We start from the raw sequence: 1153433 nt of genomic DNA, 5'->3' as shown, positions 1-1153433 counted from the left end.
TCTCTTGTGGCTCTTAGTAAAATGAAAGACAAAGTTTTAAGTTTCACGTTCACGCAGCGGAATCATACAAACGTAGCATCCTTTGACCATCGAACAGACTACCGTATGGACGGCGTAGTAATAACAATCCCTAGCGTAGAGAAGCATCTGAAAGAGTTGAATACAAATATGTTACCAGGTTGAGACGGGATTCCAATTCGTTTTTCAAAGCTAGCTATCTAGCATTTATCGCGAATTGCCGCTCAGGATTAGCCGAACGGTCTAGGGCGCTGCAGTCATGGACTGTGGGTCTGGTCCCTGCGGAGGTTCGAGTTCTCCCTCGGGCATAGAGGTGTGTGTGTGTTTGTCCTTAGGATAATTTAGGTTAAGTAGAGCGTAAGCTTAGGGACTGATGACCTTAGCAGTTAAGTCCCATAAGATTTCACACACACATGTCGCGAATTCCTCCCGCAATGCAAAGTCCCAAGTGATTGGAAAAATGGGCAGGCGATTCCTACACACAACAATGGTAAGAGAACGGACCCTCAAAATTGCAGGCCAACATCCCCAACATCATTAAAGTTTTAAACATGGCTGCGTGGTCAGCGACCGTTTACAGAGTAAAATTAAAGCAATAACAGCCCTATGTCGCAAAAATTAAGCCATTTCTTATATTTAGAAGCAGCCTTGTATACTTGGACAGGCAGAAATCTTAAACATGGCATTTGGGACCGAGGGCTGTTATTGCTTCTGTTTTATCCATAACATCGGTTTGCTGCAGAATCCTTGAACTTATACTCAGTTGGCATATAATAAATTTTCTTGAGACCGAGAGTCAGGAATCAGAATGATTTTAGAAATTGTCGCTCGTGAGAAACTCAGCTTGCCCTTTTCTCAAACGATAAACTGCGAACTATTGTTGCAGAGCAAGAAGCAGATTCCATGTTTCCACATTTCCGGAACGCGTGTGACACGGCGCCCCATCGCAGGCTGTTATAGAAGGTACGGGCGTATGGAATAGGTTCACTGATATGTGAGTGGCCCGAAGACTTCTTAAATGACAGAACCTAGTATATTGTTTCCTACAGCGAATGTTCATCAGAGACAAGGATATCGTCAGGAGTGCCCCAGGAAAGTGTGACAGGACCGCTGTTGTTCTCTACGTTGTTGTTGGCGGGCAGGGAGGGTAGCAATCTGCGCTTGTTTGCTGATTATGTTGTAGTATACGGTAAGATGTCGAAGTTGAGAGACTGTTGGAGGATACAGGATGACTTAGACAAAATTTATAGTTGGTGTGCTGAATGACAGCTAATTCTGAATGTAGCAAAATGTAATGTTCGAATGTAGCGTTACGAGTGTCCTGCCCGACACAGTCACTTCGTTTAAATATCTGAGCGTAACGGTGAAAAGCGTATGAAATGGAATGAGCATGATGGGGCTGTGGTAGGGAAGGCGAACGGTCGATTTCCGTTTATTGCGAGAATTTTAGGAAAGAGCGGTACATCTGTAAAGTAGGCAGACTATAGGACGCTTGTGCGAACTGTTCTTGAGTATTGCTCGAGTGTTTTGGATCCGTATCAGGCCGGATTAAATGAAGACATCGAAGCAATTCAGAGGCGGCTTTATAGATTTGTTACTGGAAGGTTGGAACAACACGCAAGTGTTACGGAGATGCTTCCGGAAATCAAATGAGAATCCCTAGAGGGAAGGAGACGTTATTTTCCAGGAAAACTACCGATAAAATTGAGAAAACAGTTATTTGAAGCTCATTGCAGAACGATCCTGCTGCTGCCAACATACCTTGCTCGTAAAGACCAAGAAGATCGTATACGGGAAACTGGGGTTCATACGGAGGCGTATACGCAGTTGTTTTTCCCTCGCTCTATTTGCGAGTGGAAGAGGAAACGGAATGACAAGTAGTGGTAGCTTTCAGAGTTCCTATGTAGATGTAGATACATCCAGTTATTACTAAAACATTTGATATGCTTCTGGTTATCGTCATTGTCTTCTTTTTTATTGACTAACATAGCTATCTCTCAGTGTAACTGTAGTGATTCTGGCTGACTTCGTAGACTAATTCAAATACTATAGTACTAATTATTAGAAAATACGTAAATGAGCCAAATAATTGCTACCACCACCGACCGTGAAAAATACACTCCTGGAAATTGAAATAAGAACACCGTGAATTCATTGTCCCAGGAAGGGGAAACTTTATTGACACATTCCTGGGGTCAGATACATCACATGATCACACTGACAGAACCACAGGCACATAGACACAGGCAACAGAGCATGCACAATGTCGGCACTAGTACAGTGTATATCCACCTTTCGCAGCAATGCAGGCTGCTATTCTCCCATGGAGACGATCGTAGAGATGCTGGATGTAGTCCTGTGGAACGGCTTGCCATGCCATTTCCACCTGGCGCCTCAGTTGGACCAGCGTTCGTGCTGGACGTGCAGACCGCGTGAGACGACGCTTCATCCAGTCCCAAACATGCTCAATGGGGGACAGATCCGGACATCTTGCTGCCCAGGGTAGTTGACTTACACCTTCTAGAGCACGTTGGGTGGCACGGGATACATGCGGACGTGCATTGTCCTGTTGGAACAGCAAGTTCCCTTGCCGGTCTAGGAATGGTAGAACGATGGGTTCGATGACGGTTTGGATGTACCGTGCACTATTCAGTGTCCCCTCGACGATCACCAGTGGTGTACGGCCAGTGTAGGAGATCGCTCCCCACACCATGATGCCGGGTGTTGGCCCCGTGTGCCTCGGTCGTATGCAGTCCTGATTGTGGCGCTCACCTGCACGGCGCCAAACACGCATACGACCATCATTGGCACCAAGGCAGAAGCGACTCTCATCGCTGAAGACTACACGTCTCCATTCGTCCCTCCATTCACGCCGGTCACGACACCACTGGAGGCGGGCTGCACGATGTTGGGGCGTGAGCGGAAGACGGCCTAACGGTGTGCGGGACCGTAGCCCAGCTTCATGGAGACGGTTGCGAATGGTCCTCGCCGATACCCCAGGAGCAACAGTGTCCCTAATTTTCTGGGAAGTGGCGGTGCGGTCCCCTACGGCACTGCGTAGGATCCTACGGTCTTGGCGTGCATCCGTGCGTCGCTGCGGTCCGGTCCCAGGTCGACGGGCACGTGCACCTTCCGCCGACCACTGGCGACAACATCGATGTACTGTGGAGACCTCACGCCCCACGTGTTGAGCAATTCGGCGGTACGTCCACCCGGCCTCCCGCATGCCCACTATACGCCCTCGCTCAAAGTCCGTCAACTGCACATACGGTTCACGTCCACGCTGTCGCGGCATGCTACCAGTGTTAAAGACTGCGATGGAGCTCCGTATGCCACGGCAAACTGACTGACACTGACGGCGGCGGTGCACAAATGCTGCGCAGCTAGCGCCATTCGACGGCCAACACCGCGGTTCCTGGTGTGTCCGCTGTGCCGTGCGTGTGATCATTGCTTGTACAGCCCTCTCGCAGTGTCCGGAGCAAGAATGGTGGGTCTGACACACCGGTGTCAATGTGTTCTTTTTTCCATTTCCAGGAGTGTATATAGATGTAATGGGCCTAAATGGGGAATTATTGTAATGAGGATGCGAGCCGAAAATGGGGAAATACGCTCACTAGTGAAGTTCACAATGGGGATATTTTTGCACCTCGGCACCTGGGAATGAGTATCATGGAGAGGGCGAAGCTGGTCGGCTGTTCATGTGCTGCTGCCATGAGCATCAATGGAAAGTGGTTGGAAGGGAGTGTAACCGCGAGCTGGAGACAAAGAGTCGGACGTTCATGCCTCTTCAAGGAACGTGGCGACAGGAATCTTGCGCGCTCTGGAAACTAAGATAGGAGGCGGTGCGTGGCAGATCTGACGAGAGTGTACAATGCTGGTGCAGGCATGTTTTAGAGCACGCCTTTCGGTGCACACTGCTTGAAGAAGGAGCTCCGCAGTAGACGGCCCCAAAGTTCTCCCATGTTTACCCGATGATGTCGACAATTACTAGTGCAGTGAACAGTCTCCGAAATTCGACCGTGCATCAGTGAAAATGTGTGGCACTGTTGGATGAATCTCGTTTCTTTTAACAGTAGGTCGAGGGTCGTATCCGAATATGCTGTCGTCCACCGGGCGATCGGCTGCTTTAAACATGCAGCTCTCATATCTCAAAAAAATGGTTCAAATGGCTCTGAGCACTATGGGACTTAACTACTGAGGTCATCAGTCCCCTAGAACTTAGAACTAGTTAAACCTAACTAACCTAAGGACATCACACACATCCATGCCCGAGGCAGGAATCGAACCTGCGACCGTAGCGGTCACGCGGTTCCAAACTGACGCGCTTAGAACCGCACGGCCACACCGGCCGGCTCATATCTCAATAAAAGAAATTTTATATTGCCCAATCGTCAAAATTATTAGTAATTAATATTTATTCGTTTTTGGACACCACAAACGAGAGGTGAGGTTAAATTGTCTTGTGAGTTAACGAGCATTTCGCTCTCATTTAAGTATATAACCGAAAGAGTCAGCCTTCAGGAATTGTGAAACGAACCCTGTCGTCCAGGACCGGATGACACAAAGGATGCAGAATCACCACGAGATGGGGAAACTCACAGGCGTCTACTGTCTGTTGAGGCCTAAGCGCCGTAGTGTGCGAATGAGACAGACGAGAACCTACGTCATAGGAAAACCTAGTAGAAGGCTTTTGTGGCCAAGGAGATGTAGCAGTGCTAAATATGGCGGACCTAAGATCGCCTGTAAAGGGACACATTTATGGAAACAATTTAATTCTTTAGCAATGTAGGAAATAAACCAGAGTAATTCTAATCTGCCACCCTCCATAAATTTTCATGATGATCCCAACAAAACTTGAATAATGATCATATCTATAATAGTTGAGGATTTATCGTTGAAGTGAAATTCACAGGTTTTGTAACAAAGACCTGAATGCTAAAATCTGAAGGCTCTGGTAGATCTTAACGATCGATGGTTAATATAGAAGAGTATCATTAAAATGACAAAAGTTGTAAATATCTACTCTGTAACTTTAATTGTTTAAGAGATATAGTGAATTTAAGTTATCAGTATTTTCAGTTAGGCATCAGATATCAATTCCTCCACACAAAACACATTGAACAATGACAGCATGACACCTTATTAAATGATTAGGTAACAGAATATTTCTTGTAAAATTTAGTGCATAATAGTTACATTTCTTTATTTATTTATTAGAAAGCACATTCATGCAAGGCTACTAGCAATGGTATTCAAAGCTAAGAAGAAAATTGTATTGGTTTTATGTAAAAGAATTTAACGCTTATTATGTAATGGATATTATTGTTACTTTATTTAGAACGTGGAAATGGTCACGCTTTGATTATTTAAATACACTACTGGCCATTAAAATTGCTAGACCACGAAGATGACGTGCTACAGATGCGAAATTTAACTGACAGGAAGAATATGCTGTGATATGCAAATGATTTTCTTTTCAGAGGATTCACACAAGGTTGGCGCCAGTGGCGACTGTGGTGTCACCGCCAGACACCACACTTGCTAGGTGGTAGCTTTTAAATCGGCCACGGTCCATTAGTATACGCCGGACACGCGTGTCGCCACTGTCAGTGATAGCAGACCGAGCGCCACCACACGGTGGGTCTAGAGAGACGTACTAGCACTCGCCCCAGTTGTACAGACGACTTTGCCAGAAGGGCAATAGAGAATTGCGAATGTGGTTCGATGAACCCTCTGCCAGGCACCTGAATGTGATTTGCACAGTATCCATGTAGAAGTAGGAGTAGAAATGGTTTATATAAATAAGGAACATCAAAGGGCCTATAACACTACCTTTGGGAAAGGCAGAAATCACTTCTCTTTTACTCGATTACTTTCCGTCAATTACTACGAACTGTGACCTCTCTGACATGGAATCACACATCCAGTCACATGACTGAGGCGATACTCCACAAGCACGCAATTTCACTACGAGCCGCTTGTGTGGTACAATGTCAAAAGCCTTCCGGAAATCCAGAAATACGGAATCACTCAGAAATCCCTTGTCAATAGCACTCAACACTTCATGTGAATAAAGAGCTAGTCGTGTTTCACAGGAACGATGCTTTCTAAACCCATGTTGACTGTGTTTCAATAGACTGTTTTCTTTGAGGTAATTCATAATGTTCGAACACAATATATGTTCCAGAATCCTGCAGCATATCGAAGTTAACGATATGGGCCTGTAATTTAGTGAATTACTCCTACTACCTTTCTTGAATATTGGTGTGTCCTGTGCAACTTTGCAGTATTTGGGTACGGATCTTTCGGCGAGCGAAAGGTTGTATATGATTGTTAAGTATGGGGCTATCGCGTCAGCATACTCCGAAAGGAACGTATTTGGTATACAGTTTGGACCAGAAGACTTGCATTTATTAAGGGATTTAAGCTACTTCACTACACCGAGAATATTTACTTCTACGCTACTCATGTTGGCAGTTGTTCTCGATTCGAGTTCTGGAATATTTTCTTCGTCTTCTTTTGTGAAGGCATTTCGGAAGGCTGTGTTTAGTAACTCTGCTTTGGCAGCAGTGTCTTCGATAGAATGTCCATTGCTATCGCGCAGAGAGGACATTGATTGTATCTTGCCGCTAACATTCTTCACATACGACCATAATCTCTTTGGATTTTCTGCCAGGTTTCGAGACAAAGTTTCGTAGCGGAAACGGTTATAGGCATCTTGCATTGGAGTCCGTGCTAAATTTCGAGCTTCCGTAAAAGATCGACAATTTTGGGGATTTTGTGTGTGTTTAAACTTGGCATGTTTGTTTCGTTGTTTCTGCAACTGTGTTCTAACAAGTTTTGTGTACCAAGGAGGATCAGCTCCGTCGTTTGTTAACTTATTTGGTATAAACCTCTCAATTGCTGCCGATACTATTTGTTTGAATGCAAAATGCGAGAACTGTGGCTATTGGTTGTTAAATTTACACGCAGAAACTCAAGAAACTACACTATTAAAGCACACAGATGATACAATAAAATTCGCTCATTGTTAGGAACTCGCAAATGACACAAAAGCGTTTACTTCTCTGTTGCTGCGTCTGTCTCGGTCGGCTACTGTTGTCTGACTGACTGGCCGACAGTTGGGAGACATTATGAGCAGCCGTTTTCGGTTGTTCGCAGATGACGCTGTCGTTCATCGACTAATAAAGTCATCAGAAGACCAAAAGAAACTGAAAAACGATTTAGAAAACATATCTGTATGGTGCGAAAAGTATCAGTTGACCCTAAATAACGAAAAGTGTGAGGTCATCCACCGAGTGCTAAAAGGAACACGTTAAACTTCGTTTACACGATAAATGAGTCTAATCTAAAAGCCGTAAATTCAACTAACTACCTAGATATTACAATTACGAACAACTTAAATTGGAAGGAACACATAGAAAATGTTGTGTGGAAGACCGCCTAATATCTACAATTACTGAGGCTGCACTGTGTTTTATTGGCAGGACACTTAGAAAATGAACAGACCTACTAAGGAGACTTCCCACACTACCCTTGTCCATCCTCTTTAGAATATAGCTGTGCGGTGTGGGATACAGGATTTGGGCTGGAAATCATTAAAAGAAAGGCGTTTTTCGTTGCGATGGAATCTTCTCAATTGCAATCACCTACCTTCTCCTCAAAATGCGAAAATATTTTGTTGACACAGACCTACATAGGGAGGAGCGATTACAACAACAAAATAAGGGAAATCAGAACTCGTACGTAAAGATATAGGTGTTCATTGAACTCTGCCAGGCACTTAAATGTGATTTGCAGAGTATCCATGTAGATGTAGATGTAGGAAAGGATATGTCACATACGCACCACGGATAACCAAGGAGTACATATCGCAATTTTTTTTTATTGAGATACGATTATTTAATGGTAAGTAATTAACCACTATGAACCTTTAAAATTTTTAATTTGTAACCCCAAGATAATTTGCAGAACAGTAGAACATACATGTTTTATGTACATTAAAGGTACCCAATACGTAGCAGTAACCATTCATTCAAGCAGTTAGTTTTCTTTTTTTTTCTTTGTTGACTGTTTCTGTTATCAAATTAACTGAAGGAATTTCTGTTTGCAGTGAAACATTGATGAACCACGCATTCTTCATAAATATTTTTAGTATTATTTTCACAGTTTTTTGGGCTTTCGTCATACGACGTTCTGGACGTCTAGAAAGACATAACTCTAATCCTTTTCTTAGTTTTCATGATTGTTGTCATATTACATTGTCGGAGTGAATCGTTTCCAATTAGACTCGGAGGAAGAAATTGGCTAAAATCTAGTGAATCCATAGTCTGTCCTCGTTCATACCTCCATTAGTACACATTCCTGTGACACTGCTGTGACTATCTCTCAAAAGGCTGAATAACGACCATTGACAGCGCGGAACGCTGTGAGACGTACAGGAAGAGATCAATGAGGTTGTGGAAGGCACCGATTGGAATGTGGAGTCATATAAGTCCTACTGCCGCAGGTGACTGCTCTAGGTTTCTCGGTTGATGATCCAGGCAGCGTAAATCTCAATCCAGGGGGGGTTTGGTGTCCAGGGCAGTACGCTACACTCATCTTGCTGGTCTTCGAACCACACACATATACCGCGAGGTGTGTGAAACGTTGCGTTGTCTTGTTTGCAGATGTCGTCGTGGCGAGGAAAAACAAATCGCACATAGGGGTGGACATGATCGCAAAGAAGAGATGCATATTTGTATTGACCCATTTGTCTTCCACAATGGCGAGGTCACCCAGGGAAAGCCACGAAAAGATTCCCCAGGACCTAACACTCCCTCACCCGGTCTGGGCCCATCGGGCGATTGATGCATTGTGTTTTCTTTCTGACGTTGCACGCCCTACACGTCAACGGCCACTTGTCCGACTCAGCATTGTAAGTGGGCTGTTTAGGTTTTCTTATTGGTAACGCCACGTAGCGCTCTGTGTGAGAATCACTGGCTGTGCTGTGTGCAGTCTGTGTCTAGTTTGCATTGTTGTCTGCCATTGTAGTGTTTGGCAGCGGCAGCTGGATGTGAACAGCACGTAGCGTTGCGCAGTTGGAGGTGAGCCGCCAGCAGTGATGGATGTGGGGAGAGAGATGGCGGAGTTTCGAAATTTGTAAGACTGTCATGAACTGCTATATATAATATGACTATTAAGGTAAATACATTGTTCTCTATTAAAATCTTTCATTTGCTAACTATGCCTATCAGTAGTCAGTGCCTTCCGTAGTTTGAATCTTTTATTTAGCTGGCAGTAGTGGCGCTCGCTGTTTTGCAGTAGCTTGAGTAGCGAAGATTTTTGTGAGGTAAGTGATTTGTGAAAGGTATAGTTTAATGTTAGTCAGGGCCGTTCTTTTGTAGCGATTTTTGAAAGTCAGATTGCGTTGCGCTACAAAATATTGTGTATCAGTTTAAGCACAGTCATGTATAAATTGTTCAAAGGGGACGTTTCATAAGTACGTTTTGTGGCTGCCAGCGGTATGAGTCATTGCCTATTGTGTCTTTGTTGGCGCGCGTCATTATTGGGGTTTGGAGACCTAACTTCTACAAATTCACTTTGTCGAGAGGGCTCTGCTCTGTTTGAATCCCGCCAGTTCTGATGCAATTCAGGTCTGTCGTTACGATCATATCGTCTGTCGTCATGTCGGTAGATTCCATAGTTCCTTTCTTGTCGGTCACGTGGTGGAGAATTTCTCCCTGAATCGTAACTGCGCGCTGGACCGTTGCATCTGAAGTTATTCTGTCTCCCTTGATAATAATTATTTTGATTCCCATATTGCCTGTTTCTCTGATTGTCTCTGTGATAGTCATTACCGTGGAGAGGTGATCTTTCCCTGTAATTATTACTACTCTGCCAACGGTTGTCCTACGGGTGGTGTCTGTTTTGGTCACGATTTGCGTTGTAAGAATAGACTTGTCGTGTCCATTTATTGTTTCTGTCGTCACGGAATTGTGACGGATGTGACCTGTAGTGATTGTTTTCCTGTTTTCGCATCCCGCGACTGTCTGTGTCAATTTCTAATTCTTGTAAGAGTCCCTGAAAAGCTTCAATGTCGTCTTTGCAACGTCCTGCTAAAATAATATGTCGCAAATGTTCAGGCAGTTTGATTAGGCAAATGCGGATGAGTTCTGAGGGGCTGTATGGGTTTGACAGGTACTGATTCTTGTGTAACATGTCTTCAAAATATTTCACAAGACTGGAAAATTCAGATTGTTCGAAATGTTTCATCATTATGATGCTATGTTTTACTCGGTCTTGTGTAGCTTGAGACCAATATGCTGAGAGGAAGGCATGATAAAAATCTCCTTCACTGTGACAATCGTGAATGACCGATCGCATTCTTTCAGCTGGTTCATTCTCTATGTAGCCACACATAAATTCTAATCTGTGTTCTAACGACCAGTTGGAGGAAAACAATGAGAGAATTGATGGAGCCATGCTTGTGGATGAATGTCATTGCCAGAATTCTTAAATGTTTTGAATTTACGTGTAGTAAAGAACAGCTTATAGTCAAAATCATCGTGTCGGCGAGTCGCATATCGGTCATTGTTACGTTGTTTCGGTGGTTCCATCTCAAAATTCAGTGTGCCTTGCCAATTTCTTTCATAATTTCCGAAGTGCCCTGAGTTATTATTTTGTGGCTGTTCCGTACTTCTATGTCCCTCTTCCCGTGTTCGAGCGCGAGTATCCTCTGAAATATGAAATTTTTGTATTACTTGTGCCAACTGATCTTGTACTTCCCAGATTTCTCTTTTGTATTGCGTATTAATTTGATTCTGGTTTTGTGTGAATTTTCTAATTTGTTCATACTCTTCTGTGTCAGTGAAGGCTACAGGTCTTGTGTCATTCAGATCATCATCTACCTTTGTAGATAAGTTAGTGACCTGATCCGAAAGTTCGGCTACTTTCTCCGATAGTGAAATTATTTCCTCGGTGTGTTTTTCTGAACCAAGTTTCAGAGTGTCCATTTGTGTTGAAATCGAATCTACTGTGTCCTTCAAGTTTTCCTGAGTTTTTGCAAGTTGCGTAACCGAATCGGTAGATACAACTGAGTCAATTTTAGCCCACAAGGTCTCATGATTTTCATGAACAATGGTTTGCAGTTCTTTTATGGCTGCTTCGCGATTCTGTAATGCATTTTCATGCCGCGAAAAATTAGGTTGAAAATGCTCACAAATTTGTGTTTTTACGTCATTACAGACTTTTTGACACTTCGATTCAATGTTATGTAACTCAGTAGTTAAATCTTCACGTGTTTGTTCAAGTGTGGTGTCTAACTTTTGAAGATTTTGTTCCATTGTGTCTAAGTTTTGAAGATTTTGCTCCATTGTGTCTAACTTTTGAAGCTTTTGCTGTGTTTGTCTCTGGTGTTGTTCCATTTTTTGCATTAGCTGTAATAACAATGCATTAGTGTCTGGAATCTGTTCCTCTACGCTTTTCGGCAGTGCATTTGCACCGGCAACATTCACATTTTGACAAGCAGAAAATGTGTCTTGACTTATTTGAGAAAACGGTGAGGACGCAAAACCTGAATCTACAGTATTTGCAAAATTGTGTCCTGTCATTTCGGATTCCTGAGGCGAGCTGTTGCCGAGCGATCGATCGATAATGCTTCCCTGTTCACTAACTGTTTCACTGCCTAGGCCATTGTTTGCCGCCCGCTCCATTTCCCTATGCACAATTACCAAATTACTACTTTGAACATTAGTTAATTCATTACTCGGTGGAGGTAACACACCGCTTTCGTCTTCACTGTCATTTCTCAGTTTACTTTGGAGCCTAGTATTACGTTTTTCACACGCCATTATTGTCACAATATTTCACACAATAACACAGAAAAGCACAATTTGAAGAGCAAAAATAAGAGAACACATTAACATAGTACTGAAAATAATATCTCGTTAATTGCAAGCGCAGCAGCGAAATACTTGGTGCAAATTAACATGCATGCCACAACAACAATGAAAGACTGCAACTACAAAGGAGATTCTCTCTACAATTACGCGCTAGGAATAAACAAAAGCTACACTAATTACACAAACTACAAGAAAAAATCAGAAGATTCCAGTGAGGTATCCTCGGCTAAGGGTCGACATATGAAACGTCCCCTTTTGAACAATTATACATAAGACTGTGCTTAAACTGATACACAATATTTTTTAGCGCAACGCAGTCTGACTTTCAAAAATCCCTACAAAAGAATGGCCCTGACTAACATTAAACTATACCTTTCACAAATCACTTACCTCACAAAAATTTTCGCTACTCAAGCTACTGCAAAACAGCGAGCGCCACTACTGCCAGCTAAATAAAAGATTCAAACTACGGAAGGCACTGACTACTGATAGGCATAGTTAGCAAATGAAAGATTTTAATAGAGAACAAACAATGTATTTACCTTAATAGTCATATTATATATAGCAATTCATGTCAGTCTTACAAATTTCGAAACTCCGCCATCTCTCTCCCCACATCCATCACTGCTGGCGGCTCACCTCCAACCGCGCAACGCTACGCGCTGTTCACATCCAGCTGCCGCTGCCCAACACTACAATGGCAGACAACAATGCCAACTAGACACAGACTGCACACAGCACAGCCAGTGATTCTCACACAGAGCGCTACGTGGCGTTACCAATAAGAAAACCTAAACAGCCCACTTACAGCATAAGTCATGATTCATCTGAGGAGGCAAATTCCAGCCTTCGTCACCGATGAACTGCAGTCAGCGTGGGTGCATGAACTAGGCACCTGATGTGAAAGGCCCATAAAGAGCAATGCACACTGAACGGTCGTTGAAGAGACACTGTTGCTAGCCCTTTCATTCACTAGGCTGTCAGTCGCACAGCAGTGGCACATCTATACTTCTGTACACGTATCAATAGCCGTCGTTCACCCTTGTCAGTTGTTTCAGCACCGGTGTTGGACGGCGTCATTTTGCCATCCATGTCAACCGCGGCGGCAAGCGAACACACTTGGCCGTTTCTGAAATGATTTCACCCTACACCTGAAAGCCATTGAGCATGCCCTCTGGATGTCAAATAGATCGCTCCCTTTCCGCATCACGAAGACGACTGCACAGTTTTCAGAGTCCCTCAGACACACTTTATACACCCTCCACTGTGCGGTGGGGCAGGGTTTTGTTCTCTGTACAGGCTGCACATTAAAATTCACCTACCTCAGAAGAGCATCTGTTCGATGTCCTTTCACTCGGCAACGCAGATACCTACAAGATGATGTAAAAGCAGCATTGATAAAAAAACAACGTCTAATATCTACAATTACAGAGGCTGCACAAATCTAGCAGTGAAAGAAAGCTCTGTAGGAAAACTGTCATTCAATTTTATCGGGCAGTAAGAAAGGGACTAGCTTCTGTAAAGTAATGTCCGAAATTTCCACACAAAAATGTTTATTTTGTCCTTATAGCCAAAGAAACGGTGCTATTCAGTCCATATTTAAACTATTGGCTATTTTCTACAAGTTCACAATTCATACACACATTTCATACACACAGCAGCCAGAAATCTGTTCAGACCTGACCCGAATTAAACAACGTTTTCACAGTCATTTGAGTTACTACATTCGGTCCTTCTTGTGTATTTCTAAGGAAGACATTGCTCGCCAAAAATGCTCAGTGGTTGAATACTGAAACATGCCACGCAGATACTATGAAGGCCAAATTTTCACGCGCGAATATCTTTCCAACAAAACAATTCCCTAACTTCCAAACTTCACAAAACTGTCTGTAAATGCAACTACTATTACAGCCACGCAATATGGACGCGAGAAGCCAAATATTTCTTCATTTTACACATTATTTTGACTCACACGAATAACATGACCGTCCACATTCAAAGCTAGCGAGCGACCCCTCTTCTTGCAGCCTCACTCCCAGTATGACTCTTCGGTAACGAGCGGGAACCGTCTCAATTATGATTCGCTGATCATACTAGCTGCCAATCAGAATTCTCGGTCATGATCATACTCCCACCAAAACTGGCCTGCACCAATCCATACACAGACGGATTTACGTCATCCTGACCTACAAATATTAAAGTAATGTTTAATAAACGAAAAGGTAATAATTCTGGAAATATTCTTTAGATACTGATTTTACTACAGCTGACTTTCTGGCTGCTCTGTTACAGTAGCAATCACACCTAGACATACGTCATCAGCAAAGTGGGTAAATTCCCAAGGATCATTTCCCACAACAGGCTTGTATAACTTTTGCAGATTACTTAAAACGGTATATGATGCAACATCATGCAACAATCTGACGAATGTCCCACGTACACACTCTCATTTACTCACATTCATTCCCACAACAATATTACACACAAATAATAATTTTGTCTCATTTTGGTGTTACGAAAACGAAAAATAATTAAAGTTATAATATGAAAATCTCAATTAATTAATTCTGCACACAGAGTTCTGTTTATGTCTTCCCATTATACCAAAAAAACTGAATTCAGTTCCCTAAGTGTCGGTTATTCACTTTTTTAGCAATTTCTTTATCTCCGAAACTATGACAGTTACAATGTTGAATTTGTAGACAATCTTCTCCTGAATAACAGAAGGGAGTTTACCTATTTTCAAAATGATTGAATAATATTTAATATCATTTATTTAGGTTCATAGGTAGCATGAATATACAGTCGCTGGAAGTGACACAGGAACCGTTCTCACGCTGCAGTAGCAGCAGGTGTTTATGACTCATAGGGAGGACACCACTTGCGGTCTCCTTCAGAGCCTCCGGCTCCAATACCGCGGGCTGTACTGCAATGTAACTTACTGCAGTACTTGTTATCGCGCATTAACTCGCTACGTCACAACTGCTAGTTATGCTGTCTGCCGTCTGTGTCTGCGTGCATCAATAATACCAAGAAGAGCCTCTAACAAACAGTACTTTACTTTTGCTTGTCTCTTAAGCTATTTTCTTCTGATCCATGAGTTCAGTGTCTCATGTGTACTGACTGTATCTGCGATTTATCATTGAACAAGAAACACTAATTTGTTCAGAGGAGACGACTGGGGTCTTTTCACTGGTACCGTTGAAATAGGCTACATAAAATTATTTGTTACACATCCACTTGGAGGCTGTCAGACCTCAGTTTCTGGGAATATATGTCATACTCTCATGCATTTATCGCCAGAAAATAATTTTCGGGTAGATTTGCGATTGGTGCGTACTGTTCCACAACATTTAACGTTGTTCTGAGCGAAATAAAATTGCATCTGTCCTTTTCCGTACCAGATTAGATGTCGTTTCCGGATGTTTCGTCACAACATTTTTCTTCTCGCTTTCGGCATCATATTCTAAAAATATGGCATCTTCTTCATCTAAAAGAAGTTAATCTTCATTATCACTTTCATTTACTAAGTGTAATTGAAGAGTTTCCTATTCCCTGAGAAAGAACTCCAATCTTCTGTTAGACGTCTGAAAATAAATTATTATGATGTGTCGTTCCATACTCTAAAAATATTTTGTAACTCAAATATGTATTAAATTTAGTTGGGGATTTTTACTTATTAGTTTACTCTGTGTTGTAATTTAAAGGAAACAATAAAATGTGCAATGAACGCTTAAACCGTTGAAACAAAGGGGGGAAATTTTGTAAAATAATTGGCTACTTAGGAACATTCCAGCAGATCACTCTTGAAAAAGTGAGAAGAATGTTAAAAGCAAAACGAACGCATGCAGCAAGAAATGTTCACAATATTGTTCCACCTCAAAAGTACATTCTTGTTCATTATTGAAATACAAGGAAAATTACATCAGTAGAACCAACTCCTCATCAGTGTGCAACTGTCAAAAATAGAATCTACCATGATTCATTTATTGTTTTTTAAATAAAGGAAGAAATGTATCTTCTGTAGTTGAAAGGGTTGAGCTGACAAACTCGAACATTGCTGCTACACTTTTGTCATATGGAAAAACTTTTGCGTTAACCTTGTGCCTTGTGACGGCTCTCATGATCTTGATATTCCTTGACTAGTTGATGGTGTTTAGTCGTAGTTAATGCTGTATTCTCTCTGATCTGAGGGAGTAGTAATTGTTAATTTTCTTTTCGAACAGACGCTTCATATTAACATCCGTAAAATTTGTCGTAAAACAGGGTTCGTAATAGAAATGGATATTTCTTAGTATCTTTGTCTCTGTAACTTCGATGAATTAATCAATGAGTGAAGGCGATCATCTTTAAGCAAGTCATGTCCAAATTAATTTTACACTCTTGCAAGTAACTCAAATTCGCCCGCCCGGTTGGCCGCGCAGTCTAACGCACGGCGTTCTGGGCGGGAAGGAGCGCCTGGTCCCCGGCACGAATCCGCCCGGCGGATTTGTGTCGAGGTCCGGTGAACCGGCCAGTCTGTAGATGGTTTTTAGTCGGTTTTCCATCTGCCTCGGCCAATGCGGGCTGGTTCCCCTTATTCCGCCTCGGTTACACTGTGTCGACGATTGCTGCGCAAACAAGTTCTCCACGTACGCGTACACCACCATTACTCTACCACGCAAACATAGGGGTTACGCTCGTCTGGTGTGAGACGTTCCCTGGGGGGTCTACCGGGGTCCGAACCGCACAATAACCCTGGGTTCTGTGTGGGGCGGCGGAGGGGTGAGTGGACTGCCGTAGTCGTCGTGAGGTTGTGGACCACTGCGGCTGCGACGGGGACAGAGCTTCTCCGTCGTTTCTAGATCCGCAGTTACCATAAAATACAATGCAATGCAAGTTAAATTCACGTGAAAAGTTATTTTTGATAGTTATTATAAAGTCAACATTCATCCATGCTGGCAGTGAAAGATCCTACGCCTATGTAATTTTTTTTTCGATTTTATTTAAAAAAATTTAACGATCGCTGCGCAGCGCTGGATAATGTAGTGATCGAATCCCCAGTGGGATAATTTTCTCGAATGTCATTGAGTACACAGGTGTGCCAACCCACTAGGTGTGTGGCTGGCAGTTTAAATACCGAGCCCAGTGGGATCCCTTTCCCGAAGACTCCTGTTCGCTCGGGCCGCAACGGCAGCCTGAGATGGACAGCTTTCGGTAATCCAGCGTGTGAACATGCAACAGTCGAACGTAGCATAAGAAAGTTATCAACACTCACAACAGCTGGATGCACGTGAAGTCATGAATTTGTCTGTGTTATTCCAGATGTGCACTTTTTTTGCTCGTAACATTTGTGACGGCGAAATAACATCTAGGTGCAGTCTGTTCTTTGCTTTACTATTTTTGTTGTGAACTCTGTGATTACAGGTCCTTCACTTTATGTTACAGAGATTTGTTTTTGCATTTCTCGTGTGTTACGGTGAACCAGCGACTCTTATTGTTGTGATGTCCGTCCGTACAGTCCTTTTCACGAGTACTGCTGCGGAGCGTGAGTGTTTTTGTAGTTTTGTGTTTCCACATGTCGTCACAATTAATCACTTTACGCTTGACGGCGTAAGATTGTGACTATAAATCGTTAAGTAAACTTGAGTAATGACAGTTTAAATGGTTCACCGATACTTTAGCAAATGCTAGTGTTCGCGGTTAACTTTTATCAATACATACCGTGAGCAATACTACTAGCCTCGAGCTGAATAGGAAAGAAAAATCTAATCTCCAAACACGCTAGGTCCAAAATTCCTCCCTTGATTTTACATTCTGACTCCAATCGTGATGAGTAAATAGTCAGTTTTTAAATGACAATTCGATACTCAAAAATCTTTTCTTGGGCAAATTTGTAAAATTTTACCGTTACGTTTTTGCTTTACAAATATGCACGTCAGAAATATTCAGTCAGTAATTATTGTCAGTTTGATATTAAGCCGACGGCTCTTTAAGACAGCATATTAATTTTAATATATCGAAGATGATCATGAAATCACACTTTCCAGTAAAAGTAAAGATAAATATTCTAACTGAAAGAAAATTGTTCATTAACAGCAAAACATTGAACACGAGCTGAAGGCTCAAACTTGAGGTTACCTTCAGGTTAACACATGGGAAAAAATCTTTTTTTAAAAAAACAAAGGCCTACATCTATATAACAAATGACAAAATAACATTTTACTTAAAAGATTACTTCATTGCTAATCACCACATCTGTAACACAGAGAAAATAAATGTCCTACTCATTACATTTTTTGAAATCCTTATTAGGATATAAACTTTTTATCTTGTTAGTTTCTGGATGAGAAAGTAAGTAGCTCGCCACATTAAGGATATCTACAATAATGTATGGTCCTTAGACTAGCTGCATCGACATACTCTGCGAGCCTTTCAAATACTCCCTCTCTAATACTTTAATATGGCTATTAGCAAGTCGTCTACATATAAGTTGACTTTGTCAAGTCTGGCCCAAATACTGAATCCAGCGGTGCTATCAAGACGCTTCTGCTTACATTCAAACCAAATGGCATCACTGGAAACTGATAACTTCGGCTAGAGAAGATGACGGCTGTATACTTCCTGGATTCTTTGGTCCAATTTGATCTGCTAGTACAGTGATTTTAAAATAACCGAGGTTAAATACTTCACTCCGTAGAATTTCTGCGACAATTCTAAGTTTTCCCGTCGCGTAGGGACGGGTAAGATAACATTATAATTATACCCTAAGCGAGCACTTCCGTCTGGCTTGGCTACGGCGAGTAGCGGACTACTATAGGCAGAACGTGACGTTTCAGTTACCTGCCAGTCCAACATCTTACGAATTTCTTTAGTCACTGTTTTTTCTTTTACCAAGGGACTGAATTAGCGATCGCCAAAATGTTTTATGAGCTTGCACCTAAATAAGATACACGCAATCCTTAATAATGCCTGGTTTTTCATCAAATACCTTAACATAATTTCTTAACAGGTGACACAGTTCTCTTTGTTGTTCATCCGTCAATATATGGATTCGGCTACTTCAGTTTTCATGAGATCCATTATAGCTAATGCCTTGCTCTGGTTTGAATCATACAACCTATTTTCAGTTTCTACGTGCCGCATAATTGTACTAACATCTTTGATATTAATTAGCTGACAGTTATTTACCGTGAAGTTCCTGCGGCTTCGCTTGGTCCTGTATTATACTGTTAACGTTATTTTCTAATACTAATATTCCTGCCTCGAGGTCCATTATGGTTTTCCTGTCGCACAGAAAATCCCATCCACGAATGCGTCGGACAATTTATTTAATACCAAGAAGGTGCTTTTTAGTATTTCCTTTTGAATCACAATGTCTACCTGTATTAGAAAGTTTACGACCTGTGACTGCCTCCCCTAAAGCTCCATTAACAATACACTTCTGAACAGTGAAAACAGGAATCTTAGTCTTCACACTGATCTGTTTGCATAAATTGTAGCTCATAACGGAAGTAATAGCCCCATTAATCTACAATTACATCAAAAAGTATATCATTAATTGATGCCTGATTTCCATTCTAGATGTTCTTTACTTAATTCGTCCTGAATTACCTCGCCGTCATTGTCTCTTAGCATTAGAATTCGCCTTCCCAATTTGACTCCTTCTTCTTCCGTGATCAGCTTCGGAAGGCAAAGATTGGTCGTATTCAGTTTTCATGGTTATTCGGTGCGTTACGGGATTTTTCCGTAACGTCAGAACAGCAGAAAGTTGCCAAAAAGCTTGATTATTACTGTTATTATGCCACTGAGAATTCATGTTTCGGTTATCACCGTTGTAATGACCGACGTTGTAATTGTCACTATACTTTCTTTTTCTCGGTTTGTTGTTGTTCTGTGCACACTGATTGTGGTTTTGGTCGTAGTACAGAAGGAAGTAGGATCGAAATTTACTGGCGGATTGAATCATAGGTACAATTTCCATTCCCGTTTCCACTGCCATTCGCCCGACCGTATCTATTTCTCTTGTAATTTTGATTACACCTATCGGAATAGAAACGTTATTGCTCTTATTATGCTTATTATAATTATTATCGTTATCTTTAGAACTTCCATTATGATTTTTGTTATTTCCTTTTCCATTGAATTGTTTGAGATCCTGTTGAATCAGATCAAGGGAATCTACGACTGATAAGAAATCTTCGGGGGAAGTATCAGGAACATAGATTAATTTTTCCCTGATGGTGATCGGTAATTTAGTTTTCAAAATACTGAGTTCTTCTCGGGGTGAACATTTTTCATCCCAATATCGGGTCTTTTTTATGAAGCGCTCAAAATATTTTCGCAAGCTACATTTTTTCCGATTGTAATACTGGTAAAATTATGGCTAATTTCACCTTGCCATTTCGGGAGTTCATGTGTGACCTTGTCTTTTATTTGTCTGTATTCAGCCTTCATTTCTTCGGTCATTTCATGCGTACTTTAATCTTTATTTGCTGTTTGAATTGCTCCAGCTTTTTCATAAGAAAGCTTCGTAATAATTTAGGTATTTTTAGCTTCCATCCACTCGGACTTATACTTGATTGTTTAGCCAAGTATTAATCTACAGGGTGTTTCAAAAATGACCGGTATATTTGAAACGGCAATAAAAACTAAACGAGCAGCGATAGAAATACACCGTTTGTTGCAATGTGCTTGGGACAGCAGTACATTTTCAGGCGGCAAACTTTCGAAATTACAGTAGTTACAATTTTCAACAACAGATGGCGCTGCAAGTGATGTGAAAGATATAGAAGACAACGCAGTACGTGGGTGCGCCATTCTGTACGTCGTCTTTCTGCTGTAAGCGTGTGCTGTTCACAACGTGCAAGTGTGCTGTAGACAACATGATTTATTCCTTAGAACAGAGGATTTTTCTTGTGTTGGAATTCCACCGCCTCGAACACAGTGTTGTTGCAACAAGACGAAGTTTTCAATGGAGGTTTAATGTAACCAAAGGACCGAAAAGCGATACAATAAAGGATCTCTCTGAAAAATTTCAACGGACTGGGAACGTGACGGTTGAACGTGCTGGAAAAGTAGGGCGACCGCGTACGGCAACCACAGAGGGCAACGCGCAGCTAGTGCAGCAGGTGATCCAACAGCGGCCTCGGGTTTCCGTTCGCCGTGTTGCAGCTGCGGTCCAAATGACGCCAACGGCAACGTATCGTCTCATGCGCCAGAGTTTACACCTCTATCCATACAAAATTCAAACGCGGCAACCCCTCAGCGCCGCTACCATTGCTGCACGAGAGACATTCGCTAACGATATAGTGCACAGGACTGATGACGGCGATATGCATGTGGGCAGCATTTGGTTTACTGACGAAGCTTATTTTTACCTGGACGACTTCGTCAATAAACAGAACTGGCGCATATGGGGAACCGAAAAGCCCCATGTTGCAGTCCCATCGTCTCTGCATCCTCAAAAAGTATTGGTCTGGGCCGCCATTTCTTCCAAAGGAATCATTGGCCCATTTTTCAGATCCGAAACGATTACTGGATCACGCTATCTGGACATTCTTTGTGAATTTGTGGCGGTACAAACTGCCTTAGACGACACTGCGAACACCTCGTGGTTTATGCAAGATGGTGCCTGGCCACATCGCACGGCCGACGTCTTTAATTTCCTGAATGAATATTTCGATGATCGTGTGATTGCTTTGGGCTATCCGAAACATACAGAAGGCGGCGTGGATTGGCCTCCCTATTCGCCAGACATGAACCCCTGTGACTTCTTTCTGTGGGGACACTTGAAAGACCAGGTGTACCGCCAGAATCCAGAAACAATTGAACAGCTGAAGCAGTACATCTCATCTGCATGTGAAGCCATTCCGCCAGACACGTTGTCAAAGGTTTCGGGTAATTTCATTCAGAGACTACGCCATATTATTGCTACGCATGGTGGATATGTAGAAAATATCGTACTATAGAGTTTCCCAGACCGCAGCGCCATCTGTTGTTGAAAATTGTAACTACTGTAATTTCGAAAGTTTGTCTGCCTGAAAATGTACTGTTGTCCCAAGCATATTGCAACAAACGGTGTATTCCTATCGCTGCTCGTTTAGTTTTTATTGCCGTTTCAAATATACCGGTCATTTTGGAAACACCCCGTATGTGTCTAATTATCTACTTCCAAGTTTTCGATTTTTTGCGAAATTGAATCTACAATATTATCGATCTTGATCTGCTTTCCCTGGAAACTCTCTGACTTTAATTTAGCTACCAACCCAGACACACTCATAGTGAAAATGAACTTCGCCCAGTTTTGTATGGATTTGTTCCATGGCGTCAAAAATCTTTCTGTCCCGCTCTGATAATTTTCTGTCTCGTCCTTTTTCCCTTTACTCAAGCTCAGCAATTAATGGCTTTTCCCTTTCCGCCCGTATCTTCTACTTTTCCATACCTCATTCCAGATTTCATTAAAAAAACAGTAAATGGGCCGCAAGTCATTCTCCAACTGGGTTCCTCCTTCGGTTTTACTATAAATTCTACACTTTCATAAACACGCTGACGCAAAACCGATTGACGACATGCTTCGCTATGCTCAATAATTGATTCAGGGGCACCTGGGTTCGATGACTCACGACTATCAAATCTGCTCTTTGCTGCCATTGGAATATTTTCTACCTCCGTGTCAGCTAAATCGGTTAAATTTTCCCGTGATCCCAGATCGATCAATCTATCAGATGCTATCCCTTACCTATTCTTACCATTGACATAGCTTTAGTTAAGATAATGGGATTGTCTCAAACAGATCACGATACTTTCTAGACTCTCCCAGCAAATGAAGTTCCCTACGCAGTAAAATTCCTCCTAAGTGATGAAACCACACAAATCTATCTATTATTGCAAACTACAAAATATCTTGACTTTGTTAACCAAAGTAATCTAAATTACAGCACTATTACTCATCAACATTAAGGCACTATCAAAAGACAAGACAGCAAACGTCAACGTGTTTACCTTTTCGTAGATTTGAGTAGTTCTGCTATTGTACATCAATGCTCAGACAAGGCCTCAGTGACAAAAATTTCTCTCTCAGTGCGGCCCAATCAATAAACCAGGTATATGCAACAGAAAATCACATATTAAGCACTATCACCAGTATATCACTACACAGTTCTATTAATCACACTTTCACTATAATTGTTCAATAAACGAAAACAAAATGTAGTCTCAGTTGACAATAATTACCTAATTGTGCTCTTCTTTCTTTCAGTTCCATGTTAATCTGCTAAATGTAGTCTCCAACTCCTATCCTTTGTTCGGACCCTCGTTGGTTTGCGCCATTTGTGACGGCTCTCTGATCTTGACATTCCTTGACCAGTTGATAGTAGTTAGTCGTCATTAATGTTGTATTCTGTCTCATCACAGGGCATGGTAATTGTTAATATTCTTTGAGAGAAGAGACTACAAATTAATTTCTTTAAAATTTGTCATGAAACAGGGTTTGCAGTAGAACTGGATATTTCATAGTATCTTTCTCTCTTTAACTTCGATGGATTAATCAATTAATAAAGACGATAATATTTAAGCAAGTTCTGTCCAGATTAATTTACCGTACACTCTTGAATGTATGTTAAATTCACGTGAAAAGCTATTTTAGCGATTTATTATAAAGTCAATGTTCATTAATGCAGGCAGTAAAAAATCCTATAGCTGTATTAATTTTTTGTTCTATTTTATTTAAAAAATTGACGATCGCTGCCTTGGGCTGCGTAGTGTAGCGATCGAAAGTACTTAAAGTTATCACGGTTTAAGCTTTGAATTAATTTCAGTCCACTGAAACTCTCTCTCTCTCACTTCCCTGCATTCATTTAAGGTTTTACTTATCATTTCTTTATACCAATAAAACTTTTCCCTTTCTCAAAGATAATTACTTTTAGAACAGATGGAAGGTGGGTACTTCTGAATTTAAAGTTTTGAATACTTTCACAGGATATATTTTCGCAATTAAAAGTCATGAGATAACATAATACAGACAACGTGAGACAAGATAGGCTGAGACAAAATGATAAAATGAGATCGAGACACTAACGTCTCGACTATTAATAGACTTTTTCAAAACACAAATTTACGTAACTGTAACTTTTTACTACTTCAAGCTCAGACTGCTGTACTTACTTTTCTGAAATGGTTATTCTTAAATAATCCACAATTATACAAAAGGGACAGTACCGAAATTATTTAAAGTCATGGGTTATGGCCGTATAACAGTGGCTTCAACCCGACACTGGCTTGTCAGTCTCGAAAAATGTTCAAATATGTGTGAAATCTTATGGGACTTAACTGCTAAGGTCATCAGTCCCTAAGCTTACACTCTACTTAACCCAAATTATCCTAAGGACAAACACACACACCCATGCCCGTGGGAGGACTCGAACATCCGCCGGGACCAGACGCACAGTCCATGACTGCACCGCCTTAGACCGCTCGGCTAGTCCCGTGCGGCGTCAGTCTCGAGCCACGTAGCACGCAGAAGGCCAGATGGCTGAAAGTGCAGTAGAGAGCGAACGTTTTGAGTTTAGGCAAAGTGAGCGCAAATACTTCCGACGAACAAAGCAAGAATCGTCTTACGCAATATGTTCAACAGCTTTTCTGATCAGGCGTCAGGCCCAGAAAACTGAGGTAAGACTTTTGCCGAGAAACGTGATCGTCATCACCATCGTGGTACCAAGGATTTGAACAGCGAGATATCAGCTGTCCATCTGACCGTATTACCAATGTTTTCCTGGAGAGGTCTAACAGCCTTCCGCATGTGACGTGTTTGCTGTAATCCCCGAAGTCCCGCGTGCCCAATGCACCATACAAATAACATTGCCGTCATTCTGCAAGTCGGTGTCCACATGACTGAGACGGCTTGATACAAAAATTGTGCAGATTTTTTATAAAACTAGTTGAAACAGTGCCAGTAGAGACGTGAGCCTTTTCAGTCCTCCTGAATCTGCAGTAAGCATTTGTTTGTCGCTTGTTTGGTCAGGCTGTCAATCAGCGTTTAGCCTGCAAAGCGTGTGCGGGTATGTGATGATCTGTTCTGGGACACGAAGATCTTTGAACCCGAGCCAGTCGGAAGGAATGATAGGCCGCAGCTTCGCTTGTCCGACCGTGTGGCTCGCCACACGCACGTCGTTCTACTTCTTAGCTGCTCTTCGTTTAGTTCAAAAATGGTTCAAATGGCTCTGAGCACTATGGGACTTAACAGCTATGGTCATCAGTCCCCTAGAACTCAGAACTACTTAAACCTAACTAACCTAAGGACAGCACACAACACCTAGCCATCACGAGGCAGAGAAAATCCCTGACCCCGCCGGGAATCGAACCCGGGAACCCGGGCGTGGGAAGCGAGAACGCTACCGCACGACCACGAGATGCGGGCTCTTCGTTTAGTGGTACAGGCACGTTGACTCTTCTCTCGTCGCCGTTTGTGGAACGCTGTGTCGAACAGTGATTCAGTCCTTTGCCTTCTATACGAGATGTAATATCGTCATACGCAAATTGCTGCGCGCATTGTATTCAGATTCGTTTTAAAATGAGCTTAAAGGTGCACTTACTGATATGTGCCTTGTGGCTACTCTCAGTGAGGCTGTAGTTTTCTGCAAAACAGAGTTACCGAGTGAATACAGATGTAAATGATATCACCCACCCGCAAATGCTGAGGAAGAACCATGCATCTGCACGCGTGCCTCTACTAGCGTGTGTGGCAAACATAGTCGCGCGGCGACAAGCCGCCGGGCGCACAGGTGTAAACGAACTTTACAGGACTATCGGGTTTGTGATTTTGCGTGCAAAAATATTTATAGTTATCCTAAGCATCTAGTGTCATGTGGAATATTATCTTTGAAATGTGATTTTGAGACAGTGTACAAAAGTTAGTCCGTCTTGGGTATTAATAAAACCCTTCAGTTGCCGTTAGTCCTTTAGTTTTAGATGAATACCGGTTATGTGACACTAAAAAGTACATCTTCAGGTGAACGACAGTATAACAATCAATCAAAAAGATATAACAACCCTTAGACATCCACTGATATGATAAATTTTCTAAAATTATTTTAAGATTTAAAAAAATTAAAAATGTATTAAAAATGCAACAATCGTTGTCCAACAGGAAAAAACACCGCTAAAAGGATGTACGCCATGTAATAAAACAGCCGGACTCCAGTATGGTGGATTACACCATAGCGATCCATTGGTAAGATGAAAAAAAAAGGAAACCATTATGACCTAATTTTCGGCTAGTATGAAAAATCAAGAAATGCTTGCCACAAAACGGGAGGATGTTCTACCTAGACCAAACACGCCAAGTAAATAGCTACTGTCAGAAAAGCAGAACCTCAAGACGACACTTACCGATTCTTCAGTCTATATGCAACCGAAAGCAAGGGACGCGGCCGCGTACTGTGAGGTATTGACGGCAACAAAGTAAACAACATGCTTATAGACGGCTCTCCCATGCGCTGATGATGCGCGCGCTCGATCGAATGATCGGGGTGTTTTGGGTGGCACACGAATGGTGACTGAGGACCGGGAATATTGAGCTAAAATGCACAAAATCTTTTCCGATAATGAACCTGTGGAATATAATAGTGGCAGTTAACACATATTTTCGATAATAGCGCCCGAAAATTATGCTAACCTAAAGGAACTCTTTTGAATTTAATGACTTGAAACAGGAACATCAGATGCATATATTATGGAAACTTGTAAATCAGTTTTACGAAACAATAACTCTAAGAATATTAAAGTTCTTAAAGTCTTTTAAAGGTTAAAGGTTTATTCAGTGAACTCTGCCGGTAGATCCGCTTGGATCTACTGGCAGTGTCCACTGGATAAACCTTTAAACTTTGAAAGACTCTAATAACTTTAATATTCTAAGAGTTATTTTTACGTAAAACTGATTTACAAGTTCTCCACTTTTTTTTTTTTTTTTTTTTTTTTTTTTTTTTTGCAGGTAAAAGAATCCAAGACTGTAGTGAATTTTGATACTTTTTAGGTACAGATAAAACTTAGGAATATTTATAAAAGCTTTTAAAACATACTTTAAAACCTGCTTTAAAGGAAGGTGATAATAGTGGTGCATAGGAGGAGGGTAGGGGCCGGGCCGGGGGGGGGGGGGGGCGCAGAAAAATGGAAAGGTTCAGGAGACACAAAGGGGAACTAGGTAAAGGCTATTGCGTCAACTAACTTACAGTCAATGTTTGACAAAATTCAACGGTGCCTCAGCTCCGTTTGTCCATTCAGGGCTTGGCGTGGAAAACTACTAATGGATTTCATAATTTCGACCTCCTCCAACATGCCTTAAGTGTGGCTCTTGTTTTCGCGATGTACAATTCTTATGTTACTATGGACATTGATGGCAGAATGCCCCTGTTCACGAAAGTGGGCACTCAAGGCAGAGCCGGCCGAAGTGGCCGTGCAGTTAAAGGCGCTGCAGTCTGGAACCGCAAGACTGCTACGGTCGCAGGTTCGAATCCTGCCTCGGGCATGGATGTTTGTGATGTCCTTAGGTTAGTTAGGTTTAACTAGTTCTAAGTTCTAGGGGACTAATGACCTCAGCAGTTGAGTCCCATAGTGCTCAGAGCCATTTGAACCATTGAACTCAAGGCAGATTTTGAGCTCGAAGCAATAAGATGTACCTTTACGCTGGTGTTAAAGCTCCTGCCTGCTTATCCGATGTACTGCATGGGGAAATCCTTGCAAGCGATGCAGTACTCCCCGGTTGCATTCTATCTGAAACAAGTGGCACGTTCTCTGTGCCTGTACTTGGCGCCAACATTACCGGAAGTGAAGAAAGCCGCTTCGATATTTTTAGAGCGCAACTGTCTGCCGATGTTTGCGGAATTATTGCCGAACTCTGGAATTTTATGATACATGGGGCTAGCGGCCTTCCGATTTTCGGCATTGATAAGGATGCTATCCGTTGTGTTAGCTTTCTCTCTTACCTTTCTGAGGATACCCCAATTACTGCCATTGGCGAAATCACTGTCATAACCATTTTTGTAGGCTATGTAGTGTATAATTCGAAGGTCTCTATCGAACACTATCTTTGACAACGGGTCACTATGGAATCGATATAGACACGACCTAAAGGCTGACATCTTGATGCGGCGGGTGGTGGAACTATGAAGAGCTATATCAAACCCGACTTCAGTTTCACATAAAGTAATCTTTAGGTCCAGATTTGGTAATCTCCCCCTCCGCCTCATTGTCCTGAGCAGTAATCTGAACGTTCTTGCGTAAAAAATTCAACTCGTCCACGAACTGACAACATTCCCGCGTGTCCCAGTGGAAAGAAGGAGAGTGTCATCTACATACCTACACTAAGCTACGATGTTGCTAGCACGCATTGGAAACTGAGTCATGGCACCCGACTCAATAGCTGTCATGAATATGTGGGCAAGACAATATCACATGGGGGACCCCATTGCAAGACCTTGTTTTTGTAAAAAGATATCGTCCCCAAATCTGAAGTAATTAAACCCAACAGCTTGAGTACATAGTGCGCTCTTAAATTCTAAACCACAATATCCTCCACAAGATATACCTGAATACTGGTACACATGTTCCTGACGTACAGAGAGACGAGATGAGTCCCTGTGGGGATGCTTAACGTAGAAAGTTTATCAATTACCTGTTCCGTATTGCGAATGTTGAAGCAAATCGGTTGGTGGTAACATTGCCTGACGTACTTTGCAAGCATCTTCTCAGTATTGTAATCAATCCCACTATGGGCGTTAACAATTCGACGAACTGGCTAGTCGACTTTATGCAGCTTAATAAAGCCTATAGTCTGGGTGCTACTGGGTTCATAGGAACTACTTTTTTCTTCTTGAACGGATTTAGAAAGGTAGTGGTTGTTTTAAGAATCTTTTTTAAGCTGCAAGATATCTGTTCTTAGGTTCTAAATTATACTTAACAGTTCCGTTGCGTGCAAGGAAGGATTCCGCTTTATTCACATGCTGATCTTCACTTAAGAGAACGGATGTTTCTCCCTTGTACGACTGGACAATTGGCGGTTTATGTTCATCGAGATTTTTGTTGATACTATCCAAAACAGCCTTCTCACTGTAAACTCGTTCCTTGATTAAACCAGATCCATTGTAATCCGTACGACCTCCGTCGATAATGATATTGAAACCAGTAGCTCCATCACTGCGTTCAGCAGTGGCTAGGTTATCACTGCCAAGCTGACAGACGGTATAGGTTAACAACAAACAAATCGGTTGCTGATTGGTCAAATAATTGGTTTTGTATGACAATCTTTTCTACCTGTAAGATTTTCTGCAGAAGTTAGTCACTTTCAATGCGCATCCACAGCTACCAAGGCTGAACTGGGTACTTGATTTCTTTTTCAGTTTTAGCGTCAGTCACCTTAATTTGTTTATAAACATTCATTAATTTATTACGCCTTTCGCTGAGTCACATACTTGCCACATGCTCCGGGATCCAAATTAGAGTTTTGAATGAAATCACTGAACGAAATCATATAATCCAGAACAGAGCGTAATTGCGTAATTATTATAAAGCAATAGCTCTGATTTTTCTTGTGCGTAACTATTGGTCATCGGTTAGCTTCATATGATTGCGACATTTACACTCACTTTACGTATACAGAACTTCTGTTTTGAACACAGACGAACGTTTAACCATGTCACCAGTTACCTGCAGTAAGCTTGCTGGCAGACAGCGGGTTATCTCAGGTCGTCTCTCAAACGAACTACAGTTCTGGGGAATTTTGCATCCCTAAGCCCTAACTTCCTGCCAAACGTGAGAAGGATAAGCCACCCTTTTACTTTGAAAGTCACCATAGATTCCAAAAACAAATACCTTCTATAGCCTACCGGCAACCTGTTATAGTCTTATGACACAGAGCATAAAATTCTGTTCTGTGTTTTAGATAAGGTTGGACAGATTATTTAAAGATTAGTTTTACTTCTAATATTATGAAAATTGTGAGTTCATTTTAAATACTCTCTCTTATTAACCACAGATAACAATAGGAAATATATGTACTCGTAAGTTTAAGAACCCCTAGGTCCCAATAAAGCATTTGCAAAATTGTTCGGTTATCAACTTTTCACAGTATTCTTATACAAAATAAATACTGTTCTCATCTTAGCTGCTTAGTCCAAGAATAGCATAGGAGAGTACTGACTAAAATAAAGGCAAAGTATGTTACGAATGAATGCAAAGTATGCTACGAATAGGAATATGTGAGTAGATCAACTGATACAGAGAAAATTCAAAATTCAAAACAAACACCACTAATATTTTTTGTTAATTTATCCAAAATGCAGCATGGAGAGCTGCATCAAACCAGTCTCAGGACTGAAGACCACAACAACAACAACAATTTATCCAAGTATAAATGAGAACGCAGCTTATTGACCTCTAGTTCTGATACTCATAGTGTCGTTTTCATTTCCTTGGAATTCCATAACAGGAGTTATTGGAATGTTACGGATAAAGCTGACAGCCGTGAACAAACTGTAAGCCTTTAAGCTCTCACCAAGCACTTACCTTTTGAAGCAACCTTCAGTGTCTGAGGCAAATTGTTCATATAAGCCAGTAACAACAGCAGTCCGAGCACCAATTCCTGAGGAACACCATATTTAATATTTATCCACTCTCAGTTTTGTTCTATTTCTGTGGTATCTAATGCTTTGTATCCTACACGACCGTCTGTTTACTATCAGTAAAAGTAGATACATGCAAGTAAATGGTTCTAAGACAAAACCTTTTTAGATTGTATAGCAGAAATTCATGATATACACCAGATCATAGAAAATACCAACAAGCTAATTTTTCTTGCTTAGTTCTGTCAGAACTGAGTTTTGAAATTTCAGTACAAAGGGCTTAAAGGACTCTGAACTTAGCTATTGTTAGTAAATTATTCTCAGAAATACGGTTCATAAAACTTTTGTAAATCACCTTCTTAAACCTTGTGAGAACAAGGGACGAAGTCTATATCAGATGCCAGTTGCTTATCTCCACTTCTGTAAATGAGTATTGCCAGTCATATATCTTTCAGGAAATGCACCTTGACCCATCGAGTGCGTAGTAAGGTAGGTCAAGGGAAGCTCTAGAAGTCAGCACCATATTTTGTCATCATGGCCGGAAGAGTTTCACCTTATTACTCCCTTAGTGATTTTTTGTGATTACTTGGCAGACGAGATGGAGATGGTAGTGTTGGAGATGGTAGTGCCTGTCCAAGTAAATGTAACTGACATGCCTTTGAGAGAACTTTTTGTCCCGAGTTTTCAGCTAATGTTTGCAAGAGTTTATTGTATTTATTGTTGATTTCTTTGTCTCACTGCTTCCGTCCTAGTATAGTTGAATATACTTTGCCTTACCAGTTCACTTCAGAGCTAATAAAGTTTCAAAACGGTCTTTTCTTTAATCTTGGAATTTTGAATTTTTTATTCGCAGTACATGGTTCCCGCCTATTTGTTGACACGATGAAAAACTTCGGTATATTGCTTGTAGAGTGTCTGTAGGTCTTGGTTGGAGCTAGTCGCCGCTTTGAAGTCATATCAGTCCCCAAACGCAATATACAAGAGAGTGTTTGTGTATGCAGGGTGTTTCAAAAATGACCGGTATATTTGAAACGGCAATAAAAACTAAACGAGCAGCGATAGAAATACACCGTTTGTTGCAATATGCTTGGGACAACAGTACATTTTCAGGCGGACAAACTTTCGAAATTACAGTAGTTACAATTTTCAACAACAGATGGCGCTGCAAGTGATGTGAAAGATATAGAAGACAACGCAGTCTGTGGGTGCGCCATTCTGTACGTCGACTTTCTGCTGTAAGCGTGTGCTGTTCACAACGTGCAAGTGTGCTGTAGACAACATGGTTTATTCCTTAGAACAGAGGATTTTTCTGGTGTTGTAATTCCACCGCCTAGAACACAGTGTTGTTGCAACAAGACTAAGTTTACAATGGAGGTTTAATGTAACCAAAGGACCGAAAAGCGATACAATAAAGGATCTGTTTGAAAATTTCAACGGACTGGGAGCGTGACAGATGAACGTGCTGGAAAGGTAGGGCGACCGCGTATGGCAACAATAGAGGGCAACGCGCAGCTAGTGCAGCAGGTGATCCAACAGCGGCCTCGGGTTTCCGTTCGCCGTGTTGCAGCTGCGGTCCAAATGACGCCAACGTCCACGTATCGTCTCATGCGCCAGAGTTTACACCTCTATCCATACAAAATTCAAACGCAGCAACCCCTCAGCGCTGCTACCGCTGCTGCACGAGAGACATTCGCTAACGATATAGTGCACAGGATTGATGACGGCGATATGCATGTTGGCAGCATTTGGTTTACTGACGAAGCTTATTTTTACCTGGACGGCTTCGTCAATAAACAGAACTGGCGCATATGGGGAACCGAAAAGCCCCATGTTGCAGTCCCATCGTCCCTGCATCCTCAAAAAGTACTGGTCTGGGCCGCCATTTCTTCCAAAGGAATCATTGGCCCATTTTTCAGATCCGAAACGATTACTGCATCACGCTATCTGGACATTCTTCGTGAATTTGTGGCGGTACAAACTGCCTTAGACGACACTGCGAACACCTCGTGGTTTATGCAAGATGGTGCCCGGCCACATCGCACGGCCGACGTCTTTAATTTCCTGAATGAATATTTCGATGATCGTGTGATTGCTTTGGGCTATCCGAAACATACAGGAGGCGGCGTGGATTGGCCTCCCTATTCGCCAGACATGAACCCCTGTGACTTCTTTCTGTGGGGACACTTGAAAGACCAGGTGTACCGCCAGAATCCAGAAACAATTGAACAGCTGAAGCAGTACATCTCATCTGCATGTGAAGCCATTCCGCCAGACACGTTGTCAAAGGTTTCGGGTAATTTCATTCAGAGACTACGCTATATTATTGCTACGCATGGTGGATATGTGGAAAATATCGTACTATAGAGTTTCCCAGACCGCAGCGCCATCTGTTGTTGAAAATTGTAACTACTGTAATTTCGAAAGTTTGTCTGCCTGAAAATGTACTGTTGTCCCAAGCATATTGCAACAAACGGTGTATTTCTATCGCTGCTCGTTTAGTTTTTATTGCCGTTTCAAATATACCGGTCATTTTTGAAACACCCTGTATGTAACATGTGCAAAACGTATCATCTATTACCGAAGTTGATTCCTGGCGTCCAGTACCGTGCTAACGTGTAGTGTCTGCGTGACTTCCGCTGAGTTTCCAGTGCTGGTAGACTCCCCTTCTGCTGTATAAATGTCCAGGGAACGGCCATTTATTATACGACCATTCTTTTTTTCACTTTTTGCAGCCGCTTCCTAAATCCCATGGAAATCCTGGGCCGAGATTTTTCTCATTAGCATACTAAGTCCTGCTGCGAGTGCGGTTCCGAAAATCCTCTTTGTTGGAGCCTCTGGCTGCCGCCGGTATACATCAAGTGCGCCGCTAGATGGAAAACGAATTAAAATTCTCCAGCCCCGGCATTGACTATGTGCCCAGAAATTAGGCCTTGTAGCCACACAGGGTTTATAACCAAACGACGTGCAGTTGTGTTATAAATTACGACTCTTGTTTGCAGAAAGTAGGAGCAATGTAAGAGATCTTTACACGATCTACTTCCTGCAAAATAAATGCTCCATTCTGCATTCGTTACTGTCACAATCCTGTAGTGAATATATAATATATACTGTGCTTCATTCTAGTTCGTATGAGTTTGAAACGATTTTAAGCAACTAATGTTTTCTGCAGTAGTTACCCGTAGTCGCCTTATGTCACTCAAATGAATTACCACATTCTAAAAATTTATCTACAGCACGCAGCACATGAATCTGAGTAGTTATATTTCAGCCAGTGAACGACTTCAATATCCTTTCTACCTAACATCACCTACTGGCGTAATTCATTCTACTCCATACTCATTTTCTGTACCCTGTGGTCAACAAAACATAATATGTGAATAGTTTATAAAATCGCTAAAAATAGACATATTGCTGTTGTTAATGCTGTTGTAGTCGTAAATCCAAAGAATTATTTGTTGCAGCTCTCCACGCTACTCATCCTGAACAAGCCTCTTCCCCTCTATACAACTACGGCATCCTACGCCTGCTAACCAGTAGAACCTTCTTACTGTAGTTAAGCCTGGACCTAATTCACCAGTTGTTACCCCTCGCTCCCGCTCCCCCCCCTTCCCCCGCCCCCAAAGGCTTCAGTTCACAAATTGACGATTTGTTGACTCCTCAAGGTGTCTTATCAACCATCACCTACTTTCATTTAAGCTTTGTCATACATTCCTTTCCTCTGCAGCTAAGTTCAGTACCTCCTCATCATTTACCCGTTCTGACTAATCTCGAGCATTTTTCTATGTGTTTATCACCTTATTTCGAAAGCTAAAACTCTTTTCTTGTAAACTATTTATCATCCATGTTTCACTTCCGAACAAAGCCACGCTGCAGGCAACTATCTTTATAAAAGGCTTCGTAAGATATTTATATTCGAACCTCTTTTCTTCTACAGCTAGTTTCATTGTAAATCCTCTCTAGTTCGAGCATCCATCAATTATTTCACTGCCGATACAGCAAAACACATCTTCTTCCTTTAGTGCCTCATTTTCTAATGTAGCTCCCACACCATCCCCTGATCTGACCTTAGTACTACTATACTTGCTTTACTCGTGTTGATATTCGCCTTATAGCCCCTTTTGAAACTCATTACCCATTCCGTTCAAATTAGCTTCAAAGCCCTAGTCTTTCTCTGACAGAATTACAATGGCACTGTCATGATCTTTAACGTCTTTATAAATTAAGTCTTGATTTCGTTCACTGCTTGATCAGTGAAGAGATTAAATATTGTAAAGTATGTTCTTATTTTTAAAATGGTTTTTTGCTGAAGAGTGGCAAATGAACTGTTCTCTGCATCACATCGCGAACCAGGAATGAATTTATAATATAAGACAAATTACGGTTGTCATTCAGCTTCCATGAGTAACAATTATCCCTTCACTTTTTAACTACTTTGTATTCCCTGTGGTACCGTTTCACAACCCTATGAAAATATTTATGATAAGTTATCACCAGAGAATTTGGCCCTCGCGTCCTCTAGCTAACTGCCCGAAACTATCCGACACCCCTCACAAAAATAGTAAAATACTTACCATTAAACACTAACTTGGGATTCGTCCTGTTAAGCATAAGTCGCTATAAGTCCTCGATATGTTCATAGTACTATAAAGCCAAATCTTTTAAAATATTCCCACTCATACAACACTCTAACTGCTCCATTCCCAGCCATGTAAATGTTGCTCGGATTTCCGATTTTTTGACGTTAATCCGCTATCTTCAGATACTTTAACTACAAGCACACTGCCTTGCTTCCAGTATGCTGTTGTCTTCTCCAACTGCTCCATATTTACCTGTCCTAAAGCTCCCGTAAACTTGCGTTCAGAATCTTTCTTTTGAGAACTCTGCCTGCTACTGCTCCTACAGCAAGTCTCACCTTCGCCCCTTTGATAAAACGTCACTTCCTTCCTCAATGCAAGCGTCTTGTGTCAGACTGTGAAATCAGTCAAAAAATCTGCGGCTGTAAATCTATCAGGACGTGAGGTCGTGAATCGTGCCTGTGATACCTCACCAGAAAGAGCAATGCACACTGATGCTGCGGTTTTGAGTTCCAGTTTGTTATACAAACCACAACATATCCTACTCCTAACTACCCAAATAAGGACTCCGTTCCACCTTGTCTTGACTGATTATAACCATACACGCATTTCCAAACTTATGTCGCATTTATGAAATTCTATCCCATCCTCATCATTAGAATATTTTATTCCAGTAGACCCACATCCACATAACTCTCTTAAATTCCTAATCCACTGTTATCAGAAAGCCCCAGCCATTCTCATCGACTGTAAAGCCGCGAGTGTCATCATATCAAGCAATTTTCCCCAAATAAATATTTGCAAATATGTGAAAATTTTATTTTATATTTACTGCTCGCTCGCCTTCAGTGGAGGAATAATTTCTTTTTCCTTGAGCTTTTCTCCGCTTAGGTGCAAGGTCGGTATGGCTATGAACGGATGTAGCATGGTTAATTTAAGGGCTGACGGGATGCCCTTCCTGTAGCACCGGAACGAATATGTGTATTCCAAATGCGTGTAGAGTTATTCATGTAAAAAAAAATATATAATCGAAAGTTTTGTAAATGTTTGCGTAATGTAACTCAGAGGGGACGTGGGCAACAACCCGGTATTCACCCAGTGTAAAGTGCGTAACCTCCAAACACCACACCTAGGCTCGCCGGCATACTAACCCACTTCGGGCGGACCGATTTTGGGCCGGTACACCTCTCTGTCCCTGAAGAAGTTCTTTAACGTGCACGGCTATCGCGGTATATCAGTAGGGGAATATGGAAAACGTAAATAGACAAATATTGTCATATCTCGTAAAACGGAGTCCCAATACGAATACATAATTTAATTTCTGATTGAAACACATTAGTTACCTGAAGAATTGAAATACTTTTATTTTAAATTCATCATTTGTGCAATATGATCAAGTGTGGCTAATAAACTTGTGCCGAAACTTTGTTCATAAACTCGCTACTGTTCTTTATTACATTTATAATGACATTTTCTCATATTTCTCAATATATTTACACAATGACAAGCTGAATTATGTCCTTCATCTACGGATTCGTTCAGGGTTTGTACTCGAATAGACATGACTTCACGTGACCTCACATGAAGTAGTCACAAGGCGCACAATCCCATGATCTTGGTGTCCAATTCTGGTGTCCTTGACGTGGACGACACGACCCAGAAATTTCTCCTGCAGCAATGCACTGTATGACAGAGCCATGTTGTCCTTTTCGAGGTCAGTCACACCTCAACTGAGGCCAATGACATTGTACGCCATTTACGATCGTTTGGGAATTTCCGAAAAAGTAAGACCCTGCTCTAAATGCGCACCAAATATGGCACGTTGTACATACATCAGCTCTTGACATGTTAGTGATGATTCCCGTCGCCCTAAATTGGATGGCTATGCTTAGTAACGTAGCCCTCCGGAAGTAAATGCGCCTCATCTTAAAAGATAAAACTGCCACCAAAATTGTGGTTTTCCAATACCCAGTCGGGAGAGGAAATGAAATGGTCGTATGGCATTGATGGCCGGGAGTCCTCATCTGAGGCAACTGGATCGCCGAAGTGCAAGTCTTTTCAGTTAACACCACACTGGACGACATGGAAATCGAAGGTGATGAAATGATGATGACAGTACAATACAATTCTCCCACGGAGAAAATCTCCGATCTGGCCGGGAACCAAACCCAGGCCTGCTAAATGGCTGTCAGACATCTGACATCTCAAATAAGGGGCGGACACCTACTCAACAAATCCACTCTGTTGCAAACAGTTAGTTGTCAGTAGTTGTTGCATCAGATGAACATTTTAAGGTTGTGGATGAAGCTTCCGTTCTAGATTTCGCTGCTTGATACTCCTAGAAATATTCAGTGCTTCTTGGGTATTAATGAACCGCTTGAGCTGTATTTAGTCCTTTATTATAAGACAATTACCCGTTTCGTGGCACTAAAAGTCAGTGTGACACAGCACGCGGCCGATTTCCCTGTTCGCGATTCCGTATAGATCGGAGAAGCGTACCCAACCACTATATTGGAATCCGGCTATTTTATTCTATAACGTACCGCCTTTTAGTGGTGTTCTGTTCTCACGGCCAACGAATGTTGAGTACAAAGTTCCGAGTTTTACCGCTCTAATATTTTAGTTATATGTTCACCTGAAGATATGGCTTTTAGTGCCACGAAACCGATAGTGATCCAATAATAAAGGACTAAATACGACTGAAACGGTTTATTAATACCAAAGATGACTATTCATAGCTGTGGTTGCCCAACCTATATGGATGTCTGTTCAGTTCTTGTTTGTGATTCGGGCATTCTATGTTACATTATCTTTTCCTGAGGGAAACTTTCAGCAAACCTACCCGTAGGACGTTGTTTTGGTATCTCAATTTCAGTAAATTCATCAGTTTTCACAAACATTTCAACCAACTGAATCGGGTACGTTTTCAAAATCATACGCAGTTTCAGAGAGTCTCTAAAGTATTTTACTCGCATTTGTAATACGTTTTGACGATAACACGTTGATCAACGTTAAAGCCATTCATTTTCTGAAACTGCAATGTCTTTAGATATCAACTAAGTGATAGCAAACTTTTCCAACGAAAATGTCGTGCAAGTAAAAATATTCCTTCTTACTGGGGTTCTGATACTTAAAGCATTATGGTAGTTATTTAGAAGCCCCTGAGCTGCTTTGCTTTTTCATTAAGTGATTCAGTCAATTTCTGCATCAAAACGTTTTTAATTCGTAAGTGGACTTCTGTTCCTATATATCTATAGTTGTTCTAGAAATAGTCACAATATGAATGCATTATATTTGCTCTCCATAAATTCTGCTGCTCTTCTGTGTAGTGTCTAATATTTTAAGCCGCTGAATGACAAGACTATCAGTGAGGGCTCCTCTGTAACTGGGTTGATCTTCACTCATATTTTAATACCTTTTGCTGTTGACTTCAAATTTGTATTGCTTACCTCTTCAGATAGGGTATCAGTTCTCAGTTGCAGTTGATTCTACGATCTTAAATCTTGTGTTGCAGCACGCCGTTGGCTGGTCTTGTCACTCTCTAAACACATAGCGTGTGGAAACAAAAATCGACGTGGAATCAATAACCGAAAACACATTACAGAGCGAGTGTCAGCGTTTCAAGCTGCGTGGACTGCAGTGTGTAGAAACAAGTAAATCCAGAATTAGCGATGTACAGTCACATCAGTGGCAAGACAATGGGATAACAGTTATACCCATGAATAGGCGTAAGGAAATTTTAGAAAAGAGACACGACTTCCGATCCACTTACCGGGTCGGGAAATTTATTTTCTGCAGAAGGCCATGACTTAAGGAACGTCAAGAGCCCCCAGAGGTTCGCTTGATAACGGAAACAAGAGTGAGGAGAAATAAAGATGCAATCATTGGATTTGTCGACCTACATAAAGCGTTCGATAACGTGAAATAGGGGCTAAAATGTTCAAAATTCTGGGAAAAATAGGATTAAGCTGTGGGGAAAGACGGGTAGTATACAGTATGTACAAGCGCCAAGACGGAATGACATAAATGGATGACCAGGAACGAAGTGCTTGGATTAAAAATGGTGCAAGACAAGGATGCGGTATTTAGCCACTGCTGTTCAATCTTCGCACTGAAGAAGCAATAACGGAGATAAAAGGTTCGAGGGTAGGATTGAAATCCAGCGTTAAAGGATGTCTATGATAAGATGAATTACAGGATCTGTGGAATGGAATGGACATTTTAATTAGTATTTTATACGAATTGAGATAAAACCGGAGAAAGACCAAAACCAATGAGAAGCAGTATAAATGAAAGCAGCGAGAAACTTAACATCAAAATTGGTGATCATGAAGTAGATGATTTAGAGGATTTTGCTAGCTTTGAAACAAAACACCCCATGACGGACGAAACAACGAGGACTGTTCCAGGCGAAGATGGCAGTCGCGGCTAAGAAAAGTCTACTGGTATCAAACACAAGAATGAATTTCTGAAAATGTACGTCTGGAACACAGCGTTGTTTGGTAGTGAAATGGTAGTGAATCATGGACATTGGGAAAACAGTAACAGAAAAGAATCGAAGAATTTGAAAAGAGATGCTACAGAAGAATTTTGAAAATTGGGTGGACTGATGAGATATTGGATGAGGATGTTCTCCGTAGAATCCAAAAAGAAAGGAACATTTGGAAAAACTGACAAGAAGAAGAGAAAGGATGGTATAACACGTGTTAAGACGTCAGGGAATCACTTCCATGGTACTCGAGGGACCTGTAGAGGGTACAAGCCTTAGAGGAAGACAGATATTGGAATATATCCAACAAATTATTCAAGAAGTGGGGTGTAATTGCTACTCCGAGATGAAGAGATTGGTATAGTAGAGGAATTCGTACCGGGCCGCATCAATCCTGTCAGAAGACCCTTTGTGACGTGTTTGCCATGATCCCTGCGGTAATGGCAGACGAAATTCGAACTATCTGCTGGCCGTTTCAAATAAAATTTTAGAGCCTTATTTTTCATTACTGGTGATGGTGGTAGTGGGGGGTAACATCTAGCTGACAACTGCCGATTTCTACTGCCATTTTCCTAAAACGGGCATAGTGCTTCCCTGTTTGAGACCTCTCAGATGACACATATCTTTCCCAAACAATGTAAAATGGTGGGTCATGAGATTTCAGTTTGCAATCTGTGCAGATATCTCCGCTGTTGAAGTAATTGAATCTAAAGATCACTGATACATTCAGGGTTGTTCTCAGGTGGCTCATCTGAAATAGATGACTTCAACTAAAACAACTGAGTGTGCCTAATGTAGTACAGGAGTTACTTTGTGTTACATCATGCAGAAGACACTAGAGACTCGATTTTCTGTTAGTTTAGGTGCTGTAAGAATTCTAGTCTGTCATTTCGTCATGCTGCTGCTCTTATTTTGGTGAGATGGGTGTATTCTACTGGCTCAAAACCGAATTTTTGATGTTTGGATCAAATTTCTTACAGAGTAATTTTTCGCGTTGCGTGGATTTGTAAACTGTAATGAAACACAGTATTCCTTTACGTTACATAAACATGAAGAAACCCGGTTAACAACATAAAGTTGTGTGTATAAGTCTTTCTCTTTCTTAACTATTAGTAAGCCGGTTATATAGATAATTTTCTTCGTTTATGCAGTAAATTTATGAATTTGCTGGTTTTTATGTAACATTTGAGACTGCTTGTAGTCATTCATTTAGGGCTGCGCATCATGTACCAGATTATTTGAATATTAGGCTAACATAAAGAAGTATTAGTATTGTCTTTTCACTACAGTAAAATCTCCCTTTGTGTGAACACGAAGCAACGTGCCTATGTTTATTCAAGACCAGTACTGGGTTTCTCATGATTCGTCGTCGAATTTAACGGCTGTTTTGCTGCAAGTTGTACACATACTTCATATCGCCATACTCTATGCTGTGACTTACGTAATATTTTTAGGTCCACAATAAATATTGCTGTCTTCTTCATAATTTAGTAGAAAATTATTAGACTTTTAAAATTTCATTTACTTCGATATTTAGATTCAAATCTTAGAAATTGCCAAGCCATTTGTTCGGGATGTGTCTTGTTTACAAGACGGGATACATTACACGAAGCATTCCTTAGCCTTACAAAACTCGATGCTAAGATTAAAACAGTTTCTCTCAGGCACATATTTATGCATCCTATGTTGCGCTTGAAGAGGATTAACCGTTTACTACTAAACGATATTCGAGTCAGGTACCGTTATCACAGGGTTAGGCCCGATCAGAGGTCATGAATAAGTTTAGAGTGGTTTCAAATTTTTATTGGGCATTTAGATAAAGTTAAAAAGACATTGATTAGATTTTACTGTATCTACGATTCCGGACCCAAATGTTCTTATGGAAAAATTACCAACTACTTAATTATTTGGGAAAACACAACTAATTTTTCCTTTGTCTCACAACAGTACCTAGAAACTGGTAGCCCAGTTTAATTCATAGATTTGTCTTGTAACAGAGAAATTTCTTAAGGGATAAATAAGAAATATATAATAAGGTGGTGCTGAACTGAATTAGGGAAAAGGAAATCTGTGACACAAGTTGACTAAAAGAAGGTATTGGTTGATAGGGCATGATCTGGGTCATCAAAGATTCGTCAGTTTGACAACGGAAATAAGAGTGGAGGGTAAAACTGTAGAGGGAGACCTAGACTTGAACACAGTAAGAAACTTCAAATGGATTCATGCTGCAGTAGTTACAGAGAGGTGGAGAAGTTTACACTGGACTGAGTCGTGATTTGTCAGTGTTATAAACACTTTAGATCAAAGGATAAGAGTTGTAAGCCCACGTCTTTTAACGGAACTTTTGGGAACAATTTGATATATGAAACTTCCTGGCAGATTAAAACTGTGTGCCCGACCGAGACTCGAACTCGGGACCTTTGCCTTTCGCGGGCAAGTGCTCTACCATCTGAGCTACCGAAGCACGACTCACGCCCGGTACTCACAGCTTTACGTCTGCCAGTATCTCGTCTCCTACCTTCCAAACTTTACAGAAGCTCTCCTGCGAAACTTGCCGAACTAGCACTCCCGAAAGAAAGGACATAGCAGTGACATGGCTTAGCCACAGCCTGGGGTATGTTTCCAGAATGAGATTTTCACTCTGCAGCGGAGTGTGCGCTGGTATAAAACTTCCTGGAAGATTAAAACTGTGTGCCCGACCGAGACTCGAACTCGGGACCTTTGCCTTTCGCGAGCGAGTGCTCTACCATCTGAGCTACCGAAGCACGACTCAAGCCCGGTAATCACAGCTTTACGTCTGCCAGTATCTCGTCTCCTACCTTTCAAACTTTACAGAAGCTCTCCTGCGAAACTTGCAGAACTAGCACTCCCGATAGAAAGGATATAGCGGAGACATGGCTTAGTCACAGCCTGGGGGATGTTTCCAGAATGAGATTTTCACTCTGCTGCTGAGTGTGCGCTGATATGAAACTTCCTGGCAGATTAAAACTGTGTGCCCGACCGAGACTCGAACTCGGGACCTTTGCCATTCGTGGGCAAGTGCTCTACCATCTGAGCTACCGAAGTACGACTCACGCCCGGTACTCACAGCTTTACGTCTGCCAGTATCTCGTCTCCTACCTTCCAAACTTTACAGAAGCTCTCCTGCGAAACTTGCAGTACTAGCACTCCCGAAAGAAAGGAAATAGCGGTGACATGGCTTAGCCACAGCCTGGGGGATGTTTCCAGAATGAGATTTTCACTCTGCTGCGGAGTGTGCGCTGATATGAAACTTCCTGGCAGATTAAAACTGTGTTCCCGACTGACACTCGAACTCGGGACATTTTGCCTTTCGCGGGCGACTGCCCTACCATCTGAGCTACCGATGCACGACTCACGTCCGGTACTCACAGCTTTGCGTCTGCCAGTATCTCGTCTCCTACCTTCCAAACTTTACAAAAGCTCTACTGCGAAACTTGCAGAACTAGCACTCCCGAAAGAAAGGATATAGCGGGGAAATGGCTTAGCCACAGCCTGGGGGATATTTCCAGAATGAGTTTTTCCCTCTGATAGTCTTGTCATTCAGCGGCTTAAAATATTAGACACAACACAGGAGAGCAGCAAAATGTATGGAGAACAAATATAATGCATTCGTATTGGAACTATTTCTAGAACAACTATAGATATATAGGAACAGAAGTCCACTTACGAATTAAAGACGTTTTGATGCAGAAATTGACTGAATCAGTTAATGAAAAAGCAAAGCAGCTCACGGGCTTCTAAATAACTACCATAATACTTTAAGTATCAGAACCCCAGTAAGAAGGAATATTTTTACTTGCACGACATTTTCGTTCCAAACTGTTGGAAAAGTTTGCTATCACTTAGTTGATATCTAAAGACATTGCAATTTCAGAAAATGAATGGCTTTAACGTTGATCAACTTGTTATCGTCAAAACGGTCGGGCACGCAGTTTTAATCTGCCAGGAAGTTTCATATCAGTGCACACTCCGCTGCAGAGTGAAAATCTCATTCTGGAAACATCCCCCAGGTTGTGGCTAAGCCACGTCTCCGGTATATCCTTTCTTTCGGGAGTGCTAGTTCTGCAAGTTTCGCCAGAGAGCTTCCGTAAAGTTTGGAAGGTAGGAGACGAGATACTGGCAGACGTAAAGCTGTGATTACCGGGCGTGAGTCGTGCTTCGGTAGCTCAGATGGTAGAGCACTTGCCCGCGAAAGCAAAGGTCCCGAGTTCGAGTCTCGGTCGGGCATACAGTTTTAATCTGCCAGGAAGTTTCATATCAGCGCACACTCCGCTGCAGAGTGAAATTCTCATTTTGGAAACATCCCCTAGGCTGTGGCTATGCCATGTCGCCGCTATATCCTTTCTTTCGGGAGTGCTAGTTCTGAAAGTTTCGCAGGAGAGCTTCTGTAAAATTTGGAAGGTAGGAGACGAGATACTGGCAGTCGTAAAGCAGTGAGTACCTGGCGAGAGTCGTGCTTCGGTAGCTGACATGGTAGAGCACTTGCCCGCGAAAGGCAAAGGTCCCGAGTTCGTGTCTCGGTCGGGCACACAGTTTTAATCTGCCAGGAAGTTTCATATCAGCGCACACTCCGCTGCAGAGTGAAGATCTCATTCTGGAATTTGATATAAGAACCACAGAGTTTGGTCTCACACCTTTTTCTGAATTCTATTTAGCGTTGCAAGTGAAGTAAAACATACTAGTTATTTATGTACTGCATAGTTCCCTATTTCACGAAATGAAAACAAAGAAGAACTTACAGTATCTTTAGAAGTTCTGTACAATATTTCGTTTAAAGTGGAGTTTTAATAATAGGTTATTATAAATTACTGCTCAAAAACATTTTAATAATAATTTTAAAAAATTTTTAATTATAGCACAGTTTTCCTTTAAAAATATCTAATTTACAGATTTAAGTCCTCAGAATAGTTAACTTTAGTTAAGTATATTTTAATGCAGAATACCAAATGTGAGCCCTCTATCTTTAACGGCATTTTAACCAGGCCATACCAGAACGTAAAAAAAGTTAACTCCTGGGAAATTCAAGTTAAGGCTGCCTGAAGTTCCTAAGACAGGATGGTGTAGGACGAAGAAAGCGTGGATGGGCGAACCCAGAATACCAGCGTCAAAGTTATGAGTGACACGGAAAGGCTAAATAATTGCTTACAGCAATGATTGACCTTAATACATGACTTTACCACAACATATCACAAAAGACAGTGACAGAATAAATATAAAACAGTAAAATTTTTTTTTGAAAACCCTGTTTCCTTTTACAACAGCAGCTGCTCAAAAGGCAACAGTAAAGATATCTTTAAGACAATTTAAGGAATGGTCACTTATGGTCTTCAATGATTTTAGGGAAACTAGTTAGCTATTTAATCAAACAAGCCCTTAGCACACAAGAGGATAAACACAATGTTAAATCAGCATAAAACCTACCAAAAATTTTATCAAGTACCGCAGCAGAAAAATAGAATAAAGGTTGTCCACAAGTGAGGCAAGTGCAACTCCTGTTAAGCTGAGAACAGTAATTATGGTTAAATTATGTGGAGGTATTCACTTAACATAATAATCGAGACAGTACCTTGTACTTAAAAATATTTAGAAAAAACTTAGCTAAACGAAATTCATAACTTGAGCAGAACAAGCATATTCCGAAGGAGATGTAAAACGTTATGCAAAACTTTAAATACGATTCCATAGATCAGAACATTAAGTAATATAGCCACAACATAACTTAGCAGGCAGTACGAACCAACGCGTTAAGGCAATCGCGGTGGCGTCTGAAAGACAGCCTATAGACACGAAGGCGCTGTGAAACAGCTACAAGATCCCGCGACCACCAGCTGCTCAAAAACCTGCTGAGAAGCTCAGAAGATTAAGTACGGCTGTTAAGAATTACTACATAGATGAAATACAGGCCAAAATATAAGTTAAGCAAATATTAATGACCACATTCTCAAGAAAAGATCAGCGTAAGGTTTCTTAACATGCTACCATATTTTTAAAGTATAACAAATGCGTACTAGTATCTCTTAAACCGTTTATCTGAATAAAATTTGATGTAGGAAAATAAGATCTGAAGTAATTTAGCCAAACCACGTGGCAAGGAACCTTGGGTGAACTAAATAGTTACGTAAGTAAAATGAGAAACCTACATATGTGAGGCGGTACATAATAATTAGACCTTACAAGCAACGCCTTCTTTCTTAGTATTTAGATATGGAAATCTACAACACAGTTTTAACATGTATATTAAATACATGAAATTTCTGTTAAAACAAACAAAATATAAAATAAAAGATTGAATGCAAAATTCTTAAAAACGTGAAATATCACAATTTAACCAGGAAAATTTTTGCCACGGCTAATTGTCAAACACTTTCCCAGAGCACTGTGGCACAAGAAAGCCTTTCGGGCACATCAGTGGGAAAAACTAACATTAAGGTTAACCACTGAATTTAGTCTTTCACACCCGTATAGCCAAGACAAATACACTACAATGGAGCTGTCAGTGGTAAACAGGAATCCCCAACACATTCGAAATTAAATATAAAGCCAAATATTGGACTGATAAGGGAGCCTTAGTCCATATAATTACGCTCAAACAAATATTTCAGTTAACCACCAAGTGAAACCAATAGAGGTGGGTGTATCATAGTGTGAAATACTGATCATAAACGCATGTACGTGATAATCCCAGCACCCAGACCTGCGCAGCATGTTCACTCAGTTCATTGTTTTTCCATCCCACCTGTAAGGCGGCGCATGGGTCTGCCCCTGTAAACTGAAAGGTTGGCCGAATGTAGGAAGTGAGTAGGAGCAGGGAAAGGTAATACACGTCGGTACTGGATGAAAGTAAAAGTGGTTTACTGATGCATGAAATATACAGGGCGTACATAACCTTGTAATGATGATCAAACTTAAAGCCGTCGTAAGTAGCGCAGAGTATCAATAGCAAGCGAAGTGTCCCGGCCGTCTGCTCTTGATGAAATGGGGAGAATCTGGAGCGGAGCTCGTAGAAGTCTCCCGCTCCGGCTAGAGGGCGGTGTCGTCGATGTCTGTCGTAGTGCAAACCTAGCAGAGTGCACCTACGTTGTGGCATCGCAGCTATCGATACCACAATTTTAGTAACTATGACTTCACCAGTTACACCAAGCCTTAACATAAACGGAGCTAACGACCGACTGACCCTCTACGTCGGGAACTTGGCCCATGCTGCCCTCTAGTCCGCTGTCACTGGCTACCTGGCTCCTTCTGCCCCACCAACGCTGCTCGGAGCATACTCGCTCTGCCAGAGATAATCAGCTGTAGGCTCAGAGAATAAAGCACGAAACAAAGGCACGTGAAATCTATTGCACGCCCCTCACACCGTCAATACCCTCCACTACAGTAATGAATATGAAGTCCATATTCATCTTCTTTCTCGCGTTTTTCTTCCATATTTTTCTTTTTCAGAATTCTTCCCCTTATTCTTCCTTCTTTGGTGACTTCCAACACTAATTTCTCTGCTTCAGGGAGTCTCCTGCAGTCAGTGACAATTACACTTCCTTGCATATTCGATACGACAGGTACTACCATCAATAACTTAACCATAAATTCTGTAAATTCAGCATTGAAACATAGCAGAGCATCCAGCACACCTATTTTCAAAGTATTTAGTAATACAAGAACAGTTTATGGCATCAGTTTGCATATAGTTGCTAAAACGCTCATTTGGGTTTTCAGTCCTACCACGTAATTGCTTCTCTAATAATCCTGTGTCACTGAGACTGAAAAGTCACAAAAACAAACAAGTGAGAACAAAATTTTGTATTTAACTTAGCTATCTGAGTGAGAACAATATTCTGTCTTTAACGCAGCTGTCTGAGTTACATTGGGAAAGACGCTTTTAAAATCCTCTTATTACACTAGTTAACAAATTTAAACTCTTTTCTGCATCTGGTTTGTAAATGGGTGGATTTACCTAATTTTGGGGTGCTAAATACCTCGGTAAAATCAATTTTTCTCTACGACGTCACATTTCCTAGATACACAACAGAATAAAAAAAATGACAATAGCGAAATTTGACACAACTAAGTCAAACAAAAATACACATTCAGAACGGTTGAAATCAATACTTTTTCGTATATACATACGGGCGTGATGTCAATAAAAGGTCCAGATTAGTTCAGAAGATATTTTCACCTTTAATCGTCTTTGGTTTATGAAAATTGCGACGATGGAGCTCTTCTTTTGTTTGCTGTTTCATCACTCTCCCTAACAAGACCCCAGCAGTAGTCACCCATCATCAAGGGTCCCAATGGCCTTGGTAACGGTGTAACATGGTAAGAATGTCTTGGTGAGAGCGTTCACTACGCTCATCAATTACGGCTCCCAAATTTTCTGGGAAGAAATCGAGGTGATAATGTAAAAAGTGAATTTTAAGCGACATTCTACACCCCATGTTTTTATAGTTGTCCAACAAATCATTCACAATGTTATAGTTTTTGTCTTTTCTGGTACTCAAAAAACCCTTCGGAATTGCGTTAAAAGAAGACCAAGCAGCTAATTGGATATCTGTGAGCTTGGTATCAAAGGTTGAATCCTTCAGCAATTTTCTTATTTGTGGTCCAACAAATATACCCTATTTCAGCTTTGTCTCACTTAATTTCGGAAACTTTTAAGTGATTGCAGGCCTGCCTTTCTTTATCCAGAGCCTTTACAAAGGTCTTGATAAGGCCCAACTTGATATGAAGGGGGGCAAAATGATTTTATGGGGCTCAACCAATGGGGTTTTGTTCACATTTACGTTTCCAGGAACTTATGACTTCCTTATAGGCCATTCCTTGACTGTATAGTGGTTCTGAGTGTCACGGCTGTCCGAAAGACTCAAAAAGCAGCAGTATTTCATGAATCCAGCCTGTAAACCTGTAAGGAGTGCAACAGCTAATAAATGACAGTAAACCTGCCATTCATGATCCTTATATTTGATTGCCTTTAATAGCAAAGCTTTGGGCATTTGGAATGAATTTCCAAGATACATAACAAAGGTTGTCGGGGTGGTTTAGCCAATAACAGGTTTAATGGTTGCCATTTTTCTTAGTGTAAGTTTTAAACACAAAAAATTTGCAGTAACTTTGACAGGAAACACTCACCGAGGATCTCTCTCGCACCACTGGATTACCACACCAACAATTTACTGACGACTTGTAGATCTTCTGGCTCTCCTCTGCAAATCAAAAACAAACAATTAAACATCAAAACAGAAGAAGAGTAAAAAGCGAAATACTGAATATGAAAAATAAAAACATTTAAAAACTCAAAAATGATGCGTGGTAGGACATTTTGAAGGATATATTCGGATTCTACACACCAAAATATATACTAGTTGATGTATCACATCCCAGATGCAAAACAGCTGTTAGGGGATTATTTTCGGTAACATTTCCTCGAGACGCACTTTTTACCGTTCAGAAGACTACAGAGCATTTTTAAGCGAAAATCTTTAAAAAACGTTTTTCTCACGTACTAGTCCGTTCAATAAGCTTTCGCTTATCTGGTAGCATGGACAATTCTACTCCAACATTGACGATAACCTTCATTAAGGAAAACGATGTCCATAAGTATGTAATCAGAGATTAGTGAAGTGTGAGACATTCTTAAAACATCCAGTGCGCAATGTTCAGTGTATGTGTGCGTTCTAACACCCCTAATTTTCATGAGTACTCAAAACAACAGTAATGTCACGAAAGACGTAGAGATTCGCCAGACACAACGCATGTACTTACAGTATTTTATTTAAAGTCATAGTTTTATATGGACATTTTTCCTGGTAGTCATGACGCACAGGTCAAGCTGCTCTACGTATTTCAGTCGATAGTTTTAAATAACAGCCATGCCGATTGTAGCTGTCGAGTCATTGTCAGTGTAATTGGAGGGGCCAAGTGGCGGCGTCTGTTGGCAGAGAAAATGACTACGCGATTGGCGCTGGTGTGCAAAAACTAAGGACGAAAGTAACGTGCTAAGTCACTGTCATGTAACATTGTTCGATGAAACTTGGACCATACGTATAAGGATCAGCTACAGTACAGAAATTAATTGTAATACGTAATGAGATGAACCGAAATGGCACCTTTATTCAAAGATAATTAGACTGAAGTCACCAGGAGTCACGGTGGTCCCCTGTACATTACAAACGGCGGAACATAGTTGTTAATAGATTGTGTGATCACCTTTGACGGCAGTGAAAACTCTGCATCGTGCTCCCATGTTGGCAACAAGGTTGATAGGAAGCTCTTCTGGTAGTGCGTTCCATTTTTTCTTCAGCGCGGTTGACAACTGATGGATGGTCGATGAAGCATGTGGATGTGTTGCAGTACGACTCACCAATGCATCCCGCACGGTCTTAATGCATTCAAAGGCGGGCGACGGGCAGGCCAGTCAATTCCACGAATATTTTCTCGTACCGAAGCTCCTCCATCTGCGCTGTTCGAATTAGTCACGCGTTTTCAACCATTGAAATAAGGTCCAGCCGAATGCACCACTGACAACACGCGTATGGGAAAGGAATACAGTGTCGCAATGACTTTGACCCGCTAGCCTACCGTGTTCGAAGATATGGAGCTCAGAATGCCCATGCAACGTTATGCCTCCCCACACCACAACACCTGGACTACCAAACGTTGCTCTACATGATTTTATCTATCACCACTAGACGTCTGAAGCACAGGCTTTGAAATATTTTGTGTAATTTAATTACGAAGTGTTTAGTTTCTCGTTACTTGTGTGATACTGAAGAATTGAAAGTCATCGAAAATTTGTATCTGAATATTTAAGAGAAAAGTACGAAGGAAAAATATTTTGAACTTCTTTCGCTACAACATCAAGCGTCATTCGTCAGTGATAATTTTACTCGTAAAATAATGTTCATTACCGCCAGTACAACATGCCTTAGGTCCTTCGGAGTTCAGCATCCTAAGTGTAAAAGAATGCACGTATACACCTGAAGTTACATGATGTTGACTGGTGTATAACATATCACGCCATAAGGAAGCCAGATGTAGAGTACATATAACAGTGTGGCATATTTTTGAAAAGGCGGAAACTCTCTTGGTAATATGGGGCTCTTTAAATATGTTTACAAGAAGCATCTAAAGAGTTCCAGCCAACTTTTTCTTACCATGACATCAATGTCAGAAATATCAAAAGAAAGTTATGTTAATTACGGTACCGCATTTTCATTAGAGTAGAGTGCACATATGCTCTCCAGGTGTAGGAATGCGCCTCTACAAAGCGAAAGGGAGAGCTCGCAGCATGTAAGAGATATGTGTGTATGTACGTGTACGTGTGTGTGTGTGTGTGTGTGTGTGTGTGTGAGTGAAGGTGTGTGCGGGCTCCAGCTTCCGACGCGTGTTTGATGTGAGCCGTAAGCGTTTGTTCGGCGGGACTGCATGAACACAGGCGCAGCGCTGTTCGGTAAACAGCATAAACATGCATTGCTGGTACTTCCGTCGAAATTGCCGCGGCGTATCACGATTATGGACTATTTCCACAAACAAGCTGGTTTTTCCAGCCTTGTTCAAATACGAATTTTTCGAGAAGCGATTATTTGCAGGCGGAAGCAGCGCCCCTCCTCATATTGTACCTATTGGAATCGGAAAAATTTCGCTGAATTTCGTGATTGACCGATATAGAAATGTCAGAATGAGGTTATTAATGTTATTTTTTCGAAGAATATAAGCAGGGCTTCAAAAACATGTAAAGGTACACAGTATATAGTTCCAACTTCGTGCCTTAGCAACTGTAGGAAGAGTATGGTAATGGTGTCATTGTACAACTTGGGTATTCATGTTGCAGTCTCTTCACAGAAGCATGTGCATGGTATCAGGCGAATTCTGGCAGAGGCCGGAGCCAGAAAGTTGTCTGCATTTTAGAATCTCTGAAGATGGGACGCCTCACCGTTTACAAACGTCCGCCCCGATAGCTGAGTGGTCAGCGTGACGGATTGCCATCCTACGGGCCTGGGTTCGATTCCCGGCTGGGTCGGAGATTTTCTCCGCTCAGGCACTGGGTGTTGTGCTGTCTTCATCATCATTTCATCCCCATCCGGCGCGCAGGTCGCCCAATGTGGCGTCGAATGTAACAAGTCCTGAAACAGGGCGGCCAGGCCTGCCCCGCAAAGGGCCTCCCGGCCAATGACGACAAAAGCTCGTTTCCATTACCATCCCATTTACAAACGTAAGCCATAGTGTATGAAACGAAAGAAGTGAAGGCCAGCTGAGAAACAGGATGATGGCGTTGTTACACGTTTCTCTCATCCCTATTGGTACCTTTTGGCACAATGGAATAAACTTTTCTTATGCATGGACACTGCTTCTCTGCTTCAGATTGTGATTCTACGTGACGGACAAACGTGCGAAATTTTCCAAATTTCAGAATGTGAAGACCTGAAAAATGTCAAACTGCTTGGTCCAATGAGATTTTGGGTATGAAAGGGCAAAGTTCAAGAAATTATATAGGCTTTCGAGACTTCTTTTGGCGAGGCTTCACTGTTATGAATCACAGAAGACGATTCTGAAGTCTTTTGCTACAAGAAAAACTGGAGTAATCTCATTTGGCGAGACAAGCACTTTATTCCGAAACGCGGAATCGCTGCTCATCATGTGAGATGAGTAGAATTTTGATGCATCACTTCTGTGGTACCGCTGACTGAAAGAAAAAAAGCCACTCCTGCTATGCTCGAATGTTTGAATGGAGAAAGAAAGAAATTTTACCACAACGTTCTACGTGACTTAGAACTTATCTGAGTCTTCTATTTAAATCACAATGGACAATGCAGCATAACCATAAATCTTTTTCTACTTTGAAAACCAGTAAAAATAAGTTTGATCTGTTTTTCTATAAACTGTTGCCGGACCTGAACATGTTCATCATTCTCAACAGATAACAAAAAATAAATGAATAATTTATTTGAGTTACTGTCACCACACAGCTTTTTAACCCTGTAAGATCATGTTTCAGTCATGTAGATCATTTAAATTTTCTCCTGTAAATTACTATGAGACTACAAGATAGGCAGATGCATACAATATTGCATGATTTGGGGGAACGATTACACAGAACAGGATAAACAACAGGACTGAAGAAAAATAGTAAAGCCATCCAATTGAGCACTTACTCGAGCTAAAGGGACACTTTCATGTCGACACTCTAGCTGATGCTGTGGTTGGTCACTGTAGTACTGTTATGTCGGTACACTGTCGTCCAGTAATTGGTCATGGTCAGCATTCACAAAGTGTATAATGTCATTTGTTGTACATAATTTCTCCTCAACAAAAAACTACCGGTACGCCGGTGCTTCCTGCAGAAACGCATCCACAGGTGCAGCGACGCGTATCATTACATTGAAATTGGAAGATGATGGGACAATACAAGGAATGTCTGCGATCCCCGAGGCGTATTGTATTGTCGAGCATTCCTTCCCCAATAGCGATTATGAAGGCAGCTCTAAAGAGATGAATTGCTGCGCAGCGCTTGTTATTGGTTTCCGGAAAAGGTCTTTTGTTCCCGTACAGAATGGTCTGCTATCAGAAGCCGCTGAATGTACATAAATTGCTATCCAAACTTATTAACTTGTTGCGTTCTAACCATTCCATTTGGAAATTAGGAATGATTTCATTTTCACGTAATAAAGGAGCACGAACGTCTCAGTGGAGCACAAGATGCCGTAGGATGGAAAGTCCACCACGTAGCGTTCAGAAAGAGATACAAATAAAATCTCTGGTAAAACTTAAAGTAGCCATAAATTATACGTTTAATCAAATGAAGCTATGTGGCTTCGGAGCCCTTTCCAAGTCTTAAACATCTGTGACGTGGGCCGAGGCGTGAATAGGAATTTCGATTAACGAGCAGGCGTGATAGGGCAGTCCGCACAATTGTGCAAAGCCGCTGTGGCAGGCTGGCGCAGTGGTTAGCGCACCTGTCTAGTGAGCAGGAGGGTCGAATTCGAATCATGTTTCATTCGTCACTTCCGACTGCGTATATAAATCATATGTTTGTTTGGGTAGCCATCTACCACAACTGCAATTATAATAAATTATTATTGGTTTTTCTGTCTTAAGCTTACAGAAAATAAAAAGTATTTTCGCCAGATGTTTTCGCTTTTATTTCTAAAGCACCTTCCGCGTTTATTCTGGAAATGTGGACACTACATATGACACTACATTTTCTCACTGAGGGATTAAAGGCAAATTGGAACACAATTTACTCACGGTGTTTATCCCTTTTCTTTACTACCCCGCAAAACTTTGTTTTTTCCTTTGTTGCTAACGGTGACTGAGGTCGAAAGAAACTTGGTTTCACATAAGCTTTTGGCAGTTTCTTACCATTTTTAAATCCACGTTTTCTTTCGCTGAATTGATGTTCTTACCATTTCAAGTCACTTTCTTACAACTTTACAAAGAGAAGCTCACTTGGCAGGTAGTATGAACGTGGTAAGTCTAGAAAATACGAACATTTTACACATTTATTTTACCTCAGAGGCATTAAATAATGTATTTATTTATTTTTAATTATTTATTTAACACGACCTGATTAGGGTCTTAAGGTCCTCTCTTACATCGCACCAGGTTTCACACATACAGTACCTTTTTTGGATCTCAGTTACCTAACAAATAACACTAATTTCACTGAGACATATAATATTAAAATTATTTTAGTGCCTTTAGAGACAATTTGAATAAATAGTACTGACGAAGAAATAATAAAGGTAAAACTGGTAGTACACTATGTGATCCGGACACTCCAGAAACATACGTTTTTCAAATTAAATGGATTGTGCTGCCATCTAGTGCCAGTTACACCATATCAGCGAACTAAGTAGTCATTAGACATCGTGAAAGAGCACAATGGGACGCTCCGCGGAACTCACGGACTTCGAACGTGCTCAGATGTTTGGGTATCACTTGTATCGTACGTCAGTACGCGAGATTTCCACACATCTAAACATCCCTAGGTCCAATGTTTCCGATGTGGTAGTGAAGTGGAAACGTAAAGGCACACGTACAGCACAAAAGCGTACGGGTCGATCTCGTCTTTTGGCTGACAGAGACCGCCGACAGTTGAAGAGGGTCGTAACGTATAATAGGCAGAAATATATCCAGAAATTGGAAACTGCATCAGGATCCACTGCTAGTTACTATGACAGTAATGCGGGAGGTGAGAAAAATTGGATTTCATGGTCAAGCGGCTGCTCATAAGCCACACATCACGCCTAGCTTGGTGTAAAGAGCGTAAACATTGGACGATTGAACAGTGAAAAAACGTTGTGTTGAGCGATGAATCACGGTATACAATGTGGCGATCCGATGGCAGGGTGTGGGTATTCCGAATGACAGGTGAACGTCATCTGCCAGGGTGTGTAGTGCCAACAGTAAAATTCGGAGGCTATTGTTTTATGGTGTGGTCTTGTTTTTCATGGAAAGGGCTTGCATCCCTTGTTGTTTTGCGTGGCACTATCACATCTCAGTCCTACATTGATGATTTAAGCACCTTCTGGCTTCCCACTGTTGAAGAGCAATTAAGGGATTGCGATTGCATCCTTCAACACGATCGAGCACCTATTCATAATGCTCGGCCTGTGGCGGAGTGGTTACATGTCAATAACATCCGTGTATTGGACTTGCTTGCTCAGAGTCCTGACTTGAATCCTATAGAACACCTTTGGGATGTTTTGGAACGCCGACTTCGTGCCAGGCCTCGCCGAGCGACATCGATACCTCTCTTCAGTGCAGCACTTCTTGAAGAATGGGCTGCCATTCCCAAACCTTCCAGTACCTGATTGAACGCATACCTGCGAGAGTGGAAGCTGTCATCAAGCCTAAGGGTGGGCGAACACCATACTGAATTTCAGGATTACCGATGGAGGGCGCCACGAACCTGTAACTCATTTTCAGCGAGGTGTCCGTATAGTTTTGATCACATAGTGTGCTTTTGCTATGTTGCTTCCAAAAACAATAATAACGACAATAATAATAATAATAATAATGGTAGTGGTAGATATAAAAGAATTTATAGCTAAACATAATTGGTATTTTCTGACATAGCGAGTATTGCGGAAGAAAAATTTAAGAAGGCTGCATCAGCTAAGAACACTGGAAAATGAGAAAATGTGGCGAAGCGGGAAATAAAGAGTTTGTTCTGATTGGAATACCTGTTCCTGTCATCACGTTCAGACAAAAATATTAAAGGGGAAGAGAGATAAGAGGTACAGTGCATGTTGATAAAGCAGTAGAGGAGACAACCTTGTTTGCACGCAGCCAGGGTAGCTGTGCACATGATGGCGAAATGTGATTAAAGAGACTAACACCACAGACGTACCTAACACAGGCATTCATAACCATTTCCAGGCACCCTGAACTTTCCTGAGAAACCTTTTGCAGAATAACATCTGTGTAAGCAATAACTGGAAGTATAAGTGTTTTTACAGTTTTCTTTTTCAGGTCAAGAGGAAACAGCTTGTTATATTTTAGTAGGGCGAGGAGAGATGCTGATGCCGTCTTGCACATGCCGTTACGTGCTCAGTCCAATTTGCATTTACATCTGTTACTATTTCTATACGTTTTGCTCATGGAGAGATGTTGATATTTGTTACATTTACGATTAAAGATTATGCAAATTATTACATTTCGGGCTAATGAGCATAAAATGACCAAACCGTACGACTTATGTTTTAGAAGGTTTGAGCTTTAACTGTGTATTCTGTGCCCATTTTGATAGTGCATACAGGTCGGTACTGAAATGCTTGGTAGCTTTCAGATTCATTGTTTTGCCATTAGCTACATATGGAGATCGTCGTCATACATATGGTATTAGAAATAGGATAAATCCCATGACATGATTGACATACAATGGAAACAGTATAGGGCCTAACACCAATCCCTGGGGGACACATGATACTACCGGTCTCCATTGCGGCTCTGCGATGCCAGACACTACACATTGCTGGCGAGACGTCAGGTATGACCAAAACCATTGTGCTGCACTTGGAGAGATATTTAGGCTACTAAGTTTAGCAAGTAAAATGTTGAATTCGACAGTATCAAAGGCTATGCTGAAGTCTAAGGGGCACTCGACTGCCACCTTTTGTCCATCAACTTCAAGTTTCTTGTCATCTGTTATCTTTACTCAGGCTGATTTTACGCTGCAATATTTACGGGAACCTGATAGATACTCGTCTGTTAATAAATACGTGAAAAGTTGTGTAGCACCAAGCACCCAAGATTTTTACATCATTGTCTAACCAGGAAAAGGGTGCTATTCGTCATTATCAAAGGACGTACAGTTGTTTGTTCCCCTGTATGAGATTCCATTTTTGGTGGATTATAATGATGGTTTCGTCATCATTTCCTTGCGCCTTTGTCCCACTTCTAGGCGGGGTCTGTCTTGTTACTATAGAATTGTTGTGTTGGCATCGTTAGTGTCAGAGGGTGGCTGGATTCCCTTCCTGTCGCCCTCCCCCCCCCCCCCCCCCCCCCCTGGGATGGAATTAGTATACCCAAGCAGTCTAAATCTAGCGTAAGCCATGGAATAGTGCAAACGTGTTCAGATGTCTGCGAGTCGCGTAACTGAGGCGGGATGTGGAGACCGCCTTAAAACCACATCCAGGCTGGCTGGCACATCAGCCGTCGTCAGTAATCTGCCTGGCGGAATCGGACTGGGGTCGGAGCGCCTACCCGAATCCAGGAAGCAGAGCATTGGTGCTCTCGGCCAACCTGACGGGTCAATTATAAGGATGGATTACAGCTCGAAAACCGGTTTTTGTCAAATAAAACATTTCTAGCGCAGCTCATGGTGTATAGAAAAAGTTCTTTAACAAATATCTGAAAGCTGTAAAGCATCAAGCATTAAAGATTTTTACTTCTACTGGGTGTTTGTAGTTAAGTGGTTTGTTAGCTGGTTGTGGACTATATATTCTAAGGCCTGGGACAGTGCAGGAAGAATGCGAATAAGTAGGTAATCAGAGGGTACTGGGGTACTGTGGCAACGTCCTCCTTTGGTAGAACTTTACTGATCACTGTTTTTAGGCCTCACGGAAAACACGAGTGGTTAAGGAGTGGTTGACGATACCTGTTACGGTGGGCGGTAGTGGGTCAATAGTAAGCCTCATCATTTGGACTCCTGTGCCATAGTGTGGAGTTGATGGTGATCTGATAAGCATTGTGACTTTTTTGTAGGTAATGCAAGCAACATGCCTTTGATAAGATTTTTCATGGCACGTTCGTCTATCCCCATAAACTAATCAATGAGTCTCGGTTTCGTTTCTGGTTCAAATGTGGTTGTTGATATGTGAGGTAGCGGTTCAGTTCTCCACATGATTCAAATGGCTCTGAGCACTGTGGGACTTAACTGCTGAGGTCCTCAGTCTCCTAGAACTTAGAACTACTTGAACCTAACTAACCTAAGGACAGCACACACATCCATGCCCGAGGCAGGATTCGAACCTGCGACCATAGCGGTCGCGCGGTTCAGTTCTTCAGTTGAGACAGTAGGATCAGGTGCAGTTTTTACTTTGCCTATACGAAGACAGTGCACGCGGGTACGTTTTTCCATAGAAGAGCTGGTGTAAGTGTCTTTTCAGTTAATCTATTGGCATGCCTGAGCTTAACATTTCTCACAGTTAGAATGATTGGTCCGCTTCTGCTTGTAAGCATTGTGATTTTAAGCTGTAGGACGTAGTTTGCATGATAGATGTGCAGCGTCTCTGCGACTCATGAGCTGTTTTAGTCAGTCAGTTATCCAAGGTGCAGGTTTCCTTCTGACTTTTCCGGTCTTTAGGGGAGCATATTTGTCATATAGCTCAGTAATTTTCTTAGGAAATCGATTAAGTTTTTCTTCTGTGTCTGAGAAGGGAACACAATCGTCCCCCAGACTGTTTCTTGCGCATCAATAATAAACTATTAAGCTGCAAAAAATTGCAGTGATTGAACTGACACTGAGCTGATTAATTACAAAAATATTTCAAATATTGTCTTTGAAAATTACCAACCGTGCACAGGCAGGGTGATGACTCCAGTGAGCGACCAAATAGTGTAAATTGCCCTGAAGATGACCCCATCGCGGGTTGAAACCGGTTGGCGGCAAAATAAATAATGCGATTGTGACTGTCATTTTGAATAATTGAAATGAATGTTAGCAAAGTTCACAATCTTTAAAGTCCGTGAACTTTGCTAATAAGTTTTAAAGTTTATGACCTTTGCTAACATTCATTTTCCTACTAAATTTAAAAGATTGTCTGAGTCAGCTATTTTCGGAACCTTAATGTGCTCATTACATAACGTTATCGGTTTGAGATCATCCCACGTATCACACATTTGCTTGATTTAGCTCACACTTTGAAACAAGCGCAAGACACTTTTAAAATCATATAACGGAAGTAAATAGTAATTTGTACACGGATCTTTGACCTTAGCATAGTGCAGCAAGAGAAACTATGGTCATGTTGCCCACGAGTGCTTTAAAGATAACAGAGAACGACGTCGTGTAATAGGGCTACGAGCAGCTGGAAATTCCTTCCATGATGTTGCAGTAAGACTTGATAGGGATCTAGCCACTGTACATGACTGCTGGCAGCATTAGTCGAGGGAAGGTACGGTTGCAAGAACACCAGTGTTCGAACGGCCACTACCGAAAGGGAAAACCGTAGTACTCGGCGTATTGTTGTGGCGCTCAGGTCTGCGTCTGCAATAGCAATTCGAGCAGCAACTGGCACCACAGTGACACATCCTACTGTTAAAAATAGATTGCTTCAAGGACGGCTCAGAGTCAGACGCTCTGTAGCGTGTACTCCCCTACCCCAAACCACCGCCACTTACAGATTCAGTGGTTTCATGCGAGAGCTTGCTGGAGAGTGAAGTGGAGCTCTGTTGTGTTTAGTGTTGGAAGCTTGTTCTGTCTCGGTGTCAGTGATGGCCATGTATTGGTTACAAGCAGGCCATGTGAGCGCCGGCAAGCAACCCGTCTGCGGCCTAGACACACTGGACCTCTACTTGGAGTTAGGTGCGATTTCGTATGACAGCACGAGCAATCCTGTGGTTATCGCACGCACCCTGAATGAAAATTTGTACATCTGGTGATCAGCCATTTGTGTTGCCATTCATAAACATTAATCCAGGGGGTGTTTTCCAACAGGAAAACACTCGCCCACATATCTCTGTTGTACGACAACATGCTCTACAGATTCTGAATATACTGCCTTGCCTTGCTCGGTCACCACATCTGACTCGAATAGACCACGTTTGGGAAGTCATGGGACGACAGCTAGAGCATCATCCACAGCCAGCATTAACCATCCATGTACTGACCGATCAATTTCAACTTTCAACAGGCATAGAATACCACCTCACAATCCGGAATCGGCCATATGTACTGCTTTGCGCGCTTGCATGTTTATATCGAACATTCTGGAGGTACTGTGAAGCTGCATATCATATACGGAACGGCTTTTCTCTCAATACATTAACGTTAATTACTTAAATAAGTTACGCAGGCATGTATTTCCGAAATTACGTTACTCTACGTTATTTCTTGGGGTTGGGACTTTTTTCCGCCAGTATATGTACATGGTCCTGTGGCAACGTCACTCACGGGTTGCAAATTATCCACATCTCATTAAGTATTTGAGAATAACACTTACTGATCTCCAACAATCTTTACTCAAAATTTCAAACCTTCACTATATGCTATTAACAGCACATTCTGCAGACGATATCCGCATATACCGTTGAATGTAGCCGTCCAGTTCAGGGGATATGGCGTCATAAACTCAGAGATGCTTGAGAAATAAGCTTTTGGATAAAACGGATAAGAAATTACCCAGACAATACTCATCCTGTCATTGGTAATGAGAGCACTTAGCGTCTCCCAATAACCATTAAACATAATTTCAAACTTATTCTAAACCTTTCCTCGCTTACCCAATAATTTCAAATATTTGACATACTGACTCATTTTTAAAGAAATCAGACATGTAAAGCTGGGAGTTAGATTCTTTAAAGAATCAGGTTTCTGAGATCGACTGGTTTTGTCCAAGACGTTAAACCCGACATGTAGCTCCTTGTTTGTAATCCGCTGATTACCAAGGAGGAGTTGATGAAGACACTCTTGATAATGAGGGACGGTAGCGGAGCAGTATACAAGGTGTTACAAAAAGGTAAGGCCAAATTTTCAGGAAACATTCCTCACACACAAATAAAGAAAAGATGCTGTGTGGACAAGTGTCCGGAATCGCTTAATTTCCATGTTAGAGCTCATTTTAGTTTCGTCCACGTACGCTCAATGGAGCACGTTAATCATGATTTCATACGGGATACTCTACCTGTGCTGCTAGAACATGTGCCTTTACAAGTACGACACAATATGTGCTCCTGCACATTGTAGTCGAAGTGTTCGTACGCTTCTCAACAACAGATTCGGTGACCGATGGATTGGTAGAGGCGGATCAATTCCATGGCCTCCACGCTCTCCTGACCTCAACACTCTTGACTTTCATTTAAGGGGGCATTTGAAAGCTCTTGTCTACGCAACCCCGGTACCAAATGTAGAGACTCTTCGTGCTCGTATTGTGGACTGCTGTGATACAATACGCCATTGTCCAGGGCTGCATCAGCGCATCAGGGATTCCATGCGACGGAGGGTGGATGCATGTATCCTCGCTAACGGAGGACATTTTGAACATTTCCTGTAACAACGTGTTTGAAGTCACACTGGTACGTTCTGTTGCTGTGTGTTTCCATTCCACGATTAATGTGATTTGAAAAGAAGTGATAAAATGAGCTCTAACATGGAAAGTAAGCGTTTCCGGACACATGTCCACATAACATATTTTCTTTCTTTGTGTGCGAGGAATGTTTCCTGAAAGTTTGGCCGTACCTTTTTGTAACACCCTGTATACCGGGGCTTGGCTTGTCGAGCACCTGATTTTCACCACTAGTGAGACACAGTAGCCACCTCTTCCTTTACCCATGTCTAGAGTTTTGTCTCCGTGTACATGAATTTCCAGTGACACAATTTGCATCGTTGTGTGTTATTCAATGACACTTCTACATTTTTATACGCACTTTTATGTCAGACCTAGTTCAGCTACGCTTTTTTCTGCTGCTATGTGTCGCAGGTTGACAATGTCACCAGGACATTCCGTAGAAGACTAGAAAATCTGTACTACACTGACACAGTCTGGCTCGTACAAGGGGCCCAGAAAGGTAATAAGGTTCTCAATTACTGAAACATACGACCCGATAAAAGAATGTAACTGTTTATATATGTAGTGTTCCGCAGACGTACTATGTCATCACGCTATGCAAGTGCAAATCACGTACGAAGATTCAATAGTCAACGAGAAAAATGAATACACAGGACATTCCAGGGCCGTATTTTAGAAATACCAGCAGATTGTTTTCGTCGTGTATACGGTACAGTGGCCGAAAGCAGTCACACATCCATTAGAACGAGGGCAGGCTCAGAAAAACAAATTGCGGTTATCGCTGGCGGGAAGGTCGGCACAGATATAGCGGGGATTATAAAGCGCTGCCAAATTAATGTGTCACGTAATCTGCGGGATAAATCAGCACCGGAGCCCCCCAAAAAATGTGGATTTATGGCGGACATCCTGATGCGGCTTCCTATTAAAGGAGACGCGTCGTTTTTATGGCCAGATAACTGCACGAGGGGTACAGAAGACACACACACACACACACACACACACAGCTTCCCTCGCAGCTTTCATTATTTTTTAATAGTCGCCGTTTACGCGGGGAGGAGGTAATTTAGAGACGTAAGAACGCTAGAGTTCAGAGAAACGCGGCCAAAGCAAGGGTTCTTCACTTTGTACAGAGACGCACTCTTTGTGTTTTCCTCCTATCTCATCCGTGAAAGACTGCACAGAGTTTGCTTTGCTGTTCATCGTCTGCTGGAAACTGTAGCTTTTAGAGGCCGTATGTCAATGACATCCTCTAAGGGGAATTTTTGCATCTGTATTGCGGCGCTTCAGTTCTCGAAACACTCGGCATGCGTTCTTCAGAACGCGCACAGTGGAAAAATAAATACCAATGGAAAATGCATTTTCTGAATCACTTTGCTTGTCTGGTAACTTTGCCATCCAACACATTACTTTAATAATCACTGCCTGATCGATGTATGAGTAAACTAAAAACTAACTATATATTTAAATCGAACGAGATTTCAGATTCTCATTTTTTTTGCACTCAAGTACGTTTATGTGTGGTGATATAAAGTATATTAAAATAACTTTCACCAGTCACAATAATCAGCCACTTCACTTAGCAAATCTTTAATTAACGCTATAATTCCCCCCCCCCCCGCCCCCCCCCCAACTCACACACAAGAAGAGACAGTACAGGCGAAGTTAAATTACAAAGTTTAACACGAAGATAGATTCAAACAACACAGCGGGAAAGGGTAGGGTTGCGATCGACGTGCCGGCTTCATCGATGAATCGGTTCCATTACTCTGTGGACGCTAACAATAGGCAAATTATTGCAGTTATTATGTATACCCATTGTTGAAAAATGTTTGCCCTTATTGTGGTGAGCAGTTCCCGAAGCTACAAAGCAACAGTTGAAGAAGGTAAGGCTTCCACTATGTTCTTGTAGTTGACCAGCATTACTGATTAAAATGACCTAATGATATTACGACACTGATTAAATTTCTTCAACCAGCATCGGAAAGTACGAGCAATTCACACTATTTTGCCCCATTCACGAAGTGATTACCTCCTTCTTTGCACGGAGACTAGATACTGTTAAGCATTCGGTGCGAGTTGCCTTGGAAGATCCTTTTTGAAATTTTTCTAATCTTAGGCCTAAGAAGGCCATTAGGGACAAAATTTAAGTAATGGTTTTCATTGTAGTTTTTCTAGAACTCTGTAAGTGTTTTGAAGATCAGTATTTCTTTTTTTTCCTTTTGCCGGGGCCACATTGTTACTTTTAGCCTTTATTCGGCTTCAGATGCCAAGATACACGCCTAAAAATTACAATCGTTAAATGTATTGACATTTAGATGTGTACAGTGTTAAATAGTACTGCACTGTAAGCTATATAGGGAAACTGCCTGGCCCATTGAAAGATCTGACTGATGCCATGTTTTTATTTTTCAAATATTTCATTGAAAGTGATTGTATATTACTGCTGTGCCTACTAGGATGAAATGCAGAAGACATTTTTAAAGTTACAATGAAAAAAAAATTTATTTCAGTATCCAACGATTTTCTTGCAAATTTTCGTTAGATGGCCCATCGATAGCGGTCTTCCCCTGCCATCATGCCCCTTCTTTAAATGATGGGCCCTTGCTTTTCTCCAGCCCAAGAACTGACAACACCAACCAGTTGGGCAATCCTAAGGTTTACTATGGATTCCCAACAGCTGTGAAACCTGACCTACTGCACATCAAAAGTAATTCCCAGAGGTGAAGCAATCGTTCAGTGATAGAAATCAATCCAGGGACAGACATAAGATTAAGAAACGAACTTCTTGAGTTTTAGTCGACTCCTATCCACTTCTATCGAGCTCCACTAATCGATACTATTGCAGGTTCCATGCTTTCTGCGTCGTTAGTTTTACCAAGATTTTAGAGTCTACATAAAAATTCGACCACGCTGATCACGATGAATTGTGAATAGTTCAGTAAAAATTAATCAGTTCATTTTTAGATCTTTACTTCCGCCTTTAAATACTGTATTTCATTCTGCTTCATTTATGAACTTTCGCTGAGACAGTTACCATCATCGAAGCGACCGTCATAAAGAAAAAGTATTATCATTATTGTTACCTATTGAGGACTTGTGCCCTAACTAATGAATTAGTTTATGTTGTAAGGCGTGATTATAATTATTAAGTAAATAATGTCGGTATTAGAGACACTGAGCGACTTCTTTAATTAGATATTCATTTAGCATATTTACTTGAATACAACAACAACAAGCTGCGTCAGCAAACAGAAGCACCTGCCACATTTTTACATCGATACATTAATTACATCTATATGAGCAGAATGTGAGTGGTAATAGTTTTGCTTATGTTACCACCCTAACAGAAAATGAACAAACCGTTATGCAACATTTAAAAGAACATAATGTCTAAGAATTTAACTCATTTTCGTTTCTTCTGTGATTTGTAAATTAATTGAGTACGTTTAGCTATTAATAGTTGACCAAACTATCTTATTTATTCAATTTGTCTTTGTAATAGGCGGAAATTTTGCTAGTTTACGTTGAACTGTCGTTTGATTAAAGTGCCCACATAATTTTAAATTCTCAGTTTCGCTTCAACTAGAAACTTCAATTCCATCTGTCTCCAACATCAGAGCTATGTTGTTGTTCGCCGCAATTTAAGAACAGGAGAAGCCAATCACTGCATGTCATTAAAAGCTCTGCGGTACTAATAGCGCCCATATTCTCCGCCCCACCAGCACTCTAACGGAATGAGTCATCACAGTATTCCTTTGAACTTTTTCAATGTCACTCGTCAGTCCTGTTTTACGAGGATCCCGTACTATGCAACAATATGCTGGAAGAGACAGTCTCTTTAGTTGATTTCTTGCATCTTCTACTAAAAAGCAGTCTTAGGCTAACGTTCATGATAATATTTTTTTGTGATGGTTCCACTTAAAGTTGTTCGTATTCGTACACTGTAAGTGCTTACTTTTATTGGCAACCTTCAAACATATATGTCTTATCTACATCATTTCACAGTTGGTTTTGATAGTCTGAAGTCTTTACTAGAGGGTTAATGACAGATCCAAGGGCGTCTTACCATCGGGGGGCAAGGGGTTGGCATCAAAGTGACGATATAGGGACGGGTGCAGCATACTCGTGGAGTCTTATCTGGTCAGAGGAATTTTTGTATAGTTTGGTGACTGTGGTTACTGCGTGCGTGCCGACAGCCATGCGGGCTCAACATCGTGAGAAATCGTAAACTACCTCGTCGTGTGTGGTGTTGGGACCGAGATGCTAATTGGAATTAAAACTGTCAGTCACTGCACCAGTTGGAGAAAGCAAACTTGGCTTCGCAGTCCATCGCACTTAAGGACTGGGGATTGTGGCCCCAGGCATCCTGGTTATCTTTCTAGTTTACGAGGGATTCGCCGGATATACTGTGGGGCGTGTGTGTGCTCGTGGTTTCTGTTGTGGGTTCTCTGGCCGTATGAGCTCTTATTGCGACCTGTGGCGAAAGTGGACTGGGCATTAAATGTACTATTGACAGTTTGGTATTCTGTTTTCATACAGCAGAATGACACGTCATCTTAGTGACCGTACAAGTTCCGCGTTTCTTTATTGCCTAGGAAGCAGCATGCTCGAGTAATCACTCTAGAACTTTGTTGACCTTGGTATTACTTATACTCGCCAACCTTGTACCACTCATTAATGCTTGTTTTTCTTTTTTTACTAGGGTTAATGCTGTTTGTATCTTGCAGAGAGGTAATGGTAATTTTCTAATTATTGTTGCATTGAATTAAAGAGGGAACCTAGAGGTGGGCCTTTCTGTATCGTCCTGTGTGTCTCCTAGTGGACCTACAGTGATTCCAAAGAGTATTCATCCGACTTATCACGCAGAACATAACAAGCACGATCATGAAAATACAGATAAGAAACAAACAATAACTATTTCCTTACGTGGGTTCATGTTTATATTTAGAAATAAAACTCTGTTCGGTTTCATACGTTGCTTGATTTTTGAAGGCATCAAAGCCATTTAAAATCATGCCATAGCTGGTATAAAAAGTGCTCCTCTAGTAAACAGATCCCAGGTACACTACTACACCTACACACTCCCCTTTCTCTTACCTTATGCAGTTGTGCCTCATTCAATGTACTGGACAGTTCCCTCTCTGTTTTGAAAGCCGTTGTGCGATATTTAAGGAATATAGTCGAAAACATCGCGAAACTACGAAAAAAGATGGAGAGATATCTGCAACTGGTTGTTTCGAATGGAAAATCTTTTCAAGCAGTTATGGGAACCACTGGACGTAAAAACCAGTATATAAAGGATTAACGAGAATAAAACGTGCGAAAGCCGATTACGAAGCGATCCTCCAGCAGTTCTACCCGATACGGGAAAACCACAGCTACTTAACGCTCCAAACGTAAGCTCACCAAAACTTGCTACTGCAATTAAAATCAATGCAGGGAAGTCAGTTTAACAGAAACTATAAGAAATGTTCTTTGTCCAGCTGGATGCGGAGGCTGAGCAGCTCGTAGAAAACCATAAATGGATAAAAATCAACAGAAGGAAGAGTGCTGCATTCGTAGGAAAACATGAATCCGATGAGTTTGATTTCTGGAAGAAGGTCGTATTTACTGATTTGTCGACCTGAACCGTTTAAGTCAAATGAGCGAGTAACAGATGGAAAAAAAAGAACAGTGAACTTGAAAAGAGCAAACAACCTCAGGTAAGCATGGAGGAGTTCCAGTGCTTCGCTGGGGCTGTATGGGTGCAAATGGTGTGAGAAATATTTCTTTTATTGATGGAATTATCTCCCACAAGGTTTACATAAACGTACTAACATCGTTTGTGTCCAGAGGCATATAATATTGGTCGTTCTGAGGATTATATTTTTACACAATATGATGACCCAAAACACAAAGCACTAGCAGACATTCTGTTGTATAACATCTGTGCTCTAGGGCACCAGCACGGTAGCTCAGCGTGTTCGGTCAGAGGGTTAGCTACCCTCAGTAATAATAATAATAAGAAACGGAGTTAATGGATCAATGATTAACTTGAACAAGCGTCATGATAGGTCCTCTCCCAACCAATAGAACGAACAAAGAAAAAAAGGGGGGCGGGCTATAACGTCTTTGATTCGTAATCAAAAAGTCTTTGGTCCTGGATTCGAATTTTGATTAATAATCAGTATTGGCGGCCGAAAACTTCCGCCATAAGACGTCACACCTCATTCTGCCAACAGCCTTGTCAAAGAGAGCGGAAGAGCGGACAGAGGTTCAGGAGTGGGAAACTGCTCGTAAAGGGGGAAGAATCAGCAACGATAAACGGCATGAGGATGCTGAAGGCAACGGAGACCACTGCATTAAAGTCACGTAACGTGTATCCACAGGACACGCAGCTTGTAATTGAAGAAGTGTCTTGATGATATCTCCATGGACAAAAGATTCCGGAATAGTCCCCCATTCGAATCTCAGGGAGGGTACTGAGAAGGGGGAGGTTACCATGAGAAAAAGATTGAATAATCAACGAAAGGATAACGTTCTACGAGTCGGGGTACGGAATGTCGGAAGCTTGAACGTGGTAGGGAAATTAGAAACTCTAAAAAGGGAAATGCAAAGGCTCAGTCTAGATATAGTAAGGGTCAGTTAAATGGAAATACGAAATTCTGGTCAGATGAGTATAGGGTAATATCAACAGCAGCAGAAAATGGTATAACGCGAGTAGGATTCGTTATGAATAGGACGGTAGGGCAGCGAGTGTTTTGCTGTGAACAGTTTAGTGACAGGGTTGTTCCTATTAGAATCCACAGCAAACCATCACCGACAACGGCATTTCAGGTATACATGTCGACGTCGCAAGCTGAAGATGGAGAGATAGAGAAAGTGGATGAGGATGTTGAAAGGGTAATACAGTATGTAAAGAGATATGAAAAACTAATACTCATAGGAGACTGGAATACAGTTGTATAGGAAGGAGTAGAAGAAAAAGTTACTGGAGAATGTGGGCTTGGAACAAGGAATGAGAGAGGAGAAAGACTAATTGAGTTGTGTAATAAGTTTCAGCTAGTAATAGCAAATACTCTGTTGAAGAATCACAAGAGGAGGATGTTTATTTGGAAAAGGCCGGGTGATATGGAAATATTTCAGTTAGATTACATCATAGTCAGACAAAGATTCCGAACCAGGTACTGTATTGTAAGGCATACCCAGGACCAGATATGGACTCAGATCAGAATATAGTAGTGATGAAGAGTAGGCTGAAGTTTAAGAAGTTAATCAGGAAGAATCAATACGCAAAGAAGTGGGATACGGAAGTACTAAGGAATGACGAGATACGGTTGAAGTTCTCTAAGGATATAGACACAGCAATAAGGAATAGCTCAGTAGGCAGTAAAGTTGAAGAGGAATTGGCGTCTCTAAAAAGGACCACCACTAAATTTGGGAAGGAAAACATACATACAAAGAAGAAACCATGGGTAACAGAAGAAATACTTCAATTGATCGGTGAAAGGAGGAGGTACAAAAATGTTCCGGGAAACTCAGGAATAGGGAAATACAAGTCACTGATGAATGAAAGAAATAGGAAGTGCACGGAAGCTAAGACGAAATGGCTACAGGAAAAATGTGAAGACATCGAAAGAGAAATGATTGTCGGAAGGACCACACAGCATACACGAAAGTCAAAACAGCCCTTAGAGACATTAAAAGCAAGGGTGATAACATTAGGAGTGCAACGGTAATTCCACTGTTAAATGCAGAGGAGAGAGCGGATAGGTGGAAAGAATACATTGAAAGCCTCTATGAGGGGGAAGATTTGTGTGATGTGATAGATGAAGAAACGGGAGTCGATTTAGAAGAGATGGGAATCCAATATTAGAATCATAATCTAAGAGAGCTTCTGAGGACTTAAGGTGAAATAAAGCAGAATGGATTGATAACATTCCACCAGAATTTCTAAAGTTACTGGGGAAAAGGCAAAAAAACGACTATTCACATTGGTGTGAAGAATGTATGATAAACACGTCCATTTGCCAGTTGTATTTTCTTCAAACAATTTTACACTGTCTACACATCCTTAAACGCAGACTCATGTGTTGATTACTTTGTGGAATATATGTATGTTCACAACTAATACGAAAAAAGAAACAAGAGACACCTAGGGGTTTTGCTAAATCCTTTATACACCATATGACTATCTCATGACTTTCTAAACAGCTGTTCAGCTAAGTTCATGTATACAATTTACTATAAGTTGTTTACTGTTCTACTGCTTTTGAGTGTGATCTCCTCTTGTGCTATTATAGCGCTGTGTGTATGTTTGCCCCCTCCCCCCCTTCTCCACCCTCTGCTGCTCAAGTGTGCTTAAGCTGATATATTCAGTGTCTGCAATACCGGCTGTACACACCCACTAACTATTTTAATTTTTAGTGCCTCTGAGTATTTAACTGAGTTAATGAACGTTCAAATGAAACCTGGGTGACAAGCATCTTTGCGTAATCGTAAGTGTCGTCGAGGAATGTGTTCTGTGAAGACAGAGCAGTCGTCCTTCGACACGTCTCATTTGGGCATAGAGCAGGGACGGCGTCTGTCGGAGGTCGTACTCGATATCTGGAAGTGTTGACCGACAGGTTGGGGATGAGCGGTAAGATACAGGAAAATATTTTGATCCCTGCTCAGCTTCCAGTTCGTCAGTCTGCCTGTAGCTTGTCATCACCCAAGACGAGGGAAATGAGGAAAATTGTCGACGAACTTTTTATCTGACCAAGTAATCCAGAACTCATATACCACCTACGCTTCGCCTGTTTTATTCGTGCCCACACCCAGAGGGCGAGGATACCATCTGTTGGTTGACTATCCGGCACTCACTCAGAATGTTACTCTGGAACCAGTACCATCGCCCAATCTGCATAACTGTTTCACATGGTTGGCCAGTGGCCAGTACTTCACCATACTCGACCTGAAACTGGTGTACCACTAGGTGGCTCTTGTATAAGAGTCTAAGCCACTGGCAAGCATTTTGCTCAGATTCGAATCTCTTAGAGCATAATGGTGTTCTGTTCGGGTTGGCTACAGGGGCAGTTGTTCCCTCATGACTCATACATCGTGTATTGGGTGGCCTACAATTTAAAAATGCCTATAACTAATTTGACGATGCGATAGTTTATAGAAAATCCTTTAACTACCACCCAGATCATATAGGGAAAGTCTTTCACCATCTACGTGAGCTTGGGCCGACAGTACAAGAATCTTAAGTCAGCCTGTCTCGAAAAGTGATTTTGTTTTGGGTCATACAGCGTACGGCGAATGTAATAGTGGAATGGTTGTAGTGTAACGACGTAAGTTTTATGTAAACGATTTTCTTTGGACATATGATCATGTGCAGACTTCGTCACCTACGTCAGTTACAACACACTTCAAAATTATTTAAATTCTTTTTAAATTGTCTCTAAATGGTTCTTGAACGAAACTGTAAAACATCATCATTTGAGTCGTATGCGCAGAATTACGTCACTCAGGCCAATTGGTTTACGCAACCTTTTTCAATTTAGACGTCGTTTTTTTCTTCTCAGAAATTATATTAACGCAAGTTATCTGATTTAATAAATATTAGAACCACATTGAATAAACTTTCAAGACTCAAACCGTGATGAACGTTGTCAAAATTAATGATCTTGTCAAATATACTATTAATTCATTCACATAATTCTTCATAAATAAATTCTCGGAACACGTATTTAAACTTTAGTAGCATCCACTAGTTTATTATCTTCCCACATATAGACGTGAACCTGAGCCTTGACAAGACAGGACTGAACATTTACAACATGATTAAACTTTCTATGACGTCATTGTTGTACAAAACATTACAAATTCCTATTTTTCCGATTTTTAGAAGCACAACGCAACAACTCGGTTTCAGGATCTTCTGTTGCTCTTTGGCTGTCGACCCGCGACGTATAGTGGCCAGCAATTTTCTCTCTGGTCCCGGCAGTGAAGATGCTGTCTCCGTTCGTTGCGCCGCCCTCTCCGTACATGAAACATAAAAAATAAATACAAAACTTTAGATAATTCACAGCCATTACAAATATTACAAAAATACATAAACAAAAAAGTAAATTAACTTATATTAACCTGCAAACTGGGCTGACACTGGTGGATGGGTGACGCTTCAATTTCACGTCCCACTACATGGTCCACTATTACATCAAACAAAGGATATTTACCTGTTCCCCAAACATTGAGGATGGAAATTTTTTTCACAAATTCAGAGGCAGCATGCTGGGAATCGGTTTTAGAACGTAAAGGAAGAGCTTAGAGTAAAGAGGTGCCAGAGTACAAGTTCATCAAGGGCATGCTCTGCTATCACACCTACAATGAGAACAACAAAATCTGCCAGCGCAATGAGCTGATACCTTACGTATTTAGGTATTTTCATCAGATCTTGTGTGGAGGCCACCTTGGAAAATTCAAAACTACGATGAAGATTAAGGGTCATAACACCTGCCCTGGGCTAAACGATGATGTCCAAAAACTTGTTGGCCGGTGCGAAGAGTGCAAGAGCTAGCCCCACCCCCCAACAGCCGTGGAGACAAATGTAGAATTGGTAGTGTGGAGCACCAAATGGAAAAGACTCTGTATGTCCATCTCTTCAGAGACGGTTACGGGACTCGGCTGTTCACTACAGGATCTCAACTCAAACACCTTTCAGCTGTATTAATGCCAAAATTATTTTATTTGGCTACCAGTACGAGCAACTTACTGCTCCATCTTCAGGCCCCTCACAGACGTGTAGGAATATTCCACCTCGCTTCCGGTTTGAGTGTTTATCTAACGGTCGGCAGCGGTGTGTATCTTCCTGGCAGGTTATAACTGTGTGCCGGATCAGCGCAAACCCCATTGTAGATTTAAAATATCATTCTGGAGCCATTATTCTGATTACACACTTTTGTGCAATGAATATATTTTCTATTAGTGATGAATTACCCCAAAGTATGATACCATATGAAAGCAGTGAATAAAAATAGGTGTAGTAGGCTAATTTTCTGACATGTTTATCACCAAAATTTGCAACAAAATAGCATAAGTAGCTGAACCTAACCATTTCAGAAGATCTTTGAAGCGTTTCTTTCAATTCAATTTCTCATCAATGCACGCACCCAGATATTTTGAATATTCTGTCTTAGCAACAGACTTCTGTATATAGTCTACATTTATCAGTGGTTTTATGCCATTTACGTACCGAACTGTATACACTGTGTTTTCTCAAAATTTAGTGAGAACCCATTTGCGGAGAACCATTTAATACTTTTCTGAAAGACATTATTTACAATTTCCTCAGCTTATTCTTGTTTGTTGGGTGTGATTACTATACTTTTATCATTAGCAAAAAGAATTACCTTTGCTTCTTCGTGAACACAGAGCGGCAGATCATTAATACATATTAAGAACAATAAGGGACCTAAGACTGAACTGTGTGTGGGACCATTTTTGATACCTCCTCAGTTAGAGGACTCTTCTGATTTTTGCAGACTATCTGTACTGTTTATTTCAACCTTCTGCATTCTTCCAGTTAAACATGAATTAAACCATTTGTGCACTGTTCTACTCATACCACAATACATAAGCTTATCTAGAAAATTCACACTTCCAGAATTGCTACAGAGTTGCTCCAGGAACTCTCTTCTGAGTTTAAACACTTCTGCTGGCCATAAAACTACCCAGAGATGAACATTACTGAGCGTATCTGGAATGTCATGCAACGTGCTGATCAGAAGAGATCTACACCCCCTCGTACTCTTTAAGGATTTATGGGCAGCCCTGCATGATTCATGGTGTCAGTTCCCTCAAATACTACTTCAGACATTAGTCATGTCCATGCAACGTCGTGTTGTGGCACTTCTGTTTGCTCGCGGGGGCCCTGTACAATATTAGGCTGCTGTACCAGTTTCTTTGGCTCTTCAGTGAATTTTTAGGACCCCGAATGTTCTTGCTAGTCAGAATGCATGTTTATAGTGGCAGTGCACCATTTTATGTCTCATCAATTTTAGCAGCTTTGCTTTGCCGGTTCTACATCCGACTCCCGACTGTTCGCAACCTTCTTTTGCTGAACTTGTTGACTGTAATTTAAAGTCATCCCTGATTAGCTACCATGCAAAGTCTAAGACGACGGTTGTTTAAGTCTATTGAGTGGCCTAATTTCGCTTTTAACACTGCTGTACATGAATCTGATAGGACCACTTCGGCCAAATTAATGTTTGCCTTCCCTGGTAATTCTCCTCTGTCAACGTTTGGCCCATTAATGTCCTCCTGCGTGAGGATAACGATTACATCGAGTATAAATGGAAGGCCGCCAGGAATATGATACTTGCACACTGGAGGTAGGCTATCCAATACACTGGGAAACTTGGTCTCGTTAAAGAATTTCAGGGTGTAAAGCAAAGGGGTTCAAAATTGGTTCAAATGGCTCTGAGCACTATGGGACCCAACATCTATGGTCATCAGTCCCCTAGAACTTAGAACTACTTAAACCGAACTTAACCTAAGGACATCACACAACACTCAGTCATCACGAGGCAGAGAAACAAAGCAAAGGGGGATAGGTCACTTAAGAGATGTCACAGGTTATTGGACCATACAATATAGTAAAGATGGTTTCCACAGTGAGCTAACTCACCCAAGACCTATCCACTCATACTAGCTAACTAAAGATCGCCACTGGTAACCAGGGTGCTGGGGACCCCTGACACCTCGTCACCTCCATTCCCAGCTGTACCTCATTAATTAAGGGGAGGGATGATTGTGTTGTAAGCATTCCATATCGGGGCCGCTAGCTTATATCGATAGTAGCTGTTCACGGCAAATGTCTCTGCCCAGTTGCTGGGTAAACGAAGTATGTTATTATTATACTGAATTCAAGAGGGAGCCCGGAAGTGGGCCTTGCTGTTTTGTGCTCATTTTCCTAGGTGCTCCGAGTGGAACTATGTTCGCAGTAATTCAAAAGAGGGAAAAGAAGGACCAGTAGGCACTTGAGTTTCTGTTTAATCGTTTGATGGACAATCTTATGTCGTTGTAAAACAACTGGCCAGCTGATTTCAATTATACACTTTAAAATAAATTGTTTACTGTTCGGCTGCATTTGATTGTACTCGATTCTCGAGATATTATCATGTTGCGTAATAGTTAGTCTCTTCTGCTGTTCCACTGGACTTAAGCTGATATATGCAGTGTCTGTGTTACAAGCATAAACAGCAATTAACCGTTTTATCGGTTAGATCCCCTAATTGAATATTTAACGTAATTTATTGGTCTCAAGACGGTTCTACTTTAATATCACGACCGTGCTGGCCGGTGATCCTTAGCTATTATTTCCTAATAATCTGAATGACTGGTAATAAGCTTAATTATTAACACCAGTTGATGTGAAATCCTCCTCGTGAAGCTATTTGCTAAACTTTTTGAAAGCGCCTTCGAGATGTGGATGTTGGTATGGTACTGTATTTGCTAATACCCGAGTGTTTAAAATTTAAAATCATTTTCACATCAGAGTGAGCTTCACCTGTACCTGAGTCCAGTACTCTATGTATGTTTAAGTTTTTGAGAGGTCTCACTGCTTACAAACAATTAATTGGCCGTTGGCAGGGACTTTAGTTGTGTTAAAAAAACTGTAGCCTGTTCACCAGAATCGGCGTATTTGGATTTACATTATAGAGATATCTTCCTTGTGCATTTTTACATCCTCGTGAACTGTTCTGAAACAGTTCGATTGGGCCTAAAGTGCTAATTTAGCTGTTAAGCGTTAGTAATAATAATAATAATATTAAATTGGTAATGCTGTCTCGACTCGTTCTGTATTTTATTCTAGGCACTACCATACTTTCAGGATTGTTCTGTGATTTTAAAATTTTGGAAATTATATTTAAGTTTCTGCTATAACTGTAATCCTTTACTGTTAAGAGATTTTTTATTTAATAGATAATAAATTGTAATTAATGGAAATACAGTTTAATTTACTCAGCACGTCCCAGACAGCTACCTCCTGCTTCAACTTTGTTCCACTTGCTCACTTTCAGTGGATTGCTACGAACTGCGACTCACAAGTAACCACGACTACAGTCGTACAACTGAGAGGATGCCCCATAACCATGCAATGACGGTTATGAGGAATCGTGTTGAAACCTTCTGCAATTCTAGAAATATGGGATCCACTTGTGATCCCCTGACGATAGTACTTATTACTTTCTATGATGGAGGCGCTTGGGTTTCTCAAGAAAGATATTTTCTAAGCCCATACTGCCTATGTGTCCTTGGGGACTGAGCCGCGCGTGGCTCGTGTTCCCATCATCATGTATTTTACACCCTGTTTTTAACGTACTTCCACCTCACTACGTTAATTTAAATTACTATTGTCACTGAGTTACTGCTTTGTCTAACCATCCGCGGCGTTAGCAGCGCGTATCGATATATCCCCTCTCGTAGTATCTTTGCTCGACTGCTATTACTTCCCAGTCGTTGTCTGTCGTAAGGGAGTTCGGTGTGTGAGTTCGGGTCTGCCAGTAAGTTGGAACTCGTCTGGAGTCCAGTTCGGACCTGCCAGTCGGGGAGTTGCAGTGCGGCACTAGTGCCGTCGGGTTGGAGTAGCAGTGAGGTCTGCGTCGACATGGCTCGCCCGACTATTGCCGCCACGCATCACCTGAGCCGGGCCACGGTCTTGGTGGATCGTTGGTCGGTCGTCCTACAGGACGACGCGTTTGGGCAGCCGATCGTGAGTCGGCTGCGTGTGTGTGTGTGTGTGTGTGTGTGTGTATGTGTGTGTGTGGTGGGGACCAGGGAGGATATCTCCGTGTTGCGCGGTCGACTTGGTCGGCTGCCGGTCCCTGCGCAGTGTCGGGGCGTGTCTGGAGCTCTCCGAACGCTACGAGCTTCTGGCTCACCGACCCAGGACGTCAAGGTTGAGTAGTGCTTTCAAGTACCCAAGGTTTTGATAGCATACATGCTCCATTGTGGATTATAAAGTTTGCAACATTGCCGGTTTGAGTTCTCATGTACTGATTGACGGGAAGCAAGTGGTTGTATCGGTCGGTCCGCGTCTGTCCCCTGGTTGGGTTCCGACGTATCAAGTATAGTTGGGTTCACAACCTGTCTCACCCAAGTGAACGAGGGTACACCGACCTCCCTGAAGGCCTTCTGAGTGCCACCGGTATTTAAGTATCTGTTGTCAGCTATTTTAAATATTAGGCGTATGGTTGTTGTTTGTTTCTTAAAATTTTGCCAATTAATTTTTAAATTTATCTTTCAAGCTTAAACACTGTGGCCTTCTGCCTTTAAAAATTATGGTAATACATTTTGAAATTTTGAAGTTTGATTGTGGACGTCAGCGACTGGTATTGCACCTTGCGTACGTTGTTTCCTTAAATTATTTTATCGCTGTCTTAATTGGATTTTTATCTTGTTGATTTTTAAGATTTCTTGTTGTTAGACATGCTGGCCTTCTGCCTTTAAAGGACTATGGTAATATATTCTGAAGTTTTGAAATTTAGTTGTGCCACTCAGCCATTTGTGTTACACCTTGTGTATGTTACCTTTTGGGTTTTAAATTGCTATCTTAAATGAATTTTGATTTTTTTTAAGATTTCTTGTTGGCCTTCCGCCTTTAAAGGTCTATGGTAATATATTCTAAAATTTTGGAAATTAATTGTGGCCCTCAGCCATTTGTATTGCACATTGCGTATGTTGTTTCTTGAATTATTTTATTGTTATCTTAATTGGATTTTTGTCTTGTTAAGATTTGTTCTTGGAGGCCTTCTGCCGTGAACGAGTTGCTAAATTACAAGAAATGACGATTAGAAGCAGAAACTTACTTCAACCATTGGCCCTTTCTACAATCCTATTACCTGTTCTGCCCAGCGTTTTTAGCGGGAGTATCTAGGCTATTCAGAGTTTCCTATAGCAAATAGGCACAAAATTCCATCACAATTCTGCCCAACGTCATCGTGGACATGTCACATTTTACGCCTTCTTTTGATGCCTCTACGATGCGGGTTAGAACCGCGATAACCAGTGTTGGCATCACGTGATGTTCTTATGGGCAGCCGAGGAAAACGTTTCAGACACACCGCCGCTCAGAATCCACACGAAACGTCCTGAGGAGGTGGCATAGAGGGGGGATGTAGAACGATCAGCCCTACTCTAAATACACTGTGGGGCTCCAATCCCATTGAACGTGATCTGACCCTTTTGGAGTGTAGTGCACCACAATTTTTTGCTCTGATGTACAGGGTGGAACCACAAGGGACGATTCAAGACCATTCGAAGAAATCTGAACCTCGTCCAAAGCAGCAAAGGACGTTTATTCTTTTTCAGCCCTTGTTTTTGACACTCCGTTATGGTATGATAGCGTAGTGGTGCAACATAAGCATGTGTGTAAATAAAACTTTAGAGATTCCCTCTAAGACGTTCCAGGTTGCCAACTCCCTTCATGTCAACCACAAACTTTGTTGTGCACGTTAATAACGTACCTCTCAGGGACTTCGCTAACTGGTCAGCCGAGTGGTGCCTCATGGCTGCCTTAGTGTCTGAGGGCAGGCCACCCGTCGACCTTCAGCTTAGAGACATTACAAGAAGAGAGGAAACGTGGGTAAGATATAGTGTGATGACCTTCCAGTCATGTGAAACACCCAAAATGGCATTAGGAATTTCGTACCAATCTAATCTCATTAACCCAGCTTACATTTGACAACAGCTTCTGAATTGCGGCCTTCTTTTTCGAATGTCGCAACACCTTGCGGTTTGAAGGGTTGCCGAGCCTGAGGCTGACGTGCTGGGCTCTAAGCTTTTGAACCATTACAGAGGAGGGAACTGGGCACCTTCGAGCCAAATTTCAAATTCATTTTTTTGCAATGCTGTACGATGAAAGGGTTTCAAAAATGTGTCAACTATTTTTAGTAGCGTATACACAGAACGATAGTCGCTGCAGTGTGGTTGCGATTCGCATTAATTCGTGATATTCCGACGAATGTGACCAATTCGTTATACGGCGTAACGATATGCCGTCAGATAGACACTAGTTCTTGTTCTTATACGAGACAAAACACACCTTCTCACAAATAAACAAGAGTCACAAGCTGTTTCAGAATTAATAAATTCACTGTGAACGATTTCCTTGTATGTCGCTACTCCTACTTACTTTGAGCGATTGCGCTGAAATGTTAATCATTTTCATGCCTTTGCAAACGTGTAGTATACCTCATGCCAATTTTATGCATGATTCAAGTCACCTTCATGGAGTTTAATGTCCAGCACTGTAGTATATCTCAGCAGGGCCAACAAACAGCTCTGTTTTATTGCGCAGTCGACCTCCGCTGTATTCTGCAGTTTGATCATTTTATGCCAAATCTCTTATTCCTCCTCTACGTCCAGGCTATGCTGTTATCTGTAAGAAGGCAGGAACGGCAGAGGACTAGTGACATGCAGAAATACCAGCATAGGATCGATGATTGGCGCAAGGGTTGGTAATTGAATCTGTACGTGAATACAGGGATTCGACAAAGGTATGGAAACACCTCGAGAAAGAGTGCATGAACATAAATGCAGGTGTTGGATAAGCCTGCAGGTTTCTTTGTTGTATTTGACCACGAATGGTGCCTGTGCAATGTTCGTAGCACATTGCTACTGTCCGTCCTGGCCAGAACAGTTGTGAGTGCATTATGACGGAGTGACATCAAACATTGGCAAATTGTTGGTACTGGTTTGGTGGATGCTTCCATAACCAAGGTGGCTGAAGATGTGGCACCATACCGAAAGCGGCAAAACATTTTCCGCTAAGTCGGAACTCAGGCGAAAGTCCGTGCTTAGTTATCGTGACAGACGGTCATTGTAGAAGGTTATGAGGAAAAACAAGAGGACAATAGTTGCAAAAGTCACTGTAGAACTGAATGTCGCACTCGTAAAACCTGTCTGTATACCTGTCAGTGTACCAGGAGAGCATCGATGACTGGCGCAAGGGCTGGTAATTGAATCTGTGCGTGAATACAGGGATTGGACAAAGGTATAGAAACACCTAGAGAAAGAGTGCATGAACATAAATGCAGGTTTTACAGGTTTTACAGCATGATATGAAGGCGATCATAAGCTGGAATTACTAGAAGAGCTGGAGTACCAGAACCAGACATCGGCTTTGCAAATGCTAGTAACAGGAAGCCATAAATCCTGGAATATGGAGAAATGGAAGAAAGTCATATGATCTTGTTTCACACTATTTCCAACTTGTTGCAGAGTTTACATCCCAAGAATGAAACCTGCTGGATGTTCGGTGATATACGTTGGTTGCTCTCCAACGTCGCATCACTGCCAAGGATTATGTGGCAGATTGCCTGAACAGCTCCATCAAGTGGTTCTGTGTTTGTTCCCCAGTACCCCAGTGGTGATTCTATGTTCCAAGACGACAGGAACGCTAATCGCACAGATCGCGTCGTCCAGGACTTGTTTTGTGGACACGAGGATGAAATGTCACATTTCTTCTGGCCAACCCACCACAGGCACCAAATATCAATATTATTGAGCTGTTGTGGTCTACTTTAGAGATTGCTGCATGATCACTATCCACATCCATCATCGTTACTTCAACTCGCCATTACTTTGCAAGAAGAATAGAATAAACATTCACTGAAAAGTATTCAGGACCTGTATTTATCCATTTCTAGATGAGCAGAAGCCAATGGTTTCCATTAGGCATGGTAATGTGTTATGCTTTTACCGTTTTCATAGTTTTTTCTAACCCTTGTAGAAGCTACGAATTGCTGGTAAATTGATGAAGAGATACATTACTTCTTTAGATAAATAAGTATCCTGTATCGGCCGTTATGATCTCCATTTTTTTTATATTACGAATTTTCGGATGTGTAGTTATTCTCAAGTAAAATGTCCAATGTCTAAACTAAATACACTGGTAGGAAAAAAAATGCAACATGCTCAAGGACTGCCACCATCAGTGACACCAGGTATAATATGTACATTCTGAGGGTCTGTAGTCTTAATGATTGATTTGACGTCATCATCGGCGATCAGATTGTGCTCAGGATGCCTGTCTGTGGACCCTGTGTTTTCACCCTGCAGGCGCTAACTGTCCTGTGTTCAGAGATAGTTTTTGCAACATTCGTTATAGGGTACAGCCGTGCCACATCGACGGGCAACAGCATCTGCCATTTGGAGGGTGTCGCAATGTAGGCCTGCGAGAAGTTTGATGGACATACTGATGGACTGCTGCACATTTTGGGCACAAAGTGTCGGTTGTATGTCGTTGCTTTCAACAGTGGTGGACCATATTCTGCATGTCTGCGTAGTGCAGAAGAGCGTAATGATACACGCATTATGCGAGAAGCGGTGGCAGCCCGAACATCATCCAGGGACGAAATCTGATGTGCCATCTGGGACAATTTCAGGGGTACCATTCACACTGGTCTACACATATGATCACGTCTTCGTTCTGCAGGATTAGGATCAAGTTTGCCTCTGGCACGTGACGTCAGCTCTGGTGTCGTGAAAGTTTATTGGGGAGTGGAATGGCGCTCTGTTGTCCTTAGTGATGAGACTGGATTTTGTCTGCCTGCGAGTGATGGACGTACAAGTGTATGGCATAGACCTTGTGAGTTGCCTATTCCAGAGTGTCTTCACCCATGACACACAGGTATCATCCCAAGCTCCATGGTGTGTGACCATGAATTACAACTTGCCACCACACTTGCTGCTTCTGCAGGGGAAAGTAGTCAGCGACCGCTACATTTCACAGGCTGTTTTCTTCGTGCTACTGCCGTTTCTTCGACAGGAAGGCGACAGGCTTTTTCAACAAGAGAATGCACGACCACTTTCAGCTGATACGATGCAACGTGCTCTTCGTGATATACAACAAATAGGGTGATCATCAAAGGTGACCAGATCTCCCTCCAACTGAACACGTATGGGACATCATGAATCGAGAACTTTGTCGTTTACCAGTGCATGCAACAACCATTCAACAGATGTCGCAAAATGCTTGCGACAGTCTATCCCAGGAAGCCATTCGGACCTTCATGATCCTTGCATGGGACAATAACACCTGTGTTGTCGCCAAAGTGGGTTTATACTGTGTATTGGAAGACCTTTCCTGCGACATGAGTGTTTAATCTGGGGCAAACTCGTTATTATGTTATCCTACAATGATGAACTGTAGAATCGCTTCTTATTATTTCTTTTTTCTCTAATTTATCCTCATTTAATCGAGGATGTGATAATGCATAATAGGAGAAATCAGTTTAATCGGTAAGAAAACGAAATCATCTAGTGAAACACATGAGCCAAACAACCTAAGAGTATATGTGATACAATCGATACTTCCAGAAAATGTATAGGATCTGAATGTAAGGGCAATGGAAAAGGTAAGGATGTTGTAGTCCTTTGTCATCTACTTATTAACTTGTCTTTGTTCCTGGGAACTCAAACTGAGCAAATGTAAGTTGTGTGATCCATAAATATTCGCTGCATGAGTATTAGTTATATCTACATATTTTGTCGAGTCCATCACTAATCCAATCACCAACCTGTCTCCTTACTATTTACTCAAGTTAAATTGTGATTTATTAAGGCGAGGAGACGAACGATCGGACGCTAATCGTGTTTCTTCGTTAACTGGTTGTCAGTTAAGTGCGAGAACCCCCAAGATACTTCATCCAATCATTTTTCTACTGTGCGCAATATTTTATCGCGAGAATTACTCGGGCCTGATCGGGGGATGTTTCAAAACAATGGCGTGAGCGAGCCTATTGAGTAGCCTGATATAATGCAAATTACTGTCTAAAAATCCGAGAACTGGCTGCAATAAGGTAACTTCGATGTGCTGCTTTGCAACGTAGTATTATTGCACAAATAGTCCATCCTCTATGTGGGTTGCCTCCATGTCGCGACTGTCAAAATATACTGAATTTCATAATTTGCAAAATGCTACACAATCTGTTACCTCGTTTGTTATTATAATGACCCTGTACTTCAAGGAGCATTTTTTCCAGCAGTGTATGTTTTGGCTTGAAGTCTGTGGTTGGCTGTGTTTGACAAGATATTCAGTACAGCACAATCAGCAGCAAACAACGCCATTTACTGTTATTAGGTAGCATGCGTTGAACACTTTAGCTGAGAATGACTTAACAGACGAAACGCCTTTGTAAATAAAATACAAACAAAACGGGCATAAATAACTACAGCTGCAGAAAGCTTATTCCTGTCATTAAGCTTATCACAGCTGTGGCCGCTGTTACGACTAAATTGTTTGATGTACATTACTGCTCGATAATGTTATTGGTGTAAAATCACTGTAAACAGTGACAAACGTATATACCTAAATGTAACTGACTAGATCGACCTAAAGTGGAATGGCTACATGAAACAAAATGTAGGAAAAGCAGATTCCATGCTGATAATCAGTGGAAGAACCTTAAGGAAAAGTAATTCATAAAGGAAAGATGTGGCTTCAAGAGCACTTGTTCGACTGGTTCTTTAATATTGTCCTCCAGTCTGACAACCTTACAGCGTACGATTAAGAGAACATGTAGCGACAATACAATGATGAGCCGCAAGTCTTTCTGAGACTTGGAGCGTTGCGCTGATCCTCAACAAACTCCGCAAACAGTCGTTGCAAGAGAGCAGTTGTGTACCATCGGAGAAGGCTACGGTTGAAACTACGATAGCATATGTTGGAAGAAAAGTTGAGCAACACTTTACTTCTCCAACATATGTGTCGCGAAATTACAGCAATTAAAAAAATCGGTGAAATTAGAGCTCCAACCGACATTTGTCGACAGTTGTTCTTCCCACACACTATTCGCAAACGGGAGAGGGGGGAAATGATGGTGTTACGACAGTTACCTTCCGCCACACGCAGCAAGGTGTCTTTCCGAGTATAGATATGCAGTGAGGTTTTGCTAAATCGGAACAAACTGCAGGAAAGGATCCCTGAGAATATGAGAAGGTCAGGTGACCGGAAATGCGTTTTGGGGAGGTTCGTCCCCTTGATGGTGGAGCTAAACTATATTTTCCAGTGTAGCTTTCAGTGATTGAAAGCACAGTGTGGGATCCGTACCAGATAGGGATGATAGAAGATATAGAGAAGATCCAACGGAGAGCAGCGCGCTTCGTTACAGGATCATTTAGTAATCGCGAAAGCGTTACGGAGATGATAGATAAACTCCAGTGGAAGACTCTGCAGGAGAGACGCTCAGTAGCTCGGTACGGGATATCAGACCAATTGTGTGATTGGATTGAGGAGTTCCTAGATAACAGGACGCAGCATGTCATTCTCAATGGAGAGAAGCCTTCCGAAGTAAGAGTGATTTCAGGTGTGCCGCACGGGAGTGTCATAGGACCGTTGCCATTCACAATATACATAAATGACCTTGTGGATGACATCGGAAGTTCACTGAGGCTTTTTGCGGATGATGCTGTGGTGTATAGAGAGGTTGTAACAATGGAAAATTGTACTGAAATGCAGGAGGATCTGCAGCGAATTGACGCATGGTGCAGGGAATGGCAATTGAATCTGAATGTAGACAAGTGTAATGTGCTGCGAATACACATAAAGATAGATCCTTTATCATTTAGCTACAAAATAGCAGGTCAGCAACTGGAAGCAGTTAATACCATAAATTATCTGGGAGTACGCATTAGGAGTGATTTAAAATGGAATGATCATATAATGTTGATCGTCGGTAAAGCAGATGCCAGACTGAGATTCATTGGAAGAATCCTAAGGAAATTCAATCCGAAAACAAAGGAAGTAGGTTACAGTACGCTTGTTCGCCCACTGCTTGAATACTGCTCAGCAGTGTGGGATCCGTACCAGATAGGGATGATAGAAGATATAGAGAAGATCCAACGGAGAGCAGCGCGCTTCGTTACAGGATCATTTAGTAATCGCGGAAAGCGTTACGGAGATGATAGATAAACTCCAGTGGAAGACTCTGCAGGAGAGACGCTCAGTAGCTCGGTACGGGCTTTTGTCAAAGTTTCGAGAACATACCTTCACCGAAGAGTCAAGCAGTATATTGCTCCCTCCTACGTATATCTCGCGAAGAGACCATGAGGATAAAATCAGAGAGATTAGAGCCCACACAGAGGCATACCGACAATCCTTCTTTCCACGAACAATACGAGAATGGAATAGAAGGGAGAACCGATAGAGGTACTCAAGGTACCCTCCGCCACATACCGTCAGGTGGCTTGCGGAGTATGGATGTAGATGTAGATGTAGATGTAGATACAGCATGTAAGAGCGAATATTCTGCTTGTACTGGAATGACCGTCACGAAATTAGACATCTCAAGGTCACACCCGCTCCCCACAGCCCGCCGGCGCTAAGTATTGCGATTCGCCTGTGTCACAGAGTTATTGCCTCATGCACATTTTTAACAGTGCGGTGGCCAGCGCCAGCGTAACGTTCCGTGTTATTATCTTGTATCCTCGTGTGGTTTCAGTCTCCAGCGTTTGGTAGTGAGCGAAATGCAGGAGCAAGAGCCTACATGTAGCGCTGCTCCGTACGATAAGCGTAATGGTCAAAAAACATTCGAAAATTTAAAATTTTTTACTCATCTGCCCAACATTGAGTAAGCCAGGAGTAATATAAATTTTTAGGAAATTCATAAAATGACAGCAAAATTTGTCGTATTTCTGAATCGGCCCTCTCCAAGAAATGGATATAAGTGAAAATGACAATTACGGATATTGACGATTTCGACAGTGTGTAGAACTCTAAAAGGCGGGGCAAATAAAACTATCCCGTATTCCTTGGCATTTCTGGGCTCTGGTCAGTAAGCTGCTGAAGGCGGATCGAAGCTGGCTCGCTAGAATCGCTGTAGTCTCGTCCGAAATGTTCTGCTTGAGTTGTTGAAGACTATCGGCATTGCTGGTGTACACCTTAGACTTGAGGGTCCCCCACACAAAGCAATCGCACACTGACGAATCAGGTGACTTGGGTGACCAGCTGTGCGAAACTGACCTCTGCTAACAACCGTCAGGCGTAAAGACAGTGAAAATGTGCTCCAAGGTTCGGCTGGCTGTATGGACAGTTGCCCCATCCTGTTGGAAGTAGCTATAGGTCTTTTCCTGCTGTGTTAGTGCTACCACATTTTCTCGTTCAGTCGTATCCATTTTTCCGGCACACTTTCATTTGCCCCACCTTGTACTCCCACAGTACAACAGTGAGCAATATCCGATGGCTACAAAAGTACAGTGATCTCGTTCAAAAAGTTTATTATTCAGCTTCAGAGACCTCCCATCATTGTCTTCTCTGCTCACTTGTTTTTTGATTCAGAAATATAATGACGGAAAAAAGGTTAATGAAATGCAGAGACATTGCTGTATCAAGAACTAAGTTTCTGCATGATGAGGGCAATACTCTTGCAGTACGCTTCAAAAAAACTTGGGTTTCACAAAAATACATGAAATATTTTGCTTGATTTCAATATAAATGCTGGCCTAACTGTATCTACAGCTACTTTTGTATAGGGTATATGATTTGGGTGAAGTGGCGAAGGGACAGTAAGAGCTGCAAATAAAAGTTTTGGGCTGCAGTAAGTATTATCGGCTATATTAAGGCGAGCCGTCGCAACTAAAACCCTGGTGGCGCAAAGTAGTACTCGCACATTGTCGGGCACGGAATCTCTCGAAAATTAAACGCGTTCAAAGATGACGCTATACAGCAATGATCCTCACACGTTAGAAACGTTAATTTCATTGTTTTCTTAACTTTCTTGCTGGAAGTTCTACAAGGTCCAACAGAACGCAGATTCATCAGCTAGAACATTACATCGGCAGAACAACTTCACATCTTTTAAGGTATTTAATTTTTTATCTCGAAATACATTTACCTTGCCATGATAAAATGTGTATCAAGTTCAATTACAAAGTTTGAGAATGTTCATATACTATTTTCACACTCCTGGAAATTGAAATAAGAACACCGTGAATTCATTGTCCCAGGAAGGGGAAACTTTATTGACACACTCCTGGGGTCAGATACATCACATGATCACACTGACAGAACCACAGGCACATAGACACAGGCAACAAAGCATGCACAATGTCGGCACTAGTACAGTGTATGTCCACCTTTCGCAGCAATGCAGGCTGCTATTCTCCCATGGAGACGATCGTAGAGATGCTGGATGTAGTCCTGTGGAACGGCTTGCCATGCCATTTCTACCTGGCGCCTCAGTTGGACCAGCGTTCGTGCTGGACGTGCAGACAGCATGAGAAGACGCTTCATCCAGTCCCAAACATGCTCAATGGGGGACAGATCCGGAGATCTTGCTGGCCAGGGTAGTTGACTTACACCTTCTAGAGCACGTTGGGTGGCACGGGATACATGCGGACGTGCATTGTCCTGTTGGAACAGCAAGTTCCCATGCCGGTCTAGGAATGGTAGAACGATGGGTTCGATGACGGTTTGGATGTACCGTGCACTATTCAGCGTCCCCTCGACGATCACCAGTGGTGTACGGCCAGTGTAGGAGATCGCCCCCCACACCATGATGCCGGGTGTTGGCCCTGTGTGCCTCGGTCGTATGCAGTCCTGATTGTGGCGCTCACCTGCACGGCGCCAAACACGCATACGACCATCATTGGCAACAAGGCAGAAGCGACTCTCATCGCTGAAGACGACACGTCTCCATTCGTCCCTCCATTCACGCCTGTCGCGACACCACTGGAGGCGGGCTGCACGATGTTGGGGCGTGAGCGGAAGACGGCCTAACGGTGTGCGGGACCGTAGCCCAGCTTCATGGAGACGGTTGCGAATGGTCCTCACCGATACCCCAGGAGCAACAGTGTCCCTAATTTGCTGGGAAGTGGCGGTGCGGTCCCCTACGGCACTGCGTAGGAGCCTACGGTCTTGGCGTGCATCCGTGCGTCGCTGCGGTCCGGTCCCAGGTCGACGGGCACGTGTACCTTCCGCCGACCACTGGCGACAACATCGATGTACTGTGGAGACCTCACGCCCCACGTGTTGAGCAATTCGGCGGTACGTCCACCCGGCCTCCCGCATGCCCACTATACGCCCTCGCTCAAAGTCCGTCAACTGCACATACGGTTCACGTCCACGCTGTCGCGGCATGCTACCAGTGTTAAAGACTGCGATGGAGCTCCGTATGCCACGGCAAACTGGCTGACACTGACGGCGGCGGTGCACAAATGCTGCGCAGCTAGCGCCATTCGACGGCCAACACGGCGGTTCCTGGTGTGTCCGCTGTGCCGTGCGTGTGATCATTGCTTGTACAGCCCTCTCGCAGTGTCCGGAGCAAGTATGGTGGGTCTGACACACCGGTGTCAATGTGTTCTTTTTTCCATTTCCAGGAGTGTAGTTCTTCGACTGGTTGAATTTTTTGTAATGTTAGTATTTATTTTTTTCGTGCTATTGGCAAGAATTTTCTTTTGAAAAGTACTCCAACATATTCTATGCTACAAGTAGAGATGGATCATATTTTTGCGACATTTTCACTAACATCTGCAAGTATGACTAAGTGGCGATGCTGTAGGACGATGAGTGCCTATTTTCGTGACAGCCACTGTGGCATTTTCGCTCCAAACTTAAGAAGCAGTCGGTAATGATTACCGGACACTCACTGAGGCCGAACCAATGTTGACTCTTCGCTGCCACCATACGATAAGTTACTCCGCAGCCCGCAGGTGGTCGTCTTGAAAATACCGCCTCATACGTGAATAGGATGGATGACAGTAACCCCAGCGCCTTAGTGACTTGTGCGACGAAGCAGCGACACACCTGTTGCCAAGCCCGTAGATAGTAAGGATTGCAGGAGTTGTATGGGAGACTTTTAGTGGGACCTTTCCACACTTTGTCTGGATTAACCCATCCTGGCGGGCCAGCTACCCGGTGCTGATATTCTACTTCATTCACCACCATTTATCTCCACCTTCAACCTTTGTTGCTGTGATTAAGTAAACTTTGAAAGATTAATGACTGATGATACTCTTCTCAGGTAAAAAGCCTATAATGTAGCAATGTTGACGCAGTATTCCAATGTACCAACTAGCCGCCATCGTCAGGGGAGCATGCTGATCCACAATCTCGCTGGAATTTATGCACTGGGGCGGGCGCAGTGCGCGTGTACGAGCAGCAGCGCTTTGAATTAGTAGTGCACCGGTGGAAGAAATGTACAGAACGCTACATCGCTATCGCAACACTAAGAGAATCCACTGGCCGAAATTGAGAACATTGTTGTTTAATATCAGATAAAATCGGATTCTGATTCTTACATAAACGGAAACCCTTACCCTTCCTAATAATATGAGATAGTCGGATCGCAGTAGATTCCTTTAGAACACATTCTCAGTAGCGGGAAGTAGGATCAATTACACTACTGGCCATTAAAATTGCTACACCAAGAAGAAATACAGATGAGAAACGGGTATTCATTGGACAAATATATTATACTAGAACTGACATGTGATTACATTTTCACGCAATTTGGGTGCATAGATATGAGAAATCAGTACCCAGAACAACAACCTCTGGCCGTAATAATAACGGCATTGATTCGCCTGGGCATTGACTGAAACAGACCTTGGATGGCGTGTACAGGTACAGTTCCACATTCAGCTTCAAAACGATGCCACAGTTCATCAAGAGTAGTGACTAGCGTATTGTGACGAGCCAGTTGCTCTGCCACCATTAACCAGACGTTTTCAGTTGGTGAGAGATCTGGAGAATGTGCTGGCCAGGGCAGCAGTCGAACATTTTCTGTATCCAGAAAGGCCCGTACAGGACCTGCAACATGCGGTAGTGCATTATCGCGCTGAAATGTGTGGTTTTGCAGGGATCGAATGAAGGATGGAGCCTCGGATCGTAAAACATCTGAAATGTAACGTCCACTGTTCAAAGTGCCGTCAATGCGATCAAGAGGTGATCTAGGCGTGTAACCAATGGCACCCTATACCATCACGCCGGGTAATACGTCAGTATGGCGATGACGAATACACGGTTCCAATGTGCGTTCACCACGATGTCACCAAACACGGATGCGACCATCATGATGCTGTAAACAGAACCTGGATTCATCCGAAAAACTGACGTTTCGCCATTCGTGCACCCAGGTTCGTCGTTGACTACACCATCGCAAGCGCTCCTGTCTGTAATGCAGCGTCAATGGTAACCGCAGCCATGGTCTCCGAACTGATAGTCCATATTGTTGCAAACGTCGTCGAACTGTTCGTGCAGATGGTTGTTGTCTTGCAAACGTCCCCATCTGTTGACTCAGGGATCGAGACGTGGCTGCACGATCTGTTACAGCTATGCGGATAAGATGCCTGTCATCTCGTTTGCTAGTGATACGAGGCAGTTGGGATGGAGCACGGGGTTCTGTATTACCCTCCTGAACCCAGCGATTCCATATTCTGCTAACAGTCATAGGACCTCGACCAACGGGAGCAGCAATGTCGCGATACGATAAACCGCAATCGCGATAGGCCACAATCCGACCTTTATCAAAGTCGGAAACGTGATGGTGCGCATTTCTCCTCCTTACACGAGTCATCACAGCAACGTTTCACCAGGCAACGCCGGTCAACTGCTGTTTGTGTATGAGAAATCGGTTGGAAACTTTCCTCATGTCAGCACGTTGTAGGTGTCGCCACCGGCGCCAACCTTGTGTGAATGCTCTGAAAAGCTAATCATTTGCATATCACAGCATCTTCTTCCTGTTGGATAAATTTCGCGTCTGTAGCACGTCATCTTCGTGGTGTAGCAATTTTAATGGCCAGTAGTGTACTTGTGTGTCATTATAGATCATATTATGTCCCTCGTTAAGACAGTGTTCTGCCAATGCGGATTTCTCTGGCCGGAGCAAACGAGTGTGACGATGGTATTGAACACATCGGTACTGAATATTATGGGTAGGATGCCTAGCGTAAGCCGTCCCATATTCTAGTTCCTCAGTCCCAGGTCATCGTTTACTGTATCCATGGAATCGTCTAGTCTTAGCTGGTCGCAAGTATATACTTTTGATGTCATTTCGTCTTAAGATTCTTCAAGTTTTCGAGGATTTCTCCCAGTAACAGGTAAAAAATGTAACAGATCCACAAATATTCCCTAATGGTTTCACTGCCGGTTCAAACGGAGTAGCACGACATATTTGTTGGTAAGTACAACAGTTTTGATTAACGACAATTTTGATTGGCCTGTCGTAAGCCATCCCACATCCGGGATACCTCAGTTCCAGGTCATCCTTTACTGTATCCATGGAGACGTCTAATCTTAGCTGGTGCCAAGAATACACTTTTGATGTAATTTCGCCTTAAAATGCTTGAAATTTTCGAGGATTCACTCCCAGTAAAAGGTAAAAAAATTAACAGATCTACAAGTATCCTCTAATGGTTCCACTGCGGGTTCAGACGGAATGGAACGACATATTTGTGGGTATATACAAAAAGTTTCATTAAAAACAGCTTTAAAATGGTTCAGTTCTTGTATCAAGATGACTACATTACCCAGAAGCTTTCTAGGGAAGAGCATCATCGACCTTTCTTGCTTCTTATCTTCTCAGTGATCGTTCCATTTCATTTGCCGCCATGTAGAAAAATTAACCTGTAGATGTAAAATAAATGGAGTTCGTATTAATGTACAAGCTGCTCAAGGCACGATAGGGGATGAAATACTCGCAGGACTAGAAAATCTCAGCGTCTTAGCTCGCCCTAAATGCAGGGTAGCAAAGCCGGGAATATAGAAGCGCGAAAGGGTGCCTCGTTAGTCGTCGCGGACCGCTAGTAAACGTAACGCGGGCCTTACCCCGGCGGGGAATCCCCGCGGTTAAGCCGGGGACCAGCCTGCGGCTAGACGGCTGCGTCTGCGCCTGCGCCTAGAACGCCAGTCACGGCCCGCTACAGTCGTAACGTAAACTGGTCGCCTGTCTGGAATACTCGTAAAAGTGGCTGCGCGGCAAATTGGAGTCATTAAAAGTGGAGCCGCCGGTGCCTGGCACTGCAGTGGCGCGCTGCCGTGCGGTGCGGGCTGCCGGCCCGGCAGGCGGCGTGGGAGGGTGGGCTCGGTGTGACGTGGTGTGCTGTGCTGTGGCTGCGGCGGCGCGCCAGGCAGCCAGTTTGTCTCTGCGGCGGGGCGGGTGGGCCCACGCTGCGAGCGCCGAGTGGCAGTCGTAAAACAACGCAACGCCGCGTCTCACGGAAACGCATCGCCAGCCGAAAAGAACGTGCGTGCCGCTGCAACATCTCGCGCTAAATTAGGGGTTAATACTCGTCGGATGGAGAGCAGCATTTGGGGAGGTGCTGTCCTTACGACCAGATTACTCCGGCACGGTCTTATGATGAAATGGCCATTCTGGTAATTCGGAAACTTTGTGAGAAAAGAGTTACGAATAATTAACATCATACACGATCGAGATAATCCAAATCAAACGTTGCTTCAATTTTTCCAAACAAAAATTCTTTAACATAGTATTCTTTAGAACATAACCGTCAAAAAATATTTACATAAATAATCGAGATATACACTACTTGCCATTAAGATTGCTACACCACGAAGATGACGTGCTGCAGACGCGAAATGTAACCGACAGGAAGAAGATGCTGTGATATGCAAATGATTAGCTTTTCAGAGCATTCACACAAGGGTGGCGCCGGTGGCGACACCTACAACGTGCCGACATCAGGAAAGTTTCCAACCGATTTCTCATACGCAAACACCAGTTGACCGGTGTTGCTTGGTGAAACGTTGTTGTGATGCTACGTGTAAGGAGGAGAAATGCGTACCATTACCTTTCCGACTATGATAAAGCTCGGATTGCAGCCTATCTCGATTGCGGTTTATCGTATCGCGATATTGCTGCTCGCGTAGGTCGAGATCCTATGACTGTTAGCAGAATATGGAATCTCTGGGAACAGGAGGGTAATACGGAACACCGTGCTGGATCCCAACGGCCTCGTATCACTAGCAGTCGAGATGACAGACATCTTATCCGCATTGCTGTAACGCATTGTGCAGCCATGCCTCGATCCCTGAATCAACAGATGGGGACGTCTGCAAGACAACAACTATCTGCACGAACAGTTCGACGACGTTTGCAGTAGCATAGACTATTAGCTCTGAGATCAGGGCTGCGGTTACCCTTGATGCTGTATCTCAGACAGGAGCGCCAACGACAAACCTGGGTGCACGAATGGCAAAAAGGCATTTTTTCGGATGAATTCTGGTTGTGTTATAAGCATCATGATGGTCGCATCCGTGTTGGGCGACATCGCGGTGAATGCCCATTGGATGCGTGTATTTGTCACCGCCATACTGGCGTATCACACGGTGTGATGGTATGGGGTGCCATTGGTTACACATCTCGGTCACCTCTAGTTCGCATTGACGGCACTTTGAATAGCGGACGTTACATTTCAGATGTGTTACGACCCGTGGCTCTACCCATCATTCGATCCCTGCGAAACCCCGCATTTCAGCAGGATAATGCACGACCACATATAATACCGTGGACTTACAGATCTGTGTCGTGTATGTTCCCTATGTGCTTATGCTATTAGACCCAGTTTTGTATAGTGTCACGTTGTATGGCGCAACATTCTGCAAATAGCCTTAAATTATGAGCATGAGTGGATATAGTTACATTTGTGATCGAGATAGTCTGAAATCAAACTTCATTTCAAAAGCGGTTTACGAAGAAAACAGCCGTGAATAATTAACATTAAACATTAAGGGTTTACATTTTCCCAAACAAATAAGAACGCAGCATATTGTAAGTACAGAACTGTACTGATACATTACAACAGCGGATCGATGGGGCGACCACCAATGTTGTTACAGACATTGCATCTCCGAAGTATGTTCTCACTCACTCTCTCCATCCCACCTTGTGGCTCTTCAGTGTTTAGTGCAGCGGCCAGAACTCGTGCGAGGAGATTTTCCTCTGTCTGTGTGGTGTCACCGCCAGACACCACACTTGCTAGGTGGTAGCTTTTAAATCGGCCGCGGTCCATTAGTATACGTCGGACCCGCGTGTCGCCACTGTCAGTAATTGCAGACCGAGCGCCTCCACACGGCAGGTCTAGAGAGAGTTACTAGCACTCGCCCCAGTTGTACAGCCGACGTTCATAGCAATGGTTCACTGACAAATACGCTCTCATTTGCCGAGACGATAGTTAGCATAGCCTTCAGCTACATTTGCTACGACCTAGCAAGGCGCCGTATTCAATTGATAATTAATATTATGAAGCATGTATCGTCAAGAGCGATGTCTACAAATGTGGATTAAAGTTAAGTATTACAAGATTTTCGTGCTTTATTGCAATTCTCAAGACATTGTCCTGTTCCAGACCTCACGCCAATCTGCGTGAGCTTAACGCGTGCCTTTCGGCCACTTCCGAGTGGCGTGGCTGTCTTGCTACGCCACTACAGTCCGGACAGGTGTCTCCTATATTAAGCTTGGCATACGAACCCACAAGAAGTAGTCCGTATGAGTTAAATCTGACGATCGCGGTAGCCACGCGGTTGGACCACCTAGGCCTTTTCATCTTTCACCGTATCGTCTCCGAACCACAACTGAGAAGTAAGGTGGTGCATCATGATGCTGAAACCACATTTCCCGCTGGACATTCAGCGGCGAGAACGGATCCAATACGCTTTATAGGAATATCAAGTACGCATTAGCAGTAAGCATGAGTGGAAGAAGACGTTGACACTCCTCCAAGCGAAGTAACGGCATTTATCGTGACCCTCATGTGAAGTATGAATGTAGCTTGCACAATTGTTGCTCCTTGGAATACAAATTCCTAAAATTTATACAAGAGTGTTTCCCGAGAACAATTTCACCATTCGTAAAAGGATATTCATTGTTCTTGCATATGTGTTACACTTTGACATAGGCTATACTGATATGTTACTATCGTAGCAGCGCATCTCTGAACTTCTTCGATGTAAGATGTCATTCGCACTGAATAACAGCTAGATAAGTCCAGAATGAGATTTTCACTCTGCAGCGGAGTGTGCGCTGATATGAAACTTCCTGGCAGATTAAAACTGTGTGCTCGACCGAGACTCGAACTCGGGACCTTTGCCTTTCGCGGCCAAGTGCTCTTCCAACTGAGCTACCGAAGCACGACTCACACCCGGTACTCACAGCTTTACTTCTGCCAGTACCTCGTCTCCTACCTTCCAAACTTTACAGAAGCTCTCCTGCGAACCTTGCAGAACTAGCGCTCCTGAAAGAAAGGATATTGCGGAGACATAGCTTAGCCACAGCCTGGGGGATGTTTCCAGAATGAGATTTTCACTCTGCAGCGGAGTGTGCGCTGATATGAAACATCCTGGCAGATTAAAACTGTGTGCCCAATCGAGACTCGAACTCGGGACCTCGCAGGAGAGCTTCTGTAAAGTTTGGAAGGTAGGAGACGAGGTACTGGCAGAAGTAAAGCTGTGAGTACCGGGTGTGAGTCGTGCTTCGGTAGCTCAGTTGGTAGAGCACTTGCCCGCGGAAGGCAAAGGTCCCGAGTTCGAGTCTCGGTCGGGCACACAGTTTTAATCTGCCAGGAAGTTTCAGCTAGATAAGTGTGGCGTTACCGCCAGACACCACACTTGCAAGGTGGTAGCTTTTAAATCGGCCGCGGTCCGTTAGTATACGTCGGACCCGCGTGTCGCCACTGTCAGTGATAGCAGACCGAGCGCCACCACACGGCAGTTCTAGAGAGACTTAATAGCACTCGCCCCAGTTGTACAGCCGACGTTGCTAGGAAAGGTTCACTCAGAATTACGCTCTCATTTTCAGAGACGATAGTTAGCATAGCCTTCATCTAAGTCAATTGCTACGACCTAGCAAGGCGCCATTTATCCTTTGCTATGTATCTAATGAAGCATACCTCACGCCAGCCTGCGTGAGTTTAAGCGCGTGCCTTTCGGTTACCCGTCACTGTGGATTGGCTGTCTTGCCAGTCCACAACAATAAGTATTTGCAGATTAAATGCCGGACAGTTCAGGCTCCCAGGTTCTGACTAATGTCAGATATACTGACACTCAGAGACTTATCCATCATCAGTCATGCCAGCAAGCGATACAAACTTTCAGCCTCATTCCATATATTATTGCATTAACCGTGTCGACAGGAGCACCATCTCTCGAATAAAAAAGTGTCTTTATTTCAGTTTCAATAAATTTCCTTTGGTTGTGGCTCCCTTCTGGTATACAACACTTACTATTGTATGCGGTCCTTATCGCGGCACTCGGGTGTTCATAAGAGGTTCCGAGTTCGCATTTAGAAGAAGACCTGTGATTTTCTCTTCGACTATCCCCCCAACATTTTATTCAGTTATATTCTAGCAGTGTACCAATGTTTTACAAGAAATTGCTACTATCAGGTAAATTAATATCTTAGTAGCATATCTGACGGAAGAATTACGAAAAATGGACCAAGGACAGAAATTATGTAGTAAGTATTTCACTTTTCCAAGCATTTCTATCCCCAAGGCTGAAAATTTTGCCCAGCCACGCCATCTGTCACTCTGCGGTATTCTGTAATAGCTCCCTGTACCACATACATATACAAAGAAACTGATATAGGCTTGAGTATTCAAATACGGAGATATGTAAGCAGCCAGAATACGACGCTGCAGTGGGCAACACCTATATAAGACATCGGTGCAGTTGTGGTTCATTATAAAGATTTAAGTGAGTTTGAACGTGTTGCCACAGTCGACGCACGAGCGATGGGACACAGTATCTCAGAGGTAGCGATGAACTGACGATTTTCCCGTACGACTATTTCACGAGTGTTCCGTGAATACCAGGAATCCGGTAAAATATCAAATCTCCGACATCGCTGTGGCCGGAAAAAGATCCTGCAAGAACAGGACCAACGACGACTGAAGAGACTCGTGCAACGTGACAGAAATACAAACCTTCCGCAAATTGCTGCAGAAATCAATGCTGGGCCATCAACAAATGTCAGTGAGCGAACCACTCGGCGAAACATCATCGATATAGGCTTCCGGAACAGAAGGCCCACTCGTGTACCCTTGATGACTGCACTACACAAAGCTTGGCCCGTCAACACCGACATTGGACTGTTGATGACTAGAAACATGTTGCCTGGTCGGACAAGTCTCGTTTCAAATTGTATCGAGCGGACGGACGTGTGCGGATATGGAGACAACCTCACGAATGCATCATGCCAGCAGGCAAACTGGTGGAAGCGCTGTAATGGTATGGGACGTGTGCAGTAGGAGTGATGTGAGACAGAGATGAGCAGAGTCGATCATCCTTGGGAACTAGTTCAATGGTGATCGCTCTTTTTTGGGAACCGTTTTTTACTCGTTCACCGTTCATTGTACTTGGTATATGGTTCTTATGAAAAATTGAAATTTAGTAGGATAGGTGGCTGAAGATGGAAGACGCCAAGAGGGGGCTCTTCCCTACGCCATGGAGTTGTTTTTTTTTTTTTTTTTTTTTTTTTCATCAGTCTACTGACTGGTTTGATGCGGTCCGCCACGAATTCCTTTCCTGTGCTAACCTCTTCATCTCAGAGTAGCACTTGCAACCTACGTTCTCAATTATTTGCATGACATTCCAATCTCTGTCTTCCTCTACAGTTTTTGCCCTCTACAGCTCCCTCTAGCACCATGGAAGTCATTCCCTCATGTCTTATCAGATGTCCTATCATCCTGTCCCTTCTCCTTATCAGTGTTTTCCACATATTTCTTTCCTCTCCGATTGTGCGTAGAACCTCCTCATTCCTTACCTTATCAGTCCACCTAATTTTCAACATTCGCCTATAGCACCATATCTCAAATGCTTCGATTCTCTTTTGTTCCGGTTTTCCCACAGTCCATGTTTCACTACCATACAATGCCGTACTCCAGACGTACATCCTCAGAAATTTCTTCCTCAAATTAAGGCCGGTATTTGATATTAGTAGACTTCTCTTGGCCAGAAATGCCTTTTTGCCGGGCGAGTTTGCTTTTGATGTCCTCCTTGCTCCGTCCGTCATTGGTTAATTTACTGCCTATTTAGCAGAATTCTTTAACTTCAGTGACTTCGTGACCATCAATCCTGATGTTAAGTTTCTCTCTGTTCTCATTTCTACTACTTCTCATTACCTTCGTCTTTCTCCGATTTACTCCCAAACTTTACTGTGTACTCATTAGACTGTTCATTCCATTCAGCAGATCATTTAATTCTTCTTCGCTTTCACTCAGGATAGCAATGTCATCACCGAATCGTATCATTGATATCCTTTCACCTTGTATTTTAGTTCCACTCCTGAACCTTTCTTTTATTTCCATCATTGCTTCCTCGATGTACAGATTGAAGAGTAGGGGTGAAAGGCTACAGCCTTGTCTTACACCCTTCTTAATACGAGCACTTCGTTCTTGATCGTCCACTCTTATTATTCCCTCTTGGTTGTTGTACATATTGTATATGACCCGTCTCTCCCTATAGCTTACCCCTACTTTTTTCAGAATCTCGAACAGCTTGCACCATTTTATATTGTCGAACGCTTTTTCCAGGCCGACAAATTCTATGAAAGTGTCTTGATTTTTCTTTAGCCTTGCTTCCATTATTAGCCGTAAAGTCAGAATTGCCTCTCTCGTCCCTTTACCTTTCCTAAAGCCAAACTGATCGTCACCTAGCGCATTCTCAATTTTCTTTTCCATTCTTCTGTATATTAGTCTTGTAAGCAGCTGTTAAGCTGATTGTGCGATAATTCTCGCACTTGTCAGCTCTTGCCGTCTTCGGAATTGTGTGGATGATGCTTTTCCAAAAGTCAGATGGTATGTCGCCAGACTCATATATTCTACACACCAACGTCAATAGTCGTTTTGTTGCCACTTCCCCCAATGATTTTAGAAATTCTGACGGAATGCTATCTATCCCTTCTGGCTTATTTGACCGTAAATCCTCCAAAGCTCTTTTAAATTCCGATTCTAATACTGGATCCCCTATCTCTTCTAAATTGACTCCGGTTTCTTCTTCTATCACATCACACAAATCTTCACCCTCATAGAGGCTTTCAGTGTATTCTTTCCACCTATCTGCTCTCTCCTCTGCATTTAACAGTGGAATTCCCGTTGCACTCTTAATGTTACCACCGTTGCTTTTAATGTCACCAAAGGTTGTTTTGACTTTCCTGTATGCTGAGTCTGTCCTTCCGACAATCATATCTTTTCGATGTCTTCACATTTTTCCTGCAGCCATTTCGTCTTAGCTTCCCTGCACTTCCTATTTATTTCATTCCTCAGCGACTTGTATTTCTGTATTCCTAATTTTCCCGGAACATGTTTGTACTTCCTCCTTTCATCAATCAACTGAAGTATTTCTTCTGTTACCCACGGTTTCTTCGCAGCTACCTTCTTTGTACCTATGTTTTCCTTCCCAACTTCTGTGATGCCCTTTTTAGAGATGTCCATTTCTCTTCAACTGTACTGCCTACTGCGCTATTCCTTATTGCTGTATCTATAGCGTTATAGAACTTCAAACGTATCTCGTCATTCCTTAGTACTTCCGTATCCCACTTCTTTGCGTATTGATACTTCCTGACTAATGTCTTGAACTTCAGCCTACTCTTCATCACTACTATATTGTGATCTGAGTCTATATCTGCTCCTGGGTACGCCTTACAATCCAGTATCTGATTTCGGAGTCTCTGTCTGACCATGACGTAATCTAATTGAAATCTTCCCGTATCTCCCGGCCTTTTCCAAGTATACCTCCTCCTCTCGTGATTATTGAACAGGGTATTCGCTATTACTAGCTGAAACTTGTTACGGAACTCAATTACTCTTTCTCCTCTTTCATTCCTCGACCCAAGCCCATATTCTCCTGTAACCTTTTCTTCTACTCCTTCCCCTGCAACTGCATTCCAGTCGCCCATGACTATTAGAGTACAGAGATTTTATTCATAACAGAATTCTCACACACTTGTAATTTTCGTGATTCTGCAAAACATCTCGTCTAGCCAACTGTTGCTTTATGTGGCTGATCGCAGTGAGGTGGCGCACGAAATACCCGTTCCCGATACCAGACTGCTCGCCAATTACGCACGATTTGTTGACCGCTACGAGCAGAATAGGTATACATGTAATTATTAGGCAGTGTAGAAATAACAAATAAGCCAATGCAAACAACTTCGAAACAATAAACGACGAATGATAAGCGAGAATGAGCAGTCTAGTACTCGGGGCCGTTTTTTCGTGCGCCACCCTGTTCCACTGAAACAATATTGTAGGAGATATCATATTCTCTTTACAAAATGTGACGCCATGCACTCGATTACGAAGCGCGGTCTTCATTCGGTTGTGAGTCAGTCTGACTTCTATAACAATGAACATACTCTTGTACCTGGGATTAAAAAAAAGACGGAAAATGGCCACTCGTGTGTGCCGTGCCGACGCCCTTTGCATGTGTAATAACAAAAAATCTTGCCTTTTTACAAGTACTTTTTCTGCTGTTAATCGAAATAGTGAAGTAAGCTGATAGGCCCTTTCGTTACCTGAAAAGCTGTATGAATTGCATACCACGTAATTTGTACGTAATTTACGTAATCATAAAATACATTTTAATTACCGGTCGTGGACGCTGAATAGAATACGAAACGAACCAGAAGTTCAAAGTTCAGAAAAGATTTGAAACGGATCTAGAATGGGCGTGTGACGCGAACGAAACGAACAACAACTCGATACTGAATAAACTATGAGCAGTCGGCAGTGGAACTGCGATGAGTGGCCACGCGAAGAAGGACGAGTCCGGCCGAGCGAGACCGAGACGGGGACAGACGGGAACGGGACGGAGGCTGCAACGACACTGGCCGACGTGCCGTTCGGGAGCGGGACCGACTGTTTCCCGTTCCCGGGAACTATAAGTAGAAAGCCGCGACCGCAGTGAACTATGAAAGACCGTTCCTTAAAATTCGTTCCTCGCTCGTTCCGTTCATCTTGGTGAACCAGTCCTTTGAACCCGTTAGTTCACGAACGACCCATATCTACTATGGGATCAAAAAGTTGTTCAAATGTGTGTGTAATCTTATGGGATTTAACTGCTAAGGTCATCAGTCCCTAGGCTTACACACTACTTAACCTAAATTATCGTAAGGACAAACACACACACCCATGCCCGAGGGAGGAAACGGAAATGGCTCTGAGCACTATGGGACTCAACTGCTGAGGTCATTAGTCCCCTAGAACTCAGAACTAGTTAAACCTAACTAACCTAAGGACATCACAAACATCCATGCCCGAGGCAGGATTCGAACCTGCGACCGTAGCGGTCTTGCGGTTCCAGACTGCAGCGCCTTTAACCGCACGGCCACTTCGGCCGGCCTCCCGAGGGAGGACTCGAACCTCCACCGCACAGTCCATGACTGCAGCGCCTGAGACCGCTCTGCTAATCCCGCGCGGCTCTAATATGGGATCCCTGATGCGTCTAGATACGACTCTGTTAGGGGACGCTTGCGTTTGCGTCCTGTCTGATTACCTGCAACCCTTCATGTCCATTGTGCATTCCAACGGACTTGGGCAAATCCAGCAGGACAATGCGAAACCCCACACGTTCAGAATTGCTACAGTGTGGCTTCAGCATCTGGGATGCCTTGCAACGTGCTGTTCCACCCCTCGTTCTCTCACGGGTATATGAACAGCCCTCCAGGATTAATGATGGCAATTGCCTCCAGCACCAACAGACATTAGTCGAGTCCATGCCACGTCGTGTTGCGGCAATTATGCGTGCTCTTGGGAGCCCTGCGTGATATTAAGAAGGTGTACCAGCTTTTTGGCTCTTCAGTCTAGAAACCAAAAGATGCAACTTAAAAGTAGCGAAATGGGTTGTGTGAGTCTCTAATACCTGTGTCATACTCTATGAATAGACAACAGATGTGTCCTCCCGAAAGTATTTTTAAGGTTAATATATCATTTACTATTTATACGAAAAACAGCATCTCGACATTTCACTAATTTGTCATTGCACGTTTTTTTTCGGGAATAGTCCTTGTCTTTCTCTGTTTTAGGTCTTGAACCAGAGACTGTTAAACCGATTGTAAAAGACTGTTAACCTTTTTATCCAGTTAGTCATAAAAATTTAATCATTATTTCTGAAAAAAATTAGTAAACGACGAAGGAATCTGTCAATTCACTTCTAGTTCTTCCTAGCTCAGAGGAGTCTACCCAAATGTATGCGCGCGCTCTTCTGTCTGACGGACGATTTGAGTACAAGGGTGAGTGGACCCTTCCTCAACGTTATTCTCAATTGAGGAATTCACGACCGTACAGCCACAAACGAGAAACTTATTATTGTCTTTTTCATTTTTCTATTCGGCCGAATTGGAAACAACCACTTTGTCATTTCCAGAATTTCAGTGAAAAAAGCTCATGAAAAACTACAGTCTAAAGCTGGATGAGAAGTAAGCGGTGAATTTAGTTTTGAATCCTTTGAGGATATCACTGTGGGCTCCAGATAACGTTGGCTAGGTTACAGATTTGGTTATAGAAATGGAGTTAAAATGATATGAAAAGACATTTGAGACGAGTATTGAATATTTAGAAACGTAATGTAGATGGCAGGAAGACATTACTGATATTAGACAGCGATAGGGCGGGGGAGCTTCCATTTGTAAAACAGCAGGTACAGTGCATTATAGCTCACAGGACTGGCAGGTCGCAGGATTGAGGAACGATAACACGGTCCGGGGCTACAAGGCTATTGAAATTATTCTGGGAAGGACATGAAGTGCTCGGAAATGTAAGGAAGACGGGACCTGCTGTTACTGACACGGCTACATTCGGGCGAATGTGTTACTGGTTATGTCCGCAGCGGAGCTGATCTCAAAAGTTTGTGTATATATTGTCCCGGCTAGTTAAGAACCATTCCCTGCCGCGTGGGTCGGGCATAAAACATCTCTGAATCATTTTGTGAATCTAACTGTGTGAACTAGCAGCTAAAAATTGATCTAGTTTTCTATTTCCAAAGATATTTCATACACTTGCAACACGACGGATCCAAAGACAGAGATTTTATTTATTACACGGGAATAACAAGGCAGTCGGGTTCCAGTCTATTTTTTTCTAATTTTTGTTTCCAAAATAATTTTGTTTAGTTACCTTCGTAGTCAATATGCATTCGTTAAATCCTATTATCTGTTTGTGACAGGTTGATCTGCTTTTCTCAATAACCCTTGAGTATTCACAGATGTAATTGTCTACGTACTAGCTGATTTTTGGGATTTAGAAAACACGGAGAAAGACTCGTATATATTCTGTTTTATTGACACAATTCACTTCTTAAATTAATGAGAGATGGCAGTGCGGAGTCAATGAAGAAAGAGTGATCCTAGTGTGTATCGTTTCGGTATAATAACAGTCAGTCCGCACCACGTTCCTTCGCGTTCCTATCATCAAAGATATGATTTCCCATGAAACTGTCTTTTACCACCAATCTATGATACATCATAAATATGCTTCTGCCTTTACAATGTCTAAGCTTCTTAATTCTCAGGACACGATATTAATTATAAGTTCGAGTTCTTTCAGTGAGTATTCAGCACAAATTTAGTCTTTTCACGGGCACTATATCTCACGTCTCGTTTATTAGCAGAATCGCTTTGACAACGATCGGCAAAGATATTAGTATGATAAGGTCCAATTATTTTCTGTCCCAATTTCTCAAAATAATCTATTATCCATCATTCCAATGTCTAATCCAGTTACAGAATGATATTTAATTAGGCTTATAATCCCTAACTTCCGACTGCCACGGGGGACTGCGAACATGCACCATTGAAAACAAAGACTCAAGAGAGCTAACATTGCTGCGCATTGGTTTGTATATTACATTCAAAACAATATGAAACTCTGTTATGTCTTCCTTGGATACCCTTTGTTCTACATTGCGTTACTGTATTTCAAATAGTTACTCTTTGTTAAGTTTTAACTAACTATTACTTCGAAATACAACTACCGTTTTTTGGCTCTTGGGTCATTTCGTATTACAAAATTTAATCTAATATTCGTTTATGAATACCCACTCTCAAAAGATCGGTTACATGGTGTCTGCGGAGTCGTGCGGCGTCATGAGCTGGCAAAGGATTACTGCTGGAGGGTGGTAATCGGATACGGAAAGAGAGGCAAACGACATGACGTTCAAGCGTCGGAATAGAATTCCACTGCTGCAGAGAGGGGACAATATTATTAAAAATTAGTTATTATACAAACCGTTTGCAAACAACTATCAATGATACTCCATGGGAAAACAATGTGTTACTTTCCAGAAATTGATAAGGAACATCTATTAGGTCAAAATTATTGTTACTACTGAAGTGTAGAGTGAGCAGAGGTCGAGGTACTACAGGCAAGCGGTTTGTGAATCATCGAATTGTTTATTAATTGTGCTGCAAGTGTACGCTCCAAGGTAGAAAAAGGTGTAATGTTTAAACGCCATAAGCAGGTTGGAAAGAGCTAATGGTCGTTTGGCGAAGAAAGCAACACCCTGTACACAACGCTGACAGAAGAAGGGTCTCGGCGTAGCCGGATACCAGCTCTGCTCTGCACGCCAACGCGCCCGCAGCACTAATTCCGTGCGAATCTGCGTCAGCCATTGTCGAAGTTTGAACGAGCGCCACAGAGCTCGATTGTAAATTGGCCAGAACAGCTTTACTTTGTATGAGAGGGAGGGCACCCCTATAGCAACCTGAGGTTACCCACTTCGTGATGAATCGGCCAAGAAGACAGACACTTACGTCTAGTCAACTACGTAGATGTATTTTACAGTGTAAGCTTACAGTCGAATTTGTTGTATGCTTGAGTGATGCAAGTCGATCCATAAGGCCGACGGAACAAACCAACAAATAACGTATTTATCGTAATTCATATTGGTTAATAAAGGTGAAAAAAAAAACTGATCCCGGAAATTTTTCATACGCTGGATGACCGTAGGACGGTGCCGAAGTACTAGTAAAAAAAAAAAAATAATTGGTCAGTAGCGAGTAGGATTAGCGCTCTGACTGTTGTGTTCAAACGGTTCATCTATTCCACGTATCGAATATCTCGACTACTTTTGCATGTTATCGACAACGATATTGGGAAGATAACGGTGCCGGGAATTCACAGACTTCCGAGATTGTTTTAATTTTAATTTTGAAGTCAGATAAGAAATGAAAAATATTTTTTTCGAATGAAATCAGATCACCAATGTTCTGATTTTTGCTGTACTTGAAGTGTGGAACCTTGCTTCTTGCCATCTCTCATTACTCTGTGTCTATGGGATGTAGCCTGTAGGTTGTAATGAGTGAGTCTAACAGTATCAAAATGTGTGACGTAAATGGCCGTATCTTTTGACGGCATTGCCTTAGAAACTTATCTTTTTTACTTCACCAAGTGACCATAGACCTTACTATCTGGCCTAAATTTTAATGTGGTATGTGTACTAGTACCTGTGGAAAAAGGAGTCCTAAGGGACGGACGGACAGAGAGACAGCCGGGTAACAAAGAGAAGAAACATTTTCCTAGGATGTCATTACTAACAATTTTCGATTTTTCCCTTTACTTTTAGTGCGAAGCCTTTTTCCTTATCAAGTTCGATATAGGTTTTAACGAGTGAGTTTTCCAGTTTAAAAATAGGCACAAAAATTTTGATCGCTGTTCAAAAATGTTTATTAAAATTGTTAAAAACAGGTAATATATATGGCCATATTTCTTGATTGCACTGATTTAGAGGATTCAAATTTCTTCACTTCCAAGAGACTGTAGAGCTTACTATGTGAGATAAATTTCAACTTCGTCCACCCGTTCTTGAGAAAAAGGGCTTTTAACAGTTTGACAGACTGGTGAACTGACGGATGGTCGAACGGACACAAAGTAATCCTAAAAGGGGTTCACCAGCTGCGACATAGTCGCGAATATGAACAGTGATACAGTACTGTCAAATGTTCTTTTATTCCAGTCTTTGATCACAATAAAACATCCTTTGACGGTGACAGGTTTCAGTCACTAATGACCATCTTCAGATCCAGAATGAGATTTTCACTCTGCAGCGGAGCGTGGCAGATTAAAACTGTGTGCCGGACCGAGACTCGAACTCGTTTCCGTTTTAATCTGCCAGAAAGTTTCATATCAGCGAACACTCCGCTGCAGAGTGAAAATCTCATTCTGGAAACATCCCCTAGGCTGTGGCTAAGCCATGTCTCCGCTCTATCCTTTCTTTCACGAGTGCTAGTTCCGCAAGTTTCGCAGGAGAGCTTCTGTAAAGTTTGGAAGGTAGGGAACGAGGTACTCGCAGAAGTAAAGCTGTGAGGACGGAACGTGAGTCGTGCTTGGGTAGTTCAGATGGTAGAGCACTTGACCTCGAAAGGCAAAGGTCCCGGTTCGAGTCTCGGTCAGGGACACAGTTTTAATCTTCCAGGAAGTTTATCTTCAGATCTGTTCTAAACCATGTCCTAATGTGATAAGGCCGTAATGGCATCGTCACTACATACAAATATACTCAGCACAGCATCGTCACGTGAATCTAACATACGGTGTATTTTAGATTTAGGTGACGATGCTGTGCTGAGTATATTTATCACATTAGGACACGGTGTAGAACAGATCTGAAGATGGTCATTATTGACTGAAACCGATCATCGTCAAAGGAATTTATATTGTGAACAAAGACTGGAATTTAAAAAAATCTAAAAATGTTCCATTTCTCCAATTCAAGTACAGAACCCTAAAAATAATAAAATTCATGCACTTTAAGATACGCAACACAGCTTACATCATCGTTACTCGGTTCGGATGATGTAAGCTTGGTTGCATTTTTTAACGTTCATGATGAATTTTCTGAGACAGTTTCATTTTTGCCACCCTGTATTACTTGCAGACTGGGTCTGGTGGCGACCCTGTACCCGTTACCAGTTTGAGAAAAGTATTTCTGGCTCAGATCGTTGTGTTACATAAGCTAAAAGTAAGTGAAAGACGTACGAAGAAATATGTGAGGTGGAGCACATAGAGGCGCAGCTAACAACACATTTAAAATCTTCGAAACTGCAAGAACTATGAGCGCCATTCGGAAAGTAAGGTCCCACAGGTCGCGAAATGAAAACGATAGTGAAAATCCGATGAAAATTTGCACAGATGTGTGGATCGCATCGCGTCGCTCTTTTCTGTTATGAGCACACAGTGAGTACTTAAAATGCCTAGAACAGTAGAGTCTCCCGTGAAGCACGAATGACCACTGTGAGATTTCGACGGACGTCATGCAACACAGTATAATGTACTTGTCGTGCGTGTCCTTCTTCGTGACAATTCTCAGCCCCACACACTGCAGGGCAGTGTGGACGTCCCTCCAGAGTTTTCATGAGAGTGTTTTATCCACCATACAGCCAGGATTTTGCTCTCCCTGATGTTCATATCTGCTCTGGCTATGAAGACAATATTTTGGCACAGAGAACGAACCAGCTTAGAGAACTGGCGGAGGGCAAAGGCGGCTATCTTCTATGACGAGGGTATTGGAAAGTTGGTACAACGCTACGAAAAATGTCTAAGGCGGCGCGGCGACTATGTGGAGAAGTAGCTGAAAGGGTTAGCAAACTGTTGCAGATAAAATATGGTTAATGTCCTCTGTGGTTTCCGTTTCGGGACCGATCGGACCTTACTTTGCGAACAGCCCTCGTACTTGTCAAACGTGTACTGACAGAGTTTTGTTGCTGTAAGGAGACAGTGAATTTGACACCGCTATTTTTCTGTCAGGTTTCAAAAAACGAATGAAGACATGGGGTGAAAGGGAGAGATGGCGATGCCGACACGAGCGTCGGTTCACCAGGTCAGAACTGGGGGCGCCGAGTAGAGACAGCTGCGTCCCAGCAGAACGCCAATTACGGGAAGTACCCTGACGGACGGGCAGTGACGGCTTTCGGTAGAAATGGGCCTGGCAAAGGGGAACCTCTCCACGGAGAATAAAGAGCGGGTCAAAGAGCACTGTGGCAATAAAAAGCCACTCTCCGGCTCACTTCTCGTTGCCCTCCTGTTGCGGCAAATCAGGGTTGAGAGACCAAAGGAATCGACAGGTGTTCAAGGACAGGGGGCTGTTGGAAACGCAGTTCACTTTCCGATCACTTCTATTTCGTTACGTACTCAATATTGAACGTAGTTACCTCTGAGGCCGCTGTTAATAATAGGATATATAGCAAAACGATGAAAGAGTAAGTTTTAACTTCCCGACGACGACGACGTGGTTATCAGGTATGGATGTAGTGAACAAATAGTAGAAACAGTTATCAATGTCATTAAAAGTAATAATATAATCTCGATTATTTCCTTCATATTGGGTACCGCAGCGATAAGTTTATTGGCGACTGGGGACATGGTTTGACCGCGTCTGTTATTAGTTCATATACGAGACAATTTTACACTATTGGCGGGTTCCAACATCATAGGCCATTCTCAGGTAATGAAAGGAAATATCATAGCTCCCAATATTGTTCACGATAGGTGGAGGCGAGAACAGCAGTGTATACTATTGTAAATAATAGAGGAGAGCCTACTCGTGCAAGTGTTCAATCTAAGAAAGATAGTTACTGGAACACAACAACAGTCGTTCTAAACAAAATTAACCCGCTACTTAACACTTGATGTGGAACTGTATCAAGTATGCCTACATGCTTTCGATGTTTTTTTTCCTATAGAGCTTGAGAATGGCGTATGAGGCCGATAAAGTACTTGAAAATAAGGCAATAAAAGCAGAGTTAGGTACATAAAATTTTAAATTCCATTGATCTTCGGAATTTTTGAAATTATTATTTTATTGTGAACTTTGAAATAAATAGAGCCTTTGACATTACATTATCCCTTTCACTCTGTGAACATCCATATCTCAGGTCGTTGAATCCAGAAATATGACAACGACAGATGGTACACTGTTGGTTTGACTCCTGTGTTTCCAAGACAATCCAGAGCTTAAGTATTGCAGAACAGAGGTTTAGGATAGGAGAACAGAGTGTCTGTTCACCATACTACACGTACGTCTCTAACATGAGATATGAGACCTCTCCACAGGGCCCTATAAGACACGGCAGTCTTGGTTTTGTTGCAGTAGAAATAAAAATCCCTGCAATGGCTTTGTATAATGGCCTCAACTATTAACTTGAAAACACAGCGCTGTTATTGTGCTGCGGTTGTATATAAATCCGACCGGTCATATTTAGGGGTTAATCGTTCAAACATGGCGGAAAGGGTATTACAGGGACAACTGTGTCACAGTATTACTATGGGGGAGATGGCTTTAATCATCATTGAGAAATAGGGCTCTCACATTTCCAGTAATACACTAGGAATCCAAACAGCACTGAAAGTACCAGGCTGCAATTTAAACATGAAGATGAATTCATGTATCTCCATAGCAATCTCAATATCTCATTCAGCTGTAGTCTCACGTCTGAAATATTTGAGTGGCCGTCCGTCTTACTACCAGAGAACACTGTTAGACAGCTTCTCAGATACGAGGACTGTAATTATTGCCGTAGAGTGACATCAACGGAAAAATCGCCATAGCAGGAGTATGTAGTACAGTATCCTTTTCAACTAGTGCTGACGATCATTCTAAGTAGTTATTGTTCCAGCTTCATAGCTGTTCTAGGCATAGGCGTCAACCATTGCTTCCGTTATGCCCTAACAATTCCTTGCAGTTAAAAGACTTCATTGAAATTATTTTCAGGAAGCCGCTGTGTATGCTCACACAGATTTTGGCTCTATATTTTAGCGTGTGTACTTAGTCCTATGAGGATCTGCTAGATGAATCATTTTTAACATCGGAAGAATGAACTTGCTTCTATGCATGGTTGTTTCATTTGCTCCCGTTGTGATGACTGAAATTGGAAATGAGCGTTTGGCGTCATTGGTCGGGAGTCCCCTTACGGGGCAGGTTCGGCCGCGTTGGTTCAGGTCTTATTACATTCGACGCGACCTTGGGCGCCCTGCGCACCTGATGGGGATGAAATGATGTTGAAAAGAACACAACACGCAGTCCCTGGGCGGAGAAAATCCCCGAACCAGCCGGGAATCGAACCCCGGCCCCTTAGGACGGCAGTCCGTCACACTGACTATTCAGCTAGTTGTGATGACTGAAACCGTTTATCTCAAGGATAGTGGTGACGCTGAAGATTTCCAAAAAAGAAAAAAAAAATTCCAACCTGGTTCAAAGGGTTCAAAGGGCTCTAAGCACTATGGGACTTAACATCTGAAGGCATCAGTCCCCTAGACTTAGAACTACTTAAACCTAACTAACTTAAGGACATCACACACATCCATGCTCGAGGCAGGATTCGAACCTGCTGACGTAACAGCAGCGCGGTTCCGGACTGAAAATTCCATCCTGTAGGCTGATTTCGTGTTTAGAGGTAAGATATTGTACGGCTTATTTTAATGTCTGAAATGATTCTTACTGTTGTTGTTGTTCTTGTTGTCTTCAGTTCGAAGACTCGTTTGACGCAGCTCTCCATTCTGCTCTATCCTGTGCGAGTCTTTTCACCTCCGAATAACTACTGCAACCTACGTCTTTCTGAATCTGCCTACTGTGTTCAACTATTGGTCTCCTACGGTCTTTATCCCCCACGCTTCTCTCCAATACTAAATTGGTGATCCCTTAATGTCTCAGAATGTGTCCTATCAACTGATCACTTCTTTTGGCCAAAATCTGCCACAGATTTCTGGGAACCCCAATTCTATTCAGTACGTCCTAGTTAGTTACATAATCGACCCATCTAATCTTCAGCATTCTTCTGTAGCACCAAATTTCCGAAACTTCTTTTCTCTTTTCATCTAAACTGTTTACCGTCCATATTTCACTTCCATACATGGCTACATTCCAGACAAATTCCAATGTACATTTTATATGTTTCGTCCATCAACTGTGATGCCCAAGTAGCAAACCTCATCTACTACTTAAATGTCTCATTTCTTAGTCTGATTCTCTTAGGAGCACCTTATTTAAGTCGACTACATTCCATTATCCTTATTCTTTTTTTCGGCCTTGTCGCTGTCGTAACACTGGTTCTCGTCAGATCACCGACGTTAAGCGCTGTCGGGCTGGGCTGGCAGTTGGATTGGTAACCAACCTACCTGCCGAGTGGTGTTGGAACCCGGCTACGGTGGCCGAGAGGTTCTAGGCGCTTAGTCCAGAACCGCGCGACTGCTACGGTCGCAGGTTCGAATCCTGCCTCGGGCATGGATGTGTGTGATGTTCTTAGGTTCGTTAGGTTTAAGTAGTTCTAAGTTCTAGGGGACTGATGACCACAGATGTTAAGTCCCATAGTCCTCAGAGCCATTTGAACCATTTTTTTGCTGTTGACAAGCGGGGCATACTTATCCATTGTGAGGCAGACTGATGAGCTATTTGACTGAGAAGTAGCGGCTCCGGTAGGTTGGGCCTTCATGCCTGTTCAGGCGGAGTTCCGTTTTTTTTTGTTTTCCTTTTGCTAATGTTAAGTGAAGGCGAACCTATATATACAGCATTGTAGGCATTATTACTAAGGAAGTTGAAACTAAAGTAAGAAAACGAAATAGAAGTACGCTACTTGATCAAAAGTATCGAGACAAATTTTAGTGGACATTAATGTCGTGTGTGTCCGTCGTTCAACTTTACAGCGGCTTAAAATCTGCTGCGGACACTTTCATTAGGGTTTCTGAGTGTCTGTGGAGTAATTGCAGCACATTTTCCTGCAAGAGCCGAGACCAGAGAAGATGATGGATTCCTGGGTCTGGAGCGAAATCGACGCTCTAAAGCATCCCATGGATGTTCCATTGGGTTCAGGACGGGACTATAGGGAGGCCACTCCATTTCAGGACTCTTATTGACCACAAACCATTGCCTCACATATACTGCTTCATGACTGGGTGTACTGTCATGGTGATAGAAACAATGATCGTCCCTGCACTGTCCCGTTACGGTACGAATTACACAATAATACAAAATGTGTTGATATCCTTCTTGCAGTCCTTTTTAAGGAAATCATACCATAACCATGAAACATAGCCCGTACTGTAACACAGTCTCCTCCTTGCTTCTGTTGGACTACACATAATGCCAGGTAATTTTGTCAGACATTCCCCAGACCCAATCGGATTGCCACAGAGATAGCGTGATTCGTCACTCGAAATCATTCTTTTCCTTCTCAGTTCAATGACGACGCTCTTTACACAACGTCAAGCGTCGCTTAGCATTGACTGCAAGAATGGGTGGTTTACGAGGAGAAATGTGATATATTATAGAGAAACGTTTTCAACTACTGCGAGTGACTCGTGTACATAATAACTTGCTGGTAGTACAGATCATCTTGAATGCTCTGTTGTGGCTAAGAATGTTATTGTTCAGCACATACACAGTCGCCTCAAATCATGATAGCGTAGGAGATAACAGAATGAAAGAAGGCAAGGTAAAGAAACCTTTGAATTTCATTGTCAGGGTTAGTGTAGATCATCAATACAGTGAAGACATCAGCATGTAGTTTCTGCACAAGGTCTTGATGGTGATACTTCAAAGAAGTCATTCTTCTACACGCAGGCCTAATACTTTCATATGGTCGAGTTCGCTGCCATTTTGACCACACTGCAACAATAAATTTTTATTTTTACATGATTTTCGTGTCAAACTGTATATACTGCGTTTTGTTGCAGGTAAGGGTTTAATTTGTTTCCTAATATCCACGGGCTGATGTTACTGACTAGGCTACTAGCTACATCATTTACTACATTTCACGTCAAACGTGATCATATTAAACGAAAAAAATATGAGTTATCTGTCGTGTTTAGCGGCATATCATTGACGTATACAGTATGAAGGAAAACGACGTACCCCGAACAGAACGCTGTGGCATACCCAGTTTTCATGACCCTAGTCGGATTCAATATCTGATCCGCTTTTCATGAATGGAAGACAACCTTCCGCCTCCTACTTTTGAGACATGAAATGAACCATCGTTTAACTTTTGCCGTAATGTTCCAATTTACGTAAAAGTACTGTGTGGTCTAATTCTACATAATTATATACTCCTTTTAAATCGAAGTACTCGGACACAATCTACTGGCTTGATGGAATATAAATGAAGCCACAATGACAACTGGTCATCTAGTCACCATGGTGTTCCGAATTCTCTTCCCGCTGCCCCTATTTCCCGCCCCACTTCCACTAACGCCCCTTCCACAGCAGTGTTGATTACAATAGAACGGCTGACTCACTTTGTTTGACGCACAGTTTGCTAATATATCGTGCATGCAGGCGATCGTTCGACATATTTGCCGTCGAGCTAAACACTATGTGATGTATTCCATTCGGGTCAGCTGTTTGCGCGAGCGTAACCAAACACGAATGTTCTCGTCGGCCGTACGGCAACAGCTGCGTCGCCTCCGCCCCTTCCCTTGCACCTCGCACACGTCGCTGGCGATTTGCACGACACACCCCTTTGGAGACTAACATTTCCGAGTTCAGTATGCCACTGGAAGACTACCGTTACTGGTAGTCAACAAAAAAATGGTTCAAATGGCTCTGAGCACTATGGGACTTAACATCTGTGGTTATCAGTCCCCTAGAACTTAGAACAACTTAAACCTAACTAACCTAAGGGCATCACACAAATCCATGCCCGAGGCAGGATTCGAACCTGCGACCGTAGCGATCGCTCTGTTCCAGACTAAAGGGCCTAGAACCGCTCGGCCACAACGGCCGGCAGTCAAGAAAGTGATGAGTTTGGCAAATTAAATACCGATAAACGATTTTCTTAAAAGTCATTATTTTGACTCATTTCATACCACCATCTATTCTTTAAATTTGTTTTTGTTTATCTTCGTTCATCCAAGGATCATCTCGCAATGATACAGGATTTGTCAAGGTAATAAATGGTGTTTAAAAAAGGACTTCACATCTTTAAGACTTTATATAAATTTATTGAAAGAAAATATAGAGCTGGATTTTGTGTTATTTTGTAGGGAAACACATCAAGTTTTTCTTTACCGTAAACTAAAGATGTTGTATGTGGGTTCCTTTGGTTATCCTGCACACAGCCCATCGGAAGACAATTTCTTCTCAAACTCGCTGTAGCGTTGCAGGTGTAACTTGCTCAGTGGCGGCGTAAATTCTTGCTCTACGTTCAGGTAGAGAAGTCGGTACCCGGAGGTACAAACACGATATCCTTGATGAACTCCATAAAAAATAGGGCGGTGTCAGGTCCAGGGAACATGGGGGCCATGCAATTGGCGTATCACGGCTAATTCATTGGCCTGGAAAGCGGTCAGTGAGAAAATCTTAGACGTCAACCAGGCAGCGGGGTGAAGTAAACATGAAGTAAACATCTCGTTCTTGGCATCCTCATCGATCTGTGGTGTCAGAAATTGTTGTCACATGTACAGGTACACTATCCCGTTAATTGTTCTCTCACGAAAGAAAAGACGCCATACACTTTGTCCTTGCTCAATGCACCAAAGAACATTCAGTTTAGGGCTACCATGAACATGTTGCATTGCTTGATATGGATTTTCAGTACCCAAAGTCTACATCTGTGTGTGGTAACCTTGGCACTTAAGTGAAAAGTCGACTTGTCAGAAGAGATGATTTTGTCCAAAAAATGTTCCTCATGCAACTGATTTAACATATCGGAACAGAAGTTCTTACGAGCAATTTCATCAGTGTCATTTATTGCTTGTATGCTCGTCAATCTGTACTATTTCAGATGCAAACGGTTTCTCAACACACTCCAAACAGTCGTATGTGGGATTTGTAGTTCGCGAGTTGCACGCCGGGTCGAATTTGTAGGGATTTGACAAAACTTTGTCTCACTCGCTCAACGATGTCGTCAGATGGGCTTGGACGACCTGATGAATTCCCATGTCTTACCGAGCACCCTGTATCTACGTAACACTTATGCCACTCATAAATTGTAGGCTACTAAGAGGATCTTTAGCGTACTTGGTACAGAAATTAAGCTGAACTGTTGTCGCCTACTTCGATTCTTCAAACCAAAACACACAGCTAGCACGCTCGGGTCCAGTGAAGGCAGCCATTTATAATGCAACTGCCGATAGCTCTCCTTACCGTGCGATTCTGCACCAGCGAACTACGCAAGACAAAAATCGATGTATTTCCCTACAAATTGATACTACAATCACCTCTGTAGGTACCATGAATTAATTTATTTGAATTTTCAAATTTGTAAAGTCCATTTTGAAACATCTTCTATAATGCCAATCAATAGGCCAAAATATCACCCACAGCATACATAATTTAAGAGGTTAGAACAAGTAGCCTATGGGGATAAGACAGTTTGTCGGCAGCAGTCTCGATTAAGGCACCTTCCTGGCATTTGCTCCAGAGGTCTGGGAAGACCCAAATCAGGTTCAAAATGGTTCAAATGGCTCTGAGCACTATGGGACTTAACAGCTATGGTCATCAGTCCCCTAGAACTTAGAACTACTTAAACCTAACTAACCTAAGGACAGCACACAACACCCAGCCATCACGAGGCAGAGAAAATCCCTGACCCCGCCGGGAATCGAACCCGGGAACCCGGGCGTGGGAAGCGAGAACGCTACCGCACGACCACGAGATGCGGGCACCCAAATCAGGGTGGCAGGACACAGCAGCCCAGTCCTCTCCAATATGAGGTCAGTGTCTTAACAGCTGAAATGATTCACTCGATTATTCTCTGAAAAGAAGGGCAGGATGGTAGGACACGTGTTAAGGCATCACTGAATGTTTTTCATGTTAACACAGGGAACTGTAGAGGATAGTAAAAACTGTAGAGAAAGACAGAGAATGGAATACATTCAGCAAGAAATTGAGGAAGTAGGATGCAGTTTTTCCTCTGAGGTGAGAAAGATGGCGCAAGAGGGCAATTCTTGGCGGGACGCATCAAGCCAATCAGGAGACTGGTGACTGAAAAAAATATTTATGCTTTCGGTTCCCAGAAAATAAACCCACAGTTACGAAGTAGTGTAGGGAAGCAGCCTGCTCACGCTGTAGTAAAATCACATCAGTTTCCATTGTGTGCCAGCCAGTCTGCTGTAACTAGCTCTGACGTCATAAATGTTGCGCAATACCTTAAAAATCAAGCAAATGAACTAAAACTTTTCTAGCATGTCAGGAATAATACTAAATTAATGTGTGTTAAATATCAGTTCGATAACTTCAGCCATTTTCGAAATTTGGACGTTTTTCTAAAAAAATCATTGGCGCAACAGAAAAGAGCTAGAGACTTCAAAATTTATATTTAGATTCATCTTTCATAATGATTTAATAAAAACAGTACTTTGGATTTCACAAATTAAGATTTTAGTGGAAATTCATGATTTTGTGGTTTTCGTCTCAAAACTGAAGGAAGCAAGATAGATTAAGTAGGCTAATAAATAAGGCTAGGATGTTTAGATTTAAATAGGATGGAGGTCCGCTATGACTATGAAGATGTGTAAAGTTTCTTTTGAATACCTATAAAATTATAGCGATAGCGGATCTCAAAAGGGCCAGTTCAGAGCTCATCCACTGCGTACAGTGTAATTTAATTAATTCTCTCGCCCAGAATATTTAACTTAGCCACGTCAAAATTTTATTATCAATACTTACCTGCGTGCTGAATGCATGTTTAAATTAAGAGCTTCATCAGCCATCAGCAAAAGAAGCTATAAATTATTATGTAACTTGAAGTGGTGCGTTACTAGCCCAGCGGCTAGTCGGGAGAGCCGAAAAGATCAGGCGTTCCCTTAGCCGTCCGCACCGCGGCTTTATATATAAGAACGCTGCGCGAGGAAGCAAGGCCCCAGTTCTCTCCAGACGCTGAATGACACGCCATCTGTGTCGGGAGCCGCGTCGCATCAGTGTCACTGCTACAAACAGCCTCCTGGTGCCGTGTTAAGTTACTAGAGATACGCGGAACCATGAAAACATTTCATGTGAAGTGTTAATTCTGGAATGATTTTCATTATCTAGCTTCAGTTTGCGTATTGTCGCGTTTTCACGCGCCGTCGCGGGAAGACATTCTACCAAATGTTTAGCGTGGCGTTTGATGAAATATTTTCATCAAATTATGGCGAGCATTCTTTTTAACATTTAATTCGGACATTTATAGTTGCATCAGCGCATTAGACTCTGAACTGCTCTGTTAGTTAGGTTGTAGGGATGCTTGTGTTTTTTATCAGTGAATTTCAGAATATACTCAACTGTTTTGGAAAACCGTTTTTGATTAGAAATCCCGGACAATCTCCTAATTCCTCAGAGCTATAAGCTGCAGCTATAATAACATTCTCAGATAAAGTGGGCACTTGGATCTCTAATTACTGGTTCCATGTTTTATTAAATCACTTTCTGGGTGCCAAAAAGTAAATAGAGAGCCAGTGTTGAGAATGGCGAAAGACAGCATTAACAACATTCTAAAAGCCAGAAACTGAATCAACTTGTAAGTGTTTATACAGCAAACATAATTTTTTTTACAAATTATCCGCCGCCCCACATATGGTGCATCGGCCGGGAAATCAACTAAGTGAAAGTGGTTTTTAACTATTCGGATTCGCGAGTGAAATGCGACACGCAACTGAGTATAGAACAGTGAATGTGATACGTGTGCATGTGGACGACGCAATTGGATTAACAACGCATCTGGATTGACGGAGCTGGCACTGAGTCTAGCGGTGCTGCCGGCACCGCGAGAAGCCAGTCTCGCCGCACCGCAGTCGTCCGCTGGAGCAGCCGGCGCAGAGCCTGCAATTGCGGGCCACGCAAACACATAACAGCCGTCGGAGAGCCATATGCAGTTCAACGTGCCACGTCGCATCAGGAATCCTGGTACGCCGCGCCGGCAACGCCATACGTCGTGCAGAAGGAACTAAGTTAAGTGAAAAGCTGTTAAAAATTTTACTAACCTGCACTAAAAGACTGTCGGCGATGGAACCGTCAAAAGAAGCTGAGGTTAAACTTAAATCAGAACCTATGTCTGTTGAGGGAACTGTAAATCCAGACAACGGTTCAAGTGTAAATATGCATGAAAGTAGTAAGGTTAAAGTGAAATATGAAGTATTGTGTCCTGACAGTAGTGTGCGAAGGGGCAATGATTCAATAATAGAGACCCCTGTAGTAAAGCGGAAAGTAGAAATGGTAAATTTATTGGATGATAGTTTCTCTGATGAATTAAAAACGAAACAGTCATCAGAGATGGTAGAGTTTAAGAAGGAGAAGTTAGAGATGACTGATCAATCAGAAGTTTCATTTAATTTTGATGATTCGGGTATTGGAGCTAGTTTTTTGTCACCTGAGTGTGATAAAAAGCCAGCCAGTGAGCAACCCAAAGATGCTGGGGCTGTTGATCTAAATGTTATATTACAAGCAATAGCTGCCAGTCAAACAAATTTTAATATGCGGTTTGAGGCAATGGACAATAAATTAGAATCGAATAATGCTGAATTAAAGTCTGAAATAAGTGAACAGGTCAAAAGCAGTAATGCTGAATTAAAGTCTGAAATTGTGGCCAGCCAAACAAATTTTAATAAACGATTGGAGGTAATGGACGATACCTTCAAGGCTGGTTGCAATAAGTTGAAAGAGGATCTAGACAGTTTGAATTATAAAATTGATTACAATCATGAAGATATTAAGAAAAAGGTTGCTCAACAGTTTTCTGAAATGTATAAAACAGTTAAATCCGAAGTTGCTGAGGTTCGCAAAGACTTCCAAATGGAAGATGCGAAGCTGGAGCACAAGTTAACAGAAAAGATCGAGGCGGAATCTGAACTGTGCTCAGATAGATTTAAAGATGTTAATATAAAAGTAAACATATGTCAAGCAGAAGTAGAAGCAATCAAAACTGACACTACTCATATTGTGCAAAGAGTAGATAATGTTGAAATGAAAGTAGAAAATATAAGTACTAACATTGCTAACATTGAGAGTAAAGTAGCTTCAGTAACTTCTGGTAATGGTAGTATACAACAAGTTGTAGCTGCAAACGCCGCTTTTATCGGGTGTCGGCAGTTCTTGCGGTTCGATCCAGATAAAAATATCCATCCGCTAGATTTCTGGAACGATTTTGAAGATGTGATTCCACCAACTTGGTCTGAGCGAGAGAAAATCTCATTTATTAGAAGCCATTTAGCAGGTGACGCCATGCGTTGGTCAGCTGATGTTATGTTAAAGTGTAAAACATTAGCGGAGTTTAAAACAGCTTTCATTAATGAGTATTGGTCTAGCAATAAGCAAAATGAAGTGTTGAGAGAATTTTGGAGTGGAAAACGCTTCAATGCAGGAAAGGAGTCCATTAAAGAGTTTGCTAGGTCATGGATTTCACGTTTGTCACATTTGGCGGAAAAGCTAAAACCAGAAATGATTATACTAGGTCTTGAAGCCAAACTGCCATGGTATTGGCAAACTAGAATTATATCTGCCCCTAGAGACAATCTGGATCGTTTCATTGAGTATTTGGAACGTGTAGAACGTGTTGCTGCCAATGAGGAGCAAGCACGTAATAACCGAATTGCCAATAACAATAATAGTAATTTTAGGAACGAGCAAAATGGCAATGTAAACATCAGAACAGTAGGTGTTCGCCATCCTAAGAGAGGTAGGAATTGGGGAAATAGTTATCAGAACCTACAATGGCGTCCAAGGAATAATAATTTGGTTCCAAACAGAAATATGCATGTAAACAACAGTACAGAAAGTAATGCTGTGCCAGTCAAATATAATGAAAATAAAGGAAACAGTAGTAGGCCGAGGTAGGAAAACTAGTTCCCGTCTATGAGGACACTGGCGCTCACCAGGCGGTTACTTTTCCTATGCCAGTAGTTAAGAGAATTGGTAAGACAGATCAGAATACTCAAACTGAACATGTGGATGAAGAGTCGGTATCACCTAAGAATACAGCAGAAATATTAGATCACTCACAGTATTTGATAGATACCGTGTTAGAGACGCTTTCTAAGTGGGAAGAGAAAGAGAAGGCGCAGCAGTATAATGGTAGGGAAGAGCTACAAAATACTGAATTGTCAGGTGAAGAAGCAGAAGAAATTCATGCTTATATTTACGATGAAGATGGTGTGCTCTTATCTAAAGTGCCTGTGCAGGATGTTGATAATGTACTAATAGATTTAGGACAGGAGATAAGTGAGAATGTAGAGGCTAGGCTGTTGAGGGTCGATGAACCCAGTAGCTGTGACCAGTTGTCACTTGAGAAGGAAACCGACGATAATGGTAAAAGTGGTTTAGCTGTAACTAGTGTTATGCCCAGTCTGGAGACGCAGAATCGCTCAGACTACAGTAATTTGGGTTATGTTCAGCAAACTAAATGTAATGAAGTCGTGAGGTGTTTCGATTTAAAATTAATAGACCGACTGGAAAAGGCAGCTGAAAATGTAATTCAGGAAACCCCTACACACTGTGACCTAAATGTAATGAAGACAGATGTTGATCACTTTAGTTGGAGACAAATCCAAAAGGAACTATTAGATGAATTTGAGGAACCACCTGTACAACCTAGAATAAGCCACCCTATAATAATAGTGAATATGTTGGGTATCAATGTACGTTGTCTCTTAGACAGTGGAAGTGAGGTGAGTGCAATATCTCAGTCCTTCTTTGATGCATTACCTGGTAAAGACAAGCTTACAGTAATGAGGGTATCACGACTAAGAATAATTGGTGCTACTGGCAAGGTGTCAAAAACGGTAAAGCAAGAAGCTTTGCTGCCCTTTAACATTAATGGTAATTTAATTGATCATCCATGTTTAATTGTAAACAATCTCAGTATTGAGGTTTTAATTGGCATAGATTTCTTGTCAAAATATCAGAGTGTTGTTGACTTTGAAAGAAGCCAGTTAAAAATGGTCTTGCCAATAACTGGAGTAATTATAGTACCTTTTAGTGATAAACATGTAGTAACTGATCATGAAACTTGGGAGCTGCCTATACGAGTTCTGAAAAATAGGAGGTATTGGGACGAGGATGTTAATCTTAGTACAAGTAAGCTGAACACAGAAGAAGAAGAAGAAGCAATTATTTTGGACAAAATAAAAGCTAAATTGCAGGAAATCTATAAGATTTCAGACAAGCAAAAGGAAGAACTGAGACAGGTTCTAAAAAGGCATCATAAAGTGTTTTCAGATCGACGTGGCGTGGTCAAAGGTTATGAATGAATGCTGTAGGGAGGAGGTTGTTCTGTAACCTCTACACAGTGTGGCAGCTGTGCAGTCCCAGCTGTGTGAGATCTTCTTTCCTTTTCAGGTCTCACTCACTCTTCATCTTTCCTATCTACAAAAATTTCGACGTCTTCTTTCCAACACATTAAATTTTCCGGTATGGTTATCAATACAGCATTAAACCAATGAATGCTGTAGGGAGGAGGTTGTTCTGTAACCTCTACACAATGTGGCAGCTGTGCAGTCCCAGCTGTGTGAGATCTTCTTTCCTTTTCAGGTCTCACTCACTCTTCATCTTTTCTATCCACCTAAAATTTCTAACTCTTCTTTACAGCATTAAGCTAATGAATGCTGTAGGGAGGAGGTTGATCTGTAACCTCTACACAGTGTGGCAGCTGTGCAGTCCCAGCTGTGTGAGATCTTCTTTCCTTTTCAGGTCTCACTCACTCTTCATCTTTTCTATCCACCTAAAATTTCTAACTCTTCTTTACAGCATTAAACCAATGAATGCTGTAGGGAGGAGGTTGTTCTGTAACCTCTACACAGTGTGGCAGCTGCGCAGTCCAAGCTGTGTGAGATCTTCTTTCCATTTCAGGTCTCACTCATTCTTCATCTTTCCTATCCACAAAAATTTCGACCTCTTCTTTCCAGACATGAAAATTTTCTGTCATGACTATCAAGCCATGAGTTATGTAACCATTCTAGCTACCGATTAGTGAAGAAAAATACCTCATGTGACAAACCTAATAGTGACAAACAATAGAGAAGTATGACGTAATTAAGATACAAATGTATTTGAGTAACAATTATGTATAGTACCCTGGTAATATAGTAAGTACAAAGTGTTGTGTTATTGGAAATGGCCCCACAATAATAATTTAAAAAGATATATGAATTCATGTACAAGCAGTATCTGAAGTGGTAGTGAAACCTAGTGTATGCATTAGAGCTAACTAAGAAATAGTAAAAGAGATTGCTTAGTGTTAGGAAAAATATGCAGATAAGTTGTAAGATTAAACTCACCTGGTGTAGCAAGGAAAGGCAGTGTAATAGAATTGAGCAGTGTTTGTGGTTGAGACATAAAGGACACGTCCCTGAAGTATTTATAAGGTTGGAGCTGGCCATTATTTTAGTGTAGTGTGTGACAGGATACACCTACACGTATTGAGGTTATGAGTTGGAGGCGTGAATGCGACCATAGGTACCCTTATGTTTAATGAGACAGAGCAGCTCATGGTGTCCTATAGGTTTAAGGATTTTAGCATTACGCTCGTCCATAATTACTTGATGCACTTTAGTGGTAGGTCTGAGAGAGACTACCTGAGGTTTCAGCGTCCGCTCGAGTGGAAATGGATTGCCACGTGAGCAAACTAATCAGCTGCAATACACTATGGATATGAAATAAATGTGCTATCCTGTGCTTTAAATGTTAATACAGTGAGTGTTAAATAAGTTCATACACTAGCAAAGTAAATAAATAACATACTGACAGACGTGAAACATTATTTTAGCTCAGCATAAATACACTTCAAAGTAAGTAAGTACCTAATTGCAGATGTGGAACTGACAGCAGCAGAGGACCAATAAGTGGATTTGGTAGTCAACTAAACGTAGTGTGTTTTGAACACTCACAACTGGACTATTACCAAAAGCTACTCACATGTACAAAGAAGCTGAGAAAACAACCACTAATCATACTCATACTATCTCTTAGAATAAGGTAATCAAAGATGAGTCAGTTAAGTGCTTAAAATGCAAATGTATCAGGAATGTACCGAGCATTGGTTCAGTGTTCTGGCCCAGAAATAATAAATTCAGATTAAATATGATTTATGATTATATGCCTTAGGAGCATAAATTTTCTCTACAGTGACTAAAGGCGTTTTGAACCATTTGTTTACCGATTTTATGACAATTAAGTAACCACGAGAGTAAAATTGAAAAAGTTCTGTTAACTTTGTTCCAGAAAAATATTTAAGGATAAAATGTATATATCCCCATTTCATTGTGACCCACCCTTAGATATTAAGTGAACAGAGTCTGAGGCACTCTTTTTGTTTGTTCTACAGGACGAACCAGATAATGGCAGCCTGGTAGCTGCGTGAAAGCGTGGAGTGACTTGGACACAACTCACAGTGACCCCTCCCCTTTCCCCCATGTAATTTAGAGAGAATGTGAAGGACGCACACCATAGCAACTTCCCCTCCTCTACCCTTGTGAATGGAAGTGTAGGACGCCAGCCAAAGGGGCTACAACCACGTGTGTAAAAATTATTTGTGAACTTTTCTTTCAGGTTTAGAAAAGACTGCTAAGAGATATTCATCTGTTTATGTATCATGTTATTTTCTTTGAATTTGTGTATGTAAAAATGTATTTAATGTATTTAATGGATCTAAGATTTTCATAATTTTTCAATTTGTATGTGTTTGTTTGTCTAAGGCAATATGTATGCCAATATTTCATTGACTTTGCTTAAAATTTTGAGTAATGACATTGTTTAAAAGGCAGTGAACATGCTTACAATTTAAATAATTAATGTAGGTAATCAGTTTTCTTTAATGTTTCTACATGTTTATATTTCAATTTTGATTTTTCATAGGGAGTTAAACTGTACTCTTGCTTCCCTTTTTGTAATTAAATTTTTTTTCATTCATTAACATTCATAAACAAAAAAATTTAAGTAGAGGGTGATGTAGGGAAGCAGCCTGCTCACGCTGTAGTAAATTCACATCAGTTTCCATTGTGTGCCAGCCAGTCTGCTGTAACTAGCTCTGACGTCATAAATGTTGCGCAATACCTTAAAAATCAAGCAAATGAACTAAAACTTTTCTAGCATGTCAGGAATAATACTAAATTAATGTGTGTTAAATATCAGTTCGATAACTTCAGCCATTTTCGAAATTTGGACGTTTTTCTAAAAAAATCGTTGGCGCAACAGAAAAGAGCTAGAGACTTCAAAATTTATATTTAGATTCATCTTTCATAATGATTTAATAAAAACAGTACTTTGGATTTCACAAATTAAGATTTTAGTGGAAATTCATGATTTTGTGGTTTTCGTCTCAAAACTGAAGGAAGCAAGATAGATTAAGTAGGCTAATAAATAAGGCTAGGATGCTTAGATTTAAATAGGATGGAGGTCCGCTATGATTATGAAGATGTGTAAAGTTTCTTTTGAATACCTATAAAATTATAGCGATAGCGGATCTCAAAAGGGCCAGTTCAGAGCTCATCCACTGCGTACAGTGTAATTTAATTAATTCTCTCGCCCAGAATATTTAACTTAGCCACGTCAAAATTTTATTATCAATACTTACCTGCGTGCTGAATGCACGTTTAAATTAAGAGCTTCATCAGCCATCAGCAAAAGAAGCTATAAATTATTATGTAACTTGAAGTGGTGCGTTACTAGCCCAGCGGCTAGTCGGGAGAGCCGAAAAGATCAGGCGTTCCCTTAGCCGTCCGCACCGCGGCTTTATATATAAGAACGCTGCGCGAGGAAGCAAGGCCCCAGTTCTCTCCAGACGCTGAATGACACGCCATCTGTGTCGGGAGCCACGTCGCATCAGTGTCACTGCTACAAACAGCCTCGGGTGCTGTATTTAGTTACTAGAGATACGCGGAACCATGAAAACATTTCATGTGAAGTGTTAATTCTGGAATGATTTTCATTATCTAGCTTCAGTTTGCGTATTGTCGCGTTTTCACGCGCCGTCGCGGGACAGACATTCTACCAAATATTTAGCGTGGCGTTTGATGAAATATTTTCATCAAATTATGGCGTGCATTCTTTTTAACATTTAATTCGGACATTTATAGTTGCATCAGCGCATTAGACTCTGAACTGCTCTGTTAGTTAGGTTGTAGGGATACTTGTGTTTTTTATCAGTGAATTTCAGAATATACTCAACTATTTTGGAAAACCATTTTTGATTAGAAATCCCGGACAATCTCCTAATTCCTCAGAGCTATAAGCTGCAGCTATGATAACATTCTCAGATAAAGTGGGCACTTGGATCTCTAATTACTGGTTCCATGTTTTATTAAATCACTTTCTGGGTGCCAAAAAGTAAATAGAGAGCCAGTGTTGAGAACGGCGAAAGGCAGCATTAACAACATTCTAAAAGCCAGAAACTGAATCAACTTGTAAGTGTTTATACAGCAAACATAATTTTTTTTACAAATTATCCGCCGCCCCACAGTAGGTGTATGTAGGGACATGCTTGAAGTTCTCTAAGGCTATAGATACAGCTATAAGGAACAGCTCAGTAGGCAATACAGTTGAAGAGGAATGAACATCTCTAAAAAGGGCAGTCACAGAAGCTGGAACGAAATGTACAAATAAGGTAACCGCGAAGAAACCACGAGTAACAGAAGAATAACTTCAGTTGATCGGTGAAAGAAGGAAGTATAAAAATATTCAAAGAAATTAAGGAATATAGAAATACAGGTCATTGGGGAACGAAATAAATAGGAAATGCAGGGAAGCTAAGATGAAATGGCTGCCCGAAAAATCTGAAGAAATCATAAAAGAAATCATTGACGGAAGGACTGACTCAGCATACAGGAAACACAAAACAACCTTCTGTGAAATTAAAAGGAAGGGTGCTAACATTAGAAGTGCAACGGGAATGACACTGTTTAATTCAGAGGAGACTGCAGATAGGAGGAACGAGTGTATTGAAGGTATCTGTGAGGGGGAAGATCTGTCTGCTGTGATAGAGGAAGAAACCTGCAGTCGTTTTTGATCAAGGCGAAAGTGATGAGAAGTAACAGAAACGAGAACAGCGAGAAACTTAAGATCAGAACTGATTCAATATTAGAATCATTAATTTAAGAGAGCTTTGCAGGCCTTAAGGTGAAATAAACCAGAAAAGGTTGATAACATTCCATCAGAATTTCGAAGATCATTGGGGGAAGTGGCAAAGAACGACTACTCAAGTTAGTGTGAACAATGTATGAGTCTGACGGCATACCCTCTGACTTTCGGAAAAATGTGGTCCACACAATTCCGAAGACTGCAGCAGCTAAGAAGTGCAAGAACTATCGTACAATCAGCTTAACAGCCCAAACATCAAAGCTACTTACAAGAATAATATTCAGGAGAATGGAAAAGAAAATTGAAGATGTTAGATGACTATCAGTTTGGCTTTAGGAAAGTTAAAGGCACAAGTGAGGCAATTCTGAAGTTGCTGTTGACATTGGAAACAAGGCTAAAGAAAAATAAAGACACGTTCATAGGATTAGTCGATCTGGAAAAAGCGATCGACAATGTAAAACGGTGCAAAATGTTCGAAACTTTGAGAAGAACAGGGGTAAACGTACGGAGAGACGGGTTATATACAATATGTACTAGTGCCAAGAGGGAATAGTATGAGTGGACGACCAAGAGTGAAGTGTTCGGATTGAAAAGGTTGTAAGACAGTGATGCAGTCTGTCGCTCTTACTGTTCAATCTGTACATCGAAGAAGCAATGCTCGAAATAAAAGAAAGGTTCAGGAGTAGAATTAAAATTCAAGGTGAAATGGTATAAATGATACGATTCGCTAATGTGGTTGCTATCCTGAGTGAAAAATGAAGAAGAATTACATGGTCTGCTGAGTGGTACGAACAGTCTAATGAGCACAGAATATGGATTTGAGAGTAAAGCGAAGAAAGACGAAAGTGATGAGAAGTAACAGAAATGAGAACAGCGAGAAACTTAAGATCAGAACTGATCGTCAGGAAACGGAAGAAGTTACCGAATTCTGATACCTGGGCAACGAAATAACCAACAACGGACGGAGCAAGGAGAACATGAAAAGCAGACTAGCACAACCTAAAAGGATGTTGCTGGCCAAAAGAAGTCAACTAGTATCAAACATATGTGTTAATTTGAGGAGGAAATTTCTGAGAATGTACGTTTAGTAGTGAAACATGGATTGTGGGAAAACCGGAACATAAGCAAATTGAAGCTTTTGGGATGTGGTGGTTCTCGCGTCCGTCGGCCGTCGTAATTTAATATATTGTTATGGTTATTATTATTTTTTGATTGTTGCCGACTTACGTGGTGGGCCTTAATAAAAATGATATTTCATTTAATTTTGATTTTTGCGATTAAATGCTTTCCTGAAGTTCTCCATTTTAGCAATATTAATCTTAAATTATTTGTTACGTTAATGAATGTTAGACTCGCTGAATCTTAAAACATGAGCATATAAGTTGTACAATGTAATAAACTTTTCATATTAATTTCCTCGGCTAGTCAGTTCACTTTAAAGCAAGAAATCTTTAGTTATTAATTAAAATTGCGGCCCACACACGCGCGAGAGTATTTTTCTTACCTCCGTTAACCATTGTATTGTAGTCAGTCCTGGCTCTGGGTCTCGGCTATGGTACTGAAAATAAGAATCTTAAAGCTAAGTATTTTCTGCAACGCCTGGCGGCTGTGGAGAAAAATTAATATTATGCTAATAGCGGGCGAGTTTTCCGCTTCCGCTAATTTTTCATCAGTTAATATCGCCACGTAATGGCGTCGTTGGCTGTATCGGCCGCTGCGATTGTTGAACTGTAAATTACTTGAATGCAGGTTAATTCAAGGAAGGCGGACATGAAATCGGGATCACCTCTTACAAATTAAAAGTGCACAATAATATTAAATCAGTATATTATATGCTTAACTCATACAAATATGCTTACATTTGTCAGCACTCGCAATATGTCCCTCTATCCACATTCAAGACAAAAGAGGAAGTCCAGACGACTAAAAAAATTAACAAAAGAGCGTATCTTGTCGTCTCTTTAGATCATTTTGTCATAAATTATTTCTTTGCATTTGAAACTTGGACAGAGAGATTATTATTTTACGGCTACATGATAAAAATATATTATTCAATTTATAAATACCGTTTTTTAAGTATTTTCGTAATATAGCTCTGGGGACGCTATATTGCCTCCCCCCCAAATGTTTATGTCATAAAAAATGTTCGTGTTTTTTGACATAAATATTTCCTCTTTCATGTCCTGTCCACAGTGTCCACACGCAGATTTTTCTTTCACAGTTTACATATGTCACATCGTATGTTGTAATTACTGAGGTGTGTTACACACAAAGTGTAATACAGATGAAGTTCAAGGTATACAACCACGAGTTAGTCCGGAATATTTGAAGTCCCAGGGGTGTCAACTGTTCGCTCCCCATTTGGCGCGGCCGTAGGGAAACCTGGGGAAAACCTCGGCGGAGCGACAGACTAACTGCTTGGGTCACTTTCACTTAATTGTTTCTGGGATGTCATTGGAGTACAGGATGTGCATACATTACAAATAATGTTATGTTGCACTACGCAAAGAAATGAGGTCATTATAACAATTGATTGCGGTGTCGTTGATGATCTACGCCGCGACGTTTAGCTCGCGACGGCGTCGGTTGGTGTGTTCGGTGCTCGGCGGTCGCGGCGGCTGCGGAGAGGTCAACGCCCGCTCCACGCCAGCGTGTCTCTCGCCGTCGCGGAACGTCAGAATCAGCTGATCGGCTACACCGTTGGCGATGCGCTTCTGTCTCGCCCGGGCGTGGCGGAGTGGGATGATATTCGCCCCCCGCTCTTGTTGGCTGGAGTCAGCTCTGCTACGCATCTCCGACGTAGTACATGAAACATACAAACAACCAACGTAATATTTGTTTCCCGCTGCAGATGGTTACGCTAGTGGGAAAGAAGCAATTATTAGTGCGGCAGTTGTTAAGCTTTCGCCAGTTTCCGAGTGTCAAGCCAGCACTGTCTTGCAGAATACATGACATGGACCTTCTCCCGTGAGTGCAGTTTTGATGCAATACTGTTTCCATTACACGTCAGTTTTTTTTGTCTTGACAAAATTATTTGTTTTCGCCGCACTCGCAGGCACTGGTGAGTGTCCCAGTACGAGCTTAGCACAAACATTCGCCGTTTCTGCGGTCGCTGTTTTGCAACAGTCCACGCATCGCATTCCAATCTCGCATTGTTGTACTCACTGAAATTACAGTCTGTCCCAAAAATATTGACTGTGGGTTCACTTCACGTTAACAGTTCACATTTATAAGCAAATTCACAGTTTTTCGTGCGTAATGTTGGCGTTTGGCGTCTTCACCGCTGTTGAACGTTCAATACTAGCACTTCACTGTCCGTATTCACAGTTTCACCTTCACAGTTTTTCACACTGCTTAAAGTAACTGTTTCGATTAGTTCACAAACACTAATGTATTTCATTCGGTCTGAACTGGATTTTGGCTCGTGCTGGATTTTACCAGTCCCTCGCACTAATTATCTCTTTTCATTTTCCACTTAGGGTCGTACTTGCCTTCAGATTTTTTGACCATACAATTGTATTTCCGTCTCATCTGAGGTAAGTCCCCATGTCATGTCTGCCCACTCATTGCGTACTTGCCCACCAGAGCCAGGCTCGACTTTACAAAACTTTGCCTCTCGCATTATTGTACACATTTTATAATCTAGGCCTAGCGTGCAAGTTCCTAGATTAATGTTAGATTTGTGACTTTTGTTTACACTACAATCTCTGCCTTAGCAGATGGCAATATATTTTAACAGTGCTTAGCGGTAGTCGCGTTTACTGATTTGCTTTGTACCTTGTCCACAACACATGAGGTACCCTGGGTGATGTACACCCTGCACTGATATTGTTAACTAAATTATGATTGAGCATATTTCAAGATCGGAATGGACATAAATACACTCCTGGAAATTGAAATAAGAACACCGTGAATTCATTGTCCCAGGAAGGGGAAACTTTATTGACACATTCCTGGGGTCAGATACATCACATGATCACACTGACAGAACCACAGGCACATAGACACAGGCAACAGAGCATGCACAATGTCGGCACTAGTACAGTGTATATCCACCTTTCGCAGCAATGCAGGCTGCTATTCTCCCATGGAGACGATCGTAGAGATGCTGGATGTAGTCCTGTGGAACGGCTTGCCATGCCATTTACACCTGGCGCCTCAGTTGGACCAGCGTTCGTGCTGGACGTGCAGACCGCGTGAGACGACGCTTCATCCAGTCCCAAACATGCTCAATGGGGGACAGATCCGGAGATCTTGCTGGCCAGGGTAGTTGACTTACACCTTCTAGAGCACGTTGGGTGGCACGGGATACATGCGGACGTGCATTGTCCTGTTGGAACAGCAAGTTCCCTTGCCGGTCTAGGAATGGTAGAACGATGGGTTTGATGACGGTTTGGATGTACCGTCCACTATTCAGTGTCCCCTCGACGATCACCAGTGGTGTACGGCCAGTGTAGGAGATCGCTCCCCACACCATGATGCCGGGTGATGGCCCTGTGTGCCTCGGTCGTATGCAGTCCTGATTGTGGCGCTCACCTGCACGGCGCCAAACACGCATACGACCATCATTGGCACCAAGGCAGAAGCGACTCTCATCGCTGAAGACGACACGTCTCCTTTCGTCCCTCCATTCACGCCTGTCGCGACACCACTGGAGGCGGGCTGCACGATGTTGGGGCGTGAGCGAAGACGGCCTAACGGTGTGCGGGACCGTAGCCCAGCTTCATGGAGACGGTTGCGAATGGTCCTCGCCGATACCCCAGGAGCAACAGTGTCCCTAATTTGCTGGGAAGTGGCGGTGCGGTCCCCTACAGCACTGCGTAGGATCCTACGGTCTTGGCGTGCATCCGTGCGTCGCTGCGGTCCGGTCCCAGGTCGACGGGCACGTGCACCTTTCGCCGACCACTGGCGACAACATCGATGTACTGTGGAGACCTCACGCCCCACGTGTTGAGCAATTCGGCGGTACGTCCACCCGGCCTCCCGCATGCCCACTATACGCCCTCGCTCAAAGTCCGTCAACTGCACATACGGTTCACGTCCACGCTGTCGCGGCATGCTACCAGTGTTAAAGACTGCGATGGAGCTCCGTATGCCACGGCAAACTGGCTGACACTGACGGCGGCGGTGCACAAATGCTGCGCAGCTAGCGCCATTCGACGGCCAACACCGCGGTTCCTGGTGTGTCCGCTGTGCCGTGCGTGTGATCATTGCTTGTACAGCCCTCTCGCAGTGTCCGGAGCAAGTATGGTGGGTCTGACACACCTGTGTCAATGTGTTCTTTTTTCCATTTCCAGGAGTGTACATGAAACGACATATACACTATAATATTGAATTTCATAAGTTGCATTACTACTACAGTTCAAAAATATTCATGACACACTAATGAAAAATTCTTTCATCGTTACATGCTGTTGAATTTTTTTTTAAACATATTTTTTAAAGCATTTTTAAACATGACATTTGTAAAATATTCTTAAACCTACGTTAATTTTTTCTTTCAAAATGCAATTGCTTAAAATACTATTATTCCTTAACATCTACAAAATTGAATCGCACTAATCTTGTGTGCCTCATTGTCTTTAAATGTTACACTAAAATCTGAACATTTACACACACAGAGAAAAATACACTATAAACTTAACCTATTATTCACATATGTAAAAGTTACTCTACTGAGCGAACTTCTTTAAGTCTTTGTAAGTATTTTTCTCATTTCCTTCGTAGATGCCTCCTTCTTTGACCACGGGACGGTGTAGTTTGCGTGACAGAAAGTAACGTGAGGTACCACTTCGGTGTTATTGGCGTAGCCCTCGATAACACCGGGTTTTTCCGAAAACACATTCTCATAATCGTAAGTAGCTGAGTCAATTCGTTTTGTTGTGCTTCAGTCAAATGTTCTGACTCCCTAACTTTCATGGCTATCAGTTTCCTTTTTTCCTCTTTGTCTTCAGTAATAAAATCTTTAAAATATACTTGTCTTGTACTTAAGTCAGAATATAAATTCATTACCTGTATTCCTTCGAATCTCGACTGAAAGCTCCGGCAATATTTACCGTGCACTTCCCGTGTCCTCAACAACGGCAAAACTACACGTGTACCCTCATTCATAGGGCTTACTTCCTCGCACAAGAGGTCGATTTTTGCGTCCCTCTGGCGTAAAAATTCCATCCCCAGGATGCAAGCAACACCTAATCCCTTAACTACTAGGAACGAGCTTTTCATTGCTTCATTTCCTACCGTAACCTCGACTTGCACCTGGTGCTTTATGATATGAGATTGTGCACCTATTGCACCTGTAACACGACAATTCTTCACTGGCAATACTGGTACTCTATTATTTTGACTCAAGTACTCGTAAAAATTTGCGCTCATGACATTGGTTGACGCACCGGTATCGACTATTATGTGTATTGGTGCTCCATACATATCTGCTTGCAATATAGGCTGCACAACACTTTTTTCGGTTCGGTTACATTTCTGCGGTATGTCTACAAGTTCCTTTTCTATTTTTGTTCCTTCATTGTATCTCAGCATACAAAGTTTATGGCTGTCATCTGTGAATGTGCCCTCACTACACCATCCTGCAGCCAACAACAGAGAGCGTATTGTGGCTGTCTTTAGTTTAACGGATGAGCATTAGAGGGTTGACAGTTGTCTGTCACTTCCACTAACCTCACATTGTGGTTCTGGTTGTTGTTGTTGCTACTGTTGGGTTGGCCGCCCTGCCTCCCCGATGGTGTATTTTGATATTGTGTATGGCTCTGGTTTTGCGGTGGTCGGTTGTAACTCTCTGACGTGTTCTGTGACGGACCTGGGTTGGCGTTCCATTGTGGCGCTGTGTTTTGTTGCCACTGTGGTGTTGGTTCATTACAACCGCGCCACTGGTTTCGGTTGTTCCGCCATTGCGGATTGCTGTTACCATTATATCCATTACTCATGCGTCCATCATGATGTCTCTTTCGATTTTGACGATTATAACCGTTGCCGTTATAAACATTGCCATTGTTTGTGCCTCGATCCTGTTGCCAGTGCTCTTGCCTATTCCCGTTACCATTTGGAACTAAGTTACTACCGTTACTGTGGCTGCTATTGTAATCGGCTTTTTGTTGATTGCAGCCTGCATGGTTCCACTTGTTTTCGGTTTTCATATCTTCGATCAATAAGTCAACAGAATCCACTATTTCCATGAATTGTTCTATATCGTATTCCGGCACATTGATGAACTATATTTCAATTTCACTGGGCAACTTCATTTTTATTAATCTGATTATGTCACGATCGGACATTGGCTCGTCCCAGTACCTGGTTTTGTTTATATACTTTTCGAAATATTTGCGTAACGTTCCCATCTTAGGATTGTACATTTCGGGACTGTACAACTCCTTTCGTAGTCTTTCTTGGACGCTATCGGACCAGAATTTTTGCAAGAAAGCACCTTCAAACTGTTGCATCGTTAGACATTTTTCGGACACGTCGGTGGCCCACAGTGCCGCGTCACCTTGAATAAAGGAGACCACGAACTGTATTCTTTGTCTTTCCGTCCATGTCCTGGGAAACACATTCCTGAAGCTCTTAATAAATACAACAGGGTGGACATTTCGTTTTTCGCTATTGAAGGGTTGGAATGTCCTGTCTTTTATTACATTGTCCTCTTCTTTGCACATCTGATTGCTACATTCCGGGACATTCATCACTTCGTGATGTGCGCTGCACGGTATCGCATGTTGTTCGTGCTCATAATTCGCATTAGGTTGCGGTAGCGCACTCGCACCCTGCCTACCGTCAGCGTTATTACAGTAATCAGTACGCGGAGTCGGATTGATGATGTGTCCGCCACTGTTTACATTGCTTTCCAACGCAGACAGTCTCCGCGCGACCTCCTGTTGCCAATTTGGCAACTTGTAACCTCCCCACCGTAGTTTAAAAGAAAAAAATGACAATACTTAATACAAATGGGAGCCGAGTGTAACCTCCCCACAAAAATTTAAAAGAATGAACAATATTATTTAAGGATGCTAATGGACATTGCGCTAAGCGTAACCTGCCCACAATGAAATGTACTGACAATGGCAACAAAAATGTGAAATTCGCAATCTGACTCAAATATAAATTCCTCATGAAAAATTAAAGTCCATTCAGTGATAAGAAAATTTAATTAAACCGAAATATCGGTCTTTGGCCCTGTGTAAAACAATCAGAATTAAAGTCTTACCTCAGAATAAATGGATGTCACATTTCTGCTCTTGTTGTTGCGCACCGCTTGGAGGAACTGCATTGCAAATAATAATATTCTCTTTTTTTTGTGATTTTAGTGAAATTTCTTCAAAAAAAGCGGAATGAAATGGGAAGTGCAACGAAATCTTTAGTTCAATAAAAAATTAAATTTTTGAGAAAATGCTTTTGAAATAAAAATTATTATTGGGGGACTTGTTGGAGAATAATTACAATAAATAAAATTTTTCATTATCTAATGATTATATTAATTAACAGTATACCTTATTCACCATCTTGACCAGTGTTGCCGACCGCTCTCCATGACGACTATTGGCGTACTGCACGCGACGACTACTGACTGAGTACTGCTCTGCATAGCGACAACTAGACAGAGCTACAGACTCGCAACGACTACTAACAGACTCGCAACGACTGACTGACAGACTCGCAACGACTGACTGACAGACTGAGAACCGCTCGCAACACTCGCGCGGTCAAGCGCAAACTCTCTGGTCACAGATGCTACAATGCCTCGCCATCGCTGCTATGTTACATACGTGTTTCATAACCCTCCACTGGGGGGGCAAAAATTTGGCAGCGATGGTGAGTCATTTGGACTTGCCAAGCGCGGCAAAATTTTTCTTTAATTAACAAAATTCTACAACTTACAGAATATTTAAATGTTGTGCACACGCACTAAGTACAAAATATATCAGACAAAGACAAAATGTGAGTACAAAACATAGTAGCAAATCAGAAAAATGTATATACAAATTATTTGACAGAAAACAAAGTGCAGAGGCACTGAAAAAATTCTTTAGCGTTTTCAGAACAAATAAACTGACTGGCAAAAATATTATGTTGACAAGTGACATGAGTGCACATGCACTGTAGTTCAGAAAATAAAAAAAATGTATATACAATATAAAAGAGAAGAGTGTACATATACTGTACTTCAGAGCAAATCGAAAAATGTCTTTAGCATTTTCACAATAAATAAACATAATGGCAAAAAAAATCATGTCCAAAGTGCACACGCACTGAAAAAATGTCTTTAGCATTTTCAGAACAAATAAACATAATGGCAAACATCATGTCGACCAGTGACATAAGTGTACTCGCACTGGAGTTCAGCGAATCGAAAAAAATGTATAACCTACGAACAGAAATGATGTTACCAAAAAAAAAATGATTTTCTTATGTGACAAGAATTAGGATAGGAAAGGGAAGGATTGCATCATGGTTGTAGCACTTTAGATTGCACACAGCTGTTCTGAAAGTCCATATCTTTTCACAGAAGTACAACACCAAGTGACACAACTTGAAGTTCTTATCCCATCAGAATGTATCAGTGTAGCCAAGACACTGAACTGTCGTAGTAATGTTCCATGTTGTCATTTTGGCAGTACATTAGGTACACCAAACAGTGGGACCATAATAACGTCTTCATTGCTCACGGTGGTGGACAGCATGTCGTGTCAACACCACGCTCTTACAAGGCACACCCACGTAGAATTAGTGCAAAACCAAATATAGTGCTCCATGATCAATGGGATAAACAGGACAAATGGACATTGCAGTAATTCAGGGTAGTTAACTCATGAGGTGAAGGACATTATGTCACATAATATTGACAATTACAGTCTTCATTGATAGTTTGTGGCATTCATAGCCCAGTTATTGAACATTTCTGTACCAAGTATGTAGTATTACAGAAAAATGTTCATTAATTGTTTTACATAGAATCAGTAGCCTTCTTTTCCTGGTTACAAAGTATTATGAAATAATCGCATTCTTTTCAGTTACAGAATATAATTAAGAATCATTAACCTTCTCCTAATTACAGTTAATTAATCATTTGTCATTCCAATAATAATCATTAGCCTTTTCCTAATTACAGTTAATTAATCATTTGTCGTTAATTAATCATTTGTCTAATTACAGTTAATTAATCATTTGTCTAATTACAGTTAATTAATCATTTGTCGTTAATTAATCATTTGTCTAATTACAGTTAATTAATCATTTGTCGTTAATTAATCATTTGTCATTCTAATATAGTAAGAATCATTAGTCTTCTCCTAATTACAAAGCATTATTAAACAGTACCATAGTTAATTAATTATGTGTCATTCCAATCTATTAAGAATCACTAGCTGGCATCATGGGTAATCGTATTACAATAAACAGTGGCGGTCCTTGGCCAGTTACAAAGTATATTTAGTATGACAGAATAATGTTCATCAGAAGTCTTAGTTGAAAAGGAGAGTCAATTATTGGCCTAGCATTAACATAATACATTGAGTGATACAAATTATTGGCACTCATTGGCCATTAACCAAAACATGAAAACTCAACATGGGAAAAAAAGGGCTAATTAATGGCATAATTAATAACAATTCTTCAAGTGACATTAATTATTGGCACTCAGTGGCCAGCAAGTATTGAATAGAATCATCATTCAGTATTATTCAGATTATTACGAAGTCATTATTAAAAATCAGTTAATTACAGTCAAATCATTAATAATCACAGGCATTATAAGTAGTATCATTACAATAAACAGTGTTCCTCCTTCAGTAGTATTCAGATCATTACAAAGTCATTATTAAAATCAGTTAATTACAGTCAAATCATTAGTAATCACAGGCATTATAAGTAGTATTATTACAATAAACAGTGTTCCTCCTTCAGTAGTATTCAGATCATTACAAAGTCATTATTAAAATCAGTTAATTACAGTCAAATCATTAGTAATCACAGGCATTATAAGTAGTATCATTACAATAAACAGTGGCAGTTATTAGCTAGTGACAAAGCATTATTTTGAATATAGTCTCATTAAGAGGTCATTACTCAAGTGACATGCTATTCAGAGTTGATCAGTATTATTCAGAATTATCATAAACTAGTGACATTATGTGGGACTGGTAATACATTATTATTATTTTTTTATTTTTTATTTTTGCAATGCATTGCGTTGGGATCGATAATTAATTGCTGAGGCACAACACTATTTGCTTTTGACCTATTGCTGCAAGTGAGGATAGGTAACGTCATGCGTCATGAGTCAGCTGTACCAAGGTTATGTAACAAGGCAGTATATGTGATCACATTTATAAATGATAAACACAAATGGGTAAAAAAATAAAATGCAAGTACTAGAACAGGTATAATAAGTAACAGGTTTAGTAAGTATCATAAAAGGCTTCTCCTGGAAAAAATACAAAATGGATTATTGACGTGAAAGAAGAAACGCACACTATGCTGAAAAGTAGTGAACTTCGAATTAACAGGTAGTGAAATGTGTATAAAATGTGTTCCATAGCTGTCCTTTCCAAAACTTTCTGTCATCCTACTATGCAATATAACACCTGCTGTCAAAACAAACTGCAACAAATACTTAAATAATTACGTAGCATAAATACATAATTTCAACATTATCCTCATCTGTAAAGAAAAAACTTCATTATCAATCACTTCATTATCCACATTATCATAACTTCATTATTATCATCACCTGTAAAGAAAAACATTATTCATAATACCATATCCTTCATCATTATTCGTCAGTATTCATTATCATCTGCAAAAAATCACTTCATTACTCATTATACAACTATTCCTTATCTCTAGCATATTTCATCACTAAAACTAAGATGTGTAGTTCAGTCTGACAGCCTGCATCAATCACCTTGTATTCTGAAAGAAAAAATTAGTTAAGACTGCTATTCTGTGATGAGTATAGTATATTCTTGTTAATGTTTGTTAATCCTGATCCATTTACTTTTCCTCATAAAGTTATTGCATCTTCTATCGTTTATTCCGTAGGTGAAATTCCCATTTCTGTTGAATTTATCTCTTACACGCATCATTTCTTTCTGAAATTGATGAACAAAGATTAATGTCTTGCATTTAAATCCTATACCCACTAAATACTGACTGGTTTATGGTGACACAATTAGCCATACAGCATAACATGACAGAAAACGTAATATGTCCAAGACATTGACAGTGTTCGGATGCGAAAAAATGTACACAGAATAATACAATGCAGTAGCAAAAAAAAAAATGTAAAACAGTCACGATCTTGAGGTGTCATAGGGCAACAAAAAATGTCAAAGTCAACTGGTGTGTGTTATATCTTAACTATTTCACAGTACATACAAACAAAACTTGAAAACAATCATACACACAAAAAAGTGGAAAATGTGCACGGTCTGATGTGTAACGACAAGAAAAGCGACCTGCTAACCTTACCTTGCCGGGCACTTGCCAAGAAAAAAATACGATAATCATCAGTAATTAGTCAGATGAATATAATTGCATTAGTAAATGGCATCATAGTGTGTTGAATCATAAAGTGTCTTCATTCAATAAACGGTTTAATGTTTGATATATGGTGATTGCCTTTCGATTTTCTAGTTCTCAAAGTTTCGACATGTACAACATTGGGGTGAGGGATGCTGCGAATCCGATATGGACCTGCGTATAGAAGTTCAAATTTACTGCACTTACCTTTTAATTTACTGGATAAATAGTGTGTACGTATCAATATCTTCTGTCCAACGTGAAAGTCGCGGCGTGTACAAACCTGTTTTTGCTGTCTTCTCCGGCGCTCTGCGGCACGTTTGATGTAGTTCAGCGCAATGTTAATTATTTCGTGGTGTCGTAATCGACGAGATGTAGGAAATGTTATTAATTCTTTAATTTTGTTAGGTGGTTCAGCATTTTTCAGTATAACAGACGGAGATAGCATAGTGGATTCATTTGGAATGGAATTAATTACATCTTGGAATGAGAATATGTGTGTGTCCCAATCAATATGTCTTTTGTGGCAGTATATTCGGCACAGTTTACCAATTTCTTTCATTAATCTTTCACAGGGGTTCGAAGAAGCGTGATACTTGGATATATAGATAGGAGAAATGTTTCTGGCTCGTAACATGCGTGTCCATACGCTACTACGAAATTGAGATCCATTGTCAGAAATTACTTTCATTACATGCCCTACATGAAATAGAAAATGTTTTACAAATGCTTTCGAAACAGTTTTAGCAGTAGCTTTGCGTAACGGAGTGAAAGTAACAAATTTTGAAGTGAGCTCAACAGCGACAAAAATGTAGCAAAAACCTCTGTTAGTTCTCGGAATCGGACCAAAAATATCTACTGCGGCCATATGTCTTAATTTAACAGGTATAATGGGATATAATGGAGGAATATGTGAAGTGGTGTCTGATTTAGCTTTCTGGCAAATTTTACAAGACGCTAAAACTCGTCGTATACGTTTCTCCATGTTGGCAAAATAACAGTTCTGTCTCAGTATAAGAAAACATTTTCGTGCTCCGTAATGTGCGTAGCTTAAATGAGTGTACCAAATTAATTTGTTGACCAGTTCGTCAGGAATGCATAATAACCAATTGTTGCTGTCAGGATGAGAACGGCGAAACAGAACGTCATTGCGTACAGTGTAATGGTTTCTAATCGTAACATTTTTTCTATCTTGCCAAAGGTGTTTAATTTCTTTCCACACATTGTCTTTATTTTGCTCCTTTGCTATGTCCTGTAATGACGATGAAATAAAGTTTTCAAATGCAACTTGCTGAATGTACATGACACTGAAATTTGTTTTGCAGAAGTTGGTTGTTACGTCTTGCTGATTGTTGCCGAGAGAACGCGATAGTGCGTCTGCTATAACATTTTGTGTGCCGGGAATGTTAACAATTGTAAAATTAAATTCCTGTAAATAAAGTTTCCATCTACTTAACCTGTCGTGAGTAAATTTAGCCGAGAGTAAAAATTGTATCGCTCTGTGGTCTGTGTAAACGGTGGTATGTCTGCCATAAAGAAAGTGCCGAAATCTCGTAAAAGCCCATACAACACATAATGTTTCAAGTTCTGTAACGGAGTAATTTCGTTCAGCAGGTGACAAAATGCGACTTGCAAATGCGATGTTTTTAATTACTGTTGAGCCTTCTTCTTCAATTTCCTGGAAAATGTGTACGCCTAAAGCGGTGTTGGAACTGTCGGTGGTAATGAAAAAATTGCTAGTAAGATCTGGGTGCGATAAAAGTGGAGCATTCAACAAAGCATGTTTCAAATAACATTCTCGTGAGCAAAAATCTGCGTGTCAAAAGTAATGTTTGCGTTACTGTAATATGCAATCTGTGCTGTATCTGGTTAAAATCTATCGTATGTGTTATTATTTACGGGAGAATGTTGTGGCACATCCACTATATGAACTGTTCTGTTATTTCTTACTGACGTGTTACGCTATGGATGACACCTATTGTCTGTTTCATTCATGATTATTTGTTGTTGCTGATGTTGTTGCTGCTCATAAGATCGACTGTTATTAAATGTACGCTGAAAATTGTGCTCATCATTTTTTTACGTCTGTCATGATAGTAATTTCTATACGGCGCATTGCGATACGAGTTGAAATAGTGTGTTATCTGTACGTAGTTGTTTCTTTGCTGCCATGCGTTACTATTTGTTGGAGCTAGGACTATACGTGCACGCGGCGAAACATTAAAGTTTGGTTGACCTTGTAGACTGCATTGTTGGTTAGGTATGCTAAGCGGTTGACTTTCATGCTGTTGCGGTGAAAAACGTCTATTGTTACAAAAAAATGCGTTTGCTGTTAATTTTACACATACTGATGATTACGATTTAATCTGTAATTAAAATTACGCTGGTTTTGGAGTGCCTAAAGAATGTTGCCACACTCGGTAAAAGTTTGTCACATCGGGTTTTCATTACAATGTTTCTTAATACTAGGTAGAGCAATAGTTAAAGAGCTGTTTTGATAGATATAAAGGATAGTAGAAGAGAAAGCAGCAGTGCAGAAAACTAAAGATGAAACAGCACTACTACAGCTCGGGGCCCTATGCTCGCTAGGGCACATATTCATTAAAGCGTAATGAATCCCCTGAGGTCTATTACGCACTGCAAATAAATTTTAGCTTTTGCGTTGCAAGCAATGGCGGTAAAATTCCAAAGGTAAATCGCTGTATTCTTGCTAATTCTAGTTTCTGCATTATAGGCAATGCTGATGAAAATACAATAGCAATTTGTCGCTTCAGGTTCAAAGCTAGTTTCTCCATTACAGGTAATAGCGGTGAAAATACAAAAATAAATTGTCGTATACAGTGCAAATCGTGCATCTGTGCTCTGCCATTATTAAATTCCTTACATTTTCTCACAAATGCAAATTCCTTATAATCAACGTTCTCGTCACTGAACTTGATAACACGTTCAGGTTTGTGTGTGAATTTGTTTGTCTGTGTCATTTCGTACTTCAAGTTACGTAGCTTTTCAGATTTTACGTCGTGTGGCTTTTCGGATTTTAAGTCGCGTAGTTGCTGTAAATTGCTCACATTATACACGCTGCGTGAGTCAGACAAATGTTCGCAAAGTGGCGTCTGTTGTGGCATGTTATTAACTGAAATGTTTTTCATCTCTGTTACTTCTTGTTGTAAATTTGACAACTTCCTACGTAACGTGTTGTTAGACGAATCGATCTCATTAATTGCCTGCTGTAAATTTTGAAATTCAGGTGTTTGGTTAAATGAAACCGGTGCAGTATCGTCTGATTTATTGTCATTAGTATTTTCGATAACTTCAATACGACTGGCCAATTCATCACATTTTTCAGTCAGTATTTTAACCTGATCGTCGGTTTTAGAATCAGACGCATTAATCTGTTTTTGCAACTTGCGCGTAGTTTCGCTCAGTTTTTTAACATCAGCTTTGATAACATCACAATCCTGTGTTAGATCTAATTGTTCGAATCTATCTGTCACTGTTTGAATATTTACTGTGTGTGTATCTGTTTTTGATTTAAGGTCAGAAATTTCATCCCGTAATTCCGCGTTCAATTGTTCTATGGTATTAATTTTGTCGGACACTGTAGTAATATTATTGTCTACATACGTCTTCGCTTTCGCGAATATTTTACGTTTGTCCTCTTGTCTTTGTGCAGTGATTGTTTCCATGACTTGTCGTTTTACTTTGTTTTGATCCTGAATAAATCTGCGGAAACGCGTATCACTGTTCTGTATGTGCTGATTAAAGCGCTCGTTAATCTGAGTGTTCTGCTGTTCGAATTTCGCGTCTATCTTTGCGTCCATAGTGCGCGAAAGTTCTACCGTCATTGCTCTAAACTCGTCCCGTAATTGTGCAGCTTTTTCAGAGCATTGTTTAGCGACTCCGCTAATTTCGTCTCTGAGTGTATCTGTTGCGGCTGTTTGCATTTCTCTTAATTCCTGCGCAACAGACTTAATTTCTTCGCTATTTTTTTTTGAACAAGCCTCAATTTCCACGCGCAACTGTTCCTTAGTGTCATGGCATTGCGCGGCAACGGCTCTAATTTGTTCGCTAAGCTGTTTGAGACTTTCGTCATTATTGTCGAGTTTCTCATTTAAGTGTTTGTTATCTTCCCTAAGTTGTCTAAAATCTTCACTTTGTTTTTCATTCTGTTGTTTGAAATTGTTGTCTATTTTCTCACTTTGCTGCTGTAGCAAACTTCTCATAATTCGTACCAAGTCAAAACTAGCGTTTATATTCTCTGTGCTGTTTAGTGATGGATCTGGAATTGTCTCGTTTTCTGTAACCATTTGGTTATTCTGAGATTTACAAAAAGGTTTGCCAGTCGAATTTACACTGTCAGTCACTATTTCGAGATTAAATGAATCCGTCGTACTTTGAATATCCTGGTTATTTTCATTGCAAAAACCTGTTGTACGTCACTTGAATTTTCCAAATCGGTTATGTGAAGCTCGGCAGCGCTCATTACAATAGAGCGTCCCGCGTCATCAATTGTCGTCAAATTAACAGAGGAGACAATTGAGTTCGTTTGTTCATCATTAAGATAAAAGTCATCATCAGTGGTTGTAATGCAGTGATTGTTAGTGAACGCAGGATTGTCATCATTACACTGCGTGTCACATGTCCTATCGGTAAAGTTGTTTGGGTCGGTAATTTCATTCATAATACCTCGCGATACACTATTCACAGTCTTTCGCGGCATTTTAACAATAGTCAAAATTATTCACAAAATAAATAAGCACAATGCAAAAGCAACACACAAATACAACAAAGCAACAAATTGCCGTTGACCTGTAGAAAGAAAGTCACAATATTATTAAAAGCGTTGCGCTAAATCCTAATTATATCTAAGCAAACAAGAGCAGATATCTGACTGTTGTTCAAAAGACTCTCAACGAAATACGATCCTGGACTGGGTGTCGCCAAGTGTAACCTCCCCACCGTAGTTTAAAAGAAAAAAATGACAATACTTAATACAAATGGGAGCCGAGTGTAACCTCCCCACAAAAATTTAAAAGAATGAACAATATTATTTAAGGATGCTAATGGACATTGCGCTAAGCGTAACCTGCCCACAATGAAATGTACTGACAATGGCAACAAAAATGTGAAATTCGCAATCTGACTCAAATATAAATTCCTCATGAAAAATTAAAGTCCATTCAGTGATAAGAAAATTTAATTAAACCGAAATATCGGTCTTTGGCCCTGTGTAAAACAATCAGAATTAAAGTCTTACCTCAGAATAAATGGATGTCACATTTCTGCTCTTGTTGTTGCGCACCGCTTGGAGGAACTGCATTGCAAATAATAATATTCTCTTTTTTTTGTGATTTTAGTGAAATTTCTTCAAAAAAAGCGGAATGAAATGGGAAGTGCAACGAAATCTTTAGTTCAATAAAAAATTAAATTTTTGAGAAAATGCTTTTGAAATAAAAATTATTATTGGGGGACTTGTTGGAGAATAATTACAATAAATAAAATTTTTCATTATCTAATGATTATATTAATTAACAGTATACCTTATTCACCATCTTGACCAGTGTTGCCGACCGCTCTCCATGACGACTATTGGCGTACTGCACGCGACGACTACTGACTGAGTACTGCTCTGCATAGCGACAACTAGACAGAGCTACAGACTCGCAACGACTACTAACAGACTCGCAACGACTGACTGACAGACTGAGAACCGCTCGCAACACTCGCGCGGTCAAGCGCAAACTCTCTGGTCACAGATGCTACAATGCCTCGCCATCGCTGCTATGTTACATACGTGTTTCAAACTCCGCTGTCACACGGGATTTGATCTGTGTTAATTCGGCATGTAGTGCAGCAGCGTTAGCGTCAATATTTACACTCGCGGCCGCAGTCGCTTGTTCTACAGCTGTTTTTACGTCGCTTTCAATCTTTGCAGATATCTCGCGATCCTTTACTTCTAGCCATTCATTTAATTCTTTTTCTACTTTTTGAGCTTGCACTTCCAAATATGCGTCAATACTTTTCCGTGCATCTATCTCCACATTATTCACGCGGTTGGTTAAAGTCTGGACGTTGTCTTCAAGCCTAGCCTGCGATATCTGTAATTTTTGCATCTCGCCGGCTAAGCTTTGCACAAGATCGGCATTTTCTTTGCAAGCGTCCCGCATCTCGGCAAGTTCGCTTTGGATCCTATCTAGTTTCGCTTCATTGCGCTGCTCTTGCTCACGTAGCATCTGAGCCAGTTTTTCGTCTCTTTCCCTATCTCTTTCTTCGAGCCTACGCAGAAATTCAGCAAAAGGGTCTGCAATCGGTGAGCATACTGGTGCCCCGCTTAATCTAGCACTCGATTGGCCCCCCTGCCCAGGCAGTGGAGTTGTTACTCTATTCCCATTCTGCTGTGGAGCGTCATTCACCGTCCACAGATCCTCGCCCCCCGCTCCGGAAATTATGTTACCCGAGGCGGTGGCTTGGGATTCGTTTGCGTATTGCAAATGACCCTCACTTTCCATATTAACAAAAGTTTGTTCGTCTGGTACGGATGTTTTAGCTTGTCCAATCTTACCCATAATAAATTCACTTTAAGCCACTGACGAATCTTTAACACTGATACACACACGAATAATTATCCCCTCCAAAAATAAACATATAAATAAACAAAACGAATAATTATCCCCTCCAAAAATAAACATATAAATAAACAAAACACCGAAGGTATCTCATGTGCACATGGGTTCGATATTCCGCACAGAGCTACACAGGATGCTTGCACAATAGGCCTTACCTTTATTTTTCTTTCTCGTAATCCCTTTTCTTTCCTACACTTTTTCTTCTCCAGCTCTCCTCAGGGTGTGGTTTTGTTGTTGTACATGTAAAAGAATTCATATAGGCATTAATATTTTACAACAATTAGACACATACATAATTACATTCATTACAATAGAGTCAGATTTAGTAAATTTCATATTTTCTTTGATCGGGCCCCAAAGTTGCGGCGCCAATCTCGCGTCCGCCGGCCGTCGTAATTTAATAGATTGTTATGGTTATTATTATTTTTTGATTGTTGCCGACTTACGTGGTGGGCCTTAATAAAAATGATATTTCATTTAATTTTGATTTTTACGATTAAATGCTTTCCTGAAGTTCTCCATTTTAGCAATATTAATCTTAAATTATTTGTTACGTTAATGAATGTTAGACTCGCTGAATCTTAAAACATGAGCATATAAGTTGTACAATGTAATAAACTTTTCATATTAATTTCCTCGGCTAGTCAGTTCACTTTAAAGCAAGAAATCTTTAGTTATTAATTAAAATTGCGGCCCACACACGCGCGAGAGTATTTTTCTTACCTCCGTTAACCATTGTATTGTAGTCAGAGTCCTGGCTCTGGGTCTCGGCTATGGTACTGAAAATAAGAATCTTAAAGCTAAGTATTTTCTGCAACGTCTGGCGGCTGTGGAGAAAAATTAATATTATGCTAATAGCGGGCGAGTTTTCCGCTTCCGCTAATTTTTCATCAGTTAATATCGCCACGTAATGGCGCCGTTGGCTGCATCGGCCGCTGCGATTGTTGAACTGTAAATTACTTGAATGCAGGTTAATTCAAGGAAGGCGGACATGAAATCGGGATCACCTCTTACAAATTAAAAGTGCACAATAATATTAAATCAGTATATTATATGCTTAACTCATACAAATATGCTTACATTTGTCAGCACTCGCAAGATGTCCCTCTATCCACATTCAAGACAAAAGAGGAAGTCCAGACGACTAAAAAAATTAACAAAAGAGCGTATCTTGTCGTCTCTTTAGATCATTTTGTCATAAATTATTTCTTTGCATTTGAAACTTGGACAGAGAGATTATTATTTTACGGCTACATGATAAAAATATATTATTCAATTTATAAATACCGTTTTTTAAGTCTTTTCGTAATATAGCACTGGGGACGCTATATGGTATAGGCGAATGTTGAAAGTCAGGTGGACTGGGAATGTAAGGGATGAAGAAGTTCTGCGCAGAATCGGAGAGGAAAGGAATATGCGGAAAACACTGTCAAGGAGAAGGAACAGGACTACAGGATTTCTGTTAAGACATTAGGGAATGACTTCCACAGTACTAGAGGGATCTGTCTAAGAGAAAACTGTAGAGGAAGACAGAGTTGGAATACATCCAGCACATAATTGGGAATGTAGTTTGGAACTGCTGCTCAAAGGGTCATCTAGTGGCAGAAACTTGATCTGCGGGGCAGAGGCGCCATAGGTGTACTCTGTGGTGCATAGGTTATTTTAGTATAAAAATATGACCGATTATTATCAGTGTTGAACTACTAAGGAAAGTGACATCTACAATGATATTCCAGATATCCTTCGAAATATTGCAATTTATAACTTAACATCATCTTACCAAATAGAACAATATAAACATAAGAAGCAGAAATCAAAAGGAATGAGAAATATAAGTAAATGAGAGACGATAAAATAAAACGTTTTCGATATGGAAAACTGAAGCACCAACCGGCTAACAGAGCCCACAAGAAGATCAGTATCCATTAACGCAAACGTGAAGGTACGATTTTGCTGGACAGTAACTCTAATATAGAAGGCATCTTCGTAGAATACACCTGGCGCACAGTGTGACTCTGACAGCTATGTCAGAGACGGTACTTTCCGCCTGTGCGCTGCCCGGCAAACCGGCTCTTACATCCCTCGTGGTCTCCGATGGTGGGCGCCCCTCTAGCACGCCACTGGAGAACGCTGAATTTCCACGACTCTGATTCGTCGGAAAGTCTTTTTAAGCACCCACAGTTCGGAACTTCGCCCGAAATGTAGTGCATCTAGAGACTGTTGAAGATTAGTACGAAAGTCTGCAGTGGGGACAACACATCAACGTAGTAGGACTCTTGAAAACAAAACTAATATTCGGTGACTTGTATAAGTGTGTAGGCATGAAGACTATTAGTTACCATCAAGAACTTCGCACTCTTTGTATATAAATCAGCACCACTGAACGACTTATAGACATACAAAGTTACGTAGAGAGTTGTCAGAAACAGCTTGAATAGCTTATAACGGTGTTGCACTGGAGGTTGTGCTGAGAAATATTTGTTAAGAAAAAATTCGACACGTTGCGCCGTTTCCAAACTGCTTAGCATTAAAGTTAGCGCAAAATCGAGCACCTTGCCACATGCAATTACTGTCAGTTGATCTCATTAGGTAGAGACTGCTCAGGCTTTGACACGGCCTGAGGCTTACCACCGTCCCCTGTCCAGTTTTTCTATCACTCCCTTGGTCGATTTTAGGAAACAAATGGACAAAACGTGTGATGTCGCCGTCCATGGCGGGCCTCTTGAATTGGCGCGTGCAACTGCCCGATTAGCCAACTTAAATTGTAATTAACTCGGAAACGATACAACGCATAGAATTTGTTTCTTCACATTTATTTCTCAGCGCAATCTACCCTGAAACACTCTTACACGCTTTTCAGCCTGTTTCTAACGGCCCTGTTTACCTCAATTATTAAGTGTACAAATTTGAAATAAGGGAGGGAATCGTGAGAAAATCGTAGGTCAAGTCAGAGGAAAATGTGAATTCAGAAGACGTTACCATGAACGCTACACAGAAAAAGAAACATAGAAACTATTCGTAGCAGATTGTTTTCATTCAAGTTCGCCTCCGTAGCCTAGCGGTAGCGTTCCCAACTACCACAAGGGGACCCGGGTTGGATTCCCTGCAGGGGACTGGGTGTTGTGTGTTCTTCTTCATCATCATCATTGACTCGCCAGTCACCGAGGTGGCGTCAACTAGAAGGACTTGCAATACGGCGGCCTCCCGGCTAACAATGTCATACGATCACTTCCATTTCTTTGTTTTCAGTCAAAGAAAATGGTGATTCCGACGAGACAAAACCACGAATTCTATACACAAGTACAGATTGGCTGTAATTTAACTGTCGCTACTAGAGGCCATGTAGAGGAAAAGCTGTTTACCATATGGGTTCCCAATTTCATGGGAACGATGTCCAGACTGTGAGCTGCACAACTGGTGTTGCTGATTGTGTTACTGTCATGGCTTGCCGTTACGCACTGGTACTGGTGCGGCGACACATGGTTGAAACTCAAACATCAGTGTCCAACACACCAACGTTGGTTTGCACAAGGTGAGCACGGTTTTACTCGTAAAGCTACTTTACCAAGACATGTGCTGTAGTGCTGCTGCTCTGGCGAGTATCGACACAGAAGGAGAGGTCCTTTTTCCTCACAGGGGCTGAAGGACATGATTCTGAAGTTCGAATTAACTGGTGATTTGGCAGTTGGTCGTCTGAGATTTCGACGCCCAATTGCGCCACAACCTGTTGAAGAAGTTACTATTGCCGTGGTTGAGATTGCTGGACGCAATGTGCGATCTCCTAACACTGTACGAGCTGTGTCAGGACATCTGAACATTCCATCATCCACCATTCGAAAACTGCTGCGATCACTTGTGAATCCTGGATTCAGATGGTTGTCACACTGAGCAACATTTGTAACCTGGAACATAAGCGTGGTACGTAATTAATAAATATTACCTCTTCAAGTGGAAATAAAATTGTGTTTCTTTCAATGCGTTATTCCTTAGTTCTCTTTCGCGTGTCCTTACAAATGATTCCATAATGTTTCGTAGTCCTACGGTTACTCTTTTTCATCGGAGCCCTCTCAAGCAGAAAACGTTTAGTTGCAGCCACCTTGTAGATGTCACAGACTTAATAAAACGTGGATTCGTTTTTGTGGTTAAATTGACCGGGTCAGTTCTACTGGTTTGAGTAAACAGATTTCCCGCTTTTTCAACAAGTAAATCAAAGCGGAGTAATTCATCAGTGTAGAAAAAACCTTCAAGACGTGGAGATAACAAAAGAGAGTATCCAGAACTGCATTCCGTTGAAGAGGAAACTTCAGATTTCGAATTAACTCCACAAATTAAAACTAGTGAAATGCAGACTGAAGCATGGATGGAACCGCGTAATAAACAATGCCGGGAATACAGGACTGTAGTCTAGAGGAAGGAACAGGAACAGGAACAGTATAGCTGATATAGTGGGGTTTATAGATGTCAGATACGACGGTGAAGAATTGTTACTTAGTGAGAAAGACTGACTTTTGTTTGGTTATGGAAATTAAACGGAAAGCATACTAGTGGTGGAATTTAGAAAGTGCGGAACTACGTCTTTAAGAAACGTTAGTGAATATCTTGGTTTGGAAAACAAAACTATTTCGTCTCACACTTAGTGTTGCAAAGCAAAGGAAATTGCTACGGATACATCGAGGTCAGTAGAAAAATACATGTAGAGCTACAGATCAATTGTATATAGAACAGTTGCAATAACAAGAAGGGTCTGTGTAAGATGACTATCAGTGTATGGTGGCATCGTCCGGTGAATACATAGCATATCGTTGTGCAGTTTTAAATCTTGCAAGAAATTTACATAAATGTATTTCACACAAACAAACACTCAAACACACACACACGCACACACACACACACACACACACACACACACACACACACACACTCACTCACTCACTCACATTCCACCTCACACATACTCACGCAAAAATTCTACGTAAATATTTTGAAGTTGCATCGCGCTTTCCGTAACAGGACTAGCTTTCAGCCATAGGCCGATCAAAGACGGGACAGTAGTTTAAAGAATCTGACGATGGGCCGTTGCCACAGCTGTGTGTAGCTTCCGGTGCACTCTTTCTTCTACAGAGAAAGACTTTTTATATTCTTCGACGATCAGAATCTGTGCGTTTTCCGTGGTGCTTTTCATCTCCGCGGCGACTCGGAAATCCCAATAAATCTTGGGCGGCTTGCTGTATGCTCTTGGGGCTTTGTTTCCCAGTCTTCGCGGCAACTTTGCGGAAGAAAAGTTCTGCAATTACCTGACGTATCCCCGCAGTAGTCTCGTATGTCTTCTCTTCCAAACAAAGAGGACATAAATTACCCTCCGAATAAGAGCCAGTGTTTATTACTGTTCAGTTTTCCTGCTGCCGTGCGTGTAAGCCGCGGATTATACCTGGCATTACATATCGTCCCACGAGTTCCAAGTTGCTATTCGAGACGGCTGTTCTAAATGAGTTCAAGCCAAATTTTCTTCCATGAAGCTAACATTGTGCTACGTGAACACGGGAAGTAAACGGGAATACCGCTAAGTCTTAGAGTGGCCCCGGAAACAGTAAATGCGATAATATGATCAAGCCTAAGATACTTAGTGTGAAGTGAATAACACGAAGTATACAGGTAAACTTAATTTTCTGTGATTGAGAAAAACAAGGAAAGAACGGGAATCGTAACGAAGTGGCCCATTTTGTCGTAAACATTAAGTAATAAGTCAATAGTATATTGAAAATTTCTACACGTATGATGTTCTAAGTTACGAAATCTGGTTTTACTCTACTTCATTATTTATTTTTGGCTCATTAAGCTTTTATTTTTAATTTATTGTTATCAAAATTATTTTGGAAACTATCTCAAATTCGAGTTTTTGTGTTTTTTTATTTATATTCGGCACGATTTATGGTATATCTCCACGCGGAAATTAAAAGAAAGCGTACTTCCTTCACAATGTTTCATTTGCTCGTCACATGAAGCTACACGAGCAGGCGCACCCGTTTCTGACGGTACTTGGTCTTTTTGTACAGTCAGTTTGACTACCTCAGAGTTGGTGCTCGGATTTTCAGTAGTTCAGTACTCGAACGGGTGTTAAAGTACCTATACTACAAGAAAGCTCCGTTCAAATTAGTATGGAAGTTTAAACCTGCCTAGATTTTGATTTGTGATGTGCAATTACTCCTTTGCAATAGAGTATGAAATGCTTACAATACAACTCGTGGAATTAAAGAAAGAACTGGGCATTCCTTGGTTAATAAAGAACGTTCTGACATAACTTTCCGATTAGTTTAAATATAGTTTTTTGTGATTTTGAACTGGAGGACAGCAGTTGTAAGACCTCTGTACTATACTATCGTTTCTAGCTACTGGTAGATTCACAGGCATTTCTTCCCTACACGCGCTAAGTTTAGCTTCTGAGGTTTCCTACTCAAGTCACTTCAGTATTAACGCGGTGAGCAGTATAATGGAACATTGGCCTACAGGAAATTTGGTTCCAAATGCAGGATGATTAATATTTTCAAGGAGTTCTGTGGCCCACACTAATTCCTTAATACTGCATTGATTGTTATTGTAGGAAAGGACTTCAAAGAACAAAGAAGCCTTATTTCGGTACATGGTCAAATACACGCACTAAATTGAAATGAATCCTTATTCAAACAGTGAGTGATTGGGAGCATTTAAAATTATTTTCCTCTGTTTCATGTACAGTTTATTTTTCTTTTATGTCCCTTTTTTGCTTTAAATAAGCTACATGTCGTAGATCAAATAACCTGCGTGCCTTGCAAATGTAAATGCTTCCATGCATCTACTGCGAGTAGATACGTTAAGGATGTCGATACACGTAGCAAGAGATCAGTAATATAAGCTTCTCTTAAGCAGCAGGAAAGAAAAGGGTGTTTACTCGGGGCTAAGCAACACGTGAAGTACACCGAGCCTTGACGTGAATTGATTCGCGGAAAAATGGGCGTATGTCTGCTATTCGGGCAAGGGACTGATTTCTGGTTTGCATGCGTCTTGTCTTCTTTTACTACGAGAAGTCACTGAGTGATATCCTATAAGAACTGCCAGACCTTCAATTCTTAATCAGGAGCAGTTCAGCGGAAATAAATTGTAGCTTCCTCCCTGATTTAAGCCTTCTGAGAATTCCAGCCCAGCAGTCATATGAAGCCATATCTGTGTGTGAGTCAACTTACTACTCGTTTGGCTTGTTTTTCCTTCCTTCGAAAACTGCTCAGAGATACAAAGCACTCCGTCTTCAGGCCACAAGTGGCCCATCGGGACCATCCGACCGCCGTGTCATCCTCTGTTGATGATGCGGATAGGAGAGACGTGTGGTCAGCACACCCCACTCCCGGTAGTTATGATGGTTTTCTTTGACCGGAGCCGCTACTATCCGGTCGAGTAGCTCCTCAATTGGCATCACGAGGCTGAGTGCACTCCTAAAAAATGGCAACAGCGCATGGCGGCTGGATGGTCACCTACCAAGTGCCGGCCACACCCGACAGCGCTTAACTTCGGTGATCTCACGGGAACCGGTGTATCCACGGCGGCAAAGCCGTTGCCTCAGAGATACAAAGACAGCGTCATATTTTGTCATCAAGTTGGACGATTTCTCAGAAGAGAGATGCGTAACTCTGAGTTTCAGTCATAAAAATATTTACCTTTAGGGGGCCAACTATTCTTCCAACACTAGACGATCGTAATATCCGAAGAAGTCACCGAACGTAACTGATAGATGGTGTTTTTCCAGTCTGCAGTATTCGACAACAGTTCCACTTCGTTAAAGCCGTGGACTTGATAGAGATAATGATAGAGCTGTTTCCTTCAATTATCAATAAATTTCCGTATTTTCGTGGAGCTTCATTGGCATTCGGTTAATCATTTTTATTTCATATATTCACTATTTCAGTAACATCTTCGGACCATAGTTTTTTAGCGTCCTGTTTGGTTCCGGAATGCTTTTGAAACTTCTGAACAACTCTCAGATGAGGCTTTGGCGATTGCGAAATCTACGCATCATGGCGAGGAACGAAGAAATAATTGGTGATTTATTCTCGTCCTTGACCACTATGTCGCTGACCACAGCAGAAAGAGATTACACACTGTTTGGTGTAAGTAGCGCACATATCGCACAGAGAAAATGAAGTTAGGTTTCAGACTCCAGTTCACACAATCAGCGTCGTGTCCATGAAATATTCGCCCAACAATTCTCACTGAGACAGGGATAGGGTGGTGTACTGTCTTGTTGAATGCATATTGTGAACAAATGCATGCAAATTATCAGATAGTAGTTTTAGCGTACCATTCACCACTGCATATACACAGATATCGGCAGTAATATTTGAGAATAAAAGCCCACGACTATGCAGATGTCCATAAGAGTATCTGCAGATTTCCACGATGATAATCCCCTTGCGGCTAAAAGTTGCAGTCATCGTCAATATTAGGAATTCGTCTATTTTTCCAACTGAATCATTAAATAATTGTTATTATACAAGGGCTGTTCAGTAAATATTGGTCATAATTTTTTTGACAACATGCATTTACTCATCCTCATAATGTTGATGATCCTTCTCAAAGTAGACTCCCATGAATGCGATGCACTTGTCCCAGCGTTTCTGCCAGTCTGCAAATACATGTTGGAAACCATTTTTTGAGTGGTCCTTTAAAATCGCCTCCGCAGCGTTCACCACTGCTTTTGATGATTGATAACGCATCCCACGAAGGCCTTTCTTCATGTTAGGGAATAGAATAAAGTCACATAAGGATAAATCCGGACTATAGGGGGGGGGGGAGGGGGGTGAGAGATGATGCACTTCACTTTAATTTTTGCAAGATATTCAACAACAACATTGGTAATATGCGGCCGCGCATTACCATGGTTCACCGTCCAGCGTGCTTCACGGAAATGTGGTCTCTTGCGTCTGATATGGACTTGCAATGTTTTCAGGACGTCCCTGTAGTATTGCCCAGTTACTGACGTGTGTGCAGGTACAACATGCTGATAAACCATTCCATGAATATCAAAGAATGAGATGACCAAAGAATGAGAAGCAACCACTTTTATGGTTTGGGGTGTTGGTGATGAAGGAGATTTCCACACTGAGCTTTGAAGTTTGCTCTCAGGATCAAAATGGTGTAGCCAAGTTTCATCAGCAGTGTTTACATTTCAAAGAAACTCCGGATCTTCCTCTAACATCAACATTAACTGCATGCAGACCTTCACGTGAATGTCCCTTGGTTCGGCAATCGACAGTCTTGGAACACATTGCCCACAAACACGCATCTTGTGTAATTTTTCCGTCACCAACGTGTCGGTGGCACCCAATGAAATGTTCAGTATTTCAGAAAGTGATCTTAAGGCTCTTCGAAGATCCTCTCTCACACTGACTGCAGCAGTGCTGATGTTTTCTCCCGTAAGATCAGTAACTGGAGCACCCGATCCACCTTCCTTTGAAACTGATTTTCTTACCTCTTTAAACTTTGTAAACCACGTTCGCGCTGTGTTGTAGAGAAGAACAGACTCTCCATAGGTCTCCTGTAACATTGTATAGGCCTCAGCTGAAGATTTGTTGAAACGAAAGCAGAATTTGAAAGCTGCAAGTTGTTCCTCTCGTGTTACCTCTGCAGCGGTAGGCGATAGTGAAAATGTCTGACCTTACCTGCCTCTCACAGGCGGGAACCAGGAGTCCCAACAATGTAACCAATTCGACATGTTTGTTGTACATTAAGCTAACAGAATACCATAAGATTAAATTTGAGCGCGAGAATTTATGACCATAAAAATTATGATAATTCTTTATTGAACAGTCCTCGTAGTTTGAATCGCTGTTTGCGCCATTCGAGACAAAGTGTCGTTATATTGCTCTTAACGCGCAGTGTTGCGGACACGGAACCACATGAGGTATAGCGGTAGTGTCTTTGACTATTGACAAAACGTCGTCGGCCCCGTTCTAACTTCGCCACTCCTTGAACTTTGAGCAAAAATCATTATTTATGGCAGCCTATGACTGCGGGCATAAGAAGTTCTGTTAACGGCCGTGGCAAAGAGGGCGAACGAGAGGACAGAGAGAGGAGACTCTCTTGCCCGTTGGCTGGAGAAGTACCTCTAAAACGATGAAGAATCAGCAATGATCAACAGCAGCAGGACGCAAAAGGGAATGGAAACCACTGAATTAAAGACACATAAAATGTATCACCAATTCTGATTTCCGCGAGGGGACTGCCAAACGTAGTTTGAACGTGGTAGGGAAGGACTTCTGGTCAGTCAGTGTAGGGTAATATCAACAGCAGCAGAAAATGGAACAGCAGTAGGATTCATTATGAGTAGAACGATAGAGCAGAGAGTGAGTTACTGTGAACAGTTCATTGATACGGTTCTTCTCTTCAGATTAGACAGCAAACCAACTCTGACAACAATAATTCAAAAATAAATGCTGACGTCGCAAGCATAAGATGAAGCGATAGATAAAGTATATGAGAATATTGAACGGGTAAATAGTTAAGTAAAGGGATATCAAAATCTAATAACTGTGGGGAACTGGAATGCCATTGTAGCGGAGGAATTAGAAGAAAGGGTTATGGAAGAACATGAGCTTGGTACTAAGAAAGAGAGAGGAAAAAGACTAAGTGAGCTGTGCAATAAATATCAGTTATCAGTACCGAACACTTTTTTCAAGAATCACAAAAGGAGGCAGTATAATTGGAAAAGGCGGGGACGACAAAAAATTTTTTGTTGGATTACATCATAGTCCGAAATCAGATACTGGATTGTAAGGCATACCGAAGAGCAGATTGAGATCAGGATTTAGTAACGATGAAGAGTAGCCAGATGTTTAAGAGAATACTCAGGAAGAATCAATGTAGAAAGAAGTAGGGTATGGAAATACTAAGTACTGAAGAGATAAGTTTGAACTACTCTGAAGCTACAGTTGCTGCAATAATGAATATCTCAGTGGACACTTCAGTTAAAGAGGAATGACCACTCTGAATAGCGCAATTACAGAAGTTGAGAAGTTGGAAAGAAAAAAAAGTAGGTACAAGGAAGGCAACGGCGAAGGAACGATGGATAACCGGAGAATCACGTCATTCACTCGATTAAGGACGAAAGTATAAAAATGTTCAAGCGTATAAAACACAAATCACTTAAGAACAAAACAAACAGTAACTATAGAGAAGCTAAGACGAAACGGCTCCATGAAAAATGTTAAGAAATCAAAAAAGAGAAGATTATCGTAAGGACTGACTAAGAATATAGAAACGTGGAACAATCTTAGGTGAAATTGAAAGCAAGAGTCGTAAGATTACGAGTAGAATGGGAATTTCACTGTTATATAGATGGAAAGAGTACATTGAAGGTCTCTGAAGAGGAGGACTTGTCTGATTACGTGTTAGAACAACAAACAAAAGTTGTCAGGAAAGAGATAGGTGATCCAGTATAAGTACCAGATTTTAAAAGGGATTTGGAATACGTAAGATGAAATAAGGCAGAAGGGTGGATCGTTTTTAAAATCTTTGAGGGAAAAAAAAGTAAGGACAAAAAAACAATGTTCGCGTGTAGAATGTGTGATACTGACGATATGCAATCAGACTTTCGGAAAAATATCATCCACACGATTCCGAAGTTAGCAAGAGCCGACAAGTACGAGAATTATCGGACTATCAGATTGTCAGCTCATGCATCCAAGCAGCTGACGAGAAAAATACACACAGAAATGGAAAAGAAAATGTATGATCTGTTAGATGGCGATCAGTTTGGCTTTAGGCTAAGTATAGGCGCCAGAGTGGCAGCTGTGACGTGACGTGCCAGGTCATGAAATATAACTTGTAAACAACAATGTATACTTTTTCTGTTGAAACCGACTGCAGTGAATAAAATTGAAGAAAATGTTGTCCTCGTAATATGTTCGTTTTCTTTTTTTTTTTTTTTTTTTTTTTTGTAATTGATCCTTGCAACAGGGAATTTAAACAACAAACTGTTTCCCCCTCATTTATCCATTATATGCAGACAAAACAAGGACACAAACAACAACGTGCTGTTTGTTTCTTTCGATTTTCCCAAAGAGGAATTGAAGAAGTGATGGCTCTTCATTAAGGTCCGATATCAAAAATAAAAAAAAATTGTTGCGGACTCTGCAATGTTACTCAAACTTTTTTGGCATAAGGTAGCCTATAGAGCTTACGGGGATCGGCTTAAGGCCATTCAATTATCTAAAGACGGTCATTCCAGACTCCAAGCAATCTGTACCAGGACCATTTTAAATAACGAAGTTTCCGCCCGCTTGGGGTATTTAAAAAAATTTAAAATAATAGAGTAGTGCAAAATCTCTGACGCAAGCCAGCTACTGGTTCCAAGTAATAATACTTGCAAACGTACGGCACAGTCCCCCAATAAATTATAAGCAAGTGATAGATTGAGATGTACGCTTAAATTCGATTCTGTGATCGACTGATTAGGAAAATGCCAAAACCGTTTAAAAGGCAACAGCAATGTAGAAACTTTTTAAAAAAGGATATGGCACGATGGGCCTCTAAACCTTCACCCTTAGATTTAAAACTGAACTCGCCGTTACGGCTATAATTTCAAGGTCATAAATTGTTAATCAGTTTTTTTGAGGTAGAGTTAGAGAAATGCCAAACTCTTGAGAAAAGGTGGGCTACAAACTTTAAGTGCAATATTTCAAAGTGTATGGCAAAGTGGCCACTTAAATTTTAAAAGAGACGCTAAGCTGTAAAGTTGCAGTAGCCACACAAGCTGATCGGTTGAACAGTAAATTACAGCAAGATCAAATTGAGCCATGAAATGCTTTTAGACGCTAGGGACGTTAAGGCGTTTATAATTTAAACAGACTGGTTGCACAAGTTTTAAAGCAAATTCGAACCAGAGGTCACCTAACTGAATCAAACTAGATCAGAAACAACTAAAACCTCCCAAGACTCAGGGCACGCCACTCTTAAATTACAAATAGAGCAACAGTTCTAATTTTCTAGTTACTCTACACAGTTTTAAACATACAACCCTTAGAATTTACTCAAGGTGAATTTGAGTTTTTAAAATTGTACTGGCTCTCCAGTGTATGACAACCTGTAAGAAAACAGTAGATACAGATAATACTGTAAAAACACATAATTTTCAGCGCAGTACAATTGCTCTGCAGAGGGAGCCTGCATCGGGTGTCGTATTCAAAACGCAAATTGTCCGTTGTTGGCCAAAACAAGCAAGTTGGTAGCCATACTCGTGATAGCGAAACACACTAAATGTGCACCAACTATCTGACGGCATCCCAATCACGCACTCACTTAACCAACTGTAAGATACTCAAGCAGACCATAACAATAATCAAAGAATACGCCAGGGAATACAGAGGCTCATTAAAATTCCATGAACACTGCTGAACGAACACCGAAAGGTGAGGGGGGCAGTTAGCCAAAGTCTTCATTCGTGATCGACAAAACACGAATTTCGTAGGACAAGCAGAGTGGGAATGCAATAGCATACTGCTACAGAACGAAGAAGGCACTTTTATCTACTAGAAGAAATCAACCGAAGCTCCCACGAAACCAATCGTTCCCAATAAACAATCTGAATTGGTCGGACACTACGAAGTTCTCAAACTCGCATGCTTACATGTTTGTTTAGAAGCCAGGAACAACCGCAAGGAAAAATAAATAAGTCAATCGTCAAGAGAAAATCGTAAACTCAGGCGCACACACACTGACATGAGCGCCCAGTATGGATGAAAAATTCATTCCAAGACCCGTTGGGACCTCAGACGACATCCGTCCAAATGCTGGCATTCCTCGTATTGCCTTCTGGCTTCCACTCCGTTGAAAGGTGGTGTCCCGTTGGGCAAGCGATTTTTCACCCCTTGTTAAGTACGTAGGGCACTGTAGGCGTCTTAGCTACACAGCGAGCCATCAGGACGAGTAATTGTACGTACGTCAGGGAAAGACAGAGTGCGTTTGCCGCTATCTATAATGGTTGTGACACTAGATATCTTTTCCGTGTCAGCAAGAACGGCAGGGAGACGGCGCCAGGGTGGCAGAAGCCAAAGAAACTGTCACAAGCTCTTTTAGGAAAGCATCTGGACTTCTACAAAAGTGTGACCCCTTTGCTTCTGAGCGCAGGCAGTGGCCTCTCGCCATAAAGTTGGCCCACGAGGGTAGCCCGTTCTTCAGTAGGACAATGGCCAACGGGGTATCATCCATCTCGGGTGTGCGGCCGACAGAATGCTGCCGAGCTTTGTGATTGCTCTAGAAGGGAGGGTATTGTCCGCCCCAGGCGTGGAATGCACGAGAGTTTCTCTGGCGCCATGTTTTTAGCGTCGGAGAGAATAGATTTTTCAGGCAAACATCCTCATTCGAAGAATACCTCAGTTCGGCCGAGGTGCGCTGTACGCTTGGCAAATTGTCGGAGAGATGCCACAGAGGACAGTCTTGGTTTTTTTCGGCGCGCCAGCTCTGATTCTCTGCACATCTAGGCGCGAGATTACGCCGGTCCCTGCTTTTGCAATTGCACACCTACGACTAGCCAGCGCACCATTTCAGTGGTGAGCACGTCTGCAGCCCGAGCTTATCTTTGTCAGAGGACTTAGTCTCCACTGCAGCGAATTCATCTGATCCGCAGACCCGTATTTCAACCATCCTATGTCGTACTGACGTTCAGCTAGCGGTTCAAAATCTCTCCCAGTACGTCACATATAGTTAGAAAGTGTTGCTGCTATTATCTTGAGGGAGGCATCGTTTTATCTTGACCCGTCCCTTTCCCCTTTCATAACTTTGCTAGCCATCAACATCATCTACCACCGTGTATTTTGTTTCACGTGTTTTTTTTATTATTTTGAAACTTCCTGGCAGATTAAAACTAAGTACGAGTTTAGGTCCGGCACGCAGTTTCAGTCTGCCAGGAAGTTTCATATCAGCGCACACTCCGCTGCAGAGTGAAAATTTCATTCTGGTTTCTTTTATTTTCTTTATTATTTTTAGCTATATTCTAATTCTGGCAATTCGTCTGTCGGGATTGTAATAAGCTAAATGTGAAGAGAGCGATATTTTATTTCGGTACCTTAGTCATCCTGATGACCTGAATTACATTAAATTTTTCTGAGCTGAGTGCGCGTAATAGGGGCAGGTAGCCTTACAAATTGACGACGCCTGCTAAGATCTTATCGGTTGTATCTAATGATATGCAGTCAGATAGTTAGTGATTGCTCTTCAGTATTTCACGTCAGAAAGAGATTGTGAACCAATTAGACTCGCGATAATCTTAAGTTGCTGGCGCGAACTAGTAGTATGTTTAATTGACTGTATGTTTTGTATGTTTGTGTTTTGCAGTTTCTACACCACGTGTGTTCTTTGAGCATTGGATTTGACAACGACGTTGTGAATTTTGTGTTGTTTTCCTCATGTGTTCGTGAGTTTTAATAGCGAAGGTATTTAGAGGATTTGTGTTCACTGTATGTTCGTGTTTATAAATGCTTTGTTGAGCATCTGAATGACAACTGGGAGCAGGGTGAGAGTTGTTAGTGCAAAGAACGAAGTAGAGGGCTCTCTGAGCACGGAGAACAGAGTATAGATGGGGATGAATCACGAGACGAGGCATTTGTTTTTCCCACGGAAGAATCAAATTCAGAGGCCGCTAACAGGCACTGCAGTGAAGTAAGTGTGCGTGAAAATATGAAAGACACATGTTATATCGATGTAGTAGTTCGTGGTAGAAACCCGTCACTGGCTGGCTATAAAAGACCAGTTCCATCTCTGAGAGAAAGTATCGAAAGTAGCAATGCGACGGACCCCACCCTCGATTTTTTTTTTTTTTTTTTTTTTGAGAGTAGAAGTAGAAGAAAGGAGCAAAGAAGCAGAAGAAACAAATAGGCCGGTTGCAGGATTCGAAAGTAGGATGTGTCAATAGACGTAGCGACGTGCAAATGGTAAGCTGGTGAAGCAAAAGAAGTTTCAACGGAAGCAAAAAGGGACTCTCGTGTTGCTAGAAAGAGGCAAATGGTTCACGGAAAGACGGTAAGCTGGCCAAGAAGTATGCTAGCACAGCCAATAGTGTCGCCTGTCAAACACCAACAGTTCTTGCCACGATGAAGGGACGCGAGAGTTCTGAAAACTCAAGAACAGATTTCTCAATACCGTAATGAAATTAAGACACTGGAAGACCAGCAGACAAAATTGTCACAGCTGGATGAAGACTACGAGCTTGTTGCAGAGCGACAAGTTGAGATCATGAAGAATGTTACGGGCTCACGTGGCCATAGAAAACGGCTGGAAGTTTAGGGCGCTAATAGAAAGAAAGTGGACGAGTAACATCAGAGACAAACTGAACCGGAAACGAGTAGGACCGGCGCTTGCTCCGGTATCACTGAACCTGTAAATATCGTTGAATCCCCGCAGCAGGGATCTACTTACGTTCGCCTACGACGAGCGTGCGAGACGCAATCAGCGGGAGTCCCGACAGTAGCGGAGCCGTCGCATATTTGAGTTACGATTAGTAGGTTCGATGTGCAAATCTATGACGGGAGCAATGAGGTGCATGGCCATAATAGTCGACTGGACCATGTTTCACAGATCATCGAACGCATGAGAGTCACAGAGACGGGAATTAGCGCACACATAACTGAAGACCTAGGTTTCGACGACGAAATATTTTATATCCGTCCAAGAAGCGGGTTCGGCTCGAAATGTACCTGCACGAGGCATCGAAGTGAGGAAGATTAACTTGTTGGAGTATGAAGATACAGAACGATTCTTGTTAGAAGAAGAAGAGGAGATGATACCGGAAGATGTAGATCCCACAATCGAGGTTGCAGTAGGAGGCTTATTACCAAAAGGCATTGTGGACAGCGGAAGCCGCGTTACCGCCGTTTTGGAAACGGCATTTGTTCGTAATCGATCATGGCCGACTCTGTCTCTCAAGAAAACGAGTATTAAGGGAGCTGTAGTTGGTAAGCACACTGAAGTCACTCTGCAATTTTGACACGAATTTATATGTCAAGAACACACACCAGAAGCCAATTGCTTGGTGGTGTCACATCTGGCGATCGATCTAATAATCGGATTATATTTCCTTAATGAACAGAATAATATGCTAAACATTGGTAGAAGTGAAGTCATCCTACACAAGGAGCCTTAATTCTAATTTGGTTTGAGGAGCAAGCAGTCAAGGCACAAATTCCTGAGAATTGTTCGAAATTTAGTTTCTCCGACAGAATAGAAGAAGTGGAAGCAAGACGGACGCGACTTGATCGGGGCGTCCATTCAGCAGACAATGAATTGTTGAGTTGAAAAATTAACATTCCAATAGAGCAGAAAATTCAGTCTACGTAAATCGTGGGAGAGAACGAGAGGGAAGAATTGCGTGACATTTTACCAGAGAAAGCCGAGCTGTTCTCACCGAAATCTGGAACACTACAGAACTTTTAGTATCGACTTCGACTGAGGGAATACCGTCGATTTTTCATGCCTCCTACAATGAGCCACTTGCACACAGACTGGCTTTAGAAATTCGGAGAATGTGGGAAGATGAGGTTATAGAGCTTGCAAGGCCGACATACAAGAGCCTTCTAAGTCTAGTAGAAAAAAGGATGGTTCCATTCGACTGGTGTTGGACTCCCGTCAAATCAAAACAATTATTGATCCAGAAACAGGAGAGCCCAAGAACGAAAATTTTTCATTGAACAAGAAATTTTGCTCAACAAACAGAAACGGTTGTCACAAATTCTTTACCGTCTACAGTGAACCAGTGCACATCAAAAGAATTGACCATCACAGTGCTGTTGAACTTCAAACATTAAAATCTATGAAGTCATCGGTGTTCAGCGTGTCAGCCACATAAAACATTTCATAGAATAAGGAAGAAGATGAAAGATGGGATTTTTTGCTATTATGGTAGATTGAATAATTTTAAGGTATGTTGTAGAGCAGATTATTATTTACCAAGCTTGTAAGGGGTGAAGAAGATCGAGATTACTCTTTAGAGCATTGTACATGACAGTGTATAATTGTATAATTAATATAATTGCCTATTTGTCCAGCGCACTAATTTCAGTACGGTAGCTGTGAATTGTGGCTAACTGGGATTTCCATTGCCTGTAGAGAAAAGAAAGAGTTAGGTTACAGAAATCAGATCAGGCGTTATTGTTGTCACTTTTCCGAAGAGATGATTTAGGGAAATGAGCTATATCATTACATTCTACTCACATGTCGTATTAAATGAGGGCATTTTGTTGCTCTGATCCACATTCCGTGCTCCAAACAGTTTAGTATCCATGACTTGGTCGTTCTTCCGTTGTGTTCCTTTTGCATAGTTGCGTTTCGCCATGCCTATGAGGCGTTGTGCTTTAGATTTTCACGAGTGTCTTTGGTTGTGTCTGCGCCAGGGATGCGCGTATGATCAGAGAAAAGCTCAAAAGGCTAGACTTTTTCGTTGATAGTCAGTGGTTGGTATACCGTTCTGTGACTATGTGTCTGGCCACGCCACTGAGGCGCTGTCTCCGCTTTTTATTTTTTATTTATTTTTTTCTCGTGTGAGTCTTGATGTGTCCGCACTGTGGGAGAGCATGTTACTCGAGATGAACCTAAAGGGCTCGACAGCCACAACAGTAACGGTCCGACCCCGTTTTTGTTGATGTGCCAGAGATCTTGAACGCCCCACGACTCAGCATGTGTGCAAGGCGATCGCACTGTCGCTCTCTCTCGCTCTCTCTCTTTTTCACTCTCTATCGTTATGGAGGTCATTTATCGCACACTCCACGAAACGGTGGACGAAAAAATAGATTTGGTTCCCATGAAAGGAGAAGCAGTCACTGTGTTGTACGAATGAATACCGTTATGCATTTAATGTCTGATCACTGCGTTTTATCTTACTGAATTAGAAATGTGAAGCATTTGGTTAAAGTAGATTCGTTCAAATGGTTCAAATGGCTCTAAGCACTATGGGACTTAACATCTGAGGTCATCAGTCCCCTAGAACTTAGAACTACTTAAACCTAACCAACCTAAGGACATCACGCACATCCATGCCCGAGGCAGGATTCCAATCTGCGACCGTAGCGGTCACGCGGTTCCGGACTGAAGCGCCTTTAACCGCTTGGCCACACCGGCTGGCAGTAGATTTGTGAATTCCAGAAACAAAAAAACAAAGGAAGCCATGATGAGGAAATCGTCAACTTATATGCTAATGACCACATCGATCATGTAGTCACACGACAGTTAATCCAAGGCGCATGATACATCCACCTTAGTCGGTAACTATGCGCTGAAGGATAAAAGGTAGGAGTAGAATGTTGACCAAAATCTTCGAGGCCAATTATGACACATCGATTTAGATTTTTTTCAGTATTTTGTTCATAGAGAAAACAAGGAAATTATCTGGGTATCAAGGAAGACAACAATGAGTTGGTGAACAGAGGGGAATCGTGCCTGACTGGGATCCCAGCTGGTTGATTTAGTGAATGTTAGGCTAAGTTGCCACGCTTAATGGTCAAAGAAGCTACTTTTTTTCATGCTGAAGGCACTAATGCTTCAACGGTGATGAGTCAGCAACTGGTATGTGAGATTTGGGTCATTTTGACCCATATTGGGCTAGTGGATAGCGTAGTAAGGACTAACGGATTATGAGACTCTGACACCACACACAGTTACTGCCATATCACATTTTTGCTTCTAGTATTATTACTTGTATGACGTAAAAGCTTTCACTTGTGCACCAGTTTATTTAATACTATAATGCAAAACTAGCAATAAGTTACACCGTGAAGGTGTGTATTTGATTCTCCCTTAAGCAATTTATTTGTCAGTATTAGGCATGAAATCGTCTATGTCACGTACATGAGTTGTAAGAGACAGATCGCTTGTACGGCACGCAGAAGATTCGTCCAGGCGGCTCTCAGTAGACTGGCGACACGGCAAGTCAACACATACCAGTTTTCTGGAGAGCGGAGCGAGGCACGTATCCCACAGGGCGTGGGTGTGGTGACACGCAGAGGCCTCTGCACCAAGCGGCCCTCCTGGAGGGTGGACGGCCAAGGTGCTGGCTGGCAGGCCTGCTTAGGGACGTCCAAATCCATGTGCCGAACAGGCTTACACGCAGATTCTTATCTGCGAGATGGGCCGGTGCACGTGAGGGTGACGAGACGCGCGTCACTACGAGAGCGAGCGGAAGCAGCAAGGCGGGGATCTAATGTAGACCGGCTTCTCCATTAAAGGCCCACTGTAGGAACAGTGACTAGACTGAGGTGATGAGAGGCACCACATCATCCGTACGCCGAGAGTGTGTGCAAGTGATCGACAGTCTGTGACTGCTACACAGATCTGTGCTAGGAATAGAAGTCCCATAGTATCCAATTTTCTCCTTTGGAAAACAGTGACCACTCCCAACAAATCTGTGAAATTGGATGGCAGTATCCTGACACCTCAATAAGTATTCCAGCCACCCTCTGCCTATCTGCTCGTGTAAGATACATTCCTTCTCACTGTCATCTGCCTGGAGCGATTTAGGGAAATCACGGAAAACCTAAATCGGGATGGCCGGACGCGGGATTGAACCGTCGTCCTCCCGAATGCTAGTCCAGTGTCCAACCACTGCGCCACCTCGCTCGGTGCCAACCACCTCTTACGAATGTATCACACTCTGTGGTACAAACGCAGATAAGCCTGCTTCTGCTCGTGAGTTCGGCACTCTTCCCTTGACACCGCATTTGGGCGTTTTTTATTTTATTAAAAAAAAACTCTTATGGGACTTACCTGCTAAGGTCATCAGTCCCTAAGCTTACACACTACTTAACCTAAATTATCCTAAGGAAAAATACACACACCCTTGCCCGAGGGAGGACTCGAACCTCCGCCGGGAGCAGCCGCACAGTCCGTGACTGCAGTGCCCCAGACCGCTCGGCTAATTCCGGGCGGTGCATCCCGGCGTGACTTTCTTCGACAGTCGTAAGTAAGTGAGATACAAAAAGGGTTGTCTGAAATATGAATGAGTGACGAAGACCTCGTGTGTCAGCAACCTTTATCTCCATGGCTAGGGCTCTGATGTGACATCGATCGACGAGTATCAGTTTTTGGAATACATATTAATTACGATGTAATCATATCGTCTTTATGTAGCTCTTGAGGTGTGTGTCGCGCGTCGAGGTTTTCCTTCTTACATGTGATACACTGACAGATGATGTTCGCATGTAATATTCACCATTCGTAGCACTGTTTGGTAATCCATTCTTCGTTATTTTTGTGTGTGAGTGTGCGGTGAGTAGAGTTGCAGTATTACCTTTGCGTCAAGTATTTGGTACAAAAGGATCTTCAGCTTAGGAAAAATTTTGTACTGACTTGGATTTTTCGGGGATATCATTGTTAGTAATTTTGTAATTGTTGTATGTCCGATATTATTGGAATAATTATGACACTAATCTCAAGAAGTGAATTAGTGTTGCCTTGCTGGATACGTTTGTGTACCCATCTTAACATTTTGTTAGCAAAAAAAATTGTTTGTGAGAAGTACTTGCTGTGACCAGAAGGACCATGAATTAGTTCATTGAAGGTAACTACATCGTCTTTAGCTCGCGTGTTCAGAGAATAAGTGTGAAAGTGATGAGTGGATTGATCTCCTTGCATATATAACTGTGTTTAGTAGGTACTGGGAGATGAAGAAGCTTCCACAGGATAGAGTAGTATGGAGAGCTGCATCAAACCAGTCTCTGGACTGAAGACCACAACAACAACGAGTGATATTTAGATACTTAGTAGAATCAGATGATTGGCAAAGCAACCCTCACATTTTTCCCTTTTAGTTAACACGAACAAGAAAGCTTTTATCCAATTTAATTTTTTCCCTTTTCCGTGTCACACTACTTTAATATGACAACTCCTAAGCGAAAAAATGTCTGCCACTGGGTGGTAGTGAACGGTGGCGACCTCTGGTCATGCGATTTTTCACCTGTTGTTAATTACGTAGTCCCTGCAGAGACACTGAAGCCATCTCAGCTTTGTAGCGAGATACCAGGACGAGTAATTGTAGGTGTGGCAATGAATGACAGAGTCTGTTTCCCACTAGCAGTAATAGTTTTGGCACTACATTTGTTCTGTCAGTGAGGACCCAAGGGAGAAGTGGCCAAGGCAGGCGAACTCAAAGAAACAGCCTAGGCTCTTCCAGGAAAGCATCCGATCTCCTACAAACCGACAGAGGGGCACCGAGATTTATGACTGCTGTGGAAAGGGGAGCATTGTCGAAATGGAATGCACGTGCTTTCCTCTGGCACCACGTTTGGGGGAGGAGAGCGTAGGTTTCAGCAACAAACTTTCTCTTCCGAAATTACCGCTATGCCGTGTCTAGTTGGGAGTTCTAGCGCGGTGTTATCATTACACCATTGGCGCAATTTGCGCGAGCAGTTTATCCTATGGAGGGGACAATTTGTGGTGACTCCAGATGGGTTTGGTGTCGAGAAGGGAAGAGAGGAGAGAATTTCGAGGCATTCGATGGATGTCGACGGTAGAGGACGTTCTGGATAGTTCAGCCGAAATGCACTGTACGCTCGGAAAATTGGCGGAGAGACACCACAGACGTCAGTCTTGGTTTTTTGGAGGGCCTTGCTTGATTCTCTGCAATTCTCGGAGAAAAGTTACGCACCTATGGACAGTCTCTGTACCACTCGTTGAGTGGTTCGGTGGTGAACATATCGGCAGGCTGGATCTATTAGCAGTCTTTGTCTGAGGACTTAGTCTTTACTGCAGCGAGTCCCTCTAATCTACAGCCCTGTCTTTCAACCAAGCTATGTTGTACAGACATTCAGCTGGTGGTTCACAATCTCTGTCAGTACCTCACATATAGCCAGAAAGCGTTGTTGCTAGTACCTTGAGGGAGGAATCGGTTTCGCTTTACACCTCCTTCTAACAACTTTGCAAGCCACCAACATCATCCATCGTCGTATATTTTGTTTCGTGTTTAATTTTTTTAATTTGATCTATATGTTAATCGTGGGAATACATGCGTTAGCTTTGTAATAAACTAAGTCTGAAAAGAACAATATTTCATTTCAGTAAACTATTCATCCTTAGAATTTGAATCATAATATATTTTTCTGAACTGAGGGCATGTAATAAGGGCAGGAAATCTGACACCATCTCAGACCGCCACGCGGTCGTAGAACCCCTTTCCCGGCAGCATCTCTCTAAAAAACATCAAGGCAGGATGACCAGGCAGACAATTCTAACATGAACTAGCCGCCACAGCTCACTAATAACGCTGATAAATATCGTTTGTCAGAAAATTTACAGAGCAGAATAGTTCCTAGTGTACTAAAGGCTGTTACTGGCAGCGAGAGAATGGAGTCTTGGAAAGGGGCTCCGTTCAAATAAATAATGTCTTCGAACAACGCCCTACAGAAACTACTTCATTAATTTCCTTTCAGTTACTTCCTCCATTACGCAGCTTACTTTTACATCTGTTGCACACGGGAAGGTTAATTTTGCACTCACACTGCATCAATGCCATTGTCAAGCCAATGCGGTGATGTGGCATTTCTAGAGCTACAAACATCAATTTACTCAAAACCACATTTACCCCTACCGTTGGAGTACGATCGTGGGCGGTATCAGGTGAAATTTGTGCGTAGTTGAGGGTTTATTGGTTGGGAGGATGCAGAATAATATCTTGACTGGAGAGTCATTGGCAGATGAGGAAGTAATTTCAGGTGTGCCCCAAGGAAGTATGTTGGCGCGCTTCATGTTGTATATTATTGGTCTTGCAGACAATGTTAAAAGTATCCTGCGGTTTTTTTGTAGATAATGGTGTCGTCTGTAACGAAGTATTGTCGGAAAGTGCGGCACTAATATTCAGCTGGAACTTGATAGGATTTCATAATTTTGAAAAGATTGACAACTTACTTGAAGTGTCCAGAAAAGTAAAATTGTGCACATCACAAAACGAGAAAACAAATAGTGTCCTATGACTAAAATAGCAACGATTCGCTACTGGAACAGACTGAATCTTTCGAATAAGTGTGTATCACAATTTGTAGGGACAAGAGATGGAACGATCACCTATGGTCAGTCGTAGATAAAACAAGTGGTAGACTTCAGTTTATCGGTAGAACACCAGAGAAATGCAATCAGTCTACAAAGGAAATTGCTCACAAAACACTCAGGTGTATGGAACTTACAGAAGATATCTTAGAAAAAGAAAGCACGAATGATCAAAAGCTTCTTTGAGCCATAGGAGATTTCCGGCCTGAGTGGCTGTGGAGCCGCTGAAAATAGTTTCGATTGTGTGGATGGTGCTCAAATGACTCCAATACTAAATTGGTGATCCCTTGATGAACATAATTTGTCCTACCAACCGATCCCTTCTTCTAGTGATATTGTACTACAAATTCTCTTCTCTCCAATTCTATTCAGTACCCCCTCGTTAGCTACGTGATACTCATCTAATCTTCAGCATTCTTCTGTAACACCAAATTTCAAACGCTTCTATTCTCTTGTTGTCTAAACTGTTTGACGTCCATTTTTTACTTCCATACATTGCTACAGTCCACACAAATACTTTCAGAAATGGTTTCCTGACACTTAACTCTATTATCCTCAATGTTAACAAATTTCTCTTCTTTAGAAATTCTTCCCTTGCCATTGCCAGTCTATATTTTATGTCCTCTCTACTTCAACCATGATCAGTTATTTTTCTTCCCAAATAGCAAAGCTTATCTACTACTTTAAGTGGAGAGAAATACACATTGTTCAGATTAGAGGTCTCATTACACTACAGACGATACACAAAATAATATTCACAGGAGTGTTTAAACAGCATGTTATTTAACCTATGTTTAACGAACTTACCGGGAGTCCTTTTCACGGTAGTACTTCATGCTTTCCCACATTTTGTGACTTTCCCCCCATTTATGAAAACTTCCGAAATTCGTACTCCACCAGACGACAAAGGTATTAGCGGCATGCCGAGGAATGACCCTTTTTTTCATAACAGCTCTCCGTGCTTGTATTCAGCTCCCCGATGCCGTACTACAGAAAAGAAGCAGGAGTGTGCCTCGGTCCACAACTTTTCACCGAATTCTCCGCGCTTTCTGCTCAACAGCTGCTGGCTCGCAGGGCTGCAGCGCGGAGCTGCCTAGTCACCAGGCGGCGGCGACTGCGTTTTCCGGCGAGCGCCCGAGCACAAAAGGCAGAGGCGACGTAGAGGCGGAACGGTGACAGGCGGGGGGAGGGGGTGAGGAGGGAAGGCACCGCGACACGAGGTGGCGGAGGTGCCACACCTACAGCCGGCAGTCGCTGTAATTCGTCGTATTCTTCCTTCCGGAGCAGCTGCTCCTCCCCCACCCCCTCCTCGCCGTCGCTTGTTCTCTCGCTGGCGGACAGGGACAGAAGGAAGTCGGTCGCCGGCGAACGTCACAAGCACGCTGCCACTCATTCCACACCGAATACACGGGCTTCTAGGACGCTGCCTGGAGTAAGGTGTATCGCAGAAAGAGGAATGGCTGTTAAAATTTGCTGCTGGATGTTGGACGAATATGATATCATTTTATGCGAATTCTCCAGACTTTTCACTTGACGTGAAACAGAAGAAAAAACGTACTCTTTTCTTTTTAATACTTTTTCCTGTGTAACAGAGCTACCTTGCAATGCTTGCGTTTTCTTTATATTCCTCAGACTCATTTCAGGACAGACTACGAAATTATATTGCTTGCTACTTTTGCATTGGCAAAGTAGCGAATATTCTAGAAATTAACAGTGAACAAATAATGATATATATGGTGCAACAGACATAGGTGCGGATGTTTTATTGGTGACTGAGAACAGTGTACTGAACAACATTGCATCACATTTGCTTCATTTCCAGACTAGTTATTACAGCTATGTATGTAATATGTAATCTGTAATATGTTTTTAGGTTGGATAACATCTCCAAGTACATGTGTCAAGACGAAGCCATTAATGCTTATTTTCACCCTGACAGCAGGTCAGGTGATAAAGTGTGGAATCATGCATGCAAAATGGTCTCTACTGACAGGCACAGACTACTTAGTGGTGCAGTTACGACCATGGAGGAAACGTTGGGTAGTAGGTTACGTGACATGTTTGTAGGAAGTTAAGTGGTCACAACCGAGGGCTATTCGGAGAGCAAGTTCTGATCGGTCGCAGAAAGGAAACCACTGTAAAAATCTGATGAAGCTTTGCACAGATGGGTTGGGTGGTGTCTCTAGTATGTCTGTCGATAGCGTTGCGTCGCACTTTTCAGTTCTGAGTGCACACTGAGCACATAAAGATGCCTAGGAAATAGCGTCTCCCTCCAAGGATGAGGGCCTGGTGAGAGATTTCGCCTGATATCATGCCAATTTTCAGCCGCACTCTGCAGGGGCAATGAAGATGCCCCTGAAGCGTTTTCGATTTGAAATGTTTGACCACCCACAACACAGCCCATAACTGGCTGTCCCTGAGTTTCATCTCTGCTCACATGAAATGCTGGCTTTGAAGACTACATTTTGGCACAGTCAACAAGCTGCAGATCAGTGTATAGTATAGGCGGAAAGCACAGGCGGTTACCTTCTATGACAAGACTATTTAGAAGTTGACACAACGCTCAACAAATTTAATCGGAGTGGCGACTATGTAGAAAAGTAGCTGGAAGGTGTAGCTTAACTGTTGCAAATAAAATATTTTTTATTTTACTGTAGTTTCAATTTCACTGCCGATTTTAACTTACTTTCCGAATAGTCCCCGTATTAAGGTACCAATATCTGCACTTGTACACTTAACACCCTGTACAAAAGAACGCGTGAACCACTGAGAACACCAAATGAAAATGAAAATGATGAGCTCACAGAGCTGCTCCCAAAAGAAGTAAGAAAATATACAGAATGGTAAAGCAGGTGTTACCATTGTCTGACGATTGAAATACTTAGCTTACTAGTGAAGAAACACAAAACCATTAATGCTTGTATACAAAAATGTAGCATCCACGTCTCCTGGAGCAAACCAAGGATACTCTTTCTATACAGAGAAGAAAGTACTCATGATTTGAAAAATTACCGTCCCATCTATTAACTCCCCATTATTTACAATATTTTCAATAAGGCTATTACACATCATATCAGTGCTACAGTAGAAAACTTATAAACCACACAAAAAACTAAATACCATGGTGATTACGCCACTATTAACCATATGCACGCACCTTCCACGAATTAATTAGTTGAACCTGTGAGAAATGCCAGCACGCGTGGCTTTCATAGACTTTGAAAGGTTTTCCAATCTGTCAGCTCCACTGCAGTTATATAGGCACTTATCAAACAAGGTGTGGAAACAAAGTACATTAACAAATTATATAGCATCTATGTTAGCTCGATGGCTTCTGTCCCATTAGGAAACACAAGAGGGAATTTTCCCTTGGAAGAGGAGTGAAGTATATCCCCGAAAAGGGCCATAGCAATCCTTGAGATGGCTGCTTCCAAAATTATACCAAAAGAAACAGTAATTAGAATAAACGGGAAAAACTAACTTGAGATTTGCAGGTGATATGTTGGTCCTAGCCAGCAACATGACAAAACTGCTATTTCCTATAAAGTATTTGTCAGAGAAATGTGAAAAATGAGCATTAACATAAATCTGCCTAAAGGACATTGTATGCCCAATAAGTGGTAAGTGCAAGACAGGTAATATGGAGAAACAACAGTCTAAAAAAGTGCAATGACTATGTTTATCTGGGACAGTTGACTAATATCCAAGGAGACTTAAAAATTGAAAATTTTCCCCAAATCAAGCTTTTTGAATGTAATATGCCGAGAAACCCAAAAAGTTTGTTTTCGAATAATGTGTTCCTTCCATACGGATATATGGCTGTTAAGCTTGGATTTTAAACGAGTTTTTCAAAAGGAACCTGTTGACAGCTCAGATGGACAAACTTAGTATTAGATGCAGTTCCCCTGACAGAGAACGACCACTAAGCATGTTACTAAACAACTGGGACAAACAAATAAAGAAAGTTACAGGCTGCAGTTGGTAGAAGACACCAGGTGGTAGAAAAGCATATGAAAATGCAACTGAAATTGTATTTATTAGTTCAAGTTTGAACCATCTAAAAAGAAAGAATAAAAATATACAACGTGTTATTTCCGAAGTGAAGAGGAAGTTTAATAGCGAATAATACGCTTCAACCAACCAAATCCCTTTAAAGAAAACATGAACGAATGGAGCTGAGAACCGTAAAGCAAATAATTGTATAGTACATACATTCAACTCCACTATCAGAACTAGAAATAAGAAATACAAAACGAACATCATACACAGTAAATTTACAAGCTGAGAGCATCTATGAGGTGCAAACAAAAATTAAAATTATTTCTCCATAAGCCACACCCGAAACATATGTGGCTTAGTAAAAATCAAGTATGGCTTTGCCCTAAATGTTTGCAAAAGAAGGTAATTTGGCCAACAGTGGAACAGTGCTGTAATTTCTCCACTTCATAGGAAATGAGACAGGTAAGACATTAACAGTTAAAGATCTACCAGCCCCCTTTTTGTTACAAAGAAGATATTCACTAAAATAACTACAAGTTGAAGAGAAAACGTTTTGGACAAGTAGGTATCTTACAATTAACAAAGTTGTGAAATACATTAGCTGTAATTATAATTTGAACTGCAGCTCTTAATACAGCCTTCTCACTGAATGAGTCAACGTTATCCCTATCTTGTCGCTAACGACTCATCATAATTAACGGAAGACTTACGTAAGTTTATACAAAAATTTGTACTCATTTTGTAATTAAATTTTAGACCAATAAAGTTATTTTATAATTTGATGCAAACAAATATTGTCACCCATAAAACTACTGAAGTGGTATTAGGCTTTGGTGGCAATTCACAAACTCTCAGAACTGTCTAAGATACTATTACATACTTAACATTTTCAGCTGCACAGATCACAAAAATATTTCACATGTGTGTTTGCTTGATCACGTTTTTTACAAATTTCTGGGTTGACCAGTTACTAAATTTAAATAGCGACTGAGACGGATGTTAAACCTAATTACGTAAATTTTTGGGAAAAAACATTTTACATGTGTATTTATTTATTTATTTTACAAAAATCTTACGTTTTCATGAAAGTGTCCAATGGAAATACGGAAATATAAGTTTTTGAAACCATTTTCGAGAATATTAAATTGCCGATAAGCCAAACTGAGAAATATCTACATTTCAAAACAATAAAGAAATTCAAACCTGTAATCATAATCAGCAAAGATCTCTGCTTGTATATTGGAGTAAATATTTTCTATTTTAAGGTTTCTGAAGTTCAATAAGAATATGTGATCAAAAGATGGTTGCTAATGAAACGAGCTACTACGTAATTCACAGAATGTTGACAGAAATTTAAACTTAAGGGAAACTAAAAGAACTTCAGAGAACAAGAAAATCATTTACTAGTAACAGTATGTCCCAAAGAATAATTCAAAAATTACCGCACAGCACTAGCACGTTCCGCTTCCAAAAGTATGTGGTGCAAGTTTTAGGCGATTTACAGTAACGTGAATCGAAAATCTTATTACAAACGACGTATTGAAAAATATCGCAAACCGATGAGATTTGCGTGTTGCGCATGATGCACAAATTTTTATGTTTGTCTGTTTCTATGACAAGTTTCACCCAGGTGACTGCGAGAAGGCTCACGAATACACGATCAGTTTGGAGTACACAATAATATACAGGGTTATTACAAATGATTGAAGCGATTTCACAGCTCTACAATAACTTTATTATTTGAGATAGTTTCACAATGCTTTGCACACACATACAAAAACTCAAAGTTTTTTTAGGCATTCAAAAATTTCGATATGTGCCCCTTTAGTGATTCGGCAGACATCAAGCCGATAATCAAGTTCCTCCCACACTCGGCGCAGCATGTCCCCATCAATGAGTTCGAAAGCATCGTTGATGCGAGCTCGCAGTTCTGGCACGTTTCTTGGTAGAGGAGGTTTAAACACTGAATCTTTCACATAACCCCACAGAAAGAAATCGCATGGGGTTAAGTCGGGAGAGCGTGGAGGCCATGACATGAATTGCTGATCATGATCTCCAACACGACCGATCCATCGGTTTTCCAATCTCCTGTTTAAGAAATGCCGAACATCATGATGGAAGTGCGGTGGAGCACCATCCTGTTGAAAGATGAAGTCGGCGCTGTCGGTCTCCAGTTGTGGCATGAGCCAATTTTCCAGCATGTCCAGATACACGTGTCCTGTAACGTTTTTTTCGCATAAGAAAAAGGGGCCGTAAACTTTAAACCGTGAGATTGCACAAAACACGTAAACTTTTGGTGAATTGCGAATTTGCTGCACGAATGCGTGAGGATTATCTACCGCCCAGATTCGCACATTGTATCTGTTCACTTCACCATTAAGAAAAAAATGTTGCTTCATCACTGAAAACAAGTTTCGCACTGAACGCATCCTCTTCCATGAGCTGTTGCAACCGCGCCGAAAATTCAAAGCGTTTGATTTTGTCATCGGGTGTCAGGGCTTGTAGCAATTGTAAACGGTAAGGCTTCTGGTTTAGCCTTTTCCGTAAGATGTTCCAAACCGTCGGCAGTGGTACGTTTAGCTGCCTGCTTGCTTTATTCGTCGACTTCCGCGGGCTACGCGTGAAACTTGCCCGCACGCGTTCAACCGTTTCTTCGCTCACTGCAGGCCGACCCGTTGATTTCCCCTTACAGAGGCATCGAGAAGCTTTAAACTGCACATACCATCGCCGAATGGAGTTAGCAGTTGGTGGATCTTTGTTGAACTTCGTCCTGAAGTGTCGTTGCACTGTTATGACTGACCGATGTGAGTGCATTTCAAGCACGACATACGCTTTCTCGGCTCCTGTCGCCATTTTGTCTCACTGCGCTTTCGAGCGCTCTGGCGGCATAAACCTGAAGTGCGGCTTCAGCCGAACAAAACTTAATGAGTTTTTCTACGTATCTGTAGTGTGTCGTAACCATATGTCAATGAATGGAGCTACAGTGAATTTATGAAATCGCTTCAATCATTTGTAATAGCCCTGTATAAGCACTTTAGGTGTATATTTGTACTATGTCCCACAATGAAAATAACTGAATACACTACGTATACTTATTTGATATGCATCACATCTCCCGATGTTTTATTTCAAAGATAGGAAAGAAAAATATTTTCATTATCAGTATATTGTCATACATACCGAAAAAAAACAAATGCAAAGAAAGCCACGACTAAGAATCGAGCACGAACTACTAGCTGGGTAGTGTAATTCCTCGACAGCTCTATCGCCGATCTCAGTGTGCTAGACACCTTGATTGATTGGTTTCCAAGCTATATCATCAACAAACAAAAACATTAAGAACTCCAATATTACTACTTTAGACTCCACGTATAATAATAAATATGTTTTTTAAAAGGTTTTTCGATTGTCAGCACTGGAAAAACGATTTTCGGGCATTTACCTTGACCTCTTGACTGTCTAACAAAAATCAGAAACACAAGTCTCTTTTCTTGAATATAGCAATTTCTTGTAAAACTTGATAAACACAGTGACCGACATGTCAGACCCTCCTCTGGTCAGCCGAAAGCTCGTCAGTGCGTAACCGCATGATACGGCTGGATGCCAGAGAAGGTTTTAATTATGTGACAATAGTAATAGTGAATGCGAATCGGAGGTACGAACTATAACATTGCCTTGCATCTGCAAAGGACAATGCTTACATAACGCTAATGCTGGCAACTTTAGAACACCATATGCCACCATATGCCTTCCTTATCAGTAATAGATAACAGAAGAAATCGATTAATTTCGTCATGTATGGGTCTACAGTCACGATGTAACTTTGGCCATTAGAAAATAGATTTGGGGATGTGGTGTTATATTCAGAACCTCTTTTGCTTCGTGTGGGATCAGACACTTGTTCTCTCTCTCTCACGCACACACACACATCGTATATTTATACATGTAGTCTTCCATATCCTAGTCTGCTTCCAAGCACACATTATACAACACGTAATGTGACTAAACACAAAACTACCAGCTAGCTTCCTGATCCGTGAAAGTTCAGTTAACGGCACGACGTTTGCTTTTGATTCCTTATACTTAAACGTATCTCCTTTCTCTAAGAAGGGTATCGACGATGTATCAATAAATAGACGAGTACAGTTCACGAGGCAAAAATATCAAGAGAATTTTTCTAACTAATGCAGAAATAATTAGTACATATTATAGGCCTCGAACACTATTAGAGTTTTCTCCGCTAGCACCATCGTCCGCTGAAGTGAACATGTATACCATTGGAAGGACGACAATGTTGGATAAAAGCCCAGAATAATGTTACAATTAGGGTATATAACATGTGAAGCTGACATTTTCAGTAAGCAGATAAGGACATAGAAAAATGAAGAACTGGCCGGAGAAACAAACGACTGGCCGTTAAGATAACTTGCTACCTCACTTGATGAAGGGCTTTAAACATATCTATTGTGAAACAAAATGTTAGGAAAAGTTAGTCGATAAAAATAATGGAGCAAAAACATTATCTTAGAGAGATATACTGTGTCATTCTCGAGCTTTACGCCACAGATGAAAATAGCGGGCAACTGGTTCTTATAGTATGCACTTACAGAAAATAGTCTGGGCTGATTTGCAATTCATTAAGTACAAAGAAATTTCAACAGACAAATTTGCAAACATTTTATCGTCCGAAACTAGTATAACGAAAAACTACGAAGAACAACAAAAACGCCTACTGGTGGTGAATATCAGATTTTCACAAGTAAAATAAACAATTCAACGTTATTCTTTTTAATTTTCTTCATGGTTTCTATGCTTGGCAAGTAACAAACCATAATCAAAATCTAATCTAAATAGTCAGTGCTTTTAACCCTTTAGATGATATTAAATACCGGTACAGACCAGGATATTTCCTGTCATCAGAAACACGTCATAATACGTATATTCATGCAGCAATGATGGATGTTCCTATGTTGTCCTTCATAAAATATTTTTAGGTCTCTTCATTAGTGTTCATTTCCCTGGAAAAAAAACATTGCATTGCATGTTGGTCTGCAGGATTTCATGGGCAGTTGCCACTGACAATGAAAATCTGAGTCATTGGCCGTATCATATTCGTTTTCAAACTTATTCTGTCAGAGGCGTTTCAATCCCTACTCTAGGTTCTTCTTTTGTATTCCGGGAGAGTTCAGCCGTCCAATTATAGAAGTAGATTTATGAGGAGGGATCTAAACATCGACCATTGAAAAAGCTTTAAGAAAACTATGACATGGTCTAAAGACTCAGAAGACTTTATCATCAGTTCAGTATATGTTTCATGTATCCGTCAAAAGTTACGATTTGCCGGAAAAAGATCATTCCAACACTTTGCGTGGCACTAACTGAATACCAGATTTCTGTCTTCACTTCATGCAAGGACTCTAGATATAAATACTGCAGATTCTTATAACGCTGACATCGGTTAGAACGGAGAGTGTCATTCGTTGGAAAATTTCACAGATTTTCACTATTAGTCACTCCTTTATTAGAATTTTAAGATTATTCTTACACCATTTTTAAATGATGGCATGCACCTTTTATGTGCTTCAACCTTTCCTGAACCTGAAAATGTGAAAACATATTCCAAGGTACAATATGATCATTTACCTAGGAACATATATTCTGTTGAAATTTGAAAGCGATGCAATCGGTAAAATCATGTTAGTCATTTACTAAGTTGCCTATCTTTTACAATATTCCTTATTACACATCAGTAGGGATGATGAAAAGCCAATTACCAGTTAAGTACATTTTTAAACTGAAGATATTAGAAACTGACAAAAATATCCCTTTACGAGGCATGTAAAATTGTTAAGACACTAACTACCAAGACTCAGTTCATTTGTAAATATCACAAGTAACGTGGATAAATACCTTTTGTTTCAAGGTACATGATGGTGCACGACCGACGAAGTATGGCTAAAACGTTACGTAATAGTTTCAAAAATATTTAGAATTGTACGCACCATAAGAATCTGTGACTGAAGAATTAACAATGTATTCCAGATAGCTTTAACATATTGTGCAGCACTTAAATGCGTAGAACTGGTAATATACTATATGACAAGAAGTATCTGCAGACGCCCCGGACAACGATGGGATAGAAACCTTACTGGCACATGCCGGGACTGCGGTGCCATTTCATTTCAAAACAGGACCCATTTGTATGTCACCCGCGACACCCTTGGGCAGGGCGGTACGTCGACGATATTCTACAACCAGTTTTGCTGTCCTACATGGCAAACCATCCTTGGCTTACATTTCAGCGAGGCGAGATTTTCTGCTGCTTGTCTTCGTGTTTGCCAAACCCTACCTTGGCCAACAAGGTCACCAGATCTCTCTCCAGTTGCGGATGTCTGGAGCACTACGGGAAATGCCTTCCAATTAGTAATGGGACAACCGACTGTTTTTAACAATCGATTGGTTAAACGATTGTTTTTTCATTCAGCCGGTTTTTCCAGTCGAATGAAACAACCGAAGGAGACTACTCTCTGTGGTCATATCAGCTACATGAGTGTTTCCACTCAATCACTGGGCTTGAGTTGTTTCAGTCAGTGCGAGACAACCGACTGAAACAAATTTCCATCGGTTGCGACCGTTGTGTGAATAGATTTCTGTCAGTGTCCGGCTTTGAGTGGTTTTATTTCCACACTTTTTCACCCTTTTTGGCTATATATGAACAATGAATGGGAGTGATACCCTTTTAACAGACAAATAAAGTACGAGTATCGTATTTCAAGGCTATGTGAATAAAACGTATATTTCAAAAATAAAGTATTTTCAAAATGTATGTCTTTACTTACTTAAATACGAATTTTCTAACTTGAAGCATTAAAAACAATTTCTGTTTGTTTTTAAGGTTTAATATCTGGTCCTGCACTCCAAATTTATGTATATATAAATTATCAATTTCCTTCCAACACCATTTTATTAATAGATTTCTTGTCTGTTTGTGCGGTACAGATTTTACAATTGATTTTACTAACTTCCTGGTAAGCAGGGCACTTGCAACGTCCAACATAGCTGAGAACTGGATGACACTGCAATATTAACTCGCTTTCGAGGCTGGTGTGTGGTGGAGGGCCTTTTGATTTTCGGTCGTTCTGTTAGGTACAAATTTTGCAACTGATTTTAAAGTAACTTTACGATGAGCTGAAGACTTGAAACTTTCAACTTAGGTTATAAATGGAAGATGAGAGAGCATTTGGTGTGCGATTGCCGTTTACCTTCTTCCTGTTCCAGTCGCGAATATTTTACTGTTAAGAACGATTGCCGCTAACTTCTGTGTGAGCTCGATTCTCTCTAATTTTTACATTCGCGGTCTTTCTGCGAGATATACGTAGGAGGAGACAATGTATTACTTGACTCAGCTGGAGAGGAACTGAAATAAACGTGAAATTACCACACGCCTCTTCTGTAATATTATTAAGATGTCTAATCAGCTAAAAAATTTCACACACACAAGACTAAAAGGCAGAAAGTAACTATTTAAGCATGAAACTTTTTAATATAACACGTTTACAAAACGGAATAAAAAGTATTAAATAATCTCTCCTAGCCCCATATCGATTCCTGATACCATACAGGTAGTCTTAAAAATATGTGTTTGTGAATTTGTAATAGCTATGACGATACTTATAATTTTGTAAATAGAGAAGGTAGATTGGGTTTAACGTCCTTTCGACATCGAGGTCATTACAGACTATCTGTACGGCGGTAGGAATCTGTATGGAACTAGGAGAAGTTGTTTAACACATTTCCATTTCCATTTTTAAAGCGTGTTATATTAAAAAATTTTTTGATTAAATAATTATTTTTCGGCTGGTCACTACTCAATATTTAAAATTCTTTTTCGGTGAATCTACACCACGTATGATACAATTTTTTTATCGGCAACTTGATGATTTATATTTTAAGCATATACAGTCACTTGTGCGAAGTGTTCTTTCGCGAAACATATTTGTCACCTTTTGTTAATTTTCTTTGAATTTCTTTGCTTAATATAGTTTTATAATATGAATCATCATTGCAGATATGGTTTATTGTATTGAATTTATCTTGAGGATCACATCTTACTCAACCGTACGATTTTTCTCATTCATATATATTACACTCATTCATATGTACGTATGTTTATGTAATGGTAAATGCTTTTTTTGTTTTCAGCAGGGTTTTGATACATCAGAATCACTTGCAGTATTGTTTCCATTTAAGCGGTACAAACGAACAAAATACATTTATAAATTTCAAACTTTGCATCTTCTTGCGACACTCGACACACAATAATCTTACCGATGCATTCGAAGGTTATTTCTAATGGAAGAGTTATGTGTGTTGAAATGTGTCTGCATAATAGTGTTAATATGCGGATACGTTTTGTGTTGCAAACGTTTTCATATCGTGTAAATGAAGCCGAAAAGCTTAACCAGCTCTGCATTCACCTAGACGAATGTGGAGAAACCGCAAAGCTGGCTAGCAAAAGCGATTCTAAAGGACGGGGAATCAAACCGAGACGGTTCTCGATTTTCCAAGTGTGGCACACACCGAGCAGACCCGTTTTTAAAACAATATCTTAAAACTGAAATACATTATAGTATCTTCTACCCATGTTCAAATAGGCTGCGACCGTGCTCGCTCAGTTAACTATGAGCACAAGTATACTTCAGTTAATTAGGGGAATGCTATATTTTTGCAAAATTTGGTTTCCCCGGATTGGTCCTAGTTTTGAGGGCCTCCAGAGGCGTACTGGAGGGATTTTTTTTCTTTTTACAAATCGATTGAACAGAAATAAACATTGTGATAAACTTTAGTTAAAATTCATAAATGAGGACAGGCCCGTAGGTAGTTATTTCGTTTCAGTGTATTAAAAACCCAGAGACAAGAATGCCTAGATTCTCTACTACCCACATTCAGGAATTTTCAGAACGAAAACTTTGGTCACATATATTTCAGAAATAGAAATAGGTATAAATGTGCTGTTAGAGCCATAATGTTCACACACACGTAAAGCTGGCTTTTTTTCATTTTCCCATCTTATTTATGGTCTGGCTACACGCAGCCGTTGACACAGTGTATGGAATGGTTCGTATAGACCAAGTCTGACACCTAGGTCCTGCAGGAAGTGTCTGTTCGCATCAGAGAATCAACAGCACATGTTAACTAGGGAGACTGTGACGGACATGGTATTAGAATGTCGCTTAGATAACTTGTGTGCTACAAATGGGGCACATATTTAAGGTGACAGTTTTTTCGTGACAGTCACGAATTTTCTGTGTCCCGTCTTTTTTCAAAAGTAATTTGGGGCACCTGTTTGCTCCGGATTTAACAATTTTGAATACCTGTATCAGTATTCGGGTACTGAAAGCGTATTTTCCCAAACAGTAATTTATGGAGCTGTGACTAAACACAGTTTGTTGTAGAAACTGCTAAAGCAATGTTACAGATTAAAGTGAATTATGATGACATTTGAGTTGAATGCTGTTGAAGAATACAGACATGCTGAAGAAAATTTACAGCACTGAAAAAACTGTATGTCTGCTCGCATTCCTTCATCTTATTAGGTATTAACCACATATAAATTAATGTGCTTTTTGTAACGAACTGATGTGGTAGTTTACAATTATTACATTTAATTAAGCCTTTTTTGCAGTCTCAAAATTTTTTATATGTCCCGAATCTTGATCTAGAAACTATGGTCACCATAAGACACTGACCTCTGCTAGGTGGCTACCATATCCTTAGGTGTGTATGAAAATCATACCGCAAACCGCACGTTTCTACCTCTCCTCATTTCTGAAATATTTGTGAGCAAAGTTTTAAAGATAATTTTGGAAAACTCTGTACTTTTCATACTGTTTCATTGAGAAAATGAGAAGCCGCTGACAATTGGCGATCGGATGCATCGGACGCCGACCCCCCCCCCCCCCCCTCCCCCTCCAGACAATGGAACGTTTGAAATTCTATTGGCCTTCTACTCCTTGAGCTTATTAAAAGTGACTTAATTTACGGTCATGTTGCTTACTGCGAATCAGTACTACGTTTGAACATGGACGTATGCATAATGCACTTTCACAAATCCTTGTTACTCTCGTGTGTAATCTGTATCTGCAGATCTTTAAGAGGCGTGCGGAAGTTGGTGTTGTCAGCACTGATACTTAAGCGAGCAAACATTCACCGCCTCACGACTCCGCTCCCGGCGGTACATCGTGGCTACAGGCCAACTCATCACCTACAAAATATGTGTGTTCGGGAAAAATAATTCGGTATGATCCAAATGTGCGGGATTTTCGTTGCTTTAGTCTGGGGTCGGAAATTTAAGTGGTAACAGGCCTAAGCAAGCGTTACCTGAGCCTAATTAGTTGCATGTTAATGGCATCTGGAACAACGTAATCAGCAACAATATACGAATCAGTCCTAAAGGATGAAAACAAAAATTACTCCCTTCAGTACACAATCAAATGAGGATGTATAACGATTATTTAAATTCTGATGTATCCCCTGAGATACGTCTTCACTTACCCCAGGGGGTAGGGAAACCCTCTGGCTGTTCATCTAATGAAAGTAAAGTACTGCATGCGTGTTTCACTGGGAAAAATGAATGGATAGCTCAGTCAACTAAAACACTAAAGAGCGGTTTCAGTTAAAAGAATGACATATGGTTCAACCGACAGAAAAACTTGTATTTTCACTTGGAAAGAGAGAATGAATAATTCAGTCAATATGCAAACCAAACCACGGTGCTGAATGTTTTCATTAATTTGCTCCCACAGACTGGTTTCATTCAAAAGAATGAATTAGTACTCCAACCAGCTGAACGACTGTTTTCATTCGGTTGCTGCCTCAGAATGGTTTCAGTCAAAAGAATGAATGAGTAGTCCAAGCTGGCAGGCCGCGGTGGCAGAGCGGTTCTAGGCGCTTCAGTTCGGAACCGCGCGACTTCTACGGTCGCAGGTTCGAATCATTCCTCGGGCAAAGTGTGTATGATGTCCTTAGGAAACTTAGGCTTAAGTAGTTCTGTTATAGGGGACTGATGACCTCATATGTTAAGTCCCATAGTGCTCAGAGCCATTTGTACCATGTCCAACCGGTTGAATCGATTGTTTTCAGACTAGTTTCACTCAAAAGACTGAATGACTCATTCAACCAATACGAAAAACTACGACTGAATGGGTCAGCTGTTTTCCAACAACAAAATGAATCGATTGTTTTCATTCGGTTGTTGCCATCACTGCCTCCAACCATTTCGGGAGTTTGATGATCCACCGCGCCAATTGGACAGAATATCGCATCATATCCTTCAGCAGGATATTTAACAGTGTCTGCTTGCATAATGCCAGAGATGAACCAACGTGTTATTGTTAGCTCGATTTATGACACTCTTTCTCTTGAATAAATCATATAGCTTTTCTGAAATATAAAAATTTGTTTGTCTGTACATGTACGTCACACCTATCGATTTCCGTCCTATTTGGATACTTCCTTCGTGGTGAGTCGCATTTTACTGCCTTAGACTGTATTTACAAAGGTACACAAAGCACAGTCTAATTTCTAGCCTAAGAAATCGCGGAGACTTTTTATAGCAGTCTTTAGTGCGCATTCTTTCATGCAGCATGTAGAAAGGCCACCAAAGTACATTAGTGTAGTTCACATTTAGTATTATTACCAGGATTGGTATTGTATAATTGGTCGTGAACAGCAATAGACGTTGAGTGACCATGGTGAAGGACATGTAGGTGCCACATACTCGCGCAAGACATCGTCATCAGATCCTTACAGAGTTACAAAGGAGCCTCATTGGGGGTCGCCATTTGTCTGGCTGCTGGAATCGTACAGTATCCACATTTTTGTGATTTCCGAGTGTTATTGTGGCTCAAATTTCGGCTCCTGTCAACGTGAGTGCAGGCTTACTCGTCTCAAAGTTCCGGTCGACCACGTCTGACCACCTCAGGCGAGGGTTGACATATTGTGCGCAAAGCCGTTTTGCATTATCGCAGATGATTGTCGTCGGCAGGTATGGCAGGGACATGGTGAGTGGTATTATTCTGCCAATGTTTTGAGGAGGCATAGCGATGTTACTCCTGGCGTCGTGGTGTGGGGAACCATCGGCTATGACTTAATCTCACGACTGGCAGTGAAATACTGACTGAGAGATCGCTGATGGCTCAACAGTAGGTCACAGACAAACTGCTTCTCGTGCTTTACCTGTCAAGCGACGGTAACTTTGTGACATTTTTCAAGAGAACAATGCTTGTCCACACATACTGCGTGTCCCTACGAACTATATTCGTGATGTTCAAGTACTTCCTTAGCCAGCAAGACCCCAGGTCTGTCCCTGAATGAATATGTGTACAACCATCTCGGACGTCAACTACTTCCCAATGCCTGTATACCGGACATCAATGACCAGTTGACAGGTGTTGTGGGCCACCATGTCTCACAGAAGGAAAGGCTTCCCAACCGAATCAGGGCATGCATTCTGACCAGAGGGGCTGCAGCATCATACTGATTAATGGACTCATACTGCCAAAATGTTTATATAACACTTGTTTTGGGGGTAGCGTCCTTGAATACTAATCAAACCGTCCTGTGTCCCGAGTTAGAACCTCGCCATGCTTGAATGCTGAATAAAAAATTCAGCAAAAAAAATTTTCAAATGTGTGTGAAATCTTATGGGACTTAACTGCTAAGGTTATCAGTCCCTAAGCTTACACACTACTTAACCAAAATTAATCTAAGGACAAACACACACACCCATGCCCGAGGGAGGACTCGAACCTCCGCCGGAACCAGCCGCACAATGCATGACTGCAGCGCCTTAGACAACTCGGCTAATCCCGCACGGCAAAAATTCAGCAACAGCGGATGAAGACCTCTGACATAAAATGTCACATTCTTTCTGCCAACAGACTTATCGAAGAGGTTCAGGGCACACTCTTTCCCTCACGAAGAAAATTGTCCCTAAAGGGTGGAAGAAGCAATACTGACCAATGGTATGGGGATGCAGAAGGCAATGGAGCCCACTATTTTAAAGCTACGTGTCTCCACAGGCCACGAGGCCTGTTTCTGTGCAAGTGTCATGATGATCTCTCCTCTGGAAAAAGGTTCCTGATCTCTAGGAGCGGACTGCCAAGACTGAATTGCCAACGAAACGGTTACCTTCAATGAGTCGGGGCGAGGATTATCAGAAGTTTTACCTTGGCAGGGAAAATAGAAAATCTGCACAGAGAGATGCTAGGGATCAGTCTAGGTTTATTGGGGGTCTGTGAAGTCCAGTAGAAAGAAGACAAGGATTTCTGGTCGGTAAGTGTTGCGCAATATCAGCAGCAGGAGAAAATGTTATAAAGGTAGTACTATTCGTTATTAATAGGAAGCTAGGGCGCATAGTGAGTTAGTGTGAACAGTACAAAGATGTTCAAGGAGATCAGGGAATAGAGAAATACAAGTCACTTAGTAAAGAAGTAAATAAGAAGTTCAGAAAAGCTAAGGCTTAATGGCTACATGAAAAAAAATGTGAAGAAATCGAAAAAGAAATGATTGTCGGAAAGACTGACTCAGGATACCGAAAAGTCAGAAAAGAAAATTTGGGTGAAGTTAAAGGAAAGGTCGGTAACATTAAGAATGCAGTGCGAATTCCACTGTTAAAAGCAGGCGAGAGACAGGGGAGGTGGAAACAATACATTGAAGGCCTCCATGAGGATGGGCACGTGTCTGACAACGCGATAGAAGAACAAACAAGGGTCGACAGGGACGACACACGGGATCCAGTATTAAAGTCGAAATTTAAAACTCCTCAGAATGACTTCAGATAAGACCGGAGGAACTGATAACGTCCCACCAGAATTTCTAAAACCTTTTTGGGAAGTGGCTACAAAACGTCTATTCACTTTAGCGTGAAGCATTTGTTATGCTGGTGATATACCAACAGACTTTCGGAAAAACATCATCCACACAATTCCGAAGATAGCAAGGGCAGACAGATGCGAGAATTTTTGAACAATCAACTTAACAGCTCTTGCATGCAAGGTGCTGACGAGATTAATACACAGAAAAATGGAAAAGAAAATTGAAGATCTGCTACATGACGATCAGTTATGCTTTAGGAAATGTACAGGCACCAGAGACGCCGTACTGACGTTGCGGTTGATAACGAAAGCAAGACTAAAGAAAAATCAAGGCACGTTCACAGGATTTGTCGTTCTGGAAAGAGCGTTTGACTATGTAAATTGGTACAAGACCCTCGACATTCCGACATAAACAGGGTAAGCTGTAGGGAAAGGCGAGTACAATACGTGCAAGAACTAAGAGGAAGCAATTGGAGTGCAAAAGAAAGAACTTGGTCGGATAAAAAAGGGCGTCAGCCAGAGATGTGCGAGTATTAGTTGAGGACCAATTGGATGAAAATCGGTGTGGGTTTAGGCCTCTTAGAGATTGTCACGACCAGATCTTTAGCTTACGGCAAATAATGGAGAAGTGGTGGTGGTGGTTGTTGGGATGTTTAGGGGGGACTAAACAGCGAAGGTCATCAGTCCCCCAATGGAGAAGTGTTATGAGTGGAACAAGGAATTGTATCTATGCTTTATAGATCTAGAAAAGGCATATGACCGGGTTCCTAGGAGGAAGTTATTGTCTGTTCTACGAGATTATGGAATAGGAGGCAAACTTTTGCAAGCAATGAAAGGTCTTTACATGGATAGTCAGGCAGCAGTTAGAGTTGACGGTAAATTGAGTTCATGGTTCAGAGTAGTTTCAGGGGTAAGACAAGGCTGCAACCTATCTCCACTGTTGTTCATATTATTTATGGATCATATCTTGAAAACAATAGACTGGCTGGGTGAGATTAAGATATGTGAACACAAAATAAGCAGTCTTGCATATGCGGATGACTTAGTTGTGATGGGAGATTCGATTGAAAGTTTGCAAAGTAATATTTCAGAGCTAGATCAGAAATGTAAGGACTATGGTATGAAGATTAGCATCTCCAAAATGAAAGTAATGTCAGTGGGAAAGAGATATAAACGGATTGAGTGCCAAAAAGGACGAACAAAGTTAGAACAGCCGGACAGTTTCAAGTACTTAGGATGCATATTCTCACAGGATGGCAACATAGTGAAATAACTGGAAGCGAGGTGTAGCACAGCTAATGCAGTGAGCGCTCAGCTACGATCTACTCTCTTCTGCAGGAAGGAAGTCTGTACCAAGACTAAGTTTTCTGTGCACCGTTCAATCTTTCGACCAACTTTGTTATATGGGAGCGAAAGCTGGGTGGATTCAGGTTACCTTATCGACAAGGCTGAGGTTACGGATATGAAAGGATGATTGCAGGTACTAGTAGATGGGAACAATGGCAGGAGGGCGTCCACAATGAGGAAATCAAAGAAAAACTGGGAATGAACTCTATAGATATAGAGGCTTAGATGGTGGGGTCATGTTACACGCATGGGAGAAGCAAGGTTACCCAATAGACTCATGGGTTCAGCAGTAGAGGGTAGGAGGAGTCGGGGCAGACCAAGGAGAAGGTATCTGGATTCGGTTAATTAACATCAGAAGAGGCACCAATGTTAGCACTGAAAAGGGGATCATGGAGGAATTTTATAAGGGGGACTATGCTCCAGACTGAACGCTGAAAGTCATAATCAGTCTTAAATGATGATGATGATGATCATGATGAGCCAGAGATGTTGTCTTTCACCCCTGCTATTTAATCAATAAACGAAGAAGTAATGACGGAAATAAAAGAAGTATCAAAATTCAAGGTGGAAAAGTATCGATGATCATTTTCGCTCCTGATATTGCTATTATAAGCGGATACGAAGAAGAATTACAGGTTCTGTTGAATGGAATGAACAGTTTAATGAGTGTAGAATATGGATTGAGAGTAAATCTAATAAAGACGAAAGTAATGAGAAGCAGCAGAAATGAAAATGGTCAGAATATTAACATCAGAATTGGAAATGACCAAGTATATGAAGTTGAGGAATTGTGCTTCCTATGCAGAAAAGTAATCCATGATCGAATAAGAAATGTGGACATATAAAGCAAACTAGCACTGGAAAAGACAGAATTTGTGGCCAAGATAAGTCTACTAGTATCAAACATAGCCTTAATTTGAGTAAATAATTTCTGAGAAAGTACGCTTGAAGCACAGCACTATATGGTAGTGAAACATGGACAGATGGAAAACAGGTACAGAAGATAATCGAAGCATTTGACATGTGGTGCTAAAGAAGAATATTGAAAATTAGGTTGGCTGATCAGCTAAGAAACGAGGAATTCTGCACAGAATTGGGTAGCAAAGTAATATGTGGAAAACACTGACAAGAAGAAGGGACAAGCTGATTGGACATCTGTTAAGACACCAAGGTACAATTGCCAAAGTACTAGAGGGAATTGTAGAGGGTAAAAACTGTAGAGAAAAACAGAGATTGGAATACATCCAGCAAATCATTGAGGACGTATATTGTAATGCTACTCTGAGGTGAAGACATTGGCACAGGAGGGGAATTCGCGGCGGGCTGCATCAAAGCCGTCAGAAAACTGATCTCTCATCTTAAACTACCACGTATTAATAAATCTAACTAGGTATTGTAATCACTGTAATAGAACCATATAGGCTGTCAACTGTTTCATTTCGTTTCCCCGGCTGTGTATAGAAACTCTGTCCAGTTTTCATTAGTTATAGAGATACGTTTATTAGAATACAAACCAAAGAAATAGAAATGTGGTCAACAATGTTGAGTCTTGCCCACTCGTCGCTAATAGGGTGCCTACGGAATGCAGCGTTCTCGGAATGCTATACAACAGTTTCAAACAAATAACATTAGTAGTTTTTGTTCCAGAAAGCAAACTGAAAATACTTAACGTGAATATAACAAATATCGCTAGCAAGAGGCGACATGAAAACAGTACAGCTCATGATTGGTCCGAGACTGCAACGTGATTAGTGCTACGCTGTCAGTATCAAGTGTTTCCTTGGACTCTGTGTATATCAAACAATATTAAGTTCAAAGATCATTTTCAAAAATACTACCACTGATTTTCAAACTCTCTTGACAACAGCACGTGTAGCTCTTCTGATGCCGTGTTGTCGTTCTTTGATAATGGCCACACTATTCATAATCCAAAGATAATTTTGCCATATTCATAATCCAAACGATCAATTCGCCTTATTCATAATCCAAATAATAAATTCTCCTCTTGTGTTTACTTTCTCTTAGTAGCATCCGCCTTTCGTCCATTCAGACAGTCAAAAATCTGAAGGTATAAGGTCGACGGACCTCGTTATGCACGAAACGTGACCGTTTCTGCGGATCCATCTTCCACTAAACGTTAATTTTAGATGTTGTGTCACCTGATGACTGGTAAGTGAAGGATTCGCGTAATGCCAGAACAGCATACTTGTGCTTACAGCCAACAGAAACTCTTCAAATAATGCTCGCAGCTCTTTTTCAATAAAGTGTAGATATCGTGGCCCTGTTAGACACAACAGGTCCAACCAACTCTCTATACGACCCTATACATTCTCTAAATAGGCATGTGGATTTTCAGGAGAACATCGTTGTGAGTGACTAGTGTTTTGTGTACTGCCACGCGTGAAACTGGCATCATCAGTAAACAGTATTAATGAGATTACTCGTCGATTGGCCATTAGCCACAGACAAATTTCAGTCTTCTTCTCAAAGCTGTTCCCACTATAAATGATAAGTGTAGAGACGCCACGTACGTAATGACTGCCTATTCTTGTATGTGGGACACGGATATATATAGAAATTGAAAGACTACGTTCCATCACACGAATAATATCTTCTTCTTCGTTTATTCTCTGTTCATTTATACCTTCGGAAGAAATGTGGCCATTGGACACTATACCAGTCTCACGCAGTTTAGGGGAAAGACATGTGAATACTCTTGAATCGGGTAGTATACGGTTAGGAAATCGTCTACCGTTTTCTCCACAAGCAGCACCAGTGCTTCCATTTAGAAACCAGTAAAAAAAAAAAACAGAAAAAAAACAAAAAACATATCGGCACACGCAGCATTTCTAAATGTGCACGTCATTCTTAAGCCATGCAGAAGAATAGTCCTAAAAATCACAATCGCTATTTAAAAACTTAGTTACATTACCCGAAGCAAACTTCAGAACCTGATCTCTAAAACGAATATGACAGTCGACAAACAAAACCATTGCAACTGGAGTAGCAGCATGCAAAATGTTGTGACCAGCACTATCTCTTTAACCAATTAAAAACTGTTTATGCTTGGAATGTTTTTCTCGAATTGTTCTATACTACCACTCCTAAAGTATTTACTGTATGAGAAAACACCCCGTATATGTCTATTTTACTTCTCAAATTTGACGATGGTTTCGTAATCAGCTACTCCCTATAACTACATACACTAAAATTCGTGGATTTTCTTTTTCTTTTCTTTTCTTTCTTTTTTATATTTACCTTTAGAATTTCTATTTTTGAAGCGATTTTTAGTTAGTCAATTCAGAAACCTGCACCCTTTCTACTACCAGCGCATTACTTGATTATGTGTTTCTTAAATAAGAGTTTTAAAAGTAGCAATCCGTCTTTGTTTGTAATGCATGACTTTTGATCCCATATTGGTCACAATTCATAAACATGTAATTCATCGTTGTAGTATGTGTCAGTATTGTTCTTCCCTAAATGTGGGGCACGAACAAAACTAATACTTTCTACGTGGTGCTGAATTGGAACATTATACGCACTAACGGAAAAGAGTGCGTAACTGTAATCTTGACTCGCATACGGCACTCGGTTCTTGAGTTGGCTGTGTATTTACAAAGTAAAACAATGAAAATTACGTAACGTTCTTCTGTTTCAACGCGATTAGCGTGCTAACAGTTTACCGTACGTGTCATCATTACTGCACTGACGGGCACTCCACTCGTCGCAGTGATGAATACGTTCCGCTGCTGTCGCAGAATTCATCCGCTAATTAACGGCTCACCGTAAGCTGATACCGCTCCGGTGACGCCGCATTTACTCTAAACACCGAACATACTCATGCTGCAATTTCCTCGTGGCAACTCGCTTTCGTTTGCATAAAATTTACATCGTAAAAAGCTTTGTATTCCTTAATCGGACAAGGTAATCTGCGAATGGTCCATGCATATTTCATAAGGCATATGTGAAATATAAATACGCAGCACCGCGCTCACGGGACGTCTGCAGTCAGCTGTCAGCTCCCGTGAGGTGTCTCGTAATTTAAATAGAAGGCAGGGACACACAGACCGAGTTGCGCTCGTTGCTATGTACACTGGCTCTCAACTTGTCCCGACTTCACAGTTTATTGTTTTCCCTTTAACCCGTAGTCCCCGACCGACAATGCACGTTTCAGTAGAAAATGATCATAATGCTTAATCATAGAAAATAGTCTAAGTGAAGAAAACTCGTGCGTAGCTTACAAATTAATTTGCTTAGTGATTTTAAGATTGAAGATAAAGAACATTGCGCAGAAACAGATGAACGTCTACCGCTGACTCTGTTGGTAGATATCTTACTTTATTAGTATCGCTTGTTAATGATCTAACAGACATGTGAAATCCATCAAACGACACCAAAGAAAATTCGTTTTTCGGGTTGGCTCTGAGCACTATGGGACTTAACATCTGAGGTCATCAGTCCCCTAGAACTTAGAACTACTTAAACCTAACTAACCTCAGGACATCAAACACATCCATGCCCGAGGCAGGAGTCAAACCTGCGACGGTAGCGGTCGCGCGGTTCCAGACTGAAGCGCCTAGAACCCGTTTTTCGGGCTGGTATAAAACCAGTGCTACCGCATCATTCTTTGTGCCCGAGAAAAGGGCGAATACCGAACCGATAAACAGACAGAATATCTTCTTAGCATACTGTTGTTCCGCCGGCCGGTGTGGCCGAGCGGTTCTAGACGCTCCAGACTGGAACCGCGTGACCGCTACGGTCGCAGGTTCGCATCCTGCCTCGGGCATGGATGTGTATGATGTCCTTAGGTTAGTTAGGTTTAAGTAGTTCTAAGTTCTAGGGTACTGATGACCTCAGATGTTAAGTCCCATAGTACTCAGAGCGATTTGATTTTTGATACTGTTGTTCTCCTTCAGTACAAGACACGTGAAACTGGCCACAGCCTGGTTTCTAAATGTGCTACATAACTGGAAAGCAATTGATGACTAAGCACGATGCATACAATTCCCCCGCATCATCAGCAGATTTTGTGTGAAAACCACAGGAACTAATTGTCATGCTCGCAACATAATGAGATCACCATTCTAAACAAATAATGCAGAAACGATACGTTTGAACATATTGTGTCTAATGGAGACACAATTAGCTAAAAAAAACAGTTATTTAGTCCACAACTGACTTACCTAGCAATTACAAAATAAATAGATCCATTTCCAAATCTCCCATTTATACACTCGTACATACCTCTACTTATTTTGTTTTGTTTCCCTAGTTAAGAAGGTCTCAACAATTTTGCTAAGTAAAACTATATGTACGTTTCCTTTATGTGAGACTGTCTGTAAAAGACTGACAGGTTGTAATATTTTACTTCTGGTCTATTTCACATAGTTTTTCATTGATTGTGTCGAGGCTAGTGTGCGTGATGATATTGAGCCATGGCTCAACGTCTATGAAACTATTTCCAAAATTAAGGAACATGTAGCATGACGTTCCTTGTATAGGGACATTCGGCGTTTAATGGGGGAGTGTGAGTTGTGTGAGATAGCTAAACCGAATTCCAATTCACACAGGGGCTTTTCGCAATCGACGCGCGACAGACATCCTACGGATAAACTCTTCGTTGATTATGTGTGACCCCTCCCCCGCACCCGAAATGAGAATCCTTACATCCTGGTTTTGGTTGACGCCTTTTCTCGTTTTACCTGACTAGACGCGAGTAGGGGGGTGACGGTGGCCTTGACATTCAATGATAAGTCGAGAATATTTCGTAGCTTTGCTGCACCCAAGTCGCTGGTTAGTGATAACGCCCCCGCGTTTGCCTCTAGGGAACTTAAAAGGTTTTGTCTTGGAAACGCCAGTGGGCACCTCACTACTACCCCTTATTATGCTCAGCCTTCCTTTACGAAAAGAGTGAACTGGAACCTCAACTCCGCTTTAATCGTATTCTATGTGCGGGCTCAGAAGAAAGTGGGATGTACTGTGTTCTTGGTCGAACTTGGCTTTCAGTTCCGACCGTCATGAGGTTATCAAGGCAAATCTTGCCTCCAAAATGTTCCGCTACCCCCTCAGTGCCACTTCGGCCAAATTGTGGTCGATTAATGACCTCCTCCCGGATAAACTTGGAGACTATATCGAAGGATTGGAGAATGGCTAGGAGAAACATGGACTTCGTGCACTGCAGGTAGGCAAGCCGTCACAACAAGGGCCAAAGTTGGAAATCGTGATTTCATTCACATCTTCAATGATGCAACGAGGGTGCTTCTGTAATTTTTCTTAAGTAGTTTCCTCGTTTTGGGGACTTTGACCTCTGTTAATGACTTGCTTCGTAATGTGATCACTGGGCAGACATCTAGAGTGCGTAGCACCCAAGATGAGGAAGGTGTTTAGTCCCCTTATCCTCTCTTTCCCACCAAGGGGATGGGGTGCTTTGGGATACAGTGGGGTAGGATAAGCTGTGGCGGCTCGTATCGATTCTATTTTCGATAGGAGTCGTATTATTGATTTCCGGCTAAGTCGCGTCTGGCGACGGCAGCACTGTTGTGGTGGCAAGTAAGTAAGTGGAGGGAAAGTGAGTAGAGACCCGGAGTGCTTCTCCAAACGGCTGGGCAGTTGGATTTGGCATTTGCTTGGCCATAGTGTGATGTGCCAGGTCTCATGGTGTCTCGCCGTAGCGCCTTCCTGAGCGTTGCTATGTTATGGGAGACGGTTTCGTTTCGCTTTCACCTTGGTCAGTGATTTATTTCTTGGCTAGCTAGAACGTCAAATGTTTATTATAGTCAAGTTGACAGATTATGGGTGGGTTATCTCTTACTCCATGCTTTGCAAGTGCTTCAGCTTTTACTTGTAACGCTGTTCATTGTGTGATACACAAAGTGCCTTTAAAGCTGTTATATGAGGTTCGGCCTCGATATGTTATGTACCTCCTATTTTATAGGTCCTTGTCAGTGTTGTTTAGACTACCTATTGAGCTGGTGTAATCTTAATGTTGATAAGATACAGTGCTCTTTCTATGATGCTGAGAGTAAATGTTATGCTACCATTTTCCTTTTTTTCTAATATTAAAACTTTAGTTTGTTATGGTTGTTTTCCTTAGAACGCCGCTAAGAGTCGTTGCGTGCTGGGAAAGGGTACGATTACGGCGTCTAACGCTTTGGACACATGTTTGTTTATATCAGTCCGTGTATTAGGTGAAGGAAAGCAAGTTAAAAACTGTAACCAATTATGAAATTAAAAGCAGCACGCCTGCATGCGCCTTTGGCTATTTAAATGCCGCTTATTTCAGATTCGACGTTTGAGCACCTCTGAAGGCAAATGTTAGTTCGTAGAGCTAATATTATTAGAGATGTTTGTCTGCAGTACCTACGTTTTGACTAGCAAACCATCACAGCGTGCATTATTAACTATTATACGAAATCGGTCTCATTAGTTTATCGTGTCGCTAAGGCAACAAATTTTTAAAGTGGACTATTATTGTGCATATCATCAGCTGGTAAGTGTCATGAATAGCTGATTGAAGTTGCAGCTTGTATTTAGGTTTTTAATGAACCATTGTCTCAGTAATGATTCATGTTAGGGAGAAAATGTAAAAACTAATTTATATGCGTAATTTGTAGCTTGATTTAAATGACTTTCTTGAAATCTGTCCAGTCTACTCTCTATTTCGTATAGAAAGACTTTTTTTTTTTTAGCCTCCCAAGGATTCCTCTCCTATGTCAACCATTTCCTCTGACTAACACTTGCAACTTACGTTCTCAATTATTTGCTGGATGCATTCCAGTCTCTGTGTTCCTCTACAGTTCTTGCCTCATAGAGCCCACTCTAGTACCACGGAAGTTATTCCCTGATGTCTTGAAAGATGTCCTATCATTCTGTCCCTTCTCCTTGCCAGTGTTTGCCACATATTTCTTTCCTCTCCGATTCTGCTCGGAACTTCCTCATTCCTTACAGTACCAGTCCACATAATGTTCAACATTCGTCTGTAGCACAAAATCTCAAATGCTTCAATTCTGTTATGATCTGGTTTTCTCACAGTCCATGTTTCACTACCATACATAGCTGTGCTCCAAACGTACACTCTCTGAGATTTCTTCCCCAAATCAAGGCCCCTGTTTGATACTAGTAGACTTCTCTTGGCCTGGAATGAACTTTTCACGAGTGCTAATCTGTTTCTGATGTCCTTCTTACTCTGCCCGTCATTGGTTATTTTGCTACCTAGGTAGCAGAAATCTTTAACTTAATCTATTTTGTGACCATCAATCCTGATGTTAAGTTTCTCACTGTTCTCATTTCTACTGCTTGTCTTAATTTCGTCTTTCTTCGATTTACTCTCAATCCATATTCTGCACTCATTAGACAATCCATTCCATTTACCAGTTCATGTAACTCCTCTCCATTTTCACTCAGGATAGCAATGTCATCCTATCATTGATATTCTTTGAAATTGAATTTTAATCTCTTATTTCCATCATTGCTCCTTCGATGTACAGATTGAACAGTAGGGGCTGCATCCCTGTCTTACACCCTTTTTAAATCTAGCTAGCACTTGGTCTTCCACTCTTTTTATTCCGTCTTGGTTCTTGTGCATACTGTATACTACCCGTCTCTCCCTAAAGCTTACCGCTATTTTCCTCAGAATTTCGAACATTTTGCACAATTTTACATTGTCCTGCACTTTTCCCAGGTCAACATATCCTATAAACGTGTCTTGATTTTTCCTTAATCCTGCTTCCGTCACTAACCGCAAAGTTAGAATCGCCTCTCTCGTGTCTTTACCTTTCCTAAAGCCAAGCTGAACGTCAACTAACACACCCTCAATTTTCTTTTCCATTTTTCTGTATGTTATTCTTGTCAGCAACTTGAATGCATGAGCTGCTAAACTGATTGTGAGATACTTCTCGCACTTGACAGCTCTTGCAGTCTTCGAAATTGTGTGGCTGACATTTTTCCGAAAGTTAGATGGTATGTCTCCAGATACGTCGCTAGACTCATACCTTCTACAAACCAACCTGAATAAGCGTTTTGTTGCCACCTCCCCCCAATGACTATAGAAATTCTGACCTATTGTTATCGATCCCTTCTGCCTTATTTGATCTTAATTCCTCCAAAGCTCTCTTAAATTCTTATTCTAATACTGGATACGCTATCTCTTCTAAATCGGCTGTCGACTCCTGTTTCTTTTTCTATCACCTCAGACAAATATTCCCCCTCATACAGGCCTTCTGTGTAATCTTTTCACCTATCTCTCTCTTCTTCATTTAACAGTGAAATTCCCGTTGCACTCTTAATATTACCACCCTTGCTTTTAATTTCTCCCAAGACTATTTCGACTTTCCTATATGCCGAGTCAGTCCTTCCGAAAATCATTTTTATTCGATGTCTTCACACTTTTCATGCAGCATTTCGTCGTAGCTTCCCTGCACTTCCTATTTATTTCATTCCTCAGTGACTTGTATTTCTTAACTCCTGAATTTCCGTGAACATTTTTATACTTCCTTCTTTCATCGGTGAACTGAAGTATTTCTTCTGTTACGCTTGGTTCCTTCGCAGTTACCTTCTTTGTACGTATGTTTTCCTTTCCACCTTTTGTGTTAGCTCTTTTTAGGGATTTCCATTCCTCTTCAACTGCACTGCCTACTGAGCTATTCCTTATTGATGTATTTATAGCCCTAGAGAACTTCAAGTGTATCTTGTCATTCCTTAGCGCTTCCCTATCCTACTTCTTTGCACATCGATTCTTATGACCAATTTCTTAAACTTCAGTCTACTCTTCATCACTATTAGATTGTGATCTGAGACTATATCTAATCCTGGGTACGTCTTACAATCCAGTATATGTCTTCGAAATCTCTGACTGACCATGATGTAATGTAACTGAAAACTTTCCATATCACTCGGCCTTTTCCAAGTATACCTCCTCCTCTGGCGATTCTTGCAATTACTAGCTCAAATTTATTACAGAACTCAGTCTTTCTCCTCTTTCATTCCTTGTCTCAAGCCCATATTCTCGTGTAACCTTTTCTTCTACACCTTCCCCTACAACTGTATTACAGTCCCCCTTGACTATTAGATTTCCATCTCCCTTTACATACTGTATTACTCTTTCAGGATTCTCATATACTTTCTCTGTTTCTTCTTCAGCTTACGACGTCGTAATGCATGAACTATCGTTGTCGCTGTTGATTTGCTGCCCATTCTGAGAAGAACAACCCTACCACTGAACTGTTCACAGTAACACACTCTCTGCCCTACATTGCTACTCATAACGAACCCCACTCCCATCATAGCATTTTCTGCTGCTGTTGTTCTGCCGGCCGAAGTGGCCGTGCGGTTAAAGGCGCTGCAGTCTGGAACGGCAAGACCGCTACGGTCGCAGGTTCGAATCCTGCCTCGGGCATGGGTGTTTGTGATGTCCTTAGGTTAGTTAGGTTTAAGTAGTTCTAAGTTCTCGGGGACTAATGACCTCAGCAGTTGAGTCCCATAGTGCTCAGAGCCATTTGAACCCTGTCTTGTTCCTATTTCACTTCACTTACCCCCACTATATCTAGACTGAGCATTTGCACTTCCATTTTTAGATTTTCTAGTATCCTCACCACGTTCAAATTTCTGACGTTCCACGCTCCGACTCGTAGAACGTTATCCTCTCGTTGGTTATTCAATCTTTTTCTCATGATCACCTCCCCCTTGGAAGTCCTCTCCCAGACCTCTGAATGGGGGACTATTCCGGAATCTTTAGCCAATGGAGAGATAATAACACTTTTTCAGGTACAGGCCGCTTGTCCTGTGGATACGCTTTATGTGTCTTTAATGCAGTCGTTTTTATTACCTTCTGCATCCTCATGCCTTTGATCGTTACTGACTCTTCCGCCTTTAGGGGCAGTTTCCCACCCCTAGAACAAGAGAGTACCCTGCAATTCTGTCCGCTCTTCCGTCCTCTTTAACAATGCTGTCGGCAGAATGAGGGCGACTTCTTGTGGAGGAAGTCTTGGTCCGCCAGTGCTGATTGTTAATGAAAATTTAAGCAGCGGCGGCCTTCGAATCCGGGACCGAAGATGTTTTGATTACTAATCAATGACGCTACTCTTTTTTTATAATATTATTCTTAGATCACACGGCAGTACAGTCGTTCTACAGTATGCTTCAAATGCTGGTTCTCTAAATTTCCTCAGTAGTGTTCCTCGAAAAGTATGTCTCCTTCTTCCTAGCGATTCCTATTTGAATTCCCCAAGCATGTTCTTAACACATACGTGTTGCTCTAACCTACCAGTAACAACTCTATCAGCCCACCTCTAAATTGCTTCCATATCTTTCTTTAATCTTATCTGATACGGATCCCAAAACTCGAGCACTACTCAAGAATAGGGCGCACTAGCAACCTATATGAGGTCTCCTTTACAGATGAATCGCACTTTTGTGTAAGTCGGTCAATAAACTGAAGTCGACCATTCTTTCATACCACAATCCTCACATGCTCGTTCGTTTCATATCGCTTTGCAAAGTTATTTAAACGATTTGACTGTTTCAAGCAGGATACTACTAATCCTGTATCCTAACATTACGGGTTTGTTTGTCATACTTATCCACATTAATGTACACTTTTCTACACTTGGATCTAGATGAGATTCATTACACAAACTATACATTTTGTCTACGTCATCTCGTATTCACTTGTAGTCACTCAACTCTTACGATACAATACAGCATCAACATCAAACAACCGTAAATTGCTGCCCACTCTGTCCACCAAATCATTGATGCATACAGAGAACAACAGTGGTACTATCACTTCCCTGGTGCACTCCTGATAAGTCTTGTCTCTGATGAACACTCGCCCTCGAGGACAAAATATGCCCCCCCCCCCCCCCCGGGGGTCCACAACTCTTTTGTGGATACGTTCGTAGCGAGCACGGGACTCCGAGCTAATGTGGCCCTCCTTCCTTTCCGGGCTGCATACCTTCCTTTTCAGCATCCTTCCCTGTCCCCCACCTTCGCTCCCCCCCCCCCCCCGTCCCCTCACCTCCAGCTCTTTCCTTCCCTTTCTCCCCCTCTGGGAGTGTGTTTTGTGCCTACGTCCGGAGACGCTCGAAAATGTAACACTTTCATCGCTTTCTCTGCTTGCAAGTCTTCATCCTTCCTTTGTCCTTCTCTTTTCCTTACCTCTTCTCTTTACCCTTTTCTCCGCTGCAGCGTTTGAGACCTCTCTTCTTCCCTTTCCCTTTCCCTTTCTTTGTGTTTCCCTTTCTCTTTTTTCCTCCCTCTGCGTGTCTGAAGGCCGATCCACGCATTTCCATGCATAGCCGGTGACGGGGTAACGCGTAATTCCCCACCCCAGGTAGACGGGTAGGACACGTACGTACCCCCTGGTAACTGCCAGGCCCAGGGAGGAGTGATTACCCGAGCTGATACCTTCCGAAAGTGCTGATTGGTCCCTACGTCCGTATCTCGGGAGGTGTCACCTGAGGTGTGAACAATTACCTAAGGCGGGAGTGCCCTCAGAGAGGGCCCCCACAAGGGAGGAGCGCGCCATCGGAGACGCCGGTAACCATGGGGGATACTTCCGCAATGGTTTCCTCATATTCCACTATGTCTGCTCACAAGCGTAAGTTCACTGAGTCTCAGCCGCAGACAGTTCTTCCATCGTTGCCACAGTTCCTTGTTGTTTCTCGGTCTGTCGAAGGTCACGACTTCTCCACAGTCAACCCTTCCATTATTCAGAAAGTTGTCGACGCAATTGCTGGTCCTGTAAAGTCTTGTTCCAAATTACGGAATGGCACCTTGTTGTTAGAAACAGTCTGTGCCCTCCAGACACAAAAATTGCTGCGTACTTCACTGCTACACATCTTCCCTGTCCGGGTGAAAGCACACCACACTTTAAATTCCTCACGTGGAGTCGTTTATACACGCTCCCTCGACGGATTGTCCGACGAGGAAATTCACCACTACCTGTCTGACCAGGGCGTAACGGCTGTTCATAGAGTCATGAAAAGGGTTGACATGGACATCGTTCCAACCCATACTGTCTTCTTGACATTTGACAGAGTTCAATTCCCATCAAACATAAAAGTGGGCTATGAGATAATTTCCGTTCACCTTTACGTCCCAAACCCTACACGTTGCTATTGGTTCACTCATACCAGCCAGTCCTATTACGACCCGGCCAAATGTGTTATGTGTGGCAAGGATGCCCATGAGGGTGCTTGTCACCTCCATCCCCTCGTTGCATCAACTGTATGAGTGACCACGCTGCTTCCTCTAGAGATTGCCCCATTTTTAAAGACGAAAAGCGGAAGCCTGTGTCGATGCTCCAAGAGTGGAGGCGATCGAGACAGCCATGAAGACGTCGTTCAAGAAGGCTGGTCCGTTGAGAGCTGTAGTAGATCGCAAAATCGTCCACAAAGAGGGAGCCTGAGACATCAGGAAGGAGACAATCAAATGGCTCTGAGCACCTGCCTCTCCTCGGCCAACAAAGAAGGCAGGCACGCAGACTTGTGATCTCACCTTTAGTGCCACGGTCGTCAGATCGGCCAGTGCAAAGATCGCCCGTTCAACCTCCCCACTTTCACCTGCTCACTCTATGGCTCACCCTTCATCGGGTTCTGCTAAATCTCGAGCCCAAAAGTTAGACACCCAGACTTCCACAAAAGAGCCTACTCGTGAAGATTTTTTACATACCCCAACTTTACAGCCATTGGTTCCTCCTTCTGTTACCAAGAAGGCTAATAAGAAACCCAGTTCCTCTCTTCTCCGCCACGGCGTGTCTCATCTACAGCACCACCTGGCAGCAACCGCCCTCGGCCGTCTTCTGTGTCGCCGAGGCGCACTGCTGGAGGCCGATCAACCGGCCGATCGCTGGTGGCAGGAGCTGCTCCTGAACAACCTATGGATCAGGATCTTCTGCCTTCGGCTGAATGCCGTTCCACGCTGTCGGTTGCAAGCTCTGAGCAGTCGTTCAGTTGATGGCACCCTTGGTCACATTCTTCCATTTTCTGTCCACCCTATGTCCATTATCCATTGGAATATCCGCAGCATTCGAGCCAATCGCGGTGAATTGACGATCCTCTTACGATCCTACTCGCCAGTCATCTTCTGTCTCTAGGAAACAAAGCTGCGTCCCTACGACCGTTTTGTTTTCCCCCATTTTCAGTCAGTCCGATTTGATCTCCCCTCTGTTGAAGGCACTCCAGCACATGGAGGACTCATTATTCTTCTCCATGATACTCTCCATTATCACCCAATCCCCTCAAACACTTCCTTCCAAGCAGTCGCTGTCCGTCTTTCCCTTTCTGGATACACCTTCTCTCTTGGTACTGTATACATTCCATCGTCCACACCAATGGCACGAGCTGATCTCCTTCATCTTCTTGGTGATCTTCCACCCCCCTATTTGCTGTTTGGGGACTTCAATACCCACCACCCGCTTTGGGGATCTCCACATCCTTGCCCGCGTGGCTCACTATTGATAGACGTCTTCCACCAAGCGGATCTTGTTTGCCTAAACACTGGGGACTCTACATTTTTGTCTGCCTCCACTACAAATTTCTCTCATTTGGAGCTTTCGGTCGGTACTGTTCCGCTAGCTTGGCGCTTCGAATGGATCACCCTTGCTGATACGCACTCGAGTGACCACTTTCCATGTGTCCTTCGATTTCAGCCACAACTTCCATATATGCGCCCGAGACGCTGGAAGTTTGCCCAAGCCGATTGGACACTTTTTTGTGTCTAGCGACATTCGATGACCGTCACTTTCCTAGCGTCGACGATGAGGTCACTCATATTACAGACGTTATTCCTACAGCTGCGGAACGTTCAATACCTCGCACCTCCGAAATGCCCCGGCACCCCCCAGTTCCTTGGTGGAACGAGGCATGCCGTGACGCAATACGTGAGCGGCGACGTGCTCATCGCGTTTTCAGACGCCATCCTACTTTGGCCAACTGTATCCGTTATAAGCAGTTCCGTGCGCGATGCCGTCGCGTCATCCACGATAGCAAGAAGGCAAGCTGGGACTTCTTTACTAGTTCATTTAACACCTTCACTCCCTCCTCGGAAGTTTGGGGTCGGATTCGGCGGTTATCTGGCGCGCCTAGTTTCTCCCTGGTCTCTGGGCTCACTGTCGCGCATGATACATTAGTGGACCCCGTCGCAATTTCTAACTCATTGGGTCAACACTTTGCTGATATTTCGAGCTCTTCAAGTTGCCAGCCAGCGTTTCTCCCGAAGAAACGTGCTTCCTCCTCTCAAAATCACGAAAGCTACAATACTGTTTTCTCCTTGCGGGAACTCCAACATGCACTCTCTTCTTCTTGCTCCTCTGCCCCAGGACCGGATGGTATCCACGTCCAAATGTTGCTGCATTTATCAACCCATAGTCTGCGTTACCTCCTTCGCCTTTATAATCGAATTTGGACCGACAGTACTTTTCCCAGACGATGGCAGGAAGCTATCGTCGTTCCTGTTCCGAAACCTGGAAAGGACAAACATCTCCCCTCTAGCTATCGCCCCATTTCTCTCACGAGTAGTGTCTGTAAGGTTTTGGAGCGTATGGTGAATTACCGTTTAGCGTGGTGGCTGGAATCCCGCAGTCTTTTAACACCTGCCCAATGCGGATTCCGAAAGCATCGATCTGCAGTTGACCATCTTGTTGCTCTCTCCACTTATATCATGAACAATTTTCTCCGGAAACGCCAAACAGTAGCAATATTTTTTGATCTGGAGAGAGCATACGATACCTGTTGGAGGACAGGCATCCTCCGCACACTGTTCTCTTGGGGCTTTCGAGGTCGTCTGCCCCTTTTTCTTCGCAAATTTATGGCAGAGCGCACGTTTAGAGTGCGGATGAACACTACTCTCTCCCGTACTTTCTCCCAAGAAAACGGGGTACCCCAGGGCTCCGTGCTAAGTGTTGTACTGTTTGTCATTGCCATAAATCCAATTATGGATTGTCTCCTTGTCCGCAGCTCGTGGTCGTGCGGTAGCGTTCTCGCTTCCCGCGCCCAGGTTCCCGGGTTCGATTCCCGGCGCGGTCAGGGATTTTCTCTGCCTCGTGATGACTGGGTGTTGTGTGATGTCCTTAGGTTAGTTAGGTTTAAGTAGTTATAAGTTCTTGGGGACTTATGACCATAGATGTTAAGTCCCATAGTGAGACCGTTTGTGTTAATTTTTAGCGTCGTACGGAGTTTCTTCCACCTTCCTTACATCTAGGACCTCTCAACCTTCCATTTTCGGACGTCGCTAAATTTTCGGGTCTTATGTTTGACAGAAAACTGTGCTGGTCCTCCCACGTTTCCTATCCTTCGGCTCGCTGTCTACGATCTCTCAACACCCTCCGTGTCCTGAATGGTGCCTCCTGGGGAGCGGATCGAGTGGTCCTTCTCCGCCTCTATCACGCCTTAGTGCGCTCGAAATTGGACTGTGCAAGCACAGTTTACTCCTCTGCTCGGCCGTCTATTCTTCAGCGTCTCGACTCTATCCACCACTGTGGATTACGTTTAGTGTCTGGAGCTTTTTACACCTAGCCTTAATGCTGAGACTGCTGAACCTCCGCTGTCCAATCGGCGAGCTGTCCTTCTGAGTCGTTATGCTAGCCATCTGTCTTCCATGCCTGCTAATCCAGCCCATGACATTTTTTTCGACGCCTCCTTGGATTTAGGGTACGCAGGCCGCCCTTCCTCCCAACTACCACCGGGAGTCCGCTTCCATCAACTGCTCCATTCTCTTTCCTTCCGCTTTCCTAAAACTTTCTTGACAACTTGGGGTACAGCACCGCCTTGGCTCCGTCCCCGGACCTGCCTGCTCCGTGACCTTTGTCAGTTTCCCAAGGATGGTACCCCTTCACTTGTTTATCGTCGGGCATTTTCTGCTCTATGTGCACAAATGAAGGAAGCCACATTTATTTACTCTGATGGCTCAAAAACATCGTTTGGTGTAGGGAGTGCCTATATTGTTGGCGACACCCCAAATCGCTTTCGGCTTCGGTTTATACTGCGGAGCTTTACGCTGTTCTCCAGGCTGTCCAATACATCCGTCGCCATCAGCGGTTACGGTATGTTATCTGTTCAGATTCTCTCAGCTCTCTCCTCAGTCTCCAAGCTCTCTACCCTGTCCACCCTCTGGTCCACTGGATTCAGGACTGCCTACGCTTGCTCCACTTCGGGGGCGTCTCTGTGGCGTTCCTCTGGATCCCAGGACACGTTGGTATCTGTGGAAATGTGGCGACCGATATAGCGGCCAAGGCTGCAGTCTCTCTTATTCGGCCAGCTATTCGCACGATTCCCTTCGCCAATCTATGGAGTGTTTTATGCTGTCGTGTTGTTCTTTTATGGCACGCACATTGGTCGACACTTCCCAATAATAAATTGCGGTACGTGAAAGCTCTTCCCTGTGCTTGAACCTCTTCCTCCCGAACGCGTCGTCAGGATGAGGTAATTTTAACTAGACTCCGGATAGGGCATTGTCTTTTTAGCCATCTACATCTTTTAAGTGGCGATCCTTCCCCACTCTGTCCCCACTGCTCTCAGCTGTGGACGGTAAGACGCCTTTTAATTGAGTGCCCCTATTTTACTCCGTTACACGGCCGTCTACAGCTTTCGCCTGATATATCTTCCATTTTAGCAGATGACACGCGCTCAGCCGATCGCGTTCTCTAGTTTATTAGTGCCAGTGAGATGACGTCAGTCATTTGAAGCTCTTTTTGGGGACAACCAACCCCCTTCTATAGTGGTTTTTTAAGCTTTCCTTCTGTTTTTAGTTTCTCCAATTTTTTGAGTTTCGTTCCCATTGCTGCTGGTTTCCAGTTTCGTTTTTTACGTTTTCCTAAGTCACAGACCGGGCGCTAATGACCGTAGAAGTTTTGCGTCCTAGAACCATAACAAAAAAAATTATGGGCACTCCTGACGAAATCTTTGCCCCTGATAAATACTCGCTGTCAAGGAAAACATAACCTAAGAAGTCTTCCAGCCACTCACATATCTGTGAACCTATTCTATATGCTAAAACCTTCTTTAGCATCCTGCGACGGGGCACCGCGTCAAATGCTTTCCGGAAATCTATAAATAAGGAATTCACATGTAGCCCTACACTCACAGCTCGCAGTATATCATGTGAGAAAAGGGCAAGCAGAGTTTCGCACGAGGGATGCTTTCTAAACGCATGCTGATACGTGGACATAAGACTCTGGATCTCAAGAAAATTCATCATATTCGAACTGAGAATGCGTTCTGGGATTCTGCAGAAAATCGATGTTAGGGATATTGGTCTGTAATATTGAGGGTCTGTTCTTTTGCCCTTCATATATACAGGAGTCACCTGCGCATTTTCCTAGTCGCTTGGGACTTTGCGCCGAGAGATTCGCGATAAATGACTCTAGGTAAGGCGACAATGCTGTAATGTAGTCTTCGAAAAACCGAACTGGGGTCCCATCCGAACCTGGTAACGTATTTGTTTTCAACTCTTTCAATTCTTTCTCTAAGCCAGGGATGTTTATTACTTTGTCGTCCATACTGTTCAGTGAAATGTATTAGAAAGGTCAGTCATCATTTCAGGCAGCTTGGACTGCGTGTGTTCATCAAATTAATACTTTTTGGCTGCCTTGTTGCCATGACTGACGGAGGAATGAGGTGTTTTTCTAATTTTACGACTGTTTTGTGTTTCTTTTATTTGTTTGACTCTCAGTGGCAACTTTTCTCCATGGATGTTTAATGATTGTTTAATACTGTCAATTTATTTAACTGCGGCTTTATCTTGTGCGCAGTTATTGTTTTATGTAATTTCTATCTGGTATGGGTTTTAGGCCATCTGTTGTTTACCTGCACTGTTAAAAGATTGCTCATGTAATTTAAAGCAGCTAAAATCTGAGTCCACTCACTGTTTTCGTGAACAACAAAATAAAAACAAAGTTTTTTAGCTTTGCTAAAGACCGAAATGGTTATTGTCAATCCTCCTCAATTCTGAGTGTGAAATAAAGTTGGTGTTCCTTTTAATGGTGAAAGATGTTTAAAATTTTCCGAGGTCCAGTCCTTCCACTTCACAGCATTTACTGGCGCCGACCTGGGCGCAAAGCTCTGATACATTGTTGATTTTCGAAAATTTGCGAGTGCGTCGTAAAATACGTAGCATGTCGTGAACTGTTAACTTAATTTCTGATTTTTAGGATTTTCGGTAGCAGAACCCTCGTACAAACATAATGTTTCTCTAATTTTATTGTGTATTTACGCAAAAAGGTATGTTTTTTGGTGATTTCGTACGCTTTCTGGAATTTTGCGTTACACAGTCCGTAATAAATTGAGAAATACTTTTGCAGCTATATATTCATAGAAAATCATTTTCCCCAATCGTAAGGATATCAGTTGTAGTCGTTACCTAGTCTCAGTCGTAGGTAAGGCAGGTGGCACACCGGTTCTTCGTCAGCAACTGGGAACATACAGTCAGTCTACGAAGGAGACTGCTTACAAAACGCTAGTGCGTCCCATCAAAGAATCGTGCTGAAGCCTGTGGGACTCGTACTGAATAGGAGTAACTGGGGAGATTGAACGTACACACAAGAGGACAATACGAATGAAAACGTATTTCTTTGAGTCAGGGTAAAGTGTTACGGATATGATTAAAAAACTGAATTGGCATGCTACTCAAAATTTCAAGAACTTGTTTTAAGTGAAGAATCTAGAGATTTTCTTATCCGCCCTCCCCCCCACTCCTTCCGCCAGTTGTCACTCCCTTAGGAACTATGAAGATGAAATTAGCCTAATTACGGCACAGAGGGCTATTTAGGACTTCATTATTCTAGCGATCCATACGCCAAGTAATCCCAATATGCAGTACTCCGCTAAAGAGCATCTATCATGCACTTCGCAGTATTTTGCACACTATATATGCGGAGGTACATACAGCATATCTGTGAGAGAACGATAACTTTTGCGGTCAGTTTGTGATAAACTCAGTTCTTCTCACGTTATTTGTTGCCACTGACCTCGATACACAAGTATGTGTAATTATATAGTGAGTTATACAGCAAGTGTACTTATATAGTGAATCTGCAGAAGAAAAACTTAACCCTAGGATGCATGGTGCCGAAAATACACATGAATGCATATGCAGGGCCTCCAAGGCCCTGCCCTAATTTAAAATTTGCCTCTTCTCATATAATCATTCTTTGGAGTTAAATTTATTTCTGTCAAATTTATTGTCATATTGAAAGATTCCTAAGATACAGTAACAGGATCTGGTGGGCCTGATTAACATTTTATTAATTTTTTAAGAAGACTCTGAGTGAATTTTTATTAGTTACATCCATTTGCATACAACATATACAAATATTCTTACTAATTCACTTATAAGTTGCCGTTTACATTTTAAAACATTTATTACAACCAATTTCTTCAATTAAAACATACTCATTATTCGTAATATTATGTATATAGGCAATATTTTGACTGTTCACATAAAATTGCATTTTTCTTACTTTTCAACAAGTGACAAGCAAGAAGCAAAAAAGAACGCCACTATGTTCCTTACAAATGTTACTTGGTTTTACACTTAATGCATGTCATAGCACTTTTCCTGTGTTTATTATATGGACAATAATTGCATCTTCTTTTTCCTTAAACAGGTAGTTGGTTCGGCAATATGACATCTTTTTGAACACCACATCTTTGCATGGTATCAACGATTTTCTTTGGAAGATTGGGGATCTGAAGACGAAGTTCCATTAGTGGTCTTACCATTTCCTCTGCTAAATCTCTTACGAACAAACGCCTTTTATTACTTCTTCCACTATGGAGGAAAATAAAATTTCGCTGTTCATTGCTGCAAAGTCCATCATATTCATCCATAATGCAAGTGGCCATCTTCTTGTTTGTCTCTTGCAAGTATAATAACGAATTTTCTGGTCCATTTGATGTACTCCACCCTTCGTAGAATTATAGAACTTTATTATATCTGGTTTCTTTTTTGCATGAGTTTCATCAATGTTTCTGTCGTGATGCATTGTGCTAATGAGAACTACAGACTTTTTGTTTTTGGGAACATAACTCACCATTGTAATGTCACCTCTAAATGCAAACAAAGAGGAATGAATCGTTCTTGAGGCAGATGGTTTCATCTCATTAGGGATTTCTGGTTTATTTTGTTTGATTCTTCCCACCACTGTAATTTGCTTCTGAAGCATCTCTTCAGCCAGATGCACACTAGTAAAGAAGTTGTCAACAGTAATAATTTTTGATGAATCTTCAATGCTTTTAGCAAGATCTTCCCGTGTAAACAGTTCCGTCTAAAGCATATGCAGATTTAGCATCACATATCAAAATATTTTTATGCCGTACTTGGCTCGTTTAGACGCCGTATACTGGGTGAAGCTGCATCTTCCTCGCAATGGGACTAGCTGTTCGTCAGCTGTGAGCGAATCATTGGGAATGATTCTATTTCTACACTTGTCAAGAAATAGTTCCCATACATAGCGAACAGCTGCAAGTTTGTCATCTGCAGATCGAGCTTCACGGATACGCCGGTCATCAAATCTAATCATTCTCCTTATATCCTCGAATCTATTTACTGACATGGTGGCCTTATATGTAGGATTTGCCCTTACATCCAAGAATAATTCTCTATTAGGGACATCCCAACTCTTCTCAACACCAGATAGCAGTAAAAGACCAAGAAAACCCTCCGTTTCAACAAGCGAAACGTTTTTCCACGTTTTACCACGTAAAGCAGCCACTCTTCTGCCTTCAATATTTGTGCAGTTGATGATTTCCTCTAGTATTTCCTTGGAGATGAAATAGTCCCAGGCATCCTTAGGTTTACAGGTTTCCAAACCACGGGCTGAATCAGGTGCCTTCTTTACGATATTATGGACAGGCGTACGAAAAGTTGCAGGAGGATCTAATTTCTAAATCGTTCCATTCCGACTAATGTATGTGTGGTCTTCTATACCTTTTTGTGGTGGTTCTTCGTTTTCAGACTCTGATGAAGTAATATTATCGGAAGGACGGTCATCTGCCTCAATAATCACATCTGCAGGTTCATTGGCTGATTCTTCACTACTTGCATCTTCAAAAATTTTTCCTTCCTCGCAAGAATCATCTTCTTCAAAGCACTGAGCCACAACACTCAAAATTAGCTGCATTTGCACGTACTGACTCTCTTGCTTTGCGTGTCGAAGCCATAGCAAAAGGCGTGTCTCTCGAAAAGCAGCTTGTGCAGCACTAAACGAGTCATACTCTTAACAATATGGTCTTTGCTGCAACAAACAAACTACAGTAACAATGAGGCTGACAAGAGCAGCACAGGATGACAATACTATGCAATAATAAAACATTTCGTAGCAAAAATATCAATAATACACTGACATCGCCAATATGTGAAAGTAGTGTGTATTATTTTTTAGTTATACTATTACTACTACAGCTACAGCTGCTGTTGGCACTCCTGTTGCTGGAAATACCACTACAGTTATTGTTGAATTAATAACTGCTCCCAAACAAATGTTGAAGACAATATAGGCTAAAGAACATTTATAAATGTGTGAGGGCTTCTGAAGCTCTGCTTATGCATTCACGGTGTATGGGTAAACATATTGAATTATACAAAAAACTCAAAAAGGTGTCTTCTTCAGACTTGATAGGAGGAATGTCACAGTGTTAGTGAAAGAGTACTGGAAAGCAGTTTGAAATCAAACAAAAAATTACAGAGTTTTTTTAAAAAATGAAGACATACAAGGGCCTCGGAGGCCATGTATATGCATCCTAGGGACGCCAAGAAATCCCAATACGCAGTACCCCGCTAAACAGCATCTACCATGCACTTCACAGTATTTTGAACACTATTTATGCAGAGGTACATACAGCATATCTGTGAGAGAACGATAACTTTGGCGGTCAGTTTGTGATAAACTCGGCTCTTCTCACGTTATTTGTTGCCACTGAGCTCGATACACAAGTAAGTGTAATTATATAGTGAGTTATACAGCAAGTGTAGTTATATAGTGAATCTGCAGTAGGAAAACTTAAACAAGTTGTATATCCTACTAATCTATACAGAACGGAGCTTTTCGGCAAGATTTACATATGAGAAGATTAAGAATAACTTAGGTAGATCTCACGAGAGACGCTCTGCTACTTTTTGAAACAAAAGTGCAGACTTTTCCACATACCAAAAGCGTATTATTAATATAAATAAAAATACTCATACTTGCCTTTTTAACTTAATATTAAAACAACAATTTTAATACATCAGAAATCAAATGAATTTTGTGATCAGTACCTAAAGACAGCCAATGTACCTGACGAAGCAAGAAGGACATTTAATAAAGTTTTTGACAATAGCTGATGTCACTACATAAATGTGACTTCCATAAAGCTAAATATTTTTCGTGATGTATTAGTGCGCGATTGCTCTCGTGTTTAAACTTTTTCTTTACGGTGTGACAAGTTTCGACTAAACTGCTACCCACATTGGCAGTGGAATAGCAGTTAAATCAACACGTCATTGTCTTCCACAAGAACACTCTTGTAGTTCATGTTCGCCAGTGACCACTTAACTGATCCATTTTGATTAAACTAGTCACATCGCAAGGACACAGTTCACTGTAAAAGGAACAGACGTTCGCTAACACGTTGTGACAAACAGTTGCGTGACAAAGTAAGCAATCTCGTTCGTTCTTTGTAAGATCGAGTGCACTACTGCAACTGCCAGGCTGCGTGCGTTCAGAGGTTCATATAATAGAAACCTTCTCTCTGCTAAACTGTCTCACACAACGTATCCGAGGAATCATTACCAGTCGCAGTAATAGGAGCTAATCGTGTGAATAATGAAGGAAGAAACAATAGGTAAATATAGTGCACAGCTTCTCTGTGGAAAACTGATACATACAATTTACCTGGCGACTTATTACCAGTAACAGTTATGGGAACTAATCCCGTGAGCCATGATGGAAGAAACAGTGGTATTTATATACTGCAAGACTGACTGGCACAACAGAATTATTGATTAATATGAAACACTATTTATTGCATCTTGAAACAACACTCTCTTTAAATCATGACAATATAAACACTCGCTATGTACTACTCAATTACGCAGTGTAAAAAAACGCAATGGCAGAGATTGATTTTGCATTACAAGATTCTGCTTGCGTGTCTCTGTTTTTATCTTCTGAAACAAGGAAATCCTACTGTTGTGTTCTGTCACGATTAGATTTGAGTAACTTGATTCTCTTTTCGCACCTTGGTTGGTAAACTATTGTAAGTGTAGCTCATGTAATAAGTTTATCTGAATAATTACCGAGTTAAATTTCTTAAAAGTGTTTTATCTAGGACGAATACTCGGAACATTCGTTTCTTTCTATGACGTTAACTAAACCAAATTGTAAGTTATTATTTAATAGGATTCCGTTTACAAAAGGATTGTAAGTGCTCTTATTCAATGACAAAACAAGTCCAGCCTCATCATGGCCTTTTCTTTAACTAGTATCTCATTAGAGGAAGAAACCTATTTTTGTGTGAGCTGAAGTCCGATCAATTTTTTTCTCACTTCCATAGTGAAAGAATCTAATGAAAGTCTCGCGCTCAAAACCTTGTTGTACAATCTCGCGAGCCATCCACCACGCATTGGTCTAACATGGGATGGGGGAGCTGAAAACGTAATTACTTAACACAATTTTTTTCGCAGCAAGTACTCAGATAATGAGAAACAATTCGATTGCATTTGGAATGAGTTTTCATGACGCGGAACTTTTGAACTACTTGCATCCTTAAATGTCGCATGATTGGAGGATTTCTCCTTTGATGTAATTTTCTCTGATTTAAGTATATTTCAATTTTTCCAGTACCTTTGTAGTAAAATATTTATTGTATATGATTAAAATCATATTCTTTTTGTTACGTTTACATCAATGATGAAGGAGCTTATAACAAAAGTGAGACTAGAATAATTTAAAAACAACAGTAACTGAAAACTTAATATAGGAATAAGTCAAAATACACTCCTGGAAATGGAAAAAAGAACACATTGACACCGGGGTGTCAGACCCGCCATACTTGCTCCGGACACTGCGAGAGGGCTGTACAAGCAATGATCACACGCACGGCATAGCGGACACACCAGGAACCGCGGTGTTGGCCGTCGAATGGCGCTAGCTGCGCAGCATTTGTGCACCGCCGCCGTCAGTGTCAGCCAGTTTGCCGTGGCATACGGAGCTCCATCGCAGTCTTTAACACTGGTAGCATGCCGCGACAGCGTGGACGTGAACCGTATGTGCAGTTGACGGACTTTGAGCGAGGGCGTATAGTGGGCATGCGGGAGGCCGGGTGGACGTACCGCCGAATTGCTCAACACGTGGGGCGTGAGGTCTCCACAGTACATCGATGTTGTCGCCAGTGGTCGGCGGAAGGTGCACGTGCCCGTCGACCTGGGACCGGACCGCAGCGACGCACGGATGCACGCCAAGACCGTAGGATCCTACGCAGTGCCGTAGGGGACCGCACCGCCACTTCCCAGCAAATTAGGGACACTGTTGCCCCTGGGGTATCGGCGAGGACCATTCGCAACCGTCTCCATGAAGCTGGGCTACGGTCCCGCACACCGTTAGGCCGTCTTCCGCTGACGCCCCAACATCGTGCAGCCCGCCTCCAGTGGTGTCGCGACAGGCGTGAATGGAGGGACGAATGGAGACGTGTCGTCTTCAGCGATGAGAGTCGCTTCTGCCTTGATGGTCGTATGCGTGTTTGGCGCCGTGCAGGTGAGCGCCACAATCAGGACTGCATACGACCGAGGCACACAGGGCCAACACCCGGCATCATGGTGTGGGGAGCGATCTCCTACACTGGCCGTACACCACTGGTGATCGTCGAGGGGACACTGAATAGTGCACGGTACATCCAAACCGTCATCGAACCCATCGTTCTACCATTCCTAGACCGGCAAGGGAACTTGCTGTTCCAACAGGACAATGCACGTCCGCATGTATCCCGTGCCACCCAACGTGCTCTAGAAGGTGTAAGTCAACTACCCTGGCCAGCAAGATCTCCGGATCTGTCCCCCATTGAGCATGTTTGGGACTGGATGAACCGTCGTCTCACGCGGTCTGCACGTCCAGCACGAACGCTGGTCCAACTGAGGCGCCAGGTGGAAATGGCATGGCAAGCCGTTCCACAGGACTACATCCAGCATCTCTACGATCGTCTCCATGGGAGAATAGCAGCCTGCATTGCTGCGAAAGGTGGATATACACTGTACTAGTGCCGACGTTGTGCATGCTCTGTTGCCTGTGTCTATGTGCCTGTGGTTCTGTCAGTGTGATCATGTGATGTATCTGACCCCAGGAATGTGTCAATAAAGTTTCCCCTTCCTGGGACAATGAATTCACGGTGTTCTTATTTCAATTTCCAGGAGTGTATAATAACAATACAGGGTGTTACAAAAAGGTACGGCCAAACTTTCAGGAAACATTCCTCACACACAAATAAAGAAAAGATGTTATGTGGACATGTGTCCGGAAACGCTTAATTTCCATGTTAGAGCTCATTTTAGTTTCGTCAGTATGTACTGTACTTCATCGATTCACCGCCAGTTGGCCCAATTGAAGGAAGATAACGTTGACTTCGGTGCTTGTGTTGACATGTGACTCATTACTCTACGGTACTAGCATCAAGCACATCAGTACGTAGCATCAACAGGTTAGTGTTCGTCACGAACGTGGTTTTGCAGTCAGTGCGATGTTTACAAATGCGGAGTTGGCAGATGCCCATTTGATGTATCGATTAACACGGGGCAATAGCCGTGGCGCGGTACATTTGTATCGAGACAGATTTCCAGAACGAAGGTGTCCCGACAGGAATACGTTAGAAGCAATTGATCGGCGCCTTAGGGAGCACGGAACATTCCAGCCTATGACTCGCGACTGGGGAAGACGTAGAACGACGAGGACACCTGCAATGGACGAGGCAATTCTTCGTGCAGTTGACGATAACCCTAATGTCAGCGTCAGAGAAATTGCTGCTGTACAAGGTAACGTTGACCACGTCACTGTATGGAGAGTGCTACGGGAGAACCAGTTGTTTCCGTACCATGCACAGCGTGTGCAGGCACTATCAGCAGCTGATTGGCCTCCACGGGTACACTTCTGCGAATGGTTCATCCAACAATGTGTCAATCCTCATTTCAGTTCAAATATTCTCTTTATGGATGAGGCATCATTCCAACGTGATCAAATTGTAAATTTTCACAATGATAATCCGCACGCAATTGTGCAATCACGTCATCAACACAGATTTTCTGTGAACATTTGGGCAAGCATTGCTGGTGATGTCTTGATTGGGCCCATGTCCTTCCACCTACGCTCAATGGAGCACGTTATCATGATTTCATAAGGGATACTCTAGCTGTGCTGCTAGAACATGTGCCTTTACAAGTACGACACAACATGTGGTTCATGAACGATGGAGCTCCTGCACATTTCAGTCGAAGTGTTCGTACGCTTCTCAACAACAGATTCGGTGACCGATGGATTGATAGAGGCGGACCAATTCCATGGCCCCCACGCTCTCCTGACCTCAACCCTCTTGACTTTCATTTATGGGCGCATTTGAAAGCTCTTGTCTACGCAACCCCGGTACCAAATGTAGAGACTCTTCGTGCTCGTATTGTGGACGGCTCTTGTCTACGCAACCCCGGTACCAAATGTAGAGACTCTTCGTGCTCGTATTGTGGACGGCTGTGGTACAATACGCCATTCTCCAGGGCTGCATCAGCGCATCAGGGATTCCATGCGACGGAGGGTGAATGCATGTATCCTCGCTAACGGAGGACATTTTGAACATTTCCGGTAACAAAGTGTTCGAAGTGACGCTGGTACGTTCTGTTGCTGTGTGTTTCCATTGCATGATTAATGTGATTTGAAGAGAAGTAATAAAATGAGCTCTAACATGGAAAGTAAGCGTTTCCGGACACATGTCCACATAACATCTTATCTTTATTTGTGTGTGAGGAATGTTTCCTGAAAGTTTGGCCGTACCTTTTTGTAACACCCTGTATAAAATTTTATGCAGAAGAGAATTTACTGTCATTTTTAATGCATAATAAGATATGTAAATATTTTACATAATATGTAATTCTTGATCTGTTGTGATGAAACATCAAATGACAAAAAAAACTGAAACTCTGTAGATTTGATAGTTATATGCCCACTGATTTTTTTAGAAAAAAATTTGTGTGTCGTAGTTATAAAAACTAAAACAGTCGTTGCATGAAAAATATTGACATGCTTTTAGCTTTGAGAGGAGCTGTACACTCACATCTCCGAAATTTAAAACTGCAAATCCTTACGAATAAAAAACTAAAAGTAAAGTTATACAACAAAAATCTAAAATATATGCAGTGGATGACACGTCCTCGTCGATGTAAAAATACATCCTAGAGCGTGAACGGGCCAAAGATAAAACACAGGGAACTGTAGGGGGCGCTAGTGCGTCGTAGCAGCAACGTGAACTGCTTATAAGATTGCATTTACTGACAGCAGCAACGAACTGCTTACAAGATAGCATTTACTTATATCTAGAGACAGGTTAGAACTTGCAGAGTATCATCAAAGGAAGTTGTGAATAACAGAGCCACATACGTCCAAGTAACTGGCCATATCGGATTTTACATGTCATAACAGAGAAATCTAATCTATCTTCGTCTCGGTGGAGGTTCGAGTCCTCCCTTGGGCACGTGTGTGTGTTTCTCCTTAGGATAATTTAGGTTAAGTAGTGTGTAAGCTTAGGGACTGATGACCTTAGCAGTTAAGCCCCGTAAGATTTCACACACAACAAACAAATAATTTATCTTCATAAATACACTGACATTCGCAAGGAAAATATTCTAAACGAATTTTGGACGATGACGGTGCCGGAACCGATGTTAGTTTTGTCCACTGACAATTACTACTTTCCTATGCTGAACGACATCACAAGCATTGAAAGTTTCAGTTAGTCACAACAAATCCGCAGTCATAAATAACGATTCAAGCAATTTGGTTTGTTTCTAAGTAACATCACAGCAATAGTTCTATGAGGCTTGTTAGCAGACTTCAGTGAGTTCCACTCTAGAATTTAGATTGTACTTGGCAGTTTCAATAATGCAGACCATTGTCGAAATATTGTAAATGCATATGAATAAAGGTTTGCGTCAGATATACAATAATATTTATGTTGTGACGAGTTTCAAACATTTTCGTTCATTCTCAAACCATTACCTAGATTAGAAGGTACAATCGTATTAACTAAACACGAAATACATCATTTTCAAACATTTTTGTGCAGAAATTACAACGGTACAATAAATCTTTTATGATATACCTGGATTTGTAATATTTACTCTAGATTCTGCGGTTATTTTTACACCAGATATATAATAAATGTTACTTGACTTTATTACGACTGTCTTGATACATTCAGTGTTGTATTTCATATTTCATTTGAACACTGTACCTTCTAGTTTAGGTAATCGTTTGAGAACGAACGGAAATGTTTTCAACTGGTGGCTAGTAAAAATATTATTTGCAACTCTGAGGGAAACCTTAATTGATATGTTGCAGATATATTGTTATCTGATACTGTTTCCATACAATGTTGATATTACGAAAAAATATTTGTTATTCCTCATTGTTTGATGATGGCTCAGGCTTGTGATTTTTCAGGTACTGAACCTGTTTCTGACAGTTTTTCTTATCACATACAGCTCTATCCGATATGACATCGTTATACACTACAAAATTAGAGCAACACATGTATCTGAAATGAGTAGTAACTTAATTTATTTATGGTAACAAATGTTTCATTGAAGTATTAACTTAAAATACCACTTTATTACGTAGGAATTATGTGCCCATTGGCTTAAATTTCCTTTGTCTCTTTCTCTTAGAGCACCTACCACAGCTTTTTCTTGCCCTGTTCTATGTCGCGATGACACTGGAGGGCAGAATTGTTTTTGATTCTAGTTTTCTGTACTTCTAGCTAAGCCACTTTGCGCAAACGGTTATGGTTCAGTCAACCGATGCATCAAATCGACAATAGTGAAGTGATCTCTCTTGCGCTGCCTTACTTCCGTAGAAAAGGTTCTTCAGTAACTAGAACGTCAATGAAACGCTAATATGAATTTCTAGTTAATATATCAAAGAAGGTTTCTGAATATACCGGGTGGTCAAAAAGTCAGTATAACTTTGAAAACTTAATAAACCACGTAATAATGTAAATAGAGAGATAAAATTTGACACACATGCTCGGAATGACAGAGGGTTTTATTAGAACCACCCCGTATTGCTAGACGCGTGAAAGATCTCTCGCGCGCGTCGTTTGGTGATGATCGTGTGCTCAGCCGCCACTTTCGTCATGCATAGCCTCCCAGGTCCCCAGACCTCAGTCCGTGCGATTATTGGCTTTGGTGTTACCTGAAGTCGCAAGTGTATCGTGATCGACCGACATCTCTAGGGATGCTGGAGGACAACATCCGACGCCAATGCCCCACCACAACTCCGGAAACTTTTTACAGTGCTGTTCACAACATTATTCCTCGACTACAACTATTGTTGAGGAATGATGTTGGACGTATTGAGCATTTCCTGGAAAGAACATCATCTTTGCTTTGTCTTACTTTGTTATGCTAATTATTGCTATTCTGATCAGATGAATCGCCATCTGTCGGACGTTTATTGAACTTTCGTATTTTTTTGGTCCTAATAAAAGCCCATGTCATTCCAAGCATGTGTGTCAATTTGTACCTCTCTACCTACATTTTCGGTGATTTATTCAGTTTTCAAATTTATACAGTTATGTACACAGCTATATTACTGACCGATAGATCTGTTTATTTACCTGTGGTAATCCACTTGCAGCAACCTGCGTCACTGTTCCCTTCGTGCGACCTGTTCTGCATGCTTGGTCAGACACGTTTTCTATCACAACATAGTTCTAACTCTGCTGGCAGTTCTGTGGAAACTATTTGTCCTCCTCTCGCTCCGCCGACGGACAAACGTCATTCGTTTCTGATGGCAAATATAAGCGCCCCGAATGACGTCAAAGCCAGTGGCGGAACAGGTAAACGTGGGTGCTCTTTGTCCCTTAGGCCCGGGCAGAATAGAACTTCCGTTCATATCGCCGAACCGACGGGCGTTCCCCGTGTGTAACTGCGGTCGGCGCGGCGCGCCGGTAATTCCGGCTTCCTGTCAACAGGCTAATGCAGCTACTGGTCCAGAGCAAACAGCGCCGCACGCATCACGCGAGTTCACGCCACCCTGTCGGCGGCACATTGTCTGAGCGAGGATGTGGCCAGATTGGGGAGGGACCGCGCTTGTCAATCTGGGGCGCCGAAGCCGCCAAATTCCGATCCCTAGCCTATTGTTCTGCCAGTATAATGGGTGACCACCAAGGCCTACCCTCGGATCTACATTCCATTCACCGCTAAATTTCAGACAGTACAAAAACTCTTGCGTATTTGGATATTCCGGCGTTGTAACTCTTCATAAACGAATCACGGCACTAACAGACACATAGTCTGTTATTTCATACGTCGTGGTGTTTACCCCTCGAAGTGAACAAAACGATAACCCTAATCATTAATAGACTTGTTTAGAATGCAGCAGTAACTTCTGAGTTATCACGAAATCTGGAAATTTCTTTTATTACGAGGAAAACGTACTGAAATATTAACGGAATTAAGTTTCTTATTGTGCTGGTGTGGATAGATGTGGTATAAGGGCCCCCACTTTTTCACCCTCATCCTTACTGCTACAATTTTGTTTCTGTCTGCTTGGAACTTGCTGATACCATAACTTCTCTCTTAGTTATCTTAGTTATTTACCGTACACTTTTTGAGAATTATACTTGGAGTAAAAAATTTATTTGCTTAGCGGAACTCAACATGTTCACTTTTTACAGTTCTAATACACAAAAAGCCACTGATGATGTTGGTTGGTTGGTTGGTTGGTGTCGGGGAAGGAGACCAGACAGCGAGGCCATCGGTCTCATCGGATTAGGGAAGGATGAGGAAGGAATTCGGCCGTGCCCTTTCAGAGGAACCATCCCGGCATTTGCCTGGAGTGATTTAGGGAAATCACGGAAAACCTAAATCAGGATGGCCGGACGCGGGATTGAACTGTTGTCCTCCCGAATGCGAGTCCAGTGTCTAACCACTGCGCCACCTCGCTCGGTGATGAAACATGTTTGGGCAAAAATAAAAACAGTGTGTTTACAAAAATATGGAACCCATATCCTATAATTTAACTGGAAACGCAAAAAGAAAAGAGAGAGCAGCAGATTCAAAAGACGAATATTTCGTCGGCCAGCTGTACAATAAATACAGCAACATCATAAGGAAATTTTAGAAGACAACCCTCAACACACAGTTTAATAAAAATTGTATAACTCATAATGTAATTCCAACCTATATATAAAACTCTCTTAATAGCATGTCATCTGCGCCAAGTAAAGTGAAAAGGATGGTGGAGATTATGTGGCTAAAACATTAAATTATGGAACTATACGCTAAAAACCAGTTGCTCAGCAACGAACTTTACAAAACACATTTAGAAACGGCCAATAAATTCGCCATATCAGATCAGTTTGAGAAAATATGAGAGAGAGAAAAGGCACACGTACAGAAAATAATAAAAGAAAACAGAATAAATAAAACAAAAAAACAGCAAAAGCACACCCACTATAGTCAGTCACCACAACCAAAAACATCAGTTCTGTGACAGAATTAGCAATCTAACTGACATGAAACTCACCAAAGAAGAAAAAAGCCTACTGGAAAACGGACCAAACACAACATTAACACACACGTATTACATAAAACAATAGACGATCTCGTAACAGAATCTGAACACATTATAAAATAAAAAGAAATCTATGTTCACCAAATTTTAATGCAAACTTAACAAGAGAATTAGTTTCTGCAGAAATAACACAGATAATCAGAACACACAAATCCTCCATAATCTCTAATAACATAACTCCAGAAGAAACCACAGGCACTGATATCCTTTCCCCTGGGAATTTTACTCTACTGTCGAACCTTTCTTTTATTTCCGCCATTCCTTCTTCGATATATACATTGAACAGTAGGGGCGAAAGACTACATCCCTTCTTACACCGTCAGTAACTCGAACACTTCGTTCTTGGTATTAGACTCATTATTCCTTCCTGGCTGTTAAACATGCTGTAACCGTCTTTCCCTATAGCGTAACATAATTTCGAATGTCTTTCCCCATGTAACATTTTCCAACGCTTTTTCCAGTTCACAGGTTCTTGCTTCCATTCTCAGAATTTCTCTAGCGTGTTTACCCTTCTTAATGCCCAACCGTTCGTCATGTAACATCTCCTCAATTTTCTTTTCCATTCTTCTGTATATTATTCTGTTCAGTAACTAGGATGCATGAACTGTTCAGCTGATTGTGCGATAATTCTCGCCCTTGTCAACTCTTGCTATCTTCGGAATTGTGTGAGTGATGTATCTCCGAAAGTGAGATGGTATACCGCTAGACTCATATATTCTCCGCACCAAAGTGAACACTCGTTCTGTCCTCACCTCCCCCAGTGGTTTTAGAACTGCTGATGGGATGTTATCCATCCTTCTGGCCTTATTAAATCTTAAGTCTTTCTATGCTCCTCTAAATTCTGATTCTATTACTGGTTGCCCGATTTCTTCTATAACGACTTCTGTTCCTTTTTCTGTCATGTCATCAGACAAGACTTCCTTTTCCTTGAGCTCTTTAACCATACTCTTTCCACTTACCAGCTCTCTCCTCTGCATTTAACAGTGGAATTTCCTTTGCACTTTAATGCTACCGGTCTTGCTTTAGATTTCACCAAAGGTGGTTTAGCCGTTTGTATATCCTGAGTCAATCCTTCCGACAATTGTTTCTTTTCCGACTTCTTCCCATTTTTCGTGCAGCCGTTTAAGGGTTAAGGAGGGTGCTAGAGACTTCAGGCCTTTACCTGAAAGCTGTTGTTTGGACTCTGGAATGGACCAAACGTGTCTTTGTGTAAACCATATACATTTGATGTAGAAGGTCCGATAGAACTCCCTTCTTCTAAATTCTTAACATAGGGTAAAATATTGTGGTTTGAATTATTTCTACAGCTATTCCTACAATGACTTCCTGTAAACACAGCAAGGTGCATGGCAGAGGAAACTTCATGTGCTGAAAGTAGAGGTTGTCGATTTCACGTCGTGATAGCAGTTGCATCAGATGGGGAAAGCATTCCATTGTTTTGTTGGAGACTTTGTTCATCTAACTCGACGTGATGTCACCCAGGGAAGAGCGCACATCGGTTGTAGGGATAAATTTCCGTCACTCTGAAACCTCTGGTAGCAATTATTTCAGTTTAACGTAAATTCCAAGCGATCCCTCATTATAGTGCGTCCTTCCTCAAGTTTTGTCACTGTAGTAATGTTTTAATGGGTCCATAAATGTTATGTTCAAGAGTTGGATCCTAGTGTAGTCTGAGGCAGAAGATAATGTGATTGTTCCGGGCATTATCAATAACCTCAGTATTTTGTGAGTGTGAAGCTCATCAAGAATTTGAACCTGATGTATTCTTGCGAGTTCCATCTTCTTAACCATAGAGGAGTACACCAGTGTCAATGCGACCCTGGAGGTTTTTGTTTGTTGCTGTGCATGCGCCACTCTACCCTCTGCCACCAAATTCAGCATTGAGTGAGACCGATAAAGGACGGACGTTCGAAGCTGCGAACACTGCTGTTTAATTAGAAAGAAATACTTTCAGGAGGGTCGCTGTGGAATACAAATACTCTAACTGTTCTTTCGCCGAGCGTGAAGTTAATTTACGTAAAAATGACAAGTAAGAATAATATTTTGCTAACGGAAGGTGCTATGGTGCTATACGGGAAGAATTGTTAGCAGAACTCAATAGTAAAAGTAGCGTAAGTGCCTTTGCTGATGAAAGTGATTCTAAAGCTGATGATTCTGCAGCAGTTATGGACAAAAACGAAACTCATCGCTCTGTGGAATCTTCAGACAGCCATGAAGGAAATACAGTCGTCCACGGTAATGATTATTGTTGGAACACAGCTGCCTCTAGTTGACCAGGCCTATCGGCTGCCGATAACACTGAAGTCCATATTCCATGAGTGTGGAAATAATGGGTGAAAGAATTTACGATTAATTGGGAGCACCTCAAAATATTCGTTTAATATGTGCATTTCTTTAAACGAATAGCATCTTCATCTAATTAAATAGCAAGTAATGTCCTTCGATTTTGATCACTTTCAAGTTTCTTCATTGAAAAGCTTCCATGACAGTTTTTACGTGGTATCGAATTTTGGACCGTTTGATACTAACAGAGATTGAAAAAATTACGTGAGAGGTGTGAAATGAAATTTCAGTGCATGAGAGTCCAATTTCAGTATAAAATATTCTACTTCCAGGTAATTTCTCCAACAAATAATTGGGGTCCTGTGACACTGTTGAACACTTCGTATGACAATTTCAAAGGTATACACTACTAGGGTTAACAAGATGACTGAACCAATCTGTAAATCGCAACAAATAAAAACACCTACAGGCGTCCTTATGATTTTATTTTATTTTGTCGCTACCAGTTTCAACGCTTCAGTGCGTCATCTTCAGGCTGTTTTTGATGCGGTACAGGTTGATATGATCCCCATGCATAACACATCAGTTGCCAGCATTACTGGATACGCAGATAATGTGTCAGCATGGTTGGAGTCAATCTTGGCTAAAACTAACAACTGCGACTGCGTCATGGCGCTCTACCGTCGTGACGACGAACTAATAGTTGATATATTCACCACCAGAGTACGCAGCTTTGTTTATTAGACACTGAGGAGGCCCAGATTACCAGCACGGCGCCACGGTACCACAATTAGCCGTACAGTACAAAGAATGCAGACAGCGCCTTCTGTCATGCTCGCTTTAGTGTAGAGTCGTAGGTTGTATTTACGTACGGATAGAAATTCTTCTTCCAGATGTTATGTATAGTGATAGTCCTGGCGCCTTCAACAACGTTTACTGGATGACAGTACTCTAACAGTGAAATAAATTCTCATTTAAGGACTATGAAATGATTTTATGCGGTCATTTTCATTTGACAGCGAAGGTTTCCAAAAGCACTTCTATACACTCATAAGAGACTACTTACTTAGACGGCTATATACGCACAACATTAGTGTCATGATAATGCGTGTTCCCTGTCCTACACACGTAGCCCGATACTGCATACTAGTGACCTCCGTTGGCTGCGAGGAATAAGGGGTGAATCATGTAAGACTTGCACAAAAAATACTGCGGAATTGGAAAGTGCGATTAATGTGCGGATTTCACAGAATGGATTGGTAGTCAGGGCTCTTATTGTTAGCCACTAAACAGATTGTAATAATACTTATAAAGAGTATTTTTTGTGCAAGTATGCACTTTTTAAACGAAACAATGCTTATTGACATTAATAAACTAAAAGTAGGGTAAATAATAATGTCAGTATTGCTATTTGTTACAGGATTCTAGTGCAGGGCGTTTACCAGATATTGTATGTTGAAACGTTCCACGCCGACAGTTGTACAATACCTGTTGCAGCACACACTAAAGAACAACTTAAGTACGTGCTCTAATTACGTGGATCCTAACCAGTAAAAAGACAACTGACCATCACTTTCAAAATAACCACCGGCCGCGGCAATGCACCGTTTCTAGTTTGGTATGTCCTTGCAGACAGCGTTTTTCAACTTTTCGCGCAGAGAAAAGTCTACAGCCGTAAAATCCGAGGTGGCTCGTGTTCCCGTCTTCATGTATTATACACCCTGCTTTTAACGTACTTCCACCTCACTACGTTAATTTAAATTACTACTGTCACTGAGTTGCTGCTTTACCTGACCGTGACCGGCGCTACCAACGAGTATCGATATATCCCCTCTCGTAGTATCTTTGCTCAACTGCTATTACTTCCCGGTCGTCTGTCGTAAACGAGTTCGGGGTGCGAGCTCGGGCCCGCCAGTGAGTTGCAACGTGTCTGCAGCGCACTCCGGACCTGCCAGTCGGGAGTTGCAATGCGGCACTACTGTATGGTTGAATTCTTTTATCTTGGCGGCTCGCGCATGCCCGCCCAGACGCGGGAGAGTGCTGCGTTGCCAGTTGCACGCGACGCACGCGCCAATAGAAGCAGCGCCATAGTATAGCTAGTTTGCAAGCTTACGTTTAGGGGGGGGGGGGGGGGGGGGGAGAGCGCGCAGTTCATGAAGTAAAGCCACCACGGCCGCATTAACCCTTTCGCTGTTACAAAGACGTGCTCCCTGCATTCCGCGCTGTGCGCAATTTTGTCACTGCACTGCTCGCCCGTGCAGACACATGGTGTTCCCACTGCTTTGACACACTTATCATTCGATTCCACGAAAACTATTTGGCCCAAAAATTTGATTTTTACATGTCTCCTTGACTGATACCTTCCCCCCATAAATGACTTAATTTTGTTTCGATGTTCAACGCAGTTATTATGCAGCATTAAATGTACTAAACCATTGCACGAAATTTTGAAGAGTTTGCAGAGGTAGAAGTCCATAGCGTATATTTCCGTATGATCGATTTTAGTTGCCACAATGTTGAGAATGAAATGTGGACAAGATACCTAAATTTCATATAAAATTTACTGTATAACAATATCTCATTTAAGTACCACATAGGTGTCGTACGTAATATTGAGAAATATTCCGTCTTTCACGACTGTAACAAAAGTTTTATTTACACTGAGCACGTTTGGCTTTATTTTAAAGCACTTCAATGAATCAAAAGGAAGTAGACAAAATACATTAAACAAAACTGTGGACTTACAAAAACATTAGGACTTGAATATACCGTCTATCAGTGAAGTGCTCTGAGCTATGTCAAATATAATTTTTTTTTGCTAAAACACTGATCAGCCAACACAAACGTTGAATATTGTGTTACCGCAGCACAAAACTACGACAGGTGACTTGACAATGGAGGAGACAAAATACTGTCCACTGAAGATGCTTCAAAAGAGAGAAACACGTCTGGTCTAAATAAGTCGCTTATTACAGTTGCAGAAGAGGAATATATTTCAGTACCATAGGTGAAACTGCGACTGTGGAACAAAAACAAGAAAGAGAACATGAGTACCATTGTGTATGTGCCATAACTTTTATTGATTGAAGTGCTTTAAAATAAAGCCAAACGCGTCCGGTGTAAATAAAACTTTTATTACAGACGCGAAAGACGGAATATTTCTCAATATTACATACGACACCTATGTGGTACTTAAATTAAATGAGATATTGTTATACAGTAAATTTTATATGAAATTTAGGTATCTTGTCCACATTTCATTCTCAACATTGTGGCAACTAAAATCGATCATACGGAAAGTATACGCTATGGACTTCTACATCTGCAAACTCTCCAAAATTTCGTGCAATGGTTTACTACATTTAATGCTGCATAATAACTGCGTTGAACATCGAAACAAAATTAAGTCATTTATGGGGGGAAGGTATCAGTCAAGAAGACGTGTAAAAATCAAATTTTTGGGCCAAATAGTTTTTGTGAAATCGAATGATAAGTGTGTCAAAACAGAGGGAACACCATGTGTCTGCACAGGCGAGCAGTGCAGTGATGACAAAATTGCGCACGGCGCGGAATGCGGGGAGCACGTGTCTGCAGCAGCGAAAAGGTTAATGAAGATAGAAAGCACTAGAAATTTCAAAAAATTGCATACAAATGAATATAATTCATGAAGTAAGGCACTTCGATATTGTTTTTAAATAATTGAAATATTAAGTTCCCACAAGGTATGAACTCATTACCTTTCACGTAGAAGTCCAACACCTTAGCCATTACGCTAACGCAGATCGTCTGCTTACAGACCACAGTGAGGAGTCTAACACGGTAAGCAAAATCTGACAAACACTTTTGGTATGACTATGAATTCCTCACGCTTCGTCGAAGTACAATTGGAAATAAACAATTACCGCTCTTCTTTAGTGCGAAAAAGCGGTTCGTGAGATTGATACAAACACCTTTCCTTCCTATCGCCTGAATTAGGAGTCTTATTGCTTGATTGGTTTAATTAATTAATAGAATATGAAGCAATTGGTATAAAGAACGCTTTTTCCAAACTTTCTATAAAAGAAAGTCTGCTATCAAGACATTGCTTTTGTTCTTTTACTTTATTTATGACTGAACGTTTCTAATACTGAAGACACTCGTCCATGCTATGCACTGCAGTCGAGATCTGGCAACGTCGTTCTCTGTTCATTGGCTGACTGTGTTTTGTGACGTCAGATGCGCAGAACGAACCTAAACTCGGCCGCCAACATAAATGACGCGCACTTTAGTGCAGTCGGGTTGGAGCTGTGAGGTCTGCGTCGACATGACTCGCCCGACCACCGCCGCCACGCATCACTTCAGCCGGGCCACCGTCTTGGTGGATCGTCGGTCAGTCGTCCTGCCGGACGACGCGTTTAGGCTCGCCGATCGTTCATGAGTCGACTGCGTGTGCGTGAGCGTATGCGCATCGATTCCCGATTTGTCTTCGTGCTTGCTTAGTTACTGCTGTGCACCGTTCAGGGTCTCGTGCAAGTGTTTGTCAGGTTGTGTGTGTACTTGGCGTTATTTCCATTCACGACTATTTTAGATGTTGTCGGCATTCTGAGAGGGGTCAGTCGGAACGTGCGAAGAGGAGAGTTCACGGTGGCGGTTCGGGTCGTGAGTTGGGCCTGGCAGTCAGTTGCAACGCATCTGGAGCGCAGCCCGGGCCAGCCAGTCACCGGCTTGCAGCAGCAGTGAGCCCTGCGTGGACTTCGCCCTCCCGACCGTTGCCTCCACGCATCACTTAAGCCTGGCCTGACCTTTGCTGGATTGTTGGTCGGTCGATTGGTCCCAGGACATCTCCGTGCGGCGTAGTCGACTGCGCAGTGTCGGAGTCTGTCTGGAGCTGTCCGATCGGTACGAGCATCGTCGTTCGCCGACCCAGGACGTGAAGGTTAAGTGGTTTTGAGGATTACGTTGTTGGTTCCGGGGTTGCTTTTGTGGAGGTTTTCCTGTGAGCAACAAGGAGTGAAGTGTTCGAGATGGCCGCTGTCAGGTGGAATTGATTAAATTAATTTATCCACAGTTTAGTGCACCATCGGAATTTTCCGCCTTGTGGCCGTTAGTGTTCTGATTATCTGCGCTGGCCGCTAACGTAATTTTTAGGCAGTGTCTTCTCCTCATCGGTTGTTGTTGCCCAACATGTGTGTAGGCAGCTCTGTTCACATACGCGTTTGTTTGGGGATAGTGATACTTGTAACTTTTTGGGGCCTTAATTCTCCTGTACTCCGTCGTGGCAAGCTAGCGGTTGGTCGGTCGGTCCGTGACAGTCCCTTGGTTGGGTTCGGACGCATCGAGCGTAGTTGGGCTCACCGCCTGTCTCGCCTAAGTGAAGGAGGGCATGCCTATCCCCTGAAGGCTCGCCGGCCGAGGTGGCCGAGCGGTTCTAGGCGCTACAGTCTGGAACCGCGCGACCGCTACGGTCGCAGGTTCGAATCCTGCCTCGGGCATGGATGTGTGTGATGTCCTTAGGTTAGTTAGGTTTAAGTAGTTCTAAGTTCTAGGGGACTGATGACCTCAGAAGTTAAGTCCCATAGTGCTCAGAGCCATTTGAACCATTTTAACCCTGAAGGCTCCTGAGTGCTGTTCCCTTAATTATTCTTTGGTAGGTTAATGTTGTTGTAATTTATTTTAAAAGGTTTTTGGGGGCTTTACGGTGTTTTATATTTTCAATTGGGCAAGTTAATTAAGGGCTTTCAGCCCTGGAAACATGTTATCAGAGTTTCCTTGAAGTCCAAACATTATTCGCTTCTGCTCTTGAAAGGTTATTGTAATTTCCTCTGAAAGATTTTACAAGTTATTGTGGGTCTTCCGCCGTTGGTGTTGCAAAAGAAAATTTGTAAACTTAATGTATTGTTTTACCGATTGTTGCAATATATGTATTTCCTTAATTTTCAGAATTTAACTTTGCGGCCTTTAGCCATCTTACTGCGTTTGTTTATCTCTTTCTTTGTACCTTGCCGCCCATCAGCCCTTTTAGCATCTTAAATCATTGTGGCCTTCTGCCTTCAGTAATCATCGTAGTATATTTGAGATTTTGGAGATTTAATCCGGCGGCCTTCAGCCGCTCCGCATGCTGATATCATATACGTAGAAGATTTATATTATTCGTAAATTTAACTGTGTGTCATGTCTTTTCAAAATTGAACGTATTCTAATGCATATATTTGAGGCCTTCAACCGCGAAGCAAATTAAATTCTTTCAGAAGTGTATTTGTGAACAAAATGATAATAAATTACAATTGTGAAATGAATCCGACAGCAGCTCTTGGCCCTTTCCACAACCTTAATTACCTGTTACCCTGCGTGATTCAGCGGGTGTTTCAAAGAAATAATTCATAGAGCCTTCTAAGTAAAACATGATAGTGAATGAAACTAATAAGAATCGTAAATAACAAATACTATTAAATCAAGAAACCTATATCCATCGAAGGGCCTTTAGTGAATAAGTATCATACTACAAGCAAACGTTTTTGTAATGTGTCCTTTCAACTGGTCTAACATAACATCACTTAGTTACATTATTACGCTCTTTGATACTTTCTTCAGTAACAAAAAATCAATTATTTAGATAGAGTATATTAATATATATTAAGATTCTTTAAACAGGAAAAAAAAACAGTGGCAATAGTAGTCCACATAAACATCGAAAATTCAGTAGCTCAATTAATTATTAACATGTGAAAATAAGGGGATAAAAAGAATTAACTCGGTCGATATAGTCTACTTCTAGACTATTTTCATCCAAAATACACTGAAGCGCCAAAGAAACTAGTATACGCAAGCGTATTCAAATACAGAGATATGTAAATAGGCGGAATACGGCCTTGTGCTCGGCAACGTCTGTATAAGACAACAAGTATCCAGCGCAGCTGTTACTGCTGCTACAATGCCGGGTTATCAAGACTTAAGTGGTGTTAAAGCCGGCGCACGAGCGATGGGACATAGCATCTCCGAGGTAGCGACGGAGTGGGGATTTTGCCGTACGGCCGTTTCGCGAGTGTACCGTGAATATAAGGAATCCGGTAAAACATCAAATCTCCGACATCGCTGCGGCCGGAAAAACATCCAGCAAAAATGGGAGCAACGACGACTGAAGAGAATCGTTCAACGTGACAGAAGTGCACCCATTCCGCAAATTGCTGCAGGTTGCAATGCTGGGCCGTCAACAAGTGTCAGCGCGCAAACCATTCAACGAAACATCATCGATATGAGCTTTCGGAGTCGAAGGTCCTCTCGTGTACCCTTGATGACTGCCCGACACTAAGCGTCATCCCCCGCCTGGGTCCGTCAACACCGATACTGGATTATTGATGACTGGAAACATGTTGCCTGGTCGTACGAGTCCCCACACGTCCAGAATTGCTAGAGAGCGGCTCCAGGAACGTTTTCTAATTTTAAAGACTTCCGCTGGCGGCCAGACTCCCCAGACATGAACATTATTGAGCATATCTGGGATCCCTTGCAACGTGCTGTTCACGAGAGATCTCGACCCCCTCGTGCTCTTCCGGATTTATGGACAGGCCTGCAGGATTCACGGTGTCAGTTCCGTCCAGCACTACTTCAGACATTAGACGAGTCCACGCCACGTCGTGTAGCGGCACTTCTGCGTGCTCGTGAGAGCCCTATACGATATTACACAGGTGTACCAGATTCTTTTTCTCTTCAGTGTACAACGGCGTAACTACCTTCCACCACATTCGGTAGCGTGTTTGGTTAAAAGGAGGCGTAGTTTATGACGTTACACACTTTCCACACAATATTATTTCTACAGAAAGTAAAAAATGAAAAGCAAAAATATACGTATTGTCGGATTCGGCTGTAACTTAAGAAAAATACATCTAAATAAACCAACGTCTACCTTGTAAAAATATCACAGCACATCGTTATACTAGTATGCTAATATGACCAAATGTGTACATTTCCCTTGGAGGTGCCTGGCAGATAACGCCTCAAATTACTATCTTTTAAATTGATTTGAAACACAATGTGGTCTTGGAGTACGTAGGACGAACGTACCTGTTACTCGAGTAAGTGAGATTATGTTGGGTGATTCACAAGCAACAGACCCAAGTCAGAGGCAATTACACACTGAGGCAGCCCTTTAGTTAGTCGCTGATTGTGCCACTCTCACGCCATCTTAAAATTACACTTACTCTCTCTCTCTCTCTCATCTCCCTCTTTCCTCTCCCTCCCTCTCTCTCTCTCTCTCTCTCTCTCTCTCTCTCTCTCTCTCTCTCCTCTTCTTCTTCTTTGTCTCTGTTTCTCTCTCTTCCTCTCTGTTTCTCTCTCTTTTTCTCTCCTTCTCTCTTTCCCTCCGCCTCTCTCTCTTTCTCTCTCTCTTTCTCTCGTTCTCTTTCTCTCTCTCTCTTTCTCCCTTTCTCTCTCTCTCTCTCTCTCTCTCTCTCTCTCTTTCTCTCTCTCGCTTTCTATTTCTCTCTCTCGTTCTCTTTCTCTCTCTCTGTCGCTCTATCTCTCTCTCTCGCTCGCTCTCGCTCTCGTTCTCTTTTCTTCTTTCTCACACCCTCTCTCTCTCTTTCTCTCCCTCTCTCTCTCTCTCTCTGTCTCTCCCTGAAAAATGGCTGTGAGTACTATGGGACTTAACATCTGAGGTCATCAGTCCCCTAGAACTTAGAACTATTTAAACCTAACTAACCTAAGGACATCACACACACCCATGCCCGAGACAGGATTCGAACCTGCGACCGTAGAGGTCGCGCGGTCCCGGACTGAAGCGCCTAGAACCGCTTGGCCACACCGGCCGGCCTCTCCTCTCTCTCTCACTCTTTCTCTTTGCGCCAGCTAATGACAGCTTGGAACTTCCCAACAATTTCGGCTTCCGAGAGGATGCGTGCTGCTCCGGTAGATGTGTAGAGAATCTGGTTACGGCCTCCCTTCCCAATAACACCAGACGAAAAATATATAGTAGCTAACATTAAGAAATGATTTCTTATTAATATGAGAAACAGAAGATACGTCAATATTGTGAAGACATTACATTTTAACAGAAGGAGATATATATCATACATCTACATACTTCATAGCTAATACGCAAACAGCGTAACCCGGAACAAGTTCCATTGATGCTGAAATAGCGAAAAGATATCTGAAACACAATCTGAATAGCGTTGTACAGATTGTGGAACACCAGCTTTTGTACTTGATCGTGAAGAGTTGGTTGTTGTCATACAAAGAGGGATTTCTTGCACTGTAACCCGTCTAACCGTAGTTTGCAATGCTCAATTGCACTACCGTGTTACCCACAACAGTTGTGGTGAGGGCGGTTTCCCTCTCAGCGAAGTGCTCACTATACACAGTCGACACCGTGGAACGAGGAGACTGAATGTCGTCTGCCTCGGATACTAACACCAGTATCATGAGGCTTGCACGTCTTACGTTCCGCTATCACCGCAATGAGTGAAGAATTCCCTTGAAGAAAGTTGTGCATCACAAGTTCGTAATTTCTCAGGAAGTAAAAATTAATTTTTTTTCCTTTAGATCTATTTATTTATATGTTTTGTTGCGTATGATTAAGTGATAAAGTATGTACGTATTGCAGAACAGCAACATGTATTTAGCATATTCTACAGTATTTAGAAAGTTATCTCGATTTTTACGTAGCTTTCCACGTAAACGTTGTATAAAATGTCAAATTACGTTTTAAAATATTCTATATGCAAAATATTGATCTTCTGCCATAATGACAAAAATAATGACAATATGAACAGAACGTATTATATGACATTCCTAAATAACACAATGTGTTTGCCGTGCGGGATTAGCCGAGCGGTCTCAGGCGCTGCAGTGATGGTCCCGACGGAGGTTCGAGTCCTCCCTCGGGCATGGGTGTGTGTTTGTCCTTAGGATAATTTAGGTTAAGTAATGTGTAAGCTTAGGGCCTGATGACCTTAGCAGTTAAGTCCCATAAGACCACACACACACACACACACACACACACACACACACACACACACATTGTGTTTATTTAGTTAACGTCCAAGGTAAAAAAGACTGAAGCAAAGAAAAAATTAAACAGAGGAGAAATAAATTGGACTGTTCTTTCAGAAGGTACGTTCACATAAAATTCCCTGTATGTAGATCGAGGTATTTACACATATCCAACAAGTCCCTCATTTTGTCATCCGATAGGTGATGAAGCTCTTTGTATAACAACGGAAATCTCATAACACGTAGAGGGATGTTAACTTGAAGGCAATTTTCACATTTGTTTTTAGCCACGTTTGAATGACGTTATGTCTAAGACGCAGATACATTCAGTTTGCATCATCTGCACTGACATTTAGCCATGCAAATAGTCATTTTTAAGTTTGGGTCAGTCTTCACAATTCCCTGTAGAACACTGACAGCAACAAAGGCATTCTGGTTCATTTCCCTTGTAGTGATAGGTGGACTTATTCTCCTTCCAAGGGACTCTGTGACTGGTTCTCTTTACCCTCACGAGGAAACTGTTGCGCGTAAGACATTTCCAGAATGACGACGAGGGGATATTCGAGGTGGAAAGTTCCCCCAAAAGCCAAAACAGAGACTTATGCAACCAATCTCTCCCCTAAGTAATATATAGGTGGCGAAGGGAAAGAGTGTCGTACTGAAAGACGAATCTTTAGAGGAGAGCCTAACATCAACGCCAAGATACGCGATCACAAGCTTTTTTTTTTTTTTTTTTGACGTGTTGATAATTAATTTTTTTAAATTTAGCCTACCGTTAGTACAATTTGAACAGTTGGAGAGTAATACTTCATCCCACAATCTCGCTCTTTTTAATCCTATCACTTCCTTCTTCGTTTCTCACTGCAATTTTCCCTGTTCTTCATATTACTTGCCTTCACCTAAAGCTTATATATCATTTTCTGGGAAATTTGTTCTGTAGCATTATAGCTTTCCTAATCCCGCACTGATAGTCATTCAGGCTCAATCTAGATATAGTAGGGGCCAGGATTTCTGGTCAGATGAATATAATTTCAACAGCAGCAGAAAATGGCATAACGGAAGTAGTATTCGTTATAGATAAGATAGAGCAGAGAGTTTGTTACTGTGAACAGTTCAGTGATAGCGTTGTACTTATCAGAGCCTACAACAAACCAACACCGACAACGATAGTCCAGGTGCAGATGCCTACGTCGCAATCTGAAGACGAAGAGATATAGAAAGTATACGAGGATATTGAAAGGGTAATACAGTACGTAAAGGGAGATGGAGATCTAATGGTCTTGGTGGATTGGAATGCAGTTGTAGGAGAAGGAGCAGAAAAACTGGTTACCCGAGGTTGGGGCAGGGAATGAGAGAGGAGAGTTCTGTGGTAAATTTCAGCTAGTAACAGCGAATACTCTTTTCAAAAAACACAAGTGGAGAAGATTTGGAAAAGGCGGGGTGATGCGGGAAGATTTCAGTTAAATTACATCATAGTCACACAATCATATACTGAATTTTACGGGATTCCCTGGAGCGGATATCGACTCTTATCACAATGTAGTAGTGATGAGCAGTAGGATAAAGATTAAGAGGTCAGGAAGAATCAGTACTCAAAGAAGTCGGATCCGGAAGTACTAAGGAATGACGTAGTAGCATTGAGTTTCTCTAAGGCTATAGATACAGCAACAAGGAATAGCTCAGTAGGCAGTACAGTTGACGAGTAATGGACATCTCTAAGAAGGGAAACCACAGATGTTGGAAAGATAAACATAGGTACAAAGAAGGTAACTGTGAAGAAACACTGGGTAACAGAGGAAATACTTCAGTTGATCGAAAAGAGAAGGAAGTACCAAAATGTTCAGGTAAATTCAGGAATACCGAAATATCAGTTGTTGAGGAAGGATATAAATGCTAAATTCACGGAAGCTAAGACGAAATGGCTTCACGATAATTGTGAAGAAATCGAAAAGGAAATGATTGTCGGAAGAATTGACTCAGCAAATAGGAAAGTCAAAATAACCTGCGGTGAAATTAAAAGCAAGGGTGGTAACATTAAGAGTGCAACGGGAATTCCACTATTGAATGCAGAGGAGAGATCCGATAGGTGGAAAGAGTACCCATAAGGTCCTGTGAGGAGGAAGATTCATCTGGAGTCGATTAAGGAGAGGTAATGGAATCAGTATTGGAATCAGAATTTTAAAGATTTTTGGAGAAATTGAGATCAAATAAGGCAGAAGGAACATTTCATCAGAACTTCTAAAATCAGTGGGAGAAATGGCAGCAAAACAACTATTCGCTTTGGTGTATAGAATGTGTGAGACTGGCGACATATCACCTGACTTTCGGAAAAAATTTCTCCACACAATTCCGTAGACTGCAAGAGGCGACAAGTGCAGAATTATCGCACAATCAGCTTAACAGCTGAGATTGTATTGGATGACGATCAGTTTGGCTTTAGGAATGATAAAGTCACCGAAGAGGCAAGTCTTTATCGATTGAGAATGGAAGCAAGATTAAAGCAAGATCATAGGATTTGACGACCTGGAAAAAGCGTTCGACAATGTAAAATGGTGCAAGGATATTGAAGTTATGAGACAAAAAGGCGTAAGCGATAGGGAGAGACGGGTGATGTGCAGTAAGTGCAAGAGCTAAGAGGGAATAACAAGACTGGAACAGCAAGAACGAAGTGCTCGGATTGAAAAGGGTGTAAGACAGGGATGTAGTTTTCCCCTCTACTGTTCAATCTGTACATCGAAGAAACAATGATGGAAATATAGGAAAGGTTCAGGAGTGGAAGGAAAATTCAAAGTGAAAGGATTTCAATGACATGATTCGTAGATGACATTGCTGTCCTGATTGACAGTGACGGAGAATTACATGATGTGCTGGATGGAATGAATAGGCTAATGAGTACAGAATATAGACTGAGAGTAAATCGTAGAAAGACGAAAGAAATGAGAAGTAGCACAAAGGAGAACAGCGAGAAACTTATCATCAGGGTGACGATCATGAAGTAGATGAAGTTAAGGAATTCTGCTACCTAGGCAGTAAAATAACCAATGACGGACGGAGAAAGGACGACATCGAAAACAGGCTAGCAAGTGCATTCCTGGCCAAGAGAAGTCTACTAGTATCAAACAGAACCCTTAACTTGAGAAAGTAATTTCTGAGAATGCACGTCTTCAATACAGCATTTTATGCAAGTGAAACATGGACTTTGGGAGAAACAAAACAGAGGACAATCGAAGCATTCGAGATGTGGTGCTATAGACGAATGTTGAAAATTAGATAGACTGAAAAGGTAAGGAATGAGGAGGTTCTGCGCAGAATCGGAGAGGAAAGGAATATGTCGAAAACACTTATAAGGAGAAGTACAGTATGATAGGACATCTGTTAAGATATGAGAGATTGACTTCCATGGTACTAGAAGGAGCTGTCAAGCGCAAAAACTGTAAAGGAAGACAGAGATTGGAATACATCCATCAAATAATTGAGGACGTAGGTTGCAAGTGCTACTCTGAGATGAAGAGGTTGACACAAGAGAGGAATAGGTGCCGTGTGCCGGGTGCCCCATCAACCGCGTATAGAAGTTTGGCGCCTGCCTGTTTGGTCCGCGGCAGTTAGCCGGAACGAGTCTGCAGTGTGAGTCGGAGCCAAGCTTAATGCGTGAATAGACGAATCGGAGTGCAGAAAGTAGGCCGCGTGAATATTAATAATGGTTGATTCCGTAAGCGTCCGCAGGACGCCTGGAACCTGGAGTACAGAGTTTTATTCATTACAAGATTCTCATTCGCTTCAAGAAATTATATTCCGCGATTCTGCTAAACGTCTTGTTTAGCCAGTTGCAGCATTACGTATAAACTTTAGTTCTTGCGACGTGACGCGTCTCAGAAGCGACCTACTGATTTATATAAATATGGTAATTTTAAAGGATTACATTCATTGTACAGTTAACCATCTCTCGAAGTTACAGATAACCAGTCTTATTTTTGAAGACCGTCATAGACAAGACACATTTTTAACAGTTTTTAAACTTTCTCTTCAATGAAATATATTTCTCAATCTACTTTCGGTTTAAAGATTTGAAAAGTTTTATGTATAAATTATATCAAGATTGCATTTTTAAATCCTTCAATAATACAATACGAACTAGATTGTCTCAAGTGTGTGACAGTGAAAGTGACAGTTTGTTAATACTGATTAATCGACATCTACGGAATATATTATATTATGCAACATTTCCTTTGCATCAGAAAAAAATTTAGCTCCTTAATAATGTAGACATGTGGTTATAACCTAATTACCCAACTGTGATTCATTTTTGTATTGTGTAACACATCTAAACTTAGCGACACTGCGCGAATCCGCTGTGTTTGAAATAACAGAAACAGCGATCGACACATGGAAAATAAATATATTTGGTATAAACAAAGATCGCTGATAAATCCGTGTGACAAATATGTCCTTAACTCTTAATAAAGTGGGACAGTGGCCGACTGATCGGTAGCTCTAATACTACTGAGTATTGTGCGACAATATTGACTGTCTGAGAGTGGTATTGGCGGTTGCGCAATATAGTGAAGAAGACTCCGGAGCTTTAGAAATAGTGTTGATACTCGTTCCTCCCCCCCCCCCCCCCCGCCCCGCTCTATTGCTTAGTATATTGTACCGTGTAAGGGTGATACTCCGCATTATACAGCATTTTCTGTCGAAACTCCGTGATTTGCAGACATGCAAACAAACAATATAGTCACGGTATATGAATACGATTATATCAGGAAAGGTATACGAAACGAATCATTTCTTGAAGATAAGTGAGGGAAATAGTTACTTTCTTAATATTAATTAGGTGTAGATACATCCACTAAAGTGTTTAAGTGCTGGAAAATTACGCTGCAACTGCCTTATTGTTCCTTTCAAAAGCTTGAAATATTTATTTTAGGACTACGTAACAGTACAAGCTCCAGATCGTGTATATAATGTATCCTTAGGTTTCCAGTTTAAAGATGGTTTCCAGTTATGGAAAGTGAAATCATGGAGTATATGAACAGTATCTTTTCTATATATATACGATGCAAAGAAATTCACGAGTTCTATGATAGGTTCTTCTTTCATCTTTAAAAATTTGTGATATTCATCTGCGTCTGCTACAGTTTCTCTGAGCACGTTAGTATGGTCGTTTGTAGAACGACTTACATGCAACTTTATCGGCCATCATCGCTTCCTGTGACATTTCTTTTTGAAGCATGTACTGGTCACATGCGCAATACATACGAGTTTTGCATCACTGACCGCCGACATGATCGCTACGAAGACAGTGTTCTGACGCGTCCAAGGCATAAATGTTTCGTAATAATATTGTGCCGTTCTTGGCCTGGCCCTTTCGCTCTGCGTTATGGTATAATATTACTGCGCGATATATTTGAGCGTGTGAGGACCCATGACAATACATTTTATTTTAAGCAGCCACCCTGAATGAATTTTTCACCTCGATATTAGACACAAGTTTACGCCTCAGAAGGTCAACTTCATCTTCGTACATGAATTTTGTGTGAAAGACATTTTCGATCCTTTCTTGTTAGACTTATTCAAGTGATATTCCTTTTAAGTCTTTTTCGAGCATCAGTGATATATGGTTGTATCATTCCTATAACTTGCATGCTGTGTTAAATAAAATGCTGCTTGAATTACTGTATTTCCTCTCTAATTTGGCAACATAATACGAAACCCTTGCGTTTCGTACAAACGAAGATTGTTTTGCGTAATTTTTTTCCGGTAAATTGGAGTAGTCAGTCCAGTGAGGTGTTATCGTTTTCCCGTTTCAGCATTTGTAAGTCGAACGTGTAGCCTATGTTTAGACGAAGTCCGATTCTGAATACGGTTATTGTTATTAATATTATTTGAATCATCAGTCTCCTGACATATTTGACGATGCTCGCCACGAATTCATCTCCTTCGACAACCCTTTCACCTCAGTGTAGCACTTGCCACCTACGTTTTCAATAATTTGCTGAATGTATTTCAATCTCTGTTTTCCTGTACAGGTTTTGTCCTGTACAGTTCCATCTAGTACCATAAAGATTACTCTCTGATGTCTTAACAGATGTCCTACCATCCTGTACCTCCATATTGTCACTATTTTCCAAATACTCCTTCCGTGGCTCAAATCGCGCTGAGCACTACGGGACTTAACTTCTGAGGTCATCAGTCCCCTAGAACTTAGAACTACTTAAACCACACAAACCTAACGACATCACACACATCCATGGACGAGGCAGGATTCGAACCTGCAACAGTAGCGGTCGCGCCTAGAACCGCTCGGCCACTCCGACCAGCTCCTTTCCTGGCCGATTTCCAAAATCCGTGTTTCACTACCATATAATATCATGCTCCAAACGTACATTTTCAGAAATTTCTTCCTGAAATTAAGGCCTATGTTTCTTAGCCAGGAATTCCCTTTGTGCTATTGCTATTCTGCTTTCTACGTCCTCTTGCTACGTCTGTAATGGGTCATTTTGCTGCCTAGGTAGAAGAATTCCTTAACTTAAACCACTTTGTGATCACCAAACCTGATGCTTAGTTTCTCGCTGTTCTCCATTCTGCTATGTCTCATTACTTTCGTCTTTCTTCCATTTACTCTCATCCCATATTCAGTACTTATTAGACCATTCTATTCAACAGATTCTGCAATTCTCCCTCACATTCGATGAGGGTAGCAATGTCGTCAACGAATTTCATCACTGTTATCATTTCACCTCACTCTTGAACCTTTTATTTATCTCCATCATTGCTTCTTCGATGTGCAAATTGAACAGTATGGGCAAAATACTATATTAGTCCTTACAGGCTAGTTGGTACGAGCACCTGGTTCTTGGTATTCCAGTCTTATTGTTCCCTCTTGTCTCTTACACATATTGTATATTACTCGTCTTTCCCTATAGGTTACCTTTTTTGTCAAATTTCTAACATCATGTACCATTTTTCATTTACCAACGCTTTTTCCAGGTGGATAAATCCTATGAACGCGTCTTGATTTTTCTTTAGTCTTGCTTCCATTATCAACCGCAACGTCAGAATTTCCTCTCTGGTGCCTTTACCTTTCCTCAAGCCAAACTGATCGTTATCAAACCCATCATCAACATTGCTTTCCATTCTTCTGTATATTATCCTTGTCAGTAGCTTGGATGCATGAGCTGTGAAGCTAACTGTGCAACGATTCTGGCGCTTGTCTGTTCTAGCAACCTTCGGAACTGTTTGGATGTTGTTCCTCCAAACGTGAGACGGTATATCGCCGTACTTACGAATATGGACACCAACGTAAACAGTCGTTTTGTTTGGGTAAAGCTTTGTATTTTGATGCAATAGTAGAAATGAGTCAGTTGTGGGGTTTGCTTCTTCGGAACCAGTATTGCTCACTGGCTGTGACGTCGTCACGCTGAAAGTTTCAACATTAGTTTCGGGTATAGTGTCTAAAGTATTATCTTCCTCTCACATTCCCATGGTTGTTGTTTCAGACATAGTGCTACTCATAACAATGTGTATGAGTTTCCGAAATTAAGTAACCTTTTTCTTATTCGTCTTATGATCACTACGTAAGCAGTTCAAAGACGACGCTTTGCTGTAACGTCCCTCTACTACTGAAGCATAAAACTTTGCAAAACAATTGCGTGAAACTAAGCATGTTTGCGCGTTAGAACAAGAATGTTTCCGCCATGTGGTGAAACATTTATGTAATCAAAAGTTACTAGAAAAATAATAAATCTGGAAGTTACTAGAAAAGAAACCAAATTCTATGCGTAGCAAACAGTGTGACTCGTAACATGTAACTTTAACAAGCGCAACGAATGACTACTGATGTTCTTTCTTGACGTGCTGTTTGGCTGCCGCCGGAAAAAATATTTCAGAATCAGCGTTTTGTCCAAATTTTTCTGTTCTGGTTTTACTGTCTCAGAATTTTGGAAAATATTTCCTTATTACTGTAGTTGGCTCAACGTCATGCGCTGAGTTGCATATAGCAGGAAACAAACATTTATGTAACGACATTGCTGCTTTGTGCATATGTATGTAATACACATGATAAATATGTATGTTCTTACTCCTTCTGTGTGAATGGTGTTCACTAACGGGAATAGAAAAATTGTTTACTGCCTAGTGAGAGAAATTAATTTAATAAGTTTGAAAATCACATATGCCTGCAAATTGAGGATGATTCTTGATGGAACCGCGAGTCGCAGCACACAAAAGGGATTCACATTAGCGTGAGAGGTACGAACAGGTTAGTTCCTAGTGCCATAGTTCATGGTTATAGTTAGTTTTATGATCTAGAAAATAATTACCTGTCTCGCTTCTAATCGGTAAACAGGAAGCAGAGACAGCTTTTCTGCTGAGGTTGCCTGGAGAAAAGGATTATTCCTGTTATGTTTCGACTATCAAATCGGAAAGATAAAGACTGCAAGTCTTGAAAAGGATGAAAATTACTCTCACAATTACGTACCACGCAAGCAGCCTTTTTGACACAGTTCAAGCCAACCGGGAAGTAATCCGTTGTCACTTAACTTCTTTTACAGCCTCAAGGAACCGTTATACTCCTTCGCCTTCTGTATAGTAAAACGTGCCACAGGACAACAATATTAATTACGTACACGGATTTCTTCGCTTGAATGAATTTTATTTATTTATTTATTTATTATTATTATTCAGAGATCATAATATTCCGTATGGCAGCGAATTATTTACTGCAACGTACGAACAGACAGCTGCACTTAACTTTAAGATAAAAAACAGTGTAGCCAATTTCGGAACAGCTTTCCCACTTCACAATATAACAGCTCTTTTACGTTGCGATAATTTTATTTTATTTTTTGTTAGATGTTTTCGTTAAATAGCTGAATAAATTGTAATTAGGAATAATTTAATTAAGCAGAATAGAGAAGATAAAGTCAAAGAGATGTTCATGGGGCAGACATTGTCACAATGTAACGTCATTGCGTTGTTCGGTTGTTAAAACAAGTCGTTTTTGTTCTGTTCTGCTGTTCGGTCGTACACGTACCTGAAAGGAATTAATTCGGGGACTAGAATAATCTTTCACATAATAGTTACGATTCGATGTTCCGAGAAAAAAGGGTTACGTCAGTGTTAATTTGAATTGTGGGTGACAGGATTAGTTTTGGCAGATACGTGAAAACGGACGTAACAAAAGTTGTTCGCATATCATCCTTGAACGTGACTTTTTATTTAATTAACGACTCCGGGTACATTAAAAGCTATTATCTCATAATTAGGATCAATCCCTCTTTCCTCCTGGATATTGATCATTCATTAACATTTATGTCATAAGAAAAAGGATTATTAATAAAAGTTATGTTAAATGACAATTACGTGTTATTCCGTTAGTGTGGAACCGACGTATTATCTCCGAAATGACATTGATATATAATTTGTGTTACATACTGAACTGAGATGGGAAGTTAATTGATACTGAGACTATAGAAGCAGAAGCGCTTAAGTTTTCTCTTCTCTAAAATGGCAAAATAGGTACGAAGTTTACCTCAGTAGTCGACATTATGTATTGCAAAGACATTAGCATTTCATACTTATTTTGACAAAGCACTGTTAAACAAAGGAACGTTGAGTCTCTGTACGAGTAATAAAATTAAATCTAAAAACATAACTACGCTTTAACAAACTGTATTGCGTGTCGTCATCGGGCAATAAGTGCTCAACCCGGGAGACTTGGGTGGTGAAATTAGAAGTCGGGCATATAAAACAAACTTAAAAATCCATTCAAGCTACAGAGGAGTCGGCAGAACACGACGTGGGCAGTTATAACAAGCAATTCGACTAGAATGGGGCGTACCGGTTTTATGTGGGACACTCTGTATTGCAGCACCCTTGAGGGCGCTCACTTTGACTCTTCATATCAAATGAGCCCCTCGGCGCAACCTGAGTTTCCGTGCAGACTAAATGAGAAAACCGATGCTTCATGTCTTATTAACAATGCCAGTGTTGGCGCGGGCAGCCGCGGGTACGAAAGCGATTGGCAGTGCTTGCCGGCCGGCCGGCCGCCGCGGCGGCTGGGCCTCTAGATCGGCAGCCTGCGGCGCCCGGCTGCCGCCCGCGGCCCCTGCAGCGCAGAGCCACGCCTCACAACGGCACGGCACGGCACGGCACGGCTCTCCTTCCCCACGGCTGGCCAGTCCCGCCGCCGCGGCGCACCACAAATGATTTTTTCGCGTGCCGGGACCTAATTTGCCGGCGCTGTATTTTCGTCTGCTCCGGGCGCGGAATGTATAGTTTGATTTTCCAGAGGTGGCTGCAGACCCCCGGGAAAACTAATGGTAGTATGTCGGTTCACGGAGGGGTGAAGTTGTTCGGTGCTTGGCGCCCCGTGCTGTTGGCTGACGAAGGGAAGTTAGCACGCGCCTGTTACCTGCCTGAGGGCTCCTTTCCAGGACTGCCACGAGGCACCACTGGATATCTCTCCAGTCTCCGTAGCTCACCGTTTGCTGAGTGTAATTACATACTAGAAAAAACCATTAACCTTTCATTTTCTTCCATCATGTTTACTGAGATTATTCTGCTCATGTTTGTTTGCTGTGTTATCACCATGGGCGTACCCAGCGAATCGTTCGCACAGATCCGGGAGTAATTTTTTCGTCTTCGGCACGTTACTGTCGGCAAATCCTAGAAGAGGTAGCGTATTGAGGTAGCAAGTTCAGACGAATAGTTTGATAAGGGACACTTTTGGTCTATCAAGTCAGGAAATTACCTCAAATTGGCCTACAAAAACTACGTAAGCTACAGCGTACGCGCGTAGAGCGAGTTTTTCAACATTCTCGCGCTCTCTTCGCACAAACCATTAGTTCTAGGGAAAAAATGAATAGGACCTTTTTTGTAGGAAATATAATATAGTTTAATTTTATACTGCGACACGTTTTCACTGGAGGGAGCGGTTTTCGAGTTATTCAATAAAAACGTACAAAAGTAATACCAAACCATTCGGAATAGGGCATACGTCCATATGAAGTTTCTTATTCAGAATCACAAATACTGTCAGCCCTTAAAGCATGTACCTTTCCTCCTGACTCACCCTGTATGTAGGTTATATACGATCTTTGTAAGTCCACAATCATGTCAAAAAGTAGTAGTTATTACTCTCCAAAAAGTTTGAGACAACTTTCCACACGTAATTAGTTCGGCGCTCTACATCCATTTCAAACCGCTTACTGTAATCAAGCCTCAGTCTCTCTCTCACTCTCTTCCTCTTTATAATGTTATCCCCCCACCCTCCAAAAAAAGCTTACTTTTGTATTAGCTAGTTCTAGATTCTTTACGACGAGTATTATCAACCCATCCCTTCTTATAGCCAAAGTGTGCTATAAGATCCGATTCAGTCTCTATTAATTATTGATCAGTTATCCGATTAATTAGTGTAAACTTCAGCGTTCCTCTGTGGCACCATGTTCCAAAATCTTCTATTATTTTGTTCTCTGTTACGAATAACGTCTACCTTGCGCGTCCATATAACGCTACCTTCAGACAACTAGCCTGCTTATAGATAGGAATTCCTAACGCTAAACTTTGTATTCTATCCCAACATATTTCTCTTTTGCACCAAACATTTTATTACTATTTGCAGTCTACATAATATATCTTCATTTGCGTCTGCCGTTAAAGCTGTGCACATGTAAATCTCTAGTAATACCTTGAGCTTCTCATTTCCTTACCTCTTTATCTCAGAGTAGTTTTACTTTTACTGATGTTTGTCATATAATCTCTGTTGAAGACTATTCATTCCATTCAGTTAATCTTACTAGCCTTTTGCTATCTCTATCAAATTCTCTTTCATCGACGTACCTTTATGATTTTACTACAGTTCTTTGGACTATAATTTCATTCCGAAATCTCTCCTTAGTCTAAATTTAGAGGTAGGGAATCAATTTTCTATTACTGTGTCCCTGTCACCTCCTTCGTCACTTAGAATTGCGTCCTGCTTATTGTACAAGTAGTGGATAGCCTTTCCCTCCATGTATATCATTTCTTGAAGGATAAGAATTTGATTCTCAGTAGCATTTTTTTTAATCTTCAGGTTGGTGCAGTCATTTTGCAACACTCCCTGAATGAGCATTCATGAATCTGCAGTATGTGCGTCACTGTTTAGTTACATTACATTTATATCGAAGAAAACAAAATCAGTCTTTGCTTCTTGGCGTAAGAAAGCCAAGTATCAAGCCTGGAGGATGTGTTGTGCCGTATTTGCGTTTTGTCTCCTGCGTGTGTGTAATTTATTGTGCTGTGTGTTTAGTTCCGTCTGGCGGGACAGTAATGTATAAGTCATCACATCACAATTGTATTTTATATTAGTGCGAATACAGCGTCCTTGCCAACATATTCCAGTAATTGAACGTGGAAATCACTAATTAAAGTGCATTAAATGTCTCTACATAACCCTATAAACAATATATCGTCTTGGAAAGGAACGAGTTATGACCGTTTCCATTCACTCACAATCGCGGAGAAACCAAGGTGTTTCAGTTCTACGTTAAAGAGAAGCGGAAAAATTGTCGACCTCCTCGTATCTGAAGCGATATGAGGTGACAACATTTAAGGAAGTCAGGAAAGATTATATAAAATGTAGATATAATTGTGAATAAAATAAGTGTTGCAAAAATTAACAAATCCTGTGTTGTAGCATTAGATGAAAGCAGTGTCCACAAATGCTTTCGCTATTGACAAAACGAAGTAGTTTCTTTTCGAAAAAAGGTAAAATATCAAAGTATCTACGTAAGCTAGTACAACTTTCATTCTTTAGAATTGTGTGTTGGTTTCACATCATTTATTTGAATAAAAAGTCAACGAATACTGCAGAGAAGAAGTTAAACCTTAAAGATCGATAAGTAGCACACATTTAACGAGACGAAGACTGATTTAACACCAACAAGAGAATCTTCATGATGCATAAAATGCGTCCCGGGGATCGAAACGAGACGTATTCCCGTTGTGCTACATGTCTTACCTTTCAAGTCTGACGATGTCTCCATAAGAGCACGGAAAACTTTAATTTTCAAGACCCTGTGTCCAGCCATCCATTCCGGCTACAGACGGATTCTGTAGATTGCTCGGAAAATTTAACTCATAAAAGAATTTAACAGAGTATTCTCGGCTTTCTTTTGGAGTACGAATTCAGCACACTGTTAATCTGTCGTGAGGCTTCATTACATCACATATAGGTTGCTTACGGAAAACTCATTTTGCAGATTCAGAGCTAGTTTAATGCTAGTCATATTTATAGTCGTAATTTCAGATCATAATTTTTGTAGCTTTCACCTAATTGCAATATGAATAGTATTTTTAATTATTCTTTTTTTATAGTGTCACGTAGAGATTAACTTCATTAAACTGTACCACTAGTAATTGTTCCTGTGGTTTGAATTTATTATGTTCGACAAGGGCAGTCATTTCTGTAGTGGTCGATTTGCTGGGCCAATTCAATCCCACAGTGGTTAATGGCTTTTGTTGTTTGCTGAGTACACACTGGATATTGAAATTTATAATGAAATGCTACTTCATTAGATATACACACTTGAATGTGGTGGGAGTAATTAAATATATAAACACGATAAGGTTTGCCAGCAAGAGGAGTGGACAAAAAATGCGTAATAACTAATTTTGTAATGAACTAGTGACTTCAAGCCGCAGGTAAATTTTATTATGATTACAAGTTTCAGAGCGTAACAAGGCTACGCACACAACTTTTACAACATTTAAATAAATGGAAAAATCATCCGAAGACAGGAGCCAGCAGAGCTTCAGACAAGTCCGTTAGTAATGTTTGCTATCTCATCAATAACCATAAGACTTTAGCATACAGCCAGGTACTCTCCCTACCTTCTTCCGTCTCTCTCGCACGCTTGTAAGTGTGTGTGTGCGTGTGTGTGTGTGTGTGTGTGTGTGTGTGTGTGTGTCTGTGCGGTGTGAGTGAGTGTATGTGTGTGTGTGTGTGTGTGTGTGTGTGTGTCTGAGACCAGTGATAGCTTTAGCAAATCACACACTGAGTCTCTCTTGCATTCGACTGGACGGCTGGTGTTTTCTGCCTGGCTAGTCAAATTATTGGTTAAAATAGCCTTCACACCACTGTGTGTAAACCATCGTTCTCTTGTGAGCATCAATAGCATTGAAATCTGTTGCCATGTTCCACACACTTAGATACTGGGACAGAATCAAGGAATTTACAAATTTCCTTTTGTTCGAGATTGCGAGCGCACAGGATCTATTTCTGTGCAAAGCTTAAGGATGAGGCAGATACGATAACGGCACAAAAAAAAGTCCGTAGAATTTAATGAAAGTCCAGGTTGATGTTGATAGAGGTGACCCTGTTGTTCATGGGTAGCCCGATCTCACATAGCTTTAGGTCATTTCGATTATAGCACCAAATGGCTCTGACCCCGAAAGATGATGGAGTTGAAGGACTGGGAAAAGACAGCGTGTGTTAATCAGTGAACAGCTACGGTGCACTGTGGCGGAATTTTTCATTACAACATGGCCGGAAGACGCATTTCGAAGCAGTGGGGAATTATCGGGAAACTGAAAGCAGTATGGAGTGATAAATGTTGCACATGAATCAGGTATTACTTACAGCATTTTGTCACGTACATGTGGAGCGTTCACATCTCAGCCACTGCTGCCTAGAAGAGAGTAGGTGGTCGACCACAGCCAACTACTGCAGCAAATGGTTCAAAAGGCTCTAAGCACTATGGGACTTAGCATCTGAGGTCATCAGTCCCTTACACTTAGAACTACTTAAACCTAACTAACCTAAGGACATCACGCACATCCATGCCCGAGACAGGATTCGAACCTGCGACCGTAGCAGCTGCGTGGCTTCGGACTGAAGCGCCTAGAACCGCTCGGTCACAGTGGCCGGCCCTGTAGCAACAGACGACAGCTACATTATTCAACGGGCAAGACGGAACCTATGTCAAACATAGTATGAAACTACAGCCACATTTAACAGGACTTCGAGACTCGCAGTTTCACATCCCATAGTGGCACAGTGACTGTATGCGGATGGCCTCTTTGCCCGATAAACAAAGCGCTGTGTTCCGTTGATATCTGCACATCAGTGACACTACTTGCGATGGATCCAAGAGTATAAGGACTGTACCAACGAGGTAGTGTAGTCGTGTGCTCTTCTCGCCTGAGAGCAGATTGACACTGAGTACTGGTTCTCGACGTACCCTCAGATGCAGAGATATGGGAACACGTAATGCACACAGGAACGTTACTGAAAATCTTTTTGGTGGCTCAGGTGTTATTGTACTGAAAATCATAATGCAGCAAGGGCGTATTGACTTCCAAACATTTGAATATGCTGTACTCATCAGTCAAAGTTATTATGACACTGCACTCCTTCCCCATGTGCATCTTTTCAGTGTGCGTTCGACCCTGGATACATTGTTATAGATGACAGTAGTATTTTTAACCTATCGATACTGCCGGATCTGGTGCGTTGAAGACAACCGCGGGCGCTGCGTGCGGCACTTCCAACGTCGCCACCAATGAAGAACCCTCAGGCCACAGACCAATGAAAACAGCCAAGACGCTGTTACAAACGGCGGGGACCTGGGACCCAGTCTTCTGGTTCGAGATTACTCGTCGTCGAGAGTACTTCGTGTCGCTAGTTCGTGCCGAAGATTACACTGAGTTGCTGACACCTCTACTGGCAAACATACAGTATACGTAGACGCATGCCTGTGTCAGGGTTCTGCTTATAGCTAGCCGCGTCTGCCGCAATTTGCACGAGATGAGTAGGTTATATTTGCTTGAAGTTCACTTGTGTCAACCAAACTTATGGTTGCCTGTCCAGATTCGTACGGTAAAAGATGCTTTGACAACCTTCCATCCATTTATCGTCAGCAACGAAAACGTAGCATTTCGCTCCTCGGAACATAGTGGCTACTGACTAACATCATAACAATGACAGTGCCTCACTGTGTTGAAAATCGCAGGTGGAGGAGTTCACGGAATGAGAGGATTTTTGGCAAATTGTTTGGCCAGCCCATTACCTAGACTTTGAACCCGTTGGATATGAGTGGGAGTGCATTGCGGGGACGTGTATGTCCTCATGTACCAACGACCATCTAACAGTCGCTGATGGAGGAATGGGATGTCCCATCACAAGAACACATTAGCACACTGCTGACCATGCATTGCTGTCCATCACACACCATATTAAGAACCATGTCCCACCTTCTGTAATTCCCAGGGAACCACCATGTGTGATGACGGCTTCAGAAAATAAAAGTCATTTCTGTACGTCTCATTGCACATTTCCTTCAGTTATCTTCTGTACTATACACCAGCAGATCTTTCTGTTGAAGAAGGCCACAGTCAGACAGTACTGTGCTTTTCAAATTCCTTTATTACGGCTCTCTGCCGTGATTCGTCACTACCAGCGGCAATGTGTTTGAGGCATCGTGTTGGCTCCCGTGTGTGTGAGTGTGTGTGTGTGTGTGTGTGTGTGTGTGTGGGTGTGTGTGTGTGGGTGTGTGGGTGTGTGGGTGGGTGTGTGTGTGTGTGGGTGGGTGGGTGTGTGGGTGGGTGTGTGGGTGGGTGTGTGGGTGGGAGGGTGGGTGCGTGCGTGATGTTCTGATAGAGCGCGCCATGGCCGAGCGGTGGCTTAGCACTCACCATTGTGGTTTTACGTAACGTGGTAACATGCCGAAGCTGGGATTCCGTAATTGTCCACTTACACTATGAAAATATAACCATTGCGAGTACTTTTCATTGGTTCTTGTTGAATATAAGCATTATGGTTCTGTATTTCTACCATTAAAAAACTTTCACAGAGTGATTTGTAGTTTTGGCTGCCAAACCTGAAGATGTGTCTATACTGACGTGAAACCGGTAGTTCCGAATAAAGCACCTTCATACAATTACGCAGCTTTTTTAAACACCTCTTCATACCTGACTTTTTAATTCTTGTACCTTTTATGATAATTTGAACGATTACTGAGGGTTGAATGTTTTTATTGTTATTCAAGATGCTACTAGTGATCCACCTTTTTCGACTATATCATTAGTCGCAGCTAAAAGGAGTTTTTCACATGAATTAATACTAAAACATATATTTAATGACAATATGATACTCACTCTTTCTGTTAGACGCGCAAGCCGACGAAGTGGCGTCAAGTCGAAAGACTTGCACCCGGCGAACGGTCTACCCGACGGGAGGCCCTAGTCACAGGACATTTACATTTTACCTTTTCTGTTAATGTCTCTTTGTTAATTCTTTATGCTATTTCGCCTACAAAAAAGAAAAACCTTGCATTGGCTGCTGAGTACTTCGATTTACAGTGTGCTTTTTTTCCACATTCACAAATAATTCGCTGACAACAATATGAAAAAGAGGCGTCGTAGAAATGGTAAGGAGTAGTAACAATGCCTTTGGCTGGTGTAACGTGTGTCCTTATACTAAATGTTTGCTGTATTGTCACACACATGCAGAACTGGTGTAGAACTGAATGGAAACGCGGGACGAATGATAATTAAACGAAGGAAGAAGAAGAAAAACAAGACTGAGAATGAGCCCGAACTAGCAATGAATATTGGATTTCTCAGTTCGGAACGCGCAGTTATAAATTAACGGGCTCACTTTTCCCTTGGGCAGAGGGGAGACTGTGTCCCTATCGATCGCTCGACTTCCTGGCTGTAACAAGTCTTGTTCTGTGCCCTCAGCGGAAGGCCCTCCTACATTTCGTAATACCACCGCTGCGTGAACGTGCTTTCTAAATATACCACAGGGATAAGATTGATTTATGCTATTTGAATCCCAAAGAAAGTACTGCAAGCTCCTTCTTCTGACGTCGAACGTACGTCAATCATATACTTTTATCATGATTAGTTGCGTGATGAAGCAACGATTACTTATTGTTTTGAATTTCAAAATTTGTATTAGATTCCTTCTTAGATGCCTGTAAACAATGTTTGTTGTGTAAAGGGTTTTGTTAGGAACGTCTCTCTTCTGGTTAGATGCAGTTCCCCGTTCTCTATTTGTCTTTGTTTCGGTGTAAATTCTTTTCATGTGGGTTGGTATAGCTGTGGCTCGTTCTTAAATAAACCTCCACTTATGCAAAATTATATGATGTACAAATAATTGTTAATTGATCCGCATGTTATGCTAGATCGTGTTGGATATGTCCAATTATAAATAAATGTAACCTGTGCTGTTAAGTGAGAGGGAAGATGGTGAAATTTGACAGAAGGAATGAAAGCGCGGTAGTGTACACCGTTTATGGAATTTTATGAAGAAAAATTCTTGTGGAGTGGTAACTTGTTGAGAAGAGAGTGAAAATAACTAATTTAGCTGTTTAGGATTAAATGTGAGAAACGTGATGGTGTAATAAAGATTGATGAGGAGTTACTACTTGGAGCCGCTGCGTTAGAACTGTTCGGTGAACTTTATATTGAACTATAAGATGTATAGAGGGAAGTCAGTAAAAAGGACTGAAAAGTCGAAGAGTTGACACAGGTATTTACTGGTTAAATTCCACAAGTATGGAGAGAAGAGTCGAAGATATTTTGGAAGCGTTCAATGGCGGATATCTTCTGCGTGAAGTACGAAGAGTTTATTGGCTGACAGAAAATGAGTTGGGATGTATAGATAGAAAGGTCCAAAAATCTTTACTGTCAAGAATTAATAAACTTGTTAGTGATCTGTGTCGTTGAAATGATTAAAACTTAAGTGAACATTCGAATTCCAGAGGAAAACTGGACTTTCAAATAAGACGAAGGGCATAACAAGAACCTGACGTGAACACATAAATATAAGTTAACAGGACGTGTAACCCTTACTGCCGCAGTATAATACATGTGAGACAGTGATCCGCTGAACCAGGAGAGGATGAGAGATCAGGCAGCATTTAACTGGAACCCCTTGGCGTCAGAAAGGGAGGAAGACAAGCTAAACGAAATCACTGCTCATGGAAGAACCGCAACAAACCGCTGGCCGCGAGACACCAACTTCGTCAATTCTGTCACAACCACTGCAGTTAGTTACCATTGTGAACGTTACAGTTAAATTATACATATAAAATATACAGCAGAAAATATTTTAACTTAATCAACTAGTGTTTGAACAAGAGATGTTTTTGCAGTTGAATTCACATACTGTAGTAAATTTAGATGTTTATTACAATACAGCGAACACGTAGGACTCTCTCACATGTAAAACTTTACAAACCTTTCTACGAGGGTTGGGACTTTAATACTGGCAACTATTTACTTAGAGCTGGTAACTACTTTGAAGGTCAGTAAAACTTTGAAACAATTATCTGTTTTGTAATAGCTGTAAATAAATAGTTTCCACCTTTAAAGTTACAGCCCTCGTTCATCAAATGTTAGACTCGTTTTTTGAGGGTGTGATGGAGTTTAGATAGACTGTAATCTTCCTTCGATTTGATGTTTAACGACATGAGGGAAAAATCAACGTGTAATTATGATGATATGCATTGCACTATAGAGCTTGTTAACATTGCAATCTGTAATGTAAGCAGCTTCAAATATTCCTAGAATTCATTACTTCTGATTAATATTAAACAAATATTTTAATTTGTATTTCTGCTTACGTCCACAGCTTCGGACATGTTTACTCCAACAGTTAATTTATGATAACGTATTTGTCTGATGTATTTAGGGCATTTTTAAACCTAAATTTTTGTGTATGTGTGTATGTTTGCACTATATGTTTTAAAGAAAAAGAAACATTACTTAAGCGGTGGGCTAGTCAGCTAAGGCATGTTGGTTTTAGCTGTCTCTCTATGCATAGAGGAGTAGCTGAACTGCCAATATCAGGATTGACTTCTGAGCAGGCACTGAAGAAGCAGATTACTTGAATAACGATACAACAGTTTAATAAAACAATGGGAGGTGGTTAGCAGGAAAACTATATAAATGTTCATTGCTGTTGCATTTCTATTTGCAGATTGTTGACTGGTCAATGTCGCATATCACTGTAGAAGCCAGATAGGTAACACTGCAATGTTTTAGGGGACGGTATAGATAGATATAAACAAATTCACAAAGCTATACAGACAACTTTTTATTACAGTATAAATATTCATCACTATAGCATCCGTCAAATTTTCGAATTTGTTGGTTAATCATACAAATGCTTGACAGCTAAGTATTAATCATTTTTTTTTTCGTAGCATATAAAGATTCTATGTCAGTTTTGGGCAGCTACATAAAGAAATCGGATGATGGCAGTAATAAAACACCTAATTAGACTTACTCACGGCTGTATTACGGTATCATAATGTCGTGAAATGGAGCGAAATGGAATTTAGAATACGAAGTTCTTTTATTTGGTAGAATTTATATACAGGGTGTTACAATAAGGTACGGCCAAACTTTCAGGAAACATTCCTCACACACAAATAAAGAAAAGATGTTATGTGGACATGTGTCCGGAAACGCTTAATTTCCATGTTAGAGTTCATTTTAGTTTCGTCCACCTACGCTCAATGGAGGACGTTATCATGATTACATACGGGAAACTCTACCTGTGCTGCTAGGACATGTGCCTTTACAAGTACGACAAAACATGTGGTTCATGCACGATGGAGCTCCTGCACATTTCAGTCGAAGTGTTCGTACGCTTTTCAACAACAGATTCGGTGACCGATGGATTGGTAGAGGCGGACCAATTCCATGGCCTCCACGCTCTCCTGACCTCAACCCTCTTGACTTTCATTTATGGGGGCATTTGGAAGCTCTTGTCTACGCAACCCCGAACTAAATGTAGAGACTCTTCGTGCTCGTATTGTGGACGGCTGTGATACAATACGCCATTCTCCAGGGCTGCATCAGCGCATCAGGGATTCCATGCGACGGAGGGTGGATGCATGTATCCTCGCTAACGGAGGACATTTTGAACATTTCCTGTAACAAAGTGTTTGACGTCACGCTGGTACGTTCTGTTGCTGTGTGTTTCCATTCCTTTGTGTGTGAGGAACGTTTCCTGAAAGTTTGGCCGTACCTTTTTGTAACACGCTGTATATATTGATATCGGACTTTCAGGCATTGTTGCACCACAAAGCGAGAACAAAAAGGACTTGTATAGGACAGATCTAGTATGCTCTGTAGCACTGAAACTGCATATTTGCGCGATAAGCAAGTATAAATAAGAAATCCATCAAATACGGCACCATAGTTTCGGAAAATGTGAAATCGATATTTCACTGTACGTTGTGCTTTTGTTACGGAGTCTGAGCAGGACACGTGACCTAGTTGGCCAAATACAGCAAGCAAGGCTGACGTGATCTATTCGGACAAAGGAAACGTGACTAGTCGCACACACACACAGCCTGACCTACAACGCAGCCAGAGATTTAAGTTAGGGTGGAACACATGTCTGGTTCTGAGATGGCAAAGCTAACAAATGTGAAAGCAAAAGACCTGGTAGCGTTGGAAGACTGATCTGTAGCGTAACCAGAGATCTAGGTTAGGCTGGAATGCAACTGTTTGTTTGTGAGTTGGCGAACCGAAATTTGGGAAAATGAGACACAACCAAGGCCGTGAAACCGTAGGAAATTGGGCATTCGGTGGAATTCAGGGAGAGCCGAAAAAATTCTTGCATGATGCCGTTGAATTTTGGACCAAAACATGTTGTTCAGAATAATAAAAGAAGAGATCCTCCCTGGGACGACTTGCCTGTGAATGCTTCAGTTTAAAAAAGCTCTAGGGACTGAAAGGTTTCAGGATCGTAAAGTGAAACATAATCTGAAGTTCGTAGGTGCGAGAATTCGTCCCTCCACAAACAGAACGTGGATAGATTGCGGCGGAAGTCAGAGGTGCCATCCCAAGGTGCGGCAGAAAAACCACTCATTTCGCGCTTTGCCTAGCTGAGTTTATATTCCGTCGAGCACACTGCTAGAAAGAAATAATACATTTGTTGAAGCGGGTATGCTTTATCCTCCTGGCGGAATTGTTATGCAATAACTCTTTTCAAGTTTGTTCAAGCACGAATAGCGACTACGATTCCATACCCTTATGGGAAACCGGCACCTTCAGTTTCCTTAATACTTCAGGTGTTTTACAGCATCACTTTAGTTGGTATTCTACATTTTATACATTACATTCAGAATATCTACTTTATTCTTGACATTTTTTCATCCTTTGTGTGTTCTCGAATTGAAAATGTGATGATATGGTTGGCTAATTACATGACGTGTAATGTGATTTCATTCTGTGGTCTGACTAGTTGAGGAGATCAAGTGTCCTGTGCCCAGGTGTGTAACAAAAGCACATCGTACAGCGCAATCTCGATTTCGCAATTTCGTAATCTGTCGTATCGTATATGTTGGAATTCTTGTTTATACTTGCTTATTGCACAAATATGCAGTTTCAGTGTATGTATACCCTAACCACGTAATTTTTATTTGGTGGATTTCATATTTCTAACTGCTTATTGCGTAAATATGCAGTTTCAGTGCTACAGCGCAGTGAGGAGCCATCCAAGAGATGTCCTTTGCTCTCGGTTTATTGTGCTACAGTACCTTAATGTACGGTATCGATGTATAAATACTTAGCATTTTGTTTTATACAGTTCCGACAGACAAAAGTTGTCAGAAGGTGAAAATAATATTAAGAAAAATTACTGAAGGCATAGATCAGCAAAGGGACTGTCATTTTGGATCAGTAGTGTCCAACTCCATTTCCGGGCACCTCGAAATCAATTCACATGAGAATTTCGACAATAGCTTTACAAAGGTCGCAGCTTATTTCCTGCCCTATTATTAACTAGGCAAATATGTGCTCCGTCGACAATGACGTCGGGAATGTAAATAACAAAATTATTTTATCTGTTTCAAAATTTGTAATATGTATAAAAATTTTTATATGTCATTGTCTGAAACATTTATTGAATTATCGAGGATTTGATACGAATTATTAACATTTGGAATAGCGAACGTTGAGAGGAAGTGTTAACTGAACAGTTTACTGAAATCATAAACTCGGAATAACGTTGTGGCTAACAGAAGATTACGACGCAGCTGTTATACAAGGCTCTTCCGGTTGACTATTGATAATGAATGTCAAGTGAAACAGCTTTTTGGCTACTTGGTTCAAATGACTCTGAGCACTATTGGACTTAACATATGAAGTCATCAGTCCCCTAGAACTTAAAACTACTTAAACCTAACTAACATAAGGACATCACACACATCCATGCCCGAGGCAGGATTCTAACCGGCGACCGTAGCAGTCACGTGGTTCCGGACTGAAGCGCCTAGAACCACTCGGCCACCGCCTCCGGCTTCTTGGCTGCTTCCAAAGTGTCTTAACTGTGCTAATGATTCCTCTCACCTAACGTGACAAAATCGAAGAACCACTTCCTCTCATTGAATTTCTTTGGCCTCTAAGCAGCTGTTTACAAATCACTTAGTCATGTGATACGTTTACAGTATAGTTTCGATACGTCACTCTCTCTGTTTCTAAACTACATATTGCCAAACCTTATAACACATTTTATCCTTGTAACACATTTTATCAAGTGAGGATATCATTAAGATGGTCTAGCTAACACGGGCATTGTTATTGGTTCAACGTTACAATTGTGCCATAACTTGTCGTAGTATTTAAAATTCGTTACAGGTTTTAGGTTTTAAACGTACCTCTAAGTAATTAAATACGTAATTGTGGTTCTGTGGCACAGTATTTCCCCGATACTACTTTCACAGACCTTTGAACATTAACACTTGTCTAACCACAAACACAATAATTCCTTCATTTCTAATCCTGTCTCACGACATTATTCTTGAACATCTGATTTTTGCGTTCCCAAACAACTTCCAGCACTGTGTAGATTCATTCTCATTACCCATGGATATCTGCAGTCGACTAACTGCTGACTGTTTCCACAGGACTCTGGGGTGAGTACAACAATATAGTTATGTATATATACGCAAAACCGGGCATGAATTCAGTTCACCGGATTTCGGATGGATTTGTTGATCCCAAATGGCTACTTCAGATTATCATTTTTATAATTTGTTGCATGAGCTTGATGATACAAAACAGTTCGAGCATGACACTTTCGAGAGCATTTACTACGAACGTTCAGTTTAACAGCCTAAAGCGTGCATAGGGAGACAGGTACCATTAACGGTTAAGTGCTCTAGGTGTTTGTAACAGCAGTAGCAATGTACTGATTCACACTAACTCTAGCAACAAACAATTAACTAGAGCCTCACAGATATTTTTAAGCCTGATTCCATCATTAATACTACATGAATTCAGATTAAACAGATTGTACTTATCACTCTAGTTAGCAGCAACGTTTGCAATAATTACCAATTTCGGTATGGCATTACCATCTTTAGATTTCAAGAGATCTGTACTGTGGACAGCGCGTCCCATGTGAATAATTTGTTTGCGTTGTGACGTGCGATCTGACATGCATGTGTTGTGAAACGTCGCTCATAAACAGTATATCTGAAGGTGCATATCTGAAATGATAATTCCGTACTGAAACCGGAAATAATTGCACATTTTGCTGTGGTTAAGATGTATACAATTCGCCATAGCTATACCTCCGCTTGCTACAGCGAACTGTGCTGTCAACTTTAATACAAAAACACCTTTATCCGATAACTATTATTTACATTCCTCTACTAACTTACCAGGACCAGATCTGTATCTCCCAGCAGAACCCGTCAAAGCGAGTAGTTCGAAGATAAATAATAGTGACTGAATGGTTATTTGCATATTTTGATTGCTCTCCATTACAGTTCTGCATATACCTAAAATTAAATGTTTGTATTCAAATTGTGTTGTTTAATGCCTTCCATAATTAAACTGGACGTTTGAAAGACACGTGAATTTATACGAATTTCAGTGTATTGGATTTTTAATCTCCTGTTATTTTAGTGGGTTGTACATTTGCTCAATGAACGTTGAGATTTGAGTGAGAAATATTTAAATTTCGAGAACATACGAACTGGGACGAGTAACATCATGGTTTTTAAAACATTAAACACGGAGATGACCCACTCGCTATTCGTTAGATTCCTCAGTTTTTCTTGATGATCTGTGAACACTTAGTGCCTAACATCTGACAAAATATGAGATCAAAATGTCTCGTAATTAGAGAAAAAAGGAGCGAATAGTTATTGCTTTGAAGAAAATTTAATAGCCAATATCGCTTCCAGCACTATTTTTTTTTTCATGGTGTCTTGTTTCAAAAGTTAAGACTATTATCTCCTGATGGAGTCATAATGGAACCTGAGGTACAACAAGAAGTGTTTTCAAAGATCATAAGATGATCGTCTTAAATGGTGAAACTGGTCATTAGAAATAAGCAGTAATAAATGCGATCTTGGCTGTCAAATTTCCTTCAAAGGAATTATCAGAATTATTCCAGCATATACTCCGCCAGCGTAATTATTTAGCATGGTCACATTGAAGCTGAGCTACAAGAAGTCTAATATTTTTAAATCACTGACTTTTGTAATTGTGTTTCACTATTGGACCTATGTTTCAGCTTTATTACTGCACACGTCTATTTTTTCCTAAATTGCAGTAATTTAATGTTCAGTAGCTGCTTATCCTCCACTCCATAGATAAATACAGTGCTCTCTTGTGTTTCCTCTCGTGGTCTCTGAGACAGATAATTATGTTGTCGCAGAATCTGTTTGTTATCTGCAATCCATTTTAGGCACTAATGGTTGAAATCAGAAAGAGACGAGGTCAGCGATGTTTCACTCTCTTAGATAACACAGTTAATCTCTAAAAAGTTAAAAGATTTTCATGTTACCATTTCTTTGTTTCAGTGTGTTGTAAGTAGGCTGTTTATGTTTCCTTTTTGGCAACGTTACGTAGCGCCCTGTATGAAAATCACTGGCTGTGGCTAGTTTTGCATTGTTGTCTGCCACTGTAGTGTTGGGCAGCGGCAGTTGGCTGTGAACAGCGCGTAGCGTTGCGCAGTTGGAGGTGAGCCGCCCGCAGTGGTGGATGTGGGGAGAGAGATGGCGGAGTTTTGAAATTTGTAAGACTGGATGTCAATTATGACTATTAAGGTAAATACATTGTTTGTTCTCTATTAAAATCTTTCATTTGCTAACTATGCCTATTAGTAGTTAGTGCCTTCCGTAGTTTGAATCTTTTATTTAGCTGGCAGTAGTGGCGCTCGCTGTATTGCAGTAGTTCGAGTAACGAAGATTTTTGTGAGGTAAGTGGTTTGTGAAAGGTATAGTTTAATGTTAGTCAGGGCCATTCTTTTGTAGGGATTATTGAAAGTCAGATTGCGTTGCGCTAAAGGTATTGTGTGTCAGTTTAAGCCCAGATTTGTATATAATTTTTCAAAGGGGACGTTTCAGTGTGTTCATGTTTTTCCGGACTTTCTTTACGTTTTAACTAGCAGTTCTCACTTTAGTCATTTTGTGGTATTCCTCCACACTCGTCTCACAATTTTTTTTTATTTTTTTTTACAGGGTTTAAAGATATTTCTCTCTTGTGACCTCAAAACCTTTTCATCATCATCATCTTTGTTTACAGCATCAAAGTAACTGCTGCTTTATAGAGATTCTGTTTCCATGATGAAATATATAATGTATGTGGAAACGGAATGGTGTATTACCAAATAGTTCAAATGGCTCTGAGCACTATGGGACTTAACATCTGAGGTCATCAGTCCCCTAGAGCTTAGAACTACTTAAACCTAACTAACGTTACACACATCCAAGCCCGAGGCAGGTTTCGAACCTGCGACCGTAGCAGTCGCGCGGTTCCAGATTGAAACGCCTAGAACCGCTCGGCCACCACGGCCGCTTATTTGTTGTATTACCCGAATATATAACGGGCGATGAAAAAGTTCTTATTTGATGGCGTTGTTGTAGCGTATGTGCAACGTACGTGACTCTGGTGCGGGTATGCAGGATCCAATATGTAGGCACGGGATTAGAGCGGCTTTCGTGTGTTTGCGGTGTGGTGTGGTGAATGTGGAAACGTGAATTATTACCAAATGCCTTCAAACAGGACCAATGTGCTCTTATTCGTTTCTTATCCGCCGAAAGATAAACACCAGTAGACATCCATTACAGAATGAAATGAGCATATGGGGCAGCATGTCCGTCAACGACCACCGTTGTGGAATGGTGCGGCATGTTCCGTGCTGGTAGTGATTTCACACGAGATGCCGGTCGAGCTGGGAGGGAGGAGGGGGGGGGGGGGGTGAATCTCATCCATTACGGACAACTCAGTGCCTCGCTCATAGGGAAGCGGCACTGCGCAACGCTGGAGAAATTACAGCGTGCAATTACGGCGAAACATCGTTGAAACTGCGACAAGAGGTGCTACTGCATCACTGATTATCCATGTCCCCATATTGTTCAAAAAAATGGTTCAAATGGCTCTGAGCACTATGGGACTCAACTTCTTAGATTATAAGACCCCTAGAACTTAGAACTAGTGAAACCTAACTAACCTAAGGACATCACACACATCCATGCCCGAGGCAGGATTCGAACCTGCGACAGTAGCGGTCTCGCGGTTCCAGACTGCGGCTCCTAGAACCGCACGGCCACTTTGGCCGGCCCCCATATTGTAAACATCGTAAACAGAAATTACGCCAAATCAAATGGGAGGCACTTGAGCTTCTACCCAACAGTCCTTATCTCTCCCCATGCGATTATCACGCGTCTGGTCCCTTAAAAAAGGGATTGAAGGATCAGCGATTCTTGTCAGACGAGTATGTGCAGCAGACGTTCATGGGATTCTTCACGCAGCAAAAAAATGGCTCTGAGCACTATGGGACTTAACATCTATGGTCATAAGTCCCCTAGAATTTAGAACTACTTAAACCTAACTAACCTAAGGACGTCACACAACACCCAGTCATCACGAGGCAGAGAAAATCCCTGATCCCGCTGGGAATTGAGCCCGGGAACCCGGGCGTGGGAAGCGAGAACGCTACCGCACGACCACGAGCTGCGGACATCACGCAGCAGGTTACGGTATTTTACCAAATGGGCATCTTCAACCTGGTGCTTCGGTGGGATGATTACCTCGATGCTCAAGGCGATTTTGTCCGATTGGCATACCGATTCTCGATTGTACGACCTTCGAACGGTTCAAATGGTTCAAATGGGTCTGAGCACTATGGGACTTAACATCTGAGGTCATCAGTCCCCTAGACTTAGAACAACTTAAATCTAACTAACCTAAGGACATCATGCACATCTATGTCCGAGGCAGGATTCGAAACTGCGACCGTAGCAGCCGCATGGTTCCTGATTGAAGCGCCTAGAACCGCACGACCACGCCTTCGAACGAAAACTTTTGGATCCCCCTTATATAAAAGGGGCAGAGGAGATACACATCGGCGTAAGGCACATCCACACTGCTACACACGACGAGAAAGTCACATGCTTCATTCTGTTATATCCACTAGGTCTTCACATTTCCGTTGTTAGCACACGAACCCAAAAACAAAATTGTCACTTGACCTTCGGCTGCCACCAGATATCTGGAATCTCCCGGTGACTGTATGGCAAATGCTGCAACTGGTAATTCCCTCGCAATTATTTCCAATAGGTAATCCGTCTGCCCCGCTCCCTAATTACCGGAACTTGGCGGAAATAACTGAAGTCTGCAACTGACATGATCTCTAATGGCCGCGCTATCCTCGGAAAAAGTACACAGCAGCTGCGGAATACCCCATTTCATTCTTATTTCGTTATGTGAATATGAAATTTAGCGTAGATGCATACCGAAGTACTCATTCTTATGTTGAAAACAGAAAATATCTTAAACTATAAAAACATATCTCTCTTGCATCTGCAGCTACATTTACACTCCTCAAGCCACATTATGGTGTATGGCGGGGGATACTTGGATTATCAGTATCTCCTTCTCCCTTTCGCGAATGGTGAAGGTTAATGATTGTTGGTACATCTCCGTAAGTGCTCAAATCATTCTGATATTGACTTTATCAGCTTCACGTGAAATGTACGTAGGATGAAGCAATATACTCGTTGCCTCTTCTGAAAATGTATGCTCTCGGAATTTGTACAATAAATTTCATCTTCTAACATGGTGCCTCTCTTGTAACGTCTGCCCGTCAAGTTGTGGGAGCATCTACAGGATGCTTTCGTGATTTTTAAACAACCTGTGACGATATTCGCTGCGTTTCTGTAGATTTCCTGTATTGCCTTATGTAGGTTACTTGCTACAGCTGTAAAAAATTCGAATAAAAGCATATTTATAACCATCAGTTGTACACATCCTGTGAAATGGCAGCAGTTTCTTGACCAATGTTAGTTTTACATTAGTCTAAAGTGTGTGCATCTGATTTGCCCACGTCCTCTTTTAATGCCCTCCAGAGCTAATAATCGCACGGGGTTAACTCTGCCTCGGACCACTTCGTGATTTTTCTGTAATGAGAAGTGGGCTGCAGTGCCATCGCAGAGTCCAGCTGAAAGGTCGTGCGAGTACGCTGTCTCTGTTAATTGACCAAAAACGTTAATTGTGCCTTGGGAAACTATAGTTCTAATTATTTTCTCATCGTTCATACTGTACCACACTACTGTTTGCTGATCATGCCTGGATGCCTCGCGTGTTACGTAAGGCTTTCCAGAACTCCAATAACGGTTATTTTGTGAGTTAACGTATCTACTTTGGTGAAAGCATGATTCTTCCTAAAAGAAAATCAGGTGAGGGTCAATTTCTCCGTTATGCACCCTGTCCAAAATCCATTCACAAAACCGCAATCTTTTTGCAGGGTCATCTGGTTTAAGTTCTTTCACTTCAGTTATGTTGTAACCTTAGTAACTTCGTAGCCGCTTGAACAGTAATAGGAAAATACCATTTGCTAAGAAAGACTTTGAACTGAATTTCTAGGAGAAATTTCCAGATCATGTACAATGCCATGCAGAGCTTGCAGGGGAAATTTCCAAAGCATCTCCAATGTTAGGCAGAGTTTCTTCTGTGAGTACTGTACGTGGCTTTCGATGTTTCTTGTCAAGAACACTTGCTGTTCCATGAAATTTACTGTGCAATCTATGAATCGTACTCCTATTATGAAACTGAACATCGGGAAATTCCTCATGGAATAATTTCCTTACTGAATCTGGTGGTGCTGTAGGCACATATGAATCATACATGAATGGTGAACAGACTATCTGTATTTCTTCATTTCATCTGAAACACCTTCATTCAGTACCCTGTGTTGCGTCGCCAAACAAACATATGCTACCTGCGCAAGATTTCTACACAAAGGCTTTACAATGGTTGGGAAAGATACACCCGCTAGCTACCCCGCCGGCTGGCTAGTGGTGGTGGAAAAATGTATCCTTCAGGCGCTTACGTTAAGGACTGATCACCCTTTACGCTTCTCAGGGTTGAGGATGCTTCTTTCCAACGATTATTTGTGTGTGGCTGTTACGCCTTAAATCTCTCCGTGCGCATATTTTTCCGATATTTAATGGCTGCGATTATCCACCCGGATAGCTGTGCGTGTTAAAGCGCCACTTACAAGGGGAGGGGGGGGGGGGGGGGGGAACGTGCGCCAGCCCAGAATCCGCCCGGCGTATCAACGACGAGGGTCCGCTTCCGGCCATCCTGGATATGGTTTGTGTAGTATATCCTGCTCACTTGTCTAATGTAGGGTGCCTAAGAGGCTGTTCTCTCGGATCACTAGACAATAATTTTTTTTCGTTATTGTTATTTCACACCTGATACAGGTAGGCCAGCAGTGGCATACTACGCCGCTCTTTGGCCACAGATGTGACTAATGATACAAAAGGGGACAATCGGAAAACAGACATGGTGGATATAAAAACGTGGACATACAAAATTAAAACACACGGAGCCGTTCACGGGCGCAGTGTCCAAGATAAAAACGTTCAGAAACGTGGACACGCAAAGATGACAGAGGTGACACACGCGAACGATGGAGCACAAACGATGAAACGCTGTAACACCAACACGACGGCACACACAAACACTAGGTGATGATCTCCGACGCGTGAAAGTTCACTATACGTGTACGAGTCCGGGGACCTGCCAAAAAGGGGAAAATGAGGGGGAGGAGGGAGAGGGGAGGGTGCAGATGTCAGTGGCAGAGGAGATGGGAGGGGGAGGAACCAAAGTAGGAGAGGCTTGGTGGAGAGGAGGGAGGGAGGAAGGGAGGAGGGAGAGAAGGGAGAGAGGGTGCCCTTGGGAAAAAAACACAGGGGATGGATGGGGAGGATCAAAGTTGGTAGGAGGGGTAGATGGAGGGGAGGATGGAATCGTCAGGGAGGGGGAGTTGGTGGAAGCCACCTTAGGCGAGGGTATGGAGAGTGGAGAGATGGAGAGCAGGTGGGATGTGGGAGCGCAGGCGTGACAGCGGACGGGGATGGGAGAGGATGGGAGAGACAAGCGGGAGAGGGGGAGGTATAGAGGATCCGTATCCGTTCGAGGAAAAGACAAGGTGCGGGAAAGGGATGAGGTCATATAGGATCCATGTGGGGGATGGGGGGCGGATGCGATAGGCGAGGCGGAGAGCATGGCGTTCTAGGATTAGAAGGGATTTGTAAAAGGTAGGAGGGGTGGAGAGCCAGGCGGGATGAGCGCAGCAGAGGATAGGGCAGATGAGGGATTTATAGGTGTGGAGGATGGTGGGGGGGGGGGGGGGTCCAGACCCCATGTGCGGCGAGAAAGGAGCTTGAGGAGACGGAGTCCGGAGCGTGCCTTGGCTTGAATAGTCCAGAGATGGGGGGATCCAGGAGAGGCGACAGTCAAGGGTGACGCCAAGATACTTGAAGGTAGGAGAGAGGGTGATAGGACGGCCATAAATATGATATAGAAGTCGAGGAGACGGAAGGAAGGAGTGGTTTTGCCTACAATGATCGCCTGGGTCTTGGAAGAATTGACCTTGATCAACCACTGGTTACACCAAGCGGTGAACCGGTCAAGATGGGATTGGAGAAGGTGTTGGGACCGTTGCAGGGTGGGGGCGAGGGCAAGGAAGGCGGTGTCATCGGCGTATTGGAGAAGTCGGACGGGGGGTGAAGGTGGCGGCATGTCCGCCGTATACAGAAGGTATAGAAGAGCGGAGAGGACGGAAGCTTGGGGCACACCGGCGGAGAGGTAGAAGGTGTAGGAAACCGTGTTATGGATGGTGACATAGGAAGGACGTTGGGAAAGAAAGGACCCGATCAAACGGACGCAGTTGATAGGAAGGGCGAAGGTTTGGAGCTTGAAGAGGAGGCCGGCATGCCATACACGGTCGTAAGCACGCTGAAGGTCGAGGAAGAGGAAGATGGCGGACCGACGGGAGTTGAGCTGTTCGGAGAGGAGATGAGTGAGGTGAAGGAGAAGGTGATCCGTAGAGAAGGACGGCCGATAGCCACACTGGGTAACGGGAAGGAGGCGATGCTGGCGGAGATGCTGGTGGATGCGTCAGGTAAGGATGGATGGATTCCAGCTGGACAATTCAAGCAAATCATATTAATGGAGTTTGTTACACTAAGTTAAATTGACAATACTTAACTCTGCATATTCACAACGGTGTGTCGCAAGCAAATGGCGACATGCAAATAATCCACATCCTTTGGTATATGCAATTTCAATGCTAGCAAAGCTGGAAAACCAGTGCTGTGGCGTTAGTAGGACAGCTCACCTTCCACTCCGGCCGCGACAGGCGGCGCTGCACTTATATCCTCTCCGTGTAGATGCCGCTCCTGTCTTGGCGCCATCCTACTCGGCGTACTATTGGCTGACGTAGTCCCACAGCCGTCTCTGCTCTTCCGTTCTTCATCGTCGTGCCGGGCCTTGTCGTTACGCCGAAACAGTTTGAAGGCGGTTTCCTAGATCCCACTAGGTGAACACCTTGCTGGTACCCTCAGTTACACGATTTGCAAACATTTAGAAAACTTAAGTTAACTTTCATATAAATCATACTACGCGCAGACAGTTGGGGTACACGTATTCCGTCCGTGTTGAGGGGGGTAAAGGGATGTTAATCGGAAGGGTATCCGACCACCCATTAAACTTAGGTATAACCATGCGAAATCAGTTACTAACCGCGCCTACACTGCGACGATGGGAGACAAAGAAGATTTAAAGGATGTGATTGCAGTCAGTGACTGCTCGGCAACAGCGGTTCTTTCCGCTATTTATGCTTCATACGCTACATTTGTTTAGATTGAGGATCAGCTTCCTAACCACGCACCAAGTTTCCATTTCTGCAGGTCTTTCTGCATTTCTCTACAAGTCCTGACGTTGCTATTACTCTACATACAACAGCATATTCGCGAAGAACCTCATGGTGTTTCGAACATTGGCTAGTATTTATATTTATTGCGGACAGTAGTCGTCCTATAACACTGCCATCGGGGACGCCCGTAGTTATATTTGAAGTCCGTCGGGTATGACACGCTGCATTCTATTTTCAAGAAACCCAGTCACAAGATTGGTCTGAAATTACGTAATCACATATTTTGTTCATTGAAAAACAGGGCGAAGCTTTCTCGAAACCCTCCAGGAGTTAATGGACACGGAATCTACCTGGGCGCTGACACCTGCTACCTTATAGGTCTCGTGAACAGAACGATATGGGTGTTTTCGGAATCCATATGGATTTCTATAGTGTAGATTTTCGATCCCCATATACCTCGTATCTCCGAAGCATAATACGTGTTCCAGAATTGTACAACGAACTCACGTTGGCGATGCAGGCCTATAATTGTGTGCGTTTGTTCGACGACTCTCCTTGAAAACTGGAATGACCTGCAAGTTTTCCCATAAACTTGGAATGCTTGATTCTTTCAGCGACGTACGGATACAGCTGCTAGAAGAGATAAAATTTCTTTCCCATACTCTATGAAGAATCGTATAAGTATCTCATTAAGCGCAGTTGCCTCTTTCTGTTAAGTTATACCTTTTGATTTCATATCCCGTAATCACCTATTTTCATATCTCTCAATGTAGCGTTCTTGCGAAGATTTAAACATTAACGGAAGAATGTATGTACAATCTTCCTCAGCAAAACTATTTTGGAAAAAAACAGGAATTTAATATTTTGGTTGTTCAGAACGTCCGTAACCAGTTACAGAAAAGAAATTTTATTTCTTCCCGCTTTCAGTCACCTAGGGCCGCCTTGAGAAGATTCGAACTGTCACACTATTACCGAGCACCAAAAATGCAAGTAAAGAGGTTTAAGCAGCATTTTACTGTAATCGCTGCACGCACTTGTTTATTTTTGACGCTCGCTAATAATGCGACTGTTCTAAGATTCTGAAGAAAGACCCTAAGTGCCTGAAACGGGTTAAGAAATAAAATTTGTTTTGCGCAGCTGATTGCTCATCTTTTCAGCAATTAATAACTCGGTATTTTGGCCTTCGTTCGAGCATCTTCTGTTTCGATGCCATTAAGGTCACTCAGTATCTGGACAGATGGCTTTGACTCCTTTACTTTTTTAACGTAAGGCTAAAACATTCGCTGGTTTTCTGTCACATCGCCCAAATAACGTATCAAATTTCAGACAGAGGTACGAATTAGCTTGCTTCAGCTACACGCCTATGACAACAGGAATTAGTGTAGCTTGTTTTGGAAAAAAAGTGAAGATGAAGTCAATGTAACTGTAACTATTACCGATACAATAAGAAACTACCTGACGAATAGTGATGACGTTCTTATATTTCACCAGAATAAAGCAAGAATTGTAATGTCTTTAAGAGTACTGGAAATTTTCTAGGTTAACATCTTCAGTGTCCTATTCTCTGTATATCCACGTCACTGAACTGATGGCAGTATGCGAATTGGAACGTAATATATAGCTCATTTTATATTTTAATCGAACGGATTACGTGCAGTAGCTCATTTCGGCATAGCGATAAAATCGCAATATTTTGCACAGCTGTGGAGCAAGTATTACTTTTTATTGAGGGGAAACTCTCATAAATATCATCGCCTTTTAAATTTTGCTATTGACATATATAGTAAACAACGTACATAGTGATGCCACATGTTTGACAGAATACGTTTTAGGCTGTATTAATTGTTGAAAGTTACTATTTCTATAGATCGTTGGCAATTTCGACGCGGTGTAGTTCAAGTGTATTTTGTGATCTGAGGAATTACACATTTGTCTGTGAAGGTCTACATCTGTGCTCTTAGAGATATATGAAGTGAAATTATAATTTATGTTGAATACATCAATCCGTATTCAGTGCTTTCATCTAATATTTGACCTTATTGTACTGCTGTAGCTTTAGCTGGAGATGATGGTGTAATCATGCTTTGCCTGCTTCCAATCACCGCTCATCGGCTACAGCCATTAGGCGTAGCTTTTTTTAAAGCCACTTGCTGGTTATTACTACCAAGCTGCTGACTAATGACTTCGCACAAATCCTGAAAACTATATTAGTCAGGCAACGATTACTCAGCTGTTAGGAGAGACGCATGGCAGAGCTGAAACCGTGCAAAATGCTATACGTGGCTTCCCCGAAACTAGAAACTGGATCCACACAGTTTTAAGATTTGGACATCTTTGCGACTAAACCCAATCCACAATCAGAAGCTAGAAACTAGAAGAAGAGATGAGTAAATAAAATAACCTGTAGTAGGAGAGTGTCAGTAGGCTCACTAGATATCTCTACAATTCCAACTCCACAACAGAAAAGTACAGCAACATCGTATCTCTTACAAGAAGCTCCTCCTTGACAAAGAATCTGACAAATATTAAAGTAAGGCCTAACAAAGTCAAAACTGGCGAAACCAAAGTGGCAACACGTCTTCAAGCTGGTTCTGTAACATCGGCGAAGTTGATCAGCAGGAATAAATGATCAAGTTCCTCAAATGTTGTGAATGATTCCATACATGATGCGCGAAAGTAAAGACGTAGAAAAAAGCATTTTATTGTGATAACTGCAGAACTGAAAGCCTGGCTATTGTTGAAACAATTCAGTCGAAAAGTAGCCTAGTATTTTAGCTAATGAATATGTATTAAGGGTTCAGATTTGTTTGCTAATGCCTTAAAACTTAAAAATTATTGGTCATTGTCACAAATTTATTTGTTCCTTGCTACAGTTGAAAAAATTTTTGGTGGTACCATTTGTAATATCAGTGGTAAAATTTAGAAGACATGCTTATAAACTGCACCGCTTTGCACATCTTCACCTATTGTATTATATCTTTTAATTATAGAAAATTTATCTTCGAGACTTTCGGCATAAGTGTGTGAGAGAATGGACTACACATTATTAGTATAACAGTTAGATGATGTACATTAAATTTCACTAAAATTAGAAAAAAGCTGAAAGTGGTACAATTCTTGTGACTTCCCCCTATACGTGCGAACTTGTGATGTAGTAAAAATAACAAAACCACCGCATTGCTTGCTTCGATTACCAGAGCCGTATGTTTTCCCTAAGTTTAGGAACATTTTCCGTATTCATAAGGAGATAAGATTTTAGCTATTCTCCTCAAGTATTTTTTACTGCTTACTTCTCTGATTTATCGGTGTGGCCGTCATTCAATACTCGCTCATACCAGCATAAATTATGACGCTCATAAATTTTGCAATCTCTGTACGCTTTGTATGTCAGTGGGGCTGATAATAAAGAAAGTGATGAGTAAGCAAAGTATTCGAAATGTATAGATGAGTCTGTCGGTGCCTGACGATGTGCACAACAAACGTGAGCCACGCAGCATGTATTGTAGCGCGATGTTTGTTTGGCCGCTGCGCTGTTCTCGCCAGCCGCCGTATGGTAAACAGCCCTTGGATACATACAATCGCGTGCTGCATGTGTTGTTCCTCGCGCTCGTTTTGATAACTGGTACTCTGTTAATAGGTTCTTATGTTAACACGCAAGCTGAACACTGTTTTGTACCACACTGACACAGGGTGGAAAGCAAGCTGGTAACTCGTATATGACATATCGCACCACAGGAAGAACCAGTGATACAACTCAAAAATAAAATACTTGATGAAAATCGACGTAAAGAATTCTAATATTGAAAGAACGTAAGCCGCCTTTAAATTTAAAGTAAGTAATATTGGCAGTATATTCCATTACAGGCTATACAACAATAATGTGGACATGTGGTTCTTTAATCATCGGATACGAGATGTTGTCAGATAATTATTAATTAATTATTTGACTTGTGTCACCTTTCTGAAGCTTCTAATTTTTGTTGTTGTTGTTGTTGTTATGACACCTCATGTAATACTTCTGCCACTTCTCCACCCGAAATATTATTATTAGTATTATTATTACTTACTATAAAATATCAGTACCACAGTCGAACATCCAATAGGCAAAATCAGTAATAAAAATGAAAATCAAGGTGGCACTATTGCGTTAGAAAGATACAAGATGAAAAATTTTAATTTTTGAAAATTGATACTATTTCACAGCGAGAATCGATTAGGTACAATTTAAGGAACCCAATTAACGAAAACATAAAGTTATAAATGGACTTCTATAATACAGGAATACGAGAAAATAGAGTCAGTATGAGCTTTTTTTTATAATAGAAATTTCCTTTTCTTTATGCTGCAAATTACGGAATGTTGTAATATTTACAACAGCTGTAATCGTCAAAAATCTGTCTGTTCCTTCAGACACGCATGTATGTCTGAAAGACATTGTACTGAAAGATACAGACCCTGTATAAACACAGACGTCGTAATAATCAGTGATATTAAAAATGACATTCATCTTACCTTATATACATGAAAAGTTTCACGACTCATTAACATGCCGCCCTTCTTGAATGACCCTTGCACACTTGCCAGTAGCAACACTAAAGCGACTCTGTTCTTGCTGTGGCGAACCATGAAGTAGCCTATAACAAAACTGTCCTGAAGACGATAAATTGCGAGACAGAAATGTGACGTTTTTCGTGCACATTGGGGAACTTCAGTGACAAAAACTAAAAATTGCTGTTTTCTGACTTGCGTCACTTTCCTTGCCAGGTTGTGAGGTGATTATACATCATACGTAAACAACTTTCATAAATTACTTCTGTATGTATTTTTTGGACGATGTCACCCACGGATTACGCTGGTACAATTGTCGACATTAGTCTGTATTGTTGTATCCCATACAAATGACTGACATCCGCATAGTCAGGAACACTATATAATGATATCGTGCAATATGGATAATGGTTTCGTCCTTCGCGTAGAGAATGGCAGCTATTGATCCGTGAATTTGCGAAAGATAAACTACTCTTGCCTCTAGATAAACAGCATTTGGATTGCTGTATACTAAACTCAGAATGAGATTAATTACTTTATAATCAACTTTAACCGCAGCTCAAGTCAAACGAGTGTTTCATCAGTCACTAGTGTGATATTGCAGTCGGGTCTTCATTCAGTCTATGCTTATTCCCAGTCTTCTCTTTATATCCTCTCTACTTCGAAGTCTGTCAGTTAATTTAAAGCCAAAATATGAACACCTATCAATTATTTTGAGTGTCTCATTTCCTAATCTAGGTCTGTCAGCATTGACTACATACCATTACCATGGTTTTAATTTTTTGGCGCGCCATCTGTCTTCTGACTCGCCTGGTGCGGCCCACAATGACTTCTTCTCCTGTGCCAACCTTTTTAGCTCAGAGCAGGATTTTCAACTAACTTCAATTATTTGTTGGAAATGTTTCAATCTCTGTCTCCTCCTACAACTTTTATCAATTAAAGCATCCGCAAGCACAATGGAAGTTATTTGCTGATGACTTAGCACCTATCTTCCTGCCCCTTCTTGTTATCACTGCTTTCTGTTTGTGCATTTCCTTACCAATTCTGTGGAGAATCTCATCATTTGCGATCTTATCAGTCCATTTACTTTTGAACACCCTTCTACAGGACCAAACCTGAAACACTTCAATTTTCTTCTTCTGAGACTTTCCTACAGTCCAATATTCACTTTAATACAATGCTGGAGTCCATAAGTACATTCTCAAAAATTTCTTTCTCAAATTAAGGCCGCTTTTTGATGCTAGTAGGTTTACTCTGGGCAATAATGCCCTCCTAGACTGTCCTAGGTCTTATTTTATATCCCATTTTCTTCTTCCGTTATGTGTTACTCTGCTTCCAAGGTAGCAGAATTTCGCAACATCATCTACTTTTCGATCACCAATTTTGTTGTTAACTTTATCGCTAATACCATTTCTACTCCTCATTACTCTCGTCTCTCTTCACTATACCCTCAGTTCACAAACCGTATCAATCTGTTCATTCCATTCAGTAGGTCCTGACCAATATCGTCAGTGATTATTGATATCCCTTGGCTTTGAATTGTAATCCAACACCTGAATCTTTTTATCATTCCCGTCATTGTTTCTTCGAAGTAGATTGCATGCCTGTCTTACTTAGACCCTTCTTAATCCAATCACTTGATACTAGGTGTTCCATTACAGTTTTCCGTCTTGATTCTTGTTCACACTGTACATCACCAGTCTCTCTATGTAGCTTACATGTAGTTGTCTGAGAATTTCTAACATTTTGTACCATTTTACATTGTCCATCACTTTTTCTATGTCGGCAAATCCTATGAACGTGCCTCTATTTCGCTTAAAGCTTGCTTCCATTATGAAGTACAATGTCACCGCTACCTCTTTGGTGCCTTTACCATTCTTAAATCCTAACTGAAAATTTTTTTCCATTATATTACTCTCGTCAGCAAATTGTATGCGTGAGCATTTTAAGCTGATCGCGTGATAGTTTCTGCATTTATCTGCCTTTCTATTTTTGGGATTGTATGGCTTATATTATCGAACGCTGCAGAGTGAAAATCTCATTCTGGAAACATCCCCTAGGATGTGGCTAAGCCATGCCTCCGCAATATCCTTTCTTTCAGGAGTGTTAGTTCTGCAAGATTCGCAGGAGAGCTACTGTAAAGTTTGGAAGGTAGGAGACGAGGTACTGGCAGAAGTAAAGCTGCGAGGATGGGGCGTGAGTCGTGCTTGGGTACCTTAGTTGGTAGAGCACTTGCGCGCGAAAGGCAAAGGTCCCGAGTTCGAGTCTCGGTGCGGCACACAGTTTCAATCTGCAAGGACGTTTCACAGCTAAATTTGTTTGGCCAACATCAAGTGGTTTCCCTGGGTGATAGAATATCTTCATCTAGCTCATTACCACTCACTGAGAAGGTTGAAGCCATATTGCAATTACCCAAGCCATCTACAATAAAAGAGCTACGCAGATACTTAGGAATGCTTAGTTTTTACAGCCGTCATTTACCACGCACTGCCGAAGAACAGGCGCTACTGAACGCGGCACTGGCTGGTCCCAAGTTTAAGTATAGTTCTCCTGTGCAGTGGACCGAGGAGCTGAATGTGGCTTTCGAAGTAACCAAAAAGAGTCTAGCATAAGCAGCACTGCTTGCGCACCCCAAACTCAAAGCTCCACTGGCATTAGTGGTGGATGCCAGTCAGTTAGCCATTGGTGCAGCCCTCCAACAATGGGTGGACGATGCCTGGCAGTCGCTGGCTTATTTCTCGCACAAGCTGTCACCTGCACAACAAAGATGGAGCACATATGATCGGGAACTTTTAGCCATATATCAAGCAACCAAGTACTTTTGAACACAGGTTGAGACACGAGAGTTCGTGATAGACACCGACCACAAGCCTTTAACATATGCCTTCAAGAAAAACAGCAACACTTGCTCTCCACGTCTGTACAGCCAACTGGAATTTATCAGTCCGTTTAGTACGGACATCCGCCATATATCAGGCATCACGAATGTGGTTGCGGACTGCCTCTCTGGAGTGGTCAGTGTTTCACAGCCTGTGGACATGACGTCACTTGCCAGGACTCAACAAGAAGATTCCGAGCGACACATCATATTGCATGACGACACTGCAGCAGCCGGCCGCCAGGGCCGAGCGGCTCTAGGCGCTTCAGTCCGGAACCGCGCTGCTGCTACGGTCGCAGGTTCGAAGCCTGCCTCGGGCATGGATGTGTGTGATGTCATTAGGTTTGTTAGGTTTAAGTAGTTCTAAGTCTAGGGGACTGATGACCTCAGATGTTAAGTCCCATAGTGCTCAGATCCATTTGAACACAACAGCACTGTCTTCCTTTCAGTTATAGCAAGTAGACATTCCTTGCCAGAAGATGAAATTGTACTGTGAAGTGTCACATGGCAGATCATGCCCTTTTGTTCCTGTTGCATTTCGCAGGCCAGTGTTCGAATCCTTACATAATCTTTGCCAACCAGGAGTCCGGTCGACATTCAAGCTAGTGTCTCGAAGGTTCGTGTGGCTAGGGATAGAAAGAGACTGCTGCGAATGGACGAGAGCCTACCAGCGTTGCCAGCTTTTCAAAACCACTCGCCACATTCGTCCCCCAATAGGAGAGTTCCCGGACACTTCTTCACGCTTCGCCCATGTTAATATTGATGTGATAGGACCACTCCCCCCTATCGGATGGCCAGCGGTACATATTCACAATGATTGACAGATACACACAATGGCCTGAAGCAGTACCTATGGACAACATCTCCGCGGAAACACTAGCCACCGGTTTCACATCAACATGGCTGCCGAGATTCGGCTGGCGCCACCAAAAGAGGCCGACAGTTCGAGTCAGATTTATTCACACAGTTGGTGAAGTTCTGTGGCTCTGTCCATCACAAAACGACCAGTTATCATCTGGCCAGCAATGGCATGCTTGAACGTTGGCACCGAACGCTGAAGGCTGCGCTAATGTGCCATGGGACATTTTGGACGTTGCACTACCCACAGTCCTGCTGGGTCTACGCGCCACATAGAAACCAGAGATAGAGTCCTCGGCAGCTAAATTGGTTTATGGCGAGACTCTGCGCCTACCAGGGGAGTTTGTCGACACAGCCCTACTGTTCAAATGGTTCAAATGGCTCTGAGCACTATGGGACTTAACATCTGAGGTCATCAGTCCCCTAGAACTTAGAACTACTTAAACCTAACTAACCTAAGGACATCACACACATCCATGCCCGAGGCAGGATTCGAACCTGCGACCGTAACAGTCGCGCGGTTCCGGACTGAAGCGCTTAGAACCGCTCGGTCACCGCGGCCGGCAGCCCTACTGTCAGAAACGGATGACCAACCAGAGTTCCTTCGCAAGTTGCAGGAACATGTAAGCCAAATCAAACCCACAAAGACCTCCAGGCATGGTTGTCCAACAACTTTTGTGCATAACAACCTCGAAAGCTGTTCGCACGTTATGTTACCTACAGACTGCGTCAAGCTACCACTGCAGCCACCGTATACTGGACCCCATCGCGTCCTGCGCAGAGACATACACACACGATGGTCATCACAGTAAATTGCGAACAGGCCACCGTGTTTCTTAGCAGAGTGACACCGGCTTACATTTTCAAGGAGTCATCACCCACCTTATGGTCAAGAGCTCAACGCCTTACAGATGCAACACCTCGACTTCCAGCACCGCCGCCACAACAGGTCGATGCAGAACGTACACGCACCACCCGCTCCGGACGACATGTCCACTTTCCAGCCAGGTTCAGAGAAGACGCACCACGCTCCGCTTTCACGAAGGCGGCTCCTGTAGCGACCGCTGCTCACGTCGAATGCTGTGTCCGCACACGTTAGTTCCGTTCGTGCCATCCATAAATACAGTTGTGTCACGAAATCAGTGACTGCGCGGCAACAAATGAATGGCGTAAACCGCCAAGTTTGAATCCGCCGTCTGGAGCGCTGAATAATGTTGTTGCCTACTCGTTGGAGTTATATCTTTTGTTTTTATTCTATTCTTCGGTTACTGTTTTTCTTGTTTACAAGTTACCTATAGCAACTGTGCTTCTTTTCCTGTAATACCAAATAATAAACCGTTCAAATATATTCTCAGTGCGTGTTTGAATATTTATTGAGTACGGGTAGCCTTACAAGACGAAAATATACACGTCACAATAATAAATTTAAACGTCATGGATGATGCGGCAGTTTTTCACCCATCTTAATGGTTATGACATCATTTATCCTGATCTATACGTCGTACGTAGATTTAATTTCGCAGATATATTTAGTGGTATATGTGAACACTCTCAGCAAAATGGATCGCCATTACAGTTAGTCGTAAGGAAGTAATAAATTAATATCGGGTGCGAAAGTAAAAACAGAAAATGTAGTAAGCGATAAACTATCTTCCTTTCCGTACTCTGAGGGGGATTACGAAGAGCAAAATGTTTGTAAATGTGTAAAGTTTTTTGTAAGCCACTAAGTGCTCTCGTTCTCAAATACGGGATGAGTAAAATCTGGATATTCGTGCGTCGTGGCCTACATTCTTTTTTTACCCCCTGTCCATTGATAGGTAGGTGATTCTTACCAAGCAGTAAGTGATTTGTGCACCAAAATTGGTTGAAATCAGTCCCTACATATATCCATTTTTATAACTATTATGAATATCTTTTTTCTATTATCCGATTTTGATGAAATGTAGTTTTTAAGGATGCCCTAACAACGTTTTTGTGATTCGATTTTGATGAACTTAAGTTTGCACGGCGCCCCAAACCATGTTCAATTTATCTGCGAAAACCGTATGAAAATTGGTCACTAGAGATAGCGTGTTCAAGGACAAACAGACAGATACGACGGATTTACAGATTCATTACCAGTATAGATAGAAGAAGATAATAGATGTGAAGTATTTATTATTGAAGCTTTAGTGTTGTAAAGAGAGAGGTAAATAATTAGCAGAAGCTTCTCTACAGCCGAAAAAGACGGAAACAGTCAAGTATCCATAAATCAAAATAGACTTCATTTTCAGCATTTAACGTCCTGCAAAATAGGACTTTCTTCGCCTTAATGGCCTGGGACGCTATGACACAACATGTGGCATAGTGAGATGGGTAGTTTGAATAGGTAGTGCTGTCATAATTATATTCATTACCGAAACGTCGTTCATTAGCTGATAATTCGCGGTCATCTCTACGTTGGCCAATAGGTGGCACGGCCGATTTGACTGCAAATATAATCTGTAGACGTCAGCGCCGTTCCGTTACGTCAGGTTTCCATAAATTTGCTGAACGAGATGAAAGAATATATGTCAGATATCGTTAGCCACAAACGATATTTCACTAGTTCTCAGATTTCTGGTCAAATGTTTCAGCGTAACGAAAACAAAGTTCCCTATACTTGTAATTACACAATGGGACCTTGTCCTAATTTTCATAATCAAACATACTGTGGAAAATGGACAAACGGTATATTAAATCTACCAGCATGGGATCTATTTTTGGAAAAACGTATTTAATTGCATGAAAATAATTAGGGTATTTATAAAACTTAATTAGTAATTTGAGGGTAACCTGGAACATTTAACGAATAGCTGCTGCTAGCTAAACAATTAGTGTCAAAAAGTTGCATTGGTATAATATTTAACAGGCGAAAATGATTCCTTCGAATCAAGTACTAAAGTTCACATTTCGTGAACAAATGATATTAGGAGGTCAAATGGGGTCAAAAAGTTCATTTCTTAATGGCCTAACTGTTCTGACCATAAAAAAGTACACTAGTCTGATATTTAACTGCCAAAATTGCTTCCTTCAAATAAAGTACTAAATTCAGGATACTTCGAGATCAGAAAGGAAAGCAAATTGGGTGTCAAAATGATCATTCTATCGGAACAAAATTTGAAAATAAAAAACTGAAGTTATAATGGTCAAATGTTTTGTGAAATGATTTGTCTAAATTAGGAAATAAACAGATTAGAGAAACATTTGACGTCGGCCTGGAATGATGCTCGAAATCATCTACAGCAAATGAGATGCGGACTGAGAATTTGTTGAATGTTTAACGTAGGATCTTAGAATTTTAAACAGTACTAGAAGGTGTTCCTGGTCGAGAGAAGTCTACTGGCTACAACATCAGCCTTAATTTGATGAAGAAATTTCTGAGAATTTCCTTTTGGAGCATAGCATTGTATGGAAATGAAACATGGACTGTGGAAAACCCGTAACAGAAGAGAATCTAATGACTTGAAATGTGGTGCTACAGAAGAATTTTGTAAGTCAGGTGAGCTGGTAAGGTAAAGAATGAAGAGCTTCTTCAGAGAGTCGGTGAGGAAAGGAATATATGAAAATACTGAAAATATGAAGGGACAGGACGATAGGACATCTTTTAAGCCATCAGGGGATACTCTCCATAGTAATAGAGGCTATTGTAGAGGCTAAAAGGAAGACAGGGACTGGAATACATCCAGCAGAGAATTGAGGAGGTAGGTTGCAGGTGCTAAGCTAAGATGAAAAAGTTTATAGTGCCATTGTTATTCAACGCTAACGAAACTATTGACGCAGAGAGTGGCAGAAGTACACGTTAGATTGCCTCCAAGAATTATCATGGGAGAAATTATTACCAGCGGTCATTACTTACATCGCCGATATTCTTCTTAACGTAAGCATACAGAACAATAAAATTATTTCGAACATCAGAAGTGCATGAATGTTAACAAATTCCTTATTATTTACTTTTTCCGTCTTGTATTTCACCAATACAAAGCCCTTCTTTCCTAGTGTCACTCGATTGTGAGGTGCCGGCTCTAACTGAACTTGACTTAATCTGCTAATTATTGGTAGTGAAAATCAAACTTAGTTCACTCTTAAGTTCTCTAAGAGTAGCGTTTATGCAACAGAGATTTCCCTGTTTAGCTAGGCCCAAGTTCATTTCTAAGGTTCCGTGCCTCAATCGGTAAAAACGGAATCCTTATAGGACCACTGTGAAAAACGCGTTTTCGCAGCAAGTTGAAATTTGTGTCACACGCTAAGATCTACGGTCCCTTGAGGTTGAAAAAATCGAAACCTCTGAGTCAACGAAGTCAAAAGATACGGCCATTTATGTCACATATTTTGATGCAAACTCACTCATCAAAACCTATAACGTACTTCCCGTTGGTCTAGAAACATGAAATTTGCCAAAAAGAAAGTTTCATGATACAGCAATGGGAAAAATCCAGAAACTGTTAATTCATTATTGTATTTTACAAAAATTAATTTTTCTTTTGTTACCTGATTTTCTGTCTGTCCGTCCGTCGGTTAAGATCAATCTGAAACCTACGTCACATACGAAGGTACCTTGGCGGTGCATAAACGTAACCTTCTAAATCAATGCAGTCAAAAGAGTTACGGTCATTTATGTCAAATATTTTGGGACTCACAAACTCACTCATCAAAACCTATAAGGTACTTCCCGCTGATCTAGAATCATCAAGGTTCCACATTACACGTAAAGCAAAAAGTCATAAATTGTTAATTTGAAATTATATCACACTGAAAAATATTTCTTTTGTTACTTGTTATCCGACTTCAACCTTAACACATTCTCAAAATCTTGGAATTCCCGTATGCGATATCTTGCCAGTATCACTGTAGATAACAGACAAAAATAATAGAGGTTCTCGATTCCCTGTATGGATGAACTGCCTGTATACACAATTAAGCTCGTACGGAACCTTCAGCGCGCGAGTTCTGGTCAATTTTTCTCGCTAATCTAAGGTCAACGGCTTTATACGCTCGACCGAAAGGCTATCAAGTTGGCAGTACAAGAGATAACGCGGGCTCTCGAGAGTTTTGTCGGCCATTGATGTTGGAGGTGCGTGGGAAGTGGTCCAATTAAGCGATCACTTCAAAGAGTACTGAATTAAAATCTATATTTAATGGGAACAGTGTTTATTGGTTAACATGTTCTTAAATCACGAACCCTCAGAAGCCGACGTCTGACATTTCTCGAGTTGGACGTTGACATTAAAGCCAAAGCAAAGACGAGCAGTGAGGTGGCAAGACACGTTAAAAGTTGTGCTACGCTGAACGAAATGCTTAAGCCTGTAAAAACGATGACGGGAAACAAAAAGGGTAACAGGTCGTTCTAAACCGCAAAGTACTTTATTTGAATTTGAATGTAATAGATTTATTCGCAAATACATTACAAAACGAAGAAGTGATCTCTCCTCGTAAGTAATCCAGTTGTGGCATATTAAAGTTGTTAAATTCCTCTTCACCGTAGTGGAATCCATTAATAATTATAGTAATAGTAATAATAAGTAGGGTGCTGCAAGTTGTGCGCCTCCGTAGCGAAGTTGCCAGGGCGCTGACTGCCTTGTTGAGGACCCGGGTTCGATTCCCGGTACTGCTAGGGATTTTCCCCTTGGTGGGAGGATTGGAATTATCACATCCTTTGACGCGATTGGCAGACGATGACACGGCGGTCGGCCTTACCGATGGACCCCTCAGAGCCTATAGATGCTATATACACTCCTGGAAATGGAAAAAAGAACACATTGACACCGATGTGTCAGACCCACCATACTTGCTCCGGACACTGCGAGAGGGCTGTACAAGCAATGATCACACGCACGGCACAGCGGACACACCAGGAACCGCGGTGTTGGCCGTCGAATGGCGCTAGCTGCGCAGCATTTGTGCACCGCCGCCGTCAGTGTCAGCCAGTTTGCCGTGGCATACGGAGCTCCATCGCAGTCTTTAACACTGGTAGCATGCCGCGACAGCGTGGATGTGAACCGTATGTGCAGCTGACGGACTTTGAGCGAGGGCGTATAGTGGGCATGCGGGAGGCCGGGTGGACGTACCGCCGAATTGCTCAACACGTGGGGCGTGAGGTCTCCACAGTACATCGATGTTGTCGCCAGTGGTCGGCGGAAGGTGCACGTGCCCGTCGACCTGGGACCGGACCGCAGCGACGCACGGATGCACGCCAAGACCGTAGGATCCTACGCAGTGCCGTAGGGGACCGCACCGCCACTTCCCAGCAAATTAGGGACACTGTTGCTCCTGGGGTATCGGCGAGGACCATTCGCAACCGTCTCCATGAAGCTGGGCTACGGTCCCGCACACCGTTAGGCCGTCTTCCGCTCAGGCCCCAACATCGTGCAGCCCGCCTCCAGTGGTGTCGCGACAGGCGTGAATGGAGGGACGAATGGAGACGTGACACGTCTTCAGCGATGAGAGTCGCTTCTGCCTTGGTGCCAATGATGGTGGTATGCGTGTTTGGCGCCGTGCAGGTGAGCGCCACAATCAGGACTGCATACGACCGAGGCACACAGGGCCAACACCCGGCATCATGGTGTGGGGAGCGATCTCCTACACTGGCCGTACACCACTGGTGATCGTCGAGGGGACACTGAATAGTGCACGGTACATCCAAACCGTCATCGAACCCATCGTTCTACCATTCCTAGACCGGCAAGAGAACTTGCTGTTCCAACAGGACAATGCACGTCCGCATGTATCCCGTGCCACCTAACGTGCTCTAGAAGGTGTAAGTCAACTACCCTGGCCAGCAAGAACTCCGGATCTGTCCCCCATTGAGCATGTTTGGGACTGGATGAAGCGTCGTCTCACGCGGTCTGCACGTCCAGCACGAACGCTGGTCCAACTGAGGCGCTAGGTGGAAATGGCATGGCAAGCCGTTCCACAGGACTACATCCAGCATCTCTACGATCGTCTCCATGGGAGAATAGCAGCCTGCATTGCTGCGAAAGGTGGATATACACTGTACTAGTGCCGACATTGTGCATGCTCTGTTGCCTGTGTCTATGTGCCTGTGGTTCTGTCAGTGTGATCATGTGATGTATCTGACCCCAGGAATGTGTCAATAAAGTTTCCCCTTCCTGGGACATTGAATTCACGGTGTTCTTATTTCAATTTCCAGGAGTGTATATTATGTGTTGTAAGCTGCACGTTCCTCCTATGCTACCACATAAACATACAGGGAGAGCCAGAAAGGACTTCACAACTTTGGAATCATACAGAAATTTACTGAGATAGAGTACAGACTCGGTAGTTGTGACATTTTATTGCGTCCAAACTCATGTTTCACATAAAAAGTGTCAAGTATCATTTTGGTTTGAAGTAACAGCCATTTGTGATGCGGCAAAGATCCCACCGGTAATCAATTTCTTCCCACACTCGTTGCAGCAAATCGGGCGTAACTTGTGTAACATCAGCTAGATTCGATTTTTCAGGTTGGTTAAACTGTTAGGAGAGTATACACTTGGTCATTAATGCAACCCCAGAGAAATAAATCCAGTGGTGCCAAGTCTGAAGAGCGAGGTAGACTTGCGATTGGTCCTTCGCGGCCAAGCCATCGACCAGGGAAGTGATTATCGAGGCAACCTCTCACTTCTGTGAGGAAATGTGTGCCAAGAGTAAATTGTAGGCCTGCTTGGAGGTTTTTTAGTGTATCAGGTACGAAATTTACGTCGAGCAGTTGCTGCAGAGTTCGTTTCACATAACCGAAACACACAGCGAGCACGCTCTGCACCAGTGAAAATAGAACTCTGCCCTACGTTGGCGCTCCTGATGGCGGAATGGGATACCGATGCACTAAGTGAGTCAAATTTGAGGTTGTTTGCTTCAAAATGACATGGCTACCGATTTTGTAAGTTATGTCAATAAGTTTCTATATAATTCCAAAGTAGTGTAGTCCGGTTTGACTCACCCCGTATTTTAACATGAAGCATACAAAACGTTTGGTTAACTGAAACATTCCACATTACAAAATTTGTCGTTAATATAGTTATGTACTGAGGTACCACACAAGAAGTTTGGCATAGCTAGTACCAGAAATACCGCGGACAGGATCATCGCTGCGCTCAAACATCACGCTGCCCGCAATAATCACGCTCTGTGGTGCGGCAGCGCCATCGGGAAGAGAGACTCTCGCTCAAATAACAGTGCACGAGCAGAAACTGTTTTGTCAGTTGCAAGTTGTAAGGCAGTCAGAGTCTTCCTAGGCGGTACCTTCAGACGTTCGTCGGGTCTTCAAGTCGTCGAGTGAGACTGGAACAGTGGCCGATAGATAGGCACTGGTTAGTATTCGGCGGAATCAGAACAGTGAATAGTATTGTTGTCTATGGATAGACTGCCTGCGTAGAAATTTAGCTTAAAACTGTTAGTTTGTATCTGTTCTTCGGATAGTACGTCAAGATAGATTAGTTTTCTTTCAGCTTTAGTTCAGACAACCTTATTTAGTTTGTGTTCAACGAAGGACAGATAGGCTACATCTGCATTCTGCAGTTGCTGTAATCACCGTTATGAAAGATGAGTAATGTACTTTTCACTTTTCTGTGTTAGTTCTACTGTGTTTGTGCTGCCTTAGAACCGACGCATCTGTCCTGGCAGGACACCTGCATTAGTCTTTTTCAGGGGCAGTGAGATTTTCATCAAAGTGGGCGCCCCCAGTGCATAGCAAATAATATATACGGGTCATGTAACTCACTTTGAGTGTGGAAAGGATATGTAACAACTTTTTAATAACTCGCTTCCAATTCGACGAGTTGCAGCTTGTTCATGAAAAGTAACAAACTGAAATACCTCCATTGCACTCTAATACCACTGCAAACACGAATACTAGTTCTTCTAATTGGTACATAAAAAACACATACATGAAATATTTAAATTGTGTCTTGAAGCTGCAATTATTTAGAGAATAATTTACATTTGGCTCTTGATAACTGTATCAGTATTGTCCATAGAAACATTTCATTCTGGAAATAGCGAAAATTTAAGATTCCTAAAAGGCGTGTACACTTAAATTACGATCATGCTAATCATTCTTTTTTTAAAGATTGAGGTCTCTAATTTTGTAGCTCTCATTCTGTTCTAAGTAAAGAACATGTTTCTTACACGCTTTTCTGCGCGATTGTGTACAGTCGGCATGGAGCAGTCAATGAACAGTGTTCCGTGCAATCAGTCGCCTATACGCAGATGTTTTAGATGTATTATCATAAGTGTGTTATCGTAAGTATACTTTAAGTTGCTATAGGTTTCAGAACTCTTCTGTAGTGACAAAGGGAGTTCTTATCACAAGCTTATTATCATAATAATGTACTCTTATAAAGATTGTGTTGTAACTGACTTGTAACCTCGATAGTGTCGTTAAGATTACATGACACTGTTATAAGCACCTATCAAATCATCCACTGGAGGAGGAAAGAAAACGTCGATCCAGTCAAATAAGATTACAGTAATCTTATATGCTGTGTTTACAAATAAAACGAAATGAAAGTACAAATTTACTGAGGCATGCTTAGAGAACACAGAATGTAATAAAATGCTTTATGATCCTTTTATTAGAAACTGTACGTGGTTTGTACATCTATGGCTAAGTGTATCGGACAAAACATACATCTCACAAATAATATTCCGGTTGTGGCACTTCCACGACTGACAGTTTGACATAATGAAATAATTGCCTTACAGCATTTTGGCAAAATAATAATAATAATAATAATAATAATAATAATAATAATTTCCTGAATTTGAAGTTGCAACATAAATACTGATAAGAGTCTTAAGGTTTTACCTACAACTTCCTTTGATGCTGCATAATGTAATGAGGTGAAGTTACAGTGCTATATGCTTGTCGAGGAGGAGGTTTCTATTCTCTCTAAACATGAAAGGCTTTACAAATTGAGTCTTAAAAGAATAACCTACAGGCGCCTGAGGCTTTCGTTGCACATAACTGTAGATATGATTTTGCCAAAACTTCTGATGTACTTAGTGTACGGCTGTTTTTTTCTTAAAGTGTCTTTCGTACCGTTCTGTCAACGACTTGCTACAAGACATTCCGTAATCCATAAAACATAAAAATACAGTTTATTGCATGCCATGTAATACTGCACCGCCACCAATTCTTTTTTCTTCCTGCCAACCATTTACCGTAGACTTTTATGGATGTACGTAGAATTTCATTCAATCTTGGGCGAATACTGAAAAAATATGCAATTGATGCAAATGACAGTCCTGAGAAACACTCACAACTGTGATTGGGGATTTCAGCGAAGTGTCTGATAAATATAAAAATTTATTCCTGTTATCTAAAAAGCTTCAGGTAACACTTCACTTTCGTCACAATATCGACAAGTCAACACTCTGCCTATCCGTCGCACCTACGCTCCAGCATTTTCGTCCACCTAGGGAAACTGAAGATTTCCCACTGATCGTTATGGATACTACTTCTTCATAGTCGTATTTATCGTGTGAACGTGGTTTCTTCCTGTCGCTGCTCTTCTTCCTGCGGTAGTGTGAAACCGCTTTTGCAGTCAGCTGATGACGACCACCTCCAGATGCAGAGTACCTCCCAGTCCTAGCAGGAAACCATCAGCAGCAGAAGCAGAACGGCGTGGCCCGGAAGCAGGGACACCGCTGGTGCGGCGCCGTCGTTGCTTGAGTCTGTAAAACAACAGAGTGTTGTCATGATACCCCAGGCCTTAACTGTAATGTGTAAGGACATATGTATACTCGTATGTATGATTTAAGGGGCTTTCAACAAGTAGCATAGCCTTATGTTGAGACTGAGATAACAGAATTGCGGTGGGGCAACATAAAAAAAATGCAGATAGATGTACTTAGTAATTCAACCAATATATTCCTGGGCCAATATATTCTGACTGGGGATTCCCCAAAGCTCAATCTTACGTTCACCGTTCATCTCATGTACGGAGTTTGATTCACTTACTTTATCAGTACCTCATTCCGCCACCAGGAGCGCCAGCGGAGAGCACAGTTAAAAATGGCTACTTTCACTGGTGCGGATTAGATTAGATTAGTACTTGTTCCATAGATCATGAATACGACACTTCGTAATGATGTGGAACGTGTCAGCTTAATAAAAGTTGTCTATGCAAGATATTACATTATACAAAATATTACATGACACTTAATATTTTTTTTGTGGGGGTTGGAGAAACTACCCACTTACTATATCCAAAAATTCATCTAATGAGTAGAAGGAGTTGCCATTAAGAAATTCTTTTAATTTCCTTTTAAATGCTATATGGCTATCTGTCAGTCTTTTGTTGCTATTAGGTAAGTGACCAAAGACTTTTGTGGCAGCATAATTTACCCCCTTCTGAGCTAAAGTTAGATTTAACCTTGAGTAGTGAAGATCATCCTTTGTCCTAGTGTTGTAGCCATGTACACTGCTATTACTTTTGAATTCGTATTGTTAATAACAAATTTCATATGTGAATACATGTATTGTGAGGCTACAGTGAAGATCTCTAACTCTTTAAATAAGTGTCTGCAGGACGATCTGGAATGAGCTCCAGTAATTATTCTGATTACACACTTTTGTGCAATGAACACTCTTTTACCCCAGAATATGATGCCATACGAAAGCAGAGAATGAAAATAGGTGTGGTAAGCTAATTTACTGAAATGTTTTTGTTGTTGTTGTTGTGGTCTTCAGTCCTGAGACTCGTTTGATGCAGCTCTCCGTGCTAATCTATCCTGTGCAAGCTCCTTCATCTCCCAGTACCTACTGCAACCTACATCCTTCTGAATCTGCTTAGTGTATTCATCTCTTGGTCTCCCTCTACGATTTTTACCTTCCACGCTGCACCCCAGTGCTAAATTTGTGATCCCTTGATGCCTCAGGACATGTCCTACCAACCGATCCCTTCTAGTCAAGTTGTGTCACAAACTTCTCCCCAATCCTATTCAATACCTCCTCATTAGTTACGTGATCTACCCACCTAATCTTCAACATTCTTCTGTAGCACCACATTTCGAAAGCTTCTATTCTCTTCTTGTCCAAACTATTTATTGTCCATGTTTCACTTCCATACACGGCTACACTCCATACAAATACTTTCAGGAACGCAAGAACGACTTCCTGACATTTAAATCCATACTCGATGTTAACAAATTTCTCTTCTTCAGAAACGCTTTCCTTGCTATTGCCAGTCTACATTTTATATCCTCTCTACTTCGACCATCATCAGTTATTTTGCTCCCCGAATAGCAAAACTCCTTTACTACTTTAAGTGTCTCATTTCCTAATCTAATTCCCTCAGCATCACCCGACTTAATTCGACTACATTCCATTATCCTCGTTTTGCTTTTGTTGATGTTCATCTTATACCCTCCTTTCAAGACACTGTCCATACCGTTCAACTGCTCTTCCAAGTCCTTTGCTGCCTCTGACAGAATTACAATGTCATCGGCGAACCTCAAAGTTTTTATTTCTTCTCCCTGGATATTAATACCTACTCCAAATTTTTCTTTTGTTTCCTTTACTGCTTGCTCAATATACAGTAACATCGGGGAGTAGACATCATTCCATTAGAACTACTGATGGCTTTGGGAGAGCCAGTCCTGACAAAACTCGACCACCTGGTGAGCAATATGTACGAGACAGGCGAAATACCCTCAGACTTCAAGAAGAATATAATACTGGGATGTAATCGCCAAAATTTGCAATGACCCTAATGGCATAAGTAGCTGAACTCAAACGTTACAGCAGATCCTCAGTGTGTTTTTTCCAGTTCAACCCCTCATCAACGCATAAACCTAGAAATTTTGGATATTGTACCTTTGCTACCGATTTCTGATCGAAGTCTATATTTATTAATGGTGTCATTCCATTTCCTGTGAGGAACTGTATATACTGTGTTTTGTCAAAGTTTAATGAGAGCCCATTTGCAGAGAACCACTTAATGATTTTCTGAAAAACATCGTTTACAATTTCACCAGTTAATTCTTGTCTGTTGGGTGTGATAGCTATACTTGTATCATCGGCAAAAAGTACCAGATTTGCATCTTCGTGAATATAGAATGATAAGTCATTAATATATATTAAGAACAGCAGAGGACCCAAGACCTAACCTTGTGGCAGCCCATTCTTGATTGTTCCCCAGTTTGAGAAATCACCAATTTTTTGCATATTATTTGAACTGCTTATTTCAACTTTCTGCACTCTTCCAGTTAGGTATGATTTTAACCATTTGAGCACTGTCCCATTCACACCACAGCACTTGAGCTTACCTAGAAGTATTCCATCCTCGCTGTACGTTTTAGTTTCATGACAAGAACTCTGCAACAACTGTTCGGCGTAAATTTCGCACCGAATATACTGCGGAACCCCCAGGCAGGCCTACAATTTAATCTTGACCTAAGAACTTTGTTCAGACGACTTATTCACTACGACACGATAAATCACCAGGTCATACGCGTGCTTACGATTATGTCGAACAAGTTAGGGAGAGCTTAGTTTGCAGTCCACAAAAATCATCGCGACATACGTCTCGAAAGACTGGCATTCATTTCTTCAAAAGACTGTTTGGCGAGTACTACGTAGACGTTTACACTTGAAACCATACAATTCACATTGGCACAGGACGATAGTGATGCAGATACGGTTGCTCGTGGAGAAATCTGTGTGAAAAATGTTGGATCAGATGGAAAACGACGAGACATACCTGAACACAGTAATCTTCAGCGATGAGTCAACATTTCATATCAGTGGCATGGTGAACACCCACAACTGCAAAATATGGGCAGCGAATATTCACAAGCCATCCTGAAAAATGTTCATGACAGGCCCGAAGTTAATGTGTTTTGTGCCGCTAGCAAACTGAAAATGTACTGCCCTTTCTTCTACATAGAGAAAACTGTCACTGGGATTGTGTATCTGGATATTCTTGAAAACTTACTAATTTCACAGACCGATCAAGATCACCGAGATGCAATGCTGCACCACCTCATTTCCTTAAGGAAGTTCAAGGTGTCCTAGATAATCGATTCCCAGGTCGCTGGATTGGTCACCTCGTTCCCCAGACTTGACACCACTAGATTTTTTCCTCTGCGGGTTCATTAACGACAGTGCGTACGTCAGTCCGTACCAAACAATTTAGCCGACCTGAAAAATCGAATCTATGCTGACGTTGCACAAGTTATGGCAGATTTTCTGCGGCAAGTGTGGGAAGAAATTGCTTTACCGATTGGATGTCTGCCGCATCACAAATGGCAGTTACATCGAACCAAAATAACACTTGACAGTTCTATGTGAAACTTGAGGTTGTTTACTACAAAATAAAACATCTACCGATTCTGTAAGTTATCTCAATAAACTCCTATATCACTCCAATGCTGTAAGGTCCTTTTTAACTCTGTATGTTATCTTCCGTATAACATACGACAAGCAGAATTAGTTCTTTTTGCAGAAGACACTAGCGTTGTGATCAGTCCAAGATCACGTACAGGGATGTAAACAAAATTGTTAAAAGTATCATTAACTGCTTTCCTCTTTTTCTCTGAATAGTAGCAACCTCAGTTTTAAAAAGTCACAAGATATTCAGGAGTGCACATCTAGGGGTACTACATCAATGAGAAGTGTAACACATGGCGAGGAGATAACAAATGGGTAGGAAACTTCGGAATTCTTAACTGGCCATATGGACGAGAATTTAAAATGCAAAAAGCACAAAACGACTTATTTCAGCCACATTTTCAGTTAGAAATGTTGGGAAGAGGCTAATCAGTCAGTTTACACAGTTTGTGTACTTTCATTAAGTACAACATATGGAGCAACGTTGTGGGGAAACTCATGTTTAATAAAGAAAGTTCAAAATGGTTCAAATGGCTCTGAGCACTATGCGACTCAACTGCTGAGGTCATCAGTCGCCTAGAACTTAGAACTAATTAAACCTAGCTAACCTAAAGACAGCACACAACACCCAGCCATCACGAGGCAGAGAAAATCCCTGACCCCGCCGGGAATCGAACCCGGGAACCCGGGCGTGGGAAGCGAGAACGCTACCGCACGACCACGAAATGCGGGCAATAAAGAAAGTCTTCATTGCGCAAAAAGGTGTTGTAACAAAAATATGCCGTGCTCACCAACGATCATCTTGTAGAAATCTGTATATGGAGTTGGGCGTTCTGACTACTGGTTCACAGTATATTCAGTCCTAATGAAATTTTTTGTAAAAAAATGAACAATTATGAACATAGTTCCAATACCAGAAGGACAAATGACAGTCACTACTCCACATCAGAGTTGTCTGTAGCACAAAAATGTGGTGCACAATGCTGCAACAAACATTTTTGACCACTTACCCAGCGATATAAAATGTCTGACCGACAGCAAAGTAAATTTTGTAAATAACATGAGAAAGTTTCTTCTTGTCATAACCTATTCCGTAGTAGAATTTCATTATTGTAATGTGTAAATGGTGGTGGGTAGGAATCATGAACATACATCTGCATATCTTTCGTTCCATTTTTTTTTTTTAAAAAAAAAAAAAAAAAAAAGGAAAACGAGACTAACTTTCAGAATGTGACGATGTGTACAAATTGATTTGCGATCACATAATTACGATTTACCGTGCCAAATCATCCATGGAACATGAAACGAACTAACTAACTAGCTAACTAACTCGTGATATGCACGGTACGGCAGTGTGAGTTTGCTTAACGTGCCTGCAACAACGTGTGTATGTGCCAGACCAGAATCACTAACTTTTATCTCACATTAGAAACTGAAATACACGGTATTATTGCTGAACAATATTCATTTCATATTTAATTCTGAACCAGCTTTGTATATTCTAGGCTTTCATCAGACAAATTAAGACTGTACAGACTGTCCACACATCATCAGAAAAAATTACTATGTGTGCAAAAATTGTTATTTCCAAACTTGTGAGACCATTTTACGACCGTATATACGAAAGATGCAAATCTGTGTGGTAAGGTTTGTTTCACCATACCTTCTTTGTGTCTATTTCAATGTAATTAGCAGCATGCTTAATGACAAAGTTTGTGTATAGTTGACAAACCTTAATCAATAAAATTATAGCTTATCTAGTACAAATTATTTACATTAGTCTGTGAATTGGTTAGGGATTAATACTCATACATGTTAAGAGTTTAAAATGTTCATAATTACGCAATATTTCTTAGTTTGTACTCATCCAAAACTGAGGCTCTGCAATTTGTGTTCTTCGTATATATAGTCGTAAAATAGTCACAGATCTTTTTAAGAAATCTTTATACAGATAGAGGCTGTCTTTGACGCTAGGTAGACTGTATGACCAATTTTTAATTGTCCTATTATGGTCAAGAAAGCCGAAAGCGGTTCACGGCTAAATGTAAAATAAATATTATGGAAGAATTATATTTTGAATTTCAGTTTTTTATCACAAAGTATGTTAAGAAAAATTACCGCTGACAGCTGGAAAAATTATTCTTTTATTGATAAACAATACCTAAAGCCGCATCATCAGGTGCAACAATTGTAAAAGGTCATAGGGGTACCAATCACTCCTAGTCAAGATATACCACATCAAAAAACGTTTTGCATCACCCGGGTTTCCAGAACTCCAGAAGATAGACGTTGACTGTCGATATTGTCCCTTTGACTGTTCAAAGATGTCACTAAACCCGCCCAGAGATGTAAACAACCATGTATGAGCAGCGCCTATTAGACGGAGGGTATCTGACAGCCGATCAGTTCCAATCATTCCACCAAGAAGGAAGTACACAGCTCATGTTGTCTGTAGTTCAGCCATGCCTAGACAGTCAAGACCGCGGTTCGATCGAGTCCGCATTGTTACTTTGTGCCAGGAAGGGCTCTCAACAAGGGAGGTGTCCAGGCGTCTCGGAGTGAACCAAAGCGATGTTGTTCGGACATGGAGGATATACAGAGAGACAGGTTACTGTCGATAACATGCGTCGGACAAGCCACCCAAGGGCTACTATTGCAGTGGATGACCGCTACCTATGGATTGTGGCTCGGAGGAATCCTGACAGAAACGCCAGCATGTTGAATAATGATATTCTGCAGCCACAGGACGTCGTGGTACGACTCAAACTGTGCTGAATAGGCTGCATGATACGCAACTTCACTCTCGACGTCCATGGTGAGGTCAATCTTGCAAACACGACACCTTGCAGTGTGGTACATATGTTCCCAACAACATGCCGAATGGACCGCTCAGGATTGGCATCATGTTCTCTTCACCGATGAGTGTCGCATACGCCTGCAACCAGACAATTGTCAGAGACGTGTTTGGACGCAACCAGGTAAGGCTAAACGCCTTAGACACACTGTCTAGCGAGCGCAGTAAGGTGGAGGTTCCCTGCTGTTTTTTAGCATTTGTGGTGCCGACGTACGCCGCTGGTGGTCAAGGAAGGCGCCGTAACGGCTTCACGATATGTGTATGCCATCCTCCGACCGATATTGCAACCATATCGGCAGCATATTGGCGAGGCATTCGTCTTCATGGACGACAATTCGCGTCAGCATCGTGCATATCTTGTGAATGACTTCCTTCAGGGTAACGACATCGCTCGACTGGAGTGGCCAGCATGCTCTCCAGACATGAAATTAATTAAAAATGCGTGGAAGCTACAAAATAAGGATAACACTCTTTTTCTTATAACTACGGTCGCCTCAGTTTTCATGTCGGTAACTTTCGTACCACTAATCCATACCTCACAACCGACTGCTACGGTCTTTTCTTTACCAGAAAGACGCTTGACAGTCACCTGTCTTTTATGGAACACCAACTTAATCGTTTTAAATAAATGAATTTTCACAAAGTAACTGAACCAATGTAAGACTTTTCCCTAAGTTCTACTTTTATTAGTCTTAGGTACTAGGTGATTTAGACGTAGCGGTTGATAATGGAAGCAACACCAGAAAAATCAAGACTCGTTCATAGGCTCAGTTGACCTTAAAAAACCAGTCGACAGTGTCAACTGGCGCAAGATGTTTGAAATTCTGAGAAGAGTATGGGTAAGCTATAAGGAAAATCGGGTCATATACAGTATGTACAAGAACCAAGATGGAATAATAACACTGAAATATAAAGAACAAAGTGCTAGGATTAAAAAGGGCGTAAGACAAATGTGTTGTCTTTTGCCCCTTCCGTTCACTCTATACATCTACATTTACGTGATTACTCCGCTATACACAATTAAGTGCCTGGCAGAGGGTTCATGAACCACCTTCAAGCTGTCTCTTTACCGTTCCACTCTAGAACGGCGCATGAGAAACGCTAGCATTTAAATTTTTCTGTACGAGCACTGATTTATTTTATCCTGATGATCATTTCTCCCTACGTAGGTGGGTGCCAACAGAATGTGATTGAAATTTCTTGAGAATATCCTGTCGCAACGAAAAACGCAATTGTTTTAATGATCGTCACTCCAATTCACGTATCATGTCTGTGACACTATCTCTCCTATTTCGCGATAAAACAAAACGAGCTGCCCTTCTTTGAAATTTTTCAATATCATCCGTCAGTCCCAGCTGACGCGGATCCCACACAGCACAGCAACACTCCAGAATAGGGCGGACAAGTGTGGTGTAAGCTGTCTCTTTAGTTGTGTTCTGCCAATGAATCGTAGTCTTTGATTTTACTCTACCGACAACATTACTTATGTGGTCGTTCCAGTTTATGTTATTTGTAATTCTAATCGCTAAGTCTTTAGTTGAATTTACAGCCTTTAGATTTGTGTAACTTATCGCATAATCGAAATTTAGCGGATTTCTTCTAGTACCCATGTGAATAACTTCACACTTTTCTTTATTCAGGGTCAATTGCCACTTTTCGCACCACAGAGATATCGTATCTAAATCATTTTTCAATTCGCTTTGGTCATCTGATGACTTAACAAGTCGGTAAATGACAGCATCATCTGCAAATAATCTAAGAGGGCAACTCAGATTGTCTCCTATGGCGTTAATCTAGATCAGGAACAATAGAGGGCCTCTAACACTTCCTTGGGGAACGCCGGATAATACTTCTATTTTACTTGATGACTTTCCGTCTGTTACTACGAACTGTGACCTTTTTGACACGAAATCACGAATGCAGTCGCACAACAGAGGCGATATTCCATAGGCACACAGTTTTGTTAGAAGATGCTTGTGAGGAACGGTGTCGAAAGTCTTCTGGAAACCTAAAGATATGGAATCAATTTGACATCCGCTGTCGATAGCACTCATTACTTCATGAGTACAAAGAGTTAGTTGTGTTTCGCAGGAACGATGTTTCCTGAATCCGTCTTGACTATGTTTCATTACTTCATGAGTACAAAGAGTTAGTTGTGTTTCGCAGGAACGATGTTTCCTGAATCCGTCTTGACCATGTTTCAATAAATCGTTTTCTTCGAGGCACTTCATAATGCTCGAATACAGTATATGTTCCAAAACCCTACTGCAAATCGACGTTAGTGATATAGGCCTGTAATTCCTATTTCCCTTTTTGGGTATTGGTGTGACTTGAGCAATTTTCCCGGTCTTTAGGTACATATCTTTCTGTGAGTGAGTGGTTGTATATAATTGCTAAATATGGAGCTATTTTATCAGCATACTCTGAGAGGAACCTGACTGGTGTACAATCTGGACCAGAGGCCTTGCCTTGATTAAGTGATTTAAGCTGCTTTGCGACACCGAGGATATCTACTTCTACGTTTCTCATCTTGGCAGTTGTTCTTGATTTGAATTCAGGTGTATTTATTTCGTCTTCTTTGGTGAAGGAGTTTCGGAAAAACATGTTTAATAACTCTGCTTTAGTGACACTGTCATCAATGACTTCACCGTTGTCATCGCGCAGTGAAGGTATTGATTGCGTCTTGCTACTGGTGTGCTTTACATACGACCAGAATATCTTTGGGTTTACTGCCAGATTCCGAGACATAGTCTCGTTTTGGAAATTATTAAAAGCATCTCTGATTGAAGCACGTGCTATATTTCGAACTTCTGCAAAACTTTACCAATCTTGGGGATTTTGCGCTCTTTTAAATTTGGCATGCTTTTTTCGTTGCTTCTGCAACAGCGATCCGTCCATTTTGTGTACCATCAGGGATCAGTATCACCTACTTTTATAATCTTGGGGATTTTGCATTCTTTTAAATTTGGCATGCTTTTTCCGTTGCTTCTGCAACAGAGATCTGATTCGTTTTGTGTACCATTGGAGATATGTATCACTATTTATGTGGTATATATCTCTCAATTACCGTCGATACAGTCTCTTTCCACCTCTTTTCTACGCTTACGTGATCAGATCGGAAGGAGTGGAGACTATACATCGAAGAAGCAATGATGGAAATAAAAAACAGGCTTATGAGAGGAATTCAGATTCAATGTGGAAGGATATCAATGACAGGATTCGCTGATGACATTGATGTCTTCAGTAAAAGAGAAGAACGATTAGAGGATCTGTTGAACAGAGTGAACAATCTAATGGGTACAGAATATGGACTGGGAGTAAACCGAATGAAAATAATGCGAAGTAGTAGAAGTGAGAACAGCAAGAAACTTGACATCAGTATTGGTGATCATGAAATAGATTAATTTACAGAAGTGTGCTGCGTAGACAGCAAAATAACCCATGACGGAAGAAACAAAGAGAATATAAAACGGAGACTAGCACTGGCAGTACGGACATTCCTGCCTAAGACTAGTAGTATTAAACACAGTCCTTAATCTGAAGAAGGAATTTGTGAGAGTGTACGTTTAGGACACAGCGTTTAACAGTAGTAAGATATGGTTCAAATGGCTCTGAGCACTATGGGACTGAACTTTTGAGGTCATTAGTCCCCTAGAACTTTGAACTAGTTAAACCTAACTAACCTAAGGACATCACAAACATCCTTGCCCGAGGCAGGATTCGAACCTGCGACCGTAGCGGTCTTGCGGTTCCAGACTGCAGCGCCTTTAACCGCACGGCCACTTCGGCCGGCTAGTGAGATATGGACTATGGGAAAATCGGATCAGAAGAGAATGGAAGTATCTGAGATGTGATTGTTCTACAGAAGAATGCTGAAAATTAGTTCTACTGGTAAGGTATGGATTGAGGAGGGTTTTCGCAGAACTGGCGATTATATGGAAAACACAGACAATAAGAAGGTACGGGATGTAGGACATCTATTAAGATATCGGGGAATGACTTCCATGGTACAAGAGGCAGCTGTACAGGATAAAAACTGTGAAGGAAGAAAGAGATCGGAATACATCTAGCACATAATTGAGGGCGTAGGTGGAAGTGCTACTTGGAGATGAAGAGGTTGGCACAGGAGAGGATTTCGTGGCGGGCTGCATCAAACCTGTCAGAAGACAAAATATTGGGAGACGCGAGAGGCGTTTGTTATAATAGTCGTGAATTCGTCCGCGTGGGTAAACGTCGGAGAAAATCAAGATGACATAGCCACTGAATTTGATTGATACGTCACTAGACTGTCAGCAACATAAAAGACGATTTGAGATAGGAGTGGAATATCGCCAATAGCGCGATTTCACGTTTCCATAGATTATTTCAGAAAAGAAGAAACCTTCAGCGGCCATACTTACAAAAGTACGATAGAATAACGGGGAATCGAAAGCTCCGTCTTGCGGAAACGAGTCCAGAGTGTTACCACCAAGTGAATTTCTTCAGCGCACGCACTTATGGTATTTCCCAAATTTATTGTAACCACTAGTGTGCTAAATACAGCATATAACTATGAATATATTCTGTCCACTTTTTTTTTATTTTTTTCGGGTTACTCCACCCGGCCCTTCAGAAATTGTTTCTCGCCTATGTGATCGATGATCCAGCGTTCTTCACTCTGGCCTGCCGTCACTGAGTCTTTGCATGCGACCTTTAGGAGGCTTCTCCCGTCTTATGTAACACACTCGCTGCTGTCGCGTTGTGTGATTGATGGCCTCATTAAAGAGATTTATCGCAGATTCTCCTCTACATTGTTCACTTTAGTTGAAGCTATATTTTAGTCCAATCATATTGCTCTTGTTCCACTGGGCCCTTTTTCCTAGTACCTAGTACACAACGTCTGACAGAAATGAAACATGACTGTTCGTGGTACTAGATGAAAAATAAAGGTCACAGTCCAATGTCGAAATAGACTCTTGCATTAATACGCCGTATAATGTAGCCTCCTAGTCTATCAGTCTGAGTTCTTTTATGGTCATGTGTACTTATTTCCAGGAGAGAAAGGTGCTGCGCCTTCAAGGACAAGGTAATTTTATTGACAAGTGAGGTGACAGATAGCTCACATTGCAGGACTACATGATAACAAGTTCAGACCAAATGAAACATACGTGTCAAGTAAAGCACGTCCAACTGCTGAGGTCATCAGTCCCCTAGAACTTAGAACTACTTAAACCTAACTAACCTAAGGACATCACACACATCCATGCCCGAGGCAGGATTCGAACCTGCGACCGTAGCGGTCGCACGGTTCCAGACTGTAGCGCCTAGAACCGCTCGGCCATCCCGGCCGGCGCCGACGTGTATTCTCTCATACAAGCTATAATAGAGGTGGTGAGTGGCATTTTGACCAAAGCAATTTAAGCCTTTTGTTGCACTTCTGCAATTGTTCTAGAAGCCCCTGGGAAGTGAGTAAATTCACTTTTGATGGTGTCCCGTATGTATTCAGCTGGTGAGAGATCTGGTGACCTTACTGGCCAGGGCCGTTGTTGCACACTACGAAGAACACGTTGTGTCGAAGCAGAAATTTGTATGTTGCACACTACGAAGAACACGTTGGGTCTAAGCAGAAATATGTAGATGTTCATAGTCCTGCCGGAGAAGCACATCAACTGCCTGTCGAACGAATGGCAGTAGGATGGAGAAAACAGCCTTTGAAAAGGTAGTGTGCACTGGTTGCTTTACCTTGCACCGAATGTGACGGCGATTTATGACTGGAGACTCCCAGTACCATGAAGCCTGGGATGGGACCTGTGTGTTGTGGGCGAATTCACTTTGAAGTAGGCAGCCCACCAAACATACACCATAACCGATTACGTCCATCATTCGTATAAGACAGAACCTGCTCTCATTACCGAAGACAACAGAGCGCAATTCTACCCCTCAGTCAGCTCTTTCACGACACCGGAGTAGCCATACTTCTCGTTGTTGTGGTGTCAGTGGTAGCGTGCCCAGGGACAGATGTGATCTCAATTCTGCTGCAAGCAGGCGGCTAGCAATGGTCCCTGATGAAACAGCAGGTGCATCATGCGCACGGATTTCGTCGCTGGATGATGTTCGATTGGCCACCGCTGCTATCACACACAATGCGCCGATCTCGACATGAATCTGTACTATGCAGACGTCCAGAGCCACAGAGAGATTCTTCCCAACATGTGCAGCAATCCATCGATACCTCTGTATAGCTTCCTGCAGGCCTACAATGCGATCTCGTTCAAATGGCTTGAGCTGTTCAACAGGGAGTACGTACTCGTCTGTGGCGCATGGTTGCACTCCAGAATTAAAATTGCAATCACTGTTCTCCTTTTAACACAGCATAGTTAGTGCCTGCAGCGTCTAAACTGCACGTTAACAGACAAGCCTCCTGAATCCCTCTGATTGCCGAGGACCATGACAGTGAAATCACTAACATCACAACCGCTCGAATGCACATTTGATACGCAGGTGCCGCTGAACACAGTCACTGAGGGTGTTGAATTTCTGCGCGCAGCGTGCAGGGCGATTTTTTTCACCGTGTACGAACTCTAGGGATTGATCGATAGGAGGATACGGAAAAAAAGGTCGAATGAACTTATTTCCGGAAAGGAATTTTTCCACGCTAGATACCATTTTATTTTCTTCAGGATACTTGTTTCTCGCCTACGTGATCGATGATCCAGCTTTCTTAACTCTGTTAATTTCACTATGTGCATACATTGTTACAGAGACTGTGGTTTAATACGCTCTGTAGCCACAGTCATACACTCCTGGAAATGGAAAAAAGAACACATTGACACCGGTGTGTCAGACCCACCATACTTGCTCCGGACACTGCGAGAGGGCTGTACAAGCAATGATCACACGCACGGCACAGCGGACACACCACGAACCGCGGTGTTGGCCGTCGAATGGCGCTAGCTGCGCAGCATTTGTGCACCGCCCCCGTCAGTGTCAGCCAGTTTGCCGTGGCATACGGAGCTCCATCGCAGTCTTTAACACTGGTAGCATGCCGCGACAGCGTGGATGTGAACCGTATGTGCAGTTGACGGACTTTGAGCAAGGGCGTATAGTGGGCATGCGGGAGGCTGGGTGGACGTACCACCGAATTGCTCAACACGTGGGGCGTGACGTCTCCACAGTACATCGATGTTGTCGCCAGTGGTTGGCGGAAGGTGCACGTGCCCGTCGACCTGGGACCGGACCGCAGCGATGCACGGATGCATGCCAAGACCGTAGGATCCTACGCAGTGCCGTAGGGGACCGCACCGCCACTTCCCAGCAAATTAGGGACACTGTTGCTCCTGAGGTATCGGCGAGGACCATTCGCAACCGTCTCCATGAAGCTGGGCTACGGTCCCGCACACCGTTAGGCCGTCTTCCGCTCACGCCCCAACATCGTGCAGCCCGCCTCCAGTGGTGTCGCGACAGGCGTGAATGGAGGGACGAATGGAGACGTGTCGTCTTCAGCGATGAGAGTCGCTTCCGCCTTGGTGCCAATGATGGTCGTATGCGTGTTTGGCGCCGTGCAGGTGAGCGCCACAATCAGGACTGCATACGACCGAGGCACACAGGGCCAACACCCGGCATCATGGTGTGGGGAGCGGTCTCCTACACTGGCCGTACACCACTGGTGATCGTCGAGGGGACACTGAATAGTGCACGGTACATCCAAACCGTCATCGAACCCATCGTTCTACCATTCTTAGACCGGCAAGGGAACTTGCTGTTCCAACAGGACAATGCACGTCCGCATGTATCCCGTGCCACCCAACGTGCTCTAGAAGGTGTAAGTCAACTACCCTGGCCAGCAAGATCTCCGGATCTGTCCCCCATTGAGCATGTTTGGGACTGGATGAAGCGTCGTCTCACACGGTCTGCACGTCCAGCACGAACGCTGGTCCAACTGAGGCGCCAGGTGGAAATTGCATGGCAAGCCGTTCCACAGGACTACATCCAGCATCTCTACGATCGTCTCCATGGGAGAATAGCAGCCTGCATTGCTGCGAAAGGTGGATATACACTGTACTAGTGCCGACATTGTGCATGCTCTGTTGCCTGTGTGTATGTGCCTGTGGTTCTGTCAGTGTGATCATGTGATGTATCTGACCCCAGGAATGTGTCAATAAAGTTTCCCCTTCCTGGGACAATGAATTCACGGTGTTCTTATTTCAATTTCCAGGAGTGTAGTATGTGTTGAAAATGGTTTCCAAGTGCCTCAATGCCGGCGATTTGTAGCCGAGCGATTCTAGGCGGTTCGGTCTGGAACCGTGCGACAGCTACGGTCGCAGGATCGAATCCTGCCTAGTTCATATGTGTGTGATGTCTTTAGGTTAGTTAGGTTTAAGTAGTTCTAAGTTCTAGGGGACTGATGACCTCAGAAGTTAAGTCCCATAGTGCTCAAAGCCATTTGAGTTTTTTGTGCCTCAACCCGTGCGTGTAAGCGCCGTAGTATGTTCTGTCCCACACGTTCACATCGGCCATTTTGCAACCAAACAGTGTCAAAGGCAGTGCCTCCACACCTGGAATTGGCTCTGCGTACACTATGCTTTTGAGATGGCCCCGTAATCAGAAATCGCACAGGTTGCTACCCGGTAAACGACCAGGCCATGCAACTGAACCTCCTCGTCCGATCCATTAACCAGGGAAGACACCACTGAGATGTGTCCAGTCGTTAACGGCGAAGTGAGCTGGAGTATCATCATGTAGCAGCCACATAACCCTCCGAATCATCAATGGCACTTTTCCCAGCAGGGGAGGGAAAGTCACCCGCAAGAAAATCCGATAGTTCCGGCCTGTTAGGTGATGTGGGAGGAAGATTGATTCTAAGTGCGGTCGCCAATTTTCCCGGCCCACACATTCCAGCTGCACCGATGCTGATGATTGTCTGTCACCATACCATGGAGGTCCTGCATACTATACCACGGATGACGGTTATGAAAGCTGAAGATATCAATCTCCACGTAAAGGTGGCCTCATCTGTGATGGATGACACAAATCCAGCAATCGTGGTTGCCTGGTGAAGAAACCAATGACAAAACTGCTCCCATTGTGGAAAGTATGTCGCTAGTAAGCCCTGCATACGCTATAAGTGATAAGGATAGTAACAATTGTCATTGAGAATGTTCCACACGGTCGTCTGGCTTATCCTCTTTTGGTTGGCCAACTGCCTGGTACTGACAGGGCAGTCGCCTTCCACTGTGTTAGTCACTTTTTCTCCAAGTCTGGTTTGTGAACAATTCAGGTACGTCCTTCATGATTTCCTGCTTCCTGAAATAACACTGTCTCAGACAAACGGCGAAACACTTTTGCAAATATTGAATACTGTGGTTGTTGAAACCATGCGTACTGTAACTATGACTGCAAGGAACAGCGCGTATTAAACCACAGTCTCTGTAACGAAGTATGATCGAATAAATGGTCCTTAGCATAAAATCCGTACATTTCCAGACATTAGATCGTTTTGGTTCCGTATCCTCTCATCGTTCAATCCCTATCGTTTCTACATGGTGGAAAAAATCACCCTGTATATACACTGAGGTGACAAAAATATGGGATACCTCCTAGTATCGTGTCGGACCTCCTTTTAGCCCTAGCAGTGCAGCAGTTCGACGTGACATGGACTCAACAAGTCGTTGGAAGTCCCTTGTAGAACTACTGAGCCAGGCCGCGTCTATAGCCATCCATAACTGCGAAAATGTTGCCCGTGCAGGATTTTTGGTACGAACTGACCTCTAGGTTATGTTCTGTAAATCTTCGATGGGATTCATGTCGGGCGATGTGAGTCCCATAATCATTCGTTCGAATTGTCCAGAATAATCCAAAAACCAATCGCGTTAAGTTGTGGGCCAGTTAGATGACACATTGTCACTATAAAAATTACAGTGTTTTTGGGAATACGAAGTCCATGAATGGCTAGACATGATCTCCAGGTAACCGAACACAGGCATTTTCATAAGCAATGAAAGCTTCATTTGAGCCAGAGGACCCCATCCATTTCATGTAAATACAGCCTACACCTTTATGGAGCCACCAACAGCTAATACAGTGCCTTGTTGATAACTTGGCACCATGGTTCCTTGGGGTCGGTGTCAACGTAGAACACTGACATCAGCTCTTACCATGTGGAATCGGCACTCATGTGACCAGGCCACCGTTTTCAAGTCGTCTAGGCCCCAACCGGAATGGTAACGATCCCGAGACAAACATTAGACATATTGTGTTGTTAGCGAAAGGCGCCCGCATTGGTCGTCTGCTGCCGTAGCCCATTAACGCCGTATTTCACCACACTGTCCAATTAGATGAGTTCGTCGTACGCCGATATCTGCGTTTATTTCATGCAGTGTTAGCAGTGACAACTCTACGGAAACGTCGCTGCTCTCGGTCGTTAAGTGAAGGCCGTCGGCAACTACGTTGTCCGCTGTGAGATGTAATGCCTGAAATTTTGTGTTCACGGTACACTATTGACACTGTGGATTTCGGAATACTGAGTTCCCTATCGATTTCCTAAATGGAATGTCCCATGCGCATAGCTCCATCTACCATTCAACGTTCAAAGTCTGTGAATTCCCGTCGCGCGGCCATTATTACGTCGAAAAACATTTCACATGAATCACCCAAGTACAAATGACAGCTCCGCCATTGCACTGCCACTTTATACCTTGTGTGCGCGATACTATCGCCATCTGCATATGTACATGTCGCCATCACATGACTTTAGTCAGAAAGTAACAGCCTCAGGGACTGTGCTGAGCGCTATTTACAGGGTGCCTCCAAAAATACCGACAAGCTCTAGGGACGGGTTCGTTACACCAAAACAAGAAATAAAATCTCTAGTAAACAAGGGCCGGGAGATACGGAAGATTTCAATTAGTTTACATCATGGTCAGACAGAGATTCCGAAATCAGATACTGGATTGTAAGGCGTACCCAGGAGCAGATATAGACTCAGATCACAATATAGTAGTGATGAAGAGTAGGCTGAAGTTCAAGACATTAATCAGGAAGAATCAATACGCAAAGATGTGGGATATGGAAGTACTAAGGAATGACGAAATACGTTTGAAGTTCTCTAACTATATAGATACAGCAATAAGGAATAGCGCAGTAGGCAGTACAGTTGAAGAGGAATGGACATCTCTAAAAAGGGCCATCACAGAAGTTGGGAAGGAAAACATAGGTACGAAGAAGGTAGCTGCGAAGAAACCATGGGTAAAGGAAGAAATACTTCAGTTGATTGATGAAAGGAGTGAGTACAAACATGTTCCGGGAAAATCAGGAATACAGAAATACAAGTCGCTGAGGAATGAAATAAAGAGGAAGTGCAGGGAAGCTAAGACGAAATGGCGGCAGGAAAAATGTGAAGACATCGAAAAAGATATGATTGTCGGAAGGACAGACTCAGCATACAGGAAAGCCAAAACAACCTTTGGTGACATTAAAAGCAACGGTGGTAACATTAAGAGTGCAACGGGAATTCCACTGTTAAATGTAGAGCAGAGAGCGGATAGGTGGAAAGAATACATTGAAAGCCTCTATGAGGGTGAAGATTTGTCTGATGTGATAGAAGAAGAAACAGGAGTCCATTTAGAAGAGATAGGGGATCCAGTATTAGAATCGGAATTTAAAAGAGCTTTGGAGGACTTACGGTCAAATAAAGCAGAAGGGATAGATAACATTCCATCAGAATTTCTAAAATCATTGGAGGAAGTGGCAACAAAACGACTATTCACGTTGGTGTGTAGAATATATGAGTCTGGCGACATACCATCTGACTTTCGGAAAAGCATCATCCACACAATTCCGAAGACGGCAAGAGCTGACAAGTGCGAGAATTATCGCACAATCAGCTTAACAGCTCATGCATCGAAGCTGCTTTCAAGAATAATATACAGAAGAATGGAAAAAAAAATTGAGAATGCGCTAGATGACGATCAGTTTGGCTTTAGGAAAAGTAAAGGGACGAGAGAGGCAATTCTGACGTTACGGCTAATAATGGAAGCAAGGCTAAAGAAAAATCAGGACACGTTCATAGGATTTGTCGACCTGGAAAAAGCGTTCGATAATATAAAATGGTGCAAGCTGTTCGAGATTCTGAAAAAAGTAGGGGTAAGCTATAGGGAGAGACGGGTCTTATACAATATGTACAACAACCAAGAGGGAATAATAAGAGTGGACGATCACGAACGAAGTGCTCGTATTAAGAAGGGTGTAAGACAAGTCTGCAGCCTTTCATCCCTACTCTTCAATCTGTACATCGAGGAAGCAATGATGGAAATAACAGAAATGTTCAGGAGTGGAATTAAAATACAAGGTGAAAGGATATCAATGATACGATTCGCTGATGACATTTCTATCCTGAGTGAAAGTGAAGAAGAATTAAATGATCTGCTGAACGGAATGAACAGTCTAATAAGTACACAGTATGGTTTGAGAGTAAATCGGAGAAAGACGAAGATAATGAGAAGTAGTAGAAATGAGAACAGCGAGAAACTTAACATCAGGATTGATGGTCACGAAGTCAATGAAGTTAAGGAATTCTGCTACCTAGGCAGTAAAATAACCAATGACGGACGGAGCAAGGAGGACATCAAAAGCAGACTCGCTATGGCAAAAAAGGCATTTCTGGCCAAGAGAAGTCTACTAATATCAAATACCGGCCTTAATTTGAGGAAGAAATTTCTGAGGATGTACGTCTGGAGTACAGCATTGTATGGTAGTTAAACATGGACTGTGGGAAACCGGAACAGAAGAGAATCGAAGCATTTGAGATGTGGTGCTATAGACGAATGTTGAAGATTAGGTGGACTGATAAAGTAAGGATTGAGGAGGTTCTACGCAGAATCGGAGAGGAAAGGAATATGTGGAAAACACTGATAAGGAGAAGGGACAGGATGATAAGGCATCAGTTAAGACATGAGGGAATGACTTCCATGGTACTAGAGGGAGCTGTAGAGGGCAAAAACTGTAGAGGAAGACAGAGATTGGAATACGTCAAGCAAATAATTGAGGACGTAGGTTGCAAGTGCTACTCTGAGATGAAGAGGTTAGCACAGGAAAGGAATTCGTGGCGGGCCGCATCAAACCAGTCAGTAGACTGATGACCAAAAAAAAAAGAGTAAACAACCGCTGTTGAAGTCATGCCATGAGAGCTATGAGCACTTGTTCGTCTTCTATACTGTGAAACAGATCTCTTTTACTCTTGTTTTCCTTTTCTAGTGAGGAGGTAGTATTAACGAATACAAGAAAAAGATTTCTAGTAAACACGGGCTCTAAAATGCATACATTAACAGCTGCCGGCCGCGGTGGTCTAGCGGTTCTAGGCGCTCAGTCCGGAACCGCGCGACTGCTACGGTCGCAGGTTCGAATCCTGACTCGGGCATGGATGTGTGTGGTGTCCTTAGGTTAGTTAGGTTCAAGTAGTTCTAAGTTCTATGGGACTGATGACCACAGATGTTAAGTCCCATAGTGCTCAGAGCCATTTGAACCATTAAGAGCTGTGAGCAGTTGTTCAGTAGAAGAAATGTGTTTCGCACTAGCAAAGATGAACTGCTCATATCTCTTAAGGTATGTATTTGAGACTGCATGTTTACTGGACACTTTTATCTTGGTTTTGGTGTGTGCTAGCTGTTCCCAAAATATGGAAAGGAAAGTGCTACAATAGAAGAGGTCTTTTATACAGTATCGAAGATGAACAAGTGCTCACAGCTCTGAAAGTATGCATTTTAGAGCCCATACTTACTGAACTTTCTTTCTCGTTTTGATGTAAGGAACATATCTCTTAACCTTGTCTGGGGGTGGGGGTTGGGTGGGGACGCCCTATGCATTTGTCCTTGACCTTCTAACTGGTCTGATGTGGCATATCACGAATTATTTTCCCATATTACCCTCTGCATATCAAATAAGCATTTGCAGCTAACGTCCTCCATTATTTGTTGGTTGTAATCTAGTCTCTGTCTTCTACTACAGCTTTTACCTTCTACGACTTCTTTACGTGCCGCGCAAGTTATTAGTTCCTAAAACACGTCCTTTCATGCTGTACGTTTCTCTTGTCACTGTTTTATACATATTCGCTTCCTCCCAGATTTTCCCAAATTCCTATATTATCAGCCCACATCATTTTCAGTATGTAAGGGGCAGTAAAAACAAAACGAGAGAGATGAAGAGAAGTGAGTATACTGTTTATTATTTCAAAAGTAATGGTCGTAGCTGTTAATACATTTATCCCATCGTGAGACAAGACGGTCAGTGTCTTCATAGAAAAATGTCTGCGATTGCTTACAGATCTATGACTCTACCCAGGCGTGCACCGCTACGTCCGGCACAAATCGATGGCCACTAATGTCTGCAGGGCTCAAAAATATGGAAATTGCGTGGAGAGAATCCGGGACTGTATGGAGGACGTGTAAGGGCCTCCCAGCAAAACGTTTGCACCGTACTCGAAACTACCATGGCAACATGCGGGCCGGTGAACAGCAGAGAGGCACCAAGCTACACATTTGAATAACTGAACTATCTCCTACTGAAGAACACGATGAAAGCATAGAACGTCAAAAAGGAATAATAAAGGTGTGGAAGAATTACTATGACGGGCAAAAAATGACGATTTTCTGAAGCCTTCTGGAAATGTTTATTAACTTCTCTGCATTACTACTTTTGCTAGAGCGTAGCATTAAAACTATTTTCCTCAAACTGGAAACGGCAAATGGAGTTTCGAACACTTCGGTAGCGCAAGGAGAATGGTTCATAAAGTCTCGAATGGTTTTCTTTTTTTTTTAGAATCTTATACGTGTTTTTTTTTTTTTTTTTTTTTGTTATCTTTCTGTTACAGTGTACTGAACATTTCGAAATTTTTCTTCATGCGCTTCCTGTTATTAAGGAATCGAAGTAGTGAGTGTCCAGTATTGCTGCAACTAGTGAAACATCTCTTCCGGTTTTGAAGTATTGTTTCAGAATTGTATTTCAGCAATCAGTGCAAGTGTGATACCTTTATCTGTCGAACTACATGAAAAATGAGACTAATTTGCTGTACATTTTGTTAGAGAAAATCTGTCTTCAACATCCCTTGTAGAGAATTACTATTTGTATAGCTACTATCTTCTCCCGAGTATTTGCTCAGCGAACCACTATCCAAATTTGCTTCTTCTATTATTGATATCGTCACCACTCCATTCTACAGACCAACCCTCCTCACTTCATTGTTTTTCGTGCTTTTTCCTTGACTATGCGCTCTTCTGATTTCAAAAATTATTCGTAACAATCAAGTAACATTCCGCATCAGGATACTGTTGTGCGTATTAAAGTGGTCTGTATATTTACGAACACCACTTTTACAGTTTGTAGTTTGCATTCTCCTCCTCATTCTGTATTTCTTTTGTCTTCTGTTGCGACCCTTTAAAGTATTCTCAGACAAAGTCAGTGTAATTTCCTTCAGTACTCTTCGGAATTTCCATCATCAAGTATTCTTTTTCATGCGTTTAGAGACTTCGTAGTCTCTTTCTGCGTGGACGATTCATTTTCGGTTCCCCAGTTACACGCAAAACGAATAAATTGACGTACTTGGAGAAGTAATATTCTGCTTTACCATTCCAGACTCTTCGTCCAAATGTTTTAACGCCGCGTGCTGTGATGGTACATTTTCTTTTATTATTATTCCTTTTTATCTTGATCGACAGTTTTCAAAACCCAGAATTAAGATAATTAGCTCATTGTCTATCATTTGACGCACTAGGAGTGTTTGTAATGCCAGCACATCAGAATACAAAACAAGTCTTCAGAGTAACGATACGTGTGAAATGACTTCCATTTGCTACAGTTCCCTTCTGTTCCTTCGGCCAAGCGACTCCTGTCGTAGCTCGACCTCATAATTATGGTGACAACTTCACCCAATAATAACAGAAATGAGTTTCAGTTTCACCTTTACGTGTACTGCAAAGATTTATCATTTCCCGTTGCACAACGAGAAGTTTAGTTTGAATACTAACAGCTATCAAATAAAATTTAATTTTCGAATAAAAGCTTTTATGGAGATGGAAAGACCATATACCTAAACACTGAAAAGAATAACCAAGAAAAGAGTATTAAAACGTGGAAAACACTAAGCGCTAAAGACTTATATAATAGCCAGTGACGTTTGAACTGGACACTACTAGAACACATGTCTTTAAAATGAGAGGGTAAGCACCTCAGTTCATGGAAGCTATAACTCCTCTTCATGACAAAAAATTTTAGTTTATACACATTCGAAAATTTACAGAAACGGTTCGCAAAGTTCGTGTCACTCTCTAATAAACATGTGGACGACTTTTCTGTTAGGTCTGTAAACCAAAAGATCGTCTGCAGAAGTGCTTGGACAAAAATAAATATCAACACATGAAAACCTCCAGGTGTTATTGGGAGGACGAACTTCTATAAACTAAATAACTACATGTAATTTAAAGGAAACCTTTCTGGTAGTTAATTCTTCGTGTAAAATGTAGAGCTTGTATAGTGCATCCATGGCGTGAGCTGATGCTAATGCCGCAATTAATGCAATCTCTTCCAAGTATTCTCTGTTGGGGACCCTTACGTTTCACTTCCCGTCCCTATTGGCATATTTGCGTGAGAATAATGAAGTTGTAAAATACTCCGTTCGGCTGTCGTGAGTAAGGAATAACTGATGATTAATTGCCGATTACTGAATACCATATTTTACACAAGTGTCGATCCCATTTAATTTCAGTCACCGATTTCTTCGTCGCTGGAGATAAAATATATACATATGTGATGTGTTGGGATATAGGTACAATTATTGTGATTGTTTTACCTTAATACTTACCCATTTCAGCGTGTTAGCTTTTCTCTGAGTCTAACAGTCTTCCCGAAAAAACATTAAATGATTTACTACTTGATGTATTCTACGCCACGAAATGGATTACGCCTGTCAGCATAGTCTGCCCATTTTCATCCACTTTTCCACACTTTAATACCTGACCTGCCGACCAGGGGGAAATAGACATTAATGATCTGTTTGTGACACGCCCACTTCGAGGTACTACTCAATGTAAACACATACTACCCATAATAGGTATAATTATTAGACTGCAAATGAAGTAAATACTGATGCAATGTTGATCAGTACACTGTCCTCAAGTATAAGTAGAAATATCTGCACTTATACCCCTAACATCGTATAGCTAACGTGAAACCAAACTCTTCTGACAAACCTCCAAAGATGGTAGTATGGAACAAAATCTGAAAAACTGCCAGTGTACATGAGTTCTAAAGCGCATACCTTAAGAGCTATGAGCACTTCTTCACTTCGCTACTCTGAAACAAGTGGCGCTCGTAGTTGTTAAGGTATGAATTACAACGCCCATGTGCATTAGACTTATTTCTAGTTTTGGTTGGTACCTCCTCTGGAAGTTTTTCGCTACAGTTCGGATTCACCCTGTTTACAGGTTGATTCAGATGCCTGTACCTGTGGGCCTTATGCAACCCACAACGTCTTCAAACATCACGTGTGAGATTTCCATGTTCTCTCGCCCGCTACGCACAATCTATTAGTCCTACAGAAAAAATGATCAGAGCCTTTTTGTAGGAAATGTAATTTAGTTACATCTTGTACTTCGATACGTTTTCGAGGCCACTTTTGTACGTTTTTCTTGAATAACTCGAAAACGTAGAGAAAACGTATCTCAGTGCAAAATTTAGACGTATTAAGTTTTTCTGTAGGAAAAATATTTTGCAAGTAGCGAGAAAGGGAGTAAGAAACTTGTGCTTGTGGTGTTTGGTGTTGCGGGTTCGTAATACCCTAGCCAATATACACATGGTGACTATTCCGGATACAAGACAGTGACAACATGACAGTCGCACAGCTTCTCCCATAACACGTTTTCTAAATTTGCGCAATAGGGTTTCTTGATAGCTGCGTCTTCTTTCTTCTAAGGATTCCATATAATTTCTCCAAACATTTCCCAAACAGCTTTTACCCTGTCGTATGGCTTACACCGACCTGTTACAGTCTCTAAACGCGATGTCTGTTGTCATATCATGTCAATAGATCCTATTAGCTTATTGTATGCAAATTCCTTTACAGATCCACTGCATTTTCGTGAACGCCTCCAAAAATCTACATCTGTAGCTAAATCTACATCTGCATCTATCTACATCTACATGTCGATGAGCGTGTGGTAAAATCGAACACATATCTTTCTGTACTAGCTCCGATTTTATGTGACCATCCTATTATATATTACTTGTTGCTATTAAAAAAGAAAAAAAGTCTATGAAGCAGGACCATGCCCATGTTACTGGCCTAGCTGCAGGTCGAGTGCAGTTTTCCTTCGCCATCGCACTACGAGGAGTTGGTAGGTCAACCTATCGCCCTGTACATTTTTCACCAACAGGAAAGATCACCGGTACTGATTTAACAAAAGGCTGAATGGGACTGAGGCCCTCCTAGAGGGACTGAAACCAGAACAAATCCACACCCTTATCTGAGACTAAGCCTATCTCTATGGCTTTAATCTAGTGCTGTATCTTTTCTCATTACCATGGAGGGTTCAGCGATTCGGCCTGGGACAGAGAAGGAGTTGAAATCAATCCGCTACAGATCTACAGTATCTGATTACAAGATTACTGACGAACATCTTGAGCATGTCACTTGTGGAGTTATATAGCAGTAATTTCATGGTAACCAGAGCGGCTAATCGTGGCAAAACCGAGCCAATGAAATAAATATAAACTCAGTAATAGAACGCATCTACTCTCTTTCCAGTAGCGTTGTTACTGCGCCGATGTACATTTTGAAGTCACAGCTTCATCGTCAGGACTGCCGTTGTCAAGTAAAGACTTTCATTACGATGTCTACCCGACAGAAACTCGAATCTGCGACTCAGGTCGACATTTTTGCGTATGACGTCATGACGAAGTAATTCCCACACGTTCTTCCTTGTTACAACAGTTTCCTACATGATGACTCCTCAGGGAAGTCATAACATGAGAACTGCCCTCTAATGATGAAGCTATGACTTCAAAGTGTACATTGTCGTAGTAAAAATGCTGTCGAAAAGAGAGTAGATGGGTACAGTAGAGGGGTTCTAATGTAGAGTTAGCGTTTATTTCATTGTGCAAATAATGCAACACTTTTTTTAAAGCAGGTTATTTTTATTCAGAATTGCAATATACCATATTATTCCCCACTATTTGGCTACAAAATCCTGTTTTTCAACAACGCCACGTTACTGTGAGGGCCTGCATACCTGCATCCTACTACTCTGCTGGTCGGTGTTGGACCCACGTCATGCTACATCAATAACCTCCCCATCATCCGCGTCCTGCTTCTCGCGGAATGCTTCCTTCATTGCGCCAGACAGATGGAAGTTGGAAGGTGCGAGATCTGGGCTGTACGATGGATGAGGAAGAACACTCCAATAAAGTTTTGTGAGTTCCTCTCGGGTGCGCAGACTTGTGTGAGGACTTGCGTTGTCATACAGGAGAAGTTGGCTCGTATTTTTGTAGCGACGAACACTCTGAAATCGTATCATCAGATTTGTGATGATAGCACAATACGCTTCAGTTGATCGTTGCACTATGAGAGAGGACATTAAACAGAATAACCTCTTCAGAGTCTCAGAAGGCCGTCTCCATGACTTTACTGACTGAGGGTGCGGCTCTGAACATTTTCTTCGGAGACGAGGTGGTGTGGCACGACTCCACAGATTGCCGTTGTGTTTCTGCTCTGAACTGATAACCGCATGTTACATCTCCTGTGACGATGTTCGACAAAATGTTGTCACGACCAGCCACATAATACGCAAGCAACTCTGCGCATATGGTCCTTCGTTGCTCTTTATGGACTTCTGTTTGGTGGCAAGGAGTCCAGCGGGCATGCCACAACTGGTGGAGAGTGTGTCAGCACTATCACCAGAGACATTCAGTTGTGCAGCGAGGTGTTTGCCTGTGATCCGTCGATCACCTCGAATGAGAGTTCAAAATGGTTCAAATGGCTCTGAGCACTGTGGGACTTAACTGCTGAGGTCATCTGTCCCCTAGAACTTATAACAACTTAAACCTAACTAGCCTAAGGACATCACACACATCCATTCCCGAGGCAGGATTCGAACCTGCGACCGTAGTGGTCGCGCGGTTCCAGACTGTAGCGCCTAGAGCCGCTCGGCCACACTGGCCGGCTCGAATGAGAGTGTCCGCACGTTCCAACACTGCAGGTGTCAATGCTGTGTGCGGTCGGCCGGCCGGCAGCAGATAGGACAGGTTTGCGCTACTTTGTTGTGATGAAGTCAGAAGCCTCGCCCAATGACTCATTGTGCTTTTTTTCACTGCCAGGTCACTGTAGACCTTCTGCAATGCTGTGGTTTCCCGCCAAAAGAAACTCAGTGACAGCTCTCTATTTGGAACGCACCTCCTTTGCAGACGTCATTTTGAAGGCTACGTGTAGCATTGCCGCCTATTGCAACTTAATGAAACTATAGGGGCTGAGGCGGAAGTATTCCACTATGTCCCACAACAAATTCAGCGTGTTTTCAACTCAAACTGGTCGGGAAAAAGTGTTGTAGAACGTATTGAACACCTCTCGTAGGTATTGTCTTAAATTGATCCACATTTACCGAGTGCTACCATTCATTACAATTGGTTCCAAAGCCTTTTCTGCACCAGGTCGAAACTTTTAACCTTCCACGATAATAAGAAAATAATTCAGTGTATTACGCACAGCATAACTTGGACCTTCTCCGGGGGCGAAGGAATCGGTATTAAGTCATATGACTAACGGCCCGTGCGGATATTTTCCATCGGTTGCCAACATTGCTCACTAAACAATACAACAAGCCGTAGCATTATAGTAGGTACTATGAATGCAATCTTAATTTCAGTGAGTTGCCTGCCCTGTGAGAAGAGAGCAGGTCCTGTTTTCCCTACGGTGCGTTTCAGCTCGTAGCATACAGTAAACTAGGCGGCGATCGCGTACTTATGTTACCAGCATCCACTGACGTAGTTATATTGTGCGGACAGTAGACAACTAGGAGAGGAAAACAGCGTCGATGAATAATCCCGCCACATGAAGTAGACAGTGAGTCATTATTGTACCCGGTGTCTATGAAAGCGTCAGCTAAGTACACAACGCTCCGGGCTACAGTAGTGGCCGGGGCAAGAGGGGATTCGGTAAGCAACTCACCCCTTCGCTCGGCTGCCCGCTGCTCACCAGCCCTGCGACCGTTGCCTGCACCCTCACTGTCTGGTGGTGGCTCCTGTCCTGAAACAGAAGAAGACAGCTCTCTGTACTTGCGTCCCATCTTACACAGGTTACACACAATCTAAACTTAGCAAGGGACGTGGGCACCAATAAAACATACCGTGATGAGGAACAGAATTATGGATTGTGGGAGGCAAGAATTGTCGTGTCACGTTGTAAGAGGTCCATAAGTAAGGAATTTATTGTTAACGCACTCGAGCAGATGTAACTTCGATGGATTGCTCACGCGCTGCCTGCGATATGTAAGCTACAATGGAATCGCTGACCAGAGAGCAGTGCCGGCAGCAGTAGTGGTAATAGCTCGCAGTCGGACGGTTGGGTGGTGGTGGTGGTTAGTGTTTAACGTCCCGTCGACAACGAGGTCATTAGAGACGGAGCGCAAGCTCGGGTTAGGGAAGGATTGGGAAGGAAATCGGCCGTGCCCTTTCAGAGGAACCATCCCGGCATTTGCCTGAAACGATTTAGGGAAATCACGGAAAACCTAAATCAAGATGGCCGGAGACGGGATTGAACCGTCGTCCTCCCGAATGCGAGTCCAGTGTGCTAACTCGGACGGTTGGGTCAGGTCGCTCTTAGAGAGCAGTAGTCGAGGCCGGTCGTGCAGGACGATGGAAGCAAAAATTATTATTATTTATAGCCACGCGCATACGTAATTTGTAACACCTGATTTTGTACTATTGTTACATCATTTCCTATGTAAATGTTTTTAAAAATCTTTTAATAATAATCTTTCTTATTAAGATAACTTTTGACAATCATTCATCTGAATTTCAAGATTTTACTAATTTCTCCTATCCATGGTCATCCCGATTATCGTAAGGAAAAATCAGTTGTTTTCTTTATTTTATACAATAACAAAATCTAGTGGGCAGCATTGCACTGGGCTGTGCCAAAAAAATTTCTTATAGGAGCGGATATATACGCGTTATCCGGCGACATAATTAAGGTAAGAATTTTCAGTTTATTCAGAATGACTTTTCAGGGCCATGACGCAGCATTGCTGACGTCCAAATTTACCAGCTTAGATTCACAGTCAGTTGATTATTGAAAGGTTACATACGAGCCACAATTTCATTGAGAGGTTAGTCACCATTTATTGGGAGGTTACGGAATTCAACTGTTGGGAGGTTACACTGGTCGCGAAGTGTAACCTCCCAACAGTTAAATTCCGTAACACTGCTCTCTGGTCTGCGATTCTATTGTAGCATACATATCGCAGGCAGCGCGTGAGCAGTCCATCGAAGTTACATCTGCTCGAGTGCGCTAACGATAAATTCCTCAGTCATGGACCTCTTACAACGTGGCTGAGGTGTGAGCAGATCCTATTGACATTATACATGACAGAGGAAGTGTGTTGAGACATCAGTGTATTTCTTGCACATCTACATACACACCGGAAGAAGAAATATCGCTTACGGTATTTCTGCAATACATCCCCAGGGTGATGCGCCCCTTTGTAGTACAAACACGGCATAAAGACTATTTATAAACTGACGACGAAGACGAAAGATTGTCTCAAATTGGAAAAATATGAAAGACACCCACATGCAAAGTCAGGAATATACAGAATACCACGGACATGTGGGAAAGTCTATTTTGGAATGTCTGGACGATGAATCAACGCCGATATTACCGAAAATAAGAGGCATCGCACGTTGGGACAGGTGGAGATATAGACCATGGCGGAGCGCGTGTTGTGTGACATCGACCTGATAACAAAATTCCCACGACCGCTTGTTAAGAGAAGCCATAGAAATCTGCAAACATGTCAACAGCTACAACAAGCAAAAAGAAAGCCTCAAGGTAACGGATCCTGAATTCCCGTGCTATAGTAAAGGACCGTTGTAGGTAGCAAGGGGAGAGCCACAGCAGTAATAGCTGCGGAGTTCGCCTGCTCAGCAGATTCGTAACGTGCTCGCCTCCCATGCAAGCGGGCCTGGGTTCGATTCCCGGCCGGATTACAGATTTCTCTCTACTCGTGGATTGGATGTTGTATTGTCCTCATCAACATTTCATCCTCATCACCAGCACACAAATCACCCAATGTGGCGTCGGCTGAAATAAGACTTGTACTCGGCGGCCGAACTTACCCGAATGGGGCGTCCCGGTCAACAATGCAATACGCTCATTTGCATTTCCAATCACTGCGGAAAACCTCTCTGACATTGGCGTGACAACTACATATAATCTATGGCCGCGAGCTCGACTCCAGTCCACTACTCGCAATGAAGATTGAAGCTTTGACAATACCAATCATTCGTATTGGCGAAACACACACACAAAAAAACTAAAACGTCGGCCAAAGAACGCGAGACCAAGTCAATAGGCAGTTTGTCAACAAGTGGAAGCAAAAGCCTTAACAATTTTGTTCTACGTACGTAATCCACATGCCATCGTATAGTGCATGTTACCACTGCTAGTCACTCTCTTTCTTGTTCCACATATAAATGGAGCGAAGGAGAAACGACTGTCTATAGTTCCTTATTTTGCCTTCTCGGTCCTTACGCGAGATGTATGTTGGTGGCCATAGAATCTTTTGCAGCTTTGTCGCAAATGCTTGTTTACCAAATTTTCTGAATAGTGTTACTAGAAAAGAATGTCTTTTCCCCACTGGGATTCCCATTTGAGTTCACTGGGCATTTCTGTAATACTCGCGTGTTCCTCAAAGCCACGGGTAACAAATATAGCCGTCCGCCACTGAATAGCTTCGATGTCTTCCTTTAATCCGACCTGGCGGGTACCCCAGTCAATCTACCAGTAATCAAGAACATGTCACACAAGTGTTCTGTACGTGGTCTCCTTCGTAGACGAACCACACTTTAATAGAAGTCTCCAACCACTCGCCTTCCTTACGTTCGGCCTCACCTGCTTTTTCCATTTCGCGACGCTTTGCGACGTTATGTCTTGATATTTAATGACGTATTTGTGGCAAACAACACATCAGTAATATTCTGTCACTGACATATCTGAGAAATTGTTATGTATGCTGGGACCTTCGCTAAGTCTACAGTGTAGTATCGTGTCAAGCATTTTGCGAAAAAGGAATATGCTTGTTGCCCTTCGTCGCGCTGGAGTTCGTTTGAGTCTCTGTACGTCAGTATTGGTTTGTGGGTAGAAGCTTTTGATTCTCAATGACGTTTACTCTATTCCAGCATAGAACATGCTCAAGAATTCTGCAGTAAACAGCCATTAATGATCATGGTCTGTAATCTGAGTTGTCTCTTTGACCCTTCTTGTATACGGAAGTCACCTGGGTTTTTTCTTCCAGACCCTTGGGACTTCCCGCTAGACAAGGGGTTTGCGATAAATGAAGCTAATTAAAGGTCGAGCACTGAAGAGTACACTCTGTAGAAAAGGTGTGGAAGTCCATCTGAACACGGTGACTCATTTGTTTTTAACTCTTTCAGATGCTCTTTAGTGCCAGAGACACCTACTCCTCTGTTCTCCATAACGGTCTTCGTGCGGTGCTCAAATACCAGATATCGTTGACCGACGAAAGAGAGTCTCCTCCTATTATGTCATACAAGTACTCGGATCTTCAAACGACCCCACGTGAATGAATTAAGGCAAAGGGAAGTATCTGCATTCGAAGAAAAGCGCGATCACCAGTATCATTTTCCAAGAACTACAATGAGTTGATCGTAGAGGTCGCCGTTGATTACTGCCAACAATCAATTCTCGATTACAAAAGGTGAACTATCATATCATTGAGGATTATCTGCCCGCTGTGGCATACAGAAGCCACATCTGCCTGTTTCTGCTCTTCGGACGTCACAGAACACCGGAATTAGATTGGGTACACTACAATTCGACATACCATGCGTCGAATATGGTCAATGGGCTCTAGGATTCGCTGCACACGTCAGTAAATCCCGATGGCATAATCGAAACCCACACGAGGCGATACCTCCATTTTTATAAGAAGGCGTGTTTCTGGCAGATGCTGAAAGTATTCTGCGTTTCTGGATACATACACGAGATTAAATAGGACCCCGATGTCACTACTATCTCTCACACTGAAACGGGAGCAGGATGTGTATGCGTTTGTGCACTTAACAGCATGCCGCTAATGATGTGTACCTCCATCAAACCATCACATCGCTCAAACACTCCCGAGTTCATGGTGTTGATGAATTTGAGAAACACTCAAGTTCGTGGTGTTTTATGGTTCCCCATATCACGTGACCTCAATTAGTACTGCCAGTTACGAAATTTATCAAGAAATGTTTACAATAAATTTATGGGCTGATATTGTAGACAGTTACCTAAATCGGAATTACACGCCTCCATCTCGATTCTCAGGTGACTGCTACACATTTTTCAGCTCAGAAATACTGTCGGGATTATTAAAGGAGATACGTTGACTACGTGGTGTCGTCACAATGGAGCACAAGCTGACATTAATCTGCCTTCTAGAAACCAAATCGAATATATGCTCGAGATCGCGTGACTTGTCGAGGTAGCCCCCTATACCATTATAATGACTTGGCTGCCTGGTTTACATTCCCTCAACCCGTTGTACTTTCCCCTGTAGTGTCAGTCAAGTACAGAGAAGTCAAAAGATTGTGACCGTTGCCCACTGCAGGATCGCATGCCATCTGGTAGAGTTAAGGGGAAATAACATAAGCGTAATAGAGACGAATAAATTCATTTTACCAACGGCACAGCCTACAAAAAGGGAAAGTCGCTGACATAAGCGACTTTGTCAAAGGAAAGATTATTATGGACCAACGAAGCTGGTCGACTGTTCACATCTTACTGTCATGAGCATCTGTGGAACATGGTTGAAGGACAGTGCAACTACAAGTGGGAAACTAAGTATTGGACGGCGATGCTCCGCCTCAGATTGCCTTGGTCGGACGTTCGCTTGGTCTGTAAAGCTGCGTTCTGTGGCAGATGTCACGACAGAGTACAACGGTGGCCCTGCCACAGGTGTTCCAGCGCGTATCGTCCAGCGCACAGTTTTGAAAATGTGACTCTGCACCAGATGACTCCAGTGAGTTTCTATGTTGAATCAACACCGTCGTCAATTACGACTGTAGTGGGCACGGGATCATCGAGTCTGGACGGTGGATGAATGGAAACGTGTTGCATGGTCGGACGAACGAAGTTTTTTGTTACATCAGATCAGTGGTCGTGTCCCGACTCGCCGTTATACAGGATGCTCGAAACATGCTCCACATCAGACGCAGGCCTGCTTAGGGGGCGGTATTGCGGTACGGGAGATACTCTCCTGGGCATCCATGGGAACTGTGCTCCTAACCGAGGCACTCTGACAGATGAGGACTACGTGAATATTATTTCAGACATCTTGCATCTCGCAATCTTGATGTCTTCTCCGACAAGGAGGCAGCTACCTGGAGTATAACTGTCTGTATTGCAACGACAGAAAAGTTTAACTTCTTCTTGAGGAGCATGATAATAAAACACATATTGATGGGCACAAGATTCGTCTGATCCGAAACCAGTGATACACATCTGGGGCCCTACTGACTGTCAGCTGCGCCCCCACAAGCCACAAACCCCTAATTTACAAGATCTGCGTGACCTGTTGGAAAACATCGACTTACGTGTACTTCCGGAAACATACTTAGGACTTGTCGAATCCATCCCACCCAGAAACGCTGCTGTATTTCATTTTAAATGTGAACCAACAGGCTATAACGCATATGGTCATGATGTTATCAGTATACATACATGCATGTAAAAGAAGTTACTGAACAAAACTGAATGGTTCTTAAAAAAACGTAAACTTAGTGGGCCTATGGGCAAGTTAAAAGTCATCCCATGCTTTTTTTTTCATTCATGTAGGAGACATCGTCTTGAGACAACGGATTAATCTTTCTGAAACTGCCCAGACTATATTACGACTGTATTGACATATATGAGTTTAGAATATTGAGGCTCACAACTCATGCTGGAAAATATGCGTGAAATGGGGTATGAGGTTAAAAATAACTATCGAATGATAGTAGCCCCTGTTTTAGTCGTTATTAATATACTCTATACAAAATAATGTGTAATTTCTCACAAAATTCAGGCATCAGATTTTGTGGTCAGGAGAAGCAGACAATTACTTATTTCCAAATCCTTGCTCAACGACACAATTGAACTGCGGGCGTGAACAGTGACACACTGGCAGCAGTGTTTCAGTTATGTGGGACAATGAATATGGAATTCAATGACCTTGTGGATGAGACACCGATCATTTTCGCATTTTGAAATCCATTGATCCATTTACCTTCACGTCACATATTCTGACAACTGTACCGTTGTACAATTGCATTGTTGATATCACTTAATGGGATGTAATATCAAATGACATGTTTTACAATAATATTCGATCGCCAGTAGGAAATCTTGATAATAATACATCAGGATAAACAGAGGTATCATTTCAACAATGTTGTTGTCGTTGTTGTGGTCTTCAGTCCAGAGACTGGTTTGATGCAGCTCTCCATGCTAATCTATCCCGTGCAAGCTTCTTCATCGCCCAGTACCCACTGCAACCTACATCCTTCTGAAACTGTTTAGTGTATCCATCTTTTGGCCTCCCTCTATGATTTTTACCCTCCACGCTGCCCTCCAATAACAAATTGGTCTCATAATATGCCCTACTAACCGATCCCTTCTTCTAGTCAAGTTGTGCCACAAATTTCTCTACTCTCCAATTCTGTTCAGTACCTCCTCATTAGTTATGTGATCTACCCACCTAATCTTCAGCATTCTTCTGTAGCACCACATTTCGAAATTTTCTATTCTCTTCTTGTCTAAACTATTTATCGTCCACGTTTCACTTCCATACATGGCTACACTCCATACAAATACACTCCTGGAAATTGAAATAAGAACACCGTGAATTCATTGTCCCAGGAAGGGGAAACTTTATTGACACATTCCTGGGGTCAGATACATCACATGATCACACTGACAGAACCACAGGCACATAGACACAGGCAACAGAGCATGCACAATGTCGGCACTAGTACAGTGTATATCCACCTTTCGCAGCAATGCAGGCTGCTATTCTCCCATGGAGACGATCGTAGAGATGCTGGATGTAGTCCTGTGGAACGGCTTGCCGTGCCATTTCCACCTGGCGCCTCAGTTGGACCAGCGTTCGTGCTGGACGTGCAGACCGCGTGAGACGACGCTTCATCCAGTCCCAAACATGCTCAATGGGGGACAGATCCGGAGATCTTGCTGGCCAGGGTAGTTGACTTACACCTTCTAGAGCACGTTGGGTGGCACGGGATACATGCGGACGTGCATTGTCCTGTTGGAACAGCAAGTTCCCTTGCCGGTCTAGGAATGGTAGAACGATGGGTTCGATGACGGTTTGGATGTACCGTGCACTATTCAGTGTCCCCTCGACGATCACCAGTGGTGTACGGCCAGTGTAGGAGATCGCTCCCCACACCATGATGCCGGGTGTTGGCCCTGTGTGCCTCGGTCGTATGCAGTCCTGATTGTGGCGCTCACCTGCACGGCGCCAAACACGCATACGACCACCATTGGCACTAAGGCAGAAGCGACTCTCATCGCTGAACACGACACGTCTCCATTCGTCCCTCCATTCACGCCTGTCGCGACACCACTGGAAGCGGGCTGCACGATGTTGGGGCGTGAGCGGAAGACGGCCTAACGGTGTGCGGGACCGTAGCCCAGCTTCATGGAGACGGTTGCGAATGGTCCTCGCCGATACCCCAGGAGCAACAGTGTCCCAAATTTGCTGGGAAGTGGCGGTGCGGTCCCCTACGGCACTGCGTAGGATCCTACGGTCTTGGCGTGCATCCGTGCGTCGCTGCGGTCCGGTCCCAGGTCGACGGGCACGTGCACCTTCCGCCGACCACTGGCGACAACATCGATGTACTGTGGAGACCTCACGCCCCACGTGTTGAGCAATTCGGCGGTACGTCCACCCGGCCTCCCGCATGCCCACTATACGCCCTCGCTCAAAGTCCGTCAACTGCACATACGGTTCACGTCCACGCTGTCGCGGCATGCTACCAGTGTTAAAGACTGCGATGGAGCTCCGTATGCCACGGCAAACTGGCTGACACTGACGGCGGCGGTGCACAAATGCTGCGCAGCTAGCGCCATTCGACGGCCAACACCACGGTTCCTGGTGTGTCCGCTGTGCCGTGCGTGTGATCATTGCTTGTACAGCCCTCTCGCAGTGTCCGGAGCAAGTATGGTGGGTCTGACACACCGGTGTCAATGTGTTCTTTTTTCCATTTCCAGGAGTGTACTTTAAGAATCGACGTCCTGACACTTAAATCTATACTCGATGTTAACAAATTTTTCTTCTTCGGAAACGCTTTCCTTGCCGTTGCCAGTCTACATTTTATATCCTCTCTACTTCGACCATCATTTCAAAAATGTGTATACAAAATGGCAGTGCCTGTGTTATTAAGAAGTACGGTGTAGTGTTCCTTCGGACACGCATAAGTATGTGGAGGCTCATAGTTCTTAATTACATAGGTACTGCTACTTCGTACTTATTCGCCAATACCGGGCCCTCGACTCTCAAAAATATGTCCTTCCTGGACGGAAATATGCCGTATGTACGAGTGCAGGTTGTGACGCATTGAGAACGACATATGGTCGTTTGGGTCTGGGCGTGATTCGTTCTCGGAATGAAGCGGTCAGGGCGACCGCTCGTGTAAAACGGGAAATCTGTGTTCGAGTCCAGATCTGGCACAAATGTTCTTTGTCATCACTCCAATATACAGCCGATAGATGTTCATATTCGTAACTGCGAATACGTTTCCCGTGACAATATGTACGACAGAACAATTCAGCATGAGCAATTATTTATCATCCAGGATGATGAAATGATATAGGTTGACTGATAAAGTTATGACTGCAGAATTACGTATCTGTAGCTAATCGATGCTAAAATTGTGATTATAAGTCTGCCTTGGGTATTTATTTATACTACGCAGTGAACTTGCAAGAAATTATCAGTTATTTTGTCATACTACACTGATGAACCCTTCATCAGGCGTTCAGAAAGCATCCATTCAATGTAGTTTCAATATCACCGAAGAGTAGGCATCCTCAGACCATGTCAAAGGTATCTTTGCAGCATGCAGTGCAACGTCACAACCGTCGATCCCAACACGTTATAGGACAAATGAAGATGTAAATGAAGGGCTTTCCTATGAATCAAAGTATGAAGTGCAGTTCCCGACATAAAATAGGATGAGTTAGTGTTATTTTACTGGTACATAAAGGTAGGAAAAGCTACTGCGTTACAGGAAGTACTATCCGGGTGCTACAAATCAGTAAATTCAGTGAATATTGTAACATGATTATGAATCCGAGTCTTTTTTATTAAGGATACAAAGGAATACTGTAAAATATACACAAATATCCAAACCTCTTTTTTCTGCGTCCTAATGATTAGCATTCGCCGTTAGGGAATATTTTGCTGATAGTCGGCACTAGAGCATCAGCTCACTACGCTGTTAATGGATAAGAGAACATAGAGACCCCGCAGATTCGGCAACACTTTGCGCTAATAATTTTTTGTAGAAATTCAGATTTACTTACACGTTCTTTGACAGTTCGGTAAACATAAACATTTTGTAACTTTTTAAGACAATACGCAGACTGAAAATAAAAATGTGGAGGACTGGAAGTGCTAACACCTGTGCGTTGCAGATCATCGACAGTTCCTACAGCACAATTGGTGGCAGACATATCGTATGGTATACTGATGACAGTTCACGCATCTGCGTGTTCTTTTAATACTGAAATATAGCTTCGGTGCATTATCCAAGAAAAGTCTCGTCATGAACGTCTCTACGGTGGAGGCTGAAATTTCCTCGTGTGAGATACCTTTAGGAGGAGCTTGTTAGATTCTTCCGGTCGTTTGTCGCGACTACTTGCGGAAGATACGTCATGTTCTCTCCAAGGAGTGGGATCTTTATTTCTCCAGGCTATGGTGCGAAGAAGCTATTTTGCTCTGCTATGAAAAACCGACGTTCAGTTTCGCTCCAAAAGAGAAAGACGCATTCAGACTACTAGTTAGGCAAGCATTCCGTTACCATAAGCGTTTGTCACTTAATATGAGTTAGTATTACGAATATGCCTTATCTGCAACTAGGGCGGTATTTTGCGATGATGACGATCTTGACCGTTAGGTCCAGTAAGGATAAATTAGCCACTTAATTTCCGACAGCGTATTTAATACACATACAAGGCCGTTAGAAACAGCCTGAAAAACATGTAAGGGTGCTGCAGGTTAGATTGCACTGAGAAATCATTGTTAAGAAAAGAATTTCCGAGTTAATTAGCTTTGAAGGTATCCCATCAGGTCGTTGCGCTTGCCAATTCAAGCGGCCCGTCAGAGATGATGTTTCCAAACGTATTCTTCGTTTGGTTTCCAAAAACCAAACAAGAGATGGCCATGAACTTGGGACAGTATTAATGATAGAACACGAAGCAACACAGCACACTGTAATCTGCAACACAATTACAAACTTTTCAAACTGTTTATGAGTACGGAAACTCCCCATCGCACCCCTCACAGACTTAGTGGTAATTAGTGAAAAAATGGTGCAGTGGACAACCCGTAGGAAACTCAACAAAGATCAAGCATGGAAACAAGAAGACGGTGTACTGAACACTGAAAAAGAAGCAAAGTAGTGCCAGTCAACGTTCCAAGCTCAAGATATGCAACATCGAGCAAATTATTAGTGCCACCGCATCTTGGTTTTGTGGTACGGTGTCGGACTGCGACGCGGGAGATGCGTGTTCAAATCTCTCGGCATTTGCTGGAAGTTTTAATTTTTTGCTTTAACATGAAGAAATCTGCGACTGTGGCTCTTAAAATGCTGAGTAAGACCAATGGTGAGGGAATTATTACTAGATGAACGTGCAGAGAATGTTTTCAACGCTTTAAGAACGGTGATTTTGATGTCGAAGACCGACATGACGGCGAAAGACAGAACGTTTTCGTAGCTACTGAAACAGACGAGGACACCCACAGGACGTCGCTATCGAAAGCAATTGATGCTTTGGAGCCCAGCATTAAAACAGAAACGGTCACAATACAGCGATAGACAAGTGAAGCTAATTTTGCAGCAGGTCAGTGCTGGACTCCATGTCGCAAAGCCCGTCAAAATATACATGGAAACGTTGAAATGAGAAATCCGATCCCTACGGCCGTATTCCCCATACGTTGCTCTCTCTGTCTACCACCTTTTTCGATCAATTGCTTACAATATTGCTGACCAGCACTTCCGATCAAATTCAAAATTGAAACGATTCATGGATCCCCACAAAAGACGCCCAGTTCTTCCACCACGGGATTCGTATGCTATCCACAAGATGAGATAATGTAGTTGCCAGGGATTCGCAATACTACTAATCATCATTTTTTGTAAGTTTTTCACGATAAAGCCCCGAACTTCGAGAAAAAACGGTGAAAGCAAAGTTGTAGACCTAGTAGATGGAATTATAGCTGCATTAAATACTATAAATTTAGCAGATGTCTCACTTATGTTATGTAAGTATTTAAATAAATGTCATATAAATACAGAGAATGTTAGGCCATTAATTGTGATAGTGAAAAACATATCGTATGGTATAAATACAGGCTGTGAGTTTCAATTTCATGGCGATGGGAGCATGTAATCCAAATTCTCTGACGCACTACACTGGAGTAAGCTATTCAAAATCGTATAAAACTGTACTAATTCTATTTACATACATATTTCTTCGACATTCATTCGATTCAATTTTATTCTGCGGAAGAAGAGCCCAGAAGGAAACACAGAATACCAAGGAAGGGAAATTTATTATTATTTGTTAGACCAGGGGATCTTGAAAATGAGCTTTCTTTGTGCATGCATAGGCTTCCACAGCCGTTGTCATTTTCAAGAAATTACTTCCTGGTATGTCACCCTGTTGTTATGTTGTACACTGTCGAGTCACATTATCGTGGTCACCTGTCAGATGCCTAACTAACCATCTTTTGCAGCTTGGACCGGTCCTAGACGTGTAGGTAGAGAGACAGAGAGGTTCCGGAACGTACCGAAAGAGATTTGGAGCCATGTCAACTCCAGTGGTGTGGCCAGCTGCGCTAGGTTGTTCGGCTGAGAGCTCATGGCGCGAACAAGCCGATCGAGGTGGTCCCACAGCGTCTCTATTGGGTTTAAATTCGGATGACTGGGTGGCAGAGGGTTACGGTAAACTCACCCTAGTGCTATTCGAACCGCGTACACTGCGAACTGTTTGACATGTTACATTGTCCTGCTGGTAGAGGCCATCGTGGCGACTAAACACAAACTGGTCCCCAAGGGTAGACGTTTACTTGTACTGACCGATGGTACCTTCGAGAATTATGAGATTAACCCAAGGAAAGCCACAAAAAAATTCTCTAGACCATAACGCTCCTTCCTTCGGCTTTGGGTTTACTTTCACACGTTTCACAACATACACGCCAACGGCCTTCTGTCTAATGGAGCATACAATGTGATTCAGCTGAAAAGGCCGCCTGTCACCATTCAGTATAACTCCTGTTGTGATACTGGCTTGCAAATTCCAGCCTTCGTCGCAAATGAACATTAGTCAGCATGGGTGCACGAACGGGCGCCTGTCGCGGAACCCCACACGCAGCAACGTTCGCTAAATGGTTGTTGAGGTGACACTGTCGGCAGCCCCATGCATCTGAGCAGTCGGTTCCTTAACAGTTGCAGTCTACTCGCTCCTACACTCTCCCCAGCCGCCGTTCATCCCTGTTAGAGGGGGTTGGGTTGTTTGGGGTAAGAGACCAATCTGCGAGGCCATCGGTCTCATCAGATTAGGGAAGGACGGGGAAGGAAGTCGGCCGTGCCCTTTCAAAGGAACCATCCGGGCATTTTCCTGGAGTGATTTAGGGAAATCACGGAAAACCTAAATCAGGATGGCCAGACGCGGGATTGAACTGTCGTTCTCCCGAATGCGGGTCCAGTGTGCTAACCACTGCGCCACCTCGCTCGGTACCCTGTCAGATATGGCCCGGTGTGCACCACAGTTGCATCGGCGCCGGTTTTGGATGGCGCCACTTTGCCATGCACTGTATACGCCAACTACGGCTGCACGCAAACTGTTTACAAACTTACTTGTTTCGGAAATGCTTCCACCAATGGCGCTAAAGCCAATGATCATACCCTTTTGGACGTCTGAAAAATCACTCCATTTCAGCATCACGACAACGACTTCACTGTTTTCCGCCTATCCCGACACACTTTATATGCCCACCACTCCTAGTGCTGCCACCTGCCGTCTGTAAGTGGTTATTGCACGTTGACGTTGCAGATATGTGGGATCACATTAATGCCACTGCGCCATGTATGTTCTGTAATAATTCGTGAGTCCAATAATTTTGAGGATTGTATTAATAAAAAGTAGAGAAAAGTTAAGGTGGAGGATTTCCCGCTTCAAATGTTCTACATAGTCTCCCTCTCCTGCGTAGAACGCGCCAATCGTTCATAAGCCATGTGAAACTGTTAGAAAAGTCGTCCTCTCGGATGCTGTTCAACTCACGTGTCAGGTCTTGAATATCCACTATGACGTCAAAGCATTGACCCTTCATGTGAAACCGAGCGAGGTGGCGCAGTGGTTAGCACACTGGACTCGCATTCGGGAGGACGGCGGTTCAATCACGCGTCCGGCCATCCTGATTTAGGTTTTCCGTGATTTCCCTAAATCGCTCCAGGCAAATGCCGGGATGGTTCCTCTGAAAGAGCACTGCCGGCTTCCTTCCCCGTCCTTCCCGAGACCGATGACCCCAAACAACCCCAACCCTTCACGTGTATTTCCGCACTTTGTCCTTTTGTGGTAGATTCATGTCAGCAACACTAAGTATCGTCACCAGCGACAAACTTTACACACTTTTTCGTTTCTTCCAAACACTCTGGAGAATGTGTTGAACACTTGACTTAGAGACGTTTTCATTGGGATTTGTGACACAGCAGCAGTGACATTCTGCAGCTGCACGTTCAGTACTTAATACTGCCTGCTTAAAACCGACTCGTTGAGTGCACATCTATCCTTTACACATTTTAGTTCACCCTGCTATTGTAGTTACTGCGCTGATGTTGCTTATCCGCCAGGAGTAAAATCAGCCTCGGAACACTGAACGGGCAGTGTATAATCCAATGTTTCGGCTACTGTTACGAGTGCATTAATCTGGGAAGTGTATTTATTAGTTTATATTTACCAGTTAATTATTAGTAGTTAATAGCTAATGTACGATCGCTTGGAAAAATTCTTTTGAAAGTGTGTCACATGAAACATGTCTAACAAAGAAAGAGAAAGAAAACCTGCGTCTTAATCTTAAAAAACTTGGCGATTTCCAACGATGCATATAAATTTGAAACTGTAATGGACGGAAGGACGCTGAATTTAGTTAAATTGTCCATGAAAAAGTCGTATGTAGTTATGTGTTACCTACCTGTTGTGATACTACACAGTTTCCATATCTTAGATCGTCCTTGACATAATTCTGTTGGGTTGGGTTGTTTGAGGAAGAGGCCAAACAGCGAGGTCATCGGCCTCATTGTATTAGGGAAGGATGGGAAAGGAAGTCGCCCGTGCCCTTTCAAAGGTACCATTCCAGCATTTGCCTGAAGCGATTTAGGGAAATCACGGAAAACCTAAATCAGGATGGCTGGACCATAATTCTGTGTCTGTGATGTAAAGAAGAATGCGTTACAGTTATGTTCTGGAAGCGAACGGTTACAGATGTATTTTCTGTGCAGCTCAGGTATGTGAGTGTTACTTTATAGTATACGTATTAAAAGTAATTGTGTATTTGTTTTTTTCTTAGCCCTCCATGTCAATTAATAGCCTAACAGTATAAGACATTTCGTGAAGAGATTCTTTTGGCCATCTGTCTTTCGTTTGTCGTAATGGCGCACAGGCATCCATTACGTAAAGATTCGAAATATTAATCATTTACGGTGTTTACCCAACAATACCAATACAGTAAATAGTTCAAAAATGGTTCAAATGGCTCTGAGCACTATGGGACTTAACATCTACGGTCATCAGTCCCCAGTAAATAGTTTCAAACAGTTTTACCAAATAGCTGAAATTCATTACATTAAAGCCAGACAGATTGCAGCTTAAATTTAACGGGGAATAAATTTCAAAGCTCTTGCCTGCTTCAGTGCTACAATCTTTGCTCGTAATATTGAGATATCTCTTCCTTGAAAAACTAAAATGAAATTAAATTTTATCAAATACTTAAATGCAGTTCATCTTTCAAATCAGGTCAGAACAGAATATTTTTATTAACACTGGAACAATACACCTACATAGGTGTTTATATCGTCCCTCTCCGTAGCATAGTTTTATACTGGGCAACTTCAATATGATTGTTTAAAAAGCTGTTTGTATGGTTTATGCTGGGAGCGTATTGGTATTGACAAGCGGACTTCCGCAAGGAATTAATTCAGTTTGTTTTTTGCCTAGTGGCGCATTTCATTGCCACCAATATACAAAGTTAGTCGTTCACACGAGCGATTATCAACACAAAGGAGAGATGGACTATATAGTAACCTGATGGACAGTTGCAACAGTGCCACAACGGTCACTAGAACAACACAAACATGTGCTGACATAACTGTAAAAGTTTCATCGGAGGTGCATCAGTTTTATTGCCTATGAAACGGGTATACAGTTTACATTACTAAGATCGCCAGCTAAAAAGAGTACAGTCAACTGAAACGTTAAGTTTCAAGGAGCATCGTCACATATTTTACTTGTTTAACTTAATACTGTGGTCGCCCAGTTTCCTACGTATTAAATTTCCTGCCCTAGTTTTCTAAAGGCTGCCTTGCCCTCTACGAGTGAATCAGATGACGAAGCTAGAAAGATGGCTGTACCTCATTCGCCGACGTCCACGCTCTCGTGCCGGCTCTGCATAAATTAGGAAATTTACTTCAGCATACAAAAAAAGGTAGCTTGTTTCACATTCTCCAGTAGGAGTCTGTCTGCTGTTTGCTTATCGTTTCATTTAAGGATCTAAACATTTTATGAGAATTTAGTGTACACAGGCACTGAAATACTGTTGAATTTCACCAAGCCTTCGTACTGTTTCAGAGTAAAAACAGTCTTTTATAAAGAAGACTGTTTATTCTGACATAATTCAAAACGGTTGCTGTATCACCATACGACAATGGAATGGAAAATTTTTTACCCTAGTATTGTAACCTTGGCAAAAATAAATTATATTGGTTGCAATATATTTCCGTGAAAATCATCCCAGTGAACGAAAGATATTTTCGTAGTAGAAGATTGTTTGTAAAAGTGCGCTGTATCACAGTTTTAAGAGTCTAGTCGAGTTTACAAAATATACATAGCTTCTTTTCCATTGTCCTTCTTTTCTTAATCTGATCACTAAGAATTATGGGGACAGCTGTTCGTTATCACGGAATTCGTAATGACTCTTTCAATGAAAAATTTATTTTAGAATTTGGCAACTTGATTTAAGAAAATAACTGCAAATATGGCTTTGTATTTGTTCCCCCTGGCGATTTACGTTTTGTTTATCTCTCTTAGAGCACGGGAAGTATGTTCATCCTGAACACCGTTTCCTTGGTAGTAATACCCAAAATTTGTGCAGCAATTAAGTGACAAAGGAAAGGATTTGGTTTTAGTAGTTTCCATTGTAAGGTCGAGTTGTAACTACAAACTTTGCAAGTGGTGCAAATTCAGACCACCATAAGAACGTTACGAAAAGAAGTCGTAATTAATTTTCAGTATTTAATTTCTTGTTAGAATTACGAAATTGCTATTTTTGGATTACATATGTACAAACAGATTTATACGCTCCGTCCCTGTTAGACGTCTCATATGTTTCCGCACCCTTACCTTTACAAAATTGCATGCACACGGTTTACATGTCATACTTTACGATTTCCTTTTTTTGACCCCTCGTAATTGTTATAATCTTCGTAGTTTCGTTTTAAATGATTCTCCTCAAACTGCGTAGCAGGACCGCACAAAGAAGGTAAATAGAGCCACTTTTTGGTATTCCACTCTTCCATAATATCCCATCAACCCTATGTAATGCATTATTGGTCAGCAGACGTAATGCGAAGGAGCCCGGCAGTACAAATAAACTGCCACCAACAGTAGAATGGGTCGCTTACGAGTGGTGAGTGACTTCGAACGTTGACTCGTCACTGGGTGTCACATGAATAATAAATCTATCAGGGACATTTCAGTTCTTTTAAAGCTGCCAGAACCGACTGTTATGGATGTGACTGTGAACTGGAAAAGCGAAGCAACAACCACAGCAAAAGCAAGACCAAGCAGACCTCATTTACTTACGGGCGGGGGCCATCGAGTATGGTGGATGGTGGTTGAAATCATCGGAAGGAATCACTCATTGGTTCCAGAGTACCACCAGCTAGCACAGTGTCTGTGCGTAGGTATAAAAGACAATGGGTTACAATGTGCGAGCAACTTCGCGCAAGCCACACGTTTCTGGAGTCACTGCTAAGCGGCGTCTAGGGTGGTGGAACGAGCGGCCCCATCTGGAGGTAGTATTACTGCAAACCAAATATTTGAGGGAAGAATCTGGCTATACCCTGCGGCAAATGCCTGGAGTCCGTTACTTGCCATCACGTGTAGTACCAACAGTGACTTGCGGAGGAGCTGGGGGGATATTTCTCGTTGGTTATGATGGGTTTCCGTTATTACGCTTAAGAAAACGCTAATTGTGGAACGATACGAATATATTTTACAGCAAAAACAGACATAATGTCTTATGGGATAACAGCAATCAGTGATTTTATAATGTTACTTTAAATCCGTCTTGATTGCAAATTTTTTTTATTATTCATATGACCGGTTTCGGTTCATTCAGAACCATCTTCAGATCTGTAAAAATAATTATACTAATTTACTATTTTTAATCCTGACAAGTACAGATTTTAGCTTTGACATCTACATATTTTAATTAAATATTTTTAATATAAAAAAGATCTACTGAATACAGTGTGTGCAAATGGAATGTAACAAATGTACCAGACGCCACCTGTCGGTAATAGTGTTATAATTAATGTAAATGACGTGCAGTCTGCCAATCAATTTTATGTGTCGTAGCATGTGAAAGTTGCTAAATTGGACGGGTTACTCCTTTAACTTAAATATCAGGTACGTTCTGGTACATTTGATGTTGATTAGATAGGATGAAAAAGATTTGATTTCGTGAAATAGTAAATTAGTATAATTATTTTTACAGATCTGAAGATGGTTCTGAATGAACCGAAACCGGTCATATGAATAATAAAAAAAATTTGCAATCAAGACGGATTTAAAGTAACATATTTTACAGCATTGTGTGCTGCGTACAGCAGAGGAACAATGCGGAGACGATGATTGTATTTGGATGACAATACAACCTGTCATAAAGCTGCATCTGTCTCGCAATTCTTGTCGACAATAACGTTCTCGAAATGGACTGGCCTGCCCAGACTCCTGATCTGAACGCAGCGGAACACATCTGAGATGAGTCGAAGCGTGGACTTCGCTGTAGACCCCAGCGTCCAGCATTACTGCCTTCTCTGGATGAACTGGCTGTCATTCCGCGACGAACAGTAAGACGCTTCATGGAAAGTATCCCCAGCAGAGTTCAAACCATCATAAAGGTGGAGAATGGACTCAACACTTATTAATCTCCACTGACATGTGTCCGGATACTTTTGATTAGATTACTTTCCACCTACAAATGAAGACGTGACATGCAAAACCGAAAATGTCCACTAAATGCAATTATTCACGGTCAAGATGAAAACTTATTTCAGGCATACATATGAATAAAAATGTCATATTACAATGCAGACGCCTTTACTATCTGCCAAAAGACAGTTTATATCAGCAAATCAAATCTACAACGAAAATACTTCTTTTTAAAAGTACATATACAGTTAAGGCTAACCTGACATTGACCTTCTTTTTCTGTGCGGATGCGCATGTATTGCCCAAAATCTTACGGGACACGGTAAGATTGTCTGCCGCGAGTAATGAATGTAATGGTCAGGGGCACTTCGAATGTGGTGTGTGGACATTAAGTTGGGAATGTGGGTCTCACGAGGAGCGTGCAAGGGATAAGTCCCTGCAGTTGCACTATCCTCTGTGCCCTCGGTGGCTCAGCGGACAGCCGGCACGGTAGCTCAGCGCGTTCGGTCAGAGAGCTGGCTGGTGTCTGTTATAAAAATCTGAGTGAAAGGATCAACAACGAACTACACTGGATATCACGTGACGTCCGCTGACACCAAATACAACGAACAATACCAAACAAAGTGCCAAAAAAAAAAAAAAAAAGGATGGATAGATCGTCTGCCTTGTAAGCAGGAGATCCCGGGTTCGAGTCTCGATCGGGGCACACATTTTCAACTGTCCCCGTTGATGTATATCAACGCCTGTCGGCAGCGTAGGGTTTTGATTTCATTATCATTACATTTAAATACTGACACGTTCTCATTTGCACGAACTATTAGGACATGTTTGGGTTTGAATGATTTTCAAAAGCAGGAATCTTGTATCTTTTTTCAAAATACCTTACGTCTTATTGTATAACACTTGGTATAATATATCATATTATATATTTGTAACGATTCTGTATGCCATATCACGGAAGAAATTATAAATGGGCAACTGTAAGTTGACATTCCTTTTCAGTGCATTACCGAGAATTCTGATTTTATTGTTGCTTCACAATTATCTAAGATATTGTCCGATACTATGATGCAACAATGGCATTACCTATAATTAGAAAGATTCCTTGAGGTAAGTGTTACATGTAAATAATTAAACCAGAATCATCCCCTAATCAATCACAAACAATTTCCTTTACCTCTCTGTTGAACGACATGCGTATACCGTCAATAACTGATGTGTATCAAGTTAAGTCCTCTTGACTTCGCCAGTTTTCTCCTAAAATAGGCGACAGGAAACCATCAACTTCTTTCTGCTTGCCATATGACATTAGATGGCTGAGAATTACATCAGCCTGTAGAATGCAGTTGCCTCCATATCAATAGAATCAATATAACTGTTTTCCATAGCTTCGTACGTGTATGTGAAAATTCGATTCGTTTCACTTATGTGATCTAAATTTGGTAAACAGTTAAATAGGCGTGATTTCAGTCTTTCTCGGCTTATTCCGCCGATGAATTGTTCTCGGGTTATCAGTCGAGTGGTGGCGTCGTCTTGTCGCAATGTTTCAATGAGTTTCGTCTTCTGGCGAAGTCACCAGAATATGATGGGTACGAAACTCATTAAAACGTTGCGACAAGACGATGCTACCACTCGGCTCATAATCGGAGAAGAATTCAACAGTTAGATAGGGATTACACCTCTATCGCTCTCCAATCTTCGCCAAGGTTTCTTACTTCACCCACTCTCTAGCAGACCTCATTATATTCCTCTTTTACTACAATTGTTGTCCTTTTTCGTAATAAATCTCTCTATACCAAAAACGCGGTCAGCAGGGAATGGTGTCCACTTAATTATTTACATTAGCACTATACAGTATTATTAGGAATGAATATACAAGCACAAACTGATGCTAACAATCACTTTTCGCTGAAAAATTTGGCCGTGACTGGAATGTAAATCACGTGACAGGAATCAGCGTCTCCTAACGCCAGTAATGGACTAGTTCTTATTTGCATGAAGTGTATATGTTGACAGGTTTGTGTTTGCTTTGAGCCCTGTCTTTTCATAGGTCTTTATCAAGGACCACGTTCGAATTCTTTAAAATTACGTGATAGATTTGGATTCTCCTTATCCTATGTGCGCCATTCCATTTCTTAAATTGTCCTTTTTTTTCAACTGTGGATATGTTCGGAACTGCGTGTCAACTCCTCAAATGTAATAATATTCTCCGACAAAGCAGTTTCGCAAGAAGAAGCCACGGACCGATATGAACTTCAACATAATTGTTTTTCTTTTATCGGATGATGTCCCAGCAGTTCCCTCTTTCTCTGCTGTCACAGCACTGTAGATGAGCGGAGGTGAACGATAATGGAACCTCCGATTTACTCGCCTTTTAACTTCATCTACTAAACACCCATACTGCAGTGAAATGTTGCATGTCCTCTCCCGCCCCCTCTACTCCACCCAATATCCCCCTCCGCTTGCTCACGCCACACTCCTATTCCTCAGCGACACAATAACTCCTTTCGTAGTAAAGGAGGTGTAGGGGGAGAGCATATTGCTCCGAACTGGCCGGGTAACCGGGTTCGCTGACAAACACTTCATCAGATATAGCTTTTCATTTGCAAGGAAGAATACTTTCCACGAAGAACATCAAATTATTTTTTACAGAATTCTGTGCCATCTATATCGTAACTCGATTTTTTTCTTAATAGTGTGGGCTCACTATCATAACGTTTGTTTTCTGCCACTTTACTCACAGATGATTTGGGGGGGGGGGGAGAGGGGGGGAGGTTGACGTAATGTACCGGCTCTTCTCTGTCTCATTCACCTACTGGAGTACACATCCTCTCCATTATTAAATGTATACACATTTCCATAATCATAATCATTTTATTGTGACCTTACATTTCAGCCGAGAGTCCATAGTTTGTAATTACTATCATATATACATTTACGAAGAGGCATAAAACGCGTGGCTGTGTCCAATGGTTACTACCAGTATACAGGCATTCAGAACTATTAGTTTATTGTCATTTTGTGTGTCATGCTAGTAACGATATTTGTTGAATAAACCATTGTTCCCGTAATTTGTCTTCAGAAGGATAAATTGGGAAAGGAAAGGGAGAGAGCAGTCGAAACGTCCTGCCAACAACGTCTTCACTGTGAGAAAGCCGTAGATAGTGTGTCGATGTCAATTCAATGATCACCGCTTTCACCGTTTATACTGCAAGGAGGTTGGAACCTTAACTTAAGCATCTCATTACGTTGTAATGGTACTACGCTACTTCCGCTGCGCTGTACGTACTGTAAATCCTGACTGTGCCCTCGGCGTCGCCGAGGGAGTTCTTGGAGACGCACTTGTAGTGGCCAAAGTCCGCCATGCTCATGACGCGTATCGTCAGCCTCATGTGCACCCGGTATGCGTCTTCTTCCAGCATGGGTTCGTACTTGCTTCCTGTTGGCAGACAAAATAATCAGCGATAACACAAACAGTTTACGATAACTAGCACTATTCATTTACAGGATCACATGTCAGACATCATGGGAGCGACTTTCAATTAGTAATGCAACACTTATTTTCTCGGCCACTTTCCCTTGAAAAAATGCTGAATTGGTTTTGGGACATCGCAGAGTTTCCTTCCTTCTACCTCTATAGTTTCATGAAGTTCCGATAGTTCGGACGCTATACTTAGTCTTCAAAATGGCGTCTGTAGCGGAGATGTGTTCCAAGCAAAGAGCTGTCATGCAGTTTGTTTTGGTTGAAAACCAAAGCATGTCTGATGTACATGGGCGCTTGCGGTATGTCTTCTGAGGCTTGGCAATGATCAAAAGCACGACGAGTCGTTGGGCGAGAAGTGTGTCATCGACGCAACAATGTCACGCAAACCTGTTCGTTCTCCCTCATGTCGGCCGCCACACATAGCTGTGACTCTTGCAATGCTGGAGCGCGCGAACACTTTCATTAGAGGCGATCGTCGGATTACAGTCAAACACATTGCTGTACGACTTGACGTCTCTGTTGGAAGCGCTGACAAACTCTTCCATGAGTTAGGGTGTGTGACTGCTGGATTTCTCGCCGCCTAACAGAAGACCATAAAGAGCAACGAAGGACGTCTCTGTGGAATTCCTTGTGCGTTACGAGGTTGGCCGTGAAAATTTTCTTTCGAACATCGTCACAGGCGATTAAAAATAGGTTTATCACTTCTAACCGAAAACAAAACGGCAATCCTTGGAGTAGCGCAACGCAACCTCTCCTCCGAAGAAAAACTTCAAAGTCTTAGCGGCACTCTTGTGGGACTCTGAACGAGTTATTCTGTTTGATATCCTTCCTCCCGGTGCAACGATCAATTCTGCAGTGTACTATGCTGCCCTCAAGAAAGTGGAGAAACGACTTCAGCGTGTTCGTCGTCATAAAAACGCAAACTAATTTCTTCTGCATGACATAGCAAGTCCTCAAATGAGTCTGCGCACCCTGGAGGAGCTGACATAACTTTGGTGGACTGTTCTTCTTCACTCACCTCACATCCCGGGACTCACGCCTTCCGAAGCACTCCGCGGGAAGCAGCACGTGCGTGACGGAGAGATTATATGCAGCAAGACGTTGGTTCCGACGTTCCCCAGTAGAGTGGTACCATGCGGGTGAAAAGGCCCTCCCAGTATGGTGGCCTAAGGTCGTCGCATTGAAAGGAGATTATGTGGAACAATAGAGTTCTGTAGTCGTAAAAGTGTGGAATAGTATGGTGTCTTGGAATCCTGAATAAAACCCACCTGCTTTCAGAAAAAAATGAGATGCGTTACTCATTGAATGCCCCTCATAGACTCTTTCACACAATTTGGTAACAGATTGCTTATACCAAAACAGGAAAAATTGTGTTAGCGTACGTATGAAAATTATTCATGTAATTTATTAGTAAAAGAACATTTATCAACGTTCTCCAGTCAGAGATTCACAACCAGTTATAACTATCCGGCTCTTGTTTCTACATTTACATGCATGCTCTGAATTTTTTCAGTAGATTAAAAACGTCATGGCACGGTTCAGGCTAGAAAGTAGCAGAAGTTTAAAATTAATATGTATTCTAGTCCACACTGCATCCAGCACGTCTTACAGGAGCTGTCAACAAAGTCTTTAGGCAGATATTATGTTCCCTAAATGTCACAAAATGTGCTAGCAAAAATTAGTCACAATGTTCGTATTATAGTTCCCCCCATAACGTGAATTATACGGTATCAGCTGTTAGAACGACAACAGTAGTGTTGGTTATGCATGATTGCGCATGTAACACTTCCGTTCGCCTTGATATAACTTTGTTATGAACAAAAATAGCACCTAGCATCACTATTATCTCGAAATCTTGTACACATTGTAGTCAATTTCAATTTAACCGCCTCCGTAACCGAGATCGCTAATGCACGTTTACGCTGTGCCGATCGAATCGGAAGTGGGCGGTTTGTATCTTGAATTAAATTCCCACTGACAGTATCTGGCCGGAAAGTGGAGAAGAGGTGATGGCTTAAAGTTACAGCTCACCAATGTGCGTGACTATGTGCTGAATTAAATTCCAAACCTCTCCGCATTGCCTCAGGAAATGAGGACACTGCTGATGGAGTTCCTTCAGTCTGATGGGATCCTCCTGGTGCTATGCAACAACGGTAGGCTATGTGCCGGCACTGGGTTTCACCCTCTCTCTTTTCTCAGCTTCTCATCTCACAGAACACAACAACAACACTACACTACACAGCCATTCACCACACTCACCTACACTCTGCAAATACACATACGACGTAACTCTCACATATCTCCAAGGACTGCAGAGGATAATGTTTGCGGAAAAGACCACCCTTTCCGACAGACAGCTCAACCCATCTCATGGAATTTCCCCGCTAACAATGCCATACGAAGTCCAGGTATAAACTTCCCAGCTGTAATACAACAAAGAGGAGAGAGTGTAATTAGATTCCTAAAATTAGGGTTAGCCTAGCAGCACGAATCCTTCCTAGTGCTTAGAAGACAGTGAGAGGCGTATTCATTCCGGAGCCAGGAATTATTAATCAGTTGAAGGCTAAGGATATGAGAGCGATCAATGTGTTCTCCTTTCTTCTCAAGACATAAGGCGAACTGATTAATGGGGACGTTAGGCAAAAGAGAATAACTGAGGGTCCTCTACATGTAAACCAACAGGCATATCAACCAGGCAACTCATATGAACCAGCACATACTGAGAAGGTGGAGAAAAATACACACTTTCAGGATAGAGCTCTCTGCATCTTTCTGGATGTCGAGGAGGCTTTTGGCTATATGACCTTCGAGTCGATGGTTAGAGCTGCGGAACAGAAGAGCATATGAAGGTGGATTGATACCATACTAAGTAGAAGAAAGGTAGAATCCACCATGATGAATTAGAAAATAGTGATCAACACTACCGGAGGGAGGGGGGGGGGTGGGGGGCAGTCGGCGTGGAGGGATCCTGATCCCATTACTGTGAAAACCAGTTGTAAATGGACTCATTGAAGGGTTAAATAGTAGAGGATACTTTTGCCAAGAATACGCAGCCGAATTAGTCATATTAATACTTGACAAAACTGTCACAGACCATAAAGGGGCATAAAACCGATTTAAGAGTTGGCCGCCAGAAAACTGTATTATTTACGAGGAAGCATATCCACCGGACGTACTGGTATTTAAAGCTCCTCGAGTATTGGTCTACCTATACAGGGGGTAGTGAGGTATGTAGGGGTAACCCTGGCTGGCTCTGAGCACTATGGAACTTAACTTCTGTGGTCATCAGTCCCCTAGAACTTAGAACTACTTAAACCTAACTAACCTAAGGACATCACACACATCCATTCCCGAGGCAGGATTCGAACCTGCGACCGTAGCAGTCGCGCGGTTCCGGACTGAGCGCCTTAACCGCGAGACCACCGCGGCCGGCGGGTAACCCTGGATGTGAAATTATCACGAATCTCTCGCATAAAGAATTTATTTCCCAATGCGAAAGATACTCTTAAGAACTTATGGTAAAACTAGGATCAAGGCCCCAGGAGTATGCATTGGAAATACACCGCTGTAATAATACCTTCGATAATTTATGGGACTCAATTATGGCGAAACAAAGTAGAACTGAAAGTGGCTGCAATGGAGCTTAGCTACAACAAGTGGAATAAGGAGCATAACCACTACTGGGGTGGAGACCATGCCCGCATTACACCTTTGAATTACAATGGAGGCAGCGGCACGGGCATACAGGTCAGAAACTGTAAATAACTAAATACCTTTAGCATATCCAGAATCTTACATAAATCTAGTAAATCTGGTAAATATAGCTATGGTCGGCGACATGTAGGCTGACCGTCCAGTAACTTCCAACTGCTTTAATAAACCCTTGAATATCCAGGCGGATATATCCGCTATCAGAGGAGAATTTGTGCAGGTGCTAAAGGGATCGTAGCATCTACGTTTACTCAGACAGCAAGCCGCTTTGCCCTTTCAGACCATGCAGTGATGTCAAAGTTTGTTGCAGACTGCAGTGGAGCCCTTGTGAGGGGAAGTGGAAGGAGCAGGGTAGCTGCTGTAGGTCCCTGGTCACTCTGAAATTTGTGACACTGATTAAGCTGATAGGCTGGCTAGGATAGGCACGGCGACTCCATTGGACCGAAACCTGCCCTAACCATCACTAAGAAGATGGAAGACTCAAAACTTCGTAGCTGTAACAGAAGGCAGAGCGTAGAATATTGGACTAAGATCCAAAAATAAAAATTTGGCAAGCTAATGATGCCAAAGCCATGTTTCAAGAGAAGTTCGGTAAGACTGAACTGGGGACAGGTTAAACTCATGGGAAGATTTATGACTGGCCATGGGAATCTTGGGAAACACCTCCATGCAGAGGGTGAAGTGTAAGAAACTCGTAAGTACGGCGAGGAGGACAAACCCACACCACACCTAATCTTCCAATGCGAAGCGCTGGAGGGCTAAAGACAGAATATTCTGGTCATTAAGTCATGAAGAAATCATTTCTAATAAGGAGGCAGTAAAAGGTCTCCTACTGCTCTTTAAGGACACCTGTTTGCTTGACTATAATCACAGGGGCGGAACCGCACAATTCGGTTTCAGTGAGGGCAATAATGGGCAAGACTAATGTTGATTTGCCTCCCTGCACTAATCAAATGCATCAAATTAATGCCGTAGGACTTCTATATTATTAGGACAAAACTAAGGACCAGGATTATGACCATTCATATGTGAATGGCGGAAACTATTTAGACATGACTACTTAATAGGCGACAACATCAATAAAATCATATTTCGGCAAAACAAAATACCATACTGTGTGCCATACTAGGAGTATTTACCTGATCAAAACCTTATACGAACTTTAATTGATTTAACTGTCTGCCAGCTAGGCAGCAAGTGCATTATCAGTCTGTCGACTTTTGGCAGCCAGCACGGTTACAGTCCAAAAATAACTACTATTCTCACGTTCTTCACATCTCAATAATTTGGGCTATTACCGATTGGGTCATCAAAAGTTTATTCAGCAGACACTGGTAATTCAAGGAACTTGTCATCGAAACCTACGAAACCGTTTGACACCGTTTGTTTTCAAGGGGTAGGAATAGTCATGATACGGCTAGAGAATGCGTTTCTAGAAGCAAGATGAGCACAACAACTGTACGAATTTCAGACTTGAGAACCTTTCGGAATGTTCTTCCATTAGTAATAGAGAAACAAAAGGTTCGCAAATGAACTTCTTACTGCTTTGGTTTTAGGTATTGGTACTAATATTAGAAAACGTGTGTCTAGTACAACTAGCATATTGTATGTACCGGAGAAAGCAGACTAAAAGTTCAGGGACGTCAATTAGCCACATGAATATTCCTCTATGTGGAAGCAAGGGCAGCTAAGAGGATACAAAACTTTATTTTTGAATCAGGGTTGCCAGTTTTTATAGTGTTTGCTGCTCTAATTCGCACCACAAATTTTGTCGTTGAAATAATCACTACGAGACAGCATACTAATAATGAAGAAAGGGAGCTAATGGTTCCCAGTGACCAAATCCTTTACCACTCATCCAACTTTATCATCCCACGCCCGGGTTCCCGGGTTCGATTCCCGGCGGGGTCAGGGATTTTCTCTGCCTCGTGATGGCTGGGTGTTGTGTGATGTCCTTAGGTTAGTTAGGTTTAAGTAGTTCTAAGTTCTAGGGGACTGATGACGATAGATGTTAAGTCCCATAGTGCTCAGAGCCATGTGAACCAACTTTATCACTGTCAGTTAACTCATGTCGTGTATAACTCGATGTACTTGGGTTTCAGCAGATGAGTTGTTTTTCTTTTCCATGTTCATTTTGCGCAACCACTACTACGATTCCATTTCATATTTTGTTACTTGACAAAAGAGAGTCATCTCGTAATAAAATTGAAGTTAAAAAAAACTGCTATTTGTTGCTGTGATATCTACACGTTTTCTAGAGCGTTGCTACTAATTTAACAAGAAGTCAGTGATACTTGTGGGAGATCATATGCAGGAAAGTGTTGGTATTAGGTTTATGATTAACAGAATTAGGGGTAGCTGCAGTGTCGAAGAGAGAGGGATCCTTAACACTTTGACGTGTGGTGCATTAAATTACTTTACTGAGACATCAGACACCGCACTGGAGTCGACAGCAGAATGAGGAGACACGCGATTGCTGCGCGTCTGATGACGGCCAGATTATGTACGGGTGATTCGTAAAACACTACATCTCTGTGGTCGTGAAACATGTAATTTCCGCTTGAAGGGTGTAACGTGGGCACCTCCATTCGAGGAAATTCGCCGCTGTCAGTCCCTACAACCGCAGGTAGCAACGTGTTGATGAAAGTTGTCGTCGGTGATTGTGATTGTCTCTGACTGTAACTGCAGAAAATTATTCGCCAATCTAGTGTTGCACAATCATAGCCGGCGAAATCATATCCAGAACGACGTCCTCGATACACACTCTACACGTGCACATGCTCATTTCATGTCAATGGTCACAGGGATTAGACAGCCACAGAAATACCGTAACAGGTGGCTCGATGCAGTACATCTCGGTATAATAGCACTTCGAGTATAATGTAAGGCTATGGATACACTTGCCAGTAGGACATAAGTGGTATGAGTGTTTTCCAGTTATATGTCGTGAAATTTTATACTAGAAGAAATGATAGGTCTCTCATCGATTCTCACAGGCTAATGATATTGTGTCCCACTGTCCGATCAGATAAGGCAGTTTTCTTCCGCCTGTATCAGCAAACAGGCGACCCATGCCCTCAGGTCAGTAATACATTACACTATTTCCTGTGAGCTGTCAGAAAATATCGAGGGACATTCTAATAACATTGCTCGTGTGGCTCTCAACGTCTGTCCTACAGAACAAATCTGGACCGTCACAAAACGAGAGTATGCTCTTCTTGGATTGAATTAAGTCCTAATTTCCGAGCGTTTTTGGCTCGTGAATATGTGTAGCAGTGTGAATTTCACTTTAAAAGGTCGTCAAAATTTACACAATTTTTTGAATGGTATTGATATTTTATTTTTTGGTACAAAAGGTTAAAAATATATATATGGATCTTCTGAGTTTCTGGATTTATCTATTGCTCCTGCCTTACCCATACTGAGGTGAGGATGTAAGAGATGTCAGCTTATCTACTACGTGAAAGTCATATTTAGAAAAGGATGTCAGAGGCCAACAAATGACCGGCATAAAATGTGGTATAGATTCTCGGTAGCAATGATAGTTTTGCAGAGGAGGGAGTAATATAATTATATGAAATAAATATATATGATGTCACCGAATTTAAATAATACTCATTTTCGAAACAAAATAGTTTTATAATTATCACATATTGGGTGGAAAAAGACGAAATACGTAAATGAAATTCCGCTTCGTAGAATTATATAATACCCATTAGCTTGCAATTGTTTCATCGATAAGCAACACAATGAGTACTATGAATTGTGTGCACAGACTGTTGTACACACATTTAAAGATTAATATTCTATCATTTTTGAGACCATATATATATATGATGAAAAAAGTCATTAAATTCGTAAAATTCATTGTTGATTCCTGGTCAAGCGACGCGTTAGACACGTTACACTAAGCTCAGTTGGTTCTTTTTCACCTCCATCATTACGAACGAGACAAGGTGGAATAATGTTACTACCCAGCCTTCAACTCATTTTACCTTCATGATAGCCGGCCGAAGTGGCCGTGCGGTTAAAGGCGCTGCAGTCTGGAACCGCAAGACCGCTACGGTCGCAGGTTCGAATCCTGCCTCGGGCATGGATGTTTGTGATGTCCTTAGGTTAGTTAGGTTTAACTAGTTCTAAGTTCTAGGGGACTAATGACCTCAGCAGTTGAGTCCCATAGTGCTCAGAGCCATTTGAACCATTACCTTCATGATAACCTGTATTTGCGTCATTGCACTGTCCTTGCCTTTTATCTCACAGATCAATCATGCTCCTGCTTGTGCTGTCGGACAATCCAATATTTCCAATATCTCATTACTTTTTTTCTTTTATTTGTCATCCTGGTAGTATAGTTAAGTGACATATCTGTGACTTGTCTCGGGGTCCATTCGCTCGACTTGTCCACAATGTTCTTCAAACTAAACGCGAACGATTGAGACCCGGCAGCACGTTTAGGGCATCAAGTCCTTGAATGGCTGCAAATGGTCTCCAAGCAGTCGAACATAGCCATTTCCAGTCAACGACAAGTTCATCTGTACTACAGGACCCAGTCCATTCTATAATTACCTTCTCTGGATTTTGGTCGGAAAGCACAAGCGGTAGCATTCAGGTACTGCTTAGCATAGTGGGAAAGCTACCAGAAACATTTCACTGTCTGAGGCCCTTAGCAAATCAGGTACATCCCACTTCTAAAGATACAGACTGAGGGAATATATTGATAGAGCCATTAGACTCTTTCAAGCCGTCATCTACAAATCTAGATATAGTTTATCAATGCTATTTCAAGCGAATGAGACCATTATTTTCCGCTTAAATTAAACATCTAACGAAGGTCACCGTTGAAAATCCTGTTGTCAACAAGGACTTTAACACAGGAGCCCAAACCATGATTGTAAAAATATTGGAAAAGAAATGAACTGTGACTTCATTTCAAAGGAGCGGAACCAGAATTTGACTTAAGCGATTTAAGGAAACCAGGAAAACTAAATTTGGCCGGGGGTACAGCACGTTGGATGGAAGTGCTACTCTCAGATAAAGAGATCAGCACATGAGAAAAATTCGTGACTGGCCACATCAAACTAGTCAGAAGGCTGATATTGCAAAAAATTTTAAAATTTATTAGTACCCCACTCCTCTCGAATAAGAGTCCATAGCCTTGACCACAATGCAATCTTAGTCGGTAGACTGCTTGAAGATTTTGATGACTCTAATGATGACCTCATTGATAATACTTTAAAATATACTTTTCTTAGCTTTACACTGGTGTGACGAAACTCATGGGATACCTCCTAACATAGTGTCGGAACTCCGGCGCAGTGCAGCAGCTCGACGTGGCATGGACTCAACAAGTCGTTGGAAGAACCCAGCAGAAATACTGACCCGTGCTGCCTCTGTAGCCGTCCATAATTGCGGAAGTGTTGCCGGTGCTGGATTTTGTGCACGATCTGAGCTCTCGACTGTGTGCTATACATGTTCGATGGAGTCATGTGGGACAACGTGGGAAGCCAAATCATTCGCTCTACTTGTCCAGAACGTTCTTCAAACTAAACGCGTACGATTGCGACCCGGCAGCATGTTTAGGGACATGAAGTCCTCGAATGGCTGCAAATGGTCTCCAGGCAGTCGAATACAGCCATTTTCAATCAACGACAAGTTCATTTGTAGCGGAGGACCCAGTCCGTTCCATGTAAACATGGTACGCACCATTTTCCATAGTGCCTTACTGACAACCTGGGAACATGGCTTTGTGGGGCCTGCACTACACTGTGACCCTACCATTAGCTCTTACCAACCGAAATAGGGCTCATGCAACTAGGCCACGGTTTTCCAGTCGTTTAGGATCCAACCGATATGGTCACGAACCCAGGGGGGGGCGCTGCAGGTGATGTCGTGCTGCTGGCAAAGGAACTCGCGTCGGTCGCCTGCAGCCATAGCTCATTACAGCTAAATTTCGCCTCACAGTCGTAACGGATACAGTTTGAAATAAAATTTAGAAACGGTGGATGTGACGGAGAACAATAAAATGGCCCTAACTGAGAAGTCTGAGATTTACGTTCAGGCACTTAAACACCCAGTGTTCGTATTGAGAGCAATAAAACGTAGAATTTCCAGAATTTCAAATCATTATTTAAGACTGAATTTTGTGCTTCTGATCCCAAGTAATATTGTCGATGTTGTTACGTTACTTTAAGAATGTTTGTTTCTTATCCCTGCATATGTTAATAACTTTAGCACAAAGCCTGGCAATGAAACAGTTGTATAACTTCCAGTTTAATTTTACTGTAATATTACATACACACAAGCGCTCGTTTTTAAACGCGCATTGCGGTCAGTAGCGGTGATAACAGTCCATGTAGTTCCAGCACGACTCCAGGCTTTTGGAGCAACGGCAAGGCGCGCGAGACACTGACCACACGCTGGATTTCCCTCCCTCCAAAATTCGTCACGTCCGCACGGAAGAGGTGTTGTGGCAAGAGTGATCATTGAAGCAAAATATGTCTACGTAAAAATCATGGGCATTTAGGGTTGCACAACCCAGTAACGCTTCATTAATTCCAAAGCCACCAAGCTGAGCACTTCGATGAGACGAGTCCATACGCCAATAAACACGCAAGCTAGAGCAGAATTAATCAGTATCATCATCGATAATTTCCCTAACAGATTAACTGTAAGAGAAATTGAGGCGCAACGAAATCAAAAAAAATGGTTCAAATGGCTCTGAGCACTACGGGACTTAACTTCTGAGGTCATCAATCCTCTAGAACTTAGAACTACTTAAACCTAACTAACCTAAGGACATCACACACATCCATGCCCGAGGCAGGATTCGAACCGTAGTGGTCGCGCTGTTCCAGACTGTAGCGCCTAGAACCGCTCTGCCACTCCGGCCGGCGCTACGAAATCAAACCAGGTGGAAAATACAGAAAATATGTTCAGGTGACAATAGCCAAGGGATAGCGATATGCAGATACACAGATGGCGGTAGTATCGCGTACATAAGGTATAAGAGGACAGTGCAATGGCGGATCTGTCATTTGTACTCGTGTGATTCATGTGAAAAGGTTTCCGACGTGATTATGAGCGCACGACGGGTATCAATAGACTTTGGAAGCGGATTGGTATTTGGAGCTAGACGTGTGGGACATTCTATGTCGCAAATCTTTAGGGAATTCGGTGTTTCGAGCGTGCCGGAATACCAAATTTCAGGCTTTACGTCTCACCACGGAGAACGCACTCGCCGACGTCCTTCACTTAACGACCAAAAACAGTGGCGTTTGCGTTGAGTTGTCGTTGGTAACAGACAATCAACACTGCGTGTGGGACATACGACGAACATATCCGTTAGAACAGTGCGGTGAAATCTGGTGTTAATGGACTATGGCTGCAGACAACCGACGCGTGTGCCTTCGCCAGCGGCACGACATCACCTGCAGCGCCTCTCCGGGCTCGTCACCATATCGGTTGGAACCCACAAGACTGGAACACAGTGGCCTGGTCAAGTGAGTCCTGATTTCAGTTGGTAACAGCTGATGATGGAGTGCGAGTGTGGTGCGGACCTCACGAAGCCTTGGATCCAAGTTGCCAACAAGTCACTGTGGAAGCTGGTGGTGGTACCATAGTGCTGTGGACTGTGTTTACACGGAATGGAATGGGTGCTCTCGTCCAACTGAACCAGTCATCGACTGGAAATGGTTACGTTCAGCTACTTGGAGACCATTTGCAGCCATTCATCGTTTTCAGTTTCCCAAACGTGTCACCAGGCCACACCTGTTGGCGATTGGTCTGAAGAAATTTGTGGAGAAATCGAGCGAATAAAGCGGCCACCCACATCGCCCGACATGAATCCTACCGAAAAGTTATGGAATATAATCGAGGGGTCAGTTCGCGCACAAAATCCTGCACCGGCAACACTTCCGCAACTATGGACGGCTGCTGATTATTTCTGCAGGGGGCTTCCAACGACTTGTTGAGTTCAAGCCACATCGAATTGCAGCATTACGCCAGGAAAAATGTGATGTGGTTCGACACGATATTAGAAGGCATCCCGTGACTTTTGTGACCTCAGTGTTTACCTGTTTAGGCACTGTAATCTTTGAGAAGTATCCTTTGATTGATAAAATTGTTTTAACATTTCAGGAACTAAACATTTTTCAGTTCAACAAATATGCCAGAATACGCAATTCTCTACAGTAGCACGTACTATGAAGTCAGGACAGTCAAGGCACTGCAACTATATTTTTCATGTCTTAATCATTTTGCAGTATTCAGTGTTTCAATAGTTGTATTAGATTTAATTGAACCAGTCATTAACAAAGTCGTCTGTGACTTCAGCAGGCTGCATGTGTTGTAAATTATGAGGTACTAAGCGAAAGGTCTTCAAAACACGGTTCGGAATAGCTTGCCACTATATTTTTATGTTAATTGATAAACGTGTTTCCTGCAAATAAACAAATTTTGCGGAAAGGTTCCAGTACGTATTTTGTCAGTAATAAACCGTAGACGGAGGGCTGTAATGTGGGTTTTAGACGACGCAAGATCGCAAGATAGACAGCTGTCCTTATACGTATATGGTTGTAATGTTGTATTTGCAATAATTATGCCCATAAAAGTAATTTTCATTGTGGTGATCACGGCCGTGTGACCTCAGGGAAGCTTTATAGCGGAGATGCACCTGCGGCACAGTGTCTTTCGTACCCCAGTCGCGGTCTCTGGGCGGTGATTTTAGGATATGCAGCGTTTGGGAGATATTTTGTGCGGCATACTGGCCGCGCCGAATGGAAAGCAGTGAACTCTATTGTCTGTTTAAATTAATTCCCCGTGAACTAGTAGCGCTAATGAGGACCTAAACAGATATCATTTGACAGTTCTAATATCACTTATCACTGATTACAGAATTCATATGAGAACTTTAACTCCACATTTCAATGAAATTAAGCTGCATTCAAAATTGAGCGCCCACGTGCGTATTGGGGTTCGATTTGTTCATATCTGATGTACTGCTAGCCTTACTGCACAAACTTAGGAACTTTGCCTAATAACTGTTCTCGGCAAACTTGTCTTTATTTAGTTTCATTACTGAGAGGCTGCAATTTGCAAGTGAATACAGTTTTATGTAATAAAGTGAAATTTTTTAATTACAGTTGTAAATACTTGTTTCTTCAATTATGTAACTATCCTACTTTATTAATATTGTTACAAATATTGCCGTATTCTGCAGTTCCCATCAATTTCTAGCAAGCACAGTAAAAATTTAGCGATTCTCCAGCCAAGTTGACCAAAGGATGATAACGGAGCGATATATAATCCCCCCTTGGACGTGCGCTGGAGCTAAAATTTCTGCTCGGTTGCGCGTTTACCCCAACCATCCGCTATTGAGACCGCAACATCTAACACTAATATTATCAGTCGAAAGAAAGAGGGCAGCTAACAATACTACACATGAAAAGCATCTTTTATTTCCAAAGAAAAAGCTGATTCTATGACAAGTCTGATGTTTCCTAATGTGAATGTGTTGATGAACTATATAGTAAAGCGAGAACGTGAAAGTTGCCTGTCTGTGAGTGGTGTGTGTGTGTGTGTGTGTGTGTGTGTGTGTGTGTGTGTGTGTGTGTGTGTGTGCGTGTGCGTGTGTGTGTGTTTATGCAAGAGCAAGAGAGTTAGGTGAAGCCGTCGAGACATGTCCGATAAAACGGAACCACGCGGAATCAAAAATTGGTTCAAATGGCTCTGAGCACTATGCGACTTAACTTCTGAGGTCATCAGTCGGCTAGAACTTAGAACTAATTAAACCTAAATAACCTAAGGACATCACACACATCCATGCCCGAGGCAAGATTCGAACCTGCGACCGTAGCGGTCGCTCGGCTCCAGACTGTAGCGCCTAGAACCGCACGGCCACTCCGGCTGGCCCATGCGGAATCCATTGACCTGATATGCTATATGTAAACTGAAGAGGGAAGGGGAGAACGGAATTGGAAGGGAAGGGATAAGTGATATCAGCTGCATCTGAACATGACGCACAATCAGGGACGACAGATGAAAATCTTTGCTGGACCCGAAGTCGAACCCGGGATCTCATGCTCAGTAGGCAGTAGCGTTTATTTTTTTTAACTGCACGATCTTTGGTTTTTATCCCCGAATTCATAAAAGTACCTAAAACTACAAAAGAAAGGGAAGCTAATGCCACCGCCACTTTTGCCCTAAATATTTAAGAAGAAGCCCCAAAAGAAGAGCTCCACCACTTCAGGCGTTGGCCCTTATCACGAAAGACCCTAATAATTTCAACCAGGAAAAGGAAAAGCCAGGAATGGAGGACAAAAGTAAGGTACTTTTCTAATCTCTTATTTTTACTTTTTATTTATTTGTTTATTTTTTTATTTTATCATGAATTAATCCATCTCCGTGGAGAATCCCACGCGGTGGTGAAATTGCAGGAGATCATCAATGCACGTCTTCTCGGAAGTGTGTATGATAAACTGCTAAGGGGATCAAATCTGTAAAATGGAAGAAGAGACATACGTCAGCTGGTCCTTGCGTGGATGACCCATCTGCGAGGGGGTTGTGGAAAGCGCTCCGAAGAAAGTTCGAGGAATAATGTTGGTACTTTGGGTTCCTAACAACTGTACAATGTCCGTCGTTAACGTGTTGCCAGAAATCGGTGGCTGATTTGGCACTACCGCCAAACAAATAGTGGACTGCCAGCCCGCTAACAGAAATCACCGAGTAGTTCATGTCTGGAAAGAAAATCATTTTTGGGTTGATGCTGTCAGTAGTCGTGCGTGTGATGAACGACAACATCTGACGGACCAAAAGGCAGACATTACTCGACTCGCCGCACACAAGTCGGCGGCTGACGTCGTGTTACATAACGGTGATGGCGCCAGGTGGATCCGGTAGAGACGCGGTTGGCAGACCTACTTCTCACTAACCGTCACATACTAGGTGGATCGGACGTCCGACGCAAGAGCAGGGGTATGTACTTGGCTGTTGGTAAACGTGGAGAGAGGAGCAAGGCCCACATGAAGCTACACTACTGGCCATTAAAATTGCTACACCACGAAGATCACGTGCTACAGACGTGAAATTTAACCGACAGGAAGAAAATACTGTGATATGGAAATGATTAGCTTTTCAGAGCATTCACACAAGACTGGCGCCGGTGGCGACACCTACAAAGTGCTCACATGAGGAAAGTTACCAACCGATTTCTCATACACAACAGTATTTGACCGGCGTTGCCTGGTGAAACGTTGTTGTGATGCTTCGTGTAAGGAAGAGAAATGCGTACAATCGCGTTTCCGACTTTGATAAAGGTCGGATTGTAGCCTAATGTGATTTCGGTTTATCGTATCGCGACATTGCTGCTCGCGTTGGTCGAGATCCAATGGCTGTTAGCAAAATATGGACTCTGTGGGTTCAGGAGGGTAGTACGGAACGCCGTGCTGGATCCCAACGGCCTCGTATCACTAGCAGTCGAGCGGACAGGCATCTTACCCGCATGGCTGTAACGCATCGCCGGCCCCTGTGGCCGTGCGGTTCTAGGCACTTCAGTCTGGAACCGCGTGACCGCTACGGTCGTAGGTTCGAATCCTGCCTCGGGCATGGATGTGTGTGATGTCCTTAGGTTAGTTAGGTTTAAGTAGTTCTAATTTCTAGGGGATTGATGACCTCAGATGTTAAGTCCCATAGTGCTCAGAGCCATTTGAACCATTTTTTGTAACGCATCGTGCAGCCACGTCTCGATCCCTTAGTCAACAGATGGGGACGTTTGCAAGACAACAACCATCTGCAAGAACAGTTCGACGACATTTGCAGCAGTATGGACTATCAGCTCGGAGACCATGGCTGCGGTTACCCTTGACGCTGCATCATAGACAGGAGCGCCTGCGATGGTGTACTCAACGACGAACCTGGGTGCACAAATGGCAAAACATCATTTTTTTTTTGGATGAATCCAGGTTCTGTTTACAGCTTCATGATGGTCTCATCCGAGTTTGGCGACATTGCGGTGAACGCACATTGGAAGCGTGTATTCGTCATCGCCATACTAGTGTATCACCAGGCGTGATGGTATGGGGTGTCATTGCTTACACGTCTCGGTCAACTCTTGTTCGCATTGACGGCACTTTGAACAGTGGACGTTACATTTCAGATGTGTTACGACCCGTGGCTCTACCCTTCATTCGATCCCTGCGATACCCTACATTTCAGAAGGATAATGCACGACCGCATGTTGCAGGTCCTGTACGGGCCTTTCTGGATACAGAAAATGTTCGACTGCTGCCTGGCCAGGATATTCTCCAGATCTCTCACCAACTGAAAACGTCTGGTCAATGGTGGCCGAGCAATTGGCTCGTCACAATAAGCCATTCACTACTCTTGATGAACTGTGGTATCGTATTGAAGCTGCATGGGCAGCTGTACCTGTACACGCCATCCAAGCTCTGTTTGACTCAATGGCCAGGCGTATCAAGGCCGTTATTACGGCCAGAGGTGGTTGTTCTGGGTACTGATTTCTCGAGATATATGCACCCAAATTGCGTGAAAATGTAATCACATGTCACTTCTAGTATAATTTATTTGTCCAATGAATACCCGTTTATCATCTGCATTTCTTCTTGGTGTAGCAATTTTAATGGCCAGGAGTGTATACCAAGGAAGGAACGGATGAAGTAAAAAAAGGGCACAGGGACCTCTGTCAGCGGAACTTGGGCAATGAATGATGTCGGCTAAGGGCCCTCAGCAGTAAGCTGGTGAGGCATGTCGGAGTGCGTCGCCACATCTTGATATGCTTGCTTACAAAGAGAGTTGTAGCTCGATGGTGGACATGAGAGAGACTGAGGCTTCCTTCGGGAGGTTGTGGGGCTCATAGCTGACTTTTAATAACGATCCTTGACTAAAAAAGGAATCCAATGCAACCAATATTCGTATGGCCATTGACGGAGGGATAAGGAAAGTCTGGGCCGCGTTGAGGATTCGCAACGCGACATAAACATTAGCAAACCGGGTGCGTTGCAGTATATCCAAGATTCGGAGTCATTGGTCTCAGAGATCTGCTCGGATGCGGCGTAAAAAGCACCTACTACAAGGGGGCACTGATGGCCACAAGTCGGTTGTAGAATAAATACTCAGGGATCGTACCACGTCACTGATTCGCAGGGGAGTGACGCAATCACCACGCAGCCCACAACCTATAGGCATCGCGAGAGATTTGTGAACATTAAGGACGCTACCCGAAGCAGCATCATAGGAATCCACCAACTCCAGCGCTGCCTAAACATCGTTGCCGTTGCGCAGGAGGAGGACCAGGTCGCAGCATAGGCCGCGCAACGAAAAGTGTATACAGCAAGAATGATGCCGATGAGGAATTGATGGAAACAACACAGCAACAATCCCAAGTCGAAAGCGTACAGAATCGCGGAAAGAGGGCATTCTTGTGGCACCGTTCGCTGTACCGGGATGGTAAGACGACCATTATACAGGATCGCAGAAGTCGCGCCCCGGCGTCTGGAAATCACATATTCGGCGTCACCGCTCTCAGATGGAAGTGAACAACCCTACCGAAGGCTTGACTGAAATCAAGGGAGGCCAGGACCATGTGAGGCGCTGCGCCCGCCCAAGCGCTATCATGTCAGGGTATCCCTATGAGGCAGTCCGGACGTTTTGATCGCTCCTAAAGAGGCCTGATCGCAGGACACCACGTACCGGGTGACCCTCCTGAGATGTGCGGCCAAAAGCTGGATAAAGATCTTCATGTCACAGTTCAGGAACGTTGCTGAGCGATAGTCACTGAAGGAGGTTCCAACGTTTGGTTTATGGACAGGAACGTGCAATCCATCGAGGAAGACACCAAGAAGCTGTACTTTTGGGGCCATCAAGGCGCGACGGATGTTCGTCCAGGCAGGCGTCAGTAATTGGCGGTAGGTCCTGTAAAACTGTAAGGCCGTCGGGCCCTGACGACTTGAGAGTGATCTGCTCCTCCGTCACTTCCACAAGTAATGCCGTCTGCGCTTCTCGTGGTAGTGTGCCATACGTAAGGCGAGAGACTTCATCATTCGCGTCTGGTTGACTGTCTTCAGCGTGGGGAACATTTCCGATCACATGTTGTGTTGTTACACAGCGACCGTCGGCTAAAGTTACAGCTTGGATCAGCGCCCGTCGCCGACGCCGACGGGCCTTTGTAGTCCATTCTATCCAAGGTGCGCGCACGAATAATCGTTCTTTCGAGGTGCCATCCCGTGAAGGCCATGATCCACGCTTTTGATCGCTTGCTGACGGGCAGATGAGTGCAGCAGTGTAGAACAATCTCGCAGAATGCGGTAATAAAAATATAATGAGCGCGGCCTCCAGGAGGCGATCTCCCTGCCGTGACCAATCAACGCCTTCCTAAGAGCCGGCGCATAGCAGTCACCAAGGTAGGCCGTGGGGTACATGGCGTCCACGTTGCCGCCACGACCTGTCGGCATTCCGGCGAATGTAGGTATGTCGCGTCCAATTTTCAGGGGCCTCGCCCATGCCATACGATCTAATGGCGCAAGGTGACTGTGTGTATGGAGGCCGCATGGTCGGAAAACGTAATGAGCCATACTTCAATGGCCCTAACAATGGAACGTGAGAGATAGACGCGATATATAAGGCTGGAGGAGTGGCTGGTGTAGTGCTTGAAACCCGCCCTATCGCCATGTACATACTACTATGTGTTCTTCACGACTAAAATTTTGGTTATGATGGTGGAGAGCGCCGGACATGCTGCCTAGTGGGGCAGTTGGTTCTTCGGCGAATGGATGGAGTTAAAATCCTCAACGAAGATTAAGGCACTCTGGCGTCCCATGGAGAGTGGCGCGACCGCATCTGCGAAGAAAGGGCGTTGTCCCATTCCGGAGGGCGCATAGATACTAACGATCCTGACGTCATTTAGAGTGAGCGCCATGCCTCTCGCAGCAGGGCGGAAATCGACATCTAGGCCAATGAGGCCAACACGGAGCAGGATTCCCATTGCCCAGTGGCAGACACGTGGGAGCCGTGAGCAGTGTATCCGTAAGGGCCGGCGAAATCCTCGGCATAGACCTCCTGGAGGAGGGTAAATCCATATCTGCCACATTCAGCTTATCTTGTAACGTCTTCAGTTTATGGCGCACACGTATGGTATAGCTGTTGAGCCAGGAAGGTGGCGTCCGCTCCAGCGGCGGCCGCCACGGACGGATCAGCTGCAGCCTTCATCGCGTTTTCCGTCTCTGTGTCGGACCCGTCCGTCCACTTTTATCGGGACATACCCTTCCGCGGCACCAGGCAGTGGCACAGTGTCATCCTCCATCAGCAAATAAATTCGTCAATACTGTTGTGGTGTTCCTCTAAAGGTCGTCCACTGTGCACGCACGTGGAATGTGTACAACCGGAGAGACGACATCCAGAACGCTTGCGGGAGAGCTCGGCACCACTGCGTCACTACGACGCGAAGATGTCGTCGAGCGAGGTGGCGGAACGTTACCGTCCATCTGTGTGTCAGACACGTTGTCGTCATCTTTTGGCCCCATCTACGGTGCTTCCGCGGGGTTGTACATGCTGTACTGTGTCGGAAAGGGAGCGGTTATTCACCACCTTCTTGCCAGATGGAGGGAAGGCAGAAGTCTGTACAACACCGGGCGTTAGATCCACCTTCTTGTCGCGGTCAGCGGTACTAGGCAGGCGAGTGTCTCCATGCCCTATAGCTGCAGTGATGCGGAAAGTGTCGGATTAGTATCCAAGACGGCAGTGATCACCTGCAACGGGTCACGTGGGTCATGTGGAAGATCGGCAATTGGTGCGATGACAGCGGCGTAGGTGGCGGGATGAACAATGGACGATGCCGTGGGGGCGGCGTCGTTGAGGAGTGTCTGCACAAGACGGCGCTGGAGACAGTTTTGACGGACATACCATTCCTGGTCGCAGCCAGCGCAGGTACGGGGCTGTCCCTCATACATAATGATGGGCCTGCATCCTCCTATAACCAAGTAAGTTGGCACATGCTTACCAATTCAGTTTTCACTTGATGGAGACCATTGAGTACAGTGTAGGTCTCAAAGGTTTTCCGTTTTCGGCCAGGAGACTGAGTACATTCCCATGCGGTTTAAAAGCCGACGTGACCACATCAGGTGGGACCTCGAACGGGAGACTGAAATCCCTGATCGTACGCAGGCCGATATCCGTGAGGCCAATCACTACTTCACATATGTGTTCGTCTGGGTGTTTAAACTTGAGGTTTCAAGCTTGGTGGCTCACAATTTCGGTTCATTGTTCTTCGGTGCGCATCTTTACTTATACAACGTTCCCAGTGATGGAAAAGTGAATGCGAATGACATCTTGCGGATCCAGGAGGAGATCATCCGCACTGTCCCAAGTTCTTAGCAGTGCGTAAGGAATTCTGCCTTAACTACGGGGTCGTTGCCATACTCCGCTCCAAAGCTCTTTAAATGGACCGCGAAAGGGTCAGCTATGAAAAAAGACGTATATGTTTTTCCTTTGTGCTGGCAAACTTTTGTTTCACATTACTTGGTACGAACCATCGTCGTGGATAGTGCCCTCTAGCAAGGGAGTGACACAGGTGCAAATGATCAGAGAAATATAGTACGTGTGTGCGTGAGAGAGAGAGAGAGAGAGAGAGAGAGAGAGAGAGAGAGAGAGAGAGAGAGAGCGTTGCGATGGGGTGTATTTGAATGGAAGCATTTCTGCGAGCAAAGAGACGATAGAGGAGTAGGAATTTAAAGGATGATGGGAAGAAAGAGGAAATGATGTACAACTGTAGTTTACCAATGATGCCAAAACTGATGAGCGTTTTTCTATGGGTCAGGAATGTCAGTATATCCAAACACGCAATATCCAAATTTATCTCTTGCTTTTAGAGTTTAGAATGAAGGTTGTGACGACGCACAAGTGTAATGATAATTGAAGAGATGACGCTCTTTATCACTATCGCTCTTTATCACTATGGCTTCTATGTACCATATAAAGCAATCGTAACAGCAGGAATGTGGAAAACGTGTTGCATCGTCCTCCACTTATTTACCCATTCATTATGAACGGACTGGAGCCTGAGGTGACATTTCGTAGCTCATCTATAAACCAAACTCTTCCTTAGATTGTTCATGCGGGATTGTCTGACACGCACAAGTAACTCATTCCTCCGCTCTGGGATCTTATGATGATACTGTTACGTACCTCTCAAACAAAAGAAGTAATAAGACGGAGTGTCGTTACTACAGCTATTGACATTCTCCGTCTACGACTCAATGAGGCTGTGAGGATATTACTTCGCGGGTAACTGGTTCGAGGTCTCACGCAACGAACTCCATCGTTACATGAGACAAGAATACATTTCCACCGCATGCAAACTCGTAATCTGAGAAGTCAGAGTAGTTGTTTGCCAATATGATTATTTGTAAACTTACGTTTACATCTAAGTCGTCATGCAGAATTATTACATGTATATACTCAATGTACGGATATACCATGTAATTAGTGCCTCGTTGCAAAAAGTGGTTGAAGCAGTCTTAGAGTAATGTGTTTGTGCTAACAGGATAAAACTTCGCTATGTAGGTTTCTTTCCTTTTTTTTTTTTTAAGAAAGCTCTTTCAAGTTCCGCCATCGTTATTGGATGCCTAATGCCATTCCCAGGAGTCCCTCACCCTCTGATCCATAAAAACTTCCCTCAGCTACTCAGCTCATTTTCTTAATTGCCGCGACGTCTCTGTGTCTTCAGATAACGCGTAAAATTAAATTACCGTCTTAATGGATGCTCTAGATTCCGCTAGAGACATGCCGGACGGTGTGGACTCGAGAAAATTTGAAAAGGTAAAATACCAATACTGATATTTAAAAAGAAAAGGTACTGGATTCCTAAAAAATACCAGAATTCTTTAACCCTCATTGCAAGGCTTAAGTCTGAGCTGCGAGCTCTCTTACCTAAACAACCAAACATAATAAAAACATAGTCAATAGCAGTAGTGTTCATGTTTGGCTATCACTCAAAAATTTATTGCAAATGTATTAATCTTATTCAAGTATTCTGAAGCACAATCACTAGTAATTCACAATACTTCCATGTGGATACGGAATTCTGGACGTCAGAATCAGAAGTTACAGTTTCTCGCATCCTTAGGAGAATTAAGATAGTCCGTAAGAGACCGTGGTACCGATGATTTAGAAGGATTCAAAACACGTTCGCACCTGAAAATGCGATGGTCATCGAATTATTCAAACACCTGTTGCAAATGCCCGTCCCATGATCAATATTTAGGTTTTCGGTGACTTCCCTAAGTCACTGCAGGTGAATATTTCGATAAATTCAAGACTGATGTAAATTATGGAAAAAGAAAGAGTACGGTCAGGAAGTAGAAAGGTGAACGTCTCATTACAGACAAAACTTTTAGACATGGATCGGATAAACATGGAACAGGAATCCGCATGGATGGATGGATACTTTCTGGTCATACTCTTTTTTTCCGTAGTTTACATCAGGACGTGTGTATTAATTTCAACTCTTGCTCTGTCAGCTTGTTTTTTACCTTTTTTATTTCGAAAATTTAACAATAAAAGTAGGCAGTGTTATAAGTTGCGCTTAGTTGGACTCACATCAAGATAAGTTCCGCACTCGTTTGACGTACATGACATAACCACAGGAAGAAATACGTTTCCTTCCAACATCTTATAGAAGAATACCTTGTATCTCCTGGGCTCATAATGCTTCCATTTGTTCCATTACATGTCGATACTCCATATCTTCTAAATTGCCGAGTTAGTTTGTAACAAGCACATGTATGTTTCATTTTGTAAATTGTACGTTATCTCAACAGATAAACACCCTTTTCTTCCTCTTCTAATGAATACTTGATAACATCTGAATAGACTTGGCGATACTCAGTTACCAAATAAAACCTAATCGCAGTTCTTATGAAATAAAGAAAAAACGTAAGAGTTTGGCCATGAAGTAATTGGAACGAAGAAGATAGCCATGGTCCTCACAAGTGTGCCATCCTGAGATCCGCAAAAAGTGCTGACGAAATTCTGATCTTTGCACATAGCATAGGTCAATAGAACAGTGTACTCAGTGTACTAAGGCCCTTACATCGCGCCACAAAACACTACGGGACTATGTGCTGAATAAGCAGGAGTTTTGATTAAGGCACTGACTGTCACACGAAAGTAGCGCACGTAGAACCCAATCCGTAGTTTTGGTGCAGGAAAGACAAAATCAGGACTCAGCTGACTGAATCAATGACTTTGCACACCGTACAGCGTCCAAGCTGCAAAGAACTATCACCCGCAAGAACGCCTAGATAATCTACCTAAACCTGACACTTTCCGCCTAGCGCAAGCTGCATTAAACAGAACAAGAAACGCAGTCATGAGAGTCTCTACTGAAGAGACAGACAACGACGGTATCAGCACTGCCTTGCTGAAAAATGTTGCAGATAGCTTAGTAATAGTCTTATTTAATTTCTCGTGAGTGGTACACGTCCAGTTCAGTGACCTATTCGAAAGAACGAAGTCCGATAATCTTCTTGTGGTTACCGGTCACTCAGCATCATACCTGTTATATTCAAAGCACAGCAATATATATTCTTCACCATCACCAAAGGCGTAAACAATTATGCAAATCCATATTATATGATAAATACCAACACACGAACTCTACAGTATTTACGGTTAACTGATGATCTGAAATATGCGTCACATTCGAGCACACTATATCTTATAAAAGAAACATCTGAAAAATACTTTAGTCAAGATAATAATGTCGTGTGAGGAGGGCCTCCCGTCGGGTAGACCGCTCGCCTGGTGCAAGTCTTTCGATTTGACGCCACTTCGGCGACTTGCTCGTCGATGTGGATGAAATGATGATGGTTAGGACAACACAACACCCAGTCCCTGAGCGCAGAAAATCTCCGCCCCAGCCGTGAATCGAACCCGGGCCCTTAGGATTGACAGACTGTCGCGCTGACCACTCAGCAACTGGGGGCGGACTTTAGGCAAGATAAAAAAAAAACTCGCAACAACACCATTCGGAGGCGGGTGTGGCACAACCTGGGGAGGGGGCCTAACTACGCACTTTGCTGTTTCGGCTCTTGTACTGTTTCCTCGGCCGCAGAGTATTGTGCTTCAGTGTGGCTTAACAGCTGTCATACCAGCCTCATCGACGCGCAGCTCGACAACAAGGTGAACATGATTACTGGCAAAATGAGACCAACATCTGTCTACTGGTCTCCCGTGCTAAACACTATCTATCCACCACACATTCACCGAACTGAGACCCCGCTTACAGATTACGATGGCATAAAAGACAATAAGGAACTACCCATTCATCACGACATACCTGTCTTACGAAGAAATAGGCTTGTTCGAGATGCCCGCTGAACAGCTAGCTACAAGGAAAACCAAAGCAAGAGCTCTCTGGAAGAAGAACTGCCGGCACATCGGTATTTACCAAGAACGAGAATGGTTCGATAAATATAACTGTGATACTGTGGGAGAGAGAAGTGCGTCCTACGATGCAACAAGCGAACTAGGAATGATTTTTGTTTTATGTAACGACATTCATTACATATTACACATGTACTGAATGCGTGTGCTAAACGAATGATGATGCTGATGATGCTTGGGAAGCGTACTGAGCAAGTTCATTATTGACGGTACTACTACAAAGTTTCGGATAGAATGAAGAATGGTTTGGCTCAAAATGGCTCTGAGCACTATGGGACTTAATATCTGAGGTCATCAGTCCCCTAGAACTTAGAACTACTCAAGCCTAACTACCCTAAGGACATCACACACATCCATGCCCGAGGCAGGATTCCAACCTGCGATCGTAGCAGTCGCGCGGTTCCGGACTGAAGCGAAGAATGGTTTGAAAGCTACTTAAGACAAAGAGAGCAGAGTGTTATATGTGCGAATGAGACATCGTCATTGAAACATCTTCTCTCAATAGTGCCATAGGAACCGGTCTTAGGCCCACGATTGTTCTCCTTGTGTGTCCATGACATCCAGTCAGTTCTCTCCTCCACGAATATAGTTTATATGCCGACGATCTCCAACTTCGCGAAGTATCGGGCGTGAAGACATCACTGTTGCCACTGTCCAGGTGAAGTCAGTCGTCAGATGGACACACGGCTTTGGACTTAAAATAAATGCGAAGAAATTGTCTAAAATCTATCATCCAGATTATAAATTAACTACTTCCGGATACCGCTAAAAATTATCTCTAGTTCTTCTAGACGGTATTCCAATACAAATCAGAAAACGGTAAAAAAATTTAATATTATCCATTACGAACATGAGGAAACGGTCGATCAATTTTTACACTAATAATTGGTAGCATTCATCCGTATTCTGTCCTAGCCAAAGTTCAACAACTCGTTTCGAGAGGCAATGCTCTCATCATCAGATTGTAAAACGTACCTCATGTGTTTTAACTACCGAGCTACGTTTCACAGCCTGATTATTATGTGTCCTTACAAACGCGTTCTTGATCTGTGTCTAGGACGGAATACGGTTGATTGCAACCAAATGTTATTGTGTCGGTGAAGAGGTTGGACGAAGACCTAGAAAGGGTAAGGATACTGTCGGCACGTACGCGACGACTTCATTTCGTCTTTGTGGCATTACATAATATATTTCCTCAGAAATGGAAAAGAAAATCTGCGCAGTCACTCGTTCCGCCGAAATTGCACTTTCGCTACATAATACAACTCATCACAAGTAGTGATTGATCTAGAGGGTAAAATCTAGACTTCACTGACTATGTGCCCTACATCCCCAATGTACCGCCTGGCCTTGTCAGTGGTTCAAGCGGACCCTTACGATGACTGCGGCCAGAGGACTTAAGCTGTGTCTACTCCATTCCCTACTCTGTGAGCATGCACCCTAGTACCTCTCCTTAGAGATCAAGAACCTATCATTTCATTGTAACTGCAACACAAGGTTCTCTAGTGTTCTAGTTGTGCCCAACCATTCTTAGAAAATCGGTAGTTGAATATCAGTGCCTGCTGAATATCTCTGTAACAAGATACCCAGAACGCTGCGCACAAACACCGTGTGCCATTGAAGAAAAAGCTGACACACTGTCTATTCCAAACTAACGAATTTTTTTCCAAAAAATAACCTATACGGACGGTTACACTTTCTCAAACACTAAAGAAAAAACTTCCAACTTTGGCAAGTTGTGGTTTCTTCTCTTTTCATTTCTACATAACTAAACTTCCTTTTCCTCTCTCTCCATACTTGTTTTCTATTACGTTCCTCTTTCTCTTTCTCTCACGTCCACTGACGTTAGTGTCGTCAATGTAAATCTACATTATTGGCCACTAAAATTGTTGAATCAGGAAGGATAGCAACGAACAGAGTTCGAAATGTTGCCCGTATACAGTGTATACAATGATGGGAAATGTACGTGATTTGGAGGTGCACAGGGTGCAGTTGGACTTAGAGAAAGTTTTTGACAATGTTGGATGCAGCACTCTCTGAAATTCTGAAAACAGCAGGCGCAAAATACAGGGAGTGAAAGGCTATTTACAATTTAGAGGAACCAGACGACAGTGAAACATGTCGAGTTGAGAGGTATGAAAGGGAAGCGATGATTGAGAAAGGAGTGAGACAGGATTATAGCCTGTCGACGATGTTATTCAGTCTGCACATTGACCAAGCAATAAAAGAAACCAAAGGAAACTTTGGCGTAGGAATTAAAGTTTAGGGAGAAGAAACTTTGAAGTTTGCCGATGACATTATAATTCTGTCGGAGATACCAAGACACTTGGAAGAGCAGTTGAACGGAATGGACAGTGTCTGGAAAGGAGGATATAAGAAGAACATCAAGGAAAGAAAACCAACGAAAACTGAGTGTGTTCAGATTAACTCAGGTGGTGGTGAGGAAATTAGATTAGGAAACGAGACAATTAAAGTGGTTGATGAGTTTTGCTATTTGGGCAGTAAAATAACATATGACGGCTGAAGTAGAGAGGACATAAAACGTAGACTAGTAATGGCAAGAGAAGCGTTTCTGAAGAAGAGAACTGTGGGAGAGCAACTGATCATAATTTTTGTCGAGGTGGGTCAGGGTAATACGGGCAAGTGCGGTATTGCAATATCTTGCTGAGAGATAATGTCATAAACCAATGAAGATAGGCATAGCATCCAGTCTTAACACATCTGATAGGGAATGCCTATTGTCCAAGTTACTGACTCTGCGAATCGCAGATGATGGTGTCGTGTGACCACATAGGGGGGACAGTAGTGCCCACAACCATTCGCCTATGTGTAGTCGATGAGTTCGCGGTAGGGTCCATGGCGGGTGCGTCGGTTTGACCGGCAAACCTTCACCTGGTAGCCCTGTTGTACATCTAATAATAAAACCGTACACGTGGTACACATCCATAAAAAATAGTGTTAAATGACGTGACACTGCGGTGGCTGTTTCAGCGAGTTAAGTTCCTATGCATTCAGGGACAATGCACAACACACATGGCACTAAATTGATCTATGTTAACGATTTGAAGATGGCAATCAAAGTTTACCGAAACAAGTCGTCCACGTAAGAATTTACTGCGATATGAGCTAAATAAAACTTCTCCAACCATAAGAGTATATTTTTCATAATAAGAGATCGCTCTTCTGCTGACGATCTCAGATAACCGTAATATGGCTGTTCTACTGCTTATTCGAAAGAGAAAGCATGTATTTGTGTGTAGTTTTACTGTTTTTGTAGTCTGTAAATTTCCACCACCCATAACGATCGTGTGAGAGACATTTACGGCTTTTTTGTCGTTGTCATCTGTCGTATGAATGCGGTCCACCACGAATTCCTCTCTAGCGCCAACCTCTACATATCAGAATACCACGCCCAACGTTCTCAATTATTTGTTGGATATACTCTAATCTCTCTCTTCTACAGTTTTTATCCTGTGCAGATCCCTCTACAATCGTGCAATTTATTCCCTGATGTCTTAATACATGTCTTCTTGTCACTCTTCTCCATATACTTCTCTCCTCGGCGGTTCTTCGGAGAACCGAATCATTTGTTACTTAGCAGTCCACCTGATTTTCAACCTTCTTCTGTAGCACCACATCTAGAGCGCTTCGATTCGCTCCTTTTCCGGTTTTCAAACTGCTCATGATTGGATTTTATACAATTCTGTCCTCAAGACGTACATTCTCACAAATTTCTTCCTCAAATTAAAGCGTACGTTTCATACTAATAGATTTAATGCTGTATTTGCCTCTGCTAATCTCCATTTTTATGTTCTCCTTGCTTCGTCTGTCATCTGTTACCTTGCTTCCAAGTAGTATAATTCCTTCAGTTCGTCTACTTCTTAATCACCAATTTGAATGCTAAACGTTTTTGCCAATACCATTTTGCTATATCTCATTATCATAGTCCTCCTTCGGTTCATCGTCAGTCCAAACTCTGTGATCATCGGCCAGAGGATTCTGTGATGAAATATTATCTACTGCGAGCTTGTATAGGACTTCGAACATTTCGTGGTCGATGTTTGTTGTAGAACCTGCTTCAGTAACACGGCCAAAAGCACAGAGAAAGTTTTCTCTGCTAAAAAGAGCTAATGTCACTCGCAGACAATCATCGGATGACCAAATGCGAGTGGTAGTGTTCCAATTCGAGAAGATCCTGTAGAAGTTTTCTTTGTCTTTCATTTCAAGAATTTTACAGACAACCGTCGGTGTCGGTAGCTGCTTCTCCACCACGAGATTAACTTTTCTACCTGTACGAAATTACGTATGCTGTGGGAGTAGTCTACGCCGATCGAGATAGTTTCCTTCACAGACATACAAACAGAGACACTACATACACTAGTTCAATAACAACGAGTTTTATATTACCAGCTTGAAAAACATTAAATACTTCTTTTCAGCATTAAAATTATAGTATAGCACTTATCTCTCCATCTCGTCTTTGGGATGATATTTTTCCGGAAGTCTGATGATATAGCTGTACTCTCATAGAATCTAGAAACCAATGATAATAGCTTTTTGTTCACTAGCTCCGCCAAGAAGTTAGAAATCCCGAAGGGATGGTATTTGTGAGTTTCGGTTTATGTTCTCTCAAGTCGTTCAAAGTTTCGTTAAATTCCGACTCTAATACTGAGTCCCCTATATATCTTGTACACCGACTACCGTTTTATCCTCAGTCTTGTCATCAGGCAATTTCTCCACATCGTGGAGCCGTTCGCTGTACTCTTTCCACCTATCCGTTTTTGCCTCATGCACTCTTCATGTTGATGTCTTTGCGTTTGCTATTTTAAGTTGTTTTAACTTTCCCGTATACTGAATTTGTCCTTCCGGTGACCATGACTTACACTGCTGTGTTACAGTCTTATCCCAAATATTTTTGTACTACCATCTTTCATCGGTCAACCGAATTATTTCGTCTGGTACTTTTTAAGTTGTTTTAACTTTCCCGTATGCTGAATTTGTCCTTCCGGTGACCATGACTTACACTGCTGTGTTACAGTCTTATCCCAAATATTTTTGTACTACCATCTTTCATCGGTCAACCGAATTATTTCGTCTGGTACCCAAGGTTTCTTCGTAGTTACCTTCTCTGTACCTGCTCTCTGATTGCCCTTTCTAGAAATGTCCACACCTCTTCAATTGACTTACCTGCTGTCGTATTCACTATCGGATTTACCTCCTCAGACAACTTCAAATGCTCCTTATCATTTCTCAGTACTTTAGTATCTAATTTGTTTCCATACTGATCTTCCGGGCGATTCCTTAAAATCCATACTACTCTCTTAATTGTTATATGAATCTATATCTGCTCCTGGATTTCCATTGCAATCCACTATCTGATTTTGGAATCTCTATCTCACCATGACGTAATCCAGCTGGAATCTTGAGTTCCAGACGTAACCAAATACATTTTCTGCTCTTGTGATATTTGAACAGAGAATTCGTTATTACAAGTCGATATTTACTGCAGAACTCAATTAGTAGTATTTCTTTTCTCTCATTCCTACTGCAGACCTCAATTAGTATTACTCCTCTTGATTCTCATTGACGACGCCATATTGTCAGTAACTCTCTCTTCTATTACCTTCCTTATTTCGGAACCGTAATCCCAGATGATTATTAGATTTTTCATTCCGTGCTTTGATATGTAAACCTGAACTATTGTCGTAGGAGCCGGTTTGCTGTCGATTCTGATGCTTCCCCCCTTTTCTGATTCAGCAGCTTTCCTACCACATTCAGATATCTTACATTTCACACTTCGACTCATAGTACGTTACCATTGCGTTGGTGTTCTTCCGTTTGGACGATCAAGCTTGTAGTACAATTCGTGCAAAATTGACGTTTTTTGCATGGCGTCTTCTAGGTGTTGTAAGTTTAAAGGCGAACAAAATACCTCCTATAATATGTAGGTGAATTTTTTCTATTGTGGCTACTACGTTTTCCACTTTTAAACTAACATCTAATTGTTGTAATCCCATATTCATTACAAATACGAAATATTGTATGTTTGTTATTCGTTTACGCGGAAGCAGGTAGACGGATGTAGAAGAAATCTGGAATGTTTATGGCCTGAATTAACACCTATGCCACTTTTAGAAGTGTGTAGTACAATATATTTATTGATTTGAAGACTGTTGGGCGAAATGTGGGACGATAATTACTCTTAGAAAAAAGCTATTTACCCTTCGACTTTTAACTGTGTCGCATTTGTGAAAATGATTTAATATTTCCAACGTAACACGATTCAACGTGATGAATACAACGCTTATACATTTCTCGGAGTATTTTATCCTTACTTCCATACAAGCCCGAGGCATTTAAGCCGCTGGGCGTCAGGCATATCTCACAGCTTTTGAGACGGTTGAAGACTCACAACGACTGTATCATTTAAACGCTGTACGGCAGAGAGACGTCGTACCTTTACATGTAGAACGTGGTAGGCTTTTAGTGAGGCAGGATTTGATTATGATATGCGAGCGTATCCGCTGATAACAGGCGCACGCGTGAGGGCAGATGAAATGGTGGTACGTAAAAGTATTATAAATTTGTACTCCACCGAATTAGAAATTGCTTTTTTTTTTTTCTTCTTCGAGTAAGTATGTTTGTTACTCCTTCAAGTTAAAGCGGCTGGATAAGTTTGTATTGGAGATAGCTCGTATCTTTAATTAACACAACACGTAGGGTACCTCTTATTCCAAAATAAAAAATAAAATAAAAATAATAAAAAAACGCTGTTTCTGTGGGATGGTCAACGTGACTACTGTTCTATTGGGGTGGATAACTTGACTAAAAAGTCATCCATGGAAATTAACTATCGTTCCAACAAACTTGCTTTCTTAGTTCGAACTTTTGCAGTTCCCTTTGAAAGTGATTTTTACATCACTGTAAATAAAAGTCAAGGACAAACATTAAAAGTGGCAGATAATCATCTGGTACATCATGTTTATCGCACAAACAGCTCTACAGTCACTACTCGTGTGTATCGTGATCCATAAATCTCTGCATATACGCAAAGAACAATAATTTTCGGAACTCTGATTACGGGGACGTATACTATGTGATCAAAAGTATCCGGACAGCCCCAAAAACATACGTTTTTAATATTAGGTGCATTATGCTGCCAGCTACTGCCAGGTACTCCATATCAGAGATCTCAGTAGTCATTAGATATCGTGAGAGAGCAGAATGGGCCGCCCCGCGGAACTCACGGACTTTGAACGTGGACAGGGGATTAGGTGTCACTTTCGTCATACGTCTGTACGCCAATTTTCCCACACTGCTAAACATTCCTAGGTCCACAGTTTCCGATATGATAGTGGAATGGATGCGTGAAGGGACACGTACAGCAAAAAAGCGTACAGGCTGACCTCGTCTGTTGACTGACGCCGGCCGCTGGTGGCCGAGCGGTTCTAGGCGCTTCAGTCTGGAACCGCGTGACCGCTACGGTCGCAGGTTCGAATCCTGCCTCGGGCATGGATGTGTGTGATGTCCTTAGGTTAGTTAGGTTTAAGTAGTTCTAAGTTCTAGGGGACTGATGACCTGAGATGTTAAGTCCCATAGTGCTCAGACCCATTTGAACCATCTGTTGACTGACAGAGACCGCCGGTAGTTGAAGAGGGTCGTAATGTGTAATAGGCAGACATCTATCCAGACCATCACACAGGAATTCCAAACTGCATCAGTATCCACTGCAAGTACTATGGCAGTTAGGCGATAGGTGAGAAAACGTGGATTTCACGGTCGAACGGCTGCTTATAAGCCGCGCATCACGCCGGTAAATAGAAAACGACGCCTCGCTTGGTGTAAGGAGCGTAAACATTGGACGATTGAACAGTGGGAGAACGTCGTGTGGAGTGACGAATCACGGTGCACAATGTGGCGATCCGATGGCAGGGTGTGGGTATGGCGAATGCCCGGTGAACGTCATCTGCCAGCGTGTGTAGTGCCAACAGGAAAATTGGAGGCTGTGGTGTTATGGTGTGGTCGTTTTTTTTCATGGAGGGGACTTGCACCCCACGTTGATTTGCGTGGCACTAACACAGCACTGGCCTACAATGATGTTTTAAGCACTTTGCTTCTCACCGTTGAAAAGCAATTCGGGGATGGCGATTGCATCTTTCAACACGATCGAGCACCTGTAAATAATGCACTGCCTATGGCGGAGTGGTTACACGACAGTAATATGCCTCTAATAGACTGCCCTGCACAGAGTCCTGACCTGAATCCTATAGAATACCTTTGGGAAGTTTTGGAACGATACCTCTCCTCAGTGCAGCATTCCGTGAAGGATGGGCTACCGTGCCCCAAGAAACATTCCAGCACCTGACTGAACATATGCCTGCGAGAGTGAAAGCTGTAATCAAGGCTAAGGGTGGGGCCATACCATACTCAATTCCAGCATCACCGATCACGGGCGCCTTGTAAGCTATTTTCAGCGAGAGGTCCAGGTACTTTTGATCACATAGTGTATTACAGTAGATTTCTGGCTCTCCATACACACCAAGGCAGTTATGATCTCGACCGTGCTAGCAAAGTCGCAAACAGTCGTGAAATTCTTTACTGCTCTTCCTGGCACATTTTATAATTCGCTACTCGGTCGAGTCAAATTATTTACGTAAAAAAAGTGAGTGGTTTGTGAGCGGCATGTATTCTGTCAACTTTCCACAACGTCTCAAATTTTTTTTTTCGACGTCTTGGGTTTTGCTCAACTGGCTCGCGCCTCAATACCATGAAGATATTACTTTTTCGACGGCGCATACTCGTGGATAGTAAGTTTCAGCATTAAGATTTCTTTACAACTAACTGCTTAACCGCGGGTAACACAGTTGGGGCGCAACGAGGTCCATATTAAATGTGTGACTCCTTGTAACATAAACTGCTGTGGTTCCAAAGAAAAACGCCTTTCGCATGCTGCACGTTTTTATTATTATTATTATTTAACTTAACTGCGCGTTTTGCCTTGATTGCGAGGCATCTTCAGTGAGTGTCCTGAAATTTAAAAAAAATGAGATAATAAATAAATAACAAATGGTACACAAACACATACACAAGAGCGCGCTCACGCGTGTGCGCGCTGGCACACATTCAGACACGCACACAGATAGAATTTACACCATACATTTTTATGGTCAAGGAAAGAAACAATTGAAAGCAAAACCTGGGAATGTTGGCAACAGTTGCAGAAACAAACGACATTCTTGACACAGAAAGTGACAGTTAAAGTACTTTGGAAAAAAGTGGCTATAAGAAAAACTGCGAACTTTCAAACTATTTGCCAGAAGACAGAAAGCTGTTTGGCTTACAAATAATGAATTAGACGCTGATCTGTGAGTACTTTTACAGTTTATTACAAAAACTGCAATGTACTGTTTTAAATATGTACCCTATACGCGCAAACGATAACCTATATTTGCAAACGAATGTACATCTGGAAAGACGACGTCGATTTTGGTCCGAGGACGGGGTATGCCACGTGGGGGATAGCAGATGTACTGATTATGGTTTGAACGTCATCCAGCAAAAAGTAGCGTAATAACATCGCTACAAGAGCTTCATGTGTCCCTACCCTTTAGCAGGTAGTTCAAATGGCTCTGAGCACTATGGGACTTAACTTCTGAGGTCATCAGTCCCCTAGAACTTAGAACTACTTAAATCTAACTAACCTAAGGACATCACACACATCAATGCCCGAGGCAGGATCGTGCGAGCTGTTTCATGGGGTGCATTTGTCCAAGATACAATGGCCCCACTCCAGGCTGTGTGTTCTGCGATACGATGAGCTACAACCCTCGTTCACTTTTGGTGTTTCTGGAGTGGACACTAACCAGCGCTCGGTACGTGCACAATGTTGTAGTCCTGTTGTTTTGCCGTTCTTACAACAGGTTCAAATGGCTCTGAGCACTATGGGACTCAACTGCTGAGGTCATTAGTCCCCTAGAACTTAGAACTAGTTAAACCTAACTAACCTAAGGACATCACAAACATCCATGCCCGAGGCAGGATTCGAACCTGCGACCGTAGTGGTCTTGCGGTTCTCTTACAACAGGAAGGTGATGTGTTATCCCGACAGGAGACGCCGGGTATCGACCCATTCTGAAACACCGTATTAGTACGTGATGAATCTCCACAGGCCTGTGAAACTCAAAAGTGCTCTGCAAGACGTGGAGCAACTTCCTTGGCCTGTGCGATCTTCGAAATTGTCTCCTATCGAGCACTTGTGGGATATGATAGACCTGGAAGTGGCTAGTGCGACTGGTGAGCTAACAACTCTTACTGAACTACGTGAACTGGTTGAACAGATGCGCCATACCGTACCCAGGAGAGTATTCGCCGTCTTTAAAATCAACTGGATCCCAGAGTCAGCACTTGCAATGCCGCCTGTGGAGATTCATCACGTACTAATGCGGTGTTTCAGAATGGGTCGATACCCGGCGTCTCAAAACCGCGTGTGCTATTGACCTGTAACTGTTATCATTTCATGTACGCTATAAGCACTGTTGCAACAATAATAAATTTTGAGTGAATCGGAAATCCCTAGTAGAGTGTGCTATATTTCCGGCAGGGTATTTCAGGATAATCGCTGAAGGTACCCTGTAGCCGGCCCCGGTGCCCGAGCGGTTGTTGACGCTTCAGTCCGGAAACGCGCGACTGTTACGGTCGCAGGTTCGAATCCTGCCTCGGGCATGGATGTGTGTAATGTCCTTAGGTTAGTTAGGTTTAAGTAGTTCTAAGTTCTAGGCGATTGATGACCTCAGATGTTAAGTCCCACAGTGCTCAGAGCCATTAGAACCATTTAAAGATACCCTGTAACTAAGGTGAAACGCGTCTCGTAACTAAGGTGAAGCGCGTCTCGGTGCACAAGGTAAGTAAAAAAAAAAAAAAAAAAAAAAAAAATCGTAATGTACCGTATGCAAAAGGCGTTTTTTTAATACTGTAATTTATATTCAACTGCAGTGAATATGGCCACCACAAGAAACTTGTTCTTACAACATGTTTGTAGTAATGAACAAAATGTAAATTATGTAGAATGCCTGGTTATCTGTTAAGAGGTCGACTCCATGTTAGGAAGGCAGTCAGACAGACGTGTGTTCCCGATATACGTGAGTAGCAGTTTCACAGAACGGGAAACAAGGGTCTCTCTCAGTGCACCATCCCGCCGCTCATTCAGACATGCGCTTGTAGTCGATTAGTCGATTCCTTTTCTTATACTAGGTATAAGATGAGCTTTTCACAAGCAACCAACATTCAGTTGAGATTTCTGAATGATAAACTCGCAGTCTGATCTTTCCTTATACGCAGAATGTTGATGGAGTTACCCCTATCTATTTTGTGCAGTTGCTTTAGAACTATTTATTATTTGCATATCCAGGGATGTAGTAGACTACATGCCAGTTCGAGGTTCCATACATGCCGCCTTCGTGGTGTTTGAATTTTAATGCCCAATAGTATTTATAGATGAGTCAGTGGATTTGTAACCTCTCCTTTCCCTCAGTGCTTCGTTCATTATTTTTCTCCGTAAATATGTTCATTTTTCCGTTACGGAGCGATGGTCTCCGAGTGTGGACTTTCTAGTTCTTAGTTTTAAAACCGAGGCGCAGCATCTTTCAAGGTACGATTGGTGTGTGGGTTTCTAACAGGTCGTGTGAAGAAAATGGTTCCTTATACAAATCTAAAAGCTACTTAAATAATTATGGAGCCGAAATATTAGAACGAGAATCTGTGTTTTTTCCTATCGTTCGCTAACTATTCTAGATGTTGAAAACTGGTTCAGATTTCGATAAATTTTGTTCGTTTCTATGAAATAACCCATTTCCTGAAGGTTCTCGTAATTGGACCTCTGATCATAATCCATGTTGGCCAATTTCAATTTGGCCTTCTGTAATGGAATACTGAAATATCTGTTATTTCTACATTCTCCAGCATGGCATGAAATACTAACTGATGAGCAATTAGAACTTCTCTTTGATAACAGCAGTGCGGAATTATCTGATTGTGAAGATGATGAATTCTCATTTTTTACTGAAGGATATGCTGCTGAACTTGACAAGACTGACTTGTAGACTACGTTATGATGTCGTGCCAATAGCTAGAAAAAGAGGAAGTCGTGTCCTCTGACAGTGAAGATATACTGTAAATGATGTAGAAAATATGAATAAAAAGCCAATAAGAGCTGTGTTGCAAGCAATCCTGAAGTTAGGTTTTGTATTTTAAAAAAAGTTTCGAAATGAAACGCGATTTACAAGTCTGCTTCTCCGTCCACCTGTGCAAATTGTTTTCTTAAATCAAATAACGTATCTAGTACCATTAAATTAGCTGCAAGCTCCTCGCACTGTAAAAGTTACAGACGAGAGGTCTTTGTTAGACAGGAGGGCGAGGAGTACAGAGGTAGTTCAGAATGAGTGCTGTGGTGGAAGAGGAAATTGCGGCGATAGAACGGAGAGGGCAGCTGGGAACAGTGTCAATATTTATGAGCGAATGGCCCTCCGCAGACCACGGTGGAAAAACTGCCAGTTTCGAAATTGAACTACGAATGAGAGCGGGCCGCAAGCGCCGTTCCGTTACATGCACGACGGCGGCGGAATGACCTGAATGGTTTTAAATTCGTATGAGGCTAATGTGCATTTGCCGACACAATGACATGTACCTCACTGATTTGCACACTATATGGAATCAAAGGGAAGAGTATCAGTTTTAACGTCCATTCGATGGCCATGACAGTACAGCGGTACAACAGCCGTCATTTTCAGAGCAATAGGTAAACAAATGTTCCATCGGAAGACAGGCAGGCTAACCCATCTAGTCAGTGTTGCGTGGGATCTGTCGCGGTTTAAACCAATGGTCATCACATCGTGCAACCTCAATCGCAGAACATATAGGATGCACGCAGAACATATAGGATGCACCTGTACCTGCTCCAATGCGATGACTTCTTCGGATAGGTTCCTGCCGCCGGAGACGTCACGCCAAATAACTCCGTTTAAATCTCGTGTTAGTACACAGCGTGTACAGTTTGCACATTTGTTTCCAGCAATAGCTTTTGTATAAGCAGAGTTTCTGGTAGTAACTAACTGTTGCTACAACCATTTTCAATGGATAAATTTATTTCGGTTTTAAAAGTATGCTGATTTTGCGATCTTACGTTACGGTGAGCACTTTGCAGAGCAGATGAGTTCGTTTATTCTCCACGTTTATATTTTGAATACATTCCAACCTCAGCAGCAGCACAGCCAGGTAATTTTCTGTTCTGCGGGGGTTAGTTTGTACTTTCTCAGTTACTCCTGACTGCTTTGTTTGTATTTTTCGAGATCTTATTCTGTTGTTTTACAGAGTATGTTATGGAGAGGGACAGTGCTTGTTGTGAATGGACACAAGGATAATTTTCTGCTGTTTGTAAACAGCTGGGAGCTGCAGTGGCCACGTTGGACGGCCGTCTGGCTACTGCTCAAAACAGCGGCGACATCGGGGCGTCCGTGACGAGACCTGCGACACGTTTGGTGCCATTATCACTGTAGCTGCGTTTTCCTGTGCGCAACATACGACCTGTCCGTCTTCATCCAGAGGGCGAGTGGAACACAGCGGTCGGTTAACGTGTCTCTGGCTGCAAGGCGAAACAGGAAAGAGGCCACACTGCTGGATCGTTACTCGTTATCAGCAGCTTTGATGTGCTACCCACTGTTCGTAATACTTCGGAGCCTTATGGGATGCCTTTTCAGTTGGGCCGGCAGCCTATTTTCCTACCCAGTCCGAAAAAGCGCAGAGAGCAGGTATGCTACCCATTGTGAGCTCCATTGTTCGCAGGGTTATAAAGCCGCTCAGGGATAGAAGGCAGGGTGGGAAAGAATGCCACCGTACATTCGCAGCGTTTGCTACGATCTCTCGTCCGATGCCTGGAGAAGCGTCTGCCACCAGCTGTTGAGTGCACTGGGTCCAACATTGTGGAGCATATCGGCACGAATAACGCCTGCCACTTGAGTAGACCAGGGTCGTTTCCTTTCTGGCGAATGGCTGATTTGGTGAAAGAACTAGCATTGCACGTGGTGAGCAGACTAAGCTCACTATTTATGTCGTCTTTCCCAGGATCGTTCATTAGAGTGGAAGGTCTAAACCAGAGGGTCAGATAATTTTGCGACAGTATCGGATACGAATATCTCGAGCTCCGCTGCCGGGTGGAGAATTGTAGTGTTTCCTTTAAAAGGTCAGCCGTGCACTAGATACAGGAAGCGGTACTAGGGTAGAGGAGTACTTGTGCCGTTCACATAAGGCTTTTTAGGTTAGAGAAGCCCCCCTCCCCCCATTTGAGATCAGACACGTGTTGTCTTCCAATGTTGAAGATACGCCAGTAACAATGTTCTCAGAGAATGTTCCTCATCGCCGTCGTATAAGGTTAATATGATAATAAGGTTGATATGATAATAGTTAACTGCAGGACTATCCATGGAATGGTTCCGGAATTAGTGTCGCTTATTGAAGGTTATAATGCCCACATAGTTTAGGAATAGAAAGTTGGTTGAAACAGGAAGCGAGTAGCAACGAGATCATGAGTCGAACTTGGAATATTTATCGTAAGGATAGTTTAGTCGCCATTGATGACGACATATATATTGCAGTAAACAAATCGATAATATCTCGGAAGATTAACGTATATGCCGAATGTGAATTAATGTGGGTGAAGTTAAGCATCAAAGCTTGTTAAAAAATGGTAATCGGGCGCTTTTATACACCATCTGGGTCAGGAGCTGCAGTGTCTGAGCGCTTCAGAGAGAACCTGCAGTTGTCGCTAGTAACTGTACTAATCTTGCTGTTATAACATGGCTTGCCAACTACAGGCTTTGAAAAATAGTGCCAGGGGCAGGAATTCGTGTGACATTATTCTGAATGTCTTATTTGAAAATTACTTCGAGCAGAAAAGTAAAGAACCAGGTAGCGTCTTAGATCTCTCAGCAACAAAAAGACCTGAATTTATCGAATCAGAAAGGTGTCAGTGATCATAAAACTGTGATAGAAACTATGAATGCGAGGATAACAAGGAAAATTAAGAATAGTAGAAAGATATTTTTGCCGAGCAAGAGTGACAGGATACAAATCGCGGAGTATCTGAGCAGTCAACATCAAAAGTTCAGTGCTGAGGACGAAGATGTTGAGCGCAAATGGAAAAAAAAAAATTTAAAGCATAGTTCAATATGCCTTAGATAAGGATGTTCCAAGCAAAGTCTTAAGGGATGAGAGGACCACTGTGGTTTATTGGACGTACTAGAAAACTACTGTGTAAAGAAAGACAGCTTCATCACAGATTCAAGAGAAGTAAAAACCAAGCTGACAAGCAAAAGTTAAATGAATCGAAAATCAGCATAAGGAGAGCAATAAGACAAGCTTTCATTTACTCTGAAAGTAATTATTCGTTAAATGATCTGATCAAAAACCCTAAGAGGTTTTGATTTTACGTAAAATCGGTAAGTGGTTTTAAATCATCTATATAGTCACTCAGTGTCCAAAACGGCACCAAACCGGAAGCGAACAAAGAGAAGGCCGAATAACTGAATTGGATCTTCTGAAAGTCTCTCACCGTGGAAGATGGTAAAACGGTCCCTCCTTCCAATCACATACGAACTTCGAAATGGTGGATGTGAACGTAACAGATTGTGGAATAGGAAAGGAACTACAATCACTTAGTAATGGAAAGCCAGCAGGACCAGATGAGATACTTGTAAGATTCTACAAGGATTATACGAAGGAATATGCTCCCCCTTCTGGCACCAGTTTATCATAGTTCGTGGAGCAACGAAGAGTGTCAAGCGACGGGAGGAAAAAAAAAAAAAAAAAAAAAAATCGCAGGTCACTCCCACTTCCAAGAATGGTTGTAAGACAGGTTCACATAATTATAGGCTGATATCGTTGACGTCAGTCTTTTGAGTTACAAATCATGTTCTATGCACAATAATTACGACTTTTTGGAGAAATAAAAAATTCCCTAGAAAAAAATCATCATCGATTCCGCGAGCAGAAATCTTACGAAACACAGCTCGCTCTGTTTCTCCATGAGATCCATAGCGCTGTATACACCGGCTCATAAGCTGATGCCGTGTTCCTAGTCTTCAGGAGAGAATTTTACATTGTGCCGCACTGCCGTCTTGTTACAGAAAAAAAATAAAAAAAAATGTGAGCTTACCGAGTATGAGAGCATATTTTCGCTCTCAACGGAAAAAAAAATTGGCAGATGTAAACGTAATTTCTGTAGTATCCCAAAGTGGTGTAATAGGACCGTTTCTGTCTAATGATCTAATAGAAAGCATCGGAAGCTCATTAAGACAGTTCGCAGATGATGCGGTTGTGTAAAAGAAAGTATCAACGCCAGAAGACAATATCCGTTTCCTGGATGACCTACAGAGGACTGACAAATGGTGCAGGCTCCGGGAGTTGACCCTGAGCGTAAATAAATGTAACATACTACGTGTCCATTCGAAAAGTAATCCACTATTGTACAACTACACCATTGATGACAAATTCCTGGAAACAGTATCTACCGTAAAATATCTAGGAGTAACTGTCCACAGCGACCTTACGTACAATGACCACATAAAACAAATAGAAGGAAAGATATATGCCAGACTGAGATTCATAGGAAGAAACTTACGGGAATGTAGCTCATCTAAGAAAGAAGTGACTCACATGGCGCTTGTTCGATCGAATCTTGAATAGTATCCATCAAATTGGGATCCCTGCCAAGCAGGAGTGACAAAAGGCACAGAGAAGATCCAACTAAGAGCGGCGCTTTTCGCCAGCGGATTGTCTAGCCAGCGCGAGGGCGTTGCAGAGGTGCTCAACAAACTCCAAGAGGCGCTGTACGTCATGGAGAAGTTTACTATTGACAATTTGAGAGAGTATTTCCCGTGAAATGTCGGCAACATATTACTTCCTCGCGCATACATCTCGTGAAATAACCACGACGAGAAAATTTGAGAAATTAGAATTAATACAGAGGCTTACCGAGAATCATTCATTCCGTGTGCTATTCACGAATAGAACAGAAAAGGGGGAATCAGTTTGTGGTACCAGAAGTATCTTCCATCAAACACTGTCCGACGGCTTTCGGAGTAATGATGTAGGTCTAGATGTACACCAACATAGTCTTATACGGATTGCACAGAGACGGGACAGAGGACTGACTATGATATTTTCAAAATGAATCACTTACTTGTTGGCTGAATCGGCGGAGAAATTTATTTTGTCGATTTATTTATCTTGGCAAGATCAAGAGTGCCATATTCAACTCCATACAGGATCTCAATGGCTCCAAGTGACTGGAATCCTTGAGGAGAGACGTATTTTTCTCTTGGCTGTACAATATCGTACAACAACGCCACCATACGTTGAGTCAGGAAATAGACTTACTAACACAAAAAAATTTCTCGATGTGTTAACCACACGTCCTATCATCGTGCGTCTTCTGATACTTACTATTCTACTTACATTCCTTTCCTTATTTATCATCTTAGCAGCTCCCTTAACCTCCAGCATCCGTCTCTAACACGTTTAAATATGCTAAACCAGCTGAGTTATCCAGTATATGGGGTACAGAGAGGTCACATTTCGTAGTGATAGACGGTAAATCGTCGAGTAGAACAGAAGAGATACCTGGCGTACCGCAAGGTAGTGTCATAGGCCCTCTGCTGTTCCTGATTTACATAAATGATCTAGGTAATAATCTGAGCAGCCCCCTTACATTGTATGCAGATGATGCTACAATTTACCGTCTAGTAAAATCATCAAACGATCAATTCCAATTACAAAATGATCTAGAGAGAATTTCTGTATGGTGCGAAAAGTGGCAATTGGCACTAAACAAAGAAAAGTGCGAGGTCATCCACATGGATACTAAAAGAAATCCGATAAACTTTGGTTATACGATAAATCACGCAAATCTAAGGGCTGTCAATTCGACTAAATTCATGGGAATTACAATTAAGAGCAACTTAAATTGGAAAGGCCACATAGATAATATTGTGGGGAAGGCGAAACAAAGACTGCGCTTTGTTGGCAGAACACTTAGAAGATGCGACAAACCCACTAAAGAGACAGCCTACATTGCACTTGTCCGTCCTCTGCTGGTATATTGCTACGCGGTGTGGGATTCTCACCAAGTAGGATTGACGGAGAACATCGAAAAAGTGCAAAGAAGGGAAGCCCGTTTCGTGTTATCGCGCAATAGGCGTGAGAGTGTCACTAATGATACGCGAGTTGGGGTGGCAGTCACTGAAACAAAGGAGGTTTTCTTTGCGGCGAGATCTATTTACGAAATTTCAATCAGCAACTTTCTCTTCGGAACGCGAAAATATTTTTTGACAGCCACCTACGTAGGGAGGAAGTATTATCATAATAAAATAAGAGAAATCAGAGCTCGAACGGAAAGATTTAGGTGTTCCTTATTCCCACGCGCCATTCGAGAGTGGAATGGTAGAGAAGTAGAATGAAAATGGTTCGATGAACCCTCTACCAGGCACTTAAGTGTGAATTGCAGAGTAATCATGTAGATGTAGATATGCGTTCTTTCCATGATAAAATAATTATAATCTATCCGTCTATGCCAAATGCAGAGTCCCCATAATTTCTAATGCGTCGCATTAACATAGATCCTAGAACTAAATATACACCTATATCCGTACGCAGCAAATCACTGTGCAACACATAGGAAGCGGTTACTTTTCACGGCATCATCTAACAAGGTTTCTCCCCGTTTTATTAATGGATAACTTGTGGCGTTGCCTGATAGTTCTGACATTAGTGTAATTTCGTCCTAGAAGTATCTCCTAGACCATAATTTACTGAGATGATGAATTTTTTTCTATTTTACCTCTCGGAAGTGTCTGTATATCGTTTGAAGATATTTTTTGAGCATGGCAGCGCCTACTAGGCGTTTTTCAACGTTTCTATTAAAACATTTCGTGGGAAATAAAAACCTGAGACTATACGCGTTACCCTTTTCTGCATACATTTGCTACACACTGCAAGGGCGACCTGACATGGACCCTACACAAAAGCATAGGCCAGTCAAATGTTTTGTAGGCAATCTGTTCCTTATGCAAATCGCAATTTCACTATATCTTACCAATAAAAGTAAGCATGTCCATTGCCTGTAGATAACAATTTTACTTTAAGGCTCTAGGCGTTAATACTCCCAAGCATTTGTGTGACACGTGTGACTCCAGTCCTGATTCATTACCGGTAGACTTACGATATTCAACATTAAAAATATCCCACCACCTAAGGACACGTCCGACATAAAAGAATTACGAACATCACCGAAAAACAACGCGCCGGCCCAAACGCGAAGTTCTGCCGCTGGGGCAGATTTACAATTGTTACTATATGTCGAACGTTTAATCCTAGGCGACCATTAAATTCGTTTCCGCTTTATTTGTGTCAGGAAATGGGGAAGGGCCTGCACACAATTAAACCAGCGCGGCCTAAATGATGTGATCTCACGGCGTCCCGCATTATCGGGTGATATTTGAAGCGCCAGTTTTCATCCCATAACGCGGCCCACTGCATTCGTTCCTGTTGATTTAGCGCCGGATTTTGCTAATCCTGTAAGTGTCAATAATTCGCGGCCAGTTTGTTACACGAGATAACAGTAACATAAACCGCTGCACACGCAACAACTCGCAGGCGCTAGTGAATATGGAGGCCTCTAACAATACAAATGCAGCGTTACCTGTGCTACGCTGCAAGGAGCGTGTCTTTTGGGTAGTTAGCAACTTTTGTGTATCGTAGTTCACTTGCACAATAATCGTCCTTCCATTTAACACTGGTCCGGTAACTTTTGTGTATCGTAGTTCACTTGCACAATAATCGCCCTTGCATTTAACGCTGGTCCGGTTCTGCGATAAGAGTAGGAGAGAGGATTAGTGGTGACTTTCTTGAAGCACAAGGGCCTTGAGCCGTGCGCCAGCAATGCTTGTCGTCAGGTGTTCTTGTCGATCATGGCGTGCCTTGCTGTGCCTTTGGTTTCATCGAGTGTGGGCTTTAGCTTCCACTCCAGGTGATAGCGAGAAGGGTGCTGTTTTGGGGTTTGCGCTGAGACGACAGAAATCAGCGGGTTGCAGAGTGTCAGGTGACCGGAGGCGTCAAGACGTGTTCCAAGCGGCTAAAGCGTCAAGTTTCCTACAGTGTTCGATACAGTCGGCTCGCCATGTTTGTTTGTTTGTGTGTGTGTGTGTGTGTGTGTGTGTGTGTGTGTGTGTGTCAAGTGGAGGGTGGTGCCAGCGGATATCAATTGTTGTGAGAGCGACGGGGTTCTTCACTCGTGGGAGTGGCGGTCGTATTTTGCAGGTACCCTGTCAGCGCAGTGAGATTCATTTGTGTGGATCAGTTGTCATTCTGGAATACACATCAGAGCTGAATTCTCTCCAATACTGTGACAAGTTCTCAGCATTACTGAAAGCTAATTATGGGAGTTGTGGTAGTTCTTCCTGGCTCCGGTAGTCGGTCTCCACGATGTTGTTATAGTTACTCTCAGAGCAAACTGTAATGTTCAGTCCCTGTTCCGCATATTCAAATCCATCTACAAGCGGAGAGAAATTGTTCCATACTGATAAACTAGTTCTTAACGCTCTGGTTAAAGAGTGTTTATTTACATGAAACTTCATGAAGTTAATTAAGGAATTAAGTAATATGCAGAATTGTAAGTAGTGTTTAACGTACAGTAAACTGGCTCCCAGTTACGATATTTGTTGATCCAGTATCTATTGAATAGTTACGAATGCAGATGCGTGTTTTGTTTAGGATTAGCTACTTGTGGTAAACACTTTATGCTACAGGAATTTCTTGTATACTTGTTTCGCTGTGTTCAAAACTTTACAAATTCAGCCTGAGTTATTGGAAGTGGCAGACTTGCATGAAGGTGGCCATTTTGACAGAGGGTCACTCTCGCAATATTAATGGCTGTCTTTAACTTGATTTTCCCTCTCGCGCGTTACCTCACTTTTAACTACGTTATTCTGATCATTAACGATTTTCTGTATATTGCAAGGCTTGATATGATCTTTAAGCATCAAGATTAGGCTTGTAGAAACAGACATTTGTTACAGGCTGTACAAGTTATTGTGAGAATTGTCCTAATACATTACCGATTTTAAGCCAAATGTGGAAACTTCAGTTTGGTATTGCAGAGCAGCATGTTCTTTCCTGATAATTCACGCTTTTAGCAAAAATTTCAAAATCTAGAATTTTTATGTAACTACAGTTACAGTTAATTATGATCGGTTTTTATAGAAACATATTTAAGTTTTAAGTGAATTTCAGGTTGTATTCATAGTTCATAAGTTTCCATACTGTTATCTTAAGTTTCACTCTGTGGCTGACCACATTAATATTTCGTTTCGTAACTTGCTTCAGGATAGAGTGTCAAAATTTTACTTAGTGAAGAAATTAACTTGACTGTCAGGTGAATGGTTTTGGTTCAAAGTGCCCACGTCATCCCGCATTCTCAGAATTTGTCAACTGTGGTTTACTTTTTTGGGGTAACCTTTCGTCATAATGATTGTAGTGTAAGACAGCTTAGACTTGCGTTGCTCTGTAGGACGAGGTGCACCGGATGAGTGATGATAAATGCGGAGGCGGTACCAAAGTATAGGCCCATTTTTCCTTATGAAGGGAGCATTTCCTACAGGACTGGTCATATTTTTCGGAAATATGATGTGAAGTGGTTTTTCCGACCACCATGTAAGATTATGGTCTTTCTAGGTAACGTATAGGATGATCTTGATTTGCGCAAGTGGGGGGGGGGGGGGGGGGGGAGGGGGGGGGGGGGAGGATGTCTACCGTAATCCTCGCAGGTGCTGCATCTGTATGTTGGTCAGACTGTCAGGTCTATGGAGAGTAGCGTACTGACCACGAGCGTTACATACGCTTACAACAGCCGAGCAAATCTGCTGTTGCAGAACATTGTCCTCGCACTGATCATCTAATGCAATATGTACTGAAAGAAAAATAATTGCAACACCAAAAAATAATTAATGTAGACTAATGAAATTTCGGCTGTACATTTATCAGTGTGATATACTTAAGTAATGAACGTTGCAAGACCACAGGTTAACGTAAGCGCGAGATAACTCATGACAACTGTAATATGCTGGCACATTAATAACCGATGAAACCGCCAGAATCTTGAACGCAAGCGTGCAAACGTGCACGCATTGTGTTGTGCAGGTGCCGGACGTCAGTTTGTGTGATGGAGTTCCTTGTCTGTTACACTTGCTCAGCCAATGGAGGGATGCTTAATGCTGTTTGTGGATGACCCTGCCGTTGTCGTTCGATGAGGTCCCACAAGTGCTCGACTGGAGACCGATCTCGTAATCGAGCCGGCCAAGGCATTATGTCGACACTCTGTAGAGCATGTTGTGTTACAACAACTGTATCTGGGCGAGAGTTATCCTGTTGGAAAACACACCACGAAATGCTGTTCATGAATGGCTGCGAAACAGATCAAATCACCAGAGTCATGTAAAGATTTGTGATCAGGGTGCATGGAATAACCATTAGAGTGCTCTGGCTATCTATCGTACGAAATTGCACGGAAAGCATTATTCAACTTCACTCCCGACGTCCATGGCGAGGTCATCTTTAAAACCACGACACCATACAGCGTGGTACAGATGGTCCCAACAACGTACCGAATGGACCGCTCAGGTTGGCATCACGTAATTTTCACCGATGAGTGTCGCATTTGCCTTCAACCAGACAATCGTCGGAGACGTGTTTGGAGGCAACCCGGTCAGACTGAATGCCTTAGACACATTTTCGAGCGAGTGCAGCAAGGTGGAGGTTCCCTGCCCTTTTGGAGTGGCATTATGTGGGGCCGACGTACGCCTCTGGTAGTCATGGAAGGCGCCGCAACGGCTGTACGATACGTGAATGCCATCCTCCGACCGATAGTGCAATCACATCGGCAGCATATTGGTGAGGCATTCCTCTTAATATATGACAATTCGCGCCCCCATCATGCACATTTTGTAAATGACTTCCTTCAGGATAACGACATCGCTTGACTAGGTTGGCCAGCACGTTCTGCCGACATTAGCCCTATCGAACATGCCTGGGGTAGATTGAAAAGGGCTGTTTATGGACTACGTGACCCACCAACCACTCTGAGGGATCTACACCGAATCGCCGTTGAGGAGTGGGGCAATATAGACCAACAATGCCTTAATGAACCTGTGGATAATATGCCACGAGGAATACAGGCATGCATCAATGCAAGAGGACATGCTACTGGGCATTAGAGGTACCGGTGTGTACAGCAATCTGGATCACCATCTTCGAAGGTCTCGCTGTATAGTGGTACAACATGCAATGAGTGGTTTTCATGAACAATAAAAACGGCGGAAATTATGTTTATGTTGATCTCTGTTCTAATTTCCTGTACAGGTTCTGGAGCTCTCGGAACCGAGGTGATGTGTATATGTTAAAGTTATTTTGTTTCATGCGTCGTTATAACTATGTCGAGTCTACATGATTACCTATAGAGGTATGTAGTTGTGCAACTGGCATTCTGTATACCTGCGACATGCTTCTTGGACAGTGTGCTTTTCCAGTGTCTCATTGCTGTGTTATTTTGTATTTATAGCAATGATGAAAGCTGCACTATTAGCTGAAGTCTAGATCTGCAGTAAAGTACAGCTGATACTGCGACCAAAGCTGATTTTGTTTCTGTGCTCTAACGGGACACAATGATTCCCATGTAATCAATCCTGATGTAATACTGAGATATAAAGCCGTAGGTTGAGCTCAGTATCATTCAGTATTATCGGTCAGACTCATGAGATAGGAGCGTCATCAGATAATCACTGGCCCAGTGGTGACACGTTATGGATCTGAAAGTACTGCTCGTTATCACTGCCAAACAGGAAGTGATGTTGTTTCAACTTGCAAATGAGAATATTAAATACTTTTGAAAATATTTGGTAGCGGCATCTCTCATAGGAACACACCATCCGTTATCAGACGGGGTGTTAGATGGATCCAAGTCGCACCACATCTTGTTTGGCTGTGACATTGAACTGTGTTTTTAACGCCCTAAGGTGGCAACGGCCGTGATCAACTGATGCTGCTCGCATCTGATGAATGAAACAGATTAACAGTGCACTAAATTGCGCGCGACCTGCGACTGTTTTACCTGAACATTCCTGTACTTTTCTCCGCTGCATTGTAATTCATAAATACTATTCCATTCATCTTAACAGACCTTGATTTTCGAATACAAGAATGTAACAGGTGGTTATAACTTACGGCTATTCACGAAGGTCCAGTGATGGGGTGTAATTACTCTATGGTAGCGATACGTGATAGATATGCTACTATGCTAATGGGGAACTGATTTAAGCTGGAAAAAAGTCAATTCCAATTTTGGGCACCAACTGCAAATCTGGCGCTGCACAGCATCTCTTCGACGTATCCAGAGGTGATATTGAACAAACTTTGTAAGTGGCGGTTAATAACCTCTTTATTGCATCAATCTGTTCACAGCTTTAGCACCAATTACAGTTTTAACATGAATGTATACACCCTCTAGCACAGCTTTTATAAACTGACGACGTAATTTGCATTACGATATGATAATCGTGTATTATTCCTGGTTTTATTACCAGTCGCTAAGGATTTTACATTTCAGCTTAAATGATGCTGTGAATATTTTTATGAATGTGACGATGGTCAGACGACTTCAGCTGGTTGCGTAAGTAAAGTATATTAACAGCAGCTCAAGGCGGTAATATGACATTTCTCAAACAATAAAATACGTTTCTGACTTGTCTGACTTTTTCTGCCCACGTCCCGTTCCTAATCCAATATCTACGGAATTGTTTATATACGTCTTTTTTGCGTTCACAGTGCCAGATTTTCACCTAGTAGGAGAAAGTGGAACTAACCTTTTTTCAGCGTAAATCGGTTCTACAGTGACACTTTAGGATATCTACCAGTTTTCGCTGCCATACGATAATTGCAGCCCACACTAAACCTGTGTGTAGCTATAATTTGAACCACCCGGTATTTACCGAACAGTAACGAATTTCTGTCGCGTTTTCGAATGTTTAGGTACAGACTTGTCTTAATAAATATGGTGTGAAACAAGGAATTGGAAGAAGCAAAGAAGATAAAACGGAATAGCAGCGTGAGGTCATATGTACTTTGCTGTTACCATGAGCGAGTATCTCGCCCTGGTCCCGGGTCCAGTAGTTGATGGACTTGGGGAAGGCTTCGGAGTAGCAGTCGATGGTGACCTGGCGGCCCTCGTAGGCGCCCACCAGCTGGTTCTTGGTCCACACCATCGGCGGAACTGCGACAAAGAAGAGCGCATTATTCGCACCGCGGCGGCAGGCGTGAGGCGGCTGCAGCGCACTGGCAGATGGGCGGCGAGGGGCGGCGCTGCGGTACTCACAGTGGACGACGAGCGAGATGCGCTTGCTGACGCTGGGCGGCACGCCGTTGGACGCGATGCACAGGTAGGGACCCATGTGCAGCCGAGAGACGCGCGCGATGCGGAACACGGCGCCCTCCACGCTAGGCGCTGCAACACGATCAAGCACTACCTATCAGTGTATATAGAGGGCCATGGCAAAATTGCAACTATGGAGCCGTAATACTAAAATGTGTGTTGGACTCAGTTGCGAGGAAGTAGTTGTACGTAGCGAGTCGCGAGACCATGTAGTTCTGTTGCGAGTTAGCTGTTGCGAGTCGGAGTTGTGTGTGAGCAGTCGGCGGGCGTCGACATGGGTCTCTGGGCAAGGTTCGGGACGAGGTATATTGTTAAATAAGGTAATGAAGCAGCATTGCGCTCAGCCAATAACATCTGTTAATTGTAATTAATTTGTTCAAGAAATGCCCCAATAATAATTTTGTTTTCAAAGCAATCCTTCTTAAGAAAATAATCATTCCAATTGAAACAATATTTCCTATGCTTTTCCTCCCAGAATCAATTTGTCAGGTTAATTATTGGACAGGGCCGAAGGTCAGCGCAGCTCGCCTTATAAAATTTATCAGTTTCATGTTAACGTTAATTTTGTGAGGACTTAACATTTCTGCACATTTTTATTATCATTGAGTCTTATTACTGTGGGCAGCTAACATTTGGCACTATTTGCAATTCTATTCAATTCTTTTCATTTCCAAAATTCTGCGGGGAGGTTACACTTAGCACGATGTCTATTCTCATTTAAATATTTTCTTTTATTTTTGCGGGGAGGTTACACTTGACGACATCCGGACCAGGATCGTATTTCTTTGAGAATCTTTTGAGAAGTAGCCAGATATCTGCTCTTATTAACTAAAATATAATTAGCATTTGGCGCAACGCTTTTACTAATTTTATGACTTTCTTTCCACAGATCATCGGCAATTCGTTGCTCTCTGTTGTATTTGTGTTTGTTGCTTTTTGCATTGTGCTTGTCTCATTTGTGAATAATTGTGACCTAAAAATGCCGCGAAAGACTATTAATAGTGCATCGCGAGGTATAATGAGTGAAATAACCGAATTAAACAACTTGACTGATAGTACTTGTGACACGCAGTGTAATGATGACAATCCTGCGTTCACTGACAATCAGTGCGTTCCAACAACTAACGATGATTTTTATCTCAATGATGAACAGACGAATTCAATTGTGTCCTCTGTTAATTTGACGACAATTGATGACGCGGGGCGTTCTGTTGCAATGAGCGCTGCCCAGCTTAACACAACCGGTTTGCAAAATTTACGTGACGAACAGACAAATTTTTCTAATGAAAATGAACAGTGTACTCAAAGCACGACAGATTTATTTAATTCGGAGGAAGTGACTAACAGTGCGCATCCGATTAGCAAACCTTTTCGAGAATCACAGAATATCCAAATGGATACACAAAACGTGACAATTGCAGGTCCGCCGTCAAACAGCGTAGAGAATAGAGCCGGTAATATTGACTTAGATCAAATTATGGCAATATTGCTGCAACAACTTAATGAACATTTCAATCAACAGAACGAAATTTTCGACAACCATTTCAAACAACTTAGCGAAACAATTAATGAAAGTTTCAAACAGACGAATGAAACATACGAGAAACTTAATGAAAGTTTCGACAACCATTTCAAAAAACTTGATGAAAGTTTCGACAACCATTTCAAACAACTTAGCGAAACAATTGATGAAAGTTTCGAACTCACGAACGAAAAACAAGACAACCTTAACGAACAGTACAAACAAGTTAGTGAACAGACTACAGCCGTTACCGTGCAATGTCAGGACACTAAAGAACAATTGCGTGAGGATACTAAGGCTTGTGCTAATAACAGTAATGAAGAAGTTGGCACAGTTGCACAAGAATTAAGTATTACACGTGTAGGCACAACAGAATCAAATAAAGACGAAATTAATGCAGTCACTGAACAATGTTCAGCAAACGCAACACAGATACACGAAATTAATGCAGTCACTGAACAATGCCCTAAAAACGCAGTACAGATACGCGACGAGTTTAATTTAGAGTCACTGGAAGTTTCACACACTCTGAATACGAATGTCGATAATAAAAGTGAACGACACAACAACCAAATTGACGAAAGTATTAAAGTAACAGAATTGAAAACTATTTCAGTCACCAATACGTCACAGAATCCGCCACGTTGCGAGCATTTGTCACATTTACATAGCCAGTGTAACTTAAGCAATTTACAGAGACTACGCAACTTAGAATCCAAAAAACTACGCGACTTGAAATCTAAAAAGCTACGCAACTTGAAATCCGAAATGACACAGACAAACAGATTCTCACACAAACCTGAACGTGTTCTCAAGTTCAGAGACGAGAACGTAGATTACGAGCAATTTTTATCAATAAGAAAATCTAAGGAATTTAATAATGACAGAGCACAAATACACGATTTGCACCGTATACGACAATTTATTTTTGTACTTTCACCGCTATTACCTGTAATGCAGAAACTAGCTTTGAACTGGATACGACAATTTTCTTTTGGATTTTTACCGCCATTGCCTGTAACGCAAAAGCTAAAATTTATTTGCAGTACGTAATAGACCTCAGGGGATTCATTACGTTTTAATGAATATGTGCCGTAGCGTGCATAGGGCCCCGAGCTGTAGTAGTGCTGTTTCATCTTTAGTTTTCTGCACTGCCGCCTTCTCTTCTACTATCCTTTATATCTACCAAAATAGCTCTTTAACTATTGCTCTACCTAGAATTAAGAATGACTAATGAAAACCCGATAAGACAAGTATTTACCGAAAGTGACAGTTCTCTTTAGACACTCCCGAAATGACAACTACTGCCGTAACTTTAATAACAGATATAATCGCAATCATCAGTATGCACAAAATTTTCAGCAGTCGCAACCACATTTTTGGTAACAATAGACTTTTTTCACCACAACAGCATGAAAGCCGGTTAGCATACCTAACCAACAATGGAATGCACAAGGTCAGCCAAGCTTTAATGTTTCGCCGCGTGCACGTATAGTCTCAGCTCCAACAAATAGTAACGCACAGCAGCAAAGAAATAACTACGTATAGAAACACACTATTTCAATTCCTATCACAAATGCACCGTATAGGAATGACTATCACGACAGACGTAAAAATAATGAGCAAAATTTTCAGCGTACATATAATAACAGTCGGTCTTACCAACAGCAAAATCATCCACAAGAACATATTCTCATGAATGAACCCGACAGTAGGTATCACCCAGAACGTAATACGTCTGGAAGAAATAACAGAACAGTTCAAATAGTCGAAATGCCACAACATCCTCCAGAAAATAATAACACGTCAGATAGAATCTGACTAGATACTGTACAGGTCGCATCTTCCAGTAACACAAGCACTACTTTAGACACGCAGAATGTTGTTCACGAAAATGTTATTACTTTTGACGACATCACAGACTCTCTTTTACAGGAAAGACCAGTTGTTCAAAAAACTATTTCACACCCTGTCATCGAAATTAAAATTGGTTCATCGAAATTCTCAGCAGTAATCGATTCTGGATCACCTATATCAGTTATAAATGAAGAAACTTTTAACGAGTGTAACAAAGAGAATACGTGTCCTACATTTCCATTAGGCAAAACGAAATTGAAAGGAGCAGTGTCGAGTAAAGGAGTAGATGTTAAATTACAGACGCATTTATCATTTTGTATAGCAGGTCACACATTTCACTCAAATTTTTGGATTCTTCCGTTATTGACGATAGACGTTATTTTAGGTACTAATTTTCTGGTACAACACGATGCCATTATTGACTTTCAAAATTCCTATTTAATGTTGAAGGATGAAAATGTACAATTGGCTTTAGAATTTCAGCACAGAGGTCATTTCCGTATCACGTGGCATAGACTGTAATTCCACACTGTTCACAGATACGTACGTACACAACTATAATACTCCAGACGAAGCTGACTACGACGTAATGCAGATGATTTCTGACAAAGTTAAACAAAGCAGTGCAAATACAGACGACGAACGCACGCGACTACACAAAATTCTTTTACAGCAAGCTCCAGTTTTTGACAACATTCGTGGTACTATGTCCGGTTTTATGTATGAATTTCAAGTCAAACTGCACGACACATTTAAAGCAAAGCATTATCCCATTCCATATATCCACAGAGAACAAGTTAAAAAAGAGTTGCAAGATATGCTCGACCAAGGAATTATAGAACCGGCAGCTACATATTGTTAAGAAAAAAGATGGTTCACTTCGCCTCGTACTTGATTCACGTCACATCAATGACATCATTATTAATGAAACAGTTCGACCACAGACACTAGAGGAACTTCTACAGAAATTTCACGGTACTGCTAATTATTCTACATTAGATTTGAAATCGGGATTTTGGCAAATTCAGCTCCATACGAATTGCAGAAAGTATACAGCTTTTCTCTGTTTTGGTGACTGTTATCAATTTTGTAAATTACCGTTCGGCTTAACTATTTCTTCAGCAGCTTTTATTCGCGGTTTGAATACAATACTTCCGACAGAACTTAAAGACAGAATCACGACGTACGTAGACGACATTCTTATTGCAGAAGCTAACCGGTCTGAACACAATCTGAATCTTGAACAACTGTTGCAAACTTTTCGTGCACAAGGACTCACAGTTAACCTCAGTAAATCGCATTTTGGCAAAACTTCTATAAAATTTCTTGGACATGTAATTTCAGCAGAAGGCATTGCGCCTGATTCGGAAAAACTTCAAGCTATACTTGACATTACTGTTCCTACAACGAAGAAGCAACTACGCAGTTTTTTGGGCTTAATTAACTTTTTTCGTAAATTTATTCATCACTCTGCTTTAGACACACCTAGATTATGTCAGTTGACAGGTAAAAACACTATTTGGGCTTGGGATAAGCAAGCACATTCTGAATTTATGAACCTGAAACATGCTTTGTTGAATGCACCACTTTTATCGCACCCAGATCTTACCAGAAATTTTTCCATTGCCACCGACAGTTCCAACACCGCTTTAGGCGTACACATTTTTCAGGAAATTGAAGAAGATGGGTCAACAGTAATTAAAAACATCGCATTTGCAAGTCGCATTCTGTCACCTGCTGAACGAAATTATTCTGTTACAGAACTGGAAACGTTATGTGTTGTATGGGCTTTTACAAGATTTCGACATTTTCTTTATGGAAGACATACCACCGTCTACACAGACCACAGAGCGATACAATTCTTACTTTCGGCTAAATTTATACACGACAGACTCAGTAGATGGAAACTTTATTTACAAGAATTTAATTTTACGATAGTTCACATTCCCGGCACACAAAATATTGTAGCAGACGCACTATCTCGTTCTCTCAGCAACAATGAGCAAGACATCGCAACCAACTTCTGCAAAGCAAATTTCAGCGTTATGTACATTCAACGACTTGCATTTGAAAATTTTATTTCGTCGTCATTACAGGACACAGCACAAGAGCAGAATAAAGACAACGTGTGGAAAGAAATTAAACACCTTTGGCAAGATAAGAATAATGTTACGATTAGAAACCATTACACTGTACGCAATGACATTCTGTTTCGCCGCTCTCATCCTGACAGCAGCAATTGGTTATTATGCATTCCTGACGAGCTTGTTAACAAATTAATCTGGTATACTCATTTAAGTTACGCACATTACGGAGCCAGAAAATGTTTTCTTATACTGAGGCAGAACTGTTATTTTACCAACATGGAAAAACGTATACGACGAGTTTTAGCGTCATGTAAAATTTGCCAGAAAGCTAAGTCAGACACGACTTCACGTATTCCTCCATTATATCCCATTGCAGCTGTTAAATTGAGACATATGGCCGCTGTAGACATTTTTGATCCAATTCCGAGAACTAATAGAGGTTTTTGCTACATCTTTGTTGCTGTTGAACTCACTTCAAAATTTGTTACCTTCACTCCGTTACGCAAAGCTACTGTTAAAACTGTTTCGAGAGCATTTGTAAAGCATTTTCTATTTCATGTAGGGCATGTGTTGAAAGTAATTTCTGACAATGGACCACAATTTCGATCTGCTATATGGACACGTATGTTACAAGCTAGAAACATTTCTCCGATCTATATATCCAAGTACCATACTTCTTCGAACCCTTGTGAACGATTAATGAAAGAAATTGGTAAACTGTGTAGAATATACTGCCACAAAAGACATATTGTTTGGGACACACTCATATTCTCATTCCAAGATGTAATTAATTCCATACCAAATGAATCTACTATGCTATCTCCGTCTGTTATACTGAAAAATGTTGAACCACCTAACAAAATTCAGAATTAGTAAACTTTCCTACATCTCGTCGACACCATGAAATAATTAACATTGCGCTGAACAACATCAAACGTGCCGCAGAGCGCCGGAGACGACAGCAAAAACAGGTTTGTATGCGCCGTGACTTTCACATTGGACAGAAAATATTAGTACGTACACACTATTTATCCAGCAGAATAAACGGTAAGTGCAGTAAATTTTAACTTCTATACGCAGGTCCATATCGGATTCGCGGCATTCCTCACCCCAATGTTGTACACGTCGAAACTCTGAGAACCAGAAAAAGTATAGGCAACCAACATGTCTCCAATATTAAACCCTTTATTGAATGAAGACACTTTATGATTTAACATACTATGATGCCATTTACTAATTTTTATGATCACTTATGCAATTATATTCACATGACTACTTATTGATGATTATCGTATTTTTTCTTGGCAAGTGCCCGGCAAGGTAAGGTTAGCAGGTCGCTCTTCTTGTCGTTACTCATCAGACCGTGCATATTTTTCCAGATGAATTTACACATTTATGACTATTTCTGCAATTATTTTTATGTGACTACTTATTGATGATTATCGTATTTTTTCTTGGCCAGTGCCCAGCAAGGTAAGGTTAGCAGGTCGCTCTTCTTGTCGTTACATATCAGACTGTGCACATTTTTTTCAGAGAAACTTACGTATCTTATTAATAATTATGCAATTTTATCTAGTGACATATTAATTTTATTAAATTCTCTCTCCATTAAAGTCTTTAATTCTCGCCTCTACTAACTACACAACATACAAGGTGAACTCAAAGAAGGTCACATTTCTTGTCATCATTTTTTTTATGTATGTACGATTGTTTTCATATTTTGTTTATATGCACTGTGAAATAATTAAGATATAACACACACCAGTTGACTTTGACATTTTTGCCCTATGATATCTCAACATCGTGACTGTTTTACATTTTTTGCTGCTGCATTGTGATAGTCTGTGTACATTTTTGCATTTGAACACTGTCAATTTTTTTGCATATTACGTTTTCTGTCATGGTATGCTGTATGCTTAATTATGTTATCATAAACCAGTCATTATTTACTGAGTATATGATGTAAATGCAAGACATTAATCTTTGTTCATCAATTTCAGAAATAAATGATGCGTATAAGAAATAAATTAAACAGAAATGGGAATTTCACCTTCGGAATGAACGAAAGAAGATGCAAACCTCGTGATGAAGAGTAGATGGATCAGGATTAACAAGCATTAACAAGAATATACTATACACATCGTAGAATGGCAGTCTTAACTAATTTTTTCTTTCAGAATACAAGGCGATTGATGCAGGCTGTCAGACAGAACTACACATCTTAGTTTTAGTGATGGAATATGCTAGAGATAAGGAATAGTTATGTAATGAGTAATGAAATGATTTTTTTTGCAGATGATAATGAATGCTGATGAATAATGATGAAGATTATGCTACTATGGATAATGAAGTTTTTCTTTACAGGTGATGATAATAATGGAGTTATGATAATGAAGTGATGGATAATGAAGTTTTTTCTTTACAGATGAGGATATTGTTGAAGTTATGTATTTATGCTATGTAGTTATTTAAGTATTTGTTGCAGTTTGCTTTGACAGCAGGTGTTATATTGCATAGTATAATGACGGAAGGTTTTGGAAAGGACAGCTATGGAACACATTTTTATACACATTTCACTACCTGTTAATTCGAAGTTCACTCTACTTTTCAGCATAAAATGCATTTCTTCTTTCAGCTTAATAATCCATTTTTTGTATATTTTTGCAGGAGAAATTATTTATGAAATTGATGTGCTATAAGCAGTTGTTCATTAAATTTATGTCATTTATGAATGTGATTACATATACTCTACTTGTTTCATAATCTTGCAACAGCGGACTCATGACGAATGACGTTACACATTTTCATTTACAGCAACAACCCAGAAGCAAATTTTTTTCTTTCTTGCTTTCCCCTATAATTACCCAAAGCAATGCATTGCTAACAAAAAAATGTATTACCAGTCCCAAATAATGATACCAGTTTAAGAGAGTTCTGAGTAATGCTGATCAGCTATGAATAATATGTCATTTGAATAATGAATGCTACTAATTATGCTTTGTAACAAGGAAATGAATGCTACTGATTATGCTTTGTAACTGGGAAAAGAATGCTACTGATTACTCTATTGAGATGATTACTGTATTTAAATGAACAATTATTAATTAATAATGCTTTGTAACAAGGAAATAAATGCTGCTGATTGTGCTTTGTAACTGGGAAATGAACACTACTGATTACGGTATTGAGATGACCAATGACAATGTTGTCTGTAAATCAATTAATGAACATTTTTCTGTAATGCTACATACATGGTACAGAAATGTTCAATAACTGGGCTATGAATGCCGCAAACTACTAATGTAATTCCCAATGAAGACTAGTATGTGACTTAATATCCTTCACTTTCTGACCTAACTACCCTGAATTACTGTAAAATCCATTTGTCCTGTATATCCTCTTGATCATGGAGCACTATATTTGGTTTTTGCACTAATTCTACGTTGGTGTGCCTTGTAACAGCGTGGTGTTGACACGACATGCTGTCCACCACCGTGAGCGATGGAGACGTTATTATGATCCCACTGTTTGGTGTACCTGATGTACTGCCAAAATGATAACATGGAATATTACTTCGACATTTCAGTGTCTTGGGTACGCTGATAAATACTTCTGGGAAAAGAACTTCAGATTGTCTGACTTGGTGTTGTACTTCTGTGGAAAGATATAGACTTTCAGTGCAGCTGCATGCAACCTAAAGTGCTACAACCATGATGCAATCTTTCCCTTTCCTATCCCAATTCTTGTAACATAGTGAAAATCATTTTTTGCTAACATCATTTGTATTCATGGCCTATACATTTTTTTCGAACTACAGTGCGAGTGCACTTTCGTTATTTTCTAACATGATTACTACTCATTGTATGTACATTTCGATTTGCTGATATATTCTGAACTACAGTGCGTGTGCACTTTTGTCATTTTTCTAAAATGATTTCTACTTAATGTATATACATTTTGTGATTTGCTGATATATTCTGAATTTCAGTGAGTGTGCACGTTTGTCATTTTATAACATGATTACTACTCATTGTATGTACATTTTGATTTGCTGATATGTTCTGAACTGCAGTGCATGTGCACTTATGTCACTTGTCAACATGATTTTTTGCCGTTATGTTTATTTGTTGTGAAAATGCTAAAGAGTTTTTCAGTGCGTCTGCACTTATGTCATTTGTTAATATGTTTTGTACTCACATTTTGTCATTGCCTGATATGTTTTGTACTTGGTGCATGTGCACCATATTTACTTCATGTTCTATATCTGTATATATGCTGTAATTGTAAAGTTGATTAATTCTGAAAAAATTTGTTGCTCATGACAAGTCCAAATGACTCACCATCGCTGCCAAATTTTTGCCCCCCCAGTGGAGGGTTATGAAACGCGTACGTTTCAACCAGCAATGGCGAGGCATGACAGAATCTCTGACCAGAGAGTTGTTTATCGTTGCTAGTCTGCGCTTGACTGCGCGAGAGTTCAGTTTCGAGTTGGACGCTGTTGCGTGTTGGACTCAGTTGCGAGGAAGTAGTTGTACGTAGCGAGTCGCGAGAGCATGTAGTTCAGTTGCGAGTTAGCTGTTGCGAGTCGGAGTTGTGTGTAAGCAGTCGGCGGGCGTCGACATGGGTCTCTGGTCAAGGTTCGGGACGAGGTATATTGTTAAATAAGGTAATGAAGCAGCATTGCGCTCAGCCAATAACATCTGTTAATTGTAATTAATTTGTTCAAGAAATGCCCCAATAATAATTTTGTTTTCAAAGCAATCCTTTTTAAGAAAATAATCATTCCAATTGAAACAATATTTCCTATGCTTTTCCTCCCAGAATCAGTTTATCAGGTTAATTATTGCACAGGGCCGAAGGTCAGCGCATCTCGCCTTATAAAATTTATCATGTTCATGTTAACGTTAATTTTGTGAGGACTTAACATTTTTGCACATTTTTATTATCATTGAGTCTTATTACTGTGGGCAGCTAACATTTGGCACTATTTGCAATTCTATTCAATTCTTTTCATTTCCAAAATTCTGCGGGGAGGTTACACTTAGCACGATGTCTATTCTCATTTAAATATTTTCTTTTATTTTTGCGGGGAGGTTACAACGTGTCCTAGTACCCTAATCCTGTACGGCCTGTGCGTGGAAAGGTCGACTTGCTAGTTGGAATCCGCCACATGCAGGGCTACAGGGACTGGCGTACACTAACTTCACGATTAAGACAGCACCGGATTTGACGTAGTTTGGTTAGTAGTTCGTAGGAATAGAACTAGATACTAAACTAGGAACCTGCAGCGACCAGTAATTTTGGCCTGCCTAGTGTCAGGGGCACGCTCATCGGGATTAGCTCGATGAGCAAGGCCTTGAAGTAGGTTTATATCCATACTGACACATCTATAACGCTGCAGGCAGTCAGGATTACTAATAAGTTGGTAGCAGTGTATAGTTTAACAAAAATCGTAAGTTTGCCCATTAACCTGTACCGTTCAAACTGTCTGTAGTTTACAAATTAACTGTAATAGCTGCAATTAACATACAAGATTGTATCACTTAGGACCCACTAATCACTAAGTTGGTGAGTTATATTGTATAATTATTATGTATTGCAAAATAAAGATTTCTCTTAAAAAAAAAACACTGATACAGTTGAACATAGAGTAAAAATTACCCTACAGGCAACTAAAGTGATAAACATTACTCAGATGTAATGTCAACGACAACCCTTGTGCTGCACGGGCTATGATCGCACTAAATGATCGAACCACGTGTATAGGAGGGCGGTCTAAAAAGTTTTCGGACTCGTCACTTGATCGAAGCACTGGGTACATTATGCACACGGTGCTACGAAACTATTCTTTCAAATTAATACAGAAGGTAGAGGCCATCGGACCAAGTACACTTACCGAAAAAAATAGCGACACCAAAAAGAACATCAGAACAACTACGCTGACGGAAAAAAATAGCGACACCAAGAAGGAATTGTTCAACATAAACGAAAGTTGGCAGTCGTGTTTCGACTGAAAGATGATGCCTATTCCAATTTCGTGACACTTACATAAGAGTGATGCTAGTAGTGCCACTATGAGAATGCAAAGCAGCGCTAGTTACCTTTGAGTTTGGACGTCGTGACTTGATGTTAGTGAAGAATGCCATTGAGGCGACAAAGGCGCCATTATCAACACATCGTTGAGTTTGGACGAGATCGTATAACAGGGCTACGAGAAGTTGTATGTTCCTACCACTGGACGTATCACTGACGTCGTCATCGCCCCCCTCCGACAGGTGGACGCCACCATCGCCTGGTGCCGGACTAACAAAATCGCTCTTAATGCCGCCAAAACTACGGCAGTCTATTTCAAGAAACGGCGCCCAGTCCTCCACCGCAATATTTCGATTGCAGGCTTGCAAGTGCCCTGGTCCCCGACGACCACCTATCTCGGGGTCCGGCTGGACCACATGCTGCTGTTCCACTGTCATGCAGAGTATGTCGCCAACAAAAGCTGGCCAGGGCCTTGTGCCTCCTCTTCCGCAGCAGGGAACTTAACCTGCTTACCAAGCTCCGTATCTACTGGTCAGTTATCCTGCCTGCCCTCGCGTATGGCTTCACTGTATGGGCCACGATTAGTGCCACCAAGATGCGGACGTTGGAGCACCTGCAGAACAAGGTTCTCAGGTGGAGCCTTCACGCCCAGCCACTCACGAGGATTGTGAATCTCCATGAAGAAGCAGATATCGTCCCCCTCAAGGAGACCATACGCAACAACGTGCGGCGGCTCTATCAGAAAGTGGCTGCCCTACGGGACACTGTCCATGGGCTACGCCACGCTCGGACTACACATCCACGTCGCTGGCATCGCCATCCGGTTCCGCTGACCATCCTACAAGTATCGGCTTCTGAACAGGACTAGCGCTGGGCCTGGCACGCCCACCATGGCTGCCTCATTTGGCAGTACTAGCCCTCCGTTCCACGTCCACTAAATCCTCCCTGCCCATGTCGTAGTACGTTTTTATGCCAGACAGAAGAGTACAGTCACCGTTGCAGGGTGGTGCAGGACTCCAAGTCCCACCGCCACACCTCCAAAGTGTGCTGCAGTGACGCAGTGTCACTGCCCTATGGTTTATATTTACTCTCTCACCAACACAGTTAGACAGCGGAAGGCTAGTGATGATATAGTGTACCGTATCACAAAAAAACATGCATGTTCCTTCTGCAATAATGCAGCAAAACTTGGCAGGAATGTAGCCACTGTAAATGACTGCAGGCAGCGGTGGGCACTAGAATGTAAGGTCGAATGGAGACCGGGCTCCGGACGTCCACGTGATGCTACTAAAAGGGTCATCGTGTTCAGTGTATGGCTGTGGCGCATCATATTGCATCTGCGGCAGCAATTTGAGCACCAGTTGGCACCATAATGACACAAAGTACTATTACGAATCGGTTACTTCAAAGACAAATCCGAGCCAGACGTCCTGTAGCGTGCATCCCACTGACCACAAGCAACCGTCATCTGCGTCTTCAGTTGCGACAAGCGAGAGCTCATTGAAGGGCAGGGTGGGGAGCTGTTATGATTTCTGCTGAAAGCCAGTTCTGCTGTTGTGCCAGTGATTGCCGTTTGTTCATTACAAGGAGAACAATTGAGAGCCTGCAACCAGATTGTCTGCGCGTTAGACTCATTGGACCTATACCTGGCTTTATCATACGGGGCAAGATTTCCTTTGACAGCAGGGGAACTCTCGTCGTTACCATAAGACGAGAGAATACCCACCCACCATCCCCACGCCTATTACCACCCTATACAAAATAGTTATTATTTAAGAAAGAAATTATTTATTTAATTATGTAGATTAATAATAAAATAAAATTAAAGTTTTTAAGTTAATAAACTTTTGTCTGATCACTGGACTTAGAGTATTCAGCGCTGGCTGAGCGCCTCCGGCACCGCTATATATATTTACTTAGCCCGTGTTGCTGGAAAATCAAACTTATCAGCGGAAGTGACGTTACGATAAGGAGCGCGTGACGTCTTATCAGCTGTCCTTGGTGCTCTGGCTGCTGCTGGCTCATTTCACTCGCGGCAGCCGCACAGTACACATCCTTATCTATCCCGTGAATTTTTTTTTTTTTTAAATAAAAACACTAATCCAGCTACTAGGATCTTTGTCTTGTGTGGGTTGCAGGGGTTACGACTCCTGGGGAGGTGGGTGCGGTCTTCTTAACTTAATGATCGCTTAAAAAAGCCGAACGGGCAACAACACGGGCTCTAGATTTACTAAGCCCGTGTTTGTTGGATGCAAGATAAATTTTTCATGTACTACTACAGAACTTGTTCCTGGTAATTCATGGTTAACACTTGCCATAGTACGAGGTAGTGATAAAGCATTACAAGGATTGGAATCGTACTATGACAGAGACATTATATCCTATCGTACCTTTCAATTGGTGTACAAGGTGATAGGAACTACGGAACATGTGTTGTACATACTGATAAACCGTTTTCATTGTATACTAGGAACAGAAGACGTGTTAATGCTCATGAAAGAATCAATGTTTGATTTCACTCGCGGCAGCCGCACAGTACACATCCTTATCTATCCCGTGATTTTTTTTTTTAAATAAAAACACTAATCCAGCTACTAGGATCTTTGTCTTGTGTGGGTTGCAGGGGTTACGACTCCTGGGGAGGTGGGTGGGGTCTTCTTAACTTAATGATCGCTTAAAAAAGCCGAACGGGCAACAACACGGGCTCTAGATTTACTAAGCCCGTGTTGCCCGAAATTAATAATAATAAAATTAAAGTTTTATCCTTATCTGTTCTAGCCTTTAATATTTGTTATGATTCTTCTCCTCTTATGGTACTTTTCTTATCTTATTTAATTTCCTATCTAACTGCGTCAGTCTGGTGAATCGATTTATTGTGGCGCCATTCATAAACGACATTCTGGGAGGTATTTCTCAACACGAAAACGCTCGCCCACATGCAGATGTTGAAACGCAACTTGCTCTACAGAGTGTCGGCATGTTGTCTTGACGTGCTCGATCACCAGGTATGTCTCCAGTCGAGCACATACGGGCCATCATCGGACTACAACTCCAGCGCCATCAAGAACAAGAATTATCCGTTCCTGAATTGACCGATCAAGTGTAGCAGGCATGAAACTCCAACTCACAAACTGATCCCTGGCATTTGTTCAGTACAGAGCATGGACGTTTGCATGCTTGTATTCAACATTCTGGCCGCTACACCGGCTATTAATAAAGCAGCATTTCAAATTTGCAGTGGCTTAAGCCGCCCGTTGTGGCCGAGCGGTTCTAGGCGCTTGAGTCCATAACCGCGCTGCTGCTACGGTCGCAGGTTCGAATCCTGCCTCTTGCATGGATGTGTATGATGTCCTTAGGTTAGTTAGATATAAGTAGTTCTAAGTTCTACGGGACTGATAACCACAGATGTTAAGTCCCATAGTGCTCAGAACCATTTAAACCATTTTTTCGGAACCAGTGGCTTATCTTGTGCTTACATAAACCTGTGATTTTCGAATGTTAATCACTTGAATATGTTTACGTAGACAAATGTATTCCCTGAATATCGTTACTGGATATGAACTATTTTTTGGTGTTGCGATTTCTTTTCCGTCAAAGAAAAGGACCATATACTCTGTGAAGTCAACTTGTAATTTTGGGGAAAATGTTGTTAGTTGTTTCGACGTAAGCTCTTATAACAAGTGTCGCTGACTTGGAATGTGTACTGCCCTGTGTACGGATGATTGACTCTGAGGTCTATTGGGAAACACACCGATTCATTCGCAGACAAGTCTGCCTTGTGACAACAATGGTGACTTCTTTGTAAACACACCGATACAGTCGCGCAATCATTACTGTCTTAAGACAACAACAGTGAACATGGAGCGGATTACGTATGCTGAAATGGCTGACTTACGCGTCTGTGAATGGAAACGGAAGAGCTGCAATGGGAGAGTATTGACAGCCCAACAGACGTGCTCCACAACACCTGACATTTGGATGTCTGCATAGGCTGCTACGTAAAACAGACATTTTCCATGCACATATTCATGATATAGGTCGGAATCGAACAGTGCGAGATCCTGAAATGAAACACGAGATTCTGCGACATGTTGAAGACACTCCATCTACATGTACGTTACGTACTGCATACAACCTTGGCCTCCGACATAGACTTGTGTGGAATGTATTACATGATCAACAGCTTCGTCCTTTCCATCTTCAGCGTTTGGCACCATTAGCACCTGAAGTTTCTCCACGATGCGCGCCGTTTACACAGTGGTCTTCAAACGGATTGCCCTACGCCCGTACGCTGGTGAGGCTTTGTTCACTCGTTTTTCTGTATCCACAGTTCGTATGATCTGGTACATTTGAATACACGAGGTACTCGACATCGTAGTCATCAACAGCGATTCGGAGTCAATGTGCGGACCAGCATTCTCGGTGATAAGTTGATTAGACCATACGTTTTGCCATTCCGCCTCAGCGGACAGAGATGCCGCATCTTCCTGGAAAGTTGAGTTCTTTTCTTCTTCGTCACTCACAAAATGTTTCAAAGTTTGCAACTGATGTATTCGGCCATCAATACGGGTTTTTATCCACTTGGCACAAAATAAATGAAAGTGGTAGGTATCATAAATTTAGCTACTGACACAAAGTAGTGAATACAAGATAAACTGAGTTTACATCTGAGTTTACATTCGTCTCTGTATCGTAATGGTAAGTGTTTCAACAAATCTACAATAAAAGCTAACATTTTTTCTTCAAAATACCGTGTTTTTTACGGCTTAAACTTAGAAATTATGGAAGTTATGTCCACTGTGTGCTGTAACAAAGGATCTTTCTACGGCCTGTTGCAGAACATTCTCGAATCGAAACAATAATAGCCTATATTGCCTCTGATGTAATTACGTAATTATATGCGATGGGTAAACTGTTCGCCCGCGCAATTACCTGTGAATGGCGCAAAGAGTAGTAAATTAGCTGCAATTATCTTCATTAAACGTAGCCACAGCTAACTCTGTCAACAACAAAGGCATAATTTGGAAGGAATGCTACAGTAGCAATGCAGAAGTACGAATATGGCTACACGGGGGCAGAAAAAGGAATGAAAGAAACACAACTGGAAAGCCGTTATTTCAGATCCTTTACCAGAGTGTGCCTCCTCAAAATAAGTACTGCCTTGCTCCTCCTGTGTCGTTACTTACAAGATGTAGTTGGACCGCAGTCTAGTTCTAAATAGTAGCCCTGCTCGGAATGGAAGGGAAATGATTGAACGTGATTTTCAATAATAGGCCCTACTCCTTGGCAGATTTTATCCGCCAGTGAATATTTATGACAAATATAAACTGTTTGTCTTATGTACAGTGTTCCCTGTCTTTCACGGCCTATACTCTAACAGTTTTATTCGCTCAGCACGATTGTATAAAAAGGGCTCCACGTTGTTCCTGTTGGAAGATTAGAACAAAACTATTACAAGTAATTACTAATACTCATGCTTTCTTATTGAATTACGCTCCCCGGGTTCCAAAGGTGGACGGTAACCAGTAGTGTTGCTTTGTGACATTTTCAACGCTATCATTGGTGTGGTAAGTACCTGGTTTAATGTCAATGATTATTATTATTATTGCTGTTACTCTTATTACTGGTTCTTTATTGGTTTTCGTTCTTTTCGACATACAACCATCTTTCATGTACACAATTTCATTAAATACACACTGAGAGTTTTAAGGTTAACTAAGTCGCTAAAAAGGTCATAATAATAATAATAAATGCATATTTTCAAATTTTAAATTTGAGGCCTTTCTGCTAACTGATATTTTCTATACTCTGGACAGAAAAAGATGTAACCTATAGAGATGTCTTGGCCGAGCGGTTTTAGGCGCTACAGTCTAGAATCGCGCGACCGCTACGGTCGCAGGTTCGAATCCTGCCTCGGGCATGGATGTGTGTGATGTCCTTAGGTTAGTTAGGTTTAAGTAGTTCTAAGTTCTAGGGGACTGATGACCTCAGAAGTTCCATAGCGCTCAGAGCCAGTTGAACCAGTTATAGAGTTGTTTAAGGTATGCCAGGATAAGGGCCACAAGTGGACCAACACGCCATTCATTTGCTTAGTTCGTGAAGCTTTTTGTCTTGAATAAATGTTCCAATTTCTCTGAAAGTGTAATTAATAGTTTGTTTGTGGAAATGAGCGTTAGGAATTGTGGGCCAGAAGTCCCCCATTCGGGGAAGTTCGGCCACCGAGGTTAAGTACTTATTGTATTCAACGCCACATTGGGCGACTTGGAGATGGGGATGAGATGATGATGAGTCCAACAGTCAGTCCCTGAGCGGAGAAAATGTCCTGCCCCAGCCGGGAATCAAAGCTGGGCCCCTTGGCGAGGCATTCCGCCGCGCTTACCACTCATATAACGGGAGCGGACAGTTTTTCTATACGTGTACATTACATATGCGTTCCATTTGGATAATTCCTTCGTGGTGCGTCCATTTTTATGTGTATTTATTTGTTAGAAGATTTATTTGTGGATAAAGTGGAGTTTTGCATGCTTCTACTAAAAGAGCGTTCGAAAGAGTTGATGCCATTGCTCCAAAGCACACCCTGACGTACCTGCACAACATTTAACTCAACTTGTATAAATTGGTATTCGTTACAGTGTGATATTTACAAGAGCAGTAGCCGATTTTGGTTCTTATTAATTATCTATACATGCTGTGTAGTATTCTAGGGTGTGCTCCTCCCATCGCACGAGATAGTGCTGTAATTATATTCTCAGCTTTCTCGCAAGACTGCATTAAATTGTCCGTCTGAGGAGCCCATGTTAAGTGAGAGTCAAATACCACAACAAGAAATTTAGTGTGCGATTTCTATGGGAAGGTTTATGAATCTAAGATCATTCTGACTGATTCACAATTGATGAATTACATTGTGAAATTGCTACTGTTCATTTTTCAATTGATGTTTCTAATCAATTGTGAGAGAACCATCTGTTAGTGCATTTGGTTGCTTTATCGAAGTCCTCTGCCACGTGATGTATGTTCTTCGTCCAAGAATGTATACAAAAGTCATCTGCATATTGTACTTCTTGCGTGGGTGGAGATATAAAACACACATCAAAAAAGGTTTTCAATCACCCCAGTTTTGTGGCGGTGTTGCTGGTGCGTTCCTATGGGACCAAACTGCTGAGGTCATCGGTCCCTCACCCCAGTTCTCAGAACACCTGAATGTAGACGTTGACTGTGGATATTGTCCCTTTGACGGTTCAGAGATGTCACTAAACCCGCCTAAAAATGTAAACAACCATGCATGAGCTGCGCCTATTAGTCGAAGGGGGTCCGACAGCCGATCAGTGCCAGTCATTCCACCAGGAAGGAGGTACACGGCTCGTTCTTGGCTGTAGTTCAACCATGCCTAGACGTTCAATGCCAAGGTACGATTGCGTCCGCTTTGTTACTTTGCGCCATGAAGGACTCTGAACAAGGGAAGTGTCCAGGCGGCTCCGAGTGAACCATAGTCATGTTGTTCGGACATGGAGGAGATACAGAGAGACAGGGACTGTTGATGACATGCCTCGTTCAGGCCGCATAACGGCTAATTATTCAGTGGATGACCGCTACGTAAGGATTATGGCTCGAAGGAACCCTGAGAATAACGCCAACATGTTGAGTAATGCTTTTCGTGGAGCCACAGGACGTCCTGTCACGACTCAAACTGTGCACAATAGGCTGCATGATGAGAAACGTCACTCCCTACGTCCATGATGAGGTCCACTTTGCAACCACGACACCATGCAGCCTGGTAGAGATGGGCCCAACAACATGCCGAATAGACCGCTCAGGACTGGCATCACGTACTCTTCACCAATGAGTGTCGCATGGGCCTTCAACCAGACAATCCTTGGAGACGTGTTTGGAGGCAACCTGGTCAGGCTGAAAGCCTTAGACACACTGTCCAGCAAGTGCAGCAAGGTGGAGGTTCCCTGTTGTTTTGGGATGACATTATGTGGGGCCGACGTACACCGCTGATGGTGATGGAAGGCGCTGTAACGGCTGTAAGATACGTGAATGCCATCCTCCGAACGATAGTGCAACCATATCGGCAGCATCTAAGCGAGGCATTCGTCTTCATGGATAACAATTCGCGCCCCCATCGTGCACATGTTGTGAATGACTTCCTTCAGGATAACGACATCGCTCGACCAGAGTGGCCAGCATGTTCTCCAGACATGAATCCTATCGAACATGTCTAGGATAGTTTGAAAAGGGCTGTTTATGGACGACGTGACTCACGTATCACTTTGAGGGATCTACGCCGAATCGCCATTGAGGAGTGGGACAATCTGGTCCAACAGTACCTTGATGAATTTCTGGATAGGTTGCCACGACGAATATAGGCATGCTTCAATGCAAGAGGACGTGCTACTGGGTATTAGAGGTACCGCTGTGTACAGCAGTCTGGACCACCACCTCTGAAGGTCTCGCTGTATGGTGGTACAACTTACAATGTGTGGATTTCATGATCAATAAAAAAGGCCGAAATGATATTTACGTTGGTCTCTATTCCAATTTTCTGTACAGGTTCCGGAACTCTCGGAACCGAGGTGATGCAAAACTTTTTTTTGATGTGTGTAGTTTCGAGATGTAGTGATCTAGGCTAAGGTAGACCAACTCCTTGTGGCAGACCAGTATTTGCTAGTCTCCGACCAATGATTTTATGTTTGTTCATTTGCTTATGAAACTGAAAATTTCTTGTATGAACTTCGTTTTTATGCCACGCCTTTCCAGTTTTTGAGACATTTGTTTATTAGCGCTTTGTCACAAGCGTTATGAATGTCGAAAAATGCAGCAATTAATGTTTCTTTACAAAATTTTTATGTATTCAGTAGACAACAGAGTTATCTATTGTCGCTTTACCTCTCCTGAAACCAAACTGAGGGTGTTGCTAAACTCCTTCATTAATCTTTCCAGTGTTGTCCCCACACAAGGTGACCGTGCTATTGGTCTATAAGTTCCTGCAACTAAAGTAATATTTTTTTTACTTTGGGCTTCAGTGTAGAAGTAACAATGTAGGTCGTTCACTCTACAATCAGCTCATCATGGCAGCATATATGAATGAATATTTGCAGTAAGACATATAAAGATTCTTGAGATAGATGACTGATCGGTGAATAGTGAAAGTTCTTTACACCAGGACTTGTATTGGAATTTAAATTAATTGCTTTCTCTTTGCTGTGGATAGGGTGCGGAGGAACTGACTGCTATTTGTAAAAGTTTTTACGTCATGAAATGTTCTATCCACAGTGCCGAGCTCATTCTGTCTGTTTTCATTAACTCAAAGTTTTATGTTAAATTTGGGCGGTTATATCTGTTGCACACTGTATAGTCGATGCTACCTAAAGTCAAAATAATTAAATAAAATAAACTAATTTGGTTAAATTTAAGACACTAGCATTCTAGGTATAATCATCCATCGTATACCTCATGTTGGGATCACGAGAGTGGAGCAAGAGAGGTTAGGGCACATACAGCTTCTTTCTTCATTCTGGAATGACCTGCAGCGAGGTGAGGCTACTACTGGTGCAAAATACCCTCCGCAGTGTGTTGTACTGTGGCTTGCGGGCTACGGTGGATATATAGTATAAGATTTACTGCTACACTACCTGAACGAGTATTAGTGTACGTTAATATGGGGTTTGTCCACTCCTCGTCTTTAAGACTACGTGAAGTCTGCTAGCGGCACTTTCAATGATATGTCTGAATGTGGAGGAATGGCAGCCCATTCTACCTCAAAAGACAAAACCAGAAGAGAGGAATGATGATGGACGTTGGGGGTCTGGAGCATTCTAACTGCCACCTCCCCCTCCCACCCGCCGCTCCCACCAAGGTGTTCCGTTGGGTTCAGTTCGGGACCCTGCGCTGACCACTCCATTTCACGAATATTGTTTTCACAAATCGCTGCCTCTGATGCTGCCTTATGACAAAGTGTACTGACAAGCCGAAGCAAACATCCGAACCGTCCTCTGCTGAAAGCAGTACACATTGTTGTAAAATATGTTCATATCCTTCCACATTTAGCATTCTCTTAAGCGAAATAGGGGGACCACACCTTAACCACGTAAAACTGCCCCTCCTTACTTCACTTTTATCGCTGCGCGTGGGGTGGCAGGTAACGTTCTGCAGGAATTCGCCAAACACAAACCCTTCGATCGGATTGCCACAGGGTATAGCGTGATTCTTCATTTGTCGACATTGCTCATTACACCACCTCAAGCGTCACTTAGCGTTCACTACAGAAAGGTGTGGGTTACGAGGAGCTGCACGTCCATTGTACCCAGTTCTTTCCAAATCCCTATGGACAATCACTGTGCTAGTTGGACCGCTCGGAGCAATCTTGAACTCACGAATGGTTCCTTCCGCTGATTTCATGCGATTCCTTACTACCACCTTCCGCAATGCCGCAATACTCCACGATCCCTGACCATAAGGACATGAGGTCTGCCTGTTCTCGATGTATCTGTAGTTGCTCCAATGCATTTGCACTTCACAATCACAAGGACTGACTTGGGCTACTTTAGAAGGGTTGAAGTGTTCTTGATGGATTTTTTACTCAAGCGCCATCTACATCTAGGTCTACATCTACAGGGATACTCTGCAAATGACCCTTTTGTGCCTGGCAGAGGGTTCATCGAACCACCGTCACAATAATTCTCTATCGTTCCACTCTTGAACAACTCGCGTAAGGAACGAACTCCTGTATCTTTCCGTGCAAGTTCGGGTTTCCCTTATTTTATGATGATGATCGTTTCTAGCTATGTAGGTCGGCTTAAACAAAATATTTTCGCATTCGGAGGAGAAATTTGGTGGTTGAAATATCGTAAGAAGATTCCGCTGCAACGAATAACGCCTTTGTTTTAATGGTGTCCTTCCCAAATCCTCTATCATGTACGTAACACTCTCTCCCGTATTTCGGGATAATACAAAACGTTCTGCTCTTCTTTGAACTTCCTTGATGTACTCCGTTAATACTATCTGCTTAGGTCCCTCACCTTACCGCGCAGCAGTACTCCAAAATATGAACGGACAAGCGCAGTGTAGGCAGTCTCTTTAGTAGATCTGTTACCTTTTCTAGGCGTTCTGCCAGTAAAAGGAAGTTTTAGGTTTGTCTTCCCCACAACTTTCCCTATGTTGCCTTTCCAATTTAAATTGTTTGTAAATGTAATTCCTAGATATTTTGTTGAATTTACGGCCTTTAGATTAGGCTGACTTATCGTGTAACCGACGTTTAAGGAATTCCTTTTAGCACTCATGTGGATTACTTCACATTTTTCATTACTTAGCGTCAACTGCCAATTTTCGCACCAATGAGATATCATTCCCAAATACTCTCCTGGAAATTGAAATAAGAACACCGTGAATTCATTGTCCCAGGAAGGGGAAACTTTATTGACACATTCCTGGGGTCAGATACATCACATGATCACACTGACAGAACCACAGGCACATAGACACAGGCAACAGAGCATGCACAATGTCGGCACTAGTACAGTGTATATCCACCTTTCGCAGCAATGCAGGCTGCTATTCTCCCATGGAGACGATCGTAGAGATGCTGGATGTAGTCCTGTGGAACGGCTTGCCATGCCATTTCCACCTGGCGCCTCAGTTGGACCAGCGTTCGTGCTGGACGTGCAGACCGCGTGAGACGACGCTTCATCCAGTCCCAAACATGCTCAATGGGGGACAGATCCGGAGATCTTGCTGGCCAGGGTAGTTGACTTACACCTTCTAGAGCACGTTGGGTGGCACGGGATACATGCGGACGTGCATTGTCCTGTTGGAACAGCAAGTTCCCTTGCCGGTCTAGGAATGGTAGAACGATGGGTTCGATGACGGTTTGGATGTACCGTGTACTATTCAGTGTCCCCTCGACGATCACCAGTGGTGTACGGCCAGTGTAGGAGATCGCTCCCCACACCATGATGCCGGGTGTTGGCCCTGTGTGCCTCGGTCGTATGCAGTCCTGATTGTGGCGCTCACCTGCACGGCGCCAAACACGCATACGACCATCATTGGCACCAAGGCAGAAGCGACTCTCATCGCTGAAGACGACACGTCTCCATTCGTCCCTCCATTCACGCCTGTCGCGACACCACTGGAGGCGGGCTGCACGATGTTGGGGCGCGAGCGGAAGACGGCCTAACGGTGTGCGGGACCGTAGCCCAGCTTCATGGAGACGGTTGCGAATGGTCCTCGCCGATACCCCAGGAGCAACAGTGTCCCTAATTTGCTGGGAAGTGGCGGTGCGGTCCCCTACGGCACTGCGTAGGATCCTACGGTCTTGGCGTGCATCCGTGCGTCGCTGCGGTCCGGTCCCAGGTCGACGGGCACGTGCACCTTCCGCCGACCACTGGCGGCAACATCGATGTACTGTGGAGACCTCACGCCCCACGTGTTGAGCAATTCGGCGGTACGTCCACCCGGCCTCCCGCATGCCCACTATACGCCCTCGCTCAAAGTCCGTCAACTGCACATACGGTTCACGTCCACGCTGTCGTGGCATGCTACCAGTGTTAAAGACTGCGATGGAGCTCCGTATGCCACGGCAAACTGGCTGACACTGACGGCGGCGGTGCACAAATGCTGCGCAGCTAGCGCCATTCGACGGCCAACACCGCGGTTCCTGGTGTGTCCGCTGTGCCGTGCGTGTGATCATTGCTTGTACAGCCCTCTCGCAGTGTCCGGAGCAAGTATGGTGGGCCTGACACACCGGTGTCAATGTGTTCTTTTTTCCATTTCCAGGAGTGCAGTTTTGCACTTTGTTTTGATCTTATGATGAGTTTATTGAACGATAAACGACAGCATCATCTGCAAACAACCTAAGACGGCTGCTCAGATTGTCCCCTAAATCGTTTACATACATATCCAACAGCAGCGGCCTATAACGCTGCCTTGAGGAATGACAGAAATAACGTCTCTTTTACTCATTGACTTTCCGTCAATTACTACGAACTGTGGCCACTCTGACAGGAAATCACGAATCCAGTCACACAATTGAGACAATATTCAATAAGCACGCAATTTCACTAAATGCCGCTTGTGTCCTACAATGTCAAAAGTCTTTTGGAAATCTAAAAATACGGAATCAGTTTGAAAGCCCCTGTCAACAGCACTCAACACTTCGTGTGTGTAAAGAGTTATTTGTGTTTCACAAGAACGATGTTTTATAAATCCGTGTGTCCTTAGCCCGTTCTCTTCCAAGTAATTCATATTGTTCGAACAAAATATATGTTCCAAAGTCCTACTGAATATCGAAGTTAATCATATTGGCGTGCAATTTAGTGGATTACTTTTACTGCCGTCGTTGAATATTTGTGTGACCTGCGCGACTTCCAGTCTTTGAGTACAGATCTTTCGTGTGAGCGAGCGGTTGTATATGTTTAGTCCTGGCCGGCCCGTTCGCCCCTTACTGCTTGTCTACGGACAACATAACACTCCTCGTCTCCTTTTATACTGGCGGGTCCAACTCTAGTCAGTTCCGCAATGCACAGTGGTATATCGATAGTTTGATCAGGCACTGTACGTGTGAAATACACTATTGGCCGTTAAAATTGCTACACCAAGAAGAAATGCAGATGATAAACGGGTATTCATTGGACGAATATATTATACTAGAACTGACATGCGATTACATTTTCACGCAATTTGGGTCCATAGATCGTGAGAAATCAGTACCCAGAACAGCCACCTCTGGCCGTAATAACGGCCTTCATATGCCTGGGCATTGAGTCAAACAGAGCTTGGATGGCGTGTACAGGTATAGCTGCCCATGCAGCTTCAACACGATAGCACAGTTCATCAAGAGTAGTGTCTGGCGCTCGGCCACCATTGACCAGACGTTTTCAACTGGTGAAAGTTCTGGAGAATGCGCTAGCCACTGCAGCAGTCGAATATTTCCTGTATCCAGAAAGGCCCGTGCAGGACCTGCAACATGCGGTCGTGCATTATCCTCCTGAAATGTAGGGTTTCGCAGGGATCAAATGAAGGCTAGAGCCACGGGTCGTAACACATCTGAAATGTAACGTCCACTGTTCAAAGTGCCGTCAATGCGAACAAGAGGTAACCGAGACGTGTAACCATGGCACCCCATACCACCAAGCCGGGTGATACGCCAGTATGGCAATGACGAATACACGCTTCCAATGTGCATTCACGGATGCGACCATCATGATGCTGTAAACAGAACCTGGGTTCATCCGAAAAATGACGTTTTGCCATTCGTGCACCCAGGTTCGTCGTTGAATACACCATCACAGGCGCTTCTGTCTGTGATGCAACGTCAAGGGTAACCGCAGCCATGGTCTCTAAGCCGATAGTCCATGCTGCTGCATACGTCGTCGAAGTGATCTTGGAGACGGCTGGTGCTTGCAAACGTCCCCATCTGTTGACTCAGGGGTGGAGACGTGGCTGCACGATACGTTGCTGCCATGCGGATAAGATGCCTGTCATCTCGACTACGAGGCCTTTGTGATCCAGCACGGCATTCCGTATTACCCTCCTGAACCCACCGATTCCATATTCTGCTAACAGTCATTGTATCTCAACCAACGCGAACAGCAATGTCGCGATACGATAAACCGCAATCGCGATAGGCTACAATCCGACCTTTATCAAAGCCGGAAACGTGATGGTACGCATTTCTCCTCCTTACACGAGGCATCACAACAACGTTTCACCAGGTAACCTCGGTCAACTGCTCTTTGTGTATGAGAAATCGGTTGGAAACTTTCCTTATGTCAGCAGGTTGTGGGTGTCGCCACCGGCGCCAACCCCGTGTAAATGCTCTGAAAAGCTAATCATTTGCATATCGCAGCATCTTCTTCCTGTCCATTAAATTTCGCGTCTGTAGCACGTCGTCTTCGTGGTGTAGCAATTTTAATGGCCAGTAGTGCATAAGCCCAGATGATATGGTGAAGCCATGCATCCGTCTCAGTGTATCCTGACACTTTTGACCAGACAGAGTTTGTGTGAACTACCAGCCTAAGTCGTGAGGTGAAGCCATGCAGCCGCAGCTGTAGACACTGACCGTCGCGGCCGCCGGGCATGGGTATGGGCTGCCCGCCCTCGCGCCGCCACGTGATGGTAGGCGCCGGGACGCCGGAGGCGGCGCAGCGCAGCGTCACGTTGTCGCCCTCGCGCGCCACGAGGTCCGAGCTGGTCGGCTGGTCCAGGATGTCGGGCGGCACTGAAACAACCACCACTCACATCAGACCATCACTCATTATATAAGATGTTGGCAGTTTCCTGTGCCCGCACCAAAAGTATGTGGAATCTGACCTAAATATAAAGCGATCTTGGTTGAGACATTGCATACTGACGCGGGTAAGTGCTGTGACATTACAGACGGCAGACAGGCGCGAACAGACTCCCAGTTGTTTTGATGTGCGGCGTGTTGCGGTGTCCAAGATTTGGGACACAGGTAAGCATCGTTCGCGAAGAGGCAGCGGCTGGAATCGTCCGCTACACCAAGCAAGTACTCCGTCTGCAGGCCACGAGTGGCCTACCGGGATCACCCGACTGCCGTGTCATCGTCACATCCTCAGTGGAGGATGCGGATAGGAGGGGCATGGGATCAGCATACCGCTCTCTCGTTCGTTATGATGGTACCTGCTACACCAAGCAGATGAAAGTTTCAATATCTGCGATTGGTGGAACCCCGAGGACGCGAAGTAATCTGGCTGACAGAAGGGCAGCAGTAGCCTGGGGTGTTATCACCAAGGGATAAAACCTGCGCGGTTCATGATAGCAGGAGGCTGGGACGATCGTGCGTCATCGCGCGGATTCTGAGGCCGAAAATTCATTTCACAGTTACAAAATACAGTGAAGGAAAGAAATATCAGCCCACGAAGGAGTTGTGCAACATAAACGAAAGTTGGTAGCGTGTTTCTCCATCTGAAAGATGATGCCTATTTGCATTTCATGCCAGTCGCTTAAGAGGGGCGCTAGCAGCGCCACTGTGAGACAGCAATCAGGTTTGCTTTAAATACACGTATAAATGTCGAGTGCGTTAGTTACCTTCGATATTTGACTTGTTGAGTTGCTAGTCAAGAATGCCTGTAAGGCGACAAAGACGCCATTATTAGCACCTCCTGTAATAGGTCTAAGACAAGCTGCTCGTCCCTTGTGCGATACTAAAGCAAGACTTTGCAAGTCTTTGAAGGAATGTAGCCACTCTACACGATTTCTGTCAACGGTGGTCGCTAGAATGTACCGCTACAAGAAGACTGGGCACCGGACGGCCACGTGGGATTACCGAGAGCGAAGGGCGTCGAGATCGGCGTTTGGTTCTGGCGCATCAAACTGCACCTGCAGCACTAATTAGGGCAGTAATTGACACCACGGTGACGCTACGAACTGTTACAAGTCGGCTACTTCAAGTCTAGCTCCGAGTCAGATGGAAAACTCTTCTGAGTAACATAGTAATAAATTTTTAGGACGTAGCTTCAACAACTTTTGATGCGCTAAAAGTAACTGTCTCACAGGGAAATAAAAGCAATTAGAATGTATTTGGAAGTCACTGCCATATCTGGCGCCCTATTGCTTCAATATTATTCGTGACAATTACAGTGATCAAGTACATTACATTAATTAGTCTAACGGTTTGCAATTTACCGCACGTACTAGTATCTGCATCATTTGTAAATAAAATCTGTAATGGGTAGCAAGATGAACTGAAGGGTTCAAAATGTTTCAAGCCTAAACCTCACTGTTGTGTTGCCACCTTTAAAAATTAAATAAATTTTTTAAATAATTTTTAACTTTGCTTTAGGGTATTGGTATGTTGAAAGATCAATATTAGCAAATGAATGTGTAAAAGTGTTACGTTCGTATGAAAAGTTATTTGACATAAATCAATTACTTCATACACAATTGTTAATTAACGATAAGGAAAATGTTATTGCCAGTCAATGAAAAAATTGTAATGACTGTAACCACCTCAGGGCAAATTCTCATGGTTAATATATTAAACAAATGCACAGAATAAGATCATGGAAAGGACAAAGAGTTTTACGTGACCAGTTGTGTGGGTGACCTTGGCGAGAGAAGCGCCAAGGGAAAAGGCGGTGGAAAGAAAGGCAGTTGCGTGGGAGCCTTCACAGCGTGTGTATCGGGATGTGATAGGTCCGCTAAAGTGAGGCTTATATGGTACTAAAAAGTGCAACCAAATATTCGGACGGCAGCGGCTTTTGTGCCCCAAAGTCGTCTCCAGTATGTATCAATTCGGAAAGGAAGATCATCCGAATAATTTTATGATGGAATCTGGCCGACGCTCCAACGAGTAAAGATGGCTGTTCCTTGTGACGTGGCTATCAATAAGGAATTCCATCTCTGTGGAAGAGACGACAGGAATCGGTGCACCAACAGTACTAGCACCCCTCCAGCACGCAACGCAAGGCAAGCACTAATTTTATAGACTTGTTTGTTTGATCTCAGAACGTGTAAGGGGTTACAGTCAAATTACTTTGAAATGAAAAAATAGATGTGCAAACATTCTCCAAGAATTTCTGCCCCAAGCCACACCAGTCCTGTTTCCTTGTCATGTCTGTTGCGAAATTACAGTTTGAAAGTTAAATGGCTTGTTTGTTTAATAATTGGATAAAAGGTACGACAAGTAAACTCATTATTATTACGAACTGCTTCATAGTAGAGAGAGGGAGACATTCAATCTAAGAAATTGCTTTGGTTTATAACACCATCTTTAAATGTGATCGCTTTGTTCAAAGAAATAAACTACAGTCCATTGAATAACATTAATGTTGCTACAAATTTAAATTTGCTTTACTTACTAATTCATGATTTACGTAACAAGTTTTTCAAAAGTAAAGATGGCTGCCATTTGGCCAATCCCAGTTTGCTTCCATCTTGGTTCGAAGTAAGCTCATATAAGATTACAGCCACTGAAAGACACTGTCACTACTAAAAGTAAATAAAAAAGAAAAACGTTTAAAGATTTCAAAATTGTTCCTACAGAGCTGGCGACCTAAAATAAAATTTTAGGAATTGTTTATCTTAGAGTGGACCTAACTAAGGTAAGGTTTCCAGTCTTCTGTGGTGTACTACTGCGCTGTGGATGGATCTGATAGCAGGTAGGTCAGACGTTGTACAATCCTGTGTGCCCCACCGAATTTGCATATCGAGTCCCTTCATAGAAATTGTGTTTTGGGTAGAAGCCCATGTAAAATGACCGCCTTGCAGTGTAAAGTCCATTAGGCTACACCGGTCATAGGTTTTGTTGAACATAGAATGTTTATTAACAATATTGGCAGTAACATTTTTCAGTGTAAAATTTACGTTAGCGGGGGTGAGCGAACAGCTGTATTGTGGCTTGAGAAAATTAGCGGCATGCGGCGGAGACACTGTTCCAAAGGGCGTTCGCTTTCGTCCGGAAGGGTGGCGCGGGACTTTCACTCAGGAGCAAACAACTAGCGTTATTATGTGCACTAAAAATGTATCTATTTAAACAAAATTAATAGTAAGGAAAGACATACGTAGATAACAGTTTGCTTTTTTCAACTACGTTTCGTAAAGGCAGTACGATTCCGCGCGATTTCGTACAAAAAGTATTTAATACTACGAATCGGTCACACGTGGAATCGTCGGGTTCGGTTGAGATTGCACTATGTATCCAATCAGTATAGCTAGGTGCATCTACTGATGAAGTTGTTCGTTGATTTTTCAACAAATGGCGCAGTAATGTACACATATTTTAAATCATTACTTTTATTAACTTGATTTATAGATTTATCAAGATCTTTATTTTGCTCTCATGCAAAACTTAAATCTTGTGACAAAGGTCCTCCTAGATTCACCACCGCATTAATGTCTTTGTCACATAACAAAGAACGTTGTGAGATCCAAATAAAATCAGCGACTGATGAAAATTGCCAGAGTGATGAATAATTGTCTGCTCTTTGTTGTAGATGTGAAAATTCCTCTTTATTGATGTTTCAGAGACAGTCATCTATAATGGAAAAAGACAAGCACTGCTCACTGGACAAATGACGTCCAGCAATGTTTTCCTGTGCAACAGGCGGGACGGTTCGCAGGATGACCCTGATGAGGTCTGAGAGTCAGACGGGTGTCGAAAGTTTAGGTGCGAAACTGGAATTGGTGCTTCTTGAAAGGAGGAGCTGAAATCCTGGTGAATGGCCTCGGTGTACTTTTTAATTTGTTAGCAGCGGAAGGATGTGTCAGCACCTGTGGCGCTAATCCGCTTGACTGGCAGTAGACAGTCAGCACTGCCCGGCTGGGTTGACCTCGGAGAAATTTGGCTTTTGGGTTTTAGATAGGCCTTTTGGCATATATTTCTGGTCAATAGTTATTCTCATCCCAGGAAAATCTTGACGAAACAGTTTTTTAGGCGCTCTGAAAATAATCATTTCGTAAAACGAGAATCAGGAACATTTACTGATTCGTATCTCCACCTGGTTCATAACGTTCTGAGAATATAAACGTTATAAAATCTCGTCAGCTACAGGAGAGATGAACCATGTAATACTTTCGATAGATCAATTAATGATATTCGCTTAATACAACATCTATGCTTATAATATAACACATTTTATGGTAACCGATAACGGCGTTCGATGACGTAAAGTGGTGGAAAGTGTTATAAATTCTGCAACAAATATGAGTACGAGGCAACAATAAAACCAAGAACGAAGCGCTCAGATAAAAAAGTGTGCCAGGCAGGCTTGCAGTCGTTCATCCCTACAGATCTATCTGTGCATTAAAGGAGCAATGACAGAAATAAAAGTTTCGAGACTGAGAGTAAAATTCTTGGTGAAATCATATCAGTTACAAGCTCTGATGAGACGTTATGAACCTTAGTGAAAGCGGGGAAGAATTCAGGAGCTGTTGGCTGGGATGAAGGATACACACTATTTATTAAGTAAGCCGCAAAAAACCGGAAGTATTAAAGAGTAACAGATAAAACTTAGCGATAAACTTAACATCAAAATTAGGGACCAAGTACTAGATAAAATAAAGGAATTGGAAACAAAATAACAGACGGCTGGAGAAGCAGTGAGGACACAAAAGAAAGATTAGTACAGCAAACGAGGGCAGTACCGGCCAAAGGAAGTCTACTAGTATCAAATGTAGGCCTCAATTTGAAGAAAAATTTCTGAGAAAGTACTTTTGGATCACAGCATTGTGTGGAGGTTGTATGTAGGCTGTTTAGGTTTTTATGTTGGTGACGCCACGTAGCGCTCTGTCTGAAAATCACTGGCTGTGCTGCGTGCAGTCTGTGGCTTGTTGGCAGTGTTGGAATATTCTCTATTGTAGTGTTTGGCAGTTGGATGTGAACAGCGCGTAGCGTTGTGCAATTGGAGGTGAGCCGCTAGCAGTGGCGGATGTGGGGAGAGAGATGGCGGAGTTTTGAGAGCGGATGAATTGGACGTGTGTCCATCAGAGACAGTAAATTTGTAAGACTGGATGTCATGAACTGATATATATATATATATATATATATATATATATATATATATATATATATATATATATATATATATTTGAACACTATTAAGGTAAATACATTGTTTGTTCTCTATCAAAATCTTTCATTTGCTAAGTATGCCTATCAGTAGTTAGTGCCTTCTGTAGTTAGGATCTTTTATTTAGTTGGCAGTATTGGCGCTCGCTGTATTGCAGTAGTTCGAGTAACGAAGATTTTTGGGAGGTAAGTGATTCATGAAAGGTTTAGGTTATTGATAGTCAGGGCCATTCTTTTGTAGGGATTATTGAAAGTCAGATTGCGTTGCGCTAAAAATATTGTGTGTCAGTTTAGTGTCGATCAGGATAAGTAAAGAGCGAAATGCCTGAGTACGTTCAGTTCTGCTCAACTGTTTCAAAATCAAATAACGTAAGGGTTCAAAAATGGTTCAAATGGCTCTGAGCATTATGGGACTTAACAGCTATGGTCATCAGTCCCCTAGAACTTAGAACTACTTAAACCTAACTAACCTAAGGACATCACACCACTCCCAGTCATCACGAGGCAGAGAAAATCCCTGACCCCGCCGGGAATCGAACCGGGGAACCCAGGCGCGGGAAGCGAGAACGCTACCGCACGACCACGAGCTGCGGACTAAAGTAAAGGGTATCCAAGCACAGTAATTAATAAATTTTTCCAAGAGGTTGTTTCAAGGTGAATCGGTTACTGAAGGAATACGGGAAAGACGGAACTCTAAGTGTATGAAATGTGGTGATATAGGAGTACGTTGAAAGTTGGGTGGAATGGTCAGGTAAGGAATGAGGAAGTTCTCCGCAGATTCGACGAAGATAGGAAAATATGGAAAACATTCACAATGAGAAGCGAGAGGATGGCAGGAGTGTGTTGATACATCGGGGAATAACATCAGTGGTAGTAGAGTCATTCGTATAGGGTGAAAACTGTAGGGAAGATAGAGATTGGGATTCAGTCAAGAAATAACTGAGGTCGTAGGGTGCAAGTGGAGCTTTGAAAGGAAGTTGGAACAGGATAGGCAGTCATGGCGGTCCACATCAAACCATTCATAAGATAGCTGACCCGAACGAAAAGAAGAAAAAAGCCCACAACAATTTCCATAGGGTAGGACTTAGGAAGAAACAGTTTTAATACAGGGACAGAGTAAAAATCACAATACGCGCTTGTCGCACTCACCGACGACTTGCATGTAGCCGAGCTGGCTCTTCATGGGGTCGGTGTTGATCTGGCACATGTACCAGCCGCGGTCGGACTCCCGCACGTCGCGGATGTGCAGGAACCAGGTGCGCCGGTCGCTGTGCGTCACGCCGATGCGGTGGTTCTTGGTGATCACGTGCGCCGCGATCGTGAGGATCGTCTGCGTGTCTACGCGCAGCCACGCCACCTGCCGAAAAGGAAAATACACCACTGTGGAAGCGGACCTGTGTGAGCGTGGGGCAGTAGCAACTCACGAATTTGGTGGGAAATAAGATACTTCTGTCGGCAGATCTAGTATCAGTACTTCGAAAATTTCTCAATTATTGGAGATATCCTCAGTTCTAATTTACATTATCCCGTTATATCTACAGCAGGTTCCGATGTAACTTAAGGCCCTGAACCATCGGTAGAACTAGAGTAACTGGGGCCTAGAACCCGACCCCACCCTTTCTCCTCTCGCTGCATTCCCCCTTCCGACTGTAGTCCAGTGTCCAATTAATCATTATTGCTGCCTAGCTCTTATTTTCGATTTTTTAGATCAACAGCAGGCAAATAATAGTACATATTGCAATAATTCTTTTTTGTGACAGAAATTCAAAATACGGAAGTCACGCAGTCCTCTTTCTCATATATTGCACCAATGACATGATTCGTCTGTCACTGATTTGCTATCGACAAATACAAATCTGCAAAAAGCAAGAGAACCAATGCCAAATATAGCTCTTATATTTACGTGACTTTGGCTCAATTGGCATAACTAAAGTGGTTCTATCTGTCAGCCGAAAAGAAGACACACGCCCGTCTGTGGCAGAGAGATTTATACGTCTCATGGAACTATTGCTCAACGTGGTCGTCAAGATCTCCTTTCATACGTGCCCACAGCCTTCCCAATTTTTGCGCCTTCCAATACATTTTCTTGTTCTGCATCCTCCTCCTTCACCTCCCCCCCCCCTCCCTCTAGCCGCGTACATCTGCACTCTTGAAGAACTGAACTACAGACACGTAAAGATTCACCACGATTCAGTAATGACTTTTGTAGCAAAGAATTCGGAGAGACTAAGTGCTTAGGGAGTCGTTCTGATCTACGACCACTCAATCGCAACTCGTAGCTTACGAACATTGACCAGTAGGTCAGCCTGGAGAGCAGATAAGCACACTCAGCTCCATGTTCTCTAACCATTCTGAGAAATTTGGGGTAGCGCATTGTACTGATGAAGCTACAGGTCATCAGCAGTGTGATATGTACAGTCACACAAGTGGACATGGCCATGTAGTCCGTTCTTGAGTGGTTCGTCTATATCAGACGGCCACATTTTATCCCGCATTAACTTCTAGTAGAAGCACTATCTCATCTCCTGCCCGAAAGGTGCTCTGTTAATAAGTAGTATGCATCTCCTCGAGCGGTTTCCAAAGTAGCCATAGCCTGCCACACCCGTACCATACACGCGTGTCGAGTCATGCAGTCTATCTCTTTGCACTGAGCGTCCCGTGCCGGCGTTTCAGCGCCCAAGCAGACTTTCTCCACGGTAATGAGCAGTGAGCAGACGTACAAGTATTGTGCAGTGGCTACTTTTTTAACTCATAACAATGATACAGATCTGGGTGGTGTCGCTGTTCACACATTGTTATTGCCCAGAGTTATTGGGGAGTGCTCTGTAACGCTGTAAGCCGTCGCTCCGCTGTGAAAGTCCATGTTAGTCATTAAAACGCCGTTGCTGAGAGTAGTTGGCTCTATCGATCGATATTTTTTCGGAATCGAGTAGCTCATGGTACATTCATGAAAAAGCATCTTTTGGAAAGCCGAGTGCTGATTTTGATGTTTTAATCACCTGTCAACTCTGTATCGTTCGCTACCGCTGCCACAAATTTTTCATTGTAGTTCACGTCCTTGTAGAAAATAAACTAACGCCAAATCACAGTAAGACTCAGTTTTTACAGTTTCTAACTTATAACTCAACAAAACCCGACGTTTTAATTTCACAGAATGAGCATATGATTAGTGGAATTTAACAGTTCAAATTTCTAGATGTTCGGATAGATAGTAAAGTGTCGTGCAGAGCCCACGTTTAGGATCTTGTTCAAATACTTAATGCTCTCATTTTTACTATTCGAACGGTACCTGAAATAAGTGATCGTTCGACACGAAAATTAGTCTACGTTGCTTATTTTCAATCGCTTAGGTCGTATGGTATTATTTTTGGGGTAACTCTTCCTATTCTAAAAGGATATTTTTGGCTCAGAAACGGCTGTTAGGGCAATAAGTGGTGTAAATTCGCAAATCTCAGGTCGACTCCTATTCACTAGTCTGGGTATTTTAACATTGGCCTCTCAATATATATATTCTTTACTGTCGTTTCTTGTTAACATCAGCAGCTTATTCCCAAGAACAAGCAACTTTCACTCAGTTAATAGTCGGCAGAAATCCAACCTGCATTAGGATCGGACTTCTGTAACTCTCGTGCAGAAAGATGTGCAGTATACTGCTGCATCGAATTTCAATAAGCCACCACAACAATTAAAAAATTTTATCAGTAATCCACGCGCTTTCAAATAGAAAGTGGAAAGTTTCCTCATGGGTCACTCCTATTCTGTTGAGGAGTTCCTTCAAAAATTAAGCTAATTCTTAAGTTAGGTAGTTGACCGCGTTTACTGAAAATAATAGCTTGACTTTTTTGGGTTCATAGTCTAAAAATTTTATTTTTATCTGTTATTACTTTTATGTTGTAATGTCGTGTGCTGATACGTTCAGTGACCTTGGAAATTTGCTCCTCAATTTGGTCTTACGGAACTTGACGTGTAAATGAAAAAATAGATCGTTAAAGCAACTTTACCATACGCTTCACATTGGTCTGCAATTAACAAACCAATGTGAAGCCTATGGCAAAGGGTGTGTATTGTATTGTGCATTAAACCGGAGACCTAGAAACGACAGAGTTCCTTCGTCCCGCCATAGCCCTTAGTGTTTTACAATCCCACATCAGGGCGCAGCAGTCTACCCACCCCACCACCGCCCCACGCCGAACGTAGAGTTATTGTGCGGTTTGGCCCACAGTGGACCCACCTCTCCAGTTCACTCCTCTACCCCCCATCCCGGGACTGTGTCATACCAGACGAGTGTACCCCAAATGTTTTCGTGGTAGAGTAATTATGGTTTAGGCATACGTGATACAGTGTTTGTTCAGGAATCGCCGACATAGTGTAACTGAGGTGGAATATGGACAACGACCCCACATTCGCCGAGGCAGATGGAAAACCGCCTAAAACCCATCCACAAGCTGACCGGCACACCACACCTGGACGCTAATCCGCCGCGTGGATTCGTGCCGGGGGCCGTCACGCCTTCCCGCTCGGGAAGCAGCGCGTTAGACCATGCGGCTAGAATGGCAAAGGTTACCAGCATGGTGCCGAAAGTTAATGTCCCCTCCGTTCCAAACACGTATCGAGCGAGGGAAGAATGACTTCTTAAATACCCCTGTGAGTGCCGTAATTAGTATAGCCATGTCTTCACGATGCCTACTGGAGCGACACGAGGAGGGATGGAGAATTACCCTAGATTATTTTTAAAAAAATAGGTTCTAGTAACTTTTTGGCTTTTGTAGGCTGAACCGTGTCATGATAGATAGACGCGTCACTTGCCGAAACTTGATCTTTGCCCAAGCAGGCGGAAGTGTAGTCGGGCTGCCGGGACATGTGGGATCTCTCAGTGTGCCTCAAGCTGGCCTTCGAGGCAGAGGGGCCGGGGCAGAGCCTGGGACGGTAAGACTGCTGGATCCAGTCGTGAGGCGTCGATACTGGCGTGCGCAGGGTCCGTTACTGATGCGAGGGGTGCGTGGCATGATCTTGTGAATGCGAGGACAAGTTCCTAGACGGCGTTCGTGTTAATCGTGTCTTCCAATTGGAGTTTTCAGCCATTTTCTACCGCCGATTTTAAGCTACTGTTTTGGGTCTATTGTTTGCTGTATTCCGCTTGGGCAGTGTTTGATTAAGTTGGGTTTGGTATCCTGTCCGCTACGTCGGTGTTGCGCTGCTACTCCATATGCTTTACCGTTTGTATTGTGAAGTCGTTGTGGGACAGCAGGAAGTTAGTTTCTGTTATTTGGTATTATCTCCCAAGGGAGAACCTTAGCAATTTATTTTTAAGTTTTGGCGAGATTTATTAAAGTCTCTTTCTATTGACTAATTTTATTAGCTTTCATTAAATATTTAAACCATGAAAGATTTTTCTTAATGAACACTCTGTATTTAATTGTAGACTTTGAGTCCGGTTTAAAATTGTTTTGAAAATCTCAAAATTCGACGTTTGTCTTTTTTTAACTGAAGCAATCTTCTTTAACTGTAATGTTTGTAAGTTTAGTAAATTATGTTGACATATATGGACGTCAGTTATGATGTTCTCTCCATTATGGCCCAGTCCTTCCTTTCAGAGCAACCGAAGTGCAAGAAGCGAGTTACGCAGGATACTTGATGTCTATCTTCAAGCATCTGCTAATTCAAGCTCTTCAACATTTCTCTGACGTTTTACCAAGAGTCAGAGAAATTGGGACCATTCGCGCCGCTTTCCTTTGGATGCGCTCAGTGTCCCCTGTCAGTCCTATCTCATATGAATGCCACACACTTGAGCAATCCTCTAAGAAGGGACTCGCAAGTTATTTGCAAGTAGTAGCCTTTGCAGATGGCGTTTTACCAATATCTTTCCAACAAACCAAAGAATACCTCCCGCCTTATGTATGCCTGATCCTAGGTAATCATTACATGTTGTGCCCCTACAAGCTGTTACGCACTTGTATTTGTACGAGTCTACTGATTTCAGATATGATTCATCGACGTTGTAGTCCTACGATACAACTTTTCTATGTTTTCGAAGTACACAATTTTACATTTCAGATCATCGGAAACACGTCGAAAACCTTTGAACTATTTTCGGACCGTGTTAAGACCCGACTGGATATTTGTGCAGCATTTTAGTAAATAGCAAGGGAGAGTGCTGAACCTGGAGGATTGTGTACCTGACGTTTCCTGGTCGGAATGACATTGTTGGGCTCACGCACTAGAATCCGCCGTTAGTAGTTCCCGGCATTTCCTGTTGTTTGTATTTTTATGAGGGATGAGGTTGTGTTTTGTAAGTATTACGATACGAGCTCTACATTTGTAAGTGCTGTATAATATATTACAGCTATTTCGGAGATATTGTTAATTCTTCATTTACAGAATTTTATGATGAATAAAATTCCGTACATTTTTAAAACTAGTTACATAAAGTGCGGAAGGTTGATCATGGAACTCACGATATTTTCAGATGAAATGAGTTTGTTAAGTGTGTTAAAAATTTTCCCTGTCTTTAAAATGAAAATTTGTTTTAATTGACAGTACCTTCTATTTCAAAATGTTTTAATGTGTAACTAGTTTTTCCATAACACTGCCTGTTAACATGACCTCATTTGCTGAATGTTGATGTGTAGTAGAGTAATAACGCAACACATAGCTCACTAAATTCAGTACTGACAATATTTTCTCTATTGCAATAACGTGTAGTAGAGTAATAATGCAACACATAGGCCATTAAATGCAGTACTGACAAGATTTTCTCTATTGCAGTAACCTTAAATATGAATAGAATATTTGTTCCTGGGTACACGACAGTGTTGCACATTTGAACAGTTTTTCACATTTGGAAACACCTTACTTCTCTGGAGGAATTTTGGCAATTTCAGAATAAGATTGCAATCCACATAAATTGAATGCTGTCATTTAACAATGGAATAAGAAAATATATTAAACTTTTGAAAGTCTGATAAGCGTTCCACAGTACAACATTCTCACGTACGTCATTATAAATAACTGCATACTGCATCATCTACGAGACGTCGAACTTACTCTAGTCCATGTCAATAATGTACCACCTGAACGTGACTGGTCCGAACATACTTCCATGGGGCACGTCTGAAGTTTAGTTGTACTTCTGTCCATAAATCTTCATCAGAGATGGTATACTGCATCTTCCCTACCAGTAATTCCTCAATCTAGTCACAAATTTTGCTTTTATACCCTGTATAATCGTGCTATCATTTTTATACAGTTACATGTCAGACGTAGTTGATGTGGCATTATATTCTGCGTTATTTTCATTTCAGTGTTCACAGTTCTTGCAGATTTTAATATTCTTAATAACTTTGTTTGGTATTCTAAGCTTATACACGCCATTTAATCTTCGTTCAGAATAAAACATTTTAAAACCGGTAAACCGTTGGCATGTATCAATGAATCCAGGAAGTTAAAATTTGACACATTCTGGTGTCTAACTTGTTACTTCATCAAGCGTGACTGACCTTCACAAATTCTATTTTATCTTCAGTTTCTCCCCGGAAATAAGGAACAAATTTTAAAAACACTATGACATTTCCCCCTTCCCCCATGAAGCATGGACCTTACTTGCGTGCTTCAGCGATACTGATACCATGCCGTAGGCACAACGATAACGGTGGGGTATCTGTTGAGTGGTCAGATAAAATGTGTTTCCTGAAGAGGCGCATCAGCCTTTTCAGTAGTTGCATTGGCAACAATCTGGATGATTGACTGTTCTGGCCCTGTAACGCCAATCAGAATGCCCTTGTAGTGGTGCTATTGCGAACGGCTGAAAGCACTGGGAAACTACAGGCGTAATTTTACCCGAGGATTCGCAGCTGTACTGCACAGTTAACGCAAGAAAGGAATAGAGACTTTTGAAATGTGGGTTGCAGAAGAATGCTCAATATCTGATGATTATATCGAATTATTACTGAAAAGGTACTGAACAGAATTGAGGATACAAGAAATGTGAGGCACAACTTGACTAAAAGAAACGATCAGTTGATAGGACACATTCTGAGACATCAAGAGATCACCACTGAGGTACTGCAGGGAAGTGTGGGGAGTAAAAATCGTAGGGGGAGACCAAGAGATGAATACACTAAGCAGTCGGATGTAAATTGCAGTAATTATTCACAAATGAAGAGGCTTGTACAGGGCAGAGTAGCAAGGAGAGCTGCATCAAACCAGTCTTCAGTCTGAAGACCAGAACATAACATGACATTTTCTCAAATTATCTAACTTTACTTAACTAACTTATCTTCTAAGTCAATGGAATCAAAAGGTACGACCACTTATGACACACGTTTTGTTACTCACAAACTGACTAATGAAAACCTATAGGATAATTCCAGTTGACCTCCGATCACGAAATTTGACTAGGAGCAAGGTTTCACAGTACAAGTAAAGGTTAAAATCCGAAAATTGTTATTTTGTAGCCACATCACACGAAAAAAATATTTGTTTTGTCATTTACTACCCAGCGTCACACACAAAATTTAAAAAAAATCAGCAGTTCTGCATTCAGGCTGGCTGGGTCGCAAGCATCAGACAAGGACTAGTCCGCGAAAGTCCGTTTCACATACAACTTGAAACGCCACATCTACGTGCATTAATCACTCCTGGATATCTGATGATAGATAAATTCTGAAATGCATCATATCAACAGTAAAGTTACTACTTGCCTGGTGTTTTGATTTTTACCAAACCAACCCGGTCAGCCTGAATGGAGAACTACTGACTAATGTAATAACGGTCACATGCCTCCTGCATGACTTTGTCATATTTATATTGTTGACATAAAACAGTCTGATAAAATCTTGGAATACCTGGGACCGATATCTTGGCAGCATCAATGTCGATAACACCCAAAATTGTTCGAGATTATTGATTCCCGGAATAGATAAACTGTCTATAAACATAATTAAGTTTGTAGGAACTCTCTATGCGTAGTTCAGCTCGGACCTGGCCAATTTTTTCATAGTAGGGACAAAAAATGTCAGTTTTCAAGGATACGTGAAAAAAAACCTTGAAATTCTGCGGTCCTTATGCGAGAGAAGCGCTGTTGGCTTCATTTTCAGTATTCCATACAACCAGGAAAACATCTCCACAGTGATATCAAAATCCTTAACGTATTTTTCTATACATATTTTCATGATTGTATGGCAATTAATACTGGTTAGGTAACTTAATGAGCATCGTTGTAATTTTCACTTTTGAAAAATTTGAAAAAGATGTACCGGTATTACAGTCTGTACCCCAATCTCAAGGCAAATGCAGCTCACTTTGGTGCTTCACGAATTACAGCCGTTGGTGAGAAGACATAGATGGGAGCAGGGAGCTTTAAAAAGTGAATTGGTTTTCACTGCCTATAGAATACATGCTTCCCTACAGTTATGCATTACGTTTCACTCAATTTTCTAATTGTTATGTTCGTTATTTTGTAAGGAAAGTTACTCCTGAGAACTTTTCCCTCTAGCGAATAACAGAAGTTTAATGTGTTTTCTTATTCCACTTTTAAATGATGGCATTAACCTTTTGTATGCTGCAGTCTTTGTTTCGAATTTAACAAATTTACTTTCCAAAAGTCAGAAAGTGTTCGAAGGTACAACACAGCCATGTACCCAAGAACAAACATACTATCGAAATTTAAAAATGTTACAACCGAAAAAATCTTGTCGATACTGTATTTAGTAGTCTGTCTGTTACATTCTTACTGTTCTGCTCACCAGTAGTCAGTAAATGAGATCAAATTGCGAAGAAGTACTTATTTTCGAAAACCAGTCATAAGTTAAATACTTTTTAAAATAGAAGCTACTGGAAACTGACACGAATTTTCGTTTGCAATATAGGTAAAAATAAGACATTAATGAAACTCAGATGCAAATATTACAAATTCCTTGGTAAGAAACATTCTTCCGTTTCAAGATACAAGATGGTGAACGACGGACGAAGTGTGAGTTGACCGTTCACACGTTACGTAATTAGTTTTAAACATATATAGAATTTTACTTGCCATACAATTCCGTAACTGAAGAATTACAGTGTCTTCCAAATAGCTTTAATATACTCTGCAGTACTTAAATATGTAGAACTCAAAAAGTTTACAAATGCTGCACAAAACACAACCTCACGTCTAACAACACAAAAGAATATGCGGGATATTTACTGTGGTGCTCTTTAGTGCGTGTTCCTTGATGCCATTCTAAAATCAGCCACTAGATTGAAACACCGACCAGGAAGCATCGTGTGCTCCTGGGTACAGTATTCTCAAGGTACAACACTCCCACACTCTTATGAGATTTAACCACGAGAGTGTCACATTTTCTCCATAGTGTAATCTACTGTGTTACGGACAGGACTATTTCAACCGGGAGACGTCTGACGTTAATCGTTTTATATTTAATTGTGGTTACCATGGAATAAGGGAAGGGATTTGTACGAAAACGCACAACTTTTAAATAATCCTCCCGATAAATATTTAGCGGTATGTGGCAACAGTTACTGAAAACATATAAAATATTTTTCAAGATTTATTTGACATAGTGGTTCAAAAATCTGGTTATAAAAAAAATTCTTTTTTCATTGGTATATAACAATAGAAGGTCGCCAAATGAAAGGAATCCTTTCTGAAGCTGCAAAATGTACATGGTCTCTAGAGTCACGATGTTAACTTTATACCGCGAGCTGTGTTGCAAGATAATATGATCTACTGCGGAAATTGCGCATAGGTTAACACGGATGCGGATATATCCTGGGTATCCGGAATAATAATTACTTTAAGGGTAACAGCCTGCGCACCAGCGGATATTAGCGCGTGTATCTGCGGATATAAGCAATGAATACTTTAAGATTGAAAGTTAAGAGACAGTGTCAATATTATAACGCCATATTTGTTTAGTACGTCAAAGGCGATCGATGTACGCGACTGCATGGAGCGATGCCGCGCGGTGGCAGACAATGTTCCCTTAAAATTTGTAATTTCCAACTTCCATGTAATTCGGAATTCAAATTACGGAATCTGTCAATTGACCCTGAAGGTCGAGTACAAAAATGCTCTCATCCGAATGTCTTAGAAACAAACAAGCAACAAAGTTCTTGTTTGTATCTCTTAGACAGAGAAAGACTTTCATATAAACTTGATGCAGGTGGCCATGAAAATGCGTCCAGCGAAACTTCGAAGCCAAATTTGTGACTTTAGGAGTCGAAAATAATTTAATGAATGCTCAGAAAATTTGGTGAACTAGGTATACCTGGATATGTCCTTGTCATACAGCAATTTTCATATTACATTTAGCAAAGAAAAGAAGTGAAAATGTAGTATGTAGGACCGTAACTTCAAGGGCACATTTTATTGATCGATACACCAGTATATTTCACTTACCCCTGCTTTTTTATCTTTCATCTTGAGAAAATAAACGGTGACTGCAAACAGATTAAGAGCAGATAGCATGAGTACTAGCAATATTTGTTAAAATTAACAACGTCTTCAAATTATGATTCCTACCTAGTTTAACAGGGCTTTGCAGATCAATTAGTATAATGTAATATAACGATCATAGCAGATCAGTGACACAGTACAATATCTTAAAAAATACAGCTTTTTTTCTCAAACTAGCTGTTTCTTTCATCTCTGTAAAAGGAAATTTACATTATACTTTTCTTGTGCATCAGTTATGTATAGACGAATACACTACATAATATAGAAAATTTTATGTCATACTATAATGGTGCATTCAAACAAATTTCCGTTATTAAATAAAATAATGGGAGTTTCCTGAAACTGGTGAAATAAAAAATAATTTAATAATAAAGTCCCCTGTCAACTCTTCACGTAACCACGGCGTACCGAATAGGATGAAGGTCTTTACAAAATTTCAAATCCCGATAAAAATCTTGCGCATGAGAATAGCGGTTCACTTATCCTCGCAGACCTAACAGTGTGGCTGTCCAGCCGCTTTGTTCGTGACAGGCAGTCATTAACAACAGTTGCCTGCAACAGCCAAGACGAACTACTTTGACATCAGGAATTAATGACAGCACATAATTTGCCCTCTGGGGCCCCAGAATTGTTTACACCTCCGCTATTACATGCGCGGGAGTTCCTATAATGCGAAAACAAGTGCAGCTCAAAACCACGTGATAAAATAGTATAATTTATGTTTGATCAGTCAACTACACGTCAGTTCTGCGTTGTTTATTTTTCCATGATCTGAGTACGAATGTCACAACATATTTAATGTTTCACTTACAAATTTGATATTCAGCTTACTCTGTTTGTATAGTTTCCTCGAGATAAGACTTCCTTTATCATGATGTGATCGTTGTCCATTCTTAGAAACGTGCTTCAAGTTCTATTTCACCTCAGCAGCTTTAAGCTTTCAGTTTTTTATTTCAGTTACACTTATAAAATAACAGCTTTTCCTAAAGGAACGAACAACACCGAATTTTGTTTGTTCATTAAGGGCAACTACTCAAGGGACGCTCATTGCTGTGATGAAGGCAAGCGCTGGTATCATCTGGGAATCTGAACAGGTGCCTATGTAAAGAAAAGGTCCTCCGTACTTCTAGTAACTATAATATTTAGATGCGGAACAACCATACTGAGACGAAAACAATTGTTTCGCTTCAATTGGGTCGTCTGTACAGAATCAGCTAAATAACAACCTTTCTTGGTACTGCCCGAATATTTCAAAGCATAAAGCTTCCACCGTTCAATGGTTCTCACTATTTTTAACCTATGAAAGTTATTGTAAAGCACAAAAACAAGGCAAACATTAGAGAGATTTTCCCATTATTTCCCTGTTGAAAAGTGAAGGGGGCAAAGTTTAATACTAATGAACTAAGAGTGTAATGGACTGAGATTTGCAAGGAACAGTAGTATGATACTAAATTATTTCTGGATCAATCTGTATTAATGTTTTTCGAAACTTATCCTGTGAAATCTTGGCACTATCACATCCCGGCTCAGGCCTGAGAGATTCAAAACAAGTCAAGTTCCAATCAGATAATGAAATCAGACTTCATACATTTCTCGTTAAATATAGATACTACCACGTGTTACAAAGTTATTCTTACATATTCACTCCAATTAATTAGCTATTTATTTTCCTTGTACTTGAAGCTCGTCTAATCAGCTGCAGGAGATAACTTAAAGCCATATAGAGACTCACATTAGAGCACGTGAGAATAATTTGGGTGGTCTTAGTCCGGGCGCTAATAACTAGTGGCCTAGTTTGGTTACTCTTGGTCAACGAGGCATCTACTTCGTAATCCATTAAGAACTGTCATCTAAACATCATGAAGCACCTGTCTGATATTTATCAAAGTTTGTGGAGATATTTCTGTTGTGGCCTTCGGTCCAAAAACCGGTGTCAGACAACTCTCTATGCAAGTCTGTCCCATAGAAGTCTCTTTATATCTGAATAACTGCTGCAACCCACATTCATTTGATCTTTCGTACTATATTCATCACTGATTCAGCAGTAGTGTGGTATTTTACTACCCAAAAAGCAAAATTCATCTACTACTTTTAGTATCTAACTTTACAAACTAATTCCCTCACCTCATGAATAACTTAATTCGACTAAATTCAGTTACATTGTTTTACTGTCGTTGGTATCTTGTTGAAGCTGCATGGGCAGCTGTACCTGTACACGCCATCCAAGCTCTGTTTGACTCAATGGCCAGGCGTATCAAGGCCGTTATTACGGCCAGAGGTGGTTGTTCTGGGTACTGATTTCTCAAGATCTACGCACCCAAATTGCGTGGCTTCAAATGGCTCTGAGCACTATGGGACTCAACATCTTAGGTCATAAGTCCCCTAGAACTTAGAACTACTTAAACCTAACTAACCTAAGGAGATCACACACACCCATGCCCGAGGCAGGATTCGAACCTGCGACCGTAGCAGTCCCGCAGTTCCGGACTGCAGCGCCAGAACCGCTAGACCACCGCGGCCGGCCAAATTGCGTGAAAATGTAATCACATGTCAGTTCTAGTATAATAATTTGTCCAAATAATACCCGTTTATCATCTGCATTTCTTCTTGGTGTAGCAATTTTAATGGCCAGTAGTGAGCATTCAGACCCTCTTCAACAATTACCATACGAGTCCTTTTGTCATACCGAAGAGTTTTCCACGCCATGAATCCAGATCTCAGAGACGTCTGCATCCTGTCAGCAGATCGTCTAAAGACGAGTTGGCTTTGATCTGGTAGCCACAGACAGATGCGAGACTGATCACGGAAAACCATAAAGTGCCTATCAGTATCCCGGATGAATCTGGCGAGCGTCTCTTGTCTGTAGTATTGTGTCAGCGAAAAGTAATGGTAAATGGTAATTAGTGATTTCATTCCAGTTTTCAGTGGTCCGTTCCAGGTGTGTCTACATCTACATCTACATTGATACTCCGCAAGCCACCCAACGGTGTGTGGCGGAGGGCACTTTACGTGCCACTGTCATTACCTCCCTTTCCTGTTGCAGTCGCGTATGGTTCGCGGGAAGAACGACTGTCTGAAAGCCTCCGTGCGCGCTCTAATCTCTCTAATTTTACATTCGTGATCTCCTCGGGAGGAATAAGTAGGGGGAAGGAATATATTCGAAACCTCATCCAGACACGCACCCTCTCGAAACCTGGCGAGCAAGCTACACCGCGATGCAGAGCGCCTCTCTTGCAGAGTCTGCCACTTGAGTTTATTAAACATCTCCGTAACGCTATCACGGTTACCAAATAACCCTGTGACGAAACGCGCCGCTCTTCTTTGGATCTTCTCTATCTCCTCCGTCAGACCGATCTGGTAAGGATCCCACACTGATGAGCAATACTCAAGTATAGGTCGAACGAGTGTTTTGTAAGCCACCTCCTTTGTTGATGGACTACACTTTCTAAGCACTCTCCCAATGAATCTCAACCTGGTACCCGCCTTACCAACAATTAATTTTATATGATCATTCCACTTCAAATCGTTCCGAACGCATACTCCCAGATATTTTACAGAAATAACTGCTACCAGTGTTTGTTCCGCTATCGTATAATCATACAATAAAGGATCCTTCTTTCTATGTATTCGCAATACATTACATTTGTCTATGTTAAGGGTCAGTTCCCACTCCCTGCACCAAGTGCCTATCCGCTGCAGATCTTCCTGCATTTCGCTACAATTTTCTAATGCTGCAACTTCTCTGTATACTACAGCATCATCCGCGAAAAGCCGCATGGAACTTCCGACACTATCTACTAAGTCATTTATATATATTGTGAAAAGCAATGGTCCCATAACACTCCCCTGTGGCACGCCAGAGGTTACTTTAACGTCTGTAGACGTCTCTCCATTGATAACAACATGCTGTGTTCTGTTTGCTAAAAACTCTTCAATCCAGCCACACAGCTGGTCTGATATTCCGTAGGCTCTTACTTTGTTTATCAGGCGACAGTGCGGAACTGTATCGAACGCCTTCCGGAAGTCAAGAAATATAGCATCTACCTGGGAGCCTGTATCTAATATTTTCTGGGTCTCATGAACAAATAAGGTGACTTGGGTCTCACACGATCGCTGTTTCCGGAATCCATGTTGATTCCTACATAGTAGATTCTGGGTTTCCAGAAATGACATGATACGCGAGCAAAAAACATGTTCTAAAATTCTACAAGAGATCGACGTAAGAGATATAGGTCTATAGTTTTGCGCATCTGCTCGACGACCCTTCTTGAAGACTGGGACTATCTGTGCTCTTTTCCAATCATTTGGAACCCTCCGTTCCTCTAGAGACTTGCGGTACACGGCTGTTAGAAGGGGGGCAAGTTCTTTCGCGTACTCTGTGTAGAATCGAATTGATATCCCGTCAGGTCCAGTGGACTTTCCTCTATTGAGTGATTCCAGTTGCTTTTCTATTCCTTGGACACTTATTTCGATGTCAGCCATTTTTTCGTTTGTGCGAGGATTTAGAGAAGGAACTGCAGTGCGGTCTTCCTCTATGAAACAGTTTTGGAAAAAGGTGTTTAGTATTTCAGCTTTACGCGTGTCATCCTCTGTTTCAATGCCATCATCATCCCGTAGTGTCTGGATATGCTGTTTCGAGCCACTTACTGATTTAACGTAAGACCAGAACTTCCTAGGATTTTCTGTCAAGTCGGTACATAGAATTTTACTTTCGAATTCAATGAACGCTTCACGCATAGCCCTCCTTGCGCTAACTTTGACATCGTTTAGCTTCTGTTTGTCTGAGAGGTTTTGGCTGCGTTTAAACTTGGAGTGGAGCTCTCTTTGCTTTCGCAGTAGTTTCCTAACTTTGTTGTTGTACCACGGTGGGTTTTTCCCGTCCCTCACAGTTTTACTCGGCACGTACCTGTCTAAAACGCATTTTACGATTGCCTTGAACTTTTTCCATAAACACTCAACATTGTCAGTGTCGGAACAGAAATTTTCGTTTTTATCTGTTAGGTAGTCTGAAATCTGCCTTCTATTACTCTTGCTAAACAGATAAACCTTCCTCCCTTTTTTTATATTCCTATTAACTTCCATATTCAGGGATGCTGCAACGGCCTTATGATCACTGATTCCCTGTTCTGTACATACAGATTCGAAAAGTTCGGGTCTGTTTGTTATCAGTAGGTCCAATATGTTATCTCCACGAGTCGGTTCTCTGTTTAATTGCTCGAGGTAATTTTCGGATAGTGCACTCAGTATAATGTCACTCGATGCTCTGTCCCTACCACCCGTCCTAAACATCTGAGTGTCCCAGTCTATATCTGGTAAATTGAAATCTCCACCTAAGACTATAACATGCTGAGAAAATTTATGTGAAATGTATTCCAAATTTTCTCTCAGTTGTTCCGCCACTAATGCTGCTGAGTCGGGAGGTCGGTAAAAGGAGCCAATTATTAACCTAGTTCGGTTGTTTAGTGTAACCTCCACCCATAATAATTCACAGGAACTATCCACTTCTACGGTGTCACTCAGCCTGCAGCTCCTGTCAGTATTTCAGCTACTGTCATCCCTCTATTCGTGAGAGGCATCCAAACAATCCAACGATCCTCTCGTGGTGTAGTGCTTTTGGATGGAACTGTCCATACTCGTCTTGTGACACAGTTGTCCTGAGTCGATCTCGTCGTTAATTATTCTGCAGGTGTTGCACAACGGCCACTAACCTGCATGATCTGCCGGTACGCTGCTTCCACGTACGTTATGCCACTTATATGTTCCTCAGTCCAATAGGTGACGATTATCTGCACACGTTTTCAGGACCTGATGTGTTGCAATCTCCATCTGGAGGAGTCCCAATAGTTGTACGAGGGTGACCCAGAAAGTATTCTTTATCTTCAACAATTCTTTATTGAACATCATGGAAATTACACACACGATAGAATGGTATTTTATCCATACACCCTAGTTTCCCACGTAATCTCCATCCCATTCTATGGGCTTCCATCAGCCCGAAACAAAGTCGTGTATGCCCTTCCGGTACCAATTATTGTCCTGGTGGTGAAGCCAGTGCTTCACTCTGTGAATCACCTCCTCATCGTCCTCAAAATGTCTTCCACGAATGGTATCCTTTCATGGCACAAGCAAGTGGAAGTCCGAGGGGACTAGGTCAGGTGTGTCGGGTGTGACAGCTGTGGATGGTCTCCCCGACCGCTGCAAATCGGGGAGCTCCGTCAACTGCCTTCTGATGACCTCACCGTCCATGCCCAGCGCCTAGCTGTACTTCTGTCGATGCTCCACAGACTTTGCACAAGCGTATATGAATATTCCCCACAGTTTCTTCCTCGACAATGTGAAGTTCAATGACGGAACATTGCTTGTAACGTACATCACCTACAGACGCCATTTTCAAACTGTCCTGCGGCTATGCTATCTGTCGAATATGATGGAAACTTGGCGCGCTCACTCAGGAGAGTTCAAATAATACGTTGGTTGGAACTTAAATAGTGGTAACGCTGCTGTGGAGACACTATGCAATGCCATCTACTATTGTTGCTGATAGCACACGTTGTTGACATACCTACCTTACCTCAGAGCAAATGGACTCGCCCGTCCTATGTCATCGGTGTGCGCTCAGTCGAGGGAAACACAGTCACTTGTGAGCGAGCGGTCTAACCTAACGGTATCGCTATGTTTTCGAAACAGGAACGAGGGAATTGGTTGAAGATTGAATGTGGCAGAGGTTGTAGAGCACGACAGTCTCATCAAGGTCTTTAAGAGGCGTGCGGGGAATCGGCATTGCCGCACAGAACAGTGGCACGTTGGGTAGAAGCCTTCAATGAAGATCGGCAAACTATGGCAGACATACATCGGCCAGGACGTCCTAGCGTCTCTGAAGAAGAAGTGGATGCTGTTTCCGCGTTAGTGGACAGTGATCGGCGCCATACGATTCTTGAGCTCGCCCACGAAACCAGATTAGCGCATATGACTGGGCTTCGCATCCTGTGTGTAGGGACTGTGGTTGTTGTGAGCGGACGCAAGGAGAATTGGCCACTCTTCGGGGGCAGGTGGAGGCTTTGTCTGTTAGGCTCATCGAGCTCGAGGCGCAGGCGTCGGCTCGTAGTGGCGTTGGGGCAACTGTGGTGAGACCTATGCCTACTTCGGTGGCCTTGGAATCACATGGAACCCCTGATGTCGCTGCGTCTTCCGGCAGTGAGCATCTTACCGGTCAGCCATCACTCCAGGGTGAATGGCGGACAGTGGTGGGCTCGCGCGTGCCTGGCCGAAAGGCGAAGGTGGGATCTGGCCGTGTGGCAGCTGCCTTACCCCTTTCCAACAGGTACGGGGTGCTTCCTAGTGGTGATGACATCGTTTCCGAGCCACCACAGGATGCCTCGCCTATTGGGCCAGTGGCCGATTCTCCGGCAAGGTCCCGACAGTCACAGAGGGCGGGCCTATTAGTTATAGGGAGCTCCAACGTTAGGCGGGTTATGGAGCCCCTTAGGAAAATAGCGGGTAGGTCGGGGAAGAATGCCAGTGTGCACTCGGTGTGCTTGCCGGGGGGTCTCGTCCGTAATGTGGAGGAGGCCCTTCCGGCAGCTATTGAACGCACTGGGTGTGACCGGCTGCAGATAGTAGCACATGTCGGAACGAATGACGCCTGCCGCTTGGGTTCTGAGGCCATCCTTGGTTCCTTCCGGCGGCTGGCTGATTTGGTGAAGACAACCAGCATCGCACGCGGAGTGCAAGCTGAGCTTAATATCTGCAGCATAGTGCCCAGAGTCGATCGCGGTCCTCTGGTTTGGAGCCGTGTGGAGGGTCTAAACCAGAGGCTCAGACGACTCTGCGACTATAATGGTTGCAAATTCATCGACCTCCGTTATTGGGTGGAGAACTGTAGGGCCCCCCTAGACAGGTCAGGCGTGCACTACACACCGGAAGCAGCTACTAGGGTAGCAGAGTACGTGTGGCGTGCACACGGGGGTTTTTTAGGTTAGAGGGACCCCCCCTTGGGCGAAACGATAAAATACCTGACGGCTTACCAGAGAGGACATTATCATCGTTGATAAAGAACGTCCGTCCTCAGAGACCAAAAACAGGAAGAGTCAACGTAATATTGGTAAACTGCAGGAGTATCCAGGGCAAGGTTCCTGAATTAGTATCTCTTATTGAAGGAAATAGTGCGCATATAGTATTAGGAACGGAAAGTTGGTTAAAACCGGAAGTGAACAGTAACGAAATCCTAGACACAGAATGGAATATATACCGCAAGGATAGGATAAACGCCAATGGTGGAGGAGTATTTATAGCAGTAAAGAATTCAATAATATCCAGTGAAGTTATTAGCGAATGCGAATGTGAAATAATCTGGGTTAAGTTAAGTATCAAAGGTGGGTCAGATATGATAGTCGGATGCTTCTATAGACCACCTGCATCAGCAACCGTAGTAGTTGAGCGCCTCAGAGAGAACCTGCAGAACGTCGTGAAGAAGTTTCGTGATCATACTATTGTAATAGGGGGAGACTTCAATCTACCAGGTATAGAATGGGATAGTCACACAATCAGAACTGGAGCCAGGGACAGAGACTCTTGTGACATTATCCTGACTGCCTTGTCCGAGAATTACTTCGAGCAGATAGTTAGAGAACCAACTCGTGAAGCTAACGTTGTACACCTCATAGCAACAAATAGACCGGAACTTTTCGACTCCGTGAATGTAGAAGAGGGTATCAGTGATCATAAGTCAGTGGTTGCATCAATGACTACAAGTGTAATAAGAAATGCCAAGAAAGGAAGGAAAATATATTTGCTTAACAAGAGTGATAGGGCACAAATCGCAGAATATCTGAGTGACCACCATCAAACGTTCATTTCTGAGGAAGAGGATGTGGAACAAAAATGGAAAAAATTCAGGAACATCGTCCAGTACGCCTTAGATAAGTTCGTACCGACTAAGGTCCAAAGCGAGGGGAAAGATCCACCGTGGTATAACAATCATGTACGAAAGGTACTACGGAAACAAAGAAAGCTTCATCATAGGTTTAAGAGTAGTCGAATCATAGCTGATAAGGAAAAGCTGAACGAAGCGAAAAAGAGCGTAAAGAGAGCAATGAGAGAAGCATTCAACGAATTCGAACATAAAACATTGGCAAACAATCTAAACAAGAACCCTAAAAAGTTTTGGTCATATGTAAAATCGGTAAGCGGATCTAAATCCCCTATTCAGTCACTCGTTGACCACGATGGCACCGAAACAGAGGACGACCGAAGAAAGGCAGAAATACTGAATTCAGTGTTCCGAAACTGTTTCACTGCGGAAAATCGTAACACGGTCCCTGACTTCAGCCGTCGCACGGACGCCAAAATGGAAAATATTGAAATAAACGATATCGGAATTGAAAAACAACTGCTATCACTTAGTAGCGGAAAAGCATCCGGACCAGACGAGATACCCTTAAGATTCTACAGTGATTATGCTAAAGAACTTGCCCCCTTTCTATCAGCAATTTATCGTAGATCGCTGGAAGAACGTAAAGTACCTAGCGACTGGAAGAAAGCGCAGGTCGTTCCCATTTTTAAGAAGGGTCATAAATCAGATGCGAATAATTATAGGCCTATTTCGCTTACGTCAATCTGTTGTAGAATAATGGAACATGTTTTGTGTTCTCGTATTATGACGTTCTTAGATAATACAAATCTCCTTCATCATAACCAACATGGATTCCGCAAACAGAGATCATGTGAAACTCAGCTCGCCCTATTTGCCCAAGAAATTCACAGTGCCGTAGACACTGGCGAGCAGATTGCTGCCGTATTCCTGGACTTCAGGAAGGCATTTGATACGGTTCCGCACTTACGTTTAGTGAAAAAAATACGAGCTTACGGAATATCGGACCAGGTTTGTGATTGGATTCAGGATTTCCTAGAAGAAAGAACACAACATGTCATTCTTAACGGTTCAAAATCTGCAGATGTAGAGGTAATTTCGGGAGTACCGCAGGGAAGCGTGATAGGACCTTTATTGTTTACAATATACATAAATGACTTAGTTGACAACATCGGTAGCTCCGTGAGGCTATTTGCAGATGACACGGTTGTCTACAAGAAAGTAGCAACATCAGAAGACTCGTACGTACTCCAGGAGGACCTGCAGAGGATTAATGCATGGTGCGACAGCTGGCAGCTTTCCCTAAACGTAGATAAATGTAATATAATGCGCATACATAGGGGCAGAAATCCATTCCAGTACGATTATGCCATAGGTGGTAAATCATTGGAAGCGGTAACGACCGTAAAATACTTAGGAGTAACTATCCGGAGCGATCTGAAGTGGAATGATCACATAAAACAAATAGTGGGAAAAGCAGGCGCCAGGTTGAGATTCATAGGAAGAATTCTAAGAAAATGTGACTCATCGACGAAAGAAGTAGCTTACAAAACGCTTGTTCGTCCGATTCTTGAGTATTGCTCATCAGTATGGGACCCTTACCAGGTTGGATTAATAGAAGAGATAGACATGATCCAGCGAAAAGCAGCGCGATTCGTCATGGGGACGTTTAGTCAGCGCGAGAGCGTTACGGAGATGCTGAACAAGCTCCAGTGGCGGACACTTCAAGAAAGGCGTTACGCAATACGGAGAGGTTTATTATCGAAATTACGAGAGAGCACATTCCGGGAAGAGATGGGCAACATATTACTACCGCCCACATATATCTCGCGTAATGATCACAACGAAAAGATCCGAGAAATTAGAGCAAATACGGAGACTTACAAGCAGTCGTTCTTCCCACGCACAATTCGTGAATGGAACAGGGAAGGGGGGATCAGATAGTGGTACAATAAGTACCCTCCGCCACACACCGTAAGGTGGCTCGCGGAGTATAGATGTAGATGTAGATGTAGAAGGGAAGTCTGGGCATACGAAAAATAGCATCACTATGGGTTTCGCATGACTTGACGGAAATGCAGGGTTCGAAGCGTTACGACGCTGCTCTGACGAACTTGGAGCGCTATGAGCTCGAAGGAGAGGCTTTCCTACGCCGTGTTGTAACACTGGATGAGACATGTACCACATCGTACGAGCAAATATTGAAACGCCAATCCAACGAATGGCGTCATTATGGGTCGCCGCGCAAGTCTAAAGTGTGTCAGAGCCGCAGTATGGTGAAAGTTGTGGTGATTCTTGTGTACGACTGTGACGGAAGTATTCTAACGCATTACCTTTCTCCACGGCAGACCGTCAATGCGCAGTATTACTGTTCGTTTTTGGAGCATCACCTGCGACCAGCTTTTCGAAATAAGCGTCTACACCTTCTGCGCAATCCACCCTTTATTTTGCGCGTCAATGCGAGGGCGCATACAGCGCAAGCTGTGGCTGTTCTGTTCGGTCGATGGGGCTGGGAAGTACTGTACCATCTACTATACTCCCCGGACCTAAATCCTTCTGACTTTTATTTGATTCTAAAGATGAAAGAACCACTTTGTTGCATTCGCTTCAGAGCTGTTCCAGAGGTTCGACGGGCAGTAGACCGCTCCATTCGCACCATCAGCAGAACAGGTTTTGCTAACGCTATACTACGCCTTCCACATCGCTGGCAACGGGTACTACGCAACGCTGCTGACTACTTTGAAGGACAGCAACAGCTGCAAACATGTAACTCTTTTGCATCGGTTGTGAATAAATAGTTGCCACTGTTTAAGTTCCAACCCTCGTACATACGTAACATTTGGCATTCGTAGCATCGTTTTCGGCTGAAAAAAATGCTGTGCATTACTTTCTGGGCAATCCTCGTAGAAAAATACAGTAGTCATGCTGTACTCGCACCACTGTTTATCAACAATAACTTATCACACCTGGATGCAAATACTGACGCGTCTGTTTGGTAGTGTTGATTAAGGTTTTCACGTTCTAACTCTTTCCATTTCAGTTAGTATATTTGTACGAGTAACAGCGAAACCAGTCATAAGATTTACGCCTCTCGCAAGACGATTTGCGGGTGATGCCAAATGCGGACTAGTTATCGGAAAACGATGGAGGTAGTACGGAGGCCGTAATAAAAGAACAGTGAACCTAAAATTAGCTATACATACGATATTCGGGGTTGGTGAAAACCGTGGAAAAATGGCGAGAAACACTTGCTTGAACATACGCCATTGTTAGCCAAGCCTACAGTTTTCGCTGTTGTTATCTGACCACGAATGACATCTCAACATGTTGCAAGCGTCAATCGTGGACAGAACAGCTTTCTGTGGACTTGTGTGTGCATTTTGACAAAGTTGAGAGAAGTCGAATGTGAACAGGCTGTTGGTGCTCGTGCCTCAGTAACTAGCCAAAACTTTTGGTGTTTCAAGAGGCACCGTATCGAATATTTATGCCCCATGCGCGGAAAGTGGAAAAAATCATCAGCTAAACCACATCACAGACGAAAGTGTGTGTTGAGTCGCCGTGACGTACGGTCATTCAATAGGATTGTGACGAAAAATAAGAGGACGACAGCTGCAAAAGTCACTGTAGAACTGAATGCGCACTCGCGAACCCTGTTAGAAACAAATCAACCTGAAGGTAGGTTCGTGAGCTGGGAACTGCAGGGCAAAGTGGAATTGTAGAACCACACATCAGTGGTGCATGTGCCCGTAACAGGAAAACGTGGCATCGAACCTATAAAACGTGAACTATGGAGCAGTGGAAGAATGTCATACGGTCAGATGAATATTGTTTTACACTTTTTATAACTTCTGGCCGAGTTTGCGTCCAAAGAGCCAGAACATGAAGTGGGTTCGGTGACGATTTGGGCAGTTATATTGCAGTATTCAATGAGTCCCGCGGTTGGTCAGCGTAAACTCATTACTGCCAAAGATTATGTGAAAATTTGGCTGACCAGATCTATCGCATGGTGCAATGTTTGTTCCCCAATGGTGATCCTGTGTTCCAAGAAGACAGAGCCCCTGTCTACAAAGCTCGTTTTATCCAGGGAATGTTTTGGGAGGACGAGGATGAAGTGCCGTATTTTTACTGGCGACCAAAAAAGCCAGATCTGAGTATTATTGAACCTTTCATGTCTGCTTTGGGGAAAAGAGTGCTTGATCAGTACCCACCTCCATCATCGTTGCCTGAACTCGTCACTATTTTCGTGAAAGAATGGTATAAGATTCCCTAAAACTCATACACGACCTGTATTTATACATACCGAAACGACTGGAAGCTGTTTTGAATGTTAAGTGATTTCCCAGACGATATCAGCCATGTTAGTGTGTTATGCTTTTGGTCTTGTCAAATTCCCCCCCCCCCCCACCCCTGTAGGAGTTTTTGATACGTCTAGCAAGATTTGCAACGTCAGGTTTAGAGATACTATGAAAACCAGGGAATAGATAGCCATGACTGACGAGTGGGCCCTGTGAAAGAGGAAGCTGGAGTTGGTGATACGATGTTAACGATAAACATGACAATATACTTTTGCCTCTTTGCGTTGAAAAAAGAAGTATAATTTACAATGTAGAATAGGGCAATACAAATAAAACATATGTGATTCGTAGCTTTTAAAGATAAACGTAACGTAACGTACCGTAATTATTGCAGTTACCCATCATTTCGTATATCACTGAAGCTTAAGAATATTTCAGATACCATGAATTATGACATTTATGCCGAAGAAGAAATTTTTTTCCTGTGAAACAACAGGTGTGCACGGTGGTTTTCTGCTAGAAGCGCAGTCCGCCCGGTGCTCACCTATTCGAGCCACCGCGTAACTGCCCAGCTGAAGTTTGCCTGGATTGTAAACGCACTGAATATCAACCTGTTTCATAGAATTTGACACAAAATGAAAATCTGGAGAGAGGTCATGATGTACATACTTTTTGTTTGTTTTGATCGCGAAGTTTTTTGAAAAACATTACCTTTCGCGGCTATGCAATAGCCATCTTCAGAACCTCCAATAGAAGTAAAACAAAATACATTAAGAGATTAAAAACAAAAGATAGAATATATAAGAAACACGCACCATACCTCTCATTCAGCTGCACAGCATAAAATCATGATCATTTACGAATAACATGAACCATAACTGCCATGCATGCTTCAACCAGTTACATATATGACGCAAAGGTATCGTAGATATCGACGATGCCTGCACAACTTACAATTACACAAAGTAATTTAAAAGGAGATCCATTTAAATGTACAGTTTTTCAAAATATTCTCAGTTGTATGTGAGCAAGCAGGGCATTCAGAGTGTATGATTCTGTTTCAGTGATGCCAGCCTAAAGGAAAGTGCATATATGTATGATTTCCAAGTCCTGCAAAGAAGTCATTGCTCATGTACAGAATAACTGAGCCTGAAGAATGGACTAAAGTTACGTTCCTGCTATTTTATATCTACTTTCCCAAAGCGATTGAACAAGAAACTACAAGGGCGACCACCTAAAGATATGGTCCAATGGTAAGAGCTGTCATTCGCAGCGGTGAAACATCGGAGTCGAGAGGACGACGGTTCAAATCCCCTTCCGGCAATTGTGAATTACATCTCCCGTGATTTCCGTAACTGATTTGAGGCAAATGCCGAGGTGATGCCTTTGAAAAGCACACAGCACATACCTTTCCCTAATCCGAGCTTATCTTCCATTCTTCACTTCCTTATTACGGGAACCAAGCCATATAGATACACGAAAGGTATTCGCAATTGCAAATATGGACAACCATCATCTACATCTACATCTACATGGTTACTCTACAGATCACACTTCAGTGCCTTGAAGAGATTTCATCGAACCATTGTCATACTACTTCTCTACCATTCCACTCTCGAATGGCGAGTGGGAAAAAGGAACGCCTAAATATTTCCCTTCGAGCTCTGATTTCTCTTATTTTATTATGATAATCATTTCTCCCTAGTCAACAAAATATTTTCGTATTCGGAAGAGAAACTTGATGATTGAAATTTCGTAAATAGATCTCGCTGCAAAGAAAACCGCCTTTGCTTCAGTGACTGCCACCCCAACTCGTGTATCATATCAGTGACACTCTCACCCCTATTGCGCGATAACACGAAGCGAGCTGCCTTTCTTTGCACTTTTTCGATGTCCTCCCTCAGTCCTATCTGGTAAAGATCCCACACCACGCATTATTCCAGCAGAGGGCGGACAAGTGTAATGTAGGCTGTCTCTTTAGTGGATTTGTCGCATCTTCTAAGTGTTCTACCAACAAAGCGCAGTCTTTGTTTCGCCTTCCCCACAATATTATCTATGTGATCATTCCAATTTAAGTTGCTCGTAATTGTAATTCCTAGGTATTTTTTCGAATTGACAGTACTTAGATTTGTGCGATTTATCGTATACCCAAAATTTATCGAATTTCTTTTAGTACACATGTGGATGACCACGCACTTTTCTTTGTTCAGTGCCAATTGCCACTTTTCGCACCATACAGAAATTCTCTCTAGACCATTTTTTTTTATTGGAATTGATCGTCTGATGATTTTATTAGACGGTAAATAACAGCGTCATCCGCAATCAATCTAAGGGGGCTGCTCATTATCACCTAGATCATTTATGTAAATCAGGAACAGCAGAGGGCCTATGACACTATTTTGCGGAACGCCAGATGTCACTTTTGTTCTACTCGATGATTTACCGTCTATCACTACGAACTGTGATCTCTCTGAGAGGCAATCACGAATCCAGTCACACAATTGAGACGATACTCCGTATGTATGCAATTTGATTAATAGTCACTTGTAATGAACGGTATCAAAAGCGTTCTGGAAATCTAGGAATATGGAATCAATCTGAGATCCCTTGTCGACAGCACTCATTACTTCATTGGTTGCAGAAGAACGTTATTTTCTGAATCCGTATTGATTATGTATCAATAAGTCATTTTCTTCAAGGTGATTCATAATGTTCGAGTACGGTACATGGTCCTAAATCCTACTGCAAAATGAGGTCAGTGATATGGGTCTGTAATTCAGTGGGTTAATCCTATTTCCTTTCTTGAATATTGTTGTGACCTGTGCTACTTTCCAGTCTTTAGGAACAGATCTTTCAACAAGTGAGCGGTTGTATATGATTGCTAAGAAAGGCGCTATTGTGTCTGCGTACTCTGAAAGTCACCTGACTGGTATACCATCTGGACCGGAAGACTTGCCTTTCTTAAGTGATTTGAGTTGTTTCGCAACACCTAAGATAGTTCAAATGGCTCTAAGCACTATGGGACTTAACATCTGAGGTCATCAGTCCCCTAGAACTTAGAACTACTTAAACCTAACTAACGTAAGGACATCACACACATCCATGCCCGAGGCAGGATTCGAAACTGCGACCGTCGTGGTCGCGCCGTTCCAGACTGTAGCGCCTATAACCGCTCGGCTACCCCGGCCGGCGCAACACCTAAGATATCCACTTTTATGTCACTCATGCTAAGAGCTGTTCTGGCTTGAATTCTGGAACATTTAGTTTGTCTTCTTTCGTGAATGAATTACGGAAAGTAGTATTTAGTAATTCAGCTTTAGTGGCACCATCATCGGTAACATTTCCATCGCTATCGCGCAGTGACGGTATTGACTGTTTTTTGCCACTGGTGTACTTTATATACGACCAGAATCGCTTTGGGTTTTCTACCATATTTCGAAACAATGTTTCATTGTGGAAACTATTTAAAGCATCTCGCATTGACGTACGCACTACAATTCGAGCTTCCGTGAAACTTATCCAGTCTTGGAGATTTTGCGTTCTTCTGAATTTCACATGCTTTTTTCGTTGCTTCTGCAACAGTGTTCTGACGTGTTTTGTATGCCATGATGGATCAGTCCAGTCTCAAATTAACTTATGCGGTATGACTATCTATTGCTGTCGATACTGTATCTTTGAATTTGAGCCATATCTGGTCTACACTTACATAATTAGCTTGGAAGAAATGGAGACTCTCACTTAGGAAGGCATGAAGCGAATTTTTATCTGCTGTTTTAAATAGATATATTTTGCGTTTATTTTTAGTGGTTTTAGTTGATATGGTTTTGAGCCACGCTACAATGACCTTGTGTTCACTAATCCCTGTATCCGTCATGACGCTCTCTATTAGATCAGGATTACTTGTGGCTAAGGGGTCAAGTGTATTTTCGCAACCACTTACAATTCGTGTGGGCTCAAGAACTAATTGTCTTCAGCGGTATAACAGAACGACGACACTAAAAGTTTGTGTCAGACGGGGACTCGAACCCGGATTTCCCGCTTATTGCGAGTCCCGTTGTGGTACAAATTTTCATTGTTGTCATTCTATTATACCGCTGGTGGTTGTGTATATTTGCAACTGCGAATAAATTTCATGTATTTCTTAACGGCTGTAGTCGACGCAGTGCTTGTTCCTTCGGACATGCGTCCTTGTCCGAAAGAATACTGCATCGTACTTCTGAACAACACAGGCGCTCCAATATCGTATGGATCCAAAACGATGCTGAAAGCAACTCGAGTCAACTTCCTTTACGCTTAGTGCTGTAGGAATTATATCGTGTCTCAAACATTATGCAATTTTTAAACTGAGTGGTAAAATTTTGTTTTCCACTTTACGGCACTGTATTAATTTCCTTTCCTATCGATTGTCATTCCGATTACTCGATCAACCGTTGTTTTTGTATCTGAGGACCTCAGTTGCCATGGAGCGGTTCACAAAGTATGACCTGTTATCATTGTGAAAACCCATTACAGAACCGGCGAGAGCTAAGTACAGACTGTTCGTAGACTTCGCGGGATCTTCGGACGTAATAGTGCTCCAACAGCATAAACTTCTTCGGGTGACAAAGAAATTGCAATCATAAAATCGTCCGTACTCAACCGTACGGTTCGTACCGAACAATATATTGCATTGTTGCAGGAAAATGTGACTGTAAGCCATCGTAAGTCGCTTAACGTTGTCCGCAACAACTGACGATTTCGACAGTCTCTTTGCAAGGAAAGAGGATCTTCATATGCTCTCATGAAATATTCATTTCATACACGAGTGTGGGTGGCAGTCTGAAAATATTTTATTGGTGCCCACCTAAGTTGAGTTGGAAATTTGCAGTAACGTCTTATTGGACCAAACTGCTGAGGTCATCGGTCCGTAAGGTTACGCACTTCTTAATCTATCTTAAACTAACTTACGCTAAAGACAACAGACAGACCCATGGAGGAGGGATGACTCGAACCTCCGACGGGGGTAGCCGCGCCGACCGTGGCAAGACATCCAAGACCGCGCGGCTACCACCTACTTAGAGAGATATCATCGTAATAAAGTAAGAGAAATCAGAACTCGCACGGAAGGATTTAAGTGTTCGGTTTCCCGCTCGCTGTTCGCGAGTGGAAGAGTAGAGAAGCAGCTTAAATGTGTAATTCTTCATGCTTTCCCGGCGATCTGTTGACATCTTGGATATTCGGGAATCCAGCCGGAAGTTCGCGTCGTTCTCACACGATACTTCAACAGCGCGCCTTGCTGTCTTCTTCAGGAGCTACCTGAGACTGGTTGCACCTAAAGAAGACAGCGAGGCACGCTGTTGAAGTATCGTGCGAGAACGACGCGAACATCCGGCGGATTCCCGAATATCCAAGATGTCAGCTTAAAGGTGGTTCGATGAATCCTCTGTCAGTCACTTCACTGTGAATTGCAGAGTAATCACATAGGTGTAGATGTGGATGTGGATGTATCTTAAACCCACAGATCACCTGAAACGGAGAAATTTCTCCGAGTGGATTGTCACAAAACAATAAGACTACAACAGTTTTGCAAAAAGAATAATTTTCAATGACGTGCAAATTTCCATCTGTGTGGGTTCGTTAACCGACAATACTGTTGTATTTGTGGCTAATAAAACCCTATGGTGATTCAAGAGAGCCACACGCATCCACGGCGAACCACACTCTGGGATGGTGTGAGCGGTTACTTTTTTTTGAAGATGTTGACGGTAATGCAGTAACAGTTAACGGTGAGCGTTATCGTGAAATGGTCAGATCCAACTCCTGTCCACTCTGGATGAAGTGGATGCAGTCAATATGTGATTTCAGAAGGACGGACTACGTATCACACATCCAACTAGGTAAAAAAAATGGTTCAAATGGCTCTGAGCACTATGGGACTTAACATCTATGGTCATCAATCCCCTAGAACTTAGAACTACTTAAACCTAACTAACCTAAGGACATCACACAACACCCAGCCATCACGAGGCAGAGAAAATCCCTGACCCCGCCGGGAATCGATCCCGGGAACCCGTGCGTGGGAAGCGAGAACGCTACCGCACGACCACGAGCTGCGGGCTCAACTAGGTAAAAACTCTACTCCATGAAAAATTCCCGCTTTATGGGATCTGACTTAGAGGCGACTTGGAATGGACTACCAGATCATGTGCTCTTACTCCATGTGACTCCACGTGACTTGCAAGGTCTGCGAGAACACACGATGAACAGTTACCTAACTTAAGAGGAGGATATTAGATGAATATCGTCAAAAGCAAAAAGAGGATAATTAAGTCGTGTGATGCTGAGGGAATTAGATTAGGAAATGAGACACTTAAAGTAGTAAAGAAGTTTTGCTATTTGGGGAGCAAAATAACTGATGATGGTCGAAGTAGAGAGGATATAAAATGTAGACTGGCAATGGCAAGGAAAGCGTTTCTGAAGAAGAGAAATTTGTTAACATCGAGTATAGATTTAAGTGTCAGGAAGTCGTTTCTGAAAGTATTTGTATGGAGTGTAGCCATGTTTGGAGGTGAAACATGGACGATAAATAGTTTGGACAGAAAGAGAATAGAAGCTTTCGAAATGTGGTGCTACAAAAGAATGCTGAAGATTACATGGGTAGATCACATAACTAATGAGGAAGTATTGAATAGAATTGGGGAGAAGAGGAGTTTGTGGCACAACTTGACAAGAAGAAGGGACCGGTTGGTAGGATATGTTCTGAGGCATCAGGGGATCACAAATTTAGCATTGGAGGGCAGTGTGGAAGGTAAAAGTCGTAGAGGGAGACCAGATGAATACACTAAGCATATTCAGAAGGATGTAGGTTGCAGTAAGTACTGGGAGATGAAGAATCCTGCACAGGATAGAGTAGCATGGAGAGCTGCATCAAACCAGTCTCAGGACTGAAGACCACAACAACAACAAGACAGGAATTCAACGTCTGATGAACGACATCAACAAAGATATCTGTCAAAACGACATCAAGAACTTCACAGACCGAGTAACTGCCTGCCGAAACGGTGGTGGTGGACATATGCGTCATATAATTTCCCGCACTTAAATGAGAGTGTACCTAGATAAAAATAAAAATAATAATTTCTTATTTTTTATTCGGTAATTGCATTTTTTAAAACTGCCTAATATATGGGAGAGACTGTATTACCCAAATTAAATAATGTCGGCTGGTTTACTCATTTTTCGCTACTCGATCAGTCAGCTGCGTTACTAGCAATTTAAACATTAAGAAATGACATGATTTTATCACGCGAATTATGCTATAAACGTATTTCAGAAAATACTTTTCAGCTGTAGTTCTTATGCGTATTGTATATTTGTCTTGGAGTTCTCGTAGTGTTTTTGTTCGACATTACGATGAAAATCTGGCGCGGTCCAATAAATTGTGAGTTTTTATGTTTAGCTATTTATGGCACTACGGCAATTATTTAAATCGTTGTCAAGTATAGAACTTTGGTCTATATTGCGCCTGGAGTTACATATTTGAATGATTGGCGTACTTGGTGTGCACTGATACAGGAATACTGCCTAAAATTACGATGCTCTAAGTAAGTTCTTGAAAATGACAAATTACCGAAATCAGTTGATCGTGTGAGATACATCCGGTGATGATAAAAAAGGCAAGGTGAAATGTGGGACTTTCTTTCCATAAATTTGAGGATATGGTACTAGATCTAAAAACAGTTATTGTAACGTTTTTGTGTTTGAAAACATAAATTGTATCTTAGTCACGTAATGTAAGCTGGAACAAATTTTTTTTTCAAGTATCAGGGAGCAAGCAGTTACCGACCTAGACTCTGCTGCAGCTGTTTACCACCGTGAGACAGTTAAGCGGTTACAGTTTCTGTTCCATTATATACTGATTCAGAACAGCGAAGAACCATCCCAGAGATAAAAAACGTCGGAGCTGACGTGTCGGTGCTGACTAGACGCTGATCCAGCATCTGCAAGTCACTGTGTGATACATCGCTCTCAGGAGATTTTCCTCGCTTATGAACAGAAACATGTCTCTCTAGAGGCCGTGCGGTTCTAGGCGCTAGAGTCTGGAACCGAGCGACCACTACGGTCGCAGGTTCGAATCCTGCCTCGGGCATGGATGTGTGTGAAGTCCTTAGGTTAGTTAGGTTTAATTAGTTCTAAGTTCTAGGCGACTGATGACCTCAGAAGTTAAGTCGCATAGTGCTCAGAGCCATTTGAACCATTTTGTCTCTCTAGATAAAATAAGTTGCCATGTTATTAAGCCAAATAAAGCCGAAGAACTTTCACGGCTTATCCTTGTATCAGCTGCAAATGAAAGCCATGGCCGCTCTCTTGTAGCCCGTTAATATGCAATTTTACAATGCATGTCTTTCTCCTGCTCTAATTTTCTTCACGTTATCTGGAGTATGTACATACCAAGAAAAAAGTGGAGCATCCAGAAGGAGGAGGGCAAAACGAAGTTATACTTCACGGTTTGGGACTATGGGATGTTATCTCAGTGATCAAAAATCAAGAGAAGGTCACCAACAATTGGGCAATATGAGCCTGCTTATCATTATCACCTTGCACTCCCCACCCCCGACCCTCTGGTTCAATACATGCACGGTTTCGATTGACTAGGGCGTCATAAATCCGTTGAATCCTCTCCTCAGGTAAATCAGCCATAAATGTTGCAACAGGTTGTTGATACCCCTGGTACTGGCTTTAGCACGGAGTTGATGTCTGAGCTGGTCCCAGACGTGTCCATGGATACATCTGGTGATCTAGCCACCCACAGGAGTATCTCAACATTATGTAGCCATATGTGGACGAGCGTTGTCCTGTCGAAAAATGGCTCCAGGATAATTCCTCATGATCGGTAACACGTAAGGAGGCAGGATGTCTGTGGCATGCCATTGTGCCCTTCGAGTGACCTAAGTGACTACCAACCATGACCTGAAATTAAATGTGAGGGTTCCTCCCACCATGATGCATGTTCCTTTCCAAAACATGTGGATTCTCTACCCAGGTCGCCAATGCATTAGCCAGTCATGAACCGGGTAATGTAGAAACGTGAACACAATGTGATGCCCTTCATCACTTACCCATGCTTCCTGGTCAAGACCTCACTCCAAACGTAGCCATGTGTGTTTTGATGTTAACGGCAGCCTACGCATGGGACAGTAACTTCAAAGTCCAACTGCTGTTATTTCCCTAGCATTGTTGCTGGATGACACAGAAAACTGCTTGTCCTCTGATGGCAGACGCATATGTGAAGGTTCTACGATGTGCTTGGTGCACAATACGCCGATCCTCCCTTCTCGTGGTCAGACATGATTGACTGGAACCTTGATGACGAATAGAGTCCAACACTGGGCCACATCCAAACGCCCTATAAATAAGGATACTGCACAGTTCGGCAAACCGAACAATGAGGCCACTTTCTAACCATCAGGAGCTGATAAATCTGTCTCACACAGGTACGTGGCGTCTCCTTGTTCATCAGTGATCGTTCAGTAACTAAGGCTCTTTGTGTCTGTTACCCGTACAACCAGGCCTGGTATAAAGATGAAATACTATGAACGCTAATGCACTGTGGCGGACGATCTACCAGTACAAAATAACTGCAACTTTAATGATTAACATACCTGCGAATGGTGTATACATGTACAAAATAACATTAACATCAGAGCATGTCTTCTTGGTGCCTCACTGTTTTCGTTAGACAGTGTACATTAGTAAATCGTGTACCTGTATATGGTATGTAATTTAATTAATTACCACGTCCACACAAATTAGTATTGATCGAGAAATCAGAGTAACTGAGGGGCAGTGGAGTTGAGAGACGCGTAATGGTTCTTGAGACTCTCGTTGGTGACATGTTGCCCGAGAGGTACGTAATGTTGCAATAGAAGAGTTCAAAATTAATCGTATTTTGTAAGGTGTTAAACTGAGCCTAGACAGAATTCAAAGTGTAACATTTAAAAGGAGCTACTATAGACAGAATGCGTCTGATGTACTAAAACAAGGTAGGACGTTAATCGGAAGTTCATTTATACAAATAGTGCTGTGGAAACAAGAACAAATGTAGTGAAATTATGAGTACATAATACGTCTAGTTCTGTGCGATTCATTTTATTCCAGTAATAACTGAGTGTGTGATCCACAGAAGTAAAACTAGTATTTCTCTAGATTTAATGTCTAATCTCAGTAAACGTTGTGCCATACATTGTATCACATACCACTGATTTTCATATATTCTGTGTGAATCTAAATCAATAAAGGATCGCCCATTTTATTCCAGTAAAAACTGACATTGTGGTCCAAGTAAAACCAGAACCTTTGCTATTTTAATATCTAGCCTGACAAACATCCAGCCACACCATGTAGTATGTACGCTCGAAGGGGAAAAAATACGGTACACCACGAAGGAATTATCCAAATGGGACGTATATCGGTAGATGTGGTGTACAACAGACGAATGACTGTAGTTTGAGAAAAATTGGACGACTTATTCAAGAGAAAGAACTTCACAAACTGAGCAAATCAGTACCGCATTGGCCCACCTCTGGCCCTTAAGCAAGCTGTTATTCGGCTTGACATTGATTGACAGAGGTGTTGGATGTCCTGTTGAGGGATGTCGTGCCACATTCTGTCCACCTTGAGAGTTAGATCGTCAAAATCCCGAGCTGGTAAGAGGGAGCTTTCCACAATGCTCAGGAAGTTCTCAATTGCGGACAGGTGTGGCTACTTTGCTGGTCGAGGTAGGGTTTGGCCATACAAAGACAAGCAGTTTAAAATCTCACCATGTGCTGGCGCGTATTATCTTGCTGAAATGTAAGACCAGGAGGGTTTGCAATGAAGGGCAACAAATCTGGGCTATAATGTGGACGATGTACCGCTGTGCTGCAAGGGTGCCGCAGACCATCGGTCCTGGTTCTCGGTCCGTATGGAGGGTGACAGTCAGGTTGGTATCCCACCGATCTCCGTGGCGTCTCCAGACACGTCTTCGTCCTGGAATCTCATTGGCTGGAGTAGAATTGTCTTCAGTGATGAGTTCCGCTTCGAACTGAATCCCGATGACCAGCGAATACCTGTCTGAAGACACCTCAGACAACGATGGGATACCAACTTGACTGTCGCCCGCAATACTGCCCAACAACCTGGAGTGATGGCCTTGGGTGCCATTTGATTTTACAGGAAGACCCCTTCGGGTTTTATGTGCAGGACCCTTGCAGTACAGTGATACGTCGACGATATTCTACGTCCGATCTCGTTGCCCTTCGTGCAAGTCATCTTGGGCTTACATGTTACATTTGGAGCATTATGGGCACGGCCCCCCAGCCAGCTCAGGATGTTTACGACATAACGCGCCAATTGGACCAAACCTGGCACGATATGGCACAGGAGGACGTCCAAGAACTCTATCAAACAGCGCCAAGCCAAATAATTGCTTGCACAATGGTCAGAGTTGGACCAACGCGTTATTAACTAGCTTAATTTGTGAAACTCTTTCTCTTCAATAAGGCATCCAATTTTTTGAAAATTGTAATCATTTGTTTATCTGTACATAAACATCGCATCTGCCGATTACCGCCACACTCGTGTAATTTGTTCGTTGTTTCATTTTCAAAAACAGTATAATTACAGTTATTTACCAGACATCAAGAATTTTTATTGTGAATTTTGTTAAATCAAATTCAAAAAGTCATCATACTGCACACAGCGGTGTAAAAACGGAGACAGCAGGGAGCAGCGATCATAGCACCCCTCGCCACTGACACATACCAACAAGAGAAACTTCCCTCGATACATCTTTGGCCAACGAAAACGTTGACTGAAAAGTCAGGCAAACAAAATAAACTTGTTTTGCTTGCATACAGAATGTTGGAAGCATTTATATTTCGACCTAACGTGAAAGTTAAGATTTGTGTCTTTCATCTGGCGAAACTACATATTCATGAAAAAAAGAGTCGCTCATTTGAAGTTTTACAGACGTTTGTTACATTTATTGCTTCGTAATGGATTATGGAGGAGGCTTTAGAACAGTTTCCTTCAGCTATCAAATGGCTCAAATGGCTCTGAGCACTATGTGACTCAACTGCTGAGGTCATTAGTCCCCTAGAACTTAGAACTAGTTAAACCTAAGGACATCACAAACATCCATGCCCGAGGCAGGATTCGAACCTGCGACCGTAGCGGTCTTGCGGTTCCAGACTGCAGCGCCTTTAACCGCACGGCCACTTCGGCCGGCCTTCAGCTATCCTCTTCGGAACAAAAAACTGTACGTAGCAAATTCAAAATTCCTCGTACTTCCCGTATAGAAACAAGTGGATTCCAAACAGCACAACCAAAACTACGGCTGAAAAAACTATAAGCTCTCTCATCAGCCACCTCTCCCCTTCAGGCAGAGAATTAAAAATTGAAAACTAACTGTAAAATGTGAACTACAGTTTTCACACATCTCCCCCTTATGTAATGCGATCCTCGCTAAATAAGTAGCTGGTTGTAAATAGCGACGAAGTTTGTGTAAACCGCAATAAATTCCTTAACGATCTGTAGGATTAAAATTTGACTGGCAGAAACTTCATCCTATTACGTAAATTTTTCACCTTTTAAGGAGGACGTTGATGAAAAACACACAATATTTCAAAAGTTCACCAGATCCACAGTTTTGGAGATGTGGCAATGAAATTTTGTACCACGCTTTACATGGAAGTAACACATTTACATATAAAATCCTGTGATTGTATAAATTCAACTTTTGAAAAAATGAAATTTGAAGTTTTATTTTCAAAAAAAAATAATCTATGTTCCTCTTTCTCAGAAACTATTCAAGAGCTTTCTATAAAAATTTCTCTGTTTCATCTCTTTATATGTTGTAAGCTTCTCTCATGAGGTTTTTGCAATAGGTCAAATAGGAGAATTTTCATATTTTTAAAATTATAATTCCGAAAGTACAATTTTAAATTCATGTTGATACAACATTTATTAGGTTTACACAAATATATGTACAAAATATCATAATTCTAGCATTCACAGAATCTAAGGGAAAGGTACATAATCTTTAAAAAACAAACTTTTCAGGAAACACAATTTAAACTTCAACCTAGCTTTTTTCCTTATGTCACTTCTTCAGATGGCTCCACATTTGTACTCCGGGTCGTCTTTACCTTCAAGGCTTCTCTTCTGGTTTCTTGTTCTCTGTCTTCTTTCGTTTGCCAGGTCTTCAACTGACTTTTCAGCTGCAGAGACGCGCTGTAAATCTGTTTTTCTCAGGATGTCTTGAGTAAAATTTCCTACCGTGAAGCCCAGTCTTTCCAATACCTTCATCCTCCCGACGTTCCCATCGTTAAATACAATAACTGCATCATCAGTTGCAATTCTGTCAACTGTAGCAGATGCAAATGTGTTTTTAGGGTATCGTTTCCATATGAGTGAATTTAGAGATTCATTTGGATTTTGGGTATTGCCATGAACACACTTTTTGAGAAGTACAGGATCGACCAAAGATGATCTATAAAACCAAAGAGTACGTATCACAGCCTTATAGGTGTATCCAGCACACGTTTGGTTGAAAGTAATACACTGAATCGTTGTTCACTGAGCTGGTATTGAAGTGCTGCTCCAAAACGTGGGCGTGGCAGGGAGGCCGCGTCACACTTTTAAGTAATTTTCAAGCACTTCGGATGCGATTTAAACATTGAAACTTTGTAAACTTATTGTTTATGAGTTGTACTAACAAATAAAAAATAAATCGAAAATCGACACTTTTGGTCAATTTCATCAACTTCCCTCCTTAGTGTTGTGTACTTGGATGAATTTTATATGTGTGTTGTGAATTCACTTTTGTTAACGAAATAAAGATTCTTGCGCCGTGGACGAAAATAAAGAACAAAAGTACGTTTACACTGCCTCAAGATGATCTCCAGATCTATACGTTGGTATCTTCAAGAGACTATGTAGCTACTTTAGAAAGGCAGAGAAACTTTTAACGGCCTGTGCGGACCGTCAAAGTTCGTGTTTCAAATTATACTTGTTGCCGATGTCAGTTATCGTTTTCTATATCAAGGCGACAGAAAACACTGTAAGATCGTTCCTAGCCTCGACTAATTTCAAAGTTTGTTAGTAATTACAGATAATACACTGGTTTGTGGCCCAAATAGGAGTCATTTAAATTCAGATAAAACGAGACTGTCTTTCCCGGATGGGTGGGACCGTAGAGGAAATTCGGCGCTCTGGTTCAAACAGGGACGCAATAAGGGCTTCCCGGCCCGGCGCCCTCTGCTCGGCGCCGTCCTTTGATCTGCGCGCCCCGGGCAGCGCGGCTTCTCGCCCCCGTGGCCGTCTGCGGCTGTGTACACCCACTAAAACGTATTGTCTGCCGGCCCTTTGTTCTCGCTCTCACGACACTGCAGCACACGTGCTTAGAGGTATAAATGGTCGTGGAAAGAGGCTTAACAGGCGGGTGCGGCAGTAACATGGCAACCGCTGATATTGGCAGTCCTACAGAACCTACGAGGACGTTATTCAAAGTATAATAACGAAAACACGATATTTAGAAAAGTACCAATCCGCTAGTGTACATTCTACTGCTAGTTCGCTTGGTGTTACTCTCGTTACGCCGTAGAGTGGTAAGGGCAACTCTACATCTGTTCGTCCTTGTAGTTTATTGTGCCTTCGAGGCTTCTTTCGTTTGTATGCCTCTTTATCGTCAGTTTCTTCAACTTTCGAGATTTCTTCTGTATGTGTGGCTGTTCATCGTCACTTTTTTGTGCATCATCATCACTGTTACCGTCTCCATCTCGTCACCGTCTCGTCGCTGTTCCACAGTCGCGTCACTGCTGCTGCTGCTGCCGCTGCTGCCGACTTTGTCATCCATCCATCATCTGGTAACTTCACCTCTAGCATGTCTTCTCCAACCATTATCATCGTTTGCACCTGCCCCTCCCAGTCCCCCTACAACCATCACTTGGAACCCTTTCACCTCCCATCAGGTCTATCCTCTCTTAGTCCTCACCTCTCCAGCACCCTTACTAGCACTCTCTTCAGATACAGAACAAGCATCAGAAAGTACAGCACCAACACTCAAATTGCCACCATCATAAGCCGATCCATCTGCACTATCACCATCAACTCATCTGGATGTTTCCGCAACAGGTTTCTGCACTGCAGTATCCTCTTCACCCAACCTGTCACCTGTTACCTCCAGCTGTGCCCACCACTTCCTCTCTACCTACATCCATCAGGAAGAGCGCCAAACTCCTCAGCACTGACCCTGCTCCAAACCTCACACAAAAAAGTGAAAATAAAACCACACAAACTGAAAGCACATACTTCGTTGACTGACAGACTACCCCATCTCTAATAATGACTGCAGAATTTCTTACCTTCGTTTGCTTCCCTACATTTGTCAAATCCAAAACCCTCCTCCTCGAAATCAGAAAATATATCCCTTCTTTGCCCATCACTCAGATCATCCCTGGAAAAGAATCTCTCCTCATCAAATCCCCTGATCCAGAATTCCATACCAAACTCCTGAAAAAAAAAAAAAACCTTGTGTCGCTTTTGGTCCCTTTGGAAACCTCACACCCTTTCCCACAGACACCTGGACCAAGAAATTACAACCTCATCACCATCTCCCCTCCCACCTTATCGCCTTCATCAGACGCGATCGACCCTAGGACCATAATGTTGGACCATAATGTCTGAGCTCAACTTCCATCCTGACCTTGAAGTTTGGGAAGCACTTTGACGATTATGGCCCAACCTCCATAGTCTGCATCTTCACTGTCATCATCCACAATCGATCACCTTTACCACCATGTGGCCCTGATCTAGAAATGGTGGCTATTGAGCCTCCAAACCTGTCCTGAGTCTTGCTATTGCCAAGGATGCCTAATGTATAATGATCACCACTGACTGCAAAAACCCTCCCACCTGGCTCCTTTGTAAGGCTTACCATTTCATAATGTCACTCCCCTTCCCTCATGTAACGCATGTAACCTGCTCTACCTGACCTATTCTTCCAAGTGCAATGCTCAACCTCCACCTTCAAAACCTGAGCTGACAATTCCGATCAAACCCACTGACAACCAGCTCCACCCCAAAAGCTCCCTCCATCCACCTCCCACAGCTGAAGACATCATGTGTTTTATGATCATAGTTCTGCAAACACTCACTGTTTGGACAGGCCACACACCCAACGCCAAATTTCTCTTGATGCCTGCATTGCCTGTCACCTCAGAAGACAAACCACCTATTCCTGCAACAAGGTCCACTTTCTATTCACCCATTCAACATCGAAGTTTAATCTCGTCCCTATCACCCCTTCTCTCCCTAAACCAGGTATGATTGCAGTATTATATCCTATTTCACAATATTCCCTCCTTTTCAGCCAACAAACCCCTCTTCATGCACACCCGATGCTTTCATCCTGAATGAAACCTTTCTCCAACTTTATCATATTACACACACATTGCCATACGTCCTCCACCGAAGGGATAACCCCCTCCTCATGGCCATGGCGGAGTTGCTATTGGCCACCACAAGAACATCCCTGTCTAACCAAAACCTCTATATAACAATCATAATGAACACCTTATTCTCACTCTCTTCCTCAAAAGCATAATTGTTACCTATGCCACTATCTATGTCCAACTACATCAACCCATTCCATACGACTTCGTCATCCACAAAGGCCATACCATTTCAACCTAAGTTACTGCCACTGACCTAAAAATCATAACTGGACCCATACTGAACCTCAGCTGTGGCACTGGTTTACTGGCTACCTCCATGGTGTATAATCCATCTCCTACTGCATATCCATCCCAGGAGCGATTGCACTCCTGATTTTACTTCACCTCTCCTCACCTCCTTAGGCGCATTACTTCAGCAGTCGTTGACCCCATCAGAAGTGATCATCTCCCTGTCCTACTCATCATTCCCTACACCACACACCCTACCTGTGTGCCCACTCCACCTGCCTCTCCAAAACACATCCAGAAGTAATTCTGTAACATCTAGGATGCCTACAGGGAATTCATTGCTACCCAACTCGAAAGCCGTCCCTTATCCTTCCAACACCGTAATGACACTCACCATGCTGCCACATTCCTACGACAAACCTTTTCAAGAGCCATAACTCACCTCATTCCTACGAAACCCAACCTCACACACCGTTCCACACACTCTCCATGTGCTCTCCTACTCCACTGGAAAACTCGTCACCTTTACCAATCTTTCCTGCTGAAATGTGACAAAGACAAGCGTACATGCCACCGAGAACTACAAAGACTCATCTGAAATCTGATGAATACAAAGAAATGGAACGGTTAGTGCCAAACATGTACAGACCTCAACGCCATACTGCCAGGTGCTGGAAGGCTTTTCACCGCGTTTCTGACAACTACCCTGTTCCCTCCAACACCCTCCTGAGAGATAATCACCCTCTCTCCAACAACCTAAGCAAACCCAACCACTTTGCGTCTTACCTGACACCTTCACTACCATAGACGATCCCCTTTTCGATTTCTCCTTATTCTCGACATCCATGATCTTATCAATACCTTCCTCCCACCCATCGCTCATAGCTTCCAGTACCTCAGCAACATCCCACAGACAGAACTCAATACTCCAAGGACAACACAAGACATTCAACAGATACTTAGTCGCAAATGCCACACGATTCCCAATCACAACTGCATAATCTACAGACGGTAGAAGGAATGTCTCTTTCCTCTCTGCAAATCCTTGCCATTCTGTACAATATAATCTTAAACAGGGTTTTCTGTCCTCAGCTGCAGAAAACCTGTCAAATCCTTTTCTATCTCAAACCTTGTAAAACTGTCACTGACACCTCCTCCTACATTTCCATCAGCCTTATCTCCGTATTTAGCGAGGTCTTTGAATCCATCCTATCCTGACTTATCCATAACCACCTACCACAACACATATCCATTTCTGTCCATCAGTGTGGCTTTCGTCCCAATTTTTCCTCTGATGAGCAATCTATCCCACCAAATCAGCAATTGCATATCCGCCATTTTTGTCTCCCTCGATTTTGAGAAAGCTTATCATGATATATGGCCTTCCAGACACGTCTTTAAGCTCCAGATCTAAGCACTTCCCACAAAGTTCATCTGCTTCATCACATATTTCTCTCTAACTGCCTGTCTTATGTCACCATCAACAACACCAACACCGACAGTTCCATCCCACTGCAGGTGTACACCAAGGTTCTGTCCTCTCGTCTTTCCTGTATGTCCTCTACACTGCTGTATTCCCACAGCCCCCTCCTCCTGTTCATCTTCTCTAGTACGCTGATGACACCACCTTTCTCTCTCTCTATCCTACTCTACAGAAATCCCAACAGTCCCTCCAGATCAATCTCAATCAGGTCACCTCTTAGTGCAATCAGTGGCTTCTCAAAATCAACCCTATCAAAACACAGGCAATAATTACACACCAAATTACCCACAGCTTCCGCCCCCACAACTTTACCTTACCATTTACGACCGTCCTATCCAGCTAAATAACACACTAAAATATCTCAGACTATCACTCGATCGATTGATCATTCAACATAAAGCCCACAACGGACTAAAATTATTAAAACTACTAACCAACTGGATATGAGGATTGCACCCTTCCACAATCCTCCACACTTGTAAAGCACTAATCTGATCCATCCTCTGCTACACCAACGTGGCGTGAACTTCCGCTCTTTCTTCCTTTCAACATGAGGATTGCACCCTTCCACAATCCTCCACACCTGTAAAGCATTTTCTGACCCACCCTCTGCTACACCAATGTGGCGTGGACTTCCACTCCTTCTTCCTTTCATCATGGCCTAAGATCCTAGAACGTTATGTACTCCATGTAGCCTTTCAGATCCACCTATCCTCTCCCACTACTTCTCTACCAATTCATAAAATTCCCCATCCTACTCTTCCATCTTGAACACCTCATAATATCCTACATTACCCATAAATTCTGCACTATCCACCCTCTAGTTCCACCCTGCTCACTGATCTTGGTACTGGGCCGCACCTCTACCAATACAATCACCCAACGTTACTCCTCCACGTCCTCTCCCAACAAAATTTTAATCGTCTTCTCTTACCCGACAATGAAATCAGCTCCAATGTATCCATCCTACCAGGAGATTCCTGTCACTCTCCCCTTGTCAGGGTTCCCTTCCTCTCCAATCTTCTCCTCTTATTTCCTAAGTCTTGGTTCAGAACCACATCAATCTCCACTTTCCCTCCTCCAAACATCCGCCCATACAAACCCCTCCTATGCACAACCTTTAAATATTATATTCCTCTGATACCCTAATTCCTGGCAGTCTACATCGACTAATATCATCACTCATCTGCGTATCTATTTTAGACAGTCAACACATCAGCCTTTCCGTTTTGCTTTATGCAACTGTCTATATGTTTCTATATATTTGCGTGTGACACTCGCTTTCCATTCATTTGTGTTTATACTTTAGTTAATCATCAAATCAACATTTTATACTTTAACTTACGCGACTGAAGATCTGTCCTTTTATTGTACAAAACTTTTATTTTTGTTAGTCACCATGTCCAGTTTTTGTATTCTGTTATTAAAATTTCACTCTCATACGGCTGAAGAACGGCAAATTATATCCTCTCACAGCCCACCCCCAGCCCATATGGGGCAGGGGGGTGAGGGGGGGGGACGGGAAGACGAAATAACAACAAAGAAAATAAAACTTAGGACAAGTCGAAAAGGATTACATACTGTCTTCTAGCATTAACGTCACCACCTGTCAAAACATTGAGTAACCAACTTTTGCACCTCAGACCGTTGCGAGACATGGAGGAAGAGAGTCAGTGAGATTCTGGAGGTACCGACAAGGATCTGGAGCCATCTCAATTCCAGAGCTGTGGCCAACCACGCTAGATTTTTCAGCTGATCCATGGCACGAGCAGCTCGATCGAGATGGGTCCACAAATTCTCGACTTGGATTTAATTCTGGGAGTTTGGTGGGCAAGTGAGTAACTGATCCTGGTGTTCCTCGAGCCACACACGCACACTGCGAGCTGTGTGACACGTTGCATTGTCCTGTTCGTAGATGCCATCGTGCCGAGGAAAAACAAAGTGCATGTATAGGTGGACATGATCCCCAATGATAGATGCATACTTGTTCTAATCCGCTGTGGCTTCCAGAATTAGGAGAGCATCCAGGGAATGTCACGAAAGCATTCCCCATACCGTGACACAAACAGAGTGTTCACTTGGAGGTGTTTCACTCTGTAAGTGCCAACGGCCATCTGTATGATGTAGCAAAATACGTAATTCAACTGAAAAGACCACGTGTTGCCACTCAGTGGATGTCCAGTTGCGGTTTTGGGCTGAAAATTCCGACTTTCGTCGCCAACGAACAGCAGTCATCATGGATGCATGAACAAGGGCCTGCTTCGGAGGCCCATACGCAACCATCTTCGCTGAACGGTCACTGTGGAGACACTGCTGGTAGCCCCTTGATTCATTTGGGTGGCCAGTTGATCAAGAATTGCAAGCCTTTTCGTCTGTACACATCTCCGCAACCGTCGTTCATCATTGTTACCTATGGCCCGTGTTGCACCGTAGTTGTCTCGACACTGGTGTTGGATAGACCTTTGGCCATGCACGGTCGACGATGGCACGCGAACTGTTTACGAATTTAGCCGTTTTGGAAATGCTGCCACCCTAGGCCGGAAAGCCATTGATCTCGGCGTTTTGGACGTCAGCTAAATCGCTCCGTTTCGACATCACGACTGCACTGTTTTCAGCATCTCCCGACGTGCACTATATACTCTCCACTGCTAGTGCTGCCATCTGCCGTCTGTGAGTGGTTATTGCACGTTGATGTCGAACATTGGCGATGGTCACATTAACGTGACTGGACAGTGTATTTAGCAACAGCGATGGTAACTATGTATCATTGAAAATAGGAAATGTTGTTAAGCAAAGCGGACTAAAGATAGTCACACCGAGGAGGCATCACTTAAATGTCTTGAAGTATCGACTCTAGTCTCAGTTCGGCAAGGAAGATAGTGAATATGTTCATTCACGTATGCTACGTTCTGTCGAAGCCACTCGTTGATGATGAGACCCCATAGAGCTACAATATTGGAAGAAATATTGACCGTTAGCCTCACCTGCTATTCTATTAATCACAGTCATTTACTGTAGGATGTAGACCGCTTACCGGTATAGGTGAGGTACGATAAGGTGCCATAGTGTTTGTATCGGGCCTGCTCCCAGCTGCTGATCTGTGCCCACAGCATGCTCACCGTTAATTAAGAAAAGGCAACATTTGTTCGTCGAGACCGTTGAATTACAAATACTGCTCAATGAGTAGTGTAATGAGGCATTCAAGGCTCAGTGTTCAATGGTCTGTCTTCGAAACAGAAGACAATAATTTATTTTATGTAAGCTCCATCGAGTCCCTCAACCACACTAGAGCTATAAAATATTGCTCTCCTATCCTATATCAGATACGAAGAAAAGTTAACTAGTGAAAAGACTTAGGTGGCTTCTGATAGTTATTCAATGAAACTACTGTATTCACTAAGTTCTGCCCACGCTGAACTCTTAACGAAAGATTCTTCTACCATCAGCAGTATTACAAAAACACATTACATCCAGTTACAATACTCTTCAGCGAAGACTGTTCATTTCACATCACATTCCCGCGAAGACTGTATAAACGAAGAAGAACAGAGACATAGAATCAAATTGTTTACAACTTTGTTGATAATATCGCTGATGCATCTTTGAAACAATTAATAAAAATTAATTTAGAGAAATTTACAAGAAATGCTTCAAAATTAACTCAGATATATGTAATACGAACATTTAAATATGAATCAACTGATTTTATATGAATACGTGTATGTAGAAAGTTATTTATACACAGCTATAGATATCGATATTCGCTGGTATCTTGCGTTTCTTATTGTTTACTGATTTGATAGCTCTTCAGTGGCCCCAACATATGGTATGACAAACATCGACAAAACATCACATAACTACCCCCGACCTGAACTACACTCACCTCATAATGAACATTCAACGCCTTATTGGACCGTTCGTGCTGTTAATGTGTTCTATCGTTTGAAAAGACGCGAATCATTACTCGTCAAACAACAACACGCGCCTCCAGTCAGCTACAGACCCGTCGCTGGTTTGCTTGGTCAACTCAAGACGTGCAGCCTTATGTGCCACTGAATGCAACGGCCTGTTGCGAGACTGTAAATGTTTCTTCACAATGTTGACTTTGAAACTGGTTGACAGGGGCCAATATTCATTGCCACTTGCAATGCCTGTCGAATTTGAAGCCGATTGCCATTTTAAGGTGTGACATTTGTCTCCTGTTCCTGTCAGTTCAGAATCTTTTTATGACTAACGTTCTTACGTCCTCTTGCGTGACTGCGATTGATACATCATTCTCGGTACACAAAACGGAGGAACCTTGTTAATACATTAACAATTCTGGCAACTTTATGTACAATCTGGTCATGGAGCACGAAAGGCAATAGTCCCTTTCTGCCACTCTTTCAGGTATTGAATTTGAAATGTACTTGGTGTGGACAGGTATATTTATGTCTCCCTTATATATGAAATAGCGCAGCCGCGTCGATGAGACAATGCTGGATAATGAAAGTACCAAATTTAAATAAATGTATCTTGTGCTCATACAACGACATACTACAGTAAGGTGTAACTAAATCTGTAACATATTTTAAAGCAGATCTGAACTATGTCTAAAGTACTGAGTAGTTCCCGAATAGAAAATACGTAAGTGCTTACTATTTGGACCCTATTTCTACTGATATTTTTATGTTCCACATTCGACGCATCCACCCATAAACAACGTATTTCTTTGTAATAGGTGGCTTTTTAAAATAGGATTTGCCCGAAACTGGTCAGTCAATAGATAATCAGCAGGTTTGATTCAATTAAAAATGTCTCTTCTTCAGTATTTGACTGCTTCAAGACGCGACGTACTAAAAACGTTCATGCACAGATCCAAAACGACCAGTTTGCTCATTCAAGGCGGTGACGGTATTTGATGATTGCAGCAAATGAACTGTAGCACACACAATTCGATATTGTAAATTTCATAACAGGAATACTTGCCATAAGGGAACCAGATACGAAAGCTGAAGGATGCAAATTTATTAAGCGTCGTACTAGTGAATTTTAAGTTTGACTAGTATGAAATGTTGACATTGAACTGAGGTACACATTGCTAGTGACTGTTTGTAATTTAACTTCCATAGGCTCATGTACTTCAATCAAAATTGTGAGCAATGGATTAAATTAATTAGAAAAGGGTGGCCCTGAAGAAACATATCATGGATCAACCACATAGCAAAACATAACTAAAAAAGAGATCATCTGGCTACGAAATAAAGTAGGTTTCTGAATCAAAACTAAAATCATGAACATGGTGATCACAAGATCTAACTGATTATCAGAAATGCCGAGATCACAGAACGAGTAACCGCGTTACAGGAGAGATTCGAAAGTTTTGGCAAACGTCAGAAGCTATCGAGAATCTGTGAGGTTGTCGTCTAATGGATGAACTGTGAAGTATAAACTCACGGTGCCTGCTCAGTAATTACGTGACTAAGCCGAGAGAATGGTTAAGTAAAACATGCATGCCACCTCAATGGATGAAACATGAATGAGTCCATAAACTACCACGAAATTACTGACGTCGAAACACTTACTCGCTGCTAATAACGCATCTACAAATAGTCTACGTCTCGCCACTCATTTGCGTAGACTTGTATAATCACACCAAATTCGGCAAGTTGTTGAGCTGAAGACTGCGTGTGCCATGTGCTGTGGCTGATTGTTTCTGTGAAGAATGCCTTCTGCATTCCCCGCCAGCGAAGTAGTTTTCACTCATTTGTCATTGACAGAGATGTCTCTACCCGCCGCTCATCACTAAATCAGTTAGTAGGGATTCTGGCTCGGTTTCCAGATTAAATCTCACTTCTGAGCCTGCGAAACTTTCTGTGAGCCAGTGAAACGGTTCGGTGATAATGTGACCAACTTTACGGTAGTAAATAAACTAACAATTTGCCGAGTTAGCAACAGTTTTACTCGAAATTTTAAACATTTTTATTGGCTGAGGTCCAGCATCCGTGCGTTAACTTAATTACAGGACGTTTAGCCACATGGGTTGCACAAAATTATTGTCAAATTGGCCATGGTTCCGGCAGCTCTAAGGGGGTCTTCATCACCCATGGCGTGATTACATCCTATGTAAACTTTTATTCTGATGGAGACCATCTTAGACCTTTCGAAAGCATGGTCCATTTGACAGTAAATATGTGCAACCGGGGTGGCTAAACACCCTGTCATTAAACAGTTTCAGTGTGTTACCTACAGAAGGACATTGTTCTTAACAGTTCTGTCTGACGTCCCCTCCATGCAGTTGAGTCTTCTCACCAGGCCATGTGCTGGGCACCACGTCGGGACTTTGTAGAAATTTGCGTTCGGCTCTTCCCCTCTGCTAAATGATTGCTGTTAACCAATAAGGCGTTACACCCCAAAGTTTCAACAAGTGGCCGGGATGCCCTCGGCAAAAAGCAGGGCTTCCTCGTTTCCCTTAGTACCTCATGGTGACTGTCGTCCTACTCCACCCTCTTCTGGGAAACAATTACAGTTACTAGAAAAAAGTTCTTTTGCCAACAGCGAAGGTCGGCTGTCTCGATTTGCTAAACCTGCGAGTCAGCTCAAACACATGTGTTTGTCCCCTGTGTTATCTGAATTTATTAGAAGACGGCTGTACGACACATGCGTGAACTGTACTTAGTGTACCACTACATGGCCAGCAGCAGGACAGACGCATGGCTCAGACAATGCCAGGAGTCGGCCAGTTTAGAGGTCGGTGAAAGTGTCGCTTCACCACATGGTTCCTAAGAAGCAAAGGTGTACATCCAAGTGCATATTAAGGGATTTCATCAGCTGTGCTATTCTCAGACAGAGTTTATATTTGGGGTTTAGTGGCTATACGAAAATTACCGAAATAATTACATGCAACTTCTACCAGTATATATATATATATATATATATATATATATATATATATATATATACATATATATAGAGAGAGAGAGAGAGAGAGAGAGAGAGAGAGAGAGAGAGGTAAAATGTGAATTGACATCATAATCTCCCCTATCATAGAGGTTTCTTGCCATGAACAAGAGCATTCATCAGCTGAGATCTGTCTAGCTAAAAGCCAAATGAATTTACGAACTTCCAGCACGTTGAAGTAACTTGTGTCAGCAACTTTTGTTAATCAGTAGAACGGAAAAGCAGTCCAAGTTACAAATAATTTATTTTTCATTCTATGACTAGTTTCGGGTCGAGACCCATTTTCAAATCAACATAACAAACTCGAAAATGGCATTTCCGAAGATGTCAAAAATGTGTAATGTACATTCACAGTGCATTCTTCAATTGCAAACATGGAAGCTTAATGGGCTACTTTGAACAAAAACATTTGAATAAAACCAGATACTGGACGAACCCGGTATCTGAACTAGAGATGCTGGAAATTTAGAGATCCGTCTACCTGCCCACATTAGGAAAAATCTCATTACCATCCCGGAACACGACACCGAAAATTTTCTATCTATACTGTGCTTAACAGATTTGATATACGAAGAGAGACCAGTACAACCCAAGCCTGTTAGTACGCAAATAGTGCTACAGGACTTTAGGGCCGACAAGTAAACAACGGATTCGTAGTACAACACGGACGGCAACCTCACTCCACACAGACGTTTGATAACGGTAACGGTAATCACAACGGCAATTGCAAAAGCCGTGAATTCAAGGGCGGATTTAAAAGAAATGGGCAAAAATTTAACAAAAACAACTACAACGGGTAAACAGCATATGGCCAGCCTGTACAATATGTTCAGACACAAGCTACCGGCAATAATCAGCCGATCGATTGGCAAACACGAAACAAAACCAAACAGCCGAATAATCCACAGACAGCGGTATTCGGCCAGCAAAATAACGCACATATGCTGAATAACACGCAAAGGCAAAGAGAATTTGAATCGAGAGCCTCACAGGATCCTAACTGGCGTAATCGAACACCAACAGTCCGTATAGTAGAATTTACACCTAACCCAGAGACCAATGCTATCGCAACGCCGGAAAACTTGAACCGGTCACGGTAGGCCCCCCTTCTGTGATCTGGGAGGGGTGGTGGGGGTACGAGCCTCATCAACACTTGCTTCATCAGATATGATCAAGGTAGTGATGTGAAATATGATCTGTATCAAAGTAATGGGGATACACAGGAAAACTTGATGGGCAAGGTACAAGTTACTATTAAAATCAAAATATTTGACCGTGATATACCCATTGCGCTTGACACAGGTGCTACCACCAATTTGATATCACAGAGATTCTTTCAAGAACTGAAGTAACGTGGGCACTGTCAGTGCAAAATTGCAAGGAACAAACTGCGACTGGTCAGAGATCGAAAGGAGTCAAAATATAAACTTCAATTCCCGTCCAATTATGACAGTTTTCTTTATGATGCAAATTTTTTATAGTAGAGAAATTAATAGTAGACTCTTTAATCGGTGTGGATACATTTGGGACATACCAAGTACAAACTGATATAGGCAAGGGCCAATGTCATTTCACAGTAAATAACCAATTACTTGCAATAGACCTAATCAGGGAAGTACTGATAGACGCAAAACCGAAGTTACTCACGATTTTGAAGTTCAGTTGGTAAATCCTACAGTCATGTTTATCAACACATACAACAACGAACAGTCCACAGCAGAAGAGGTAAACGTCAAAACTATAAACACGAAGGTAAGCGAATCAAACTGCTTGTCTCAAGAACAGCAAGCGTAACTTAAGGAACTGATACTTCCTTATATACATAGATTTGAAAAAAAATTCAGTTATCATTAAGTGTTTTGTATTCAAAATGGAAGAATATCCTCCCGAAACTTTTTTTCTACTTCATACCCTATACCATAGACAAAGAGGGAAGCAGTAAGAAATGAGATTAACAGGGTGCTTGAATGGGGCATAATACAGCCAATGTTTTCCCCTTATTGTGGTCCTATTTTGGCCGTGAGTAAGCCAGATGGCAAGGTGCGCTTGGTGCTCCTCGCACGTAGCATTAATAAGATCATTGTACCAGTACGAACACGTCCAGACAATTTAAACAAACAGCTTATGAAATTCCATGATGCTAAATTTCTTAATATAATCGATCTCCGGTCCTTCTAGTGACAAATAAAACTACGTGAAGAAAGTTGGAAGGACACCGCCTTCTTATGTTGGGGCTAGTATTACCATTTGGATTTAATGTAAGTGCAGGTGTGTTTATGTCAGCTGTGAACAAAATGCTATGTCTTGAACTGTTGAGTATATATGGACGATCTTCTTGTCGCCACACACACTTAAGTTAATTAAACAAGTATTGAACCTCTTTTCCAAACATGGTGTGACAGAAAATCTCGAGAAATCTAATTTTGGACAAGAAAAGGTAAAATTTTTAGGACACATAATCTCTTTGGAAGGCATACTGCCAGATCCTAAATAGTGAATAGTGATGCTTCACTCAATCTTCTCTGAGAAAACAGACCTTGGTTATGGGACAAACAATTTCAAACCGATTTCGAGAAAATCAAGCAAGCCTTATTAAATGCTAATCTCAACCAACCAACCATGAAGAAGGGTTTTTGCTTATTCACCAACGGTGCTTCTCAAGGTTTGGGTGAATGCTTTTTTCAAATGGTAGAAGAAGAGTAGTAATTAGCTTCGCCAACCACACCTTATCCGAAGCTGGACTTCATATTCAGTTACGGATTTGGACGGTTTGGCTGCAATGTGGTCCTTTAAAAAGTTTGAATATTTCCTCTGGGATAAATACACAAAAGTATACGATGACCATTAATCCCTATCGTTTTTGTTAACTTGTAAATTGCTACACCGACGGATAGACAGGTGGTGTATCTATCTTCAAGAATTTGATTCTGAAATAGCGTACATAAAAAGAAACCGTAACATAATAGCTAATACTCTTTCTCGATTACCACAGGTCTTAGAGGAATTTAACGATCTTTTAGAGCAGGAAGGTGAAATAAGAGCTGTGTTGATGGAAGACAAAACACTCCAACTACACTATGTCCACATGTGTAAACATATGGAGCAATTATAGCAGGAAGACCCACGCTGGAGTAAGGTAAGAGCGAAACTTATGCAAAACGGCGATGAAAAGTTGAAAAGGTATTTCACTATTCACAAAGGTGTTCTTTTCCATAGGAATCATCTCGAACAAGAACAATGGCGTGTGTGTTTGCCAGAGGAATATGTGGATAATTTCATCTTGTACACAGACAATACTTGGGGCCATTATGGCACTGCAAAGTGCACTGACAAAATAGGTAAATATTGTTACTTCCCCATCCTTAGCTGAAGAGTACTACAGGTGGTAAGAACGTGTATTGTCTGCCAGAAAACAAAACATTCTAACATCTCCAAACAGATTGAACTACATCCCATTTGTGGCTAAAAAAAGCCTCTAGAACAGGTATCTTTGGATGTGGCAGGACCCTATCCCAGAGGTGAGGCTGGTGTAAAGTATATAGTAGGTCTGTATGATATTTTCACAAAGTACGTAAAATTGTATACTCTACAGAACATTACAGCCAGATCAATTGTAAGACGAATCAAAGAGGATTATTTTGCAAAATTATGAAAACAAGAATTCGTGTTGACAGATAAATGCCTCATACTTTGTTGGATGTAAATGGACAGAGTTTGTAGATTCTAAACAAATCAAACACACTTTAGTATCAAAATTTCATCACAAAGCACAACCCATAGAAAGGGTGTTTAAGAAATTCAACAGGTTTGCATGACTTACGTACATCGTAAACATACAAAGTGGATTGAATATGTCACTCCCTTCTTAAAATTTGTTAACAACCTTCCCCGCACATCAACTGCATTTATACCAAATGAGCTGATGTTCAATTGCAAACAAGTCGACGAGTGGGAAAAACCTTTGCCCAAGATACCGATACAAAAATTATCACTGGATGATAAAATACGACAAGCAGTAATCAACCTTGAAACCTGGGCTAAACACAGGAAGGGAATTTGTGACAGAAAGCTGAAACGAACAAACCAATTTTATATAGGACAAAATGCGTTACTTAGAACACATCCGAAATACACAAAAATTGGAAAACTGAACCTTAAGTGGTAACTACTACACACCGGAGCATATGTAATTACTAAAATCCCCCACCCAGAAGCATTCGGATTGGCACACACGAACGCAGGTAAAGACATGGGCCTTTACCCACACAAGACTTCAAAAGACTTACACATTGAAAGAAGGGTTGTATACCCTCTAAATTGTATATATGTACAATAATATCAGATTTAGGCTGCTGGAAAGTCACATTCTGGAATTTATGTTGTTAGCTGTTAAGGAAAATTTTTGTTTGTATTTTTTCTTATATGTCAAATGTGTGAACGATAAGATCAGTGGTTGTAACAAGGAACAATTTTACTTTTATGTGTCGAGAGGCAACGATACTGTAAATACAACGCTTCGCCATGTGCATAGTCCAGTTGCAAACAAATAAATGATCTTATGAAACGCACGGTACCAAGCAATGCAATATGCAACTCGCCGCGACACAAGTGGTATCAGAGCGACGCAAGACATGCGCATTGGAGAGCAAGCCAGTGAATAAACCACAAGCGCGTGAGCGCCAGACAGGCGCCGCTGGAAGTGTTGGAGCACCCAAACAAACAAACCTGATGAACTACAGCCCGCACTAGCAATTGTGAAGCCTATCGAATGAACAGAGCCATAGAAAATTAAGAGGGACTCTGTACTACAACTACGACTATCTACACAACACACATACTCAAAGATATGCTAGGGGATTATGTACACAGGAAAGAGACGCCAAACTACGAGATACTTATTTAAGCTGTGCTTTACAAATTTAATTATTGAAAGTGCACGCAAATACGATACTTGATAGACGAGAAAAGTCTTGCTGAAGCTAAACAAGCGAGTACAGTATAAGCGGTAAACTGAATAAGAGGTCGCACCACTCCTCTAATACGCTTTATCTTTCAAATTTATAAGTAGATACGACCACATGACATGAAGTTTTGTGATAACACGACTGCGCTTAGGTGAATGAATACATGGTTGAATATATGAAGAAAGTATTACGAGCCATCGGGCCATTATACACTTATTTATGAAGATTTAGTTTTACGTTAGTGTTAAGTTTTTGTTTTCCTTCCCGGGAACAATACATCGACAAGTCCTAAACTGAAGAAAGATAGATGCTTGTATATTGTCAGATACCATATAAACGTAATAAATGTCCGCACCGCAAGTAAATATAGATGTATGTTTATGGTACGTATGGATGTGATAGTGCGAAAGTATGTGAAGAAGGAAACAGTTGCAGTACGTCACATATCACGATGCTGAACTAAGGTTGAGTATTACAAAATAATCAAGGGGTCGAAACCTAACTACTGTGAGTGTTGACTAACTATGAAAGTGTCAAACACCTGCACTACATTGAAATTTTTATGCACGTTTGTTATTTACGCTCATTATACGTAACACTGATTATACGTAACATGTCGTATTGATGAAACAATTCTGAAAACCTCAGCAAATGAAATGGTTATCCTATATACAATGAAAATAACAAGCAAATATGGAGCTGCACTTCTAAACACTGAATAAGTATTTGATAGGATTGAGTTGTGCCTAGAAACAACAAATTATTTTATTCTGGGGACCACAGTTGTCTATTAATGAGATGTAACTGAGCGCATAACTGCCTTTCCGTGGCATTGCCACAACCCTGTAGTGTGCAGATCCTTCCTGTAGAATGCTAGAGAGGCGAGGCCATGCGTAGTTACCTGAGGGGCGCGTAGTATCTATTGTAGCGACTATTGTTCACTTCTTTGATTCTTTTTCAATTGCTGCAACAAGAAGTCACTGTAAATTGAAATGATATGTATGTCAATATATGCCATAAATGAAAACTGCATCTGTTATCGTCTGAATGTTATACGAAGCATGTATAACCACACGAGAATAAAATGTGTATTTATATAATTGGAAACGAATAATGTAACGAAAATGAAATCTGACAAAATGCACTAAAACCAAATGACAAGTAATGATCCTATGTATGAAAAGGGGGAGAGAATATGTTACAGACTATGATGTACATGAATGACGATAATGGCATGTCAGCAAACGAATAGGATAACTGTATAACTGGGTCGGGGAATTCCCTCCACCCAAGGACTGGGTGCTGTGCTGTCCTCATCGTCATCCTATCATCCTCATCGACTGCAGGTCGCCGAAGTGGCGTCAAATTGAAAGACCGGCACCCGGCGAACGGCCTGCCCGACGTTGAGCCTTAGCCATACGATTAAATTAAAAATTTGTATTTTATTGCGTTATGTGTGCAGTATGTGGAAAGGACACTACAGGAACTTTACGTAATGCAGCTGTATGAAAGAAGCTCAGAAACAAAGCGCAAAAACATGTGAAACCTGGCTGCAAAGTGCTAAGCGTACACGTGTTAAAACAATATGTGCGTGTGCGAGTGGTAAACTGAAAACGGCGATACTTTATGTAACAGGAATTTTCTGTGCTTGACAACGTCGCAAAAGCAGCAAGGATGTACGGCGTATCTCCCCACTGAATTAGTGAAAGCGATGAGGTGAAATAAATTCCTCGGGGCGCTGATATGGGAATCAGTTTTCACAGCATCGAAGATTTCACAAAGAATCACGCCGCTGAACACGAATTTGTGCAGGGCAATCCACTGTAAACGCACGACACTGACACTCTGGCCTCGTACTGGAAATGTGAGCGCGAACTGGGGCGATAACGTACAGTGGGCTGCACGCGCATACTTCGCATGCTGTATGTGTGTGTGTGTGTGGGGGGGGGGGGGGGGAGGGGGGGGGAGGGGGGGGAGGGGGGGTGTTAAAAGATGCTGACATCACCACATAAATTGATAACCATTCAGGATGGCCGACAATGAAATCTATGCCCGTACCGGCCAGTATTATCAAATCTCAAAAATGGAAATAGGCTCAGCCACTACGCACTCCCGTATAACGTCGTTGCACAGTATTGAATCACATTTTTTTTCTTTTTCTTTTCTTATATTTAAGATATATGTAAACTGAATGACCTATATACCAAAGACACCGCCAAAAGTAAATAAACGAGTCGTTTTGTAGCAAGGATAATGTTTTTATACATCGTGAAATAACTGTATGAAACAAAGTTAGAAATACGCTCATCAATTTATTAACTAATGTATTTTCACCCTTTTGTTTCCGGAACTGGTAGCGTACAGACGTATGCTTGGAACCGTCGTACCAGCATTGTTAAAAATGTGTGTTTTAACCGTTCATTAAAAGCATTATAATAAGTTATTAGAAAAGGAATATTTATTCCCACGGTTATAAGTTCAACTTCTATCTGTTCATCGTTTCACTCGCCGCCGAGATCCTGCATCAAGAGGTTTGGCGCACGCAAGAATAATTAACGCCGTATCTGGAGCAGCGTTCCTGCAGCGACATTGTCATACTCAAGACTAAACACAATGGAAGTAATGTGAAGGTAATGACTCAGACTTGAGCGCCTACTGAACTTGGTTCACTTATACAAAAAATATTGTGCGTCATGTTTTTAATAACTTATAAAGAGATCTACGGTTTCAATGGTTGCGGTGATTATTTGGTACCGCACATTACCGGAAGCAGCAGTATGTAATGCAAATTATGTTTACTGACTGACTGTAATGATATACAAGGTCTGTTGATATTGGTATCAGTTAAAGTTCACCCAAAATTGTGCACAGATTCATAAATTACCTTCAATATTTTCTCAACTATTCTTTACAATCAGTTTTTCCAATTATTGAAGCATTTCCATTTCCACATCCCTGTTAAGCAGGCACTACCATACGTCACGTGATGCCGACAGTGTGACTATTTCTGTATGGGGTCAAGATTCTCCATTAAAAGTAGTCGTCTGTCATTTTGTTGGCTCAAAATCGATATTCATGTTTTATCTAACTTCAAACTTTCTTCTTTTTCTATTAAAATGACCGTGGTGCTCATGAATCTCTATTGCTTCTCCAAACATGCGTGCATGATAATGCGATGTCCTTTCTAAGATATTCGTCTCACTGAATTTTATTTCGTTATTCCCATCTCGAAAATGTTATTCTACAGCCGATTATTCGATATATCCTTTTGTGTCCGGCGTCATCTAGAGACTGTCACACAATTGGCATCACGTGACGTATGCGCCCCATAAATGCGAGAGCTCCTCAAGATGTAGTTGCAATTGACGGTTTACCTCGGAAGATCACTCCCGCTGGTAAAGACGAAACATCAGCGGAGAGTTTTATACATCAACCATGGCCTCTCCGCTCGGAAGTTGCATATGAACAAATGAATTTAAATGACATATGAAAATGAAGCGTGAGACATGTCAATCTAGCAAAGGATGTCACGTATCAACGTTCCTGAAACTGTCTATACGGAAGACACTGCTGTATGAAGATCGACCGTGTTCAAAATGGAAGGATGCAAAGTAGAAATTCATAATCAAACGACTGCTTCACTCACAACAAATATATGATAAAACGACCACTGTAAACGCAGTAGCAATTTGTAAATTGTTAGACACTGCAAAAGGTAAGAATTTCACAAAATAATTTGAGACGTACCGTGTATACTGGATCACACACAGATTGTCTGCAATAAAATTTTAGTATCTGGTAAGACGTTGATACAACTGGTGTATTGCAAACGAGAGCCCCACACATTGGTGCCCGATTTCAAGTCCACGAATATGATGATGTGTTAGTGAGTGCTGAGTACGGTGATGTTGTAGTAACATTCAGAGTTGATACATGGTCAGATATGATGGCGAGTTACTTCCTGCTGGAAGACGCGACTCAGACAATTCGTACACAAAAGCCAATATCGTAGTGATGAAAGATTAGCGCTATGGCCGGTGATAGTCGGAGTATGCGGAATGGTTTTCGTCAACAGCACTTGTGGCTGTATGGGCAGTTACCCATAATAAAGCGCTTCATTCGCTGTTCTGTCTGACAGTATCTACATCTACATCTACATACATACTCCGCAATCCACCATACGGTGCGTGGCGGAGGGTACCTCGTACCACAACTACCATCTTCTCTCCCTGTTCCACTCCAAAACAGAACAAGGGAAAAATGACTGCCTATATGCCTCTGTACGAGCCCTAATCTCTGTTATGTTATCTTTGTGGTCTTTCCGGGAAATATAAGTTGGCGGCAGTATTGTTTCAAATGGCTCTGAGCACTATGAGACATAACATCTGAGGTCATCAGTCCCCTAGAACTTAGAACTGCTTAAACCTAACTAACCTAAGGACATCACACACATGCATGCCCGAGGCAGGATTCGAACCTGCGACCGTAGCAGTCGCGCGGTTCCGGACTGAAGCGCCTAGAACAGCTCGGCCACCGCGGCCGGCCCACCAATCGCAAATCCTGTCCAAGTCATCTTGTACCCTCCTACAGTCACTCAACGACGACACCTTCCCGTACACCACAGCATCATGAGCAAACAGCCGCACATTGCTATCCACCCTATCCAAATGATCATTTATGTAGATAGAAAACAACAGCGGACCTACCTCACTTCCCTGGGGCACTCCAGATGATACCCTCACCTCCGATGAACACTCACCATCGAGGACAACATACTGGGTTCTATTACTTAAGAAGTCTTCGAGCCACACATTTGGGAACCAATCCCATATGCTCGTACCTTAGTTAGGAGTCTGCAGTGGGGCACCGAGTCAAACGCTTTCCGGAAGTCAAGGAATATGGCATCCGTCTGATACCCTTCATCCATGGTTCGCAAAATGTCGTGTGAAAAAAGGGCGAGTTGCGTTTCGCAGGAGCGATGCTCTCTAAAGCCGTGCTGATGCATGGACAGCAACTTCTCTGTCTCAAGGAAATTCATTATATTCGAACTGAGAATATGTTCGAGAATCCTGCAACAAACCGATGTTAAGGATATCGGTCTGTAATTTTGAGGATCCGTCCTTCTACCATTCTTATATACAGGCGTCACTTGCACTATTTTCCAGTCGCTCGGGACTTCACGTTGGGCAAGAGATTCGCGATAAATGCAAGCTAAGTAAGGAGCCAATGCAGTAGAGTACTCTTTGTAAAACTGAATTTGAATCCCATCAGGACCTGGCGATTTATTTATTTGCAACCCATTCAGCTGTTTCACAACCCCAGGGATGTCTATCACTATGTCCTCCATACGGGAATCTGTACGAGACTCAAACGGCGATATGTTTGTACCAATTGTTAAATCTATCGGTACTGTGATCAGTTAACGAGCACCGAGGTCTGCTATTACAGCCTATGGCCTCAATTTCCATATCACTACTCGGTAGGTTTCAAACGATTCTATCTTGCTGGTCGCCGAGGATACAAAAGAAATTTATTTTGTGAAAACTGTACAAATCATGTTTCATATTCATTATGGTCTGTAGCTTATTCGACACATCTTCAAGAGGTTTGGCGTTCATCGATGCAATACTCATATCGAGCAACGACCTACGTGTTCTCTTTGTAGGAAAGTTATGTGGCTCAGGCTTACCTGGAAATACTTACACGCAGTGAAACACTACTACTGTGAAATTACCTGAATATAGTGAGCAATAAAAGCGGGTGCAATGGCCTTAACAAAGCCAGTAACGAATTACATAGCCAATTAATTTTCTCAGATTTGGTTTCACAGTTTGAAAATGCAAATTACTGAGACCACTACGCTTTGTATCAAGTAACTATCGGGCGAGAAAAAGTCAAATCAATAATATGCGACCTACTGTTACCTGTAAATTTCCGTCTTTATTTATCAAAATTCTGAGTGTAACTACCGTACGCTCGCGTTGCCGTGTCCATCGCTCTAAACGCCTCTTGTCTAGGTTCGCGGTGTTTCCATGGGAGGTGCGGAGATGACATTGTGCTCCGGGAGCTTTTATACGATACGTGAATTCTTAGACGTGACAAAGTGCACTAGTGTAATTCGACTGAACTGCGAACGACAAGCGGTGACGTGTCCTACGAGGGAATTTAAAAAAGTAAATTGCGCGTTCTTGTGGCAGGCTAAGAGACTTCTACTGAAAGCTGCACTACGCTCCAAAGTGACGCAGATAAACGACACCATTTTGAACACAATCACGAAGTCTTCGCAAGGTCGGAAATTTCTACCAATGGTTCAGTTCCGCTTCCGGGTTACGGAGCCATTCGAGAACTGCTGTGTGAACGTCTTCATCTTTGGAACATTTCTTTCTCCCAAGATGTTCTTTCGGCTTGCCGAAAACATGGAAATCGCATGGTGCTATATCTGTACTTCCAGATCAACGTCACCCACGTCTCTGCAACCTCGGTTAAATTATTGGCAGCATTCGACTAAGGATGAACATGATATTGTGTTTAGTACATACACCGACAGAATTTCAGGTTGAATCTGTTTGCAGGTTATACTTTTTGCCGACGGGGATCGTATTGCCCTGCGTGTTTAAACTCTGGAGTAAGTTCACAGTGTCGGCGCCATTTCATACACATGTTATCCGTAATGCAGCAGAACTGTCTCTGCAGGACACCTGGAACGTATGCCACCTTCTGGCAGTGCGTCACCCTTGTCGCGCAATGGTTTTAGCGTTGGACGGCACGTGTAACTTACTTTCTGAAGTCACTATTTATATAAAGGGTAAGGCAGATAACACAAGTCAACCCAGATATACCTTGTCGCGCAATGGTTTTAGCGTTGGACGGCACGTGTAACTTACTTTCTGAAGTCACTATTTATATAAAGGGTAAGGCAGATAACACAAGCCAACCCAGATATACCCAGAATGAATAGACACTTCGAAGTGCGATTCTCACCAACTTATAGCGGACAATGTGGTAAATTCATGACGTGCGCAAGTAATTTTTATCGTTTATAGTTGCCGAACTGCGACATCGACTTTGTTTTTTCTAATGGAAATACACTAAGAACCAAAGAAACAGGTACACATGCCTAATATCATGTAGGGCTCCCGCAAGCACGCAGATGTTCCGCAACACGACATGGCATGGAATCGACGATTGTCTGAAGTAGTGCTGGAGGCAACTGACACCATGAATCCTGCTGCGCTGTCCATAAATCCGTAAGAATACGAGGGATACAGGTCTCTTCTGAGCAGCACGTTGCAAGGAATGCCAGATATGCTCAATAATGTTCATGTCTGGGGAGTTTGGTGGCCAGCTGAAGTGTTTAAACTCAGAAGAGTGTTCCTGGAGCCACTCTGTTGCAATTCTGGACGTTTGATGTGTCGCGTTGTCCTGCTGAAATTGCACAAGTCCGTAGGAATGCGCTATGGACATGAATGGACGCAGGTGATCAGACAGGATGCTTACGTACGTGTCCCCTGTCGGAGTGGTATCTAGACGTATCCGGGGTCCATACCACTCCAACTGCACACGCACCACACCGTTATAGAGCCTCCACCTGCTTTAACAGTCCCCTGGTGACATGGAGGGTCCGTAGATTCATGAAGTAGTTTCCATACTCGCACACGTCCATTCGCTCGATGGAATCGAGTCTCTTCCGACCAGGCAACATGTTTCCAGTCATCAACAGTCCAATGTTGGTGTTGACGGGCCCCGGGCGAGGCGTGAAGCTTTTTGTCATGTAGTGATCAAGGGTAAACGACCGGGCCTTCAGCTCCGAAAGCCCATACCGAAGAGGTTTCGTTGAACGGTTCGCACGTTGACACTTGATGGCCCACTATTGAAGTCTGCAGCAATTTGCGGAATGGTTGCACTTCTGTCACGTTGAACGATTCTCTTCAGTCACCGTTGATCAGGTTCTTGCAGGACCATTTTCTGGCTGCAGCGGTGTCGGTGATTTGATGTTTTACCGAATTCCTGATATTTACGGTACACTCGTGAATTGGTCGTAATGGAAAATCCGCACTTTATCGCTACGTCTGAGATGCTGTGTCCCATCGCTCGTGCCCCGATTACAACACCATGCTCACTTAAATATTGACAACCTGCCTTTGTAGCAGGAGTAACCAATCTAACAATTAGGCCAGACACTTACTGTCTTATAGAGGCGTTGCGGACCGCAGCGCCTATTCTGCCTGTTTACGTATCTCTCTATTTGAATACGCAAGCCTATACTAGTTTCTTTGGCTGATCAGTGTATAACTTTTTTCAGTGTCAGTTTGAAAGAAGCTTCTAAGGGAGCTTCGACTGATCGCCATATGGAGAGGAGGTTGCAGAAACGTCCCTCTATTAAACCAAATGTAAGCAAACACATAACTCAGGTTTGGTTCGTTAGTTTATTAGCGCGGTTATCATTCCAGCTGCTCAAAATGTTGAAACCGAGTGTTGCTACACTCTATAAGGTTCATCGGGAGAAACAATACTGCATGTTGAATTTCATGCTGAGTTAACCGCAGCAGATGCGCGAGTTCTAAGGAATTTCATGCCTTTGAAAGTCTATGGTGTTTCCGAACATACCACTTCTTTTAATTTTCATCGAAGATAAAAGTATAGAAGTGCTTACCTCGGTGAGAGAGCAGACCATTTTGCGTTGCCTGAACGACTGTCCCAGTGCTCTTCAGACGTTCTCGTAAGAGGATCTGTCATTACGTGAACGAATTGGAAGGGACGTTGGTACCACACTAATTGCCTTATATCCAGTTTGATGTCTCCCAATAATTGTGGTAGCCGCGTATCTTAGCAGCTCTAGGCGCTTAGTGTATTTAGCTTCCCATCAATAAACCAGGGATGAATTGTGCGGGTCTTGAACAACAATGACAGATCAAGAGCGTTGTTTCTATCCACTTCTTTGAGTTAGCATGGAATTTCACCTGACGATTAGTGTATATTCCGAAAATTGGCTTGCGCATGGTTTGTAAATGAAGCCTCTTCCTTAAACAAAACATGGTTCAAATGGTTCTGAGCACTATGCGACTTAACATCTGAGGCCATCAGTCACCTAGAACTTAGAACTAATTAAACCTAACTAACCTAAGGACATCACACACATCCATGCCCGAGGCAGGATTCGAACCTGTGAGCGTAGCGGTCGCTCGGCTCCAGACTGTAGCGCCTAGAACCGCACGAGCACTCCGCCGGCCTTCCTTAAACAAAATTTGCGCAGATAAGCCGCATCACTTTGCGCTTTTCGTAGAGATCGTTCGGAGAACTGTAGCCAATTTTGGAAGTCATTGCCATAGAGTCGTGGACACACTGAAACGTGAAGACGATAAAGTGCGAATAAATGCAATATTCGCAGAATACTGGTTCGATTGAACCCTCTCGTTCTCTCTGCATTATATGTTACTGCTGCTAAAATGTTAGTTTCATTTCTATCATTAGTTGCTGTTCTTTTTCCTTAACGTACTTCATTCTCCACACTTCCAGTTTCTAGAACTTTTTTTCTAATATTTGCAAACACATATCGTAATTTCTTGTCACGATCTGGATACTCTCCACTATTCAACAACATCACTGCTCTAATACATTGGCGACGTTCATCATTAACGATATTCAGTTTTTTCGGCTCCCGTATACGTTGTAACTGTCTCCATAGCTTTATGAGCAGGTTACCTGATTTCTGCAACAACAGAACACGAACTGACGGGCTTTGACCGCGCAGGTAAACACAAGAACCACACCTGAGTTACACGTTTGCTTGCATTTGATATGACACGGCATACGTTTTTGGAACATCTTCTCCTGACAGTGGGCGGTGCTTCGCGGCACAGTTACCTTATCAAGTGCCCATACATGTTACGTTGTTGAAGTTCTCTTTAAAGCTTCTTTTAAACGCCACAGTAAAAATATACACTTCCATTAGAGGAAAAACAATAAAAACAACAAAGAAATCAAGTCGGTGTCGTAATTCGGCGACTATAAACGATAAGAATTACGTACGAACTTCCCCATATTGTCCGCTATAATGCGAAAACCACATCTCGATATATTTATTCATTCTGTCTACATTGCGGGTGGCTTCTCTCAGCTGTCTCACCCTGCATAGACAAGTGGACAAGCAAACAAGCTAACAAGAGTTTCAACAACCATTATTAAGAGAGTCAAGGCTTAAGAATAAACTACAGCCACCTACACTATGTGATCAAAAGTATCCAGACACCCCCAAAAACCTACTTTGTCATATTAGGTGCATTGTGCTGCCACCTACTACCAGGTACTCCGTATCAGCGACCTCAATAGTCATTAAACGTGGTGAGAGAGCAGAATGGGGCGCTCCACGGAACTCATGGACTTCCAACGTGGTCAGGTGATTGGGTGTCACTTGTGTCATGTGTCTGTACGCGAGATTTACAAACTCCTAAACATCATAGGTCCACTGCTTCCGATACGACAGTGAAGTGGAAACGTGAAGGGACACGAACAGCACAAAAGCGTACAGGCCGACCTCGTCTGTTGACTGGCATACACTGCCGACAGTTGACGATGGTTGTAACGTGTAATAGGCTGACATCTATCCAGATCATCACACAGGAATTCCAAACTGCATCAGTATCCACTGCAAGTACTGTAATAGGAGGAAAGTGAGAAAACTTGGATTTCATGGTCGAGAGGCTGATCATAAGCCACACATCACGCCGGTAAATGACATTCGACGCCTCGCTTGGTGTAAGGAGAGTAAACAATCGACAATTGAACTGTGGGAAAACGTTGTGTGGAGTGACGAATGACGGTACACAATGTGGCAATCCGATGGCAGGGTGTGGGTATGGCGTGTGCCCGGTGAACCTCTTCTGCCAGCGTGTGTACTGCTAACAGTAAAATTCGGAAACGGTGGTGTTATGGTGTGGTCGTGTTTTCCATGGAGGGGGCTTGCACCCCCTGTTGTTTTGCGTGGCACTATCAGAAAACAGGCCTACTTAGATGTAATAAGCAGCTTCTTGCTTCCCAGTGTTGAAGAGCAACTCGGGGTTGGCGATTGCATCTTACAACACTATCGAGCACCTGTTCATAACGCACGCCCACTGGCGGAGTGATTACACGACAGTAACACACCTGTAATGAACTGGCCTGCACAAAGTCCTGACATGAATTCTGCAGAACACCTTTGGGATATTTTGGAACGCCGAATTCGTGCCAGGCCTCACCAACCGACATCGATACCCGACCTCAGTGCAGCACACCGTGAAGAAAGGGCTGTCATTTCCCAAGAAACCTTCTAGCAGCTGACTGAACATATGCCTGCGAGAGTGGGAGCTGTCATCAAAGCTAAGGGGTAGGCCAACACCGTATTGAAATCCAGCATTACCGATAGAGGGCAGCACGAACTTATAAGTCATTTTCAGCCATGTGTCCGGATGCATTCGCTCTCATAGTGTACCTATTGCTGACATAGGATCTCGAGTATCAGAATAAGTACAGCGCGTAATTTCTCGCGCTCCATACATGAATATAATGGGGAGAAAAACACAGTATGTGGTACAACGCAGTTACAGGTGAATGTAGATGTAGACCGTCTTGGGTCCAAGGGCGTGCGAACGGATCTGACTTTCATAGGCATTGCTTCCAAATGTCTGTTGTAGATTTGAATAGGCGTTTTTGCATCCAGAGAAGTGATACGTAAACGATCGTACGAGCATTATGCATCAGCCGTTCCTTATGTATCCTAAGTACACACTTCGCACTTCGTTAATACGTTAGCAATATTCACAGTTATTCATCGAACGATTCCCAAAAGAGTTCAGTAGTCGTAAGGGGTAGGAGGAAGCTAGTGGGATCGAGAGTTGGGAATGAGAGGCAGACAGAAAGGGTAAGGTAATGGGGAAGGAACAGAAGTAAACATAGGCTTGAAGATAGTGAAATAGAGAAAGAGGAGGGAGGAAGAAGTGTGAAGCAGGAGTAGAAAGGGAGGTAAAGAGTATGATGGTCGGAAGTGGAAAATGGTTCAAATGGCTCTGAGCACTATGGAACTTAACTTCTGAGGTCATCAGTCCCCTAGTACTTAGAACTACTTAAACCTAACTAACCTTAGAACATCACACATATCAATGTCCGAGGCAGGATTCGAACCTGCGACCGTAGCGGTCGCGCGGTTCCAGACTGTAGCGCCTAGAATCGGAAGTGGAGCCTGACGGAAGGAGAATGTTACTGGAATGTAAGAGGGAGGGAGGAATGAGAGCAAGTGAATGTATGACGATTTGAGTCGGAGAGGAACAGAAGGAGGGGGAAAGTGAAAAACGAGGGAGAGAAAGATGGTGAGGAACGGTGACTTAAAACGAGGTGTATGGGAAGAATCGAAGGAAAGGGAGAGAATGGTGGTACAGGAACGAGAGATTCAGTGGAAGAAACGTGGATAATATGAATAATCGACGATTTCATGGAAATACCTCCTTCGTTTGGAAAGGTGTATGAAGCTTCCACGTTACAGTAAATGTGGTGAAGATAAGTGCTATTACTCTTACTCTAACAATATCATGCTTCCAAGTGATCACAAATGTTATGCTAGCTTCAGAAGACAATTTCATGAATACGGAATGTTCTCTAGCGCGTCCAGCTACACACTGCCCACATGAAATAAAATCTTCATTTCGTTCGTGTTTCGGGAAAAGACGCGAATCATACAAGATGCTGGAAATTATTTATTTTGTCCCTCACTATCGACTTCTTTATCTTTCCTCTAAAATGTGGGTTCCTGTTCTGTTTTTGTTTTTTTCAGCGCTATTTGCGAACTATAATGTGGTAACGGATAATGGTCATCTGTTACTAACGAGGTGTGCATCATGTAATATAGCATCACTATTTAAGAAGGCAGTTCAGTTTGGGTACATATTCGCAGTATTAAGCAATTCACATAATCAACTAACTGTGTGGCGTCTGTGAACAATGTTAGAGGAGAGATAACTGTTAAATAAGAAGAATAAGTGACTCCGCCTCTGCTGTACTCTACTTTTTAGACGTGTCCACAAATCCTGGGTTAACCTGCAATAGAGCATTTAATTAAATATTTCCTCATTTTCGCTGCCGACTCGTAAATCATCAGGCATATTTGCCTGCTGAAAAAAACTTGAGATTGTTCAGTATTAGCGTTTACATTTTCCTGCGGTCTGGAGGAAAGTAATCACAAAGCGTGACTCGTGTTCGATGCGCCCAATCTCCGCGATCTATCTGACCCTCTGCGGGACCTACAAATTGAAAAAGTTTTAAAGAGGAATCCCCTGGGAACGTTCTGTAAGCCATTCTGCTACGAGGAAGTGCCCTTTACCAAATACCCCTATTAAGCTTAGCAAAGTGAGCAGAAATGATGTAATCATTAGATTCCACATGGCTTCGTCCAGTTTATCGCCTACAGTAATCGATTCAATGTGCTTCTTCTTATAAAATGTATTGTTATTTTCATATTTCAGAAGATAAGAGAACGTGGATTTAATAACATCACGCTATTTGTGAAGAAATATTGATTATATTTCCGACGTCATGATCTTTAAATCACAGCATTCGGCGCGAAATTGGAAAAACTTCATTAACATCCCTGTGCAATTGACTACCTATTACTATGCTAGTCTAATTCTTTCCACATAAATTCTATTTTTTCTTTCAAATCGTCAATCTGTTCTTGACTTGTACTAATCGTTTCACCCTTTCGTAGCTACTACACAAAGCATCCTATATAAGCTACTTTGTCTGTCTGCATTACTTTTACCCTTCATTATTATTGTGTGTGGTAGTGGCTTTTCTTCTGGAAATAAACTGTAACAGACTCCTTTGTTCAGCAGTTATTTGCTGTAATTATTCATTTCGTACTCTATTTGTCCATATAAATTTTAACTTTCTTCGATAGACCACGTAACAACATTTCAAGTGTCTTCCTCTCCGAATTTCGGGCGATCTATTTTTCATTTCCAAACAATGCTCTGCTTTCATCCCGACCCTGTATCAATATTTGATGCCAGTGGAGTTCTCTTTCTGAAGAAAGCTTCCTTCGAGTGTGACTCTCTTCATTCCTAGACACTCTTTCTCTTATTGTGTCATTCTCAGCAATTTATTGACTCCTTTCTAGGCTCCTTGTCAAATTCGCCTTTCTATTTATTTATCCTTAAGCTATAGTCTGCCAATATGTCGTTGCGAAACTTTTCACTGGAATCTGTTCACCGCATAGAAATGAAGCATTTGCATTTACTGTTTATACCTTACCACAAAATGGTGATGCAGGTGAGGAAGCTAATAACGTATGTCTTGGAGCCATCTTCTTAATTTTCGAAGTTACGTTAAAATTTCCATACTCTAGATCTTCTTCTTCATTTGTAGATTTAGGCAAGGTCACTTTTTCCTGAGGACGTATACTTTTTCACAATAACTGGAATTCTATATTCCTCCGTAGGAATAAGATGTGGCCTCCATCTATCGTTCGGGAAACGTCCCTTTGTAAATCGGTTTAGTTCTCCTCCCAGGAATACGTCTCATATTTTTAAATAAATTTTAAGGGTCACATATTTTTCTTAATCATTTCTTGAATATATAAATTACCTCTCTCGTCTTCCAGTTATAAATTCGCCAACATTCATTGAATATATGTAATACCGTTAACTCACACAGCGTCCCTCTATGCCGGCCGCTGTGGCCGAGATGTGCTGCTGCTATGGTCGCAGGTTCGAATCTTGCCTCGGGCATGGATGTGTGTGACGTCCTTAGGTTAGTTAGGTTTAAGTAGTTCGAAGTCTAGGGGACTGATGACCTCAGATATTAAGTCCCATAGTGGTTGGAGTCATCTGAACCATTTGAACGTCCCTCTATAGTTAGTAAGTTCGACACATACTCCAGCTAGGCCTCACGCCTTACGATTTTTTGGTAGTATGAAATCCTTTTGAATATGGTCTAACGTTATTATTGTCACCTGTATTACCTGTTTGGTGAGTCAAATATTCCGTATTTATTGCAGGAGTTTCGTTCAATCATAGATTTTTTTATAATGTTTCAGCTATTTTTCTTTATTGATTACATTAATCCTAGCGTTGTCTCTTTCTGACTGATTTAATATTTTCTACATTTTATAGAAATTATTCTGCATTCCATGTATTTCATGTTCATGCCTGTAATGAACTTATTCCAAGAAACCTGTTGTGCTTCTGTGTTACTTGTTTGTCGTGATTTCACTTATTTTTGTGCTGTTGCTCTGTTCATTTTGTTCATATGCTTTTTCGTTTGTTTAACTCTCTGTTTCATATTGTCAACCACCTTTTCCATCTTAATTTTTTTCTTTCTAATGACTGCTTCAAGCTGTGCTTTATGTATGTATATATTCTTACTATTAATCCACACACTCTCTACATCATCAGCTGTTGATGTACTGAAATACTGCTGTAATCTACGTCGATTAAATTTTATGATACTCTCCTCCTGCGATAAATATACCTTGAATACTTGCTCTGAAGAATGGACTTACTTTTACAGAATATTTTCTATTTGGCAATTAATTTTATAGTCCGCACTAGCAGGAAACTATCTGAATATATCTCTTTTCACATGTAAACGTTGACATGTTATACTTGATTTCTCATTTTGAGTTTTCAGTTAAGTGATCTATTACAGATTTTAATTCTCCAACCGACTACGTATAGTTACGTATATCCTTTTTGATGAAGAATGAGTTGCATACTTTATTATTGTCACTAGCAGAGGTCAACAACACTTTGGAAGACTTGCAATAAAATAATGCAGTAGGGATCGATGTTATTCTTTTGGAATTATTAAAGTAATTCACGGAGGCGGCAACCAAACGACTGTAGAATCTATGAGACTGGATACATACCATTAGGACTTCCGGAAAAATATCATCTACTCAATTCCGAGGGCAGCAGGCTCAGACAAATTTGAGAACAATGGCGAAATCAGCTCAGCAGCTGACCACATTTAAGCAGCTGACAACAATAAAACACATAAAAATGTTGAACTGAGGATCTGTTAGATGACGATAAGTTTGGCTTTAGAAAATGGAAGTGCACCAGAGAAGCGAGACTTACGAAAAATTGAGGCACGTGCATAGCATCTGTCGACTTATAAAAAGCGTTCGACAATGTAAGATAGCGCAAGATGTTCTAAAGTCGAAGAAAAATGGGCGTAAGCTACAGTCAATATGTGCAAGAACCAAGAGAGGAAGATAAGACAGGAAGACAATGGAAGAAGTACTCAAATTAATAACGGTGTAAGACAACGATGAACACTTTCCAGTCTACTGTTAACCTACACATCATATAGGCAATGAGAACATAGAAAGAGACCTTCAAGAGTGTGATTAAAATTCAGGGTGAAGGGATATCAGTGCGAAGATTTGCTGATTGCACTGCTATTGACTCTTAAGGTTGGGCGCCAGATGGCGTGTTGCACATCATTTTTTTAGCTTCAGTTTTAATTTTATTTTTATAACCTTCCTATGGATTAACGCATCATTTTAAGATGGGAGTCACCTACTTATTGAACATAGGGCCTGCGTCTGGTATAGGTGAAGACCGAGAGCATTCTTGTTCGGAGACGAATGACATCATTTGTAGCTTCTCTAGTACGGAACTATTGCGAGATATATTAAAACGATCGGCCACTGATCTCAGGGTCACTGATTGCTATGAAGAAGTAAAAATTAATGACGCATTGGGTCATTGGGTCTCCTCACAACGATCGGCTGAAAATCATGTAAATTATCCAGCTTGGAGAAAGTAAATGAAAAATGATTACAAAAGTTCTTAACAGATAGAGCATTTGCTTATTCTAAAATCGACAGCAAAAATTTAGCTTCCAATAGAGAACTTAGACAGCAGATCTGCTTGCTAATGCAGACTACGAGACAAAGATAAAGTAAGAGAGAAAGGGAGCTCGTGCTTTTAAGGAAAAGCAAGAAAACATTTTTCCCTAATCCATTCCTTTTTAGCAAGAGGTCCTTTCAATATCGCTGATCGTCCATAAATCCCCACGACCGTGTCGCAAAAAAACAATTATTGTACAAAAAGACTGTTACAGAGGAAGACAAACGTACATGGTACTGACTCTTTCCAGATAGCACCTAAAGTATATTGTTCCTCTAATAAGTAAAACTTCACTATTCTCAGTGGAAGTGGAGAAAAATTTCAAGATATGTTGATTCGAATGAATTCTCTAATGAGCACACATATAGATTTAGAGTAAACTGATGAAAGACGAAAGAAATGATGAGCAGTAAAAATGAGAATAGCGATAAAATTAACGTAAGAGTTGGTAACCGAGAAATAGACGAAATTAAGTAATTCTGTTGCCTTGGAAGTAAAATAACATATATCGGACGAAGGAAGGGGGACGTGAAAATCAAACCAGCACAGACAAAGCGGGAATTCCTGGTCAAAAGAAGTCTACTATTAGCAAATACGGGCCTTAATTTGAGAAGACACTTTTGGGAATGCGCATTTGGGGAACACCATCATATGGTAGTGAATCATTGACTGTGGGAGAACCGGAACAGAAGAGAATCGAAGATTTTGAAACATATTGCTACAGACAGATGTTGAAAATTATGTGAACCGATCAGATAAGACATGAGGAGGTTCTACACAGAATCTGCAAATGCATGGAAACGTTGGCAAGAAGAAGAGCCAGTATGACTAGTATGTGTCAAGACATCAGGGAATAACTTTCATGGTAACCGAGTGACCTGTATAGGGCGAAAACTATGGGGGAAGAGGGAGAATGGAGTATATCCAACAAATAATTGAGGATATAGGTTGGAAGTGCAACTTAGAAATGAAGAGGCTGGGTCAATAGAGGTTTTGTCAGAAGATAGATGACTCGAAAATAGGTGAGCAGCAGTCTGCCACTGTTTGATAATGACGCTGTAGTTAACGAGAAAGTGTCATCGTCGACTGACAGTAGAGGAGATACAGGATGATTGAGTAGAATTCCTTTTTAGTGTGATGAATGTAAGCCACTGCACATGTATCGAGAAAAAAATCCTGTAACATACGAATACAACACTAGTGGTGTGCTAGTAGACACAGTCATGTAGATTAAATACCTAGGCGTAGCTTTCCGAAGCGACGTGGAACGACCATGTGAGGTGAATTGAATGGATAGCGAAAGGGCGACTTCGACCCGTTCTCGAGTACTGTTCGAATGTTTGGGTGCGTCACTGGTACAGTGTATAGAAATACAGCGGAGCAATCCTGGGACGTGCTGCTAGATTTGTTACCCATAGGTTCGACCAACATGAAAGTAGTACGGAAATGTTCCGCGATCTCAAGTGGGAATCCGTGCAGAGAAACACTACTGAGAACGCTTAGAGAACGGGCATTTGTAACAAACTGTAGAACAGTTCTAATGCCACCAACTCACATCTCGCGTAAGGACCGCGTAGAGAAGAGAAATCAGTTTATGAACAGAGGAACATAGATAGCCGTTTTTCTCTTGGTCTATTTGCGAGTAGAATTGAAAACGGAATGCCTAGCAGTGGAACAAGATACCCTCTGCCACGCACCATACGATCACTCACAGAGTAAGTACGCAGATGTAAATGTAGATTTGAATGTGGCCCCAGAGACAGATTCTTAGACAGTGGCGCACTCAGTGATAAGAATGAACACAAGAGTGGTACCAAGTCTTCCTTCCAGACTAGTTTCGGCTCTTGCATACAGCATTACGATGGAGGTGTAGAAGGATCAGAAAAGAACTAACATTACAAGACAGCATTCATCTTCGTCATACTAGCCTAGAATCAGGAGCGTTCTTATGAGCTGCCGTTGGATACACAACATGATCACCTCTGTTTCGCATATATGGGAACCTGAAGAGCAGGGATTGTGTTTCTGACGTGTTAGTGCCTGATGGCAGTACCTCATCTTCGAGGTTCAAAATGGTTCAAATGGCTCTGAGCACTATGGGACTTAACTGGTGAGGTCATCAGTCCCATAGAACTAGAACTACTTAAACCTAACCTAAGAACATCACACATGTCCATGCCCGAGACAGGATTCGAACCTGCGACCGGAGCGGTCGTGCGGTTCCAGACTGTAGCGCCTAGAGCCGCTGGCAACCCCGGCCGGGCCGGGATGTCCACTGTCGTCCTGGCCAGCACGTCCTCCAGGTCTTACACCCACTGAAAATATTTGGTCGGGGGTTGCTGAAGGGCTGGCGCGCCAACGCTCACTAACCAGTACGATCGAAGTAGTCTGGCATGGAGGTAAGGTAGTGTGGAATGACCTACGCCACACTGTCATCCAAGCTCGGTTCTACTTAAAAGCCATGTTAAACTAAGTGTTGCTAAAAGAGATTACAGCTCCTTGTGCTACATTTGCATCCTAATTACACATAAATAACTTAGGGATTTAAACATGTTTTCTTTTTACAATAAAGTAATCGCACAATACATAAAATTTTTTTATTTGCTATCCTGCCTGGAATTGCAATCGTAGTGCCCAGCAGTGTACATACCAATGACATGGTACGATGACCTTGAAAACCACACGGAGTGTTGCCACCTACTTGTCGATGGGAATTTGGGTCTACCTAAATGGCAATCGGTAAAAGCAACCTCTCATGAGAAGCGGTAAGTCCGGTTTCAACTCCTCGTCTGGCCCAAATTTTCGCCCTTGCATTTCCACAATGCCCCGAACGGCTGGAGGTCACTAGTTTCCCTCCACCGTTTCTCTTTCTTACTTGTTCCCCTATTTCACACACTATGGGTATAACTAAAGTATGTTTTTAAAGTAATCACCAGAGACCTGGGCACAGCTATCTCGGTTTTCCACGAGCCGAGTATTTCTCTGTTCCCAGCCTTCTTGCGGATACTCAAGCTGCTCCTACTCTAACTTGGCCACTAATCTTTGTGTAACTTCGCAGACGTGTGGACGCGCTTTATCGTGGAGCAGAATCTCTGTCTCTCTGAGCAGCCCTAGCAGTTCGCTCGTGATGAACGTACGCAGGCTACGGAGTGTCTCACAGTGTTAATGGTTTTTCCATGCTGGAGGAAATCGATAAGTGTCAGACACTGGACGTTAGAAGGAGAGAGTAAGCATCACCAAGCCTGCCAAGGGAACAACTCTGAATTTTTTGGGGAAGGCGACACAGGCGCACAACCACATCGGACACTACATTCGCTTCCCTAGATGTCTCACTAGATTATCCTAAAGCGCAGTATGCGAATTTCAACCTGTCTGGCTGTTTCAAAGTTTCGTATCTTTTCATTTGAACACTTCTTATAGCAGACTTATACATATAATAATAAATTTTATTGAAGAAAATTCTCGCATAGTCTAAATTATTTACATAACCAAGCCGGTTCCAACATCCGTTATCTTTAATCTACCATGAGTTGTTCTTCGACTGCAGTAGTGGGGCTGTTACCTAACTGTGGTCCATCTCTGAGCATTGTAGGCGGCAGTTATTATTAACAAGGACAACTCCTCAGCGCTTCTTGTGCTTCGTAGAATCCATACCAAGATACGTCGCTGCCGTCATCTGGGTGGGGAAGGGCTGCTAAATGATACCTGGTAGGCGTGCCTGGTCCTCTGTATGTCGCGTGCATCCAGTGATCTCCTACCAACTCTTGTGGAAAACTCTTGAGACATCCAGGTTTACCAATAATGGTCCATTTAAACTTTTAAGTTTATTACCAACAGCAGATCACTGTAACTACTAGTTAATTATAGATACATAAGCAGAAATCACATCAATATTAGATACGAGAAACATTACACACAGAACGTAAACGCCAGAAACACTGTTCGATTTGTTGTGACATCTGATTGTTGTAAGTCATACCTTTATATTTAGTTTTTGTTGTTCAGTTGCCATTATCATTAGGCACAGCCTCGTCTCCTCTTGTCACGTCTCGTCGCGTCTCGTGCGAGTATGACATGTTCTAAGATCGGTTTAAAACTGGAACCTTAGTGTTCATTTTCAGATGACAGCTATATACGATACTTCTTCTGCATGTGATATTTTTACCATGAACGATAGAGTTTAGCTTTATAATGGTGCCTCCTTCAGTAATTTTTTAAAAGAAGTTAAGATTACTTGGTATGGCAAATTTTTCTAGGATGTTTGCTTTTAATTGTAAATTCCTACAGGTATATAGCATGGCTCAGTTTTTTTGTTGCTGTTAGCACAAAATTTCTGATTCATATAGCCTTTTACACAAATTCCTGCGACTGGATCGTGATTACTATTGTTACATCCAGTTTGTGTCCAATCCGCATTTAATACGTGCGTGGTAGGTTACATTAATGCATAATATTTCTGTCGGTGTAACACCTTAAAGTAGACTGTAACGCACGTTCATTTCTTATGTATGATGTGTTTTTTTACCTGCCATTTTTCACAAAAATAGTGCTTTTCACCATTGTATTTTGTGCTTTCTTCAAACATTTTTATCTTGCATATTATGTTGTGAAGAGGTTTTTCAAAGACGATTTTCTGTATCTTACTTGTTTAAGGAATTGAAAACTATTGTAAGAGTAATTTGCAACCGAAACTAGCTAGACATCATTTTTTTATTATTTTATGTAAATATGATCTAGCCATTAAAATATTTTCGTAAAAAATTGTATTTTAGTAAAGTACATAAAGATCGCTTCCTACATTCCTTATAACGTCATTACTGCTGACGTCTTGTTCCAAAGTACAGGACCGTAAAACTGTGCACTTGATAAACCGCAAATAAAAGTAGTATTCTATGGACATAGCATTACTGTGCCACAATTGGCAGAAGCCAGCTTATACAAATATCAGGATGTAACCATGTGTAGGGATATGCAACGGAATTTTCACATAGAGTGACCCGTAGGTAATGTAGGTGACACGAAAGTTTATTGTCAAAATATAGGAAAAATGCAGTGACTCTACAGATTACTTATACATCTACATCTACATTATTACACTGAAGGTCGCAGTTATGTGTTTGGCAGAGGGTTGATAGAACTACATTCGGAATGGTTCTCTGCCATTCCACTCTCTCATAGTACGTGCGAGAAAGGCACGCCGAAATGTTACCGTGAGAAATTTGATTTCTTGTGTTTAGTCAGACAGTCTTTTCTTCCTACGTAGACGGGAGAAAATAAAATATTTTGTCATTCGGAGAATAAAACTCGAAATTTCCTGAGAAAATCATGCCGCAACGAAACACGCCCCATCCGAACTCCGTTAACATATCCGTTACACAATCTCCCTTACTTCGTGTTAATTCCAAACGAACTGCCCTTTTTGACTTTTTCGATTACCTCAGTCAATGATATTTTCAAAGGATCCCATACAATGGTGCAGCACCCAGAGGACAGACAACCTTACTGTTGGCTGATTTTAACGGCTAAAGTGTTCGCTTTCCCATAAATTTTTTTTCGTGGTGGTTCCAAATTCAGTTCTTCGTAATCGTGATTCGTACGTATTTAGTTAAATTTATATGCTATCTTGCATAACCGAAATATAATGGAATTTTTTTAGTACTCATGTGGAGGACCTCTATTTTTTAGTGTAAACTGCCACTTTTAGCAGCATCCAAATATCATCTTTTAATCATTTGGTAAATGCTTTTGATCTTCGGACGACTTTACTAGACGATAGAAAGCATCAACTGCAAACGGTGTAAGAGGGGTTGGGTTGGGTTGTTTGGGGAAGGAGACCAGACACCGAGGTCATCGGTCTCATCGGATTAGGGAAGGACGGGGAAGGATGTCGGCCGTGCCTTTTCAAAGGAACCATCCCGGCATTTGCCTGGAGTGATTTAGGGAAATCACGGAAAACCTAAATCAGGATGGCCGGACGCGGGATTGAACCGTCGTCCTCTCGAATGCGAGTCCAGTGTACTAGCCACTGCGCCACCTCGCTCGGTAAACAGTGTAAGAGGGCTGCTGAGATTGTCCTTTAAAAAGTTATTATAGTTTTCAGAAGGTGCTGCCGCATAGATTTCTCTCCTAACTGGCCTGAGTAAAATCCTGGAATTAATAATCATTTCACCTCTCCGTCAGTTCCTGATAGAAAACAATATCCTTATGCCCGAACAGTTTGATTTCCGCGCTGAGCATTCCACTATCCAACAATCCCTTCACTTGGTAGAACACGTTTGTCTGACCAGGGCAAGGAGAGAAGCAACAGGGCTGTGTTCCTAGACATAGAAAAAGCATTTGACCGTGTCTGGCACTATGGCCTAATCTACAAACTAGACCAGATAAGGTGCCCAGTTCATACAACCTGGATAATTAACTCCTTTCTTACAGGACGTCAGTTCTTCGTAGGGAACGGAGACAGGTCCAGCCAGACACGACGGATTGCGGCAGGAGTCCCGCAAGGTTCGGTTTTAGGCCCTGTGCTCTATACCATATATACGAATGACATCCTTAGGCAGATTGGCGGAGAGATTGCTCCCTATGCGGATGACAGAGCCATATACAGAAGCAGTCCCAGCCGCCCTTCACACACCGCCACTTCCAGCAACATCTCGATAAAATAACGCAGCGGTGCAACCGCTGGAAAATAAAGGCCAACACTACAAAGTGCCAAGCGATCTATTTCATCCCTAAAATCAAACTCCTCGATCGTCAACTCACAACTGACGGCCGAGAGTTAACTTGGAAAAATTCAGTCATTTACCTGGGGGTCGAAATAGTTAGGCGCCTAATATGCAACAGGTACCTCACTACAGCAACAAACAAGGGCTGCGCCCTCTTCTGTAGGTTATATTCACTCTTGAAAGACGATGGTATAACCATCCAGTTTAAACGCCTTATCTGGCGCCAGCTCATACTTCCAGTCATACTGTATGGCTCGGAGGTATGGTGCATGGCGTCAGACGCAGCACTATCCCAACTGCACCGTCTCCAGAACAGAGTTCTCCGTGTCATCTCAGGCGCTGGCAAATACGACCACAACACACACGTAAGTGACTTCCCAGAACAAATCACCATTTACACACTTTTCAAGAAAAAACCACAAAATTTTACGAAACATCACGAACTTCGCCCCACTTTCTCATACAAAATTTAGGAAACGAACCACCAGGAGCTTCCCAGAAACGCCCTGAACTAACTCTTACACGCCTATTTAGAGACCAATAACACATAAAAAGGAAACATTCCGGCATTTGCCTGGAGTGATTTAGGGAAATCACGGAAAACCTAAATCAGGATGGCCGGACGCGGGATTGAATCGTCGTAGGGGTCAGTGAAGTGAAGTGGAAGGAAGACAAGGATTTCTGGCCAGATGAGTATCGGGTAATATCAACAGCAGCAGAAAATGGTATAACAGGTGTAGGATTCGTTACGAATAGGAAGGTAGGGCAGAGGGTGTGTTACTGTGAACAGTTCAGTGACCGGGTTGTTCTAATCAGAATCGACAGCAGACCAACACCGACAACGATAATTCAGGTATAGATGCCGACGTCGCAAGCTGAAGATGAACAGATAGAGAAAGTGTATGAGGATATTGATAGGGTAATGCAGTATGTAAAGGGGGACGAAAATCTAATAGTCATGGGCGACTGGAATGCAGTTGTAGGGGAAGGAGTAGAAGAAAGGGTTACAGGAGAATATGGGCTTGGGACAAGGAATGAAAGAGGAGAAAGACTAATTGAGTTCTGTAACAAGTTTCAGCTAGTAATAGCGAATACCCTGTTCACAAATCACAAGAGGAGGAGGTATACTTGGAAAAGGCTGGGAGATACGGGAAGATTTCAATTAGATTACATCATGTTCAGACAGAGATTCCGAAATCAGATACTGGATTGTAAGGCGTACCCAGGAGCAGATATAGACTCAGATAACAATATAGTAGTGATGAAGAGTAGGCTGAAGTTCAAGACATTAGTCAGGAAGAATCAATACGCAAAGAAGTGGGATACGGAAATACTAAGGAATGACGAGATACGTCTGAAGTTCTCTAACGCTATAGATACAGCAATAACGAATAGCGCAGTAGGCAGTACAGTTGAAGAGGAATGTACATCTCTAAAAAGGACCATCACAGAAGTTGGGAAGGAAAACATAGGTACAAAGAAGGTAGCTGTGAAGAAACCATGGGTAACAGAAGAAATACTTCAGTTGATTGATGAAAGGAGGAAGTACAAACATGCTCCGGGAAAATCAGGAATACAGAAATACAAGTCTCTGAGGAATGAAATAAATAGGAAGTGCAGGAAAGCTAAGACGAAATGGCTGCAGGAAAAATATGAAGACATCGAAAAAGATATGATTGTCGGAAGGACAGACTCAGCATACAGGAAAGTCAAAACAACCTTTGGTGACATTAAAAGCAACGGTGGTAACATTAAGAGTGCAACGGGAATTCCACTGTTAAATGCAGAGGAGAGAGCAGATAGGTGGAAAGAATACATTGAAAGCCTCTATGAGGGTAAAGATTTGTCTGATGTGATAGAAGAAGAAACAGGAGTCGATTTAGAAGAGATAGGGGATCCAGTATTGGAATCGGAATTTGAAAGAGCTTTGGAGGACTTACGGTCAAATAAGACAGAAGGGATAGATAACATTCCATCAGAATTTCTAAAATCATTGGGGGAAGTGGCAACAAAACGACTATTCACGTTGGTGTGTAGAATATATGAGTCTGGCGACATACCATCTGACTTTCGGAAAAGCATCATCCACACAATTCCGAAGACGGCAAGAGCTGACAAGTGCTAGAATTATCACACAATCAGCTTAACAGCTCATGCATCGAAGCTGCTTACAAGAATAATATACAGAAGAATGGAAAAGAAAATTGAGAATGCGCTAGGTGACGATCAGTTTGGCTTTAGGAAAACTAAAGGGACGAGAGAGGCAATTCTGACGTTACGGCTAATAATGGAAGCAAGGCCAAATAAAAATCAGGACACTTTCATACGATTTGTCGACCTGGAAAAAGCGTTCGACAGTATAAAATGGTGCAAGCTGCTCGAGATTCTGAAAAAAGTAGGGGTAAGCTATAGGGAGGGACGGGTCATATACAATATGTACAACAACCAAGAGGGAATAATAAGAGTAGACGATCAGGAACGAAGTGTTCGTATTAAGAAAGGTGTAAGACAAGGCTGTAGCCTTTCGCCCCTACTCTTCAATCTGTACATCGAGGAAGCAACGATGGAAATAAAAGAAAGGTTCAGGAGTGGAATTAAAATACAAGGTGAAAGGATATCAATGATACGATTCGCTGATGACATTGCTATCCTGAGTGAAAGTGAAGAAGAATTAAATGATCTGCTGAACGGAATGAACAGTCTAATGAGTACACAGTATGGTTTGAGAGTAAATCGGAGAAAGACGAAGGTAATGAGAAGTAGTAGAAATGAGAACAACGAGAAACTTAACATCAGGATTGATGGTCACGAAGTCAATGAAGTTAAGGAATTCTTCTACCTAGGCAGTAAAATAACCAATGACGGACGGAACAAGTAGGACATCAAAAGCAGATTCGCTATGGCAAAAAAGGCATTTCTGGCCAAGAGAAGTCTACTAATATCAAATACCGGCCTTAATTTGAGGAAGAAATTTCTGAGGACGTACGTCTGGAGTACAGCATTGTATGGTAGTGAAACATGGACTGTGGGAAAACCGGAACAGAAGAGAATCGAAGCATTTGAGATGTGGTGCTATAGACGAATGTTGAAAATTAGGTGGACTGATAAGGTAAGGAATGAGGAGGTTCTACGCAGAATCGGAGAGGAAAAGAATATGTGGAAAACACTGATAAGGAGAAGGGACAGGATAATAGGATATCTGCTAAGACATGAGGGAATGACTTCCATGGTACTAGAGGGAGCTGTAGAGGGCAAAAACTGTAGAGGAAGACAGAGATTGGAATACGTCAAGCAAATAATTGAGGACGTAGGTTGCAAGTGCTACTCTGAGATGAAGAGGTTAGCACAGGAAAGGAATTCGTGGCGGGCCGCAGTCAGTAGACTGATGACAAAAAAAAAATCACACATAAAACACCAAACACAAGATTACACACAGAAAACACGCACACAACCTTAATCCCTCAGCTTCACGTAAAGCCCTAGCGCATTCCGAAGTCAGACGGGCACTGTCCAGTGGTACTTCGTACACAACCAAAACACCTATAGACTCGTCGCCTCGTAGCTCTTAAATATTTGTAGGAGATAATGATTATCATCAAGAGCTGCTGATAAAGTTTCTTTATTCAGCAGGCAGTTTTGGTCCACAGATCACCATCAGTTTCATAAAAGCACTTAAGCAACATAATGGGTGTTATAAAATTGTTGGCGTTAGATAATAAAAGACATGAATTCGTCACTGTTACCCCTTAGTAATATGTATTTTACATCGTGAATCATAAACTATACCACACAGTGCACTTATTCATGCAACACCAAGAGTCAGTATCAGCGCTACGAAAGAAGGCATCCTGCAAACCAGATAAGGTACAGCAGAAGGTCTATAAAACTTCTTTACGGAACAAGAGATATAACTTTGGTTTCTCTGACTTGCGTCTGTCAGGAAATCAGGAAACCAGTCGTACAGCTGTGACAAAACTGCATAGGTACACATTGATCAGAAGCCACTTTTAAGGAAAAGAATCAAAAAACTTTTGGAAATCTAAAAATATAGAAAGAACTGTCTTGTAAGCAGTCCATATCGCGAGGCAATACTCTAGAAAAAGAGTGATGACTGTAGTGTAGGTAGTCTTTTATTTGTTGCAGTTTCTAAATGCTCATCTTCCCTACAACAGTTTCAGTGTGATAAATAAAGAGCCATTTGTGCCTCACAAGAGAGGTATTTTCTGAATCCTTATTGGTTAATTGTCAATACATTGTTTTCTTCGAAGTATCGCATAATTTTGGAACACAGCACATGGACGAGTAATTATAAAACTCTGGTCGGTTTTGGAGCATCACCTGCGGCCATCTTTGCGAAAGAAGCGGGGACACTTTCTGTGCAACCCACCCATCATTTTGCATGACAATGCGCAGGCGCATACGGCGCAAGCTGTGGCTGCCCTGTTCGGTCGATGGGACTGGGAAGTACTGTACCATCCACCATATTCCCCGGACTTAAGTCCTTGTAACTTTGATTTGATTCCGAAGATGAAGGAACTACTTCGTGGCATTCGCTTCAGAACTGTTCCAGAGATTCGACAGGCAGCAGACCGTTCCATTCGCACCATCAACAGAACAGGCTCTGCTAACTGTATACCACGCCTTCCGCATCGCTGGCAACGGGTTCTACACAACACTGATGACTACATTGAGGGACAGTATCAGGTGAAAGCATGTAACTCTTTTGTATCGGTTGTGAATAAATAGTTGCCACATATTTAAGTTGCAACCCTCGTATACTGTCTAGCATTTTCAGATGACGTTGCACTTGTTACAGACACTTGAAAATGCACAAGAACAGTTCACAGAACAACAACAGTTCATTACAAAAATCAGTAACGACACAAATATCAAATACCGACTGTTTTAAACATCTAGGAAAATGGATTCATACAAGATGAAGGAAAAGACAGCAATGGAGACTAGAATACATGAAATGGAGAGGGCCTTTCAGACAACAAGAAACGTCTGTACTAAAAAAATCATAACCTAGAACACAAATCTGAAACATTATGAAACAATAGTAATGCCAGAAATACTCCAAGAAAGAGAAACATGAAAACTAACTACGAAGAGAAGAATTGAAATATTACAAAAACTGAAAGCAAAATCCTAAAGAAAATGCTATGATCCAAAATTAGCAATGAATAACAAGACAGTTTACGGTCTAGTTTCAGAACTATCTCTGAAAGTTGAAAAGGTAACAAAAGTAATGTGAAAAAGGAATTGTATGGATATATACGCAGGACGAATAATGACTGAATAACTAAACAAGTTTTGACTTACTAAACAATCACAAGTCCAAAAACATGTAGCTGAGAACAGCAGGAAGAGATAACGAAAATGTAAGAGTCGTCTTGGGCGCAGTAAGAAACAGAACACTTTTTGAGGAAGCGATAGAAAAGGCAGGCTTTCAGAGCATAAAAAAATCAAGAACTGGAAGGAAGTGGACACTAGAAGGGAGGGAACAACATTGTGGCAGAATGAAAGAAGTGTGAGCCCAAGGAAAATGTCGCAACCTCCAAAAAAGTTATTCGAAACAAAAAGTCTAAAAAACGTTTTAAATATTTTATTGTTATTATTATTAGAATCTAGGCATTTATGGTACGTTAAGTGGGGGCCGACGAGAGATTGTATTTTGATGCTGTACACTGTGGTGAAAGACAATGAAAAACTGCTATACCTGCCCCCCACCCCACCCCCACCCCCCCACCACCAAAACGAAACACTGGATAAGCACCTGCAGGCGTCAAAACGCGATTGGAATGGGAATAATCCCTAAGACCTGGTGTAATTTTAAGCACTCTCTGCCAAGCATTTCACAACAGTCTGCAGAGCATAAACGCTATCCGATCAAAAGTATCGAGACACCTGTTAGAGGACATTAATATGGGGTGTGTCCAGCATTCGCCTTCACGACAGCTTAAACTCTGCCAAGGAAACGTTCAACGAGATGTCTAAACGTCTGTGGAGGAATGGCACTATTCGCGAAATCTCAACCCTTCCGAAGCCAGATAAGGTTGTTACACGTTGTGGTGTGGAGTGAAGTCGACGTTCTAACTAATCCCAAAGATGTTCCATTGGGTTCAGGTCAGGACTAACGCAGTCTATTTCATCAATGTTAATGTCCACCTACAGCTGTCTCACAGATGATGCATTATGACTACGAGCATTGTCATGCTGGTACGAGCAAGTATCGTCTCCGAAAAGTTTCTCTCATGTATGAAGTACGTAGTGGTGTAAAATATTATCATATCCTTCCGCATTTTCATTTCAGTAATCTCAGTAAAGGGAGCATAGCATTACTACCACTCCAAAATAAAAAAAAGAAAAGAAAAAATAAAAAAACAACTATACTGTACCACCACACCTTCCGCACTTCACTGCTGGCACTGCACATGATGCCGTGTAACGTTCTAATGAATTCGTCAAATCCAAACTCTTCCTTCGTGTCGTCACACGGTATAGCGTGAGTCATGAATTCAAATCATCCGCGTTCAGTCATCCGCTGTCCAGCGGCGCCGCAACTTTACACCACCTCAAACGTCGCTAAGCGTTTATGACAGTCATGTGTGGCTCGTGAGGAGCTGCTCGACCATTGTTCCCTGGTCTCTTTCATTCCCTACGTTCAGTCAATGTGCTTGCTGGAGTGTTGGTAGCGCTTTCCAACTCACAAGCGGTTTTTTCCGCTGGTTTCGTGCGACTTTTTACAAACATCCACCACAATGCACAGCGGTCAGTTGACGAGGTCTCCATGGACTTTGTTTAGGTGTGATTGTTCTGTTGTTGTTCCTTTGCGTTACCACTCCACAATTACATCGCCAACAGTTGACTTGGGCAGTATTAGAGTTGTCGAAATGCCCCTGATGGACATCCAATGACTGGTCCGTAGTAGAAGTGGACCGACCCATTCTGTTGTTACTGCTTCTCTGCTGACAACGCAGTATTCACTGCCTCATTTTATACTGGTGATTTCGCTTCTCGTGACATCTAGTCGTCAATTCCGCTCTTTTAATACTTTTAATCGGCATAAAATTTGGTTAGGAGGCCATCCGCAATTGAGCATGGCAGGGATCAGATGATAGTTGCATACAGAAAATGCAGAAACTACATTCACGCTCATAAATTAAGCATAATGCTGATGTATGGTGAAACAACGCTCTGGTGAGCGGTTTGCTGGTTTAAATCACCTCGGGGTATGACCATGTGGTGCATTTGCCCTGCGGTAGTCGCACGGTGGCTCTGGCAGCAGTCTACATACACAGAGGTGTGTTGGTGCATGTCAGAGTACGGTGCAGCGAGTAAGTGTGCAGACGTTTTCAGACGTTCTAATGATGACTGTGTGTTGCAAATGGCTCAAAGAACACTTATTGATGACGTTATGAGGGGTAGAATACTAGGGCCACTGGAGGCTGGTCAAACACAAAAGGTCGTACCACGGCCCCTCTGTGTGCCACAAAGTGTGAGCTCAAGATTATGGCAACGATTCCAGCAGACAGGAAACGTGTCCAGGCGCTACAGTACGGGACGTACACAGAGTACAACACCACAAGAAGACCGATATCTCACCATCAGTACCCGCAGACGTTCACGGAGTACTGCAGGTAACCTTGCTCGGAACCTTACTGCAGCCACTGGAACAGTTGTCTCCAGACACACAGCCAACAGATGACTGAACAGACATGGTTTATTCGCCCGGAAACCTGCAAGGTGCAGACATCTGGTCACAGGAGAGCCCGTAAAGCCTGGTGTCAAGAACACAGTACATGGTCACTGGAACAGTGGTCCCAGGTTATGTTCACGGGCGAGACCAGGTATAGTCTGAACAGTGATTCTCGCCGGGTTTTCATCTGGCGTGAACCAGGAACCAGATACCAGCCCCTTAATGTCCTTGGAAGGGACCTGCGTGCAGGTCGTGGTTTGATGGCGTGGGGTGGGATTATGATTGGTGCACGTACACCCCTGCATGTCTTTGACAGGGGAACTGGAACAGGTTCAAAAATGGCTCTGAGCACTATGGGACTTCTGAGGTCATCAGTCCCCTAGAACTTAGAACTAATTAAATCTAAGTAACCTAAGGACATAACACACATCCATGCCCGAGGCAGGATTCGAACCTGCGACCGTAGCGGTCGCGCGGTTCCAGACTGTAGCGCCTAGAACCGCTCGGCCACACCGGCTGGCAACTGGAACAGGTCAGGTGTATCGGGAGGTCATTTTGCACCAGTATGTCCTCCTTTTCAAGGGTGCAATGGGTCCCACCTTCCTCCTTATGGACGATAACGCACGGCCCCACCGAGCTGCCGTCGTGGAGGAGTACCTTGAAACAGAAGACATCGGCGAATGGCGTGGCCTGCCTGTTCTCCAAACCTAAACCCCATCGAGCACGTCTGGGATGCTCTCGGTCGACGTGTTGCTGCACGTCTTCACACCCCTAGGACGCTTCAGGAGCTCCGGCAGGCACTGGTGCAAGAATGGGAGGCTATACCCCAGCAGCTGCTCGACCACCTGATCCAGAGTATGCCAACCCGTTGCGCGGCCTGTGTACTTGTGCATGGTGATCATATCCCATATTGATGTCGGGGTACATGCGCAAGAAACAGTGGCGTTTTGTAGCACATGTGTTTCAGGACGGTTTTCTCAACTTATCACCAATACCGTGGACTTACAGATCTGTGTCGTGTGTGTTCCCTATGTGCCTATGCTATCAGCCCTAATTTTGTGTAGTGCCACGTTGTGTGGCACCACATTCTGCAATTATCCTTAATTTATGAGCATGAGTGTATAGTAAGAGATCATAATACCACTTGACACTTGCCTAGTTATAATAACAGTTTGAATTCGCTGCGCAGCTGTAAATACGAAGTTGATAAGGTCGGGTTTGTCGCGGCAGGTAATCAAAAAAATTACCTAAAAGATGAGCGGTCAAAGAAAAAAAAAAGACAGTAAAAAAACGAAGAGAATATCAGCGAACAACGTATGAGAAGTTACACGAATGGGGCACACTGGACACGAGGCTGCGGGCAAGTGACAGCCGCACGTGCAGCCGAGATACGGTATGACGCGGCGTTAGAAGGCAGCCGTGCTCGGAAAACATCCACCTTCGTATTGCGGGGGAAAGGGAAGCTATTTAGTGGCAGAAATCGTCAAGCTGACTAGACCGATCGTTATCAATGGTAGACACATGATACAAAACTGGTTGAAATATTGTTAGACGTACAATCAGCTCCAAAATTGTACGCCGTTATCAGTATGAAGTAAAACAACTATTATAAATATATGTTTACACGTTAATACATGTTACTACTAATTGCACAGTTACCTAATAGTTAATCCAATACCCGCCATTATCGATTATAACCTGGCACCTTAGCACTCTCTCCGGTAAATCATCAACGCTTCCAACCTCTAAATATCGTTTCACCCACTTCGCAACAAACGTTTTTGACTTTCCAAGAATTTCAGCAAGAGTTCCGTATGAAAGCTTTCGTCCCTTTGGATGATTTACAAGGAACACTGCCTCGTGAAGCTTCAGATATATCATTTTAAACTGCAACCGACAAAACAAAACACTGAATTCTCACACTGTTTGTCTGTACACTGTGCAAAGTCGCATTGTTTGCAGATTCGAGAGCACTACCAGAGATGTTTCTGTGGACGTTATATATTTAAAATTATGGCGTACACTTTCTCGTGGAACAGACAGTGCATCGTCAAAATTTTAAAAAATGTAAACAATTATGTGCTTGGACATAACTAATGAGAGGGCCCAACCATCTGTAAAAAGATTCAAAGGTAAAATTTAAATTTAAAAAGGCCACGAACTGATCAGTAGTGGCAAGTTGGATTAAAATGAACTAAATATAGCGACAATTGAATATCCACAAGGAGAAATAATATCTGATGGCTACCAAAATTAAAGGGGTTTACAGAAAATTACAGTATCTTTAGAGAAATGTTGGTGAGGTGTGAGCGCTGTTGCAAAAAAGAATAATTATTTAGAAGACTCATGTGCTTCAGTGTGGCTGTTGAAAGGTGTAAGTCTCTTACGTCGTTCGTTGATGTTCTCTTAGTTTTTTATTCTTTTCTCTTCCTATGACTGCTCATTTCTTTAGGTAATTTCGATGATTATGGGGGGCGACACCCGTGCTTGATTTGGATTAACCCGACCGTATCAACTTCATAATTACAACTGGGCAGTAAATTTTCGCTGTTATTACAACCAAACAAGAGTTAAGTGCTATACGAGCTCTAATTACACACTAATGTGCCAAAGAAACTGGTATAGGCATGCATATTCAAATGCAGGGATATGTAAACAGGTAGAATACGGCGCTGCGGTCGTCGACGTCTATATAAGACTACGAGGGTCTGGCGCAGTTGGTAGATCGCTTACTACCGCTACAATGGTACGTTAACAAGATTTAAGTGAGATTCGACGTGGTGTTACAGTCTGTGCATGAGCGTTGGGACACACCATCTCCGAGATAGCGATGAAGTGGGGATTTACCCGTACGACCATTTCACGAGTGTACCATGAATATCAGGAATCCGGTAAAACATCAAATCTCCGACATCGCTACGGCCGGGAAAAGATCCTGCAAGAAGGGGACAACGGCGACTGAAGAGAATCGTACAACGCCACAGAAGTACAACCCTTACGCAAACTGCTGCAGATTTCAGTGCGATGCCATCAACAAGTGACAGCGTGCATAGCATTCAACGAAACATCATCGATACGGGCTTTCCGAGCCGAAGGCCCACTCGTGTATCCTTGCTGACTGCACGACATAAAGCTTTACGCCTCGCCTGTGCCCGTCAACATCGACATTGAGCTGTTCATGACTGGGAACTTGTTGCCTGGTCAGACGAGTCTCGTTTCAAATTGTATGGAGAGGATGGACGTGTACGGGTATGAAGAAAACCTCATTAATCCTTGTATCCTGCACGTCAGCATGTCAGCAGGGCTCTGTAATGGTGTGGGGCGTGTAAAGTTAGAGTGATATGAGACCCCTGATACGTCTAGATACGAATCTGACATGTGACACGTACGTAAGCATCCTGTCTGATCACCTGCATCCTCTCATGTCCATTGTGCATTCCGACGGACTTGGGCAATTCCAGCAGTACAACGCGACATTCCACACTTCCAGAAATGCTACAGAGTGGCTCCAGGAACACTCTTCTGAATTTAAACACTTCCGCTCGCTACCAAACTCCCCAGATATGAACATTATTCAGCATATCCGGGATGCTACGCAAAGTGCTGTTCAGAAGAGATCTCCACCCTCGCGTACTGTTTAGGATTTATGGACAGCCCTGCAAGATTCATGGTGTCAGTTCCCTCTAGTACTACTTCAGACATTGGTCGAGTCCTTGGCACGTTGATTTGCGGCACTTCTGCGTGCTCGGGGGGGGGGGGGGGGGGGGGGCCTACAAGTGTACCAGTGTCTTTGGCTATTCAGTGTAGTTTCTCCTTTTTCCTATTGCAATCTTGTTCACCTGAAGATGGGCTTACAATCGCCCGAAACCAGTAGTGAGTGAATCAATAAACCATGCAACTGAAGTGGTCCGTTATCTGATTTCCACTTTTAATCAGATAATGGACGTAGATGTAGATGTTCGTGACGATTAGAAGCGTGCGACGAGTGCGTCAACAGTATTTTTTTATTTATCTTTATAACACCATACGAACTGTACAACTGTTACAAGCAGTCCTTCTCTTACGTCCTTGGCAGTAATGAGACGTCGGGTTATTTTCAAGGTAGCTTCGAGGTGTGTTGTGAAGATTCCGGCAACTGCTTGTATGTCATCGCTTATGTCGCAAGATTTGTGTGTGGGCGAGACAGTGACGCCTGGCGGCGGCAGAAGGTATCGGAGTGCCCTGGCCTGCTTCCCACGGGGTCGCGTGTCCCCGAGCCTGGGCGGCCCTCTCAATTAATCATTCACCTCCGTCTGTACGTAACGGCAGGGTTCGATCACCTGACGACAGACCTGTTTCGTCATTCCTATTTAGGGACTCATCAGCCTGTGTGAAAGATGAATGGCGCCACGTGGCAACGAAACTGGGCCTTTGTGTACATTCTAAAACAAAAAAGTCATAGGTCAAAGAAGACTCTCCTTTAGTGCAATGTGCACTTATGTCCTGGTTCGGTCGATGCATGTATTCGACCACTTATTTATATTGTTTCAGAGAGTTTTTTGATTGGGCCTCCAGTGAAAAGCAGAAATGACAGTTCACCCTGGTTGGCTCTGTTTCTTAACATCACTTTTGTAGGCCGAAATTTTCACCTTCTCTGGCAATCGATAACATTAAAGGCAGCTACAGCCGCAGGTTCGAATCCTGCCTCGGGCATGGATGTGTATGATGTCCTTAGGTTAGTTGGGTTTAAGTAGTCCTAAGTTCTAGGGGACTGATGACCTCAGAAGTTAAGTCCCATAGTGCTCAGAGCCATTTGAACCATTAAAGGAAATTTCGCGGCTAAGCTTATCACTGTCTGACGCATTCCGAATTTCTAAATGAGGATTATCACTGTCAGTATATGCATCACAACTAAGCAGGATTTATTGTTTAATGTACACAATGTACAAGGAAGTTCTGAAAAGTAGTGCCTCCGAATTTTTTATGTGGAAACTCGTACAACTTTTCAAATAAAGCGATCGTCATTGACATGCTACATCTCTATTCTTCTCGTCTACATATTTCCAGTCTTCTGCCGCTAGAGGGCTCTGTATTGCAGCGTGTAACATGGCGTTGTTTAAAGTACCTGCAAATGAGCGTACAGCATTGTGGGCCGGGAGTCCCCCATTCGGGGACGTTCGGCCGCCGAGGGCAAGTACTTATTGCATTCGACGCCACAGTGGGCGAATTGCGCGTCGGAGATGGGGATGAAATGATGATGAGGACAACACAACACCCAGTCTCTGAGCGGAGGAAATCTCCTGCCCCAGCTGGGAATCTAACCCGGGCCTTGGCGTGGCATTCCGTCGCGCTAACCACTCAGCTAATGCGGGTGGACTAAAGTACCTTTGTGCGCGAGAAACAGCGTGCTGTACTCGAGTTTGGAACTCTAAGAGTTCATCTACACGTGAAGTACCTTCTTCTTCAATATGACAATGCTAGCCCACGTAAGTGTGCTGCGATATCCGCAACAATTCGACGTCTTGGGTTCGCAGTGATCGACCATCCTCCATTCAGAACCGTCATGGCCTAATCCGATTTTCATCTACTTTCAAACCTTAAAGAATACCTTTGAGGAGTCACTTTGATAGTAATGAGGCGGTGCAAACAGGGTTGATGTTGTGGTCTCCTATAACAAAGTCAAACATTCTACAGGGGCAGTATAAACAAACTGGCTTGTCGCTGCAAGAAATATATTCGTCGCTATATGGAGAAATAAATATGTAGACGTTGAGAACAAGCAGGGTGACAGTTATTGAACAATGTGAAGCAAAAACGTTAATTAGTTACGAACTACGGCGTTCACGCACTTTATTCAACATGTAAACGTCACCTCAGACATTCGGTTTTATGTGGTGACATGTTCGATATGCCTGCCATCATTCGCGATGATGTGGCGCAGACGAATAGCGATATTTTGCCTGACCCGCTGAAGTGTTTGAAAATCATAGCTGTCGGTGACCTCCTGCATGGCTGTTTTCAGCTCAGCAGTGGTGTTGGGGTTGTTGCTGTACACCTTGTCATTAATATAGCGCCAGAAAAAAGGAGTCGCATGTGTTCAGTTCCGGAGAACATTGGCGGCCTATGCCAGTGGTCTCTGGATACCCCAGAGCCAGAATACAGCCCCAAAAGTGCTCCTTCAGCACATTAAACACTCTCCTACTTCGATGGAGTCGAGCTCCGTCTTGCATGAACCCCATCTTGTCGAGATCAAGGTCCCTTTGGATAATGGGGATGAAATCATCTTTCAAAACTTTCACATACCGTTCAGTAGTCTCCGTGCCATCAAGGAATATTGCACCGATTGTTCTGTGACTGGAAATTGCGCACCACATAGTCACCCGTTGAGGATAAAGAGACTTCCCGATAGTGAAATGCGGATTCTCATTGCTTGAAATGCGCAATTTCTGCTTATTGACGAACCCATCGAAATGAAAGTGGGCTTCGTCGCTAAACCAAACCATACAGCCCATACAAATTAGCATCATGCCCCGCGGCCAACCGTGCAATTTGAACGTTCTAACGCAAGCCGTTCAGAAGCTATGACGATTTTATTTCATGTAGTCCAATAATAGTCACCCTGCAGCTGTAAAATGCTAATAAATTTTGTTTTATTTAAAATTCTTTAAGATTTTTCACATACAAAAATTTGAAGCAGGCCCACGTAGCTACACAACAAGCTGAGGAGCCACGTATAACTGTAGCAGATTGTTCTTGTTCTGACAACCATTGTGAACAAGACATTGATTAAACTTATGTTAGTATGCTGGAGAAATAAACAGTCCTATAGTTCCGGACAATAGTGAGATATTCCGAATTAAGTCAGGTGGGGAATTAATCATAAAGTGTACATTTCAGATACATTTACGCTCCCTAGGACGATGTAAGATACTGAAATCAGTGGCTACTCGTAACCACACATCCGCAGTATCGCGAAGTCATCTCATTTGCTGACCCGTATTTAATGAAAAATTGTTTCTTCTGTTATTGCACATTTCCACTACTGTCAAGTTTCGCTAATAATTATGTCACATCTGAGCAAATGGTTTAATAATTCTCGTTGCCATCTCGCAAATGCTAAAATAATCTACGCAAAAGAATGCTACGATAATCTAAGCAAGTGGAAAAAAAACTGTCAGAAGAACAATAGAAGTCGATGAGATGGAGGTGTTGTTCATTATAAGGCTCATAATAAGGAAAGCCCTCAAGAGGTTTTTTTTGTTGGAAACATCGAAACCCGTCAGCAACAATTGTACACTACTGACCATTAAAATTGCTACACCACGAGGATGACGTGCTACAGGCGCGAAATTTAACTGACAGGAAGAAGATGCTGTGATATGCAAATGATTAGATTTTCAGAGCATTCACACAAGGTTGGCGCCGGTGGCGACACCTACAACGTTCTGACATGAGGAAAGATTCTGACTGATTTCTCGTACACAAACAGCAGTTGACCGGCGTTGCCTGGTGAAACGTTGTTGTGATGCCTCACGTAAGGAGGAGAAATGCGTACCATCACGTTTCCGACTTTCATAAAGGTCGGATTTTAGCCTATCGGGATTGCGATTTATCGTATCGCGACATTGCTGCTCGCGTTGGTCGAGATCCAATGACTGTTAGCAGAATATGGAATCGGTGGGTTCAGAAGGGTAATACGGAACGCTGTGCTGGATCCCAACGGCCTCGTATCACTAGCAGTCGAGATGACAAGCATCTTATCCGCAAGGCTGTAACGGATCGTGCAGCCACGGCTCGATCCCTGAGTCAACAGATGGGGACGTTTGCAAGACACCCATCTGCACCAACAGTTCGACGACGTTTGCAGCGGCATGGACTATCAGCTCGGAGACCACGGCTGCGGTTACCCTTGACGCTGCATCACAGCCAGGATCGCCTGCGATGGTGTACTCAACGACGAACCTAGGTGCACGAATGGCAAAACGACATTTTTTCGGATGAATCCAGGTTCTGTTTACAGCATCATGATGGTCGCATCCATGTTTGGCGACATCGCGGTGAACGCACATTGGAAACGTGTATTCGTCATCGCCATACTGGCGTTATCACCCGGCGTGATGGTATGGGGTGCCATTGGTTACACGTCTCGGTCACCTCTTGTTCGTACTGATGGCACTTTGAACAGTGAACGTTACATTTCTGATGTGTAACGACCCGTAGCTCTACCCTTTATTCGATCCCAGTGAAACCCTACATTTCAGCAGGATAATGCAAGACCACATATTGTAGGTCCTATACGGGCCTTTCTGGATACAGGAAATGTTCGACTGCTGCCCTCGCCAGCACATTCTCCTGATCTCTCACCAACTTAAAACGTCTGGTGAATGGTGGCCGAGCAACTGGCTCGTCACACTACGCCAGTCACTTCTCTCGATGAATTATGGTATCGCGTTGAAGCTGCATGGGCAGCAGTACCTGTACACGCCATCCAAGATCTGTTTGATTCAATGCTGAGGCGTATCAAGGCCGTTATTACGGCCAGAGTTGGTTGTTTTGGGTCCTGCGTTCTCAGGATCTATGCACCAAGATTGTGTGGAAATGTAATCACATGTCAGTTATAGTATAATATATTTGTCCAATGAATACTAGTTTATCATCTGCATTTCTTCTTGGTGTAACAATTTTAATGGTCGGTAGTGTAATTCGCCTTGCCATCTAGCAAAGACCAAAACAATCTACGTGAAAGAATGCTACGATGATCTAAGAAAGTGGAAAAAAGACTGTCGGAAGAACAATAGTAGTCTATGAGATAGAGGGTTTGTTCATTACGAGGCTCATAATTAGGCACGCCTTCAGGAGGTTTTGTTTGTTGGGAACAGTGAAACCCGTCAGTAATAACTGCAGTACTTATGTAACTGGAACGTTTATAGTTTACATTCCGCTTCGTGGGAACTTCCTTATCTTATTTTTGTGCTCTTCGCGGAACAGAGATTCGGTAATGATGAAACTTTACTCGTTGCCGGCAGATGGGGAAACGTCTCCGAGACACGCAGCCGCCTGTACGGACTGGGCGCGCATCTTCTCGCTGGGCTGCCCCCTCCCCGCGTTCTCCCCTTCCAGACGGTTTCTGATTTCGGCGCCCCTAATCGGCCCTTCGCTACCGCACTCGGCGGCAGGGGAAAGGGGAGGCGGGCGTCGCGTGACGGCCCAGCAGCCACTTGGCACGGCGCCCTGACCAGACCGGAGCGCGGACTAATTGCGTGTAATGGCGCGCGGCTGCGACACGCCGGATAATTGGAGATCACGCGGCTGCTCGGCGTGGGTACGTCGCTACCCCCCACCCCACACCGGCCCGATGGAGCAGCCTGTGGCTTCGACGACACACTTCTTCGCAGACACCTGCTGCTCCTGCCACTGTTGATTCCAGCGCCACGTAGCCGGTTGAAAAGACTAGAGCACATGAGCGATCTACAGCTACATTACAGACCGCAAAATATCATTCCCCACAGTAATGGGAACAGCTATCAGGTGGCGTCTGATTGGAGCTCGGTTAATTAAGGGATGTCTCAGGGGTTAGTACTGGGACCACTACTATTTCCACTGTACTCGCATTCGGGAGGACGACGGTTCAATCCCGCGTCCGGCCATCCTGATTTACGTTTTCCGTGATTTCCCTAAATCACTTCAGGCAAATGCCGGGATGGTTCCTTTGAAAGGGCACGGCCGACTTCCTTCCCCGTCCTTTCCTAATTCGATGAGACCGATGACCTCGCTGTCTGGTCTCCTTCCCAAACAATCCAATCCACTATTTCCTTAAGGGGGGTAGGACGTCAAACGGGCCGACTTGGAGCAGGAGAGGCATCACAGGACATTTTAATTTCCAGCGTCTATACTTTTACAAATAAATTCATAAACCTTTGGCAGCATCACCAGGAAGGATTCACACTCACTGCATTGGAAGTTCCAAAAAATAATGAAATAATTTTTTTTACGTGTGAAATTTCATCATTTCTTCACTTACTAATGGCTGCATTAGTTGCTGTAGGTACACTTTTCTTCATAAGTTACAGAGATTCTTCGATGAATTTTGCACAGCATACTTACCATACTTACAGGTTTATGAAACTCTAGAATTTATTTAATTTATTAAGAAACGAATGATCTGTTGCATTTTAAACTTCATGTTTAGAAAAAACACAAACTTTGTAGTTAATTACCTCAATTTTTACCACAGTTTTTAATAAATCTGCAAAATTCTAGAGTTTCATACGCTTTAAGTATGGTTTGCATGCTGTGCAAAATTCATCGAACCATCTCTCTTACTTATGAAGAAAAGTGTACCCATAGCAACAAATGCTGCCATTAGTAAGTGAAAAAAATGATGAAATTTCACATATAAAAAAAATTACTTGGTTATGTTTTCGAACTTCCACTGCTATGAGTGTGAATTCTGAATCCTTCCTGGTCGTGCTGACAAAGTTTATGAATTTCTTTGTTATGTATAGACAGTGCAAATTGAAACGTCCTGTGATGCCTCTCCTGCTCCAAGTCGGCCCGTTTGACGTCCTACCCCCCTTAAACGATGCCTTTCCTAACAGTTATCAAGCGCTTTTTCTCTGCCTCTACTCCAGTCCGCGCTGACTGCTACGACCACTCAGTAGCTGCGCTCCTCAGTCGCTGTCGAAATACTGCTTGTTCCTCGTATTTTACTGTCTCTGTTAATGCGTTTCGATAACACGAATATGCACTAGACTAATATGGAACCACGCTGTCGAATGGGCACATAAAAACCGCTTTGAACATCACTTTATTTGGCAAGGAAACAAACTGACATTTGCCGTCCACACTGCACGCCACACGAAGATTGGTTTCAAGGGTGACACAAAAGATAGGGCGTTAAGGGAACAGGTACAGATATTGCAGTCATCGATATCTTAATATGTGTCAACTTCATTGATGTTTTTTCTCTGTGACTGTTAGTCTTCCCACAAACACCTCTCATAGTTTATTGCCCGATGTTTACTGCATAGTCATAATTGTGATACAAAGTGAGTCACTCCAGCAGGTACACATTCTCCGTTTTTTGTCTATGCGTCAACACAATACCTGACCTGTTGCCTAGGGAAATGTAAAGATTAATGACTTGCTTAGGCCATACATACTTGGAGTTACTAAACAGTCTAAAAACATGTTATTAGGCTACAACTTTACGGCAGTAGTGTAAAGTAGTGCTGCAAGTCGTTCGTCGTAAGTGTCATACTGTAAGCTTAGGCATTTGAGAACATAACGCCATCAAAATATCAGTCGATTTTTGATTGCATCATAAAGTTATTCTCGGCTGAATACGTCAACTTATGAGCCCAGTTCTCGTCATCTGCGGTAGGTTTCAATTTTCTGCTTTGATATAAAGAATCTGCGGCCGAGGTCCATAAAAATCTGGGTAAGATGTATGATGAGACTCCTGTTAGTGACAGAACTTCGCAGAAAATGGTTTCCATGCTTCAAGAATGGTGATTTTAACGTTGAAGACCGGCATGGTTGTGAAAGAGAGAAAGCTTTCGATGCTGCTGCAACCGACGGGAACACTCACAGGAGATCGTTATCGAAAGCAATTGATGTGTCTGAGCCGAGCACTGAAAGAAAAACGGCCACACTACAGCGACAGACATGAAAAATGATTTTGCAGCACAACGTGCACGACCCCATGTCGAAAAACCCGTCAAAACATACGTGGGAACGTTGGAATCGTACGTTCTACCCCACCCGCTGTATTCTCCATATATTACACCCTCTGACTGCCACCTTTCTCGATCTATGACACACGACCTAATTGACTAGCACTTGCGGTCATATGAACAAGTGCAGAATTGGATCATTCATGGTTCCATTCAAAAGATGCCCAGTTTATACACTGCGGGATTCATATGCTGCCCTAACGCTAGGAGAAACCAGTGGCCAACGATGGTCAATACTTTGAATCGTAAATTTTTTGTAAGTTTTTCACAATAAAGTCTCGAACTTCGAGAAAAAGTAGCGGAAGAAAAGTTGTAGACCTAGTACTTGTAATCGTAATAATTATTAATCTGCAGATAAAGTAAGTACTGATATAATGTTGTTGAGTGTACTTTGTTCTCAGTCGTCTACAGATATATATATTATATATATATATATATATATATATATATATATATATATATATATATAGTGGGGAAAATTTGTGTCACGAAATCATAACCCTTGATAGCTGATGCCAGTAGGAACCAAATTACTAACGTTGTGTAGATCGACCACGCACCATTTTTAAACTACGGAAACTTGGCGCCACGCGCTCCAATTGGCCGCGGGATTGCCCTGTTGCCGGATGCTCTGAACAGCGCATGGCCGCGAATTCTTTGCGAGCCGGAGATCGCGATGTATGTGTGAACCGACAACCATAACCCTGTCTATCAACCGACGAACGGCAACAGGGCAATTCCACGGACAATCGGACCACGTTGCGCTAAGTTTACGTAATTAAAAATGGTGCGTAGTCGACCTACCTAACATTAGTAAATTTTGGTTTCTACTGGCATTCGCTACCCAGGGCTAAAATTTCGTGACAAAATTTTTCTCCACCCTGTATACACATATGTCTGAAAGTGGATCGTTGCCACGGTAGATGGCACTGACGAATGAAACTTCCTTTGATCGTGTGCTCTGTGTGCCTTGCGTATAGCACACTGTGTGATTGACACAGCGTACTGTGAGAAACAGAATGATCCAATATTCATGTCAGGAACAAGCCGGGATGATGTTTTTGTACTGCCAACCATATTTAAAAGGCCGAGAGGCAGCACGGCTTTATCAAAACGAGTGCCCTCACAGACTCGGACTACACGGACTACACTACACAACATTTCAAGTTCTATTTGGACGTTTGTATGATCATGGGCCCTTTCAGACAGACGAACGTTCAAGGAAGCTGCGGACTGTGCGTACACCAGCTTTGGAGGACCGGGTTCTACAGGATACTGGGATGTACCCTAGTAGGAGCTCCAGGCAAGTGGCCCGTCAACATGGTGTAAGCCAAAGTACGATTATGTGTATCCTGCATGACAACCGCTAATATCCTTGCCACCTGCAACAAGAGCAAGGTTTATCAACAACGGATTTCCCTTTACGTGAATAATTTTGTCGATGGTTTTTACACCAGACTATCATAACTATGGGATTTCTGTAAGCAGTTCTCTTTACTGGCGAAGCAACTTTTGCCCGAACTGGCATCATCGGTCTGCATAATCGTCATCTGTAGGCTATACAAACACGGCACGTGGTAGGGGAACTTTCAGTCGTCAGTGCCATCCACGCTGCATTTCCGGACACGTGTCCATAGGATCTTTTTTGCTTCATTTCCAGTCGGAAATCCGACCCTGCAGTTTGTCGGTTTTATTAGTGTTCGTCGTATGTATATACGGTACATAAGCATCTGAGAGCTAATATAATAATTCGTGATTCATCTGATGAAATGTGGACAACAAATATTACAAATACGTTTCCTACAGATATATTAGTTATTTGCAACTTAAATTTCTTTTTATAATCCATAAAAGTTGGAATACTACTTTTACTCTCATAAATTTACTCATAGTGAAGGTAATGTGGTATAAACCAAGAGACGCGCCATTCTTCTTATAAACGTTTCATTGACGTTGAAAACCTGATAAGGAACACGGTGTCCTTCAATCTCCATAAATGCAATTTATTCATAGAACGTAATGTGTTACAGTAAATGTGAGTCTCCTCTTATTATGCACTTTTCTCTCACAAATGGAGTTAAAATAATTGCATTATTGTTGTTAATTACTAGAATGCTGCCAACTGAGTCTGTGTAATACTTCAGCAGTGCGTCCATCAAGGGATTATAAATACATTGTTGTTTCTAAACGTCGAGATTCCTTAAAATGTAATTCCTGTCGTGCTTATGTTTCAAGAGGCTTTATAATGAAGTATGTCTGTACACTTGATTTTACCGTTCTCATCATCTTCCTCCGCCAAAGCGCAACATGCCCAGTTCCAGATTCCTGAGCCGAATTTGCTGTTGGTTGGTTGGTTGGCTTGGGGAAGGAGACCAGACAGCGAGGTCATCGGTCTCATCGGATTAGGGAAGGACGGGGAAGGAAGTCGGCCATGCCCTTTGAAAGGAACCACCCCGGAATTTGCCTGGAGCGATTTAGGGAAATCACGGAAAACCTAAATCAGGATGGCCGGACGCGGGATTGAACCGTCGTCCTCCCGATTGCGAGTCCAGTGTCTAACCACTGCGCCACCTCGCTCGGTTTTGCTGTTGTATCTTACTACTCTGAATAAAGAAGCCAATACTTACCAACGCTTTTACAGTGCTCTTCTGTTTCTAGAGTGCAAATAAACATGCAAAACCACATAGAACAAGCCTTGCCGCTTGACATATACCACTATTCCCGCGAACGCATTGCACCCTGTCGAGAGAGGAAGAATGCATTTGGTGCTCTTAAGTGACCCGAGTGGGAGTTATCGTTATATCATTTCTCCACAATAAATTTTCGTGATTTGTGAGCAAACTGAGTGGTTTAACTCAAAAACTATTTTTTTAATTTAGACCATTTTGGTTCTCAGCGTCTTATATATCGAGTAGAGAAAAATTGTGTAACGAAATTTTAACGTTGGACAGCTGACGCCAGTAGGAACCAAAATTACTACGGAAACTTGGCGCCACGAGCTCCGATTGGCCGTGGGAGTGCCCTGTTGCCTACTTCGGTTGACGGGCAGCGTTATGGTTGTCGGTTCACACATACACACGTCACTGGCGCCGTCACTGCCCCAAAGTGATACGCACACGTGTGGAATAGATCTTGCTGTTTGTCTCCACCTCACATCAGCGGCATTCACACGTAAGCTTCGCTCCGGAGCACGCACGCATCACCTGCGATTTCGTCATACAGTAAGCATGGCGGCACAGTATTCCTTTGAAGAACAACGAAATATGACTTTTGTTTACGGACTAGCCGACGGTAATGCACCAGAAGCTTCTGTAAAGTTTGGAAGGTAGGAGACGAGATACTGGCAGAAGTAAAGCTGTGAGTACCGGGCGTGAGTCGTGCTTCGGTAGCTCAGATGGTAGAGCACTTGCCCGCGAAAGGCAAGGGTCCCGAGTTCGAGTCTCGGTCGGGCACACAGTTTTAATCTGCCAGGAAGTTTTATAATGGATGTGTCGGGACCCCGGCGGATTTGCCCCGAGGCGCTACAACCGGGCGTGCGGGCCGCCGTGGTTAATCGCGATTCTGGAAGGCAAAGCATTCGCGTTCATGCGTTGTCCAGAGCATCCGGCAACAGAGTAATCCCGCGGCCAATCGAAGCGACTGGCTCGAAGTTTCCGTAGTTTAAAAACTGTGTGTTGTCATCCTACACAACATTAGTAAATTTGGTACCTACTGGCATTATCTATCGAGGGTTAAAATTTTGTGACACAATTTATATATATAAGTGTGTGTGTGTGTGTGTGTGTGTGTGTGTGTGTGTGTGTACTCTGTTCCCAAATACAGAGCTCCAGTCTGCTTAAAGAGCAACCACGTGCAGAAGATTGACACCAAACTGAATGAGAGATGACAATAATTAGTGGCTGTCTAAAGAGCACTCACCTGCCTCGACAACCTGTTTTGAGCCGTATTGCTCCTCCTCATGCTTGCCAGGAGGTAAGATTAGTTAAGGAAGACAGCTAAATTTTTTCCAGTTTCCACCTTCGACTGGACGGTAACCTGGCTGATGCTGCCCTGCAGAGTCTATAGGCTAGATTTCCCTCACTATCATCAGTTGAACTACTTTTGAGCCACTCTTTGAAAATTAATGATATTTGGAGAGGACACTGGTAATTCCCGAAATAGACTCAAGCTCCACCCATTTTCGACACTACTTCATCACTACCAGAAGTGGAACTGACTAGACACGTATTTCCGAACGCTGAGTAGAATGAGAACGTTATACGGCATGTGTCGTGACTCATTCTACAAATGGGAAATTACTGAATCACCGACCTGCGACTGCGGAGAACCTCGTCATACTGTCTGTTCACCACATTGCCTCTAAATGCCCCCTTACAGGATATACGGGAGAAAAATTTGATTTCTTGGAAGATTCAAACTCTTCCCGTACTGTGTTAATGGTCTCAACGTTAAAATTTAAGTTCATTTATACACTGTTCACATTATCTGTTTTATCCTTCTGAATTCATCGTAAAAATTTATCACTCTTTTTGTACATATTATTTTTATATATTGCAACAAATACATGAAATCCATACGTTGAACAAGTGAAATGTATGTATAAAACATGGCTGTAGATTAAATGAATAAATCAATACTCGTTTCGAAGCTATAAAATTCATTTTGATATTGAAGCTTCTAACATAATAGGTGATTCTAAAATGTTTCTGTGTGCTGATGACACTACCTTGGTACTGAAGGATGTTGAATACCACATGTATCAGATAATAAGGTTCTATACATAATTCCATGCCTTGTATAAAATCGATTGATTCTAAGTCAAAGTAAGAATCAGTTTTCTTTTTCTATTTTTTCATTCACCTTCTGACACACAGTTTTACTAAAACTGACATTATGCTTACACAAAATGGGCAAGTGATTAATAAATATGAATAATTCAAATTCCTGGGCTCGTATAGATCAATGCTCATCAAAGCTTCTTGCTCAAGAGACAATACTGACATTGAGGGGTGGCATCTTGGTATGCATATGTACCGACCTCATTATTAACTGTTAAACTACAAAAGATTTTATTTTGTGAGGCCACATGTATGGAAGCAAAACTTCGACGATAAATAATTTAGGTAAGAAGAGAAAAGGAGCTACTGAAATGTGGTGCTGCAAGAGACTACTGAAGGTTAGGTGGGTAAATTACGTAACTAATGAGGAGAAACTGAATAGAACTGAAGAGAAAAGAAATTTATGTCTCAACCTGACTAGAGAAAGGGATCGGTTGATAGACACATTCCGGAACATCAAGGGATCACCCACCTATTTAGTATTGGAGGGCAGTGCGGTGGTTAAAAATGTAAAGGGAGAAGAACAGAAGAATACAGTAAGCAGATTCAGAAGAATATAGGCTACAGTAATTATTTGGAGATGATGAGGTTTCCACATGATGGAGCAGCATGAAGAGCAGCATCAAACCACTTTTCGCACTGAAGACCACAGCAGCAACAAGAACACATGAGGCCGCAGTAAACTAGCGGTAGGAAAGGTGCAATCAGTTTGCGACTGGTTCTCAACTAATGGTAGTTAAAAGTCCACACCATTCGGAAAACTCCATGCCGAATGTCTTTTGATTCAGATTACTGCAACCTTCAGCGACCCCAAAGTTGTGACACTGTAGTAGCCTGAAAAATTGTTGTTTTGATATCTGTGCGAGCGGATGATTAACTGATTAACAAGAGTAATTGTACTTCCATTTAAATGCATTATGTAATATGATTGAGGATCACAAAATTTTGCTTTATGTTTTGATGTCACTTTACTTCTACTCATTCTTCTACTGTAATACAACAGCCTTAGTTTAATTTCATGTTCCTTCTTACAAACACGTATCGCACTGGCAGTTTCTGTAGTGCGCATTCATAAGTCCATGCTACTGCGCTTGAAATTTATACCAAAGCACCTGGTTGGTAGTTGGCACACACGCCCGTGCGTTGCCAGCACTAGAAGACAAACAATAAAACATTCCCCCCCTCACATCCCGTAACCCTACAACGGCCGCGCTACTTACCCAACCCTCTGACCACGAGGTAAGCGACCAACCTTACTTAGCTCAAGGCCGAAGTCACCAACAACAATTAAAACTAAGAAAAAACCCATATCAAAAAAGTTTTGCATCACCTCGGCTCCGAGAGTTCCGGAACCTGTACAGAAAATTGAAAATAAATCAACATAAACATCATTTACGTCTTTTTTATTGCTCATGAAAACCACACATTGCATGTTGACCAACATACAGCAAGACCTTAACAGATGGTGTTTCATATTGCTGTGCACACCGTACCTCCAATACCCAGTAGAACGTCCTCTTGTATTGACGCATGACTGTATTCGTCGTAGCATACTATCTACGAGTTCATTAAGGCACTGTTGGTCCAGATTGTTCCATTCCTCAACGGCGATTCGGTGTAGATCCCTCCAAGTGGTTGGTGGGTCACGTCGTCCATAAACAGCCTTTTTGAATCTATTCCAGGCGTATTCGGAAGGGTTCATGTTTGGAGAACATGCTGGCCACTCTAGTCAAGCAATGACGTTATCCTGAAGGAAGTCATTTACAAGATGTGCACTATGGGGGCGCGAATTATCGTCCATGAAGATGAATGCCTCGCTAATATGCTGCCCATATGGTTGCACTATCGGTCGGAGGATAGCATTCACGTATCGTACAGCCGTTACGGTGCCTTCCATGACCACCAGCGGCGTACGTCGGTCCAACATAATGCCTCCTCAAAAGAGCAGGTAAACCTCTACCTTGCTGCACTCGCTGGAAAGTGTGTGTAAGGCGTCCAGCATGACAGGGTTTCCTCCAAACACGCCTCTGACGATTGTCTGGTAAAAGACATACCAGACACTCATCGGTGAAGAGAACGTGATGCCAATCCTGTGCGGTCCATTCGGCATATGTTGGGGCCATCTGCAACGCGCTGCGTGGGGTCGTGGTTTCAAAGATATACCTCGCCATGGACGTCGGGAATGAAGTTGCGCATCATGCAGCCTATTGCGCACAGTTTGAATCATAACACGACGTCCTGTGGCTGCACGAAAAGCATTATTCAACATGGTGGCGTTGCTGTCAGGGTTCCTTCGAGCCATAATCAGTAGGTAGCGGTCATCCACTGAAGTAGTAGCTTTTGGGCTCTCTGTATCTCCTCCAAATCCGAACAATACCGCTTTGATTCACTCCGAGACGCCCGGACATTTCCCTTGTTGAGTGCCCTTCCTGGCACTAAGTAAAAATGCGGACGCGATTGATCGCGGTATTGACTTTCTAGACTTGCTTGAACTACAGACAACAAAGGGACTGTGTCAGTGATACGGTATCCACAGTCAACGTCTATCTTCAGGAGTTCTGGGAACGGGGGTTATGCAAAACTTTTTTTGATGTGTGTATTAAAACATTATTGGCTAACTCCTCGCGGTCGGGTTCAGACTCATGTAGAATTTTTTCATTCGCCATTTTTCATTCCCCATTGACAGTGGAAATTATTTATTTCATAATTTAAATCCTCGACCTTTGAGCCATTTTCAAGTGCTGCTGCAAATTATTTTGCTTCAGTGCATGTCAAAAATTTTGACGAAGATATGTATACGGATCGGAGTGGTTTAAAGTATGACATGTACTGAAGAAAACTCTTTTGCAATACACTTGAAAATGGCCAAAAGATCGAAATAGCAACTATGTAATAAATAATTTCTACAGACAGCGGCGAATATGATGTCCATTACAAAATATTATTGTTTTTCTAAGTATTTTTGTTTGTTACTGAGCAGTGATTCTACACTTTTAAGAATCTGCTAATGTTACATAATGTTTATAGATTCTGCTGTTAGTTGTCGAGCGGTAGGGAGCCGTTTGAGGAGTTGTAAGGTACTTGGATACTTGAACAGCAGTTATCGTTAAAAACAACTAAAGCCTATACAATGAGAAAATACACAATAATTTAATAGTGGTTGCTTTGACAACTAGTTAATAAGGCAATTAAAGTCAAGACTCACCACATCACTAGATACCATACTTGAAATGCATGGGAACAAGACGTTAAAAAAAATCCCATCAAAGACCGCCCCGCTCGGCCCGCTCTCGCCCCCCCCCCCCCCCCCCAACCCCCATCCTCGGTTCCCGGGCAAAACTGAAATGATCAAGATAAGTAAAGTGACGAGCAGCTGCAGTAAAATTGCTAATCCCCACACGACATAGTTCGTTAACAGACAACTACAGGTCAAGAACATCAATTGATCAAGCAAATATTTATTCTTATAAGGGAAAGTTCCCATCACAGCCCACTCATGTTTAGTGATAAGATGGCCCAGTGGATAGTCCGCCAAAAACTGAAAGCAGATCAAGGATGAAAAGAGGCAGATGGTGTACTGGACTGTGAAAAAAGAAAGAAAATCAACACTATGAGCGGTTCAAACTCAAGACGTGCGTCATCGAGAGTATTAGAAATGCCACGGCATCGTAGTTATGCGATCGCAGTGTTGGACTTGGAAGGGGGGATCCTTGTTTAAATCTCCTTCGTCCACTTTTCTTTTTTTTTTCCTTTTCTTTTTTTAATTTCACGAAGTTATGAACTGTCCGTCCGATCACTGATATGCCTGTTCGCTGTATTCAAAACTGTGTCCCTGTCGTTTCCAACATGGAGGACAGTGGGGTGTAAGGAAGGGACCCCCAGACGTACGTGCCTCCTATTTGTTCTACACAAGTATCACATCTTATGACTCTTGAGTCTTGTTTTGGAGGGTTTCACTCTTGAATTTCTTTGTTTTAACATAGTTTACACCCATTTATTTGTAGATTTCATTTCTGAAATGTGCCTATGTGGTGTGGCGTGTGCTCTCACTATTCATCACATTTGCTTGTGACGGTAATATATTCTAATCGCGTAACTCGTATTCTATAACCAGTGTATAGTATGACAATTGTCAGACTACGGAAGGAGAAGAGACACGTCCATGACCGGACGGAAAGTTCATAATTTTGAGGAAAAGAAAAGAAAATGGTGGACGAGGGAGATCTGAATACGGATTTTCGCGTTGCAGTCCAACAAAGTGACCACAAAACCACGACGCCGTGATTCATGCATTTCACTCGATGTTGCACATCTTAAGCTTGGATCTTTCGCTATTTCTATTTTGCTTCTTTTTTCCAGTTAAGTACACCTTTTTCCTGTTTTCATGCTTGATCCGTGTTGACGGCCCATTTTACCACTACATCTGAGGGGGGGGTGCGACGGGGAGTTTCCCTAGTTAACAACTGCACAAACTGGCTGAGAACCAGTGGTAAATGCCTACCATGACGAAGCCAAATTAATTTAAAATACTTAAGTTTTGCATACAAATTTCATTAAGAGACACGATGCCTCGGCCATAAAGACCAAATTACGGCAACACTGGCCAACATCAAGTGAATAGAATTCCACTACACGGAACTTAAACGGCATCTAACACAAATGCAGACTAACTGATTTACGGCGCAAAGAGAGACCAAAACACTATGTTGATCTTATGCATAGACCGTTTCTAGATGGTTTTTCTTAGATCTACTTCAGCGGGATTTAGAGGAAATCAGTTGCATTAATTCATAAGAGAAATTAGTTGAAACGAGGCTCTTATCGGTATCATACGTAACTGAGTATATGTAAGTGGCGTCTGTTCTCTTGGACATGTCCGGAAAAACAGACACCACTCGTGATGATCTTGGCTGTGTATACATTTGTATGAAATAGAGGATGGGGAAAGAAAGAGAGAGGATGGTGCGAAGCTCCTGACTTGCACTCTCACATACCATTATGGTAATGCAAAAGTTGAAAACTTGTGCCGGACCAAGACTCGATACCGATTTACTGCTTTCATGATCGATTGCCTTAACCGCCTCGGTTCTCCGGACACGGTCCCTGACCGATTCAAATTTCCACCTTATCGCACGGCGCAGTGCAGAGTCTCTCACCCCTTAGCACCCTACTCGTAAATTGTTGATTCCCGTAGGAGCTCTGACGATATTTGTGCATCCGTACTGAAACAAACGTCATAGATCCGTCTCGCTCTTACAGAAATCTTTATATCTGTTTGTTACCTGTTTCGTCGGACATGACCGATTCGCGAGGCCGAAAACCGACGGAGGTTTGTGTGGCCAACCTCGTAAGCAAGAAAGTCTCGTGTGAATAGCTACTTTGATTGCGATAACGTTATTGTTGCTGTCGATTTAAAAGAGAAAGACTATTCAAAGCGTTATAATTTCGCGAAATAAGCCTTCATTCTACGGTTTGGACTTCTACGTCAGTGGTAACTGAATGTATTTTTCAGCTGATGACCCTTAATGATGTGGTCACAACATCGACCCCCGTTTCAGGACGACAAAAGACCGTTTCATTCTAAAAAGTGTATCGTATTCTACGGATAACGCAAGAGTAGGTGGACGCTGACTGCAGGAAACATTCGTAAAACCTTATTAAATTTATGACGTATATATTATTTTCCAAAACTTATTAAATATTTATGAGTAATTGTATGGGAATAACGTTCATTTTCATCGGGAAAAGGAACAAGTTGGCTGTAGAACATCGTTTAGTATAATGAGCAGAACGAATTTATAAAACGGAGAAATAAGTGTGAAATAAACTACTTCCAGTAATCATAGAAATTAAGTAAGCTTTTGTCTGAGATTTAAGAATGTCCTTACGTTGCTGAAAAAGAAAAAAAAGGCACTGATTCTGAAGATACATACGTCAGTGTTACAGCCTCAACTAGACTTCATCAGGAGAGGAGCAAATTCAGAATTCAGTCTGCTTATAGTGCAGATAAATTTCAGCTAGTGACAGAATTCTGTAGAAAATGTGTGAAAGAAGGCCTGAAGATCGTTTATAATAAATTTAATATCCACAATATTGAGAAAGGAGTATTAATTAACTGTGAACTTATAAAATTTGTTGTTGAATATTGGTATCTGCGTCAGGCAAAGACAATAACTGGATCTACAGAATAAGACACAAGGAGGGGGAGAAAAGTGGCGTGGAGTACCTTCGGCAACCTAGTGTTTGATCACGTATGCTGACGAAGTTTGAAAATAGTGTTGTAAGCGACACACTTTTCGAAGGCGTCTGGAGCGCGTGACGAAATCTCGGCAGCTGTCTCTTCAAATCCCATTACAAATAGAGAGAGAGAGAGAGAGAGAGAGAGAGAGTAAAATAAAATAATGACAGTGTTTCCAATCACAGACTGCTTATGCATTTACCAGTTAAATGATAGGAGACACGGAGCTGAAGCACCAATTACTTAGAAAGTCGATGAATTTAATCTGCTTGATTTTAAATTAAAAGTAATTTTCCCAAGCCAAATAAAAAACCGATAGCCAGCCTAAGTAGAATACTCTCGAATGGCGAGGACAGAGCAGTTTTCATTATCACTAAACATTTAATTCATAAGATGGCGTAAATATGCATTAGTGCCAGTGGCCGTTAGTTTCAGCCAAAGGAAATGGTGCCGCGGAAGGACACAGGTATTTCCCACTGTCAGAGGACTGTCGCCACCCCAGGGCCACCAACCTACATGCGGTCGAGTCGAACTGCCCCTCGGCAGAAAGACAAACCGAATGGCTAAGCTACCATTGGTATGTCCGCCCGAATCAAGTTGGCTGCAGCAACCTGTTGTTCTCTGAGGAGCACATAGTTGTGCGGCGTCCCAGGTAACGAAACTACTGAGAAACTCTCTCATTTCGTTGCTGTTCTTGGTAGGCATCATTTCGTGACTAGCACTAGTGTGGTAGCTGCCTCCTTTCTCGCAATGCTTTGGTCGGTTTCCACCACCTTGCAAGCAACCATGCACAGTTACATTCAGCTTTAGTCAATACATTTGCGGTAGAATGGCCATAGGTCCTTCATCCACAAATGCGCGATTAGCACGATTAGCTTCACCGTACCTACAATACTACAGCGGTAAACTTTATCGAACCTTCCCTTTCTGCGTACTCGCAATTAGTGATTACACATGGCTCATTAGTTTCATCCCTAATAAAAATTCTCAGGGTTCTTTCCTGATTTCTGGTCAATATTCTCTGCACGGCTTGGACGATTGACATTATTTTAATCTATTTCTGTGTCTTTACACGTACATTTGGATTGTCTCATAACAAGCCTGAGGATCATCGTGTGTCCTGAAATTGTGGGCTTGCAGATTCTCACTCTGTATGAAGAGACGACCTCGCATTTCTGTGTTCCACTAATAACATATCAGATTTAATTGTCATTGTCCACTTGTCATTAGTTTGGGAGTCTTATCCTGCACTCTTCCTTAACCAACTTACTTATTTACCTCGGTAATTGAATCCCCTGCAGTAAGAGAAGGAATCCGACATCTTCACTGCGCAAGGAGCAGAATATTATTAGGCGATGTAGGGCAAACAGTGACAAGTGTAGCTCATTTATTTCTAGCTATTGAATCCCACCATGTTCAGTCATGTGTAGAGTTGTTATCCGTTTTGTTTCATAGCAGTGAGTGATAGACATTTGATGTTAAAAATATTCAAAAATAGACGTTCAAAAAATGGCTCTGAGCACTATGGGACTTAACATCTAAGGTCATCAGTCACCTAGAACTTAGAACTACTTAAACCTAACTAACCTAAGGACATCACACACATCCATGCCCGAGGCAGGATTCGAACCTGCGACCTTATCGGTTGCGCGGTTCCAGGCTGAAGCGCCTAGAACCGCTCGGCCACACCGGCCGGCAAAAAAATAGACGTCTCTCGGCGAGCAGTCAGGAGAAAATTACTTGGAATCATGTAAGAGACTGGAGTGGAACACTTAATTATGATTATAATGAAAATGTAGTGAGGCGAATGGGTATTATGTTGATCACTGAAGTTCTTAGTCGGTATCCAGGAGACAAGAAAAGACCGAAACTATGACATAATGGAAGGTGAGTCGATGACAGTAAAGGAAAGCAACCATCAGCACGAAACGTACCCAGGCGGTTAACCATCCAAGTACCAGGTGCCTTTTTCTCTCCGTTGCAGCGTACCTTCGGAGTTGTGTACCTTCGGAGTTCCTGAGGTCTGCGAGATGTGTGAGAACAAGGATGAAAGGAGTATCGGTCAAAACCTACGATAACACTGACTTACTGACATGATGAATAATAAAGGGTTTTCTTGAACTCCGCCTATCATGCTGTGGCCACTTTCGCCTTCGATGGATTCTTGTAGGCCCCGCCACCCTATCTAACCCACAAACACCCAGCTGGGAGAGCAGCTATGCCTTCCTGACAAGTTAAAGAACGGATCACCCAACCGTAGAGTTCGTATCACATGACGACCGCTACGACTAGCCCAGACTATGTCTTGAGGATACACATAACAAGGACAACAGACACTAATGAAACGTAGAACGACTACTTGCTTAACATCAAAAGCAGGGGCGATACAGTAGTGGAAAAAGTCGAAGACTGCTCCTATGTAAAAAGTAATATTACACTATGTGGGAGAAGCAAGGAAAATTATCAGAACCAGATTGGTACAGACGAAGACGACTTTCTTCCAAAAATGATATTGGATTAAATATACACGGCCCAGTCATTTAAATGTGACCACCACCTAAGTTCGACGTCAAAGTGTAATAACCATTCACAGATGGCATGTAACACCACTAACAACGGAGCATATATAAAGCAAGTCAGGGTTGCGGAAAACAGTGCAGTCATCGTATTTCTGAAACGAAGGGATTTATATGACGTCCAAAAGTGCATGTGCATTGGCTTTCGGGCCAACGGTAAAAGCGTTTCCGAAAGGGATAAGCTTGTAAACTGTTCGCGTGCAGCCGCGGTTAAACTATACGGTGCATGGAAGAATAACAGCGTACGAAACCTGTGGTGCAAAAAGTGTTCAAATTTGTGTGAATTCCCAGCGGACCAAACTGCAGAGGTCATCGGCCCCTAGACTTACGCACTACTTAAACTAATTTAATCTAACTTATGCTAGGAGCAACACACACGCTCATGCCCGAGGGAGGACTCGAACCTCCGGCGGGAGAGGCCTTGCAATCCGTGACATGCCGCCTCAAATAGAGCGGCCATTTCGCGCGGCGCTGTGGTGCACTACTGGCCTAGGTGACAAGAATAACCGCTGTGGAGATATGGGCGAATAGATGTGCAACTCTTGAGCTACCAACCGCCCAGATGAACCGAGGGTCAACCAACAGTCTACACTCAACGACCGTTCAGCGAACATTGTTGCGTATGGGCCTTCACAGCAGGCACCCGGTTCCTACACTAATTCATCGGCGACAAACGTTAGAACTTGCAAGCCAGTACTGCAACTGGACGTCCATTGAGTGGCGGCAGGTGGCCGTTTCAGATGAATCTCGTTTTATGCTCCACTGGGCAGATAGCTATTGGCCTGCATGATGGTTCAAATGGCTCTGAGCACTATGGTACTTAACTTCTGAGGTCATCAGTCCCCTAGAACTTAGAACTACTTAAACCTAACTAACCTAAGGACAACACACACATCCATGTCCGAGGCAGACTGAAGCATTTCAGACTGAAGCGCCTAGATCCGCTCGGCCACTCCGGCCGGCATTGGCCTGTACGACGTGGAAAGTCTGGAAGCAAACAAGAAGGTAATGTTAAGGTCTGGGCAATGTTTTCATGCCACTCCCTGCTAATTCTCGTTATTCTGTAACGCACAGCGGTTCAACACAAATATGTATCAATCCTTTGCGACCATGTCCACCTTTACACGCAGTTTGTGTTTCCTCGTTACGATGGCTTCTACGAATAGGACAATGCAACATGTCACACCAGTCGCAGTCAACGGGGGTGGTTCCAACAGTACCAGGATGAATTCCCGGTGCTCCGCTCGCCACCAAACTCCCCGCAGTTGGAACAAATCGAGAATCAGTGAGACCACCTCAATCGGGCTGCTCGCACACTGGATTCTAAGCCGTGAATCGTAGTGCAGCTGGCCATGGCTTCCCAGAACCTCACTGACACTCTTCCACCACGTCTCGCAGCGGTCCGCACCGCAAAATGTGGTTACTAAGGCTTTTAACAGGTGGGCACATTAATCCGACTGGACAGTGTAACTGAAAATTAATAACTAGAGCACAGACCTGTGTGGAAGTGAAAGATGAACCATTGGAAATCCTAATGCCACTGTGAGGTAACAGGCGAGTTGTTGCGCCCTGAAAATATTCTAGGTTCGGAGGAAGCAGTGGTTGCTCGGGCCGCTCGGCCAGCCGGGGCCCGGCAGTAAACACGTGGTGCCGAACGTTGGCCGGACGAGAGGGGTAGCCCCAGCACGTGGTCCATCGAGCACGTAGTTGGGAATTCCTTGGTGACGTTGTGTGCCGTGAGGGCCAAAGATGGCGGACTTTGTGAAACCTTAATGGCAGACAATTCACAGTTCGTATAGAAATTAATAGCAGCCAGATGAATCATGATACCTCAAAAAGAAACATGTATATTATCATTATTTGCGCGACGATTCTGATGGTGTAATCAGATTTTCAATATCTTTATTAGTTTCAAGTTCAGTACCAGACTCTAAATTATACAAGTAACACGCAGCAACGAATTTCCAAAATCTAAACGGTTCATCCGATTTCTTCGATCTATTTGTCTTTAGAAAGCTATTAGTGTAAACCTAAATTGGTATAAATTACAGAAATGTAACTTGAATAGTACACGAATTATTGGAGATCAAATTGGCCGATTACTACCGATCGCGTCAGGCCATAAGTACTCCACAGTTACACGAGAAACGGTAGCAGCATGCTTATAAATATATTTATTCATCTATGTCTTTGTTTATATCCAATATATACTACTCATGCAGAAATTGGTTAAACAGATACTGTGTTTTAGAAAGCACAGAGCCATTAGGCTACTGGCCTACCTGTTGTTGCTATTCCTTTGATATATGTTCATTTCATTTTTTATGTATTTGTTAATGTGTGTTAGAGGGTGTTTATGGTCCAGCAGTAATAGTGTTTATTTAATGTCAAGTTATTTAAATGTAACTCCAGATTTCGTATGTGTTTAAATATGAAATTTCCTGGCGGATTAAAACTGTATGCCAGACCGAAAAAAAAAGAAAAAAATGGTTCAAATGTTTCTGAGCACTGAGGTCATCAGTCCCTAGAACTTAGAACTACTTAAACTTAACTAACCTAAGGACATCACAAACATCCATGCCCGAGGCAGGATTCGAACCTGCGACCGTAGCGGTTGCGCGGTTCCAGACTGAAGCGCCTAGAACCGCTCGGCCACCCCGGCCTGCTGCCACACCGATACTCGAACTCTGGACCTTTGCCTTTCGCGGGCAAGTGCTCTACCATTTGAGCTACCCAAGCACGATTCACGCCCCGTCCTCACAACTTTATTTCTGCCAGTACCTCGTCTCCTACTTTCCAAACTTTACAGAAGCTCTCCTGCGAACCTTGCAGGACAGCTTCTGGAAAGTTTGGATAGTAGAAGACGAGGTACTGGCAGAAGTAAAGCTGTGAGGTCGGGGCGTGAGTCGTGCTTGGGTAGCTAAAATGGAAGAGCACTTGCCCACGAAAGGCAAAGGTCCTGAGTTCGAGTCTCGGTCCAGCAATCAGCCGAAAGACGGAGGTTTTAATTAGGGGAAAATAATTAACAGCAATGAGAGTAGCGAGTAGAGGTGGTGCAAGCAAGTGATATTGCACGGATCAGAGGTCAACTACCAGATTCACTATATATCATGCGTGAGATGCTTTTGCGAATAGCAGTGGACCTCCTGCATGTACGTGTAAAGGAGCTACACAAAAAATTATACAATTTTATTTTAAGTAGTGCACAGACCAGCCATTTCTTCTTCTTCTTCTTCTTCCTCACAAGCGTCTCCTAACCAAACTGCGTGTCTACTGAGTATAGATTCAGTTGTGCGACTGGATTCGTGATTTCCTGTCAGAAAGGTCACAGTTCGTATTAATAGACGGAAAGTCATCGAGCAAAAGAGAAGTAATATCCGGCGTTCCCAAGGAAGTGTTATAGGCCCTCTATTGTTCCTGATCTATGTTAACGACGTAGGAGACAATCCAAGTAGCCGTATTATATTGTTTTGCAAATGATGCTGTCATTTACCTCCTTATAAAGTCTTCAGATGATCAAAACGACTTGCAAAGTGATTTAGATAAGACATCTGTATGATGCGAAAAGTGGCAATTGACACTGAATAAGGAAAAGTGTAAATTTATTCACATGAGTACTAAAAGAAATTAGCAAAATTTCGATTACGCGATAAGTCATACAAATCTGAAGGCTGTAAATTCAACTAAATACTTAGGGATTACAATTACAAATAACCTAAACTGGAACGATCACACAGATAATATTGTGGGTAGGGCAAACCAAAGACTGCGATTCATTGGCTGAACACTTAGAAGGTGCAACAGGTCTACTGAAGAGACTGCTTATACCGAGTATTGCTGTGCGGTATGGGATCCGCATCAGGTGGGACTGACGGATGACATCAAAGAAGTACAAAGAAGAGCAGCTCGTTTTGTATTATCGCGAAAGAGGGGAGATAGTGTAACAGACATTATACGTGAATTGGAGTGGCAATCATTAAAACAAAGGCGTTTTTCGTTGCGATGGGATCTTCTCATGAAATTTCAATCACCGGTTTTCTCTTCTGGTTGCGAAAACATTCTGTTGGCACCCACCTACATAGGGAGAAATGATCATCACGATTAAATATGAGAAATCGGCACTCGCACAGAAAAATTTAAGTGCTAGTTTTTCCCACGTGCCGTTCGAGAGTGGAACGGCAGAGAGACAGCTTGAAGGTGGTTCACTGAACCCTCTGCCAAGCACTTTATTGTGAATAGCAGAGTAATCACGTAGATGTAGATGTAGGATTATTTACGGCTATCTCTGCTACTCCGCCCTCAGTCACCATCTTATTCTGTCTTGAATTTCCTTAACTTTCATATTCCTTATTCCTACTGCCTCCTCGGCATCATTTTGTCAGTGCCGTCGTGGGCGACCACTTTTCTTTCGGTGGGTTGGTATCCTTCGCAGTATTCTATTTGATATAGTCCCTTGATACATCCTATTCACATGGCCAAACTACTGAGCTGTTTCTATAGGATCCTTTGTCGGATTACGTCATTTCTTGTCTTATCCATCCTAGCACAGCTTGAGCTTTGACTTAAGTATTCAATTTCAGTGGCGAGCAGTTTATTCTCATGTCACGTATTTTTATTTATGGCCGTACGCATTTCGAGATTTCATTCATGTTCAGTTTGGCATTAAACATATTTAATCTTCAATTACAACGTCGCCCATGCCACCTATTCCAGTTTGGATGCTGCAGCTGCTCTTTGGCTAATGCACTTTGTGAGGTATGTTTAAGATATATTACTTGTTAGATGTTTTCATTTTCTATTCTGGTAGTTGTTGCCTCAGCTTTTGGCATTTATAATCGTGGCGCCAGCACTTTTTCTTTGCATGTTGCACGAGAACAGAGCAGTATCCGCCATGTTGCCACCTAATATGTTTGTTTATAGGCTTACAGGTTCGAAATCTATTGGTGAAGTCAATTTAGTGAATACATTAAATATATTTGTGTTTTTGCATGACTAAACATTTGAAATTACTTGTTATTCCTGTAGTGAGTGCTATGGGTGGTTATTTTTAAGTTCAGTACCGACAGATTATACCTATCGAATATTACAGGAAAGATAGCAAATTTCTACGATAATGTTGGAAGCTGAAGAACTTACGTACGTCAAATTTCATACAGAAGAATTAACATTACATGTTTTACTTATATAGTTCACAAATTTGACATACTGGAGTGACATTTATAATTAATAAAAGTAGAACAGTTGACTTACATAATCCAGAGCTACTATATATATTGGACAGGCTCGAATCTGATGTGACAATGAAAATATATGGCCTTTCATTTATTAGTAATATTACTTTAGATGACTGTTGGTTGGTTGGTTGGTTGTTTTGGGGAAGGAGACCAGACAGCGTGGTCATCGGTCTCATCGGATTAGGGAAGCATGGGGAAGGAAGTCGGCCGTGCCCTTTCAGAGGAACCATCCCGGCATTTGCCTGGAGTGATTTAGGGAAATCACGGAAAACCTAAATCAGGATGGCTGGACGCGGGATTGAACCGTCGTCCTCCCGAATGCGAGTCCAGTGTCTAACCACTGCGCCACCTCGCTCGGTAGATGACTGTACTTGGTGTGTGGTTATATGACATTTTTGGATATTTCCGTTCGCTCATATAGCATGTCATTAGCGAATGCAGATTTCTGGAATAAATTTCAATTTCTTCAAGTATCTTGAGTATTCTTACTCTCATTGGCCAGGTAAAGCATTTGTGGATCGTGTTGTGTGTCTATGTTCATTTTCAAGTACATGTAAGACAAATGTGTGTTTTTTTAACTTTTTCAAACGAAGAGCATCCGTGTGTTCACAGAAACGTATTTTGAAATTTCTTCCAGCTTGGGCAATGTATATCTTTGAACATTAATTTTTATTAAGTTTGTATAATTTGATCGGTTGTAGGGTTTGCCATTATTTTTAATGTTGCGGATAGCTTTGTCCTTTTTTTGTATAAAAGCTGATATTTCTACTCTAGTACCTTCCGTCGCGGAAGTCGAATACGCGGCAGAACAAATGGACGTGGTCAGCCCATAGAGGGCTCCGCCTCCACAGCGGCCATTCCGCGCAGCGGCTCTCGCGAAGCGAGGGCGCCACCGCTACGCCACGTGCAGACAGCGACCAATAGCCGCTCCCTCCGGTTTCGTATATATGGATCCGCTCTGCCCTAGTCCACGCCATCTGTGTCTCGTGTGTGTGACGTCGTTTAGTGTTTTTAGTGTCCGCCGTCACGCTTCTCCGTTCACTTGTGCCATCGGATTCATCAGTGTTATGTGCGCCGTGTCAACGTGTTTTCAGTGTCTTTGTCGTCGAGTGTGAACGGCTCCGTGTTTTTTGTGTGACTGTGACCACTATTTTTTGCCCGTCACTATGTTCATTTTCATTCTCCATTCTTGTACTGTGATTGTCAACTCTATGGCTGAAGAGCGGCGTAACACGCCGCTGCCAGCCTGCCTGATTGTTCAGGTGTTAAAATAACAATAAAGTAAAAAAAAAAAAAAAAGCTCTAGTCCAGTCAGTCTGGTACTCGCTCTCGATTTCGTTTCTATCTCGGCGGTACTGCGTTCTGGTCGTTGCTCGTTGTTGACTTTTGCCTGGCTCTGGTTCCGAGTGGATTTACTGTACATTTGGTGTATGGTGTTGTGGTTTCCACAAGCCTCCGTTGTTTATCTCTTCCTTGTTGTGTCGCTCGTAGTCGGTCGTGGTCGGTAGTTGTCGTTGGTCTGTCGTCCGACTCGTCCTGTGTTTACCCGGTGATGCGTGCTCCATCGCCGGCGGCTTTCCCGCCTGGCGGCTCCGATCCGCAGCCCAAGGCGTTCCCGCTGTTGGTTGTGGTTACCACATCTTCCTTGGAAAATATTTACTGCTTCATATGACAATTTTCCTAAAAATGATATATTTACGTATTTGCTGCTAGCTGTGATGAGATGATGTTTAGCGTTGGTTTCTCGTTATTGTTCGTCATCCGGGAATTTATTTTAATATTTACCTAATCCATTACATTTAGACTGTAGTCATAAATGCAAGCATTTCCTTTAATGATAACTGATTCTAAGGGGATTTTGTGCATTCTGCTGAGAATTTCCAAGTCTGAAATTAATAAAAACTTATACAACTGCCCATGATGTAACGAAAGAACTGTAACACTGAAATAAAGTACAAGATTGGACTGACCCGTGTCAATTGTACTCATATTATCCATTTCACGGATGGGAGGTAGTGGTTGTTATACTTTATCAGTGATATTTGGTAGGATTTAACCACTTTAATTTTGTTGTTATAGTCGCAGGATTTCACTAACGATTTCTAATGGATAAAATAACAACAGAGCAAACCACTTTATTTGTTGAAAACTCAACAAGGCATTTCGAACGCATTTCATGAGATCATGTCAGCAGCTCTTGGTCTAGGGGCTAGCCTGGGTTCGATTCCCGGTCGGGTTGAGGATTTTCTCTGAATAGGGACTACGTGTTTGTGTTGTCTTCATCATTCATTATCATTTGTGAGGGTGACTAGATTGAATTGTGAAAAGAAAATGGGCTGTGTAGAAGTGAGACTTTGTACGAGTGCTGATGTCCGCACAGTTGAACGCCCCACAAACCAAACATCATCCCCATGAGATCGTCGACACTCAGTTCTTATAATTCATACACTAAACTAATAGCGTATTTGCTGCGAACGCAATATAAAATGAAACAAAACACGTTTGACTATTGGTCATTAAACCTGTATCTGCTTGCGTCATACACACTCAACGCGAAAATGCCTTCGCCTGGTGCTACCTATGTACATATCCAGGAGGAGTCAATAACGGCTGTAGCGCAAATGTCAGAGATATGGGATTCGATGTTTTATCGCAACATGAATAAACAACGTGACCTACAGCACTCCAGGCGCTTGACGGTCGTCCACGTAGCTTTATTAATATCGCTCATCGATGGAAAAGACGCTTCCTTACTTATTTACTATTCGCTCCTCTTGGTGTTATGCGCATGAGCGTGTTACGAAGCTTTTATAGGGCTCGATGTAAACGAGCAAGTAACAGGCGCGCATGATCGCTGCGTTACATATCGTTTCAGTGCATACACGGCGACGTCACGGTGATAATGGCGTAGTTGTGCTGGATTGGAAGGCAACTAAACTACTGGCCATTAAAACTGGTACACCAGGAAGAAACGCAGATGATAAACGGGTATTCATTGGACAAATATGTAATACTAGAATTGACATGTGATTACATTTTCACGCAATTCGGGTGCATAGATCCTGAGAAATCAATACCCAGGACAATCACCTCTGGCCGTAATAACGCCCTTGATACGCCTGGGCATTAAGTCAAACAGAGCATGGATCGCGTGTACAGGTACCACTGCCCATGCAGCTTCGACACGATACCACAGTTCATCAATAGTAGTGACTGGCGTATTGTGACGAGCCAGTTGCTCGTCCGCCATTGACCAGACGTTACCAGTTGGTGAGAGATTTGAAGAATGTGCTGGCGAGGGCAGCAGTCGAACATTTTCTGTATCCAGAAAGGCCCGTACAGGAACTCCAACATGCGGTCGTGCATTATCCCGCTGAAATGTAGGGTTTCGCAGGGATCGAATGAAGGGTAGAGCCACGGGTCGTAACACATCCTAAATGTGACGTCCACTGTTCAAAGTGCCGTCAATGCGAACAAGAAGTGGCCGACACGTGTAACCAACGGCACCCCATACCATCACGCCGGGTGATACACCAGTATGGCGATAACGAATACACGCTTCCAATGTGCGTTCACCGCGATGACGCCACATACGGATGCGACCATCATGATGCTTTAAACACGACATGCATTCATCCGAAATAATTACCTTTTGCCATTCGTGAACTCAGGTTCGTCGTTGACTCTACCATCGCAGGCGCTCCTGCATGTGATGCAGCGTCAAGGGTAACCGCAGCCATTGTCTCCGAGCTGCAAACGTCGTCGAACTGTTCGTGCAGATGGTTGTTGTCTTGCAAACGTCCCCATCTGTTGACTCAGGGATCGAGACGTGGCTGCACGATCCGTTACAGCCATGCGGATAAGATGGCTGTCATCTCGACTGATAGTGATACGAGGCCGTTGGGATCTAGCACGGCGTTCCGTATTACCCTCCTGAACCCACCGATTTCATATTCTGCGAACAGTCATTGGATCTGACCAACGGGAGCAGCAGTGTCGCGATACGATAAACCGCAATCGCGATAGGGCAATCCGATCTTTACCAAAATCGGAAACGTGGTGGTACGCATTTCTCCTCCTTACACGAGGCATCACAACAACGTTTCACTAGGCACCGCCGGTCAACTGCTGTTTGTGTACGAGAAATCGGTTGGAAACTTTCCTCATGTCGGCACGTTGTAGGTGTCGCCGCTGGCGCCAACCTTGTGTGAATGCTCTGAAAAGCTAATCATTTGCATATGACAGCATCTTCTTCCTGTCGGTTGAATTTCGCTTCTGTAGCACGTCATCTTCGTGGTGTCGCAATTTTAATGGCTAGTAGTGTAGTATGACGGAGGCAGGAGGCAGTGTTTGCTTATTTCGTTTCCGAATACGTAAAGAAAAGCAACACCAGGGTTTCAGAAGTTCACAGACTGAAGGGGACTGTTGCTCGCGTTGCAAACACGTGTGCACCGCCTAATTCTATATCTACATCTACATGAACATAGGTACTCCGCAAGCCATCGTAAGGTGCGTGGTGGAGAGTACACTGTACTACTACTTGTCATTTCCCCTCCTGTTCCACTTGCAAATAGAACGATGGACAGACGACTATCTGTACGCCTCCGTATGAGCCCTAATTTCTCATATCTTATCTTCGTGGGCTTTACACGCGTCGCACCAGCGTCCTATATGCGGTCTCCTTTACAGGTGAACTACTCTTTCCTAAAATTCTCCCAATAAACCAAAGCAGACCATTTTCCTTCCCTTCCAGAGTTCTCACGTGCTCCTTCCACCTCATATCACTTTTTAGAGTTACGTCCTGGTATTTAATCGACTTGACTGTGTTAAGCTGGACGCTAGTAATACTGTATCTGAACATTGCAGGTTTGTTCTTCTATTCATCCGCATTAACATACATTTTTCCACATTTAGGGCTAGCTGCCATTCATCACACCAACTAGACATTTTGTTTCAGTCGTCTTGTTCCTACTATAGTCACTCAACTTCGACACCTTACCGTACACCACGGCATCATCAGCAAAACAACCGCAGACTGCTGACCACCCTGTCCACCAAGTCATTTATGTACACAGAGAACGACAGCTCTCCTACCACACTTGCTGGGGCACTCCCGACGATACCCTAGCCTCCGATGAATACTCGCTTTCGAGGGCGACATACGGGGTTCTAGTATTCAAGAAGTCTTCGAGCCTCGCAGATATCTGTGAACTTATTCCATATGCTCGTATCTGCGTTAATAGCCTGCAATGGTGCACCCTGTCAAATGCTTTCTGGAAATCTAGAAACATGGAATCTGTCTGTTGCCCTTCATCCATACTTTTCAGTACATCTTGTGAGGCCCACCCGGTTAGCTGAGCGGTGTAACGCACGTTTTTCCGGATGGGAAGGAGAGCCCGGTTACCGGCACAAATCCACTCGGCGGACTTGTATTGCCCGCATCTCGTGGTCGTGCGGTCGCGTTCTCGCTTCCCACGCCCGGGTTCCCGGGTGCGATTCCCGGCGGGGTCAGGGATTTTCTCTGCCTCGTGATGGCTGTGTGTTGTGTGATGTCCTTAGGTTAGTTAGGTTTAAGTAGTTCTAAGTTCTAGGGGACTGATGACCATAGATGTTAAGTCCCATAGTGCTCAGAGCCATTTGAACCATTTTTGACTTGTATCGAGGTACGGTAAGCCGGCCAGTTTGTGGATGGCTTTTAGGCGGTTTTCCATCTGCCTCGGCGAATGCGGGCTGGTTCCCCTTATTCCGCCTCAGCTACACTATGTCAGCGATTGCAGCCCAAACAAATTCTCCACGTGTGCGTACGCCACCATTACTCTACCACGCGAACATAGGGGTTACACTCGTCCGTTGTGACACGTTCCGTGGGTGGGGAGTGTCCACCGGGTTCCGAACCGCACAGTAACTCTGGGTTCGATGTGGGGCGGCGGAGGGCTCCAGTGGACTGCGGTAGTCGTCGTGGGGTTGTGGACCACTGCGCCAGCGGCGGGGACGGAGCCTCTCCGTCGTTCCTAGGTCCCCGGTTAACATCCAATACAACAGCATGTGAGAAAAGGAGAAGCTGAGTTTCGCACGAGCGATGCTTTCTGAAACCATGCTGATTCGGCAGCAGAATCGTTCGGCAGTCAGCTTCAAATGCCGATTCTCTAAATTTTCTCAATAGTTTCCCGCAAAAAACGCCACCTTCCCTCCAGGGATTCCCTTTTGAGTTCCCGTAGGACCTCTGTAACACTTATGTTTTTTTCGAACTTTCCGGTAACAAAGCCAGCATTGCTGTATAGCGGTGAGTTGACAGCTTCTCTCTCATAGTGTGAGTGGCTGCATTACTTCACATGTATTGATACAACACGCGAAGAAATGATACTGAGAGCGCGTGATGATAAATCGCTCGTAGGTATCAAATGGTTCAAGTGGCTCTCAGCACTACGGGACTTAACATCTGAGGTCATCAGTCCCCTAGAACTTAGAACTACTTAAACCTAACCAACCTAAGGACATCACACACATCCATGCCCGAGGCAGGATTCGAACCCGCGACCGAAGCAGTCTCGCGGTTCCGCCTAGAACTGCACTGCCACCGCTACCGGCCGTAGGTATCGAATCCGAGATGAGCGCGCGAATATTTCCAAAGGCAGAAGTAGAAAATTTTTCTATGAATCGTCATTAGAGGACAAATGTTATTTTCGTTCATATTCGAATAATGACGCGATGGCTGTAGTCGGTCCTGACATCTCAGTATTTCAGGGTTAGAAAATGATTCATGTTCCTTGCGTTCGCATTCCACGACAGAGAATAGTCATATTACGTCTGTTGGTGAGTATGTAACTTATAAGTTCGGATTTGCGCTTTTGTTTTAAGACATTTGTATTGGTGAAAATCTTCTCCTGTTCAGTGGCTGTCTGACTTTCAAGTAATATTTTTCGTCGAAAAGTAGAAGTTTCGTTTCGTGTGACAGTGAAAGTGGATTGGTATTACAAGGGGAAACCACCATATGTCACTCTTTAACACAGTCTAAACTTAGTTTGCTAACAGAAAGATGAAAATAAAGGAATACCTATTTTGTCTTATGTGCCAACACTCATCAGTTTCCGAGAAAATGGCAGTCAGAGTTTTGATTACGAGCGACTTTGGATGAGAATTCCATTGGCTAGAGTAGAACTGCCTTCAGCAATGAGTCCCTCGTCGAACTGAGCCTCTGTGATCAGCGAGGATGTGTCTGGAGGCGCCCCGGACAGTGGTGAGATACTACTCTCCATGTCACCCGCCAGAGGGACCGAAGAGCCAGAAGTTATGGTCTGGGGGGACATTTCATTTCATAGCATAACCCCTATGGTTGTCGTCTGCAATACTCTTACAGCACAGAGGTATGTCTACGATATTCTACCAGCCCTTTCGTTGCTCTTCAAGGCAAGCCGTCGCGGGCTTACATTTCAGGAAGATAATACGGGCGCGCACACGGCAAGGATTTCTGCTGATTCGTGCTTGCCAAACGCTGTTTTGGCCAGCAAGGTTGCCAGATTTTTCCCCAGTTAAGAACGTATAGTGCATTATGGGCAGAGCTGTGGATTTTGACAATCTAACGTCGTCGGTCGGACAGAAATTGCCTCGGTATCCGTCAGGACGCCGAACAACTCTACCAATGCTAAGCCGGATAGCTGCTTGCATAAGGGTCAGAAGTGAACCAAGGCGTTACTGACTGGCTCAATTTGTGCAGCTCTTTCTCTTGAATAAATCATTCAATTTTTCTGGAAATGAAATCATTTGTTTGTCTGTACATGTACGTCTCATGTACGGATATCTGTCCCATTGGAATGGTTCCTTCGTGGCGCGTCCTTTTTTTGTCTTAGGGTGTATAATAGTATGTTCCTTGAGTGTATAACAGTATGTTCCCTGTAAAAATTATTTAACTGCCATTTTCCTAATAAAGTTTAGTTCTGTACATGTACGTCTCATGTACGGATATCTGTCCCATTGGAATGGTTCCTTCGTGGCGCGTCCTTTTTTTGTCTTAGGGTGTATAATAGTATGTTCCTTGAGTGTATAACAGTATGTTCCCTGTAAAAATTATTTAACTGCCATTTTCCTAATAAAGTTTAGTTCTGTCTGATTATCCTGCTTCATCAGTCCCACATTGATTCCCTGAGTTTTAAGCAATGAATAGCAGTCTCTTTGTAAGATTGTTACGGATGGTATGACTGTACAGAAATTACATCAGTCGTTGTTGGTTTCCTATGAACTCTAAGCGCTTATTGCCTCGCCTTGAAACTGAAGTCTTACTGTTTTATGGAAGATACGACCTTATTTCCAGAGTGACGAAATTTACTAAATTTACCTGTTGCCACACACACGCAGTTCCTTACAGCTTTCTTTTTTCTTGCGATGTGTATTTCGTAAAATTTTAAAATGCATCAGAACGAACCAATTAATTAATGAGGCGATACTCAAAAGGAACGAATAATAAAAGGACGAATCCACAATTAATTTAAAAATTAAATGAATATAAATATAGGAGTGATTCTGTATGCCATATATGATATGCCAGTGCTCACCCAGGATTGTGAAAATGACCTGATCAGATAGTCAATTTACAACCCAAAATGTGCCACTGTTTGAAGAACCATGTTACCGTTGTAGAGTGGGGAGAAGCATTTCCTACCTTGTAGGCTCCCAGATCCTGCACCACGCACGCCATTATGCCCTCTCGCCCCACTGGCACCGTCGCATTCGTGATGGCCTCCGCGAACTTCGGCCCATCTGCGAAGGAAGAATAGATTACTTAATACAGTCACAATAAAATTTTGTACTAATGAAAACTGTATTCTGAACAATATTCGCTGACGTCTCTGTCTATATAAAGACGGATGTTCATATGGGTGCGCTCATGTATGTATGTATGTATGTGTGTGTGTGTGTGTGTGTGTGTGTGTGTGTGTGTGTGTGTGTGTGTGTGTGTGTGTTGAAACGTAAATGGTCATGTATGGAACTCGTGGATCAGTTTTAGCCCAAACTGACTATCCAATTAAGAATACTATGTGGGCAAGATACCCGAGCACCTCTCACTATTACTTTACAGCACCTTGTTGTTATTCGTGTGTCATGTTTGATCTGAAAAAGACTTATATGTGCTACAGAAACTAAGCGAGTCAATGCAACTGGCGTGGTCATACTGTGTCGCTTGTTGTGTTGCAAGCGGTTTGCAGTGACAAAAGCCTTCTGTTGTTCAAGCGTATTACATCCAAATTAAGTCGTTTTGGCATAAACACTTTCGCCCTATGCGATTGCAAGACTAGGTTTGATATTAGACATTTTAATTTCTACTGGTTGCGAAGTGTGACATAAGTGTCACTGAAAACTAACTGGAGAAGACAAGCAATATTGTGACAACAATTACGGAGTCTTATTTCGGAAGATAGTGTACGTCATATGTTGACACTTGGTATAAAAAGTCCATATCTCTCCGCCTACTTGCTAAGATAATACCAAATGCACTAACAAGTCTATGCATGCAGTGGTACGTGTTTGTAAACTTGGCTAGACGCACGTCGTATAAAAGGTTCCTAGCGGCAAGAATATTTCAGTGGCTGAATTTCATCTCAGTCTCATTCCTGAGTTTTCAGACAAATACCAAAGAAATTCAGACAAGAGAAATTCATTGCGGAATAAAAACAAAAATATTTTATAAGTCCTTTTCGATCTTATATAAAATATAACCGACCTGTAAGAAGTATGCAGGAACACTGAGATGTTGGACTGTGTGTTTTACTTGTTTCGAAAAAAAAATTATGACATCAAACAATATTACAGAAAAGTAAAAATTAAGGAATATTTGGTGGGTACTACATCTTAATAACTGGTTGGTGAGACTGCAGAGTGGATCACCTGAAAACTGCAACGTTCTTATTATGTGAATGGTCCACGACATCGAAACGAGATGTTCAGCAAACGATAGCAGACAGAGGCGCACGTAGTCTGTGTGTGTATTAAACATATCATTTCTGTCAATCGAGATGGCGCTTCAGTCTGTAACCGCGCGACCGCTACGGTCGCAGGCTCGAATCCTGCCTCGGGCATGGGTGTGTGTGATGTCCTTAGGTTAGTTAGGTTTAAGTAGCTCTAAGTTCAAGGGGACTGATGACCTCAGATGTTAAGTCCCATAGTGCTCAGATCCATTTGAACCATTTGATGATTACAATTAAACTTTCAAACAGCTGTAGAAATAACACCACTGGTCAGGATGACGTCTAATTGCAAAGGAATGTTATCAGAGAACTGGCACAACGTATTCCAGAAGAAAAATAAATAGTTACAAATTGTAGCCGTAGATGACGTTGTAGGCATTATAATTTAATAGTGAATTTACAGTGAAATCCAGATATTTAGCTGCTTACAGGCGTTGATAAATATTAATGGCGACAGTTTAAAATGTGTGCGCCGACAGGGACTCGAACCCGGGATCTCCTGCTTAAAAGACAGACGCTCTACCAGTCTGAACCACCGAGGACACAGAGGATAGAGCGACTGCAGGGACTTACCTCTGGCTTACTCCCCGTGAGACCCCCATTTCCAGCTTTCTGTCCACACACTACATTTGTACTGCCCCTGCCCACTATACTCATTACTCGCGGCAGTCAATCTACCGATTCCTGTAAGAGTTCGGGCAATGTGAGTGCATCCGCACTGAAGAAGGTCATTGGCCGGTAAGCCGTATCTGTATTAAGATGGTATCTGTTCTTTCGGACAAGTCGGAAAGAACAGATAACATCTTCATGTATCATAATTTAATACTGGTCGACTGCAAATGACAAATGAATCATACGACAATGCTTAAGGTGTACGTTTGACGTTAAACAAACAATACTACTCAGTGTGAATGGGTGTATAGGTGTGATACTGTTAGTTACGTAAGACCATCCACCACAGCGAGGTCATACACCGTACACCATATTGAACATGTTCTGCGTCAGTCACACGGAAATTAATAATCCGATTTGATTTTGATACAACAATGCCTAAAGTGTACGTTTGACGTTAAACAAACTCTACTACTCAGCGTGTTCAGAACTGATACTGTTAGTTACGTAAGCCCATCCACCACGGCAAGGTCATATCACATCGGACGGGAAAAATCGGTTTTTAATTGTCCTGAGGCAAAAAACCGAATAAAAAGCATCAAACACATCAGTTGCTATTTGTCCTGAGAACAAAAACCGCATAAAAAGCATCATTCAAAATCGAATCGGATTATTAATTTCCATATGACTGGCGCAAAACATGTTCAATATGCTGTCCACCGTTTTCTGCAACAAGTTGAAATCGAGAAACAGCATGTTTCACAACTGATCGAAGTGTTTCCGAGGTCACATTCAGAATGTGTTGCACAATGCGTGCCTTCAATGCAGCTAAGGTTGCAATCGGAACGCTGAACGCCTTTCAGATAGCCCCACAGCCAGAAGTAACACGGATGAAGGTCAGGTGATCGGGACGCCCAGGCTGTATGGAAATGGCGGCTGATAAATCTAGCATTTCCGAAATGGCGCTTCAGCAGCTGCTTAACTGGATTTTCAATGTACTGAGGTAGGCCATCTTGCATAAAAATGATCTTATCAACATATACACGCTGTTGGAGAGCTGGAATGACGTGGTTGCGTAAAAGACACTCATAACGCTTACCATTGACGGTATAGGTAACAGAACCGGAAGTACCTGTCTCTCCTAAATAAGCTTCCACTCGAAGATATTTTTCTGAACAAATAGCCTTGACAGTATTTTATTGCCAAGGCAGATTTACTATCTAAATTATTGCTTTGATATATTTATTGTGATGTAGAACCTACTTTTTTCTTACAATTGCCCTTGTACTTAGTTACTGCAGTATAACGCAATATGTGATCTCAGAAATTCTAGTTATTTGTAAACTTGTTCATGAAAGGCATTCAGCCTTAATCCGTTAATGATTCTGCGAAAACGTCCTATTACTAGTTCCTGTTACGCCTTCAACCATTTGTTGTCGGTCAGAGATGGACAATTGTTTTCCATTTTTTGTTACTTGGCATAGTGTTTATTTCATTTTCAGCTTCTTCCCTATGTATGGAAAACAAACCTGACGTCTACATTTGTAGTCTATCTTTACTCTCGTAAAGAACCTTCAAAGCAGAAATAGAGACGTGCCGACACAGTTTTTATATTAACAATTTTGCCGTGTGTTGCAGGATTTCGACTTATCCTTCGAGGCTGGTACCACTTCCTCGATTTTGCCGCTGGCGAATGTGAGATCTGGCGAGTGTCTCTCTAGTTAAGAGGAGGAGGAGATTAGTGTTTAACGTCCCGTCGACAACGAGGTCATTTCTAGTTAAGAGCAGGCCATGTTTATCGGGCCGCGCGCTGTCAACTGTGTTTGAGTGAGGCGCTGCAACCTATAGCTTATGGATCTCCTGAGGGTGTGCCTGTGTTCCACGTATGTCAGACACACGATGGAGTTACATTGTGGCCACGATGTGTGCATAATTGATCGTGGCAAGCAACACAGATTTCGGAACGGGTGATCTGATGGGCACAACAACCGCCATTATCTAGCAACTAACTACATGCAGTGCGTCGATAGATTATTTTAATAATTGATAGTATTGAAGTGCTGGCCCACAGTGGTTTATGATTGCTGTATGTAGATGTAAGGATATCGAATGCGTATAGGTTTGCAATGGACAGTTGGGTTGCTAGGTTTTGGATGTTAGGGTTAGCGCTACTGTTGTACTGGTCGGCTGACCATCAGTACTTCCTCTTACTAATAGAAGCGACGGTCGCTTTCCATTTCTATTACTGAGCTGTTTTAAGTTAGTTTCTGTGGAATGTCTTGTACATTGTATATGCCACTAGACTGAGGCTCTACTGCCAAGGTGTATGCATGAAAGTATTCAGAAGGTAAACATCCAGGTAAGATTTTCTTTTAATTGTTTTAAATTGTGTTTGTCTTCTTACTATTATTACTTAGTTTTAATTTCATACATAGCAAATTTTTTAACTTGTTTGGGTACAGTACTGAAATTTCTTGCACTGGCTTATTGCCCTATGCTATATCATGAAGTAACTTAGGAGACAAGGTACGGACGGATTTAAAGCTCTGAGGATGGGTCGTGTGTCGTGCTTGGATAGCTCAGTCGGTGGAGCATTTGTTCATGAAACACAAAGGTCCCGAGTTCGGGTTTCGCTCCGGCACACAGTTTTAATGGTTCAAATGGCTCTGAGCACTATGGGACTTAACATTTGAGGTCATCAGTCCCATAGAACTTAGAGCTACTTAAACCTAAATAACCTAAGGACATCACAAACATCCATGCCCGAGGCAGGATTTGAAATTGCAACCGTAGTAGTCGCGCGGTTCCGGACTGAAGCGCCTAGAACCGCTCGGCCACAGTGGCCGGCACAGTTTTAATCTGCCAGAAAGTTTCAAGTAATATTTAGTCCAGGAAGTATGCTGTTTATCAATTTAATGAGTGAAGCTTATTGTTCAGAGAAAATCAAATTTGTAGCGGTGTGATACTATTTACTTATAAAGGCATAATCAATAAACGGATAAATGACGTACTGTAAACGAGAACTCCATCAATGATTCCACCATTTTATCGTAAGAGCCCTACCTCACATAATTCTGTGGATACCATGTGCTGTAAGCATAAATAGGGCTATGGAGTTGCGTTACTAGTTGAACAATCATCAAATAGTTCATAAAACGTTTACTAAAGAATTTTCCGCAATTTCATCTGATGATCTTGTCTCAGTGCCAAAGGTACGACAGCGAACTTCGGACTCCGCCATCATCCGTCCCTATGTTCAACAGCAAAATGGGCAAAACATGGCAACCACATCGGCGTTGCCTACTCTCTCTCTCTCTCTCTCTCTCTCTCTCTCTCTCTCTCTCTCTGTGTGTGTGTGTGTGTGTGTGTGTGTGTGTGTGTGTGTGTGTGTGTGTGTGTTTGTTTACAATAAGTGACTACAATGGCTTTCGGCCGTCACGACCCTCACTTAAGCAATATAGTTCGATTTATTACCACGACCTTCATTTGGCATTTATGTTAGTTGGCATCACTAACTCACAACCGAATTATCACATTACAACCCAAGGCACGGTTCTCACTGAGGACATGTGGTATGAGATACGACCAATTTGAATAAAGGTTACCCAACATGTCGCCAGTCAGTGCAGTCCTCTAGCCTCCACTGCGGCGATACAATATGTGACAAAATACGCGATGCTATTCGATACGAGATTTGCTATGCGACAAGCAGCAAGCAGCACGCGTCACGTTTCTGTTCCAGTGTCACTTGCAATCACGATCTCGTCTGAAGACAACATTACTGTGGGTTACCATTATTTAATGCTCAACAATCTGAAAATGAAAAGAAAGTGCTGGCTGCAACTGTACAGTACTATAAACATCAAACAATGTTCGGCTGTGGTTTCTCGTGTGGCCTCTCAACACGAAGACAAGTTCCACAAATGATACAGAGTAAGTCCAGGTAGTTTTCACTTTTTGGAGCAACTGGTATCAGCTACTCAGAGAAGTAGGACACAGATTTTCTACTTGCTATTTCTCCTGTTAAGAAGCTACTCATTACAACAAGGTTAAGTTGGCAAAAGCTTGTGAATGTTACAAAAGGCCACCATGAAAAGTTTATTTTTTGTAAGGTCATCTAACATGGTGTTTTATTTAATACAGTACGTGTATGAATAATAATTAAAAGTTAATAAAGGTAGGTTAGTATTTATACTACAGCTAAACTTCGCAAAGAAGTGTGTGATTCAGATTGAGGAGTCTTCTGAAGAAACCTTGCTAGATTTGAAGTGCGATCAGTCGCCATCGATGGTGTAGCAGTGCATGGCGAATTCTAGGTAGACGTAGACAATATGTTAAAAAAAATACAGAAGATTTCTGTGATGATAAGTAAAATGCTGATGTGTCCTTCTCAGCTTCATCCAGCTGCTCATTCAAAAGTAACAGGTATTTAGCTTTCAGATCTCTTTCACACGTGTCACAGTTTACTGAAATCATTCTATCAGATCAACATCTGGGCGAGGGTAAACTTTTTATCAATTGACTAACCACCATGCGGACATAATGGTTTTAACTATGTTGGCCCTTCTACATTCCTCGCCCTCTTGTGTCCATGTTTTATGATCATATGCATCTGATGATGTAGCTGCAAGACACGAAACTTGTATTGCCTTAATAAAATTGGTTTAAATACAGCTGCTTGCGGAGTTCTTGCTACAAAACATTATACGAGACTGTATACTGCGTACAGTGGACAAACACCTCGGCGGCGATGGCTGTTTCTATCAGATAACATTGCACTCTGTCACAAAGCAGCGTAATGGGAGGCAATTGTTTGTGGACAACAGCATTCCTGAAACGGACTGACCTGCCCAAATTCCAGACCTGAACGCAACGGAACACATTTGGGGTGAGTTAGAACGTCGACTGCGCTCCAGATCTCAGCGTTCGACATTATTATGATCTCTTGTTCCAGTTCTTGAGAAAGAATGGGCTGCCATTTCTCCACAGTCAGTAAGAAACTTTATTAAAAATGTCTCCTGTAGAGTTCGAGCTGTCATTAAAGCGAAATGAGAACTCACCCCATTTTACTTTTGATGAGATAGTGTAGTTGGTTCAGTGTCTCTGTTCCTACAAGAATTTATTAAGATAATCTACGTTCCCCTCCCCATAATCTAGTTCTCCGAGAATGTCGTTACTATATCTTCAACGATTCACTAGGTGAAAGTGGTGCATCTTTTACGTGATTCCCCCTACATAGAAGAGGAGTTTCTGATGGTAACAATTAAGCGCAGCAGTGTCGAGCGCTAGAGAAATCCCATCTCGGCGGACACTTTCGCGTAAAACGCTTCACCGAGCATGCGCTGTTACATGCGCTCAGCACTTAAAGGGTTAATAATATGAGGGGTGTTCAATAAGTAATGCAAAACATTTTTGTCTCGGTCAGTTTCAGTAGAAAAAATGCGAATTTGTCGTGGAACGTCGTGGAATATTCATGCTTCACCCCCTGTCGTTTCACGAAGTTCCGATGGTGGCGGCTCTGTGTGTAGCATTCAAAATGGCGTCTTTTACAAACATGCTTTCCAGGTTGATAGCTGTCATTGAGTTTCTTTTAGCGGAAAACCAAATCATCGCAGTTATTACTAGGCGCTTGCAGAATGTCTACGGAGATCTGGCCGTGAACAAAAGCACGGGGAATCGTTGAGCGAGGCATCATCATCGCAGCGAGATCGCTCAAACATCTTCGATCTCCGGCGTGCCGACCGGCCGCAGACAGCTGTGGCTCCTGCAGTGTTGGAACGTGCGGACACTCTCTTTCGAAGTGATCGACGGATACAAATGAAAGATCTCGCTCCACAACTGGACATCTCGTTAGTAGTGCTGACACACTCGTCCAACCGGCCGGAGTGGACGCAGGTTCGAATCCTGCCTCGGGCATGGATGTGTGTGATGTTCTTAGGTTAGTTAGGTTTAAGTAGTTCTAAGTTCTAGGGGACTGATGACCTCAGATGTTGAGTCCCATAGTGCTCAGAGCCAGGTGAACCATTTTTTTTAACACTCGTCCACCAGTTGGGGTGCTCAAAGACGCGAGTCAAATGGCTCTGAGCACTATGGGACTCAACTGCTGAGGTCATAAGTCCGCTAGAACTTAGAACTACTTAAACCGAACTAACCTAAGGACAACACACACATCCATGCCAGAGGCAGAATTCGAACCGACGCGAGTCAGCTGCGTTCCTCGCCACGTAAGAGAAAACCATAAAGAACAACGAAGGACCATCTGTGCGGAATTTCTTGTTCATTACGAGGCCGATAGTGACTATTTTTTGCCCAGTACCGGCGCAAATGATGAGACATGGGTTCGTCACTCCGAACCGGAAACGAAACGGCAATCCTTGGAATGGCGCCACACCATCTCTCCTCGCAAGTAAAAGTTGAAAGCTGCCCCCTCAGCCGGTAAACTCATGGCGACGGTCTTCTGGCACTCTGAAGGGGTTATTCAGTTTGATTTCCTCTCTCGGTTCAACGATTAACTTTGAAGTGTATTGTGCTACCCTCAGCATGTTGAAGTAAAGGATTTAGCGCAGTTCTAGCCACAGAAAGGCAAACGAATTTCTCCATGACGACGCAAGGCCCCACACAAGTCTGCGTACTCGCGTGGATACCACTGCACTTCATCTACCCTACAGACTGGATCTCACACCTTCTGACATCCATTTATTTGGCCCAGTGAAGGATAAACCGGCCGCTGTGGCCGAGCGGTTCTAGTAGCTTCAGTCAGGAACCGCGCTGCTGCTACGGTCGCAGGTTCGACTCCTGCCTCGGGCCTGGAGGTATGTGACGTCCTTAGGTTAGTCAGGTTTAAGTAGTTCTAAGTCTAGGGGACTGATGACCTCAGATGTTAAGTCCCATAGTGTTTGGAGCCATTTTTTTGAAGTGAAGGATGTACTTAGGAGGAAGCAGTACGTGGATAATGGGGAGGTTATTGATTCAGCAAAATGTTGTTCAAATGGCTCTGAGCACTATGGGACTTAACATCGGAGGCCATCAGTCCCCTAGAACTTAGAACTACTTAAACCTAACTGACCTAAGGACATCACACACATACATGCCCGAGACAGGATTCGAACCTACGACCGTAGCAGTCGCGCGGTTCCAGACTGTAGCGCCTAGAACCGCTCGACCACCGCGGCTGTCTATTGATGCAGCAAGACTTTGGCTCTGACGTCAACCAGTAGAATGGTACCATGCGGACAGGTAGGCCTTCCCAGTATGATGGCGAAAGGCCGTGGCATTGAACGGAATTTATATTGAAAAATAGAGTTTTATAGCCAGAAGAGTAGGAAGTTATGCGGTTTACTGGAATCGCAAATAAAACCAACCTGCTTAGAGAAAAAAATGTGTTGCGTTACTTATTAAACACCCCTCCTAGTACTGAAGCCACAACAGCGGCGTAAAACTGTGTCAGGTAGCTACAGACTAAGAACGACACAACGAATACTTCCTCTGTGAAATCTCCTCGGTCTAAGTTTGGAGATCTGCATACATGCGTGGGTGACGAGGACAGGCCAGCTATGCCGCATGCTGCAACTACTCTGCACGCTGAATAATCACTATGGTCACCGGGATGACATCGCGGAAGCCTCCCCGACTGCGCCGCGTCCGCTCTGCGCACTTTGCCGCTACTCTATTCGCGATGCAGACGTCAGCGGGCCGCGCTGTCAGCGGCAGCGGCCGCCAGTAAATCTGCGTGCGCCCGCGTCACTGGCGGCCCTCCTCTGTCCTGACGCACGCGTCCCGATTTTTAATGAAATGTCCGCCGCTGCCGACGCGTCGACCACTTCATTACGGCTGCGCACGCCCTCCCGAGCCAGTACTGACGTGTCGATGTACTTTTTGTCGATTTTAATTATGTGTCGCCACACGCAGTTCACGCGCGCTTCACACTGCGCTGTTTTGGCTAAATCGGCTGCAATATTAATGCCACACGGGACCGAGAGTTAGAGTGAAACACTTTCCGTTGCAGTTGTTTATTCGTTCTATACGCTCAGATTTGTTCCATTGAACCCAGAACCCAAAGTTGTTTCTCATAAGATCATACATGTGTAGACAATCAATAATTACCTTGTGCATACCTTTCCCAAATTTTGTATTTCGATCTACCTCACCTTATGGAGCATGTCTCTTATGTGTTGGTTACTTATCATATTCGGACTTTTCAGATAAGGTTTAGAAACATAATCTTGTATTCCGCAATGCTGAAAGCCATGGCTCAAGGTAGATGCTGTACTTCTCGGTTTCTGAAAACTATTTGGCTCAGTACCACACCTACGCTTATTGCCTGCGTCCGTGGCCGAGGTGGCACATGAAAAGCGCATGGCCTCCACCTTTTCTGAGATGGACTATCCCAAGCGTCACAATATTGCTGCGATTGCCTGTTCTGCGCTGGACATTAATGTCTCGCTATAAGTCAGTCACGTAATACACAGAACTATTCTATGCGTCGTGATGACAACTTGTTCGCTCTTCGATAGCTTTATCTAATTCAATTACTCACCACTGCAAGGCAATGGTAGAAATAATGGCGTCACATCCAGAAACACCCGCGTTAGCTGTCAGTTCTACTCTCGCTGGAGGCAAGATTTTTATCTCTTTCGTAACAGACCCCAAGCAGGCAGATCGACAGTCCATAAGGAAATATTAAGAACACTTCATCACCAATTTGTTTCCCCACTACGTTGATTCATTGCCATGTACTCCTAAGATGAAAACCTTGCAGAATTGCGCACTTCTTAATGCTGGCCATTTTTGCTTCTGCCGAGATAATTTTTACTTTCAGGTGAATACACAGTTATATTCCTTTACTGAGACACTGAATAATTTGTTGATTTCTTTATGTGTCTAGCCCCACAGCACCATTTTCACTCTTCAGTGGTAGTCCTGTACCGCTGATTCAGCAGAGCTGTTGACTGCACACACACAGACCGTTTGAAGACCAAAAGTGCGTAATCTCTCGCTAATTCGTGACGATGTGTGCACGCTCTTTTTACGGTTACTTTCTACCGTTCAAAAAGACTTGTGGTAAGGTTATGACAAGTTGTAATTCATTTGTATTAGTTGCGTGTAAAGTTTGTAATACTTTTTCGTTGGTTTGTTGAACACAACAGGTAAACAAAAGAGAGAAATCAATCATCATAAACATAATCTCCCGCACTACCTAAATCAGTCCTACAGTGCTCGGATATTATTTTGACCTCGGTCCTGTAGAACCCTACTAATTTCGAGTTGAAGATACCGTCAAGCCAAATTTGATACCCATTTTCTTGATTTTTGTCCGTCAGGAATGTAATAGGTAAACATTTAAGTGTGCGAGGTCAGGAAAATAGCAGATTCGAGGCGGGTGTTATCGTGCTGTAGCAACAGCTGATGCCGTCTTCCTCGTCGTCTTTCTTACACTGCGACCGCAAGCCGTCTCACTCGCCCACAACAAATGTCGATGCTCCATACCTCTCGAAGGGGTTCGTAGTACACAAAATTTATTTCGCGCCAGGTGATGCGTAACATTGTAATAGAACGTACATGAATAACTTAAATGTAATCAAATATCGTGTACTGTGCGCGCCAGCGACTGTGCTATGCTGTGAGCTGCTAGGTCAAGGAAGCTATATTGAGCAAATGTGCAAGATTCCGTGCGAAAACTTCTGCCCGCTGGCAGATTGCACGAAACATTGAAACGAAGTAACTTATGTTGTCTTCTTCTCTTTTCGGCATTTCGACATCGTGCAATCTACTCTGATGTCTAATGTAAGTTACGATTTGTGGCTGGAAGTATGTTGTGGTGCTTCCATGAAATAAACGTGTTTTATTTAAAAAAAAATCGCTAACGCACGCTGGTTTGGTGCCGCTAGGCCTGGGGGTAAGCGGGTTCGAATCCTGGTAGTGGGGAAAAAATTTTCACTGACAGTATTTGCCCAAAAAGGGAAGGAGAGGTGGTGACATAAAGTTCCTTTTCACCAGACTTCACGCCAATATCCTGGCTTATATATCCAACTTCTCCGCAATGCCTCATGAAGTGAGGGCATATGATACAGTTCATGACGATCCGTCCGTCCCATGGACGTTAAGCTTGCCCCCCTTGGTGCGAAGAGTGATGTACCGGCACCGCGTTTCGCACTCTCCCTTCTCCCATCATCGACATACAACACAAAGAATCACACTACACTCCACAGACACAATACATACACGCAGACTTACAAAAATTGCAATGGAGCAAGCTGTGTAACTGGACTGCTTCTGTGTTGTCAGCGCTGTGTAGCGCTTTGCATTGGATCTCTGACTGCGCTTTCCTTGTAAAATATTCTGTGACTGGTCGGACTCGTTGTTGGAAGTTAATGGTTCAAATGGCTCTGAGCACTATGGGACTCAACATCTGAGGTAATCAGTCCCCTAGAACTTAGAACTACTTAAACCTAACTAACCTAAGGACATCACACACATCCATGCCCGAAGCAGGATTCGAACCTGCAACCGTAGCAGTCGCACGGTTCCGGACTGAAGCACCTAGAACCGCTCGGCCACCACGGCCGGCGGAAGTTAATGGCCAGTGCTGTTAGGCAGTTGGAAGTTAGTCACCAGCATTGGTGGAAGTACTGTTGGGCAGTTCGAGGAGGACAGCCAGCAGTGATGGATGGATGTTAGATGTGGGAAGTTAGCATTGATGGCGGGTAGAAATCTGAAGTGTTAGCGTAGGCTAACGATCTGTACATGTTCGACTTCGAGATAGAATATTATTCATGATTATATACCTTTGTACTAGATGTCAATGACGATTTATGTTAGTGGACCTGGATGTCACATTACTAACCACATGCCTATTAGTAGTTAGTGGATTTAGTAGTTAGAATCTTTCATTTAACTGGCAGTATTGACGCTTGCTGTATTGCAGTAGTTCGCGTAATGAAGACTTTTGTGAGGTAAGTGCTTAATGAAATGGATAGGTTATTGTTACGAGTTCTTTTCAGTCAGGGCCATTCTTTTGAATTAATAGTTTAAGTCAGGTTATTTTTTTTAGCAGTCAGACTGCGTTGCGCTAGGATATTGTGGGTTTCAGTCATTCAGCAGTTTAAGTACAGTCACACTCATTTAAATAAAGAAGTTTCAGTTGTAAAAAAAAAAAAAACAATAAAGAAATCTGCGCTTATTATCAAAAATATGATTAGCAGAAATATGTGACTGGATTGAAGATTTCTTGGTAGGGAGGACACAGCGCAGATGATGCAGTTGTGTACAACGAAGTACAGTCTGAACGAAGCTGTGCAAATATTCAGTCAGACATTGATAAGATTTCAAAGTTGTGCAATGACTGGCAACTTGCTTTATATGTTCGTAAATGCAAAATTATGCACCTCACAAAACGAAAAAAACATAGCATCCTATGAATATAATATCAGTGAGTTTGTAGCTCATACAAATGCTTGGGTGTACCACTTAGTAGAAACATGATGTGGAACGATCACGTACGCTCTGTCGTGGGTAAAGCAGTTAGCGGTATTGGTAGAATACCAGGGAAATGCAATAAGTCTACAAAGGAGGTGGCTTACAAATCACCACTCGCGCGGCTCATGCTGCAATACTGCTCGAGCGTTTGGGACCCGTTTTGTGTGTGTGTGTGTGTGTGTGTGGGAGGGGGGGGGGGGGAGGGACGTGTTGGTCTGATGTGGCCCGCCAAGAATTCCTCTCTTCCGACAACCTCTTCATATCAGAGTAGCACTCGAAACATACTTCCTCAATTATTTGCTGCATGTATTACAGACTCTGTCTTCCTCTGCAGCTTTGCCCTCTACAGATCTCTCTAGTATCATGGAAGTGATTCCCTGATGTCTTAACAGATTGTCATATCATCCTGACCCTTCTCCTTGTCAGTGTTTGCCACACATTCATTTCCTCTCCGATTCTGCGCAGAAGGTCCTCATTCCTTACCTTATCAGTCCACCTATTTTTAAACATTTGTCTGTAGCACCACATCTCATATTCTTCGATTCTCTTCTGTTCCGGTTTTCCAACAGTCCATGTTTCACTACCATACAATGCTGCGCTGCAAACGTACATTCTCAGAAATTTCTTCCTCAAATTGAGCCCTATGTTTGATGCTTGTAGACTTTTCTTGGCCTGGAATGTCCTTTTCGCCAGTGCTAGTCTACTTTCGATGTCCTCCTTATTCTGTCCATTATTGGTTATTTTTCAGCCAAGGTAGCTGAATTCCTTAACTTCATCTACTTCATGACCATCAATGCTGATGTTAAGTTTCTCACTCTTCCCGTTTCTGCTACTTCTCATTACTTTCGTCTTTCTTCGATTTACTCTTAATTCATATTCTGTAGTCATTAGACTGTTCATTCCATTCTGCAGATCATGTAAGTCTTCACTTTCACCGAGTATAGCATTGTCTTCAGTGAACCATATCATTGATATCCTGTCACAATGCATTTTAATTCCACTCCCGAACTTTTATTTTATTTTCATCATTGCTTCTTCGACATACAGACTGAACAGTAGGTGCAAAAGCCTAAATCCCTGTCCTATACCATTTTTAATCCGAGGGCTTCGTTCTTGGTCGTCCGTTCTTATAATAGCTCAAATGGTTCAAATGGCTCTAAGCACTATGGGACTTAACATCTGAGGTCATCAGTTCCCTAGACTTAGAACTACTTAAACCTAACTAACCTAAGGACATCACACACATCCATGCCCGAGGCAGGATTCGAACCTGCGACCGTATCAGCAGCGTGGTTCCGAACTGAAGCGCCTACAACCGTTCGGCCACAACGATCGGCTCTTATTATAACCGGGGATATTGAACGTATACAGAAAAGGGCAGCACGAATGGCCACAGATTTGTTTGACCGACGGGATAGGGTCACTGTGGTGTTGGAAAAGTCTTGAAGAGCGATAGAAACTATCCCGAAGTTTACTCACGAAGTTTGCTGTAAGTAATGGCTCTAAGAATATACTAAAATCCTCTACATAGCGTTCCCATAGGGGTTATGGGGATAAGATCAGATTAATTACAGTATGCATAGAGGCATTTATACAATAATTTTTCCCACGTTACATGCGTGAATGCAACGGGGAAAAGCTCTAATAAATGGTACAGTGTAAAGTACCCTCTGGCATACACTGTACGGTGATTCGCAGACTACAGATGTAGATGTACATGTAGATGCGGATACACATACACTGTCTGTTACATGCACCGAACGAGAGACGCGCAAAGCCGTGCCTAGGTTCCAGGCACTAAATAGCCATGGATTAACAGGAGAACGAAAAAGTTACGTTCAGAGTCAGTACCTACCCAGGAACGGGGGCAAGTGACTTTAGAGAAATAAGTTTCACTCTAACCGCTTCATAAGTACAGCAAAGTTTGTCAACAACAATGTATGAGGTGTCGAAATAGACATCCAATACGAAGTCGAAATACACGGCGACGTCTTCAACAGTGGACTAGAAGGGTGCATCGGAGTAGCTAAAAATACCAGAGTTGCTTTTCTTTATCTTAGTATCCAAATAGAGCAAGCTATTCAATAACGATCTAAGAGTTGCAGGTATTTTTCAGCCTAATACTGGGTTAATTTGTCGTGAGGCAGATGTAGATCTATTTGGGAATGTTTGAGTGTGATATCCAGTTCCGGTATTTGCCCTACTACCAACGGAAATCCGCCAAAAACATTAGGCTGAGCTGGAGAATGGGAACTATTTTTAATTTAATTCTGAGACGATATACACTGGCAAAGCTGATACCCTAGGGCACGTTGCTCTGGCGTACACTGAGGTGAAATTCATAAGCCGTTTCATGCAAGAGGATTCCCCCTTCTCAGCGATTTTGCACTGTGTTGGTCACATCAACGCTTCACGTAGATCAAACATCTCTGTTGTCAGAAGAGGATACAACATGTAAGATGTGGCGAGTCCTCAGAAAGAGGCAACGACTCAGCCCTTCAGACTGCTGCTGGATGTGTCTAATGGCCAGTAAGAACTCTCATAATTCTTTAACTGTTTTGGTTTCTAGATACGCAACTCCTCCTGAAAGCAATCACTTACAGAAAATGGAGTCTTGCATCCAAAATCGGTTGGCTCTGGGTAATGTCCAAAGCCTCACATAGTACAAGCGTTTCTCAACGTCATCTCTTCTTTTATGATCTTCCAATGTGTTACGATATACATAAGAGCACGTAGTACTAGAGAGTGAGACACCAAGAACAAAGTGCTGGGATTAAAAAGGGTGTAAGAGAAGGATGTAGTGTTTCGTAGCTATTGTTGAGTCTATACATCGAAGAACCAAATACTAAAAAAAAAAGCAATGGTTAAAGAGTGAGATAGAAATTCGGGGTCCGCAGCTCGTGGTCGTGCGGTAGCGTTCTCGCTTCCCACGCCCGGGTTCCCGGGTTCGATTCCCGGCGGGGTCAGGGATTTTCTCTGCCTCGTGATGACTGGGTGTTGTGTGATGTCCTTAAGTTAGTTAGGTTTAAGTAGTTCTAAGTTCTAGGGGACTGATGACCATAGATGTTAAGTCCCATAGTACTCAGAGCCATTTGAACCATTTAGAAATTCGGGTAAAATGATGTCAATGATAATATGCGCAGATGACATTGATAATCTCAGCGAAAGTGAAGAAAAATTAAAGAATCTATTTAATATAATGAACGTTATAATGAGTTCAGAATGTGGACTAGTAAATCGAAGATAAACGAAAGTAATGAGTAGTAACAGAAATGAGATTAACAATAAATTTAACATCAAAATTGATGATCATGAAGAGAAGGAAATCTTCTGTACTGGAAACGATGTAACAAATTAGGGATGAAATAAAGTGAAATAATAAGCAGATATCATTGGCAAAGAGAGCATTTCTGGCCAAGAGAGGTCTGTTGGCACCAAAAATTGGCCTTAATCAGACGAAGATATTCCTGAGAGTTTAGGTTTGTAGTGTGATAGTGAATCACGGGCTGTTTGAAAACTGATTAAGAAGAGAATCGAATTGTTTCAGGTCTTTTGCAGTAGAAGAATGTTTAAAATTAGATGAACTGATAAGATGAGGAATCAGGAGGCTTACCACAGAATAGGCAAAGAAAGTAGTGTATGGAAAACACAAGAAGAAGGGGTGCAATGATAGGATATGTGTTAAGATATCAGGGAATAACTTGAGGGATTGCAGGGCACTCTCACTTCTGATATGGTGTCATGCTGCTTAATGTTCTTAGGGAAGACGATATTTATTATTTCGTTGCTATACTGGATACGATCTGACTTCATTCATATGATGAAGTGGTTGGTAGTAGTTAACGCTCTTGCTTGTGTGATCTACTGAAGGAAAAGTGGTATGCCTCACCTGCATTCAAAGGAAGAGAGTGCCGAGTTAAATGACTGCAGTAAAAGCGTACAGCGGCTGAGGACTGAGGAGAGCATTTTTTCTGCAGAACCTGGGTGAAAACGTTTGTGGACTGCCCAGTCCCTCGGTCTCATTGTGCAGACACATTGGATGGCGCCGGTCGGTCGGTGGCCGCGTCCAGGTAGGCTGACTAGCGCCGAGGAGTCGCTACAGCTATGAGCAGAGCACTGAAGACCGGCAATAAAGCAGAGGATGGGCGCTTTTTTGCTGCTTCCACTCGCAAATGACTGCACCTTTATATGCATCGGAAGTACAACAGCGCATGCGCTAGATACAGTGCACACGCGCTCAATCATTCCTGCTGCCCCTTGGCGCAAAAAGAGTTGCAGCACCTCCGTTGGTGAATATCGTTTTCAACAGTATTCACCACCGGAATGTAAGCGGAGCAGGCATGGACGGGGGATCATCTTGCCAAAAATACGGGCTGCATATGGGAAAGTCCGTTGAGAAAAGCGAGTCTGACAAACGGCAGATTATTATTACGCAGAGCCTGTGAGCTAGTACCTCGAAAACGACCAAGCTGGCCGAATGTTCACGTGCTAGTGCCGTGAATTTCTAAGGAAAAAGGTAGAAGGACAGTGAAACTACACCGAGGCACTAAATGACAGGACGTTCACGACTCTTCACAGAACGGTGGTTCGGAGGCTTGTCTGCTCTGTAAAGTAGTATAGGTGTTGATCTGTGGCATCTCTGCCGAACGAGCACAATGCTAGTGCACGCACAAGTGTTTCGGAGCACATCGTTCATCGTGCGTTGTTGAACATGGAGAACTGCAACAGAGTACTCCTACGTGTTCACATGTTGACCCAACAACATCGCCAACTACGACTACAGAGGGCAACGGACCATCGGGATTCAACCGTCAATCAATGGAAACGTTTCGGCTCTGTGGGCGAATCAAATTTTTGCTGCACTAGGTCGGTTGTTGTCTCCACAAACGCAGTCATCGAGGTGAACGGCGTCTCGAAACGGCGGGGTGCCACAGACGCAGGCTGGTGGGATTAGTATTATGTTATGGGAAACATTCTACCACAGTTTCATGGGACCTGTGGTAGTAATCGAAAACATAATCGAAGACACACTTATGGCCATGAACCATCTACATCCCTTCGTGCTGAATATTTCCCCGGCGGCGACGTCAACTTTCAGCAGTATAATTTTCCGTGTTTCGGAGCCAGTTGCGTACTACTGTGGTTTGAGGAGCATCACAGTGACAAAATTCGCCTGCAGTAAATCCCATGAAACCCATTTGGCTCGCTAGCGGGCGCCGTCACCGCGTACGCAAATCAGCGGCCCGCTATTTATGCGAATTACATGACCTACGCATAGACATCCAACGCCACATACCAAATAAACCTGACAACAAACTGTTGGGTCCCTGATACGTATATTCCGCGTTTCATTTCGTTCCGAAGACGGACAAAGGAGCTTTAAGATACATGACACTTGTGAATAACCCTGTACAATGACTAATGCTTAGAAACAAAGTACAGGGTGTTTCTAAAATGACCGGTATATTTGAAACGGCAATAAAAACTAAACGAGCAGCGATAGAAATACACCGTTTGTTGCAATGTGCTTGGGACAACAGTACATTTTCAGGCGGACACACTTTCGAAATTACAGTAGTTACAATTTTCAACAACAGATGGCGCTGAAAGTGATGTGAAAGATATAGAAGACAACGCAGTCTGTGAGTGCGCCATTCTGTACGTCGTCTTTCTGCTGTAAGCGTGTGCTGTTCACAACGTGCACGTGTGCTGTAGACAACATGGTTTATTCCTTAGAACAGAGGATTTTTCTGGTGTTGGAATTCCACCGCCTAGAACACAGTGTTGTTGCAACAAGACGAAGTTTTCAACGGAGGTTTAATGTAACCAAAGGACCGAAAAGCGATACAATAAAGGATCTGTTTGAAAAATTTCAACGTACTGGGAACGTGACGGATGAACGTGCTGGAAAGGTAGGGCGACCGCGTACGGCAACCACAGAGGGCAACGCCCAGCTAGTGCAGCAGGTGATCCAACAGCGGCCTCGGGTTTCCGTTCGCCGTGTTGCAGCTGCGGTCCAAATGACGCCAACGTCCACGTATCGTCTCATGCGCCAGAGTTTACACCTCTATCCATACAGAATTCAAACGCGGCAACCCCTCAGCGCCGCTACCATTGCTGCACGAGAGACATTCGCTAACGATATAGTGCACAGGATTGATGACGGCGATATGCATGTGGGCAGCATTTGGTTTACTGACGAAGCTTATTTTTACCTGGACGGCTTCGTCAATAAACAGAACTGGCGCATATGGGGAACCGAAAAGCCCCATGTTGCAGTCCCATCGTCCCTGCATCCTCAAAAAGTACTGGTCTGGGCGGCCATTTCTTCCAAAGGAATCATTGGCCCATTTTTCAGATCCGAAACGATTACTGCATCACGCTATCTGGACATTCTTCGTGAATTTGTGGCGGTACAAACTGTCTTAGACGACACTGCGAATACCTCGTGGTTTATGCAAGATGGTGCCCGGCCACATCGCACGGCCGACGTCTTTAATTTCCTGAATGAATATTTCGATGATCGTGTGATTGCTTTGGGCTATCCGAAACATACAGGAAGCGGCGTGGATTGGCCTCCCTATTCGCCAGACATGAACCCCTGTGACTTCCTTCTGTGGGGACACTTGAAAGACCAGGTGTACCGCCAGAATCCAGAAATAATTGAACAGCTGAAGCAGTACATCTCATCTGCATGTGAAGCCATTCCGCCAGACACGTTGTCAAAGGTTTCGGGTAATTTCATTCAGAGACTACGCCATATTATTGCTACGCATGGTGGATATGTGGAAAATATCGTACTATAGAGTTTCCCAGACCGCAGCGCTATCTGTTGTTGAAAATTGTAACTACTGTAATTTCGAAAGTTTATCTGCCTGAAAATGTACTGTTGTCCCAAGCATATTGCAACAAACGGTGTATTTCTATCGCTGCTCGTTTAGTTTTTATTGCCGTTTCAAGTATACCGGTCATTTTTGAAACACCCTGTAAGATATCTTATCGGACTAAATGAAAGGTGTGCTAGATCGTCAAAGATTTTTGTCAGGTTATTATGCCACCAGTTGGCCCCCAGGAACTCTGATCGACGATGAATACTGATTTTTATGATAATCGTAACGATCTATTTTGAGCGAGAGAGCTAATGCACAGATTTTGTGATACGTAAGGCTTCTGTTGTTCATCAATCAGTTCTTGACTTTTTTCGTGTTTGGACAGTATGTGCTGTGTGTCATCGAATTAGCACTCTCCAAAGTGTTCCCACCAGGATTAAGTACTTTGCAGAAAATATATTGCAGTTCACCCACAAAAGTAATCCTGCTTCTGAGTAGAGCTTATTACGACGGACAGATATCATCTCGCTGCAGATTCCCGCGACTAGCGGGCATTCCTGCGTGCGCCACAATTTCATCCGCGTGGAAAACGAAGCGACGCTGCGGCAGGCAGTGTACATTACCCTTACGTAACGCAAACTGTTGCTGGGCTTAATTTGTTCGATCGTGTTAGGGGGACCGCAGCCTTTCCTGCTCAACGGTGCGGGCGTTAATTTCCGTTTTGTCACGTTGTACTCAAATGGGCGCCTGGAATCATTTCCACAGAGTACGCCAGCGGGGGCGAAATCCCCGTGACACGACGAAGCGATACACGACAGACAGAATCTGGCCGCATACATAGCAAATGAAGCACGCGCCTGAGAGGCAGGCAAAAAGAGGCTGCGCTGCTGCGTAATTGCGTGTGGAGAGGGATGGGGAAGTAGGGTACTGCACAAAAAAAAGGAACAACGGATTGAACGGGTTGGGAGAACGAGGTGAGTTGAAGAGCGAACCAGGTTGTTTCAACGAAACCAATTACAGAACTGTTGTAAGATTTAGCTTTCGGCCGAATTTGATTACGTTGAGCGCTCCGCCAGTTATTTCCGGGTTGCGATCTGCCGATGCCGATTGGTTCGTGGTGAGGGGGGAGGGGGAGGAAAGGGAAGGGGGGAGGGGATTTTAAGTTCGATGGCAGAGAGGGCGTCTGCACTCGGGAAAGTTTTCCACCCCCCTCGCCCCACCCCTCTCCTCTATATCTGCCGCCCCCGCACCATGTGGTTCGGCAAGTGCCAGCCAGATTAATATCTCGCCCGCCACCTCTATTACACGCTTAATTAAGCTGCTGGGCTTTTCCGGTTTCTGGGGACTCACCGTATCAGACTCCGCCGTTAGATGCTCTTTTTCCCCCCTCTCGGCTCCCCGTGTTTGCGGCCGTGTAATTACTTTCATTCCTTCTGCAGCCAGCCAGCTAGCTGGATGCAGTGCACAGATTCGAAGATGCACAGGCGTGAGCCTCCTCATTTGTGAAACTTATTCTTTGATATCACGTTATTCATACAGTTTCTGTCGTTACGTAAACGTTTCTACACACAATAAAGAAAAGTGGTGTCTTCATATGGCACACATTTCTTTCTTTTTTATTGCTGCAAACAAAAATGAGGAGGACCTAGAGTTCCTATAGTATCCACTTTTTTTTCTCTAAACCCGGGAATTTCTGCGTAAAAATCTGAGTCTGTGATGGCAGCCACATTGGAGCGTTTCTGGTATCGTGCGGGAACTATGTCGTATCAATTTTACATCTGGGATGTTTTGCAATGTTATTGCGTGAGACACCGGTAGCCGGCCACTGTCGCCGAGCGGTTCTAGGTGTTTCAGTCCGGAACCGCCCTGCTACTGCGGTCGCAGGTTCGAATCCTGCCTCGGGCATGGATGTGTGTGGTATCCTTAGGCTGGTTAGGTTTAAGTAGTTCTAAGTCTAGGGGACTGATGACCTCAGTTGTTAAGTCCCGCAGTGCTCAGAGCCATTTGAACCAAACACCGGTAGAGGTCGGACCTGACCTGCCACATTTACGACACTGACAACGTCACCAAATAATTCCGCTGTAGCGGTTACTATGGGAAGTCGGCTTTTCCTTGTGGTGTGCGTTGCTTTATGCTCTTTTTTCTTTTAACTGTTTAAGAGACTAATCCAGGCTGATGACTGCGTTAGAGTACGACCATCGCAACCCCAGATGGAATCGATAAGCCCTATGCCATTCTGTCAGTTCTGCTCTCGCAAAAACACAGAACACGGGCGTAAGGCGTCAGACCTGCGAGTAGGAGACAAGCCTAGTTCCTCCTCTTCGCTCAAAATGGTTCAAATGGCTCTGGGCATTATGGGACTTAACATCTGTGGTCATCAGTCCCCTAGAACTTAGAACCACTTAAACCTAACTAACCTAAGGACATCACAAACATCCACGCCCCAGGCAGGATTCGAACCTGCGACCGTAGGAGTCGCGCGGTTCCGGACTGAGCGCCTAGAACCACTAGACCAGCGCGGCCGGCTTCTCTTCGTTCCTCACCCACAAGTGTCGACAGGGGGGTGGAGGGGTGGGGGGTGGGGGGAGGGCGGAGGAGCGGGAATCTACTTATCGTTCGTATACAACTGTAACCAACTGTCACTTTGTAGTGCTCTAGGCGTTTTTGTTTATGCTGCAAATGAAAAACAAACATACATTCTGTGAAATCTTTACTTGTTATTCAAACCTCAGTAACACGTCACATATGAAATGAAGTTGTGGACCTGTAAATCTGGCAGGAAGTACATAAATTAAAATGTATCCACAGGATTCCCTAGTTTGCGTATCTACTAATAGGAATCGATTAAGTGCCACACAATAAACATAGCTGGATATCAGTATGCAACAATCTTCATATCGGAGATCTTTCTCATTCTAATTATTTTCATGCTTTGTTATATAACCATTCACACATATTTCAAAAACTGCCACTTTGTTAGTTATTGCTGTTGGCTACGTTTTCCTTACAGTAGCTCTTAGGCACCTGAAAGTCTTCTAAGAGTTTTCTTTAAATTTTAGTTATTGAAAGATAACGTTGAGCCGTCCCGGGAATGTGCCTACTGTCTATACCGACGGAGAAAAATAGTACACCCTTTTAGAGGTTTCCATTTCACTCAAGATTTATTGCTGCAACAGAGCCTAAGTAGTACACTAAACGATTAACTTACACATCAGTAGCACAAGCGGTTCTGAGGTTTTAGATATCGACCCTTGCTGCAATATCTATTTTAGTACATGATGCAGCCGCCACGGGCAGTAATGCAGGTGCTGACTCTAGCACCGTTGACCACACAGATAGCGAATACTGTCATGGGGTACGTTATGCCGCGCCTACTCGACCTGTGCATCTAATTCTGTAAGTAACCATCTTGGGATTGAAGCTTTTTTTTCCGTGATTACTTTAACAATACGTATGTTTTTGGATAGGGTCCGCCTTTAGCAAAACATAAATTGGTTTTTTAACCCGAACATGTTTCACTGCAGTTGCAGCATCTTCAGTGGGCTTTTATTTTTCATCTGTTAAAGATAAAGAGTATCCTTTGCTGTTTACCACATGGTGTGGTTTTTCTGATGTGTTGTGTTTCTACAGTGACCGTTTTGTTGCAGATGACAAACTGTGGAGATTGGAGACCAGTGTGTAGATGACGCTGGCCAGGGGAGTTTACCGAGCGAGGTGGCGCAGTGGTTAGCACACTGGACTCGCATTCGGGAGGACGACGGTTCAATCCCGTCTCCAACCATCCTGATTTAGGTTTTCCGTGATTTCCCTAAAATCGTTTCAGCCAAATGCCGGGATGGTTCCTTTGAAAGGGCACGGCCGATTTCCTTCCCAATCCTTCCCTAACCCGAGCTTGGGGTCCGTCTCTAATGACCTCGTTGTCGACGGGACGTTAAACACTAACCACCTACCCCTACCCCAGGGAAGTTTCAGCACGTCTTACAGAGCACGTTGAGTTACATGGGTAGTGTGTCGGTGAGCATTATCCTGCTGGAATAACGCATGATCTTCCTGTTGCAACAAAGGTAAAAGACCGCGTCTGACAACATTCTCCATGTACGGAGCCCTCCAGAAACACGGAAGGTGAACGAGAGTTGTAGCTTATCGCGGCCCAGGCCATAATGTCTAGGACGGAGCCAGTGTTCCTTGGAAGAAAGCACTTACATGAGGCTTTTGCTCTGTGTTCTCTACGTGGTGCTGCAGAAATGTGGCGTGTACCTAGAGTGGGAGTTAACAGTGTATAAGCAACCTTGTGAACAGTCATCGTGGTGCAGCACTGACTCACGTTACTTGCAAGGAACTTTGGTTCGTTGTCGTGTGAGTGACATGGCTTGAAGTTGCCTTTTTGTCTGCTGCTGCGTTGTCCTCGTCAGTGGTGTTTTCTGATCATATTCGTGTTAAAGTTTTGCTCTACGATAGATTCACCTCTTGTTTAATTATGCAGGGTGAGTCACTAACTATTGCCACCAAGAATAACTCCGAAAGTATGATAGTAGCTGAGAAGTTTGTGGGACAAATGTTGCATGGGACAACGGGGCTCATAATATGACGTTTGTTTGTCGTTGCTAGGTAGGGTAGCTTCAGAGATATGAACGTCAACTTTATTTTTTTTAAATGGGATGCTATAATTTGGTATTTATTTTCTGATAGCGGCTATCGAGACGAATCCAATGATGTGTAACAGTAAGGTCTTTGAAGGTCAACAAGGGTCACGAAGGTGGCGTGAACGCCCATTTACAGAAGGTGCTCGAAGTGATGAACCATTGGTATCAGTGCAGTACTGCAATCTTACCATGGATTGAGTGGTATTCCTTATCACATCGGCACTTATCGAAGCACTTGCCCTGGCAGTTCCTTCTCGTATATCTTCAGGTGTAGTTGGAATGTCTTTGTAAACAATGGCGGCGCGGGATTAGCCTAGCGGTCTAGGGCGCTGCAGTCATAGACTGTGCGGCTGGTCCCGGCGGAGGTTCGAGTCCTCCCTTGGGCATGGGTGTGTGTGTTTGTCCTTAGAATAACTTAGGTTACGTAGTGTGTAAGCTTAGGGACTGATGACCTTAGCAGTCAAGTCCCAAAAGATTTCACACACATTTGAACATTTTTTTGTAAACAATGTCTTTCACGAATCCCCACAAGAAAAGAGCCAGAGGCGTCAAGTCTGGCGAACGAGCCGGACACGACACATCTCCTTCGCGTCCAATCCAACGATTTGCGAATTGTCTCTGCAACTCATTTCTAGGCATCAGAGAAAAATGTGCCGGACACCCATCGTGTTGATACCACTTTCTGTTTCTTGTTCCTAAAGGTATTTCTTCCAATAATAGACCTAATGTTTCTTGCAGGAATGCCATGTACTGCCTACCTTTAAGATGTCCTCCAGAATCTCACACCATACATTCACCGACAACGGATTTTGGTGTGCAACTTGCCGCAGCCAACATGGACCTTCAGTTGCCCAGTAATGCTTGTTATGCAAATTAGCATTTCCATTGCTCGTGAACGTAGCCTCGTCAGTAAATAAAATCAAATTAATAATTGTGTCATCCCTCTGAATCTGAAGTTGATCCCATCGGCAGAATCCAATGAGACGCATACAATCCGTACCAGTTATTTCTTGGTGGAGACACGGTAAGGATGATATATATGGCGATGTAGAACACGAACAACACTATTCGTGCTCATGCCAGATTCCCTTGCGATCTGAAGTGAACAAACACAAGGATCTCGAACCACAGTGGCAAGAGTAGCAATTTGCGTTTCCTCGTTAGTAACTTTCCTTTGCCGGATATGTTTCCGATGCGTTAAAGATCAAGTTGTTCTCAATTCATCATACATATATTTAAATGTACGACGTGTAGGACGAGTACGTTGAGGATATCTTTCAGCGTATGAGTCTCTAGCTCTCACTGAATTTCGTTGGCATTCTCCGTAATTGAGAAACATATCGACTTGTTCTTCGAAGGAATACATCATTCGCATTCGCCTGATTTGGCGATACTAATCTTACCGTTCCTATTCGTTTTGTATTGCGAAACCTTTGGTGTTTACATGTCAAAGGCATGTTAGATGGATATGCTGTATTCGGTGAATGTTTACTATTTGCACTACATACGAGAGAGAATGGTCAGAGAATGTGTTTCGATAAGTGCCAATGTGATAAGGAATACCACTCAATCCATGGTAACAAGATTGCAGCCCTGCATTGAGACCAGTGGTCATCACTTCTGTAAATGAACGTTCATGCCTCCTTTATGGCCTTCGTTGACCTTCAAAAACCTTACTGTTACATATCACTGGATTCGTCCCGATAGCTGCTATCAGAAAATAAGTACCAAATTATAGCATCCCAATTATAAAAACAAAGTTCAGCTTCATGTCTCTAACGCGAACCCACCTAGCAACAGAAAACCAACGTCACGTTATGGCACCCGTTGTCCCTTGCAACATTTGTCCCACAAACTCCTCAGCTACTGTCATACTCTCGGAGTTATTCTTGGTGGCAATAGTTAGTGACCCACCCTGTATACTAGGTGATTGAGCTCCTCCAAACTATGGATCACCGCTTTTATGCAACCTGCAACGCCTAAACAGATACCGCGCGCAAGATTTTCATATTCTTTTATTTGCTATGTGCGAACTATTAGTCTTAAAGAAAAATGAACAGAACATTTCTGTAGGACATTTGATGCCGTACTAAGACACGTTTTCGCTAGAGGCCTTAGCTTTCGAATTTTTTAATGAAAATGTACAAAAGTGACTTTCAAATGCGTTTCTTTTAATAAGTCGAAAACCATGGCCCCCAGCGGAAACCAACCCCGGTACAAACTTTAACTACAATAAATTTCCTACGAAAAGGTCAAGTTCCTGTGTTCATTTTTTTCTTTGGGCATTATAGTTTTCATGTAGCGAACGACAGAATATGAAAACTTCACATGTCATTTTTGAGGTCATTTCTGGTTGAATAATAACCTATCTGTAGGGGAGCTGAATCACTGTGTATGTTATGGCAACTGTGTCCACATAAAAGTGCCGTTTCTTTGGAACGAAGAAGTGTTCTGACTCCAGTCTCCAATTTTAACTAATATCAATTTTGGATTCCCTTTCGTCATTAGACATGTTTGAAGTGATATAAGCAAATCTGATGCTTTTGCGTTTTAGGAGATGCCCCCATTCCGTTGCTTCAAAGTGTTCCATACCCTGGCAATGCAGAGATTGGATACAGACGGTGTAAGAGGTCCGAGCAGATGTAATTTCGATGTATTGCTCATGCGCTGCCTGCGATATGCAAGGTCTCTGACCAGAGAGCAGTGTTGACTGCAGTAGGAACTGTGTAGCTGTAGCAGTAAGTTGTTGCTAGTCTGGAGTCTGCTCTGGTCTGGTATGGTGTATCGTGTTGGCTGGCCTGGTCGCGGTGCAGCGATGCCGGAGCCTGAGTATTACTGTATAAGGTAAAAAGCAGCCTCGCGCATACGTAGTAATGTTATCTCAAGTCGCATGTAAATGTTTTAAAACTCTCGTAATAATAATCTTCCTCATAAAAAGTAACTTTTAACAACCATTCATTTCAATTTAAAGAATTTACTAATTTCTCCCATTCATGATCATCCCGATTATTCCTTTTTTTTTATTCAGAATGATCTTTCAGGGCCATGACGCAGCACTGCTGTCGTCCAAAATTTACCAGGTTAAATTCACAGTCAATTATTGAAAAGTCATAAGTGAGCGACAATTTAATTGAGAGGTTAGTTACATTGTTTTATTACCAGGTTACTGAATTTATTTTTTTATTGGGACGTTACACTGAATGTGAACGACATAATTATAATGTTTACTGTTGAGAGGTTTAGGAATTTTGTTTTGAGGTTACATTAAATCAGAATCATATTCGTATTATTATTTATTAAATTTAGTGGGGAGGTTACAACGGCAACTTGTATACCAGAGTGCTATCATGATTCAATGTTTAATTAGGTGGCCACTAGGTGACTGCTTTGCAGCTATCCGACTGTGTTAAGTATTAGGCTGTATCTTGCGCTACACTATTTGAAGCGTTTCTGGGAAATAATTTGAGGTAGGTTCTTGTGTGTGTTTTGATATGTGTGCCAAAGACTTTTTGTTAAAAGCAAGAAGTACTGGGGTTAAGTATTTTTGGTGATTGCCAGGATCAGAAATTAGTATAAATTATTGGCTGAAGTGATTAAATCAAATGACGATTACATGTGGCCATGGTTCATGGCTGTAAAATCGCTCTTACCTCCAAATGTAATACGATTATCATGATTACTAACAAACGACTGCTTGTAACTATGCACAATAGAACCCATAGCACATACCACTCTCCACTACCACGCTCGCCGGCCGAAGTGGCCGTGCGGTTAAAGGCGCTGCTGTCTGGAGCCGCAAGACCGCTACGGTGGCAGGTTCGAATCCTGCATCGGGCATGGATGTTTGTGATGTCCTTAGGTTAGTTAGGTTCAACTAATTCTAAGTTCTAGGGGACTAATGACCTCTGCAGTTGAGTCCCATAGTGCTCAGAGCCATTTGAGCCATTTTTGAACTACCACGCTCCCACTTATAACGATATGTTTACGTAATGTGTATACATAAACATACAGTTATAAATGTCCCCGTTCGTAGTCGCTAATTATAACAACATGTTTACTTTTGTGCTGTAACATATAGCTATAATCAGCAGTGAAAATATATTGGCGAACCCCGACCGTGTGCGGCTGTTTCTTGTTGAATCGTCTGATCAGTTGGAAGTTTGATAGCTCAACATGAATTTCTAAAGGGACCGTAGTTTATCATGCATTTACCAGTAGAATATGGCGCGGAGAAAATATTTCGCCGCATGCAACTTCCGTCCGATTTCGGCGAAAGAATTCGTGACTGTGAACTCTCTATTTGGCAGAAAAATAAAGAAAATAAAATAACTTCATGAAGGAGTGAGACTTAGATTCTATACTAAATAAATAGTCCATACACCAGTTCCATTTAACTCTGAATTTATGGCAATTAATAGATGAACTTAACCTGCAATGAAGGATTTAACATGGATGCCGTTTTGATTGGCACTTCTCTTATCGTAATGAAAGTTATTCCTTTGATGTTTTCACATACACGTCGCACAATAAATCTACTGCTATACGGTATTGCACTTTTAGTATTGCTCTTTTACCTTACACTAAAATAATATTATTTTTAACAATAATAATACGGCGGCAAGACATGCGCGTCCAACACAAGTTACAAGAGACAAGAGAAAAAATGAGTAACTGAGTAACTGTTCATCGAGAATACCTCGTACATCAAAAGAATGTGTAAAAGTGTTCTTCTTCTGTCCGTTTTTCGCGCCGCGGTTTTCAAAGTCAGTAACTCACTGCATCTCTGACGGCGCTTCGACAATAAACAAATTACGTCACAGGTCGTTCACCTTTTACATTCTCGCAACATTATTTGCTAACTGTAGCTGTTGCCGAGCAACTGCTCGATTAGTGAATGATTTAAAATGATAAGGCAATCACATAATGTAACACACTGTATCAAATCTCATCAGGAGTAAACGTTATCGCATGGACAGGTCTTTGCATCTACGTTCCAGGCAATTATTCGTTCTTTCACACGAAGAGCCTCAGTCAGTCGCACTTAAAATTTTGATCTACATTATGTGGAGAAATATTTTTGTTTCGTAAGTAGGCTGTACAGGATGATTCAAAATTTGGGCACAAATTAATGGAGACGATAGAGGACTCGATAGAGTAGTCAAAATGTAACTTTAGAACAAAGCCTTAAGTCCTGGAAGTAGTACTGTGACAATGAAAGCTTCAAAATGTCTCGAACGGCAAGGAAAACCAATGCAGAGGCACCGTAATTTCAGCGACGATAACGTACTATTTACTCAACGAAGCTGTACGGGAAGAGACGTACGATAAAGTCTAAGCGCAGCTATTAGATGTGAAATACTAAATTGCAGTGCCTGGGTTGTTCTAATGTACTTCACAATGTCCTTCAGACATGCATGTACGCGTATGTTTGAAGGAATGGGCACTGCAGTGATCGCCAGCCAAATGAACTGATTTAGCCACCCGAGCATCATCCCTGTACCGATCCACACTTCCATATGTCTCTGCTTCCGTCTACATCCTACACTCGCGCAGGAAGAGACGTGTGGTTACAGTCGAAGCCCAGTTGGTAGGTTCGAAATAATAAATTGCAGTAACTTTGTTGTTCTGATGAACTTTGCAGCATTTTTCAGGCGTGCATGCATGTGATGCATGTGCTGTCCACCTAGATGACCACGACCTACGATGTCACCCCGAGCCCAGCCTGAGGGGCTCAGCAGCTGTGAGCTGCTCCGTCTCACTTCGGCATTTGTTGATGAGTTCCTCCTACAACCAGGCCCCCATCAGTGCCTAGCTGATGAGTTGCTGAACTACCATCAACCCGAGGGCGCACGATAGCAGCCGATCTCCTAACCGCTTCTACGAGCAGACAGTTGCGTCACTGGCCCATCTTTCGCCTAGGGACTATAATGTAACACTTCGCGTCTACGGCCACCTTGTGCAGAGCTGTTAGCTAACTTTCCGAGATAAAAAACGACGACGTCAACACGAGGGATCTGTTAATCTGCTGGCCGTCAGAGATAGAGCAGGCATTGCTGACCGAGCGGCAGCTAGCTGATGTGACGTCGCGGGGTACTGAGTATTCGCCTCCCTTGTCACGGCTGAGACTGCGAAACCGTAAGACGCGCTGGTGTCAGCAGCACATACTGGCGTGGCCAGCGCCCTTCCGTTTGCCTAGCTACTAGCAGTCTTGAAGGAAGTCATCTGTGTACCTATGAATAAGAAGTGTATATTCTGATAACAACGTCTCATTAGCGCCTTCGGGCGATCGAAAGATCGTCAACACCGCTCTCCATTCCACGCCATCCTGGAAAGATAGAGCCCACAGCTCTGGCGCTGCATATTAGCTAACACCAATGATAAGAATGTGTTTTTCGAATTGTTCTTGCGTGACTGGATGGGAAGTTGATTTAAACGCCACATCTTTTCGTATAAGTGATGTAACTATTACCAAGTAACTTTGCAAAGAGTGTAAGGAAATTGAAACTCCATTTTTTTACTAATTTTACTACTAACTTCTCATCATAAAACGCAACAATTATAAAATAATCGTTGACTATTCTCATGGAGAGCAATTGTGCGGTAGTACAGATTGTCATGTCTGCGTATGGTTTAGCCTTTACCTCTTGAACAGGGCGATGTGGCACATTGGTTAGACAAAGGACTCGTTTCGATTAGGGTGGTTCAAATTACCACACTGCTATCCAGCTTTTGCCTTTATGTCATTTCCCTAAACCGTTTAAGGTAGATGCTAGGATGGTTCCTCTCAAAGGGCACTGCCGATTTCTTTCTCATCCTTCCGGAGTCCAAGTTTTTGTTTCAGAAAATTCATGACACTTGGCTACGTTGGAACAGTTTATTAATTTACTGCCGGTTTCGGTCAATGACCGTCATCTGGCGGGAAAAATTTCCCACTGCAGATCATAAGTCAGCCATATAGAGTTATACAATCGCAGAAACTGACAATTTCATTAGTAATAATAAAACTAAACTCCGCCCGAATAGCCCATGAAGGCCCAACGGTACAGATCGGCCGCCGTGTCATCCTCAGCCGGATGGCTTTCCTGAATGCGGATATGGAGGGGCATGTGGTTAGCACACCGCTCTCCCGGCCGTATGTCAGTTTGCGAGACCAAAGCCCCTATTTCTCAGTCAAGTATCTCTTCAGTTTGCCTCACAAGGGCTGAGTGCACCCCGATTGTCAGCAGCGCTCGGCAAACCGGATGGTCCCGCCCGACAGCGCTTCACTTTGTTGATCTGACGGGAACCGGTGTTACCACAGCGGCAATACAGAAGAACAATAGTTTTCACACATCAGCATCCTTCCTTGTACACACGCAACAGAAAACTGGCCAGCAGCTTTAGACTGTGGTTTTGGTAGATGGCACGAATGAGCCGTGGCGGTTCCAGTTCATATTACCTTTGTCTTTTGTCGTCTTGGTACCTTCTTTCACCGACACCCCGAAAGACGGCGCGAATGTAGCTTGCACTTTTCGTAGATGATCGCTGGCTCAGAGAGTTTGAAATAGGCTGGCAGTGGGCTGTGGTGTGAAAATGGGCACGAGGAGTGCTGCGGAGTGGTATCCCGCGTGGAGTTTCGCTCGCAACGGTTCTTTCGACAGTTGGTTTTGTTCTGTTTCTGTATCGACGATGTCATCCTACGGCCTTTAGTGGATTTGCACTTCCTTGTCCATCTATGCTGTGCGGATCTGGACGCTAGCAGTTTTCTCTCATAGTTTCTGTAAATACAAGGACCACTACTGGAAAAGTTTGCTGTAAGAGTCGCTCGCGCTCTGATATCTGTGCCTCTGCTTTTGGTGCCTTACGGATCACTGGAACATTTTAATTTTTCGTATTAATCTTGGCCGCAACCGTCTTGTACCTTTGGATTTATTTCATTCGTGGAAATTTTGGGTATAAATTAATCACTGTCCATGCGCTGGCCATAAATTGTACCTCTTAGACAGTTACTTGCTGTGGATTACCAAGCCATAAGCTTTGCAACACTTTCAAGTTCATTGGTTTATTAGTGAAACTTAACGTATGCAACATAGTCTGCAGATAGAGAGAAGATGACTGAGGTTGATGACCACCGAGTGAAATACCGTTCCAAGAAACCATATTCCGTGGGTGCAAGTGATCATGGAAGCGTGGACTCTAAGAAGTAACCGTGGTGAGTGGAATTACTTGTTATAATGGAATCGTTGCTGACGTGCTGCCCGACGCCCAAGGAATCCAGCAGAGTACGGCTGTCGACCGGGATACCATGAGGGCGGATTCAGTAGCGGAAACAACCATGTACAAGTTAAATGCACCAAAATAAGTGAACAGAGAGCAGCTATAATGTTCAAGTAGATTAGTAGCTGGGTAACTGATTAAGGGTTTTAATTTAGTTTCCTACTACTAGAGATAGTTCCAGTTTCTTCCTTTTTTAATCTGTCATTTCTTTTAAGAAAATAAGCATCAGATATAAATAATCAATACACAACTTGTATGGCCAATTTTAGCTTGTTATAGAATCGGCTGTAATTATGAAGAATAAATAAATACATAAATAAACTTAACTTTTGCCTCGTGTGCATGGCAGTATGGTGTTTAAGCTTACTCAGTTTCTTTAACTTGGTCATGAGCCGTGTGGCATGATTCCTGTTCACTGAGTTGGAGATTTTTTTACGTTTGTAAGGTTTGTAGTTTGACCTTTCAGTTATTTTAAGGGGAATTGCCTGTAACAACTAATGTGGTTTGAAAGTAGGTTCTAGATGGCTGTCATGCCTGATTTAAGAAAACACTGTTTGTAATGCCTAGTCACTAAGGGTTCACGTGGAGGGATAAGTTTAATCATTTATTTGTTCCATCTGTTTGATTCAAGTAAGCACCTGGCCGTGAAATTTTGGTGTACAGTTTACCTAACTTGTTTGGCGAGACGTAAACAAGTGTGTTTCTATACTCCCTTACCAGTGATTTAAGGTCTATTTCCTTTAGGCAGCTTTTTTGGAGTAATATTTGCTACTTTATTTTGTGATGGATTTTCCGGGCTTATAGCTGTGATCTCTTAAGAAGGTGGCGATTGTTGTTCGTGTAATTTGCTTTTCTGTAGCCTGTGTCTCACCTGTATGGTGTTTGTTAGCAGCACCCCTTAACCTTGTGAAGCAAGAGCCCGACATTTCGGAGGCTGCCGGCCGCGAGGGCCTGTTGCTGTTGTGTCCATGCACGTGCCTCCCGATGTGTTTGAGGCGTGTCCGCTATTGCTATAGTGGAACTGTTCACCTAGGCGGCTTGCTTTCTTTAAGTTTCGTCTTTCCCATCTTAAGGCTCTGATGTACTTGCTTTAATATTCTGCCTAAAGGCCTATATGTGTGTGATATTGTAATTAAATTTTGAGATACTCCTTTGCCTGTTCAATTATTTGCGCATATACTCGGTACACCGAGGAAAATATTAATGCAATTTCCCTTTTGATTTTCAGTTGCAACTCACTATTCTTTATTGGAGCTTAATTTGTCATTGTATCCGTTCTCTGGATATAAGAAAAATTGTCAGGTCCGCCATGCTTGGGTGTTTATTATAAATTATCAGTTCTTAACTTAATAACTGTGACTGTTTAAGGAGATTGTGTAAAAGTTATCTTTTACTTTTTGGATCTAATTTTTAATTGTTAATGGCACAAATTCCTTACCGTAGTAAGAATTAAAAGTTTAGACGTGTCAATCTGTGGTTAAAATTTAAACAGGCTTATTTTTATGCAAAAAATGCAAATGGCTCTGAGCACTATGGGACTCAACTGCTGTGGTCATAAGTCCCATAGAACTTAGAACTACTTAAACCTAACTAACCTAAGGACATCACACACATCCATGCCCGAGGCAGGATTCGAACCTGCGACCGTAGCGGTCGTGCGGTTCCATACTGTAGCGCCTTTAACCGCTCGGCCGCTGCGGCTGGCTTATTTTTATGTAACAACCTCTTGTGTTCAGAGATATTTGGTGGTTATTGTAGTTTATTCGGTGCCATCACATGCACTGTAAATATATGTGATAATTCAAAGGACAAATGCTGTAAGTACTGTTGACCCTCCCTTACATGTGATTCTTTTCCTATTCCAACCTGTATCTCGAAGTATCAAAGGACTGTTTTCGATGTACATCGCGGACTGTTAAGTTAAAATGTAAATACATTAAAGTGCTTCCTGTCGTGGATTGTCACCCCATGAAGTAACTTGAAAATTACGGTTCACGGAAAGCGGAGTAACCTGTCTGGTGAGTCGACTGTTTTCAGTACGTAGCACCGACTTTAATGGACGTACAGATCAATGTGAAAGCTACGAAATCGAAACGGTGAAGCGACAGGTTGACTGCTTTCAACGCACAGCGGGGACTGCCAAGTTAAAGTACAAATACGCTTCTTGTTATGAACTAACATTTCACAAAACACTAATCTAAAACTAAGATATTTGAACAGTGAAGTTACTTGTTTACCAAGCGAATTGTTTTCGACGCACACTGTGGACCGGGAAACATAAACGTATTACCGAACCGCGACATTACTGCACTTGGCCTCCCGTGGCCGTTATCGGAAACACGCAGTAACGTTACCGTAAACAAGTACAGTTATGAGTAAGGGAAACGCGTCGCACAGACAATTCTTTCGGGTAAACTGTGGATGTATCAAGTGGTTGAGAGCCTCTTCGTGAAATATCGTCAGTTGTGCAGTGCGGCGTTACCCGTACTCACGAATAACCCTGAGGGTTGAAAACGGGGGGAGATGTCGCGAAAGCTGACACTTTCGCACGAAAAAGACATTATGTTCAAAGTCGTATATTTTGCCAGGAAGAACACAAGCAGAATCGGATATGGTACCTATATAGAAAGCAATCTTGCAGGGCAGCAAAAATGGTAGAAAAATCAGAAAGAACAGTAAATTACATTTTGAAACACTTTCAGAAAGCGAAGAAAAGGGGAAAATGTTAAAACTCTGAAGGAAAGGCTTTCTAAAAAACTACCTTCTATAAGTGACTTCTATAAAGCCCTTATTCAAAGAAAATCTGTGCAGTATTATGAGCAGAAGAAGGAAAGCAGCTCTTATTTTCAGAAACTGATATATTTCCAGGGGAGAAGGAAAACATTTCGAAAAATATTGAAAGACATAGAATTTTCTTTAAAAAATGTAAAACTAAGAGAAACATCCTGACAGAACGTTCCAACATTGATGAAAAATCAAATGGCTCTGAGCACTTTGGGACTTAACTTCTGAGGTCATCAATCCCCTAGAACTCAGAACTACTTAAACCTAACTAACCTAAGGACATCATACACATCCATGCCCGAGGCAGGATTCGAACCTGCGACCATAGCGATCGCACGGTTCCAGACTGTAGAGCCTAGAACCGCTCGGCCACCCCGGCCGGCAACATTGTTGCAACGCGTGCGTAATATCTGAGCGTTACCAGAAACATTATTAAGGGGCGAAATAAACCAATGGTACTGACAGAGGTGAGGTGGGTATAAGTACGTTATACCATGAAAAAGTGCTGGCAGCGTGAAGTAATTCCGTGGGTAATGGCAAATGCCAGTACAGGCCAAAGAGCTTTTGTTGGCTATGCTGGAGGAGCAATAGATTTTACACAGGGAGCAGAGTTAATTTATCATTCGAAATATAAATCCCAAGACTATCACAGTAATGCGAACGGTGGCAGTTATCAGAAATGATCAGAAGAGATACTGAAAACTGATTCCTAACATCCCAGCTGGAAGTACTGTTGCTGGTGTTAATGCATCGTATCATATGAAGCCCTCACTACTGCAACTCGAAAAAATGACGTACTTGAATGGCTCATTCAGAACAACATCGTTCTTAAACAGAACTTATCAAGAATGACTTTTTAAAGTTGTGTGTTATAATAAACCAAGCCTGGGTTAAAACAGTTGCAGTTTTAAAATGTGAAACATACGCTGTTCGGGGGCTTCCACCCTACTACTGTGCTCTGAACCCAACAGAACCAATGTGAAATACAGTGAAACAAAAAAACTGCAGAAAAAACCTTTGTTCGGTTGGTTTAATTACCCTAAAACAAATAATCAAAGAGTCTTTATCTAAGATTACGTAACATGACTAGTTAAAAACCTGCGAACATGTAAACTGAATTGGAGATGAATACCGGTGCCGGGATGGGTTAATGGAAGAAGCAATAGAGAATATAATAATCGATGTCGGTCTGGAGAATGAAGATGAATATGCAGCGCATGACGACGACAGTGATAAGGAACCTGACAAGGTGCATGGAATTGGAACGGATTCCAGTGAAGCGGCTATGTCGGATGAAGACGTTGACTTCTACCCTTTGTGTGATAGACCATTGACTTCATAGCTCTAATCACCAAGGTTAGTGCAGTTTTAATTGCCTAACTGTAGCTGTATCGACCTTCCTTCCCTCCGCCACCCCCACTACTCGCTGACACACGATCAGCCGACCGAAGTGCATTCACTCCCAAGTCCAGTAATATTGTAGTCGTTTAATAGTGAAGTGCTTCTCGTTGTAAACAAGAATCTATGAGAGATTATTAACAGGCGGTAAAAGTCACATTTTTTTTCGGTAAAGCACGTTTGGTCTACATTGCGGGCTACAGATATTGCAATCAATGAGCAAACTGCAAATGCAATTTCTATTGTATTTATGTACAAGTGACAATTTTCAAGAGAAAATCCTTCGTAAGGATTACATTCTCGTTCATGTGTCGCCTGTGTGGAATAATGGTGCGCCATTACCCACAACTAATGTCTGTTCATCGAACATTATGACTATTAGGAAGCTGTCCTGTCTTAAATTTATTTCGAAAGAACTTCTGTAATAAACACATAATTTTTTGCTGAAGGCACATTTACCTCATTCTTGCTACCTGCCTCAGAAACGAAAATCTCAGGCATTTTAAATCATACTTTTCAGAAATTAAAATAGGTTATAATGAATTTAATTTATTTTATTAAATGTTTTTGAACAGAAAAACGTTATGTATTTGCGAATATTTTTCCTTTAGACTTTGCTTTCATTCTAGTAGCCTGTGCTTCATGTTTATCTGCAGTGATGCACGATTTCTCATTTTACGTTTTCTTTGTATTTTACTAAATATAAATGAATATTTGCATTGTTTGTGAGTGTTACTCATTTCTTTGGATGTTTATCCATGTTGCATGTAGAAAAATGTGGAGTTTGACGCAGTGTTAAAATTCACGCTTCGTATAGTGTCCGCCATTACGCCAGTTGACTAAACCAACCAGGAAAGAGCAAGTCGAATTTCGTTATTGAAGCATTCATACAGCGTGAAAACTTTAAATTTGACAGTAGAATGTTGTCCGTCATTCGTTTACGTATCATAACTACTCATAGTCGGCTATAGTACTCCATAGCAGTTGCAGGATCTTGATTGCCTGTTTTGCTGAATATCAGTAATTCTTTCAGTCTGATAAAGTGTACTAATCAGTTAATTCTGGGATCAGTAAAAATTTCATGTTTGTAGATATTCCAAGATTACACTACTGGCCATTAAAATTGCTACACCAAGCAGAAATGCAGATGATAAACTGGTATCCACTGGACAAATATATTGTACTAGAACTGACATGTGATTACATTTTCACGCAATTTGGGTGCATAGATCCTGAGAAATCAGTACCGAGAACAACCACCTCTCGCCGTAATAACGGCCTCTATACGCCTGGGCATTGAGTTAAACAGAGCTTGGATGGGATGTACAGGTACAGCTGCCAACGCAGCTTCATCACGATACCACAGATCATCAAGAGTAGTGACTGGTGTATTGTGGCGAGTCAGTTCCTCGGCCACCATTGACCAGACGTTTTCAATTGGTGAGAGATCTGGAGAATGTGCTGGCGAGGGCAGCAGTCGAACATTTTCTGTATCCAGAAAGGCCCGTACAGAACCTGCAACATGCGGTCGTGCTTTATCCGGCTGAAATGTAGTGTTTCGCAGGGATGGAATGAAGGGTAGAGCCACGGGTCGTAACACATCTGAAATGTAACGTCCACTGTTCAAAGTGCCGTCAAAGCGAACAAGAGGTGACCGAGACGTGTATCCAATGGCACCCCTTCCCATCATGCCGGGTGATACGCCAGTATGGCGATGACGAATACACGCTTCCAATGTGCGTTCACAGCGAAGTCGCCAAACGCGGGTGCCACCATCATGATGCAGTAAACAGAACCTGGTTTCATCCGAAAAAATAACGTTTTTTCTTTCGTGCACCCAGGTTCGTCGTTCAGTACACCATCGCAGGCGCTCCTGTCTGTGATGCAGCGTCAAGGGTAACCGCAGCCATGGTCTCCGAGCTGATAGTCCATGCTGCTGCAAACGTCGTCGAACTGTTCGTGCAGATGGTTGTTGTCTTGCAAACGTCCCCATCTATTGACTCAGGAATCGAGACGTGGCCGCACGATCCGTTACAGCCATTCGGATAGGATGCCTGTCATACGAGGTCGCTGGGATCCAGCATGGCGTTCCGTATTACACTCCTGAACCCACCGATTCCTTATTCTGCTAACAGTCATTCGATCTCGAGCAACGCGATCAGCAATGTCGCGATACGATGAACCGCAATCGCGATAGGCTACAATCCGACCTTTATCAAAGTCGGAAACGTGATGGTACGCATTTCTCCCCCTTACACGAGGCATCACAACAACGTTTCACCAGGCAACGCCGGTCAACTGCTGTTTGTGTATGAGAAATCGGTTGGAAACTTTCCTCATGTCAGCACGTTGTAGGAGTCGCCACCGGCGCCGACCTTGTGTGAATGCTCTGAAAAGCTAATCATTTGCATATCACAGCACCTTCTTCCTGTCGGTTAAATTTCGAGTGTGTAGCACGTCATCTTCGTGGAGTAGCAATTTTAATGTTTAATGGCCAGTAGTGTACATGCTAGAGATGTTATGCTCATTTCAATGTAAATGTATCAATTTTCTTCCACTTTCAATATGTTTTCTTTAACATGTTTTCTATGTATGCTGGCCATAAGGTTGGCAAGGAATCCTTCCTCATCGCAGTTGACAACTGTTGGACTGCCGTTTTTGCTTGTGAATGTGCTGCAGTACGTCTTCCCCCCCCCCCTCCCCCTCCATCCCGTCCCCCCTTCCTCCTACGCATCCCACATGTACTCGATAGGATTACGTCTTTGGAACGGACGGTCCAGTCCATTCACCGAAAATTCGTCCTAAGATCTCCTTCATCTTCGCTGTTCGACGTTGTCACTCGTTGTCGTTCACAAAAATGAAGTCAGCTCTGAATGCACCTTTCAAAACACGCGCTTGGGGAAGCAGTAAAGTGCCACTTTAACTGTGACTGGTGAGTGTACCGTGTTAAAAGATTTACAGGTCAGTAGGCCAGTGGAACTTTATGCCTCTTCAGTGACGCATAGAGCTCCAAAACGATAATATTCGACAATGTTCCAGGTAACATTACGTGTTCTCACCTCATGCTGTATTAGGGTACTCCCAGTACTGTCTGTAACGTCTCTTAGCAAAAGACATATTATGTAATAAAGAGAAAGCACTATGTGTCATGTTTTGTTCTTGTATAGAATTATGTACAGTTTTTTTTATTTAGATAATATCTGTGTCGGCGAGTACTGAAACCGCCACAGACGATACTTATTAAATATCAAACAAAGATGAGAATATGTGACTACTATAAATAGTACAGAACGAACATTAATTTCTCTGTCGTCTTCTTGGAGTTACGTGAGCAGGAATATCCTGTGACGTTATATTGTACGCTTGCGTAGCATTCTTTTGTCAAGATTGTGAGAGGGACGCCATTAGACATAGCTTGGGAAAGGTTTGTAGTAACTTGATTTGTTTGAATGTTTTGAATAGAGTTACTTAGTGAAACCTTGCATTATGATTTGTAATAAGCTTGCCTGGTATTTTATCCCATCCCTTTAGGAAATTTTCAGTTATTTAAATATTATTCGTGGTGCAGAGCTGCGCAATTCAAACTGCATTAAATGAAATCAATCATACCGCAAAGAAGCGGGCAGGTAATAGTGAAGTAAAATTATTTCTTTCAGCTTTCGGAATTGCAGAGCAGAGCAGCAGATTTTATGATGTGTTTTACAGGTTGACGCGGGATGCTGATAATATATTATTAACAGTGCAAAAAGATAATTTACCTTCATAACATAAAAGAAATCTTGCTGTGCGTAGTTCTGGTCTGGCCAACCTTATAGTAAAAACAACATTTTCTATGACGATAGTCTCATGTTCTCGTGTTAGTCGCGGTACTTATTGGTGTTTTACTGTTAACAAAAATCCACTGCAAAATTTCGGTGTTGAACGATCATTGCGTACTGTAACATCAGTATTGATAACGAAGTAATTTTCATTAACCTTTTCAATAGCTATAAAGTAAGGAAGATATGTTGAACTTTATAGCGAGTTACAGTAACGAAAAAATGTTCCTTTCATAGAAAGCCAGATCCAGAATAGTAAGAACATAATATACACTCATGGAAATTGAAATAAGAACACCGTGAATTCATTGTCCCAGGAAGGCGAAACTTTATTGACACATTCCTGGGGTCAGATACATCACATGATCACACTGACAGAACCACAGGCACATAGACACAGGCAACAGAGCATGCACAATGTCGGCACTAGTACAGTGTATATCCACCTTTCGCAGCAATGCAGGCTGCTATTCTCCCATGGAGACGATCGTAGAGATGCTGGATGCAGTCCTGTGGATCGGCTTGCCATGCCATTTCCACCTGGCGCCTCAGTTGGACCAGCGTTCGTGCTGGACGTGCAGACCGCGTGAGACGACGCTTCATCCAGTCCCAAACATGCTCAATGGGGGACAGATCCGGAGATCTTGCTGGCCAGGGTAGTTGACTTACACTTTCTAGAGCACGTTGGGTGGCACGGGATACATGCGGACGTGCATTGTCCTGTTGGAACAGCAAGTTCCCTTGCCGGTCTAGGAATGGTAGAACGATGGGTTCGACGACGGTTTGGATGTACCGTGCACTATTCAGTGTCCCCTCGACGATCACCAGTGGTGTACGGCCAGTGTAGGAGATCGCTCCCCACACCATGATGCCGGGTGTTGGCCCTGTGTGCCTCGGTCGTATGCAGTCCTGATTGTGGCGCTCACCTGCACGGCGCCAAACACGCATACGACCATCATTGGCACCAAGGCAGAAGCGACTCTCATCGCTGAAGACGACACGTCTCCATTCGTCCCTCCATTCACGCCTGTCGCGACACCACTGGAGGCGGGCTGCACGATGTTGGGTCGTGAGCGGAAGACGGCCTAACGGTGTGCGGGACCGTAGCCCAGCTTCATGGAGACGGTTGCGAATGGTCCTCGCCGATACCCCAGGAGCTACAGTGTCCCTAATTTGCTGGGAAGTGGCGGTGCGGTCCCCTACGGCACTGCGTAGGATCCTAATGTCTTGGCGTGCATCCGTGCGTCGCTGCGGTCCGGTCCCAGGTCGACGGGCACGTGCACCTTCCGCCGACCACTGGCGACAACATCGATGTACTGTGGAGACCTCACGCCCCACGTGTTGAGCAATTCGGCGGTACGTCCACCCGGCCTCCCGCATGCCCACTATACGCCCTCGCTCAAAGTCCGTCAACTGCACATACGGTTCACGTCCACGCTGTCGCGGCATGCTACCAGTGTTAAAGACTGCGATGGAGCTCCGTATGCCACGGCAAACTGGCTGACACTGACGGCGGCGGTGTACAAATGCTGCGCAGCTAGCGCCATTTGACGGGCAACACCGCGGTTCCTGGTGCGTCCGCTGTGCCGTGCGTGTGATCATTGCTTGTACAGCCCTCTCGCAGTGTCCGGAGCAAGTATGGTGGGTCTGACACACCGGTGTCAATGTGTTCTTTTTTCCATTTCCAGGAGTGTATTTTGTTTTGTTGAAAATTAATCATCCAAAGAAAGTCATAGCACAGCACCACTAAAAAGTATTTCGGGGCTCTTTTCGTAGCAACATATTTTATCTCAAATATTAGTTGTTACGCGAGTAATAGTAAAACAAAGCAAGTAGTAAAGAGCCAGCGAATTGTCCAACATGACCGTTTTGGTGAACCAGGTGTTAAGTTGCGGGGAAGCATAATGTTGCGTGGCATGTCGAACTTCAAATCTTTGAAGACAGTACACCCACCAATCAACGTTATTGTGACACTTTACTCCTTGCACAAGTGCGTATCTCCATGGGCATATGACTTCATCTTTAAGATGTCAATGCGCTACCGCATCGAAAAGTACGGTTGCAGGAACTGAACGCCCAGTCACAAGAACTCCTTGCCAGTCTTGTGGCCAGGATGGAAATACGGTGCAGGTCATGCACTGCCCTCCCTGGTGATCGCCGTATTAAGAACTACGTCCCGCCTTTGTAATGTCCAGGGGACCATCATAAATAGCACAGACTTCAGTGTAACTGTTGTCTTTGAGTAAGAGTGTCATTTCTGTTCACCTCGTTGCGTATTTTTTTTAGGTAGTTTCTGCATTGCACTGTAGCAGCTCTTTCTATGTAAGGTCCAATTCTCATCGGGCTATATTACTTGGCAGCAACACGTCCTGAGATAGTTAATTTCGTCCTAATGTTTTCGACACTGGTGTACGATTTTTTTTTCCTTTACAGTACCTAAATGTTGGTTCAGAATGTTTTACGTCCCTGCCTCATGATGCAGTCGCGTTACTACGAGTATATTCAGACGTTATATACGTATTCGGGAGGTAAACGATTTAATCACCATCCAGATAACAAGACTTTTTTCCCACAATTTAAACAAATCACTTGAGGTGAGTGCCGATGTGGTCCCTTCAGAATACCAACTCTAATTACTTTTCACTTCTCGTCGAACCTGAACTTTAGCTCAGTCTAATTTAAACTCCATGTCCTCCGCTTTTAACTGTGACATTTTTCAGAACTCTTAATACTGATCATTTTTAATTGTGCGAGAAGCAATCTTGACTTTTCTGTATGCTAAATATGTTCTTCCGACAACCACTTCTTTTCCAATTTTTTTCCTTATTGGTTCAGATTTTTCACTTTATCTTGCCGACATTATGATAACTGTCTAAGTGAACAAAAAAATTGGGAGCTCTCCGTGACAAAGGGCGTTCAGGTAGGCAGTCTACTTCGGAAAGGAGCAGTAACATCGAGACAACTGTGCGAATTATTCGTTATGTTCATTGTGTCACAGTTAATGATATTCTGCATAAACTGAACACTAAGCAGAGTGCAGCATTCGTAACCACCGGTGAACCTCTAAAGTATCGCAAATTTTATGGACATTGAGTATCACGTCAACTGACAGACGAACACAAACCGTGTACTGTGTCAAATGCGACGTACATTAGAAGACGTTGTTCGCCTCCACATATGTGCTATTTCACGTGAGTTATACAGAAGAAATACAAACGGTGTTAATGTGATGATGTTGTAATTATTGTCTAAGTATTTTTGTGTGTGTTGTAGAAATGCAGATCGGCAAACACCTGCAAAACCCATCAGATGTGCAGCAAAGCAGAGATTGGGCAGCGGCGACGGCAGAGTCCAGAGATGGTCTACCAGCGCAGATATCTTGCCGCTGTACGACGCCGCGAGAACTATTTTCTACAACATGAATATTATCGTGAAGTCAAAAAAGCGTTGCACTTTGTATGTGATATTGTTCCTTAAGACCTTGATATTGTCTGTTAGTTGAGTTCCCGCTTTCCCATCGGACGCAGCAGGTCGTTCGACGGGAGATAATCTTAGTAACACTTTGCCTGGATCGGTAAGTCCAACTGCTGAGAGTTCGCAGTTAGCTCGTTTCGAAATGTGTGCGGTTTAGGAAATTTAGTATTGCTCCCAACCGTGAGGTTCCGCATCTTAGAATTTGATTTGTTAAGCTGCGAATGTCGTTACGTGGATTACACAGACTGCCTATTTGAGTCAGGAGGTGGTGCAATAAGCTGTGTACTTATGGGACTGGGTATTTCCAGTGGAAGACTTTAGGGGTCCTAAAGTTCCATGAAAGGGTGTTAGCGAATCTGTTAGCCGACTACTCTGAGGTGATAAAGTTCGTATTTATTTGGTGGTTGTTGGTTTGAAGGATATGGTGGTTTCCAAGCCGAGGTCTCGATGTAATTTATATTTTGTTTGGCAGTCGCTAACGATTCATAGGTCGGGAACTGTGTCTTACTTCGCTACTGCAGGCAGCGGGTTATGTGAAGTTTGCGATCTACCCTAACGTGTAAAGAAAGAGAGCTGGTCAGAACAGTTGGAACCATATTACGAGGCACTGTGTAATCATTTTAAGACTACTGAAGAGATCCGTGAAGAGTGACTTTCGCATTTTCTTTTAAGAAATGGGATGGCGTATTGTCAGCGCATGAAGTGGCTGAGCTATGAATTACCACTCAACTGCAGTATTTACAGTGGCAGTGACACGTAATTTCTTTTTAATTTGATTCCGTTCGAGGGGACATAGTTTTCTTGTCACTCGATCACACATATACAGGGTGTTACGAAAAGGTACGGCCAAACTTTCAGGAAACATCCCTCACACACAAAGAAGAAAATATGTTATATGGACATGTGTCCGGAAACGCTTACTTTCCATGTTAGAGCTCATTTTATTACTTCTCTTCAAATCACATTAATCATGGAATGAAAACACACAGCAACAGAACGTACCAGCGTGACTTCAAACACTTTGTTAGAGGAAATGTTCAAAATGTCCTCCGCTAGCGAGGATACATGCATCCACCCTCCGTCGCATGGTATCCCTGATGCGCTGTTGCAGCCCTGGAGAATGGCGTATTGTATCACAGCCGTCCACAATACGAGCACTAAGAGTCTCTACATTTGGTACCGGAGTTGTGTAGACAAGAGCTTTCAAATGCCCCCATAAATGAAAGCCTAGAGGGTTGAGGTCAGGAGAGCATGGAGGCCATGGAATTGGTCCGCCACTATCAATCCATCGGTCACCGAATCTGTTGTTGAGAAGCGTACGAACACTTCGACTGAAATGTGCAGGAGCTCCATCGTGCAAGAACCACATGTGCCGTACTTATAAAGGCACTTGTTCTAGCAGCACAGGTAGAGTATCCCGTATGAAATCATGATAACGTGCTCCATTGAGCGTAGGTGGAAGAACATGGGGTCCAATCAAGACATCACCAACAATGCCTGCCCAAACGTTCACAGAAAATCTGTGTTGATGAGGTGATTGCACAATTGCGTGCGGATTCTCGTCAGCCCACACATGTTGATTGTGAAAATTTACAATTTGATCACGTTGGAATGAAGCCTCATCCGTAAAGAGAACATTTGCACTGAAATGAGGATTGACACATTGTTGGATGAACCATTCGCAGAAGTGTACCCGTGGAGGCCAATCAGTTGCTGATAGTGCCTGCACACGCTGTACATGGTACGGAAACAACTGGTTCTCCCGTAGCACTCTCCATACAGTGACTTGGTCAGCGTTACCTTGTACAGCAGCAACTTCTCTGACGCTGACATTAGGTTATCGTGAACTGCATGAAGAATTGCCTCGTCCATTGCAGGTGTCCTCGTCGTTCTAGGTCTTCCCCAGTCGCGAGTCATAGGCTGGAATGTTCCGTGCTCCCTAAGACGCCGATCAATTGCTTCGAACGTCTTCCTGTCGAGACACCTTCGTTCTGGAAATCTGTCTCGATACAAACGTACCGTGCCACGGCTATTGCCCCGTGCTAATCCATACATCAAATGGGCATCTGCCAACTCTGCATTTGTAAACATTGCACTGACTGCAAAACCACGTTCGTGATGAACACTAACCTGTTGATGCTACGTGCTGATGTGCTTGATGCTAGTACTGTAGAGTAACGAGTCGCATGTCAACACAAGCACCGAAGTCAACATTACCTTCCTTCAATTGGGCCAACTGGCGGTGAATCGAGGAAGTACAGTACATACTGTTGAACGTAAAATGAGCTCTAACATGGAAATTAAGCGTTTCCGGACATATGTCCACATAACATCTTTTCTTTATTTGTGTGTGAGGAATGTTTCCTGAAAGTTTGGCCATGCCTTTTTGTAACACCCTGTATACGAAGTGTGTAAATGATAATCGAGCTTTTATCAACAAATAGAAAAAATTGTAGCCGAAACTGGCAAAGGAAGTAAAACTTAAAAATTCGTCTTCTAATTTCGTACTATGAGTGTGTTGCTGTGAGAAGCAACAAATTTTAAATAGTGTGGATATTTGTCGTGTTATCTGGAAAGTATTGATTGAATGTATGGCAATACGACCAACTTCCACGTACATTTTCTAGTAATTTGAAAGAAATTTATACGTGGCAAACTGTTTGCGAGTACGCGTGATGTGTAACAGTGTTTTGAACAAAGGTATTGATTACTGATTGTGTTACGTCACGCGGACTTGCGTTAATTAGAATGATAAAACTTGAAAGCTATTAAAAGAAGTAACTCCAAAGTGGAGATAATAAAATAAAGTTAAATGAAACTAATTTTAATATTTTAGTTATAAGAATTCTAGATTAGAGAAGCATCTGAGTGAGAATGATTATCATATCTTTGAGTCACCAGAAGAAAAGTCACATTTTTACGCTAAATAACATGACTCGAGAAATAATTACACACAAAAGGTATTAAAGAAATGTAATCAGTTTTTAATAAGGATATCAATATACTCTGCAGGCAGTAATAGTATATGACAATAAACCGACGATCCCTTAATATTTTGCCCGCATCTCGTGGTCCTGCGGTAGCGTTCTCGCTTCCCACGCCCGGGTTCCCGGGTTCGATTCCCGGCGGGGTCAGGGATTTTCTCTGCCTCGTGATGGCTGGGTGTTGTGTGCTGTCCTTAGGTTAGTTAGGTTTAAGTAGTTCTAAGTTCTAGGGGACTTATGACCACAGCAGTTGAGTCCCATAGTGCTCAGAGCCATTTTGAACCTTAATATTTTGCTGGATTAATTAAACTCAATTACGTTGTATTATCTTAGTGTGAATGTACGACTTTACATTAATTACAGTGGTTTTCTACTGAGAGTAGCTTTGCTACAGTAATTAAAAGGGTTTTTGAGAGTCTTTGCAAATAACAGAAGCTGTTACGTACACTTTGTGTGTATATTTGAATGTGATAATACTGGTACCTTGCGTTTACACGTAAACCATGGTTGTTATGTGGTGTTATTGACTCTTTTAGTCATTGTCAATCGCTAGAATCTAACCAAGTTTAGCAATAGTAGTTAATGTCATCTCAGAGCGGTTGACATTTTGTTGCGTGCGAAAAGGGTTGGATGTGAATGCGCATCGCGTATAAAAACTATTTTCATTTTGCTGGGTATAAGTATGTCAGATGAAAGCGCGACGAGACTCATTCTTGTAATCTACTGAATAATAACACTACTTACGTATAGTTACAGGGTAACCTATTCTAGTTAGTGGGATAACATTCGACACGGGTTAGACCACATCACTTGCGTACCAGTTGAACTCTGACATAGTTCAACAGGAACGTTTGACATTGTCGAAATGATATTTGAGGCGTTTTATAGAGGAAGGAGAAGAATTTCTCACTGGCGTGGTAAGCGTTGATGACATGTGAGTCCATCACTACGAACCATAGAGTAAGTGTTAGGTGCCTACAGCAGAAAGATTCAAACGCAAGCTACTGCAGAGAAGTTAATGGCCGGGCTTTGGGACATGAAAAAGCCACAGCTGTTTCATTACACTCTTAAAAGTTAAACAATGAATGGTGACAGCTACTATGATGAACTGTGAGGCCTGAAACCCAGCCCAGAACAAAGAGAGAGAAAATTTCAAAAGACTTGAGAATAATCCCCATCCTCATTCAGCTCAAAATCTTTATTTCGAGCTGCTGGAGTACTCACCGTACAGTCTTGGTATAGCTGCAAATGACTTTCACATTTTTGCACCTACGGAGCACCAGCACTATTCCAAGTTTTTATAAGATGATGAGGAGTAAAATGCCACAAAGCTTCTTCTACGACGGAATTTCGAAGCTCTGAAGAGACAGGCCAACGTCGAGCTTATGTAGAGCGATTGTGTTGCTTGTACAGCTGTTTCTCCAAGGAAAAATTTATTTAAAAAATAGGAGCTGTGATTTTTGACTCATCCTCATATAGCGAATAGTGATAATTAAACATACCCTATTTAACACTTTATAACACGGAAACTAATTAAAGTACGAGTACTAATCTTGGTAACATTAATGTCCGGAGAATGTGGGGGGGGAGCATGTTTTCCTTGCGTCACAACGCAGTTGAAACTATTGCCACCAGGTGTTGTGATCAGTCACACAGCTGACCAGTAGCAGTGTACTTGTTGACGTGTCAACATGAACTTGGATAAAAGAAGCAGGGCATTATTGCTGAATCTCTATTATCAAAACAACAGTAATGCTGCAGTTGCACTTCGAGAATATCGCCCTCTTTCTCCACCTGCTGTGCGCAGAGTGATGAAGAAGTTCGAATCAACTGGAGAACTGGGCATCGTCCGGAAAGAAGCCGATAACCGGTTGATGAAAATCCCTGTTGCTGTGACAGACAACGCTGCGCGCAATTCCCGACCCTCAGGCAGTGTGCGTGCTGTGTCACGACAGTTGAACATCCCGTGGTCAACTCCACGGAAAGCGCTTCGAATCATTCTCAAATGGTATCCGCCCAAGATCCATATCGTACGGCACCTTGCACCACAGGACACACAACGACGTGTTGATGTCGCTCTCCATTTTGTCGCAAGGATTGACGTTGACGAGGACTGGCCCTGGAGCATACTATGGACAGACGAAGCTTATTTTTCTCTGCCGGGTGAGGTGAACACACAGAACTGCCGAGTGTGGCGATCTTCACCTCCAGTCACCGAGCGTGAAGTTCCTCTGTGTGGTGGACGCGTCACCGTATGGTGTGGTGGCTTCACGGCTACGTTCATCGTTAGCCCGTTCTTTTTGTAACAGACAGGCGGCCGAGGACCAAAGACGAGCAGTGTGTCCGGGGAGCGTTACTGCGATGTACTTCGCCAGCATGTCATACCCGCCCTACAGGCGAGACTCATTGCAAGATGGGGTCGCATCGCACATCGTTGGTGAAGTTCACCTGCTTCTCCGTAAAACATATGGCTGGCATGATCACCTGATCTCACTACCTGTGATTTGTGGTTGTGGGGCTGGGAACATTCACACATGTGCTAATCTGAAGCGCAGAACATCGAGATAGGTAGCCAGCACCAACGGACATGCTTCTTTCTGCAGTGCAGAATACGATCCCGCGCTTTCAGACTTTTCTGGCCACTGATAGGCGTCATATTGATCTCCTTTTGTACAGTAATGGTACCGGTATGCAATGGTATGACGTACCATAGAAGCACATTAAAAATGTTTCAATTGAATTGGTTCTGCATTATTACTCTTCCCCATGCCCTTGACATTAATACTACCAAGTTTGGTACTCGTGCGATGATTAGTTTCCGTATTATAATGTGTTAAATAGGGAAAGTTCAATTACAACCACCCGATATTACGTCCTTTGAATGGATTCCAGTATTTTCTGTTACGTTAAATAAGTGGACCTCGTGTTCTTAAGAAGCCATTGTCAGCTAAAGAGGGGATGGGAGGACACTTCTATTCTGCAGGGGCTTACATTACTGCCCTGAGAGAGAGCAGTGTGTGGCCTGTTTACGATTCTGGAGATGGCAGAATCCCCGTAGCGTGGACAGAACATGAGGGAGGTTGCTCTCTGGTGGGATGAAAAACATGTCAGACACCGTACCTAGAGAAAGAGTGCCCATGTTAGAAGAAGGCGAAAGAACATCGTTTTAGTGCGGAGGAATGCACGGGGTCACAAACGACTGTCGCAAGCTGACCTCCGAGGAATCTTATCACGGGAAGCGCCGAAGGGATGGAGGAGAGAGGCATGCTTCCTACAGAAAAACAGAGACGCGTTTTTGAATGGTGGAGTACTAACGATGTAGCGTGGGCAATGGAACCTTTCAGAAAATCTTCTGAAAGAAGTATGGCGTTCAGGTGACCGGGTGGCAGATTAATGAGGAATGTAGTGGGAGGTAGTGTTTATGTAATAGCAGCTGGGATTCATAGCCTGAATGCAGATGTAGACTCTGCGTGTCCAGGAGGGAGCTGGATGCGGCGTGAGCAAGGACTTTCCTCCAGGAATTGCTCGTGAGCGATCAAAGAAACGTCTCTCCAAGGATCGAGCTAGAAGCTTTTTCAGGCAACAGCCATAGTGGAGAACCTGGTAGTTATATTTTGAGAAGTGTTATCTTCTGCACTGTGAGTGCAAGTCGTGACTATTCTCTGTATGAAGTGCCTCTTTACGGGAGAATACTTGAGTCGAATTCCGGTTCCTGGCTACCGAACAAACAGAAATATTGACTCGTGTTCTGTCTTGTATTGATGTTTGCGGACGGCACATTGCGGCCACTGTGTAGGCAGAGAACTGCAGGTACGTCACGTACGTCATCTGTACAGCGGCAAACGCCCCAGCGAGAAGAGCATCGGTGCTCTAGAACTGCTTCCCGTACATCAGTAGGTGATATGCGTACTCTGCTTATGTAAATAGAGAAAAACTAGAATGAGATTTTCATTCTGCAATGGTGTGTGCGCTGATATCAAACTTCCTGGCAGATTAAAACTGTGTGCCTACCGAGACTCGAAGTCGGGACCTGTGCCTTTCGCGGGCAAGTGCTCAACCATCTGAGCTACCCAAGCACAACTCACGCCCCGTCCTCACAACTTTACTTTCGCCAGTACCTCATCTCCTACTTTCCAAACTTCACAAAAGCTCTCCTGCGAACCTTCCAGTTTGAGTTTCGGTCCGGCACACAGGTTTAATCTGCCAGGAAGTTTTATATCAGCGCACACTCCGCTGTAGAGTGAAAATCTCAGTCTGGAAACATCCCCCAGGCTGTGGCTAAGCCATGCCTCCGCAATATCCTTTCTTCCAGGAGTGCTAGTTTTGCAAGTTTGCAGGAGAGCTTCTGTGAAGTTTCAGAAGAAGGAGACGAGGTACTGGCGGAAGTAAGGCTGTGAGGACGGGGCGTCAGTCATGCTTGGGTAGCTCAGATGCTGAGCACTTTCCCGCGAAAGGAAAAAGTTTCGAGTTCGAGTCTACGTCCGGCACACAGTTTTAATCTGCCAGGAAGTTTCAGGGAAAAACTAACTGTAAATTTGTTGAATTCCTTTTGATTGTCTACTGATTGTTTTATGAAAGCACAGTTGTTGTTGTTGTTGTTGTTGTTGTGGTCTTCAGTCCTGAGACTGGTTTGATGCAGCTCTCAATGCTAATCTATCCTGTGCAAGCTTCTTCATCTCCCAGTACCTATTGCAACCTACATCCTTCTGAATCTGCTTAGTGTATTCATATCTTGGTCTCCCCCTACGATTTTACCCTCCACGCTGCCCTCCAATACTAAACTGGTGATCCCTTGATGCCTCAGAACATGTCCTACCAACCGATCCCTTCTTCTAGTCAAGTTGTGCCACAAACTTCTCTTCTCCCCAATCCTATTCAATACTTCCTCATTAGTTATGTGATCTACCCATCTAATCTTCAGCATTCTTCTGTAGCACCACATTTCGAAAGCTTCTGTTCTCTTCTTGTCCAAACTATTTATCGTCCATGTTTCACTTCCATACACGGCTACACTCCATACAAATACTTTTACAAACGACTTCCTGACACTTAAATCTATACTCGATGTTAACAAATTTCTCTTCTTCAGAAATGCTTTCCTTGCCATTGCCAGTCTACATTTTATATCCTCTCTACTTCGACCATCAGTTATTTTGCTCCCCAAATAGCAAAACTCCTTTACTACTTTAAGTGTCTCATTTCCTAATCAAATTCCCTCAGCATCACCCGATTTAATTCGACTACATTCCATTATCCTTGTTTTGCTTTTGTTGATATTCATCTTATATCCTCCTTTCAAGACACTTTCCATTCCATTCAACTGCTCTTCCAAGTCCTTTGCTGTCTCTGACAGAATTACAATGTCATCGGCGAACCTCAAAGTTTTTATTACTTCTCCATGGATTTTAATACCTACTCCGAATTTTTCTTTTGTTTCCTTCACTGCTTGCTCAATATAGAGATTGAACGACATCGGGGAGAGGCTACAACCCTGTCTCACTCCCTTCCCAACCACTGCTTCCCTTTCATGAACCCTCGACTCTTAAAACTGCCATCTGGTTTCTGTACAAATTGTAAATAGCTTTTCGCTCCCTGTATTTTACCCCTGCCACCTTCATAATTTGAAAGAGAGTATTCCATTCAACATTGTCAAAAGCTTTCTCTAAGTCTACAAATGCTAGGAACGTAGGTTTGCCTTTCCTTAATCTAGCTTCTAAGATAAGCCGTAGGGTCAGCATTGCCTCACGTGTTCCGATATTTCTACGGAATCCAAACTGATCCTCCCCGAGATCGGCTTCTACCAGTTTTTCCATTCGTCTGTATAGAATTCAAGTTAGTATTTTGGAGCCGTGACTTATTAAACTGATAGTTCGGTAATTTTCACATCTGTCAACACCTGCTTTCTTTGGGATAGGGATTATTATATTCTTTTTGAAGTCTGAGGGTATTTCGCCTGTCTCATACATCTTGCTCCCAAAATAGTAGAGTTTTGTCAGGACTGGCTCTCCCAAGGCTGTCAGTAGTTCTAATGGAATGTTGTCTGCTCCCGGGTCCTTGTTTCGACTCAGGTCTTTCAGTGGTGTGTCAAACTCTTTACACAGTATCATATCTCCCATTTCATCTTCATCCAGCTCCTCTTCCATTTCCATAATATTGTCCTCAAGAACCTCGCCTCTGTATAGACCCTCTATATAATCCTTCCACCTTTCTTCTTTCCCTTGTTTGCTTAGATCTAGGTTTCCATCTCAGCTCTTGATATTCATGCAAGTAGTTCTCCTTTCTCCAAAGGTCTCTTTAATTTTCCTGTAGGCAGTATCTATCTTACCCCTCGTGAGATAAGCCTCTACATCCTTACATTTGTCCTCTAGCCATATCTGCTTAGCCATTTTGCACTTCCTGTCGATCTCATTTTTGAGACGTTTGTATTCCTTTTTGCCTGCTTTATTTACTGCATTTTTGTATATTCACCTTTCATCAATTAAATTCAATATTTCTTCTGTTACCCAAGGATGACTACTAGCCCTCGTCTTTTTACCTACTTTATTCTCTGCTGCCTTCACCACTTCATCCCTCCAAGCTACCCATTCTTCTTCTATTCTTCTTCTACTGTATTTCTTTCTCCCATTCTTGCCAATTGTTCCCTTATGCTCTCCCTGAAACTCTGTACAACCTCTGGTTCTTTCAGTTTATCCAGGTCCCATCTCCTTAAATTCCCACCTTTTTGCAGTTTCTTCAGTTTTAATCTACAGTTCATAACCAACAGATTGTGGTCAGAGTCCACATATGCCCCTGGAAATGTCTTACAATTTAAAACGTGGTTCCCAAATCTCTGTCTTACCATTATATAATTTATCTGAAACCTGTCAGTATCTCCAGGCTTCTTCCATGTATACAAACTTCTTTTATGATTCTTGAACCAAGTGTTAGCTATGATTAAGTTGTGCTCTGTGCAAAATTCTATCAGGCGGCTTCCTCTTTCATTTCTTAGCCCCAATCCATGTTCACCCACTACGCTTCCTTCTCTCCCTTTTCCTACTACCGAATTCCAGTCACCCATGACTATTAAATTTTCATCTCCCTTCACTATCTGAAAATTTCTTTTATTTCATCATACATTTCTTCAATTTCTTCGTCATCTGCTGAGCTAGTAGGCATATAAACTTGTACTACTGTGGTAGGCGTGGGCTTCGCATCTATCTTGGCCACAATAATGCGTTCACTATTCTGTTTGTACTAGCTTACCCGCAGTCTTATTTTCCTATTCATTATTAAACCTACTCCTGCGTTACCCCTATTTGATTTTGTGTTTATAACCCTGTAGTCACCTGACCAGAAGTCTTGTTCCTCCTGCCACCGAACTTCACTAATTCCCACTACATCTAACTTTAACCTATCCATTTCCCTTTATAAATTTTCTAACCTACCTGCCCGATTAAGAGATCTGACATTCCACGCTCCGATCCGTAGAACGCCAGTTTTCTTTCTCCTGATAACGGCATCCTCTTGAGCAGTCCCCGTCCGGAGATCCGAATGGGGGACTATTTTACCTTCGGAATGTTTTACCCAAGGGGACGCCATCATCATTTAACCATACAGTAAAGCTGCATGCCCTCGGTAAAAATTACGGCCGTAGTTTCCCTTTGCTTTCAGCCGTTCGCAGTACCAGCACAGTAAGGCTGTTTTGGTTAGTGTTACAAGGCCAGATCAGTCAATCATCCAGACTGTTGCCCCTGCAACTATTGAAGAGGCTGCTGCCCCTCTTCAGGAACCACACGTTTGTCTGGCCTCTCAACAGATACCCCTCCGTTGTGGTTGCACCTACGGTACGGCTATCTGTATCGCTGAGACACGCAAGCCTCCCCACCAACGGCAAGGTCCATGGTTCATGGGGGAGGGGGGGGGGGATGAAAGCACCAGTCATGGTGAATCTCTTCTGTTACTCGCCGCTAATCAGTATCAGCCACCTTTGTGTGCGCCTAATAAAGGGGGTCACAGTCTGAAGAAAGTCAAACATACGTTCGTCCTGTCTCGAAATGACATGTAGGGTAGAATCCGATAGTAAGTACTCCATATTTATACATTTTTTCACTCTGCATGTTTCTCGAGAATAATTAATTTACGGTATCCACGTTGTGATTCATTCTAGTGGCATTCCAGTAGGAATCATTGGTTTTACGTGCTAAACTGAAGTAAAACCACAACACGATGGAAATCCTTCGGTGTAGATTGTCAAAGGCAGGGTCATCTTAATCATTTGTAGGAGTGAGAATACTATTGCGGAGACAGCTCTTTTGGCAACCACACATACACACTTCATATGTTACTCACATCGTGGGGATCTACAACATTTAACAATTCAAATGTTTTTCACTACAAGTCCTAAACAACAAACATACGTTCAAAAACATTAACAGAAACCTCCAAATTATGCCTTATGCTAGGAAGTAAACGAATATCTTAGAAGAAAGTGAAATTTTCAGTAATTTAAGCAGTCAACGAGACACACTTCTCAATGAACAAACAGTTCTACAGAGCTACATTTTGCTAATGACCATTCAAAAATCTGTAGAATAAATGAAATTTAAAATTTAGTTTATCTCTCCATATATTTTAATATTTTTCATTTTCTTTTTTATTTCCCATATTATTTTTAAATACTTGTTATTTATTAACTTTCCACAAATACGCAGATAAATATACGCAGCCACAGTTATTTGAAATTAATTGTTCATGTTTAGTTTTATCCTGTGTTAGACGTAGCTTTTTTGTAAATTTTGCACAATATTAAAATGTCAAGCTGCCAAAGAAACAAGACAATATACATGAGAACCGACGTGAACAGCACATGTAAATTTAAATACGCTGCCACTTTAATACATAACTCATAATGTCCTACTGCAGTTAACTGTCTTTCTCATAATTTCCAAATAAGCTACTGTCATATCATTAAGTTCTAAATCGTGGAGGTAATGTAGTGTATTCCCTCTGTTAAATAGAAGTCACTTGAAAGCGGGCTAAAAGGCAAAACTATTCGTGTACGAATAAAATAAAAAGAGCAAAAGTGGGAAAATGCTACCTTCTTTTAATAATTTCCTTGCTGTTGTACACACCGTGAAGAAAATTAGTGTGCCGTTGTGTTATTAAAATGTATTTAGCGGACGTAATGATCGCAGTGTTTAACATGTAGTCTACTTTTACGTCTGTTTAACCCTGTATTTACTGTATGGATTTACGTACCTCAACAGCGCGACAGATCTGTAGGTAGCGAGATGTTCCATTCCATACTGTTTGTGCTACCTGTGTTGCATGTCAGTACAACTTGCATACAATTCTGAAACTTATTCGTAGGCCTGAAATGTGAATAGCAGTATTTTAAATGGCTGCTTGTTGTGTGAAACAACGATGTAACGTTATGTAAATGAAAGTAAGGTTTATATGTGAACTGAGATGATTGACTGCTCGTACATAGTAACATTAATTTCGATAATACATCAATACAGTACCTTTCTAACATTCAATCATAGCGTAAAATGTGATTGGGAACTACCAGTCCCGTCACGCAACTTCAAAATTTCAGGTTACATTGACATTTGGTTGCTTTGCTCTCTTGTTTATAGCTTTTCCTGCTTTCAGAAGCTATTTTAAATAAAAACTTATCGTTTCTGAGGACAATAATGCGTGACTTGCAAAACGCAAGTGAACTTAGTAAGATTGTGTTTTGTTTGAGGCAAAGGCCATCTGTTACAGAAGAGGTCTTACGTTTCAGGCAATGGTCATCTGTTACAGAAGAGGTCTTACAGACGAAGAGAATCGTACTCGACAAGAAATTTTTCCAGATTATATTGACACACCATCTGAATGTAGTGATGACAGTGAAGATGAAATGATGCGTAGTACTCCGCGGAATAATAATGCAAAAATTGATTAACTTCTCATGATATGGATTCACAGTAATATAACATTTCTTAAAAGACATCATAGTCGCCGTTGACTGTATGAAATATTTATTATTACGACTGTAATTTCGGCCTTAGGGTCATTTTCAAGTAACACTGCGAAAGTTACCTAAACACAAAAATTAAGCACAGAGAGTATATATATAATCAAACGCTTCGTTAAGATAGTAGCGTAACTTAAAAATCGGTGAGAAAAAGATATAATTTACATTCTGTCAGAATATGACACTATCTGACACGAATACATGTCGTTGTCAAAATTTAGTCCTTTGACTGCAAAAGTCCCACAAGATTCGATGAGTACAACACTTATTATATCGAAAAATGTTGTTAAATATATGCTGTATTGTCAGTGTTACCATCGTTCTAATAATATACCACAAATAAAAGCTCAGGTGCACTGACAACATGTGGAGCTAAGTCTGTTGGATCGAAAATGCATTTACTAAAGATACTGCCTGTGCACGTAGCAAAGATAGTGCACACCAAGGATACAACTTATAAGCTTTGTATCGTAAAGTCTTTCCGTCTGTCGACATCATACAGCTTTCTAAATAGTGTTATGATTGTTAGGCGCGGTAGGACATGATGGGAATATTTATTTATAACATAATAGACGATAATACATGTGTTATCTGTTAAAAGGCTCTCACATTGACTTAAGTTCTCGTAAATGAGATGAAGACAGAGCTCTGATAGGCTATATAATACTTCGTGTGCGTATACATTTTACGAATGCAAAATGGAATAGTATACATATTTACCTAGTCTTGTTTGCTGTAATAGAGTCTGGTTAAAGGATGCATTGTGATGTTTTGTGCGGATTTGTGGTGGTGCTCAGTGAACTGGATTGCTGGCGTGCGTTTTGCGCCGTTCATATGACCCTAATGCCGAAATTGCTATCGCAATAATAAATACTTCGTGCACTCAACGGCAACTATGATGTCTTTTAAGAAATGCAAAAATTCTTCAGACGTATGCTAGTACTTCACAAAATGTTACAGGACCTGAACTAACTGCTAATGAAGAAGAGGCAGACGATGAAGAAACTGTTCAAACTTTATCTTTTCAGATATGTGCTAACACTTCACATGCTATGGACTGACCATCGAACAAAGGTTGAAATAGGGTCACTGACGGTTGTACACTGTTATAATGAACGCACTGGTGGCGTGGATAACGTTCACTTGGTGAAGTCTCTCTATGAAAGAGCCAGAAAGTCAAAAATTATACAAATTGTTTTATGCAATGGTGGAAAAGAACCTTGTGAATTTCTATATTTAATACTGTGACGCAAAAAGTACACTTCTAGTGACTACTTGTTTTTCTCACACTTGGAAAAATTTATTCATACAAACTGTTTTATGCAATGGTGGAAAAGAACCTTGTGAATTTCCATATTTCATACTGTGACGTAAAAGGTACACTTCTACTGACTACTTGGTCTACTCACACTTGAAAAGAGAATGTCCAAGAAAACGGAGAAGGCCCTAAAGAATCAAATTTATTCTCTGTCAAATCTGAGGAGAAGAAAGACAGTCTTTTCGGTGCCAAACGACGTACGATTTCAGAACACAGGATCTTACTAGCCAACATTTGTCAGTTCAAGAGGTAGATGTGAACTTCGCTCATCTGCAGAGGTGGAATCTAGACCCCATCCAAAATGTTCATAGCGTAACAGTTTTTGTGTGTTAATCAAAAACGAACTGTATCTTTAGGTATCACCAGAAGCAATAAACCTAGTGTATGATTCTTTTGGGACTTCTCAGTCTCTTAATGTACTTACCCTACAAAATCCGACGAGACTTACAAACCCTCTGAATATTTTATCCTTTTTTAATGACTTTGTATCATTTCTTAAACAAAATAACTTTCTGTTAATTCAGTAACATGTCGTCAAGCATTAAAGTAAAAATTTCGAACACTGATTTGCATTCTTTTCTACATTTCTAGTAAATAAGGGGTTAAGAGGATGCTCAGAAATTCCTAAGCAGCACACCACTTCCTCACCTCCCAGTGGTGGGTCGGAAGCGCCTAGAGCCCCACGTGACAGCCTCTATTGGCAACTGGCAGCTGGAAACAAATCCGCCTCCCTGGGCACCGGCTAGACAGCGGACGGCCTAAGTAATGCATCGCGCGCGGCCCCGCGAGGGCGCCGCGATGGCACAGACATTGGTGAGGGGGAGGGGGAGCGAGTGGATTCCGGCACTAGTCGGCGGTCTGTCGGTCTGTCTGTCGGACTGCCGCAGAGGATGAGCCCGCAGGCTCCGCGCGGCCCACTACGTCCTCAGGGACGGCGCCATGTCTCACGCCCGCACCGGCTGCCAACCTCCAAATGAGGCGTGACGTCACTGCGGTCCAATCGACAAACGCGCAATGTACTGTCCTGTGTATGTTAGACAGAGAATTCTCATTGGAACTCCCACGCATTAGTTACACAGTTACACAAAGTAATACTTTGCTAACTTTTTGAATCATTTTAGGTTACCCTAGGGTTTTTCCATATGCCAAGTTCAGAAAGACCAAGGGCTTCTCTCTATCACGTAAGGGTTATTCACAAAGTTATCATGAAGACCAGGAAAATTCTGACACACAAAATAAGCCCCTCCTAACGTTATAGCTAAGTGTTATTTCTTCATTACTTATGTGAAGCAGAAAACCAAAGCTCCGCATTGTTGACCTGATTGACCAATCGTGAGGGACCGATCACAGTGTCATCCTCTACCAGCGATGTTATTGGATGTGGTATCAAACGGTATGCGGATGTTGTCGGCTTTCTTCGCGTTGGAGTCGCCACTTCTCACTCAAATAGTTCATCATTTGGCATCACGAGGCTGAGTGTACCACGTTTCGATCTATAACGGGCCTACTCTTGTGTAAATCTGAAGCGTAGTGTATCGCAACAGAACTGTAACATACGTACAACACGATACACCTTTTGTTCCTACACTACACTGAAGTGACAAAAGTATAAGATAGCGATATGCACGTATACAAAAGAAGGTAGTATCGCGTACACAAAGTATAAATGGGCACCGCATTAGCGGAGCTGCCATTTGAACTCAGGTAAAATGGAAATGTCGTGTGGCTAGGGCCTCCCGTCGGGTACACCGTTCGCCTGGTGCAGGTCTTTCGATTTGACGCCACTTCGGCGACCTGCGCGTCGATGGGGATGAAATGATGATGATTAGGGCAACACAACACCCAGTCCCTGAGCGGAGAAAATTTCCTACCCAGCCGGTAATCGAACCCGGGCCCTTAGGATTGACAGTCTGTCACGCAGACCACTTTTTTTTTTTTTAATCTCATTTTGTTCGTGTTCGTTCGTTGTATCTGCTCGCGGCGGACGTCGTAAGACATCCGTTTAAGTTCGTTGTTGATCGATTAGCTCAGTTTTTTTTATTTTTTATTTATTTATTACAGAGGGCTGCTAACCCTCTGACCGAACACGCTGAGCTACCGTGCTGGCACCACTCAGCTACCGGCGCGTACTGAACTCAGGTGATGTACGTGATAAAGTTTCCGACGTGATTATGACCGCACAGCGGGAATAAGCAGACGTTGAATATGGAATGGTAGTTGGAGCTAGAAGCATGCGACACTCCAATTCGGGTATCGTTAGGAAATTCAATACTCCGAGATCGAAAGTGTCAACAGTGTGCCGAGAATACCAAATATCAGGCATTACCTCTCACCATGGATGATGCAATGGCCGACGTTCACTTAACGACCGAGAACAACGGCGTTTGCGTAGACTTGTCAGTACTAACAGACAACCAACATACCGTGAAATAACCGCAGAAATCGATGCGAGACGTACGAAGGACGAATACTTTAGGACATTCTGGTGAAATATGGTGTTAATGGGCTATTGCAGTTGACGACCGACGTGAGTGCCTTTGCTATTAGCACGACATAGCCTGTACCGTCTCTCCTGGGCTCATGATCGCGTCGGTTGGACCCTAGACAAATGGAAAACTGTGGCTGGTCATATGAATCTCGATTTCACTTGTTAAAAGCTGACGGTATGGTTCGAATGTGGTGCAGACTCCACGATGCCTTGGACCCAAGTTGTCAACAAGGCACCGTGTAAGCTGGTGGTGGTTTTATAATGGTACGGGCTGTGAATGTGGAACGGACTGGGTCCTCTGGTCCAATAAACCGATCACTCATGAGAAATGGATATGTTCGGCTACTTGGAGGCTATTTACAGCCATTCATGGACTTCCCAAACAAAGATGTCATGTCATCGTGCCACAATCGTTCGCGATTGGTTTGAAGAACGTTCTGGACAATTTAAGCGAATGATTTGACCACCTTCATCTCGCGCCCGACCGGAATCCTATCGAACATTTACGGGACATAATCGAGAAATTAGTTCGTGCACAACATCCTGCACCTCCAACAGTATCGCAATTATGTACGGCTATAGACGTAGCAGTATTTCTCTAGGGGACTTCCAATGACTAGTGCAGTCCACGTCACGTCGAACTGCTGCACTGGGCCGGACAAAGTGAGATCTGACACGAGATTACTGCGTGTCCCAACATTGTCGTAGCCTCAGTGTATTTTATGACACTGGCAATACACAGTGTGAGTTTATTGATATCTTTCGATGTTTGAGGTCCCTGGTTTCTTATGTCATGTTTATTTATCTTCGTTTATTTCTGAAAGCCTATGTCTCTGTATTTTTGGGTTAGCAGGGTGAAACACTGGCAATCATGGATACTCTTGAAATCACACTTAAGTGCGTGGCTGAGGGTTCATGGAACCACCTTTACACGAATTCTCTGTTATTCCAATCTCGATCAGCGTGCGGAAGAAATGAACACATATATATTTGCGTGTGATCTCTAATTTCTCTTATTTTATTATGATGTCCATCCCAAATCAGGAAAAATGTCAGTGACACTCTCTGCCCTACTTCACGATTATATAAAACTTGCTGTCCTTCTTTGAACTTTCTCGATGCGCTCCGTTAATCCTATCTGGTAAGGATCCCACACCGCGCAGCACTGCTGTAAAAGAGAACGGACAAGTGTAGCGCAGGTAGTCTCTTTAGTAGATCTGTTACATTTTCTAAGAGTCCTGCCAATAAAACCCAGTCGTCGGTTTGCCTTTCCCGCAACATTTTCTGTGTGTAAACGAAGTTTAACGGATTCCTTTTAGCACTCGTGTGAATGATCGTACAATTGTCGATATTTAGGGTGAACTGCCAATTTTTGCACCACACAGATATCTTTTCCAGATCGTTTTACAATTTGTTTTGATCTTTTTATGACTTACGTAGACGATAAACTACAGCATCATCTGCAGAAAACCTAAGACGGCTTATCAGATTGTCTCCTAAATCGTTTGTGTAGATAAAGAGTAGCAGAGGGACTATAACAATATCTTGGGGAACACCAAAAATCACTTCTGTTTCACTCGATGGCTTTCCCTCAGTTACTACAAACTGTGACCTCTCTGACTGGAAACAGCGAATTCAGTCACATAACTGGTACGATATTCCATAATCGCGCAATTTGAATACTAGCAGTTTGTGTGGTACAGTGTCAAAAGCCTTATGGAAAACTAGAATACGGAATCAATTTGAAATCCCTTGTCAACAGCACTCAACACTTCGTATGTGTAAAGAGTTAGTTGCGTATCACAAGTACGATGTTCTCTAAATCCGTGTTGGTTGTGTGTCAATAGATCGTTCTCTCCGACATAATTCATGTTGTTCGAGAACAATATATGTTCCAAAATCCTGCTGCACATCGACGTTAACGACATGGGCTAGTAATTTAGTGGATTACTACATAGAAAGCTGTCATAAACCCCTTATATTTTATTGTTTTTAAAACTGATTATTCAAATTAAACACAAGTTCGTTTATTATTCAATGTAAAGTATTCTATGTATATTTATCATCTGTGAACTAATATCGATATGAATGATACTCTTTGTTCTGTCGATACAAGACTTTTGTATTATGGTTTATGTTATTCTTACGGAGAGAGCTGTTAGTTCAAATGGTTCAAATGGCTCTGAGCACTATGGGACTCAACTGCTGTGGTCATAAGTCCCCTAGAACTTAGAACTACTTAAACCTAACTAACCTAAGGACAGCACACAGCACCCAGCCATCACGAGGCAGAGAAAATCCCTGACCCCGCCGGGAATCGAACCCGGGAACCCGGGCGTGGGAAGCGAGAACGCTACCGCACGACCACGAGATGCGGGCAGAGCTGTTAGTGAAGATGTGGATGCGAGAAGGCGTTTTGTACCAGTGTGGATGACGGGACGTCATTAGGCAAGACTAATTTGTCTCCATTTAACCATTATGAAATATACGGCTCTAGCACAAGTTTCCGGCAATTTCTGTAAATAAATTCTGCGTTTTATGTGCACAGACAGAATTCTGATTGTTCTTTTAATAGGGCAGTTATTCAATAATATTTCAATTACATGGCAGGACAGTGTGGTTTTCTAAGTACCAGCAAGGAAAATTTCCTGTCAGTACCGGAAACAGAAGCCCGGTTATCCGAATAGCAACCAGACACTCTGGCCATGTTTTTTTTGCTTGCCGTTCTTGTCTGTCTGTTTCTTCTTCATTTTTCGTTAGCAATTCCTTTCGGACGTTGCATGACCCCACTTTTATTCTACAGATGAGAACTTTACTTAGTCTTTTTGTAACAAAGAGTGGCCGGTTGCATGAAGGAACACGCTGAGCTACCATGCCGGCACCTCTGAGCTTCGGACACGTACACTTCTACAAAGGCATAAATCCTAAAATGTCTCTTCTCTTGCGCATAAAATTCCTTTTCGAACTTTCGTTCACCGCCTGCGTAACCTTTCTGTGCAGTATCCAACAACAGTCAGTCATCAATCTGACATCCCATCGGCCGCGATACCTCCGTTCCATTTTTATAATCCTTTGATCCAAACTTTCTCCTTGATCTTCATTCACAGCGCCCAGATAGCTGACGTGGAAATCCAAGAAGTGCAGCTTCAAGCTCGTTAGGGCACCGAACACTGTGGACATATCCAGCATGATTCTTACTATATATTGTTGTGATCTGGGGCTTTGTAGTTGCCGAGTTTCTTTTTGACAACTTCTTTAATGCATAATAAGCTGATCATTCAATATCTTTCATTTTGGCTTCTAATTTTTCGTCTTTCGTTAGTTTCCGAATGTCAGTGCCGACTAAAATACATTATTTCAAATTGGTTTCTGATAACCAAGGGAACGCGTTTGCTAGACACTTGAAATTGTTACTATTTTTTTTTATTTTGGCAGGGCTTTGTTTTATAATTTCAAGATTAATGTCAGGCGGATCTAGGAGTATTTTTCGAGGTTTACCAAAAAATCGTATAGTACGTTTCTCTAGAACGTCTGGCGTTCTGCTTGGCCAGGTTTTCTGACTACAGTGCTTTTCTTTTGCATGACTGTCCCATGGAAAGGTAACTATATTGTAACTATGAAATTAAATAACTTATTGTGGTAGGTTAAATTGCAAAACATCACAAAGCAATACTGGCCTTACTTCAGTGCTACATTTTGCATACCTCATAGACATATTCAGTTTGTGTCAAAGACTGCGTGTGAATGAACGTTTTAAGCCAGGGCTTCACAACATACGTGCTCGCGGGGCAAGCTGTGAGCAGCAAAGCGCGAGCACGGAGCAGCCCGAGCACGCTACCCCCACTACTGGACCAGAGTGGAGAGTGGGGAAAGTCACGTGGGGCACACAACAGCTGCCGCCAGTCAATGTAAATCCGCGGCCACCTGCAGGGATATCACTCACGAATTATTACTGTGACAAATGAAACAAATAAAGGAGAATGTACACGTGCCACATAATTTTATTAGCTTAGTGTATGCCTCTACATTCGCATTAATTTTTGAACTGTTACACAATAAAAGGTGTCAGTGAAGTGTGGGATTCTCGGTTATCTTGTACTTTTTGCCCTTTACAATTGCGTCTATGCTCGGAGTAATTGTTCTTGTGCATTTTAGGTGCAGCGTGCAGTTTAAATTTCGATCAGACAATGCGTTTCTCAGGCGCATCTTGTTACATTTCATTGCAGAGAACAGTTGTTCACAAACATATGTGGAACCGAACATTGATATTATTGTAGCCGCCAGTTTGTACAAACGAGGAAATCTATCCTGAGGGAAGTGTCTGTAGAATTCCAAAATGTTTTTCTTGTTCTGAAATTTGTCTCTGTATTCTCTGTCACACTGCAGGTCAATAATTTCTTGCTGCAGCTCAAGACGAATCTCTTAAATATTCGCTGAATATGGAGAGAACAGATCAAAATCACTGTCTAGTGCTGTCAGATCTTGAAAGCGCTGATCAACTATACTATGTGAATAACGTTCAGAGTCTTTGTGAACGTCTTGCATGGATGATAATTTAGGAAAATGACCTAGGTTTCCTGTTTCCAGCTGACTCACCCAAAGTGTCAATTTCATTTTAAAAGCTCGTATTCGATCTATGAAATGAGTAATTAGCAGATCTTTACCTTGTAGTAAAATGTTCAAAGCATTCAGATGGCTAGTTAAATCTGCTAAGAACACGAGATCACATTCAAACGTGCGCGCGCTTTTCCCCTCCCTCCCCTCCCTCCCTACTCCTCGACCTTGCACCTGCTCGCGAGCACGTGCCTGAGCAGACGCGAGTACTCGCGCTCAAAACCGGCCAGTCGTTAAGCCCTGTTTTAAGCAGTTCACCTGAAATTTTTACCTAGAAGTGCGCAGGAGAAACCCTTTACCTTAAAGAAACAAATTTCATGGTCAGCCAGTATTATGTATTGTGTCATTTGTAGTGGCTGTTTTGTTGTTACTGCAGCCCAGAATGCTTTCTCACTCTGCTGCGCTATGTGCACCGTTCTGAAACTTCCTGACAGATTAAAACTGAGTGCCGCACAGCGACTCACACTTGGAACCTTTGCCTTTCGCGAACACATGCTCTAACCGCCAGACTGTGGATAAGCTATTTTTCCGCAGTACACTTACGGAGTACTAACACCGCAAGATATGCAGCAGAACTTGAGTGAAGCATAGAATGTAGATGAAAGGTATTGGGCAAAGTGAAGGTATGAGGCCGAGTCATGAGCCTGTCTGGCTATCTCATGCAGTCACTGTACAAATAGATCATGAAAGGAACTGTAGTCGTTGTATAAACAGAGTTATATGTCTGACTGTGTGTGGTATTCGCTGTAAAAGTAGGGAAACTACAGGAAAATACGTAGCAACAAAGACGCACATAGCCGGCCGGAGTGGCCGAGCGGTTCTAGGCGCTTCAGTCGGGAGCCGCGCGACCGCTGCGGTCGCAGGTTCCAATCCTGCCACGGTCATGGATGTGTGTGATGTTCTTAGGTTAGTTAGGTTTAAGTAGTTCTAAGTTCTAGGGGACTGATGATCTCAGATGTTAAGTCCCATAGTGCTCAGAGCCAAAGACGCACATATGATCGGCGTTAATTGGCCAATGTGCGTTTCTGGGACTGAGAGTGTTCATCTCTTTATCCTGGGCGAAACTGGACACCATATACAAAATTTCGAAGATTGTGCAGAATTAGTATCTGAATATTTTGGTATGCGGGACTCGTGGTGTCCGGCAGATGGTTACAGAGTGGTAATAATGTATTAAGAGTTATTCGTTTTATTACCACGATTATTTTCGTTCCTGTGAATGTATCTTCATAATAGTGAAAAATACTGCAACATGCAATAACCAAATCGTATAGCACAAAATACTGAGCAATACAGTAACACAGTAGACGCAACATTGTTGTCACTTGGAACAGCCTAGATTACCGTTGCATTCAAGATTCCACACGCGATGTACATACCGCTAACTCTTCATGAGAATTTTCTCCACATTACCGTGTGTCACTCTTATTGTAAAACCAATAATGCGGGAAAATCAAACCCGAGGCTGAAAGGAGCAGTACTGAATGCGCGCTTAACGGCGCTGTCCATGTCAAAATCAAGTATCGTGTGTGAATGGAACAAGTTCGTATTCAAACAAGACACACAATGTGTACCGCCCTATTTTCACTATTGTGCGGATACTTTCGGTGAAGGTGGTAAAAATCTAACAAAATACACTCTGTAACCAGACATCTCACATCACGGCCCGCTTACATCAACATGCTCAGAAAATGTCGCTTACTAATCTTCTAACTTTTGTCAGCACAATTCGAATTCACCGTGTAGTAACCAGACCTCGCCTTATCGGTAGATTACAACAATAAAAAGTATACAAGGTACACAAGGAGGACTACCATTAGTGCACCGAGCGAGGTGGTGCAGTGGTTAGACACTGGACTCGCATTCGGAAGGACGACGGTTCAATCCCGCGTCCGGCCATCCTGATTTAGGTTTTCCGTGATTTCCCCAAATCACTCCAGGCAAATGTCGGGATGGTTCCTCTGAAAGGGCACGGCCGACTTCCTTCCCCATCCTTCCCTATTCCGATGAGACCGATGACCCCGCTGGTCTCCTTCCCCAAACCAACCAACCAACCAACCATTAGTGCTTGGCAAGGCGTACGGAACATTGTTCAGAAGGAAGCAAATATATAGAAATCCATATATCGTGAGGTATGGGGCGTCGAAGTTTAGCGTTGGTTACTTGTGAAAATGACGTGTTTTGTCTCGTGTGGGAAGTATTAAGTTCTACGAGTAAAAGCTGCCTGTTCATCAAGCAGTTTTATTTCTCCCCTTATATTTTGCTTTTAGAAGACCTCGACATTCATATTTGCAGCACTTTACGTGTGTGTTCTACAATGAATTACGAGTGATCAATACAAGCTATTTGGGCCTTCTCTTTCCTGGTGACTGAGGCGAATTCCTATCTTTCGAGAGGCAGTTTTTTGTTCGGCTAATGTAAAACCTCCAGGGTTTAGAGGCCAAAAGGTGGTATCTGTTTGAAGCATTCGGCATTCTAGTTCCTGCCGCCGTATTTGTAAGAGTCCTGTTCGGACATGGGAGGAAGAGAGGTCGTCTGAATACGAATTGTGATGGTGTGGTGATTCTACCCGATTAAAGTCTTTTGTGGACTCGACTTACTGTTCATGGATATTCTAACGTATCGGGGATCACATACTGAGCTGCTGTCGTATTAGTAATAAGCAGCTTGTCTTTGCATGCTATCAAGTAGAGAAGATAGGTCGACAAACTGTTGAACCGACGGTTATTGTCAGAAGTTGAAATAAAAATTTTAAAAGCGAATTGCCATAAACTGACTTTATTTAGCTATAATGTACTTTTCTCAGTAACTATGAAAGTTAACGTCCTGAAATTAGGCATCGGTCTTAATAATCATTTACCGAATAACCCTGTGCAGCACTTTCCCGTTATCATTCCACTGAGAAAAGTTCTCCTTTGAAAGTCGAGAAAAATAGAGCACTCCCGTGTAACACAAAAATGAAAAATTAATTTCATACGAGACCTTAAACAAAAATCTGTTCCACACGTTTCATTAGACTCTTATGCAGATATAAACTGTGAAAGTCCAGTTTTATTGCATGATTAGTTTACGAGAAAAGGTACACTGTAGAAACAATGATAATTAAAAATTCAAATACTTATAAAACGAATGTCGATGCGCATTTGCAATCAAAAATAGTACAGTATATCAAGAATCATGTTGTGCATAATAGCCTCAAGTTTTGCTATTTTAGCTGTAAAATTTCTGGAGATATATGTCTTTAAGTACATGAATGCATTTTGTCCTCCTTAAAACACTGACTGAAAAGTTGGGTACCAGCAGTTTCATTCTACTTTCCTCAGTACATTCAAAGACTTTCTCGAAAATGTTGTCATGCGAACATATTCGCTCTTTTATGCTGAGAGAGCTGAAGACAGTGGCAGTGGAAAAGTAAAAAATATAGTAGACGGTGGTTGTACTATAGAAAGAGCGAAGGAGACAAGTTGTAGTGTGTGTGTGTGTGTGTGTGTGTGTGTGTGTGTGTGTGTGTGTGAGTGAGAGAGAGAGAGAGAGAGAGAGAGAGAGGGCACAGTTGCAGTGGAACATAGTTAACAGTGACAGGACAGCGCTAGGGAAAGAGTGAAGGAGACGGTGCCAGAAAGAGAGGGAGGAGGAATAAAGGGAAAGAGAAAGTATAAGTGAGTGAGAGCCAATGATAATGATGAGAGACAGAGTATATGACATTGACAACAAAGAAGGCAGAAATATTGACAGTGAGAAGAGTTAATAGCAGTAGGAAGGAAGGAAGAAACGAAATATTAGCAGTAAAAGAGAGCAAGAGAGGGGCAATGACAGTGAGACGAAACTTTAATAGTAGGTAAGAATGAAGAGGGAGTGGCTGCGACTCAGGAGAGAATGACACAGAGGAACAAAGATATGATGACAATGAGTTGGGCTGACTGAGGAGTGAGAAAGGGCAACTGAGAGTGGGTGGGTATGAGCGACTTACAGTGATGACCTAGTGGATGTCGGTGAGCGACAGCTGGGGCAGCTTGTTGACAATTTGAGGTAAACTGAATGTTAAAAAAAAAAAAAAAAAAAGAGGCACGAATATGTTCGCATGTGAAAACTGTTGGAATAACTTTCAACGATTTTGAGGAAGTTAGAATGAGACAGCTAGTTCTTTACTTTTCACGCAAAGCCTTTTAAATCAAGGGAACATATTCACACAGTTTATGCCACGATAGGAACATTTTTTCGTTGGTGATGTATTTTTCCTATTGTACTACACAGGGTGAGTGACCTAAAAGTTGCACTGCAAATATTGTGGAAATAAAAAGTACTACTGGTGTGCGGTTTCCACAGAACTGATAGTTAGTCAGGGGTTCGCAATGTTAGCCAATCAACAGATTGTAAAAATACTTAGAAAGTGTACTTTTTGTGCAAGCATATCCTTTTTAAGTGGGACAATACCTACTGGTATTTGCCTGACACATCACACTTCCTAGTGCGATTGTGCGGGAGCTAACGTGTGGAGCAACTGTAGTACCAGCATGAACATGATTTTCCCTCTTCTGCCGTCACTTGTTTCCTTCTGTTGAGGTGTTTCGATGTTACACTACCACTTTCGCATAACTACTTGGAACGGTTGACAAATTATTCCGAGAACGTTGACATCCATTGTGGTATATTGCCACATATACCGTGCGAATACAACGTTCTTCCTACACTCTCCATACACTTTAAACATGTCTATTTTTTCTGCTTTGGTAAATCCGGCTGCCCAATCAGGACCTACTGCTTGGACTCCGACACACGCCGGCCGGAGTGGCCGTGCGGTTCTAGGCGCTACAGTCTGGAGCCGAACGACCGCTACGGTCGCAGGTTCGAATCCTGCCTCGGGCATGGATGTGTGTGATGTCCTTAGGTTAGTTAGGTTTAATTAGTTCTACGTTCTAGGCGACTGATGACCTCAGGAGTTAAGTCCCATAGTGCTCAGAGCCATTTGAACCATTATTTGAACTCCGACACACTATCTGGCTAGTAAGTCGCATTGCACACAGGATACACACAAGCACGCTGCAAGCAAACATAACATCTTGCCTAGTAACTGCGTAGTTTGAAAGGCACAAACAAGCGTCTATGTAGAAACTTCGCACAATTCGATATTTCCTAAACGATTCGCACTAGACTCCGGCAACGAACACCACTGACATTGTAATTTACCCTAGTTTTAATTTGTTAGTGACAATAGGCATTCTTCCATTTAAAAAAGTTATTTTTTGCACAAAAAACAGCTTACTAAGTATTAATACAATCTGTGAACTGGCTAACAATACGAAGGCTAAAGTATAGTTCAGAGCCAGCGACCGTCACGGCGGTGCTTACCTACTGCTCATAGGTCAGCAACCCGTCAGATCATGTAGGCAGTGGGATGATTCATTGACGCAACCAGTGAGAGGCGAGAGGAGAAGCAGTATATTTCTAACGCCGAATTTGAAATCATTGACTTGTTTGCTTTCTTTCGGTGTATTAGTAAGTTTCGAGAGAAATATTTTGGGATTATGGCAGCGAGCACTAGAAAGTGAGTTAGTTTGAGTGATTATTTAGTCCTGCACGGTATCGTCGTCTGTTGGTGTTTGTCTTACGGATTAATTGCAGAAAGCCGGCCGAGGTGGCCGAGCGGTTCTAGGCGCTTCAGTCTAGAAACCGCGCGATCGCTACGGTCGCAGGTTCGAATCCAGCTTCGGGCATGGATATGTGTGATGTACTTAGTTAGTTAGGTTCAAGTAGTTATAAGTTCTAGGGGACTGATGACCTCAGATGTTAAGTCATATAGTACCGAGAGCCATTTTTTGAATCGCAGAGACACGAAAATGTTGAAATGAAGTGGTTCTGGGCACTATGGGACTTACGATCTGAGGTCATCAGTCCCCTAGACTTAGAACTACGAAAACCTAATTAACCTAAGGACATCACACACAGCCACGCCCGAGGCAGGATTCGAACCTACGACCGTAGCGGCCTCGCGGTTCCAGACTGAGGCGCCTAGAACAGCTAGGCCACAGCGACAGGCCACGATAATGTATCAGGTATGGTGGTTAATAACGATGCAATCGATCTGCGCTAACACACTGAGTTAATGGATCAATATCTTTTAATTAAGTAGGAAGAAGGTAGATGGATCAATGTTTATTAATAATGGAGTCGCAAGTTCTATTTATTAACAAACATTGATCCACCTACCTTCTCCCATGATTTAATTAAAAAACATTGATCCACTTACTTGGTGTGCTAGGACAGACCAACTGCGTAGCAACACAAAACAGAGAAATATGTCACTGCTTTTTCGAACATCGATGCTGTCCTCAGTTTCAAGATAGTAGCACAGCTTAAATAGGTGCGATTCAAACAAGGACCAAACCTCGTTTACAGCAATGATCTACACTTTTTTGAGAATTTATTAGTTCAAAAGATATTGTAAGAGGTCAATGACTAAGGAATTTATTGCTAGCGCACTCGAGCAGATGTAACTTCGACGGATTGCTCACGCGCTGCCTACGATATTTATGCTACAATAGAATCGCAGACCAGAGAGCCGTGTCGGCAGCAGCAGCAGTAGTAGTAGCTCGCAGTCGGGCGGTTGGGTCAGGTCGCTCGTAGAGAGCAGTTGCTTAGTTGTATAGCTCACTGAGAGCACTTGTGTCCTGTATGGAATTACCAAAGCCGGTCGTGGAGAACGATGGCGGTGCCTGAGCGATGTAGTTTAAGGTAAAAGCAAAAATTATTATTATCAATTGCCACACGAATATGTAATTTGCAACAACTCATGTTGTACTATTGTTATATCAAAGTCACATTTCCGTAACCTCGCAATAAAAATGTGACTAACCTCTCAATAAAATTGTGGCTCACATATAACCTTTCAATAATTAACTGACTGTGAATTTGAACTGGTAAATTTTGGACGTCAGCAGTGCTGCGTCATGGCCCTGAAAGATCATTCTGAATAAATTGAAAAAAAAAAGAAATGGTTCAAATGGCTCTGAGCACTATGGGACTTAACATCTATGGTCATCAGTCCCCTAGAACTTAGAACTACTTGAACCCAACTAACCTAAGGACAGCAAACAACACCCAGTCATCACGAGGCAGAGAAAATCCTCGTGATGACTGGGTGTTATTTGCTGTCCTTAGGTTAGTTAGGTTTAAGTAGTTCTAAGTTCCGGGGGACTGATGACCAAAGAAGTGAAGTCCCATAGTGCTGAGAGCCATTTGAACCCAGTGCAATGCTGGCCACTAGATTTTGTTGTGCATGAAAAACAACTGATTTTATTTACGATAATTGGCATGACTATGGATAGGAGAACAATGCTGTCCACTAGATTTTGTTATGTATGGAAAAGAACTGATTTTATTTACGATAATTGGCATGGCTATGGATAGGGGAAATTAGTAAAAAACTTTAAATTCAGATGAATGACTGTCAAAAGTTATCTCTATAAGAAAGATTGTTATTGAAAAATTATTGAAAATTATTTACATGTGACTTCGATATAACAATAGTACAAAATGAATTGTTGCAAATTTCATATGCGCACGGCAATAGAAAATAATATTTTTTGCTTTTACCTTATAGTATATCGCTCAGGCATCGCCATCTTTCTCCACAACCGGCCTTGGTAATTCCATGCAGGACACAAGTGCTCTCTGTGAGCTATACAACTCGACAACTGCTCTCTAAGAGCGAACTGACCCAACCGCCCGACCGCAAGCTACTACTACCACTCATGCTGCCGAGACTTCTCTCTGGTCTGTGATTCTATTGTAGCATAAATATCGCAGGCAGCGCGTGAGCAATCCATCGAAGTTACATCTGCTCGAGTGCGCAAGGGATAAATTCCTTAGTCATTGACCTCTTACAGTATTGTCTGCCGGCTGCTCTCTCACTGGCTTCGTAGCACAAACAGCGGACACACCTTTTTTTGGTCCCATTGCATCTGACGGCAGATGCTGAGAATATTCCTGCACAGAATACTAAGTACACCGCTGGCCCTACGCTAGACTTTTACCCAATACGAGCCTCTGACTCTCAGTCCATTCTATGAAAACCTTAAAACAATAGCACTTCCCTTTTCCGCAATATCTGCGGTGCAAGCTATAGACGATTCACTCTGTATACGCAGAATAGGTAGAAATACCTTTTTTGCTATCCTATCTGGTTGTACAATTTTAACTGCCAAGAGTGTACTTCTGCCCAAATATGTGTCGCTCGTATTTTTACCGCAGAGCACCCTCTTGCCGGTCCCCTGAGAGTGATGTGTGTCCGGCAGGCTGTCAGGTGCACGCGCGTTTCGAGCCGGCCGCAGAGAGTCGCCGTCATGTCAAGGCACGCCGAAGACAGCGGGCTGCCATCAGCAGGCAGTGATTGCCCCCGGATGGGCGCGCCCCGCCGCCCCGCAGTGTCATCATCGGCCCGTCCGCCGGACGGGCTGTTCTCATTAAGCGAGCCTGTTACACGCCGTGGCGGCCGCCGCTGTCAGCGCAGCGGCTCAGAATAGCCCGACAGACGCGCGGTGTCGCCCCGGTAATTCCGGCCGTTGTCCGTCTCGTTACCGCGGGGTCGGCTCCGCCGGCGCCACACGCCTTTTTGCACTTCTGGCCAGCGGATCGCAAACAAAAGGAGAATTTCCCGGGTAACGAGCGCCTGCGGCCGAGGCGACTATTGTGCGGACTCGTGTTAATTGCTGTAATGCCGGTTGCCCGGGATTACGTTCGCTATCGCTTCGAGTTGCTTCTGCGAGAAAAAGACCTCTGCACACCGTTGCTTCTGCGTGACCACTAAGAGCTGGCTAATTCACAGAAGAAGAGGACGAGCTGGAGTGTAGCTGAGATGAGAGCTGTTGGGAACACGTGTGCTAAAAAGTATCACACGAAATACCCCTCGCTCAGTCATCGTGGTTCTCTCTGTGAAGCTATTTTTGTAGTCTATAATAGACACTCACTGTGGAGGTGCGGCAAACACGATCTACTCGACTTGTGTGCAACATTAACGTAATTATCAGGATTGGTCGCTTCAGAGTTTGTATCCGACTCCAAAACTGCTGAAGTACGAGCGGCACTCAATAGGAAGTGCAACACATTTTTTTCGCCCATTTTCGGTTGAAAAAATACAGCATTCGTTGTGGAAGATCGTGGACTACTATTGATTCGTCCACTTCACCTTCATGAAGTTCCTATAGCTGGCGGCGCTATACGTAGTCTTCAAAATCGTGTCCGTAAGGTAGGTTCGTTCCCAACAGAGCGCTGTCACTGGGTTTCCTTTGGCGGAAAACCAGAACGTCGCAGATATTCATAGGTGCTTGCATAATGTCTACAAGTCGTAGGGTAAGGTACACGTTACCAGTGCAACAAGGTCACGCAGACTTGTACGATCTCTCGCGTGCCGACCTGACGCACACAGTCTGACACCTGCAATGTTGGAAAGTGCGGACACTCTCATTTCAGGCGATCGACGGAACACAATGAAACCTCGCTTCTCAACCAGCACCTCTGTTTACAGTGGTGACACGCTAGTCCACCAGTTATGGTACTCAAAGGTGTATGCTAGATTGTGTTCCCCGGCACCAACCCATAAGAGCAACGGTCGATCTTCTGTGATGTATTGCTTTCGAGTTACGATGCTGATCGCGACAACTTTTTTGTCGAACATCGTCACAGGCGTTGGGTTCATCTCTTCGAAACTGAAACAAAACACCAATCCATGGAGTGGCGCTAAGTCACCTCTGTTTCGAAAAAGTTGAATGCTGCAACCTCATCAGGGAAAGCTATGGCGACGGTCTTCTGAAACAATGAAGGGTTTATTCTGTTTTATGTCCTGCCTTACGATGCAACGTACAACTCTGAAGCGTACTGTGCTACCCTCAGGAAACTCAGGAAACTGAAGAAACGACTACAGGGTGCTCTCCACCACAAAAATGCAAACTAACTTCTCGTCCTCCAAGACAGTGCAAGGCCTCTTACAAGTTTGCACACCAGAGAGGAGCTCATTGGAGTGTTCTTTCTCGTCCAGCCTACAGCCAAGATATCTCAGCTTCCGACTTTGGGTCAATGAAGGCTGCACTCCGCGGAAAGCAGTTCGCGGATGGTCTGAGGTTACTGATGCAGCGAGACGTTGTCTGAAACGTCGGCCGTAAGAGTGGTACCAAGAGAGCATAAAGGCCCTGCCACTAAGGTAACGTAAGGTAGTCCTATTCAACGTAGATTATGTTGAAAGATAGATTCTTGTAGCCAAACTATAATAAGATGTTCTGGAATCCTGAATAATACCAAACTGATTTAAGAAAATAAAATGTGTTGCTTTATGGAACGCCCCTCGTAAATGGGTTGTTTAAAATGTGAATCTGTGTAATAGCACACATGAGATTACTGACAACATCTTATTAAGCACTGTAAATTATTATAAGTGCGCTCTGTTGAGGCTGCGTAGCTTGGGGAAAGCCAGGTATTGTTATTTGTGCGTGCGCTTTGTTTGCAAATGGAATTCATGACGAGCACAGCAGAAATTTCAGACTTTCCCTTCAATTCATACACACTGTAGGAACTCTAGTGGTCACACCCGTCCTTAGTTTTATGATTTGGCTTTTGGGAAAACCGTCAAGCTTCCAGCTAAGGAGGCAGAATCAAAGGAAAGTTCCAGTGTGCAAGAAAATTTTCGTTTTGCTGGCGGTCAACAGGAGTTCAGCGTGAAAGCTGATGACTGGAGATCCCCTCCCCGAAACGGTGAACCGGAAGATAAAAGGGGAACGGCATTAGCAGGAAGCGGTATCTCTTGCGTTTTGAAACTAGAAACACGACGATCAAGGGGCGGGAAAGGCGTCACGGAGATGATTACAATTACATACGACCCTTGTAACTGAACGGGCCAGGTCACTGTCTTGTTCGGGATCTTCGTACAAAAATTTTATTCAGAAAGCGAGCTATGTTTTATTCATTAACAACTGTTAATGTTTAATTTGCTTGTTGAAACAAGCATCTTTTTTACCTGAACATATACATATCTTTAGTTGATCACAAATAACAACTTATTACTCATTTACGCTTCAGTTATTGTTTTCTAGTGTTATTTACCGAAATAAAGTTTTTAACCCTGTAGAAATTGGACTTGTTATTAGGTTCGCGTATAAGCTCGTAGCGCTTTAATAAACTCAACAGATGCACATAACAGAAACTTCAGTCATCAATTGTATATTCTCCATCTCTATGCACAACAGTCTGCCTATGCTGGGGTATCTGCCCGGTGCCGCGACTGTAGAAATCACGCCGTTTTGGGGTGAAGATCTCATCAAGCCGTGTTCGGAGAACATTTTCATCTGGAAAGGAAGTTCCTTGAACGTTGTTAGATACAGAGCGGTAAAGGTGAAAATATGAGAACGCAAGATGAGGTGAACAAGGTGGGTGTGGAATGTTTTCCCTACCTAACTTTTGTACATTGTTTTCCTGTCATTCTAGCATATTGCGGGCGGGCGTTAAAGTGGAGCAGCATCACTTCACGCAGTCTTCCTGGTCTACATCTACATCTACATTACATACATACTCCGCAATCCACCATACGGTGCGTGGCGGAGGGTACCTCGTACCACAACTAGCATCTTCTCTCCCTGTTCCACTCCCAAACAGAACGAGGAAAAAATGACTGCCTATATGCCTCTGTACGAGCCCTAATCTCTCTTATCTTATCTTTGTGGTCTTTCCGCGAAATGTAAGTTGGCGGCAGTAAAATTGTACTGCAGTCAGCCTCATATTCTGGTTCTCTAAATTTCGAACGCCTCCTTTCCACTAGTGACTCCCACCCGAGTTCCTGAAGCATTTCTGCCGCCGCGGTGGTCTCGCGGTTCTAGGCGCGCAGTCCGGAACCACGCGACTGCTACGGTCGCAGGTTCGAAGCCTGCCTCGGGCATGGATGTGTGTGATGTCCCTAGGTTAGTTAGGTTTAAGTAGTTCTAAGTTCTAGGGGACTGATGACCACAGCTGTTAAGTCCCATAGTGCTCAGAGCCATTTGAACCATTTGAAACCTGAAGCATTTCCGTAACACTCTCGTGATGATCAAACCTACCAGTAACAAATCTAGCAGCCCGCCTCTGAATTGCTTTCATGTCCTCCCTCAATCCGACCTGATCTGGATCCCAAACGCTCGAGCAGTACTCAAGAATAGGTCGTATTAGTGTTTCATAGGCGGTCTCCTTCTACCAATGAACCGAAGACGACTATCCGCCTTCCCCACAACTGCCATTACATGCTTGTCCCACTTCATATCGCTCTGCAATGTTACGCCCAAATATTTAATCGACGTGACTGTGTCAAGCGCTACACTACTAATAGAGTATTCAAACATTACAGGATTCTTTTTCCCATTCATCTGCATTAATTTACATTTATCTATATTTATAGTTAGCTGACATTCTTTACACAAATCACAAATCCTGTCCAAGTCATCTTGTATCCTACAGTCACTCAACGACGACACCTTCCCGTACACCACAGCATCATCAGCAAACAGCTGCACATTGCTATCCACCCTATCCAAAAGATCATTTATGTAGATAGAAAACAACAGCGGACCTACCACACTTCCCTGGGGCACTCCAGGTGATACCCTCACTCACATACTTGGGAACCAATCCCATATGCTCGTACCTTAGTTATGAGTCTGCAGTGGGGCACCGAGTCAAACGCTTTCCGGAAGTCAAGGAATATGGCATCCGTCTGATACCCTTCATCCATGGTTCGCAAGATTTCATGTGAAAAAAGGGCGAGTTGCGTTTCGCACGAGCGATGCTTCCTAAAGCCGTGCTGATGCATGGACAGCAACTTCTCTGCTCAAGGAAATTCATTATATTCGAACTGAGAATATGTTCGAGAATCCTGCAACAAACCGATGTTAAGGTTATTGGTCTGTAATTTTGAGGATCCGTACTTCTACCCGCCTTACATACAGGTGTCACCTGCACTTTTTTCCAGTCGCTCGGGACTCTACGTTGGGACAGAGATTCGCGATAAATGCAAGCTAAGTAAGGAACCAATGCAGTAGAGTAAAACCGAATTGAAATCCCATCAGGACCTGGCGATTTATTTATTTTCAACCCATTCAGCTGCTTCACAATCCCATGGATGTCTATCACTATGTCCTCCATACGGGAATATGTACGAGACTCAAACGGCGGTATGTTTGTACGATTCTCCTGCGTGAAAGATTTCTCAATTGCTAAATTTAAAATTTCAGCGTTCGTTTTGCTGTCTTCCGTTGCCAGGCCAGACTAATCAGTGAGTGACTGGATGGAAGCCTTCGACCCGCTTACCGTTTTACGTAAGATCAGAATTTCCTTGGGTTTTCAGCAAGATCTTTTGCTAAGGTATGACGGTGGTAGTGGTTGAATGCTTCGCGCATCGCTTTTTTTACAGCAGCACGAATCGCTACTAACTTTTGCCTGTCCTCATTCTCCCGATCTTTCTTGTACCGCGAGTGCAACTGCCTTTGCTTCCTGAGCATTCTCCGAATAACGCTGTTAAACCACGGTGGGTCTTTTCCGTCCGTAACCCACTTTTACGGCACATACTTGTCCAATGCGTGATTTACAATGTTTTTAAAATTTGCCCATAATTCTTCCGCGTCCATCGTACCGGAAGTAAATGAAGTCGATTCATTTACTAAGTGGGATGCTAACAACTGCTTATCTGCTCTTTCTGGTAAGAATACTCTCCTAGTCTTCTTGACCGACTTTTTAACTTTCGTAACCATAGTCGTAATGACAATATCATGATCACTAATCCCTGTCTCAACCCTGACACCGTCGATGAGGTCTGGTCTCTTCGTGGCTACCAGATCTAAAATAATTCCATTATGCGCTGGCTGTCGATTTAGCTGCTCAAGACAGTTTTCGGATAATGTGTTCAAAATAATTCACACGACGGCTTGTCTGTACCACCTGTAATGAATCCATAGACATACCAGTCTATAGTAGGTAGATTGAAGTCGCCTCCGACTAATATAGCATTATCCGGGTACTTCTGCGATACAGAGTGTAGACTCCCGTCGAATGATTCTAGAACTGTCACGGTGGAACCTAGTGGCCGGTAATAAGACCGAACAATTAACTTTATTTCCCCTAGCTCTGTTAAACGTGTCCAGGTAACTTCACAATCACACTCTACTTCGACCTCAGTAGACACAATATTTTTGTCAACTGCAATGAAGACACCACCTCCTACGGTGTCTAATCTGTCTTTCCGATACATGTTCCAACCCTCACTGAATATTCCAGAACTTTCTGTCTCAGGGTTCAGCCAGGTCTCAGTCCCGAGAATAATTTGGGCGCCACACGCTTCCTGGAGGGCAGTAAATTCAGGAACTTTATTCCGAAAATTCTGAAAATTTACTGCTAATATCTTGATAGCTGAAGTGTCTTTACACTGAGCGCGTCCTGATTTCCCTGCCTGGACGTCGACTGGTGAGTGTTCATCAGGACACCTCGCACTACTGCCTAGCCTAAGAAACCCCCATGTGCACGCCACAAGTACTCTGCTACCTGAGTAGCCGCTTCCTTTGTGTAGTGCACCGCTGAATTACCAAGGGGCGTCCTACAATTCCCCACCCAATAGCGCAAGTCTAGGAACCTTCAGCCAAGACCGTCACAGAGTCGACGAAGCCTCTGGTTGAGACCCTCCACTCGGCTCCAAACCAAAAGGCGACGCGCCAGACCCCCCCCCCCCTCCCCCCCCCCCCCCCTTCGCTACACCTCGAGGCAGCAGCCTGAAGGCATGAGTTCAAACCTTGTGTGGAACTTAATATTCAGTCTGCCGCCGGCAGTGTTGCGAGGCGGTCAAGCGCCAGAGCGCTGCGGGCGAGGCGCGCACGGTGTGTTTGTGTTTACTTCGGCCGCTGTAAGTGCCGTTTTCCTTCTAGACCACCATGGCGCGCAACTATCGGAAGAAGACATTACGTTTCAACTTTTGTTCCGACTTCGCCCGACCCAAGGCCCTGGAGGTAGAACGATTTATACGCGATGAAGTTAAAATACCACCAACGGATCTAATTGGTATCCACTTGTCCATAGTTAGCAGTACCGTCTATGTCAAAATGATCAACGATGCGGCGTGCGACAAGGTGCTTCGAGAGGCAAAACGTGGACTGCGCTTCTGTCATCCCGACGGCAACGTCGGACCCGTTACCGTCGATCACGCAGGTCTCGGCACACGGACGATAAGGATCTTCGAACTGCCGTTCGAACTACCTGCAGACGTCGTCGTCGAGGCGCTCCGTCCCTATGGCAACGTTCTGGAACATGTTGCCGACCGATGGGTCCAATTTCAGACCTATCCAGTTTTAAACGGTGTTAGACAGGTCCGCATCGAGTTGCAGAAACACGTGCCTTCCTATCTACGTATCGGAGGCTGCCGTGCCATTATAATGTACGACGGCCAACCTCGGACCTGTTCCGGTTGCGGGAAAGGAGGTCACCTACGGTCTGAATGCATTCAACGACGTGTCGCGCAGCTCCCGTTGTCGGAAGCGTCCGTCACACCCACGATGACCGCCCTACCGGTCACTTACGCAGCGGCTCTTGCCACGTCTACAGTTTCGTCCAGTCCGTCGCCCGGTCCTTCCGATCGGCACGTCCCACCGTCCCAGTCACCGACGGACGGTACAGACGTCCCACCTGACAACCTTGCCGCCGAACAGGCTCCCGCATCGGACGCTGAGGAGACCAGTACATCTTCACAACACCTGTTTGACAATTTCATTGTACCCACCGACGCCTTCGAACCAGGTCGACGCTCCTCCTTGCCGTCGTCCGACACTGAGGAACACGTGCGCAAACAACGCTCGCCACGTAGGCGCAAACGCCGTCGCCGTTCACCCACGGGCTCTCAGAGCGTTGCCACCCGCGACAACGAAGACGACACCCAAGCAGCCGACATTTCCACGCAGAGGTCGGCGGACAACTTTCACGATGAACAAGACGTTTCGCAGGACGGGACCACTATGGAGGTCGCCACGCACAATGTAACGATCGGTGCGCCGGTTGAGACGCCTGTCTCCCCGCCGACAACTCCAGATCTCTCTCACCACGACGCAATTCCCATGGACATTGGACAGACCCACGGCACAGGAGCATGGGCCGACGACATTGAGGAAGGTACGCCCCCTCCTCCGGATGAGTTACCTCCGCCGGACGAGGCTGCCTGTTAACATCAAAAGCGAGGCATTGCAGCTGATGGGACGGGACTTCCTGTCGGTGCCCTCCTCTTACTTCCCTTGGTGATGGTAGATGCGCGTCCACCACCACTGAAACAAACACACCGGTTTGCCACACTGAACATCAACATGATCGGCACTGCACCCAAGCTGCAACTCCTATGTGACATGCTTCGGGCCTCTGACGTCGACGTCGCCCTTCTTCAGGAAGTACGCGTTGCCACACTACCACCAGTCTACGGCTACGACTCATACACGTCCACATGTGATCAATCAGGGCGTGGAGTGGCTTTCTACATACGCGAAGGAATCCCACTCACGGACACGACAATCCTTCCCTGTGGAAGAGGCATGGCTGTTACCATCTTCGACACGCGCGTCATCAATATCTACGCTCCGTCTGGCTCCACGAACCGTCGGCAGCGGTCCACTTTCTTCGGACATGACGTGGCGCCCCTGTTTTCTGGACGCTATGATCGCCTTATCATGGGAGGCGATTTCAACTGTGTCCTCCATCCGCAGGATCAAGTACCTGGTTATTCGCCATGCCCGGCGCTGCTCACCTTAATCGAAGATTTTCATCTAGTGGACGTTTGGGAGAAAATTCATGGCAATACCCCCGGTTTTACCCATTATACAGCACATTCTGCGAGCAGACTGGACCGGTTTTATGTCTCTGCTCACCTCGGCAATGAAGTCGCCCAAGCTGAACGATGGCCCCTTGCATTTTCGGACCATTGCGCCGTCATTTGCTCCCTGGCTCTGCCACCTCAGTCAGTGTGGCGCAGCAGAGGTTACTGGAAGCTTAATACCTCCCTCCTTAATGATCCACACTGCCGACAATGTATTGCCACTACATGGGCGTCTTGCGAAAGACGCCTTCCGCAGTACACATCCACGTTCCATTGGTGGCTCAAATGTGCCAAACCTGCGATCAGAAAGGCCTTCATACAATGTGGCAAGGAAGCAGCAGCATGGCATCGAGACACCACAAATTTTCACTACGCCGTCCTCCGTGAGCTCGATGCGCTCCCTCCATCACCTGACACCCACAGGGAACGACAACGTACTAAAGCTCGTCTCCTCTCTCTTCAACGTGCACGACTGCATGGTGTCGTGGTGCGTTCCCGACGACAAGACCTCCTCCACGACGAAACCCCATCCACAATCCATGCCGCATCCGACCATAGTCGTCGACGTCGGCTTTTCGTCCCTAACATCACGACCTCCGATGGTTTTCACCACACAACACAGGCGGCGGTCGTGTCCGCCTTTGCTGAACATTATCGCCAATTTTATGATGATGAACCGATGGCGACGCCCATTCCTGATGATCTCCGTCCTTCCCCTGATCGGACCCTCACCGTAGCGGAGTCAACGTCCATGATGTCTGCAATCACCGCAGAAGAGGTGGTAGATGCGATCAACAAAGGGGCCAAGAACAAATCACCCGGACCAGATGGTCTCCCAGTGGAGTTTTACCGGGCGTTCACCACGTTAATGCTTCCTCGCTGGACGGAAATGATTCAGGAACTCTTTACTCCGTCCTTCCCAATTCCACCTGAATTCGTCACTGGCATTCTTCTACCTGTGCCTAAACCGAAGGGAGGGTCTCATGTCTCTGCATATCGCCCCCTTACACTACTGAATGCAGACTGTAAAATCTATGCACGCCTCTTAGCAGCGCGCATATGCACCGTCTTACCGACGGTCCTTTCACCTGAGCAGACTGCACGTGGTTGTGGGGCCACCTTACAAACGGCCCTAGGAGAATGCCGTGACCTCATTGCACTGGCGTCGGTTTGTCGCCTTCGCGCAGCACTGGTATCCGTCGATTTCACGAGTGCCTTTGCTCGCGTTCGACACCCATTCCTCCTCATGGTGGCGACACGTATGGGGTTCCCATTGCTTTTTGTCGATGCCATTCGCCGGTTACTCCTTCCCGCGGTCTCGATGGTACAAGTCAATGGGAGGCTTGTAGGACCGATTCCTATACGCCGCTCTGTGCGTCAAGGATGCCCTATGTCTACTTTACTATATGCCATTGCACTTGAGCCCCTCATCACTGGACTTACCTCTAGACTGCAGGGCCTCACTTTGCGTGACCACACCTTTCACTGTAGGGCTTATGCGGACGATCTCCTCTTTCTCACCTGCTCCTCCACGGAACTCAATGACGCCATCCAATGGATCCACCAGTATGGACGTCTTTCTGGTAGCATTCTTAATGTCCGTAAATCGACTATGATGCACATTGGGCGCGGCCTCCCGGCTATGGTGCCGACCCCACTCCCAGTTAGTGCCACCCTTCGTTACTTGGGTATCGAATTTACGAGCTCCACACACCGCACAGTGGCCCTGGCTTACCGGCGGCTTTTGCAGTCGATTCGGCACCATGTCCGCGGTCAAGTGCACCGTAACTTAAACCAACTCCAGCGTGTGTCCTATGTCAACATCTATGTCGCCCCTAAACTGGTACACGTCGCCCAGATCCTCCCAATGCCGTTACTCCTTGGCCGCCGCATCCAATCAGCCTTTGGATATTTCGTGTCAGCAGGGGCACTTTTCAAAGTCCGCTACAACACTCTAACACTGCCTCCTGCAAAAGGTGGCCTCGGACTCATCAACGTGCGAGCACGCTCTTCTGCACTCTTTGTCCACACTCTGTTGCAGCACTGGCAGGGGCCGGTCCCGTCTTTAACACGCAGTCTCTTAGATATCCTCCGACCAGCTTCTCTCGACCCACCGATCAATGTGGCACCTATTTCTCCATTATTGTACTACGTCGCCAATTGTTTCATAGAACTCAGCTACGTTCGGGCCGATCTTCCAGTCACCCGTCCTCCCCGTACAAAAGATTATTATCGTTTGTTTATGCTGTCCAACCCTTGCGACCCCATGGTGCTACAGCATCCTGACATTAACTGGCGCACGGTTTGGGGGTGTGTGCATGCACCCTTTTTACCGTCGTCTGTGTCTGCACTCTGGTATGTTTTAGTCTATGGAAAATTCCCGACTAATAGTCGACTTTATCGCATAGGACTGGCCACCTCCCCACTCTGCCCTGACTGTCAGCTCGAAGACACCGACGAGCACCGTCTTACGTGCCCCCTGAAACAAAACGTATGGCTCCTCATCCAACGAATCGTGGGCTTTTACCTCCGTGCCCCGCCAACGACAGTAACCCCGGATTTCCTGTTGTTGCCCCAGACATTTCACTACCCTCTTGCTAAGCACCATACCCTAATCTGGTTTCGAGGACAGGCTTTAGAATATCTCTTTCGGAGTGGTCCGCATACAGTCCTTGACTTCTGGTACAAAGTTGTGACCGCACATAGCACCCTCACCCGAAAACCATCTTATCGACAAACTTTTGCCGGTTATCTCCGCAGTGTCTTCCTTGACCCCCCTCAAAGTTGGGGTGTACCATGCCTACCTGTCACATGATGCAACACCCATATCCACGTTCTCATGCATCGACCAAAAACAAACAAATTTTTTATTTTTTTTAAGGAAGAAGGCAGAATATGTTATATTTTGTTGTATTTAATGTTTTTCTTTTTTAATATTTTTTTTGTTTAACTATCAGTCATTTGTATATTTTTAAATGGTACCTTGAAGAACTCTTGCATAGTGAATATATATGTACTTTTAGTTTGTTCAATACAAATTTAAAAAAAAAACAAAAAACAAAAAAAAAAAAAAAAAAAGGCTGCTGACCGTGGCTAACAGCACGTTCAGCCGCTCGCGAACCGCGGCCAGTTCCTCCTGCGCCCGCACACAGCACGCACACACCCTATCCATCCTACTGCTGATATCTGGACGTATAGAGTTGAGGCAAATAAAACAACGATATTCGACTGCACAGTTGCGTCACCAGCGCCAGATTGAGCTGCGATATATGAACAATTACTTACGAACTAAGCTATCAAATGACCACGACTACGCCACTATACAGATGTTACAATGCGATCCTACCCCTGTCTTAGAACAAATGACAATCGCCTACGTGATGTTACACCCTACCGGTGTTAAAATTTGATACTACCCCTTTCTAATTCGAAAATACGCAAAGATCCGAAAAATTTCATCACGCAAGCACACAAACACACAAAGTAATTTGAATTAAACCTGCTGGACTAATACGAAAAACTGAATAAACGACTAGTTTCTGCTACTGCTGCTCGCACACGTCACTCTGCAAGGACAGATGAAACTGCACTGGCCTCTGTCTGCTGCTAACTGCTTCTACGAAATAAACAGAAAGCACTGGCTATCCAAAACAAACAACTGACTAACGACTCCGCGAATTTATACTTTACAGCTATCAATAAGCAATATAATTCCTCTGGAATAAGAGAATACGCAAGGATTTTATGTAATTAAATATGCAAGCGCACAAACACTCGGAAAGAAATTAAGAATCAAACTACAAAACAAATATGAAAGCTAAATATGTGACTCCCTACTGCACTGCTGCTGCAGTACTGCACAAACACGAAATCTATGGAACACTATTACTACTGCTCGAAAATTAAGGCTTCCTAAAAGCAAAATCACACAGAAGAAGAAGTGACAAGTAAGAAAAATACAGTTAATTCTTAAATTAACGTAGCTCGCTGCACAGCAGATGTGAAGCAGACGGCAATCACGACGACACTTGTTTTTCTGTCATTCTAGCAGATTGCGGGCGGGCTTTAAAGTGAATGAGCATAACTTCACGCAGTCTTCCTGATCTACATCTACATCCATCTACATCTACATACATACTCCGCAATCCACAATACGGTGCGTGGCGGAGGGTACCTCGTACCACAACTAGCATCTTCTCTCCCTGTTCCACTCCGAAACAGAACGAGGGAAAAATGACTGCCTATATGCCTCTGTATAAGCCCTAATCTCTCTTATCTTATCTTTGTGGTCTTGCCACGAAATATAAGTTGGCGGCGTTCTTGGATTGGGTCTGTAAGACGTCTCAGTTGTTGACCTCGAAAAGAAATTCCTAGTACACCACGCAGTCGCTGTCGCACCAGAGTGTCACTCTATCTTTTGTGATTGCGCGCATGTCTTTGTGCAGGAAGTTGCTCCTTTGGGCTCAATCATTCCTTTCTTTTCCTTACGTTAGCATAAACACGCCATTTCTCGTCACCAGTAACGATACAGGGCAGGAATGGATGGTGTTGTTCACGAGTAAGTTAATGACTAGGAAGCAGAGATTCACATATGGCCATCCTCTGATTTTTGTGATATTGTCTTACAACATGCGGTACCTATACATAAGAGTTTTGGACTTTCCCCATTGCATGAAAATGTTGCATGATGATAGAATGATCACAGTTCATTACATATGCCAGTTCTCGAGTACACGGACGTGGATCATCCTCGGTTAATGTGTTCAAACTATCTTCATGGAACCCTGAAGGTCTTCCTGAACTTGGACTTTCACTTATGCCAAAACGATCCTCCTTAAATCGAGAAAATCGTTTTCCCGCTGTGCCCTGTCCAATAGCTTTATCCCCATACATGGCGCAAATGTTTGTCTCCCTTTGCTGCTGTCATCCCCCTACTGAACTAAAACAAAGCGATACGTCCGAATTGTTCCGATTTCTCCAATTGGCATTCCATCTTCTAGCGTCCACAGCTCCACTTTATCTCCAAATGACAAAATGATACTATGTAAACTGAAACAGCAAGAGTGAACTACAAATAAAAAATGACAATCGATAAATAAACCAGTAGCAACTGAAATATCAACATGCAAAACAGAACGGTACGTGCTTATTCACCAGCATAATACAAGTACTTAGCTCAATTTTCTTGCAAAACTTCATGTATGGAGCAGAAATTCTTAGTGGCCAGCTCGTTTTACTATTCACCATTTATACTAGTTCAAACCTACAGTATGAATGCAACAGAAACGGCATATCACGACTGACGTTTTGGTAATTCGATATCTTGTCGCTTAAAACTTGTTCTGTAGATATAATATCACTGGGAAGAGGTTGTATTGCCTTCCTGTGTTCAGCCGGGTGCAGTCGGTTAAGTATTCATGACTTTTCATCACCTTAAGGACGTATACAAGAAGACCACATACGACGAGAGACAAATCCGACGCCCTTTCAGTTAGGAGGTACAGGTCTAGCAATCTGAACACGACAAGAAGGATATGTCAATGGCATATCTATCATAAGCTTCCCAAGTATCGAATAAAATTGGCAGAAACTTTGCTCGACAAAACATTAAATGCGTTTTCCGCACATCTCCGAAAACACGTGCTCTATTAGGTTCGATGAAGGACGACTTGGGTTCCGTAAACCAGGTGTCTACCGTATTCCATGTAAATACAATAGGGCTTATGTCAGGCAGACTGCGCAGACAGTCGAAGAAAGGTGCAAGGACCACAGAAGGTACAGCTAACTTCAGCAACCAGCAACATCTGCGGTTGCAGAACATACATGAGTACAGTGGACTCGATGAAATTTGAACAAACGGAAGTGATAAGATAGATATCGTAGTCTTGTGACTGTGTTCCAAAGAAGGCTATTCAAATACGAGTGGCCGACGGCCTGGCCAATACAGACAGTGGCTTCGCTCTCAGTAAGGTGTAGGATCCACCGCTCACCCAACTGAAATGGCAATGTTGACCAAGGGCAACCTCCACGCCCGATGCGGGCGGCAGAGGCACTGAAGGAGAGGAATTCACACCCAGCATTATGCGATCACGATCCACCTCTCCCCCTCCCACTGCGATCGTGTAGTGAGGAAAGGGTTCGGGAGCGATAAGACTATAAAGGCTGCCCAATGTAGCGAAACGTTCATACTACAGGTATCAGTTGCAGATGATGGCAGGTATGCTGTCGAAAGACTGTGTTACATGAACGACTGCACGCAGCCGGACACGCGAGAGCGACACAAACAGTTGATACACCTGGACAGCTATGATCACTCATCAACAGGAACATATTACATAATGTCGATTACCAAATAACTTATATATTTGATAAAAAGATCAGTTTCATCTGCCTTTTCACATGAATTGACAGCCGAGAACTAGCTCCCAAATTCATAGATACTGACGAACTTTTAGTAAAACTTCATTTCCTCATATGCTTTCGTTTTATTAATTGTGTTTCCCTAGAAGTGCGTAAGGACTTCAGAATGTAAGTTATATATTTTGACCCATGATAAGACTATTGTGCAAAAAAGAATGGCGCATTGTAAGAAGAGAGGACGCGTCCCGAGTCTCTTGCAGAGCAGTTCTGCTGCGATACGAATAACAGGTGCATCACAGTGCGTGATTGGAGTGGCGTGGCAACTGAAAACGTACTCCAAACGCGAAGTACGCGGGGTAGCAAGATTCTTGTGGGCAAAACTTCTATATTTCACACGGATTCGTAACCTAATTCTGACAGTACAATGTCAGATTCTGCCGCAGTGAAGTGGTTTTGACAGCTTGATCAACGCCACATTGAAAAGGGTGATGTTAATCGGTAAGTCTTCCACCATGTAACTTCCATCTTTTTGGCAGGAATGAAGTACATATGTGTGGAAAGAGATTTTCCTAGTATGGACGTTCACACGGCGGTTCTCGAATGGCTCCGTGACTGAGGACAGAATTTCTGTCTTTGAGGAACTGAATGATTAGCAGAACGTTCCAACCGTTTTGCAGAGACATTGTGACTACGTTGACAAATAGTGTCATGTATCTGTGTCACTTTGACGTGTAGTGAAGTATTCAATAAAAGTCACTTAGTTTTTTATGTCCCCTCGTAACTGTACGCGTCAATGGCCGTGCCGCCGTCGATACACCTGTGTCCGTCAAATCACCGGAGTTCATCACTCGCACGGGTACCTAGAGGCCTCCATTTGCTGTTGACCTACCGACGTGCGCTCAGCCTCGTGACGCCAATAAAGGAATTACTTGACCGAGTAGTAGCAGCTCCTGACCACGAAAACAGCCAGCGCTCTTACATATCTGCATCCGATGACGCAAGTCGACTGAGAATGACACAGAGATTGTCGGCTCCCTTGCGATTTCCGAGACATATTTGGAAGGAGTAACGAAATATTATTTTACAAATTACGTTTTAAGGACGACATGGTTTGTAGTAGGCCGCATCAATTGTGTTTCCATTAATTTTCTGATTTCTAATGTTTCTCAGTTATACGTTATTAAGGTCGTAGATCAACACTGACTGCAGTCTCTGTCGCAGTTTCTGAGCGAAGTTATCTATTTATTGTGAAAACTAGGGCACATTTCTGTGCAGATAATACACTAAAAAAAAAAAAGACCCATCACGTAAGAGTAACGCGAATGGGATGAAAATGGGTAGTGTCATGTACATGTGCACTGACTACAATTTCAGAAAAAAATGAATGATTTATTCAAAAGAAAGAGATTGACAAATTGAGCAAGACAATAACGCGATGGCCAAAAATCAAATGGTTCAAATGGCTCTGAGCACTATGGGACTTAACTTCTGAGGTCATCAGTCCCCTAGAACTTAGAACTACTTAAACCTAACTAATCTAAGGACATTACACACATCCAAGCCCCAGGCAGGATTCGAACCTGTGACCGTATCTGTCGCGCGGTTCCAGACAGTAGCGCCTAGAACCGCTCGGCCACCCAGTCTGGCCCTTATGGCCGACTTGGGGCCGGTATGCAAGCAGTTATTCGGCTTAGCATTCATTGATAGAGTTTCTGTATGTCCACCTGAGGGGCACCGTACCAAATTCTGTTCAGTTGGTGCGTTAGCTCATCAAAATCTCGAGCTTTTTGGAGGACCCTGCCCATAACGCCCCAGACGTCCTCAATTGGGGAGAGATCTTACGATATTCCTGGCCAAGGTAGGGTTTAGCAAGCACGAAGACCATTAGTAGAAACACTCGCCGTGTTCGGGCGGGCATTTTCTTGCTGAAATGTAAGATCAGAGCGATTTGCCATAAAGCGCAACAAAACGGGGTGTACTCGTACAATAGCGTTGATTTACCACTGTGCTATGTGTCCAGCGGACGACACCAAAACATTTCCTGCTTTGAAATGAAATGCATCCCAGATCATCATTCCGGCTGCCGCGCGATAGTCAGATTGGTACGCCTCCACTGTCGGGATTGTCTTCACTGGTCATCGGGGCTTAGTAAGAAGCGGAACTCCTCACTGAAGACGATTCCATTCCAAAAAATGAGATTCCCGGCCGAAGACGTGTCTGTAGACAATCAGACAGCGGTGGGATACCCACCTGCCTGTAGCCTGACATACGGCCCAAAAATCAGCAGTGATGGTCTGGGTTGCCATTTCTTTTCGTAACAGGACACCTTTGATTGTCATCGGCGGCACCCGTGATTTCCACTTAGGATGTTTTTCCTTCGTGGTTCGCCTTCTCTTTTATTTTTTCAAAGTGTACTGTATAATCTTATAATCAGTCCACGTGTGATGTTTGGAGAGTCAGGCGATAGATACCTTTGCTACGGGATGTCTATGGAAAATTTATGAATTGTTAGAGATAGTAGACAAACTTATCTGAAAGTGAACAGGGAATCGATTAGTTAAACATATTTTCGGCATTGGATAATGTTCCCATAAAATATTCAACTGTTCCCAAATACTCCAGTGCACTGGTCAACAGTATTTGCAAATGCAAGTCAGACACCATCCGTCAATGTTACGTTTATGAACTACTCAGAACCATTATGTTTTTATTGTGTAAAAGTATGCAGAATCTTAAGATGAACTACAAAGAATATTTTCCGGTCGCGGTGGGCGAGCGGTTCTAGGCGCTTCATTCTGGAACCGCGCGACTGCTGCAGTCGCAGGTTCGAATCCTGCCTCGGGCATGGATGTGTGTAACGTCCTTAGATTAGTTAGGTTTAAGTAGTTCTAAGCTCTAGGGGACTGATGACCTCAGATGTTAAGTCCCATAGTGCTCAGAGCCATTTGAACCATTTTTGCCAAAGAATCTTTGTTTCTTTGGGCCTTTGTCTCGCGTCAAAGCGGGATTGGTCGGGTCATTACGGATTTGGCAGTGTTCGTTGCAGAGGGTGGCCGGATGCACTTCCTGCCCCCACCTCAAACCCCCCAGGACGTAAGTAGTGTACCCCATCTGTCTGCATCTAGTGTAAGCCATGAAATACTGCGAACGTTTTCAAATCTCCGTGAGTCGTGTAGCTGAGGTGGAACGTGGGGACCAGCCCGGTATTCACCTAGCAGAATGTGGAAAACCCCCTAAAAAACACATCCAGGCTGGCTGGCAGACCGGCCCTCTACGTTAATCCGCCGGGCGGGTTCGATCCGGGGCCGGAGCATCTACCCGAATGCAGGAAGCAGCGCATTAGCGCTCTTGGCTACCCTGGCACGTTGACGAACTACAAAGAATCTGAATTACTATTGACAGAGAAAATCAAACAAGATAGTTTAAGTTGCTAATAACAATCAACTGTATTAAAATATACATTTACTACGTTTAAACCTACAGTTGTAGAGGAGTAAAAAAAAAAAAAAAAAAAAAAACAATGTCACACCACTTAATAACGCAGTGTCAACTGAATGTGCCCTGTCTCAAACGCTTTCAATGGAAACTTATTATTTACACGTAAAAAGAAGTTAAGAGAAAACAGTCATATTGAATTACACTTGATTTTATGAATTCGTGATCACACCACACTATAAGAGTGCAGCAGCAACTAGAATCGAAATAACCGCCAGTGTGTTTCCAAATTCTACAAGCGTTAATAGAACTAACTGATTTTAATTTATTGCATTCCTTAAATTTCGCCTTGTTTGCGACTTTTGTCTACAGTCGTGTCCACGGAAATGACATTGGAACGGGAGACTAATAGTGTCGCTACGTTTAGAACTGCCCTCTGCTTCTCGGAGAGGGGAAATCACTTTTTGTGGATGCCGTTTAATTATGTTCCTCAACTGCCATATACGAAGCGATCCTGCCAGGAGAAATCCATCACAGGGATGCATCAGCCAAATTAGACAAGGCTGCCAGGCAGGACGTCCTTGGCCGTCGGTATTTCCGGCAGCGGGGAAGTGCATTGGCAGCGGATTTTAATTACGCTCCTTTCAATGACACAAGCGATCCACCGCATATGCGACAGAATACGGCGGCAGCTGAAAACTGGTGTGTAGGAGAACGGCTGCGATTCATGTAATCAAGCGTGAAATATTCCGCGGGCCGTACGCAAAATCAAGAGTCTAGTGGGTTATTACGTTCAGTTTCCGTGAAAAATGTAAAGCCTGCGTGATGGAGACAACGACTAGAAATTGGCGTATTTTATTGTTCTGGCGATTGAATACAGGACAAAAGGAGTCAGCGAAGCGTGTCGGACATGCAGATGTGCCTGCCTTCTCAATGCTGTTACTTCGTATTTGCGTCCGGAAACATCACCTACGTTGTATTTTCGACGCTCGTGCTTGCAAGTTGCAGAAAAGCCATTTTCTAGATGGGGGTGGTTTTGAACCTGACCATCAGAGAGATTTTAGATAGTGGCATGTTCCGTGCGTGGTTCATATTTCCGACAACTTGCTTTGATGTGCAACACGTAAGTATAGCGTGTTGATATGTTTGCCATTACAATACTTTTTTCCCTATGAAAACATGACTAAATGCCATACATACTGGACTTTTACTTTAAACGCAACCTTCAACAAAATACACGAGTGTTACCTAAATACAGGGGGTGATTCAGACTTTTATATAATGTGCGCCAACCACAAATAATATTGTCTTGTACCGTTTAATTGTTGCTTTACAACTGCGAGCTCATACCTGTACCTGCTAACTGCTTCAGCTAACACAGTGCTAAGTTGTGTTGTCATATGTCCAAGTGAGCAGCAGTAATATAAAATGAACAGCGTTTTAGGTAAGAAAAAATGTACGATCCTTGCAAGAAAATAACCGAGATTCCGAGCTTGTGGCACACTTCCACGATGAAGCAGTTGTGTACGAGATAATTAGCAATCTAATAAGCGGGTGCATGTGATTTCATGCAACTGTGCTGTTTAATGCTTCGAGTGTATCATTACTGTGCGGTAAGACATGTGCAAGGCATCAGAGTGATATAATGAAAGTTTATTTTACTATATTTTAATTAAACGGTGATTTAGTTCATAGAGTGTAACTCTATTTTATCGTTGTTTAATTAAACTGTGTTTTTGTTCATTCATTTTTACCTTGGTAACATGAAGACAGATATTCTTTAAACGTGTGCAAAGTGCGCCGCGCGCTCTATCGTGGTGAAAAAATCGGCGCGCCCGCTCGAGGGTTAAAGTTTAAAAACTTCCGAAGTGATGATGAGACAACTAATGTAACATAAGACATATGGAGTCGCAAACGGCGTGAAATACTCCAAAAGAGGATGACAAATGTTGAACATTGACGTCACCAGATGACGTAGCTTGCTGCATGTGAAGCGGTAGAGCCCATCTGTCTTTCGCACCTGATCAACCCAACAAAAGTGTTTCCGTCGGTGCATCTCTGGTCCCATGTGCGGACCTTTAGCGCGTCAGACTCAAGGTTCGAGTCTTGCGTTTGGTGGCAGACAGTATTTTCTTTTTTTTTTGCGTATATGGAGGTAAGATTTATTGCTTTATTTACCGTCACGCTCCCTTCGCTCGTTTACTGCAGAGTACGGTACAACAAATAGCAACTGTGTAGTGTCACGAATTGCATCGTCACAAGTAATCCAGTACAATCTTACGAATTGCATCGTCACAAGTAATCCAGTACAATCTTACGAATTGCATCGTTACCAGTAGATTACCTACATCATCTTTACTAAATAATGTCTGTAAACATAGAAGAAAGGACAAAGGAAAGAAACACAAAATAAGAACAGCTTTTATTTTATTACAGGGAGGACAATAATTTTGTAATATCTACCCTTGCAATTGATTACATTTTAAAAAGCTGTACGAAATTTGCAACTTTAGCTCGAACGCTAGTATTGCATCGCTCAATCGTCCCTTTACGTCCAGACCAAACCGCTGCACTTGCAGCGAGGTATGTCATCTACTGACGTCACATGTTCTATATTTTCCATCCATTTTTGGGGTATTTCCCGACATTTGCGACCTCATGAGTCTTATATTACATTATCTGTCCCAGCGTCATCTACGTCGTTTCGGCTTTTTTTAAGTTAATAAGAATCACTTTGTATAACATATTATCGATTCAGATATTCGTCTATGTAGGTGAAGCAGTTTTCAAGCGGGAGTGATTTCACTTTATACCTGAAACTGTTTTCGCTACCAGTCAGTACCTTTAAATCACAAAGGAGGTGTGCTAAAATACTGATGCCGGTATAGTGTGCAAGCGTAGATAATGATGTGGGTAGTGCAGATCGGTTATGTTGCCATTTCTGTATTTATAAGAACGGCTACTATTTTTATTAAACAGTAAGAGAGTGAATGTGTTGTGAAGTTGCTGTTAGGACGTCTACTTGTTTAAGTATTGAAGAAAGTTCTATTACAGCAAAAATCCTGTCAGCACTTGCTGTGCAATGAATACTTTGTTTCTATACGTAGAACTGCCCCACGAAATTATCCCACATCGCCTTAATGAATGGAAGTATGCATAATAGAACAATTTTCATGTATGTTAACCATTGAAGCAACCAGGTAAGCGTAGAGTAAGCATTGGTGTACTCAAATGTTTATATAATGTATGGGTTAAAAATGATTCAAATGGCTCTGAGCACTATGGGACTTAACACCTGAGGTCCTCAGTCCCCTAGACCTTTGAACTACTTAAACCTAACTAACCTAAGAACATCACACACATCCATGCCCGAGGCATGGTTCCAGACTGAAGCGCCTAGAACCGCTCGACCACACCGGCCGGCTCTAATGTATGATTTCCAATTCAAGGTCTAATCAATACTCATATCTAGGAATTTGGAATATTCTGTCAGAAATATATTGCAGTAATTTTACTCATACGTCCGAAAATATCAGGAAAGAATTTGACTTTTAGAAAACATGATATTTATATATACTTCATTTATTATTTCTTATTTTATTGCATCTCTATTGCGCTTTATTGTGATGCTCTAAGCTTCAGTAATGAGCACTATTTCTGCTTCTTCAGTGTAAGACGAAAGTTCGGTTATATATAGCAATAACAGGAAAGGAACATCATTAATGATTCATCCCCTCTCTGAAACATTATTGTATGTATAAACGTTACAAATAAGTCGGTTGAATTACATGGCTATTATTACAAGATAAGCTTTGTGGTGGCACCATGATGTAGCGTAGAAGTAAATGCGAGCACTTCAACGAAAAGGCTGTGTCCACCTCCGCATTTTACACAGCTAATGTTTTCTATTGCGGTGGTCTTTCGCATGGCGGTAGCAGATTGGTAGCCTTGTTTTGTAGGTGCGTTTCTGTCCCTATGATTTGGCTGACTGTGGAAGATGCCGCGGTGTCTTACAGTTCCTCCTCCCCATACTGAGCGAAGCAGTTGTGGTGAATGTTGCTACTATGTCCTTTTGTTTAAAGACGTGTGAAATGGCTTACATTGATCGGTGTTTCAGATGATGGATAAGTTCGACGGCCTCCTTTCTGTTATTCCAGAGTGACATGATACAGGGAGGTATCTCGGTAACAGTCTTCCTCACTCGTCAAACAAGGACAAAACCATTAGCACTAATTACAGCTATCCACATTAAAGAATACTTTCAAGCCATAACATTCTAACCCCAAGAAGAATATAAACCAGTGTGGGGGACAGGAGAAACACTTTGCAGTGAGTCACAGACCTACGGAACTCCGAAACAATAATGACACGCCTTTTTTTTTAAATGCGAGTATGTTGCGTAGTATCAATTCGCTTTCAGCGCTGTTGTGTATGTGGACAAACTCGTATACACAACAGCTTTTTTATTCTACATATTTTCAAAATTTATTTAGTTATTTATTAAATTACCAGGATTTTTATAGAGATTATCAACCGTAATCTTAGTAACGCTACACGACCGGGAGCGCTATATTTCATTCTAATACCATACACAGGTAATGTGAGTATTCTTTGAGTACGGTTCTAACATAGGCAAACATACTGAAAACGGCGACAACAAGAAAACAAACGTCAGACTTAAGTTAGAGTCGGAGAAAATGTAGACTAATGTTACTAACATTGAATGATTAAGCAAAAAAATGGCTCTGAGCACTATGGGACTTAAATTCTGAGGTCATCGGTCCCCTAGAACTTAGAACTACTTAAACCTAACTAACCTAAGGACATCACACACATCCATGCCCGAGGCAGGATTCGAACTTGTGACCGAAGTGGTCGTGCGGTTCCAAACTGTAGCGCCTAGAAGCGCTCAACCAGTCCGGCCGGCGATTAAGAAAATGAGGGTTTTTAACCGAGAATGATCTCTCTTGAGCCAGCGGAAAACTTTATAATCAGTTATGTGGTGGTAACTGAAAGTTAGTGTCGTCGCGCGTCTGCATAGAATAGCGTCAATGTTGACCTTCTCGGATGGAACATCCCATTTATACAGTCCTCCCAATGTATTTCTTGGGATCTACATCTACATCTACATTTATACTCCGCAAGCCACCCAACGGTGTGTGGCTGAGGGCACTTTACGTGCCACTGTCATTACCTCCCTTTCCTGTTGCAGTCGCGTATGGTTCGCGGGAAGAACGACTGTCTGAAAGCCTCCGTGCGCGCTCTAATCTCTCTAATTTTACATTCGTGATCTCTTCGGAAGGTATAAGTAGGGGGAAGCAATATATTCGATACTTCATCCAGAAACGCACCCTTTCGAAACCTGGCGAGCAAGCTACACCGCGATGCAGAGCGCCTCTCTTGCGGAGGCTGCCACTTGAGTTTGTTAAACATCTCCGTAACGCTATCACGGTTACCAAATAGCCCTGTGACGAAACGCGCCGCTCTTCTTTGGATCTTCTCTATCTCCTCCGTCAACCCGATCTGGCACGGATCCCACACTGATGAGCAATATTCAAATATAGGTCGAACGAGTGTTTTGTAAGCCACTTCCTTTGTTGATGGACTACATTTTCTAAGGACTCTCCCAATGAATCTCAACCTGGTACCCGCCTTACCAACAATTAATTGGGGACACGTTCTGTAACACTTTGATATTAGGATTCCATCGTTGTTCTGTAGAAATTTGAACTGGTACGACTTCCGTGCCTTTCAGAACAAAATGTTACACTGTTACCCATTAACACCTGACTTTGTTCCTGGTGGGAAAAGAGGTGTGACAGCACTGCTGCGTGATACAAACGCTAACGGTTAATTTCCAACGCTAGCACACCACATTCTACATACGTAATTGAGACAACATCATTGGTTGTGTCAGCGTGAAACCATAATTTTATATACACTTTACTTCAACACAGGGCATTAATTAATATCACTTCCGGACAAAGACAAGGAAACCGTAAGACATAATCAACAAGTGATGTAGTTGTGTTACGTATACACTGGCTTTCTGTACATCTTTAATGTAAACACTTACACCTGAATATGAGGCTAGTATATTCGAAATAGATAATATGACAACATTTAGTTACAGTCTGAGGTAGATACATTCCTACTCTCAGTTTATCGCCTAACAGCGTTTCCGAGTTTCTGTCGACGATGGAAAGCTTTGCGGTTTTTTTCCGCATACTTACCTCTTTTCAGAAGAGATTTCGCCTGCGTCGGGATGTTCAATTGCAGCGTTCATTTTTCGCGACTACTATAGCGGAGCGAGTGGTTGTCACAGCTCTCAGAAACCAGAATCAGTTTCTATTACATGAAAACGGGAAATATATTTACATTACCGATTGAGTAATGTTCTTTTAGTATTTCTAAGGATAAACTTTAAACCTACTGCGTTATAGAATTGAAAGAATATACGTATCAGATATTAGAAGTGGCATGTTCCTTCTTTTTACAAAACCACACGCAACTGAAGCGCGTAATAGACTTCCTTATTGTTAATGAAACAGGAAATAGGTGCTGCCTGATGAAGTGCAGCAAATTAAATGATCCATAAGAGGACTTTCTTTCCGTTTTACTCTCTAGATTGCACCGCAGGACACTTATCTCAAGTAATTTCCAACATCAAAATCACAAAGGTGCGTAAATAACAATGTTGCACTCACATAACATATTTAAAAATATTGAAAATATATCAACGACGTTCTGTTCATCAAGGTCTGAAGAATGTACGTTCATCAGTAGTATAAAGAATCCATCGATATTTGCCTTGAAAAATAAAAACTGATATGGTAGCTCTTTCTTGAGATTTTGTCGTTTTCTTAAGTAATTCGATGCGAATTCCACGGTGATGGTTCAACGATGCCTCAAAAGATAGCTCCATGGTCCATCGCAACTGCGTTGTTTCTCATCTTTCAGATGTCGACTGGGTGTTAATCACTTACGAAAGGCCTATGTGAAATAGTGGAGATTTGTAAGCAGCTAATATGTAAAGAAATTCCAATAAAATTAGGGGTGGAGGGAATCAGCTTCGCACTAATCAACTTTTACTGCTTACATTTTCGCTGGCAATTAAAAGTTACTTCTCTGTGTTCACCCTGTTGAAAACTTGCTCTCTGAACTCGAGAGACTCTCCTAGGGAAAAAAACTTTTGAGAGCTAGAGAAATATACCAGTACAAGCTGGAGCTCCCGCTTCCTTTGAAGGAAAGTTTTTCACAGCGACGGTTCTGCGCAAACTGTGAACAGTATCCGATACCTTTTGGCAGCAACGTAGTCTAGTATGCTGAATATCGGAAGTTTACGCAGAAAAATTATTTTCAAAAAGGATGAATCAAAATAAATGATCATTCATAGAGATTTCACTCCTTTCTTGTCATTAAAGCAGGTATCACAACTTTGAATAATTGCTTTCGACTCCATAGCATGAAAAGAAGCTACTGTTTAAGATTGGTTGGTTGGTTGGGGAAGGAGACCAGACAGCGTGGTCATCGGTCTCATCGGATTAGGGAAGGAAGTCGGCCGTGCCCTTTCAGAGGAACCATCCCGGAATTTGCCTGGAGTGATTTAGGGAAATCACGGGAAACCTAAATCAGGATGGCCGGACCAGGGATTGAACCGTCGTCTTCCCGAATGCGAGTCCAGTGTCTAACCACTGCGCCACCTCGCTCGGTACTGTTTAAGACACTGGACTCATACTGAGAAGGAGAAAGCTGTAAATATCCTTAATATAGTCGTATTGTAGGTTCTAGGCTGATTCTCAAAGCTACACTGGCGAATGCTGGGACGGTTGCTTCGAAAAACGGACTACTGATTCCCAATTTAACTATATTCTGCATCAGTAATTCACTTTGCAGCAGATCGTGAGCTGTTGTGACACTCTCTGAGAGGTTAAAGTTGTATTCCAGAACGAGATAGAACTTGGACCCTTTAAGTTGGTGAGATTACAAGCGTAATCTGTGTCTGGAAACGGTTCTGGATTCTAGTCTCGGTTCAGCACACAGTTTTAATATGCCATTTAGTTTCAAACCCATATCATGTCCAGCAGATCCCAACATACCATCTGTATTTACTTCGATGCTGCCGTGAAGTTGATGTTTATCAATGGCATTTACTTTTCTCCTGTATTGAAAATGGATGTCGATACACACTCGCTCACCATGGCTAGGTTCATCCTAATTTGCTGATTAAATAGGTACACCCAAGAATCATAGTTTTCTCCCAGTCTCCTCTCTACAGGCATGACCCCAAGTCATTAAAACTCTGTTGGGTCATTGCGGATGAATAAATTTTTATAAATTTTAATTAGGAAAAATTGGTACAACATTTATCGATATTAAGAAGAATTCTCGGTTCAATAAACACGATTATTTCAACAAAAACCTATTACCAAACATTTATTTTGCATTCATTCTGAATCAAACAGGAAACATCTGATTTCAGGTTTATTTATACTGTATATCCTTGGCAGTCATTATCGTAAGTTTGGTTTAACATTTTATTCCGTACCGGTGTTAGTTCTCACAGTGGTTATTGTCTCGTGAATGAGGTTTTTCAAAGCATTTCGACGGGACGCATTCATTAGATAATACAACACTTTTTTCTGCCAGTTTCTGTTGAAAAAATACGGAATTCGTTGTACAGAGACGCGGAATATTCCCGATTAACCCCCGGTAATTTCATGAAGTTGCGGTAGGTTGCAGCGCTATATTTAGCCTCGAAAATGGCGTCTGTAAAGTAGATGCGTTCCCAGCAGAGAGCAGGGCATCGCAGATATTCATGGGAACTTGTCAACGTTTACAAGTCGTTCGGTGGGGCGTGTGTCATCATCTCAACTCGGTCGTGCAAACCTGTTCGGTCTGCCCTGCCAGCCAGCCGCACGCAGCTGTGGCTCCTGCAGTATTGGAACGTGCGGACACTCTCATTCAAAGTGATCGACGGATCACAATCAGACACCCCACTGCTCAACTGGACGTCCCTGTTAGTAGTGCTGACATACTAGCCCACCGGATGGGGTAGTCAAAGATGTTTGCTCGCGGGACTCCTAGCTGACCATAAGACCATAAAGAGCGCGTTCTGGGGCCGATCGTGACAATTTTTGTCGAACATTGTAGCAGGCGTTGAAACATGGGTTCATTACTATGGACAAGAAGCAAAACGGCAATCCATGCAATGGCGCCACATCACCTCTCCTCTGAAGAAACCACTCAAAGCCAAACCCTCAGTCGGTAAAATCATGGCGACGGTCTTCTGGGAATTTGAAGGGTTATTCTGTTTGACGTTCTTCCTCATGGTTCAACTATCAACTCCAAACTGTATTGCTCTACCCTCAGGAAATTGAAGAGACGACTTCAGGGTGTTCTTCACCACAATAATGCAAACGAACTTCTCCTTCTCCATGACAACGCTTGGCCTGACACAAGTCTAGGCATCCGAGAGGGGCTTAGAAAGCATCATTGGACTGTTCTTCCATCTGTCTGACAAAATGAAGGATCTAATCCATGAGAAACTGTACGTTGGTGATGGCGAGGTTATTGATGCAGTGGAAGTGCGGAAGTGCTCCATGCGGGCATGTAGGCCCTGCCACCTTAAGGTGGCCTAAGGTCGTCACATTGAACGAAGATTATGTTGGAAAACAGGGTTTTGTAGCCAAAGAATCGGGAATAATGCGTTGTATTGTAACCGTGAATAAAACCGACTTGCTTTCAGAATTGACCACTCCTCGTACATTAGCCTACAGTTAAACAGCTCACGAAAAAGGAAATCTCCCCAAGCAAAAGTAAAGAACTCACTTCCTTACATGTGAAGTATCCACTTTATTTGATTTTTGTTAACAAGGTACCAGTGTGTGATTACCATACGGAAGACCTTGCTTCATTCTCAATATGGCGAGTAAATCCTCGTCAGGGCACCCAAAAGCTATCTGGAGTAGAAGTAGAGACTTGCATGCAGAGCCAATACTCACCAATGTCAACGCTTCCACACTCAGTACTGTCTCGGGTTGAAAATTATGTTGGACTAGTGTGCCAATATAAGAGGTTACTTTAGATAACTAAAATTATTTATAACTTAAAAATCGAAACACACTTTTCTTCTTATAGAGCCGTTACACTGAGGTGACAAAAGTAATGGGATAGCTAAATGCATATATGCAGATGGCGGTAGTATTGAGTACACAAGGTATAAAGGTAGTCATTGGTGTAACTGCCATTTGTAGACAGATGATTCATCTGGAAAGGTTTCCGTTATATGTCCCGCGACGGGAATTAAAAGACTTTGAACGCCGAATGGTAGTTGGAGCTAGATGCAAGGGACATTCCACTTTGCAAATCGTTAGCGAATTCAATATTCCAAGGTCCACACGGTCGAGGGTGTGCCGAGAATACCACATTTCAGGCCTTGCCTCTCACCACAGGCATCACTGCGGTCGACGACCTTCACTTAACGACCGATAGCAGCGCGATTGCGTAAAGTCGTCAGTGCTAACAGACAAGCAAAGTAACGTGAAGTAACCACAGAAATCAATGTAGGAAGTTAGACAGATGAACTTGTTAGGACACAGCGGCGAAATTTTGCGTTAATGGGCTATGATAGCGGACAACCGATGCGAGTGCCTATGCCTGCAGCGTGTGTCCTGCGCTCTTGACCATATTGGTTGGACCCTAGACGATTGGAAAACCATGGCCTGGTCAGGTGAGTCCAGATTTCAGTTGGTAAGAGCAGATGGTATGGTTCAAGTGTGTAGCTCATAGGAGGCGATGGTAGGGTTCAAGTGCGGCGCAGACCCGGCGAACCCGTGGACCCAAGTTGTCGATAAGGCACTGTGCAAGCTGGTGGTGGAGCCAATATGGTCTGGGCTGTGTTCACACGAAACTGGCTGGGTCCTCTGTTCCTGCTGAATCTCGTGGAAACCATTCGCAGCCGTTCATGGACTTCATGTACCCAATGAACGACGAAATTTTTATCAGTGAGATACCACCGTGTCACCGGGCCGCAATTACTAGCGTTTTGTCTGAGGAATATTCTGGAAAGTTCGAGAGAATGATTTGGCCACCAGTATAGCCCGAAATGAATTCCATCGAACGTTTATGGACATAATGTTGAGGTTAAAAGGCTGCACCGGCAACACCTTCAAAATTATGGACAGCTATAGAGACAGAATGGCTCCATATTTCTCATGGGACTTCCAAAGAGTTTTGCGTCCATGCCACGTCGATCTGCTGGGCTACGCCAAACAAAAGTAGATCCGACATGATATTAGGCGGTGTCCCATGACTTATGTCACCTCAGTGTGGAGATCACATCAAGTAACTACAAGGCATTTCTAGACGTCTTTTTTGCAACCTTCTCTCCTCTATCCAAATATCTGTATCAATCGATACAGATATTTTCTGAATTCAATGCTATGTTCCTGCGCTCATTCCTTACTTTTTTATAACATTTATCGGAGACTAGATTTTCTCTAGTAAATTAAAAATCTGCTTCGTTAGTCGGGTTGCGTTCATCCTAAACAGATATCCGTAGAACTTTAGTCATAGTTTCCTTATTGATTCCATTTGCAGTTAATTAACACTATATTTTCTTCTTCGCAGTCTTTTTTACAGAGGTGTCTGTCTGTAAAGGAATGACGCCCTTTTTTTTTCTTTTTTTGAGTCATCGGTCATCTGACTGGTTTGATGCAGCCCGCCACGAATTCTAGACCTGTGCTAACCTCCTACAGCACCTTCTAGTACCATGGGATTTATTCCCTGATTTCTTACCAGATGACCCATCATCCTGTCCTCCTTATATTCCTTCCCTCGTCGATTTTCCGGAGTCTCCTCGTTCGTTATCAGTACACCTAATTTCCAACAGTCTTCTGAATGATGTAAGGACGACACAACATCCTGTCCCCGAGGAAAGTGTCTCCGACCCGACTGGAAATCGAACCCGCGCCCCTTCGCTTAGGAATTCGACTCGCTGAATGCGTAGCTATCGAGGCCCACACGGCTTCTTTCCTTGTACAAAAATGTTCCACATGAAAAACAGCGGCCATCTTCTCTCGTCTGCTGTCGTTGGCCTGTTTTCCACTAATTTTGATCCTCAAATCTCACCAAAGTATCTGAAACTCCAAACTTTCCTTTATTACTCAGTCTGTTGTTACATTATCAGGAGCTATTCAGATGTTTTTTACGTTTTTTTCTCGAAAGAAATTTGGAGGGCAGCTTTTCATGCTACTTCCTTCAGCGTGTTTATCTGTTCCACTAGCGTCTTTGTATTTTTAAGAGCTCATCGGTGACTGCAAGGCAGGTGACTCTGACACTTTGAATTTCTAATGTGAACTGTTGCCAGTAACCTTTTCTCGGCTAATTTCTTCTGCCATTCTCCGATGGCCTCCTCAGACACGCAACTGAAGAGAACTGGGACAGTCTATTACCCTGTCATATCCCGGTTTTAATTAAAAGCAGTTTGGAAAGTTCTGCCATAAAGTAGGCCTATATTAAAAGAGGGAATAAAATATGAATGATGCTGTCTCCTTCAGAACCATCAGCGCCACGCGAAACTGGTATTCGAAGACGATGAATTCTTCATTACGAAACAATACAAATAAAAATAGGAAAGAGAACCATTCGCGTTTATTTAATGGCATTAATGTTTCCGGTCAGTAGACATCATCAAACAACCTTTAAAGAAGGATGTTCATAAGACAAAATAACAAGATAACGACGGCTTAATCCAACAAAAATTGAAAAAGGAACTTAAATAACGTCTTAAATTTAAGACAGGGGCGAATGTTATCAGTCACATCTTGAATTCGCAAGACAATGGAGCATATGCTTCACCTGAAAATAAAATAATGTGTTAAGTCATAACCATTACCAAAAAAGAGTAAGTAAGCATCCAGACCTATTTTACGATTAAATTTGTTTTATTTATTTAGTGTTCATTTAGCTGACCAGAAAAGGGATATAAGCCCTCTCTTACACCTGACCAGGAACAACACATACCAAATTGCATAAGTATCACAATAATAGTAATTAGGACTGATAATAATAATAGTAGTAGTAGTAGTAGTACATGGAATTAAGAATGATATGGATTAGTTTAGTGCATTCGAAATCGTGGTAAGTATTATCAGAAGTAGAAGGGGCAGTAGAAAAGGAGAAGAGTAAAATGAAAGTGACATAAGGCTGTTAAGAAGGAACTCTGTAGACAGGTGGTAGGGCTGACAACAGTGTGCTGCAGAAAAGTACGAGGGGCGCCTAACAATTAGTGCAACACATTTTTTTCTGGAAGCTGGTTGGTTTTATTCAGGATTCCAATGAACCATATTATTCTCCACTCTTTTGGCTACAAATTCCTATTTTTAGAATAATCTCCGTTTACTTTGGTTGCATTACGCTATCTTACTGAGAGGGTCTTCACGCCCGCAGGTTACCACTCAACGTCGGTACCCACGTCTTGCTGCAACAATAACCTCCCTATTATCCACCTATTGCTTCCCGCAGAATGCATCCTTCATTGGGATGAAAGTCGGAAGGTGTGAGATCCGGACTGTAGTGTGATTGAGAAGGAGCAGTCCAATGTGAGCTCCTCCTGGGCACGCAGACATGTGTTTTGCCCTGATTTGTCATGCAGAGCAAGAAGTTCCTTTACATTTTTATGGCAACGAAAACGCTCATGTGTTTCTTCAATTTCCTGAGAGTACAGCATCTCACTTCAAATTATATCGTTGCACCATGAGAGAGAACATCAAACAGAATAGCCCATACAGAGTCCCAGGAGACGTTTGCATGACTATACCGGTAGAGGGAGTGTCTCTATACTTTTTCTTCGGAGGAGAGATGGTGCGACTCCATGAATTACCGTTTCGTTTCCGTTTGGAGATGATGAAACCGTGTTTCAATGCCTGTGACGAACTTCGACAAAAATTGTCACGATCAATGTCGTAACGTGCAAGCACAGATGGTCCTTCGTTGCTCTTTATGGTCTTATGGTCAGCAAGGAACCCAGGGGGCCAAACACTCGACTGTCCCCACCACTGGGCAAGTGTGTCAGCAGTACCAACAGACGTCCAGTTATGGAGCGAGGTGTTTGATTGTGATCCGTTGATCGTCTCGCCCGTTCTATCTTTGCAGGAGTCACAGTTGTGTGCGGGCGGCCGACACCTGGGAGATCGGAAACTTTGCGATAACGACTAACGCATCACCCACCGACTCACATTGCTTATGTCCACACTGCTAAGTCTCCGCAGCCATTCTGCAACCGCATATGAATACTGTGACGCTCTGGTTTTCCGCCAAAGGAAACTCAATTACAGCTTTCTGCTTGTAACGTACGTCCGTTACAGACGCCGTTTTGAAGGCTTGGTGTAGTGCGACTTTCCTTGAACCGAGACTAGTTGGGAAGAAAAGTACTGCATTGCTTACTGAACGCCCCTTTTTTATGAAAGAGATAGCTATTTTCATAGAATGTGGATCGTTAACTTCAAAAATGGTTCAAATGGCTCTGAACACAATGGGACTTAACTTCGAAGGCCATCAGTTCCCTACAACTTAGAACTACTTAAACCTAAGGAGATCACACACATTCATGTCCAAGGCAGGATTCGAAACTGCGACCGTAGCAGTCGCGCGGTTCCGGACTGAAGCCCCTAGAACCGCTCGGCCACCACGGCCGGCCGATCATTAACTGACTTTTGAAATTTGAAAAGATTTTAATCTGTCTAATATTTCGAGCATCTTCATCCAGAAGTTGGGTTTCTGATACTGAATTTGATTTAGCGAATTTGGCATTGATACGTCGTGACACAGAGTGGATCTTACTTTGTTAAGATCGAGCATTTTTTTCTGTACTGTTCAGATAGGGGGTGTAAGGGTAGAACATAAATAACAAGGATTGAAATGAATGAGATGGCGCCACAGCAGACACACGGTTTGATGATCTCTACGTTTATCGCCACTTAGCTGTGATGATTATTTAGTCATATAATTCTTCGTAAAGAGGAGTGATGGTTCAAATGGCTCTAAGCACTATAGGACTTAACATCTGAGGTCATCAGTCTCCTAGACTTTGAACTACTTAAACCTAACTAACCTAAGGACATCACACACATCCATGCCCGAGGCAGGATTCGAACCTGCGACCGTAGCATCAGTTCGGTTCCAGAATGAAGCGCTTAGAACCGCTCGGCCACAGCGGGCGGGAAAAGGAGTGATATGATCGAAACAGCGTACACCAGAAATATATCGTGCACAAGCATTCATCTCCAGTAACAGCCTGCGTAACCTCCCATACGAAGGTCCTTGGAGAATAGGATCACCATATTCAAGAACAGGGGGTATTTGTGACCCTGCAAGCTTCTTTTTAAACGTGATAGGAATTAATATATTACCCTAGGCTTGGAATCACCATTTTAAACTACTGTGTATTACAGTTGTCGTTTTAAGTACAAAGTTTAACCCTCGATATAAAGCCAAGCTCTCAGGTTCGAACCACAGTATTAGCATCTTCATCTGTCGCTCTTTTTTCACTTCCGGCAGCGACTGTTAGTCATACGCTGGTTAGGTAAATCAGTTCAGATTTCCGAGAAAAAGAATGGCATACTGTTTTGACCAGACGAAACTACAACCATCCGGTCATAATTGTGGGTTCTTTGATGGTCCTGCACCATGGCTCATCCAATTACAACCCATAAAATATTACTTCATTTTCTTACATGAATTAATAAAAAAATTTACGTAACTTGCTACAATCCTTTGTCACTGGAGTACTCAACTCTCACTGAATACACTACTGGCAATTAAAATTGCTACACCACGAAGATGACGTGCTACAGACGCGAAATTTAACCGACAGGAAGAAGATGCTGTGACATGCAAATGATTAGCTTCTCAGAGCATTCACACAAGGTGGGCGCCGGTGGCGACACCTACAACGTGCTGACATAAGAAAAGTTTCCAACCGATTTCTCATACACAAACAGCAGTTGACCGGCGTTGCCTGGTGAAATGTTGTTGTGATGCCTCGTGTAAGGAGGAGAAATGCGTACCATCACGTTTCCGACTTTGATAAAGGTCGGATTGTAGCCTATCGCGATTGCGGTTCATCGTATCGCGACATTGCTGATCGCGTTGCTCGAGATCGAATGACTGTTAGCAGAATAAGGAATCGGTGGGTTCAGGAGTGTAATACGGAACGCCATGCTGGATCCCAGCGACCTCGTATGACAGGCATCCTATCCGAATGGCTGTAACGGATCGTGCGGCCACGTCTCGATTCCTGAGTCAATAGATGGGGACGTTTGCAAGACAACAACCATCTGCACGAACAGTTCGACGACGTTTGCAGCAGCATGGACTATCAGCTCGGAGACCATGGCTGCGGTTACCCTTGACGCTGCATCACAGACAGGAGCGCCTGTGATGGGGTAATCAACGACGAACCTGGGTGCACGAATGGTAAAACGTAATTTTTTTTTGGATGAATCCAGGTTCTGTTTACAGCATCATGATGGTCGCATCCGTGTTTGGCGACATCGCGGAGAACGCACATTGGATTCGTGTCTCCGTCATCGCCATACTGGCGTATCATCCGGCGTGATGGTATGGGGTGCCATCGGTTACACGTCTCGGTCACCTCTTGTTCGCATTGAGGGCACTCTGAGCAGTGGACGTAACATTTCAGATGCGTTACGACCCGTGGCTGTACCCTTCATTTGATTAATGAGAAACCTTACATTTCAGCAGGATAATGCACGACCGCATGTTGCAGGTCCTTTACGGGCCTTTCTGGATACAGAATATCTCTGTCTGGTGCCCTGGCCAGCACATTCTCCAGATCTCTCACGAATTGAAAACGTCTGATCAATGGTGGCCGAGCAACTGACGTCACAATACGCCAGTCACTACTCTTGATGAACTGTGGTATCGTGTTGAAGCTGCATGGCAGCACTTTGCGTGTTTGACTCAATGCCCAGGCGTATCAAGGCCGTTATTACGGCCAGAAGTGGTTGTTCTGAGTACTGATTTCTCGGGATCTATGCACCCAAATTGTGTGAAAATGTAATCACATGTCAGTTCTAGTGTAATATATGTGTCCAATGAATACCCGTTTATCATCTGCATTCCTTCTTGGTGTAGCAATTTTGATGGCCAGTAGTGTATTAAAGTACCACTCCATGCACTAATTAACAAACCGTTTTGTTGAAGTGCAATGTTCATCATTTACGAAAGTACGACCATCAGAGACTTGAGGAAAAATTTTGTCCTACTCGATGATACTGACTGCTTCAGATGAGGTACAGCACTTCCATGCTCGGGTCTATATTTACCTCAGTGCAAGGGCGCTGCTGGCTTAGAGAGATGGCTTGTCTTCTTTATCCTCTCCCATTCGTCGTTGCTATTTCCAGCGAGACTTCACTAACGTCTGTGGTATCAATGGGCGTTCCCGACCGTCGTGTGGCAACGCAAACTTAGAATAATACCACGCATGCGACCCCCAACAACGCCATGCCATACTGAAGCACTATTGTGTTCAAGCCAACCTTTGAACTAATGACAGATTTACCTTTTTCTAATGTGGAAAGCTGTCTGTTTCGCCCGAATAATATTCAGTAGTTTCGACATCCATTGTGCTGCCGCAAATTCCTAAACACGGTCTAACATTGTGCTGACTATGTCCGCTTACGCATTTTCAGTTTGCAGGTATACGTGAACGCAGCGGGTAGATAATAGTGACGATACGAGGTAGCGGTAGGAACAAGTGGCCATTATCGACGGCGTGCAACGGGGGACCGCCCTGAGGCACCGTGCAGACAACTCGATATAGGGTATCGGCCAGACGGGCCGTCGCGCGCGGCACGAAACAGAGGAAGCCGTTTGGGCCACGACGGCAACGAGCGCGTAGAATTTCTGGCAGCTCGAGTTAGCCACGAGCCCAACTTTGCGTGCTGCGCGCTCGCACGCTAACGGCCCGACCGGTCATAAGCGGAACTGACCCATGCAGGCACAACGGCTGCGATGGGGAATATTCGCCGCCCTAGATTATAGCGTAGCGCCGGCGTGTTCCGATCTTGGCGCTGGAGGAAATATTGAATAAATTCTGAGCACCGAGCCGGCCGGCTGACTACATCGTTCTCAGATCCGAAACTCCGTATTTTAGGAATGTGCATCGGTTCTCCCTGCGGTGAACGGAGCCTCTTTTCCGCAAGTTGGGCGGGCAACTGCGCAAACAGACACGGAACGGGTCAATTATGTAAACTCTGAAACCCGCGTTGTGTAGTTTTAGAACTGCGTCCTGTGTATACATTAACCGTTCTCATCCATTTCTATTAAGACGAGTGCAAAGGAAATAAAAGGCCAAGTGATGCAGTTAGGAGGTAGTACCGCAAGAAATATGTGATTTCATACAGGGTGATTCAGCTGAGCTGCTGACATCAGATATTTTCATAACAGTTTAAGGCATAGCAATTCCACCCAAGCGAGGTGGCGCAGTGAATAGACACTGGACTCGCATTCGAGAGGACGACGGTTCAATTCCGCGTCCGGCCATCCTGATTTAGGTTTTCCGTGATTTCCCTAAATCGCTCCAGGCAAATGCCGGGATGATTCCTTTCAAAGGGCACGGCCGACTTCCTTCCCCGTCCTTCCCTAATCCGATGAGACCGATGACCTCGCTGTCTGGTCTTCTTCCCCAAAAACAACCCAACCCCCATAGCAATTCTGTTTCCACACAGACCAATTGTGAGAAAATATTCACTAATCGACGTATAGTCACTTTTCGTAGCTATATTAAATTCAAAAAGATAGCCGGCCGCTGTGGCCAAGCGGTTCTAGGCGCTTTAGTCCGGAAACGCGCTGCTGCTACGGTCGCAGGTTCGAATCCTACCTCGGACATGGATGTGTTTGATGTCCGTAGGTTAGTTAGGGTTAAGTAGTTCTAAGCCTAGGGGACTGATGACCTCAGATGTTAAGGCCCGTAGTGCTTAGAGCCATTTGAACCATGTGAATCAAAAATATATCGGCATTAACCCCAGATTAATAATCAGCGTAAAATCTACGATTGCACTTATTATCTTTTCGCGGTTCCCACCAAAGTGGACACATGAGGGACACATGAATACCTTTACGGCAAACGTTGTTGTTAACAGTGGCAAAATTATTTACTGCCTCATTCCAGCAGTATGTTGACACTGGTACTCTTCTCATAAACATTACGAGACTTTAGAAACGGTGTGCTAGTTTTCTAATAGTCAGCATATTTATTTTATCGCTTAAACCGTCGACACAAGGGACGACCCATGGAGGTCGTTTTCTCCGCGCGTTGCACGAGATTGGAATAACAGAGAATTATTGTGAAGGTTGTAATGGTACTTGAATTACGTAACCATTACGGCACCACACCTGAACCTCGCGAAGTAATACTCTACTGTGTTTCTGTAAAGTAGTTAACATGTTTCTGAGACAACATTCAGATTTGATTTCATTATTGTAGAGACATTTTGATACATCGATATGTTTATGTTGCAATGATATTATTCTTATGTGTATTCTTTCTTTTGTCACTATGATCTTTGAAGTACTTTTAACTCTTGATTTTTGGGCGCGTAAGCGATTATTAGTTGTTAGAGAGTGGGACCTTGAGAAAGTCAAGTCTTGGAGTCATGTTGGAAAGACACGTATTGTAGTCAGCTTATAAAATGTGAACTTTAACAGTCAGGAAAATGTTTTCAAGTATGTTTTGTATTGTGAAGTGATGTTTTGTGTGTTACGTGATATTGCAACAAAAGCATCAAAAAGGAAGTGTAACTTAAATTCGGAGTGCTGATTACTTTTTTACATCACCATTGTCCTGCAAAAGTGTAATCTTCAAGAATGGTTTGTGAAACACATCTATAAAACTTTTGAATATATCAGAATCAAACCTAGGCCTCTTTGCATCCGAGCATGGAATCATCACCACCTAGACTTTCCACGATTGAGCCATGATTTTACAACGAGACCAACGTGGGAAACACGAAAAGATGAGTGCCTAATTTATTCATTACTACGTGGAATGACTTTATTAACTGTGCTCTCATTACACCTACGACACAATAACTTTGTTGTCGCCCGAAAATGCAGTATTTAGCAGCGTGAGCAACACCACAATCATTATTAAATTTTGACCTTTGTTGTGGTAGGGTTGTTAGAAGGTGCTTCCATGACCCTTTGCCAGGTACTTAAATGTAATCCACGTAGATGTAGATCGAGACGTAGCTAAAGTTGATGTGCACACTGATGGGATATTGAACGTCACGAGACAGGGCATCGTCGGCACATGCGACGAGCTGCTTAACTTGATTTTGCGTTCCCAGCAATCTTCGGAGACAGCTGTCGGCCTTACTTGACTCACGAACCACACAATTTGTTTACTAAAATGGACCCGCAAATATTTCCTACATTTACGCCGCCCGAACAGGTCAAGAAGGCCGAACGGAACGGACCGGCCGCCATGTCATCCTCATACCACATGCGTCACTGGATGGGGATATCTGGGGGCACGTGGCCAGCACAGGGCTCTCTCACCCTTTTTGTAAGCTTACGAACCCGGAGTCGCCACTTCTCATCAAGTAGCTCGTCAATTTGCCTCACAGGGGCTGAGTGCACCGCGCTTGCCAACAGCGCTCGGCAGACCATCACAAATAGTTGGGTGATGGTATTTTGTCTTTTTAGTCCGTTTAATTTCATGACATAGACTTTACAACCTGATGATGAGAGCATTGTCTCTTGAAACGCGTTGTTAAAATACATGTATAAGAATCGCGGTTGAATGCAAACAGTGATAACCAGGACTATTTAGCCACCAAAGAATCCAAAGATAATGGTACCAGAAGACTTTTCACACTCGTCAGCGAGTAAATACATATGATGATAGTTATGGTTGTAATACTTTGTGTATCTCTATCATTCCCAGCTTCGATTCATCGATCAACTTCGATTCATCGAAATAAGCTATTTGAGGAACCCTTTCGCATCTTTGGGAAGTCGGTTTTGTCGACTGGCCGGTTTCGATATTTGGAAGCTACGAGGGGATCCTAATTTGCACGGTCTTCCGTCATTCGTTTCTTTCCTAAGTTCCGTTCTTGTACTGGTGAGAGCTCTGCTTTGAGAGGAAGACTGACATTGTATGTTGTCCACTGGAGTTAGTTTGGAGACTCTACGGTAATGAAGACATTGCGTAAGATCATTTCAATTACTTGTTGTGGTGAAGTTTGGTGAACTGGTTAGGTAATTTTGGAACTGCTTGCCAAATTTCTGCACAGCTTAGTCGCGATTACTCCGCGTTTAGGGGTGCGGGATTATTCTTCAGCACGGCGAAATGGAAACGCGTACGTTGCTCAGTTTTGATTAATGGAATTGTTGATAGTAACAAATGTTATATTTTCAATCCGTTGTGCTGCTGCAGATTCAAAGTTATTGCCCTCTCCTGAATTATAAAAGAATTAAAGTCCTACATATATTTCTAATTATGGTCTGTGAATATTCTCATGCATAAAAGGCACTCAATGAATTAATTTTCGAGTACCAAACATCTGTATCCATACTAATAATAAAAACAGATAAGCTGAAAGTAGCTCGGGGTATCATATAGGTTTTATTTCATTAAAAGCAGAACACTAGGAAAAAGTAGCGTAATTGAAAAAAAATAGGTTCAAATGGCTCTGAGCACTATGGGACTTATTTTCTGAGGTCATCAGTCCCCTAGAACTTAGAAATACTTAAACCTAACTAACCTAAGGACATCACACACATCGATGCCCGAGGCAGGATTCGAACCTGCGACCGTTGCGGTCGCGCAGTTCCAGACTGTAGCGCCTAGAACGGCACGGCCATTCCGGCCGGCCGTAATTTAAAGTTTTATCTAAAATCGTCTACTCAGTTTAGTTATTCGGATGTCTAATCATCACATTGTAGGACATTAAAGAACCAATAGAGGTGGTATTACTTTTTTTAGAACACCAAAGATTTAGTAGCTGGCACTGTTAGTGTTTTTAACTCAGTAGAAATTTACATCAGTGACAGAAAAAGCATTGCGACCTTGTCTTCATGAATACAAATTAACATTGACTTCACTTGTGTAGGATATAACGTTTCATTGATTTTGCCTTGTACATTAAAAACTTAACGAAATTGCTTTGCTTATTTCGATACATTTAATTCTATATCCTTTCTTGGCTAGGAAAAACGTATTATTCACTTTTCTCTTTATTTGGGTGCCTGTTCATCACTCTTTGATTTGTTTTGTTTGTGGACAAAAATCCTAGAAAACGTTCGAATCTTCCTGAATACACCGGAACAGCTAAAATACGTGGTTTCAAGAATCTAATGAAGATTGTGGGGCGAGACTGTTGTTGCACGAGAACATCAGGCTTTAACTCATTCTACGAAAACTCCTTCCAAAATCGAGGTGCCAGGTACACTGATCGCGAGCGTCAAGCGTTGTCTTGTTCCTCAGAACCCTTCACTGACAGAGGCTTAAAGTTGCCTCTCTCCAACGTAAAATCATAGAACTGGAAATTCTGACGAGAAGTTGCACAACAGTGCGAGCTTTTGTACCCTGAATCCCACTTACTCCTGACAATTTCCCATTTCCATTTCAACGTGTGCAGTTTCTGTTATAGCAGCGGGCGACCGGCGGACGTTGCACGGCAGAGAATGGAGACTCGAAACCCACCAGGCGGGGGACTCAGTGGAGGTATCGCTAACAACGATCAGACAGGACAGACGAACGAGTAGGGAACGTCAGACACTGCCACCGACCAAGACACAATGCGATGCTAGCAAGCAAGAACTGAGGTGAGAAACACGGCGAGACAACAACAACGAAAAAGCACTCAAAACAACAACAGTACGAATCTTCGCACACGGAACTGGAATGCTCTTCGACCGAGATGCACACGCGAACTGCGACGAGTATCAGTCTGCCGGGGTAGTTCCGCGCGGCCGCCTAAAATCATGACCGCGGGAAACGCGATTGGCACCGGACTTCACGTGGTATGGAGAACCGCACGCCGGAGCACAGAGGCCCCTAATGTGCATCCAGGTCCATATCCTCTGGCGCGCATTGAACTTCCGCACCTTCTAACATCGAAGTTTCCAGTGATCTTTCGTTGTACCATCATCATAAATAAAGCACAGCGTCAGATGCTGCGTGTTTCGGGTGTGGACCTTAGTGACAGTTGCTTTTCAAATGGCCAGCTCTACTTAGCTCTTTCCCATGTTAGTGAAGCAAAGATGCTCTTTGTTCATGACCCCAATGATACTGCAATATCTCTTTATATTCGATGAATTATTCTGATACAATCCTACCCTTGAATGACGTTTATTAATTTTCTATCTTCATACTCGCAGAATCCATGCGAAAAGTAGTTCATACAATAGCTATGCCATGAGCGCATAAGTATTCTTTGTAGTACTCTCTCTGGTGGTTGTTAGAAAAAAAAAGAAAGGGAGCTTCCGAGATTGTCTTCGTGCCGATTAGCCTGTGCTTTGTTTGGAAGAACTGTAATCTGATTATTGAGATTTATCACAGAAGATAACTCATATATATATATATATGGCTCCTTCATACAAAAGGTGTGTATTTGACATTTGAGAATTAATGATATTCATCGATATATTGCGTAGTTGTTAATCAGAAGGGAACTTCCGAAAGACTGGATACGAACCTGCATTTAATAATCCAAGAGCTCCATTACTTCTTAGGAAGATTAAACTTCATCAAAGCCAAATATCCGCTTGATCTGAGGTTTCCCGACTGATTATACAACGCTCCCAAAATTACGAGGCATTTTATTTGTACAGATTAGCAGACTGCCGCAAAGCACGAGCCTGCAGAGAAGAAGAATCATCGCCTGATTTCATTCCAACAAGTAAAATTTCAGAATCATTTTGAGTGTCTGAGCTGTGACTGTGTTTCCTATCATGAATGATTGATTGCTCGAACGATTTGAGACCTATATAATCACGTATATAGGAGGAAAACTCACAGTGGCGCCAGTGTGACAGGACTCTCTTGAATTGTTATATAATATACGTATTTTTGGATTCATGAAAACCAACGAGAACTAGAGGTAACTAATCCGAAGAGAGATTCGGTGCCCATAGTAAAAGATTGCTGATACCAAGAAACGATTTCATCTATTGGACAACACCGAGACTTCAGAACAAGGCCAGAGAAATCTAATTTTTTTATCCTGTAGTTAAAATAGTTTGAAATCAATTTTGAAAGAACTTTTTTCCATATAGTAGTTACACTGTAGAACTGTATATTGTGTGGTTTTCATATCTGGGCATTGAACTTTATACCATCTATGAAGTAATTTGAAAGTTAAGTGTGTCTACGACAGTAAATTTGAAATTGTATTTAGTGTCTAGAACCTGATATTGACAGTTATTAAATGGTATTGACTAGAGCGGCATTTAAAATGTCATTGAATCAGCAACGAGACGCGCAACAGCCTTCAGCTGTTTGCGCAGAAGCAGAGGCCACAGATAGCAATTCTGAGACTGTTGTGGCTAGCGGTAGCAATATAAATAATCCCGCTGGTTCAGAAAACATTCATACAACAGCTGATCAGACTGTTGTTGACACATTAGTTGTTATTATGCAACAGTTGTCTCTATTAGCCGAAGGCCAAGCGGAGGTGAAACGAGACTTATCCGTTATACAAAATGAACTCCAAAATCAATTAGCCGAAAATCAAACAGAATTACAAAATCAGTTAAGAGCAACCTTTACCGAATTAGATCAGAGATCAAATACCCAGACACATGAAATAAAAGAACAGGCAGAAAGGACCGAACAGAATCTTATTGCTCAAAGTGAGCAGGTCCGCCAACAATGCCAATAAAACAATAGTAAATTAAAAGCGGAACTAACCGAATATGTATCCGTCAAAAGTGACACGATACAAAAACAAGTAGAACAGTTTCCTCAAGTAATACAGGCTCAAGAGGACATACAGTGTTCCGTAGCTATGATACCAGAAATTATAGAATCTCAGGATAATCTAAAGAAGCAATTTGACGAAGTGAAGGAAAAACAGGAGACAGTGGAACATAGAACGAATTAACTTGCGGGTAAATTTTCAGAAATGACATTAGAGCGGCAAAATTTCCATTCGGAAACCATAGAAGAAACTGTGAAAGTAGCTTTACAGTCAATTTCAGAGAGTTCCGATTAGAATTTTTTCAACAAAGGGTTAAAAGAAGTTCGAGAACAACTTGGCGAAGAATTCTCGCGTTGGAAAGAAAATATCGAAAGATCACTAAATCTCTCGCAGGAGAATTTAGAAACAGCGAGAAGTAGGAAACAACATTTTCAATCTGTGCGTGAAATTCCGTCCACGTCAAGATCCGATGTAGACAGAACTGGAACGTCCAAAGTTAGATTCGATATAACGGATAGCCACAGGGAAGAGTACGAACAGGATGATTTTTGGAATCGTAGTACCGTTGAGGAAAAGATGATTAAACAGAGACAATTTCAAATCTTTAACCCTGACAAAAATAATGTTCATCCTGTAGTCCTTATTCGAAGTTTCAGAGGTCTATTTCCACGATCTTGGACAGAATGGCAAAAGATTAATTTTGTATCTGGATATATACAAGGATCAGGAGCATTGTGGGCATCCGAACGAACATCTTCTTGTAAATGTTACAAAGAATTTGAGCAGGCTTTTCTAGCAAAATATTGGTCTGCTGGAATACAAGAAAGACTTAGGCAGGAAGTATTATATCCTGAGCCTTTCTTATTTTGTAGAGGATCTCTAAAGAGATATTTTGAGAAATACATTAATAAATCTTTGTATTGGGATGTACCGATTCCTTTGCCGGATATACTTAGAATACTCAAGTCCAGACTACCCACCAGTATAAGGAATCAGCTGTTATATATAAATGATAAGGATATAGACTCATTTATGACTACGCTTGATCGTATTGATTTAATTGAGGAGGACAATAAAAGGGCAAGAGAAATGTCATATCAAAGAAGAGCAATAGAAGCGAATCCGAGCTGCAACTCGAGTGGTAATGGCAGTAATGGTAGCAGTAACAATAACCATAACCAACTACACTCTCCGAGGAGACTTAGCAATGGACAAAATGCAAACAATAATTATTACCATAATGGAAACTTTAGTAATGGTGCAGCGAGGGGCTGTTTTAGGAACAGTAGGAATTTTAATCGATATAATCCAATGTACGGCAACACAGGACAGTTCTACCAACACCAGCAGAACAACAACAATAATTACACGAATCAAGCAAGACAACGTAGACAGAATTCACCACAACAACCGATAATCACTGAAGTAGCTGAAGAGACAAATACCAATCGGACCAACAATCAGTCAAACTAAACATGACCACATCGTGCCCTCGAGGAGCGGTCAGGGGATCTGTTGGGGGCGAAACAGTAAAATTACAATTGTTAAGATATAATGATGGTGAGCTGTTGACTGAAGAGTTAACAAAGGATTTAATATCGTATCATAATGACAGATCGAGTGTTCCGGCATCGGAAGTATTTGTTGAAATAGAGGAAGTTCCAACGAATGTGATATTAGACACCGCCGCTTCCGCCAATGTCATCTCAGGAGCTCTTTTTCTGAGAATTATTAGGAAGAAGAAGGTACCAATATTGCCGGTACAGAACTGCAAAATCATCGGAGCTGTTGGAGCACGCTCTCCCAATGTTAAAATACAAACACAATTAAAGATGAAAATGGGAAAGGTAGCAATAAAACGAGCGTTCCTTGTAGTGGAGAAGTTATTAGTGGACTGTATTCTTGGTATTGGGAGTATGCAGGAGTACGATCGTCAGATTGATTTTTTGGAAGGAATAGTTAAATTTAGATTAAATGGAGAAGAGATAGCACTGGATTTAAATAGAAAGGAAACGGTGCATGAGAAATATTGTCGCGGTGCCATAATTCAATTAATTGACGCTACAAACGGTCGTTGGAAGGAACTTTCACAGGATTTGATACAACAGGAGAACTTTAACCAAACAACAATGATAAAAGCTAGTGAATCAAATCAGCTTACCGGAGAACAAAGTCAGCAGCTTCATTATTTGTTAAAGGCATATGAAGAGATTTTTGATGAGAAACCAGGAATTATTAAAGGGTATATTTGTCACCTACAAGTGAAGCCACATCAGACTTACTGTTACACGCACTATCCGATCCCCTGGCGTTTAAAACAATCTGTTCAAAGGGAGATAAATAGAATGTTAGAATGGAACTTGATTGAGCCATCAACTAGTCCATATTTTTCTCCGCTCTTAGTCGTTCCAAAACCTGGAGGCAACGTAAGATTAGTTCTGGATGCGAGAGAGATTAATAAAATAATAGTACCTGTAAGAACTCATCCGTAAAATATAGATGAATTAATTCAAAATTTCCAGGATGTTTCGTACTTAACTAGTGTTGATTTGAGAAGTTCGTACTGGCAGGTCCAAATGGATGAAGAATCTAGGAAATATACCGCATTTATCTATGCTGGGAGAAGTTACCAATTTAGAGTTGTCCCGTTCGGACTTAATATTAGTGCCGGAATATTTATTTCAGCGTTGGATTATGTTCTTGGACCAGAATTGCGTAGTCGTATAACTGTGTTTGTTGACGACTTATTAATAGCCACGAAAACATGGGAAGAGCATTTGCATATTTTGGAAAGGATTTTTGCTGTTTTCAAAAAAACCGGAATTATAGTAAACTTACAAAAGTCTCATTTTGCTTTACCACAAATTACGTTCTTAGGACATATGATAGATGCGAAAGGTATCCTGCCTACCGAGAAGAAGGTAAGTGCAATTCGAAATTTTCCATCACCACGGAATAAAAGACAGCTGAAGGGATTTATAGGTATGGCATCGTTCTTCCGTCGTTTCATAAAGACTGAAGCCATGAATTCTGAGGCATTAAACCGGCTTCTACGGAAGGATATGCCATGGCAATGGACTGAAGAATGTGAACTAGCTTTTCGAGACACTAAAGACCAACTCGTTAACGCATCATTATTATATCACCCTGATATGAATTGTGAGTTCTGTCTATCCATGGATTCATCGTATGTTGGATTAGGTGCTTGTCTCTTCCAAATAAGGAAAATAAAAGGGGTACCAACCTTCTGTCCGATAGCATTTGGTAGTCGAATGTTATCGCCCTGTGAAAGAGCCTATACGACCACAGAACTCGAAGCACTTGCGGTTATCTGGGCATTCAAGAAGTTTAACTATTATTTATATGGTTCGAAAACGATTCTGTATTGTGACCATCAATCACTAACCTTTTTGCAAACATGTAAATTATTACATCCTAGACTGTCACTTTGGACAATGACACTACAACAGTACCAATTTAAAATTATTCATGTGTCTGGCAACGAAAATATTATTGCGGATGCACTGTCAAGATCCCCAGAAGGTTTAACGCCGGAAATAGAATCAGTAAATACTTCGGATTTTCCAGTATTACTGTTGCAGGACAATATCTACAAGACTTATTATGTACATCTTTGTAGAGATATGGGAAATTTACAACGGAAAGACCCTCAATGGAAGAAGATAATTCAGCTAAAGGAACAACAAAATTCAAGGGCTAGTTTAGATCCTTATAAATTAGTAAATGGAGTATTATTCTTCAGTTGTGGGAAGGACAACAATCCACGGTGGTGTGTATGTATCCCGAAGGAATATGAGGAAAAATTAACTTGTTTTACCCACTTATCATGGGGACATTTTGGTGTAATTAATGTGCCAATAAAATAGGAGCATACTGTTATTTTCCGAACATTCGGAGAAAAGTGCACCAAACAATACAAAACTGTTTACTCTGTCAAAAGGCAAAACCGGATAATAGAAGTAGTAAGCATGTTCTGCATTCAATTATTCCACGAGAGCCAAGGGCGTTAATTTCGTGTGATATCTGCGGCCCTCTCCCACGATCAAGAGGAGGAGTCAAATTCATTGCTGGATTCTTTGACGTGTTTACAAAATATGTAAAACTATATCCATTAAAGTGTGCTACTGCCAGAGCTGTTGTAGTGAGATTGGTGCGTGACTATCTTCCGCATGTAGGTTTACCGAAATCCATAATTACAGATAATGCCAGAATTTTTACTGGATTTAAATAGAAGCAAACATTAACACAACTTGGTATTCGATAAATTTTGACACCATGTTACCATCCACAAGGTAGTCCAATAGAACGAGTTTTCCGAGAATTAAACCGATTTATGCGTACATACTGTCACAGTAAACAAACATCATGGGCTGATTATTTGTCAGAATTTGAACAAATATTTAATAATCTGACACATACCTCAACTAACTTTACTCCAACAGAGCTTATGTTTAGTCAGATTGAAAAGAACTTCTGGATAAACCATCTGCCAAAGTATGAAGACCAGAATTTAAAATGGGAGGAAAAGATTCGACTCGCACTTCTCAATTCAACTAAAAATGCAATACAACGGAAATTGACATACGATAAACGGATTCACCGGATTCAGACGTTTCATCTTGGAGAAAAGGTTTTATTGAGGCGACACATCCATTCCTCGAAACTGATGAAGAAATAAAGAAATCTTATTTATACCGGACCATATGTTATTGTAAATATACCAAATCCTGGATCATACTTGTTGACATACCCCGAATCGAAAAGACTAAAGGGATTATTCCCGCATAATGATATTAAGAAATTTTTTGAAGGATCGTAGATCTGTGATACCAAATATGGAGAAGAATTTAGAGTGGAATTTGACTATGAGTCGAATGTGTATATAAATATCAAGATGTTTATGTTGTCTAGAGGGTAAGAGACAGTGAGATTAGTCTTGTGATAGGTTAAGAGACAGTGAGATTACTCCTGTGATAGTTTAGCACAAAAATTTTAAGATAGGTAGAAGAATTTGTTAATTACTAGTGTTTGTAAGTGTGGGCTATGAGCAGAAGCAACAGTGATATACAATGAAAGTGCATCTACATTTCCTCAAGACACGGCACTTACGTGAGAATTGCGTGTGAAACTTGAACAGTGTGGGATATGTAGGCAAATACGCTGTGTTTATGATGTGCGCTGTTCGCGCAAGAAAACAAATTAACTGTGAAATGAAGCAACAGTCGGCAATGTCACTGTTGCAAACAATTGAAGAAACTCTATGGTTGCGCGAGAGAAAATTATTATAATTTTTAGATTTTTCATTATGCCTTCTTTACCAGGAGAATTAATTTAAGAATTTTAATTAACATTTTAAGAATAGCAGTACGTGTTTTTCATATTATGGACATCATTGTTGAAATATGTTTCCATAAATGATCATGAGAGGATGAAGAAGATTCAGCGAGTGGATGATTTGTTAAATGAACATACGTCATCATTAATGATATTTATTTGCAAGTGGATCTATAAATCAATTAATTATAAGAATAATGTAAATTTTTCAAATTAATCCTTTTGTGGAGTCAGTGTCATATGCCTATGTTTAAAATTTTTCATCAGGTGTAAACTTAAATTTTATCCTCGGACAGATTCAATACTCTACTTCCACCTGCACTATAACAAAACCAAGATAAGATTAAAAATATTTTTGAGAGGAATACGTTCGATATGAGCTACAACAAAATTTAAATGCCCACAGTCTATTTGGCAATGTTTTGGACAATCAGCAGTTGTAATGCAAAACAACTTTGGTATTGAGGACTACAAAAAAATTCGCGATTGTCGGGACTGATGGATGTTCCAGTCTAGTACAGATGGAAGAATATAAGAATCCACTCCGATTTTGAGTTCAACGATGAAATATGGACTTCGTTGCCTTAATCCACTCTCTTCCAGGGATTTATTCAGTCAGAACCTTTTCTTATTCCACTTTAAACCTGTTTCATGTTCACGTCCCTGAGCATCTGTTCCTGAGATCATCTTGCTGTTTCTACGGCACATTACCAGCTTCTATCCTGTACCATAAGCCATCGCCTGTCCTCCGTACCGCCTCAACCAAACGCTGTACGTCGCCTACACGCTGTCCGTACCCAGTGTTCCTGTTCCATCGACTACACAACAAGATCGCCGGCTACATCGTCGAAAGAAGAATTTTGAAAATTTTTTGGAGCAATATTGTAAAATTTTTTTGGCTATGAGGGACTTTTCCTTCGATCTAATCTATGGAGCTTCTATATATTTCAAAATTACTGGATTTAGGCTTTCCTATCTTCTTTAATACCTGAGCTGGGGTCTATTCTTCCGGGTTTTCTAGGGTTTCCCTGTGAAGGCCAGTTCCCAAATGGGTAGACCTTCTTCGTAATTACACCAATCTACATCTTCCCTGGTTATGTACTCGGGATGCAGGTATACCCCGATACATGTAAAAGCTACAGCTTAGGTATTCTCGTAACTTATTGTCTTAACATGTTACCCATACTCTCTATAGTAAAATTCTACTAATTCAAAATATTCCTCTTTTGCATAAACAACCCAACAATTTTTTTCTGTTAGCTCGCAAAGTGTATTATCATTAACTTTGCTCGCTGCGAGGGGCAATTGTAATATCTCTTTATATTCGATGGATTATTCTGATACAATTCTACCCTTGAATGACGTTTATTAATTTTCTATCTTCATACTCGCAGAATCCATGCGAAAAGTAGTTCATACAATAGCTATGCCATGAGCGCATAAGTGTTCTTTGTAGTACTCTCTCTGGTGGTTGTTAGAAAAAAAAGAAAGGGAGCTTCCGAGATTGGCTTCGTGCCGATTAGCCTGTGCTTTGTTTGGAAGAACTGTAATCTGATTATTGAGATTTATCACAGAAGATAACTCATACGAAATTGTACGATTAAAAGTGAAACATATATATATAGCTCCTTCATACACAAGGTGTGTATTTAATGATATTCATCGATATATTGCGTAGTTTTTAATCAGAAGGGAACTTCCGAAAGACTGGATACGAACCTGAATTTAATAATCCAAGAGCTCCATTACTTCTTCGGAAGGTTAAACTTCATCAAAGCCAAATATCCGCTTGATCTGAGGTTTCCCGACTGATTATACAACGCTCCTAAAATTACGAGGCATTTTATTTGTACAGATTAGCAGATTGCCGCAAAGCACGAGCCTGCAGAGAAGAAGAATCATCGCCTGATTTCATTCTAACAAGTAAAATTTCAGAATCATTTTGAGTGACTGGGCTATGACTGTGTTTCCTATCATGAATGATTGATTGCTCGAACGAATTGAGAGCTATGTAATCACGTAGATAGGAGGAAAAATTACAATACTACATCAAACGTTGTTTACAAAGAAGCTTTAAAAGTCAAAAATAAATTCCGCGCTTACTAAGTCTCGGACACGATTATAAATAAATATCTGGAAAACGACATGCTTCTCCGGAAGTTAGGCTTCTCTTACCCCAAAATTAGGTTTCGGATGCAGAAAGGTAGGGTACCATGGCAATTTCGGCGATCGATGATTATTAAATGTGCTGCGGAGCGATCTGGCTTCCATATTAGCTGGAAATGGTATTGTTTTGTGTTGAGTGTCAATGAACACATGCTTGAGTTTCAATCTCCAGCTGTGTACCTAACGGCATCCAGGGCAGAATATTAGGTTCTCAGTGTTTCATACATCACTGAGCGAATTTAAAAATTTAAAATGAAGTCGTAATCCCCTCACTAATAGATTTAATTTTATGTTAAAGATTTAGCACACTAAAGCAAGTATTACAGTTAGAAACTGCACACATCAGGCAATGTAACACACCACGCGCAAATACCCAGATTATATTCACCCAGTATTTCAGAATGAGAGCACGTATGGATTTCCAAAAACCTTTACCGTAAATTCGAACCTTCTCTAACAGACACTCCTGCCACCAAATGAAACGAACAAGTTTACCACTTACTACATTTTCGCTGTTCACATTGCAAAACTTCAACATAAGGCGTGACCTTTTAATTTCTTATTTCTTTGCTTCTGTATTCGCATCACATTTTTCGGAGAGTATCTACATGTATCTCCCGGTATCTAACTGCAAAATTGTATCATTGTACAACGCGTAGTTCAGGAAGTAGTACTTCATAAACACTAAAGTGAATGAAAAACTGCATTTTGTTTCAGACACAGCGCAAATCACCCAGACTAGATTAATCCATAGTTTAATAACGAGAATACTATACGACTTCCGACAAACTTTAAACATACTTTCAAATGTTTTCTAATTTTGTTCTCGGTTACATGCTTCACGTCAAATATTTATTGCATTACCTCATTTATAACATTAATGAGAAGTTTGAAGCTGTTTCGTAGATAACGTACATTCTGTAAAGAATCAGGGATTTACTGGTATCGTCTACGCTATTGGCCGGTACGGTCGCAGGTTCGAATCCTGCCTCGGGCATGGATGTGTGTGATGTCCTTAGGTTAGTTAGGTTTAAGTAGTTCTAAGTTCTAGGGGACTGATGACCTTAGCAGTTAAGTCCGATAGTGCTCAGAGCCATTTGAACCATTCTACGCTATTCTAAGGAAACAACACATGACCTTACTCTGAATGATCATCCCCGTGAAATCACGTCCGTTGTTCTGACCACCTTGTTCACTACATGGAAGGAATTTATCATGAATAGGAAGAAAAACCACCTTCAGTGAAATCGTGTAGCATCAATAATAAGTCACTAGACGCAGAGAAATCGATACATTATACGATATACAGGATCATCAGCAATAGTGTGGAAAGATTCTGAGGTTGTTGCAAGATAGGTTGTGCTGACAATTGTTAAGAAAAAAATCCGATACGTTGCGCCGTTTCCGAATAAAAGAGCAATGGCGTTAGCCAAACAGGCCGTTGCACGCAAATTCAAGTGGGCCGCCAGGGACGGGGTCGCTAAACGTGTTCTTCGTTTGCCTTCGTAAAACCGAACAACAGAGCGATAAAAAAATTGGATATGGGAAGATAGTAAGGACCTAACCTGATCCAAAGGCCGAGCAGTCTCGCATTTTATGAGGACAACTGACACTTATTGTACCTGAAAGGCCGCTTGAATTTGCTCGCGTAACGGCCTCATTGACTAATTCCAATTCCAATTAATTAGGAAACTGCACAACATATCGATGTTTCTTCTTAACAATTATTTTTTCAGTACAACCTTTTATGCAACACTGACCAGCTTTTCAGACTGTATCTAACAACTCAGTATTTAGTATTCAGTGAAATGTAAGGCGCTGTCATCCACTGTGTAAAGCAAATTCCGAAAACTAATCCACTCGGAGGTTTTTGATTAGTTATTGCTTATAAGCTACCTCCCGTATAGCTCCATGTGTATCGCTGCAAACATCTAGTGCACCTACGTCCATACGAAGTCGAAATTAGAAACAAACAGAAATCAAGGAAAATAAATTTAAAAAGAATGAAAGAAAATCAGATCGATTCATGATAGTCTCCATTTTCCTTTATATTAAGTAAAAGACGGGAATTGAAGCCAATGAAATATACGTATGGTTACTGGGAACAGCTCTACAATGATAAATCCAGGAACTTTTGTGTCGATTGGAGCAATACAACTGGAAACTGTAAAGCACTATCACAGCAGTGAGAGCGGTTAGTGTATCAGTGAATGAAAAACGGTGTGGGCAAGTAACCCTGGGCGCAATAGTTCCAAACAGGCACCGAAAGCCGTCCTAAGGCGGTTAATGAATAACAGATGTAGTAGCTGAAAGACCAGTGTATCTGTCATAAGTCCTCTAGCTTTTATTAATTTCATTTGTGGCGCTTATCTAATAATGAAGTAGTGATCCGTGACAATCTTTGCACAATACACTATTATGTTGTACTAGTAATTGATAAAATATCTGCATATATAGTTCTTAATCAACTACGGAAAGGTACCATATTGCAACGTGATCAAAAGTGCCTTTCTTCGTCGGTCGTGACAGATTTTCAATTGAAGAGTAGTACCGTTATAACTCATGCTCTGTCTCAGTTTACTTTCTATCTATATTAGCATTCTCGTAGTGTACTTTCCATTTATATTAGCAGTGTCGACTTACAGCAATGCGAAAACCATTCAAAAAAGTTGGGGCCACACCCATTTTAAAGAGCAACGTAAGCGAGAGCCAGATGGAGGCTGCTAAAAGTTCATACACTATCAGAAAGCATAAAACCGCATGAAGAGCTTATGCTCCACGCATTACAAAAATTTTTGTCATAACATCTTACTTTCATTCTGAGTAGGACGTTACCCTAACTCTCGATTAAAGCTATACATAGTTGCTTCTCTTGCCCATTATATCCACAACATCGATTCGTACTGGTTAACTTCGTGCCCGGTGTAAACGCAATGTTGCAGTTTAACTTCTCGCCCCAGTCCACTCAATTAAGCCTGATTTACTGCCGATACTCCCAACGACGGTCGCTAACATCTGACCTGTTGATGTGAAATCCATCTGTTGCCGCTGACGCAGATCTCCTGTATTAACCATTACTGTGCACAGTACGTGCTATAATCCAAGGCAAAACTGTTTTTAGATGAGATACCTTCACGCAGGAAATGTGAACGTGCGCGAACGAGACTTTGGCCGGAAATGTAGCTTTGTTGAAATTTAATGGTTGGTCGAGGACAAATCTCAGTGCTAACAAGAGATAAGTCACTCATATGCAGAGAACATTCAAATATATCTTCGGATTTCAGTACGGCTTAGCTAGTAAGACTAGAAACTCTATATTCTATTACGTTTATTCCGTTGTTAATTGCGGGAAATTAAAAGCAAATGTTCATTGAATTCAATAAGTTCAGACGTAGTTTTATTTTTCTGTTTATAAAATTTTGAAAAAATATCGGTAATATGGTGCTGTGTATCCACTGGACCGGACAGCCTAGTAGGATATCGACAACAGACTCTGAGGCACCGTTAACTGTGTCAGCTGCTCCCAACTTCACATCAACCACGCATTCTACAAACATAATACTGAAATGATATGGACTAAGCTTCCAAAAAAACACTTTAATTAAAAGAATAAAAATTCTACAACTCCATGATCAGCGTACACTGCAACTCTATAACAGTCCTGGTAGCCACTACGTGCAATTAAACAACGCGGTCTCTACCCTGTTATAAACACTGTTGAGGAGTCTCAGTTACTCCTTGGTCCGATGCACGCTGTGGCTATAGCTGTAGCGGCTGTTGCCGTGGGCACACTCGAAGACTGTTCGTTGTGGATGGCTCTGTCAAACTCTCCACTGGATAATACACGTTCGGCTAAGCCGCGGGGCCCGACTTCTATAATAGCGCGGACTAATACTACAGTTCCTCGCCGCTCGATAACTGTCAAACTCACGACTGAATAACACACACTCGGCTAAGCCACGGGGCGAGAGTGATACTGCAGCTACTTCCTGTGGGTTGCTGGTGATCAGTGACGCGCAATGTAGTCCCTCGCCATAGGCGACTATACGGAGAGCCGTTGGGTACTGGCATACTAATTTCGCCTGGTGCTTATGCGGACCCGCTTACATCTCGTGACTGAAGGGTAGCCTAAGCGAAAGGGGTTGCAACTCAGAGACAATACACTACTTTGAAGCGCCACAGAAACTGGCATAGGCATGCGTATGCAAATACAGAGGTATGTAAGCTGGCAGAAAACGGCGCTGCGGTCGGCAACGTCTATATAAGACAAAAAGTGTCTGGCACAGTTGTTAGATCGGTTACTGCTGCAACATAGGCAGGTTATTAAGATTTAGGCGAGTTTGAACGTGGTGTTATAGTCAGCGCACGAGCGATGGGACACAGCATCTCCGAGGTGGAGATGAAGTGGGGCTTTTCCCGTACGACCACTCCACGAGTGTACCGTGAATATCAGGAATTGGGTAAGCATAAAATCTCCGATATCGCTGTAGCTGGAAAAAGATTCTGCAAGAACTGGACCAACGACGACTGAAGATAATCCATCAACGTGACAGAAGCGCAACCCTTCCGCAAATTGCTTCAGGTTTCAATGCTGGGCCATTAACAAGTGTCAGTGTGCGAACCATTCAACGAAACATCATCGATATAGGTTTTCGGACCCGAAGGCCCACTCGTGTACCCTTGATGACTGGACGACACAAAGCTTTACACCTCGCCTGGATCCGTCAACACTGACACTAGACTGTCGATTACTGGAAACGTGTTGCCAAGTCGGACGAGTCTCATTTCAAATTGTATCGAGCGGATGGACGTGTACGGGTATGGAGACAACCTCATGAATCCATGGGCCCTGCGTGTGAGGAGGAAACTGTTCAATCTGGTGGAGGCTCTGTAATGGCGTTCGGCATATGGAGTTGGGGTGAAATGCGACACGTACGTAAGCACCCGTTCTGATAACCTGCATCCATTCATGCCTGTCGTGCATTTCGGCGGACTTGGGCAATTCCAGCAGGGCAATGCTCCACCCCACGGGTCCAGAATTGCTACACAGTGGCTCTAGGAACACGCTTCTGGCTACCAAACACCCTAGAAATGAACATTATTGAACATATCTGGGATGCCTTGCAACGTCCTGTTCAGAAGAGATCTACACGCTGTCGTACTCTTACGGATTTATGGACATCCCTGCAGGATCCATGGTATTAGTTGCCTCCAGCACTACTCAGACATTAGTCGACCCCGTGCCACGTCGTGTTGTGGCCTTTCTGTGTGCTTGCGGGAGCCCTACAATATATTACGAAGGTGTAACAGTGTCTTTGGCTCTTCAGTGTATATATGGTACAACACTGGTTTCTGAAGGCGGCATCCTTTGATCCCGTTTGTGTTACTACGTATTTATTTTATTATTTGCCCCTATTGTAGATTTCTGTTTGCTTCAAGCGAAGGAACGCACCGTGCGTATAATTCCAGTACAGGTCCGAAAATGGATGGCGACATTTTTAACGTAATTAACAATTGACACTGGGCTACACAAAGAAAGAAGAAAAACTGCAACGTAATCAGCGTTGATGATAGTAAAACTATCTAAGTAGAAATAGATTAATTTACGACCACAAAATCAGACAAAATTATTTTTGTTTTGTTTTAATGTAACTGTTTTAATGTGATATACACAGAAATACTTTAAGGGCCATAGTTTAAGGACAGTTAATTAATTTTATCATATTTTAACGAATAAGTCATTAAGACACATGATTTACTTTTGCCTAGCGTTTTTCAGTATGTTCTCAAGACACGAGAGAGAGAGAGAGAGAAACGGAGAGAGAGAAGGAATTCTCTATGAATGATTTTGACACTAACTTCTTTTTTGTCATTTTTTCTACTTTTCACTCTCTAATCCAGTGAGCAGAGCTGACCGTATGGCATCCGGTCCGTTAAAGAGCCATGACTGTTTTCAACTGCTTGATCCAGCAGTCTTGAGCACAGGGAATCCAATTCGGAATATGTGGCAGGGGTCGTCCTGGCTTCGCCCGATTACCTAGAGAAACCTCTCAAGAGCCTCGGGGTTTTTATTGGTGGACAATGTTGTCAACCGTCCCAAATGAAAAACGAAATTTAGTTGTAGGTGTAGTACGTGTGTTGTGTGTGCTGAGTGTGATGTGCGCTCTATCACTTTACTCGTAAAATTTCAACATAATGTCTGCGCGCGTCATAGAGTTTCCATTCTATGATGGATAGTTCTATTGAGGTACAATAAGCGCTTAGGACCAGCCGAGTAACAGCAACCTAAAACTTCCGTAAATTTCGTTCAGACGTCCCGTCTAAAAGTGACTTCCCTTTTTGAACGAATATCCTTTTACCGTAGTAATGTTAGGGATTTCACGAAGTAATCTACACGTGTCGTCCCACGCCAATCCATAGCACAACAAGAGTGGTGCATTGTCAGAAGAGAGTACATGTTGCGGGTTTCCTGCAGACACAGCTCTGCTGCAGTACAGATTGCACACCACGCGAGTGAAATGATGTGGCAATTGGAAACGTACTCCAAAGTTGATGGGTACAGGGGACAGTATGATTTTCGTTGACGTAACGTCTGAATAGCACACAGCTTCACCGTGAAAATCTGGCGTTTTGTGCACCCATACAGTATCTTCTCCAGCCGTTGCGAAGTGTTGCCAGCAATTTCTCCAATGCCGCACAGACGTGGGTGATTCTGGCCAGAAATTTCCAGATCTTCCACCACGAGATTAGTATCTTTTCAGCAATCTCAAGGAACATTTGGAGGAAATAGATCTTGCAACCATGTGGACACCAGTTCTCGAAGGCTCCATAATCAGGGAGCGGGTTTGTATCGCCGAAGAATTACTAGAACGTTCCGACCGTTGTTTACAGTGAGCCGAGAGCTCAACATGTGCAAGAATTTGTATCACCTTCTTTCACAGCACTATTTAAATTTGTGACGAGCCCTGGGACGTTTTCCTGGGATGGTAGACGGACGCCACCAGGTCGTCCAGTGTGGAAGTGGTGGTCAGTCGGTATCGCTTGCCACGCTGGGAGTAGCGGACCTTACGAATAGCCACTGATCTCATACGTGGTGTATACATACGTTGGACAGATTGGTTTTCCTGGAGTTGTTGGAAGCAGGAGAGTGCACTTACAGATTTAGTCAGGTGAGGCCAATGGTGGTTGTGTTCCAAGAAATCCCTAGGTGGTTGCGGAGTGCCGTGAGCTGTGCGCGTCAGGCAGAGGTTGTCCGCTGAAAAGCAGACTAGTCCTCCTGCGTGGGAAGGCAGTCCGCGTGGTTCTCCGGAGCACAATGATATCTCTCCTTGGAAACAGTAGTAGTGGTGTTTCAACAGTTACGTGAGTTTGGTGTTTCGGATACGAACTTCTATTGTCGCATGCAAACCGCCTCGTAAAAGTCGAATGCAATCCCCGTGGTAACTCAGTCGCTAACTCCGTTTCTTGATTAGTGTGCACTCTCTGCTGTTGATTGACGCCGTTGATTTACGAACGATAGTACCAGGAATCAGTAGTATTTCTCCAATGCGGTGGCTGTGAGTTTTATGTAGGCTGTGGGTGGATGAAAAGGTGCCCTGAATGCTGCACAAGGGGAAGTTTTTTGCCTCCGTCTGTTGCCTGGGCGAGGCCCATTGCGGTAGATTTTTTATTGTACATGTTAGCTTGTTTTTTCGATTCGATATGTAATTTCATCAGAAATAAGAATTTTTAAGACCGAGTTTAGTACACTTGAAGATGGAAAAAGTAGTTATGGTCGTTGTCTGGGTGTCGCTGCTTGGTCTATTGCAGTTGCTCAGTCTTTGGTGAAATCTTGTCAATCTGTGCGGGTTGGTAGTCACCCAAGGCATATGTTAGTCTGTGCGGTATACTCGCCATGTTTTTTTCCAACTGGATGTTAAGGTATAGCCACTGAAGCGCGAACAGCGTTAGTAGCTTGACCACTACCTAGTTTCGACTCCTCTGTCAAATTTAGTCATTGGCGTAAGTACCAACGCTGTTCGCCAGTGATCAACCATTTGCGCTTCTATGGTATTTCTTAAGAGGTGTTCTTCAAATGGTTCAAATGGCTCTGAGCACTATGGGACTTAGCATCTGAGGTCATCAGTCCCCTAGAACTTAGAACTACGTAAACCTAACCAAACAAAGGATATCACACACATCCATGCCCGAGGCAGGATTCGAACCAGCGACCGTAGCAGTCGCGCGGTTCTGGACTGATGCGCCTAGAACCGCTTGGCCACCGTGGGCGGCCAGGTGTTCTTCCTTAACAATTATCCAACCTACACTAAAATCTGGAAAGACAGAGGTAATGCGCATACCTAACTACAATAAAATTAATATCACAGGCTAGTGCCGCCTACGAACAGGTGGGTTAGCGCCCAACTGTCCAAGTAAAACTTAGTATTAATGTCTATCGCCGTTGCTATGCTCAGTATTCAGATAAGAACCATTTCAAGCGCGCTATAAAATAAGCATTAGCTGCGTCGAAGGGTGACAAAGGACTGTTGGTAGAGCATGATATTATCAGAACTCTAGTTACTGGAGGCATAGTGTAACTTTTGTGTGTGAACTAACCTTGTCGTAATGTTGAGCAGTAGTCACTTTTTCTGGTCTAGTGTTGACATGTGTTGATTGCCGGTTTTTGTTACATTGTGACAGGTTTGTTTCTTTGTGCAGTAGTTCGTGCCAGTTGTCAAAATTCTGGAAGATTCCGCTGTCAACCGAGGTTAGAGTTAACTTATTCACAGTAGACGTTTTAGGGAAGTTGCTGGTTTTGTAAGGAAATCGCAAAATTTTATTAACACACAGGGAAATGTTCTACAATGGATGCTTTCTGCCATGTTGGCCTATTTAATGTTTAAATTGTGCAATCTGCCGCAGTTGCAACCTTGCCGTAAGCAGTATCCCAATTATACGGTTCTCTGATCCAGAGGAAACAGTTTCTCGTGTCTGGTTGCTTTCCACTCCAGCAGTGTCGCCTGTCACCAACTCGTGGGAAGTGGGAAACAGGTGTACAAAGACGCTGCCGGATTTACTTGCTATTACAGTTTGAAACAAAAGAACTAATGAGCTCAGTAAAAACAGTATCACCTACCTGTGTCACTTTGAAGTGTAGAGCATCATTCACTAAAAGTTGCTTGATCTGCTATAATAATGTGGAACTTAATTGTTAAAGCCCCTTCTTACTAAAATGCCAATGATAACAGTACGCTGTTCGCTTGCTAAGAGCGGCTTAGAAATTACTTAACGCCACTTCTGTTAATTTTCTACAGCAGCCAGCATATAACTTCCACAGGGAGTGTCCATGAAACACAAACATCAGAAAACGTTTTGCATCACCTCGGTTCCGAGGATTATGGAACCTGTACAGAAAATTGGAATGGAGATCAACACAAACTTCATTTCCGCTCTTTTTATTGCTCATGAAAACCACACATTGCATGTTGTACCACCAAACAGCGAGACCATCAGAGGTGGTGGTCCAGATTGCAGTACACACCAGTACCTCTGATACACAGCAGCACGTCCTCTTACACTGATGCATGTCTGTATTCGTCGTGGCGTACTATCCAAAACTTCATCAAGTCACTTCATCAGATTGTCCCACTCCTCAACGGCGATTCGGCGTAGAAAGCCTCAGAGTGGTTGGTGGGTCACATGGTCCATAAACAGCCCTTTTCATTCTACCCCACGCATGTGCGATAGGGTTCTTGTCTGGAGAACATGCTGGGCACTCTTGTCGAGCGATGTCGTAATCATGAAGGAAGTCATTCACAAGATGTGCACGATGGGAGCGCGAGTTGTCGTCCATGAAGACGAATGCCTCGCTAATATGCTGCCGATGTGGTTGCACTGTAGATCGGAGGATGGCATTCACGAATCGTACAGCCGTCACGGCGCCTTGCATGACCACCAGCGGCGTACGTCGGACCAACATAACGTCATTCCAAAACAGCAGGGAACTTCCACCTTGCTGCACTCCCTGGCCAGTGTGTCTAAGGCGTTCAGCCTGACCGGGTTGCTTTCAAACACGTCTCCGACGATTGTCTGGTTGAAAGCATATGCGACACTCGTCGGTGAAAAGAACGTGATGCCAATCCTGAGCGGTCCATTCGGCATGTTGTTGGGCCCATATGAACCGCGCAGCATGGTGTCGTGATTGCAAAGATTGACCTGCCCATGGACGTTGGAAGTGAAGTTGCGCATCATACAGAGTGCTGAACACATTTTTAGTCGTAAAGACGACATCCTGTGGCTGCACGAAAAGCATTATTCAACATGGTGGTGTTGCTGTCAAGGTTTCTCCGAGTCATTATTCATAGGTAGCGGTCATCCACTGCAGTAGTAGCCCTTGGGCGGCCTGAGCGAGGCATGTCATCGACAGTTACTCTGTATCTCCTCTGTGTCCGAACAATATCGCTTTGGTTCACTCCAAGACGCGTGGACACTTCCCTTGTTGAGAGTCCTTCCTGACACAAAGTAACAATACGGGCGCGATCGAACCGAGGTACTGACCGTCTAGGGGTGGATGAACTACAGACAACACGAGCCGTGTACTTCTTTCCTGTTGGAATGACTGGAACTGATCGGCTGTCGGACCCCCTCCGTCTAATAGGTGCTGCTCATGCGTGGTTGTTTACATCCTTGGGCGGGGTTTAGTGACATCTCTGAACAGTTAAAGGGACTGTGTCTGTGATACAATATCCACTGTCAACGTCTGTCTGCAGGAGTTCTGGGAACCGGGGTGATGCAAAACTATTTTTGATGTGAATAGAACTGACCTCAAGCGACGCACCATGTTGGTGAAACTCCCGTTCCGTGAACTCTAGCAATCAGAGGAATAGTAAGAGTATCCATTATACTCGGTGACACATATCGTTTATAATGCGTAAATTATCTTCGTGTTTTTTTGATGATGAACGTATGTTCTATCATAACCTGTAGAGGCTGTCGTCTGAAGATTCCATAAGTAAGAACAACAGTCCAGTGTTAGTCATTGTGGCTCCATTGCGTAGTTACCTTTTAGTAGACTTGACATTATCCCTGTTGTCAAAGGCTCTTATCAACGTGCACTGAGCGAAAAAAATAAGTGAAATAACCAGAAGACATGGTCAGATTTCAGTGCAAAACGTACGCATCGTTGGCAGGTAGGAACTGATAAGATTCGCAGTTCCCGGTGACACTAAGTACGGCTTTGAGAACCCATTAGTGTTGTCCATATGTAGCGTATTTACGAGGCCTGAGGGTGTATGTATGGGGTGTGAACAGCGTCAGATGATCATAGATCGCTGTGATGGACAAGGAGAAGCCGCTACTCGAGTGGGATAGCGTTATCAGCACCTGACAGAGTATGTGGCTCCGTAAAATTTCCCGACATAATAACTGTTTGTGTTCATGTCAGGTCTCCACCCGGAACATATCATCGTCTTGGTCTTGGTCTTGGTGTACAGGAGGGATGATTGGATATTAGCACATGATGTTTATCGTAAGCTCACGCATACGAATCGATGTCTTCATGCATCAAGCTGTCATCCATCGTACCAACGAAACGTGGTCCTACGTACATCAGTAAAAAGAGCTGTCGCCGTCTCAGTTGCAGGTTGTTTGACACACGTACTGGATAATCTAAAAGCTTTGTTTAAGCAGAATGGCTATACTGACAATCCTGCGCTACAGATTGGACCATATCGGGAACCAACAAATAATACAAGCAAATAGGTGACATTCCTCACTTTTTCGGGGAGCATATCCTCAAAAATAGTGAGAATCTTAAAGAAATTTGATATTAAAAGTGTATTACGTCCGCCAGATAAGATCAGAGCTCTGCTGGGCACAGTGAAGGATGATTTAGGTTTGAGAAAGCCCGGGGTCTACAAGATTACCTGTCAGTGCGGGAAAGCCTATATTGGACAAACGATTCGTACGGTCCAGATCGTTGCGTGGAGCATCATCGGCACACGTGTTTATTTCAGCCAGAAAAATTTGCGGTGGCGGAACATTTTCTTGATGAAGAACATAAAATGTTGTACTATGAGACACAAGTGATTGCCCCTGCGTTGCGGTATTGGAACTGCGTAGTGACAGCAGCCACTGAAATCCGGCTATTGAACAATATTGTAAACAGAGATAAGGGGTATCCTTTAAGTAAGAGTTGGAACCCTGTTCTCTTTGACATTAAGAGACAACTGTGTTTGCTTTGGTCGCCAAAACCTGTCAACTTTCACCACCGCTGCGATGTTGTGCTTGTCGCTGGAGGGCAGTCATGTTCGCGCATGTGCGGTGGACCAGCGGTCGGTGTACAAAGGAGCCTCTGCGGCATGTTTGATTTCATTTCCTGCGGGATAGAGCGACTGCCTACTCACCTGAAGATGGTGGCCATGTGGACAGCCGAAATGTTGTGTCCGGCTGGACACCCGACATGAATACATCCTGACGGTGTATCATAGACTCTTACAGTTGGCCCCCATATGGCCCGCCGGTTCAATCGTGCAATACCTAGATCTGCAGGGCATTTATATGTGATAGGGGCAACAAAATGGCTACTCACGTTTGTGTGTAGAATGTATGTATGAGTCGGGAGAGATACCATCTGACTTTCGGAGAAACATCATCCACACAGTTCCGAAGAATGTAAGGGCTGACAAGTGCGAGAATTATCGCACAACCAGCTTAACAGCTCATGCATACAAGTTGCTGACAAGGCTAATATACGGAAGAATGGAAAAGAAAATTGAGGAAGTATTAGATGACGATTAATTTTGCTTTTGGAAAGGTAAAGGCATCAGGGAGGCAGTTCTGACGCAGTGGTTGATAATGGAAGCAAGACTAAAGAAAAATCAGGACACGTTCATAGGATTTGTCGACCTGGAAAAAGCGTTCGACAAAGTAAAGTAGTGCAAGATGTTCGAAATGCTGAGAAAAATAGGGGTAAGCTACATCGAATAATAAGAGTGGGCGACCAAGAATGAAGTGCTCGGATTAATATTGATGTAAGACAAGATTGTAGTCTTTCGCCCCTACTATTCAATCTGTACATGGAAGAAGCATTTCATCTTGAATTTTAATTCCATTCCTGAACTTTTCTTTTATTTCCCGCATCGCTTCCTTGATGTACAGATTGAACTGTAGGGGCGAAAGGCTGCATTCCTATCTTACACCGTTTTTAATCCGAGCACTTCGTTCTTCGTCGTCCACTCTTCAGGAGAGGAATTAAAATTCAAGATGAAAGGATATCAATGACACGATTGATTGATGACACTGTTATCGTGAGTGAAAGTGGAGAAGAATTACTTGATCTGCTGAATGGAATGAACAATCTAATGAGTACACAATATGGGTTGAGAGTAAACCGAACAAAGACGAAATTAATGAGAAGTAGCAGAAATGAGAACAACGAGAAACTTAACATCGGGATTGATGGTCACGAAGTCGATAAAGTTAAGGAATTATACTACCTAGGCAACAGAATACCAAATGGACGGAGCAAGGAGGATATCAAAAGAAGACTAGTTCTGGCAAAAATGTCATTCCTGGCCAAGTGAAGTCCGCTAGTATGAAACAGGGGCCTTATTTTGAGGAAGAAATTTCTGAGAACGTACGTGTGAAGCACAGCATTGTGTGGTTGTGAATCAGGGACTGTGGGAAAACCAGAACACAAGAGAGTCGAAGAATTTTAAATTTAGTGCTACAGAAGAATGCTGAAAATTATGTGGACTGGTAAGATAAAGAATGAGGAGGTTCTGCGCAGAATCGGAGAAGACAGGAATATGTGGAAAGCACTGACAAAGGAGAAGGGACAGGATGATACGACATCTGTTAAGACATCAGGGAATGACTACCATGATACTAGAGGGATGATGATGATGATTATTATTATTATTATTATTATTATTATTATTATTATTATTATTATTGGCTTGCCGGGCTCGCAACTATACGGTCATCAGCTCCCACACAAATTACCAATCTTTACACAGTCCAGTTTTAGCCACTTTCACGAATGATGATGAAATAATGAGGACAACACACACACACACACACAGTCCCCACCCAGAGAAAATCCCCAACCCCGCGGGAATCGAATCCGGGACCCCGGGTCCGAGAGGCAGCAACGCTAGCCGCTAGACCACGAGCTACGGACGGTACTAGAGGGAGCTGCAGAGGACAGAAACTGTAGAGGAAGACAGAGATTGGAATAGAGCCAGCAGGTAACTGAGGGCCTAGGCTGCAAATCCCATTATGAGATGGAGAGGTTTGCACAGGAGTGGAATTCGTGACGAGCCGCACGAAACCAGTCAAATGACTGATGACTTTTAAAAAAAAGGGTACCAGAATGCATGGGAACGTGAGGACAGGTATACGTGTTCTTAAGGTTCGGGTTGACCACGTTTGATCCCCGTATTACGCACCACAAACATCGTAGTATCGTCACAAAAGCGCCTGCCATTCGAGAACAAGTACGTTCTGTGTCACACCGCACACCTTGTCAGATACTAGCAGCAGCTAGGGCATTGCCGTCTCACGTGTAGGTTGCCGTTAACACTACAACGAAAAAGTAACCACGTGTCGTGATGGGGAAGAAAAGACTACTGGTGAATGGCGGCGTCTCATTGTGTTCAGCGATAAGTCGCAGTTATTTTCTGCCCCTGACGACCATCACCGGCGAGTTACCCTTGGCGTCGTGAAGGCGGGGGAAGCTATGAGGGATGATTTCGGGTAACGGCCCATAGTGGTTAGGGATGGCGGTTTTCGCTGAAACAGCCTGTTTTCGATGTATTTATTTTTTTCAATGTTGGTTTAACCAGATTGGTAAAAGAACTGAAGACTTCCGGTTTCTGAAATAACCGATTTTCAGTTTTTATTCCTATTATTTCCTGTAATAAACGTAGAAATCGAACTGAGACTAAAGAAATTTGACACCCTCAATTTTAAGATAAATGAAATCAAAATATTAAATTAAACAGTCAAGTGAAAGTTAGTCCGTCCATTTCTCAAGAAGTGATAAGTGGGTGACTACTACAAAAAATCACCAGTATTCTTCTTTTGATTCTAAATTTTTGAAGTTCTGCTCAAAAATAAAGTTGTAGTCGGGGATTATACCACTGTTTGGACATTACCAACAGTTACTGCTAAAGGGTGAAAAATTAGGCTGAAAATGCTATTTTTCGTATTAATCTGTCTGTTTTCAAGGGCACAGGCAGCTAAAGATATGTGATGTAGATACAGACAGCGAATCAGCCACTTCCTATTTTTATTTTAACTGTGTATGAGCTGTTACGTTATCTCCTTATATTATATCGCAAGTTTGTTGCAGCTCCTCCAGTTTTTCTCTCTTTTGAAGCAAATGGACCATAGTGCTTTACTGATACCGCACGTTGTAACATACTTCCAAACTTGGGATCGTGTCAAACTGCAACACAACTAACGTCCGATGACGAGAGGGGGATGTGTCGAAACATGCACAGGCCGACGCAGTCTCTGTCACTCTGAAAAAAGCCACACTGCACATCTTAACAGATGTCTTAATGCCACGTCGTTCATGTAAAGCGCAATATTTTCATCAACAACCCAGGTGACAAAAAAGTTACAGGTAATAAATTGCCGCTCTGAATGCATTGTTGATAAACGTGTTTCTGTATACTTAATGATTCTAGAAAGGTTTAATGCGACAAATGGCTATCTATGTTTGTGCAACTTTTATGTGTAAGCTGTCACTGTAAAATTGTCCGTAAATTAACTGTGCATATGGCATCTTTGGCTGGGAGTCCCCTTCCGGGGATTCCGGCTGCCAGGCGCAAGTATTTTTATTTGACGTCACCTTGAGCCTCGACGATGATGGAATGATGACAACCCACACACCCAGCCCCGAGCGGGGAAAATCCCCCACTCGGCTGGGAATCGAACCCGCTGCCCCATCATCGAGAGTCATCAACGCTAATCACAGGGCGACGACATGCTGACAGTCTTACAGATAACCAATATGATTGCTAGTAGCCTTGCAAGATGGAACCAAGAATCCGATAACAAATATAGATCTAAAGCCATTAATCTGGACTGTACCTATGAAGGAATGATGCTGTAAACTCTTGATTGTTCAGAGACTTTACACTGAATCTTGTGATGTAGGTCGATATTACATTTTCAATGTCTCATCTCACTGACTCCATACTCTATATCTCGTTGTGTGTTCTCTGATCGCATCATGTCAACACTTGCATTATTTACACACTCCTCTATAATATGATCCGCATATTGTAACCTTTGACTATAGATTCCACTTTTGGGATGACATTTCTGTATAATTAATTTGTTGCAGATGACGAAAATAAACTTACCTCATTCTCCCATTGTTTCATAGGCAGAATAGTTCGCACGTTAATAAAAACCTCACATTGCATTTACTTTTTGTTAAGAGTTATCTTGGTCTCTTCATACTTTAATATAGGAGGTTAGAACATTCTAGTCTATCAACATTATGACGAAATGTGACATAAACACTGTGAAGAGCACAGCGAATCCACGTTTGAAACTAGTAGAATTAAAAATAATCTTTGATCGAATTTCTTTCCTCTATTTTATGGCCGGTTTCGATCTATGTGATCATCATCCAATAAGACTAGAAAAGGCAAAAGGAATTCGCAAATTCATCAACAATATTGGAACTTTACTGGACATAGCATTTACGTCAATTATGTGAGAAGCATTTAGAAGGCGACATACCTGCCCTTCTAAGTTAGTAGGATGTATCACGTGTATCCCGAAATAATACATCTTGTGCCACAGGGGAGTCTAAGAGCATCGTTGCTGTCCATTTCATAATGGCTTAGTGAATAATATGAAGATACTCTGCACCATAACATCTGCAATAATACCCAGTGGGATTTCAACAAAATGTCAATTCGGTGAAGAAACTGGCAACTAATAATTAATGTAGAGACGTACACTTTCCGAAATGTGTCAGAGTGGTATCCTTTCACTACAGGATTAATCAGCCAATTCCAGAGTAAGCCATCATACAAATATGTGGCAGTAACAATATGTAGGGACGTGAAGTGGAACAACTACACGGAGTTAGTGGTAAGTAAGGAGTATGACAGGCTGTGGTTCAGCGGTAGGGTACTAGGTTGAAATGGCTCTGAGCACTGTGGGACTTAACTTGTGAGGTCATCAGTCCCCTAGAACTTAGAACTACTTAAACCTAACTAACCTAAGGACATCACACACATCCATGCTCGGGGCAGGATTCGAATCTGCGACCGTAGCGTTCGCGCAGCTCCAGACTGCAGCGCCTAGAATCACTCGGCCACTCCGGCTGGCTAGGGTACTAGGAAACAGCAGATAGTGTTGTTAACAGAGTGCCTACAAATATTTGTGTGACACAAGCACTCTTACTGTCCAAGTGAATGCAACCCGTGACACGGAGGATACATATGAAGTGTCGAGTTTATGCAAATAATGGCGATGCAACGGTCGCAGACTTCTTTAATCGGCTACAGACCGCAATTCTTTTTTTTTCTTTTTTTCACCAGTCTTCTCACTGGTTTGATGCGACCCGCCACGAATTCCTCTCCTGTGTTAACCTCTTCATCTCAGAGTAGCACTTGCAACCTGCGTCCTCTGTTATTTGCTGGATGTATTCCAATCTCGGTCTTTCCCTACAGTTTTTGCCTACAAGAGCTCCCTCTAGTACCATGGAAGTCTTTCCCTCATCAGATCTCCTATCAACCTATCCCTTCTTCTTGTCAGTGTTTTCCACATATTCCTTTCCTCTCCGATTCTGCACAGAACATCCTCATTCCTTACCATATCAGTCCACCTATTTTTCAACTTTCGTCAGTAGCACCACATTTCAAATGCTTCGATTCTCTTCTGTTCCGGTTTTCTCCCAGTCCATGTCTCACTACCGTGCAATGTTGTACTCTAGACGTACATTCTCAGAAATTTCTTTCTCAAATTAAGACCGATATTTGATGTTAGTAGACTACTCTTGGCCAGGAATGCCATTTTTGCCATTGCTTATCTGCTTCTGTTGTCCTCCTTGCTCCGTCCGTCATTGGTTATTTTACTGCCTAGGTAGCAGAATTTCTTAACTTCATCTACTTCGTGACCATCGATCTTGTTTTCATTTGTACTCATTACCTTAGTCTTTCTTCGATTTACTCGTAATCCATACTCTGTACTCATTAGACTGTTCATTCCATTCAGCAGACAATGTAATCTTCTTCATTTTCACTCAGGATAGCAATGTCGTCAGCGAATCGTGTCATTGATATTCTTTCATCTTGAATTTTAATTCCATTCCTGAACTTTTCTTTTATTTCCCGCATCGCTTCCTTGATGTACAGATTGAACTGTAGGGGCGAAAGGCTGCATCCCTATCTTACACCGTTTTTAATCCGAGCACTTCGTTCTTCGTCGTCCACTCTTATTATTCCCTCTTGGCTGTTGTACATAATATATATGACCCGTCTCTCCCTATAGCTTACCCCTATTTTTCTCAGAATTTCGAACATCCTGCACAATTTTACTTTGTCAAACGCTTTTTCCATGTCGACAAATCCTATGAACGTGTCTTTTCTTTAGTCTTGCTTCAATTATTAACCGCAAAGTGAGAATTGTCCCTCTTGTACCTTTATCTTTCCCAAAGCCATACTGATCGTCACCTAGCGCATCCTCAATTTTCTTTTCCATTCTTCTGTATATTATTCTTGTAAGCAACTTCGATGCATGAGCTGTTAAGCTGATTGTGCGATAATTCTCGCACTTGTCAACTCTTGACTTCTTCGGAATTGTGTGGATGATGTTTTTCCGAATGTCAAATGATATCTCGACAGACTCATACGTTCTACACACCAACGTGAATAGTCGTTTTGTTGCCACTTCCCACAACGATCTTAGAAATTCTGATGGAATGTTATCTATCCGGTATGCCTTATTTGACCTTAGGTCCTCCAAACCTCTTTTAAATTCTGGTTCCAATACCGGGTCCCTTATCTCTTCTAAATCGACTCCTGTTTCTTCTTTCATCACATCAGACATATCTTCCCCCTTATAGAGGCTTTCAATGCATTCTTTCCATCTATCCGCTCTCTTCTCTGCATTTAATATTAATATTATCACCCTTGCTTTTAATGACACCGAAGGGTGTTTTGACTTTCCTGTATGCTGATTAAGTCCTACCGACAATCATTTCTTTTTGATTCCTTCACATTTTTCATGCAGCCATTTCGTCTTAGCTTCGCTGCACTTCATATTTATTTCATTCGTCAGCGACTTGTATTTCTGTATCCCTGAGTTTCCCGGAACATTTTTGTGCTTCCTCCTTTCATCGATCAATCGAATTATTTCTTCTGTTACCCATGGTTTCTTCGCAGTTACCTTCTTTGTGCCTATGTTTTCCTTCTCAACTTCTGTTATCGCCCTTTTTAGAGATGTCCATTCCTCTTCAACTGTACTGCCTACTCAGCTACTCCTTATTGCTGTATCTATAGCCTTAGAGAACTTCAAGTGTATCTCGCCATTTCTCAGTACTTCCGTATCCCACTTCCTTGCTTATTGATTCTTCCTGACTAACGTCTTAAACTTCAGCCTACTCTTCATCACTATTATGTTGTGATCTGAGTCTATATCTGCTCCTTGTTACACCTTACAGTCCACTATCTGACTCCGCAATCTCTGCCTGACCATGATGTAATGTAACTGATATCTTCCCGTATCTCCCGGCCTTTTCCAAGTATACCTCTTCCTCTTGTGATTCCTGAACAGAGTATTCACTATTACTAGCTGAAGTTTATTACAGAATTCAGTTAATCTTTCTCCTCTCTCATTCATTGTTCCAACCCCAGATTATCCTGGTACCTTTTCTTCCACTCCTTCCCCTAGAACTGCTTTCCAGTCCCCCATGGCTATTAGATATGCAGCTTCCTTTACGTAATGTATTACCCTTTCAATATGCTCATACACTACTAGATATGCAGTTTAAATGTTTAAAAACGTGATCGGGCAGACACTCGAACAAAGACAGCACACCTGTCGCCAAAACCTGCTTAGAAAACTTCAAGTACCGGTTCCTGGATCGAAACTAAGAATATTTTCAGCTCTGTACGTACTGTCCCGCAAAGAAATACCAGGAAATAGTAGGGAAATAACTGTCAGTGCAGATGCGTACAAATTGTCGCCCTTTCCATTCTCCATCCATGAATGGAACCAAGAGAAACCGTAATTACGTCACTATTAAAAGTTCCCTCCAAAATGCTCTTCGCAGTATTAACGCGACTATGCAAAAACTTGACTCACGCTATCAAAAGTTACTTCTGAATGAAATATAATGGAACGAACTGCTGTGCTGAATATTTTGAAGACCCGTACATTTCAATTATGTATTCCGGAAAAAGTTTTAAGTTCTTCATGTTAATTAAAAAGTTTGATATTTAACTGGGAACATTAGCACAGTTAGTGAAAGTGCGCTTCGCCAGTTATACTAGTTTTTAAGCGACGATTGTAATAACGAGTTGGCAAATTCTTTTCGTCGACAGATGGATAGCTCCGTTCAGCAACGAAGTACGAAGTCAAGGTACCGAAATTCTAAGGTGCGGCTTTATACTGTTGTACTATAAAACGACATTCCTTCAATTATCTATTGTTTTGCTGCACTGAATGGGATAAAAGTGAAGATTACAACAGTATTTAATTATTTCTATTATTCTATTACGAGAGATACTCATTTAAGTGATGCTTCCTCTGTAACGTCACATTAAAAGTTAATGGAGCAGTTAACCACCACCTTGTGTGTAAGCAAATAGCATCTGCAATCCCGTCGGAATATGTTCAAGCAATGATGCTTTTATCAGTGACAGTATACACACGAAACGCACAAAGAAAGGAATAAAGAGGAGAATTTCACAGAACTTTAAAAAAAGTATCAGAGCTTGCAGAAGAGGCATTGCCAATAATGGATGTTAATAATCATGCATTCAGCAAAAGGAATAATAGAACGATAAAATCTGATGGTAAACATTATGGTTACTTTATTACCTGTAAAGTCAGTGCGTCAGATAGTAACAAAAAGCTAACTGCAAGCATCGGCATATCATTACGAAACAACTGATTTGAAACAGTAATCCTTGGCAAAGTTCTGTTGAATAATAAAAGCGATAATCGAAAATATTAAATGCCAAACACTACTGCGAGGAAAAATGAACCCGAACATCACTAAGTGAATTATGTAATACTACACATTACTCATATCCTATTCTTAATGTAAAGTTTGATATAAAATACCTCATTCATCTTAACTGCACTTCGTTGAACCTTGCATTATGATAACCTTCACAATATTAACTGCCATTGATAAGACATTATACAGGGTGTTACAAAAAGGTACGGCCAAACGTTCAGGAAACATTCCTCACATACTAAGAAAGAAAATATGTTATGTGGACATGTGTCCGGAAATGCTTACTTTCCATGTTAGAGCTCATGTTATTACTTCTCTTCAAATCACATTAATCATGGAATGGAAACACACAGCAACAGAACGTACCAGCATGAGTTCAAACACTTTGTTACAGGAAATGTTCAAAATGTCCTCCGTTAGCGAGGATACATGCATCCACCCTCCCTCGCATGGAATCCCTGATGCGCTGATGCAGCCCTGGAGAATGGCGTATTGTATCACAGCCGTCCACAATACGAGCACGAAGAGTCTCTATATTTGGTACCGGGGTTGCGTAGACAAGAGCTTTCAAACGTCCCCATAAATGAAAGTCAAGAGGGTTGAGGTCAGGAGAGCGTGGAAGCCATGGAATTGGTCCGTTTCTACCAATCCATCGGTCACCGAATCTGTTGTTGAGAAGCGTACAAACACTTCGACTGAAATGTGCAGGAGCTCCATTGTGCATGAACCACATGTTGTGTCGTACTTGTAAAGGCACATGTTCTAGCAGCACAGGTAGAGTATCCCGTATGAAATCATGATAACGTGCTCCATTGAGCGTAGGTGGAAGAACATGGGCCCAATCAAGACATCACCACAAAGCCTGCCAAAACGTTGACAGAAAATCTGTGTTGATGACGTGATTGCACTATTGCGTGCGGATTCTCGTCAGCCCGCACATGTTGATTGTGAAAATTTACAATTTGATCACGTTGGAATGAAACCTCATCCGTAAAGAGAACATTTGCACTGAAATGAGGATTGACACATTGTTGGATGAACCGTTCGCAGAAGTGTACCTGTGGAGGCCAACCAGCTGCTGATAGTGTCTGCACACGCTGTACATGGTACGGAAAGCCCGCATCTCGTGGTCGTGCGGTAGCGTTCTCGCTTCCCACGCCCGGGTTCCCGGGTTCGATTCCCGGCGGGGTCAGGGATTTCCTCTGCCTCGTGATGGCTGGGTGTTGTGTGCTGTCCTTAGGTTAGTTAGGTTTAATTAGTTCTAAGTTCTAGGCGACTGATGACCTCAGCAGTTGAGTCGCATAGTGCTCAGAGCCATTTGAACCATTTGAACCATGGTACGGAAACAACTGGTTCTCCCGTAGCACTCTCCATACAGTGACGTGGTCAACGTTACCTTGTACAGCAGCAACTTCTCTGACGCTGACATTAGGGTTATCGTCAACTGCACGAAGAATTGCCTCGTCCATTGCAGGTGTCCACGTCGTTCTAGGTCTTCCCCAGTCGCGAGTCATAGGCTAGAATGTTTCGTGCTCCCTAAGACGCCGATCAATTGCACCGAACGTCTTCCTGTCGGGACACCTTCGTTCTGGAAATCTGTCTCGATACAAACGTACCTACAGCGCCACGGCTATTTCCCCGTACTAATCCGTACATCAAATAGGCATCTGCCAACTCCGCATTTGTAAACATTGCACTGACTGCAAAACCACGGTCGTGATGAACACTAACCTGTTGATGCTACGTACCGATGTGCTTGATACTAGTACTGTAGAGCAATGAGTCGCATGTCAACACAAGCACCGGAGTCAACATTACCTTCCTTCAACTGGGCCAACTGGCGGTGAATCGAGGAAGTACAGTACATACTGACGAACCTAAAATGAGCTCTAACATCGAAATTAAGCGTTTCCGGACGCATGTCCACATAACATCTTTTCTTTATTTGTGTGTGAGGATTGTTTTCCGAAAGTTTGACTGTACCTTTTTGTAACACCCTGTATACGAGCGTATCTCGTTATTGCAAGTAATCATGTATTCGTAAGATGCAAAACTAAATAGAAGCAGACTCGACTTGAACGTAATTATGAGAATCTTTTGTAGAATAGACCAGATTAAAGAAAACAAGTGCAACACCTTAGTAAATCGATGCTATAATAAGATAAGCGAAGGGGCAAATTATGTAACAAAAATGCCTACAGAAACAAGAATAAAGGAAAAGAAAGTAAACGGAGATAGCAACTAAACATCTTTGAAATGAATCAGCCCAGCTTCGTTCACAGTTTGCACGCTAACATGTGGCATACATTACATGTGTAACTACAACAGTAAATTAACCAATGCAGTTGCAACTTCAATAGCAAATTAACCTGCGGGATTTCAATAGAAAAAATGGAAGTCTGTCACTTGCTTCTGATACGACATAAGGACAGTTGTTTCTTTCGTCATTAAGTTCTCTTTATCGATGAATCAACCTTTACAAATTATGGTCCCCTGAATGTAAGAAATATACATTATTATGCCGCAGAGAATCAGCACTGTTCAGTGTAGATTGAATGTAAAAGGCAGTGGACTGTGTACGCTTCTTGTGGGAATACTGGAGAAAACGGAATTGGTTCTTAACACTTTAAGAAATAAGACAGGATAATAGATATGTAGCGTCTATCACCAACGTTTTACCAACTGTCCTAAAGGAACCTCCACTTGAAATACTTAGATGTATGCGGTCTCATCGCAGTGGGTTGCCATCCACTAGCCACCAGTGGGTAGGAAAGCAGTGATCCAACGGTCTCCTCATCGCCATATAGGACGTTACAGAGTTATAGGTTGCCTGTACGTTAGACTGATTTGATGAGAGTTTTCCTCTGAGGTGAGCTAAAATTTGAAGTGAATGCACAAGTTCCAGATGCCTAAGGGGATGTGAAATTTCGCATGTTTGCAGGTGTGTAAAGATTTTAAAAACAGGAAACTGAGGTGCGAAGGTTGTTAAATAATAATTTCTTATGAATAAATGTTGATATGAGTTTAAGTTTGAGGAACTCACAATATTAAAATATCAACAACACACAGAAAGAAAATCACGTATGAAAATAATTATAAGCACTTCCATAAAATTACTATCCGTGTCTCTGATTCATCTCGTGTACAGATAGATTAAAAAATCTTAAAAAGTCTTATAAAATTTCCTCCATGTTATTAGTTACGGTGCCATCAGCCATTAAATTATGGTATCTGCTCAACGGAAGCTTCTATTCCGCTCCTATTCCTTTCCTCTTCTTTTGCTTGCTTCCTTAGGCATCTTAATTAAATAATTGGCACTTTCGTTTACGTTTTGCTGACAGTGAATTGTACTTGGTGCGGCACACTGCTGTCTGTTGTATGTAAACATAATGTAAAGCGGAAAGGACGTACAACAGACTTTTACGATCCTACCGTCGCTGTAAGTGCAATTCGCTGTCAGCAATTCATGCTTTTTGACCTCAAAAGTGTCTTTCCGACATAAACAGTTTTTATAATTACCAAAAGACGCAAATATTCCCACTACCCTTATCTCCTACTGTGAAAAGGCGTCTGTAGTTTTTAGCAACAACAGTTATCTAAATAAATAATTCTCCATCTGAAAAATGATGATGGTGTGAACTGTCCAAACGCGTAGTGGCAAACTAGCGAGTGACTGGCATAGTAAACTGTTTTGTTTCTATGTACGGGGTGACAGTTATTAAACTATATAAAAAAACGTAAATTAGTTGCAAACTACGGCGTGCACTCACGTTATTCAACATGTAAACGTCACTTCAGATTTAGGTTATGTCATGTTCGATATGCCTGCCATCCTTGGCGATAATGTGACGCAGACGAATAGGGAAATTCTGCATGACCCGCTGAAATGTAGGAACATCGATGCTCTCGATGATCTCCTGAAGGGCTGTTTTCAGCTCAGCAGTGGTTTTAAGGTTATTGCTGTACACCGTGTCATTAATATAGCTCAGCAAAAAGTAGTTGCATGTGTTCAGATCCGCAGAATATGACGGCCAATCGAGGCTCTTGCCAGTAGCCTCTGGGTACCCCAGAGCCAGAAAGTGGTTCCCACAAGTGCTCCTCTAGCACATTAAACATTCTCCTGCTAAGATGGGGTCGAGCTCCGTCTTGCATGAACCACATTCTGTCGAAATCTGGGTCACTTTGGATAATGGGGATGATATCATCTTCCAGAACCTTCAAGTACCGTTCGGTGCCATCAAGGAATATCGCACCGATTACTCCGTGACTGGACATTGTACAACACACAGTCACCTGTTGAGTGTAAAGAGACATCTCGATCGCGAAATGCGGATTTTCTATCCCCAAAATGCTCCAGTTTTGCTTATTGACGAACCCATTCAAATGAAAGTGGGCTTCGTCGCCAAACCAAACTACAGGATGCAAGATTGCCCCACGGCTAGCAGTGCAGTTTGAACGCAAACCGTTCAGAAGTTATAACGATTTTATATCGTGTTGTTCAATAATTGTCACCCTGCATCAATATCTACATCTACATCTACATGGATACTCTGCAAATCACATTTAAGTGCCTGGCAGAGGGTTCATCGAACCACCTTCATAATTCTCTATTATTCCAATCTTGTATAGCGAGCGCAAAGAATGAACGCCTATACCTTTCGGTACGAGCTCTGATTTCCCTTATTTTATCTTGGTGATCGTTTCTCCGTATGTAGGTCGGTGTCAACAAAATATTTTCGCATTCGGAGGAGAAAGTTGGTGACTCAAATTTTGTGACATGATTCCGTCGCAGCGAAAAACGCCTTTCTTTTAATGATGTCCAGCCCAAATCCAGTATCATTTCTGTGACACTCTCTCCCATATTTCGCGATAATACAAAACGTGCTGCCTTTCTCTGAACTTTTTCGATGTACTCCGTCAGTCCTATTTGGTAAGGATCCCACACCGCGCAACAGTATTCTAAAAGAGGACGGGTACAAGCGTAGTGTAGGCAGTCTCCTTAGCAAGTCTGTTACATTTTCCAAGTGTCCTGCCAATAAAACGCAGTCTTTGGTTAGCCTTCCCCACAACATTTCTATGTGTTGTTTCCAATTTAAGTTGTTCGTAATTGTAATACCTACGTATTTAGTTGAATTTACGGCTTTTAGATTAAACTGATTTATCGTGTAACCGAAGTTTAATGAGTTCCATTTAACACTCATGTGGATGACCTCACACTTTTCGTTATTTAGGATCAACTGCCAATTTTCGCACCATTCAGATATTTTTTTCTAAATCGTTTTACAGTTTGTTTTGATCTTCTGATGACTTTATTAGTCGATAAACGACAGCGTCATCTGCAAACAACCGAAGACGGCTGCTCAGATTGTCTCCCAAATCCCTTATATAGGTAAAGAACAGCAAATAGAATATAACACTACCTTGGGGAACTCCAGAAGTCAGTTCTGTTTTACTCAATGACTTTCCGTCAGTGACTACGAACTGTGACCTCTCTGACAGGAAATCACAAATTCAGTCACATAGCTCAGACGATATTCCCCAACCACGCAATTTCACTACGAGCCGCTTGTGTGGTACAGTTCCAGAAATCCAGGAACACAGAATCGGTCTGAAATCCCTTGTCAATAGCACTCAACACTTCATGTGAAGAGCTAGTTGCGTTTCAGAGGAACGATGTTTTCTGAACCCATGTTGACTGTGTCTCAATAACTGCAGTCCTCGTACTGCCGTGCTTTATGGACGAAATATTCATTCCGTTTTTCTGGAGAGTTGTTGTGATGACGGCCCAGTTTTATAAAAAGCATTTGCCCGATCCCCTCTCTCTCAGATTGCACGTTTGTCCCGCGTGCTCCACGTCAGCCTGCGGCTACTGCCGCCAGGGTCACAGCATGCGTGAGGAGGTGGCGTGCTTTCGTGCCACACTGCACATGCGTGGGAGCCGAGCCACCTCCTCGCACCGGCTGAATCCCTGGCTGCTGGAGGCTGACGGCGGCGCCGCCACACGTCTCGCCACCAAGGACGCCGCCACCCCCGCCGCCCCCGGACGGAAAACGACCAGAAAGTAAAATCACTCTAATCCAGATATTGGATGAAAACATTTACATAGCTGATTGTCTCACATTAATTGAAACCATTCAAAGCCGGAGACTGAGCGAAAGATGGAGGTCGCCACAGAGACTGTGTAATCGATTAAAGTAACTTGATATTTGACGCCTGCCACTTGCCGTTACAGTGTTGCCCCATCGGCTGTCGGCTACTGCTCTGTTATAGGTGACATACAAACACGGTAGGCCACTTGTTAATATGTAATACGGATCAACTTTGGCAGTGGCTGCCTCGAGCTATGTCGAAAATGCAAGATGCTCTGTTGAATGCTGGTTTTCAGTGACCAGTGACGGCGGTGTGGCAGACGACGCGTTTTGTAGCCTGAATTCAAACAAATGTCTTAATCTAATCACAACGTCGTGATATCCGTGATATCCGAGAAAACGGCAGAGCTGAAATCACTATCGCTTGGTTCACGGCCGATGAGCTGTCCCCGTTGGCACTTGGTTGCAAATTATAGCCGATATGCGACACAGGCAGATTCCAAAAGAAAGAAGAATGATAGGAAGAAAAATAAGAGCAAATAAAACACTCAATATGATGGTGAAAAAAAATACGAAGTGAAGAACTAGAACTCAAAATAACATTTAAACCAATGAAATGAAAAATATATTAATCGAGCTTGTTTGGATAGATTCAGAAACTAAAAAAAAAAATCCTGCATCTGATGAGATTAGAACCTATGACCGACGCGTCAGTTTAATACGCTAACCCTCTTTCTTGCGGTGTGCCACATCACTGCGTCTTGTAGTTATTATTTATGATTGCGGTTGCTCAGCCGTAGCAATGAACTGCAGCCTTAAAAATTTCGGCTTTACGCAGTGTCGTGTGAAGCTCATCTAATATAAGCCGACCTCTGTGATTGTGATATCTGTATATGTGATGGTGAATCGCGGCAGCGCGGGATTAGCCGAACGGTCTAGGGCGCTGCGGTCATGGACTGTGCGGCTGGTCCCGGCTGAGGTTCGAGTCCTCCCTCGGGCATGGGTATGTGTATTTGTCCTTAGGATAATTTAGGTTAAGTAGTGTGTAAGCTTAGGAACAGATGACCTTAGCAGTTAAGTCCCATAGGATTTCACACATATTTGAACATTTTTTTGCTAAATCGCGTCTCGTGCGTAAGTACCAAGCAGTGTTTGGTTAGTGCTGTGTATGGAACGTGTGTGTGTGTGTGTGTGTGTGTGTGTGTGTGTGTGTGTGCGTTGTTTTTGCTGTGTTTATCAGTGTGATGAAATACGATTGCCGAACTCCTGGTTCAGGATCTAACCACATTAAGAAAGAATACCAGACAAGGAATTGGAAGCGAAATGACCAATTGTTGTGGGAGTTTGGCAACGGCGAACGGTTCGGGCGGGACGTTGGGCGCTCTGGTTGGAGGACACCCGTTCCCCCGTTCCAACGCCTGAAGGATCAACTAGCAAGCAATTTTAATCATACTACAGCCATTGAGCTGGTCCACTGGACCGCAAAATCCGACTGAACAAAAAAAAAAAAAAAAGCACAGACTGTCCAATAGTTTGCAACCAGCCTCATCACTAACTGAAGCATCAAGCAGTTTCCAAGAGTACTGTCTTTTCTCGTCAGTTAATCCGAACGGGACAGATTAGCAGCGGATCTTTCACTTACTGAAATCACTGCCAGTGTTGCCGTTAATGCTGTCCTCGTTAAACAACAATTTCTTCTGATATCAATGTCAGCCACACTCGCAGATTTGCTACTTGCATCTGTCCCTTCTGTTGGATAATGTCTGCGATTATGTTCGTCGATGTTCGACCTGAATGTGAAGCACCAGCAACGTAGTCTCTTTTAAAAAACTAAATACTAAGTTTGTTGTAAACACAATTTCTGTTATGTTCAAAGCACTTACGCTAACAAAGGAGCTGAAAACAAACATATATTTACCGTCGTTCCGTCACACTGAGTTTCAAACCGATCGACTGACGCCAGAAAACAATCCGAGTAGGTTAGTGTATTCGACACTGGGCTACGTTTGTAATCTTCGATTACAAAGACGTTTGCATGCAGTTTTAGCACAGCTCTTTGTTGTAGATTTTGGTCTGCTCACCTAGATGTTTATCGAAACTTGTGTATGGCCTCGTCTTATAATGGTGTTCTCTGCGTCCTGTGTGGCTCACCCGATAACGAAGACTCACTCACTCACACACACACACACACACACACACACTCTCTCTCTCTCTCTCTCTCTCTCTCTCTTTCTCTCTTTCTCTCTCGCTTTGTTTGCTGATTTTTGAACTACTGTGAAGGACTCTTGATCTACGTGTGCACCAGCAGGTATCCCAAAAGACTTCACTCACCTCATTTAGAAATTCAACACATGGCTACCCTATTGTTATTGTTGTTGCTACTACTGTTATTATTTGCTTTCGACTACACCACGACTTGGTCATTAGTGCCCAGTGTCACACTCGCGGGAAACGGTGTGACATGCTGGCCTAATGTAAAAGGACACACGACGACAGAGAAACTACAGATATTCAAAGACAAAAGCACATTGGGAAAAGACAAGGGGGGGTGGGGGCAGAAGTAGGGGATAGATCATCACTTGTAAGGCATCATGTCAAGTAGAGTACTCATATTGATAAAGCATTTTATACGAAAAAATATACAAGAAGGAGAGTGTTGTAAAACAACCAGTAAATAATAATTAGCGATGTCTCAATAAGCAGTGTATATGCCCAGAACTCACTATGTTAAAGGCATGATAAAAAAACTAAAAATGGAAAAAAGGAGGAGGGGGGGGGGAGGTGGACAGGTCAAAGCTGGTTCATTACTAAACCGTTGAACAGCTGCTTGACTGTGGATAACAAAATACATCGTAAAGTAACATGAGATGTATTCTCACTAACATAGAACTGTGATGAGAAACAAACATTACGTAGAAGTAAATTTGGTTGCTCGGCCAGGAGTAGAGCCTCAAGGCCTTGCAGGAAATGGCTACTTGCAAGTCGAAGCTGATTATTTAAAACGTAGCCATCGCTTTTCTTAAGTGTTTGAAAATTTCAAGATCTTCTCATAAATCTAATCTCCACCATCTACTTCTTTGGGTAAGCGTATGGTATCCTTTAAGTCCTTCGCAGTTTGAGCAGCGATAAACAAATGTTCTACAAAGGTGGGACTGTGAACAGTACTGCCTATCTTTCCCAACTGATGTTTTTTATATCTCACTTTGATTGCTCTACCAGTTCGTCCAAAACAGTAAATGGAACAATTACTGCAGATCATTTTATAAACACTGGAATCTGAGATTGGATTTTCAGCGTTTTTGATAGTATGCACAAGATGTTTCTTTAGGTTATTATTAGTAGAAAAAGTTACTTTGTATTTATATTTATTCACAATTTGGCATTTAATCTCAAAGGACACATTACCTAAAAACTGCATGGAAATGAATTTGTTACTGCCCTCTTTACTGTAAGCGGATCTGTTACCTCCTAGAATTGAAAATTTTTTGGTAGTTTTGTTACTGAGTGTACGATCTGCTACATCTTGCTTATATCCATTGTTAGTAACAGTGGATATTGTTACATTAATTTCACTTGTAGGTTACTAGGAGACAGAGGCGTTGTTATGGCAAGGTTGGTAACAGAATGAAAAAATGCTAATTTGTGTTCTCGTGGATGAGAACAAGTTGATTTACGGAAAACATTAAAGCTGACGATGTTATCTAGCTTTGAGATTTTAAAATTGAGGAAGCTTAGCTCTGCGTTTTCATTCTGAATTTCTTTTGTAAGGCACATTTTCTAGAGGAAACTACTGAACGTGCTGCACAACTGTTCCTATTCTTGGTCATCGTCATCAAAGGCAGTAATTATATCGTCTACATAACGAGCATAGTAGTGTAGTTTTCTCCGTAATTCTGAGTTGGAACTAAGGAAACCACTTTCCAGGGAATTCACGATATCCGCTAGGACCTCGGCGAGAGAATGACCCATCGCTAGACCATGTGACTGTACGTAAAATTTGCCGTTGATTGTGAAATAATTATAGTCTAATACCACCTGTAACAAATCAATAAACTCGGCGATTTATACTTCAGTTAATTTTTTCTACTACAATAAATTACTCTCGATAATGTTGAGAGTCAAATCAGTGGTACATTAGTGCAAAGACTTTCTATGTCAAACGACAGTGTCCGGGAGTACATTTATTTTTTTGTTTTGTTTACTATGTGAGTACTGTTTTTAACTGAAAAGTGGAGTTCTAAAACGAACTAGTCTTTGATTTTGTCTTGATGTTACCTGGATAAACGTAACTGCATTTCCTATGCTGTTGACTAAAGGATGGATCGGGTGTTTTGTTTATGTAACACAAAGTGACTCAGAACAACTGATGGCTTCAGATTCAGGTGGACGAGCCACTTCTTTTGATACTCTCGAACAAGCTATTAGTATTAGATAAACATTTCCGTATATCTGTTTGCAGGTGAACGGAAGGTACTGAATGTAGTTTCCCTCAAAAAGCTTTACATTTTTATATGTATATTCTCTTACTTACGCGATAATAGTAGTGTTACCTTTCTCAGATTTAGTTATCAAACATTCACTTTGGTTCAGTTTACTATGTGCTATTAATCAGGCTTTGTTGTTTTGTATAGAAGTTACCTTTTACCGCAATTTCTTTTTCTGTAATATTACGACACTCTTGTGCAATCTTGACCTGTTTAACCTTATCAAATTTGAGGGTGTTCACACCTATTTTGAGATCGATTACAAAATTTTAATAAGAAATGAACCACTATGTATGGGGGCAACATTCTACTTCAAACCCTTGTGTATAAATACATTTTCCTCTTGAGTGAAGATAATTTCAGACTTATTCAATACTCTGTCAAAAAAGAACGCTTAGTACCAAGATGTTCCGTAACTGAAATGCTATGATCAACCAGTACCCTACGTTTAAGTTCTGACATTTTATGTCTAGCTGTAATTTCAGATTAACGATTATAAAGTCATTCATTTATACCATTCTAGATGACATCGACTTGATAATTACACATTTCCTTAATAGCTTTGGTAAAGAAAGTTATAAGCTGTATGCTTCTTTATTTTAATTGTCTTTTTGCTTACAGAGATCTACAGTCCTGTTTGATTGATTTGCTTTACTAATTTCTTCTTAATGAATGGCACTTTCTAGCACTGTTCTATATTGATTAAGGCTTCACATAATCCGGCGTTATGTCCAAACTTAATCACTGATTGCTGAAATCGATGGCCATAACTGTTTTTAAGACTTTCAGCTTAATGTCCATGCATTTAGGTGCAGCTTTGGATATCTGGCCAGGCACAAATTTCAAGATTTTGAAGATGGTTGCGCTTCAGCAACTGTGCATGCAAGAGCTTCAATGGACCAGAAATAAGAGAGAATGTAATGACACAAATCATCCTAAGAGATGACAGATATGCTAATTTTGAAAGTGTCTGTGTGTACCTGCTGCGCTGACAGTCTTATAAGGCATAGACTGTAGTTCAACGAACTTCTTTATGACTGTTGGTTCGAGGCTGCACCCGGTCCGGTTCCGTCGCAGAAGGCCTTCTTTGTAGTGGAACTATAATTCACTTTTATGTTCCCCCTCCCCAAAGGAAAAGAACTGAGACGACTGACGACTACATTCAGACATCCCAGTGTGTGCTATGAATGTAGGAGACCATGTATGTCTAACGTGAGAAATATATTTAAATTAGCTTTTCAGGAAAGCAGCGTACAACAGCAGTGGTGTGGAATGAGGAGGCTACAGCTTTGTGTCGATGCCATTTGATCATTACGGCGACTGTGTGAACCAACATCATACAAGTAAACTTAGTAAACTTATAGGTATAGCTGGACAGTCCTGAAAGCTTAGATCAATTTAAAGACGCTCTTAATTAAGGGGAAAAACTTATTTTTGAAGCACATAAATATTTAAATTGACATTCAAGTGACATAATTCCAAGTCTAACACTTCAAGTTAAATATTCTTTAAAGTATATCGCCATATAAATGTCTCTCTTTATTTTTCTGTCGCCACATAAGAAGTGGCGACGATGTACAGGACTGTCGGTAGACCTTTGAGGGAAATTTGTGTATTTCGCAGCTTGCACAGTGCGCAATCTCTGTTTTGTTAATTTTGTTTCATTCTTGCTGTGCAGCTGGGTGTGCTCTCAGTAGCTGAGCAGGTTCGCCCATCACAAGTCACCTTCTTGACTCAACAATTATTAATACAGGCAAGATTAGCGAATTGCCTTTGGCTACAGCTTCCTTTACCAATCTTTTAACACATAATGTATTGTATGTATTTTGTAGAAGTTAGTGATTTGTAGATACATTCTAGTTCTGTGTGTTATATTTGTTCCATTTAGATTTTTGTGTACTGTAAATTCAGTGTGAGGATAGGTCAGGTGCAAGATTTTTTTGCTGCTACAGGGTTATGGTAAAAACTCGTGCTCAGTTTTACAAAACTCAGAGTGAACAGCAATCGGAAGTCCAGGAAGATACTGAAGCATGTGCAGATCAGCCAATAGCTGCCTCTAGATCGAACACGGATCCTTTAACGGAAATATTGAGCAGGGTAAGTCATTTGGCAACTAAAGTAGAGAAAATAGTTGAAATGACTACTAAAATAAAATGGATGATATCAGTATGAAGACTGATAAAATGTACGAACTAGCTGCAACAGTGTATGCTCTGACTAGTACTGTGAATGAAATAAGTACTAGCCAGGCTGAGATAAGTACTAAGGCGGAAAATGTCGTGACGAAGTAGGGCTTGGAATAGATTACGTGACGCGTATCAGAGATATACTCACAGCAGGAGAATATGGCACTCGGAATCACAGCTTTGCAGGAACGTCAACGTACAATTGAGTCTGCAGTAATGCAACTGAATACACAGATTAGTACCAAGGCGTCAGGTTACGAGGGGTTCAATGTAGAAAAGGCTTATGAGCATCGTAAACTTTTTTCTAGAAAACCTGAAGAGTGGGTTAGAATCAAGGAGAAGCAAGTTCAGATTTTCAGAATAAAATTTTCATTCTGCAGTGGAGTGTTCACTGATATGAAGTGCTCTACCGACTGAACTGCCCAAGCACGACTCACCACCTGTCCTCACAGCTTTAATTCTGCCAGTACCTCGTCTCCTATCTTTCAAGCTTCACAGAAGCTCTCCTCTGAACCATGCAGAACTTCTTTCTTCCAGAAGTGCTAGTTCTGCAAGGTTCGCAGGAGAGCTTCCGTAAAAATTGGAAGGTAGGAGACGAGGTACTGGCGGAATTAAAGCTGTGAGGACGCGTTGTGAGTCGTGCTTGAGTAGCTCATTCGGTGCCGGCACGGTAGCTCAGCGTGTCCGGTCAGATTAGCTGCCCTCTGTAATAAAAAAATATGAGGTAATGGATTAACGATGAACATGAAGTAGCTTCATTGGATGTTCGCCCCGACCAATAGAACGTAGGAGAGCTTCTGTAAAAATTGGAAGGTAGGAGACAAGGTGCTGGCGGAATACCAAATGAGATCAACAAAAAAAGTCGGTTGAACACTTGCCCGTGAAAGACAAAGGTCCTGAGATCGAGTCTCGGTCCGGTACACATGTTTAATCTGCCAGGAAATTTCAAGTTAAGACTTGGGTGACACAAATCATACAAGCAACCTTAGATAATTTATCAACAGGTGGTTTACCCTCCGGTAACGAATCCAAAACATTGTTGGAAGAAGTAAAGGAACAAATAGGTCCTGATTTCCTCCAATGGAGGGAGCACATTAACGTGTCGGTGAAGAAATTTTCACTGGATGTAGAAGAGGTGGGAGGGGCGACGCAAAAACCTAAGGTGAGGGAAGGTGGTGCTCAAATTCCACAGGCCTCGAGCCCCGTATCAAGTACAAATACGAGTTATAACAAGCGTATCAGGCATTCAAGGACTGGCATGCAGATGCTGCTAAACATGTAGTGTCATGGGTAAACATATATGCGTCCATCCTGAAGGAAATAAAATTCCTTGAAACATAGGAAGTTCCTTGAGGATGGATGAGAGAAAATCTGTGAATCCAGTTGTTTTCATACGAACATTTCTGGAGCTTTGCGAAAAGCATGGTCTGAAGCTCAGAAAACCAGCTGTGTGCCAGGCTAGTGCCAAGGAGACACTGCGTTATGGGCTACGGATTTGTTTCAGCAGCGCAATACGTGTGATGGATTTGAAAGGGTTTTTCTAGCGAAGAATTGGTAATGTGGTAAACAAGAGAGGTTTAAAAAACAGGCGAGTAACTCAGACGTCTTCTATTACAAAAACTATAATTTAAGACGGTATTTTCAAAAAGTATGAATTGGTGCGCTATTGGGGTGAGTCGATTCCTCATAGAGACTTACGGTGCATACCAAAGTCAAAATTGCCAGAAGAAATGAAGCACAACCTCATCCACGCCAATGAGGACAATGTCCAAGAGTTCTTGTTAGTATTAGAGCCAATAGAACTGATTCAAGATGGTCTTAAAAGCTAGGATCAATGAGTAACAATATACACCATGTGATCAAAAGTATCCAGACACCTGGCTGAAAATGAATTAAAAGTTCGTGGCACCCTTCGTCGGTAATGCTGGACTTCAATATGGTGTTGGCTCACCCTTAGCCTTGATGACAGCTTCCACTCTTGCAGGCATAGGTTCAGTCAGGTGCTGGAAGGTTTCTTGGGGAACAGCAGCGCATTCTCCACGGAGTGCTGCACTGAGGAGAGGTATCGATGTCGGTTGGTGAGGCCCTTCATGAAGTCGGCGTTCCAAAATATCCCAAAGGTGTTTTATAAGATTCAGGTCAGGGCTCTGTGCAGGTCAGTCCATCACAGGGATGTTATTGTCGTGTAACAACTCCGCCAAAGGCCGTGAATTATGAACAGATGCTCGATGGCGTTGAAAGATGTAATCGCCATCCCCGAATTTCTTTTCAACAGTTGAAAGCAAGGTGCTTAAAACATCAATGTAGGCCTGTGCTGTGATAGTGCCACGCAAAACAACAAGGGCCGCAAGACCCCCTCCATGAAAATCACGACCACACCGTAACACCATCCCCTCCGAACTTTACTGTTGGCACTACACACACTGGTAAATGACGTTCACCGGGTATTCGCCATACCCACACTGCGCCATCGCATCGCCTTATTGTGTACCGTGATTCGTCACTCCACACAACGATTTTCTACTATTCAGTCATCCAATGTTTACGCTCCTTACACCAAGCGAGGCTTCGTCTGGCATTTACCGGCGTGATGTGTGGCTTATGAGCAGCCGCTCGACCATGAAATCCAAGTTTTCTCACCTCCCGCCTAACTGTCACAGTACTTGCAGTACTCCGGATGCAGTTTAGATTTATTGTGTCATGGTCTGGATAAATGTCTGCCTATTATACATTACGACCCTCTTCAACTGTCAGTTAACAGATGAGGTCGGCCTGTACGGTTTTGTGCTATACGTGTCCCTTCACGTTTCCACTTCACTATCACATCGGAAACAGTGGACCTAGGTATGTTTATGAGTGTGGAAATCTCTCGTACAGACGTATGACACAAGTGACACCTGACACCTGACCAAGTTCGAAGTCTGTGAGTTCTGCGGAGCACCCCATTCTGCTCTCTTACGACGTCTAATGGCAATTGAGGAAGCTGATATGGAGTACCTGGCAGTAGGTGCCAGCGAAGCGCACCTAACATGAAAAAGTATGTTTTGGAGGGTTGCATGGGGGCTTAATTAAATATTAATGCAAATACTTTTATGTTTTTTTTTTTTTTGTCGCTGTTTGTCCGATTACGAAGTCTCGTAAACGGTTGGCCCTGACTAGTTTTAGTACGCAATCTGACTGCATAGAATAACAACAAAGAATGGAATGAAATTTTCCGTTAACACAATTAATTAATTATGTCCCGAGCATCTATAAAACCAACGCAACAACAAAGCACAAGTGTAACTGTTCTGTGTGTGGAAGTGTGATTCAACGTACACATCTGGCACGGTTCTTCTTCAATAAGACAAGAAATTTTAAATATCATTTATACTGAAGTAATTTAAAAAAATAGAAATACTATAATTGCGCAAGAAAACCAGAATTACACTCTAATACAAGAACACAAGCCAGATGCTTTGTTGACTGAACCTGTAATGACGCATTATTTAAGACATGGAAATAATGAAAAAAAGGGAATATTTTACCTTCATATATATTGACGAAAAGCATTCTGATCATTACAATATCTCCATTCGAACAACATCTGCTGTCTAGCCCATCAAACAACTGCATAAAACATGGAACAAGCACTCCCTACTACAACATATCAACACCGACTCACTACTACCACATCTCAACAAGCACTCTCCACCACGACTTCTCGACAAGAACTCTTCACTACGACATCTCAGCAAGCACTGACTACTACGAGTTCTCGACAAGCACTGCCAGTGGAGGCGGCGGAATAATACTCTTTGGCGCAATCTCTGGCGCTGTGGCTCAGTGTAGCCACCTTTCAGGGTGTTCAGATACTTTTGATCACATGGTGTATCTTGTCTCAGCCAGTACAACGGCCGTGCATATAGTTACCACTAAATGAGTGGTCAAATGGTTAGGAGCAGTAACAACACTCAACCACAAGATAATTAGTACTGAAATAGTGGTAATTACGACAATAACCGAGGAAATTGGAATGGTTCTGGTTTTAGACCGAATATGAATAACCATTATCGGCCAGACTGTACGTTCAAACCAGAGTATGGGAAGAAAAGTAATACGAGCTATTGAGCCGTGCTGTGGCTCGCAATGGTGCTGTTTGTGGGTTTCTGCCCTCTGTTGGAGGCCAGACGGTATTGTTTAGTTGGTATGGTTGCGGTTGTTTGTCTTCTTCTCGTGTTGACTGGCGTCACTCGGTTTCGCAAACGTTGCCTGTCCGCTAGTGGCAGCAGTGGCGGTTATCGATATGTAGTAACTATTGCCCTATCTTTGGGGCGACGTCGTTGTTTTTCCAGGTCGTGTGAGTATGCCAGTTCGGTTGGCGACTCAGGAGGATACAGTTCCTTGCAGTGCAAGAACACGCCGGGTCGCTGGCGACATGCATGGGCTGCCATTCTGATATCTAGCGATTCTCCAGTGACTTGGGTTCGTGTTGCTGCTCGCAGTGTCGACGAGGCGAAGAGCAGCGAGTGGAGTGCTTGGGGAAGGCGTATCTGATTAGCTTTCCTCGACTTCTTACTGCATTCAACTTGTTACAATTTTCTGAGTTCAACCAGCGGTAATTTTTCTTGCCTGGTGGCAACAAACGCCCCAGTTACCTGCCCTGGGGGTTAATGTATCTAACGGCAGTGTATGTTTCCTCGCCTTGCCGCTGCTGTCCGGTAGGGCGTTAGTTTTGATACTTTTCTTGATTGTAGGCCGGTTGGTGATTTTTCTACTTTGGTGTCAGTGATTCCTTTCTCGTTCCGGGCGCTCTAAACACAGTGTTCTGTGGATGTAGTGCAGACAGCCGGTTCCGGCTTTGACGTATTGTTCCATCGTTGCATTTGGTTTATCGGGCGTCAGGTAGCTTCAACAAGATTATCATTAGTCATTTGTTACACTGCCACTAGTCTGAGTTACCATCTTGTGGAGTGAATGCAACTCTTGGCTGTCTATCTCATCGCTCGCGAAAGTGTTTGTTGCCCGATCTTCTCAGAGGTCGATTCCGGGAGCACCGTCTGTGGCCCCTTGGTTCTTGTAAGACATGTCTGTTCTAAAAGGAGGTCTGATGGCCAATAGTTCAGTGTAACGCTCCTTCAGCCCACACCTTCTGCGGGTATAATCTGCCTCAGTACCCTTTAAGGAACTTATGTACTGGTCCTTGCGTTTTATTATTGTATTATTTATTACAATACCTTGTAACGCCTACATTAAAGGTTATAAATATGTCTAGTTAGTAGTTCTGGTCGCCTTATGGAATAAATCTTGCATTGTAGTGTCCAGTGGATGTTAAGGGTTGTCTTACAAAGTTTACCATCGTCTTATTTCATCCGTTTGGTGATCAGTTGCGTGTTTTTTTTTCTTTTAACTTTTGCTAATGTATTTGCTGTTTTACAGTAGGTTTCTAATTTTCTTGTATTATTGCCGTTCTTGGCGTGTAAGGCCTTCAGCCGTGATTGTGGTCATTTGTCTTAAAATTCTAATTTGGTATTTGTATTTACGCAGTAAGGCTTTAAAACCTTATTTACTGCCATTCCTGGCGTCCGATGCCTTCTGCTGTGTTTGTAACGACTTGCCTTTAATATTTCAATACCTGTAATTTGTAAGTTGCAGCGAGTTTTAAACAATTCTTAATGTATTGCCATTCCTGGCATGTAAGGCCTTCTGTCCACATCACAGTGGCTTGCTTTTAAAACATTATCTGGTGTATCTGCATATAATGGTGATTCACTAAACTGTAAGTCACTGAAAACACTATTATTTACACAGTTGAATATTTCTTCATTAATAACGTGTGGTATTTTTATTTATTGTTGAATCCGGAAATACTGGTTTAAAATATATTGTGTGTAACTGTAAAAGGCAACCAATAGTAACTGATTACGGCCCCACCCACAATAGTAACCGAATCCTGCCTTCCCTTGACTACCAGGTTACAGGCATACTACCAGTGAAATCAAAGAAACAATCAGATGCCACAACCAAAACCAACGGATGCGAAGTGGTGTTAGCAGACGCCATTAGACACGGGTGTGAGAGTATAGTGCTCCACAACAGAGCACTGTTCTGTTAAACACGAGCGCCTTGTGCCCCAGACGAGTGGTCGGTGAGGATTACAGGGGCTGTCAGATGAAGGTTAACTTCTTCTCACATGGTGAAGGTGTTGACTTGAAAGCAGAACTCCGTGACTATACCAACCAGCATAATGGAGATTATCCAACAGTACCAATTTCCGAGGTGAAAGAGACTGTAGAACTAATCCTAGTTACTGTGGTGCAGGATATGGATGCGTCAATTAATGCGACATCTCGCAGTTTGCTTGTAAAATTATCGCTGAAGGAAAGATTGCTACTCATCCACTACGAAATTGTAGGTTAGTTGGTGCAGTTGGCAACTGATTACAATTAATTAAAATACAAACGATGTTGGTAGTTGAACTTGGAAAGGCTGCCATGAAACGCACGTTCCTTGGGATAAAGAAGTTATTAGTCGATCGTATCATTGGTCGGAAAACCATTCGTGAAAAGAACACACATGTTGACTTCTCGGCAGGCCAATTTCTATTTTAGAAGAATACGGCGCCAAGGTCCAACAAGACCATCTCAGGCAGGAGAGTGGTTATGAGTGATACTGCAGAGGGGAACATACTAAACTCATTATGGATAGCAACCATAAGTATCCCATGTGTGTTAACAAAGATAAGACGTCTATTAGTCTTGCCGAAGAGCTCTGTAAGAAATTAGAAGAGCCAACACCTCTTAGTCAAGATCAGAAGCGTCACTCAGGCAGTTTAATTAACATTTATTATGAAGTCTATGAGGAAAGGCCTGGCCATGTAAATGTGTATGCATGCCACCTTGAAGTTTATACCACGATAAGACTTCCTGACGCAGTTTCTATCCAATCCCCTTGAAACCCAGACCTGCAGTCTAGGAAGAGATGAACCGAACGGTTTGTGACACTTACTTGCCTCTGAACAGCGCCTACTGTGGCCCACTCCTCGTTGTACCAAAAAGCGACCCCGAAGTTCGCCCAGTACTGGACTCTAAGGTCATAAATACATTCCTGGAAATGGAAAAAAGAACACATTGAAACCGGTGTGTCAGACCCACCATACTTGCTCCGGACACTGCGACAGGGCTGTACAAGCAATGATCACACGCACGGCACAGCGGACACACCAGGAACCGCGGTGTTGGCCGTCGAATGGCGCTAGCTGCGCAGCATTTGTGCACCGCCGCCGTCAGTGTCAGCCAGTTTGCCGTGGCATACGGAGCTCCATCGCAGTCTTTAACACTGGTAGCATGCCGCGACAGCGTGGACGTGAACCGTATGTGCAGTTGACGGACTTTGAGCGAGGGCGTATAGTGGGCATGCGGGAGGCCGGGTGGACATACCGCCGAATTGCTCAACACGTGGGGCGTGAGGTCTCCACAGTACATCGATGTTGTCGCCAGTGGTCGGCGGAAGGTGCACGTGCCCGTCGACCTGGGACCGGACCGCAGCGACGCACGGATGCACGCCAAGACCGTAGGATCCTACGCAGTGCCGTAGGGGACCGCACCGCCACTTCCCAGCAAATTAGGGACACTGTTGCTCCTGGGGTATCGGCGAGGACCATTCGCAACCGTCTCCATGAAGCTGGGCTACGGTCCCGCACACCGTTAGGCCGTCTTCCGCTCACGCCCCAACATCGTGCAGCCCGCCTCCAGTGGTGTCGCGACAGGCGTGAATGGAGGGACGAATGGAGACGTGTCGTCTTCAGCGATGAGAGTCGCTTCTGCCTTGGTGCCAATGATGGTCGTATGCGTGTTTGGCGCCGTGCAGGTGAGCGCCACAATCAGGACTGCATACGACCGAGGCACACAGGGCCAACACCCGGCATCATGGTGTGGGGAGCGATCTCCTACACTGGCCGTACACCACTGGTGATCGTCGAGGGGACACTGAATAGTGCACGGTACATCCAAACCGTCATCGAACCCATCGTTCTACCATTCCTAGATCGGCAAGGGAACTTGCTGTTCCAACAGGACGATGCACGTCCGCATGTATCCCGTGCCACCCAACGTGCTCTAGAAGGTGTAAGTCAACTACCCTGGCCAGCAAGATCTCCGGATCTGTCCCCCATTGAGCATGTTTGGGACTGGATGAAGCGTCGTCTCACGCGGTCTGCACGTCCAGCACGAACGCTGGTCCAACTGAGGCGCCAGGTGGAAATGGCATGGCAAGCCGTTCCACAGGACTACATCCAGCATCTCTACGATCGTCTCCATGGGAGAATAGCAGCCTGCATTGCTGCGAAAGGTGGATATACACTGTACTAGTGCCGACATTGTGCATGCTCTGTTGCCTGTGTCTATGTGCCTGTGGTTCTGTCAGTGTGATCATGTGATGTATCTGACCCCAGGAATGTGTCAATAAAGTTTCCCCTTCCTGGGACAATGAATTCACGGTGTTCTTATTTCAATTTCCAGGAGTGTATAATAATCATTCCTGTACATACACACCAAGAGAACATTGATGAGTTAATACAAAATTTTAGAAGAGTTGATGTGAAAGCAAATTTGCGAAAGTCACACTTTGCCTTGGAGAAAAATACGTTCCTTGGCCATCTGGCTGACGGGAAAGGAATTCTGCCCGATGCCGATTCGCTTGGTAAGACCATTCCCACGTGATAAAAAATAAGATAAAATAAAACAGTTTAAAAAGTTTCTGTAACTCGCCTCAGGCACAAATATCAAGATTCTGAAAATGACTGCGCTTCAGAGACTGTGCATGCAAGAGCCTCAATGGATGGGAATTAACAGACAATGTAATAACACAAATCGTCTTAAGAAATGAAAAATGCACTAATTTTAACAAGATAGGAAACTTGTGCATCAAGTTTTCAAATAGCCACCGTGGGACATTCGTCTCTGGGGCTTCATAAGTATTAGTCCGTGGCTGCACGCGATCGGGTTCGTCGTAGAAGGCCATCTTTGAAATGGAACTATAATTTACTAATATTTTCTCCCCCCAAGAAACTGAGACGATTACATTCCTATATCTCAGTATGTGCTATGAGTGTAGGAGACCATGCATGTCTAACTTGAGAAATAAATTAAAATGACCTTTTCAGGAGAGCAGCATGCAACAGCTACGGTGTGGAATGAAGGGGGCACAGCTTCGTGTAGATACCATTTGATCATTACGGCGACTGTGTAAATCAATATCACACAAGTAACCTTAATAAACTTAAAGGTATAGCTGGACAGTCCTGAAAGCTTAGATCCATTTAAAGACACTCATAATTAAGGGGAAAAACTTCATTTGTGAAGAACATTAACACTTAAATTCAAGGAACATTCATTCCAAGTTTAATATTTCAAATCAGTGTTTATTGAAGTACATCGCTTTTTAAATTTCTCTCCCTTTACTTAAAATCGAAGGCCAAAGCTATTTTTACGATTTTTAGCTTAATGTTAATGTATTTAGATGCAGCTTTAGATACCTGGGCAGGCACAAATTTCAAGAACTTAAACACTGCTGCGCTTCAACAACTGTGCATGCAAGAGCTTCAATGGATGAAATAACAGTCAACCAGATGCAAATTACAGGTTTACGTGAAATTTTACTTCAGTACAGAACGGTGCAACATAGTGCCGTCCCTAAAGAAGAAATAAGTAAAGGAAAATCGTATAACACAGTAGCCTATGTCTCCATAGGAAAAAAAGATAGTTTAAATATAGAAGCATACTATTACTTTCTAACAAAATCAATTTAAAAATGATTAATTATCACATCGATGTCACTTCTAAAGCTATAAATGAGTGTCTTCATAATCGTTAATCTGAAATTATGGTTAGACATCAAAAGAAATTGTCAGAATTCAAAAGTAGGACATTGGTTAATAATGGCAATACGATTACTGCGGATCCTGGTACTAAGCATCCTTTTTACGACAGAGTATTGAATAAGTCTTAAATTGTTTTCAATCAAGTTGAAAATGTAATTATACGTTAAGGTTTCTAGTACAATGTTCCCAACTAGTTTAATGATTCGTATTTTAGAAGTATTGACAATTGTGTAATCGATCTCAAAATAGGTGTACACATCTCAAATTTGGTAGGGTTAGATTGGTAAAGATTGTACACGAGTGCAATAACATTAAAGAAAAAGAAATTACCTTAAAAAGAAGAAAATCTGTTTAACAGCACGTCTCCAATTGATAGAAAATGATTCTTTAATGACTAAAACTGACAAAGATAATACTATTGTTATCACTTAGGTGAATGAATATATACATAAAACTGTTAATTTTTTTGAGGGAAACGACATCGTTGAGGTCACCACCTATCCTACCGTAAACTGTAAAAAGAAATACGGCAATCCGTAGCTAACACTGATAGCTTGTTAGAGAAGCATGAAAACAAATAACTTGTCAACATGAATACAAAGCCACCACTTTCGTCCATCAGTCAACGGTATGGGGAGTAAACTGTTTACCGACACAGGATCATGACTAGTCCGTTTGCGAACACAACATTTCAGTTAAAAATAGTGCTGATTTAGAAAACGAAATAAAACCAATAAAATGTACACCGGACACTAAGTTGGTCTCATTTGAATTAGAAAGCTTTTAGACTTATGTTCCTACTGATTTGACTCTTAACATTATCAAGAATAATTTATTGCAGGATAAAAAATTAATTGGAGTATAAATCGCCGAGCTTATTAATTTTTTACACTTGATACTTTAATTATTTCACAATCAATGGCAAATTTTACGTACAATCAGATGGTCCAGCGAAGGGTAGTCCACTACCACTCGCCGGAGTCTTACGGACATTGTGAATTCCCTGGAAAGTGGTTTCTTTAGTTCTAACTCAGAATTAGAAAGAAAACTACACTTTTATGCTCGTTATGTAGACGATATAATTGTTGCCTTTGATGGCGATGATCAAGAATGGGAACAGTTGTTCAACACGTTCGGTAGTTTCCACGAGAAAATATACTTTACAAATTTTCAATGGCTTCTGGAATGCTCCTTCCGTCAAGCTCAAGAGATCTACCTGAACTGCGATTCAGCGAGTGTCGTTCAATAAGTAATGCACAGTATTTTTTCCCGAAAGGAGGTTGGTTATTCAGGATCCCAATACACCATATTATTCCCCCCTCTTTTGACAACAAAATTCTGTATTTCAATATAATGTGTGTCCAATGTGCCTGTCTTGCGCCGTCTTACTGGGAGGGCACGGTACCACTCTACTCCGGTTCGATGTGATGAACCCGTGATTCATCGCCTGTGACGATGTTCGACAAAAATTGTCACTGTCAGGTTCGTACCGCGCAAACTATGCCGCACACATGGTCTTTCAATGAGTTTTGGGGTCTTCTGTTAGGCGCCGAAGTATTCGGCGGGCCCTTACCTTTGAAGACCCCAACTGGCGGACGAGGGTGACAGCGCTACCGACAGCGAGGTATTTCACTGTGGTCCGTCGATCACCTCAGATGGCAGTGTCCGCACCTACCAACATTGCTGGTGTTGCAGCTGTGTGCAGTTAGACGGCACGCAGGAGATCGGACAGGTTTGCGCGACCCTCTATATCTACATCTCTACTCTGCTACCGTACGGTGTGTGGCGGAGGGTACCCTGTACCACTATTGATCATTTCCTTTCCTCGTCCACTCGAAAACAAGGCGAGGGAAATACCACAGTCTATATACTTCCGTTCGAGTCCTAATTTTTCGTATCTTATCTTCGTGGTTCTTAAGTACAACGTATGTTGGTGGCAGTGGAATTGTTGGGTAGACAGCTTAAAATACCGGTTCTCTAAATTTTCTCAACAGTCTTTCTCGAAGAGAGCGTCGCCTTGCCTTCAGGGACTCCCTATTGAGTTCCCGAAGCTCTCCGTAACACGTGTTGTTCAGACTTACCGGTAACAAATCTAGCAGAACGCCTCTGAATTTCTTCGATGTCTTCCTTCAGTCCAACGTGGTACGGACCCCAAAAACTCTAGCAGTATGCAAAAATAGGTCGCACCAGTGACCTATATGAGGTAAACCATTCTTTTCTAGGATTCTTCCAATAAACCGAAGACTACTATTCGCCTTCCCTATAATAGTTCTCATATGCTCATCTCATCTCATATTCAAAAAACAACCGCAGATTGCCGCCCAGTCTGTCCGTCAAGTCATTTATGAATACAGAGAACAACAGCGGTCCTATAACACTTCCCTGGGGCGCTCTTGGCGATCTGTCTCTGATGATCTCTCTCCATCGAGGACAACTTTCTGGGTTCTATTACTTAAGAAGTCTTCGAACCACTCACATACCTGTGAATTTATTCCATATGCTTGTAACTTCGTTAACAGTGTGGAATGAGGCACCATGTCAAATGCTTTTCGGAAATTATCTCATCTAAGAAAAGGGCAAGCTGAGTTTCGCAAGAGCGATGCCTTCTAAAACCATGCTGATTCCTGGACATAAGCTTCTCAGTCTCAAGAAAGTTTCTTATATAGTTTATTATATTCTAACTGACAATATGTTCAAGGATTCTGCAGCAAACAGAAGTTGGGGATACTGGTCTGTAATTTTGCGGATCCGTTCTTTTACCCTTCTTATGTACTGGAGTCACCTGCACCTGTGCCAATTTGCTTGGGACTTTGTGCTGGGCGAGAGATTCGAGATAAATGAAAGCTAGGGTAAGGGGCCAATGCGTAGAAAACTCTTCGTAAAATCGAACTGGGATTCCATCCGGACCTAGTAATTTATTTGCTTTGAAACCTTTCAGGTGTTTCTCTACGCCAGGGGTACTTGTTACTATGTCGTCCATACGGGTGTCGCGACGATGACAGACGCCTCGTCCAACGACTCACCTTGCTTTTGTTCACTGCCGGATCCCCACAGACATTCTGCAAGCGCCTATGAATAGCTGGATGCTCTGGGTTTCCGCCAGCTCTCCGCTCGGAACGCATCTCCGTTACAGACGCCATGAAAATAAAGGAGCTGAAGCGTAAATATTCCACGATGCTCCGAAATAAATTCCGCATTTCTCAACGGAAACTGGTCGAGAATAAAGATGTGTTGCGTTACTTATTGAACGCCCCTCTTAAAACTGAACAATTGCACAGTCTTTCATGGTTGCGACGACATTCTCATCTTTATTTCGTTCTAGACTACCTCTAATAATTGTACAAAGATTTACTGTAAGACAACGCAGTTGTGAAATTGAAAGAACATGCGGAAAAAATTGTTCCTTCTTTCTCCTGGCCTAATCCCGTGTCGTGACGGGAGCGGCAGGTTATTTCTGGATTTGACAAACCCAGCGGTAGAGGGTGGCCCCATGCGCTTCCTGTCGCCATCCTTTCCCAGCCGGCATGGAATCTGTGTACCCCGTCTGTCAGCGTTATGAGTCACCCCACGTGAAAGTGTGGGAATGTTTCTTTTTCTTTTTTTAACGTATACGAATTTTGTAGCTGAGTAACAGTCTGTTATTCATCTAAACACCTAGAAACCGCATGTAAGCTGACCAGAAGCAGCCGCCGTCTTTCACCCACCTGGAGTATTCCATCTGGGGCCTGCACGCCTTTCTCTGCCTCGTGATGACTGGGTGTTGTGTGATCTCCTTAGGTTAGTTAGGTTTAACTAGTTCTAAGTTCTAAGGGACTGATGACCATAGATGTTAAGTCCCATAGTGCTCAGAGCCATTTGAACGATTTTTTTTTTTTTTTTTTAACCAGCGCGCCTCCCCGAACCGCGGAAGTGGCGTACGAGAGCGCGCGTCTGTCCGGACGAGTAACTGCAAAGAATGGTTAAATTCCTGTAGTGCAGTTCTCATCAAATGACCTGATACAAGAGAACGCACCTTACTGACACCCCACACATACTCACACACACACACACATCTTACATCTGCGTTCTACATACATACTCCACATGCCACCGTGCGATGTTTGGAGGAGAGTACCCTGTACAACCACTATTGATTCCCTCTTCTGTCCCACTCGCAAACAGAGGGTAAAGCAACTACGCGCCTTCGCACGAGACCTAACTTCTCGTATCTTACCTTCGTGGTCCTTGAGCGCAATGTATGTTGGCGCCAGTAGAATCGTTCTGCAGTCAGCTACAAAAACTGATTCCCTAAATTTTCTGTTCGTCGTAAGGTACGCCTTCCCTCCAGGGATTCCCACTTCACTCCCCGAAGCACCCCCGTAACACTTCGCATTGCTCGAAACTACTGGTAAGAAATCTAGCAGCTCGCCTCTGGACAGCTCTGACGCCTCCCTTTAATCCGACCTAGTGTTAATACCAAACACTCAAAGAGTACTCCAGAATAGGTCGTACTAGCGTCCTATACGAGGTATCCTTTACAGGTGAATCACACTTCCCCAAAATCCCCCCAAAGACCGAAGTCGACCATTCGCCTGCACTGCCACAATCCTCCCACGCTCTCTCCGTTTCCAATGCTTTGCAACGCCTCGCCCATATATTTAAGCGACGTGACTGCGTCAAGCAGTATACTACTAATGTTGCATCCGAACATTACGGCTTGTTTTTCAACTCATCCGCATTAACTTACATTTTTCTACACTTAGATTTAGCTACGAGCGTTGGATTTAAACAGTGGCAACTATTTATTCACAACCGATACAAAAGTGCTACATGTTTGCATCTGTTACTGTCCTTCAAAGTAGTTGCCAGCGTTTTGTAGAACCCGTTGCCAGCGATGTGGAGGGCGTAGTATACCGTTAGCAGAGCCTGTTCTGTTGATGGTGCTAATGGAGCGGTCTACTGCCTGTCGAATCTCTGCAACAGTTCTGAAGCGAATGCCACGAAGTGGTTCCTTAATCTTCGGAATCAAATCAAAGTCCCAAGGGCTTAAGTCCGGGAAGTATGGTGGATGGTACAGTATTTCCCAGTCCCATCGACCCAACAGAACAGCCACAGCTTGCGCTGTATGCGCCCGCGCATTGTCGTGCAAAATGATGGGTACATCGCGCAGAAAGTGCCGCCGCTACTTTCGCAAAGCTGGTCGCAGGTGACGCTCCAAAAACGAAGCGTAATACTGTGCATTGACGGTCTAACGTCGAGGAACGTAATGCGTTATGATAACACCATCACAGTCGTACACGATAATCACCACAACTTTAGACCGCTCCATTCGCGCCATCAACAGAACAGGCTCTGATAACGGTATACTACGCCTTCCACAACGCTGGCAACGCTGGTGACCACTTTAAAGGACAGTAACAGGTCCAAATATGTAACTCTTTTGTATCGGTTATGAATAAATAGTTGCCACTATTTAAGTTCCAACCCTCGTACCATTCATCATACCAACTAAAAATTATGTTTAAGTCATTTTGTATCCTGCTCTAGTCACTCAACGTCGACACCTTACCGCGCACCAAAGCATCATCAGCAAGCAACCGCAATTTGATGCATATCCTGTCCGCTAAATCGTTTGTGCACATAAGGAACAACACCAACCCCATCACACACGTGGGGCACTCCTGACGATACCCTCGTCTCAGATGCACACTTTCCGTCGAGGACAAAATACTGGTTTCTATAAATTAAGAAGTTTCGAGCTGTTCAGATATCCGGGAAGCTATTCCATATACTCAAACCTTCTTTAATGGTCTGCAGTGGGGCAGCGTGTTAAATGCTTTTCAGAAATCTAGAAATAGGGATAGTGGATGTTGCCCTTCATCGATAGTTCTACGTATAGGCCTATCGTGTGAGAGAAGGGCAAGCTGAGTTCGCAAGAGCGGTGCTTTCTAAATCGGTGCTGATCCGTGAACATAAGATTTTCGGACTCAAAATTTGTTATATTTCAACTGAGAATACGTTCAAGAACTTTGCAGGAAACCTATCGTAAGGGTGATGGTCTGTAATTTTGCAAGTTCTTCTTTCACCACTCTCATATACAGAAGTTACCTGTTTTTTTTTTCCTTTCTTTTTTTTCTCTCGTCGCTAGAAATTTTGCACTGAGCGAGAATTCGCGATGAATGCAATCAAGGTAAAGACCCAGGGTCGTAGATTAGTCTTTGTAAAATTGAACTGGGATTCCAACCGGACCTGGCGAATTATTTGCTTTCAACTCTTTCAGTTGTTTCTCTACGCCAGGTATGGTTATTACCACGTCAGCCATACGGGATTCTGCTAGATGGCCATAACGAAATCAAAATGGTTCAAATGGCTCTGAGCACTATGCGACTTAACTTCTGAGGTCATCAGTCGCCTAGAACTTAGAACTAATTAAACCTAAGGACATCACACACATCCATGCCCGAGGCAGGATTTGGACCTGCGACCGTAGCGGTCGCTCGGCTCCAGACTGTAGCGCCTAGAACCGCAAGGCCACTCCGGCAGGCGCCATAACGAACATCGCCGAGGGACAGACTCCATAGAGGTTGTATACCGTCGATTTTTTTTCATAAATGTTTGGGTGCTGTAAGTTTTTCTATGAAAAAGTTTTGCTAACGAAAGTGGCAACAAAGAAGACGTGAAACAGCTTCTGTAAGAAACTACCCATTTCGTGTGCAGAGAATACACTGACTGACACATCTCAGATTTGAGATCTTACAATTGTAAAGATCTTACAAAGTCAATACCAAAATGGCCAAAACAAAAGTAAAACTTCATTTTCTTTAAATGTAACGGTGAATCTACTCTCCCCGCAGGGTACCCAATTACGTTAACAATATGTAATACCCGGTGTTAGGCAAACTAGACTCCGGTCACGATACGGAGTAGCAAAACGGGCCCCCTCCAGATACTGAGGTGCCGTGATTTCTGTGCGGGCTTTGAATAACATTTCGCCGTTCGCCAGGGAGCTCGCGTGAGCGGAATACGATGAAATAATACGGCGCGCCGACTAAAAATACGGACTACGATTCCAGGCAGGCGCACGCGGCCGCTGATCGGATCGTGGGAGGGGACCGAGTCCTCGACACGGGAATCGCAGCCAGCATCGGCTTCCATGACGTCCCAGATACAATCTCGCTACGACCGACGCTGTAGCAGAGCTTGTATTTCACACGATTCTAGCATTCACCATTTTTGTGTAATCATCATAATCACTATCCACACGTTGTCTGGTGAATAGCCCGATCCTTCTAAGTAGGCTCCGCTATAACGCACATCCTATCACTCCAATCACCTTTCAATCAACTTCACTAGATAATTTAGTGGCTGACGTCCTCTTCAGAAAAGAAACACATGGCAAACACTGCCGCCAGACCTGTAATTGGCTGAGCCGTCAACCCGCCAAAGATTGGGTTTCCGATGGTGTGGTTACGCAGATACACTTCCGGAAAAAAAAATCGTTGCAGCAAGGAAGACATGTGCGTCATCAACGAAAGTTGTTAGATGTGTTTCTACTAATGTGTAATCAAATTTTGCGCTAGTCGCATGAGACAGCGCTAGTAGTGCCACTATGAGAATGCAAATAAGATTTCAGTTAAGTACACGTATCTTTTAGATTGGACGTGATGAGCTGATATTTGTCAAAAATGCCCTTAAGTCGACAAGAACGCCATTATCAACACCTCACTTGTCGTGCAATAAGGCTACGACGCGCTGGATGTTCCTTCTGCGATATGGCAGAAGGACTTGGCAGGAATGAACCGGTGTGGCCGTGCGGCTCTAGGCGCTTCAGTCTGAAACCGCGTGACCGCTACGGTCGCAGGTTCGAATCCCGCCTCGGGCATGGATGTGTGTGATGTCCTTAGGTTAGTTAGGTTTAAGTAGTTCTACGTTCTAGGGGACTGGTGACCACAGATGTTAAGTTCCATAGTGCTCAGAGCCATTTGAACCATTTTTGAGGAATGAATCCACTGTAAATAATTGCTGGCAGAGGTGGTCACGGGAATGGAAGGTCGCAAGAGGATAGGTCTCCGGAGGGCCACGTGGCACTAACGAAAGGAAAGACCACAGTTTTCGGCGTACTGCTCTAAGCATCGTACTGCATCTGCAGCAGCAATTTGAGCAGTAATTGGCATCACAGTGAGACAAATAGGTTACGACAATAACGGCTCCGACGTAGACACTCCTCAAACCACTGCCATTTGCGACTTAAGTGGTGGCAAGCAAGATCTCACCAGAGGGCATAGGGTGGACGTGGTGGTGGACGTGTGTTACTTTTTCTAATGAAAAATGCTCTGCCTCGGTGCCAGTGTGTTGGTTAGAAGAAGGACAGTTGAGGTCCTTCAACCAACCTGTCTGTTTGCAAGACACAGTGGACCTACACCTGGAGTTACAGTTCGGGGTGCAATTTCGTGCTGGTACCGGCGGAGGTTCGAGTTCTCCCTCGGGCATGGGTGTGTGTGTGTGTTTGTCCTTAGGATAATTTAGGTTAAGTAGTGTGTAAGCTTAGGGACTGATGACCTTATCAGTTAAGTCCCATAAGATTTCACACACATCTGAGTGTCGACATGTTGCACTTCCTGGTCGATCACGAAATCTGCCTCCAATCGAGAATACATGGAATATCATCGAACGACAACTTCAGCATAATCCACGACCAGCATTAATAGTTCCTTTGTTGACCTGTCAAGTGCAACAGACATGGAGCTTCAGCCGACACCTGAACAATAGAGTGCACTCACGTTTGCATGCTTGCATTCAAAATTCTGGCGATTACACCCATTATTAATGTACCAGCATTTCACATCTGAATGGCTTATCTCGCTCTTATTCGTATATTAACCTGTGATCTTGCAATGTTGAGCATTTAAATGTGTTACTTAGGCAAATCTATTTCCGAAATTTCATTATTCTACATTTATTTTTGGTGTTAGAATTTTTTCGTCTGTTTAATTTACAAATATATTACGACTCATATGTAAGGAAGGTAGCTAGTTAGATATCTGAGATATAATTACAAAAATAATTATTGTGGATTTCGGATAAAATAAAGTATGTTGTTGTTGTGGTCTTCAGTCCTGAGACTGGTTTGATGCAGCTGTCCATGCTACTCTGCCCTGTGCAAGCTTTTTCATCTCCCAGTACCTACTGCAGCCTACATCCTTCTGAATCTGCTTACTGTATTCATCTCTTGGTCTCCCTCTACGATTTTTACCTTCCACGCTGCCCTCCAATACTAAATTGGTGATCCCTTGATGCCTCAGAACACGTCCTACGAACCGATCCCTTCTTCTGGCCAAGTTGTGCCACAAACTTCTCTTCTCCCCAGTCCTATTCAATACTTCATCATTAGTTATGTGATCTACCCATCTAATCTTCAGCATTCTTCTGTAGCACCACATTTCGAAAGCTTCTATTCTCTTCTTGTCCAAACTATTTATCGTCCATGTTTCACTTCCTTACATGGCTACACTCCATACGAATACTTTCAGAAACGACTTCCTGACACTTAAATCTATATTCGATGTTAACAAATTTATCTTCTTCAGAAACGCTTTCCTTGCCATTGCCAGCCTACATTTTATATCCTCTCTACTTCGACCATCATCAGTTATTTTGCTGCCCAAATAGCAAAACTCCTTTACTACTTTAAGTGCCTCATTTCCTAATCTAATTCCGTCAGCATCACCCGACTTAATTAGACTACATTCCATTATCCTTGTTTTGCTTTTGTTGATGTTCATCTTATATCCTCCTTTCAAAACACTGTACATTCCATTCAACTGCATTTCTAAGTCCTTTGCTGTCTCTGACAGAATAACAATAAAGTAAGTGGGTAGAAAATAAAACAGGTGACAACAGTCACCTTTCAGACGTTTTCACTTAAAGCACCATGTCACCTCCAGGTGGATTAAAAATCTTTACTGACAAGTCAGCTGAACCAAACGGAATATTTCCTCGACAAAAGAAATGGATGGAACTTCATCTGTAATGTCATCGATGTCAGATAAATGCGGTCGCTAAAATTGCTAGTTGTGGAAGCTGCTCTATACAGTGGTAACGAGAAAATGTTTCCAAGTTGGTTTCGCGGTTCGATACTACTGCAGCTTCTGTACACAAGAAGTCAGTAGCACCGTACAGAATTTATCTTCTGTCTGGATAGTTTCACTGTGCATGAATTAAAATCAAATTACCTTGTTGCAGAAGTTCTGTGTGCCGCGTAGCAAAGTCACTTGGAAACCAATAATATTCAGAACAGAATATCGTCCAAATGCCTCAGGTATCCAAGAGGTATTACATTCAGAAATATAACGTTGCGGGCGACTAACTTTAGCTCGCAATCGAAAATTAAAATTATTGCCAATGACAATTCTGTGGAACATATCACGGCGCCCTGCTGGTACTGTTCAGATTCCTGTCCCTACCTGTAAAGAGGTAATTATTACTCAAACATCATTCTGGTCCCTGAACTTTATATAAATGTATTTGAGAAGTTAATGAAGCCCGGTTGTAGTAGCTGATGCACGTAATTTTATTGAGGTGTATCGTTTTATTAGAACCGGCGTGTATATGATATTAACAAAGAGGAGTCATCTACACTGCTGCGTGTATAATGCGAGGAAGATTAAGATTTGCTGCACTGTCGACTGCAAGAGACGGAAGACTACGGAAGGGCTGTGAAAGGAAATCAGTCGTGTCTTGTTTAAACAATACATCGTGACATTTGCTGCATTCGTATTAGAGAGGCAAGATAGATTTGTGTGGGCGCCTCTGGAGTCTGTGCCTTAAGCATTGCTCCACTTCTCTCAATTTTTCTCATATACACTGATGTTGTAAGTAGGCTGTTTAGGTTTTTATGTGGGTAACGCCATGTAGCGCTCTATATGAAAATCACTGGCTGTGCTGTGTGCAGTCTGTGGCTGGTTTGCATTGTTGTTTGCTATTGCAGTGTTGGCCTGCTGGATGTGAACAGCGCGTAGCGTTGCGCAGTTGGAGGTGAGCCGCCAGCAGTGGTGGATGTGGGCAGAGAGATGGCGGAATTTTGAGAGCGGACGATCTGGACGTGTGTCCATCAGAAAGAGTAAATTTGTAATATTGGATATCATGGACTGACATATATATTATGACTTTTGAACACTATTAAAGTAAATACAATGCTTGTTCTCTATCAAAATCTTTCATTTGCTAACTATGCCTATCAGTAGTTAGAGCCTTCAGTAGTTTGAATCTCTTATTTAGCTGGCAGTATTGGCGCTCGCTGTGTTGCAGTAGTTCGAGTAACGAAGATTTCTGTGAGGTAAGTGATTTGTGAAACGTGTAGGTTATTGTTAGTCAGGACCATTCTTTTGTAGGGATTTTTCAAAGTCAGATTGCGTTGCCCTAAAAATATTGTGTGTCAGTTTAAGCATAGCCATTTATAATTTTTCTAAGGGGACGTTTCAATGTGACGAAAGTAGTGGAATGGCGATACGTGCATACGCAGATAGCGGTAGCATCGCATGCACAAGGTATAAAAGGACAGTGCACTAGTAGAGCTGTCATTTGCACTCAGGTCATTCACGTCAAAAGGTTTCCAAAGTGATTACAGCCTACGACTGCATTAACGGACTTTGAATGAAGAATGAAGAATGGGCTTATGGGACATTCCATAGCGGTAGCATCGCATGCACAAGATATAAAAGGACAGTGCACTGGTGGAGCTGTCATTTGCACTCAGGTCATTCACGACAAAAGGTTTCCAAAGTGATTACAGCTTACGACTGCATTAACGGACTTTGAATGAAGAATGAAGAATGGGTGCATGGGACATTCCATTTCAAAAATCATTAAAGGAATTCAATATTCAGTGATCCACAGTTTCAGCAGTGTGCCGACGGCCTTCACTTAACGACCGAGAGCAGTTGCGTTTGAACGGAGTTGTCAGTACTAAAAAAAAAAGCAACACTGCCTGAAATAACCGCATGAAACAATGTGGGAGGTACGACGACGTATCGGTCAGGACAGCGAGGCGAAATTTGGCGTTAATGGGTCGCATCAGACGAGCTACACGTGTGTCTTTGCTAACAGCATCAGTTCGCCTGCAGCACTTCTCGGCTCGTAACTGTACAGTTGGACCCCAGACGACTGTAAAACCATGGCCTGGCCAGATCAGTCCCTTTTCCAGTTGGTGGTTTTTACGTGTTGTTTTTTCCTTCTCAGCACCCCCCCTCCCCGCCCCCCCCCCCCCCCCACCGTCCGGACCCCAAAAACATGCACACAAACACACTTTGCTCCTGTTACATACACTATATGTAATCCCCCTTAAGGCATCGCATTAATATTAATAGCATAAGAGGATCAGCATTGGTCGTTGAAGTAGAAATCTTCATCCTATTGTAAATCGATTTCAGTTACTGTGTGATCATCACCAGTCCTAGTATTAAAGCCTTGTGGACTTATAAATACGAGCAGTAAAACTACAATATCTGCAAATATCGATAAACAGGCTCGTCAGACCGAAGGTACAAATATGCTAGAGAGGATGTAATGACTATTAGATAGTTTCTGAGTGATGCGAGATTGATAATTATTCTTTTGCTCTGTGCAGCGGCTGACGCTTGCTGAGCTGGCCCTCCGCGACACACCGTCAGGTGGCTTGCGGAGTATGGATGTGCATGGAATGTCCGAACCGCCATCCAGCAACATGTTCCTGCGAATGGATCGACCTTAAGTTTGACGTGAATACGGTGGGGGAGCCGAGCAACGGGCTAAGAAAAATAGTCTCTACCTCAACAACCAATCGTTCTTTTCTCATGAGAAGAAATCTGTATGGCAATGCAAATTAGTCGTTGCATTATATTCGATCGGGTCTAGCGTTCTTCAAGGTTGCACAAGTCAAAGTTGTTAACTGAAATTGAAAATGTCAGGCCCCGTAATTCGACGAGGTACAGCGCTTGTGCTAGTTTTGAAACGATGTATAACATTTTACCTTGAGTGATCAGTGGTTTAATTTAGAGAAAAAACTGATATAACAGTGCGCTCATTTTTTTTTAGTAATTTTGCTTATTTTGTAGTTTTTAAATCATTACGTGAAGTTAAAATAAATAATTATTCCATAGAAACGACAATTTTCAATTCGGTTGTTTTATTAGCACCGCTGACCGGCGGAATAATTTTGATACTGCTGGATACTAATTCATCGTACCAGTCGCTATTTTTACACTGACGTAGATCGTTCACACACTAGAATTTTATTTAGATCGCTTTATGACGAGGTTCAACCGAGCAAAAATACATAAAGAAACATGCACTTGGAGTGAACTGTAGCGCATGGGATCTGACGTTACCTAATTAATTTTCAATAAAATTCTCCTCCTTTAAAAATGGGAACTGCGACAAAGTACACATGCAAACGGAAACAATGCAAGCGTAATTTTTTAAAACGCACAGTAGCAATAGAAATTTTAAACAGCACAGATTTGAGACGTGGCTGGCTGATCCTGGAACTGAAACAGAACAAAGTGGCCACTTGCGTTTTAAGGAAGTCTCCAACCGAAACGCTTGACTGCGTATCATGGCGACATCCAAAATAAAGGCAGGTTTCCGCATAGCTTCACAATTGCCTTTTTACAAATATATAAAAAGTGTTTCATTAAAATTGGGCGTAATAAGTTCTAAACGATATAAATTCATCACGCCGTATGTATTAATAGGCAGTGCTCTAGCCGCATGCACATAAGAGCTATTCCATGTTGCCGAGTTGTCCAGTACGAATGAGGCCACTGCTGGGCTATTGGTTTCACTGACTACTGCTTATTGCCTCCCCACAAGCAGTCATTCCTCTTCCCATAGCAAACAGGGAAATGAAACACTGATAAAAACAAAAGTGAACAGAGAAGACCGAAAATAAACTACCGCCTTTCTCCAATTTATAGGACCCTAAACCCTCATTGTCGGAAAGTGTTGTGATATCGGGGATATGTTCACCACTGCAGTCTTCCATGAGCAAGGAATAAAAAGTAAACTACATAAATGAGGAGATTTTCAAAAAGTGTACTTCAGTTGTTTTCAAAATAATTGCACCATTTCTATTTTTATAACAGCTGCCTGAATGTTCGAGAGGCGGAAGAAACAGGGTAGCTTCAGGTACGTTTAAGTAGCCTAATTATTTCTTGTTGTTTCTTGTTACCTTACCATTCACATTTTTGTGGATGCTTCTAATATGCTAAATTTTCTGCAGTACCAACTATAGGGTGACCGCTTTCTTCTGTAAAAAGCAACTCTCTGTTAGTTACCGCAGGAGTTTTAAATTATTGTAGGCTGCCACAGACTATCATAAGGAAGCGTAGGCTACAGTAGTTGTCCTAGTGGCCTTGGTCCTAGCCGCGTTCCCCCTCGTTAAGTGTGTCGCTTACCTGTCTGGCGTTACCTGTCTTCGATCGCTTTATTTGCGTATGTGATCAGTGTCTTATATTAGTCTTACTAGCGGATTCCCCCAGAAACTGAAACCGGTGAACCATCTAGAAACTGAATGAGGGTATAGAAAGTGCCGCATAACCTCCCGAACATTTGCACAATAATTCTCCTGTCTGTTTTATTTAACGTTTTTGTTGAGGAAACTGCTTTTTCAAGCGATATACATATAAAAGAGTTTCCTCAACAAAAATGTTAAGTAAAACTGACAGGAGAAATATTGTCCAATTGTTCCGGAGGTTATATATGGTGTTACAAAAAGGTACGGCCAAACTTTCAGGAAACATTCCTCACACACAAATAAAGAAAAGATGTTATGTGGACATGTGTCCGGTAACGCTTAATTTCCATGTTAGAGCTCATTTTAGTTTCGTCAGTATGTACTGTACTTCCTCGATTCACCGCCAGTTGGCCCAATTGAAGGAAGGTAATGTTGACTTCGGTGCTCGTGTTGACATGCGACTCATTGCTCTGCAGTACTAGCATCAAGCACATCAGTACGTAGCATCAGCAGGTTAGTGTTCATCACGAACGTGGTTTTGCAGTCAGTGCAATGTTTACAAATGCGGAGTTGGCAGATGCCCATTTGATGTATGGATTAGTACGGGGCAATAGCCGTGGCGCGGTAGGTACGTTTGTATCGAGACAGATTTGCAGAACGAAGGTGTCCCGACAGGAAGACGTTCGAAGCAATTGATCGGCGTCTTAGGGAGCACGGGACATTCCAGCCTATGACTCGCGACTGGGGAAGACCTAGAAGGACGAGAACACCTGCAATGGACGAGGCAATTCTTCGTGCAGTTGACGATAACCCTAATATCAGTGTCAGAGAAGTTGCTGCTGTACAAGGTAACGTTGACCACATCACTGTATGGAGAGTGGTACGGGAGAACCAGTTGTTTCCGTACCATGTACAGCGTGTGCAGGCACTATCAGCAGCTGATTGGCCTCCACGGGTACACTTCTGCGAATGGTTCATCCAACAATGTGTCAATCCTCATTTCAGTGCAAATGTTCTCTTTACGGATGAGGTTTCATTCCAACGTGATCAAATTGTAAATTTTCACAATCTACATGTGTGGGCTGACGATAATCCGCACGCAATAGTGCAATCTCGTCATCAACACAGATTTTCTGTGAACGTTTGGGCAGGCATTGTTGGTGATGTCTTGATTGACCCCATGTTTTTCCACCTACGCTCAATGGAGCACGTTATCATGATTTCATACGGGATACTCTACCTGTGCTGCTAGAATATGTGTGTTTACACGTTCGATACAACATATGGTTCACGCACGATGGAGCTCCTGCACATTTCAGTCGAAGTGTTCGTACGCTTCTCAACAACAGATTCGGTGACCGATGGATTGATAGTGGCGGACCAATTCCATGGCCTCCATGCTCTCCTGACCTCAACCCTCTTGACTTTCATTTATGGGGGCATTTGAAAGCTCTTGTCTACGCAACCCGGTACCAAATGTAGAGATTCTTCGTGCTCGTATTGTGGACGGCTGTGATACAATACGCCATTCTCCAGGGCTGCATCAGCGCATCAGGGATTCCATGCGACGGAGGGTGGATGCATGTATCCTCACTAACGGAGGACATTTTGAACATTTCCTGTAACAAAGTGTTTGAAGTCACGCTGGCACGTTCTGTTGCTGTGTGTTTTCATTCCATGATTAATGTGATTTGAAGAGAAGCCATAAAATGAGCTCTAACATGGAAAGTAAGCGTTTCCGGACACATGTCCACATAACATACTTTCTTTCTTTGTGTGTGAGGAATGTTTCCTGAAAGTTTGGCCGTACCTTTTTGTAACACCCTGTATATATAAAGTCCGGGAACACTTTCTATTATTTATTGCACGAGAACCAAACATTGTACAGACACCATACATATATCATTTCTAAGCGAAACCTTCAAAGTTTTTTCCGTGTATACCGCCACAGAGTAGTGTGGTAATTTGCCGATAGTCAGCGCTAGTCGCAAACATGCCGAGTTCAGGTGCGGAGCGAGCTTTCTGTGTGTTGGAGTTCGACAAAAACAAGTATACGACAGCTGTTCAACAGATGTTTGAAACCAGGTACGGTAAGAAGCCACCAACAAGGAAGGCCATTTACCACTAGCACAACAAATTCGTTACGATGGGTTGCTTGTGCCCCGCAAAGAGGAGCGGACGTCCCAGTGTGAGTGAAGGGAATGTCACTGGATATTCCTACTTGGACATGTTGCACCAATGGCTGATACCTCAAATGCAATCAGACTCTCCGTTCGTCTTTCAGCACGTTGGGGCTCCACCCCGTTTTCATCGTCAAGTTAGTGAGTACCTGAACATGGAGCTGTCGCATCGATGGGTCGGCCGTGCTACAGAAGGGGACAGCTGTTTCATGATATGGCCTCCCCGATCACCAGATCTCACTCCGTGTGACTGTCTTTTGTGGGGACACATTAAAGATCTGGTGTGCGTACCGCCTCTACCACCTTGTGTGGCGGAGCTCCGTGAGAAAATACGGGAAGCGACTGCCAGAGTCGGCGATACCATGCTGGGACGGGTGTGGCAAGAATTCAACTTCCGCATTGACGTCTGCTGGGTCACTCATGGTTCGCATACCGAATGTTTGTAAAAAAATCTTTCAGAGTATTTCTTCAAAATGCAATATATGTGACATCTGTACAATGTTTAGTTCTTGTGCAATAAATAATTGAAGGTGTTCCCAGACTTTATGATTTTATATATAGTACGTCCACGTTATATAAAACTTGTTTCTGTTATTCATAAACACGAATAACAGGAAACTTTTGTCTTTCATCATGATGAAGAACGATCTATTGGTGAAAAAATAACAATAATTATACATAATTATTTATGTTTGTGCATGTAATCCGTATTTGCATGGAAATTAAATACATTGGTTACGTAAAAAAGCAGAAGTTATGCGATCAACTATCTTTTGCGATTCATAGAACGCAATTTATATTCTGTAAGGATATAAAAGACACGATGGACTAACATTGAATTATGTACGGTTCTAATTATGTGCAAAATAAACAGAAGACAGGCATCGTCGGCTGCCCGTTCCTGACACATTCATTTATATATCTTTCCCTAGAAATGCTATCAATACTACTGGTAACGATACCCAGTTACTAAGTCATTTATGTAATGTACCAAAACCACTAACCGTAGATTTGATAGAGCGCATCTCTAACTACCACTGATTACTAGAGCATGGACCAAAAACAACTTCACATTACTTATTTCCCCGTCTTTATACAGGTGCTGAAGCAACTCACATGAAATGTACACCGACGAGCCGAAACACTGTGTCCACTGAAGGCCGCGAGGCTGACAGCAGCCTCGTGACGTCTCAGTGAGGTAACTCAGTGAAGAAAATATAAAAGCAGAGCAGAGGATAATCAGGATTCATTATAGGGACTATACGGCCCGCTAATGGAGAAATGCACTGACATAAGCAACTTTGTGTTGTATTGTATGGAACTGGGGACCTAGAAACGACGGAGAGTCTTCGACCCCGCCGTAGCCCTCAGTGGTTCACAACCCCACAACAGGCTACAGCAGAGTCTGCTCACCCCACCGCCGCCCCTCACCCGTTCGGCCTCCAGTGGACCCCCAGGAACGTCTCAAAATGGTTCAAATGGCTGTGAGCACTATGGGACTTAACATCTGAGGTCATCAGTCACCTAGAGCTTAGAACTAGTTAAACCTAACTAACCTAAGGACATCACACACATCCATGCCCGAGGCAGGATTCGAACCTGCGACCGTAACGGTCGCGCGGTTCCAGACTGAGCCGCTCGGCCACACCGACCGGCAAACGTCTCACACCGGACGAGTGTAACCCCAATGTTTCCGTGGTAGAGTAATTATCGTGTTCTCGTAAGTGGAGCAAGTGTTTGCGCAACAATCGCCAACATAGTGTAACTGAGGCGGAATAAGGGGAACCAGCCCGCATTTGCCTAAGCAACTGCGATAAAAGTCGGATTGCTATCTCCCGGCGCTTGGAAGCGAGTAACTGGGAAACGGAAAAGCTGTTCCGGTTGATCGCGTGCTGCTGCCGTGAGGATCCACATAAAGTGGTTGAAGGGCGAACAGGCGAAAAGGTGTTGATCGTGTCGTCTGCAATTCATCACAGAACGTGAAGGTCAGAGGTTTCCCCGCTCTGTGAAGCAGAATACGCGGTGATCTGTGGCAGATATGACAACGGAGTACAGTGATGGTGCAGACACAAAAGTATCGGAGCACGCCGTGCGGCGCCCGTTGTTGATCATGGGTCTCCGCAGCAGAGGCACCCTACGCGTCCCCCTGTCGACTCAGCGACATCGTCAGTTACGACCGCGGTGGACAAGGAGTGTGATCGCACCACTGGTTAAGCACCTTAAAATAACACGCGGTCTACAATCCTGAAGAAATTTAGGGGTGAAACATTGTATTTCGAATCTTCCGTCCACAGTGCCAAAAGTAGTGAGCTCTGTATTGACTGTATTGAACTGTATTGACAGATCCGAGCCAGAAGAATGGGTGTCCAGCGCTGCCATACCGGCCGTTTGTCGTCAGATGATGGTATACCCTGCTTCTCTCCTGAAAGATTTACTGGGCGCTCTTATTCGTTAACAGACTGCGCTGTTGCTCCTGTAATCTGATCTCTGGTTTTCGATTCTGATTATGGCAGTGTTGTAAATTTTGCTGTTCATATTTTATCAGTGGCTATGTTATATCCACACAGCCTAGTCTCTTAAATGAAGAAGCTACGTAAACTTTCAGTGAGATGAATACAAGTATGCAGTTCTAACCACACTCTCTTTCATGAAACTACCCCGAGCAGCTTCAGTAATGTATTACTATTACTGAACTTTATTGTACTTCATGTCAAACATTCGCCAGTACAACGTATCGCATCCACGTAGTGTTTAAAGACCTTTACAACACGTCAGATTCCAGACAGAGGAAAGGAAGGTAGTGTCCGCTCGACACTTGAGTGTCCGCTCGACATCAAGTCAATTAGAGATGAAGCACACGCTCGAAATGTTTCAAGGATAGGAGAGGACATCGGCCACGTCCTTTTAAAGCAGCCACTCGTCATTTGCCTGGAATAATTTAGGGAACTCACGGGAACCTAAATCTGGACGGCCGTACATGGATTTGAATCGTCGTTCTCTCGAATTCGAGTGCAGTACGCTGATGACTGCACCGCCTCTCTCGGTAACGACGGATAGAATTTTCATCCAACAGTGTCAATGTTCACGAGGTAGAAAGAGAGAGAGAGAGAGAGAGAGAGAGAGAGAGAGAGAGAGAGAGAGAGAGAGAGAGAAACATTATACAACGCATGCACTGAGATATTTACGAGACCTGTCGCGTGCTGAATGTGTTTCATAATTAATCCCTAATGGACTTCTTTTCCCCATATCTCGTCGAATACTGCCACTCTGGTAGCATTCATACGCAGTTTAATTCGTCAATCTTCGTTTTTTGCAAATAGAGCACTTTTCATTTCACACGGGTGTCTAAATTCTCCGTAGAAATCAAATATAGTACGCCAACTTCACAGAGTAATTCCGAATATTCTACTAAGTGTCGCATGAATTGCTTTCTAACAGTATATTCATACATATCGTCACACGATGTATACTCCGAGCACTCTGCTGCTTCTTTACAGAATTCTTGAATAACTAGCTAGTCGGCATAATACCCTTGTAACATTTTAGCTCACTATTTTCTGTGTTTCAGTATGCTGTATAAACGGTGCGTAACGTTCTGTAGTTGGCACTAAAATAATTTAGTCATAACAAAGAGGTGCGCCGCTGTGTGACGATATTTTCAACCGCGACTTTCCCTCACGCTGCCAGTCAACTTCTAGCTCTACTTTCAAATAGTAGGTTTGTGTGTAGCACTGCCTAGTAACGCGTTCAGGCTACTTTGAGCTACATATGGGACCACAGTATACTTTGGCGAGTGATATTTGATAACTGACAATACCTAAGTACCATCATAGGGCATTGTTCGCTGACAGACGCTTGCTTAGGTTAAGCCACCTAGCTGGATTTCTTTCTTTGCGTTTTCTTTCTTTGTGCAAAGTGACGCCTCACACATATATATTAGATTTTGTCAGGATTCCAATACACTATATTATTCCTCACTCTTTTGGCTACAAAACCTTATTTTTTTACTTAATCTCTGGTCAATGTGAAGGCCTAACGAAACCGTACTGGAAGGACCAGTATGACCGCATGGTAGTATTCTACTAGTCAATGTTGGAGCCAACGTCATGCTGCATCACCAACCACCGCATCATCCACGTACTGCTTCCCGCGGAGGTGTTTGCTTGCGATCCGTTGATCACCTCGAATGCGAGTGTTCGTACGTTATAACATTGCTGCATGCGATCAGCTGGCACGCGGGAGATCAGACAGGTTTACGTCCCCTTGGTGCTATGATGACAAACGCCTCTCCCAACGTCTCACCATGCTGTTGTTCAATGACAGGTCTCAGCAGGCGTTCTGCAAGCACGTATGAATATCTACGATGCTCTCGTTTTCTGCCAAAACAAACTCAATGATAGCTCTCTGCTTGGAACGCACCTCCGTTATAGATGCCACACTCCGCATTTTTTCAACCGAAAACGGCGTGGAAGAAGAGTGTTGCGTTAATTATTGAACGCTCCTCATGTTCGTACAGTGAAATAGGCAGAGGTATGGGAGGGGGGGGGGGGGGCGGGGCGGAGTGAGAAGGAGGGAGACAACCTGTGGTAACCCAGACCCTACTCCTCCACAACAATACCAAGGAGGCTGCCCAGTATAGCGAACGACTACACCCAGAAGGTGGATCACCACCAAAAGCGTCACATGACGCCACCGAGTAAAGCTGCCGAGAGATCTGGAACCCAAAGACCTGACAAAAAGTCTGATACGTATCACTTTTACACCAGGTACTCCCTTTCAGGTTGCTAGCCAAATACTGGGTACGAAAATCTCTTTCATCACCAGGATTCGATCCAGTCTTCTCCAAGTCGATTGCCAACACACAAGTGACGTAATATTATGTAGAAATGGTGCCACCCTCTTACAAGGACGCAAAAGGCGAATGACGTTTACTACATTCGACGTCCCACGTATTGTCCACCATGCTACCACAGTATTGGCTGCTAATGGCAACAGGGGGTGTAACTGGGGTTTGCAATGATGGGCACAGCATGAGGTTACGGAGCGTAGTTGAACTGCTTAATCGACGAGTAACCCACAACAGTGCTATCGCTGCTGGTACAAAGCAAGGCAATGGCAACGATAAACAAAGAAAATATTCCGTTAAATCTACAACAACACCTGCCGAAGTTGACATTTCGTCACAAAAGAACCGAAGGAATTTTGGAGAGTGAGAAAGAAGTGGCAGATGAAATATTAGCGTTTCTGCAAGATGAGTCAGTGGAATGTGTGGTGTCGTATACGCCCGATAGTACGGACAACGTACGTGAGGAGTACAATGATGACGATATGTGCTTAACAAGCGAGCTGTAAACAGGTGTCGAGCAATGTAGTTCATCATTCTATCGGATAGGGAGCCACAAATCCCATCTCCAGTAAATAGTAGTACGGGACAATCGCTATCCAAAGAGCGGGTACATGTAAGATCATTCAGAGCGTAATAAAAATAAATTATGAGCTGGTTTCGAATAAGTCCGCAGCAATATGACCATGTAATGGATAAGAAAAACTATGGATAGTCAATGGCGGACGGGACACACTTGTTACAAAATTATTACTATTTGGGCGTTCAGGGAAGCTTTATATAATTTACAGGATGTGAATGATAGTGACCTACTACTTTATGTACATCAAATAGCGTACAACATAGATTACAGTGATTTCAAGGGAAGCAGTGGATGCTTGCGTAAGTTCAAATATTGCTACGGAATTGGAAGACGTACGATAAACTAAATTTCAGACAAAGCGTCAACTTAACGGTACACAGAAAACTGCAAATCGGCCCGATAATTTGTAGATGAGATAAGGAACTTATCCCATCGTCCAGTAACGAATTTGTATTCAACTCCGACCAATCGCGATTTGAAGAGGAAATGCATGCGAAAGGAACCCTGGAAACTAGAGGCATCAAGAGTGTTGTATTAAGATCAACTAACATCAATGCATTAACGCATTTATACACAACCATGCTGGAAAGTTGTTTATTGTGCTGCGAAAAGGTGGAGGTGCTCTGTCCCCTACGATTCTTCCTTGTGTGCTTGATCTTCCAAGGGCAGTAGGAAACATCTATGCCACAATAAGCAAGAGTGGGAAAATGGGAGTAAGAGAACTACAACTATGGTATGAGAACTGTTTTGGGCCAGTAGCTGGCCAAAATAGTCTGCTTTTGCTTGCTTCCTATTCTGCTTATAAAAAGCATACTCCTTTCAGGCAAACTATCCCTCCTGAACAGTGTGTGACATGGCAGTTTATACCACCTGGATGTTTGTTTTTTTTTCCGTTCCTATAAAACATATTAGCGCAGTATTTGCAGCTGCACATTAAAGGAGAGCCAGTTCCACGATAAGCTCCAAGACAGACTGTTTCGCACACTGTTGCATGTCATTATATTCCATTATTTCTCACCTATTACTCCACTCTGATCCTATATGCATTGCTTAGGAGTGTATACCTAGCTGAAGGTCCTGCGCGTGTTGCAACTGCCAAGTAGTTCGCCTTCGATATTGAGGGTGTGTACCTTTGTGATCACTGTGGCGCGCCATTTTTCACGCGGTGCTTTTTTTTTTTTTTTCGAACATTTCTCGAATGTCGACGATGTCCATTTTGCGAAGCGTAATTCATACATCCCATAAAAGTTTGATCTCTGCAACTCCCAGATAGTCGTTTTCTGTCGACCTCCTGATGCACATGTTGAGTCATTAGCAGCTAGTATTTTTCGTGTTATAGTTGTTAACAAAACACTTTCAGATGAGCCTCAGTAAAGATTAAACTTGCAACTTCGCACTCAAGGGGTTCCTTGTTGGTGATGAATGTTTCAGCGCAGGCCGTAGCGACAAGTGACAGGCTCTCCCACAAATATCGGTGGCCTCGTGGCCGGCCATCTAGACAGGTTTTCCCCTAAATACCTTAAAGGAAATGTCGAAATGACACGACCAGTGTTCTTCCCCATACTTCCCTAGGTCCAGCTTATGCTCGGCGAGGGGGACAGGGAAGCCATTGTGTACGATCTGCCTGCGAATAGTGTAGAATTTGTTCTGTGCATTAACGTATTTTCATTACTTTCTGTATTGTCTTCTCCGAGGAAGAGTGTGGCAACCAGCCCAAAATTTGCTTAAATGAGCGTGGGAAACTTCCTGAAAATCGCACTCTGGCTGGCTATTGCCCCTATCCGCAAGTGTTAATCCACCACACGGGCTCGATTCAGGTCTTGCTCATCTCCGTGTCTGGATGCGCATTACGCTGTACGAGCTGCCTAATGACCTGTTAATGTTGAAATGTGTGTGAAATCCTAAGGGACCAAACTGATGAAGTCATTGGTCCGTAGGCTTACACACTACATAAACTAAATTAAACTAACTTATGCTAAGAACAACACACACGCCAATGCCCGACGGAGGACTCGAATCTCCGGCGGGAGGGGCCGCGCGGCACCTTTTAGCCTATGGGACGTTGAACAGTTATCTTCCTTTCGTTACGGAACTGGATACACTGCACTCCCTTAGTCATACAGTGGTATTACACAGCATCTAACCTGGAAATCAACATCGAGGTTTCATCTCAACAAATATCATCAAAGCATGAAGGTTAGCGGCAAGGACTTCAGAAGGGCAAGATGGAAACCACATTCTGTTAATAGCCAAATGCTTTCTCATTCTTAAATTTATATCGGTGTCCGCTGCCTGCGCAATCATTTGGCGCACAGCGATAACACAGGAGGGCGCCTCCATTCAAGCACTATACGCTAGGCGCCATCCAGTTACGATCTGTCGCCGCGTAGATGGGGCTCAAAAACTAGTATCAGTTTATGCTTCTGCCACGTCACCATCAAATATTTGAAATGTATTCGCGTTTGAGAATATGGACAGCCTTCAACTGTGTAATGGAATGCCGGAAATGAAACTTTGTGCCGATTCAGGTCACGAGCCTGGATTTCCCACTTATCGTGAGCGGTAGCTTTACCACTGGGCTATCCGGATTCGACCCAAACATCTGTATGTCATCAACATGTATCTACATTCTGCACTCGTACACTCGTTGTGTGTATTCGCGTACAGGAGACAGATTTTAATTGAAAGTCACTTACTCGATGTCGGCGGATAAATACAATATAGCAGTGCTTGTGTTCTTCAGAAGTACGATGCAAAGTTCTTTCGGATATGCCTGCATCGTGTTTATTTGCCGACACTGAGTAAGCGACTTTCACTTAAAATCTTTCCCCGTACCGGGGTATACTCAATGAATGTACGAGTCCAAGTTTTAGACACGTGGTTGATGAAATATGGATATTTGGGCCTGGCTGTGAGTCGTACTCGGATAGCGTAATGGGAAGGCGACCGCTCATTATAAGCAGGAAATCCGGTCCGACACAAATTTTCAAGCCGGCCGCGGCGGCCGAGCGGTTCTAGGCTCTTCAGTCCGGAACCGCGCTGCAGTTTCGAATCCTGCCTCGGGCATGGGTGTACGTGATGTCCTTAGGTTATTTACGTTTAAGTAGTTGTAAGTCTAGGGGACTGTTGACCTCAGATGTTAAGTCCCATAGTGCTCATTATTCCATTATACAGTTGATGGTTGTCCATATTTGCAACTGCGAATATATTTCAAGTAGTTCATAACGACTGCAGTCGCCGCAGTACCTGTTCCTTCGGACATGCGTGCTGTTCTAGTTCATTGCCAACAACACTTTCAGTCTACAGTTATCGCCATCCGATATAGATCAGCAGCGGCCGCTGTTATAGCCGGCCGACACTAAACTTCGAATGTCTGTGTGATATTCAAATCAGAGACGGACTTACAAAAATTTTGTGTCCGGCAGTGTACACTGAGCTGCTTTAGATTTGATAGTCCTTTTTTAAAATATTTGGTTATATCTGCGTATCACACTTCAAGTACAGAGCCACTCTTCATACATCACTAAAAACTGAGTGCGCGTGTATATATATTTATCTAATGAATGGGCCGGCCGGTGTAGCTGTGCGGTTCTAGGCGCTTCAGTCTGGAACCGCGTGACCGCTACGGTCGCAGGTTCGAATCCTGCCTCAGGCATGGATGTGTGTGATGTCCTTAGTTAGGTTTAAGTAGTTCTAAGTTCTAGGGGACTGATGACCAAAAATGTTAAGTCCCATAGTGCTCAGAGCCATTTGAACCATTTCTAATGAATGTTTATTACCCGATTATTTTTTTGTTGCGCATATGATTCCCTATGATCTCAACTGCTGCTAGCGTGGAGACCAGCTAATTTTCACACCAACAACTTTTCTCTGGTAGGGGGTTCGATACAGTTTGGTTCCATACAACCAAACTGAGGAACAAATGTCCATGGTCATGAAACGGGTCAGTTCATGTAATTTTCATCAGAAGAGTCGTAATAACGAATTGCGTGCAGACGATAAGCTGCGAGTGTACGGGGCGTTATGTATGTAGGTAAAGCTGCTGTGATGAATATTACTTTAATACTCGTATGTACTGAATGCATACTGGGTTAGTTGTTCTTCCTCTGCGTCTAACAGTCTTCCCACAAACACATCACCTAATTTACTGACCGCCATCAAGTGGTCTACGCCTGTCAATATAGACTGTCCGTTGTGCATCCGCGCATTCGCGCTTCAGTACCTGATCTGCTTCGAAGGGGAAAATAAACATTGATGGCTCGCTTGTTTTACATGTACTTAGAGATACTAAGCAACCTAAAATTATGCTACTCGTAAGAACTGTAACTAATAGGCTGTAGATGAAGCAAATACTGATGTAATGATGTTCAGTACACTGTTCTCAGGCGTCAATAGAAATATATCCACTTATGCTCCTGACACCGTGTATGCGTAATCAACAATAGACATACCTGCACTTATACTCCTAATCTAACACCTATAGTATCAATAACATAGCACCGAAATTAACTAATCTTTTTCAGGAATTCCAAGGCAGAGCAGGAGTGACCTATGAGGAAATTCTTCAGTTTAGACTTCAAAGGGCGAGGGTTACTGCTAAGAGTTTTTAATTCTTGACGTAGCTCACTGAAAACGGATGCATCAGAATACTGGACGCCTTTCTACACAAGAAGGAAGCAGATGTGATAAAAATGAAGACTGGATTTCCCCCTAGAATTAACCGAGTGATAACTTATAATTCGTGGGAATAAGTTCATTTTGTTAACAACAAACGACGTTAAAGGAAATGTATACTGAGAATTCATTGTCAGAATTTCCCTGCAACTTGAGCAAGGGTGGACAAGAGGTTCTCGAATTTACGTCACATACGTAGTATCGTAGCTTATCGAAACTATTGGAGCCGGCGCCCCCATGCAGATTCCTGTGGGCGCTACGAGCGATGCTTTGAAAATCGCCTTCAGCAACATGATCTGACCAATGAACCTCCAGACTGGACGATCAAAGAAGACCGCCAGGACATTTACGAGAGAACAGGCAAGAACGTGAACGGCATCTTTAGCGGAACCTGGAGAGTCTCCAGTTTTATTTTTCTCCACAACGTAGAAGAGATGTGTTTCACACGTGTTCATAGACATTACAGTATGCACTTTATATCCCAATTATGCTGCTACATCTCAAAATACTGAAAACAGACTGCAGTAGAAACGATTCGTGTCACAGTATCAAAGATGAAGATGTGCCTATAGCGTTTAAGGGTTGGATTTTAGAGGGCATATTCAGCTGAACCTTTTGCTTAGAAACACAATTTCTGTGATTTCTCTGAATACTGATCAGTCCTCCTGGGACACCCTCTATATCACATCCATGGCCCATCACCACGCTTAAGCGTTCGTGTGAGAAGAAAGCCACCTACTTTACATTTTATAGAATAATTTAACTTGCATTATAGAATAATCTTAGAGAAACACATTGCCTGCCACTTGTATCACGAAGAAATTTTATTTATAAGAAATTCATGACGTATCAATTAATTGAGACATAATTTTCCATAGCGCAAGTTTATCAATCATTTGTGTAATAGGTCGATTACAAATACTCTTATGTCCATAGACACAGCAAAGAAGTGGGATACGGAAGTACTAAGGAATGACGAGATACGTTTGAAGTTCTCTAACGCTATAGATACAGCAACGAGAAATAGCGCAGTAGGCAGTACAGATGAAGAGGAATGGACATCTCTAAAAAGGGGCATCACAGAAGTTGGGAAGGAAAACATAGGTACAAAGAAGGTAGCTGCGAAGAAACCATGGGTAACAGAAGAAATACTTCAGTTGATTGATGAAAGGAGGAGGTACAAACATGTTCCGCGAAAATCAGGAATACAGAAATACAAGTCGCTGAGGAATGAAATAAATAGGAAGTGCAGGGAAGCTAAGACGAAATGGCTGCAGGAAAAATGTGAAGACATCGAAAAAGATATGATTGTCGGAAGGACAGACTCAGCATACAGGAAAGTCAAAACAACCTTTGGTGACATTAAAAGCAACGGTGGTAACATTAAGAGTGCAACGGGAATTCCACTGTTAAATGCAGAGGAGAGAGCAGATAGGTGGAAAGAATACATTGAAAGCTTCTATGAGGGTGAAGATTTGTGTGATGTGATAGAAGAAGAAACAGGAGTCGATTTAGAAGAGATAGGGGATCCAGTATTAGAATCGGAATTTAAAAGAGCTTTGGAGGACTTGCGGTCAAATAAGGCAGAAGGGATAGATAACATTCCATCAGAATTTCCAAAATCACTGATGGAAGTGGCAACAAAACGACTATTCACGCTGGTGTGTAGAATATATGAGTCTGGCGACATACCATCTGACTTTCGGAAAAGCATAATCCACACAATTCCGAAGACGGCAAGTGCTGACAAGTGCGAGAATTATCGCACAATCAGCTTAACAGCTCATGCATCGAAGTTGCTTACAAGAATAATATACAGAAGAATGGAAAAGAAAATTGAGAATGCGCTAGGTGACGATCAGTTTGGCTTTGGGAAAAGTAAAGGGACGAGAGAGGCAATTCTGACGTTACGGCTAATAATGGAAGCAAGGCTAAAGAAAAACCAAGACACTTTCATAGGATTTGTCGACCTGGAAAAAGCGTTCGACAATATAAAATGGTGGAAGCTGTTCGAGATTCTGAAAAAAGTAGGGGGTAAGCTATAGGGAGAGACGGGTCATATACAATATGTACAACAACCAAGAGGGGATAATAAGAGTGGACGATCAAGAACGAAGTGCTCGAATTAAGAAGGGTGTAAGACAAGGCTGTAGCCTTTCGCCCCTACTCTTCAATCTGTACATCGAGGAAGCAATGATGGAAATATAAGAAAGGTTCAGGAGTGGAATTAAAATACAAGGTGAAAGGATATCAATGATACGATTCGCTGATGACATTGCTATCCTGAGTGAAAGTGAAGAAGAATTAAATGATCTGCTGAACGGAATGAACAGTCTAATGAGTACACAGTATGGGTTGAGAGTAAATCGGAGAAAGACGAAGGTAATGAGAAGTAGTAGAAATGAGAACAGCGAGAAACTTAACATCAGGAATGATGGTCACGAAGTCAATGAAGTAAAGGAATTCTGCTACCTAGGCAGTAAAATAACCAATGACGGACGGAGCAAAGACATCAAAAGCAGACTCGCTATGGCAAAAAAGGCACTTCTGGCCAAGAGAAGTCTACTAATATCAAATACCGGCCTTAATTTGAGGAAGAAATTTCTAAGGATGTACGTCTGGAGTACAGCATTGTATGGTAGTGAAACATGGACTGTGGGAAAACCGGAACAGAAGAGAATCGAAGCATTTGAGATTTGGTGCTATAGACGAATGTTGAAAATTAGGTGGACTGATAAGGTAAGGAATGAGGAGGTTCTACGCAGAATCGGAGAGGAAAGGAGTATGTGGAAAACACTGATAAGGAGAAGGGACAGGATGATAGGACATCTGCTAAGACATGAGGGAATGACTTCCATGGTACTAGAGGGAGCTGTAGAGGGTACTGTAGAAGAAGACAGAGGTTGGAATACGTCAAGCAAATAATTGAGGACGTAGGTTGCAAGTGCTACTCTGAGATGAAGAGGTTAGCACAGGAAAGGAATTCGTGGCGGGCCGCATCAAACCAGTCAGTAGACTGATGACCAAAAAAAAAAAAAAAAAAAGACACAGCTGTAATGTTTGGACACATGAAAGGATATATTGTCTTTGGGTTTTAATAAAAGAATTTTTGACTAAAATAGCAATAGCAGGGAGAGCCAGTCTAGTCAAGTCTTGGGCGAGATGTAATGTGATCGGAGGGCTTAGCTGAGGGGGTCGGGTTCAGAGTAAGTGGTTCCCTTTTGAACATGAGATGAGAAATTTTGAGAAATGGAGAGTAGCTAAGAATCGAATATTATTGGAGGAAAAGTTTTAGGAATTTAATTTCGGTGCAGAAATAACTCAGCAACCAAAGGGTATTTGTTGCTCTATTTTGCATGCATTCAGCGATTATTTTACTTCGTTAATTTTCATTGTTCGGTGATTTCGCGTTTTAGATAAAAGAGACAACTTATCAGCCATATTTCCAAGGTGTTTCCAAGTTCCACCCACTTCTGTTAGTTAAAAGAAAATTTTGATGTAGTAATTTAAAGCAGATAGTTATTTTATACCTCAATAATGCTTGGTGTCTGTGTTAGGGTTGCAAAGATTGAATAGTTGCATTAAAAGAACTTTTAATGCTAGATCTGCAATTTTGAGAAAACTGAATAAGTACCAATTTCATTTTATTTTCATTTACTATCACCCATCCCCTTTAATTAAATTATATACATTTTGGACACGTTTTGAACGCTATGAGTACCAAGAGCATTTTTGCAAATGAACAGAACGACGACGAGTGGACAGGGTGATGTCTTTCGTGACAAGCAGTAAATTACAGCAAACGGGCAAACAGTGCAGCGCTTTCCTCTTACAGCTTATTATGTCGCAAGAACATAGTCATTGGCAGCTACGCCGATACAGGACAGAACCAAGCATCCGTTTCAGGTAAGACATTACCAAGGTCTAATCACAGAACTCATTTGGAAGATGATTTCCTTTTTGCGTGCAGTAAAACAAATTAGACGTGAAAACATTCTCGACACGTAATGTTTAGCCACTGTGAGTTCGAAGTTCAAAATTCCTTTCATCAGAAATTTCCAAATTAAATAATTTGTATTTTATTAGATACTTTCCGAAATTTTCCATCACTAAATATTTTTTCCTTAGATACTTTTGGCCTATAACAAACGCCTTGTGTCTATGGCAGGCGGGTGATATGCCGTAGCCGCTCCTCCTAGATGGTCTTGATCTTTGCCGTGCTTGCAATAGTTGCGGAACATAGTGGTGAAAGGTTACTATAGCCAAGAGAAATTAGTTGAAATACGAGGCGTGTTTTTTTAAGTAAGAACCGTTTTGAAATTAAAAAAGGACGTGCTAAGATATCTCAATAATTTTATTTTTTCGTGAAAGCCTGTACCTTAATCTACTTTTCTACATAATTTCCGTCAATATTGAGGCACTTTTCACAACGTTTTACCAGTTTTTGAATATCCTTCTCATACAAGTCTGCCGCCTGACTTGTTACCACTGCATCACCACTGTTTTGACTTCGTCTTGAAGACGCTGACCGCCCAGGTGTTTCTTCAAGTGCAGGAACAGATAGTAGTCACTGGGCGCAAGATCGGGGCTGTACGGAGGATGATCTAGAGTTTCCCACCGAAAAGATGTGATGAGATCTTTGGTCTGATTCGCCACATGCGGACGGGCATTGTCTTGCAGCAAAACGATGCCCTTACTCAACTTCCATGGACTGTTGCTTTGATTCTGGTGTGACGTAGGCCACATATGTTTCATCGCCCGTAGCAATTTGGCTTAAGAAATCATCACCGTCGTTGTGGTACCGCTCAAAGAAAGTCAATGCACTGTCTAAACGTTTGGTTTTGTGCACATCCGTCAACATATTTGGTACCAAACGTGAGCACTATTTTCGGTAATTCAAGTGCTCGGTCACAATACCATACAAAACACTACGAGAAACATTAGGAAAGTCATCCTGCAAGGACGAAATCGTAAAGTGTCTGTTTTCTCTCACCTTATTGTCCACTTCCTGCACCAAACTTTCATCAACGACCGAAGGACGCCCACTCCGTTGTTCATCATGCACATTTGTGCGGTCATCTTTAAATGTTCTCACGCACTTCCTTACCATTCCATCACTCATAATGTTTTCTCCGTAAACTGCATAGCTCTCACGATGAATATCGATCGCTTTTAGGCGTTTAGCACTAATAAATCTTATAATAGCCCATACTTCACAGTCGACGGGACTCACGACCATCGGAGGCATCTTAAACACTCAGTACACAACGTAAACAAGGAATAATCAGACTGTAATGGCGTCAGTGCGTAGATTAAGGTACAGGCTTTCATGTAAAAATAAAATTATTGAGATATCTCAACAGGTCTTTTTTCAATTTCAAAACGGTACTTACTTAAAAAACACACATTGTACACTGCGACTGTCCGTGGTGATTTTTTTTTTATACGCATGCATGTCCTACAGAGATAATTTTCTGTTGTCGTGGGACAAAGTGAGCACGGTCACCAGCTGCGAATGACAACTGAGCAGTCGCGTCTGTGCGCGGACTGGGTTTGGAGACGGGCACCAAGACGGCCGGCTCGGTCAGGGGCGCTACCCTCCTACAGCCGGAATCGCGTGACTTGCCGCCTCCACCGCCTCCGCCCCCTCCCCCGCCAGGGGCATCGATCTGCCTGCCGCCAGCCGCCTTAACAACAAAACACAAACTTTAATGGCCTGGGAAATTGTATAAGAAGTCCTAGCGCTGCTCCTCTTGCACATCCCATTCAGGTCGCATTCGCCGAGCGGGATATCTATTCACCTTATCTGGGCCCTTTTGTTGTTGGCGTCGTCGCCGTTCGAATTCACCTGGCATCTTCTCCCCCAGTTCTTCTTCACCCCACCTCCCCCCCTTTCCCGCTTTCACCTCCTCGACATTACAGTCGTTGTGTTCTCTAACCGCCTTTCTTCTCCACATGTCCAAAAAAAATGGACGCTTCCTCAGGTTGTTGTTTCGCTCAGTATCCGGAGGCGGTCCCCTGATCTCCCTGGAGCGGAGGTTTTTAAACTCGATTCGTTCAGAAACAGAGATTTATTAGGAGTGACGTTGGCGTGACGGCTGCCGTTTCGTTTGGAAGGGAGATGCACAGAGGGGGGAAAAATGAGAGAGAACTCATTTATAAATAGAGGGAAAACGTCAGCTGCAGGGGATGTTGAAAACGTGGCCGGCCGCTATCCATTAGCGCTTCCGCGTAGCTGCGCATTAAACGCGCTGCCTGACTTTTCCCGTGCCCGCGCCTTTGTCTGAACATACGATATCCAAAACTGTGCTTGTATTTGTGAATTAGGGTTACAAAGCCATTATACACCTCATACTCAACAGAAAAAGGTGGGAGGTACAGAATAATAACTTTTCAAAAAAATCGCTGCGAAATGAAGTACAGCTTGCCTCATGCCTGATGCATGTGCTATGCGCTATCTGATTAAGAATATCCGGACACTGCTGTGTAATGTGGAATCGACCCACAGATATCTCGAGAGCCAGACCCGCCAGAATAGAAGGAGGTGGGATTGTTGAGGTGGCAATAGGGAACTTGTAACAGCAGAATGGATGGGCCAGTGGCTTCAGATCTTGAACAGTCATTGGATGCCACCTGAGTAACAGGGATATTCCAACCCCTCTACAGCTGTCTATGTCGGCTATCGGTGATATGACTGTGAAGTGGAAACGCGAAGGAACAGCCACAGATATGGCAAAACCAGGCTGGTCTCATGTACGGACCGACAGCGACCGTCGAGTACTGCGGACGGCTACTCTAAAAAGTCGCATGACATCAGCTGAAGAAATCACTACTGAGTTCGAGAGTACTACCAACAATCCAACTAGCACAATGCCTTTGCATCGGGAGTGAAAAACGATGGGGCATAATGGTCGAGCCTCGTAAGCCACACATTGCTGCAGTCAGCGCTAAGCGGCACGTGAGGCGGTGTTAAGATGCTACGCCATTGGACACTCGGAGGCTGGAAACGACTGATGTATCAGGCTGTACGCTAAGGCAGTCCGATGGAAGGGTTTGGGTTTGGCGAACGCAAGGAGAACGTTACTTGACATCGTGTGAAGTGCCAACACTGGCGTATGTAGAAGTTAGTGTTACGGTATAGGAGTGTTTTTCGCTATTAGATTGTGGTCTCATTATTCCGCTTAAGAAAACGCAAAATGTGGAAAGACGTGAGCACATTTTACAGCATTGTTGCATGCAGTAAAGGTACAGTTCGGAGACTATTGTTGTTTGTATCGGTACGACAATGCAACCTGTCCTAAAGCAGCATCTGTGAGTCCATTGTTTCGGCCAGTACCATTTCGGAAATGAACTGGACTGCCCAGAGTCCCGACCTGAAATCAATGGAACACCTTTGGGATCAATTAGGACGTCTACGTTGCTCCATCCCTCAGCATTCAACGTCACTACTTTCTCTGGTTTCGGAACTTGAGTGAGAATGGGCTGTCTTTCCTCCTTAGACATTCAGACACCTCAGTGAAAATGTCTCAGGAGGCTTCAACGCGTCGTAAAGGTGAAAGTCTCGTACGAAGACATATAGGCAGTGGCTTTTCCCTCTCTCAGTTTGCGACTGGAAGAGGAAAGGAATTAACGAGAAATGGTACGAGGTACCCTCCGCCACGCTCCATACAGTCGATACGGAGTATGTATGCAGATGTAGACGTAGATGAAGGATGGAAACACTTCTTACTAGTCGCTCCTAACAGGTGTTAATGGTGAACTTGAAATTTTAGGCTGCGATGCTGAGGAAATTAGATTAAGAAATTAAGCACCGAATATGGTAGACAAGTTTTGCTGTTTGGGTGGGAAATAACTGACGATGGAAAAGGCAGAGAGGATATAAGTGACCATGAGGAAAATATTGAATGACCAATGAAAGGGTAACGTTCTACTAGTCGGGGAGTGGAATGTAAGAAGTCTGTTCGTCGCAGGGAAGCTATAAAACCCGAAAAGGGAAATGGAAAGGCCCAGTCTAGATACATTGGGTGTCAGAGAAGTGAAATGGATAGAAGACAAGGATTTCTGGTCAGATGAGTATAGGATAAATTCAACAGAACCAGAAAATGGTATAAAGAGAGTAGGATTCGTTATAAATAGGAAGGTAGGACAGCGAGTGAGCTGCTGTGAACAGTTCAGTGACGGGATTGTTGTCATCAGAAATGACAACAAACCAACACCGACAAGATATTACAAGTATACACGCCGACGTCGCAAGCTGAAGACCCAGTTGCAGAGAAAGTATATGCTGAGCGATCTCCCTCCACGACGACAATGCGACAGCGGCGGCTACTAGTTGAAGAGAACATAAGCGCGGCACCCAAATGTCACCCTTTGCTTGCGACACATCTGTGTAATAAAAGTTAAGTATTTTTATTTATCTAGTTGTAAGAAAACTCAGTCATAAGAGTTGTTTGATTGTTTGTCTAGCGAACCGAATATACAGGATCCCTAGACACAACAACTTTGCGACGAAGACTAGCAAGCAATGAGTTTCTTTAGCGTTACACCAGTTCAACAAACTTTTTGTTCATTAGCATTTTAGTGGAAAACCTGTGAAATTTCAGTTGGACATGGGTGCTCCTGTTACATTGTTGAATCGTAACACGTATGAACTGTTAGGCTCCCCACGCCTGTCTAAAACTAGCACGCACCTGACACCTTACAATGGACAAGACATTCCCGTTCTCGGAAAACGTAATTTGCCAGCCATGTATCGCTCGCCTACGCGAACTATGACTTTCAGTGTGCTACAATCACGCGATTGTGAGAACACATTTGGCCTTGATTCGTTTGTTTTGTTTGGATTTAAAATTCAGGACCATGTGTTGTCAGTGACTGTATTCAATGCAAAAGACAGGGTAGCTAGCTTGGTGAAAGGATTCCCGGTACTCTTTTCTGGAGATTTGGGCAATTATTTGTACATATTACTATGAAAGACAAAGCCGAATTTTGGTGGGCCAGAACTGTTCCCATTGCATTACGGCACAATGTGGCTGCTGAACGAAAAGTACTGCAAGATAGCGGAGCTATTGCGCCCATACAAGCTAGCCAATGGGCAAATCCACTGGTTTTGCTCCGCAAACCTTCAGGTTGCATCGTCTCTGTGTTGACTTTAAGTCTACAGGTAACCCACAAACTGTTATTGATACTTATCCATTGCCACGCCATGGATAGATTACGCACTGGTCGCTACTTTTCAAAAATTGATTTACGCGACCCATATCTTCAAATACCACTCATTTGGGCTTGTCTAAATATTTGCGTCTGCCTTTTGGCAGTGGTTCCGCACACGCCATTTTCCAATGGTATTTGGAACAGCTGACTGCTCAAGTACCAGACTGTTCAAACTATTTGCAGGATATTGTAGTAGCATGTCGTACACCTGAAGAACACATTACAAATTTGTGTGCTTTGTTTCGTGTGTTATCTGATGCAGGACTACAGTGTAGAATGGACAAGTGTGATTTGTTTTTTAAACCTGCGTTGCAGTTTCTTGGTCACGTCACAAACAGTCTAGGTGTAAATCCCCTCCAGTAGCATTTGTTAGCCATACGAGACCTACCAGTTCCTCGCAATGTCACAACATTGCTTCAGTGTTAGGGAAAATGAACTATTAATTGCTATCGCATCAAAAGTGTTGTCCAAAGCACAGTGTAACTATATGAAAATAGAGAAAGAGGTATTGGTTATTGTGTATGGTGTTACCAAATTCCACCACTATTGGTATGGCAGAAAATACTTCTTAGTAACGGATCACAACCCATTGCAGTCCTTGTTTCATCTGGTCCCTGTACGAACTGCCCAAAAATGCTGTAACGTAATTTTCCCTTTGTTTAACCTACCTTCTAAGATAAACCGTAGTGCCAGTAATGACTCGCGTGTTCCTACATTTCTCCGGAATCCAAACTGATCTCCGAGATGGGCTTTTACGAGTTTTTAATTCATGTTAGTATTTTGCAAACAAGACTTTCCAAACTTCTCTTCAGATATTAAGGTCAACTTTGCACCTGCTTTCTTTGGAATTGGAGTTATTATATACTGAGCTGCGGGTACTCCACCTGTCTCATACATCTTGCACACCAGATGGAAGAGTTTTGTCATGGCCGGCTCTCCCAAGGCTACCAGCAGTTCTGACGGAAAGTCGTCTACTCCCGGGATCTTGTTTCGACTTAGGTCATTCAGTGCTTTGTCGGATTCTCCTCTCAGCATTATATCTCTCATTTCATCTACATTTACGTCCTCCTCCGGGTCTCTAACACTGCTTTGAAGTCCATCTTCCCTGAGTAGTCCTTCTATGTAATCCATCCAATTTTCAGATTTCCCTACTTTGCTTAGTACTGGTTTTCCACCCGAGCTCTTGACTTTCATACAGCTTCTTCTGATTTAATCCAATGGCTTTAGAATTTTCCTGTATACGTTATCTGTCTTTCCCCTGCTGATCTTCTTCAGCTCCATCTAGTACCATGCAAGCCATTCCCTGATGTTTTAACAGTTTTCCTGTCATCCTGTCCCGTCTCCTTGTCAGTATTTTCCACATGTTCCTTTCCGATCCTGCGCAGAACCTCCTCATTTCTTACCTTATCAGTCCACCTAATTTTCAACATTCGCTGTACATGCTTCTAAATCCCTTTGTCCATTACTGCTAAGCCATTTTGCACTTTTTATCAGTCTCATTTTTTAGACGTTTGTATCCCTTTCGCTTGCTTCATTTTCTGCTTCTTTGTATTTTATTGTTTCATCAGTTAAATTGAATATCTCTCGTGCTGGTCAAGGACTTATACTAGGCGTTGTCTTTTAAGGAATTTGATCATCTGCTGCCTTCTCTACTTCATTTCTCAAAGCTACCCATTCGCCTTCTACTGTTTTCCTTTTCTCTGTTCTGGTCAATCGTTGTCCAAACCTCCACCTGCATCGCTGGGTACGCAAGCCAAACCACCAATGTCAAGGTCAATGGTTATTGAGCGGGACTAAGTATCTAGGGATTACAATTACGATCAGCTTATACAATAAGAACAGTCAAATACAAATTTTTTTGGGGAAGGTGAACCAAAGAACGCGTTTTGTTAGCAGAACACTTGCAAGAAGCAACAACTGTACTTTTTTTTAGACTGCCTACACTACTACCTTTGGCTGAGCTCTTCTGGGGCATTGCTGCACGATATGGGGTCCTTACTAGAGAGGGACTGACGGAAAAGTCGAGAAAGTTCAATGAAGGGCAGCTCGTTATGTGTTATCGCGAAATAGGGGGGAAGAGAGTCAGAAAACGATAAGCGAGATGGAGCGGCAATAATTAAAAAATAAATAAATAAAAGAACATGATCCTTTGCGCCTAAATTTTTTTTCCCACGTAGTTTCAATCTCTAACTCTCTCTTCCGAACGTCAAACATTTAGTTGACCCTCACCTACATAAGGAGAAATAGCTCTCGTATTAAAATAAGAGAAATTTGAATTCACATGCAAAGATTTAGATATTCATTTTTCGTTTGTGCCAATTGAGAGAGGAACGCTTGAGAACTAGAATAGTTTTTCTGTAAACCTTCTGTCAAATTCTTAAGTGTAACTTGGAGAATAGTCATATAGAAGAAGAAATTCAGGAATACATGTATTTATAACTGTAACTGAATCATACTACAGCGACGAACACAGTTTACAGGTTTTAAACATCGAGTGAACACCGGCAACCCAGAAATGTATACACCGCTCGAATACGAATACGTGTACCAGAGACTGTGTACCGCAACAACTATTCGAACGTAGATACGACAAAAACTGATAGCCGGTGATCGTGTAAAGAACTGTGAACTGTGCCAAAATTACAAACTGTTGGCGCGCAAATCCGTGTCGCGGTGAGTGCAGTGTATCGAGCACGCGGCTAATGCGATTACCGGATTATTCACACAGAGTGCGAACCAGCGATCTACTGTTGTGAGCTGTTAAAAACGAAGTTAACTGCAAGCCCGGTGGGGCACCGAAGCCAAACCCGAAACCAAAAGTCTGCAGTGCACTGCGGAAAAGTACTACCGTTCACAACATCAATTTTTAAGTAGTGCATTAAAGTTTTTTTTTTCCAGAAAGTAAAACCATTATAGTGACTCGTGAGAAAACGTGTTTAATTCCGACGTATTCAGTTATCAGCATACACTGTTTCATTTAATCTGCATGTACGGACGCATAACAGGTCAAAGCAGAAAAACAGTTTCTCATCTTCGTCCCTTGAGTGATTTCATGATTTTAAAAGCACCTAGAGTAGTATTGACACGTGGAAGTAATTGGTTAGTAAAAGTGAGGGAATAATTTACATCTTTTTTCAGTAAAATTTATTCTATTTTGAAATCTTATCAAGACTACGGAGCACGAATTGGATGGTTCAAATGGCTCTGAGCACTATGGGACTTAACTTCTGAGGTCATCAGTCCCCTAGAACTTAGAACTACTTAAACCTAACTAAGGACATCACACACATCCATGCCCGAGGCAGGATTCGAACCAAGGACCGTAGCGGTTGCTCGGTTCCAGACTGTAGCGCCTAGAACCCCACGAATTGGAGACATATTTTATTTTAAGTACAAGTCCTTTGCTAAACTATTTATCTATTTACTCGTAATGAAACTAGTTACACGACGAACTCGTTCCATGATCCATTTGACATCTTGAAGTGTAAATGTTATGATACGATCGTGATATTTATATGTTTACTTTCCATTTGCGTGAACTTGTATGGCTGTTTTTTCACAGCTCCTGAAAGCTTCGGCTCCATAGCGATTTGCCATTAACATCGCTGGGGCCAATGTTGTGATTACCGCTGCACCCGAAGCAGAGAGAAAAGCTATCAAAAATAACTTTCCAATATATACACCAAACATATAAATAATGTAATCATTTCATGAGAAGAAGACAACCAGAATTTGCCCTCCAAGACGTCATATGGACCACGTCATACCAGCTGAGATGTGCGCTTGATAATGGCAAGACGTCGAAACGAGCTCGTCGTGTTAATTGTATCACCAAGTAAAGAAATAAAATAAATAAGTAGTGCAGTAAAAAGCCTGTACTTTCATGCGAGCCGTGAGCCCGTCGGAAAGGGAACTGAAGACAGATTAAAGTTTCATTCGGGGTGGAAAAAAATTACTCTGAGCACTATGGGACTCAACATTTATGGTCATCAGTCCTCTAGAACTTAGAACTACTAACTAACCTAGGGACATCACACAACACCCAGTCATCACGAGGCAGAGAAATTCGGGGTGGATGCTGTACTTACTTTCTCTGTCCTTATTTTCTTATGAACAAGTAAAAATTCGTAGGTTAGACTCTCATACTGGATAAATTACGCTTATTTTCTAATCTAGCGATCTACTTTGTGCTCCGAGACGTTTCTGGTACCTAGATTTGTTTGGTACTCCTCCTCTGCGGCAGATATTGATATTAGGCCAAACTACATGGTGAGTCACTAACTATTGCCACCAAGAATAACTCCGAAAGTATGAAAAGAGCTGAAACGTTTGTGGGACAAAAATTGCATGGGACAACGGGGGCCATAATATGAAGATGGTTCTTTGTTGCTATTTGGGGTCTCTTCAGATATTAAGGTCAACTTTGTTCTTTTTTTTTTTTTAGATTGGATGCTATAGTTTGGTACTTATTTTCTGATAGCGCCTATCGAGACAAATCCAGTGATGTGTAACAGTAAGGTCTTTGAAGGTCAACGAAGGTCACAAAGATGGCATGAACGTCCATTTACAGAATGTGCTCGAAGTGATGACCACTGGTATCAGTGCAGTACTACAATCTTAGCATCGATTGAGTGGTATTCCTTATCACACCGGGACTTATCGAAGCACATACTCTGACAGTTCTCTCTCACATACCTTCAGGTGTAGTTGGAAAAATACAAGTCTGGTGAACGAGCCGGCCACGACACATCTCGTCCGCGTCCAGTCGAATGATTTGGGAATTGTCTCTGCAACTCATTTGTAGCCATCAGCGAAAAATGTGCCGGACACATTCTGTTTCTTGTTCCTAATCGTATGTTTTCCCATAACACACCTAATGTTTCTTGCAGGAATGTGGTGTCTACTTCCTTCCATTAAGATTTCCTTCGATGAAATAGGGGCCTATAATTCTGTCCTCCAAAATCCCACACTATACACTCACCGACCACGGTTTTTAGTGTGCAACTTGCCGCTGCCAACATGAATATTCAGTTTCCCAATAATGCGTGTTATGCAAATTAACATTTCCATGGTTCGTGAATGTAGCGTCGTCAGTAAATAAAATTTAAATTAATAAATATTTCACCGCTTCGAATCTGAAGTTGAGCCCATCGGTAGAATTCAATGCGACTCATAAAAATCAGTACCAGTTAATTCTTGGTGGAGACTGATATTGTAAGGGTGGTATTTATGGTGATGCAGAACACGAACAACACTAGTCTGGCTCATGCCAGATTCTCTTGCGATTTGACGCGAACTAATACAAGGATCTCGAACCATAGTGGCAAGAGTACCAATTTCCGTTTCCTCGTTAGTAAATTTCCTTTGCCGGATGTGTTTCCGATGTATTAAAGATCCAGGTGTTCCCAGTTTATGATACACATATTTAAATGTACGACGTATAGCGTGAATACGTTGAGGATATCTTTCAATGTATAAGTCTCTAGCTCTCACTGAATTTCGTTGGCATTCTCCGTAAATGAGAAGCATATAGACTTGTTCTTCGAAAGAATACATCATTCGCCTGATTCGACGATACTAGTCTTACCGTTCCTATTCGTGTAGTAATGCGAAACTGTCGAATGGTGTTTATATGTCCATGGCACGTTAGATCGATACGCCGTATTCGGTGAACATTTAGTATTTGCACGATATACGAGAGAGAATTGTCAGAGAATGTGTTCCGATAAGTGCCGAAGTCATAAGGAATACCATTCAATCCACGATAAGAAGATTGCAGCACTGCATTGATACCAATGGTCATCACTTGGAACATCTTCTGTACATGGACGTTCATGCCATTTTTTGACCTTCGTTGACCTTCAAAGACCTTACTTTTACACATCATTACATTCGTCTCGATAGCCGCTATCAGAAAATAAGTACAAAAGTATAGCATTCCATTAAAAAAAAAAAAAAATCGAACGTCACATTATGGCCCTCGTTGACCCGTGCAACATTTGTCCCACAAACTTCTCAGGTACTATCATACTTTCGGAGTTCTTCTAGGTGGAAATAGTTAGTGACTCATCCTGTATATCTCTGCCTCTAGCAGTTCTGTTTCACGAGTGAGACGAGCTGAATCCACGCGGACCGTCACCGCCAGTTGTGCCGTTGGTTCTCTGTGATGGGTTATTGTTTGTCTGAGGGCAGCTGCAGTGTCTTTGTTCCGTCTCCTCTGTCCCATTTGTATGGTGTCAGACCTCCCAGTACGGACCACGCGGCAAAGAGGAGCTGCAAATGTTTTTTTGTCGTGAGAGATTACTTCTCTGTTCTACGGCCATCTCTCTGTGTTCAAGGAACACATTATTTCGGCTGGCGTGTATATTGACATAATTTTTTACGTTCCTCACGGCTGATTAGTCTCTTCTGACCTTACCTTAATGAACAGTATGTTAACTACCATTTTACAGATGAAATAAAAAAGGACGGCGTGCTGATCTTCTTCGATATGGACGTATAATGGACGCCCATTGACAAACTTAGCGACGGAGTCTTCTGGAAACAGGCGTATACCAGACAACCACCGTCCGCTATTATAATATTACCGTACTCAGAACAATTCCTCTCACCGCTCGTTGACCAAGAGCGCACACTGGAATAGGGATGCAGGCAACATTGGATACAGATTTTTTTTTTCTTTTAGGGCCAGAAGCTATGTTAATGGATCGATACACAACATTATGACAACATGAAATAATGCTAACATGGAGAACGAGACGCAGCAAGAGCGCAAACATCCCTTACGGTTCCTGCAGGGAATCAGGAAACGCCTTGGAAAAATGGGCACACCGAATGAATACTCTTTGCGAGTTTATCGAAACAGAAACAAAATAAATAAAGGCTGACTATATCAAAATATGCTGCTGAAATATTTGTAGGCGGTTGGAGTCAATTATGTTGAATGTTAATGTGGACTGGTATACATTGGTGACACGAGGTGACCTATGAGCACGCAGAAGATAAAACGTTTACCTTGGCCACCACAAATAAATTTTGTCAAACAAAATTTTTAAAAAACTGCATCAAGTAAATCTTGTTTAGTTAACATGCGGACGTTAACTGGCATAAATGACTATATTTGTCCTTTAAGAACATTTCAATAGTAGCTTACATTTTTTTATTCGGTACTCCGTCTCCTCAACAGGCATGTATCACAGTGTCCCATTTGCGTGATTACAAGCGTTTATGAAATTGATTTTCAATCAAGCTCACTGTCACAGTGTGCAGGTACCCTGTGTTAAGTAATTCGCCCACTTGCTGGAGATGAGAGAAAACAATTGGAAACACGAGGAAATGCTCACTGTTCGCTCAGCCATTTGTCTTCAGTTATGTAATACAATGTGTTTTCGTAGGAGTGTGCAAAGGGCATAGAGGATGCTCCGTTGAACAATTTGAGGTAATGAACCTGCTGTAGGAGAAGCCAGCTGAAGGAGATAACAGGAATAAAATCACATTGCTGTGTACTTTTTGTATTTACGTTAACTAACTGTAAATACCGTCACTGACACAATGAGCGTACCATTTGTACTGTACCTTACAACAACAAAAAATCGCTGAAACTAACGTCCGTCAAGCTCATTGCAATCATGACATGGGCGAACAAGATTCTGACGCAACCTCCTCTTCAAAATCGGATGTGCAAGTGGTCCTCATGTTTTCAGTTTTCATGTTTCCAGCCCCCCCCCCCCCCGCTTCTTCTTTCCAACGAACCAGACTCCCGCATTCGTCGATCGAGAGAATTAAACACTCGTCGTGACAGATGACGCCTGTTCGTAAATCGTTCCCTGTGCAGCCTTTCTTCAGCGACAACACTATAGCGTACTTCCCCATACACAAGGCGCATGTCGGTGAGTTCTGCTAAACTGCACCTGTACTGCTACATTGTATTGAACTATACATTTCTGAATAGCACTGTGTTATGAATAGGTCTTTCGTTAATTCATAATACGTTCTGTCATGGGACAATGTAAATACAACAGAGCCACCTTATGGACAAGTAAAGTAAACAAAACCTGCATCATGACTTCCAAATAATCAGGCTCGTTCTCCTTGTTTCCCTGCAGAAAATAAAGAATGTACTTGTAAATAAACAGGACAGTACGTGTAAGCTTATACGCATTTTAGTTGAAAATAAAGTGCAAAACAGTAATGATGGACAAAGCGGGAGACAGATTTACTTCCATATCTCTTGAAGCTGGCTTCTCCGACCCCATGTTTCCTACCTCAAAGTGTTCAGTGGAGCATTCTTTACGTCCTGTTATATTGTTGCACGCTGTTACGAACACCCTGTATATCTTTTAAAAGTACTGTGCTTCATTTGGACATTGTAAGGAAGAAACCATTACTGCTATTTCGATTCTGCTTACTTACGTTCTCCAAAATGGCTCTGAGCACTATGGGTCTTAACTTCTCAGGTCATCACTCCCCTAGAGCTTAGCACTACTTAAACCTAACTAACCTAAGGACATCACACACATCCATGCCAGAGACAAGATTCGAACCTGCGACAGTAGCGGTCGCGCGGTTCCAGACTGTAGCACGTAGAACCGCTCGGTCACTCCGGCCGGCACATACGTTCTCCGTAGATGAGTCGCAATTATAACTTCTCTTTACTGGAGTACCTTGTACTCACAATAACTTCAACTAAAGGCGATTGACTGAATGAGTGGTGGATGTTTTCGTTGTGTTTCATTTGTTTAATGTCATTTGTTTAATGTCAACTCCAGAAAATGAACCAGTGCACTACCCCGGCCACCTGCACTGTGTGCTGATACGAAGTCTGTCTTGTGCAACGTTTATTGTTATCGATAACACTATATATATGACAGGCCTATATAGTTCTGGGAAACTAGTCATCTCGCTAGGCAGACAGTACAAGGAAAAATGCGACGGGAGATGGATATAATGAAATAGTTTACAGTTTGCCACCGTCTTGATTGTCCGACCGACAGAACTCGTGAAGCAGTCCCGTCGGTCGCGCCAGTAAACAAACAAAACAAAGATTAGATTAGACTGACGTGATAAAAGTCGTGGGATGGTGAAACGCACATATTCAGATGGCGGCAGTATCGTGGACACAAAGTATAAAAGAGCAGTGCGTTAGCAGTGTTGTCATTTATACTCAGGTGATTCATATGGAAAGGTTTGCTAAGTGGTTACGGCTGCACGACTGAAATTAACAGAATTTGAACGCGGAATGATAATTGGAGCTAGACGCATGGGAGATTCTGTTTCGGAAATCGTTAGGGAATTCAATGTTCCGAGATCCATAGCGTCAAGAGTGTGCCGAGGATATGAAATCTCAGGTATTATCTCTCACTACGAACTGTACAGTGACCGACGCCTTCACCTAACGACTAAGGGCAGCGGCGTTTGAGGAGGGGTGTTAGTGGTAAAAGACAAGCAACACTGCGTCGAACTACCACAGAAATCAATGTGACACGTACGACGAACATATTCGTTAGGAAAATGCGGTGAAATTTGGCGTTGATGGTCTAGCAGCAGACGACCGATGTGAGTGCCTTTGCTAACTGCACGGTGTCGCCTGCAGCCCATCTCCTGGACTCGTGACGTATCGTTTGAAAAACGGTCTGGTCAGATGAGTCCCGATTTCAATTGATGAGAGTTGACAGTAGGGTGCGAATGTGACACATACTCCACGAAGCCATGGGACTAAGTTGTCAACAAGGCACTGTGCAAGTTGGAGGTGACTCCACATAATTGTGGACTGTGTTTACGTGGAACAGACTGGGTCCTCTGGTCCAACTAAACCGATTACTGACAGGAAATGGCTATGTTCGGCTACTTGGAGACTATGAACAGCCATTCATGGACATCCCAAACAAAGGCGTCATGTCACCGGCCACAGCTGTTCACCAACGTTTTGAAGAGCATTCTGGACTATTTGAGAGTATGATTTGGCCACCCACATTGCGCGGCCGACATGAATCCAATCGAAAATTTAAGGGACGTAATCGAGAGGTTAGTTCGTGCCCAACATCCTGCACTGACAACACTTTCCCTATTATGGATGGCAGTAGAGACAGCATGGTTCAATAAATTTGCAGGGGACTTCCAACGACCTCTTGAGTCCATGCATTGTCGTGTTATTACACTACGCTGGGGAAAAGGAGGTCCGACACAATATTACGATATATTCCACGTCCAGGTCAGTACTTTTCAAATGGTTCAAATGGCTCTGAGCACTCTGGGAGTCAACTTCTCAGGTCATTAGACCCCTAGAACTTAGAACTAGTGAAACCTAACTAACCTAAGGACATCACACACATCCATGCCCGAGGCAGGATTCGAACCTGCGACCGTAGCGGTCTCGCGGTTCCAGACTGCAGCGCCTAGAACCGCACGGCCACTTCGGCCGGCCAGTACTTTTCGTTCCAATAGACAGACAGTGCAGAGATCCTCCGCGATCTAGAACATGTCAGTAAAGTAAGACTGCGCAGTATGTATTTACAAAGAAAAACAAGTATGGCATGTACCTTCCTCAGATTCCAAGTTGTCATTGCACAGCAGCGACAACGCGGTGACACACTTCTGATGCATGCAGTCCACGACAAACAGACGTGTATGGGTCTGCGGTACATGGAGAAAGGAATGACAGTTCTCGTTTGGCTTACAGTTGACCTGAAGATGGTGTAAGTGTTACACCGAAACTAGTCCTTTGAAATAAATTTGATTGATGATACGATTGTGGTAGTTCATTTTCTCTACTGATATCATCAGCGGCTGTTCCACGTCCGCAAGGACGAACGACTTCCACAAGTTGGACAACACCCTTTTTTTCTTGTGGATCGTAGACACCATGGAAACGAACGGCACCTGCTTCATTACAGGAGGGGCAGATGCCTCCTTTGGAAGCGCTACAGGCAAGGTAGGCCTACTACTTGTTTCCGCGTGTCACTTGCCAGCAAGTACACCGTGCCCATATCGGTCCGCCAGAACTAAATTTAAGCAGCCGTCTAGACACAGAATGGCAGCTCCAGGCACAGCACCAAGCTCATTACAGCCAAGGTTCATCACAGCGGCCAGCTATGAGAAGCAGCACTCGTAGACGCAGCCGTCGCCTCCTCCGATCCTGGCTCCACTCGGACTCTGTGCCCCAGGGTAGCTATAGGCTGGCTAGCTGAGATATTGAGATGCACCTGAATAACTACCGTCAGTGGTAGATGTCAGACCGGACTTGGAATTGTGCCAAGTAAATATCAGTAGTGACTGACGTCCGACAGACATAGCAAAATTCCAAGTAATGTTCTCGGCTGACAAACAAATAATATCGAAGATTGTTCTTTTGCATCTGAAGTTGAATTCAAGAAGATTTTTATAATGCATGTTATCAGAATGAATATTTACGTCCCTGAGGCCACTTCTTGTGAACATTTTCATTTTATACGCTGTTGGAAAAAATGTATTTTATCGCTATCTGCAAATCTTGTTTTGCACGTGGCCACCATAGAACTACTACTGAACAACTTAATTCTACCATTCTGACAACACAAGTCCTAGAAAATAACTATCAATCAGAAAACATTTTTCGTTCAGACTGTTTTAAAATTAATGATTTACTATCACGATTTAGGCGTATGTACCACACTCAACTCATAGCAGTATAAACCTAGAAATTGCTTCAACCCATTTCAATACAGTACATTCTTTTCTAATTTTTTTTCAAAAGAAATATTCATCTTTAAATTTATTCTCTTCAAATTTCATTAGTCATTTGTTAACCTATAGGCTATTATTATTTAAATACCGTGCATATAATCCCATAGACAAATCTTACCCATATTTTGCTACTACATCTAACGTTACTTTAATTATAGTCATTGCAGTTGTAAGAGAAAGAGAGGAGGAGAACATTATTTATTTCAGAGCGTATAACATATATTTTCTACATAACAAAGTAGTAATGCCTATGTTACTACAACTGTTCTTATCTTATGACATTATTATCTGGGTAGCAATATATCTGTGGCACACAGATATAATATTTGACCGGTAGTATCTAGTTCGTTCACAGATCCCTGGTTATCACATGCCATACTCGATGCGTGTACAATGATATATGTGAATGCAGAAATAGGAATGTAATGCGTTTAATGCAATCGTGTTTAAATATCCGATGACGTAATGCTGTCAGTTTTAGTGAGATGGTACGTCTTCTTATACAGACGGCGGGGTACTTTTTTATTCTTATACCTACTGCGTGAAGTACTTAAATAAATACAGGTGACGCGTGAACGATGATCTCTTAACAGTACGAAATATGCAGAGATGCACCTTATAGTGAGGTAAGAAGGGTAAAACGTTTTTAGAAAAAATATATGTACCACAGAAATTTTTAAGAGATAATTAATCGTTATAATTGAGTTTATTGTTTATTGCTGTCCCTTCAGAAAGACATACACGCACAAAATGCGATAGAAAAATCAGTAACGATCTATGTGGAATATGTCTTTTCTGAAACATTGTACCATTGTGGACACAAGGAAATAGAAAATAATTACCAGTATTTCCTGTCCATGCGTCGCTATGAGCCAACAGATGGGTTCGCACAGTCACAGATGTGACCATTTTGAGTGTTCATATGGACGGAGCATATATATTCAGTGTCATCTGTGAAGTGCGGTTTCTATTGTCAAGTACAATTTGCTATAGAAATATGTTCACAAAACCTTCGAACAACTAACCAGTTTACTTCTTGACGCTTGCTCTAAGTTAACGCGAATATATAAACGCAACGAACTCTGCTACAAAATTTCATAAAGCCGGATGCGTCGCCGGACCAATGTGGACAATATACTCTACTGCATCAGTCGTCCCTTTCATGTATTCATTTTACACGACAACGCCGCTTGTGAAATATTGCGCTAACAGATATTAAACGAGTGGTCAATAAACAGAAAAATCTGATATTCGCTTGCTGTTACACAGAACAAACCTACCGAAAACTATAGAGGTAATCGAGAACCACGGAAAGCTGTGTTCTCCGTACGCTGATTAAATCCGACTGAAATGTGCAACAGGCGGCTCTCGGACGTTTTTAAAGTGACGTATGGAGTGATTCGGTTACCAGCAACGCGAACATTTTTCAAATTTTGGATAGCAAATACCAGCAATACTGCAATGAAGGACAAAATGAAAAATAAAAGCACCGCTCGCCAAATCTGTCTGAAGTTCACTGTGTCGCTCACGCATTAGCCGTAAGGTACTACTGGAGTTGAACCAGTGACATGAAGGACTGCGCCGTATCGTTACGCCTGAATTGAGTATCTCTTACACCACAGGTCAGGGTCAGTCACAACAAAGCTCTCCGCTTTTATAAAAATAGTAATCAGAATTTCTTGCTGTAACACATAAGCACGTAACGTTCTGCATCAGGTATTCAATCATTTTTTAACGAACGCGATACTACGCTCTCATTTCATCTGTACGGTAAATTACTATACATTTAATTTTCACATCATTCAGTTATAATTTCAAGCCCAAATTTACTTTAAGTATATATGACCCAGCGAAAACCGGATTCCTTTCAAACTGACGTATCGTTATATGATTGAAGTAAATTGGTTAAAGTAAGTGCACGTTTTAGCGTTTTTAGCAGACATTCGCCACCTTTTATTTTCGTGACAGATAACGAATTGAAACCTATGGAATTCTGCAGCACACTGAACATTCTGACACCGACACTGCAGTAACTCGCTTTAGTGGGTCACGGTACGTGCTTTGTCAAGAAACAGAAACGTTTCCAGAAAGACTCCGTCGCTCCTTTCAGCATCTTGTCAGTCTTCAACTTATTCACTTGTCAGAATCCATTGGTACCTCCATCAAAATTCTCCATTAACTGAAAATCGATCATGATGAACTTTTCCTTGGACGTGCAGTCGAAGTGTTTGCTTCATGCCGAGCGACAAACGGCTTTGCCCACATAATTCACGGTTCGTCTTCACAAAGGGGGATGGTGCAGTGGATGAAACACTGGTTTGTGATCCGGGAGGCATGGAGTTCAAATCTCGGTCCACCCATCCAGACTGAGATAGCCGTAGTTCCCATAAAGCAATCGAGGTGAATGCTTATATTGTGCCTTGGAAACATATGGGACTAATTTCCAAATCCGATTCGCGTATGTGTTGCATCTTTAGGTGTCCTCGGCACGGATTTAAACCCTACTCTCATTTCGCAACGTTTCACTTGACTGCGTAGTAAAACATCTCACTAGTACTACATATACATAGTAAAGTGACTCTGAATTTGATCACTTGTACAAGAGAGTAGATGAGCTGACAGATAGTGAACTTTAACTTTACGCGTAACACATGCTAGAGAAATTGGCTCTGAGCACTATAGGACTTAACATTTGAGGTCAACAGTCCCCTAGAACTTAGAACTACTTCAAGCCAACTAACCTAAGGACATCACGCACATCCATACCTGAGGTAGGATTCGAACCTGCGAACGCGCGGTTCCAGACTAAAGCGCCTAGAACCGATCGCCAAAGATGACCTCGGTTTGAGGAAGGCAGGCGTGTACCAGATTCCATGTCAATGTGGTAAGTCGTATATTCGTCAGACGATGCTTACCGTCGAGGATCGATGCCTTGAACACCAGAGCCACACTCGACTGATGTATCCGAGCAAGTCGGCGGTCGATGAACATTGTCTGTCGGAAAATCACGCCATGGAGTGTGACCGCACGAGGATTCTGGTACAGACGTCGAGATCCTGGGACAGCGTTGTTAGAGAGGCCATCGAAATTCGCACCAATGACGACCTCATAAACCGTGACTGTGGCTATAATCTTAGCAAGGCATGGGAACCAGCGATCGGGTTAATCAAGAGTAAATCGAGCAAACGTATAGTTGTGACGACCACGGCGGACAGAGCCATCACACCGACGTCATCTCAGACGCCGTCGCAATCTGTTCCACCGCGCGACCGCGGCGCGGGGCGCGCACGGCGGAGGGAGCGCGCCGCGGGCGGAGGGTATTTAAATCGGCCGCCGTCGCGTCCGAACCCAGTTCCCTCTGAGCAGCCATAGCGTACGGATCTCCGTGCCGGCACGTTCACAGGAGCTCAGTTCGTCAGTTCACCTGATGATGGCGACTTGTATGATCGCCGAAATATTGTGCCCGTTGGACACTATAGACCGGCAGCATACCCGTGGATATTTTGAATACGAAAGAAGTCTCTTTGATCAGATTAGAGTGTCGTCTCTAGGCTGCAGCACTCTGCTTGAGAATAAGGCAGCCGCTACTGGACCCAACCTGACCGCCACAGCAGTCCTCGCCCTTTCCCCACCTGTGTAATTTCAGAGCCGTGTGCAACGTTAACGAGATTTTAGTTTTATAGCTTTGTATAGGGATAGATGTCAAGAAGCATATTCGTTAATCGGCTTTATACACTACCGGCCATTTAAAATTGCTACACCAAGAAGAAATGCAGATGATAAACGGTTATTCAATGGGCAAATATATTATACTAGAACTGACAAGTGATTACATTTTGCCGGCCATTGTGGCCGTGCGGTTCTCGGTGCTTCAGACCGGATCCGCGTGACTGCTACGGTCGCAGGTTCGAATCCTGCCTCGGGCATGGATGTGTGTGATGTGCTTAGGTTAGTTAGGTTTAAGTAGTTCTAAGTTCTATGGGACTGATGACCTCAGATGTTGAGTCCCACAGTGCTCAGAGCCATTTGATTACATTTTCACGCAATTTGGATGCATACATTCTGACAAATCAGTACCCAGAACAACCACCTTTGGCCGTAATAACGCCCTTGATACGCCTGGGCATTGAGTCAAACAGAGCTTGGATGGCGTGTACAGGTACAGCTCCCCATGCAGCTTCAACACGATACCACAGTTCATCAAGAGTAGTGACTGGCGTATTGTGACGAGCCAGTTGCTCGGCTACCATTGACCAGACGTTTTCAGTTGGTGAGGGATCTGGAGAACGTGCTGGCCAGGGCAGCAGTCGAACATTTTCTGGATCCAGAAAGGCCCGCACAGGACCTGCAACATGCGGTCGTGTATTATCCTGCTGAAACGTAGGGTTTCGCAGGGATCGAATGAAGGGTAGAGCCACGGGTCGTAACACATCTGAAATGTAATATCCACTGTTCAAAGTGCCATCAATGCGAACAAGAGGTGACTGAGACGTGTAACCAATGGCACCCCATACCATCACGCCGGGTGAGACGCCAGTATGGCGATGACGAATACACGCTTCCAATGTGTGTTCACCGCGATGTCGCCAAACACGGATGCGACGATCATGATGCTGAAAACAGAATATGGCTTCATCCTAAAAAATTACGTTTTGCCATTCGTGCACCTAGGTTCGTCGTTGAGTACACTATCGCAGGCGCTCCTGTCCGTGATGCAGCGTCAAGGGTAACCGCAGCCATGGACTCCGAGCTGATAGTCCATGTTGCTGAATACGTCGTCGAACTGTTCGTGCATATGGTTGTTGTCTTGCAAACGTCCACATCTGTTGACTCAGGGATCGATACCTGGCTGCACGATCCGTTATAGCCATGCGGATAAGATGCCTGTCATCTCGACTGCTAGTGATACGAGGCCGTTAGGATGTAGCACGGCGTTCCGTATTACCCTCCCGAACCCACCGATTCCATATTCTGCTAACAGTCATTGGATCTCGATCAACGTGAGCAGCAATGTCGCGATACGATAAACTGCAATCGCGACAAGCTACAGTCCGACCTTTATCAAAGTCGGAAACGTGATGGTACGCATTTCTCCTCCTCACACGAGGCATCACAACAATGTTTCACCAAGGAACGCCGGTCAACTGCTGGTTGTGTATGAGAAATCGGTTGGAAACATGTCAGCACGTTGTACGTCTAGCCACCGGCGCCATCCTTGTGTGAATGTTCTGAAAAGCTTATCATTTGCATATCACAGCATCTTCTTCCTGTCGGTTAAATTTCGCGTCTGTAGCATGTCATCTTCGTGGTGTAGCAATTTTAATGGCCAGTAGTGTACTAAATTCCTTCGAACCCTTAATTGGACTGGAAAACGGGAACAATTTTTATAAATTGCGAGCAATAATTCTTTTACACGGGATACTGAAGCACATAACTAGTGACAAAGTATAGACTCGCCGCCAGCAATAGTTTCGTCTCCAAGAAGATGATACTGCTATTAGGAAAACTTAAGAGATAAGTGACTTACAGAACTGGCGCAGCTTTCAGGACATGCACTTGCACCCACATCGGCCGGTGCTGGGCAGGCAGAACAGAGGGCAGTTCGTAGCGGGACGCAGAGCGCCGTGATTGGAACAGAGCGCGCGGGATTAAGTCCGCCGGAGCGAGTGCGTCGGCCTCTCCACAGGCGGGCGGCTGGAATTTCTGTTCATTATCAGCTTCCAAACATTCCAGCGAGTGCCAATAAATCTTGACTAGATTCCCATTTGTCACGTTGTGTGCGCTCGCAGCAAACGCGACGGCGCTATATTAAACTCTGGCCGGATGAATATTGGGGCGGCGTCCAGGGGGACACGGCCTGTCTAAGCCGACAGTCGGCGCAAGCGGCTTCTGCCACCGGCCTCTGCCGGATGTCAGAGGCAGAGGCCCCTCGTAACCCGTGCTACTACGATACGGCCGCAGAAAAGAGGATATTGGTGGCCATATGTTAGCTTCTCTGTTGTCTGATTGCGAGCTTTACATGGGATTTCAACGCTAGAGGAGTGATTAAGCGAAACCAGACTCTGCTTGCACCAACCGATCAAAACGGATCCTCTCGCCCTCCACTCCCCCTTTCCACTCTCCTAATCACACTCCGCCATGGTGGCAACGAAACAAAAACCGAATTTCAACGGCCGGTGTGATCGAGGGTCGAGGATCTAACAGAGTGGTAAATGATAGTTGTACGCAGTTGTCTTGCACGTAGTTGCGTGGCAGGACATCTGTATTGTTACCAGTTCACTTAACAACAGTGTAAATAGCAATAAGAACAGGGACTGTTGCATCGTAGTATATCAATCACATCGCAATTACGATCAGTGTGGGAGCCACGCTTGCATTTCGATAGGCCTATGTGCAATAGCCACGTGTTTTGTTTACTTCAAGTGTCAAGTTTCCTTTGCAATGCCTCAGTACGTAATTCTGCGATGCAACCAACGCCATTCTTTTTGTGATTTTTCATTCTATTGATTGCGTAAGAAACAATACGGAGTGTCCGTAAATAAATAAAGAAGTTCTTGTTGGAAATAATATTTGCTTCCGTTTTAGAATGTCTCATAGTGTTTACTTTCGTGATCTGCTGCCTTATATTCATAGCCGCGAAGGTCGTTTTTCAGTATCTACTGTTGTGTTAGAGATATTTGCGCTGAAACGTTGAAGTGGTTCACACCGTAATAGGGTATCCGAATACTTTTCACCATACTGTGTATATACGAGGGTTGTCCAGAAAGTAAGTTCCGATCGGTCGCGAAATGGAAACCACAGTGAAAACCAGAAATGTTTTATTTGCAACAGTCAGGTACACCTTCCACCTACTTCGCTACATAGTCGCCACTCCAACTTCGAGTACTGTCGTAGTGTTGTATCAACTTTCCAACATCCTCGTCATAGAAAGCAGCCGCCTGTGCTTTCGGCCAGTTATCTCCACTGGTTTGCAACTCATTGTCTGTGGAAAAATTGTGTCTTCATAGCCACCGGTTTTTGTGAGCAGAGATGAGACACAGTGGGAGCCAATTACGGACTGTATCGTGGGTGATCAAACACTTCTCATCGGAAACGCTGCAGGAGCATCTTCATTGCCCCTGCAGTGTGGGGCCGAGAATTGTCATGAAGAAGGAACTGCTCGATAGTTGTGTTATGTGGGCTGCACGACACGGGCGGAATCTCTAACCAGGCCCTCATACCTGGCGGGAGACGCTATTCCCTACGCATCTTTACGTGCTCACTGTTCACTCAAAACTGACCAGCGCGACGCGACACGATCGACGTGCATACTAAAGAGACTGCCCAACACATCTGTGCAAAGCTTTACCGGACTTTCCCAGTAGTTCCCATTTCGCAACCGATCGGAACTTACTTTCTCGACAACCCTCGTAGCTTTCGTCATCAGAGAGAAATTGGGTGCTACCAGGCAGTCATGGGTCCATATTTACGTCGTATTTAGAAGCGACGAAGTTTTCCGGCAATGTACGTGCTAGTTATTCTATTTGATGACGGTATTCTGGTAAGATCGTTTCTTTACAGTCTAAGAAACGTTTGTGAGACCATTATTCCCGACTGCAATCAGATAGTTGCTTGAAGCCTCCCTGTCCCCCAATCATCATCAGAACTAGTGCTCAACTAAAGTTTAGCATCAAAAATAATTTTCTTTGAACACTTTCGCTTCTAAAATGGTGAGAGATAAAATATTTAGTTTTTGTCAGTGTTTTATTAAACCACGACTAATGCCAGAGACAACTGGTACTGCTTATTTCTAACATCCCTTTTTACAGAATTATGAAACAATTCTCAGTGCATTGCGAATTTTATTTATTTATTTATTTATTTATCGTCAAATTATTGACTTGTTACCTGATGTTTAAAACAGGTCGTACAGCTTACAATTTTCGTTTTTCATCTTTTTACAGTTTTATTTTCTTTTGTTTTATCTAAAGAGTTTACAAAGAATGGTACTTTTCAAAATAACAATAATTTAAGGTTGAAATATAAATAAAATTTTGTTGTTTTTTTAAGAAGAATATAAAAAGGTGATAGGATAGAGGAGGCCTTCAGTTTGCCAGGGCTTTGCCTGCTACTTTTGTGCTGCACTGTCAGTTAGTTTGTTTATTGTTACGAAGCGAATGATGAAGCGACGTCTGGTCCGTTGCGAGAACAGCCTAAAGCTCGAAGTCGTTTCATGAGATATGAAGCAATGTGATGTATATGTCTCTACTTTGCTGTAAGAGATTCATGGCACAAATTATTTGTTTTTGTAGTGGGTAGACTATGTGAAGAAGATATTCGTACTTTCGTTTCACAGACTGTAACCTCCACAACATTGTGTGACGTGTTAGTGCACGTAATTGGTAATTTCTGTAATACTACATTACGAAAAACTAATAATAGCAATGGTCTTTTAAAAATAGATTAGTTACGTGACTGAAACAGAATTCAACCCCATTTGTTTTTGCCCCTCGCAAAATTACATTTTAGCTTTCAGAGGGTCTTACCCCCGGTTTGGAGCCACTACTCTGAAAGTTACTTTTGAACGCTTGGAGCCCGATTTCACAATTACCAGCGCACTTCCCTGTTCGTGTGGTCTATAATACTGTGCACCCTCTGCAAAGTGGCGATCCGCGTACAGCGGCTCGCTTTCCCGAGCGGCGACCTGCCGATCATTCGATCGTGGCCTCCCGACCGCTGTCTGCCGCCCTCCCCTCCCCCACCCAGCAGACTTGGCGGCGCACCGGAAGCAGCTGTCGCCGCCCACCTCAACCTTAAACACGGCGTCGCTCCACGGGAAAAAGCCTGACTCACTCGCCCTCCTCACGCAAGCCTCTCACAGACCGTAGCCAGAGGACACACTACAACTTCTGCGTCTTGCTGGTTTCTACTTCCAAAGGCGAGGTCCCATCTTACGGCAAGACATAGTGCTTCGTAAATACTGTGCGCTGGCAGTTCGTGTACTTTTTTTAGATAGTGAGACACAAACCATGACCTGTTTGCTCAGCTGTCGCTTCTGCTGCCCAGGTTTGATTCTTGGCTTTTGTTGTTCGCTGACAGTCCTTATGAAATTCTCTTCGTCTGTTGTACAATGCTTATGCTAACAAGACTTACGAAATTCCGAAGCAAAAGGTACTCTTTTCCTAGCAGGAACGTTTCACCTAGATTAAAGCTATCCACTGACTGAAGCGTTGCGCCGGAAAGTGGGAAGTGCTGGTTGAAAGCACAGTCTTCTAGTAGCGCTCCAATCCATGGTTCGATCTGTTACGAAACTTCAGTGATTATGAAACAGACATGCCTGTTTTTCAGCCTGCTGCTTGTGGTGACACGTAGGCAACAGTGTACACTTTCCGCTATTAACCTGCCCATGCTTGCCTTTTAGACAAGCAGACAAGATGCCACATCTTATCAGCACAACTGGCAGGCTACTTAATCCCATCCAACCCAAGTTACGGCCACCCAAAGCACGATAAAAGAGTCTTTCTTTCTCGCCCGTCATCCTGCTGCACTACACACATGGAAGTTTATTTTGTACGCCTTCATTTTAGTGTGAGGAACGAGGTGGGGAAGTTGCTGAAAAGTATTACCTCACCCGAGTATGACATGACAATTCTCAATGAAAAATATATTCATTGTACCCCAGATAATGGTGGATTTTATTTGTCCTTTTTATCCTTTTTGGCGTGTTTCGGACTTATTTATTTGTTTCGATACGAGTAGTTTTCTCTGTAGCTACATCCTCTTTCAACTAGTGCATCCCTCATGAGCTCACCTCTAATACCTGTTTTCTGTCGTAGGCAGAACCGTCTTTGAAAGTCGACATCCTTTTCACCTAAGAACTTGAAGTTTATTATACTGCAACGCCAACTGAAGTAACATTTTCGAATAATAGTTACTGTAACCCTAGTGTGTTTCAACCAAATATGACACCAATTATACCAGTTTTAATTAGTTTTTCCAGAATATGTGTTATGAGTTCACAGAATTCATTTTAAGTTGCCAAAATAGTTCGTTGTAAATTCCACAAACCCATTTTAGGAAACACGAATTTGGTTTTTCATATTATGTTAATCTAAAAACATGCACAGCTAAAAGAAGAAGCTTGTCACTACGTTGTATACAACCAGAATGTGGTTTTTAACATCCACTGTGACATATTTTTCTTGTTTCAATGTTCACTCTAAATTTAGAAAGTTTATATACTGTTAAATTGCTCAAGTCCTTAGCACACGTTTCCGCACACTTGTCAGTCACTAAATATATGTCCCCTTTCAAAATATGACTCTCGGGGTAGCCGCGCGGTCTAGGGGCGCCTTGCACGGTCCGCGCGGCTCCCCCTGTCGGAGGTTCGAGTCCTCCCTCGGGCATGGGTGTGTGTGTTGTCCTTAGCGTAGGTTAGTTTAAGTAAGATTAAGCAGTGTGCAAGCTTAGGGGCCGATAGCCTCAGCAGTTTGGTCCCATAAGACCACAAATTTACCAATTTTGGTAAACATTTTTGGAAAGCAGTGATCAATAAATTATTATATTTTGACTAGAGTTCAGTCTTGATCACGTCATGTATGTATCATTAAAACATACATGACGTGATCATGACTGAAATTTAGTCAAAATAACGCAAATTTACCGATTTCCAATTTCAAAACATATATTGGGTGACGAAACTGCTGGTCAAATTTAAAAAGGTGTTGTAACATACTCGTGTTTTCAGAATGAGTGTATATTAACGTTTTACACAATTTGCTTTGCGAGACACCACACATTAATTTGGAGCTGTTTCATAAGCACACGAAAAATTTTCCCCTGCTATACCTTGCCTCTGTTTCATGACTATTATGTTCTTAATTCCTCCTCAATCTCACCTACAATGAAGCACCAAATAAACTGGTATAGGCATGCGTATTCAAATACAGAAATGTATAAACAGGCAGTATCCACCTCTGCGTTTGGAAACACCTATATAAGACAGCAAGTGTCTGGCGCAGTTGTTAGATCGGCTATTGCTGCTACAATGGCAGGTTATCAAGATTTAAGTGAGTTTGAACGTGGTGTTATAGTCGGTGCATGAGCGATGGGTCACAGCATCTCCGAGGTAATGATGAAGTAAGGATTTTCCCGTACGATCTTTTCAAAAGTGCACCAGGAATATCAGGAATCCAGTAAAACATCAAATGTCCGACGTCTCTAGGGCCGGAAAAACATCCTGCAAGAATGGGACTAACGACGATAGAAGAGAATCGTTCACCGTGACAGTACTGCAACCCTTACCCACTCCCTTCCGCACATTGCAGCAGATCTCAATGCTGAGCCATCAAGAAGTGTCAGCGTGCGAACCATTCAACGAAACATCAACGATACGAGCTTTCGGAGCCAAAGGCCCACTGGTGTACCCTTGATAACTGCACAACACAAAGCTTCACGCCTCACCTGCTCCCGTCAATACCGACATTGGACTGTTGATGACTGGAAACATGTTGCCTGATCGGAGGTGTATCGTTTCAAATTGTATCGAGCGGATGGACATGTACGGTTATGGAGACAACCTCATGAATCCATGGACCCTGCATGTCACCAGGGGACTGTTCAAGCTGGTGGAGGTTCTGTTATGGTGTGGGGCGTGTGCAGTTGGAGTGAATGGAACCCCTGACACGTCTAGATACGACTCTTGACAAGGGACACGTACGTCGGCATCCTGTCTGATCACCTGCATCTATTCATGTTCATTGTGAATTCCGACTGACTTGGGCAATTCCAACAGGATAATGCAACAACTCATACGTTCTGAACTTCTGCAGAGTGGCTCCAGGAACACTCTTCTGAGTTTAAACATTTCCGCTGGTCACGAAACTCCCAGACTTGAACGTTATTGAGCATATATGGGACGCCTTGCAACTTGCTGTTCAGGAGAGATCTCCAGGTCCTCGGATTTATGGACAGCCCTGCAGAATTCATGGTGTCAATTACCTCCAACACTACTTCAGACACTAGTCTAGAACATGCCAAGTCGTGTTGCGGCACTTCTGCGTGCTCGCGGGGTCCTACACGATATTAGGCAGGAGTACCAGTTTCTTTAGCTCTCCAGTGTATGTTTGGTTTGCTCATTTTGCTACTCTCACCACGTTACGATAACTGAGCTTCAGTGAAACTACCTACGTAAACTTATACCTGGCTGCTCACATTATATTGATAGTGGAGCCTTTTGTCAAGTGCTGCAGACTGAGGGGGGTCCCGTGAAACTCGCTAGGCTTGCAGAAACCAAAGCTGTCCAACTTTAACCGCTGTGCTTCAGTACCTACGTACCCTTGGGTTTCCGTTGCGGCCGGTTGAGATTCGTTAATGGATGCGGCGGAGACAGAGGAAGAGAGATTTTTACACCTCTGCATATGCCGCTTGCCATGTGTGACGGGCTGACTAGTCGCGCATGTCCAAGATCCATTCTCCTTTTTGAGTGCTTTAGGTGATGAAATAATTCCATTATGCAACTGCAGATGCTTCTGGATTGGAATCGGTTGGTTAACTGCACGATGCTTTTGCAGTTAAATAGACTTTTTAAAATCCTGACCCCATTTTTCAAATCTGATCATCTTTTTTATTTTTAATGTGCCTTTGTACCACATCGACGTTGGGTTGGCATGGTTATTTACAGACTTTGCAAAGTTAGTTTAAGGGCTGGTCAGATGCCCTTTCTTTCCCCACCTCACTACCTCCGGGACGGGAGGTGTGTACCCCAGATGTCTTCGAGCTGTGTTATTCATGTGTAACTGAGCGAAAGTTTTCGAAGTATCTGGGAAACGTGTAAGGGACTTGGATGGTTTTTCGCAAGGTCATATCAAAATTTTGCCTTAAGGTCGAACAACTAAGCAGTTCTTGTCACGCGCTCACTGATACCTTTACTACCAATCGTTTCAGGTATGTATCTTAACACGCACTGCTCGTGGGCGGCATGCATATAGCAGACCATTTTCTACAAGACTAAAGTATTGATTTTACGCTAGAGGACACAGCGTCTAGGAGAACGCCTTGATCACTCCTTGTTTCAATGGAATACCTACCCGTCAGGTTCAAAGCTGTTTGGACCATTACCGTTTCTGGCTTATTTAATATCTCCCGATCTTACACTGCTTCAGTAATAAGTCTATACAATAAGCATGTAGTATTGTACATTATGTGAAACATAATAATAAAATGAGCTCCCTGGAGAAGCGTCTGGAAAGGAACAAACAGTTATTAAACCGCCTACTACTCCCTTTCGAAACAATTAATTAGGGAATGATAACGAACTCATTCCCAAAAACCCATGGCATGCTCCCATAAAACACTCATGCAATATATTCGCTTATTTTCAGACCTGATTCTGATTATTGCTTTATGCTTTTGATAAAATTAGCTGCAATTTTTTTGTGTGTTGATTACATTATTAAAGACAACCTTGTTTCGGCAAATATGCCATTATCAAGTGCACTTTTTGACATTACGTTTATATACCATTTTATTTTACCGCTATGTAATAGTATTATGAGCTTTTATCTTCTATTATACTTACATTTAGATGGATTTACGTCTGAAAATCATCTTGAAAAGTAAGGTCGGTTGTTACTTTGTTGCTGACGTATATCACGTTCCAATAACGCTTCGTGTATCTTAGGTAATCACAGATATTTTTTGCCAGAGATATTGTGCCTTACGTAGATTCGCTATCTTGATGTTATGTATTCTTTTCATCGTGTTACGTTCATCACTTTTTAATATATAGTGTCAGTAAAGTTTTCCAGATAATCATTGGATCATTTTACAACTGTCAAAATGAAAGACGATATTGCTGCAGACCTATCTTAACAACATATTACATAAAAGAACTTACTTTCCTAGGTGATTTAGATGATTTAAGGACACAATACATCTAGATGTACGAGTAAGTATAATATGAGATAAAATGTCACAGTACTATTACACAGGCGTTAAAATGGTTCAAATGGCTCTGGGCACTATGGGACTTAACTTCTGAGGTCATCAGTCCCCTAGAACTTAGAACTACTTAAACCTAACTAACCTAAGGACACAACACACATCCATGCCCAAGGCAGGATTCGAACCTGCGAGCGTAGCAGTCGCGCGGTTCCACACTGTAGCGCCTAGAACCGCTCGGTCACCCCGGCCAGCCTACACAGGCGTAGAATAAAATAATACATTATGTAATATAACGGGATCGGTTAATAATGGCAGATATGCCGAAACAAGTTTACAGTGAACTTTTGTAATGAACCAGAAATAAACAGTTTGCGGCTAATTTGTGAAAGTTATAAAGAACATTTCATAATATGACCTCCTGTAAGCTGTGGGCCCAGCAAAGAAGATTCGGATTTCGGTAAGACGTCAAATATTCTGTAGTTTTGCAAAAAAATTATCATTTTACTAACACACTTCAGAAAATAACGAAATACCAATTAAGTTTGTTTATTTTATCAAAAAAACTTATGGTGCCAGTCTATATCTAATTTTAAGATGGTAACTCATTACCTTAACGTCTTCAAATTGTGGGTAAAAGTCGTTTGTCGTATTCCCTGACGGAGCGGATGCCTTGCACTGAAATCCTGGATACAGTTGAAGTGAGGCTGCATATAGGCGCTTATCTTGCGCCATCTTGTCGTTTTCTCTGATGGTGCTGCGTTCATTACGTTACGCTCTTGAATGTGGCTCCCCAGGGCGGACTCCGTGAATGCTCAGCTTAAACCCGTTCTGGATCGTTAGGAACTGCGGCCTAAGGCATTCCTTCCCAGCACCTAGTCCTAAGAACAATGTCCCTGGAGTCCCCATGCTGCGATTTCTCCTTTTAGCGAAAGCTCATTGCGGTGATAGTAGCGAAGCAGCTATTTGCTCAACTTCTCGTTCTGGTTTCTTGGCCATTCTGAATAGTTTATACTATATGTGCACTTGCGGTTCCTTAAAGAGACTGTGGTACTAATTTCGCTCACCCCTCTTACCCTCATTGATGCCTCAATATTTCGCTAGCGCATAAATTTCCCTATTGTTACGCCATAGAATATAAGAGGGAAAGAAGTTAATGTTTTCTTAATTTCACGCTAGCACAGACAGAGGAAACAGCAGGCAAATGTGGCGACGTACCTATGCAGCAGAACGAAACAATGATCGACGAACGCCTGTCACGTAAACGAGCACACGTTGCGACATCGGCACCAATCGCCACATCTGCGTCTACATGGTTACTCTGCAATTCACACTTAAGTGCCTGGCAGAGGGTTCATCGAACCATTTTCATACTACTTCTCTATCATTCCACTCTCGAATGGCACGTGGGAAAAAGGAACACCTAAGTCATTCCGTTCGAGCTTTGATTTCTCTTATTTTATTATGATAATCATTTTTCCCTACGTAGGTGGGTGTCAACAAAATATTTAGGCCACCCCAACTCGCGTATCATATCAGTGACACTTTCACCCCTATTGCACGATAACACGAAAGGAGCTGCCCTTCTTTCCACTTTTTCGATGTCCTCCGTCAATCTTACGTGGTAGGGATCCCACACCGCGCAGCAATATTCCAGCAGAGGACGCACAAGTGTAATGTAGGCTGTCTCTTTAGTGGGTTCGTCGCATCTACTAAATGTTCTGTCAACAAAGAGCAGTCTTTGTTTCGCCTTCCCCACAATATTATCTATGTTGTCTTTCAAATTTAAGATACACGTTATTGTAATTCCTAGATATTTAGTCGAATTGACAGCCCTTAGACTTGTGCGGTTTATCGTATACCCAAAATTTATCGGATTTCTTTTAGTACCCGTGTCGATGACCTCGCACATTTTTTGTTTAGTGCCAATTGCCAATTTTCGTACCATACAGAAATTCTCGATAGATCATTTTGTAATTAGAATTGACCGTCTGATGATTTTACTTGACAGTAAATTACAGCTTCAACCGCCAGGCACAAGCTACACATTCAGCGAAACGTCCACTGTGGGAATGAGACAAAGATGTGTTCGTTAGTTCTTGTTTCGTTAAGCAACAGGCAATACGTAGGTCGCAAAAGCATCTACCAGAAACTTGACAGTGCAGTGTCCGGCATAAAGCCGATCTTGCATCAGTTGTTGTGACAAGCTTATATTGTTAAGTTGTTACAGAATGGGGAATTTGCATTACAACAGCAAACTGACATTGTGTAGCGTTACATAAATTTTGGAAATTTGTGGTAAGGTCTTATGGGACCAAACTGCTGAGGTCATCGGTCCCTAAGGTTACACACTACTTAATCTAACGTAAACTAACTTACGCTATGGACAACACACACACCCATGCCCGAGGGGGGACTCGAACCTCCGACGTGGGGAGCCGCGCGGACCGTGACAAGGCCCTCTAGACCGCGCGACTACCCCGCGCGGCTAGCGTTACGTGAGGACAGAACTCTGTCAAAGAATGTAAAGAAACGTATCAAGCGAAGTATCCTGTTAATAAACTCCCCACGACCAGCACTACTCAAGCTGTGTACAATAAGTGGAGGTCTGTAGCATACATTCACAATTTGCAGAGGTGTAGGCGACCGACATTGAGGACCCAAGAGAAAGCTATAAACAGAATTGGCATGGGCAGTATGAGAAGTCGCCGCAAGTCGGAAAGGAGGCTATCGCAGCCGGCTGGTGTATCTTGTACATCGTTTCATCGTCTACTAAAAGATATGAAATTGAAAGCCTATCGTCTAAATGTGGTGCAGGAGTTGAAATTTAAGAATCAGGAAAAAAAGTCCTTTATCGTAACATCAATAGCTAACGATTGCTTGGATCCTTGCCTTATTTCATGTCAGAAGAGCCTGGTTTCATTTGTCAGGTTTCTTAAACTGCCAGAACTGCAGATACATATTCTGCATGAAGGGCCTCTCCACTCAATGAAGATGATTATTTGGTGTGCCTTGTCCGACATGCACCTTATTCAAAAATGTGCAGAAGTGTGTGAAATCTTATGGGACCTAACTGCTAAGGTCAGCAGTCCCTAAGCTTACATACTACTTAACCTAAAATATCCTAAGGACAAACACACACACCCATGCCCGAGGGAGGACTCGAACCTCCGCCGGGACCAGCCGTACAGTCCATGACTGCAGCGCCTTGACCGCTCGGCTAATCCAGCGCGGCATGCGCCTTATTGGCCCCGTATTTTTGATTTACACCTTAAACAGTGCAGGTGTATAGAGATCTTTGACTCTTTTTATTTATGGGGCACACTAAAAAGCAAAGTGTACATGGACAGCCCTCACTCAACAGACGGTCTTACTGCAGAAATTAGCAACATCACGCCTGCAGAATTACAACGTGGTGTTGGTAACGTCATCACACCATGTCCGCGATGCATGGATGGCCATGGGCTCCACTTCCAGTGACTCTTATAAAAAGTAACTATATGTTTTTTGCCGTTCCTATTATCTATTCACTTTTAGTCAGCTCATTGTTAGCTGAATCTCGGGCATGAGGCGTACCGTTTTATGTGGGACACCCTGTATTAGATGTTCCAGCAGTCCGTGGAAACGCTGTTTGTCATTCCCGAGATGACATGCAGCTGGTGTGGCTTCGCATTGGTCGTCTACAACATCACCGATGGGGAGAATGAAGATCTTTCGTCACCAGTGCATCTCGCGGTGCTTTTGACATTGTCATCATTGTCAGTTCTGGGTGTGAGGAAAGTCTTGTGCCTCTACTCGTTATCAACGCTGCATGCACTTCCAGGTGACTCAAAGTGGCTCTGAGCACTATGGGACTTAACTTCTGAGGTCATCAGTCCCCTAGAACTTGGAACTACTTAAACCTAACTAACCTAAGGACATCACACACATCTATGCCCGAGGCAGGATTCTAACCTGCGACCGTCGCGGTCGCGCGGTTCCAGAATGTAGCGCCTAGAACCGCTCGGCCGCCTCGGCCGGCACATCCAGATGCCACAGGCCTGTCCGACAGGTGGGGCCAGGATAATGCGACCACACGACAGTGTGGTTCATCCCAGTGGGACAGTTTGGATCATCGTCAACTTCACCCACCTGACTGCAGCTCGCCAGACTTCGGATGAATTGCTGGAGCAGCGGCCTTGCTGACCATAAGCGCTGAGCTGACAACAGGAGTCAGCGGAACTCACTGGCATGTGCTGTCAGCCGAGGCTGACAAGGAGATGCAGAACTGTAAATTTGATTGAATAAATAATAGTTTGCTAATCATATTGTATTAACACCGAAACACGCTCTGTAGGTTCCGTAACACCATCCTGACAAGCTAGAGGTGTCTCCGCTCGGTACTCCTGTACTGTTAACTTGCCTAAGTCGAACTGTTTAGGATTGTCTGGAGACTTTGTACAGTTACGTCCTTCCGTCGTTCATAAGCCACCTGACACAGTTTACACAACGGCAGTGAGTCAGGAAATGGTTCAAATGGCTCTGAGCACTATGGGACTTAACAGCTATGGTCATCAGTCCCCTAGAACTTAGAACTACTTAAACCTAGCTAACCTAAGGACATCACACAACACCCAGTCATCACGAGGCAGAGAACATCCCTGAGCCCGCCGGGAATCGAACCCGGATACCCGGGCGCGGGAAGCGAGAACGCTACCACACGACCACGAGCTGCGGACTGTGAGTCAGGAGTTGTATGCTTCCCTCAAGACAGAACATACACTATCAGGAAGTTATGTTACAAAAAGTACCCACGTACCCCGCATTCAAAGCCACTAATAGGTATATCACATAAATTCCACTGTTAAAGAAGGTGTAAGGGCTCTCTGATGATGGAACTGGGATGCACAATGTCGTGGGACTGGAAGAGTTATCGTACTAGAGGAACATATCATGTAGAGGAACGTGTCCTTTACTGCCCGAAATGCAGTCAGCATTTTACGCAGTGGCTCACACTTTAGACTGGCAGTATAAATAACAGCCTTGCAAGTACCTCGCGCCACAAACCATTTACTGTGACTACGTAAATACGGCAAGTTAAACAATATCGTGCCGTGAGATAGTTCCTAACTGCTCTACCTTTGCCCTAATGTCAGCTAATCTCGGCTTACAAGAACTAAATTATACAGCGGCCAGCACTTTCAATTTGTGTAGTAATGAAGAAATGGGTAAAATAATGAAAAAATGAAAAACATACAAGAACAAACTGTGCCCGGGGTGGAGGGGGGTACGGGGAGGGGGGGATAGTAGGCACCATCAGATCATTGGTGGTCTGTACATCCCTACTTTGAGGTAATTCTGGTTCTCTTTTGTATCACAGAAAACAAATTCATGTGAGATCGTTCTCTTCATCTACAAATTTTTTTGATAAGTGCATCCAGCATTCACCGTTCACTTTAAACATCTCAGTTTTTGTATCAACAGTTGCCCAGACTGTACCGAAACGGTACCATACTAAACTTCAACTCTTTGATCTCAATAATTTTTTTTTTTTTTTTTTAATTTTAAAGTTTTCCGTAACGTAGACCTTTAGTACCATCGTAAGGAAGGAATAAAAACGGGGAAAACGTAAACAATAAGTTGTTTTAAGAAAATGGTTTCATTTTAGAATGTAATGTTAACATTTTCTACAAAATTAACATTTAATGTCAGAGTAACTGAAGAAAAGAATAAGAAGCTGGAAAGATATAAGCAATCACTTGTTTCAAGGACATGGTTCCACTTTGGAAGCACTGGGATATACAGTTTGTTTTCAACCATCCATCATTTCATGACGTATATTAAATCAGTATCGAATTTATCGTAGGCACAAATCTACACATGAAACGTCCATATACCCATTATGCCTCAAACAAATTATAGTCCTAAATAACAATCAAAAAATAACGTAAAATTTAATAAATTTATATCAAAAGTGTTTACTATTCCAGTGATTTCATTTCGAAGCCACTAATAGAAGCAGCAGTACCAACTCAAATTTACATTATATTAACTTTAGATGTGCTTGCTTTCACTGTCAGTGAGCTCCGAAATTTGAACACTATACATGTCATAATCTCCACAATCACGTAGCAGAATCTCCGCTCTCATTTTTGCTTAAGTAACTACTACGGTGCACTATATTCATAGAAGTAATTCAGTGAAGCACTAGATGTCTTCTCTTGCAGTAGCATTGGTGGTTGCATGTGACAGACACTGATACTTGAAAATAAATAAATAAGATGGTGGTTTCAGGCAGAAACCGATACTAATTAAACGTTTAAGTGAACGGCGGTGCCACGACAATGGAAACAGTCCTCTCTTCGGAGTCGTTCGCCGCTTAGCTTAGCGTTTTTGGGCGTCAGGCAATGTAAGCTAGCCGACAAAACGTTAGTCACACCCATAAAAAAGCGCAGTGGTCGCTTCGGAGCGATGAAGCTGGTGTGGAACAAGACTGTCATATCACTCTCCACCCCTGTCGTCATAGAACTGAAGATATATGCATGAGCCAGTCACAAACAGAGATGACAGAAGTCACGGGATAGCTGTATGCACATATACAGATGGCGGTAGTATCGGGTACACAAGGTATGAAAGGACAGTGTATTGACGGAGCTGTTATGTTTTCTCAGGTGATTCATCTGAAAAGGTTTCCGAAGTGATTATGACCGCACGACGGGCATTAACAGAATTTGAACGCGGAATGGCAGTTGGAGCTAGACGCATGGATAATCTATTTAAAAAATAGTTAGTGAATTCAATATTCTGAGATCCATAGTGTCAATAGTGTGCCGAAAATACCAAATTTCAGGCATTACCTCTCACCACGGACAACGCACTGGCCGACGGCCTTCACTTGACGACCGGCAGCAGTGGCGTTGCTGATGACTTGTCTGTTCTAACAGACAAACAATACTGCGTGATGTAACTACAGAAATCAATGTGGGACGTACGACGAAAGTATCCGTTATTCAGATGTAAGCGTAGGTAGTTTGGTAGCGTTGTGGGTAGCTCGTGTCTTAGTTGTCTGGTGGTGATATAACAGTAGGTGTCAGTACAAATGGTTCAGATGGCTCTGAGCAGTATTCGACTTAACATCTGAGGTCATCAGTCCCCTAGAACGTAGAACTACTTAAACCTAACTAACCTAAGGACATCACACACATCCATACCCGAGGCAGGATTCGAACCTGCGATCGCAGTGGTCGCGCGTTTCCAGACTGAAGCGCCTAGAACCGCTGGGCCAGTTCGCCCGGCGGTGTAAGTACAGATGATAGTTATATACCTGGTTCGAGATACGTTTAAGTATTCATTAGCGTCGTAAGTTTTACGGATATTATTTTTGAATATGGTGCAGATTATCTACTTTAAGGTAACATATGAATTTGTTCTGTTATTGTTATATCGGTAATAGTGTTAAGGCTACAGAAATATGTGTATTATTTTACTATAAGTGGTTTACCAGCTGTTAATTGAAGTTTCGGTGCTTGATGAAACAATAAGCTGAGTTTCATGTCTGCATATCACGCAGCCCAAGCCCGCCTGCATCTAAATCCCACACAACAATCTACAACAAATTAATTTTTGTCATTTAATTAACTGCTATGCAGAGATGTACACTGAAGAGCCAAAGAAACTGGTACTCCTACCTCCTGTAGAGCATCCCGCGTGCACCCAGAACTACCGCAGCTCGACGTGGCATGGAATCGACTAATGTCTGAAGTAGTGCTGGAGAAAACTGACACCATGAATCCTGCAGGGTTGTCCATAAATCCGTAAGAGTACGAGGGGGTGGATATCTCTTCTGAACAGCACGTTGTACTGCATCTCAGATATGTTCAATAATGTTAGTGTCTGGGGAGTCTGGTGGGTAGCGGAAGTATTTAAATTGTGTAGCGTGCTTCTGGCGCCATTCTGTAACAATTCTGGACGTGTGGGGTGTCGCTTTGAACAGCTGGAATTGCCCAAATCCGTCGGAATGCACAATGGACACGAAAGGATGCAGGTTATCAGGAAGGATGCTTACGTACGTGTCACCCGCCAGAGCTGTATCTGCACGTATAAAGGGTTCCGTATCACTCCAACTGCACACGCCCCACACCATTACAGGGCCTGCACCTGCTTTAACAGTCCCCTGCTAACAAGCAGGGCCCATGGGTTCATGGGGTTGTCTCCATACCCGTACTCGTCCATCCGCTCGTTTCAATTTGAAACGTGACCCGTCCGACCAGGCAACAAGATTCCAGTCATCAACAGTTCAGTGTGGGTGTTGACGGGCCCAGTCGAGGTTAAAGTTTTGTGTCGTGAAGTCATCAGGGCTACACGAGTGGGCCTTTGGTTCCGAAAGCCCATATCGATGATCCTTCGTTTAATGGTTCGCAAACTGATACCTGTTGATGGCCCAACATTGAAATCTGCAGTAATGTGTGGAAGGGTTGCACTTCTATCACGTTGATCGATTCTCTTGAGTTGTCGTTGGTCCCGTTTTTGCAGGCTCTTTTTTCGGCCACAGTGATGTCGGAGATTTCATGTTTTACCGGATTCCTAATGTTCACCGCAAACTCGTGAAATGAGCCTACGGGAAAATCGCTACCTCGGAGATGCTGTGTCCCACAGCTAGTGCGCCGACGTTAATAGCTCCTTGAAACTCGCTTAAATCTTGATAACCTGCCATTGTAGCAGGAGTGACCGATCTAACAACTGCGCCAGACATTTGTTGTCTTATGTAGGCGTTGCCGACCGGAGAGGTGTATTCTGCCTGTTTACATATCTCTGTGTTTGAATAAGCACGCCTATATCAGATTCTTTGACGCTTCAGCGTATGTATATCGCTGATCGCGATGTACTAGAGTCTGTGGATTAATTTCGTTCTTCTTCTATAAGAAACAAACGAAGTTCCTTATAGCCCTGCTTGCATCCCACTCCTTCTTCTGTCTAGGTGCAGGCAAGAACGTCACATTTATGTCTTTGAGTTAATTATGAATGAAATTCTTGATATTGAGTTAAGATGACTTTATAGTATTGAATTTGTACCATAAATATCACTGGCTGTACAAGTCTATTAATGGCTTAGGAATCAAATTCCTTTGATACCCTAACTTCAGTGACGTGATGATTATCCGCGATCAGCGCGCTATTGTACGCGAATTTGCAGCCTTAGTCATAGAAGATGAACTCTAAATTACTTGTTATTCGAAGATTGATTATTGTTGCTGTACACTGCGACATGTTTCATCGCATTGTACTACATTTTAACGCTGTCAACCATCACCAACTCATCGCTCTTCTACAGCGAACTCTGCGCACGATGTCGTAGCAACGGGAAAAATAATGTTAACAATGCACACGGTCGATTATAGAGGGAGTTTGTTCAAACAATGTCTTGACTGAAAACTAAACAAAATCATTTTCACTCCCACTGCAGCCTTTTTGATTTCCCACCTCAGAGCAGTACAATCTAAAATTCCATCTTTATTCTGACTAAATGAATAAAGTTGCCCAGTATGGTGGGAGTAACAACACGTATCCAACATGTCTGCAAGGAATGGCGTACCGCTCGCAGCCATGTAACACGGCATAAGGAGAACTAGAAAGATCATAGGCGACAGGTACCGGAGACGTGTGTTAAGCTTCGTCAATGCCAGTCGGTTGAAACGGGACAGAAATTCCTGTTTTCTGTAATTCCACCTGAACCGGTTTCAGAACGAACATCACACAGCAAACTACACGCAGTGGACCTTTTTAATCGGTATATCGCACGAGGTGATTGATCGCAGCGGTACGTCTTCAGAAAATAAAAAATGGACCATAAGTGCCAGAAGGCCACCGGGTAGAGATTCTGACAGTTTTAAAATGACTCTCCAGCCGTCGAGTGCACCCAGTCAACAGTTTAATACACTGCACAGTCAGGGTGCAATTTAGGCTGAAGGTGGTTGAATGGTGTTCCTGAGCTGATTAACATACCATTCAGGTTATCGCGACCATGAACTAAGATATTATTTTGAACTTTCTAGACTTGTTTGTTAAATCAGCCGATCTCAGTCCAGTACAAAATGTGTGACACTATTTGGAACAGCGAGTGAAATTACCTGCAACAACGATGTTGTGTCTCCAACCAGTCCATAGATGTTGGTCACTGATGAGCCATGTAAGTAATAGGAATTAAGCCCCTCAGCGTCAGTTAAGGCCTGAAGATAGTGTACTGAAGCACCGAAACTGGTAGCCATATGATAAATAAACATCGTAAGCACGTCTGTAGATGCTCCATTTTATTACAGTGTGTATGTTTTGACTCATCACTGTATATCCGAAAACAAATCCTCATTGATTTACATATGTGGTGTGTCTGACCTTTCAGACATGTCTGAAGGAACAGAACACTGTACATATAAATACATGCGCCTCGACGGCAATTAATGATTATTCAGTGAAGATTTACTCTTCGTCCGACCTCATGCGGGAATCAGCATAAGGCTATGAACAAAGAGTATAATGAAGAGGGAAGGCTACGTATGTAGTGGGCGACAAGTTTGGAGCTTGGGTCGGATGGGGAGGTGCTCGGGTGGCCATATCGGTTCAGGCAACCGCTCGCGTATAACGGGAAATCCAGGTCCGAGTCCCGATCCGGCACAAATAAAATTTTCATTTGTCCCCATTCAATTTATTTCGATGCCCGATTGTGCCTAACGTCGGAATTTCGATTTCGTCAACCTCACTGAGATGAGGGCTATTCTGTCATTTTAGAGCCATCCCTCCGTTAACTACAAGACGGGCTCTCATCGTTTACTACACTTATTTACACATCCTTATTCCATCCTTCTCAAAGAATACATCTCGCGAATCAATTTCGAGTTACATACGGCAGAGTGTGTGCACTTGAGAAACTTTCTGGTCCAGGGCCCCGAAGGAAGAACCTTGCATTTCACGAGGAGTGCCCTCATAGACTGAGCTGTCAAAGCACGTCCCACCCTCACCGCTTGGAACGTAGGGAAAATATAATGGCGTAAGTAAACCTCTGAGGGCTGGTTTGAGTCATGAATAGTCAGGTCAGTCGATAATAGCATTGCCTTTGAAAGGTGAATTTCCGGGTTCCAGTCAGATTCGACACACAGATTTTACCTGCCAAGAAGTTAAATCTAAATCTGGCCACATACATGAACACACGCTCTGCTAATTTGTGCAAATTGTTGATGAGTGTGGAATACAAAAATGGCTCCACATATTGCGATAACTAGAAATCTTAGCGATTCAGGTGAGGCGAATGTGGATCCATACAACTCGATCAACCCATTGCTCATTAAACGTTTGTATTTGTTAGCGTCCCGCGAGATGTAGATAATTGGGTGGTTCACCGCCACTCATACACCACATCTGTTGTGTTTCTGCAATGGCGAATTTCTTCAATAGAGCAGCTAATTTTTCGTGTAGAAGTTGGTGATACACTATGCAACGGTTCATTTCCGTCACCGGTACTCGCAGTTTTGAATTTCTACTCAGCGAACCCAGCGTGGACGTCGCACGCCGCCGGAGCTGTGCACACGGCGGCAGCAGGTGCTGGGAGGGCGCTTCGCGGACTGGAGGAGCAGCATTGATCTCCCGGCAGCCAGAAAAATCCCTATAGAGCTATCAACGTGGACAGGTCGAACGAGGACGACGTCGTGTTCCGATGGCGAGTGGGTCTGTGTATTGAGTCCTCAGGGGACTTGTTACTGAGAAGGTAATGCACCGTTTATCAAGATAAAATTGTTCCTGAATGGTTTGAAAGCACTTTCTCTGTACCATTCTGACTTCCGGACATCGTACTGAATCAGAAGGTGAATGTATTGTTTTCTGTGTTTTCATTTAAGACCAACTGAAGTTAGAACATTCTATAATCCAACTCGTGAGGCCGATGGTAGTGACCGATAGCTACTGCTCAATTTAAGAAGCATTTATCTGTTGTTTAAAGGATATTTAGGTGATTTAGTGTACCATCTGCTATCTCACTTACTATGGACATGGCTACATGTGTTCGTTTCTTGTTGGGCTGTTCTATCGATATTCCACAGGCACAGTTGTAGATAAAATTTGTTTATTAAACCACCTCCACTAGGACCTTGCCTAGTAAGGCTGCGCGGGTCTTCCACGTCGCTCCCCTACGCTCTGTAAAGAAGTATGGGACTCATCATCATCATCAAGATTTATTGGTGTAAAACTACTTTTTTATTATTAGAAAATTATTTGAATTTCTCTGTCACGGTTTCCGATTTCTGAACAGAGTTACTTGGTACTGTTTCAATTACTGTGGCTTGCTGGCTTCTTAATCAGTAATAAAGTATATAGCTAATTTGGAAGCCACACCTCCTGGTAGACAACTTATTTTAAAGACTAAAGAAATATTGAAACTGTTAGCGCACCTCTGTCCCGGAACTACCTCTCCTAAAATCGTTATAAACAGTCCCTCATAATTTTTTCGGTTAAGTTGCAACACAACGGACCTTCCCAAGGCTGTCAGCTGACTATATGTGAGCGTGGGTGACCGGACTATACCACAAACAAAGAAAGAGTTTTTATTAATTAACAAGCAATCGGATGAAGAAGCCTGAATCTTTAGTAAGGAAAAGCCCATCAGTATTTGTATAATTCCTGTATCAGTTATCATCGAGTTCCTTGAAATTCAGTTGTGATTCAAACCATTAATCATATCCCGAGGCAGAGAAAACTTCACAATAATTAACAATAATTATTCATAACACACTGAGGAACTAAAGTCGCAAAAAAAAAAGAAAATCGGCTGACGGCATTTTGAGAGAAGATGAGAATTTACTCACAATGGCGGCAACTTTTAAAAACCACTTTATTACCATAAAGGTTGATGATTCGATAAATAGTGTGGCACTGTGGTAGAACGCTTGTGTGCCACACGAGCGTCTTGTATTCGATTCCCTGTTGTGGCAATTTTTTAAAGAGAGGTGCATATTCTATCATTATTTCTACGAAGAGTAAAATACATAAATGTGAAAAAAAAGAGTTCAATTATTTTTAATTTTAAAGGATTTTATTAACAATCTTTTATAAAATATCAGCAATCAGTAATTTATATGTGCAATGCAAACTGAATTTTTATATGCGATATGTCACAGGAACTAACAATTCGTGCAGTTTCCATAAAAATGCCAATTAGATATGTGTTAATTAGCACATATTTAACGAATTTTAAATCTAAATGAAATAGGCATTCGAAATAAATGAGAAAATAAACTAAAAGAATAATGACCGAAACGTAACTCGAGCCATAGTTTCGAACGCTAAAGACTTTTTTCCCATCCTTATGTATTTCATACTTCACAGAGATGAATCTTTTTTAAAGGTGTGCACTTTCTAGGAACCACCTATCTGGCAGTCGAGCACTCTATCGTAGAGCCAAGGGTACTAAAGGCGCTCGGAAAACTTCAAAGACGCTTTTCTAGAGAATTTCTGAGAGTTGCTTCGTACTATTTTCTGGGACTGATATTTGAGATCTGAACTTCACGTGCCATAAGTATAAAAAATAACGAAAGTCCAACTGCCATGTGGTCTCCTTGTGAGCCAGAATAGGAAACCTCTTTTGGCCAAAAGTCTTGGTCAGTCCCTGTGGCCGCGAGGCATGGTATCCTGCTCTCCCACGTAGTTGTCAGTGGCACTATTTTTTGAAGTTGGAAGCCTACAGGAGTGTGAAGTACGCCAAGCTACTAGAGATCAGAAATGAGATTCTTATACCTGCATTAAGCTCGCTGGTGATTCGGGGCCTACGAGAAACTAGTTACGTCACACTTATTGGCTAGTCCGCCACACTTTGCGAGCGTTTGGCTCCATGCAGGACCCACAAGAAATCAATATTTAATGGAAAAAGTACCGAATAAAGCCCTTAACTTTGTCGTGATCTATCGAGAGCTTGCATACATTTAAACGTGCAGTCAATAACTAATAAATTCGTCTGAAATCGTTATAGGCTAACCGCTGGAGACGGCTGCTCGCACTCGTCAGACCTGTACTGTCACCGCCTGTCTTTCTTTTGGGCCTCGTCAGCGAGTCTTGTGACATCATCACCGAACTGTGTGGCCATCCTCAAGTGCAAGCTGAAATGTAACAAAATGTCCGTCCTGCATAAATGACAGAGGCAAGTTACGTACTGGTCGATTAGGAGTGAATATTGTTGTGGTCATACATGTATTTATGTAGATAAAATTATTTCATAGACTGCTGTAAATTTATTTTAATATTTAATAACTATTCAGAAAATCATACAATATAGGCCTCCGCGGCCGGTGTTGTCTTCAGTTGAAACTACCGGGCTGAGAGGCCGTGGTCGATGTATAAAATTTCCACGTAACGTTTCGTCTCCATCTACGGGTGGAAATTTTATACATCGACCAGCCTCTCAGCCCGGAAGTTTCAACTGAAGGTATTCAGAGAATGTCAAACAATTACGTTGACGCACAGGCGCTTTCGATGCGTTATCGAGTCAGCAACGACAGTAGCAGACAATATGACATTAGAATCCAGTGCAATCTCTAAATGTCGATTAATTATAAAAATAAATTAAAGAAAAGAATGACAGGCTTCACAACTCGCTTTGGGTCCTTAAACGCAAGCAGCCATGACCAAGTGAATACAGAAGTAGTGCGCTTTTTGTCGCAAGGATACAGCAGTGACGCTGCTCTGTACCCAGTTTTCGTTTGACACAGCACGTATGTTTTCTAATGATGGAGATATAATAAACAAGAATACACCCCTATTGCTTGCATTGGACCAAATTTATTTTCGTCTGAAGCGTGGACTGCAGCTTGCAACTTATATGGGATATCACTCCTTCTCTAGTAGAATGCGTTTTTAAATCTGTTATTCACTTAAGTGTCAAAAGTCATGGAACAGCGAATGTACATGTACAGATGGCGGTAGTATCACGTACGCAAGGTACACAATGGCAGCGCCTTGGCGGAGCTGTCATTTGTACTCAGGTAATTCTTGGGAAGAGTTGTCCGTGATTATGGTGGCACAAAGTGAATTAACAGACTTTGAACACGGAATAGTAGTTGGAGATTTCGGAAATCGGTAGGGACTTCAGTATTCCGAGATCCGTAAGATCAAGTGTGTTCCGAGAATACAAAATTTCAGGCATTAACTCTCCACCGACAACGCAGTGGCCGACGGCCTTCCCTTAACGACAGAGGGCCGCAGCGTTTGCGTAGAGTTGTCAGTGCTGAAAGGTAAGCAACATTGCGTGAAATACGACAGAAATCAATGTGAGACGTACAACGAAAGTAACCGCTAGGACAGTGCTGCGCGAAATTTGGCGTTAATCGCCAATGTCAGCACACGACCGTCAAAGTACCTTTGCCAGCAGCACAACATCGCATGCAGCGCCTCTCCTGGGCTCTTTACCATATTGGTTGGACCAAAGGCGACCGGAAAAGCGTTTCTTGGTCAGATGAGTCACGATTTCTGTTGGCCAGAGCTGATGGATGCCACGGGTCCAAGTTGTCAACAAGACACCGTGCAAGCTCAATAACGGTGTGGATTGCGTTTATAATTGACTGGGTACTCTGGACCAACTAAACCGATCATGTTCGACTACCTGGAGATCATCTGCAGCCACACATGGACTTCACGCTCCCAAACAACGATTGAATTTTTATGGGTGACAATGTGCCATGTCACAGAGGCACAACTGTTTGCGACTAGTTTCAAGGTCATTCTGGACACTTTGAGCGAATGATTTGGCCACCCTGGTCACTCGATATGACTTCCATCGAACATTTATAGGTCGTAATAGAGAAGTCAGTTCGTGTACAAAATCCGGCGCTAGCAACACTTTTGCAGCTATGGACGAATATGGAGGCAACATGGCTCAACATTTCTGCAGGGGACTTACAGTAACTTGTTGAGTCCGTGCCACTTCGTGTTGCTGCTGCACTACGTCAGGCAAAAGGAGATTTGACATGATTTTAATAAGTATTCCATAACTTTTGTCACTTCAGTGTATGTACCAATTAGTTCTCTTCTTATAAAACACAGCATCATAAAAGTCCATACTCCATTTCTGATCTATACAAGCTACAAAACGTGTGGTCGACGCCGCCTCCTCTTCATTCAGTCTGAGCTTGGAGTAGACCAGCAGCTGCACCTCCATGACCGTCGCGAGCGCATCTTGCAACAGACATTTACCGCCTTGCAGTTGGTTGCAGTTTAGCTGTTGATCAAATGGTTCAAATGGATCTGAGCACTATGGGACTTAACTTCCGAGATTATCAGTCCCCTTGAACTTAGAACTAATTAAACCTATGGACATCACACTCATCCATGCCTAAGGCGGGATTCGAACCTGCGACCGTAGCGGTCGCGCAGTTCCAGATTGTAGCGCCTAGAACCGCTCGGCCACTCCGGCTGGCAGCTGTTCATCACCTAGAGTGGAATACATCAATGTCGCTCGCGTGAGCTCGTAGTTTTATTCGTTCGGTGAATGCAACTATCACGCGCCACGACCACGAACCAACGCTGCCATCCCTGCGGCCAGATCCATCGTAATATCCCCGTTCGCCACCCCGATCTCTCCCTCTCTATAGCTCAGTGCTCTCTCTCTCTCTCTCTCTCCGACTTTGTCGTAGTTTTGTGAACCTAGGTGTGGTTTCAGTATATATTTACTGTTTCATCTTTCATTGCATAATATCAGTGAAGGTTACTTCTTTCTTATTCGTTTTGTTATAGCCTCCCACCGTGGTCAGTGTCCAAACGAATCAGTGACACCCTGCGAATAGGAAAAATGCCGAGCCTGATAGTGTCGGATACGGGAAGGGCAGCTACGGTCGCAGGTTCGAATCCTGCCTCGGGCATGGATGTGTGTGATGTCCTTAGGTTAGTTAGGTTTAAGTAGTTCAAAGTTCTAGGGGACTGATGACCTCAGAAGTTAAGTCCCATAGTGCTCAGAGCCATTTTTTGAAGGGCCTGTTAACATTTGACACACCGCAGACATAGGGGTAAGTTCCTTTCACCTGAGGTTGCAAGTGTTATGGAAGACAGTGGGGTGTGGTAGTCGCAAAGAGAATGGCCTTATGCGTCAGTCACCTACAATTCCGCTGGCACAGTGATGTTAAAGTACACCTGAAGCCTAGCGTCCATGATCACGGATTTGCATCTGCCTTTAGATGGTTATTGCAAGCAGCGCGAAAATTCTCCTATCGGGGCAGAAAAAGATCAATATGTTCCTCTTTTTTAAAAGACACTGACTGAAAAGTGGGATACCAGCTATCATTCCTGAGCACCTTTAAAAATTTTCCCTAAAAATGTACATGAAAACAAAAATGGTTCAAATGGCTCTAAGAACTATGGGACTTAACATCTGACGTCTTCAGTCCCCTAGACTTAGAGCTACTTAAACCTAACTAACCTAAGGCGCTGCAGTCCGGAACCGAGCGACCGCTACGGTCGCAGGTTCGAATCCTGCCTCGGGCATGGATGTGTGTGATGTCCTTAGGTTAGTTAGGTTTACTTAGTTCTAAGTTCTAGGCGACTGATGACCTCAGAACTTAAGTCGCATAGTGCTCAGAGCCATTTGAACTATTTGAACCTAAGGACATCACACACATCGATACCCGAGGCAGGATTCGAACCTGGGACTGTAGCAGCAGTGCGGTTCCGGACTGAAGCGTCTAGAACCATTCGGCCTCAGCGGCCGGTTACATGAAAACATTTTACGCTTCTCTTAACGAGCATTTCACCTATCACTCCCACAAGCTCGCCTAACTGTAACTCGCTTACACCTGCCAGTCCATCACTGTAAGCTCTCATACCGACCCGCTCCCACTTGTCGCCTAACTGTAACTCGCTTACACCTGCCAGTCCATCACTGTAAGCTCTCATACCGACCCGCTCCCACTTGCCCAATCTCACTCATTCAGCCCAACTCATTGTCGTTATCTCTATGTACCTCTTTGTCACCATCCCATGTCCGAAAGTCGCAATCTGCTTCATTGTCTCCTACTAATACTGTCTCCTGTCACTGTCTCTCTTCATGTTGCTCTCTCTTACTTCTACCATCACATTCATTCATCCCCACAACTGCTGTCTCTTCTCACTGTTACTATCTCTCTCTTCCTCGTTGTCATTGTCATAGACTTTGTCTCTCGCTCTCATTGGCGATCTCCCACTCCCTTCTTCTCTATATTTCTGTCTCAGTGACATTGTCTCTTTCACTCTTTTCCTAGCACTGTTAACTTTGTTCCACTGCCATTGTGTCTCTCTTTTAGTCACACTGCCATGGTCTCTTTCTGTCTTTCTGAACCACAACCACTGTCTATTATCCTTCAGTATTTATTACTTTTGTAGTTCTTTCCCACTGTCATTGTCCCCTTCTCTCGGCATAAAAGAGCTGTACAATATTCGCATGTCAACAATTTCGGGAAATTTTTTAAAGATGTTAGAACGAGGCACCTGGGCAACTCATACCCATCTTTTTAGTCAGAATCTTTTCTCCAAAACTATATTCGCTCTGGTTCTCTTCTATCACTGCTGTATCAGTTCATCTCCCTCAATAAAACCAACTTTATGGATCAGTAAAATTTTGAAAGCTTACTTATTCGAAACTGAAATAACGAAAAATTAAATAATGTCCACCTCAGAAAGTATTTTAGGTGCAGTAAAATTATGGATGTGCTTCACTAGTACTACAACAGGGGGTTACCAGAAGCCTTCTAAAAATGCCGGAGACACATTACAGCACATTTCTCCATGCTACGTCACTTTATCATGTTTTCGCCTCATAGCACGTTTAATGTATGCAAGTTGGGTAATTTCGATCCTCTGTATTTCGGCAACGGACAAAGATGCCAAGAAAAAGTTAAATGTTGCTCGAGAGCAAGATCGTAGGAATATATCGTGAAAATTACATCCATTTTCTGCGCATAACCGGCTTCGAACCCGCTGCTCGGTTTTGGTACACAAAAACCACCATTTTTTGGGAATTTTCTCGATAACAGATGAAGAATTTTGAAAACGGGAAGCTAACACTTCTAGATAAATTTTGAGCAATTTGAAGGAGTAATTTACTATTTAGATTTCGCTTCATACCGCCTTTTATTCGCATATTTTACATATACAATTGGGGTAAACTTGAAACTCTGCATCTCGGAAACGGATAAAGATATCACTAAAATTGTTAAAGCTGTTCGAGATCGGTATCTTAGGAATCCTTCACAAAATTTTCAGAGGATCAGTTTTGCTATCCCAAAAACACGGTTTTCGGATTTTCTCAGAAACTGCCCCAGAACTAAATGGCTCCTCCATAAGAACCTTAAGTCGCGCCGTGGATCACATCCAAAGCGAAAAGAACCAACCGACTTGCTCCATTTGCTTAAGTAGTTGGAAGTGTGTAATATTCAAGCTTTGACCTGTAGGATTGTTACAGTAAGCCGTTCCTTCTGTTGGGTATACAAATTGTCCCTTACCCAAGGGGCATCCAAAGCACTTCACCAACAGAACCCAAGGTCTGAGCTCCGTAAAAAAGAAAAACATGTTTTTATGCACCCGTTCCGGAACATATTAGGTAGCGCATGCTGTCGCATCGATAATCGATTATCGTACTCTCACTCCCGCTTAATCTGTAACTATAACAGACGGTGTGAACAGAGCGCCGTCGTGGAATCCATCAGCGAAACTGTAATCTGACTTGGTAGTCTTGAGGGTAGAGAACTGCACACGTTATAAATGTTCTTGAAGTAACTTCTCATGCAGAGTTAATCACACAACAGAGTACTTTACGCCTTCTGTAACTCCAATTCTTCACACCCTTGTTCGAGGATAATACTCTGATCGTGTCTGTCTTGTTCCTCCATATCTAGCATCGAACTGTATTCCTACGTGCATTATATGTTCTCACGTCTTGCCGTAAGAGGTTACGTCCAGCACTGTCGAAAATGATCGCTCTGGTAGTCCAAGTGTTATGGTGTGACAAGTCGAACTGTATTCCTACGTGCATTATATGTTCTCACGTCTTGCCGTAAGAGGTTACGTCCAGCACTGTCGAAAACGATCGCTCTGGTAGTCCAAGTGTTATGGTGTGACAAGGCATAATGTTGCATTGGCATACTGGCATCAGGTCAACGTTATTGTGACGCTGTAGACTTCCCCATGTGCGCTTTTTCACGACCGCATTTTGCCCTGAGTTCATTTTTATTGATGGGAAAGCGCGACCGCATTTGACTACACACATGATGGAGCTGTTGGAGCGAGAAGGTAGTCGGCGAACGGACTGGTCTGCCCATTCCCCCGACTTCAGTCCCATCGACCACGTGTGGGCGACGTAATGCAGTACGTGCACGTGCACCAACGGCCATCCAGCAATAGTCAGTCGCTCTGGTGGCTGAATGGAATGCCCTGTCTCAAGAACTCGTTAGTAACCTTGTGGGCAGCGTGGTAGCAGATTGCAGAGCAAGCACGTGCTGGTCTTACACCCTGTTAAGAACCATGTCCTAACTTTCCGAACGTTCAGGGAAGTGTTCGTCTTACTAGGTATTTCTTTCAGTTGCCTCCTGTACCGTACCCTACTTTACTGTACTGTCTTGTATTCTCCAGTACTGTAACGTAGGAGTTCTTTCTATGTATGATCCAAGTTTCACCGAGCTTCTTACTTGTCAGTGACCACATCATGCGAAAATTACATTCGTCCTTAAGTTTTATACGCCAGTGTATTCACGAGAGTCATTCAGTAAGTAATGAAATACATTTTTTCTCTTCCTTTCCGTTTGAGAAAATGGGAACTTTGTTTCGGAACATCTTGGAACATTACCGATTCAGCCTCTATAGTTTCGTGGAGTTCCGACAGGTGGCGGCGCTATACGTAACCTTCAAAATGGCGTCTGTAACGGAGATGCATTCCAAGCAGAGAGCTGTCATTGAGTTTCATTTGGCGTAAAACCAGACCTATCAGATATTCCTAGCCACTTACAGAATGTCAACAAAGACCTGGCAGTGAACAAAAACACGGTGAGTCGGTGGGCGAGGCGTCTGTCATCACTGCAGCGAGATCACGCAAACCTGTCCGATCTCTCACGTACTAGCCAACTTCCCACAGTTGTGACATCAGCAGGGTCGAAAATTGAAGAAAAAACGTCTTCAGCGAGTTCGTCGCTACAAAAAATGCAAATGAATTTCTTCTCACACAAGGTCTCAAACAAGTCTGCACACCCGAGGGGAACACACAAAACTCCTATTTTCTTGAAGAACCAAGTTTGACAATATCGCTAATAATTCTTTTTGTTACTGTTACCGGTTCGACAGATCTACGTTGTTATCATCGGATCTTGTAGCATTTTTAGATATGAATGCTTTTCGAAATGGGTTTTACCAGGGTGAAGGTAAAAGCCAGTACGAGGTCTGTGGTTTGGACGGGGAACCCAAGGGTAACGCTATATAAACGCCATTCGCAGTTAACAATTTTTGACATAAAATTTATTTAACAATTGCCAAGCTTAATTTGATATCGCTACCTTATCTAATAGTATGCATTTATGATATCGAAATCTTAAGAAGGAGAAAAAAAATTTTTCTTCAGATCTCACTCAGCTTGAACCGCCTCAAATATATTTAAAACGATGATCTCTTAAAAACAAGACCGGTAAAAATAATGATCTACTTGAACAGCATAACCATTTTCTTAGACACCCTATACCGCTAATAGCTCTAACAAATCCCAAGAAAATATTCAGAACAATAGTATTTAAGTAAGATGTTTGCTTCACATACCTAGCAATTACGTATTAAGTGAATAAACATCTTGAACTACTAGAAGTTCGCTGACTTCGTTTCAGAACTTTAGGCTAACAAATACTAACGCTAAGACAATGACTGATTAAATTTATAACGTTAAAAGTACCAGCATAGATAATGCCGTCTCCACGTCGCGCCGTAGCACCGACCTCCCCGGTTAGTTTCTCTACTCGATCTCTAAATTCTCGCAAGAACTTCTTGCTGACGGAAAACATTCTCTCGCATTGAACGTCACGATTCACTTTTCACAGCCCTGCAAGCATAGGGTGTATGGAAAAGAATCACCCGATTTAAAAGAAATTGTTATTTGAGATATGTGCGTGAACAACGTACTGTTGGAATAAACAAACTCTAGAGTTTTGCATGGTTTGCGCTAGGCAGCAGCACTGTGCTCCCACTTCAGTTCTAGCAAAAATGGTGTCGGTCCAACGGAAAGCGTTTTGTGTTCTGCGTTTTGCGCAATGCGGGTCAGTACTAACTATTCGGCGTGACTTTCGTACTATGTATGCTGTGGTTCCTCCTACAGCACAGAGCATTAGACGATGGCATGAACAGTTAAGAGAAACAGGTTGTTTGTGTAAAGGTAAATCGCCGGGCCGTCCCCGAGTATCCGACACAGACGTCGAACGCATCCGCCACAGTTTCAAAAGGAGTCCGCAGAAATCCGTTCCCCGTACAGCTCGACAGCTCAATATGTCCCCGATGTCCGTCTGGCGTGTGTTGGATCGACATTTACACTGGCACCATACAAAATTCAGCTACTGCAAGCTCTTCGTGAAGGTGACAAACAACAACGTGTCGAGTTCTGTAATTTCGTTCTTAGCAAGATGAAGGATGAGAGTTTTCTTCCAAGTTTAGTGTTTAATGACGAGGCAACATTCCATTTAAATGAAAAGATGAAGCGTCGTAGTGTGATAATATGGGAAACAACTGCATGAAGTTGTACAACATGACAGGGACTCTCGAAAATTAAATTTTTTTGTGCAGTTTCGCGGGAAAAGGTATATGATCCATTTTCCTTTGCCGAGAGCACCGTTACAGGAAGCACATATCTCGATATGCTTGAACTTTCTTTTCCCACAGTTGGAGACTGATTCGAACAACTTCATTTGCTAACAGGATGAGGCACCGCCACACTGGCACCCGAAAGTGCGGGAATTTTTACAGCAAGGGAGTACTGGACGATGGATCGGTCGCTATGGACCAATTGATTCAGCTTTACATTACTGGCCTCCAAGGTCACTGGACCTGACTGTACGTGATTATCTCTTCTGGGGATTTATATAAGGCTCCGTTTATGTGTCTCCGTTACCAACAACAATGAATGAACTGAGAAACCGCATAACAGCAGCTATTGATGCTGTATCTCAGAACATGCTCGCTGTAGTGTGGGAACAATTTGAATACCGCATTGAAATATGCAGTGCCTCTCAAGGGGGGGGGGGGGGGGTATATAGAACACCTATGAGAATGTATGGAAAAAACTTCTTGAGTTTCCCGTTGATCAAAAAATAAAATTCATTGTATATGTTTATTAGTTTCAGAAATATAGGCGTGCCTAATCAGATTATTCTTTTTGATACACCCTGTATTACAAGATCCGATGATGACCGCGAAGAGTTGTCGAAACTGAAAATAGCAATAAAAATCTTGGCAAACTTGGTTCTTCAATCAATTATCCCCGAAGACTACGTCGGCTGCGACGTCGATTAGTGGAGTGCTGCTATGCGGTAAGTTGGCGTAAGGAAGTCGCATTGGACGGAGATCTTGTTGAAAAATAGGGTTTTGCGGGCAAAAGAACGGGGAATAATGTTGTGTATTGGAATTCTGAATAAAACCAGCTTACTTTCAGAAAAAAAATGTGTAGGATTACTTACTGAAATTCCCTTGCATTTCCCCACATGTTTACATGACCCTTTTCTAGCTTTTATCATTGCCGTCTCTGTAAGAACGTGGGACACCTTTCGCTAGCACCCTTAGAGCTGCTTTTTGCTAACACCCTCCGAGCTGCAAGGCATATGAATTCGACCCGCACCTCCTGGTAACAACGGAATAGAGCTGACGTTGTTCGGGAGTACCGCAAATAACTTGCTATTTATTTGCGGCGGATAATCTTCCACAGTCACATTTCCCCTAGATAGTCAGAGGTGGCACAGAGAAATATTAGAGGGGAAAAAAAACACTTCTTAGTTATTATTGAAATTCACCAGACAGCGTTATAGTAGTGTAACGCTTGAAAACTTCTCGCAGCATTATTAGTGCATATATAATAACAAAGCAATTTTTTTCCAGTCGTGTTGACGTCTTGCAGAAAATTACTGATGGCAACTTGCATGACATAGGACATTGGAGTTATTTTAGAAAGCAGATCTGAATCCTATCAAACGTTGCTTCTGTGACAGAAGCATTGTTTACCTTTTCTTGTTGCGGATCCATTGTCAGATGCTGCACATAAGATGATTGCTCGTCTTGGAGGCGATTCGGCACATTATGAGCACTATAGGTCTTGCTGGTCTGGTAAAAGTGACGCCAAATGCAATGAACTTTCGGAGATCCCAGTTATCTCGAATCGTAATCCAGTTGGCGTATTTGAAACTTCCACCTTCGTTCCCTAGACAGTTCAGCTGCTGTGAGAAGCTCTGTAGACATCCAAATAACGGATCCTATCAACATTTCACTAAGGGACTTTCATATAGTGCTCCAGAAGTCGGTTACTTTGGAAACAAACAGGTGGTCTCGATACTATGAGAGGATGGAGTATATTTTAAAGCGATGGCTGTGAGGAGCGCGCAGACCCAGCCCCCGGCCGCTGGAGTGGAGTATTTTAATATCGCCGCAATGCGTCCTGTGTCGGCGCAGGTGACTCCCGGCAGACACAGTGTCTGCGGCGGTCCCCGCGGTATGTGCCTGCCTGCGTTCCTCGATCCGCCGCGCAGAGGCTCGCGTGAGATTGCCATCGGCCCCGACTCCGCTTGTATTGCCTGGCGTAGCCTTAAGGTTGCGGTCCGGAATCTGCCCAATACATCTTCCATAACCTACTGCGATCTATTATTGCCCTGAGAACCCGAACGTCCATTCACCTACGCTTGTTTCTTCCCACCTTGTCGTAATATCGCGCGAAACACGTAAATTCGTTTCGAAACCGATCAACGTGCACCTTTTTATTTTGTGGATATATCACAGTTTGTACAAAGCACGAGAGTCTCTCTCGATATAAATGGCAGGTCAACACAGCCTAGAATAACAAAGGATACTGGTTTCATTGCAGTGCGCATTTTTGATATAAAGCTGATGAAATTCAGAAACGTAAAACTATTTTAAACCGAGAATAGGCACAAATACATACGCTGTCCTGAATACGTTTTTATGCGTAGATTATGTAATACCATTGTCGGAATAATAATGGCAACCTACGAAAGAGAACTCGTTTTCTGAACGAAATTTGCTAAAAACTGAAAAAATTTTCCAGAATGAGATTTTCACGCTGCAGCGGAGTGTGCGCTGATATGAAACTTCCTGGCAGATCAAAACTGTGTGCCGGACCGAGACTCGAACTCGGGACCTTTGCCTCTCGCGGGCAAGTGCTCTACCAACTGAGCTGACAGATGTAAAGCTGTGAGGACGGGGCGTGAGTCGTGCTTGGGTAGCTCAGTAGGTGGAGCACTTACCCGCGAAAGGCAAAGTTCCCGAGTTCGAGTCTCGGTCCGGCACTCAGTTTTCATCTGCCAGGAAGTTTAATATCAGCGCACACTCCGCTGCAGAGTGAAAAATCTCATTCTGGAAACATCCCTCAGGCTGTGGCCAAGCCATGTCTCCGCCATATCCTTTCTTTCAGGAGTGCTAGTTCTGCAAGGTTCGCAGGAGAGCTTCTGTAAAGTTTGGAAAGTAGGAGACGAAGTACTGGCAGAAGTAAAGCTGTGGGGACGGGGCGTGATTCGTGCTTGGGTAGCTCAGTTTGTAGAGCACTTGCCCGCGAAAGGCAAAGGTCCCGAGTTCGAGTCTCGGTCCGGCACACAGTTTTTATCTGCCAGGAAGTTTCATATCAGCGCACACTCCGCTGCAGAGTGAAAATCTCATTCAGGTCGTATTACATTCGATGCCACAGTGGGCGACCTGCGCGCCGGATGGGGATGAAATGATGATGAAGACAACACAACACCCAGTCACTGAGCGGAGAAAGTTCCCGACCCAGCCGGGAAGGCGAACCCAGGCCCGTAGGACGGCAGTCCGTCACGCTGACCACTCAGCTATCGGGGCGGGCTGTAGGTAGAAAAGCTAACCGAAGATTCCCTGCGCAAACGGATCAGAAAATTTTATATATGACACGTAACCACCTCAAACAAGCAACATCTCAAATGGATTTAGCTAACTTTCTCCTTTAGAGGAAAGAGTAAATATAAAGAAGGGAACCGTAACGAAAGCTTTCAGTAGAATTCGGGATCTTTTCCGCCTCGTCTGGTTCAGTTAGTACATAAATTAAACATTAGTCAGAATCAATGCCATTAAAGTTTCTATATTGAACGTACTGACTTGGCCGTAACGCGCAATTTGCCGCTCCATATCTCTGAGAAACCTGACGAAACATCCTTTTAGCATAGTAATGTGCATTGCAGCTGCAGTATCATGCTCATAGGCTTCATAGGTCGTTAATAACCATATGAATAAGCTTCGCGATATGTGTGAAAAATTTGTACATTTGTGTGCAGTTGACTTAGTGACACAACACCTTTATAGACGTTACTAAGCACAGACATTATGTGTGATAACTGTCGAGCTTTGTTAACGCGGAGTTCGAGAGACTACGTGAAAGCATTCTAAAGCCGTCGGGATCCATCAAGGATTAACTGACCCACAAAATTCATAGACACTCAGTGGATCTGGGTCCAAGGCTCGCACGTAAATGCGACTGAGACCAGGTGATCTCCTGTTTCATAAAATAATCCTCCTCAAACCACTGTTGACACAATTCCAGAGGAATGGAACCGTGCCTAGCCGTTTTGAAGGTACAGATTGTCTACTGTAAGAGAAGAAACGATTTCACATGATTAGCTGCTGGGTTCTTGTATCTTTCACCAGTACGACTCTGGCAGTCGTATAAACAGCTCACTTATGAGAACAATTCACACACGACAATACTTCCTCCATATACACCTACAACCCTATTCTGAAAACCATAGCTAGTTGCACGGCAAAGGATGCTTCCCACTCTAGTGTTCCACATTAGGGATTCTTCCTTTCCATTGGTGTATGGAACATGCGAAGTATGACTGGATCCCTGCCTCTGTGCAGTGAGCCTGGTCTCAAGTTGTCTTCACGTTCCCTTAGGGAAATATAAGTGGTGGGTGTAGTATATTCTGTTAATGCCGAGCTAGAAAATCTGTAAGGAAGCTCTGCCAAGGTTACTCCGCAATCCACGCTTAAGTGCCTAGCAGACGGTTCGTCGAACCACTTTCAGGCTATTTATCCATTCCATTTTCGAATAGCGCGCGGGCAAAACGAACACTTAAGTCTTTCCCTGAGCTCTGATTTCTCTTACTTTCTCACAACGAAAAATGGTTCAAATGGCTCTGAGTACTATGGGACTTAACTCTTGAGGTCATCAGTCCCCTAGAACTTAGAACTATTTAAACATAACTAACCAAAGGACATAACACACATCCATGCCCGAGGCAGGATTCGAACCTGCGACCGTAGCGATCGCGCGGTTCCAGACTGTAGCGCCTAGAACCCCTCGGTCACCACGGCCGGCTTCACAACAAAAATTTCTCCCTATGGAGATTAGCGACAACAAAGTATTTTAGCATTCAGAAGTGAAACTGTGATTGAAATGTCACAAAAGGACCTCACAGAACAGAAAACGCTTTCGCTTTAATGATTGCCACCCAACTCGTGTATCATATCTGTGACGTCCTCTCCCCTATTTCGTGATAATACAAAGTGAGTTGCCCTACATTGGACGTTTTCAGAGTCTTCTATCAATCAAATACCAAACAGCAATATTACAGAAAAGACGGGCAAGCATTCTGTAGGCAATGTCTTTAATACACCTGTTGCACCTTGTAAGTTTGTATAAGAATATACAGCCTACAGTTGGAGGTTAACTTTATCGTTTACCTAGGTTTCAACGTTAGTAATAACGTCTTCTTCAGAAGATGAAATATTATTTAAATGGTTGCCTAAAACAAGCCATGTCCTAAGTCAACTTTATAAAACTTGATGCATAACCATAAGGTTTTGTCACTTCTATTACACAAGCTGTACCAAATTCACCACGACGAGGCCCATACAACGGCCTTAAAGTGCTGTTGCTGCATAAAAATGTTAAAAATTATGAGACCTTGTGAGTTTTATGCCATGAAACGCAGACTTTGGTTCGTCTTGCTTACAGAATTTTCTATTTGATGGTTCAAATTTAAGTCTTTACCTCTACCTATGTGCTATTTATCGTGTAACCAAAATTCAAGGGAGTCCATTCAATGTTCATGTGGATAACATTACATTTTTCATTATTTAAGTGAGACGCCACTTTTCGCACAATACAGATTAAACTATTTTTCAGTTGGTTTTGGTCTTCCGATGACTTCATCGTCTGCAAACAATCTAAGAGGGCTGCCCAGATTGGCTCTTAAATCATTACATAGATTAGGAACAGCAGAGGGCTTTCAAAACTCTTTGGAAACGCCAGATATCAATTCCGTTTAGCTTCATGACTTTCTGTCGATTACTACGAACTGTGATCTTTCTGACAAGACATCACGAATTCAGTCGCACAAATGATATGATACTTCGTAGCGGCACAATTTCATCAGAAGTCGCTTGTGAGGAATGGTGCCAAAGCCTTCTGAGAATCTAGAAATATGGAATCAATTTAAGATCCCCTGTCGACACTACTCATTATTTCGTGTGAATAGGAACTGCTTGTGTTTCACAAGAACGATATTTACTGAATCCTTGCTGACTATGTGTCCATAAATCGTTTTCTTCTAGGTAGTCCGTAATAAGGTGTGCTAGTTCAGGTTCCACAGAATTTTCCTGATGCTGTTCCGTGAGTCGAAGAAATCCCTAATCAGTCGTGCTCCCCTTCTTTCTATACGTTCTATATTTCTTGTGAGTCCTGTTTTATATGAGTCATACAATTCTGGGAAATATTCTAGGATGGGGCGCACGATTCTTTGCAAGCTGTCTCCTTTGTACACTCACTGCATTTTCCAGTAGTCTACCAATGAATCGAAGTTTTCGAGCTGCTGTACAAGCGACTGAGTCTGTGTCATGATTCCGTTTCATATCTCTTGCTATTTTTCTGACGAGTCAACTTCTTATCCCACTCTGCTTCTTTCTCTGCCTTTTCCATATGCTTCTGTGAGGTGTTATTACTCACATTCGAAACGAATGTAATGAGCAAATTGCTTAATATGATGTTAGTAAGACTAACATTTTTTTTAAAATTTCACATATTCATTACTACACATGCTGTAATTCTATTATTGTTATATATTCTTCGTGTAGTATAAAAGATGTAAGCTTAACTCACTAAGTATATCTGATTAGATGTATGGGAGCACCTAAAGGAGCTAAATTTGCCAGATGAAATAAACGTATAAACAAATGAATAAATAAATGCATATTTCCATAAATTATTACACCTGGTATCTCCATGGGTTGACTGTTTGTTTTGAAATACTGGCATTATCAGCAAAGTATTCTACGTTTTTACATTTGTTGCAAGGGTACAGATTTTTCAGATAGTACTTCATTACAGACAACTGCATCGACTGCAGAAGTGTGAGAATTCTATTAGTATTGTCTGCCAGATGATATACAGGGTGAACATTAATAAAACCAACAAACTGCAGGGACGGATTTCGGGACTGAAAATGGAGGAAAAAAATCCTATGAGCATGTGTCCGGTTCAAATGGTTCAAATGGCTCTGAGCACTATGGGACTTAACATCTGTGGTCATCAGACCCCTAGAACGTAGAACCACTTAAACCTAACTGACCTAAGGACATCACACACATCCATGCCCGAGGCAGGATTCGAACCTGCGACCGTAGCCGTCACGCGGTTCCAAACTGAAGCGCCTAGAACCGCACGGCCACACCGGCCGGCTCATGTGTCCGGAAAAGCATCGTTGTCACACTAGATGACGCTGAGGCATGACAGTTCGTCTGACCACGTGCCAAGTGTTCCTTGTGTGTTAGGGATAATAGTGATTGTCATGCAGGACACACATAATCGTACTTTGGCTTACACCACGCTGGTGGGGCACTTGCCTGGAGCTTGTACTTCGGTCCGTCTCAAAGTCCTGTAGAACACGGCCCTCCAAACCAGGTGAACGCACAGTCCGCCACCTTCCTGCACGTTCGTCTGACCTATGATTACACATTCGCCCGAAAAGGGCTTGAAATGTTGTCTGATGTAGTTGGTGTCTGTGAAGGTACTTGTTTTGGTACAGCCGTGCTGCCTCTCGATCGTTTCCATCTGCTTGGCCGTACGCAAACACCCTCTCAACTTGTTCCCTACATAAATACCGGACCATTCTGCTGCTTACAGTACGCTGCGTCAATGACACAGCATGTAACACACAAGCAACTCAGAGCACGTGGTCAGAAGGATTTTCATCTGACAGCGCCATCTACCGTGGCAAAGGTGCACTTCCGGGCGCATGTTCATAAGACCTTTTTTCGTCCATTTCCAGTCAGGAATCCGTCCCTGTAGTTTGTTGGTTTTATTAATGTTCACACTGTACACAGAATATGAAGGGAAAGAGTCCAATACATTCCCCTGGGGTGCACATGAAGTAACTTTTGCACTGTCAATGAATCTCCATTATTTATAACGTGCTTCGGCCTTCCCACCAACAATAATAAATTAGTTTCATGCCCTACACGATTCTAACTTGGTTGATAAGCTTTTCCGTGCTACTGATCAATGTTTCCGACAGTAGAGAAATTCTTGAAAGGCTTGATAGCCTTGATCCACGTATTTAAGGATAAACACGGCTTAGGTTGTTCCTTGATGTTACCGCTTTTCGTCCTTGCTGGCATATAACATTGAAACGGAGTGAGTCATTCCCTGCAATCTGGAATTATCGTCCAGTGCCAGTGAACAAAACATTTTATTTTGTATCTACCACCATGTCTTAGGTAACATGATCTGTTTTGTTATAATAAACAAACACCCCCTGGATCAAAACTTTTTTTTTTTTGCTGACTACCGGCTTCAATCTGCGCTGCAGCCCATCTCCTGGTCTGGCGCTGCGAAGTGCACAAAGGTTGACAAACCGCACTTTGTGGCGTCAGACCTGAAGATGATGTGGAGCTCAGATTGGAACCGGTATCCGGTAGTAAAAAGTTGTGAGCCAGATAGTGTTTGTTTATGTATTACACCACGTTGGTGCCCACAGCGTAGCACTGGCGACGTGTACTTTGAGCAGAGATACTTGCTGTATATGAGTGAGACGGTGGCACGAGCATTTGCCAACACGAACTCGACGATGAGGTGTCCCTTGCATAGGGCATTCACGTTACGGCTGAGACCAAATACGTTGACAACGGCATCCTGTCTACTCAGCGCTTGTCTGTCATACTGACGACACGTAAAAAGTTTCACGATTTCCCGTTGGCGTAACATGCCACAATGTATCATTTATTTGGGGAGCACGAGTTGCCTCTTCAACACAGTAGCGGTCTCTGATACAGTTGTCCATCAGTGTCTCACGATTGAGAAGTTATCCCCTGGTAGCCACTACTACTAGAATATCAGGACGGATAAAAATGATGAAATTTACCTTATTATGTGTAGACCCTAGTGCAGGAAGAACTTCTTCTGTTCTTCTGCGACTAGGGCTTGTTCCGGTCTCGACTCTCTTTCTCGGTCTTCCGACACTTCACTTGCTCCGTAGTTTAAAATACTTTGTTAGTTTAGGAAGTCTTCATGGTGGCATTCGAAGTACATGTTCTCTCCTCTTTTGGTTTGTTTGTTGCATCCCTAACTATGCACTTATTAGTTCGTTTCTAGTTTTGTCTTCTCTAGTGCACTCTTTCACGTGTCTTAGAAATTACATTTCTGGTGCACAGTTAACGAAATGTTCCGGGCTGTTATGCCCTGGTCGAATGGATTTCACATTTAAACTCAACGTTACGTCCCAATTTGTGTAGGACATTTTCAAGGGGAATGGTAGCTTTCAGCTACACTCAAAGAAGCTACGATCCCAGGTGGGAGCGAAAAGTTGGTTTTAAAAGTGAAATCCATTCTACCCACGGCGGAATAGTTAGGAACATTATCTTAATTGTAACTTACCCGGACGTGAAATCTTACAGTGCAACTAGTTACTGTAAATCTTCATTTCTCGGCGTCCAACTTTCCGCGTCATATAATAAAGGGGGAACTGCCATGACTTATATGAAACTGCAGCTGTGTAGTCTCCGTCGACTACCAAAATGTCGACACGCTGTAGGGCATGTTAGGCTAGAATAGCGGTAAATGCACCAGGGTTATCCTACTGGAAAACATTCCCTGGAATGCTTTTCGTGAATGCCAGCTCAACAGGTCGAATCACAAGAGTGGCGTACAAATTAGCAGTCAGGGTGCGTGAGAAAACCACGAGAGTGTTCCTTCTGTCATAGGCTATCGCTCCACAGACCATAACACCAGGTGTAGGTCCGGTAAGTATGCCTACCATGTAGACAGGTTGGTTGCAGGTCCTCACATGGCCTCTTCCTAATCAACACAATCACTGACATCGATCCACAACCATTGGGGTCAGCGGAATGCACGCTACAGGGCGTCAGAGTCGGAGGTGTCCTTGACGTAAACGATTTGTAAGAGTACGCTGCGTCACTGAGGTGCCAACTGCTCCTCAAAATCGTGCAGCAGACGCAGTACGATACGCCAGAGCCTTACGCCGAACACGATGGTCTTCCCTCTCGGTAGTGCTACGTGGCCGTCCGGAACCCGGTCTTCTTGTGACTCTGCATTCTCGTGACCACCGCTGCCATCAGTCGCATCAAGCAGTATGTACCTGCCAAGAGATTCTCCAGCGTCGTAAAATAAACATCCAGCTTCTCGTGGCCTATAGTATGACCTCGTTGATAATGGCGACTCTGTCGCCTTAAAGGCGTTCTAGACTAACGTCAACTCGCTGCTTGCATTCTCAAAGGTAACTAACGCTCACGACCGTAATAGCGTGTATTGAAAACAAACCTGATCTTCTTTCTCGTAGTGGCACTACTAACACCACTCTTATACGACTAGCACAAGTTTTGAATAGCCATCATCTTTCAGATGTACAAACTCGCCTACCAACTTTCGTTTTTATCGTACAACTCTTTCTTGGTGTTGCGATTTTTTTCCCGTCAGTGTATGTTCTTAAAGGTCATTATACATGGTCTAATCACATTACTATCGCCACCGCCAGTATTCGGCTTCAAAATGCAATAGCCACTCATAACATCACTAGCAATGGCGGGTATACAAAAGGTGTCGGAAGGACACGGAAAACAGTGCAGTAGTAGTCGTGATGCGGAAACAGCGAGGTTTGTCTGACATTTCCGAAACGGCTAAGTTTGTAAACTGTTCGCATGTCGCCATGGTTAACGTACACCGTGCATGTAAAGTGGTGCAATCCAAACCGGCGGCGAAGCCACTAAAAAAAATGGTTCAAATGGCTCTGAGCACTATGGGACTTAACGTCTGTGGTCATCAGTCCCCTAGCACTTAGAACTACTTAAACCTAACTAACCTAAGGACATCACACACATCCATGCCCGAGGCAGGATTCGAACCTGCGACCGTAGCAGTCGCGCGGTTCAGGACTGAGCGCCTTTACCGCAAGACCACCGCGGCCGGCATGCGAAGCCACTGCTGTGTACTATGGGGAAGAGATGACAGGGGTTGAATGATAATAAAGGAGATGTGTCCGGGCGAATAGACGTGCAACTGTTGAGCAACTGAGCGCCCAGATGAAGCAAGGAGCTGCCAACATGTATCCTCATCGACCGTTCATCAAACTTTGCTGCGTGTGGTTCACGCACCCATGCAAACTACTCCATCACCGATGAAGGCTGAAACTGCATGCCGTACCGCAACTGCACGTCCAATGAGTGGCGACAGATGCCTTTTCAGATGGCTCGCGTTTTGTCCTCCAACGGACATATGGTTGTATTCCTGTGTTGAAATTTTCTAATGTTTTAAGAATTGTGTTACTCTGGATGCTGCCCAGTTGCTGTGTGGTTTTATGTTGTTGTTTCGGTGGTACAATCAGTGGTGCGCGTCGTCCGTTGTAGCTGCTCGTTTAATTGGAGGACGTCCGCCCTGGTAGCTGAGTGGTCAGCGCGACGGAATGTCATACCTAACAGGCTGGGTCGATTCCCGGCTGGGTCAGGGATTTTCTCCGCTCAGGGACTGGGTGTTGTGTTGTCATCATCATTTCATCCCCATCGACACCCAAGTCGCCGAAGTAGCGTCAAATCGAAAGACTTGCAACAGGCAAACGGTCTACCCGACGGGAGGCCCTACCCACACGACATTTCTATTTCAATTGGGGGACGACGCATTGGCGGCAGTCAGTTTGAATTGGAACCGATACCGCAGCCGCTGTGTTTATCAGTAGATTCCAGTTCTTCGGCGAATTTAGGTATTTTATTATTTGTTCCTGGTGACGCCTTCTTCACCGTTCCTTTCAGCTTTCATTCAGGCTGGATCTGAGTTGTAGTTTCCGCGCACCTCTAGTGTCCCATTACTTGTCACTGAAATTTTCTAATACCTGACAGATACATTTCATTGTACTGGGTTTTTAACATATTATTCACAAAGAGAAATTGTGAGTTGTGTTTGTTTTTATATCTTAAAAGGTGTCGTGATTCTGTGGGATTTTTTCTCTCTAAACCGTTTATTGTTTGTATGGTTCTTAAGATTCATGTAAAAACGGATTTAAAATTATTTATTGTTTGGGGTGGGCTTTGACACCCGTAGACATTTTCTCTGTTTAGTAATGTTTCAAATTCTATGGTAGTTATGAATATCATTCTGGGGAAATAGCAGTTTGCTGTTGTCATGCAATTGTTAAATAAAATCTGTTGCAAATTACAAGCCATAATTCGTGTTTAATTGGTAATTATTGCCTAGCGTGTATTGAGTTGAAGTAACCCTGACCATGTGTCCCACGTCTCCATTTCACCCTGGTTTACATAAGTATATATTTGTTAGCCTTTCTTGTTAGTGATTTTGGTATCCAACTCTCCCGGTCTCGAAGTAACGCAGGACTTCTTGTTTCGTGTTATAAACGCCTTCTTTCGTTTTCCATGCTCTTTATCAGCTGTCTATCGATTAGCTTGCTCGATTATTATCGGAGCCGCTATCTCACTTCTAGGCAATTAATTAGCACGAAACCAAGACATTTGATACTAGCGTCTTGGTTGTATTCTGGCAGTGAATGATAGCGGAGGTGTTTTGGCAGAGCCATACTTATAGACGCACGAGCGCCTTTTAGAGACGAAGGAATTACACCTCGGGAAACAGCTGAAGAAAAATGGTGTTATTCCTCTGCGTTGGCCTTTTCTTTTAATTCTTTGGATTAAATCCTCTACATAATCAGTGCGCCGCCCTGGGAGTGTGAAAATTTCACGTTCTGTTGTCACGAAAAGCTGGTGACATCTAGGGACACTGGAACTTGTTGACAAATTGAACTTCTTTGCCGGATCAGAATTTAAACCGGTCGTTTGGGGACACTTCTATTACCGATCGCGCTATCCTGATAGATTCACACAAAAAGTTCAATCCTACCATCGCCCCTCCTTCACATTCCAATTCTCAGACAAGCACTCCCGCATACATTGCTCGACTGGAAGAAACGATATCAGACTCGAATGGCTTAGCCATAGTCTAGATTTCCAGAATTAACTTCACTTTGCAGGAGTGTGTGCTGTTTCTGGTAGAACTGAAGCTATGAGCGTGTGAGTGGTATGGAAGAAGGACCTTTGACACACCTGGGATACTTTGCTTTTTTAGATAAATTGGACAAAGGGGGGCTCTGAGTACTATGGGACTTAACATCTATGGTCATCAGTCCCCTAGAACTTAGAACTACTTAAACCTAACTAACCTAAGGACAGCACACAACACGCAGCCATCACGAGGCAGAGAAAATCCCTGACCCCGCCGGAAATCGAACCCGGGAACCCGGGCGTGGGAAGCGAGAACGCTACCGCACGACCACGAGATGCGGGCGATAAATTGGACATACTAATAAATTTCACATCATAAAACCGATACATGACAAGGAAATAAAGTAATCGTAGATCAGTAAACACATAAAGTGTTCTAGAAAAATTCACGAATTTTCTAAAGTTTCAGTGTCCACAGGTTTCTAAGAATGGCAGACATAACGAAACAGTCAGGTTAGGTCCGTGTGGTTCCCCGTAAAAGTCGTAGAGCCGGTCTTTGACCAGCGCAAACATTTATACACTGTTTCGTAAACGTGGGTCTGGTTGGTATAACATTTGAACATATACACCGTATTTGAGGAGGAAAGGACTTTCAGCAGAGCAGACATCATCATTGAGGAGGAAAAGTCAATATTGCGAGAGATAACAGTTGCAGCAAAATGTTGTTATGGTGTGTCCCGAATGCTCTCAAGATGTGTGTGTACGTTTCCAGTTAAAAAAGTATTCCAGCTTTATTAACTATCTGTAAGTATCAGTTATAGCGATTGTTTAGATTTTTACATGTTTCGAAATATTTTAAACAGTTGATAATGTGGTTCATGGTGTGGGTTCCTGTAGTCATGTCCTAGTTCATGAACCACGGGCAACGTATGAGTGGCCAAGTAAGTGGTCCCGACAGTCGGGATACCAGTTACTTTGGAATAAGGCTGGGCATCTCGGACATATTCTGAGTCGTGGTCACCTTTGTGCTCATACGGCAAAGACTACCAAATCCACCGGTTAGTCCCTCAGCCGTTAGGGGTAAAACCCAATGGGACTCGGGGCAAGTAAGGCTAGCAACCTGCTTCCCTTGGTACTTTAAATATGATGCTGGCAACAATCAGAGCAAAATCCCTCGGACCTTTGGAGGTGACGGAGTCCCACCTCTAACTGACAAACCAGGGACTCCAAAGATGCGACTTGGCAAACAAATGGTAATGAGATGGGGAGCTATTAATATCAATGGGGGCTACTCTGGGAAGAAGGTAGAGCTGGCAGAGGCTGCAAGTAAGATGGGGCTGGACGTTTTAGCTGTTAGTGACATTCGGGTAAGGGGTGAGAAAGAAGAGGAAGTGGGAGAATACAAGGTCTACCTGTCAGGAGTCAAAGCAGGAATAGCACAATGGGGTGCAGTGCTTTACATCAGGAAAGAAATGGAACCCAGCGTAGTTGCAATAAGGTATGTAAACGAACGACTGATGTGGATAGATTTGACAGTGTCTAGCAAGAAAATTAGGATTGTGTCAGTATATTCGCATTGTGAAGGGACAGATCAAGATAATATGTATAGTTTTTATGAGGCACTCAGTGATGTAGTTGTTAGAGTAAAGGACAAGGACAGTGTTCTGCTCATGGGTGATTTTAATGCCAGGATTGGAAATCGAACAGAAGGGTATGAAAAGGTTATGGGTAAATTTGGAGAGGATATGGAGGCCAACAGGAACGGAAAACAACTCTTGGATTTCTGTGCCAGTATGGGCTTAGTAATCACAAACTCCTTTTTTAAACATAAGAACATTCACCGGTATACTTGGGAAGGCAGGGGAACCAGATCTGTCATTGACTATATAATAACAGATCAGGAATTCAGGAAGGCTGTGAGGGACAGACGTGTATTCAGGGTATTCTTTGATGACACTGATCATTATTTAATCTGCAGTGAAATTGGGATTGTGAGGCCGAAAGTGCAGGAGGTCAGGTCCATTTGTAGGAGGATAAGAGTGGAGAAACTTCAGGATAAGGAAATCAGGCACAAGTACATAACAGCGATCTCAGAAAGGTACCAGTTAGTTGAATGTAATCAATTACAGTCATTGGAAAAGGAATGGACAAGGTACAGGGACACAGTACTAGAAGTGGCTAAAGAATGTCTTGGAACAGTAGTGTGTAAAAGTAGGATGAAGCAAACAGCTTGGTGGAATGATACAGTCAAGGCAGCCTGTACAAGGAAAAAGAAGGCATATCAAAAATGGCTACAAACCAGAACCCAGGTAGACAGAGAAAGTTATGTTGGAGAAAGAAACAAAGCTAAACAGATAATTGCAGCATCCAAGAAGAAATCGTGGGAAGACTTTGGAAACAGGTTGGAGACTATGGCTCAAGCTGGTGGAAAACCATTCTGGAGTGTAATTAGCAGTCTTCGAAAGGGAGGTAAGAAGGAAATGACAAGTATTTTGGACAGGTCAGGAAAACTGCTGGTGAATCCTGTGGATGCCTTGGGCAGATGGAGGGAATATTTTGAAGAGTTGCTCAATGTAGGTGAAAATGCGATCAGTAATGTTTCAGATTTCGAGGTAGAATGGGATAGGAATGATGATGGAAATAGGATCACATTTGAGGAAGTGGAAAAAATGGTCAATAGATTGCAGTGCAATAAAGCGGCTGGGGTGGATGAAATTAAGTCGGAACTCATCAAATACAGTGGAATGTCAGGTCTTAAATGGCTACACAGGATAATTGAAATGGCCTGGGAGTCGGGACAGGTTCCATCAGACTGGACAAAAGCAGTAATCACACCAATCTTTAAATATGGAAACAGAAAAGATTGTAACAACTATAGAGGTATCTCTTTAATCAGCGTTGTGGGTAAAATCTTCTCAGGTATTGTTGAAAGGAAAGTGCGAGTATTAGTTGAGGACCAATTGGATGAAAATCAGTGTGGGTTTAGGCCTCTTAGAGGTTGTCAGGACCAGATCTTTAGCTTACAGCAAATGATGGAGAAGTGTTATGAGTGGAACAGGGAATTGTATCTATGCTTTATAGATCTAGAAAAGGCATATGACCGGGTTCCTAGGAGGAAGTTATTGTCTGTTCTACAAGATTATGGAATAGGAGGCAAACTTTTGCAAGCAATTAAAGGTCTTTACATGGATAGTCAGGCAGCAGTTAGAGTTGACGGAAAATTGAGTTCATGGTTCAGAGTAGTTTCAGGGGTAAGACAAGGCTGCAACCTGTCTCCACTGTTGTTCATATTATTTATGGATCATATGTTGAAAACAATAGACTGGCTGGGTGAGATTAAGATATGTGAACACAAAATAAGCAGTCTTGCATATGCGGATGACTTAGTTGTGATGGCAGATTCGATTGAAAGTTTTCAAAGTAATATTTCAGAGCTAGATCAGAAATGTAAGGACTATGGTATGAAGATTAGCATCTCCAAAACGAAAGTAATGTCAGTGGGAAAGAAATATAAACGGATTGAGTGCCAAATAGGAGGAACAAAGTTAGAACAGGTGGACAGTTTCAAGTACTTAGGATGCATATTCTCACAGGATGGCAACATAGTGAAAGAACTGGAAGCGAGGTGTAGCAAAGCTAATGCAGTGAGTGCTCAGCTACGATCTACTCTCTTCTGCAAGAAGGAAGTCAGTACCAAGACTAAGTTATCTGTACACCGTTCAATCTTTCGACCAACTTTGTTGTATGGGAGCGAAAGCTGGGTGGATTCAGGTTACCTTATCAACAAGGTTGAGGTTACGGATATGAAAGTAGCTAGGATGATTGCAGGTACTAGTAGATGGGAACAATGGCAGGAGGGTGTCCACAATGAGGAAATCAAAGAAAAACTGAGAATTAACTGTATAGATGTAGCAGTCAGGGCGAACAGGCTTAGATGGTGGGGTCATGTTACACGCATGGGAGAAACAAGGTTACCCAAGAGACTCATGGATTCAGCAGTAGAGGGTAGGAGGAGTCGGGGCAGACCGAGGAGAAGGTACCTGGATTCGGTTAAGAATGATTTTGAAGTAATAGGTTTAACATCAGAAGAGGCACCAATGTTAGCACTGAATAGGGGATCATGGAGGAACTGTATAAGGGGGGCTATGCTCCAGACTGAACGCTGAAAGGCATAATCAGTCTTAAATGATGATGATGATGATGATGATGATGATGAGTTGATAATAAATTATCAGGGCGTAAACCACTAATTTCAGTTTACTTAGTACTACTACGGAAAATGTGCTGTTTTTCTTTTTTTTAAAAAAAATCTGCATTTCTTTATGATGCAGTAGTTCATCTCATATGTCTTTCTTCCAACGCCATAAATACAAATACAATGGTTTTAGGCCTGTAGCTGTGGGGTTTTTGTCACAGGTTTAAAAAGTAATGCGGAGAGTTGTTGCTCGTCGTTGAGAAATTGGTCTGACGTTGCGTGTTTACACTCATTGTAGAGCCACAGATGATTGCGTTACGTTGAAACCACAATGCTTTTAAACAGATTTGTCTAATTATTATAGATAACAGCTTCATGGCGGACTTTTTTCTTCTCATACGAGTCAAGTGATTTCAACGGTAGATTTTTATGCTTGAATTTTTGAAAGTGTAGGGCTGTAACTCGCCATCTCTATTGTTCCGTGGGTAACAAGTTAATTTGAGAAACTGCAGAGATAACAGTTGCTAGATTAGACTGTAATGCTTATGTTACGTTACATTCCGCAAAGTTTCGTTACATTTTGTTATCACCTTGAAGGTCAAATGTTTCTGGCAGACAACGTTGACACCTGGACAAGCAGTAGGGTGGTATGTTGAACTCCAAGTTTTAATTTCTTTTTAGTCATCAGTATTTCGATTGGTTTGATCCTTCGCTCCATCTGTGCTCGCTTCTGTTAATCTTTTCATAGCCAGGTAACCATCACACCCGATAGATTTTAAATTCTGCTTTCATTTTCCTGTCTACCGTTTCTCTTCATTACGGGTCCTTCCTGCGTCATCTAGTTGCTGGATGCCTTACTAGCCTGTCCCGTCTTCTAACAAAAGTCTTCCAGTCACATCCTTCCTCAACTGTTCTTTTCAGTTCTGTTTCCTTTCGTATTTTATCTAAGTACAAAATTTTAACATTCTTCATTGGCATCAAATTTAAAATTCTTCAGTTTCTTCGTCTGATGACTTTAGTGGCCCGAGCTTCACTTATATACAATACTGTTGGTATGCAGTTTCAGGACTACGCTTTTAGTAACAAAAATATGAAACATCTCGAGAAATACATGCTTGAACATAAAATCAGATGCTAGCCAAACCTGCAGGTTGCGATGTCGTACTTGTCCAGGAAAGACACCTGTGCAATATCCTAAGTACGTTACGAGTGCCAGTCGTTGACAGAAAAATGTTCTGCGTAGCTGTGAGTGCATTGTGTCGGACCTAAGTGAATTCGATTGAAGCTAAATTGTTAGTACTCGTTTTGTGTGTGCTTCCGTAACAAAGGGGTAACGTATCGAATATTTGTACCGTATACCTGGAAAGCGGAAAAGCATCATCCGCTACCTCATTACGACGACAAAAGTGTTTGTTGAGTTATCGTGAAAGTCGGCCAGTGAAGAGGATTGTGATGAAAAATGGGAGAATGACAGCAGCAAGACAACCAAATGAACAGAGAGCTGCACGACGAACTAGAATTCCGGTACAATTCTTCAGCGATGAAAATGGTCGTAAAATGAAAATGTGGTGTCAAAGACATTAAACCTTGACTGCGGAGCAACGGAAGGAAGTCATTTGGTCGTATGAGACTTGTTAGGCACTGTTCCCAACTTCTTACCAATATTTTCGTGCTCGCGAAACTAATTGTGACGAAATGCGCTGCTATTCTGTGGCCTTTCTATTTCGTCTATCAATCCTGTTCGATAAGGGTCACAGGCTGACGAACAACGCTCAAGTAAGCAGAAATTATATGTTCGAATGTGTGTGAAATCTTATGGGACTTAACTGCTAAGGTCATCAGTCCCTAAGCTCACACACAACCTAAATTATGCTAAGGACAAACACACACACACACACATACACACACACACACACACACACACACACATACGCCCATGCCCGAGGGAGGACTCGAACCTCCGCCGGGACCAGCCGCACAGTCCATGACTGCAGCGCCTAAGACCGCTCGGGTAACCCCGCGCGGCGCAGAAATTATAAATAAGATTATAACTACCGCTAGTGCAATTAAAAACAGAATTAGTTCGAAACGACCCACCGGAAAGCAACTTATTGACTGTTGCGGAAAGTGTTGTAATGGTGTCGGTGAAGGTCTGATAACTGTGTGCCCGCTGCAGATACAAATCGTCATATTGACAGAACGCCCTCTACGTGACACTCTCACTCCACTTCTTCTTTCCTAGCTGGGAATCCTAAATCAGATTTGAACACAGCCAAGTCTGAAGAACTCATTTAGTTCCTTCACGACAGTGTTGAGCCTAATTTCACTGTTAATCTAGCTGTCATTCTCCTTTTTACTAACCCTCCTTTTTACTTTTCTTATACCAGGGGCTATAATTAAAGTGTAACTACTCACGAGGCTCCAGCGTGAGATATAATTGTGATATGGCACTGAAACTTGGTAGATACGCTAATGCATTAATGCAGCACCAATTGACGCTAGAAAAATAATTAGTTCCGCTTTTGGCCACCAGGTGCAAATCTGGCACTATACAGCATATCGTCGATGTATCTGGTGCTCATATTGAAGAAACCGTCTCAGCAGCGGTTTGACCTGTTGTGCCCTCGTCCCACTCCTGATCCATTGTGTATGGAAATGTTTCTGTGCTCCTTCTTACATTCATGGCGCCAGATTTGCACCTGGTGACAAAAACTGGAACTATTTTTTTTTCCTGTTGTTGTTAATTCTTCCGGGTTATATGGCCGTGGTCTATGGAATTCTTCTATTCCTAACGTTTCGTCCAATACTACGTTGGACATCCTCAGAGGTATGGCTGGCCCTGTTGAGTCCTGCCGACTGACGAGTCGGCCTAAATACCGAGGAAAGAGGGCGTGGTCTAGCTTGCATATAGTAGCAGAGAGGAAACTAGTCAAAGATAAAACGTAACTATCGATAATAGTCCGTCATAGAGAACAATCACTTATCGATTTTGTAACGCCACTGTACATATCTCGCTTAATTTCAAAGCCTCTTCTTTTCTATTAAAATTATCTTCATGTTTATAAATTTCAATAGCCTCCCTATACAGTCGTGGATAATAGTTCGTGGTAGCACTTAAAACTGTAGTTTTAGAAAACTTAACTGCATGGTCACCTGACAAGTGTATGTTCCGCAACGGCCGATTTATCTATTTTTCCCAGTCGGCAAAGACTTTTAGGCTCCTTCGTATTCACACTTCTTTTCGTAGTACCAATATAGTCCTTGCCACAAGTACACGGAATTTTATACACACCGCTAGATGCTGATGGTGGCCTTCTATCTTTAACAGAACGAAGTACTCGTCCTATTTTTCTGGTAGGTTTGAATACCGGTTTCACTTTATGTTTCAGCAAAATTTTTCCGATTCGATCTGTAACCTTACTAATGAAAGGTAAAGACACCGTGTTCTTCCATTGCTGTGTACCATCCTTGTCCTTTGGTCTGCAGTAATTAGGTCTTAAAACTCTATTAATTTTATTGTTTGAGTAGCCATTCTTTTCGAAGGCCTGTTTCAGATTCTTCAGTTCAGTATCCAGAAGTTCCGGCGTACAAAACCGTTTTGCCCTGTCCACTAAACTTTTGATTACACCTCTTTTTTGTTATGGGTGATGATTGGAGTTCTTATGTAAGTATGTATCAGTATGTGTGCTCTTCCGAAACACTTTATGCTTTAGACTGCCATCGGTCTGTTTCCTCGGTATTTAGGCCGCTCTCCGACGCCCGACTCGTCAGTCGGCAGGACTCAACAGGACCAGCCATACCTCTGAGGATGTCCAACGTAGCATTGGACGAAACGTTAGGAATAGAACAATTCCATAGACCACGGCCGTATAACCCGGAAGAATTATCAACAACAGTACCATCAGGTCGTGAAAGCCTTCATTGTATGATTATTTTTTTTTCCAACGTAAGTCAGTTCCGCGTTAACGCGTTAGAATATCTACGTAGTACGCTAAATACAGCCCACATTGAACCTCTGTAGGAGTTGCACTTTAGTTGTAACCGCCCGCTACTTAAGCCACATTTCGCGCTAAGCAAGCTGTCCATTTCTTTCAACAGGTTTAAGTCTTCTCCCGCATCCGGGCGTACTACTAATGTGTAAGCCGCCACACTGAGACGTTGGCGCGCCACGGCGCTTCGCCCCCCCCCAGCCATTCACCCGCCGGCTCCGGCCCCCTTCGGCCGCCTCGTTACTGTTTCAGCAGCGGCGCGGCGCGGACATTGACGGGGCCTCGACAATGGCAGCGGCCTAGGCACGCGCCGCGCCTGCCGCTACGCGGGGGATACGCCTCGCCCGCGCGCTACTACGCTCATTAAGTTTTCAGCCTAAGCGTTCGCGTGTCTTGCGCGCCGGCATAATTCTCTACAAAGTTTGTACAATGGGATATGCTGCATATTACAGCGAGTGGCGTGTTCGTCTACATTGTTTACACGCTTCCTGGGCCACGGCTGCCTCCCCTCGCCCGGCAGAGGGGTACGTCAAAGGAGGGAAGTTTTTAAAAGGTTGCCCGTCAAGGGCGCACAGCCTGTTGTAATTAAAACATGTTAAAATGTAGGCAAATTTCCCGGCAGGCCAGCTACTGCTTTTCCATACCGACCACAAAGGCCCTCGCTTTGTTTTGAGCTCCCCTCCAGAACGACTAATAACCGCACATACCCGATTATATTTTCTTCCTGTCTCAAAAATAGGGACTTTCTTAAAAGCTGATCCATTGGATCGGCGTTGACTCCAAGAAAGAAAAAGTATGTGTTCTTAATTCTATGCATTTGGTGTACCACAATTCGTTAATATTAAAAGAAAGATATATTTGACAGTCACCAAGTGCTGTTTAGGGAATACAGTGTGTCCACAATGAAACTCCAACATTTTAATATCTTTCTCATTTCAGATGGTGGACCTGTGAATGCTGAAGGGGCAGATAGAGCAACTCCTCCGTTCTGTCACTCAAACAATTTCATATGAATTTAGTTTAGCTTTGATTTTATTGTCTTTAATTATTTTAATTGGTAGCTTTAACATGTTTGATTTTTTAAATTATCGGGTTTATTGCTGTTTTATTATTATTTCTTTTCTCTTAGCTTTAGCTTGTTTTACTTCTTGTTTAGCCATTTGTGGTGTGCAAATTTGATACGCCCAGTGGCCGTAGTGGAGCTGCAGTCAATTCTTTTAGTAAAATGGAGGATATGAAGGAGAGTGCACAAGTGGTCTGGTGGTATGCAGAGACAAAATCGACGACTCAAGTGCAAAGAAACTTTCGTCGAGTTTACAACAAAGCGCCCCCGTCGTTCAAGACCATAAAGAAGTGGTGTGATCAGTTTTTGGCTACTGGGAGTGTTGTGAAAGGGCATGGTGGTGGTAAGCCTGGGATCAGCGAACATCATGTGGAACAAGTGCAGCGGTAATTCGAACAAAGTCCACAGAAGTCAGTGCGACAGGCATCGCGAGAACTTCGTATGAAACGTTCAACAGTGCTTCATCAGCGATTACGTTTGTACGCATATAAAGTGCAGGTTGTGCAAGAAATCAAGCCTGATCGACTAAAGCGAGAACAGTTTGCATTTGTCATGATAGATCGCATTGCCGCGGACGAGACATTTTTACCACGCGTGATGTTTACTGACGAGGCAACCTTTCACGCGTCAGGGGCTGTCAATCGTCACAATGTGCGCTTCTGGCGGTCCGAAAATCCACATGCACCTAGGGAACACATGCGCGACAGTCCGAAAGTTAATCTGTGGATTGGTTTGATGATAAATCGCATTTGGGCCGTTTTTCTTTCAGGAGCCGACTGTGGATGCAGCCATCTACCTGGACATGTTGGAACAATTTGCCGTGCCACAGATAACAGACCTGCAGCCAAATCTGTTTCAACAGGACGGTGCACCACCCCATTGTAGCCTTGATGTCCGAAAATTTTTAAATGACACATGACACGACAGACTGGCCGTGGAGGTCCAATTCCTTGCCCGCCACGTTCGCCCGACATAACCCTCCTCGATTTTTTCTTGTGGGGTTATGTGAAAGACCGGGTATACACTACACCAGTAAAGGACCTGGAAGACTCGAAACAGCGCATAACAATTGTCATCAACTCTATCACAGAACAGATGTTCCGCAACACATGGCACGAAATCGATTATAGACTCGATATTCTTCGTACTACCCGTGGCGCCCATGTTCAAGTGTACTGAACCGTCCACCTCTGTATGAAAACTTGATGAGCTGCTGTATGATTTCCCTGTATTTGTTCGTCAATAAATTGTGTTTCCTCTCATATTTTATGAGTTCAAATGTTGGAGTCTCATTGTGGACACCCTGTATAACTTTACTAACCAAGGAAATAATTTTCCTGAATCAGTCTGCTGGCATTCTGGATATTTTATTAATAAAACCGTCTATATCGCGAAATATAGGTCTGGTACTTTATTTAAAAAGTCGTTTACGCTGCTGCATCATTAGATGAGAACTTGTTGTTGTGGTATTCAGTCCGAAGAATGGTTTGATTCAGCTCTCCATGCTACTCTATCCCGTCCAAGTCTCTTCATCTCCGAGTAACTGCTACAGCCTACATCCTTCTGCATCTGCTTACTGTATTCACCTCTTGGTCACCCTCTATGATCACCCCCCCCCCCCCCCCCCCCACTTTATCGACCGATCCCATCTTGTAGTCGGGCTGTGTCACAAATTTCTGTTATCATCAATTCTTTTCAGTACCTCTTCATTAGTCACGTGATCTAATCTTCAGCATGTTCTGTAGCATCACATTTCAAAAGATTCTGGACTGTTTATCGTCCATATTCCACTTCCATATATGATTACAATCCATACAAATACTTGGAGAAGAGATTTCCTGACAAATCTATATTCGATGTTAACGAAGCTCTCTTCTTCAGAAACGCTTTTCTTGCCACTGCCGGTCTGCATTTTATATCCTGCCTACTTTGTCCATCTTAATATTGCTGCCCAAATGGCAAAGCTCATCCATACTTTGCGTGTCTCGTTTCCTAATCTAATTCTCTCAGCATCATTCGATTTAATTCGTCTGCATTCGATTATTATTGTTTTGCTTTTGTTGGAGTTCCTCTTGTATCCTTGTCTCAAATCACCGTCCATTCCGTTCAACTGCTCTTCTAAGTTCTTTGCTGCCTCCGATAGAACTGCAGTGCCATCGGCGAAGTTTTTGTATCTTTTCCCTGGACTTTAATTCCTACTCTAAATTTTTCTTTGGTTTCTTCAGAACTTAGAACCTATAATGTTGCGTTCAGTGTCTAATTCACGAATAAGCGGGGCGCACGTTTTATTGATTGATTGATTGTTTTACAAATTCTGGGTTTTGATCTGATGATACCAGTAGCCGAAACGACGTTATAAACTAAGTAGCTTATATATTAAGTAATATAGATGCTTCTATTCGAAAATGAAACCGTCATTCACTAACAGTTTCGATCAACTGCTCATTAGGTATTTTAAGTTATTTTCATCACAATGCGTTGTATCGTTCTTTTTCTATTATCTCCACAATAAGAATGATGCCATACAGACTTTTACGATACTTTATGAATACCGGGAGATTCAAACTGGTAGTGAATAAATGTTTATTTCATCAATAGCTCTTAATGATTCTTACATATTTTTTCTTTAAGTACCTCACAATTTGTGGCCTCGAAAAAGTTGTCACTGATACCGCCACATATAATAAATTCGCAGTAAAGACAAACAAATACGAACAAGACATTCTGCCTTTGGGCTTCATTACCTCATACATCTCCCATCCTGGATTATATCGTACAGTGTAAGACTGGCTCCAATCAATGGGCATCGCACGCTTCGCGGTAACTAAAGTATGTTATAATACGAAGAAACGTACTGTTATGGTGCCAGACACAGTTAGACTTTCGCGGAACAGGAACGTAACCAGATGTGTATCGAATCTGCACTCCAGTTTACCGACAGTTGGCGTAATACGCTAGTCAGCCTAAGCGTAGTTTTTGGAATCTTTCCAACAACATATGGCTGGTTTCCATGATCCACTCAGAAATACAATGTATATAGCAGTTGAAAAATAAAAATAATTAGAGTAAAATTCAAATTATGCTTAAGCAGACGGCGTACACTTCATCCTCCGCCTTAGAATAAGATATAGCAACACGAATACCAACTGAAATAAAATAACATTAAATACTGAACAGAAAGCGTGCACTGTATCACAGTGGCACTAACACTAGCATAGAAGAAGAGTACTGGACTACTACACCTTTCTTCGAGTCTTCACATATGTAGTTTTGACATATTCATGGCACAGAAAATCATCGGCAAAGCTCTGTCTCCATTCTATAACTGTAACACAACAAAGAGGGAAAGCAACGGCTCGTATTACTAAATAATTATTTGTAAACAGTGTATTAGTGCGCTACTGCCGTTTTAGCTTGAACTTTGTCCTTACATTGTGACACGTTTTAAATTGTTCAGTCGATTTAGTGGCAGTGTATGAAAACTTTGCTATAAATTCGTTTAACCCATCCTCACGAAAAGCGATATCCAGATATAACAGTGATAGTAACAAATGCCGATGTCTGTACTCGATCATCAATACTACGTTGCAAGTGCCGATTAGTAAATTATTTGGTAAGTGCACAAATTTGCATCAACAGCCTCGACCCTTTTGTGTAGCACATCGTACACAATAAATTTTAGTGGGGCCCAGGAGCACACGATTACAGCACGGCTGAAAATCGCCGACAATCCTACAATAATTCGCTATATCCATAGAACTGCCAGCTGTGTACGTACTTCAATGATGCGTCTCGTGTAAAGGGTAAAAATGCTTCCTCCTAAGAGCAACGATCGTTTCTCTTACAGTATGCTGGTCATCATTTCAAAATTTAATCTACGTAACTTTACTTACATATGACTGAAATCTTATGTTGTTTCGCAGCTGCATTAGTATCGACTGAAATTTCAAAGAAAAGAACGTGTTCTTACCACTCTACATGTTGCAGACGTTGACAATGTCCAGATGTAAGAATAAAATTCGTTAAGAACTTACCGCCTCTACAGCACTTAGCTACAGACATAAGAAAGATGCATCTACCGACAATTGGAAGAAAATTTAAAATTGTTATGGAGATTTTCCTCAGCTGTATACAGTTTCTATCATAATTTGGCTCTCTTTAATGAGAATGGAAAACAGTTTTTACAGCAAGCAGTACACAACAGGTAGCTAATTGCGAAAGGGTTTGTTACAACCGAGTAAACAGCTGTGGAATAAACCTATACCTCTCATATCGCGCTAACCTCACAACTTTGAGCTCAATTTATTGACTACGAACTCATACACAAACGTTTACCCAAAAGTTTAACTCACTTTAGTTGGTGATTGTAATCTGCATTATAAACTACAAAATTCCTGACGTTCGCTTTCCGAGTGATGCATAGGAGCAGTATTGGCAGTGAGTGTCAAAATTTACAAAGCCATTTCCCTTGAAACATTATGGCCAGTCATTGGCAAATACATCTCATTTCTGTAGACGATTTCAGACTCTGCGTCTATCTCAAAAGTTTATAAACAAAAGGACAGTTCAACTTTCATCTGTTATAGCAGAGATGTTACTACGAAACTAACTCACGTAGATGATAGGCTACGAAACGTCTGTTGGAAATGACTCGTGAAATCGCAGACTATCGCCTGGCTGTACTGACTGAGCTAGTGAAACATGTGATTTTCGCTGCACTTCGTGCTGCACAGTTTAATAAACGGGACACATGGTCTTACCTGAACCGCTTTAAACATGTGCGAACAACGTGCATTAGATTTATAACCTCCATATTTTTATTTTTATGCATGAAATTACAGCTGCGATTACTCGAAAGTAGTCATTTAATGAAATATTCTTGCTGTTAATAAATAGTTTAAGGTCATATAACCCACATCTTCAGATGACTCATGCGGAAAAGAATCTTTCCTTCATTAAGTATCAGGTTGTATTTTTTTCATAGTTATGTGACAGTCACAGGGATCAGAATTATCCACATTGGGCAAATGAAATTTAATACCTGCACAACCCAAGTTAATTTTAGAATTTATTATAACAGAATCTATATTCGATCATATTACATTTTCCGAGTAGCTGAGACCAAATTACAGAAATTAACAATAACAGTAACAAAAATATTATTTCTCAGACCTTATAGGTGGCACACTGCTGAATTTTTCTGTATGAATACAGGCTGCAAGCTAGGAAGAACTACTTGGTTGCAAACTGAAACTACCACATCAAAACCTGTACAAGAACATCATCTTCGTGTAACTGTGCAGTAAGAGTGTTGTAACATACCTGAAGCAAAAATAGCTTCACCATTCAAAAAATAGAACTCTAACACATTTTTATTCTGGCGGTTATTAATTATTTTTGTCACATAGTTCAATTTCTGGTTATATGAATGGTATTTCCTTCAGGCTGAAATATACAACAAAAAAATTAGAAGGCGGGCGTTGTGTTTCCCTGAGGCAGTACTCATGGTTTCTGTGAGGTAATTGAACCTGTGTAACCCTTTCTAAATATCATTTAAGCCCGTTAATCGCTGTCGTTATTTAGAAGATCTTTCAAGGAACAGGCAGTAACGTATATTGCTAAATATTAAACAGACGATGTCTTTCTGCAATTCAGAAGCTATATTTTAATCGAGATATACTGAAGGACTAACCGTTTAATGACAAAAATCACCGTATAAGCTATTATCTGAGGCATTTACTGTAGTCGCTATCAGTGAGAAACTCCAAGCCAGAAGATGATACGCACATATCTGCTAGCAACAACTATAAATTCTTACATTGCTGGAAAATCCAGATGAGCTGGGGCTTTTGTTTTTAGGAATATATACATCACAGATTCGGGAGAAGACGTAAGACACTGTGTTTAAAATATCTACAACATTCACTCTGAAATATAAGACTGTGAGGAAAGAATCATTTGTGATGGAGGTACTGAAGCAATAAATAAGAACATAATACGCTAGATTGTTTGCAGGAAGGATATACGATATAATCAAAATGATAAGTTGAAGTCAGGCTTGGAAGACGGGGGAAGAAGTATTTTAAAAATACAAGAAAAGAAAAAAGAAGCAGTGAAGATTAGAAAAATTACCATTGTATATGCATAGTCACACAAGATTTGTTTCCATATTGATTGGTTTCTAATATTCGCTGGTCGTGTAACTAGATGTTTTCCAGTTTTCGGTGGGACACCAAACGTCTCTTGTTATTTGTACCGTAGTTATGACTACGCAGAACGAAGAAGGTGGCTCTCACCAGAGTAGTCAGGTGAGGCTACGATGGCTGCGGCTGCGACAGCCAAGCAGGCGGCCCCCAGAAGCAGCAGCTGCAGCGGCGCGGACATCGTGCGGCTGCCCAGACAGGGAGAGAGTACGCAGCGTGTGTGCCGCTCCATGCGTGCGCGCCGACACACGCATGCCGACTGGCCGCCGCGGCGCCTGCCTCGCCGAGTATACCAGCCCGCGAGACGCCGTCGCTGCGCAGGCGCAGATGCGCCAGGGGAGGACGGTGGCGCCTGGTCGGTAGGCAACCACGTGCGACTCAACAGCCACCTGCCCTGCCGCCGAAGACGTGCCGATATCTACCTGAGTACACGTTTTTTGAAGGTGATCTACCCATATAACAATGTACAAGGAGGATACTGAGATTTCTTCTAATCTGAAACGCACACAGACTAAGTATATTACCTTAAGGAAACGCAGTGACTATATAGCTGTTTAGCTTTGTGTACATTTCAGTCTCAGATCACTCAGATGTTATTGTTATCGGTTATAGCTTTATACCAAGTCATTATTTGATGGTCTGTTTAAAAACAAAGAAACAGGATGAGAAAGTGTTTTCACTATCAGTACCTCTCTGAGACTGTTCTGCATACGAGATAGTACGTAGCATAATTAAGTATGTATGACTGTGTATGGATTATAAGTGTTCGATTATCACAAATATTTACAAAATATAGATATCGGGAGTATAAATACCGATGTTTCAACATTGATAATAAAGTCTCTGCCACATCGTAAGATTACCGTTGAAGACAAAATATAGGATTTCGAAGAGGCCAAGAACCAAGCTACTTGTTACCACTGTCAATGTTTTTTCCGTCATTTAAACGAATACTTTTCTGATCATGTCTCATAATGGCATTAGTGCGGTGGCTGAAGGAGTTGAAATAACATTTGGAGAAAATGACACGCATCGCGTTTTGCCGACATCCTCAATTTCATGGCAAAGATATCAGCACCTACTTAACACTGATAAATTTCCTGATGTCAATACTGCTGTGAAAAGGATTGGAACTTGCTTCAAACAAAGTGTAATAATAAGTGATGAGCCAATAAAAGAACCAGAGTAGAAACAAATTCTAAAATTATGCACCAGATCGAAGGCAATCTTCTTTAAAGCCGAAAGACATCTTTTTTAAGTTGCGTTCAGTGATTAATAATATCAATAATTACCGTGTTAGTGCAGCACCCACTCTATAAGCCATAGATATTGTAGACATGGCATATCGTTGTGACATTCAGCAGCATACAGAAAAGGCTACGTGTGACATTTCCGCAGAGAGTACCTTGCAAACAGTAAAATTAACCCAATAACTAGTACGATGAATACAGAGACATCTGATAGACAATCAGTAGTGACTGTTGTTGAAAATCTGAAAAAATGCATCAAAACATAAATGAAAAGTCAATTAATACCAACAGAAAATGTTAACAAATCGGCCATATAAATGTTGTTTGACCCCAGATTCAATGACACACGTTTTCCATATGGTTTATCATGCTCTAATGATATCAAAACCGTCAATGATTTACTCGCAGTTGTTGACACGACTGTCAGTTAGGATGGGAAACAAGTTATTAGATTAAAGGAAAACAGTGAAACCAATTATGATTAACGGAGAACATTACGAAAGACTGCAAGAAAAGAGTAATTTCGAAACTAGAACGGAAACAGATCGACGATCACAGTTCCGTTATTATGTGAAAAATCGCCCTCTAGGTTTTAAATAAGATCAACTAGAAGTAAAGTAACCAGTAATACCTATCAAATAATCAGAAACCTGCACTCAAGTATTCGAGCGATATATCAATATCGTCACCTTCTGAAAGACCTTAGAAGCAGAATGTAATGGGTCAGAAATGCCATAGTCGGAGGGGGAAACTTCTATAGTTTGTGCAAACAAAGTCTGAGAAAGTAGTATTAATTTTAGGGTTCTGTATCTCAATCGGTAAAAACGGAAACCTTATAGGATCATTTAGCTGTCCATCTACATTCCTATCTTTCTATCCGGCTGTTACAGCCCCTTTTTTCAGGAACACATAGATGTATCAAGTTGAAATTTATGTCTACAGTCGCTTGGCGATGTAATAAACGTTAACTTCTAAGTCAGTCCAATCAAAGGCACTCTTCTTTATGTCACATATTTTGATACTCGCAAGTTCAGTCTTCAAAATCTACAGAGTTCTTCAGAATCATGACATTTGTTATGAAGCGAAATTTCACACACAAGTAAATGAAAAATTCCGAAAATTGTTTATTTGTAGTTATATCAGTCGAAAAAGTCTTTTTTCTTTTGTTATCCGTCTTCAATCTTTACATTAAAACATTTTCAGGGTTTCTGGATTCCCTGGGACTGATATCTTGCCGGTATCAATTTCGACAAGAGGCAAGAGTCGTCGAGATTCTCGATTACCAGGACGGATGAACGGGCTATATACATAATTAATTTTGCATAGAACCCTCGGTACCCAAGTGGCAAAATGTTTTGCTATATTTATTAATTAATGTTGTTGTTGTTAGATGTGTGAATATGTTGCTTTTTACGCCGTTCTATACACTCTTCATTTGACATGAATTTTAAAACATCGATGTTTTGGAGGCGACTATTTTCGTTTATCGATGCTAAGACTTCGACGATGAAATTAAAATCGGCACCGACGGATTTTCAGAATCGTGCATCCATAGTATAGATGCTAGATCAATTTGAAATTCAGTTTCTTAGTATTTTACTATTTCACTTTTTCTTTTTCTTTTAAATAGTTCAACTGGTGATAACTTAGTAATGCATCGAAATAAGTGCAACGTGGAGCTGAAATATATTACAAAAAAGTTCAAACTCATACAAGAAGAAAATATAAACTTCGTTCCTTTACTAGAATGAATCTTCTACAAGGCAGCGAAGTATGTGTTATTTTGAAACTAACTGGTAGACCAAAACTACCTGCCAGACTCGGCATCGAACATGGGAACAAGCGTTTCAAGGCCTATTCAGTTCTGCCTCTCCGACGTTCCTACTTTCCAGACTTCTCAGAAGTTCTCATGCATACCTTTTAAAACCAAACTGGGCTACAGGTACGCAGGAATGTAATGACCCAACATTTCGTATTGAAGAAACAGCTCACGTCAGATAGTTTGTACATGTTTCATAGATCATTTGAACGATTCTTTTATACAAATTATGTGGAACGAGTCAGTTAACATTAAATGTATACATGATTGGTGCAAACATTAATCAGCACATTATTTTTAGTCCTATTCATGTAACAACATCAAAAAATAAGTTTGTCTCGTTGTTTTACAGGTTACGAGTATCTAAATATAAATTCGTCCATGGAATAGAAGGCGTTGTCCAAGATAAAGGATTCTAGGTTAGATCTAAAATTTTCTTTATTACTTGTCAGACATTTTATGTAGTTAGGCAAATGATCAAAGATTTTTCTTGCTGCACATTGAATTCCTGAGTCAATGACAGTTTATTGGTAGATATTGAAGGTAATTTTTTCTGTTGTGCTATAGATATGGACCTCACTGCTTTTCTAAAATTATGATGGAGCAACTATGAAGAATTTCACTATCGCATATGTGTATAGTGACGGCGCAATTAATAGATCCTTGAAGAGGTACCTTCATCACATCCATAGATGAACACCATATTTTTTCCTTACTGTTCGCTTTTGTGCAATCAAGCCATTCTTTCTGTTACTTACCTCAGAAAATTACTCCATATTATTGAGTGGATATGTGCTAAATATATCATGAAGTTAATTTGTTTGTTTCCAAGGTTATCAATTATTCGAAGAGCAAAAGTAACTGAACTTAACTGTTTGAGGAGCTCATTCGTATGTTTCATCCAGTGCAAGTGTTCGCCAACATGTATACAAAAAACCTTAGGGCATTCTACCCTATTTCCTTACTCCTGCTTATGTGTTACATCAACTGTTGCTGTGACTCTGAATACAATATGTTTATTCATAATTTCGGGGGATTTCATTTTCTAAGAAACATTTAATAATTCTTTGGAAAATATCATTTACTTTCTATTCCTTGCTTCTTCTCTAACAGGATTTATTATAACACTGCAAAAAGTACTAATTCTGCTTTTTGAATGTTGAGCGGAAGGTCATTTTCATATAGACTCACGGAAAAAAATTGCAACACAAGAGAGATTTATGCGACATAAAAGAAAGTTGTTAGGCATATCTCTACATCTCAAAGATGATGTCTATTCAAATTTTGCGCCAGTCGCATGAGAATAGAGCTAGTAGCGCCACCATGAGGTTGAAAATCAGGTTTGCCTTAAATACACGCTATAACGGTCGTGATCGTTAGCTACCTTTGCGATTGGACGTGGTACGTTTATGTTAGCCAAGAAGACTTTGAGGCGAAAAAGCTGCTATTAGCAACACCTCACTGAATTTGAAAGGTCATTTAACAGGGCAACGCTGGATGTTACTTCGGCGATACCGCAGAAAGACTTCGCAGGAATGTAACCACTGTACGTAATTGCTGGCAGCTGTGGTCACGAGAACGTACGGTCGCAAGAAGACCAAATTCCAGACGGGCACGTGGCACTACCGAGAGGGAAGACCATCGTATTCAGCGTATGGCCCTGGCCCATCGTACTGCATCTACAGCAGCAGTTTCAGCAGTACTTGGCACTACAGTGACACAACGAACTGTTACAAATCGGGTACTTCAAGGAATGCTCCTAACCACAGCCCCTGTAGCGTGCATTCACCTGACCCCAATCCACCACTGTTCGTGACTTCAGCGGTGTCAAAAGAGAGCTCTTTGGAGGGCAGGGTGCAAGTATGTGGCATTTTTTATGAATATTGGTTCTGCCTCGGTGACATTGATGACCGTGTGCTAGTTAAAAGAGGCCAATCGAGGTCTGCAGTCAACCTGTCTGCGTGCTAGGCACACTCGACCAATACCTGGATTTGTGGTCTGGGGTGCGATTTCATATGACAGCGGGAGCACTCTCGTGGTTATCCCAAACACCCTGACTGCAAATCTGTACGTTATTCTGGTGATTCGACCTGGTGTGCTACCATTTATGAAGAGCATTCCAGGGGGTGTTTTCAACAGGATAACGCTTGACCATATACCGCTGTTGCAAGCGAATATGCTCTATACAGTGTCAACACGTTGCTTGACCTATAAGATCGCATCTGTCTCCAATCGACCACATATGGGACTTCATCAGACAACAACGCCACCGTCATCCGCAAGTAGGATTAATCATCAGTGCATTGACTGACCAAATGCAATAGGCATGGAATCGCATCCCACAAACTGACACCCCGCACCTGTGCAACACGATGCATGCACATTTGCATGTTTGCATTCAACATTCTGGCGGTTACACCGGTTATTAATGTACCCGCATTTCACATTTTCAGTGGCTTATCACAGGCTTACATTAACCCGTGATCGTGCAGTGTTAATCACTTAATTATGTTACCTAGAAATATGTATTCCCAAAATTTCATTTCTCTGCATTAATTATTTTTGGTGTTGCGATCTTTTCCCGTCAGTGTATAAGGACTAGGAGTGGATCAAATATTGAACTCTGTCCTGCTCCCTTGGTGATTCTTCCCAGCCACTAAAATTTTCTTCCCTTCCAACATTTTAGGAATTATTGAGCACAACATTCTGGTGTCTGGCTTCTTTTTTAAATAGGACTCAAAGCGTTTATGTGTAAAGCCTTCAATTCCATGAAACTTGAGTTTTCCTAAGAGATTTAACATTATCAACACAGAGCTAACAAAATTTGGACAAGAAGCTACTGTTGGCGTAGGAAGAAGGCCTTAGCATTTAACAAATGTGGAAAGGCCTATAGAAATTACTAAGGACTGACATCGAGCCATTATAGATGCCACTGTCGAGAATCCAGTGTGTCACACTGTCTCTGCAGGGACGTTATGCAAACTCTGTGCGTTCTATTTTCTGCACATTATATCAGAGGATCCTCCCCCCATGAACCATGGACCTTGCCGTTGGTGGGGAGGCTTGCGTGCCTCAGCGATACAGATGGCCGTACCGTAGGTGCAACCACAACGAAGGGGTATCTGTTGAGAGGCCAGACAAACATGTGGTTCCTGAAGAAGGGCAGCAGCCTTTTCAGTAGTTGCAGGGGCAACAGTCTGGATGATTGACTGATCTGGCCTTGTAACATTAACCAAAACGGCCTTGCTGTGCTGGTACTGCGAACGGCTGAAAGCAAGGGGAAACTACAGCCGTAATTTTTCCCGAGGACATGCAGCTTTACTGTATGATTAAATGGTGATGGGGTCCTCTTGGGTAAAATATTCCGGAGGTAAAATAGTCCCCCATTCGAATCTCCGGGCGGGGACTACTCAAGAGGACGTCGTTATCAGGAGAAAGAAAACTGGCATTGTACGGATCGGAGCGTGGAATGTCAGATCCCTTAATCGGGCAGGTAGGTTAGAAAATGTAAAAAGGGAAATGGATAGGTTAAAGTTAGATATAGTGGGAATTAGTGAAGTTCGGTGGCAGGAGGAACAAGACTTTTGGTCAAATGATTACAGGGTTATAAATACAAAATCAAATAGGGGTAATGCAGGAGTAGGTTTAACAATGAATAAAAAATAGGAGTGCGGGTTAGCTACTACAAACAGCATAGTGAACGCATTATTGTGGCCAAGATAGACACAAAGCCCATGCCTACTACAGTAGTACAAGTTTATATGCCAACTAGCTCTGCAGATGATGAATAAATTGATGAAATGTATGACGAGATAAAAGAAATTATTCAGGTAATGAAGGGAGACGAAAATTTAATAGTCATGGGTGACTGGAATTCGTCAGTAGGAAAAGGGAGAGAAGGAAACATAGTAGGTGAATATGGATTGGGGGGAAGAAATGAAAGGGGAAGCCACCTTGTAGAATTTTGCACAGAGCATAACTTATTCATAGCTAACACTTGGTTCATGAATCATAAAAGAAGGTTGTATACCTGGAAGAATCCTGGCGATACTAAAAGGTATCAGATAGATTATATAATGGTAAGACAGAGATTTAGGAACCAGGTTTTAAACTGTAAGACATTTCCAGGGGCAGATGTGGATTATGACCACAATCTATTGGTTATGAACTGCAGATTGAAACTGAAGATACTGCAAAAAGGTGGGAATCTAAGGAGATGGGACCTGGATAAACTGAAAGAACCAGAGGTTGTAGAGAGTTTCAGGGAGAGCATAAGGGAACAATTGACAGGAATGGGGGAAAGAAATTCAGTAGAAGAAGAATGGGTAGCTTTGAGGGATGGAGTAGTAAAGGCAGCAGAGGATCAAATAGGTAAAAAGACGAGGGCTAGTAGAAATCCTTGGGTAACAGAAGAAATACTGAATTTAATTGATGAAAGGAGAAAATATAAAAATGCAGTAAATGAAGCAGGCAAAAAGGAATACAAACGTCTCAAAAATGAGATCGAGAGGAAGTGCAAAATGGCTAAGCAGGGATGGCTGGAGGACAAATGTAAGGATGTAGAGGCTTGTCTCACTAGGGGTAAGATAGATACTGCCTACAGGAAAATTAAAGAGACCTTTGGAGAGAAGAGAACCACTTGTATGAATATCAAGAGCTCAGATGGCAACCCAGTTCTAAGCAAAGAAGGGAAGGCAGAAAGGTGGAAGGAGTATAGAGGGTTTATACAAGGGCGATGTACTTGAGGACAATATTATGGAAATGGAAGAGGATGTAGATGAAAACCAAATGGGAGATAAGATACTGCGTGAAGAGTTTGACAGAGCACTGAAAGACCAGAGTCGAAACAAGGCCCCAGGAGTAGGCAACATTCCATTAGAACTACTGATGGCTTTGGGAGAGCCAGTCATGACAAAACTCTACCATCTGGTGAGCAAGATGTATGAGAAAGGCGAAATACCCTCAGACTTCAAGAAGCATATAATAATTCCAATCCCAAAGAAAGCAGGTGTTGACAGATGTGAAAATTACCGAACTATCAGTTTAATAAGTCACAGCTGCAAAATACTAACGCGAATTCTTTACAGACGAATGGAAAAACTGGTAGAAGCGGACCTCGGGGAAGATCAGTTTGGATTCCGTAGAAATGTTGGAACACGTGAGGCAATACTAACCTTACGACTTATCTTAGAAGAAAGATTAAGAAAAGGCAAACCTACGTTTCTAGCATTTGTAGACTTAGAGAAAGCTTTTGACAATGTTAACTGGAATACTCTCTTTCAAATTCTGAAGGTGGCAGGTATAAAATACAGGGAGCGAAAGGCTATTTACAGTTTGTACAGAAATCAGATGGCAGTTATAAGAGTCGAGGGACATGAAAGGGAAGCAGTGGTTGGGAAAGGAGTGAGACAGGGTTGTAGCCTCTCCCCGATGTTATTCAATCTGTATATTGAGCAAGCAGCAAAGGAAATAAAAGAAAAATTCGGAGTGGGTATTAAAATTCATGGACAAGAAGTAAAAACTTTGAGGTTCGCCGATGACATTGTAATTCTGTCAGAGACAGCAAAGGACTAGGAAGAGCAGTTGAACGGAATGGACAGTGTCTTGAAAGGAGGATATAAGATGACCATCAACAAAAGCAAAACGAGGATAATGGAATGTAGTCAAATTAAATCGGGTGATGCTGAGGGAATTAGATTAGGAAATGAGACACTTAAAGTAGTAAAGGAGTTTTGCTATTTAGGGAGTAAAATAACTGATGATGGTCGAAGTAGAGAGGATATAAAATGTAGACTGGCAATGGCAAGGAAATCGTTTCTGAAGAAGAGAAATTTGTTAACATCGAGTATAGATTTAAGTGTCTGGAAGTCGTTTCTGAAAGTATTTGTATGGAGTGTAGCCATGTATGGAAGTGAAACATGGACGATAACCAGTTTGGACAAGAAGAGAATAGAACCTTTCGAAATGTGGTACTACAGAAGAATGGTGGTGGTGGTGGTTAGTGTTTAACGTCCCGTCGACAACGAGGTCATTAGAGACGGAGCGCAAGCTCGGGTTAGGGAAGGATTGGGAAGGAAATCGGCCGTGCCCTTTCAAAGGAACCATCCCGGCATTTGCCTGAAACGATTTAGGGAAATCACGGAAAACCTAAATCAGGATGGCCGGAGACGGGATTGAACCGTCGTCCTCCCGAATGCGAGTCCAGTGTGCTAACCACTGCGCCACCTCGCTCGGGCTACAGAAGAATGCTGAAGATAAGGTGGGTAGGTCACGTAACTAATGAGGAGTTATTGAATAGGATTGGGGAGAAGAGAAGTTTGTGGCACAACTTGACTAGAAGAAGGGATCAGTTGGTAGGGCATGTTTCGAGGCATCAAGGGATCACAAATTTAGCATTGGTGGGCAGCATAGAGGGTAAAAATCGTAGAGGGAGACCAAGAGTTGAATACACTAAGCAGATTCAGAAGGATGTATGTTGCAGTAGGTACTGGGAGATGAAGAAGCTTGCACAGGGTAGAGTAGCATGAAGAGCTGCATCAAACCAGTCTCAGGACTGAAGACCACAACAACACAACAATATCAGAGAATAATTTCGAAAACAAGATATTCTCTTTGTTAATTTTTTCTCCATCTAGCTTCTGAGAGGGATCAGTTTGTCGTCTCTGTGAAATATATGTTCAGTGATGCGGAACCATCTTCCCCCTTTTACGACAGATGCACTTGAAAATTCCTGTCGCCACATAGGAAGATATTGTGGACTCCTGAAAGCTTAAGGGTATTTTCCATGACTGTGTATCGTGGGTGGAGGGACTGACTGGACTATAACCAAACGAACAAAACAATTATATAAGAATATATTATAAATCGTTTCTTTTTCAGTTTTAAGCTGCCATTCAAACTATTTACGTTTTCCAAGGAAAGAGGTCCATTAAAATAATAATGATTAGACATAGATTTATAGATACGCAGAGATCTGTGTTTTATATTATGTTGCAGGATACTAAAGAACCAAGGGATAAGAGTTATTATAATTTATTTCTGTGGTAATGTTACCCATCATCCCGCAAGACAAAAATTAAAATTGAAATTATATGTGTATGTGTGTCGGTATATTGTAGTGAACTCGAGAAATTATTTTGTGACTTCACATACCACGAAAAGTACCAGACAGGTGGTCCCACGTTGGGCACCAGAAATATAGTTAACTCGAGAAATTAAATGAAATAACACACAAATGGGTCGTAGTTAAGAGGTTCATGGATGAGTGTAAAAGACTGCAAATATGATCAAAACATTGAAAGAAATGTATTTACTTTTTTGTGCTCTTTATACAAACGAAAACACAATAATAGATCTCGGGGCCAGTTTGACTGGGCGTGGACACAACTCAGTTATTAAGGGGAAGGAGGAGGGAACGAATCGTCGCACCATTATTCATTATCGTTCGTCGTGTAGTGCTGTCGGAGGCAGGAGCTGCGTCGGTGTGGAGCGTCGCCGTCGCCTCTGAGCTGTGCTGCGGGTGTTGGCTGCCCTCATCAGCAATCGCGGCGTTGCGGCGAATCCCAGGTACGATCTCCGCGTTGTCTGTCCGTTGTCGGTTGCGTGGCCGAAGCTGTGCAGTCACGGCTTCGGAAGGCGGCTGTTCGCGCCGGGTGTAAGAGCGCCCATCTCCTCTCGCTTCGGCGGTGTTTCTAAGACTCCCTTTTCTCGCTTCTCATCCATCTCTCAGCTGAACTCAGAAATATTCTACCTTTTGGCGTTGTCATTGGCGGACGAAATTTTCAATGTCACCCAATGACAAATCGCCGTTTCATCGCCACGCCTCTCCGTGCAGAATGGGAATTTTCTATCTGGCGTGGGCTGACTTGTGGCTTGTGAATCGGTATCTTTCTCACGATTTCACATTCTTAAGATGTTTTCCTGCATTCTGAGGCCGCTGGGAGGGCAGCTATACAACAATTCTTTATAACTGCTCTCTCTGCGTGAGCTCTGGACAGACTGTTTGGGCTCCGTCTCAAAATCTCCTATCGTCCGTCATTTACAAGGAATGCCCTAACTGTCCTGGAAAATATCTTCTTAAGAATTCTGGCTTCTTCCACACGCCTTCCTGCTCCGATTCCCCGCGCTTTTTGTACGACCCTCCCGGTGCCGTGGGGTGCTGGAACTGTCGGCATATGCCTGCTTTCTAAGGAAGGTAAAGTGATTGCCGCCAGGCCAGAAGAACTCAGATGCTTTCGCGCGTACATTCTTGGTGTTCCGTCCCAGTGGCTGCAGGTGTCCATCAGCTCTTGGCATGGTTCTTGTTGTAAGACGGGCCCTTCGTATCGTGCTCTCCTTCAACGAGGCGAGGACGTCCGCCCCGTCTTACCGCTTTGTCCTTGCAGAATGACTCCACCCGGGGGCTCGCCCCGGTGTGTGGTGGCTCTGAGCACTATGGGACTTAACTTCTGAGGTCATCAGTCCCCTAGAACTTAGAACTACTTAAACTTAACTAACCTAAGGACATCACACACATCCATGCCCGAGGCAGGATTCGAACCTGCAACCGTAGCGCTCGCACGGTTCCAGACTGTAGCGCCTAGAACCACTCGGCCACCCCGGCCGGCGCCCCAGGGTGTACGGCTCGGCCGCTCGCGGTACATTGGAGGAAGTGGCCGCGGTCACACGTATTACGTTTAAGTGTCAGAGAATATAATGTACGTTACACTAATCCTGAATGAGAGATGTATTCTTATCAAAATTACACCACTATGAGAAGGACAAGTACTTATAATACTTCAGGGTGGTACCAACATCAGCTTCAATTGGGCAGTTCAATGGCGAAAGTTGGAAATTTGTGAGGAACAGAGATTTGGACCCAGATTTCCCGCTTTAGCGAGCTGTCGACATAACAGTTTCAGCCATCCATGCACGCTTTCCATCAGATCCAAATTTTCAACACACACTAGTAATTAACGTCCCTGTCCATTTACCTCATTTGCTCGCAAAGTTTCCTGTATTCTCGCAAGACGTTGGCCTCTACTGTTCATCTGCACTGAAGATATTATAGCGGTCAAGCTGACAGTACTTGTGTACAGGGCCTTCCCCATTCACCCTGCGATCTGACAGGTGGCCACTCCTTCAGCATGGTCCAAGTAGGCACATAGGGGTTCACTAGTTATTGGGAGCTTCAGTGCTAGGCTTGATATGGAGTCTCTTGGGCAGATAATATCCAGGCCCGGAAACAAAGCCAATGTGCACTCGATATGTCAGCCGGGGGCCTCATCCGAGGTGTGCAGGCGGCCTTGCCTTGCAGCTATCGAACGTGCAGGGTGCAATCCACAGCAAGTTGTGGCTCAAGTCAACACCAACGGCCTGTTGCTTGGGTTGCGATGCCATCCCCAGTTCGTATAGACGGCTGGCAGTGTTAGTGAAGGCTTCTGGTCTCGCGTTTGGGATTCAAGCAGAGCTCGTAATTTTCAGCATTATCCCTAGAGTCGATCAAGCTCCTTTGGTTCGGATACATGTGGAGGATCTCATTTGAAGGCTTCGTTGATTCTGTGGCGGTATTGGCTGTAGATTTCTGCTAATGCGTTATCGAGTGGGGAACTGTAGGTCTACCCACGATAGGTCAGGGGTGCTCCACACAAAGAAAGCAACTACTCGGATAGCAAAGTATTTGTGGAGTGCACATGGGATAGTTGCAGATACTGAAATCAGACCATGTTCGGAGTAAAGACACAGCTAAAATTTTATCAGAAAGGTGTCAAAGTATTCTTAACAAAATTTTCAGGCTTACTGCCCCCTAGGAAACTAGATCAGAAATGCGTTTCGTGAACTCGCTTTAAGCTCGCCGTCGTATACTCTGACGTCGTCTCTGAACTCGCCGTCTCCGCTAGCGACTAGCGAGTATCCACCACTGTCCGTGCACCAGACAACACGCCACTTGAGTGTGGTGGTGGTTAGGGGATGGTTAGTGTTTAACGTCGCGTCGACAACGAGGTCATTAGAGACGGAGCGCAAGCTCGGGTTAGGGAAGGATTGGGAAGGAAATCGGCCGTGCCCTTTCAAAGGAACCATCCCGGCATTTGCCTGAAGCGATTTAGGGAAATCACGGAAAACCTAAATCAGGATGGCTGGAGACGGGATTGAACCGTCGTCCTCCCGAATGCGAGTCCAGTGTGCTAACCACTGCGCCACCTCGCTCGGTACCACTTGAGTGCGTAATCGGATACAACTGTACTGTGCCAGCACGGAACGGAGAACAACTACTCGAGTTCGCGAGTTTAACAGAGGACTCGCAGCATTGCCGGTCTACTGTCTGTTCGTGAATAATAATGTCGGAACCTATTGTAAGGATTGTGAAACGGTTTCCCTAACAGAAAGTTATTGCTATGTAAATCCGTTGGCTGTTATCCCCGCAGATATTTTCATTAACTATCTGGAAGCTCTTAAACCGTTTCTCAGCTACAGCGCTGGGCGTTCGCGCCTATTTCGGATGTCGATGATATTTTAATCTATAAAAGACCTGTTGAACTGACCGTATTTCAGTCTCTTTAATGAACTTCACGAGAAAATATCCTTCAACAGTGAACTCGAACACGATGACCTCCAATTGAACTTTCTTCCCTTTATGCTAACAGTAGAAGAAAATAAAATCTCATTTACAGTTTTCGAAAAGGAAAAAATACCAATCTGATCGTACCTGCGTCTTCCATGTACCCAAAATCTCGTAAAAACGCTTTCTTTTACTAATCTGATCAAAACGATAGCAGTTGGCTCAAATGGCTCTGAGCACTACAGGACTTAACATCTGAGGTCATCAGTCCCCTAGAACTTAGAACAACTTAAACCTAACTAACCTAACGACATCACACACATCCATGCCCGCGGCAGGATTCGAACCTGTGACCGTAGCGGTCGCGCTGTTCCAGACTGAAGCGCCTAGAACCGCTCGGCCACACCGACCGGCCGATAGCAGTTAATACGAAGCTGCCACAGTTTACGACATCCTTAAAAAGAAAACTGTTGAAAGAGTTACTACACTCGGTATCTCTATCATTGAGTGCAACCAAAAGAAGAGGTTTTTTACTATTCCTTTCTTGGGGCCCATCTCCTATCAGATTCAATGCCTTCTTCGTAATAAATACAACTGTAATGTCAGCTTTTCAACCAGTCTGAAAAATATTTATTCATAATTTATAATCGACCTGTTCCCCTTCGCAGAACTCTTGTGTTTGTAAAATTTTTTGCGATACTTTCCCTTCTTACTACGTAGGACAAACAGGACGCGCCTTTACAGTCAGACACAAAAAAAAAGTTTTAAGAAAATATGGCACTAGCACCCAGAATTTGTCTTTTGCTGACCACCTTCTGATGACGGGTCACGCGCCTAAAGCTGTTCACGATATCAACATTTTGCACACAGAGAAGACAGGCCATAGAATAGATGTTCTCAAAGAATTAGAAACTTTTAAACATCTTTCTCGTACTGTGAGGAGCTACAATTACGTAATAAAAGCTACTTCAGTGGTATGAAGCCGTTACCTGATATATAATTTCATGTTCCCTCGTGCAGTTACCGAAATACTTTTTCTATCTAAGTCGACTCATATTTTTTGTTTGTTTTAGTAAATGGTTTATATTAACTGCATTTCATTTTATACCATTCTTCCGCTGACTGAGTTATTAGAGCTCCCTTTGTATTTCTAAAATGGCGTTTTCAGCCTTTAAACTGTATTTATAAGCTCTCATGTAGACAAGTTGTTACCGTGTCTGCTGCTGTCAGATAGAATTATCGCCTTTTACTTCGTGTAAAAAATAATTTTCGTCGCAACATTCGTCTGTCTGTATTTGGAATGTCAAGTAACCTCTTCGTATTTGCGGCTACTAGATGGCACTATTGGCGTAATGTTCACCCGCTCGCAAATGTTAACGCGGGCGCCTCAGTCTGATTCTACCGTAGGTCGCGCGGGTGAGCAGCCCATAGCGGCTTGCCTTCTGTGTATTGTGTTTTAAAAATTTTGTGACTACAACTTTATCGCTTGCTATTTAAGTTTATACGTGACATGTAATTAGTGTCTTTTTGTACTACTAGTTAGTACTTACACTTAAAATTTTTTTCCTATAATTTTGCAATTGTGTTATAGGCCAGTTTCAGTGTTTTACTTCTGATGAAGGCACTCATAGCAGTGCCGAAGCCTAGATCAAAAGACTCCTTTTTTTGCGACCGAGGACTGCTATTGCTTTAATTTTCTTTTATTTGTATTTCGGTACAAATTTCTCGAAGGCTGCATATAAATTTGTATATTTCTTTTAATATAATCCAACAACTGCGTTGTCACACACACACACACACACACACACACACACACACACACACCTTGGACAAGTTACCGTGACTGAGACGACAGTACCGGAAACACAATACGAGGATGAGATGTGTTTTCAGAATAGTGCTTAAGTATTAAAATAAATTTACAGCAGTTGTAAGGAAATTACGGACAAGAACTAGTCGTTTCTAGGAAACCGTTAAAGAGGATCATTTAATTTAAATAACATAATGTCGTAATATTATCATAGTACCTGAGCAGTATCGACATCAATTAACGTGTGTCAGATGTACGTAACAGATCACGGTTACTGTGAGCCAACAAAATGTCATCCACAACAGCAGTGTTCAGACGACTGCGACGTTCGATCGCTAACAATCAAACATACAGCACTGAAGTTCTCCTTACTAGATCCACTTGAGGCTGGAATACACGCTACGTTCTCAGTAACAGGTGTCAGAGATGGCACAATTGTTTCATGTTCTTTTCGCTATCCAAGAATATCAATCTCCACTTCTGCATCTTTTTCAGTAGTGGTGATTGAAAGGCACAAGGGTATTTCGCGGTGTCTGTCTGTATGGTCCAGACTTTTCGCATACATTTAGAACATCAACGGCTGCGGCAATTTCAATGAGCCCATTATCCTCGTTTTGCTTTTGTTGATGTTCATCTTATATCCTCCTTTAAGACACTGTCCATTCCGTTCAGCTGCTCTTCCAGGTCTTTTGCTGTCTCCGACAGAATATTTAGATGCAACACGTATGTTTTCTCATATTGGAAGTAGAATAAACAAGAATGCAACCATTTTGCTTGCACTATACAAACTTCGTATGTTTTCCGTCTGCAAGGTACAAAACAGCGTCGAACTTTCACCAGATATCACACTTTCTCTTCTGGAGCAAATTTGAAATTACGTACACTCCATCACGTAATTTTCGTCCTACATCCTCTACAGTCTCAGAAACCACAGTTTCGTTAGAGTCTGTCGTTGTCGACCTGTCAATGCAACGCAACACACAAAGATCGTCTAATCAACTATGTCATGGCTGGACTTCGGCACGCTGCAGAAAGAGGGAAGGAGTCAACGAGAATGACGCGACCGTAGCGGCACATCCCCAGACTCGTCATACGATACTACAGCTGCAACGGAGGTAGCGGCTGTAACACTGACATTACAGCGGTCCTTGATTTCTAGTGTCTGCAACCCGCAACGTCAGACTTGTACACGGCGAGTGTTCATCAGAGACAAGGCTATCGGCTGCATACTCAGAGAAGTGTGACAGGACCGCTGTTATTTTTTATATACTGGAATGATCTGACGGACAGGGTAAGTAGGAGTCTGCGGCTGTTTGCTAACTATGCTGTGGTCTATGGGAAAGCGTTGCCGTGGAGTGACTGAGAAGGCTCTCAGTTGTGGTACGTTGACTGGGGAAGTGACTCATTACAGTAATACACGGACAAGGAAAATGAAACGGATACACACACGCAGTCGCGTCACCGTTTTAGCATTAGCATAGATAGCCCATCGGTGAGCTCAGATTACTTTTTTTCCTTCAGTCTTCTCACTGGTGTAAACCAATTCATCTCTTTGCAATCTTTGTCTTCAACCTACAGCTATTACCCTCTACAGCTCCCTGTATTTCCAATAAGCTCTTGTTAGCGATGACCATACCCCCCTTTCCTCGCCGATTCTGCAGAGAACGTTTGATATTTTATCAGCCGCCTCACTTTTGGTATCTTAATATAGCATCACATCTTAAACCCTTCGAATTTCTTCTTCTCGAGTTTTACCACAGCTCATGATTCAGTACCATATATTGTTGTGCTCCAAACGTTCAGATTTAAAGGGCTACAGACCATGGCTTCATAAATAGACTCTCCTATGATACAGAGCATCCGAATTTCCACACAAAGAAAACACCCCGAAATTGAGCAACTGACCTCGCAACTGATACAATAGTAGGAAGCAAAATATTTTCTGCCCCATACAGAGAGAAAAGAAAGCCGCGTGAAAAAATTTATTTGATACGGAGCATCTCTAGATGTAGTTCCAATCCTTGACTCATCACACAAAGGAGATAACCCTAAATTAATCGATTAAACCAGCTACTGGTAAGCAAAAGACTTTCTGCCTCGTTGAAAAGAAAAGATACCTTGAGAGCATTAATTTGATGTGGAGCTCGTCTAACTATATTTCCAGCACGTCACTCAGCACACAAATCCCGAAATTAATCAACAATTTACACTGGAACAGCAAACGAAATACCTTCTGTATTTTATCATGTTAGTTATACTAACATATTTGAAATTATGTTAAACTACTGCATGCTGTATATACATAGCAACTCATGTGCAACATCTGGTCTGTTATTATATTTAGATAATTGATTAAAATAAAACAGCAAAAAACGAATATGGAAGGAATCTAAGATACACAATGCGAAGTGTACATGGCCTCTGTGGCAGCGCAGCCTAGGAATCGGACTGGTAATGCAGGGGGGCTAAAAGTCTACTAACATGTCGACTGAATTAGATTACAAAGTTCTCACCGTCATTTGAAGCTACAGCAATAACGAAACGTAAAGAGCTATTATAAACATAATAAAGGACGTAGAATTTCTAGTAGCAGATCACAATTTAAAGTCCCTAAGCTACGTTCGTTCGTCACTCTTACACAGCCATCACCACAAGTTTTAGAAATAATATTTATCGCATGTAGTCCATTATACATCAACATAACGTCCATAACTGGTTTTTTATTTCTCAGACGTAGTAAAATATAGCAAACGGCATCCGCCTACAGTAACTACACTCACAAGGTATGTGAACTTCTTTACTTTTCAACTTCCTCACTGCTCACTCTCAGCTTTCTCGTATCTCTTCTACCGATTTCCTTAATCTTCGTCTTTGCGGTATTCCCTTTCAATATAATAATCTCGTCTTCGAGGTCCTGCACCTTTACTTCCATGACTATATGGTTCTGCGATAGGTGACAGATGTCGTAAACAAAATCATGATCTTCCAATTGCACAGACAGACCCCATTATAATCCTCTCTTCTTCTTCTGCATCATTTTCCTCATCATTTCATCCACCATCAGTGAAATTCAGTTAGTAAATTTCATGTACCGTAGATTATTTACACGATAAATCGTAGTGATGTGGAACAAGTCATTTTACATTTACATCGAAAATTAATTTGTAAACATGAGTCCATGCTGAACATTCATAAATTTTTTTTATTATCTTTGTTAAATCTATGGATATGATTTAGTAATTCCTTCTCACCACCTATTACACATTACAATAACAGAAATTCTCCTAAGCAATACGAGCACTTGTCTAGGAGAAACTTATTTAGTTTGTTTTCAAATTTTAATTTTATCTATCAGACATTTTATGTCACTGGACGAGTGATGAAGAATTTGATTTACAGCACTGTGCATCCCTTTTTGTGCTAAAAACAACCCTGATGTGGGTTAGTGAATGTCGTTTATCCTCTGGTATCGTTGCTAAGTACATCATTGTCCCTTTTTAACTGCAGTGGAATATATACAGCAGACTTCATTAGTGAATAAATATTATGTGAAGCTATAATCAGAATGCCAACCTCTTTAAACATGTATCTAGAAGACGAACAAGGTTGAGCACCACATGTTGTTCATATAGAACGTTTTGGTACAACGAAGATTTTATTTTCGAAAGATGAGTTATACCAAAATATTATTCCATAAGGTATTACTGAATGAAAATATGCAGTATATATCAGCCTAGAAATTTTACTCGCCCCAAGATTTGTAATGATTCTAAGTGCGAACTTATTATTTCCTCACCGTGCGTTACACTTATCATCGGTGTTTCATCACTACCTGTGGAGAACTGAATATGTCGTGTCTTTTCAGAATCAAGACTGAGACCATTCCTTTCTCAACATGCTGCTGTGCTTTTTCTCACGAACTGTTTGCCCCTACAGTTTTAAAAAAAATTAAGAAACGATATCAAATGCATCTACTATCAGTGACCCATCATTTATAGACCCTCCATTTAAATCAATAGTTATGTTATCTTGTTCTTTGGCTGGTTGTTCTGACTCTCTCTTCACTATATTGGATGTAGACTTAAGTCTGTTGCGAGAATTACTGATTTCTGACGTAAGTGCATCTTCCTCGATTTCTTAATATCTTTTCTTAATAATTTTGAATAGTTTTTGTAACGTGCAACTACTGCTGGACCTTTACTTGTTCTTGCCAATAGACACAATTCCGATTTTCTTTCACAAGATAATTTAATCTCACTGGTGATTCATGGTTTTTACTTGCCTATTCGTTCTATGCGAAAAGCTATTTTCAAATAATGACATAAATTGATCACAGAACAGATTAAATCGGTCAGCATTTGGTTCACTATAAATTAAATCCCAGTTGATCTCTCGTACATTATTATAAAAACATTTGTTCTGGAGTTATTAATTATTATGATAAATCTGAGGAGCTTCTGTACTGTAAGGCAGTTCAGCTGAAGAGGAATGGACATCTCAAAAAACGGCTGTCGCATAAGCTGGAAAGAAAAACATAGGTAAAAAGAAGGTAACTGCAAAGAAACCATGGGTAAACGAAGAACAATTCAATTGACCGATGAAAGAAGGAAGTAGAAGAGCATTCAGAAAAGTTCAGGGAAACAGAAATACAAGTCAATTAGGAACGAAATAAATAGAAAGTACAGGGGAGTTAAGGCGAAATGGCTGTATGAAAAATGTAATGATGTCCAAAAAGAAATGATTGACAGGAGGATGGCCTCAGCGTATAGAAAAGTTAAAACAACCTTCGATCAAACCAAGTTAAGAGTGCCACTGTTAATCGCAGACGAGAAAGCTAATAGGTGGAAAGAGTACATTTAACGCCTGTGTGAGGGGAAGGACCAGAGTGATGACGTGATAGAAGAAGAAACAGGAGTCGATTTAGAATCCATATGAGATCCAGAATTAAAATTAGAATTTAAAAGAGCTTTGTAGGACTTAAAACCAAATAAGGCAGAGAACGGATCGATAACATTCCGTCAGAATTTCTAAAATCATTGCAGTAGATGTCAGCCAGACGGTTACACCTTGGTGTGTAAAATTTTTAGACTAGCGATAAACCATGTGACTTTCGGAAAACATCATCGACACAGTTCCAAAGACTACAGAGGCCGCCAAGTGAGAGGATTATCTCACAATCTGCCTAAAAATTCATGCATTAAAGTTGTTGACAAGAATAATACAAAAAGGAACGGAAAAGAAAGCTAAGTATCTGTTGCATGACGGTCAGTTTAGCCTGAGGAAATATAAAGGCACCTGAGAGGCAGTTCTGACGTTCCAGCTAATAATGGAAGCAAGACATTCTCATATAAGTTTTCGACCTGCAGAAGCGTTCGATAATGGCAAATGGAGCAAGATGTTCGAAATTCGGAGAAAAATAGGGGTAAGCTATAGGTAAAGAACGGTTATATACAATATCTACCCCGACCGCTGTGGACGAGCTGCTCTAGCGCTTCAGTCTGGAACACCGCTGCAGCTAAAGTCGCAGATTCGAATTCCACCACGGGCATGGATGTATGTGATGGCCTTAAGTTACTTAGGTTTAAGTAGTTCAAAGTTCTGGGGAACTGATGACCTCAGATGTTAAGTCCCATAGTGCTCAGAGCCATTTGAACCATTTTTCAACAATATGTTCAAGAATCACAAGGGAACAATAACACTGTCAAAAAGAAAGGACAGGATGATAGGTCATCTATTAAGATATCAGGTAAAAACACCCACGGTACTAGAGGGAGCTGCAGAGAGTAAAAACTGTAGAGGATGACAGAGAAGGGAATACATCCAGCAAATAATTTAGAACGTAGTTTGCAAGTGCTATTCTGAGATGATGGGGTTGGCACAAGAGAAGAATTCCTGGCCGGCCACATCAAGCCAGTCAGAAAACTGATGAAAAGATAAATAAATAAAAGATAATAATAAAAGGAAAGGAAAAAGACACTATCTCATTGAATCAAATTAACTATGAAACATGAGCAGAGAGAGCATTTGTTAGTGGATATACAGTTATTTACTTGCTTTGAGCTTCACCAAAGAAAATATTATCTATTAGGTCCTACTGTCTTTATTCCTCCATGTTGATAAGTTAGCTACTGAGAGATAAAACACATTCTTGGCAAACTCTAGACTAACTGGGATTGGTTCTATAAATTAAATCTCGTGGATGATTCGACATATGTAGTTATTTTTATTCTGCATAATAATCGTTACTATTTTCTCTGGTATTGAGTACTTTTTCAAAGATTTCTTTTAATGGAGTCAAAGTCCTGCAAAAGGAATGTAAAGACTAGTGATGAATTCATTTTCATTGTACGATAATGACACTAAGCGTGTTTATTTCATCTGTGTAAGAACAGTTACTTGTAAAATCTGGTTGTCCCATTCTTATCTGCATTTCAGCTTGCACCGTAATTCTATCAAAGTTTATCTGCACCAACGTCTTACCTGGAATCGTAAGATGATTCCCCTCCGATTACGGTAGTTGGTGATGTCTACTTTTTTAGGCAATATGACAAGGATTCCTTTTCTTGACTTCTGTGGCACGCTCTCAAAGTTTCAGATTCTTATCAAAAGAGCGTGAAGAAGATCAGTGCCTTTGTCTTGGTGTGCAAAATTTGTTGTTGGTAACTTACATTAACAACATACTTTTTAAGTAGGTACTGATGTGGAAGAAGGGTCCAGAAACTGAGATGTCGTTAAGCACACTCTTAGCAATATCAAGGTGCTTCCAGTAACATGTACCAACAACTGTACAATGATCATAAGAATTTTCTTTTTTAAATGCAGGATTCGTTAATTGCTGTCTTTACTCACAATGTACTAAGAAATAGCGAGGTGTAAGTAAACCCTGAACCACAAAATACTGAATGTGGCCTTCAATGGGAAAAGTGACGTCTACTAATAGCTCTTAAATTGATGAGGTAAGTTTAATTGAAAATTTTAAAACATTTCTGGAATCTGGTAGAATTAATAAAAAACAATAAATTTTAAAGTATGAAAAATGACTAGATTGTAACATATTATAAAATTGGCATAAACTACGCCCCTCCTCTCCCCACCCTCTCGGTATTGTGTGTGTTAATCTTGCTACTGTACATTCTTAACTTTACTTCCATCCGTTCTTCGATACGACTAAAAATTACTTCCGGCATCCATTTCTTTCTTCTTGGATTCCTAAAGCCAACAGTTGTTTCATATATGCCTGTAAACACTATTGTTACCTTCTTCCAATGTGTCATCGATTTTGTATCCCGCCTGGAAGGCGGCGCGTGGGTCTGCTCCTGAAAACTGAAGGGTAGGCCGAATGTAGGAAGCTAGAAGGAGCAGGTGAGGACGAACACTTGGTACTGTAATTAGAATATAACTCTTTACTCAACTTTGCGTACAGATGAGCACGTAGGTGCGAAGCCGTTCATCCATCAAATCTACTATTAGTTGGACAAACTATCATTGAAGTAACTGAAGTAACAAAGTCTGCAATGACTAGCCCCCTATGAAGTAGAAACAATGTTGCTAGGTCGTCTCCTCCGAATCAAATGGCGGCAGGAAGTATGAGCCCTGATAAGAACCATGGCGGCGCCGGAAGTACCCTTTCGCAGCGGATCGCGCTTAGTTAGAACTAGAGCGCGATCCTCCGCTGCTGCCTCGCCAACGACTAAGTCCAATTCAAGGTCACGCGCCTCTAGTAGCTGTAGCGGCTATGTGAAGACAGCCCTGCCGCCGTTGGATAAGCAGCTGCAGCAGCAAGTCGTATACTCCTAGCTCACTCATTTGTTACATAGTTTAATTCTTAATTTCTTTGCGTGTTTTTGGTACTTGCATTGTTTAATTCATAAATTTCGGGCGTATTATAGTATTTGAGAGTTGTAGCATCGCGTTTTAGTACCTGAATAGTGTAAATTCGCGTAGTCGTCTGTCTTCTGTTTTTGTTTTGAACGGCCAGTGTCGGTTGGTCACAGTCAGTGTGCTCCCTGCCGCCGTTGGATAAGCAGGTGCAGCAGCAAGTCGTATACTCCTAGCTCACTCATTTGTTACATAGTTTAATTCTTAATTTCTTTGCGTGTTTTTGGTACTTGCATTGTTTAATTCATAAATTTTGGGCGTATTATAGTATTTGAGAGTTGTAGCATCGCGTTTTAGTACCTGAATAGTGTAAAATCGCGTAGTCTCCTTTCGCCGCCGAGCAGTGTGTCAGCAGTGCGCAAGTAACAGCATTACTGCATTTACTAGCAATCTTGTATTTTAATAACCGTTTAAATTTTGTTTGCGCTCTCTGTAGGTTAGTTCAGACGTTCTTTACACAACAGTTTTTAGCATGGATAGGGACTGCAACTGCTGTGTTCGGATGCAGGCTGAGTTGGCATCCCATCGCGCCCAGCTTCAGGCAGTGTTGGCTTCGGTCACACAGCTTGAGGCTGTTGCCAATGGGCACCACTGTGGGGGTCCGGATGGGGGTTTGTCGGGGATGGCCAGCTCGTCCCACGCATCCCCCGATCGGACTACGACTGTGGTTGCCCGGGATGCTGCCCGCATTGAAGCTGATCCCTCACTTGTGGTAGAGTGGGAGATCGTCTCAAGGTGTGGCAGGGGGCGAAAGACATACCGGAGGGCTGAACGGAAGGCCTCTCCAGTTTGTCTGACGAACCGGTTTCAGGCTCTGTCTCAGGCTGATACTGATCTTCGGCCTGACATGGCTGCTTGTCCTGTTCCAGAGGTTGCCCCTCAGTCTGCAAGATCTGGGCGGTCGCAGAGGGTGGGCTTACTGGTAGTTGGGAGCTCCAACGTCAGGCGCGTAATGGGGCCCCTTAGGGATATGGCAGCAAGAGAGGGGAAGAAAACCAATGTGCACTCCGTGTGCATACCGGGGGGAGTCGTTCCAGATGTGGAAAGGGTCCTTCTGGATGCCATGAAGGGCACAGGGTGCACCCATCTGCAGGTGGTCGCTCATGTCGGCACCAATGATGTGTGTCGCTATGGATCAGAGGAAAACCTCTCTGGCTTCCGGCGGCTATCTGATTTGGTGAAGACTGCCAGTCTCGCCAGCGTGATGAAAGCAGAGCTCACCATCTGCAGCATCGTCGCCAGGACTGACTGCTGATCTTTGATACAGAGCCGAGTGGAGGGTCTGAATCAGAGGCTGAGACGGTTCTGCGACCGTGTGGGCTGCAGATTCCTCGACTTGCGCCGTAGGGTGGTGGGGTTTCGGGTTCCGCTGGATAGGTCAGGAGTCCACTACATGCAACAAGCGGCGACACGGGTAGCAGGGGTTGTGTGGCGTGGGCTGGGCGGTATTTTAGGTTAGATGGCCTTGGGCAAGTACAGAAAGGGCAACAGCCTCAACGGGTGCGGGGAAAAGTCAGGACATGCGGGGACCAAGCAGCAATCGGTATTGTAATTGTAAACTGTCGAAGCTGCGTTGATAAAGTACCGGAACTTCAAGCGCTGATAGAAAGCATCGATGCTGAAATTGTTATAGGTACAGAAAGCTGCCTGAAGCCAGAGATAAATTCTACCGAAATTTTTACAAAGGTACAGACGGTGTTTAGAAAGGATAGATTGCATGCAACCGGTGGTGGAGTGTTCGTCGCTGTTAGTAGTAGTTTATCCTGTAGTGAAGTAGAAGTGGATAGTTCCTGTGAATTATTATGGGTGGAGGCTACACTCAACAACCAAGCTAGGTTAATAATTGGCTCCTTTTACCGACCTCCCGACTCAGCAGCATTAGTGGCAGAACAACTGAGAAAATTTGGAATACATTTCACATAAATTTTCTCAGCATGTTATAGTCTTAGGCGGAGATTTCAATTTACCAGATATAGACTGGGACACTCAGATGTTTAGGACGGGTGGTAGGGACAGAGCATCGAGTGACATTATACTGAGTGCACTATCCGAAAATTACCTCGAGCAATTAAACAGAGAACCGACTCGTGGAGATAACATCGTGGACCTACTGATAACAAACAGACCCGAACTTTTCGACTCTGTATGTGCAGAACAGGGAATCAGTGATCATAAGGCCGTTGCAGCATCCCTGAATGTGAAAGTTAATAGGAATATAAAAAAAGGGAGGAAGGTTTATCTGTTTAGCAAGAGTAATAGAAGGCAGATTTCAGACTACCTAACAGATCAAACCAAAAATTTCTGTTCCGACACTGACAATGTTGAGTGTTTATGGAAAAAGTTCAAGGCAGTCGTAAAATGCGTTTTAGACAGGTACGTGCCGAGTAAAACTGTGAGGGACGGGAAAAACCCACCGTGGTACAACAACAAAGTTAGGAAACTACTGCGAAAGCAAAGAGAGCTTCACTCCAAGTTTATACGCAGCCAAAACCTCTCAGACAAACAGAAGCTAAACGATGTCAAAGTTAGCGTAAGGAGGGCTATGCGTGAAGCGTTCAGTGAATTCGAAAGTAAAATTCTATGTACCGACTTGACAGAAAATCCTAGGAAGTTCTGATCTTACGTTAAATCAGTAAGTGGCTCGAAACAGCATATCCATACACTCCGGGATGATGATGGCATTGAAACAGAGGATGATACGCGTAAAGCTGAAATACTAAACACCTCTTTCCAAAGCTGTTTCACAGAGGAAGACCGGACTGCAGTTCCTTCTCTAAATCCTCGCACAAACGAAAAAATGGCTGACATCGAAATAAGTGACCAAGGAATAGAAAAGCAACTGGAATCACTCAACAGAGGAAAGTCCACCGGACCTGACGGGATACCAATTCGATTCTACACAGAGTATGCGAAATAACTTGCCCCGCTTCTAACAGCCGTGTACCGCAAGTCTCTATAAGAACGGATGGTTCCAAATGATTGGAAAAGAGCACAGGTAGTCCCAGTCTTCAAGAAGGGTCGTCGAGCAGATGCGCAAAACTATAGACCTATATCTCTGACGTCGATCTGTTGTAGAATTTTAGAACATGTTGTTTGCTCGAGTATCATGTCGTTTTTGGAAACACAGAATCTACTATGTAGGAATCAACATGGATTCCGGAAACAGCGATCGTCATGAGACCCAGAATGTATTAGATACAGGCTCCCAGGTAGATGCTATTTTTCTTGACTTCCGGAAGGCGTTCGATACAGTTCCGCACTGTCACCTGGTAAACAAAGTAAGAGCCTACGGAATAACAGACCAGCTGTGTGGCTGGATTGAAGAGTTTTTAGCAAACAGGACACAGCATGTTGTTATCAAGGGAGAGACGTCTACAGACGTTGAAGTAACTTCTGGCGTGACACAGGGGAGTGTCATGGGACCATTGCTTTTCACAATATATATAAATGACCTAGTAGATAGTGTCGGAAGTTCCATGCGGCTTTTTGCGGATGATGCTGTAGTATACAGAGGAGTTGCAGCATTAGAAAATTGTAGCGAAATGCAGGAAGATCTGCAGCGCATAGGCACTTGGTGCAGGGAGTGGCAACTGACCCTTAACATAGACAAATGTAATGTATTGCGAATACATAGAAAGAAGGATCATTTATTGTATGATTATATGATTGCGGAACAAACACTGGCAGCAGTTACTTCTGTAAAATATCTGGGAGTATGTGTGCGGAACGATTTGAAGTGGAATGATCATATAAAATTAGTTGTTGGTAAGGCGGGTACCAGATTGAGATTCATTGGGACAGCCCTTAGAAAATGTAGTCCATCAACAAAAGAGGTGGCTTACAAAACACTCGTTCGACCTATACTTGAGTATTGCTCATCAGTGTGGGATCTGTACCAGATCGGGTTGACGGAGGAGATAGAGAAGATCCAAAGAAGAGCGGCGCGTTTCGTCACAGGGTTATTTGGTAACCGTGATAGCGTTACGGAGATGTTTAGCAAACTCAAGTGGCTGACTCTGCAAGAGAGGCGCTCTGCATCGCGGTGTAGCTTGCTCGCCAGGTTTCGAGAGGGTGCGTTTCTGGATGAGGTATGGAATATATTGCTTCCCCCTACTTATACCTTCCGAGGAGATCACGAATGTAAAATTAGAGAGATTAAAGCGCGCACGGAGGCTTTCAGACAGACGTTCTTCCCGCGAACCATACGCGACTGGAACAGGAAAGGAAGGTAATGACAGTGGTACGTAAAGTGCACTCCGCCACACACCGTTGGGTGGCTTGCGGAGTATAAATGTAGATGTAGATGTAGAATCTGGAGCGGCGCTCGTAGAGCTCATAGAGCTTCACAGCGCCAGCTAGAGGGAGCGCTCGTCGGTGTCGGTGTCGGTGTCGGTGTCGTAGTGCCAACCTAGCAGATCCCACCTACGTTGTGGCATCATGGGTATCGATACCACATGATTTCTAGTTTGAACTCTTTTTCAACTTTCCAACATCAAATGTCTTCTTTTGAGTATGGAAAATTTCCTTCGTATTGGCTATATTGAGGCGAACATTTGGTCACTGCCTATGTCTGCCCACCTTTAGTTTCTCATGTCTGAGTGATTTTCTCCACTTGCTGTTAATAGCTTGATGTCAGTTTCGTTCTGAGTGTGAAGCCTAGAAGAAGCCCATGATGTTTTAAGACATTCTTTATGTGAGAATACTGCGCTACCAATGATTAGACCATTACTGGAACAGAAATCCACGAAAATCTTTTCACTATTATCAATGACGTACATTCCATGTCGTCCGTTCATGTACTCCAACCCAAGATTATCGACACCCACATTTGAATTAAAATAACCCATCGTAATTAAAATATCTTCCCTGCTGACGTTCTGGACTTTCGTTTTTTGTTTAGTTTTTGGAGTTACGCATAGAAAGTGGCCTTAAACTCTTCACCACCTTCTTCAGTTGGTGCATAACATTGTACTACACAGACATTTCCCATTGTTCAGTTGAATCTTGCCCAGAAAATTCTTCAAAACTCGAGCTTCAAATGTACCAAGCTATTCTTAATCCTTTTACTGAGGAGGAATTCCACTCTCCCCAAGTGTGGATCATCACTATACACTGCAGAATAAATTTCTTTATTTCCGGCTATGGTCACAGACTTCTTAAGTCCTCAGACTACCGATTTCGACCAGCAATAATCGGCTTAAGATCTGCAGCAAAACATGGAAAAACACAAATACAACTAATGGATTGTCTACAGCTTAAAACAATTAAATGGGCCATAACGAAAAGTATTACTGATATACGTGTGAAAAGTATGGGCTTTAAATATGACGAGGGATACCTGTTTTAACCTCGATGATTCACAAGCTGCTTCGTGTGTCTTTGGCTGATAGCGAGACACGTAAAGAACTCAGTATTTTAAACCAAACTGCAACAGCTAATGGTCTTTCTATAATTGATGTGACACGCCCTTACACTAGGCTAAAGAAACGTGTAATAAACACCAAACAGACGCATAATCGCCCAGAAAATAGAACCAGTAAATAATGTATGTAAATCATTTCAAGAGAATTTCATGGCAAAATGGGCCAGCAAATAGAGAAATGTTCCTGAAAATCTAATATTATATGAGGCTTTCAGGTTAACAACACTCTCAAATTTCGAGTAAAACATAAACTGAAAAGGGCATACGAGAGATTTGATGGCTCTGCAGTGTACAGGATTGGGTGTAAATAAAACTGTGATAAATATTATGTCGGCCTAACCGGCCGCTTAAGGTGCATTCACAGTCGCATAACAAAACTTCTTTGAGATTGTATTTACCAGAAACTGGTCATTTTATAGCGACCACTCAGAATAACGTCCATATTCTCCACAGGTGCAAAAACGCCACGCTCTCAACTTATTAGAAGAGCTCCAAAATTACAAAGCAAGAAAATAAGAGCCAGCAAAAGTGCTCAATGGACGAAGTGATTTCGTATCCAGTGCCTAGTTTGCTTTGTTTGACAGTGATCTATAATCACTTTTTGTTTTCTTTATCGTGATTTCATTCCCCTGCCCCATATGGGCAGGGGAGGGCTGTCAGCGGCACAATCCGCCGCTCTTCAGCCGAGTGACATGACAACTAAAACAAGAATAAAATGCTACATATAAGGCGATAAAAAAGGGGGACATAAAACAGAGTAAGGTGTGATAATGGGTGTAAAAATACACTGACAAGGAGATGTTCATGGGGGGACAATTAAAAAAGTGGACATAAAGTTAAAAACACAGTTTGCGAGTCATAGAACACAAAAAGGACACTGAAGTCACACGCACAGTTTAAAAGGACGCCAGAGTATTAAAAACACTCCAGAACAACACACTTGAAACCCACTTGGAGCACACACGGTGAAGAATAAAACTGCTAGGTGGGACCTGCCGAGGGAGAGGCCTGAGAGAATGGAAAAGGAGGGGAGAGCAAGGGGCAGCATGGGAGGGGGCTCTATAATCACTGAATGCTTATATATATATTGCCTTTGTCTTCAGCTCTTATAGTGTGCTTTGCAGTTTGCTTAGTTTTCTTATGCTGAGTGTATTTCCCCTAGTTTATATAACAAACTTCATTAAATAGATAATCTTGTGAATTGAATGGTATAGTATTTTATCATTGTTTTCTTTGATCGGCTTGTCGCAGGGCAGGTAGGGCCCTCTGGCGGTTAAGTTCCTCTGAGCACCTCTCGTCTATGCGTCATTCTGCCGGTCTCGCTAACAGAGGGCTCTGATTACTCACTACAGTCTTCTTTCATTTGGATGCCATCCCTATTTGTTTTATCATTTGTATATTTTTCTGTGAACTCTATAACCTTTTTCTTGTGTATGTCATTATATGTTTACCTTAAATTCGCCACAAGAGAGTATCAAAGTTATTGTCACTTAAGTTTTCCCTTTTTAACAATTTAACTTTGATCGTGTCTTTATCACTTTATTACTGTAATGACTTAGACATCTGTTGAGCCTACTACAGACTTTACCGATTGTAATTTTTTCTTAGTCCATATCGTACAATTATGTGATTGAAGCACACTTATACGCCTACTGTAGTGACATCTGGTGAACTTGCGACATAAATTATTTTTGACTGGTGTACGGCAGTTTGTTTCGAACAACAGCGCTGTTAACAAAACGACCCTAGTATGCACCATATTTTATTTATGTGTGACAATGCTCAGTAGATTTTGTGTTTATTTTTTGCTGATGTCACTTTGGGTCAATTATACCTAGGACACATTTTTAAAACGGGTACGCCTCGTCATATTTAAGCGCATAATTTTCAGACATATGTCAGAATACTTTTCATTATGGCCTATTTTATTGTTTTAAGCTGTAGGCAATCCACTAGTTGTATTTGTGTTTGTGCCATGTTATGTTGCAAATCTGGAAATGGTCATTTATGACCGAAACCAGTTGTCTTATGACCTAAAACATTTGTGACCTTAGACGAAGTAAACAAATTTATTCTACACTTTATGGATCACCATTCGATTCGTGACCACGTCGCAGCTTGGGAAACAAAATATTGCTTTCCAGAGTTCAGAAATGTGTGTACGCTCCAGGTCTTCCTCTCTTCAGATTCGTTCTTTCTCATTTCGCTTACTCCCACGATGTCGAGTCTATATGTCTCTGCTATTGCCTGAGTTGTGATATTTTCCAACTCGGTATGAGAATCAACGTTCCAGAGTCCGATAATCGTGTCCTTGTTCATGCCAAACAGTGTCGTTATTAGATTCATCCGGCTGCTTCTCTCCTTCAATACCTTGATTTTAAGCAGTTGCCGGTTATTAGCCAACTGCCATGAAGCAACTGCCACCCCTGACCCGAAGTGTTTTCACCCAACCAAGGTGTTGTAGGTGGGGAGGGAATGTAATTTCCTACAATTCCCTTTCTACGGCTTGACTGTACCACCGTACTCGGTCTTAAAGGCTTCCTCTGTGGTAGCAGGGTGCACCACGGGAAGGCGAAGTTGACATTTGCACTGGGGAGGCTGTCGGAGTTCCATTACTGTATCTTACAATCCGTCTTATGCCTTGTAGCACTCACTATATAACTGAATTTCAGACCATTTTTTCAATGAAAAATAATATATCTAGTTCTGTCCTGCATGGTCCGTATTCCTCTGCTTAAAATCAGCACTAGCAGCACATAAAAAAACCTCGTCGCGCGAGTACAGCGACCGATCGGCCGATTCCACCTTGGTCTCACTGAAATGACGACACAAGCATGCAACAAGGGTCGATTCGACAGGCGTGCGTGTCCCGGCCCTGTACACTTCCCCGAATGGCTCTTGTCCAAATGGGTCACCAATTCCCGGAAAGACTCGGCGCCACCGTCGCGTGTATAATTGACGGAGACCAAATCCTTTGCATGTCCTCCTGTACATACACAGTTCTGGGTACCTCACGTAAGTCTAACTCTAAATGAACCACTGTCGATATTTTTACGCGACACGTGTTGGAGCCATTTCCATTTGTTCTAGTAGTACATATAACAGAGGGGTAAGAAAAGGTTATTGTAATAATATTTACTTACCTGCGTCGTCGTTGCCTAGCGAATTTGGGTGGGGGGGGGGGGGGGGGGGGGGAGAGAGTATCAAAGTAAGATTACTCAAGACGTAAGTAATTTCATTCTATTTCTAAAGCGCAATAAAAGGCATAACTACTCATGATCATTAAAATACAGTGAGCAGTAACAAAATATTTTCTTCGAAAATCGATATTTTTGGTATCTGTTTGTTGCGAGGAGCGATTATGTTCGTGTCGATCAAACTACATTTGGGCAACATCTACACCAAGCAAACAACTGCAAACTGCTTGGCAGGCGGTACTTCACAAGGTGCCATTGATTTGGGTTTCATCCCACGTATGTAGCGCGGGAAGAGCAATCGCTTAAGCGCGTCTGTGCACGCTTGGTGGTCCTTATGGGACCGGTAATTAGGCGATTGTAAAATGCAATAATGTGTAGAAAAAATTTTAATCCACCTGATCTGTGTACGCAGATATCTCAAACGTGGCTACAATCACTTAACTGGAAAACTATCTTTGGCGATGACACACGGCCACAAGAAGAAACGTCGAAGTAGAAGATGGAACGTTTCGATCTCGAAAGAGATCCACTTGCGTCTATAGCAACTTTTCCCTGCACATATTTGACCACTATATCAAACCGTTTCCTATCAGAATAAATGATACCATTAATGTCATTTCTGATGACTATATCAGCCATAAGCTTCTTTTTAGGTCGTCTTTAGTCTTTAATTTGAGCTAACCTGTGTGATCCTCCACTGCTAAGTTATTTATTTCTTGATGCCTCTGCGCAAATCTCACCAATTTGTCGTTGTGACTGGAGTGTTTTCCATTGCCTTCTGCATGCTCACGCCTTTGATCACTGCTGATACTTCGTATTTAAGTTCTAAAGAGCAGTTTTCCTGTCGTGGGGGAGTCAACGCCCCAAAGGAGAGGCTGTTTGAGCGATGCCCATTATGTGACCTGTTGAGGCTTTTTCGCGTCGGTTCTGAGCGTCGGTGTGTCTGAAGTGTTTTGCTCGTGCACCCATAACAAAACAGCGTGATTTCATTGCTGGCTGTCACGGAAGTGAGTTCCATCGCAGGGACGTCAACCGAAGGGGGTGAAATATCTTTAAGAGGGGGTTCAATGACCCTCCCTTGGATTAACAAGTTCGCCGTGACGTTGGGCACAATTGTGGTGAGGTACTAATGATTCATCCTGGTCTATTCTCTGTGGTAATTTATGTCTCATACGTGACCTCATCACGGAGTTTTCACTATTGCCGTATTTCAGTACTTCAGATTTCTTCTCTTACGGCTTTCTTATCGTCTACGTCTCACTTACAAGTGTGCGCTGATATGAAACTTCCTGGCAGATTAAAACTGTGTGCCGGACACGGACTCGAACTCGGGACCTTTGCATTTCGCCGGCCGCGGTGGCCGTGCGGTTCTAGGCACTTCAGTCTGGAACCGCGTGACTGCTACGGTCGCAGGTTCGAATCTTGCCTCTGGCATGGATGTGTGTGATTTCCTAAGGTTAGTAAGGTTTAAGTATTTCTAAGTTCTAGGGAACTGATGACATCGGCCGTTGAGTCCCATAGTGCTCAGAGCCAATTTTGAACCTTTGCCTTTCACGGGCAAGTGCTCTACCAACTGAGCTACCCAAGCACGACTCATGCCCCGTCCTCAGAGCTTTAATTCCGCCAGTACCTCGCCTTCTACCTTCCAAACTTCACAGAAGCTCTCCTGCGAACCTTGCAAACCTAGCACACCTGGAAGAAAGGATATTGCGGAGACATCGGTTAGCCACAGCTTGGGGGTGGTTTCTAGACTGAAATTTTCACTCTACAGCGGAGTGTGCGCTTATATTAAACATCCTGACTATGTGTTGGAGCGAGACTCGAACTGGGGACCATTGCCTTTCGGGGGCAAGTGCTCTACCAACCACTTTTACACCATTTTTTTTCGTTGTATCTGCTCAGGGCAGACGTCGCAAGACATTCGTTTCAGTTCGTCGTGATGCGTTAACTCAGTATTTTTTTATTACAGAGGGCAGCTAACCCTCTGACTGAACACGCTGAGTTACCGTGCCGGCAACAACTAAGCTACCCAAGCACGACTCACGCCCCGTCCTCACAGCTTTAATTCCCCAAGCTGTGGCTAAGCCATGTCTCCGCAGTATCCTTTCTTCCAGGAGTGCTAGTTCTGCAAGGTTGGCAGGAGAGCTTCTGTGAAGTTTGGAAGGTAGAAGGCGAGGTACTGGCGGAATTAAAGCTGAGAGGAGACGGCGTGAGTCGTGCTTGGGTAGCTAAGTTGGTAGAGCACTTGCCCGCGAAAGGCAAAGGTCCCGAGTTAGAGTGTCGGTCCAGCACACAGTTTTAATCTGCCAGGGAGTTTAATATGAATGCTATCAATCATCTTCAGCGCAGTCTTCTTTACCAATTGCTCAACGGAATACAATTTTATAATTATAAAAAAATTTTTGGTCACAGTGATTTGTCGGGATTAACTTTTAGATCTATTGAATAAATCAATTCGCCAGACAATATGGAGATTCAACTGTATGTACTTCATAAGAGAAAATGTACGACTATTTCCCAAACAGATAACTGTTTCCATAAAATGAGTTTTCAACCACACTACCGACTTCAGTGCTCCCACTAACATTACACTAACCTGTGTGTGACTAAAGCTAACTTCTTCCTTTGATCTGCTGTATCACTAAAATCACCAAACATGGTCAGCGCTGTACTAGGGGTCATACACTTCATCCATTTCCTTGTCTCAAAGTACTCCTGCCACAGATAGATACGAAGAAAATCTGTACGCAAGTTCTTTGACAAATTATGTACCCTGAATGCCGATGACCGTACGGAACTACTTGGGCTCCATTGTTGAAGACAACGTTATAAGGGAAATATCAGTTCGGCCACTATAGAAGCTATTGTGCACAAGTAACTTTGAACTGCAGAATTTTCATCAGAAGTGAGGCTCTTTACGTACGAAATGGTACTGTCATTCGAGTTTTCTATGCCTCGGTTATTACGCTCTCTGCTCTCTAACCTTTTTCCAGTGTTCTTGGTGAACTTGTCATGTGAAGTCTCTGTGAAAATCCAAGCTTTAGAGAGCATCCAACATTTTCGTGGCCAGGAAAGAAACTGATTGTCGAAGAAGTAATAATGCCCACCAAAGGCTACTTTTCAACCAACACTTACATGTCACTCGTAGCGTCATTTTTTTCATTGCTGGATAACGAAATATACCCCCGTGTACTACGCTGCCTACCTCAGCAGATTGAACTGCAAACTGGTATCGGTATGTTCTACAGCAATTGACCTGCTAGATTTGTGTACCCTATGTGCAGCTGATGTTTCGTGCAGCCCTATGAAACTAATCGAATAAACTGTCTAAATTAAATACTAGAACGTTCACATGGAACACTGCAAACACCTGGTACTCAGAGGCCATTCACAGGGCCGACACACCTCATTTGTAGTCTTAGGAGGCCGAAGAACGGTTTTAAGCCATTATCTCACAGTGATCTACTTTTAGACCATATTGTTTTTTATTACGTACTAACAATTCGATAACTTATATTGAGTTCCAGTTATTATGTTAGAAACCTACATTACATTACATTATTGGTGAACATACAAACAGTTAAATATATTCTATGTTCCAAAATGAGGTCACAATTGCCTCTATGTTTACCAATTATTTCTTAGCCTCTGTTGACTCTGGTTGTGCACAGAAAGCTTCCTAAAATAGTACTGCAAGAAAATCATTTGGCATTATTGGCCTATATTGTTGTTTAGGAAGTGTAGAGACAAGCGATCAATTTTTTGATCACTGGGAGGAAACAGTATCGTCTGTTGACACATTTGCAATAAAGGCAACCCAATAATATCTCTCAATTCTAGTAGTGAAGCTGGTGAGTAAACTTTACTTTATTCAGTGTAGCACGATAAAATGGAGAAAAATGCAAGCAAACTATGACGTAGAGATCAAAGGCAACACAATGGTTGAAATTTTAGACATTATAAATAATTACAATTTTGAAGGATGATTGATGTAGACCATGAAAATGTTGATGCGGCTGTTGTTCCTCCCGATACTGATGCTTTGAGCGATGCGGAGGAGGCAGATGATGGTGCAACAGACAGGTACCGTGAATGTTCTGAGTATTCCTTGATCGGTGGAAGTTCATTTTCGAAGTACTGAAAATACGTGTTTGGCGAGTGTGGATTCTCAGAGGCCAGTAAGGTAGCGTAAACTCGAGAAAACAGAAGAAACTTGGCAGCCAAGTGACGACTTGGAGTAAATGAAGCCAATATTACACTGCAACTTCTAAAAATGACGTTTGAGCTGATGCTGCTCCAGAGGAAATGAAAAACATAATAAAGAATCTCACGCCGTTTGAAGTTGGAGAAAACATCTTGAATTTCAATAATGCATTTGATTATATTGTGAGAGAATCAGTGCCACATGCAGGTTCTTCTAAAAACGTATAAGACTTCACTTTCGATACGGAAGAACTGAGAGTATTCCTAGGCTTACCACTTTTGTCAGTGTCTGACAGACTTCCATCAGAAACACATTACTGATCTGAAGAAGTTAACTTAGGATTGGAAATCGGCAAGAAAACTATGTCGTAAAATAGATATCAGGAGTTAAAATCTTCAATGATAATGAAGAAGCTCAAGACAACAAACTTGATAGAGGGTTCAAGGTTAGGAGATCAATTAGAAAGATGAACTGGTCCTTCCAGCAGTTCGGTATATCTTCGGAAAATGTGAGTGTTGATAAAATGATTGTAAAGCGCTATGGCCATGACACGCTAAAATAGTTCAATCGAAATAAGCCAATTCGAGTTGGCTATAAACCATGGATATTGTGTTTTCTAATAGTTGCTGTTTCAATTTTGATTTGTATTGTGGCAAGGAAGTGACAAAAAAATACTTACTTCGATAACTACTTCATTAGTCGAGATCTCTTGCAGCATTTGTGAAACACTGGATTTAGGACAACAAGTTCAGTAGTTCAGTGCTATAAAACAAAACTGGAAACAGTCTTCCTCAAGAAACAAAGTAATTGGAAAAATTACCTCTTGGCACTTACGACTTTGCATTTGATACAAGTGGTGAAATCCTGTTTGTGAAATGGAATGATAAGAAATGCTTATGTATTGGCACTGTGGAGCCATACACTTCTTCAAGTAGGTGGAATAGAACAACTAAGCAGAAAATCACCATTGAACATGACTGCCTTGTTGGGAAATATGTCACTCGTTTACGCATTGTGCTCTCTATACAACAATAATAGATATGGCTGTAGTGAACAGCTGGATCATATACCGCGTGGTACGCGGAGCAAAATCTCTGGAGTATCTGAAAACGACTACCAATCGCAGAGTGGGGCGTCACATATAAAATCCAAAAACAATATTCCATGAAGTGAGATATGATGGAAAGGACCACTTCATATCAACACATGATCCCCAAAGACGTTGTCAGTTTGCTGGTTGCAAAGGCAGATAATTGAGATTTTATAAGAAATGCAACATAACACTTCGCGCAACTGCTTTGAACGTTACCACATAAAATAAGCTGGAACAATGTAAAACATAAATAGGTGGTTAGAACTGAAACTCATTGGTTTTTACAGTGGTAGGTATGTGTGAGGTTAATTTTTTCACTAATTAAAAGATATTTGTAATACAAAAATATAATAACAGTGAATAGTATAACGAGGATTTGTAACTTCGTTTAGCACACGTGATGTATCTTTATAAATAATTAAGCTGTAACAACTTACTTATAAAAATGAATATTCAACATCAATAACAAAATCTAAATATTTGTATAAACATGCCAGTGATCTAGTTATAGATAGGAAATTCTGTTTATCTGAGTACTTTCAAAAATAAATAAAAGATTTATTTAAGTTATTTGACATCACTATATTATATAAACATAGAAAAAAATTGTCACTTCTGAAAAAAGTAAGTTGTGAGGTAATGGTTTAATCACATATCTGTTCAGATTTGATCGACGTTTTTCCTCCACGTTTCTCCATAGAACGGAATGAACGTTGTGTTGGTTGAGTAGATTCAGATTTTAGTTTTCTGGAGAGAGGTTTCTTGATTTGGTCGACAGGTGTTTTGTCCGAACACAGTTAACTGATTTATTTCACGCCGAAATGGTTCTCATCTGATACGCATTAATTTCTAAGTGACATTTAGCATTGATCTCCCCTGGGCAAAATGATGGAAGCTGTGTTCATTGAAATAGCAATTTTCGTGGGTCGGTTTACGATACACCGTGTGGGATTACGTGAATTTGGATGTTTGTTATGTACTGTCTTTCAAAATACTCACTCCCTTACTGGGTAGCCCACGCATTTCCTTCCCACTCTGTCCAAAAGTTTTGTCCCATTACAGTTTATCTAAGGCCCAATTGCAAATAACCCCGAGATATCACATACAGGGTGATGATTATTAAACTATACGAAATAAAATCAACTTCTGAACGGCTTGTGTTAGGACGCTGAAACTGCACGGTTGGCCATGGGGTGCATGATGGGAATTAATATGACCTTGATTTGGTTTGGCTTGGCGACGAAGCCCACTTTTATTAGGATTGGTTCGTCAAGAAGCAAACTTGGCCCATTTGGGGGACTGAGAATCGGCATTTCGCGATCGAGAAATCTCTTCACCCTCAACAGGTGACTGGGGTGTGCAGTGTCCTGTCACGCAATAATCGGTGCGATATTTCTTGATGGCACGATGACTACCAAATGGTACGTGAAGATTTTGGAAGATGTTTTCATCCCCATTATCCAAAGTGATAATGATTTCTACAAGATGCAAGATGGAGCTCGGCCCCGTCGAAGCAGGAGAGTGTTTGATGCCCTGGAAGAGCACTTTGGGCGCCGCATTCTGGCTCTGGGGTACCGAGAGGCCTCCATTGGCCGCCATGTTCTCTGGATCTGAACACATGCGACTCCTTTTTGCGGGGCTATATTAAAAACAAGATGCACAGCAATAACCCCAAAATCATTGCTGAGCTGAAGACAGCCATTCAGAGGTCATCAACCGCATCGACGTTCCTACTCTTCCGCATCATCGCCAATGACCGCAGGCTTATCAAACATGTCGTAAACTAAATCCAAATACCTGTAGCGATGTTTACATGTTGAATAAGGTGTGTAATTTGTAACTAATTTACGTTTCTTTTTTTCATACATTTCAATAATTGTCACCCTGTAAATAAATTAAATGTTGTATAATTGGATCACCAATAGGCTTTACTACCTAGAAACGGAAGAAATAAGTTCTGGTGTTCTTCATATCTGAGACAGAGATGCGAATCAAATTTCTTGACAGAATACACCAATAAATACCCACCAACAATATCCCACCCACCACCAAGTATGAAACGTCATATCTCCCTACTATGTGTTGAATACCGTATAACATTGCATGTACATTCAGTGGTGTATGTGGATACAGATCGCAAAACGGACCACCATAGTGTCTTGTCTCGGTTTTCATTTGTTAGAGAAAGTGGTGGGCAGCGTAGGTGTACAGCTACAAGACCTGTTTGCAGTCCGTGAAAGTTGTAGGCGACAGGAAAGATTAATACCATTATCTACCGTTTCTATGGTTCTTAAAACACCTGCCCTTCTACCTTTCGTCATATCGCGTGGCATACATCTCACGGCGGAATCCTACGTGTATTAGAGGGTTTTATGCTATTATTTTATACAATAGACTAATTGACGCGCTGGCGACAGTGCGGCTGTGCTGTGGCAGCCGGAGTCACGCATGGCTGGTGGAGGGAGACTCCTTGGCGCCGCCAGCCCACCGCCGACTTCTGGGAAAGGAAACGCGCCGCCTACGCGGTTCGCGTGACGTCACCACCCTAGTGGAGGCCAGGGGCTGCGCCTTGTGATCACTGTAGGCTAACAGCCAGCTTCCAAATGTATAGGCCGCCCACAGGGCCCAAAAATATCCTAACGACTTGGCACATGAAATGTCTCTCTTCTAGAATTGTACTCATTAATTATATTCTAGAAGCTTCTTCCATTTTCTGCAGGACAGCAGTTTTCATAAGGTAAAACTTAACATGGCAACACAATTACTGTAAATATTCTGAATTTTCGGTTCTCCAACGAAAATTCTGAAGAACAACAGGACATCTAAGTGCCGTGGTTCTATTCTTTTATATTGGTAATTTATAACATCTGGAATTAAAAAGCTATAGCTGACATATTCGTCGCAAGAGAACCACAACTGTATTGATATTTAAAACAATTCTTTTTTATGCATCAGTCTCTTAAAGGAATGGCCAAATCTGACATGTCGAGCCGGCCGGAGTGGCCAAGCGGTTCTAGGCGCTACAGTCTGGAACCTCGCGACCGCTACGGTCGCAGGTTCGAATCCTGCCTCGGGCATGGATGTGTGTGATGTCCTTAGGTTAGTTAGGTTTAAGTAGTTCTAAATTCTAGGGGACTGATGACCTCAGAAGTTAAGTCCCATAGTGCTCAGAGCCATTTGAACCATTTTTTGACATGTCTAAACCTACCCTGAAATTTTTTGTGCAAGAAGAATACAACGAAAGAAATGCGTTGTCAAAATTTTAGCTGCTAAGACGCACCGCAAGTGGTTTTTAAAATCTGTTGAAGCTACTTCTTTCTGTCGTACGAAGAACCGCTTGTAACAACTATACAAACGCTGTTGGTTTAGCCCTCCCTGCCTAGTGCGTTATCGGCAGTGACATGAGAGCGTAGCACCGAATAGAGCTTCTAACATCCGGAGTGACAGAAGCGAATATGAAGCATTTAGACAGCACAAAAAAATGTCACGCATCATTAATGTTTTGAATAACAAGTAGTTCGTATCAACAGTTAAACTCTCGTGACTTCTGAAATTTTCCCGGCGTATTTCTTCTTCTAATAATTTCTGGGTATGCAGCCGAATCCCGTCGACATTCTGCCACGATATTTCGGCCCAGAGACGTCCGGCCATCATCAGGTGAGTACACAACTACTGAAGAGCCCAGGTGCAGTCGCGGTATTTATGCCGAATCTCGCGCATGTGAAATGTACGGTAGTTGTGTACTCACCTGATGATGACCGGACGTCTCTGGGCCGAAATATCGAGGCAGAATATCTACGGGATCCGGCTGCATACCCGGAAATTATTAGAAGTTAAGTTCTTGTACGTGTAATCTTATAAAAGTGGCAGAAGAAAATGAATCAAAGCGGAGTTTGACGTTACATTACAGATGACGTCCATTGTGCGGAATTAATTTTAATTTAGGGGCGACTAGACACTTCAACAAGAACAACAAACAACAGGATTAGCTTTGCCACAACTTAACAAGTTGCCTCTAGTCCTCTAATGTTACATCAATGCCCGTTCCCAACCGGCCATGGTTGATTGGCAAATGGAGATGGTTGCCTTTAATCACTGCTTACACAAAATTACTGATTTACGTAATTTATTAATAATAGTTCACTGACGAACAAGTCTTAAAACACTTCATAGAAAGGCTGGTTAAATAACTGTTAATCAGGTAATAAACTCTCAACCAAAAACAGTAACAAACAACATCACTTCCAGTTAAAAACTTATAGACTCGTAATGGTAGAAAGGTATCTTACAAACTTCAAAATTCACTTTCACTTAACACGCAGATGTAAAAAAGAAATCCAAAACACACAATTAGCATATTTGTCAAATTCCATTATTTATAACCCGATGAACAACAGCGCAGAACTAACAAGCTCAAATATGTCCAATGAGTAATCCCGATAACAGAAAATTATGTTCGCAAATAAGAAATATAATAACTTTATGACAACGCCCATCCGGAATTGGCCATACTTTTACAGAATCGTAAATTTCGTTGAAAAGTGACAGTTATTGCTCAGTCTCCACACAGTTAAGTAAACTAACACCGCAGACGTCACTGAAGGTTAATACACGTACCGCATTCCACTGCTTTTTTCTCCACTATCATAACATCCTTACTGTGAGCGAACATGCTGCAGCACAGCGTGTTCAGGATGTGCCCACGCTGTCTTATTTATCTGCCGTGGCAAAACACCCACAAACGACATCGGCCACAGCTCGCCGTAAATTGCGTCCATACAATTGCAAAGCCCACGGCTTATCGTTCCACAGCAGCGTTGAATTCCCAAGCGTCTCGGTTTCACCACCAGTTCATTTCGACAGAGTGCCAAAATTATTAATTCGCAATTCGGACCATCCGGGCTTCAATACTCTGCCGTTGTGTCTTCCTCGCTCGGTACGCTCCAACCCTCCTCTCTTCGTTAACAGAGGGCCACTCGGCATCAACTCGGCGCTTCAGTATCTCTGACGAGGCCAATATCGACCTTAACACTCGCGACCGGAACGCAATCGTGCCGAAAATCGGCACACCATCAGTCGGGACTCTAATTTATTAAAATCAAATGTTTGTTAAAACCATATCATTTTGTTAAGATTCCTTTAGCACAGTTCTTATGATAATTTTCGAATAATGTATATTTTATTAACAATAAAATAATTCCTTGTTTATACCCCGTAGTCGTCACAATATAACGAAGTCTCATTTGAATGACGATAACCAACGTTTTCCTTATACCAGGCACACCAGACGAAAACAAAAATCATGCTTTCAAGCACGTCATAGTGATTACTAGAATTGCGGTGGAGTAAGAAATGGTCCTGGCCGCTGCTCTGCTTATTGTGCTGCATACCACACACACTTAAAGAAATTTGTAAAACATGCCGATGTTGAGAAATAATGCACAAATAACTGAAATTTAAGAGTACTTTCCCCCGGTAAACCTTGAATGACACCGAGCTATCGGAAATTATATAGTCCGATAACCTCCTGAAAAACACATTCCACAGTTCAAAATGTTTTTTATCGATAATCACTCTGGCTGTTCCGGGCGGAATCTGGAGTGTCTCAACAGTCTTTTCATCGTCCTCCTGAGAAGCTTACCGTTTTGTCCAGGCCAGGAGACAAACAAAGCTAATAATTAATTCCTGAAACTGGTTAGAAACTGTTTATAATGAAATAATGAGGTATTAAAAACTGTTCTATTTTTCCAAAGTTTTATAGTTCTACAAGATTTTTGACACTAAACAGTCCTTTTCTTTAGTTTTGGTCTAATGTCCTTTCAGGTCCCTGAAGACAGATAAAAAGCTGCAGAAACAGTAATCCACAGATACAAGTCATAAACATTGTTGGTTATGAATGTGTCACACCATCAATCGACTGCACAACAGACTCCTTTTTTTCCGTGAGACTTGATTGATTGATGTTAGACACAGCTTTGTCTTCACGTCAGATATGAATTAATGGCATCACCTCTACACCTCTACTTGAAGTAAACTTCGTTGTTCTGTTACTTCATATATTGCTTGATTTCTTGAATATGCTGAACCTGGTTGAAGAAGACTGGAAATCAGCAATGTTCATCTCAGTTTCGATTTTAGACCCGTGTCTCGTAGATGTCAATAGGTATCGGTGCAGTGCCTCTCACGAGCAGTTCTACATGGTTCATATCTCAAGAAAACGCCTCTAAAGAAATGTTGTTCATGTTATTTATTCAAGTTCAGCGATTGTCGGCTATTAATTTGAGAGAGTGGGGGTGTGAGTAATGGGACTTCGCGCTCACCCCATTCAGTAAATGTTTCGGATAGCTTATCTTTCACATTTTTGTTGGGTTTAATTTTGGCGTGTATTTATTACTTCGTTCAAGTCTCATGCTCAGATTTTGAAAAAAAAAAGATCTGCGTACTGCTTAACATTAAGCATTAAACACAATGAATATAAATTCATTTTTATGTCCGTTGTTGATAGTTATGCTACCACAAAAGCAACTGGTAATTATTAAGGGTACTAAATGAGTTGAAAGTTTGGGTGAACAATAACTACGGACAAATGTTTCACAGAAACCATCAGGGAAAACTGAAATTCGCTGCTTTACAAATTAAGATCACGCCGATTTTTTTTATTTACCGATGCGCCATCAACAAGGAATACGTGCCAGCCATGTCGCGCATGTACGGTTCACTAAAGCTCCGGCAGGGGTATTTATTTCTCCAGCCGCCTGGTGAGCTACGAATTCAGCAGATTTCAATTTTTTTGCCTCCGGTCTTATAAAAATGTGCATTGAGATTGAAGAATAAATGAGAAATGTTAAAAAAAAAACCACCTACAACCCGCAATAAAATGACTCGTTCCTAGAGACAACGTGTTTCTTTCTTTAAAAAGCCCTGGTGTAGGAAAATGATTTCTTAGGAGTAATTTCCAGAGTTACGGTGTATTATACATATGCTGGCACCATGACAAAACCGACGTGTCAGTTGCACGTATTTTTTGCTGTGTACAGATCTTCTCATGTATGATACTTGTGCTTAGCAGGAACACCGTGGTCACTTGTTCTTCCCGCACTGCCATGCAATCATCCTCAAACGTGTGTGCGGACGTTCTATAGAAAGTTTTTCTTCCCTAACTGTTTGTATAAGCTGCGTGTGCTATTTGATGAGAACACCACGAATAATATTAGACTTCCGGTTAGTAGAACAACGTTACTGCCAGCAGTTCTGCTATTTACGAGGAGCTAATAAGGCTTGGTATTCAAGCCCTTAAACGATTCACTGTCTTAATAAATGCACACGTTTACGTACAACATTACAGATGCAGGATAAGAATGATACACGCGACTGAAGAAATGCATCTTGGAGAAACGAATTTAATGCGTAAGCCACTGATGACGAAGTATTAGCCTATTTGTTATTCAGAGTCACTTCAGACTCTGCACGCTGAGTGTAATTATGTGGAATAATAAAATTATGGTCTGCCCGGCGCTGAGCACTATTTTAGAAACAGCAATATATGGGTATCATAACTTACGCAGCAATCTGAGTGACTGCCGACACCAGTCGCGCAGAGCACGAATTACGCGCTGTTCTAGGAGAAATAAAGATCTCATCGCAAGGCCACCGATGAGGACGTCTATTGTCAGATTACGTACTCTGTCCCCACAGGGAACCACCCACAACTGATCAAGGTCATTTAGGCGAACACCATACAACTTAGGCCACTGTGCAAGGTATGTCCGAGGTCATCCAAGGGAGTCCCTGCGCTGACCACACACATTAGGCAAGTGACATACTCAAGGTCACAACGTAACACGACACTGGTCAAACGATACAAAATTGTTAGGGGATCCCAAGAAAAATGGAAGAAAATCACACTCAGGAGACAAAAGTCATAGGATACCACCTAATATCGTGTTGGACCTCATTTTGTCCAGCATAGTGCTACAACTCGCCGTATCATGGACTCAACAAGCCGTTGAAAGTGCCTTGCAGAAACATTGAGCCATGCTGCCCCTACAGCCGCTCATAATTGCGAAAGTGTTGGTGATGCTGTATTTCGTGCACAAATTGAGCTCTCCTTTACGTCCCGTAAATGTTCGAGAGGATTCATGTGGGGCGATCTAGGTGACCATATAATTTTCTCTAATTGTCCCGAATATGCTTGAGACCGACAACGAACAACTGTGGCCTGATGGCACTGTGGATTGTCATCCTAAAAGTTCCATAGTTATGTGGAAACATGAAGTCTATGAATGGCTGCAAATGGTCTCCATTTCCAGCTTAGTTGCACCATAGGACCCAATACATTCCAATGTAAACACGTCCAACAAGAATATGGAACCCCCACCAGCTTGTACAGTGCCTTGTTGACAAATTGGGTCCATGACTTTGGGGGAACTGCACCGCACTCTAACCCTACCATCAGCCATCAGCTCCGTCCTTCTTTTTGTCCGCCACGATTTCCTCTCCTGTACCGACCTCTTCATCTCAAAGTAGCACTTCCAATCTACTTCCTTTATTATTAGCAGGATGTATTCCAATATCTTTCTTTCTCTACAGTTATTGCCCTCTGCAGCTCCCTCTAATATCGTGGAAGTCACTCTCTGGTGTCGTAACAAATGTCCTTTCACCGTGTCCCTTCTCATTGTTAGTGTTTTCCATACATTCCTTTTGTCTCTGATTCTGCGCAGAACCTCCTTATTCCTTACCTCATGAGTCCACCTAAATTTCAACATTCGTCTGTAGCACCACATCTTCTGTTCCGGTTTTTGAACGTCCATCTTTCACTAACATATATAGGGTGAGTCGCGTAAGAAGTAACACCCCCATCATTCCGTTGGCGATTGCACGTATCGACAAGCGGTGTTCGGCGAATCATAGCTGACTATGGGGTACATACTTTGGTACATAAAAATAATCACAACGTTTATATTGACCGAGATAACGAGGCAAGTACATATTTTTTAAATGGGACGCTATACTTTTTCTAGCATCATTAGAACGCTCTGGAGAAGACGCGTATAGTGATGTAACGCATGTTGCTATTGTGATTCAAACTTCGCTTAAAAGGCGCTGGGAAATATTGTACGATTGAAGGTCGAGGCGGTCGGAAGCGGCTGCAAACTGTAAACACGCCTCGTACGACCCGCAGGCCGAGTTACCGTGCTCTATGGAGCATGCACGGGTTACGCTACGTAGTTAAATCCTCATCCGCCCTCTTTTAATCCAAGTTTGAATCACAATAGCAACATGCGTTACTTAACTATACGCGTCTTTTCCAGAGCGTTCGAATGATGCTAAAGAAAGTATTGCGTCCCATTTAAGAAATATGTACTTGCCTCGTTATCTCGGTCAATATAAACGCTGTGATTATTGTGCATGTACCAACGTATGTGCCACATAGTCCGCTATGATTCGCCGAGAACCGCATACCGATACGTGCAATTGCCCCCGGAATAAAGGGGGTGTTATGTCTTGCGCGGCTCACCCTGTATAGCTGTGCTCCAAACGTACATTCTCAGAAACTTGCTCCCCAAATTAAGGCCTATGTTTCATACTAGTAGCCATGTCTTGGCGAGGAATGCCAATTTTTCCAGTGCTGGTCTGCTTTTGATGTCCGTCATTCGTTACCTTGCTGTGTAGGCAGTAGAATTCCTTCACTTCATCTACTTCGTGATCGTTAATCCTGATGTTAACTTTCTCGCTGTTCTCATTTCTGCTACTTCTTACTCCTTTCGTCTTTCTTCGATTTACTCTCAATCTATATTCTGTTCTCATCAGATTTTTCATTCCATTCAGTCGATCAGGATTGCAATGTCATCACCCAATCGTACCATTGATATACTTTGACGCTGAAGTTTAATTCCACTCCGGAACATTTCTTTGATTTCTATCATTGCTTCTTAGATGTAGAGACTGATCACAAGGGTCCAAAGATTACATCCCTGTCTCAAACCCTTCTTAATCCGAGCACTTCGTTCTTTGTCGTCCACTCTTATTATTCCCTCTTGGTTCTTGTACGTATTGTATATTAACTGGCTCTCCCTATAGTTTACCTATTTTCCTCAGAATTTCGAACATCTTGCACTATTTTACATTGTCAGATGCTTTTTGCAGGTCGACAATTCCTATGAACGTGTCTGGTTTTTTCTTTAGTCATTATCAACTGCAACGTCAGAATTGCGTCTCTCGTGCCTTTACCTTTCCTAAAGCCAAACTAATTGTCATCTAACACATCCTCAATTTTCTTTTCCATTCTTCTGTATATTATTCTCATCAGCAACTCGAATGCATGATTTGTTAAGCTGATTCTACGATAGTTCTCGCACTTGTCAGCTCTTGCAGTCTTCGGAACCGTATGGATGATTTTTTTCCGAAAGTCAGATGGTAAAGTCAGATGGTACACTTGTACATTCTGGACACCAACGTGTCATTTTGTTGCCATTTCCCGCAATGGCCTTAGAAATTCTGGTGGAATTTTACCTGTCCCTTCTGCTTTATTTGATCTTAAGTCCTCCAAATCTCTCTTAAATTCTGATTCTAATACTGGATCCTCTATCCCTTCTGAATCGGACCCTGGTCCTTCTTTTATCGCATCAGACAAATCGTATCCCTTATAGAGGCCTTCAGTGTGTTGTTTCTTCGTATTCGCTCTCTCCTCTGTATTTAACAATGGAATTCCAGTCACAGTACCATTCTTGCTTTTAATTTCACCGAAGGTTTCTTGACTTTCCTATAAGCTGAATCAGTCCTTCCGACACTTATTTCTTTTTCTATTTCTTCATTTTTTCCGTGGTTCGTCTTAGATATCCTGCGCTTCCTATTTACTTCATTCCTCACTGACTTATGTTTCTGTATTCCTGAATTTCCCTGGACATTTTTGTAGTTCCTTCTTTCATCGATAAACTGAAGTATTTCTTCTGTGGCCCATAGTTTCTTCGCAGTTACCTTCTTTGTATTATGTTTTTCTTTCCAACATCTGTCATTGTCCTTTTTAGAGATGTCCATTCCTCTCCAGCTGTACTGCCTACTAAGCTATTCCTCATTGCTGTATATACAGCCTGTAATGAACTTCAAGCCCATCTCGTAATTCCTAAGTACTTATGTATTCCACTTATTTGCGTAGTGATTCTTCCTGACCAATATCTTATACTTTGGTCTACTGTTCATCACTACTACCTTGTGATCTGAGCCCATATCTGCTCCTGTGTACGCCTTACAATCCAGTGCCTGATTTCGGAACCTCTGTCTGACTATGATGTAATTTAACTGAAATCTCCTCCTCTTGTGATTCTTGAACAGAGTATTCGCCATTACTATCTGAAATCTATTACAGAACTTAGTAAGTCTTTCTCCTCTATCATTCCTTATCCCAAGCCCCTATTCTCCTGTAACCTTTTCTTATACTCCTTCCCCTACAACAGCATTCCAGTTCCCCACGACTATTAGATTTTCGTCTCCGTTTGCTTACTGTATTATCCTTTCGACATCGTGACATACTTTCTCTATCTCTTCATCTTCAGCCTGTGACGTCGGAATGTGTACCTCAACTATCGTTGTCTGTGTTTGTTTGCTGTCGATTCTGATAGGAACAGCCCTATCACTAAACTGTCCACAGTAACACACTTTCTGCGCTACCTTCCTTTTCATAACGGATCCTGCTCCCGTTATACTATTTTCTGCTGCTGTTGATATTACCCTCTATTCATCTGTCCAGAAATCCATATCTTCTTTCCATTTCACTTCGCTGACCCCTACTATATTTAGATTGAGCCCTTCATTTCCCTTTTCAGATTTTCTAGCTTCCCTACCACGTTCAGACATTTGACATTCCGTGCCCCAAATCACAGAACGTTATCATTTCTTTGGTTATTCAATCTTTTTTTTCATGGTCACCTCTCCTTTGCCAGTCTCCTCCAAGAGATCCGAATGGGGGACTATTCCAGAATCTCAATGTAGAGATCATCATGACACTTATTCAGTTACAGGCCACATGCCCTGTAGATACACGTTACCTGTGCCGGCCGGAGTTGCCGAGCGGTTCTAGGCGCTACAGTCTGGAACCGCGCGACCGCTACGGTGGCAGGCTCGAATCCTGCCTCGGTCATGGATGTGTGTGATGTCCTTAGGATAGTTAGGTTTAAGTAGTTGTAAGTTCTAGGGGACTGATGACCTCAGAAGTTAAGTCTCATTGTGCTCAGAGCCATTTTTTACACGTTACGTGACTTTAATGCAATGGCTTCCACTGCCTTCTGTGTTCTTAAGCCATTGATCATTGCTGATTCTTCCGCCTTTAGAACCCGTTTCCCACATCAAGGACAATAGAGTGCCCTGAACCTCTGTCCGCTCTTCCGCCATCTGTGACAAGGCCTGTGGGGGGCATGAGGGTGACTTCTTATTCCGGCAGTCTTCGGACTCCAATGTTGATCATTAATCAAAATTTAAGCGACAGCGGTTTCCGAACCCTGGACCGAAGACGTTTCGATTACTAATAAAGGACGCTACCCATTGTCCACTCGTGCATCCTCGTCAGTTCTTACCAACTGAATTTGGAACGGTTTTCTGATTGTCTAGGGTTCAAATGATATGGTCACGAGCTCAGGAGAGGCGCTGCAGGCAATGCCATGCTGTAAGCAGAGTCCTCACATTTGTTGTCTGCTGTCTTAGCCCATTAAATACAATTTTTCCTGCAGTGTCTTTATGGATATGTTTGTCGTATGTCCCACATTGATTTCTGCGGTAATTTCAAGCATATTTACTTGTCTGTTAGCACTGACAACGCTATGCAAATACCGCTGCCGTTGATCAGTGTGTGGTCTATGGTGGGAGATAATACCTGGAATTGGGTATTCTCGGCACACTCTTACCCCTATGGATCTCGAAATATTGAATTCCCTAACAATTGCCGACATGTAATGTCCCATGTGTCAATCCCCAAATACCTTTTCGCGTTCAGAGTCTGTTAATTTCCCTCACACAATCGTAATCACGTCGGAAACATTTCCATATGAATCACCACGGTAAAAATGACAATTCTGCCAATGCACTTTTATACCTTGGGTACGAGGTACTACCACCATCTGTAAATGTGCGTATCACTATCTCACGACTTTTGTCACTTCAGTAAGTGGAAAACTCCATGTATTTAAGCTCCCCCTTCCTGTTATTTTGTAACCAGCTCAAATGTATGGGCGCTCTTCAATTACAGTATGTGTATAATGAAGGAACCGTTCAGACTTGTTATACACAGTTATTTACAATTGTATATTATCAGGGATATGAACTAATAACGGTGATACAATAAATTATTCAATAGATTGTTATGCACAGTTTTACAATTCATTATTTACAATCATTTGTAGTTTCCTAACAATTTTTATTTGTAAAGCTGTCTCTTATAGGCATGGTGTATTTGTCAATTAAAATCATCTGTTGTTAATTGACATTCTTTATTTTTGTTGAATAAACTAGTTTTCTCTTATATACAAAAATTTACAGTGATTTTCAGTATTTGCACATATTGACTGACGTGACAAAACTCATGGGATAGTGATATGTATATATACAGATGGCAGTAGTATCTCATACATGAGGTATCAAGGGGCAGTGCATTGGTGGATCTGTCATTTGTACTAGTTGACTGATGTAAAAAAGTATTTTCCTTAACAGTGCCTCCGACAAAATCTCTGGCATGGCGAAACAGAATGCAAGATCCAGATAGTACATGTCCAAGCATACACTACAGGACTCTAAAATGTCCACATCCAGGTGTACATAATTTAGCACATTTTCATAAATTGACGGTGCCAAACTCGTCCCAAACATCCACCATGTTCTAATACTCCACACACATTATGGCAGTGCGTGTTAAGTTGACTGGAGAATGTAGTTATGTCGGGCAATGTGGTTTTGTGGAGCCTCTCCATAAAATCCAGGTTTTTCTATCGAAAGATCACCTTCTTCAGTATAAGTTGAAACTTTGCATCATCAGGATTTTCTGCTCTGGTGATATGCATGTCTTCTTGATGTGTAGCAAGTTTCTGAACATACAGCCGGCCCGAGTGGCCGAGCGGTTCTAGGCGCTACAGTCTGGAGCCGCGCGACCACTACGGTCGTAGGTTCGAATCCTGCCTCGGGTATGGATGTGTGTGTTGTCCTTAGGTTAGTTAGGTTTAAGTCGTTCTAAGTTCTAGGGGACTGATGACCTCAGCAGTTAAGTCCCATAGTGCTCAGAGGCATTTGAACTATTTTCTGAACAGACACGTGAATGAAGCGAAGTGAATCCAGGAAGAGAAGTGTTATTCTTGGTGCGATACTCCTCAAAAAAGTAATGTGCTTTTCAATGGTGTTTGGAATGACACTGACCTCTCCATCCTTCAAAACGAAATTATCCAAGTGTTGAGCAAGAAAATCGGCATCATACCCACTCTAAGTGTGAAAGAAGGCAAGTGTGTGCTGCGGCAGTTAGCACACCAAGTTTCATGAATTACGAGCTGCACCACGGAACTTCAGCATTAGATAACAGTGGTCTGTAGATGAAGTTTTCGCTTCTCTGTACAACCGACACTCAACTGCTTGCTTGCAGAAGGCATCATACTTCTGCAAGTCGGTCATGTGGAATTTGTTGAAATAAATCCCATCAACTTTCCACACAAGTTTTTCGAGCTTGGCGAGCAGCCATTTGACAGGATTATTTCCGATATACGATTGGAATTCGTTGTGACTGCAGTCATGCAAGCACATAATTTGATATACTGCTGCATATGGTATGTGCTGTTCTGTAAAGGGAATATGGGAGGGGTTGCCTTCACAATGTGCCACAGGGGCTAGGGGGTACTTGAAGTCAGTGTAAACGAGAAAGGGACGTCTCACTTCGAGGTGGGAATTCTTAATCTTCAAGAAACTTTTATCCTCGGTGGGCATTTACACATGTATCAGTTACTGATACAAGCAATCAGAGAATAGCAACAAGTCTACATCATTGTGCACTGGTGATTTCCAAAAGTAGATGTTCAGCTACGTTATGCTTTACTTCTTTGTTCTGCACAATGTTCTCATGGTTGCTGAAATCATCATCTACATCCAGGTTGTATATGTGAATTGAATAATCTTTTGAGTGTTAAGGGTAATTACTGTCGCTAGTCAGAAGTGATCATGGGAAGCAATAATTATCTGTAAGATTTTGGACATTAAGGCAGGCTGTTTTAGCAGCAGTATCTTTTGGAAGAGAGATGAAACTGGATCCCCCCCAAAGTGGGTCAAAGACATGTGAGTGTATATGAAAATGGAGTACACGACTGAGCACCCTACTTGACCCTCTTTCTTGCATTTCAGAAGAATGACCTGGTATGGTAAAACATCCAAATCACTCTGTAACTGACTTGCCTCACAATATCACATCACTTCTCCCAAAAGTTTGGACGATGCTCTTCTCCTCAACAGTAGCGTCACTGCCCTCTTTTGGGACTGACATCAATTCATACTACACAAGAGCTTTGCATTTTATGGTTGGTACCACAGGTCACTGATGTCTCCAGAGCTGCCTAACAAGAATTAAGGAAAGTGGCAGGATCTTTGTAGCCTGCATCTGAGTGATGTGGACAAGTGAGACCCTGTCCCCGAATGCGCCAGCAACCACAGAGTGATCTAATACGACCACAGTTCATTCTTTATGATCCATAACAGCGAGACTGGGTATTCTGCTGCTGCTAGTTCCAACGTGATGTTGTATTCATTATGATGGTGGTGTTCATGAGATGAACCAGGAATCAGACAATGGGGTCCAGAATACAGCAAACGAGCCGTTGTCATGCCTTGCCACAGAACGGCCTGTGACGTCGATGGACTGGGCTACATTGTAAATGATGGACCAAGCTGCTGCACAGTTGACCACAGCTATGTGTATCTTATAGATGATGGACCAGGTTGCTGCATGACTTGTCACAGATATATCACAGATGACAGGCCAGGCTATCGGTAAATCCTCACGGATGATGCTCGGGCTGCTACATGTCAACTCAGGGACGCACCGTCACCATCAGCGGGTCAATTTTTGTTGCTGCAGGTGCATGTCTGTTGCCCATACTCTACTCCATACCTCCCAAGAAGAAAAAAAATAAGTGTTAAGTATCATTCATAATTAAAATAAAGATATAGTAGGCATCTATAGTGGTTCCATTCATGTTCAAAATTTGTTTTGTCCGAAACAGTTTACAGGAAATTATTGACAAGCTTGCCTGTGGATCGATACTCTCTTGCCTCTAGAACGCTTCACATTAATAATGCATGCATGCAGTCATGTTGGGCATTACCAATATAATTATAGAAGAATAGAAGGAACTACTCACGTATTCACTCCTCGATGACTGGTGTCATCCCCCATGAACAAATGCTAGCGAATGGACTGATAGGCTGCTGCTACATTAACTCATTCACTCGAACATTATCATTAAGTGCACATACAAACATACAAGAACACCTTGCATTAATAATGCATTCGTGCAGCTGTGTTGGATAATAAGCATATTATTATTATCATTACAGAAGAAGAACAGAAAGAACTTCTATTCACATAGTGAGTCCTGGATGACTGGAGTCATACCCCATGACCTAACAATGGGGAAAGGCTTTGGCTCTTATACGGGGGTCTCATGCAAATCATCATCATTAACAACATCCGTTACAAATAATGGGCCACTGTGGCGGTGTTGAATGAATAGTTAGAGGACTCGGCAGCAGTACCACATCCATCCCCATGGCCACGATTTCATTGAAAATTCCTACAAAGCGCAGAAACAAAAAGCATAACTTTAGATATCCACATTGTTCAAACATGGTGAGGGATAGAGAGGGAGAGAGATGGGTACACACGTTCAAATGATTTGGGATTTAGCCACCTACTGTCCTCTGGAACGCCGAGGTGCGTCGTGAGATCTTCAAGAGCTCTGCAGGGATGCCGGCATGGTAGTGTTTGTCAACCAATGCATCATAAAATTTGTATCTTCTATAATGCAACGAGGAAATGCCTTCATTCGAAGGTAAAGTAAGGATTTTAAGAATATTGCCACTAATTTCGCTCAATGAGCTAGTTACAGATATCTAAATAATATCAGCAGTGGAATTCCAACCATTCCTGCCATATTGACTCTCTTTGTTATAACATTCGTTGCCTTGGCTACTGTTACGTACACCGACGCATATGGAAGCTACGAACATTGTATAGCTGGAACTTGTGGTACAAAATAGTGTGTCTGTTTAGTAATAGTCACTGAAGTGATTAACGTAGTTAGACAAATTGTTAATACATGTAAATTATATGGAAATTGTTGTGTTGGCAGAAGAGCCAACACCGTGTTACTAGAGGAGGCCGAAATGCACGCGATTTAGCTCACGCAGGCTGGCCTGAGGAGGGAAGAACTGTACCGACGTGACGTCTGGAACAAGGTCTGACAAGGAATTAGAATCAGAAAGCGGACGAAATTAGTTTGATACTTAACTTTAATCCATTAAAGATGAACGTCGCTCTTGACGGTACATGATTCACGATTTTATCTGTTCAGAATACATTTTTGAAGAATATGGCGCCTTGCTAGGTCGTAGCAAATGACGTAGCTGAAGGCTACGCTAAACTGTCGTCTCTGCAAATGACAGCGTATGTAGTCAGAGAACCATCGCTAGCAAAGTCGGCTGTACAACTGGAGCGAGTGCTATGGAGTCTCTCTAGACTAGACCTGCCGTGTGGCGGCGCTCGGTCTGCAATCACTGATAGTGGCGACACGCGGGTCCGACGTATACTAACGGACCGCGGCCGATTTAAAGGCTACCACCTAGCAAATGTGGTGTCTGGTGGTGAGACCACAGAAATAAATAATAATACAACTCTGTCAGGGACCACATACATCATACATTAATTTACTTACAGGGCTATAATGTTGCGTCTTCTGTTAAGGTTAAGTTTCAGGTTTTGCAAAACGTAAAACCTGTTTTGCTGGACGAGAGATACGCTAAACATTCCTGTACAAAGTAGTAGAAAACTGTGGGGTGCTATGTAAAGGAGGCATGGACTTCATATCATGCCAATACAGACCTGCAACATCATTGTTAATAGTGTTGCCGAAGTTGATCCTTCTACTACAGCCAATAAAGTCAAAATTTATTCTTCTCAGAATTCAGGCGAAGCCAGTACCAACTATCGATGTATAGGTTTTCTTTCGTGATATACACTGAAGATAACGCAGTATAAGGAGTATAGTTAAGGGTTGAGGAAACGGTAAACACAGTAAGGAAAGTTAAAATCTATTTTGGGTCGTGGGAGTACTACAGCAGAAGAGAGAAAGAAGACCAGATTACAGGGCTACCGAGAAAAGAGTGCTTATGCGCCACTGCGTTGTGCCTTTAGGTTGTAATATGCAGTCTCTTCAAAAGTACATGGACATATGTTCAGAAACCGAATACTCGAATCTAAGCGTTACGTGCCGATATGGATTGAGACTATAGTCTAGTGGTGCCGAACGACAAGATAAAACCGAAAAGAATATAATGGAGTGCACGAGGAAATTGAATTCTCGCTAGTTAAAAGCGACGAGATGGACTGCTGGACTAGATAAACTGAAGCTAGTACAATTGTGAAGGAACGGAATACTCGAAAAACGGAATAATTTAGATTGGGCCGGTTACAAATTCACAGAAAACCTGGAATTAAAACCCCGTGGGTGATTTAAAAAAATACTTCGGATTATCGATGAAAGAAGGAAATCTGGAAGGAGGTGAAGAAATGCCTCAATGAAGAAAATGAGAATATTCTTGTTGCTATGACCAACGCCTTTTTAGACGTGTATGGGATATTAAAATTAGGTTTTAATTAATCAATTCTGAAGTACATACATGTGTGGGTTTCCAGCAGTGGCAATTGCCTACATATTTAAATAAAATGCGGTGCATCAGGTACGAAAATGGGATAAAAATACACTATAATTACTTTGCTTTCCCATGAACCATTAACTTTATCGAAAGACATTGTAATCTCTGAGTAAGAGGTAACGATAATATTTTCGCATTCTTATCATAACGTTCACTTTACATGACGAATATTTTAGCTTTTTACACTGCCATACACCAGAACTAGACATTGTGAAATCATCTGACGTGTTAAAATGGAATGCAATTTACAGCAGTATCTGAGATAAAATCAAGACAATACAAAGTAAAATAAAAGAGCTTCATAACACGTTGATACAACTAAGACACATGAAGATTATAACACCGATTCTTCCACAATACAAGTCGTGTGAAGTGTTTGCAACATTTTGACTGTAATCATGTCACTAATGGCTTATTTAGGTAACTGGACTCAAATTCAATTCTTCTTCGCCAAAACACACCATTATCAGTGTACAAAACAATGAGAATCGCAAATCGCTTCTGTTAGGTCATACATCATCTACTAATTATGTGTTGTACCAATGTAAAATTAGTTCCAATTCCATTAGTTCTTAATGAATGAAGTACTTGCACTAATTGAACACAAAATTTCAGTGACTAATTAAATGTCTGCATTAACTATTTCATGAGAAATATATTGTAATATTGATTGATTTCTATACTGTGAGACACTAATGAATCAACCCCTCACATCAATGGCTGCGAAAGATTCTGCATGGTTCTGAGCTTCTAAAGTAACCAAGGGAATTAACCTGCAGCACTACTTTCTTTACTCGTGTGTTCGACAAACAAAATTACAAATATATGAAAGGATACCTTTCCACACTTTGCAAGGAATGCAATGCAAAAGAAACAATATATACTTTATCTTGTACTAATATTGAATGATATTTTCAGCATAAAATTGCTGTTAGATTATTGGGTGACTTCTCGTGAAAATACAGTTCTGTTACAATATTGCGCAACATTCAGTCTTAGAACCCTTTTTCACTAGACTAAGTCTTGAGACAACACAAATTTCTGATAGTTTTTGTTAAGAAAATAAGACAGTTTCCTCTCTGTGATTATAAAGCTAAAGTAAATTTTAAGATTTGGGCAAGTAACCTCTCACAGACAGCATGACTTTGGTCAATAACATTTCGTACGCACACACAATACACCGATAAAAGAAGATACAATGGCCCATTTGAATGACAATGCCAAAGAAAACAATACATTGCTTGCAGGCGACGATGCCACTCACTACATTGGCGTCGTCGAATAATATGTAGTTTCAGCCATAACGTTTAAGAGTCTCACGTGGCTCTTCTGCTAGTAAGAATTACCGTGGAACACTGTTTAAACAGTCCATCTTTACTATCGGAGCCAGTGACCACTGAAGGAAATATTTCCACGTACTTGAATAAATGTTACCCTCTTACGCGAGTCTGAATGTGCTCGATGTGGTGGATGTCTACTATCTAACGCTTTGTCCTCGGTTGGCGTGCTCACCAAGTGCCTTCCACCTTTTCTTTTGGCGCACTTTTGCCTCCTTAACAGAGGGACTTCCTCAGCTTTTTTTCTTCTGCCGATACAACTTTATCGACGGAACACACGGACCAGTAACCCATACAACAAAAAAAAAAAAATGGCTCTGAGCACTATGGGACTCAACTGCTGAGGTCATTAGTCCCCTAGAACTTAGAACTAGTTAAACCTAACTAACCTAAGGACATCACACACATCCATGCCCGAGGCAGGATTCGAACCTGCGACCGTAGCGGTCTCGCGGTTCCAGACTGCAGCGCCAGAACCGCGCGGCCACTTCGGCCGGCAACCCATACAACATATTTAGTTGCATAATATGTATAGAAGTGCTTCATATTTGGTACAAAATGATCAGAAATGAATACATGTAATGACAAAATATACGTAAAATACGACTAAACATTATCAAAATACATTGTATTTCTTAAAATTATCGCCTATGAGAAAAGGCTGGTGGAGCTGCATTATGGGTGAGTGAGTGGCTTTTCGTCTACGACTTCATGAGATGGTGGGGGTGGTAGGTAGAAGGTACATATTGTCAACTTTTGACGCACGTGTACTGATACGGCGACGGTCTGTAGCCTGGTAGCCAGGGGAGGGGGCGAGAAGTTGTAAGTAGGCTCTTTATGTTTTCTTATTGGAAACGTTACGTAGCGCTCTGTATGAAAATCACTGGCTGTGCTGTGTGCAGTCTGTGGCTAGTTTGCATTGTTGTCTGCCATCGTAGTGTTGGGCAGCGGCAGCTGGATGTTAACAGCGCGTAGCGTTGCGCAGTTGGAGGTGAGCCGCCAGCAGTGGTAGATGTGGGGAGAGAAATGGCAGTTTTGAAATTTGTAAAAATGGATGTCATGAACTGCTGTATATATTATGACTTTTGATGACTATTAAGGTAAATACATTGTTTGTCCTCTATTAAAATCTTTCATTTGCTAACTATGCCTATCAGTAGTTAGTGCCTTCCGTAGTTTGAATCTTTCATTTAGCTGGCAGTAGTGGCGCTCGCTGTATTGCAGTGGCTTGAGTAACGAAGATTTTTGTGAGGTAAGTGATTTGTGAAAGGTGCAGGTTAACGTTAGTAAGGGCCATTCTTTTGTAGGGATTTCTGAAAGTCAGACTGCGTTGCGCTAAAAAAATTGTGTGTCAGTTTAAGCACAGTCTTGTATAATTGTTCAAAGGGGACGTTTCATATGTCGACCCTTAGCCGAGGATACCCATCTGGAATCTTCTGATTTTTTTCTTGTAGTTTGTGTAATTAGTGTAGCTATTGTTTATTGCTAGCGCGTAATTGTAGAGAGAATCTCCTTTATAGTTGCTGCCTTTCATTGTTGTACAGTAAAACAGTTGTGGCATGCATGTAGATTTGCACCAAGTATTTCGCTGCTGCGCTTGCAATTAACGAGATATTATTTTCAGTGCTATGTTAATGTGTTCTCTTATTGTTGCTCTTCAAACTGTGTTTTTCTGTGTTATCGTGTGAAATATTGTGACAATAATGGCGTGTGAAAAACGTAATACTAGGCTCCAAAGTAAACTGAGAAATGACAGTGGAGACGAAAGCAGTGTGTTAGCGCCACCGAGTAATGAATTAACTAATGTTCAAAGTAGTAATTTGGTAATTGTGCATAGGGAAATGGAGCGGGCGGCAAATAATGGTGTAGACAGTGAAACAGGTAGTGAACAGGGAAGCATTATCGATCGATCGGTCGGCAACAGCTCGCCTCAGGAATCCGAAATGACAGAACACAATACTGCAAATACTGTAGACTTAGGTTTTGGGTCCTCACCGTTTTCTCAAATGAGTCAAGACACATTTTCTGCTTGTCAAAATGTGAATGTTGCCGGTGAAAATGCACTGCAAAAAAGCATAGAGAAACAGATTCCAGACACTAATACATTATTATTGCAATTAATGTAACAAATGGAACAAAATCAGAGACAAATGGGACAAAATCTTCAAAAGTTATACACAATAGAACAAAATCTTCAAAAGTTAGACACAATGGAACAACACCAGAGACAAACACAGTCAAAATGTGAATGTTGCCGGTGAAAATGCACTGCAAAAAAGCATAGAAAAACAGATTGCAGACACTAATACGTTATTATTGGAATTAATGTACAAATGGAACAAAATCAGAGACAAATGGGACAAAATCTTCAAAAGTTAGACACAATGGAACAACACCAGAGACAAACACAGTCAAAATGTGAATGTTGCCGGTGAAAATGCACTGCAAAAAAGCATAGAAAAACAGATTGCAGACACTAATACGTTATTATTGGAATTAATGTACAAATGGAACAAAATCAGAGACAAATGGGACAAAATCTTCAAAAGTTAGACACAATAGAACAAAATCTTAAAAAGTTAGACACAATGGAACAAAATCTTCAAAAGTTAGACACCACACTTGAACAAACTCATGAAGATTTAACTACTGAGTTACATAACATTGAATCGAAATGTCAAAAAGTCTGTAATGACGTAAAAACACAAATTTGTGAGCATTTTCAACCTATTTTTTCGCGACATGAAAATGCATTACAGAATCACGAAGCAGCTGTAAAAGAACTGCAAACTATTGTTCATGAAAATCATGAGACCTTGCAAGCTAAAATTGACTCAGTTGCATCTACCGATACGGTTACGCAACTTGCAAAAATCAGGAAAACTTAAAGGAGACAGTAGATACTCTGAAAATTGGTTAAGAAAGACACATGGAGGAAATTGCTTCATTATCAGAGAAAGTAGTTGAACTTTCGGATCAGCTAAATAATTTATCTACGAAGGTAGATGATAATCTGAATGACACAAGACCTGTAGCCATCACTGACACAGAAGAGTATGAACAAATTAAGAAACTCAAACAAAATCAGAATCAAATCAATACACAGTACAAAAGAGAAATCCGGGAAGTACAAGATCAGTTGATGCAGGTAATACAAGAATTACATATTTCAGAGGACACTCGCGCTCCAGTACGGGAAGAGGGACATAGAAATATGGGACAACCACAAAATAATAACACAGGACACTTCGGAAATTATGAAAGAAATTGGCAAGGCGCATTGGATTTTGAGATGGAACCGCCGACACGACGTAACAATGACCAATATGCTACTCGCCGACACGATGATTTTGACTACAAGTTGTTCATTACTACACGTAAATTCAAAACGTTTAAGAATTCTGCCAACGACATTCATCCACAAGCGTGGCTCCATCAATTCTCTCATTGTTTTCCTCCCAACTGGTCATTGGAGCACAGGTTAGAATTTATGTGTGGCTACTTGGAGAATGAACCAGCTGTAATAATGCGATCGGGCATTCACGATTGTCACAGTGAAAGAGAGTTTTATCATGCCTTCCTCTCAGCGTATTGGTCTCAAGCTACACAAGACCAAGTAAAACATAGCATCATAACGATGAAACGTTTCGAACAATCTGAATTTTCCAGTCTTATGAATTATTTTGAAGACATGTTGCATAAGAATCAGTATCTTTCAAACCCATACAGCCCCTCAGAACTCATCCGCATTTGCTTAATCAAACTGCCTGAACATTTACGACATATTATTTTAGCAGGACGTTGCAAAGAATACATTGAAGCTTTTCAGGGACTGTTACAAGAACTGGAAATTGACACTGACAATCGCGGAACGCGAAAACAGGAGCACAACAATTACAGGTCACATCTGTCACAATTCCGCGATGACAGAAATAATACACGACAAGGCTATTCCTATAACGTAAATCGTGACCAAAACAGACACCACCCGTATGACAACCGTTGGCAGAGTAGTAATAATTACAGGGAAAGATCACCTCTCTGCGGTAATGACTATCACAGAGACAATCAGAGAAACAGACAATATGGGAACCAAAATAATTATTATTACGGGAGACAGAATAACTTTAGACGCAACGGTCCAGCGCGCAGTTACGATTCAGGGAGAAATTCTCCACCACTTAACCGACAAGAAAGAAACTACAGGAACTAACGATATGACGACAGACGATGTGATCGTAACGACAGACCTGAATTGCATCAGAACTGGCGGGATTTAAACAGGGCAGGGCTCTCTCGTCACGGTGAATTTGTAGAAGTTAGGTCTCCAAATACCAATAACGACGCGCGCCAACAAAGAGACAATAGGCAATGACTCACACCGCTGGCAGCCACAAAACATACTTATGAAACTGACAACGCAACTGCCGTAGCTAGTAATTACGTAAAAATGGAAGACATTAGGGACATCTTACTCCAGGAACACGACGTAAAACTTAACAACATTGCATACCCTGTGATTCACATTACTGTAAATGACGTAAAATTTACGGCAGTACTTGATTCTGGCAGTCCCATTTCAGTAATTAGTGAAACAGCTTTTAGCAAATGCAACAAATCGAACGATTGCCCCACACTTCCGTTACGTAAGATTAAATTACAAGGTGCAATCATTGGAAAAAAGTGTAGATGTACGCCAACAAACCAACTTAGAATTCTTTTGTCAAAGCCACAGCTTCTCTATGAACTTTCTTATTGTTCCATTATTGTCGACGGAAATTATACTGGGAGTAGACTGTTTGAATGAATTCAAAGCAATCTTAAACTTTCACGATGCTGAAATAAATTTAGAGAAAGAAGGTAAGTCAGTAGCTTTGAAATTTGAAGATTGGCTCTCAAAACATGACGAAGAAATTAATCGGCTTTACCTCCTGTTAGACAACAGTTCGGAATTTTCGACGGAACTTGACACTACGAATCACTCTGCAAGTACTGACAGGGATGATATCGACGGCATATTTGAAATTAATGAGTTAATTCAGAATAAAATTCAAACAATTGAGAATTGTAATGCCACTGATAGGCAGGACCTTTTTGAGATTTTACAAGAACATTCCGCAGTTTTTACTCACAAAACAGGAACAATCAAGGGATTTCAATACCAATTTCGTGTTCGTGAGCATACTAAATTTTGTGTTAGACCATACGTAATTCCAGCACATTATAGGGACCGTGTTAGAACAGAAATACAATCTATGCTTGACGAGGGCATTATTGAGCCTGCAGTAAGCTCATACAACAATCCATTACATGTTGTTGAGAAGAAAAATGGATCGATCAGGCTTGTCTTAGATTCGAGACAAATCAATACTATCATTATTCCTGAAACAGACAGGCTGCAAACGTTGGAAGAACTTCTTCAAAATTTTAATGGTGTAAAAATGTTGTCTTCCATTGATCTCAGATCCAGCTTTTATCAAATCAAACTTCATCCAGAATGTAGAAAATACACTGCTTTCCTTTGTTTCGGCGTTTGTTATCAGTTTCGGAAACTTCCTTTTGGTTTGAACATTTCTTCAGCTGCATTCATTCGCGGGCTAAATTCCATATTACCTGAGTTCTTAAAACGTCACATCACCGTATATGTGGACGATATTCTAATAGCAGAAGCTTTATGGGAACAGCATAATCGCATCCTCAACAGTTTGTTACGTATTTTTGCAGAATCTGGAATTACAGTTAACTTGGAAAAGTCTGAATTCGGTAGGACAAAAGGTGAAGTTTTTGGGACGTATTATTTCTTCTGAAGGCATTCAGCCGGATCCTGAAAAGTTAGGAGCAATCAGAGCCATTCCAGTTCCATCCACAAAAAAACAAGTCCGCAGTTTTCTAGGTCTCGTAAATTTTTACCGTCGTTTTCTGAATATGCAAATTCTTGTTACACCAAAACTTTGTTCTCTCACTGGAAAAAATACTATTTGGAACTGGGACGAACAAGCACAGTTGGAATTCAATTTTTTGAAAGAATCTCTACTTAACGCGCCGATACTAGCTCATCCAGATCTGTCACAAGATTTCTGCCTTAGCACGGATTCTTCTAAAGTCGGTCTTGGTGCCCATTTATTTCAAGAAGCCATAGAAAATGACACTACAGTTCAGAAAACCATTGCTTTTGCTAGCCAAGTGCTAACAAAATCTGAAAAAAATTATTCCGTTGCTGAATTAGAAGCTTTAGCTATCGTTTGGGCATTTAACAAATTCTGTTTCTTTCTTTCTGGTAAGCACGTAAAAGTATACAGTGATCATCGTGCATTACAATTTCTTATCTCTTCAAAATTAAATCATGACAGGTTAAAACGTTGGGCATTGTTTCTGCAAGAATTCCACTTCACAATAGTCTACATTCCCGGCAAGGAGAACATTGTTGTGGACGCACTGTCACGCGCACCGGCTGGGCTTGAGAAAAGTAACACAGAAGGCAACCTCGAGAAAAATTTCAGTATTCTTTACATTCAGAAAGTCGCCTTCGAAAACTTCATCACCACATCTTTAAAGGACATTGCTCATGAAGAAGATAAAGATCCGATTTGGAAAGACATCAAGAGCAAATGGCATGAAAAGACACACACACAAATTCGGCATTATTATCTGGTTAGAAACAACATACTGTTCAAACGCTGCACTGTTGATGACAGGCTATGGGTACTTTGCATTCCTGACGATTTTGTTAATAAGCTCATTTGGTACATTCATTTCAGCTACGCACATTTTGGCCCACGAAAATGTTATCATATTCTTCGAACGACTTGTTATTTTAACAATATGGAAAAGAGAATTCGAAGAGTCTTGTCTATTTGTAAACTTTGTCAAAAGCCGAAACCATCTACTATCTCCCATCGTGCTCCGCTGTTTCCTATCATTCCTTCTAAATTAAAAGAATTTGCTGCTGTTGATCTCTTGGGACCGCTTGTCAGAACATCTAATGGATTTTCGTACGTTCTAGTCGCTGTTGAACTTACTTCAAAATTTGTTTCTTTCACACTGTTACGTAAAGCCACTGGGCGGTCTGTATCCAACGCCTTTGTTAAATATTTCTTACGTGAAGTTGGACACGTTAGTAAAGTCATTTCAGATAACGGACCACAATTCAGATCTGCTGTTTGGTCACGCATGCTTCGGAATCATAAAATCAAACCTGTTTTTATTTCATTGTACTCACCACATTGTAACCCGTCTGAACGGATTATGAAAGAAATCAATAAGCTTTGCAGACTTTATTGTCACAGAAAGCATCAGCATTGGGACAGATATTTACACTTATTTCAAAACGTGCTGAATGAAATGCCTCATGACTCCACTGCTTTACCACCTACTCTTGTACTGAAGAATGAAGAACCACCAAACTGAATCAGCGAGCTTGTACCTTTCCCGAATAATCGTAAACTTCGACACAAAGACATAATTGATTTGGCTATTAAAAATATAAAATCTGCAGCAGACTAAAGGAGAAAACTACACGGTAAAGCAAATGCAAAGAAATTATATATTGGTCAGAAATTTCTCATTAAAGCTCATTCATTGTCACACAAGAAGAAACACTTGAGTGACAAATTCTTTCCAGTTTACAATGGACCTTACAGAATCCCACGTATACCACATGATAATTGCGTTGAAGTTGAAACGCTGCATACTAGGAAGAGTAAAGGTTTACACCACATTTCACACGTAAAACCGTTTATTGAAAGATAATCTGCTTTTTAACTTTGCCTTTGCCATATAACTTTTCACTTTACATTGCTAGTAGGATTTGTCAGACTTAGAATCTGTTAATATGTAACAATGTTTGAAGTTAAATATCCAGTCAAGAACCAAGAGAACTTATTTCAACAGAAATTATGAATGCATTGTTATAGTGAACAGACGACACAATGTTGTTATTTGTACATTCTTGCTTGTTAGTTGCACGATTACGTAACGACTATAAGGCTCACATACTTAGAACATTTACCAGTACTGCTAATGAGATTTTAATGCAACATTTTGGTTTACTTGAAATTTGGTGTATCATGAGGTAAGTACATTGGCTTCAGCAGAACTTTGCTTACAGAGGACGACAACTACGACATTTCCACATAGATTATCTTACAGTGTGACGTACATTCAGCACTATAGGACACGTATTTGAGTGATTAATTTTGTACTAAAATCATTTATTTTTAAAGATATTTGAAGTACAATGATACAAAGGTTTTCTGTAATACATTTCATTCCATTGTTGTAATCTGTAACACCTGAGGGTATAATTACATTAATCCTCAGGGGGGTACACGCTTACTTTGTGTATCATGTGTTTGGCAAGCACAAGGAGCCCTAGCTAATATGGTATATGCTTACACAACTTTACACATCGGTACCATACTTCTGTAACACATAATTACACAGCTATCTGATCATTTAACTGAGAGAGACAAACTTCTTTACTACGGCAGTGACAGATGTTTACGTAATTAGACCATTGGATAACTTCACACTTACGAAATTGTATTTTGTCTGTGAACTGTTCATATTTTTTCGGAACTATTGTGATACTATGAGAGCTTTGAATGATGCATTTGGTATGGGATCATGATTTTTAAAGTACGTTTGACGTAGATGACACTATTGAAGTGGCAGAGATTTTTTTTAGGTTTTGAAATTATTGGAGGAAGCTACGACGATTTCAAGATTTGACTGAGGTGTTATGATGTTATTATTACGACGACGATATGTATTATGCTATTGAGGTATGTTTATGATCAATAAGACGATGCTACCATGTATGAGTTATTTGATATTGCTACGTATCTGTTATGATGAAATATTGAAGAAGTGTCGACGAATAAGGTAAGGAATAATGAGTAGTGGTTAGGGACTCTGGTTTGTGAAAAAGGTTGTTGGAAACCAAGAATCGTACTTTAAGAGTTATGCAACGTATGTAAATGCGTGATTGTATAACAATGCCGACGAAAATTTTTTTGGACACTGTTATATCAATAGGATTTTGTTTCTACAGATTTGTAACGCAAATTCTTGACCTGTGAAATATTTTTATATGAGACTGTCACTGTAGCGAAAACTGCTGTCGTAAATATTTCAGTAAGAAAGGTAAGTGACCTTGACGTAATGCGATTTGGGCGCCCAGCTAAGAGGTTGTCACCTGACATAAGAAAGCCATTAGGTGGAGAAAAAAAAAAAAGGAGGCCATTATCCTCGCTATTGACATTCCTTTGTAGAAAGCATCGCAAATACGACACGCTCAAACTTGAAAGCATATGATTACACTGTGGAGCTCATAATTTCTGATGTTTACTAAAATGCCTAATGAAATGATGAGAAACATTTCACATCTATTGCCTTGCTAGTTGAAAGACTGCTTACTGCATTATGAAATGCCATATGGCTAATGAATGATGTTTCATGCCTTCCTGTGTACATATTTGCTCATTTTGTTTAATATCTAGTTTCTAGCTGCTCTGCAGCATTGGTTAAAACAAAATTTTATAGATGTACTAATATAAATATTTTATGCCTACAGATCCAGTAAATAATAAAATTTATGATCTACTTATAAAAAAAAATCGAAGGAGCACAAAAAGACATTTCCCATCACAGGACTTGCATATATAATTTTCTTTTCTTCTTCTTCTTAAGTTGCCAATCCTAAGATTGATTTGCAGCAGCTCTTCATTCAGTGCAATTGTCGGCCAGCCTCTTCAATTCCGTGAAACTTCCGCATCCTAGGTCCTGCATTATCTGGCTTATGTACTTTCTTCTAGGTCTGCCTCTTGCCCTTTTGCCCTCCACACGGCCTTCCGTTATAGTGTGGAGAAGACTTTCATGTCTCAGAATGTGTCCCATCCATATATCTCTCCTCTTCTTGACCGTCTTCCAAAGAACTGGAACTTCCTCCGCTCTCTGCAGGACTTCTTCATTTGTCATCCTGGCCGCCCATGGAATTTTTAACATTCTTCGCAAACACCACATTTCGAATCCTTCAATCCTTCTTCTTTCGTCCTCTCCAAGTGTCCAGGTTTCGCTGCCATAGAGAAGCACACTCCCAACAAAGGTCTTTATTAACTGCTTCCTTAACGACAGACTTATCATATTTGATGTGAGGAGTCCTTTCCTTTTATGCACTCCTGGAAATGGAAAAAAGAACACATTGACACCGGTGTGTCAGACCCACCATACTTGCTCCGGACACTGCGAGAGGGCTGTACAAGCAATGATCACACGCACGGCACAGCGGACACACCAGGAACCGCGGTGTTGGCCGTCGAATGGCGCTAGCTGTGCAGCATTTGTGCACCGCCGCCGTCAGTGTCAGCCAGTTTGCCGTGGCATACGGAGCTCCATCGCAGTCTTTAACACTGGTAGCATGCCGCGACCGCGTGGACGTGAACCATATGTGCAGTTGACGGCCTTTGAGCGAGGGCGTATAGTGGGCATGCGGGAGGCCGGGTGGACGTACCGCCGAATTGCTCAACACGTGGGGCGTGAGGTCTCCACAGTACATCGATGTTGTCGCCAGTGGTCGGCGGAAGGTGCACGTGCCCGTCGACCTGGGACCGGACCACAGCGACGCACGGATACACGCCAAGACCGTAGGATCCTACGCAGTGCCGTAGGGGACCGCACCGCCACTTCCCAGCAAATTAGGGACACTGTTGCTCCTGGGGTATCGGCGAGGACCATTCGCAACCGTCTCCATGAAGCTGGGCTACGGTCCCGCACACCGTTAGGCCGTCTTCCGCTCACGCCCCAACATCGTGCAGCCCGCCTCCAGTGGTGTCGCGACAGGCGTGAATGGAGGGACGAATGGAGACGTGTCGTCTTCAGCGATGAGAGTCGCTTCTGCCTTGGCGCCAATGATGGTCGTATGCGTGTTTGGCGCCGTGCAGGTGAGCGCCACAATCAGGACTGCATACGACCGAGGCACACAGGGCCAACACCCGGCATCATGGTGTGGGGAGCGATCTCCTACACTGGCCGTACACCACTGGTGATCGTCGAGGGGACACTGAATAGTGCACGGTACATTCAAACCGTCATCGAACCCATCGTTCTACCATTCCTAGACCGGCAAGGGAACTTGCTGTTCCAACAGGACAATGCACGTCCGCATGTATCCCGTGCCACCCAACGTGCTCTAGAAGGTGTAAGTCAACTACCCTGGCCAGCAAGATCTCCGGATCTGTCCCCCATTGAGCATGTTTGGGACTGGATGAAGCGTCGTCTCACGCGGTCTGCACGTCCAGCACGAACGCTGGTCCAACTGAGGCGCCAGGTGGAAATGGCATGGCAAGCCGTTCCACAGGACTACATCCAGCATCTCTACGATCGTCTCCATGGGAGAATAGCAGCCTGCATTGCTGCGAAAGGTGGATATACACTGTACTAGTGCCGACATTGTGCATGCTCTGTTGCCTGTATCTATGTGCCTGTGGTTCTGTCAGTGTGATCATGTGATGTATCTGACCCCAGGAATGTGTCAATAAAGTTTCCCCTTCCTGGGACAATGAATTCACGGTGTTCTTATTTCAATTTCCAGGAGTGTAGAATGCAATCTTTGCCTGATTTATTCTACTTATTACATCTTTCCTACTACAACCATCTGATGTTATTCTGCTTCCCAAGTAGACAAAGTCTTGTATTTCTTTCAGCTTCTCTCCATTCAGCCTTATATTCGTAATTGCTTGATTATTTTGTTTGCTTGCAACTAAGATTTTTGTTTTTGACTTATTAATTTTCATGTTGTACCGTGTAGCAAGAGTGTTTTCCATTTCCTCCAACACTACTTGTAATTCTTCCTCATTTTCCGCTAAGACAGCAATGTCATCCGCAAAACGCAGCATATCAACTATTTTTCCCTGGATCCTGATTCCATTAGCTTGTCCTTTTCTCTGACCTTGTCCATTGCTTTCTGTATGTACATATTAAAGAGGACAGGGGAGAGTGCACATCCCTTTCTCACACCCTGTTTAATTTTTGCTTGTTGTTGATGTTCCCCACATCTCGCTATTGCCAACTCTTCTTTGTATATGTTCCATATCGTTCTCCTGTCCTTGTACTTAGCTCTAGTATCCCTCAATATCTGGAACAGTTTTTTCCACTCAACCTTATCAAAGGCTTTTTCGAGGTCAATAAATGCTATGTAGGTGTCCTTTCCTTTTTCCATTCTTTTTTCTATTACGAGCCTTAGGGCCATAATGGCTTCTCGCGTACCTCTCCCTCTTCTAAAGCCAAACTGGTCTTCTGTGAGCATGCATTCCACGTTCCCTTCAATTCTTCTGAGGAGGATGGTCGTCAAAATTTTTGATGCATGTGATGTTAGGCTGAGGGTTCTGTATTGTGCACACGATTTTGCTGGCATTTTCTTTGGTAATGGAACAATAATACACTTTTTGAAGTCCTCAGGCAGCTCTCCAGTATCATATATTTGGCAGATTAATTTATACAATTTATCTTTTATTTCAGTTCCATTGCTTTGATGATTTCTGCAGGCAATGAGTCAATTCCTGGTGCTTTTCCGTGCTTAAGTGCCTGTAGTGCCTGATCAAATTCAGACCTTAGTCTGCTGTCTCCTGGTTCATCTTTATCTACTTTGTCCTCACTTTCAATCATGTCATCTTGTACGTTGCCTCCATATAATTTCTCTAGGTATTCCTTCCACGTAAGTGCTATATCTTCATGATTATACACCATCTTATTATCCTCTCTTATTAGGGCATTACATCTAATCCTTTGTCCTCCTGAGAAGAAGCGTTTCACTGTTTTGTATGCTAATTCAAGGTTCCCTTTCTTCAGAAGGTCTTCAACTTCTTTGCATCTGTCTTCAAGGAATCTTTCTTTTACTTGCTTCAACTTCCTGTTGATTTTGTTCCTAAGCACTCGGTATGCCGTTTTCCCTTCTTCCGTTTCATTATTTCTGAGCTTCCTTCTTTCCTCAAACTTAAGTATTATTTTATCAGTTATCCACTCCTTCCTCTTTTCAGGTTTTTGTTTTCCAATTATCTCTTCAGCTGCTTTTATTAGGCCATCTCTCATATATTCCCAATGTTGTTCTACATTCTCTATAGGATGCTGTTGAATTAGATCCTTAGCATTTTCTTGGAACTCCTTCTGCGTCTCACGGTTTCCAAGCTTCCCTATATCCAGTTTTCCATTTCCTATTTTCTTCCTTATGCATTTGAACTTGAGTCGGCATTCCGCAACAACCATGTTGTGATCACTCACAATATCTGGGCTTGTGTATGCTCTAGAGTCTTTTAGTTGATTTCTAAATCTATTTTTGACTAGAATGTAATCAATTTGGTATCGTTCTCTATCCCCTGGTGACTTCCAGGTATATCTTCTACGGGGGTGATGTTGAAACCATGTGTTCGATATTATCAGTTGATTCCTGTTACAAAATTCTATAAGTCGGTCTCCTCTATCATTCCTTTTACCAAGGCCATAGCGTCCAACAGCTGGCTGTACCTCTTTATCTCCTACTATTGCGTTCCAGTCTCCAATGATTATTAAATTTGTTTCTCCTTTGATTCCTCTCAAGGCTCCATTTAACTCTTCATATACAGCTTCAACTTCCTCATCCTTCTGGTTTGTGGTAGGCATATAGACCTGTATCACAACCGTCTCTGTAGGTTTGGTATCCAGACTGACAAGTATTATCCTTCCTCCATATTGTATATATCCTTTCACTCTCTGCCCCAATTTTTCTTTCCTAGTACATGGTAATTTATTTTGTAGCATAAGTTGTGGTGCACCACTTTAATGACATAGATATTAAGATGTGAATAGACATTTCCCTTTTTCTGCATTGTTATCTTTAGTGTAATATTTTTTCTGCTTGAACTTTGCCATGCTTAGGTATTAGTTATAGCATTTGCTGCTGCTGTTTGCCAGGCATAGTGTTACTGAATTTGACTTTGTATTACTCTGTTAAGCCAGTTTTACTACTGATTTATTTTTATTGTTTGCTGCACATTGCCTTATATTAGTTGTAATATTGCAATTGCTCTGCTAATTTATGCTGCTTGCTTTGGCATTTGTATTTTTTATCATTGCTGTTTGTGTTAATTTGTTATGTGCTGCTGCATTGCCTCATACCTTGGTATGTATATCTGAGCTCAGTAGATTTAAGTTAGCTTAAGAGGGGGTAGACTATATAAGAAACTAACTATGATGAATGGGGAGAAATGCATTGAGAAGCTATAAGAAAATGGTTTGGCCAAAAAGTAGTGTACAGCGGAGAAAAACTATTTTTGAAAGAGGATGTGAACAGAATACAGAAAGCATGCTTGGATAGGATTTTTTATTGGCTGGAGCAAATGTTGAAATAAGAGGGACGATCTATGGAATGAAGTTTTGGGTTGGACTGCAGTACCAAATGTTGCACTGAAAACAAACCCTGTCCTTTCCTTTTGTGGTATCCCACTATGTGTTTGTGTACTCTTGTATATTTGTGTTTTTCCTGTCTTTATGTGTTTAGCTAATAAGAGTTCTGTTGTAGAATTTTTCTAATAATATACTATTTACTTTGTAAAGATGTTTAGACATTATTTATCTGTTCTGTTCTGTTGCTCATATGTGAAGTTGATGTTTCAAAAGTTATTCTGATCTTTTATGTATGTACTTATGTCATAATTCTTGTAACACTGATGTACATGTTTATTTCTATTCTTATGTAAAGCCTGCATTACCACAAATGTTATGTGTATTGTTATGTTCTTTAATGATGTATTTTGTACCTTTGTTATTGTATTCTTATGTTATAAAATTGTAATTGACACCAGTTCATCAAATTAAGTAACTTGTAAGTTACATTTCACTGCACACGTTTCTGTTGGTCGTAGTATATGGACAATATGTGAGAAGTAGGGACTGTTAGTGTTTGCACGTGTGTTGATAATTCAGCAAGGGAATGGATAACAGCATTGCTGGTTCTAAGGACATTCCAAAACGTTTTGTGAGTACACAAGTGGTGGTTTATGGACTTGCTATATTGTCCGCAAGACGCTTCGATGGTGATTGTGCACCTGCACAGTCGTAACGGATGGCTGCTGGCCGTCTCTACAAGGACTACAGTGGGTCTGCATCTTTGATGGCCCACCAATACCATTATCTCTACAAGGGATATAGTGGGTCTGCATCTTTGGTGGCCCACCAATACCATAATCTCTACCAGGATTACAGTGGGTCTGCTCTGTGATGACCTACCTACCAATATTCTTCAAAACGTCGAATGACTCTGCTGTGGGTTTGCTCTGTTGTGGCCCATTACCTGTCTGCATGTCAAGAGTCAGCACTGTTTTTCCGTTGGAAGGACAACATTACTTCTTCAAGACTGCTTGGAAATCCACTACTTCCGTGTGCATTATCTTTTACTGCTTAGACTTTGAGAAAAACACTGCAATTTTACTGTGATGAATGATCAGGACTGTCTTTATGGACTGTGAGAAAATTTTAGCTTTTGACCAACATTGTATTAATAAGTGTGTGCATTTGATATCTTTCTTACTGTAATTATGTAAATTTTTTTCAAATCTGTATTGGCCAGTGCCCAAAACAATTTGTAAAATTTTTTGTGGGGAGCGTGGGGGCTATGTAAGTAGGCTGTTTATGTTTTCTTATTGGAAACGTTACGTAGCGCTCTGTATGAAAATCACTGGCTGTGCTGTGTGCAGTCTGTGGCTAGTTTGCATTGTTGTCTGCCATCGTAGTGTTGGGCAGCGGCAGCTGGATGTTAACAGCGCGTAGCGTTGCGCAGTTGGAGGTGAGCCGCCAGCAGTGGTGGATGTGGGGAGAGAAATGGCGGAGTTTTGAAATGTGTAAAAATGGATGTCATGAACTGCTGTATATATTATGACTTTTGATGACTATTAAGGTAAATAAATTGTTTGTTCTCTATTAAAATCTTTCATTTGCTAACTATGCCTATCAGTAGTTAGTGCCTTCCGTAGTTTGAATCTTTCATTTAGCTAGTAGTAGTGGCGCTCGCTGTATTGCAGTAGCTTGAGTAACGAAGATTTTTGTGAGGTAAGTGATTTGTGAAAGGTACAGGTTAACGTTAGTAAGGGCCATTCTTTTGTAGGGATTTCTGAAAGTCAGATTTCGTTGCGCTAAAAAAATTGTGTGTCAGTTTAAGCACAGTCTTGTATAATTGTTCAAAGCGGACGTTTCAAAGTGTACGCGATGTTCACGAAAACAGCTTCTCCCCCTTTAGCTCTCTCCCACTGTGGTCATCCTTTTTGTGGATGATGCAGCCACGTAGCTCATGGGCTTTAGGTAAATTAAAATGTGTCTTCGGGAGACATATAGTACATGAGCCACCTTGAGGTAGCATTTGTGTCCTAAAATCGATCATGTATCACGGTAGCATGGAAGCCATTTTTTCGTTGAGGTATGTCTCTGTCTTTCTTACAGTCGTAGTTGTGTGTTTTCAGCTGGGTCAGGGGTGAGAGAGGCTACAACTGAAAGGTTTGCTGGTTCCTTCAGGCAGTCATCCATGTCAACACCATCGTGGCTACGGTCATATTCTAACCCGTGAGACGGACCCGGCGTTGAATATTGTGATGGCTTTGGATCTGATCAAATTGGCCGAATAGTAATTTTTGCCTGTTGATTTGTCTCCCCTGCTCGGAATTTGGGCACAGCGCAGAGGCTGTTTTAAAAGCAACATTTTGGTTTAAATTTTCGTGTCCATCGTTACGGTGCATATTCTTGCAGACAGTATATTAGGATGTAATCGGCTGTGATTATTTTTTCGGTTGTAAGCAAAGTTCTTGGGGTAACCAGCGTCGAGGGTTTGCAACTTTATTAACAGTTCCCTTCTTTAAGCTATACCGATAGTTTTCGGCACTGACTCCTTCAATACTGATGCGAATGGGTGCACGAAACCTGTGTGGGCTTACGTACCGTCTTCGTCTCAAAGTATGAGTTGTGTAACCGTTATCTCCCGTACTTTCTTCTCTTCTTGGAATACTGGGTATTTTTTGCCCCAAACTGGATGGTTTTGGGGACAATTTTCACAGACGCGTGGAGCAGTGTATTGAGTGGCTGATTCCTTGCCAGCTGGCCCGCAATTTCTGCATGTTTCCTGAACTTTGCAAACGATGGCGGTGTGGGCGAAGTGTTGACGTTGAAAGTAGGGTTAGGTACGTAACGGCGAAAAATTCTGCTGCATTATACTCGGGCAGGCAGGTCCTTTTGTGCTCTACTAGCGGGTTTTTGTGGTGCCAGTTTGTACTTGCCCATAACTACACAGAATTTTCTACACCATATGCGTCGTTACTGAATGCCGTGCACCTTTTGCCATTGACATGAGACATAGTGATAAATCAGCCTTCTTAGAACATGTTTTACGGGATGGAAAACAAGGAATAAAATGCAGTTGGACCACCAATTTTGCAAAGAAAGTTAATTATCATGCACGTGTGTGTAGAAAGGCCATGGAGATTTGCATACACTCCAACAATTTCAGCAGAAAAGAAGGTAATGATTTAGTTAAAATATTGAAGTCGACTCTGTGCAAACGGAAAGACAATCGATTAATTTTAATCGAGAACGATGATACCAGTTAGATGTAATCACACAGTCGCCATTATGTGACTCTATACAGCTCTGTAACTTCGGGGTGGGAAGGGGAGGTGGGGGGAGGGCAGAGCCGTTGATCAGAAAAGATCTCAAATATTCGAAACACCGCAGAAGTTTTAAGTAAATATCAGCCGTGTGAAATAATACTGTATGCTGTAATGGGTGTAAGTGCAGTTATTTTCATATGTGGTAACTTAATATGCACAAACATCAGCTTGTTGGTTGTTTTTCTTCTGTGCCGAACAGTCGTCCCACAAACACGTCACAACCTTTACAACCCGACGTTTTTTTGTATAGTCATAGCTGTACCACTAAGTGGACTTACGCCTGCCACCGTACACTAACTGTTTTGTGACCACACTCCATACTTCAACTCCAGAACTGCTATCCAGGGCAAACTAAGCTGTAATGACTTGCTCTTGCCACAATTACTTGGATTTAATCCCCAGCCTAAAACAAATGACTTGTAGTACCTATAATTTCAGTCTGCAAATGGCGCTAATACTAATGTAATGTTGTTCTGTAAACCGTTCTCAGCCACTAACAGAAATTTCGGTACTTATATCCGTTACACCGCCTACAGTTTACTCTCATCTCTCTGTTGCCTTTGGAATTTTCTAAGTGTCAACCCAGGAAAATGACTGATTCTAGGTGTCAAAAAGAAATTTTTTACTAAGTTGATACTTGGAAAGAAGAAAACAACCATCCACTGTTAATAATGGTATTTATTTTCACAAATTGTGCTCTTACCGGTTTCAGATCGACTGGATCATCTTCACACGGTTGCTCAAGTTTATATTACATTTCGTGTTGTTTGGATTATTTGCTGGCTGTTTTTTCCCAACGATTCTTGCGAACAGTAGCAAATGTAATACAAATGTGAGCAGTTGTCTCAAGATGAACCTGTCGGTTGAAACCTGTTAATGTCCGTATTTGTGTAAATAAATAGCAGTCTTAATAGTGGCTGGTAGCAGTATACTTCCTTGCACGAATCAGCTTGTGACACGCTCTCAAAATAACAGGAAGAAAATTTCTTAAAATACATTATTACGATTGCAATTTCGGACTTAGGGCCATTTTCAAGTAACACTGCAAAAGCTACCTACACACAAAAAAACACAAAAATGGAGCACAGGGTGTATATACATAATTAATCAAATATTTCATTAAGATAGTAGCGTAATAAAAAAAATGGTGGAATAAATTGTTGGTCAAAGTGCCATTAATACTGAGGCAGTATGTTTTATTTATGATAATACAAGTACAGAAATACACTCTTCAGTTTTTAACTGATAGAACAGTAGTCAACAACAACCACTTCTCATATCTTTTAAATTCAGGGGCTCGAGGGGGAAGCACAGTTTGGCACAAAGAACCATATGGCGTCTACTAACGCATGTGAAAGTCTTGGTCAGTGGTTTGACACCTTGATCAAGTTTATGATATGCAACAGAGTTCCAAGAACAAAATAGCACTGAAAATCCGTTTTGTGAATAATAGCACTTAGAGCATCTTCCATTTCCTTTCTTCCAGTTTAAAAATTCATAGGAGTTCAGGTCAAACACTGTACAAATACAAATAGGAAACTGCATCCCCCTCCTATGACCGTTGTAATGGCGCCGTAAAAGGAAGCCAGACCTACAGTTTCTTGCTAAACATCTAACAAAGACAAGAATTATAACACCTGGACCCATCAAGAGGGCTGAACCAGCGTCTGGTGGACCACGATCTGTATACCTTGTACTTGCACCGAATCAGAAGGAAAGGAACAGACGAATGTCGCATGCAGAGAAGGCTTACCAGCGTGAAATGACTGAGAATAAAATAAATAAATGAACATGGGAAGCAGACGATTTGAAGCTACATACTCATCTTGTGCTACTGTAACAGCAGCGCCGTCGAGCTACTGGCCTGAAATCCCAAGGAATCCAGGAGACCGTCTTGGATGACGCGGGTCATCATGTGGCGACAGTCCACAGTGAATACAGCTTCGCGCCCTAGGACCAGAGGAATCTCCCGTTATGAACCAGCGAGTACAGAACTACAGTGTACAGAAAAAGGCAGCTATCCAACCAGAAATGCACACAGAATTCAGAATCCCTCACGACGTCCTCTGAATTGCCGATGGAGCCGGCGGTCATACTAATGATTACGATACCCCTGATAGACGGTGCACTCCTACTGCAAAAACTGTCAAATTGGACATCTTTTTGTCGTTACACATCAAATAGCAACCGAGATCATAATGATGGAATATGGTCCTGTAGTAGTTGTAATACTGGTAATGGTCGCAGTACTTATTAAAAGAGGAAATAACCTTCCTGAAGGAGTCTGTGATCATTGTGCCATTCTTCTTCTTCTTCTGCTTTTACGGCCTCATTGGACCACTTCAGTCAATCATTTCTGGTCCTCTTCTTTGGTATTTTCCCCTTCCGAGTGGCCCAGTATCTCTTCATTCTTTCCGATGCTTTTCGTCGTTCCTCATCTGTAAATACCCTTTTCATTGTATGTCGTTTGTCAATTTTTGGTTTAAATCTTATTTCTGTGTCCCTCAACTTCTTTAAATTTGGCGTTTTGTTCTGCAAATCATCCAGAGTTATTTCCAGTTCTTCCATATCCTCTCTTATTTCCTTAAGCCATTCTCCTTGTTGTTTCAAATTCCAGAGTTTCTCAATAATTTTCCTTGATAATCTGGTTTCTGGTGTCCTCAGAATGTGACCACAAAACGAGATCCTTTTCTTTCGTATAGTATCGGTGATGGGCTCCAGTTCTCTGTATACCACTTCATTTGGAACTATCCGCCATTGCCCAGCTTTTTGATATTTCTTATTTATGCATGTTCTAGCAATTCTTCTCTCTACTTTTAAAATTTTGTCAATTCTGTTTTTCTGGGTGACTTTAAAAAGAGTTTCACTTCCGTATGTAACCTCTGGTTGAACCACCGTCTTGTAATGTTTTAATTTTGTTTTAATTGATAGACATTTTTTATTGTACGTAGACCATGTTAGTTTTTGAGCTTTTATCATTTTATTAGTTCTTGCTCGCCATGCAGGTTTCTCGTCCAATTTATGTGTTATAATTTCACCCAGGTATTTAAATTGTTTCACTATTTTAATTTCCCTATTGTTCACTGTGATGTGATCTATTACAAGTGGATCCGTTACCATTATTTCAGTCTTTTCAAATGATATCTGGAGTCCTAATTTTTGTGCTATATTTTGTAAGCTTGTTATTTGTTTCGTGGCTTCCTGAATATTATTAGCTAGTAATGCTAGGTCATCAGCAAATCCCAAGCAATTTAGGTTTATTTTATCTTTCTTAGTTCCAATTTTAATATTCATAGGATTTTCCTTGTACCATTCTCTCATTACATATTCAAGAGCACAATTGAATAGCAATGGTGATAAACAATCTCCTTGTCTCAACCCTGTTTTAATCGTAAATGGTTCAGATATTTCTCCTCTAAATTTTACTTTGGATTTGGTGTTTGTTAAGGTTAACTGTATCATTTTTATTAATTTAGGATGAAGTCCAAAATTCCTTAATATTTTCATCATTGAAGATCTATGGATGCAATCATACGCCTTTTTGAATTCTACAAAGGTTATGACTAGTTGTTTTTGCCTTCTTTTGTAGACATCCATAACTAACTTCAAGGTGATTATCTGTTCTGGGCAGCTTCTCCAGGATCTAAACCCTCCTTGATATTCTCCCAGTTCCAGTTCTAGTTGATCTTTACAGCGGTTGTATAGTATTCTTGACATGATCTTATACGTGCAGTCCAAAAGGGAAATTCCTCTATAGTTGTCTGGATTTGATTTTTCTCCTTTCTTATGTAATGGATGTATTATAGCAGTAGTCCAATTTTCTGGTAATTTCTCTTCATTCCAGATTTTTACTATGCATTGGTGTAATGCTATCTTTACTGGTTCTGCTGCATATTTCCAAAGTTCAGCAAACGTTTGATCTTCTCCACTTGCTTTGTAGTTTTTGAGTTCTTTCAAAGCTCTGTAGACCTCATTAATTGTAGGTGGATTTATATTTTCTGCTGGTGTTTTAATTGGGGTTTCTGTGTTTATCTGAAGAAGTTCTGGGGGATCTTCACAATTTAGTAACTTGTTGAATGTTTCTGCTAGAATTTCTGTATTTTTACTATTGCTATGGGCTAGGTTATTATCTTTATCTTTTAACATTAATGTTGGAGGATCATATCTTTGTAATTGTCTGCCAAATATTTTGTAATAGTCTCTTGAGTTTGTTTTTTCATTATTTGTTTCTATCATTAGAAGTATATCTTTTTGGTACTGACGTTTAACTCTCCTTATTATATTTTGTGTTGTCTTCCTTTGTTTTGTGAGTTCCAAATATGATTTTTCTGTTTTTTCATTTTGATGCCTTAACCAAGCTTGGTGTCGATCCAACACTGCTTCATCACATTCATCATTCCACCACTGGTGTTTTTTCCTTGGATTTATAGGGGCAACTTGTTCAGCTATTTGTTTCAATTTGGGAATTATTTCTTCCAGATCATCTGTTATTTTTATATCCCTGGTTTGTGCTTCATAATCCTCATTTCGTATCAGTTTATGAGGGTCATAGGTTCTCTTCTTCTTCTGGTGGGATTTTTTCTTTGCTAATGGGGTTAATTTAATTTTAATTTTTATCATGTAATGATCTGATCCGGTATCTGTCCCTCTCAGTACTTTCACATTGTAAATTTCCTTGTGGTAATTCTTATCCATGCAGACGTGGTCCAGTTGCCATTCTCCTTTTTTCCAGTCTGGATGTTTCCAAGTTTTTAGTTTACTTGGTCTTCTCTTAAAATACGTCGACTTTGAGATCATGTCATGGTTTCTGCAAAATTCCACTAGTCTTATGCCATTTTTGTTTGTTCTTCTTTGTGCTGTCCATTTCCCTATTATGTCTCTATATCTCTTTTCCCTTCCTAACTGGGCACTGAAGTCTCCAATTAAAATTTTGATGTGATTTTTATTAATGTTATTCGTCGTTTGATCTAAGAGCTCCCAAAATTTTTCTACCTGTTCTCTGTGTTCTTTTTGATTATTTTTATTATTTGTCGGGGCATGGGCATTTATTATTGTGTACATTTTATTTGCAGCTTTTAGAGTTAATGTTGAGAGCCTGGGAGATTGTGCTTTAAATTCTATTATGGACTCTATTATTTTCAGACTCACCACGAATCCTGTTCCAAATTGTGGACACTGTTTCATGACTCTTTTCCCTGGTATTCCCTTATAAATCCTATATCCTTGTGATTCTATCGGCTCCTGATCAGTATTTCTCATTTCTTGAAGTCCGGTTATGAGAATCCCCTTGCGATCCATTTCATCCGTCAGAATTTTGAGTTTGCCTGGTTGTATGAGGGAATTTATATTGTGTGTCGCAATGTAGTTTATTTGTCCTGTCTTGAGTTTTGGTCGTCTGTCCGTTTTGGGTATTTTCAGATGCTCCAACTCATCCAAGTTATCTTTCAGGTGACTGCCCACCGTATCCGAGTGCAGTCTTCCTTGGTTATTGCCAAGCGGTGGATTATTCCTTGAAAGATTTCCTTCCATGTTTGACTTTCAAAGGTAGTCAACCTTGTATGGAGCAAGCTCCGAGTTACAACTACGGTTGTTAGCCGTAGAGGTTGCTTAGTGTTTGGTCCGCGAGAGCTATTTTATTTCGCTCAAGTCCGCCGGTAAACCGGTGAGGACCCCCCTATCCGCCACCTGGGACGCGCCACGTCGGAGTATCACCTCTCCGCCTGCTACGACACCGTAGTAGGTTCGTGACATTGTGCCATTATAAGATCAAAACTTGGAAAATCACGTTCAGCTGGCCGTCGACTGTCAATCTAGTCAACCAAACGTATTGGTTCTATTGATTGTCTTTGAACGTTGTTTTCACCTGTTTTTGTAGCAGTATTGGCAGTAGCAAGAGTATTTATTAACGGTAGAATCGGATTTAGTTTACGTAAAGAGAATTTATAATTGTAGGTATTAAATACGATATATTACATGATATTAGGTAATAGACAATGGAGTAGTTTAAATACACTACTGGCCATTAAAATTGCTACACCACGGCGATGACGTGCTACAGACGCGACATTTAACTGACAGGAAGGAGATGCTGTGATATGCAAATGATTAGCTTTTCAGAGCATTCAGACAAGGTTGGCGCCGGTGGCCACACCTACAACGTGCTGGCATGAGGAAAGTTTCCAACCGATTTCTAATACACAAACAGCAGTTGACCGGCGTTGCCTGGTAAAACGTTGTTGTGATGTCTCGTGTAAGGAGGAGAAATGCGTACCATCACGTTTCCGACTTTGATAAAGGTCGGATTGTAGCCTAACGCGATTGCGGTTTATCGTATCGCAACATTGCTACTCGCGTTGGTCGAGTTCCAATGACTGTTATCAGAATATGGAATCGGTGGGTTCAGGAGGGTAATACGGAACACCGTGCTGGATCCCAACGGCTTCGTGTCACTAGCAGTAGAGATGACAGGCATCTTATCCACATGGCTGTAACGGATCGTGCAGCCACGTCTAGATCCCTGAGTCAAAATAAGCGGACGTTTGCAAGATAACAACCATCTGTACGAACAGTTCTACGACGTTTGCAGCAGCATGGACTATCAGCTCGGAGACCATGGCTGCGGTTACCCTTGACTCTGCATCACAGACAGGTCCGCTTGCGATGGTGTACTCAACGACGAACCTGGGTGCACGAATGGCAAAACGTCATTTTTTCGGATGAATCCAGGTTCTGTTTACAGCATCATGATGGTCACATCCGTGTTTGGCGACATTGCGGTGAACTCACATTGGAAGCGTGTAATCGTGATCGCCATACTGGCGCATCACCCGGTTCAATGGTATGGGGTGCCATTGGTTACACGTCTCGGTGACATCGTGTTCGCATTGACGGCAATTTGAGCAGTGGACGTTACATTTCAGATGTGTTACGACCCGTGGCTCTACCCTTCATTCGAACCCTGCAAAACCCTACATTTCAGCAGGATAATGCACGACGGCATGTTGTAGGTCCTGTACGGGCCTTTCTGGATACAGAAAATGTTCGACTGCTGCCTTGGCCAGCACATTCTCCAGATCTCTCACCAATTGAAAACGTCTGGTCAATGGTGGCCGAGCAACTGGCTCGTCACAATACGCCAGTCACTGCTCTTGATGAACTGTGGTATCGAGATGAAGCTGCATAGGCAGCTGTACCTGTACACGCCATCCAAGCTCTGTTTGACTCTATGCCCAGGCGTATCAAGGCCGTTATTACGGCCAGAGGTGGTTGTCCTGGGTACTGCTTTCTCAGGATCTATGCACCCAAATTACTTGAAAATGTAATCACATGTCAGTTCTAGTATAATATATTTGTCAAATGAATACCAGTTTTTCATCTGCATTTCTTCTTGGTGTAGCACTTTTAATGGCCAGTAGTGTAAATAAAAGAAAAATATTCACACATTATGTGTACAGAGAGGTACGTGAGTAGAAACCTGACACAAAATCCAGGAAGACTTGCAGAACGCCAGCATTTGCTGTAAAGGCTGGCGGCTGCCCCTCAGCAATATCTAATTCAGTTCAGATAAAAAGTATGACTAGCCACACGATCGGCATCAGTCACTGGAATCCGTCAAAGTGCCTTCGTGTATCCATCCAATGCGATTGGAAGTGGAACGACCCCATAAACATACCGAGGGTAAAACAGATCCCAGACGGAATTCTGGGAAGTCCTCATTGAAAACTAATTATTGACTCAAATTCGAGGCACCTGGATCTACGTATATAAGAAATGCAACAGTGAATCAGTTGAGAAATAACATGAAAAATAAAAATAAAATTAGGAAAAAACAGTAGAGCAATGGAACCTGCTAAAAAATTGACTGGAAAGAAAGAAATTTAACCGTAAACCTTACAGCAAAATAATCGATATCCATCGAATTCTGGTGTTTTACTGCCGCAAATAGATGACTCCATCAGACGCACCTCTTGCGTATTTTAACGTTTTAATAACGAAACTCTATCAGCACTTACGAGCATCGTACTATCCTCCCCGTGTCTTCGTCTTGTTTCTAACGACTCGATGAAAAGAACAAAATTCTTTTTGTGTTCGTGCTTTAGAAGTGCACTAATTACCCTCAGCACTGTCATTAAACGCTCTAACAAAGCGTAAAGGAGAAGGTTGTTTCTGGAACGCAATGTTCATATAGTTTCATCAGTTTCCAGCAAGCGGAAAATGAAAAGCGAGCAGCGTCAGTCCTCGCAGCCTTTACTTTCCGTCATTTTCAGTGAGCGACGCTGCCGACGCTTGTTATCTATTAGTAACCTCAGACACTTTCCGCCATATGATTCTACTAAGCAGCAATAATACAAGTGCCATTTAATGTAGCAAATTAAATTAATTATTCGTCTGTGAAAGGTTTCCCTTTGAGGTGAATCAAACTTCAGGTTGTTTCGCTTTTTCCATAAAGTTCTGCATCGGCAAAGACAAAGTGCAAGCTGTCCCTAGATTCAACACGGAAGAAGATAAACGCCGCATAATCGATTAATTACTCTGAATTAACTTTCCTCTATTTGATACGGTCACAAGGAGCTACAGAAATCAGACATTGATAAAAACACGAGATTAGTTGCCAGCCATTAAACAAAGGACTAAATTTAAAAAGCAGATTAATCAGCTGAAATGTGTTAGACGATACGCTACAAAATTGTAGCCTAAAGGAATAAAAATATCTTAAATGTAGAAGAAATGTTCCGTCGTGAATGCGTAAATATAGAGACGATTTTTTATCGTACCGTTCGCTTCTTTTGTGTTTATACCTGACCTTTCCGGTTTTCTTACAATAATTGCTTTCGTAGTTAATGTGTGAAACCTAGTGAAAACCTAGTGACAGGTTTAGAGAGTCTCAACACTTGTCGATGGCACTGAAAATCACTTTGTTCATTTATTGCGGGCGTATATGTAATTATCGCAAAGTATTAATTGAGCGTTATTATCTATCAGATAATTAATTTGACGAGGGCATGCTAAGAAAGTAATGCCTTCTATTTTTTCATTCTGGTCTCAGTATGTTGAGGTGTTCCACGATATGCATATTACTCGGTCGGCTTCTCCGCTTCGCTCTCATACGTTGCAGCCCTCTGGAGCTAGAGGTATCCGAATTGTAGAGTGTGTAAAGTAACTACGTAGGGGCGCGAGAAACAGCTCAGAAGACAGAAAACATGAAATCGGAGAGTTCGCCCGCACTTGGAGCACCATCTCCTTCATCATGACGATGTCAGAACACACACGAACGCTGCCACATCTGCAACAATCTGATGCCTTGGATTCATTGTCATCGATCATCCTCTATACAGTCCTGAACTGGCCCCCACCATATTTTCATATCTTTGCAAAGCCTAAAGAACGCCTCCGAGGCCCTCACTTTGACAGCGATGAAGTGGTGAAAGTGGGAATGAGGTTGAGCCTCCAAAAAATCAAATGTGTGTGAAATGTTATGGAACTTAACTGCCAAAGTCATCAGTTCCTAAGCTTACACACTACTTAACCTAAATTATCCTAAGGACAAACACACACCCATGCCCGAAGGAGGACTCGAACCTCCGCTGGGACCAGCCGCACAGTCCATGACAGCAGTGCCTTGGACCACTCGGCTAATCAAAACTGTTCAAATGTGTGTGAAATCTTATGGGACTTAACTGCTAAGGTCATCAGTCCCTAAGCTTACACACTACTTAACCCAAATTATCCTAAGGACAAACACACACACCCATGCCCGAGGGAGGACTCGAACCTCTGCTGGGACCAGCCACACTATCCGACTGCAGCGCCTTAGCCTGCTCGGGTAATCCTACGGGGCATTGAGCCCTCCACAACAAAATCAAACATTGTATTGTGACGGTATCGACAAACTGGTCTCTCGTTGGTTGAAAAGTGTTGGTTGTCAGGACGTCTATGTTGAGAAATAAGTATGAAGACGTGAAGAATAGAGATGTAGATGTTAATAAAGCTTGTTTTATTAAAAAAGTTTCAATAGTTTTCACATAAAAACTGTGAGGCACTACATATGAGCACACTTTCGTATATACACACATCAATAAAAGGTTTGCATCACCTCGGTTCCGAGAGTCCCGGAACCTGTATCGAAAATTGGAATAGAGATCAACATAAAGATCATTTGCTCAAGAAAACGAAACATTTCATGTTGTACCACCATACAGCGACACCTTCAGAGGTGTTGATGCAGATTGCTAACACCCAGTAGAACGTCCTCTTGTATTGATGCATGCCTGCTTCCGTCGTGGCATACTATCCACTGGCATACTATCCACAAGTCCAGATTGTCCCACTCCTCAACGGCGATTCCGCGTAGATCCCTCAGAGTGGTGGGTGGGTCACGTCATCTAAAACAGCCCTGTTCAATCCATCCCATGCATGTTTGATAGGGTTCATGTCTGGAGACCATGTTGGCCACTCTAGTCGAGCGACGTCGTTATCCTGATGGAAGTCATTCACACCGATGTGCACGATCGCGGTGCGAAGTGTCGTCCATGAAGACGAATGCCTCGCCAGTATGCTGCCGTTATGGTTGCACTATCGGTCGGTGGATGGCATTCACGTATCGTACAGCCGTTACGGCGCCTTCCACGACCACTAACGGCGTACGTCGGCCCCACAGAATGCCGCAACAAAACAGCAAGGAACTTCCACCTTGCTATACTCGCTGACAGTGTATCTAAGGCGTTCAGCCTGGCCGGGTTGCCTCCAAACACGTCTCCAACGATTGTCTGGTTGAAGGCATATGCGACACTCATTGGTGAAGAGAGCGCGATGCCAATCCCGAGCGGTCTAGTCAGCATGTTGTTGGGCGCAACTGTACCACGCTGCATGGTGTAGTGGTTGCAAAGATGGACGTCGCCATGAACGTCGACAGTGAAGTTGCGCATCATGCAGCCTATTACCCACAGTTTGAGTGCTAACACGACGGCCTGTGGCTGCACTAAAAACATTACTCAACATGGTGGCGATGCTGTCAGAGTTCCTCCGAGTCATAATTCATAGGTACCGGTCATCCACTGCAGTAGTAGCCCTTGGGCGGCCTGAGCGAGGCATGTCATCGACAGTTCCTGTCTCTCTCTGTATCTCCTCGATGTCCGAACAACGTCCCTTTGGTTCACTCCATACGCCTGGACACTTCTCTTGTTGAGAGCACAATGTAACAATGCGTATGCGATCGAACCGCGGTATTGATTGTCTACGCGTGGTTCAACTACAGACAACACGAGCAGTGGACCTCCTTCCTGGTGGAACGACTGGAACTGATCGGCCGTCGGCCCCCTCCGTCTAATAGGCGCTGCTTATGCATAGTTCTTTACATCTTTGGGGGAGGGGTGGGGAGTTAGTGACATCTCTGAACAGTTAAACGGACTGTGTCTGTGATAGAACATTCACAGTCAACGTCTATATTCAGGAGTTCTGGGAACCGAGGTTGTAACGCCGGAAATGCATATCCTTCTATTTCCATCTATTGCACTGCAAATTTTTTTCCTTATTTTGTTACTTGAAGATATAACATTTCTGTGTCTTTGTATATTGTAATTGTTTTACTATTTGTATATATATGCATTTATGTCGATGTATAATTGGTTTGTTTTGTTAATATTATTTGTATTTATACGCTGGGTCTGGCCTAGGGAAAACTTTGCTATCGAACGAATACATCGATAGGTCGTGTGGAGAACCAAAGTGTTTAGGATCTTTGGTAGTGTTAACTCTGTCGCGTGGAGCGCGGGCAGAGAGAGTCTGGCCGGGGGAGGGCAGTGGAGCAGGTGTGTTGTGCGACGCTCCCGCGAGTTGCCGCGCTTTCGGGGTTTGGCAGCATGTAATTGCGCTCGACTTGCTATGTTAGTTTCTGACATGGTGTCGCGGACGGGAAGCGTTAGCTGGCACACATCAAGAGCCCGTTTCGGCTGGAGACCGTGTCGAGAAAAAGGCGAGCCAACATCCAGCTTCTGCAACAGCGACGGCCGACAATGAGTGACTGTCGCCACCTCCTCGATCGACGACTTCAAACCTTCAATCAACCAACAAGGAAGACTGGTAGCACGTAAAGTTTTAGAACTGTATGGAAGACCTCAGCTTTTCAAACTGTTAAATTTTTCCCACTAAATTACAGCAACGTAGCATGAACCTTTGTTACTCATTGTCCCAATTGCATTACCAAGCAGGGTCCCTTCCTTTTCCGGAATGAACCCGAGTGTCGTTGAAATTCAAACGCCAGTATTAATGCAATATCATTCGATTTCACTGCTTTAATTTCAAAGTTCAGTTAAGGTATTCATAGCTGGCTACAATATTTAGATTACACAAGCACAAATTAAGAGTGCGAGTTTTGTTACCGTATTTTAGCTTACCTGTGACAGCAGCTCAGCTTGGTACATACTAAATTTTACTACTGTTAATTGTTCAGAATCATTTAATTCAGGCTCAAAGTTAAATCTCTTACATCTAAATTGTGCACATTCAAGTAGCTTTTGAAATAATTGTTGAGGTAGCCCAAGACTAACCTTATTTTATTAAATTTCGTAGTGCTTCAGAAACAAAGCTCACTATTAATTTCAGTCACTAAATTAACTTTCAATTTTCCGGTTTTATTAATTCTTTTGCTAAATTGAGTCAGAGTGTAGCGAAATTTATTACTTCTGACAAACTTTCAGTTTTCACACTACACGTGTCAACCTTCAGTTGCCACGCTTCTAGTGCTAATTATATGTGTAATAACCTTTCTTTTTCAGTTGCTATAGTAATTGTCCATAGGACTGGCGACCGTAATTTCCCCCAAATCTCAAATATCTAATTACCACTAGTTAATTGTTAACGTAACGCCCGCACATTTACTTTCTTTATTAACTTTACCCCTTTTCAAAATTAATTTCCACCAGTTTCATTTGCATTTTTCCTTTCATTTAGATGTAACCCTTTTCCCTCTTTGCCGACAGATTAACTTCGGTGACGATTGCTTTTCCCAAATTTCCATTAGGTACATACTGTCATTAAGGTCGATAAGTGAGAGGGAGGTTACACGTGGCGACCTGGTGACAGGACAATCTTCTGATTTGAGGTTGTTTTGGACACGAATTTTGTATGGTGCAAATCTGATAACAAAATATCGGTTATGAACAGGTCGTTACATCAGCGAGATTAAGTAGTGGGAGGAATCCTAATTGGATTTGAGATTTTTTATTTATATTGAAAATTATTAAAATGAGTGAAGGCAACAATTACCAAAATTTGGTAGACTTGGATACGGAACAATCGGTCGAACATTGGGAAACGCGCACCGCGGTACCCATTGTTCAGGGGCAGGCGGCTAGCATGAAAGACGCGAATGCCGAAACGCAACAAAGAGCAGAAATGGAATTCCAAACCTTAGAAAATGTTTTGGAATCGGAAGTGATAATCAAATCTGAACCCCTTGAATACGGAGGGACAATTAAAGAGGCACCCGCTACGGAAGTTAAACCGGTGGTTTCCGGGAATTTAACTGATTTATTGAATGTGTTGACTAACGAAATCAAGAGTCAATCGGCAGAAATTAAAGCTCAGGGTGCCAAGCAAGAAACTCAACCTGCCAAGCAAGAACCTCAGTCTGAAAAAATTGAACGGAAGCTAGACAATCAGAACAAAGCTATTAATGTTGTTAACAACAATTTTGGAGTTGTTAACACAAAAGTTGATAAACTCAAAGAAGATATTGTTGTGATTAATACCGAAATCGGTAATCTTAAACAGGAAATGACAGGCGTTCAGGCGGAAATTGCGAGCATAAATACTCGTTTTTATTCCGAAATTAGCAGAATCGAGAAAAATGTAGAAGAAGCAGTTTCTCCGATCATCGAGAATAAGGTGACGGAACAATTTCAATTAGTGAAAAAAGAGGATCAAAAGAAGTTGGAAACTTTAAAGGCCTTAGTATCCGAAGTAGATACCAAAGTGAGGAAGCAGGCTAATACCTGCGGAGAGAAAAAGAGGGAAGTGGAAACGCTTGCGATATCCACTTGCCAAGTAATTACGAGAGTTTCGGAATTAGAAAAACAGAGCTATGTGCCAATCTGTGCACACAGTTCGGAATTGTTGACGAAAGAGGAGCGGTTCGACCCCTCGAAAAAAGGCGGTATACACGCGACGGATTTCATTAAATATTGTGAAAGGGTTTTACCCAGATCATGGACTAATGAGAGAAAAATTAATGCGGTTATTGACGTGTTGGCTGGTGATGCGAAGCGTTGGGGCTTAAACCTCAACATTACGAACATGACTTTTGATGAGTTTAAAAATTTGTTTCTGGCTGAATACTGGTCAGAGCAAAAACAACAAAGTGTCTGGCGCGAATTTGTCGTATCGAGGCCTTTAGATGCGAACTCGCGCGGCGCGATGAAGGAGTTTTGTGAGGGCTGGATCCGCAAGTTGGAATATTTGCGTGATCGCCGCACGGAATCCGAAATAGTCTGGGAACTCTACAAGAAGTTTCCAGATGATACAAAACGATACGTAGGAAGCAATTACAGGACAATCAATGATTTCCTGGAAAGAGTTGAGGACGAGGACAATTGGCGCAATAATCGCGACAGTGGTAGAGGCCGTGGTAACAACAACGGGTACCACAGCAACCACAACAATGATAACTATGGGAATAATGCATGCCGCAATCTTTGCAGAAATAACAATAGTGGTTCGGGACGTAATGACATTCGGTACAATGCAAATAATAACAGGAATGACGGAAATCAGTATCATACTAGCGTGATACGGGCTTCACAGAATAGTAATAACGCCAGAGGGTGTGACCAGCCGCCTCAGCAGTATCCGGGGAGCGTATCTGCTGGGACGAGAGAGGGAAACCATTAGCCGCGCCGGTGGGGGGCCGACCGGGCGTGGAGAAATTTTGGAGGGCCCAATAACAGTAGAAAACCGAGGTGTCGTCGTTATGAAAATGCCGTATGGGATAATCAACGGCGGGAGAGTGTGTCATTGTTAGGAGAAAGGAGTGCGCCCACAAGTAGTAGATCAGCTATAGACACGGCAGTAGAAAATAAATTCACTGTCAGTGAGAATAATTTAAGTAGTGTTCCGGAAATCGATTATAAAGTGGCAGCTGTAATACCCACAGCGGAAATGGAGATTGAGTTTAAGAATGATTCGCAGTTGTTGAGAGAAGATCAGATGTCGGATAACACGTCCGTCATCGAGCGAGGGAATGCATAGTGGGATGAGGTCTGGTTAAGGCAGTTCGGTCGCTTATACGACGAACTAAGAGATTGTAGGGGCCTGTACGGGAGAAGTGTTTATGGGGAGCGCGGGCAGGATTTGCCACGTCTCGTCCCACGGGAAGATAGTGTTTGTGAAGTGATAGAAATTTCTGGCCCTACCCGGCAGACTTTACCAGAAATAGTTGATGTTAATGGGGAGCACGAGCAAGATTCGTCGTGTTTCATACCGCAAGAGTTGGATGTTGAAGTAGTAACGGAAAGTTCTGGCCCTGACCGGCAGACTTCACCGAAAGTTATAGTGTTAAAAGTGGCCGACCCATCCGACGCAAAACTCCAGTTTAAACATTGCGAAAGTATTGAGGAGAAAGATTACGAGAATTTTAGTGATAGCCGGCCACGATTGGTAGAAACGCACGTAGATTGCAGCGTGTATGAGGTTAAAGCTGACGTTATACGGTCAGACGGTAGCAGTGTGGGTTGCGCAGATCCAGAGGAAGTAATTGCAGATACTACTGGGCACATTCCTCCAGGTAGATTGGCAGATGAGATCAGTCTGGCCAAGGAGGAATTAACGAAGGTGACAATTAGTGAATTGTTACAGGAAAAGGTTTCGGTATTGGAGGCGAAGCTACAGACTAAGCCTCAGGACAAACGTGTTGAAATTAACACTGTATGTGAACAGAGGCTGAAAAAGCCTCCAGATAAGCCGGATTTAGGATCAAAGCCAGATGGTTTTTTCTGGAATGACCTGGATATAGACGAGGATTTACTGTGGGAAAATAAAGAAACAGTCGGGGACAAGTGTAGACAGATAGTAGTGTCTGCTAATATGCACGACCTACAACTAAACGTGTTGATTGACACCGGTGCAGAACTGAGTGCTGTATCTGGGAAAATATTTGAGTTACTGAAAGACAGACCTGGCATCGTAGTTATGCCAGTAACAGGAGTGAAAATTATCGGTGTTACTGGGAAGGCCAGTAAACCGGTCACAAAACAGATTTTTGTCAACTTAGAGATATGTGGGGCACGATTTGAACAAGAGTTTGTCGTCGTGCCAGACTTAACTACGGAAGTAATTATCGGGTTATATTGGCTATTAAAGTACCGTGCAGTGATTAATTGCGAAAGCAAAACTTTGACATGTACGTCACAAGATAAAACAATAGTAGTTAGTTTTGACGAGGCAGGAGATGGTGTGCATAGGCAATACCAGACTATATACCTTGTTAGCTGGCCGGATGCCATTGACATAGGTATGAATTTGAACTGCTGTAACGTGAGGAAACCACGGATTGACATTAGTATTGGTGTGAAAAAGGATTGTTTGCGAGAAGTATTGAAGCTAAAAGCCGATGCTCGCATACGTCGTCATGATGCTAAAGCGCGTTTTGCTAAGTTTGCAATCGTAGACTTAGTACTTGTAAAAGCTCATGAGAAATCGAGCGAGATAGACAATGAAATCTCTAAATTTAAGTTTGTTTATAATGGACCATATAAAGTCATTGGTATACCTCATACAAATGCTTATTACTTAGAGTATCCAAGCTCTGGAAAACTCTTAGGTATACGGAACATTGTATACTTGAAATTGTACCAACCTAGGATTGATTAATACCACAGATCGGGTAATTTGTACAATATGTAAATATAGAGTGTAATATTTAACGATTTGCTAGATTGCCATGCTTTTGCCTGACCAATTGTAATTAAAAAGTAATTAAGTTTTACTAAATGATTTAAGAGAGAGTGATTATTTATCAATTGAAAAATCCAAGCTGCTAGTTTATGTTTAGCGCTTAGTCACAGTAGATTAAGGAATGTAAATATGATTTGTAACTAGCTGTAAGATTTCATGAATGTGTGTTTTACTAGTCATTGCCATAGGTACTTAGACGCAGTTTTAAGTTTCAGGCCAGTACATGCGTGTGATGATGGACAGTGTTGAGTTATCCACTGTGATAGTATTAATGGACTCCTTGAGATTACTCGGGAGTGAGTTTTTCCGAGAAGAATTCAGTGAAACGGACGTTCTGGAAATGCCGTTACACAGGAGAGTCAGATCAAGCGTGCCGCACAGGCGGGCGCAACAGTACTGGCGAGGCGGAGCCGCTGTCGGCTCTTGTGCCGCTATCGGCATTCTTTGTACTTGCGAGTACGAAAGGCGGAGTTGTTTTTCTTCCCGGACAGCTGATGTGAAAGAATTCTGCTGCCAATATTTATGTTTTTTTCGATCTGCTGTATATTATTTTCTTGTTTAGCGTTAAGTAGACTCTCATGACGAGAATATTAATTATGAAAAGGTTACATAAAAATGTGTGTTCTATGTAATTAATAACTAATTTGCGTATATTGATCTACCTGTTTTTATGACCATGTACTCTGATTAATTTTGTAAATATTACTCCATTTCTTGATGGTGTTACGAATTTTAATGACTTTGGAATAGCTAAACCATTTTCAATGTTTACTATGAATTTTAATATGTTGTCAACCTGTTTTATTTTGTGCAAGATGACAGAGTGGAATAAGATTAGGAGTGTCTCCACTCAATTATTATGGTCTAAAAATTGTTTTATGTTTAATTAGCCTAATGCTAAATTTTCTTGATGTTTTGAGCATATGCATTTCCGCTAGTTTTTTTTTTTTTTTCCTTTTTGGGACATTTACTGAGTCTTTTTAGGTTACACGACCATCCTCAGACAATGTGGGGCACGTGTAACGCCGGAAATGCATATCCTCCAATTTCCATCTATTGCACTGCAATTTTTTTTCCTTATTTGCATTTAATAACATTTCTGTGTCTTTGTATATTGTAATTGTTTTACTATTTGTATATATATGCATTTATGTCGATGTATATTTGATTTGTTTTGTTAATATTATTTGTATTTATACGCTGGGTCTGGCCTAGGGAAAACTATGCTATCGAACGAATACATCTATAGTTCGTGTGGAGAACCAAAGTGTGCCGGCCGCGGTGGTCTCGCGGTTCTAGGCGCGCAGTCCGGAACCGTGCGACTGCTACGGTCGCAGGTTCGAATCCTGCCTCGGGCATGGATGTGTGTGATGTCCTTAGGTTAGTTAGGTTTAAGTAGTTCTAAGTTCTAGGGGACTGATAACCACAGCAGTTGAGTCCCATAATGCTCAGAGCCATTTGAACCATTTGAGAACCAAAGTGTTTAGGATCTTTGGTAGTGTTAACTCTGTCGCGTGGAGCGCGGGCAGAGAAGTCTGGCTGGGCGAGGGCAGTGGAGCAAGTGTGTTGTGTGACGCTCCCGCGAGTTGCCGCGCTTTCGGGGTTTGGCAGCATGTAATTGCGCTCGACTTGCTATGTTAGTTTCTGACATGGTGTCGCGGACGGGGAGCGTTAGCTAGTACACATCAAGAGCCCGTTTCGGCTGGAGACCGTGTCGAGAAAAAGGCGAGCCAACATCCAGCTTCTGCAACAGCGACGGCCGACAATGAGTGACTGTCGCCACCTCCTCGATCGACGACTTCAAACCTTCAATCAACCAACAAGGAAGACTGGTAGCACGTAAAGTTTTAGAACTGTATGGCAGACCTCAGCTTTTCAAACTGTTAAATTTTTCCCACTACATTACAGCAACGTAGCATGAACCTTTGTTACTCATTGTCCCAATTGCATTACCAAGCAGGGTCCCTTCCTTTTCCGGAATGAACCCGAGTGTCGTTGAAGTTCAAACGCCAGTATTAAAGCAATATCATTCGATTTCACTGCTTTAATTTCAAAGTTCAGTTAAGGTATTCATAGCTGGCTACAATATTTAGATTACACAAGCACAAATTAAGAGTGCGAGTTTTGTTACCGTATTTTAGCTTACCTGTGACAGCAGCTCAGCTTGGTACATACTAAATTTTACTACTGTTAATTGTTCAGAATCATTTAATTCAGGCTCAAAGTTAAATCTCTTACATCTAAATTGTGCACATTCAAGTAGCTTTTGAAATAATTGTTGAGGTAGCCCAAGACTAACCTTATTTCATTGAATTTCGTAGTGCTTCAGAAACAAAGCTCACTATTAATTTCAGTCACTAAATTAACTTTCAATTTTCCGGTTTTATTAATTCTTTTGCTAAATTGAGTCAGAGTGTAGCGAAATTTATTACTTCTGTCAAACTTTCAGTTTTCACACTACACGTGTCAACCTTCAGTTGCCACGCTTCTAGTGCTAATTATATGTGTAATAACCTTTCTTTTTCAGTTGCTATAGTAATTGTCCATAGGACTGGCGACCGTAATTTCCCCCAAATCTCAAATATCTAATTACCACTAGTTAATTGTTAACGTAACGCCCGCACATTTACTTTCTTTATTAACTTTACCCCTTTTCAAAATTAATTTCCACCAGTTTCATTTGCATTTTTCCTTTCATTTAGATGTAACCCTTTTCCCTCTTTACCGACAGATTAACTTCGGTGACGATTGCTTTTCCCAAATTTCCATTAGGTACACGTGGTTTAATTTTTCACTGTCATTAAGGTCGTTAAGTGAGGGGGAGGTTACAGGGTGATGCAGAATTTTATTCATGAGTGTAATACTTGTATCGGATGGCTCATTAAGTTATAGTAATATCGTTGGAACTTGGTACGTATTATAAATTTTCATGTCACAAATGGAATCAAGCGGCGGTGCACTTTTATAAATGCGGTTAGGAAATTTCGAACTAGGACAATCGTTTATTTCTGTCACCGCCACCAACTTATCTACACTCCTGGAAATTGAAATAAGAACACCGTGAATTCATTGTCCCAGGAAGGGGAAACTTTATTGACACATTCCTGGGGTCAGATACATCACATGATCACACTGACAGAACCACAGGCACATAGACTCAGGCAACAGAGCATGCACAATGTCGGCACTAGTACAGTGTATATCCACCTTTCGCAGCAATGCAGGCTGCTATTCTCCCATGGAGACGATCGTAGAGATGCTGGATGTAGTCCTGTGGAACGGCTTGCCATGCCATTTCCACCTGCCGCCTCAGTTGGACCAGCGTTCGTGCTGGACGTGCAGACCGCGTGAGACGACGCTTCATCCAGTCCCAAACATGCTCAATGGCGGACAGATCTGGAGATCTTGCTGGCCAGGGTAGTTGACTTACACCTTCTAGAGCACGTTGGTTGGCACGGGATACATGCGGACGTGCATTGTCCTGTTGGAACAGCAAGTTCCCTTGCCGATCTAGGAATGGTAGAACGATGGGTTCGATGACGGTTTGGATGTACCGTGCACTATTCAGTGTCCCCTCGACGATCACCAGTGGTGTACGGCCAGTGTAGGAGATCGCTCCCCACACCATGATGCCGGGTGTTGGCCCTGTGTGCCTCGGTCGTATGCAGTCCTGATTGTGGCGCTCACCTGCACGGCACCAAACACGCATACGACCATCATTGGCACCAAGGCAGAAGCGACTCTCATCGTTGAAGACGACACGTCTCCATTCGTCCCTCCATTCACGCCTGTCGCGACACCACTGGAGGCGGGCTGCACGATGTTGGGGCGTGAGCGGAAGACGGCCTAACGGTGTGCGGGACCGTAGCCCAGCTTCATGGAGACGGTTGCGAATGGTCCTCGCCGATACCCCAGGAGCAACAGTGTCCCTAATTTGCTGGGAAGTGGCGGTGCGGTCCCCTACGGCACTGCGTAGGATCCTACGGTCTTGGCGTGCATCCGTGCGTCGCTGCGGTCCGGTCCCAGGTCGACGGGCACGTGCACCTTCCGCCGACCACTGGCGACAACAGCGATGTACTGTGGAGACCTCACGCCCCACGTGTTGAGCAATTCGGCGGTACGTCCACCCGGCCTCCCGCATGACCACTATACGCCCTCGCTCAAAGTCCGTCAACTGCACATACGGTTCACGTCCACGCTGTCGCGGCATGCTACCAGTGTTAAAGACTGCGATGGAGCTCCGTATGCCACGGCAAACTGGCTGACATTGACGGCGGCGGTGCACAAATGCTGCTCAGCTAGCGCCATTCGACGGCCAACACCGCGGTTCCTGGTGTGTCCGCTGTGCCGTGCGTGTGATCATTGCTTGTACAGCCCTCTCGCAGTGTCCGGAGCAAGTATGGTGGGTCTGACACACCGGTGTCAATGTGTTCTTTTTTCCATTTCCAGGAGTGTATTACACAACGCATCAATGAACCTGCGCAACGAATGAGAGGAACAGCTTATGGGAAACATATGAGGCAGAGTTAATACAATACATTAGAGACACTACGAAAATAAAAGATTTTGTGATTAAATAATATTCAGTTTGTTTACTCATTCGGGTAGTCTTCATCTGTGGGATACCTGTAACTATACAGAAACAACGTGTTTCCTTGAAATAATCGCCAATTACCTGTTCAGGTATCTAATTTCTTTCAGATGTTATTGCATTATTTCCTTCTGTGACTGAATGTATTGGAAATGACAAGTGTAGAAGACAGTTTTGTTGAAATACTCCTATGGTGCAATAAAAATCCTTTTCTCACCAATTACCAAAATACCTCGCTTAACAATAGACCTTCACAAAATGTGTATTTCATGTCTTTCGCTGAAAAAAAAAAAACCTCTATAGTGCCCCTGGTCACGTAAAAATCTGTTGTTAAGTTTGCTTAGGGATGCGATTACGTTTAATCTCCAGCGGAAATGGAAGCACAGTGGGAGCCGACAATACCACTCAACAGTGGTGGCGGGAGCAGTCCAGTTTTTCAGCTGTCATATTTCAAGTACTTTAACCAGACTACGAGGTGCGCACAGAGGTATTTTTTCCTTGCTCAATGCGCGAATGAAATTGGGCAGAAGGACGTTAATATTGGTAAGATGTATGCTACATCACGCACAAGTCACTGAGGCTAGTGGAGGATATACTGCCGGAAAAAATAAACTGCAACACCCTCAGGAACTGTGTTCAGCAGCACAGTGGTATAATGTGTGCGCACTGGGTTGTAGTGTTGGTGAACCTATGTCACTATCACTGGTGATCAGATGGCGCTCAGGAGGCCTGCCTGTTGCGCCATATGTTTCCATCCTGCTGGCTTTAGATGTGAAAAGTGTTAGCAACATTCGTTCTGGGGAACAACCATGCCCGGCGGGCGAGTACATACACCTATTGAATAGGTTCAGCCATTTGAACGGAGTCACATTGCCGGCCTGCGGGAAGCTTCGTGGACGTATCGACGGATTCCCACAGATGTTGGGCATTTGTTGCTGCTTTCAGCGGTGATATGTGGAACACTCCAACTCTCATAGACCATGTTGTGGACGTCCGCATACTACCGACACTCAGCAAGATCTACGCATTGTGTGAGCAGCGGTAGCTAAGCGAACAGCATTCTTGAGAGAAATCCGGGCACATATACCACCTGAAGTTAAAATCTTCTAGGTTATTAGGCTGCGTCATATTTCTACTAAAATGATCGACGTTTCGATCCCTCTGCTGAGATCTTCCTCTGGACATTATGATGTCCACTACTGCTGTTCTAGCAGTAGTTGACATCACAAGATTCTGAGGAAGATCCCAGCAGAGGGTTCAACACGTCGATCATTTTAGTAGAAATATGACGTGGCCTAATAACCCAGAAGATTTTAACTTCAGTGACAACGGCCACGAAAGCCTGCAGAATTACATGTACCTCCTGCTGTGTCATCAAGGACCACTGAACACTGTCTGCTTGTGACAGAACTAAGATCACGCTTGCCGCTTGCCAAACTACCACTGACACCAAGACACACCTGAGTACGGCTAGTCTGTTGTAGGTGTTGTGGAGGACTGGTGAGTGTAAAGGCACTCTGTTGTCTTCAGTGACGAGAGCAGGGTTTGTCTGTATGCGAGTGATGGAGATTCTCGTGTGCGGCGTAGACCTGGACAGAGGCCTCTATGCAGGAGTGCATTCGCGCTCTGCGCACAGGACCCAGCAGTGGCTTCATAAGGTGGAGGGGAGAGGGGCTATCAGTTACAACTCGCAGTCACATTTGGTGGTTCTGCAGAGTAAGCTAGCCAGTGTCCGGTCCTTGGCTTACATTGCTATACCTGTGTTTGTGCCATTTCTGCGATGTGTTTTTTCAGCAGGACAATGCGCGTCTGCATTTGACTGTTGAGACGCGATCTCTTCGTGGTGTATGAAATCAGGTCTGGTCAGCTATAATGTCACGTCTCTCGCCAACTGAACTCTTGTAAAACAGCGCGAACTTACTCGTTCCCCAGAGACTGCAAGAACCATTGCAACAAAGGGTGCAGCAAGCTTAGGACAGTTTACTGTAGGACGCCTTTCGGCAACTGTATGATCGTCTGCAGGCGAGAATACACTCGTTCCAACATTGGTGCCATAGACGAGGTACTCTCTGTATTGATTCGACTGTTCGGGCACCCTTTACTGTGACATGCCTATTAGTAAAAAGCAAATCGCTTCCCGGTTTCAGGACATACGTCCCACTTACAGGTGCGCATTAAAATCTGAGAACACAAAGGATGGAATACTAGCGCTGAAATAAGTTAAAATACGGTGCACTATTTTGATATATTTTAACTCTAGGTACTATTAAGAACTTGACCACGGCATTTTTCTTTGTGAATGTTATTACTGATTCTCGTAAATAAAGTGATAGATATAACCTTCTGAAGGAGGACACTAAGTGCCCGAAACCGTTAAAGAATTAAATGTCGTTTATGGAATTGATTGCTATTTCGTTATATACAACTATAGTTGCTGAGGATGGATACAATACTAATACTGAATTGAGCCTTAGATATGCGTCCTTTGTGGACAATTCAATATGCACCTGAAGATTGTACATATTATAAATTATGTGTCCCTTTGTAAGTCAGATATGGATGCTGGAGAGATTGAATAGCAATCTCCGACCGGTCTTTCCACCAACCTGTCGTCTTCTATGGTTGTGTCCCCAGCACAGAAGAAGCTCGTCGGTCGTGGGATCTTCGCCGGCCTCAGTGACCGAGCGGTTCTAGGCCCTTCAGTCCGCTGCCGCGCGACTGCTACGGTCGCAGGTTCGAATCCTGCCTCGGGCATGGATGTGTGTATTGTCCTTAGGTTAGTTAGGTTTAAGTAGTTCTAAGTTCTAGGGGACTGATGATCTCAGATGTTAAGTCCCGTGGCGCTCAGAGCCATTTGAACCATTCGGCGTAGATTGTGCTTTTTGCGGGATGTCACTTGCCCAGGTTAGTCTCTGTATCTACAGAGGGCAAGATCTGTAGTACTGATGGTGGGCGACACTTCACATTAATGTCATTAATGTATCCTGTTTGGTTATTCTTCAAATACTCACACATTTACACTGTCTTTTACGACACTCGGCATAGCTTTCTTAATTACATGGTAACTTTTCCATCCAACTTCCGAAATATATATGTCCGGCTCACCAGTACGCACTAGACGGAGTTAGTATTACATAGTCACAACTAAGCTACGCTCGATGTAGAGTAGGTGCCCGGCTCTGAAGAACACCCGAAACAGAGTGTCTGATATATATTTACATCTCAGTAAGGCACGATACTGAGATACGTGTTCACCCTCCAGAACGCCCGAAAGAGAGTGGCTAGAGCAGCCGAGGTAGTCTCCCAGTCGCCCTAAAGAGGTCCGAAGGTGTCTGAAACACTTCGGTTGCAATATCGTTACACTTACTTTTCTCAAAACTAGAGATTGTCATACCAAAAACTGGGTTCAATACAATGAAAAGTATATAAATAATTAATAAGAGAAGTTTGCCTTTTTGGCCCCTAGCACCCGAACGTGCCGACCAATCAGAAATAAGTTCAGCACAATTGGCGGACTCTCCCACGGGACTGGTACAGACTGTACCATCTGTCGCTTGTACCTCGCTCCACTTTTATACCATATGCTACTTCACGTGTATCAAGCAGCATAAAGGCGAGCTTCTAGCAGAACAAAATATTGGTGACCACAGCCCGGAATATTACAATATGTCCTGAAACGAGGTAGTGCTTTCCTTTTTAGTAATAAATAACGTTACAACAGTAGCGGATTTTATCATTGACGATGAATAAGAGTTGTGGATGTCCCGTCAGGAGAAACGTCTGGCATTCCTCTTTCATTGTTCTCCTGCAGTGATGAACTATCCTTCGCATCTCTTGTCGGTTAAATGACCCTGTCGATGAGGGTTTTCCATTTCTTTTTTCCAGCAGTAGACGTATAAGCATGCAGTTGTTACAGACAAGGAACGAATTTACGTTCAAAGCCGAATTTCTGCGACCACATTCCGTTCCTTTCCAAGTTCCGAAATTGTAATAGCGTGAGTGTGAGCGTAATGTTAGCACTGGTCGGAATACGGTCGTGAGAACTTTCGTTTGTGTTAGCATTGACCACATCGATAGCGCCGGTCTACTTGGCGAGCAGGGCCACCACGAAATGGAAGCGGCTCGGCGCCGCGCGGCCGTGGGAACCGCCGCGTGCGCCGGCGGACGACTGAAATAGGCGCCGGCTAGGTAGGCTTCCCTGCCGGGCTCGTTTTCGGCGCCCATCCCGAGCGCGTGCATTCCCGGAGCGTGTGGCCGGGCAATTGTCGGAGCACGTCGCGGCGCCCGTGTGTCTGTGGGGGCGGGCGTGTGTGCCGGAAAAAAAGAATTATCTGGGCCGGATGCGCGGGCCGTATTTCGGCGCGCGGCTTACGGCGGGCACGCGATTGCGCCGCGGCTAATAGGCCGGTGCCTCTACATGCAAATGGCCGCCAGCCACTGCGCGCGCCCTTCCGGCGGAACAAGCTGTCGCGACCCCGGAACGCCGCTTGTTACCCGCCGCCGCCGCGGCAGCCTCTGCCGCCTTGCATTTAAATGCCGGCGGCCGCAATACGTGCGGCTTAGCCGGCGCCGAGCCATCTCCCCCACTTTCCGCCCACACGCACTGCTTGCCGCTTGTTCAACTCGTCACACTCGCAGAAGATTACACTGTTCCGCCGAGGCTCCGACAAATGTTCCTCAATCTGGCCAGAACCTCCACTACAATTTCACACCACCTGCTGCTGATCACGGCGAAAAGTGTTCGATATTCCTTACGTAATGCTTTTTTTTTTTAAAAAAAAAAAAGAACATTCTTTATTCAATCATTATAATTATACAAGTTAACCTACTACCTAACTACATTAGTACCTCATATTTCTAACTATTAACGATTGACAAATCTGCAGCTTTTTAGTTTCTAACACTACAGGTTAATACTACAATGCCTTCACCACTATGGGGACTAATCTTCTGTTATTTATTATGAATGTTGTTATGATGATTTTTACATCTTCCTCTACTAGTGTTAGACTTCGGTACTACTTGTGGTATGTTACTATGAGTACTCTACCTGCAGCGTTACAGGTGTGCCAGTAGAAACAAATCTAATTTTGCTGGCCTTTCCCACTGAGCTAATTCCAGTAGGAGTGCCCCTGGCACTGGGCTGGCCGATGACTTTTTCGCTGCAGTTCTATACTAACCTTTTTATCCTATTTCTAATCCTACAACTAATCTATCTCTATATCTACTGTCATGATCGGTGCATTGTCAAGTCCGGTATTCCTTACGTATTGCGCTGGTGCATAATTTCGTAGCTTTCCCAAAAGTTTAATAAACACAACAGATAAACAAAACTGCAGGCAAACATAACGGCCGCGACCATCAGTTTTTTATTTTTTTTATTTTTTTTTTAACCCACTGTGACAGCAGCGTGGCAAGCGGGCGACAAACAACAGTATCGCATTAGTGCGAATACTATCGTTTATATAAACTTGTAATATAGTTTATACAAGAGAGAGCGTATGAAGTGCAATAAAACAGGGAATAAGTAAACACCGAAAGCGCTTTTCCCATTCTTCCGTTTCTTAAGGACACTGGAAGGTATGAAACGGCACCTTACAAGACAGTTTATTTCTGATCCTCTTGTGAAGTATAGATATTTACTGAACAATGTTGTTATCCTTTGGCCGGCCGGTGCGGCCGAGCGGTTCTAGGCACTTCAGTCTGGGACCGCGCGACTGCTACGGTCGCAGGTTCGAATCCTGCCTCGCGCATGGATGTGTGTGATGTCCTTAGGTTAGTTAGGTTTAAGTAGTTCTAAGTTCAAGGGGACTGATGACCTCAGATGTGTCCCATAGTACTCAGAGCCATTTGAACCATTTGTTTTCCTTTAATAACAGAAAACTGCTAATAAACACCAGAAGACCTAACCACTTGCAGAATAACTTCTTATATCTATCCAACAACCCGAAGTTTTGTTCTATACACTTTCATCCGAACCAGTGAGTGTGGAACGTAGGAAATGTAGTACCTACATTAACGTGCAAAATAAACCACCACACTTACAGCTGGAAGGAGAGCCACATGGTTGTTACAGAACGTCAAAGAAAATTGTTTCCCAACACAGAAGAAACCAGATGCACAATAATCGCTACATCTGAACCAAAAGCAGCTAGAATCTTCAACGTATTCTCTTTCCAAGCAAAAGTAATTACATTTACAAAAATATTCAAGTATCAGACAGCCGAGTGGAGTGTAAGAATGGTCGAATTATTAGACTCCATTAGAAAAATTTCATGTGTCAAGGGAAGTCCGGCCGGCCGGAGTGGCCGACCGGTTCTAGGCGCTACAGTCTGGAACCGCGAGACCGCTACGGTCGCAGGTTCGAATCCTGCCTCGTGCATGGATGTGTGTGATGTCCTTAGGTTAGTTAGGTTTAAGTATTTCTAAGTTCTAGAGGACTGATGACCACAGCAGTTAAGTCCCATAGTGCTCAGAGCCATTTGAACCATTTTTCGAAGGAAAGTCCCTCTCAAGAAAAGGGCAGACAACAGAAATATATACTTCTGGAGTATGAAATGTATGTTTAGATTCCTTTGGTTTTAGTGGAGTCAGCTGCAGTTATATAGACATTCGACAGTATTTCTTCATACGTCAGTTGTAGTTTATGTCATTAAATCAGTGAGATTTAGCTTATTGAACATTTCCTTCACGATAATTTATTTCTCTTAGACTTTTAGCAATGCATGGAACACTAAGTACAACTATTTCCTTAATTAAGCAGAAAAAAATTAAAAACAAACATTGCCCTTACGATGCAGGTAACTGTCTGCTTTCTCACCGCTTGGTGGGCTAGTATTGCTCTAGCTGTCAAACGGTAACAACTTTCGCAGCGGAGTGTCGCGGCTGTGTGTATTAGACTACGACAAAACAGCGGCTTTTGTGATCAATAATACCAGGATGCACATAACGTCTGGGAACACTTTCAATTATTTATTGCACAAGAACCAAACGTTGTACAGATATTACACATATGTCATTTTGAAGGGAACCCCTGAATTTTTTTTTTTTTTTCATGTTTACCGCCATAGCGTAGTTCGATACTTTGCCGATACTTAAATAAATCATAAACTGTTGGAAACACAAATAGAAGCGACAAAAATTAGTGTTCCACTTGGTGTCGTATTGTTGGCAAAGACTAAGGTTTATCTCTGAGCCGTGGCGGTGTTGTGCTCTTTGAAGCCTCTGATTGACTGTCGTCCGGGTAGAAGGCGCGAGTGTCGCGCTGATTCGCTTGGCTTATCGCGGTTTTATCGAGTGAGGAAAGGCGACAACCGTGCCGCCGTTGGTGAGTTGGTGTGGTTCGAGGCGGTAGCGGGTACGGACTGAGAGACCAGTCTGTTGACATCGTGGCCATTGCCTGGTTTCTGGGTTTTGGTGAGAGGGTGCACCAGCAATTTGGCTTCTGCAATGTTCTCGCCGAGTGCAGTTTCGATATTCGTCGTCGGAATGGATTACAAAAGTAGTTATGGTAAGTATTATGTTGATTTATTCAGTGAACCACGCCTGTGGAGTTTGAAAGATGAGATTTTCTTGCAGTTACTGTAACATATTTGAAACCACGAGTGTAACTACGCTGACTTGCTTAGTAATTTCTACACGCATCAAAAAAGGCTTGCATCACCTCGGTTCCGAAAGTTCTGGAGCCTGTACGGAAAACTGGAATAGAGATGAATATAAACATCATTTCCTCCATTTTTATTGTACATGAAAACCACACATTGCATGTTGTACCACAATGCAGCGAGACCTTCAGAGGTGGTGGTTCAGATTGCTGTACCGGTACCTCTAATACCCAGTAGAACGTCCTCTTGCATTGATGCAAGCCTGCTTCCGACGTGGCATACTATCCACTGGCATACTATCCACAAGTCCAGACTGTCCCAAAGCTCAACGGCGATTCGGCGTAGATCCCTCAGAGTGGTTGGTGGGTCACGTCATCTAAAAACAGCCCTGTTTAATCCATCCCAGGCATGTTCGATAGGGTTCATGTCTGGAGAACATGTTGGCCACTCTAGTCGAGCGACGTCGTTGTTCTGAAGGAAGTCATTCATAAGATGTGCACGATAGGGGTGCGAAGTGTCGTCCATGAAGACGAATACCTCGCCAATATGCTCCCGATATGGTTGCACTATCTGTTGGAGGATGGCATTCGCGTATCGTACAGCCGTTACGGCGCCCTCCATGACCACCAGCTGCGTACGTCGGCCCCACAGAATGCCACAACAAAACAGGGAACCTCCACCCTGCTGCACTCGCTGGACAGTGTGTCCAAGGCGTTCAGTCTGACCGGGTTGCCTCCAAACACGTCTCCAACGATTGTCTGGTTGAAGGCGTACGCGACACTCATCGGTGAAGAGAACGTGATGCAAATCCCGAGCGGTCTAGTCGGCATGTTGTTGGGCCCGTCTGTACCGCGCTGCAGGGTGTCGTGGTTGCAAAGATGGACATCGCCATGGACGTCGGGAGTGAAGCTGCATAACAAGCAGCCTACTGGGCACAGTTTGAGTCGTAACACGACATCCTGTGGCTGCACGAAAAGGTTCAAAATGGTTCAAATGGCTCTGAGCACGATGGGACTTAACATCTGTGGTCATCAGTCCCCTAGAACTTAGAACTACTTAAACCTAACTAACCTAAGGACATCACACACATCCATGCCCGAGGCAGGATTCGAACCTGCGACCGTAGCAGCCGCGCGGTTCCGGACTGCGCGCCTAGAACCGCTAGACCACCGCGGCCGGCACTGCACGAAAAGCATGGTGACGTTGCTGTTAGGGTTCCTGCTAGCCATAATCTGTAGGTAGCGGTATACCACTGCAGTAGTAGCCCTTGGGCTGCCTGAGCGAGGCATGTCATCGACAGTACCCGTCTCTCTGTATCTCATCCATGTGCGAACAACATCGGTTTGGTTCACCCCGAGACGTATCTTCTTGGCACAAAGGAGTAATCGGACTCGATCGAACCACGGTATTGACCGTCTAGGCATGGGTGAATTGCAGACAACACGAGCCGTGTACCTCCTTCCTGGTGGAATGATTGGAACTGATCGGCTGTCGAACCCCCTCCGTCTAATAGGCGCTGCTGTTGCATGGTTGTTTACACCTGTGGGCGGGTTTGGTGACATCTCTGAACAGTCAAAGGGACTGTGTTTGTGATACAATTTCCACAGTCAACGTCTATCTTCAGGAGTTCTGGGAACCAGGACGTTGCAAAACGTTTTTTGATGTGTGTATTTGTGTGCGCATAACAAGTGTTGTACGGGCAGCTGGTGTTAGAATCTCTCGGGTTACATTAATGTTTACTTAGATGAGCCAGTGGCTAAAGTGGTAAATTGGTCTTTGAACTGTTCTGCTCCGATTCTGCCGGCGTTACCTAGTGTGCACTGATGTTTCCATTTGTTGTCTCTTAGATTTAACTCATTCTTTATCTTTTGTAAGTTTTGAGCAATGTTGAGTCATATTTTGATGTTTTAAACTATTGTTCTTTTAAATTGGTTTTAGACGGGGTTAAATCTCGAGGATTTGCAACCTTAATCTTTTCTGTAAATGTTAAGCCTAAAGTCTGTGTCAAGCAGTAAGTTTGTATCTCTTATTCTGTAGTTTCAAAAGAGCATTCAATGTCTGATGCTAAATCTGCTCTTTATTTGCTATTTCTTATACTTTTATATTACCAGTTTTAGTACGGTGATTGAAACTACTTCTTAAAATTACAAGGTTTAAGCGTTATTCACTTAACTTAGAGTTAAGTAATTGCTTAGCGGAAGTTATGTTACTTCAAGGGCTTCATTAATTCTCGAAAGATCTGACGACTTTATTATAGAGCTCCTGACTTTAGTTTCATAACGTGTATTCTGTTTGTTGATAGTCTTGGCTTTTCACCCGTGGAGTTTAGACTCCAGCTGCATCTGCTAAAAAGTTGTTTTCCTGATATTCTGTTTGATGGTTCGTTTTTCAGTAATTGTCTTTTCTAGCTTACCCTGACTTATGATCTACGTAACGAACCTAAGAATCTATTTTCTGTACTTGAGTTTACGAACATTTACTGTATTGAAAATTTTGAAGCTTTAAATTACATCTGTAATAATTCCTCTTGATAGTCAGCTTGCCCTAACTCGGTTGCACAGTTCTCGTAACTCACTACAAGATTACCATACTTAAAGTTGTAAATTTGCCCTTTTTCTCGGAGGATTGATTATTGTTCTTGGTTGTCGTGTAATTTAAATTCCACTATTATACTTGTGTGGGTTTTATTAAGGGCCTTCTACATCTACGTCTACATATATACTCCGCAAGCCACCTAACGGTGTGTGGCGGAGGGTACCTTGAGTACCTCTATCGGTTCTCCCTTCTATTCCATTCTCGTATTGTTCGTGGAAAGAAGGATTGTCGCTATGCCTCTGTGTGGGCTCTAATCTCTCTGATTTTATCCTCATGGTCTCTTCGCGAGATATACGTAGGAGGGAGCAATATACTGCTTGACTCTTCGGTGAAGGTATGTTCTCGAAACCTTAACAAAAGCCCGTACCGAGCTATTGAGCGTCTCTCCTGCAGAGTCTTCCACTGGAGTTTATCTATCATCTCCGTAACGCTTTCGCGATTACTAAATGATCATGTAACGAAGCGCGCTGCTCTCCGTTGGATCTTCTCTATCGCTTCTATCAACCCTATCTGGTACGGATCCCACACTGCTGAGCAGTATTCAAGCAGGGGCGAACAAGCGTACTGTAACCTACTTCCTTTGTTTTCGGATTGAATTTCTTAGGATTCTTCCAATGAATCTCAGTCTGGCATCTGCTTTACCGACGATCAACTTTATACGATCTTTCCATTTTAAATCACTCCTAATAGGTACTCCCAGATAATTTATGGAATTAACTGCTTCCAGTTGCTGACCTGCTATTTTGTAGCTAAGTGATAAGGGATCTATATTTCTATGTATTCGCAGCACATCACACTTGTCTACATTGATATTCAATTGCCATGCGTCAATTCGCTGCAGATCCTCCTGCATTTCAGTACAATTTTCCATTGTTACAACCTCTCTATACACCACAGAATCACCTGCAAAAAGCCTCAGTGAACTTCCGATGTCATCCACCAGGTCATTTATGTATATTGTGAATAGCAACAGTCCTATGACACTCCCCTGCGGCACACCTGAAATCACTCTTACTTCGGAAGACTTCTCTCCATTGAGAATGACATGCTGCGTTCTGTTATCTAGGAACTCCTCAATCCAATCACACAATTGGTCTGATAGTCCATATGCTCTTACTTTGTTCATTAAACGGCTGTGGGGAACTGTATCGAACGCCTTGCGGAAGTCAAGAAACACGGCATCTACCTGTGAACCCGTGTCTATGGCCCTCTGAGTCTCGTGGACGAATAGCGTACATTAACTTGTTGTATACTGAGTTTTAAGAACAGACCGCTGCAGGGTAATGTTGGCTCCAGCCTGCTTATTGTGATAAACAGTCGTTATTTCAATTATTGTTTCTCCGGTATTAATTTGCTTTTTTAAGAGAGGCTTGTTGTTTAAATTGATATTTCTCTTGTCTCAAAGACTGCTTATGTAAGAAAAACGTGCTTTTCATTATTATACGTCAGGTTTAAGAGAAGATTGTTGTTTTACTTATCATTGTGATTCATGGCATATTTTGAAATAAATTTGTAATTTTCAAGGAAAAATGATGTGCTCAACCTAGGTTCGCCCTTCCACGTCTCCTAACTTTTTTCCGTCCTATTGTTGGACATGTCAATCTATTTACCCTGGCCCAAAACATGGATAACGCAGTCTGAAATTATCTGACGCTTAATAGACTTCGCTGGATTTATTCTGCACAGAAGTTACACTACGTTGGTTCAGCTGAGAATAAATGACAAAACTGTGCTTCTCTTTGCCCTAACAAGCGGGGACAACAATAATATACCCATTTATACATGCGTAGCTCTGTCTCAGGTGATGGTCGAAGCGCAAGCTTCAGCAGAGTAGTAATGTGCACAGCCTGTAACTGTTTACCGTGGGCACGAAATATGCAAAGTCCCTGGCAAGTGATGTGTTAGATGGATTGCAATTACTCTCTGACACAGCCCTGAAATCTCGTTAGATTACAGAGTGTGACACTCCCATTTGTCATTCATACCGTGGACCACTTTGACTCACTTATACGGCAGTGCGCACAAGGAGATCAAACGTCAAGGCAGCAGTGCTTATGTGAATAAAACTGTCCTTGGCACAATGAGTTGTCCGAGATGTTCGTGGTCAAAACCATCCGTACAGCTATGGCTTCACTGCAGGCTCCCAGTTATGACAAGTGCCAGTGCAAAGTCAAGCTCGGGATGAGTGACCCAAGTGCAGCCCACTCATAACAACAATCAAGGCCAGAACTTCCCCTCCGGACCGAACTCTGAATCCGAAGAGCAATTTCTACAGTCGTCATGCTAAAATGCAACCGCACCCTCACTGGTTTTGTTCCAGTGACAAGACGCCACAAGCGCCCCATCTCACATCTAGCAACTCTGCTTAACCTCTAATGAAATGCAATGAAATCATCGAATGGCATTGTTGGCCGGAAGGTCCCATTCGGGTTCGGCCGCCAAGTGCAAGTCTCATTTCAGTCGGCGCCACATTGGGCGACTTGCCGCCGATGATGAGCATGAAATGGTGATGAAGACAACACAACAGCCAGTCCGCTGCATGGGTTCAAAATGGTTCAAATCGCTCTGAGCACTATGCGACTTAACTTCTGAGGTCATCAGTCCCCTAGAACTTAAAACTACTCAAACCTAGCTAAGCTAAGGACATCACACACATCCATGCCCGAGGCAGGATTCTAACCTGCAACGGTAGCGCTCGCTGCATGAGAGGCAAGAACGTTACCACCCGGCTAAACCTTTTAGCCAGTACTAACCAAAGTTAACTTCCGGAAGGCGTTCGATACAGTTTCGCACCGTCGCCTGATAAACAAAGTAAGAGCCTACGGAATATCATACCAGCTGTGTGGCTGGATTGAAGAGTTTTTAGCAAACAGAACACAGCATGTTGTTCTCAATGGAGATACGTCTACAGACGTTAAAGTAACCTCTGGCGGTGACACAGGGGAGTGTTATGGGACCATTGCTTTTCACGATATATATAAATGACCTAGTAGATAGTGTCGGCAGTACCATGCGGATTTTCGCGGATGATAGTTTAGTATACAGAGAAGTTGCAGCATTAGAAAATTGCAGCGAAATGCAGGAAGATCTGCAGCGGATAGGGACTTGGTGCAGGGAGTGGCAACTGACCCTTAACATAGACAAATGTAATGTATTGCGAATACATAGAAAGCAGGATCCTTTATTGTATGATTATCTGATAGCGGAACAAACACTGGTAGCAGCAGTTACTTCCGTAAAATATGTGGGAGTATGCGTGCGGAGCGATTTGAAGTGGAATGATCATATAAAATTAATTGTTGGTAAGGCGGGTGCCAGGTTGAGATTAATTGGGAGAGTCCTTAGAAAATGTAGTCCATCAACAAAGGAAGTGGCTTACAAAACACTCGTTCGTCCTATACTTGAGTATTGCTCATCAGTGTGGGATCCGTACCAGATCGGGTTGACAGAGGAGATAGAGAAGATCCAAAGAAGAGCGGCGCGTTTCGTCACAGGGTTATTTGGTAAGCGTGATAGCGTTACGGAGATGTTTAGCAAACTCAAGTGGCAGACTCTGCAAGAGAGGCGCTCTGCATCGCGGTGTAGCTTGCTGTCCAGGTTTCGAGAGCATGCGTTTCTGGATGAGGTATCGAATATGTTGCTTCCCCCTACTTATACCTCCCGAGGAGATCACGAATGTAAAATTAGAGAGATTCGAGCGCGGACGGAGGCTTTCAGGCAGTCGTTCTTCCCGCGAACCATACGCGACTGGAACAAGAAAGGGAGGTAATGACAGTGGCACGTAAAGTGCCCTCCGCCACACACCGTTGCGTGGCTTGCAGAGTATAAATGTAGATGTAGATGTAGATGTAATAAGGAAAGGATGTTACGCTCTTGAATTGTGTTTCCCACAGCCACTTTAGGCAGTGTATTTCGAGAGTCTTCGTTTACGCCTATGTTGAACAACAAATTTATCACAGATATCATTATCTTGATGAGGCGAAGATTATAGCATGTTCGATCAGGTGCCTCGGCTAAACTACGAGAGGTGCTTTTGCGTCGCAACATAGACCATTTCAGACACGCCATAAATTATGTATTCTGTCGAAATGTTCAAATGTGTGTGAAACCTTATGGGACTTAACTGCTAAGGTCATCAGTCCCGAAGATTACACACTACTTAACCTAAATTCTCCTAAGGACAAACACACACACACCCATGCCCGAGGGGGGACTCGAACCTTCGCCGGGACCAGCCGCACAGTCCATGCCTGCAGCGCCTCAGACCGCTCGGCTAATCCTGAGCGGCTGCGTTCTGTCCTAAAATCTTCCAGAGATCCAGGGCTTCCCAAGAACTCGGCAAGCAGAGGGATGACACCGCCAGAAGGATCCGTCTATACCATCCGTTCCAAGTCAAACGTGGAAACTTGTTGATTTTTAATGGTTGCCAGTTCTATACGCAATGTGCTTTTACAACACAGTCGAAACGACTCGGCTGGGCGATCTACTTTTTGTTCTGTGCCCCTGTCCCTACTGTGCCCATAAACGTCTAAAAGTAGATGCAGGTAGGCTGTGCGTTCGCCTCTTCGGCCGAAAGCATTGTCTGCGTACAAATGCGAGAAATTCTTAGGAGCAGTATTCTTTCGCTAGTAAGTGATTTGGGATGTTCCTCTCCCTAACAGCAGCATGTAGCTTCCAAGCTACGAATGTCCACTGCAAGATTTACTGTTAAATAATCAAATCGCCTGTTTGTTCTCAACTCCATAAGATGCTGTTTGAAGAAGAGCTACTATAAATATACCACACACATTAACAATGTACATGCTCCCATCAATGCCTGCTCATGTTGGTAACTTCCTGTCATCTCACAGAAAATAATATCGAAGGTGCAATAAAAAGATTAAAGAATAGCCCTGAATAGGAAAATAAGTGAGTTACTTTTCCTCTTTCAAAGTATGACAAGATTCTGCTGTAATTAAAGGGATAAACTTCCAAGATGCTACTCCAGGCGGGTGTGAAATGAATGTGCACAACGGAAAATACTGAACGCGAAATGACGATTTGGCCCTGTCTCACATGAAGTAGCCACGCGGTCTTAGATGGCTTGTCACGGTCCGTGCGGCTCCCCCCGTAGGAGGTTCAAGCCCTCCCTCGGGCATGGCATGGGTGTGTGTGTTGTCCATAGCGTAAGTTAGTTTACGTTAGATTAAGTAATGTGTCGGCTTAAGGACCGATGACCTCAATTTGCTGGCCAGGGTGGCCGAGCGGTTCTAGGCTCTGGAACCGCGCGATCGCTACTGTCACAGGTTCGAATGCTGCCTCGGGCATGGATGTGTGTGGTGTCCTTAGGTTAGTTAGGTTTAATTAGTTCTATGTTCCAGGATACTGATGACCTCAGAAGTTAGGTAGCATAGTGCTCAGAGCCATTTGAACCATTTTTGAACCTCCGCAATTTGGTCCCATAAGACCTTACCACAAACTTCCTAATTGGCCCTGTCTGTCTACCCCCCTGAGGTAGATCTTAGGATCTCCTAATGGTGATATTATCTCCTCCTTCTTGGTCTTTAACATGTAAGTTACAACATAAACATAAATGAATGATTAAAGGAACTAGTAACTACAAAATGATAAATGCTGTTTCTGCCTATACATGGATTGTACATTAAAACCCCTGTCATATATTACAAATGTTTATATATCAATGTCCAATGACCACAAAGATATGCAAATGAATTTCCTAACTGCTCTTACTGACCAATTGCGCAAATATGCCCCTTTTTCTGGCTACGCAATCTAATATAAATACACTCCTGGAAATGGAAAAAAAAACACATTGACACCGGTGTGTCAGACCCACCATACTTGCTCCGGACAATGCGAGAGGGCTGTACAAGCAATGATCACACGCTCGGCACAGCGGACGCACCAGGAACCGCGGTGTTGGCCGTCGAATGGCGCTAGCTGCGCAGCATTTGTGCACCGCCGCCGTCAGTGTCAGCCAGTTTGCCGTGGCATACGGAGCTCCATCGCAGTCTTTAACACTGGTAGCATGCCGCGACAGCGTGGACGTGAACCGTATGTGCAGTTGACGGACTTTGAGCGAGGGCGTATAGTGGGCATGCGGGAGGCCGGGTGGACGTACCGCCGAATTGCTCAACACGTGGGGCGTGAGGTCTCCACAGTACATCGATGTTGTCGCCAGTGGTCGGCGGAAGGTGCACGTGCCCGTCGACCTGGGATCGGACCGCAGCGACGCACGGATGCACGCCAAGACCGTAGGATCCTACGCAGTGCCGTATGGGACCGCACCGCCACTTCCCAGCAAATTAGGGACACTGTTGCTCCTGGGGTATCGGCGAGGACCATTCGCAACCGTCTCCATGAAGCTGGGCTACGGTCCCGCACACCGTTAGGCCGTGTTCCGCTCACGCCCCAACATCGTGCAGCCCGCCTCCAGTGGTGTTGCGACAGGCGTGAATGGAGGGACGAATGGAGACGTGTCGTCTTCAGCGATGAGAGTCGCTTCTGCCTTGATGCCGATGATGGTCGTATGCGTGTTTGGTGCCGTGCAGGTGAGCGCCACAATCAGGACTGCATACGACCGAGGCACACAGGGCCAACACCCGGCATCATCGTGTGGGGAGCGATCTCCTACACTGGCCGTACACCACTGGTGATCGTCGAGGGGACACTGAATAGTGCACGGTACATCCAAACCGTCATCGAACCCATCGTTCTACCATTCCTAGACCGGCAAGGGAACTTGCTGTTCCAACAGGACAATGCACGTCCGCATGTATCCCGTGCCACCCAACGTGCTCTAGAAGGTGTAAGTCAACTACCCTGGCCAGCAAGATCTCCAGATCTGTCCCCCATTGAGCATGTTTGGGACTGGATGAAGCGTCGTCTCACGCGGTCTGCACGTCCAGCACGAACGCTGGTCCAACTGAGGCGCCAGGTGGAAATGGCATGGCAAGCCGTTCCACAGGACTACATCCAGCATCTCTACGATCGTCTCCATGGGAGAATAGCAGCCTGCATTGCTGCGAAAGATGGATATACACTGTACTAATGCCGACATTGTGCATGCTCTGTTGCCTGTGTCTATGTGCCTGTGGTTCTGTCAGTGTGATCATGTGATGTATCTGACCCCAGGAATGTGTCTCTAAAGTTTCCCCTTCCTGGGACAATGAATTCACGGTGTTCTTATTTCAATTTCCAGGAGTGTACATCGAGATGACTGATATCATCTACGTACCAAAACTAGAAGACACTACTTTAAAAGATGATCTACAGTGTTGTGCAACCTCAGTGGAAATAAAACTTACATGAGCACAGCTATTTAGCTTTATAGCCCTAATAAGCCGAAGCAATTAGCAATATCACCGTATGTACTGTGTCCGGTGCGTCGGAGTGATTGTTCTCGTACACGTATGCGACGATGGAAGAAGTATTACAGTACAATGTACCAGTAGGAGACTACCAACAACCGCGCTGAGGAGTTTGTGTTACCACACGATAACACGCACCCTCGCCAGCGACGAAGCGGACGAGCTGATGGGGCCAGTTATGCGTGACGAAATCCACGATGCAATCAACAAAGGTGCTTTGAATAAGTCACCTGGTGTCGACGGATTGCCAATAGAATTTTATCGCGCTTTCCTCACGCTAATGGCGTCACGGTGGACGACGATGTTTCATGAACTGATAACGATGGGGAACACCGAACCGCCGTCGTTTGTCACGGGAATTATTATACCCATCCATAAACCGACACCGTTAGTGTCGACAGCGCATTACCGTCCCCTGACTCTGCTTAAAGCGGACTATAAAATTTTTCCACGACTCCTGGCGACGCGATGTCGCAAGATCCTGCCTAGAGTTCTATCCCCGGAGGAGACAGCTGCGGGTGGCTCACTTAATACCTAAACGGCCACAGGAGAATGTCGTGATTTAGTTGCACTGGCAGCGGCGTGCAGACTCCGCGCCACGGTGGTTGCCGTTGATTTTGAAAGCGCATTCGACAAGGTGCGGCAATGTTTTCTTCTCAGTAATGAGCCCAATGGGTTTTCCACCCGCCTTGATCGATGTCATCCGGCGCCTGTACGGCACCAACAAATCGCTGATTCAGGTCAATGGCCACGTGGCGGGACCAGTGACGATCCAGCGTTCCATAAGACAAGGTGGCCCACTTTCGACCCTACTCTATGCCACAAATCTTGAGCCACCGATCGGGCGTCTGACGAACCATCTTACTGGTCTCACTTTGCGACAGTACAGTTTTCGGTGTCATGCCAATGGAAGGCAGGCTGGCCAGAGCAGCGAGAGCTCAGTCTTGTAACCTACTCCGACCGAAAGGCGAGAGCCGACTCTCCCAAGAGCACCTGTACAAGCCGAACACAGAACATTCCCGCCCCCACGACAGTGGCCGTGGTTAAATGTTCCAATCAGCAACCCGAATACCGGCGGAAAATTCCACTCTATTGCCAACGCACTACTATTACTCCAATGGAGATACTTGGCGCCAATTTCTGCGCCGATTTTGCTACGTCACAGAGGTATCCCCTGAGCCAGCCAATCACAGTTATGATTTTGCAGAAAATGAGGGAATTTGCCCGCCAAGACTGCCTGGTAACACAAATCATTCCCATGCCTCGCTGGTAGCCGCCGGAAAGTGTTTTCACTAAGTTTCTGCGGAGTAACGTAATCTCTAGGCCAGCCGCTCCGTCAGACCCCTGTGGGCATGTCGCTCCCGCTCTTATGACAATGTCGGTGTCTGGAAAGCATCCACTCGACTCCCTCGCACCCGTCGGCTTAACCCTTGCAAGTTCAGCAGATCCCGCCTGTCACTGGAGCACCCGGGTGACGAGAGACGCTGTGTGGGAAGTCCGCGTATGAAGGAATAGCGACTTTTCACCGCATGCAATTAGAGAGGAAAACCGAATTACTCAGAGTAAGATAGAAATATGACAGGAGGCTCATGCCACCTCTCAACATGTCACTACATTGCAGGTACTGGCCTGCACCTGCTAATGCGATATTTCACGACGGCCTTCTCACTACTTCTTATTAAGTTTGCTAAAAGATGAGACAGTGATACTACGTGTTTTCTAATTGCCAATGTTTTCATCATTTTCCTCTCCTATTGTGTGACATCATCATGATTTCCTGTTGTGTCACTTCACCTAATTTTCATCATGCTTCTCTAGCATCACAGTCAAATGCTTCGATTCTCATCATTTCTGAATTCTCCACAGTCCACGATTCACTTCCATACAATTCTGTGCTTCAAACGAACATTCTTAGAAAGCCCCGCGAAACAAGAGAACTGAGTCACATTCCGTAGCAAGACATTTCGAACCTCCGTCCTGCTATCTAGACTTAGGTTTCCTGTGATTTCCCTAAATCGATGAAGACAAATGGTGGGATGATTCTTTCTACGAGAGTGAAGCTGATTTCCTTCCCCATCCTTGCCTAACCCGAGTTTGTGCTCTGTCTCTAAATACCTCATTGCCGACAGGACGATAAAGCGTTATCTTCCTTCCTTACAATTAAGACAAAGGTTTCATGTTTATAAAATTCTTTTGGCCAGGAATACCCTCTTTGCATGTGCAAGTGTGCTTTTTGTGTCCTTTTAGCTTTGTCCATCATGTGTTAATTTGCTTCCAGGGTAACACAGTTCCATCACTTCATGACCTTCGTGGTTCCCAACTTTGAAGTTGTGTTTACCGCAGATTATTTGTCTGCTGTCCCCCATTACTTTCGTCTTTGGTTTGCTGTAAAACCGCAGCGTGCGTTCAATGGACTGTCGATTCAGTGCTACAGATCCTGCAGTTCCTCCCCACATTCACTGAACACAGTAACGTTATCATTGGATCTTATAGTAGATTTCCTTTCACAGTAAATTTTAATGCCGATCCCGAAATAACATGCGTTATTCTCAGATATAAGCTGCTGTTGTAGCCAGCAGTGAGAAGATATCGTAGGTTAAGCGGCTTCACAACAAGCGGCGGTACCTACGCCCGTTCGTCACTTGCTCTCAAGTTGACCACTGTAACATATCACCTTGCTTCCCCAGTATGGTTTTGTTATTTTATATTCGTTCATAAGAGTAACATGCTATCGAAGAAAGGTTACATCACATTGCCTACAAGAAAAGCAAACATGCTTCAAATGGTATTGAGCACTATGGGACTCAACTTCTGAGGTCATCAGTCCCCTAGAACTTAGAACTACTTAAACCTAACTAACCTAAGGACAATACACACATCCATGCCCGAGGCAGGATTCGAACCTGCTACTGTAGCGGTCTCGCGGTTCCAGACTGTAGCACCTAGAACCGCACGGCCACTCCAGCCGGCAAGCAAACATGAAATTATTAAATTAGAAACAAGGTATTTATTCTTTTACCATTTTCTTTCTGCCTAAAAGATTCTGTGAGAATTTTTTTTCTTCACTCGTGCAAGATTGATTTCGTTCTCTTGGAACAATTAGCTGCAGGCAGCGAGCTTCGTGACTAGAAACCGTGTTATTGTTGTCAATGCAAAGAAATAGTTTGCATAAAAATAATCAGACCTCGTTTAAAAACATAGACTGTAAGTTGTACTTGAAAATGTTGAAATGAGAAAGCGGTACGGCACTGAAAGCGTTCGATCGTCAAGCCACTAAACTGACAACTTCCAACTCACTTAAAAGACGAAAATGTATACAAAATGCTTCATTAATATGGGAATGCGGGTCTATGTAATATACTACAAAATAAAGATAAAATACTACGAACAGCATTATTATGTCACAACAGAATTCAGGATACAGACTTAATACAACCCTCTAGCAGCGAGGTCCAGCGAGGAAGAAGGAAATCACTATAATATATTATTTCAAAAAAAGATCAGAATGACTTTCACAGACAATATGTGTACGAAGATGACGTTTATCATCAGTGATTTTGTCTTACTTTCAGTGTCGGATTCCATCAGAGTCAATCAGGTCAGCAGTTCACCTACGGAGGAACATAAGTTGCAGTATAACTGCCGCACTGTCGGCGACAGGTTCTCTTCGGGAAACCTCCAGCTAAGCCGCGTCACCGTCCTGTCGCTGTCACTGCCGCTGGACTCTTTTTATGACATCGTTTCGCTCCAGTGGGACTGCGGGAATTCGTCGTTTCGCCATGCAGTACTGTAGTAGAACTTTGATTCTGTCACCAGTGCTCGACTACAACTGATAAGCAATGTACACCGGTTCTGATTAACCATTCAGCGCCGGCTTGCCGCCGAGTCTTTGGCGTTATTCGGATGTGGTATGGAGGGTCATGTGTTTGACAAACCACCCTCCCTGCCGTAGTCAGCTTCCCAGACCTTGTAGCCGCTATTTATCACTCATTTGGTCTGGCGAGGCTGAGTCAAAACCGTTCCAGTCCTGTCAAGAAAAAATCAACAGCGGTATTAGGAATGGAATTTGGGATCTTCGGGTGGCAATCAGACGCATGTGGCAGTCAGGCATACTGGCCACTGAGCTATGGAGCTGGACAGGGTATCTATTTTACTGTGACGTACCTCATGCGAAAAAATTCTGAAATTGCTCACTTTATTATCAAGCGTCACTGAATCTCAGTAACTTCAATTCCTTCTACTACGCTTATTTTCTTATGGTCTAAAATTTTTCAGGATACCATGATTCAACGATATAAGATGTGTTAATCTTCGATGGCCTGCAAAAACTGTAACCATAGAAGTATTTACTTCTTTCTTGTAGCTTACCACAACCTCATTATTCTTCTTTCACTTTTATCCACATCCATCTTATAATCTATTTTCCAGACATGATCAACAGGCCCTTGTTAGCAATGCTCGATTACGGGTGACAGACGATTTAACATATCCTTGGTAAAATTTGAAAAATCACACTACGTTTTTCCCTTCAGCTGTTCTTGCAGGTCCTCTACCACCTTTAACAGAAATCTGACACTCGATCGAATAGCTGTGAGGTTCTTCATGGTGACGAAACTTCCGCATTCATTCGTTACATATCTTGCCGTATGTGTACCATTGCCCTGGTATACCATTGACATCACGGAGTGGTTGAATGCTAGATTATTGCTTTTGTTACTCTAGCAGGTGATCGGTGAAAACAAAAAGTCGGCAGCTTGTATACAGAGGCAGTCTGACGCATTCAGACATCTACCAGGAAGAATCTCGCCTACATGTACAATGACAGTCCCAGATCAACGCTCAGCTGATTCTGATAATACAGGATGAGAAGTAAATGAGCTTCAGACATTTTTCCTCGTGAATGGACACAGCAATGAATGTTATATATAAAGATTAATTGATTCTGGGTGACAAATGTGATAAATAAATAAGAATACAACACCCTGTTATCCGCTTAAGACACGTAAGAGGATCTGTGAACGTACACGAAAGGTGCAAGCGTCGAGGAGGTGTAGAGTCAAATTTCACAATGACGTTAAGAGTCATGGTTTTCTTTACATTCACGAAGAATTCTGAAGATGCTCTCCATGTTGCAGGGATGCACTAATTTTGGTGTGCGAGCGGCGACATCTGTGTGGATAAAGTGGGAGACCGATTAGCTCGCGCGTATCGGGACATGAAAGCCGCGTGCGATTGGAACAGGACAAATAGGTAGCAGTAAAATATCATTTTTTCTGTGACCTGCCCACCACTTCCGAAGAAGCTCATGTTCTTGCACCACGCAGCTATATATTTACAAGATAAAATTGTTAGCGGTTGCTGGTTGGAGTGCTGACACATTATCTGCGTATCCAGTAATGCTGGCTACTGATGGGTTGTGCAGGGGGAACATATCAACCTGTACCAGATCAAAAAGAGCCTGAAATGACGCAAAGAAGCGTTGAAACTGGTAGCGACAAAATAAAATAAAATCATAAGGACGGTTGTGGGTGTTTTTACTTTTTGTCACGAAAATTAAAAGAGGTTGTCGAGATTGTTATCGGCCTAAACAGAACGAGAAGGGAGGATCGCTACAAGTTTCCCGAGTCCTGGATACCGGCGATCCCACTATGCCAGTCGAACGGACTGCGTGTTTCGCCACGCTCTCGTAAATCGCCATCACACAGAGTTTGAAAACATGCTTCTGTTTCCGCCGAAGCAACATGTTTACAAGCATGTCCGTTGTTCCCGTTCACGTCCCCGTTCACACTGGGGACAAACACTGTACGTGTATTCGCATACGCAGAAACCGGCGGCAAACATTTTTCATTGTGCATTCGCATTGTGTGCTGCGCATTGTCCAGCGAACAGCATGAATTAGTGATATCTAGTTCCGCATTAGTATTACCGACCAATATAAGCAGACGAAGCAAAGATGTAGTCCTCGTAAACGGACGAAAACGTACAAGAGAAGACATGGCGAGACTGCTGAATTTCGAAAACAGCGCTGCATTTCGTAATTTCATGAGGATGTCACCTTCAAATTTTTAAGTTCTAGCAGGAGTGATACAGCCATTTGTTTCTGAAAAAGACGTAAATCTTAGGAAAGCAGTTCGTATGAAGCAAAAACCTACTGCATGTCTGCAGGTTTTCGTGGCTGTTGCATTGACGGTAAAATTTTCTGCCATACGATATTGGTGCCAGTGTTGTTCTGATTACGAGGCATTCGTGTCCAAAGGAACAGGCACTGCTGCGACCACAGCCGTTACGAAACACAACAAATTAATCCGTGATTGCGAATAGGGACTACCATCAGCTGTAGAATGGAATGACGACAATGAACATTTATGTCGGACCGGGGCTCGAACCCGGATTTTTCGTTTATTGCAAGCGTTCGCCTTACAATCTATTTATTTTTTTTTATCGCATAAATACAACAGAAATGCCATTCTTCCGGCTGAATCAACAAGAGACATTGCACTCGATACAGGGTGAGAAAAAGTCTTTATTAAGGGGCTCCGGAAAGGCTCAAAATCATGAAAAGTTCAATTTTTACTTTTTTGCGTTTTCTGAATCTGCAGACTATTACCTTTTAATAGATATATAATTTATTCAATTCCGAAGACTACAACTATTTTTAAATTTTTTTTCAAATGTGTTCTACATGGGCGTGACCCACTGTGGCGCTGTTAAACTGCTGTCAAATGGTGTTATTATTAACGTCCGTGTTCATCAGGTACATTTTAGTGATGTGAGATAAAGTATGTGTTGTGGCTAACCTGTGATGGTTCAATATATATCGCTGGTGTGATTGTCGATTGTTTCATGTTTATTTACTCTGTCGTTATCTCGAAAATATTCGTAATTAATTCTGTTTCTTGAGTCTCTGTTTTGTTGAAGTATAATAATGAGTAAAAGTAAAGTTATTAGAAATCCTCTGAAGCCTTTTAAGAAAAGAAGAAATGTTGGAAAGCCAAAGGTATGTGTAATTACTGTAAGCAATAAAGACGATAACCAAGTGAGTGAACCTAACCTCTCAAGTACACCTGCCCATAGCAGTCAAAGTGGGAAAGAAAATATTTCACAGAAGAAGCTTGATTCAATGAGTGAAAACTGTGAATGTTTTATGGGCGAATCGGATGTGAATGAAATATTTGATATGTCGGTTCTCAAAGGAATTTTTTCAAACTGTGTAAGATGTATTCATTGCAGTGAAGTTGGTCTGGAACTCTCCATAATAAAGCACGTAGGACTTGCTAGTGAAATACAACTGAAATGTGATAAGTGTTCATACATGACCACCTTTTGGAACAGTGTTGCAGTAACTGTAACTGAAGAAAATGGTAGCAAAATCTACGAACACAACAACGAGCGATGCTTACTTTAGACAAGGAACGCCTTCGGGCTGCAGACAGGGCTGTAAAGAGTCTAGAAATACAAGCAAGAGTAAACAGGAGGAGGAACAAGAGGAAGCTGGAGGAGGAGTTTGCAGAGGATGAAGATAATCCATCCTATGGACCTGGAATGCACTAAAAAGTTAATCCAATCTTTGTCGCTCGATTCCCAAAACTTTTATTTTCTCATACTAATTACATGTTTTCTAAGGATCTTCCAAACATATTTGTTTCAAACTTTCAGTAAATGTTACACAGTACCTTGTGCATAATTTAACACAGCCTTTTTCCAAAAAACTGTATATTTTTGAATATATAAATAAAAAATTGCAAAAAAAATGTTGTGAATTTTCATTACAATTGAAAAAAAAATCATCTTTAATAACTGAACAAAAATTTTGTAAAATCCCTGTGTTAAGTTGTAGCGCATATTCCAATAAATAATCTGTAAAAAGTTCAACTTCCTACCTCAAATACTTTGTGAGGAAAGATGTAATTTGTAAGCGTTATTTTAACATTGCAAGTATAGGGCGTTCCGGAGCCCCTTAACAAGGTGTAGGAAAAAAATAATAACGATAATATTGAAGTAAGCTAAGATGCGTGAAGCAATAGACAAAAAGGAAAGATGGTGCGGGGATATGCCAAGACTTGCAGGCAACTGCCCAGCAGATGGAGTGTGGAGTCAGATTGGGCAGGTGTCAACATGCGAGACCTGGCCCCGGCACCACTACCGGGAAGAAGCGCCCGAAAGGAAGGCAGAAGCCAAAGAGCAGGGGGCAGTAGAGGTGGGGGAATGACCAGCGTGTTCTGGTACAGTACATAAAAGAAATGAGGCGCATGTCCATACGCCTACTCCACTGTGGGTTACGATATAGAAAGTAGAGCGGAGAATCTCAAATGTCAGTAGCGGGCGTGGGAGTGTCGGCCGCGTGTGGCACCATCCACCTGAGGGGAAGGGGGGGGGGGGGTGACGTACAAATCGCTTGTAGGTAATTGGCAAAGAAGGCGCGGTCGGTGCTCGACTTCACTGCGGGTGGTTTGTAAGTACTGCCAGAAGTCAAGTCGTGATTTGTCGCCATCATTTATACATGGAGGTGATCGTCCACCCTTTGACCCATACAATCGCATGATTTTTGGTGGTGGGGAAATAAATATCCTCAGGATAGATAAAAGTCCATGGGTCAATCGAATCCGGCTGAACGCGAAGGTAACAGGCAACGAACTGTCGGCCAAGTTTCCAGACGTTGCTGGTGGCAGCACAAGTCAGTTAATGGAATCGTTATCCTTGAGGTGGCAAAACGAACAAAGCGGAGAGACCGTTAGTCCGATGGCGTGAGGACGTTGATTTGTGGCGAATTTTCCACATACTACGAGTACCATGTTTTGCGGACATTGGAGGGAAGGAAAATTTGGTGGATATTGAAACGTCCCCTTAGAAAAATTATACATGACTGTACTTAAACTGACACACAATATTTTTAGCGCAAAGCAATTTGACTTTCAAAAATCCCTACAAAAGAATGGCCCTGACTAACATTAACCTACACCTTTCACAAATCACTTACCTCACAAAAATCTTGGTTACTCGAACTACTGCCAGCTAAATAAAAGATTCAAACTACGGAAGGCACTAACTACTGATAGGGATAGTTAGCAAATGAAAGATTTTAATAGAGATCAAACAATATATTTACCTTAATAGTGTTGAAAAATCATAATATACATAGCAGTTCATGACATCCAGTCTTACAAATTTCAAAACTCCGCCATTTCTCTCCCCACATCCACCACTGTTGGCGGCTCACCTCCAACTGCGTAACGCTATGCGCTGTTAACAGCCAACTGCCCAAACCTACAATGGCGAATATTACAACAATACCACCCAGCCACAGACTGCACACAGCACAGCCAGTGATTTTCATACAGAGCGTTACGTGGCGTTACCAATATAAAAACGTAAACAGCGTACTTACATAGCCCCCATGCTCCCCACAAAAAATTTTACGAATTATTTTGGGCACTGGCCAATACAGATTTGAAAAAAATTTTCATAATTACAGTAAGAAAGATATCAAATGCACACACTTATTAATACAATGTTGGTCAAAAGCTAAAATTTTCTCACAGTTCATAAAGACAGTCCTGACCATTCATAACAGTAAAACTGCCATTTCTTTTCTCAAAGTCTGAGCAGTAAAAGACAATGCACACGGAAGTAGTGGATTTCCACGCAGTCTTGAAGAAGTAGTGTTGTCCTTCCAATGGAAAGACAGTGCTGACTCTTGACATGCTGACAGGTAATGGGCCACAACAGATCAAACCCACAGCAGAGTCATTCGACGTTTTGAAGAATATTGGTAGGTAGGTCATCACAGAGCAGACCCACTGTAGTCCTGTTAGAGATTACTGTATTGGTGGGCCACCAGAGGTGCAGACCCACTGCAGTCCTTGTAGAAATAATGGTATTGGTGGGTCATCAAAAATGCAGACCCACTGTAGTCCTTGTAGAGATGGCCAGCAGCCATCTGTTCTGACTGTGCAGATGCACAATCACCATTGAAGAGTCTTGCGGATAACCACCACTTGTGCACCCACAAAGTTTTTGGAATTGTCCTTAGAACCAGCAACGCTGTTATCCAGTCCCTTGCTGAATTATTAACACACGTGCAAACACTAACAGTCCCCACTTCTCACATATTATCCATATACTATGACCAACAGAAACGTGTGCAGTGAAATGGAACTTACAAGTTAATAATATGATGAACTGGTGTCGATTACAATTTTATAACATAAGAATACAATTACAAAGGTACAAAACAATACAGATAACATTTGTAGTTCAGGCTTTACAAAAGAATCGAAATAACATATACATCAGTGTTACAGGAATTATGACATGAGTACATACATAAAAGATCAGAATAACTTTCGAAACATCAACTTCACACATGAGCATTAAAGCAGAACAGAATAAATAATGTCTAAACATCTTTACAAACAAAATAACATATTATCAGAAAAATTCTACAACATAACTCTTGTTAGCAAAACACATTAAGACAGGAAAACACAAATTCACATAGTGTAATAACACAAAAATACAGGACAGGGTTTGTATTCAGTGTGACATTTGGTACTGCAGTCCACCCTAAAACTTCATTCTATATATCTTTCCTCTTATTTCAACATTTGTTTCCACCAAAAAAATTCTATCCAAGCATGCTTCCTGTATTTATATGTTCACACATTTCTTACCTCATTATTTATTTGCCATTATCTTACTTCATCATTTATTTCCAAGAAAATCCTACCTTAACCTGTTGTCCCTAAACCCTACTTTTTTGGTTCATGTCCTCTTTCAAAATACTTTTTTGGCCAAACCATTTTCTTATAGCTTCTCAATGCATTTCTTCCAATTCATCACAACTTGTTCTCTTATATCGCCTACCCCATCTTAAGCTAACTTAAATCTACTGAGCTCAGATGCCAAACTAAGGGACGAGGCAATGCAGCAGCACAAAACAATTAACACAAACAGCAATGACAAAAAAACGCAAATTGGCGAAGCAAGCAGCAATATTAAAATTAATATAAGGCAATGAGCAGCAAACAAGAAAAATAAATCAGTAGTAAAACTGGCTTAACAGAGTAATGTAAAGTGAAATTTAGTAGCACTATGCCTGGCAAACAGCAGCAGCAAATGCAATAACTTATATTTAAACATGACATAGCTCAAGCAGAAAAAATATTGCAGTATAAATGGCCATGTTTAATACCTGTGTCACATCTTAACACTAGAGTGATGCATCACAAAAACTTACTCTGCAAGAAAGTTACCAAGTCATTAAAAAAATTATTTATGCAATTCCTGTGAAGGGAAATGTCTATTTGTGCTCTCTTTTCTAGGAAAGTACATCATAAACGTATTCTTTACTGGGCCTGTAGACAGAAAATGGTGATATTAGTACATCTATTAAATTTTATAATAACCAATGCTGCAGTGCAGCTAGAAACTAGATATGAAAGAAAATGAGCAAATATGTACAAAGGAAGGCATGAAACAACATTCATTGGCCATATGGCATTTCATAAGGTAGTAAAAAAAAATCTCTCAACTAGAAAGACAGTAGTCATAATCAGGTGTATAGACATAAAAATATTTCTCATCATTTCATTAGGCATTTCAGTAAATATCATAAATTAAGAGCTCCACAGTGTTATCATATGTTTTCAAGTTTGAGCGTGTCGTATTTGTGATGCTTTCTACAAAGGAATGTCAATAGCGAGGACCCTTTTTTTTCTTTCTCCACCTGTGCCTCTGAAAGGCACACACTAATGGCTTTTTTCCAGGCGACTGTCGCACAGCTGGGTGCCCACGACTCATTACATGAAGGTGGTCACTTAACTTTCTTACTGGAATATTTACAACACCAGTTTGCATTACAGTGACAGTCTCATATAAAAAATTTCACCAGTCGAGAATTTGCGTTGCAAATGTGTAGAAAGAAAATCCTATGAATATAACTGTGTTCAAAAAGTTTTCGTCGGCATTGTGATACATTCACGCCTTTACACACATTTCATAACTCTTAAAGTACGATTCTCGGTTTCCAACATCCTTTTTCACGAACTAGTCCCTAACCACTACTCATTATTCCTTGCTTTATTACACATATACATATTCGTAGACACTTCTTCAATATTTCATCATAATAAATACGTAGCATAATCAAATTCTTCATATACGGTAGCATCATCTTATTGATTATAAACATACTTCAACAGCATAATACACATTGTCATCGTAATAATAACATCATAAAAACTCAGCCAAATCTCAAAAACGTCCTAGCTTTCAGCTATAATGTCAAAACCTAAAAAAATTCTCTGCTCATTTCAATAGTGTCATCTACCTCAATCGTACTTTAAAAATCGTGATCCCATACCAAATACAACATTCAAAGCTCTCATAGTATCACAATGGTTCCGAAAAAATATGAACAGTTCACAAAGTACAGACAAAATACAATTTCATGAGTGTGAAGTTACCTAACTGTGTAATTACGTAAACATCTGTCACTGATGTAGTAAAATAAATATTTGTCTCTCTCAGTTTAATGATCAGATATCTGTGTAATTCTGTGTTAGAGAAATATGGTACCGATGTGTAAAGTTGTATAAGCAAATACCATATTAGCTAGGGCTTCTTGTGCTTGCCAAACACATGGTACACAAAGTAAGCGTGTACCCCCCTTTGGGTAAATGTAATTATACCCTCAGGTGTTACAGATTACAGCAATGGAATGAAATGTATCACGGAAAACCTCTGTATCATTGTACTTCAAATATCTTTAAAAATAAATGATTTAAGTGCAAAATTAATCACTCAAATACGTTTCCTGTAGCGCTAAATGTGCGTCTTGCTGTAAGATAATCTCTGTGGAAGTGTCGTAGTTATTGTCCTCCGAAAGCTAAGTTCTGCAGAAGCAAATGTACTTACCTCATGATAAACAAAAGTGAAATGCTTTGAATATAGATATGTTAGTTATTACGCTTATTGCTGTGATGAAGAAAGTACTGTGCTGTAACGTATTGTTGTGCTACGGGAAAGGCTGTCTCATTGTAGCTATCCCACAAAAGTTACTACTAAAACATGTTTTACTTTGCAGAAGAATTCAGAAAAACTGTGCAGATATAAAACAGAAACACCGCAAAAGCAACATTGTAAATTGTCACTCATTAGTAGCGTCATGATAAAATCGTGTAGCTGTCACATAAACTAACCACTGTGTCATCTGGTATCTCACAGAAAGTACTATAAATCCAGAATGTATTTTCAAGTAAACCAAAATGTTGCATTAAAATCTCATTAGCAGTACTGGTAAATGTTCTAAGTATGTAAGCTTGATAGTCGTTACGCAATCGTGCAACTAACAAGCAAGAATGTACAAATAACAACACTGTGTCGTCTGTTCACTATAACAATGCATTCGTAATTTCTGTTGAAATAAGTTCTCTTGGTTCTTGACTGGATACTTAACTTCAAACATTGTTGTATGTTAACAGATTCTAAGTCTGACAAAGCATACTAGTAATGTAAAGTGAAAAGTTATACGGCAAAGACAAAGTTAAAAAGCAGATTATCTTTCAATAAACGGTTTTACATGTGAAATGTGGTGCAAGCCTTTACTCTTACTACTATCCAGAGCTCCAGCTTCATCGGAATCATCGTGTGGTGTATGTCGGTAAAGAATACTGGAATTTTTCTCAAGGTTAGCATCTATGTTATTTTTCTCTGAGCCAGCCGGCGCACGTGGCTGCCCGTGGTGCGAGTCATTGTCTGCTATCTCTTTGTTGGCGTGCTTCGTTATTGGGATTAGGAGACCTAACTTCTACAAATTCACCTTGTCGAGAGTGCCCTGCTCTGTTTGAATCTCGCCAGTTCTGATGCAATTCAGGTCTGTAGTTACGATCATATCGTCTGTCGTCATGTCGGTAGATTCCATAGTTCCTTTCTTGTCGGTCACGTGGTGGAGAATTTCTCCCTGAATCGTAACTGCGCGCTGGACCGTTGCGTCTAAAGTTATTCTGCCTACCTTGATAATAATTATTTTGGTTCCCAAATTATCTGTTTCTCTGATTGTCTCTGTGATAGTTACTACCATGGAGAGCTGATCTTTCCCTGTAATTATTACTACTCTGCCAATGGTTGTCATACGGGTGGTGTCTGTTTTGTTCACGATTTGCGTTGTAAGAATAGCCTTGTCGTGTCCAGTTATTATTTCTTTCATGGCGGAATTGTGACGAATGTGAACTGTAATTGTTGTGTTGCTGTTTACGCGTCCCGCAATTGTCAGTGTCAATTTCTAATTCTTGTAAGAGTCCCTGAAAAGCTTCAATGTCGTCTTTGCAACGTCCTGCCAAAATAATATGTCGTAAATGTTCAGGTAATTTGATTAAGTAAATGCGGATGAGTTTTGAGGGGCTGTATGGGTTTGACAGGTACTGATTCTTGTGCAACATGTCTTCAAAATATTTCACAAGACTGGAAAACTCAGATTGTTGGAAATGTTTCATCGTTATGATGCTATGTTTTACTCGGTCTTGTGTAGCTTGAGACCAATATGCTGAGAGGAAGGCATGGTAAAATTCTCCTTCACTGTGACAATCGTGAATGACCGATCACATTCTTACAGCTGGTTCATTCTCTAAATAGCCACACATAAATTCTAATCTGTGCTCTAATGACCAGTTGGGAGGAAAACAATGAGAGAATTGATGGAGCCACGCTTGTGGATGAATTGCCTTGCCAGAATTCTTAAATGTTTTAAATTTACGTGTAGTAATGAACAGCTTATAGTCAAAATCATCATGTCGGCGAGTTGCATATCGGTCATTGCTACGTCGTTTCGGCAGTTCCATTTCAAAATTCGGTGCACCTTGCCAATTTCTTTCATAATTTCCGAAATGTCCTGTGTTATTATTTTGTGGTTGTTCCGTATATCTATGTCCCTCTTCCCGTACTGGAGCGCGAGTGTCCTCTGAAATATGTAATTCTTGTATTACTTGTGCCAACTGATCTTGTACTTCCCGGATTTCTCTTTTGTACTGTGTATTGATTTGATTTTGATGTTGTTTGAATTTTCTAATTTGTTCATACTCTTCAGTGTCCGTGAAGGCTACAGGTCTTGTGTCATTCAGATCATCATCTACCTTTGTAGATAAGTTAGTGAACTGATCTGAAAGTTCGGCTACTTTATCCGATAGTGAAATTATTTCCTCTGTGTGTTTTTCTGAACCAAGTTTCAGAGTGTCCATTTGTGTTGAAATCGTATCTACTGTGTCCTTTAAGTTTTCCTGAGTTTTTGCAAGTTGCGTAACCGAATCGGTAGATGCAACTGAGTCAATTTTAGCCCACAAGGTCTCATGATTTTCATGATCAATGGTTTGCAGTTCTTTTATGGCTGCTTCGTGATTCTGTAATGCATTTTCATGACGCGAAAAAATAGGTTGGAAATGCTCACAAATTTGTGTTTTTACGTTATTACAGACTTTTTGACATTTCGATTCAATGTTATGTAACTCAGTAGTTAAATCTTCACGTGTTTGTTCAAGTGTGGTGTCTAACTTCGGAAGATTTTGTTCCATTGTGTCTAACTGTTGCTGTGTTTGTCTCTGGTGTTGTTCCATTGTGTCTAACTTTTGAAGCTTTTGCTGTGTTTGTCTGTGATTTTGTTCCACTGTGCCTAACTTTCGAAGATTTTGTTCCATTGTGTCTAACTTTTGAAGCTTTTGCTGTGTTTGTCCTATTTGTTGTATTAATTGTAATAACAATCCACTGGTATCTGGAACATGTTCCTCAGTGCTTTTCGGTAGTGAATTTGCACCGGAAACATTCACATTTTGACAAGCAGAAAATGTGTCTCGACTTATTTGAGAAAACGGTGAGGACCCAAAACCTGAATCTACAGTATTTGCAAGATTGTGTCCTGTCATTTCGGATTCCTGAGGCGAGCTATTGCCGACCGATCGATCGATAATGCTTCCATGTTCACTAATTGTTTCACTGTCTACGCCATTATTTGCCGCCCGCTCCATTTCCCTATGCGCAGTTACCAAATCACTAGTTTGAACATTAGTTAATGCATTACACGGTGGCGCTAACACACTGCATTCGTCTTCACTGTCATTTCTCAGTTTACTTTGGAGCCTAGTATTACGTTTTTCACACGCCATTATTGTCACAATATTTCACACGACATCACAGGTAAGCACAATTTGAAGAGTAAAATAAGAAAACACATTAACATAGCACTGAAAATAATATCTAGTTAATTACAAGTGCAGCTGCGAAATACTTGGTGCAAATCTACATGCATGCCACAACAACAATGAAAGACTGCAACTACAAAGGAGATTCTCTCTACAATTACGCGCTAGCAATAAACCATAGCTACACTAATTACACAAACTACAAGAAAAAATCAGAAGATTCCAGTGAGGTATCCTCGGCTAAGGGCCGACATATGAAACGTCCCCTTAGAACAATTATGCATGGCTGTACTTAAACTGACGCACAATATTTTTAGCGCAACGTAATCTGACTTTCAAAAATCCCTACGAAAGAATGGCCCTGACTAACATTAACCTACACCTTTCACAAATCACTTACCTCACAAAAATCTTCGTTACTCGAACTACTGCATAACAGCGAGCCCCACTACTGCCAGCTAAATAAAAGATTCAAACTACGGAAGGCACTAACTACTGATAGGCATAGTTAGCAAATGAAAGATTTTAATAGAGAACAAACAATATATTTACCTTAATAGTGTTGAAAAATCATAATATACATAGCAGTTCATGACATCCAGTCTTACAAATTTCAAAACTCTGCCGTTTTTCTCCCCACATCCACCACTGCTGGCGGCTCACCTTCAACTGCGCAACGCTATGCGCTGTTAACAGCCAACTGCCCAACGCTACAATGGCGAATATTACAACAATGCCACCCAGCCACAGACCGCACACAGCACAGCCAGTGATTTTCATACAGAGCGCTACGTGGCGTTACCAATATAAAAACCTAAACAGCGTACTTACAATTTGACGCCAAACCGTGGACCACCGCGTCGATGGATGTCTGAGTTCGATGTTGTTGCTGGATAAGTGACGAAGCAGCGGGGTGTAAAAATTTTTTGGTGGAGAAGAACGCGTGTCCGGTAGGTGTGTGTGAGCATAACATAAATCGACGATGAAATCAGAAATTTGCGTCAGATGGTGCTTGATGTGTCCGACTGGTACTGGTGGCGTTATGGTCGCGGGCATAACAATTTCCAGCAAGCTGCGCGTAATGGAGGTGCCCTCGTTCCACTGCTTGTGCGTGGTGGACATGTACAAGGACGCCGCTCGGAGTCGCACATTGACAAGGCCGACGCCTCCCACTCGCGGAGGGGAGGGTGAGTGTTTCGTAACGGACCATTAAAGAGTGTACCGACAGTAAGAAAGTATCCGAAGGCAGGCTGGAGGCTACGTCCACTAGTCGATGGCAGAGGGAGTACCTGTGCGATGTGGACCATTCTGGATGCCACATGTTGATTGAGGTAGTGGACCAGTTGCAAAGAATCGAGTCGGCGGAGGAGATTTTGTCGCACCGCCGTGCGGATAATTTGAAGTCTACGCCGAAAATTGATGGCAGCGGAACGGCGCATGGTAGAGGTCAAAATGATACCAAGGTATCGTAGTTGCTATACACACGAGAGAGGTGCTAGGCCGTCGTGTGAGAGGCCGCGTCCAATGGACACTGCCTTGGACTTAGCCACATTCGTATTACTGTCGCTGCAGTTCCGTTTTGATATCAAATCAAGCACCGTATGTGTTTCATTCCGTGAGAGGACCAAGAGGAGTAGGTCGTCCGCATTCGCACGACACCGAAAACTGAACTGTCGCAAAGTGAGACCAGAAAGGTGGCTCGTCAGACTCCCGCAGAGTGGCTCCAGGTTTATGGCATGGAGTAGAGTCGAAAGTGGGCCACCTTGCCTTATGGAACGCCGGATCGTCACTAGTCCCGCCACACGGTCATTGACCTGAATCAGCGATTCGGTGGTGCCGTACAGGCGCCGGATGACATCGATAAAGGCGAGTGGAAAACACATTCGGCTCGCTACTGAGAACAGAAAACGATGCCGTACCTTGTCGAATGCGCTTTCAAAATCGACGGCAACTACCGCGGCGCGGAGTCTGCACGCCGCTGCCATTGCAACTAAATCACGACATTCTCCTGTGGCCGTTGATATATTAACTTAGACATCCGCAGTTGTCTGTTCCGGGGATAGAATTCTAGGCAGGATCTTGCGGCATCGCGTCGCCAGGAGTCGTGGAAAAATTTTATAGTCTGCGTTAAGCAGAGTCAGCGTACGGCAATGTGCTGTCGTCACTCCCGGTGTCCCGCATCTCGTGGTCGTGCGGTAGCGTTCTCGCTTCCCACGCCCGGGTTCCCGGGTTCGATTCCCGGCGGGGTCAGGGATTTTCTCTGCCTCGTGATGGCTGGGTGTTGTGTGATGTCCTTAGGTTAGTTAGGTTTAAGTAGTTCTAAGTTCTAGGGGACTGATGACCATAGATGTTAAGTCCCATAGTGCTCAGAGCCAGCCACTCCCGGTGTCGGTTTATGGATGGGTATAATAATTCCCGTGACGAACGACGGCGGTACGGTGTTCCCCATCGTCATCATTTCATGAAACGTCGTCGTCCAACGTGACGTCATTAGCGCGAGGAAAGCGCGACATAATTCTATCGGCAATTCGTCAACACTAGGTGACTTATTCAGAGCACCTTTGTTGATTGCATCTTGGACTTCGTCACGCGTAACTGCCTCCATCACCTCGTCCGATTCGTTGCTGGCGAGGGTGCGAATTATGTGTGTTAACACAATCCTCAGCGCGGTTGTTGGTAGTCTCCTGCTGGTACATTGTGCGGTAGTGGTCTACAAAGGCACTGACGATTTCATCCTGATAAGTGAGTGATTTTAAAAAAGACATCATATTTACACCAGTGACTGTAACACTTTTTTTATTTCACGATTGCAATTTCGGCCCTAGGCCATTATCGAGAGCAGATTTTTGTGGCTTTACCCCATGTCAACTTAAAATGAGCTGACACATTTATATGTCGTCATTACTATTACATTTCATTAAGTGAGTGACTTGCTGGGCGCGACAGGTGTAGGTCTCGGTGATGATTCGTTATTGTCGGTGTTTCCTATCGGAGGTGGAATGATGCATGGTGGGATGTTTTTGTTCCGCCGAATCTTGACATCGGGTCCGCACCATGGCCCCTGCAGTCTACGGCGTGTCAACGTTACAATTTGTGCCTTAATCCTGCTGCGTTCCCTCTGGGTTTCAGGGGTGGACGGCTGGGCGTCCAGGCCGCAGAGAACAGCGTAGAAATAGTTGCCAGTGTGAGGGCGGCACGCAGCTACTTCCTTGCATACTGAATCAAGGTACGTCGAATGGCAGGTTTGGCACATTCCAGCCACCAAATCAAGGTTGTGGAGTGCTTAGGTGAGCGACGTTCACAGGTGGCCCATGTTTCGGTAACGAGTTGAAAACATTCGGGATTATGACGATAGGACGTGTTTAGCTTCCACGGTGCACGACTAGGCCAGACCACTTGTTACGAGAGAAGAATGTTGCAGATGTAGGCACAATGGTCCGGAAAGGCCAATGGCCAAAGTTCTGCACCTTGGACTGCGGGTATGAGTTCCCGAGAGACGTAAATCCTAACAAGGCGCCTCGCAGAGTGACTCGTGTGGAAGTATGTCCAGGTGCGTCTCCGTGCCGAACTTCCCAAGTGTCGCGGGGCAACAGAACATGGACGACAAGGTGCAGTTCTTGACAGTGGTTGTAGTGTGGCATTTGATCCTTAGGGTGCAGGACAATTAAAATCACCCCCAATCAAGTAATGGTCACAGCGTCCAAGAAACAAAGGGGCGATTTCTTCTGCGGGTGAATCCTGACGGAGCGTAAATGTTGGCAATACGCGTTCCCATGATGGCCATGCCTCTGGCGGATGGAAGGTATGTGATAGCAGCCACCGAAATGCCTTCTCGGGCGTAGAAGCCTATGCCACGGTCCAGGTAGTCATCAGGAGAAGGATAAGTGTTATATCCCGCGACGTCTGGAAGTGTGGTCGAGTTTACTTCACGTAGTAGTGCGATGTCGACGTCCAGTGCCCATATCATCCTTCGCAGCAGTTGAATTTTCACGGGGCAACTAATGGTGTTAGTGTTAATCGTAGCCACTCGGTAGGTTTGGAGTCGTACCCTGCCGTGGAGGGGAACTCCATTTGTGGAGGGTGAAGAGGGGCGAGGCAACGGCGAGTCACGCCGTACGCCACATGACGGCGTTATCGACGGCGTAACTAGGCTTCCGTCTGGGGTAACTCCGTCACCAGCGTGTGGTTCGGGCCTTCGTTGACGTCGTCACTCCACGCCATCAGAGGCGCTGTTGTTGTTCTTACGTTCCATTTCGTTCGTAGGACGTCTCGGCGGCAGTCGCAAAGGTGGAGTCCATTGGTCCTGCGCGAGACAGCAGAGCAGGCACCGGCACAGCCACAGCCGACGTCATGTTGTCGTCATTCGCGTCGTCTTGCAGGTTCTCCGAGGCCTCGTCGGGCCGGACGCCTCTGGGGCCTTAGTGGTAGGTGATCTGTCTCGTTCCGAGACCGTAAGGCACCTCCTCTTGCTCCTTTTAGGTGAACGTTGTTTGCGTGTTCGTCCCTCTGTGTCGGAAGACGGGAGGGAGTCGCGGCGGTCTGGGAGGAAGTCCGACGCGGGAACAATATGTAAAGGGGCGTGAATATCATCGGCCGGGTGGGGATCGGAAGTCGTTGCTGTTGGCAACGTCGCATAGGAAGTGTTCCACTTCCAAGGCGTTTGGTCGTGTGTAGTCGTTGCAGAAGCTGAATCGTAGTGTTGATTTTCTAAGTGGATTTTCCATGGTTCTCCTACACGGAAGGAACACGTAAGTAACGGCCGCTGAAAAGTAAACAATAGCGAGCGTGCGCGCTCCGCAGGCGGAAACAAGCAGCACGTCAGCACTGCACAGCTGCGAAAGCATGACCGTCCATTTGGCTACCCGTGCCTGACTCAGAGCAAGCCCCAAACTTCTATACGTCGTCAACCATGCATCTACGACCTGTACTGGTAGAGGAAGCGAGGTGGCGCAGTGTTTAGCACACTGGACTCGTATTCGGGAGGACGATGGTTCAATCCCACGTCCGGCCATCCTGATTTAGGTTTTCTGTGACTTCCCTAAATCGCTTCCGGCAAATCCTGGGATGGTTCCTTTGAAAAGGTACGGTCGACTTCCTTCCCCATCCTTCCCTAATCCTATGAGACCGATGACCTCGCAGTTTGGTCTCCTCCCCCAATCAACCCTAACCTGTACTCGTACGTCCACCACATATATCAGCACAGGTCAGACATTGTACTTGAAAATCACTTGTCCGGTATGGACAGAAAAATACACTCTGTAATCAAAAGTATCCGGACACCCTCAAAAACATATTATGTGCATTGTGCTGCCACCTGCTTCCAGGTACTCCATATTAGCTACCTCAGTAATTAGACATCGTGAGAGAGCAGAACCCAAGGAATTCGAACGTGACCAAGTGAGTGGGTGTCACTTGTGTCATACGTCTGTACGCGAGATTTCCACACTCTTAAATATCCCTAGGTCCAATGTTTCCAATGTGATAGTGAAGTGGAAACGTGAAGGGATACGTACAGCACAAAAGCATACAGGCCGACTTCGTCTATTGACTGACAGAGACCGCAGACAGTTGAAGACGGCTCGCTTGGTGTGAGAAGTGTAAACATTGGAGGATTGAATTGTGAAAAAAACACTGTGTGGAGTGACTAAGCACGGTACAGAATGTGGCGAGCCGATGGCGGGGTGTGGGTATGGCGAATGCCCGGTGAACATCATCTGCCAGCGTATGTAGTACCAACAGTAAAATTCGAAGGCGGCGGTGTTATGGTGTGGTCGTGTATTTCATGGAGGGGGCTTGCACCCCTTGTTGTTTTGCGTGGCACTACAGCCCAGGCCAACAATGATGATTTAAGCACCTTCTTGCTACGCACTGTTGAAGAGCAATTCGGGGATGAGGACCGCATCTTTCGACACAATGGAGCACCTGTTCATAATGCACGGTCTGTAGAGGAGCGGTTACATGATAATAACATCCTTGTAATGAACTGGCCTGCGCAGAATCCAGACCTGAATCCTACAGAACACCTTTCGGATGTTTTGGAACGCTGACTTCGTGCAAGGCCTAATCGACCGACATCGATACCTCTCTTCAGTGCAGCACTCCGTAAAGAATGGGCTGCCATTCCCCGAGAAACCTTCCAGCACCTGATTGAACGTATGCCTGCGAGAGTGGAAGCTGTCATCATGGCTAACGATGGGCCAACACCATACTGAATTCCAGCATTACCGATGGAGGGCGCAACGAATTTGCCAGACAAGCTCGACGCATGTTAATATGAAATATGTGTTGACTGACTGAACGTATCGTTATCTCCCCTTAGCAATATACAGGATGAGTCAGGAGGGAAGGTACATGCTTTGAGGGGTGATAGCATTAGTGATACTGAATAAAAAGCTTAATATGGGCTCATGACCTACTCCCTTTGGTTTCCGAGATAGAACACATTTAATATTCATTATTGTTTATTTTCTGTGCTATCAAACATTGTCACGGTTTAGAATGTACTACAGTAGTGTAGAGAAAGTTGAGACGAACAGTTTGATACGGGACACTTGTGGTCCATCCAGTTTGGAAACTGCCCCAAATTGGCCTACAAAAACTACGTGAGCTACAGCGCATGCGTGTCGAGCAAGTTTTTCAACATTCTCGCGCTCTCTTTACACGAATCATTAGTTCTAGACAAAAAAATGAATAGGACCTTTTTGTACTGTGACACGTTTTCGATGGACAGTGCGGTTTCCGAATTATTCGAAAAAAAAAACGTACTAAAGTGATATTAAATGTGTTCTACCTCGGAAACCATTCGGAATAGGGCATAAGTCCATATGAAATTTTTTGTTCAGAATCACTAATACTATCACCCCTCCTGACTCAACCTACATGTCATCTGTTCGCCATCATATCATTATCAGTTGTGACACACGCAGTCGGATACATTTCCAGGTAAGAGTGTCGATGGTTCCTCGTAAAGTTTTAACCAATGGAACTTCAGATTGGTGCTGTTGTGGGGCAGAAGCCCATTTTGATTATATATCACACTGATCTAACAATATCGCTTCTAGAGAGGACTTGATCGATTTTCTGGCTACCAACACCTATTAGTCAGTAAAATATGAAGTACTACAATAGATGAGGGTACTGTGCCAGATCATCTTACAGTAGCAGAAAATGCGCAGAGTTGTTTCATCCCTGGTCTGTTGCTTCTGTATAAGAGTGATGTGATTTTCATTGTACTCTATGGAGGATTCATTTGCTAGCAGCTTCCCTATGACTCTGAATAAAATCTCATGTTTACAAACCAGCACTTGTAGTTGAGAGCCAGCCGGAGTGGCCGAGCGGTTCTAGGCGCTGCTGCCTGGAACCGCACGTCGCTGGTTCGAATCCTGCCTCGGGCATGGATGTGGGTGATGTCCTTAGGTTAGTTAGGTTTAAGTAGTTCTAAGTTCTAGGGGACTGACGACCTCAGAAGTTAAGTCCCATAGTGCTCAGAGCCATTTGAACCTTTTTTTTTTTTTTTTTTTTTTTTTTTAGTTGAGAAGTGGTAGATATTAGAGATGTCCAGATGATGATCATGTAATGCTCCAATGATTGCTATAGGAAGATGTGGCCTATGCCTAGACAGAAAGTAAATCTATCAGCAGAAGATGTAAGGGGCTCTACCAGTTTACCATGGGGTCAGGTGGGACATCTGCATCAGGGCGAATCTCAGACAGACGTTATTAAACAAAAATAAATTGATGTAGACTCTCCAGTCCATCTTATATGAATTAAGGGAAGTGGGGAAATCAACTTGCTTCATCAGAATATTGAGGATGGGGTGGGGGAATCAAATAAGTTGTAAATTTGATTTGGAAGATTTTAGTACTTGGAAAAAATTGATGTAATTTGCCTGACGCCAAAAATCACAAAGACTGGAGAACTTCAGTTAAGTGCTTATTTATTACCTACATATTTATGTGGAGAAATTATGGATAGAGGAGGAGTTGATGCATTCATAAAATAGAAAGATATAGAAATAAATCAATTCCTTTTATATTAGGGTATATAAGCACATCCTTGTGAGTTAATATTGGGAATTTTTATACTTGTTGTTGGTACAGTATATTGGTCCAAACAGGGTAACTGGGGAATGTTAACGAAAATCTAGATAATTTATTGCACTGTCTGTCAGAAAAAAGAGATCATTTATTTATGGCCTTTGTAATGCAAATTTCTTGAAAGAATCTGGTAAGAAAAGTTACTTAGAGATGTTGTTAGCCATTTGTTATTAAGTATCAGTCGTAAATTTCTCTACCAATCCAGCCTATAAATAATGTATTCATATAAGAAGTGGAGTCTAAAGAAACATGTGCCTGTCCTGTGGTAAATGGAAGGCCAGATCGCGATTAACAGTCACGCTATGCAACTTATCTCCATGTACAATTCAGAAATACTAAAATAAATTAGAAAGGCTGATTAAAGGCTGAGGATTTTAAAGAAAGTTTCAGAATGGCAAGTTTATAATAAGCCTAATGCTAGCTCTAAATTCGCCATATTGCTTAGTCAGTTTGTATCCCTTTTTAAAGCATTTTTCCTAAAAAAAGTAATTAAATGTGATATTGGGAAGCCATCGAAGAAACCTTGAATTATTACACGTGTCAGAGGATCTCCACAACAAAAATGAGACACATAAAATATGTGTAAAAAATAACTTTCGTATTATAAATAGTACTATAAAGTAGTAAGACAAGTTGCAAAAAAGCTTGGAGTTCTGCGTATTTAACTGAAATTGAAGTAAGATAATAAATTCATATCGAAATGGAATACTGTTAAAGAGTGGCAGAAATATTTGGTGCATTGTAAAAGACTGTTCATGTATAGCAGATATTTTAATGATTACTTTTGAAAAACAGCTGAAGGAACTGGTGTGAATGGTTGATAGGTAAAAGCTAAATAATGCATTGAAGAACCGGAACAGATGACATTTACTGAAATAGAAAATATTTTCACATCCCCAGCTGAAATACGGAAGACCATCAGGACTCAAAAAAATGACAGTGCATAGAGGGAGGATAATATTGCCCACAGGACACTAAAATTGGGTTTCTTGAATATCTAATGTTCTTTGTCACGCACGTCATGTAGCATTAAATCATAGCGTTTTCCAGACAGATTGAAATATGTTATTATTAGGTTTCTCTGCAAGAAGAGCTACTCCACAGACGTCATTCGGATATTACGATCTTCAAATTGTAAACTGTCCATTGATAGTAGAATCGTCGTTCATAATGTTGAAATAATAGTCCATACTGGTGCTTCCTTAAATAGAAAAATCAAGATCCTCTTCGGTTAAACTTAGATCCGTGTTTGCACTACAGTTATACTTAGTTTTTACAAGTTGGTAAGGTGGCTGTAATTTCGCACCTTACAAACACTCATCTACATACTTTGCCGTGATTTACAAGCGGATTGAGGTATCGTTTGATAGTTTGTACATCGTATGTATTAATACTTAAAGAAGACTGACATTGTCACGTACACCTTGTAAATAGTTGTTAACGCTTATTGCATGAAACGTGACGGAGTGTCTTTATTACCAAAACAGCGTAATGGATGATTGCCTATACTAGTAGAGGTCGTAACGCCAGTGGAAATGAAACGGCAGGTGTAACTCAAGCCCTGGGTGGAAAAGCCCGTACAGGTGTGTCAAGCCACACGGTCCTGCTTGACACAGGATGTAGCAAAGACGGACGGTCGGGGCACCTGAGCGCTGAAACACAATTTAGCCGTAGCCGGCCGGAATTGTAGCGGGGCTGGAAGGATAACCGGATAATACTTTGGAAACACTGAAAATCTTGTACGAAGCAGAGAGGAATGAGAAAGCGTTACCTCGGAAATCACGCTGGCTCGCTATTTCCGAGGATTTTTAATCTGAGAATCTTACCATTGTATGTATTCCTAATTAGCGGGGATAGGTATATCCATGCAAACATTCCGCACTGGATGAAAAAAGACTAAAATATGGTTGGTCGGCGTTCGGAAGAATCTGTATAGAGGGAGAATATTCCGTGGTTTCGAGAATATGATTCACTTTCTGCAGTTACGAGGGAGGGGAGCGAGCTTTGCTGGGATGCCAGCGGTGGAGATAAAGTAGTCTTCCATTTTGAGTGCCCGTGTTTGACAGTCACTTACATCAGCTTTGTTGCTACAGACGGACTTGTAGTCTTTGCGCTCAGGATATTTTATAGTTAGAACGGTTAGGCACTGTACTGTTGCGAACTTACACGTTTCTGGACTTCGCCTCCGGGTAGGGAGTCGTCATTGAGTACGCACTGTTCAGTGATTGAGAGCACTTCCTCTGTCTATACTCATGCGGAGACGTTATCTGAATTCCGTCCATGTGGCTGGGAGTTCGCGTTTCTTATCTGTAGAACACAGAGAGGAGAAGACAGTATTAGATTATACTAGTCAGAGTCGTCCTAGTGTTTGAATAAGTTTTATTTTGTGGCTGGATTTCTTCCATCATCGCAGACATGTATGAGAACCATCACTTCGACGCATCGGACGCATTACACACGGTGATATTGCTAATTGCTTCGGCTTATTAGGGCTATAAGCTAAACAGCTGTGATCATGTAAGTTTTGTTTCCACTGAGGTTGCACAACACTGTAGGTCATATTTGGAAGTAGTGTCTTCTAGTTTTGGTACCTGGATGCTGTAAGTCATCTCGCGGTATTTATATTAGATCGCATAGCCATAAAAACTGGCAGATTTGGGCAATTGATCAGTAACAGTAGTTAGGAAATTAATTTGTATCACTTTATGTCCATTGGACATTGATATAAAATCATTTTTAATATATAACAGGGATTTTAATCTACAATAAATGTATAAGTAGAAACAGCATTTATCATTTTGTAGTTACTACTTCCCTTAATCATTCATTTATGTTTATGTTGTAATTTATATGTTAAAGAACAAGAAGGAGGAGATATCACCATTAGGATATCCTAAGATCTGCTTCAGGGGGTAGTCACACAGGGCCAATTTGGAAATTCGTGGTAAGGTCTCCTGGGCCCAAACTGATGAGGTCATCGGTCCCTAAGACTACAAACTACTTAAACTAACTTACGTTATGGACTACACACACCTATGCCCGAGGGAGGACTCGAACCTCCGACGGAGGGAGCCGCAAGGACCGTGACAAGGCACCTCTATTTTCGTGTTCAGTATTTTCCATTGCGCGCATTCATCTTACACCCGCCTGGGGTATCACCTTGTACGTTTATGCCATTAATTACTACAGTAGAGTCCGATTATCCGATCTTCGGTTATCCGACCCTCTGTGTTATCCGCCCCTTTCACCGCGCCGGCCGTGCTCCAGCCGACGACACGTCAGTGACTGACGTGTTGTTTGTTGATACTCAGTTCATTGTCGCCGTCTGCTACTCCTCACTCCTCAGTGCTAACTTAGATCTGAAGTGGAGTGGACGTAATGAACTTCGTTTATTGTAAAAATTTGTGGTGATGGCTTCAAAACGATAAAAGGTGGTCGTTTCAATGGAAGAAAAACTTAAAGCTTTAAAAAGAACAGACAATGGTGAAACTTTATTAAAAGTGGCACAAGATTATAACGTCGAGAAAACAGCAGTTGGAGACTGGAAAAGGAACCGGAATGAAATTGAGAAGTGGTGTTCTCAGCGAGCTACTTCGGCTGTTTTGTAAGATCTGAAAACCATGAAAAAATGTGATTATGAGAAAGTAAGTGAAGCTTTTTTCCTATGGTTTACTCAACATACAGATAAAGGTGTACCCATGTCGGGACCTATTTTGCAGGAAAAAGCCTTAAAGTTTCGTAACGAACTAAACGAAGTTGAACCTGATTTCACAGCTAGTGTTGGCTGGCTCGATACATGAAAGAAAAGATACGGAATTCGGCAACTTAATGTCTATGGTGAAAAGCTTTCAGCAAATTTTGAAGCTGTTCAATTGTTTAGGAATAAACTTCACAAGGGTTTGGACAAGGAAAACTTAACAGGCAATCAAATTTTTAACTGCGACGAGACTGGTCTCAATTACAAAATGTTACCGGAAAAAACATTAGCGTCAAAGGCCGAAAAGGCAGCGCCAGGCTACAAACGTAGCAAAGAAAGGGTGACGATCCTTGCATGCAGTAACGCCACAGCAAATTTGAAAATGAAACTTTCTATGATAGCTAATCCAAAGAAAAACCGAGAGCATTTAAAAATGTATCTAAAAACACTTTACCGGTTAAATATTGCAACCAAAAAATTGTTTGAATGAGCTCAGACGTTTTGAAGAATCTTTTTTAAAGAGTTCGTGCCACAAACTGAAAAGTTTTTGAAAGCCAATAACTTGCCCCACAAAGCACTGTTGCTTCTAGACAGTGCCACTTGAATCCTAATGAAGATGAAATTCAAGATCAAGATATAAAGGCCATGTTTTTGCCTCTAAATGTCACATCCTTATGTCAGCCGATGGACCAAGGGACATTAGAAATACTGAAGAGAAACTATAGCAGAAACTTGCTTTCCTCTTTAATTAATGCTATGGACAAGGGAAAAGACATACTAGAGCAGTTGCGCCGTATTAATTTGAAAGACATAGCTTATGACGTGGCCCAATCTTGGGAGAGTGTTGGAGCAAATACAATTGCAAAATCCTGGTAAATTTTGCTACGGGAAAATCAAGAAAATTCTCCAGATGATGAAAATCTACAGCAGCAGACCGAACCAGGAAATACTACTCTGCTTTCATTGTCACGAAATGTTCCGGGATGTGCTGACGCCACAGAAGATGACATAAATGAATGGATTGTCTAAGATGAAGAATTTGAGGTGACAGATGAAGTAGTAGTCAACATGGTAAACGAAAAAGAAGAAAATGAGGAAGCGGATGTAGTGGAGGAAAGTGCGCCCAACATTTCTCACAACGAAGGACACAAGGCCTTAGAAACTGCTTTAAAGCCGGCCGAAGTGGCCGTGCGGTTAAAGGCGCTGCAGTCTGGAACCGCAAGACCGCTACGTCGCAGGTTCGAATCCTGCCTCGGGCATGGATGTTTGTGATGTCCTTAGGTTAGTTAGGTTTAACTAGTTCTAAGTTCTAGGGGACTAATAACCTCAGCAGTTGAGTCCCATAGTGCTCAGAGCCAAACTGCTTTAAAATATGTAGAGCATCTGGAGGAAATATCGTCTACCGAGGTTCAAAATGGCTCAAATGACTCTGGGCAGTATGGGACTTAACTTCTGAGGTCATCAGTCCCCTAGAACTTACAGCTACTTAAACCTAACTAACCTAAGGACATCACACACATCCATGCCCGAGGCAAGATTCGAACCTGTGACCGTAGCGGTCACGCAGTTCCAGACTGTAGCGCCTAGAACCGCTCGGCCACTCCGGCCAGCTGTCTACCGAGGGTTTACTTCTTAAGAGACTACGTGACTGCGTGATTTAGCGGCAAAAAACGGCAAACAGCAGGCAAACAAAAGACAATTACTAACTGCTTCACACAGTAAACGTCTATTCAGTCTAACTTGATTTGTATTGTATTAAATGTTTAACTAATTTGGCCCACTTAAGTTTAATTTTTGTGTTTTTTTTTAATTATTTTCCGTGTTATCCGACCTTTCCACATATCCGTCCTTCCCGCGGCCGGTTTAGGTCGGATAATCGATACTCAACTCTATCTCAAAAACAGCATAATCTTGTCAAACTTCGAGAGAGGAAAAGTAACTCTCTCACTTATTTTCATATTCAGGGCTATTCTTTCATGTTTTTATTGCACCATAGATATCATTTTCTGTGAGATGACAGGAAGTTACCAACATGAGCAGGCAGTGATGGGAGCATGCACGTTGTTAATGTGTGTGGTATATTTATAGTAGCTCTTCTTCAAATAGCATCTTGTGGAGTTGAGAACAAGCAGGCGATTGATTATTTAACAGTAAATCTTGCAGTGGACATTCGGAGCTTGAAAGCTGCATGCCGCTGTTAGGGAGAGGAACATCTCAAAGCTCTCACCGGGGAAAGAACGTTGCTACCAAGAATTTCTCGCACCTGTGCACAGACAGTGCTTTCGGCCGAAGAACAGCCTACCTCGATCTGGCCACAGTAGGGACAGGGGCAAGGGACTCGCCCAGCCGAGTCGTTTTGACTGTGTTGTAAACGCCCATTGCGTATGGAGCTGGCGACCATAAAAATCCATAAGTTTCCACGTTTGCCTTGGGCCGGACGGTATAGACGGAGCTAGCCAATATTATTCACGGTTATTCTCACAAAACGTCACAACTACAAAATTTGCAAAAATAAGTTTTACAAGTATTCGTGTACTTCTAAGCGAGACGGCTAGCTTCCAGTGCGCGGATTTTACGAAAACTTATTATTTGCCTGTTTAATCTTGCCCAAAAAACAGTGAATTTTTTCTAACTCGATATCTACATAAGCAAGTTTTGCTTGAGGTAGACATTTATTGTTAGTGTATGACAAAGTAGCGCACTACTTACCAATCACAGGTCACAGTTACATACTTTCTGATGGAGTATTTGATACTATGAAAAAGGAATCGAGAAAACATTAGACAATAACCTTACTGTCACAACGTCATAAGGTTCTGAGCCACCATGGTATCTGAATGGTTCTGGGCAAGCACTGGCATGTGTACGATTTCAAGAACACTACTAACAGATTAGTGATTGAGAAGCTGCCATTCAAAATGTCTAAAGCCAGAATTCTTATTTATATATAAAGAGAGTAGTGCCATCGATAAAGTCGAAACAACACACTGTTCCTCTCTGATCATTTCTCAAGTGAAGAAGACTTAGACAACTCCAAGGACACTGATCGATCAGCTGTAATAAAAAGTACAAAGTATGTGGGCGTCGAAAGCGCTGACGATGTAAAGAAACTAAAGAAGCTTTTGATACATCAACAGAAGAGCCCCTAGAGTTCTTTAGGAAGGCACTAGAGTGGAGCGATGAGCATGACAATGAAAATAATGAGGCACACTACTTTAATGAACCAATTTATTAAATTATTATCTGTTCAGTAGGTTAATATAAACTAGAAGAGTTCTACCATAAAATAATTAATCTGTAAGTGTTCAGTTTTGGAAAAAAAGATTTTTTTACATTCTTTTTTTTTTTTTTTTTTTTTTTTTAGTTGCAATGAGAGCTGACAGAAATACTTTTCCGCCGTTGTATTATGTATCTACAGTTTATTTGCAAGATATAATTTTTTTAAGATACGCGTGGTGTATACTGTTGCAGTAACCCAATAAAATGTGTTACTGAAAATTTTGTTTTTTATAGATATTGGCTTTTGTGAAAACTGTTGTCAGTTTTTCCTTTGATCTGTACACACACTGCCACATGTAGCAGTTCCCATGCTGCAGATATTGTTAGTCCAGTAACAGCTACAAGCAATGTCTTAGGCACTGTTGCTATAAGTATTTTAAATTCAGTGTAAATCCAACACCAGAGACATCATTCCTTAGTCTTAGCACTTATCGCAGTTGAAAGGCTTCTTTCAGTGTATGTATTGGTTGAACGCTATCTCCTAAGGGGACCCACAATGCGCCTAACACTGGAGCTCCCTATCGCAAACCTCTCCCCCATGCGCCCGCTAGGGCCCTGTTGAAGAAGTGGCCATCCGTCGACCCACAGGAAGAACAGGAAAGGCCAGACGGCCAGTCTCCACATTGACCCTCCTCCTCAAGCGACGAGAACGCGCTACCTCCTGCCATCTACCATACAGTGAGAGCAGATCCACAGTGTCGGGTACACTGGAAGGTGCCTCGGCAGCAGAGCCCGTGGGGGAAACAAGTGTCTAACGAGGAAGCGACGCACATTCCTACCGTTATTTGGTAATTACTAAAATGAATATTTCAATAAGTTGGAGAAGTAGTAATAACACCTACAGAAGTAAAGAAACAACGTTCAGTGTATACTTACAACAAGACAAAAGCATGCAGCTCTTGTGGGAAAATAGACTACATGAACAATTGGTATTGAAACACACCACTGAAGATATTAAAGAAGAATGAGAGTATGTACGTTAGTAGCACTGTTCACAAGGTAGCGTTTGAAGCAATGTTAACACGAATTGAACGATGTAATTAGAAGGTATAAAGAATATGAAATGAAGAGTTAAAAATATAGCAAGAGAGAAATAGGAAGCATATCTAAAGTAGCTACAGAGAACGCAATAATGAAGAGTATAATATAATGAGGAAAGAGCCGTTACTATACGCGAATGTAAAAAAAAAAAGCAAGTTGGAAGAGAAAAGTATCTACACAATGATATTCATGGACAGCAAGCAGTTGTCTATAAAGCATTCAAGCATCCAAACAGACAAGAAAAAATACAGTATATTAAACCAATCAACAAAAACACTGAGAAGAGCATTATAAAATGTTGTAGTATGACTAGCCCGTAATGGAACGAGGAGAAATGAAGGATGGAAGTAAAGAGCTACATGATCTAACGTTAGCAGTATCTGTAGATGACAATGAGAAACCGAAAACTGGCATTGATAGCATTAACAACGAGTCATTAAAATAAAGCGGAATTCTCTTCAAACTAGGACATCAATATTTCATAAATTTATGCTGGGAGAAAGCGAGAACACCGGAAATATGGTCAACCTGTTAAGTGCTCAATTCTTAAGAAAGGAGATCGAAAAGTAAAGGGGAATAAGTGTTTTAACAGCTGTATGTAAAGTACATGCAAAAAAAAAAAAGTAATTTAAGGTTGAGACCAATAGCTGAAAAAAATTTGACTGGGAACTAGAATGGATTAAGGCTAGGACGAACAACAACTGACAATATTTCCATTTTGAAGATATTGATAAATAAAAGACTTCAATAATGAAATATATAACTTTTATAGACTACGTCGAGGTGTTTGACACATTAACAAGGACAGAGCTCTGATCAGTATTACATGATAACGGATTTCCAGACACTACATACGGGCAATGAAAACCAAATTTGTAATAAAAAAAAACCGCGCGGGGCAGCCATGCGGTCAGGGGCGCTTTGTCACAGTTCGCTCGGCTCTCCCCCGTCGGAGGTTCGAGTCCTCTCTCGGGTATGGGTGTGTTTGTTGTCCTTCGCGTGATTTAGTTTAAGTTAGGTTAAGTAGTGCGTAAGTCTAGGGACAGATGATCTCAGCAGTTTGGTCCCATAGTCCTTACCACAAATTTCCAAATTGTAATAAAAACAGGGAATAAAATAAGTAATAATGGCATTTTAACTAACGAAACAAAATGGCAGCCTTCCCCCAATTGTATTTAGTTTGTATATCAATGACATGCTTAAAAACGAATGACGAAACAAAAAACAACAAACAGTAATAGATAAACACCACTATAGAAAAACATTACTGTATCCTAATGACCAGACTCTAATAGCCATTATAACAAAAAGAATTACAAGGAAGTATTTTTACTGAAGTCAACTAGCTCAAAATTATAATTTGAAAATGTTTATAGAAAAGCCCAAGTTAATGGCATTCGGGGGAAAATTTGATCAAATATACTTATAGAAAAAAATCGAACAAGTTATTCATTATCACTACAGGGCTGAGAAATTTCTTTTTATTAAGATAAAAATATAAAGAATAACACAGCAAAATTTCAATGTCTCTGTCCCTAGTTGTTTTCGTTTAGTGTTCTTTTTACCAACACTAAACGAAAAACAACTAAAGAAATGCAATTGCAGTTATATGAAATACTTGCTGGTCCATTTCTACTTTACGAATTTAAGAGCAGGTTAGGAAACAAGGAAGCATAAATCGAACAGTGATGTCAGAACTTAAATTCCTCAGTTCATTTGAAGGATGTAAACTAGAAGATAGATTAAGGAACGAAAATGTTAGAAAGAAATGTTTAAAGTGTTTGCAATAACACAAAAGATCGACATATGTAATCAGTAACGGAGGGACCACATGAGCAGAATGTAAAAAGGCAGATAACCTAAAGAAGCTTGGCAGTATATATCCCAAGAGGTAAAGGACATAGGTAGGGGCGGGAAATGATGGAGCCGAAGAGCAGAAAGTAAAGTAGAAACACACACACAGACACACACACACACACACACACACACACACACACACACACACACACACACACACACACGGTGACCCTCTATCCTCAACCCGACCCCATACTCCACTCTCAGCCTCTATAGCTCTCAGAGCTACAGCAAGCGAGCAAGACCATGTGCAGTGTGCAACACTGCTTGTATTGAAACACAGCACTGAAGACAGGGATATGTATAAATGTAGCTTCTCAATTGGAAACCTGTATTGCGTACACCTACAAGGGGCAGTTAAATGGAAAGGAGACATATACGAAAAACGTAAAACTGCTCATTATTTCGAAAGTAATCGCCATAATAAATTTCCTGACTGTTTGGAGATACATGGTTATGATTTATCACCTTTATTTTTCTAGCCTGTTAAAGTGTTCATTCGTTTTTCTGTACATGTTATAGGGGCAGTCAAATGAAAACGAGACAGATGGGAATAAAGTAAGACAAATGTATACTATTTCAAAGGAATTGCGTAACTGTTGATACATTTATCTGTGAGACACAACGGTCAGTGCCCTTGATGGCAACATGAGGAGAGATAGAGGAGAGATTGGGACAGCATGGAGGGCGCGTAAAGTTCTCGCAGCAGAACGTCTGCAGCATAGTCCGAACAACGTAGGCAACATGTGGACGTTTTACGTACCTCAGTAGGTAAAAATGGAACCATTCAGGATCATTTTGTTGTCCGCCTGTTACGACCTTTTCCTCAATAAATGGCAGAGGTATTGCGTTGAAATTTGTTTCAAATACGAAGGTCGACGATCCCCTGGCGATGTAAAGATTTTAAGCCGCCGAAATCAATATTATCAAAATATATCGCCCTATGTTAAGCTCCCTTTTCTTAGTTACATGGCGCAATGGTTAGACACAGGACTCGCATTCGGGAGGACGACGGTTCAATCCCGCGTCCGGCCATCCTGATTTAGGTTTTCCGCGATTTCCCTAAATCACTACAGGCAAATGCCGGGATGGTTCCTCTCAAAGGGCACGGCCGACTTCCTTCCCCATCCTTCCCTAATCCGATGAGACCGATGACCCCGCTGTCTGGTCTCCTTCCCCAAACAACCCAAAACCCTTAGTTACATGTAGGTGTATCTAGTTGAAATTTATGTTAAATGCGAAGGTCTACAGTCCTTTCGTTCTGTAAAAGATTTAAGTTTCTAAATCAGTGCACTCAACCGATACGGCCGTTTAAGACACATATTTTGATACTCGCAAACTCACTCACCAAACCAACAGGGTACTTCCATTGACCTAGAATCCGAAATTTGACGAGATGCAATGTTTCTGTGTACAAGTACGGCAAAAGATCCTAAAATTATTAATTGGTAATGATATCAAATAAAAATTATTTTTTTGCCTTTGTTGTCCGGCTGTCTGTTAAGATCCCTTTTACCACAGAAGGATAGAGATATCAAGTTGAAATTTTTGTTGAATACTAAGGTCTACATTCCTTTGGTGGTGCCAAAAATTTAAGTTGATAAGTCGATGCAACAAAAGATACGACCATTTAAGTAATATATATTTATATTCGCGCACTCACACATCGAAAACTTGTAGATGGACTGTCCACATACATGTTGGGCCTGGTTGTCTAGCAGTAAAATGGTTGAAATGGCTCTGAGCACTATGGGACTTAACATCTGAGGTCATCAGTCCCCTAGAACTTAGAACTACTTGAACCTAACTAACCTAAGGACATCACACACATCCATCCCCGAGGCAGGATTCGAAATTGCGACCGTAGCGGTCACGCAGTTCCAGACTGTAGTGCCTTTAACCGCTTGGCCACACCTGCCGGCGTAGCGCCTAGAACCGCACGGCCACTCCGGCCGGCTATGTTTGACATTAGCAGACTTCTTATGACCATAAGTGAATGCTTCGCCAGTCACGTATATTTTTCTTCCTCAGAGGCAGAGTTCCTTAACCTCCTCTCTACTACTTCTACTTCCGTCTTTCTTTTGTTGACTCTCAATCCATATTCTATAATCATTAGACTGCTCAGTCTTGTCAATAGATCTTATTATTCTTCTCCATTTTCTCTGAGGATAACAATTTCATCAGCGAATTTAATCATTGATAACCTTCCACCCTGATTTTTACTTTCACTTTTGAAATTCTCTTTTACCCTCCATCACTGCTTCTTCGAGGTCTAGACTCAACAGTAATGGCAAAAGACTGTATCCCTATCTCGTAACTTTTAATCCGAGTATATCGTTCTTCGTCCACCATTCTTACATTTCCCTTTTGCTTTTGCACATGCCGGTATACATGCGAGAAGGTGACAATGAGTTTGTGAGTGAGTGAGGATGGGCAAGAGGCAGTGAATGGGTATGACAGATTTATAGCGATGGACTAGTGGGCAGGAGCGAGTTACAGTCAAGAGAACGTATGAGAGTGAGAGATGAGTTGCACGTTAAAAAAAAGCAGGAATACACAGCGGTGACGAGAGTCATGGGATATGTCCTAATATCGTGTTGGACCTCCTTTTGCGCGACAGAGTGCAGTAACTCGATGTTGCATGGACTCAACAAGTCGTTGGGAGCCCCTTGCAGAAATATTGAGCCATGCTGCCTCTATAGCTGTCCGTAAATGTGAAGATGTTCCCGGTGCAAGATTTTTGCACGAACTGACCTCTGAATTACGCTCCACAAATGTTCGGGCGATCTGGGTTGCCAAATCACTCGTTTGAATTGTCCAGAATATTGTTCATACCAGTCGCGAACAATTGTGGTCCGGTGACACGGCCTATTGTCATCTATAAAAATGAACTCAATGAATGGTTGTGAATGGTCTCCAAGTAGCCGAATTTAACCATTTCCAGCTAATTATCGGTTGAGTTAGACCAGAGGACCCAGTTCATTCCATGTAAACACAGTCCATACCATTATGGAGTCACCACCAGCTTGCACAGTGCTTTGTTGACGGGTCTGTGGTTCCGTGGTGTCTGCGCCGCACCCGAACCCTACTATCAGCTCTTCCCAATTGAAATCTGGACTCGTCTGTCAGGCCACGGTGTTCCTGTAGAGTAGCACCCAACTGATATGGCCACGAGCCCGGCAGAGGCGCTCTTTTATATCGTGTGTACTCGATGCTACGGCCATCCTGTAAGTGCTTATCACTGCCCCATGCATTTCATCATCTCACTGTACATTCGCATGCCAAAAATTTTTTAAGGAAGGTAGAAGGCGGCAGCTAGAACCCCATTGTCAGTGAGAGTCTTTTAATGAACAGGGACATATTCACTTTTTGTGGTCTATTAGGAGCATTTTCCCGCTGGTTGTTTACTGCCCATCTTTCCCTACAGCTTACGCCCATTTTTGTCAGCTGCACGTGATCTAGTGATTAGTGTTGCTACCTCTAGGTCGCCGGGACGTCGAGTTCAACTCTCGGCCAGGACAACCTGCCACTCATCATACCAAAGCAGTCCATAGCGTGTGGACAGAAATCCACTCTAAGAACACGCTCTGCCTTGCGGAGCGGCGTACCCAGTAAGACGGCGGCGGCGCGCCCTCTGGACAGGGTGCACCGGGCAGGTAGCAGTCCGGGGCAGCATTAGCCAGACGCTCACCTGGCGTCTCCTGATGTGTGTGTGGCCGGGTCGCATTATCGCCGTGTTTTATTGGCCGCAGTAACTGCGCGCTTATCTTATTCGGACGGCAGTGAAACGTCTCCCTCCCAGAGGTAATACGTTTGAAATATCGCGGTTATTCGGCAACCTCAACAGCGCGGCGCGGCCGTAAATGGGCGCCCGCTGCACTCCGCTCAACCTCGCTTCGGTCTTGCCCTCGCTTCTGCAGCCACCGTCGCTTCGTTTCTGCCGCCAGACGAGCTTTCTAGCTTCGGTTCATCAACATACTGAACTGGAAGCTCCTGCAGAGACGAAACGTCTACTATTAACGTTCCTGTAAACCCTTTCAGATAATGTGTTTCCGTTTGCAACCACCTACGATTTTCTCGTATGTTGGCTAACGTACCGTAGCTGCAGCTGTAGCCACCCTTTACGGCTCCGGTAGATACTGCCCTGTAGCAGCTCTCTCTGTTTTAAAATTTTGATTGAAATTGTCTCCATAAGGCGTGTTTTGCGCATGTATTGGTTGCAGAAAACTGCATGCTCTCACAGGTGAAGATTATTTATGTACTGGAAACGACCAGTAATGTAGCAATTTCACTTTCAAATTTTCAGTAATTGTTCAAGTATAGAGCCAAAAAGTTATAAATGTTACTGTACGCACGTCACGTAACAACAGGTTACGCATCTAATGAAACTGAAAATTCGATACACCTGTCATAGATTATAAAAGCTGGCAAGGAAACGCCTTTTTTGCATTCTGCATATGTTTTTCTCTTTTTAATAAACCCAGACGCGTTTCACCTATTTAACAAGGCTACCTCTCGGTTATAATGTAATATTACACGGTATTTCTTCTTCACGTATTGGTTTTTGGATTTAATACATTTCATACAAAAATTGTATCAGTAAAACGTCTAATTCATTACTTGAAGAACAGGCAGTTATCCTGTATGTGGAAAACTAGTAAAAGTCGCACATTTGCGTGTAGAATCACTCTAATTTAGTAAAATAACATTAATGAAACATTATTTTAAACATAGCTGCGTAACAGCAACGGTTCCACGTAATTAGATTAAAAACAGCCGACCCGTTGCAAAGGATAAAGTAGTCTTTACCTAGGTTTCGATAAGTTTAAACCTATCTTCTTCAGAAGTCGGCAGTATTATATTAAATATATGTTAATATAATACTGCCGACTTCTGAAGAAGATAGGTTTAAACTTATCGAAACCTAGGTAAAGACTACTTTATCCTTTGTAACGGGTCGACTGTTTTTAATCTAATTAATGAAACAACTAAATTTGAATTCTTTCGGGCTATGAGCCGTGTGGTGGTGTCGTCTTGTCGCCAAGACGACGTCACCACTTGGCTGGTAACCCGAGAAGAATTCATCATTTGAATACGCCAAGAAAGGCTGCAATCGCAACTAAATTCGATTGTCTAGTGCGTCGTTTGGTTTTGCAAGTGATACCACTTTCATTATTTTTTGTTTTCCCTTCTTTTATGTCTGTCAGTATGTGTTTTTATGTAAGAATGCACGTGCGTTTTTGTGTGTGTGTGTGTGTGTGTTGTTAAGAAATTGCAGTGACGTAGAAAAAAATGCATAAACTTCAAGTACCAAATTAGACGTAGTACCTTTCCATCTTGTAATAAAATATTGAAGTAAAAATCAGGCAATGCTGCATTACACCAACCATGGGTGTCTTCTTAAAAAGGGTGAAACTCGTCTGGCTGCGTATCCACCTTGCAGAAATGGGTCTTCCTGTTTACTACTACAATTTACATGCAGCTGCAGCGAATAAATGGTCGCTACAAGAGAAAAACCTCTCACATTTCTCCTACACTTGACACGTGTTTTAACTGAACTTCCAGTCCCGATCATTTGCTTTGCTTCCTTGTGACAGGGAACCATCATCTTTAATTTCCGTTTGCTGTCACCAAATGGGAATGTTGTAGACAGTCGCTGGTGCGCATTAGCATTCATGTTCATGGCTATTTCTTGGGGGATCCAAGTAGTAACTTTCACGTGAGCCCCTAAAATTTCCCCTAACGTTGTTCTTATTAATATTAGGTTTGCAGATTTATCCATCCGCGACAGTACGTTGTCTTCATTCTCCGTACAGTACACGCATTGTCGAGAGTATTTCGCGCTATGGTGAAGTCACATTGAAGTGTGGTCTTCGTAATTTAAATGCGCTCTCTCTATGTCAGGTGTCATCGAGATCACTGTGAACATAGATCGGCTTCTTTTCCACCAAGCCGTTGTTTCAAAGTAATACTCTATGAAGCACTCCCGGCCGAGATGGCGGAGCGGTTCTAGGCGCTACAGTCTGGAACCGCCCGACCGCTACGGTCGCAGGTTCGAATCCTGCCTCGGGCGTGGATGTGTGTGATGTGCTTAGGTTAGTTAGGTTTAAGTAGTACTAAGTTCCAGGGGACTGATGACCACTGCAGTTAAGTCCCATAGTGCTCAGAGCCATTTGAACCATTTTATGAAGCACTACCAGCGTTGATCATTCTCGGCTGCATATGTGGGTACGTCTTATGAGGATGACGTAGCCGCATCTGTTATTGATTTAAGAATGAGCAACGATCGAAACTAAAGTTGATTAAGTACCGTTTTCATATAATAGCTTGGTTCAAAACAGTATTGCGAATATCAACTGAAAATACAAAATATTTATTGTTCTACTACTAAGTGTTTCAGAGGACTATATACCTCAATCGCCAGGTGCAATTATTTGAATGAAGACGATTTGTATGTGCAGCATTTTGAGAGCAACTTTCGGCACTGTCTTTCAGTTGTCAAGGGCCGCTTTTCCAATCGTTTATTACCACTCTCCGTATCTTTAAACCTAAAGTAATTTTAAAAAAGTTGTGAATTATGGGAATATTCCTAAACGATTCATTTGGTTTTAGTGAAAACTCTTGTTGAATTTAGATCGAAAGGCGACGAACTGTTATAATTTCAATGGAGAATAACTTTTTTTTGCGTAACGTGTGAATAGAAGAATTCACACTCCATTCAAATCATAGCTGTTAACATTATAACACGGTCGGTATTCAGAGATATTCTTGCTATATTCGTTAAAAATTTTTCAGTTTCACATTTTCTTTTATATTTGATTTCTACCCCATGCAGTGCAAGGGAATCTCGAATGAAAACTTTATTAGTTTTCTTTAAGTCAGCAGCGTATTTCGATGCCGATTCATGATCTGATTCTGTCGCCAGTCATTTAATGTCCGAATATCCGTCACAAACAAATTTAATAATAATCTGAAACATATATACAAATTCGTATTTGATTGCTGTTGGTCGCCCCCTGTGAAATTTATAGATCTGAATTCCTTAAACAAAATGGTTTTACTATAGCTTTTTTTACATTCTTTTTTCACCTGAACTCTGAGCTCTTCAATTTTACTTCATCTACCTGCTTGAAGGCCGGCTGGTGTGGCCGAGCGGTTCTAGGCGCTTCAGTCTGGAGCCGCGCAACCGCTACGGTCGCAGGTTCGAATCCTGCCTCGGGTATGGATGTGTGTGCTGTCCTTAGGTTGGTTAGGTTTAAGTAGTTCTAAGTTCCAGGGGACTGATGACCTCAGATGTTAAGTCCCATAGTGCTTAGAGCCATTTGACCATTTTGAACCTGCTTGAAGCTCAGCACCCTTCGCTTCCAAGCAGTTTAGACCTAAATGCCACGCAAATCGCTGACATACATTTTATTCTCTGCTTATATGCTAAACATGTGACTCTGATACTTCTTACTGAGCTTGTGGTGGTCGTGTAAATAATTAGGCTGTAATTAATGCAGTGTAGTGTAGTTTTCACGTTGTTATGGATGTTTATGGCAATGGAAGGAAGGATAATGGTCAAATCCGGTGTCGATATCAATTGTACTGCTCTACAAGAGGAGTGACGGAACCGGAGACCTCAGCATGTTCATTAGATGGTCACGTGACATCAACCACGTAACATAATCTCACTCTCGACACACTGAGGAGCTTTGAGTCGAACCTGTGACACTGGCTCACATTGTGTTGGACAGAATCAGTATCGGTAATGAAAATTTATTCTCAACGCTAACTGAATAATAATAAGCAATTCCTTGGGACAGAATCTTCAAGGAATGGTAATAACTGCTCGTGTTTAGACGTTAATACTTATGGGCTTACAGGTTCATTGACAGTGAATTACAATATTACTACTTTTTCTTACGTTGCTAAATAATCTGGGAACCTCTACATCTCAAAAGACTGAAAAGAGATGAATTAAAACTTCGATAATTCCACTCAAATTAAAGCTCTAGTTAATGAATTGGCATCGGTTTTCAGACTCAGACCCTTCAACATCAAACGTTATGGGAAATTCATATTCGGTGTCTGATTCTGAGAAGACTAAAAGTTTACAGCTTATAGAAATGTCCTCGAGAGGGGATTTTATTTTCCTGTTTTGCGACGGAAAACTCACTGGTCTTAAATTCCAGTGCTTTTATCAAAGAGCCTCTCGGAAAGATTCGCATTAAGAAAGTGCTTTCTCGAGTCTCGGGCCACTTATCTTACTAGCGCGACGTGATGTACAACTTGTGTTAACAAGCTGCACAGCCTCCAGTCTTCTCTCCTTTTAACCGGATGAAGTCCGCTCAAAGGACCATGCCCGCACTTATCGCCGCTAGCGCGCTCTGAGTTTCTCCGCAGCACAGGCCTGCGTGCATAGCTCCCTATGTTATAACAATATTATCGCAGCTGCTAATTCAAACCTAGGTTTTTATACACTATCACAGTTTTACAGACGATTTTCGTTGATTAATTCTGTCGTACTTTTCCTACTCCGTGATTTCCTACAGGGTGACAATTATTGAACTATATAAAATAATACGTAAATTAGTTACAAACTACGGCGTGCACACACTTCATTCAACATGTCATTACACATATTCAGATTTAGGTTATGATATGCTCGAAATTTCTGATATTGGCGATGATATGGCTCAGACGAATAGCAAAGTTCTATATAACCGGCTAAAGTGTCGTAACAGCGATGCTGTAGATGACCTCCTGAAACCGATGTTTTCGGCCCAGCAATGGTTTCCGGCTTATTACTGTACACTTGTATTTAATATAGAGCCACAAAAAGGAGTCGCATGTGTTCGGATCCGGGGAATATGGCGACTAATCGAGGCTCATGCCAGTGGCATCTGAGCCTAAGCGCTCCTCCAGGATATATTCGATGGGGTCGAGCTCCGTCCTGCACGAACCACGTCTTGACGAATCAGGGTCACTTGGGATAATGGGGACCAAATCATCTTACAACACCTTCACGTACCCTTCGGTAGTCACCGTGCCATCAAGGAATATCGCACCGATTATTCCGTGACTGGTTATTGCACAGCACACAGTCAGCCGTTGAGGGTGAAGAGACTTCTCGATCGCGATTCTCAGTCCCCCAAATGCGCCACTTTTGTGTATTGACGTACCCACAACATAATAGTGCGCTAAATAAAATAATGCGCACTCAAAGTCCCGTCATGCCCCCCGCTAACCGCGCAGTTTGAACGTCCTAAGGCAAACCGTTCAAAAGTTAGGATGATTTTACTTCATATAGTTCAATAACTGTCACGCTGTACCTTCCGCCTAAGAGATACAAGCCGCGACTTTAACGCAATCTGTTACCATAGCGCCATTTCTACAGTGTTATTTCGCCCAAGCAGTATTGAAAGAGAAGAAAACCACCCTCAGCTGACAGATGTCTATCGTTAACACTGTTCACACGGAAACAGCTTCCTGGTTCACGAAACTGCCACCCACACAGCTTGCTCGTCTTCAACTGTGGAACTCCTGCAGCTACTTCCCTGCAATATCAGGGGATCTCAAATGTCAGCGATAGAGTTTTGAAATTAATATGTTGCTGTGCTTGTCGGAATCGTTCCCTTTTTTGTCAACTTATGCTGATTAAGGAGAGTAGTGGATACACCGGTTCCCGTCAGATCACCGAAGTTAAGCGCTGTTGGGCGTGGCCGGCATTTGGATGGTGACCATCCGGGCCGTCATGCGCTGTTTCCATTTTTCGAGGTGCACTCAGCCTCGTGATGCCAATTGAGGAGCTACTCGACTGAATAGTAGCGACTCCGGCCCAAGAGAACCATCATAACGACTGGGAGAGCGGTGTGCGGACCACACGCCCCTCCTACCCGCATCCTCAGCAAAGGATGCACAGCTGTCGGATGGTCCCGATGGGCCACTTGTGACCTGAGGACTGAGTGCTAAGGAGAGTAGAGAGTAGTGACGGTGGAGAGAGCAAGCACAAAAGGTGGAGGAAGTGTGTAATTTACTTGTCCTTCCAGCCAGTACTTTTCCTGCTACCAAGTTTCGGTTGGTACGATCTACTGTATGAGTAAGGAAAATAATTCAAGAATAAGTATTCTGTGACATATTAATGATATTACAGGAATATCTGGTCGTTGTGCCTACTTTAATAAGTTGAACTCTAGTGTGAACAAATGTACCCTTAGCCAATGGGCAGCAGCCGGCCGCTGTGACCGAGTGGCTCTAGGCGCTTCAGCCAGGAACCGCGCTGCTGCTACGGTCGCAGGTTCGAATCCTGCCTCGGGGTGGATGTGTGTGATGTCCTTAGGTTAGTTAGGTTTAATTAGTTCTAAGCCTAGGGGACTGATGACCTCAGATGTTAACTCCCATAAAGCTTCGAGGCGTTGGGCAGCGGTTGCATTCCTCAGGCGTCTGACGTTGTAACACCATTGGAAGATGGCTTTACTTATATATATGGTATTTATTTGTTATTCAAGTTCCTATGGATTTCTGACATTGGCAAAATGTCGAATTCGTAAGTTTTTCGCTAATCACTACGTTAAACGTTTAACCCTTATAGTTCATGTAACCAAATTTCATTGGACAGTCGTTTTCACTGTGTTTGACGGACGTGCCGATGTGGACATCGGAGAGTAGAATATTCTGACATAAATACAGCTTCAGGAAAGGATTGGGATGGGGGGAGGGGGCTTTGGAAGTTCAGCGAAGGCCTGAAGGTCACTTTGTTACGACTCCCATCGAAGGGCCCTTTCTGCATTCAATTCATGTCTTGCCTTCCCCTTTCTGTAGCGAATATCCATAATAAGGACAAGTGTCGGAATCGTATGGCCTCGAATGAAGCCATTTACACATTTGTTGACGGAAGGTTCAAGTTGAAAAATAACATCACTATTAGAAACGGACAAGAAGAGTTGTAGGGCTATAAGTAGAGGTGAACTATAAACAGGTCAAGTGGATAATAATGTGAGCAATTCACACGGAGTTCAAAGAGCAACCAATGGAATACAGAGATCGACGCTAACAAGATATACCAGGCAGAGTACAGTACAAAACAGTTCCACCGTAGGGATGAACAAGTCAACATTTAGTAAAAATGGGAAGAATATTAGTAGCATTAAGAGCTATATCCAAGGCAGATAAGAGTAATTTAGAACAACAAATTAAGACATGCCAGTACCTACGTATTCCATACCAGCATAACAAGTGAACTGCCAAAAATCTTCTTAAGGAAAATGATACAGTTACTTCGCCGGCCGGTGTGGCCGAGCTGTTCTAGGCGCTTCAGTCTGGAACTGCGCGACTGCTACGGTCGCAGGTTCGAATCCTGCCTAGGGCATGGATGTGTGTGATGTCCTTAGGTTAGTTAGGTTTAAGCAGTTCTAAGTTCTAGGGGACTGATGACCTCAGATGTTAAGTCCCATTTGAACCATTTGAACAGTTTAATTCATGAAGAGAAACCGTAGTTACTGTTGTCAACTTAGATGAGTCCTTCACCACAGATCCTTTGGTCGTATATACGAGGGATGTGTTTCTCCTTCTCTCCCATCATCAGACAATTCTTGCCCCTCATAGAGGCCTTCAATGTACTCTTTCACCCATCCGCCCGCTAATCTAAATTCAACAGTGGAATTCCCATTGTAGTGTTAAAGTTTCACCTTTTCTTTATTTTCGCGCAAGATTGTTTTCACTTTCCATATGCTGAGTCAGTCCTACGGAGAATCATTTCTTTTTCGATTTATTCACAGTTTCCACGCAACCATTTCGTCTTAGCTTCCCTGCACTTTCTGTTTATTTCATTACTAAGCGACATGTGTTTCTGCATTCCTGAATTTACCTGAACATTTCTATTCTTTCTTCTTTCATTGATCAACTGATGTATTTCTTCTGCTATCCATGGTTTCTTCACAGTTACCTTCTTTCTACCTATGTTTTCCTTTCCAACTTCTGTGATTGCCCTCTTCAGAGATGTCCATTCCGTTCCGACTTAGCTGCCTGCAGAACTATTTGTTATGGCAGTATCTACAGCCTCAGATAACTTCAAACAAATCTCGTCATTCCTTGCGTATCCCACTTCTTTGCGCGTCCTCTTCAGCCTACTCTTCAACCCTACTAACTACTACTACTTCGTAGTTATCTCAATCTATATCTGCCCGACCATGATGTAATTTATCTGAAACCTTCCAGTATCTCCAGAATTTTTCCAAGTATACTTTCTGCTCTTGTGATTCCTGAACAGAGTATTCACTATTACTAACTGAAATTCATTGCAGAACTCAGTTAGTCCAATACACAGGACGCTTCTGGCACGAAGTACTGTTAATTGCTTGTACCGCTATCCACAATACTTAATTTTGCGTATTCACAAAAGTGTATCGCAAGCAAATGGTGACATGCAAATAATCAATATCCTTCGGTATATACAACTTCAGTGCAAGCAAAACAATTCAGATTATGTGTCACCGCTATAACATTTTAATGACGACTCGTCTTCCACACTGGTCGCAGCCAGGCTGCGCGGCGCTTATATTCTCTTCGTATAGAGGCCGCTCCTGTCTTGATGACGTCCTAGTCAGCGTACTATTGGCTGACGTCGTCACACAGGCCTCTCTGCTGTAACGTTCCAGGCAAAGATGCCGGCGCTTGATGTTAAGCCGGAACACATATGACTCGGCTTTGAACTGACACATGTCAGATGAAATATCCATCGTTGCAGCATTATGTCTGCGTATATCACATCAACTGATTTTACCTAATTATGTGGTAAAATATATGGCAATGTGAAGCGGATGGAAGCTATCATCCAAAAATTGTTAATTTATTGAAACCTTTTAAAACAGAGATATGTTGGACAGATATGCACTGGTAACATGACATGACCATTCAAAACGTAAAACAACTGTACAGAAGAGAAAACATTTTATAAAAATTGATTCTGGTGCGTACGTGTGCGTGAGTGAATTAGTGTGCGTGTGTGTGTGTGTGTGTGTGTGTGTGTGTGTGTGTGTGTGTGTGTGTTCGAAGTAGGGGACCAGAGGGAGTGAAATCGCGACAATTACTCACGACGTAATTTCGGACTCGATTATAACAGACACACGGGCACCGTACTGGCCTACTTTTAAAGAGAGTAAACGTGAAAGGATGAGCCACTATTGATCTGGCACCCGTTGTAGCGTGATGACTCAACTGGCGATCATGATGAGCTCATGATTTTAGACTTTCCGGATTGCCACGAAAGGAAAAAACGCAGCTTAGCGATAACTCACGAAACTGTAACAAGTACATATATGGATGTTAGTGCATATAAGATGATACGTACAACGGACTGAAACCATATCCACAAGAATATATCGAATTGACCTCTGGGGGGCCCTGATGACGTTAATCAGACACTGAAACACACGTACAATCAACGTCACGAGCTCAGTGTAGGTATTGTGTATTTCATGGTATGACAAGGAATGTAAGATTACTTGGAGTACCATCATCATAGCTGACTTTGACCTGTTGAATTTCACTAAATGGAACCTACAGAAATTGCAGACAATGTTTTAAATGGGCACCAGAGCACACATAAACGTGAGGAAACAGGATCTTTAAGTTATACGTAAATGATTTATCGGCTATAGCTCGAGCAGAGTATTCGTTGATGGTGCTGTTAGCTACAAGAAAGTATCGTCCAAGGAAGGTCGTAAGTAAATGCAGAAATCCTTGGACATAGTTACCACTTGATATATTAAAAACCAGCTCTATTAAAATGTGGATAAATGCTGATAATGCATATGAAAAATCGTAATCGGATTTAGGAGTAACACTGAGAAGCGATAGCACATGGGACCAATAAGTTGAATAGGTATTAGTTAAGGCGGATAGAAATGTTCAGGGAAACTGCAGTGTATCTGCAGTGGAAATCGTCTGCAAGACGTTAGTGCGACCCATTCCAGAGTGATATTCCAGCACTCCCAGCACTCGTAATTTAGGCATCACCAACAAACAGACGTCGAACGTATTCACGAAATCACTGCTAGGATCGTAACAGGTTGAAAAAGGCAGCATGAAAGTGTAACGAAGATGCTAAGGGCACTTAAATAATGATCCTAGGAACGAACAAGACACACAGTGCCATAGTTCAACGGCTAGAGGAGACTGTGAGGCATAGCGTCTTTTCTTCATCTTTGGCTCTGGTCATGTGTCGGCTCTTCCATTTGGCTGGTCTTTGCTGTGGCTTGATGGCTGTGCGAAGCTTTAAAGGAGCGGCCTAGGACGGTTATGCGGTTAGTAGCTTTTCAACTAGTTTGGAGAGATAGTTACGGGGATGACCGGGAGAGGGCAGTAAGCTCATGTGTCAAGTGGTGAAACGATTGTGGTCGGGGCAGGCTGCCAGTGCTGGAGAAGGGCAGGGTACATGTTGATTCTACGCGGCGCAGGGGGGGGGGGGGGGGGGGGGGGGGCGGCACAGCTGACAACAAGGGAACCTCCCCATCGCATCCCCCTCAGATTTAGTTATAAGTTGGCACAGTGGATAGGCCTTGAAAAACTGAACACAGATCAATTGAGAAAACAGGAAGAAGTTGTGTGGAACTGTGAAAAAATAAGCAAAATATACAAACTGAGTAGTTCATGGGAAGATAGGCAACATCAAGGACACTGGAGACGCAGGAGCGCCGTGGTCTCGTGGTAACGTGAGCAGCTGCGGAACGAAAGGTCCTTGATTCAAATCTTCCATCGAGTGAAAAGTTTAATTTTTTATTTTCAGTTTATGTGACAAACTCTTATGTTTTCATCACTTTTTGGGAGTGATTATCACATTCACAAGAAAACCTAAATCGGGCAAGGTAGAAGAATCTTTTTATCCATTCGCCAAGTGTACAAGTTAGGTGGGTCGACAACATATTCCTGTCATGTGACGCACATGCCGTCACCAGTGTCGTATAGAATATATCAGATGTGTTTTCCTGTGGAGGAATCGGTTGACCTATGACCTTGCGATCAAATCTTGTCGGTTCCCATTGGAGAGGCACGTCCTTTCGTCTACTAATCGCACGGTTTTGCGATGAGGTCGCAAAACACAGACACTAAACTTATTACGGTGGACAGAGACGTCAATGAACGAACGGACAGATAATAACTATGCAAAAATAAAGAAAGTAAAATTTTCACTCGAGGGAAGACTTGAACCAAGAACCTCTCCTTCTGCAGCTGCTCACGCTATGCAAAAATAAAGAAAGTGAAATTTTCACTCGAGGGAAGACTTGAACCAAGGACCTCTCCTTCTGCAGCTGCTCACGCTACCACGAGACCACGGCGCTCCTGACTCGACAGTGTCCATGATGTTGACTATGTCGCCCATGAACTACTCAGATTGTATATTTTGCTTATTTTTTCACAGTTCCACACAACTTCTTCCTGTTTTCTCAATTCATCTGTGTTCAGTTTATCAAGGCCTATCCACTGTGCCAACTTATAACTAAATCTGAGGAGGGTGCGATGGGGAGGTTCCCTTGTGAGTAGGAACGTGCTGTGTAGCGGAAATGGGATCGACAGTACCCGCCTATGGAAGCCGCGGCTGTTCGTGGGCGGTTTACGAGTGGCTGCGGCCGTGTCCTGCCTTGTGGCATCGCGCTTTGTCTTCAGTCTTCTTACTGCTGCTGCCGACTGCACCTCTCCTTGTGGGTGAGCTGATTGCTGCTATAAGCACTGTGCCCTGAGCTATTAAGTTGTTGTCGGCCCATTTCTCGTTAGAAACCGTTCCATGCTGTGATTGCACTGTCTTACTGTTCTGGTTCAAAACTGTACGAATAATGTCCCTCTTATGGTGCTCCATATGCTCGAACCAGCTGGTTGTGTCCTTTGATGAAGCCGGTGTGAACGGTTTTGCCACCCAAGGGGCTTAGCAATCTTCGTGGGAGGGACGACTACTCAAGATGTTCTTCTGTGAATTCAGTACAGGTTCCTACAACGAGTAATTCTACTTCGGAAGTGCCATTATAATTACTGTAAGATTCCAAAGCTGTCTGCTTAACCTTATAGCAAATTTGTGTACCTTAGGCTACTCCATTTCTTCTTAAATTACCTATTGTTTCCATAAATTATCTTACGAAATTAATACTGTTCCACTGCCTGCTTTCAGTGAAGTTATGCAAGAAAGGCGGAGTAGTGGTTGGGTTGGGTTGTTTGGGGGAAGAGACCAAACAGCGAGGTCATCGGTCTCTTCGGATTAGGGAAGGAAGTCGGCCGTGCCCTTACAGAGGAACAACCCCAGAATTTGCCTGGAGCGATTTAGGGAAATCACGGAAAACCTAAATCAGGTTGGCCGGACGTGGGATTGAACTGTCGTCCTCCCGAATGCGAGTCCAGTGGGGGTAGTGGTTTTCTTTAATTTTAAGCTCCCTGTGTGGCAGTTTAAAGACAAAACTACGTTGGCCGTGTGATCCGCAGCAGCTATCAGAGTTGAGATTTATTTTTTAAAAAATTCGCTGCTTTCACTGGTTGACTAATTGGAAGGTTGATTATTTTATATTGGTGCTGCCTAAAGCTTGGTGGTTCGGCAAGTACCGTCACACAAGTACCGTCACACTTGTGGCACTTAGTTTGTCTGTGTCGTATCTAGCGATGCCTCAGGCGTTGTCGCCGTCCAGTGCAGACGGGCCACGCTCTCTGGAGGCTGCCATAGTGGAAAGCCGCCATAACTGGTATGCTGTAGTTTCTCACGAAATCGCTTTCTGTTTAAATTATAGTTTGAAAGTCGTACTATTTTAAGTTAAGAGTAAAGAGTACTGATTTACTGGGCCCGTCCTGCCGGAGGTTTGATAATTCAACCAGTTGCCTAAAAGATTTTCTCCGCAGTAATTTTCATCTAATAAATCTTTGGAAACTGTGTTTTGCTTAAAGTTAACCTTTTCCGAGGGACTGGTTCACAATTTGATGCTAATTTGGCATCTGATTCATGAAATTGTTATTAAAGGACTTATATCCTAATTTTAGTTTGAAATATTATTCTACTTGCGATTGCATAATGAAGTCTTGCAATGATTGCTAACTTGTTTTGAACTGAGGCATATATATATATATATATTCTAAGTCATGTTCTTATGCATTGTATTTTTTTAAATTTTGAGACTAAGTGCTGGCCGTTGTAATCTACATGTTTTTACCTGTGTGCAGTACTGATATGTTGTTGTTGTGGTCTTCAGTCCTGAGACTGGTTTGATGCAGCTCTCCACGCTTTTCTATCCTGTGCAAGCTTCTTCATCTCCCAGTACCTACTGCAACCTACATCCTTCTGAATCTGCTTAGTGTATTCATCTCTTGGTGTCCCCATACAATTTTTACCCTCCACGCTGCCCTCCAATACTAAATTGGTGATCCCTTGATGCCTCAGAACATGTCCTACCAACCGATCCCTTCTTCTGGTCAAGTTGTGCCACAAACTCCTCTTCTCCCCAATCCTATTCAGTACCTCCTCATTAGTTATGTGATCTACCCATCTAATCTTCTGCATTCTTCTGTAGCACCACATTTCGAAAGCTTCTATTCTCTTCTTGTCCAAACTATTTACCGTCCATGTTTCACTTCCATACATGGCTACACTCCATACAAATACTTTCAGAAATGACTTCCTCACGCTTAAATCTATACTCGATGTTAACAAATTTCTCTTCTTCAGAAACGCTTTCCTTGCCATTGCCAGTCTACATTTTATATCCTCTCTACTTCGACCATCATCAGTTATTTTGCTCACTAAATAGCAAAACTCCTTTACTACTTTAAGTGTCTCATTTCCTAATCTAATACCCTCAACATCACCCGACTTAATACGACTACATTCCATTATCCTCGTTTTGCTTTTGTTGATGTTCATCTTATATCCTCCCTTCAAGACACTGTCCATTCCATTCAACTGCTCTTCCAAGTCCTTTGCTGTCTCTGACAGAATTACAATGTCATCGGCGAACCTCAAAGTTTTTATTTCTTCTCCATGGATTTTAATACCTACTCCGAATTTTTCTTTTGTTTCCTTTACTGCTTGCTCAATATACAGATTGAATAACATCGGGGAGAGGCTACAACCCTGTCTTACTCCTTTCCCAACCACTGCTTCCCTTTCATGCCCCTCGACTCTTATAACTGCCATCTGGTTTCTGTACAAATTGTAAATAGCCTTTCGCTCCCTGTATTTTACCCCTGCCACCTTTAGAATTTGAAAGAGAGTATTCCAGTTAACATTGTCAAAAGCTTTCTCTAAGTCTACAAATGCTAGAAACGTAGGTTTGCCTTTCCTTAATCTTTCTTCTAAAATAAGTCGTAAGGTCAGTATTGCCTCACGTGTTCCAGTATTTCTACGGAATCCAAACTGATCTTCCCCGAGGTCGGCTTCTACTAGTTTTTCCATTCGTCTGTAAAGAATTCGTGTTAGTATTTTGCAGCTGTGGCTTATTAAACTGATTGTTCGGTAATTCTCACATCTGTCAACACCTGCTTTCTTTGGGATTGGAATTATTATATTCTTCTTGAAGTCTGAGGGTATTTCGCCTGTTTCATACATCTTGCTCACCAGATGGTAGAGTTTTGTCAGGACTGGCTCTCCCAAGGCCGTCAGTAGTTCCAATGGGATGTTGTCTACTCCGGGGGCCTTGTTTCGACTCAGGTCTTTCACTGCTCTGTCAAACTCTTCACGCAGTATCGTATCTCCCATTTCATCTTCATCTACATCCTCAAGTACATCGCCCTTGTATAGACCCTCTATATACTCCTTCCACCTTTCTGCTTTCCCTTCTTTGCTTAGAACTGGGTTGCCATCTGAGCTCTTGATGTTCATACAAGTGGTTCACTTATCTCCAAATGTCTCTTTAATTTTCCTGTAGGCAGTATCTATCTTACCCCTCGTGAGATAAGCCTCTACATCCTTACATTTGTCCTCTAGCCATCCCTGCTTAGCCATTTTGCAGTTCCTGTCGATCTCATTTTTGAGACGTTTGTATTCCTTTTTGCCTGCTTCATTTACTGCATCTTTATATTTTCTCCTTTCATCAATTAAATTCAATATTTCTTCTGTTACCCAAGGATTTCTACTAGCCCTCGTCTTTTTACCTACTTGATCCTCTGCTGCCTTCACTACTTCATCCCTCAAAGCTACCCATTCTTCTGCTACTGTATTTCTTTCCCCCATCCCTGTCAATTGTTCCCTTATGCTCTCCCTGAAACTCTGTACAACCTCTGGTTCTTTCAGTTTATCCAGGTCCCATCTCCTTAAATTCCCACCTTTTTGCAGTTTCTTCAGTTTTAATCTACAGGTCATAACCAATAGATTGTGGTCAGAGTCCGCATCTGCCCCTGGAAATGTCTTACAATTTAAAACCTGGTTCCTAAATCTCTGTCTTACCATTATATAATCTATCTGATACCTTTTAGTATCTCCAGGGTTCTTCCATGTATACAACCTTCTATCATGATTCTTAAACCAAGTGTTAGCTATGGTTAAGTTGTGCTCTGTGCAAAATTCTACCAGGCGGCTTCCTCTTTCATTTCTTAGCCCCAATCCATATTCACCTACTTCATTTCCTTCTCTCCCTTTTCCTACACTCGAATTCCAGTCACCCATGACTATTAAATTTTCGTCTCCCTTCACTATCTGAATAATTTCTTTTATTTCATCATACATTTCTTCAATTTCTTCGTCATCTGCAGAGCTAGTTGGCATATAAACTTGTAATACTGCAGTAGGTGTGGGCTTCGTATCTATCTTGGCCACAATAATGCGTTCACTAAGCTGTTTGTAGTAGCTTACCCGCGTTCCTATTTTCCTATTCATTATTAAACCTACTCCTGCATTACCCCTATTTGACTTTGTGTTTATAACCCTGTAGTCACCTGACCAGAAGTCTTGTTCCTCCTGCCACCGAACTTCACTAATTCCCACTATATCTAACTTTAACCTATCCATTTCCCTTTTCAAATTTTCTAACCTACCTGCCCGATTAAGGGACCTGACATTCCACGCTCCGATCCGTAGAACGCCAGTTTTCTTTCTCCTGATAACGACATCCTCTTGAGTAGTCCCCGCCCGGAGATCCGAATGGGGGACTATTTTACCTCCGGAATATTTTACCCCAGAGGACGCCATCATCATTTAATCATACAGTAAAGCTGCATGCCCTCGGAAAAAATTACGGCCGTAGTTTCCCCTTGCTTTCAGCCGTTCGCAGTACCAGCACAGCAAGGCCGTTTTGGTTATTGTTACAAGGCCAGATCAGTCAATCATCCAGACTGTTGCCGTTGCAACTACTGAAAAGGCTGCTGCCCCTCTTCAGGAACCACACGTTTGTCTGATCTCTCAACAGATACCCCTCCGTTGTGGTTGTACCTACGGTACGGCTATCTGTATCGCTGAGGCACGCAAACCTCCCCACCAACGCAAGGTCCATGGTTCATGGGGAGGTACTGATAAGTACTGATAAATAAAGAATATTGTTATACTGTATCCTCAATTTTGTCCATAAATTCCACTCCAGCAGCCCTGTGCCCTGCCATCACCTAGAAGTATGTACATACATACACACGCAGAAAAAGGCCACAGCTCAGTTCATATGAGATGTAAGGTAGGCTGTGATGTCACACTGACACCAAATTTCACAACAATTCTGCCTAACCCCACTGCCGACGGGTCAGATGATGGGAGGCACGTCACAACCACTCTTACCCTCATTGCAACCTTCTTTTGACGCCTCTGCGATGGAGGTCAGTACCGAGACGCCCAGCGTTGAAATCACGTGGTTTTCTTGCGAGTGGCCGAGGAAAGCATTTAAGACATACCGATGCTCAGAATCGACGTGAAAAGGCCTCAGGGGATGGCACAAGGGACGTTGATGAAACGACATCTTTCCTCGGGACGTTGCTTCCCTCATATTCCGCGGTCGCAAAGGAGAGTTCGCAGTGCGATGAGCAACAAGTAGACGACCTAGACAACCTTTGACACTGCTGACACGCTTCTGTACGGAAACTGTGGACATGCACCCCCACTGATCTTGTTTGCACTCCGTTTGAGTCCAGTGCAATTACAATCTTTGCTCCAGTATACAGGGTGGATCCACTATGGACAGTTCAAATTCATTCGAAGAAATTTTAAAGTGATCCGAAGTAGCGAAAGGTGTTAATGGTTTTTCAACCCTCGTGTTTCACGCCTTCCTGAGGGGGAAATCACAGAGGGGTGCAACATTATTAACACGTGCAAGAATAAAATTGCAAGAGTTCCCTTAAGATATGCCAGTTTGGCAACATTCTCGGTGCACCTCACTCACCTTTGTTGAGTACATTGAAAACGTACGTACGTGTCAGAGAGTTCAACAATCATTCGGTTTCGCGGCTGTTCTAGTTCCGGGGTGTTACGTAGCAACTCCTTTAAAATCCCTTAGGTGGAGTTTGACAGCCAGATTTTGAATTCGATTCTCAATAAGTGATATTGTATTTCTGAGCCGTGCTGCCGTTGCTAGGTTCGCATCGTTTAGTTGGTAATGGTTACAGTTGGCTTCTTCTTGTGTTCTTTGGCGCCACTCCGTTTTCAAGCGTTGTCTGTCCGCTAGTGGCAGCAGCGGCGGTTATCGATATCTAGTAACAGTGGTACTACCTTTGGGGCAACGTTGTGGTGTTTCCGTGTGGTGTGAGTCGCCAGTCCGGTTGGGGACGGACGAGCAGCCAGGTCCGTGCAGCTTGTAACACGCCGGGACCACTGGCGGCAAGCATACACTGCCGGATTGAAGGGCTGTAGTCGCGAGGGGTGCAACCTCGTTGTCAACCGGACCCAGGAAGTTAAAGCTGAGTGGGCCTCAATTCAAGTCGTGAAACCTCCACCATTGTGAGATGTCTCCATTTGCATGCGTGTTGCTGCTCGAAGTATCGCCGAGACGAAGAGCAGCGAGTGGAGCGTTTGGGGAAGGCGAATCTAATTAGCCTTCCTCCACTTGTTATTATTAATTGCTCCATTCTATATGTTATTATTTCTGAAGTTCAACCAGTGGTATTTTTCCTGCCTACTGACCGCTAACACCCCAGTTACCTGCCATGGAGCTTAGGGCGTGTTACAGAAGTGTTCTTTTCCTTGCCTTGCCGCTGCTGTCCGGTAAGGCGGGTAGCTCGACAGCTTCCTTGAGTTGTGGGCTGGGTGGTGTGTCTCTTTTTATTCCTACTCTGGTAGTAGTGCTTCCTTTCTGTTTCCTGATGCTCTAAACACCCCTGACTGAAGATGTGGTGCTGACTGCCGGCTCTGGCTTGGGTGTGTTATTCCATCGTTTCACTAGCATCAGACATTTGGTAGATTCGGCAAATAATTATTGGTCATGCGCTTAAACTGCCACTAGTCTGAGCTACCATCTCGTGAAGTGAATGCAATTCTTGGCTGCCTGTCACATCGCTTGCGAAGTTTTGAGGGTCTTTCCCAGGTCTGTCCTCGGAGCAACGTCTACCATCCCCCCCCCCCCCCACCTTACCCCCCCAACCCCCACCCCTCGCCATCACTCCTTGGTTTGGTCAGATTTGATGATTGCTTTCTTTTTTAATTTAATAACAGTAATTTCAAGTTTGAAGATGTTTAACTGGTTCTTAAAGGATTGTTATTCAGGTCTTCAGTGCTGAAACAATTTTTAAGTTATTACTATTGGGACCTTCAGAAGAGAAATAGTTGAATTTGTTGTCATTAAGGCCTTCAGCCGCGAGTGTTACTTGTCTTCAAATTTTAATTAGACGATTATATTCTAGCAGTGAGGCTTTGATGATTGTTCTTTTAAAAACATTTTAATAACTGTAATTGTAAGTTCAAGAAGTTAACTGGTTCTTAAGATTGCTATTCAGGCCTTTAGCCGTGAAACAATTTGAAATTATCACTATTTGGGCCTTCAGCCGAGAAATAGTTTTGAATTTCCTGTCTTTAAGGCCTTCAGCCGTGGAACACTTCTTAATTTATTGTCACCTTTTATTGTTGCTGTTTCTAAATAAAGTGTACGTGATTGAAAAATAAACTAAACAACAACATTACGGCCCCGTCCACAATCGTAACCCAATCCTGCCTTCCTTGGTACCAGGTCTCAATTTCTTTAAAAGTGTGGTTTCTTTTTTATTTATTCACATCTTCCTCCACCTCGTCTTACAGGGTTCATGTAAGTATTCAATAAACGCTGCCTGTGCAGTTCACTGAGTACTGGGGTTCTAAGTCTAGAAGCTTCCTCATATGCTTCTATATCGCGACCTGTCTACAGCCACCTGCATCCAAGGACCCACAAAGGCCTCTCTGTACACAAAGTGGCCAATCGTTTAATACATGAACTGAGGTACGCATCTCATCACGAACCTGGACATTCTCTACCATCACTGTGATATTCACTCAAGTCCAAAGTTACAGAATGAATTCTAATATATCGTGGAGCTGCTTTGTACTGCGTACTGCACCCTGACTAATACGTCTTGTTGGTGTTGAACTCTACAATCCATTTGTTGCTCTTCTTTGTATTCCGTGTGCTTTGCTTACATACTATGCTGCTGACCTATACGTATGTAGCACTTCTTGTCGGTTTCTTTCCTTCTTCTTTTACAACTTGGACCTGATTGATCTCTTTTCTTCAATGAATGTGTGAATGGCAGCATTATTATGTTTTTATTGGTGTTTTTAATTACTGCATTGTATTGCTCTTGTTATTTACATTTTATTCTTGTGGTTGTCACATTTGTTACTCATGCTCTAATTTGGAAGTTTCAGGTACTAGATGATGGTTTATCGTTAAAGATTAGTTTAAACTAACTTGGAAATTGATCACTATTAGAACGAGCTGATACTGTTTTCCTCACGAGTTGTTTACACTTACATAATATTCATTATTCCATTTATAGCCCATGTAGGAAATACTTTACATGCTCATGCCGTGATATAGCTTCCGAATTAGCTGTAGTGAAAGGCTGGTGATTTAAATGGCAGAAGGATACGGTAGCATGTGGCAAAGATCTGTAATTAATAAACGTGGTTGATTTAGTCTGTTGTCATCATTCTGGGTTTTGCGACCCACTGGTGATCCTGACTGTAGTAGAAATGAGGTGATTTCTGTTGTGCTTCGTCGGACTGGACTCTCTGGTTTTTCGTTCTGTCACAGAGAACGAAGGAGTGGGGTTGTGAAGCCACGTCAATCCACGTACTACACTTACAAATTGTTTGCACTTACGCATAGTATTGCTATAGTATAGCTTTTTTTGTCTCCTATTTATGTGTAGAGCATATTTCATACCACGTCTCCTCCTTATCCTCATTAAGTTACTGAAAAGAGTTTTATAAATTAATAAGATATAGTTTAATCCAGGTGACTGTCAGCACAAATTTAATTAGATTTCCTATATAAAGCAGCATGCCACAACATACCACATGAAACATAAAACCACATAAAGAGAGATGAACGTAAGTGAACCGATTGTAGCTCCACGGATGAATAAAAATATAAGAAAATAAACTTCGATGTAGGCAGAAATGTAGTTTGTTGTAATTACTGTCAGATTCACTATTCAACCTTCCCCATGAACCATGGACCTTGCCGTTTGTGGGGAGGCTTGAGTGCCTCAGCGATACAGATAGCCGTACCATAGTTGCAACCACAACGGAGGGGTATCTGTTGAGAGGCCAGGCAAACATGTGGTTCCTGAAGAGGGGCAGCAGCCTTTTCAGTAGTTGCAGGGGCAACAGTCTGGATGATTGACTGATCTGGACCTGTAACATTAACCAAAACGGCCTTGCTGTTGTGGCACTCCGAACTGCTGAAAGCAAGGGAAAACTACAGCTGTAATTTTTCCCGAGGGCATGCAGCTTTACTGTATGATTAAATGACGATGGCGTCCTCTTGGGTAAAATATTCCGGAGGTAAAATAGTCCCCCATTCGGATCTCCGGGCGAGGCCTACTCGAGAGGATGTCGTTATCAGGAGAAAGAAAACTGGCGTTCTAGGGATCGGAGCGTGGAATGTCAGATACCTTAATCGGGCAGGTAGGTTAGAAAATTTGAAAAGGTAAATAGATAGGTTAAAGTTAGATATAGTGGGAATTAGTGAAGTTTGGTGGCAGGAGGAACAAGACTTCTGGTCAGGTGAATACAGGGTTATCAATACAAAATCAAATAGGGGTAATGCAGGAGTAGGTTTAATAATGAATAAAAAAATTGGAGTGCGGGTAACCTACTACAAACAGCATAGGAAACGCATTGTTGTGGCAAAGATAGACACGAAACCCAAACCTACTACAGTAGTACAAGTTTATATTCCAACTAGCTCTGCAGATGATGAAGAAATTGATGAAATGTATTATGAGATAAAAGAAATTATTCAGGTAGTGAAGGGAGACGAAAATTCAATGGTCAAGGGTGACTGGAAATCGACAATAGGAAAAGGAATGGAAGGAAACGTAGTAGGTGAATATGGATTGGGGCTAAGAAATGAAAGACGAAGCCGCCTGGTAAAATTTTGCACAGAGCATAACTTAACCATAGCTAACACTTGGTACAAGAATCATGAAAGACGGTTGTATACATGGAAGAACCCTGGAGATACTGAAAGGTTTCAGATAGATTATATAATGGTAAGACAGATTTTAAGGTACCAGATTTTAAATTGTAAGACATATCCAGGGGCAGATGCGGACTCTGACCACAATCTATTGGTTACGAACTGTAGATTAAAACTGAAGAAACTGCAAAAACATGGGAACTTAAGGAGATGCGACCTGGATAAACTGAAAGACCCAGATGTTGTAGAGAGTTTCAGGGAGAGCATAAGGGAACAAGTGACAGGAATGGGGGGAAATAAATATAGTAGAAGAAGAATGTGTAGCTTTGAGGAATGAAATAGTGAAGGCAGCAGAGGATCAAGTAGGTAAAAAGACGAGGGCTAGTAGAAATCCTTGGGTAACAGAAGAGATACTCAATTTAATTGATGGAAGGAGAAAATACAAAAATGCAGTAAATGAAGCAGGCAAAAAGGAATACAAACGTCTCAAAAATGAGATCGACAGGAAGTGCAAAATGGCTTACAAATGTAAGGATGTAGAGGCTTATCTCACGAGGGGTAAGATAGATACTGCCTACAGGAAAATTAAGAGACCTTTGTAGAAAAGAGAACTACTTGTATGAATATCAAGAGCTCAGATGGAAACCTAGATCTAAGCATAGAAGGGAAAGCAGAAAGGTGGAAGGAGTATATAGAGGGTCTATACAGGGGCGATGTTCTTGAGGACAATATTATGGAAATGGAAGAGGAGCAGAATGAAGATGAAGTGGGAGATATGATACTGCGTGAAGAGTTTGACAAAGCACTGAAAGACCTGAGTCGAAACAAGGCCCCGGGAGTAGACAACATTCCATTAGAACTACTGACAGCCTTGGGAGAGCCAGTCCAGACAAAACTCTACCATCTGGTGAGCAAGATGTATGAGACAGGCGAAATACCCTCAGACTTTAAGAAGAATATAACAATTCCAATCCCAAAGAAAGCAGGTGTTGACAGATGTGAAAATTACTGAAGTATCAGTTTAATAAGTCACAGCTGCAAAATACTAACGCGAATTCTTTACAGACGAATAGAATGTTGGAACATGTGAGACAATACTGACCCTACGACTTATCTTAGAAGAAAGATTAAGGAAAGGCAAACCTACGTTTCTAGCATTTGTAGACAGAGAAAGGTTTCGACAATGTTGACTGGAATACTTTCTTTCAAATTCTGAAGGTGGCAGGGGTAAAATACAGGGAGCGAAAGAATATTTACAATTTGTACAGAAATCAGATGGTAGTTATAATAATCGAGGGACATGAAAGGGAAGCAGTTATTGGGAAGGGAGTGAGACAGGGTTGTAGCCTCTCCTCGATGCTATTCAGTGTGTATAATGAGGAAGCAGTAAAGGAAACAAAAGAAAAATTTGGAGTAGGTATTAAAATCCAGGGAGAAGAAATAAAAACTTTGAGGTTCGCCGATGACATTTTAATTCCGTCAGAGACAGCAAAGGACTTGGAAGAGCAGTTGAGTAGAATGGACAGTGTCTTGAAAGGAGGATGTAAGATGAACATCAACAAAAGCAAAACGAGGATAATGGAATGTAGTCGAATTAAGTTGTGTGATGCTGAGGGAATTTGATTAGGAAAAGAGACACTTAAAGTAGTAAAGGAGTTTTGCTATTTGGGGAGCAAAATAACTGATGATGTTCGAAGTAGAGAGGATATAAAATGTAGATGGCAATGGCAACGAAAGCGTTTCTGAAGAAGAGAAATTTGTTAACATCGAGTATTGATTTAAGTGTCAGGAAGTCGTTTTTGAAAGTATTTGTATGGAGTGTACCCATGTATGGAAGGGAACCATGGACGATAAATAGTTTAGACAAGAAGAGAATAAAAGCTTTCGAAATGTGATGCCACAGAAGAATGCTGAAGATTATATGGGTAGATCACATAACTAATGATGATATATTGAATAGAATTGGGGAGAAGAGGAGTTTGTGGCACAACTTGAGTAGAAGAAGGGATCGGTTGGTAGGACATGTTCTGAGGCATCAAGGGATCACCAATTTAGTACTGGAGGGCAGCGTGGAGGGTAAAATTCGTAGAGGGAGGTGAAGAGATGGATACACTAAGCAGATTCAGAAGGATGTAGGCTGCAATAGGTACTGGGAGATGAAGAAGCTTGCACAGGATAGAGTAGCATGGAGAGCTGCATCAAACCAGTCTCAGGACTGAAGACCACAACAACAACACACTGTTCAAAATATTAACTGAATTTTGCTTTGTACACCTCCAATGATACACATACTCGTGTAATAAAATAGTGATCACTATCCTCACGCAGAATGCATTTTTTATCAACAATGAACGTACAGTACCTGTGAAAAGAAAAAAGTTCTTGTTAATGTTACCTGTCGGGACCAATTCTTAAGAGGATAGCCACAAATGTTATTAAGTGAAAGAACTGCGCTCAGGGTTTACTCAATCTACTAAATAACCTAACACAAGTCATCTGTTTTAGCTCGAAGTTGTAATGACCTCTTCGTTTAGTACTCTATATTGTAAATAACCTAAGAGAAAAATTAAATGGGCTTAAGATTCCATTAGGAAATTGTGCACCACGAGCACACAACAGATATTGTGAATAAGGGAATTTCTTGCGTTGGTGTTATAAATTAGAAAATGTTTTATTATTATTATTGCATATCGATTTCAATCACGAAGTGGTCATTTTCGGTGCAAGGTTAAGTTTAGTGGACTCACGTAATCGTGCACAAAATATAACTTCAAACACAGGTGTTCGTAGTGACGAACATGGCAATTAGCAGGTAAGACTCAAACTATTCTTATCTGCTAGTTGATATGTTCTTCACTATACACCTATGTTTGAAATTAATGATTATATGAGTCCACCGCACTTAATCTTGCACTGAAGATGATCACTCTATGATTAAAATTTATACGACCAACACTGGAGTTTCTCTTGTTTCCAAAATAGGCGCGCAATTTCTTGTACAATCAGATTTATACAGAGCAAGGCTATTAGCCTATTGTTTGCTCGTGTGCCTAGGCCAGAGAACGTGAAGACAGAGGCTAAAAAATCTGAACATCAAAGATATCTTTCTGCATGAAAGATTTCGTAAAAACAGTAGTTTTGGCTCTTATATTACAATACCTACTATAAAGACTGCAAGATAACTTTAATAACTACAAAGATTTTGTATAACGGCAGCAAAGTGTAAATGTTTCAGTATCTGTTAAGAGAACCAAGAGGAAATGTACACACTAGCAATTGCGCCAGATGTATATATTCAATCAGTACAGGATGATGACCCGCATACGAGAAGCACTTTCACGTGTCACCATTTTTAAAGCTTGCCGCTGTTAGTCCTCTCGTAAGACGAAATGAGAGGGACGTATCGTATCGTGTGGCATGTTGGCGAAGCGTGCGTCACGAGTTCTAGTATCAAGCGATCGCGTTCCGAACCGATTTTATCAGAACACGCCGAATCTTGATACCTCCGCTGATACGACGCGCCGCTGCTTCGGAACAAGAGGAATAAAAAAAGGCAGCTATAAAACCCGAGTAGCTTCCGGTAAGGCGTTCAGGTTGCCAGGACGTAGGGATCAGCCTTCCCTGTTAAACCGGATACTACTGTAGGGCTATATTAAGCCCAATTTCTTCTCATGTTTCCCCAAATAGGGCGGAGAGCCTGTGGTTGTTGCGAAATAAACGTACTCACGCTTGTTCTCGGCGGCCTCTTCTTTTTTCCTTCTTTCTTTTTTTCGTTGTCATGCAAGTATCTGAGAAGGAGCTGTACATCAAGCTAATAATTCTGCCAAAAACTCTTTCCTCTGAACGTAAGTTGGAAGCACAGAGGCCCCATTCATTCATATGCATAGAATGTTAATGGAGCATGACCCTCGTTTTGTATATATGAATAAGAAAATCGACTGTAATAACACAGTGTTTGGCTTTACTGTTGGATCGCTGCTCACTCGTTATGCGGTATCTCTGAGTCAGAGTACAAAGAGCTGCTTCTGCCACAAACCTGTTATCAGGACCCCTACATAATCTAATTACGATGTACAGAGATCTTAGATTGGCTTTTTATCGAAGAATCAGTTAAGAAGTGGTCGAAAACTCGTGAAGACGATGCATTTGCTTAGCATCTTAGAAATGCGTGACTCTTCAATTCCAGTCTTGTTTTACTATTTTTTCGTAGTAGAAAAGGTTACAGGACACCAGAGCATGTTACCGAACTGATTGATGACCCTAGATGATACCCAAGGACAAAAACTGCTCCTATCAACTTATGACAGTAGACTGAATCTCATTCCCCAGAACGTGATTCCACCCAGTATTCTTCTGTTGCTCCACTTTGATGAGTCACTCTTTTCGACTAAATAAAAAGTGCATTATACTGCATTTTATTTGATTCAGTAAATCTTGCATATATGGTACAAGCACAACAGATATTGGACAAGCCAATATTTAAAGTGCATGAATACTGTCACCAGCCATCCTGATGATCCAGAACACAGGCTTCAACATTCCACAGGCGGCAGGAGCCGTCTACTGCCACCTATTTTATAAGTCAGACCTATGAGCACTATGGCTGTTGAGGTTGCTTCTTAGATTCCATTGTTATTTTACAACACTCACTAAAAAATGATATCCCAAAGCTTTACAGTGAAAACTATGCAGACAGTGGCGGATTTCAAATAAAGTAATTACTTCTATCAAGTAGTGAGAGCACCGATGCATAACGGTGATGTCCTAGACATGCTATTAACAAACACAGTGTGGCGCTGTTCTCTTTCGGCTCGATGGTGATGGGTGTCCCAGTCGAGGTGATGTGTAACGGCGTCCGTCGATCACGACATCGCCTCTCTGTAACTGTTAGAAAAAAAAAACCCTCACGTGGTTTGGTTATTTTCAGATACTGTATCTCGAAAATGATATCACTGTCTCGACAGAGCAGCACGCCGGAGTGTGTGCGCCGCCCTTGCTTGTAATGAAAGCAATTGTGTTTGTTGTCTGTCGATCTTCTTCACTTATAAATGTAGCGACTGCATCCCTCGATAACGCGATGCCTCCATTTACCTGAAATAACCAAAAGTACCTTGCGTGTTCGGGACAGACCCTTCAGTTTACGCGACCTTACTGACTATAGTTCTTACCCCCGATTTGAGAATGGTTATTCAAACGTTAAAAAAAACAGTGCCTTGAATCATCACACAAGCCGACGCCACATTATGAATTCTGCGAGGATAATAAGCGATTAGCTACTATTCCGTCATCAAGGCGTCGCTACGTCGCGTATTCAGCAACTGTACGACGTAGCTCCAGGGATAACATACCCTTGAGCAATGTTCAGAATACGTCGTAATTTTGGTGTAAAGTTATTGCTGTTCACATTTAAATTATCACTTTTATGTTATCAGAATAATCAGTTAATTTCACGAATACACTTTAAATGTCCAATAAATAATGTAGGCGACACAAAGAATTAAAGTTGAATTAAGGTTTATTGTTCTTCGTAAATATTGTCGGTCCCTATGCTGAGCGCACACATCGATATGTCATTCAAGGAATTATATACGTTAACATCAGTAATTCTGACCTTGACGTTAGTTTCTGACAACACGGCGAAATTGTAATCTCTTCGTGATTGCGTTTAGTTGTGGCCTACTCAAGTCTAATAATCGAGTTTATGTCGGCGATCAGGCTCTTTCTGTGTCCTTTGATGTTCGTGACTATTAAGTCTCATGAAGGCTAAGTCCCATTACAAATCGATAACCACAGGATTCACTTTTCTGTCACATACATCAAAATCCCGTTATTTGTCCAGACGGTAAAGATGATCCTACTTTAGTCCAACTTATGACTAATATTTCCAGTCTATATCGTAAAATTTAAGCTTCAAACCAGCTTTAAAACAATATAGCAGCGCCTAACATGCACACTACTGTTGCCCGAGTACAAGAGAGAAGTGAACATCTCCACTGCCGAGTTACATTGTAGTCACAGAGAACTAACAGCTCGATGCGGCTACAATTCTCTTCTAGCACAAATGCTATCTTTGGTTGATTAATGGTCTGGGCTTTAACCTTTGTAAACAATAATTATTGAATTATTTCTTTAAAGTTTCTGTTTTGAATCGTATGGTATTCTTTCATTCAGTCCTTTCTTTAAGCATTAGTTTTTATATAACATTTGTGTTAATCAATCTGAGAAGAGTGTAAATTTTGTTGTCAGCAGCTGCCGTCACTGTCAGGATCATTAATTTTGCTATTTCTTTCTCTACAAAAGGGTGATCATTATGGGTTCTATATTTGGGGTGTTACAACAGCCAAATGTTCGTATTAGTTAACGTGAAGAACGGAATCATTAATTATTAAGATGTACTAGCATAAATAATTTCAAGAAGGAATCCCAAAAAAGGTAGGAAAATACTCTTGGTACGCAACGGTGACAAGATATGAACTACAGGACTTCTAAGTAGTCAACATGAAATATTCAGCTCTGAAGACAAGAATGTGGAACACAAATGGACAAAACTCAAAAGCATTGTACAATATGCTTTAGATGAATATTTTCCAACCAGTGAGGTGAGATATGCAAAAAAATCCGCCGTGGTTCAATAGCCGTTGTTAGAAACCTACGGCAGAAACAACGAACACTTCGCCCCCGAGTTAAACGAAGTACGAACCTAGTAGACAACAAAAGCTTAATAAAGCAAAACGAGTATAAGAAGAGAAGCATTTAATGAATTTAAAAGTAAAATTTTGTCAAACGATCTGACTTGAAATACTAAGAAGTTTTGGTCAGTAAGCGAATCCAAATCGTCTATTCAATCGCTCAGTGACCATACTGGCTGCGAAACAGAAGACGATACGGGAGGAAGCTGAAATACTGAATTTCGACTCTGAAACTGTTTCACCACGGTAGATCGTAATAGAGTTCCGACTTTCACTCGTCGGACAAATCTTCACTATCGAGAGAGGCGATCGAGTAATAAAAACCAACTACACCCGATCTGAATTAGAAAGACAACTGGACCAGGCGATAACCTGTGAGATTCTACAGACATTATGCGAAAACACTTGCTTCCTATCTTGCAGTAGTTCATCGTAGGTCACTGTAGCAGCGACGGTTACCTAGCAACTGGAGAAAAACCACTGATGATACCCGTTTTCAAAAATAGTTGTCGGGAACTTGCACATAATTATAGGCCTACATTGCTAACGTAAATCTGTTGTCGAGCTATGGAATATAATTTACGCAAACGAATTATGACTGTTCGTAGAGCTAATATCTGCTCTGCGGATCGCGCCAGCAGAGATCCTGAGTGAATTAATGCCTCTGACCGTGAGCTCCAGAGTGCTGAAGATAAAGGCGACCAGGTTGTTGCTGAGTTCCTATGGCTCCTTGCTGTCGTCTAGTGAACAAAATACAACTTTTTGTATCAGACAAGGTTTGTAATTGAATACAGGATTTTCTTGCATATAGAACTCAATACGTTTTTAAAGGGACAAAAGCGATACATGTAATTTCTTAAACGTACAAACAAGGATTATATGACAGTTATTGTTTACAATTTATGTTAATGACTTAACGGATAATGGCCTAAAGGAGAAACGGTAGAGTCTCTACATATAATTTGTTCGAGCTTGATAATTTTAGAAGATGATATTGAGTTGTGAAGAAGGGGATTCATCAATAAGGACTTAACACTTCAAAGAATACAATGTGTAGCTCCAATTACAGTTATGTAAAAGTAACGAGTGCAAGAAGTAAAGTCAAATATTAGGTTGTTGCGTAAGTCCATAAAGTTTCTCCATAAGTTTAATAAACACAACAGATACACATAACAAGCCCTTTATTCTTCAGTAATACATTCTCCTTCACTATTTAAAACAGTCTGCCAACGCCGGTGTATCTTTTCGATTCCGCTACTGTAGAAATTACGTGATTTTCAGGCGAAGAACACTTGGAGCCATGTTCGAAGCGCATTTTCATCCGGAAAGGAAGTTCCATGATAGTTGTTCGATAGAAAATGATAAAGCTGAAAATCTGAGGGCGCAAGATTAGGTGAATAATGTGGGTGCGGAACGATTTCCCAACTCACTTCCAGGATGGTGTTTTTTGTCGGTCTAGCAGTATGCGGGTGGGTGTTATCGCGAAGCAGCATGGCTCCACGCAGTCTTCCTGATCGTTGTTCTTGGATTGCGTCTCCGAGGCGTCTTAGTTGTTGAAAATAAATGTCAGCTGTTATGGTTACCCATCGGGGAAGCAACTTGTAGTACATCACACCGTCGCTGTTCCACCATATGCATAGAATTATTTTTAGTGGATGTGAGCAGGTCTTCGTCCGGGGAGTTGCTGCTTTCCTTGGGTTCAACCATTCCTTTCTTTCCTTGTGTTAGCAGAAAGACACCACTTCTCGTCACCAGTAACGATACGGGGTAGGAATGGTCGATGTTGTTCACGAGCCAGTTGATGTCGTGCAAGCAGAGACGAACATATGGCCACCCTCCGATTTTTGTGATTTTGGCTTGGATCATACGGTACCTTCACACCCGATTTTCGAACGCCCCCCCCCCCCCCCTCCTGCATGCAAATGGCGCACAGTGGTGGAATGATAGCAGTTCATCACATTTGTCAGTTTCTTATACACTGACTTGTATCATTGTGGCTTACTGCGTTTCAGCGACCTTCATCAAACACCATGCAAAATAAAAATGCTACGAACTTATGCATCAATCCAATAGTTTTGAAACAAAAGTTCAAATCATGCAGTAGCATTTCATGTAATACATGAAATGATATTAGCGCTCACCATAACGAACAATTGCTATGAATTACGAGGGTCAGTTAGTACTCTAAGGTTTTAAGTTGTTAATGTTCTAGGGGTAGCGTCCTTGATGGCGGACTCTACCCCAGTTACTGCTTAATCTCTGGATAAAAGTCGTCAGACCGAACAGCTGAATACTTCCGGTACAAAGAATCATTCTCGCTCTATCAAAGGCGTCGTCAAAGAGGTTGGAGGAGCGGATAGAGTTTTGGGGCACTCTCTTGCCCTTGTGGTGAAAAACATTTCCTAAAAGGTAGAAGAATCTGGAATGATCAACGACGTGAGGATGTAGAACGTACTAGGAATCACTATATTAAAGAGGCACAACGTTTATCCACAGGGCATGTAGCCTGTAATGGGAAAAGTGTCATATTGCTCTCTCCATTGACCAAAGATTCCGGATTAGTTCCCATTTAGAATCTCCGGAAGAGGAGTAGCAACAGGAGTGTGACCATGAGAAAAAGATTGTCAGAAATTTGAACAGTGCACGGAAGCTAGAAAATCTGAAAATGGAAATGCTAAGGTTCAGTCTAAACAGTGGGGATCAGTGACTGAAATTGAAATAGGATAAGGTTTACTGCCCAGGCAAGTATCGGCTTATAATAACAACAGCAGAAATTGTATATCGGGAGTAGGATTCGTAACGAATGGGAAGGTAATACAGAGAGTAAAATATTGGGAACGATTCAATGACAGCAAACCGACGCTGACAATAACAGTTCAGAATGAGATTTTCACTCTGCAGCGGAGTGTGCGCTGATATGAAACTTCCTGGCAGATTAAAACTGTGTGCCCGACCGAGACTCGAACTCGGGACCTTTGCCTTTCGCGGGCAAGTGCTCTACCACTTTTTTGTTTTGCCAACTGTTTTTTTTTTTTTTTTTTTTTTTTTTTTTTTTTTTTTTTTTTTTTTTTTACCGTTGGTGGCTAGGGGGGCAAAGTGGGCAGGGGTCGATACCTGAGGCCTGGCCACAGTGTCCCTCTCACCACCACCGAGCCTGTGGTACTTAGGGGAGTGGGAGAAACAGGAATCAACAGTAGTGGAAGGCATTGTTAGTTATTTATTTGCATGTGTTTTTGTAATATTCACTAATAGCATGAAATTATGGGAACACATATGCGAAAGAGAAAAGAAATATAAATTCTAGGTAAAGAAAAAGAAAGGAAAAAGGAAAAGCAAAAAGAAATAAAATCCGCGCAATCTGCGACGCGCTCTCCCATCCGCGGAGGTCAGAAGTAGAATAGATCGTAGGCGGTTGAAACTCAGACACCGCCGGGGGAGGAGGGGTGGGTGCCCTCTGTGCCAGGCACCCCCCAACTCAGTGGAGGTCTAACAAAGACCGCTCGAAGATAGTTAACAAATAATGTTCGGTAACGTGGCGTGTTTTCGAGAGCTGCATGGGCTGTTCGTAAATAGGTCCAGAAGTCGAGGCGGGATTTAGGTCCCTCATTAAAGAGATAAGCGACCGCCCACCCTTTGACCCACGTAATAGCATGACATTTGGCGGCGGGAAAATGTCGGTCCTCCGGGTATAGAAACATTCGAGGCTCGACTGTGTCTGGTGGCACCCGGAGGTAGCAGGCAATGATTTGCTGCACAAAGCGCCATACATCTTGCGATGAGGCGCATGTCAGACGGTGTTCATCAGTATCCAGTTGCTGGCAAAGGAGACAAAGAGGGGATTCTGACAAGCCAATGTTGTGCAGGCGCTGCTTCGTGGCAAATTTCCTGTTGACTATGTGATACCACAGTGCCCGGACGTTCGTAGCGAGAAAGGGCTGGTGGACGGTAGTCCACACTATGGGCCATTGGACGGAGGGGTGTTTGGTCTCCATCACATTCCGGGGAACACAGCGCAGCAACAGGCTGTAAAAATCCTTAGTCCTAGGTGGGCGTGTATCTGGGAGACTGGTATGTATGTAACTGTAGTCGACGAAAAAGGTCGAAATATGGGACAAATGCGGCACGATATGGCCGACAGACACTGGTGGTGAGGTGGAAGCAGGTAGGAGGACCTCAAGCAAGCTGTGTGTTAGAGATGTACCCTGGACCATCCACTGTTTTCTCATGGTACTCATGTACAAGGCTGCAGCTCGCATACGGACATTGATGAGCCCGACGCCACCATACCGTGGGGGCAGGGTAAGTGTCTCATAACGGACTTTAAACATTGAACCAGCCGTGAGATAATAGCCAAAAGCCGCCTGAAGGTTGCGCCCAATTGCAGTTGGCAGAGGGAGAACTTGCGCGATGTGAACCAATTTTGATGCCACATAAAGATTAATAAACGCAACCTGTTGAAGTGTGTCCTGGCGGCGCAAGAGGTTCTGGCGGACGTCGTTGCGGATGACATGTAACAGGCGACGGAAATTCGTTACCGCCGTGCGTGTGACCGTGGGGGTAAAGGTAATGCCCAGGTACCGGAAAGTCCGCACAAGCGGCAGTGGTGCCACTTCACCCTCCTGGAGGCCTCGTCCAATGTGCATTGCAGAAGATTTGGCGACATTCATGGCACTGCCAGCGGCAGCCCCATAACGGGTAATCAATTCGAGGACATCCCGAATCTCAGAGCTGGAGCGAATGAGGAGGAGGAGGTCATCAGCATATGCCCGACAGCGAAAAGTGTGTTGGCGTAGGGTGAGGCCAGAGAGCTTGGTCGTCAAGCCCCCAATAAGGGGCTGAAGGGCAATAGCATACAGGAGGGTAGAGAGGGGGCACCCCTGCCGTATCGAACGGCAGATAGGTACCGGCCCTGCTATACGTCCATTGACTTGGACACGTGAACTGGCACTGTCGTAAAGACGCCGGATGACGTCGAGAAACGGAGGGGGGATGCCCATTCGGGCTGCCACCGAAAACAGGAAACGATGACGCACTTTATCGAAGGCGCTGTCGGAGTCTATAGCGACGACCGCCGCCCGGAGCCTGCAGGCCGCCGCTATCGCAATTAAGTCGCGGCATTCCCCTGTGGCAGTCTGTATGTTAATCTGTCCGCCAGGCGTCGTTTGTTCTGGCGAGAGGATATGAGGGAGTGTAGTTCGGAGCCGCATTGCCAGTAAGCGCGCGAGAACCTTGAAATCGGCATTCAGGAGGGTGAGCGGTCTGTAACTCGTGACCATCGAACCACGGGCTGGTTTGTGGACTGGTATAATGATGCCCTCAGCAAAGGCGGGTGGGATTGCTTGGTCAGATGTTATCAGTTCTTGATACATAGTCGTCCACCGAGGGGCCATGAGGTCCCGAAAGGTACGGTAAAACTCAATCGGTAAGCCGTCAATGCCGGGCGATCTGTTGACTGCACCCTTGGCGATTGCGTTGTTGACTTCGTCTAGCGTGACCGCCACTGTCAAAGCATCCGCCTCCGTGTGGGGGAGGGTACGCGTGACGTAATTCAAAATGGAGTCGTCTGCTGCAGTTTCAGCGTCGTCATCACTATAAGTACGACGGTAGTGCTCGACGAATGCGCGTACGATGTCATTCTGAGTGGTCACCTGCGTTCCATGAGGCGTGGTCAGAGTGCTGATGATCTGCCGACGACGCCTTCGTTTGTCGGACACTATATCATGCATGGATGGAATTTCTAAATCCGCGTGATTGTGGTGCCGCGTCCGTATCACGACCCCTTGCTATTTCCGGCGTGCCAGCGCAATTATCTTCGCCTTAGTTCTTTGCCGTTCCAACTGGTTGTCCGGGGTTGGCGGTCGAGCATCCAGATCTCGGAGAATCGCGTAATAGAAGTCAACAGTGGTGCGATGCCAGTCGGCCATGTCCTTCCCGTATCTCATCAGTGTCCTCCGGATCGCCGGCTTGGCGCAGTCCAACCACCATGTCAATGTCGAGTGGTAGCGGGGAAGGCGTCGTTCGCAGGCTGTCCACGTTTCAGTGACATGTTGGCGACACGCCAGGTCATGCAAGTGTGAGGTATTGAGTTTCCATGGCGCACGGCTGCGCCATACTGATTGCGGCGGAAGGAGGACCGTACAGATGTAAGCGCAATGGTCGGAAAAGGCCAGCGGCCAGCGTTCGGCGCCCCGTATCGCAGATCTAAGAGTTTGTGAGACATATATCCTGTCTAGTCGGCTTGCGGAATGACTTGTAAGAAAGGTATGGCCAGAAAGGTCGCCGTGTTGTACTTCCCAGGTATCGTGAAGCAGGAGGTCTCGCACCACTATACGTAGCTCCTGGCACGTAGTGTAGTGGGGAATCTGATCTTTAGGATGCAGAACGCTGTTAAAGTCACCTCCTAGTAGGCAATGGTCAAAACGCCCTAAAAACAGGGGAGCGATTTCCTCGGAATAAAACTGGGCTCTTTCATGCCGTCGGTCGGTGCCTGAGGGAGCGTAGACATTAATGATGCGTGTCCCAATGGCAGTGAGTGCCATGCCCCGAGCTGATGGAAGAAAGGCGACCGGTCACAGAAATCCCGTGGCGGACGTAGATGGCCACCCCGCGGCCCATAGGATCACTCGCGGAGGCGTGGGCGGTATAGCCATTGATATCCGAGAGACTAGCCAAGTGAACTTCCTGCAGAAGGGCGAAATCAATATCCGAAGCCCAGAACATCTCCTGCATAAGGCGGATTTTCACCCTGGAACGGATGTTGTTGGTGTTGATGGTTGCTATCCGGTAGGCCTGGTGTCGGATTGCTGGAGGCTGGTCCACTCCGCCGTCCGCGCAAGGGTGTGGGCGTCACAGCGGAACGTTATCCCGCTGGCCCGCAGGGCAGGGGAGTCTGGGGAGAGTATGATTAGTGGAGCGGCCGTGACCTCCTCCTCGTGCCACGCCGTGGAAGGGGAAACTGGTGTATCGTCCATTATGTCTGCAGAAGATGTCGTAATTGTGCGTGGTGTAGTGTCGCCTGTGAGACGTTCATGATGTAGTTCAGCGTCAGCACGGGGCGCAGGCACACCGATAGATGTCTCCGCGCTCATTACGTCTTCGTCAGCAGTAGCGGGTTCTGAAGCCTCGTGCTGGTCGACGGGTACGTCCTCCTCGACTTGTAACGTCTCCTCGTGGCCGGAAACGGTGCGACGTCTTCGCTTCCGACGTTTCGGGGAACGTTGTTTCCTTGTGCGACCCTCCGTGTCCGACGACGGAATGGAGTCGCGTCGTTCTGGCAGAAAGGCCGCTGTAGGAACGATGAGCGAATCGATCTCCATCGTGTTTCCGAGATCAGGGTCAGCGTCTGGTTGCGTCGGCATCTTCGGAGCGGCGTCAAAGGCCGGCCGAGGCGGCGGGTCGTCCGAGGCGCTCTCCGTCGGTGTCTGGTCGGGCTCGTTGGTGGCGTCGTTTGTGGTGACCGGGCGACGTTGCAAAGTGGTAGGAGAAGCCAGAGCAGCGGCATAGGTCACCGGTAGCACTGTAGGTTGCGACGTGGGTGGTTTTTCGGCAGCTGGAAGTTGCGTAATACGCCGTTGTAGGCATTCGGATCTAAGGTGGCCTTCTTTGCCGCACCCGGAACAGGTCCGAGGCTGGCCATCGTATATAATTATGGCACGGCATCCGCCGATCTGTAAGTAGGACGGGACGTGGCTTCGGAGATCTATGGTGACCTGACGGACCCCGTTTAGGACAGGATACGTCCGAAACTGTGACCACTTCTCCGCAGTGTGGCCGTGGACTGTGCCGTATGGGCGTAGTGCCGCGACGACTTCCTCAGCTGGAAGTTCGAATGGCAATTCGAAAATGCGTATCGTTCGCATACCTAAGCCTGCGTGGTCGACGGTTACCTCCCCCACATTGCCATCAGCAAGACAGAAGCGGAGCCCCTGTTTGGTCTCACGTAGTATGCGTTCGCACGCCGCGTCGTTAATGATTTTCACATAGACCGTGCTGCTCACGATGGACAAATGTATGCCGATAATATCGGTCGCCGGGATCTTCACTTCCTCTCGCAGAAAACGCTCCACCTCAAGTGCTTTGGGTCGGGCATAATCGTTGCACAAAATAAATCGGAGTGTTGATTTACGGTAACGGTTCGCCATGGATCGTACAAGGTAAGCCGGGACTTAAGCAACGGCCGTCAGAAAGTAAACAAGGCGAGCTCGCGCGCCGCACGAAGTCAACACGTACGCGTCCGCTCTGTTGCCCTGCCGAAGGCAGACTGCTCTCCTGCAGGAGAGCTTCCGTAAAGTTTGGAAGGTAGGAGACGAGGTACTGGCAGAAGTAAAGCTGTGAGTACCGCGCGTGAGTCGTGCTTCGGTAGCTCAGTGGTAGAGCACTTGCCCGCGAAAGGCAAAGGTCCCGAGTTCGAGTCGCGGTCGGGCACACAGTTTTAATCTGCCAGGAAGTTTCAATAACAGTTCACTTATATGTGCCGACGTAACAAGCAGATGCTGAAGAGAGAGAGAAAATATCTCAGCTACTAATGTAATGTTTGTTTGGGGGAAGACCAGGAATGTGAATGAATCCTTCAGTAATGTTGTGTGTTGCCGGGTATCTAAAACTGTTTTTATTTGCCTCATGACTCTAAAGTTGGTAGCGTTTGATGCTGTAGTAACTTTTATCGGTGGGAGCTATGAAAGGCTGAAGGTTCTGGAGAAGGTAGGGGTGAGATTAGAACAGAACACAGCTGGACATCAGAGAAAAATGCACGTGCTCCGTATATACCACGCAGTTTGCGTCTCAGTAAATGCCAAAGAAACAAGAAAGAAAAGAAGAAGGCAACAAGAAACAAAAGAAGAAGGCAAACATGGGCGACTGTGATGCTGAAGGAGACACATATAATGGGCCAGAACAATTATAGTGCGTGATAGAGAAATGTAGATCTGTATAACAGCTTATAATTTTAAAAAAACTTTGAACCTCATAATCTTGGAACTAACTTTTCTGCTATAGACAACCCATTATCTAAAAACCTACTGAAGGAAGAAACATGAAATTTTTGAAGAAAGCTTAAGTATTAGAGTCGACACATCTGAAACTAGAGAAACAAAAATGCCGTATCTTCTTTTGTTTTTATATTCATTTTTTGCAAAATTCCTCCAGAAAAATTAAGAGCTTTTGAAAAATATAGTAACACACCTCATAATACAATTTTTTTGCAGTAAATCTACTTCAGTATATCTAAAAAAAGTACATTCTGTAATTATGGAAAATTGGAAGCTTATGTCTTAAAATCTGTCCAAGATAATTTGGCACAAAGATTGATAGTTTAACACTCGAAGCATAGGGCATACAATCTCACCTTCAATCGACATTTCAGCTACGAAGTGGGTATGCAGTTCTATAATAACTGATTTTAAACAAACTTGTAAAATAGAACATAAGGTTTTTCTTAAACTTTAAAGTGAATAGATTTATTAGCAAGTAAAAGCAGTTCTTGGCGAGCGCAAAACATTCAGAGAAACTAAAAATGGCCCACATCCATGGGAAAATGTGTGAATGATCCACTTACACAGGGAAGTTTCAATCTCCTACATATACACGAATATTCACAGTACCATACAATAAGAGGAAGGTTTGAAGAATACTCGCAGTAATACATGGGGAAGCAGATACAGTTTGTTCACACACATATGGGTATGCTTACTACATAGAAAACTGAGAGCTATTCATTAACTAGTAAGAACATGAGCTCATATAGAACTGGAGTAACCCGTGGATGTTCATAGCAGTCAATCTATTTTACCAAATAGAGGAAATTTTCATTTAGAAATTCACAGGTATAATGAACAGGTACTGAAAGCACAAACACTTACTACAGACTGGAAAACCACAAGGCTTAAGAGCTCCATGTCTAAAATACGTAAGCTGTATCAGCAAAATGCACATGGCAACCACCCACCCTCCCACCCGACCACCCACCCACACACACACACACACACACACACACACACACACACACACACACTCTTTTATGTACCTCTCACTTCCTTGTCTAACGTTACATATTAAGCAGTGCTTGTCTATGAGGGCAGTTCAATTATTGTACCACATTTGATGTAAGATACAATGGACCCTCAGTTTAAAAAATTCTGTGTTTAAACTGTATGTGTCATTGAAACTTCCTGGCAGATTAAAACTGTGTGTCCGACCGAGACTCGAACTCGGGACCTTTGCCTTTCGCGGGCAAGTGCTCAACCAACTGAGCTACCGAAGCACGACTCACGTCCGGTACTCACAGCTTTACTTCTGCCAGTACCTCGTCTCCTACCTTGCAAACTTTACAGAACCTCTCCTGCGAACATTGCTGAACTAGCACTCCTGAAAGAAAGGATATTGCGGAGACATGGCTTAGCCACAGCCTGGGGGATGTTTCCAGAATGAGATTTTCACTCTGCAGTGGAGTGTGCGCTGATATGAAACTTCCTGTGCAGATTAAAACTGTGTGCCCGACCGTGACTCGAACTCGGGACCTTTGCCTTTCGCAGACAAGTGCTCATCCAACTGAGCTACCGAAGCACGACTCACGTCCGGTACTCACATCTCACACTCCGCTGCAGAGTGAAAATCTCATTCTGGAAACATCCCCCAGGCTGTGGCTAAGCCATGTCTCCGCAATATCCTTTCTTTCAGGAGTGCTAGGTGTGCAAGGTTCGCAGGAGAGCTTCTGTGAAGTTTGGAAGGTAGGAGACGAGGTACTGGCAGAAGTAAAGCTGTGAGTACCGGACGTGAGTCGTGCTTCGGTAACTCAGTTGGTTGAGCACTTGCCCGCGAAAGGCAAAGGTCCCGAGTTCGAGTCTCGCTCGGGCACACTGTTTTAATCTGCCGGGAAGTTTCATATCAGCGCACACTCCGCTGCAGAGTAAAAATCTCATTCTGTATGTGTCATTTATCAAAAGTAATTTAGCTATATCACCAACACAATCTTCATGACAACTTTATTACCGTATCTAAAACATCATTCGAAACGTGTGAAGGTTGTAAGTTACATTACTTCCACATCTAAAACGTTGCAAAAATATGTAAGCTTAATCAGTAACACAAAGTTTAGGTGAAATGTCACAACTTGTTTTCACATCTAAAATATCTGTTAAAATACATTGGTGTGTAATTTACAGTACTTTCACATTTAAATAAATATTTAACTGTACAAAACACACCTAAAATAATATAATTGGCTCTTAGGATGAATGAGGCTATGTTACAAAAATGAATTGACCAGGCAACATTTTAGATAGAAAGAGTATAATCCAATAATAACAATGTTTTTAACGGTAGTGACTACCTAATTCATTTATTTATGTATTCAGTATTGTTTATGCTTGTGGTAGCATGTTTCTCTGCTGATGTCACACTTATCCACAACAAACCACACTAAGAATAATGCATTTTACAATATCTTTCACCTGTTGTCTCACTTAAACTATATGTTTTCGTAATACACGAGTATACCCTCTCAACATAAACACAACTTAGTTAAAGACAATCGCAGAGAAGTTTCCAAGCAGAGAATAAAGTTGAATATCTCTAAAATACGATTTCTGTACGAAAATAAATTTATTTATCAATATACATAAATATTTCTATTGCAAAACACATGTGGATCAATGATCATGAAGCTCAAATATGGGGCAATGTGCTACAAGTCTGTGTAATAATGGTGATGTATTGGCCAGTGTGTTACTATTCGGTGTGAGAGTAGAGATGTATGGGCCTATTTATTACAATTTCGTGCAACAGAATCTATGTATGGGGTGATCTAGAATTTTGTGTAACAATGGCGATATATTGGGATATATTTCACAATTTAACTTATACAGGTGATGCATGAAGTGATTTTTTTCCATTTTTGTGTAACAAAAGCCATGTGTGGACAGGAAAGTTTTGCTGCAACAGTGATTATGTATGGGGAAATCATTGTTTAGTGCGTGAGATACTATTTGAGATCCAGTAGCTGACACCCACTGTCAGGTTAGGGCACATAAGCATTGTCAGCTTCTGGTGGTAGACCATAGTTTCAAGACTCAGGAGCAGGCACTGTCTGTGGCACATACACACTCAGTTTCTCGTGTTGAAATTTTGTTTGTGATCTAGTAGCTTACACTCGCTTTCAAGTCATTGCTGAGGTACTGTCGCCAAGCATGTGGAATATGAGGAAATTTATTACAATTTCACTTTATGTTTATTTGTAACATGGTGTCATATGACATAATTTGTTACAATTTTGTATGATGTGGCACTGTATGTGGCAATTTTTACTGGTCCATGTAACAATTGTGACATATGGACCAAACCTTTACTATTTTACTGCAGTCTGTCGAAGTATGGGACGATTTGATATAACTTCTTAAAATTTCACTGCAACGTAGCGATATAAGGCGACCTGTCATACAATTTTGTTGTAACTTAAGGAAATATGGGGTGATTTGGTTCCATTTTACGGTAACATTATGATGTGTGTGGCAATTTGATATAGTTTTGTAGTAACCTAGCGATGTATAGGGCAATTTGTTACAATTTTGCTGTAAATAATTATGTATGGAGAGTGAAGTATCATGTAGTCTCCACTGTGGGATAGCATAAGTTACCATTATCAGCTGTAGATGAAAAATATTTGTACTACAAGATAAAGATTTTTCAAATAATATAGAGTTGCTATAATTTTTGGCTGGCTTTGAAAAGTAACTGGAAGCGGGTGGATGAAAACACAGCAACTATCATTGCTGAACGGTATTAATATATAAGATAACTGTTCAATATAACATTTCACTGACGTGCCATGTAGTTTGCACTGTGTGTCAGCGTAAGTCAGTCATCGCCAAGTGTGACTCCAATAAGTTTGATCAGCAGTTCCATGAATATTTTGCAAAGTTATTTATGTATTCTGATAAATAATGCAGAAAGTTTTCGGTTTCTTTCAAGTGTGGTACACTGACTACGCAGTTCTTCTCTCCGCGCGGAGTGGCCGTATGGTTTGAGGGTCTATGTCACGGATTGCGTGACCCCTTCCGCTGGAGGTTCGAGTCCTCCCTCGGGCATGGGTGTCTGTGTTGTTCTTAGTATAAGTTAGTTTACGTAGTGTGTAAGTCTAGGGACCGATGACCTCAGCAGTTCGGTCCCTTACGAATTCACACGCATTTGAACATTTGAACACAGTTCTTATCGACAAGTGCACTTGAACCAGTGACGTAGGTCTGTACTGTCTGTATTTCGATAAGTAATACACATAAACACTGTGTTTCTGATGTAGCTAATGTATTTTTCACAAATGATACGGGCATTTTAGCTATAGAAATACCATAAGTTTCTCCTTTCATGTATTTTTGACAGACATTTTAGATGTGGAATTACTGTAAGTTGCACTTTTTATAAACTTTGGACAGACACCTTGCATTTTTGTTAACCTTAAGACCATGACATAAATATTGTCCATATTGCTGATGCATTTTTACATACATTTTAACCTTATAAACTCTGAAAGTTGCACCCTTTATGTATTTCGAGAGACGTTTTAGACACCGACTATTGCGTGTGTGTTTAGTTATTTTTCGTATATAAGACTCGGGTTCTGCACTACCAATATAATGGCCTAATGTAGGCTTAGGGGGAAAAGTAAAATACTACCGTGTAAATGTGGAAATACTATGTAACATTATATGTGTGTAGGCCTATAATTGGTATTACGTGAGGCGAATTCCTTTGTGCAGCTGGCGTTCAGCCACCAGCTCCAGGACCAACAACAACTGTAGTAGGTCAAACAAAGTGAGTGGTATAGCCCCGTCCAGGTACGAAGATGGTCAGCGTAGCCAGAAACTGTAAAATCCTCAGTGCAGGGAATTTGAATGGCGGTTGGTCACTTAGCTGAGGAACAGATGACGCACCATAAATGGTGGAGTGTCAGTCTGAAATATGCCTCCTTACAACTCTTATAAATTCTATAACAAATCACAGTTACATACAAAGCGAATCTCAATACATCTCCTTACAACTCTTAGAAATTCTATAATGATTCACAGTTACATGCTGAAGCAAATCTCAATACATTGTGATCTCAGTAAAAATTGGTGTATCCAATGAAACAATAATATTTCCAATAACTTAAAGAGTGCAGAAGCTAATAATTTACAAGGAGTTTACGTTTTCACAATGAACCTAAGAATTAACAATTTTTAAACTTTACACGCTATTTCAACAAAAAATATCTCAGGTGATAACATTGCACTGTAGCTATCATCCTTGAAAGCTACATGTCTGTAACCATTTTACTGATTGCTGTATTGCGTTTGTTACACCTTTTGCATTATGCAGATACCTGTCAGGACATCGTATCCTCCACAATAACACAGCAACTTAACGCAGCCAGAATACCTCAAAGCTTGTCATCTTTGTGCAAATTTTTAAGGAGTATGTTACTATTTTTACCAATAGCTTTATTTAAGTACGGTTACAGTCGATATAAAGAAACATAATAATTTAAAAGTGGTCGACTCATGTGTTAGATGGAACTACCATTGAAAAATGTACCAAAAGACACTTTCATCAAGCAGACACAAATAGTCCTGCAAACTACATTTAACGACATTTTGTTTTCTTTTGAAGTGAGCCAACTGGTGGAAGAATTCTAGCTTATTTATTTATGAACAAGCTTTATTTATATCTATTGTGAATGGTCTGAGTGTGACTGAATATTTACAACATTTCTTAATTTAAATATTCTTATAACATATTAGTTTAGCCTGAAAAGTGGTCATGTTAAATCAGAATCATATCTGTACAACAACGATGCATTTTTGGTGCCGATGGTCTTCAGCCAGTGAGAGTCAGATAATGACAGAAAACTAATGGAGTCAAGTTGACACAAATACTTTCTGAGTGGAGCGCTCAAGGACGCGATTCTGGAAACTTTTACTTCAGTTCTCGAAGACAAATCCACCTGTGGTAATGTGGATTATTGGGTCAGGTGGATGATTGATTCTATGTAGTGAACAGCTGTCATATTCTGAATCTGCTCCAGTGCTAAACTTCAAATTTTCTACTTGTGTTGAGAAATTGTGAGCAGACAGAGTTTGACCATCTACTTAATGTTTCGCATTTCTTAATTTGTAAATTGGCATGTTGAGCTATGAACAATTTTGAGATGATGAATATTTTGTGTGTTGTGATGATGTTACGGACTTAGTTTTTGCGAGTCTTGGATGTTTATTTAGCCTGGATATTTTGCTACCATTCTGGTAACACTCTCAATGTAACTTTACAGCATTTAATAAAGTTATCGTTCTGTTTGTAATATAGCTGATAATTGTAGGACCTCTTTCAGTTTATTTGAGATATACTTCTTGAATAAACATTATTCACCAGAAATCTCTGGTGTCATCTACATCAATTACAGACTTCAGAATAAATACTTCTTTTTATTAATTATTTCTGTTTATTTTTTAATCTTCAATTGTAGACAAGGCAGACATTATATGACTGCAGGATATCAGCTTCAGATTATTACCTCCAGCAGGTCAACTGCTGGGAGTGTAATCATATATCTGCAGCTCGACCCTACAACATTATCGAGCTATTCTATCCCAATTACCCATGGTGTGAAGAAACATCAGGTGAAGTCGCAACTGGGTTGCTCATATGGAATGCTGGCTAGAAAATCTACTCCTCAGCAGAATATCCATTAGGTGACATCGCAACCACTATGTGTGTGCATTTTTCACAAATGGTGTAGGCGATTTAGGTATGGAAATATTTAATTTCAGGCTCTGTTGTGTCTTACATCGAGTGTGGTATGACACTCGACCTATGCTTAATGGTAAATGCTGACAAGATTTGGAAAGAATGTTGACATTAACAGTGTGTGTTGTTCAAATGGTTCAAATGGCTCTGAGCACTAATGGACTTAACATCTGAGGTCATCAGTCCCCTAGAACTTAGAACTACTTAAACCTAGCTAACCTAAGGACATCACATACATCCATGCCCGAGGCAGGATTCGAATGTGCGACCGTAGAAGTCGCGCGGTTCCAGACTGAAGCGCCTAGAACCGCCTGGCCACCTCGGCCGGCGTGTGTGTTGTGTGTGTATGTGAGTGTGTACGTGTTGTGTGTGGGGGAGGGGGAGGTGAGTGTGCCCGTGAGTGTGTTTTGCGTATGATGGAAGTACTGTACAGGATTTATCCATATTTTGTAAATAATTAAGGTTATTCAGGTGTTGTGAATACAGTACAAAATTCAGATCGTTTGTGTACTTCTGAATATGGTGCCCGGATTGTGTGCAGCTGGCCCAGTTTCGGCATGCTGAGGCTGTTTCCAGCCGGTGTTGTTGATTATAGACAGATGATACCATTAGAAACTTGTTTCGCAATACAGGCCCTGAGATTTACAGTTTTGCCTGGTTCTGAGATCGGAAGCTGACACTAAAATAAATGTGATATAATGCACGTAAGTAGCCTAAAATGTACAGTACCATTTAACTACGCACTATGCTGTGGAAAGAGACGTCGTATGGGTTCTCTTATTCATGGGGTCTTCCTGATTTCTTATAAGACACACAGTTCTCGAGACATTTTTCACATCACAACTTAAATGAGATATGGAAAATGGTCATCGCAGATGAAATAGATTAGCTATGTCGAACAACACGAGTGCAATGCCTGGCTGTTTTATGAGTGTGAAAATGCTTTAAACAGATTTACGAGGTGCGACAATAAAGTAATGAGACTGATTTTCTTTGCAAGATGTGGCAACCTTGCAGGCTTGCTTAGGCACAATATCTTTGACCTTGGTCTATAAGCTGTTTCTAACCAAGTGGCACATCGATGCAACTGCTCAGTCGTGAGTTGTGCTGTAATAAGTTAACACGTGTTTGTGTCTCTCGTCACGGAAATGGAACCGCATAATATTTCCCAATGGTATGCCATTTCTTTTGTGTTAAATTGGGTGAAAACGCGACGAAAACTTACGGTAAGCTTCAGAAGGCTTTTGGAGAGAAGGTTATCTCAAGAGCTCAAGATTTTCTTTGGCATAAAATGTTTAGTAAAGGCAGAACAAATATTGAAGATGAAGACCGCAGTGGACGACCATGAACCTCACAGACGGATGTCAACTTGGCCAGGATGCGTGAATTCGTACCATCTGATCGAAGATCCGTGAAAATGGTTGCAGAAGAACTGAACATCAATCGAGAAACGGTTTGTCTAATAATAACTGAAGAACTTGGTATGAGAAAGATTTGGACAAAAATGGTCCCCAAAAATCTCACACCACATCAGAGAGAAACACGGAAAAATGTGGCAGCCGATCTGTTAGAGCCAACGGAAATCAATCCAGAATTGTTGAGCCATGTTGTAACTGCTGATGAAAGTTGGTTTTTTTCAGTACGCTCCAGGGACAAAACGGCAAAGTTCGCAATGGTGCTTAAAGGGATCACCCAGGCCAAAAAACGCTGGCATGTCAAAGTCAAAAGTGAAATACATGCTTGTGTGCTTATTTGATTCCTAGAGAATTGTTCATAAAAAGTGGGTGTCTCCTGGACAAACAGTTAACCAATATTACTACAAAGAAATTTCAGAACGGCTTCGTAAAAGAGTTCTTTGTGTCTGTGCCAACATTGCTGATAATTGGATTCTGCATCACGATAATGCGCCATCCCATACTGCTGTCAGTACAGCAATTTTTAACCTCAAAACAAATTTCAGTACTACCACAGCCACCTTATTCACCAGATATTGCTCCGTGCGACTTTTTTCTATTTCCAAGAGTCAAAACGACGGTCAAGGGACACCATTTTCAAACAACACAAGATGTCCAAAAAGCTGTGACGAGAGTCTTGGAGGATATTAGAGAAGATGAGTTCCAGAAATGTTGCTATCAATGGCAGAAGCGCTGAAAAAGTGCGTGCAATCAGACGGGAACTACTTCGAAGGAGACAACACTACACTTGACTAAAAAGGTAAGCACATTTTTTTTTTTTTTCACATGTCTCATTGCTTTATGGTCGCAACTCGTATCCACAGATCATGTGAATGCAAGCAGCTGTGAGCTACTATCAGACAGACTCCACCATTACAAACTACACTACATATATAGGCCAGGAGCCTGCCGCTGTGGCCAAGTGGTTCTAGGCGTTTCAGTCTGGAACCGCGCGACCGCTACGGTCGCAGGTTCGAATCCTGCTTCGGCCATGGATGTGTGTGATGTGCTTAGGTTAGTTAGGTTTAAGTAGTTCTAAGTTCTAGGGGATTGATGATCTCAGATGTTAAGTTCCATAGTGCTCAAAGCCATTTGAACCATTTTTATATAGGCCAGGACTAGTATCTTGGACAATTCAGTGAACCCATAGACGTATTTTATATCTTCAATTATCTTGGAATGTCTAGTAGCGGTAAAATTATTTGGTAGCTGTACACATACAGAATGAAATAACACTCATAGCGTTAACATGGACCGTATAGGTGTAAGAAACCTCGGCAACCACAAGATAGATTCGTCTTTCCAAAACTGACCTTCAGACAATTGCTGGCATAGGTGTTCCATTTCTTTTTCATTGTCTCTAACACCTTATATTCTGTTTTTGGAATGTTCTGTTGCTGTATTTAATATTGTTGTTGCCGTGATCTTCAGTCCAAAGAGTGATTTAATGCAGTACTCCATGCTCGTCTATCCTGTTCAAGGCTCTCATTTATTCAAGAGAAAATGCTTCACAAATTGAGCAAGTCAATAACGTGTAGGACAACCTGTAGCATCGATGCAAGCATTTATTAGGCTTAGCATTCATTGATAGACTTGTTGAATGCCCTCCTAAGATGTCATGTCAAACTAAATATAACTGGCACATTAGACCGTCAGAATTCCGAAATGTTTGGAGGGCCCTGCCCATAATGCTGTAAATGCTCTCAATCGTGGAGAGATCCGGCGACCTCGCTGGCCAACGTAGGGTTTGACAAGCACAAAGGCAAGAAATAAAAACTTTTGCGGCCTGGCAACATCTTGCTGAAATGTAAGCTCAGGATGGCTTGTCATGATGGGTAATAAAACGTTGCATAGTACGTCTTCGACATACCACTTTGCTGTAAAGATACCACGGATATCAAACAAAGGGGTCCTGCTATGAAAAGAAGTGGCATCCCAGACCATCACTCCTGGTTGTCGGCCTGTATGGTGGGCAACAGTAAGGTGGGTATCCATCCTGTTGTCTTGGGCGTCTCCCGAGATGTCTTTGGCACGGGATCTCATTGACTGCAGTATAATTGTCTTCTATGATAAGAGAAGACATCCGCGATACCCTTACAGCACAGCGGTATGTTGAGGATTTTCTACGCCCAATTTGACTGCCCTTCATGGCACTCCATCCTGGGCTTACGTTCCAGCAAGATATGCCAGCCTGCACACGGTGAAAGTTTTTACTGCTTGCCTTGGTGCTTCCTAAACACTGCTCTATAAATCAGTGCTAAGCTGGATAACCGCTTGCATAAAGGCCAGAGGTGGAACAACGCGTTGTTTACTTGCTCCATTTGTGGAGCTCTTTCTCTAGAATAAATCACTCAGTTTTACTGAAATCTTGATCATTTGTTGGTCTCAACATGTACTTCGGATCTACTACCGATTACCATCCTATTCGGATAAATGCTTCACGGTGCACAGTTTGTTTCTTCTTTCAAGTGTATTTTGACAAATAATTTTATTTGGGGTAAGTTTTTCGAGAAATCGAACTTTCCTTTCTGTGGAATTTTGTCACTCATTGTCTTTGACCACGTCGTAGTAACACATCGCATTTGATACCTTTCTAAGTTATACATGTGTATTGCACAAATGTGTGTTTTAAGTGATACTAAACATTAAAGATCACGAGAAAATGCGCCGTTTTTTTGTATGCCTTGTTGTGTTAGTAGTAGAAAATGTGTCATCGGTGGGAAAAATGCTAGTGAAAGGTACATTTACGTATCATTTTGATGCGTTTCTAAGTTATATTTGTTTATTATAAAAATGTGCTGTTTAATTGATGCAGTGCGACAACGATCACATCAAAATGCACCGTTTTCAGTATGGTTTGTTATGCTGAAGTGTCGGAGAATATGATGTTGATGGAACAGAGTATAAGCACTGAAAGCTTAAATTTCAGAAAATATATTATCTAGTTATTAACATTAGTTATATATGTCAAATATCTTTTTCCCCATAAAACGATGCTTGATTGGTTCGCTTCTGTGCTACAAACAACATACCTTATTTAGGCACAAGAAGTGTCAACTATGACTGATTTACCTGTTTAGAATATTATTTTAGCTGTTAGGTGTTTATTAGAGTTATTGAACTATAATATGGACAATTTAAACAAAAAAATATGATTGTAGAACTGACGTTAAGAGTCTACAGTCATGCTTCAGGTATCGAGTGTAAATTACAGAATAATTGCACTCTTCTAGCAGCTAACACAGTATTTTAGCCAATATGCGTTTTGTAGAACAATTTATACATGAATGTGGTATTGTGGCACTTAACTTGAGACTGTATAGTATGTTTTAGGCTTCACGTGTAAGTTATATATTAACTACACCCTTTCAATAGATGACAAGTTTTTAGCTAATCTATGTTTTGTGGGCAATATACAAGTATTTTAGATGTAATAATATTGAAATAACCTTTTTGTCTGTGTGCATACATATTTTTGCTAAATAGTACAGGCATTTTAGATGCGGAAATACTACACGTTGCACCACTTGTGTAAAAATCTTTATGTATTTTGAATGTGTGTGCGTATTTATATTTTTTACAGACATTTAAAACGTGGAAATAATGTAAGTGAATCAGTACTGTTAATATCTTTATGTATTTTTGACACACATTTGAGACACAGTAATAACATTCTAACAGTTGACACAAACTGACTAACGTGAGTTTTTTTACTGTTATGGAAGAATTATACAGACAATTGAGGTGTGGTAATATTTAATTTGGAGCTCCATCATGCATTACAGCAAATGTGATGAAATGATCAATCTATGCTCTTTGACAAATGCAGCTTAACCTGTAAGTTATATCAGCAGTATAGGCGCGTTATTTTGATAAATAATACGATATTTCAAATGTGGAAACACTGTAAGTTACAGCGTTTGAGAATTTTTGACAAATATTACTGATCGATGGGATACTTTTTAACGTGGCGCCAGTTTACCCAATTTAGGCGAAGCTTCCATAATCTTATAAATGATACAGATATTTTACGCCAGTTTTAGTTAGCTTGTATTTTTTAATTTGCCGTCGCCATGACGTCGTGGATTCCGCCATCTTGTATGCTGATGTTATTGCTCTGACCCTGTAACTGCCCAACATGCACGTGGATACAATACTGGACTAAGCAAGTAATGCCATGAGGTTTCAACGTCAATCATTACGTTCCATTGCTTTAGTAGTAGCCATACCAGTTTTTCCATTCTTGTATAAATTATTTGTGTCAGTAGTTGCAACGATGAGTTATTGAACTGACTGTTTGGTAGTAATCATATCTATCAGCATCTGTCTTCATTGGAATTCTTACTGAAGTTTCAGGGTATTTCGCTTGTCTCATTTATCTTGGACAAGTGTTGGAATAATTTTATCGTGGCTGGCTGCCCCAAGTATCTCAATAATTCTAAGGCAGTGTCGTTCACTCCATGCACCTTGTTCCCATTTACGTCTTCTAACGTTGTATTGAATCCTTCTTGTAATATCTTATCATCCACCTAATCTTCACCTTCTTTTCTTTCTATTACATTGGTCTCAACTTTGTTTCCATTGTACAGGCCCACTATGTAATCCAACCGCCTTTAAAATATCCAGGGATTTCTACTAGGCCTTGTCTTTCCTACTTCATCTCTCAAAGCTACCCATTCGTCTTCTGCTGTATTGCTTGCCTAGGGTTTACTCTGAAGCTCTCAACTCTCTCTCATTCCTTCAATAAGCTGTAGAGATCAGCAAACTTTCATTTTATAGGATCGTGAAGATTGTACGGCGCTTGCTATAATTAACTGAAACAAAGTTCGCTGTTGTGTACTGGGGGGTTGCTCAGTAAATTAAAAAACCAGCATGGAAACTGACGTGCTTAAGTTGCCACTAGTTCAAGCAGATACTTCTGTCGAAGTTTATATATCATTACATTCCAAAAGTATAACAGCGAATAAATTTTGTACTCATGTTGAATCACAATTTGATATTTAGTGTTTGGAATTATATCTTTCGACTTGACTCTAGTCGAATTCATGATACATGTAATCTCTGCTTCTCTTTTCTTCCGGTTAGTTATGGTACTGTACATGCTGCGATGCACTACATGTAACTTTTATGAGCGACTAACTTCGGGAAATACACCTCACGCTTTCCATACGGTCTCCTCTTTATATATATATATATATATATATATATATATATATATATATATATATATATATATATATATATATATATATATATATCTGGTTCAAAATTATTTTTGTAAGCAATTCCTGTAAATTGTTAGGGCTCTATGTGAAATAACTAACATTGGTTTTGCGCGCACCAGAATTTTCTACGATGAAAAGGAATAACTATGGTGTGTTTTCTTCTTGATACAATATTTTTTATAACTGAAATTTGCGAGACGTAAGTTTTAATATTCCTTGAAATATACGTGTACAATTAGCTGCAACATTCGTGATTTGTCAGATATTCCCTAAATTTACTGAGAAGCTTTCCCGTTTAATTCATATAATCTGGTCTTTGTTCGTTTTGATGAAAGTGTGTGGTTGTTTCTTTATTCAGCGCAAGAGGATGAGTATAATACTCACTACATCGGAACTAACTGACGTGCTTCCTAAATTACATATGAAGGGGAAAACCCTCCCTTTGTGAATATTCTGTGCTGCGCTGGAAGATCATTTTGCATTTAAACATAATAATGCGTCTGCTGACAATGAAACCTCAATACAATGGCACTCGCAGATAAACAAGCAGAATGGATTTTATTACATTCATTAACGGAAGATCAGAAAGCCCCACCAACCGTTGTCGGCCATTCAGACAGAGTGCTTTCCGGGCATTGAGAGGGATTTACGTGCCAACAGTGGAACACACTGAAAGAACACTTGTTGCTCCTCCTTTTCTCATTCAAGATAGGATTAAATTTAAACGTGGAATTGTGAAAACGCCGGGTGTGTTTAGGGCGCTTTGTTAACAGATACGTTCTCAGAAAGTAAAGCACTAAACTGATCCTTTTTAATTCTTCATTTTTGTGGCCATAGTTTCTTCTTTATGTCAATGTAGAAATCTATGTTAAAGGTCGAAGAAACATCAAATTACTTGAATGCCATCAATCCAACTCCTGTCCATACGTAGAGTAAATGGTTTCATCTGATGTGCTATCCGATTCCGTCAGCTACAGTTTTGAACCCCGACTTTTAGTTGTTTCATATCATTTTACACCGAAATCGCGGAAATGAATAAATTTGCGTTCTCAGACGCTTGTAGTATTTTTTAATTAAAGAAAATTCTCGCTTGTCACAAAAACGTCTTAAACGTTGTCATCATAGGAAAAAGAACCTGCTGACCCATTATCGATGATCGAGCCTGCACAAAATACATTTATTCACAGCATTACCGAACCGGTGACAGGGCAAACGTTCTTCTTCAGAGACGTCAGCAGAGGCGGTTTATCCACACCGGACACGTAGCGCATGCTGTGAATCTTGTGCTGTCACTAGCAATAACTCTCCAAGTTTCTATTCGTACCACGCCCCATGGCATTGTTGCACAGCGTACCACTAGGTAGCAAGCGAGTCAGAACATACGGGCAAATCACCCGCTTTGTACTGTCACATCGAATTAGCTCGCACCTGCCGACAGGCAGTCCAACGAACAGGTTTCAAAAGCGGGATGCTGTCGCTGCGCGTGCATGCGTCTTGCAATCTCGTACCCTTATATGAGGTTTGTCGTGTCACAAACGAGGCCCAGCTCGTGAGTTAAAAACTTTGAGGGATGCGCTATCTGCTGATATGTGTCTATTTTATGTAAGTCTTGCAGATTTTGAGCTGCCGTCTTAAAATCCGCCCCCCCCCCCCACCCTCACACCCTCAGAGGTACTCAAGACCAACCCTGCGCATCAGTGACATAAAACTGTGTTTCATGAATACCTTGGACTTAATTCTGTTTTTTATTAAAACTAGTACGAGAATTTTATTTTCACTTTAAGTATCACTATGGTCTGCTATGCCTTGTTACAAACCTACGCCACAATACTGTACACAGAGAGTATTTGCTTTATGTTGTCAACAAAGCTCGCCTAAGAATCTATGTTGTTATACGTCACACCACCTGGTGTGAGCAACTCTGAGTAGCAAGACAACCAGGCTACTGACAGTTATCCGTTCGAACAAAACTTGGTGATGATTTACCTCACTTACTGTTGTTTATTCTATCGTGTTTTATGTGCCTACAACTAATCTTAGATCAGGCTCAGTTTTTATTTTTATTACATTTGTCTACCATGTTTTAACGCATTTCTATAAACTCCGAAACGAACCAATCAGAACAGTTTCTTGTAGGAAAGCTCCTGATGTACAATGAGATGACGGAAGTCGTGGGACGCATCCTAATATCGTGTCGCACCTTCTTTTACCGGTCATGGTGCAGAAACTCTATGCGGTATGGATTCAAGTCGCTGGAACTCCTTTGCAGAAATACTGAGCCTCCGGTGCAGCATTTTGCGCATGAACAGAGCTCTTCATTATTTCCCATAAATTCTCGATGGGATTCATGTAGGGTGATCCCAGTGGTCAAATCATTCGCTCGAATTGTCCAGAATGTTCTTCAAACCAACTGCGAACAATTGTGGTCCGGTAACATGGCGCACTGTCATCCATAAAAATTCCACCTTTGTTTGGCAACATGAAGTTCACGAACGGCCAGCCGCAAATGGCTTCCAACTTGCCGAATATAACTATTTCCAATCAGTGATCGGTTCAGTTTGGCCAGAGGACGAAGTCCTTTCCATGTAAACACAGCCCACACCGTTATCGAGTCACCATCAGTTTGCACAGTGCCTTGTTGACAACCTAGGTGTACAGGTTTGTGGGATCGGCGCACGCTCGTCTCGTAACATCAGCTCCTACGAACTGAAATCTGGGCTCATCTGCCCAGGCCACTGTTTTCCAATTGTCTAGGGTCAAACCGATGCGGTGACGAGCCCAGGGGAGGGGCTGCAGTCAATGTCATGCTGTTAGCGAAGACACTCGCGCCGGTCGTCTTCTACTATAGCCCAGATTTTGCCACCCTGTCCTTAGGGATACGTGCTCCATAGCCCCACATTGATTTCTGCGGTTATTCTTGCTTGTCTGTTAACATTTCCAACTCTGCGCAAATGGCGCAGTTCTCCGTCGTTAAGTGAAGGCCGTCGGCCACTGCGTTGTCCGTGGTGAGAGGTAGTGCCTGAAATTTGGTATTCTCTGCACGTTGTCGACACTGTGGATCTCGGAATATTTAATTCGGCTTCTGAATGGAGTGTCCCAAGGGCCTAGCTCCAACTAGCACTGCGCTTTCAAAGTCTGGTCTGCTAATTGCCGTCGTGAGGCCATAAACACGTCAGAAACCTCTTCAAATGAATCACCTGAGTACAAATGACAGCTCTGTGAATGGCTGTCCATTTATACCTCGCGGACATGATACTAGTGCTATCTGTGTACGTGCATAAAGCTATACCATAATTTTTGTTATCACTACCTCACCGAATGTGGTGGTAGCAAACATCTGGAAAGGGGCTGTACATGCCTATTGCACTTATATTTTGGGTATCTTTACCTCATCCTATGAACTCCTCTTGAGATTCGAACCCTAAATGCATGACTGTGTGGTTCACTGCATCAAAAATTTTAATTGATGATGAGGACCAATAGTGTGGTACAGCAATTTTGCCGTCTTGAGGCGGTATAGGAAGAAAATCAGACAGATTTATCTACATCGACAGGGCATGCTGTTTATATCAAGAGACATCGTTGAGTCGGCGAGCGCCAGGAGTGTTTCTTTCTGTTTCCTTCCCTCACCACACTTTCGCAAACCACCAGCGAAAGCTGCCATGTTTTAATTCAGATATTTGAATACTTGTGAGCTACAGTTATTTTTATCTTTTCTGTTTAAGCTTACTTATGTTTGGGGGAAGGGTATTTATTTAAATACTTTCGCGTGATTTTACATGTGTGTTAAAGATTACTTATTAAATGGTTGGATGTCTTGTTATCAATGAACTGCTCCCACGTGTAGTGGTAACACAAAACGACTTTGCGAACCATTAGTAAAGTTAATTCATTACAAGTGCTTCAATTTTATACATGATACATGTTTCTGGTCCATGCGGTATTAATTCAGTTCTACTGTTTTGCCTGTTCAGAACACATTTTGTGCAGGTGACTTCGCATTGGTAACTTGTCATATGGCATGTGGTAGTGAATGAGCCTTCTGCGCTTCCAATTGATACTAAATGTTTGCGCCTTCAGTGATTGATCGCCAAACAGGTGGATTATTCGTTGTAGAAATTTCTTTGAATAGATGAGTTTTCTGTTTTCCTCTTGTCTACTACATGTAACCCTGACTCCCTCATAGTGTGCATGTATTCTTGTACGATTATTTAACGCATTAACCAGTCTTTTACACCGATAGTATGTGGCTTTACGAGTCAAATGAATGCTGACATCCAAGTATAATCTCCGAACATTTTATTAAAGATCAGTTCAGTGCCTTTTTTGTGATTTCGTGACTGTTAACAGATGAGAACCCAACTCCTCATATGTTCATAGTAGTCAAGTAGGTTTTTTTTCCTGTGGTGGGCAGTGTAATTTTTTATTTTGAGCTAGAATGAATGTGTGAGTGATTTCTATTCCGTATCCACAACTTACATTGAGACAGGCATTTTCCAAACATTCATGTACCGTTTGATGTTACGAGCAGTCACGAAAGGATGGGCAGTTTCATGTTTATTAATTTCTCTGTGTTAGTGGGGAAATAAGATCATGGGTGGGACCTTTAGGTTGACTTACACCAATAAGCCAAAACATGAGCACTGCCCACCACGACGTTCGATGCCGCCTTGTGGCTTCGCGGGCACGTGACGCGGTAACAAAAGTATGGAAGCGGAGCAGACACAGATGGGGCATCACCCCGGCGAAGAAACAGGGTACAATTGGGGGAATCCAATGAGATAATCGAATTTGACAAAGGGCAGATTATTATTGGACCGAGACTGCGAACGAGTATCTCGAAAACGGCGAAGCTAGTTGAATGTTCACAGGCTATTGTAGTGGGCACCTACACAAAGAGATAGAACAACAGTGAAACTACCACTAGGCGCTAAATAGTTGGACGTGGACAGAATGTGGAATTCGGAGGCTTGTCTGCTTTGTGAAGTAGCATAGATGGTGATTTTTGGCATCTCTGTCGAAAGAGCGCAATGCTGGTGCACACACGTGCGTTTCGGAGAACACCGTTCATCGTACATTGTTGAACATGGAGCTCCTCAGCAGATAGCGCCTACGTGTACCCACATTGACCCAGCAACATCGTCGATTACGATTGCATTTGGCTTAGGAGTATCGGGATCCGACCGTCGATCTATGGAAACGTGTCGGCTCTTAGGGTTAATCACGTTTTTGCTACACTAGGACGCTGGTCGTCTTCACAAACGCCGTCATCGAGATGATCGGCGGCTCGGAACCTGCAGCGCGCCACGGATGCAGACTGGTGGGAGCAGTATTATGCTATGAGAGACATTCTCCTGCTCTTGCGTGGGAGCTGTGGTAGTAGTCGAAGACACGCCGGCAGTTGCGAACCACCTGCGGCCCTTCATGCTCGATGTCTTCCCCTGACGGCGATGTCATGTCATCTTTCAGCTGTATAATTGTCCATGTTTGGTAGCCAGAAACGTGATATAGTAGTTCGAGGATCATTGTAGTAAACTCACGTTCATGTCTCGGCAACCAAATTCGCTTTATGTAATTCCTACGGATCTCATCTGGGTCGCTATCGGACGCCGTCATCACGTACTTAAATCAGCGGGCCGTTATTTTCGCGAATTACATTACCTGTGCGTAGGCATCTAAATCCACATACCTCCACAAACCTGCCAACAAACTGTCGGATCCCTGATACACAGTATCAGTTATGTACAGTACTGACAAACTAGCTATGAAGCAGGCGATCGTTATGTTGGGGCTCATCAGTGTGTGTTTAAATCTTGTGTTATCAGTACTAGTTTTATGTTGTAGTAATAAAATCAATGTGTATAGGATTAAGAAACCAAGTCTTCTACACTGAAGGCCAATCCTGAATCCTTAATTTAATTCATATTTTTTTAGTATTTACATTATCCGCTTCGTATGAGAAAATTTTCACCTAGCAAGGCCAGCCAGTGTTAATTATAAAGTAATTACGATAGTAATTGAGAGCCGGCCGTTGGTAGCCGAGCGGTTCTAGGCGCTTCAGTCTGGAACCGCGCGACCGCTACGGTCGCAGGTTCGAATCCTGCCTCGGGCATGGATGTGTGTGATGTCCTTAGGTTAGTTAGGTTTAAGCAGTTCTCAGTTCTAGGGGACTGATGACCTGAGATGTTAAGTCCCATAGTGCTCAGAGCCATTTGAACCGTTTGTTAGTAATTGAGAGTAAAAATTGTCACAGCACGATTAAGTATGAAAGAGGAGCAGGTATGTTACTGTTCATATGAGTCACATTCTCATGCTCAGCAACCCAGCCTAAAGAGTGGGTAGCTAACAAATTTTCATATATTTTTTAATGTTTAACCAATTCAGATGCGCATGTGTGAACTTTACCTCATCAAACGTCCAAGTCTTATGTTTTCAGCTTCTACCACTGCGCACAACATGGATCAGCTTTATAATATTGCTGGGTTCCGACCTTCTGCTCTGTGGTACGGAATTATGGAATGCTTTGAGAAAATGTGTTCATCCAGAGGAATAAGGTTTATAGCACAGGCTACCAGGTAATTTTCGACAAACAATAGTTTTATGATACAGCGACTTACTGTTCGTAAATAGTCTTTTTTCCGCAAAATGTGAATCGAGCTGTTACGAAATGACTGTGACTGGTATTTTTGACATCTTTAGCAATGTTATTTATGTTGCTCCGATAACGGCCCGAAAATCATGGTGGATACCATCTAGTAGTACTTAAGCACTCTGTCTTCAGGCCATAAGTGGCCATCGGGGCCGAATCATCCTCAGCTGAATATTCGGATAGGAGGGGCGTGAGGTCAGCACACTGCTCTCCCGGTCGTTATGGTGGTTTTCTTTGACCGGAGCCGCTACTATTCAGGCGAGTAACTCCACAATCGGCATCACGAGGCTGAGTGCACCCAGAAAAATTGCAACAGTGCATGGCGGCCTGGATAGTCACCCATCCAAGTGCCGGCCACACCCAACAGTCCTCAACTTCGGTGATCTGTGTATCCACTGTGGCAAGGCTGTAGCCAGTAGTACTTAAGTTACTGCAAAATATTTCACCAGATGCTACCTTTAAATACTGTATGCAAATTGAAATGATGGCAGTGTATGGAGCAGGAAATGGAAGGTGCTAGGCCACAAAATATAAAATTCTTTTTCAAATTTTATTTATTTCCCAAAGAGTTAAACTTTAAGCAGGTTAGTTAAATCCCAACAAATAAACTTCAATTTAGAATTAGTAACCAATTTGAACTTAAAGAACTGCAATATTAGTGTTTAACATAAAAGAAAGTTCATAAACATAGTTTCAAATTACACTTCTATAATTCTGAAAATTACAAACAAACAAAATTCCATCGTTGAAGAACAGTCTCTTTTTGTGAAGTCAGCACACAGACCCAGTGGTTTGGTACATCATTCGAGAATGGCTCCTCAAACGTGATGATAAAATTTATTAATACAGTTATGAAAGCAACCCACTCTAGCAGCTCAAATTACAACATAAGAGAGCACACTTATAAATATGCAATACAAGCCATTACGTAAAGGAGACACAGACAGTTGATACAAACACTTCTTAGAAATAAAAATAAAATTCATGTTAAAAGCAATTACAGCATCCCACTTACACCTATACTCGATACACTAGTAAAGTGCACACTTACTCATATGAATAAGCAATACTCCACACACAGTTGGACATGTAATCTACTCTGTACATTAGAGGTACTCATATAAAGCTAAAACTCACTTTAGCTGTGACTCACATTCCTGGCTCATAGTCGTTAAAGATACTCATGAGCTTCATAAGCAACAACACCTTGAAACAGCTTAAAGAAAATAAATTACTTTCGGAGCATTGTTCTTGTGCAGACATGTTACTGGCTTCTAGCGCCGTTGCACACGGAATCTGAATGTAACTAGCGAAGCGCCACATGATGTTAAAGGACCCACCTTTTCAGCGAAACAACAATATTTGCTTCATTTCATTTTTAGCTCCACCAAAGCCCAACCGAGAGCGTTACAAGAAAAGGGCACCATTAGCGAGTGTCTCATGACTAGTTCAAGTTTCATAAATTTCAGGCTCATATGATTCAGTAGGATTCCAATGTGTTGGTGAATAACACTTTCACTGAAAATTAATGCACTTCACCAGCTGTTTCTTAAAATGCTGAGCATGCATGTGCATTCCTCCATACATTGAAGCCAAGGGCTTGCTCACCACTAAACTTCCGTTAGTTGGCCACCAACCACCCACATGGAATTGATCAGTAGTGGAGCTACACGATTTCTGGCACAGCTTGCACTGTTGCCAAATTTATCAAAGATGGTGTATCCTAGATGGCAGCAATAGATATCGCAACATCACACTGACATCATCCCCTCCCCCACTCCTATGACATCATCGACACCCCACACCCTACTACCACTTCATCCTTGGAATTTGCGGGACCAGCAGTAGAGAAGAAGGTTAGGTTAGTGTATTTTATTTATTTTTCGTGGGAAACTGAAGTAAAGAACGCTCCTAATTACACATCGATATGCACAGTGCTACCAACGAATATCTAAAGTTGATGACGTCACACAGTTGCTCGAAGAAATTAACAGTACCACTTGAAACTAGTAGCAGGCAGACTCAAAGTAAAGAGTAACTCACCATAGGACACTCCCTTCACATACAAGTGGAAATAAATCTCTCTGATACATTTGTCAGCTGGCAGGAAAAAGCCTCAGTCCAAAACAATAACTGAAACAACACCCTAAAGTGGTATAAGCACAGATATAATGGAGTTTTAAAAAACGAGAACTGCAGTGATTTTAAAAAATCGGACTACATATAACTACTACTGATAATAACACCATGCTAAAAAGAGCTGAACAAAGAGTAATACTACTTTGTCTATAAATTACAGCTTTATGCTGTAGGTTATAAAAAAACACAGAAAACTTCGCAAATTACTGAGTGCTAGTGCAGCAGAGGTTGAGAACTGCTACTGCTACTACTTCACACAATGCTCATATTCTCATATTCAACAACCAGCATGAGGGCCAGTGTTGCCGAGAGGAGGTGGGGGAGGGGAGTGTGAGAATGTGGGGGGTAGGTGATGCATCCTGGTATGGCCTGCTTGGCACTCTGTAGGTGATGTAGCTTCTACCTGGGCTGTCATGCATGCTGCAGTCTGTCGTGACACCTGACGGCCGCTGGTGGAATTACAGTGAGGTACTCAGCACAGCACTTACAGCAGCTGTCACTTAAAAGAAATGACATGTGGATCCTGTTATGATTTCACAAGAGTGATGTGGTCCATTCTGGAGGATTCAAACACAAATATGCGCTCAGTCATGCACTCAGTCTCATGTGTATAGATGGACAAGACCAAACAGAAGCTGCTGCCAGTCTAGAACAATACATACTTTCTTGCAACACTTGTGTGTGTGTGTGTGTGGGGGGGGGGGGGGGGTTACGTAGCCAGAAGTCCCCTGCATTCGTAAATAACAGACCCTGTCGATCATTTTCACAAAGACCTTCCTCAGATACATCTCAAACCTCCCACTGTCACAAGTTTTAGCAGCAGCCTCCAATAATATGGCTATTTACAGAACATCCTGCCATTAATGCTAAAAGAGTTCTAGAAGCAGCCCATTGCCATTTTCGCCAAGTTGAGGAGAACAGCTTTTGTTTGTTAAAAAAGGCGGGTTTCTTCAGTGAGCTCCATGTCATAAAGTTCTGAATACGATGAAGATCTATAATATAAAAGCGTCACTACACGTCTCTACACAAGACGCAGTATGATTAGCTGGACAGTAATCCAAGAAAGCAACTCACCGTTACACTGAAGGGCGAAGTCCACCAACAAATAAATAAATCTGAGGCAACATAAATAAATAAATGTAACAAATGAATACATATCTCTTCTACACGCTCTGTATATGTAATGATTTCGTTTATTAAATCCGTGTTTTGCAACTACTGTAGATTGCTGACTTTGATGAAGGTTCAACAGACGTGGGACTTCCAGCAAGCTACAAAATTGCACACATCATTGCAACAACTGGAACACTGTTCTCAATAAGTCCCTTGGTGAAATCTTGCCTGCTCGCCTTCGGTAAATGCTTAACGCCAGCAGACATTACGAAATTTAAAGGAGTTAGAATCTCCAAACAAACGGTATCTCGTCAGATCCGTGATATGGGCACGGTTTTGCAAAATCAACTGAAGCATAATTGCAAGACTTTTATAGCTTTCTCGTTAGACCTTGACGAAACAACAGATGTCACAGACATTTCTCAACTCGCAATATTTGTGATGGGTGTTGATTCGAAACTACAGGTTTTCGAGTATTTGTTAGATGTGATACCGATGGAGTACACAACCATGAGTGACGATGTATTTGAGGTTGTTTGTGAGTGTGTAGAAAACATCTGGTTGCTATGAAACAGACTCTGTTCGGTGGCTACAGACGGTGCACTGCAAATGGTTGCAAGCCAGCACGGTTTTGTGAGTTGTCTGAAGAAAACAATAATCGAGTCGAATTTAGGAAAGAAATATCATGTGTACACTGTTTTGTGCATGAGGACGCCATTTGTGCTGAGAGTGTGAGTTGTGCCGACGTCATGAAGGTCTTTTTGAAGAGCGTAAACGTCGTAAGGCGCCACAGTGATAACCACCGACAGTTCAAAAACTTTTTGCACGATCTGGAAGCAGTCTATAGTGACATTCCTTGTCACTGCACAGTAGAGTGGCTTAGCAGAGGCAAAATTCTCAGTGTATTTTTCGTAATTCGATAAGAAATTGTACTGTTTTGGAAATGAAAGGAGAGAGGCAATCATTACTCAGTAACGAGACATGGATAACGGCCTGGCCTTCCTAACTGCAATTACAACACATTTGAACAGCTTAAGTACGTCACGTCAAGGATGGGATCCATTAATTGTTGGGATGTGCGGTAAAATTAATGCATTCGTGGACAAACTTCATGCATTTGATTGGTAACTTGGTCGCGGAAACTTAAATTTTTTAGAATGTTTTTCATCCCATCAATTGCCTGAAGAAATAAGTTTTGGTGACTATCAACAATTTATCTTAAACTTCGTCAAAGTTTTGAGGCGAGGTTTCAGGAGATGAAATGCCTAAAAAAAACGAGTTAAAACTGTTCAGCACTCCATTTTCAGTTGTACCGGATAATTTTCCTTCATAAATGCATCCTTGAACACTCACGGTAGTGCCACAGCTACACACCGCCGTAGACAGTAACCAGGCCCAGACACACTACGGCCATAGCCACATCACCAGTGCTGTAGCATGCTCTTTGTCGCTGAGGGTGTCCACTAGATATTATGCTTTTAAAGATCACCACAAATTTATGAGTAGAATGAACGACACTAACATAACCAACATCACTGAACCATATACATTACCTTGTCACTACAACCTAAGTTAAAGTCCAACCTGTACTCTCAAACACCGGGAGGGTAAGAATATTCCGGAAAAGCCTCGACTCATCCCCCTGCCCGTGTTAGCTGGCTGGCGCAGACGCAGCGTCAGCCGCCAGTCTGGGACCGTACACTGCGCCAGCCCACATTCTGCGAGTCTCAGCGCCGGCGCGTGTTGCACCGTTAGGCCACACGTTTTAGAAGACTATGGAATCCGTCACACAGTCTTACAGAAGAAAAACTGTGAAAGACAGTCGTATGTCTAATAACCATACTGCACTTCGTACTAGGAAGACATTATCGAGGGATGTGCTGCGAACCGTTGAGTAACTAGGTACCTATCTTGTCTGGGGAGATTTTTATGTGAAAACACGAACATAGAGGAAACTGGTAGTTCCACCCATATTTTTAACATGTCCGATGTCAATAACATAACAGATTTCAGACCATGGTTATACTTCACAATGCCATCTACAGTTATTCATAATCATGAGTTTCTCTTGTCTAGATAACCAGAAAATATCTCTTCCATCGGTGTTTCACCCTCTTGATGCAAACAACACATCACAATCTATGTTCTATCAACCAAGCAAAAACGGAATATTTGTAGGACGCCAGTATACCCCACAGTCAAACAAGAGGCTTGCGGAACTGTCTGACCTCTCGGAGCCGGTCTCTGTGGCCCAGCAGTTCTAGGCGCTTCAGTCCGCAACCGCGCTGCTACTACGGCCGCAAGTTCGAATCCTGCCTCGGGCATGGATGTGTGATGTCCTTAGGTTAGTTAGGTTTAATCAGTTCTAAGTATAGGGGACTGATGAGCTCAGATGTTATGTCCCATAGTGCTTAGAGCCATTTTAAACATTTTTTGACCTCTTGGACCGACGACACAAAGAGAGAGACTTTCAAGTCTTGTCTCAAATAGGTACGAAAGTAGATAGTAGAAACAAGGCAAACCTCGTTAATACCTACATGACATTCACCAATAAGTATCGGAAATATCTGTTCATGTCGATGTGCCTCAGGAAATATCAATTTCTTACTTAAATCTGTATCCTCCTTCTGACTGGACGTAATTTCCATATAAAATCTTTCATACTTCTGAGGCTGGGCAGGCATTAAAATCGCAATTTTCCACGCAAAAATCGGAATCTACACCTCTTTTATAGCTATCCATATTCTGTTCACTTGCGACCCACATCATTATTCGGTGCATGTCAGAACTCAGACCACAGTAACTTTACACTCCAATACATACGCACATAAGACAAGCAATACAATTATCGTTTATATGTCTATAGAGTCCGAAAACATTATAGTAGTCCACACTCACACAGGCTAAATGTCTCGATTCCCCACTGTTCTGGCAAATTATTTGACGTTTAGGTCTTCCAGCCAATCAGATTTGAGAATAGTTTCCAGGTAATTTAAATCAGCGTTTCCGGAAGGTCCTGCATCTCGCCAAGACTCTCTCAAACCACTGTTGTAAATCACTGACACCCAGTACTATTTGATAATCAACAGCGTCCCGGTGAACGAAGGGGCTGGGGAGACATCACCGATATGGGATGGCGTACTGTAATAAACATCGCAGTCGATAGTTCGACTAACATGAGGATCGGCCTAGGGGAGCCGATGAGAGGATGTGCTTTGTATCCATGATGTTTCAGCTGTATTGTCTGCCCTGTTTGTATGATACAGCAGATCCAGTTGAACCCCTGCTTTCGTATATTATGCAGCCGCTTATGAAATGAATCTATCACCTTTTACGGTTAAGTTCATTTGTCGATGTGTTGAAATCCCAATTCCGCACATAAAATCTATCCTCCATTTACGGCTAGACAGACGTAATGTTTTACATGAATAGTACTCCGAGCACTTCTCATACACATCTAGTGATATCTCGCAACACCAATCACAGTAATTTACGTTCCAACAGCATAACATTCCCGACAAATAGTGTGATTATCATTTATATGTGTATAGCGTCCAAAGAATTACGGCATGTCCACATTCACACCAGCTGGGTGTCGTTTTGCACAGTACACCAAGATTCCCAGTAGCAAAACCCTCACACGAGATCTTCGTTAGCACATATTTGTCGAGGAACAAAGGGCATAATTAGAATTAAAAAGCCCTCACATCTTCTGTTTACGTTACATATGTTATTGCACAATGGTCAGTGTATGCCAAAGCAGGAAAAATCGACACACAGAGTAACTCAGAACGGAACATTCCTCCTTCCTCTCTCTCTCCCCACCCACATATTTGTCGAGGAATAAAGGGCATAATTAGAATTAAAAAGCCCTCACATCTTCTGTTTACGTTACATGTGTTATTGCACAATGGTCAGTGTATGCCAAAGCAGGAAAAATCGACACACAGAGTAACTCAGAACGGAACATTCCTCCTTCCTCTCTCTCTCCCCACCCCTCCCCTAACCTTCACACTGGTTCCTCCAGCAACACTGTCCATTCTGCAGGATCTGAACACACAAACGTGCATTTCACGTGTATAAGTGGATGAAAGCAAACAGAAACTGGTACTGCTGTGAAACAATAGTGTATTTCTACCTGTGTGTGTGGTATGCGGGCACTGGAACCAAACATTTCTTCATAAACAAAATTCTTGCCTAGATTATCCAATGAATCTTGAAACATTGTAGTTTCAATAACATTCCTGAGCACTGAAAGGAAATGCTTTCTGCAAACCGAAACACGTTGGTCTCGTGAACAGTAGCAAAATACCTGTCTGCGGACCACCCCTACCCAAACACATAGAACTGCCTCGCACTTGTAGTGACTCTGTGAACACTCATCTTCACATCATTAAACTGTTGTGGCCGGGAGACCCCTCACGGGGCGGTTCGGCCGCCGCTCCACAAGTTCTTTAATGCCACTACGGTGACTTGCGAGTGAATGAAGATGAAATGATTATGAAAGACACACAACACCCAGTCATCTCAAGGCAGGGAAATTCCCTAATGGGAATCGAACCCGGGACCCCGCGCGCGGGAAGCGAGAACGCTACCGCAAGACCACGAGCCGCGGACAGTGTTGTGGAAATCCTATACAACAGCATGTCACAGGCTGTATATATCCCCTAAGAATTCTATCATCCAGGGAAAAAGAAAAACATATCTGTTCTTATCAGTTTAATATCTGCGACATCCTGATAGGCCTAGGGTATTAAACTCAATTTTTGCTCATAGAAGTTACCTACGATGAAACTATCAACACATGGTGAAAATATGGTCATTTCCAAACATTACGACATGTGCCCCCATTGTTTATAGCAGTGTACTATAGTAAGACGAAAATGTGGTTGGAAAATGTGTGCTGTTTTGTAACATCAGTGGCGTATAAGGTGGGAATGCCAGGAAAGCTTTAACAGTCACGATGGAAACGAGGATACAGTTACCAAGTCTTGTCAAATAGCATAGTATTCATGTACATGAAATATTTATAGGTATTTAGCGTAAACACACACACACACACACACACACAAGTACACCTGCATACAAGGACTTTGTTGAAAAGGTCTGATCTTGTATAAGATGCTTGTTACGTAATAGAGAGGGTGACGGAAAAAGGTCATTTCCCTTTAAGAAAAATATTTATTTTAATCTATTTTTACGATTTCACTTAAAAATCCAGCATCGGTCTCCTCCTCCTCCTCCTCATTGGGCAGTAAATACCATCTTTCTGGGGCGTCGATCTGCGGTGGTGGTGAGTGTGATGCTGGGTTATCAGCTAGTGGGTCTATAAAAGTAATAAAATTAAATTACTTCTATGGATCTCTCTCCCTCTCTCTCTCTCTCTCTTTCTCTCTTTTTCTCTCTCTCTCTCTCACACACACACACACACACACACACGCGCACACACACACACACACACACACACACACACACACACACACATACAAGCACATATATATCATAGGAGAGGGGGGACGTGTGGAGGGAGTACGTTTAGTGAAGGTACCCCAATTGCCCAATCTACCGCCAAAAATTTGAATTTCCCACCATGACATCAGTGCGACATTGCCACATCTAAGCCGCCATCTCGGATCCGAGGTCGTGAATCCGCCATCTTGGATAAATTTTGCAGCAATGCATGCTGCGCCTAGCAACCTTACTCACACCACTATAGCCAATACCTCCACTCATGCTAACTCCAGATAAAGAAATCACCCCATCTCACACTTGCTGTAATCCATCCGAATCCCAGTCTGCGCTAAAAAAAGCTGAGACCAAGCAATAGCTACTAAGAATACGGACCGATAGAGAGCTGCCGCAAGCACGATAGATGGTAAGTTCACTTCTCCACCTCCTCGCGTGCCCGCCCATTGAGATGTCGCGGGATCCTGTATGCTCTGAACGAACAGCACTGTCTCTGCTCCACTCACGAGTTACCGATACGAGCCAGAACACGGCTCAGAATGCAAATAATAAATTAAAGACAAAAGATTACACGCTGCTGAATAGGCGCCCTACAGTTAATCAGTGCTGCAGGCAGTGCGCGGCCTTCTACATCTACATCTACATTTATACTCCGCAAGCCACCCAACGGTGTGTGGCGGAGAGCACTTTACGTGCCACTGTCATTACCTCCCTTTTCTGTTCCAGTCACGTATGGTTCGCGGGAAGAACGACTGTCTGGAAGCCTCCGTGCGCGCTCGAATCTCTCTAATTTTACATTCGTGATCTCCTCGGGAGGTATAAGTAGGGGGAAGCAATATATTCGATACCTCATCCAGAAACGCACCCTCTCGAAACCTGGCGAGCAAGCTACACCGCGATACAGAGCGCCTGTCTTGCAGAGTCTGCCACTTGAGTTTGCTAAACATCTCCGTAACGCTATCACGCTTACCAAATAACCCTGTGACGAAACGCTCCACTTTTCTTTGGATCTTCTCTATCTCCTCCGTCAACCCGATCTGGTACGGATCCCACACTGATGAGCAATACTCAAGTATAGGTCGAACGAGTGTTTTGTAAGCCACCTCCTTTATTGATGGACTACATTTTTCAAGGACTCTCCCAATGAATTTCAACCTGGTACCCGCCTTACCAACAATTATTTTTATATGATCATTCCACTTCAAATCGTTCCGCACGCATACTCCCAGATATTTTACAGAAGTAACTGTTACCAGTGTTTGTTCCGCTATCATATAATCATACAATAATGGATGCTTCTTTCTCTGTATTCGCAATACATTACATTTCTCTATGTTAAGGGTCAGTTGCCACTCCCTGCACCAAGTGCATATCCGCTGCAGATCTTCCTGCATTTCGCTACAATTTTCTAATGCTGCAACTTCTCTGTATACTACAGCATCATTCGCGAAATGCCGCATGGAACTTCCGACACTATCTACTAGGTCATTTATATATATTGTGAAAAGCAATGGTCGCATAACACTCCCCTGTGGTACGCCAGAGGTTACTTTAACGTCTGTAGACGTCTCTCCATTGATAACAACATGCTGTGTTCTGTTTGCTAAAAACTCTTCAATCCAGCCACACAGCTGGTCTGATATTCCGTAGGCTCTTACTTTGTTTATCAGGCGACAGTGCGGAACTGTATCGAATACCTTCCGGAAGTCAAGGAAAATAGCATCTACCTGGGAGCCTGCATCTAATATTTTCTGGGTCTCATGAACAAATAGAGCGAGTTGGGTCTTACACGATCGCTGTTTCCGGAATCCATGTTGATTCCTACAGAGTCAATTCTGGGTTTCCAAAAACGACATGATACGCGAGCAAAAAACATGTTCTAAAATTCTACAACAGATCGACGTCAGAGATATAGGTCTATAGTTTTGCGCATCTGCTCGACGACCCTTCTTGAAGACTGGGACTACCTATGCTCTTTTCCAATCATTTGGAACCTTCCGTTCCTCTAGAGACTTGCGGTACACGGCTGTTAGAAGGGGGGCAAGTTCTTTCGGGAACTCTGTGTGGAATCGAATTGGTATCCCGACAGGTCCAATGGACTTTCCTCTGTTGAGTGATTCCAGTTGCTTTTCTATTCCTTGGACACTTATTTCGCTGTCAGCCATTTTTTCGTTTGTGCGAGGATTTAGAGAAGGAAGTGCAGTGCGGTCTTCCTCTGTGAAACAGCTTTGGAAAAAGGTGTTTAGTATTTCAGCTTTACGCGTGTCATCCTCTGTTTCAATGCCATCATCATCCCGGAGTGTCTGGATATGCTGTTTCGAGCCACTTACTGATTTAACGTAAGACCAGAACTTCCTAGGATTTTCTGTCAAGTCGGTACATAGAATTTTACTTTCGAATTCACTGAACGATTCACGCATAGCCCTCCTTACGCTAACTTTGACATCGTTTAGCTTCTGTTTGTCTGAGAGGTTTTGGCTGCGTTTACACTTGGAGTGAAGCTCTCTTTGCTTTCGCAGTAGTTTCCTAACTTTTTTGTTGAACCACGGTGGGTTTTTCCCGTCCCTCACAGTTTTACTCGACACGTACATGTCTAAAATGCATTTTACGATTGCCCTGAACTTTTTCCATAAACACTCAACATTGTCAGTGTCGGAACAGATATTTTCGTTTTGATCTGTTAGGTAGTCTGAAATCTGATTTCTATTACTCTTGCTAAACAGATACACCTTCCTCCCTTTCTTTATATTCCTATTAACTTCCATATTCAGGGATGCTGCAACGGCCTTATGATCACTGATTCCCTGTTCTGCACTTACGGAGTCTAAAAGTTGGGGTCTGTTTGTTATCAGTAGGTCCAAGATGTTATGTCCACGAGTCGGTTCTCTGTTTAATTGCTCGAGGTAATTTTCGGATAGTGCACTCAGTATAATGTCACTCGACGCTCTGTCCCTACCACCCGTTCTAAATATCTGAGTGTCCCAGTCTATATCTGGTAAATTGAAATCTCAACCTAAGACTACAACATGCTGAGAAAATTTATGTGAAATGTATTCCAAATTTTCTCTCAGTTGTTCTGCCGCTAATGCTGCTGAGTCGGGAGGTCGGTAAAAGGAGCCAACTATTAACCTAGCTCAGTTGTTGAGTGTAACCTCCACCGATAATAATTCACAGGAACTATCCACTTCTACTTCACTACAGGATAAACTACTACTAACAGCGACAAACACGCCACCACCGGTTGCATGCAATCTATCCTTTCTAAACACCGTCTGTGTCTTTGTAAAAATTTCGGCAGAATTTATCTCTAGCTTCAGCCAGCTTTCTGTACCTATTACGATTTCAGCTTCGGTGCTTTCTATCAGCGCTTGAAGTTCCGGTACTTTACCAATGCAGCTTCGACAGTTTACAATTACAATACCGATTGCTGCTTGGCCCCTGCATGTCCTGACTTTGCCCCGCACCCTTTGAGGCTGCTGCCCTTTCTGTACTTGCCCGAGGCCATCTAACCTAAAAAACCGCCCAGTCCACGCCACACAACCCCTCCTACCCGTGTAGCCGCTTGCTGCGTGTAGTGGACTGCTGACCTATCCAGCGGAACCCGAAACCCCACCACTCTATGGCGCAAGTCGAGGAATCTGCAACGGCCTTAAAGCAGCCCCGGACATCAGAAACTATAAAATACGTCTGCAACATATGTATACCAAAAACTGATGTCAAAAACGATAAATAACTTCATCACAGCTGAGATGTCTCACGTATTCTTCATGCTTACGAGAGAGATACCTGACCTCAAATGCTAGAATCGTATGAAAATGTGCTTGAAATGTAATCACCCATCCCAGAAACAATCGTATCAGCCACTAGCATGTAAATCTGGGGGTTTGAATGATGACCTATTCAAGGTCTAAGAGAGCAATTTGGAAACGTGAAGAAATAAAATATCGATATAACCGGACCAAACCACGAATATTACAATGTCTGCTCAAAATGTTTACGATATCTGAACACTAAACTTTTTCTGCTGACCTGATGGTGTATCACAGCTATTCAAAGTTTGGTGTTGATTAAGTGGTCAAAGTAAAGTGAAACTAAAAAGTAACAACATCTGACCAAACTATTAGACTAAGTCAGTAGAAAAGTTTGTCGGCCAAACAGAGTAGTTATTGTAAGCACAAGGAAATGTAGCAAAAAGATATGAAATTGAAATATATGTGTTTTTGGTCCTAATATACCGATTCTTGTTTCTGTACGTTACCGAAGTTTCTTAAGATCTTGAACTGAGGAACATTAATATGTCTCTCATGGTAAGATGCACAGTTTTGCATGCGAATGGCTCAAGCTACTGTTTCTGAGATGAGCGATTTATTTCTAAGCACATTTTAGTGCTGATCTGAGCTTCCAAAGATAGGCATTTCTCTTGTTAGTGAACCGAACTCGGAAATAATGCACTCGCATTTGGGAGGGCGGTTCTTCAATTCCCCGCTTAGCCAACAAGCTGTAGGATTCTATGTTTTCCATAAATAACTTAAAGCTGGATCATTTGAAAATAACACGCCTGACATCATTCTCCTTCCTTCCCCAGCCTGAACTTGTGCTCCGTTCCTAATAGGGCTCGTCATGGACGCGTCGTTGATCCCTAATAGTCCTAGTTTTTCGTAGCGAGTAAAGTTTTGTCGTTCCGAATAAAGACGATGAGTCTTGCAGAATCTCACGAGTTGTTGGCGCTATGGCTAGACCGCGACTTATCGATATCCGTCCGCTATCGATCAACGCGGCCCGGGGCGATCATCTTTGACGGCGGGCTTGGCGCGCAGTTTTGGGTTAAAATGCCGGCTGCGAAAGCGCGGTGAGCAGTTGAGCAGTGGGACTGTTTTAGAGCAGGGGTTGACGGGAGTGGAATTTGCCGGACGTGTGCGAGCTACCAGCGAGAGGACGGAAATGGGCCGTCTTGCACGGGATTGGAGGCTGTTTGTGCAATTACTACTGCTTGCGGACGGAACGACTCCGAGAATTAAGTGCGCCTTAGCTGGTTTAAATTGTTGGATGGTGGAAAAAGAAACTGTGATCAAGTTTGTCTCTAAGGGCTTCCGGGCATCCTGTAACTTCCGGCGGACTGTAATTGGAGCGATGCTTGTGACCAGTCTGAGCCCGAATGGAATAAGCTGAACCCAAAGAGTAATGAAACTGTTGTATCTAATCCACTGAAACGACCACCGATTGTGTTGTCACTGTAAGTTCACATTTCTTCCTTAATGGGTTTACAGTCCATATCTTATCAAGCCACATTTGTGTAATAGGTTTATTAACTAAATTTTTGGGAGAAGCTTTAATTAAGTAGTTCCCTGAGATAACAATATGTCTATAGTCTCTCACTCGCTTATCTGACTGATGCGAGCCACTGAGCTCATCTAAGTTACTTATATCCTGCATTTTTTATCTAATTAATTGCTTTTGCAATTAATTCAATATTGAATTGCTAATATGGGCACACGAGGCCGTCCTGGTGGACTTAATTTATTAAATTGCACCCTGTATAGCTGTCACAGACATTTGATGAGATGTGTGTGCCTATGTGATTTATTAGTTTCAAATTTTTCTTTAACTGGCTCTGATTCTGCCTTATTAAAATTATTTAGAAATAAAAGAACTTTGCTTAGCTGCCCAGAGGGGCAGTGCTCCTTTATCTTGATAGTGCTTGCTCTGAGAATTTGATTAATTTTAAAGTTTTCTTGATTGGCTATCACCGTTGCCTTGATATATTTTCAAATTAATTTATCACAAACGATTTATTGTAAGTCAACGAATGCACTTCAATGGTTACCGTCACCGGCTTAAGTAATTGTTGCACTTCATTCATTGTTAACCTTTTACTGTTGTTATAATAAAGTTCTGTCAAAGAATTCTGAAAAAATTTCTCTTTACACCTTGGGGTCCAGTCCTTTCACTCGTCAGAAGATTGTGCTGGAGCCAAAGCGGTGTAGCGTTTCAGACTGCAGAAGCCGTTTATTAAAACTTATTGATTACACTGAAATACGAAATGAAATGCTTTATAAGCGTTACTGATCCTTAAGTTTTCCAGGACTGGAAATGAAATCTATCGGCAGTAACACAACTTGAACTAAGCTGGTGGTAACCACTCGTAGCGGAAGCTGAAATTAACTACTTAGCGAAACAGTATCACAGTCTGCCTAAGCAAAAAATCATAGCGGCAGGCGGACTTCTCATTTAATTTATTACGTTGCGCTCCGTACAGCTTTCAGAGTCATTTGATGAGATTTGTGCGTCTAAGGGATTTATTAACTTCAGGTTTTTCTTTAACTGACCCCAATCAGGGCTAATCGTAATTAGAATAGTCCAAAGGACAACAGGCAAAGTACAGAGTCATCGTCAGCACTTCAGTCGGCCGTGGAAATGAACACTTTCTCTTGCGGCCAACTGGCAGGCTCACTTGAGCTGCTGGCCAGAGGAGCCGCGTTGTTCAGCCCTCGCATCGATCCCACTGGACGTAGGAGTGTCTTTAGTATGGCACCATCCATCGATGTGTTAGCCGCTATCACAAGATGAAGGATGTTAAAAATATGGATTTGCGCAATAATAAATTACCCGTAGGGACACCTTCTGCCGGACGAAGTGGCCGAGCGGTTCTAGGCGCTTCAGTCTGGAACCGCGCGACCGCTACGGTCGCAGGTTCGAATCCTGCCTCGGGCATGGATGTGTGTAATGTCCTTAGGTTAATTAGGTTTGGGTAGTTGTAAGTTCTAGGGGACCGATGACCTCAGATGTTAAGCCCCATAGTGCTCAGAGCCATTTGAACCATTTGAACACCTTCAGAATACCATATCAAGACTTTACCTTACAAGAAACAAAAACATTTGAAAACCTTGAAATAGAATATTGAAACTTTATTATTAGTCACAGCGTCCATTACGTGAAATGAGTGAAAATGATGCCCAAGGTAAGACGGGCGTTCAACAAGTAACGCAATAAACCTTTCATCCTGGAGGCAGGCTGGCTTCATTCCAATACGCTATATTATTCCCCCACGTTTTGGCTAAAAAAACCCTATATTTCAACACAATCTCTTACGCCGTCCTCCTGGGAGGGTCTGTATGTCCACACGGTACCATACTACTGGTCAACGTCGGAGCCCACGTATTAAAGCACCCCGTCTTCAGGCCACAAATGGCCCGTCGGGACCATCCGACCGCCGCGTCATCCTCAGATAAGGATGCGGATAGGAGGGGCGTGTGGTCAGCACACCGCTCTCCCGGTCGTAACGATGGTTTTCTTTGACCGGAGCCGCTACAATTCGGTCGAGTAGCTCCTCAATTGGCATCGCGAGGCTGAGTGCACCCCGAAAAATGGCAACAGCGCATGGCGGCCCGGATGGTCACCCATCCAAGTGCCGGCCACGCCCGACAGCGCTTAACTTCGGTGATCTGACGGGAACCGGAGTATCCACTGCGGCAAGGCCGTTGCCCAGAGCCCACGTATTGCTGCATCAATAATCTACCCATCACCTATGTGTTGCTTCCCGCGGAATGCATTCTTTATTGGGCCAAACAGATGTGATGTGCGGGTTCCAGGCAAAAAATGGGCGAGGAAGAAGCAGTAGGATGGACGAGGAAGAACAGTTCAATGAAGTTTTGTGAGTTTCTCTCGGTGTGCAGTCTTGTGTGAGGCCTTGTGTTGTCATGGAGCAGGGGAAATTCGTTTGCATTTTTGTGGCGACGAGCACGCTGAAGTCGTTTCTTTACTTTCCTGAGGGTAACACAGTACACTTCAAGGATTATCGTTGCACCATGAGGGAGGACATCAACCCCTTCAGAGTCCCTGAAGACCGTCGCCATGACCTTACCGACTGAGGATGCGGCTTTAGACGATTTCTTAGTATGGATGGTGCCATACTATTGATACCCCGCGCTATTCCTGCGTCCAGTAGGGTCGATGCGAAAGGTGAACAACGAAGCTTCTGCTGCCAGCAGTGATGGTATGACGCCACTCCATGGATTGCTGTTTTGCTTGCGGTTCCAAGTGATGATTCATCGCCGGTGACGATGTTCTACAAAAAATCGTCACGATCAGCCTGATAACGCGCAAGAAATTCCGTACAGATAACCCTTCGTTGACCTTCATGATCTTGTGTTGGGCGTCAAGGAAGCTAGCAGACACACACCTTTGAGTACCCAACTGGCGGACGAGAGTGTTAGCACTACCTACAGAGACCATCAGTTGAGCAGCGATGAGTTTGACTGTCAACCGTCCATCACTTCGACTTAGGGTATCCGCATTTTCCAGCTTGGGGGAGTCACTCCTGTGTGCGGCAGGCCGGCGCGCTGGAGATCGGATAGGTTTGCGCGACCTTGTTGCGATGATGACAGAAGCCTCGCCCAAAGATCCACGGTGCTTTTTTTCACTGCCAGGCCTTCGCTGACATTCCACAAGCGCCTATGAATATCTGCGATGCTCTGGTTTCCCTCCAAAAGAAACTCAATGGCACCTCCGGTACACACACTATTTTTAAGGCTACGTATTGTTCCGACACTTACCGGAACTTCATGAAACTATAGACGCTGAATCGGAAATACTCCACGATGCGTCGCAACCAATTCCACATTTTTTCAGTTGTAATTCTCCGAGAAAAAATGTCTTACATTACTTACTGAACGCCGCTCATAAAAGAGTGATTTCTATTGTTTTCCTGTACGGCACACAAAGTGCACACATGCGCCTGTAAATGCTGGAACTACAAATTTTTCACTTTTTGTAGATTAAACGGGCAAATTTCATTTGGAAGTGCCACGGATAAGAGAGGTATACTTATTGTTAAATATAGAAACCTTTGGAAAACTAAACGAAAAAGTAAAATTTAATATTTTTATTGCATTATGTTGTCACGTTCGTGTTTATAACGATTACCGGTTTTGTTCAAATTTACAGCTTCTTCAGATACCTTAAAACAAATAAAAGACATGTTACGTTTGATGGTACGAGGGTTGTCCAGAAAGTAAGTTCCGATCGGTTGCGAAATGGAAACCACTGTAACAATCAGGTAAACCTTTGCACAGATGTGTTGGGTAGGGTCTCCAGTACGTCAGTCGATTGTGTCGCTTCGCTCTTTTCAGTTTTGATAGAACAGTGAGCACGTAAAGATGCGTAGGGAATAGCGTCTCCCGCGAAGTATGAGGGCCTGGTTAGAGATTTCTCCTGTGTCAGGCAGCCCACATAACACAAATGTCGAGCAGTTCCTTCTTCAAGCCAATTCACGGCCGCACACTGCAGGGACAATGAAGACGCTCCTGCAGCGTTTCCGATGAGAAGTGTTTGATCACCTACAATACAGTCCGTAATTGGCTCCCCCTGAGTCTCATATCTGCTCACAGGAACCGCTGGTTATGAAGACAAAATTTTTCCACAGATAACGAGCTGTAGACCAGTGCAGATAACTGGCCGAAAGTACAGGCGGCTGCTTTCTATGACGAGTATATTAGAAAGTTGATACAATACTACGACAACACTCGAAGTTGGAGGGCGACTATGTAGAGAAGTAGGTGGAATTGCAAATAAAACGTTTCTGGTTTTAACTGTGGTTTCCATTTCGTGACCGATCGGAACTTACTTTCTGGACAACCCTCGTAAATAACTAATTCTAAATACACATGTGTTAAATATAGAAGTGTAGACGACACCTATTGCAGGCACAGAGCAACACAAACGCCACAGGAATTGCAATAAAAAGCCTTAGAATAATAGCTGTTGCGATGCCATGTGAAGCTTTCACAGGTACTATATGGTTTTCACCGGAAAAGCAATTTGCAAGGTAATGAAAACAATACGAGCTATTCATCTAAGAGAAACAGTACAGAGGCACAACATGAACCGCTTCTCAAATACCCGTACACATCGACAACCATTTTCTCTTCTAAGCCGTCAGCAGTAATTTCCACTCTCTTGTAGAGACCCTCATTTCACTCTTTCCATTGATCCTCTCTGTCCAGAGGGTTCTACTTTTTTTTTTCTCATAGGTTGTAACGTCCGACCATGTGGAGCACGTGTTACTCTCACCGCGGACTTCTAGACTGAGCCACACACCACCGATTTCATCAAAGTGTACGGGCTTGAAGATAACGTTGACGCAACGTCGAAACTAGTAGCGCAGTAAATAAAAAATCTTAAGTACAGCTGGAGGAATTTCATTTCTAATAAAAATTATACCAGCTGTGTCCCACCTTCATTCAGTTTAAATATGGATGTACGAAGATATATGCTTACAGTTTGTGGCATCATGTAAAGCAACTCAAGTTTCCTATAGATTTGTTTCTAAACGTTTCCTTTCTTCTTCTTTTGTTCAGGTGTTAATTAGTTACCAGAAATGACCATATCTCAAGAGAGAGCCAAATGCATGGTGTGTTAGGCGGAAGTAACTTCGTCCACTGCTGTCCAAAGAAATTTCTGTCATGAACTTCAAATGAAGCCAGCAGATACTAAGACGATTAAGACTTGGCATGACAAGTACCTATCTATTGAAAGTGTGAACAGAGAGTAGGTTTCTGGCAGAGAACATGAGAGACCAAACAAGATGACCAAGTTCGCCGATTATCAGGAGAGGTAAACACTCTCGCTCAACAATTCACAAGGTACTGCGGAAATGATTCCGCTTGCACGCTTACGAATTTCAAATAGTGCAAACACTGAAGCGAAACGATTTGATGCTTCTCGACGAATTTCGGTCAAATCGCGCGAAACACTGTCTAAGAAAGGTCGCTTTCTCAGTCGAAGTAAAGCTCCACACATGTGGGAAGGTTAATCAGCATAACATCCGCATCTGGGCTTCGGAAAACCGTCACAGTTTTTGGAAATATGTCAGAGGCCACAAAAACATGAATTTGTGGTGTCAACTGATGAAAGACAGCACATCTGAACCAATTTTACTCCATCGGGCAAACAGTAACAGGAACCGTTTATCTGGAGACGCTTGAGTAATTCGCCGTCGTCAGTTTATTCCCGTTCCGCCAGTTCTGATCTTCCAGCAGGATGACGCACCATCGCATTGGAATTTACATGTTACTGAACAGAATATTTCCACTGCGATGAATAGTACCTGAGGACGTGATGGACCGACAGAGTGGCCACAACCATCCACGAATATAAATCCTCTGGATTTATTTCTGTGGGGTTATTTGAAAGACAGTGTGGTGCTTCACCTTTGCATGACCTCAGCGTTCTACGTAGAAGTATTGTGGATGCAACAGTCTCTGTCACCCGACACATGCTTGAGTGCACATGGGTTGAGTAAAGTATATTATAGAATCAGTGTAGAAGGGTATTAATTTTTGTTAAAAAAATAAATAAATAAATAAATTTCGGTTACTTTACGTGATGCCGCAAATAGCAAGTATTTATGTCTCATAGTATTTTTAACTGCATTTGTTTATCAAGAAGGTTCCAGATGGACATCCTATGTATTCAGGACCACTAGGAATGGAAGAATTTCTGCTGACATCATAGAATAACAAAAGGAAGTCGATATGAAAGATAAAGGTGATAAAGTATTAGAGTCTTTGTTTAACAGAGCTTTAAAAGACTTGTGATCAAATAAGGCAGAAGTAGATAACATTCTTTCGGAATTTCTAAAAGCATTGGGGTAAGTGGTAGCCAAACAACTGTTCAAGTTCGGAAAAAAATAATTAACACAATTCCGTAGATAGCAAGAAAAGTGTGGAAACTATCACACAATAAAGTTGGGCCGTAAAATTTACTTTTGGGCCACGACGATGTTTCTCGCCCATCCTGCTGGCCACACAGAGCAGTTCAATCACGCAAGTTTCGCCAGGTTTGTTCTCAGAGCGCGACACAACAGAATGTATAACGAGAGAAAGCGGCAATATCGACCGGAGCCAGCACTGGAGGCGGCAGTGGGCAGCAGCTGACAAGTTGTGGGGTCGTACGGGTCCCGTATAGCAAACTCGCCACACTTGTCTTGTACGGCATAATCCCGCCCAGTGAACTGCCATGGGAAACGTAAAACTGGGAATCAACAGCAACGATCGGGAGTGGCTACACCATTGTGAGCCAGCGTAAGACTGCTGTAGTAGTCAAAGGATGGTATCGGGGTCTTGTTGGCGCCGCGCCGGTTAGACCTGCATCAACGTGGCTGTCCAAGGGATTGGCTGCAGTCATCGTGTGAAGATGGTAGAGCGGGTTGGGAGTTCGTGGATGGCCACCAAGCGAGACAAACACAGTAGTGGAACAGCCAGCATCTTCTAAAAGAGCAGAAGTGTACTGCAGTGGTCAGAACGGGACGTGCCTGCTGTAACACGGACTTTGTTGAGCTGGGGTAACCGACGGTGTCTTCCTGTCAGTGTCCAGGAGAAGACAGCAGGTTATTGACAGTGAGGAAGAATAGTGGAGAAGTTGTTTGTGGCAAGACAATGCAAAACACAAAGTGACATGTGCTTTGTTGGCTATGTTTGCTATTGGAAATCAGTGGTAGCTGTCAGACGTGTGCCGATAGATTACGGAAAGGCGCTGTATGCTGGGAAAGATGCAGTCCACCTGATTCAGCTTGTTGTATGAAAGTACGGGAGGCTATGAGGAATGGGACTGTAGCAAAACTATTGTCCAATATTCCGCACGAATTGGCTGTGGTAACATTTTGATTCAGGCCGTTTTTGATGACATTCCACTGCCAATAAGTTACAGTGCCTTTTGCTTAGCTGCATTTCCTGTTTTTGCGTGTTTGGTTGTTTCATTTTCTTATGGTCGATAGAGTAATAACACTTCCATGTGGTTGTGTTATCTGCTAGGTCCAAATGATGGTGGTAGTAGAGTGTTGATAATTACTGTGAGGCAGTTCTTATCCTGGCTTAATTTAGCCTACCCTTGTGGAGCTACTAAGGGGGAAAAACTAGTTTGCTCTTTTGTTTGGTGTCCATTGGTGAAGTTAATCGTGGGCAGAAACATGTTGTCATTTTATCTGGGAACCGTGTTGTGTAGCCAGTATGGGCCAAATCAAGACATTTTAATTTCCATAACTTATGGATGTATTTTAGCATCAAAACTGATATGTAATTGTTTTTGCTCATTGTAGGATGATCTTACTGTGTCTCTGTTGGGACGGCATATTGTTTTGATCTCTTGTATTATTAGATTCCTCAAAATATTATTCTTTAACTGAAATTGAGTTCAAAGATTTAATAATGCGCTCTGGTGTTCTGGCATATAGCTTATTAAATGTTTACTATAAGCCACCGCTTGCACAACCCCCATCCAAACTCCATTTCACTGAAATCGTACCCCGAAAATTTAGCAGTCCATCACTTCAAGTCGCTGATAAGAATATTGAACTTAAGAATGAAAATAAGAGACTGAGGAGCTGTTAGATTTCAATGAATTTGGCTTTAGGTATTAGTAAAGACAACAGAGAGACAGTTCTGAAGTTGTGCTTGATACTTACGAACGATCCAGACACCTTTGTAGGATTTGTCGACGTAGAAGAGACATTTGATAACGTAAAATGGTACAGGGTTCGAACTTCTCAGGAAATCAGGTGTAAGCTATACGGAAGAACAAGTAATACATAATGGATACGGGAACTAGGGGGAAAAATCACGAATCCGCAAGACTGAAGTGAGGGAGGGCATAAGACAAGGATGCAGCCTTTCTGCCTCTCATCTCAACTTGTACATCGAAGAAGCAGTGACGAAAATGAAATAAAAGCGTAGAAGTAGGATTAAAATTCAAGGTGTCGGTGGTAAGAATCGGTTATGAGATTACAGTCCTCAGTGAAAGTGAGGAAAAATTTGTAGGATCTGTTGAACGGAATGAACAGTCTGGTGCGTACGGATTGCGAGTAAAACAAATAAAAACGAAAGCAATGAGGAGTACACAAACGTGACTGGTGACACGCATGAAAATTCTAGATCACGTAGTAGACGAAATGAAGGAATTTTGCTACGTGGATAATGGACGAAGCAAGAAGGACTAGACATACGATGAGAGCTTTCCTCGTTAAAACAGCTGCATTAGTATCAGACATAGCCCATTATTTGAGGAGTAATTTTTGGGAATGTAAGTTTCGAGCATAGCAGTGTACCGTAGAGATTAATGGAATGTTAGTAAACTGGAAAAGAAGAGAACTGAATCGTTTGCAATGAAGTATTGCAGAAGGATGCTGAAAATTAATGGACTGGTAAGATAAAAAATAAGGAAATTCTTCGTAGAATCGGCGGAAAAGGTAGATGTGAAAAATACTAACCAATAAGAATATGTTTTAAACATTGACGAGAAGAAGGCAGAAGATGATAAATAATGTATTGAGACATCATGAGAACAAATTCATTCCTAAAGAGGTACATTATGCCACATTCATTCGATTGTTTAATAGCGCTCGTCAACTTTAGAAATCATCTGGGGTCTACAGCGTAAACGGACAATATCAAAATCGAAGCAGCATATTTTGTCTCAAGTTCGTCTAGCAAACCCATCGGCCTCACAGAGATGCTTATTAAATTACTGCGTTAGACTCTGCAAAGGTGTTGTACGTGTATATCACTAAGAGGTCTATTGTTAAAACTCTGAGATCTTACTATGCTCCTAGAATCATATGATATAATCCTTCGAATCACACGTATTTCGCGAAAAGACTATGAAAGGAAAATCAGATAATTGGAGTAAAGAAGCTTCTCAACGTACGTCCTTCTGCACAACGTCATTTTTGAACAGAACTGGTTAAGAAAAGGTTTCTAGAGAGGGACAGTGGCGGGGAATGATGATAATGGGAACGAATGTAGCCTCCAGTACAGACTGTAAGATTACTTGTGGGTTATAAAGGCAGATATGCAGGATCTGAAGAACTAGACATCAAACCACAATGTCATTTGACTACAAAGTCAACCGGAGCCGTCAAAATTCAAGATGGATCGACTATAAATATGTAGCCGTTGAATGCCTTCAACATTACTAGACAAACTTGTCGCAAAAATCCTTAGTAACCCTATTCACCCACAAAGACGATTACTTAAAAATCTCTGGGCCATCCCATTTCTCAGTTATGTATTATCAGTGGTTTCACTGTGGCAAGCAATAAGAATTACTAAAAGATTTGCACTGCTGTTGACGGTTTTGCCAGGACTCACGAGAGCGTTGCACTAATGCGCTATACAGTAGGAGACTCTGCAAGGAAAGTGCTGTGCACCGTGGAATCTCTTACTCTGAAAATTCCGATTGCACACAAGCTAATGCGTGGCTTAGACTTGATTATTTACCTCAGCACGAGAAGAAATGCGGCAAGCCGTACCATATTCCGCTCCCAACAAATAAATAAATAAATAGAGGGAAGGAAGATTATAGTTTAACGTCCTGTCGATGGCGATGTCATTACAGACGGAGCACGAACTGCGATTACGAAAGAACGGAAAATTGGCAGCGCCCTTGTCAAGATAACCGTCCCGGCATTTGCCTGGAGCTATAAGATAAATCACGGAACACTTAAATGTGGGTAGCTGCTAAGGGATTAGAACCTATGTCCTCCCGAATGCGAATAAAGTGTGCAAACCACTGCGCCACCTCGCTCAGCAAGTAGATAAATCCCACATAATTGCTACAGTGACTAAAGCAGCGAAATTCGGGATCCTGCAGAGGAGTATCCCATATACCGTATGTGTTGATGTACTAGTAATGTAGAGAAAACTGAATCTGCTAAAAATATCCTCTGCACCCTATAAAGCATTTTAAAGTATTAATGTATATGTCGAAAGTACTTTAAGAGATCAGCGAAGTATCACAAATGTTAGTACCAGAAAAAGTTTTCACAAACGTTATTGCACAAGGTGTGAACAAAACCGAAAAGTTATCTCACGCTTTCCCTAATCTGTCCAAAATAGCATTTCGATCTACAGGTCAATTAAGGCTTAAACTAAGACACAAAAATATAAGAAATGAAGAAAGTATTATTAATCTCGTGTGAGTAGATCACAATGTCGAACATGAGATCTTTTTTACACAGGCCAGACTGGTAGGAATACTGCAACTAGATACAAGGAGAATATCAGCCCAAACAAGACTGCTTTTGGCCAAGTCCAAAACATGCAGTAGGTGTTATTGACAGTATTACGAAAATTTTACATGTGGCATCTAAAGAGATGAAGTTTGACATATTTGAAGACTGAGAAGTATATAAACGGAAGATTGACGAACCAGACAAATTGATGTAAGGACAGTCTGAATTCAAATAAAATAATATTTACTCTTTTTGAAAATGATTCATGATTCGGTAAAACAATTAGCTTATGACATATCAGTAATTTATAAAACAGTACAGTGATATATGAGATCTTTACCAATATAGCGTCTCTGTATTTAGTTGTAACATCACCAACTCTGAGAGACAGAGCCTATAGACACAATAAGCAACTGAAGTGCCTGTCAAATTTTTATGTCTAAACAAGTAAAGACGCCTATCGAATTTTGAATATATCAGGACAACCGTGATACAGTCAAGTAATGTTTATTTTATCCATTTTGGTTCAAGAACACAGCAGTTGTTTTCATAAATTACGCTGTAGGAAATATTGCAACCAGTCACAAGTTTTTTTTGTTTTTCTTTTTTAATTACTTAATTCTAACATTGGGGCCTGAGGCCATCATCAGATGGTAGCATAGACTTCATTGCCAGTTTTACATTTGTGTCTTCCTGAAAAGCCGTCCTTTGGCTCTGAGCACTATGGGACTTAACATCTATGGTCATCAGTCCCCTAGAACTTAGAACTACTTAAACCTAACTAACCTAAGGACATCACACAACACCCAGCCATCACGAGGCAGAGAAAATCCCTGACCCCGCCGGGAATCGAACCCGGGAACCCGGGCGTGGGAAGCGAGAACGCTACCGCACGACCACGAGATGCGGGCAGCCGTCCTTTACAGATTATAAGGCAGAGGTTTGATTTTCTTTTACAATTCATCATGATCAATGAACTGAACTAAATACAAGATGGCACATACATTATTGTTAACCATAAATATAGATAGTGCAGCGTGCCTGTGGTAAGCAGGCAACGGCCATCGAGCGCTAGACTCAAATGCATGAAATGTATCCTCCATCTAGTATTCACTTCATTGACCAGAATGGATTGTACAAGAAAATCGAACGTCTGTCTTTATTACGTACAAGAGGGCTTTTCAGGCAGTCACAAACGTGAAAGTTCATTTGACAATGGTCTCAGACCCGAAACTAGTAATGATAGAATGAAATCATTTCAAAAACTCTTGTGACTGGTTGCAGTATTTGCTACGATGTAATTCAAGTAATATTTGTTACATTGATTTGGTGTAAAAAAAATGTATTCTGTGCAGTGAGACATTACAAATGCAGATATGTCATAAAAGATATATCACACCTCTGTAATTTGTGGGCACAAAATGTTTGTCTGTAATGTTTTGTTAACAACGATATATCTTCTAATATAGATAATGGTTTGAGAAGGAAAGAAAAATTAGAAACTAGCCACGAATAAAAATATTTTGCAACCCTGACGGAAATTGCAAATAGATGAAGTTGCTAATCCTGGTATCAACACAATGTTGGTATTACGTAAAAACTCACTGTCATAACTTCGCAAATTTGTATGCACCCATAAGCCAAAATATTATGACCACTTGTTTAATAGCGTGTTGGTCCACTACGCAAACACAATACAGCAGAGGTTTTGCTTGGTATGGATTCTACAATTCCTTGACAGGATTCGAGAAATTAGGGCTCATTCGGAGTCGTTTCTCCCTCGCTCTGTTTGCAAGTGGAACAGGAAAGGACTTCTAGTGGTACAGGGTACACTCCGCCACGCACCGCACGATGACTTGCGAAGTGTTTATGTAGATGGGGCTGTATATATGTGGCATCAAATGTTTATGTGCAGGTCAAGCAATTCATGCAAATTACAGGGTGGTGGTTTAGACACTCAGATGGCGCCCAATATTTGTTCCAATGGATACTGATCAGTCACATTTGCTGGCCAAAAATTCAATGTGAGTTCACTATAATGACCGTCAAACCACTGTAGCAGGATTCTGACCTTGCAACATGGACAGTTATCCTGCTGGAAGATTTCATCGCCGTAGGGAGAGATTTCAAGCATGAAGCGATACAGGGGGCCGCAATGAAGTTCACGCAGCTTACTGCTGTCATGATGACTTCGATTACAACCACAGATCCCATGGAAGCCCAACTCAGTGTACCCCATAGTACAATTCTGCCCTTGATGGCATGTACCCGTGGCGCGGGGTATCTTCTGTGCAGCCATTCGCCTGTATGACGGCGTGTAAGACTCCAACCATCGACCTGGTGTAACAAGAAGTGCGTTTCATTCCACAGGCGAGACATTTCTATTGATCCACGGTGAAAACTCAGTGATGCTGTGCCCACTGCAATCGTAACTGACGATGCCATTCGGTCAACACAGGAACATACAGGGGTCGTGTAATGCTGAGCTCTATGTTCAACAACAGCCTTTGAACGGTGTGCTCCAAAACACTTGTGCCTGCACCAGAATTCTACTCTTTCGTCAGATCTGGCATAGATCGCTTCCTATTCTGGATTACACACTGGGGGATCCCCCGACTTCCACGTTTTGTGACAAGACGCTCTCGTTCAATACCATATGGCCTACTCATTATTTCACCGTCCTCCAATCACTTTTCATTGGTGGTCACGACAGTAGTCGACCAACAGGCGACCAGATTCGCAATTTCAGAGATTCTCGTTCCCAGCTGCAGCTCCGGGACAATGAGCCCTTTTTCAAACCCGCATATTTCAGTGGATTTCCGCATTTGCGGCCCGTATCTTCGCTATAATGACTGCCCATTGGTCCCTAATCCACTTACATTTCCTACTGTGTCACCACCAAGAGGCATTCAATATGGCGGTGGGCAGTGATGATAATGTTTTGGTTCATCAGTGTAGAATCCTCTAGAAGGAGGTGTTAACACCAGGGCGTTGAATCTATTCTGTCTTCCCCTTTATGTACACAGTAGGGTCTGATTGCAGCGTGAAGTACCTGGGAGAGCCGCAACGGAGGTGAAACAGACGAGCGCGGTGTGTGGTGCCGGCGCCCGGTGCCTGGCACCCGAGCTCCCTCAGCCCGGCGGCCCGGCGCGGCCCCAGCGGGAGGCGGCGCTCCTCTGTGGAGTTGGCGGGATATTAAGCGCGCGCCTCTCCTGCCGTGATTAATGGCTCCGAGGGCTTGAAGCGCCGCCCCGCCGTGCCCTGCTGAGGGCTGCCCCGACACCTGCGGCAGGCGTCTGCCTGACGCCCTCGCCCGTCACACCTGCCACCAAACACCTAACCTCAGCAGCGGCTGGATTTCTCTTAGACAGAAATCCACTACATTGCACAAAGACTACGAACGTTTTTCTCCTTGTCGCACGATACCACTTGTAGTGGGAAACTTCAGCAGTTGAATTAGAGATGGCCGCCCGGGATTAGCCGAGCGGTCTAGGCGCTGCAGTCATGGACTGTACGGCTGGTCCCGGTGGAGGTTCGAGTCCTCCCTCGGGCATGGGTGTGTGTGTGTTTGTCCTTAGGATAATTTAGGTAAGGTAGTGTGTAAGCTTAGGGTCCAAAATGGTTCAAATGGCTCTGAGCACTATGGGACTTAACATCTGAGGTCATCAGTCCCCTAGAACTTAGAACTACTTAAACCTAACTAACCTAAGGACATCACACACATCCATGCCCGAGGCAGGATTCGAACCTGCGACCGTAGCAGTCGCGCGGTGCCGGACTGCGCGCCTAGAACCGCGAGACCACCGCGGCCGGCTTTAGGGACTGATGACCTTAGCAGTTAAGTCCCATAAGATTTCACACACATTTGAACTTTTTTTGAATTAAAGACGCCTATACAAAAATGATACGGCGGATAAGCTAAGCAGTAGTCTGATGAAGCTGTGGGTATGGAAAGGTGTCATCGTTGAGTACGTATACGAAGATACAATATGACTCAGAAATATTTGTAGTTGGTGTGATGAATGGCAGCTAGCTCCAAATGTAGAAAAATCTAAGTTAATGCTTATGAGTGGGAAAAACTAACCCATAATGTTCGAATGCGGTACTAGTAGTGTATTGCTTGGTAGTTACATCGATTATATATCTACGTGTAACGTTGCATATCAATATGAAATGGAATAAGCATGCAAGATCTGTAGCAGGGAAGGTGAATGCTCAACTTTGGATTATTAGGAGAATTTTCGGAAAGTGTGGTTCATCTGTAAAGAATATCGCACATAGGACACTACTGCGATCCATTGTTGAGTACTGTTCGAGTGCTTGGGATCCGCACCAGGGTAGAGGTGGACGTCGCAGCAGTTCAGAGGCGTCTTGCCAGATTTGTCACCGGTAAGTTCGAAGAACATGCAAGTGCTACGGAGAAGGTACGGGAGCTCCAATGGGCTCTCTGGAAGGAAGACGCCGTTCTTTTCGAGGAACATTATTGCGAAAATTTAGAGAACCGGCTTTTGAGGCTGACTGCAGAGCGCTTCTAGTGCCGCCAAAATACATTGCGTAAGGACCATGAAGATAAGATAGGAGAGATTATGTCTCGTACGAAAGCATATAGCCAGTCGTTTCTCGCTCTCTCTATTTGGAATGAATAGAAAAGGAAAGGACTTATAGTGGTACAGGGTACCCTCCGCCACGCACCATACGATCGCTTCAGGACTACGTATGTAAATGTAGATGTAGATATACCTTTCCACTGACATGAGAGTACTGTGTTGTCCCAAAGACGAGGTCGGCTTGTGCTGGCATGGACACTGCCAGAAGCAGGCCGCTGTGACCGAGCGGTTCGAGGCACTTTAGACCGGAAACGCGCTGCTGCTGCTGCGGTCGCAGGTTCGAATTCTGCCTCTGGCCTTGATGTGTGTGATGTCCTTAGGTTAGTTAGGTTTAAGTAGTTCTAAGTCTACGGAACTGATGACCTCAGATGTTGTCCCATACTGCTTAGAGCCATTTCAGCCATTTGACACTGCCAGACAACAAAAGTGTGACTTCTTTTTTATTTTTCTATTTTTCTTATTGTTATTTACTTCATTTTATTTATTTATTTTATTGAATATTCGGATCGGTTTGATGCAGCCCGCCATATATTCCTCTCCTGTGCAAATCTTTTCGTCTCAGAACAGCACTTTCAATCTACGTTCTCAGTTATTTGTTGCTCGTATCCCAGTCTCTGTCTTCCTCTACAGTTTCTACCCTCTACAGCTTCCTCCGGTATCATGGAACTTATTCCCTGATGGCCTAACAGATGTCCTATCATCCTGTCCCTTCTTCTTGTCAGTGTTTTCCATATATTCCTTTCCGCGCCGATGCTCTGGAGAACCTCCTCTTTCCTTACCTTATCAATCCAGTTAATTTTCAACGTTCTTTTGTAGCTCCACATCTAAAATACTTCGATTCTCCTCTGTTCCAGTTATCCCACAGTCCAAATCTCATTACTATACAATGCTGTGCTCCAAATGTACATTATCAGAAATTTATTCCTCAAATTAACGCTTACGTTTGATACTAGTTTTTAGATTAGATTAGATTTAGTTTCATTCCAATTGATCAGTAGTGAGGAGGTATTCCAGGATGTAGAACATATCAGTATACTTCTCTTGGCCAGGAATCCCTTTTTGCCAGTGATAGTCTGCTATTTATGGCCTCCTTGCCCTGTCCATTATCTGTTATTTTAGTGCCTAAGTAACAAATTCCTTAACTTCATCTACTTTCAGATCACAAATAATAATGTTAAGTTCCTTGCTGTTCTCATTTCTGCTACTTGTCAGAAGTTTCATCTTTCTTCAGATTACTCTTAATCCATGTTCTGTATTCATTATACTGTACATTCTGTTCAACAGGTCCAGTAATTCTTCTTCACTCTCACTGAGAATGGCAATGTCTTCAGTAAATCTTAACAACGATATTCTTTCATCTTAATCCCACTCTTGAACCTTTGTTTTACTTCTGTCTTTGCTTCTTCAACTTACAGATTGAAGAGCAATGACGAAAGATTACATCCCTACATCCCTGTCTTAGACCCTATCTATTTCTGTTTCTGGGTGGTCAGAGGGGGACCATTCCAAAGTCAAATAGTGTCACTGCTTTCGGTGCAGTGGACCCGGGTTCGACTCTCAGTACCTCCGCGGACCTCTCTCTGGGGTAGAGAGGTCTGGTAGGGGGTCCCCACAGCTTTGTGATGCCGGATGAACAGGTGATTGAATAAAGAATCAGCGCCATCATCACGATTCGTCTATTAGCAATAACAGCTGGAGGGATTATCGACACGCTGGTCACATGCCCCGCGATCACAGAACGCTCCAATGTAACGGTGTTGCGGAGATCGCTGGTATGTAGCTGTGTCGGGGAGAATGGAGAGACTGAGTGCTTCTCTGCTGGAGATAGGAGATGTGGACGATGAGTGGAGGCAAATGTCAGCGTTTGAGAACTATGCCGGCCGCTGTGGCTGAGCGGTTCTAGGCGCTTCAGTCCGGAACCGCGCTGCGGCTGCGGTCGCAGGTTCGAATCCTGCCTCGGGCACGGATGTGTGTGATGTCCTTAGGTTAGTTAGGTTTAAGTAGTTCTAAGTCTAGCTCAGATGTTAAGTCACATAGTGCTTGGAGCCATTTGAAACTTTTTTTTTTTTTTAGCTACCTTCGTGGTCCAAAACTTTCCTACAAGTTTCTCAGTTCAGCCGCGATTGCGTAAGAAGTGGTGTATGTGACGTACACTGTACTGGTCAATCCTTCCTATCGGAGGAAGCACTAGTTAAGATGACCCCATTCATGGACTACCTTAGTGAAGTGGCAAGTATCTCTCGCAGATGTTGTCCCACAAAGAAGCTGTGTCGTAGTTCATTGAATTCTTCAGAAGATGAAAGCAGGCGTCTTCTGATTTTAAGTGGTGGTTCAGGTAGCTAGTTCATATGAAATAAGTCCTGGAATGCCACTGGAATGCGTTTATTTGCAAATACCCTGTAACAGCAATATTTTAGCATCACGAAACGATTCCTCTCAGAAAGTTAATAAAATCCGAGGGCATGGTAAAGTCAACTATCAAACACGAACAAGTGCCGAGGACGCGCTCCTGCCGTCGTAGCGGAAGGAGCTCTCAGCCGGTGATGGCCGGTGCAACGGTAGCTATTGGGGTTTAGGCCTCGCTGACCGCTCTGCTCTACAGAGAGTTCCTTTCGAGGCGCCAGTAGCGCTCGGTGGATCGGCGGAAGGTTGAGCTTGCTCCCTTTCGTCGAAAAGCCGCGTAGCTCGCGGAGAAGCTCTATTGCCGTCAAGAGTCACTGACTCACAGTAACCCGTAACTTCGGTTACAAACCTAGCGAGACTCTCTCGTTCTGCGTTAGGGTTGATCAGTGCCAGGGGCCCGTTCACGTCGGACCACCCCGCGTACTGTAGGCCACTTCTCTTCCTCCGCACCTCCTTTAAGTGCCGCGCCACTGCACCAACGGCGCACGGTAGGCCGTAGGGCATTCCCCCTCTTCTGTAGGACCTACTATTAGCCTTTTCTTTTCAGAAAAAGCATAATTGTCGTGCCCACCCATACCAAATAAAGCTCCTGCAAACACACGATGGCAGATTCCGCCGGTGTTTCCCCCGCCCTAACCCGCAGCAAGGCTGCAGCTAAAGAGGCGCGAGAGTCGGCTGTTCCCGTCGACGTCAGCGTCCCGCTTGCCGCCGTTGTGGAGGTGTTGGCCGACAAGGACCGGCAGATCGCTGCGCAAGCGCAGGAACTGCTGAGCCAGCGTCGATTGATAACCGACCTCTGCGGCCCAAGTGAGTCCCCCACGCGGACAAGTACACTGCACATAACATTACATTCACCTGCATCTGGTGACTCATGCACCACTGTCCCACTGCGGCAGCCGACCCCAACGGCGGAACCGGCAGCCGCAGATGCGGACACAGAACAACACTACACTGGGCCCTGGCAGGTGGAGGGCCCACGACGCAAACAAAGAAACACCACGCAAACAAGCGAGCAACCACACTCGCAAGGTAGCCGAAAGGCGCTGCTACCTACACCAAAACCCGCGCTTCCGGTTAGGAACACCAATACAACAACAAACACGACCCGACCTGCGGTCAGCAACACCACACAAGTACCAACCGCAGCTACGCCCACACAACAGAAGACTGGTCTTCCCCCAGTCGTAATCCAGAACTATGGGGACCTCAGCGTCCTCAACGCAACATTCGCGGAAAGGCACTCACCTTACACGCTACACACGAAGTACTCTGGGGATAGGGCCTCACTGTACGTATCAACTAACAGTGAATATAAAGATTTCCTTATCTTCCTCAAAGAAAAGGAAATCGAGCACTATACGTACAGGACCGCCGAAGAACGGACACAGCAGTACGTGGTAAAGGGAGTGGACCCCAACACCCCAAACAACACAGTACAAGCGGCGCTTAACTTCCTTGGATACGACTGCAAAAGTGCTTCCAGGATGACAGGCTTCCGCTCCCACCACCGTCTACCACACTACCTGGTCGAGGTGGCCGACACGGCCGCCTCCCGCGGCCTTCTGCAGATAAAAAGCCTTCTGCGGATGGACGTAAGGGTAGAAACCTACGAACCGCCACAAGTCCCCCAACAATGTAACAACTGCCAGCGGTTCGGTCATTCGGGCCTCCGCTGCGGCCTGGCACCCCGTTGCCGCGGATGCGCTGGCAAACACGCTTCCAACGCATGCACACTAATACACGAAAACATACGCCGTTGCGCCAACTGTGGCCAAGCCCATGCGGCCAACTACAGGGGCTGCAACGTATACAGAGAGGCGCAGAGGCGCAAAAACCAACAGTCGAAGCCACCCAACGTCATAACACGACCAAGGCCCGCACCAAACCCTGTCAGGAACGGTGTGTCGTTCGCCATGGCTACACGCCCTGGAGGAGCAGTGCGGGCCGCGGAACCTCTGCGCCCAGCACACACACCTATCACAACCGCTGCGACAGCAACGCAATCGTCTCAGCCAACACACGACACTGCACCCACACCGGTACCAACACCAGCCCCCAGAAACAACACGACCCCACCCCCTGTAGCCACTGCCTGCGAACCTACACATGACACACAAGAAAACACACTAACACAGGGAACCCCAGAACCAAAAACCCAGAGAAGGCGTAGGCGAACACGTGGAAACAGAAGCGGGAACACACGCGCACCACAACAGAATACCCAGCGACAACAAAACAATGCCACACAGACACACAGTCAGCAAGCCAGCAACACCAGCACACACACTACTCCTCCCCCCACCACATCTAATACACAGGCACCTCAAAATGTTCCACATAACAACAACACAAGCGCCAGCCCATCCATAACGCCAACACCCGCACCAGCGGCCGCTAACACCACAACTGAGCCACAGGCCGACACACACAACGCCAACACAACATCTGGGGGTTTATTGGAAACACTATTCCCCCGTCACACGACCACCCAGATCCTTCACAAGATCTGGGCGGCCGTCGCCACACTCTTCACACAGCTCATGGCTGCCCAACCCGGGCAGTACTGGGCTGCCATACAAACAGCGTTCACCACACTGTTCCCACTCATACATGGATAACACACCACACCCCGCCCCCATCGCAAACAACCAGACACTGACACAGATCCTGTTCTGGAATGCAGACGGGATCAATAACAAAAGGGCGGAATTCGCCGCGTTCATGGAGCGTAAGGGTATCCTTATCGCACTGCTGAGCGAAACTAAGCTCAAACCACGCAACCAACTAAACTTCACCGGCTACTGCGTCTATCGTACCGACCGACCGGACGGCTCCGGTCACGGCGGAACAGCCATCATCATACACAAAGACATAGAACACACAAACATAGTGCTCCCCGAACTCGAAAAACTAGAGGCAACCGCCGTCAGGGTCGTGTTCAACGGAGCCTACACTACACTGGTGTCAGTATACAACAGCCCTAAAAACATCAAAACACGCGACATCAGCACAATACTCAACATATCACCGCGCGTAATAGCCGCTGGAGATCTTAACGCAAAACACCCGGACTGGAACTCACGAATACGGAACTCCAACGGCAAGAAACTATACGAACATGCACTAGGACGAAACTACATCACACTAGCGCCGGCCGAACCGACGCACATTCCCTACCGGAGGGGACACAGGCCAGACGTGTTAGACATGGCCCTCATCAAGGGCATAACAACGACACTCAACGTTGCCATTGAAAACGATCTGCCCTCAAATCACCAACCCGTTATACTGTACATTGAAGAAACACTGCAGAACATGGAACAACGCAGGATGTTTGACTACAGGCGCGCGAATTGGACCCAGTTCAAGGAAACGCTTGACAGTCGCATCCCACCAACCCACGCGATTAACGAGACAGCCCAAATTGACGAGGCAGTCGAAACCCTCACCGGCGCCGTCCAGGACGCAATAGCCAACACCATACCAATCCGCACGCCACAACAACACAGTGCTGCCCTGCCCCAGGATATCCTGGGCCTAATCTCAATGAGGAACCGCCTCAGGAGACACTGGCAGCGTACCAGGCGCCAGCACTTCAAACGGCACATTAACAGGCTCCAGGGTATAATCCGGGAAAAAATACAAACATTCAAGACACAACAGTGGGACCAGAAACTCGAAGGGCTAGACACCACGCGGCCTGGCGTGTGGCAGCTAGCCCTTCACTTCACCAGGGAGAAACTGTACACCCCCACGTTACAAGGGCCAGACGGACCAGCATATTCTGCGGAAGAAAAAGCGGAACTGATGGCCCTCACACTCGCAGCGTCATTCACACCGAACCTGGATCCCTCAGACCCAGCATTCACACTTGATACGGACCAGGAGGTCACACGCATCTTGGCCCAACCAGCGCGCAACAACATCCGACCAGCTAGTACAGCAGAAATCAAATGGGCCATCATGCATACCACCGCTAGGAAGGCCCCTGGTCACGATGGCATTCAAAACCGTGTCCTCCAGGAGTTCACGGACAAAGCTGTAGACTACCTAGCACACATTACGAATGCCATACTCAAACACCAACACTTCCCCGCCTTTTGGAAGACGGCCAAGGTCCTGATGTTCAGGAAGCCGGGTAAAGACCACTCCCTCCCCCACAAAATTACCGACCCATCAGTCTGCTGAGCGCGCTGAGAAGGTAATATTAAAACGACTCACCAGGCACTGCATCACAAACGACACCCTGAGACCGGAGCAATTCGGTTTCAGGAATCACCACTCAACAACACAACAACTCCTCCGCGTCGTTGAATACATAACACACGGATACAACACAAGCAAGGCAACTGGGGCGGTGTTCCTGGACATCGAAAAGGCTTTCGATCGTCTATGGCACAACGGCCTAATACGCAAACTCAGTGACGCAGGGTTCCCCGACGGGCTCGTACGTCTCATACACTCATATCTCACGGACAGGAGTTTCAACACCGACGTGCAGGGCAAACAATCGACACGACATGGTATACAGGCAGGAGTACCCCAAGGAAGTATCCTAGGGCCCTTACTGTTTAACCTCTACATCAACGACCTGCCAGCTACACATAACACGACGGTAGCAATCTACGCGGATGACACTGCCATCCTTGCGCAAGATTGGAAGCCGTCTAACATTAACTCACGACTACAGACCGCACTCAGAACGGCGGAGCCTTGGCTGGTGAAATGGCGTGTTAGAGTAAACGTCGACAAGTGCGAGGCCGTTCTGTTCACTAGAAGACCGAAGCAACTGCGCAAACATCAGCACTGCAACCCATTAACACTACACACACGCCCAATACGTTTCCGCGAGAAGGTCAAATACCTCGGTGTCTGGCTGGACAGGAAACTACTCTGGGGGGACCACATTCAACACGTAACCAACAAAGCTAACGCGAGGCTCAAACAACTCTACCCTATGCTTAACAGGCGTAGCACACTAAACAGGAGGGTGTCTAGGTCCATGTACATGACACTTATTAGACCCCTGATGACGTACGCAGCCCCTGTCTGGGGATACGCTGCGCCAACTCGCCTGCGCCGTCTGCAGCTCATACAGAACAAAGTACTCAAAATCATAAGCAACGCTCCGCGCTACACACGCATCGCGGACCTTCACCGGGAATACCGGCTAGATACTATCTTGCAGGTATTCCAAAAACTCTCCACACTACTGTACAATAACACGAGACACTCGCGCAACCCGTTTATCCTTTCTCTGGGTAACTACGACCACAACCATAGATGGAAGCATAACAGACCAAAGACATTACTGGCTAGGAACTGAACATCTATGGTCTATAGAACGCTAACACGACAGTACTGGCGAGCCCCTGCAACACAGTTATTACTGGAAACCCAGATGTGCGACTAGCCGAAAAACAGGCAACCGCAGGGAAACCGTACTGTACACAGCACGCAAACCAGCCACACACACCCCCCTACACAGTCCGTGAGCCGATCTATGACCGATCGCCCACTAATCCACAACGACCTTGAACTGTTGCAGGGACGCAGCAACGGCAGCAAGCGCCGCAACAAGCTCCAACAACGACAAAGGTAACGATGCACGATACCTCGAACTAACACAACCACACCTTGCATGCACTGTCGCAGATAGCAAGCCGCTACTGCCCTTACTACCCGTCCTACTGTCGCAGAGGTTTTTTTCCCTTGGCGCTGGCCTTGGCACTTTTTTTCCTCTGCTCTTACAACCGCTACCCTTCGATCGTTTTCGACCACTTCTATCTCCTGATGGACAATGTTAATGAGTAGTCTTACCCAGACGCATGGATAACATCACAGCCTGCATCCTGTGACGACTGATTCAAAACTAACATGCATACGGAGGTGACAGTAGAACTTTTGTGTTGGTCACCACGTTGGTGCGGGCGTGGAGGGGCCCCATCCTTAAAAAAAAAAAAAAAAAACGAACAAGTGCCATCTCCGTCCCATCGTCGACTGTCACATATGAACAGGCTCTGAGACTGACGAGAATGACGGAGCGAAATTTTCTTTCTTATATCGTAAAACTTTGTAACCCTTCCTATATCTTTGTTAAGTTAACAATATCCATTCGCTTATTGAATTTATTGGTTTACTGCAGTGTTACTACTGTGTTATATCTCTGATGGGACACCGATTTCTCCTTGTAACAGATACGCCAGAGGAAGGCCTTTATTATTAATATTTAATAAAGTAAAATATGCGTTTCGAGCCAGAACACTAGTGGTTCCTCTACATTTGTACCACAGAGTAAGATTTCTTATCAAGGCTCGCGTTTCTCTCCCCACTCTCATGCTCCACTATCACTCCATGTGGTCCTGTCGTTACCTCTGCCTCCGTGGGAACCATCTTCTTACTTACTGCCATCTTATCTTCCAGCACTGCTTAATGCTGCCGACTGGCTGTGGCTATCTGACGAGTTTCAGTAAACGTGAAACTGGGAACAATAAATGCCATTCGAATCAGGGGAAACGTTACAGGTTCTTAATTATTAAACATAAGCTCATGTAATCCAATGCGCCTGCTGTAGGCAAATAACAGGTGACAGCCGTTGAAGCCAAGACCCACTGCACCGGTGTGAACGTGCAGCTATAAGTGATTCTGGAAGATATACGGGGGGAGGGGGTTGAAAAGTCCGTGCAAAGTTCGACACATGGCACCAACGGCGTATATTGAGGTCATGTTTAGTTAGTAGCATCTATGGAAAGAACGCACACCAAGTTTCAGCCATATTGGTCTTTATCTATGTGTTTGGCATTCGTGTAAATCAAGGAAGTCGAGTGATTGTCAAAAAATGGACGAAAAAGAATTTCGTGTGGTGATTAAACATTACTTTATGAAAGGCAAAAGGCCTCAGAAGACTAAAGAGAAGCTTGATAAACATTACGGTGACTCTGCACCTTCGATTAGAACAGTTTATAAATGGTTTCAAAATTTTCGGAGTGTTGCTGAACGGTTTGGACGCCCTGTGAAGGTTACGACTCCAGAAATCATAGATAAAATCCATGATATGGTGACGAATGACAGAAGAGTCAAGGTAAGTGAGATTTGTAGTGCTGTGAGCATCTCGAATGAAAGGGTACATAATATTTATCATATACATGAGAAAGCTATCCGCAAGATGGGTTCCGCGATTGCTCACGCTTGACCAAAAACAGAATCGTGTGAAGTGTTGCAAAGATGATTTGCAGCTGTTCATGAAGAATCAGCAGGACTTTAAGCGTCGTTTCGTCACTGTGGATGGATCTTTACTATACTCCTGAGACCAAACAACGATCTAAATGATCTAAATAGTGAGTTACAAAGGGAGAATCTGCACCAAAAAAGGCGAAGACCATTCCTTCGGCCGGAAAGGCTATGGCGACTGTCTTTTGGGATTCGCAAGGGATAATCCTCATCGACTATCTGGAAAAGGGTAAAATTATTACAGGTGCATATTATTCATCGTTATTCGACCGCTTGAAAACCGAGCAGCAAAAAAAATTAAAAAAAAAATAAAAAATAAAAAACAAAATAAAATAAAATAAAAGGCGCTGATTGGACCGCAAAGAAGTCCTTTTCCATCACGACAATGCACCAGCACACACCTCAGCAGTTGTGGTCGCAAAATTAATGGAAATGGGATTCCAACTTGAAACTTCCTGGCAGGTTAAAACTGTATGCCGGACCGAGATTCGAGTTCGAGTCTCGGTCCGGCACACAGTTTTAATCTGCCAGGAAGTTTCATATCAGCGCACACTCCGCTGCAGAGTGAAAATCTCATTCAGGATTCCAACTTGTTTCACATCCCCCCTATTCTCCAGACTTGGCTCCCTCGGACTACTATTTGTTCCCCAATTTGGGGAAATGCATGGCACGACAAAGATTTAATTCAAACGAGGAGGTGATTGCAGCAACTAATTGCAATTTTGCAGGCTTGGACAATTCCTATTATTCGGAAGGGATCGACAAATTAGAACAGCGTTAGACGAAGTGTATAAAGAAAGCTATGTCGAAAAATAAAAAAAGTTTACCCCAAACACGTAAGTAGTTTTCATTTTTGCATGGACTTTTCAAACGCCCATCGTAGCCTAGTGGCGAGCTGCCTTGTCTCTGAGGTTGGAGTGACGGCATCCTGGCTCGCGCGGCCGGACTGAGGCAGGCCAGTAACCAACCTAGAACGAGATGGTGGTGACGTGGCTGGTGCCACATGTCTTCCAGCGTCCGACCTAAGCAGTGTAGATCTGGGGGTACCTCAGTTTGTCCCATTAACTGGTGGCTGGATCCCCGGCAGGCAGTCTCGTGTGTATAGTGACAGAGTGAAAGCAGCGGTCGATGGTTCGGAGCTTGGCTGCGAAAATGATACCGATTTCAATAGAGAGACGGTGACATCACGGCAGAGACTGATACGCTGCGGCCGTCAACGCATAGCTGCTCGGCAGGCCAGTTGGTTGACATCTGACGATAAGCGGCTTTTAGACGCGGAGGACGAGCAGTACCGCACACTTCAGTGCCGTCGGAACTTTCTGGAGGACGCTCATTGCCCAAATAACGGGCTGTAATAGCGAAATGATGCAAAGGCTGGCTGAGGCTCACGCGTTGAAAACAGCACCGGACTGACATCTGGACCTGTGTCGTAATACCTGGCACTGTCACGTAGAAAGCAATTGCCCAGTGGAACAGGCCTAAGGTTTAACCTATGAATGGCGTGTATACGTTTTACGATTCTTTTTTGGATTAGAGGGGGACCATTAGCAATTTTCTTACTGGTGGTTCACCACGAATCCTTTATTCCAGTCTCCCTCATCCCCTACGGTTTTTACCTCTCATAAATAGCTCTAGTACCACTAATAATAAAAATTTCGTGTCGCTCAACGGTCTGGTGTAAGCCTTTCAATTGGACGCCACTTCGGCGATGTGCATATACCTATCCTACCCCAGTTATCCAATCAGAGAAAGGGAAACAGCAGTTTAACTTGGAATCTGAATCACGAGTTGTTTCTCGCGACTCCTCTCATCGCCGAGAGCTGAAGACTAGGTTAAATCGAAGACTGAAAAATCCGTGGGTCACCCAAAATTTTCTGGCACACGCGTTACCAGTGGTCCACCACTCCCGCCTACACCAGCACTGAAAGTCACTGTCTGATGTCTTAAAATGTGTCCCATCATTCTAATTTTCCATGTCCTTGTATAGCACCATATCTCGAAGATTTCAACGCTCTTCTTTTCTGGTTTTCCCACAATCCATGATTCAGTCACATTCGGTTCTATGCTCAAAACGTATATTCTCAGAAATATTTTCCCCGAACTAATTCCTATGCTTGATACTAGTAGACTTCTTTTTGTGATCGTCTACTTTCTCTATGTTGCTTGATTCGTGCGTCAGGGATTATTCTGCTTCCAAGGTAGCAGAATTCCTTCACTTTGTCAATTCGTGCACCCCGATTCTGATATCAAGTTTACCGCTAATCTCATTTCTGCTACTCTTCATTTCTGTTTACTCCTGATCCACAGTGTGCTTGCATGAGAACAGAATTGGGCAGATGGGAGAATGCGAGAGGAAGCGTCGCAGAGGCTCACAGTACCAGCCCTCCCCCTCCCACCCACAAACACATATACATTGTCAGCCACGAGTTCCCACTCCAACTCCCCAAACTTCATCAGACCGACACGCGCGCTGCAACGTGGCCTGTTGGCCTCGTGTCGTTACCGTTCTCGTTTAGGCTAATAAGACGGAACTAGAGAGAAGAAAATGGCCCTGAGGTAATTAAGGCCCTCAGCACGAAATTGTCAAGATTCCTCACGCTTGACTGTACTTCGGTAAGAAAATTACTTTTCTATTGCAAAAGAAAGCGATCCTCAATGTTTGTTTCGTGATATAAAGCGACAGGAACGAAGAAGTATAATGTGAAACGACATTTCCAGCTGCTCCATGATAAATTATTCAACGAATTAATGCTAAACAAAAGAAAGCCAAACTAATCAAGACAATACAGAACAGAGAGAAAGAAGTATTCATGTAGCTAGCAGATGGCATTTTTTAAAATTATTACTATAGTTGTAATGCACTGCGTTGTTTTTCTCTAGATTTTATCTCTTCGCTGTAACGAACTTACAGGATGAAAACTATGGGATGCTTAATAATACTGCAACGAAAATGAGTTATCATACAGTTCACAAAATAGCTAAATTAGCGCCCATTAATCGATAGAGAGCTGGTAAAATAATGCTTTGCCGCAAAAGTTTTATGTCCTGTGGTAGTTTGTCTTTTCTGAATACCTCCTCTTTCAGATGTATTGAATAAAGGGTGAACGACCTGAAAGTGCAGTAGAATGATAGGAGTAAGGATCTGATTTTTGTATTTTGTCTTTGGACGAAAGTAATGATTTAACTGATGTTGCTGAACTTGCCTTGTTTCTGAGGGTTGCTGCTGCTTCGTTCAGCGTGATACAAAATGTCCTGATTTGTTACCAACGCGTAACACATCTGCAGCCGACGCCATATTTTTTTATTAAAAAATCTGAGTCGTTTGGCCACATCATATTTCTCTTCAAAATCCTTCATTGTTCGAGGTTTCGATCCCTCTGCTGGGATCTTCCTCAGAAGTCCACTGGCGTACATGGACGGCTGAATGCTGTCGAAAGACAGTGTCACACTGGCTTTTTTTCTCTTGTTTTTTCAAGGAAATGGAGTTACCGGGTAAAAATCTTTCGGCTGCTATTGGCGAACCGCCGTTATTGCGTAAATACTGAAAGCGGGTACCGACAGAGAGAGGAATAAAAAATGCAGGGTGTACCAAAAAGAATTATCCGATTTAAAAAAATCATACCTATTATGTTGTTTAAAATATCTGCATGAACAACATACTGTTGGAGTTATCTCTCGAGTTTTACATTGTTCCCGCTAGGTAGCAGCAGTGTGCGCCCACTTCAGTTCTAGGAAAGGTGGTGTCGGGACAACAAAAAACCTTCTCTGATCTACGTTTTACTCACTGCGGGTCAGTAATAACTGTTCAGCGTGACTTTCGTACTAGGTATGGTGTGGATCCTCCTACAACACAGAGCATTAGATGATGGCAAAAACAATTCCTAGAAACAGGTTGTTTGTGTAAAGGCAAATCGCCGGGCCGTCCCCGAGTGTCTGACACAGACGTCGAACGCATCCACCGTAGTTCACAAGAGTCCGCAGAAATCCGTTTGTCGTGTACCTCGGCACCGACAGCTCAACATGCCACCGATGTCCGTCTGGCGTGTTTTGCGTCGACATTTACATACGAAACCATACAAAATTCAGCTACTGCAAGCTCTTCGTGAAGGCGACAAACAACAACGTGTAAAGATCTGTAATTTCGTTCTTGGAAAAGTGGAGGATGACAGTTTTCTTTGACGCTTAGTGCTTAGTGACGAGGCAACATTCCATTTAAATGGAAAGGTGAACCGTCATAATGTGAGACGTTAGGGTACGGAACAACCACCATGAAGTTGTACAACATGAGAGGCACTCTCCCAAATTTAAAGTGTTTCATGCAATTTCACAGGAAAAGGTATATGGTCCATTTTTCTTTGCCGAGAACACTGTTACAGGAAGCACTTATCTCAATATGCTTGACAACTTTATTTTCCGACAGCTGGAGACTAATTCGAACGACTTCATTTACCAAAAGGAGGGGGCACCGCCACACAGACATCTGGAAGTGCGGGAGCTTTTAAATCAAAGGATTAGTGAACGACGGATCGGTCGCACTGGACAAAATGATTCAGCCTTGCATTACTGGCACCGGATCTGATTGTACGTGATAATTTTTTGTAGTGAGTCTCTAAAAGACTCTGTTTATCTGCTTCCACACCAATAACAATGAATGAACTGAGACATCGCATAACAGGAGCTGTGGAAGCCGTAACTCAAAACGTGCTCACTGCAGTGTGGGAATAATTTAAATACCTCATCGACATATGCCGTGTGCCTCAAGGGAGGCATATTGAACACCTATGAAAAGGTATGAAAAAACGTTTTGTTTCCCCTTCATCAAAAAACAAAATTCACTGTGTATGTTTATTAGTTATTATTATTAGTTATTATTATAGACGTGCCAAATCGGATGATTCTTTTTGATACACCCTGTGTTATTGGTGTTGTGCCAAATCTGTTGTTTCCTAGTAGCCTTTTATGTTCGTCGTTTGACATGACTGGGTCTCATAGCGGGTAGTCACAAAGTTGGAAGCCTGTAGCCGTCATATCTATCGTAACTATACACATTTTCGATAGATTGAGTCCTTCACGGACGTTCCTTCTATAAATATTACGTTCTCTGGCTTGCAAGCGTATATCCTTAAAACCCATAAACTGGTCAAATCCTTCCTGACTCTCCGCTACCGCTGATTTCACCTTTTGTCTTAAACATGTATGGCGTACTGTTCACAGGTTCTTTTACTGTCCTTCCAGTTTCGTCGATATATTCTTTGCCGGAACCACATTACTCCCGCAGTGTGGAGACGTTCAGGGACGTCCGTTTTAGGTCGGGTGAGATATTTTGTCTTTTGCTGACTGAAAAATGAAGTTCTTAACATTCCGCTGTAGAATTCTGCCTTTGTGGGCGGTTACCCTACACACAAATGGTAGCCTTACAGAACGTGCAGCACGTTCTTCGTTCTTCTTGTTTGTCTCATTATTATTATTATTATTATTATTATTATTACTGCTTCTTTTAAGACTCCTGTTTATGGAAGGTCATCATAACCGTTGACCATCAACGTTTTCCCTAATGAAATCTAGCTCTGATCGCAAACTCTTACTGTCACTGACGTGAAATTCTCTCAGGGACAGAGTCCCGTAGAAAACTGAAACAAACAGCCATAATTCTTCCTAAAGCTTTTTTTTTAATTTTTTTTTTTACTTAAGCAACCAGTTTCGGTGATTCATTAGCTTCATCTTCAGGTCCCTTTGTGGATAACAAATGGAGACGTCATAACACAGGTGCATATAGAATTGTTAACATGTATTTAACTGGGCGCTGTGGACTTCTATTCATTGTGACAGTTTCCGTGCGTTTGGAGTTCAAACGTCGAATAATTAGAGATCCACGATATCTAGTTCATCGTATGGTCCTATTCTATGTTTGCCAATATCTGAATGTTTCCATTCGTTTTTTGCGTAGGAGCCTGAACATGACGTAAAGAACTTTCGAAACTGGTTACTTAAATAACTAAAAACATATAACGGCTGTTGGTGTCGTTTTTCAACGTGTTATTGATCAACCTCAGTCCCATATCCGCTTCAGTACATCTGCATCAATATGATGAATCCACAAAAGCGAAGGCATAGTGTTCAGAGCAGGTTGCTTCTGGGCTGGGTGGTGGTGCGAAGCGGCCTCTAGATATCTGTTTATGTTGTTTCCGATAAACTTTGTGCCCCAGCTTAGTGTCAGGTTTTCTGTAGGTCATTGCGTCTAAGAACAGAAGGCGCATGTCACTCTGCAACTCCTTGGCGCGGCTGATTTTCAGTTGAATGTTGTTCAGATATTCGTGGAACTTATGCATCAGTTCCCTGTTGTTAGGCTTACAACGATCGTGGAATTTGTGCATCAGTGCCCTGTTGTTAGGCATACAACGAATATTTCGTCTACACAGCGAAGCCAAGAAGATAGTTTTAGTTTCGCGTTACTTAACGCAAATTTTTCGAAATGCTCCATAAAAAGTCGACTGTTGCAGGCGACTTAAGTGACTCATAATAAACCCATCATATTCTTCATAAAATTCCTCCGTGGACTTGTATTTAAAATAATTCAATCACAGGTATAATCGAAGAGAAAATTTGAAGAGGAATGTGATGCTGCGAAACGACTCACATTTCGTCATCAATGACGGCTGTGAATTCATGCGGTCTTAGACATATTTTCTTGCTTAGGAAACATAGTCGATAAGAATGACTTTTCTTGCGATAAACATACGTTGGTCGCAAACGGTGGAGTTATTGCAATGATTAGGCACACGTCCGGTGTATTTGATTCGGTGCGAAAAAGCTGTAAGAAATTGGTGCCAAGAAGGAAATACCAGCAACAAACAGCGCTATACAGCACGCTAATCTAGCAAAGGTGTAGTTGTAAATCACACACAACATATTCAGAGCGCACACCTTTCCTGGAAGAAATTAAGTTTGAGTGTGACGCTGTGCCTAGTTGTTGTGAACTAATAGTCATTAATCATTTTTTTCCATGTGTATGTGTGCGCTATACAGTTGGTACAGACATCCTGGATCTGTTCTAACTTTTCTTAGCGTGTTTTCAGAGTGCGTGAGTGAAATGGTTTCGCAGCAAAAGAAAGTGCTTGTTTCGATGGATAAAAAGTCGGGAGCACTAAACAGAATAGACAAATGAAAACTATTGAAAACCATAGTCGCAGTTATGATATAGAGGCAACAAGAATGTCATACCAGAAGAAGAGCCGATAAGAAACTAAAGACTTCTGCTTAAAAATGATTACTAAAGATAGTTCGAAGAATCGCGGTGCAATAAGAAAGCAAGAAATGAAACACTAATGTCCAATCCTGCAGGAAATGGCGCTAAGCTTAAATAGCAAGCTACCGATGATGATCTTAACTTCACAGCCAGCCGAGGTTGGTTGGAAATACAGAAAGCTTTCACTGATTGGTAAAAGTTTTACACGAGCTACAGAGGCTGCAGAGAACTTCAAAAAAGAATTTCAAGAAGTTTCGTGGATGTGTTCATATATCTGTCTGTCTCTACAGTTTTTACCCTTGAAGCTCCCTCTAGTACCATCGAAGCCATTCCCTCATGTCTTAATAAATGACCCATCATCCTGTCCCTTTCCTTACCAGTGTTTGTCATATATTCCTTTCCTCTCCGATTCTGCACAGATCCTCCTCATTCCTTACGTTATCAGTCCACCTAATTTTCGACATTCGTCTGTAGCGCCACATCTCAAATGCTTCTATTCTCTTCTGTTCCGGTTTTTCCAAAGTCCATGTTTCACTACCATGCAATGCTGTACTCCAGACGTACATTCTCAGGAATTTCTTCCTCAAATTAAGGCCTATGTTTGACAGGAATGCCCCTTTTGAAATTGCTACTCCGCATTTGATGTCCTCCTTGCTCCGTCAGTCATTGGTTATTTTACTGCCAACGTAGCAAAATTCCTTAACTTCATCTACTTTGTGACCATCAATCTTGATGTTAAGTTTCTCGCTGTTCTCATTTCTGCTGCATCTCATTACTTTCGTCTTTCTTCGATTTACTCGCAGTCCATATTCTGTACTCATTAGATTGTTCATTTCGTTCGTCAGATCATGTAATTCTTCTTCACTTTTACTCAGGATAGCAATGCCATCGGCGAATCGCATCATTAATATCCTTTCACCTTCAATTTTAAACAATCCTGAATATTTCTTTTATTTCCATCATTGTTTCTTCGATGTACAGATTAAACAGTAAGGGGGAAAGACTACGTCCCTGTCTTACATCCTTTTTAATCCGAGCACCCCTTTCTTGTACACATAGTATATTATCCGTCTCTCCCTATAGCTCACTCCCGTTTTTCTCAGAATTTCGAAAATCTTGTACCATTTTGCGTTGACGAATGCTTTTTCCAGGTCGACAAATCCTATGAACGTGTCCTGATGTTTCTTTAGTCTTGGTTTCGCTATCAACTGCAACGTCAGAATTGCCTCTCTCATGCCTTTACTCTTTCTAAACCCAAACTGATCGTCATATAGCACATCCTCAATTTTCTTTTCTATTCATCTGTATACTGCTCTTGTCAGCAGCTTGGATGCATGAGCTGTTAAGCTGATTGTGCGATAGTTATCGCTCTTGTCAACTCTTGTAGTCTTCGCAGTTATGTGGATAACATTTTTCTCTAAGTCAAATGGTATGTCGCCAGACTCATACATTCTACACATCAACGTCATTTCGTTGCCACTTCCTCCATGGATTTTAGAAATTCTGATGGAATGTTATCTGTACGTTCTGCCTTACTTGATCTTAAGTCCTCCAAAGCTCTTTTACATTCTGATTTTAATACTGGGCCCCCTATCTCTTCTAAATAAGTGCTGTGAAATATGAAGAAAACATAAAACCCAAGTGTCAATTATAAGAAGAGGAACAGCACCAGAAATGGAACAAAAACATAACATGTAGAAAATCGTTCACGCAGCTTGCCACTGAAGATGCCTTACAGAGAATAAAGGCGAAGCGCGTATGGCATGCAAATTGTGTTTCATTCAGTTGTATTTAGACGGTGAAAAAGTAAAAAAAAAATTATCAGTATACAGTAACAAGCAAGGATCAGTACTGAAATGATAAGTGAAAGAGACAAATTCACAAACAATATCGTGAACATGAAATCTGAAGTAAAAGAAAGAAAGAAAACAGGCAAAATATAGACACAGCAAGGGAAACAGGAATACAGCCAAAGAATGAAGAGATTTTGGGAAAAGAAAAAGAATAGGGGAAACAAGAAAAAATGAATAACCATGTAACATTGATGTTAACCACTGTCCTGGAGATAAAAATGTGTAATAGCAATAATATTGTCATTGTGTTACAACCCCGAGCCCGGGGAAGGTTGTGGGCTTGTGAAATCACTATATTTGTTGTTAACATATCTGCTCGTTTGTTATTGTAGAAGTTTCTTTTATCGACCTCTAATCAAGTGTGTCATGACACGGCAGGTGACCCCTGTCGGCGTACTGTGGGGTCTGATGGGGTGTTGTGCCCGCTTGAACAACCTTTGTAATTAACTACGTTTATTGGTTACAGCTATTTATTTGATGTAGAAGATTGTAGTAAAATCGTGTGAATTTTAAAATGGTAGCCTATGGATTATCTTCCTATGCATTCCGCAGTTTGAACGTAATTTTATTCTTCCTCTTGTGTTCATGGATGTTCTTGGGCTGTATTTAATATATATAAAATTTAACCCTGTGTTAGTCTCAAGGAAGTTTCACAATTTCATGTTCTGTTTTGTTAATGGAAGAGTGGCATAGTGCAATGTGATTTTTTATGGTTGCCTCTTGTTGGGATCAGGTTAGTGAGGTATCAATTCTGAAGTCATCGTACCATCGTTATCAACATCTCTACATTCCTTGGAATGTTAGGAAACATTCATTGTTTTTCCAACGTAGCCGTCAGTGACGTAAATGCCTGGCTGCAGAATGACAGTGATGCTGGTGGAGGCATGATGGAAGCATCACGAAATCTGTATTTCCGCCTGTTGTACTACAGAGGACAACAGTGATGGTGAAGTGTACAACGAAAGCGGCGTTTCAGGGTAAGAAATAATGCGTCATGCGGAGGCAAAGGCACAGCTCGAAAAGCTAACTGTTTGCTCAGGATCGTCAGTCGGAAACAACTCCAGTCGAACAGAGATTACCGAATACAAGAAATGAAGTATGAACAGCTCGTCCAACCCCTTTGAGAGAGTACGCTAACAGTTTCACGGTGAAACTGCAGAACTTGTAATTAAAAGGTAAGTGGGTACCAGCATGAAACATGCATTTGAAAGAAAACCCAGACAGCACGAACTAGCATCAGATCAGCATAGATAAAGTCGTCGTGCCCCTTAATCCCTTAAGAAATCACGACGGAAATCACCACCAGCGTACTATGGTGAAACTACACTGGAGAGTCAAAGAAAGTGGTACACCTGCATAATAGCGTGCACGCAGAAGCGCCGCAACATGACGTGGTATGGACTCGACTTATGTCTGAAGTAGTGCTGGAGGGAAATGACACCATGAATCCTGCAGGGCTGTCCATAAGTCAGTAAGAGTAACGGGGAGTGGAGATCTCTTCTGAATAGCACATTGCAAGGCATCCCGGATACGCTCAATAGTGTTCATGTCTGGGGAGTCTGGTGGCCAGCGGAAGTGTTTAAACTCATGTAAGTGTTCGTGGAGCCACTATGTAGCAATTCTGGACTTGCGGAATGACATGTTGTACTGCTGGAATTGCCCAAGTCCGTCGGAATGCACAGTGGGTATGAATGGATGCAGCTGATCAGACAAGATGCTTACGTACGTGTCACCTATCATAGTCGTACTTAGACGTATTAGGGGTCCCATATCACTCCAACTGCACGCGCCCCATACCACTACAGAGCCTCCATCACCTTGAACACTCCCTTGCCTACATCCAGGGTCCATCGATTCATGAGGTTATCTCCACACCCGTATACGTCCATCCGCTCGACACAATTTGAAACGATACTCGTCCGACCAGGCAACATGTTTGCAGTCAGCAACAGTCCAAAGTCGGTGTTGACGGTCCCAGACGAGGTGTTTAAAATGGTTCATATGGCTCTGAGCACTATGGGACTTACCATCTGAGGTCATCAGTCCCCTAGAGTTAGAACTACTTAAACCTAACTAACCCAAGGACATCACACACATCCATGCCCGTGGCAGGATTTGAACCTGCGACAGAAGCAGCAGCGCGGTTCAGGACTAAAGCGCCTAGAACCGCTCTGCCACAGCGGCCGGCAGGCGACGTGTAAAGCTTTGTGCAGTCATTAAGGATACACGAGTGGCCTTTCGGCTCCGAAAGCTCATATTGATTATGTTTTGTTGAATGGTTCGCGCACTGTCACTTCCCGATGGACCAGCATTGAAATTTTGGAAATTTGCAAATTTGTAGTAAGGCCTTATGGGACCAAACTACTTAATCTAACTGAAATTAACTTATGCTATGGACAACACTCACACCCATGCCGAAGGGAGGGCTCGAGCCTCCGAAGGGGGGAGTCGCAAGGACTGTGGCAAGGCGCCAAGACCGCGCGGCTACCCAGCGCGGCAGCATTGAAATCTGCTGCAATTTGCGGAAGGGTGGCTCTTCTGTTACGTTGAACGATTGTCTTCAGTCGTCGTTGGTTCCGTTCTAACGGGATCTTTTTCCGGCAGCAGCGATGTCGGAGATTTAATGATTTAACCGATTCTTGATATTCAAGGTACACTGGTGAAATGGTCGTATAGGAAAATCCCCACTTCATCGCTACTTCGGAGATGCTGTTTCCCATCGCTCGTGCGATGGGACACAGCATATCTTGATAACCTGCCATTGTAGCAGCAGTAACCGACCTATAACAACTGCGCCAGGACCTTGGGCCGTATTCTGCCTGTTTACATATCTCTGTGTTTGTATGTGCATGCTTATGCCAGATTCTCTGGCACTTCACTGTACAACACTAAAGAGAACTGCTCGGTCCACGGTTGCCACCAGGCAACAGCAGAACAGAAGTAAAAGAAGCAATGACACAGGAAATGGCGTCAATGCCTGTACTACTGCCATCACGATGTGGCTCCGACTAAGAACTGTTATCTAATGGAGTGTTGAGAGTGTCTCTCGGTACTTCTGCGTATTCGACTGCTTCACCATGGTATGCGTCCGCGGACAGGAAGACGAACCCGGCTGACGGCTACAATTTGCCATGGCCAGTGGCGGCCCGGAATCGTGGCTCTGTGCTTTGCAAGATTGAAGTTGCGCCAATTCTACGAAGACAGAAAGACCTCTTATCCTTGCACGCCGAGTTAGCCGTAGCTTGAAATTCAAAGTAACGGCCAGGAAACTCTATTGAATTTCGCAATCTTGTGTATTATTAGCAATAGTTGATCCGCAGCCTAGAAAATTCTCGGTCGCCACCAATCGGTAGTTCTCTATTCAGCCAAGCCACCGGTGGTCTCAGATTACAGGCTAAAAGTTATTCAATACCAGCTAGTCAATTAATTTTGTCTGTTTTCGACTTAATAACTTCATCAACGCTCGACTAATACCATTAGGTTCATTACTTCAAAATAATCATAATGTAAATTTAATTTAATTGGGAGCTCTTTTTTTACAAGGAAATTGGTCAGGATTGCTCTTATGGCTTCTCCACGTTCCTTGTCAGTCAGAGAAAAGCCTGCGAGTCACAGTCTAAACATTCGGTTTATTTCTTGTGCAGGAAGGGTATTATTACTATCACTAACATACATCTAATTAAAATTAAACGTTGTTATGGAGAACACAGTGCCATAAACGCACATCGGTTGCAGCTCTACGTTACCTTTTTTGTGACACGCGTGTCTCATGGCCTTCCGCAGCCGGAAATATGTTTAATAAAATTCTTCAATGTGTGAGTTTATCAGGGCGACTAACCAAGACTGTCAGCAGCAGTAGCCGAAACATGGATAGTGTATCACACCACGAGGCAGTCACATAACCGGAATAATTTTGTTGAAATGCGTGTTTCAATGTGTTTGAAGCATAACAAGTAGCTGAGAACGAACACATTTTCACAGTACACGTATAAGCTAGTAGTCTTTTTACTTTAGTAACACTTTTCGCCTCTATACCGTGAGATTCACTGTTTCAAATCATGCCAAGAATCTTTCAAAAAATGATTAATGTGGTAATACTATGTTGCCAAGATCTGTAGTAGAAGTGGAATCTTACGTATGATTTCTAGAACATCTCATGAACGAAGGGAATCATTATGAATTTTACGAGTAATGTCATCTAGATCGCTTATTCCATTCTTACTTATTAAAACGCTGAATTTGTTAAACAAAGTTCATTGCCAATTATAAGAAAACCTATGCCTAAACGAGGAAGTTGAGGATCCGCAGAAGCATACGTTTTATTGTGACATGGAACTTGGTTTTCTTGGTTCTATAAGTTTTGATCTGATAGTGCCAGAAGCCGAAACGCCGTAAGAAATAAAAATTGGTTAAGCGTCCTAGAAAACATTATTTGCAAAAATTTCAGAACTTCGTTGAATTCTGATCGAGATGGAAGTCGATATTGCAATTGGTTGGAAGGAATGAAATATCGATGTTGGGGGAGACGGACGTGAGTGCAGCAGGTGAAGGATGTTCCCACACGGCGATAGCGACGTCCACCCACCTGCTCCCCCACCTTTCCCCTGGAAACTCCGAGGAAGGCTGGACTGCAGCTGGTCGAAACTCATACAGCGTTGTGCCCACTGTCTGTATTTTTCACGCTTGGTCTTACGAACGCACTGTAGCAGCTGGGAAGCACACCTTCGTACAAGAGTACTGGGTCACAGAAGTGTATTACAAGGCTTATGCTGTACATTCTTGTAACAGGCGCTACAGTCTGGAACCGCGTGACCTCTACGGTCGCAGGTTCGAATCCTACCTCGGGCATGGTTGTGTGTGATGTCCATTTGAAATGGATAGTACAATGATGTTGTAGCTCTACTTTAGTAATATTTACCGTACTAGTTAAAATTCAAGAAATTAAAATTGTGAAAATTTACACCAAAAAATTGTATGTTTAGGGAAAGAATCCTAACTTTTTTCCAGTAGTTATTTTAAAGTGATTGTAGAGAAATACAGTCACAAGACATGGGAAAACATGTGATAAAAACACCACATTTATATACTCAACAGTTCCTGGGAAAACAGGGCATTTATATAGCCAATTTAACATTGTCGAGATAGGGTGGTACGACTCCCCTCAAAGAATTTGTTCATTCGGCTTTTTTTGGCGTTTTGCTCCGATGTACTTCCTGTCCAACCATAGGAAGAGCAGGTATTCTGTTCGGTCACGCGTCATTGCCGCTGTTCACGATGAAAAATATCGAGTCAGAAATACTCGCTTCCTCGTTTTATGAAGTTGTCATTGATGAAACGTTCAGGATTTCTCGCAAAGGGGAGCCAGAGGAGGCATCTGCTCGTAGCGATAATCCATGGTTCAAATGGCTCTGTGCACTGTGGGACTTAACATCTATGGTCATCAGTCCCCTAGAACTTAGAACTACTTAAACCTAACTAACGTAAGGACATCACACACATCCATGCCCGAGGCATGATGCGAACCTGTGACCGTAGCGGTAACGCGGTTCCAGACTGAAGCGCCTAGAACCGCATGGCCACACTGGCAGCGATAATTCATTTTCTTTCCAAGTATCTAAAAGGACTTGCAACTGCAGTCCCCGGATTTTTATTACCTAAAATATCTGGATAATTATTACTAAAATGACTTGGAAATTTCAGTAAATGACATAAAATATTCCTTAAGAAATCCGATGCCGTGAAGAAATAGCGCTACGAAAATAGTTGAATGGCCTTATGAAAGCTGTAGCAGTGTATGACAGCGTGCTTAGGTACTTGAACCTGAAGGAACATCTGCTGACGGATAACACGTTCTCGTGGTAAGAAAATGTTTCTGCTTTAGCTGAAGCAATTGAAATTTGTACTAATCTGTATATTGAGCAAGCAGTAAAGGAAACAAAAGAAAAATTCGCAGTAGGAATTAAAATCCATGGAGAAGAAATAAAAGCTTTGAGGTTCGCCGATCACATTGTAATTCCGTCAGAGACAGCAAAGGACCTGGAAGAGCAGCTGAACGGAATAGACAGTCTCTTGAAAGGAGGATATAAGATGAACATCAACAGAAGCAAAACGAGGATAATGGAATGTGATCGAATTAAATCGGGTGATGCTGCGGCCCGGCGGGGTCAGGGATTTTCTCTGCCTCTTGATGGCTGGGTGTTGTGTGCTGTCCTTAGGTTAGTTAAGTTTAAGTAGTTCTAAGCTCTAGGGGACTGATGACCATAGATGTTAAGTCCCATAGTGCTCAGAGCCATTTGAACCATTTTTTTGATACTGCGGGAATTATATTAGGAAACGAGAGGCTTAAAGTAGTAAATGAGTTTTGCTATTTGGGGAGCAAAATAACTGATGATTGTCTAAGTAGAGAGGATATAAAATGAAGACTGTCAATGGCAAGGAAAGCGTTTCGGAAGAAGAGGAATTTGTTAACATCGAGTATAGATTTAAGTGTCAGGAAGGTTCTGAACGTATTTCTATGGAGTGTAGCCATGTATGGAACTGAAACGTGGACGATAAATAGTTTAGACAAGAAGAGAGTGAAAGCTTTCGACATGTGTTGCTACGGAATAATGCTGACGATTAGATGGGTGGATCACGTAACTAATGAGGTACTGAATAGAATTAGGGAGAAGAGAAATTTGTGGTACAACCTGATCAAAAGAAGGGATCAGTTGGTAGGAAACATTCTGAGACATCAAGGGATTACCAGTTTAGTACTGGAGGGAAGCGTGGAGGGTAAAAATCGTAGAGAGAGACCAAGAGATGAATACACTAAACAGATTCAGAAGGATGTAGGTTGCAGTAGGTTCTGGAAGATGAAGGAGTTTGCACAGGATAGAGTAGCATGGAGAGAGCTGCATCGAACCAGTCTCAGGACTGAAGACCACAACAACAAACAACCTGGTTCAAGTAAACAAAAGTAATTGACGCCTCAAATACAAGAAGCAGACGGATCGTCAGTTTGTTTAAGTTTTACGGTAACATTCTTGAGCAACATTGTTACGTTTTTTCGTAGAGGCTGGTGGATTTTTCCTTGTTGCCAACATTGAAAGAAGGAATTATTGTGTTTCAAATGGACGTTAAACACACACATACAAACGGTTAAGTAAAATGTTAAAAATATACAGTTATTTTACACCCTATACTACGGGTTATGTGTGATCCGGAACACGGGGTAATTTCCACACACATCGAATTAAGAATCGTCGATGAAGCTTGCGGCAGTGGTTCAAAAGCGCAAGATGTGGCAAATGTTATACGTACGAAAATTTTAATATCAGGGAAACAAAATTTAAAAATAGATCTTATGAAGGGACTAATAGAAAATAATGTAAGTGGAGAGAAAATGTAAAATCTGGGAAGGTAAAAACAGGTTTTATTTTAATTATATTGTTTGTGTTTATGACACGACCAAGTGCTGAAAGTGCACTGAAGAAACTAATAGGAGAAAATGATGAGCAGATAGCAATGGCCTCATGTCTGTAAGGTGAGTATGTTTTGCCGCCACTGGCGTTCCTGGTTTGACTATTTGAGCGCGTGTAGGAAGAAGCAGCGTCACCGACACGAGGCACATATAGCACGTGGCGTTAAGAGACACGACAGTGGTTTGTCGTCGGCGTCCAGAGGAAGCACGGAAATTGACAACACTGAAAAGCGTGATCGCCGGGGCGCATCTGGCTCTGAGCGCGGTGCAGTCACTGGTTAATGCACGCTCCGGCTGGCTGGGAACCGCCGTCGCTCTTCATTTGTGGCGACGCTGTCAGCTGGCAGGCAGGTGGCGCGGAATTTTCAGCCGCAGCTGAGTAGCTGCAGGTGTACGGCGCGACAGGTGCAGGTGCCCGGACAGCGCGCCGGGTTATTGAGTGCGAGCGCAAGTGACGCTGTCCACCTGATGTGGCTATGACCCGCGCACTGTCCCGATCCTTTATCGATCTCTCCATTTCAGAAGCCAACCGCAGTAACACAGATCGGCTTTATAATCTGCTATAGTACGTGTCACGATGGAAGGCCATTTGCGTAGAACGGGAGGAGACGGATTAGGGATCATCGGGGAATCTTCCAGAGTTGCCAATACTAACAGAGTATTGCTACGGACGTGAATGAATGAAACTGTATCGCCACTGAAGCACACTCACAAATTTCACTTATCTTTCGCATGACTGTAGTAACAAACGCTTTCTAGAGAACGCGAGGTTCGAAGTTCATCGAACGTATTGAATGCCGTACGACAGCGACAGCCGCCAAGCAATGGCATGTGTGCAACCGACTGAGACAGCCAAAAGGGTTTTGATAACCAACTGTCCAAACTTTTTTTCAGATACCGGTAGTTTTTTTTCTTCTTCAGTCGAGTGGAACAACCGCATGAAACTAGTCTCTGCGTCCATGTCAGCTGTATGACATTTTTCCTTCACACTCCTGGTTTGAGTGATTTCACTTACTGCAGGACAATCAAGAGATAAAAGTCGCTGACAGTTACGTCAGTGGCATCAATGACTTCACTCAGCCCCGGGCTTTAGTCATTTTGCACACTTAATTTCTCGCCCTTTTCGGTTACACGAGAACCATTACTGGGTTTGCCATTTTTTTTTATTTTTTTATTTTTTTTGCTTACTTCACGGAGAAATGAAAAGTATTTTCAAAATTTATGTACTGAACATATGTACATATTTAAACATGAATTTTTCGTACTTTTGAAATGAAGTATGGATTTTCGTCGATTTTAAAAGGTTAATAACTGTTATTACATATTTCAAATTCACCTTTAAACAAATCAACAATTACTTCTTTAACTTCTTTATTTCATTAATACAGTTTCAGAATATGAATCGTCTTCGCAGATACTCTATGTCGCACTGAATTTATCTTGAGGCCCACCTTTTAAACAGTCATAACATTTCTTCCATTCCCACGCCACTGAGCGTTTAGACATTTTGATCAAGCAAACGCTTGTTCACAAACTCGGACGTTAAACTGAACCGAAAACTGCTTACTGGCCTCAGTATAAACCAAATATCAGCTCAACAATAACGGTGACGATAGACCCTATCAAGTGCAGTCAACAATAATGATTTAACAATACCAAAATTGAATCCATTAGGGATCAGGCCATTCCAGCTATTGTAGCTCCCAGCGGCTCAGAGGGGTGCGAATGTGATTACAGACTGTTTAGAGTGATGACGGAGGTAGGCTTAACTGTAAAGCTGAAGTACCTACGTGTGAATGTGAGTGGTACTCCTTCACTCCAGTGAAAACTATAAGTGCCACTTTTCAGATGCTGGAAGCCACACAAATAAAAGCCTGAATAAATATTTAAGAAATTCAAATTACTTTTACTCAATGGACATCAGACCATTTTTAGTAACACGAAATACAAAAGGCTGCAAAAAGTTCACATTTTTCCTTTCATCTTTACGAAGCCTCATGAGACCTCTCAAGCTCAATTTTGTACACCCAACTATACATCAGCTTTATCAGTTATATATTAATCGTATCTGGAACAAATTAATCCACAGCTACACGGTGAACAGTTTTAAATGAAGACAAGGATAATAAGTCTATTCGCGATATAATTAAATGAATATATATACAGGGTGAGTCACCTAACATTACCGCTGGAAATATTTCGTAAACCACATCAAATACTGACGAATCGATTCCACAGACCGAACGTGAGGAGAGGGGCTAGTGTGATTGGTTAACACAAACCATTAAAAAAATGCACGGAAGTATGTTTTTAACACAAACCTACGTTTTTTTTTTAAATGGGACCCCGTTAGTTTTTTTGGCACATCTGAACATATAAACAAATACGTAATCAGTGCCGTTTGTTGCATTGTAAAATGTTAATTACATCCGGAGATATTGTAACCTAAAGTTAACGCTTGAGTACCACTCCTCCGCTGTTCGATCGTGTGTATTGGAGAGCACCGAATTACGTAGGGATCCAAAGGGAACGGTCATGAACCTTAGGTACAGAAGACACTGGAACAGCACATTACGTCCACATGCTAACACCTTTTTATTGGTCTTTTTCACTGACGCACATGTACATTACCATGAGGGGTGAGGTACACGTACACACGTGGTTTCCGTTTTCAATTACGGAGTGGAATAGAGTGTGTCCCGACATGTCAGGCCAATAGATGTTCAATGTGGTGGCCATCATTTGCTGCACACAATTGCAATCTCTGGCGTAATGAATGTCGTACACGCCGCAGTACATCTGGTGTAATGTCTCCGCAGGCTGCCACAATACGTTGTTTCATATCCTCTGGGGTTGTAGGCACATCACGGTACACATTCTCCTTTAACGTACCCCACAGAAAGAAGTCCAGAGGTGTAAGATCAGGAGAACTGGCTGGCCAATTTATGCGTCCTCCACGTCCTATGAAACGCCCGTCGAACATCCTGTCAAGGGTCAGCCTAGTGTTAATTGCGGAATGTGCTGGTGCACCATCATGCTGATACCACATATGTCGACGCGTTTCCAGTGGGACATTTTCGAGCAACGTTGGCAGATCATTCTGTAGGAACGCGATGTATGATGCAGCTGTTTGTTACAACACGCAACTGAACGTCGGAGGTTTCAAGCGTCAACTTTAGGTTACAATATCTCCGGATGTAAATAACATTTTACAATGCAACAAACGGCACTCATTACGTATTTGTTTATATGTTCAGATGTGCTAACAAAACTAACGTAGTTCCATTTTTTTAAAAAAAACGTAGGTTTGTGTTAAAAAACATACTTCCGTGCATTTTTGTATGGTTTGTATTAAACAATTACACTAGCCCCTCTCCTCACGTTCGGTCTATGGAATCGGTTCGTCAGTATTTGATGTGGTTTACGAAATATATCCAGCGGTAACGTTAGGTGACTCACCCTGTATAGCACTTAATTTAACTTTGATATCTTCAGATACCCCTGTGATTAGGTCTGCCCTCCATTGTCATGTGTACTCTGGTTGTTTAACACTGCTTCAGTTCAGCTTATGAAAGTGCTGCAGACTGGTTTCACTCAGAATGAATGGATCCCTCAGTCAACCAAAGCAGTAGAGAGTGGTTTCGAAAGAAACGAATGAATAATAATCCCGTCGATACATAATATTACAATAGACTGAATCGATTTTTTTCTTTCTGTTTGCTGCCGCAGACTGGTTTCACTCAAAAGGATGAATGAATTGTAGGAGCCGATACGTAGAACTACAACTGAATGATTCGACTGTTTTCCAAAAACCGACTGAGTCGACTGTCTTCATTCAGTTGTTGCCATCAGTAGAGAGCATGTTACAAGTCTGCGCACACTGCTGTCCAGATTCTTTCTTTTTCTGGTCTGCCACTAAACCCTTATCTCACTACAAAGATCATGCTTCTTCGGAAAGAAAAAATAAAAATACTGATAATCACAGTGGTACTTTCGTGACATGGTTTAATCTAGATAAATTAAGAAATCGTGATTAGACTAAAATTTGTTCAAGTCTGTATTGCAAAGTCACTAAATTTACAACTCTTCGTCGTCGTTGATAGGCCGATAGTATTTCTGGTGATATATGCGTAAAAAGCACAAGAAATATAATACAGACTTGCGCCAAGCACATTTTGTGAATGACACTTTCTGAGTCACACCTATGAGTTTTGGTAATGATTCTGACCAACATACTTAATTGACATTTAAAGAAAAAGACCTTCCAGAAAAAAATTTAACGCAGACAATACGTATTTCAACGTTTATGTGAACACTGGAGACGTCAACTGATGCAGCAACTGGTAATGAAAAGTAATGGAAACTTCACGAAACGATGCTCGTATTTCCCACTGGCGCTGCAACAGTGAAGAATTTGTGACCGGTTGCGCTAACGCACTCGTGCGACAGTTTCCAGATTGGCCAGCCATATCTCACACTGGCTGGATATCTCTGGCCAAAGATCGATGTAATCATGCAACAGTGTGGAGCAGGCAGCACTTCTTTCGCTTTCAGTATCTTTCTCGGCTCTTTTCAGACATTGCCTTACTTCCAGTCATTTCCAGTGGGGTGATGAATTTTATGAACAACTTTATGATGCAGGAGGGGTAACCCATGAAATCTGGTCATGGCTAATTTCTATACGGAGAAGTTCGAACAGTAAGCCTTAGAAAAAGCAAATAAGGAACCATCTCGCTAGAATCGGTTTGTGGATCACGGATTTGTGGTCTGGCTACATGGTGAAAAAGCTTTGGAAGAATTCTTTGGTTTTCTAATATAAATCCAAAACTCCAGTTCGTCATGGAAATAGAAAATCACAACAAAATACCTTTCATGGATGTTTTAGTTGTGCGACGGACCGAAAGAAACCTGGAACATACGTTTTTTCGAAAAGTAACGCACACTGACAGATATTTGCATTAAAACTCTAATCACCATACATAATAAATCCATAATAATTATGAAATAATTATGATAAATCCGCCTCGATTGCACAAACTACCTGGTGTTTACCTAGGTTTCAGCGTGGGTAACCACGCCTTCTTCAGAACAAATATAAAACAGCTTCCCTAAATAGGCCTAGTCAAAAGTTAAAATCAACATCTGCAGCGGCAAGACCCCATAAAATTTTTTTACAAATACACGGTACATATGTACCGCTGTAGGTGTTGATTTTAACCTTTGACTATGCCTATTTAGGCAAGCTGTTTTATATTTGTTCTTAAGAAGGTGTGGTTACCCACGCTGAAACCTAGGTAAACACCAGGTAGTTTGTGCAATCGAGGCGGATTTTTCATAATTATTTCAATACCTACGATTTCTGACGCGCTGCAATGCTGAAAATTAATAAAGGAGAGTTGTCATTAAAAGTCTTGCATACAAAGCACGTTGGAATATCTGGACGCCGAATTAAAACATCTAAAGCAAGCTTTCGAGAAAAATGGCTACGCGGAGAAGGAAATAAATAGAATTCTACTACCAAATAACGGAAGGCTGAAATACAAGTATGAAAAACAAGAAATAAATCAATTTCTCTCCCTTTTATTATAGAGAAACAGATCAGACCGGAAAGATTTTACAGAAACATGAGATTAGATTAGTTTCTGAACCGACAAAGGAAACAGGTCAAGCACTGAAGGTAAACGCCAGCATGTGGCTTATGTAACATTCCGTGTACGGGTGGAAAAATGTGTATTGGAACAACCAAGAGAAACGTGAATACACGGTCTAAGGAACACAAAAGTCTTTGCCGAGTAAGGAAAAAAGAAAAATCGGTTTTACAGGACATGCTCATCAAACAGGAAGTCAAGAAGTGAAGTCCTCACGTGTAACTCCGGCCACGCCTGTTTAACTACTGTATACATGTCGCACTCAGACGTCCGACCCGTCAGTCAGCAAAAGTCAACGGAGAAGCAATGCGTATGAAGATGTTCAGCACAGCTCTGGATGAAAATTTAGGAATAGGAAAGTTTCGTGGACGACGACCTTATATCTAAAACACGTTTCATGATCTATGTGGCTTATTTCATTCACCAGACATGTCTGATGTGAAATGCTCGAAACGATACCTAATAGACTTATTTGTCAAGCCTATCACTGGAAATTGTGGGTATCCACTCTACAGTCGATGATTAACTGAAAATTGTGGCAAATCCACCACCTTAAAAGCGCTAAACAATTACGTGGAAGTCGAGAATCGTTGGGTTCTACCATATTTACCATTTATTTACCGTTACTCTCGAAAATGTACAAAGCACACATCAGTGTCTAGTATTGCAAGTTGGTGAAATCGATAAACTGCATCAGCAAATCCTCATCATTATCTTCCTCCAAGGATAGGTGTTGTACTCACTTGTTCCGGTCTCCATCTTCCATCCATCCATCTCTTACGAGAGCTACCTAGTCCTCTCTTTCCAGTCGGTCGATAATTTATTATCTTTTTGGTAATCTGTTTTCCGTCATTCTATCAACATGATACACTCCTGGAAATGGAAAAAAGAACACATTGACACCGGTGTGTCAGACCCACCATACTTGCTCCGGACACTGCGAGAGGGCTGTACAAGCAATTATCACACGCACGGCACAGCGGACACACCAGGAACCGCGGTGTTGGCCGTCGAATGGCGCTAGCTGCGCAGCATTTGTGCACCGCCGCCGTCAGTGTCAGCCAGTTTGCCGTGGCATACGGAGCTCCATCGCAGTCTTTAACACTGGTAGCATGCCGCGACAGCGTGGACGTGAACCGTATGTGCAGTTGACGGACTTTGAGCGAGGGCGTATAGTGGGCATGCGGGAGGCCGGGTGGACGTACCGCCGAATTGCTCAACACGTGGGGCGTGAGGTCTCCACAGTACATCGATGTTGTCGCCAGTGGTCGGCGGAAGGTGCACGTGCCCGTCGACCTGGGACCGGACCGCAGCGACGCACGGATGCACGCCAAGACCGTAGGATCCTACGCAGTGCCGTAGGGGACCGCACCGCCACTTCCCAGTAAAATAGGGACACTGTTGCTCCTGGGGTATCGGCGAGGACCATTCGCAACCGTCTCCATGAAGCTGAGCTACAGTCCCGCACACCGTTAGGCCGTCTTCCGCTCACGCCCCAACATCGTGCAGCCCGCCTCCAGTGGTGTCGCGACAGGCGTGAATGGAGGGACGAATGGAGACGTGTCGTCTTTAGCGATGAGAGTCGCTTCTGCCTTGGTGCCAATGATGGTCGTATGCGTGTTTGGCGCCATGCAGGTGAGCGCCACAATCAGGACTGCATACGACCGAGGCACACAGGGCCAACACCCGGCATCATGGTGTGGGGAGCGATCTCCTACACTGGCCATACACCACTGGTGATCGTCGAGGGGACACTGAATAGTGCACGGTACATCCAAACCGTCATCGAACCCATCGTTCTACCATTCCTAGACCGGCAAGGGAACTTGCTGTTCCAACAGGACAATGCACGTCCGCATGTATCCCGTGCCACCCAACGTGCTCTAGAAGGTGTAAGTCAACTACCCTGGCCAGCAAGATCTCCGGATCTGTCCCCCATTGAGCATGTTTGGGACTGGATGAAGCGTCGTCTCACGCGGTCTGCACGTCCAGCACGAACGCTGGTCCAACTGAGGCGCCAGGTGGAAATGGCATGGCAAGCCGTTCCACAGGACTACATCCAGCATCTCTACGATCGTCTCCATGGGAGAATAGCAGCCTGCATTGCTGCGAAAGGTGGATATACACTGTACTAGTGCCGACATTGTGCATGCTCTGTTGCCTGTGTCTATGTGCCTGTGGTTCTGTCAGTGTGATCATGTGATGTATCTGACCCCAGGAATGTGTCAATAAAGTTTCCCCTTCCTGGGACAATGAATTCACGGTGTTCTTATTTCAATTTCCAGGAGTGTATTTCCATTTCATCTAGTCTCTTCTGTCTTGTTATTTACTGAAAGGATTTTTAAATTTGACCTTATTGTTTCATTCCTTATTTTACCCATTTTATTGCAGCCTATTGCACATCTCATGAACTTTACCTCTGATGCTTCTTTATGTGATCTTTTTATGTCACTATTCGTGATCTGGATCCCTATACAAGAGTATCTACAAACATAGCTTTATAGAATTTCATTTGTTAATTTTCTTGTTTTCCTTCCATAAGTTCTTCCCAGTGTTCAGCAGATAGCTTGATATTTATTAATGTTCTACTCAATGTCTTTGTCACAGTTAAAATTAATTTCACATCCTAGATAACTGAAGTGGGATAGTTGTTCTAAAATTTTCTGCTTTAGTATTATCCTCGATCTGACTGATTTCTTTCCTTTGAAAGCCATTATCTCTCCCTTATTTGCAGATGTATTTAGGGTGTAATATCTTTCGTTTTGGCTCAACCTGTATACTGCCGTTTGTAAATTACCATCTGTTTCCTGTATAATTATCTGGTCATCAGCATATAACTGACTATTTAATCGTATGCTGGATCCTATTTTAATTCCTAAGTGTATTTCAAATTTCCACTTCATAATTAGGTCGTCAATACATAAATTAAATGAAGAGGGTGATAGACTAACCCCTTGTCGAGCACCTTTATTGATTAAAATTTCATCTGACGTTTTCGAACCTGTACTTATAACTATTTTTGTATTCACGCACACACTCTTTTATTGCCAATATCTTCATTAATGGGCCTTTTTGCCTTATCAAAAGCTACCTCAAAATCAATAAACTCTAAAAACGTTTCTAAACCAAATTCCTCAAGTTTCTCAATATTTATATCATTACACCAAAATCCCATCCTGAAGCCTGATTGTTCTTCTGAGATATTGCATGAGGAAAGACTTGAAGTGTTTGATTAAGAGTTATCCCATGTCTTTCCTGTTGCCTTTTTTGAATATAAAAATTACTTTAACAGTATTCCATTCTTCAGGTACAAACCAGCTCTTCCAACAATTGTTAAAAATATGGAGGAAGCAAAATTCTAAAGTGGTTCCTTCATAGTTAATTAATTCAGTATTAATGCCATCTAAGCCAGCAGCTTTTCTATTTTTTGTTACATTTAAGGCGGCTTTTATCTGTCTATTTGATCGATAGAGTTATTGAAATTTTTTATAAAATAACTTCCTTCACTATCTTCATCATACCATAAATTTCGGTAGCGGTGTATCCATTGATTTTCTGTTATTATATAATGTTTGCAGTATTTTTCTCCGTTCATTTCATATGCTCCATGGGTTTATGCACCATATTCTGTCTCCTTTGAATGTATTGTTCAATATTAGCAGTGAATCTTTCCCAGGATTTAGAATGGTTTCTTTTTATTAAATTCTTTACTTTATTTCTTTTCTGTTTATATACATCCCAGGCTTCAATTGTTTGTAAATAGGTCTTATAAGCATATTGTTTGTCTTTAATATCCTTAGCTATTTCAGTATTACTTATTTTCGTGCCCTTTTTCTGGTTTGATGCTTTGCTTTTCCCCAGGACCACAATAGTTACTTTCAACATAACTGTTTTTAATATTTCCCACTCATCTCCAATATCTTTAGTTTCAACCATGCAATTCCTGTGTGAGTCTTTGTTAATGTAAGTTTCTCATGTTTTTTCCTGCAGAAAATGAAACATATTCCAAGTTTTACCTTCGGGTTTTCTTCACACTTATTTATTTCCTCCATCTTGTCCATATTTCAATCTTCAAAGTAACTAAGAAATGATGAGAGCCCATATGATTACCTCTAAACGCATGATATCTCGAATTTCACACCTTAATTTTTATTAGCTATTACATAGTCAATTATTGAGCATGACTCACTTGCTTTCCAGGAGTATTTATTTCTTCCTTTCTGAGGAGGATATTTGTAAATCTCAGATGATTAAATGTAGCAAAATATGTTTATGTTTTTCCAGTTTCATTAGCAAGTATTTCAACAAAGGTAGCGATAAGGCAGCTTTTGTTACGGGAAATGTAACAGCATCCATCAATGAAATTATCCAGTATGAGCAACAACGCTACATTAGTAGCAATGAAAGAGTATGGCACATTCTGTCTCTTCCAACCCATGAGTGACATTCAACAGTTGTTCATTTGGCACTGCACCTTTAAAATGGAAGCTGGTTTACTTCATAACAGAAATGTACGTGCAAGAGCAGTGTCACTTCTGCCAACAACATGAACTGTATTTTTCTGATGGTGTAGGGGTGATATGTGTACAATCCGCTGCTTCACTCGCCATAATACTGCATATGGAATCGTGAAGTTTTCCAAGAATTGATGAGTGACGGCATCTATCGGACAACAACACTGGGACGGGACAGGGTGCGTTGCCATTGAGTCGGCAGAAGCGGCCCGCCGCACACTGGCAGCGTGGGATTCGAAGCGAGGGAGGAAACTTCATCTTGGTGCTGCTTTCGGTCTGGCACTACACAGCTGCGTATAACGAAAAGAAGAGAGACACATTTTTAAAAGTTTTTTAAAAGTTTTTCACATTAATAAAATGTGTCTGTAAATCTTTGACAATCTCATTAGTGGGTTTTTCACAAAGATTCGGAATTTTTTACGTATAAATTATTTCAGAATTTTATTTCAAATTCGTTTGTATGTGTAGAGGCTATTTTTTAACACTATGGGTCTTTTACGCCAAGCAAATTTCTTACAAAATTTTAATATAAAGCGACAAAATGCAAATATGGCTTTATTATATTACAGTTGAGTGATAGTTGTGTGAACAATGGGTTCTCTGTAACTGTTAGGTGTATTATATCATCCTACTTTTGTGTTGCAATTAGAAAAAAATTTAGCTTCGAAATATTGCAAACACAGGAATAGCAACAGATTGTAATATACTTTTATTGTTTAACGGATGTGCAGATACGGACAGTCTCCGAAAACGGTCATTTTGAAATAAAAACAGCGACCGATAGGCAGGAAAATGTACACTACTGCCCACTAAAATTGCTACACCAAGAAGAAATGCAGATGATAAACGGGTATTCATTGGACAAATATATTATAGTAGAACTGACATGTGATTACATTTTCACGCAATTGGGTGCATAGATCCTCAGAAATCAGAACCCAGAACATCCACCTCTGGCCGTAATAACGGCCTTGATACGCCTGGGCATTAAGTCAGAGCTTGGATGGCGTGTACAGGTACAGCTGCCCACGCACCTTCAACACTATACCACAGTTCATCAAGAGCAGTAACTGGCGTATTGTGACGAGCCAGTTGCTCGGCCACCATTGACCAGACGTTTTCAGTTGGTGAGAGATCTGGAGAATGTGCTGGCCAGGGCAGCAGCCGAACATTTTCTGTATCCAGAAAGGCCCGTACAGGACCTGCAACATGCGGTCGTGCATTAACCTGCTGAAATGTAAGATTTCGCTGGGATCGAATCATGGGTAGAGCCACGGGTCGTAACACATCTGAAATGTAACGTCCACTGTTCAAAGTGCCGTCAATGCGAACAAGAGGTGACCGAGACGTGTAACCAATGGCACACCATACCATCACGCCGGGTGATACGCCAGTACGGCGATGACAAATACACGCTTCCCATGTGCTTTCACCGCGATGTCGCCAAACACGGATGCGACCATCATGATGCTGTAAACAGAACCTGGATTCATCCGAAAAAATGACGTTTTGCCATTCGTTCGCCCAAGTTTGTCCTTGAGTACACTATCGCAGGCGCTCCTGTCTGTGATGCAGCGTAAAGGGTAACCGCAGCCATGGCCTCCGAGCTGATAGTCCATGCTGCTGCAAACGTGGTCAAACTGTTCGTTCAGATATGTTGACTCAGGGATCGAGATGTGGCTGCACGATCCGCTACAGCCATGCGGATAAGATGCCTGTCATCTCGACTGCTAGTGATACGAGGCCGTTGGGATCCAGCATGGCGTTCCGTATTACCCTGCTGAACCCACCGATTCCATATTCTGCTAACAGTCATTGGATTTCGTTCAACGCGAGCAGCAATGTCGCGATACGATAAACCGCAATCTCGATAGGCTACAATCCGACCTTTATCATGTCGGAAACGTGATGGTACGCATTTCTCCTCCTTACACGAGGCATCACAACAACGTTTCACCAGGCAACGCCGGTCAACTGCTGTTTGTGTATAAGAAATCTGTTGGAAACTTTCCTCATGTCAGCACGCTGCAGGTGTCGCCACCGGCGCCAACCTGTGTGAATGCTGTAAAAGGCTAATCATTTGCATATCACAGCATCTTCTTCCTGTCGGTTAAATTTCGAGTCTGTAGCACGTCACATCACCTTCGTGGTGTAGCAATTTTAATGGCCAGTAGTGTACGTACTTTGTGTAACTAATGATCACGGATAACTCCTGGGAAAAGTAAGTATGTCAACGTTTGACAATACGACTTGTACTATATCGATGTTGCTCGCAATGGTACTGTGTCTGTGACTATTTTTTTTTATAACCCTACCTCGTTAACAGCGCTGGTACTAAAAGTGTGTACCACTACAATCACCCCTCACCTTTACTGTGCAACTGGAAAAGAAATCATTTCTTTTCAGATTCCTTAGTGCGCAATTTCTAATCAAGCCGAATACGTTCAGAGGAATATCTTTGGCAGAGGGATTATACAGCTGCAGAATATCAAAAGCCAGAGCGTCATAGAAAATTCACTTAGATATAAGGAAAAAAGTTTCGGTTTCTCCAAAACATATGCTTTTACAGTCTGAGCCTTTAAGACTGCGGTAGTCCGTGTGTACTAAGTGCAATAACGGACGAGGCGTTGTTGATTAGAAAACAAATTTACTGTAACATGAGTTCTTGTCTTGTATATATGAAAGTAGAAGTAATTTCTTACACATCACCAGTGATAATACGTACTCTTCGTGTAACCTATCCCACACCCCTAAAAGAAACATTTTTAGATGGCTCTGAGCACTATGGGACTTAACAGCCGAGGTCATCAGTCCCCTAGAACTTAGAACTACTTAAACCTAACTAACCTAAGGACATCACACACGTCCATGCCCGAGGCAGGATTCGAACCTGCGACCGTAGCAGTCACGCGGTTCCGGACTGAAGCGCCTAGAACCGCACGGCCACCGCGGCCGGCACATTTTTAAAATTCTGTATCTTGTTCGGTAGCAACGGAATCCTTACAGGATTGTTTTGTTGTGCGTCAGTTAAACTGATAGAAACCCTTTCTCTCAAGAACATGTAGACGTAGCAAGTGGAAAATTATGCGGAATACTAAAATCTACGGTCCCTTGACGGCGTAAAAAATTTAAGCTATTAAGTGTATGCAACCAATAGATGGGGTTATTTATGTCACATATTTTGATACTCGAAAATTCTCTATAAAACCTGTAGGAGACTTCCCTTTGGCCTTGGATGACGAAATTTGGTAAGAAGCAAGGTTTCACACTACAAGCAAAGGGAAAAGTGTGAAAAACTTTTAATTTTTAGTTATAGCACAAGGAAAAAAATATATTTTTTTATGTTAGCCGACTGTACGTCCGTCTGTTAAGACCCTCTTTTCTCAGGAACAGGTAGACCTGTCACGCTGAAATTTATGACATATTAAAGTCTGCAGTGCCTTGGTGGCGTAGTAAATGGGAGCTTTTGGGTCAATGTAGTAAAACGATACAGGCTTATATGTCATATATTTCGATACTCCCAAACTCACTCATCCAAATCAATATGATACTTCCCGTTGACCTAGAATCGTGAACTTTGGCAAGAGTCAAGGGTTCACAGTAAAATCAGTGGAAAAAACTGCGAACTGTTAATACATTATACAAAAAAAGTATTTCTTTTGTGATTTGTTATCTAACTCATAATTAAAACATTTGAAAATCTTGAAATTCCCGAGCCCTACAGCTTCCCAGTTTCGATGTCGACAACAGGCAAAATCCTTCGCGATTCTCGACTCGCGGGATGAGTGAACTGTCATATGCATAATTAATTTTGCACGAAACCCTCAGTGCGCGAGTCCTACTTGCACCTGGCCAATTTTTGTGGTTGTATGTCTGTGTTTAGAGGCGTATGTGCTATTTTTGTTCATTCACAAATTCGTAAATTAATCATGTTTCACCTGTAATAATGTGGCACTTAAACCTCGTTTCGACCAAATTTTATAACATTTCATCATACTATGTAGAAAGGCTTATGCTGCTGTACGCCAGGAAGCAGCTACGATCGCTAGCAATCAGGCCCGACGAGAAGGGAGGGAGTCAAGGGGAGCAAAATCTCCCTCATGAAGGAACTAAGTATCCCAAGAGTTCAGACCCCCAGGGGCTAAATTGGTAAGTATTAGACTGCAATTGTAAAAAAAAATGTGCCACATAATACGCAAGAGAACATAAATCCCACCCCTGTACAACTAATCTAGCGCTTCCTTTCCAATTCGGTTCTATAGTTTTATGTATCATAGCGGTCAATTGCAAACAATTATTTGTCTGTTCATTTTGATTGCATAATATTTTCTTGGATGTCATTCGCTTGTGACAGAATCGAAAATATTCTTTGTTTCGACATTTCTCCTACAAATGTACACGGCAACAGCCGTGAAACGTCGTTACAATTTGTAAGATTTGCGAACAATACTCAAAGATGAGGCACTTCTCTATCCCTCACAAGACGACTTTATACGAAAAATGTGTATATGTATAATATTTTGCATTAAAGAATAAACACAACCTAAAATATTTCTATTTCTGTATAGTCGTCCTGGAAGAGTCGTAAAAATGAGGAACTGAAATGACATGAAATAGGTGCACTGGCCATGCTGGCGTTCGGAAATAAAGAGGTAATGTTCTTTTTTTGCTCATCTGTAGAATAGCCATCTTACATGGGTATTGTCACGTGACCTGATGTACCATTACTTCTTGGTCAAAAAGGATTGACCTTCAGAGATTCATATCATATAATTGAAGGTCCAAATAGTGGAAATGTTCTCAGAATATAAGAGCTCTTGCGTCAATATGATCCAATCATTGCACAATATATTAGCAAGGTCAGAGGCCGACAATAATTTGGAAAGCGTTAACAAGTGCATTATCCATCAAGTGATAAAATGAATTTATTTCTAGTTGTGCCCATCATTTTGGGGGTGCCACCTTGGAGCTCAAAGAAAATGAGAGGTATTGTTCAATTATTGTTGTTGCAACTGTTGTTCAAATCATACTGAACAAACGAAAAAATGGTTCAAATGGCTCTGAGCACTTTGGGACTTAACAGCTGAGGTCATCAGTCCCCTAGAACTACTTAAACCTAACTAACCTAAGGACATCACACACATCCATGCCCGAGGCAGGCTCCGAACCTGTGACCGTAGCGGTCGCTTAGTTCCAGACTGAAGCGCCGAGAACCGCTCGGCCACCACGGCCGGCTGAAAAAACGACATTCATCCTGCGTTATATTTACTTCAAGAAGAAAATAGATAAAATATGAAATAAATGAACTTTTTTTGTAATTCGTATATTGTAATAAGGAAACAAGAGTTTCTACTGCACATTTAATTTTATCAACACTTTTGAAACACTCATTTAGTGTCAGTAATTGCCGTAGACAAGGTTATGGGAAAGGAAGAAATATTAGAGAGTCTTATAAAGGAACTCAGACACATTTTCTTCAGTGAAATCCTCTTACACAATTTTCTCTGTTTGCTTGTAATAGCCTTATGTGGAGTACAGGCAGTTGAGAGTTGTTATGAAGCAGATACTCTTTCCGGAGTGATTTCGCTTCTTTACTGCCTGTTCAGTAGCAGTCCACAACGGTGGGAGATTCTGGAACAGTGTTGGAAGGTCTTTATATTCTATGCCTGGCGCCCGCTGGAGTCCTCGAGTTAACGCTGCGATACTAATTGGAGCTCACTTGAAGAAGATTCCCATTGCAGTTGAAACTCTCAGCGAATTAAATTTCTCAGCTGAAACACGTTCTTCGATACGGGATGCTCTGGATTATTTGAGATAAATGTTTAATTATGGCATCAATTTAGTTAAAGCTGTTAATAATAGCTGATTACAGAAGCAAATTACTACAAGCTCGAAATACTACCATTGATGTTGAGGTAAGACACTTTGAGAACTTATTACATGTCTAGAAATATCTTCACGAATATTTCGTCGCCATTTTCCCCGATGTAAAGTTGTTACCAGGGAATTAATATCGATCCCGAATTTCTGGAGGGCGGTAAGAAGAGGAAACCGTGTCATGATGAAATCAAGAATGAAGTGAAAGGTTTGAATTCAAAAGATTTATTCAAGAAAAATACATTTTTTGTCGTTATTGACAATCTAATGTCTAACTTAATAACCTGATATGAAACAATGAAGACTTTAGATGAAACATTTATGTTTGATGGAAATATCCAAAGATCATGTCGCTGAGGCATGTCCCAAATTAAGTCACAATAAATTTAGAAGGAGAAATTAAATTTTTAAATCAATTCATTCTTCTCGCTTTGAATACATTACTTTGGAACTATTATAACTCTTGGATAAGATGAACGAGATCAATATTTTAAGTTTGTTTCCGATGTACGTGCAACTAACCACATGTTTCACACTCTTCCAACGACTGGAGCTAAAATAGAAAGGTCATTCAGCGCTTTGCCTCGTTGTTAAAAGTTGTCTCAAATCTACATCTACATCTACATCCATACTCCGCAAGCCACCTGACGGTGTGTGGCGGAGGGTACCCTGAGTACCTCTATCGGTTCTCCCTTCTATTCCAGTCTCGTATTGTTCGTGGAAAGAAGGATTGTCGGTATGCTTCTGTGTGGGCTCTAATCTCTCTGATTTTATCCTCATGGTCTCTTCGCGAGATATACGTAGGAGGGAGCAATATACTGCTTGACTCCTCGGTGAAGGTATGTTCTCGAAACTTTAACAAAAGCCCGTACCGAGCTACTGAGCGTCTCTCCTGCAGAGTCTTCCACTGGAGTTTATCTATCATCTCCGTAACGCTTTCGTAACGCGTAACGCTATAGGTCAACAGTGTCTCACGGATTTGGCAACCTAGGCAACTGAATATACCATCATTTAGCAAGGCAAATAGACTTTGTTACTTTGATTCAAACATTTTCTGAAGATAAGCTCGCAAAGCGTCATTAAGAGTGTTATAGGCAAATGCGATATAATACTCTAGCCACTACTCACGACAATTTACATGTGAGTGAGTTGATGTATGTTTACTGAAATGTTAGGGCACGCCAGGGAACGAATGGGGACAGAAACTCCATAACGCAGCGTTACTAGCACTGATGTGTCGACAGAAGTGCCGACACGGTGTGATTTGAGGGGACCGCAATGCACGCTATAAACACACGAAGGATGGCGTGAGGTCTGAAACAGGATACGTAATGAATGCTATAAAGAAAAGTACGTAGCTTTTGGAATACTTAACTTTAATCCATCCTTGTTGTATACATCGTTCTTGATGAGACATGCTTTATACGATAAGTATCAATTGCTATGTAAGGCTAATGGCGCCTTGCTAGGTCGTAGCCATGGACTTAGCTGAAGGCTATTCTAACTATCTGCTCGGCAAAGGAGCGAGGCTTCGTCATTGTAGTCGCTAGCAAAGTCGTCCGTACAACTGGGGCGAGTGCTAGTCCGTATCTCGAGACCTGCCTTGTGGTGGAGCTCGGTCTGCGATCACTGACAGTGGCGACACGCGAGTCCGACATGTACAAATGGACCGCGGCCGATTTAAAGCTACCACCTAGCAAGTGTGGTGTCTGGCGGTGACACCACAAGCACCACACATTTCATCACTGCCCAAATCAGTTTTTGCTTTAAAGTGAAGTGGAAGAGAATTAAACCAATTTAGAAAATAAAATTAAATGGAGCTTACAGACGTGGGGCTTATATTGAGTAGTACGTGAAACCGAACTTGTAAATTTGTCATCGTATCACTTTTCTCCATTGCAGTATATGTCATGGTTGAGCTATCATGCAGTTTCGTAGCTTCGGTGGTCCTGGGCACCTGATAAAAGTCTTCGTCACTACTTGTCAAACCAGTTTGTTACTATTCTTTCAGTCTGATACGCCATGAAAACGTTATTATACCTCGATATACCTTTGCACTCTCTTCCCTCTGACTGGTATGTCAGTTCGACGTAGTGGGAAACTGGAGAGATCTTTAATTATTATTTTTGTTTTTTTCACATTAAAGATAATTTTGATTTTAATAGAACATTACACGTGGTGCATCATAATAGCTATTATCAGTTTTGTGAAATAACAGAGGGCATTAAATTAAACACTTTTGTTATTAAAGCAATGTCCAGTAATGAGTCGTTTTGAACCTGCATCGGAATGAAGGAAACTACATATTGTAACAAAAGTGTTGGAATGCCATTATTGGAAAACGGGTGTGAAATTTAGAGCCGTATCTTGGAAAGGGCACGTGACACAGGTGTGCCATTAACTGTTTTTATGACAATATTATAATTAAATACTATAGAAACTACAAATATATTTATAATTGTCATTTAAACTTGTAACTACCGCAATCTACTCTAATTCTAATTGAAAATGTGTATGGAAATCAACAATGTGAATGCAGAAACTGTGCTTTGAAAACAATTACATAATGGAGGCAGCAAATTTAACATTCAGTGTCAGTTCTTTAATTAAGAAGCCTGTCTTTCCTCACTTTCAAAGAAACACAGTGTCACATATTTTAATACCCAAAACTAAGTAAATTAATTGCATAGAAGATTTTCTTTGACCAACATTAACAAGCTAACTTCAGTTGTTCATTGTTACCGTGGTAAGAATAACAGCTGCAGCAAAAGCATCTAAACTCTGAGTTATGAGCACTGGCTTTTGTATAGAAAACAAAGCATTTATAGGCCTAGACAGTTTATTATTGATGAGTAAAGTTTACATTTTCGTCCTCTACAAAATCAGAAAATTAGGAACAGTTACTGTGGTGTCACCGCCAGACACCACACTTGCTAGGTGGTAGTTTTAAATCGGCCGCGGTCCATTAGTACATGTCGGACCCGCGTGTCGCCACTGTGTGATCGCAGACCGAGCGCCACCACAAGGCAGGTCTCGAGATACGGAATAGCACTCGCCCCAGTTGTACAGACGACGTAGTTAGCGACTACACTGACGAAGCCTCGCTCCTTTGCCGAGCAGATAGAATAGCCTTCAGCTAAGTCAATGGCTACGACCTAGCAAGGCGCCATTAGTAACATTGCATGTATCTAAAGAGTCTCACTTGTATCGCCACAATCTCCAGATGTACCAAAAGGATGGATTATAGTTAAGTATTCCAGAAGCTACGTACTTTTCTTTATAGCATTCATTACGTATCCTGTTTCAGACCTCACACCATCCTGCTTTGGCTTAGCGCGTGCCTTTCGGCTTCCTCTCATTGTGTCTAGGCTGTCTTGTCTAGACACAACAGTTACTCTTATACGTCTGTACAGAAACCTTCTGCTCTGAATCACAACAGTTCACGCTATTCCTTCTGGGCCATCCACTTTCTAAATACAGTGCTGTGACATGTCGCTGTCTCTATAACATCCTCAAATGTTCAAATGCAACCCAAGTTAGTACTGCTAATAGTGTCTCTATCATAAGGTGTGTATAGCACTGCGCGCTTCGATTCAACCTATTGCATAACTGTTAATTCTCACGAATTCTGCCGCAATATCTCGTGCAATATACCAGAGTATAAAATAACGGAAAAATGCTTCTAGCGTTGTGCAAAACGGTAACTATGTTCCTCTTGAAAAGAGTCCTTAGAACCAGACTAACGGTAAGACTTGAACATAAGTTCGCTGATTCTAATCGTCACTTTTCGAGCACCATTTCAAGTTCGTAAAATTGCCACACGACTTTAAGAGGATTTCAAAGTCGCGCACTCGAGATTTCGCATATAAAATTCTCCGAAGCACTTTTAGTCACTAAATCGTTTTTAAATGCATGAAATGAAAACCTGTAAAGCACACATACTGTCCACATGAAAGCTGGTTACGAACTGCCTAGAAACTAGCCTGCGTGCTACGCGCTTGCCTGCACAAAACTCGATTCTCATGTGATGGTTTACTCGACCAATAATTCACAACATTAAATAAAACTCTACTTAAAAGGTGAGCTTGATTTTGGAGCTACTGAAATCATGCTTAAGTAACTGTCAGTGTGGACGACGTTGACATTCTAGTTTTAGTCGTATATAAACATTTTCGCAGTTAATATTAATAAATGAACTTATGAATCTGTTACCAAGCCTGTCTGTGAGCTCCAGTGCGAGACGGCCCTACACGCCGTCCATTCTCACGCGCTGTAACCATCTGCCGGTTTATGGGAATAGGATTACTACCAGGGCCACTGAGAGCCAGGTTCGGGCCCGGGACAAGATTGTGCCCCATTTCCAACCATAGCAGCCAAATTTTATTGTTATTTTAAAGTGGGTTTGACATGATTTAAACATGACAGTGAAAGGTACCTATATTTTCGAAAAAGCAATACGCAAAATAGCGGTGGCCGCGGGGAGTAGCCGCGCGGCCTAGAGCGCGTTACCACGGTTCGCGCGGCCGAACGATTCTACTGCCGCCAGCATACATTGCGCCTAAGAACCACGAAGATACGAGAAATTAGGGCTCATATGGAAGCATATAGATAGTCATTTTTGCCTTGCTCTATCTGTGAGTGGAAATAACTGCAGTGGAACAGCGTATCCTCCACGAAGCACCGTACGCTGGCTTGCGCAGTATGTATGTAGATGCAGTTTTTCCCACTTGCATCTCCATCATTAACATTTGATTTTATGCTCGTTTGGAGACACGACTAGCGGAGAAGAGGACCGATTCGATCGAGACAACTTTACAAGACATGAGGCAAGAAAACCTCTTAATATTGGATTAGGGAAGACCGAAGTCACAAGAAAATGTACCAAGACAAAAAAAGGATATTTCCGGTGTGGTGTCACCGCCAGACACCACACTTGCTAGGTGGTAGCTTAAATCGGCCGCGGTCCACCAGTACATGTCGGACCTGCGTGTCGCCACTGTGTGATCGCAGACCGAGCGCCACCACAAGGCAGGTCTCGAGATACAGAATAGCACTCGACCCCAGTTGTACGACGACTTTGCTAGCGACTATACTGACGAAGCCTTTCTCTCATTTGCCGAGAGACAGTTAGAATAGCCTTCAGCTAAGTCCATGGCTACGACCTAGCAAGGCGCCATTAGCCTTACATACACTCCTGGAAATGGAAAAAAGAACACATTGACACCGGTGTGTCAGACCCACCATACTTGCTCCGGACACTGCGAGAGGGCTGTACAAGCAATGATCAACGCACGGCACAGCGGACACACCAGGAACCGCGGTGTTGGCCTTCGAATGGCGCTAGCTGCGCAGCATTTGTGCACCGCCGCCGTCAGTGTCAGCCAGTTTGCCGTGGCATACGGAGCTCCATCGCAGTCTTTAACACTGGTAGCATGCCGCGACAGCGTGGACGTGAACCGTATGTGCAGTTGACGGACTTTGAGCGAGGGCGTATAGTGGGCATGCGGGAGGCCAGGTGGACGTACCGCCGAATTGCTCAACACGTGGGGCGTGAGGTCTCCACAGTACATCGATGTTGTCGTTAGTGGTCGGCGGAAGGTGCACGTGCCCGTCGACCTGGGACCGGACCGCAGCGACGCACGGATGCACGCCAAGACCGTAGGATCCTACGCAGTGCCGTAGGGGACCGCACCGCCACTTCCCAGCAAATTAGGGACACTGTTGCTCCTGGGGTATCGGCGAGGACCATTCGCAACCGTCTCCATGAAGCTGGGCTACGGTCCCGCACACCGTTAGGCCGTCTTCCGCTCACGCCCCAACATCGTGCAGCCCGCCTCCAGTGGTGTCGCGACAGGCGTGAATGGAGGGACGAATGGAGACGTGTCGTCTTCAGCGATGAGAGTCGCTTCTGCCTTGGTGCCAATGATGGTCGTATGCGTGTTTGGCGCCGTGCAGGTGAGCGCCACAATCAGGACTGCATACGACCGAGCCACACAGGGCCAACATCCGGCATCATGGTGTGGGGAGCGATCTCCTACACTGGCCGTACACCACTGGTGATCGTCGAGGGGACACTGAATAGTGCACGGTACATCCAAACCGTCATCGAACCCATCGTTATACCATTCCTAGACCGGCAAGGGAACTTGCTGTTCCAACAGGACAATGCACGTCCGCATGTATCCCGTGCCACCCAATGTGCTCTAGAGGGTGTAAGTCAACTACCCTGGCCAGCAAGATCTCCGGATCTGTCCCCCATTGAGCATGTTTGGGACTGGATGAAGCGTCGTCTCACGCGGTCTGCACGTCCAGCACGAACGCTGGTCCAACTGAGGCGCCAGGTGGAAATGGCATGGCATGCCGTTCCACAGGACTACATCCAGCATCTCTACGATCGTCTCCATGGGAGAATAGCAGCCTGCATTGCTGCGAAAGGTGGATATACACTGTACTAGTGCCGACATTGTGCATGCTCTGTTGCCTGTGTCTATGTGCCTGTGGGTCTGTCAGTGTGATCATGTGATGTATCTGACCCCAGGTATGTGTCAATAAAGTTTCCCCTTCCTGGGACAATGAATTCACGGTGTTCTTATTTCAATTTCCAGGAGTGTAGTTGGATAGTTAGCGTATGAAATGTCGCAACAAGAAGAATGATGTTAACAACAAAGAATAAAAGATAAGTATTCGAGGAGCTGCATACTTTTCTTATGAGAATTCACTTCTTATCCTGTTGCAGAATTCACGCCCGTCTGCATTAGATTTCGGCCTCCTCTATCTACAAGGTGTTGGCACATTTACCAACACATCATTGGCGATGTGACAACGGAAAGGGTCTTGTTCTTTCTAATTGCTTACATTTACTTGTGTCATGGCTTCGCCAGATGTACTGTCCGAATTTTATCGCTTGCAGAATCAGCAGACGCAGGCGTTATTGGATGCCCTTGGACAGCTCGTCCAGGGTCAACGTGCCATTCAAACCGATGCGGCAGCCGCCGCTTCACCGCTACCGCAGCCACATCTCGCAGTTGCATCGCCTTTTAGGCACTACAACCCGGCGCAAGAATCCTGGACCGAGTGGTCACGCCAGTTTGGATTTCATCTCGCCGCCTACAGAATTCAAGGTAATGAGCGGCAGCCGTTTTTGCTTTCGTGTGTAGGTGTGTCCACCTACAGTGTGATAGTGAAATTGTTTCCCCGACGCGACGTAGCAACTCTGTCATACGAAGAAATTTTGTCAGCATTGGACGCCTATTTCAAAGAAACAGTCAATGTAGTTGCCAAGAGGTATACTTTCTTTCGTACGAAACGTATGGCCGGTCAAACTAATAGGGAGTGGGTTGCAACTTTGCAAGGCCTTACTAGGGATTGTGCCTTTGAATGTGACTGTGGCCTTCCTTATTCAGATACAATGGTGCGTGATGCAATAGCACAGAACGTTTCTGGTGTTCGCATACGGGAACAGATTTTGAAACTAGTTAATCCCTCCCTTCAACAAGTGATAGACATATTGGATAGACAAGACACACTTGACTTTGCTCAGGAATCATTTGAAACTTCGCCAGCGGTGTGTAACATTCACCGGCCCGCCGGGCGCGCTGCGCGGCCCGGTAAATTGCCCTCGCACACGTCCGTGCAGCTGCCGCCACGCTATAAACCAGGTGTGCCGCGCCAGCACACAAATGCAGTGAAATCATGCCCGCGGTGTGCAACTAAACATTCGCGTGAAAATTGCCCGTCACGCCAAGCTATTTGCTTTTTCTGTACTAAGAAAGGACATGTTCAAAGTGTTTGCCAGAAAAAGCTCAGATCAGACAATCACAACAATTCTAGGCCCTTTGCTTCGCGCCGGAATCGAACCACGAATACTCAGGCTCGTGAACATTCGCACATGGACATTCATGTAGTTACTTCCACTTCATCCAGTGCCACTGTCTCTACCTGTGACTGTGTTCGTCCCACAAAAAGTGTGCGTCGACGTCGCCGGAAATCACGTCAATTAGCAAGTGATTCTGTACCAGTGTCTGTTCAAATTGCACAAAACAGTCGCTCTTGTCGTCAGCAGGACAATAAACTTTTTGTAGATTTGGACTTTAATGGCAAGGTCATACCATTCCAGCTCGATACCGGAGCTGCAGTTTCATTGCTCAATCACGACACGTACAAACAACTGGGCAAACCTCCGTTGCATGCCGCAAATGTTCAGTTAAAAAGTTATTCAGGACAGCAGATTCCTGTGTTAGGACAGTGCACTCTTCTTGCAACATACAAGGGACAAACAAAACTTACGTTCTTCGTTCTTCTACTGCAGTGAACTTGTTTGGTTTAGATTTGTTTCAGTTGTTTAACATGTCTATAGTAAATCAGGTCCTATCAGTGAATCAGACTGTGCCTTCGGACAGTGTTTCTCGTCTGTGTGAAGAATTTACAGACATTTTTGCACCGGGCTTAGGTTGCGCTAAAAACTACGAAGCACATTTGAAACTGAAAGTACACGCGCAACCGAAATTTTTCCGAGCGCGCAATGTTCCCCACGCATTGCGTGATGAGGTCGCAAGAACATTAAATGATTTAGAATCACAGGGTGTAATTGAACGTGTGCAAGCTTCTCTCTGGGCCTCACCCTTAGTAATTTTGCCAAAACCTTCCGGTAAACTGAGACTTTGTGTGGACTTCAAGGCAACTGTGAATCCACAACTAGTGTCTGCAACTTTTCCCTTACCCCGCCCGGAAGATCTTTTTTATAAACTGTGCCCGGGTAACTACTTTTCGAAGTTGGACCTAGCAGATGCGTACTTGCAAATCCCAGTGGACGCCGAATCCCAGCGCGTCTTGGTGGTTAACACGCATCTTGGTTTGTACCGCTTCAAAAGACTGCCATTCGGGTGTGCATCCGCCCCTGCATTGTTTCAGCAATTTTTACAGACTATTTGTGCGTCGGTCCCTACTGCTGCGAACTATCTGGACGATATTGTGATCTCCGGAAAGACGGCGGACGAGCATTTAGCACACCTACGAACATTATTTCAGGTATTGCGACAAAATGGTCTTCGCTTGCGGAAGGACAAATGTGTGTTTTTTGCTCGTGACTTACCATACCTGGGACATGTCATCAATGCCCAAGGCATACATCCGAGTCCAGAGCACCTCCGTGCCATACAAGATTTGCCTTCCCCACAAAATGTGAATCAGCTACAGAGTGTGTTGGGTGAAATTAACTATTATCATCGCTTTCTGCGCAATGCCTCTTCTATTTCAGCTCCGCTTCATCGCTTATGCCGTACAGGTGTTCCGTTTCTCTGGACGACGGAATGCGAACGCGCTGTTCGCCAGTTGAAATCGGCGTTGCTTTCTAATACTTGCCTTACGCCATTCGATCCCCAGAAACCCCTTTTGTTGATGGTAGATGCATCGGATTTCGGGATCGGTGCTGTGCTTGCGCACAAAGTTGGTTCGCATGATCGCCCTATTGCCTTTGCGTCACAATTGCTCTCGTCTGCGCAAAGAAATTATTCCCAGATAGAGAAAGAAGCTTTGGCTCTCGTGTTTGGTGTTACTAAGTTCCATGATTTCTTGTATGGTCGTCACTTTACCATCATCACAGACCACTAGCCTTTGACATCGCTTTTTCATCCAAACAAGCCTGTACCTCCACGTACAGCGCAGAAATTCATTCGCTGGTCTATTTTCCTCTCGCAGTACCGCTACGATATCTTGTATCGGTCCACTGCTAAGCACGGAAACGCCGATGCGTTGTCCCGTTTGCGTGTTGCTGAGGATAAAGCATTCGATTCTTCCGAACTTGCTTGCATGTTCATTGATTCGGAAACCGATGAAGTGGTCGAATCGTTTCTGATTGATTCTCGTCGTGTAGCTACAGCCACAGCTGCTGACCCGGTCCTTGCTACCGTGTTGCGTTTTGTTGCTACGCAATGGCCTTTGTCAAAGTCTCGGATCGAGGATCCGTTGGTTCGCCGATTTTTTGCTCATAAGGAGAGACTTTTTGTTCGACGTGGTGTTTTGTGGTTGCGTTCTGATAATGATCAGTCCAGAGTCGTGGTCCCATGTTCATTACAGTCCTCTGTTTTACGGCTTCTTCACCAAGGACATTGGGGTATAGTGCGAACGAAACAACTTGCTCGTCAGCACTGTACTTGGTTCGGAATCGATGCTGCGATTACGAATATGTGTTCTTCTTGCATGGCGTGTGCCGAACAACAATCCGCACCGCCGCGGAAAGTCTTTGCATGGCCAAAAGCCACTTCCCCTTGGCAACGCTTGCACATAGATTTTGCTGGTCCATTCTGGAATGCTAGATGGTTGGTTCTGGTAGATGCCTTCAGTAATTTTCCTTTTGTTGTCCGGATGTCTTCCACGACGTCCTCTGCCACCATCCAAGCGTTGTCTGCTATCTTTTGCATTGAAGGTCTTCCGCAGACTATTGTTTCCGACAATGGCCCACAATTCATGTCCGCAGAATTTCAGTCATTCTGCCAGGCGAATGGTATTCAACATCTGACGTCCGCGCCGTTTTCGCCTCAGTCGAACGGTGCCGCTGAACGATTGGTCCGGACTTTCAAGTCACAGATGTTAAAGTTGAAAGAGTCGCATTCTCGGGAGGACGCGTTGTTGCTCTTTTTGTCATCGTATCGCTCTCAGCCCCGAGATGGTCGCTCGCCGGCTGAGTTGCAACATGGTCGTCCTCATCGAACCTTGATGTCTTTGCTGCATCCGCCGCATCAGGTTCCTGTGCAGCGGCAGACTCCTGCTTTTGCTCCAGGCGACGTTGTATTTTATCGCAACTATCGAGTTTCACGGCGTTGGCTCGCAGGGCGCATTCTTCGCTGCCTCGACCGCGCGATGTATTTGGTTTTGGGGGCCTCTGGTGAGGTGCGTCGGCATCTCAATCAGCTGCACCTCTGTCGTCGCACGGGTTCTGCTGCTCCCCGTCTGCTTTCAGCGACGGTGCAGTCCGGTCAGCGCCCTGGGGACCCATCTACTGGCTCGCCTCATCCCCAGGTGTTACCGACGATGCCTTCCATTTTGCCCCATGGCGACGCGCCGCCGCAGCCGCCTCCGCCGCCTGTTCTCCCGCCGGCGCCGCCCGCATTCGACGCTTCGCTGCAGCCGCCAAGCGCCTCCCTGGGTCACGCGCCGCCGATCGCTTCCCGTGACCAGCTGTCCTCCGCCATGGAACTCTTGCCCGCTCCGGACCACATGACGTCTTCGCGCGTCGGATACCCCGACGCAATGGAGGTCGACCCTTCGGCCACTCCTGTCTCTTTACGGGCGCATACACCGCATGTTGACCTGCACCCTGGACTAGGTTTTCAGGCGTTTCCTAGCTCCCCTCGGACCGAATGGCCGGGTGCGGGTGGCACAGCCTCGCCTGTTGTTAGGCTCCCCACCTCATCGCATACGTCAACATGGGGTCCTCCCCACGGCGGGCGGAAGCCTTATAACACGACCGTTCACCGATTTGCGGGGGAGGAATGTGGTGTCACCGCCAGACACCACACTTGCTAGGTGGTAGCTTAAATCGGCCGCGGTCCACCAGTACATGTCGGACCCGCGTGTCGCCACTGTGTGATCGCAGACCGAGCGCCACCACAAGGCAGGTCTCGAGATACGGAATAGCACTCGACCCCAGTTGTACGGACGACGTAGCTAGCGACTACACTGACGAAGCCTTTCTCTCATTTGCCGAGAGACAGTTAGAATAGCCTTCAGCTAAGTCCATGGCTACGACCTAGCAAGGCGCCATTAGCCTTACATAGTTGGATAGTTAGCGTATGAAATGTCTCAACAAGAAGAATGATGTATACAACAAAGAATAAAAGATAAGTATTCGAGGAGCTGCATACTTTTCTTATGAGAATTCACTACTTATCCTGTTCCAGAATTCACGCCCGTCTGCGTTAGATTTCGGCCTCCTGTATCTACAAGGTGTTGGCACATTTACCAACACATCATCCGGAGCTATCAGCATTCCAAGCATACACACTATGCAAGTCTCTTTTTATCACAAGAGAAAATATTAATCGTCCATGTGAAAACACACCAACTCAAAACAAAATCGCAATACCAAGCAGGAGTTGCGCGACATAAATTGATGTTGGTAGGCGTGTTTCTACATCTGAAAGATGATGTCTATTCAAACTTGGCGTCAGTAGCATAACAGCGGCGATAGAAGTGCCCTATGAGGATGCAAGTCAAGTTTACTTCCAATAAACGGTCGTAAGCGTTAGTTACCTTTGAGACTGGACATGGGGAGCTGATGTTGGTTAAGAACGCCTTAGGGCGACAAACATAGCGCTATCTACATCTCACAGAGTTTGAACGAGGTCGTGTAATAGGGCTACGACGGAAGCTGGATGCTCCTTCTGCGACATTGTAAAAAGGTTTGCCAGGAATGTAGCCAGTGTACATGATTGCTGTCGTTTCAAAGCCGGGTTCCGGACGGCCATGTGGCAGTACCGGGAGGGAAGACCATCGTGTTCGGCTTATGGCTCTAGCGATTCGTACTGCATCTGCAGCACCAATCTGAGCAGCAGTTGGTACCACTGTAACGCATCGAACTATTACCTCAAGGACAGCTCCGAACCAAATGTCCTGTAGCGTGTATTACACCAACCCCAAACTAACGCCATTTGCGATTCCGGTGATGTCAAGCGAGAGCTCGTTGGAGGTCAGGGTGTGTTTTCTTATAAAAATTTGTTCCGCCTCGGTGCCAGCGACGACCGTGTTTTGGTTAGGAGCCCACTGCGGGGTCTGCAACCCATCTGTCTGCTTGCAAGACACACTGCACCTACACGTGGAGCTATGGTCTGGGATGTAATTCCGTATGGTAGCAAGAGCGATTATCCCACCTACCCTGACTGCAAATTTGTACATCAGTCTGATGGTTCGAACTTTTGTGCTGCCATACATGAACAGCATTCCAGGGGATGTTCTCCAGCAGGAAAGATCCTCTACCGTGTGTCGACATGTTGCCTTTGCCTTCCATACCACCAAATCTGTCTGCAATTGAGTACATTTGGGACATAATCAGATGATAACCCAAGCGTCATCCACAAACTGCATTAACAGTCCCTTTATTGACCAACCAAGTGCGACGCACATGGAACTTGATACGTAGAACGTCATTAAGACTTCCTTTCGTATCATTTTAAGATCATAATCGTGTTATCAGACTATTTTCGGACCTTTTAATTCGGCAATTAATTGTGTTGCTCGGTTAGGTGCATACCTTAAATGTTATTGACAATGCTTGATTTCTGGATTTGGTTGGTGGATGAAGGCATTTTGTTGAGCTTGATTTCACTTGCTGGGAATGGCCGCGGAATGAAGAGAGGTATTTTGCCTCACAAGGTAGGGACAAGCATTTACGACCCATAGCGGCGCCCCTGCAGCCAGGCACTGGAACGCCGTCGGTTGCACTATCTAAAATTAAGAGGGGGCTCGCTGGAGGGCGCGGTGCCAGCAGGCGTTGCGTCTGGCAGAGTACGAGATCTACATTAGCATGCAGCCTAAATTGCGAAGCTATTCTGTTGTGTTGGGCGGATTTAGTTAAACAGAGCCTGTGATGCCGGCAGAGCGCGACCAGCGAAATTTTATGGTCTGAACACAGGGCGAACATTCCGAAGTGAAACGGCGAGGCCACATCCCGTCAGCTTATCTCGCCGATTGCTTACGTGAAAAACTCTGTTACAAGAGAAGTGAATGCAACTTAGAGCGGTGCGGGGAGCTCTGTGGCGTCCGGTGCGGGAACGGTTGACTAGGAGAACTTTTAGGATAGCGTCGGCTCTCGCCAGGGACCCTCTGAAACAATACAGACAGGACGGCCTGCGACTGGATAAGCGCCATGCCACGTTGGAAGCGATCCCCCAGAATTGTGTGGAGAGGGATTTTCTGATGCTAGAACGCGTATAATTGGCCTAGAGATCCGGAACAAGGCTCGCCTTGGTGTTCTAACATATTTTTCTGACTGCTCCACGTAGAGTACTGTCGAAATTTTACGGAGCGAACGAAAACTAAACACAGTTCGCTTCTGGGCGCGGCGTGCAGTAAAAACACTATGGCCGTGAGAGAACGAGGACTTCAGCCGAAGGAGTCGTAGAAAAGGAGACTTTGGCCAGCAGAGACGTCGAGTAAAGACATCAGCTAAGGGGAGCCTACTTGCGCAGGTTCCGGAGCAGCCAGCTGTCCGTTCGAGACACTCCAGTTCCCCTTTTATCAGCTACCTTGCTGCTCGTGTTGAGTGCAGGTGAGAAACTCACAGCTTAGGCAGAGTAATTTCACGCAGGAGTTGGTTCACACGGGAAGTTGAGTCGAGGTCCGCTGTACTTGCAACTTTAAGGGGCCACCAACCAGTGAGGTTCAACCAATTTCACTTTTGTATTTATCTATTAGATTCCGTTACTCGTTCATTTCACTATGGAGAAAGTCGTGGAAATCCTTCCTCCACCTCCTTTACTTTGCCAACCCTAATTGATTTCACTCGGTATGTGCTACTTAAGATTATTGATTATATATTTATCACTATCCAAACTTGTCTTTGATCGCAAATAAACATTTTGTGATCCGTAGTACGATCCATGACTGAAGTAGATAGTGTACTGATACTTTGTTTTCGAGAATTCATGTTATTGGGGAAATAATTTAATAATTAGAGAGAGAGAGAGAGAGAGAGAGAGAGAGAGAGAGATGTGAAGTACACACTCCAGTCAGTGAAACTGTCCATATAACAATTTACATTTAATTCTGTTGCGCACAGATTATAGATCATTGTTTGGAGGGTGTTTTCCTGTGCCGAGGTTAATTATGGGATAGAAATTAATAGTAGGTAGCACTCCCCCCCCCCCCCCCTCATTTTTAAACACCGCACCTCCGAAACTCCACCCCATATACTGACAACTGGCAGATGTACAACACAATCATGCACGTTTGCATTTTTCCATTCGACATTCTGGGTGTGACACCGGTTACTGATGTATGAGCCTTTCACATTTGCAAAGGCTTATCTCGCGCTCACATTAACCTGTCATCTTGCAAAGATAATAACTTGAATATGTTACTTACACAAATGTATTCCCCATTTTTCATTACTTTATCTCAGTTATCGGTTGGCGTTGCGATTTTTTTTTCCGTCAGCGGGTATGACGGAAGAGAATCGTTTCCTTACAGTGTGTCACAGGAGCACACTGCTTATATCACTCTACTTCAAATTAATTAGTTAGTCAGTGTGGTATAAACATAAGAAGAGCTGGTGCAGTAGGACAGTACAAAAAACATCTTGTTCCTTATAGAGCTACTTACATGTCAGTATTCTCTGGAATACCCATTTCGAGCACGAGAAACCTGATTCCTAAGCCTGCTAAATTCCAGTACGTCAGGTAGGGAATAGAGAATACTGCAGTGTCAAGATGCCTTAAAATGAAGTTAGAATGCAGGCACTTGCAGAACAGAAGCCGCAAAAATAGTCCGTGATTTGTTATTTCGTATCCAAGTTGTTAAAACTAGAGCAAGGTGTCGTCTTCGATTCCGGAACACAGTTACAATCTGTGAGGAACATTCGCAATAGTGACAGTCCTATGAAGAGTTGTTAAACTGCTGTAAGCTACGGTATACTGCCATGAGTAAGCGCAGGCTACGGTAGTTTTATTAGTAGCCTCGGTCAGTTAAGATCGAAACCATGTAAACTCTACGTTAGTGTGTTACATACCTATCGGGGGCTACCTCATTTCGGTCTCTTTGTTTGCGTATGCGATCAGTGTCTTACTAGATGCCTCTAGAAACCGGAAATTGTGAACTGTCTAGAAACTGAGTAAGGGTATATAAAGGGTCGAATAACCTATGAAAGATTTTTGTTCTAAGTAGTTATCTCCCTGTCTACTACTTAAAAATAATCGTAAATAAGAGGATCGTCAATAAGTAATGCCCCACCGTTTTTTTCCCTCGGAACATATTAATTGTTAAGAGTCTGCATCTGGTGACAAAAAAAATCAACATGTCTTGCCCATGTCCTATTTTTTTAAGTAGTCTCCATCACGTTCTATGGCTGTACAACATTGTTTTGGGCGAGCATGTACTCCCTGCTGGTAAAAGCTCTCGTCCTGTGGGTGTACCCATGTTTTCACTCCACGAATGACACTCTCGTCATCTTCGAAGTGCCCCCCCCCCCCCCCAAGAGAATCTTTAAGCAGTCCAAAGAGATGAAAGTCCTAGGGTGCTAGGTCTGGACTGTAGGGTGGGTGAGGCAATGATGTCCAACCCTTCTTGGCGATGTGTTCCAAGGTTCCCAGACTTGCGTGTGGGCGTGCATTATCGTGTTGGAGCAAGATTTCTGCTGGATTCTTGTCCAATCGAACACATCGGAAACGGTCCTTGAGTTTATTCAGAGTCTTCACGTATTCCTTGGCATCATATCCACGAGAATAACGCCATCACAATTCCAAAAGGCTGTCACCATGACTTTTCCGACAGAAGGGGTTGTTTTGAATTTCTTCTTTGGTGGTGAATGTGGATGATGCCATTCCATGGCCTGCCTTTTTGTTTCCGACTCAAAGTGGTGTACCCAGCTTTCGTTCCCCGTAACGATCCGTGACATAAATGCCTCTCCGTCTGTCTCAACACGCTCTAATAATTCATATGGAATGGCCTTTCTTTGAATCTTGTGGTCCGCTGTGAACATTCATGGAAACCTTTGTGAGCACCTCTTTGAATATCCGAGAGTATCGATCAATACAGGCGCACTTCCACTGCTGACCGACAACTGTAGAGTCAATTATCGAGTTGTGATGCGATGGTCAGTAAGAATAATGGCACCCGCGCGATTGAGCATGTCTGGAGCAGTGGCTGTGACAGAATGTCCCGAGCGTGTGTGATCATGGAGCTCTGTTTCTGTATTGCCTTAGGCTGTAACTTTCTCTACCCAAGGTACAACTGTATTCCTATCATCTGCAGAATCGCCATACACTGCACACAAACGTTTGTGGATGTTTATCACTGCTTCTTTTTCTACACACAAGAATTCAATAACAGAACGCTGCTTGTAACGCGAGTTGTATGTAGACGCAATTTTGACGATGTACTACGGCTCTGCCATCTACCAGAACAGTAAGAAACTTCACCGGCGCACAGAGAAAACATCAAATGTGAAGCACCAACAACGACGTTTGTCTATGTATATTAATGGTTATTTTAAAAAAAATGTGGAGCATTACTTATTGAACGGCCCTGTTAGTATTTTTAGCTCAACTGGAATTATAAATGTTTGACACAGTTTTTATTCGAAAACTGTTGATAAGTTACATGAAACAGCGTTACAGAGTGATAGTCATTGAACTATATGAAAAAAAAACGTCAGTTAGTTGTAAACTACGGCGTGCACACATTTTACTCAAAATGTAAACGTCACTACAGATACTCGGATTTACGTTAAGACATGTTGGATAAGCTTGCCATCATTGGCGATGACGTGGCTCAGACGAATAGCGAAATTCTGTATGACCTGCCGAAGTTTCGGAACATCGATGCTGTCGATGACCTCCAGAATGACTGTTTTCAGCTCAGCAATGGTTTTGGGGTTACTATTGTACGCCTTGTCTTTAATAAAGCCCCACAAAAAACAGTCGATGTGTTCAGACACGGAGAATATGGGGGCCAATCGAGGACCAGTGGCTTCTGGGTACCCCAGAGCCAGAATGCGGCTCCCAAAGTGCTCCTGCTTCGATGCGGTCGAACTCAGTCTTGCATGAACCACATCTTGTCGAAATCAGGGTCACTTTGGATAATAGGCATGAAATCAACTTCAAAACATAAACGCACCGTTCGGTAGTCACCGTGTCATCAAGAAATATCGCACCAATTATTCCGTGATTGGACATTGCACACCACACCGAAAGCCACTGAGGGTGAAGACACTTCTCGATCACGAAATGCGGATTCTCAGTCCCCCATATTCCCCAATTTTGCTTATTGACGAACGCATCCAAATGAAAGTGGGCTTCGTCCCTAAACCAGACCATGCATGCGCATATTCATACCCATCATGCCCCACGGCCAACCGTGCAGTTTGAACGCCCTAACGTTCAGAGGTTATTACAGTTTTATTTCATATAGTTCAATAATTGTCACGCTGTATGCTGTAGTTAAAAATTTTTAAAAAATACAGATTTATGACACAGCCCTAGGAAACGCAATTTTATTTTTTTTTAGAAAAAAGATAAGTTTAAAAACCGTAGAACAAAAATATTTGCTATCAAACACCGTTTCAATCCTTCGTCGAGCGTACATTAAACGTTTCTGTTGTTTGTAAGCAGCTTTGGCATCTGTTGATACTAACATGAAACTCGTCCCTTTGGTCGTGATAAACGGTCTGTTGAATACAAAAGGACAACAATAATTAATTTTTATTACTTATAAAATGCAGTTTATATTTTGTAAAGGGTGTAAAGTACGCAGTGAACTGACACTGAACATTATGAGGTTACAATTTGTGCAAATCAAACAACGAAAAAATAGAGAGAAGTAGTCGGCTCCCAGTTTCTCTCACAAATTTATTTGTGCTTCTTTCCCTACCAATGCTACCAACACTACACGTAATCCTACCATTCACTACGTCATTTAAGTAATGTACCAAAATGATAGATACTGTAGTTTTGGGAGACTGCAACTCTACTCTTATTCAAGTACTAATTCTAGCAGCTTCTCATCTATTTTATTGGACACCTTGTGCACTGGAAAGCAAGATATCACCTTTAGGGATATTTTGCTAGAGAAATCCGACCTCAAGGCAGACTGTCGGGGATACAGTATGTAAATTAACTGCCATTCCTGCCACAGTGTGTTGCCGCACAGAATTGCTGACTGAAAAAGTTGCCTGAAAGGAAGCAGGAAGGCAACACATTCAGCTTGGCTCGCTTTGGGTGCGACTGAGGAGGCGGCTGCCGCATTCGCGTCACAAGCGAAGAAGCGGGAGGGTGTGCGCGTCGAGGTGCAGCCCGGGGCTGGCGGCGCAGCACGGCGCCAGCCAGCGCAGTGTGAAAAGCCGGCCGGCCTCAATGGGGGGCGCCGGCGGCCGCCGCAGGCAGCGCTCCGTGCGGCCGGTGACGTAATTAGCGGCGCGGAGCAACCTGCCCCGGGGAATCCCCCACACCTCGCGCCACCCGCCCGCTTGTCTCGGCGAACACTCCAGAATTCCGCACCACGCGCTCCTCCTCATCCGTAGCAGCCGCGGGGAAAACTGTTTCACGTAATTAACAACGTCACGGACAAGGAAAGCAACACACTTTTAAAATTTACCTCACTGCGAGCACTCACTCTGATTTATTTTTATTCTGCGACCATAATTAAGCTGTATGACTCGTAATTTCTATCATTTCTGTAACGCTAAGAATATGGAAGTAGTGAGTCTGCATTGATGCAAATATCTTGTTTGTTGCACCCAAACTGGTTTCGGCGAACGCACACCTTCACCAGTGGATTTCCTTTGTTGTATAACAAGTGCACAAATTAGTTTTTGATAACGTTACATGCAGTGAAATGCAGCTAGACGGCAGCCCTGGGGTACCCATGATTGGGAGTTTGGTTGTAATAGCTGGTACAATATTGGTCTACGGTTGGTGAGAAGGCAGGGCTTTGGAGGGGGAAGGAGAGGGAGGCAAGGCGCTTAGAGATTTTCCCCCCAGAGACCGAACTAGCAGATTAAGTGCTGGTCTGCACGTAGGGTACTGTGTTGCGACTGTGTTTCGTCTGTGCTCCGACTGCATCATGGAGCAAGCGATCACGACTGAACTCGTCCCACATAGCCTGCTGTGCTGCTGCTTTGTCCATGCCGTGCGCCTGTCATCCCCTAGGCCAGGGGTCGTCGACAAGTAATCTTAGTGGTGTCCGGAGGCTTTTGAAAATTTTTATCGAGGTCTAGAAAAAAATCTCATAGTGCTTTGTAACTTTTTATTTTAAATTTCACTCACAAAATAATATGAAATATGATACATAGGCACATTTGTTTCTAAAAAATCCAGAAAAAAGCTCATATTCCTTACTGATTTTTAATTTTAACTTTATCTCTCAAACTAATCTGAAATACAATAGAGAGGCATACTTGTATTAAAAAATCCAGAATACCTTACATTCTTCACTATTTTTTTGTTTTTATTGTCACTCATAAAAGATTTGAAATACAATAAATAGATAGGCATGTTTTATTGAAGAGAAATACAGTAGACAGGCATGTTTTGTTGAAAAACCCAGAAAAAACGTATATTCAGTACTACTTTTATTTTCATTTTCACTCACAAAATATTAAATACAATTGATAGGCATATCAGCATTAGAAACCAATGTGAGAAATTACATTTGCAGTCTTGAGCCACTTTCTTAAAGTTAGGTTGGGGTGCAGGTTATGCGAAAATTGTCTTCAAGGTTTGGCGGACATTAATCTTGAGCGATATTTGTTCTTCAAAAAAATTCATTTTTGAAAATGAAATTTCTCAAATGTATGTGGATCCAAATATAGTAGCCAGGTATATGGTTAATTTCTTGCAATTTTCATATTTTTCTTGGCCATGTTTACCCCAAAATCCATCAGCAAATGTAGTTTAATACGTTTGCAAGGAAATGTCTTCCTGCAAGTCTATTATAACCACTTGGAGTAAAGGATTTGAAAGGCAGAACAACTTCCCAGTCACATTCGTCCATTCTGCCGCTGGAGAAACTTCAAAAGGCTATTTTAAGACTCACGAAAGCTTCTGTGTCTGAAAAGTCTTGCAATCTTGCTACAAATTCCTTCTTAAGATCTGAAATAAAATTTGATAATACTGAAATTTCTATTTCAAAATTAAAATTGTTGGAAAGTGAAAAAAGTCTTCACTTGCAAGTCTTTTTCAAAAATGTCTAGCTTTCGACGGAAATAAGATACACTTTGCATCAAATCGCATATTAATTTTTCATTTCCTTGTAGCTCGATACGGAGCGCATTTAAATCTTTCAGAAAGTCTTTCTAGAAAGCCACAGCTAGCATACTGCATTCGTATGCTAGGAAAGGCAAATGGTTTCTTGCTTCTTGTCAATCCAAGATTACTAAAAGGATGTTTCTTCTTTTTTTTTATTTTCCAGAAACGTTCAACTATTTGATCTTTACTTAGTCAACAAACATTGTTGTACTGCAGTAAGTGACAATGCGGCGAATCACACTCAGAAAGAAACTCTTTGAACTGTCTATGCTAAAGAGCGGAACGAGACCTCATAAAAGTTATTAGCTTGATCAGCCTGTCCATTACTTCTTTCAGAGTCACACTATGTTTTCCACACAGGGCTGCCTAGTGAATTATGCACTGATACAATTGTAGACCAGCGTTCTTGTCCTTGATTCTCTCTACTGGGCCTTTTTCTTTGCTGATCACCGCTGGGGTCATGTCAGTTGAAAGACACAATTTCACCATAACTAATGTTTGATTTGGTCATAAGGTCATCAAAAGTCTTGAATAAATCTTACCTGTGAATCTTGCCTTTCAATGGCAATATTGTTATCAAATCTTTCCCAAATTCTTTACTTACAATATCAAAAAATCGCACAAGAATGGACATTCGTTCTTCATCAACAACGTCGCATGATTCACCTACTGCTGTGGCGTAGCAAGGCGCCTTCTGCATAAGTTCAAGCAAACTACTTTTACTGTCAGCAGCCAGTTTCGGCTCTTCTTGCAGAACTTCTTGCCGACAATAGAGTACCTTGAAATGCGGCAACAACAGCCTTTTTCTCTTCAAAAAGGGCCACAACCACTTCCAACGCACTTTTGTTTTCACAGTGTGAAAATGGCATCTGGTTCTTATTGAGAGTCCAAAATACACGCATGACTCCTTTTGCAGAGTTGTCTTCCTCGTTCATAGAGCGAAGCAGGAAGATAGTGCTTTTTTGTAAGAAGCTGTAATATACCTGGAGTTTTTCTTGAACTTCACTACCCAGACGAAAATTTTTATGGAGCTGCTGATGAGTTGTTTCGTAGTGTTGCTTTATATTGGCACTTTTAACAGGACTGACAGTTCTGTTGCATATGAGGCAAACTGGAACAGCTCCATGCCTGTCAGATAGCGCAAAACAATATTTAGTCCACTCCGTCAAAATCTTTCAATTTCCACTATTGTCTTTACGCTTTTTAAGGTCCATCTGGATAAAATACAAACGTTATAAGCCTCGATAACAACGAAACGGTCCGCACGAGACCGCAACAACTACTGACGAAGTGGCGATAAAAGTTCTGTACTTTACTTAGATTCGTTCTTCGTAAGAATACCGGCCCCACAGCACGTGTCGACGGACAGCAAAGGAGCTACTGCCGTCTCAAAGTGTATGCTCGGGCACTGCAAAGTAGCAGCACTGAAAAGCAGCCGCACTACAAAGGAGGCGCTTCGCTGTCAAATATCGTCGCCGCCAAGGGAAGTCGCCCAAATTTTCAACAAGTAGTTTTAAGCTATCGTTCGAGCTACGAGCACAAGAAAATGGCGTTTAAATGAATACGGCTTCTCCGATTTCAAATGTTCAAATGTGTGTGAAATCTTATGGGACTTAACTGCTAAGGTCATCAGTCCCTAAGCTTACACACTACTTAACCTAAATTATCCTAAGGACAAACACACACACACACACACCCATGTCCGAGTGAGGACTCGAACCTCCGCCGGGACCAGCCGCGCAGTCCATGACTGCAGCGCCCCAGACCGCTCGGCTAATCCCGCGGGGCTTCTCCGATTTGACAGAGCTTTCAGAGGTTGCCAGAGTCTGAAATCAACTTATAAAATTTCCTTGTTCATAAAATAAAACTCTTGTGTTGCATTCGTGTGTACAGATCTTTTATGCTACGCTGGCCAGCCAATTGCTCCCTTTGGCCCCCTCTCTTCAGCGCACTGTTCTGCCCCGCACACCATAACAACTATTTGTTTAATCTACTGAAACATCTCTATTTAAGTGAGTGTGTTTGTACTTAAATTGCTGAATGACTGAGCAGATGGAACTTGTATGTTATTTGATTCTGAAACAGCTGAGTAAAACTGAACGTACTGAGCCTACTTTCTCTTTACTTTTTCTTATCATGTCAACACTGACCCACAATATTCTAGCGCAACGCTATCTGACTACTCAAAAAAATTACAACCTGATTTCAAATAATGAAAACAAAAGAATGGCCCTGAATAAGAAGCAATCCTGACAATAACTTATACGTTTCATTAATCACTTACCTCACAAAAATCTTCATTACGCGAACTACTGAAATACAGCGAGAGTCAATACTGCCAGCTACAGAAAAGATCCTAACTATTAAAGCTACTAACTACTAAAAGGCATGTGGTTAGGAAAGGAAAGATTTTGTTGCAAACCAAATACTGTATTTTGTACCTTAATAATATGACATCCACTTCAAACACGAATATATATCCTTATTGACATTCAGAAAAAAGATATATAATCATGAAGAATTTTCGATCTCCAATTCGGATACTTCCAGATAGTTAACATACGCTAACATTTCAGACCTCTACCCTCCATCAATGTTAACATCTCACATTTAACATCCATCACTGCTGGCTGTTCACCTCCAACCGCCCAACAGTACTTCCATCATTGCTGGCGACTAACTTGCAACTGCCCAACATTACTGGCGATTAACTTTCAACGAGTCCAACCAGCCACAGAGTCTGTTACAAAAAAAACACAGTCAGAGATCCAATCCAAAGCGCTGCACAGCTCTGCCAACACAGAAGCAGCCCACTTACACTACCTATAACTAATAATTAACAACTCTAATTATTCAACAGTTAATTGTATCTTATTAGAAAAAATAAGGGTGGCGCTCAAACGAATTGTTATATACAGAAAAATGTTTTTCTTTTAAATAATTTGATTACGTAATTTATATTTTCAAAATATTTTTGGTGGGCCACTTTTTGACGTTCCGCGGTCCGCCAGTTGCCGACCGCTACCCTAGGGTATCTGTCGGGAGGGTGGTTCCACGACAGATAACAGGGGTGCAGAGCGAACACAGTACGTCACGTGAAAACAACGCCAAGGCACCGATACGTAGCCTGTTAGTGGTCGCTTGGTTTTCGGCTCTTTCCCTATGCCCTATGTGGAAACCGCCCCGAAGATTACCGTCGACTGCAGCGATGCCCAGCACGGGTATCATCTACATGTGGTAGTGACCGAATGTAGCGCTGCCAGGTGGATTGTGAGAATCTGGCGAAACGATTTCAAGGTCGAATTTCATCCCAAAACCCCACTGCCTTCCTTCGTGTATTTCTAAGCGTTACAGAAATGGAGAAAAGCGCCTACAGACCTGCAACACGAATTGCGCGGCTTGAGTAGAGGGTTCCTAAAACCCTAGAAAGCTTGATGCACACGAATTACTTCCCCTCATACACAATGTGCCCTCATCAACTTCAAGTGAACATGTAAGGCGTAACAGGTTCCCGCGCAGTGTTTGCAAATCCCTAATCCCTAGCACAAAGTGGCTATGCGAGGTGGGCGATATGAACTCATCAAGATGCCAGAAACGAATGCTGGCACGATATGCTTTCTCTTCGAATTGACATTAGAAGCACATTAGCACCATCCTAAAGCATAGCACTCTCGCAACAGAGAAGTTTTGATGCTAACGATTAATTTTCCACAAATGCAGAGAGAGAGAGAGAGAGAGAGAGAGAGAGAAAGAAAGAGTGAGAGAGAAATTTATCAAGCTGTAATTTGTGCGTGATAGAATGTGAGAGGACTGGATACGAGAGGAGTTTATATAATCTCAGTGCGGACTCACTTGGAAGAATATATCTTTCGATGTCTGCACTAAACTGTGTGTCTTAGAGCAAGCGCTGCGGTTGATAGTTGGCGTATTGCGTATAAACTATGTACCTGCTAGTTGTGCATGTGGGCCGGCCGCGGTGGCCGAGCGGTTCTAGGCGCTTCAGTCCGGAACCCCGCGCCTGCTACGGTCGCAGGTTCGAATCCTGCCTCGGGCATGGATGTGTGTGATGTCCTTAGGTTAGTTAGGTTTAAGTAGTTCTAAGTTCTAGGGGATTGATGACCTCAGATGTTAAGTCCCATAGTGCTCAGAGCCATTTTTGTGCATATGGAACCTTTTGATGTTGCGTCGCATTTTTTCAATAAAGAAGTTACCATTCTTCGAATTTCGCAACGAATCAAATGTTATCCTGCTGGCAGTATGGATTACTGCAAGTCTATCTATGTTCTTTAGATTTGGTGTGTGTGTGTGTGTGTCACTGCAGAGAATGACAGAAGGTCACTTTGCTTGCAGTACCAACAATTTTTGCCAGCTGTGGGATGAAATGTTGCTAAATTATAAAAATCATCTTAATCGATTACCAATAGGAAGTAATTCAGGTAATCACATTATTTTGGTTTTCTGTCAGTTGACTGCATGGTCTTTTTGAATAATTTCTGGAACATACTGTATCACAGGTCTTTGATATCCTGAGAAGCCACGGATTCTCAGGACTGAGAAATTCAGAGTTCAAGAAGAAGTCAGACAAAGAGATGCCCCATGTTCAAAATCATTCTTAGCAAAGCCAGAGGAATTTTTTTGTCGATGAACTGGGAAACGGTGAAGGTACATATGTTAATGATATTTCTTCGAAACACCTTAGCTTTGTTGATGGCATGTACGATGTAGCTAGTACAGATATATTTCAACAGCAAAAAGAGAACGTGTTAACCAAGTTTGAAAGTTGAAATCACCGGGCACTGGCTCCATCTTGTGTCTCGCAAAAATCAAGAAACTATATTACAAAAGAAATTACCATATAAAATTTTAAAATTAAAAGGTATATCTTAGTTTGTTTAAATATGAACACACATTTTTTTGAAAAATACAGTATCTATGCAGCACCTGTTGATTCAGTTTTCAAGGCGTTCTCATATAACATAACAGCGACAGGGGCAAGAAATCTTGTCTTTCCTTTCGGAACAGTTTTCTTCCTAACATAAAGATAAAATCATTCAAAATGTTACTCATTAACGTAGTCCATACCAATGTAGTTTTTTAATTCACCGTTTGTTTAAGCAAATGAGTTACAAACCGTATGCTCGCCTCTGTTTGAATCCGCTCAGTTTGACATCCACCGGAAGAAAACAAATTACCGTATATCTCCGCCTGCATTTTTCATTTATTTTAAGTCGACTGAAGATGAGATGGCAGCACAATTAAATGTGCTCAAGTGAGTACCTACGCGATAGCGAAGAATACTAGACGAGGAACATAATGACCAAAACTCTACATAAACCCAAAAACTAAAGCAAAGGGTTACATCACAAATGGGAGAGTAGCAATATACTACAGTGTGTCTGTAGAAGCACCTAGAGGGACAGTCAGCTTCCAGAATATTTACGTAGTAATGCAGGACGTAGAATATGTGTGGCTGTGCCTCCCAGGCGGAACCATATGAGATACCTATAAGATTCTAAAAAGATTGTGCGAAAGAACTTGGTCACTTTCTAGCAGTAATTTATCGTAGATCGCTTGAGCAACGAAAGGTACCTAATGACTGGAAAAAAGCGCAGGCCATTCCCGTTTACAAGAAAGGCCATAAGACTGATCCACACAATTATAGACCTATACCGTTGACGTCAATCTGATGTAGAAGTATGGAACATATTTTATACTGAAGAATTGTGACGTTTTTGGAAAATGAACAGCTCCTCTATAAAAATTAACATGGATTCCGCAAACAGGGATCCTGCGAAACTCAGCTCGCTCTGTTTTTCCATGAGATCTACAGCGCAGTGGACAACGGCGCTCAGGTTGATGCCGTGTTCCTTGACGTCAGTAAGGCATTTGACACCGTCCCGCATTGCCGCTTATTGAAAAAATACGAGCTTACGGAGTATCGGAGCAGACCTGCGATTGGATTCAAGACTTTCTTGAAGATAGAACTCAACACGTCGCTCTTAAAGGAACTAAATCGACAGACGTAAAGGTGATATCCGGAGTACCACAGGGAAATGTGATAGGACCGTTGCTGTCCACAGCATATATAAATGATCTAGTAGAAAGTGTCGGACGCTCTTTAAGGCTATTCGCAGATGATGCAGTTGTTTATACCAAAGTAGCAACGCCAGAAGATAGTAAGAATTTGCAGAACGACCTGCAGCGAACTGATGAATGGTGCAGACTGTGACAGTTGACGCTGAACGTAAATAAATGTAACACACTGCGCATACATAGGAAAAGAAATCCACTACTGTACAGCTACACTATTGATGACAAACAGCTGGAGAAAGCGTCTGCGGTAAAATATCTAAGCGTAACTATCCAGATCGACCTTAAGTGGAATGACCATATACTCGTAAAGCAGACAGTGTGAAAAGCAGACAAGACTGAGATTCATCGGAAGAACCTTAAGGAAATGTAGCTCGTCCACGAAAGAAGTGGCTTATAAGGCGCTTGTTCGCCCGATTCTTTTGTTCTTCTATCTGGAATCCATATCAGGTAGGACTGATAGAGGAGATGCGAAGATCCAATGAAGAGCGGCGCGTTTCGATACGGGAGAGAGCGTTACGGTGATGCTAAACAAACTCCACTGGCAGACGTTACAAGAGAGACGTTGTGCATCACGGAGAGATTTACTATTGAAATTTCGGGACAGCACTTTTCAGGAGGAGTCAGGCAACATACTGTATTACTTCCCCCACATATATCTCGCGTATTGACCACGTGGAGAAAGTTCGAGAAATTAGAGCCAATACAGAGGCTTACCGACAATCATTCTTGCCTTGCACTATTCGCGAGTGGAACAGGGTTGGGGAAGAAATGTGTTGAGATTAAATAGTTGCGAAAGGAGTTTAATAATTAATGCAACACTCTTTTTCTCGGCCAGTTTCGGTTGAAAAATACGGAATGGTGGAATATTCCCGATTCAGCTCCTATAGGTTCATGAAGTTCCGATAGGTAGTAGCGCTGTACGTAGCCTTCAAAACGGTGTCTGTAACGGAGGTGTATTCCCACACACAGAGCTGTCAATGAGTTTCTTTTGGCGGACAATCAGTGCATTGTACATATTCATGGGTGCTTGCAGAATGTCTACAGACACTTGGCAGTGAACAACAGTATGGCGAGTCGCTAAGCGTGGCTTCTGTCAGCATCGTAACAAGGTCCCGTGTGCCGTCCGGCCGCACACAGCCGTGACTCCAGCAACGTTGGAACGTACTGACACTCTCATTCGATGTGCTCGACGGATCGTAATGAAACACCTTCCCGCGTTAACAGACATCTCTGTTGGTAGTGCTGATACACTCGTCCACTAGTTGCGTGTGGCCACCGGGTTGCTCACCACCTATTAGAAGACCATTAAGAGTTTGGATGTTGCGAGGCTGATGGTGACAGTTTTTTGTCTAACATTGTCACAGGTGATGCAACATGACTTCATAACTTTTAACTGTAAAAATACAGCAACCAATGGAGTGGCGCCCCACCGCTTCTCTTCTAAAGAAAAAATTCAAAGCCACAATGTCAGCCAAGTAAACCATGGCGACGATCTTCTGGGGCTCCGAAAGGTTTATTCTATTTGATGTCCTCCATCATGTTGCAACGATCAACTGCGAAGTGTACAGTGCTAAGCATATTGACGGAACGACTTCAGCGTGTTCGTCGCCACAAAAATGCAAATGAACTCCTCAATCTCCATGATAACGCAAGGCCCCACACAAGTCTGCACACTCACTCTTCCTTATCCACCCTACAGCCTGAATCTCCGACCTTCCAACTTCCACTTGTTTGTCCTAATGAAGTACACACTCCGCGAGAAGCAGTACGTCGAAGATGGTGAGGTTACTGATGCAGTAAGACGTTGGCTCCGACGTCGATCAGCAGAGTGCTACCATGCGAGCATACACGCCCTCCCAGTAAAGTGGCGTAATGCCGTTGCATTCAAAGCAGATTATGTTAAAAATAGAGTTTTGAAGCCGAAAGAGTGGGGAATAATATGGTACATGCTTTCACAAAAACGAATATGTTGTATTACATATTAAATACCCCTCGCATATCTCTATTTGAAGGAGTGACGGCACATCGAAATTCTTAATGAGGACAGAGATAAAGCCAAAAACAGAAATAGTGGCCGACTGTTAGGAGACAAGTCTAGCAGCCACCGATATATGTCTACATTTACATATACACAACACCTGGAAAAAAAAATAACATAAAAAAGGCGAAGCACCCAGGAATGGAGGAGGAAACAGAAACCCATCGTATGCCCTCGTAAGGCAATCTGGTCCACCACTCTTTTAACCAGGCTCCGATATCCTGTTTACTGATCCTGGGACAGGGTTTATGTCCGACCTGGTCCTACACACTCACTCTCGGGGACAGATCTGGCAAAGGAACTACCTCAGAATCTCGCAGACAGTTCATAGAGACACTAGTCGTTGGTGAATAAGCATTGTTCTGTTGAAAAATGGCAGCACACAGATGTCGGATGATGCAACAGATGTGAACTCAGAATGTCCGTGACGCACCGTTCTGCTGCCACCGTTCTCTCAGCTATTATCAGCCTCTATCTGAAGTCATAACAGATGGTTTCCCATACCATGACGCCAGAAAGACACGACCCTGACTCTCCAAAAAATTGCAAAAATGGGACCTTTTCCCACGTCACCTCCATACTAGGCAACAGTGGTCATCCGGTATAGTGCAAAACGGCGATTCAAGCCTCTCATCAGTAGTCCATGCTTTTTGGTCACAATACCAGTCCTAAAGCAGCCTTTGTATCGTGGTGTTAATGCCAACCTTCGGATGGGAGGTTAATTCATTATTTTGTTCAAGATGACACAGAATGTGGCAGGTATTCCATTGCTTGATCTCAGAAGTTAGGCGCAGACGTCATGGAGTTGCGACTGTGCCGTGTCACGTTTCTTCGCCAGAATGGATTTTGTCATTTTAAATCTGTTCATGAGAGTAAAATATCGTCGCAGAAAGGAAACATCACGTTGCCGAAAAGGAAGGAAAAAATGAAATAATAAAAACAGAAAGCACGTAATGGTTCCTTTACTCATTTCTGTAAGAGATTAGGTGTATGATTCATTCTTATGGGAAAATTAGCTGCAGACCAAGAAGTTGTCATTGGAATGCAGCAAGCTTGGTGATAAGAAACAGTGTTGTTGATTGTGTATGCAAAGAAATAGTTTGCATAATAATAATCAGACTACGTTTAAAAACATAGATTGCAGTTTTCACTTACAAATATTGAAACGAGAAGACGAAAGGGCACTTATGGAGCGCTATCGCCGCGTTACCGAACTTACTACTTGCAACTAATTCAAAAGGCCAAAAAATATACAAAAATCTCCATTAGCACAGAAATTCAGAGTTACGCACTATACCACAAAATAAAGATAAAATAATTGTTATAACATTATTATTTCAGTAGAGAAATCAAGATATAATGCAATCTTTTAGCAGGCTCAGCAAGGAAGAGAAAAATTCACTATATTCTATCATTTTAACAAAACAAGATCAGAATGACTTTCACAGATAAAATGTATACGAAGATGACGTTTATGATCAGAAATTTTCTTCTTACTGTTTTGTCAGATTCTTTCAGATTCAGACTGGGTACCTGCTTCAAAAGAAACGATTTGTTGCACGATGTGCTTGGTGCACAATACGGCGATCCTCCTTCGAAGGGGTCAGGCATGGTTGATCTGAGCCTCGACGATGAGCGTGCCTGCCTTCACAGTCCCATACGTTCCATCATCAGGACATGGCCACGTCTGAATGTCCTACAAAACTGGATACTGTACGTTTTGAGCAGTTGGTCAAATGAGACCCACAATGGCCCCCTTTCAAACGCTGTCAGGTGCTGATTACGCTGGATCACAGGAGTACGAGGCATTTACCTGTCCTTCCAAGTGATCAGTCAACATCTGACATTGTTCACTCCCGTCTATAACTTACCATGCTTGGAAACACCACAGAACACCAACTAATGCATTCTGTTGTTCTTTCTACCTGGAACAGGGAATTGCAGTTCTTTTTGTCAGACCGTGTAGGGCGCAAGTTGCTGCACAGCACGTGGTGGAGCGTATTTTGTACCACTGCTGCTCAATTCCTTTCTTGTTCTATTCGATAACAGAGCGATGGAAAAATTATTGTCAGCATGCCACTAATCAAATCCTACACTTACTTAATTCCACCTTACAGCATTCAAGGTGCTTGTCGTCTAAACTTTCTTAATAGCAATTTCATGAAAGAAATGTGGTCTTCTTTCCGCCAAGGTTTCCTGTCAAAGCACACGGAGCATTTCCGTAACGTTCTGGTATCGTTTGGTGTCGATGCCAATACGAGTAAATATATATAACAATTAGATCGAAACGTAAAGAGAATATTCCTTTAGGAGCGATAGTCTAAACGGGGAAGAAAATTTGATTGCAAAAATGTGTTCAACCACAGAGAGACTACTAAGACAACGATTGAACAATTTACTCGATATTGCTATTGCTCCGCACACAAATAAGTACGACAAAACCGTATGTCCGTTTGTGCCGCGCCAGTTCCCCCACTATCACTAAGAACTTCAAGTTTGCTGTACAAACTGAGTGTGAGAAAATATTAATTTTTAAGTGTGCGAAGTGATAAACTCTTATGGTAGGCACTCCAGTTGTTTAAAGACCCGAGAGACCGACACAAGATTATAGAGATGTATAAATTTCAGAGCCAGTAAGGTTCGTATCTGTAGAAACATTCGCTTTCCAGTTCGTCCCATTTCACCCAGTAGGAACACCAATTGTTCTAAGTCAACGGTTAGCCCCTTGCTTATATTTATCCTGATCTTTTAGGATGACTTCGTAGTTGAAAGGTGTGTGGCGATAGGCAAGAATATAAAGAAAGGCTGGAATACCTTTTTTAAAATTTTGTACGGCATACAAGACAGCCTCAAAGTAAACAATAACGCTTCAAAATGGCTCTGAGCACTATGGGACTTAACATCTATGGTCATCAGTCCCCTAGAACTTAGAACTACTTAAACCTAACTAACCTAAGGACAGCACACAACACCCAGCCATCACGAAGCAGAGAAAATCCCTGACCCCGCCGGGAATCGAACCCGGGAACCCGGGCGTGGGAAGCGAGAACGCTACCGCACGACCACGAGATGCGGGCAATAACGCTTCCCTATTCAAGTGACCTCTGAAATAAATATCTATAAAATAGTCATAAACTATGTCTCATGACTCACGAACTGATGTATGATTGACTGCGGTTCGACAATTTTCGTTAGTGTGAGAAAGAATCCCTTGTTCTTAATTCAACTTACAAAATATTCGCAGATACATATTTAGAGCAAGTTACTGTACTTATTTGCTCTCCCTGGCGTCTAAGTAGCTGCCGCTTCCGTTCAACACAAACTTGTTGTCAACAACATGGTAGGTTCGTCGCACAAACATTCTTTAAGTTCGTATTTTATAAGAAGATATGCAACGGTTATAATGAATTCGTTCTTCTTAGGGGAGCAACGGCAGATTTTTAGCTGCGGCATCCAAGCCGTACCGCAGCCCATCTTCTGGTACTAGGCACCTCTCCTTGTACTCGATACACCGAATGAAAAAAGAAAATTAGTCTTTAGCAGAAGTACCCACTGGCCAAGGATGGGGAAGAAGATCTACGCGTTCTTTTCGAAGGGACCATACGAGCATTCATTATGAACGACTTAGTGAAATAACAGAAAACCTAAGGTGCTTGTCGTCTAAACTTCCTTAATAGCAATTTCATGAAAGAAATGTGGTCTTCTTTCCGCCAAGGTTTCCTGTCAAAGCACACGGAGCATTTCCGTAACGTTCTGGTATCGTTTGGTGTCGACGCCAATACGAGTAAATATATAACAATTAGATCGTAACGTAAAGATAATATTCCTTTAGGAGCGATAGTCTACACGGGGAAGAAAATTTGATTGCAAAAATGTGTTCAACCACAGAGAGACTACTAAGACAACAATTGAACAATTTACTCGAACGAGGATTTGATTCTCGCTACTTTCAATTGTAACTACGTTATCTTCCTGCTGTATCAAGTCGATTGGTCAAAATAAATGAATAACTCTTGTGTGCATTAAATGTGGGTGAATTTAACCAGTGTGAGTGGAAATGACGAATTGCATTTTTCTCTGTTACCCAGTCGAAGATTCCACTTATTGTGCACTCTTTGCACTGATAATGCCTCATTCAGTTCCTCACTCACCCCATATTTTCTCTCTTTTTGCAGCTTGCCGCGTCAGCAGATGAAATTGTTCAAAAGACGCTGTGTGTTTGTGCGTTTGGACACTACGAACAGTAATCATCTCACTACGGTTTTCTCACGTCCTCACAGTGTTACCGGCCTTCCTATTCATAGCGGTATTGAAAGCTGTAAGTTACTCGCTGATACTGTTTTTAATTACAAACACGTGATTGCGTTTATCCTCTTTCCAATTAATTTCAATTATTCATGTTGAGTCAATTTTTAGACAAGGAATATGTCTCTTCCGATTTTTTCAGTGTCCGAGAACTTTTAATTGTCATGAGGTCTCCATTGGAGAATGTATTTAGAATATTCGATATTCCAGCACTATTCGTTTCGGCATAATGGGGTCTACTGACAAGCACCTCATTGTATTTTAGAAGAAGGATATGAAGTCAAGCATGAACAAAACTCAGCCCTAAAGTTACGTCAGAATGTTTACAAAAATTTGAAAATTCCACTCTGCCATGAATTATTCTTTTGACACTATGCTAACATGAGAAAATCTAAGAATTCTGAATTTTGTAAACAATTTCGCTAATTTCTTTGTATTCTGACACGCTGATAATGGAAATAACCATCTACACTTTAAAATGAGACTTGATTCATGAAGTTCACGTCTGGTTTACGTGCTAAAGAGTGTAGAATTAGCCTTTTCGTATTCCAGATAATAAATTCGATGCTATGGAGATTACAGACTGTAAGCAAACTAAGAAAGATATGCCCGCAGCGATCTTGTAGGGTAATTTGGAAACGAGAGCAGCGTGAATAATAGCGCTAACCTCCATAAATTACCCCAAAAAGATTTCTGTCTTGGTATCCTCTGTCAGCAGTACTTCCCAACCGCTCGAGACATTGAGCCAGCGGAACAAAATTCAATATAACGAGTAGCAGTCGTCATAATAACGAATGCAGTTCAAAGCTCATATAACGGTGCAGCACACGTACAAAGCCATGTGGCCACTTCGGTAGAAATATTCCATTTCTACTTCTCTGTTGCATGGGCAGAGTGTAATTCTGTCTTTAAAGTTGCTAGATAGTGAAGATAATTTCCAAGAGTATGCACCAGGTGAGTTGAAATCGCGACAGCATGCGAAGCATTTTCTCTTCGATTCACTTATTTTTATTGTTACTTCGCAAATAGCAAATTGAGATACCAAAGAACCAATTAGTTACTTGAGAAGAGCTTTACACATTGTCTGCATGAGGCTTAGGAAATTCTTCAAGTTGTTGCATTGCTTCCTCTTCCTGCAAAAGTTTCGGACAGTACCTCTGACCTCGGACAACGCAATAGCCTACGGTCTTCACTTAACGGCCGACAGCAGCGGCTTTGCGTAGAGCTGTCAGTGGTAAAACACAAGAAACACTGGGTAAAATAATCGCAGAAGCCAATGTGAGTCATATGACGAACGTATCTGCTAGGACAGTGCGGCGAAATTTGGCGTTAATGGGCTACGGCAACAGACGATCGACGGGGGTGCCTTTGTTGACAGCCCGACATTCCTGCAGCCTGTCTCCTGGGTTTGTGGCCCTATCGGTTGGACCCTAGATGACTGGAAAACCTTGGCCTGGTTAGTCCCATTTGCAGTTGGTAAGAGCCTGTGCAAGCTGGTGGTGTCTATATAAAGATATGGGCTGTGTTTACATGAATTGCCTGCGTCCTCTAGTCCAATTGAACCGGCCATTGACTGGAAATAGTGGAAATTGTTATTTTCGGCTACTTGGGGACCATTTGTAACCTTTCATGGACTACTTATCCCTAAACAACGATGTCACGGCACGGAGTCACAACCGCTCGCGACTTGTTTCAAGTGCCATGTGGACAGTTCAAGCGAATAGTGTGGCCGCTCAGATTGCCCGACATGAATACCATCGAAAATGTATGGGACGTAATCAGGAAGTCATTTCGTGCACTCAGCCCTGCACCGGCAACAGTTTCGCAATTATGGAAAGCATGGGTCAATATTTCTGTAGGGGACTTTGTTGAGTCCATGCCACGTCTAGCCGAGCGGTTCTAGCAGCTTCAGTCTGGAAACACGCGACTGCTGCGGTCGAACGTTCGAATCTCCCCTCGGGCATGGATGTGTGTGATGTCCTTAGGTTAGTTAGGTTTAAGTAGTTCTAAGTCTGGGGAACTGGTGACCTCAGATGTTAGGTCCCATAGTGCTCAGAGCTATTTGAGCCATTAAAGCCACGTCTAGCTGCTGCACTTCGCTGGGCAAAAGGAGGTGCGACACTATATTAGGAGGCATTCCACTGTTTTTGCCACCTCACTATAAATTTATAGCAAATTGTTTGCACTTCTTTGTGACTGGAAAAGTAACATGTTTTTGTGAATACTGACAACGTCAGCTTTCGTACGGTGTGTCGCAAGAGCATATTCCATGTTTGATTCATTTCTTATAATCTTTGTAAATTGTGGTAATTAAGAACATAATAACGTTTGATTTGTTATGTTTATAAACGAGGTTAAATTTGCAAAGTTGCTCATCGCTGCAACTCCTTTGGCGTATCTAGTTTTCTTGTAGCGTGACTGTATAACGCATTTTACGTATTTTTTGTAGAATATTACAGTTTATTTCAGTATTCTTCCTGACTAGAGCCTCCTTCCTTCCAACTGTCTGGGGGAATAAATCATCCTGCTTCCCGTGCATGTCGGATTTTCAGCCAGCCACCAGTCCAACATGCCTGTTTTCAGACAGACTGTGCTCTCCAACTCGCCGCTCTGAGGCCGACCATGGCCGTTAGATGGCCTGTTGAATATACTAGGTGCTATCTTGTGCTTTTTGAGCCACCTGCTCAATGCTACAGCCTCACAAAATGTTTTCACTGTTATACATTCCAAGCGAATAACTATATTCAGTTTCGACAAAATGTTCTTCAATACGTTTTACGTAATTTAAAAATCCAGAAAATTCACTGAAAACTTCAAGAACTTCAGCGTATATGCTCACAGTAGTAGAAAGGATTGCATACAATTTAAGATTTTCGTACTTTGTGCCCCTGGTCCACATGCGCTTTAACACATAATTAACACTCACAGTAGCAGAAGCCCCTACATCCCAATGTAAAAAATTCACAAGTTATTACGTTTCATGATACGCTTTCAGAAACGATGTTCATGTTGTAGTACTTAGTTAGAAATTTTCCTGATAGTTTTTAGGAAATACCGAAAAAACCATGAAATTTCGCTCTATGTTTTCAGAGTCCTTTATGACAAGTCACGGAAATTATTCATAATGTAAGGACTTTTGTAGGGTTATGCACAAATTTTTTACACTTTGCAGCTCAATTTTTACATTGTCTAAAGAAACTGTGGTGTAATATTTACAGACTGCTGCTTGAAACCATATGATTTACAAAGCTTCGCTAAGGAATTTTCCCAAGTCGAGACTCCAACCACTGATCCTGTACGAGTAAGAACTTTAATATATAACATCGTGCACCTAGTTACCATCACATTCTGGGTATTATCTTTCACCAACCATTGAGAGGTTCCATGCCCTCTTTTGCATGCCTCTTCTCATTTTCATCAATTTTATTAATGTTCTATGTCATTGCACGGTAGTAACAGGTTATTGTAATGAGAGTATTTGTATTAGGAGCTCAAAAAAATACTTTTCACTTGTTTCCTATACATGTTGGGTTACTTCCCTGGGTGGCTTGTGCGAGGCAAGCATCGGAGGACGCGGAACACTGCATTTCCGGTTGGGGTCTGCACTTCCCTGAATTCTGAGGGGTTCGTACAATAGGCTTAAGCGCCTGGCGGAACGACTGACGTCGGTCGAGTTTACCTATTGTATGCGGGGCGAAACGACCTGCGATACGTCTGAGTGTCGCCGCAGTTTATGTGTTTACCGTTCTAATGCGTCCGGAACGAAGATTTCTAGCACCGACTGACTGCATTGTCCTCTTGATTCTCAGAATACTTGTGGACTGTGCCCTGCTGGGTGCGACTGTCTGGCGCCGGATGGCTGATGATCTAGGCAGGTTGTTTTCGTAGCCGGTCAAATGGCAAGTTCATTGCCCTCAGCTGAATAGAAGAGGCATGATTGGCCAACTTAAACTAAGGCTAGTTGACGTCATAAAGTCCTGCTCGAAATTGGAGGAAATGGTCGCTATTGGCGCGAATGATGTTCTGAGACAGTTTGGGGGAATTTTGGAATCAGAACTGAATGCTAATTCGTGGTTTTCGAGGAGAGTAGGGAGTAGAGCGATGTTGGCATCGCTCTTGCGTTGTGCGGGCAGAGATTCAGGATCTGATCTTCGTCAGCGTCGGACGGTCTTGCGACATGCTCGCTCTTTTTCGGAAGAACATAGAATTCTTCTGACAGCCTTCGAGGCCAGGGGTTGACACAGTTGCTGCACGGCAGAAGTCGGCGCCTGCATCATCAGGAACGTGCCTACTGACGACATGCTGCAGATTTCAGTACTGCTACAGTATTTTGCGGCTCCGGCATTGTAGGACCTTATCAATTTTATACTTAATCCCTCAGCAGCACGAGAGCTCGCCTTGCTACATGTCCAACTTGCTTGTTTCTCCATGTGATCCCATTTGAGCTCTCACTACTAACTGCAATACTGCTAAACAGACAGGAGATTAATATTTGATTCATTAGGACCTCCATTATCGTCAGTCTATTGCATCACAGAGAGTAGGAGCCCCTTGTTCTCCAGCCAATTATTATTCTCATAATAGTTCAGTATCCTATATCGTTTAACCTGCTGTTTGTGTTGATAATCATGTGCACTTATGTTCTGTTGTATAATAAATCCCATTGTAATATTTAATCCGCAAATCATTTCGTAGATATATGCAGAATCCCATTTACTGTTGTTTATTATGACAAAGTTCTCTTTTTTTCTGAGTAGATTACGATTTTTATTAAATTATTGTGAGTGTGCACTCCTTATTTTACCAACTCGCAGGGTCCACTATCATTTTCTTCCATTACCATTATCCGCATTACCGTCTGAATTAAAGAGGTACACACTCTTCTCCACCCCGGCACCTCGCACCATGTCTCAGTAACACCAGCTTAAAATATCAGAATTTTATGTCGTTTCGTTTAAGTTTTCAATGAAATTTCTACCAATGTATGTGATCATTTCCATAGAAATATGTAGTACATCCAAAATGATATGCTACGGTGGTATTGTGTGTCCAATTTTTATATTTTATTAATCTGTTCCAGCTGCATCACCTGTCAGGTACGTATCTGCTAAGTTCTTTGTTCATTGCTTTTCTGTACGCCCGCTTGATTCTTTACATCCGTTAGTAAAATAAATTACATTTGCTTAAGAAGTTTCGCCATTACAACACTTAGCCACCTACCACTCGGATGAATCTTGCCTACCATCGATTTCGTCCATTTTACCCGACATTTCTATTCTTATTTTTGCACTGTTTGTTACTAAACTATCTCCCATTCCATTCCTTGCCTTTCTTGCCTGTCAGCGGTTTCTCTCATTTCCGTCCTACAAGCCGCTATTTCTTCAGTAACTCCTTTCTCTCCATAGGAAATTTCAGCTGAACATTCTCAGGTTTCCATTCTAAATAACAACTCACGAAAATGTTAACTGTCCTCACGACAAATTAAATTAATGTTGTTAAATTAGCGCTGATAACAGCTTTGATCGTCTGTCTTATTTATCTATCACCAAAACATCTGTTCAAAGATGATAATCACTTCACAGTCACAGAATGTTAAACAAAATTTTGACCAGTCGATCTGACTGTTTTATCGAGTACAACTGGTGATAGCTGGAACCTTACGTTGAAGCGCTGCAGCAGCCTCATTGTCTTTGAGGAGAGTTGGTTAAGTATTGTGGACTCCGACGGCATCCTCACGAAGCACTGTTTGTGGCTGGACGTCTCAAAATAATGACCCAGTCGTATTTATGATCAACATCTGGACAGAAAAATTCACTTCCCCACCCCCCCTCCCCCTCCCCACGGCTTCTTTTCTTGTATCTTCATCTTCCTGCTTTTATCTTCGTTTATCTTCGTTTTTGTATTCGTATCTCGTCTCTTAGGGCATATCTTCTTTCTTCAGAATCTACCTTCTTTTATGAATTTACTTTTATTATTTTACCATTCGTATTCACAGTTTCTGGCCTGTCGTGGTCGCCAAATCGATTGTGTTTGTGCAACATATCCTTTGAAAGTACCATAGTGAGGTTGTGTTTTCTGGGTGAAGTAAGTCTCGCTGCACGAGTTTTAAATAACTACGACTCTCCGGATAATACTTCAGTGTTTATCCTAAGATTGTTTTGTAATTCAGAAGATTCTTTTTTACTGTGATGAAGTATGGGCACAAACTGTCTTACGTTAACGCATTCAGTTATGATTCTGTGAGTAGTTAGAACAGCTGATGCTCTAAACTACAGATATCAAAGATGCTACATCACTGTCTAACTACAGTTAGCGTTAATCTCTGTATATAGACTTGTTCGTCTCAAATAATTTTAAATTCTAATTTAATGCCTAGTTTTTCACTTCAATCACTGCACTACTAATAAGTCCTGTAGTCTTCAAGTTAGGGCACTCAGTTATTCCCTAAATTTATAAAATATGTAAGAGCTTTGTAATACTTAACAGATATTAGTAACTTAGAACTCTATGTGGAATTCATTATTCATATTTTTTCTTAATTGAAAGTAATCACGCTTCATTTAAGTAATCATGGTGGCTTAAAATGTAATAATTGCGCAGAATGCTATATATTGTCATAAAAATGAACGCTATAAATACTTCTCATCACAAACTGATTAACCACAAATTTCAGAGCATGCTACGTATTTAAAATTAAAACCAAATTGTGGTTTGTTAACTTCAGCTTGAAGTTCTCTGAGTCTATATATGCTGCTGTAAGAAATATCCCAGAAGGCAGTTCAGTTGAAGAAGAATGAACATCATTTTAAAAAAGGCAGTCACAGAAACTGTAGAAGAAACCATAAGTACAAAGAAGGTAACTGCAAAGAAACCATGGGTAACAGAAGGAATACTTCAGCTGATCGATGAAAGAAGGAAGTACAAATATATTCAGACATATTCAAGACCACAGAAATGCAAGTCTCTTAAGAATGAAATAAATCGGAAACACATGGCAGCAAAGACGAAATGGCTGCATGGAAAGTGTGAAGAAATCTGAAAAAGAAATGATTGTCAGAAGGACTGACTCAGCATATAGAAAAGCAAAAACAACCTTCGGTAAAATTAAAAGCTAGGATGGTAATATAAAGAGTGAAAAGGTATTTCCACTGTTAAATACAGAGGAGAGAGTGGATAGAAGCACATTGAATGCCTCTGGGTGAAGACTTGCCTGATAATGAGAAAGAAGAAGAAACAGTAGTCTATATAGAAGAGATAACATATCCAGTATTAGAATCAGAATTTAAAAGAGCTTTGGAAGACAAATATCGAATGAAGCAGAGGGAATACATAACATTCCATCACAATTCCTAAAATCATTGGGGAGAGTGGCAACAAAACGACTATTCACGTTGTGTGGAATGTGTGAATCTGGCGATATACAATCTAACTTTCGGAAAAAAAAATCATCTACACAAGAGCCGAAAAGTGCTAAAATTATTAGCTTAACAACTCACGCTTCCAAGCTGCTGAAAAGAATAGTACACAGTAGAATGGAAACGAAGATTTAGGACCTGTTACGTGACGATCAGTTTGGCTTTAGAAAAGGTAAAGTCACCAGAGAGGCGGTTCTGGGGTTGCAGTTGGTAACTGAAGAAAAACTAAAGAAAAAATTAGTACACGGTCATAGGATTTGTCGATCTGGAGAAAGCGTTCGACAATGTAAAATGATGCAAGAAGTTCGAAATTCTGAGAATAAATAGGTAAGATATTGGGAAAGACGGGTACTGTGCAATATGTACAAGAGCCAAGAGGGAATACTAATATTGGAAGACTAGGAATGAAGTGGTCGGATTAAAAAGGTTGTAAGAATGGGATGTAACAGGGCACATAAAGTTCAGTCTGAAAGTCAAAGAAACAATGATTGCAATAAAAGGTCCAGACTGGAATCCAAATTCAAGGTGAAAGGATATCAACTATAAGATTCGCTGATGACACTGTAAAACGAGTGAAAGTGAAGAAAAATTACAGGATCTGCGGAATGCAATGAACAGTCTAATGAGCACAGGATATGGATTGAGAGTAAATCGAAGGAAGACGAAAGTAATGATAACTAACAGAAACGAAAATAGCGAGAAACTTAACATCGTAATTAGTGATAATAAGGTTAAGGAATTCTTCCACCTAGGAACTAAAGTAAACTTGGCCAGACTGATCAAGGGGGACAGTGCAGAATAGCACTGGTACAAAGGGCAAGTTTCTAGAACTGCACTAGCAGCAAACATAGGCCTTCATTTGAGGAAGACATTTCTGATAATGTATGTTTGGGATACGGAATTGTATAGTAGTGAAACATGAACTGTGGGAAAACCAGAACAGAAGAGAATCGAATCATTTGAGAGGTGGTGCTCGGAAGAATGTTGAAAATTAGGTGGACTGATAAAGGAAGGAACAAGGAGGTTTTCTGCAAAATCGGCAGGTAAAGGAATATATGGAAAACACTGACAAGAAGAACCGACAGGGTGGTAAGACATTTGTTAAATCAGTAGGATCGCCTCCATGGCACTAGAGGGTGCTGTAGAGGCTAAGAGCTGTATAGGATGACAGAGATTGAAATACATTCAGCATATAACTGAAGACGTAGGTTCCAAGAACTACTCTGAGATGAAGAGGTAGGCACATGAGAGGAGTTCATGAGAGGCCACGTCAAACCAGTCAGAAGGCTGATGAATAACAATAAACAAAAAGACATGAACAAGAATTCAATACAAATTGATCATGTTCCATTGCATCCAATATTTACTCTATTATTTTTTTTTTTTACATTGTTAAGACGGTGAACACAGCAACTGAATGCAGCTTCAGGCATTCACTCTCGATGCACGGCCGTCAAACCAGAAAAATTTCTCCGGTGACGCAGAGCCTTCGTGCAACTTGAAAAATTGCCATCAGCTTCCATACGGTTAACGCATTGCTCACGTAAAAAAACGATTATATACAAAACATTTTGTAGTATTTTCATTTCAATTATTATTATTATGAATTCATTCGTCAACACCAAAATAAATGATAAACGTGACTTACCAAATATCATTGAGGCGGACTGACTGCTGAATGAGCAATGTACAATGCTTTTTCTTTGGTTCATGCTTCGTAAGTTACATGATAGTGTTTCTCATTAATTTCTAAAATATTTAAAGGTGTGGAGTGGCTAGTCTCCCATCATACACTTTCCCAGGTGGAGGATAGTTACATACTCACCAGATACGTTGGGTACTATGGAAATAAAATACCGATGGAGGACCAAAACTAGCAGCTGCTGCCTCGTAGTTGGAAGTGGCTTATGAAAGCCCAAAGGAAAACAAATCTGACCAAAAATTACTTAATCCTCCAGGTTGGCGATTGATGTAACTTCCCATTCACAAGAAAAAAATATGGTAAAAGACCTAACGAAGAAGATATTCAATATATCACTTAGGACATTAATAGGGTAATAGGAAAGGAGAGCCTTCAGTCAACATGAATGCAACAAAATACATGTTAATACAGGGTTGTAAATACAAAACGAAATAGGGATAATGCAGGAGTAGGTTTAATAATGAATAAAAGAATAGGAGCGCTGGTAAGCTATTACGAACAGCATTATGGCTAGATGGCTAGAGGACAAATGTAAGGATGGAGAGGCGTATATCACTAGGAGTAAGACGGATTCTGTATACAAGAAAATTAAAGGGACCTTTGGAGAGAACCACTTGTATGAATATCAAGAAGTCAGATGGAAAACCAGTTCCAAGGAAAGAAGGGAAAGCAGAAGGGTGAAAGGAGTATATAGAAGGTCTATACAAGAGCAATGTACTTGAGGGCAATATTACGAAAACGGAAGGGGATGAAGATGAAATGGAAGATACGGTACTGCGTGAAGAGTTTGACAGAGCACTGAAAGACCTAAGTCGAAAATTAAGCCCAGAGAGTAGACAACATTCCATTAGAACTACTGACAGCCTTAGGAGAGCAAGCCCTGACAAAACTCTACCATCTCCTGAGCAAGATGTATCAGACTGGCGAAATACCCTCAGACTTCAAGAAGAATATAATAATACCAAATCCAAAGAAAGCAATTGTTGACATGTGTGAAAATTACCAAATTGCCACTTTAATAAGTCATGATTCAAACTACTAACACGAATTCTTTACAGACGAACGGAAAAACTGGTAGAAATGTCGGAACAAGTGAGCCAATATTGACCCTACGACTTATCTTGGAAGACAGATTAAGGAAAGGCAAACTTACGTACCTACATTTGTTGACTTAAAGAAAGCTTTTGTCAATGTTGACTGGAATACTCTCTTTCAAATTCCGAAGGTGGCAGGGGTAAAATACAGGGAGCGAAAGGCTATTTACAATTTGTACAGAAACCAGATGGCAGTTATAAGAGTCGAGGGGCATGAAAGGGAAGCAGTGGTTGGGAAAGGAGTGAGACTGGGTTGTAGCCTATCCCCGACGTTTTCAATCCATATATTGAGCAAGCAGTAAAGGGAACAGAAGAAAAATTTGGAGTAGGAATTAAAATTCATGGAGAAGAAACAAAAACTTTGAGGTTTACCGATGACATCGTAATTCTGTCAGAGACAGCAAAGGACCCGGAAGAACAGTTCAAAGAAATGGACAGCGTCTTGAAAGGAAGAAACGAGGTTAGTGGAATTAAATCAGGTGATGCTGAGTTCTAGGCGCGCAGTCCGGAACTGCGCGACTGCTACGGTCGCAGGTTCGAATCCTGCCTCGGGCATGGATGTGTGTGATGTCCTTAGGTTAGTTAGGTTTAAGTAGTTCTACGTTCTAGGGGACTGATGACCGCAGCTGTTACGTCCCATAGTGCTCAGGGCCATTTGATCCATTTTAGGTGATGCTGAGGGTATTAGATTAGGAAATGAGACACTTAAAGTAGTAGATGAGGTTTTCTATTTTAGGAGCAAATTAACTGATGATGGTCGAAGTGGCTACGGAAAGGAAAGCGTTTCCGAAGAAGAGGAATTTGTTAACATGGAGTATAGATTTAAGTGTCAGGAAGTCTTTTCTAAAAGTATTTTTGCGTAGTAGAGCCATGTATGGAAGTGAAACATGGACGATTAGTAGTTTAGACAAGAAGAGTATAGAAGCTTTTGAAATGTGGTGCTACAGAAGAATGCTGAAGATAAGATGGGTAGATCATATAATGAATGGGGAAGTACTGAATAACACTCTGGGGAGAAGAGGAATTTGTGGCACAACTTGAAGAAGAGATCGGTTGTAGGACACGTTGTGAGGCATCAAGGGATCATTAATTTAGTATTTGAGGACAGTGTGGAGGGTAAAAATCGTAGAGGGAGACCAAGAGACGAATACACTAAGCAGATTCAGAAAAATATGGGTTGCAGTATTTACCTGGAGATGAAGAAGCTTGCACGTGATAAAGTAGCATGGAGAGCTGCATCAAACCAGTCTAGATCACAACAACAACAACAAGGAGGAATAAATCGGGAGTTGACACTGGAAGAAGAGAAGGGAGCTGTTACATATATTGAAGGGCACAAATATCTACGAATAAAACTCACGCAAGATAGTAAACAGGGTAAGGGAATTAATTCAGGAAAAAAGGTTGTAAAGTACACTGTTGAAACATTAAATTATTTTAAATGAGATCAACAGATTAAGAGGAAACAAAAGCAAATATCTCCAAAACAGTTATAAGAAGCATTGTAAGATATGTATAAGAAGTATGGACAGTTAAGCCTCATTTAACTAAAATATTGATAGCAACTGGATAGACTTTTGGGGACGGCCTGCTGGGTTATGCAGGTAAAGAAGGGTCAGAAATGAAGTTGTCTGGGAGAAAATGGATTGCAGAGGTTCCACTGTTGGTTTTGTGGAAGAGAAACAACGCATACGTTCAAGTTATATGCAACGAATGTTAGAAGAGAGATTGCCATGAAGGATCACAGAGTGGGTTTCATCAGGAAAGAAGAAGAGTCAAGCATTAATTAAAAGAATAAATATGAAATAAAATTTGGCAACAGATAGGCACAAATGGAAAATGAAAATAAAATTTTATATATAATCTTTGGTTACAGGAAAATGTAAGTAGATTGCAAAATAGGGAAGAAGAAGCAGAAGAAGAAGAAGAAGAGTGCTGCACATTGCCCGTAATTATTGTTACTGGCGGCAACTAATAAATTAACGCATTTTTTGAAATTTTGCATCAGTGTGTGATAGTAATGCCAAATCAAGCTTTGTCCAATGCCTTACGTTTTACGATGATCATTATCATTATTTGATTTTACATTTCTTTATTACAAAGTTATTATTTCCTTTTACATTCGCTTTTACAGCATACACAGTGTTAAGGACCAAGAATACTCCAATGTATAACAGCTTTGTACAAGTGACCTACAGATGAAGAAAACTACTGCTGCTGTTGTTACCTACTTTGTAACACAAACACAGGTGGCTTAGAACCGCCACACATTATCTGTACGACAAGGAAGAAGCACGAGACAGTTTGAAGTTCCTAGTTATCTGAGAGAGCTGCTCAGGTGAAGCAGTTTGGAATGTGTTGACTGGGAAAGGTAGGCCTCCAAATTCCTATACCAGCATACAGCCTTCACTTATCACGTACAAACCTCACAAAATGCATTCTACTCTAATAATAACGTGTCTTTTCTAGGATGTCCAAATACTGTTTATACTGTTAAACTGATAAATGCCTGTCTGTATACAACATTCTTATAATGTAGTTCGTGATCTAGTTTGCTCTTGTAAACCGGTTGTGGTTTGGATGGTCCACTACAGTCGTTCCTGCACAGTATTTCATACAGTGTGTGGCATTCTTGGCAATATCAGACACCTTTTTAGGAAGAAGTTGATGTATTGCTAGGATACACCACAAGTGTGAGAATGTTTATCTATTTCCAAAAAAAATATATATATGTCCTTGACTTTGTAGTTCATTGCTTTGCTTTGGTAAGACATTAACTAAATAAATACATTATTTCAGTATTATATTTCTATTTTTAAACAAAACAAACCATACAAACCAAAATGTCTGGCACTCTATCAACCAAAAATCATTAAGAAGTTTCTAGCAGTCGATGATAACAGCAGAAGCTCTTTCTCTCTGAAGCGGTTCTACTTAAAAGCAGTGCTAACTACGTCATCATGTCTCAAGCAACGTTACTGTTGGCTGAAGCCAGACATGGATGTAAATTTTTTGCTTCTTTAAATTGTATTCCTTTGCGTATACTGAATCACTATTTATAATCCTTTTATTGAACTTGGGTTGCATGAAGAAGGCAATACGAACAGCATATGAAATTACACTCCTGGAAATGGAAAAAAGAACACATTGACACCGGTGTGTCAGACCCACCATACTTGCTCCGGACACTGCGAGAGGGCTGTACAAGCAATGATCACACGCACGGCACAGCGGACACACCAGGAACCGCGGTGTTGGCCGTCGAATGGCGCTAGCTGCGCAGCATTTGTGCACCACCGCCGTCAGTGTCAGCCAGTTTACCGTGGCATACGGAGCTCCATCACAGTCTTTAACACTGGTAGCATGCCGCGACAGCGTGGACGTGAACCGTATGTGCAGTTGACGGACTTTGAGCGAGGGCGTATAGTGGGCATGCGGGAGGCCGGGTGGACGTACCGCCGAATTGCTCAACACGTGGGGCGTGAGGTCTGCACAGTACATCGATGTTGTCGCCAGTGGTCGGCGGAAGGTGCACGTGCCCGTCGACCTGGGACCGGACCGCAGCGACGCACGGATGCACGCCAAGACCGTAGGATCCTACGCAGTGCCGTAGGGGACCGCACCGCCACTTCCCAGCAAATTAGGGACACTGTTGCTCCTGGGATATCGGCGAGGACCATTCGCAACCGTCTCCATGAAGCTGGGCTACGGTCCCGCACACCGTTAGGCCGTCTTCCGCTCACGCCCCAACATCGTGCAGCCCGCCTCCAGTGGTGTCGCGACAGGCGTGAATGGAGGGACGAATGGAGACGTGTCGTCTTCAGCGATGAGAGTCGCTTCTGCCTTGGTGCCAATGATGGTCGTATGCGTGTTTGGCGCCGTGCAGGTGAGCGCCACAATCAGGACTGCATACGACCGAGGCACACAGGGCCAACACCTGGCATCATGGCGTGGGGAGCGATCTCCTACACTGGCCGTACACCACTGGTGATCGTCGAGGGGACACTGAATAGTGCACGGTACATCCAAACCGTCATCGAACCCATGGTTCTACCATTCCTAGACCGGCAAGGGAACTTGCTGTTCCAACAGGACAATGCACGTCCGCATGTATCCCGTGCCACCCAACGTGCTCTAGAAGGTGTAAGTCAACTACCCTGGCCAGCAAGATCTCCGGATCTGTCCCCCATTGAGCATGTTTGGGACTGGATGAAGCGTCGTCTGACGCGGTCTGCACGTCCAGCACGAACGCTGGTCCAACTGAGGCGCCAGGTGGAAATGGCATGGCAAGCCGTTCCACAGGACTACATCCAGCATCTCTACGATCGTCTCCATGGGAGAATAGCAGCCTGCATTGCTGCGAAAGGTGGATATACACTGTACTAGTGCCGACATTGTGCGTGCTCTGTTGCCTGTGTCTATGTGCCTGTGGTTCTGTCAGTGTGATCATGTGATGTATCTGACCCCAGGAATGTGTCAATAAAGTTTCCCCTTCCTGGGACAATGAATTCACGGTGTTCTTATTTCAATTTCCAGGAGTGTACATACGACTATGTTTTCCCTGAAGTTGAAAACTCTCAAAATAATTGTGGCATATAGGTAAATACTGGGTCAAGCTCGAAAAATCTGATTCAGAGACAATTAACAAAATATTTATAGCAGTTATACAAAAGCAATAAAATATTTGATGATCACTACACAAACATAAAAATTATACAGGTTTCATGTCATGCATGTGTTTTTATTCTACACCAGAACTTGAAGGAAGAGAAACATTATGAATGCAATGGCCTTCAAGCAAACAAAAATACAGGTGTCATCACACCCATTTTCACTCATTTCACAAGGTTCTCGTCAAACCACTTATTCTCTTCTTCTGCAAAAGGAATCATTTTAGCTAAATCCCTTCTCTTTTCATCAAATAACTTAGGTTCATAGTGTAGTATTTCCAGCTGCACCTGCTGAACAACAGAAAGTTTCGTGGTTCTCTTCAAGATGTAATGTTTCTTGAACGATTCATCTCCACCGA

At 42.6% G+C, this 1153433-nt stretch overlaps 1 protein-coding gene, 1 non-coding gene and 1 pseudogene across 2 annotated transcripts; 1 reads left to right on the top strand and 2 right to left on the bottom strand.

Moving 5' to 3' along the window:
* Positions 1 to 94753: 94753 nt before the first annotated feature.
* Positions 94754 to 94828, top strand: Trnap-cgg. The gene has a single exon. It is a non-coding gene; the product is annotated as a tRNA-Pro (tRNA).
* A 188923-nt stretch (positions 94829 to 283751) lies between these two features.
* On the bottom strand, positions 283752 to 823721 carry LOC124613005 (lachesin-like). The gene is made up of 9 exons (XM_047141558.1): positions 823570 to 823721; positions 541809 to 541906; positions 417690 to 417897; positions 411072 to 411230; positions 384458 to 384586; positions 384218 to 384355; positions 334630 to 334779; positions 312576 to 312653; positions 283752 to 284879 (listed from the first exon to the last, which is right to left on the bottom strand). Exons 1-9 carry the CDS (start codon positions 823706 to 823708, stop codon positions 284794 to 284796), a joined length of 1185 nt encoding a protein of 394 aa, XP_046997514.1. The 5' UTR covers positions 823709 to 823721; the 3' UTR covers positions 283752 to 284793.
* Positions 823722 to 1049325: 225604 nt separating this feature from the next.
* LOC124614174 lies at positions 1049326 to 1049443 on the bottom strand (annotated as a pseudogene).
* Positions 1049444 to 1153433: the final 103990 nt, after the last annotated feature.

The sequence above is a fragment of the Schistocerca americana genome, chromosome 4 (assembly GCF_021461395.2).
Source record: "Schistocerca americana isolate TAMUIC-IGC-003095 chromosome 4, iqSchAmer2.1, whole genome shotgun sequence".
In the NCBI taxonomy this organism is placed as follows: Eukaryota; Metazoa; Arthropoda; class Insecta; order Orthoptera; family Acrididae; genus Schistocerca; species Schistocerca americana.
Note: the sequence above shows the minus strand (reverse complement) of the source record. Positions and strands in the feature narration are given on the sequence as shown.

Coding starts and splice junctions, on each gene's coding strand:
- LOC124613005 (XM_047141558.1), bottom strand. CDS start 823,708: ATGGAGCGGCACACACGCTGCGTACTCTCTCCCTGTCTGGGCAGCCGC. Junction 312,654..334,629: donor GGGCACAGTCAGGATTTACA/GTACGTACAGCG, acceptor CTTCTGTTTCAG/GACAGGAGCCACCACCAGAC. Junction 284,880..312,575: donor GCGGGCAGCCGAGCGAAGGG/GTGAGTTGCTTA, acceptor GTTGTTTTACAG/ACTCAAGCAACGACGGCGCC.